At 33.2% G+C, this 1153433-nt stretch overlaps 53 protein-coding genes, 15 long non-coding RNA genes, 5 other non-coding genes and 61 pseudogenes across 120 annotated transcripts; 45 read left to right on the forward strand and 89 right to left on the reverse strand.

Moving 5' to 3' along the window:
• The first annotated feature begins 2333 nt into the window (after positions 1–2333).
• Positions 2334–11215, forward strand: LOC149876526 (uncharacterized). Of its 3 annotated transcripts, none has more exons than XR_016448673.1 (4): positions 2334–3268; positions 3354–3606; positions 7764–7827; positions 7913–11215. It is a non-coding gene; the product is annotated as an uncharacterized LOC149876526 (long non-coding RNA). The 3 variants fall into 3 exon arrangements; XR_016448675.1 differs by having other exon boundaries at positions 7764–7823; XR_016448674.1 differs by having other exon boundaries at positions 3384–3606.
• Positions 11216–18303: 7088 nt separating this feature from the next.
• On the reverse strand, positions 18304–20908 carry LOC149876527 (uncharacterized). The gene is made up of 5 exons (XM_090075223.1): positions 20816–20908; positions 20525–20656; positions 19163–19476; positions 18838–19083; positions 18304–18676 (listed from the first exon to the last, which is right to left on the reverse strand). The coding sequence occupies exons 2-5, from the start codon at positions 20649–20651 to the stop codon at positions 18632–18634; spliced, it is 732 nt and encodes a 243-aa protein (XP_089931349.1). The 5' UTR covers positions 20652–20656; positions 20816–20908; the 3' UTR covers positions 18304–18631.
• Positions 20909–21480: 572 nt separating this feature from the next.
• On the reverse strand, positions 21481–22884 carry LOC149876528 (uncharacterized; annotated as a pseudogene).
• A 1827-nt stretch (positions 22885–24711) lies between these two features.
• On the reverse strand, positions 24712–25987 carry LOC149876529 (general transcription factor II-I repeat domain-containing protein 2B-like). Its single transcript, XM_090075263.1, has 3 exons — positions 25945–25987; positions 25723–25812; positions 24712–25658 (listed from the first exon to the last, which is right to left on the reverse strand). The coding sequence occupies exons 1-3, from the start codon at positions 25985–25987 to the stop codon at positions 24712–24714; spliced, it is 1080 nt and encodes a 359-aa protein (XP_089931389.1).
• A 57410-nt stretch (positions 25988–83397) lies between these two features.
• On the forward strand, positions 83398–84292 carry LOC149876530 (uncharacterized; annotated as a pseudogene).
• Positions 84293–98566: 14274 nt separating this feature from the next.
• Positions 98567–102842, reverse strand: LOC149876531 (uncharacterized). The gene is made up of 12 exons (XM_090075264.1): positions 102793–102842; positions 101912–102129; positions 101458–101595; positions 101227–101263; positions 101046–101128; positions 100910–100943; positions 100742–100824; positions 100627–100662; positions 100319–100375; positions 99731–99912; positions 99305–99494; positions 98567–98839 (listed from the first exon to the last, which is right to left on the reverse strand). The coding sequence occupies exons 1-12, from the start codon at positions 102840–102842 to the stop codon at positions 98673–98675; spliced, it is 1275 nt and encodes a 424-aa protein (XP_089931390.1). The 3' UTR covers positions 98567–98672.
• A 252-nt stretch (positions 102843–103094) lies between these two features.
• Positions 103095–197911, reverse strand: LOC145186803 (zinc finger MYM-type protein 1-like). Of its 5 annotated transcripts, none has more exons than XM_090075161.1 (6): positions 197870–197911; positions 139784–139944; positions 139017–139659; positions 137225–138941; positions 137049–137152; positions 136778–136887 (listed from the first exon to the last, which is right to left on the reverse strand). In XM_090075161.1, exons 3-6 carry the CDS (start codon positions 139642–139644, stop codon positions 136847–136849), a joined length of 2490 nt encoding a protein of 829 aa, XP_089931287.1. In that variant the 5' UTR covers positions 139645–139659; positions 139784–139944; positions 197870–197911; the 3' UTR covers positions 136778–136846. The 5 variants fall into 5 exon arrangements, 4 of the variants coding, with proteins under 4 accessions (XP_089931291.1, XP_089931287.1, XP_089931289.1 ...); XM_090075163.1 differs by having other exon boundaries at positions 136800–136887; positions 136990–137152; XM_090075164.1 differs by lacking the exon at positions 136778–136887 and having other exon boundaries at positions 136919–137152; positions 139784–139939.
• On the reverse strand, positions 141249–143974 carry LOC149876532 (uncharacterized). Its single transcript, XM_090075178.1, has 5 exons — positions 143903–143974; positions 143625–143702; positions 143410–143511; positions 142726–142838; positions 141249–141403 (listed from the first exon to the last, which is right to left on the reverse strand). Exons 3-5 carry the CDS (start codon positions 143502–143504, stop codon positions 141249–141251), a joined length of 363 nt encoding a protein of 120 aa, XP_089931304.1. The 5' UTR covers positions 143505–143511; positions 143625–143702; positions 143903–143974.
• LOC149876533 (uncharacterized) lies at positions 144705–146785 on the reverse strand (annotated as a pseudogene).
• On the forward strand, positions 150725–151568 carry LOC149876534 (uncharacterized). The gene is made up of 3 exons (XR_016448612.1): positions 150725–150788; positions 150885–150934; positions 151138–151568. It is a non-coding gene; the product is annotated as an uncharacterized LOC149876534 (long non-coding RNA).
• LOC149876535 (uncharacterized) lies at positions 152886–159867 on the reverse strand. 2 transcript variants are annotated; one of them, XM_090075159.1, is made up of 12 exons: positions 159655–159867; positions 159136–159198; positions 158912–158977; positions 158783–158827; positions 158493–158564; positions 158253–158309; positions 157068–158148; positions 155091–155633; positions 154806–154943; positions 154306–154365; positions 153635–153721; positions 152886–153301 (listed from the first exon to the last, which is right to left on the reverse strand). In XM_090075159.1, exons 1-12 carry the CDS (start codon positions 159856–159858, stop codon positions 153162–153164), a joined length of 2556 nt encoding a protein of 851 aa, XP_089931285.1. In that variant the 5' UTR covers positions 159859–159867; the 3' UTR covers positions 152886–153161. The 2 variants fall into 2 exon arrangements, with proteins under 2 accessions (XP_089931285.1, XP_089931286.1); XM_090075160.1 differs by lacking the exon at positions 159655–159867 and adding an exon at positions 159441–159476.
• On the reverse strand, positions 160182–162774 carry LOC149876536 (N-lysine methyltransferase KMT5A-B-like). 2 transcript variants are annotated; one of them, XM_090075175.1, is made up of 8 exons: positions 162716–162774; positions 161870–161908; positions 161562–161606; positions 161358–161411; positions 160980–161076; positions 160707–160869; positions 160419–160611; positions 160182–160305 (listed from the first exon to the last, which is right to left on the reverse strand). In XM_090075175.1, exons 2-8 carry the CDS (start codon positions 161870–161872, stop codon positions 160228–160230), a joined length of 633 nt encoding a protein of 210 aa, XP_089931301.1. In that variant the 5' UTR covers positions 161873–161908; positions 162716–162774; the 3' UTR covers positions 160182–160227. The 2 variants fall into 2 exon arrangements, with proteins under 2 accessions (XP_089931301.1, XP_089931302.1); XM_090075176.1 differs by lacking the exon at positions 162716–162774 and adding an exon at positions 162012–162702.
• On the reverse strand, positions 188885–189044 carry LOC149876537 (U2 spliceosomal RNA; annotated as a pseudogene).
• Positions 188997–191153, reverse strand: LOC149876538 (uncharacterized). Of its 2 annotated transcripts, XR_016448651.1 has the most exons (5): positions 191036–191153; positions 190864–190946; positions 190524–190682; positions 189791–189855; positions 188997–189523 (listed from the first exon to the last, which is right to left on the reverse strand). It is a non-coding gene; the product is annotated as an uncharacterized LOC149876538 (long non-coding RNA). The 2 variants fall into 2 exon arrangements; XR_016448650.1 differs by having other exon boundaries at positions 190864–191092.
• A 1188-nt stretch (positions 197912–199099) lies between the features above and the next one.
• Positions 199100–199504, reverse strand: LOC149876539 (late histone H2B.L4 pseudogene; annotated as a pseudogene).
• An 807-nt stretch (positions 199505–200311) lies between these two features.
• LOC149876540 (5S ribosomal RNA) lies at positions 200312–200430 on the forward strand. The gene has a single exon (XR_016448684.1). It is a non-coding gene; the product is annotated as a 5S ribosomal RNA (ribosomal RNA).
• Positions 200431–201873: 1443 nt separating this feature from the next.
• On the reverse strand, positions 201874–202037 carry LOC149876541 (U1 spliceosomal RNA). Its single transcript, XR_016448682.1, has one exon. It is a non-coding gene; the product is annotated as a U1 spliceosomal RNA (small nuclear RNA).
• Positions 202038–202151: 114 nt separating this feature from the next.
• Positions 202152–202379, reverse strand: LOC149876542 (U2 spliceosomal RNA; annotated as a pseudogene).
• A 5752-nt stretch (positions 202380–208131) lies between these two features.
• LOC149876543 (U2 spliceosomal RNA) lies at positions 208132–208301 on the reverse strand (annotated as a pseudogene).
• LOC149876544 (uncharacterized) lies at positions 208271–210409 on the reverse strand. 2 transcript variants are annotated; one of them, XR_016448656.1, is made up of 5 exons: positions 210293–210409; positions 210121–210203; positions 209781–209939; positions 209048–209112; positions 208271–208780 (listed from the first exon to the last, which is right to left on the reverse strand). It is a non-coding gene; the product is annotated as an uncharacterized LOC149876544 (long non-coding RNA). The 2 variants fall into 2 exon arrangements; XR_016448655.1 differs by having other exon boundaries at positions 210121–210349.
• Positions 210410–215977: 5568 nt separating this feature from the next.
• Positions 215978–217123, reverse strand: LOC149876545 (uncharacterized). Its single transcript, XM_090075265.1, has one exon. The coding sequence runs from the start codon at positions 217121–217123 to the stop codon at positions 215978–215980; it is 1146 nt and encodes a 381-aa protein (XP_089931391.1).
• Positions 217124–218488: 1365 nt separating this feature from the next.
• LOC149876546 (late histone H2B.L4 pseudogene) lies at positions 218489–218893 on the reverse strand (annotated as a pseudogene).
• Positions 218894–219700: 807 nt separating this feature from the next.
• LOC149876547 (5S ribosomal RNA) lies at positions 219701–219819 on the forward strand. The gene has a single exon (XR_016448685.1). It is a non-coding gene; the product is annotated as a 5S ribosomal RNA (ribosomal RNA).
• A 1443-nt stretch (positions 219820–221262) lies between these two features.
• Positions 221263–221400, reverse strand: LOC149876548 (U1 spliceosomal RNA; annotated as a pseudogene).
• A 5648-nt stretch (positions 221401–227048) lies between these two features.
• On the reverse strand, positions 227049–227224 carry LOC149876549 (U2 spliceosomal RNA; annotated as a pseudogene).
• A 5368-nt stretch (positions 227225–232592) lies between these two features.
• Positions 232593–232755, reverse strand: LOC149876550 (U2 spliceosomal RNA; annotated as a pseudogene).
• A 100-nt stretch (positions 232756–232855) lies between these two features.
• On the reverse strand, positions 232856–234864 carry LOC149876551 (uncharacterized). Of its 2 annotated transcripts, XR_016448658.1 has the most exons (5): positions 234747–234864; positions 234575–234657; positions 234235–234393; positions 233502–233566; positions 232856–233234 (listed from the first exon to the last, which is right to left on the reverse strand). It is a non-coding gene; the product is annotated as an uncharacterized LOC149876551 (long non-coding RNA). The 2 variants fall into 2 exon arrangements; XR_016448657.1 differs by having other exon boundaries at positions 232857–233234; positions 234575–234804.
• Positions 234865–236957: 2093 nt separating this feature from the next.
• On the reverse strand, positions 236958–237362 carry LOC149876552 (late histone H2B.L4 pseudogene; annotated as a pseudogene).
• Positions 237363–238865: 1503 nt separating this feature from the next.
• On the reverse strand, positions 238866–239029 carry LOC149876553 (U1 spliceosomal RNA). Its single transcript, XR_016448687.1, has one exon. It is a non-coding gene; the product is annotated as a U1 spliceosomal RNA (small nuclear RNA).
• Positions 239030–239142: 113 nt separating this feature from the next.
• LOC149876554 (U2 spliceosomal RNA) lies at positions 239143–239348 on the reverse strand (annotated as a pseudogene).
• A 1027-nt stretch (positions 239349–240375) lies between these two features.
• LOC149876555 (uncharacterized) lies at positions 240376–585735 on the reverse strand. 2 transcript variants are annotated; one of them, XM_090075198.1, is made up of 2 exons: positions 306497–306803; positions 240376–244681 (listed from the first exon to the last, which is right to left on the reverse strand). In XM_090075198.1, exon 2 carries the CDS (start codon positions 244617–244619, stop codon positions 243525–243527), a length of 1095 nt encoding a protein of 364 aa, XP_089931324.1. In that variant the 5' UTR covers positions 244620–244681; positions 306497–306803; the 3' UTR covers positions 240376–243524. The 2 variants fall into 2 exon arrangements, with proteins under 2 accessions (XP_089931324.1, XP_089931325.1); XM_090075199.1 differs by lacking the exon at positions 306497–306803 and adding an exon at positions 580052–585735 and having other exon boundaries at positions 240382–244676.
• LOC149876556 (U2 spliceosomal RNA) lies at positions 244544–244712 on the reverse strand (annotated as a pseudogene).
• LOC149876557 (late histone H2B.L4 pseudogene) lies at positions 249357–249761 on the reverse strand (annotated as a pseudogene).
• Positions 250569–250687, forward strand: LOC149876558 (5S ribosomal RNA). The gene has a single exon (XR_016448686.1). It is a non-coding gene; the product is annotated as a 5S ribosomal RNA (ribosomal RNA).
• LOC149876559 (U1 spliceosomal RNA) lies at positions 252128–252265 on the reverse strand (annotated as a pseudogene).
• On the reverse strand, positions 256635–256756 carry LOC149876560 (U2 spliceosomal RNA; annotated as a pseudogene).
• LOC149876561 (U2 spliceosomal RNA) lies at positions 262125–262287 on the reverse strand (annotated as a pseudogene).
• Positions 262388–264396, reverse strand: LOC149876562 (uncharacterized). 2 transcript variants are annotated; one of them, XR_016448654.1, is made up of 5 exons: positions 264279–264396; positions 264107–264189; positions 263767–263925; positions 263034–263098; positions 262388–262766 (listed from the first exon to the last, which is right to left on the reverse strand). It is a non-coding gene; the product is annotated as an uncharacterized LOC149876562 (long non-coding RNA). The 2 variants fall into 2 exon arrangements; XR_016448653.1 differs by having other exon boundaries at positions 262389–262766; positions 264107–264336.
• On the reverse strand, positions 266490–266894 carry LOC149876563 (late histone H2B.L4 pseudogene; annotated as a pseudogene).
• On the reverse strand, positions 268398–268535 carry LOC149876564 (U1 spliceosomal RNA; annotated as a pseudogene).
• On the reverse strand, positions 270382–270592 carry LOC149876565 (U2 spliceosomal RNA; annotated as a pseudogene).
• Positions 274801–278097, reverse strand: LOC149876566 (uncharacterized). The gene is made up of 4 exons (XM_090075266.1): positions 277840–278097; positions 277500–277658; positions 276767–276831; positions 274801–276499 (listed from the first exon to the last, which is right to left on the reverse strand). Exon 4 carries the CDS (start codon positions 275920–275922, stop codon positions 274801–274803), a length of 1122 nt encoding a protein of 373 aa, XP_089931392.1. The 5' UTR covers positions 275923–276499; positions 276767–276831; positions 277500–277658; positions 277840–278097.
• On the reverse strand, positions 275858–276019 carry LOC149876567 (U2 spliceosomal RNA; annotated as a pseudogene).
• On the reverse strand, positions 280223–280627 carry LOC149876568 (late histone H2B.L4 pseudogene; annotated as a pseudogene).
• Positions 282131–282268, reverse strand: LOC149876569 (U1 spliceosomal RNA; annotated as a pseudogene).
• On the reverse strand, positions 284115–284325 carry LOC149876570 (U2 spliceosomal RNA; annotated as a pseudogene).
• LOC149876571 (uncharacterized) lies at positions 288534–291830 on the reverse strand. Its single transcript, XM_090075267.1, has 4 exons — positions 291573–291830; positions 291233–291391; positions 290500–290564; positions 288534–290232 (listed from the first exon to the last, which is right to left on the reverse strand). Exon 4 carries the CDS (start codon positions 289653–289655, stop codon positions 288534–288536), a length of 1122 nt encoding a protein of 373 aa, XP_089931393.1. The 5' UTR covers positions 289656–290232; positions 290500–290564; positions 291233–291391; positions 291573–291830.
• Positions 289591–289752, reverse strand: LOC149876572 (U2 spliceosomal RNA; annotated as a pseudogene).
• On the reverse strand, positions 295482–295711 carry LOC149876573 (U2 spliceosomal RNA; annotated as a pseudogene).
• Positions 318690–320128, forward strand: LOC149876574 (zinc finger MYM-type protein 1-like; annotated as a pseudogene).
• LOC149876575 (uncharacterized) lies at positions 320454–321272 on the forward strand (annotated as a pseudogene).
• On the forward strand, positions 321803–324060 carry LOC145186703 (uncharacterized). 2 transcript variants are annotated; one of them, XM_080062921.2, is made up of 4 exons: positions 321803–322625; positions 322700–323132; positions 323209–323503; positions 323593–324060. In XM_080062921.2, exons 1-4 carry the CDS (start codon positions 321993–321995, stop codon positions 324044–324046), a joined length of 1815 nt encoding a protein of 604 aa, XP_079919047.2. In that variant the 5' UTR covers positions 321803–321992; the 3' UTR covers positions 324047–324060. The 2 variants fall into 2 exon arrangements, with proteins under 2 accessions (XP_079919047.2, XP_079919048.2); XM_080062922.2 differs by having other exon boundaries at positions 323611–324060.
• Positions 328911–329074, reverse strand: LOC149876576 (U2 spliceosomal RNA; annotated as a pseudogene).
• On the reverse strand, positions 336732–338528 carry LOC149876577 (uncharacterized). Its single transcript, XM_090075269.1, has 3 exons — positions 338492–338528; positions 337304–337561; positions 336732–337210 (listed from the first exon to the last, which is right to left on the reverse strand). Exons 1-3 carry the CDS (start codon positions 338526–338528, stop codon positions 336732–336734), a joined length of 774 nt encoding a protein of 257 aa, XP_089931395.1.
• On the reverse strand, positions 338768–340744 carry LOC149876578 (uncharacterized). Its single transcript, XR_016448662.1, has 3 exons — positions 340619–340744; positions 340100–340205; positions 338768–339967 (listed from the first exon to the last, which is right to left on the reverse strand). It is a non-coding gene; the product is annotated as an uncharacterized LOC149876578 (long non-coding RNA).
• LOC149876579 (uncharacterized) lies at positions 350292–645600 on the forward strand. 4 transcript variants are annotated; one of them, XM_090075214.1, is made up of 4 exons: positions 350292–350414; positions 350756–350818; positions 643783–643887; positions 644020–645363. In XM_090075214.1, exons 2-4 carry the CDS (start codon positions 350811–350813, stop codon positions 644192–644194), a joined length of 288 nt encoding a protein of 95 aa, XP_089931340.1. In that variant the 5' UTR covers positions 350292–350414; positions 350756–350810; the 3' UTR covers positions 644195–645363. The 4 variants fall into 4 exon arrangements, 3 of the variants coding, with proteins under 3 accessions (XP_089931340.1, XP_089931341.1, XP_089931339.1); XR_016448627.1 differs by lacking the exons at positions 350292–350414; positions 350756–350818 and adding exons at positions 640669–642948; positions 643130–643365 and having other exon boundaries at positions 645265–645600; XM_090075213.1 differs by lacking the exons at positions 350292–350414; positions 350756–350818 and adding exons at positions 640669–642948; positions 643130–643365.
• LOC149876580 (uncharacterized) lies at positions 356718–359032 on the reverse strand (annotated as a pseudogene). The gene has a single exon (XR_016448606.1). The product of XR_016448606.1 is annotated as an uncharacterized LOC149876580 (transcript).
• LOC149876581 (uncharacterized) lies at positions 382316–387380 on the forward strand (annotated as a pseudogene).
• LOC149876582 (52 kDa repressor of the inhibitor of the protein kinase-like) lies at positions 390389–391496 on the reverse strand (annotated as a pseudogene).
• LOC149876583 (uncharacterized) lies at positions 427880–431033 on the reverse strand. The gene is made up of 6 exons (XM_090075240.1): positions 430805–431033; positions 430218–430436; positions 429544–429624; positions 428954–429195; positions 428258–428417; positions 427880–428064 (listed from the first exon to the last, which is right to left on the reverse strand). The coding sequence occupies exons 1-6, from the start codon at positions 430998–431000 to the stop codon at positions 427880–427882; spliced, it is 1083 nt and encodes a 360-aa protein (XP_089931366.1). The 5' UTR covers positions 431001–431033.
• Positions 431153–433898, reverse strand: LOC149876584 (uncharacterized). The gene is made up of 2 exons (XM_090075186.1): positions 433851–433898; positions 431153–433378 (listed from the first exon to the last, which is right to left on the reverse strand). The coding sequence occupies exon 2, from the start codon at positions 433363–433365 to the stop codon at positions 431314–431316; it is 2052 nt and encodes a 683-aa protein (XP_089931312.1). The 5' UTR covers positions 433366–433378; positions 433851–433898; the 3' UTR covers positions 431153–431313.
• LOC149876585 (uncharacterized) lies at positions 433466–436622 on the reverse strand (annotated as a pseudogene).
• Positions 438461–444158, forward strand: LOC149876586 (uncharacterized). Of its 5 annotated transcripts, none has more exons than XR_016448647.1 (6): positions 438488–438709; positions 439354–439423; positions 439717–439796; positions 439984–440572; positions 441907–441957; positions 442884–444158. It is a non-coding gene; the product is annotated as an uncharacterized LOC149876586 (long non-coding RNA). The 5 variants fall into 5 exon arrangements; XR_016448645.1 differs by having other exon boundaries at positions 438489–438709; positions 439984–440752; XR_016448646.1 differs by having other exon boundaries at positions 438490–438709; positions 439984–440558.
• LOC149876587 (uncharacterized) lies at positions 441466–447688 on the reverse strand. 2 transcript variants are annotated; one of them, XM_090075221.1, is made up of 10 exons: positions 447412–447638; positions 446385–447308; positions 445992–446118; positions 444236–444641; positions 444009–444083; positions 443845–443913; positions 443686–443742; positions 442052–442117; positions 441719–441814; positions 441466–441602 (listed from the first exon to the last, which is right to left on the reverse strand). In XM_090075221.1, the coding sequence occupies exons 1-10, from the start codon at positions 447489–447491 to the stop codon at positions 441466–441468; spliced, it is 2037 nt and encodes a 678-aa protein (XP_089931347.1). In that variant the 5' UTR covers positions 447492–447638. The 2 variants fall into 2 exon arrangements, with proteins under 2 accessions (XP_089931347.1, XP_089931348.1); XM_090075222.1 differs by lacking the exons at positions 441466–441602; positions 441719–441814; positions 442052–442117; ... (2 more) ...; positions 444009–444083; positions 445992–446118 and having other exon boundaries at positions 444450–444641; positions 447412–447688.
• LOC149876588 (uncharacterized) lies at positions 447715–450386 on the reverse strand. Its single transcript, XM_090075241.1, has 7 exons — positions 450318–450386; positions 450180–450234; positions 449382–449447; positions 449214–449288; positions 448688–448747; positions 448479–448525; positions 447715–447807 (listed from the first exon to the last, which is right to left on the reverse strand). The coding sequence occupies exons 1-7, from the start codon at positions 450384–450386 to the stop codon at positions 447727–447729; spliced, it is 453 nt and encodes a 150-aa protein (XP_089931367.1). The 3' UTR covers positions 447715–447726.
• LOC149876589 (uncharacterized) lies at positions 450428–450895 on the reverse strand. The gene is made up of 3 exons (XR_016448648.1): positions 450841–450895; positions 450673–450711; positions 450428–450577 (listed from the first exon to the last, which is right to left on the reverse strand). It is a non-coding gene; the product is annotated as an uncharacterized LOC149876589 (long non-coding RNA).
• Positions 450928–453064, reverse strand: LOC145187706 (histone-lysine N-methyltransferase set-1-like; the record flags this gene model as incomplete). Its single annotated transcript, XM_090075242.1, has 5 exons — positions 452852–453064; positions 451618–451656; positions 451365–451455; positions 451109–451274; positions 450928–451030 (listed from the first exon to the last, which is right to left on the reverse strand). Coding segments are annotated over exons 1-5 (417 nt in total), but the record flags the coding sequence as incomplete, so codon positions are not given.
• On the reverse strand, positions 474055–475992 carry LOC149876590 (uncharacterized). Its single transcript, XR_016448659.1, has 2 exons — positions 475914–475992; positions 474055–474594 (listed from the first exon to the last, which is right to left on the reverse strand). It is a non-coding gene; the product is annotated as an uncharacterized LOC149876590 (long non-coding RNA).
• Positions 477452–489613, forward strand: LOC145180790 (uncharacterized; annotated as a pseudogene).
• On the reverse strand, positions 485950–486892 carry LOC149876591 (uncharacterized; annotated as a pseudogene).
• Positions 492361–493158, forward strand: LOC149876592 (uncharacterized; annotated as a pseudogene).
• LOC149876593 (U2 spliceosomal RNA) lies at positions 500975–501142 on the reverse strand (annotated as a pseudogene).
• On the reverse strand, positions 501753–502985 carry LOC145201851 (uncharacterized). Its single transcript, XM_090075217.1, has 4 exons — positions 502910–502985; positions 502455–502675; positions 502052–502211; positions 501753–501932 (listed from the first exon to the last, which is right to left on the reverse strand). The coding sequence occupies exons 1-4, from the start codon at positions 502920–502922 to the stop codon at positions 501823–501825; spliced, it is 504 nt and encodes a 167-aa protein (XP_089931343.1). The 5' UTR covers positions 502923–502985; the 3' UTR covers positions 501753–501822.
• LOC149876594 (uncharacterized) lies at positions 503007–503964 on the reverse strand. The gene is made up of 3 exons (XM_090075243.1): positions 503555–503964; positions 503356–503469; positions 503007–503269 (listed from the first exon to the last, which is right to left on the reverse strand). The coding sequence occupies exons 1-3, from the start codon at positions 503592–503594 to the stop codon at positions 503007–503009; spliced, it is 417 nt and encodes a 138-aa protein (XP_089931369.1). The 5' UTR covers positions 503595–503964.
• LOC149876595 (uncharacterized) lies at positions 504948–506913 on the reverse strand. Its single transcript, XM_090075192.1, has one exon. The coding sequence runs from the start codon at positions 506669–506671 to the stop codon at positions 505220–505222; it is 1452 nt and encodes a 483-aa protein (XP_089931318.1). The 5' UTR covers positions 506672–506913; the 3' UTR covers positions 504948–505219.
• LOC149876596 (uncharacterized) lies at positions 508099–518108 on the forward strand. The gene is made up of 5 exons (XM_090075179.1): positions 508099–512720; positions 512945–513213; positions 513400–516773; positions 516886–517124; positions 517282–518108. The coding sequence occupies exons 1-5, from the start codon at positions 512463–512465 to the stop codon at positions 517528–517530; spliced, it is 4389 nt and encodes a 1462-aa protein (XP_089931305.1). The 5' UTR covers positions 508099–512462; the 3' UTR covers positions 517531–518108.
• LOC149876597 (U2 spliceosomal RNA) lies at positions 541229–541326 on the reverse strand (annotated as a pseudogene).
• LOC149876598 (U2 spliceosomal RNA) lies at positions 545701–545906 on the reverse strand (annotated as a pseudogene).
• Positions 551295–557540, reverse strand: LOC149876599 (uncharacterized). The gene has a single exon (XM_090075187.1). It carries the CDS (start codon positions 553158–553160, stop codon positions 551409–551411), a length of 1752 nt encoding a protein of 583 aa, XP_089931313.1. The 5' UTR covers positions 553161–557540; the 3' UTR covers positions 551295–551408.
• Positions 570221–570291, reverse strand: LOC149876600 (U2 spliceosomal RNA; annotated as a pseudogene).
• On the reverse strand, positions 575046–575173 carry LOC149876601 (U2 spliceosomal RNA; annotated as a pseudogene).
• Positions 576077–580057, reverse strand: LOC149876602 (uncharacterized). The gene has a single exon (XM_090075196.1). It carries the CDS (start codon positions 579710–579712, stop codon positions 578570–578572), a length of 1143 nt encoding a protein of 380 aa, XP_089931322.1. The 5' UTR covers positions 579713–580057; the 3' UTR covers positions 576077–578569.
• On the reverse strand, positions 597357–597446 carry LOC149876603 (U2 spliceosomal RNA; annotated as a pseudogene).
• LOC149876604 (uncharacterized) lies at positions 598671–601006 on the forward strand. Its single transcript, XM_090075245.1, has 2 exons — positions 598671–599423; positions 599613–601006. The coding sequence occupies exons 1-2, from the start codon at positions 598823–598825 to the stop codon at positions 601004–601006; spliced, it is 1995 nt and encodes a 664-aa protein (XP_089931371.1). The 5' UTR covers positions 598671–598822.
• On the reverse strand, positions 601732–604935 carry LOC149876605 (uncharacterized; annotated as a pseudogene). Its single transcript, XR_016448614.1, has 2 exons — positions 602243–604935; positions 601732–602084 (listed from the first exon to the last, which is right to left on the reverse strand). The product of XR_016448614.1 is annotated as an uncharacterized LOC149876605 (transcript).
• LOC149876606 (uncharacterized) lies at positions 615138–616527 on the forward strand. The gene is made up of 4 exons (XM_090075212.1): positions 615138–615460; positions 615556–615713; positions 615875–615939; positions 616059–616527. Exons 2-4 carry the CDS (start codon positions 615585–615587, stop codon positions 616201–616203), a joined length of 339 nt encoding a protein of 112 aa, XP_089931338.1. The 5' UTR covers positions 615138–615460; positions 615556–615584; the 3' UTR covers positions 616204–616527.
• LOC149876607 (uncharacterized) lies at positions 617808–624188 on the reverse strand. The gene is made up of 4 exons (XM_090075210.1): positions 619281–624188; positions 618681–618809; positions 618230–618379; positions 617808–617918 (listed from the first exon to the last, which is right to left on the reverse strand). The coding sequence occupies exons 1-4, from the start codon at positions 619498–619500 to the stop codon at positions 617824–617826; spliced, it is 594 nt and encodes a 197-aa protein (XP_089931336.1). The 5' UTR covers positions 619501–624188; the 3' UTR covers positions 617808–617823.
• On the forward strand, positions 621987–626957 carry LOC149876608 (uncharacterized; annotated as a pseudogene). The gene is made up of 8 exons (XR_016448677.1): positions 621987–622046; positions 622346–622522; positions 622759–622936; positions 623366–623425; positions 623982–624032; positions 624370–624407; positions 624494–624584; positions 624732–626957. The product of XR_016448677.1 is annotated as an uncharacterized LOC149876608 (transcript).
• Positions 635666–637413, forward strand: LOC149876609 (uncharacterized). Its single transcript, XM_090075203.1, has one exon. It carries the CDS (start codon positions 636607–636609, stop codon positions 637411–637413), a length of 807 nt encoding a protein of 268 aa, XP_089931329.1. The 5' UTR covers positions 635666–636606.
• Positions 637561–639399, forward strand: LOC149876610 (uncharacterized). The gene has a single exon (XM_090075188.1). It carries the CDS (start codon positions 637561–637563, stop codon positions 639301–639303), a length of 1743 nt encoding a protein of 580 aa, XP_089931314.1. The 3' UTR covers positions 639304–639399.
• Positions 645601–650564: 4964 nt separating the features above from the next.
• LOC149876611 (uncharacterized) lies at positions 650565–651424 on the forward strand (annotated as a pseudogene).
• Positions 651425–664119: 12695 nt separating this feature from the next.
• On the reverse strand, positions 664120–665619 carry LOC149876612 (uncharacterized; annotated as a pseudogene).
• Positions 665620–665936: 317 nt separating this feature from the next.
• Positions 665937–669517, forward strand: LOC149876613 (uncharacterized; annotated as a pseudogene).
• A 6468-nt stretch (positions 669518–675985) lies between these two features.
• Positions 675986–679403, reverse strand: LOC145190963 (uncharacterized; annotated as a pseudogene).
• Positions 679404–680336: 933 nt separating this feature from the next.
• LOC149876614 (uncharacterized) lies at positions 680337–681993 on the forward strand. 2 transcript variants are annotated; one of them, XR_016448637.1, is made up of 4 exons: positions 680337–680384; positions 681029–681098; positions 681389–681468; positions 681656–681993. It is a non-coding gene; the product is annotated as an uncharacterized LOC149876614 (long non-coding RNA). The 2 variants fall into 2 exon arrangements; XR_016448638.1 differs by lacking the exon at positions 680337–680384 and adding an exon at positions 680393–680925.
• Positions 681994–683136: 1143 nt separating this feature from the next.
• LOC149876615 (uncharacterized) lies at positions 683137–688616 on the reverse strand. The gene is made up of 9 exons (XM_090075270.1): positions 688056–688616; positions 687663–687789; positions 685905–686310; positions 685678–685752; positions 685514–685582; positions 685355–685411; positions 683723–683788; positions 683390–683485; positions 683137–683273 (listed from the first exon to the last, which is right to left on the reverse strand). The coding sequence occupies exons 1-9, from the start codon at positions 688550–688552 to the stop codon at positions 683137–683139; spliced, it is 1530 nt and encodes a 509-aa protein (XP_089931396.1). The 5' UTR covers positions 688553–688616.
• Positions 688617–688687: 71 nt separating this feature from the next.
• On the reverse strand, positions 688688–691067 carry LOC149876616 (uncharacterized). The gene is made up of 7 exons (XM_090075271.1): positions 691022–691067; positions 690885–690959; positions 690504–690572; positions 690359–690418; positions 690150–690196; positions 689083–689478; positions 688688–688979 (listed from the first exon to the last, which is right to left on the reverse strand). Exons 1-6 carry the CDS (start codon positions 691065–691067, stop codon positions 689398–689400), a joined length of 378 nt encoding a protein of 125 aa, XP_089931397.1. The 3' UTR covers positions 688688–688979; positions 689083–689397.
• Positions 691068–691074: 7 nt separating this feature from the next.
• LOC149876617 (uncharacterized) lies at positions 691075–692439 on the forward strand. Its single transcript, XR_016448640.1, has 2 exons — positions 691075–691806; positions 691994–692439. It is a non-coding gene; the product is annotated as an uncharacterized LOC149876617 (long non-coding RNA).
• Positions 692322–694565, reverse strand: LOC149876618 (N-lysine methyltransferase KMT5A-like). The gene is made up of 6 exons (XM_090075211.1): positions 694516–694565; positions 693280–693318; positions 693027–693117; positions 692771–692936; positions 692503–692692; positions 692322–692381 (listed from the first exon to the last, which is right to left on the reverse strand). Exons 1-6 carry the CDS (start codon positions 694531–694533, stop codon positions 692322–692324), a joined length of 564 nt encoding a protein of 187 aa, XP_089931337.1. The 5' UTR covers positions 694534–694565.
• On the forward strand, positions 693642–695905 carry LOC149876619 (uncharacterized). Its single transcript, XR_016448641.1, has 3 exons — positions 693642–693950; positions 694615–694699; positions 695668–695905. It is a non-coding gene; the product is annotated as an uncharacterized LOC149876619 (long non-coding RNA).
• A 30711-nt stretch (positions 695906–726616) lies between these two features.
• LOC149876620 (uncharacterized) lies at positions 726617–727362 on the reverse strand. Its single transcript, XM_090075273.1, has one exon. The coding sequence runs from the start codon at positions 727280–727282 to the stop codon at positions 726617–726619; it is 666 nt and encodes a 221-aa protein (XP_089931399.1). The 5' UTR covers positions 727283–727362.
• Positions 727363–730368: 3006 nt separating this feature from the next.
• On the forward strand, positions 730369–731940 carry LOC149876621 (uncharacterized; annotated as a pseudogene).
• Positions 731941–744841: 12901 nt separating this feature from the next.
• On the forward strand, positions 744842–750759 carry LOC149876622 (uncharacterized). The gene is made up of 2 exons (XM_090075274.1): positions 744842–745034; positions 750521–750759. Exons 1-2 carry the CDS (start codon positions 744842–744844, stop codon positions 750757–750759), a joined length of 432 nt encoding a protein of 143 aa, XP_089931400.1.
• Positions 746867–748614, forward strand: LOC149876623 (uncharacterized). The gene has a single exon (XM_090075200.1). It carries the CDS (start codon positions 746894–746896, stop codon positions 747959–747961), a length of 1068 nt encoding a protein of 355 aa, XP_089931326.1. The 5' UTR covers positions 746867–746893; the 3' UTR covers positions 747962–748614.
• A 28668-nt stretch (positions 750760–779427) lies between the features above and the next one.
• LOC149876624 (uncharacterized) lies at positions 779428–780876 on the forward strand (annotated as a pseudogene).
• A 22569-nt stretch (positions 780877–803445) lies between these two features.
• On the forward strand, positions 803446–805062 carry LOC149876625 (uncharacterized). The gene is made up of 2 exons (XR_016448642.1): positions 803446–803818; positions 804092–805062. It is a non-coding gene; the product is annotated as an uncharacterized LOC149876625 (long non-coding RNA).
• Positions 805063–826977: 21915 nt separating this feature from the next.
• Positions 826978–831976, reverse strand: LOC149876626 (uncharacterized). Its single transcript, XM_090075180.1, has 4 exons — positions 831795–831976; positions 827676–831449; positions 827218–827584; positions 826978–827134 (listed from the first exon to the last, which is right to left on the reverse strand). Exons 1-2 carry the CDS (start codon positions 831805–831807, stop codon positions 828238–828240), a joined length of 3225 nt encoding a protein of 1074 aa, XP_089931306.1. The 5' UTR covers positions 831808–831976; the 3' UTR covers positions 826978–827134; positions 827218–827584; positions 827676–828237.
• A 2549-nt stretch (positions 831977–834525) lies between these two features.
• On the reverse strand, positions 834526–930834 carry LOC149876627 (uncharacterized; annotated as a pseudogene).
• On the reverse strand, positions 845167–846612 carry LOC149876628 (uncharacterized; annotated as a pseudogene).
• On the reverse strand, positions 864462–866055 carry LOC149876629 (uncharacterized). The gene has a single exon (XM_090075201.1). It carries the CDS (start codon positions 865826–865828, stop codon positions 864809–864811), a length of 1020 nt encoding a protein of 339 aa, XP_089931327.1. The 5' UTR covers positions 865829–866055; the 3' UTR covers positions 864462–864808.
• Positions 865894–867444, reverse strand: LOC149876630 (uncharacterized). The gene is made up of 3 exons (XM_090075246.1): positions 867296–867444; positions 865952–866726; positions 865894–865902 (listed from the first exon to the last, which is right to left on the reverse strand). The coding sequence occupies exons 2-3, from the start codon at positions 866717–866719 to the stop codon at positions 865894–865896; spliced, it is 777 nt and encodes a 258-aa protein (XP_089931372.1). The 5' UTR covers positions 866720–866726; positions 867296–867444.
• LOC149876631 (uncharacterized) lies at positions 870950–871345 on the forward strand. The gene has a single exon (XM_090075247.1). It carries the CDS (start codon positions 870965–870967, stop codon positions 871343–871345), a length of 381 nt encoding a protein of 126 aa, XP_089931373.1. The 5' UTR covers positions 870950–870964.
• On the forward strand, positions 895429–898266 carry LOC149876632 (N-lysine methyltransferase KMT5A-like). The gene is made up of 5 exons (XM_090075248.1): positions 895429–895455; positions 896147–896185; positions 896348–896438; positions 896529–896688; positions 896719–898266. Exons 1-5 carry the CDS (start codon positions 895429–895431, stop codon positions 897047–897049), a joined length of 648 nt encoding a protein of 215 aa, XP_089931374.1. The 3' UTR covers positions 897050–898266.
• Positions 901298–907720, forward strand: LOC149876633 (uncharacterized). The gene is made up of 12 exons (XM_090075249.1): positions 901298–901309; positions 901376–901447; positions 901536–901771; positions 901875–902798; positions 903065–903191; positions 904544–904949; positions 905102–905176; positions 905272–905340; positions 905443–905499; positions 907069–907134; positions 907372–907467; positions 907584–907720. The coding sequence occupies exons 1-12, from the start codon at positions 901298–901300 to the stop codon at positions 907718–907720; spliced, it is 2277 nt and encodes a 758-aa protein (XP_089931375.1).
• On the reverse strand, positions 908201–909903 carry LOC149876634 (uncharacterized). The gene is made up of 3 exons (XR_016448636.1): positions 909760–909903; positions 909387–909466; positions 908201–909198 (listed from the first exon to the last, which is right to left on the reverse strand). It is a non-coding gene; the product is annotated as an uncharacterized LOC149876634 (long non-coding RNA).
• Positions 910790–914489, forward strand: LOC149876635 (uncharacterized; annotated as a pseudogene). The gene is made up of 3 exons (XR_016448623.1): positions 910790–911088; positions 912012–913480; positions 913745–914489. The product of XR_016448623.1 is annotated as an uncharacterized LOC149876635 (transcript).
• On the forward strand, positions 917968–920517 carry LOC145183146 (uncharacterized; annotated as a pseudogene).
• On the forward strand, positions 921452–925425 carry LOC145195481 (putative serine/threonine-protein kinase DDB_G0272254; annotated as a pseudogene). The gene is made up of 3 exons (XR_016448625.1): positions 921452–921541; positions 924111–924995; positions 925101–925425. The product of XR_016448625.1 is annotated as a putative serine/threonine-protein kinase DDB_G0272254 (transcript).
• Positions 930835–932487: 1653 nt separating the features above from the next.
• Positions 932488–935485, reverse strand: LOC145186730 (uncharacterized). The gene is made up of 3 exons (XM_090075184.1): positions 934638–935485; positions 934419–934482; positions 932488–934328 (listed from the first exon to the last, which is right to left on the reverse strand). Exons 1-3 carry the CDS (start codon positions 935078–935080, stop codon positions 932493–932495), a joined length of 2343 nt encoding a protein of 780 aa, XP_089931310.1. The 5' UTR covers positions 935081–935485; the 3' UTR covers positions 932488–932492.
• A 462-nt stretch (positions 935486–935947) lies between these two features.
• LOC149876636 (uncharacterized) lies at positions 935948–938065 on the reverse strand (annotated as a pseudogene). Its single transcript, XR_016448617.1, has 2 exons — positions 937822–938065; positions 935948–937720 (listed from the first exon to the last, which is right to left on the reverse strand). The product of XR_016448617.1 is annotated as an uncharacterized LOC149876636 (transcript).
• A 2942-nt stretch (positions 938066–941007) lies between these two features.
• On the reverse strand, positions 941008–942743 carry LOC149876637 (uncharacterized; annotated as a pseudogene).
• A 1560-nt stretch (positions 942744–944303) lies between these two features.
• Positions 944304–945366, reverse strand: LOC149876638 (uncharacterized; annotated as a pseudogene).
• A 2308-nt stretch (positions 945367–947674) lies between these two features.
• LOC149876639 (uncharacterized) lies at positions 947675–949081 on the forward strand (annotated as a pseudogene).
• Positions 949082–954043: 4962 nt separating this feature from the next.
• Positions 954044–965738, forward strand: LOC149876640 (uncharacterized). 6 transcript variants are annotated; one of them, XM_090075204.1, is made up of 5 exons: positions 954044–963203; positions 963912–963969; positions 964203–964501; positions 964816–964899; positions 965539–965738. In XM_090075204.1, the coding sequence occupies exon 1, from the start codon at positions 962242–962244 to the stop codon at positions 962881–962883; it is 642 nt and encodes a 213-aa protein (XP_089931330.1). In that variant the 5' UTR covers positions 954044–962241; the 3' UTR covers positions 962884–963203; positions 963912–963969; positions 964203–964501; positions 964816–964899; positions 965539–965738. The 6 variants fall into 6 exon arrangements, with proteins under 6 accessions (XP_089931330.1, XP_089931331.1, XP_089931332.1 ...); XM_090075205.1 differs by having other exon boundaries at positions 965542–965738; XM_090075206.1 differs by having other exon boundaries at positions 964208–964501.
• A 12512-nt stretch (positions 965739–978250) lies between these two features.
• LOC149876641 (uncharacterized) lies at positions 978251–1102320 on the forward strand. Of its 3 annotated transcripts, none has more exons than XM_090075193.1 (2): positions 978251–978493; positions 1096784–1102320. In XM_090075193.1, exon 2 carries the CDS (start codon positions 1096842–1096844, stop codon positions 1097985–1097987), a length of 1146 nt encoding a protein of 381 aa, XP_089931319.1. In that variant the 5' UTR covers positions 978251–978493; positions 1096784–1096841; the 3' UTR covers positions 1097988–1102320. The 3 variants fall into 3 exon arrangements, with proteins under 3 accessions (XP_089931319.1, XP_089931320.1, XP_089931321.1); XM_090075194.1 differs by lacking the exon at positions 978251–978493 and adding an exon at positions 1085135–1090842 and having other exon boundaries at positions 1096724–1102320; XM_090075195.1 differs by lacking the exon at positions 978251–978493 and adding an exon at positions 1085135–1090842.
• LOC149876642 (uncharacterized) lies at positions 1015626–1029436 on the reverse strand. The gene is made up of 8 exons (XM_090075275.1): positions 1029404–1029436; positions 1029106–1029168; positions 1028882–1028947; positions 1028753–1028797; positions 1028477–1028548; positions 1028236–1028292; positions 1027051–1028131; positions 1015626–1016219 (listed from the first exon to the last, which is right to left on the reverse strand). Exons 1-8 carry the CDS (start codon positions 1029434–1029436, stop codon positions 1015654–1015656), a joined length of 1983 nt encoding a protein of 660 aa, XP_089931401.1. The 3' UTR covers positions 1015626–1015653.
• LOC145183632 (uncharacterized) lies at positions 1017432–1025817 on the forward strand. Of its 5 annotated transcripts, XR_016448615.1 has the most exons (14): positions 1017432–1017649; positions 1017734–1017810; positions 1018082–1018130; positions 1018295–1018389; positions 1018799–1018882; positions 1019018–1019052; positions 1019136–1019167; positions 1019628–1019687; positions 1019999–1020052; positions 1020249–1020271; positions 1020611–1020676; positions 1020784–1020835; positions 1021379–1021465; positions 1021543–1021874. XR_016448615.1 is itself a non-coding variant. In XM_090075182.1 (13 exons), the coding sequence occupies exons 1-13, from the start codon at positions 1017475–1017477 to the stop codon at positions 1021554–1021556; spliced, it is 816 nt and encodes a 271-aa protein (XP_089931308.1). In that variant the 5' UTR covers positions 1017432–1017474; the 3' UTR covers positions 1021557–1021874. The 5 variants fall into 5 exon arrangements, 3 of the variants coding, with proteins under 3 accessions (XP_089931308.1, XP_089931309.1, XP_089931307.1); XR_016448616.1 differs by lacking the exon at positions 1020611–1020676; XM_090075182.1 differs by lacking the exon at positions 1021379–1021465.
• On the forward strand, positions 1025774–1026460 carry LOC149876643 (uncharacterized). The gene is made up of 3 exons (XM_090075250.1): positions 1025774–1025780; positions 1025917–1026147; positions 1026438–1026460. The coding sequence occupies exons 1-3, from the start codon at positions 1025774–1025776 to the stop codon at positions 1026458–1026460; spliced, it is 261 nt and encodes an 86-aa protein (XP_089931376.1).
• On the reverse strand, positions 1029556–1030907 carry LOC149876644 (N-lysine methyltransferase KMT5A-like). Its single transcript, XM_090075276.1, has 4 exons — positions 1030670–1030907; positions 1030382–1030574; positions 1030231–1030269; positions 1029556–1029768 (listed from the first exon to the last, which is right to left on the reverse strand). Exons 1-4 carry the CDS (start codon positions 1030879–1030881, stop codon positions 1029556–1029558), a joined length of 657 nt encoding a protein of 218 aa, XP_089931402.1. The 5' UTR covers positions 1030882–1030907.
• Positions 1030971–1032672, reverse strand: LOC149876645 (uncharacterized). The gene is made up of 5 exons (XM_090075277.1): positions 1031949–1032672; positions 1031806–1031844; positions 1031502–1031546; positions 1031297–1031350; positions 1030971–1031015 (listed from the first exon to the last, which is right to left on the reverse strand). Exons 1-5 carry the CDS (start codon positions 1032642–1032644, stop codon positions 1030971–1030973), a joined length of 879 nt encoding a protein of 292 aa, XP_089931403.1. The 5' UTR covers positions 1032645–1032672.
• Positions 1057967–1059364, forward strand: LOC149876646 (uncharacterized). Its single transcript, XM_090075278.1, has one exon. It carries the CDS (start codon positions 1057967–1057969, stop codon positions 1059362–1059364), a length of 1398 nt encoding a protein of 465 aa, XP_089931404.1.
• On the forward strand, positions 1068859–1070974 carry LOC149876647 (uncharacterized; annotated as a pseudogene). Its single transcript, XR_016448681.1, has 3 exons — positions 1068859–1069608; positions 1069709–1070245; positions 1070956–1070974. The product of XR_016448681.1 is annotated as an uncharacterized LOC149876647 (transcript).
• LOC149876648 (uncharacterized) lies at positions 1071211–1074203 on the forward strand. Its single transcript, XM_090075279.1, has 2 exons — positions 1071211–1071625; positions 1071958–1074203. Exons 1-2 carry the CDS (start codon positions 1071403–1071405, stop codon positions 1074201–1074203), a joined length of 2469 nt encoding a protein of 822 aa, XP_089931405.1. The 5' UTR covers positions 1071211–1071402.
• LOC149876649 (uncharacterized) lies at positions 1074396–1079115 on the forward strand. Of its 7 annotated transcripts, XR_016448620.1 has the most exons (14): positions 1074396–1074551; positions 1074649–1074815; positions 1074931–1075092; positions 1075312–1075561; positions 1075822–1075989; positions 1076146–1076324; positions 1076641–1076797; positions 1076907–1077013; positions 1078085–1078155; positions 1078268–1078301; positions 1078427–1078450; positions 1078571–1078641; positions 1078829–1078914; positions 1079008–1079115. XR_016448620.1 is itself a non-coding variant. In XM_090075190.1 (11 exons), exons 1-9 carry the CDS (start codon positions 1074455–1074457, stop codon positions 1078274–1078276), a joined length of 1296 nt encoding a protein of 431 aa, XP_089931316.1. In that variant the 5' UTR covers positions 1074396–1074454; the 3' UTR covers positions 1078277–1078301; positions 1078427–1078450; positions 1078571–1078790. The 7 variants fall into 7 exon arrangements, 2 of the variants coding, with proteins under 2 accessions (XP_089931316.1, XP_089931315.1); XR_016448621.1 differs by lacking the exon at positions 1078268–1078301; XR_016448618.1 differs by lacking the exon at positions 1078085–1078155.
• Positions 1102321–1153433: the final 51113 nt, after the last annotated feature.

Here is a 1153433-nt window from a genome sequence, read left to right on the forward strand (position 1 = left end):
CACACCTGATAGGTACCTGTCACAATCACCTAATACTTTTCATCAAGCAAGACTTTTAAAAATATTTATTGTGCAGTGAAATCTAGATCATTCAAATGCACAAAATGCAAACTCAAATCAGTATATTAAATTATTACATTTTCAAAAGGGGAACTCACATACAAATTTTTTATGAGTTCCCCTTTTATTATGGAACATTTTTACGGTGAGTGTGTCACAATTACATATTAAAGCTATGAAAAGATTAAATTATTACATTAAGGTTATGAAAAGAAAATTTATGTACCTTTGATAATAACATTAGTCAACACGAAAGTTTTATTACTTGTTGATGGTTGCTTAATGGTCAGCACTAAAAATTTCACACACAATAGAAAAATTTGCACTTTGCTTCTTATTCTCTTTTTTATTCAACTTCTGGTGTATCACGTTGCAGTGTTCAACAGTAGTCATCAAGCATTGATGGATTCCAGTTGCCCAGAAAATTGTCAAAAACGTTTTTAAAGGCTATCCTGGAAAGTTTTTCCTGGCCAACTAACAGCTTTTCAAACCGCTTGATCTTCGCGGAACTTATTCTTGGAAACATCTGTCTTCAATAGCGAAAACCTTCGCTTTCCTTGTTCAGTGTTTCCACAAAATTCTTCATGAGTCCAAATTTATGTGTGGAGGAGGCAAAAATATATTTGCCGAATCGACAAGCGGTTTGTGTGCAACATTTTTCTGTCCTTGAACAAATCTAAATTTAAGCAAAAATGATAATAAAACTTAAAATTTCTCTTAAATGGTACGTGATAGGTAAATTTTGATGTGATATTCGTGGTCAGTACCCAAAAATCTATAAGAGACACACCGCAGTGTTCAAGAAGCAAAAATTTGTAGTGCGATGTTTTCTGCATTATTACTCTTCAGAATAACTTAGCAATTGGCAGAAGTTAAATCAAAAGCTAAATTGAGAACTCTAAAGAAAAAATAATTCATGCATGCATACATAACAAATGAATCTTTTTTTTATTGGGTTTCACTTGAATGTTCGGGACTCATAACTTTTGACGAGTTTGCGTTCATTATGGTAAAAAAGTAAAGCGGGAGAGTACGAGTAGGTACAAACGTACCTACTGGTACTCTCCCGTTCTCTTCGTTTTTGTTATTCAAAACGAAGTTGTTTAATAGAAAAAAGTTAATATGAAAATCTATAGCAAAAATCCGCCTAATATTTTAATTGTTTGAATCTAACGCTATAAAATTTAATGATTGTTCTACCAAAAAACAACGTGATCCGCCAATTTGTATCAAGTGATCCGCCTAATTTTATGAAGTGATCCGCCTAATATTTTGATTGCTTAAATCAAACTCTATAAGTTTTAATGATAGTTCTACCAAAATACAAAGTGATCCGCCGATTTATATTAAGTGATTCGCCTAATATTTTGATTGTTTAAATGAAACTCTGTAAAATTTAATGATTGTTCTACAAAAAAAAAACGTGATCCGCCGATTTATATCAGGTGATCCGCCTACTGTTGTCATCGGCCAAAGCGAATGTTTATTGCTTAAAAACAAAATGTTACTTGAAATTCTTTTATTCAACTGCTTATTAAACTAAATCATTAAATTTTATAGCGTTTGATTCAAATAATCAAAATATTAGGAGGATCACTTGATATAATAGGCGGATCACGTTGTTTTTTTAATAGAACAATCATTAAATATAAAGGAGTTTGATTCAAAGAATCAAGGCGGATCACTTCATAAGATTAGGCGGATCACTTGATACAAATTTGGCGGATTACTTTGTTTTTTGAGATCATAAAATTTATAAAGTATTATAAACTTATATACTTTTTTTTGTCGTTTAATAAAATTGTAATATGCAAATTCCTTCTAAATAATATATATTTAGTGAATTTAAACTATATCTGAATCGTTTTTTTTTTGTTCGTTTAATGAAATATAACTTGCTTTAGTAACGTTTAAATGATCCGCCCCGCCGTTTGTACCGTTTTAATGATCCGCCCCGCTGATCCGCCCCGCCCCGCCCCGCTGTTTGTACCTACTCGGAGAGTACTTAGATATTAAGAAAAAAAACGTTGCAAATCTCTAACACCTGTTTGCACACGAAAGATCGAAGAATGTGCTTGTAATAGCATTCACGCACCATGTAAAACTATCTTTAGTTTACCTGACAGCAATCATCTAGATCTTCGAATTGTTGGATTGAGTTTGCTAACGGAGACTGACTAGATCCTCACAGAAATCTTAGCCATATGTATCGATCATCTTGAAGATAAATATTTGAAAAGAAGTATATGTATAACATTGAGATATTCCAAAATTCTTATACCAACAACTATTACCAACCAAAATATCTTATTAAAGCCATCTTTAATTCAATCAAGCTCAGCTTTATGCAAGCCCCTGGCAGTTTTTAAATATAACCATCATTTGCTTGATGAAACTGACTATTTCAGAAGACATAATCCAATTTAAAAAGAAATGGAAATCTTAAAGATAGTTTATGTACAGCAGTGCTCTCATTTAAATGAACTGATAACCATGTATTGTATCTTAGAAAATTTTTTGATAAAGGGGATGTTACTTCTAACATTGAGACTTACAATTGATGAAGACTTACATTTAAAGCTAGATATGAAAGGAAATCCAGTTCCTTTGCCTGAATGGTTTTGAAATGGTAATGCTTGAATGTTGACCAGAACCAGTATGCTTGTTAACTTTGTTTCCTATATGCCTGAAGTTGCAAAGAAAATATCTGAAAGTATATTATCAGAATTTGAATAAATTGTCTCTTTATAAATCACAAGGATTTCCAGTCTACTCAAATAAAATAATATGGTTTCTCTGATGCACAGATGCACATCAAAATAGGCACATACTTTGCTTTTCCAAGACTTTCCAATGCCTTGATTGCCTTAATTAAAACCAGTTTTGAAAGGTGGTATTGATCCAATATCAGAATTATTACTACTGTTGGAAAATGGGTAGTGTTCATGCTGATTGAGTTGTTTAAATGATGAAATGTTTTGTAAAAGGGTGTCCAATATCATGGAGCAAGTTTGATTAGTGCTAATGATGATGATAGTTTCTATTCTGGTATAGTTATGGTAGCTTAAAACACTACTTTCATTTGCATTAACATGAGGTATTTTTCATGTGCCTTTAAAGTAAATCTGCAAATGAAATCAACTTCTGTATTCTGATTGCAATGCACTGCAAATCAACTCATGGAGCTCCCTTCACCTCAACTCACAAGGTCTGTGCTCTTTTAAAATGATTTTAGGTTAATGATTATTTTATGAATGATATAATTATAAAAAAAAGTATGATTCTTTTATCAGAAAATGATGAAACAGTTCAATTCATCTTAGTTCAGAGTGTGTCTGCCTATTGAAAGAGGTTGGCTTGTTACACTTGTTTGCATGACATTGACAGTGTTGTAGAACAGATTGACTGTGGTTACAGTAATAATCAATCGAAAATGGCTGCATTTTAAAGCAAGTTCTATGAAGTTGATCCTTTAAATTATAAAAAGTTGGTTGTTCACTCTTTCAATGTTATGAGCAGATGTTTCGGTCAGACTAGCTTTGGTCGGTAAGAATCTTTGATTTTACTCATTTTCCAGTAATTATGGAACTTTAAAACTATTTCATAAAGATGAAATTTCAGGAAATTGTTTTTTTAAGTCTTTGTACATAAGATTTGAAATAGGAGTGAATAAATTGTCAGCAGCCAATGGGATAACCTGTTTTTCACAAAATCTACAAATGTCATTATAAAAAATAAGTAATGTATTTTTAGGGCATTTATGATTAGCATTAGGATAAAAGTATTCCCGAACAACATCATCACAACTAAATGTTCGTTGTTCAAAATTTCAAGTCATTTCATGCTTTAGGTTGATATTTTTATCTAATTGCAAAAAAATACTTTAAAAATGAGAAAGATTTATTTGGAAGTTTTAAAGTTTTCTAAATTTTGAATCTTTTTGATCCTGTGTTTTGTTATTTTTTAAAAAATACTTTTTGAATGTTTTGAAGTTGTAAAGAAGTTATTGCTTGAGTATGCATCTCCTGACTGGAAAAGAGTTGCTATTTATGCCTGTATATATAGAGAATATTATCCAAGTGAATAAGAGCAATAATAAAAATAAAAAAAGCTTCATTTGAAAAGCTCTATGGTATAAATCCATTACAGTTGAAAGAGTTGATAAAAAGTGATAATTATTACAATGAAAAAACAAGATAAAACAAAAAAGAATTTTTTTTCTAAAATTTAATTTAACTGTCTGGATTTTAATTGGATCAGCTAAATATTAGGAAGTAAAGTTCTAATAATATTAATTCACAATTTAACTGTTCTTGTCCTCATTAAAGTAAGATGATTTTTACCAGCAGCCAAACAAAAAGGAAAAAAAACTTAAAAAAATTGCTCTAATAAACATATTATTATGTTAATGATGATTAGCTAAAAGCTAAAAAAACAAAATGAACTTAATATCAAAAAATAAAATTTTTGGGTTATCATTTTCTCGAGGCATATTTAAAAAATTTTTTAAATATCTGGACAACGAAGAACTCAAATTGTTCTGTAATTGTTTTTAATGTAGTTGCAAATATAGCATAATTTGCAGGAGTTTATGTGACTTCAGTCTACATTTAGTTAATAAGAAACTGTAATTATGAGTCATGCATTTATCCTTTAAAATTATATATATATATATATATATATATATATATATATATATATATATATATATATATATATATATATATATATATATATATATATATATATATTCATGAAGTGATTTATAGAAATACAAAAATCAAAATAATACATTGCAGCTTATGGTATCTCTCAATTCAATATTATATACCTTAAATTTGTTTTTTTGTTGATACTTCATGGATAGTCCAAATTTTTACCTTTTTGTTTTTAAGTGAGGAGTTGTTATTTTACACCAATCTGTATCTGTAAAGTTTTTCAAATGTCAAAAAAATGAAAAGATTATTCTATATTACTCAGTTTAAATCCAAACTGACGTAGTCAGAGATTTGCAATAATTCTGCTGCAAGATGAGTTTTACAATCTGCAAAAAGATGAATTCAACAAAAATTTTTATGCAAGATGAAAGTTTTAAATAAATAAAAACTAAAAAAGCAGACTAAAAATAGCATCTATGAAAAACAATCTTCACTTATACTCTATAACAAACACTCCTCAATTTATACTTAATGAACAGCACTTCTTGATTTGTACTCTTTAAATAACCTTCAGTGTTTACTCAAATGTATATATTCAACTGTCATTATTTTATTTTATTTTTTTAATCAGTTGGAAATTGGGGAATTTTTTCATGAAAACACAATTAAAAGTTATTTTTAGTTCTGTGATATAAAAAAAAAAATTTTTATTCATTAATTTTTTCTCAAAGAAATATTTTCTACAAGCATTAATGAGCATGATTTTTCTTTTAAGCAAAATTTCTCTTTTTTGCAGTCAGTACTCTTTGCAGAGCAATTAAAAATAAAACTGCCTCAAAAAAAATAAAACTAAAATCATTTAAGTACTGTTCCTCTGCTTAAACATTGTATAAGAACTTCACTATAGTTACTGTTCATGTCTTCCAAAAGGCTTTTAAATTGTCTGTGATTTAGTTCTCATGCTCGGATATAATTAATTGTACTGATAGCAGTTTTCATTAAGTTGTATATATATATATATATATATATATATATATATATATATATATATATATATATACATACATATATATATATATATATATATATATATATATATATATATATATTATTGTATATATATATATATTATTCCCTGAATGTTTTTGTTTTTTTGTTTTTTTGTTTGTTTTTTTTTTGTAATTTAATTGATGCGCAAAACCTTATTATATTTAAATTTATTTTTACTACTCATTTTACCAATTTATTTTAAACTTTACTTGAACATCCAATTGCAACATTTGATTAAAAATAATACTCCTACACAAAGTAAACAACAAATACTCCTCTACCTCCTCTACCTCCTCTACCTCTTACCTAAAGATAGATTTTCTATAAAAATTAACTAAGTAAATATTAAAAAATAAATTGCAATTTTATATATAAATACCTTGTTATAGTTTTTAGCTCTTGGTCATAGTTCTCTGCTATTGATAGATTGACTGTAGAATCTCCATTTTTTATCTTGTTTAAGTCCAATCTGCAGTCAATACAAAGCCCAGATGGAAACTTTGGATCTTGCAATGAATAGTTTGACACCAAATGAACCTTCAGTTCAATATCATGTGTATTAGTAACTTGTCTGTTTGCTTTTTTCCCCTTGAGCAAAAGCAAATTGCACAAACTTGTGCACGGATTTCATCGTGTGATTTTGGAGGCATTGTAATTAGCTCACAAATAATGTTTGATTTTTTAGTTATATTTACTAGCCTAATAATATTTTATATATTTAAATAATTGTTTAGATGTTTTAATTAAAAATATATATTTAAAATCAAACTATTAAATATTAGCTCATTTTTTGCTATTTAGGGCTTAAATGCTCTGTTATTGAAACTCGGAGCTATAGAATAAGTTAAAGGAAGTAAATTTCTGCAAAAATATAATAAAATGGAGGAAAAAGAATGTATACTTTTAAAATTCAACACTCTAGATAAGAAAAATAGTTTTATCCTGTTTTAATGGCTTTTTTTATTTTTGCAAGTTTTAAAGGGCCATTTCTCAAAAATTTCCCAACAAATGTTTTTCATTTTTATAATTTTTATAACTAATATATATATGTAAAAGAATTACACAAAAAGTTTTTTGGGGTGTTTTCATAGAGGTTCAGATTCATCCAGGCACACGGTGTTTAGCTTTTCACATCTAAGTAAAGAGCCATTAGGAAAAGTGTAATTAAATGATTTGTGTTTGGTCGTATAATGACAATATAACACTTTCATGACAAATCACCCAGGTTACCAAACCATGTTTTTTTGTAACAAAAAAATGTTCTTCTTGCCAAATGCCTTGAAACAGTCTTTTTAAAATGCAAACTGAGAACTTCAAATTTGTAAAATGGAAACTTTTTTGCAAACCAAAAGATTACATTTTAAGGACCATTGCATTTTACCAGCAACAGCCTGATTTATTAAAAAGTACTTTCCTGTAGATAAATGTCCTCACATAAAAGCTTGGCAGGCCACATGTGGCTCGCTGGCGACAGGTTCAGTACTGCTGGTTTAAGTATGTAATAGTTATAAGTTTTTTTTTTATTTATATTAAATACCTTGATTTTGCTGTAACTTTGATAAAACTGTGAACAGTGTAAAAAAATTAAGTAGTAATATTATTGGTGGCTCCAAAACAGGAAGCTTAGATTTATTTACCTTATATTCAAGATTATTGTGTCACCATCTGCTGTTTCTTAGTATGATTCTTTCTATATCCAGTTTAAACTGATCATTGTTGACTCAATTGTGTCTTTTAACTCCATTCCTTAGAGGGCACCATTAAAAAATTTTTTTAAGCACAGTTGTTATGCCTAGAATCAGTGCATCTTAATTTGGCTCTAAGTCATATTAGTTGCACTGCATATAGCTATAAATTTTGAAATTTTATACTTTTTTGTAAAGTTCATAATAAGTAAATCTTTTATATAAGACTTGTAGTTTTTTTAGTTTTCTAATAATAAATTAGTTTTCATCACAACTTTTTTTGTTTAAAAGTATTACTACATTTTTTAAGGTATCAAAGGTTTGTTGTTAAAACAAATATCAAATGAGTTTGGGATGGCTGTACTCAAGAGTAGGTTTGAACTTTTCTCATTATATTCATTTTGTTAATCTTAGGCAATAGTTTAGCATCAGTTTATATACCTTGGCTTTTATATTTAGTTAACACTACAAAAGGAAGCACTAAACTTAATGACATTGTGCTACTAGGTCATCAGCATTACACTTCTTATAAAATTTCTGTATGGTAAAGTTACTTTATTAGACGCTGGGACGAATATTCGTTTGTAGGTCATAAGCATTACACTTCATAAGCCATAGTTGAAGACTTTACAGGAAGACCCACAAAAAAGTTGGGAACCGGTAAATTACTGATAAATCAACATTTTTTTATAGTAAAAATTTACCAGTTTTTTTTTTTATATAATTACCGTTTTTTACCGTCTAAAAAATTAAGCAAAAAAGTGTAAGTTATATTATTTTTAACAAAGATATTTATTTCTGTTATTTTGATCTTTTTATTTATTCATATATAAGAAATAACCTTTCAGAAAGCAAAACTATCAAAGAATTTAGCACTCTTTCGTGATCTTCTCTTTTTAATACAACTTCTTTCATATCTCCTGCAAGATAGGACATTTTAATCCACTTTAAATATTAATTTTAGTAAAAGAAACGCAAATATTTTTGAGAATTCTTTTTAATATTTCGGTAATTAAATTCATAGTTTTTGATCAATACCCATGGAACTTATTTATCCTGAATTGTTTCTTGATTTTCAGCAACACTTGTAATAGCTGCATTGGTTATTCACTAAAAAAGCTTTCTCCACCAAGCATCTTGGCTTCACAAGCCTCCAGTAAATCTATCGCTTCATTCCATCTAGCCAAAGAGCTATGAAGAGCGTATTACTCATACGCTCTTCATAGTTCTTTGCTATAACCCTTTACTTCGCGGTGTTGTTGCACAACAACAGTTAAAAATTGTTGAAAATTTGTTGAAAACAGTTGAAAACTGATAAAAATTATTAATCACATATAAGTTCTTAAGGACTTATCTGTGATTAACAATTTTGTGAAGTTTGTAAATGAAATGCTATCTTTGGTTGCTTTATTTTCAACAATTTTCAACTGTTGTTGTGCAACAACACCGCGAAGTAAAGGGTTAACGTCTAACAAAGCCTTTACTTCGCTACTTTTTCCAAGTTCTCCATGATGTCCAAAACAAGATTTGGTTGCCTCAAAAAAGGCTATTTTATCTATTTTTTTTTTACTTCACGAGCTAGTAACCATTTGTTAACTATGTACTTTACGTCTTCAAGTTGCTTAGGCACAGATTCAATCAGTTCTTTAAAAAAATACCTTTTTGTAGCATTAAATATATGCTGTAGTCCAAGTTTTTTTTACATAAGTAAACTTATGTATTCGTACATGCCGCTAAAATCTCCTGTTGCCATTACCTCGCTTGACTCATTACCGCTAGCGTAATCAAATAAAAACAGATCTTTGAAAATCGTTGTCATTCACTGCTTCAAACGTTTTAGCAAAAATTTCTTCTATATCATAATCAAGCGCCACTAATTCAATGAATTTTTTAAATATTACTAAAGCTAAACTGGTTTGAACATCCTGTAACTTTTTTTGTAAAAGATTCATAAGGTAATATAATATGAATATAAATACATGCTCAATAGTTTTTCTTGCTAATAACTCTATAGCTTTGGCAACTTCTGTCTTTAATTCTACTTCTTTGTTATAGTCGCCTCCCCGTATAGCACTTTCTTGTTCTGCTCTATAAATCTTGCCTTCTACTATATCATATAGCGCTTCTTTCTTTCCGCTTATAGAAGGATATACCTCCACACTTTTGCTCCTTTCAATGATGGAACAAGTACATATTCTTCTAAAGGTCTATAATCAAAAACATAATGTAATTGCTTAACTACGTGAAAACTTATTGATTCACCTAAAGCGCCTGACGTTACTAAGTCGTCATTATACATCCTGATCTTTAACCGAATTCGACCATCATCATTTTTTTAATACTCACTAATATCGTTTTTTATACGCATTAATATCGTCGATTAACTTTAATTGAACGTTATATTTAATGTTTTAACCTTCTTTCTCTGCAACCTCTTTAGCTGCTAAATCTACATTACCTTTTTGAATTATTTTTTTATATTATCAAATTTATTTAATGCTTTGGTTACTTTTTGAACTATAAAGCCTTTGTTACTTACTTCTCTGATCCTTTGGTTTCAATACTCCCTACTATCAAACCTAATTTTTACACTGGCAGAATTCTCTATATCATAACTCCTATTTTTACTCTCCCGCGCATCTTCTTTTGTGCTACATACCCTAATTATATAGTTTATACTGTTCCCTTCTTCAGGAAAAGCAGTGCAAGGTTACAGATTGAACATCGTAAACATAAACCTTGCCAAAGCTTCGCTAGCTATAGTATAAGTGTTTGGATCAGTTATTGCTTCTTGTAGTTTATTTAATGCTCCATTAATAAACCTTTCCTTTTTCTCATTACAAATTCCTTCGGATCCTTCAATATCTTGCGGGCTTAAATTTAATACTTTGTTCCAGTCCTTAGGAAAGTCTATATAACTCATAAGGTAATAAGTATTTCTTTTAGTTTTCAATACTTTTCCTCTTCGGACTTCTTCTGTAAATGTTTTCTCTAACTTGTTATATTGTTCTTCATTAAAATAAATACCCTCAAATATCATTAAGACCTTATCTTCAGGTAAAAATGCTTGTATATCAGCGCTGAGATCTTTGAATAAGTCATTTGCATCAGTTTCCGTAGTTATTCTAATCGATTCCACTCGCATCTTTACTAGCTGCTCTACAAAGCAATAAGATAATACGTGACCCATCTCCTTTTTACTACAACCCATATCGTAAGGACGACCTAAAATTATTGCTTCATCTCCCGTTATATCTAAAATTATTTTCTAGTAAGTTATATATCTTAGCTTTTTCTAACTGCTCTCTGTAGTGCTTTTATTTTACGCCCTAGCTGCTTATTCTCATGTTGTAATAAACCTGACATTGCTATCCTTCTCAGTATTAATATCACATTTCATATTTTAAAATTATTATTATTCCTAATTAAATACTTGCTATAAAGCAGTAAAAACTTATGAACTTTTTTGAATTTAAATCAGCTATTGACCAAAAGTTTTCTTTTAACACCGTTAAAAGTAACAGTAATAATTTAATTATTGTAAAGGAGCATTTTGAAAGCGACATTTATTATTTAATTATTGTAAATGGGTTTTGTTAAATGTGGCATTTGTAACGTAATTATTATTATTGTTAATGGTTAGTTTATTGATGCGTGCTCTCCACAGACCTCTTTTTTTATTATATATTCTGTTGGTGGAGCAACTTTGTCACTCTTCTATTTTGTACCAGTTAAATACATTGTCTCTCCAAAGTAAAAGAATCAGTGTTTTATCTTAGAGATTTTACAAGGAATTTTATTTTCAACCGCTTAACATTGCTAGCCTGGTTTCTACCAAAAAAAAAGATTTTTGATTTATTATAGCTGTTCAACATACACCACATCAAAAGGGCTAGATAGATCTGTCCCCGTAATAAGGGAAACCCACTGCAAAGGGAGAATGACCCTGTCTTTTTATCGCCTAGGCTTTTTGATGCATCCAAAATTCCGATCAAATGGCAACTTCTCTAAGATTTCTGGCAAATTAAGCTTAATTTTCTTACATTCTAATTTAAGTTTCGTGATTATTGCGAGATACGCGTAAAAATTATATAAAAAAAAGGTTTAGTTGATAATATTTTTATAATACCGTCATACTTTGGCGTATTCTGCAGAAGATTTGAGTTCTGATACTGCATTATATCCGCAATTTGATTATTTTGGACGTTGACTTTAATACTGCCTTAAAAAACGTTCAAATACTTTGCGTCAGGCTTTTTAATGTAACAATAAAAATTTCTAATCAGGTTGATTTTCATCCATTTGCACATTTTCTCCTTTCGCCATTGCTCTAGGCTTAGAAAATAAAACCAGCTGACCAAATGGAGCGAAATGATTGGATAAGCGAAATTAAGAACTTTTAGTACCGAAACATTGGACTTAATTACTTTTTGTCCAAAAAAGTTGGTGTTTCTTTTTTTTGGTTTATTTAGAAAGGGGACTTAGGTACATAGTTAAGCTTCTATATTTAAACAGCACATAAAGCTTAACCGGAAAAGTAGCAATGGTTGTTTGATTTTGACAGAAATGTGACTTAAGTACTTTTAGCACTGAGGTCTTCATAACCAGTGTTGAACATATTAAGAAAAGTGTATTAGTCAGACTTTTTTAATTTGTTTAATGGACAAATTCGCTAAATTGGCTTCGGCTGACCACTGTGGAGCGCAAAAGCTGCGGCTAGGCAGTTCATCAAATCGCAATAGTGGCAATCCTTGTTGTTGATTGAATAGCACCATAGCGAGCTAATAATTTCTTGAGATAATATTTATGGACATATTCAAGTATTCAAAATTAAATCTTTAAGATACAATTTTTCGCTAAATTATATAAATTATATAAATTGCGTAAAAGGAAATTATATCAAGGTAACTGTTTTCTTTTACTATACAACCCAATTTTTACATTTGGAAAATTTAACTCTAGTAAAGTGTAAAGTTTTCGTGAGTTAAATTTTAACATTTCTTTCCTTCAAAGTTTTTGCAAACGTTTAAGGTTTCCGTTGTTTGACAGGCCCGTATTTAATTTTACATTTACAAGAGCTGAAGTGGTCAATTTTGGAGCGCTTGATGGTGACAGTGCATTACTTTGATATGAAACCGAAACATGCATATTTTATAATTATAATAAACTTTGTTTAGAAAGTTTGGAAAAGCTTTTAAACTATTCGTCTTTAAAGAGATTAGAAATTTGTCAAAAATATATTTCCTGAAATCTATCTAGTCTCATTTCTTAATAGTCAAGACTTTCTTTCAATATATGCATGTAAAAATTATCTAAGTATAAGTATTTACCGGGGTTTATTGAAAGTGGAGGCCCGCCGGATGCTTTAGCAAGTTAAATAGTTTCTGTCGGGGATAATTCTTTATTTGAAATAACTCGAGATGCAACCTTTTTGGCTGCTTTGGCATCATTTCTTGCTAAAGATTGAAGGTTTTCCCTGTACTTTATTTGAGAGCTTTAGTGTGGCAAACCTTTTCCTAAATGGCTGAGGCATGTGCTGCAACACAGACTTGGTTCTTTCTCAATGGTGGTTTGTTCTTCAAGAGGATGTCTTTCTTGCAGCTTTGAACGACCAATTCGGCTAATTAGGCAATGACACATCCTGCCTTTTGTTTCCAGTCTCACTTGTATTGACCTAAAATCAAACAAAGGGGGTGGGGGGGGGGGGGAAGAGCAACTTCTTATTCCTCTTGTTTCCGACGCAAAGTAGTTTTTCAGACAGAACAACCCAGCTAACACAAAACGTTCGAGTACGTTCAAAGAACGTTAGAAATGTTCTTAGAACGTTCTTAGAACGTACCCGACCGTTTCTAACGTTCTACGAACGTTTCTTGAACGTTTTGTGTTAGCTGGGAAGCACACAAACATTCAATTTTTATCATGAATTGCACGATTTGGAATTGTGTTAATTCACTAAATCTAACTTTAATAAATCAAACTCTGCCTTTAACAAAATTTAACCTAAACTTATTTTGGATTACAATCCACTTAACATACTTACAATTACTAATATATTTATAATTATTTAAATTAATGATACTTGTTAACAATTATTAATGATACTTGTTAACAATTACAATTTTTAACATACTTATTACCATTTAAATCAATAATACTTGTCACACTTATTGACAATTTAGAAGAGATTATTTGATGAGACCTACTAACGAGTTTTACTGCTCTTCAAATGATTATATTATATACAAATATTATATACAATATTCTGTCCTTCATAATATTTCTCTCTTCAAAATTATTACACTTTTAGAAAGCTTTTGATAAAGATTTTCTCTTTTTTTGCCCCTGCAATTAATTTTATAAAACCATTACAATTGTTTTTAAAAAAAAAACCCTAATGTGTAATGATTGATTTTCCTCAGACTGGCCATCCGATCTCTTTATCGGTCAGTTATCTTAGTTATCTAAATTTTTTAAATCAATTATCTTAGTCAATATAACAAATATTTGGTTTTCTCACAGTTTTTCTGTTTTAACAAAAACAAATATTTTTTATTTTCTATGTAGGTATCCTTAGAAAAGCTTTTCAATCATTTTTGGCATTTTTACGTATTTTGGCAGTAGCTTACATGCGTAAAAATGCCAAAAATAACTAATACTGCCATATATCTGTAACCCATTAACCAATCTGACTGAAATTTTATCTAGAGTGTGGTGTGGCTATAGGCAACATTTACACTAAATTTTATTAAATTATATAAAGTGGTTCTCATTCTACAGGTGTCTTTATTGGCGCACTATAAAGTCCAAATTTCACTCACTTTGAACATTCAAATAAAGTTATTTTCCGCGGACAAAATAAAATGATTTCAAAACTTGCATCACAGGGTACCTTGATATGTACGCCATCACCCCATATAAGTTACATATGGGTCAGCTAGGTTGGCATTATCGCGATCCATGATAACCGCCCAGCCAGCACAAAACGTTGAAAAAAAGTTGAAATAACGTTGATCAACGTCGATCAACTTTATTTCAACGTTGTGTGCTTGCTGGGCGTGGATTAAAGACAATGGTAACAAGATAGCCCGACGCTTTTATTAATTGAATAACAATTGAAGTCATGATCTTGATTCCTTAAATATGTTCATAAGTAATAGAAGAACTAACTTCGACTCCTTTTAACAAATTGGAATATTGTTAATGGTTAGCACAATGTTTATATTTCTCAAAATATAAATTTTAACAACTTAAGATAATCTCTTAGAACTTTTGTTTTTATTTTATATATATATATTTTATTTTGTAAAAATATTCTTTCTGAAGCAAAAAAACTGCCGCTGGTTTGTATAAAATAAAATTTTGTATGCATCATGTCGTAAGTTTTTATCAAATCAAATTTCATAGATCTAAAGCAGAAATGATTTTATAAGTAATAACTTATCGCATATAATTCTTTTAAATTGAACCAAGGACGTATTAATAGACGGACGTTCTACACATTGTTATAGATCAAAGGAGCCGCCAATTTGCCAAAAACAATGCCTGTTACCGTCAATTTTCTAAATTCCTAATACAAATATTCCGACTTCTACTCGTCAAATTTGTTTCACTAAACTTTCCTCAGTAAACCCATTATAAATATGCATTTACTGAAACTTATGGTTGTAAAAGACGAAAAAATTAATCAAGAATAGCTCACAAATCTGAAAAAGGTTGATTTGAGCTATGAACCTTGCTAAATAAAAATTTAACTTTGTTTAAACTTTGACGTCTAAAACTTGGCTTTTGCAAAAAGGCTATGTATGGTTTACTGGAATGGATAGAGTAAAGTAAAACAAATTTTCTTTGTTAAGTTAAAGTTGCTATGATATAGTTTAAAGGTCGAATAAGAGGTTTTCATTGTTCTTTTCTTCCCACTCTCAGATTATGCTTCCCACTTTAAGGCTCAAGTCAATGAATATTTCTTATTTTTGTCGGAAATGTCGAACTTATTTGCCTCGCTTTTTTTTTTTTCTTGAATTAAAGATTTTTTTTTTCGTGAACGACCTTGTTAAAAATTTTCTTATTTTCGATACCTAAATCGTATTTTGTCTAAAGGTACTATAACTAAAAGAATCTTAAAGTTTGTAAAAAACTATTGGTTTCTGAAGTTGGAAAGAAATATAAAGTATGTATTTTTAATGAGCACTTTTGATAAAACACTTTTAAACAGTCATGTAAAGCTATTTTAACTTATAATGATCTTATCATTTTTATTATTATTGTTGTTACTAATAGTAACAACATATGATTAAAAAAATACATAAGACCATACCTTTAGTTGCATATTCTTGAGCCATCTACAATGATATACAATCTTATTTTTAACCTTTTCTAGATATATCAAAAGAAGTAATCTTATATTCCTATCTATTATCTCATTACTTGGTAAACAATGAATCTTCATGAGAAATATTTAAAACATTTATGTAAAAGGTGAGGCTGGATAATAAAACAGGATAGTCACTATCAATTAAAACCTGTTGTTATCTTTTAACAAGCAACTCTTAGTTTTTACAAGCTGGATATAACCTCAGACAATCAAAAAGTTCATCCTGAATATTTATGTAAATCATGTTATATGGTCTCATACAGATTAGATATAGAATCAAAAAAAGGGTTTGAAGTAGAGAGGAGTGATAAATTCTTCACTTTTTCTGAACACACAGAAACCTGTTACGTATGTAACACACTCACAAGAGTTGGAAGAAATAAAAAAAAGTACATGCGATAAGTATTTATCAACAGTTAAAAGCATTTGCATCAAAAAATGGCTTTAACTGTTACAATGAAAATAAAAAAATTATTTTGAAATGGTTAAAATCAATAGTTATTGCCAATCAAATGGCATGTGGAGACTAATTTATTTAAATCATAAAGTGCCATTATCCATTAATATTAACAAATCTCTTGCAGATCAACTAAATCTTCAATGTGCTAATATCATATTCCCCAACATTTCATGCATAAACATCTGTAAAGGTAATAATGACTTCCACTATCTTTTTTCCTAATCAGAAAAAAATTTTCTGTTTTAAAAACTTCCAAAGTACATCAAATGAGGATGTTGGAATAATTGAAACGAAAGAAGGCAATACAGTTGAAAACTTTAAAGTTGTTAGACATAAAGATTGTTCATTAATATGTTCAGAAATCTGTTGTGATTTACCATCTACCGTACTAACTTGCGTGTAATAGAATCCAGGTTAAAGAATAAAAAGTCAATCATCTATTACCTTTAACTAGCCATTTTTTAACTGTGCGCATTTTCTTACACCAGTTTAGACATTAAGTTCCTCAACATGCGAGTATAAACACACCTTTAGTACCAATGTAACATTTCTTTTCGTGCTTTTTAAAATTCGATTCTCTAAGATAATTATTGTCATTTTGGACAGGTAAATTTAGTTATTAGCCGTTCTTCTGATTTTTTTTTTTTTTTGTTTCTTCTTCTTCAATCGACATCTGAATAATCGACATCTCAGTAAAAAGGAAAAATATTGGTATGAGCTCTAATTCGAAGTCCTCCGATAAAAAGTCCGTTAACACTTCAAGTCTAGCTCAATAAAATCCTCCGCAACTAATTCAATTTCGTTATCAATATTTTCAAGCAAAAAAGAATAATCTTGATTAGCATTGAAATTTTCTGTCATACTCATTTTATGTATCGCTGCTTAGAAAAATATTATCATTATAAATTAGATTATAACTATATATATGGATCATGAAATTATAAATGGAATTTTTTTTGTCATAAGTTTACATAAATGTAAACAAGTCTTTATAAAAGTTTACGAGAATCAATGAAATATTTTAGTTTTTTTAACCAAAAGTTAGTATCGGCAATGACTAATAAACAGTGGCGGCCGGTGACATTAAACTTTGGTGGGGCCAGCAAATATTAACCAAAAAATATCGCAAATTTTTGAACTTAGCGATGTTTTTAAGGTTCTTTTCTTCAAGGGCCAGTTCAATGAGGCCCTGCGGTGCGTTTTTTCGTCCCATCTGAAAGCACTACAAATTCTGCGCGCGCATCAAAAATAATATTACTACAAACAAAATAAATAGGGCCAGTAAAAATCGGCCCAGCCGTTATTGCCAATGAATTAAAATAACGCTACAATACTTTGAATAAATTGCAAATAAACATATTACTTATAAAGTAATATAGTTTAAAATTAGAACTAACTTAGAACTATTTATTTTTATAAAACCTGTCTGCAAATAGTTTAGGCTAATAGTTGCATGTTTAGATATATATAAATACATAATTACATTACCAAATACTTTATCTTAAATAAATAAAAGTGGGGCCGGGCCCCTATGGCCCCTATTGACGAGCCGCCACTGCTAATAAACTAAAGAATATAGGGCGCGCTTACACTTTCTGCCCTCCCCCCCCCCAAAAAAAAAAAAAAAGAAAATTTTTGTGATTAATTCAGATATTCAGCATTTTAGGTTGATTTAAGATCGTATAAAAATATAGGTCTCAAAATCAATTGAAAGTGCTCTAATCTGAAGTTGAAAGTATAGAAATAGACAATAAATCGCTAATGTTCGTCATCTTGAGTTAATTGAGTTGATAAACTCATGGACATAAAAGAGATGGACGTGCAACATTAATTTTTTTTGCGAACCATGCTCGTTGCGCATTGTCACAAATCTTTTGTTTGAATTAATAGAAATTTAATTCTCTGAACTTCGTTTTATATCAGTTTTTAAATAAAAACAATTTAATCATTCGTAAAATGTTCATAAATTCCACTTTTACTTCAAAAGTAAAAAAAAATTTTAAATATAAAAAGGTTGGGTTCTATTTCCATGCACCATTTTTTTTTTAACTCAATATTTTTTACAAAAGTACTCCAAAAGAAATTGTGGAAGTACACAAAAAAGGTAGAAAAAAAAAAAAAAAAAAAAAGAAACGAAAAACGTGCTTTAAGAACAAAGCAAGTCTTTTATCATCAAATTATGAAAACGCAGTTTTTTATACGTAACGTCAACTCATTTTGACTCAACTCATTCACAGAATAACTGAGTATTAATTAGTCTTATAATAACTATTTTTATAAAAATAAATGTAATTTAAAAATCCAAAATACATTTTATAAATATACTGTAAATACTCAAAAACGACTATCAAGCGTCACTTGATTGAATCCGTTGTGAATGCACAAATTGAACCTATGTCAATAAAAGCCTTATTCTTTAGGAAGACTATTATCTAAGCAAATATTATGATAAAGAGAAATGGAGAAATATTACAACATAAAAGTGTAGAATTATGAAGTGAGCAGTAATGGAGAAGTTTAAGAAACAGAAAACTATGAAGAATCCACACTCACCACATCATTGTGTAGTGCAACTTCATCAGCAAATGCAGTACCAACAAATTCACGAAAATAACTGTAAGAACTAGTACAAAAACTCTGTGTCTCTTTAATAACTCTCTTACTCAGATGCAGAAGAAGAACAAAATTATCTACATTTCTGTCATCGCCAATTATACCATTGATATAGACAGCAAATTCATCATAGCTGAGCTTTGTCCCATATTCCCTTAATAGCCCAATAAGTCTTCTTTCCATACTCTACATAAAATGCAAATTTCCTCTAATATGAAAAAATAACAATTAAGTAAGTTAAATTAGCATTAATATTAAAACCTACTTCAATATCTTGCATATGTTTTTTTTGTAACTCATTTCCTATTCTAGCTATCTCTCGAGCAACTTCTTTGATTTGTTCTTCAGTAGGTTCTGAATTAGCTGATTGATGTCCAAAGTCTTTAGTTACGTGAGGATGAGTTGTAATTACCATTGAGCTAACATTGTTAGAGGAACTTGAGCTAGTTTTAAGGGAGGAACCATCATCATTTTGACTGAAAGGAATAGATGAGCGTGGTAAATATAGAGAAAATCCAGTGCTCTGAGTAGAACTTATCATTCCAGAGTCCGATTTTTTTCCACAGTCACATTGTAATCCTGAATAGTTTAATATTTTATAAACCACAAGATAAAAATTGTGTTTGAAACAAGCAAAACAACTTACAAAAACTTTCTACCAAACAAGAGAAAGAAAATCAGTTTAAACAAACTGGACATTGAATAAATCAAATATGACCATAAAATAAAGGCTTTGCATTTTTTGAGGAAATGCTCCAAATAAATAGTTTATATCAGACTGTGTAGAATATAAAAATCCTTTTTATTAACTATTTATAAATTTTGGTTTCTGTTTCAATCCAACCTATCAAGTGTTAATTCCTATTTAACAGCGATGTTTCCTAATTATCAATAAAAAAATTTTCCTTGAATAAAATGAAATAATTTGCTAATTTAATCATTTTAGGACACTTTTTTTTTTATATAGAACTCAGTTGTTTGTTGGGAGAGACATTTAGAATTTTAAACATTATGGTTAAGTCTTGTTTTGGAGAAAAAATAAAGCCAGGTGTTCAAACACATACTAGGAACTTTGAAGATTATTACTGAACACTAGAAGATTTTGAAATCACTATGTCATTAAAAATTTATATTATTTTGAAACATGTAGCTCCTTTTTGTACAAAAGGAGAGAAAGGTTAAGGTAACTACTTAGCTGTGGGGTCTATTCATTATAGCTTTCTCAATAAATCTTGAAAAAGACTCAAGATTTTCAGAATTAACAGAGCTTATATTGAATATTTTTTAAAATGTAATCAGTTTTAAAGAAAAAAATCTTGCAAATGTGGCAAAAGATTCTGGTAGTATATTCATGTTTTAACAATATTTTATATTGCCCTGAGTCAAATCACAAAACGTAAAAATGGTTAAAGAAAACTGTGTGAAAATATAGATAAAAAACTATGTCCACAAATCTATATATATCCATAAATCTATCCATCATTTTACACACACACACACACACACACACACACACACACACACACACACACACACACACACACACACACACACACACACACACACATACATACATACATTTTACTTAGAAAATGAATTTAAAATGTCAAAAAAATGTATACTTTACCTTCATTATACTCTCTTGACTCTCTTTTTTGAGGAGAAGCTCCAAATTCGTTAATTTTTAAGAAATAATCAAACAAATCTTCTGTTTGTTTGTAGCATCTAGCACGCAGATGATTTGAAATAACCATTTTTACTTAAGCAAATTAAATACTTTATCGAATTAAACAAAATAAAAATTAAATAAAACAAACTCTTATGTTTCTCTTGGGAAAATCCCTTCTCTAAAACTATGATTCATCAACAACTTAATAACTTTAAGGTAAATACCCGAGGAATAACATAAAAGACTTACCAGAGACTGCCGATCCGTTACTGTTTATCGGATTGCGCACCGAACTATGTTTGCTGATCTGGGGGCCAATGCTATAAACATAAAAAACGAAGTTTTTTCCGTAAAACACGAAGTTTTTACCGTAAAAAGCGAAGAAAAAAAAAGTCCATTGCTATAAACCAGGGATGGCCAGACTTTTTGGCATGAGAGCCGCATTCAAAAGCTTACGTGAACCGAAGAGCCGCATTAAATAATTCGTTAAGAAAATTTTTCTGCATTCTTTTTTTAAAGATATTTTGCCTTACAAAAAAATTAGAAACTGGTGGCAAGAAAGTGCTGTACACTGTTAAAAAAATATCGCGCTTTCTACGGAAAATTTCCGGCAGCTACGATGACAAAACTTCCCGTTATTTTACGGAAAAACCCATCACATGTAAACGGAAGTTTCTGTAAATAAACGGATATTTCCGTTTAAATACAATGGGTTTTTTCCGTTTATTTCCGTTAAATAACGGGAGGTTTTGTCATCGTAGCTCCCGGAAGTTTTCCGCATATAAACTGAAATTTCCCTTGAAAATCAATGCGTTTTCCCCGTTAAACAACAGAAAGGTTGTGGCAACTCAACTGCCGTATAGTTTTCGTAAATGAAAGGAATGTTGTTCATATGAAAATTTAAAAAGTGAACATTTTAAATGTAAAATAGATTGAATGTTATCGAAAATATTATCTAAAACAAATCATTTTTGATTTACAATAAAATATTAAATTTTCCGTGATTAAATAATCAATTTGTAAATGAACAACTTCAAAAAAAAAAAAAATTAAAATTTTAATAAAGTATTAGCACATAATAATGTAATTATATTACATAATCCTATATACATTTACAGTGGGGTGCAAAAAAAAAGCCACACTCAATTTTTTAATAAAAAAAAAAGCAATAAAAAATGTCTTAAACTCATATAATGAAAGTAATATAAGACAATTTTGATAGAAAGGCTTTTGATATTATTGTATATTACATATAATAAAAAGAAATTAGGATTTGTGAAGTATTTTTCAAGTTTTAGTTGTATTAGTATTTAATTGGCCACACTTTATTTTTTATGACTTCTGCGCATCTAGAAGGCATACTGTCTAAAAGTCTTTTTAATAAGTCATTTGGCAAAGCATTCCATCCAACAAGAAGAGTTTGGAACAGTTCATCTTCATTTGTTGCCCTACATTCTTTCAATTTTTTATCCAATATAGACCATAGGTTTTCAATTGGATTTAAATCAGGAGACTGTGCTGGCCAAGACATAACTGGTATCAATTTAGATTCTAGATATCTCTTATTCAACCGTGCTGTATGTTTGGGATCGTTATCCTGTTGAAAGATGTAGTCACCATTAGGAAAAAATTCTTTTATACTTGGTCCAAGTTGATTAACTAAGATTTTGTGATACAAATGCTGGTCCATGGTGTCTTTCACCCGGTAAAGTTGTCCAACTTTGTGTGCACTAAAACAACCCCACACATTGACCTTTTTGTCATGTTTAATGGTTGCGTTTTATATTTGGGGGTTGAATTTTTCCCCAACTAATTTCCAACAGTGAAGTCGACCATTATAAAACAAGATGAAAGGAGACCCGTCGCTCCAAATAACTTTAGCCTATTGTTCACATGTCCAATCTTTGTGCTCAATGCACCACTTTAATCTTTTTTTGCGATTGATTTCACTAACAAATGGTTTTTTTATTTGCTTTCCAGAAAAAAATTCACCTGATACTTTTATTCGACGAGATATTGTCCACTTTGAGATATTAGTAAGGTTCAAATCTAGTTTTATCTCACTACATGTGATTTTACGATCTTTTTTGACAGTGTTAAGAATGTAAGGATCTTCCTTTTTTGAAGTTTTAGGTTTTCTCCCTGATCCAATAGACCTTTCAGTTGTAGCATTTTGTTTATATTTCTTCACCAATTTGCTAATAGTGAATAGAGTTTTGCCGTTTAAAACGCTTTCCATAGCTTCTATGAGACTCTCCTCGATCAGCAGCTTCAATAATTCGTCCAATTTCTATATCCGTTCGTTGTTTTGTAAAATATTAAATGTGCCCATATTATTCTGTCTTTTTAATGATTTTTGTTATATAAATATGAGTTTATATATATACATACCTCTTCTTTCCTGAATTTTTCACTGCCACATCCAATTTTTTTTGTTTTGCTTGATTATACATTTTATACTTAAAATCAAGAAAAAATGTCAGTGTGGCTTTTTTTTTGCACCCCACTGTACATAAAAATTTATTTTTATCTAATATATATATTGGTTTCCTAAAATATAAATAAATCAACTCAAATGCAAAAAAATATAGTATTTCCTTTCTTATCCATTTCGAATCAACTAAAAATAAAAATGCATAAGTTTTTGAGTAAGGAAACATTTTAATATTTAATAAAGTAATAAATTATAAAAAAAGTTGTTACTGTATATGACTGATTTAGCGAAGGCCAATTTTTTGCCATTGTTGGTGCCAGTTTTAAATTAGATTTAAATTAAAATTAGAAAATTAGATTTTTTTATATTATTAAGTAAATAAAAATCTTTAGAACTTCTTTGAAATCAAATTCTAATAATCAATTACTAAATTTACCTACCAAATAATACAATGATTTTTTGAGCAGAAGATAAATTAAGAAAAAGTTTAAAACTCTATTTTAACTCTAATAACAATTATTTATTCTAATAAATATTTTAACAATCCAAATGTTCTTTTCTAATCTTTAAAAAAAATTTATTTTGATTTGTTATAAAACCATTTAAAAAATAAAAATTAAAATTTTTTATACTAAGTTATTTTACTAATTTTATATTCCATTGTTATATATTATAATATAATAAAAAATGAATATTTTATAATAGAAAATTAATAACTCTAACCCATCTGGTCATTAATAATTGCTAAAAAAAAACTAAATTTATGAAATAACATTTCATTATTCTAAGAATGTTTAAAAATTAACTTTTTCTTGCTTAAGTTAAAAATTGTTACAAAATTAATATCTCTCTTTATTGCTATTATTTTTGCTAAACACAAAATAATTAAAAATAACTAATTTAATATCTCTAGAGTTGATAATACACCAATATATATATATATATATATATATATATATATATATATATATATATATATATATATATATATATATATATATATATATATATATATATATATATATTATAATATTTATATAAATTTTTCAGTAAATAAACGAAGAAGAAGAAGATGCAGTTGTCAACTTTTATAAATATTTCTATTTCTTTTTGAAGCTAAATGTGTACCCAAATATAAGTTTGAAAAATCATCACTTATGGCGGTTTAACATGTTAAATATAACTGCAGTTATTAATAATACAACGGAAACTTCCGTATTTAAAAATTTAGCCGCAGATACGGAAAATTTCCGTACATAATGTATCTGTACATCCCATACATGGATATACGGATACTTTCCGTGCAAGTAACAGAATATTTTTCCGTTTTTTAACGGAAATTTTTAACAGTGTAAAATACTCCATAAAGTTAAACTTAAACTTTTATGAAAAGAAATAAATCTTTCTAAAGAACTTTTTCTAAAAAACATTTTGTGTACAAATTTTATGTTTACAACTAGTTTTTATGTCTAAATTAAAAAAAAAAATTTTTAAAGTCAAAAACTTTACTTTAAATGTAAGCTTTTTTAGAATTTCAAATTATCTTGAGTGTTTCGAAAAACTTATTTCAATCAAGTTAAATAAAAATCTGATTCCCTTTTATTCTCACACAAGAAAAACTAGTTATAGAATTGTTTTAAGAAGCATATTCACGTCATAAGTTTTTAAAAAAGTAACAAAATTACAAATTACAAAATTATGAATTTTCCAATCAGGCACTAAGATTCTGAACTTTACTGGTAAGTTTCTTAAAATCTGGCTTCAAGCTTGTAGTTGCTGTTCTAAGTAATTCTGACAAATGCTCAGTGGTTAGATTTGCACGATACTTTGATTTGACAAATTTCATAGTGGAAAATAAAGATTCACATGTGTATGTTGAACCAAAAATTGAAATAAATTTTATGCTAATCTTTTTCAGTAGGGGATACTTAACCTCAGGCACTATCTTCCAAAATTCCAATAAAGTTAGTGTTTTATGCAGCATCAGAAGATTTTGATCTTCTTGAAGATCTAATAGTTCTGTTTCAAATTGAGGTACTTCTTCAACTATGTTTGATGGAATTGGACAACCATCACCAATAATATCAATTAAAAAAGGATTTATTATAAATCCTATAGATGATTTAAGTGCAATCAAATCTATAAACATTTTTTGAAAGTCTTCTAGTAAATTCTGTAATTTTTCCCTGTATGATTCAATCTTATGGTCATCATACTGAATTGAAGGACTAGAAATAATCATCTTCATTTGAGGAAAATGGTTAAAGGTTTTTAAAGTAAGATCTCTCTGAAAAAGGGTAATTTTTTTTTGAAAACTAAAAATAGTCTGAGCAAGATCAGATATAATTTTTTCTATTCCCTGAAGAGATAAAATCAGACTTTGTAAATGTTGCATTATATCAGTAAAAAACAAAAGATCTTGCAAAAAGTTCATATCATCAAGAATTTCAAAAGTCTTTTTCTTTTCAATCAAAAAAGATTTAATTGGTTCTAATAATTCTACGAACTTATATAAAGCATCACTACTTGAAAGCCACCGTGCAGCACAGTAAAACGATAGGTCATTTGGTTTGTCAGCAAGATCCAATTCATCAATAAAGTTTTTAAACTGTCTGTGATTTTTAGCATTTGATCGAATGTAATTTACAATTTCTGTCACTGATTTTAGAACGATTGAAAAATTTAAATGTTTAGCTACTAAATGTCCTCGAATGAATCAAACAATGAACTGGAATGAACTCTGGATACTTAGGATCACTTTTTAATAAACTAATAAGTCCAACATGTTTGCCAACCATTGCTGGTGCACCATCTGTAGCAACACTAACAAGTTTGTTGTATTAAAAATTAAACATCGGTTTATTTTCTTTTTCAATAAGTGCAAATTTTTCTGTCCAATCTTCATTAAATATTCTTTTCTCGTCATCAATTTTTCTTTTCTTACTGTTGTAGCGAAGTGGATTATTGTTAGTATTTACTTTGTCCATTTCAAAAAAATAAGTTATGCGATTAAGTAAAGTTAATTCGAAAAGAGTCGAAATGAAATTCCAAGAGCCGCATGCGGCTCGCGAGCCACGTTTTGGCCATTCCTGCAATAAACATTCAAAAAATTCCGTTTTTAAGATAAAAACTTCGCTATTAAATCCAATGCTATAAACGAACAAGGAAATCGCCTTTTCAGATAAAAAATGCGTTTTTTTGAAAAAAAAACTTCAGATAGATTTTTTATCTCAATTTTAGATATTTTCTTCGTGATTTTTGGCGGCCATTGTTGGAACAACGTTAGCGCTTCAAAATCATTGAACATTCTTTGTTTGTGTTTTTATGTAGATATTTTATAGATAAAACTGAAAAGGATTTTAGTAATTCCATAATAAACTAATTACTTAAAATATGCATTTAATCGATTATTCAGTTCCTTGTTGTGTCGACAAATATGCCATATAGTACACAAATACACAGCAAAATAATACACAAATACACAACAAAATAAAATGCTGTCTAAAGAACTTAAAATGATACTAGCAATAAAGATCAGAGAAAATAAAGAGGTTCTTCTTGGGAACTTAGTATGCTTTAATTAGTAAACTATTTAAATAAAAATACGTATAATTACATGTATGTATATACATGTAATTATACATATGCTATATATTACATACTTATACTATAACAACACTTGTGTAATATATATATATATATATATATATATATATATATATATATTATATATATATATATATATATATTACACAAGTGTTGTTATAGTATAAGTATATATATATATATATATATATAAATATATATATATATATATATATATATAATATATATATATATATATATATATATATATATATATATATATATATATATATATATATATATATATTTACAAGTGTTGTTATAGTGTAAGTATGTAATATATAGCATATATTAACATAATATAAGTACGTAACCAAATAATCATATATTTCTAACTAAAGATTTTACATTCAAGTTTACACACAAATAGTTCTAAACTAATACGAAGTAAACTACTAATAGTGCTAATAATATTTAGCAAGGGTTATAGTAATGGCAATTTAATCATTATATTCAAAAACAGTAGAATCTGGAGAGATATATTACAATATATAAAATTAACAATGATAAAATGATGTAATCTATAGTATATATCAATTTTATATATGTAATATATATATATATATATATATATATATATATATATATATATATATATATATATATATATATATATATAATATATATATTTTCAATAGTTTTATTAACTTAATACACTAACATTGAAGATAGCTTCTCCTACACTGTGTATAATGCGATAAATTGTGTTGAAAGAGATTCCATGACAGTCTCTGAGAACATGAAAAAAGACATTTGTGCCAATAAAATGAAGAAATATCATTATCTGGAAACGTACTGAAATGCTTTTATTTCGCTTTGTATAATGTTGCAAATCATCTTTAAGCCTAGTTTCTAAAAATCTTATAAAATTCTTGGGACTCGATACTGCTCTCGAAAAACGTTGTCAGAAACATCTTCGTTAAAAAAGCGGCCATTTAAACTAAAATGAAATTGAAGAACAAAACAAAAATATAATTTCTGCGCCTATTTAATTTGATTTCTGATTTTATTCGATAAAAAATCATTAAAAAAACATCAAAATTTAGTAATTTTAAGTGATGTTTTAAACACGAACCTCTCGGGGCAATCGGTGGAGAAGCTCATTTTCTGCAACTTCGAAATCTAAGTCTTCATCCGAAAAAATTAAATCATGTTCCTATTTTAATTTTACACAGTTTTTTTAAACACCAAATACTAGAATGTAAAAATATTCATAAAAATAGAATAGACAGCACCGCCTACTTAAAACTAATAAAATTTATTAGGTAGGTCTACTTAATAAAAATTAAAAAGAAATTGTTGTTTTCAATGACGTATTACGAATAAAAAAAGTTCGTGAATTTTAGTGAGGTATACGTTGTATGCTTTATAGCAATGGCCGAAAAAAATACAAACAGCGATAAATTCTTCGAGTTTACGAACTTTTTTTCGTAAAAAAAATTTACGTGAAAAATTGCGTTTTTACGAAAGATTTTTTTTCTCGAAAAAAACTTCGAATTGTTTATAGCATTGGCCCCTGTTCAAATTAGTTAGGGATTGATTTGATCCGAAAACAATGTTTCGGAAAATAATTTGTTAACATTTTTTCGGATTATAATTTGGTCCGTTATTTTCGGATCGGATTTCAGTCCGAAAAATTTTTTTCACGAATTAGAATCCGAACCGATATTATTTTTGCGGATTAAAACGGATATTTAGAATAAGGAATGCTTTTGAAATAAGATTGGTTTTTATTTTTTTATAATATTCAAAGATATAACAAAATGTTTTACATGTTCAGAAATGAAAAAAGATGTCAAATCACACTGAAAGTTAATCATTTTACAAATTCATTTCCTGGCCACACATTGTCTTAAATTTTGCTAAATTGCTTTGTGTTTTCTTTGATTTATACCAACATTTCAACCTTTGAGATTGAAAGATTGGTTCTTCTAGAGCTGTATGTATTCCCTGCTGTTGAGAAAGCCCTTTCAGATGTTGATGATGCGGCAGGTATACAGAGGTTTTTTCTAGCCAGCATTGACATTATTGTGTAAATGTACTGGTTTTGTTTCCAGAATTCCATTACATTTATTTTTTCTAGTACTGGTTTTGCATTCAAATACCCCTTAATTTCTGCTGAAATGGCTTTTTTGGTGCTTGTTTCAACTCCAGCATCAATATAACCTGAACCAAACACTTTCTTCCTCAGTTGTTGAGTGAAATCAAAGTTGTCATCATCCTCATCGTCCAAGATTGAAGGGAAAGGAGTGCTTTAGCTAGCCAAAATTTCTTTCTTTGACAGTTTTTCTATAGTTTTCGTTCCTAAAATTTTGACAACTTCAATTTTTTCCCCCTAATCCACAAAGCACATCCCCTTGCTGTTAGGATCTAAAAAAAAGAGCAATATAGAATTCAATACTCATCAGCTCCCCTTCGAATCTTTTGTTAAAATCTTCATTGAAGTAGTGAGCAAGCTCTGATGACACCTCGGTTTTTGGCTTGATCATCTCCCTTGCAAAACTCCCTCTGATGTTGTATTGGCAATTAATAACGGAGCAGATGCTAACATTCTTTTCGCTGCTGCATTTCTCGAAGAATTCTTAGAAGCCTTTCAGAAGCAGGATGATAAATTGAATAGATTCCACTTCATCTTCTGTTGGTAAAAGATCTGTCAATTTACAACCTCCAGAAACAGTAGGGTTCGGATTCTTTAAAGAATGCATCGCTGGAAGAAGATCCACCACAGACTCCATTTGAAAGAGGTCAGAGTTCCATAAATAACTTCAGAACGAAGTTGGGGCATCTCTGCACTAACTTCGTTCTGGAGTTATTTTATGAGTTACCATAATGACTGCAACCAACGGTCAAGTCATATTATGCTATATGTCAACAGCAGTTCTTATTTGATTGATGTCAATGTTTTCCCATTGTGGTTTGTTAGCCTGTTTCTTCCTTGCCGTATCTGAGTGTTGGAAGTGCCACGAGTTCCACTTGGTCCAGGTGTGGCGATGCTAGTGTATCTTTCTGTGTCTGTGGACATCTCCTCTTCTTTCCTCTTTCTTGTGCTTCTTCAAAATCTGAGTTTTCAGAGGCAAGCTCTTCAAAAATGTCTGGAATTGTTGATTTTGTCTCTCCTTTCTTATTGTCTCTCCTTTCTTATTGTCTCTCCTTTCTTATTGTTTATATTAATTTAAATTTATTCTTTTCAAATTGTTCCACAATGTTTGCCTAAATAAAACGTAAATGTTTTTGATGAATGCAAACAGTTTCCGAAAAATAGCTATTTAAAAGTTATTTGAAATTTTTCCTTAATATTTGTCAAAATAAAAAGTAATATTTTTTAGGCATGCAAAAAACTTTCATTTAAAAAAACTAATTATTTAAAGGCTATTTGCCTTCATTGTTGAAATGAAAGTAACAATTTTTCAAACTAGCTTTTATCGCTATATTTAATTTTATTTCTATTTCTATTTATATTTAAGTAGAAGAAATTAAACAATATAAATTTTATCGGACCAATTCACTAATTGTAGCAAACCACTTAGCGAATTAATTCGCAAAGGGATTCGATCCGCAAAAAGAAAAAAAAAAAATTTCGATCCGCAAAAATTCAATTTGAAAAATTCTTAACTTTTAAATCAAAATAATATAATTATGGCTTACCGTAATAGTAGACTTGTTGATTTGTTGAACGAATTGTTGTAGGTAAAGATTTCCAAATAGTACTGAAAATAAAATTGAAATCTACAATTTAAATGACGCGCACATAATAAAAATGTAATTTTTTGGACCGCACAATTCAATGGCGCGAACGGAATGCGATTGAGATATAATTCGCTAAACGAATTTAAGTTAAATTGATTCGTAAAAATATTTCGGATTAATAAACCGAGCATCAAACAGAATCCGCAAAATAAGAACTTGCTATTAGTTCGTAAATTAATTTTCGGATTATGGTTTATAAAATATTTAACGAACGGACTATTATTATCCGCAAAATAATTCGGATGGAATTTTTGCGGATTTTACGAACCAAATCGCCGGTGCGAAAAACTATTTACTCATTACATTACATTATCTCTTCCTTGTTTTAACCAAAAATTGTAAAAAAAATGCGGATTTAAATATCCTTTTGTAAACAAAAGAAATGTTATTGTTTTTATTTTCCTGCATGTATTTTCCTAAAACTATTGTTTATGTCCTAAAGTTATTGTTAACATAACAATAGCATTTTTTTGAAGATCGTGCAACTGACTCGACTTTGAAACTGCAATTCTATAATCAGATTCAGAAATTATCTAACAACCTGATGTAAACAACAAAATTTATTTGGAACGAAGAATTTAAATTTGTAGTTAAGAATTACTTTAAAATTAATTCTTCGTAATAAGTGGTATTTGAGGTAATAAGTGTGTTTGAACTTGCATACCGTTTAAACGGTATAGAGCTCATTTAGCGCGCAACTATTTTTTTCTAATTTGAAATTTTGGATTTCTTGATCCAAAATACATTAGTAAGTTTTCCACTTATATTACTTGTATCGTATTTTCTACTTACAAATACTCTGGCTAATTGAGTCATCAAAATTTACTTTGATTATCTCGTCGTCTTGACCTTATTTAGGTAAATCAATGATTTTAGAAAAATGCATTTTCTAAAGAAATGATATCTGCAGGATGACTTTTTTATTTTCCCTTTTCACACTCGTATAAGGTGTCATAAAGATGTTGGGTAAAGGCGGGTAATTTCGAGGTATTAAGGTCATAACAACAAATCAATGCGAATAAATCATCCAAACCAATGTTCGGTAGAATACGTCTTTAATAATCAACTTAGAAACTTTCTAATTGCTACTAATATTATTTGATACCCAAAATGCCGAAATCAGCGATCTAGAGTGTTAATTTCGACAATATGGTAAGGCATATTCTGGACCTTTAAGGAAACTAAAACTACTTCACTAAAAATTAACTTATAATGATAAACTTTAAAAAAAAATTGACATATATCAGATAAAGTAACCGTCCGTTACGATGAGTTTATCAAATCCCTTAGGCGTACTGTGGGCGTTGAGCGCGCATTGCTTAAAAATCTGCAAACCTCTTCCTATATAAAATTCAAGATCAACTCTTCGCAGAGATCTCTGTTTATATAAGCTTTTAAGTAAAAACAGTTTAATGATTCGTTATATGTTCATAAATTTTACTTTTACTTCAAAAGTAAAATTTATGAACATTTTACGACTACAAATTCAAGATTAATGACTTCAACTTCAAGTTCTTTACAAAATTTTAAAGTAATTGTAAAAAAAAAAAGCATTTTAAAATACATTATAAAAAAGTTACATGCAATCAAATGTAAATAAAATTTACTTATATAATTAGTTTTCCTAAGTAGACATGTGTTATTTTATAGCTAAAATGAAATGGCTATTAAAAGTAAATTACATAAAATTACTTTTGATTACTTAAGTTTACATTTTAAATAACTTTTAGTTACAATTAAAAGTAATCTATACTTAAAAAGTAAGTAAATTTACTTTTGGTCAACATTTTCTCTGAAAGGATATTGTATGAGAGAGTAAAATGCAGTGAAACAAAACTTGCAGTAAAGCATAGTTAATTTAATTTGGGGCAACAACTGGTCTGAACGGATTTAGACTTTTTTTTCCCTGTGCACCTTTAAAATATCAATAACCGACTCCGATCCATGATTATATTGGGAATTAAAACCATTCCTAGCGCCGGAACAATTTCGCATTTTCTTTAAAACCATTGTTAGACTCTGGTTAATTTCAATTCCTAACCAACATGGAAATATTTTACTAGTCTTAGGCTGGAACAGTTATCTTTTTGAAAATTTTCAATGACGGAACGTATGGAATTCAGACGGTATCAAGAAAAATATCCTCCTAAAAAATGCCTCCCATGAAAAAATGCTTAAATAGTTTTTTTTTATATACTTAGATACGCTTTACTGTCATTTTATCTTTGTATCAGCTTTTTTCCTGATACCGCTTTTAATGTGTAAATTTTTAAATTTATTTGTTGCTTTTTTATTTTTGTTTTATCGACAAATTTTTTTGGAATTTGTGCAGCGGAGTGTACATATACATCGACTGATTGTTAGGGAGAATGTGCACGAAATAGTACACACAACAACTGACGGTTAGGAGTTGGGGGAGGCAATCTTTTAATTTAAACAAAAGTTTGATTTTTTTTTTTCTTTTACTTTTATTTTTGGGAGAGGGGGGATTTTTTCCAGGGGAGATATTTGGGTGGGGTTCTCGGGTTTCTTTCTTAAACCAATTTAGAAATAGCCTAAACATAGTAGTAAGGAGAAAACGCATTTACCCTGGGAGACACCCGTTTAGGAAGAAGAGATTCTTTGAAAGGCAAATTTATAAGTAGTTTTTTTTAAGGTTTTATGTATAAACGTTTTCATTATTTAAAAATTAAGGAGGGACACTAAATATAGTAAGGGCATATAAAAACAGATTATAATAAGGCCATTAAAACTGGCCAGCATTTTAGCTTTCTAGCTACATAAATAAATTTTTTGGAGAGATAACTATTATCATATCGACAAAATTATAGTAAACAAGTGTTTACAAACGTTGACCTCGAAGGTCAACGTTTGTAAACACTTGTTTGCAAAATGACCAAAATCATCCGAGAAGTGGTTAGTTATAAAATATTATTTGTTTTTAAATTTAAATATATTTAAACTTATGTAAATAATTTTTTAAAGCACTTTTGTAAAAAGATTTGCATATTGACAAATATTATTACTCATTTTCATTTTTAGAAGAGACAGATTCAGATGTTCGATTCGAACTTCAAGATTCACCTGAACAGTCTGTGAAACACAAAAATGGATTCGCTAAACTTGCAACATTGTGCGGTGTCAATCTATGCATACAAAAAACACAATCAAAGCGAAATATCAAAGAAGAGTTGTCTTTTTTCAATTACGCTTTAAAGCAAAAAAATTGGAAATTTGATGAATTTTGGTACAAATATGAAAAAGATATTCCAATGTTAGCCTCTAAAGCAAGAGTGGTTTGTACTTCGCCTGCTAGTTTGGTAGGGCCAGAATCCTCATTCAGTGTTGCTAACTTTATTCATCGAAAAGAAAGATGTAACATGGGCTCAAGAAACTTACGTTACTTAATGCTCCTTAAAGAAAAGATATGATTAAACTTACTTTAAAATTTGATATTTAATGTAACTCAGAATGGAAGTAATTCGCTTATATAGTTTGTATTTTATATTTTTCATAATTTTTATATTTCACTTATGTAATTTGTATTTTATATTTTTATATTATGATGATGTGGAAGAAGTTTTATACATTTTATTATGAAATATGTTTTTTATAAATGCCAATGCGGGGTTCGGCGATTTGACAAACCAAAAAAATTGTGCGATTACTTTAACACATTATAGCGTTTGTTTTAACTATCAGTTGTTGTTTTTTTTTTTTTAATATATTATTTATGTAGTTCCTAAACATTTTAGCATTTGCAAACAGGGCCGTGGCTAGGCTCCCCAACACCCCAGCGATTTATGGGGCTGTTTTTTTATTATAAGGAGCATTTTTTTAAAGTTGTACCTAATAAGGGATATTTTTTGAAGATTTATTCGGCCATAATACTACGGGTTTATAAAATATGTTTCAAATGGGACTTAACGATATGGTTAATTGCTGCCTTTTCTTGCTTCAGCGATTAATTTCGTTTATATAATTGTACATTTTATTATATTCTTAATCAAAAGCAATCAAATCTTATTTGGCTTTTAATTTGCTTTAAAAGTGTCAAAATTTTAATTGTAATTTGTTTTAAAACACTGACTAGTTTTTTGTTTTTGATTCATACTTTTCATACAGTTAGACAAAATTGGTCTGCATTTTACAATAATTTTTTAAATTTCGAATTAATATTCAGCGTGGTTCTTGTTAATAGCGTTAAAGTGGTTGTTGTTATTCATTGTAATAGATAACAACAACCACGATGACCAAAATGAAAATTATTTGGGTGCATAAACCTTTACTAGAAAGTCTATCGGCCTCCGATGCCCCTGACGGAAATGGTTTTTAATCAAATAATTTATACTTGATTTATAATTTTTGCAAAACTTTTTGAAAGGTCCATGTCCCACTCTAAACATATTTGATAATGCGTCAAACGAATTATGAAATATGTTTAGGGACGTTAGAGTTGATTAACGGCTTTAATTGAATTTTTTCAATAACTAAAGTTTTCACAAAGACGGAATATTTTATTTCCTAAATAGAATATATTTTTTGCGACAGATTTGCTTACTGTCATTATGAGGTTTTCTCTCTCCGCATAAAAATATACTTTTTGAAAAAATGTTTTTTTGCAACCGCCAGTGGTTTTCACCTTTTGGTACGCTGTTTTTCTTACCAATCAGTATGTTAAAACAACATAAAATGACTTTGTTACTTGATAAAAGTAAATAAAATAACTTACTTTTTACTTACGTACTAAGTAAAGTATAGTATTTCAATGATAAAGATTTACATTTACTTGTAATGGTAACTAGTTTTTTTTTCAAATAGTTTTTGTGTAAGTTGCCTATATTAATTTTTGTTACTTTAACGCATAAAAGTAATTTCATATTACGTAGCTGTATTCTCTTACTTTTTAAAGTAAATATGACTTTTTTAAAATCTTATATTTACGTAAGATCACATTCAAAAATAGTTTACTTTTACATGTAAAAAGTAAATTACATTTCGATACAAACTATTTGTATAAGTATAAATCTAAATTACTTTTTAAAGTAAATTACTTTCACGCGGCTTACTTTTAAAAGTAATTTACAAAAAGTAATTAACTCTTTTATGTAAACTACTTTTACTTGCAATAAAAAAATAACGCATTTTTAATAAGTTTTTAATAAGTTACGCATTTTTAAAATTAACTTTATGTAAGTAATTTTTTATGTAATATAATGTTATTTTTTAAAAAATGAATTACTTTAAAATGTAAATATATTTCATAATTTAATCTAAGTTATGTAAAGTAATTTTTTTTTTAAAGTAATTTTTTTTTTACATCAAAATAAGTAAAAGTGCCATCCCTAGTAATGAGCTTTATTTTAAGTTGAACTTGTATGTAGCAGTACTAGTACTCTTATACTCTTCCCTTCTTTACTGAACTCCTACTCTATTCCTTAAGTTTAGAAAAAATCATAATCAACGGGAAACAACCTATGTTCAGGTTCAAAGACATCGATGTAAAATAATGTAAAGTGATAACTGGTTTGGTATATCTCTGCCCTTCTTAAAAAATCCAATTCCTTAAATGTGAAAAAATTGTTTGCATATTATTGATTATCTAATCTAAAATAATCCTAGCATGCTACCCTTGTAAAGAATATTTATTTTATTCCAGCTCAACAATCCTGGAGATAGGTCTCCGCTTCATTTTTAATGCGGCTGTATCATCATCATCATCATCATCATCATCATCATCATCATCATCATCATCATCATCATCATCATCATCATCATCATATCATCATCATCATCATCATCATCATCATCATCATCATCATCATCATCATCATCATCATCATATCATCATCATCATCATCATCATCATCATCATCATCATCATCATCATCATCATCATCATATCATCATCATCATATCATCATTATCATCATCATATCATCATCATATCATCATCATCATCATCATCATCATCATCATCATCATCATCATCATCATCATCATCATCATCATCATCATCATCATTATCATCCTAGTCTGAGTCATCAATATCATTTTGATCTCTGTCTGGAGCAGGTCTAGCTGCCATTTGCTCTTCCATGGAGTGGTATTCCCAAACTGTTACAAAGGAGTTTAACAAATTGAAGTTCTCGTTGATAAACACCAACCTCTGAGTGGTTTTTGGACATAACCTACATCTCTTTTAGTGGACCATCTATTCAGCTTCACTAAAAGCCCCCTCAATTTAGGGTTTTAAGGTTGGTAGGCAATAATACTCCCGTTCTCGAGTTCTACAATAAGCTCAACGATGAAAGGATCTACTCCAGTGTTAGTGTTCTTTCTAATTTCTTTGACCCTCAGAAAACCATTCCAATCCACAAGATGAAAAATGGCAGTCAGTGCTCTATCAATTGTAATTTTCTTATCACTTGATATTGATTCAGAAATGATTCGGCATGTGTTCAGGAGTGGCAGGTTGCAACCAGTTCAAATTGTTTACCCGTAGGAATAGGTGCAGTCCATTCCTTTTTGTTAGCCCTGAGAGCACACAGCACACTTTGGAGATGGTTGAGGTCTAGGAGCATAATCAGGAGCATCATCTGGATTTTAAACTTCTTTTGAAATTAAAAAATATTTGTAAAAATTTGACATTAAGCCGTAAAACTTCATATTCGTATCTACTTAAAAAAATAAAAATATTATCATTCATCTTGAGGCATTTCATTTTCAACACCCCTTCAGCAGTTTGTTGACAATCCTTTCCAGGGCGATGTTAAGCATGAAGCTTGGTCACACACAATAAACCACTTGTTGACCATTTTGAGTGACTCAAAACTTTTAACCAAGTTGTCCAACTGAGTAGCAATGTTCTGACCAGTGTGTGTACCTGGGAATGGAACAACTCCAACAGTTACCTTTTGTAGAACAAACTCCTTGGTGATGTAATGAAGAGTCACCGCCATGAATGGTTTGTTGTTGCGTGAGGTCCAGATGTCAGTGTTGATTGCAACTCGGTCGCAATGAGGAAGCTTCTTGTCAAAATGCTCTTCATGGGCATCTGCAGATTCCTGTTGAGGAGAGGTAACATGAAGCGAGCCATGCAGGTCCCAATTTTAATCTTAAACCTCGAGTCAAAGTAGGCAAACAATCTTTGAAACGGGATAGAGTCACACATGGAGAAAGGCTCATTGTCAGTTGCAAGGTAAATCATGAGCTCCATGTCACTACGAAGTTGAGTGGTGCTCTATGTTGGGAAGCACAGATTCTTTTTGGCTTTTAGACCCCTTTTTTAAAAAAATCGTATACATTTGTTAACATTGAATTAACTTCGGATACCGTTGTTCACATCAATAAAAAATCATATAAATTTGACAAGAAGTCCTATAACTTCGCTACATTGCATCGTATCATGCATTATTTAACAAAGTTACCAGTACTAACTGTTTCCAATTCATCTTCTGCCTCTTCAACTTTGTCCTCCTTAGCAGTTTCTGCCTCATCTCGTATCTTTTGATTCTGACACGTTTAGAATATACTCATCCTAATGGTTGGACCATAGGTGACCACTCAGGGTTGATATTGACCCAGAATTCATTTTTAGGTCCTTCTTATCTCTCTAAATTCCTTCAGGAAGCACTGCCAAACCAGCGAGCGATGGCTCTTTGGCATATTTGTTTAAAGTTTTACAATGTTAAAGTCATGTTAAAAACCATACACAAAGTTATAAGGTTTTCAGATTCGTTAAATATAATGTAATTAAACTTATACGATTTTCATATTCGTAAAAATTTTGATTTGCTACTTTTTGACTCTCAGGATCGTTTTAATTAAGCGTGAACAACTTTGGAAGGTTTTCAAAATCGATTAAAAATAAAGCTACAACTTTTTACGGCTTTCATAATTGTTAAATTAATTTTTTTTCGAAGTTTAACGGATTTCAAATTTGCTTATTTTAAGAAACGCCTCTAAGCTAACGGCTTTTAAAGTCGAACAAAAAACATACGAATTTGACCTAACTCGATTGTTTTATCTCTTGTAATCAGACCAGCAAACGAGCTATAACTCATGTCATTCTTGTGAAACGTGCCATTCCTTTTTGTGAATTTTAATTTGAAACAAAATTTTTGACTATGTTTTACACAAAATCTTTATTGGTATAAAAGAAAAAAAATTTATGACAAAACGAACTTTAATCAAATAATATAAATGGAATTCCTTAATGTTTTTTGCTAAGTTGAAACTTTTTGGAAACATTTATGACATACATGGCAGATATAATAAAGTTTTCACGGGGGGTAAACTTGTAGTATTGTAATATATAAAAGAAAATTAATAGTTTAAAATGTGTATTTTTTAAATATTTACAGTTTTAGTTGTTTAAAAGTTCATTTCAGTCCGTAATCAGTAAAAGAACTTTTCAACTTATTCCATAAAAATTTCAAATATATTTTAGTCAACAAAGTAAAAATACAGCAGAAACAAACTGACGTGATGATAATCAAACGCGATGGATTCCCATAACGTTCTATTATTCAAAATCTTGATTATAAAAAGAAAAAACCAGGTTGTTAATACTTTTAAAACAAAAAATAATCATTTTTCAAGATGGCGAATATTAGCGATTGTTTTTTTGTATATTTTTGTACTTTCAACTTGAGATTAGAGCACTTTCCATTGATTTTGAGACCTTTGTTTTTATAAGATTCTCAATCAGGATAAATTCTCAATTAGAATAAATCATAAACTTAGGGGAAGGTAGGGGGGATAAAGTGTTTAGACCCTAAATTGTCTAAAAGTATTTTTTGATTAGTTATTGTTTTAACATTTTAAAAATTTTCTGTAATAAAAATATTGTTTTCGTATTTAAGCATTTTTTGCTATGAAATATTTTGTGGGATGTCTGTGAGTTCTACTGAATTGAAATATTATAACAAAACATGAATAAAACACTTTCATAAAAGTTGTTCCAACTTTTAACTTATTTTGCTAAGTACTTATCCACAACCGTAATATAAATGTAATATGCACCAAATATGATTTGATTCTGATTTAGTAAATTATTACAACCTTTCACTTTTAGAACCTGAAAATTAAGTCCGGACTAGATGCTACAAAAGGTTCTGATTCGCCAACTAACACTATTTAATTATACAAAGAAATTGAAGCTCTGGAACAGATCTTAGAAAGCTTGATTTCTTAACAGGCAATCTTGTTATCTTCATGTGTGTCTTTAGTCTCTTTTGGAATTTGCTTTGTGTAAATCTAATGTAATATTTAGTGTCTTTTGGAATTTACTTTGTGTAAATCTAATGTAATCTTTGTGTAAATCTAAATGCAAATTTTTGTGTAGTTTTGTGTAAAATAGTGTTAAAGTTTTGGAATGCAGGAAAGCAGCTTGCTATTAATTTTAGAAAACCTACTTTTCTGTCTGTTTAAGAGAACTCAGAGTTTCTTCATTGATTGGAAAACGATTTTGGTTACTTTTTTATAACTTAAGCAATAATGGTAAACGGTCCAAACTTCCTCCTTTAAAATGGGAGGAGGATGGATACTAGTTAAACATTTTTCATTAAAACAGCCATGGTTGTGGACAACCCCGCAAGAAATCAAGTTATGTTCGGATTGTCTTCAGTTTATGAAAGTAAAACAATAAGTATAGTTATAAAACGTATTGAAAAACTCTCTTACATTTTATCTACAAAATGTTTGGCTTACAGCACCACGCTCGAGTGAAACTAAATTATATATAATTATTCGTTTTTATCTTAAGGTAAAACATAATTTTGTGGATAAGAAATTTTTTTTGAACTCTCAAAAAATGTTCCTATCCCATCATACTTTCTTTTTTCCCCTTTCACACTTCTTTTGTCATAATTTAGCGTAAAAATCAAAAATTATTAAAAAAATTCGAAATTTTTATGGGCTATTCTCTAGTACTAAAATATCTTTAATTGTGTTTTTTTTGAAATAAAACTTTTAATATGTTACAAAACGCTTTTTCATGCACCCAATTCAAATCCATTTATGATATAGAAAAACAAAAATGATCATTTTTTTAAAAACTGCAATGGTTTACTGCAGGTTCGTTATTTTAAAAAATTAGCAAACAACCTATTCAAAGTTTGTAAAGTTGTTTGTAATTTGTTTATTCAAAGTGAAGTTTTTTCTTCCGAAAGGAAATTTTTCGGTAACAGTCACACTATCTGTAAGTTCACCTTTTGGCAGTAACTTTTCTCGCAGAAATGTAGTTTATACTTGCAATAAAGCAGCACTTCCATTAGAAAATTTTAATTCCTTTCACTGGATAGGTCTACTTTAAATGTTAAAGCACCGTTTTCACAATTTGGTACTTCTATCAATACCTAATACCGTTTAATTAAAAAGTATCTTTTCGGTGAAATGATTAATTGGGTAAGAATCTCCCTGCGCAACAAACTATCCGTGTTGAAAGGAATTAATATTTCTCGTTCTCAATCCTCTACCCTTCATTTATACAACGTTTTAATAAAAAGTTTAAAGTAAGATTGCAAAAACAATTCAAAATTTATGAAAAAAAAAATTTAAGTCAGAAATTATTCAATTCAGATTTTTCTTCAACGTCTGCTGCAATGCCACACAGTGATTTTTCTTCTCGGATAATTTTATTATTTACATCTTTCTACTTTGGTTGCTATGGTTTATTGATTTTCGGTTTACCAAAAGTTTCACTTATAATTTGCCAAGTTTTCTTTAAATTCAATTGAAATTTATTATTGAATCTGAAATTCAAGTTGTTTTTTTTTACAACAACTGACTTTAGAGATGCTCATATTTTCTCAATTAAATTTTTAACCTTTTTAAATCAGATTTCATTTTTTTCGCTCTTCTTTTTTTAACCTCGTACAATCGTCATTTTCGTTTTTTAACCTCGTACAATCGTTAATTTTGTTTTTTAACCTCGTACAATAATTATTTTTGTTTTTCAGATTATTCAAGGACTTGGTTTACCCAGGTTAAACTTATGTGCTAACTTTATATTATCACCTTCGGAAGTGTTCTTCATAGAGGGAGAAAATGTAACAGCCCACGTTATACATACAATTTATATACATACAATATATATTATTTGATGTCTAAATACCTAACTTGAAAGTCTTTTTTCAACATTTAAAAGTAGCTTAAAATTTCTCTGTTCTCAAGTAAACAGGCTCCTACAAGTCCGTTTCTAAAGAGTTGTGACAATCCCGTTTTAATTGTGGTTGTGGCACATTATCCATCAGCGGTTTTTGTTTAAATATAGAAACATGTGGATAGCACTAAAATGATGAGCTTGCTAGGATGCTTTCTCGTGTGGAAAAAAATGCAGCTGCAAATACGGAACACGATGCACTTATCACGGAGAAATGTTGATCGATGTACTTTTAATCCATTTTTATATACAGCAATTTAAAGAAGTCCATCTCATAAATAAATTACACGTTCCTACATCATCTGTAGCTGATATTGCAGCGACATATACAGCGGCACCATTTACGCCTTCTACTATTGCTGCAATTACTACACCGAAAGCTGTGAGTACTATCGCGACTCTAACTCCTTATTTGCTAAAGATGGCTAAAAATTTTTCTCTTCAAGTTTATTCCGAACCGTGTGATTTTCTCATGAGACTAGTTGTGTTCTCAAACCCTGTCTAATTATTTCTACTTGATTGCTTATTTTAATGATTCCATTCTCAACTTCTTAGTAGTCTTTTTTTCTTTAATTTGACGCATTTTAGTGAAATATTCCATCAAGCGATCTTCTAATGTGGGTATTTTTTTTTTCATTTTCTTAATCTCTCTTTTGGTGGTCTACTTTCTTTATAGTTTATAACACTATTAGAAAACCTTGAAACAAAACCTTGCTAAAGAGAATGTTATGTGAATGAGTTCTCTTTAATGTGTGTTGACCGTTCTTTCCAAACATATTAACCTGGATTTAATAGTTTTTATCATTTTCTAATCCAATCCCCTATTTACAATTGAAATTTGCGCGTTTCTGTTTCAGCTGACAAAACTTATTAATGTTTGATTTGAATTTTCTCTTATAAAGTAGCTTAGGATAATGAAAATTGGAAAGTATAAAATATTAAAAAGTCGAAACAGTTGAAGCAACAAAAACAATATTAAGCAAATATGGGTAATCTCAATAATCTTGATAATCTCAATTAGAAACAAGGAAAAAAGAATGTAAAAATTCATTCCCTGCTAAATAAACAACCATACCTCACTGTAAAGCATGGTGATTTAGTGATGCTTTAGAAATGTTTTTTCTGGAAAAAAAGCTTTATTCAAGTTTGTTAAAAATTGATTTTTATGGTGCTCATAAGTTAGTTAATATCGAGAAATTAAACGTTAAAATATTAAAGGAGAATATTAAGCAAGAGAATTGAAAATGAATCAATTTAGCGCTTTATGGGTTGCTAATCGAAAGTAGAATTTTTGGCTGATATATGGTTAGATTTGTTGTTATAAATTACGAGTCATTTTACACAAACTTTATAAATTTTACGTAAGATTTTGAGCCTAAACTGCATTGAAGTAGACGATATTTACTCAAATTTTATGTTTATAGAAAAAAAAGCTATTAATAATGATCAAAATGACAAGTGAAGCTGTAAAGCAGTCAATATCTATGTTTATAAAATAACTTTTTTACTGGTGTTGTGACCAAAACTAAAAATTGTAACTAGTTTAACTAAAAAAACCATAACTAAATTTAGTCGACTAACATTTTAAATTGCATAATTATCCGTCATCTTCTGATGAATTTTTCCATGTAAATTTCTCATTGTAAAACTACACGAGCAATTTTCACACGTTTTCCCATCTCCCACATTTGTTCGACGAGTAATATAATCAAATTCTTTGTCGGTGACGTCTGCGTTTCAGAGACATTTAATGCAAGTTTTTTGATTGTTTGAAGTTGAGCAAAGATAGCATTAATTTTTTTGAGTGAATAAATTTTGGATATCAATACTTACGTGTTAATCGCAACGTCGTGTTTAATAAATTTTCCAACAGTTGCAACACAACTTTAAATTCGATATTGCGTAACACAAAAATTCTCAAAACGAGGAAAAAGTTCCTGAAAAAATTTTTCGCTAAGTATTCTGAAAAAAAAAAAACATTCCAAATAAAAAATGTTTTGATGATATTTATCCTTAATATTAATAAATAAAAACTAAAATGGTGAATAATAAAATACTCTGAACTAATTGACGTCTGACAGTGCGACGTAACGTTTAAATCACGTGCTCGAACCAAAAAGCAATAGTCAAGCAACTTAGAAATTACTATGAATTTCTTCAATTCACTTGAGTTCCGAGTATTTCAAAAACTAAATCAAATAAAGCAGAAAGTAGTTACTTCCACTAATGGTGGTTATCAGGTAAAAAAAATATTTTTTGATTGCCAACATAATCATATACCAAAATTAGTTTTTTTAAAAAAATACTTCTTAATATAAGTAAAAATGCTCAAAAAAATAATTTTTTTTTCTGATTTAGCATAAAATGCAAAAAAATCAATGAAAAGGAAAACAACATTTTCTCAGCCTTTTTATGGCATTATAAGCTAAAACTTACAACACTGATAGATAATAATGTGATAAACGAAAGCTTACTAGAAAAACTAAAAATAAAAATTGTTTTTAAAATGGTAGCACTTTCAATTTTAAAGGATATTATTAATACAAAATCCTAAGGTAAAATACCAATATATTCAAATGGAAACAAGTTTAAGATTAGTTCTAGTAAAGTATTGTAGTTCTATCTATAAAGAAACAACCCTGAAAATTTGAACTCAATTGCATATCTGGTTAAAAAGATATGAATGATTTGCTGTTCGCAGTCAGACAAAAAATACAATTGAGAAATTAAGCTTCAAAGTTTATAAACAATATATACATTAAAAATTTCCTGACACATAAGAGTCTTCTCCCTCTTTCTCTTTCTCCTTATCAATGTAACCCTTTCTGATACATCTCCTTTTCCTTCTAGCCATTTTTTGCTTAGGAGTTGAATTTTTAATTGTGTTCTTTACTCTCGATATGTCCTTCTTTCACGAGCCTTGGATCATAAAACTTCCAGGCAAGAGCTGCAAATAATTGAAAATTCTTGTGAAACCTCTTAAACCATCATTATAATTTATTACAGCTGAAGCAACACCCAGATCTAGTACCTTTTTAGTAACAAAAATGTATTTTGGACACTTTTTCCAGAGTATCTGGTTGAAAGCTGCATTTGGATTTTTTTAAACAATTTTAAACTACCTTCTCTCTGCATAACAAATAACATCAAAACATACTACTTAGCTTTACAACTCTGGTTCAAAAGTTTAGTTAATTATACAGACCAAAGAAAATAAATAATTATTTAAATCTAGTTTTTAGGTTAATATATCTATTAAAACAATCGGTTGCTATGCGCATCATAAGTAAATTATTTTTTACTCTTATCAACTAAAACAATTTTTTTTACATTTTTTTATTTTTAAACCCATATCATGTTATATTTTGTTGAAAAGCCAATTAAATTTCACACAAAGTTGGCTAATAAACCAAAAAACACATTTTTTCACAAAAATCGTTTGTTTTTTTTTACCTGATTAAAAAATTTGAACCACCTTAAAAAATTCAAAGAATAAAAGTGAAGAACTTAAAAGGAGTTACTTTGATAGAGAAAAAATATATCGCGAGGTTAGAATTATTTTGTTCTATCTCCAAGTTTAAACGTTGGGAGAAAGTTTTTGATTTTTTCTAAAAGTAAAAATTGTTTAAAGTTTTAGTTATTTTTAAAGAAATAATAACTTATACTTTAAATAATTTATACTTAAGCAAATTATTTAGAAAAAGATTTATAAAATAATGCGTATTTTAAAAGTTAAAATTACTAAAATTAATAACTCATTTTCTCCCAACTTTTAAAATTGGAGATAGAACAAAATAATTCTAACCTCGCGATATGTTAGCACCAATTTACAGTTCGAACCAAGAAATTAACCGAGATAAAATTATATTAACATTAATAAGATTAGTTTGTGTCGTGAGAGAGAGAGAAATAATTTAACTCAAGTTCAAAATACTTTTATTCACAGTTTGCACTTTGGCTGACTCAAACTAAGGTCAGCTAAGATAAGACGAGACTCGTACTTAGTAAATTCCCTTACAGTGAGGTGACCCATGCGTAGACTTACACCCGCACTCACTGGTCCTACAGCAATTTTTCAGATAAGTAAATTTAGATATTGCAATCCAATAATTGGTTTCTTTGTTTGAAAAGCAAAGTTTTGTGTGTTCTCAATACAATCATTTTGATTCGCAGAACAAAGAAATTGAAATGATGGTGTTTAGGAGACAACTTATAACCTTTAACGATCGATTTTTTAGCTTCAGCAGAGGCCAATATTTACCTACAGCAGACATAACTTCAAAGATTTTATTTTTTACATTTGCTTGATGCTTGAAAAATATTTTTGACTATATTCATCTACATACTTCTTACTTAAAACATTTAACACAGTTATGTTCAGAAAAATTAGAGGAACGAAGGTGAACAGATTAAAAAAAATATTTGCCTATAGACACCTAAAAGTATTACTCCAACTTTATTTACAATAAATATAAACTTTCTTCTGCTGCATAAAACTCTATCAAATAAAAAATTTCATATCAAAACTTATATGCTTAACTAAATATTTGAAATTTTACATTCTTTTTAAATTTTGAAGAATTCCTTCCGCTTCCCAACTCCTCATCTTTTTCCTTATTTAAATAAACGAGCAAAACAAGCAAAAAAAATCTTGTTATAAATAATAAACAAATTTGGTTATAATTAATAAAAAAATGTTAAAAATAATAAACAAAAGCTGTTATAAATAAAAATGTTGTTATAAACAAATTCTCATCTATATTAAAGAAAACAAGTCGTTAATTTTTCATTTTTTAACAAAATCACCAAAGTTACACCAGGTCCAAGATTTTCAATTAAAAAAAAAAGAAATAGGTCATGGTGATGTAAAATTAGTCTACAGGAAAAAATGGATGTAATTAGCTTGTTTGCCTCTAAAATCAAACATTTGTGGAATTAAATGCACCAGTGTTGAAGATGATGCAAATGTCATATTGCAGCACAACTTTTGGACAGTTCATGAGCAAGAAATGCTTCACAAAGGTGTGAACCCGGAAACACTGTGCTGGTGTGTAAATGTGTGGGATGTTTTGACCCTTGAATGGAGAGAAAAAAGAACTTGAAAAATTGTTTTTTATGGTTTATATCTATTTAGAAATGAAATAATACATTTTTTAGAATAGTATAAAATCTTCGAAGTATAATAATCTTTACAGATTTATTTTACCCAACCCCCCCCCCTCCCACACACACACTTTCACAATTTATTCATATGCATAGCTGAGAAAAACACAAAACTGTATATTGAGCTTACCAACCCCAGTTGAATTGCAGGCAAAAGATAGAAAGTTTCATCTTTGGAACTACACTGATTGTTGGTAGGTGCATAACTATCAATCCCATTTGGCAATCCGTTTTTCAACAGCCTATGATAAAAAGCAGTGCGTGGGTTGACTTTTTAATTTATGCATTTAATGCATAACTGAATAACTGATCATGAATAGAAAATATTAAAACATTAAAATATGATAAAATCTTAGATAACTGATGATAAAGATCAAGGCCAAGGAATTAACATCGAAAGTCAGAAAAAAAACAGGTCTAGAGCCCTGGAGATTTATGAAAAAAATCTCACATCTTTTGACATATATATATATATATATATAATATATATGTCAAAAGATGTGAGATTTTATAAATCTCACATATTTGATATATATATATATATAATACATATATATATATATATGTATATATATATATATATATATATATACATATATATATACATATATATATACATATATATATATATAAATATATATTTATATATATATATATATATATATATATATATATATTGAATCTAAATTTCAACAGCAGCATAAATAACAATTATATATATATATATATATATATATAAATATATATTTATATATATATATATATATATATATATATATTGAATCTAAATTTCAACAGCAGCATAAATAACAATTATATATATATATATATATATATATATATATATATATATATATATATATATGTATATATATATATATATATATAATACTGTTTTCTCATAAATTAGATGATATTACAATCATAATTTTGTAGAATGTTTTATGCTGACTTCACATCAAGGTATTTTTTATACAAAATCATTTTGTCTTCAAAGATATCATAATTTTAAAACTTTTCCTGATGAATATTCATAAATATGGATTCCTAAAAATCATTCCATTTGTCAAAAATGTTAGGTTGATAATGATATGACTGATATCTATTTTTAAAACAATAAAAATCAAAAAATTATGTTATTTGAAACATTGGGCCTAAATGAACTCAATTAAAAAAACCTAGAATAAGGTCTTGGTTTTTGGGCAACCTAATTTAAAATATGTATTTAAAAAACAGTTAACAGAAATGCAATATTGAAAGCTAAAATTAATGCACATTCCAATAAAATTAAAACAGGTTACAACTTTTCTTTAAATTAAATGTTCATAACCTGCTGTAAAAGAAGAAGGTGCAAGTGTGAAATAACAACTCAAACAACATCACAATCTTTTTACAACTTTTATATAAAAATAAACAATTATAAATAGATAAAAAAATATATTAAAACAATAATACTACTAAATGTGCATTAGTAAAACAAAACATTTTTCAATATCTTTCTTACATGCAGATTGGTTTGTAAAGTAACTTGTTGAAGTCATCACACTCTTTACATACCCCACCATTTTTACAATCCAGAATACACATCTATACCATGCTACAAAAAAGAAAATAGAATTTTTCAAAATAGTAGAGTATTTAATATATTGAATTCAGAAAATTAGTGAATCAAGCTTAGAAAATTATTGCTAGAAAACTATGTAAACTTAAAGAAAGATTTGAAACAACCCAATCTGATCTTTTCAATGAATCAACTTAATCTGATTTTTTTAATTTTTAACAGTTTTCTTTAGGAAAAACTCCATATTTAGCATTTTTTGAAAAAATAGCTTTTGAAACTTGCCTAATGAACCATTCTCATACAATGGATAAAGATCAAATTTGTTTTGACAGTTATAACCTGCATATCCATTCTTACAGCTAAAAAAAAATATACACACCATATCATAACTTTTACAGGGATGAAAAAACTTTTGAACAAAAAAAAAAACAAAAAATTGGGGTAGCTTACAAACAAAAGGGTAGGACATTTTCCTCTTCTTTATACAAACGCCATGATTTAAACAGAAATCCTCTTTACATAGGAATGCATCTGGTAAACAAACAAAAAAAAAAATTAATAAACATAAAGAGTATTTAGTAGAAATAAAAGGTGTTTATACTTACCTTTTTGATAGATACAGTGTTAAGTGAAATTTTTTCTGTTGATGCATTTTTGTTTTATAATCAAACTTAGTAAAACTCATTGATTAACATATTTTGAGTGGTTACTTTAACTTCTGTTATTTTAAGAATGCAACGAAAACATCACCTTAGGAAAATATGTCATACAGAGTTATGTCATACCAGCAGTGTTTAAATGAAACCATAAGAAAATAACTCAATACCAGTAGGGCAAACACATCTATATAGTTGATAATGTTAAAGCAAGCAAAGATAGCTGCAATAAACATTTGCACATGGATTGGAAACTAATATGAAAGAACAGATTTTTTTGACTTGATCAATAATATTTTGAATAAACTTAAAAACACATAATAAGTATGTTTTATACTCTCAGGTTGAAGAGCCCCATTGTAAACTGAGATGATGCTGTCACTTGATGGCAAGTCAATTAATCTGATGACCTGACTTTCTTTAATTTATTGGAATTTACAACAAAATCTTTTTTCTATCCATATGACATCATCAAGAAACAATGTCAAAGTAAATGGGTCATCAAACGATTGAGTCACCCTTTGGAAATCCTGACCATTTGTTCCAGCACAATATATATAATTTAAATCAAACCAATAGATCATCTCAGTTTGAAAATCTAGCACCAGTGTGTATGGTAAAATTCGATGTGATTTGTAAACAATATGTTTTAAAACAAATAAATCCCATTTCAAGTCAATACAAGAGCCTTTTGCTGCAATAAAGCACATCAAACAATTATCAACTAGCATAATGCTGCCATCAATTGTAATAATAAAAAACATGTAATAAAGCCAGCAAAAAAATAAGTTATTTGAATGAACCAATTTTATGAAAGTTTCATTTTGATAATAATTCAGATTAAGGAACAAAATCATATGGTTGAAAACTTTTTGAATCCACCTTTTAAAGAAATATTGGTACAAATGAATCCCTTTAAATCAGCTTCTAGTTCTAGTTCAAAAGTTCACATTTTGCTTTTTCAGCTTTTCCAAAAATTACAATATATAATATGCATATATCAAATTGAAATGTAAAACAAAAAATCAAATGAAAATGTCAACTTAATAAACCAAATTAAACTGCAATATTTAAAAGAACAACTCACAGAGATGTATTTTGTAAAAACTTTTAAATCATTTGGAAAGGAAAAACAACTTGGAAAAGGATCTGCAATAAGAGCATAAGGTTTGTTAGCATTCACAAGTTGTAACATGTTACATCCATCAAGCTCAGAAATGGAAGAGTCAAGTAAAGCTTTGATCCCACCCAGTCATTTGATATGGCATAAGCTCTGCTTAAACTTTGAATGACATCTTCTTTCATGAGATTTCGTGGAATAGAACTATCAGCATTTAAAAGAGCATAAAAAAGCTAGACATAAAAAAGTTAAGATCATCTCTCAGCAGAGCATAAAAAAGATTCTTGGATCATCTCACAGAAGAGCATAAAAAAAGCTGATGAACATAAAAATAGGCAAATTGAAAATGAAGAGTAAATCAATGGCATCAAAGTTGTTAAAAGTTACCAAAAAAAAATGCAAATGAGACCATTTCTTCTTATATTAAGTTAAATTATGATACTTTTGAGATCTTACTTCAAAAAAGAATTTTAGCAACTTTGGAAAAAACTCAAAACTTCTTCATTCAAACCTTCATTTTTTATTAAATCCTCAAAAATGATGTCATAAAAAATGAATTCAAAAGCAATTTTAAAAGAGAATATTCACAAAGAAAAAAGGTCCTTGCAGCTTCATCAATAGTTTTAGACATTTCCTTTTTTAAAGACATTTGGAAACATAGTTAAGTCTTCTTTAAGGGAGATTGAAAGTATTTTATTTTATTAACTTGTTTTTCAACTTTATATACAAATGAATAAAATAAATAAAAAAAAAAATGATCATGATAACAAAAAGATGATAAGAAAACTTGCACTATAAATGAATAAGCTAAACATATCTTGAACATGTAGGAATAATATGTATGTAAATATGTAACATTGTAGCAAATATCTTCAAGTGCCACTTGGTCCAAGCATAAGAATGGCTAGATTTCTTCTCACCATCCTCCCCCTCCCTCTTTTTTTTTTCTTTGTGCATAGATTTCAAGATTTAAAAAAAAAAACAACCAGAATTTACCAAAAAAATATGCTTTTGATTTCAAGAATATTGAAAAATTTTCCAAATTTTCACATTCATTATAGGTTATTAAAAACCTTGAAAGAAATTCAAATATTTCAAATAGATAAATTTGAAATAATATTGTAAAAAAAAATTTATAAAAAAAAAACACCTGCTTGTAACAGATTGCTCCTTGCCTGTCCAATAAATATAATTATGCTTCGCATGATAAAAACTTCCACTACCAATTGATATATTACTTAAAATTACATGATAATTTTAATCAAGTGTTTTGTATTTGTCTTTAACCATGATTACTTGCCCAATGGTGTTATTACTAAGTAAATGCAAAAAAAAAAACCATCTAAATGCTAATCATAAGACCATCCAAAATTAAAAGAGCAACTAGAATGTTTGTTCAAATGAAAACTACACACTGCAGAATTGAACTCTGACTGAGAGATACATTTCATGAAATTGCTGGTCCAGCCCAAGAAAGATTTAATGCATTTGCCAAATTAAAAAATCTTAGCTAAACATTAAATTGCTTTAATTTTTCAGTAAGACTTTTATTTTTCAAGAAGTGGTTTTACTTATACATGAAATATTATTTTTTAATTGTTTATTGTGGCCTTTCAACAAAACACGTATAAAGGTAAAAAAGACATTTAATTATCTAAAGGTGTAATCTATAAAATCTAAAAGAGATTTGAGGTTAATATTTACAAAATTAAAAATGATTTTTTTACAACTAAATTACTGGAATAAAGGTGATTATGCTGACAACAATGATAACAGTAATTAATTTATTTTGACTTTAAATTTAATAAATTTCTTTTACCAATATCTAAACTGACATTTAATAATTTATAATGCAGAGAATATATATTCCAATTGCCTTTTTAAGCAAAAAAAAAAAAAAAACACCAATTACATATGCATCCAAAATATTTGTACTTTTTTTCTGGTAAACTTTATAACATAGACACTCCCTAAAAACATTTAGGTCTTTTCAAATCTCAGAGCAACCACCATTCTCAATTTGCACTCATCTTGGTTGCAAAATGGACTCTCATTAAACCCATTGTGAAAATTATCACAAAAACCAGATGAATTGAAGCATTAAAATACATAAAGACATCTAAAAAATAAATGATGCAAATTTTATTACAAAACATTTTCCTAAATGATTTGCAGTAGTTAGGTCCTGCTTTGCATCTTGGTTTTATATGGCAAACTGGTGGAGTTTAATCACTTAAATCATAACAATCATCATCCCCATCACAAAGAAATGTAGCTTTTATGCATCTTTGATTCTTCCAAGTAAAAAAGCCAACAAGACAACTCTGATTTGCTTTATATTTAAAAACAAGTAAAGAAGTTAACATTTAAATTACTAGCTTAAAAAAAAAAAAAAAAAAATTAACAATAAATTATTTTCTGTATATGTTAAATTCCTTGTACAGAAGCTGTTTTCACAGTCTGATTGAAGTTTTGTTTCTTGTAGTGCTTAGGTTTGACCCTTCCAACCAAAGCAAAAACAGTTAAAGCACCCAGCAATACAGTTTCTTTTCTTTCGCAGAACAATTTTCACTAGCTTATGACCTTCAAATGGACTGTTTTGAACTGTGTGTTGAGGTGGATATGGGATGGCATTAGCACTATGCAGTTCTGTCAATGTGCTTCATAACAGCTTTGAGTAGGTGGTCTTCTTCAATTAAACTTCCATCTGCAACATAATGAAGGATACTTGTAACAATATAGACATTGGTTTTCAGGAGGTGCAACAGGTAGCTGTTGAGTGCAGCCCTGCCAAACAAAAAAAGGGTCATCTTGGTCAAAAACTTGATGGTCTTTCGCTTAAATATATGCATGTGGAGTTGAGCATCACCCAAATCTACACACCTCATGGTCAAATCGTTCAGGGCAAAAACATTTGGCATCATGACCAAGTTGCTCGTTAAATACTTCACTTCACTGAAGCCTACTTTGGCAGCAAACAGATAGTGAGTTTGTTTTTTTTCATCACATATAGCAGGTAACCCATTCTCCTCATGCAAGCCTGTGATTACCAATTTCAAAGCCAATAAACTAGACCACAAGTGTGGCTCTACATGAAATACAGGATACTCAAGCTCTTGGCTTGCCATACTTTAAGAAATATTCTTTGGGTCTTAAACTTATCAACAATTTGCATTATTTAAGTTAAAACTTTTATCACATACACTTGGAATTTCATCACTGAATTCTCCACAATCATTCTCACCATCACAAACCCGTTTGTTATTCATATACTACACAAATACTACGTAAATGCCATATGTTATGCAAATACCTGTACTACACAAAAAATTAAGTTCTGTGCAGTTCTCAGCAGTTAAATAAAATAATTATCGTTTTAAAATTAGAACCATTATGAGTCATAACATTTTTTTTTATATCAAACTACAAATTTTTTGAGAAAAAATAATCTTACCAAAAGAGCCTCTATCATACTGGCAGTTTAATCCATAATAACTATCAGTATTTATTTAGAGTAAAAAATTGGTTTTTGTATTTAAAAAGAGAGAAGTGACAAAAACTGATTGACACTAACAAAAGCTTTAACTAAAGTTATTCCTAGAATAAGTTATTCTAACTTCTCTTCCAGTACCCATTTGTTTATGAGTAAATGGGGAACTAGAAGGAAATTAAGAATAAGATTCTTGTTTATGTGTTTATTACATCATTCTCTTAATCTTATTCTCTTTTTGTAGGATGGCAAAAAGCCTTAAATGCCAAAATCCCATTTCTTCCTGGTATTTCTTCCACTAGTCTCTTATAGTAATTACTTTCAAAAAAATTTTTGTTTATTATGAGTTTAATTTTGATTATTAAAACTGAAATGTTAATCTTTCTATTATGTTCAAACTAAGATTGCAACAAATGAATTATTACATGCAGTTTAAAAATTCATTAACAATAAACAATTTCTAAACAATTCCTAAAAACAGGCAATGTTTTAACATATCTGCTGATTACCCTTTATACAGTCCTTTGAGAACAATATACAGCGTTTGATATTTTAAAAGATCGTTGATTTATGAGCATTTTTTTCGAGTGTAATTACTTCTTTTAATTTTTTTTCTTTTTTTTAAGAAAACTTTTACACATTTTGTTTCGTTTTGGTTTTTCTTTTCGTAGTTGTTTATCTTTTCTTTTTTTTTTTGTCCTAAAAAATAATAATAAAATCTTTCATGTTGATGAAAGTTCTCTTAAATTAAACAATGTCGTTAGGTCGTACTTTTGTATATATATCTTAAAAATATTTAAGAAAGTGAAATAATAAAAATTAGCAAATAACTAAAATGAATCAAACTATTTTCAATCGCTGATTGAAAAAATAAAAATAAAAATCTTTGACGTCGCTCCTTTTTATTAAACTACAGAAAAAATGCAGAAAAGCAATACTATTTCATCAAATAATCCTCTAGATTTTTTGAAAAAATATAACTGTAACTCCCACGTTCGAAATTACGAAATTACGAAATTTTTTTTTTTTTTAGAAACGATACATCTACTTTGCTTTATTTCATTAATCATATCGCATTTGTTACATTAGTCTTGAAAAAAAAAAAAAAAAAAAAAGAAAACTTTAACTACCTCCTTTCAACCTGAAGCGATTTTTCTTTGGTTTGTTTCCTTTAATTGTAAAAAAATTACTTAGTGAAATCCAGTTCGATGATTAAATACCGCCTAACAAAAACAATCGGAGAGACCGGGCCCGGTTGGCTCAAAAGATAAGTTGACACTGGGTTTAACTTAGGAGTTTTTAATCAGAAAATTCCAGAAATCACATGGAACCTTCCTTCTTAGCTAATTCTCATTCCAGTGTAGCAGTTAACGAGTGCCCTAATACTACACTGTTACAATTAGAAGATATAGCAACATTTTATTTAATTACTATTACTTTTGTACTGCTGCATGTATGACAAGTAGTATGTAATGCATTTATGTATTACACTTAATGTTCGCTGTTGAGTTGGCAGATTATTTAATCAAATATTGAAATGTAAATTTTATTCTCAGTGATGGATCCAGGAAATCCCAGTGGGAGTAGGGGATGATTCTAGGAACTATGAAAGTTAATTTCTAAAAAAACTAGTTTTAAATTATCTTTTAAGTTCTCAAGGCGTCAATTTCTTATCGGCGTATCTATTTTACTTGCTATTTTCAAGTTACTTTGCTTGCTATTTTAATCTTTTAGGTAATTTGGTGGAAGGGAGATGCTTCACTGATTAATATGACTATTCTAAAGTTAATTATAAGAGTATTATATATTTTATAAAATTATAAGTCTTAAACTGTTATAACAACCCAGTGGGCATGCGTCGTCCGCACGACGTCCCACGGACGTCCTAAGGACGTTTGGACGTCTAACGGACGTCCTACGGACGCCGCGCGGACGACGCATGCCAATTGGGAAGTGGCAGTTTTAGCTTGTTCAATCACTCCAAAAAACCTTTACGAGGTTAACGTTTTATGTTTTACGTTTATACAAGGCAATAATTAAACTAATTACAAAAGATGTCGCTTCAAAGTATAATATCAAAGGCACTTCTCGGAAGAACAATTTTTGTATGGAGTTCAAAAATATTTATTCAGCCGTTAAAGGTGTAGATAAAGTAAATATTTTAACAAAGCATTTTAAGAAATGTGACCGACTCGTGTTCCAATAAAAAAAGATGTTTCAATTCCACATTTTTGAGGTTCAGTTTCTTTTTTAGAGGCAGTCAAGATATATAAGGAAATGTCGGTTCTGGCTCATGAACACTTTCCCATACTTAAGGATGCTAACGTTGATGCGATGAGTTAACTTTTCTTCAAAAAAATATGTTATCTTGAGGGATGAGGTACCCCTAAAGATCTAATTCTTATCATTCAAAAAATTTCTTGCCTTTTTCAAACCTCAGCGATAGGTCGTGTTTTGTAGTGACCGATGGCAAGTGTGTGAATTCCGTCATCTAAGATAATTCTTTTGTCGTCGTTAGCGCTGAGTGCGACTTTGTTAATTTCTTCAGTGTAAACGTCGTGAAGATGAGATCGGAAAACGTTCATGGTTGCAAGCTTTTCTTGTTTATTAATCAAGCAGTCACCACAAGGTATTGATAACTTCTTGAAAGTCAAGACCTTCATTCAATTTTTTCAAAACATAAAGACACAAGTGGCCGCAAAATGAAGTGTTACCAAATTGAACTCTCTCGCTGTTATAATAAACTGGGCTTTTTAAATAATGGACAAGTTCGACAAGAGGAGGCTGAGCATAAGAGTCAAAGCTGTATTTTTTGTCTCCGCCTTTATACCAACACACCCAATGAAATCCACCAGTGCTAGAATCTCCTGTGTTGACAATTCCACATTCTTTTTTCATTGTCTTTTTTGGTAACTCATCCCTGACAAACACGCCTTGAAAGTTTTTTAATTTTAACTGTTTAGCAGACTTTATCAATTGAAAGTTAGTTAAAGCTTCATTAGGTAAAACAATTCCTTCTACGTCAATCCATTGAAAGTTGATCATTTTTTTTAATTTCTTAAAAAGTTTATCCGAATTTTTTTAACAAGCGATTTTTCATAGAATAGCACCTAAAAAGGGTATGCTTGAGAAGGTTGAGTTTGGTCCGAGTAATAATCCGGATCCAATAGATTGATATCCTTTTCCATTTTTAACAAAGAGTCTATCACCGTGAACATTTTTAGTCCATGGGGTAATAAACAATCCTTCTCCACCTAAAGTTTTTATCTTCATTCCTTTTCCATTTATGCTCATGTAAAAAAGACCTCGCCCAGCAATTTTATCAACCATAGCAGAGCCGGCAGAGGCTCCAACACCTGAAAGCAAACCAGTAGCAAGAGCAGGAACAACTTTTGTAGCAAGAGTGCTGCCTATCATACCTAATAACGGTAAAAGAGCTCCTATGAAACCTCCTTCAACTTTAGAGTTGTGTGCAAGTTGTCTTTTGCTCAATTTAAGAGTGATCCCTTTTCCAGCTTCATACGCTTTTCTAATTTTGTTCAATTGCGTATTAGTGATAGCTAGAACATGTTTACCGTTCAAGTCTTGATGAGAAAGCTTAATGCTAGTATCGGTTTTGTCTTGAATGGCTTTTTTAATTTTATCAGATTGGCTCTGCAAGATATTAATTTTGATATTTTGATAATTGCTCATTTTTTATGTATTAAAAAATTATTTATTTCACTTCTCGAATATGATATCGTATTGTAATATCCTCTCCACGAAAATCAACCAAATCTCCATTCTGATCAATGATGCGAGTAACCATTGTTGAAATTTCAAACAGTTTAACAGGAAGATAAATCAAATGCATTGGTCTCTCGATGATTTTATAGCCAGGACTAACATTTGGATAAAACGAGTAAATGCAATTTAATTGGGTTCCATTAATATAGGATGATCCGATAACGTTGTTAACGATTCTGATGGTGTTAATGCTTGAAATTCTAACGATATGATCCGACTCGTATTCGGAATTGGAATTTAATTTTCTTTTAGTAAATCCTAAAACTGAAGAGATGCTATTCTCCACGTTAAAGTCAATCGAATAATTCAAACCAAGTTTAATGGTTGATTTTAAAGTATTAAGATTGATTCCAATTTGAAGGTTGTTTGGAGAGTAATTAATTTTATTTGCAATAATATAACTTCCACGTTGAGCTGTTTTTATTGTGTTTAAAATAGACCTTTGCAAATACTCATTTATGTCTTTAATGTCATAGCTTCCTGATGGAATGATAATGTTCTCCCAATGAGCTCCATTGTTCATGCTATATTTGAAAGAATTGTTTTTACTGCTTACATTTGGAATGCTGTTGTAAGTCTCAAGACCGAGAAAAGCCATTTCATAGCTTTTTCCTTTCTCGAAAACGATTTTATCCAAAAAATCAGTGGTGATAACACTTGATTTTCCATCTACGTCGATGATTATACCTGACATTTTTTTTTAAATAAGAATTATTTTTTTAAATTGTTTCAGAAAAATAAAAAATCTTCAAATCCGCTTCGGTACTTTCTCTCGTTTTTTTTAGAAGAGAGATCGATGACGGCAAATCCGTGAGGTTCATTCCAGCAATGATTGCAAAAGGCTTTAAATTCTTCTATTTTCATATCGCAGGAAACGTGATCTTGATAAATGTGATTAACGCTTTTTTGGTCTTGTTTAAAGAGGCAAATAAAGTTAGCATTTTCTCTGATGGTATGTCTTGGAATCTCAAAATAGTTTTGAGCGAGGTAAAAGCAGTCGACGTTAGAGTGTCTTCCTCGGATGTAATATTTTTCGCACTTGTTTTGATTGGTCAATTGCAAATCGTCAAAGATCATCAAATTGTTTTTGGTCGAGTCTAAGGATTCAGGTTCAGGCACATCATCAGCCGTTTCAAAGAATTGACACTCCATATCAACATTGTCGGAATATTTTTTTGAAAGATCGTTAATAACATCTTCATGGATTAAATTCAATTTTTCCATTTCGTCTTGTACATCATCCGTTAACAAATCAACAATATCCTTTTTAGGAAGTTTATTTTCGAAGGATCTTTTGAGTATTTTGTATTCAGGTTGAAAAAGGGATTTTCCAAAGACATACAATCGGTTGTAATCGAGCCATCCCGGTCTGAGAAGTAGATTGAGCAGCAACGTTGTTTTTCCATATCCAGACTTTCCAACGATGATTCCTCGAATGCTTCTCGGTAAAAGCTTGCTGTTGTTTCTTTTGGTTTTCCCAATTTTACACGACAATTTCATCACTTCCATATTTTATATTTAAAAAGTTTTTATATATGTTAAAATGTACTGCGTTAAGTGTAGAAGAGAGACTGAAACCATTCACTTGAAAAACGAGATCACAAAAAACAACAGACATATGTTGAAAGGAATATGCAACTCTTGTGGGATAACCAAATGTAAGTTTGTTTCATCACATACGCTCAAAGGATCATCTTCAGAAACAAAAGGATTTGGTGTGAGCGATTTGAAATGGACGGATCAGCTTGCAGAGGAGCTTCATAAACCGGTGAATCATCATTTTAAAAGAAGAAGGGTGATTGTGAATGACATTGATGAAATATGGGCTGCTGATTTGTTGGACATGCAATCGTTTTCAAAATTCAACAACGGTGTAGAATATTTGCTCATGGTGATCGACGTGTTTTCAAAGTATGGATGGATTGTTCCGTTAAAAAACAAAACAGGTCTTGAAGTGGCTGAAGCGTTGAAAAAGATTTCTCCAGAAAGAAAATGCATTAAATTGTGGGTAGATAAAGGAAAAGAGTTTTACAACAGGCATGTGAGAGCGTTGGGTGTTCAATTGTATTCCACTGAAAACGAAGAAAAAAGCTGTGTTGTCGAGCGATGGAATAGAACAATGAAAGAGAGAATGTTTAAATATTTTTCAGCCAACAATACCAATAAATACATTGACGTATTGAATGAGATGGTGAAAAGTTACAACAACACAAAGCACTCTTCTATCAAAATGACACCAGTGGAAGCCAGCGATGAAAAGAATAAAGGTAGGGTATGGTGGAATCTGTATGGAAAGGATCAAACATTACCAGCAAAACCAAAATTCTTAATGAGTGATCATGTGTGGATTGCAAAAAAGAAGTCTCATTTTAAAAAGGGGTATACACCTAGATGGACTGAAGAGGTTTTTACAGTGTCAAAAGTTCAGTATACGAATCCGCCCACGTATAAAATCTCTGACGCTTACGGTGAAGAAATTCAAGGCACCTTTTACGAGCAGGAGATGCAAAAGACACATCAAGACATATTCAGAATTGAAAAAATAATTCGCAAAACCAAGAGCAAGTCGTTAGTCAAATGGTTGGGATATCCAGACTCGTTTAATTCATGGGTAGATAATAATGAATTGTTAAGTTTGCAAAAATGATCTAAAAATTTATTTTTAATATGTAAAATGCATGCTCCTCACAAGTTTTTTAGAAATGTTGCCTCAGCAGAATTCCACAGTTTGGATTTACAATTAAAAATTTTGGAAGAGAGGGTTAGAGAGTTGGAGGAAAGAAGACAAAACAACATTATTGTGTCTACGAAAACGTTAGATCATCCACCTTATTTCAACGTTAACGAACAATATCAGATTTTTGCCCAGAAAGACATTAAATTTGCTGCTCTCTCACATACAATGATAGCTTTATCCATTGGGCTGAATTTGGAGAAAGGTGTTGCAGTGATAACATTAATGAATAAAATTACTGATCAATTGAATTATAGAAAAAACGAAGTTATTATTTCAGAGTCTGTAGATGATGTTATTATGGACGTGAATAGTAACAGCAAACAGGACGTGATTGTTAAAAAAGGAGAAAAACTTTGTAAGATTATTTACATTGATTTAAAATAGTTTTTTCTTAATAAAAATGGAAATATTGAATGAAAAACTTTATCCAGTTCTTCCATCAGCTCCTATAGAAGAAGGAGGGCATGTTTACCGTCTTCATAAAATAAGCGAAATTCAGAAAGAGATAGAGAGTGAAAAAGCAAAGCGAGTTCATCTAAGCAAAAAGTATCATCGCGTGTTTAGGATCGTTTCTAATGTGGATAATATAATGCAGGGATTGTGCATTGCTTTAGGTGTGACTGGAATTGGTCTTTTGTCAACCATTATTGCCAGTTCTGCAGCGATTGCGTGTGAAGGTGTGGCTATTGGCATGGGTTTTTTATCCATTGTAGGAGGGCAAGTGAATAAAAAGATGGCATTGAAAGCGGAAAAGCATGAAAAGATCAAAGTGTTGGCAGAGTCGAAATTGAACACGATCAGCGAGCACATTTCCAAAGCGTTGATGGATGGAAAAATAAACGATTCAGAGTTTCAATTGATTCTTGGTGAGCTTCAAAAATTTAAATCCTTGATGGAGGAAATATGAGTCAAAGCCAAAAACGGAATAGATGAAGTTACTAAAGAAAACTTGATCCAAAAAGGACGAGAAGACGCGATTCAAACGTTTAACAATTTGTTTAAAAAAGGATCAACGTAGTCGTAAAAACCAATTTATGTTTTTTTCCACGTATTTTAAAAAGATGTTTTTCTTTAAAATACAAGACCTGAATAAAAGGGATGAAATTGTGAAAGAAATTAATGACAGACGAAAGAGGATTTATCAGAACAGCGTGAAAGACAACATTTCAGATACGAATTTTCAAGCTGATGTGAGCAAGTTGTTCAAGCCGATCATCGAGAGCAATGAAAAGATGATCAAAAGCCTGCCAGTCGATCAAAAAAAGAAAAGGCCTTTCGAAGTGAACAAAGTTGGAGATAAAATGTATATTGGAAAAATGGAGGTTGAAATAGATGGAGATGATATCATTGTTGGTGGTGAAAGGTGTGAAGGAACAAAAGGTCTTTTGGGAGCTATACCGATGAAGATTTGCAAAATTATGAAAAAATTTTAATGGATAGTGATGCTATAAGATCTGATTCGCAACCGCATAAACCGAAATCATCAAGAAGACCAAAGTATCAGCAACTTATTGCTCCTATTTGGGAAAAAATGATGCGTATTGAAAAAGGTAAAAAAGGTCGTGGTGTCATTATTCTTCCAGGCGATCCTAATGCGTTGGTGGAAAAGCTTGAATTGAGTATTGCTGCTTGGCATGCTGGGAATACAGGATCAATAAATGAGGCTGTTGCTATTTGCGATGAGTTGTTGAGACAAGGGGAGATTAATAAAGAGGAATATAAATCGTTAATGAGGACTATTGATAAAATTATTTAAAAAATAGATTTATTTAAAAAAATGCTCATTGTGAACAAAAGAAGATATGTGAAAAAGAACGTTGTTGGAGGAGGTGGTATTGTAGACATGATTAAAAATTTCATAAAAAGAGCAGCTGCGTCAAGTGTGTCAAAAGCAACAGTGAATTTGCTTAAAAATGCTGCTACAAGTAAAATTGGACAAGAAGCGATTACAGCTGCAAAATCTGCTGGGACAGAGTTAGCCCTTTCAGCCATCTTCGCTGCTAGAGATGTAGCTATTGATAAAGGTAAAAAGACCATTGAGAAATTAAAGACTGGTTCATCTATTCAAATTAAGAAAATGTCTAAAAAGAACGCAATTCGAATCCAAGACCTGGTGAAAATGGGGCAGGGCATGAAAATAGTATGAAGATAGCATTTTGTTGCGATGACTTGCAATGAGAGACATTTAAATGAATTAAATAATTTTTTTATTATATAAAAAATGATAAGTACTGAGCGATTAAGAGTTACTGAGAACCCAGAGTATGATATTGGTATTGAAAAAGTTGATTTTTTTGAGTACCTTCCAACCAATCTCGATTTAAATTCTTCAGGCACGATTACTTTTGAGATTGACTGCCAATCGATTCAAACAGTACCATCAGAGGCTTACATTCTTATTGAAGGAGTGTTGAAAAAGAGCGATGGAACCTTTTATGATGCTAAAGACAACATTGCACTGGTGAACAACGCTTTGATGTATTTGTTTAATGATGTGACTTATGACTTGTCGGGAGAGCAAGTGGAAAGAGTGATGTATCCAGGTCCAGCCACCACCATACTTGGATTGATGAAATATCCTTATGGATTTCAGTTTGCTGATGGATTAAAACAGATGTGGTATATGGATACGTCAAATCTTGTTGGAAATTCAGGATTCAATATTAGACGAGACCACTTGTTTGCAGACACTACATCCGTTGGAGCTTTTTCGTTTAAAATTCCGTTGAAACACATTTTTGGATTTTGCGAAACCTATGACAAAGTTGTTTATGGGTTTAGACATACCATCACCTTTACAAAGAAAGAATGTGATGATGCGATTTATAGACCGGAGAGCGTTAGTGCAGGAATGATCAACCTTAAAAAATTCAGACTTTATATGCCTCGCGTTGAATTGGATATTTCGAAAAAGACTGATTTCATGAATTTAATAGCTCAAAAAACCTCCATTCAAGTGGCTTATAAATCAAACAAATGTGAAAGACAGCTTATTCCAGCCGGTCAAACAGAATTTACCTGGTCGCTTGGAAGAGTCACTGACAAAAGCATTCCAAGATTTATCTTGTTCGGACTTCAGACAAACAGAAATTCCAGTCAAACAGTTAATCCATCACTATTCGACCATTGTGATGTTAGCAATTTTTACGTGACTGTTAATGGAATAAAGTATCCAAATTAGAATTACGACTTGAATTTTGGAGAAAAGAGAGTGGTCATGGCTTATTCAGATGCGTTCTCTTTTGATGAAAAATATTACGGCACAAATGATCTTGTTTGTCAATCAGGGTTAAGCTTGCTTGAATATATAAAATTATGTCCGTTGTTCTTTGTAGATATCAGCAAGCAAAAAGAAAGAGTGGCGTCGGAAACAGCTGAATTAGTGGTAAACCTTAAATTTCGAACTTCAACTATTGCAAATACAGTTATTTTTGCAGTGGTGATCTCTGACAAACTGCTTAAATTTGTTTCAGACGGAACCAACATGACTGCTGTTTATTAGTTTTTAATCTGAATAAAAATGGATAGCAAAACGGTAAAAGAATTGCGTGAATTAGGTAAAAGCCATGCGATAAAGGGTTACTCGGAAATGAAAAAGGATGAGCTTGTGAAAGCAATAAAAAACACAAGACCAGTCATTAGTAAACATTCTAAAGAATCATGATTTTTGAATTGACTTAAAAAAAATCTTGTTATAATAAAATGAGATAAACAACATCGTATTTGAAAAATTTGTTGAATGAAAACGGCGTTAGTAAAACAGCAGATGACTTAATAACGTTGATGATGCTTGCGGTTGAAAATAATTTGATCAGTAAAGATGAGATTTTGGAAAGAGCAAAAGAAAAAAAAGTAAAGCCTCCTCCAAAAGAAAAAAAACCTGTTGATCCAAAATGGGAATAGCTTAGTTTAGTTAAGAAAAAACCCATCACTGTGAGAATAACCAACATTGAAACGGGTGAGGTGGTAGAATACAAGTCTCTTTACAAAGCGATGGCAGGAACTGGACGTGGATGGAGATATTTAGAGCGTCGAGATGGAAAGGTGGATAGTGGAATCAAGATTGAATTTTTAAATTCTGAAAAGCTTGAAAAACGTAAAAAGCAGCAAAATTGATTTTTTAACTTTTAACATGTTAAAAAATTGACTTAAACAAAATTCTTGGCATAAATAAAAAGATGGAAAGCATACAAAAGGATGATCTTTTAAATGCTCTTGATGATAGCTTTGAGTCAACTTCTGATACGACTAAATCAAAAAGTTTGCTTAAATTTCTAAAAAACATAAGAAAACTTCCAAAGGAACATCGAATCATTTTCAAAGAAATGGTTGAAGTAGCACCTTTTGAAGAAGTGATCAGAAATATAAAAGAAGACATTTATCTGCGTAATAAATTCCTGATCGGAACAAATTGGAAACTAAATGCTAGCGGACGTAATAATTGTCGTAAAATCACTGAACATATTAGAGAGATTAAAAATGTGTATTCACGTCTTTCTAAATAATTTTTTAATTCTTTTCGCGGGGAATTAAAAAACGGTAAAAACTTTTCGAAGAAGAAAATATGCTGAAAGTGTGCCAAGATTTAAAAAAAATGAATTGACTTAAAGAAAATCTTAGTATAATAAAAATGAGCATCTATTCTTCAAAACCAGAATTAATTGCTAAAGAGCGAAAACTTGAATGCATCGAAAAAAATTTTATTTCCCTTAATAAAATGGGTGATAAAACTGATGCTAAAAAGCAAAAAGCTAAAACTGTCGCCAAATAGCGAAAAATTGAAAGCGACATAAAGAAAAATCTTTCCGTAATAAAAATGGAAAGTAAAACTGTTAAAGATCAAAAAGTATCAATGGCATCATTAAGAAGGGATGCTAAAGAAAGAGCTATAAAAGACTATACCAGAATGACTAGGGAAGAGCTTGTTGAGGCTATTAAAACAACAAGACCTGTCATTGGCTATGGACCTGCTCCTCGTAGACGAACGACTGAGGCAAGACCGTTGCCTGTTAATGAAAGACCTACCGTGGTTAGGTTTGTTCGACCAGCTGTAAAAGTTTCTGTAAAACCGACAAATGTAAGGTTTGTTGTTGGTTCTGAAAGACCTGTGCCTGCTCTAAGACCAAGGTCTAGCGACTTGATTTCATTCGAACCTTCTGCTCTCTTGCAAAATCGGGTGACAAGAGATGAACCCTCTATTCTTAACACACCGGTTATCGATTCAACAAACGTTATTACACCTAGACCGGTTCCAGCACCAAGACCTTTATTTTCAAGTCTGACGGCAGTTGCAAAAAGTGTGACGTCATATGTTGCAAATAAGTTTAATGATATTAAAGAATGGATAGATCCTTACGTTCCTGAAATAGTCAAGAAGAATGTAAGCAAATCAGTGGAACAAATCAATGAAAAGGTAAAGTCTATCAAGTCACTTGTATTAAAAACAGTGTATAAACATCCCGCATCAAAACCTTTTACAGTAAAGTTTAATATGACTAAGCATTCAGCAGAGCGCTCCGCCAGACTGTTTTCATACGAGCCGTCTTCTCGTTATCAAGACATTGTTTCTTTTTTAAACTTGGTAAGGGAGTCTGCTATTCAAACCATGGAAGGAGAAAGAAACACAAGGGTAAGAATTTCTTTAGTTTGTGAAATGACTCGCGTAAGCATCTTGACTGGTGAGGAAACTACTCAGACAGCTAACTTTTCATCCAACACGAAAAGATTATTGGAGGGTGATGATGTGAGAGCGCTCATGACTGAAATGGAAGAAAAAATCTTGGAAAGTAGTGCTAATTACAACAAGATGGGATCCAATTGCGTCTTGTCGAAGATTTTAAGAATGGATATTAACTTTGCTGATTATGAACCTTTCAGAGGCTCTTCCTACATGAAGCTGTCTCCCGAGTTGGAAAGTAAAAAAGCCATCATCAACATGGTAAACAAGGACAATGAATGCTTTAAATGGTCTGTCACCAGAGCTCTTAACATGAAAAATAAAAACAACGAAAGAATTGATAATGAGTTGATTGAAAAATCTAAAGAGCTTAATTGGAATGGAATGGAATTTCCTGTAAAGACAACTCAAATCGAAAAGTTTGAAGTGAATAATCCTGACATCAGCGTGAACGTCTTTCACTACGAAATGAATAAACCTCAACCTATGCAAATATCCAAATTTCATGATCGAAAGCACTGTGTTGATTTGTTGTATATTTCAAACGAAGACAACAGCCATTATTGTCTTATTAAAAATTTCAGTCGGTTTGCTCGTTCTTCAGCATCAAAACATCAACATAAACAATACTTTTGCAGAAATTGTATGCAAGGTTTCAACCAAGAAGAAAAGCTTCAAATCCATCAAGAATACTGCTATGATAACGCTCCAATGAGAATCGATCTTCCTGAAAAAGGAACAACTGTTCAGTTTAAAAACTATAACAAGACCATGAGAGTTCCATTTGTGGTAACTGCTGACTTTGAAAGTTTCATCAAACCCATCAACACTTGCACCCCTGACTTAAAACAGTCATACACCAAACAATATCAAAAGCATGTTCCATGCTCGTTCAGCTACCATATCAAATGCTTTGACGAAACCATTTATGACAAACCATTTATTGACAAACCTCTGAAGAAAAACCAGTCAAGTACACAGCAGAAAGCGAAGAGGATGATGTGGCTCAAAAGTTTATCACCAGTCTTGAAGAAGACTCTAAAAAGATTTTCGATAAGATTGATTCACTGCAAAAAGAATGGAAGAATAAGCCAATAAAGACTGATGTGGATAAAAAGAAGTTTGAAGCTGAAACCAAATGTCACATTTGCAAAAAAGATCTTAATGGTGACAAAGTGTGGGATCACTGTCATTTGACTGGAAAGTACCGTGGTGCTGCTCATGATGCTTGCAATAAAAAATATCGAATTCCAAAATTTATTCCCGTATTTATACATTGCTTGTCTGCCTATGACAGTCATTTGTTTATTAAAAAATTAGGTGGAAAGCTCAATTGCATACCAAACAATGATGAGAAATATATTAGCTTCTCTAAAAAAATCAAACTGAGACTCACTGTCGATAAGAAAGGCGAACCAAAAGAAGTATTAAGAGAACTGAGGTTTCTTGACAGCTATAGGTTCATGTCTGACACTTTAGACAAACTCTCTAAAAATCTAACCGATGAACAATGCATCAACGCTAGAGAATATTATCCTGAAAAGGAAAAGTTCGACTTGATAAGAAAAAAAGGTATTTTCCCTTACGAATGGATGGACTCGATTGAAAAATTAACTGAAACGCAATTGCCTCCAAAAGATGACTTTTATTCCAGACTAGACGATAAAGACATCACTGATGAAGAATACACGCATGCGAAAAACGTTTGGAAAGTATTTGGATGCAAAACATTTAGAGATTACCTAGAAATTTATAACGTGTCTGATGTCTTAATTCTAGAAGACGCTATTGAAAATTTCAGAAACGCTTGCATGCTAAATTACGATCTTGATCCTGCTCAGTTTTACACCTGCCCTGGACTCGGTATGGAAGCCTGCTATAAAAGTACTAAAGCTGAAATTGAACTTTTAAGCGATCCTGATATGCTCAACATGGTTAAAAAAGGAATACGCGGCGGAATTAGCATGATCTCCAACCGACTTGGAAATGCTAACAACAAATACATGGACAAATATGATCCTTCAAAACCCTCAAAATTCCTCGTGTATTTAGGCGCTAACAATCTTTACGGATGGGCTATGAGTCAACCTCTTCCCGTTGGAGGATTCAAATGGATGACTGAAGATGAACTCAACAATTGGCGCAGCATGCCATGCATACTTGAAGTCGATTTAGATTACCCTGAAGAGCTTCACGATTTACACAACGACTACCCTTTGGCTCCTGAAAGATTAACCATTGGAAAAGTAGCCAAACTCGTTCCAAATTTAAACAACAAAGAAAAATACGTCGTCCATCGCACAAATCTTAAACTCTATGAACGAATGGGATTAGTCATCACCAAAATTCATCGAGGAATCACCTTTAGAGAAGAACCTTGGATGAAATCGTAGATCGATGGCAACACCCAAAAGAGAGCAGAACCAGGTCGAAACGAATCTGAAAAAGAACTTTTTAAACTCATGAACAATGCCGTCTTTGGGAAAACTATGGAAAACATCGAAAAACATGTTGATATTAAACTTGTCACTACAAGAAAAGAAGTCTTAAAATTAACTAAACAAACTCGATATGAACGACACGTCATTTTTGATGAAAACCTAGCTGCGATTCATATGAAGAAAACACAAGTCACTTATGACAAACCCGTTTTTTTAGGAATGTGCATCCTCGGCATCAGCAAAACTCTAATGTATGAATTCTATTACGACAACATCAAGCCTAAATATGGCGATAAAGCCAAGCTGCTCATGACCGACACTGACTCGCTCTTTTTTGAAATTGAAACAGAAGATTTTTACAAAGACATTGCTGATGATGTTGAAGCCAAATTTGACACAAGCGAATTTCCAAAAGACCATCCTGCCATTGAAAACGTTGGTTTCAAAGTAGGCTTAAATAAAAAGGTTATTGGCATGTTCAAAGATGAGGCTGCTGGTAAACAAATTAAAGAGTTTGTTGGACTTAGACCAAAGCTCTACTCTTACAAAATCACTAAAGATGAACACAAAAAATGCAAAGGGGTCAAAAAGAAAGTCGTTGAAAAGAAAATAAGGCATCAACATTTTAAAGACTGCTTAATGAACGGAAATGAACAACTTGCAACCATGAACGTTTTCCGATCTCATCTTCACGACGTTTACACTGAAGAAATTAACAAAGTCGCACTCAGCGCTAACGACGACAAAAGAATTATCTTAGATGACGGAATTCACACACTTGCCATCGGTCACTACAAAACACGACCTATCGCTGAGGTTTGAAAAAGGCAAGAAATTTTTTGAATGATAAGAATTAGATCTTTAGGGGTACCTCATCCCTCAAGATAACATATTTTTTTGAAGAAAAGTTAACTCATCGCATCAACGTTAGCATCCTTAAGTATGGGAAAGTGTTCATGAGCCAGAACCGACATTTCCTTATATATGTCAAGAGTCGGCATCTCGACTCTAAAGATATTCAACTCCACAGTTTTATCGGAGATTGCTTACGTCAAGCTGGTGTGTTAATTATCCACGCTGAGAAAAAAAGAACTGAAAATCATAATAAAACGTTATAAAAACTTCGCTCTTATCTTTTTGTCTTCGTTCTTATCTTTTTGTTTTTAATTTGAAAGTTGACTTGCAACTTCTGTTTATTGATGTATGATGCATTCACTACAAATCTGTTTGGCGCCTAGATACTTTTTTATCAGGGATTGACAGTGGCAGTAAAAATTATAACCATTTTAATGATTTCTTTTATGTGAAAATGCTACCAGAAATCATTAATGAGCAAGATTTACAGATAATCAGTGAATAAATACTCAATCGTAACTAAATTACTAGTGAACTGGTGTTAAATCAATGGGGATTATCACTACTTATCCACTAGTGACAAGTCACCACTCAATCGCTGGTGATCAAAAGTTTACAGATGAACACCAGTGAACTCAATCACAACTAACAAGAAGTGTTAAATCACTACTAAATTATCGATGACGTGCGCGTAACTAAATTACCGGTGACGAGGGTAACGTTTTCCTTTGCCATTTCTTTTTTAAAAAAGGTTTTTATTGGCTTTTCAAATCAAAACAAATTCAAATAAGTTTGCTGTTAAAATATCTCAGTTTCTTGGAGTTATGGCGCATTTTTTATGCATTCTGACCTCTGTGTGCTCGTGTTCAAGAACTCCCCTATAGAATCGGTTTTTTAAAATCAGATTGCTTTTTTTTATCTTTTATAAACTACGTCAAAGTTCATGACTAGATTTCAAATTTGACTATGCAAAGTGTAAATTCCCCCCCCCCCTCCATCCCCCATTTACTCCCTGAAATAACTTTAAATGACCGTAACTTTTAAACGAAAAAATTCTTTTAAAAAAAAATTTGAATTCTATAGGAATAGGCGGGAGCTGGCTCATCCCATTTTTGACCACCAACCATAAAAAATCCAATTTCAGAATTTCTTTTTTGACAGGTTAAAAATTCGACTAACAAATTTTATCGATACAATAGAAAATTGCTAAATAATACAGTGCAAAATAGAAACATACAATAGAAAATTGCTAAATAATTGACCATATGACCAACCATAAACACGAATACCGTTGAACCATTTTTGTGATTGCAATAGAGTTATCAAATTTTGTATTTTAACAATATTTAACGATCATAAACACATGGATACAGTTTAATCATTTTTTATAATTGCAAGTTGCAATTGGCAACAGAATTATCAAATTTTTCTATTAAGTAAACTTTTTAGTTGATCTCGCGGGGGTGGACCATTTTTCTTACTTGAAAATTACGTTTAAGAAAAAAAGCATATTCCAGAAAAAGCATATTCCAGAAAGTATTAGCGCACTCGTAATTTTTTTATTATAACACACTCGTTTAATTCCTTTGAGAAAACTTTTTTGGTTAACTTTTGCTAAAAACCCTCTGCTGATTAATAATAGTCAATAAAAAATGTTGGAAGAATAAATTGAAGTGGTGGAAATATCAATTAAAATACAGTTAGCTAAAACTTTAAAATTACAGCAACAAAAATATGGGTTTAAGGAGCATATCAATTGAAACAAAAAAGGCAAGTTGTTGGCCATCAATTTGAAATCAGTGAATACAGCGTTAGAACAATGCTCAAAAACTATAATGATTTTGGAACAGTCAAAGACAAAAGTCGCTCTGGTCGTCCCAAAAAAATTTCAGAAAGGGACGAAAGTAAAGCAATTATGCTCGCTACACGCAACGCAAAAATGAGCATAGCCAAAATTGCCTCAGACCTGAATACAGCGTTGGGTGCACATCAAGTTAGCTGATCAATAATTAGCAAGCTTATGCTGAAATAACATCTTAATTCATGCCTTACAACAAAGAAGCCACTATTAAGTATTAAAGACCGTCTCAAACGAAGAAAATGGTGCAAAGAGAGAGCTGCGAATATTGTAGAGAATTGGAGAAAAGCAGTTTTCTCGGACGAGTCAAATTTTGAACTTATTAATCGCAAGAAAAGGGATGCCGTGAGGAGATACAAAGACGAATAATATAATCCTCCTTTTATTATGTCAAGAGTTCAAGGAAGAGGAGGTTCAATTGGCATTTGGGGCTGCATTGCTGGATCTAGCAAATGACTGGGGTATCTTTACACTGATCGCTTTAATCAACATCGATATAGAGAGATATTAGAAGATTATTTAAAACCATCAATGGACGTTTTCAAGACTGACTCCACCTAGCAATCTCAACAAGATAACGCTCCTTGCTACACAGCATGCTCAATAAAGCAATACATAGAAGAAAAACGGTTCAATCTAATGCCTTGGCCCGCTCACTCACCTGATTTAAATTCTACTGAGAATCTTTGAAGTTGGATAAACTGCAAATTACAAAAAAGCAAGCCCACTAACTTGGTGCAGCTCAAAACGCAAATGCAAGAGTTGTAGAATACGGTGCCACAAGAATTAATCAGAAGACTTATAGATTCTATGCCGCGTAGAGTCTTGGCATGCTTCAAAAACAAAGGTGATCACATAAAATATTAAACTTTCTTAGAACTTTTGAAAAACTGTAAGTGATTATCAATCAGCCTTTTATTGTTTTCGAATTACACTCATTTAAAATTCACTTAGGTAAAGAAAATATGAGTGCGCTAATACTTTCTGGAAGCACTGTACTTCAAACATTTTTCTCCTTTCGTATCAAATTTAAACAAGATTTAAAGTTTTGAAATTGTAAAAAAATCTTAAAGAGCGTCCATAATTTTTCTTTTCTTCATAAATTTTTATTAAAAAAATTTCCCTTTGTTAACTATGGAGCCACGAAGTGATTTTCAAAGCACAAATTCAACAAATAAATTATAGATATTGCCTTTCAGAGTCTCCTTTCAATACAATATAAATATATATATATATATATATATATATATATATATATATATATATATATATATATATATATATATAAATAATAAACATCAAACAATACGAATTCTCTAAATACAAATATTATTTTATTATGAGAAATTTTCGCTGGATTATAGTTACCAGCATCATCAGCTTGTAAAATTATTTTAAGTTACAAAAAACGGTTAAAATTAACTGACGTCAGCAGTTGAATGGCTTCTTTCTTTATTATCCTTACTTAAAAACGTAAAAAATGGTGTCCAAAATTTAGTTTTTACAAATTGCCCATTATCAAGATTAAGCCCGCCATTTAGAGGGGAACATTGGTGCCTCTGTATTTCAAGAGCCTCACGGACCTTCCGTTCAAATGTTTTTGTCTCTACTTTAAAAACATTTGATCGGAAGGTCCGTGAGGCTCTTGAAATACAGAGGCACCAATGTTCCCCTCTAAATGGCGGGATTAATCTTGATAATGGGCAATTTGCAAAAACTAAATTTTGGACACCATTTTTTACGTTTTTACGTAAGAATAATAAAGAAAGAAGCCATTCAACTGCTGACGTCAGTTAATTTTAACCGTTTTTTGTAACTTAAAATAATTTTACGAGCTGATGATGCTGGTAACTATAATAAGTGCGTACAATAGACGATAATTCGTCTGACTTTAACAGTGCGTACAATAGACGATAATTCGTCTGGCTATTTTTTCCCGTGAACTTTGGGAAGTCAGACGAGAAAACTTTGGTTATTTAAAAAAATGAATAATGGCGAAATGTAATTACGTTTCGCAGGTTTAAGGACGGGGGTAATAAACTTTTTAAAAATCAACTATTTTCAACCAATTATCAACCTTTTCGCAAAATTTAAATATACGTCGAATATATTTTGTAAACCCGTATTCTGTAATTTCAAATTAATGTTTTTTTTGATTGCAGATTTATAAAAATAATTATTATTTCATCTCTTTCTTTTCTTACTCGTATGTAGTGGCCAAGTTCAGTCAGATAAAATTCAAAATTAATTTATTAAATTCAAACATTTTGCTTTGCTTTTTGTCTTTTCGTTTGTCATATTGCTTCTGAATAGCACAGACAAATTAATTAACTAAACTTTGGCGCAACCTTTAATTAACCCCCCGAAACTTTACGATACTTTATTAAGATCAAAGAAAAGCCGCAGGAGCATATTTGTTCCGGTAGATGAAAAATTGCATTAGCGCAAAAACCAAAGTTTTCTCGTCTGACTTCCCAAAGTTCACGGGAACTTCCTAAAGTTCCCGTGAACTTCCCAAAGTCCACGGGAAAAAAAAGTCAGACGAACTATCGTCTATGCGTACAACTGATTTTATTGTCAGATAAAACTGCCCGCATAACTTTTTTTAATTGGAATTAAAGACGTAATTGAAGACGCAATTAAGGAAGGAATTAAAGCATGGACGTGTAATAGTGGACGCGCAACTTATAATTATAGTTTAAACTTTTTGTATTAGTTTAAACTTTTGTAGCATTTGTTTAATAAGACTGTTCAGGATAAAGTAACGACTACATGTGTTGACAAATTACTAAACAAATTACACCAAGGTAAAGGAAATTAGTTGTCGGGACGAACAGATTTTCTCATTTTTTCATAATAAACATTAATAAATTTGAGAACTTTTTTCATGTAAATAAAGTCAGTCAATGATAAAATAGCGCTGTAAAGATAATTTTAAAATGACTAAAAAAAGTATAGCGAAATATAAAAAAGCTTAAAATTTTTTGTCAAGTTCTGTTTTCATTCTATTCTTTGGTCTGTCATTCACAAGACTTTTTTATAATTCATTTGATAATGCAAAACCTTTTAAAAAGTTATTCAAATTTATAATTATCTTGCAAAATGCGGCCGGATATTTCATGCTTTCGTTTATCATATTTCATATATCATTTAATTTAACATAAAAAGCACATAATAACCCATTAGTTTTTGTCAAGTAAAATTTAGTTTATATATAGCTGGTAAATCATATTATGTTAATATTAAGGGTCTGCGTATCGTTATCGGTATATCGGTATGAACCGATATTTTGAACCGATAACGATATAAGATGATAAAGATATCAAACGATATGAGTTTGTCTATGAAACAATAACTTATCGTTTGAAACGATAACTAAACGATAACTTATCGTTTCAAACGATAATATCGGCTTTTTTTTTTTCGGTTTATCGGAATACATAAAAATAACGAGAATACCGATATTTATCGGTATAATAACGATATTTTTTACAATATTCCATTTTTTTTTTTTTTTAAAATGCCAAATTTTAGTTCAAATGTATGATAAATCTTCAAGTCAAATCAAGATGTCCTTTTGCCTATCTTTACCGATTTTAAAAGTTAATCCTTCCCAATTGTATATATTATCTAGATGTCTAACTTCACAAAAATTCTGTAAAGAAAAAGTGAAGCAACACTGTTCTCCAAATTGACCCCCAGGTTGAAACTCTCCCCACTCCTGATATTTTTACATTTAATCAATCATATGCATTAGTGAACACAATATATGTTGTCAGAAAAATCTGAGCTAAGTGCTAAATATGTATACTTCCAAAATTAAAAGGCATAGTTTTTGGCTTTTTTTCTTCCAAAGTTTTAATAAAGTCAGCCATTATGGTAGTCAAAATAACCCATTAATATATTTATATAGATTAAAGTACCTTTGATATACTCTCTAGCCAGTGTGTGTGTGTGTGTGTGTGTGTGTGTGTGTGTGTGTGTGTGTATGTATATATATATATATATATATATATATGTATGTATGTATGTATGTATGTATGTATGTATGTATGTATGTATGTATGTATGTATGTATGTATGTATGTATGTATGTATGTATGTATGTATGTATGTATGTATGTATGTATGTATGTATGTATGTATGTATGTATGTATGTATGTATGTATGTATGTATGTATGTATGTATGTATGTATGTATGTATGTATGTATGTATAAACACACACGTTTTTTAAACCGTTTTTAAGACAACCTAAATGTGATAGCTTTAGGACGTTTTAAATGCGTCTACAGTGTTTCATTTTAGACCACTCAACGCAGTTAATGCTTGTTCTGGAAAATACACGAATTTTGCGTTTTTATAAAAAGGTCATGTTTCACTGCACTTTTTTAGCCCAAATGTTTTTGTTTTTTTTTAATTTTTTTTTCTTCTAGCGCTTTAGTTTGTCTGAAATCAAACAAAATGAAATTTTTTTTTAATTACTCAAGTTTAGATATAAAATTTTGCTTTATAATTGATGAACCATATTTTGGTATAAAATGGTCCTGCTCTCAATGAAGATAAAACATTAAATTGAGAAAACAACTTTTTCACACAAGTTTTAAGTTATATGTTTAATTTCTAATCAGTTATATGTCTGCAAACATATTAAAGGCCGAAAAAAATTAGTTATTTCAAGTTGAAAATCTGTTTTTTCCATTTTATATGAAAGTTTTTATTAATATGAGTGTGAAGAACACACAAACTGACATACGACTAGTTAGACTTTTAAAGTTAAACCTTTTAAGGTTTATTTAAAAGTCTAAGCTCAAAATTTAAACATTACTGTGATATGAACCACCCCTAATTTATAATGCTATAAAACTATTTAACTGAAATTCCGGTCTTTAAATTACCATAGATTAATGTAAACAAGTAAAATTCTTTTGTTAGCTATTCATTGCTCACAAAAGAAACACAATATTTTGTTGAATATATATATTTTTTATTTTTTTGTAGAAAATATGTATACATACTTTCCTGCCCCATCGCAAAAGATATGTTAAGTTTTAAACAGTATCTATAGATATATAACATATAATATTGTTTATAAACAAATGTTGCAGACTGTAAAAAAAATATATTCGTTATCACCGAGAACAATCAAGACAAAAAAGTTTGAGAACATGCATTAACGGCGTTGAGCAGTATAAGACAACTTTAAGACGTTTTTAATTAGACGATTTACTGTGTTTCATTTGAGACCAGTTTAAGACAACTTTAATACCGATTACAAGTCGTCTTAATTTTATATTTGTTATTATCAAATAATCTTATCTTAATTTTATCTTTGTTATTATTAAAAAAAAAGTTTTTCTTGTCATAACCTTAATAAACAGCTGTAATATGTAATTGTGAAACACTAACCGTAAAAATGTTCCAAAAAAGGGGAACTCTCTTTAAAATTCTTTTAAGAGGTCCCCTTTTGAAAATTTAATAATTTAATATAATGATTTGAGTTTGCATTTTGATGTACAGTTGGACGATCGAGATTTCACTGCACAACAAACTTTTTAAAAGTCTTGCTTCCTCAAAAGTTTTAAGTAATTGTGACAGGTACCTAAAGGGTATGCACAATTATAGTTTTTGTTTTATTGCAGTACGCTTAAGGTGGTTTACCAGGAAATAAAGTTTATATTTTTTAAATTATTACTGAAAAAAGAAAAAACTTTTATTAAAAAAAGAAGAATTCAATTAAGGGGATTATCTAAAGGCTGGTTTAATAAAGAACAAGAACTTGATAGTAAAAAATCGTATGCTTCTGGAAGTTTTTAGACTGTTTTTTATCTTTATATTTTTGAAATGCTGTTTTCTCAATATGTCATTTTTTGCTATTTACCTTTACGTGAAACAAGATATTTCCAGATCGGTTTAAGATATGGAGCTGAAATTTTCAGAATTTGCAGTTTTAACTTAGATCTGGAGACTGAACTAAAATCAAGACATAAGGTGCTCTATTTACAGTGTTATTAATCATTGTTCATGATTTTTTCATGTAGACCCCCTGAAAAGTGGTATAAGTTATTGCAAATTTTAATAATTCTCCTTTCTACTTGTGCAATGAACTTCATTTTAGTTCAGGAACTAGATAATATAAACAAGATTATTTGTGCAAAATTTCGAAAGAAAAAGATTATTTATCTTTTAGTTTTCTTATAAAAAATTTCAGAAATTCAAATTTATTTTCATAACTAGAAACTAAATTTCGCTATTGGAACTATTTTATTTAATATTCTAAAAAAAAATTCAATTTGACAAAAAAAATTTATTTCCTGGTAAACCACCTTAAGGGCCTGTTTATATGGACGAGGGCTAGCCCGTTTGCCGAGCTAGCCCGGATAACGAGCCAGTTTTAGGGCCTGTTTATATGGAAAGCGGGCTGGCTCGGCAAACGAGCCAGCCCGTTTGCCGAGATATCGACGTCATCAATATTTTAACTTAATTTTATTTTGCGTTTATATGAATAACCGAGCTGGCCCGGATAGCGATTCGGGCTAGTTCATTTATTCATATAAACGTAAAATAAAATTAACTTGAAATAAGGACGACGTCGAGGTCTCGACAAACGGGCTGGCTCGTTTGCCGAGCCAGCCCGCTTTCCATATAAACAGGCCCTTAAAATTACGTTTATATGAATTTTTGCCAAAAAAATAAAAAAATGATATCGAGGTCAGCCTGGCTTTTTCTAGCAGGGCTGGCCTCTTTATCGGTAAAATAATAACTTTAAAAATGGCGGCTAGCGACAAAAAAAAAACACATTGCGTTTTAACAATATGTTTAACTGGTATTATAACATAAATAATGATTCTCAAAAGCCTAATTGTATTATATAAGCTTTACAAGTTTAAATTTGATAATTTTTTAAATATTATTCTTTTACGAAAACAATCACAATCACTTCAAAAGATGAAACAAGCAAGAGAGATGCCTTAAAAGAAAAAATCGTAGTTGCTGGTTTAAAACTGGCACAGTTGATTTATGGTGGCATAATATAATAACTGGTGTAACTCTCATTGATGTATGGAAAACAAACTTTAGCCTTTCACGGTTTCTTTTCATGAATTTGGTTTCAGAGTTAAGCCCTTATTTATCTCCTGACCCTTTTTCGCCTAACTCTAGATCTCTATCAGCAGATAAAAAAAAGTAGCTTTTACTTTATATTACTTAAAATATGCTGGATCTTTGGTAAATTATAAAAGCAAAACAACTAAAATTTTAAGTACACGGAAGTTGTCAGTTTTATTATTAAATTTATTATTTTATACGGAAGATTTAAAATTTAAAAAATGTAAGAGTTTATATGCATGCGTACAAATTTATATAAGAAATAAACCACCCCGTTTGCCGAGATCTCGGCAAAAAACAGTGAGATCTCGCTATCCGGGCCAGCTCGTTTATTATTATAAACGCAAAATAAAATTAAGTTAAAATACTGATGACATCGATATCTCGGTAAACGGGCTGGGTCGGCAAACGAGCCAGCCCGCTTTCCATATAAACAGGCCCTAAGATTTTAAATTTGATACTTATATCTCAACACTAAATAGAAAAAGTGAATCATGAAATATAAAACCATAACAACAAGAAACAAAAAAAAGAAAACCCATCAAATCAATAGTTTGAATTATTTTGGCAGAATGAAAAATTGCTAAACGAGACCAATCGAGATCTGCGATGATCCAAACTAAGATCAGTGCGACAGCGTTTTAGTTGTTGACTTTTCACTTTCAAAAGTTTTGAGGAAATGAATTTTTCTTGCATTAAGATTAAACTCAGTTATTTGTTCTTAAATTGGTGTCAAATTTTTTTATTTCTTGAGGCAATGTTTGTTGACGAGATTAAGTCTTAATCATCTAATCGGATACAAATAATAGAATCGAATCATATCATAAAAGCGTAAAACTTGTGGAACGATAATTACTGAGCAAAAACAGACTTTTTACCACAAAGGAGGATCGTAAAGATATCGATCGTGAGGAAATCGTAAACATCATGTTAATACGTTTTTGTAAATTAAGTTACTTTTTATATTGTTAACTTACATCATCATATGCTTCTTTTCGTTAGTAACGAATAAAAATTAATTTTTATTCGTAATTATTACTTTATAGACCTTCTTTTACCGAAACCATTAACAACACGTTGTTAATGGTTACCTAAAATATGTTCACCTAAAAAACGGTAAAGTAATAGACATAAATGGATAGCAGGAAGGTGACGTAGAATACAGATGTTTGACATAAATAGAATTTAAATTTTTATTTTGCAACGGTTTTAAAAAAAATTAGTTAAAAAAAGCTCTGGAAAAAATGTTTCCGTATTTTTTAATGACGTCATACCATTTTAGTCTAACTAAAATTAGCCGACTAACTTTTTGGTCTAATTAAATTTAGTCGACTAACTTTTTAGTCTAACTAAAATAAGTCGACTGACTTTTTAGTCTGACTAAATTTAGTCCACTAAAACAAGATTTAAGGGGGAAGTACCCCATAAATTAAGCAAAAAATGAAAAAAATTTGTTGAATGCAAAAAATGAAAAAAATTTGTTTATTTTGGAAGCAAAAATTAAAGAACACAATAAAATAAAGAGATCTTGTAAACAATGTCAGAAAAGTGGAGTAATTTCAATTTTTTGAAGCATGCTCATCATGTTTAACAATAGCAACGCACATAGCAACGATAAAGCTTCTGCTTGTCTGCTTATTTCAGAGGCTCACATAAAGCTATAAACCTGCTTATAAAAAAGGTTTTATCTACTTTGTTTTTACTTTAATTATCTACTCTTAAATTAAATTTGACTCGGTTGCCTCTAATCATTAAAATTTTTAAACATTCTTAAAATGCAAATATTTACTTTGTTTATATGAGTTAAGTGTAATAAGATCATATTTTATCAAATTTTATTAAAAATTAATCTTAATCATGAGAAGAAAAGATAGAGTCAAGCAAACAACTAGAGGTACTGGAAAGAAAAGATTGTTTTGTGGTAACCAACAAACTTTATCATCACCAACATCAATGGGAAACTCAAAAAAAGATTCAGACATTGATACTAGTTCTTCAAGATCAGCCAGCAAGATTAAATATATTAAAATTGATATTCCAAATAAAAATGATGAAAAATAAATCGTTACAAAATAATTGATGTTTAAATTTTAAGCACAATATTTGAATCTTTATGTTGTCCACAGTGTATTAACGATTAAAGCTTGGTATTGAAAGAAAACTTTGTGAAAAAAAAAAGGATATCCTTCAAATTTAATATGTTGCTGCAGTGTTTGTGGATATAGAAAAGATTTCTATACATCTAAAGTTTGTAACCGCACTCATGATATTAATCTTCGTACTGTATATAGTATGAGATCAATTGGGCAAGGGTATTCAGGACTTGAAAAGTTTTCTGTATTAATGAATCTCCCAAATCCGATGAGTAAAAAAAATTGAAATGGTTCTGTAAAGCTTATTATTGATGGTGTTACTACAGTTGCTAAAGAAACAATGGTTGAGGCTGCAAAAGAAATAAAAGGTAATAGCTACAACATTGTTGATACTGGAGTTTCAACTGATGGAACTTGGCAACGTAGAGGATACAGTTCACTGAAAGGAGTTGTGACAACATTGTAAATTGATAATTTAAGTGTTAGATGTTGAGCCAGAATAGTTAAGCATGACACCTGGGAAATATACATCAAGTTAGTGCGATAATCAAAATTGAAAACGTATTTTTTTAGCTGGATATAAAAATCTAAAGTCATTCAAGAAGCGGCAAAAAATTCTACGAGGGTTGTCAAATGCATCAAAGGACAATTATGAAAACTTTGAATGAAGTCAGTATGCTCCTGGGTCATTCTGAAACTTTATTTTGAACATAATTTAGTTATATTTTATATTTTTTGTGAAATTAAAAATTTTTTTTTTTCTGTTTTAGCGTTTTTCTCAAAACAAGGTTCAGATCACAGTTCAAAGTATTAGTTAAAGGGAATTGCAATATGACAGTTTGTATATATGTAGTTCTTTGAATAAGTTAGCCGGGGCATTAACTGTTTTTTGGTTATTTTTTCAATATTTTCTAGGTTACCATGGCAGCAAAACACAATTTTTAAAAACTTTCATTCTGAAATATAAAATTTTGACATTATATATTGTCTAAAATCAATTTTACTGTTTCAACAAAAATTGGCTTGTTAGCAGAAAAACTTTGTCAAAAACAGCTGATATTTTATACCAAAAACATAACTAGTTATTAGCATTTTAATAATTATTTTTAAAAGAAAAACAAAATTGAGAGTTGAACAAGATATATATTCAATTACACAATATAGAAATAATAAAAAATATCAATCCAAAACCTGATATTGATGTTTATTTTGCCTGAAACTCATATCGTTTCAGATGGCTGGGCATCTTATGCTGAAATATAAAACTTACATCATGGAAATTATTCAAATGCAGTTGTCACCCATGAAATTAATTTCGTAAGCCCTCTAGATAACAACACACGTACACCCAAAACATGGAAAATCAATAAACTGCAGCTATAGTTAGGTTCATATGAAGATTTGTTCACGAGTTCGTTTGGCGTCAACAATTTAAAGATGTCCCAATAGTCTAAGCATTGCTTTTTTGCATATCCCATCAGCATCCATTAACAAACTAAATTTAACTATAATTAACAAATTAAAATGCTAAATTCATAACCACATATCACTTAAAAACACATCATGAGCAATTATCATATTGAACTATATTTTTTAATTTTTATAATAATAATTACAAAATAATAATAGTAACAACAAGAATAATAGTAACAACAATAATAATAATAATAATAATAATAATAATAATAATAATAATAATAATAATAATAATAATAATAATAATAAAAAAGAAACATTAAAACATTTTCTCCTAAACAAGGCAACTGCTACACACAATGAGCCTTGCAAACTGAATGATTGCATGAAACTCATTGCAGGCGAGTTTTTCTGACACTTACATGAGGACACATATAACATCTTAAATCTGCTATCCTTGTATTGATCGCAATGATTGCTGTAGGTGTAGAAGATTATTATTTGCAGCTATTTTTTAAAGAAGACTTTTAGCTAATTCTTTTTAAAACTCTCTTCTTCTATGTGAAGCCCAATTTTTATAATTTGAAAGAATTGAGAAGAACAAAATTTACTTTAATAACTCTCAAAATTAAAGACAAGCAAGAGAATTTAAAAGATGTTTCTAGCCAACCATTTTTAAGTTTGGCAACACAGTAAGGTCTTTTATGTAGCTTAATTGTTTTTAATACATTTCTTTGCAACTTGTTCTATTTATTTCAATATATATGCAAAAAGAAATTTTGTTAAATTATTGTTACATCTAATTGTTTAAACTACCTTGCAACTTTTTATCTTCACAAAAAGAATTTATTCCATTTAAATATTTATTGTGAAAGCTTCGAATGTGATGTTTTAGTACAGTTTAAGAGATTGTTACAGAAGCTACATAAAGATCCTGTGATGTAAAATCACATAAAAATTACTAAAAGAGGAATTACAATAATTTAACTTATAAAAAAAGAAATTTAGAAACTTGCATAAAGGTTTGTGATTCTACTTGAAGTATAAGTATGCAACTGAATCGAAATACGATGAGCCAAATAAAAAGCAGATTGTCTTTGTTATTCAAGTTCACAGTCTTCATCTAAGTATTCCATGCATTCCTTTATTGTTACTAAAAGTACTTTTAACTCTTTACTCTCTGAATTTAAGTTAAGAAGCTTGAGCAGAGTTTTGTTAGTTTTGTTTAACTCGTTAACCAAATATTTACAAAATTCATAATCAGTTTTAAGCAAATGAGTTGAAACATCTTTCTTTTGAATTTTACTCCTCATAAAACTTTTAGCCATTTGAATATTGTTACAAACAAAAGAAATTAAAAACGCTGAGGTACTACATTCACTTATAGCAAAAGGATCAGCACCCATCTTGACCAATTCAATAGCTATTTCTGTATCATGAGAATAAGAAGAAGCAGTAAACTTCTGCAAGTCCTTGTCTAAAGTATTCTTAAAGTTAATAAGCATTTCAGTTTCTAAGTTCGTGTCTTCATTGTTCATAAGTTGGGAATTTATTTTTTCAATGATTTTCTTAGACTCAGAAGAAGTTATTAATTTGAAGCATTTAAGCTTTTCAAACCCCATTTTTTCTTCAAGCTTTTTACGAAAACTTTCAATATTTTCAAACTTCTGTTTCAATATTTTTTTATGAACTTCTTCCATTTTTGACGATATTCTGATATTCCAACGAAGTTTTTTTTCACAGCCGTATAACCATAATGATATTAGAGAGCTTACGAAATAAAAACTGCAACGGCAACGATTTATGTAAAAAATTTAACAATACGCATGCGCAATGATGAGATTCCAAGGTTTGCCGTTTTAAAACAGTAAGCAGAAGATGGCTCACGATGTGACTTTTAATTATGCAAAATTTGTCGTTGCGTCAGTTAATGTTGCGTGAATTTTTGGATAATGAAAGCATATTTTTGCCATTTTTACAAAGTTTCCACTCTGGCAATGGGATGAACTGTCGCCAATATATCTTAATTGACCTTAATTGACCATTCTTAACTTTAGACAATGAAGAAAATACTTTGCATGACAAAATAAATTTCTTTCAAAATAAAGAAGCTACATATGCAACAGACGGATGTGACATTAGTTTACCAAATTCTAAAAATCTTGAGTTGTCAGAAGAAATAAAAGAAGAAAAAAGATGTATTATGGACTGTAGCGAGCTCCTTAGTTCAATCAAAAATCAATTTTATGAGGTAAATAAAATTGCCAATCCTTTCACAGAAGTATATAGTCTGTTACTAAAAACGTCAAAGCTTTTACAAGAAAATACTACCCATGAGAGTGGTACACCTATTAGTCAGCCCCAACATACTAAATATTTTAAACTTTTAGATTTACCGAAAAAATTTTAAAAAAATACATACTCGAATCGTTGTGGATTGGCTAAAAACAGAAAAATAGCTGCTGCCAAGATAAATTTTACAACATTGAAATGTCATAATTTTGATGTAGAGGAGGAAGTAGTTATGGAAGACATTGAGCTAGATGGCCTTCCTTCATTTACTTTTAATGTACCAAATATGTCTGTAAAGCCTGAAGGAGAGTCTGAAAAAATGCCTGCTATAAAAGAGAACTTCGAAGATACCTCCTATATTTTAAATTCTTGTTTCAACATCACCGACCAAGACTTAAAATTATTTGGTAGCATTGAAATGCTAACTGACAATATCTTTGTGTGCCAATCCATAAATAAATTAAAAAACATAAATGAATAACAAATTAAATAAATAAAAATTTTCTATGCTCAAAATGTGATGCCTTTTTGTCAAGACAGTATTGAGAGCATAATGTAAAGATCATGACAAATATTTTATTGAAAATAATTTATTGCTTCATGTAGCTGGCAATAAAAAAAATATTAATGTTAAAATTAAATGTTTATAAATTATTTTAGATAAAATGTATTGATATTAACTATTGTTACATATTTTAGGCTATAAAGTTATTTTGAAACTAAGTATAAATTATTTTGACACTGAGTCAAAATAACTTTACCATGCAATGGCTACAGAGAGATACTGGTATGTAGCTACATATATAGCTACCTCTCTATGTAAAGAGATATAAAAATATGTGGATTCCCCTTATATTTATAAACTGTTATTACTATTGTTTTTATTATTAGTGCTATTACTATTACTATTCTTTTTCTTCTTCTTCTTCTTCTTCTTCTTATTATTATTATTATTATTGTTATTATTATTATTATTATTATTATCACTATTATTATTATTATTATTATTATTATTATTATTATTATTATTATTATTATTATTATTATTATTATTATTATTATTATTATTATTATTATTATTATTATTATTATTATTATCATTATTATTATTATTATTATTATTATTATTATTATTATTATTATTATTATTATTATTATTATTATTATTATTATTATTATCATTATTATTATTATTATTATTATTATTATTATTATTATTATTATTATTATTATTATTATTATTATTATTATTATTATTATTATTATTATTATTATTATTGTTGTTTTAAAAAATTTAAATTCAAAAAAAAAATTATCCTGACAAATAATTAAATTGAAACAATCAATATTATTAGTATAGTAGCTTGAATCCAAAATGCACGTTCCCAAATAAATCGGCTTGTTGTAATTGTGCTTTGTTCTTTTCATGTGCACGGCGATCAATTTTTCATCGAAAATGGTGCGACTTTCGTAATTGGGCTTGGACGCCAATTTATTAGCTTCTTCCTATTTTGTGACCAGTCTCACGTCTACATGATTTTCAATGTTTTCCATGGTTTTTCCAAAGACTGAATTACTCATTAGTTTGAAAAAGTCCTTTTCAAAGTCGTTGGTGGCAAGAGTTCTTAAATGGGTGTTGAGATCAATGTATTTTTTCAGCCAATCTTTTTCCTCAAATTTGATGCCTCGATGTACCTTTGAAATTTTAAGTCCCAATCGTTCATACAATTTCAGATTTTCATAATGGATGACATAATTCTTTTTGTCGTTTAAATTTGGGACGAGCTTGTCGACTTTGTTAATGGTCATTCTTTCAGGAGCTAAAGAGTAATCGTTGTGCTCGTCGTGAAGATGTTCCAAAAATTCCAAATCGACTTCTAAAATGCATGACATTGATTTCCATTGGTTCAGCTCTTCTTCATTTATCCATTCAAACCCGTGAGTGGGAAGAGGTTTGCTCATGGCCCATCCGTGCAAGTTGTTGGCGTCCAAATACTGAATGAACGACGACTCTTTGCTTGGATCAAAGGAAACTCCCATGTATTTATTGTTTGAAGTTCCAAGTCGGTTTGATATCATCCTGATTCCTCCTCGGATTCCTTTCTTAACCATCATAAGCATGTCGAAATCGCTCAGAAGCTCCAAATCGATTTTTGTTATTTTGAGCGCAGCGTCCCACGCCAATCCGGGTGACGTGTAATACCAGGCGGGGTCGAGCTTGTAATGGTTCATACAAACATCCCTGAAATTTTCAAAGACATCTGCAAACATCAGTACGTCAGACACGTTATACAGATCGTGGTAATCTCTGAACGCTTTGCATTGAAATTCTTCCCTAACCATTTTGGCGTGCGAGTAATTTTCGTCGCTTATTCCCTCGTCGTTGAGTTTGGAGAAGACCGACTCTATGGGAGGCAATTGCGTTTCAGAAAACTTTTCAATCGAGTCCATCCAATCGTAAGGGTAAACGCCGTTTCTAAGAAACAAATCAAACTATTTTCTGGAATAATATTTGGCGATGTTTTTGTATTGGTCTTTGGTCAGATTTTTAGACAAGCTGTCTAAACTGGAAGCCATGAATCTGAAGCTGTCGATAAATCTTAATTCTCTTTTTACTTCACAATCTTCTCCATTTTCTTCATACTTTCTTATTTTGATTTCTTTTGAAAAGCTGATGTATTTTTCCTCATTGTTGGGGATGCATTTTAATTTTCCACCTATTAATTTCTTGATGAACAAGTCGCTGTCGTAACCGGATAAGTTGTGAAGCACAACAGGGAAGAATTTGGGAATTTGATATTTTGTATTTCAACTGCTGTGAGCAGCTCCTCGGTACTTTCCCGTGATGTGGCAGTGGTCGCGCACTGCCACTTACGAGATTTTCTTCGCAAATGTGACAGACTGTCGCAGAATTGAAATCCTGTTTATCCTTAGGGGTCATGACGATAATTTTTTTAAACCTAATTATTTCGCAAATTTCAGTAATATCTTTTTCGAGCATTTCCACAAATATTTTGGCGACGTCGTCCGTTTCGCTTGTTGCCGTGAACGTTACCGGCTTTCCTTCATAAATGGTTTCTTCAAAGCATTTGATAAAGTAACAAAAGGAGCTTGGAGTGTGCTTTTGGTACTGCTTGTTGTAAGACTGGTTAGGATAGCACTTATAGTCCGTGTTGATTGGCTTGATGAAACTTTCAAAGTCAGCATAAACCACAAACGGAACTCTCATGGATCTTCCTTTGTTGGTAAATTGCCTGGTTGAATTCTTTTCAGGAAGTTCGATTCGGACAGACCTGTGGTCTTGACAGTAAGTCCAATGATTGGAAAGCGCTTCTTCAGAGTTGTATCCCTGCAAGCAATTTCTGCAATAATATGTTTTGTGCTGATGTGCTGATGTTTGCGAGGAAGCAAATTGACTGAAATCTTTGATCAAGCAATAATGATTGGTCTTATTATCTGAAATGAGAAGCAAGTCGATGTGGTGCTTTCAATCCAAATATTTCGATATCCTTAAAGGGTAAGGGATTTGTTTTCACATACAAAAACATTGACGCTGATGTCTGGATTGTTTTTTTCAAACTTTTCGATTTGATCGAGCTGGACTGGAAATTTAATTCCTTCCCAATTAAACTCTTTTGACTTTTCTTTAAGCTCTCTGTCAATTCTCTCACCATGTTTATCTTTCATATTCAGCGTCCTGGTGACACATCATTTAAAGCATTCATTGTCTTCTTTGTTTTTCATGTTAATGATTGCCTTTTTCGCTCGCCAGAAACGTGTCAAGTTCGATCCATGACGAAGCGCTGAGGGGATTGTAATAAATCATGCTAATGTCCATTTTCAAAATGGCGGACACTTTCCAATTCGATCCTTCATTGCTGTATTTAGCTATGTTTTCCAGGATTTCTTCTTTCGCTGTGTCATACAACTCTCCCAAATCCATGGCCTCGAGCACAACTCCATATTTGGATGGAAAAGGAACATTGCGAATTGTTTCCTCTCCAGTAGCAATGCTCACAAGCGTCATTTCGCACGTCAAAACAAAGTTCACTTTTTTATTTTTGTTTTCGCTCATGACTTCCATCGCTCCATATTTTGCAGAGTTTAAAAAGGCAGAAGCGTCATGATGATTTCCTTTGACTTGATGCGAAAATTGCTTGGTGACATGTCTCAGCGCATGATCGGTCAATGTAAAAGGAATGGGTGGTTTGTAAACTTCTAAGCGTGCGATTGATTTGAGAGCGATTGATTTGAGAGAGTCCCTTTTTTTCTTCACTTCGTTCCCCACATCTCTTACTGTTTTCTTCAGCGACTCTGGAACGTATGGATCAATGGATGCAAGCACATAGTTGAAACTGTTAACGGCCGCATTTTTTACTGTTGACGTCAACCTTGAAAATAAACCAGGAGTCAATACAGGCGACGAATCAGGAACAGGAGTGTCAAGGATATGAATAGGAGCGATGACAGGTCTCATAGCGATGACAGGATTTTGCAAGTAAACCAGTTTTGGCATGAGAGCTGGTTTCCACATGAGAGGTCTTGGCGGAATTATGGACTGTTTCGGAACGATGACAGGTTTCACAATGACAGGTCAAGGAGCAGGCACCGGTCTTTGAACAATCGGATGCGGAGCAGGCACCGGTCTCAGAGCTTTTATTTTCTAAGAAATTTACTTAACTCAAATTCAATTTTTTTCATTTGTGCACAAAATTTTTAAAATTTCAAAGTTTTCGCAAACGACGTCGATCGTGTGGAGCAAAATTTCGATTTTCAGTTTTCCAGCGATTCTTTTTTTCTCCTCAAAATCGCATTCCAAATGAAGCACGTACCTTTCGCTCTCATTGTTTCTCTTTTCTTAAGGTTGTTCCAATCTCTGATGTGCTCTTTGATCTCTTTTTTCATTAGAGAAAATTCAGTCTCAACACTCGACAAGAGTTTGTAAAGCTTGTCTCTCTCCTCCTCGCTGTAACTTTCAGGAATTCAAAAAAATTACGTCTTCGGTGACGTAAAAAAAATCACGAAATACGCCCCCTTTTCCAAACGCAAGAAGTTCGAGAAGATTTTCTTGACCATATCGGTCTCTCTCATGCTGCACTCGAGAAAAAACGGATAAAAGCGATTCATTTATTTTCTTCTTCTTTTTGAAACAGTTTAGAATATTTTAAATTTTTTTCGGTCTTCCCACAGGCCTTTCTTCCTTCACATCCTCCATCAATTGGCTTCTGTCGATCAAATTGTTTTCGACCGCAAGCATCAGCAGCGACATTTTGCTTTTGACGTTTTGGAAATGCCGTTTTCTCTCAGCAACTTTTTCAAATACTTTTTCGTATATCTCATTTTTAATATGTAAATAATTATTTTTGTTTAGGTCTTAAAGACCTAATAAACAACATTCATTTTGTTCCCGTCTGGTTTAATCCTGAGCAATTTATCAGAGATGACGACGGCAAAGGCTTGAGTGCCTGCGGGAACGATTATATTAAAAGTGGCTCTAACTTGCATATCCAACACTGTAGATTTTAACCTCTCGGCCTGCTTGCTCACATCAAGCACCATAAATGGGCAAATGTACCTGTAATTTAAACCGGTCAAGCTTGGTTGCGCAACGATATCGCCGATTCCATAAAGCCTGTTGTCAAACTTGGAGGCATCTCTATACACCCTTGAGAATTTGTTGTTTTTAAAGTCCAAGTCGTAATCGACAGCAGGGTATCTTTCACTGTTTAAAGTGACTTACATGTTTTTCAAGTCGCAGTGATCAAATACGGAAGGGTTTCGATCTTGACTTCCATCTCTATTGATTTGTAATCCAACAATGACGTACCTCGGTTTTTCACTGGCAGATCTGGCACTCAACCTCCAGCTGAATGTATTCGATACAGGCACAACGCCTGTGTCACACTATCTGGATCTGAACGATAATGGCACATCCTCTTTTGATTCAATGATTTTGTAAAGATTGTTGCTCTCCAAAACAGAGGGCGTGACATGAGGCATAAACAAGGACAGTTTGCTAAGATCCAGTTTTCCTGCGGCTGTTCCAGCTGCTTTAGAAATTGCATCAGTATCGCTCTTTCTCGCAAGAGTAATCGTGTGTTTAAATCCGTAAAGCACGTTATCGTAATCGTCGCAAAATCCAAAAATGTGCTTTAACGGAATGCAGAACGAAAATGTTCCTTTATCAGCAGGCTGCTTAATGATGTAGTTATGTCTGTTTATAAATCCGGTAATGGCGGTGAGATCTGCATCAACTGTTGTGTCTTTTTGCCACAGCTGATTCATACCCTCAGATATTTGGAACTCCACTGGCTATTTGAGATGACCAAACATGGTGGTGGTTTGTCCTGGAAAGTATATGGTTTCCACTTCTTGATTCAACAGTTGATAGGATATTTGAGTAAACAAGTGCATGATGCCATTGTTTGCAAAAGTAAAAACATCCGTATCAGCGTAGGACGTTCCATCCGCTTTTAAAAGTCTTCCTTCAACCAAAAGGTACGCCTCAGATGGAAGCGTGAACAAGTCTTGCTGCTCAATGTTGATTCTTATTTCTCCAGTATTACTTATATTGGTACTGACTGGTTCGTATTCGTGAAATTTGAATCTCTCGATTCCTTCATCAACCATTGTTTCTTCTATAAAATTTAAAACATCGGAATTTGCCATTTTTTATATAAAAAAGAAAAAAATTTTAGATTCGCAGATCTCATGCCATTTTCATCCCATTTCCCATTTTTACAAGGTCTTGTATTCTGACGGCGTTTTTATTTGACAACTTTTTCTTCAAAGAACCTCCAAGCATGGAATATTCATCGACTTAACCATTAAATAACCATTATTGTTAACCATTCCTGAAATGATGTCTTTGTTTTTCTGAGTAAAATCCTTCGGATTAGGCGCTTCGCGTCCATATGGCTTAGGTGTTCCAGTCTTGGCGTACAATTTCTCTATATTCCTATTACCTTTATCGATGGCCACGTCTTTGGCAGTGGATATGGCTGAAGAAACCAGCTCTTTTCCTGCAGATTTCGTCGCCATGATCGCTTCTCTCCCCAGTTCGCTTTTTGCGATTTTGTTGGCTATAGTGGATGCTGTTCTTGAGGCTCCTCCAACAACATGTTTCTTAACATATCTATTTCTGTAAACGATCATTTTCTATAAGCAAAAAAAATTCGCTTGCGAATCCATGAAAAATCTTTGATTTTTTATTTTGCATCGATGTACCTCATCACTGATTTGTACTCTTCTTTATTAGTGTCATTTTTCTCAGCAGCTTGTCGCATATGCTCACAGCCTCATTTCTCGACCCTTTATTTCCAGCATGCCAAGCAGCCACGCTCAAGTTAAGCCTTTGCACGAGCGCATTCGGATCGCTCGGAAATACAATTACTTCAGACCCTTTTTTGCCCTTTTTTTCACTCGTTAATTTATCTCAGATAGGCTTTATTATTTTTCAATATTTTTCGCTCTTGGAGGCTTTAGGCCTGTTTGGATTTGTATCAGATCTCATGGCGTCACTCTCGATCAGAATTTTTGAGTAATTTTGCAAATCTTCATCGGTAACGTCGCTTCATTTGTCGGGAAGAGTTGATTTGGTCACAAGCTCCCGAAGGCCGTTTGTTCCTTCGTACCTTTCTCCACCAATAATGATATCATTTCCATCCACTTCCATCCCCATTTTTCCAATGTACATTTTATCACCAACTTTATTCATCTCGAAATTTCTTTTCTTTTTTCAATCGTAAGCCTCATCGTACATGTTCAAGTAGTGGGACGAAATATCGCCCAATTCGTGCAAATCACTTGATTCAAGCGGATTTAATTCATGCACTTGGGGATTTTCAACCTTCATGCTCTTGATCATCTTTTCATTGCTTTCAATGAGAGGCTTGCAATGCTTGCCAAAATGAGTCTGAAAATTGGCATCTAAAATATTCTCATTGAGACTGTCCTGATAAATTCTCCTTCTGCTCTCAATCACTTCTCTCACAAACTCGTCCCTCTTTTTTGGGTCTTGTATTTTAAAAAAAGACATTTTTTATAATGCTGGAAAAAAAATCTCAAACACGAGGAGATTGAGTTCGTGGAAAAAAATTATTTTTTAAACATGTTTTTAAATGCATTTATCGCATCCTCTCTTCCTTTATTGATCAAAGACTCTTTTGTAATTTCATCCAAGTTGCTTTTTGTTTTCGTCCTTATTTCATCCATCATGGATTTAAACTTTTGAAGCTCGTTCAAAATCAGCTCGTACTCGCTGTTGCTTATTTTTCCATCCATCAACGCGTTTGAAATGAGGTTGCTTATGGTGTTCAGTTTAGACTCTGCAAGAACTTTAGTTTTCTCGTGTTTCTCCGCTTTTAATGCTAGTTTTTTGTTCACTTAACCTCCAACAATGGATAAAAATCGTGCTCCATTGGCAACACCCTCACACGCAATCGCCGCTGGAGTGGCCATAATGGTGATTAAAAGTCCAATTCCAACAGTCCCAAGAGCGATGCACAATACCTGTATCGAGTTATCCACATTCGAGATGATTCTGAAAGCGTGATGATACTTTTTAGATCTATTTTGGATAATGCGCCGGGTTTAAAAAGTTCACAAAGCACAAACTCTCTCCCTTTTTAATGATCACGTCCGAATTACTGTTGTTGTAAATCTCCATGATGACCTGATTGACAGATTCTGAAATCACCACATGGTGATTGAAATAGTCCAGTTTTGATTTTATGCAGCCCCTCAAATTCACCAAAGCCAATCCTTTTTCAAGCCCATTTTCCAAACATAAAAGTGAATTTCTGATGAGACAATCGATTCAATTTAATGTCTTTTTAAGCAAATATCTCGTATCTGCAACACACTCTTACGGGAGGGTGCTCCAAATCCTGATCGAAAAACAATGTGGACTTGCTCCTTCTTTTGTGGCCACTTCGATCATAATGAACAAATTTTTATCAGACTCTGCGTCTCCATTTTTTGTTACGAAAAAAATTATTTTTTCTAGCCGTTTCTTTTCATGCGTAATAATACACCTGTCTAAGGAGAAGGTAAAAGCTTCCGGATTGTCCGACTTGGGCGTCGCCGGAGTTGAGCGTGACGACGAGCCTTCTTCCAGAGCCAACGCTGGGCATGGAGTCTGCTTCTCCAAAGTTTCTGTAAAAAGAGATAGTGGTGGTGGAACCGATGTAAGCATTGGATTGGTTCAGAAGTCCAGTGGATTTGCTGTTGAACGATGATATGTTTGAGCCGTTCCACGAGGACAAGTGAAAATCTTCCAATCCAGACGAGGAGAAGATGCATTTGCTGTCTCCGTCATATCCAGAGAAGCTGGTATAGTTGTTTGCGCTGTATGAAGTCCATGAATTGAGGGCAATTCCGTTTCCCGGAGGTAAATTTCCATCATACATTCTGACTCTGGACTCCCACCAGTTTCCAGAAGCGCCAATGATGTTTGCTCTGATATATTTCAGAAAAATGCCATTTCCTTTTCCTGCTGAATTTAGAAGGACATATTCATTTCCGTAAGTGGTGTTGAGGTACCTGAACGTCCTTAAGTACGATTTAACGGAGGAAAGGAGAGGAGGGATGGTGGTGAATGTGGAAATAAAAGGCTGAATCCAGTAGGTGATGGCTGAAGCATTTTTGTTATACAATTGTATGGTCAAACTCGACCTGAACGCCATGTCGAGAGTGAAGTACCCTCCCAACGAAGTGGCGCTTTATACGTTTCATCCTTGCAAACAGTTTGCATAAAACGGTCCGCCGAGAGGGGAGAAGAGCAAGTCGCAAGCAAGAGCGGTGGCGTCAGTGCCATCAACGTCTGTGGCTGTTGAATAATTCCCCACTCCAATCTCTCCGTCTGCAAATATTCTGATAAAAACTTTTCCAGGGACACTCAGTCCTCCTGTGACGGTGCCAAAAAAAGCCAACCATAACCTTCTCAGAACTCCAGGACCGTCAGAGTAGGTGAAAACGGTAATTACACTGGACAATCCTCCTGCCACAACTTGCGACTTTAATCCCAAGCACGAAAAGCTTGAATTGGGAACGACTCCTAAAAATTTGGATTTTTGAGACGAAACGTCCACGTAATTTTTTGTCGCTCCATCTTCCAAGTTTGACGGATCAAGCACATTGATCAATTTGTGAGAACTTAAATCAAAGGTCAGCGGTACCCACAGTAGTTCAACCTGACGCATGCGTGTCCACAAAATTTTTTGTGGCAGAGTCTGAGGATGATGTGGGCTCTGCAAGATTTGTGAGTTTGTAGGACGTCATGTTAATGTCTGAGTAAATGATGCTTGAGTACGCCACTCGAGTGTCCACGTAATTTTTTGTGGCTGCGTCGAGTAGAGTGGTTGGCTCAGAGACGTTGAGCAATTTATGGGAATTTAAATACAAGTCTCGACCCGTCTGTTTTGATGCGCATGCTCGAGCTTACATCCACATAATTTTTTGTGGCGCCGTCATGAAGATTTGTCGGCTCGTTCAAATTAATCGCTTTGTGAAAATTTAAATCCTGGTCTGCAGTTCCCACTGAAGTTCCACCTGACGAATGCGTGTCCACATAATTTTTCGTGGCGACGTCGTGCGAGTTGGTCGGTTCTACCTGGTTGATGATTTTGTTCGAGTTAAAATCAAAGTCTGCAGTAATGGTGCTATTTCCATCTGTTCTGACATATAGCTCACTTGATAAAGTGGTTAAAAAAGGATTATAAAATACCTTCCCAATTCTGTCCTTCAAAATTTGTCAATCATTTTTATATACTCATTTTTTTAATTTTACCAAAGCGTGTTGACGGCGTTTTGAAAGTCATTTCCTTCATCCGATTTTTTTAAGACGTAAAGACACAAGTGACCGCAGTAAGTCGTGTCTCCAAACTGAATCCTTTCGCTGTCGAAAAGACGGGGTTTTTCAAGTAATAGACGAGCTCGACGAGAGGGGGTTGGGCGTAAGAGTCAAAGTTGAATTTTTTGTCCCCATCCTTGCGCCAACAGACCCAATGAAAACCGTTCGTGCTCAAGTCCTCCGTGTTGACAATTCCGCATTCTTTTTCCCTTGGCTTTTTTGGTAATTCATCCCTGACAAAAACGCCCCTAAAGTTTTTTATTTTTAATTTTTTGCTGCCTTTATCAATTGAAAGTTGCTAAGAGGCTCATCAGGCAAAACAATTCCTTCAAAGTTAATCATTTTTAAATTCGTGTGAGAATTTAAAAACATTTGTGAAATCACAAGGCATCATCAGATTCCACAACGCCGAGACCCAAATCGTTACCCATAATGCTTTGAAAAGGTGCATTTTTTGTAATTGCGACTTCTGAAAGTTTGACCTGAATGGAATCGATCTGCGCGCCGATAAAAACACCTTCAATTTTTAAAGCGGCAATGGCAAAGCATTTTTGTCAAATGCAGTCAAGATGGTTGATCTTCTCGAGCATTTTATTTTCCTTGACGCACTTTGCCCCATCGTTTTTTGTCTTCTTTTTGTAAAACAAAGAAGTGACTTCGACATTTTTTCCATTTTTCTTTGTGAACAACATTCCGAAAAATAAAGGTGCACTGTTTGTATTTGTTTTAAAGATGGACAAGTCATCCGTGATCATTTTTTTCGTTCTTCCTCTTTTTTTTAACAAAGGAGTCATTTTGATGATTTATTCGCGAAGAAATTTTGAAATTTTTTCAGTTACCTCAATGAATTTTCCTTCTTCATCGCATATTCCATTCTTTTCATTGAAACCGAGAAAGGACATGGAATATCCCGTCAGTTCATTCGTTTCCAAACTGTGACTTTCAAACACACCCAACGAAAACAAAACGGGAGTTCTCAAAACAACAGGACCTTTTCCAGAAGAATATTCATAATACAGCGGAGTTATTTGGTACTGAATTGGTTTTGTAGCCGAATAAATTTCTCCAACCGATAATTTGCTTTCGTCAAAATTTTCAATGGTGATAAAATTCATCTTTTTATAAATGAAATAAAATTTTTTAGATCATTTTTATGACCTGTGTATAATTCTCCATATATTTTTTCCACCATTTTAATTATAAATTCTTCATATATTTTATTTTGTTCTTTGATTTTATTAATTTTTTTGCGAGCATACTCAAATATATCATCTTTTGCAATTCCGCTTTTTACAAAATTAATCGTTCCGCACTTTATTTTCAATTCAAAAGCTCCAGTATCATGTTGATGAGTAATGGTGAAATCCAAATCATTTTCAAAGCTGTAAATTTTGTAATGGTATGTTTCGCAACCGGGTGTATTTTTATATCCTTCTTCGTAATCATCGGTTTTGAGGTATTCTTTAATGAAAGATTTAGTTAGAACCATCATCTTAACACGATTATTTTCCATTTCCTTTTTATAAAGGAAAATAAAATTTTTTATATCATTTTTGCAAACGGATCATATCTTTATTATCCACCCAAGAGTTGAATGAGTCTGGATATCCTCGCCATTTAACCAGTGATTTGTTCTTTTGCTTGCGAATGATTTTTTCAATTCTGAATATGTCTTGATGGGTCTTTTGCATTTCCTGTTCGTAAAAAGTGCTTGTATTTCTTCGCCTTGAGTGTTGGTGATTTTATACGTTGGTGGATCCGTGTACTGAATTTTTGACACCGTGAAAACCTCTTCAGTCCATCTCGGCTTGTACCCTTTTTCAAAATTGGACTTCTTTTTAGTGATCCTCACTTTGTCGCCATTGGAAAATTTCGGTTCTTGTCTTTCTGTTTGCACATTTCCATACAGGTTCATTCAGACCTTATTTTTATTCCTTTCTTCGCTTGCTTCAGCAGGAGTCATTTTAATGGAAGAGTGTTTTGTGTTGTTGTAGCTGCTCATCATTTCATTTAAAACGTCAAAGTATTTTTTTGTGTTGTTTGCTGAAAAGTATTTGAACATTTTCTCTTTAATTGTTCTGTTCCATCGTTCGATGACGCAACTTTTTTCTTCGTTTTCAGTGGAGTATAATTGCACGCCAAGCGATTTCACATGCTTTCATCAACTAAATCTGCAGCCCATATTTCATCATTGTCATTCACAATCACTTTTCTTCTTCTGAAATGATGAATCACTGGTTTGTGAAGCTCCTCTGCAAGCTGATCCGTCCATTTCAGGTTCTTCGTGGGAATTTTTTTTTTTTCCCGACACCCAATCCGATTTTGGCTTTGGCTTTGATGACTGGAGTGATGAGTTTTTTTTCCTTGATTTCTTTTTGAGTGGGGTTGGGTATGGAGTTCAATTCTTCGATCATCATTTGATCTGCCAAATTTCTGTTTTGCCTGTCGCTAAAATATTTGTAAGCGAGATCATGATGGTAAGCGGCGTTGTCCATCCAGTCGACGGGTTTGCTCCAATCCTGGTACATGTCGGTGGAAGTAAGTCTTTTGTCGAGGTTGTGCCGGGACCTGCAAAGTTCATGCCTGGAATGTGCATTTCTCCAGGGAACTTTGCCCACGGAAGTTTGATTTTGCTGGATAGTTTATTGAGCGATTCAATCAAGTCGCCTCCTTTTTGCAACAAAACGAATTTGTTTTTGGTCGTTCCGCAAACATCACAAGTTCCTTAGAGCATATTTCTGTAGTTTCCGGAGACTTCGTTTCTCAAGTGAATCGTCTCCGTTATTCTTTTGCATTTGACGCAGTACATTTTACACATATAAAGACTTTTTTAAAATAAAAATGGAAGTGATTGATTTGTCATGGAATATTGGTAAGAGCAAAAGGATCAACAACAAGCTTTTGCCGAGAAGTATAAGGGGAATCATTGTCGGAAAGTCTCGTTGCGGAAAAACAACATTGCTGTTGAATTTGCTGTTGAGACCTGGATGGCTGGATTACAACAACTTGCAAGTGTTTGGAAAGTCTCTTTTTCAACCAGAATACAAACTACTGAAAAGTTCGTTCGAGAAAAAACTGCCAAAAGAGGTTATTCTCGATTTGCTCAACATTCAAAGCAAGATAGGAAAAATGAACGCGAGTCCTGAATGTGTTATTGAGAAGATTTCAAAACAATGGAGTGACAAAACAGACATGGAGTGCAATTTTTTTGAAACAGTCGACGACGTGCCTGAAGCTGAAGTTCTTGACGCATTAAAAAACAATCTGATGATTTTTGACGATTTCCCAGTAAACATCGAACAATTGGTAAGTAGTTGGCCCGATCCTAATAACCAACTATTAGCTACAGTTGGGCCAACAGTCGGCTATTTAGTTGGTACCGTGAAAAAAACGTAACGCTTTTACCAACACTTAGCCAACTGTTTTTAAACAATTGTTTGCCGTTAACGGCCCAACAGTAATAAAACAGTTGGCTAACAGTTGGCACCATTACCGGCCCAACTATATGATTTTTTTTCGCGATTTTTTAAATTCGCTTTTGCACTTAAATTGAAAGTGCAAAAGTTATAAATCATGTTTTGAATATTGCTTAATAACAAAGTATAACTTTGCTTTTTAATATTTAATTTTCTATTTAATAGTGATTGTTTGTATATCAGATTTTACCAGTCAAACAGTACAACTGTCCACACAAAATATTGTATCATTTATAGATAACTTAGTTGAATACACAAAATGAACCAATTTTTTATCATTACACATTTATTTCCAGACCATTAAAAAAAAATATTTAAAAATAAAAAACAAAAAATATTATATTATTGTAGTTAATATTATTAAAGGTTTGAAATTAATATTGGCAGCTTTAATTAAAAACAATATTTTAAAACAGTAGTATTTAAAAACGTGGCGATTTCTTAGATATTATTAATAATAATTAAGAAAAATTAGAATTATAAATAAAATCAAGATAAATAAACTTTTATAAATTTGCAAAAGAAAATAATAACTAAATATTCTTTTCATTTATTAACTGCAACTGATCTTTTATAATCTTGCTTTTCGTCTGTCTATTTATTCGCCCATCTCCTTGATCAATTGCGCCCTGAAACCATCTTGAAACAATCGGGTAAATATCTTTATCCTTGGAATTCAGATACTGAATTCTTACTGTTGCTAAAAGAATAAAATGAAAATAAATTTAAAAACTCAATTTATTTTTTGTTTAAATATAAATTATTCTTAAGTTTTTTTAAGTTCTTATACGTATACTTTGCAAATCAAGAATTACATTAACTGGTTAGCAGTTTTAAAAATATGTGCATATGATAACCGAGAGCAATAAGCTTATAGGTTCAAGAAAAACTTTTATATGCTCTTTAAGAATCATATAGTTCAATACTTATAAATCATGGTTTACATTGGCAATTAACATCTCTAGTTAACAATAAAATACGGCATTGATAAGTTCAAGTCACCAAGGGACAATATAATATTTTACAAATTCACAACTAATGACAACACTGGTAATTGTCATAAGTGCTAACATATTATATTCTTTCTTAGTGTTGTAAACATATTTTTGTAAATATAATAATACAGTTGACTTTAATAAAAATTTACATAACTAGTAATACTTACATAGTAAGCACTTTAACACAAAATGATAACATCGCAACTTAATCTTGCCCATTCCAGTTGCTATCATCTTACTTGAAGATCCGTTTAGATTGCATAAAACGCTAAAATTTTTGGAAAACATGGCTCCCAACACACGTCGTATGTATTTTGGACGTTCAACTTTACCGCCAATAGAACGCAGATATTCGACCTAAAAACAAATAATGCTACATATTACAACTTTTTTAATTTAAATTATTTTTTCTAAGGTAAATGAAAATGTAATGCGGTATACTATAACTAAGGTATTATTAAATTACCTTTGATAAATTACAATTATAAGACTTATAAAAAAACTTATCTTTGATCTTATAAAATAATAGTTACAAGTTTAAACACAACCTGTAGACTGGTAGAAACATAATATAAAAAATAATTTCAAATTACATAGAGAGCCATCTCAGATTTCATCTGTAGTATAAGGTTAAGCCTCTCCAAATCTTCCTTACTTTCCATTGGAAGGCCAGGGGGAACAACAATGTCTTCATTTTCCAAAAAACTTTGAACTTCTAAAAACTTATTTTTTTGCTCCAGTTCTGTTATTCTGGATTCCAAAGCTGCTAACTTCTCTATAAACATACATAAATAATTAAATAATATTTCATTGCATTTGGAATTTATTGGAAGACTGGTTTCAAAAACACAATCTAGTTATTAAATTGAAGACATACATGGATGAAGGTGTTATGGAACTCAAATATTTGGAGTTAAAGTTTTAAACATTCATATTATTTATCCCTGTAGGTGAATTGATTGCTGTAAAAACGGTATTCTAGCACATTTTTGTGCTGTGTTATTAAGGTCACGGGAAAGAGCGTTATTTAAAACCTTTATCTGCATAAAAAGGTAGAAGTGTGTATTTTTCTAACATAAAATATGTATTTTTTTAAAGCCTTCATGCTTAACACATATACAATGTATAACAAGTAATAAAACTTAAAAAACAACAAACAAATAGTTTAACCAAAACCTTACTTTCCTGATCCCCAAAATTTTGAAAGGTTTTCTCATAGTGTTTAGAAGTCGATGTCCCTTTTAATAAAATGCTATAATTATATGCATTATATGAATATATATATATATATATATATATATTTTAAACCTGGCTAACGCTCTGTATATATATATATATATATATATATATATATATATATATATATATATATTATACAAATATTATAAACCTTCACTTTTTTACTTAATTGATAGACCTTAATAATATATGTAAACATATATTATAATATGTTAAAAAACAATTTATATAAGCTAATATAAAGACATACCTTCTGATCCACTTTTATTCACAGAAAACGATGCAACTAACAAAACATGTATGAAATTTAAAAAAATGGGATCTAAATTGAACATTAAAACATTAAACAAAACATTTTTTCTTACCTCCAGTTTTATAGAATGTAGAATCTCTTTCATTATTAGACTCTGATGGGAATAGTGGAGGTACAGTATTTGATTTGATAGACCTTGTATTAAACATGTAAACTTATATTAAAAAATAGAAAATTATAGTTTTAGTTGAAAATAAACAAAGATAATATTCAGACATACCTTTCTGATCCACTTTTATTCACGGAAAACGACACTAACAAAACATGTATAAAATTTTTAAAAATGTGATCTAATTAAATAATAACCCAAATAACAATATATTTTTTGTTGCATTCAGTATTATTAAATGTAGAACCTTTCTCATCATCAGCTTCATCTGGGAATGGCAGAGGCGCAGTATTTGATTTAACAGACCATACAGGATTTGATTTGATAGACCTTGTATTAAACAATATATGTAAACATATATTTAAAAATATAAACTTATAATTTTAGTTAAAAAAAAAAGAATTTACATAGATAATATAAAGACATACTTTCCTGATCCACTTTTATTACCAGAAAACAATGCAACTAATAAAACATGTACAAAATTTTAAAAAATGGAATCTTAATCAAATATTAAAACATTAGACAAAACTTTTTGTTGCCACCAGTATTAATAAATGTAAAACCACTCTCACCATCAGATTCATCTGGGAATGGTGGAGGCACAGGATTTGATTTTACGGATAGAGATATTCCACAAACCGAGTGTTTTTATTTGCATTTTTTGTTCTGGATTATTTCATTAGCATTATTGGCTGCCCCTTCTTCAGGATATTCAGACGAAGTCCCATCAGTTAAGGCTACTTCAGATTCTTCTTCAAGAGTTTGAGCAAGACGACAAGCAGTTTCATAACTCTCTGAAAATAATTTTAATATTTAAAGTCACTAGAAAGTTTCCGAAAAAGTAAAGGACACTGTGAAAACAATGTTAATTTGAAACATTTTACAGTAAATCATAGGCTAACTTTAGATCAGTAAATACTTGTTACTTTATATAAATTATTCAATCAAAACTTAGAATTACATTTTATAAGTTTAAAAAACTTTAATTTTCACAACAACAGGACATTTTTTATGTTTTAATGTTTTTTATTAGTAACAAAAGTTAATAAAAACTATGAATAAAAATTTTTTGAAAAAGAAAAATGTAAACAATTGAAAATAAAAACTTACTAGATTGTCCTAAAATATTTATGATGTATTCTTTGCAGATTTTTTTATTTAAAAATGACTTGGTTTTTACAAACCCCTCAACTTTTTTTTTAGAGTAGCCAGTTGGCCATAAGCAAAAATATTGAGCTTCCTCTAAATGAATCCAGTTCCTAGGCACAACGGCTACTGACGATAATTGATTTTTCCTTAATGCAGGGAATTCAACAACTTGATAAGACCTTGATATAAAAGAAATTAATTACTAAAAAAACATAAATATATATCGATATATATCTATATATCTATATATCTATATCTATATATCTATATATCTATATCTATATATCTATATATCTATATCTATATATATATATATATCTATATATATATATATATATATATATATATATATATATATATATATATATATATATATATATATATATATATATATATATATATATATATATATATATACACACATATATATTATATATATATATATATTATATATATATATATTATATATATATATATAGAGAGAGAGAGAGAGAGAGAGAGAGAGAGAGAGAGAGAGATATAGAGATATATATAGAGATATATATATATATATATATACACAGAGCCCATGGAATTAGCAAATATGAGGTCAGCATCAGGTCAGCAAAAAAGAAAAAAATGATAATAATTTTACCATAAAACATAGAAACGAGGTTGGCCTTTTTTTTTTGCCGACCTCAAACATTTCTAGGTTGGCATTGCTGAATACGGAACCTAATTCCAAGGGCTCTCTATATTTTTCTGCAAACACATAAATAAATAATTCATAATATCATATGATAAAATATATAATATTATATATAATATATGGTATTTTTGTAGTAGTTAAATGTAATAAATACTTGCAGATTAATGCATTTAATACTTGACTTGAGCTTGGACCAATCAGCATAAAATCTTCCCTGTATAGGAGTTATAAAGTTATATTTATTTTATTTAAGTTTATGTTTGTTTTTAAGTTAACTTTATGTTTTGTATTTTTATTTGATTTCATGTTATATATTTTTATTTGATTTTTATATTATATTTTTACTTGATTTTTATATTATATATTTTTATTTGATTTTTATATTATACATTTTTATTAGATTTTATGTTTTTATTTGATTTCTATAATACTTTTATTTGATATTTATATTATGAATTTTTATTTGATTTTATGTTATATATCTTTTATTGATTCTATTTGTTATATTTTAATTTAATTTTACCAACAAAAGGATTGGAAAGTACTAATAAAAACCATTATCCATGAGAATTCAGTGGTATAAACACAACATTATTCTGCAAAGGAAGAACGACTCCTTTCATGTGAATCCTATCAATATTATAAGTATACTGTAGTGCATTTTGTTTTATTGGACTGAAAAGATATATTGAAAGCTTTTCAGAAGAGCATGGATATGTAAACAATGGAATAGGATTACAAAACTTTTTACAGACAAAAGTAATCAACTGGTCACTCTCTAATTTAAAATGATCTATTGATACAACTGATTTATCTTTAAGAAGGACAAAGTTATCTTTGTTGTTTATTGAAAATGTAGTCCCATTATAGGTAGCTTTAAAAAACAAATTATCTAATGTTTTTTTGTTGGGAACAAGTTTGGTTTTCATATTTGCAACTGGTGAGGAAATTAGAAAATTATCAATTTCCGAAAGACGGTTGTAAATTTGTTGCAACGGGTTAGTTGAATTTTTTACGGCTTTCTTTAAAACTTGCAAATAATTCTCAAATATAAAACCTGAAAACTTATCTAATGGACCAAACCTTCTAACTTCTTCTGCTAAATGGATAAGGTTATGTACATTTGAAACAATAAATTCTTTGCCAAAATTAGCATCACAATCTTTGACAAATAAAAGTAATAATTGCTCTGCATAGTCAATGTATTTTGAATACAAATCTTCTCTAGTAAGAATAGTTATGGCCACAAAGTATAGCATAATCATATTATATTGTGCATCACATAGACATTTTTTATATATTACTGGCATAATAAAAAGTAAAAACTGCCTATATTCTGTGGCCTTCCACCTTTCTAATTCAGAAAATGATCTAGGTTTTCTGTTGAAATCGATAGGCCAATGATATTTTAATTCACAAAGGTACTTATTTAAATTGCACAGTTGCTTTGATGGTACTAATTTCCTGCAGTACTTTGTACCATTTTTTAATAAAAATAACAAACGTCTAGTTACTCCTAGATGTATTAAATGTATTGGGTCTAAAGCAAATTGTGAAACTAATCCAATTTTGAGATTGCTAAGTGGTGACTCAATTTCATATTTATGGTGATTTGGGTGAAACTGAAGCCTAAATGATTCATCAGTTCTGAGTGGTGAGTTTGTATCAGGGAAAACCATCCTTCCAGCCCATTGTCCTGTCTGAATACATTTCTCGCAACCTTCTCTTGAATTAAATGCATTTACACACTTTAAAAAACTTCTGGCCGGTGTGTCACAAATAAAACATCGGACAAAAACTGGTAAACATTTCAAATTAATATAAAAACCTGAATTCATTAATTTGTTTAATTCAATTACAAATTCTTCTAAATACTTGTGTAATGGTGGTTTTCCACTACCACAAAACATTGCAACAATAAAGGGATTATTTAATGGTATGTTATTGATGGAGCATAAGATTGGCCAAACACTGATTATTGAGCTTTTAAATAAGGGCAAACCATCAACATTAAAGTCCAATATCAGACAAGTTAAATTACTGACATCAAATGCCTCAAGTTGTTTTTTTATTCCATTACACAGACCAAGATAAACAAACTTCCCATCTCCAATGCACTCTAGATGAATAGTTTTAGGGATTTTCATTAAAGTCCTAGCATCTTTTGGTAAATTAGGAAAATAATTTTGAAGTCCACTAAGGAGACTAGACAATGCATTTTGTGTTATGTTATTTTTTACTTTCCATTGTTGTAAAAAAGTTTGAACTTCAACAGTAGGTAATTCATTTTCTGAATTACTCTCTGACGACAGAGGTTTGTTATTCATTTTAGTCTCCCATTCCTTGTCACAATCACTTGAATCGCTTTCATATATACTTTCTAAGTCAATGTTATGATTGGTATAAGCTTGGTGCACAATAAGAGAACTGTTTTCCATATTAGATTCATTTTGAGTGTTGTTTTGATGGTTGCTAGGTAGAATTTTTTTCTCTACTATATAAGAAGCCAATTCAAATAAATGATTTTTTTCATTTTCTATTTTTATTTGTTTAATATTTTCTCTACGCTTCTTTTGCCTAAGACGATTATTGACGGCTCTTTTACGCAAATTACATTTTTCCATTATAAACTGTTTGCAAACAAAATCTACTGATCTATGTAAATATAAACTCTGAATAAAACATAAGATTGAGTGAAATACTCACTTTAACTTTTTGTTCTCCATTATCTAAGAAAAAAAGTGATAGGAAACTAAAGCATGCATTAATTCTACAAACATATAAATGCTTAATTCAATTGTATATAAAAAATCTCACCTGAACCACACAAATTCTACAAATACATAAATGCTAATATTTAAAGCATATATTATATATGCTTCAAAATATATTACATAAAACATATATATATATATATATATATATATATATATATATATATATATATATATACATATATATATATATATATATATATATATATACATATATATATATATATATATATATATATAATATAATATAAATGTCATATGTGCTTAATATGAAATGTATATGTCATATTGTATATGTAATTGCATATACCATTTATTCATATACTGCATATATTATGTCAATATTGTATATATGGCATATATTATATGCAATATATACAAAATGCATACATATAAATTATCATACTATAACATATATATTAGAATATAAGAACTTTTATGCATGCATGTTATATACAGGATGTCTGCCAATATTTTAAGGTGGATTTCCCTGACTTTTCCCTGATATTTTCCTGATCTTCTACCTTTTTTCCTTGATTTAATTTAAAGTTACCAAAATTTAACTTCACAAAAATTGACCTAGATTCATTTAGAAAAATGCTCTTCAACTGCAAAAATGTAAACAATAATACAACCCACATTAAATGTATAAAGTCATGACACATTTAATATGGGTTGTATTATTGTTTACATTTTTGCAAGTGAAGATTCAAGATTCGCTTGATGCAAGAGAAGTTCATAAAACTATCTGCCAAACAAACTTTTATATTACGTGTACTATATACAACTTATTTAAGTTATGTAAGTTCGATGAAGAGCCATTTTCCCTGATTTCTCCCTGATTTTTCTAAAGTTCAACCTAATTTCCCTAATAATCCTAGATTCTTTGCAGATATCTGATTTCCCTGACTTTTCCCTGATTTTCCCTGATCTGGCAGACACCCTGTATATATATATATATACATATATATATATATATATATATATATATATATATATATATATATATATATATATATATATATATATATACATATATATATGTATATATATTTATATATATATATATATATGTATATATACATATATATATATGTATATATATTTATATATATATATGTATATATATATATACATATATATATATATATATGTATATATATTTGTATATATATATATATGTATATATATATATATATATATATATATATATATATATATATATATATATATATATATATATATATTTACATACATACATACATACATACATACATACATACATACATACATACATACATACATACATACATACATACATACATACATACATACATACGCACACACATACATACATACATACATACATACATACATACATACATACATACATACATACATACATACATACATACATACATACATACATACGCACACACATACATACATACATACATACATACATACATACATACATACATACATACATACATACATACATACATACATACATACATACATACATACATACATACATACATACATACATACATACATACATACATACATACATACATACATACATACATACATACATACATACATACATACATACATACATACATAAGGTGTTAATTTTTTAATTAGTACTACACGTTTTGTGAATTTTTTCATTTTTCAGCAAATGTAACGATAATAAAAAATAAGACAAGTTTTGAAAGTACAATGAAATGTTGCAAATTCCAAATGTTTTTCATCAATTATTTGTCTTTAGTCAATCTTGAAGTTTTAATTGGTGGTGGGTCTAAATAAAATCTATACAAATATAAAATAGAAAATTTTTAAATTTCTTCATTGAATTTCATTAATAATTTTTTTTTCATTATATGATAAATACATTATATAATGTATAAAATTCAAGGTGCTGGATTAATATTGACATTTTTTTAATCCTTGTTTTTCAAAGGACAATGAAAAATAATTATCAAGCACTCTTCAAAATGCAATATATAGGAATGAGATCATAGTTTTAAGCAGATTGTTTCATTGCAAAAATAAGACACAATTATATTAAAAATTAATTAATTTATTTTTACCCATACTTGATCACTTTAAATAATTTTGTTTAATCCCACAATAAGGTTTTGCTAAATTTCATTCTTTCATCCACCTTCTCTATTGATAATTTCTAGGAAATGCTTTGGAAAACTTTTGGAAGTTGACAAAGGCTGATATATGCAAGGTTTTATAAAGCACATGGTGGATCAGACTGATGGAAGGGGCAGTAAATCTATTTTTACTGCAGTTTAAAAGACAATCTTTAACTGTATTTTGTTTTAGAAAGAAAATATTTTACTGCCCCATGTTTATCTATAAAATTTAAATTCCTAAGCTCAAGTTAGTTATTATCTCCTGATTTGTTGGAGTCAAAGGTTAAGATGTAGCCTATGCTCGGGGTAATGAAAAGTGAAAAATTAAAGATATCAGGATAAATATACACCAGGGTCGACCTTTAGCCTTTTTTTTTATAGGCGAGTGACAAATACCCTTTAAAAAGTCAAAAGACTTTTAGCGGGTTATTTACTACGTTTTTCCTATTTCTACCGTGCAAATTTCGAAATTCGCAAAAAAAAAAAAAAAAAAAGTTGAAGAAGTTTCAAACATTTAAATTCGAACCTAAGAACATAGCTAAACTGTTTGAGTGTTTTTATATAAACGCTGAAGTTTTAGGAGGCCTAAAAGAAATCCATCATTCTCAAAAAAAAAGTATGAAGATTTTAAGTGCCTGTTTTTTCACATTCGTATCAAAGAATGATATTTTTACAGAAAATAATTTAAATTGTCCATATTTTCCCATAAGAAAAACTTGGTTGAACCAATAAGCCATTTCTGAGCAGTATTCTCAAAAAGCATGTAATACTTTGGAACCTCAAGTTTAATAAGAACATAACTTTAAATAGGTAAATATAATCATTTATATTTAATAAAAAAAAATCTCTATTTTTGTTAATTATGAATGTTTTTATTTATCTGTATATTTTCATCTGTAATCGGCTGTTTCTATAAAAACAATGTCGACCTTTGAAAACGGTATACTTAATGTCAAATTCTTAATGCGATCATTCCCGCGAGGTGAAAACACGTCACACACGTTAACACAAAATTAACACGAAAACAAAAACGAACTTTCTAAGACTGGCCTTAAATCACCCGAGTGGGGAGATTATTGTTGGTAAGAGGGGGGCAGCTTTGAGCATTTAAAAAATTTTTTTTTTAAAAAAAAGTGGTTTGAATAATTAACATCAAAATTTCAATTATTCCAACCATATTTGTTCTTCTGAATTGTCAAAATAATGATTAAGGAAAAAAAAAAGTGGTGTTTTAATAAATTTTGAGCTTAAAATTGAGTGAGAATTTTTATATCTTTAACATGCGTGAAAATACTGCACCAGCCTGAGGTAGCTTTAAATTCACGGGGGGCAGCTTTATATTTTCTCTGGCAAATGGAAATAACTAGTGATTAAACTGTTTTTTATTTAAATGGGGAATTGGTTTATTTTTAAATTTCATTAAGTTTAAATTTCTAATAGTGAAAATTAATTATTTTTTTTACAGCATCTAATCTTATAATCTAATAAGAGTTGATCAAACAAAAGTTATATAAAGCTATTTAAGCTGTAAATAAAAGCAAATTTAAAAAAAAGAAACTTACAAAACCCATTAATCCTTAAACTTCAAAAAAGCACAATTTTACTGGTAAATGCAAATATATTAAGTTTAAGTTTTTATTTGTAACATTAGATAAATCAAGGGTTATGTAAAAATGTAAAGGCATTCCCTGATCTAATTAAAATCTTATATTTCAAAAAAACACAATTTTTTGCTTTAATGCATTGGGATTGTATTATAGAACATTTGAAAAACATTAACAAAGTAATAAAGGTTATATATATATTTATATATATATATATATATAACCATTAGATTAAAGATAGATTAAAAATTATATATTTCTTGAAAAAATTTTAAAACTTTATAAAAAATGTCAGCTTATGGAACAAAAAAAAAAGCTAAATTAGAAGATAGACAGTAAAGAACAAAAAGTTAGAGTTTCAAGTAGAGACATGTGACATTATTTTGTAATAAATGTGGATTTGTATTAGAATATATTGACAACTTATACTAAAATTTAATGTGTAGAGTGTGTTAATACTAAAATATATGTAATATATTGAAATTCTCTACACGTTAAAGCAAACTTAGATGAATCAATTTCGTCAGAGTATCATAATTCGTCAGAGTATCATAATAGCTAGAATTAAAGAATGCATAATGGAAAATCTTTCATTCATTGAAGATCAGAGGAGTGAAAAAGTACAGTTCTTTAGTCACATTAGGAATAGGGAATTTTAGGAATAGAGAATTTAGTCACATTAGGAATAGGGATTTTATAGGAGAAAGGAAAGATACCCAAGGTATGAAGAAAACACGAAGAAAATGGTGGCTGACGGCGTTTGTGAACCCCTGATGGAAAACGAAGAAGCATCGGTGTATCCATTTAAGTCAATTAGTGTCTTTTAGCTGATTATGGTCTGGAAGTGGAACCCAATTGCCAAAAAGGAAGGATAAGTTTAGAATCAGGTTTTTATTTGCTTAGTTAAATTGTTTATGCAATTATTAAAAGCCTTTATATAAAAAGTTTCTTTATAGTTTATATTTTATAATGATTCTAAAGATATGAGTTCGAAGCAGAGCGAAGACAGTTCTGAATGAAGTCCAAATATCCTAAATGTATAAATAACAAAAAATACATGCAACTGCCTTTATCGATCATAACGTTATTCAAAGAGATGGCCTCACTCCAGCGACTGATCAAACTATGTTTATTGCTTTTGTAATGAGCTACTGATGTGTAGAAGTGAAAGACTTTAAGTAAGAGAGACTCTAAGACGGAAACGCCATGAAACTTTAGCACACAAAGGTATTAAAATACGAGAAATTTAAAAATTTTTTTGCAACCGCACTTTTCCATGCATTCATGTTTTTTAAGTCTAGTCTTGCTAAAACTAAATCAGCCATTTTAGAAACTTAACTTCAACATAAATTGCCTGAATAGAACTGATAAATTTAGAAAAGCCGACAGGTGTTGTTATTAATGATAGTAGTAGAGAAATGCCGATTCTGGGACAAAATTTTTTTTGCGTGAATTTCGGTTTTGCATTATTGCGGTTCTGAGTCATTCTCATTTTTTTTGTGTGGGCAGGATACTTACCTTATTTTATAATGTCCGTGAGCGAGTGTGCTAATGGTCTTTTCATCAAACGAAATAAATGAATTCTTTCTTTTTAAAAAAAATGTTTCTTGCGAGAACAAAGCATGCAGGTGAATTGAAAGCATTGTTTGAGCTTTTGTTTAATAATATTAAAACGGTGAGTTTTAGCATTGACAAGGAGGGAATTCATTTAAAAACAATAACGACGATAAATTTGATGTTTGAAGTTGATTTTCTTTGGATCGGTTTGAGGAGTATGTGTTTGATTTTGAAGAGTCGCTGTATATAGGCATTGAGAGTTATATTAGCAAGGCGTTTAAAACGATGAAAAGTGACAGTACGGTGACGCTTTCGATAGTTGATTTGGGCACTTTAATGATTGATGTGAGATCTTCAGACAAGTTTGAGTACAGTATTAAAGTGGTGACAGAGAGCGTTCAAAACGTGATTTTGTTTGATCATTATTCCTTTTGCTCAGAGTCTCAAAGGAGAATTTTGGTTTCAAGATTCAGCGACATATGTATGATGATTAAGCCGACTGAATTTAGAGTGAGTCGCGAGAGGGGTATGTTAATATTTTCAATGGAGACTCAGGGTACTTTTTCAGAGAGTTTTAAGTTTGGCGAGGAGGATTTGTCTGATGAAATATCGTGCAGTGGTCAGAGCAGCTGTTTCGAATTTCAAAAATCGTTTCTTTTTCAAGCATGATTGACGTTTTTGTTGAAAAGGACAAGCCGCTGATGATTTTATCAACCGGGGAAGTTGGAATGGTGAATGTGTATTTTCTTTGAAAACATTAAAACGTTTTCAAAAAAATTATGTATTTAAAAAATTCTTCGAATTTTCCGTGGGTGCTAAGCACTTAAAGAATTAAATTTAAAAAGGGTATGCTTGAAAAGGGTGAATTTGGACCGAGCAATAAACCGGATCCAACGGGTTCATATCCTCTTCCGCTTCTAAAGAAAATTCCATCTCCATTGACAGATGTTTTTTTCACCCAACGTCTTAAAAACAAGCCTGACCCTGCTGCAGTCTATTTCATTCCTCTTCCATTCTTGTTCAAATAAACAACGACTATCCCTGCAATCTTATCAACCATGGCAGAACCGGCAGACGAACCCACTCCTGCCAGCAGTCCTGTGGCGAGAGCTGGGACGATTCTTGTTGTGAGAGTGCTCCCGAGCATTTCTAATAATGGTAAAAGAGCTCCGATAAATCCTCCCTCTAGTTTTGAGTTGTGCATCAACTGTCTTTTGCTCAGTTTAAGTGACACCTGTTCCATTGCCGTACGCTTTTTTAATTTTGTTTAGTTGAGACTTTGTCACTGCCAGGACGTGATTGTCGTCCAAATCTTGATGGGACAGCCTTATACTGACGTCGCTCTTTTCTTGAATCGCTTTTTTTATTTTATCAGCTGACCCTGTGAAATATTCAATCTAATCTTTTGATAATTGTTAATTTTTTTTAACAAAACAAAAATTAAAGATCCTTTGGATCAGCGAATTTCACAAGTGAAATTTCACCGATCGACAGCACTGCTTGTGTAAAGGTCTTGAAACACTGAGGATATTCGTTCTCTGACGTGGTATCTCACGATGATATCTTCCCCTCTAAAGTTGATTAAATGTCCATATTGATCTACAATTTGCATCTCCATTCTTAAAATTTTGCTCACCACGATGGGCAGGTATATGAAGTGGAAAGCCTTTTCGGAAATTTTCATCCCTGGAGTATCTGAATAAAGAGTAAATGTCGTTTGTACTTTTTCCATCCGAATAAGATGAGCCGATAATGTTGTTCGTCACTTTGATGACTCCCAAGTCTTCTATCCTAACAATACTTTCAGACTGGTAGGTGTCAATATAACTTGTTACTTTATCAGGATTTGCCGGATCTTCTTTTTTTTCCACGTACGTATATTCCTTTTTATCAAACCCAAGAAGTGACGCCAAACTGTTATTCACGTTAAAACCCACCCAATATCTAGTCGTCGCTCCTGGCTTTCCGAATGTCAAAGTGGATCTCGACGTAGAATCTTTTGCCCCAATAACCACTCCGTCTGCTCTGTACAAGTTTCCAACTTGCTTTTTCATTTCATTTTGAAGATAATCGTTAATCTCATTTATTTCATAAGCCCCTTCTTCAATGTAAATGGTGTAACTAATTGAACCACCGTTTGGACTGTACCTAAAAACATTATTTTTGGAGTTGATGTTTGTGTAACTGCGATAAGTCTCAGCCGCTCTAACGTCATTTCATACTTTATGTTAAAACCAACTCATTTGGCGTGTCAAAGTATGTTCTGATGATGCTGCTTTTAGTTGGAGTTTCTTTTTTCGCTTTTACAATGAAATAAAATCCCGACATACTTTTATACACTTGAAAAATAAAAAATCGTCATATCCGCTTCGATATTTCCCATAGTTCTTTATTGAGAATAAATCAATCACTGCAAATCCGTGAGGCTGAGACCAGCAATGCCTTCAAAAATTTTTAAACTCTTCTTTTTTCATGTCTAAAGCGACATGATCTCGATAAATATGGTCCACGTTTTTTGAATCCTGCGGAAACAGGCAAATAAAATTTGCATTTTCTCTGATCGTTTGTCTGGGGAGCATGAAATAATTTTGAGCCAAATAGAAACAATAGACGTTGGAATGTCTTCCTCTGATGTAATATTTTTCGCCCTTGTTTTTCTTGGTCAATTACAACCCAGTAAACACGCTTTAGTTGGTCCAACTGACGGGCCAGTATTGGCTATAGTTGGCTAACTGTTGGCATTTCGTGCCAACCATTAACCAACTGTGTACCGCGTGTTTTTGAATCGTTAAAGTTTCCCGGAAGTTTTATAAATGTATTTTAATAATTAGTCGCATGGTCTAAGTGAATATATTTACTAAATGAATATATTCACTTAGACCATGCAACTAATATTTAAAAGTATTCAAATAGATTCATTCAATAATTAAAACTATTCAATAGAGTTAGTTTAGTTTGAAGCTATTTATCATTTTTTTCTTTCAAACGCTTTTTTTACCCTTTAATTAAACTTTTAAACTCAAACTCTCCTACACCTCTTAATATAACCGTTACGCTGGTAAGTACAAATATTTTACATTTATAATTTTTGACATTGGTTGAGTTTTTAATTTATTTTTATGATGACACCATTGTTGTATTTGTATTAGACATTTTAGCTCTATTTTAACTATTATTAAAAGTTAAAATACATCTAAAATGTATATGTGCGTGTATAGTAGTATGTTTACGTGTGTATTTCTGTATGTATATTTATGTATGTATGTATGTATGTATGTATGTATGTATGTATGTATGTATGTATGTATGTATGTATGTATGTATGTATGTATGTATGTATGTATGTATGTATGTATGTATGTATGTATGTATGTATGTATGTATGTATGTATGTATGTATGTATGTATGTATGTATGTATGTATGTATGTATGTATGTATGTATGTATGTATGTATGTATGTATGTATATGTGTGTATGTATGTATATATGTATGTATAATTCTTTTAATTTCAGATGTAAAAAGTGGGTTATCAATTACCGCCGTCAAGATCTTGACAACAAAACTTCAGTAGGACTAAATAAATCATATGCTCTATGCAGTGAACATTTTGAGCCAACCCAGTATTACACAACAAATATTGGAGGCAAAAGGACAATTTCATCAGCAATCCTAACCATCTTCAATATACCAAATCCTCCTAAAAAAATTTCTGTCAAAAGAAAAGCACCTTTGGAACAATTTCTAGTTCAGCCAAGAAAAAAAAGTAAAAAAATGGGTAATTACATGTAAAAGTGGGACACTCACTTCAGTCACCCCTCGGATTTTCTTTAAACTTTAACCAGTGGTACCTATTAATGAATAATGAAAAAATGCAAAATTTGAACTCCCAAATCCAAACGATTCAAAAGTTATGGCATTTTGAAATTCAGCTTAAAACGCCCTACTTTTTTCCACTTCCACCATTACGAACTTTGTTGTAGAACTTTTAATTGAATAATTTAAGATCTAGTGGAATAATGGGGCTAAAATTTGGTACCTTACCATTTTTAAGGGTGCTGAATTCAAAAATGTAGATAAATTAGAGATATTTAAATTTTTTGACAGTTATTTTTTATTTTAAAATGGCCAGTCAAATTTTTTGTTCTGTTACCATGGGTCGCCCTTTCATTAATTCCCGGAGTTGCCTAAGTCTCATCAATTCCTTTTTTTTTTTCAAATGAAGTAGATGATCTTAAGCTATTTTTATAAAAAAGATGGTTTTGGTTTCTTAAAGTATAAAGACAATAAATTTCTTTATTTGGCCGCTATTCTCTTTTACAGCGACACTTTTTGTGTGAATAACTTAAGTTCTAGTAGATAAATATGACTGAAAGTTGGTACCTAACCATTTTTAAAGGTGTTGAACACAAAGATGAAGAGATATTAACCCAAATCATAATCTTTTAAAATAATTTTTAAATTTTAAAATGTCAACAGTCCCTTTTTTTTTCTTGTTACCATAATTTTTATTTCACTTATTTCTAGAGTTGCCTTACTCTCATTGTGAAATAAGATGTTTTGGAAATGTTTAGGTCTCTGAAATAAAATAAAAAATTATATTGTTTTGCATAACTTGCATATTTATAATCAATATTTTCAAAAGTATACATGGAAGTAAACTTTACTATATAATGAGTTTTATTTCCATGTTTATGTTTTACTTTTCATTTTATATTTATGTTTTATTTTTCAATGTCTTGAATATACAAGACATTCAAAAAACAATTTCTTTTTTTATTATTCTAATAATTAGGTATTATTTCAAAATATTGGTTGCATGCTAAAATTTTAGCTAACATGCTCAAATGTTGTGTTAAAAAATAAGAAACTAGAATGCAAACTTTTTTGAAAAATATTATAAGCCTGCTTTATTGAAAAAAGCTCAAAAATAAAAATGAAAAGGAATAACCAAGTAGAACTAAAATTGAAGTTTATATCATTTAAATAATGAAAGTAAAATATTAATCAACTTTCACTGGAAAGATAAAACTTGTTCAAATAGAGTTTCATCTTCTTTTGAGATTTGGTACTTAAGCCCAAAAGATGCTGAAGGTGTTTTAACAAGAGAAATGACATTAATTCTTGGCACCCAGCAATTATCATCCCGCTTTGGCCAGTAGTATGACCGACTTGGATAATGTGGATGCATAAACTTTACCATAAAATCATCATTCTCTTTATCAACTTCAGAAACCATACCAAGCCAGTAAAAATCATCGTATTTGCAAAATAGGTATTGTGACATCATAACATTGTCAATTTAAATAATTTCATATTTTTGTTTTTTGAGGAAGTCAAATTTTAGTGCAAAATCATAACCATTGGATACCCTTTTCATTTTTAATTTTAATTTTAATTTCATTTTATAATTAAAATTAATTTTAATTTCATTTTATAATTGAATGAGAAGATGGTATAAATTGATGGAAACTTCTTGTCCCAAGAATAGTGGTTACATTTAAAAGTCTATTAGTAAGTTTGTTCCTTACTAGTTCCATTTCTTCAGCAGTGACGTACACAAACGTAATCCCACTGATTGACTTTTGACAGTATTCAAACATTGCTTGAGAAGACAGTATATGACCTGTAGTTGGACTCTGCAAGCTAGCTGTTGCAACAAGCCTTTTAACAGTGCCACCTATTCCATCGCATGGAGATTTGCCATGGCTTGTTGCAAAGAAATTCCAGATGCAATGAACAGAAAAATCTTGAGCGTGGTGACATAAATTTAAAAAATGTTTTCAGTTTTTATACTGCCCTGCACAGCCATGTATTTTTTTCCCCAACACTTACACAGTCTTTTTTACCTGGCATTTGCCTTGAATACTCATCGTCACAGTAAAGAAGCTTTACAAGTTCTATAACATCTTTACTTACTCGATGCCGTTCAACCAGATCAGGGTATGCTATGATGCCTTTTTGGTCGCATAAAAGCTTTGCATTTTGAATTTTATGTTTGGACACTGAAAACTCTTCTGCTGCTTTTCTGATAGACCAAGATTTTGGGGTTAATTTCAAAATTTGAAGTTGCTGCCTTCTGTTAGAAACCTTAAGTTTTTCTTTCATGCATTTTACAAGGTAGTCTAGATCACGACCTTTGGTTTGAATTTCCTTTAGAACTTAATTTTTTGGTGCAACAAGATCGGATTCGGTTACATCCAGAGCAGTTGCAAGCTTCTTAATAACTGCTTCTTCAACCTGCTTTATCTTTCTCTTTCCAAGTGAAGGCTTGTTAGAGGTTTTGGGTAAATAAACTTTTAGAGGAGACACTTCAAGTTTGCATAAAGTACTGTTGAGCAATGATCTTGTTGATTCCAGTGTAATTTCTTTTTCCATATTATCTTCAGTTAACTTTATCTCCAACTCGTTCTCTTCTGATTCTTCACTTTACTCTAATTTATGTCGGCATTGTGGACAAAGTTTTTCACCTGGAGCTACGAATTTGCCTTTACTGCATAGGTACTTTGCTGTATCCAAGTTGATTTCACGAAGACTACCAAAAAAAAGGGAAGAGCTCTTTTAATATGTATAAAAATTTTAATAAAACCTTAAAAAGTTTAAAATTGTATGGCATTTAATAGTGCACTTTCAGAAGTCAGCTAAAAGGTTAAATATAGCTAAAATAAAATTTGGCTGCCAATAATTTCATTATTAAAACTCACAACATTTTCAAAAAACTAAAAGTTATGATTACTGTAAATACCTTTTATAACTTTGTTATGCGTATTAAATGGATAGCAGCATCGTGTTAATTTAGTTGTATAACGCTTCAAATAAATATGTTTATGATGGAGACAAGTTGTTGGTTTGACATTTATCATTGAGAGTCCAGTCCTCCTCATTAATATTTCTCTTTCATATTCAGGAATATTCCCAGCAACGATGTATATGTTGTGAGATGACATTCACTTTCTAGGTTGATTCCAATGGAGCACTGTTGGCTGTTTGCCATGACTAAGAAACTGAATTACCGAACAAGATTTAATAATTATTTAATCTAAAATTAAAATAATTTTTTTTCATTGAAATTTGTTATTGTTAACTGCTGTTTCAAAACTATATTTAGTCGACATAACTGACGTTCCAAAACTATATTTATACATTACAGCAGGCATTGTAAAACTATATTTTTCATAATAATTCACTTCACAAAACTTTATTTATATATCAAAACCAACCTTAAATAAACTGTTTTTACAGACCACAATTGAACAAATGACAGTTACGCAATTTGTGAAAATATTACCCCGTTTTATGGTTAAGTAATATTATACCATTTTAAAATTCAAAAATTATTCTAAAAGATTAGGATTTAGGTTGATTTCTCTTTTCCTTTGTATTCAACACCTTTAAAAATGGTTAGGTAACAACTTTCAGTCATATTTCTCTACTAGAACTTAAGTTATTCACACAAAAAGTATCGCTGTAAAAGAGAATAGCGGCCAAATAAAGAAATTTTTTGTCTGAATTTCAAAATGACATATCTGTATTATGCTTTAAGAAACCAAAACCATCTTTTTTATAAAAATAGCTTAAGATCATCTACTTCATTTGAAAAAAAAATGGAATCGATGAGAGTTGGGCAACTCCGGGAATTAATGAAAGGGCGACCCATGGTAGCAGAACAAAAAATATGGCTGGCCATTTTAAAACAAAAAAATAACTGTCAAAAAATTTAAATATCTCTAATTTATCTACATTTTTGAATTCAGCACCCTTAAAAATGGTAAGGTACCAAATTTTAGCCCCATTATTCCACTGGATCTTAAATTATTCAATTAAAAGTTCTACTGCAAAGTTCATAATGGCGGAAGTGGAAAAAAATAGGGCATTTTAAGCTGAATTTCAAAATGCCATAACTTTTGAACCGTTTGGATTTGGGAGTTTAAAGTTTGCATTTTTTCATTATTCATTAATAGGTACCACTGGTTCAAATTTCAAAGAAATCTGAGAGGGGGACTAAAAAATTTCAACTTTTTGTCTCATTTTTATATGGAATTACCCAAATCACAAGTGATCAGTCTGAAGAGTTAACAATTTTTCATAGTGCAGACACTGCACTTTCAGAAGAATCTGATGAGAAGGAAAAAACTACCAAAAAATTGAGAAAGCTTTAAAAAGTCTTAAACTTAAACCGTCGGAAAATTTATTGGCCAAACAAAAAAATATTGTTTTTAAAAGCTCATAATAAATAATGCAATGGATCAATTGAGCATATTAGTGAACTTGCAAAGAGATACCTGTTCAAAGATCAAGTTAAATTTTTTGAGAGTCAACTCAGAATGAACAAACGAACAAAACAAGGAAAGAGATGGACAATTCGTGATAAACGGCTTTTGGTATGAATTATGTATCATAGTCCACAGGCATTTTGTTGCTTGAGAGAATTTTTTACTTTGCTAAGTAAGACAACACTTCTTGTTTTCTTGTCAAAAGCATTTGGAAAATTACAGCCTGGATTTTCTGCAGAAGTTTTTGCATTACTCAAAATTCAAGTTGATTATGTGAATGTCCGTGATCGCAATTGTTGTCTTGTATTTGATTAATTGTACGAGCTTTAGTGTATGACCAGCATACAATCAATATTTTAGCTTTAAAGTTTCTAGGATTCTGTAAAACAACTCCATACATATCTCATCCTACAGCTCAAGCAAAAGTGTACATAATCTTTGGCCCTCCACACTTGATAAAAAATCTACAAAATAATTTGATTCGGCATGATGTAACTATAAATTGAAAAAGCTGTATCATGGAAATACTTACACTCTTTGTGTAATCTAGAGAAGCAAAGTCCAGTTCGACATGCACCAAAGTTGACAGAAAACCACCTGGAACCTGGACCATTATTATCTTTGCGAGTAAAGTTGGCAACACAAGTTTTCAGCCATCAAGTTTTAGCAGCTATGTCCTTGTATATAATTGCAAAGCTTTTACCATCAGATGTTTGGCAACATGTGAGTTCTTTAAAAAAATTGACACTCTTTTTGATTTGATGAATTCTAGAAAGTTATTTGCAGACAAACCAGCTAGATGTGCATTAACTGAAGGAGAGACTATAAAAAACTTGGAAGAAATCAAAAATTGGATTTCAACATGGCATTTTGAAAAAGCTAGTTGCCAGACTGGTATTTCCAGCCATTGGAGACTAATAACAACAATAAACAACATTAAATTATTATCCAGAGAGCTTCTTGCAGAAGGTTTTCAATTTATTTGCACATCCCGTTTTAATCAAGCCCGCATTGAAAATTTTTTTTCAATAATACAAAATAAAGATGGTTGGAATGACAGACCAACATCAAAACAGTTTAAATCTTCATACCAAAATGCTTTGGTTCTTTTATCTACTGAGCAAACTAAGTCAAACACAAATTGTGTTTCAGAATCAGATTTCACAACTGGAATAACTTTATAAACATGTGTCAATCTAGTTAATGAAAAAAGTAATATAGTGAATAATTCACTATTCAATGAAACACAATTAGCACACATGTAATGTAAATTCTCCAATGCATGTAATGTAATGTAAATTCTCCAATGCAAACTAAGGGTTCAGTTTTACAAATTTATTCTGAAACTGTAGAACAAATTCTGTGTTATCTTGCTGGTTGGCTAATCCAAAAAGTTTCTTTATGTCAATTATGCAGAAATATTTTGTCTCAGCCACCTTTTGAAATCTCTGGTAATCCTTATGAAGAGTTTATCAGTATCAAGAATTGTAATGGAAGAGTTAATTATTTACAACCAAATTCTTTTTTGTATAAAGCTGTACAAACTATGGAAGCCATTTTTCTTATGCACCATAAGAAAATATTTGCACACAAATATCTAGCAGGAACTATTATTGAAGCAAACAAGAAAGACTGCAAATTTACTTTCATTTATAATCTTCATCCTGAACATGCATTGCATTTGGAAAAAAAACTGATCCACAATTTTGTTGATATGTGGATTTATTATTATGTCAAGTTTTACAATCACAACATAGCTCCACGTAACAAAAAATGCCCTAAAAAAATGACTCTTAAAACTTATAAGTCAATTATGTATTTCTGTTTTAAATAAATAAAAAAAACATAATTATAACTTACGTTTTTCTACGTTAAATGTAATGCCACTTTTTTTTATTCTAATAAATAACAAACGTAATAGTATAAAAAGCTATTAATATACTGCTATGCTCGCATTATTTATTATATTTCAGCTTCATCAGCGCTGTTAAAACAAAGCATTTGCTTTTTAAGTAGATAAAACCTGAAGGTATGTCTTTGTAAAAGTATAATTGTTTATATTTACAAATCTGTTTATATTTGTACAAATTGTTTATATTTACAAATCTGGCTGCACTAGGCATCCCATAATTCCCGTTTACCGAATTATACTAAAATCCGCGAGTCGTACACCCTTGGCTTTAAAGTAGTTTCTAGCAATTCTCGAATAAAGAAGTTTCTAGCAAATCTCGACACGTGTGCGCTCAATTTTGATTAGTTAATAGCTAATCTTTGCTTACTCAGTGCTCAATACTGATTGGTTAATTAAGCAAGCGGGACACTTAAAAGGCAACGTATGTTTCATTTTCAATGAAGTCGCCGAAGCGAAGGAGCATAAGCTTTCATGACGAGGACACAAATTTTCAAGTAAAAGTTCTTATTTTTCTTCATCTTTTTTTCATTTTTTTTGTGTTTGACAGTAAAAGTTACTTGGCAATATTCGACTTTGGGGCTACTATACTTCCCCCACCCCTCTACTTTTATGATTGATTATGCTAGAGAATTTATGCTGATTAAAAATCGTATAAAAACATAAACGTCAAAATCCACAAAAAGTGCTCTAATCTGAAGTTGAAAGTACAAATTCGTACAACCTCTTATTTCAAAATATAAATGGATGGCTTCTCAAAATGGCGTCATTTGACATTTGCTAACTAACTTGACTATGTTGTCAAGTTGGTTAACAATTTTCATTTTAGACCAAAGAAACATTTACTAGGTCTAAAATAATAATTGCTAACCAACTTGCTACTGTTGGCTGCTGCCAACATAGCAATTTATCAATTGCTTGTACAGAAATCTCAAATAATTAGCAGTTGTTATAAAATTTATTTACATTTTGGCTTAAAAGTATCCAATATTGTGTGTGTAAGTAGATTAATAACACAACTCCATGGTAGGCAGCTGAGTTTCTTTTTAAGGTAAAATATTTTAGCAACTTTGCATCATGATAAAGTTACTTAATTTCTGTGTAACTGTAACTATAATATACAACAGTAAGTATAACAGTATTTTATATAATGTAGGTAAAAAAATATAGTAGATGATTTAAACACTTCTAAATTCAAAAAATTGTTAAACAATACATTATGAAAACTTTTTTAAAGGCGTCTCTACACCCATTTATATATTATGCCAGGAGTGATTATTCCTAAACCTTAGGGGATAATTTTTAACATTAAAAGATATAAACTTATATGTATCATACACTTGTTGATAACATGCATGTATGTTATCAAAAAAATTCCCTTTATCTTTTAAAGCTGTTTTGAATAACAATTCAAAAACAATTGACTCAATTATTGAGAGCTGGATTATTACAAAGGATAAAATTTGATATAAAAAAATTTTACTTTTTGTTTAATATTTATATTAAATGATACATCCATTAATTACATTCATGTAACCGCACCCCTAAGTTGTGTGTAGTCACAGCATTCAGCTAATAGTTCATGCAATATGTACATATCTGGTATCTTGCTGCAAAAATAGAAAATAGAAAGTCTATCAAAATTGCAGGTAAACACTATTGCTGCTTATCATCAGTTACGATACGAACCTTCTAGCACACTGCATTGGGTAACTATGAACTAAAAGGTTGAAATTTTACATAAATATTTTAATTGTAAATTGCACCTAAAAAGTATAAGGAATAATTTGAACTTAAATATTAATTTCTTTGGTTGTCTTATTTTTTAAAAATTGTTTCATTTTTTTCAGTTTTTTAAAAATTTATTTCATAATCTAGTTTTTCTCAGATAAACAACTCTTATCTCTAAAAACTCTAAATAACTCATAATTATTTTCTTTCGTATTTCTGTAGAACCTTTTAAAATATAATTTGGTCACTGCTAAGAGCTCTGATCACCGCAATCTTGAGAGGCCATTTTTGGCTTCAACTTTCTTTAAAAAAAAACAAATAGAATATGCTGGTTATATTTTGAGATCAGTGTGTACAACAAATCACTTATATTCTTTATCTTGAGTTAACTAACTTTATGGTGGATTTTGTTTTCAAGTGTAAAATTCTGCCAGCCTGGTTTCGACCTTTAAAAAATGTTTTTTGGTTTATTATAGACTAGATGCAAAAATTCTTTCAAGGGTACTCAGACAGTCAAACAAGCTATAAAACAATTCTTGTAAAACGTGATTCTTGTGAATTTCATTTTATAGTGGAGTTTATGATTATATTAATCATAAACTCCACTATAAAATGAAATTCACAAGAATCACGTTTTACAAGAATTGTTTTATAGCTTGTTTGACTGTCTGAGTACCCTTGAAAGAATTTTTGCATCTAGTCTATAATAAACCAAAAAACATTAAAAATGTTTACTATTAAAGAAAAAAAAAAGTACTTGAAAAGACAAACTTTCATCGAATAGTGAAAGCAGAATTCCTTACTGTTTTCTGCAAAAACAAAACCTTTTTGGAACATTTCTTTTTATATGACAGATATTGTAAGAATAAAGTTTCAAGGGGTGTTAACTTGAATAATTTGTATAGAAAGTAGATAATTTAAATCTATATCTTTAAAATGTAAACAGTTTTAAAGTTTATTGCATTCTATAATCAATAAATAAATTTTTCAACTTATTCCACTTAAGTTTCAAAGATATTTTAGTAAAGAAAGTAAGTATCAATCTAAAACAAATTGTCATCATAATAACTAAATGTAATAAATCCCCACAATGTTCTATCTGAAATCTTCATTAAAAAGAATAAAAGCCAGGTTAATACTCTTAAAAGTTAAATTTTAAACCAAAATTATCATTTTTCAAGATGGCCAACATTAGCAATTTGTTGTAGACTCTTGTACTTTCAACTTCAGATTACAGTAGTTTTCATTGGTTTGTGACCTATGCTTTTACGTGGTTCTTAATCAGCATAAAATTCTCCATCATAATCAATAATAAAATTATGAGGGGGGGGGGGGGGAGGGGGAAGTGTAGTAGCCCCTTAAACTTCATTCTTCCCCCTTTTTTAATGGATCCTGTAGTTGCGTCATTGTGTAATTCATTGTGCACAATGAATATGTAGTTCAATGACTATATATGGCTCGTTGTGCATAATTCATTGTGCACAATGAATTTAGAAATGATATTTAAATTGTAAAAGCGGGTGAACATGATGAGAAAATATACAGCAAACAAAGAATTTAGTTGTCTTGATATTACAGATCCACCAAAAAAGTAGGTATCCATTAAAAAAGGGGGAAGAGGGAAGTTTAAGGGGCTACTACTAGGGTAGTGAATTTTATGTGGAGTTCTATAAAAGTCCTATAAAACATAGGTTGTCAAAATCTGCATAATGCTACTATCTTAAAAACTACAAGAATACACAACAAATTGCTTATATTTGCCATCTAGAATTACAAATATTTATGTGTAAGAGTTATCTTTTAAAAGTGTTAATAACTTGGTTTTTATTTTGTAAAGATTTCTAATAATAGAACGTCAAAGACAGTCAATCATGATGAATTTATCATGTCAATTTATCTGGATTCTTCTGTCTTTAAAATATCCCCTAAATTCTCTCTTTTTTTTCTTTTCTTTTTGATTATATGCCACAAAATTAACTTAAATCAATTAAAGTTGTTTATTATAAATATGTATTTAACTATTTACTCTCTTTTAATACTTTCATCTAACCTCTTCCCCCCTCTCTCGTAAAATTAATTTCTGTGTCTGTCACAAAAAGGAATGTCTCAAAACTAAATTTATCTAAGTATCATTGCTCTTCAAAGACCAACAGTAAATGCATGAACCTTAATGCCCAAGGTTGTTTTAATCAAAGATGGCTAGATTCATACCCATACAAATCTGTTAAGAACATTTTCTTAATACAATTTCTTATCAACATAAATTTCTTAAAATAATAAGAAATAGAGGGTTAGGAATGTTGAGTTATGCTAAGTTATCCCCAATATTCATAGTCTATGACACCATCGGTAACACCACAACCCCATCAGTTACATCATAATGACCATCCTTGTCCTGGCAATGAACACCTTTACTTTTGCTGCATTTATTATTCACAAGAACTAATGTTTGAGAAACTAACAGTTTTTGTGAGTTTTCAAGTTTAACCTATTAAAGTTTTTCTTTAAACACTCCAAATAATGAAACATTTTTTATGCAAGTAATTTTTCATTCTTTTGAGATTAAGCTTTAAAAAGTCTACTGCTTAAACCAAACATAAAGTAATCAAATTTCAAAGTTAATCTTTAGGAATTTCGAATATATAACAACTTTGGTTTTCCTTAACTTTAACTAATTATATTTCCATGGTTTTTTTTCCACCAAGTTTGAGATTAAAGCCATTATGTTATTTATAAAACCTTGCACTATTTTTTCTTAGGATGTAAAACATGTCAGAATCTCCACAGGACAAAACGTATGTTATGTCTGATTTTTTTGAAAATCAGGAAGTGATTGACTCCGACTACAAAGATGGAAGATATTTAGATGCACTGGCATCCCTCCTTGCAATTCATAGTCCCTGTGCTGCTGTATCAGTGTTGGGAACCAGTTTGAATGGTCTTAACACTGTCATAGGAGTTGCATTTAATAAGCACATACCCACGAATCCGGATGGTGCAGAACTTCTTCAACGCAAAGTTAACTGTGTTGAAACCTGCATCAACACTTTAGATATTTACAATCAGGAAAGTGTTGACAAACTACTTGGGTTGCACATTTGTTTAGACAATCGCTTCAAAAAAAGTCTGATGAATTATGCACTGAAGGAAATTGAAAATGAAGAAACAAAGTTTCTTATGGAAAAATTTTATGAGTTGCTAGGTGATACTAAAGATGGTATAGAGGCTTTACTCATGAAGAATGATTATGAAAATGCCTGTTTGAAAGCAGCAGCTGTTAAAAAATTTTATGATGCTCTCATTCAAAAGGGAACTGCAAATGATAAATTTCCTGCTGAATTATTCATAAGGCCCCTACAAGATGTTACCAAATTAGGTAAGCTTATTAATAAGAATGGAATCAGTTTTAGCTTTGTGCTAATAGACTCCTACCTCAACTCGATGAGCAAAAATGTTCATGCTGAACTTAAAGTGAAAGATGTGTTAGAAAATCCAACAAGAGAGCTACAAATTAAAGTCAATATGACTGAAACTAACCAGCACTATATCGGCATATCTAAACTTTGCTGTCATCGTTGTGATATTACACTTGGAAGTAATTATCCTCACAGAGGCACACATGGCTTGATGTATTTTGAAAAAAACGATGAGTATAGAATTAAAACAGAGGGTAAAATACCTTTATCTGGTTATAATAGAATAGATAGTTTGCGCTTGCGCTCTCTGCAAAGAAAGCTATCTTGTGATGAAGAGTACGAGACAGAGACTTTAAAAGCTTCTAAACAGCTATATGCGAAGTAAATTGTAGATAAAGAACAGTTCTAATATTAAAATAAAAAACGTCTATGATCAAATATATCATGGACGTATAAGAGATGGACGTGCAACTTATTATTTTTCATGAAAAAGGCCCCAGAAATCAGCGAGCCATGCGAATATCCGATCTCTAAATTTTCCGCCGTCAACAAAAAACCTATTAAAATGGCTACCGACAAATTTAAAACAGGAACTCTTATATCGTGGTATCAGTTTAAACTTATAGCATTTGTTTAATAAGACTGCTCAGGATAAAGTAACTACTTCACCCCTTGACAAAGTACTAAACAAATTGCACCAAAGTAAAGGAAATTAGATGTCATCACAAACAGATTTTATCATTTTTTTCAAGATAAACATTTGTAAATTTGGGGACGTTTTTCGTGTAATCAAAGTCTGTCAATTATAAAATAGACCTGTAAGGATAATTGATTTTTAAATGACTAAAAAAAATATAGCGAAATAAAATTGTCAAGATCTGATTTTATTCAATTCCTTGGTCCTTTATTTACCAGTCTTAAATTTGTGTATTTCTTTTAGTATTTTTTCCGATGTCGCCATCTTTTGCCTCGACCACTCTACAAGCTCCATCATATTCCACTTTGCATTGTTTTTTAGGTGTGCTCTCTAATGGGTATTTTTAATATTCATTTCATAATGCAAAACCTTTTAAAAATCTGTTCATATTTAAAATTATCTTGCAAAATGCGGCCAGATATTTCAGTGATTCTCATATCTCATTAGTTCAATTATCATTAAAAGTACATAAAAGACTATAGTATTTGTCAAATAAAATTTAATTTATATATAGCTGGTAAATCATTATGTTGGTATTAAATACTTAGTGTGTGTGTTTGTACATCTATATACACACTAATACATATTTATATATACACTATATATATACCCGATAACTCTGTGTGAAAGACTTCTTTCCTCAAGAATGCTTAACAGCCCGCTGGCTAGAGCAATTACATTGAAATTACAGCGAAAAATGACGACTTATACCGGTACCTAAAGTTTCATACTGGCGTACTGGCAATTGTCAGCCAAAATACATAATTAAAAAAAAAAGGTTTCAAAAGAAAAACAAAAAACCGTTAAAAATGTCGCTAAAAAAACTTGTTCCTGTTAATGGCTTCAAAATAGTCTTTACTATCAAATGACGCAAGCATGTAACTGTTCATATGCCTACACTTACTCATCAGCTCTTGTTTTTTCTTTAACAAGTTTGCGCTCCTAAATATGGTAATTTCAGTTTTTTCATTTAAGCATAGGGGGCATCTTCTTGTGGCTGGTTGGTAAGGTTGACAATGCATGTATACATACATACATACATACATACATACATACATACATACATACATACATACATACATACATACATACATACATACATACATACATACATACATACATACATACATACATACATACATACATGCATACATATATAAATGAAGGACTCAGCGGAAAAGTTGTCCAAGCCACAATTACTTCATTTTTAGTAAACTGTAAAAGACTTTAAGGATCTTTTTAAAAATAACAGGAAAAAGTATCATTATCAGAAAAATAGTATTTATTATTAAGACAGGTGAAAAAATACACTAGTATATCTACTAAAAAATTAGGACACTATATTACTGTGTTCTGCAATAACAAAAATGTTAGGCAACTTTGCCTCTTCAAAATTTTTAAAATATTGTTGATAAAGTGGGTTAGGCTAAATGGATGTTTTGTTTATGACTTGTTAATGATTCTTTTATATATGTAGCATGCACTAATTTATGTCTTCGTCACCAGAATCATCTGTTAGACCCAAATCAGTTGCCTCCTCGTCACCTTTAAGAGCAAGATAAAAGGGATGATGGACAGGTAGTATGAATTGTATTAGCTCAAAAAGATCACTTAGCTTTTCTCTTGTGAGTTTTCTACCATTGGGGTACAAGGGCTCAAGTTCAACATTAATAGTGGTAGATGGCCGTCCCGGGTTTCGCTTTGTTACGTCCAGCAACATGAATGTGTCACTTTCTAAATGTGTTTGCTTCATTTGAAATGAGCGTGGTGATCTTTTTTCCATTTTTATCCAGCATATCTTTAGCCATGAAACTTTTTCGCCATTTGTTAATTTTTTTCTATTGGTTATCCCACTCTCCAATGATTTTGTACTGAGAAATTCATGGGTCTCCATTTTTCTTACAATAAGTATTCGGGCCCTCTTCTTTCCACTTTTAATAAGGTGTATCCAATGATCTGGAACAAAAATTTGGTCTTTCGTTTTTTGGCTTTTTCAATCACAGCAAAGTCTCGGTCGCAGGAGGAAAAACTATGCTCTGGTACAAAAAATTTCTGTTCAATGGTTTTCAGAAATGGAGATTTGTGCAAAATATATTATAACATAAGAGACATTTTTATATTACGATTTTGTCCACCGTAACTATCGCTATACAACATTAAATGGGTCAAAGTTTCTGGTATGTGTCGAAAAACATGCTCGAGGATACACGAACCTAACTCATGAGTACCTCTAGATGCTTGCTCCTCACTCCATACATACATAAAACCTGTCTTTAAGTTTTGTGGATTCCAAGATTGTAAGTCCACACTTGCCTTTTATAGTAGGCTATTCCTGTACTAAGCACTGGTGTCGGTAGAGTTTTTTGTAAGTCGAAAACTAATAGCCTCTTGTTTGGATTTGTATGTGCATCTAGTGTATCTTCTTTCATTTTTTTTTTTGCCTTTTCAGCCATCTCTTGATGAATAATAAAGTCCCTCCTAACCGTGTTCTTTTCTTCACCCTCTGAAAGACACCTAATTTTATTGTTAAATAGATCACAATTTTGACATGTATCTGATTGCGGATGGTGAAAATGTAAATTGAATTTTGTATTGAATATGCGTCGAAATACAAAAATTGAAAGTGGGGTGCGATCATTTTCATTGCAATTGCAAACATATTTCTCGTACATCGTTGACATTCGTAAAGTTGGAGGCAAATAATTTCTGTGCTGGTTGTCTTTTCTGCTTTAGTGAGATTTGTACGTTGGAAATAAGCGAATAAATCTTTGAAGATATTCTGTGTCTTCATCACTACTTTTATTTTGTGGAGCCGATTTACCTCTGCAATCTTCGATAGGTGAACCATCTGTTTTTTTCCTTGCTAAAATATTTGTTATTGTCCCATCAGGAATCTGCAATGTGTCTTTGAAGTAAGTTTTGCAAATCTTTTTAACATTTCCACATTCATCGACTATTTGCCCTACAGGAGTTATTTGATGCAGTATACGGCCTGTGTTTTTCTTTAACATCAACAGAACCCACCACAAAGGCGTTTTTTAAATCCCAGTTCATGGTGTAAAATTTAGAAAAAATTTGATTACGGCGAGCAACTGTTATTTAACTGCTGCACTCTAGATTGCAACTACAATCTTTGTTAATAAAAATCTTTGGTTCAACTACTTTGCCCTATGATGTAACATATCCCTTCCCTGTTGACCTTTTCTGTTTCAAAATATTTCTTTTGTGTAGTTCTGGATGGGCAACTCGCTTACGACTACGTCTATGACTATGGGTTTCTCCTTGTACTTCCTGGGAAAAGCTGTCGTCCTCTCCTACTTCTCCAACAAGGTTAACATTTGAATCTGCAATGAAAATGTTAGATAAAAATTATTTTCTAACAAGAAAAGAATTCCTAACAAAGCAAACTAAATGGCCCAAGCTAGTCTAATGCTAGGCCTAACACCAATGTAAACAATCAGTCCTAGGCCATATCAATAGGACTAAAAAAATTCCTTTTATAACCCTATTTAGTTTTAGACAAATTGTACATACCATTAACTCCTGTTAGTATAGATATAGGTCTTGCGTTTTCTTCAACATATTGATCCCCAATACTTAAAACTGAAATAAAAAAGTGCATGTCAGTTTTGAAAAACTAGAAGAGGAAAACCTGCCTAAACAACATTGAGGCTAGAAACTATATTATTGTATGATAAACTAAATGAAAAGTATATCTTGATGCTGCATTAATTATATACATACCTTCGCTAACATCATCCTCTAAAGAAGTGTTGTTATCTGCATCTGAATCATCACAATCACTTTTCATTAGAAACTCTTCCAAATCTGAGCAGTTCATTTTCGCCATGCTGATTGTTGGATAGGCAACTTTTCCACAATTCAAATTTTATTTTTCTGTCAAAGTAAATACGATTATAGGTAGTAGCACTGTATGGATGGGCTTTGGGGTTTGGCACTTTTTCCACAACAAACTACATACTCAATGTACAGTTTGCAGTGATTATCCGGAAAATTTCAAAAATGTGGGTTAGACCACTTTTCCGCTGAGCCCCTCAAATGTCTTCGTCACTTTAAAAACAAATTATAGCCATGTTATATTTGGTTTACCTCTTTCATTAACTTCCATCTTCTCCTCTTACTTCAGCTTTTCAAAACCAGTAACGATTGTCCAATAAAAACTTCTCCCTCTTCTTACCAGACTTGGTCCAGGGACGATTGAACCTCTTAAAATATGTTAACTTTTGAACATTGGTCAAAATGAAAAAATCATTTAATAAAGAAAAATGAGGCCAGAGAGATGCTTTCAATACATTTCAATACTATAAAATGATATATCAGTCCATGGACACCATATATTGAAATAAAAAGTAATGAAATTTTATTTTTATACTTGCATTTTTTGAAAGTATTTTTCACTAATATCCCATAATATGCTGAACCGTTGTTTTAACACTTAGCTTTGCACAAGCAGAAAAACACTAGGTCGCAATAGGCCGCACATGTGATCAACTTTAAATGACGCTCCCATACATATATAAACTTTTAATATTAAAACTCTGAGCTCACCTCTTGAGCGCAGTAGGTGCTAAGCTTTTTGTTATAAATGATACCAATCATTAATTTTGGCTTCAAAAAACTGAAGATGACGCGTAAAGATCGGTTTTAAACTTATTGATCACTTAATCCTCGTTAAATGTGGAGAATTATAATAGCTTTTGTTGTGATCCGCTTAAGCAATATAACCCTTTTATATGTTTGATTATATATATTATTTTAAGATAAGTCAATAATGATATTTTTTATACAACTTTAATATAACGCGAATTCTAATCTCTTTTAAAGTCCTTCTTTCCTATTTTTATGCACGTTTTTTATAATGCGTTCCACATGAACGCACTTACGTAATTTGTATTACATAATTACGTAGTTATCATTCTCAACAGTTCCCCCTGTTTGGGAAAGACTTTTCTTATCAGATTAGTAGATCTTGATACTTAATGATAAAATTTCACAGGTCTATGATTTCGCTTGGGATACGATTTTCTATCAGCTTTTGTTCTTTCGTTATCATTAACTTGCATTTCCTTTTGTATAAACTCATCAGGTTTTAAAATCTTTTTTATAAATTGTATGTTACGCGCCAACTCGTTTCCTTCTTCATCTACTACAATAACTAAACTTTGCCTTCTTTCTTTAACTATGTATTTCTTGTTTAGATATTTTGAATCTAGTTTTCCTCCACGTTCATGATTTTTTACGAGAACCTGGTCTCCTACTTTAACATCATATCTCTCCTTTGCGTTGTGTTTCTCATCAAAGTACTTTTTTACTTTTGCATACTTTTTATTTTGACTTTCTCACTTCTTTATCGTATGGTGATTTCTCAACTATTATTGAAGGAAATTTATTTTTGATGTTTCTATTGAATAACAATGTGGCTGGTGGTTTTCCGGTTATAGCATGAGGAGCACATCTATAATTTCGAAGCATACATTGAAGTTCCTCTCTCCAGTTTCTGCCCATAAAGTGAGTTGTTTTTATTGTTTTTGCTATTACTTGCATGATTCTTTCTACTATACCGTTTGCTTGCGGGTATCGCGGTGTTATTTTAATATGCTTTATATCAGCATTTTCAAAATACAATTTTAAAGCCTCACTTTGAAATGGTGGACCATTGTCACTTCTTATTTTGTTAGGATAACCAAATATAGAAAACAGTCTTTCTAGTTTATTTATGATACTTGGTGCTATTGTCATTTTCATTATGTCAACAAATGGGTATCTGGAATATATATCTTCTATAACAAATAAATACTCTCCTGATGGTAATGGTCCAAATAAATCCATCGCTAATTCATCCCAAACATGTTCTGGTAAAATTGACATTTTAATTGGTTCAGGACCTGGCATGCGTGAGTTGGCCTGACATCCAAGACATTTTTCAATATGTGATTCAATATCACTATTCATAGTGGTCCAATACACTTTTTGACGCAATAATCCTTTGCATTTTTCAACACTTAAATGTCCTTCATGTGCAATTTGTAAAGTTCTTTTTTGAAGAGACTTTGGTAAGACAATTCTTGTTTCTCTTAATATAATCCCCTCATGATCAGTTAACTCATTTTGAAATCTACGATATGGTTCCAGTATTGGGTTGTCATGCCATTTACCAGACACTAATGCATTCTTTACTGCAACTAAACTGATGTCTCTTGCTGTCTCCATTTTTATATCTTCAATTGATATTGATTTGGGTGTCATTTTTGTCACTAAAAAGTTTACATAAGCCGCCACTTCATTTTCATCTGACTCATTGGGTACCTCATTTGGGATACAGTTTCTGGATATAAAGTCTGCAATGTTCTCTTCTCCCTTCTTATATATTATGTCAAAATCATATGCCTGCAATTTGATTTGCCATCTTGCAATGCGTGCATTTATTTTAGAACTGGATGAAAAAATAAACTTGAGCGGTTTGTGGTCCACTACGACCTTAAAGTTTTTTCCATACAGATACAAATGTAATTTTTCAATTGCCCATACGAAAGCAAGAGCTTCCTTTTCTGTAATGCTATATTTTAACTCAGCTGCTGTCAGTGACCTACTTATGTAGCAAATTGGTTTAATTCCAATACCTTCTTTTTGTAAGAGTATTCCTCCTATAGCATGATTACTTGCATCAGTAATTAACTGTACTTCTTTGTGCGGATCATAAAAAGCCAACACTGACTCACTTGATAACTCATGTTTAAGCATATTGAAAGCATCATTATGTTTTTTGACCCACTTAAATTTTGTATTTTTTTTTAATAGTTCACGTAATGCTGTTGTTTTTTCACTAAAGTCTTTAATAAATCTTGACACATATGTGCATAAACCCAGGAAACTACGAAGCTCACTTAAGGTTGTTGGTGGTCTTGCATTCTTGATAGCCTCTAATTTGTTTGGATCAGGATTAATACCATTTTTGGATATTTCAATACCAAAAAATTTTATCTTCTTTTGAGCAAAAATACACTTTTTTTAATTTAGCTTTAAACCTAATGCACGTGTTTTGATAAACAATAATTCTAACTTCCTTAACAAATCTTGTTCATTTGATGCATATATTATAATATCATCACTAATAAACTTTACTCCATCTATTTTACCATAACTTTGTTCCATAGTTTTTTGAAAAATCTCGAATGAATTGTTAATACCATATACTAATCTTTTGTGTCTATAAACTCCCTCATCTGTTTGAAAATTTGTGATCTTTCTGGACTCGGCATCTAACTCTAACTGAGTATAAGCTTCTTTCATGTCTAACTTAGCAAATATTTTTGAACCGTACATCTCATCTATTATGGAATCCAATGTAGGTATTGGGTATCTTTCGCGTTTAATTGCTTTGTTGATGGTTCTAGCATCAAGACATAATCGTACCGTTTTATTTGCTTTTGGTACAATTACAAAATTACTAATCCATTCTTGCGGTCCTTCAACCTTTTCAATAATGTCAGCCTCTTCAAGACGCCTTAGTTCTGCTCGAATATCTTTTCGAAGATGATAAGGATAGCGACGTAAATTTTGTGCAATTGGTTGTATGTTTTCATCTACATGCAGTTTGCATTGAAAGTTTTCTAGCTTACCATGTCCTTTGAATATATCTTCATAATCTGCAATCAACTTTAACAAATCATTTTTGAATTTCAAAGTCACTTTACAATTTGCATCAAAATAATGCAAACTATTATCTTTTTGATTTAGTGGAGATTTAATTTCATCATCAATACTTTTACACACATTAAAGTGCTGCTTGGTTTCATTTGATTTAGCCACTGTATTTACACCATTATCTTTGTTGAGCATAAAGTTTCCATTTTCATCAATTTTTAAAATATTCAGCTCCTTTGCTGTTTCAATTCCCATGATATTTCCAGCATTATTTTTATTTACAACATAGATTTTGTTGGTAGTTATTTTGTTTTTTGTTTCAATTTCAGCCTTTAAACAACCTATCAACTTTAGAGGCATTGAAGCATAGGTAAATATTACTGTTGATGATTTTTTTAGTAATAAGTTTGGATTGTGGTTTTTAATCCTTTCAAAAGTGTTTTTGTCAATCAAATTCACACTAGAACCTGAGTCAATAACCATTTTTATTATAACATTTTGTACCAGCACATTTATTGATTTTGTTTTATAGGATTGCCCTCTTTGTTTTGAACTAAATGTTAGGGCAAGCGCTTCCTCTAATTCATTTTCTGAGCTGCTTTCACTTTTGTTTTTATTATTTATCTCTTTAACTTGCTGTATTGTCCTGTAAGGTGTTTTTGAAAAACTTCTGCAACAAATGGCTAAATGATTTTTCTTTTGACATTTATAGCATGTTTTCCCATTAGCTTTGCACTCTTTTTGATGTCCAATAAAATATTTTTCGCCACATCGAAAACATAACAAGTCATTTTCTCTTTTACCTATATTTTCACTTTGATTACTTCCTGATTTTAAATCTGTTGCTTGTTTTTGTCTTCTGGAAATAGTTAATTTTTTTAAATGATCTACCACGTCAATCTCCTCTGTGGATTGATTTGTTTTTTTATTTGACATTTCTTTTGCTTGTTGTTTTGATATTTCCATGTTGCGACCAATTTCAACACATTTATCAATGTTTATTTCTCTATCCTTGAGAAGTTTTTGCTTGAGTTTTACAGAATGACATTCCGATATAAATTGATCCTTTACTGCCTCAGCGACATCTGAAAACGTACAATATTCCGCTTGTTTTCTTAACCGAGTAACAAAGCTCACAGTACTCTCCTCTTCATTTTGTTTTATGTTCTTAAAAATATATCGTTCATACGTAATGTTTTTTTTTGGTTTAAAATATTGATCGAGTTTTTCACTCATTGCATTGTATTGATCAGTATCGTTTCCATTTAGAGTTTTGTATATTTCTTTTATATCTTTTCCAGCAAAGTGCAACAATAATGCCTTTTTTTGCGCCTCTTGCGTAACTCCTGTCGCCAATATATATAGCTCAAAATCTTCTCTCCATATTTCCCAGCGTTTATCTATATTTGTTGTATCATTTTCGTTTAAAATAAATTGTTCTATACCTGGTAAATTACTAATTGCTTTTGCCATGTTTTTATCTTCGTCGCCAATTGTTGTGATCCGCTTAAGCAATATAACCCTTTTATATGTTTGATTATATATATTATTTTAAGATAAGTCAATAATGATATTTTTTATACAACTTTAATATAACGCGAATTCTAATCTCTTTTAAAGTCCTTCTTTCCTATTTTTATGCACGTTTTTTATAATGCGTTCCACATGAACGCACTTACGTAATTTGTATTACATAATTACGTAGTTATCATTCTCAACAGCTTTCTCACAGACACTAATGAATTCAATGTTTTTAAAAACTTGTTATTATTTTGGTATGTGCGTATCCGTCCTATAACAGCACCGATTTTGCAGTCAAAATCTGCAATCATTTTATCATTGCGTGCTCGGCGTATGTGTTGTAAGAATGCATTTTGTGGTGATATTTTTTAGTACTTCATATAAATTTATTTATTTTTTAAAAAGTAGAATAGTTAAACTTCATTTTTGTGTTTGTTGTTTTTGAAGTTACCATTGCTATTATTAAATTTACTGTTCTGAAAAACTTCGTTGTAGTTCAGATATAAACTTGATATCGAAGTTATGTTGAGTCTTTTTTTAAATGTGATCGGCTCAGTTTAAAAACTAATTTTTTATGTGTATGCGAAATTTGATTGAAAATTGTTATGTAGCAGACACCAAATATTTTGTAGAAGAACAGGTACCTTAGCCTTATATTTTTCGCAATATTTCGGGGATTGGGGGAAGGGGCCCGGCCCTTACAATGATTTCCTAACAAAATTAAATAGATCACGATTATAGCCAATTTCTTTAAAAACAAGAACGAATATCATCATAATAGCTTACCCAGCCAACCAACAAGTATGGGTCCTATAAGGGACCCATACGGGCGTATATAAGGGACCAGTGCCGTGGCGTGGTACATTTGGGCCCCCCCCCAAATCATTTTTTTGGGCCCTATTTTTGTGGCATCACATTACAGGATATATATGCGTCACATTTTTTCTAAAGGCTAAAAACATCAAAAATAAGACATATAAGTATAGACACACGTATATGTACGGATAATTATCAGAATAATGTTTGTTATATTATATTGGTAATACTTCAAAACCTGTAATAAATCACATATTCACAATTGTCACAGAAATGACTTGTGGCGAACTTTCATACTTGCAAATTTGTTGATTATCTCCTCATAATTTAATTTTCTTGCCACATCGTTCTCAATTGACAGCATCGCCAGAGAAGACAAGCGGTCATCAACCATTGTTGACCTATAAAAAGTGAAAAGAAATGCATAGAGCTACATCTATTATGTATAAAGTAGCAAGATTAAATATACTGACCTATGAAAAGTCTTAATCAATTTTAGCTTGCTGAAGCTACGTTCAGCACTTGCGACAGTTACTGGTGAGGTAAGGATTATGCGTAACACAATGGCAAGATTTGGATAAGTTTCTTGCAGCTCTTCTTTATAAATGTAATTAAGAAAATCATGTGCAGATTTCATGTGAGTACTTTCTTTCTCCTGTACCACTATGACAAATCGTTTTAATTCCATTTCCAGATCATCCGAATCTATATCGCCAAGCTTTGCTTGCAAATTTTTGCAATATAAAGACAAAGAATTTTCTTTACAGATTTGAATAAGATTCTCAGAACGGTATAGGAAGTCATAGAGCTCTGTGATACTACTGACTTGTTCAAAACGCTCCTTTACTGATCCCATTGACATATCAAGGAGTGGTAAAAAGAAATCAACTTTAAACTTCTGTTCTAATTGGATGGTGTGAGCTTCATCGGCACACTCGTATGAATGAATCATCTTTTTTTGTCGGGAACGCACTTCTGGAAAAATTTTTGCAATGTCCAACACTTCTGCGATTTCTGATGCTTTCATGTGTGCGTCTGAAAATCCAGTTTCACGATATCGCTGAAGAAATGCATATGTGGCCTTTATTTCACTATCCAAGACATCAAGGGAAGTTGTAGAGGACTGCAGAAGCTTACTTGATTTGTTAATTTGGTATAAAACGTCATACCAAATAACGATTGACAATATGAATGGCCATGTCATCATATATTCCATCAGCGAACATACTTCTGTAGCTGTTGCGCCATCTCTCTTCTCTAGAGCATACACTTCCAATTTTTCTAATGCCTCTAATATCTCTTTCAGGTGATAGCGAAGAGGTTTCACACAGTTTATTCTACTTTCCCATCTGGTATCGGATTGAGGCTTGACAGAAATGGGTATACATGACTTTAAAATATGCCATCGAGCAGGAGATGATGAAAAGAGTGTATACAATCTTGAAAGAACTCCGAAAAAAGTAATTGCACTGTTGGATGACTTTGCACCGTCAACAATGACTAGATTAAGTGAATGGTTTGCACACGGAACATATAGAGCTTTGGGATTCATTTGAAGAAGCCTAGCTTGAACACCCTTTGCCTTTCCTTTCATGTTAGCACCGTTATCATAGGATTGGCCTCGACAGTCAAGAATATTTAATTCCCACTTTTTTGTCTGATCTAGAAAGGCATCCAAAAGCCCTTTTCCAGTGGTATCATCTACCTTGAGATATCCAAAGAAATTTTCAGAAATGTTGATACCTGTCCCAGGAATGCAAACTACTGATCGTAGGATTATGCTCATTTGTTCTTTATGTGAAACGTCTGGCGTACAATCCAAAATAATGGAAAAATATTTCGCTTTCTTTACTTTGGAAAGGTTTTCGGCTTCAATCTCCTTGGCTAACAATTCAATCAACTCATTCTGGGTATCATTGCTCAAATAATGTTCATTAGTTTCTTTCTTCTGAATCCGACGTAAAAGTTCATCGAGCACACTATCATACTTCGCCATCAATTCAAACAACCCAAGAAAGTTTCCATTGTTCTTGGCACCAATGACCTCTTGTGAACCACGGAATCCAAGATTCCTCGCAGAAAGAAATAGAGTGATGTCTAGTAATCGTTCCAATACTGCTCTCCAAAATTTTCGCTCTTTTTGAAGCAACTTGTATTGATGCTCATCAATGGTTGTTTGATTCATTATGCCTGCAATGTTGAATTTGGTAAAATATATAAATATTTATTATATTTAATGACAAAATTTTTTTTAAAACAGTTTACCTTTTCGTAATGTCATCCACTGTTCAAAGCACCTGAGATGTGTACTTCCTGTTTCATGATCATTCAGTTTTTTGGATAAACCTTCCCATGTGTTCATCCCTTGTCGGAATGGTGAATCTGATATACCAAAAAGTTTGCAACAGAAGCAAAAAACCTTATTACTTTTCATAGAATACACAAGCCATGACCGTACAATAGTTTCTCCATTCTTCATCTGTCGTTTATAATAAGTCACTGAAAATCGTCGTCTTTCTTGATTGTGTGGAAAATCTATCTCAATTTGCTTTACACCACGTTCAACAATGTCACACCTCTGTGCATCAGAAACATTTTCTGGCCAATCAGAAGGATCATCACTGAGAAAAAGAAGTGGCAGTGTTGTGGCAGTTGGTATACACTCACAGATTGCCATATTAGAGTCTCCTTCAGCAGACAAACCAAAACAAGAAACAGAATCATTTTCTGCATTGGCTGTAACATCATTATTGGTTTCTGTTATTGCTACTGATTCACCATCAGCTTGAACTGCTGGTTTCAAAAATTGTGTAAGTTTGGGGTACTTAGTTATTACTTCCCTGGCTGCAGCTGCTTCTCTTCTCTTAGCTGCACCACTTTTCACTTTCTTCATTCCAATAATTAATACCTAAAAATAGAACAGATAGTTTATAAAATTTACTTTTAGGTCCTACTATAGTACTATACCTATTTAATTTATACAAATAAATTAAATGAAAAATAATAATGTCTCCTAAAAATAATAAACTTACCGGCTCAGCTGATTCAGCCACGCTCACTACGAATTTTGAATAATGACGATTGCGTTTCGGTTTAACCAACTACACACACATCATACAGTCAAATGAAGCAACTGACACGCAGAAATCAATATTTCAAATCGTATTTCAACTCACAATTTTTTATTACTATTCTAGAAAGTTATTAAAAAAATTAAAGAAAATACTTTTTAAAATATTATAAAATTTTAAAATGTTGTATTGCTGACGGCCCACCGGGAAATATCCCGGTGTGAAAACTCCATGTGAAATAGGAAAACTCATCTTTAAATAAACTGTTCATTATAATATAAATTTGTCAATCTAGTTTGTTTTATTTACATAATTTTTTGCATGCTATTTATGATATCATAATTTGTATTATAATTTTTATTGGTTTGTAACAATTCTATTTGTCGGTTAATATTTCTCTGTAATGTCTTCAAATTTTGATTTTATATTTATATCCAGAGTTTTAAATTGTTATTTAATCTTTTGAAAATGTAGTATGTTAACTACGAAACATGTCAAGATTAAAAAATTCCGTGTTTTTCATAAAAGTATGAGTAAAAATTTTAGAGTTAAGCTACTATATAGATACAGAAACTAAACAAGGATGTCCATTCTCATCAGTTGTTTTTTTTCACATTAAAATTGTCTTAGTAGCATTTATTTTATTTTATAGTTTGAGTATAATTGATAATTATCTGTTAAAATAATAAAATGCCATAAAAAATTTTATCATTTTTTAAAAAACGGGCCCCTTATATCTCGTGGGCCCCCCCTAATGGGGGGTTTGGGGGGCCTTTGCCACGGCACTGTAAGGGACCCATACGGGTATCCCTAAGGGATACCAGCGGGATTTGTCCCAGGGCACCATCTGGGAACCATAAGGGTTGCCCGCTGGGATGCCCATAAGGTCCCATATGTTTACCGTTTTTTTGCCCTTTTGGTTCCCATATTTCACACGGTCGCCTTCTTTGATGCCCGTAAAGATCCCTTAAACATACAATTTTTTCGCCCTTACGATTCCTAATAGGCTATCTGGTATTTCACAGGGTTGCCCGTGAAGGTCTCGTAGTTTTCCGATTTATTTTTCTCTACTTTGTCGCACACGGTTTATATACAATACGTGTTTTAATACATGCATTTATAAACAATTCATTTTTAAATGCGCCTGTACGTAATCAATAAAAATTATAAACTCTATACTTTTTATCGTTTAAACGATAAACGATTTACATGTTAATAATTATTAACATGTAAAATTTACAAATGGATGTAGGTAAAAATTAAAAATAATATTAAAATTATTGATTACGCAATTCAGCTGGATATTTGAAAGAATTTATAAAAAAAAGGAATTTTTACATAAAAAAATTCCGATTTTGGTGAACTTTTTCTAAATTTAAAAAATAAAGAGTAAACAAAAGCAGTTCTTTAAAGACGTTTTTTTGTGTCAATCTGAACTGGGAGCCGTCATTGTAGTTTTCGTAATTGTGTATCGGCGACCGTCAGGACCCCGATCTCTTGCGTTAGAAAACCATTTTGATAATTCTGTTTCAATATCTTTATTATTGATTTGATTTGTATTTGGGTTTAGTTTCACAGCACCTATAATCGCAACAAAACAACACTGTATTAAAGTAATAAATAATCTTAACTATAGTTAATATAGTTTGATATAACGTTAAGTTTACACATTTTAAGGCACATGTTAAGTGACGTTTAATAAGATTTAACAATTTAATATCTTGTAACAAGTGATCATATGCAGCATCTCCCTATAGGGGCATGCTGCATAATGCATGAACTTATACTACTTACTAAAAAAAACTTGACAAAGCAATAGTGCTTTAAACGATTTCTTTCCCTTCTGCCCTGTCAAATTAAATTGGCGAGCAACCTGACCATCAATTAAAACTGGCATCGCTCTCATGACAAAATAACGTAGATCCTCGCCTCCAATGTCTGATATATGCTTTGCCTAAAGGAAATAACATGTAATGAAAAGACATAATTGTCATTCTTAATCATGTAAAGTCACGTTTAATCACACTTCCTTTAAACAAGTCACCCTCACTCAAACTGACAACATCTTTAATCGAAAAGTTTGATATAACGTTAAATTTACACATTTTAAGACACAAGTTAAGTAAAGTTTAATAAGATTTAACAATTTAATATCTTGTAGTAAGTGATGCGACTAAAATAAGTTTAAAATCATTATCAGTCAGAAAGCAGAATTATTTTGTTTCATATGATATAAATACTTCAACATTAGATTTCAACCCATCCTAATGGCTTTTACAATGATATCATGGCATCCAATCTTAAACCCAAATTACTTTACGCAATTAATCCTTTCTAAACATGAGTTTAGTATTTTTAAATATTGAATGTTGTTTTTGTCTACACAACACAACTTTTCCTCTAATGTTTCAACTTCTGCTGTAGATGTCAGTGGCAACTTTATATCTTCAGGCAAATCAAATATTAATTCTTCACTAACTAGCATTTTTTGCTTAATAGAATGCAATAATGATGTATGCGCCTTAAGAGTTTTTTTAATCTCCTCGACATTGCTAACCAAAGTTGTTATTAAATTAAATACTGTTTGCAGGTTAGCAGTTTGCATAAACTGGAGCGTAAATAAAAAAGTTATTACAAACTTACTACAAACCATGCAATAACATGGTTAAAGATAAGTAGTTTTACTAATCTTTAACCATTATCTTGAGATTTAAAAATGTAGCACTCAAAGCAAACCTTTTTTTTTTTAAATTAAAAAAAAAATTTTATGTAGCCCATTCAAGAAATTGCTCAACTTAAAACAAAAAAACTATAAATACATGACAAATACTGATATACAAATATTAGATTGGAATGCTATAATTGGAATACTATTTAACTAAGTTGTTACTATAGGGAATTACCAGCAGTAGTAGAACTTAAAATTGACAATGATGTTGCCCTTGCGGCAGTTGAAGCAATAGGAGGTGAAAATTGTTCACTATTCCTTATGTTGAAGTCATTAGAATGTTCATCACTAATCAAAGTGGATGATATATTTCATATATTTTTTCTAGTTATCAGCATTGGGGTCATTTATAAAGGATGCCACCATTTTTAAGTCAATTTCTGACCCCCTCCTTCACAAAAAATTTTAGAAAAATCTTTGAAGTGACGTCCTTTTCTCACAAGTGACGTGACGTCCTTTTCTCAAAAGTGACGTGACGTCCTTTTCTCACAAGTGACATGACGTCCTTTTTATATTGACCCCATCCCTCCCCCTTTTGGATGACATTCTTTATGAATGGCCACATATCACTATTTTATTTTTTCTAAAAACACTTGATAATTTTTTTTTAACACAAGCTACTAAAAATACAGTATCATTTTGAAGATTGAATACTTTAAGTTTATTTTACAATGTAGCATGCATGACTCCATACTTGCTGTATGCTGTTTTTCTTAATATTTTTAATGAAAATTAATTTATGAAAAGTTCAATTCAAATTTTTACAACTTGTAAATGAATTACTATGCCATTTTTTTAGAACATTATATTAAATTATATATAAATAAATCCTGGTGTGTACACAAATAATGAAACTCACTGCAACAACTGATCGCCAACTCTGGATTTGCTGTTTGATGGGAGTTTGCAGGGTTGCTGTGGCTTTTGAATGAGAAGAGCAGAATTTACCAACATCTTCTTTCTTTTAAAATACAAAAATAATCTTTAATAATGTTACTGTCTACAGGTAACAAGTATAAAATAAATTTCCATATAACAAAAAACATATAGAGAAATTTTGTAAAAAAAAATTACTTTGGTTCTACATTAAACAATTGATCATTTTCAGATTCCTCATTTTCTGTTTCTTTCTCGTAACTGATCTTTGTTACTCTTCATCAATATAAAAATAACAAAAACAAAAGACTTTTTTAAAAAAGAAATGTAGCGTTTTTTAATATTATTAACTTCAACACAATAAAAGACAAAATTTTAAAATAATAAATTAAATTTTTTAAGTAAAATTATTGTGCTTATTTAAAATAAAAAGTTTTCATAATTATAAATAAACAAAAAAGTCATTAAATGCCTACCACCTTTTTTTGTTTTTCTTGACAGTTCCAGAACTTTCTTCTATCTCCTCAAATGCATTTTCTAAACTGGATGTATCATCTGCCATTTCGGCTTTTTGACAAGCATCGTTTAAACTTTCTAAAAATTGGTTTCAAAATAAAAAACTGGTAAAAAAAAAAAGGTCATATACAAATGTACAATAAATGAAGAAAATAAACTATATGCAAAATAAATTTACCAGCTAATCCCAGCACGCTTGCCATGTAAATGGCCAATTTATCTCTGCATCATGGCTGTTATTTTTAGCTTTAAAAATTGGTTGGGATTCTTAAATGGTGGCCAATAGCACTTAACTGATGTGCGATTTGATATCATTAACTGGACATTACTAGCATCCACTCCCTCAAGCCATTTCAATGGAACATAGTCTGTTTTGCAAGTGTTTTCAAAAGCAACAATTGCAAACATTTTTTAACTAAATAAGGTTTTTATAAGTTATAACATAAGAAATGTTTTAAAACTTTTAATTATAGTAATTATGAGTTTTTTATTAAATAGAAATAATAGTAGATTTTAAAAGTTAGCTTTTTATGGATAAGTACTTTAAATTTTTTTAATAGTTTGAATTATTTGTAAAGAAACACGCAGATAACTTGAAAATAGAAAAAAAAAACACATTATTCACAAAAACATAAAAATAAAATATGCCATTGAAAATGTAATAATACAACACTATTATTAAATACTATTTACACTAACTGTTTACATTAATACATGAGACATTTGTAATTTAAAACCAAGTTTTTATGGAGAAAATCAGCTTTAGTGGAAGTGCATTTGAGGGATTACAACAAAACCATTTTTATGTGGCAGCAGAAAACATTTCGTTCTTAATTTTCTCAATGAATAAACTATTACAAGATATGAAAGTTTTTCAACATAGAAAATAGACAGTAAAGATGAGTCAAATGGATCTGTAAAAAATGGCTCCTGACGATCAAACTCTACACAAATAACAACAGCATCAGAGTTATTTGAATCATTTCCAGCAAGAATATTTTTAACTAAACAAACTTTGTTGTCTATTGCAAAGCAGTTGTTTCCATTTTCATTGCATACTATCAACTGAGAACCAAAATATTGTTTAAATTGTGAGAGGTGGCGTAACGGCAATGGAACTGGACCATCAAAATGTTTTTTTTTTAACTTAGAAGTGAAATCAGCATCATTTGTTTCAGAGTTTTGTAAGTGGCCCTCTGACAATCTACATACAATTTGTGTAACAGGGGACTATGGACTACAGATTAACTTTTTAAGTCTTCCTAAATAACTTTCAAAAGGAAACGAAGATACATTGTCTAGCACTCTAAACCTCCGAACATCATCTGGCAAGTGTATCAGTGAATGGACGTTATATACACACTGGTCATTTCCATATAACATGCAAAAATTTGACACAAAGTACTTTAACAGTTGTTCAGAATAATCTACATAGATGTTACATAAGGATGGGTTAATAAGTATTCTAATAGCTACTGACAGACACAGAAAATTAATATACAACTCTTTAGGCAAAATGCCTTTCAAAACAACAACACCAGAATATAATAGAAATTCCCTAAGTTCTGTAGCCTTCCAATGTTTATATTCAGAGAGTGATCTAGGCTTTTTTGCAAACTCTCGAGAAGTATAATATTTAGTTGCAGCAAGTTTATCATATATCAAATATGTTGCTGCCCTTGATAATCTATGAACAGACAAGCTGTGTATCCATTGATTTAAAATTCTTTGTACAACTCCTAAACAGACCAAATGCATATAATCTAGAGGAAATCCACTAACCAAGCCTATATTTAAACGTAATACAGGAGATATGAACGAGGTACAATGATGAGCAGGGTCTTTTTTTTTCGGAAATCACAATTAGTTCACAAAACAGCAAATAGATTAGGCATAACAACTTTCCCTAGCCATTCTCCAGTTTGTACACACCTTTCACAGGAATTATAACTGTTGTGAGGTTTAATGCACTTTATAAAAGCTTGTGCCGGTGCATCACAAATAACTGCTTTTAATTTGATAGAGTAATATTTGTCATTTTTTTAAAACCCTTTCTTCTCTAGCATAGTCATTTCCGAAACTAAATCTTCCATATAATCATCAAGGGAAGTTGGTTTGCTTTTACTAAAATATACAGCAATCGGAAAGGGACACCATCCAGTATTTTTAACCAAGCAAAGTATAGGCCACAATCTATTTGTTGAGTTTTTGAAAATTGGCACACCATCTATATTAATATGAAAATCTAATTGATATATATAATTATTGAGAGGATACCTTTCGGTAAAAATAGACAGCCAATTCTGTAGGCTAATATAAAAATATTCCCCACCAGCAACATTTCCAATGTTTACACTTCGAGTACTAAGCAAAGGTCTTGCATCTTTTGGCAAATCAGGATGTAGCTTGTTTAAAAACCCAAGCAAATTGCTACATGCTGTCTGGGAAATGTTAAACTTTACTGCCCAAGAAACTAACTTATCTTTTAAAGTCACACTTTCATTGCGTTCTTCAGTGAATTCAATATTCTCCTCATCACTGTCATCATAAGTTTGAGTTGCCCATTCTGGAAAGTCATTATATTCTTCATTGTTATGTAAATCATCAAGCTGACTATTGGGGTCATCATTAGAACTAATCACATCAAATATTGGCAAATTAATTGGATCTTTTGAACTTGACATTTTTACCATATTTATTGGCAAATTATCATTATTTGCTTGAGAATCATGTGAGGTTGATACATCCAAGTTAGGTATATTCACAAATGCACTACACAATATTTCTGAAACTGCAACAGCTATCTTTCGGTTTTTTGTACGTTTTGAATAAAAATAACTCATTCCAAATAAATAAGCTATACAAATATTATACTTTGAATTTCAATTTCTAAAATTATAGTTAATTGCATAGTAGGGTAAATCAGACTTTCAAAATTTTTTATTTTTTTTATTGTAGCACTATATGTGAATAATAAATTTTATAAGTTATAGGAAATCACTTAAAGAATTTAAAAAAATTTTTTGCAATTTTTGAAAAGGTAAAATTGTTTATTTATACATAAAGCAAGGGTGGGTCATACTTTTTAAATTATTAAAATATGAAACTGTGTAGATTTAAAAAAATATATTTCCTTTATATAAATATGTGCAAAAGATATTTTTGTTTTATAATAAATTATGAAATGTGAATCCTTTTTTTATATTAATCTTAGTGTGGCTAAAGGTGTTTAAAGAATAAATATAATTGTTCAAACATAATAATGAAAATTTAAAAGAATTATAAGACTTTTATTGTCTGATCAATAAATTTCACTAAATATTAAAAATTCCATAACAAATAATTTAATGTATGATGAAAATGATATTCAGATATAAATAAAAAATAAAAAAATATTTTTAATGACTAAAGTTTTTATTTAGTTATACTTATATTTGCATATTATTGCAAAAAAAACTTGTAATATAATCTACATATCGTATAACACTTTGTTTTAAATTCCAATTTTTCTATACAACATCATTTTTAGTAAAAATACATTTGATGTATAACAAAAAAACCTTTTTTATAAAGCAACAGAAAATATTTAGTACTTAATCTTCTCAAGGCCATCTGTAAAGCATGCCTCCTTAAACTTTAAAGAGGCATGTTTTACAGATTTACTTGATTCATCATTAGTGAATAAATAGTATTTACAAAACAGAAAATATCTAAAAACCAACATATATTTGGTTTATATATATTAACTTTTGGGTATCAACAGTTTCCTGTGTAATAAATAAATGGACTAATTTTAACGTAATAAAACAAGCTATGTTTTAAATGATTGTTAATAATAATACTAAATTGCATTGAGGCTTTCCAACTTCCAGCCTGGAAGTTGTTAAGCCTCAATGCAATTTAATATTATTATTAACAATTGTTTTACTTTGTCTTTTTTTTGAGTTTTTGTTTTGTTTTGCTGGAAGTCTTCCAGCAAAACAAAACAAAAACTTAAATATAATATATAATATTATATTTGATATCAAATATAATATTTATTTGATATCATTATTTTCAATTTTCTTTTATACATATTTATTCACATTTACGATACATAAACCATAAATATTTTTTCAGAAAATTATTTGCAAATGTAAAAGAAAAGAATTAATGCAATCATGAACAATTGCATAAGCAATTTATGAATATGATAACTTTAAACAAAATACAACAAAAGAAATAAGAAATAACACATATTGCAGAGCGGTAAGCGCCAAACCATTTTGATTTTAAATATTGCTTTTTCACATCTGCCTCAATATAAATTTTTTATTTATTTCCCAAACGGGTCCAAGACAAGTCCCGCGAAAAAAGCCCCTATGTATCCCGTACCAGATTACCGGACTAATCCCATACGGTACCCATATGTTTTGGTTGGCTGGGTAATAATTTCAAAAAAGTATCCATATGGTGCACCTCTGATTTGCTCATAACAATCCCTTTGCACATGATTATTATATTATCATAACTATTATAACTATCATAATAAAATATATTTTATTGCAGTTGTTTAATGTTATTAAATAATACCACATTATTTAATAATAATATGCTATTATTTAGTAGTTTAATCTTATATTTTAATTTATTGATATTTTATTTTGATAAATTTATCATGATGATTATGAGTGAATGAGGTATCGGGTGGTGTGCATTAGATGATGCATCATATGGTCATTTTTTTAAAAAAAAAAAAAAAAAAAAGTTTAGCACGCAAATAATGTTTATGTTAAGGTGAGTTTCCACTCATCCTTTTTTGCTACGGGTAGGGAAAGGGATGGGAAAAAAAACGAATATGGACAGATCGGATGGGATATATTCATTTCCACTTGCACTGGTCAAACTTGCTTTACTTTAACTTTCACTTTTAAGTAATGATAGCTAAATAATAAAAATGGCGGTGTTATCGATTCTTAGCAGAAGAACTTTACATTTGTTATTACTGAATTATTTAAAAATCAAAAGAAGGCAAAAGTATAAAAAAAGGTTTTGGGTCAGAAAATTATTTAGAGAAAGAAAAACAAAAGGAGCATTCAATTTATTTATAAAAGATATGCAACTTTTCGATCACGAATTCTTTTTTAAGTTTTTTCGAATGACACCTACAAAGTATGAACATTTGTTAAGTCTAATTGCACCGGCGATTACAAAATCTTCCCTCAGACGCAAGACAATTGGAGCGAGTGAACGTTTAATGGTCACTTTGAGATATATTTTTGGAGGCACTTCACAAATAGACCTATCTGGTATGTTTCGAATAAGTCCGACTTCCATAGGAAGAATAATAAACGAAACCTCTACTGCTATATGGACTATTTTGTTGGCTATGGAATATATTAGCTATCCAAAAAACAAAAATGAATGGAGATCTATAGCAAACGAATTTGAGAAGAAATGGAACTTCTCCAATTGCATAGGGGCTATAGATGGGAAACATATAGTTATGCAAGCCCCTTCAAGATCAGGCTCGTTCTACTTTAATTATAAAAAATCTCACTCTATTGTTCTGATGGCTATTTGTAATGCAAACTATGAATTCACACTTGTTGATATTGGTGATACTGGTAGAAACAGTGATGGTGGTGTATTCAGAAATAGTAAAATGGGAATTGCTTTTGAATCAAAGCTATTAAATATCCCAGAACCTTATGAACCAATAGGCTCAAACGTAAAACTGCCATATGTTCTAATTGGAGATGAGGCATTTCACCTCAAAAACTATTTAATGAAGCCATACCCTAAAGAAATATTATCTTTGAAGGAAAGAATATATAACTATAGATTGGCACGTGCACGCAGAACAATAGAAAATACTTTTGGTATTTTGGCAGCAAGATGCAGAGTTTTTCGCAAACCAATTATTGCAAAAGAAAATATTGTAATTAACGTGACTAAAGCTGCCACTGCTCTGCATAACTACCTTATGCATGGTCGTCAGTTTGAACCATTAAATCAATATTGCCCTTCAAAATTTGTTGATTATGAAACACCATCTGGTTTGCAAGCTGGTGAATGGCGAAGTGATGTTTCTGATTACCAAGGAATAACACTTTTACAAAAACAATTAGGCTCAAATAACTATACTCGTGATGCAAAGGCAGTGAGGGAATCATTTCGAGACTTCTTTAATTCTCCCCAAGGACAGGTTCCATGGCAATATGATATGGTTACTCATACTCAAAACACATTTGATGAAAGATGAAATTCCTCTTCCTTATATATATATATATATATATATATATATATATATATATATATATATATATATATATATATATATATATATATATATATATATATATATATATATATATATATATACTTCTAAGAGCGCTATTAGGTCTACATGGTAAAAAAACCGCGTTAAGGGCGACACTGTGTTTTAGCTAAAATATTCATTAAATTTTAATTTTGGCCTATTTACGTCTTTGATTATAGCTTTTATGTAAACTTGATATAAAAAAAAAGTTTTAATAATATTTTCTAAAAACTTCGTGTAGCCCTTAATTTTTCTGATTTTTTTATGTAGACCTTAATAAAAAATATCTTTAAAAGCTATACTAGGACTACACGTATATAAAAGTTCATTTTAATGCGTCCCATGTTTCCGACTGCAAAACAACTTCCTTTATAAAATTAATTAATAAGAATTAATGAAACCGCATTTTTTTGACTTTTTTTGTTTGTTTGTTTGGTTATCAAAAGAATTACTAAATAAAAAAAAAATAGATAAATAAATACACGGAATTGTCTGATTATGTTCATGTTGTCTCTTGGTCGATATTTTTTGCAAAAAAAAAAAAAGTAAAAAAATGTTATACGACTCATTATTTATAAACCTTTATAACTTTTATACACTTTGTTTATACTGTTTGGAATAAATTAATTTTTTTTTTAAAGTTTGAAAACAGTTCTGCAAACAGTAAATGGACGTCAATAAACACGAAGCCGTAAGTAGCTTATTTTTTTCTTAAATTGCTTGAATGTTCATCATACGAGAAAAAAATTGTCTCGAAAGTATTTCTGAAAGTTATATCTTTACTCGATTAAAATTGAATATCTTTATAATATCTTAATCAGCTTTATTTATTTATTTATTTATTTAGGCAACATGTAAAAATTAAAAAGTAAAAAAAAAAATTTTTAATGTTAGGAAAGGATAGCATTTAAGATGATCATTGAAATAAATGATGATGAAAAGAAGAAGAGAAAGAAAAAAATTAAAACAATAAATAGTTAATAGCTTTCAAAATTTGAATACGTGCTCACTTTACCCTAGTTGTGGAATTAAACGGTGGTGTAGATTATGGCTGTTAGTGCTGTAGTCTCTTCGAAACCCCACTGTGACACAATTATGGGCCTGAGGACATATATTTATTACAAAGCACAGATGTTTTTCTTTTTCCCCATCTCATCCCCTACAATTTATTATTAGCATAAAATTTAGTGTAAAAAAAAATTTTTGTGTATATTATTTCGTAAGTGTTGTCTAGTCTTCTTTGTTAGCAGTAATACAGTGAAGGAAGTTTTTGTTTGGAAAATGCGTATATATTTAAAATAACAACAACTTATCCTGAAGTTCGCGTGGCATAGTGGATGGTTCTAATACTTATCAAACCGCGTTTAAGGTTCGAATTAAATCTTAAACGCGGTTTGATCAGTATTAGAACCATAGAAACCATTTTGTAAACCTGCGTTATACAAAAATGTTTCTTTAGGGTTATTTAAATTTTAAATTCTTTTAACCGCGCTCATCAAACTTTAGTACGTGTTAACATTGTAAAAAGACAAGCATATATAAAACAATCCGGTGTTTTGTTGTGTATGTTTGTCAACTATGCATAGCAATTAAACTTATTCATCTCCGTGAGTCTAGATATCTCCCCAAAAACATTTTTACTATTTCTAATCTTAAAACTTATTTTATTTCTTCCGAGAGGCAGCTACTCCTCAGTCTCAACTAGTATATGCAAATACAAAGGAAATAGAATTTCTGATATTATGAAATGATGTTTAAGAAAATCATAGGATAATGACGATAAGAGGTAAAAGAGAAAGAAAACAGTTTACTGCAATAATTAAAAAATGTTTAAACACAATTTGGTATGTTTTTAAAAATGAGCAAATAGCTTATGTTGCAGTCAGTTTTAGTTTTCTTTTAAATGTTGTTTAAATTCTGGCATGTTTGAAAAAATGTAAAAATTATCACCAACATGCAAAATTTTACTTTTAAATAGATAAAGTTCGCTTCTAATCTTAAATTTAAATTTAATAAAGAAATATTTTCACTCAAAGCACGATTTCCTAATTAGAAAATTATTTTACGGATAGATGTGTAAAGTTAAAAAAGTTGCACTAAGTTTTATAACTTAGGTCAATTAATGAATTATTATGATATTACATTTGAATTTTACTTTGTGTCACAAGTCATGAAAGATTACCAAGTAATGAAAAAAGGAGCCACTATCAAAAGATTAATAGAAAAAGTTTAAAGCGACCATGTAAAAAAACAATAGCATGTCAGCTTTCTTTTTTGAATCTTGATCAAAAATTTTTATTTTGTCATTTTGAAAAAAATTTAAGCCAATTTGCAAAACACTTTGTTTGTATAAGCCTACATAAATTTGAAATCGTTTGACTTAGAAATTAAAAATTAGAAGAACAAGTTTTTATTTGAGGAAAAAGGTACGTGGCACGAAAAAAAAAACTTGAATATGAAAATTAAGTTTTTTATGAGCCCGACTTTTAATATCTAACGAATTTTAAAATCCGCCACCAGATTTGTAGGCTTTTTGTAACAACTTTTATGCTTCAAAAACATCTTTCCCTATTACAAGAAAACGACCTCTCCGTTCAAATATTTAAAAAATTTCGGTTGCCGTGAAATAAAAAACAAAGTACTTTGAGAACTTTTATAATAAATTCAACAGCATTACAAGGAAAGAAATTAGCACGATGCGATAATCTTTGACGCGCTTTTGTTTGTTAGCAGTTCAAGTTAATACACATATTTTCCAATTCTGATTATTTGCTGCTGTAGCATTAATTAAAGCATCTGTTAGACAAAGGCAAAGTGTTAAAGCAAATCTAGGTGACTAAACTCAAATACAAGCAAGTAATTCAATTTTAGGATCCCTAATAGAATCAAAAATCGCAAGAAAGGAAAAATAACTATGATTATAAAATGTTAATATCTTTTAAACGTTCTTTCTTTTTATTTAAACTTTTCATTCGTTCATTTGTAAGTTTGGTTCGAGCTGTTTTATATGGAATTTCCTTCAAAAACTCTTCCAAAAACTCAAGCAACTCTTGTTTACCTAAAAAAAAAATAAGTTAGAGATCTTCTTTGCTAGCACATCCAAATGAAAAAACAGTTAGTGTTCTAAATCTTTTTTTTTTCATGATGTAGTTTGAAATATTGCCTTTTTATATCTCTTATTTGTTTGTTTTATATTTTTTATTAGTTAAGCAGAAATTAAGATTATCAATAATTATTTATAAATGTATATCTATAATTTATATAGAACTATGGTTTTAAAATATTTATTTGTTATTTTTTATGCTCATGATTATGTTTCAGATTGTAAAACATAATCAAAAGCATAGTTCTTAGCGTAAAAGATTTCATATTTTTTAAAAATGGAGATTACTTGGCATTTTGTTGTCATCAATGCAACTTTGAAATTTGTCCAGCAGTATTTTTTCATCTCTTTGCACCCAAACATAATACTCTCTTTCTAAAAAATAAAATGAAAAAAATGATAATAATAATTAGAGCATATTTGTGCAAAATAAAAAAGAAATATTTTTCAAAAAAAAGATACACACACATATATATATGTATTTATACTCTACACCACTATCATGTTTACATGATACTTGTGTAGAGTATATATATAACTATTAGGAGAAGTTTAGTCATGTTAAATCTGGTTTATTTGTTATGACTTTTTTAAAATGTTTAATATATTTTAATTTTTTCATTTATTCTGTATGTTTTGTTTTTGTTTTTTTTATTTTAGCAAATAAAAATGTGATGAATAACACTGGAGCGCCATGTGTCTTGAGGTATTTCTCTTTTATTTCAGTCATTTGTTTTTTTGTTTTGTTTTGTTTGTTTAATCTTTAAAAAGCTTTAAAATATTTGTTTTTTTTCTAAGCCAATAATTGTTGGCTGCCAAATTTTATGGAAACATTATTTATTATAAATATGATTCTCTAGTTTACAGATAATTTTATTTATATCTCAGAAACATTCAAACAGTTAACCATTTCAAAAAAACTAATTAAAAATTATATTTGTTACTAAATAATTAGATACCTGCCAAATCTTTTTGTGGTTCTTCCACTTTTTGTCTCTTTTTGTTTCTTTTCACAGTTTCTAAGAGAACAAATGATACAAGTTACAAAAAACCATACTTTTCAACAATACTAAAATCTGACAGTCAAATTAAGAACAGTGTTTAAAATTTTGAATGTAGATCATTCAGTTACACTGAGGTAGTTTTTGACCTTTTACATGATTTCAAAAGGTAGCTAAAATTTAAATAAGAATGCGAAACTTTTGAAACAAAGTACTTTTATTTATTAAATGCTGAATTAAATGAAAAAGTTTTAGCCAAAATATAAGATAAAATTTATGGGATATTATGGAAACTAAAGTAAAAACAGTAAATTTAGAAACATTAGAACAGCTCTTAAATGTTTAAATTTCTGCATAAGTTTGGACTTTTTGTGCAAATTTATGCAAAAAGACTTTTTCTTATATTATTAGGAAAACATAAAATACTTTACCACAAATTTAACAAAAACTGTAACTACCTTTTTGACTTTCAGCTGATGAATCTGCATAAGCTTTATCTATGTCATTTTTAGGTTCAACATCAGCTTTGTTAGATACAAGATTAATAGTTTGAGGGAAACTTGAGCTCTCATTAAGTGTCTTGGAACAACTTCCATCTTTTTAAGAAAATAAAATCAAAAAGATATAAGTTAAAATTTTTTTTTTTTTCTAGTTTTTTCTAAGAGCTGAGCTTAAGTGCTCTTTTTCCTACATGAAACATCTGTATGATAAATTCTCAAATTATAATAAAAAGTTAAACCTACTTGAGTCAAAATTAAGAAGATGTCTTCCAACTTTAGTTATCTCCATCAAGGCAAGTGGTACTTGGTAGGTGTTTTCATTTATTTCTTTTGAATGGCCCATATGCTTAAAAAATACTGCTCTATCCTTTTCAGGTAAATCAAGGGCAGAAAATAATGTACTCACTCTATGTCGATTTGTAGTGGCTTTCAAGTTTTCTGGTTTTTTTAGATTTAATTTTTGAATGACACTATGAACAGCATTCCAACCAGATGTATGTCCTTCAGAATTTCTTGTACATGCAAATAAAAACTTATTTCCTTCTGGTATATTTACCTCTCTTCTTATATCGCTATTAGCTATAATTTTTAATGCTGGAAGGGTATCTGGAGGAATAAGAACAGGAACTAGATGATTGTTTCCTTTTCCAGACATAAAAGTTATTTTTAAAGTTTCAACTAGCTTTTGATCAATCTCATCTAGATCAAGCAAGCGTTGTTTGTCTATCCATGTGTTTTCAATAGCTTGTTGGTATTCATCAAGATGAAGCCTGGCTGGTTCACCACCTTATATGTAAAATGCAAATATAAAATTTAAAGTTTGTTTTATATAACTACTTTTATATAAAAAAAAAAGCTTCAAAATTTTAATTTTTTCTACTTGGATTATCCTTTTATTTGTTTTTCTAATATATATCACATTTTGTATATATAAACACTAAATATAATATTAAGACATTTGAATAAGGACAATAATGATAATAATAGAAGTAATAATGATGATAATAATAATAGTAATGATAATAATAATAATAATAATAATAATAATAATAATAATAATAATAATAATAATAATAATAATAATAATAATAATAATAATAATAATAATAATAATAATAGTAATAATAATAATAATAATAATAAAAACAATAGTAGTAGTAATAATAATAATAATAATAATAATAATAATAATAATAATAATAATAATAATAATAATAATAATAATAATAATAATAATAATAATAATAATAATAATAATAACAAAAATAATAATAATAATAATACTAATAATAATACTAATAATAATAATAATAATAATAATAATAATAATAGTAATAATAGTAATAATAAAGATAATAATAATAGTAGTAATAATAAATAGTAATATTAAAAATAATATTATTAAATAAAATATATAAAGTTATAATGATATTATTAAATAAAATAAATTAAAAGATAAATAATAATAATAATTATTATTATTACTATTACTGTTATTATTATTATAAAAGAAAAAAAAAAAAAAGATATTTATTGACACTTAGCCTTTATATTTTTACCATATATTTATAATAATGATCTACCATTTCATATGTTTATTCTACTAGGTTTGTTTAGTTTACCAATATAATTAATTATTTGTATTATTTAAATCTGTTAATATTCTATTCGAAGAACAATTTTACTTTAATCAAAGAAAAATCTCAAATACTGTTTTATGAGGATTCTTGTTTTATTTTTTTTTTATTTTTTATTTTTTTAGCAGAAACTATTGATTTATTAATCATGTGTTATAATTCTTGACCTTGTTATATCACTTAAAAAGTAGGCATAGATTTAAAAAAAAGATCTTGTATACAATTAACATAAAAAATGAAGTAAACAGACTTTAAAGCCACAAAGTTTGTGAGAACAACAAGCTTTTATGTCAATCTCATAAATATTAGTTGAAAACCTTTATGTTTTACAAAATATCTTTTATAGTAAAAAACCACAAGGTTATCTTGCTAAATTAACACTATTTAAAATTACATTAACATCAGTTACAAGCTCTAATTTTTTTTTTCTTAAGCTTAGATAAAATTGTATTTGTAATTATAAAAAACTAAGATTATGCAAGTTATATGGAAGTAGTTCATCCTGAAATGATATGATGTTAATAGCTGATATTATTTTAGAATTTGTTAAATAGTATAAAAAAAAATAGTTGTAATTCCATACCTCTTCTAGCATTTAGCAATGTAAGTCTTGCACATGCGCAATCCCGAAGCTCAACAAAACATTCAGAGTCAAACCATTGGTAGGAATCTTTTGCTAAATCTGCCATTTTTGTAATTACAAAATTGCGAAAAGCAATCACATCTTCTTCAACTGGAAGTTCAGATGGTTTACGGGATTTTACGTTTTTGTTTTTATTTAGTTGGTAAGTGGCATCTCCAAAGATAAAGTCCTCCCACATTTCTAAAACACTAACAAACTTGTCAGTTTCACTAGCATCATTGTCATTTGCTTCTGATAAATATAATGCTTTAAGAACTTTTGCAGCACGTTTTATTAAATAAAATAAATTTTGTTTTAAACCAGCTTTGATGCCTGAATCTGCCTTTTTTGTAAAAATATCTATTGCTTCTCTTAAGGCAAAGAAGTTAGAGCGCAAAAACATACTACTAGAATCTTTACTTTGTGTTGGTAAGTTTTTGAAGTGTAAAAATAGGTTGTAAAGATGTGCCAATTGTCTCATGGCGTTTCTGACAGAGCTTCTTGCTTCCATAACTTTATCAAGTTTCCTCTTTTCTTTATCATAAAAGACTGAACCAATTTTAAGAATTGTTATGTCTTTTAGGCAAATCTGACCAATTTTATCTGTTCGAAAATGTGATAAAATGTTTTTTTTAAATTCATCACTTAATCTTGCTTCTTCAGGTAATCTTAGAAGCCCCACTGGAACAGGAAGAACTTTTTGACATGAGTGTTTTTGACACGACTTCACATGATTGTGCCAGAATCGTTTTGAAACAAACACAAGGCATTGACTGCAATAACTAACTTCTTTATATTTTTGAGCCTCTCGTTCTCTTTCATATTTTGGTTCCGCTTTTCCAGCTTCAGCTACATTGACTTCCAAAATCCCTTTTCTTTTAAACATTCCAAAAGCTTCATCTCTTTCTTTCTTTGATTTAATTGATGATGCAACTTCAACTTCTGGATGACTTTTGTGCATAAGCTTTATGTGTCTTGTTAAATATGATGTAAACTTTTTACAAAAAATGCAAAATCGATGTGGCTTCTTTTTTCTTACATTCTAAAGTTTAGAATTTTAAATTTCAATTTCTGAAAATTTTGGGATTTAACTTTATTCAGATTGATTTATAAATTGTGTAAAAAAAATGTATTTTTCAAAGGTACCTTAACTTTTTTAGGCATTTCTTCATCAGGCAATGTTGGTTGGCTGTTTTGACCTACCTAGAATATTTAACAATAGTATGAAGTAAGAGATGTTTTCTTTTTTAATAGTTTTTCTTGATTTTATTTCATATAATGCTAAGAAAGATTTATTATGTTTAGTATAAAATCAGTGTTTTTCTTAGTTTTTAAAATGTTAAGTATTTAAAATATTTTTTATTAAAAAGTCAACTTAATTTTTACCTGGGATTTGTCTGTCACATCATCTATCATAAAAGTGCTTGAAGCTATTTTGGCATTTTTAATATCGGATATCTGCAAAGAAATGTGATTAAGATATTTGCTACATTAATCAAAAATAAATCAAACAGCAATAAACTTAACTTGATTTTGATCACTTTAAACATGGAAAAGTTATTCATAATCAAATAACATTTAAAAAATTAAATTAAATAACACATTTTGTGTATTTAAAAAAACATTTTGTGTATTTAAAATTGTTTTCAGCTTAACAAATAAAATAATAAATTTACCTCTAAAACTAAGTTGTAGTTAAGAGCTTCAAAATCAATGTCATCCTAAAAAATCATTAGCATTTTGTTTAAATCAAATCATATCATAAATGCGAAGTGGTAGTAAATTAAAGTTAAAACTTCACATACCTCACTGGAATCTGATCTTGATGTGCTTTCATTTTCTAGAGTATCAATTCTTTCTTCATCACAGGACTTTAAATTAAATTTTTAAAAATCTATATCATTTGTTGCACATAAAATATTTCCATTAAAGTTTGAAATGCTGAATATTTTTGCTCTCAAATGATCAATTAGTTTTAATCAATCTTCAAATATTAAAAAGCATGAATTTGTTTACAAAAGCAGTATACCTGTGGAGTTTGGGGTAAAGACTCTTTTTCACTTTGATGTTCTTGGGTGATTGATGAAAAAATCTATTGTAAACAAAATAAAAAGATGTTTCTTTTTTCTTTTTCTTTTTTTTTGATAATTGATAAAGTCACTAGCCAAAACCAATGATGAAAAAAGTATAATAACAATTGAAAAAGAAATAAAATTAACAGAATCAAAGTAGAAATCTAGTCAAATATCTTTTGAATTTTCATTATGAGTTTGAGTTTGCTTATAAATACTAGGTTTTAAAAAATATTACTCCCTATATTTAAAATATCCTTACTTTATTAAGAATATTTTTAGGGTTAGAGTACATCAGATGAACCTTTAAGATTAAATACAAGAAGTAATATAATTAAAATAATGAATCTGTTATAAGTATGTTGCAAAACATGTGAAGGAAGTTTTTTTTTTTTGCCAAAAAAATTTTGCTTTTAAATAATAATATCATGTATGTTTGTTATATATTCATTTAGTCTTTTTTTAGAAATATTTACTTGAATATTGTCTTTTTCATCACAATCTGTAGCTGCCAATTTTGTGACTTTATTAAACTGTACATCACTTCTGACTTCTTTGTCTTTATCTAACTGTGCACTTTTCTCAACTGGTCCTATGCCATTTTTCGGTCTTTGTAATTTTTCAATATAAATGTTTTTTGTTTTTTTTTTCAATAAAAAAAAAATGATCAATTTTCTCATATAAAATAAACACTTTTTGATTATACTTTTTTAGTAACAAGAGTAAATATAACATGAATATAAAAAAAATTTCAAAAATATCTTGTTTTTTTAAATTGACTTTGAGATAACAAGAAAATAATGCTTCAAAATCAAAAATTAACTTTAGAACTAAAAAAATCAGTAAATTGTTCTCAAAAATAAATCTTTCTCACTTAAGTTATTATTCATCCTTGTGAAGAAAAAAAAAAGTGTAATTTATGATAGCCCTAAAAACAGAACGGCTCTAACAATGTGAAAATGATTTTAGAGGTAGGGTGCAGCAAACTTTGTTTATGACAAAACAATTTATTTGGGTATTATTAAATAGTTGTGCACACAGTTATTATCTTATAAAGTGTGGATAAAATTTTTAAAAGGTTTTTTTACCTTTGATATTCTTTTTTGCTCTGTCTTCATTTGAAATTCCTGAGTTAAAAAAAGGTTTTTTAGTAACATTTTAAGTAAATCACCAGGGAATGCAAATAATTGGCAAAATATAAAAATAAGTAGTTAAAACTTGAGAAGAAAATAAAAAAAACCTCAGCATGCCACTTTAGATTATCAACTCCATAAAAGTAGAGAATTTCATCACCAACACAAATGTCTTTCAAAGCAAATAAACGTAAATGAGGAACATAACAATGCAAAATCTTTTTCATGTATGCATTTGCAAAGTATTTTGAGTCATTAACATAGCGTCCTAAGTATTCATTGTATGGAGTTGCATCAATGCTAAATAAAAATTTTTGTTTTAAAAGAATATCAATATAAATAAAGAAAACATTATAAAATTTAGATGAATTTTAGAATAAAATTTAGTTTAGTACCAGTATTCAATATTTTTGTGTAAAAAGTCATAAACATAACTGCCAGCTGTTTCTTCGTATAACTTTTCTTTATTTTCCAGTGTGCTTTTTGCAACGAAATCCCCCCTATATTCTACTATGAATTCTCCTTTTTTTAAGCTTTTGCATGCAAACACTCCAAAACCTATACAAGTAAAACCATATTTGATATCTGTTATGTAATATTTCATTCTGATATTATTTTTTTTACATTAGAAAGTTTGTAGAAATATATTTTCTGACAAGTTTTCTGACCTTTTGTTTGGTTAATAAATTCTCTTTTTAAATAACTTGGATCTTCCTTTAATGAAATGTAGTGCTTTGCTTCCTTAATTGGAGAAAGACGTTTTCTCTAAAATTATAATTTTTAATCACTGAGTTTCTCCTAAAAAATTGGCTTGCTATTTACAATATAAAAACATAGGACAGTCAAAATGTTGTTTTTTTTTCCCTCTGGATTTATATGAATAAAATTCTGCAGCAAAAGTAAATTTTAATATAAAGTTTATTATAATTATTATAATATATATTTTAATTATTATAAATATTATAATGATAATTACTAAAGTCTAAGTTATATAAATGCTCTTTGTTGTTATCATTGTTGAGTTAGTAACCTAATGGGTTTGTTACCTGACTTTTATTTACTATCTTCTCTTCATGATATGGCTGAATGCTACTTGATACCTATAATTGTATTTTTGAAATAGTTAGGAAGAAAGTTGTGTGCTATTGAAGGGTTATTTTCAGAACTACTTCTTTAAAAGTGAATTACTCAAAAGTCTGTAGAAGTTGCAAGTTTTCTTGTTTGCATGTTCTATTTAAAAAAAAACAAACCTGCAATGTTGATGTATTTATGTCACATGCTTGAATTGGTGCACCCTAATTTAATATAAGTATTTATAATGAACTGTGTTAAATAACATTTGGAATATTGTACTACTCTTGTTACTCTCACATTGCATGAAATAAATTTTCAGAAGTTTTATTTTTAGCCTAGTATAAAGGTGGGCGTGGTAGTCAATTTTTAATGAATAGGTATGTGAGGATGCATATTAAAAAAACAACTTTTGAATTAAATAAATTACAAGTTTGCAATAAAAATGTTTGTTAATGCTATAGCTAAATCATGAAAGGTTACCTACCATGACAGATGTTGTTATACTTGACACTGTTTCTCTCCACTAAAAAAATGTTGTTAATGAGCTTGTTATATATATCTTTAGTATATTTTTATATCTAAATTTCAAAGTGAAAGTGAAATTAAAGCTTTTCTTTTTTTATTACCTCAGATATGGTTGGTCTAGCCGTTGGATTGTCTTGCCATATAGTCTCGATCAGGTTAGTAAAATTATAGAATATTAGCGATTTGTGGTATATTTTTGTACTTTCAACTTCAGATTAGAGCACTTTCCGTTGATTTTGAGATCTTTTATCAGAATCTCTATCAGAATCAACCATAATTTAAAGGGAAGGGGGGGGGGGGAGTGCAGTAGCGCCAAATTTATAAAATGTAACCCTGAAACCGTTTTCTTATTAAAAAAAAAACAGCGTACAATACAATAATAATTAATCATCAATTTGTCTACATTCTCACATTGTACGTTAAACCTTCATTTGAAATCTTCCATTTATTTCATTTCGTCATAACACTTTCGTTAATACTTTAAAATAAAAAATGCAAAAGGCTGATGGAAACCAGGTCTGTTTATTGCGCAATGTAACGGTTATTAATTTTTGTTAAAACTGAAAGCATTTTGAGAAAGACTTTTTAAAAATGGCGAATATTAGGGTTTTTATTGGGATTATTTACAACTTTGACTTCAAATTAGAGCACTTTCCGTTAATATTCAAGTCCATGCCTTTATATTTTTCTGAATTAGCATAAGATTCTCTATCATAATCAATCATAAAAAAAGGAGGGGGGGGGAACTGCAGTAGCGCCCCAAACAATTTTTTGTGAATAAAACGAAATTAAAATATCCACTTACTTGTTATCTTATATCAAATTTTTTATTACATGCTACTTTCTCTTTTCTCTTGAGAAATTGAAGAATCAAAGAAAAACGAAGCAGTCATGCGAATATCAGCCCGAATAATAAGCCCGAAAAATATAACATGAAAGAAATGAACCGAATCATAAGGTTAAGTAACAATTTCACAACTGAAGACCACACTGAGGTTTCTACTATAAAACTCTCTCAGGCCTGAACTCTAAAAATCGTAAATTAGATGAATTTCTTCGGATTCTACAAAATTGGCTTAAACCCGAAAATCCCTAATTGCCTCTACTCTAAACATTTTTTTTCGTATCGTAAAAACTTTCCGACGAAAATATTAGCGTATTCATGAAAACTTTCTGACGAAAATATTAGCGTATTCACGAAAAGATATTACTTACTTAATCTATTGTTTTTTTACAATCTGTTTTAATTATACTAGCATAGAGCAACCCGTAATACGGGTTATGGTCGATCCGTTAATTTATAGTGGCTGTTTTCCACAATTTAAAGTTGCGAAATCTTAACTAATACTCTTTTAGAAAAACGCCTTCAAATTAAAAAAATTAAACCATCTGTAAAAATTAAAAAAAAACAATGCGGAAGTAAAATAATTTACCAATTATTTAACATAATTTCAGTAATTTCCAACTGACATAGGTCTTATCAGTGTAAGGCAGAACCATTTTCCTCGACATTACTAAGTTCAAAACAATGCGTTTTTAGTTACTTACATAAAATAATAACACTTCATCATGCTTTAAATTGACGAAAAAGTAAAGCTATAATCTCGTTATATTTTTTATAACATGAACTTTAATTAATAAGATTAATATAAAGCAAACGTAAATTATATACGAGTTACTAATTTTTTGGTATTCGCTTAATACATGCTTCTTTAAAAAAGGATATTGTCTTTAAAACGTTAAATGCACACAACTAAATAAATTTGGACCGTTTATTTTGAAAGTGGTGTAAATCCATTTTTCAAAAAAAGTTAGAAATCACAGTTTACATTAAACCTAGTGTGCACTTCTTATTTGTAAACAATTTACAGTTAGTATTTAAACATATCCATATGCTTTGATCAATTTAAAATTTGTCAATAAATGAAATTGCTTAACAACTGATTATAAAAATGTCCATTTACGACCCTATAAGAATGTTATTTTAGTTAAATTCACATGTAAGTCATTTATGTAATCAAATTACACATTTCTAAATTCGTAGAGATATTGCCAAACTTAGTACTATTAATGCATATTTAATTGACTAAAATGCTAATGCTGTTTTTGCCTTAATGGTGGTGAGGAGAATAGAGTTATCTTTATTAAGAGTAATCAAGTTTTTGATGAAGACCTTTTACCAGAATAATAAAAAGTAAAACAATGATTTACATGTATAAGAACTTTTTCTTTTTAATATGTATAAGAATTTAACATACATAAGAATATTTTTTTCCTTAAAATTGTTGCAAATGCAAACTAAGCTAAGTAATTAGTTAAACACCTTATAAAACTTAAATAATTCGATACTTGACAAATGCGCTAAACTACAATGTTCACCCCCTGTTTAAAAAGATCTCCTAAGTTACGTACCACAAATTATGAATGGAATTGAAGTTTTCTCTATATTTGTTTGCCTTTTCCGGTGAACAGCAAATATCTTTCATTATTCTAGACGCATCACAATGTCCTGCATCACGCTGACTCATTTGGGCAGCATAGGTTAGTTGTGCATAAGATAATTGGTCTCTCAAAGCTTTTGTTCTACGCCTCTTGCTTGGCGAACTCAACAACTCGAAATCTTTTGATGGTCGACCAGGCCTTTTTATTATACAGGTGGGTAAACTTATGATACCATTGAGCCATAGTTCATTGTGCTTCAAAAAACGTTCTTCTATGTAGTTAGCAGCTATCCATTTTTGTTTAAAATGACACTTGAAAGTATTTAAGGCGTTTTTTAGTGAACTTTGTTCATTTTCAGTACATTTTGTAATAATTTTGAGATGATCTTCTAAAAATACAAATTTATCATCAATTTTTTTCTTTGGGCATTGTTTCATAACATCGTAGAGTTCTTTTCTAGTCATCTCTTTCACCTTTGGTTGGGATTCTGAAAAAAAAAAAAGAAATAAGTTTTTATACAAAAGACAACGTTTTTGTCGTATTATTTAATCAAAATTAAATTTTAAAAAATGGAAGATTTATGTGGAACATTTTATTTCAAAAATCCTAACTAGAATAACTAATGTTTAAGTTACATAAAAAATCTTTGCTAAATTCGGCTTAATTCATATACGAAAACAATTTTGAATATAGTATTTACAAAATAAAAATCAAACAATCTAAGTCTCGAATATATATTTTTAAAAAATCTCACTTTGTTAAGTAAAATGAAGAAACTATACATTTATTTTGTATGTACATACCTTCTTCAACGTTCATCGTGATTTATTAAAGGTTTTACAGCATACAAGCTTAATACTTTTGAAAAGTTGTATTTGACAGGAAGCGTAAAAAACAAATACAATGAGCTCACGCGAAGTCCGAGTTTAAACATTTTTTATACCTGGAAGGGGGAGTGGGCAACACTAAAATTGTTGTTTAGTGATGTAGCCTTTATAAATCTTTCATGATATATAGTTAATAGTACACTTTTACAAAATTTTTGTAATCGACTTTTGATCGACTATTACTTTGAAATACTCCACTGTGCGTCGTTGGGGGAGCCATTCGTTTGGCAGTGGTTTATTCGACTCGGGCGATAATTTCTCCCGTGCCTTTTTTATTGTTCTTCATGTCCACTGTTTTCCATCTATCTTCAGGCATTTCTTCTCCTTCGTTTCTTCTGGAGCTTCCTGCCTCATTGATTATAGCATCGAGGTCTCTAAGTTTTTGAACCATTAATTCCGTCTCGGTGTTGGTTATTTCGAGAGCGGTGATGCTTTCTCTCTCTTCATCAACGAGGACTCGGATTTCTTTCACGAACTTTTCTTGTTCTACCGTCTGCTTTTGTTCGACTACTTTCTCTATTTGTTTCGCAGTAGGTTTTTTCGCGTTGCTAACTTTTGCAACGGTGATCGCTGCGGGTGTAGTATTCTGTGTTATTTGTTGAACACATCTCTGTTGTGGGGGATGTGATGCACCACATTTGTCGCAAAAGAAAGATTTTCCTGCGAAGTAGACGGCGATTTTAACTTCTTCAATCTCAATGTTGTGTGGAATTTCATTGAGCTTGACTGAGGGTCGGTTTCGGAAGAGTCTACGTCCATCCTTCAGGAGAGGGTTAAATCGGTAGCTGGTGTGTTGGATAGAATACACTTCAGCTGCGAACGGTTTTAATTGTTCGAGAATTTCTTCATCCTCTACCAATGGGTCGCACTTAATGGTGATGAGAAAGCCGATTTCGCTTCGGACTTTCGATGAAACTTTTCGGTTGCAGCCGGAGATGGTAAGTTCCGAATCTGCAAGCAATTGAGCGTCGGTTTTTGAGCGGAATTCGACGATCCAGTTGCCTCGGTTGGAATAGGTGAGGCCGATCATCTTGTTCGCGCCGACGACTTTCGTTATCTTCGTTTCGAGTTCTTTCGCTCGTTGTTCTTGGTAGCTTCGGTTGAAGTGTTCTTTCGGATCCATATAGATGTTGAGGTCGATTATACGCTCTTGTCGTTCGGTCTTGTTTCCGACGGTTCTCGCGTAGGAAGCCATGACGTTCGATGAAAGTAAGATTAGAAAAAAAAAAAAAAAAAAAGAAAAAACTAAGTTCAGAAAATAATAGAAAAATAAAAAAGTTCGCCAAAGTCTGTACTCTTGTTACGGAGGAGCCGATGACAAACGCGGAGTTTCACTAATAAGGCGAAGAAGCTTCGTAGAAATATCGTAATAGTCTATCCAAGGTAAAAATTCACCAAAAGATTTTTTTTTTATTTTTTTTATTTTTTTGATGTATTTTTTTTTTTTTTTTTTTTTAAGACTTTTGATATATTTACAATATACAAGTATTTACAGTTTCAAGCGTGTTATATATACATAAATATTATTTACAATGTTATTTTTCAAATTTTTTCTCTTTTTGATAATAAATATTTCCGTCTGATGGAGGAGTGGAAATTAGTTTTTTTTTTTTTTTTTTTTTTATTTGAGGAAACATAATGAGAAAGAAAAGGTTAGGAAAAGAGAGAAAAGTAGAAAAAAAAAGGAGCATGGTGTTTGAGATGTTAATTAGTTTTTTAGAGAATAGAAAGAGGTATAGATAAAGGAATTTGATATGATTTCTCATATCATATCAGTTTAAGTTAGATTCGGTCTAAGATCATAGGATCAAAAGGATTAATTTTAAAGATTTTATGAACGGAGCTGGTGTTTTAAATTTACCGTTTGAGTGATTTCAAACGTTCATTTTAAATTTTCCATCTTTAAGAGAACATAGTATGTCCATATGACAGAAAAGATCACAAAAGATGTTTAAAGTGTTTCTTTCTGCGTGATGTTTATATTTTTTTTGGATTATATCTTTAATTTTTTGCACAATCTTTTTGATAATATTTTGTGCATTCATTTTTCCTTTTCTCAGCACCGCGTGGCAGCGTCCGCTCCAAATCTCACTCATTATTATCTGAGTGAGCGTCAAGAGCAAAAGCGACATCGGGTGCCTCTCCGACAAGTGTGCAATGTCAAGTAGAAAAATAGAATTTGCCGGTTTTATTATTCTGCTCGGCACGAAGGATTTGTATATGTGTTTGAAATATTCCCAAATTTCAACCGAGGGAGGACAAAGGGTGAAGATGTGAATCGCGTCTTCTACGCGCCCGCATGTTGTACAGTTTTTGTTTTTGAATGATTGTTGCCGTGAGTTTCTCGTTAGTAAAGTCGCTGTCGGTAGACTGTTGTGTAAGAATCTGTAAAGTATGTTTTGGGTCGTTCCGTGTGCATGCGAAGTAAAGTTCCTTTTCCAAATTAATGTCCAGGGCAGTTTTGTTTTCGTCACACCAGTCCAGTAGCGTTCTGCAGTCACAACCGTCTTTTTGTTTTTTGTTATTTGTGTGTATATAGATTTGCAAGTTTTGTTAGTTATGTCAAATATGGATGGGTGTTCGGTCAAGTATTGTACTGTTGTTTTGTAGTATTGTGGCGTTTTGTCGTCCCAGTGTTTCGGAAAGTCGTTTTTTCTGAGAAAGGTCCAGTCTGGGTGTTTGTGTGTGAACTTTGTCAAAGAGCTCGCCAGCCAGTATTTATAGAGATGATGGCAGTCATGTGTGTCTCCAGCGCATCTCTGTCTCAGTTGAAACAGAGTTTTTAGGTGTAGCGCGAGACATTGGTCTTTTGGTGAGAGTATACCAAGACCTCCGCTTTTGGTAGGGAGGAAAAGAGTGCTTCTTTTAACAGGGTTGTAATTTTGTTTTTGCCAAAGGTTGTCAAAGATGGTGGCGTGTAGGCGTGTCTCAACCCATTTAGGCATGGGGAGTGTGCTTGCCAAAATCCATACCTTCGACAGACCTAAAGCGTTATACAGGGTGACCACAAAGTATCCGCACAGATAAAGAGCTTAATAAATAGCATGTAGAAAGTATTTGGAACACAAATTTTATTTTAAAACATTTATTGAACTATAATAATTGTGATTCAAAGATTGAATTCGAATTTTCCTCCATCAGCAAAATAACAGGCCTGTAGGCGTCTCGGGAATGCTTCGACGGTGGCGAGCAAGTAGGCAGGGTCCAGAGAATCCCAAGCTTTCAGTAGTGATTTTTTTAAACTTTCAATATTTTTATGCGGCTTTTGGCATGCCTTTCCTTCTAGGACGCTCCAGACTGAGAAATCCATCGGGTTAAGATCGGGGCTCGATGGTGGCCATTGAGAAAAGTTGATAAAATCAGGAAAAGTTGCCGCACAAAAATCCTGAACTGTCTTCTTTTTATGGGCTGGAGCTCCATCTTGCATGAACGTCCAAATACGATTTCCAAGTTCTTTTTGAGCCCAAGGAACAATTTCTTTCTTGAGCATATCCAAATAATTGTCACCGTTGACCTTTATACCTTGTGGAACAAATATGAGCGGTGTCTTAACATGAGCCGTTATCCCGGCGAATACCATAACTGAAGCAGGATGAGAACTGCGTGAAACCGAGACATTTGGTTGAGATTTTGCCCAAACTCGATCGTTCTGCTTATTAAGAATGCTTTCCACTGTAAAAATCTTTTCGTCAGTGAACAAGATGTTGCGATAATCAATTCCGTTGAAACGGTGCAGAAGTCCAAGAGAACGGTCTTTACGTTTGACTTTAGCTGCTTGAGAAAGAAGTTGCGACTTGTTCTTCTTGTATGGTTTGAGCTTAAGCTTCTTTTTGATTATCTTTGCCATTGAAGTTCGTTTTATCCCCATTTTCTTTGCGAGACCTCGAGCAGATTGATTGGGGTTCAAACGCAGGCGATCGCGTACCTTTTTCACATTGCTCGCAGTGATCACTGTTCGAGGTCTTCCGGATTTTGGATGATTAGAACTTGTTCCCAACTCGTCAAAGCGTTTAATTGTGTCGTAAATTGTCCGTCTTGGCGCATGTAAACGGTTCTGAATGTAGCTCGCTGAGTAGCCTTTTTTGTGAAACTCGATGATAGATTGACGATAAGGAGAAACGCGCACCATTCTAAAAAAACCAATTGAACATAGTTTACAAAGTATATAAAGTAAAGTAAATAAAGTTTATGACATAATATTAACCAAAAACAACAAATAAATAAGAAAATACATAAGTGCTTTTATGCTTATATTTTCACAAGATGAAACCGTCTCGTGTGCGGATACTTTGTGGTCACCCTGTAATACAAAGCTTTTCCTTTCAATGATACCAGGCGGAGTCTCAGAAAGTGTAAAGTTTTTTCAATCTTGTTTAGTGTTGTTGTCCAGTTAAAGTTTATGGTTTGCGTTAGTTTTGCATGAAAGGTGACTCCCAGAATTTTTATTCCGTTCCCGTTCGTCCAAGCTATGTCCTTTAGACTAGCGTCGGAACCGGGTCCAAAACCGCCCAGAGCCAAACCTCTCGTTTTAGAAGCGTTTATAATAGAACCGCTGGCTTTTTGAAAGATACCTACCTTCCGGAAGGTAAGCGTTCTTGATGTGAGCCAGAACTGTTTGACTGTTTTCACAGAGTTCTGTTTTCGTGAACAGGTTTTGATAATAGGTTTTGAGGGAGTGTAGAATGTCACCAGGCTCACTTGTCAATGATCCGTCGCTTTTCCGTATTTCGGATATGGTCTTATGTTTTTGCTGCGACTTCTCAAGATTGATAAGAAAATTTGACGGTCTTTCGCCCTCTTCTAGCAGTTTCTGTTTTGTGCGCACGCTTACGCCAGGGAACTGCAAATCAAAAAGTTTTTCTCGCGTGTCGCTGATTTCATCCGCGTTCGCTAAAATATTTTTTTCTAGGTGGTGAAGGTGGTGTTGAAGGCGCCTGATTTCGCGTGTTTTGGTTTGGCCTGCTTGCGCTGCGTTCTTTTGCAGTTCCGCCGCTATAAGCGCTTTGAAATCTTCCCCCCAACTCAGAGTGGAAGAGTAGGAAGATTTAATTGCGCGCAGGTCGCGAATTTGAGTTTTGATGTTTTGTTTGACTTCCTCGATTTCAATAAGGGAACAATTTAGCTTCCATTATCCTGGTCCTCTCCTTACCGTTTTAAAATGGAGCGTGGTTGTCATGAAGTCGTGGTCAGAGAAAGTGTTTGTCAATATGTCTGTGCGCGTCGCTCTTGTCGCGTCGTCATGTCGGCAGTAAATTCTGTCCAGTCTGCATTTGACGTTATTGTTTGTCTAAGTGTAAGCCCTTTTGTTCTTGTATTTCGCGCGCCATACGTCTGTTAGTTTGTAGCGGTTTTTAAAGTTATCCAGTTGTACTGTTCCGGTGGTGTGATAGTTTGCGTAGTTAGAGTCTTGTGTGTCTAGCGTAACGTTTTCCACCATATTAAAGTCGCCTGCTAATATGATGGGGAGTCCTGTGTTTTGTGAAAAGTCATGCAGTCCGTCAAATAAATCGTAACGGTCGCTTGGGATGTTCGGTGCGTATACGTTGATGATATGCATGTCGTGTTTTTTAAAGCAAATTGTGGCACTTAACATTCTACCATGGTTATCCCTTTTTAGTTCGTTAAGTTCAAAATTTGGCTTGCAGAGGATAGCCACCCCACAACACGAGCTGCTAGGACCCGAGTTCCAGATGGACGCGCCTGTTTATTCGTCACTCCACTGTTTTACTGTGTTTGGTCCGGAGCCCGTTTCCTGAAGGAGGATTAGATCAAAGGAGGAGTTTTGGAGAAACCCGAAAAAGTTGGCGCGTTTTGTCGGGTTGTTTAACCCTCTTATATTGCATGTTAGAAATAAAGTCCTGCATTACGTTCGTTCAATTACGTCTGATTACGTTAATTACGTTAAACCTAATTAACATAATTGACGAACAAAACGAACTCAGCCTTACGTTAATTTCGTCAAAAAATTAAACGGAATTTTTCAAGTTACGTTTCGTACGTTGTTAAACGAAATTAACGGAATTGTAAAGAATTTATTAAAATTTAAGTTTATTACATAAAATACTGCATTATGGTTGCTCAATTCTGTTAATTAAGTAATAACTGAATAATATTTGGATAAGGATCTGTATCATCCCCTGTGCTATAAAATTAATGGTAATGAAATTACATTAATCTCTTCTTTTGACTGTAATGAAATTAAGTATTTATTTTGTTAATTTCATTATAGAATGTAATAAAACATAACTAATATAAATAACAAAACTCAGTTCGTCTTGCAGTATTACAATACCAAGTAAATAAACCTTACAATTCATCATCAATATAATTATTTTGGCATTATTATTTTAGTAATGCAAGCAGATAAAAATTTTATGCCCAAATATATTTTATTCAAAAATGTAACATAAGTTCCCAAATATAATCTATTAAAACTAAACAAAATGTACCTTGCTTAAAAGAAATATTTTGCATTATTTATTACAAAAGAAGGCACACATTGGAAATTTAACTATTAATTTTTTATTACACAAAAATACTGAAGGAATACTTTGATTACCAAAAATTAGTAAAACATGAAATATCCTACTTGTGATTCTGACACGTTGTAGTGAAACTGAAGGCTTCCTTTCATTTTATCAACATTCATTTTGTCAACAATAAACAGAACTATGACTAAGTCAACATAAAAATAAAACTATACTTTCGTTGACATAAAAATAAAACTATTACTTTGTCAACATAAAGATATAAAACTATTATTTAGTTGACATAAATATAACATATCATATAACGTAACACATCATTTCATCAACAAATAAAAAGAAAATTTGTCTACAATCTTTTACTAACCTAACCAGACCAATTGTAACCTAACAATTCACTGAACTCCACTGGCAACTCTTTAGGTTAGGTTAAGTTACTTTAAGTAAAAGAATGTCAACAAAATGAATCTTTTATGTGTTTGTAAACAAAATGATTCTGTTGACAAAACTATTGTCAAAAAAATGATAGGGTGCCAATCTAAACTGTTGAGTTATGTAACAATGTATATAGGTCAACTCTGGCATTAAGGGTCTGTGTGAAATTCCAAAAAAGTGAGATGTTAAAATTGACCCAAAATACAGTCTTTACTAGCGTAAGTGACTCATTGTCAGTATTCCTAATAACTATAGGCTACATCAATGCCATATTTTAAGACTTATTTTTTGAAAGATTCTGAAAATACTAGAAAAATACCAAAAGTTTAGAAAAAATATACAATGTGAAAAAAATGCTTAAAATTGACATTTTTTAAGGTCACTTTTCTGCAGCCATTCTTAAGCTTTGCTCTTCTTCAGTCTCAAGAACTTTGATCTGTTTCAATTTGTCCAAATTTTCTCTTATGGACACAATCATGTGAACATTCTCTGAATCGAGGTTAGATCTTCTGTCACTGATAATTCTTCCAGAGGCTGAAAAAACACGTTCTGAAGTTGCAGATGTAGCAGGGATGTGGTAGATTTTACGCACAAGTTTGCTAAGATGAGGAAAATGTATTTCTTTTTTTTTTCCACCATTTCAAAGGTTCTTTCTCACAAGCATCTGTCAATGGCATAGCCAAGAATTTTTCAATCTCCTGTGACACATCACTGCATTTTTTGGTTGCGTTGTGGATATCAGAAGAGATCTCAAAAACAAGCTGCTGGGCTTCATTCATTTCATCAAAATTTGGTGGAAGTTCTTTTGCTTTATCTGTACTGATATTTGTTTCCTCGGAGAATAATTCAGTTGCATTTTTCACTGTTTGATCTAAAGTCTTCAACTTTTTTAAAATTTCTCCTTTGTAGTAGGGATCCAGAAGATGAGCCAAGCAATATAGTTTGTTATCTGTTCCACCAGAAGGAATTTTCTTTTCTAGCTGTTCAAGTAAAGCAGTAGCAAGTTTGCAGGCTTCTGACAAAAATTTTCGACCTTTTAATTCTTTTTCTGTCTTTATCTTGATGAGCCTCTCTCGAATAATGAAAATTTGTAGAAGAACTTCGTGAATGGTAGGAACTTTGTCTGACTCCAACTTTTTAGATGCTTCAAGGAACATGTTCAACAAAAATTGAACATCAGCCATTAATTCATATTCCTGTTCATTCGGAATTTTTTCTGAAAAATCAGCCTCAAAATTCTTGAGATGGAGAAGTGGTGTTTTCAACTGCAGGATTGAATCCAACATGAGACAATTAGAGTTCCATCTAGTGACAACTGGTGGAATTATTTTTCGGTAAGTAACATCAAGCTGCTTACATGCTTTGGAGATTGCCTCATCTGTTTTTGTAGACTGATGAACAAAAGATGACAGATTGGTTGCACATTGATGAGTTCTTTGGTAGTTTTGAGTGAATCGACTGCTTTAGATAATACAAGATTTAAAATGTGGTCAATGCAAAGTAACGATTCGTTGATTTGATCTGCTTTTGATGATCCTGATTTCATGTTGGCAGCACAGTCATGTACCACTACACGCAAGCAGTCTTGTGAAAGTGCATGTTCAGTGATTGAGTCATTGAGCTTTTTACCAATAGCTTGTCCAGTGTGAGGAAATGGAAATGGCTGACAAGCTAAAATGATCCTCTGGAGCTCAAAATTCTCATCAATGAAATGAAGGAAAATGCTGATGTAGGCTTCATTATTTCTAGATGTCCACAAGTCTGTTGTAAAGGATACTCCAGAAGTTGTTGGTAAAATGTTAGCAAGTTGAGATGAAAGATGTTTCTTCACTTCTTCATAGAGTAGTGGGAGTTTCTGTCTTGAAAAGGTTGTTGCTGATTTCAGTTTATGACGTGGAAGATACTTTGAACAAAAGGATTGGAAACCCTTAGACTGAACAAATGTGAATGGAAGATCACATTCTACCAACAGCTCCATTAGGTCCAAGTCAAACTCTAGTTGTCCCTGGTCAAACAAGGAATACTTAGAGCGAAAATAATTCATGCTTGAGTAGCATGGGACAGGATGAAACTTATTAAGGCTTTTGGCAAGTTTTGGCTTTTTTGGATCAGGTGGAAGAAATCCTTCACTTTGTAAAGAGGTTGTAGAATTTTTTGACGTTGAAACTTCTGCTTCTAAATCTTCAGCTTCTTTAGTGGCTTCACATAAATTAGCTTCGTCATTTAGTTCTTCCATTTTTCGTTGAGTCTGTTGTTTGATCATTTCTGTAAACTTGTTTTGATGCTGAGTTCGTAGATGAGTCCTCATGGCAGCTGTAGAACCATTTTTTCTTCTGAAAATTGCATTTGGACAGTGCTTACATTTCACTCTTGGAATACCGTCACTGTCAGCACTGTATATTTCAAAGTGGTCCCAGAGGACCACATTTCTCTTGTTTTTCGGTCCTTTGTTCATTTTGAAGGAGTGATAAATTCGCAAATCAAAAATTTAAATAACAACACATTTTTATCTCTGAAGTAAACAAAGTTTAAAATTTATATCTGTGAATATTTGTTTATTGAAAAATTTCTCTTTATATCTGTGAATATTTGTTTATAGAAAAATCACTCAACCTCTCCTCTGTTAGTTTTGTTAGTTACGTCAATTACGTTAAGTTACGTTCGTGGACAAAATTAACAAAACTAAAATTTAATTACGTTTCGATACGTTCGTACAATGAACGTTATTTCAATGATTACGTACCGTTACGTTCGTTTAGTTACGTTAGAGATAATGCAGGACTTTAGTTAGAATATTAATTGCCATGGTGGAGAGGACCGGTTTGCTTTTTACGCAACTTTGCACATGTTAAAAAGTGATCTAAAATAAATCCATAGTTTTCTTTTCTTTTTAGCATTATAAACAAAAGAAGTGAAAATTTAAACACCTTGCGCATGATTTTAATCTGCACCTGACGCAAAACGTTTTCAATAGAATGCGTCTAGGTGGTGAGAAAAAAATCTTGAAAACGCGACAAAAGATTTAAAAGTTTTTTAAAATGACGTTTATAATTTGGAAAGGCATAACTAAAGCTGTAATATAGACAAGTACTAGGTGGAAAAATAAAGATCAGATTTAGATAAAAAAGAAATAAATGAAAGAAAATGAAAAAGAAGAGACTTACGGGATTTTTTCCACACATTTTGGATAATTATAGTCCTCTTCTTCAAAACTAAGATCGGCATCCTCATCACAAAGTGGGTCTGAGGTACCAATAGCGCTTTCAACTTCAGTCGAGAAACTAGTGTTATCAATATTTGTGTTATCTTTATTTTATTATCTTATTGTGTTATCAATATTTGTGTTATCTAACACATCTTTGTTGTGGAGGATGTGAAGCACCACATTTTTCACAGAGAAAAGATTTCCCTGCAAAGTAGAGTGCGATTTTGACCCCTTCGATCTCAATGTGGTGTGGTATTTCATTGAGTTTTACCGATGGTCGAATTCGGAAGAGCCGCCGACCGTCTTTCAGGATAGGGTTAAATCGGTAGCTGGTGTGTGTGATGGAGTATACTTCAGCTGCGAAGGGTTTAATTTGTTCTAGTATTTCATTGTCTTCTACTAGAGGGTCACACTTGTTGGTAATAAGACAGCCGATTTCGCTTCGGACTTTCGAAGTGACTTTTCGGTTGCAGCCGGAGATGGTAAGTTCCGAGTCTGCAAGCAACTGGGCATCGGTTTTGGTACGGAGTTCAGCGATCCAGTTATCTCGGTTGGCGTAGGTGAGGCTGATCAGCTTGTTCGGTCCGACAACTTTCGCAATCTTCTGTTCGAGTTCTTTCGCTCGCGTTTCTTGATAACTTCGGTTGAAGTGTTCCTTCGGGTCCATGTGGATGTTGAGGTCGATGATGCGTTCCTGTCTTTCAGTCTCGCTTCCGACGGTTTTAGCGTAGGATGCCATGTTGCAGGATAATGAAAGAAAAAAGAATAAAAAAAATGCAAAAAAAGTTCAAATCAAAAAGAAAAAAGTTCGCCAAAGTCTGTACTCTTGTTACGGAGCAGCCGATGACAAACGCGGAGTTTCAGTAATAAGGCGAAGAAGCTTCGTAGAATATCGCAATATACTATCCAAGCTAAAAATTCACCAAAAGATACTTTTTTTTTTTTTTTTTTTTTTTTTTTTTTTTTCCTGATTATATATTTACAGTTAAGAGGTTACAAGATTACGTGTTTATAAAATATTAGCGTGGCTATTGCCCCACGCCCTTATAATAAATACATACATCCTCAGGATCCACTGGGATCCCTTGGACATATCCGTGGACTATTTGATATTTACATGGGTTTTTTTTTTTTTTTTTTAAACAATTGATATATTTACAAGAAGGAATTTAAATTTTAATTATCATGTTTATAATATATAAGCGTGGCTATTACCCCACGCCCTTACAATAAATACATACATCCTTAGGATCCACTGGTATCCTTTGGACATATCCGTTCGTATTCCGTAGTTTAAAATATATAAGCGTGGGTATTTCACCACGCCCTTAAAATATAAACATACATCCTCGGGCTCCACTGGGAGCCCTTGGACATATTCGTGTTTTGTTCGTGGTTTAAAATATAAAAACGTGGGTATTAGGTCACGTCCTTAAAATATAAACATACATCCTCCACAGCCACCGGGCTCCTTTGGACATATTCGTAGGAGGGTGTGGCTTTATACTTAGAAATTAAATTTTAAAGTTGGACTGTTTTCATCGCTTAAGGCGTTATTTATAGAGAATTGTTTATGGTACTTTCTACATTATTTTCCCTCGCATATTTGTTATACTTTACTTTGCAAATGTATTTTATCTCTCTTTCGCTATTATATGTATTTTATATCTCTGATCGCGCCGACGATTTTCGTAATCTTCGTTTCGAGTTCTTTCGCTCGTTGCTCTTGGTAGCTTCGGTTGAAGTGTTCCTTTTGATCCATATAGATGTTAAGGTCGATTATACGCTCTTGTCGTTCGGTCTTGTTTCCGACGGTTTTCGCGTAGGAAGCCATGACGTTCGATGAAGGTAAATATAGAAAAAGTAAAAAAAAAGAAAGTTCAAAAAGAAAAAAAAGAAAAAGTTCGCCAAAGTCTGTACTCTTGTTACGGAGCGGCCGATGACAAACGCGGAGTTTCACTAAGAAGGCGAAGAAGCTTCGTAGAATATCGCAATAATAATATATCCAAGCTAAAAATTCACCAAAAGATACTACACTTGAGAGAGAGAATTGTGTTTATAGTCCTCCAGCCGATGCCTTGCAGACTTACCCGATCCTCTCCAAGGAAGACCCAGAAGCACGTCGACCCTGAGTTTGCCTCCCCTTTGAGGAACGGGCGGAAAAAAAAGAAAAGTATCAGTTTAATACAAGTACACCGGCCTAGCCAGCTCGCAATCAATCCAAGTGACTACACCTGATCTTTTTTTTTTTTTTTTATATATTTTGGTTTTACTTCTTAAAAGTTACAATACCTTTTAGAAGGTGTAATAAAAGTAATATAATATATTATCCGTGTGTTACATGTTTTTTTTTTTTTTTTTTTTTTTTTTTTTTACAAAAGTTTGTAATTCATATTCTCTGGTACATATTTACATATTTACATGGTTTTTTTTTTTTTTTTTTGTCATCATATTATACATATATACAAGGAAAAAAAATTTTTTTTTTTTTTTTTTTTTTTTTTTTCAGGTACGGTTATTTCTGCATTCAGCTATTGCGTCTATGTATTGTTTGGTTTCTGTTTTGTCAGCGGTCAGCGATTTTTCTGTATATAGTCTTTTTGTGAGGAGGGTCGTGAAGTGTTTTAGTGAGTCCGTCCTTTCGTTTGTTACCGTTAGTTTGTTTCTTATGTAGTGTATTGTTTCGTAAAATGTTTCTATGGCTGTTTCTCCGATTCCGTGGTTGTTGTCTTCAAAGCCAATAAGGAAGAATCGGAGATTATTTTTGAACGTTTCGTTGGGGTATATTTTGTGTAGTATGTTTAATGTTTTGTGGCAGAGTGACTGCGTGTCTTCGCATGCGTAGAACCAGTGTTCTGGGGTTTCGATGTTGATGGCGCAGCGTCGACACGTGATTGGGATTGTGTTGTTCCATTTGTTCATTCTGTCAAGAGATGGAACTTTTCTGTGTATGTATTTGTATATTATGTCGGTGGCTTTGTTGTATTTGTTTCGTTTTTTTAGGTTTAGGAACTTTTGTTCCCATGTCTTTTTGTCTATTTGTGTTTTTTCGGTTGTTTCTCCTTTGTTCCATCTCAGGTATCTGTGTTCTGTCTTTGTCCTGTTTGTCAGTAGGGCGTTGTAAATTTGTCTTGTTGTTATGTCTATAAGTTTCTTTGGTTTCCCGTTAATTAGTATTTCAAAATTGTAGTGTTGGTGTGGGTAGTTTTGGGTGCTGTTGTGTATTTTTTCCTTCCAGTCTGTCGGGATTCTGTTTATTAGGTCTTTTAGAGTTTCGTCTGGGATGTTTAGTTGTGAGGCTTTGAGAAAGCCTGGAGCGAAGACTTTACATATGTCTGCTAGTATCGTGATGTCGTTTTTTTTTTGTGCTGATGTTGGGTTTCGGTAGTGGTGGGAATGGGTTTGTCGGCGTTTGTTTTGTAGTCATGTTAGGGTTGTGAAATAGTGGTTGGTTAAGTATTCCTTCAATGGTGTCGGGTCTCGTTATTTTGTTTTCTGTTAGTTCGCTCCAGGCTTTAAGAAGGTGTTGGTAGATTTTCGGTATTGTTTTCAGTCCTGTTGTTGTTATGTATGATAGTAGTGTGTGTTTTCCCTGTTGACCGTCTCGGTATTTGTTAAGGTAATATTTTGCGGTGTGGGTCCAGGGGGCGTTGTCTGTGTTGGTCAGTAGTTTAGTTGCCCATCTGGCCTGTAGTGCGTCGAATTTCGTTTGTATGTCTGTCAGGTTCAGTCCTCCGTCTTTAACTGTTTGTAGTATCTGTTTTCTGTTTATCTTTGTTTTTTTGCCGTCCCACAAGTATTCTTGTATTGTCGAGTTCAGTTGTTTTATAGTTTCTTCGTCTGGAAGAGGAATAACTTGTGCTGTGTGCCACATCTTGCTCATCGCAAGCGAGTTAAGCACCAGCACTTTGCCCTTGAGGCTTAGTTTATGCCTCTTCCATGCGTGTATTGTCTTATGTATCTTTTGTATGATGGGAGTCCAGTTCAGTTGTTTTTGGTCTTGTCCTTCTCTGTGGAAGGTGACGCCTAAGGTTTTTAGGTGCGTCTCCTTCCAGTTGAAGTTTAGTGGTCCTGTTATTGTGTTACTGTCTTTGCCTATCCAGATACCTTGGCATTTGTTTCTGTTAAGTTTCGTGCCTGTTGTGTGTTCAAAGTCTTCGAGTAATTGGTTAAGTCTTATCAGTGAGTTCTGTCCTGTGATGTAGAAGAGGGTATCGTCGGCGTAGGCGGTTACTTTTGTTTCGTCGTTGTTCACTATTATACCTCTGATGTTTTTGTCCTGTTCTACGTTTCTTAACAGTATGTCAGCTTGTAAAATGTATAGTATCATTGACAGTGGGCAGCCTTGTCGTACCCCTCTGGTTGGATGGAAGGGGTCTGTCAAGTGTCCGTTTGTCTTGATTTTTGTTTCTATGTTCTTGTATAGCGTCTTTATATTTTCTATTGTTTTGTTGCCGTAATTGTATTTGTGTAGTATTTTTGTTAAGTAGGTCCAACATACCCTGTCAAAAGCTTTTATTTGGTCGATGGCGATAATGCATGTGTCTGTGTATTGTTCTGTCTTTGCAATTTTGAGTATGTCGCGTGTGTATATGAGGTTCATGTGCATTTGTCTGTTCGGTACGCATGCTGTCTGGTGTTTGCTAATTATGTGTGGTAACGTCTGTTTAAATCTGTTTGTCAGCGTTTTTGTTATCAGTTTGTAGTCTGTGTTTAGAAGTGAAATCGGTCTCCAGTTCGTTATGTCTTTTCTGTCTCCGTTTTTGTATATGCATGTCAGTATTGCCTGTCTTTGTGTGGGGGTCAGGAGTTTTCTGTTTAGTACCGCGTTCGTCATGTCGGTAAAATCTTTTGCCAGGATTTCCCAGAACTTTTTGTAGAAGTCCGGTGTTAGTCCGTCTGAGCCTGGGGATTTGCCGTTTTTGGTGTTGTTCAATGCTTTTGTTATTTCTTGTTCCGTGAGTTCTTTGTCGCATTTGTTTTTTTGTTCGTTCGACAGTTTCGGTAGTTTTGTGTTTTTAAGTATTTCGTCTTGTCCTGTTTCGTCTAGAGTTTCGTTTTTGTATAGGTTTTTGTAGAAGTTTCTCATAATGTTCAGTATGTCTTCTTGTTTGTCTTTGACTGTCCCGTTTTCGTCTTTTAGTTGTGTTATTGAGCGTTTGGCAGTTTTTTGTTTCTCTAGAGAAAAGAAGAGTTTAGTGTTGCGTTCACCGTCATTGTTCCAGTCTATTTTTGTTCTTATCCGTGCACCTTCTTCTTTTTTTTTTTCGATTTCCTCTAGTCTTGTTCTCAAGCGTTGACTTATTTGGTCGTCCCGTCCCAGTCTCTCTTCCTTCTTTATTGTGTTTCTTAGTCTTTTACGTAGGTATGTCTCGTATTTTCGGTTTTGTCTTGTTAGTGCTTTTGCGTATTTTACTGTCTTTTGTTTGATTGTTTGTTTTGTATTCTCCCACCATTCTGTTATGTCGCGGTAGAGGTGTTTTGTGGCTTTTTGTTTGTCTATTGTGTTTGTCATTAGTTTTATGTAGTTGTTGTCTGTAAGCAGTGCGTTGTTCATTATCCACAGCCCTTTCCCTCGCGTAATTTTGTTAAAGGTAATTGTGATTTGGGGGGCGTTATAATGGTCAGTCATTGTTGTCGGGATCATGTTTGTGTTTGTTATGTAATGACCTATACTATTGCTAGTATAGATCCTGTCTAGTCTTGTCCTGGTCGTCGTGATGTGATGTAGGTATGTGTATTGTCTGGTCGATGGGTTTTGTTTGCGGTATATGTCTTCAATGTTTAGAGTGTGTTTGAGTTCAGTTAGGGCGTTTTGTGATAGACAAGTTTGTAAGTATTCGTTTACGGAAGTTCTGTCTATTGCATTTTCTGTCATGTTGAAGTCGCCGGCCAGTATGTGTATGCTCTCCGGCGTTGTCCTGTCTTTTAGGGTGTGTTGTAACTTCGTCCACAGTCTTTCTCTGTCTTTTTGTTTTTTGTATTGTCCTCCTGATGGGGCGTAGACATTTGTTAGTGTTATTTTGTGTCCGTGAAGTTCTACATCCAGTATTTGGTAGTGTCCATTTTTGTCTGTTATGGCGTTGCTTGTTGTCGGGTCTTTGTCTCTAAAACATATGGCTGTCCCTCCCGTGTTTTCTGTCCCTGGTGAGAATAGAATGGTACCTGGCCACAGTTTTTCTGTTTCGTTGTAAAGGTCTGGGGATATGTGCGTTTCTTGTAGTAAGATTATGTCATTTTCAGAGTTCCACATTGTGTGTAGGATTTGTCTCCGTCTCTGTCTACTTCGCAATCCCGCTGTGTTTATCGACATCAGTTTCGTAGTCATTTTTATATTAGGTTTTGTTTGTGAAGTATTTTGTTTTGGGTTTCGGGTTTTGTCTCTTTTCGGTTCGAGTTTGTGTCTGTGTGTTTTGTGTTTAGCGTCCGTGTGGTTTTCTTTTTGTTTTTATGTCGTTTAGTTTTGTTTCCTTTGTCGGTGTAGTCACACTTTTTCTTTTCGGTGGTTTTTGTTGGGTTTCTGTTTTAGAGTCCGCTATTGTGAGTTCTATGTCCATCGGTGTAGGAGTTGGTGTCGATTTTTGTGGTGGTTCTGTGACGTCGGTGCTGTTTGTGGGTGCAGGTTCAGTGTTTGTTTCTGTTTCGTTCGTACTTTCCTGTGATTCCGATGTCGGTGCCGTTTGTGTTTTTGTTTTCTGTTCTTGTATTTTGGCTGTTTGGGGCCTGGGTGCTGGTTTTGGTGTCTCTGTTTTTCTCATTTTCGTCTCGGTGTTTTGTGTGTCTGTTGGTGTATTCTCGTTTTGTTTTTGTGTTGTCACTGTTTCTTCTTTTTCGTCCTCGTCTTGTGACATTTCGTCTGCGTCAGAGTCGGAGATCACAAGGTCTTCTAGTAGTTTTTGTGTGTCTTGCGTTGTTTGTCTTTTCGGTACCGTTTTCCCTCTGAAATACAAGTGATGTAGTCTGTTGTCTATCATTACGGTTGGTGGTATCTTGTCTACGTCTACGGTCGGTATCATGTGGATCAGTCTTCTCCCGTCTCGTATTTGGTTGCTGTTATTGTAGTAGCCGTAATTTATATTTACAATTTTCCCGTATTTATAAAGCGCGTCATAAATTTCCTGGTTTAGCGTTGATGCGTCAGTTTTTAGGGTTATCAATAACAGAGGGTTTCTTCTTGGCCTGAGGGGAGCGTTTTGAGGATCTCCTGGAAAGTGCAGGCCTTTCATCGCAATCTGTTGAACTAGTTCTTTCGATTTTAGCTCAATAGTGTATTGGCCCTTTCCTGTATATTGGATGGATATTATACCCCCCGGACCAATTACTTTTTGTATAGCGGCTTGTATTTCGTTTACTTTTTTCTCGATGCCCTGTGGTGTTTGGTCTGGCGTGTAAGTTGCTGTTTGTAAAATTCTGGCATGAATTTCCTCTTTCATCGCCTTTTTGTCTGTTGTAATTTGGTTGGTTGGTGTAGGGAGTATTGTGTTGGGGTGGTGGTTTCTCTTTAAAGCATCTGCAAAGGAAAACGCTGACCCGCCTTTTGTTGTGTTTGTGACCTCCTTTAGGAGTTTCGGGTCAGTAATTTTAATATCTACTCGGTCTGTAGAATGTGGCTGAGTTAGGGTATTTTCAGCATTTGTGAATTTTCCATTCGCTCCTTCTAGCTCCTTGTTTGAGTTTGGAGTTTTCTTTTCGTTTATTTTACGAATTTCGTTTGTTTGGCTTTTTTGAGCTGCCATTTCTATGTATTTTTTTCTACTTTTTTTTTTTGAAAAATGAGGTTGTTTTTGATTTAGCTAGGGTAGCTAAAGAAATGTGTTCTAGGTTTTTGTCAAAAGAAACCTAGAAGGAAAACTCTGCGAATAAATTCGGCTTAAGAAGTTAAGAAAGTTAAGTATACAGCGAGCTGTATATCTTTTAAGTTTTTCACTTGGATAAGTGTTTATAAAGAGTTTCTGTAGCAAAGACTTCGCTACAGAAAAAAGTTACGTTTTTCGCCTCTGCGGAGGAGGAAAGAACGTTTATAAGAAAAAAGTCTCTTACGCGGGGTGTCTTCACAGCTAGATGTAAGAACCAGATAACAAGCCACCGAAGTAAATAAAACTAATTTTTTTAAACTCAATAAGAAAACTCAATCAAAAACTTTTAAAGAACTTTTACTATCAATCAAAATATACTTTTTTTTTTTTTTTTTTTTTTTTTTTTTAATTACGTCATTATTTATTTACAAATAAGAATTTACATTGTTAATTCCAGTTTATAATATATAAGCGTGGCTATTACCCCACGCCCTTATAATAAATATATACATCCTCAGGATCCACTGGGATTCCTTGGACATATCCGTGGATTATTTGATATGTACAGGATTTTTTATTTATTTATTTATTTTTCTCAGTTGATATATTTTATATATTTAACAGCTCGCCTTTTTATAAGAAGAAGAGTTTAAGAGATTTTGGCGTAGTTTATAATATATAAGCGTGGGTATTACACCACGCCCTTAAAATATATACATACATCCTCCAGATCCACCGGGATCTTTTGGACATATTCGTGGGGATGTCGTAGTTTAAAATATAAAAGCGTGGTTATTACACCACGCCCTTAAAATAAAAACATACATCCTCCGGTCCCACGGGGATCCATTGGACATATCCGTGGGGAAGTGGTGTTATTATTTAGAATGTAAATTTAAGGGTTTTGTCTTTTGCGTCACATAAGGCATTATTTATTGATATCATGCTGTGGAATTTTTCCACATTATTTTCCCTAGCGTATTTGTTGTATTTTGATTTGCAAATGTATTTTATTTCTGATTTTATCTTTTCTACTACCGCCGTAGCAGTTTCGGTTTTGTTTTCTTTTTCCCTCATGTTCCTTGATCTCCATAGCTCTGTTATTATTATGTTAGTAATCGTTGTCACTAGTTTTGCGGTGAGATCGATTTTTGTGCGTTCTTCAATGTTCATGAAAAAAATCGCATGCACAATATTGAATTTTTTTTGTGGTAGAAGTGTCTCATAGATTGTTTTGAAGGATTTCCATACCGTTCTCGCTTTTTTGCAAAGCAAGAATGGGTGTAGGGTATTCTCGGTGAGGTTGCAAGTTTTGCACAAAGTGCTACCCCTGCCGCGGTTCTTTTTCCAATTTTTGATTTTTTCAAGGGTCGGGAGACTGTTGTGAAGCAGTCTCCACGACGTGTTTTGGCTAGGTCCTTGCGCGTAGGAGTTAAAGCTGCGCTCCCAGATGCGCGTCCACGGTAGGACTTTCTGAAAAGTGGCGTTCCATGTTCTTTCCGTGTGTTCAAGGTCGCGGTTGTTTTGCGCGTTTGCTAGAAGGAGGTAAATATTTTTTGTCGTTTTTAGTTTGAGATCGAAAATGGTAAGGTTTTCTTTTAAATTTGCTATTACATCTTTGTAGTAAAAAGGCGGGCTGTTTAGCGTTTTTGGGAAATCATTTTTTGTTAAAAAGCGCCATTGCGGGTATTTGCTGTTTGCTAGGCCTGATAAAGACATAGCCAAAATATATTTTTGAAAAAAGACACTCTCGTGGGGGGGCTCTATTTCTTGTAGTTTTAGGATGTGTTTTGACCTTAGCGCTAAGCACTGTTGTGTTACATCGAGGATACCCAGTCCTCCTCTTGACGCGGGCAGATTGAAGATTTTTCTTTTGATCGGCTCCGCGTAGTCGCTTTGCCAGAGGTACACGGATGTTTCTTTTTTTATTTCTTTTTCCGTGGATTTGTTTGCCGGGAAAAAGTTGGCTACAAACCAAACCTTTGACAAAGCGAGCGTGTTGACGTATATGCCTTTGCAACGAAGCGAGACATTTCTGTATTTAAAAGATTTTAGCTTTGTTTTAAATTTTTCCACGGCTTTTTTCCAATTGACGGCAGCAGTCACGTCAAGGTCCGTGTAAAAGGTAATGCCTAGTATTTTTATCCCGCTCTGATTACACCAGTTTATGTTGTGGTTTTTTAGATTGCTTTGTTTTATAAGGCGTTCATAATCAGTGTAATCAAAGCCGCCGAGCGCAAGTCCTTTGGTTTTTGATTTGTTAATGTTGGAACCGGTCGCCTGTTCGAAATCGTTTAATATCTTAAACAGTTCTTCTATTGATTCGGGGCTCCTAGCGAATAAAGTGGTATCGTCCGCATACTGCATTACCTTAAGGTTGTTTTTGGTGCCTGGTATGGGAATGCCTTCAATGTTTTTGTTGCTTTTAATCTCTAGTGACAAAGATTCTACCGCTATGCAATACAACATGAGGGAGATCGGGTCTCCTTGCCTCACGCCTCTCTTTATGTTAAAGGGTTTTCCCATGTAACCGTTGTTAAGAATTAGAGACTGGGTGTTTTTCATTGTTTGTTTTATTGCTGTTACAAAGTTTTTACCAAGATTGAATCTTTCGAGGACTTTAAAAAGGAATTTTCGGTCTAATTTGTCGAAAGCCTTCTCTTGATCTATGGTCAAGAGAAAGCTTTCGACGTTTTTGTTGTTAGTGTACTCTATTATTTCTCTAGTCAGGAAGATGTTAGAGAAGATTTGTCTCTCTGGAACGGAACACGTCTGAGACGGCTCCAATATTTTGTGGAGGATTTTTGCCAGCCTTAGCGCGAGCGCTTTCGTCAAGATTTTATAGTCGGCGCACAGCAGAGATATCGGCCTCCAGTTTTGTATCATTTTGGGGTCTCCGTCTTTCGGAAGGAGACTGATAAGGGCCGTTCGCTGGGACCACGACAGTTGGTTTTTATTGTCGAAAAGGTTTTCGTTCGCAAGGGTAGTGAGTTCCTCCCCGTAGACATCCCAGTAATCTTGATAGAACTCCACTGGAATTCCGTCTATCCCTGGTGTTTTCCCTCTGCTAAGGGAGTTTGCGGCTTTGCGCAGTTCTTCGCTGCTAAATTTTATGTTTAGAAACGCGTTTTCATCGTTGGTAAGACTTTTAGAAATTTTATTGAGAAATGGTTCTTGTTTTTCTTGGCAGTGTTTTCTGACTTTGTAAAGATTTTTATAGTAACTCCTTATAGTGTTTTGGATATTCTCGGTGTCGCTGAAGACATTGTTCCCGCTTATTATTTCTTTTATTGTTTTTTTGCTTTGATTGTTCTTTTCCATTTGGAAGAGAGCTTTTGATGGAATTTCGCCCTCTTCCACTATGAGTTGTTTCGTTCTTACGAAAACTCCGCCGTCGTATTTTAAATCGCACGCTTCTTTTTTCAAAGACTTAATTTTTGCGCTGTTTTTGTTTGGTTTTAATTTTTCCGATTCAATTTCACGTTCTAGGCTCTCGATTAGTTTTCGCTTTTCTGCTTTAATTTCCTTAGCGCGCTCAATCGCTCTTTCTTTTATATTGTTTTTCATTAAGTCCCACCATTGGTTATTGTTTTCGTACAAATTTTTGTATTTTTTGTTTTCAACAAAGTCTCGCGTAATATTTTGCTTAAATTTAGTGTCTTTTAGAATTGTGGTGTTTAAATGCCAATATCCTGGTCCTTTTGCGGTTTTGTTTGGAATTTTAATTTTGCAGTAAAAAGCGCTGTGGTCGCTTAAGCCGTTTGCAATCACGCCGCATTCGCTCTCCTCCGCAGCGTTTCCAGAGACATAAATCCTGTCTATTCTGCTCTTATAGCTATTATCAGGCTTTACGTAGGTAAATTCTTGCTTTAGAGGATATAGTTTTCGATAAACGTCTACTAAATCGTATTTTTCTATAAAGTTTTTTAGGTGATTTTGGCCTAGGGTGTTGTTTTTATTAAAAAGGTCACCACCTTGTCGGTCTAGGGAAGGATTTTCAACCATGTTGAAGTCTCCAGACAAGATTAAAGTATCGCACTTACGCGTATGTTGTTCTAGTGACTTAAAAAAATTTTCTTTTTTCTGCGGGTTGTTAGGTCCGTAGATATTTATTATGCGAAAGATTGTTTCATGAAAAATAAGGTTAGCGGCAAGAATTCTCCCGCACTTATCGTTTGTAGCTTCGTTTATTTCGATGTCTTTTTTTATCAGCAGCGCGACTCCGCGTTCCTTATGGGTAAAATTATTCCATAAGGACTTTCCTTGCGTCATGTTTTGCCATTCTGTTGCCCATTTTTTTGTAACCTCTTCGCATCCATGAGTTTCTTGTAATAAAAAAGCGTCGCAGTTTTCGCCTACGCAGAATTTCATTATGCTATGCCTTTTGGTCACGTCATTCAGACCGTTTACGTTGAGCGTGAGAATTTTTGCAGCCATTTAGAAAAACCACAGCAAATTTATTAATTTATTCAAAACCTATAGAGCATTCTTTAGAGTAAAATTTAGATTATTTGCGTCAAGAAAAGCATTTTTTAGTGTTATTGAGTAAAGTGTGGAGACTCAACATGGCTTATAAATTCTGCGCTTTATAAAAAAAAGGAATAAACACTGAAACGTACTTACCCATCGTCAAGTTGGTTCTCTTTACACTTTTCTTTCACCGCTCTTCTCGTTTCTTCCTTGTTCTTTTTACTTTGCGTCGTCTTTCGTTTGGTTTTTTTCTTTAGCTTCTCTTCTGCCATTTCGATGTCGTTCGTTTCGTTCGTTTCGTTCGTTTCGTTCATTTCCTTCGTCTCTTTCGTCTGCTCGTCCTTCTTCTCTTCGTTTACGGTTGTCTCTTCCTCTCCTATCGTCTGTATCTGTTGTGCCTCTTTCGCCATTTCGTTCGTTTCTTCGTTTTTTAAATCCTCAGCTATTTTTGTGAGTTCTTCTTCAATTACTTTTTCCGAAAGTTCTTTTGCGATGGATACTGGTTCTATCTCAGGTGGTCGAGAGTCGGCTGTTGTTTCCTCTACCAAGACCATGGTGGGCCTGCCCGCACCTTGCCCAGTGTGGATCGCCCTCACCCTATACCCCTTTACAGAGATATAGTTTGGCATCGGTGCTGGCAAGTCCTCCATTACTGCCACCAAGATGCCTGAGTAATATGGTGTTCCTCTTGTAGGAGTTTTCCTCATGACGGGTCGGGTATAGACGTGTCTGCCGAAGCCCATTTCCTCAAGGGTTTTACCCACTTGATAGTTTTTCGCTTCCAGGGGAAGTCCGATTATTGATATGTGGGTCCTTCGGCTTGGCATCCTATTTGGAGTGGAGTTTTGGAACCGATGGTGAAGACCTCTAATGTTAAGTCCTTGTTCGATCAAAAGGTTTTTAGATTTGTCATTCTTCATCACCACCTCCAAAACGCTATTTCCTCTGATCATCTGTACCCCGTCCAACTCCTTGTCGAGATCTTTTTCTTCAAAGGCAATTAAAACATCTAAGAGGCTCACTCGAAGTTGTAGTTTGCTAATAACCGTGTTTCTCAACGGTGCTTTATAATCGACCGCGGAATGTGAAGAACGAGCAGCTTGCGCATAACTCGTACGTGGTTTCGAAGAGGTCGTTGAAATCCTCTCTCCATCCTCTCCATCGGATTCGCTCTCTTCACTGCTATATTGCATCGCTTCGATAGTGGACTCCGGATTCTCAGCGCAATCTCTCATTTTCTCGAGAAGCATTTCGGCTGTGTTGGCGATTTCGCTGTCGCTCATCTCGCCGTCGTGAATCTCCATAACTGCAACCACAAAAAAAATCGCTCTAGAATAGAAAAGAGTCGCTAGCCCGACCTAAAAATCAAGAACAGATACTACACTTGATCTTAGCCATTAGGCCGAGAAGCGATACTTTTTGCAACGAATTTGTCCCGGCTCCCTCCCTCTCAACGAAAAAACTTGTGGACATTTGAATGATCAAGTCGATGGGTAACTTTAAGTTTCAACGATGAAAACATGGCTTTCTTGTACTGCATCAATTTCACTCTAAAACATTTGGGCTTTTTTTCAAAAATAACCCAGCTTCTTTCAAAAATAACCCAATTAACCAAAACATAAAAAACGTTTAAAGGCTTTTAAATTTAACGCTGGGCAGCAGATGTGATCAAAGGCCAAGTTGAACAACTGAAAATCAACTCTGTATATGAGCGTCCGACAGATTTCTCTGTCAAAAAGCATTTTGAGAACCTCTGTATTTAAATGTTCTTTTCAACTGTTGTAATGACAGTACTTTAATTCATCACCAGGGTCGCCAAGAAACAGCAGAGTTTAGGAGGACTTGCTTGTCATTAGCCTCGACCCTTTCCCAAGTAGTAATTCCTCACAAAGTCTAAAAAAACAAGCTTGAAAGTTTAAAAATTGGGATGGTGCAAATTAAGTTAAGAATTTAAACTGAGTAGCAAGAAAATATTTTTCAGATACTTTAGTCATTGCAAGAAATGAACACTTTAAATGTTTACTGACAAAAAGGTAAAACAATTTTAAAAAGTGACCTAAAACATCCACTGACAAAATATCAAATGACAAATGGAAAATGAAAAAATTTATGACACTAAATCGACACAGCATTAGGTTAGCAAAAGTAAAGCATACATACCTTGCACACTGTATCTGCATTTTTCCAATCACAAACTCGCAGAGTGTGGTAAAAGTTAATGAGACCTGGAACAATAAGCAAAGTATTTTTTTTAAATATTACATTTTTTAACATATTACCTAACCTAAATTAAGCCTGCAAATGTATTTGCGTACAACTTAGAAGCTCAGGATTGATGGAGAATAAACTTAAAAATATAATTCCCAAGTCAGTTAAAAAAAATGTTTACTTGTTGGCTAAAGGTCGACTTTTTCAAACTACCACTTTTAAAAAATGGTTGTGGTAAACTATCGAAGAAACATGACTTACCTTTTTCTTGAAACTTTAACTGCTTCAATATTATATGCTCTGCTAACCTAATTTAACCCTTAACCTTGCCCCAGGACAACACTCAAAATTCTCTTTCAATAATTTATTTTCAATAATCAGACTTGCTACCTGAGGCTGAGTTAACTTTAGTAGTAACTCTATAAAATGTTATATGAGAAAGCCAAACAAAAGGTTCGCTTCAAAATGTAATGAGTATGTAATTTTTTAAAAATTTTATCGCATATCTTTAATCGAATTAAAGGGATCATTCCAAAGAAGCTATAGATTGTCCAGTGAAAAGCATACCTAATTAAGCATTACTTTATTGGGGTTGTGTCAGTATAACTGTAAATGAAACAAAGCTATGAACAAACTAAAGAAATAGGTAAAAGTCTTAGAAAGATGCTATTTCTGTTTCACTCACCAATAAAATCAAGAAGAATTTCCCACTTCTTATTCATTGAGTGTGATGCTCTAAAGAGTATTGCAACTTGCATTCTGGATAATCCAGGAACTCAGAACAAACTCTGTAACTGCACTCATGAAAGTCTTTTGTAACTACTCCTTCATAAAGTTGATGCTTCTAAAAATGGAAATTTATTTTTGAAAGGATTTTTTCATCAGAAACTATTCTTAAGTATTTGAAGACTTGAAAAAGTAAAGTGGGCACAACAATAGGGGTTAAACTGCTTCAAATTTTAAAACACAAACACCAAAATAAGGTGAAAAGATTGAAAATAAAATAGCACAGTACTTTCTGTTACCTTAAAGCATTCTTGATAAATCGTTAAAAAAACTGTGTGAACTCCTCTAAACTTGTCACTTGTCTTGGTTTTGGCATCAGCTACTGTATGAGAAGATAAAACAGGATTTAATTTGTTTAGTTTCCCTTTTTTTTTTTTCTTTTTTTTTTTTTTCGAAACAAGCTAAAAGCACCTTTTCTGCTCTTGACGCTACGCCAACACCAAAAATTTCAGTAGGACTGCGCGTAGCCACTGCACCGTTGTTAAACTCAATGATATGCACTTTACCGCAAAATTAACGCACCACTTATAAATTCCGACTTATTTTGAAAAATATTACGTATTTCCCGGATTTATCAAATACAAAGTCGATAATAATGTTTATTGTGACGTCATTTGTAGGCTTTATTCCGTTTTAGTTTCCAAATTGTAGCAGCTTTTCATAAGCAGCACGTTTTGCTGTAACCAAACCTCACTTTTAAAAGAAAAGTATGTATAAAGTTAGTATGAACAGATGTGTTGCTCAATGATAACTGTCATTTGAGCAACACGTCTGTTCTGACTTCTCAACGATACATAAGCAGACATTTTAAAACCTTTTTTGGTACCTCTTGCATCGTTCATGGGAGATGGATTCTTTCTTATGTAGGATAATGCTAGACCACATACGGCGCATGTTGTTACTGAATACTTACAAAATGCTACTATTCAAGTTTTGGAGTGGCCGGCTTGCAGTCCAGATATGAACCCAATAGAGCATCTTTGGGGCATAATGGCACGCTGTGTTAGAAGTCAACATCCACCACCTTAGACGAGTTGCGACAAAGTCTTATCCGCGTATGTGAAGATATCCTTCAAGAAACGATTACACCTCTAATTGAAAGAAATCCACGGTGCTGTCTGGCTGCAACAACATCAAGATGTGGCAACGCTAGATATTGATAAGTCAAAAATGTTACATTTTAAGCTGTATTAGTGTGCATAACAACAATAATCATCTTAGTTTATTTTGTTACTTACCTTAATTTTATTACTTACCATATTTCTAGTTTTAGTTTGTTTTTCTTTCTTTTCTTTTCTTTTCTCACCATCCTCAAAGTCGCTTTTATTATTACCATCGAAATAACTGTGTTCATGTGTTCTATTCTTAACACGTTTGTCAAAATATATGACCACAATTAAAATAAATCGAAATGTATGTGGTGCGTTAATTTTGCGGTTAGGTGTATATTAACTAGATATTTAACTCGCGCTTTCGCAGTGAAGCATATTTTTTTGCCAAGCAAGTTTTTTTTTGCCAGCCAGAATCATAAAAACATCGATTAAAACAAACGAATTATTGTCAGTTTAAATAAAGCGGCTACCGGCTTTAAAAACTTAAAAAACTTGCTTCACTTTTTCTTACGGAATTTATTTGAAGTTTTACATCTAGTTAGTATAAATATCATTGGTTTAGCTAAGAGCATAGTAACGGTTTCTGCTTACTCGCGCAGCCTAGTAAGATGGGTGCACCGCGGACGCTCAGTTGCGAGTTCTTTCTTTTTTTTTTTTTTATCATTCCCCTTCCCGAAACCCCGAAATGAACGAAACGCGATTGGCAAGTATTTGATGCATTTTTTTTTTTTTTTTTTTTTTTTTTTTTTCTTGATATATTTACAATATATAATTATTTACATTTTTTTACCGTTTTATATATACATAAATATTATTTACAATGTTATTTGTACAAAGTTTTTCGTTTTTTGATAATAAATATTTCCGTCTGGTGGAGGAGTGGAAATTGGTTATGTTTTTTTTTTTTTTTTTTTTTTTTTTTTTTTTCTTTAGAAGGAAAATATAGAGAAAGAAAGGATTGGGGAAAGAGAGAAAAGTAGCAAAAATAAGGACATGGTGTTTGAGATGTTAAATAGTTTTTAGAGAATAGAAAGAGGTATAGATAAAGTAATATGATATGATTTCTCATATCATATTGGTTTAAGTTAGATTTAGTATAAGATCATATGGTCAAAAGGATTTATTAAAGAGATTTTTTGAACGGCGTTTATGTTTTAAATTTTACCGTTTGAGAGATTTTAAATGTTGATTTTAAATTTTCCATCTTTAAGGGAACATAGAATGTCCATATGACAGAAATGATCACAAAAGATGTTTAAGGTGTTTCTTTCTGCGTGATGGTCATACTTTCTCTTTATTAAATCTTTAATTTTATTAACGATTTTTCGGATAATATTTTGTGAATCTACTTTTCCTTTTCTTAGCACCGCGTGGCAGCGTCCGCTCCATATCTCACCCATTATGATCTGAGTGAGCGTCAGAAGCAAACGCGACACCGGGTGCCTCTCCGACAAATGCGCAATGTCGAGAAGAAAAATAGAATTTGCCGGTTTTATTATTCTGCTCGGCACGAAGGATTTGTAAATGTGTTTGAAATATTCCCAAATTTCAACCGAGGGAGGACAAAGGGTGAAGATGTGAATCGCGTCTTCTACGCGCCCGCATGTTGTGCAGTTTTTGTTTTTGAATGATTTTTGTCGTGAGTTTCTCGTTAGTAAAGTCGCTGTCGGTAGACTGTTGTGTAAGAATCTGTAAAGTATGTTTTGGGTCGTTCCGTGTGCATGCGAAGTAAAGTTCCTTTTCCAAATTAATGTAAAGGGCAGTTTTGTTTTCGTCACTCCAGTCCAGTAGCGTTCTGCAGTCACAACCGTCTTTTTGTTTTTTGTTATTTGTGTGTATATGGATTTGCATGTTTTGTTAGTTATGTCAAATATGAATGGGTGTTCGGTCAAGTATTGTACTGTTGTTTTGTAGTATTGTGGCGTTTTGTCGTCCCAGTGTTTTGGAAAGTCGTTTTGTCTGAGAAAGGTCCAGTCAGGGTGTATGTGTGTGAATTTTGTCAAAGAGCTCGCCAACCAGTATTTATAGAGATGATGGCAGTCATGTGTGTCTCCAGCGCATCTCTGTCTCAGTTGAAACAGAGTTTTTAGGTGTAGCGCGAGACATTGGTCTTTTGGTGAGAGAATACCAAGACCTCCGCTTTTGGTAGGGAGGAAAAGAGTGCTTCTTTTAACAGGGTTGTAATTTTGTTTTTGCCAAAGGTTGTCAAAGATGGTGGCGTGTAGGCGTGTCTCAACCCATTTAGGCATGGGGAGTGTGTTTGCCAAAAACCATACCTTCGACAGACCCAAAGCATTATAAAGCAAGGCTTTTCCTCTCAATGATACCAGGCGGAGTCTCAGAAAGTTTAAAGTTTTTTCAACCTTGTTTAGTGTTGTTGTCCAGTTTGAGTTTATGGTTTGCGATAGTTTTGCATGAAAGGTGACTCCCAGAATTTTCATTCCGTTCCCGTTCGTCCAAGCTATGTCTTTTAGACTAGCGTCGGAAACGGGTTCGAAACCGCCCAGAGCCAAACCTCTCGTTTTAGAAGCGTTTATAATAGAACCGCTGGCTTTTTGAAAGATACTTACCTTCCGGAAGAAATTTTGAACAGACTTGCCGTTTCTGGCGAAAAGAAGAGAGTCGTCGGCATACTGCTGGATTTTTAAAGGTTTTGATGTGCCAGGCAAAGGGTAGCCCTCGATGCCGTCATCCGCTCTGACCAGCAGAGCTAGCGTTTCCGCGACGAAAACGTATAACAGCAGCGACAGCGGATCGCCCTGCCTGACACCGCGCTCTGTATGGAAGAAAGGTGATAAGAATCCGCCATTGATGATAGATGCTGAGACGTTAGAGTAAAGAGTGGTTATGAACGAGATGAAGTTCTTGCCTAAATTGTATTTTTCTAGAATTTTGATAAGAAAGGAGCGATCGACTTTATCAAAAGCCTTTTCTTGGTCGATGGACAAGATGAAACATGGAGTTTGTTTAAGCTCAGCGTATTCTATTAAATCCCGGACTAGGTGTAAGTTTGAAAAGATGTTTCTTCCCGGGATGCCGCACGTTTGGTTTGGCTCTATGATTTTTCCCATCACTTTTGACAGCCTTAGCGCGAGAGCTTTTGTTATTATCTTATAGTCCGCGCCAAGGAGGGAAATGGGGCGCCAGTTTTTCTGGTCTGTTAAGTCACCTTGTTTTGGAATGAGCGATATGATGGATTTTCTCATGGATGGTGTGGTTTGTTTTTCTGTGAATAAAATATGGTTGGCGAGCTCTTCGAAATCGTCTTCCAGATCCTGCCAGAAGGTTTTATAGAACTCGGCCGGAAGACCGTCATAGCCTGGTGACTTTCCGTTTTCAAACCTGTTCAGCGCCGCCTTTAGCTCTTGTTTTGTTAGGCGCTCGTTGAGTAGTTGGTTCTCCTCAGCGCTTAGAGCGTTCTTGATATGGGCCAGAACGTAGTCTTGACTGTTTTTACAGAGTTCTGTTTTCGTGAACAGGTTTTGATAATAGGTTTTGAGGGAGTGTAGAATTTCACCAGGCTCACTTGTCAATGATCCGTCGCTTTTGCGTATTTCGGATATGGTCTTACGTTTTTGCTGCGACTTCTCAAGATTGACAAGGAAATTTGACGGCCTTTCGCCCTCTTCTAGCAGTTTCTGTTTTGTGCGCACGCTTACGCCAGGGAACTGCAAATCAAAAAGTTTTTCTCGCGTGTCGCTGATATCATCCGCGTTCGCCAAAATATTTTTTTCTAGGTGGTGAAGGTGATGTTGAAGGCGCCTGATTTCGCGTATTTTGGTTTGGCCTGCTTGCGCTGCGTTCTTTTGCAGTTCCGCCGCAATAAGCGCTTTGAAATCATCCCACCAACTCAGAGTGGAAGAGTAGGATGATTTCTTTGCGCGCAGGTCGCGAATTAGAGTTTTGATGTTTTGTTTGACTTCCTCGATTTCAATAAGGGAACAATTTAGCTTCCAGTACCCTGGTCCTCTCCTTATCGTTTTAAAATGGAGCGTGGTTGTCATGAAGTCGTGATCGGAGAAAGTGTTTGTCAATATGTCTGTGCGCGTCGCTCTTGTCGCGTCGTCATGTCGGCAGTAAATTCTGTCCAGTCTGCATTTGACGTTATTGTTTGTCCAAGTGTAAGCCCGTTTGTCCTTGTGTTTCGCGCGCCATACGTCTGTTAGTTTGTAGCGGTTTTTGAATTTGTCTAGTTGTACTGTTCCGGTGGTGTGATAGTTTGCATAGTTTGAGTCTTGTGTGTCTAGCGTAACGTTTTCCACCATATTAAAGTCGCCTGCTAATATGATGGGGAGTCCTGTGTTTTGTGAATAGTCATGCAGTCCGTCAAAAAAATCGTAGCGGTCGCTTGGGATGTTCGGTGCGTATACGTTGATGATATGCATGTCGTGTTTTTCAAAGCAAATTATGGCGCTTAATATTCTACCATGGTTATCCCTTTTTAGTTCGTTTAGTTGAATATTGGACTTGCAGAGGATAGCCACCCCACAACTCGAGCTGCTGGGACCCGAGTTCCAGATGGACGCACCCGACCATTCGTCACTCCACTGTTTTGCTGTGGTGGGTCCGGAGCCCGTTTCCTGAAGGAGGATAAGATCATAGGAGGAATTTTGGAGAAACCCGAAAAAATTGGTGCGTTTTGTCGGGTTGTTCAACCCGCGTATGTTGCATGTTAAAATATTAAGCGCCATGGAGGAGAGGACCAGTTTGCGTTTTTCGCGAGTTCGCTTAAGCACTTTTGGCAAATAACAAAATTGATGTAAAATGAAGAAAAGTTCATATGACATTTTAAACAAAGTTTTAAAATATTACTCATTTTTTGGAAAGGCATAACTAAAGCTGATAAAAAATACTTAGAAGAGAAGAAAGGATATAGCAGATTAAGATCATGAGTTAAAAAAATAGTAAAAGGAGTAGAAAAAGAAAAGGACTCACTGAGTTTCTTCCACACATCTTGAAGTGGTGATATCCTCTTCGTCAAAACTCAGGTCAGCATCTTCTTCGACATTTTGATCTGTAACGCTGGTTTGATTTTTAAAGTTAGCAATTTTGGACTCGTCCTCAATATTAAAATCAATGTCACTGTCAATTACTGCAGGTAGAGTTGTATTTCTTTGAATAGATTTCTTTGGGTTCGTCTTTTCCCTTCTTCCTCTCTGCCGCTTTCGCGTGAAGGAAGGTCGGAAATCACTGGTTTCAGCATTTTCGGATTCCGCCTCTGCAGGGGGAGGAATGACTGGAACTTCGGCTTCCACCCGTTTTGTTGGAACTTGTTGAATTTCGAGAGTTGGTGGGGTGGAAACTTTTGTATCATTTGTCTTTTCAATGTATTCCGATGTTGTTTTCATTTCTGGTTGACCTCTGTGTTTATATCGCAGGGTCAAACCGTCCACGTTCTCATATCTGGGCAAGGGGTTTATGTTTGGATTATTCCAATTTGATATAATTATTATGACATTTCCGGTGCATATTTCCTCGCCCTCCACCTTAACTTTTTGATAGTAAAAGGAGTCGACATTTCCTCTTCCTTTTGCGAGGTGAGTTGCTAATGCAGACAAAGCGCTCGTGCAGCCGTTCCTAAGGATTCCAATTGGTATGTTTTGTACCAATACATGGACCTTTGGGATGTATTTCTGCTTGAACTTAAGAGAAACTCCTTTGATGACAATTTCACTTGTAAGAAAATATGTAAGATCATTACTACAGTGTAGGGCAAACTCAAATTGGCGGTGTGAGAAGTGCCTTGTAATACCCCACACAGAAGAGAGAAGGTTTTTGGCTTTTAAAGCTATGATAAAATCTTGGATGTTGCAGTTAAGGTCTCCATAGCAACAAACAAGAACTGATGCATTTTCGTTGTACGAAGTTCTTGTGTTGAAAACACCAAGATTAACCTTGTTTAGTTTGGGTTGAGAAGAAACAGCGTTTGAACCAACAGCACTTGCGTAGCTGATGGGAGGTTTGATAAGAGTCTTTTCGATATCAACTTCCATACTTGCAGAAGCCATAAAGTAAATTAGCCAACCAAATAAGTAAGCCAAAAACTAAATATCCACACGCCAAGTAACAAAGTAAGCCAGATAGTTATAAAAATAACTGTTTTCACTATTCACTATAATTCTCGATGCAATACCTTAATACACAGTGACTAAATTGTAGTATGTGTTTTTTCCGTGCCGAAACTCTGGTCGGAAGACACTGCATCTTTTTAGATATTTTAGAGCTTGTGGGTTATCACTAGTACCCAAGCCTTTTTATGAGTCATTAAAAAAAAGTTTACAAACAAAACTGTATTCTTCTTCTTTTTTTTTCCGATTGTGATCAGATTATGATTTGTACTGACGATATTACATTGTGTCTACTTCCTCGGTCTTATTTTCTTACAAACATTTAGAACATTTGTAGTTTCGTAACTATCCCATTGACCCTTTCATGCACCAATTATTTTTCCATAACTAACATAATCCATAAAAAATCATCTACAAAATGACAGCGGTACTATTAACTGTTTTAATTAGACTTTTTCTACACCTTGATACATTTTGATAGCTTTACAGAACGTCAGTTTTCTTTACCCGTTGATGTAACAACTTTGCTGACAACGTTTGAATACTTTGAACACTTTGCCAACGCATTAAATATTCTTGCAGTCGTACTATCTTGCGTGTTTGTGATCCCCACCACTATTGAGTTTGCGTGGCAGCATAGGTATAGCGACAATCGACTAATGGATTTTTAGAAGCCAGCGTTGCTCATATACTTTCAAAAGTAGAACTGCTCTCACTGAGATTAGTCGCGCTGGTGCTATTTCATGCGCTCCAGTGAAAAAGAGCGCCAAGCTACCGGTTGCTAAAAAACCCGCGGTAAAGAAAGCTGAAACAGCACCTAAGAAGAAAGTCGCTGCAAAGAGTGCCACCGCAAAAGTGGACAAGAAATAACCTGTACTGCTCAATCCTTCATCAAACGGCTATTTTCATAGGCACACATTTCTTTAAAACGTTGCGCGGCATTTAGGACTTTGCCAGGTAGTAACAACTACACTAATTGAGTTTGAAAGTCACAGTAACCTCACCGGTAACTGTTCCGTGCTTTTTAGGTCGATGTATATTCTAGAAAAGGGGAGTTTGAGAGCAATTTTGAAGAAGAAAAAAAAAGGTTTTAAGTTGTTCATAGCCTAGGACGGATGCAGCAGTTTAAGTGTTTTATTTTAGCAGCTAGTTTAGTTATTCTGCACTTGGCATTGTTTGCAAAATTAAATATAGCGATTGCAACAGACATTTTCATTTGAACCTATTTCGTTAATGCGTCTAATGTTTTTAAAAGATGTGTGGCTATAAAAATAGCCGTTTGAGCGGATTTTGATTTACTTACTGCTGGTGTACTTGGTAACAGCCTTGGTGCCTTCGCTCACAGCGTGTTTAGCAAGTTCACCGGGAAGTAAAAGGCGCACGGCGGTTTGAATTTCACGCGAAGAGATCGTAGATTTCTTATTTTGAAGGGCGAGCCGCGAAGCTTCAGAAGCAATTCTTTCGAAAATGTCGTTCACGAAAGAATTCATGATGCTCATTGCTTTAGAAGAAACACCGACATCAGGGTGAACTTGCTTCAGGACGTTGTAAATGTAAATGGCATAAGACTCTCGTCTCTTTCTCTTGCGCTTCTTGTCACCAGTTCCAGCGATTTTACCACCTTTCTTACCGGCGCGCTTCTCGCCTTTTTTCGCCACCTTTGGCGCTTGTTTTCCTCCGGTTTTTGGTGCGTCTGACATTTCGACGGGCCTAACAGTAAAAATTCTTTTCGTTTGTTTTCATTGCATTGCAACTGGATTTAATTTAAGATAAAGTTGTAGCCTCCAACTTGAAAACTCTTGCGTCATATGCACTTCTATTGGTTCTTAAAAGATTAAGTTGTTTGAGCATCGTTTATTTCTTTTTTACTATTGGTTAAAAAAAGGTTGACTTTGAGACCACTCTATTTTGATAAGAATAGCAAACTTTTTGCTGTTTAAAATAAAAAAAAGGCGCACGAGATCTCTGGTCCGTCTGTCTGTCTGTCTCTGCTTGTGTTAGAAAATAAAATGTCAGGACGTGGAAAAGGAGGAAAAGCTAAGGCCAAGGCAAAAACTCGATCTTTCAGAGCGGGTCTTCAGTTTCCTGTTGGTCGCGTTCACCGATTTTTGCGCAAAGGACATTACGCCAATCGCATCGGTTCAGGCGCACCGGTCTACTTAGCTGCAGTTTTGGAATACCTCTCCGCCGAAATCTTAGAGTTAGCTGGTAATGCTGCACGCGATAACAAAAAAGCCAGGATCATTCCTCGTCACTTACAGCTAGCTGTTCGCAACGACGAAGAGTTAAACAAGTTGTTGTCAGGTGTTACAATTGCGAGCGGCGGTGTGTTGCCAAACATTCAAGCTGTGTTGCTTCCCAAAAAGAACGAGAAGGTTCCAAAGCCAGCAGCCCAGTAAACGGCGGTATAAACAACACAAAAGGCTATTTTCATAGCCACACATCTGTTAAAAATTATTGTTAAGGCGTTAGAAACTTTAAATTTTGAATTAAACCCGTAAACTGTTGCCTACGACCATACCACGGTGAATACACCCGTTCTCGTCCGATCACGGAAGTTAAGCATCGTCGGGCCAGGGTAGTACTTGGATGGGTGACCGCCTGGGAACTCCTGGTGCCGTAGGCTTTTGCAACCGTTTACGAAAAAAAAAAAAAAAAAAGTCGCCAAAGGGGACTCCCTTTTCTTTACAAAATCTGCTTTTTCAGTTGACTCTAAGATACACAGAACTCATCCCCTGCAAAAGAATATGCATAAACGCGTGCCTGCCTGGGTGGTGTCGATCGAAAGGGGAGCGACTGGTCGAAAGGTGTGTGAGGGCGCTTCTTCCGTCTCCGCATCTCTGAGGGAAAGAAAATGGCGCTCTTTTTCCTCGCACAAGAGCCAGAAAGCTAGTTTTGATGCTGAACAACAAGGGCAACGGTTAAAGGGACTATAGCCACCATAGTCACCGAGAGAAATTTCGGGCCCAGGGGAAGTTTTCTTAAGGGGCCCTCGTTGTGATCAATTACATACCCAGGACCAATAGAAGTGTGCTCTAGTCATTAAAAATTAAAAACGAAAGTGAATGAAATCTTTTAAAAGTCAAAACTATTTAAATCTTTTAAAAAATGATTTTTAAAATGTCGTTTGTAGATACACGGGGATACCCGGGAATCTTCCCCGTCCTCTCGGCGGCCATGAAAGAAACCCTCGCAAGTCTAAAGTTGCACGATGTCGATGTTCCCTAGTTTTGTCGAAATGACGAAAAGACTGCAAAACTAGCTTTGAAGAGCAAAAATTTATAAGATTCGTCAATCGTCGTTACGTATCTCTGGCAACGTTGCGTATTGACGTGTCAACTTGCCAAAATGTTTCGGTCGTTGTCGTTTCTTTCTAAGATCAACACGTAGGAATCAGAGCTGTTTTCATGAAAATAATGAACGGTAGTAAAAGAATGCATTTCACCGCACCAGAATCCAATATGCGGTATGCATAAATGGTTGACAATTGTTGTTATTGTTGCTGCTGCTGCTGTTGTTGTTACTATTGTTACTGTTAGATCGTTACTGCTAATGCTTATTTTTTTGTGGTCGTTGCTATTGTCAGTATTCCCATTATCGTTAGTTTATCGATGCTATCGTTAATTTTTGTTATTGTCGTTATTGTTATCTTCATCGTTGTCATTATTTTCGTTGTCACTATTGATATCGATTTTCTTATTGCTACTGTTTGTTATTTTAACTATTATTATCGTCATTGTTTTTTATTACAGCGACTCGTTTTCACTGTTGTGACTGTCACATTTTGTTCCGCCGTCGAGTGATTTCCGGGATTGTAACCGGTCGATCACGCTTGCTGGTTGTCACGTTGAAACGATTCTCGTCGCTCCTATGCTTATTTGGTTGCCTCTTTGCGATTCTTAGATTTTTATTGATTTTATACAAAAAAAAAAAAACAAAAAAAAAAACAACAACTTTTGAAATAAATAAAATTTATTTGCACTTATAGCAGACTTTGTATGCGCCTCTCAAAATATGCAGTAGACTCTTAGGGGTGAGAGGAGAGGTTTTTTTTTTAAGTCGTTAGAGGAGGGGGCGAGCGCGAACGCAGGCCCCCACTACCAGAAATTGTACGGTCGAGTTACCGACGTTAGCGGTAATCGCAGGGGTCAGCCCAGGCGAAGTGCAATGCAAGAGCCTCACCCTGGAAGAAGCCCCATGTTGATCAGGTTTACTTCCCCGTCAGGTAAGTATGCTTTTCCCGTTGTGTGGGCAGCCTCGGACGTGCCCCAATCTTCTCAATTGTGGGTTTTCGATTGCACACCGCATCGTCCCGTTTGTTTGCTTTTTTTTTTTTTTTCCTTCTCTATAGTATGGGCCGCGCTCAGCAGTAGTGCAACGCCGAGGCAACCCGCGGTCAGGGCGAGGTAAACCTACGATCCCTTGACCAAATGCCAAAAATCAGATTAATATATGAGCCGGACTATGCCGGCGTACCAGATATTAAACTGATAAGAACAGATACTACACTTGATCTTTTTTTTTTTTTTTATTTCCTTTTACGTCGCATCAGCCATGGGCAGCTGTGGACGGTATAATCTACATATTTACAATTTCGTGATATATTTATTTACAATCGTATATAAATTTTTATTTTGTTTTTTTCTATATAATATTGTTTATTTTGTTTTTTTTTCTATATAATATTTTTTATTTTGTTTTTTTTTTCTATATAATATTTTTTTTTTTTTTTTTTTTTTTTTTTTTTTTTTTTTTTTTTTTATTTACATTTTATACATATTTACATTTTATATATTACGGCTATTATTTGTTGAGGGTTGTTTTGTTTTGTGTTGTTGTGTTTTTGTAAGGTTTTTTGATGTTTTCGTCGCAAATTTTAATAGCGGTTTTGTAAGTGTTTTGATTTTTGTTTTCTGTCTTTATTTCTGTTCTCAGTCTCTTTATTAGTAGCGTGTTAAAGTGCAGTGGAGCGTTTAGTTTTTTGTTTTCGAAAATCAGTGCGTTTCGTGTGTGTTGTATTGTTTCGTAAAAAGTGTCTATGCATGTGTCGCCTATACTTCTGTCTTGTGCGGTTGCAATACCCATAAGAAAGAATTTTAGGGTATTGCTGTATTTGTCGTTAGGGTATATGGTGTTTAGTGTGTTTATGATTTGTATGCATATTTTCTGTGTGTCTGGGCAGTAGTAGAACCAGTGTTGCAATGTTTCCGTTTCGTTTTTGTCGCATCGTTTACATGTTTTGTCTATGTTTTTGTTCCATTTGTGCATAGTGTTGAGTGATGGGAGTTTTCTGTGTATGTATTTGTATTGTATTTCGTTGGCCTTGTTATATAGGTTTCTGTCTTGTAGTTTTTGAAATCTTCTGTCCCAGTCTCGTTTTGTTATAGGCGTTTGTCCGGGTGGGAGTTTCCTGTTCCATTTTTTGTGTCTGTCGGGGGGTGTCATTTTTGATGTCAGTATTTTGTTGTAGATTTGTTTGTTCGTTATCTGTGTCAGTTTTCTGTTTTTGTTTTCTATGTGGATGGATGGGATGTATTTGCGATATGTGTAATTTGGTGTTTCCGTGTTCAGTTTGTGCATCCATATGGTCGGTATCCGTTTTGTTATTTCTGTTAATGTTTTGTGTGGTATTTCTAGTTTGTCTGCTGTGAGTAGTCCTGGTGTCGATAAGTTGCATAAGTCAGCTATTATTTGTATGTCTTGCGTTTTTGTGTGTTTTGTAGGTCTCGGTAGGGGGGGGAGCGGGTTTTCTGTAGTGGGTTTTGTTGGCAGTAGGGGGTTATAGTATAGCGGTTGGTTCAGTATGGCTTCAAGTGTGTCGTCTTGTACTTTTATGTCTTTGGTAAATGTCTCCCAGTTGTGTATTAAGTCTCTGTATGTTTTTGGTATAGGGGGTTTTTCGTTGGGTGTGGTGGCTGTGTATAGCGTGTATTTGTTTTGTCTTGCGTTCCGGTATCTGTTTAAAAAATGTATTGCTGTGTCTGTCCATGGCATGTGTGTATTGTGTGTGAGTATTTTGATCGTCCATTTTGTTTGTAGTGTCTGTGCTTTTGTGTTTATGTCTATCAGGTTTTGTCCTCCGTTGCGTATTGTCTGATGTAGTTGTGTTTTGTTGATTCTTGTTTTCGCGTTGTTCCATATAAAGTCGTATATAGGTGTCATGGTCTTGTCAACCTGTTTTTTGTTTGGTGTCGGTAGTATTTGTAGAGTGTGCCATAGTTTGCTGAGTATTAAGGTGTTCACCACTGTGATTTTCCCCTTAATACTCAGGTTTTGTCTCTTCCAGTCTTGTATTTGTTTTTTGAATGTGTGTGTGCATCTGTTCCAGTTTTCTGTTATTGCGTCTGTTCCGTCATTGGGGAAAGTCAGGCCTAGTGTGCGTATTTTGTTTTCTGTCCAGTCGAAGCCAAGCGGTCCAGTTTTTTTGTCTTTGTTTCTCCCTATCCACAGTCCTTGGCATTTGTCTCTGTTCAGTTTTTGTCCGGTAGCAGTTTCGAATCTGTGGAGGGTTTTGTCTAGGTTCTGTAGGGATTTCAGTTTCGTGATGTAAAACAGTGTGTCGTCTGCGTAAGCTGTTACCTTTGTTTCGTTGTAGTTTGTCTTTATACCTTTTATGTGTTTGTTTTGTGTTATGTTTTGTATTAGTATGTCTGCCTGTAGTATGTAAAGTGTCATGGATAGAGGGCATCCTTGTCTTACCCCTCTTGTCGGGTAAAACGGTCGTGATATGTGTCCGTTTGTTTTTATTTTTGTGGATATGTTTGTGTATAGTGTTTTTATGTTTCGTATAGTCTTGGGTCCGTAGTTGTATTTTGTCAGCGTTTTGAATAAATACGTCCAGTCTACTCGGTCAAAGGCTTTTATTTGGTCGATGGAAATGATGGCTGTGTTTTTCATGTTTTCTGTGTGTGCTATTTTTATGACGTCTCTGGTGTATAGTAGGTTCATGTGTATTTGTCTGTGTGGGATGCATGCGGTCTGGTATTTGCTGATGATGTTTGGTAATGTATTTTTTATTCTGTTTGTGATTGTCTTTGTGATGATTTTGTAATCTATGTTCAGTAGGGAGATAGGTCGCCAGTTTGTTATGTCTGTTCTGTCTCCTTTTTTGTAAATGCATGTGATTAAAGCGTCTCTTTGTGATTGTGTTAGGTACGATCGGTCCAGTACTGCGTTTGTCATTTTTGTAAAGTGTTTTGTCAACAGCGGCCAGAATTTTTTATAGAACTCCGCTGTCAGTCCGTCTGTGCCTGGTGTCTTTTCGTTTTTCATGTTTTGTAGTGCTGTTGTGATTTCTTGTTCTGTATAGTCTTCGTCGCATAATTGTCTTTGTGTTTCCGTTAGTCGGGGGGTCTTCGTTTCGGTTAGTATTTCTATCTGTGCCTGTGTGTTTAGTTCTTCTTTGGTGTACAGTGATTCGTAAAAGTCTGTCATAACGTTTAGTATCTGTTCGGGGTCTTGCTGTAATTGTCCTTGTTTGTCTCTCAGTTCCGTTATTTCGTGATGTGCCTGTCTTTGTTTTTCTAAGTTGCAAAAATAGTTTGTCGGTCGTTCCCCGTCTTTGTTTCGTATCTGTTTTGTTCGTATTCGTGCGGCTTCTTCTTTTCGTCTCTGTATATGTTCGAGTTTGTGTCTAATGTTCGTGCTCATGGTGTTGTCTAGATGTTTCCGTTCCTCCTTTCTCAGTGTGTTTCTCAGTTTTCTCGTTAGTCTCAGTTCTTGTGTTTTGTTCTGTTTGTGTCGTTTGTGTGCGTATTTCAGTGTCGTTTCTTTTATCTGTTTTTTTGTGTTTTCCCACCATTCTGGTAGTTGTCTAAAGTCTGGGTGTTTTTCTGTTTGAGTGGTTATTTGTTTTGTCATGAGGTCTATGTATGTCTTGTCGTTTAGTAGGGTGTTGTTCAGTATCCAGTATCCCCTTCCTCTCGGTTGGGGCTGTACGTTTATGGTGATTGTCGGTGCGTTATAATGGTCCGAAAGTGTGGTGGGTTGGTGTTCTGCATTTGTGATGTATTGTCTTAGAGTCTTGCTTGTGTAGATTCTGTCTATTCTTGTTCTCGTCTTTGTCTGGCTGTGATAGTGTGTGTATTGTTGTTCGTTTGGGTGGAGTGTGCGGTAAATGTCTTCTACGTCTAAAGTGTAAATGAGGTCTTGTAGTGCGTGTTGTGAAATGCATCTGTATTTTTGTATTGCTGGTGAACGTCTGTCTTTGTCTGAAAGTGTTACGTTAAAGTCACCCGCCAGTATGTAATGTCTGTCTCGAATTCTGGGCGTGCATAGTATGTTCTTTAGGTTTTCCCAGAATTCTTTTCGTTTGTATTGGTGTTGTGTGGTGTTTCCTGATGGTGCGTATACGTTTATCATAGTAATGTCTAGTTTGTCAATGTGTATGTCTGTGATTTGGTATTTACCTTGTACGTCGTTTACGGTGTTTGTCGGTTTGATTGTAGGGTCTTTTATGTGTATGAGTGTTCCGTCGGTGTTTTGTTTTCCGGGGCTGAATAGTATGGTGCCTGTGCATAGCGTAGCTGTTTGTCTATACAAGTCTGGCGTAATGTGGGTTTCTTGTATTAGTGTTATATTTTGGTCTGAATGCTGTATGTTATGCAAAATCTCCCTTCTCCTCTGGAGATTTCGCATACCTGCAGCATTCATTGTCTTTAATATTATAGTCATTTTCATATTGTTTTGTTTGGTCATTGGTTTTAAAGACGCGTATTATTTGGTTTTCTTTTTGTTTTTATGTCGTTTAGTTTTGTTTCCTTTGTCGGTGTAGTCACACTTTTTCTTTTCGGTGGTTTTTGTTGGGTTTCTGTTTTAGAGTCCGCTATTGTGAGTTCTGTGTCCATCGGTGTAGGAGTTGGTGTCGATTTTTGTGGTGGTCCTGTGTCGTCGGTGCTGTTTGTGGGTGCAGGTTCAGTGTTTGTTTCTGTTTCGTTCGTACTTTCCTGTGATTCCGATGTCGGTGCCGTTTGTGTTTTTGTTTTCTGTTCTTGTATTTTGGCTGTTTGGGGCCTGGGTGCTGGTTTTGGTGTCTCTGTTTTTCTCATTTTCGTCTCGGTGTTTTGTGTGTCTGTTGGTGTATTCTCGTTTTGTTTTTGTGTTGTCACTGTTTCTTCTTTTTCGTCCTCGTCTTGTGACATTTCGTCTGCGTCAGAGTCGGAGATCACAAGGTCTTCTAGTAGTTTTTGTGTGTCTTGCGTTGTTTGTCTTTTCGGTACCGTTTTCCCTCTGAAATACAAGTGATGTAGTCTGTTGTCTATCATTACGGTTGGTGGTATCTTGTCTACGTCTACGGTCGGTATCATGTGGATCAGTCTTCTCCCGTCTCGTATTTGGTTGCTGTTATTGTAGTAGCCGTAATTTATATTTACAATTTTCCCGTATTTATAAAGCGCGTCATAAATTTCCTGGTTTAGCGTTGATGCGTCAGTTTTTAGGGTTATCAATAACAGAGGGTTTCTTCTTGGCCTGAGGGGAGCGTTTTGAGGATCTCCTGGAAAGTGCAGGCCTTTCATCGCAATCTGTTGAACTAGTTCTTTCGATTTTAGCTCAATAGTGTATTGGCCCTTTCCTGTATATTGGATGGATATTATACCCCCCGGGCCAATTACTTTTTGTATAGCGGCTTGTATTTCGTTTACTTTTTTCTCGATGCCCTGTGGTGTTTGGTCGGGCGTGTAAGTTGCTGTTTGTAAAATTCTGGCATGAATTTCCTCTTTCATCGCCTTTTTGTCTGTTGTAATTTGGTTGGTTGGTGTAGGGAGTATTGTGTTGGGGTGGTGGTTTCTCTTTAAAGCATCTGCAAAGGAAAACGCTGACCCGCCTTTTGTTGTGTTTGTGACCTCCTTTAGGAGTTTCGGGTCAGTAATTTTAATATCTACTCGGTCTGTAGAATGTGGCTGAGTTAGGGTATTTTCAGCATTTGTGAATTTTCCATTCGCTCCTTCTAGCTCCTTGTTTGAGTTTGGAGTTTACTTTTCGTTTATTTTACGAATTTCGTTTGTTTGGCTTTTTTGAGCTGCCATTTCTATGTATTTTTTTCTACTTTTTTTTTGAAAAATGAGGTTGTTTTTGATTTAGCTAGGGTAGCTAAAGAAATGTGTTCTAGGTTTTTGTCAAAAGAAACCTAGAAGGAAAACTCTGCGAATAAATTCGGCTTAAGAAATTAAGAAAGTTAAGTATACAGCGAGCTGTATATCTTTTAAGTTTTTCACTTGGATAAGTGTTTATAAAGAGTTTCTGTAGCAAAGACTTCGCTACAGAAAAAAGTTACGTTTTTCGCCTCTGCGGAGGAGGAAAGAACGTTTATAAGAAAAAAGTCTCTTACGCGGGGTGTCTTCACAGCTAGATGTAAGAACCAGATAACAAGCCACCGAAGTAAATAAAACTAATTTTTTTTAAACTCAATAAGAAAACTCAATCAAAAACTTTTAAAGAACTTTTACTATCAATCAAAATATACTACACTTGATCTTAGCCATTAGGCCGAGAAGCGATACTTTTTGCAACGAATTTGTCCCGGCTCCCTCCCTCTCAACGAAAAAACTTGTGGACATTTGAATGATCAAGTCGATGGGTAACTTTAAGTTTCAACGATGAAAACATGGCTTTCTTGTACTGCATCAATTTCACTCTAAAACATTTGGGCTTTTTTTCAAAAATAACCCAGCTTCTTTCAAAAATAACCCAATTAACCAAAACATAAAAAACGTTTAAAGGCTTTTAAATTTAACGCTGGGCAGCAGATGTGATCAAAGGCCAAGTTGAACAACTGAAAATCAACTCTGTATATGAGCGTCCGACAGATTTCTCTGTCAAAAAGCATTTTGAGAACCTCTGTATTTAAATGTTCTTTTCAACTGTTGTAATGACAGTACTTTAATTCATCACCAGGGTCGCCAAGAAACAGCAGAGTTTAGGAGGACTTGCTTGTCATTAGCCTCGACCCTTTCCCAAGTAGTAATTCCTCACAAAGTCTAAAAAAACAAGCTTGAAAGTTTAAAAATTGGGATGGTGCAAATTAAGTTAAGAATTTAAACTGAGTAGCAAGAAAATATTTTTCAGATACTTTAGTCATTGCAAGAAATGAACACTTTAAATGTTTACTGACAAAAAGGTAAAACAATTTTAAAAAGTGACCTAAAACATCCACTGACAAAATATCAAATGACAAATGGAAAATGAAAAAATTTATGACACTAAATCGACACAGCATTAGGTTAGCAAAAGTAAAGCATACATACCTTGCACACTGTATCTGCATTTTTCCAATCACAAACTCGCAGAGTGTGGTAAAAGTTAATGAGACCTGGAACAATAAGCAAAGTATTTTTTTTAAATATTACATTTTTTAACATATTACCTAACCTAAATTAAGCCTGCAAATGTATTTGCGTACAACTTAGAAGCTCAGGATTGATGGAGAATAAACTTAAAAATATAATTCCCAAGTCAGTTAAAAAAAATGTTTACTTGTTGGCTAAAGGTCGACTTTTTCAAACTACCACTTTTAAAAAATGGTTGTGGTAAACTATCGAAGAAACATGACTTACCTTTTTCTTGAAACTTTAACTGCTTCAATATTATATGCTCTGCTAACCTAATTTAACCCTTAACCTTGCCCCAGGACAACACTCAAAATTCTCTTTCAATAATTTATTTTCAATAATCAGACTTGCTACCTGAGGCTGAGTTAACTTTAGTAGTAACTCTATAAAATGTTATATGAGAAAGCCAAACAAAAGGTTCGCTTCAAAATGTAATGAGTATGTAATTTTTTAAAAATTTTATCGCATATCTTTAATCGAATTAAAGGGATCATTCCAAAGAAGCTATAGATTGTCCAGTGAAAAGCATACCTAATTAAGCATTACTTTATTGGGGTTGTGTCAGTATAACTGTAAATGAAACAAAGCTATGAACAAACTAAAGAAATAGGTAAAAGTCTTAGAAAGATGCTATTTCTGTTTCACTCACCAATAAAATCAAGAAGAATTTCCCACTTCTTATTCATTGAGTGTGATGCTCTAAAGAGTATTGCAACTTGCATTCTGGATAATCCAGGAACTCAGAACAAACTCTGTAACTGCACTCATGAAAGTCTTTTGTAACTACTCCTTCATAAAGTTGATGCTTCTAAAAATGGAAATTTATTTTTGAAAGGATTTTTTCATCAGAAACTATTCTTAAGTATTTGAAGACTTGAAAAAGTAAAGTGGGCACAACAATAGGGGTTAAACTGCTTCAAATTTTAAAACACAAACACCAAAATAAGGTGAAAAGATTGAAAATAAAATAGCACAGTACTTTCTGTTACCTTAAAGCATTCTTGATAAATCGTTAAAAAAACTGTGTGAACTCCTCTAAACTTGTCACTTGTCTTGGTTTTGGCATCAGCTACTGTATGAGAAGATAAAACAGGATTTAATTTGTTTAGTTTCCCTTTTTTTTTTTTCTTTTTTTTTTTTTTCGAAACAAGCTAAAAGCACCTTTTCTGCTCTTGACGCTACGCCAACACCAAAAATTTCAGTAGGACTGCGCGTAGCCACTGCACCGTTGTTAAACTCAATGATATGCACTTTACCGCAAAATTAACGCACCACTTATAAATTCCGACTTATTTTGAAAAATATTACGTATTTCCCGGATTTATCAAATACAAAGTCGATAATAATGTTTATTGTGACGTCATTTGTAGGCTTTATTCCGTTTTAGTTTCCAAATTGTAGCAGCTTTTCATAAGCAGCACGTTTTGCTGTAACCAAACCTCACTTTTAAAAGAAAAGTATGTATAAAGTTAGTATGAACAGATGTGTTGCTCAATGATAACTGTCATTTGAGCAACACGTCTGTTCTGACTTCTCAACGATACATAAGCAGACATTTTAAAACCTTTTTTGGTACCTCTTGCATCGTTCATGGGAGATGGATTCTTTCTTATGTAGGATAATGCTAGACCACATACGGCGCATGTTGTTACTGAATACTTACAAAATGCTACTATTCAAGTTTTGGAGTGGCCGGCTTGCAGTCCAGATATGAACCCAATAGAGCATCTTTGGGGCATAATGGCACGCTGTGTTAGAAGTCAACATCCACCACCTTAGACGAGTTGCGACAAAGTCTTATCCGCGTATGTGAAGATATCCTTCAAGAAACGATTACACCTCTAATTGAAAGAAATCCACGGTGCTGTCTGGCTGCAACAACATCAAGATGTGGCAACGCTAGATATTGATAAGTCAAAAATGTTACATTTTAAGCTGTATTAGTGTGCATAACAACAATAATCATCTTAGTTTATTTTGTTACTTACCTTAATTTTATTACTTACCATATTTCTAGTTTTAGTTTGTTTTTCTTTCTTTTCTTTTCTTTTCTCACCATCCTCAAAGTCGCTTTTATTATTACCATCGAAATAACTGTGTTCATGTGTTCTATTCTTAACACGTTTGTCAAAATATATGACCACAATTAAAATAAATCGAAATGTATGTGGTGCGTTAATTTTGCGGTTAGGTGTATATTAACTAGATATTTAACTCGCGCTTTCGCAGTGAAGCATATTTTTTTGCCAAGCAAGTTTTTTTTTGCCAGCCAGAATCATAAAAACATCGATTAAAACAAACGAATTATTGTCAGTTTAAATAAAGCGGCTACCGGCTTTAAAAACTTAAAAAACTTGCTTCACTTTTTCTTACGGAATTTATTTGAAGTTTTACATCTAGTTAGTATAAATATCATTGGTTTAGCTAAGAGCATAGTAACGGTTTCTGCTTACTCGCGCAGCCTAGTAAGATGGGTGCACCGCGGACGCTCAGTTGCGAGTTCTTTCTTTTTTTTTTTTTTATCATTCCCCTTCCCGAAACCCCGAAATGAACGAAACGCGATTGGCAAGTATTTGATGCATACCTTAATACACAGTGACTAGTATTGTATTTTTTCGTCATCCGGCTACTTGCCTTACTGACGTGCCGTGAAAATAAAAAATATAAAAAACTAAAAACTAAAAAATAAACATAAATGTGTCCTAAGGACTCGTAAAGAAATAAAAAGCGTTAAAAAATAAATGCTATAATAAACACAAATGGTTCGTACCAATGGGAAAAAAAAAGCCATTACTGCAAGTTTAGATATTGCTGTGTGTTTGCTACTAGATTTAAGAATCCGTTTTTAAAAATATTTCTTATCTCTTCTCTATATTTAGTTAGTGTATTTTGAGATTTTATTATTTCGTATTCTTGGTATAGTAGATTTTTAATTTTGCCTTCGTATTGTTTGAGAATTGTTTGAACTGAGATAGAGTTTTTATTATGATGAGCTTGCATTCTATTAAAATATAGTTCGTTGATAAGAGTTTCTAAAATTATATTGCCGAACTCTTTATCGCCCGCCTGCGCGCTGTAACCAAAAAATAAAAATTTAAGAGAGTTCTCATGGGGATAATTATCCGGATATAGTTGATCGAGAATATCGAGAGTGTATAATATAATAGGTTGCGCTTTTTCGCAACTATACATCATATGCGCAATTGTTTCGTTCGGTTTTAGGCATAGCGGGCATTTTGAGTCTCGCCTTAAATTTTTTGCATGCATTGTAGCGTTGTTGGGGATTAGAAAGTGCATCGCTTTAAAGAGAATTTCGCTAGCTTTATTGTTAGTTTTTCTTTTGTGTATTTTTATAAATAAGTTTTCCCATTCTTTTTCTGTTATTCCAATCATGCTTTTTTTATAGGTATGAGGCCAGTTTTTATATTTTGGTTCTAGATCTTTTTTGGGTTTATTAAAAAGGCGATATAGGGTCTGTATTGTTAAGTTTTTGTAGTCGTATTTCGGTTTACGTTTGAGGAGATAGTTGGGTGCGTTGCGGTAATCGTATTTCTGGTAGTCGTTCAGTATTTTGTTTCTCCAGTTAGTCGGGATGGCGTCGGTCAGTTCTTGTAGTTCCGTTTCGTGTATGTCAAGTGTAATGTGGTGTAAAAATCCCGGTTGAAAGGTTTTTGTAATGTCCCCTATCAGTTTGATGTCGTTTCTTAAGTGTTTTTCGTTCGGCGTTAGGTATGGTGTTTTTGTCGTCTTTATGTGTGGGTTGTAAAATAAGGGTTGGTTCAGTATCTCCTCAATGTCAAGTATCGTGTCTTTGTCATTTTGTTTGAGTTCGTCCCAGTTTTTTAAGAATTGTTTGTAAAACGGTGGAAGTTTGTTAGTATGAGTTAGTACTGTTTGTAGCGTGTATTTGTTTTGTTGAGCGTGTCTGTGTTTATTTAGAATGTGGTGCATGGCGTCTTTCCACGGTCCTTTCTGTTCCCTGTTGTAAAGTTTAGCCGTCCAGTGTGTTTGAGTTGCTTTTAGTTTTGCTGTGATGTTTGTTTGTCCCAGACCACCTTTTTTGATTTTTTGTTGGCAGAGCGCTCTGTTTAATCTAGGTTTATTTTCGCCCCAGATAAAGTTGCTAATGGTTGTTTCTATTTTTTTTAGTTGCGCGGCGTTTGGCAGGGGCACTACAAAAGCGAGGTGCGTGATCTTAGGCACTACCATTGTGTTTAGTATTAAAGTTCTGCCCTTAAGCGAAAGTTTGCGTCTGCCCCACTGGCTCATTGTTTTTTCCATTTTTTTTACATTTTTATCCCAGTTTGTTTTATAATAAAAAATCCCAGAGTTAGAAAAGGTTATGCCAAGGCTGTCAAAGGAGTTGTTTGCCCAGTTGAAGTTGAGGAATTGTTCTTTGTCCTCCAGCCTGTTTTTGCCTAGCCATATGCCTTGGCATTTGGCCAGGTTGATTTTGGCACCTGTTGCTTTGTTATTAATTTTGAGCGCTTCGCCAACGTTTTTTATGGAGTTATCACCGATTAAATAAAAGTTTGTATCATCCGCGTATTGTTGTATCTTTGTTTCATTGTTTTCTATTTTTATTCCTTTTATTGCATTGTTTTGTCTTATGTATGAAGAAAAGATCTCCGCTTGAATGATGTATAGAATCATCGACAAAGGGCAACCTTGCCTTACGCCTCTTTCTATTTCTATTTTTTCAGAGAGATTTCCGTTTATTTTCACTTTGGCGTTTATGCCGTTATACAGAGTTTGGATTTGAGATACAAAAGGTTCTTCAAAACCGAAGTGCCGAAGACTTTTAAAAAGGAACTCTCTGTCTACTCTGTCGAAGGCTTTAACCTGATCAATGGACAGAATGCACGCGTCCAATTTTTCCGCGTTGGCTATGTCAATAACATCTCTTGTGAAGCTCAGGTTGTTGTTTATTGTTCTGTTTTTTATGCACGCAGTTTGGTTTGCGTGTATTATTTTAGGGAGTATATCTCGAAATCTCATAGCTAGTATTTTGGTTAAGATTTTATAATCAACGTTTGTAAGTGAAATGGGTCGCCAATTTCTTATATCTTTTTTGTCTCCTTTTTTGTAAATGCAGGAAATAATCGCTTCCTTTTGGGTTGCGGTCATTTCCTTTGTGCTAAAGACGTTGTTTAGTGTGTCTGCCAGGTCTTTGCTGATCAATTTCACAAATGATTTATAGAAATTTACAGTTAGACCGTCTGAGCCGGGAGATTTGTTATTTTTCATCCCTGAGATCGCTTTTTTTACCTCTTTTGTTGTTATTGTTTTTGATAGAAAGTCGCTTTCCTCGCGCGTCACCCGTTTTACTTCCGCGTTTTGGAACAAAAAGTCTTGCGCTTTATTATCGTTGAGTTTTTTTTTGTATAGTTTTTCATAAAAGTTTTTGAATTCTTTAGTTATGCTTGCGGTATCATTTTTAGTGGCGCCGTTCGGGGAATCGATCTCAGTGATGAGTTGTTTTGACATTTTTTGTTTTTCTAGATCGAAGAAGAACTTGGTGCACTGTTCACCTTCGAGTCGCCACTCGATGCGCGCCCTTATTGCCGCTCCTCTTGCCTTTTCCCGCTCTATTTGTTCTAATTTTCGTTTTACTTCGCTGTGTAAGATTTTCATGTTGTTGTTTAGGTGCATTTTCTTTGCCGCGTTTTTCAAGAGTTTTTTGAGTTTGTAATGTTTTTTGTTTTTTATTTGGTTTTGTTTTGTGCTAAAGGATCTAGAAATTATTTTTAGTTTCGCTTTGCCCGCTTCCCACCAATCTTTGGTGTTAGCGAAGGTGTGTTTTTGTTTGTCCCATTCGTTCCAGACCGTCTCTACAAGGCCTCTGTACTCGGCGTTGTTGAGGATGGAGCTGTTTAGGATCCATATTCCCTTGCCTATTTTTAAGGTGTTTAATTTTATCTCGAGTATTTGGGCTTTGTAATGATCGGTGAGAAGAGTGGGTTCAAGAAAGGTATTAATATTTTGCCTTAGACATTTGCTCACGTAGATTCGGTCAATTCTCGAGTGAGACACACCGTTTGTGGCCGCATAGGTGAATTCTCGCTTTTGCGGATTAAAAATGCGCCAAGTGTCCTCCACATCTAGAGAGTTCAATAGATTTTTTAGCACATTGTTAGAGGTACACGGGATTCTATATACTTCTGGGTATCTATCTATTTCGGACAGAGTCGAGTTAAAGTCTCCACCCATAACAACGAAAAAATCGTCTAAGTTTTTATTTTCTAATTCTTTTTTGATATTTTTATATATATTTGTTCTCGCATTTTGCGCATCTAGGGACGCTCCAGAGGTCGCGTATAGGCTAATTATAAGGTATTTTTGATCGTTTATAGTTAACGCTATATAGTTGTAATTACCGCGCGCGTCGCACCCTTGGAAGAGTATTTGAACGCTTCGCTGTCTACAAAGAATCGCTGTACCGCGTGTTCTAGTCACGCCGGGTGAAAAAAAGAAATCGCCTTTCCATTCGTTTTGGATAAGAAAGCATTCGCTTTCGTTGATATGGGTCTCCTGAAGTAGATAGAAATCGTGGCCCTCGTTCCAATAATAGTTTAGTAAAGTTTGCCTCTTAACTTTGTCCTTCAGTCCTTGGACGTTGGACGTAAAAAAAGTTATTTTTTCCATATTTTTTAAAGGAGTCATGCATACCGTCCTTGATCAGGCGAAACCCTCCCACAGAGAATTCTTACGCGCGCGTAAAAAACCAAATAAAAATAACAAACAAATAAGCAAGAAAATAAAAACACAAAAAATAATGAAATAATAAAAAATAAACATGGGGATTCCATACCGCTTTCGATGTTGGTTAAAACGTTGCGGGCTCCTTTACGAGTTCCATTTCGGTTTCGCGCTCTTCGATTTTCTTTCTATCTGTCCGGGGGTTTCTTTCCGGGGTGTAGGTGGATGAGTTCTTTTCCTTTCTGCCCTTTGTTTGCTGTTATCGGTATCATCTTCTGATACCTCTCCGTCTTCTTTTTGTTCCGCTGGTTCGGTTTCCTCAACGATTGTTAGATCTTCTGTTGGGTGAGGGGGTTTAATTGATGTGCTTGAATTATTGGTATCGTTTTCTTTTTCTTTCTCTTTCCTTCGCGCTTCTTCGAAGGCCGCCTCATTTCTTTTTTGAATATCTCTGATTTTCTTTTTCGTTTCTTCGGGAAGACTGACGTCAATCTGGTCATCATCTAGGATGACAAATGTGTTTTTCTTTTTAGCTTTCTCCTTCTTCTCGTTTTCATCTTTCTTATTTTTCTTGTATACTCCATTGGTCACAGATCCTCTCGGTTCGAGGTTTATTGTAGTTTCGACAACTGCTGGTTTTAAGATTTGCGTGGGTGCGTTCGATGTGATTGGAATGCTTAAAGGTGCAGGAGTTTGCCGGCATCTTTCTCGTGGAACATGCATTCCACCGCATAATCTGCAGAAGAACTCTTTGCCGGCAAAGTGTAACATTATTCTTTGTCCATTAACTTCTATTTGGTGGGGAAGTTCATTTACTGGTTTCTTGAGTTTGACTCTAAAGAGTCGGCGACCATCTTCGATCGTTCTATCAAAATCATAGGTCGCATGTTTTACGCTAATAAACTCTTCAATATACGGGGTGAGTTTTTCGATAAGGTCATTGTCATCAGTGACTGGATCACATTTTATTGTAATTAGGAAACCAAAATCCTCTCTTCTTTTAAAAGTCACAACTCTATCGCACTCAGATATATCAACTTGGGTTTGGGAAAGAGCGTTCGCGTCTTGTGAAGTTTTCAAGACAGCGATCCAACGCCCTTCCCAGTGGTAAGTGAGGTTCTCAATTTTTGCCCTCCCAATCCTAACTGATATCTTTTCACTTAGCTCCTTTGCTTTCTCAGATATGTATCGAGGGTCGGAAGATCTCATAGGATCCATCCTTATTCGAAACTCAACAATTCTTTCCTGTACCTTCTCAGCAACTTTGCTAGCTTTAGCAGCATAAGATGCCATATTTATAGCAAGAGTAGAAACTCAAATATATATACAAGAAAACCTCTTAAGACACCACTAAGTTATCCACTACGTGAATACTATAGCAATAATAAGTCAGTAATACTTCAACGCCAATACTATTAGCTCAACAGCAAAAACACACAGTGACTAAATTGTAGTATGTGTTTTTTCCGTGCCGAAACTCTGGTCGGAAGACACTGCATCTTTTTAGATATTTTAGAGCTTGTGGGTTATCACTAGTACCCAAGCCTTTTTATGAGTCATTAAAAAAAAGTTTACAAACAAAACTGTATTCTTCTTCTTTTTTTTTCCGATTGTGATCAGATTATGATTTGTACTGACGATATTACATTGTGTCTACTTCCTCGGTCTTATTTTCTTACAAACATTTAGAACATTTGTAGTTTCGTAACTATCCCATTGACCCTTTCATGCACCAATTATTTTTCCATAACTAACATAATCCATAAAAAATCATCTACAAAATGACAGCGGTACTATTAACTGTTTTAATTAGACTTTTTCTACACCTTGATACATTTTGATAGCTTTACAGAACGTCAGTTTTCTTTACCCGTTGATGTAACAACTTTGCTGACAACGTTTGAATACTTTGAACACTTTGCCAACGCATTAAATATTCTTGCAGTCGTACTATCTTGCGTGTTTGTGATCCCCACCACTATTGAGTTTGCGTGGCAGCATAGGTATAGCGACAATCGACTAATGGATTTTTAGAAGCCAGCGTTGCTCATATACTTTCAAAAGTAGAACTGCTCTCACTGAGATTAGTCGCGCTGGTGCTATTTCATGCGCTCCAGTGAAAAAGAGCGCCAAGCTACCGGTTGCTAAAAAACCCGCGGTAAAGAAAGCTGAAACAGCACCTAAGAAGAAAGTCGCTGCAAAGAGTGCCACCGCAAAAGTGGACAAGAAATAACCTGTACTGCTCAATCCTTCATCAAACGGCTATTTTCATAGGCACACATTTCTTTAAAACGTTGCGCGGCATTTAGGACTTTGCCAGGTAGTAACAACTACACTAATTGAGTTTGAAAGTCACAGTAACCTCACCGGTAACTGTTCCGTGCTTTTTAGGTCGATGTATATTCTAGAAAAGGGGAGTTTGAGAGCAATTTTGAAGAAGAAAAAAAAAGGTTTTAAGTTGTTCATAGCCTAGGACGGATGCAGCAGTTTAAGTGTTTTATTTTAGCAGCTAGTTTAGTTATTCTGCACTTGGCATTGTTTGCAAAATTAAATATAGCGATTGCAACAGACATTTTCATTTGAACCTATTTCGTTAATGCGTCTAATGTTTTTAAAAGATGTGTGGCTATAAAAATAGCCGTTTGAGCGGATTTTGATTTACTTACTGCTGGTGTACTTGGTAACAGCCTTGGTGCCTTCGCTCACAGCGTGTTTAGCAAGTTCACCGGGAAGTAAAAGGCGCACGGCGGTTTGAATTTCACGCGAAGAGATCGTAGATTTCTTATTTTGAAGGGCGAGCCGCGAAGCTTCAGAAGCAATTCTTTCGAAAATGTCGTTCACGAAAGAATTCATGATGCTCATTGCTTTAGAAGAAACACCGACATCAGGGTGAACTTGCTTCAGGACGTTGTAAATGTAAATGGCATAAGACTCTCGTCTCTTTCTCTTGCGCTTCTTGTCACCAGTTCCAGCGATTTTACCACCTTTCTTACCGGCGCGCTTCTCGCCTTTTTTCGCCACCTTTGGCGCTTGTTTTCCTCCGGTTTTTGGTGCGTCTGACATTTCGACGGGCCTAACAGTAAAAATTCTTTTCGTTTGTTTTCATTGCATTGCAACTGGATTTAATTTAAGATAAAGTTGTAGCCTCCAACTTGAAAACTCTTGCGTCATATGCACTTCTATTGGTTCTTAAAAGATTAAGTTGTTTGAGCATCGTTTATTTCTTTTTTACTATTGGTTAAAAAAAGGTTGACTTTGAGACCACTCTATTTTGATAAGAATAGCAAACTTTTTGCTGTTTAAAATAAAAAAAAGGCGCACGAGATCTCTGGTCCGTCTGTCTGTCTGTCTCTGCTTGTGTTAGAAAATAAAATGTCAGGACGTGGAAAAGGAGGAAAAGCTAAGGCCAAGGCAAAAACTCGATCTTTCAGAGCGGGTCTTCAGTTTCCTGTTGGTCGCGTTCACCGATTTTTGCGCAAAGGACATTACGCCAATCGCATCGGTTCAGGCGCACCGGTCTACTTAGCTGCAGTTTTGGAATACCTCTCCGCCGAAATCTTAGAGTTAGCTGGTAATGCTGCACGCGATAACAAAAAAGCCAGGATCATTCCTCGTCACTTACAGCTAGCTGTTCGCAACGACGAAGAGTTAAACAAGTTGTTGTCAGGTGTTACAATTGCGAGCGGCGGTGTGTTGCCAAACATTCAAGCTGTGTTGCTTCCCAAAAAGAACGAGAAGGTTCCAAAGCCAGCAGCCCAGTAAACGGCGGTATAAACAACACAAAAGGCTATTTTCATAGCCACACATCTGTTAAAAATTATTGTTAAGGCGTTAGAAACTTTAAATTTTGAATTAAACCCGTAAACTGTTGCCTACGACCATACCACGGTGAATACACCCGTTCTCGTCCGATCACGGAAGTTAAGCATCGTCGGGCCAGGGTAGTACTTGGATGGGTGACCGCCTGGGAACTCCTGGTGCCGTAGGCTTTTGCAACCGTTTACGAAAAAAAAAAAAAAAAAAGTCGCCAAAGGGGACTCCCTTTTCTTTACAAAATCTGCTTTTTCAGTTGACTCTAAGATACACAGAACTCATCCCCTGCAAAAGAATATGCATAAACGCGTGCCTGCCTGGGTGGTGTCGATTGAAAGGGGAGCGACTGGTCGAAAGGTGTGTGAGGGCGCTTCTTCCGTCTCCGCATCTCTGAGGGAAAGAAAATGGCGCTCTTTTTCCTCGCACAAGAGCCAGAAAGCTAGTTTTGATGCTGAACAACAAGGGCAACGGTTAAAGGGACTATAGCCACCATAGTCACCGAGAGAAATTTCGGGCCCAGGGGAAGTTTTCTTAAGGGGCCCTCGTTGTGATCAATTACATACCCAGGACCAATAGAAGTGTGCTCTAGTCATTAAAAATTAAAAACGAAAGTGAATGAAATCTTTTAAAAGTCAAAACTATTTAAATCTTTTAAAAAATGATTTTTAAAATGTCGTTTGTAGATACACGGGGATACCCGGGAATCTTCCCCGTCCTCTCGGCGGCCATGAAAGAAACCCTCGCAAGTCTAAAGTTGCACGATGTCGATGTTCCCTAGTTTTGTCGAAATGACGAAAAGACTGCAAAACTAGCTTTGAAGAGCAAAAATTTATAAGATTCGTCAATCGTCGTTACGTATCTCTGGCAACGTTGCGTATTGACGTGTCAACTTGCCAAAATGTTTCGGTCGTTGTCGTTTCTTTCTAAGATCAACACGTAGGAATCAGAGCTGTTTTCATGAAAATAATGAACGGTAGTAAAAGAATGCATTTCACCGCACCAGAATCCAATATGCGGTATGCATAAATGGTTGACAATTGTTGTTATTGTTGCTGCTGCTGCTGTTGTTGTTACTATTGTTACTGTTAGATCGTTACTGCTAATGCTTATTTTTTTGTGGTCGTTGCTATTGTCAGTATTCCCATTATCGTTAGTTTATCGATGCTATCGTTAATTTTTGTTATTGTCGTTATTGTTATCTTCATCGTTGTCATTATTTTCGTTGTCACTATTGATATCGATTTTCTTATTGCTACTGTTTGTTATTTTAACTATTATTATCGTCATTGTTTTTTATTACAGCGACTCGTTTTCACTGTTGTGACTGTCACATTTTGTTCCGCCGTCGAGTGATTTCCGGGATTGTAACCGGTCGATCACGCTTGCTGGTTGTCACGTTGAAACGATTCTCGTCGCTCCTATGCTTATTTGGTTGCCTCTTTGCGATTCTTAGATTTTTATTGATTTTATACAAAAAAAAAAAAACAAAAAAAAAAACAACAACTTTTGAAATAAATAAAATTTATTTGCACTTATAGCAGACTTTGTATGCGCCTCTCAAAATATGCAGTAGACTCTTAGGGGTGAGAGGAGAGGTTTTTTTTTTAAGTCGTTAGAGGAGGGGGCGAGCGCGAACGCAGGCCCCCACTACCAGAAATTGTACGGTCGAGTTACCGACGTTAGCGGTAATCGCAGGGGTCAGCCCAGGCGAAGTGCAATGCAAGAGCCTCACCCTGGAAGAAGCCCCATGTTGATCAGATATTATGATTTTTATTTCGGGTCCTCCAGCTAGTTGCCTTGCGGACCCTAGTCATGATTTACACGAGTGTCCGTTAACAAAGTTAAAGAAATTAAAAATAAATAAACTCGTGGCAATCATGACGGCGAACAGAACAGGGCCAAAAAAAAGTAAAATTAAAAATAAAAATTAATAGGCCAAAAAACAAAAGTGAAAAGGAAAAAAAGAAAAAAGAGAAAAAAAAAGAAAAAATTTCAACGAATAAGAGCTTTTTATTGTTATCGCAAAAAACTACTTAGTTTCAAATTTATTTCGAGTTTATTTTCCTTGTTCCAAATGTTTTTAGTTTCCCTAAGAAAATCATCTAAAGTGTTGTTTTCTTTTGCTATTTGGTATTCGGTACTTATTATTTTTTTAAGTTTTCCTTCGAATTCTTTTAGGAGGTTCTCTTTCGAGAACATGGTTCGCTCATGATGTGCTCTCGTTCTGTTACAATATATGTGAAAGAAAAGTTCGTTAAACATAAAGTTTCCAAAGTTATATTTATGCGCGCTTTCATCAGGTCCAAATAAAAGGAGTTTAAAAGTATTTTTAAAAGGTTCGGTTTTGGGATACAAAATGTTTAAAAAAGAGACTGCGTATTTTATCAAAGGTTGCACCTTTTCACAGTTGAACAACATGTGCGATAGATTCTCGCTTTCTTTCATGCATTGAGGGCATAGGTCGTCACTGACGTAACCTCTTTTTTTAAAAATTGCGTTTGTGGGCAATGCAAAATGAATAGCTTTATATTTAATTTCGCTCGCTTTATTGTTGTTTTGGCTTTTGTGTATTTTATAAAAAAGTTTTTCCCACTCCTTATCGGTAGTGTTGAGCATGCTTTCTTTAAATATCTTATTCCATTTTAAAAAATGCGTTTTTGTTTTTGCAATTTGCTTTTCCATTAGAATTTTATAGATGGTTTTGGGTTTTAAATTTTGAATGCTTATTTTTAAGTTTTTCGACACCGTTAAAGTCAGGTCAGCTTTGTTGTGGTCGTAGTTTTGATGTTCGTTTTCGATTTTGTGTTTCCAGTCGGGGGGGAGGGAGGATGTGATTTGGTCGAGTTCGTTTTTGGTTAGGTTTATCAGTCTGTTGTCGAGGAAGCCCGGTCTGAATACGTTGGAAATGTCTGCCAGTTTTATCAGTTCGTTTCGTTTTGCGTTGTTTGTCGGTGTTAGAGTTTTGTTTTGTTTGCGTATATGTGGGTTGTAGAAGATGGGTTGTCTCAGTATTTGTTCTATGGTGAGGTGTTTGTGCGTTTGGTATTTTGTCAGTTCAGTCCAGTCATTGATCATTTGTCTGTAGTATAGAGGTAAGGTCTTGAGGGTCGCGTCTGAGTGTGCGGTCAGGAAAACTAAGTTTCCCTGACCGGCGTTTCTGTAATTGTTTAGTATGTGTTCGGCTGTGTCGCGCCAAGGTCCTGTGTTTTTGCCGTTGAAAAGTTTGGACACCCAGCTCGCTTGGATGGATTTAAGCTTTTCGCTGATGTTTATTATTTTGAGTCCACCCTTTTCAATCGGCAGTTTTGAGATGTTTTTGTTTGTTTTGATATTTTTGTTGTCCCACAAATAGTTCTGAATGGTGTTTTCGAGGTTGGTAATAAGTTTTTGGCAGGGTAGAGGTAGGGTAAAGGCAAGGTGCCATATGCCGCTGAGTAGCGACTGGTTTATAATTAGCGCCTTGCCCTTAAAGGAGAGTTTAACCCTCGACCATTTGAGGATTTTCTCTCGGACTTTGCCTACCTCTTCCCTCCACTGTTTGTGGGCACTGTACTCATTGTTGTTAGAAAAGAGAACTCCTAAGCTCTTGAAGCAGGGATCTCCCCACTCGAAGCCTAGGTAGTCCTCCTTGTTTTGAGTGATGTTGGTACCTAGCCACAGTCCTTGGCATTTGTCGCGGTTCAGTTTTGTTCCGGTAGCTCTGTAATGAATGTCTAGTGCGTGTCCAAGTTCGGTAATTGATTCGTCTCCTGTCAAGTAGAAGTTGGTGTCGTCGGCATATTGGAGTATTTTTGTTTCATTTTTGTTAATTATAATGCCTTTAATTTTTGGGTTTTTCCTTATATACCCCGCAAAAATTTCAGCTTGGATGTTGTAAAGCATCATTGAAAGGGGACAACCTTGTCTTACTCCTCTGATTATTTTAATGTTATTAGAAAGAAAACCGTTTATTTTAACGCGCGCGGATATGTCGTAATAAAGCGTTTTAATAAAATTTGTAAATAAAACACCAAAGCCGAAAAAACGTAGGCTATCAAATAAAAAAATACGATCCACCCTGTCGAAGGCCTTCACCTGGTCTATGGAGATTATCGAGGCGTTTATTTTGTTTTCATGGGCTATTTTAATGATATCTCTCGTGTAACTGAGGTTGTCGTAGATGGTCCTGTCCGGGATACATGCCGTCTGGCATTCGCTAATTACTTGCGGGAGGACATGTTTCAACCTGTTGGCCAGGACCTTCGACAGTATTTTGTAATCAGTGTTCAGGAGAGATATCGGTCTCCAGTTATTAATATCTTTTTTTTCTCCTTTTTTGTAGAGGCATATAATTATGGCTTGTTTTTGAGAACCCGTCATTTCGCCGTGTCTCAGCACGAAGTTGTACAAAGCAAGCATAGATTCCCCCAAAAGGGGAAAACTGGCTTTGTAAAACTCCGCGGTAAGTCCGTCGGATCCCGGAGATTTATTGTTCTCCAGTTCCATTATCGCTTTTTTTATTTCAAAAAGTTCTATCGGTTTTTGGAGGACTTTTTTGTTGTTTTTTGAAATTTTTTTGGGTTCTGTGTTTTGGAAGAGATACTTTTGGCTTGAGAGGTCTCTCTCTTCGGTATTATAAAGTTTTTTATAGAAATTCTCAAATTCAGCGATAATGTCGCCGGAGTGTGTTTTTGTTTCTCCGGTTTCCGAATTTATTTCGGCAACGACGGATTTTGCCAGTTTGTTCTTTTCAAGGTTTAAGAAAAATTTGTTGCATTTTTCGCCTTGATATCTCCATTTAATTCTTGCGCGTATCGCCGCTCCTATCGCTCTATTTTTTTCAAAATACTCTAGTTTGTTTTTTAGTTCTCTACAAAGAATCACCATGTTGGAGTTTTTGTGTATCTTTTTTTGTGCGTTTTTTAATTTTTTTCTTAGTTTGTATTCCTCTTTTCTTTTTGTTTTTGCTTCTATTTTACTGTACGTTTTAGCGTGGTTTTTAATTGCATTTTTAAGCGCTTCCCACCAGTCGGTGATTTTTTCAAAGTTGTTTATTTGTTCGATTTCTTTTGAGAGAAAGTTTTTAAGTTGTGACTGGTAGTTTTCATTTTTTAAATGCTTGTTATTTAAAATCCAAATATCTTTACCGAAGTCAATTTTTTGAAGTTTTATTTTCGCAGTTATGGCATTGTAGTGATCAGAGAACGTCGCTGGCACGTGGCTTGTTGTTACATATTGCCTAGCGCTTTTGCTGATGTAAATTCTGTCTAGCCTAGAATGCGTCACGTTGTTAGTAGATCTGTAAGTAAATTCCTCTTTGGTGATGTTAAAGGTACGCCACATATCTTCGAGGTCGAATCTGTTTAGGAGATTTTTAAGGCTCAGTGACGAGCCGCACGTTTTTCTATAGAGTTTGGGATATCTATCGGCCTCGTCAAGAACCATGTTAAAATCTCCTCCACAGACGACTAAATACTCGCTCAGATCAAAACTTTGTAATAGTTTTATTATTTTTTGAAAAATATTTTTTCTTTCGTTTTGTTGCAGTTTCGTATGACCAGATGTGGCGTAGATATTTATTAAGAGGAATTTTTGTTCCTTTGTTCTAGTAGCCAGAATGTTGAAATTGCCATTTACATCAGCATGCTCAAAGAAAATTTCATTGAGGTAATTAGCGCATAGAATTGCGGTGCCGCGTGTTCTCTCGCCACCAGCAGAAAAGAACGCAGATGCGTTCCATTCTTTTGCCATATGTAAATTTTCTTTTTGATTAAGGTGAGTTTCTTGGATGAAAATAAAATCGCTTTTAAGTTTTTTAAGGTTTTTCAGTACAGTTTTTCTTTTAATTTCGTTTTTTAGACCAGAAACGTTTGCTGAATAAATTTTTACGCTGCTCATTTTTAACAGGTGAGGACCGTCGACCTGATGGGTCGCCCATCTCTATTACTTGATTTGTATATATAAATATATATATATAAAAAAAAAAAAAAAAAAAAAAAAAAAAAAAAAAAATTTTTTTTAAAGGAAAGAATAAAAGAAAAAGCGCGCAAAATATAAAGCGCAGATATGTAATATATAACTTTTCTCACCCGATCGACTGGTTGAGTGTTTTTGGAACATTTTGTTTCTTTTTTAGGTCAGTTTTTTGCGGTGTTTGCGGTGGGGCGCTTCTTTTCGTTGATTTTTCGACTTTCTTCCAACTGTTGGTATTTTCATTTTCCATCGCCTCTTCTCGCTTTTTGTTTTCATCAACTCGTTTGCCGCTTACTTCGGCTTCTTTGTCTCTCCCCTTTTCTTTTATGCTTTCGCTTATCACTTTGGAAAGATCTACAAGTTCCTCTATGGATTGTGTTTGAAGGTTCACGTATATTTCTTTTTGTTCATATTTCTTTTTTTCTATCTCGATTCCTTCTCTTACGTGCTGTATATAGTTTTCGTGAGCCTTTTGGATATCATCTAGGTTTTCTGGTATTTTCTTGTTTGAGTTTTGTGCTGGTTGACCAGTGGGATCTGCAGCTTGTGAGGCTGCAATGCTGATATCAGTAGTTTGCTGTTTCTTTTGTGTTTCAATGTGTTGGGGAGGGCTCGGGCATCTAAGTTGAGGTTGATGTGTGTTGCCGCATGTTTTGCAGAAGAACGATTTACCAGCAAAGTGTAATGCTATTCGAACTCCCTCTATCTCAATGTGATGAGGAACTTGTTCTAGTTTGACGCCAAGTTTAACGCGAAAGAGCCTTCTTCCGTCTCTGAGATTGGGGTCAAAAGAGTATGTAGTGTGTTTCTTGGAAAATATTTCGCTTACAAAGGGTTTGAACTGCTCTTCTATTTGGTCATCTTCGATCAGCGGATCGCATCTGATGGTAATGAGGAAACCATAGTCTGTCCTCTTTTTTGTAATAATGTTTCTATCACTTCCGCTAATCGAGATGGCCGTGTTGTTTACTTTTTCAGCATCTTCTGCTTTATAAAATTCAGCAACCCAGTTCCCTCTGTTTGCATAAGTGAGGGAAGCTAGTTTGCCTTTACCAACAATGGACACAATTTTTGAAGAAATTTCTTTTGCTCTCTCTTCATGGTACGAGCGGTTGAATGTTTCCCTCGGGTCCATATACACATTTAGATCAACCACCAGTTCCAAGCGTTTGTTGTGGTCGGCCTTAGCGACAGATGCGTAGCTTGCCATGTCCGACGACAGTAGAAAAAAGAAGAGTTGAAACGTTCACTTTTCGCAATAAGTTGAAGCTCTTATCTTTTGCCTGAGGAGAAGAAAGACCAATGTTGATCAGGTTTACTTCCCCGTCAGGTAAGTATGCTTATCCCGTTGTGTGGGCAGCCTCGGACGTGCCCCAATCTTCTCAATTGTGGGTTTTCGATTGCACACCGCATCGTCCCGTTTGTTTGCTTTTTTTTTTTTTTTTCCTTCTCTATAGTATGGGCCGCGCTCAGCAGTAGTGCAACGCCGAGGCAACCCGCGGTCAGGGCGAGGTAAACCTACGATCCCTTGACCAAATGCCAAAAATCAGATTAATATATGAGCCGGACTATGCCGGCGTACCAGATATTAAACTGATAAGAACAGATACTTCTGTTGCATAAATATATTCGCCGTTCTTTATAATATATAATCGTGGTTATTACACCACGACCTTATAAAAAATTCATACATCCATCGAGCTTTTTAGACTCGCAGGACATATTCGTATGGTAAGATTTGTTGCTTTTTTTTTTTTTTTTTTCCTTTTGTGTATGATAAGTACGAGATTTGCGAGAAAAAAACGAAATTTAAGATTTTGGCTCTTGTTTCTTGGATAGAGGGGACTAATATGACTTTTGTTAAGTTTCTCTCAGAAAGGCATAAATTTTTCTATGTTGTGACTTGTGGTGTATGGGTTAATGCTCGTATTACATTCCCGTGCGTAAATATATATATAATTTTTTTTTTTTTTTTTTTTTTTTTTTCCGTGTTAAAAAATAAATGCACTCCCCTTGTCATCTCTGGACGACTCAGGTTATGCCACTAAGGGGAAGGTGGTGTTATGTTTTTAAAAGAAAACGTGGGTTATTTTTAGAGATTTTGTTACAGAGTAAAGACGAGTGTGTTTTCGCTTTCGCTGCTTATTGCGTTGTTAACGGAGAACAGTTTATGAAATTTTTTTATGTTGTTTTCTCTAGCTAGTTTATTGTATTTTATTTGCCAAATGTATTTTATTTCCCTCTTGACGTTTTCTATTATTTTGGTGGAGGTTATGTTTTTGTTTTCTATTGTTTTCAAGTTTCTCCCTCTCCAAAGTTCTGTTGTAATAATGTTTGTTATTGTTGTTATTAATTTTGCTTTAGTGTCCGTTTTCGGGAGATCGCTTGTGTCAATTAAAAAAATCGCATGGAGCGCGTTAAAAGTTTTAGGGGTAATTAGTTTTTCGTAGAGACCTTTAAAGTGTCTCCACACTGTTCTAGCCGTTTTACAGAAAAGTACGGGGTGTAATGTGTTTTCTGTTTGTCCGCAGAAGGCGCAACTGGGCGCTCCTCGTCCTCTGTTCTTTTTCCAATTGTGAATTTTTAATTTGGTTGGGAGGATTTCGTGAAGTATTTTCCACTGGGTGTTCTGGCTAGGACCTTGCGCGTAAGAGTTAAAGCTCCGTAGCCAGATCTTTTCCCACGGCAGCGTTTTTTGGAACTGACAGTCCCAGTTTCTTTGGCTTTTAATTATGTTTGAATTTTGTTTGATGCTCGCCAAATATAGGTAAATATTTTTTGAGGTTTTGTGTTGGATGTTGAAGATTTGCTGGTTTTGCCGAAGCAAATCGACAACATCCTTGTAATAAAAAGGCGGGTCGTTTAAGGATTTGGGATAATTGTTGTCGGTTAGGAAAATCCATTGGGGATATTTGAATTTTGCCAAATTGGTAAGGGAAAACGCTAGCGTGTATTTTTGTAGAAAATATTTCTCGTGAGGTTTTGGGTTTTCGCTTATTTGTAGCATGTGTTTTGTTCGCAATGCCAGACATTGATCATGCGCGTCTAGGATACCTAAGCCTCCTTTTTCTACTGGCAAGTTCAGAATGTCTCTCTTTATTGGTTCGGCAAAGTTATTTTGCCACAAGTAAATGGAGATTTCTTTTTTTATGAGTTTTTCTGTTTCTTTGCCAATTGGAAAAACATTTGCCACGAACCACACTTTGGATAGCGCAAGAGTGTTGACGTAAACGCTCTTGCACCTCAGGGAGACGTTTCTGTATTTAAAGTTTTTTACTTTGTTTTTAAAGTTTTCGTACGCCTTTTGCCAGTTTAAATCGGCCGTACGGCGGAGATTTGTAAAAAAGGTGATGCCAAGTATTTTGAGGCCGCTTTCGTTGACCCAGTCGACTACGACATCATTTTTCCTCCGCTGTTTTAGGAGTGAGTCGCATTCGACGTGATCAAAGTTCCCGAGGGCCAAACCTTTGGTTTTGTGTTTGTTTATGTTAGAGCCTGACGCTCTTTCAAACTTTTCTAGAGTGTTGAAAATTTCCTCTAGGGAGGTGATGTTGCGCGCCACCACTGTGGTGTCGTCAGCGTATTGCATCACCTTCAGGTTTGTTTTTGTCCCTGGCAACGGGATACCGTCGATTTTATTGTTGTTTTTAAAATCGAGCGCCAGGGCTTCGACCGCGACACAGTAAAGCATTAGAGATATCGGGTCCCCCTGTCTTACCCCTCTCTCAATTTTAAAGGGTGCGCTCAAGTATCCGTTGTTTATAATCAGAGACTGAGCGTTTTTCATAGTTTGTTTTATCGCTCTAACAAAGTTTTTTCCAAGGTTTAGTTTCTTCAGGATCTTGAAGAGAAAGCCTCTGTCGATTTTGTCAAAGGCTTTCTCTTGATCTATCGCGATTAGGTATCCTTCTATGTTTTTCTCGTTCGTATAATCAATTAAGTCTCTCGTTAAGAATAGATTCGAGTATATGTTTCTCTCCGGCACAGAGCATGTCTGCGACGGTTCGAGAAGTTTGTTTAAGACTTTCGCGAGTCGAAGGGCTAGCGCTTTTGTTATTATTTTGTAATCCGCGCACAACAGGGATATCGGGCGCCAGTTCTGCATGAGAGACAGGTCCCCAGATTTTGGTAGGAGACTGATCAATGCAGTCCTCTGCGACCAAGGGAGGTCGTTATTTTTGTCGAAGAGGTTTTCGTTGGCAAGCTTTGTGAAATCCTCTCCGACCAGGCCCCAGTATTGTTGATAGAACTCTACTGGGATGCCGTCGATTCCCGGCGATTTGCCCGTTGCGAGCGAATTTGCCGCTTTTAGCAGTTCCTCGTTGCTTAGTTCCACGTTTAAAAAGCCGTTTTCATCGTTGGTTAGCGATGTTGTTATGTTTTCTATAAAGTATTTCGCTTCGTCCGCATCTGTGTTTTGTTTTTTATAAAGGTCTTTATAGAACTTTCGAACAGATTTTTGTATATTTTTTGTGTCTTTGTAGAGACGTTCGCCGCTTCTTACTTCTTTTATGGTTTTCTTTTTTTGGTTGTTTTTTTCGAATTGAAAAAGCGCTTTCGAGGGATTTTCGCCCTCTTCCACTATAGTTTGTTTTGTTCTTACAAAGACTCCCGATCTGTTAGAAAGCTCTACAAGTTGCTTTTCTAGGCTTTTAATTTTTTCTTTGTTTTTGTTTTCGCTTGCGTTTTCGTTAGCAATTTGTTGTAAAATTTCTTCGCTTTTAGCTTTCCTTAACCTGCTTAGTTCTTTTGCGCGCTCTATCGCTGTCTCTTTAATTTGATATTTAAAAAGGTCCCACCATTGGTTGTTGTTTTGGTAGGAAGATTTGTTTTTTTTCAAACGCACAAAATCCGCTTCTATTGCGATTTTAAAAGTTTGGTCCGCTAGGATATCGGTGTTTAGATGCCAATATCCTGGGCCTCTCTTGTTCGCCTTTTCAAATCTAATTTGGCATATAACGGCTTTGTGGTCGCTTAGAGGCGTTTCATAAAAATCGCACGCGCTCTCCGCCTTTGCTGCTGCAGGAACGTATACTCTATCTATTCTGCTTCGAAAAGCTTTGTCTGGACTTTCGTACGTGAAATCCATCTTCAGGGGGTTTAGCTCCCTGTAGATATCGATGACATCGTACTTTTCCTTAAAATTTTTTAGGTTGTTTTGGCCTAGCGTGTTGTTTTTGTTAAACAGATCACCACCTTGGCGGTCGAGGGGGGGATTTTCTACTATGTTAAAATCTCCCGAAAGAACAAGCGAATCGCACACACGCGCATGATTTTCTAGAGATTTAAAAAAATTTTCTTTTTCTTGAGGAACGTTTGGACCGTATATATTGATTATTCTAATTATTGAGTTATTTAAACAAAAGTTGGCTGCAATAATTCTCCCGTTTTTGTCTTTTGTGATTTCGTTTATCTTTAGGTCTTTTTTTGTTAAAATCGCGACTCCGCGCTCCTTGTGATTTGAGTTGTTCCACAAGGAATTTCCTCGAGTTAAATTTTGCCATTCTTTTGCCCATTTATTTACGTTTTCTTCGCAATAATGCGTTTCTTGTAAAAGGTAAAAATCGCAATTTTTGCTTACACAGTAGTTCATTAGTTTGCGTCTTTTGGCCGCGTTATTTAGACCATTGACGTTCAGCGTGAGAATTTTTACATCCATTCAAACCGCAACAAATTAAAACTTTTCTTGTGGTTTTTTGATTTTGAGAACTTTTTAGCTTATGTTCAAAATTAAAAATACCGCATTACTTTATAAGAAGCTTAAAATGTGTTTAAGAACAAAAGTGTGAAAAAATTAAAAATGGCGCATGGTTTTTCTGGCATTTTTTAATGATTTCCTTCAAAGTTCGCTTATTCCGCAGGAGATTTTAATTTTTTTATAAAGATTATACTTAAAAAAAACCAAAATAAAAAAACAAACACAGAAAGTCTACTCACCCAGCCTTGTCAGCCGAGCCAGTGCTTTCGGTGATGAGCTTCTTTCGAAGTTCATCCCTGTCCCTTCTCATCTGCCTCCTTTTTTTTTTGTTCACAGTTTTAAAGAGGACTTTGCTCGTTTCGCTTTCCTCCGTCATTGTTTCGTCTGCAGTGCTTTCTTCTCTGCCTTCAGGTTCCATTTCCTCGACTTTCTCTTCAACCGGCTTCTTCTCCCTGACTTCTTTGATCGTTTCTGCAACGACTTCCTTCAGTTCTTCTTCAATGACCTTTTCAGCCAGTTCTTTCGCAGTCTCCTTGATTTCGTATACCTGAGTTTCCTCAGGGGTTTGGAGAGGAACCGTTGGTTCGGCGGTTCTCGCTACCTGCCTTGGTGCTCTAGCAGGTTGGCCGTTGTGGATCGCTCGCACACGGCAGCCACAGATCGTGACGAAGTGGGGTACGGGTGTTTTGATGTCCTCCATGATGGCCACCAAAATTCCGGAGTAGTACGGCGTTCCCTTCGTCGGAGTCTTCTTCATTACGGGTCTCGTGTAGAGGTGTTTTCCATACCCCATCTCTTCAAGGACCTTTCCAACAGCAAAGTTTTTCGCCTCCAAAGGAAGCCCAAGGATCGAGACCGTCGTTCTTCTGCTGGGAAGTCGCGACGGCGTGGAGTTGAAGAATCGGCAGTGCTGACCACCGATCGTGAGCCCCCTTTCGAGGATGCTGTTTTTCGCTCGTTCCGTCTTCATGACCAGTTCGAGCATGGAGTTTCCTCGGATGAGCTGGGCGCCTTCCAGTTCTTCATCGAGGTTCTGCTTTTCCAACGCGAGGAGTATGTCGATTATCGCGATTCGACTCTGCAGGTTGCACAGCAGCGTATTCTTGAGAAGAGGTCGAAATCCTCCCGTTGGTGCGTTGGCTGAGGTGGCTCTTGCGTAGCTCAGCGGAGTTGCGGTCTTCCCCGGATCACCTTGAAGTGTTTCCGTGGTCTTCGTCTTCGTCTTCTCCACTTCTTCTTCCGTCGTATCGTCGTCGCTGTACTCCATCGTAATCTCGTGTTCTTCTGTACCGTCTGCAACGTTCTTCATCTTCTGTAGAAGTGTAGCGGATATCCCATCCAAGGTGGCGCTCGACTCTTCGGTGTCGCTCATACGCTAAAAAAACAACAAAATCGCTGCCTCGGTGGCAAAAATCAAGAACAGATACTACACTTGATCTTAGCCATTAGGCCGAGAAGCGATACTTTTTGCAACGAGTTTGTCCCGGCTCCCTCCCTCTCAACGAAAAAACTTGTGGACATTTGAATGATCAAGTCGATGGGTAACTTTAAGTTTCAACGATGAAAACATGGCTTTCTCGTACTGCATCAATTTCACTCTAAAACATTTGGGCTTTTTTTCAAAAATAACCCAGCTTCTTTCAAAAATAACCCAATTAACCAAAACATAAAAAACGTTTAAAGGCTTTTAAATTTAACGCTGGGCAGCAGATGTGATCAAAGGCCAAGTTGAACAACTGAAAATCAACTCTGTATATGAGCGTCCGACAGATTTCTCTGTCAAAAAGCATTTTGAGAACCTCTGTATTTAAATGTTCTTTTCAACTGTTGTAATGACAGTACTTTAATTCATCACCAGGGTCGCCAAGAAACAGCAGAGTTTAGGAGGACTTGCTTGTCATTAGCCTCGACCCTTTCCCAAGTAGTAATTCCTCACAAAGTCTAAAAAAACAAGCTTGAAAGTTTAAAAATTGGGATGGTGCAAATTAAGTTAAGAATTTAAACTGAGTAGCAAGAAAATATTTTTCAGATACTTTAGTCATTGCAAGAAATGAACACTTTAAATGTTTACTGACAAAAAGGTAAAACAATTTTAAAAAGTGACCTAAAACATCCACTGACAAAATATCAAATGACAAATGGAAAATGAAAAAATTTATGACACTAAATCGACACAGCATTAGGTTAGCAAAAGTAAAGCATACATACCTTGCACACTGTATCTGCATTTTTCCAATCACAAACTCGCAGAGTGTGGTAAAAGTTAATGAGACCTGGAACAATAAGCAAAGTATTTTTTTTAAATATTACATTTTTTAACATATTACCTAACCTAAATTAAGCCTGCAAATGTATTTGCGTACAACTTAGAAGCTCAGGATTGATGGAGAATAAACTTAAAAATATAATTCCCAAGTCAGTTAAAAAAAATGTTTACTTGTTGGCTAAAGGTCGACTTTTTCAAACTACCACTTTTAAAAAATGGTTGTGGTAAACTATCGAAGAAACATGACTTACCTTTTTCTTGAAACTTTAACTGCTTCAATATTATATGCTCTGCTAACCTAACTTAACCCTTAACCTTGCCCCAGGACAACACTCAAAATTCTCTTTCAATAATTTATTTTCAATAATCAGACTTGCTACCTGAGGCTGAGTTAACTTTAGTAGTAACTCTATAAAATGTTATATGAGAAAGCCAAACAAAAGGTTCGCTTCAAAATGTAATGAGTATGTAATTTTTTAAAAATTTTATCGCATATCTTTAATCGAATTAAAGGGATCATTCCAAAGAAGCTATAGATTGTCCAGTGAAAAGCATACCTAATTAAGCATTACTTTATTGGGGTTGTGTCAGTATAACTGTAAATGAAACAAAGCTATGAACAAACTAAAGAAATAGGTAAAAGTCTTAGAAAGATGCTATTTCTGTTTCACTCACCAATAAAATCAAGAAGAATTTCCCACTTCTTATTCATTGAGTGTGATGCTCTAAAGAGTATTGCAACTTGCATTCTGGATAATCCAGGAACTCAGAACAAACTCTGTAACTGCACTCATGAAAGTCTTTTGTAACTACTCCTTCATAAAGTTGATGCTTCTAAAAATGGAAATTTATTTTTGAAAGGATTTTTTCATCAGAAACTATTCTTAAGTATTTGAAGACTTGAAAAAGTAAAGTGGGCACAACAATAGGGGTTAAACTGCTTCAAATTTTAAAACACAAACACCAAAATAAGGTGAAAAGATTGAAAATAAAATAGCACAGTACTTTCTGTTACCTTAAAGCATTCTTGATAAATCGTTAAAAAAACTGTGTGAACTCCTCTAAACTTGTCACTTGTCTTGGTTTTGGCATCAGCTACTGTATGAGAAGATAAAACAGGATTTAATTTGTTTAGTTTCCCTTTTTTTTTTTTCTTTTTTTTTTTTTTCGAAACAAGCTAAAAGCACCTTTTCTGCTCTTGACGCTACGCCAACACCAAAAATTTCAGTAGGACTGCGCGTAGCCACTGCACCGTTGTTAAACTCAATGATATGCACTTTACCGCAAAATTAACGCACCACTTATAAATTCCGACTTATTTTGAAAAATATTACGTATTTCCCGGATTTATCAAATACAAAGTCGATAATAATGTTTATTGTGACGTCATTTGTAGGCTTTATTCCGTTTTAGTTTCCAAATTGTAGCAGCTTTTCATAAGCAGCACGTTTTGCTGTAACCAAACCTCACTTTTAAAAGAAAAGTATGTATAAAGTTAGTATGAACAGATGTGTTGCTCAATGATAACTGTCATTTGAGCAACACGTCTGTTCTGACTTCTCAACGATACATAAGCAGACATTTTAAAACCTTTTTTGGTACCTCTTGCATCGTTCATGGGAGATGGATTCTTTCTTATGTAGGATAATGCTAGACCACATACGGCGCATGTTGTTACTGAATACTTACAAAATGCTACTATTCAAGTTTTGGAGTGGCCGGCTTGCAGTCCAGATATGAACCCAATAGAGCATCTTTGGGGCATAATGGCACGCTGTGTTAGAAGTCAACATCCACCACCTAGACCAGTTGCAACAAAGTCTTATCCGCGTATGTGAAGATATCCTTCAAGAAACGATTACACCTCTAATTGAAAGAAATCCACGGTGCTGTCTGGCTGCAACAACATCAAGATGTGGCAACGCTAGATATTGATAAGTCAAAAATGTTACATTTTAAGCTGTATTAGTGTGCATAACAACAATAATCATCTTAGTTTATTTTGTTACTTACCTTAATTTTATTACTTACCATATTTCTAGTTTTAGTTTGTTTTTCTTTCTTTTCTTTTCTTTTCTCACCATCCTCAAAGTCGCTTTTATTATTACCATCGAAATAACTGTGTTCATGTGTTCTATTCTTAACACGTTTGTCAAAATATATGACCACAATTAAAATAAATCGAAATGTATGTGGTGCGTTAATTTTGCGGTTAAGTGTATATTAACTAGATATTTAACTCGCGCTTTGTGAAGCATATTTTTTTGCCAAGCAAGTTTTTTTTTGCCAGCCAGAATCATAAAAACATCGATTAAAACAAACGAATTATTTTCAGTTTAAATAAAGAGGCTACCGGCTTTAAAAACTTAAAAAACTTGCTTCACTTTTTCTTACGGAATTTATTTGAAGTTTTACATCTAGTTAGTATAAATATCATTGGTTTAGCTAAGAGCATAGTAACGGTTTCTGCTTACTCGCGCAGCCTAGTAACATGGGTGCACCGCGGACGCTCAGTTGCGAATTCTTTCTTTTTTTTTTTTTTTATTATTCCCCTTCCCGAAACCCCGAAATGAACGAAACGCGATTGGCAAGTATTTGATGCATACCTTAATACACAGTAACTAAATTGTAGTATGTGTTTTTTCCGTGCCGAAACTCTGGTCGGAAGACAGTGCATCTTTTTAGATATTTTAGAGCTTGTGGGTTATCATTAGTACCCAAGCCTTTTTATTAGTCATTAAAAAAAAATTTACAAACAAAACTGTATTCTTCTTCTTTTTTTTTTCCGATTGTGATCAGATTATGATTTGTACTGACGATATTACATTGTGTCTACTTCCTCGGTCTTATTTTCTTACAAACATTAACAACATTTGTAGTTTCGTAACTAGCCCATTGACCCTTTCATGCACCAATTATTTTTCCATAACTAACATAATCCATAAAAAATCATCTACAAAATGACAACGGTACTATTAACTGTTTTAATTAGACTTTTTCTACACCTTGATACATTTTGATAGCTTTACAGAACGTTGCGCGGCATTTAGGACTTTGTCAGGTCGTAACAATTACACTAATTGAGTTTGAAAGTCACAGTAACCTCACCGGTAACTGTTCCGTGCTTTTTAGGTCGATGTATATTCTAGAAAAGGGAAGTTTGAGAGCAATTTTGAAGAAGAAAAAAAAGGTTTTAAGTTGTTCATAGCCTAGGACGGATGCAGCAGTTTAAGTGTTTTATTTTAGCAGCTAGTTTAGCTATTCTGCACTTCGCATTGTTTGCAAAATTAAATATAGCGATTGCAACAGATATTTTCATTTGAACCTATTTCGTTAATGCGTCTAATGTTTTTAAAAGATGTGTGGCTATAAAAATAGCCGTTTGAGCGGATTTTGATCTACTTACTGCTGGTGTACTTGGTAACAGCCTTGGTGCCTTCGCTCACTGCGTGTTTAGCAAGTTCACCGGGAAGTAAAAGGCGCACGGCGGTTTGAATTTCACGCGAAGAGATCGTAGATTTCTTATTTTGAAGGGCGAGCCGCGAAGCTTCAGAAGCAATTCTTTCGAAAATGTCGTTCACGAAAGAATTCATGATGCTCATTGCTTTAGAAGAAACACCGACATCAGGGTGAACTTGCTTCAGGACGTTGTAAATGTAAATGGCATAAGACTCTCGTCTCTTTCTCTTGCGCTTCTTGTCACCAGTTCCAGCAATTTTACCACCTTTCTTACCGGCGCGCTTCTCGCCTTTTTTCGCCACCTTTGGCGCTTGTTTTCCTCCGGTTTTTGGTGCGTCTGACATTTCGACGGGCCTAACAGTAAAAATTCTTTTCGTTTGTTTTCATTGCATTGCAACTGGATTTAATTTAAGATAAAGTTGTAGCCTCCAACTTGAAAACTCTTGCGTCATATGCACTTCTATTGGTTCTTAAAAGATTAAGTTGTTTGAGCATCGTTTATTTCTTTTTTACTATTGGTTAAAAAAAGGTTGACTTTGAGACCACTCTATTTTGATAACAATAGCAAACTTTTTGCTGTTTAAAATAAAAAAAAAGGCGCACGAGATCTCTGGTCCGTCTGTCTGTCTGTCTCTGCTTGTGTTAGAAAATAAAATGTCAGGACGTGGAAAAGGAGGAAAAGCTAAGGCCAAGGCAAAAACTCGAAGCTAGTTTTGATGCTGAACAACAAGGGCAACGGTTAAAGGGACTATAGCCACCAGTTAGTTAAAGGGACTATAGCCCTCTTTATGATCAATTACATACCCAGGACCAATAGAAGTCATTAAAAATGAAAAACGAAAGTTAATGAAATATTTTAAAAGTCAAAACTATTTAAATCTTTTAAAAAGTGATTTTTAAAATGTCGTTTGTAGATACACGGGGATACCCGGGAATCTTCCCCGTCCTCTCGGCGGCCATGAAAGAAACCCTCGCAAGTCTAAAGTTGCACGATGTCGATGTTCCCTAGTTTTGTCGAAATGACGAAAAGACTGCAAAACTAGCTTTGAAGAGCAAAAATTTATAAGATTCGTCAATCGTCGTTACGTATCTCTGGCAACGTTGCGTATTGACGTGTCAACTTGCCAAAATGTTTCGGTCGTTGTCGTTTCTTTCTAAGATCAACACGTAGAAATCAGAGCTGTTTTCATGAAAATAATGAACGGTAGTAAAAGAATGCATTTCACCGCACCAGAATCCAATATGCGGTATGCATAAATGGTTGACAATTGTTGTTACTGTTGCTGCTGCTGTTGTTGTTACTATCGTTACTGTTAGATCGTTATTGCTAATGCTTGTTTTTTTGTGGTCGTTGCTATTGTCAGTATTACTTTTATCGTTAGTTTATCGATGCTATCGTTAATTTTTGTTATTGTCGTTATTGTTATCTTCATCGTTGTCATTATTTTCGTTGTCACTATTGATATCGATTTTCTTATTGCTACTGTTTGTTATTTTAACTATTATTATCGTCATTGTTTTTTATTACAACAACTCGTTTTCACTGTTGTGACTGTCACATTTTGTTCCGCGGTCGAGTGATTTCCGGGATTGTAACCGGTCGATCACGCTTGCTGGTTGTCACGTTGAAACGATTCTCGTCGCTCCTATGCTTATTTGGTTGCCTCTTTGCGATTCTTAGATTTTTATTGATTTTATACACACAAAAAAAACAAAAAAAAAAAACAACAACTTTTGAAATAAATAAAACTTATTTGCACTTATAGCAGACCTTGTATGCGCCTCTCAAAATATGCAGTAGACTCTTAGGGGTGAGAGGAGAGGTTTTTTTTTTAAGTCGTTAGAGGAGGGGGCGAGCGCGAACGCAGGCCCCCACTACCAGAAATTGTACGGTCGAGTTACCGACGTTAGCGGTAATCGCAGGGGTCAGCCCAGGCGAAGTGCAATGCAAGAGCCTCACCCTGGAAGAAGCCCCATGTTGATCAGGTTTACTTCCCCGTCAGGTAAGTATGCTTTTCCCGTTGTGTGGGCAGCCTCGGACGTGCCCCATTCTTCTCAATTGTGGGTTTTCGATTGCACACCGCATCGTCCCGTTTGTTTGCTTTTTTTTTTTTTTCCTTCTCTATAGTATGGGCCGCGCTCAGCAGTAGTGCAACGCCGAGGCAACCCGCGGTCAGGGCGAGGTAAACCTACGATCCCTTGACCAAATGCCAAAAATCAGATTAATATATGAGCCGGACTATGCCGGCGTACCAGATATTAAACTGATAAGAACAGATACTTTTTTTTTTTTTTTTTTTTATGTCAGTATATATTTACAATAAAGAAGTTACAAGATTTTATCTCGTTTTTATATAATAAAAGCGTGGCTATTGCCCCACGCCCTTAAGTTAAATACATACATCCTCCGGATCCTCTTGGATCCTTTGGACATATTCGTCATCGTGTTACAATTTTTTTTTTTTTTTTTTTTTTTTTTAAAATAAAATGTTAGGATATATTAGTTTAAGATGAGTTAGATGTTTTTGCCGTGGTTTAAAATATATAAGCGTGGGTATTACACCACGCCCTTAAAAAATATACATACATCCTCCAGATCCACCGGGATCCTTTGGACATATTCGTGGGGATGCCGTAGTTTTAAAATAAATAAGCGTGGTTATTACACCACGCCCTTAAAATAAAAACATACATCCTCCGGACCCACCGGGATCCTTTGGACATATTCGTTGAAGAGGGGAGGGAGGGCGTTTTCTGATAGCGAACAAATATCCTTAAAATAGAAAAACTAAATCTTGTTTGTTTGCATCGCTTATAGCGCTATTAATCGAAAAAAGACTGTGAAATTTTTCCACGTCATTCTCGCGTAAAAATTTGTTATATTTTATTTTCCAAAGGAATTTTATTTCTCTTTTGATAACTTCTATAATTTTAGTGGGAGTAATATTTTTGTTTTCTTTTGTTTTCATGTTCCGAGCTCTCCACAGTTCGGTTGTAATTATGTTGGTTGCTGTAGTTATTTATTTTTCTGTGTTTTTGTTAATTGAGGGAGCGCTTGTATCCATTAAAAAAACGGCGTGGATAATGTTAAAAGGATTGTTTGTTAGTTTTTCATAAATGTTTTTAAAGTGCCTCCACACCGTTCTGGCCGTTTTGCAGTGAACAAAAGGGTGTAATGTTGTTTCGATTTTATTACAATAGTCGCATTTTGGTATTCGGCGCCCGCGATTTTTTTTCCAATTGTGAATTTTTTGCTTAGTGGGGATCATATCGTGAAGGATCCGCCACTGCACATTTTGGCACGGCCCTTGCGCGTACGAATTAAAGTTTCGCCTCCACATGTTGTTCCATGGCAAAGTTTTTTGAAATGTCGCATCCCACTTTCGCTGCGCTTTCGCGATGTTTTCGTTTTGATTGTGGTTCGCTAAAAAGAGGTATACGCATTTTGCTGTTTTTTGGTTTATCTGCAAAATAGCCGGTGTTTTTCTTATTGTTTCTATAACATCTTTGTAGAAGAAGGGATGTTCTTTTAGATATTTTGGGAAGTTGTTTTGGGCTAAAAAGGACCACTGCGGGTATTTGTTTTTTGCCAGGGCGGTCAAGGAAAGGGCTAAAAAATATTTTTGTAGGAAGAGGCTTTCATGAGGCCTGTCGTTTTCATTCAAGCAGAGCAAGTGTTTCATTCTTAGCGCTATGCATTGCCTAGACGTGTCTAAGATTCCTAATCCCCCGGCTTTCACCGGGAGGTTTAGGATGTCTCTTTTGATGGGTTCGGCGAAATTATTTTGCCACAGATAGACAGATGTTTCTTTGCGGATTTTTAGTTCCGTTTCCCTGTCGATCGGGAAAACGTTCGCCACGAACCACACTTTCGACAGCGCCAGCGTGTTGATATACACGCCTTTGCATCTTAGGGACACGTTCCTGTATTTAAAACTCGATAGCCGTGTTTTAAAAGTTTCAAACGCTTTTTGCCAATTTGTCTCAGCCGTGCGCTTCAAATCAGTGTAAAAGGTTATTCCTAAAATTTTTATTCCGTTTTCGTTTGTCCAATTAATGTCGCGCATGTTTTTGCTACGCTGTCCAAAGACGTTGTCTTGGACAGCCGGATCAAAACCGCCTAGCGCAAAGCCTTTAGTTTTTGCTTTATTAATGTTAGATCCTGTGGCGCGTTCGAATTTTTTAAGAGTGTTAAAAATTTCATCGATAGAACTAATATTTCTGGCCGCTACCGTGGTATCGTCTGCGTACTGTAAAATTTTCAAGTTCGCTTTCGTCCCCGGTAGCGGTATGCCGTCAATTTGTTTATTTTTTTTAATTTCCAAAGACAAAGCCTCAACCGCAATGCAATAAAGCATCAAGGAGATAGGATCTCCTTGTCTTACTCCTCTTTCAATTTTAAACGGCTCGCTCATGAATCCGTTGTTTAAAATTAGCGAATGCGTATTTTTCATAGTGTGCTTAATTGCTCTTATGAAGTTTTGACCAAGATTTAGTTTTTTTAAGACTTTGAAGAGAAAACCTCTGTCAATTTTGTCAAAAGCTTTCTCTTGATCGATCGTTATTAAAAATCCTGCGATATTTTTTTCGTTGGTGTATTCTATTAAATCTCTAACAAGAAATAAGTTCGAATATATATTTCTTTTTGGTACAGAGCATGTCTGCGAAGGTTCAAGAATTTTGTGTAGTATTTTTGAAAGTCGTAGCGCTAAAGCCTTAGTTATAATTTTATAATCTGCGCACAAAAGGGATATCGGTCTCCAGTTCTGCATTAGTGTTAAGTCTCCTTGTTTTGGAAGAAGGCTTACCAATGCAGTTCTCTGGGTCCACGAAAGTTCGTTGTTTTTCTCGAAAAGATTTTTGTTTGCTAGGGAGGTCAGTTCTTCGCCGAACAGATCCCAGTACTCTTGGTAGAGTTCTACCGGTATACCGTCTATCCCTGGTGTTTTATTTTTTGCGAGCGAGAAGGCCGCGTTTCGCATTTCCGCGTTGCTCAGTTTTATGTTTAAAAATGCATTTTCATAATCGGTTAGCGGTTTTTGAAAATTGTCGAGGAAGAGGTTTCCCTCTTCTTCATCTACGTGTTGTTTTTTGTAAAGATGCTGAAAAAATTTTTTAATAGTTTCTTGAATGTTTTTTGTATCAGTATAAATCTCGTCGCCGCACCTTATTTCTTTTATTGTTTTTTTGCGTTGATTATTTTTCTCCATTTGAAAAAGAACTTTTGAGGGAGTTTCGCCCTCCTCTATTATAATTTGTTTTGTTCTTACAAAAACGCCCGCGACGTTTTCGAGCGCTTGCAATTGTTTTTGGAGAGTTTTAATTTTTTCTTTGTTTTTGTCTGTTTTATTTTTTTCTACTTCAATTTCTTCCTTCAAAATCACAGTCTTGCGCTTTTTTTCATTGTTTATTTCTGCTGCTCGCCGCACTGCGACATCTCTAATTTTAGTTTTGGCAATGTCCCACCATTGGTTTGGGTTTTTATAATCGCTTTTAGTCCTTTTCATGTGATTAATTTCGCGTTGTAGCGTTTGCTTAAAAACGGTATCTTTTAAAATATCAGTGTTCAAGTGCCAGTAACCTGGTCCTCTCGCGTTTGGTTTTTTACTTTCAATTGCGCATAAAACCGCGCTGTGATCGCTCACCTCCGCTTTTAAAATTTTGCACGTGCTCTGCATTTTCGCTGTTGAAGAAATATATACTCGATCAATTCTACTTCTAAAAGTTTTGTCAGGTTTTTCAAAAGTGAATTCTAAAGTCAAAGGATTGTTTTCTCTGTAGAGATCAACGAGTTCGTATTTTTCGATAAAATTTTGCAAATTCCTATTTCCTAGAGTGTTGTTTTTACTTAAAAAATCACCGCCTTGCCTATCTAGCTGAGGGTTAAGAACCATATTAAAATCTCCCGAAAGGATAAGAGTATCGCATTTAGTCGCGTGTCGGTCTAGAGATTTAAAAAAGTTTTCTTTTTCTTGCGGTACGTTAGGACCGTATATGTTTATCATTCTAATATTTTTCTCATTTATCAAAAAACTAGCCGCAAGAATTCTCCCGCGCTTATCTTTAGTAACGTCTTTAATTTCAATATCAGATTTTGTTAAAAAAGCGACTCCGCGCTCCTTGTGGTTTAGATTGTTCCAAAGAGAGTGACCTTTTGTTAAATTTCGCCATTCCTTAGTCCATTTTTCTACGCTTTTGTCACACCCGTGCGTTTCTTGAAGTAAAATAACATCGCAACTTTTACTTTCACAATATCGCATTATTTTTCGTCTTTTGGTCTCGTCATTGAGACCGTTGACGTTTAGCGTTAAAATTTTTAGCCTCATTCAAAAAAGCAAACAAAAGGTTAGCGTGACTTCAAAGAATTGCATATTAAAAAATTCTCAAAATAAAGTGGCGCGTTCTTAAACTTTCAGGAGATTTTAAAAGGTATGGGACAAAATTTGCGTCTTACAATCAAAATAAGGAAGATAAAATAAAATAAAGACAAACACAGAAAGCGTACGTTACCCGTGTTTGTCTTCAACCGTTCGTTCCTTAGACTGTCTTTTCGGATCATCCGATTCTTTCGCTTCTTTCGTTTTTCGCTTTTTCTTTATTTTCGTTTTTTCCACTGCAACTTTCATCTCTACGTCTTCATCGTTCTTCTCGGGGGTGATTGTTGTTATTTCCTTCGTCTCTCCTTTCTCGACTTTCTCTTCTGAAATGCTCTCCTCAACTATCGTAGTTAGCTCCTTCTCAATTGTCTCCTCCGCAAGTGATCTTACTGCCGTTTTTATTTCGTTATCGTTTTCGTCCTTTTTTTGTTCCGCAATCGGGATTTCTTCATTCGTAGTTTTCCGCGGGAGTCGTGCCGGCTGTCCGGTGTGAATCGCTCGCACTCTGTAGCCCCTGATTGTCAAGAAATACGGTATCGGTGACGGGAGATCCTCCATGACGGCCACGAGGATACCGGAATAATACGGGGTACCTTTCGTAGGCGTTCGTTTAATCACCGGTCTGGTTGACAAGTGCTTTCCAAAGCCCATTTCCTGTAACACCCTGCCGACTTGAAAGTTTTTGGCCTCGAGCGGTAGCCCGAGTATCGACACCGTTGTTCGTCTAGTGGGCGTTCGGTTCGGCGTGGAGTTGTTGAATTTATGATGGAATCCACCTATATTTAAACCTCTTTCGAGAATGGCGTATTTTGCGCGAACAGATTTCATCACCACTTCAAGTACGGTACCGCCACGGATGATCTGGATCCCTTCTAAATCCTCATCGAGATTGCAGTTTTCGATTTCTCGTAAAACGTCCATCATGGTCACGCGAATTTGAAGCGAACACACTAGCGTATTTTTAAGTTGCGGTCGAAAGTTGTCGTGATATACGTTGGCAGAAGCGGCATTCGCGTAGCTCGATGGCTTCGAGTCGATGTTCTCTTTTCGTTTCGCCTCCGTCTCGTCATTCTCGGAGTCATCAATCGCCTCGTCGTCGCTGCTATATTCCATCGCGAAGTCCACCGTCACGTCTCCTGTCGCAGCTTTCTCGATCCTCTGAAGCAAGTTAGCGGATGTCGCATCCAACGGTGAGGAGCTCGATTCTCCTCCAGCATTCGCCATCTAAAATACACACAAAAAAGAAATCGCTAGCTCGTCCTAAAAATTCAAGAACAGATACTACACTTGATCTTAGCCATTAGGCCGAGAAGCGATACTTTTTGCAACGAATTTGTCCCGGCTCCCTCCCTCTCAACGAAAAAACTTGTGGACATTTGAATGATCAAGTCGATGGGTAACTTTAAGTTTCAACGATGAAAACATGGCTTTCTCGTACTGCATCAATTTCACTCTAAAACATTTGGGCTTTTTTTCAAAAATAACCCAGCTTCTTTCAAAAATAACCCAATTAACCAAAACATAAAAAACGTTTAAAGGCTTTTAAATTTAACGCTGGGCAGCAGATGTGATCAAAGGCCAAGTTGAACAACTGAAAATCAACTCTGTATATGAGCGTCCGACAGATTTCTCTGTCAAAAAGCATTTTGAGAACCTCTGTATTTAAATGTTCTTTTCAACTGTTGTAATGACAGTACTTTAATTCATCACCAGGGTCGCCAAGAAACAGCAGAGTTTAGGAGGACTTGCTTGTCATTAGCCTCGACCCTTTCCCAAGTAGTAATTCCTCACAAAGTCTAAAAAAACAAGCTTGAAAGTTTAAAAATTGGGATGGTGCAAATTAAGTTAAGAATTTAAACTGAGTAGCAAGAAAATATTTTTCAGATACTTTAGTCATTGCAAGAAATGAACACTTTAAATGTTTACTGACAAAAAGGTAAAACAATTTTAAAAAGTGACCTAAAACATCCACTGACAAAATATCAAATGACAAATGGAAAATGAAAAAATTTATGACACTAAATCGACACAGCATTAGGTTAGCAAAAGTAAAGCATACATACCTTGCACACTGTATCTGCATTTTTCCAATCACAAACTCGCAGAGTGTGGTAAAAGTTAATGAGACCTGGAACAATAAGCAAAGTATTTTTTTTAAATATTACATTTTTTAACATATTACCTAACCTAAATTAAGCCTGCAAATGTATTTGCGTACAACTTAGAAGCTCAGGATTGATGGAGAATAAACTTAAAAATATAATTCCCAAGTCAGTTAAAAAAAATGTTTACTTGTTGGCTAAAGGTCGACTTTTTCAAACTACCACTTTTAAAAAATGGTTGTGGTAAACTATCGAAGAAACATGACTTACCTTTTTCTTGAAACTTTAACTGCTTCAATATTATATGCTCTGCTAACCTAACTTAACCCTTAACCTTGCCCCAGGACAACACTCAAAATTCTCTTTCAATAATTTATTTTCAATAATCAGACTTGCTACCTGAGGCTGAGTTAACTTTAGTAGTAACTCTATAAAATGTTATATGAGAAAGCCAAACAAAAGGTTCGCTTCAAAATGTAATGAGTATGTAATTTTTTAAAAATTTTATCGCATATCTTTAATCGAATTAAAGGGATCATTCCAAAGAAGCTATAGATTGTCCAGTGAAAAGCATACCTAATTAAGCATTACTTTATTGGGGTTGTGTCAGTATAACTGTAAATGAAACAAAGCTATGAACAAACTAAAGAAATAGGTAAAAGTCTTAGAAAGATCCTATTTCTGTTTCACTCACCAATAAAATCAAGAAGAATTTCCCACTTCTTATTCATTGAGTGTGATGCTCTAAAGAGTATTGCAACTTGCATTCTGGATAATCCAGGAACTCAGAACAAACTCTGTAACTGCACTCATGAAAGTCTTTTGTAACTACTCCTTCATAAAGTTGATGCTTCTAAAAATGGAAATTTATTTTTGAAAGGATTTTTTCATCAGAAACTATTCTTAAGTATTTGAAGACTTGAAAAAGTAAAGTGGGCACAACAATAGGGGTTAAACTGCTTCAAATTTTAAAACACAAACACCAAAATAAGGTGAAAAGATTGAAAATAAAATAGCACAGTACTTTCTGTTACCTTAAAGCATTCTTGATAAATCGTTAAAAAAACTGTGTGAACTCCTCTAAACTTGTCACTTGTCTTGGTTTTGGCATCAGCTACTGTATGAGAAGATAAAACAGGATTTAATTTGTTTAGTTTCCCTTTTTTTTTTTTCTTTTTTTTTTTTTTCGAAACAAGCTAAAAGCACCTTTTCTGCTCTTGACGCTACGCCAACACCAAAAATTTCAGTAGGACTGCGCGTAGCCACTGCACCGTTGTTAAACTCAATGATATGCACTTTACCGCAAAATTAACGCACCACTTATAAATTCCGACTTATTTTGAAAAATATTACGTATTTCCCGGATTTATCAAATACAAAGTCGATAATAATGTTTATTGTGACGTCATTTGTAGGCTTTATTCCGTTTTAGTTTCCAAATTGTAGCAGCTTTTCATAAGCAGCACGTTTTGCTGTAACCAAACCTCACTTTTAAAAGAAAAGTATGTATAAAGTTAGTATGAACAGATGTGTTGCTCAATGATAACTGTCATTTGAGCAACACGTCTGTTCTGACTTCTCAACGATACATAAGCAGACATTTTAAAACCTTTTTTGGTACCTCTTGCATCGTTCATGGGAGATGGATTCTTTCTTATGTAGGATAATGCTAGACCACATACGGCGCATGTTGTTACTGAATACTTACAAAATGCTACTATTCAAGTTTTGGAGTGGCCGGCTTGCAGTCCAGATATGAACCCAATAGAGCATCTTTGGGGCATAATGGCACGCTGTGTTAGAAGTCAACATCCACCACCTTAGACGAGTTGCGACAAAGTCTTATCCGCGTATGTGAAGATATCCTTCAAGAAACGATTACACCTCTAATTGAAAGAAATCCACGGTGCTGTCTGGCTGCAACAACATCAAGATGTGGCAACGCTAGATATTGATAAGTCAAAAATGTTACATTTTAAGCTGTATTAGTGTGCATAACAACAATAATCATCTTAGTTTATTTTGTTACTTACCTTAATTTTATTACTTACCATATTTCTAGTTTTAGTTTGTTTTTCTTTCTTTTCTTTTCTTTTCTCACCATCCTCAAAGTCGCTTTTATTATTACCATCGAAATAACTGTGTTCATGTGTTCTATTCTTAACACGTTTGTCAAAATATATGACCACAATTAAAATAAATCGAAATGTATGTGGTGCGTTAATTTTGCGGTTAGGTGTATATTAACTAGATATTTAACTCGCGCTTTCGCAGTGAAGCATATTTTTTTGCCAAGCAAGTTTTTTTTTGCCAGCCAGAATCATAAAAACATCGATTAAAACAAACGAATTATTGTCAGTTTAAATAAAGCGGCTACCGGCTTTAAAAACTTAAAAAACTTGCTTCACTTTTTCTTACGGAATTTATTTGAAGTTTTACATCTAGTTAGTATAAATATCATTGGTTTAGCTAAGAGCATAGTAACGGTTTCTGCTTACTCGCGCAGCCTAGTAAGATGGGTGCACCGCGGACGCTCAGTTGCGAGTTCTTTCTTTTTTTTTTTTTTATCATTCCCCTTCCCGAAACCCCGAAATGAACGAAACGCGATTGGCAAGTATTTGATGCATACCTTAATACACAGTGACTAAATTGTAGTATGTGTTTTTTCCGTGCCGAAACTCTGGTCGGAAGACACTGCATCTTTTTAGATATTTTAGAGCTTGTGGGTTATCACTAGTACCCAAGCCTTTTTATGAGTCATTAAAAAAAAGTTTACAAACAAAACTGTATTCTTCTTCTTTTTTTTTCCGATTGTGATCAGATTATGATTTGTACTGACGATATTACATTGTGTCTACTTCCTCGGTCTTATTTTCTTACAAACATTTAGAACATTTGTAGTTTCGTAACTATCCCATTGACCCTTTCATGCACCAATTATTTTTCCATAACTAACATAATCCATAAAAAATCATCTACAAAATGACAGCGGTACTATTAACTGTTTTAATTAGACTTTTTCTACACCTTGATACATTTTGATAGCTTTACAGAACGTCAGTTTTCTTTACCCGTTGATGTAACAACTTTGCTGACAACGTTTGAATACTTTGAACACTTTGCCAACGCATTAAATATTCTTGCAGTCGTACTATCTTGCGTGTTTGTGATCCCCACCACTATTGAGTTTGCGTGGCAGCATAGGTATAGCGACAATCGACTAATGGATTTTTAGAAGCCAGCGTTGCTCATATACTTTCAAAAGTAGAACTGCTCTCACTGAGATTAGTCGCGCTGGTGCTATTTCATGCGCTCCAGTGAAAAAGAGCGCCAAGCTACCGGTTGCTAAAAAACCCGCGGTAAAGAAAGCTGAAACAGCACCTAAGAAGAAAGTCGCTGCAAAGAGTGCCACCGCAAAAGTGGACAAGAAATAACCTGTACTGCTCAATCCTTCATCAAACGGCTATTTTCATAGGCACACATTTCTTTAAAACGTTGCGCGGCATTTAGGACTTTGCCAGGTAGTAACAACTACACTAATTGAGTTTGAAAGTCACAGTAACCTCACCGGTAACTGTTCCGTGCTTTTTAGGTCGATGTATATTCTAGAAAAGGGGAGTTTGAGAGCAATTTTGAAGAAGAAAAAAAAAGGTTTTAAGTTGTTCATAGCCTAGGACGGATGCAGCAGTTTAAGTGTTTTATTTTAGCAGCTAGTTTAGTTATTCTGCACTTGGCATTGTTTGCAAAATTAAATATAGCGATTGCAACAGACATTTTCATTTGAACCTATTTCGTTAATGCGTCTAATGTTTTTAAAAGATGTGTGGCTATAAAAATAGCCGTTTGAGCGGATTTTGATTTACTTACTGCTGGTGTACTTGGTAACAGCCTTGGTGCCTTCGCTCACAGCGTGTTTAGCAAGTTCACCGGGAAGTAAAAGGCGCACGGCGGTTTGAATTTCACGCGAAGAGATCGTAGATTTCTTATTTTGAAGGGCGAGCCGCGAAGCTTCAGAAGCAATTCTTTCGAAAATGTCGTTCACGAAAGAATTCATGATGCTCATTGCTTTAGAAGAAACACCGACATCAGGGTGAACTTGCTTCAGGACGTTGTAAATGTAAATGGCATAAGACTCTCGTCTCTTTCTCTTGCGCTTCTTGTCACCAGTTCCAGCAATTTTACCACCTTTCTTACCGGCGCGCTTCTCGCCTTTTTTCGCCACCTTTGGCGCTTGTTTTCCTCCGGTTTTTGGTGCGTCTGACATTTCGACGGGCCTAACAGTAAAAATTCTTTTCGTTTGTTTTCATTGCATTGCAACTGGATTTAATTTAAGATAAAGTTGTAGCCTCCAACTTGAAAACTCTTGCGTCATATGCACTTCTATTGGTTCTTAAAAGATTAAGTTGTTTGAGCATCGTTTATTTCTTTTTTACTATTGGTTAAAAAAAGGTTGACTTTGAGACCACTCTATTTTGATAAGAATAGCAAACTTTTTGCTGTTTAAAATAAAAAAAAGGCGCACGAGATCTCTGGTCCGTCTGTCTGTCTGTCTCTGCTTGTGTTAGAAAATAAAATGTCAGGACGTGGAAAAGGAGGAAAAGCTAAGGCCAAGGCAAAAACTCGATCTTTCAGAGCGGGTCTTCAGTTTCCTGTTGGTCGCGTTCACCGATTTTTGCGCAAAGGACATTACGCCAATCGCATCGGTTCAGGCGCACCGGTCTACTTAGCTGCAGTTTTGGAATACCTCTCCGCCGAAATCTTAGAGTTAGCTGGTAATGCTGCACGCGATAACAAAAAAGCCAGGATCATTCCTCGTCACTTACAGCTAGCTGTTCGCAACGACGAAGAGTTAAACAAGTTGTTGTCAGGTGTTACAATTGCGAGCGGCGGTGTGTTGCCAAACATTCAAGCTGTGTTGCTTCCCAAAAAGAACGAGAAGGTTCCAAAGCCAGCAGCCCAGTAAACGGCGGTATAAACAACACAAAAGGCTATTTTCATAGCCACACATCTGTTAAAAATTATTGTTAAGGCGTTAGAAACTTTAAATTTTGAATTAAACCCGTAAACTGTTGCCTACGACCATACCACGGTGAATACACCCGTTCTCGTCCGATCACGGAAGTTAAGCATCGTCGGGCCAGGGTAGTACTTGGATGGGTGACCGCCTGGGAACTCCTGGTGCCGTAGGCTTTTGCAACCGTTTACGAAAAAAAAAAAAAAAAAAGTCGCCAAAGGGGACTCCCTTTTCTTTACAAAATCTGCTTTTTCAGTTGACTCTAAGATACACAGAACTCATCCCCTGCAAAAGAATATGCATAAACGCGTGCCTGCCTGGGTGGTGTCGATTGAAAGGGGAGCGACTGGTCGAAAGGTGTGTGAGGGCGCTTCTTCCGTCTCCGCATCTCTGAGGGAAAGAAAATGGCGCTCTTTTTCCTCGCACAAGAGCCAGAAAGCTAGTTTTGATGCTGAACAACAAGGGCAACGGTTAAAGGGACTATAGCCACCATAGTCACCGAGAGAAATTTCGGGCCCAGGGGAAGTTTTCTTAAGGGGCCCTCGTTGTGATCAATTACATACCCAGGACCAATAGAAGTGTGCTCTAGTCATTAAAAATTAAAAACGAAAGTGAATGAAATCTTTTAAAAGTCAAAACTATTTAAATCTTTTAAAAAATGATTTTTAAAATGTCGTTTGTAGATACACGGGGATACCCGGGAATCTTCCCCGTCCTCTCGGCGGCCATGAAAGAAACCCTCGCAAGTCTAAAGTTGCACGATGTCGATGTTCCCTAGTTTTGTCGAAATGACGAAAAGACTGCAAAACTAGCTTTGAAGAGCAAAAATTTATAAGATTCGTCAATCGTCGTTACGTATCTCTGGCAACGTTGCGTATTGACGTGTCAACTTGCCAAAATGTTTCGGTCGTTGTCGTTTCTTTCTAAGATCAACACGTAGGAATCAGAGCTGTTTTCATGAAAATAATGAACGGTAGTAAAAGAATGCATTTCACCGCACCAGAATCCAATATGCGGTATGCATAAATGGTTGACAATTGTTGTTATTGTTGCTGCTGCTGTTGTTGTTACTATTGTTACTGTTAGATCGTTACTGCTAATGCTTATTTTTTTGTGGTCGTTGCTATTGTCAGTATTCCCATTATCGTTAGTTTATCGATGCTATCGTTAATTTTTGTTATTGTCGTTATTGTTATCTTCATCGTTGTCATTATTTTCGTTGTCACTATTGATATCGATTTTCTTATTGCTACTGTTTGTTATTTTAACTATTATTATCGTCATTGTTTTTTATTACAGCGACTCGTTTTCACTGTTGTGACTGTCACATTTTGTTCCGCCGTCGAGTGATTTCCGGGATTGTAACCGGTCGATCACGCTTGCTGGTTGTCACGTTGAAACGATTCTCGTCGCTCCTATGCTTATTTGGTTGCCTCTTTGCGATTCTTAGATTTTTATTGATTTTATACAAAAAAAAAAAAACAAAAAAAAAAACAACAACTTTTGAAATAAATAAAACTTATTTGCACTTATAGCAGACCTTGTATGCGCCTCTCAAAATATGCAGTAGACTCTTAGGGGTGAGAGGAGAGGTTTTTTTTTTAAGTCGTTAGAGGAGGGGGCGAGCGCGAACGCAGGCCCCCACTACCAGAAATTGTACGGTCGAGTTACCGACGTTAGCGGTAATCGCAGGGGTCAGCCCAGGCGAAGTGCAATGCAAGAGCCTCACCCTGGAAGAAGCCCCATGTTGATCAGATATTATGATTTTTATTTCGGGTCCTCCAGCTAGTTGCCTTGCGGACCCTAGTCATGATTTACACGAGTGTCCGTTAACAAAGTTAAAGAAATTAAAAATAAATAAACTCGTGGCAATCATGACGGCGAACAGAACAGGGCCAAAAAAAAGTAAAATTAAAAATAAAAATTAATAGGCCAAAAAACAAAAGTGAAAAGGAAAAAAAGAAAAAAGAGAAAAAAAAAAGAAAAAATTTCAACGAATAAGAGCTTTTTATTGTTATCGCAAAAAACTACTTAGTTTCAAATTTATTTCGAGTTTATTTTCCTTGTTCCAAATGTTTTTAGTTTCCCTAAGAAAATCATCTAAAGTGTTGTTTTCTTTTGCTATTTGGTATTCGGTACTTATTATTTTTTTAAGTTTTCCTTCGAATTCTTTTAGGAGGTTCTCTTTCGAGAACATGGTTCGCTCATGATGTGCTCTCGTTCTGTTACAATATATGTGAAAGAAAAGTTCGTTAAACATAAAGTTTCCAAAGTTATATTTATGCGCGCTTTCATCAGGTCCAAATAAAAGGAGTTTAAAAGTATTTTTAAAAGGTTCGGTTTTGGGATACAAAATGTTTAAAAAAGAGACTGCGTATTTTATCAAAGGTTGCACCTTTTCACAGTTGAACAACATGTGCGATAGATTCTCGCTTTCTTTCATGCATTGAGGGCATAGGTCGTCACTGACGTAACCTCTTTTTTTAAAAATTGCGTTTGTGGGCAATGCAAAATGAATAGCTTTATATTTAATTTCGCTCGCTTTATTGTTGTTTTGGCTTTTGTGTATTTTATAAAAAAGTTTTTCCCACTCCTTATCGGTAGTGTTGAGCATGCTTTCTTTAAATATCTTATTCCATTTTAAAAAATGCGTTTTTGTTTTTGCAATTTGCTTTTCCATTAGAATTTTATAGATGGTTTTGGGTTTTAAATTTTGAATGCTTATTTTTAAGTTTTTCGACACCGTTAAAGTCAGGTCAGCTTTGTTGTGGTCGTAGTTTTGATGTTCGTTTTCGATTTTGTGTTTCCAGTCGGGGGGGAGGGAGGATGTGATTTGGTCGAGTTCGTTTTTGGTTAGGTTTATCAGTCTGTTGTCGAGGAAGCCCGGTCTGAATACGTTGGAAATGTCTGCCAGTTTTATCAGTTCGTTTCGTTTTGCGTTGTTTGTCGGTGTTAGAGTTTTGTTTTGTTTGCGTATATGTGGGTTGTAGAAGATGGGTTGTCTCAGTATTTGTTCTATGGTGAGGTGTTTGTGCGTTTGGTATTTTGTCAGTTCAGTCCAGTCATTGATCATTTGTCTGTAGTATAGAGGTAAGGTCTTGAGGGTCGCGTCTGAGTGTGCGGTCAGGAAAACTAAGTTTCCCTGACCGGCATTTCTGTAATTGTTTAGTATGTGTTCGGCTGTGTCGCGCCAAGGTCCTGTGTTTTTGCCGTTGAAAAGTTTGGACACCCAGCTCGCTTGGATGGATTTAAGCTTTTCGCTGATGTTTATTATTTTGAGTCCACCCTTTTCAAATAGTTCTGAATGGTGTTTTCGAGGTTGGTAATAAGTTTTTGGCAGGGTAGAGGTAGGGTAAAGGCAAGGTGCCATATGCCGCTGAGTAGCGACTGGTTTATAATTAGCGCCTTGCCCTTAAAGGAGAGTTTAACCCTCGACCATTTGAGGATTTTCTCTCGGACTTTGCCTACCTCTTCCCTCCACTGTTTGTGGGCACTGTACTCATTGTTGTTAGAAAAGAGAACTCCTAAGCTCTTGAAGCAGGGATCTCCCCACTCGAAGCCTAGGTAGTCCTCCTTGTTTTGAGTGATGTTGGTACCTAGCCACAGTCCTTGGCATTTGTCGCGGTTCAGTTTTGTTCCGGTAGCTCTGTAATGAATGTCTAGTGCGTGTCCAAGTTCGGTAATTGATTCGTCTCCTGTCAAGTAGAAGTTGGTGTCGTCGGCATATTGGAGTATTTTTGTTTCATTTTTGTTAATTATAATGCCTTTAATTTTTGGGTTTTTCCTTATATACCCCGCAAAAATTTCAGCTTGGATGTTGTAAAGCATCATTGAAAGGGGACAACCTTGTCTTACTCCTCTGATTATTTTAATGTTATTAGAAAGAAAACCGTTTATTTTAACGCGCGCGGATATGTCGTAATAAAGCGTTTTAATAAAATTTGTAAATAAAACACCAAAGCCGAAAAAACGTAGGCTATCAAATAAAAAAATACGATCCACCCTGTCGAAGGCCTTCACCTGGTCTATGGAGATTATCGAGGCGTTTATTTTGTTTTCATGGGCTATTTTAATGATATCTCTCGTGTAACTGAGGTTGTCGTAGATGGTCCTGTCCGGGATACATGCCGTCTGGCATTCGCTAATTACTTGCGGGAGGACATGTTTCAACCTGTTGGCCAGGACCTTCGACAGTATTTTGTAATCAGTGTTCAGGAGAGATATCGGTCTCCAGTTATTAATATCTTTTTTTTCTCCTTTTTTGTAGAGGCATATAATTATGGCTTGTTTTTGAGAACCCGTCATTTCGCCGTGTCTCAGCACGAAGTTGTACAAAGCAAGCATAGATTCCCCCAAAAGGGGAAAACTGGCTTTGTAAAACTCCGCGGTAAGTCCGTCGGATCCCGGAGATTTATTGTTCTCCAGTTCCATTATCGCTTTTTTTATTTCAAAAAGTTCTATCGGTTTTTGGAGGACTTTTTTGTTGTTTTTTGAAATTTTTTTGGGTTCTGTGTTTTGGAAGAGATACTTTTGGCTTGAGAGGTCTCTCTCTTCGGTATTATAAAGTTTTTTATAGAAATTCTCAAATTCAGCGATAATGTCGCCGGAGTGTGTTTTTGTTTCTCCGGTTTCCGAATTTATTTCGGCAACGACGGATTTTGCCAGTTTGTTCTTTTCAAGGTTTAAGAAAAATTTGTTGCATTTTTCGCCTTGATATCTCCATTTAATTCTTGCGCGTATCGCCGCTCCTATCGCTCTATTTTTTTCAAAATACTCTAGTTTGTTTTTTAGTTCTCTACAAAGAATCACCATGTTGGAGTTTTTGTGTATCTTTTTTTGTGCGTTTTTTAATTTTTTTCTTAGTTTGTATTCCTCTTTTCTTTTTGTTTTTGCTTCTATTTTACTGTACGTTTTAGCGTGGTTTTTAATTGCATTTTTAAGCGCTTCCCACCAGTCGGTGATTTTTTCAAAGTTGTTTATTTGTTCGATTTCTTTTGAGAGAAAGTTTTTAAGTTGTGACTGGTAGTTTTCATTTTTTAAATGCTTGTTATTTAAAATCCAAATATCTTTACCGAAGTCAATTTTTTGAAGTTTTATTTTCGCAGTTATGGCATTGTAGTGATCAGAGAACGTCGCTGGCACGTGGCTTGTTGTTACATATTGCCTAGCGCTTTTGCTGATGTAAATTCTGTCTAGCCTAGAATGCGTCACGTTGTTAGTAGATCTGTAAGTAAATTCCTCTTTGGTGATGTTAAAGGTACGCCACATATCTTCGAGGTCGAATCTGTTTAGGAGATTTTTAAGGCTCAGTGACGAGCCGCACGTTTTTCTATAGAGTTTGGGATATCTATCGGCCTCGTCAAGAACCATGTTAAAATCTCCTCCACAGACGACTAAATACTCGCTCAGATCAAAACTTTGTAATAGTTTTATTATTTTTTGAAAAATATTTTTTCTTTCGTTTTGTTGCAGTTTCGTATGACCAGATGTGGCGTAGATATTTATTAAGAGGAATTTTTGTTCCTTTGTTCTAGTAGCCAGAATGTTGAAATTGCCATTTACATCAGCATGCTCAAAGAAAATTTCATTGAGGTAATTAGCGCATAGAATTGCGGTGCCGCGTGTTCTCTCGCCACCAGCAGAAAAGAACGCAGATGCGTTCCATTCTTTTGCCATATGTAAATTTTCTTTTTGATTAAGGTGAGTTTCTTGGATGAAAATAAAATCGCTTTTAAGTTTTTTAAGGTTTTTCAGTACAGTTTTTCTTTTAATTTCGTTTTTTAGACCAGAAACGTTTGCTGAATAAATTTTTACGCTGCTCATTTTTAACAGGTGAGGACCGTCGACCTGATGGGTCGCCCATCTCTATTACTTGATTTGTATATATAAATATATATATATAAAAAAAAAAAAAAAAAAAAAAAAAAAAAAAAAAAATTTTTTTTAAAGGAAAGAATAAAAGAAAAAGCGCGCAAAATATAAAGCGCAGATATGTAATATATAACTTTTCTCACCCGATCGACTGGTTGAGTGTTTTTGGAACATTTTGTTTCTTTTTTAGGTCAGTTTTTTGCGGTGTTTGCGGTGGGGCGCTTCTTTTCGTTGATTTTTCGACTTTCTTCCAACTGTTGGACCTACGATCCCTTGACCAAATGCCAAAAATCAGATTAATATATGAGCCGGACTATGCCGGCGTACCAGATATTAAACTGATAAGAACAGATACTTCTGTTGCATAAATATATTCGCCGTTCTTTATAATATATAATCGTGGTTATTACACCACGACCTTATAAAAAATTCATACATCCATCGAGCTTTTTAGACTCGCAGGACATATTCGTATGGTAAGATTTGTTGCTTTTTTTTTTTTTTTTTTCCTTTTGTGTATGATAAGTACGAGATTTGCGAGAAAAAAACGAAATTTAAGATTTTGGCTCTTGTTTCTTGGATAGAGGGGACTAATATGACTTTTGTTAAGTTTCTCTCAGAAAGGCATAAATTTTTCTATGTTGTGACTTGTGGTGTATGGGTTAATGCTCGTATTACATTCCCGTGCGTAAATATATATATAATTTTTTTTTTTTTTTTTTTTTTTTTTTCCGTGTTAAAAAATAAATGCACTCCCCTTGTCATCTCTGGACGACTCAGGTTATGCCACTAAGGGGAAGGTGGTGTTATGTTTTTAAAAGAAAACGTGGGTTATTTTTAGAGATTTTGTTACAGAGTAAAGACGAGTGTGTTTTCGCTTTCGCTGCTTATTGCGTTGTTAACGGAGAACAGTTTATGAAATTTTTTTATGTTGTTTTCTCTAGCTAGTTTATTGTATTTTATTTGCCAAATGTATTTTATTTCCCTCTTGACGTTTTCTATTATTTTGGTGGAGGTTATGTTTTTGTTTTCTATTGTTTTCAAGTTTCTCCCTCTCCAAAGTTCTGTTGTAATAATGTTTGTTATTGTTGTTATTAATTTTGCTTTAGTGTCCGTTTTCGGGAGATCGCTTGTGTCAATTAAAAAAATCGCATGGAGCGCGTTAAAAGTTTTAGGGGTAATTAGTTTTTCGTAGAGACCTTTAAAGTGTCTCCACACTGTTCTAGCCGTTTTACAGAAAAGTACGGGGTGTAATGTGTTTTCTGTTTGTCCGCAGAAGGCGCAACTGGGCGCTCCTCGTCCTCTGTTCTTTTTCCAATTGTGAATTTTTAATTTGGTTGGGAGGATTTCGTGAAGTATTTTCCACTGGGTGTTCTGGCTAGGACCTTGCGCGTAAGAGTTAAAGCTCCGTAGCCAGATCTTTTCCCACGGCAGCGTTTTTTGGAACTGACAGTCCCAGTTTCTTTGGCTTTTAATTATGTTTGAATTTTGTTTGATGCTCGCCAAATATAGGTAAATATTTTTTGAGGTTTTGTGTTGGATGTTGAAGATTTGCTGGTTTTGCCGAAGCAAATCGACAACATCCTTGTAATAAAAAGGCGGGTCGTTTAAGGATTTGGGATAATTGTTGTCGGTTAGGAAAATCCATTGGGGATATTTGAATTTTGCCAAATTGGTAAGGGAAAACGCTAGCGTGTATTTTTGTAGAAAATATTTCTCGTGAGGTTTTGGGTTTTCGCTTATTTGTAGCATGTGTTTTGTTCGCAATGCCAGACATTGATCATGCGCGTCTAGGATACCTAAGCCTCCTTTTTCTACTGGCAAGTTCAGAATGTCTCTCTTTATTGGTTCGGCAAAGTTATTTTGCCACAAGTAAATGGAGATTTCTTTTTTTATGAGTTTTTCTGTTTCTTTGCCAATTGGAAAAACATTTGCCACGAACCACACTTTGGATAGCGCAAGAGTGTTGACGTAAACGCTCTTGCACCTCAGGGAGACGTTTCTGTATTTAAAGTTTTTTACTTTGTTTTTAAAGTTTTCGTACGCCTTTTGCCAGTTTAAATCGGCCGTACGGCGGAGATTTGTAAAAAAGGTGATGCCAAGTATTTTGAGGCCGCTTTCGTTGACCCAGTCGACTACGACATCATTTTTCCTCCGCTGTTTTAGGAGTGAGTCGCATTCGACGTGATCAAAGTTCCCGAGGGCCAAACCTTTGGTTTTGTGTTTGTTTATGTTAGAGCCTGACGCTCTTTCAAACTTTTCTAGAGTGTTGAAAATTTCCTCTAGGGAGGTGATGTTGCGCGCCACCACTGTGGTGTCGTCAGCGTATTGCATCACCTTCAGGTTTGTTTTTGTCCCTGGCAACGGGATACCGTCGATTTTATTGTTGTTTTTAAAATCGAGCGCCAGGGCTTCGACCGCGACACAGTAAAGCATTAGAGATATCGGGTCCCCCTGTCTTACCCCTCTCTCAATTTTAAAGGGTGCGCTCAAGTATCCGTTGTTTATAATCAGAGACTGAGCGTTTTTCATAGTTTGTTTTATCGCTCTAACAAAGTTTTTTCCAAGGTTTAGTTTCTTCAGGATCTTGAAGAGAAAGCCTCTGTCGATTTTGTCAAAGGCTTTCTCTTGATCTATCGCGATTAGGTATCCTTCTATGTTTTTCTCGTTCGTATAATCAATTAAGTCTCTCGTTAAGAATAGATTCGAGTATATGTTTCTCTCCGGCACAGAGCATGTCTGCGACGGTTCGAGAAGTTTGTTTAAGACTTTCGCGAGTCGAAGGGCTAGCGCTTTTGTTATTATTTTGTAATCCGCGCACAACAGGGATATCGGGCGCCAGTTCTGCATGAGAGACAGGTCCCCAGATTTTGGTAGGAGACTGATCAATGCAGTCCTCTGCGACCAAGGGAGGTCGTTATTTTTGTCGAAGAGGTTTTCGTTGGCAAGCTTTGTGAAATCCTCTCCGACCAGGCCCCAGTATTGTTGATAGAACTCTACTGGGATGCCGTCGATTCCCGGCGATTTGCCCGTTGCGAGCGAATTTGCCGCTTTTAGCAGTTCCTCGTTGCTTAGTTCCACGTTTAAAAAGCCGTTTTCATCGTTGGTTAGCGATGTTGTTATGTTTTCTATAAAGTATTTCGCTTCGTCCGCATCTGTGTTTTGTTTTTTATAAAGGTCTTTATAGAACTTTCGAACAGATTTTTGTATATTTTTTGTGTCTTTGTAGAGACGTTCGCCGCTTCTTACTTCTTTTATGGTTTTCTTTTTTTGGTTGTTTTTTTCGAATTGAAAAAGCGCTTTCGAGGGATTTTCGCCCTCTTCCACTATAGTTTGTTTTGTTCTTACAAAGACTCCCGATCTGTTAGAAAGCTCTACAAGTTGCTTTTCTAGGCTTTTAATTTTTTCTTTGTTTTTGTTTTCGCTTGCGTTTTCGTTAGCAATTTGTTGTAAAATTTCTTCGCTTTTAGCTTTCCTTAACCTGCTTAGTTCTTTTGCGCGCTCTATCGCTGTCTCTTTAATTTGATATTTAAAAAGGTCCCACCATTGGTTGTTGTTTTGGTAGGAAGATTTGTTTTTTTTCAAACGCACAAAATCCGCTTCTATTGCGATTTTAAAAGTTTGGTCCGCTAGGATATCGGTGTTTAGATGCCAATATCCTGGGCCTCTCTTGTTCGCCTTTTCAAATCTAATTTGGCATATAACGGCTTTGTGGTCGCTTAGAGGCGTTTCATAAAAATCGCACGCGCTCTCCGCCTTTGCTGCTGCAGGAACGTATACTCTATCTATTCTGCTTCGAAAAGCTTTGTCTGGACTTTCGTACGTGAAATCCATCTTCAGGGGGTTTAGCTCCCTGTAGATATCGATGACATCGTACTTTTCCTTAAAATTTTTTAGGTTGTTTTGGCCTAGCGTGTTGTTTTTGTTAAACAGATCACCACCTTGGCGGTCGAGGGGGGGATTTTCTACTATGTTAAAATCTCCCGAAAGAACAAGCGAATCGCACACACGCGCATGATTTTCTAGAGATTTAAAAAAATTTTCTTTTTCTTGAGGAACGTTTGGACCGTATATATTGATTATTCTAATTATTGAGTTATTTAAACAAAAGTTGGCTGCAATAATTCTCCCGTTTTTGTCTTTTGTGATTTCGTTTATCTTTAGGTCTTTTTTTGTTAAAATCGCGACTCCGCGCTCCTTGTGATTTGAGTTGTTCCACAAGGAATTTCCTCGAGTTAAATTTTGCCATTCTTTTGCCCATTTATTTACGTTTTCTTCGCAATAATGCGTTTCTTGTAAAAGGTAAAAATCGCAATTTTTGCTTACACAGTAGTTCATTAGTTTGCGTCTTTTGGCCGCGTTATTTAGACCATTGACGTTCAGCGTGAGAATTTTTACATCCATTCAAACCGCAACAAATTAAAACTTTTCTTGTGGTTTTTTGATTTTGAGAACTTTTTAGCTTATGTTCAAAATTAAAAATACCGCATTACTTTATAAGAAGCTTAAAATGTGTTTAAGAACAAAAGTGTGAAAAAATTAAAAATGGCGCATGGTTTTTCTGGCATTTTTTAATGATTTCCTTCAAAGTTCGCTTATTCCGCAGGAGATTTTAATTTTTTTATAAAGATTATACTTAAAAAAAACCAAAATAAAAAAACAAACACAGAAAGTCTACTCACCCAGCCTTGTCAGCCGAGCCAGTGCTTTCGGTGATGAGCTTCTTTCGAAGTTCATCCCTGTCCCTTCTCATCTGCCTCCTTTTTTTTTTGTTCACAGTTTTAAAGAGGACTTTGCTCGTTTCGCTTTCCTCCGTCATTGTTTCGTCTGCAGTGCTTTCTTCTCTGCCTTCAGGTTCCATTTCCTCGACTTTCTCTTCAACCGGCTTCTTCTCCCTGACTTCTTTGATCGTTTCTGCAACGACTTCCTTCAGTTCTTCTTCAATGACCTTTTCAGCCAGTTCTTTCGCAGTCTCCTTGATTTCGTATACCTGAGTTTCCTCAGGGGTTTGGAGAGGAACCGTTGGTTCGGCGGTTCTCGCTACCTGCCTTGGTGCTCTAGCAGGTTGGCCGTTGTGGATCGCTCGCACACGGCAGCCACAGATCGTGACGAAGTGGGGTACGGGTGTTTTGATGTCCTCCATGATGGCCACCAAAATTCCGGAGTAGTACGGCGTTCCCTTCGTCGGAGTCTTCTTCATTACGGGTCTCGTGTAGAGGTGTTTTCCATACCCCATCTCTTCAAGGACCTTTCCAACAGCAAAGTTTTTCGCCTCCAAAGGAAGCCCAAGGATCGAGACCGTCGTTCTTCTGCTGGGAAGTCGCGACGGCGTGGAGTTGAAGAATCGGCAGTGCTGACCACCGATCGTGAGCCCCCTTTCGAGGATGCTGTTTTTCGCTCGTTCCGTCTTCATGACCAGTTCGAGCATGGAGTTTCCTCGGATGAGCTGGGCGCCTTCCAGTTCTTCATCGAGGTTCTGCTTTTCCAACGCGAGGAGTATGTCGATTATCGCGATTCGACTCTGCAGGTTGCACAGCAGCGTATTCTTGAGAAGAGGTCGAAATCCTCCCGTTGGTGCGTTGGCTGAGGTGGCTCTTGCGTAGCTCAGCGGAGTTGCGGTCTTCCCCGGATCACCTTGAAGTGTTTCCGTGGTCTTCGTCTTCGTCTTCTCCACTTCTTCTTCCGTCGTATCGTCGTCGCTGTACTCCATCGTAATCTCGTGTTCTTCTGTACCGTCTGCAACGTTCTTCATCTTCTGTAGAAGTGTAGCGGATATCCCATCCAAGGTGGCGCTCGACTCTTCGGTGTCGCTCATACGCTAAAAAAACAACAAAATCGCTGCCTCGGTGGCAAAAATCAAGAACAGATACTACACTTGATCTTAGCCATTAGGCCGAGAAGCGATACTTTTTGCAACGAGTTTGTCCCGGCTCCCTCCCTCTCAACGAAAAAACTTGTGGACATTTGAATGATCAAGTCGATGGGTAACTTTAAGTTTCAACGATGAAAACATGGCTTTCTCGTACTGCATCAATTTCACTCTAAAACATTTGGGCTTTTTTTCAAAAATAACCCAGCTTCTTTCAAAAATAACCCAATTAACCAAAACATAAAAAACGTTTAAAGGCTTTTAAATTTAACGCTGGGCAGCAGATGTGATCAAAGGCCAAGTTGAACAACTGAAAATCAACTCTGTATATGAGCGTCCGACAGATTTCTCTGTCAAAAAGCATTTTGAGAACCTCTGTATTTAAATGTTCTTTTCAACTGTTGTAATGACAGTACTTTAATTCATCACCAGGGTCGCCAAGAAACAGCAGAGTTTAGGAGGACTTGCTTGTCATTAGCCTCGACCCTTTCCCAAGTAGTAATTCCTCACAAAGTCTAAAAAAACAAGCTTGAAAGTTTAAAAATTGGGATGGTGCAAATTAAGTTAAGAATTTAAACTGAGTAGCAAGAAAATATTTTTCAGATACTTTAGTCATTGCAAGAAATGAACACTTTAAATGTTTACTGACAAAAAGGTAAAACAATTTTAAAAAGTGACCTAAAACATCCACTGACAAAATATCAAATGACAAATGGAAAATGAAAAAATTTATGACACTAAATCGACACAGCATTAGGTTAGCAAAAGTAAAGCATACATACCTTGCACACTGTATCTGCATTTTTCCAATCACAAACTCGCAGAGTGTGGTAAAAGTTAATGAGACCTGGAACAATAAGCAAAGTATTTTTTTTAAATATTACATTTTTTAACATATTACCTAACCTAAATTAAGCCTGCAAATGTATTTGCGTACAAATTAGAAGCTCAGGATTGATGGAGAATAAACTTAAAAATATAATTCCCAAGTCAGTTAAAAAAAATGTTTACTTGTTGGCTAAAGGTCGACTTTTTCAAACTACCACTTTTAAAAAATGGTTGTGGTAAACTATCGAAGAAACATGACTTACCTTTTTCTTGAAACTTTAACTGCTTCAATATTATATGCTCTGCTAACCTAACTTAACCCTTAACCTTGCCCCAGGACAACACTCAAAATTCTCTTTCAATAATTTATTTTCAATAATCAGACTTGCTACCTGAGGCTGAGTTAACTTTAGTAGTAACTCTATAAAATGTTATATGAGAAAGCCAAACAAAAGGTTCGCTTCAAAATGTAATGAGTATGTAATTTTTTAAAAATTTTATCGCATATCTTTAATCGAATTAAAGGGATCATTCCAAAGAAGCTATAGATTGTCCAGTGAAAAGCATACCTAATTAAGCATTACTTTATTGGGGTTGTGTCAGTATAACTGTAAATGAAACAAAGCTATGAACAAACTAAAGAAATAGGTAAAAGTCTTAGAAAGATGCTATTTCTGTTTCACTCACCAATAAAATCAAGAAGAATTTCCCACTTCTTATTCATTGAGTGTGATGCTCTAAAGAGTATTGCAACTTGCATTCTGGATAATCCAGGAACTCAGAACAAACTCTGTAACTGCACTCATGAAAGTCTTTTGTAACTACTCCTTCATAAAGTTGATGCTTCTAAAAATGGAAATTTATTTTTGAAAGGATTTTTTCATCAGAAACTATTCTTAAGTATTTGAAGACTTGAAAAAGTAAAGTGGGCACAACAATAGGGGTTAAACTGCTTCAAATTTTAAAACACAAACACCAAAATAAGGTGAAAAGATTGAAAATAAAATAGCACAGTACTTTCTGTTACCTTAAAGCATTCTTGATAAATCGTTAAAAAAACTGTGTGAACTCCTCTAAACTTGTCACTTGTCTTGGTTTTGGCATCAGCTACTGTATGAGAAGATAAAACAGGATTTAATTTGTTTAGTTTCCCTTTTTTTTTTTTCTTTTTTTTTTTTTTCGAAACAAGCTAAAAGCACCTTTTCTGCTCTTGACGCTACGCCAACACCAAAAATTTCAGTAGGACTGCGCGTAGCCACTGCACCGTTGTTAAACTCAATGATATGCACTTTACCGCAAAATTAACGCACCACTTATAAATTCCGACTTATTTTGAAAAATATTACGTATTTCCCGGATTTATCAAATACAAAGTCGATAATAATGTTTATTGTGACGTCATTTGTAGGCTTTATTCCGTTTTAGTTTCCAAATTGTAGCAGCTTTTCATAAGCAGCACGTTTTGCTGTAACCAAACCTCACTTTTAAAAGAAAAGTATGTATAAAGTTAGTATGAACAGATGTGTTGCTCAATGATAACTGTCATTTGAGCAACACGTCTGTTCTGACTTCTCAACGATACATAAGCAGACATTTTAAAACCTTTTTTGGTACCTCTTGCATCGTTCATGGGAGATGGATTCTTTCTTATGTAGGATAATGCTAGACCACATACGGCGCATGTTGTTACTGAATACTTACAAAATGCTACTATTCAAGTTTTGGAGTGGCCGGCTTGCAGTCCAGATATGAACCCAATAGAGCATCTTTGGGGCATAATGGCACGCTGTGTTAGAAGTCAACATCCACCACCTAGACCAGTTGCAACAAAGTCTTATCCGCGTATGTGAAGATATCCTTCAAGAAACGATTACACCTCTAATTGAAAGAAATCCACGGTGCTGTCTGGCTGCAACAACATCAAGATGTGGCAACGCTAGATATTGATAAGTCAAAAATGTTACATTTTAAGCTGTATTAGTGTGCATAACAACAATAATCATCTTAGTTTATTTTGTTACTTACCTTAATTTTATTACTTACCATATTTCTAGTTTTAGTTTGTTTTTCTTTCTTTTCTTTTCTTTTCTCACCATCCTCAAAGTCGCTTTTATTATTACCATCGAAATAACTGTGTTCATGTGTTCTATTCTTAACACGTTTGTCAAAATATATGACCACAATTAAAATAAATCGAAATGTATGTGGTGCGTTAATTTTGCGGTTAAGTGTATATTAACTAGATATTTAACTCGCGCTTTGTGAAGCATATTTTTTTGCCAAGCAAGTTTTTTTTTGCCAGCCAGAATCATAAAAACATCGATTAAAACAAACGAATTATTTTCAGTTTAAATAAAGAGGCTACCGGCTTTAAAAACTTAAAAAACTTGCTTCACTTTTTCTTACGGAATTTATTTGAAGTTTTACATCTAGTTAGTATAAATATCATTGGTTTAGCTAAGAGCATAGTAACGGTTTCTGCTTACTCGCGCAGCCTAGTAACATGGGTGCACCGCGGACGCTCAGTTGCGAATTCTTTCTTTTTTTTTTTTTTTATTATTCCCCTTCCCGAAACCCCGAAATGAACGAAACGCGATTGGCAAGTATTTGATGCATACCTTAATACACAGTAACTAAATTGTAGTATGTGTTTTTTCCGTGCCGAAACTCTGGTCGGAAGACAGTGCATCTTTTTAGATATTTTAGAGCTTGTGGGTTATCATTAGTACCCAAGCCTTTTTATTAGTCATTAAAAAAAAATTTACAAACAAAACTGTATTCTTCTTCTTTTTTTTTTCCGATTGTGATCAGATTATGATTTGTACTGACGATATTACATTGTGTCTACTTCCTCGGTCTTATTTTCTTACAAACATTAACAACATTTGTAGTTTCGTAACTAGCCCATTGACCCTTTCATGCACCAATTATTTTTCCATAACTAACATAATCCATAAAAAATCATCTACAAAATGACAACGGTACTATTAACTGTTTTAATTAGACTTTTTCTACACCTTGATACATTTTGATAGCTTTACAGAACGTTGCGCGGCATTTAGGACTTTGTCAGGTCGTAACAATTACACTAATTGAGTTTGAAAGTCACAGTAACCTCACCGGTAACTGTTCCGTGCTTTTTAGGTCGATGTATATTCTAGAAAAGGGAAGTTTGAGAGCAATTTTGAAGAAGAAAAAAAAGGTTTTAAGTTGTTCATAGCCTAGGACGGATGCAGCAGTTTAAGTGTTTTATTTTAGCAGCTAGTTTAGCTATTCTGCACTTCGCATTGTTTGCAAAATTAAATATAGCGATTGCAACAGATATTTTCATTTGAACCTATTTCGTTAATGCGTCTAATGTTTTTAAAAGATGTGTGGCTATAAAAATAGCCGTTTGAGCGGATTTTGATCTACTTACTGCTGGTGTACTTGGTAACAGCCTTGGTGCCTTCGCTCACTGCGTGTTTAGCAAGTTCACCGGGAAGTAAAAGGCGCACGGCGGTTTGAATTTCACGCGAAGAGATCGTAGATTTCTTATTTTGAAGGGCGAGCCGCGAAGCTTCAGAAGCAATTCTTTCGAAAATGTCGTTCACGAAAGAATTCATGATGCTCATTGCTTTAGAAGAAACACCGACATCAGGGTGAACTTGCTTCAGGACGTTGTAAATGTAAATGGCATAAGACTCTCGTCTCTTTCTCTTGCGCTTCTTGTCACCAGTTCCAGCAATTTTACCACCTTTCTTACCGGCGCGCTTCTCGCCTTTTTTCGCCACCTTTGGCGCTTGTTTTCCTCCGGTTTTTGGTGCGTCTGACATTTCGACGGGCCTAACAGTAAAAATTCTTTTCGTTTGTTTTCATTGCATTGCAACTGGATTTAATTTAAGATAAAGTTGTAGCCTCCAACTTGAAAACTCTTGCGTCATATGCACTTCTATTGGTTCTTAAAAGATTAAGTTGTTTGAGCATCGTTTATTTCTTTTTTACTATTGGTTAAAAAAAGGTTGACTTTGAGACCACTCTATTTTGATAACAATAGCAAACTTTTTGCTGTTTAAAATAAAAAAAAAGGCGCACGAGATCTCTGGTCCGTCTGTCTGTCTGTCTCTGCTTGTGTTAGAAAATAAAATGTCAGGACGTGGAAAAGGAGGAAAAGCTAAGGCCAAGGCAAAAACTCGAAGCTAGTTTTGATGCTGAACAACAAGGGCAACGGTTAAAGGGACTATAGCCACCAGTTAGTTAAAGGGACTATAGCCCTCTTTATGATCAATTACATACCCAGGACCAATAGAAGTCATTAAAAATGAAAAACGAAAGTTAATGAAATATTTTAAAAGTCAAAACTATTTAAATCTTTTAAAAAGTGATTTTTAAAATGTCGTTTGTAGATACACGGGGATACCCGGGAATCTTCCCCGTCCTCTCGGCGGCCATGAAAGAAACCCTCGCAAGTCTAAAGTTGCACGATGTCGATGTTCCCTAGTTTTGTCGAAATGACGAAAAGACTGCAAAACTAGCTTTGAAGAGCAAAAATTTATAAGATTCGTCAATCGTCGTTACGTATCTCTGGCAACGTTGCGTATTGACGTGTCAACTTGCCAAAATGTTTCGGTCGTTGTCGTTTCTTTCTAAGATCAACACGTAGAAATCAGAGCTGTTTTCATGAAAATAATGAACGGTAGTAAAAGAATGCATTTCACCGCACCAGAATCCAATATGCGGTATGCATAAATGGTTGACAATTGTTGTTACTGTTGCTGCTGCTGTTGTTGTTACTATCGTTACTGTTAGATCGTTATTGCTAATGCTTGTTTTTTTGTGGTCGTTGCTATTGTCAGTATTACTTTTATCGTTAGTTTATCGATGCTATCGTTAATTTTTGTTATTGTCGTTATTGTTATCTTCATCGTTGTCATTATTTTCGTTGTCACTATTGATATCGATTTTCTTATTGCTACTGTTTGTTATTTTAACTATTATTATCGTCATTGTTTTTTATTACAACGACTCGTTTTCACTGTTGTGACTGTCACATTTTGTTCCGCGGTCGAGTGATTTCCGGGATTGTAACCGGTCGATCACGCTTGCTGGTTGTCACGTTGAAACGATTCTCGTCGCTCCTATGCTTATTTGGTTGCCTCTTTGCGATTCTTAGATTTTTATTGATTTTATACACACAAAAAAAACAAAAAAAAAAAACAACAACTTTTGAAATAAATAAAATTTATTTGCACTTATAGCAGACCTTGTATGCGCCTCTCAAAATATGCAGTAGACTCTTAGGGGTGAGAGGAGAGGTTTTTTTTTTAAGTCGTTAGAGGAGGGGGCAAGCGCGAACGCAGGCCCCCACTACCAGAAATTGTACGGTCGAGTTACCGACGTTAGCGGTAATTGCAGGGGTCAGCCCAGGCGAAGGGCAATGCAAGAGCCTCACCCTGGAAGAAGCCCCATGTTGATCAGATATTATGATTTTTATTTCGGGTCCTTCAGCTAGTTGCCTTGCGGACCCTAGTCATGATATACACGAGTTTCCGTTAACAAGATTAAAAAAATGAAAAATAAATAATCTCGTGGCTACCATGACGCGAACAAAAAGTGGCCTCAAAAAATAAAATAAAAAATTAAAAAGGCCAGAAAAAGAAATCAAAAGAAAAAGTATGCAAAAAAAAAAGAAATGAAAAAGTTTAAAAGTTTCAAAAGGAGAGCAGAGTTGATTACTTCAAAAAAGCGTCTCAAAATTACTTATTTTTTAGAATTCGAATTTCATTGAGAATTTATTGCCTTATATGGAGTGTTGTTCGCGTGTTTTAATTTCATCCTTTGATTACATAGAAAATAGTGTAATTACAATATAGCGTTTAAGAAAATAAAAATTGAAATAAATTTAACTAAAATTAAATGTTTAGTGTTTTTATTTTTCTTTTATTAGGAAGTGTTACTTCTCTTGATGTTTTTTTCCGCTGGAGTCGGAGGCGGTCCGCTCCTTTTATTTGTAGTTTTTTCGTAGCTTTCGTTTTTCTCTTTTTTGTGCATTTCGCTTTGATGTTTTTCTTTTTGTTTTTCTTTTTCTTCTTTTCTTTTTCTCTCTTTCATTTTGTTTATAGCATCTTTTAGTTTTATTTTATATAATCTATAATTAGCATTCGATAGTTTATTTGTTTCATCAATAATTTGTTCCCTATTCTCAGATGTCAATGTTCTATGAACCAACTCATCAATGATTTCCTCTATGGTAGGCACAATTTTAGTGATATTTGTTTCGGTGTTAATAGGTGCGCTCAATGTAATATTTTCAGGTTCTAATGTACTGTCGATTAGGGTTTCGGATTTAGTGGATTCATTGATGTTATCATTTTCCTCAGATGAGTCGGGTTCTTCTATCACTGATTCTATATTATTACTCGTATGTTGGTCACTTTTCTTCAAGGCGACTGATTCTATATTTTTACTCATCTGAGGTTCGATTTTCTTCGATTCGATACATCTGACATTTGGGGGATGCGAGTTTTGGCACACTCCGCACAGGAAAAATTTCCCAGCGAAGTGCATCGCGATTCGCACGCCCCCAATTTCTATGAAGTGCGGTAGGTCTTTTAACGGTACTTTGAGTTTAACTCGAAAAAGTCTCCTGCCATCTCTAAGGCTTTTGTCGAAGTCGTAGGTTGTGTGTGTAATGGTGTATATTTCATCTACGAAAGGGTCTAGTGCTTCGAGTAGCTCTTCATCGTTGATTAGTGGATCGCACTTAAACGTAATCAAAAATCCTATTTCGGTTCTTCTTTTTTTCGATACGGTCCTGTTATGGTTACTAATTTTCAGATCTGAATTTATAAAAGCATCAGCGTCGATCGTTTGATAGAACTCTATGATCCAGTGGCCTTTGCTTCTATGGGTGAGGCTCGAAACCTTTCCTCTGCCAATTATACGGTGGATCTCATCATTAATTTCCTTCGCACGAGATTCAATATATTTGCGGTTTTGAGATTCAGAAGGCTCCATAAATATGTTGATGTCGACTACTTTTTCAATTCGCGAGGCTTGATGTTTCTTTGTAGCTTCGGCGTATGAAGACATTCTCGAGATGATTTTTCTTGATGGTCGCTAATTAGTAATTCACTGCTGTGATCTTTAGCCTGAGGAGAAGAAAAAAAGACCAATGTTGATCAGGTTTACTTCCCCGTCAGGTAAGTATGCTTTTCCCGTTGTGTGGGCAGCCTCGGACGTGCCCCAATCTTCTCAATTGTGGGTTTTCGATTGCACACCGCATCGTCCCGTTTGTTTGCTTTTTTTTTTTTTTCCTTCTCTATAGTATTGGCCGCGCTCAGCAGTAGTGCAACGCCGAGGCAACCCGCGGTCAGGGCGAGGTAAACCTACGATCCCTTGACCAAATGCCAAAAATCAGATTAATATATGAGCCGGACTATGCCGGCGTACCAGATATTAAACTTATAAGAACAGATACTTTTTTTTTTTTTTTTTTTTTTCATTACGTCATTATTTATTTACAAATAAGAATTTACATTGTTAATTCCAGTTTATAATATATAAGCGTGGCTATTACCCCACGCCCTTATAAAAAATACATACATCCTCAGAATCCACTGGGATCCCTTGGACATATCCGTGGACTATTTCATATGTACAGGATTTTTTATTTATTTATTTATTTATTTTTTTTTTTTTTTTTTTTTTTTTTTTTAGTTGATATGTTTTATATATATAACAGCTCGCCTATTTATAAGATGAAGAGTTTAAAAGATTTTGGCGTAGTTTATAATATATAAGCGTGGGTATTACACCACGCCCTTAAAATATATACATACATCCTCCAGATCCACCGGGATCTTTTGGACATATTCGTGTGGATGTCGTAGTTTAAAATATAAAAGCGTGGTTATTACACCACGCCCTTAAAATAAAAACATACATCCTCCGGTCCCACGGGGATCCATTGGACATATCCGTGGGGAGGTGGTTCTTTAAAATGTAAACATTAGGCTTTGGTTATTTGCATTAATTAAAGCGTTGTTTATAGAGAATATTTTGTGGAATTTTTCCACCTCGTTTTCTCTTGCGTATTTATTATATTTCATTTTACAGAGATATTTTAGTTCTCTTTTTATGTTTTCTATGACCTTTGTGGAACTCTCGTTTTTGTTTTCTTTTTCTCTTATGTTTCTCGATCGCCACAGCTCAGTTATTATTATGTTTGTAATTGTTGTTACAAGCTTGGCTGTGGGGTTGTTTATCGAGAGGTTTTCGATGTTAATATAGAAAATCGCGTGGACAATGTTGAATTTTATTTGCGGCAGGAGCGTCTCATAAAGTTTTTTAAAAGCCGTCCAGACCCCTCTCGCTTTTTTACAAAACAAGAAAGGGTGCAGGGTATTTTCGGAGAGGTTGCAGGTTTTGCACAACGTGCAACCTCGTCCGCGGTTCTTTTTCCAATTCTTTATTTTTTCTAGGGTCGGGAGACTGTCATGGAGCAGTCTCCACGACGTGTTTTGGCTAGGTCCTTGCGCGTGGGAGTTGAAGCTGCGTTGCCACATTCGCTTCCACGGCAGAACTTTCTGGAAGGTCGCGTTCCATTTTCTCTCCGTGTTTTCAATGTCGCTGTTCTTTTGCGCGTTCGTTAAATGCTGATAAATATTTTTTGTCGTTTTAGGTTTGAGTTCAAAAATGGGGAGGTTGTTTTTCAGGCTTTCTATCACGTCTTTATAATAAAAGGGCGGACTGTTTAGAGTTTTGGGAAAATCGTTTTTTGTAAATAAGCGCCATTGCGGGTGTTTTTTATTCGCTAAACCGGATAGAGACATAGCCAAAAGGTACTTTTGGAAAAAGACACTCTCGTGTGGTGGCTCTATTTCTTGTATTTGCAGGAGGTGTTTTGTCCTGAGTGCTAAGCACTGTTGAGCCACATCGAGAATACCCAGCCCTCCTTTCGACGCGGGCAGGTTTAAGATTTTTCGTCTCACTGGCTCCGCGTAGTCGCTTTGCCAGAGGTATACAGATATTTGTTTTTTTATTTCTTTTTCCGTTGTGTTGTTTGGGGGGAAGAGGTTGGCTATAAACCATACCTTTGACAAGGCGAGCGTGTTTACGTATATTGCTTTGCACCGAAGCGAGACGTTTCGATATTTGAAAGATTTTAGTTTATTTTTAAGTTTTTCGACGGCTTTTTGCCAATTCGCGGCAGCAGTCACTTCTAGGTCCGTGTAGAAGTTTGTACCTAGTATTTTTATCCCGCTTTGATTGCACCAGTTTATGATTTGGTTATTTTGTTTTAGAGTGTTTTCATAAGTGGTGTAATCAAAGCCGCCGAGCGCGAGTCCTTTGGTCTTAGATTTGTTGATATTGGAGCCCGTGGCTTGTTCGAAATTATTTAATATCTTAAAAAGTTCTGTAATTGACTCAGGACTCCTGACGAGGATTGTTGTGTCGTCTGCATATTGCATAACCTTGAGTTTCTTTTTTGTGCCAGGCATGGGGATTCCGTCGATATTTTTGTTTTGTTTTATTTCAAGTGACAGGGATTCTACAGCGATGCAGTAAAGCATGAGCGAGATCGGGTCTCCTTGCCTCACACCCCGTTTTATGTTGAAAGGTTTAGCCATATAGCCGTTGTTAATGATTAAGGACTGGTTATTTTTCATAGTTTGTTTGATAGCTGTTACGAAGTTTTTACCTAGATTAAACCTTTCAAGCGTTCGAAAAAGAAACTTTCGGTCTATTTTGTCGAAAGCCTTCTCTTGGTCTACTGTCAAGAGAAGGCCTTCGACATTTTTGTTGTTTGTGTATTCTATTACTTCTCTGACTAAAAAAAGATTAGAGAAGATTTGTCTCCCTGGAACGGAACACGTCTGTGACGGTTCCAGTATTTTGTGGAGGATTTTCGCAAGTCTTAGCGCGAGCGCTTTTGTAAATATTTTGTAATCGGCGCACAACAGAGATATCGGTCGCCAGTTTTGTATCTTTTTGGGGTCTCCTTCTTTTGGAAGGAGACTGATAAGGGCCGTTCGTTGGGACCACGACAGTTGGTTTTTTTTGTCGAAGAGGTTTTCGTTTGCAAGGGTAGTGAGTTCCTCCCCGTAGACATCCCAGTATTCTTGATAGAATTCAACTGGAATACCGTCTATCCCTGGTGTTTTTCCTTTAGTAAGGGAGTTCGCGGCGTTGCGCAATTCCTCGCTGCTAAATTTTATATTTAAAAAAGCGTTTTCATCGTCAGTAAGAGTTTTTGTAATATTATTTAGAAAAAAGTCTTGTTTTTCTTGACAGTGTTTTTGGTTTTTATAAAGGCGTTTATAATAGCTTCTTATTGTTTTAAGAATGTTTGTAGTGTCGTTGAAGACTCTGTCCCCGCTTATTATTTCCTTTACTATTTTTTTGTTTTGGTTGCTTTTTTCCATTTGGAAGAGAGCTTTGGACGGGATTTCACCCTCTTCCACTATCTTCTGTTTTGTTCTTACAAAAACTCCTCCATCGTATTTTAAATCAACGGCTTCTTTTTTAAGTGACTTAATTTTGTCGCTGTTTTTGTTCGGCTTCATTTTTTCATTTTCAATTTCGCGTTCTAGAGTTTCAATTAAATTATGTTTTTCAGCTTTAATTTCCTTAGCGCGCTCGATCGCTCTTTCTTTTATATTGTTTTTCATTAAGTCCCACCATTGGTTTTTAGTTTCGTATAAATGTTTGTTTTTTTTGCTTTCTATAAAGTCTTGAGAGATATTTTGCTTAAATTTAGAATCTTTTAGAATTGTGGTGTTTAAATGCCAGTAACCTTTTCCTTTTGCGTTTTTGTTTGGAATTTTAAGTTTGCAGTAAAACGCGCTGTGGTCGCTTAAGCCGTTTTCAAGCATGCCGCAATCGCACTCCTCCGCAGTGTTTCCAGAGACATAAATCCTATCTATTCTGCTCAGAAAACTTTTATCAGGCTTTACGAAGGTAAATCCCTGTTTTAAGGGATTTAATTTTCGATAAATGTCTGATAATTCATATTTTTCTATAAGGATTTTTAGTTGATTTTGACCTAGGGTGTTGTTTTTATTAAAAAGGTCACCACCTTGTCGGTCTAGGGCAGGGTTTTCAACCATGTTAAAATCTCCGGCCAAAATTAAGATATCGCATTTACGCGTATGTTGCTCTATTGAATTAAAAAAATTTTCTTTTTTCTGCGGGTTGTTAGGTCCATAAATATTAATTATTCGAAGGATTATTTCGTGAAAGTAAAAGTTAGCGGCAAGAATTCTCCCGCATTTATCGTTTGTGACTTTATTTACTTCTATGTCTTTTTTTATCAGCAGCGCGACTCCGCGCTCCTTATGGGTGAAATTGTTCCATAAGGATTTTCCTCGCGTCATGTTGTGCCATTCTGTTGCCCATTTTTTAGTGTTTTCTTCACATCCATGAGTTTCTTGTAAAAGAAAAGCGTCACAATTTTCGCTTGCGCAGAATTTCATTATGTTATGCCTTTTAGTTGCGTCATTTAGTCCGTTTACATTGAACGTGAGAATTTTTGCAGCCATTTAAGAAAACCACAGAAAAAAATGTGTAATTATTTAAAATCTATAGATCATTCCTTAGAGTCAAACTTAGATTATTTGCGTCAGAAAAAAGCGCATGTTTACGTATTTCAGGTTAAAAAGGAGATTTAACATGGGTGAAAAAAAAAAAAATACCATAAAAAATTAAAGAAAAAATAAATAAACAAACACTGAAAATTACTTATCCAACTCCAGGTGGGTCTTCCTTGCTTTTTTCTTTGATTAACTTCTTCGTTTCGTCGTGTTTTTTCTTCGTCAGCGTCGTTTTTCTTTTCTTTTGTTGCTTCACTTTCTCTTCGGTCATTTCGACTTCGCTAGACTCTTGCGTTTTCTCGTCATTCGTGGTGGTTTTGTTCATTGGAGTTTCTTTCTCATCGACAGCACGCACTTCTTCCGTTTCTTTGGTAACAGGTTTTGTTTCTTCCACCGCAATTTTCGTTAGCTCCTCCTCTATCACTTTTTCTGCAATTTCCCTCGCTACCGTTTTGGTCACGACATCAGTCTGCATTGTTGGAGTTGGTGCTCGTTGTTCGACGGCTATGTTGGGTCTGGCTGCACCTTGCCCAGTGTGTACGGCTCTTACTCTATACCCCCTTACGGAGATATAGTTGGGCATTGGTGCCACCAAGTCTTCCATAACGGCCACCAGGATGCCAGAGTAGTATGGGGTATCTTTGGTGGGAGTTCTTTTAATAACTGGTCTTGTATAAACGTGTCTCCCAAAACCCATTTCTTCTAATGTTCTCCCTACTTGATAATTTTTAGCTTCCAAGGGAAGTCCAATTATGGAAACATTAGTTCTTCTACTTGGCGTCCTGTTGGGTGTTGCGTGTTGAAACCTGTGATGCAGGCCTTTGATACTTAACCCTTCCTCAATTAGTTTGTTTCTGGAATTGTCTGTTTTCATAACAATTTCAAGAATAGTGCCACCTCGAATCAGTTGTACTCCTTCAAGGTCTTTATCTAGATCTTTCTCTTCGATGGCATTAAGGACATCTAACATAGTCATGCGCACTTGAACCGCACAAACCAGGGTGTTTTTGAGTGGAGTTTTATACTCCACCTGAGATTTGGAAGCGTGTGCGGCTTGCGCATAGCTTGTCGGTTTGTTCTCTTTCGGTGTATTCTGCTGTTCGCGTTGCTCCACTTCGATATCGTCATCTCCTTCTTCTTCGCTGGATTGCATCAGCGCGTCGTCATATTTGTCCGGATGTTCCGCACAATCCATCATTCTCTCGAGTAGGTTTGCAGCCGTGCTGGCAATAGAGGCGTGACTAGAACTGCTGTCGCTGTCGGACTCCATAGCTATAACAAGAAAAACAAAACAAAACCGCTGCCTCGGAGGCAAAAATCAAGAACAGATACTACACTTGATCTTAGCCATTAGGCCGAGAAGCGATACTTTTTGCAACAAGTTTGTCCCGGCTCCCTCCCTCTCAACGAGAAAAACTTGTGGACATTTGAATGATCAAGTCGATGGGTAACTTTAAGTTTCAACGATGAAAACATGGCTTTCTTGTACTGCATCAATTTCACTCTAAAACATTTGGGCTTTTTTTCAAAAATAACCCAGCTTCTTTCAAAAATAACCCAATTAACCAAAACATAAAAAACGTTTAAAGGCTTTTAAATTTAACGCTGGGCAGCAGATGTGATCAAAGGCCAAGTTGAACAACTGAAAATCAACTCTGTATATGAGCGTCCGACAGATTTCTCTGTCAAAAAGCATTTTGAGAACCTCTGTATTTAAATGTTCTTTTCAACTGTTGTAATGACAGTACTTTAATTCATCACCAGGGTCGCCAAGAAACAGCAGAGTTTAGGAGGACTTGCTTGTCATTAGCCTCGACCCTTTCCCAAGTAGTAATTCCTCACAAAGTCTAAAAAAACAAGCTTGAAAGTTTAAAAATTGGGATGGTGCAAATTAAGTTAAGAATTTAAACTGAGTAGCAAGAAAATATTTTTCAGATACTTTAGTCATTGCAAGAAATGAACACTTTAAATGTTTACTGACAAAAAGGTAAAACAATTTTAAAAAGTGACCTAAAACATCCACTGACAAAATATCAAATGACAAATGGAAAATGAAAAAATTTATGACACTAAATCGACACAGCATTAGGTTAGCAAAAGTAAAGCATACATACCTTGCACACTGTATCTGCATTTTTCCAATCACAAACTCGCAGAGTGTGGTAAAAGTTAATGAGACCTGGAACAATAAGCAAAGTATTTTTTTTAAATATTACATTTTTTAACATATTACCTAACCTAAATTAAGCCTGCAAATGTATTTGCGTACAACTTAGAAGCTCAGGATTGATGGAGAATAAACTTAAAAATATAATTCCCAAGTCAGTTAAAAAAAATGTTTACTTGTTGGCTAAAGGTCGACTTTTTCAAACTACCACTTTTAAAAAATGGTTGTGGTAAACTATCGAAGAAACATGACTTACCTTTTTCTTGAAACTTTAACTGCTTCAATATTATATGCTCTGCTAACCTAACTTAACCCTTAACCTTGCCCCAGGACAACACTCAAAATTCTCTTTCAATAATTTATTTTCAATAATCAGACTTGCTACCTGAGGCTGAGTTAACTTTAGTAGTAACTCTATAAAATGTTATATGAGAAAGCCAAACAAAAGGTTCGCTTCAAAATGTAATGAGTATGTAATTTTTTAAAAATTTTATCGCATATCTTTAATCGAATTAAAGGGATCATTCCAAAGAAGCTATAGATTGTCCAGTGAAAAGCATACCTAATTAAGCATTACTTTATTGGGGTTGTGTCAGTATAACTGTAAATGAAACAAAGCTATGAACAAACTAAAGAAATAGGTAAAAGTCTTAGAAAGATGCTATTTCTGTTTCACTCACCAATAAAATCAAGAAGAATTTCCCACTTCTTATTCATTGAGTGTGATGCTCTAAAGAGTATTGCAACTTGCATTCTGGATAATCCAGGAACTCAGAACAAACTCTGTAACTGCACTCATGAAAGTCTTTTGTAACTACTCCTTCATAAAGTTGATGCTTCTAAAAATGGAAATTTATTTTTGAAAGGATTTTTTCATCAGAAACTATTCTTAAGTATTTGAAGACTTGAAAAAGTAAAGTGGGCACAACAATAGGGGTTAAACTGCTTCAAATTTTAAAACACAAACACCAAAATAAGGTGAAAAGATTGAAAATAAAATAGCACAGTACTTTCTGTTACCTTAAAGCATTCTTGATAAATCGTTAAAAAAACTGTGTGAACTCCTCTAAACTTGTCACTTGTCTTGGTTTTGGCATCAGCTACTGTATGAGAAGATAAAACAGGATTTAATTTGTTTAGTTTCCCTTTTTTTTTTTTCTTTTTTTTTTTTTTCGAAACAAGCTAAAAGCACCTTTTCTGCTCTTGACGCTACGCCAACACCAAAAATTTCAGTAGGACTGCGCGTAGCCACTGCACCGTTGTTAAACTCAATGATATGCACTTTACCGCAAAATTAACGCACCACTTATAAATTCCGACTTATTTTGAAAAATATTACGTATTTCCCGGATTTATCAAATACAAAGTCGATAATAATGTTTATTGTGACGTCATTTGTAGGCTTTATTCCGTTTTAGTTTCCAAATTGTAGCAGCTTTTCATAAGCAGCACGTTTTGCTGTAACCAAACCTCACTTTTAAAAGAAAAGTATGTATAAAGTTAGTATGAACAGATGTGTTGCTCAATGATAACTGTCATTTGAGCAACACGTCTGTTCTGACTTCTCAACGATACATAAGCAGACATTTTAAAACCTTTTTTGGTACCTCTTGCATCGTTCATGGGAGATGGATTCTTTCTTATGTAGGATAATGCTAGACCACATACGGCGCATGTTGTTACTGAATACTTACAAAATGCTACTATTCAAGTTTTGGAGTGGCCGGCTTGCAGTCCAGATATGAACCCAATAGAGCATCTTTGGGGCATAATGGCACGCTGTGTTAGAAGTCAACATCCACCACCTAGACGAGTTGCAACAAAGTCTTATCCGCGTATGTGAAGATATCCTTCAAGAAACGATTACACCTCTAATTGAAAGAAATCCACGGTGCTGTCTGGCTGCAACAACATCAAGATGTGGCAACGCTAGATATTGATAAGTCAAAAATGTTACATTTTAAGCTGTATTAGTGTGCATAACAACAATAATCATCTTAGTTTATTTTGTTACTTACCTTAATTTTATTACTTACCATATTTCTAGTTTTAGTTTGTTTTTCTTTCTTTTCTTTTCTTTTCTCACCATCCTCAAAGTCGCTTTTATTATTACCATCGAAATAACTGTGTTCATGTGTTCTATTCTTAACACGTTTGTCAAAATATATGACCACAATTAAAATAAATCGAAATGTATGTGGTGCGTTAATTTTGCGGTTAAGTGTATATTAACTAGATATTTAACTCGCGCTTTGTGAAGCATATTTTTTTGCCAAGCAAGTTTTTTTTTGCCAGCCAGAATCATAAAAACATCGATTAAAACAAACGAATTATTTTCAGTTTAAATAAAGAGGCTACCGGCTTTAAAAACTTAAAAAACTTGCTTCACTTTTTCTTACGGAATTTATTTGAAGTTTTACATCTAGTTAGTATAAATATCATTGGTTTAGCTAAGAGCATAGTAACGGTTTCTGCTTACTCGCGCAGCCTAGTAACATGGGTGCACCGCGGACGCTCAGTTGCGAATTCTTTCTTTTTTTTTTTTTTTATTATTCCCCTTCCCGAAACCCCGAAATGAACGAAACGCGATTGGCAAGTATTTGATGCATACCTTAATACACAGTAACTAAATTGTAGTATGTGTTTTTTCCGTGCCGAAACTCTGGTCGGAAGACAGTGCATCTTTTTAGATATTTTAGAGCTTGTGGGTTATCATTAGTACCCAAGCCTTTTTATTAGTCATTAAAAAAAAATTTACAAACAAAACTGTATTCTTCTTCTTTTTTTTTTCCGATTGTGATCAGATTATGATTTGTACTGACGATATTACATTGTGTCTACTTCCTCGGTCTTATTTTCTTACAAACATTAACAACATTTGTAGTTTCGTAACTAGCCCATTGACCCTTTCATGCACCAATTATTTTTCCATAACTAACATAATCCATAAAAAATCATCTACAAAATGACAACGGTACTATTAACTGTTTTAATTAGACTTTTTCTACACCTTGATACATTTTGATAGCTTTACAGAACGTTGCGCGGCATTTAGGACTTTGTCAGGTCGTAACAATTACACTAATTGAGTTTGAAAGTCACAGTAACCTCACCGGTAACTGTTCCGTGCTTTTTAGGTCGATGTATATTCTAGAAAAGGGAAGTTTGAGAGCAATTTTGAAGAAGAAAAAAAAGGTTTTAAGTTGTTCATAGCCTAGGACGGATGCAGCAGTTTAAGTGTTTTATTTTAGCAGCTAGTTTAGCTATTCTGCACTTCGCATTGTTTGCAAAATTAAATATAGCGATTGCAACAGATATTTTCATTTGAACCTATTTCGTTAATGCGTCTAATGTTTTTAAAAGATGTGTGGCTATAAAAATAGCCGTTTGAGCGGATTTTGATCTACTTACTGCTGGTGTACTTGGTAACAGCCTTGGTGCCTTCGCTCACTGCGTGTTTAGCAAGTTCACCGGGAAGTAAAAGGCGCACGGCGGTTTGAATTTCACGCGAAGAGATCGTAGATTTCTTATTTTGAAGGGCGAGCCGCGAAGCTTCAGAAGCAATTCTTTCGAAAATGTCGTTCACGAAAGAATTCATGATGCTCATTGCTTTAGAAGAAACACCGACATCAGGGTGAACTTGCTTCAGGACGTTGTAAATGTAAATGGCATAAGACTCTCGTCTCTTTCTCTTGCGCTTCTTGTCACCAGTTCCAGCAATTTTACCACCTTTCTTACCGGCGCGCTTCTCGCCTTTTTTCGCCACCTTTGGCGCTTGTTTTCCTCCGGTTTTTGGTGCGTCTGACATTTCGACGGGCCTAACAGTAAAAATTCTTTTCGTTTGTTTTCATTGCATTGCAACTGGATTTAATTTAAGATAAAGTTGTAGCCTCCAACTTGAAAACTCTTGCGTCATATGCACTTCTATTGGTTCTTAAAAGATTAAGTTGTTTGAGCATCGTTTATTTCTTTTTTACTATTGGTTAAAAAAAGGTTGACTTTGAGACCACTCTATTTTGATAACAATAGCAAACTTTTTGCTGTTTAAAATAAAAAAAAAGGCGCACGAGATCTCTGGTCCGTCTGTCTGTCTGTCTCTGCTTGTGTTAGAAAATAAAATGTCAGGACGTGGAAAAGGAGGAAAAGCTAAGGCCAAGGCAAAAACTCGAAGCTAGTTTTGATGCTGAACAACAAGGGCAACGGTTAAAGGGACTATAGCCACCAGTTAGTTAAAGGGACTATAGCCCTCTTTATGATCAATTACATACCCAGGACCAATAGAAGTCATTAAAAATGAAAAACGAAAGTTAATGAAATATTTTAAAAGTCAAAACTATTTAAATCTTTTAAAAAGTGATTTTTAAAATGTCGTTTGTAGATACACGGGGATACCCGGGAATCTTCCCCGTCCTCTCGGCGGCCATGAAAGAAACCCTCGCAAGTCTAAAGTTGCACGATGTCGATGTTCCCTAGTTTTGTCGAAATGACGAAAAGACTGCAAAACTAGCTTTGAAGAGCAAAAATTTATAAGATTCGTCAATCGTCGTTACGTATCTCTGGCAACGTTGCGTATTGACGTGTCAACTTGCCAAAATGTTTCGGTCGTTGTCGTTTCTTTCTAAGATCAACACGTAGAAATCAGAGCTGTTTTCATGAAAATAATGAACGGTAGTAAAAGAATGCATTTCACCGCACCAGAATCCAATATGCGGTATGCATAAATGGTTGACAATTGTTGTTACTGTTGCTGCTGCTGTTGTTGTTACTATCGTTACTGTTAGATCGTTATTGCTAATGCTTGTTTTTTTGTGGTCGTTGCTATTGTCAGTATTACTTTTATCGTTAGTTTATCGATGCTATCGTTAATTTTTGTTATTGTCGTTATTGTTATCTTCATCGTTGTCATTATTTTCGTTGTCACTATTGATATCGATTTTCTTATTGCTACTGTTTGTTATTTTAACTATTATTATCGTCATTGTTTTTTATTACAACGACTCGTTTTCACTGTTGTGACTGTCACATTTTGTTCCGCGGTCGAGTGATTTCCGGGATTGTAACCGGTCGATCACGCTTGCTGGTTGTCACGTTGAAACGATTCTCGTCGCTCCTATGCTTATTTGGTTGCCTCTTTGCGATTCTTAGATTTTTATTGATTTTATACACACAAAAAAAACAAAAAAAAAAAACAACAACTTTTGAAATAAATAAAATTTATTTGCACTTATAGCAGACCTTGTATGCGCCTCTCAAAATATGCAGTAGACTCTTAGGGGTGAGAGGAGAGGTTTTTTTTTTAAGTCGTTAGAGGAGGGGGCAAGCGCGAACGCAGGCCCCCACTACCAGAAATTGTACGGTCGAGTTACCGACGTTAGCGGTAATTGCAGGGGTCAGCCCAGGCGAAGGGCAATGCAAGAGCCTCACCCTGGAAGAAGCCCCATGTTGATCAGATATTATGATTTTTATTTCGGGTCCTTCAGCTAGTTGCCTTGCGGACCCTAGTCATGATATACACGAGTTTCCGTTAACAAGATTAAAAAAATGAAAAATAAATAATCTCGTGGCTACCATGACGCGAACAAAAAGTGGCCTCAAAAAATAAAATAAAAAATTAAAAAGGCCAGAAAAAGAAATCAAAAGAAAAAGTATGCAAAAAAAAAAGAAATGAAAAAGTTTAAAAGTTTCAAAAGGAGAGCAGAGTTGATTACTTCAAAAAAGCGTCTCAAAATTACTTATTTTTTAGAATTCGAATTTCATTGAGAATTTATTGCCTTATATGGAGTGTTGTTCGCGTGTTTTAATTTCATCCTTTGATTACATAGAAAATAGTGTAATTACAATATAGCGTTTAAGAAAATAAAAATTGAAATAAATTTAACTAAAATTAAATGTTTAGTGTTTTTATTTTTCTTTTATTAGGAAGTGTTACTTCTCTTGATGTTTTTTTCCGCTGGAGTCGGAGGCGGTCCGCTCCTTTTATTTGTAGTTTTTTCGTAGCTTTCGTTTTTCTCTTTTTTGTGCATTTCGCTTTGATGTTTTTCTTTTTGTTTTTCTTTTTCTTCTTTTCTTTTTCTCTCTTTCATTTTGTTTATAGCATCTTTTAGTTTTATTTTATATAATCTATAATTAGCATTCGATAGTTTATTTGTTTCATCAATAATTTGTTCCCTATTCTCAGATGTCAATGTTCTATGAACCAACTCATCTATGATTTCCTCTATGGTAGGCACAATTTTAGTGATATTTGTTTCGGTGTTAATAGGTGCGCTCAATGTAATATTTTCAGGTTCTAATGTACTGTCGATTAGGGTTTCGGATTTAGTGGATTCATTGATGTTATCATTTTCCTCAGATGAGTCGGGTTCTTCTATCACTGATTCTATATTATTACTCGTATGTTGGTCACTTTTCTTCAAGGCGACTGATTCTATATTTTTACTCATCTGAGGTTCGATTTTCTTCGATTCGATACATCTGACATTTGGGGGATGCGAGTTTTGGCACACTCCGCACAGGAAAAATTTCCCAGCGAAGTGCATCGCGATTCGCACGCCCCCAATTTCTATGAAGTGCGGTAGGTCTTTTAACGGTACTTTGAGTTTAACTCGAAAAAGTCTCCTGCCATCTCTAAGGCTTTTGTCGAAGTCGTAGGTTGTGTGTGTAATGGTGTATATTTCATCTACGAAAGGGTCTAGTGCTTCGAGTAGCTCTTCATCGTTGATTAGTGGATCGCACTTAAACGTAATCAAAAATCCTATTTCGGTTCTTCTTTTTTTCGATACGGTCCTGTTATGGTTACTAATTTTCAGATCTGAATTTATAAAAGCATCAGCGTCGATCGTTTGATAGAACTCTATGATCCAGTGGCCTTTGCTTCTATGGGTGAGGCTCGAAACCTTTCCTCTGCCAATTATACGGTGGATCTCATCATTAATTTCCTTCGCACGAGATTCAATATATTTGCGGTTTTGAGATTCAGAAGGCTCCATAAATATGTTGATGTCGACTACTTTTTCAATTCGCGAGGCTTGATGTTTCTTTGTAGCTTCGGCGTATGAAGACATTCTCGAGATGATTTTTCTTGATGGTCGCTAATTAGTAATTCACTGCTGTGATCTTTAGCCTGAGGAGAAGAAAAAAAGACCAATGTTGATCAGGTTTACTTCCCCGTCAGGTAAGTATGCTTTTCCCGTTGTGTGGGCAGCCTCGGACGTGCCCCAATCTTCTCAATTGTGGGTTTTCGATTGCACACCGCATCGTCCCGTTTGTTTGCTTTTTTTTTTTTTTCCTTCTCTATAGTATTGGCCGCGCTCAGCAGTAGTGCAACGCCGAGGCAACCCGCGGTCAGGGCGAGGTAAACCTACGATCCCTTGACCAAATGCCAAAAATCAGATTAATATATGAGCCGGACTATGCCGGCGTACCAGATATTAAACTTATAAAAACAGATACTTTTTTTTTTTTTTTTTTTTTTCATTACGTCATTATTTATTTACAAATAAGAATTTACATTGTTAATTCCAGTTTATAATATATAAGCGTGGCTATTACCCCACGCCCTTATAAAAAATACATACATCCTCAGAATCCACTGGGATCCCTTGGACATATCCGTGGACTATTTCATATGTACAGGATTTTTTATTTATTTATTTATTTATTTTTTTTTTTTTTTTTTTTTTTTTTTTTAGTTGATATGTTTTATATATATAACAGCTCGCCTATTTATAAGATGAAGAGTTTAAAAGATTTTGGCGTAGTTTATAATATATAAGCGTGGGTATTACACCACGCCCTTAAAATATATACATACATCCTCCAGATCCACCGGGATCTTTTGGACATATTCGTGTGGATGTCGTAGTTTAAAATATAAAAGCGTGGTTATTACACCACGCCCTTAAAATAAAAACATACATCCTCCGGTCCCACGGGGATCCATTGGACATATCCGTGGGGAGGTGGTTCTTTAAAATGTAAACATTAGGCTTTGGTTATTTGCATTAATTAAAGCGTTGTTTATAGAGAATATTTTGTGGAATTTTTCCACCTCGTTTTCTCTTGCGTATTTATTATATTTCATTTTACAGAGATATTTTAGTTCTCTTTTTATGTTTTCTATGACCTTTGTGGAACTCTCGTTTTTGTTTTCTTTTTCTCTTATGTTTCTCGATCGCCACAGCTCAGTTATTATTATGTTTGTAATTGTTGTTACAAGCTTGGCTGTGGGGTTGTTTATCGAGAGGTTTTCGATGTTAATATAGAAAATCGCGTGGACAATGTTGAATTTTATTTGCGGCAGGAGCGTCTCATAAAGTTTTTTAAAAGCCGTCCAGACCCCTCTCGCTTTTTTACAAAACAAGAAAGGGTGCAGGGTATTTTCGGAGAGGTTGCAGGTTTTGCACAACGTGCAACCTCGTCCGCGGTTCTTTTTCCAATTCTTTATTTTTTCTAGGGTCGGGAGACTGTCATGGAGCAGTCTCCACGACGTGTTTTGGCTAGGTCCTTGCGCGTGGGAGTTGAAGCTGCGTTGCCACATTCGCTTCCACGGCAGAACTTTCTGGAAGGTCGCGTTCCATTTTCTCTCCGTGTTTTCAATGTCGCTGTTCTTTTGCGCGTTCGTTAAATGCTGATAAATATTTTTTGTCGTTTTAGGTTTGAGTTCAAAAATGGGGAGGTTGTTTTTCAGGCTTTCTATCACGTCTTTATAATAAAAGGGCGGACTGTTTAGAGTTTTGGGAAAATCGTTTTTTGTAAATAAGCGCCATTGCGGGTGTTTTTTATTCGCTAAACCGGATAGAGACATAGCCAAAAGGTACTTTTGGAAAAAGACACTCTCGTGTGGTGGCTCTATTTCTTGTATTTGCAGGAGGTGTTTTGTCCTGAGTGCTAAGCACTGTTGAGCCACATCGAGAATACCCAGCCCTCCTTTCGACGCGGGCAGGTTTAAGATTTTTCGTCTCACTGGCTCCGCGTAGTCGCTTTGCCAGAGGTATACAGATATTTGTTTTTTTATTTCTTTTTCCGTTGTGTTGTTTGGGGGGAAGAGGTTGGCTATAAACCATACCTTTGACAAGGCGAGCGTGTTTACGTATATTGCTTTGCACCGAAGCGAGACGTTTCGATATTTGAAAGATTTTAGTTTATTTTTAAGTTTTTCGACGGCTTTTTGCCAATTCGCGGCAGCAGTCACTTCTAGGTCCGTGTAGAAGTTTGTACCTAGTATTTTTATCCCGCTTTGATTGCACCAGTTTATGATTTGGTTATTTTGTTTTAGAGTGTTTTCATAAGTGGTGTAATCAAAGCCGCCGAGCGCGAGTCCTTTGGTCTTAGATTTGTTGATATTGGAGCCCGTGGCTTGTTCGAAATTATTTAATATCTTAAAAAGTTCTGTAATTGACTCAGGACTCCTGACGAGGATTGTTGTGTCGTCTGCATATTGCATAACCTTGAGTTTCTTTTTTGTGCCAGGCATGGGGATTCCGTCGATATTTTTGTTTTGTTTTATTTCAAGTGACAGGGATTCTACAGCGATGCAGTAAAGCATGAGCGAGATCGGGTCTCCTTGCCTCACACCCCGTTTTATGTTGAAAGGTTTAGCCATATAGCCGTTGTTAATGATTAAGGACTGGTTATTTTTCATAGTTTGTTTGATAGCTGTTACGAAGTTTTTACCTAGATTAAACCTTTCAAGCGTTCGAAAAAGAAACTTTCGGTCTATTTTGTCGAAAGCCTTCTCTTGGTCTACTGTCAAGAGAAGGCCTTCGACATTTTTGTTGTTTGTGTATTCTATTACTTCTCTGACTAAAAAAAGATTAGAGAAGATTTGTCTCCCTGGAACGGAACACGTCTGTGACGGTTCCAGTATTTTGTGGAGGATTTTCGCAAGTCTTAGCGCGAGCGCTTTTGTAAATATTTTGTAATCGGCGCACAACAGAGATATCGGTCGCCAGTTTTGTATCTTTTTGGGGTCTCCTTCTTTTGGAAGGAGACTGATAAGGGCCGTTCGTTGGGACCACGACAGTTGGTTTTTTTTGTCGAAGAGGTTTTCGTTTGCAAGGGTAGTGAGTTCCTCCCCGTAGACATCCCAGTATTCTTGATAGAATTCAACTGGAATACCGTCTATCCCTGGTGTTTTTCCTTTAGTAAGGGAGTTCGCGGCGTTGCGCAATTCCTCGCTGCTAAATTTTATATTTAAAAAAGCGTTTTCATCGTCAGTAAGAGTTTTTGTAATATTATTTAGAAAAAAGTCTTGTTTTTCTTGACAGTGTTTTTGGTTTTTATAAAGGCGTTTATAATAGCTTCTTATTGTTTTAAGAATGTTTGTAGTGTCGTTGAAGACTCTGTCCCCGCTTATTATTTCCTTTACTATTTTTTTGTTTTGGTTGCTTTTTTCCATTTGGAAGAGAGCTTTGGACGGGATTTCACCCTCTTCCACTATCTTCTGTTTTGTTCTTACAAAAACTCCTCCATCGTATTTTAAATCAACGGCTTCTTTTTTAAGTGACTTAATTTTGTCGCTGTTTTTGTTCGGCTTCATTTTTTCATTTTCAATTTCGCGTTCTAGAGTTTCAATTAAATTATGTTTTTCAGCTTTAATTTCCTTAGCGCGCTCGATCGCTCTTTCTTTTATATTGTTTTTCATTAAGTCCCACCATTGGTTTTTAGTTTCGTATAAATGTTTGTTTTTTTTGCTTTCTATAAAGTCTTGAGAGATATTTTGCTTAAATTTAGAATCTTTTAGAATTGTGGTGTTTAAATGCCAGTAACCTTTTCCTTTTGCGTTTTTGTTTGGAATTTTAAGTTTGCAGTAAAACGCGCTGTGGTCGCTTAAGCCGTTTTCAAGCATGCCGCAATCGCACTCCTCCGCAGTGTTTCCAGAGACATAAATCCTATCTATTCTGCTCAGAAAACTTTTATCAGGCTTTACGAAGGTAAATCCCTGTTTTAAGGGATTTAATTTTCGATAAATGTCTGATAATTCATATTTTTCTATAAGGATTTTTAGTTGATTTTGACCTAGGGTGTTGTTTTTATTAAAAAGGTCACCACCTTGTCGGTCTAGGGCAGGGTTTTCAACCATGTTAAAATCTCCGGCCAAAATTAAGATATCGCATTTACGCGTATGTTGCTCTATTGAATTAAAAAAATTTTCTTTTTTCTGCGGGTTGTTAGGTCCATAAATATTAATTATTCGAAGGATTATTTCGTGAAAGTAAAAGTTAGCGGCAAGAATTCTCCCGCATTTATCGTTTGTGACTTTATTTACTTCTATGTCTTTTTTTATCAGCAGCGCGACTCCGCGCTCCTTATGGGTGAAATTGTTCCATAAGGATTTTCCTCGCGTCATGTTGTGCCATTCTGTTGCCCATTTTTTAGTGTTTTCTTCACATCCATGAGTTTCTTGTAAAAGAAAAGCGTCACAATTTTCGCTTGCGCAGAATTTCATTATGTTATGCCTTTTAGTTGCGTCATTTAGTCCGTTTACATTGAACGTGAGAATTTTTGCAGCCATTTAAGAAAACCACAGAAAAAAATGTGTAATTATTTAAAATCTATAGATCATTCCTTAGAGTCAAACTTAGATTATTTGCGTCAGAAAAAAGCGCATGTTTACGTATTTCAGGTTAAAAAGGAGATTTAACATGGGTGAAAAAAAAAAAAATACCATAAAAAATTAAAGAAAAAATAAATAAACAAACACTGAAAATTACTTATCCAACTCCAGGTGGGTCTTCCTTGCTTTTTTCTTTGATTAACTTCTTCGTTTCGTCGTGTTTTTTCTTCGTCAGCGTCGTTTTTCTTTTCTTTTGTTGCTTCACTTTCTCTTCGGTCATTTCGACTTCGCTAGACTCTTGCGTTTTCTCGTCATTCGTGGTGGTTTTGTTCATTGGAGTTTCTTTCTCATCGACAGCACGCACTTCTTCCGTTTCTTTGGTAACAGGTTTTGTTTCTTCCACCGCAATTTTCGTTAGCTCCTCCTCTATCACTTTTTCTGCAATTTCCCTCGCTACCGTTTTGGTCACGACATCAGTCTGCATTGTTGGAGTTGGTGCTCGTTGTTCGACGGCTATGTTGGGTCTGGCTGCACCTTGCCCAGTGTGTACGGCTCTTACTCTATACCCCCTTACGGAGATATAGTTGGGCATTGGTGCCACCAAGTCTTCCATAACGGCCACCAGGATGCCAGAGTAGTATGGGGTATCTTTGGTGGGAGTTCTTTTAATAACTGGTCTTGTATAAACGTGTCTCCCAAAACCCATTTCTTCTAATGTTCTCCCTACTTGATAATTTTTAGCTTCCAAGGGAAGTCCAATTATGGAAACATTAGTTCTTCTACTTGGCGTCCTGTTGGGTGTTGCGTGTTGAAACCTGTGATGCAGGCCTTTGATACTTAACCCTTCCTCAATTAGTTTGTTTCTGGAATTGTCTGTTTTCATAACAATTTCAAGAATAGTGCCACCTCGAATCAGTTGTACTCCTTCAAGGTCTTTATCTAGATCTTTCTCTTCGATGGCATTAAGGACATCTAACATAGTCATGCGCACTTGAACCGCACAAACCAGGGTGTTTTTGAGTGGAGTTTTATACTCCACCTGAGATTTGGAAGCGTGTGCGGCTTGCGCATAGCTTGTCGGTTTGTTCTCTTTCGGTGTATTCTGCTGTTCGCGTTGCTCCACTTCGATATCGTCATCTCCTTCTTCTTCGCTGGATTGCATCAGCGCGTCGTCATATTTGTCCGGATGTTCCGCACAATCCATCATTCTCTCGAGTAGGTTTGCAGCCGTGCTGGCAATAGAGGCGTGACTAGAACTGCTGTCGCTGTCGGACTCCATAGCTATAACAAGAAAAACAAAACAAAACCGCTGCCTCGGAGGCAAAAATCAAGAACAGATACTACACTTGATCTTAGCCATTAGGCCGAGAAGCGATACTTTTTGCAACAAGTTTGTCCCGGCTCCCTCCCTCTCAACGAGAAAAACTTGTGGACATTTGAATGATCAAGTCGATGGGTAACTTTAAGTTTCAACGATGAAAACATGGCTTTCTTGTACTGCATCAATTTCACTCTAAAACATTTGGGCTTTTTTTCAAAAATAACCCAGCTTCTTTCAAAAATAACCCAATTAACCAAAACATAAAAAACGTTTAAAGGCTTTTAAATTTAACGCTGGGCAGCAGATGTGATCAAAGGCCAAGTTGAACAACTGAAAATCAACTCTGTATATGAGCGTCCGACAGATTTCTCTGTCAAAAAGCATTTTGAGAACCTCTGTATTTAAATGTTCTTTTCAACTGTTGTAATGACAGTACTTTAATTCATCACCAGGGTCGCCAAGAAACAGCAGAGTTTAGGAGGACTTGCTTGTCATTAGCCTCGACCCTTTCCCAAGTAGTAATTCCTCACAAAGTCTAAAAAAACAAGCTTGAAAGTTTAAAAATTGGGATGGTGCAAATTAAGTTAAGAATTTAAACTGAGTAGCAAGAAAATATTTTTCAGATACTTTAGTCATTGCAAGAAATGAACACTTTAAATGTTTACTGACAAAAAGGTAAAACAATTTTAAAAAGTGACCTAAAACATCCACTGACAAAATATCAAATGACAAATGGAAAATGAAAAAATTTATGACACTAAATCGACACAGCATTAGGTTAGCAAAAGTAAAGCATACATACCTTGCACACTGTATCTGCATTTTTCCAATCACAAACTCGCAGAGTGTGGTAAAAGTTAATGAGACCTGGAACAATAAGCAAAGTATTTTTTTTAAATATTACATTTTTTAACATATTACCTAACCTAAATTAAGCCTGCAAATGTATTTGCGTACAACTTAGAAGCTCAGGATTGATGGAGAATAAACTTAAAAATATAATTCCCAAGTCAGTTAAAAAAAATGTTTACTTGTTGGCTAAAGGTCGACTTTTTCAAACTACCACTTTTAAAAAATGGTTGTGGTAAACTATCGAAGAAACATGACTTACCTTTTTCTTGAAACTTTAACTGCTTCAATATTATATGCTCTGCTAACCTAACTTAACCCTTAACCTTGCCCCAGGACAACACTCAAAATTCTCTTTCAATAATTTATTTTCAATAATCAGACTTGCTACCTGAGGCTGAGTTAACTTTAGTAGTAACTCTATAAAATGTTATATGAGAAAGCCAAACAAAAGGTTCGCTTCAAAATGTAATGAGTATGTAATTTTTTAAAAATTTTATCGCATATCTTTAATCGAATTAAAGGGATCATTCCAAAGAAGCTATAGATTGTCCAGTGAAAAGCATACCTAATTAAGCATTACTTTATTGGGGTTGTGTCAGTATAACTGTAAATGAAACAAAGCTATGAACAAACTAAAGAAATAGGTAAAAGTCTTAGAAAGATGCTATTTCTGTTTCACTCACCAATAAAATCAAGAAGAATTTCCCACTTCTTATTCATTGAGTGTGATGCTCTAAAGAGTATTGCAACTTGCATTCTGGATAATCCAGGAACTCAGAACAAACTCTGTAACTGCACTCATGAAAGTCTTTTGTAACTACTCCTTCATAAAGTTGATGCTTCTAAAAATGGAAATTTATTTTTGAAAGGATTTTTTCATCAGAAACTATTCTTAAGTATTTGAAGACTTGAAAAAGTAAAGTGGGCACAACAATAGGGGTTAAACTGCTTCAAATTTTAAAACACAAACACCAAAATAAGGTGAAAAGATTGAAAATAAAATAGCACAGTACTTTCTGTTACCTTAAAGCATTCTTGATAAATCGTTAAAAAAACTGTGTGAACTCCTCTAAACTTGTCACTTGTCTTGGTTTTGGCATCAGCTACTGTATGAGAAGATAAAACAGGATTTAATTTGTTTAGTTTCCCTTTTTTTTTTTTCTTTTTTTTTTTTTTCGAAACAAGCTAAAAGCACCTTTTCTGCTCTTGACGCTACGCCAACACCAAAAATTTCAGTAGGACTGCGCGTAGCCACTGCACCGTTGTTAAACTCAATGATATGCACTTTACCGCAAAATTAACGCACCACTTATAAATTCCGACTTATTTTGAAAAATATTACGTATTTCCCGGATTTATCAAATACAAAGTCGATAATAATGTTTATTGTGACGTCATTTGTAGGCTTTATTCCGTTTTAGTTTCCAAATTGTAGCAGCTTTTCATAAGCAGCACGTTTTGCTGTAACCAAACCTCACTTTTAAAAGAAAAGTATGTATAAAGTTAGTATGAACAGATGTGTTGCTCAATGATAACTGTCATTTGAGCAACACGTCTGTTCTGACTTCTCAACGATACATAAGCAGACATTTTAAAACCTTTTTTGGTACCTCTTGCATCGTTCATGGGAGATGGATTCTTTCTTATGTAGGATAATGCTAGACCACATACGGCGCATGTTGTTACTGAATACTTACAAAATGCTACTATTCAAGTTTTGGAGTGGCCGGCTTGCAGTCCAGATATGAACCCAATAGAGCATCTTTGGGGCATAATGGCACGCTGTGTTAGAAGTCAACATCCACCACCTAGACGAGTTGCAACAAAGTCTTATCCGCGTATGTGAAGATATCCTTCAAGAAACGATTACACCTCTAATTGAAAGAAATCCACGGTGCTGTCTGGCTGCAACAACATCAAGATGTGGCAACGCTAGATATTGATAAGTCAAAAATGTTACATTTTAAGCTGTATTAGTGTGCATAACAACAATAATCATCTTAGTTTATTTTGTTACTTACCTTAATTTTATTACTTACCATATTTCTAGTTTTAGTTTGTTTTTCTTTCTTTTCTTTTCTTTTCTCACCATCCTCAAAGTCGCTTTTATTATTACCATCGAAATAACTGTGTTCATGTGTTCTATTCTTAACACGTTTGTCAAAATATATGACCACAATTAAAATAAATCGAAATGTATGTGGTGCGTTAATTTTGCGGTTAAGTGTATATTAACTAGATATTTAACTCGCGCTTTGTGAAGCATATTTTTTTGCCAAGCAAGTTTTTTTTTGCCAGCCAGAATCATAAAAACATCGATTAAAACAAACGAATTATTTTCAGTTTAAATAAAGAGGCTACCGGCTTTAAAAACTTAAAAAACTTGCTTCACTTTTTCTTACGGAATTTATTTGAAGTTTTACATCTAGTTAGTATAAATATCATTGGTTTAGCTAAGAGCATAGTAACGGTTTCTGCTTACTCGCGCAGCCTAGTAACATGGGTGCACCGCGGACGCTCAGTTGCGAATTCTTTCTTTTTTTTTTTTTTATTATTCCCCTTCCCGAAACCCCGAAATGAACGAAACGCGATTGGCAAGTATTTGATGCATACCTTAATACACAGTGACTAGTATTGTATTTATTTTCCGTCATCTGGCTACTTGCCTTACTGACGTCTTCGTTAATAATCCGTCATATATACATATGCGTAATTATCAACGAAAGTAAATAAAAATAAAATAAAGTAAAATAATAAAGAAAAAAAAATAAAATAAAATAATAATAATTTTGGTGAACAACAGAATTCCGTTATAAATATTTCAGCGGGGTTGATCACCACAGAGAGAACCTCTTAAGGTTCTCTTTTTTTTATATATCGAAATTTTTTGTGTTTCATTTTAGGAGAGCGCTCATTCTCAATGAATAATTCATTAAGAAAAAGCGCCTTTTATGGAAGTTTTGTTCGCTGTTGGTATCTCCTCCTCTGATTAAAAAATGTCGTTAATATTATATATACGTTAATAAAAATAAAAAATAAAGAATATTTAGAGACTATCAAATATTATATAGCGTTTTTGTTTTCTTGTTTTTTATTACGAGGTGTTGTATCTTTTTGTGTCTTTTTTTGATGGTGTTGGTGGAGGACCACATCGTTTATTTGAAGTTTTTTCATTGTTTTCTATTGTCTTTTGTTGTATCACCTTCTGTTGTTTCTCTTTTTTAATTTCTGTTCTTGGTTTTACTGTCGTGAAGTCTATTTCGTTTTCTCTTTCATCTTTGTCGCATTTCTCGTCTATTTTTTTTAGGTATAATTTTAAATTTCCTTGGGATAGTTTTCTAAGCTCTGCATGAAGTTCTTCTTCGGAAGTCGATGTGAACGTTTTAGAAACTAATTCATCTACTATTTCATCCGCAGTAAGCTCAATTTTTGTAATATTTTCTTCGGTGTTATTCGGTGAAATCATTTCTGTACTTCTTGATTCTAATGCAGATTCGTTTAGAGTTTCTGCTCCTGTTGGTTTTTTAATGTTGTTATTTTTTTCTGGAAGGTCGGGTTCATCTTTCTCTGTATCTATGCTTTTATTTATCTGGGGTTCATCTTTCTTCATCGCGATGCATCTGATGTTTGGGGGGTGTGAGTTCTTGCACACTCCACACAGGAAAGATTTCCCAGCGAAGTGCAACGCGATACGTACACCCCCGATTTCAATGAAGTGTGGTAATTTTTCTAATGTAACACCAAGTGTAACTCGAAATAATCTCCTACCGTCTTTTAGGCTCTTGTCGAATTCATATGTAGTGTGTGTTATGTTGTAAAATTCCTCGACGAAAGGGTCCAGTGCTTCAAGTATATCCTTATCGTAAACCAAGGGGTCACACTTTATTGTTATTAAAAAACCAATATCGGTTCTTTTTCTCTTTGCTATGCTTTTGTTGCAATTACTTATTGTGATATCAGATTTCATAAAGGTATCAGCATCTTTAGTATTGTAAAACTCTATGACCCATTGGCCTCTGTTTTTATAAGTAAGACTAGAAACCTTCCCTCTGCCAACGATTCGATGGATTTCGTCATTTAATTCTTTTGCACGGCTTTCTAGGTATTTTCGGTTTAGCGCCTCCGATTGTTCCATGAAAACATTTATATCAACTACTTTCTCCATTCGCGAAGCATGATGCTTTTTAGTAGATTCAGCGTACGTAGCCATAATAATATAATATCTTAATACACAGTGACTAAATTGTAGTATGTGTTTTTTCCGTGCCGAAACTCTGGTCGGAAGACAGTGCATCTTTTTAGATATTTTAGAGCTTGTGGGTTATCACTAGTACCCAAGCCTTTTTATGAGTCATTAAAAAAAAATTTACAAACAAAACTGTATTCTTTTTTTTTTTTCCGATTGTGATCAGATTATGATTTGTACTGACGATATTACATTGTGTCTACTTCCTTGGTCTTATTTTCTTACAAACATTAACAACATTTGTAGTTTCGTAACTATCCCATTGACCCTTTCATGCACCAATTATTTTTTCATAACTAACATAATCCATAAAAAATCATCTACAAAGTGACAGCGGTACTATTAACTGTTTTAATTAGACTTTTTCTACACCTTGATACATTTTGATAGCTTTACAGAACGTCAGTTTTCCTTACCCGTTGATGTAACAACTTTGCTGACAACGTTTGAATACTTTGAACACTTTGCCAACGCATTAAATATTCTTGCAGTCGTACTATCTTGCGTGTTTGTGATCCCCACCACTATTGAGTTTGCGTGGCAGCATAGGTATAGCGACAATCGACTAATGGATTTTTAGAAGCCAGCGTTGCTCATATACTTTCAAAAGTAGAACTGCTCTCACTAAGATTAGTCGCGCTGGTGCTATTTCATGCGCTCCAGTGAAAAAGAGCGCAATCTTCTCTTTAGTATGGGCTGCGCTCAGCAGTAGTGCAACGTCGAGGCAACCCGTGGTCAGGGCGGGGTAAAACTACGATCCCCTGACGAAATGCCGAAAATCCGATTAATATATGAGCCGGACTATGCCTGCGTACCAGATATTAAACTGATAAGAACAGATACTACACTTGATCTTTTTTTTTTAATTATATTTTGGCTTTTCTTTTTTAAAGTTTCAATGCCTTTTAGAAGGTGGAAAAAAAATGATATAATATATTATCCGTGTGTTATATATTTTTTTGTTTTGTTTTTTTTTTTACAAAAGTTAATTTTCATATTCTATGGTATGGTTTCATATTCTAAAAATAAACATGTTTACATGTTTATTTTTAGTTTTATTTTTTTTATTTATTTATTTATTTTTTTTATATCATAATATATATTATATACATATTAACAAACTTTGTTTTTTTTTTTTTATATATATATGAGGTTATTTCTGCATGCGGCGATTGCGTCTTTGTATTGTTTTATTGTACTTTTGTCAGTGGTCAGTGAGTTTTCTGTGTATAGTCTTTTTGTGAGGACGCTTGTGAAGTGTTTTAGTGAGTCTGTCTTTACGTTCGTTATCGTCAGTTTGTTTCTTACGTAATGTATTGTTTCGTAAAATGTTTCTAAGGTTGTTTCTCCGATTTCGTGGCTGTTGTCGTCAAACCCAATATGGAAGAATCGGAGATTGTTTTGAAATGTTTCTTTGCGGTATGTTTTGCGTAGTATGTCTATCGTTTTACGACAGAGTGACTGCGTGTCTTCGCATGCGTAGAACCAGTGTTCAGGGGTTTCGGTGTTGGTGGCGCAGCGTCGACACGTATTTGAGATTGTCCTATTCAATTTGTTCACTCTGTCTAGAGAAAAAACTTTTCTGTGAATATATTTGTATATTATGTCAGTGGCTTTGTTGTATTTGTTTCGTTTATTTAAGTTTAGGAACTTTTGTTCTCATGTTTTTTGTCGATTCGTATTTTTTAGGTTATTGCGTCGTTAGTCCATCTCAGGTATCTGTGCTCTGACTTTGTCCTGTTTGTCAATAGGGAGTTGTATATTTGTCTTGTTGTTATGTCTCTTAGTTGTCTTGGTTTTCCGTTAACAACTATATCGGTTATGTAGTATTGATATGGGTAACTTTAGGTGCTGTTGTGCATTTTTTTTCTCCAGTCTACCGGGATTCTGTTTATCATGTCGTTTAGAGTTTCATTTGTGATGCTTAATTAAGAGGCCTTGAGGAAGCCCGGAGCGAAGACTCGGCATATGTCTGCCAGTATCGTGATGTTGTTTTTTTTTTTGTTGGTGTTGGGTTTCGGCAGTGGAGGGAAAAGGTTTGTCTGCGTTTGTGTTGTAGTCATGTTTGTGTTGTGAAATAGTGGTTGGTTCAGTATTCCTTCAATGGTGTTAGGTCTCGTTATTTTGTTTTTTGTAAGTTTGCTCCAGGCTGTGAGAAACTGTTGGAAGATTTTTGGGAGTGATTTCAGTCCTGTTGTTGATATGTATGTGAGCAATGTGTGTTTTCCTTGTTGGCTGTTTCGGTACTTGTCGAGGTAGTATTTTGCGGTGTGGGTCCAGGGGGCGTTTTCTTTGTTGGTCAGTAGTTTTGTTGTTCATCCTCCTGTAGTGCGTCAAATTTCGTCTGGATGTCTGTCAGGTTTAGTCCTCCGTCTTTTGCTGTTTGTAGTATCTGTTTTCTGTTTATTTTTGTTTTTTTGCTGTCCCACAAGTAGTCTTGTATTGGAGAGTTGAGTTGTTTTAAGGTTTCTTCGTCTGGAAGAGAAATAATTTGTGCCAAGTGCCACATGTTGCTCATCGCAAGCTAGTTAAGTACTAGCACTTTGCCCTTGAGGCTTAGTTTATGCCTTTTCCATGCGTGTAATGTCTTTTGTATTTTTTGTATGATGGGTGTCTAGTTTAGTCTTCTTTGGTCATGCCCATCTCTGTGGAAGGTGACGCCTAGGGATTTTAGGTGCGTCTCCTTCCTGTGAAATTCAGTGGTCCTGTCTCTGTGGGACTGTCATTGCCTATCCAGATACCCTGGCATTTTTTTTTGTTCAGTTTGGTACCTGTTGCGTATTCGAAGTCTTCTAGAAATTGGTTGAGTCTTATGAGTGAGTTTTGTCCTGTGATGTAAAAGAGTGTGTCGTCAGCGCAAGCGGTTGCTTTCGTTTCGTCTATGTTAACTGTTATGCCTCTGATGTTTTTGTCTTGTTCGACGTTTCTTAACAGTATGTCGGCCTGTAGTATGTAGAGTATCATTAACAGGGGGCAGCCTTGTCTTACCCCTCTAGTCGGATGAAAGGGGTCTGACAAGTGCCCGTTTGTCTTGATTGTCGGTTCTATGTCCTTGTAAAGCGTCTTTATGTTTTCTATTGTTTTAGTGCCGTAGTTGTATTTATTTAGTATTTTTAGTAAATCCAGCACACCCTGTCAAAAGCTTTTACTTGGTCAATGGCGACTATACAAGTGTCCTTGTATTGTTCTGTCTTTGTTATTTTCAGTATGTCGCGTGTGTATATAAGGTTCATATTCATTTGTCGGTTGGGGACACATGCTGTCTGGCGTTTGCTGATTATGTTTGGTAGCGTCTGTTTAAGTCTGTTGGTCAGCGTTTTTGTTATCGGTTTGTAGTCTGTGTTTAGCAGTGAAATTGTTCTCCAGTTCGTTATGTCCTTTCTGTCGCCGTTTTTGTATATGCATGTCAGAATTGCTTGTCTTTGCATGAGGGTCAGGAGTTTTCTGTTCAGTACTGCGTTCGTCATGTCAGTGAAGTCTTTGGCCAGTAGTCCCCAGAACTTTTTGTAGAAGACTGGTGACAGGCCGTCTGAGCGTGGGGGTTTGCTGTTTTTTGTATCGTTAAGAGCTTTTGTTATTTCTGGTTCTGTGAGGTCGTTGTCACATTTGATTTTTTGGTCGTTTGACAGTTTCGGTAGTTTTGTGTTTTTAAGTATTTCGTCCTGTCTTGTTTCGTCTAGGGTTTCGTTTTTGTATAGGGTCTGGTAGAAGTTTCTCATGATGTTAAGTATGTCATCTTGTTCGTTTTTGACGGTTCCATATTCGTCAGTTAGTTGCGTTATTTGTCGTCTGGGTGTTTTTTATTTTTCCAGTGAGAAGAAAAGTTTTGTGCTCCGTTCTCCGTCACTGTTCCACTCTATCTTTGATCTTATTCTTGCACCCTCTTCTTTCTTTTTTTCTTTTTCCTCTATTTTTTCTCTCAGTCTTTGGCTTATTTTGTTGTCTCGTCCCAGTCTCTCTTCTTTCGTAAGGGTGTTTCTTAGTCTTTTTCGTAGATGAGTCTTGTATCTTAGTTATTGCCTTGTTAGTGCCTTAGCGTATTTCACTGTGTTTTGTTCTATTGTTTGTTTCGTGTTTTCCCACCATTCTGTGATGTCGCGGTAGAGTGGTTTTGTAATTTTTTGGTATTCAAGTGTTGTCGTGATCAGTTTTATGTATTCGTTGTCTTATAGTAGGTTGTTGTTCATGATCCATATGCCCTTCCCTCGCGTTATTCTGTTGAAGGTGATTGTGATTTGGGGGGCATTGTAGTGGTCTGTCATCGTTGTTGGGGTCAGGAAGGCGTTTGTTATGTAATGGCCTATACTGTTGCTAGTATAGATCCTGTCTTGTCTTGTCCTGGTCATTGTTATGTGATGTAAGTATGTGTATTGTTTGGTGGATGGGTTTTATTTTCGGTAGACATCTTCTATGTTCAGTGTGTTTTTGAGTGTTTTTAGGAAGGAGTCAGAGAGGCAGGTTTGAAGGAAGTCGTTTGGTGAAGTTCTGTCTTGTTTGTCTTCCGCCATGTTAAAGTCGCCAGCGAGTATGTGTATGCTGTCTGGTGTTGTCCTGTCTTTTAGTGTGTTTTGTAGGGTCGCCATAGTCTTTCTCTGTCTATTTGTTTTTTGTATTGTCCTCCTGAAGGAGCGTATACGTTTGTTATTGTTATTCTGTGCCCGGTTAGATATACGTCTAGTATTTGGTAGTTCTCGTTTTTGTCTGTTATGATGTTGTTTGTGGTTATGTTTTTGTCCCGAAAGCATATTGCCGTTCCACCAGTGTTTTCCTCTCCGGGAGAGAAGAGAATGGCTCCCGGCCTTAGTTTTTCTGTTTCGTTGTATAGGTTTGGTGATATATGTGTTTCTTGTTGTAGGATTATGTCGTTTTCAGAATTCCACATGTTGTGTAAGATTTGTCTCCGTCTTTGTCTACTTCTCATTCCCGCTGTGTTTATTGACATCAGTTTTGGAATCATTTTTGTTATTTGTTCTGTTTGTGAAGGACTTTGTTTTGAGTGTCGGATTTTGTCTTTTTTCGGTATGTGTTTGTGTCTGGGTGTTTTGTGTTTAGCGTCCCTGTGGTTTTCTTTTTGTTTTTGTGAGGTTCTCTGGGCTTTGCTTTCCGTGTTTAGTCAGTGTTGTTTCGCTCTTGCGCTCAGTGTGTTTTGGAGTGCTGTCACAGTTGTCGGTCTCCATCGTGGTATTTGAGGTGGGTAAGGTAGTCTGGAGGGGTTTTCTAGTTGGGGTTGGTTTTGTCTCAGTCCGTCGGTTGATTTGGGTTTGTGTGTTGTCTCTACGGTTTTTGTTGTCTCCTTTGAGTCGTTGGTTGTTGGGGGTGTTTCCGTCTTTTCCTCTTTGTTGTCTGTTGCAGGTGTTTTGATTTCATTGTTTGGTTTAGGGGTTTGGATTTCTACTGTGCTGTCTGTCGTTTTTTCGGTTACTTCTTCGTCTAGTGACATTTCGTCAGTCTCTTGGTCTGTGTCTGAAATTTCAAGGTCACGGAGTAGGTCTTCTGTTTCTTTTTGTGGGGGTTTTGTTGGTATTGTTTTGCCTCTAAAGCACATTTGTTCTAATCTGTAGTCAATGAGGACTGTCGGTGGGATTTTGTCGATGCTGACAGTTGGGACGATATGTATCAGTCGTTGGCCGTCACGTATAGTTTTGCTATCGCTATAATAGCTGTAACTGATGTTTAAAATCCTACCGTATGGAGCGATTGCTAAGGCGATTTCCTCGTTGAGGGTTGATGCATCTGTTTTGATTGTGATGAGAAGCGTCGCGTTTCTTCTCTGTTTCACCGGGGCATTTTGAATATCTCCCGGGAAGTGAAGATTCTTTGTTAGGATTTTTTGGACGTGCTCTTTTGTTTTCATTTCGACTGTATATTGTCCTTTTCCTCTATATTGTATCGAATTTACAGTTGAAGACTCCACGGGAAGAAACGGCAGGGTCACATTTTTTCATTTTGAGATAAATCATTATTAAACTTTTAAACCTTTACAAGTTTCAAAGTTTTAGGAAAATTTAGAAAAACTTTAAATATGCATCAAATCGTTTATTTGATTTGAATTCAAATACAAAATATGCTATTATGGTTAGTAAAGCTAGAAAGTGTAAAAAGTCGAAACTTTCAAAATATGACCCTGCCGTTTCATCCCGTGGAGCCTTCAGTTCCTACTCCTATTTCCTTTGAGATTGTTGCAAGTGTTTCTTTGACTTTTTTTTCAGTTCCTTTGGGGGATTGGTCTGGAGTGTAAGATACAGTTTGGAATATTCGATTGTGTATCTCCTCTTTCTTTTGTGCTAGGGATGTTGGTAAGCTATGTTGTTGATTAGTCTTTGTATTGCTGTGTTTTAGCGCTTCCGCGAAAGATTTTGTTTGTTTCGTTCCCAGATCGTTAGGTTTTTGGAGGTCTGGGATTGATGGTAGATTCTGGTCTTTAATATTCACCTTGCCTAGGTCTGTAGAATGTGGCGCAGTGAAAAGTGCTGTGGCGTTGCTTATGCTCTGGGCGATCTTTGAGCTTTCAGCCATTAGAGTTTGCGTTTCTTTATTTTGTATTTGAGCTGCTTCAGACATTTTAGGTCGTATTAGGATCAGTAAGAGCAGCTAAAAAAACTGGATAAGTTTATTTAGGTTTTTCTGATAAAATCTAGCTGAGATATAATATAAAGCTAGGTGAGAAGTTTTTCAGATTTTTGTCAAAAGAAATCTGTGGAAAAAACTCTGCGAAATAAATTCGGCTTAGATATAGAGTTGATGTACAGCAAAAGCTGTATACCTTTAGAGTCACACTTGTTGATAAACTAGCAAAGAAAAGTTTCTGTAGCAAAGGCTTCGCTAGAGAAGAGTTTTTGATTTATCTATTTCGCCTCTGCGGAGGATAAAAATGTTTTGGAGTAAGAAATTGGAGTCTCTACGCGGTGTCTCTTCTAGTCTTCTCAGCTACTTGAATAACATAAGAAAAATCCACCGAAGTAAAATAACTAACTTTTTAAACCACAAGTAAAATTTATTTAAACAACTTTACAAACTTTAAAAATCAACTAAACGATACTACACTTGAGGTATTGTGTATTTTGAGTCCTCCAGTCACTTGCCCGAACCTCTCTAGGGAAGACGCAGAAGCACGTCGACCCTGAGTTTGCCTCCCCTTTGAGGAACGGGCGGAAAAAAAAGAAAAGTATCAGTTTAATACAAGCACGCCGGCCTAGCCAGCTCGCTATACTTGAGGTATTAAGTATTTATTGTGATTTGCTGTTTTTCATGTGGGTCAGTGCTGTCGTTGGTTCTTCTGTTTTGTAGTCTTCGTCGCATGTCGGTTTCATGTTTTCGGTTACTTTCGGCGTATGCGTCAATGTGAGGATTTCTTCTTGTAGAGTTTCGTCTAGTTTTTCGGCTTCGTACAGTTTTTTGTAAAAGTCTCTCATCATGTCTAAAATTTCTGTCGTTTATTCTGTTAGAGTCCCGTCCTGTCGTTTTATTTGTTTTACAGTTTGGTTTGGTTGTCTTTGTTTTTCGAGGGAGTAGAATATTTTGGAGTTTCGTTCGCCTTCTGCTTTCCATTCTATTTTTGTTTTGTTTTGCCCGGTTTAGTGTGTATGTTATTGTTGCTTGTTTGATTGTCTGTTTCGTGTTTTCCCACCACTCTGGAGAGTTGTTGAATGTTGTCTTTTCTTTTTGTTGTTTGCTGTATGTCTTGGTAATGAGTGTGACGTAATCTTTGTCGGTCAGTATGTTGTTGTTCAGTATCCAGATCCCCTTCCCTCTCGTTGAAGCATTAAAGTTAAGTGTTATTCGTGGCGCGTTATATTGGTCGGTCATGGTCGTTGCTGTCATGGTGGATTCTGTTATGTGATGTCCTATGTTTTTGCTTGTGTAGATTCTGTCAATTCTTGTTCTACTCATGGTCTTTAAGTTTAGATGGGTGAATTGAAAAGTCGATGGGTTTTGTTTTCTGTAGATGTCTTCGACGTTTAGGAGACCTTTTAGTTTGGCAAATTTCGGTAGCGACGTGCAGTTCAGTATGTTATGTGATTGTAACGTTCGGTCTCGTCCTCCTCCGTCATGTTGAAGTCTCCGGCAATTATGTGTGTATGCTGTCTGGCGTTGTTCTGTCAGTGAGCAGTGTAGTTAGTGCTTGCCATAGTTCTTCTCTTAGTTTTTGTGATTTGAGGTTGCCACCAGAGGGGGCGTACACGTTTGTTATTGTGAGTGTGTATGCGTTTATTTCAATGTCAAGTATTTGAAATTTGCCGTTTTCGTCTTTTACGGTGTTTTTTGGAGTCGCGTTTTTGTCTTTAAAACATATGGCAGTGCCGTCCGTGGTTTCTTTCCCGGGCGAGAAGAATATAGCTCCCGGCCACAGTTTTTCTATCTCGGTGTATAGGTCTGGAGTGATGTGTGTTTCCTATAGGAATATGATGTCATTGTCGGTGTTCCATATGTTGTTTAGAATTTGTCTAAGTCTCATTTTAGTTCTCATACCCGCCGCATTCATTGTCATTAGTTTTGTATCCATTTTTACGTTTGTTTTGTGGGTGTAGGTTATCGTGTTAAGATTCCTTGAGGTTTTCCTTTCGTTTTGTTTGGATTGTCGACCCTCTGTTCGCCGTTTTTTTGTGGTGTTGTCTCGCTTTTTCTTTTCGCCGGTTTTTGTGCCTTTTCGTTTGGTGGGTTGTCTGTTTCCTAGGTGTGTTTGGGGGGGTTGTGTTTTTCTGTGGTTTTTTGTGTTTGTGTTGTCCATATTGGGGTTGGGACCGTCTTTGGTTTCATGTCATTTGTAGTTGGGGGTTGGAAGGTTGTCTTGGTGTTCTCTTTACTATTATTGGGTTTTTCTTGTGTTTCGTTCAACGTTTCGTTGGTGGGTTTTTTTGTTTCTGTTGTTGTCGGAGGCGCTTTGGCTTCTTTTTTGGGGTTTTCTGTCAGAGGCAGTGTGTCCTCGTCTTGCGACATTTCGTCTATGTCTACGTCAGATTCTGACAGGTCTAAGTCCTCTAGCAGTTTTTCTGTCTCTTGTTGTGTTTGTCTGGTTGGTGTGGTTTGTGTAGTTTTTCCTTTAAAATACAGTTGGTGTAGTCTGTAGTCGATTTGTACTGTGGGTGGTATCCTGTCTATCGGTATTGTGGGTATCATGTGTACCAGTCTTCTCCCGTCTCTTGTTAGCCTATTATTATTATAGCAACCATAATTTATGTTTATAATATTGCCGAAGGGGCGGAGCGCTTCTGCATTCTCCTCGTTTAAGGTCGAGGCATCCGTTTTTAGTAGGGAGCTTAGGCAATTTTTATAGCCAATTTAAATCTTTTTTATTTAAAATGCATTGGATTCCTTAATATATACTTTATTTTCAAAATGGTTTCAACCACTTCTGTAGCTTATTTAGTTCCAAAGATATTCGTGTTTTAATATTTTCAATTCATATACATTTTATGAAATATTTCCGTAAAGTTTCTCAATAAACTTTTGGCACCGAAAAAAAAAACTTTATCTTTTTTTTTTGTGGGGACGAAAGAATTAGCTTTATTTACTTGTATATAAACAAAACTGAAACATTTAAAGTTAAATAACTTTATCAATTCTAAAGCAAAACGATGTCCCCCAAAAAATTATTGTAGTGCAACCTTTCCTAAACAAAATAACATCTATATATACTGTGAGGAGGGAGAAAAGTTAAAAACAGCGAAAAGACATACATACAAAGAATTATTCAGCATGTCAAATAAATAAAAGATAACACGAGAAAACTAATGAAGCAAAAATAATAAACAACGATTAAGAAAAGACATAAGAAGATTTATTCATCAAGTCATATAAATAAAAGATAACACGAGAAAACTAATGAAGCAAAAATAAAAAACAACGATTAAGAAAAGACATACGGAAATTTATTCATCATGTCATATAAATAAAAGATAACACGAGAAAACTAATGAAGCAAAAAAAATAAAAAAACAACGATTATGAAAAGACGTACACACAGAGACCTATTTACCTGTCAAGTAAATTAATGATAAGTAGATATAGCAACGAAACAAAAAATAATGGAGAACTATAAAAGCTCAAAAAATAGAGTTACGAGGACTTCTTCTAGAAAAACAGAAAGAGAGTTAGAAGGGTTAGTTGAGAGAATTAGAGATAAAGAGATCGTCTCTTTTGAAGAAGAGATTTAAAAGTGAATTTTAAGAGAAAGAATTTTAAAGAGACTTAAAAGATTTTATGAGAAAAGAGATTTAAAGAGATTTAAAGAGATTTAAAAGAAGATTTTATGAGAAAAGAGGTTTAAAGAGATTTAAAGAGATTTAAAAGAAGATTTTATGAGAAAAGAGTTTTAAGAGATTTAAAAGAGGAATTTATGTGAAAATGGTTTTTAAAGATTTGAAGAGCATTTTATGAGAAGTATTTACGAAGATTTTAAAGAGAAACTTAGGAGAAGAATTGGTAAGAAAAGATATTTGAGTAACTTTAAATAAGCGTTATTATCTGTATTGATTTATTGATATTTGCATGAGTTAATATTAAAGAGAATATATATTGATGAGAATATTTGAAAATATTTATTAAGAAAAATAAGTAAGAGAAGAAGAACCAGTAGTAAGTATTTTTACTTGCATTTCGATTATTAATTTTATTTTTATTACTATAAGCGTTAAATATTGTTATTGAAAAGTTTGATGCTCTAACCGCGCACCTTAGCATATCCGCGCCATTACATTTACGTCACAAAATATAAGAGTGCTTACCGTTACACATTAATAGAACATTTGTTGAGTTTTATATTGTAGAACATACTGAGGACGGCGAATATAAGTTAAGCCTTTTGATTAGACTTTGCCCATTCCTAACGAAACTATTCCCAAACCTAGCCCTTTCCTAACCACATATTCCCCAGACCACTAACCTCGATCCCAACCTCCTCAAAACCAAACAACACCAAACCCGAACCTTCCCCTTCCCCTTTACTGCAAACGAAAAGAAAATAATAATAGAAAATCCACCGCCCTCACAATACATATATACTATTTATTTTCATGGGTGGGTTTTCATTCTTCGACACCTACATAAAATCATTCATTGCGTTTTTTGGACGAAGTTTTTCAAAAACGTACGATATATATTTTTCCGCGATAAAATGTCACGTGACAAAACTCCCTATTTTTAGTGTTATTAGAAGGACCGAGTTCATTCGTGTTTTTAGGGGGGCGTGCTGTTTGTCCCTTGGAAAGCGTAGGCCACTTTGGAGGACTTTCTGTAAGAGGTCTCATGTTTTCAGCTCAACAGCATACAGGCCTCTAACTTTATACTGAATGGAGATTACCCCTCCTGGCCCTGTCGTTTTGGTGATGGTGGTGATTATTTTGGAGACCTTTTTCTCAATCTGCAAATAAATTCGGTATAATTATAAGAGTTAGTAAATAGCGAGCTGTATAGCTTTAGAGTTTCGCAAAGGAGTGAGTAGGCTAAAGAATTGTGTAGCAAAAGCTTCGCCACAAAAAGGTTTAGCTACTTAACAAAAAGCTTCTAGCCGTCGCCTCTGCTGAGAAGAACAAATGTTTTGAGGTAAAAGATAATTAGTGTTTTACGTGGAGTGTCTTTAAGACTTCACGGCGAGTTGAATACCATATATAGCCACCGAAATAAAATAACTAATTTTTTAATCCACAAGATAAATTTATTTAAACAACTTTACAAATTTACTAAATTCACTAAAAGATAATACACTTGAGGTATTGAGTATTTATTTCCTCCTCCGGCGAATGCCTTGCAGAGGTGTCTGAAAATATGTTACAATGGATATTATTTACAAATAATGGTTCATTGTTCCGGACACGAATAGGACTTCAAAAGACTGAACAAGCGCAGGACTAAATCACGAAACAAAACACACAGACGCCGAGGTATGATGCCTTAAGGCTTAGGACATAAAAAACATAAAAAATCGAAAAAACGAAAAAACGAAAAATCGAAGTAGACGCTATAAACACTGAAATACGAAAAAACGAATAAAAAAAACGAAAAAATAAAAATAATAATTTTGATTCAATTAGTATCTGGGTATTTCATTTAGCTCAGATAGATGTTTAAATTTGTGACTATGTTCAGTTTGGGATCTGCATTACAGATACTTCTAAACTCAATGAGTAAGTCGTCCAGTGTGTTATTTTGTTTCGCGAATTCTTTTTCTTCAAATATAATATTTTTTATCCTGCACTGACGCTCTATGAGTAATTTCAGTCTGGTGAAAGTCGAACGGTCATGGGACGACCTCATTCTATTACAATATATCGTTTAAATTAGTTCGTTTAAAATTATTTTTCCAAAGTTAAATTTATTTACATTCTCTGCGTCTGAGAAGAAGAAAAATTTAAAGGTGTTTTCGAAGGCAGGCTGCGGAGTATAGATTTTGTTTAGAATGGATATGGCGTATTTTATGAGGGGTTGAACTTTTTCGCATGAGTATATCATGTGCGCTAATGTTTCCTTTGCTTTCATGCACTGCGGCCAGAGGTCGTCCGGGGCATGTCCTCTTTTCTTAAAGATGGAGTTAGTAGGAATAGCGAAGTGAATTATTTTGTATTTTACCTCGTCAGCTTTGTTGTTGGTGGTGTTTTTGTACACGTTTAAGAATAGGCGAGCCCATTTTGTTTGAGTCGTGCCTCTCATGCTGTCGGTAAAATAAAGGTTCCAGTTGTGGTAATGTGTTAGAACGTTGTGATGTTTCTTAGCGGAAATCATACGATACACGTTTTTAGGCATAAGATCGTGGAAAGAGATGTCGGATGAGCTGTTGATCCTGAGATGCATTTTGGCTTTGCGGTGATCGTAGTTTTGATGTTGGGTGTTTATTTTATCTCTCCACTGCTGAGGGATCAACATGATGACTTTGTTGAGATATTTTCGGTCAATCCAGTGAGCTCGCAGTTTAGAAAGCCTGGAACAAGCACTTTTGCTACGTCCGCAATAATATGGATATTTTGCTGTTTGGAGAGCTGCGTTGTTTTAAAAATGTTGTTGGGATGGCGTATGTGGGGGTTATGGTATATGGGCTAGTTCAGAATTTCCTCGATGGTTAGGTTGGTGATGACTCAGTTCTGATAGATGGTGGGCCAGTGCTTCGCCATTTGCCGGTAGTGAGGTGGCAAAGTTTTGAACGAAGTATGCGAGTGGGCGGTGAGAAAGATGCGCTCACCCTGGGAGACGCCTCTATATCTGTCGAAGATGAAATAGGCTGTGTCTTTCCAAGCTCCATTGAGATCGTGGTTAAAGAACTTGGAGAGCCAGGTCACTTGGATAGAGACGAGTTTGTCGCGGATGTGAACGATGTTGAGTCCGCCTTTCTGAATTGGAAGTTTGGATACTATTTTGTTAGTTTTTATGGAGGAGTTGTTCCATAGGAACTTCTCAATTTTGCTTTTGAGCAGCTTGATCTTACGCTTTCTTGGCAGCGGGATGGTAAACGCTAAGTGCCAAAGATTACTCAGTATGGTCTGGTTAATGGCTATTGCTTTGCCTTTGAAAGACAAACGGAGCTTCTACCAGCGGAGTATTTTTTTGTCGAGTTGCTTGATGCACTCTCTCCACTGGGTGTTTCAAACGTGAGGCGAGTTGGTGAAGACCACTCCGAGGCTCTTAAGAGAGCGGCCGTCCCACGTGATGTTTAGATAGTTGGGTTTGCTCTCGTTTATATCGCGGCCGAGCCACAGACCTTGGCACTTTGGGATGTTAAGTTTAGCGCCTGTCGCTTTTTTGTTAAGTTAGAGAAATTTGTCAAGCGCAGTGATGGATTTGTCGCCGATAATGTATAAGATAGTGTCATCGGCGTTTTTTTGCAGCTTGGTCTCGTGTCCATTTATGGTGATGCCTCTGATGTTGTTAATTTGACGTACGTAGCAGACAGTATGATGAAGAGGATCATTGATAAAGGGCAGCCTTGCCTGACTCCTCTTAATATCTGAAACTTTTCAGACGTGAAGCCGTTTATTTTGAGGCACGCGTTGATGTCGTAATAAATGGTTTTGATGATGTTTACGAAGCTCGCGCTAAAGCCGAATTTGTCTCAACAGTCGAACAGAAAGTTTCTGTCTACTCTGTCGAACACTTTCACCTGCTCTATTGAGATGATAGACGCGTCGAGATGGCATTCGTTTGCTATTTGAATGACATCTCTTGTGTAGGCTAGGTTGTGATATATTGTCTGTGCAGCATGCACGCGGTTTGGTCCTCGCTTATTATTGTTGCAATGCGCTTTTTTAAGTGCGTTTCGCAGTTGCTTTTTTAGTTTGAATTCAGCAAAGCGTTTACTCTTCGCCTTAGATCTGCTTAATGTTTTGGATAGAGTTTTTAGGGCGTTTTTCAGTTTGTCCCACTCTTCTCGCTTGTTTGTAGAGTTTACCGTTTTTTCGTTAAAGTCGGTGATTAGTTTCACGACTTGTTCGTTGTATTGCGGATTTTTGAGATGTTTTCTGTTCAGTATACACACGCTCTTGCCGATGTCCAGTGAGTTTAAGCTTATGGTAACCTCGACTCCGTTCTGATGGTCAGAAAATGTCATCGGTTCGGCTTAAAGTCAGTGAACTGGCGTAGATGTTTGCTGGTGTAGATTCTGTCCAGTCTCGCATACAAAATGTGTTGGTGGCTTTGTATGTAAACTCTTGTCCGTGGGGATTAAAAACTCTCCAAAGGTCTTCTATATTTAAGAGGTTCGAGAGCTTTTTAAATTTTTCGCTCGAAGCGCAATTCTTACGCGTTAGTTGAGGGTGTCTGTCTAGTTCGTTTCAGACCATGTTAAAATTCCCCTTTAATATTGTCGCGTAGTTTTTAGCGTTTAGGTTTTTAAATTTCGCAACGAGGTATTCCCGAAGGAGTTTTCGTGCGTTCTCTTGGTCGCGCGATTGTCCGGACGTAGCGTACACATTAATTATTAAAAATTTCTGCGACTTAACTTCGATGATAATATAGTTAAAACGCCCGTGCGCATCTTTTAATTTTTCTATTAGTTGAAAATTGAAATTATTTCCCTGATGTATAATTAGAGTGCTTCCTGAATGGTTGCGACCAGCGGAGACAAATTCTGGGTGTTTCCATTTTGCTAAGAACTCCTTCGCCTGGTCCTTATTTAAATGCATCTCTTGCAGTAAAATGAAGTCATGACGCATTTTCTGGAGTTTGTGGATCATTACTTTCTGCTTTTTAACATCAATAAGACCACAAACATTTGCTGAAAAAATACGCACTGACTCCATTCTTACAGAGTATTTTAAACAAATTTTTCTTTTTGAATCCAAAGTTTTTGAGAAACTTCGAATTCGATTTTGGAATGTGCGCATGGTGTGACTGCGACATAGCACATATGGTTCGCAATGAATTATTGATGAGAAAGCGTGGTGAGAATTTTTTTGTAGAAATAGAACGAGGAAATACAGCATGAGAAAGGTAAAAAAGATGAGGGAAAAGAAATGAAGCGAAATAAACGGCCATTTAATGATATGTGAATTTGTGAATGCTTTGTCGCTTTATGAGATGAGTGTGTGTGCTTTAATATTTAAAATCACGCAATATTAAACCCAAAATATATAAAGAAAGAAACAAAGGTAAATCTCGAAAAAAGTAAAAGAGGAAGTTTACCTTTGAACTTTCCTAATGTTTTTTTTCTGAGGCGTCGGTTGGGGAGCCATTCGTTTAGTAGTACCTTTTTCGGCGTGGACTCGTTTTCGTCCGTGACCTTTTTGTTTGCTTTTAAGTCCACAGTTTTCCACCCCTCTTCTCGTGTGTCCTTCTCTTCTTTTCTTCTGTAGCTACCTGCCTCGTTAATTTCAGCATCGAGGTCCATTAGTTTTTGAACCATTTTCTCCGTCTCGATGTTGGTTGTTTCGAGAGCGGTGATGCTTTGTCTCTCTACATCAACGAGGACTCGGATTTCTTTCACGAACTTTTCTTGTTCCACCGTCTGCTTTGTTTTGATTTCTTTCTCAATGGGTTTCGCAGAAGGATTTTTAGCGTTGCTAACTTTTGCAACGGTGATCGCCTGGGGTTTAGTATTCAGCTTTTGGGTGTTTGGTTGAACACATCTCTCTTGTGGGAGATGTGATGCATCGTATTTTTCGCTGAGGAAGGATTTCCCCGCGAAGTAGAGGGCAATTTCGACCCGTTCAATCTCAATGTTGTGTGGAATTTCACTGAGTTTCCTTGATGGTCGGATTCGGAAGAGTCTTCGTCCTTCCTTGAGGATGGGGTTAAATCGATAGCTGGTATGTATGATCGAGTACACTTCAGCTGCGAACGGTTTTAGTTGTTCGAGGATTTCATCGTCCTCTACCAATGGGTCACATTTTATTGTAGTCAAAAAGCCGATTTCGCTTCGAACTTTCGATGAAACTTTTCGGTTGCAGCCGGAGATGGTGAGTTCGGAGTCTGCAGGTAGTTGGGCGTCTGCATTGGTTCGGAGTTCGACAATCCAATTTCCTCTGTTAGAATAGGTGAAGCTAATCAGTTTGTTTGCTCCGACATTTTTCGATATCTTCTGTTCAAGTTCTTTTGCTCGCTGTTCATAGTATGTACGGTTAAAATGTTTCTTCGGGTCCATGATAATATTAAGGTCGATGATACGCTCTTGTCGCTCGGTCTTGCTCCCAACGGTTTTTGTGTAAGATGCCATGATGAAAATAGAAAAAACTAAAAAAGTTCTATAAGAAAAAAGAAAGTAGAAAAAAATAAACAAAGAGATTTGCCAAAGTCTAAAACTCTTTTGACGGAGTAGTCGATGACGAACGGTCTCTTTAGTTGGCGATGAAGCATCGTAGAATAAATCAAAATCTCAGCTAAAAATTCACCAAAAGATACTTTTTTTTTTTTTTTTTTTTTTGACGTAATTATATATTTACAAGTAAAAATTTACATTTGTTATCAAAGTTTAAAATATATAAGCGTGGCTGTTACCCCATGCCCTTATAAAAAATACATACATCCTCAGGATCCACTGGGATCTCTTTGACATATCCGTGGCCTATTTGATATATACAGGGTTTTTTATCTACTACTTTTTTATTTTTTTTAATTTTTTTTTTTTTAATTTTCGATATATTTTAATTTACAATTTGAAAGACGAAGATGTGTATGATTTTTGCGTGGTTTATAATATATAAGCGTGGGTATTACACCACGCCCTTAAAATATATAAATACATCCTCCAGAGCCTCCGGGCTCCTTTGGACATATTCGTGGGTTTGTCGTGGTTTATAATATACATGCGTGGTTATTAAGCCACGCCCTTAAAATAAAAACATATATCCTCCAGCCCCACGGGGATCCTTTGGACATATCCGTGGGGATGTGGTTTTTCAAAATGTAAACATTAGGCTTGGGTTATTTGCATTAATTAAAGCGTTGTTAATAGAGAATATTTTATGGAATTTTTCCACCTCGTTTTCTCTTGCGTATTTATTACATTTCATTTTACAGAGATATTTTAGTTCTCTTTTTATGTTTTCTATAACCTTTGTGGAACTCTCGTTTTTGTTTTCTTTTTCTCTTATGTTTCTCGATCGCCACAGCTCAGTTATTATTATGTTTGTAATTGTTGTTACAAGCTTGGCTGTGGGGTTGTTTATCGAGAGGTTTTCGATGTTAATATAGAAAATCGCGTGGACAATGTTGAATTATTTTTGCGGCTGGAGCGTCTCGTGCAGTTTTTTAAAAGCCGTCCAGACTCCTCTCGCTTTTTTACAAAACAAGAAAGGGTGCAATGTATTTTCGGAGAGGTTGCAAGTTTTCCAAAACGTGTAACCCCGTCTGCGGTTCTTTTTCCAATATTTGATTTTTTCTAGGGTCGGGAGACTGTCGTGGAGCAGTCTCCACGACGTGTTTTGGCTAGGTCCTTGCGCGTGGGAGTTGAAGCTGCGTTGCCTAATTCGCTTCCATGGCAGAACTTTCTGGAAAGTGGCGTTCCATTTTCTTTCCGTATTTTCGATATCGCTGTTGTTTTGCGCGTTCGCAAAATGCAGGTAAATATTTTTAGTTGTTTTAGGTTTGAGATCAAAAATGGGAAGGTTGTTTTTTAGGCTTTCTATCACGTCTTTATAATAAAAGGGCGTACTGTTTAGAGTTTTTGAGAAATCGTTTTTTGTCAATAGGCGCCATTGCGGGTGTTTGCTGTTTGCTAGGCCGGATAAAGACATAGCCCAAAGATACTTTTGGAAAAAGACACTCTCGTGTGGTGGCACTAGTTCCTGTATTTAGAGGAGGTGTTTTGTCCTTAGTGCTAAGCACTGTTGAGCCACATCGAGTATACCGAGCCCTTCTTTCGACGCGGGCAGGTTTAATATTTTTCGTTTCACTGGCTCCGCGTAGTCGCTTTGCCAGAGATACACGGATATTTGTTTTTTTATTTCTTTTTCTGTTGTGTTGTTTGAGGGGAAGAGGTTGGCTATAAACCATACCTTTGACAAGGCGAGCGTGTTTATGTATATTGCTTTGCAACGAAGCGAGACGTTTCTATATTTGAAAGATTTTAGTTTGTTTTTAAGTTTTTCGACGGCTTTTTGCCAATTCGCAGCAGCTGTTACATCTAGGTCCGTGTGGAAGTTTGTATCTTTTATTTTGATTCCGCTTTGATTGCACCAGTTTATGATTTGATTATTTTGTTTTAAAGTGTTTTCATAAATGGTGTAATCAAAGCCGCCGAGCGCGAGACCTTTGGTTTTTGATTTGTTGATATTGGAGCCTGTGGCTTGTTCAAAATTGTGTAAAATCTTAAAAAGTTCGCTTATTGATTCGGGGCGTCTGACAAATATTGTTGTGTCATCGGCGTATTGCATAACCTTTCGTTTGTTTTTGGTGCCCGGCATAGGGATACCGTCGATGTTTTTGTTTTGTTTTATTTTGAGTGACAGGGATTCTACGGCTATGCAATATAGCATGAGCGAGATCAGGTCTCCTTGCCTCACAACTCGCTTTATGTTGAAAGGTTTACCCATAAAACCATTGTTAATAATTAGGGACTGGTTATTTTTCGTAGTTTGTTTTATAGCTATTACAAAGTTTTTGCCAAGGTTAAACCTTTCAAGCGTTCGAAAAAGAAACTTTCGGTCTATTTTGTCGAAAACCTTCTCTTGGTTTACTGTCAAGAGAAGACCTTCGACGTTTTTGTTGTTTGTATATTCTATTACTTCTCTAGCTAAAAATAGATTAGAAAAGATTTGTCTCCCTGGAACGGAACACGTCTGTGATGGTTCCAGTGTTTTGTGGAGGATTTTCGCAAGTCTTAGCGCGAGCGCTTTTGTAAATATTTTGTAATCGGCGCACAGCAGAGATATCGGTCGCCAGTTTTGCATCATTTTGGGGTATCCTTCTTTTGAAAGGAGACTGATAAGGACCGTTCGCTGGGACCACGACAGCTGGTTTTTTTTGTCGAAGAGGTTTTCATTTGTAAGGGTAGTGAGTTCCTCCCCGTAGACATTCCAGTACTCTTGATAGAACTCCACTGGAATTCCGTCTATCCCTGGTGTTTTTCCTTTGGTAAGGGAGTTCGCGGCGTTGCGCAGTTCTTCACTGCTAAATTTTATATTTAAAAAGCGTTTTCATCGTCAGTAAGAGTTTTTGTAATGTTGTTTAGAAAAAAGTCTTGTTTTTCTTGACAGTGTTTTTGGCGTTTATAAAGGCTTTTAAAATAGCTTCTTATTGTTTTAAGAATGTTTGTAGTGTCGCTGAAGACGCTGTCCTCAATTATTAACTCCTTAACTATTTTTTGTTTTGGTTGCTTTTTTTCATTTGGAAGAGAGCTTAGGACGGGATTTCACCCTCTTCCACTATCCTCTGTGTTGTTCTTACAAAAACTCCTCCGTCATACTTTAAATCAAACGCCTCTTTTTTAAGTGTTTTAATTTTTTCGCTGTTTTTGTTCGGCTTCAGTTTTTCATTTTCAATTTCGCGTTCAAGAGTTTCAATTAATTAACGTTTTTTGGCTTTAATTTCCTTAGCGCGCTCGATCACCCCTTCTTTTATATTGCTTTTCATTACGTCCCACCATTGGTTTTTAGTTTCGTATAAATGTTTGTTTTTTTTGTTTTCTGAAAAGTCTTGCGTGAAATTTTGCTTAAATTTAGTGTCTTTTAAAATTGTGGTGTTTAAATGCCAATATCCTTGTCCTTTTGCGGTTTTGTTTGGAATTTTAAATTTGCAGAAAAATGCGCTGTGGTTGCTCAAGCCGTTTGCAAGCATGCCGCATTCGCACTCCTCCGCAGTGTCTCCAGAGACATAAATCCTGTCTATTCTGCTCTTAAAACTTTTATCAAGCTTTACGTATGTAAATTCTTGCTTTAGAGGATATAGTTTTCGATAAACATCTACTAATTCGTATTTTTCTATAAAGTTTTTTAGGTGATTTTGGCCTTGGGTGTTGTTTTTATTAAAAAGGTCACCACCTTGTCTGTCTAGGGAAGGGTTTTCAACCATGTTGAAGTCTCCTGACAAGATTAGAATATCGCACTTACGTTTATGTTGTTCTATTGACTTAAAAAAGTTTTCTTTTTTCTGCGGGTTGTTAGGTCCGTAGATATTTATTATGCGAAAGATTGTTTCATGAAAAATAAGGTTAGCGGCAAGAATTCTCCCGCGCTTATCATTTGTATCTTCGTTTGTTTCGATGTCTTTTTTTTTCAGCAGCGCGACTCCGCGTTCCTTATGGGTATAGTTGTTCCATAAGGAATTTCCTAGCGTCATGTTTTGCCATTCTGTTGCCCATTTTTTTGTAGTTTCTTCGCATCCATGGGTTTTTTGTAATAGAAAAGCGTCCCAGTTTTCGCCTACGCAGAATTTCATTATGCTCACGCTCAACGTAAACGGTATGAATGACGTGAACTTTTGGTCACGTCATTCAGACCGTTTACGTTGAGCGAGAGAATTTTTGCAGACATTTAAAGAAACCACAGCAAAGTTATTAATTTATTGAAAACCTATAGAGCATTCTTTAGAGTAAAATTTAGAATATTTGCGTCAATAAGCACATTTTTTTTCGTATTTTTGTTTAGAAGGGTGGAGACTCAACATGGCTTATAAATTCTGCGATTTATATAAAAAAGAATAAACACTGAAATGTACTTACCCAGCATCAAGTTGGTTCTCTTTACACTTTTCCTTCACCGCTCTTCTCGTTTCTTCCTTGTTCTTTTTACTTTGCATCGTCTTTCGTTTCTTTTGTTTCTTTAGCTGCTCTTCCGCCATTTCCTGTTCGTTCGTTTCGTTCTTTTCGTTCATTTTGTTTGTTTCCTTCGCCTCCTTCGCCTGCTCGTTCTTCTTATCATCGCTTTCGGGTGCCTCTTCCTCTCCTATCGTCTGTATCTGTCCCGTCTCTTTCGCCATTTCGTTCGTTTGTTCGTTTTTTAATTCTTCTGCGATTTTTGTCAGTTCTCTTTCAATTACCTTTTCTGCAAGCTCCTTTGCTATAGGTAATGGGTCTATCTCAGATGGTCGAGGGTCGCCCGTTGTTTCTTCCGATACGACCATGGTGGGCCTGCCCGCATCTTGCCCGATCTGGATCGCCCTCACCCTATACCCCTTTACAGAGATATAGTTTGGCATCGGTGCTGGCAAGTCCTCCATTACTGCCACCAAGATGCCAGAGTAGTATGGTGTACCTCTTGTAGGAGTTTTCCTCGTGACGGGTCGGGTATAGACGTGTCTACCGAAGCCCATTTCCTCAAGGATTTTACCCACTTGATAGTTTTTCGCTTCCAGGGGAAGTCCTATTATTGAAATATGGGTCCTTCGGCTTGGCATCCGATTCGGAGTGGAGTTTTGGAAACGATGGTGAAGACCTTTAATGTTAAGTCCCTGTTCGATTAATAAGTTTTTAGATTTATCATTCTTCATCACCACCTCCAATACGCTATTTCCTCTAATCATCTGAACCCCGTCCAACTCCTTGTCAAGATCTTTTTCCTCAAATGCAATTAAGACATCTGAGAGACTTACTCTAAGTTGTAATTTGCTGATAAGAGTATTTTTCAGAGGTGCTTTATATTTTACCGGAGTATATGGTAAACAGGCAGCTCGCTGGTCGTTTCGTAGAGATCGTTGAAATCCTCTCTTCATCTTCTTCATCAGACTTGCTCTCTTCACTGCTGTACTGCATCGCTTCAATCATTGACTCTGTATTCTCCGCGCAGTCCCTCATTTTTTCGAGTAGTAATTCGCTCTTCTCGCCGTCGTGAATCTCCATAGCTGCAAACAACAAAACTAGCTCTAAAAGAACAAAGAAATCGCTGTCTCGTCCTAAAAATCAAGAACAGATACTACACTTGAGGTATTGAGTATTTAGAGTCCTCCGGCCGATGACTTGCAGACTTGCCCGAACCTCTCCACGGAAGACCCAGAAGCACGTCGACCCTGAGTTTGCCTCCCCTTTGAGAAACGGACCGAAAAAAAAGAAAAGTATCAGTTTAATACAAGCACACCGGCCTAGCAAGCTCGCAATCAATCCAAGTGATACCACACTTTATCCTTTTTTTTTTTTTTTCATGTAAGGTTATTTCTGCATGCGGCTATTGCTTTTATGCATTGTTTAGTTTTAGTTTTGTCAGCGATCAGTGATTTTTCCGTGTATAGTCTTTTTGTGAGGAGGGTTGTGAAATGTTTTAGTGAGTCTGTTTTTTTGTTTGTTATCGTCAGTTTGTTTCTTACGTAACGTTGTCTTCAAAACCAATGAGGAGGAATCGGAGATTGTTTTGAAAGGTTTCGTTGGGGTATGTTTGGCGTGGTATGTCTATCGTTTTATGACAGAGTGACTGCGTGTCTTCGCATGCGTAGAACCAGTGTTCAGGAGTTTCGGTGTTGGTGGCGCAGCGTCGACACGTATTTGAGATTGTCCTATTCCATTTGTTCACTCTGTCAAGAGATGGAACTTTTCTGTGCATGTATTAGTATATTATGTCAGTGGCTTTGTTGTATTTGTTTCGTTTTTTTAGGTTTAGGAACTTTTGTTCCCATGTTTTTTAGTCGATTTGTTTTTTTTCGGTTATTGCGCCGTTAGTCCATCTCAGGTATCTGTGCTCTGACTTTGTCCTGTTTGTCAGTAAAGAATTGTATATTTGTCTTGTTGTTATGTCTGTTAGTTGTCTTGGTTTTCCGTTAATTTGTATTTCGTTTTTGTAGTATTGAAATGGGTAACTTCGGGTGCTGTTGTGTATTTTTTTTCTCCAGTCTACCGGGATTCTGTTTATCATGTCGTTTAGGGTTTCGTCTGTGATGTTTAGTTGTGAAGCTTTGAGAAAGCCCGGAGCGAAGACTCTGCATATGTCTGGCAGTATCGTGATGTCGTTTTTTTTTGTGTAGGAGTTGGGTTTCGGCAGTGGAGGCAGTGCCGGCCTTAGGGGGGGGGGGGCGAGTCTGGGGGCCGCCCAAGGGCGCCAGGAAACTGGGGCGCCAAACATTGTATGCAAACTTTAACAATATAATAAAAAGAAAAAATAAGTCAACCTAAATTTTTTCGAATGTTTGTTTTTTTTAAAAAAATAATTTCTTTAAATAATTTATTTATTGTATTATTACACTGTTAAAAATTCTTTATGCAAAATTAATAATTTTGCTTAAAAGTGTTTTAATCATAGCATATATTTTGTGACTTAAATTCATTTTTTTACTTGTATCTTTCTCGGCGCCAATTATTTTGCGTTCCATTAATTTAAAATTTAAATTTTAAACGTTATTTTCGGTACGATTTGCGAGCGGGTTGTTTATTAACTTGTAGAAGAAATTTAAAGTTGCATTTGTGATTCAAATTCAGTTTTTGTCAAGTTTTCAAATTTTGCGGTAATAAAAAGCAGTTAAGTATAAATAATGAAGTTGTTTATGAATTATTAGCTTGCGAGTAATTTTTTATTTCAAAATTTTAGACAAATAGAAACTGTCAGCAGCAATCAATGGAGAGTACTTATAATAAAGAAAAAAATGTTTTTAAAACTCATAATAATAAGAAACCATCAGGTGCTAAATATAGAAAACGTAAAGCAGAAAAAGTTGGTAATTTGAAGAAAAATTATAAAAAACTTGAAAATTATTTTACATCGGAAAATAGTGATTGTAATAAAATAAAGGAAGGAGAAAATGTTGCGCATGTACTTAGTGATACATCAACCAGCGATGAAGAAGACGGAATAGTATTAGTTGGAAATGTTCACTACTATGAAAAAGATATCGATAACGAAAATGATGGTGGCCAAGATGGTGATGTAAATGATCGCACCAAAGAAACAGCAATCGATTACTCAGACTGTGGTTTGTGGCCGATTCATCGCAACATTCAATTTGTTGATTATGTAATTAATATAGGTGCAATTCAAGTGAACTTGGACACATATCTACGCGGTAATAGAAGACGACATTTCTCAAATGCTTATTACAACCGAAAACTTTCAAATGGTGAGGTTATTTCACGACGTTGGCTTGTGTACTCAGTTTCTAAAGATGCGGTATTTTGTTTTTGCTGCAAACTTTTTGATTTTAACATGAATTTAAAGTTAAACGGAAATGGATTCAATAAATGGAAGAACTTAACAGAAGCATTAAAAATTCACGAAAATAGTAAGTCCACAGAAATGCTTATCAACTATGGATTGAGACAGAAATACGAATGAAAGCTGGTGAAACTATTGATAAACAAGAACAAAAACTAATCGAAAAGGAGAGTTTAAGGTGGCGAAGTGTTCTTGAACGATTGATGAACATTACTTTATACTTGGCAACAAATAATATGGCCTTCAGAGGTTCTTCTGATAAATTGCATGCAGTTAATAACGGCAAATTTTTAGGATTGGTACAATTACTCGCTAAATTTGATCCTATCATGTTAAACCACGTCATGCTAGTTCTTAAAGGAGATATTTCTGATCATTACTGTGGAAAAACCATTCAAAATGAAATGATAGATATAATGGCATCAAAATTAACCAACATAATTATATCCAAAGCTCTAAAAAGTACATATTATTCTATTATTGCTGACTGCACTCCTGACGTATCTCACAAAGAACAGCTCTCGCTTACGATTAGAATTGTAAATATATCAGAATATCCTATAAAAATAAATGAACACTTTCTTGGGTTTTTCAATGTTAACGACACGACAGGTCTTGGTTTAACAGAAATCATAATTGGAGCTTTAAAAGATTTTGGTCTGAATATAAGCTTTTGTCGAGGGCAAGGTTACGATAACGGTGCAAATATGAAAGGTTAAGAAAATAGGTCTACAAAAGCGAATATTAGATTTGAATCCTTTGGCTTTTTACCTTCCATGTGGAAGTCATTCTCTCAATTTGGTTATTTGTGACGCAGCGCAGTCTTCACTAAATTCCATTAACGTTTTTGGCATAATACAAATATTATTCACATTATTTTCTACATCAACTTCACGCTGGATTGTTTTACTTAGTCATACAACAAACTTCACTCTTAAACGATTATGCGACACTCGTCGGGAGGCCAAAATTGAGAGCCTCAAAGCCATCCGATACCAAATAAGCAGCGTACATGATGCTTTAATTACTATATATGAAACTGAAACCAAAACTCCCGATATGGCACACGAAGCGCAAAGATTAGCAGAACAATTAAAAGGCTATAGTTTTTTAGTTTTTTTAATTGCATGGTACAATGTACTATTCCAAATAAACGTTGTTAGTAAAGCAATGCAAGCCAAAGACATGGATCTAATACAGTGCGCTAAAATGTTAAAAAAATGCATGACATTCTTGGAAAATTACAGAACGTTTGGCTTTAAACAAGCAACGGTTGATGCCAAACAGTTAGCTGAAGATTTAAACATCGATCCAATATTTAAGCCGCTTAAAAGAGTGCGACGAGTGAAACGTCATTATGATGAAAATGCTGCTGACGAACCAATTCAAAATCCCGAGAAGAAACTTGAAGTGACATTTTTTAACCCTTTATTAGATACATGTCTGTCGTCAATAAATGAAAGATTTGAACAACTTAATATGTAAATATATATGGAGTTTTTTATCTAATTTGGATAATTTGCCCATCAAGAATGAACTTTTAAAATTGTGTAAACAATTACAAGAAAAAATAACTGTAAATACAAAATCAGAAATTGATGGTGCTTTGCTATGCGACGAACTAATAAGTGTGCAGTTTTTTGTTAAAGATAAATTAAGTAAAGTTGAAAATGAAATAAATAAAAAAAAAAAGAGATGACACCACTTTTTGTACTGAATTTTATTAAAAAATATTGTCTACAAGAGTTATGTTCAAATACATGGATTGTTCTGCGCATTCTTCTTACAATATCTGTTACTGTTGCTAGTGGAGAACGTAGTTTTTCTAAACTGAAGTTAATCAAAACATATATAGGAAATACCATGTTGCAAGATCGACTTAGTTCTCTATCTATGTTATCAATCGAGCAAGAAATAGCTGAAAATTTAGATTTTTCTAGTTTGATAAGAGATTTCGCGTACAAAAAAGCTAGAAAAGTTACATTCTAAAATTTAATAACTCTTGTTTATATAGTTAGAGGATTTATTATATGTTTAATAAAAACATTTGTTTTTTAAAAGCAGCGTTGCGTTGTCTATTTATTTAATCACTCATTTCTATAAACCCACATCATGAAAATTCTAAGTTTATAACTTTAATAAAAAATTAATTAAATAAGAAACTTGATGCACAATATGGATTTCGTTGAATTAAACTATATATTCCCTTTAGCACTCTTGTTCATCAATTTAGAGCATTGGTCTCGTTGTTAATGGTAACAACCCACCCATATATACCTTGGGGCGCGGTCACAAGTATTGCCCAACCTGACAAAAAAGCTAAGGCCGGGGCTGAGTGGAGGGAAAGGATTTGTCTGCGTTTGTTTTGTAGTCGTGTTTGTGTTGTGAAATAGTTGTTGGTTAGGGTGATTCTATTTTTTAGTTTGTCATGCAAACCTTTTCTAAAACATGAATAATTGTATTCTAAGAGCAACTAAATAAAAAATATTTAAAAATTTGAAAATTTTACTAGGTCAAAAAAAAAAGTTACTTTATGGAAATAAGACAAAATACTTAGGCAAAAAAATTGATAATTTGTATGATATTTTTTTAATTAGCTGAAGTTAATAGTGAATATAATATAAAACTAGCTTAACAATTATTGGTGGATTAGAAATAAAATAACTGTATTCCATTTTCTATTTTAGTTATAATTATATTTACCTAAATATGTCCCACATAAGTGCTAAAGGAGCATTAAAGAGAAAAGCAAACAACTTAACACCACCGTGTTCAAAGGAATCTCGGGAACTGCTTGCTTCAGCAGCGCCTTATGGATTACGGACTAAATCCTTAGCCAATTTCAAGACTATTCCAGAAGTCCGCCACATTCTTGGCTACTATCACCATCTAGCTGACACACGCCCCGCACCACCATCAAGAGCTGTTATGCAAATAATAGCAAAAGATTTGGAGCAGCTCTGGAATGTGAAATTTAGCATGCCCTCAGTATCCAGAGCTTGCATCACAAAAAAATTGAATGAAGTTGTGAATGCTTATAAATTAAGTTTGAAGAGAAAATCGAATATGGATTTTTTTATGCCATTTGATATCCTTAATAAAAATATAAAGCTGAAGAGGGAAGAGCAGATCTTCTATAATCATCAAATGGATGATAGAAAGAGCTGTGTATTAACCAGCCAAACAGTTGTTGAGCATCCTGCTAACAGGCAGTTGATACCAAAAAACATGGATCTTGATTATGTAGAGCAACTGTACACAGAGTCAAGCTCTGAAAATGATAATAACGTTGATGATTTTCAGCCTTTGTTTGAACGACCCAAACGGAAGTTTAAATCAAAGGTGAGTAATAATAATTTTTGGAAATAAAAAAATTTTTTTTATTAAATTTATATTAATTTTACTTTTGGTTTAAGGCGATGCCAATTGCCATTATGTGCGCAGAAGCTGGTATCTCAACCCACAAAGGAGTTAGTGTAACTCGCTCATTAAGTTATTTCCATAGTGACATTCCAACTCCAAATCAATCGGCTATTTTCAAAGCTGATAAAAGGTTGCAAGTCACAACTCTACTTAAACTTAAAGAAGCTTTGTCTGTTCAATTATCCTTTATATTACACTTTGATGGAAAAGGTGTGGCACCATATGATTATGGGATTAAAAAAGTGGAACGCATGGTCATCCCCCTTCAGTCTGATGGACCAATATTTTGGTACATTGGCCTCAAAACATTACATACTAGCGGAACTTCTAAAAATCTAGCCGCTATGATAACGGAAACATTGTTAGAGTATAATGTTGTGCATAAAATATCCCTTATAATTTGTGACACCTGCTCTGTCAATACAGGTTAGTAAAATTAAAATTATTTATTTTTAAGTAATAAAAAAAATCCAATTAAATAAGTTATTCCATTTTACTTCAGGTGGATCTTATGATGGTTCTGGTGGAGTAGTAGGGATTTTAAGATCTAAGCTATTTAACAGGCCTGTTCCTTATTATGGATGCAATGCTCACATTTTGGACCTTGTTTTGAAAAAAATGGTAATTTTCCACTTGCCAACACCATCAAAATCGCCTACTCTAACTGATTTTAAGTTCATTCAAAAACTAAAAAATAAGTATCCGCAATTGAAAGAATCATACAATATCCTGCATAAAACACCTCATCCTCCTCCTACTGTAAAAACCTGGAGAGATGATTATAAGCTATTGGCTAGGTTTGTTTTATTAAAAATTATTATTTTCAATATCAATGATTTGTATATGTGATGAATGCGTTGATCCATTTTATTGTTTATTTTTCCAGGTTATGTATTGCATTTAGGCACTATTTGGACACCAATATTTTACCCAAACTGCAGCTACCAACGAAATTACCAAGTTCTCACTCAGCAAGGTGGAACAGCAGAGCAATATATGTCTTGTTAGGCTACTTTCTACTTCCTGAAGAACGACCATTATTGAAAGAAATAGCTAAGTTTATTAGCTGTTCTTGGTCACTTGCATGGTTTAAAATGAGAGAGGAACCCAACTGGGAAAACTTAAAAGAAACTACATCAAGTTGCATTAAAGCCCAAGAAGCTCTGACAAGACATATTCTTGGTGTTAAAATCTCATTCAAGAATGTGCATCGAACAAATGAGGTAGCTGAGAGAGGACTCCGAGCTATGGACATCCGATGTTCCCGGGCTAAGTCTGATGATGCTCTTGAGAGACTTTTTTTAACAGAAATGTTTATGCAAATGTCGAATAAAAAATAACTTCACTTTATAAACTTTGTCGTATTTCTTTTGCTTATGTATAAAATAAAAAAAGACTAAAAAAAAGAAATAATTTTGTCTTATTTCCATAAAGTAACTTTTTTTTTTGACCTAGTATAATTTTCAAATTTTTAATTATTTTTTATTTAGTTGCTCTTAGAATACAATTATTCATGTTTTAGAAAAGGTTTGCATGACAAACTAAAAAATAGAATCACCCGATTGTTGGTTCAGTATTCCTTCAATGGTGTCAGGTCTCGTTATTTTGTTTTTTGTCAGTTCGCTCCAGGCTTTAAGTAAGTGTTGGTATATTTTCGGGAGTGCTTTCAGTCCTGTGGTTGAGATGTATGTGAGCAATGTGTGTTTTCCTTGTTGACTGTTTCGGTACTTGTCTAGGTAGTATTTTGCGGTGTGGGTCCAGGGGGCGTTGTCTGTGTCGGTCAGTAGTTTTGTTGCCCATCTAGCCTGTAATGCGTCAAATTTTGTCTGGATGTCTGTCAGGTTTAGTCCTCCGTCTTTTGTTGTTTGTAGTATCTGTTTTCTGTTTATTTTTGTTTTTTTGCTGTCCCACAAGTAGTCTTGTATTGCAGAGTTGAGTTGTTTTAAAGTTTCTTCGTCTAGAAGAGGAATAATTTGTGCTAAGTGCCACATCTTGCTCATCGCAAGCGAGTTAAGCACCAGCACTTTGCCCATGAGGCTTAGTTTATGCCTCTTCCATGCGTGTAATGACTTTTGTACTTTTTGTCTGATGGGTGTCCAGTTTAGTCTTCTTTGGTCGTGTCCCTCTCTGTGGAAGGTGACGCCTAGGGATTTTAGGTGCGTCTCCTTCCAGTTGAAGTTAAGTGGTCCTGTCTCTGTGTGACTGTCGTGCCCAATCCAGATACCCTGGCATTTGCTTCTGTTCAGTGCCTGTTGCGTATGCGAAGTCTTCAAGTAATTGGTTGAGTCTTGTGAGTGAGTTTTGTCCTGTGATGTAGAAGAGTGTGTCGTCAGCGTAAGCGGTTGCTTTCGTTTCGTCTTTGTTAACTGTGATGCCCCTGATGTTTTTGTCCTGTTTTACGTTTCGTAATAGTATGTCGGCTTGTAGTATGTAGAGTATCATTGACAGGGGGCAGCCTTGTCTTACCCCTGTAGTCGGATGGAAGGGGTCTGATAAGTGCCCGTTTGTCTTGATGATCGTTTCTATGTTTATGTAGAGAGTCTTTATGTTTTCTATTGTTTTTGTAACGTAGTTGTTTTTGTTTAGTACTTTTAGTAGGTACGTCCAGCACACCCTGTCAAAGGCTTTTACTTGGTCAATGGCGACTATGCATGTGTCCTTGTATTGTTCTGTCTTTGTTATTTTCAGTATGTCGCGTGTGTATAATAGGTTCATATGCATTTGTCGGTTGGGGACACATGCTGTCTGGTGTTTACTGATTATGTTCGGTAGCGTCTGTTTTAGTCTGTTGGTCAGCGTTTTTGTTATCAGTTTGTAGTCTGTGTTTAGTAGTGAAATTGGTCTCCAGTTCGTTATGTCCTTTCTGTCGCCGTTTCTGTATATGCATGGCAGTACTCCCTGTCTTTGTGTGGGGGTCAGGAGTTTTCTGTCTAGTACTGCGTTCGTCATGTTAGTGAAGTCTTTGGCCAGTAGACCCCAGAACTTTTTGTAGAAGTCCGTTGACAGACCGTCTGAGCCTGGAGATTTGCCGTTTTTGGTGTCGTTAAGGGCACCCTCTTCTTTCTTTTTTTCTATTTCCTCTATTTTTTCTCTCAGTCTTTGGCTTATTTTGTTGTCTCGTCCCAGTCTCTCTTCTTTCGTAAGGGTGTTTCTTAGTCTTTTTCGTAGATGAGTCTCGTATCTTAGTTATTGCCTTGTTAGTGCCTTAGCGTATTTCACTGTGTTTTGTTTTATTGTTTGTTTCGTGTTTTCCCACCATTCTGTGATGTCGCGGTAGAGTGGTTTTGTAATTTTTTGGTTTTCGAGTGTTGTCGTGATCAGTTTTATGTATTCGTTGTCTTATAGTAGGTTGTTGTTCATGATCCATATGCCCTTCCCTCGCGTTATTCTGTTGAAGGTGATTGTGATTTGGGGGGCATTGTAGTGGTCTGTCATCGTTGTTGGGATCAGGAAGGCGTTTGTTATGTAATGGCCTATACTGTTGCTAGTATAGATCCTGTCTAGTCTTGTCCTGGTCATCGTGATGTGATGTAGGTATGTGTATTGTCTGGTCGATGAGTTTTGTTTACGGTATATGTCTTGAATGTTTAGGGTGTTTTTGAGTTCTGTTAGGGTGTTTTGTGATAAGCAGGTTTGTAGGTATTCGTTTATGGAAGTTCTGTCTTGTGCATGTTCTGTCATGTTGAAGTCGCCGGCAAGTATGTGGATGCTCTCCGGTGTTGTCCTGTCTTTTAGGATGTTTTGTAACGTTTTCCACAGTCTTTTCTGTCTTTTTGTTTATTGTATTGTCCTCCTGATGGGGCGTAGACGTTTGTTATTGTTACTTTGTGTCCGTGAAGTTCTACGTCCAGTATTTGATAGTGTTCGTTTTTGTCTGTTACGACGTTGTTTGTTATCAAGTTTTTGTCTCTGAAACATATGGCCGTCCCTGTGGTGTTTTCCTTACCGGGTGAGAAGATGATGGTTCCTGGCCACATTTTTTCGGTTTCTTCGTATAGGTCTGGGGATATGTGTGTTTCTTGTAGTAGGTAGATGTCATTGTTAGAGTTTCGCATGTTGTTTAGTATTTGTCTGCGTCTCTGTCTTGTTCTCATCCCTGCCGTGTTCATGGTTATAATTTTTGTAGCCATTTTAAGTGAGAAAATTTTTATGTAGTTGTGTGTTTCATGTTTATATCCTGTGTGGTTTTCTTTTAGTTTTGTTATTTGTTTCAGCGTTTGGTTTTCCGTTTTTTGTCGGAGTTGTTTCGCTTTTTCGTTTAGTGGGTTTAGGGTTGTTTTCATTAGTGTTATTGACTGTCTCCATTGAGGAGTTTGTTGATGTGACAGTCAGTGTTGAGGTTTCTTCGGGGGTTGGGTCAGCTGTTGGTGTGTGTGTTTTGTCTGAGTTCGATGAAACCGGTGTTTGCGGGGTCTGTTTTTGGTTGGTGTTTGGCTTTTGTTTTGTAGCAGCGGCTGTTGTGAGAGGTGATATGTTTTCCGTTTTGTTGGTTAAGTCACTTGGTGTGTCCGTGGCGGTTTGTGCTGTTGGTTTGGTAGTTTCAGGTTTTTGTGGTTGTGGTGTGTTTTCTTTGTTTGAATCCTCCAGAGGTTTTGGTTCGTTCTCGTCCGTGACATGTCTGTGTCTGGGTCTGAGTCTGATATTTCTAGGTCCTCTAGGAGTTTTTCAGTCTCGCGCTGCACTGTTTTTGTCTGTACAGTCTTGCCTCTAAAGTATAGTTGGTGGGATCGGTAGTCTATGAGTACTGTGGGGGGGAATTTGTCTACGTCAACCGTAGGGATTATATGTATCAATCTTCTGCCGTCTCGTTTAAGTCTATTGTTGTTGTAATAGCCGAAATTGATATTTGTAATCTTACCAAAAGGGCTTAGGGCTTCAGCGATTTCTTCGTTTAGGATCGAGGCATCTGCTTTTATTGTGATCAGAAGAACGGGGTTTTGTCTTGCTTTTGTTGGTGCTTTCTGAGGTCCCCAGGGAAGTGGAGTCCTTTGAGGAGTAGTTGTTGCACCATCTCTTTTGTTTTCATCTCAATGGCATACTCTCTCTCTTCCCTTTGTACTGTATGGAGGTGATCGATCCTGCTCCTGTTTCCTTCAGTATGGTGTTTGATGTCGGTTACTTTCTTTTCGATTCCGGATGGTGTTTGGTCCGGTGTGAAAGACTTGGCGTGGAAAATTCTTTGGTGGATTTCCTCTTCTTTCTTTTTCAAATCTGTTGTTCTTATTGTGATTAGTGAGTTTTGCCCAATTTGTTGGGGTCTTTTGAGTGCATCGGCGAAGGATATCTATGGTATATTTTTCTGTTTTTGAGCGCTTTCGGCGGAAGCGTTCTGGTCTACGGATTTTCTTTCGCCTTGGTTAGCAAAATGTGGTTTAGAATTTGAGGTGCCTTTGGGGTTTGGCCCAAAGGTGGCTTCTTTCTGGTTTATAAAACTTCCTTCTTTTTCGATAATGGAAGAAGTTTTAGGAATAGCACTGTTATTTTGGCTAGACATTTTTGTTTGATTTTTATCTTTCTTTATCTTTTTCTGTTATGGAGAAAGTTTTAGCTAAGGTAGCTAAAGAAAGTGTTCTAGATTTTTGTCAAAAGAGATCTAGTAAAAACTCTGCGAACGAATTCGGCTTTAATAAAAGTTTGATATACAGCAAAAGCTGTATACCTTGAGAGTCTCTTTTTAGAGATAAGTTAACAAAAAGTTTCTGTAGCAAAGGCTTCGCTACAGAAAAGAGTTGCTTTTTCTATCTCGCCTCTGCGGAGGAGAAAAAAAGTTTTGGAGTGAAAAAATTGAGTCTCTTACGCGGTGTCTCTTCTAGTCTTCACAGCTACTTGAATACCATAAGAAAAAACCACCGAAGTAAAACAAACTAATTTTTTTAAGCCACAAGATAAATTTATTTAAAACACTTTACAAAAAAACTTTAAAATTCACTCTAAGATACTACACTTGAGGTATTGAGTGTTTATAGTCCTCCAGCCGATGCCTTGCAGACTTACCCGAACCTCTCCAGGGAAGACCCAGAAGCACGTCGACCCTAAGCTTGCCTTCCCTTTGAGGAACGGGCGGAAAAAAAAAAGAAAAGTATCAGTTTAATACAAGTACACCGGCCTAGCAAGCTCGCAATCAATCCAAGTGATACTACACTTGAGGTATTGAGTATTTATAGTCTTCCGGACGATGCCTTGCGGACTTGCCCGAACCTCTCCAGGGAAGACTCAGAAGCACGTCGACCCTGAGTTTGCCTCCCCTTTGAGGAACGGGCGGAAAGAAAAAAAAAGTATCAGTTTAATACAAGTACACCGGCCTAGCCAGCTCGCAATCAATCCAAGTGATACTACACTTGATCTTAGCCATTAGGCCGAGAAGCGATACTTTTTGCAACGAGTTTGTCCCGGCTCCCTCCCTCTCAACGAGAAAAACTTGTGGACATTTGAATGATCAAGTCGATGGGTAACTTTAAGTTTCAACGATGAAAACATGGCTTTCTTGTACTGCATCAATTTCACTCTAAAACATTTGGCCTTTTTTTCAAAAATAACCCAGCTTCTCTCAAAAATAACAAGCTTCCTTCAAAAATAACCCAATTAACCAAAACATAAAAAATGTTTAAAGACTTTTAAATTTAACACTGGGCAGCAGATGTGATCAAAGACCAAGTTGAACAACTGAAAATCAACTCTGTATATGAGCGCCCGACAGATTTCTCTGTCAAAAAGCATTTTGAGAACCTCTGTATTTAAATGATCTTTTCAACTGTTGTAATGACGGTACTTTAATTCATCACCAGGGTCACCAAGAAACAGCAGAGTTTAGGAGGACTTGATTGTCATTAGCCTCGATCTTTTCCCAAGTAGTAATTCCTCACAAAGTCTAAAAACAAGCTTGAAGTTTAAAAATTGGGATGGAGCAAATTAAGTTAAGACTTTAAATTGAGTAGCAAGAAAATATTTTTCAGATACTTTAGTTATTGCAAGAAATGAACACTTTAAATGTTTACTGACAAAAAGGTAAAACAATTTTAAAAAGTGACCTAAAACATCCACTGACAAAATATCAAATAACAAATGGAAAATGAAAAAATTTATGACACTAAATCGACACAGCATTAGGTAAGCAAAAGTATAGCATACATACCTTGCACACTGTATCTGCATTTTTCCAATCACAAACTCACAGAGTGTGCTAAAAGTTAATGTGACCTGGAACAATGCAAAGTAATTTTTAAATATTACATTTTTTACATATTACCGAATGGTTCTGGTAAACTATCGAAGAAACATGACTTACCTTTTTCTTGAAACTTTAACTGCTTCAATATTATATGCTCTGCTAACCTAACTTAACCCTTAACCTTGCCCCAGGACAACACTCCGAATTCTCTTTCAATAATTTATTTTCAATAATCAGACTTGCTACCTGAGGCTGAGTTAACTTTAGCAGTAACTCTATAAAACGTAATGTGAGAAAACCAAACAAAAGTTTCGGTTCAAAATGTAATGAGTATGTAATTTTTTAAAAATTTTATCGCATATCTTTAATCGGATTAAAGGGATCATTCCAAAGAAGCTATAGATTGTCCAGTGAAAAGCATACCTAATTAAACATTACTTTATTGGGTTTGTGTCAGTATAACTGTAAATGAAATAAAGCTATGAACAAACTAAAGAAATAATTAAAAGTCTTAGAAAGATGCTATTTCTGTTTCACTCACCAATAAAATCAAGAAGAATTTTTCTCTTCTTATTCATTGAGTGGGATGCTCTAAAGGGTATTGCAACTTATAACGGGTGATGCGGAAGTTATCGGACAAATCCTAATTTCATTATTTGAGAATAATAATTAGTTTTTGTGGTTTTATGCGTAGGCATAAACGTTCTATAAAATATAAACTTTATTATTTGAAACACAATTATTTAAAATGAGGTTAAATGCAGCTGAACGAGAATCTTTTCGAAAGCGGCTAAAAATTTTTTTTGTAAATAAATCTAATATGAAAAAAAAAAAAAAAATCGTAAATCATTTTGAAAAGGAAGAATTTGCTCGAAGTACAATATATTGGGTTGAGGAATAATTCATGAGCGTTTTTTTCAAATTTAAAAATGCACGCAGAAATAAAATGCATTGGCAAAATGTTTTATGTTGTTTGAAAGAGAACGTTTTGCTCTACAAGATAGTGTGTTTTGATATGTTAGTTTTTTTTATTTTTGTGTATTTTCAGATCATTAAAATGGAATGTCAAGTGGACTAAACTGAGCATTTTCGACACCATTTGCTTTTTGCATTTAATCGAGGTGTTAAGACCGCCGAAGCTGCTCGTGAGATTTGTGCTGAGTATGGAGAAGGAGCAATGCCTGAAAGTACCGCCCGCCGTTGGTTTTCGCGCTTCAAAAATGGGAATTTTGACCTTAAGGACGGATCACACACCGGTCGACCAATTGAGTTCGACGAAGAGCGATTGAATCAACTTCTTCACGAAAATCCACGTCAAACGACCAGAGAAAAACTGTGGTGAACCACCTTCACTCAATGGGCAAGGTTCAGAAACTCGGCGCTTGGGTGCCACACACTTTGAGCGAAAACAACAAAAATCAACGTTCCACAATCGCCGCCGGTTTGCTCGCTAGTCATCGCTCAACACATGGTCACAAACAGCGTTTTCTTTACCGCATTGTCACTGGCGATGAAAAATGGTGCCTTTACGTCAATATGACGCAGCGAAAAGAATGGCTCAGCCCCAAAAAACAAACGACTCCGCGAGCAAAAAAAGACCTTCATCCTCGAAAGATCATGTTGTGTGTATGGTGGGATTGGGAAGGCATAATTCATTACGAACTGCTTGAGCGCAACCAAACAGTCAATGCGAAGCTCTACGTTCAACAACTGCACCGACTCAACGAAGCAATTCAGCAAAAAAGACCAAATAGGCGAAATGGCGTTCTTCTGCAACACGACAACGCCCGTCCTCACATCGCCAATATGACCAAAGCCGCGATTCAAGAACTCGAATGGGAAGTGCTGCCTCATCCTTCATACTCTCCAGACTTGGCGCCGTCAGATTTTCATCTGTTTCGATCGCTTTCGAACACTTTGCGCGGTGTATCGTTCAATAATGACGTGGAATTGAGGGCTTGGTTGGACGAATTCTTTGAGTCAAGACCGGGAGATTTCTATCGCCGAGGCATCGAAAAACTTATTGAACGATGGGAGGAAGTCGTAAACAACAACGGAGAGTATTATTGATTAAATCGTTGTAGTTTTTTTGTTTAAAATAAATTTGAAAAAAACGCTCATGAATTATTCCTCAACCCAATATGATAACCTAACAAGACTTGAAACTGTTCAAACGCTTTCTGATAGAAAGCACCCTGGTCGTCCGACATCCTGGACTAGAGAAAAGAAAGCCGAATTAACTTTGAGACTTGTCATCAATCGAAAAGGGGTCATTCAGAGAAAAATAGGTATTAAATTTGGTGTAAATCAATCGACAATTGGTCGTCAGTTTAAAAAAAATGAATATTAAATATATAAAATGTGAAGACTCCAAAATACACTATAGAACAACAAATAAAGGCAAAGAAAAGAAGCAGGAAACTAGTTAACCAACTCTATAACACAAAATCGCTTTTAGTCATCGATGACGAAAAATACTTTTGTTTTGCAGGGGACAGCATGCCTGGAAATTCTGGATACTAAACAAACAACAAAAAAACATGCCCAGAAAGTGTTCGTTTAATAGGAAAAGAGAAATTTCCAAAAAAAATCTTAATGTGGATAGCCATATCTGACCGTGGTATGTCCGAGCCATTGTATCGCACTTCCAAGGCTGTAGCGATCAATTCATCAATCAATATTAATGAATGTTTAGAAAAACGACTTCTTCCATTTATTCACAAGTATCACGGAGACTTTAACTATTTATTTGGACAGATTTAGCAAGTTCTCACTATTCTAAAGATTCTCTAAATTAGATGGACCAATATGTCTATTACGTTGATAAAGAATCCAATCCCCCAAATGTGCCTCAAGCACGACCAATTGAAAATTTTTGGGGACATTTGGCACAGAGGGTTTACGAGGGAGAATGGCAAGCTTCAAAAGAGCAAGTTTTGATTGATCGCATTAAACTAAAACTACAAAAAATTCATTTAAACTTTTTACTGTCGCATATGAAAGGCTTCAGAGCAAAGTTAAGATCATTTGCAGATGGTGGCGTTTTTTCATATAAAAAATAATATATTTTTATAAAAAGCTTATTGATTTATTTTAAAAAAATATAATAGAAGTCTGCTTTTTTATTTATAAATAAGTTATTAACGTTTTTATTTTGTCCGATAACTTCCGCATCACACATTATTCTGGATAATCCAGGAACTCAGAACAAACTCTGTAACTGCACTCATGAAAGTCTTTTGTAACTACTCCTTCATAAAGTTGATGCTTCTAAAAATGGAAATTTATTTTTGAAAGGATTTTTTCATCAGAAACTATTCTTAAGTAATTGAAGACTTGAAAAAGTAAAGTGGGCACAACAATAGGGGTTAAACTGCTTCAAATTTTAAAACACAAACACCAAAATAAGGTGAAAAGATTGAAAATAAAATAGCACAGTACTTTCTGTTACCTTAAAGCATTCTTGATAAATCGTTAAAAAAACTGTGTGAACTCCTCTAAACTTGTCACTTGTCTTGGTTTTGGCATCAGCTACTGTATGAGAAGATAAAACAGGATTTAATTTGTTTAGTTTCCCTTTTTTTTTTTTCTTTTTTTTTTTTCGAAACAAGCTAAAAGCACCTTTTCTGCTCTTGACGCTACGCCAACACCAAAAATTTCAGTAGGACTGCGCGTAGCCACTGCACCGTTGTTAAACTCAATGATATGCACTTTACCGCAAAATTAACGCACCACTTATAAATTCCGACTTATTTTGAAAAATATTACGTATTTCCCGGATTTATCAAATACAAAGTCGATAATAATGTTTATTGTGACGTCATTTGTAGGCTTTATTCCGTTTTAGTTTCCAAATTGTAGCAGCTTTTCATAAGCAGCACGTTTTGCTGTAACCAAACCTCACTTTTAAAAGAAAAGTATGTATAAAGTTAGTATGAACAGATGTGTTGCTCAATGATAACTGTCATTTGAGCAACACGTCTGTTCTGACTTCTCAACGATACATAAGCAGACATTTTAAAACCTTTTTTGGTACCTCTTGCATCGTTCATGGGAGATGGATTCTTTCTTATGTAGGATAATGCTAGACCACATACGGCGCATGTTGTTACTGAATACTTACAAAATGCTACTATTCAAGTTTTGGAGTGGCCGGCTTGCAGTCCAGATATGAACCCAATAGAGCATCTTTGGGGCATAATGGCACGCTGTGTTAGAAGTCAACATCCACCACCTAGACGAGTTGCAACAAAGTCTTATCCGCGTATGTGAAGATATCCTTCAAGAAACGATTACACCTCTAATTGAAAGAAATCCACGGTGCTGTCTGGCTGCAACAACATCAAGATGTGGCAACGCTAGATATTGATAAGTCAAAAATGTTACATTTTAAGCTGTATTAGTGTGCATAACAACAATAATCATCTTAGTTTATTTTGTTACTTACCTTAATTTTATTACTTACCATATTTCTAGTTTTAGTTTGTTTTTCTTTCTTTTCTTTTCTTTTCTCACCATGCTCAAAGTCGCTTTTATTATTACCATCGAAATAACTGTGTTCATGTGTTCTATTCTTAACACGTTTGTCAAAATATATGACCACAATTAAAATAAATCGAAATGTATGTGGTGCGTTAATTTTGCGGTTAAGTGTATATTAACTAAGGATCTGCGTTTGAAAACGGTACAAAGCGAAACGAAACGAAACGATGAAAAATATTGTTTCGATGAAACCGTTACGAAACAAAACAATTTTTATCTTTTTTCGCAAAATACGGTACAAAAAGAATTACAATTTTCTTGTTTCGTGATAAATACGGGACTAATTGACAATGCTCTTGTTTCGAAAAAACTGGTACGAAACGAAGTAAGGTTTTACTTTTTCCGAAATGAAACGGTTTAAAACGAAACAAACAAGAAATTTCTGAGTTTTACGAGAAATACTGATTTATTTACGACAGATAGGGCTAGCATGAAATAAAAATGTATTTTACTGTTATATTGTACTAATTAACGCACACATTTTCGATTTAGACGAGAAATTAGTTTTATTTAGACTATTATATTTCACGATAAATTTAAATTTTCACAATAAAAAGTAAAGCATTTTTATATCAATATTTGTTGAGTGTCACTTTCGGATAATTCTTCCGGAGTTTCCATTGTTTTTCTTTTGATTCCTGAAGATGTTGATGTTGAAGGTAAAGAAGAAGAGCATAATGGCGTTTAGGAAACGTTTTTTGTTTTGAACGATAATTTTTTTTACTTTTTTGAAAAACTGCTTTGGGTTTAGGATTCTTGGGAGGTGTTCTGAACGGAGTTAATGCTGGGGGGTCGAGGGCTTCTTCAGCATCGTTTATAATTTTCAAGGTCATGTGAGGATAGACAAGGTCATAATTGACTTTAATGAAAGTCAATTGCTTTGCTGTCTGAGTGGAAAGACTATGTCTTTTATCATTTATAATTCCACCGCTGGCGCCGAACACTCTCTCACTACAGCTTGATGCAGCTGGAATGCAGAGCACATTTCTTGCCAACTGTGCTAACAACGGAAAAGTAGAGGCATGTTTCTTCCACCATTTCAGCACATCAACTTTATGCTTTTCTTCAACACGAGACATAGCGAGGAAAGATTCAAACTCCCTTTCAATTTCCGGTACATATTGACTAATGGTGTGGTTATTATCACCCTGTTGAATCTCTATATTTTGTAAATCGTCGTACTCATACACACCAGCTGGCAATTTAACTTGTGTAACTTTATGATTATTTTTTTCACTGATCAAAATAGCTTCCGACGATGGATGATCGTCGATGACTTTCCTGGTGAACTCTTCCAAGATACCGTAATGTCTAAGCATATATCCTGAAATCATAAACATTAACTGTTAAATTTAGTCTTAACAAATAATGAATATTAAAGAATGGTTTTTTTACCAAGAAATAAAACTTATAACCTCTAAAGTACGGATGAAGAAGGTTTCCCAAGGCATAGTGTTGGTTGTATCTTCCATGTTCATTGAATCGCTGGCTATGTGTAAATACTCACTTAGTTTTTTACAAAAAGTAATAATTATTTCTCTGTTTTCCATATCAATGTGGTTATGAAGAAAATTGTCAGTTTTATAAAGCATAGTTAGCATATGACGAAGCACTGGTTCAGTGTCCTTGGACATGCAATCTGACATAATCTTCATTTTATTTAATACTGGCATCAATGAAGCCATCAGTGAAAATTGGTTGTCACTTGGAATAACGTTCTGTAGTGGGTTGTTATTTAGTGCATCTTTTTCTCTAAAAGAAATCAACACATCTTTAAGTTTAAGAATTGACTCCAGCATAAAACAGTTAGAATTCCACCTGGTTTTTACCCGAGCAATCATTTTAACATAGTTTAAACAGAGCAACATACACTCTTTTTCAATAAGTTGACAAACTAAGGTGGACCTGTGAACTTTGCTAGATAGTTATTTACCAATATCTATGCAGTCTTTGACTTCTTGCACTTCATTGGTAGCATGAAGTAGGCTAGTGTTTAGTAGGTGGTCTGCACACAACAGTGATTTATATTTTATTTTGTTCATGATTGACACAGCATGTTTCATGTTTGCCGCCGCATCGTGGACAATGACTTTCTTGGGCACGGCGTCCAACAACGGATATTTTTGGATCATTTCTTCCAGAGCCTTAAACAAGAATGAAGATAAAATAATGATTTATAAGATAACTTATGCAGCTTTTGGGTTTTACAATAAATTAATAATTCTTTCAATAAGTAACAAAATCCTAGAAGAAACGCTATTCTAGCGGAAGGATAAGTTTTACTTTTTTAAATTATTTTTTTTTACAAGCACAAGTTATATGAACATTAAAAAAATTACTTTGCTAATGTGGTAACCAGTGTGTCTTCCCACAAAATTGTCAAAGTTAAGAACATATTTCTTCAGTTCAAACTGACTATTAATATAGTGAAGAGTAAGAGTCATGTATGGATCCTGTGACCTAGAGGTCCAGCCATCAGTAGTGATAGCCACCTGTTGACAACTGGAAACTTCTTTTTTAATTAGGTTTTGCACAGTATCCATAACGCTTTCATAAAGCAATGGCAGCTTGTACCTTGAAAAAGTCGAGGAATGATTCACAATTACTTTTGGATTTAAATTTTCCACCATTTCCTTGAAGCATGGTTCATCTTCTAGAGTGAATGGACTACTTGACCTGCCAATGTATGACATGATTACCATGTCTGTCTCCAATTGCCTGACTGATTGGGAAGAATATTTCCCAATAGTTCCCACATTAACACTTTTAGATAGGCCTATTTGTGATCGTTGATCTAAAAAAACGAAATAAATATTAAAGTTAAACATGGAAATTACCTTTATACAAGGAAAAACATTATTTTATGAAAAATAATTAAAAAACTTACTGTATGCGTCATTCAGTTCAAAGGCAGCTTCTGTAATTTCTTTAACATCTTCTTTTCTTTGGCGCTCAAGTTCGATTTGGGCTCTTAACATCTTAGTGTAGTCAGTGGGATTCTTGGTTTTCAGATGGTACCTGATACCACTAGTGGATCCATCAGTTAACTTGATTAGGATTTGACACTTTTTACATTCCCCACACTTAACATGCGACACAGTAACTTTATTGAAATAACTCCATAAAACTGTAGCTTTTATAGGCACTAGCAAAAAGCAACCCGTAATACGGGTTACGGTCGGTCTGTCACTTAATTTATAGCGGCTGTTTTCCACTATTTAAAGTTGCGAAACCTTAACTGATACCCTTTCAGAAAAACGCATTCAAATTGAAAAAATTGAACCATCTGTAAAATTAAAATAAAAAGTATGCGGAGGTAAAATAATTTTTCAATTATTTAACATTGAGTAATTTACAACTGACATAGATCATATCAGTGTAAGGCAGAACCATTTTCCTCGATATTAAGTACAACAATGTTTTTAGTTACTAAGACAAAATAATAACACTTTATCATGCTTTAAATTGACGAAAAAGTAAGGCTATATTCTTGTTATATTTTTTATAACATGAACTTTAATTAATAAGATTAATATTAAGCGAACGTAAGTTATATATGATTTATTAATTTTTTGGTGTCCCCTTGATACATTTTTCTTAAAAACAGGAAATTGTCTTTAAAACGTTAAATGCACACAACCAAATAAATTTATTAAAAATAACTGACCATTACTATATATGGCACTAATCTGACCATTTTTATATATATGTCCTCTTTGTTTCAATAGCTTTTAGCAAACGGTAATTTACTACCATTTACTAAAAATTCCTTTTGTTACTCGAAATTTAATTCTCTTAAATATTTTGACACTAATAAAGGACCTCCCTTCCCCGTTTTTGCCTTAATGGTGATCAGGAGAATATTTTTATTAAGAGTAGTCAAGTTTTTGATGAAGGCCTTTTACCAGAATACCGAAATGTAAAACAATGATTTACGTGTATGAGAATTTTTTCTTTTTAATATTTATAAGAATTTAACATATATAAGAATTTTTTCTCTCCTCAAAAGTGTTGCAAATGCAAACTAAGCTAATTAATTAGTTAAAAACCTTATAAAATTTAAGTAACTTGATACTTGAAAAATGCGCTAAACTACAATATTCACCACCCATTTAAAAAGATTCCCTAAATTACGTACAGCAAATTATTAGGCTTAAAATAGAGAAAATTTAAAAAAAAATTGAACTAATTGCATACATTTAAATCATTTTAACTGACCAAAATTTACAATAAAAGGTAATTACGTTTCTTTTTATAAATCGTATAAATGCGTCAATCGTAAATCCTAAAGAAAAAAAAAAAGGAATTATGATACTATAATTACAACAACAAAAAAAAAATAAAAAAAAAAAAAAACACCACATAAAAACTGAAAATCGATTTACCTATTTATAGTAACCCATTTTGACATGGCAGTTAATATAAACATTTATCGAAAATGTAACAATAAAATCTGTTTCGAAGTACAAAAGGATTAACAATACTATATATATATAAAAAAAAAACCAATTACTATATATATAAAAAAAACAAACCAAAAGATATAAATTGCATTTTTAGCTTTATGTTGTCTTGGCTTTCAGTAAATAAATAAAAGCAGTAAGTTCCAATAATGAAACAACCTATTATTCATTTTTTACAATAGTCACCAGCATGAAGGTGTCTATTGTTAAAAATGAATACCAACACAAAACATCACAACAATAACACATAACAATAGAATATTTACATCCTTGATCCTAAAATCCAGTGAAGATAACAAACCAAATTAAAATATGAAAGGGAAAATTAGAAAACCAATTTAAAGTTAACTATATTTATCTTTTAACTAAACATATAAATACATAAAAGTTTATTTGTTTTTATGTTCAATATTAGTTATTCAATTACTTCAAATTTAGGACATAAAAACACCCTAGATTTAAAGATCAAGGTTGCATACTCTCATACACATTACGCTAAACATTAACAGACATTATGTGTTTTGAGAATAATTAAAAAAGGCTAGACAACACGACCTAGCTCCAAAGCAGTAACTCCGCCTGGCACTAAATGCTGCCAAGTCACAACTCTGCTATAAGTACATCGCTTGGCTGGCAAGGTTATCAATCTTGCTCAACATAATGCCAAGTCACACCACTTTGAAAACATGGAAACAACATAATTTAAACATATATACAACTATAAACAAATATGGTTTTATATAACACATTTGATTAATAATCTTTTCAATTTGATGAAGAGTAGCTTGTTCAGCTATTAGAAGTGGGACTGAGTGGTGAATGAATCTTCCATCATAAAAAATGTGTATGTATTCCAGAGATGTAAAGGATTGTCAGATTCACAAAAGGTCAAAATAATTGAAAACAACTGTCTAATTTGCTTTGGCATATGTGTTAAAACCGCCTCAGAAAGAGTATTCTGCCATTCAGTGTCATCTTGCAACAGACCTTTCAAAACACATGTTTCACAAAACGTTTCAAGGACAATACCATTAACAGTATGCACATCCTCCCAAGATGTTGCTCCTTTTGCTTGCAAAAGTAACAGTCTAAGAAAAAACAATTCTCCAGTTGGATTAACTTTATACATTCTTACTATCACGTTATTACCACCCCTTTATCTAACCTTCCATTTACAATGTTTATCATCAAATATAAAGTGATAAGGAATGTCTACATACGAATAGCAATCTGCTCTTTCATTTTCAGTAGTTAACTTAAAACCATGCCATTAGGTGCATATCACGCTGAACTGCACGATCTAAAGCCATATGTTCTGCTCCTTCTCTAAAATACATTAATTGATTTTCAGGTAGATGTTTACCAAGTCACAGCACTTTGAAAACACAGAAACAACATAATATAAACATATGTACAAACTATAAGCACAATAAATGTGTTTAAATATGTATATAAGGTTAAATATATACTAAAATAAATAAATACCTTATATACATATTTAAACACATTTTTAAAACAATTATGTAACATATTAACATATACACAAACAGTAAAAAAACACTTTACATTATTATAAAAACACATTGATAAAACAACTATAAAGCACTTATTACCACACACACATACATATCAAAAAAGCATATATGCAAACAATTAACGTGTGCAAACAAAAATTCTAAAAATGACGCAAGAAAATTTAAAAAGATACAAAGTATATATTTACAAACAATTTTCTTTACCTTCTTTTTTTCCTCTTAAGAACTGTAATCTTCATAACAACATTTAACCTTTACATACAATAACATGTGACATGCCATGTCAGTGTTGGCACAAAAGTTTAATTTTTTTTTTCTAAATTTTCTAAAAAAGAACAAAAATAGTTAATAGCATCACAGAAATTTCAAAGTATTAATAACCCTTTTATGGAAATAGCATTAGTGTAACTTTAAATAACATACATACCCCTATTTTCTTTCTAAAAAATAAAATAATAAAAATAAAACTGCTAAAAGAAAAACTAAAACAAACAAAATCTAAACGATTTAAAAAATTAAAATCCTTTCTACTTTAAATCCTTTCTACTTTTATCTGATAAAAATGTATATATAACTATTTCACATACTTACTTCAACTATAATATGATATATAAATGATTAAGATGATTCTTTATGTAATATATCTAAACTAATAATTAAATTCCAAAAGGAAAAAAGTTTTTACTCGCTCAAAAGATCTTTCTCCAATGGCCGCGTGCATTTGCAGAACGCGCTCTTTCAAAGCCTAGTAACTAATTCAAAGGCTAGTAACTAATGACGAAACGACGTTAAACGTTAAACGTTAAGCATTTCTGTAGTAATTATATTATAGATGATTATATGATTGACAATAACTATGATGTTGAAACAATGAAAATGATGACTAAAATCAAAAATTCTTATTTTTAGTGGAAATTAATTTGAATGCTTAAGATCAAAAATGTTTACATCCGACAGATGAAAAACTGGTTTTTTCATAAAATTGTTTTTATCATAACTTTTTAAATAATTTTCAAAAAATATATTTGAAAGTTATAAAAAAAGTTGGATATTTTTAGGAGAAACAAATTTTTAAACAATAAATTAATTAGTTTTGCAGAATATTTAAAGTTAACTCAACAATATCGTATTTAGAAGGTTAAAAAATAGAATTTGAAGTATTTTATTCAAACACTTATTGCAAACTCTTCATGCGAGTTTATATACAAATATATAATTTATGTCTGATGAACTTAAAGTTAAAATTTTGTTACAGTAAAACCTACCTACAGTAGACAATATCTTTTTTAACTTCGTTAGATGTGCCTTATGAAAATGATGCAATTGCATTGCTTTGTTAATAAAGTTTTTAAACTTTCTGTTACGTTTAAATGATGCTAATGCATTCCTTTGTTAATTAAGTTTTTAGTTAAACTTACGTTTACGGACCATTAAGTTAGTAAGTATTAAACGTGAAAGTTCATGTATTGCTTAGGGGTGTAGGAATCATGAAATATCTGTTTGGGGCGGGGAAATATGAAATGTTCGGTAAAAACCTACACGAAACAAAAAAAGTTTATTTTGTTTCGTAAATAACGGTACTAATCGAAACAATAATTTCATGTTTCGTAACAACATGATACGAAACGAAACAAGATTTACGTGTTTCGTATAAATGCGATACAAAACAATGATATTTTTTGTTTCGTAAAAACGGAACAAAACGAATATTCAAATTTTGTACCGTTTCAAACCGAACTTCCGAGAGGATACGAGCAGACGCAGACCCTTAATATTAACTACATATTTAACTCGCGCTTTCCCAGGGAAGCATATTTTTTTTGCCAAGCAAGTGTTTTTTTTGCCAGCCAGAATCATAAAAACATCAATTAAAACAAACGAATTATTGTCAGTTTAAATAAAGAGGCTACCGGCTTTAAAAACTTAAAAAACTTGCTTCACTTTTTCTTACGGAATTTTTTTGAAGTTTTACCTCTAGTTAGTATAAATATCATTGGTTTAGCTAAAAGCATAGTAACGGTTTCTGCTTACTTGCGCAGCCTAGTAAGATGGGTGCACCGCGGACGCTCAGTTGCGAGTTTTTTCTTTTTTCTTTTTATTATTCCCCTTCCCGAAACTCCGAAAGGAACGAAATGCGATTGGCAAGTATTTGATGCATTTTTTTTTTTTTTAATATATATTTACAATATATAAGTATTTACATTTCTAAGCGTGTTGTATATAAATATACATAAATATTGTTTACAAGGTTATTTTTAAAAAGCATTTTCTCTTTTTCATAATAAATATTTCTGTCAATTGGTGGAGTGGAAAAAGGTATTTTTTATTTTTTTTTTATTATAATACAAGAAATATAAAGAGAAAGGAGAGATAAGGAGAAGATAGAAAAGTAGCAGAAAAGTAGAATAGGAGAATAGGAAGAGGTATAGATAAAGAATTTTGATATGATTTCTCATATCATATCAGTGTTAGTTAAATTTAAAATAAGATCATTAAATCAAAAATAATTAAATTTAAAAGATATCATGAACGGAGCTGATGTTTAAAATTTTCCGTTTGAGTGAGTTTAAATGTTCACTTTTAATTTTCCGTTTTCAAGATAACATAGTGTGTCCATATGGCAGAAAAGATCAAAAAAGATGTTTAAAATGTTCCTTTCAGCGTGATGGTTATAATTTATTATGGTTATATCTTTATTTTTTTTCGAAATCTTTTAGATAACATTTTGCGCATCCATCTTTCCGTTTCTGAATGAATCGCGTCCTCTACGCGCCCGCATGTTTTGCAGTTTTTGTTTTTGAAAGTTTGTTGCCGTGAGTTTCTCGTTAGTAAAGTCGCTGTCGGTAGACTGTTGTGTTAGAATCTGTAAAGTACATTTTGGGTAGTTCCGTGTGCGTGAGAAGTGAAGTTCCTTTTCCAAATTAATGTCCAGGGCAGTTTTGTTTTTGCCACTCCAGTCCAGTAGCGTTCAGCCGTCACAACTGTCGTTTTGTTTTTTGTTATTTCTGTGTATATGGATTTGCAAGTTTTGTTAGTTGTGTCAAAATGAATGGAAGTTCGGTCAAGTATTGTATTGCTGTTTTGAAATATTGTGGCGTTTTGTCGTCGCAATGTTTCGGAAAGTCGTTGTGTCTCAGAAAGGTCCAGTCTGGGTGTTTGTGTGTGAATTTTTTCAAAGAGCTCGCCAGCCAATATTTGTAAAGGTAATGGTAGTCATATGTGTCTCCAGCGCATCTCTGTCTCAGTTGAAACAGAGTTTTTAGGTGGAGCGCGAGACATTGGTATTTCGGTGAGAGTATGCCAAGACCTCCGCTTTTGATAGGGAGGAAAAGAGTGCTTCTTTTAACAGGGTTGTTACCCAGTTAAAGTTTATTGTTTGTGTTAGTCTTGCGTAAAAGGTGACTCCCAGTATTTTCATTCCGTTTCCGTTCGCCCAAGTTATGTCCTTTAGTTTAGCGTCAGAATTGGGTTCGAAACCTCCCAGAGCCAAATCTCTCGTTTTAGACGCGTTTATAATAGAACCGCTGGCTTTTTGAAAGATACCTACCTTCCGGAAGAATATTTAAACAGATTGGCCGTTTCTGGCGAAAAGAAGAGAGTGTCGGCATATTAGAGTATCCCGCCATCGGAAATTGCGTAAATGCGTAAATTCCGATGTGAGAAATAGTTTATAAAGGTGACTCCGATGTGATGAGATGGTGAGGAATGGTATCACATCGGAGGTGCGATGTAGTCCGAGGCCGATGGGGAGAATTTCACGTACTCTCCGATATATTTCGAGATTTACGCATAATCGTACGATATTTTCGCGTAATTTCACAATAAATCGTATTTAAAGTGTAAATTCGTAATATTGTGGTATTTCCGATGTATTTTTCTATAATTACGAAGTTTTCACAAAATTACAGCAAAATTTTGCAAGCCGCCACAAACCATCGGAAAATAGCGGAAAATAAAAGAATTAAATCACATCGGAGTACTCTCTATAAACTATTTCTCACATCGGAAATATACGCATTTACGCAATTTCCGATGGCGGGATTCTGTAAGGCATACTGCTGGATTTTAAATGCTTTGAATGTGCCAGGCAAAGAATAGGCCTCGATGCCGTCATCCGCTCTGACCAGCAGAGCTAGCGCTTCCGCGACGAAAACGTACAGCAGCAGCGACAGCGGATATCCGCAGCTGAAACCGCCCTTTGTATGGAAGAAAGGTAATAAGAATCCACAATTGATTATAGATGCTGAGACATTAGAGTATTTATGAAAGAGATGATGTTTTTGCCTAAGTTGTATTTTTCAAGAATTTTTATAAGAAAGGTGCGATCGACTTTATCAAAAGCCTTTTCTTGGTCGATGGACAAGATGAAGCATGGAGTTTGTTTAAGCTCAGCGTATTCTATTAAATCCCGGACTAGGCGTAAATTTGAAAAGATGTTTCTTCCCGCGATGCCGCACGTTTGGTTTGGCTCTTTGACTTTTCCCATCACTTTTGACAGCCTTAGCGCGAGGGCTTTTGTTATGATCTTATAGTCTGCGCCAAGGAGGGAAATGGGGCGCCAAGGAGGGAAATGGGGCGCCAGTTCTTCTGGTCTGTTAAGTCACCTTGTTTCGGAATGAGCGATATGATTGATTTTCTCATGGACGGTGCGGTCTGCTTTTCTGTGAATAAAATATGGTTGGCGAGCTCCTCGAAGTCGTCTTCTAAGTCCTGCCAGAAGGTTTTATAGAACTCGGCCGGAAGACCGTCGTAGCCTGGTGACTTTTCCGTTTTCAAACCTGTTCAGGGCCTCCTTTAGCTCTTGTTTTGTCAGGCGCTCATTTAGTGGTTGGTTTTCCTCCGCGCTTAGAAATTTTTTGATGTGAGCCAGAACGTAGTTTTGACTGTTTTCGCAGAGTTCTGTTTTCTTGAACAGGTTTTAATAGTAGGTTTTGAGCGAGTGAAGAATGTCACCAGGCTCACTTGTCAATGATCCGTCGCTTTTCCGTATTTCGGATATGGTGTTATGTTTTTGCTGCGACTTCTCAAGATTGACAAAAGAAATTTAGACGGTCTTTCGCCCTCTTCTAGCAGTTTCTGCTTTGTGCGCACGCTTACACCAGGGAACTGCAAATCAAAACGCGATTCTCGCGTGGCGGCTATTTCGTCTGCGTTCGCTAAAATATTTTTTTCTAGATCGAGGAGGTGATATTGAAGGCGCTTGATTTCGTGTATTTTGGTTTGGCCTGCTCGCGCTACGATCTTTTGCAGTTCCGCCGCTATAAGTGCTTTGAAATCATCCCACCAATACAGAGAGGAGGAGTAGGAGGATTTCTTTGCGCGCAGGTCGCGAATATGATTTTTGATGTTTTGTTGGACTTCCTCGATTTTAATGAGGGAACAATTCAGCTTCCAGTATTCTGGTCCTCTCCTTACCGTTTTCAAATGTAGCGTGGTTGTCATAAAGTCGTGGTCCGAGAAAGTATTTGTCAGTATGTCTGTGCGCGTCGCTCTTATCGCGTCGTCATGTCGGCAGTAAATTCTGTCCAGTCTGCATTTGACGCTTTTTTCTGTCCAAGTGTATGCCCGTTGGTTTTTGTGTTTCGCGCGCCTTATGTCTGTTAGTTTGTAGCGTTTTTTAAAGTTTTCCAGTTGCGTGATAACTCAACATTCTAATGTGGTTACCGCTTTTTAGTTCGTTAAGTTCAATATTTGGTTTGCAGAGAATAGCCACCCCACAACACGAGCTGCTAGGATCTGAGCTCCAGATGGACGCGCCTAACTATTCGTCACTCCACGGTTTTGCTGTGGTGGGTACGGAGCCTGTTTCCTGAAGGAAGATTAGATCAAAGGAGGAATTTTGGAGAATTCCGAAAAATTTGGCGCGTTTTGTCGTGTTGTTCAACCTGCGTATATTGCACGTTAGAATATTAAGTGCCATGGTGGAGGGGACCAGTTTGCATTTTACGCAATTTTGCACACATTAAAAAATATTTTAAAACAGTTTTATAGTTTTCTTTTCTTTTTATCATGGTAAACTAAAGTGGTGATAGTTTATGCACTTTGCGCATGATTTTAATCTGCACCTGACGCATATTGTTTTCAACAGCATGCGTCGATGTGGTGAGAAGAGAAATTTTGATTACGTGATAAAAAACTAAATACTTTTTAAATTGATTTATAAGTTGGAAAGTTATAACTAAGGCTGGAAAATTAACTAGTACTAATAGGAAAAATAAAGATCATATTTAGATAAAAAAGATGTAAAGGAACAAAAAGGAAAAAGAAGAGACTCACTGTGTTTTTTCCACACATTTTGGAGAATTGTAGTCTTCTTCTTCAAAACTGAGATCGGCATCCTCTTCACAAAGTGGGTCTGAGGTACCAATAGCGCTGTCAATTTCGGTCGAAAAACTAGAGTCATTAATATTTGTAGTATCTTTATTGCTTTCAGAGGTAACGATGATGTTTATATTTTTCTGGATTGAATTTTTGGGGCTCTTCTTTTTCTTTCCCCATGCCTTTTTCGGGTTAGAAAAGGTCTAGATAGATTTCCTTCAGAATTTTGATTTTCGTTTTCTTCAGAGGCCCTAGGGGTGTCTTTCAACTTCTTTTCCTCGCTCTTGGTTTTTTCAATTTTTCTTTCATCCTTGGGTAATGGTGTTTTGGAAGAGTTTTTCTGAGGTTGCTGACGATGTTCAGGTTGACCTCTGTGCCTGTAACGTAGAGTCAACCCGTTCACATTTTTGTATCTTGACAAAGGGTTTTGCGATGGGTTTTTCCAATCGGAAATCACTACTATAACTTTCCTGTACTAATGCCCTCTCCTTCAACGTTGACTTTTTGGCAATAAAAGGAGTCAACCTTTCCCCTACCTTTGGATAAATGCTCTGCAAGTAGAGCGATGGCACAAGAGTTTCCGTTTTTTAGGCAGCCGATAGGAATATTTTGAACCAGCATATGAACCTTGGGAACGATTTTTTGTCTGAAGCGAAGAACTCAACCTTTAACTACAACTTCTGCGTTTAGAAAAGCTGCAAGACAGTCTGAGTTGTGGAGGGCAAACTCGAAATGTTTGTTTGAATACTGTCTAGTGACACCCCAAACAGAGGAAAGAAAATTTTTCTCGTTTAAAGCTGAAAGAAATTCAGGAACGCTGCAGTTCAAATCGCCATATCTGCAAGTAAGTACAAGCGAATTTTCGCTGTCAAGAGTGGACTTATTAAAGATACCAGGCGAGACTCTGGTCGGCTTGGTTGATTAGTCAGACTTATTTGATTCCACTACACTTGCATAACTCAAGGGTGCTGAAGAAGCATCAACCTCCAATTCTAAAAAAACTCAATAACAAAAATAATGCAAGAGCTGAAAAAATAAAATAAACTCCGTTAACACTCCGTAAGTAAAATGAAAAATAAAAAACCAACATAACATAAAAATCACTAAGAAAGAAAAAAAAAACAAATCGAAGGCATTCTGCACAAATGGAAAAAAGGAAACGTTACTCCGTATTTAGATGTTCTCCGTATTCGCTACTAAGTTTAAATACCCTTTTTCGTTGTTTCTTATCTCGTTTCTATGTTTATCAAGATTTTTTAAAAGTTTTATTATTTCAAGTTCTTCATAGAGTAGGTATTTAATTTTATTCTCGTATTTTTTGAGGATTGTTCGGAGCTCAAGAGATTTATTAGTGTGATAGGATTTCATTCTGTTGTTGTATATTTCAGCTATGAGAGTTTCTAATAAAATATGGCCAAACTCTCTATCTGCCGTTAGCGCGTTGTAACCAAAAAATAAAAACTTCAGAGAGTTCTCTTGCGGATAGTTTTTGGGATAGAGTTGATCGAGAATATCAAGAGTATACAAAAAAAAATAGGTTGCACTTTCTCACATTCGTACATCATATGGGCAACAGTTTCGCCCGGCTTAAAGCACATAGGGCATTTTGAGTCTCGTCTTATGCTTTTTGCATACATACTGGAATTGTTGGGGATCAGATAGTGCATCGCTCTAAAAATTATTTTGCTTGCCTTGTTGTTGGTATGTCTTTTTTGGAGTTTGTGAAAGTGGTTTTCCCATTCGTCTTCAGTAATCCTAGTCATACTTTTTTTATAGTTTATTGACCAGTTTCTGTATTTGATTTCTAGAGTTTTATTTGGCTTGTTAAATAGGTGGTAAAGTGTTCGTATTGTAAGGTTTTTATATTCGTATTTAGGTTTGCGTTTGAATAGGTTGTGTGGTGCGTTATGGTAGTCGTAATTCTGAGATTCATTCATAATTTTGTTTCGCCATCCGGATAGTATTGCGTCTATCATTACCTGTAGCTCTGTTTCACTCATTTCAAGCGTAATATGATGTAAAAAGCCGAGTTGAAATACTTTAGCTATGTCACCTATTTGTATAATGCCGCTCTTGATGGTTTTTGTGCTGGGTGTTAGGTATGGTTTTTGGTTCGTTTTTATGAGGTGGTTGAAAAAAATGGGTTGATTAAGTATCTCCTCAACTTGAATAATCTTGACCTTGTTATGTTGTTTTAGTTCGTCCCAGTGTTTTAGAAACTGTTTATAAAAAGGAGGTAGTTTGTGTTACTTATTATAGTTTCTAGCACGTGTTTGCTTTGTTGGAGCGTTTCTGTGTCTATTTAGGATATGGCACATGACGTCTTTCCATGGCCCACTCTGTTCATTATCATACAGCTTAGCAATCCAGTTCGTTTGTATGGCCTTTAGTTATGCTGTCAAGTTGGTTTGCCCGAGCCCACCCTTTCGATCTTTTGTTGGCTTATTGCGCGGTTTAATCTGGGCTTGTTTTCTCCCCAGATGAAGTTGCTGATTTTTGCTTCGATTTTATTTAGTTGCGCGAGGTTGGGCAGGGGCACTATGAAAGCAAGGTGCAAGACTTTAGGCAATACCATCGTGTTTACCACAATTGTTTTGCTCTTCAGCGAAAGTCTGCGCTTGCTCCATTGTCTTAGCGTGTTTTCTAATTTCTCTAGGTTTTCGTGCCAGTTTGTTTTGTGGGAGAAATTTCCAGAGTTGCTAAAGGTGATGCCTAAGCTTCTAAAGGAGTTATTATCCCAGTTAAAGTTGAGATGGTTTTCATTGTTTTTTAATCTGTTTCCGCCTAGCCAAATGCCTTGACATTTGGCCAGGTTGATTTTGGCGCCTGTCGCTTTGCGGTTAATTTCTAACGCTTTGCCTATATTTTTGATGGATTCGTCTCCTGTTAGGTAAAAATTTGTATTATCAGCATATTGCTGTATTTTTGTTTCCCTGTTTCCTACATTTATTCCGGTTATCTGAGGGTTTAGTCTAACGTACGAAGAGAATATTTCCGCTTGTATGATATACAGAATCATTGAGAGAGGGCAACCATGCCTTACGCCTCTTTGTATATCTACCTTTTCTGAGAGATTTCCGTTAATTTTAACTTTTGCATAGATACCGTTGTAATGAGTTTTCATATGTGATACAAAAAGTTCTGAAAAACCAAAATGTTGAAGACTTTTAAAGAGAAACTCTCTATCTGCTCTGTCAAAGGCTTTGACCTGATCAATGGACAGTATGCAGGGTCCGATTTTTTCTGCGTTAGCTATGTCTATTATATCTCTTGTATAGCTTAGGTTGTAATTTATCGTTCTATTTTTAATGCAAGCCGTTTGATTCTCATGTATTATTTTAGGTAAGATTTCGACAAATCTCTTAGCTATTATTTTTGTCAAGATATTGTAGTCCACATTTGTTAGTGATATCAGGCGCCAGTTGTTTATATCTTTTTTGTTTCCTTCTTAATATAATTCCTACAGAAACGTTTAATGTTTAACATTTAACGTTTAATGTTCAACGTTGTTTCGTCATTAGTTCCTAGGCTTTGAAAGAGCGCGTACTTCAAATGCACGCGACCATTGGAAAAAGATCTTTTGAGCGAGTTAAAACTTTTTTCCTTTTGGAATTTAATTATTAGTTTAGATATATTACATAAAGAATCATCTTAATCAATTATATATCATATTATAATTGAAGTAAGTATATGAAATAGTTATATATACATTTTTATCAGATAAAGTAGAAAGGATTAAAATTTTTATTAGATCACTGATCTCTATAATAACTATAATATATAAATAATTATTATAGAGATCAGTGTATTAAATAAAGTAGAAAGGATTTTAATTTTTTAAATCGTTTAGATTTTGTTTGTTTTAGTTTTTCTTTTAGCAGTTTTATTTTTATTATTTTATTTTTTAGAAAGAAAATAGGGGTATGGATGTTATTTGAAGTTATACTAAAGCTATTTCCATAAAAGGGTTATTAATACTTTGAAATTTCTGTGATGCTATTAACTATTTTTGTTCTTTTTTAGAAAATTTAGAAAAAAAAAATTAAAATTTTGTGCCAACACTGACAACGCATGTCACATGTTATTGTACGTAAAGGTTAAATGTTGCTATGAAGATTGCAGTTCTTAAGAGAAAAAAAAGAAGGTAAAGAGAATTGTTTGTAAATATATATTTTGTATTTTTTTAAATTTTCTTGCGTCATTTTTAGAATTTTTGTTTGCACACGTTAATTGTTTGCATATAAGCTTTTTTGATATGTATGTGTGTGTGGTAATAAGTGCTTTATAGTTGTTTTATCAATGTGTTTTTATAATAATGTAAAGTGTTTTTTTACTGTTTGTGTATGTGTTAATATGTGTTACATAAATGTTTTAAAAATGTGTTTAAATATGTATATAAGGTGTTTATTTATTTTAGTATATATTTAACCTTATATACATATTTAAACACATTTATTGTGCTTATAGTTTGTACATATGTTTATATTATGTTCTCTCCGTGTTTTTAAAGTGCTGTGACTTGGTAAACATCTACCTGAAAATCAATTATTGTATTTTAGAGAAGGAGCAGAACATAAGGCTTTAGATCGTGCAGCTCAGCGTGATATGCACCTAATGGCATGGTTTAAGTTAAATACTGAAAATGAAAGAGCAGATTGCTATTCGTATGTAGACATTCCTTATCACTTTATATTTGATGATAAACATTGTAAATGGAAGGTTAGATAAAGGGGTGGTAATAACGTGATAGTAAGAATGTATAAAGTTAATCCAACTGGAGAATTGTTTTTTCTTAGACTGTTAATTTTGCAAGCAAAAGGAGCAACATCTTGGGAGGATGTGCATACTGTTAATGGTATTGTCCTTGAAACGTTTTGTGAAGCATGTGTTTTAAAAGGTCTGTTGCAAGATGACACTGAATGGCAGAATACTCTTTCTGAGGCGGTTTTAACACATATGCCAAAGCATATTAGACAGTTGTTTTCAATTATTTTGACCTTTTGTGAACCTGACAATCCTTTACATCTCTGGAATACATACAAATTTTTTATGATGGAAGATTTCATTCACCACTTAGTCCCACTTCTAACAGCTGAACAAGCTACTCTTCATCAAATTGAATAGATTATTAATCAAATGTGTTATATAAAACCACATTTGTTTATAGTTTAATATATGTTTAAATTATGTTGCTTCCATGTTTTCAAAGTGGTGTGACTTGGCATTATGTTGAGCAAGATTGATAACCTTGCCAGCCAAGCGATGTACTTAAAGCAAAGGTGTGACTTGGCAGCATTTAGTGTCAGGCGGAGTTACTGCTTTAGAGCTAGGGTGTGTTGTCTAGCCTTTTTTAAATATTCTGTAAACACAATGTCTGTTAATGTTTAGCGTAATGTGTATGAGAGTATGCAACCTTGATCTTTAAATCTAGGGTGTTTTCATGTCCTAAATTTGAAGTAATTTAATAACTAATATTCAACATAAAAACAAATATACTTTTATGTAGTTATATGTTTAGTAAAAAGATAAACATATAGCTAACTTTAAATTGGTTTTCTACTTTTGCCTTTCATATTTTAATTTGGTTTGTTATTTTCGCTGGATTTTAGGATCAAGGGTGTAAATATTCTATTGTTATGTGTTATTGTTGTGATGTTTTGTGTTGATAGACTGCTTCGCTTACCTTCACGTTGGTGTCTATTGTTAAAAATGAATAATAGGTAGTTTCATTATTGGAACTTACTGCTTTTATTTATTTACTAAAAGCCAACATTATGCTAAAAATGCAGTTTATATCTTAATTTGATTGTTTTTTTTTTTTTAATTTATTTTAGTATTGTTAATCCTTTGCACTTCGAAACAGATTTTATAGTTACATTTTTGATAAATGTTTATATTAACTGCCATGTCAAAATAGGTTTCTATAAATAGGTAAATCGATTTTCTGTATTTATGTGGTTGTTTTTTTTTTCTTTAAGATTTACGATTGACGCATTTATACGATTTATAAAAAGAAACCTGATTACCTTTTATTGTAAATTTTGGTCAGTTAAAATGATTTAAATGTATGCAATTAGTTCAATTTTTTCTATTTTAAGCCTAATAATTTGCTATACGTAATTTAGGGAATATTTTTAAATGGGTGGTGAATATTGTAGTTTAGCGCATTTTTCAAATATCGAGTTTCTTAAAATTTATAAGGTTTTTAACTAATTAATTAGCTTAGTTTGCATTTGCAACACTTTTGAGGAGAGAAAAAATTCTTATATATGTTAAATTCTTATAAATATTAAAAAGAAAAATTCTTATACACGTAAATCATTGTTTTACATTTTATTATTCTGGTAAAAGGTCTTCATCAAAAACCTGATTACTCTTAATAAAAATAGCTCTATTCTCCTGACCACCATTAAGGCAAAAACGGGGAAAGGAGGTCCTTTATTAGTGTCAAAATATTTAAGAGAATTAAATTTCGAGTAACAAAAGGAATTTTTAGTAAATGGTAGTGAATTACCGTTTACTAAAAGCTATTGAAACAAAGAGGACATATATATAAAAATGGTCAGATTAGTGTCATATATAGTAAAGGTTAGTTATTTTTAATAAATTTATTTGGCTGTGTGCATTTAACGTTTTAAAGACAATTTCCTGTTTTAAAGAAAAAGGTATCAAGGGGATACCAAAAAATAAATAAATCATGTATATTTTACGTTCGCTTAATATTAATCTTATTAATTAAAGTTCATGTTATAAAAAATATAACAAGAATATAGCCTTACTTTTTCGTCAATTTAAAGCATGATAAAGTGTTATTATTTTGTGTTAGTAACTAAAAACATATTGTGTTGAACTTAGTAATGTCGAGGAAAATGGTTCTGCCTTACACTGAGTTGACTTACGTCAGTTGTAAATCACTTAAATAATGTTGAATAATTGGTAAATTATTTTACATCCGCATACTTTTTATTTTAATTTTACAGATGGTTTAATTTTGTCAATTTGAAGGCGTTTTTCTAAAAAGGTATAGTTAAGGTTTCGCAACTTTAAATTGTGGAAAACTGCCACTATAAATATGGTCCGTCTGTTAAGTAACAGACCGACCATAACCCGTATTACGGGTTGCTTTTTGCTAGTTTTTATAAATGCAGGAGATAATCGCTTCCTTTTGGGTCGCGGTCATCTCCTTGGTATTTAAGATGTTGTTTAGAGTGTTTGTCAGTTCGTCGCTGACCATATTTTTAAAGGATTTGTAAAACTCAACAGTTAGCCCGTCAGAGCCAGAAGATTTGTTGTTACTCATCTCTGAGATCGTCTTTTTAACTTCGTTGACTGATATCGTTTTTGTTAATATGTTGTTTTCTTCGGGCGACACTTGCATATAGGGATTGCAATCCCGCACACTTTTCAATCCCGCGGGATCCGCGCGGAATTTTTTAATTTCTGTGCGGATCCCGCGCGGGATTAGTACGTTTCTTATGCACGTCATAAAAGGCAAAATGACAATTGTATTTTTCTTTCAAGTATTTCAGAACAAATATACTCAACTTATTAAATTGATAAGATAAGGTAAATAAAGCCAAAAAACACAATTCATTTGTAAATCAATATAATTCTTAACATTTAATGAACAAAAAGATAAGCCAAAGTACATAGAACATCTTTTAGCTTTACGTAGAACGTCTATTAGCTTTATTTATTTTTTAAAATATCAAAATGAGAAAATCATTGTAAGAAATGCGCTCTTAAGAAACAGGACCTACTTAAAGTATGTATCATCACTTAATCTACTCCTCAAAGGACTGCAAATGTAACCAGCAGCTGAAAAAGCTCTCTCGGCCTCTACGCCTGTTGGTGGTATGGTCATCAAGTAACTATGCGCTATATCTAGAAACTTGCCTCTTGCTCCTTTACTTTTATAGGCAGACAATTCCTGCTTCAACAATTTATCAAAGTCTAAAGAATCTAAATTTGGTATCTCCTTTGCATTTTCTGTCCAGCTTTTCTTGTCTTTCTGTATTTGATTTTCCAATTCTTTTTTCAGCGATAGAATTGTAGGAGTTAGTATTTGGGAATTGTTAATAGAATCTGCAGCTTCTTTTTCTTCGAGTTCATTTTCTTCGTCTTCATTTCTTTCAATTGTATAAACTCTTTTCAATGCTTTTTTTATTTCTTGACGCATAACGGTTCTTTTTGGCATTGAAAAAGTGTCTTCATTTTTTTTAAATTTCTTGTTCATACTTTTTAGGATTTTGTAAGTAAACTAGTAGTCTATTTAAATTCTTATCACGACGTTGTGCAAACCTCTCACGAAGTGCTCAAAAGTGATGATTGCTTTTACAATTTATCTAGCATAAATTGAAAAGTTGTTTCCGCAGTGACAAGGTTCGATTCTCTCCTGCATAAAAGTTCGAGAAAAGTTTTAGTGGTGCCAGGCAAATAATTAAGTCATGATTTGGGACCACTCTCAATCAACATCAATTAAGGCTTTGTCAATACACACTTTTAGTCTATGAAATCTTTTTAACATATCGAACATACTGTCCCACCTAGTTTTACAATCAAGAATCAACTGAAGCTTTTTCCCGTGTTCTTGTAGGATATACTTCTGTAAATATGTATCATGTTTGACAGGAGAGTTTTTAAATATTTTTACAACCTTTCTCACTTTTTTCATGAGATCTTTGTAATTGCTAACCAATTCAGCAGATAGTCCGTCCAAAATCATTGTCAAACCATATTCTTTATTTATAACTTCATCATCCTCTGTGTTCCTCTTAAGAAGAAGACGAGTATGGTAACTCAGTGTTACCATACTCGTCTTCTTCTTCACAATTTTCATATGTAGTAATCAATTCTTCATCTTCTCCGCTGTTTTTCTTGTATAAGATATCAATAACTGCAAGTTGTATTCCATGAGCATAGCAGAGTTGTTGATAGCAAGACATCATTTTACCGACTTTCACCATCACACTTGCTCCATCAGTGGTCATGGCGATAATGTCTTTTTGGAGGTCAATATCGAAGCTATTTAGCCTTTCTGCAACTGACTTGACCCAATATTCTGCATTACACGATCCATGGATTCGAATCAATCCAAGATAAAAGTGTTTCGCCTCCGTATGTACATTTAAGTTTAAGTATCTCTGACTATTTTGTGATGTCCATTCGTCAAACGTTATTGAAAACCTTTGATTTTGCTTTTTTAGTGATGTCAATTTTTGCATTATATCGGCTTTTACAGAGTCTGAGAGTTTAACTATTACCGATCTTATAGTATTAGGTGAAGTACGGAGCCGGAAACCACTCTTTGAAAACAAATACCGTAAATCTGAAGATGTGTAAAAACTATTAGATGTAAAGCCATCTTTTGCAACCATGCGCGATACCATTTTTTCCATAGAAATTTCCTTTACGAAAAACGTGTCAATTGTTCTGACCTTTTTCGATGGAATTACTTCTTCGTCTTCGCAGTCGATGTATATTTTAGGCCTCTAGTTCAACTGATTCATGCTGTTTTGAAGTTGAAGCTCCGTCTTGTTGTAAAACGTTTGATTTTAAATCGGTGCCATGTTTAGTTTTTAAATGGATTAATAACCCTTTAGTTGATCTTTGACCAATAATTAAAATAGCCGAACATAACATGCACTTCGCATTTTCTCCTTTATCACTTTTTTTAAAATAATTCCATATAGTTTTAATTTGCGACATGCTCAGCACTTTTGTTTTAAAATCTTGATGTAAATAATTTTTAAAGACTTTTTAAAAAGTAGTTTTTAAAAGTATATTTTTTACAATTATACACGCACGTTTTCAATTTCACGTTTTCAGCATACTCATTAACAAAAATTTCAACATCCTCATTAGCGAAAATTTCAACATAATCGTTAACTAAACAAAAAAAACTTTGAACAAGCTCGACTTATGTTTTGCTAAATAATTGTTTATTTTTGAATGATTTTTTTATATTTATAGCTAAGAAAAATATTTTAATAGCCGAAGATAATTTTTTAAATGGATTTGTTTCGCAAATACATTAAACACTTTTAATTTGATATCTTTTTTGTCTTTTTAGTTTAAAAGAATTGACTTTTTTTGTTTAAAAGCAATAGTTTCGAAATCCCGCAAATCCCGCGGATCCCACAGTAGTTTTTGCGGGATCGCGCATGCGCTAGATTAATGCGGGATCCCGAGATCCCGCTAAGCGGGATTGCAATCCCTACTTGCATAACGTCTGCGTTTTGAAATAGATGGTCTTGCGCTTTTTTATCGTTCGCTTTCTTCTTGTACAGTTTTTCGTAGAATTTTCTAAATTTCTCGGTAATACTCTCGGTGTCCTTTTTTAGTGTCCCGTTTGGGGAGTCGATCTCAGTGACTCGCTTAGAGAGTTTTAGTTTTTCAAGATCAAAAAATAATTTTGAGTACCGTTCGCCTTCAAGACGCCATTGTATTCGCACTCTTATCGCCGCTCCTTTTGCTTTTTCAAGTTCTATTTGTTCAAGTTTGTGTTTCAGTTCGCCATATAAAATTTTCATGTTGTTGTAGAGGTGCATTTTTTTTGCCGCGTTTTTAAGAAGTTTTTTAAGCTTGTATTCCTTTTTGTTTTTTATTTGGTTTTGTTTTTTACTATAGTGTATTGATGCGTTTTTAATTTTTTCTTTAGCTTTTTCCCACCAGTCTTTGATATTCGTGAAAGCATGCTTTTGCTGCTCCCACTCTTTCCAGACCGATTCTACGAGGCTTTTATATTTATTGATTTAGATTTAACGCTACATAATTATAGTTTCTGTTAGCGTCGCTGCCTTGAAAAAGAGTCTGAATGTTTTTTTGGCGACAGAGGATCGCGATGCCTCGTGTTCTCACCTCACCGGGCAAGAAGAAAATATCTCCATCCCATTTATTTTAGATGAAGAGGTATTCTTTCTCACCCAGGTGGGTCTCCTGAAGTAGATAGAAGTCGCACCCCTCATTCCATAAATAGCTTAGCAAAGTTTGTATTTTATTTTTATCTTTTAGTCCTTGGACATTGGATGTGAAAAAGGTTACTTTTTCCATATTTAAAAGAGTCATGCACACTGTCCTTGATCAGGCCAAACCCTCCTACAGAGTCTTACGCGCCCACAAATCCAAATAAAAATATCTAATAGACAAGCACAAAAATAAAAAAATAAAAAAAGTGAAATAATGAAAAAAGAATATCAGGGATTCCATACCGCTCTCGATATTGTTAATACGGTCGTGGGCTCCATTACTAGTTCCATTTCGGTTTCGCATTTTTCGATATTCTTTCTATTTGTCCTGGTGTTTCTTTCCGGGGTGTAGGTGGATGAGTTCTTTTGCTTTCTGCCCTTTGTTTGGTGTTATCGGTATCCTCTTCTGACACTTCTCCTTCCTCTTTTTGTTCCGCTGCTTCCGTTTCCTCAACGATTGTTACATCTTCTGTTGGGTGAGGAGTTTAATTAATGTGGTTGAATTATTGGTATCGTTTTCTTTTTCTTTCTCCTACTTTCGCGCTTCTTCAAAGGCCGCCTCATTTCTTTTTTGAATATCACTGATTTTCTTTTTCGTTTCTTCAGAGAGACTGACGTCAAATCTGGTCGTCATCTAGGATGACAAAGGTGTTTCTCTTTTTAGCTTTCTCCTTCTTCTCATTTTTCTCGTTTTCATCTTTCTTATTTTTCTTGGGGGTACAGGAGTTTGCCGACATCTTTCTCTTGGGATGTGCATTCCGCCACACAATCTGCAAAAGAACTCTTTGCCGGCAAAGTGTAGCATTATTCTCTGTTCGTTAACTTCTATTTGGTGGGGTAGTTCATTTACAGATTTCTTGAGTTTGACTCTGAAGAGTCGGCGACTATCTTCAATCGTTCTATCGAATTCATAGGTCGCATGTTTTACGCTAATAAACTCTTCAACATACGGGGAGAGTTTTTCGATGAGGTCGTCGTCGGATCACACTTTATTGTAATCACACTTTATTGTAATCAGGAAATCAAAATCTTCTCTTCTTTTAAAAGTAACTGCTCGATCGAAATCAGAGATTTCTACTTGGGTTTGGGAAAGGGCGTTCACGTCTGGTTATGTTTTCAAATCGGCGAACCATCGCCCTTCCCGGTGGTAAGTGAAGTGCTCGAATTTGGCCCTCCCAATTCTTAGTGATATCTTTTCGCTAATCTCCTTCGCTTTCTCGGATATGTATCAAGGGTCGGAAGATCACGGGGGATCCATCTGGATTCGGAATTCAACAACTCTTTCCTGGACTTTCTCAGCAACATTGCTAGCTTTAGCAGCATAAGATGCCATTTTTCAGTCGTGAGTTTTTTCTTTTTTTTTTTATCATTCCCCTTCCCGAAAATCCGAAATGAACGAAATGCGATTGGTAAGTATTTGATGCTTTTTTTTTTTTTGGATATATTTACAATATATAAGTATTTACAGTTTTAAGCGTGTTTTACATACATAAATATTATTTACAAGGTTATTTTTAAAAAGGTTTTCTCTTTTTCATAATAAATTCTTCCGTCTGATGGTGGAGTGCAAAATAGTTTGTTTCTTTTTCTTTTTTTTTTTCTTACTTTTTTTTTTTGTTTTACAAGAAGCATAAAGAGAAAGGAGAGGTAAGGAAAAGATAGAAAAGTAGCAAAAAAGACATGGTGTTTGAGATGTTAAATGTTAGATGTTTTTAGAGAATAAAAAGAGGTATAGATAAAGAATTATGATATGATTTCTCATATCATATCAGTATAAGTTAAATTTAAAATAAGATCATAAGATCAAAAGGATTAATTAAAAGATTTCATGAACGGAGCTGGTGTTTAAATTTTTCCGTTTGAGTGAGTTTAAATGCTGACTTTTAATTTTCCATTTTCAAGATAACATAGTTTGTCCGTGTGACAGAAAAGATCACGAAAGATGTTTAAAACGTTCCTTTCAGCGTGATAGTTACATTTTACTATGATTATATCTTTAATTTTTTTTTAATTTTTTGGATATCATTTTGTGCATCCACTTTTCCATTTCTTAGCACCGCGTGGCAGCGTCCGCTTCATATCTCATACATTATAATCTGAGTGAGCGCCAAAAGCAAACGCGACACCGGGTGCCTCTCCGACAAATGTGCTATGTCGAGTAGAAAAATAGAACTTGCCGGTTCTATTCTTCTACTCGGCACGAAGGATTTATATATGTGCTTGAAATATTCCCAGATTTCGATCGAGGGTGGACAGAGTGTGAAGATATGAATCGCGTCTTCTACGCGCCCGCATGTTTTCCACTTTTTGTTTTTAAAAGTATGTTGCCGTGAGTTTCTCGTTAGTAATGTCGCTATCGGTAGACTGTTGTGTAAGAATCTGTAAAGTACATTTTGGGTAGTTCCGTGTGCGTGAGAAGTGAAGTTCCGTTTCCAAATCAATGTCCAGGGCAGCTTTGTTTTCGTCACTCCAGTCCAGTAGCGTTCAGTCGTCAGAACTGTCGTTTTGTTTTTTGTTATTTCTGTGTATATGGATTTGCAACTTTCGTCAAGTTGTGTCAAATATGGATGGATGTTAGGTCAAGTATTGTATTGTTGTTTTGTAATATTGTGGCGTTTAGTCGTCCCAGTGTTTCGGAAAGCCGTTTTATCTCAGAAAGGTCCAGTCTGGGTGTTTGTGTGTGAATTTTGTCAAAGAGCTCGCCAGCCAGTATTTATAAAGATAATGGCAGTCATGTGTGTTTTCAGCGCATCTCTGTGTCAGTTGAAACAGAGTCTTTAGGTGGAGCGCGAGACATAGGTATTTCGGTGAGAGTATGCCAAGACCTCCGCTTTTGATAGGGAGGAAAAGAGTGCTTCTTTTAACAGGGTTGTTACCCAGTTAAAGTTTATTATTTGCGTTAGCCTTGCATAAGAGGTGACTCCCAGTGTTTTTAATCCGTTCCCGTTCGCCCAAGTTATGTCCTTTAGTTTAGCGTCAGAACTGGGTTCGAAACCTCCCAGAGCCAAACCTCTCGTTTAAGACGCGTTTATAATAGAACCGCTAGCTTTTTGAAAGATACCTACCTTCCGGAAGAATATTTGAACAGATTGGCCGTTTCTGGCGAAAAGAAGAGAGTCGTTGGCATATGTACTGCCTCGCCGCCCTATGTATTGGGAAACTGCGGGGGATGTACACAATTCCATGGTGTCGGCAGCTATGTCACGCAATAAATTCAGTTCCATAATGAGTAATATACATTTTGCCAATAACAACGAACTTGATATGACTGACAGGTTTGCCAAAGTCCGCCCTCTTATCCAGTCCATCAATGCTGCTTGCCTGGCAAACTTTCAGCCTGAACAAATCATCAGCATCGACGAAAGTATAATCCCTTATTACGGAAAACACGGTGCAAAGCAATACATCCATGGCAAACCCATCAAGTTCGGGTTTAAGATGTGGGTGGCAGTAACTCGTTTGGGATATGTAATCAATTTCTACCCATATCAAGGTGCCGGCACGACGGATAAAGATCTGGGCCTCGGTGGAGGTCAATCTCACAAAAGATTTACCAAAACGTGACAGTAATTTCTTTCACATTGTGTTTGACAACCTCTTTACCAGCCCACGACTGTTGCGCTTACTAGCGGATAGAGGAATGGCCGCCACGGGCACTCTCCGTTCTAACCGAACTGAAGGAGCGCCATTGAAAAACATCAAAGCAATGGACAAGCTGCCTTGTGGCTCGCATGACGTTGCCCTGGATCAAAAGGCTAATAAATGCTTGGTACGCTGGCATGACAGTAAGGTTGTGACAGTCGCATCAACTTACGCCGGTGTCGCACCTCTTCGCAAAGCTAAGAGATATTCATCAGCACAGAAGAAGCGCATAGACGTTGATCAGCCTTCAGTAATACAACTGTACAATTATGGGATGGGGGGTGTGGACGGCCTAGACCAAAATCTAGCTTGCTATATGATTCAGCACTGATCAAAGAAATGGTATTGGCCAATATTTAGATTTTGTGTTGATTTGGCCGTTCAGAACGCCTTCCAGCTGTACCGTATGCAGGAGAAAATACCTGGCGCCCCGGAGCATGATCTGCTGTCATTTCGACGTCTGATTGCACAAACCTATGTGCAGACACTATCAATGAAGAAGAATTCAGTGCCGTATCCGCCACCTCGTGTGGCAGTCGATCGACGAGTACTTACTGAAGTACGCACAGATGCTACAGATCACTGGATTGCTCAGGGTACACAGCGTCGATGTGTGGCACTCGGCTGCAAAGGCACATCAGTCTTCTACTGAGAGAAGTGCAATGTGGGACTGCATCCTGGTTGCTTTAAGGCATTCCACTGCAAATAACTGATGCCTGTTTTTGTCAATGAAATATAGTCTTTGCAACTTAACATTAATGTGACATTACAGTTATTATGTGCTATTTAAAAGTTCATGATATTTTTTGCATCCATTTCGTTGTGTCTGAACACTTTTGCGTCAAACGGGCAGTTTTCACTCGCTAGGTGGCCCTATGAAATAATTAATAACAGTTATAAAACGTCACTGTGAGTTATGCTGCATCAGTTAACATTGCCATGTGATTCCGGGTTTCAGAGTTTGACTATTCTTCTTGTCATAGCCAAATATGACACGTGAGAAAACCTGTACCCTCCTGCAGCTAGCGTCAGTTTAAACTGACACCTATATTTTCACCTATACTCACTTAAGTATATAAAAAATTATGAAACAGTTGATGAATATTGTTCATTTGGACCTAAATCACACCAAATAAACACAAGAAACACATTTTAAAAATCATGGGTTTATATGAGTTAATAGTTTGTTTTTCAAAATTAATAAACATCTCATTCAAGGTGTGGTAGGTGAAAAGTGTTACACAAATAATGTTATATTTTCTAATGTTCTTAATTTATAGTCTTAAGATTTTTATTTTGAAAATTTACTGTTTGTAAGTTGAGCACATTTTGTTTGTATAAATTTATTTATTGTTTTTATATATATATATATATATATATCTGTCATTTAATATTGCTAAAAAATGAATAAATATATCTGTCATTTAATATTGCTAAAAAATGTGTTTATATATGTTATATATAAAACCATACTTGTTTAGAGTTGTATATATGTTAAAGTTATATTGTTTCCATGTTTTCAAAGTGGTGCGACTTGGGATTATGTTGAGCAAGCGATGTATTTACAGCCAAGCGATGTATTTATAGCAGAGGTAGGACTCGGCAGCATTTAGTGTCAGGCAGTGTTACTGCTTTAGAGTTAGGCTGTGTTGTGTGGCCTTTTTAATTATTCTGGAAACACAATCTCTGTTAATGTTTAGCGTAATGTGTATGAGAGAGTATGCAACCTTGATCTTTAAATTTAGGGTGTTTTAATGTCCTAAGTTTGAAGTAATTGAACAACAAATATTGAATATAAAAACAAATATACTTTTATGTATTTATATGTTTAGTAAAAAAATAAATATAGTTAACTTTAAATTGGTTTTCTAATTTTGACTTTCATATTTTAATTTGGTTTGTTATTTTCGCTGGAGTTTAGGATCAAGAGTGTAAATATTCTATTTTTATGTGTTATTGTTGAGATGTTTTGTGTTCAAATTCATTTTTAACAATAAACACCTTCATGTTGGTGTCTATTGTTAAAAATGAATGATAGGTAGTTTCATTATTGAAACTCACTGCATTTATTTATTTACTTAAAGCCAAGACAACATTATGCTATAAATGCAATATATATCCTAATTTGATTATATATATATATATATATATATATATATATATATATGTATTAGTATTGTTAATCCTTTTGTACTTCGAAAAAGATTTTACAGTTAAATTTTCGATAAATGTTTATATTAACTGCCATTATCAAAATAGGTTACTATAAATAGGTAAATCGATTTTCAGTTTTTATGTAGTGTTTTTTTTTTTGGTTTTTTTGGTTTTTGTTTTTTTTTTTTGTTATGGTATTATAATTCCTCTTTTATTTTCTTTAAGATTTACGATTGACGCATACGATTTATAAAAAAAACCTGATTACCTTTTTTGTAAATTTTTGTCAGTTAAAATAATATCAATATATGCAATTAGTTCAATTTTTAAAAATCTTTATTTTATTCCTAATTATTTGTTGTACGTAACTTTGGGGATATTTTTAAACGGGGGGGGGGGGGGGGTATAATTGTAGTTTGGCGCATAAGTCAAATATCGAGTTACTTAAATTTTATAAGGTGTTAAACTAATTAATTATCTTAGTTTGCATTTGCAACACTTTTGAGGAAAGAAAAAATTGTTATATATATTAAAAAGAAAAAATTGTTATACATGTAAATCATTGTTTTACATTTTATTATTTTGGTAAAAGGTCTTCATCAAAAACTTGATTACTTTTAATAAAAATAAATCTATTCTCCTTACCACCATTAAGGCAAAAACGGGGAAGGGAGGTCCTTTATTAGAGTCAAATTATTAAAGAGAATTAAATTTCGAGTAACAACAGGAATTTTTTATAAATGGTAGCAAATAACCGTTTACTAAAAATTATTGAAACAAAGAGGCCATATATAAAAATGATGACATTAGTGCCATAAATAGCAATAGTCAAATGGTCAGATATTTTGAATAAATTTATTTAAATGTGTGCATTTAACGTTTTAAAGACAATTTCCTTTGTTAAAGAAACATGTATCAAGAGGATGCCAAAGAATTATTAATTCATGTAAAATTTACGTTCTCTTTATATTAATCTTATTAATTAAAGTTCACGTTAAAAGAATATAACACGAATTTAGCTTTACTTTTTCGTCAATTTAAAGCATGAGGAAGTAATATTATTTTATATCAGTAACTAAAAACGTATTGTTTTGAATTTAGTAATGTCGAGGAAAATGGTAATGTCTTACACTGATATGACCTATGTCAGCTGTAAATTACTCAAATAATGTTAAATAATTGGTAAATTATTTTACCTCCGCCTATTTTTTAATTTGAAGGCGTTTTTCTATAAGGGTAATAGTTATGGTTTTGCAACTTTAAATTGTGGAAAACAGCCACTATAAATTAACAGACCGACCATAACCCGTATTACGGGTCGCTTTTTTGCTAGTATTTATTAATAATATAATTATAAACATATACTTTAACAACAAGCAAATAATTATCAATGATGGAAAAAGAAAAGACGAGATTATTGCTTTTAAATCAAAGAGAACAAAAAGAAAGCATAATGATTAATCTATTTATTGTTGTTAATTTCACAGTATTTTAAAATTTATTGTGATTTTATGAATGTTTATATTACTATAAATAAAAAAGAATTTTAAACAGTTGTTTGCCAAAATAAAACTTCAAAAATCTGATTTCGGAAAAGAAATTTGGAATCTAAATAACAATCATTTAAAAAATGAAAACTACCAGTCACAACTCAAAATCTTCTTTTAAAAGAAATCGAACAAATAAACAACTTTAAAAAATCATCGACTGGTGAGAAGCGCTTAAAAATGCAATTAAAAACCATGCTCAAACTTACAGCAAAATAGAAGCAAATAACAAAAGAATAGAAAAATACAAACTAAGAAAAAAACTAAGAAACGCACAAAAACAGATGCACAATAACACCAACATGGTGATTCTTTATAGAGAACTAAAAAACAAATTAGAATATTTTGAAAAAAATAGAGCGATAGGAGCGGCGATACGCGCAAGAATTACATGGAGATATCAAGGCGAAAAATGCAACAAATTTTTCTTAAATCTTGAAAAGAACAAATTGGCAAATAAAGTCATTAACGAAATTAAATCGGAAGCCGGAGAAACAAAAACACACTCCAGAGACATTATCGCTGAATTCGAGAACTTCTATAAAAAACTTTATATTACCGAAGAGAGAGACCTCTCAAGCCAAAAGTATCTTTTCCAAAACACTGAATCTAAAAAAATTTCAAAAAACAACAAAAAAAATTCCCCAAAAACCGATAGAACTTTTTGAAAAAAAGCGATAATGGAACTGGAGAACAACTAATCTCCGGGATCCGACGGACTTACCGCGGAGTTCTACAAAGCCAGTTTTCTCCTTTTGGGGAAACTATGCTGGCTTTGTTCAACTTCGTCTTAAGCCACAGCGAAATGACGGATTCTCAAAAACAGGCTATAACTATATGCCTCAACAAAAAAGGAGAAAAAAAAGATATTAATAACTGGAGACCGAGATCTCTCCTGAACACTGATTACAAAATACTGTCACAGGTCCTGGCCAACAGGTTGAAACATGTCCTCCCGCAAATAATTAGCGAATGTCAGACGGCATGTATCACGGACAGGACCATATACGACAACCTCAGTTACACGAGAGATATCATAAAAATAGCCCATGAAAACAAAATGAACGCCTCGATAATCTCCATAGACCAGGTGAAGGCCTTCGACAGGGTGAATCGTATTTTTTTATTTGATAGCCTACGATTTTTCGGCTTCGGTGTTTTATTTACTAACTTTATCAAAACGCTTTATTACGATATGTCCGCGCGCGTTAAAATAAACGGTTTTCTTTCTAAAAATATAAAAGTAATAAGAGGAGTAAGACAAGATTGTCCCCTTTCAAACTGAACCGCGACAAATGCCAAGGACTGTGGTTAGGTACCAACATCACTCAAAACAAGGACTACCTAGGCTTCGATTGGGGAGATCCCTGCTTCAAGAGCTTAGGAGTTCTCTTTTCCAACAAATGAGTTCAGCGCGTTTACAAACAGTGGAGGGAGGAAGTAGGCAATGTTCGAGAGAAAATCCTGAAATGGTCGAGAATTAAACTCTCCTTTAAGGGCAAGGCGCTAATTATAAACCAGTCGCTACTTAGCGGCCTGTGGCAGCTTGCCTTTATCCTACCTCTACCCTGCCAAAAACTTATTGCCAAACTTGAAAATATCATCAAGAATTATTTGTGGGACAACAAAAACATCAAAACAAACAAAAACGTCTTCAAATTGCCGATTGAAAAGGGTTGACTCAAAATAATAAACATCAGAGAAAAGCTCAAATCCATCCAAGCGAGCTGGGTGTCCTAACTTTTCAACGGCAAAAACATAGGACATTGGTGCAACACAGCCGAACACATACTCAACAAATACAGAAACGCTGGACAGGGAAACTTAGTGTTTCTGACCGCACACTAAGACGCGACTCTCAAGACTCTAATATCAAAGATTGGTGGGAAGCTGGCAAAGAAATACTAAAAAAACAAACTAGAAACTTCAGCAAAAGCAAAACCAATTAAAAAACAAAAAACAATACTAACTCAAAAAACTTTTAAAAAACGCTATGAAGAAAATGCATAAAAAGAATTACATGAGAATTCTATACACTGAAGTAAAACAAAAATTAGAAAAAATAGAGCGTGAGAAAGCAAGAGGGGCGTCTACAAGAGCGCGCATTGAATGGCGATTCGATGGTGAACAATGCACCAAGTTCTTCTTTGGTGAACAAGGCACCAAGTTCTTCTTCTAGAAAGACAAAAACTTTCAAAACAACTTATAACTGAGATTGCTTCCCCGGACGGCACCATTAAAAACGACACTTTAAACATTACTAAAGAAATTAAAAATTTCTATGAAAAATTATGCAAAAGAAAATCCAATGATAATAATGCGCAAGATTTATTATTTCAAAACGCGAAAGTAAAGCGGGTGACGCGCGAGGAAAGCAACCTTCTATCTGAAACTATAACAGTGAACGAGGTGAAAAAAGCGATTTCAGAGATGAAAAGTAACAAATCTCCTGGCTCTGATGGTTTAACTGCAAATTTTTATAAATCCTTTATAAACTTGATTAGTAAAGATCTTACTGACACTCTAAACAACGTGCTACACGCAAAGGAAATGACCGCAACCCAAAAAGAAGCGATCATTTCCTGCATTTATTAAAAAGGCAATAAAAAAGATATAAGAAATTGGAGACCTATATTACTCACAAATATTGATTATAAAATCTTGACCAAAGTACAAGCAAGGAGATATCGAGATATTCTTCCATGAATAATACACGAAAACCAAACTGCGTGTATAAAAAACAGGACGATAAATAACAACCTGAGTTTCACAAGGTACATTACAGATATAGCTAATGCGCAAAAATTAGACGCGTGCAAACTGTCCATTGATCAGGTTAAAGCCCTTGACAAAGTAGACAGAGAGTTCCTTGTTAAAAGTCTCCGGCACTTCGGTTTAGAAGAACTTTTTATTTCTCAAATCCTAACTCTTTGTCACAACATTAACGCTAAAGTGAAAATTAACGGAAACCTTTCTGAAAAAATAGAAATAGAAAGAGGTGTAACGCAAGGTTGCCCTTTTATCGATGATTTTATACATCATTCAAGCGGAGATATTAACCTCATACATAAGAGAAAATAAAAAGATAACGGAAATAAAAATAGAAAACAAAGAAACAAAAATACAGCAATATGCTGACGATACAAATTTTTACTTATCCGGTAACAATTCCATCAAAAGCGTAGGTGAAGCGCTAAAAATAAACAATAGAGCAACAGGCGCCAAAATCAACCAGGCCAAATACCAAGGCATATGGCTAGGTAAAAATAGACTGGAAAACAAGTGCCAGTGGGGCAGGCGCAAACTATTACTTAAAGTGCAAAACTATTGTATTAAACACGCTAGTATCGCTTAAGATTACTCACCTCGCATTTGTAGCGCCCCTACCAAACGCCGTGCAACTGAACAAAATAGAAACATCCATCAGTAACTTTCTTTGGGGCGAAAACAAACCCAGACTAAGCAGAGCGATCAGCCAGCAGAAAATTAAAAACGGTGGGTTGTGACAAATAAACATAACAGCAAAATTAAAAGCCATCCAAACCCACTGGGTGGCCAAGCTATATGACAAAGAGCAGAAAGGTACGTGGAATGACGCGATGCGATGCATCCTTAACAAGCACAGAAACGCGCAACAAAGCAAACACGTATTAAAAAACAGTATTAACTCATACTAACAGACTCCCCCCCCCCCCCTTTTACAAGCAATTATTGAAAAACTGGAACGAACTCCGAGAAAGGGGCAGAGAGTTGGTAATAGAAACTGAGGAAATACTGAATTAGCCGTTGTTTTACAATCAACACATAAAAACGCCTAAAATGCTATACTTAAAGCCAAGCGACAAACACCTCCGTAACAGCATCAAAGTGATAGGCGACATTGCGGAAACATTTCAACCGGGCTTTTTGCATCATATAACACTCGACATGCGCGAAACAGAAATGAAAGAACTAATCGAAGCCATCCCGCCTGGATGAACTGGAGAAATAAAATACGATTACCACAAAGTGCCTTATTACCTCCTCAAGCGTAAGGCTAAGTACGACTACAAAAATCTAACGATAAGGACTTTATACAATGTTATTAATAATCCCAAATATAAGAACCGATCTCAGACCTACAAAAAAAGTATGATAGGCATAACTGACGAGGAATGGCAAAATCTTTTTATAAAAATACACAAAAGAAAAACCAACAACAAAGCGAGCGAAATTAATTTAAAGTGATACACTTTCTAATCCCTAACAACGCTGCAATACATGCAAAAAATCTAAGGAAGGACTCAACATGCCCACTATGCTTAAAAACCTAATGAAACAATTGCACATAAGAAGTATATTTGCGAAAAAGTGCAACCTATTATTTTATTCACTCTAGATATTCTTGACCAACTTTATCCCGAAAATTATCCCCATGAGAACTCCATTACGTTTTTATTATTCGGTTACAGCGCGCAGGCGGGCGATAGAGAGTTCGGCAATATTATTTTGGAAACTCTCATCACGGAAATACATTTTAACAGAATACAAGCTTATTATGATAGAAACTCTTTCTCAGTTTAAACAATTCTCAAAAAATACGAAAGCAAAATTAAAAAACTACTTTACCAAGAATTCGAAATAATAAAATCTCAGAATACACTATCTAAATACAGAAAAGAGATAAGAAATATTTTTAACAAAAATGGATATCTAAATATAGTAGCAAACTTTCACTTCTATCTAAATTTGCAGTAATGTTTTTATTTTTCCCACTGGTACAAACCTTTTGTGTTATTCAGTTAGTGATTTTTAACACGTTAGTTTTATATTATTTTTTATTTGGTTACGAGTCTCTTGGACACATTTATGTTTATTTTTAATTTGTTTATTTTGTATTTTATTTTTCACGGGACGTCATTAAGGGAAGTAGCAGGATGACGGTAAAAAATGCAATACTAGTCACTGTGTGTTTTTTTGCTATTGAATTAATACTATTAGCGTTAATAACTTCTTGAGTTCTTATTTTTAAAGTCATTCACGTAGTGGATTAATTAATGGTTTAAATAGTGGCTTTCTTGTTTATATATCTGAGTTTATTCTCCTCTGGTGTCGGTAAAATGGCATCTTACGCTGCTAAAGTCAGCAAAGTTTCCTGAAAGTATCCATGAAAGAGTAGCAGAGTTCCGACCCTCGATATATCTCTGAAAAAGCGAAAGAATTAAGTGAGAAGATATCCGTAAGTATAGGGAGATCGAAAATCGAGAAACCTCACCACCGAGAAAGACGATGGATCGCCGTTTTAAAAACATCACAAGACGTGAACGCCATTTGCCAAGCACAAGTAGAGGTCTCTGAATGTGACCGTATAGTAACTTTTAGAAGAAGAGAAGACTTCGGATTACTGATCACGATAAAGTGTGATCCAGTCACCGACGACGACGACGACGACATCGGAAAACTCTCCACATACGTTGAAGAGTTTTTTAGTGTAAAATGTGCGACATATGAATTCGATAGAACAATTGAAGACGGTCGCAGACTCTTCAGAGTGTAACTCAAACCGGTAAATGAATTACCACTCCAAATAGAACTTAACGGACAGAGGATAATGCTTAACTTGGCCGGCAAAGAGTTCATTTGCGGACTGTGTGGTGGAATGCACATCACAAGAGAAAGACATCACAAGAGAAGGCAAACTCCCGCACCGTCAAGTTTTCCAACAGTCCCGAACATACCGAACGCACCCATGCTTGTTGTAAAGTCAGCAGTAGTAGAACCTACTAAAAACCCCGAACCGAGAGGATCGGTGATCGATAGCCTTTATATGAAAAACAAGAAAGAAGAGAGCGAGAAAAAGGAGAAGGAGAAAACCACAATAAAGATCACCTTTTACGTCCTAAATGTTGACCAGTTAGATGTAAGTCTGCCTGAAGAAACTAAAAAGAAAATTAGAGATAAACAAGGCGGCCTTCGAAGAAGCGAGAAGAAAGAAAACGAAAAAGAAATCAATATTTCGTCCACATCAATAAAACCTCCTCACCCCACGGAAGATTTAATGATCATTGAGGAAAAAGAATCAGCAGAACCAAAAGAGGACGGGGAGGTGCCAGAGGAAGATAACGATAACACGAAACTAGCTTTATTAGCTTTAACTAACGTTAACTAGCTTTACCACACCGCAGAAGGTGGGCAGGTTTTTCCGATAGCATGCCTTATATATGGATGCTCAGCTCATTACCTAAATTTAGTTGAGAAGCATGTGACACCAAATTTTCTGGCACATTTAACTAAAGTGAACAAATACTTCCGAAACCATCACCAACCACGTGTGAGTAAATATTGTTTATAATATATTATTTTTATTTTACAGTTTAATTTTTTTGTACATTTTTATTCAGTGAATTATGTTAACATATCAACTAATTAAACTAGTTCTTAATTTCAGGGATGGCTTTTGGATGATAGGAATGGAGTTATGCCGCAAATTCCTAATGATACACGATGGAACTCTGAAGTAGACTGTTTAAAAACTTACATTAAAAATCATAACTACTACCTTGATATTATAGAGAAGCATGAAGGTGTTATTAAACATAATATCAAGAAAATTATAGATAATGCTGGAATTTTCAGAGAAGCTAAAAATCTTCTAATTCAATTGGAGAAATGTGAGATAGCTTTAGATAAGGTAGATATGTAAAGCAAAAATGATATTCATAAAAATATTTTAAACTATGGCTTCAACATACTGTTAAAATATTTGCAAAGATATTTAAAAAAAGAAGTTATATTTATAGCTACAAAGTGACTCAACATCATTGTCAGATGCATGTGAAGTTTGGTTATTTCTCCTAAAGGATGAAGACCTGAAGCCATATTATATGGAAATTAAGTTAAAATTTGATGAAGCAATGGAACCTTTTCATTTTTTGGAAAATTTGACTGATATTAAATACCAAGGTATGGCAACCAAACCTAACCCAAAAATTGAAAGAACAAACTTAAAACTACATTATTTTAACTTATATTACTTACATAAGACATTAGTTGATTCTAGACTACAGACACAATTTATGACATAACATCCATATTTACATTTCTCATTTTTAATATATAAAGCAGGAATACAATATTCTTTAATTTTAGGAAAATCTTTAAGAATTGAACAAAAAGCTGCTGCAGAAGCTTGGCTAAGTAATAGGCACAATTAATACGTGGCTGGATACTAAGATTTCAGGCTTAAAGTCACAACTACCTTTCCACCGCACATGTTCAACGATAACTTTATTTCTACAATTTCAAGTGAAAGATGGTGGGGTATAATAGATTTGAAGCAAAGGCTGCATCAAAAATCTTTACCACTGCCAGAAGGGTTTGCAAAATTTTTTCAATCTCTTCATAGTTGTCCTGCAAGCACTGGCTCCATAGAAAGAGTGTTTTCTACTTTTGACATTGTGTGGAGCAAGTTAAGAAATAGGTAAGAAAGCTAAAGAGCTGAAAAGCTTGTTCGGATATACAGACATTTGAGAGGCGAAGAATTTGATTGGTAAACAACAATTGCCAATCATTTTGTTAAGCTTTTGAAACTTAATGAAATATAGTTTGTAATCTTCATTGATTTTTCTTTTTCTTTTTAGGCGTTAAACTAATTTCCCTAATAATTTTTTCTGTATAACCCCAACCAGCTATACAAAAGATTAATTATAATATGGATTATTCTGTAAGGAGTTAAAACTAAAAAGTATAATATACATATATATTTCATAATAATAAATCCAATATTATTTACAATATAGGGTTTATAAAAGCTTAGAACCTATTGTAAAAAAAGATATTTTTAAAAAAACCCAAATATCTTTGGGTTTTTTTAAGGTGGGTTTTTTTGCCAACCCTGATTTTAATACAGAAAAAGTAAACTATCATAGAGAAATGTTAGTTGCCTTGTCTACTATGTAGAAAATGTTTGGGGAAAAAACACAAACCTTTCCAGTTTATCAGTGAAAAATTCCTCTGTCAATAAGGTCAACATTCCAGTCAAAGATGAACTATTGTATCTTTTTAAATAGGAATATTTAAAAGATGCATTTTGCCTCTCGACACCATTGTTTGTGTTACAACTTATAAGTAGACTGTAGCAGTAGATCCACCTCTACATTAAAACAGCATATTTATTTTAGAAACTCAAACTATGTAAAGGTTTTAAATACATTATTATCAAATAAAGTATAAAAAGTTGAGCTATAGTTAATAATAAACGCCTTCTTAATTGGCAACCAATAAGTTTCAATAAAATATTTTAATTTAGAAAAACTTTCAAGTTTCCAGAGTTCTGAAAACTCTAACACTTGGGTGGCTTTCACCTCCTCTTCAAAAGTTTTTGACCAAGCAAGACCTCGTAATATATTCAAAATATCATCTTTTCTGTTGTAGCAACCGTTTGCTGTCTTTTTAAGCCAACGATCCCACGCCTGTTATCTATGAAAATCCTATATAGAAACTTCACACCCTAATTAAAAAATAATAATAATAAGTTATAATCAGCATGATATTCATTTTAGCAACAATTTGTGTTTAAGATTGGTTAATATAAAAGAAAACAAAGAAATCATTTTCATATGCAAACAAATTAAGATAAACAGTAAGAAACAAACTAATAAAAAAAGTTTCCACAGCTCATATTTCCTCATTTCAATAATCAGTCATTCAATATAAGGATTTCAGATCAATATTCCAACACTTTATTACATTCAGTGCTTTTTTAATTAATTCAAAGGTTTCGTTTTCGGAAACAAATGTTGCTACAATTTGGAAATCAACATTAGTTTTTGCAACTAAAAAATAACAAGGGCAACGAATAACGAGTGGCGAGGCACTGGGCCACCATCTTTCAGAACTGCGCCATCACCAACCTAACCATCGAGAAAAATCTGAATCAGCCCATATACCAAAATCCTCACATACGCCAACACAACAACATACTCAAAAAAACACCACTCTCCAAACAGCAAAACATCCACCTCATCGCGGACGTAGCAAAAGTGTTTGTTCTAGGCTTCCGTAACTGCGAGCTCACAGGATTGACCGAAAAACATCTCAACAAAGTCATCATGTCAATCCCTCAGCAGTGGAGAGCTAAAATAAACACCCAACACCAAAACTACGATCACCGCAGAGCCAATATGCATCTCAGGATCAACGGCTCATCCGACATCTTTCCGCGAACTTACGCCTAAAAACGTATATCGTCTTATATCTGCTAAAAAACATCTAAGTGGTCCAACACATTACTACAAACGGAACCTATATTTTGCCGACGGCATGAAAGGCACGAAACAAACAGAATGGGCTCGCCTATTCTTAAACGTGCACAAAAGCACCACCAACGACAAAGCTGACGAGGTAATATGCAAAATAACTCACTTCGCTATACCTACCAACTCCATCTTTAAGAAAAGAGGACATGCCCCGTACGTGAGTGATATCGCCGAAACGGTCGCGAATATGCAATGGAAGATGAGAGAATGTGCGGAAAACCAAACTTCTGGAAAAACCATCGATGCAGTACATCGACGATGACGATGTGGATTTATCTGAAGTAGAAAGCGTCAACGCAACACCTTCTGCTCTCAGAAAACCGACGAGCTACGCACAAGCTGCTAATGCTCCTACACATCATGCGGAATATAAAGTAGCGCTAAAGAATACGATAATCTGCCCGCTTCAAGTTTGAGCGAGCCTAACAGACGTTGTAATTGCGTTCGAGGAAAAAGACTAGGACAATGAACTCGATGGAATCCAGCTTATTAGAAGTAACAGCATTCTTGAAGTCGTCATGAAGTCCGAAAAAATCAAAAAACAAGCCAATCGAGGAAGGACTTAACATCATGGGCCTTAACCACAGATTCCAAAACTCGACGCCCAATAGGATGCCGAGCAGAAGGACGACGGTTTAAATAATCGGACTCCCACTTGAAGCCAAAAACTTCCAAATCGGTAAAACATTAGAACTCGGTTATGGTAAACATGTATACACTAGGCCTGTCATGAAGAAAACACCGACCAAAGGAACACCGATGCCCAAATATATCTCTGTAAGGAGTTATAGAGTTAGAGCTATACATACTGGGCAAGGTACAGGCAGGCTCAACAGATCTGCTGTACTAAACGAACCAGCCCAGTCTCTAACCGATGTAGCGCCTAAAACGATCGCAAAGGACTTGGCGGAAGAATTGATAGAGCAAGAACTGTCAAAGATGAGAAAACCTCAAAAATTTCAACGAAAAATATGAACTAGTAGATATCTATCGTAAGCTAAACCCCTTATATCAGGATTTTACTTTTGAAAAACCCGATAACACCTTTAGAAGTAGAATAGATAGGATTTATATCTCTGGAAACTCTGCGGAGGAGTGCGATTGCGGCGTGCTTAGAAACACTTTAAGCGATCACAGCGCTTTTTTTTGCAGAATCAAAATTTTAGAATCCACATTTAAGGACTTTAATAAATGTTAATTATATCAATAATGAATAAGTGTAAACCTTAATATATTTCTTAGAATAAAAAAAAACAACTACAACGTTACGCCATTATTAAACTTCGAATTCCAAATTAAAAAGCCCGCCAAAAGAAAGAGCACTCCAAATTATAAAACGTGCTCACACGCTCCTCCATTCTCATTAAGTCCCAGTTTTATTTACATAGTTTCTACACTCCCCACCTTAGAGATCACTATCTCTAATCACTGGTTGGTCAACTTCATCTTTAAATGTGCAGTTTTCGCCGACACCCGTTTCTCCGATAGATCGATCGGAGGTCCACATCTCGATTGAAGTTCCAAAGGAACCAAGCGCTTTAAGTCACATTTCAACTTTACAGCAATCCCATTCTTTCCAATTACGCGTAGTACAGCCCCCCGAACCTTCCCATCGCTTCCAGTTATTTTATCGATCGCTACACCCTTTTTCCAACAGCTTCGAGGCAATTTATTGTCGTCTTTAATCAACACCATATCATTTATTTGAATGTTATTTACAACATCATATTTCCGACGATTATAAACGTGGTGTTCCCGTAGTTCATTTAAGTATTCTTTGTAAAATCTTGTTTTAAAATATTCAATTGAAGTCTTCAGATGCTCAAAACGTTCCAACAAATTAATTTCAATCTGCTCAGGATCTTCTGTATCAACCGACCCTGCTTGACTAAGGAGTCTTCTCTCCACAGTCAAATGAGAAGGGGTCAACGGTTCCACGTCGTGTTCATTAAACACGTAACACAAAGGTCGGCTATTAACAATCATTTCTACTTTAGCTAATTCTGTGTTTAGTTGATCAAAGCTCAGTCGGGCTTACCGAAAACTTTTGGGGAAACTTTAAAAGTAGGAAAGGCGATTTCTCATCCCTTTCTGAATGGTGGGAAAAAGGTAAAGATGAAATAAGCGCGCTTTCAAGAAAATTTGGAAAAGACACAAAAAGAAAGGAAAATCAAGCAGAACACAAATATCTCAAAATGATCAGGAATACCACACGGAAAATTCTTGAGAAACCGCACCTTTGTCATCTTATGACTAACTTAAAAGAAAAATTAGAACAAATCTATGCTAACAGAGCGCGTGGGGCGGCGATAAGGAGTAGGGTGAAATGGAGGATCGAAGGTGAAAGAGCGACGCGTTTCTTTTTCAACCTAGAGAAATCCCAACAATCTTAGAAAGAAATGCGAGAAATTAAGAACGAAACGGACTCCTGTTAACGCACCAAAATGAAATTATGAATGAGGTGCGTAATTTCTACAAAAACCTGTATACCGCAAAAGATCTTGACAAATTGAAACAGAAGTCACTAATAAGTAAAACAGATCATCCAATGATGAGTGACCATCAAATTGAAAAAAGCACTGTTCACCATGGCGCACAACAAATTGCCGGGATCATACGGACTGTCTGTTGAATTCTACAAGACTTTCTGGTTTCTCCTTAAAGACGACCTGAGGAATTTCTTAAATGAGGGGACAGCAAAGCAAGAACTAGGCAAAACACAAGCCAACGCAATAATTACTTGTCTACACAAAAAAGGAGAAAGGAACGACATAAAAAACTGGAGACCGGTATCTCTACTAAACGTGGATTACAAGTTACTCACCAAAACAATGGCAAGTAGAGTAACAAAAATCCTGCCATCCATAATCCACGAACAACAAACAGCATGTGTACCAGGGCGATGCATGACCAACAACATCTCATTTACAAGAGTCGCTATAGCTTTAGCGAACCTTACAAATCTAGAAGCATGCATCGTCTCGATTGACCAAGAAAAAGCTTTCCACCCAGTCGACAGAAAATTTCTTTTTCGTTGTGTAAAACATCTTGGCTTCGGAAGGATCTTCGTTCGTTTTCTGAAGACCATATACAACATCACAGCTCAAATAAAAAAAAAACGGTTTCTTCTCTGATCCCATCTTTCTGAAAATAGGTGTACGTCAGAGGTGCCCCATATCGATGATATTATATGTCCTTCAGGCAGAAATCGTTGCCTCTTTTATTAGACAAAACAAAAACATAAAAGGAATTAAAGTGACTTTAAAAGAAACTAAACTTCTGCAGTATGCAGACGACACTTTCTTTTTCTTAGAAGGATAAAATTCCATTAACGAGCTGGTGAAATCGCCTAGGAACAAAAATAAACGAGAAAACTAAAGGTCTCTGGCTTGGAGCAAACATCCGAAAACAGATACAAGAGAGACCTTTAGGTTTCCAATGGGACTCCAAAAAATCAAAGTACTGGGAGTGATTTTAAACCAAGGTGGTATGGACAGATAAGAGGACAACTGGAAGCCAGCCTTTGAGAAAATAACAAAAAGCATCAAACTATGAGAGAATCTAAACCTAACAATAAAAGGCAGAGCTATTATCATCAACTATATCCTACTAAGTAAACAATGGTATATCGCAACCACCGTAGCACCACCAAGAGAAATAGTTTTAGCCAACCTTGAAAGAGAAATAAACAACCTCCTACGGAAAGAGAGAAAAACCAGGACGACAGCCATACACACAAAGAAACGTGAAAGACGGAGGACTAGGAATTATCTCAATCAAGTTGCAAATCAAAGCTATGCAAACAAAATGGGTTAAAAACCTTCATCAGGAAAATGCGAAAGGCCCGTGGAGCAACCTGATGATCTTTTTCTTAAACCTATACCTGAAAAGCAACCAAGGAAACCTAGTTTTTCAAACTTTCATAACAGAAACAGGTCTGAGAACAATGCCCGCCTTCTATAAAAATCTACTGCGAACATGGGCAGACATCACAAACAAGGAGCTGAAAGACGACCACACCATTGCAGACATTTTAGCGCAACCCATCTTTTACAACAAGCACATTTCAAAAAACGATCATGTTGCGCCCTTCAGACTTTAAAACCTTTTCTAAAACAACCATAATTAACGAAATATGCTCCACACTACCGATAAGAAGTGGGAAAAACTTTTTTACAAAATATACAAATGCCAATTAAACAATAAAGCGAGCGAAATTAAATATAAAGCCATTCAATTTGCATAGCCCACAAACGCGATTGTTAAAAAAAGAGGTTACGCCAATGACGACCTATGCCCGCAATGTATGAAAGAATGCGAAAATCTACAGCACATGTTGTTCAACTGTGAAAAGGTGCAACCTTTAATCAAATACGCAGTCTCTTTTTTGAACATTTAACATCCTAAAACCGCACCTTTTAAAAACACTTTTAAACTCTTCTTATTTGGACCTAGTGATAACGCGCATGAATATTTTTAACGAACGTTAAAATTATTTTAACGTTAAAATTATTTTAACGTTAAAATTATTTTAACGTTAAAATTATTTTAACGAAAAAATTACGTTAAAATTATTTTAACGAATAATTTTAACGAAAAAAAAATTTTTAACGAACTTTTCTACCATATATATTGTAACTGTATGAGAGCATATTATGAGCGAACAACTGTCTCGAAAGAGAACCTCCTAAGAGAATTCGAAGGAAAACTAAAAAAAACAACAAAAACCGAATACCAAATAGCAAAAGAAAGCAACACTTTAGAGGAATTTCTTAACGAAACTAAAAACATTTGGAACGAGGAAAATAAACTAGAAATAAAACTGAAACTGAGTAGTTTTCTGCTATTATCATCAAAAGTTCATATTCGTTGAAACTTTTTCATTTTTCTTTTTCTTTTTTCGTTTTTCACTTTTGTTTTCGGCCTTTTAAATTTTTTGTTTTTACCCCGCTCTGTTCGCCGTCATGATTGCCCCGAGTTTGTTTCTTTTTTATTTTTCTAACTTTGTTAACGGACACTCGTGTAAATCATGACTAAGGCCCGCAAGACAATTAGCTGGAGGACCCGAAATAAAAATCATCTGACCAACATGGGACTTACCTGACAGGGAAGTAAACCTGATCAACATGGGGCTAGCCTTCCATTAGCGGTCATCAGGATACTGAACCGGACGATGGTGGGTGTTTGTCTACTTCACGAAGGGGGAGCAAACTCTGGGACGACGCTCACAAAGTCTCCTCTGGTCGGAGAAGGCATGCGTCTGCAAGGCAACTAGCCGGAGGACGGAAAACTATAATACATGATCAACATGGGGCTTATTTTTCCCGCCAGGCAATAGAAGAGAGCATCTGATTATTACAAACAACGAACTTCTTTCTACTTTCTGCCATCATCGATCATGCTCAGCTACGCTTCTGTCGCAAAAGCCGATTGCAAAAAACGACTGGACCTTATTCTAGATTTAAACGTCTTTATGGATCCAAGAGAAACTTTCAACCGCTCCTACCGAGAACAAAGAGCAAGAGAGCTATCTCAGAAAATAGTGACCATAGTTGGACGAGGAAAACTAGCTTCCTTCACGTATTCAAAATGAGGGAACTGGGTTGCGGAATTCTTCAAAACAGACGATGCTGAAAAAGTCAACAATTCGGCCTTTGCGATCAGCGGATGCCAAAGAAACATCAATACAAAGAAAAGGACCGAATACGGATTCCTCATAACCATCAAATGCGATCCGTTGATCGAAGACGAGCAAATAGAAGAACAGCTGACTCCCTTTGTGACGGACATATTCTCCAAGAGGAACACCACCTATTCTTTTGACCCTAGCCTTAGAGACGGAGGAGGGCTCTTCCGCGTCAAGCTCGGTGTCAAGTTAGAACATGTCCCACACCACGTTAAGATAGAGGGAGTTCGTATAGCATTGCATTTTGCTGGCAAATTCTTCTTCTGTAACACATGCGGCAACACGCATCAACCACAACTAAGATGCCCAAGCCCTCCACAACCCACTTACTTGTCCTCTTTTCTACATTAAAATTAAAGTAACAGTGTTTTAGCAAACATTGAAAAATTTTTTAATAATTTAAGTTTCATTAAAAATTCTTATATCACTTAAAACTCATTACAAATAAAAAAATATATATATGCCACTGTTAAAATATTATTTCAATATAATTGTACAAAAAAGCTTACCAAACAATGCTCAGACACTCAGTTAGAACAGTTAAATTATTTTATAAGTACAATTAAGTGCTAATAGAATATTATAATAATTGCATGATACAATAAAACTATTACAATAAATGCTCCAAAATCAAATAATTTATGCATTGAAGCATTCAACTTTATTTTTTATTGTTTTCACACAAAAACCTACAATGATTTTAAAAATAAGCAATTACAAAAACATAAATACCATGCCTAAAAAATAGCTTTAATTGGTATTTTATTTCCAGGAACCAGTATCAAATACATTAAGTGTAGAAGAATTGATTGAGACCAAAAGCAATCAGAATATAACTGAGATTGTAATTTAGTTCATTAACCTCTTTCATTATTATTTCTCAATAAATTTAAAGTATTTTCTAAATATAAATTAAATTTAATAATTTAGACCAAACTATTAACGAAGAAAACAAGAAAACCATCAAGGCTATGTATATTCTGTAATAAATTTCAAACAAGGCAGTCAAGACATATTCAGCTCAAACACCAAGATAATGAAAGCGTTAAAGTCGCTCTTAAACTTCCGGAACCTGGAAAAATAAAAGTAATTGATTTATTTAAGGAAAAAGGAATCAAAAATTACAACATTGAACAAGCTAAATTAGAAGAACCTAATTTTCAAAGGTAAGAATAATTTGGCTATTTAACTGACTTAGATTATTTAAGCGAACAATTTTATAAAATATTCTAACTTACTATACCATTACTTTTAAGTAAAAAAATTTAGAGAAAGAGTACCTATTAAAATTCACTCCCAAGAGGAAATCGCACAAAATCTTGAAATGTGTGGAAGCTGCAATGGATTTTTCTCTAAAAGATTCAGAAGTCGGCACCTTAAAGTTTGCAGTTCAAACTCTTCTATACCAGCATTACAAATCCCTTTATCTTTACTAAAGAATAGTTAAGCAGTGTCTCTTCCAGAGGATTTTGTTAGAGATGTTCTTTCAAATCTAAGAAATGACAGTATTGGTCTTATTTGCAAACAAGACAGTACCATCTTAACAATAGGACTTCGATTGCATGATAAAATGAAAAGAGAGTGTGACAAGACATCTGAAGTCTTGAAATCAGTAAGGAATGACATGAGACGTCAAGCACACCTTTACTCAATTTTTAATTCCATTGAAGGTGTGCGTAAAAAATATAATAACTAAATGGACATGTTTAACAGAGTAAACTTTGATCATTTAAGAACAGCAATCGATAAATATACTACAAGTGAGAAATATTTGAAATCTGGCCTCAAAATTGTTGTTTCGTCTTTAATTGAAAAATCTAAAAAAATAATGAAAGAAACAGTTTTGACCCAGAACAATAATAAAAAAAAAATGAAGAGGTTCTTGATAAAGTCCAAGAAATAAACGTGTCTATTTCTGTTTTTGATACTTGGAAAGGATTTTTACTAAAGGATACAAGCTACCCAAGTAGCAAACAATATCGGCGCAATATTGGCGCGATATTGGGTATCTTGGCCAAGATTGGCCAAGATATACAATATTGCGCCAATATTGGCAAACAATATTGCGCCGATATTGGCTTATCAATATTGGCCAATATTAGCATACCAATATTGCGTCAATATTGTTTTACTAATATTGGAATGCCAATATTGGCTAATATTGCTATGCGAATATAGGTGCAATATTGTTTCGTTATTATTTCTCCAATATTGGCCAATATTGCAAATTTACATATTGGTACGCATGCGTAACATCTGATATTCATAATGTCCTTTGGTTTTGTGCTTTAATGTCCACAGTACTCTTAATTAAATATTTACAGATTGAATCACGAGAAGAAGTGGTTGTAACTTATTTTGAAACAGATTGTGTCACGAGAAGAAGTGGTAAAAGTAAAGAAATCCTTTTAGTTGAGAATTTACGGAATGTATCACGAGAAGAGGTGGTTGTAATCAATTTAAAACAGATTGCATCACGAGAAGAAGTGGATAAATATTGCTATAATATAAGTATCAAAATTGAAATAGTAAGTTTAATTTTACATGAAAATATTTTGAGTTGGTTACATCTGTAAGATATAGTTTGTGCATTCTATTTATTGTGTTAAAGATATTCAATTAAGTAATAAATACGTCATATAATTTAGTAAAATATTTACACATTACTAAGTTCCTAAATTAATAAATTTTAAATAAGGTATTATTAAATTTAGATTTAGGTTAATCTACTCTTCATTTTCTAACTATTATAAGATTTTCAATTTATGTATAACTAATAACAATTTTGTAATACTGCCTATATGTGTTTTTCTGGTATAATATATATATATATATATGTGTGTGTGTGTGTGTGTGTGTGTGTGTGTGTGTGTGTGTGTGTGTGTGTGTGTGTGTGTGTGTGTGTGTGTGTGTGTGTGTGTGTGTGTATATATATATATTACTTTTTTTTTTTATGCTATAGTGTCATGCAATTTTATAGGTAATGAAAAAATCAATAAGTTCAACTCGATCTGCTAAATCACATTATATTAGAAGAGTAGTTAAGCAACATTTAAGTGAAATTCACTCAGCAAGTAATGCTGATAATAGGAATGAATTACTTAACTGTGACTTTGAAAGGGGAAAAAACTTTAGTGATATATCTATTAACCATAATATGTTATCTCAAAACTCTTATAACAATTATTTGGTTGAAGATACATTAAAATCCTTAAATGTTGAGTTTGGTGACATATATTTTAATGAAAACCAATCCTCAAATTTGACTAACAATGCCGAAGATGACTGTAATGTAACTGATGATGAGCAAGGCTATTATCCTTCTTGTTCCAGTGACGATGAAGAGGCTGAGGATGAGGTTACTTTGAAAGAACTGCTTGTTTGCTGGTCAGTCAAACACAACGTAACACATAGTGCTCTATCAGACTTACTAAAGATCTTGTCAAAACAACATCCAGATTTGCCCAAAGATAGTAGAACCTTATTGAAAACAAAAAGCAGTTCTGACATTATTATCATGCAAGACATGTATAAGCAAAAAGCAGAGTTTGTTTAATTTGGTTTGAAACATCAGTTAACTAATTTACTAGCGTTTAACAGCATTAAAAGCTGCAAAGTCAATTTACTGTTTAGCAATGATGGATTGCCTTTGTATAAGAGCTCGGGAAAACAGTTTTGGCTAATGCTTTGCAGTGTTACACTTGGCGACAATATTTATAAACCGTTTGTAGTTAGCATATTTTATGGCAACAGCAAACCAAAAAGTTCAGCTGTTTCTCTGTCTAGTTTTGTAGCTGAAATCAATGTTTTGAAGGAACAAGGCTTATTTATAGGTGAAAATCACTTTACCATACATGTTAAAGGCTTTGAGTGTGATGCACCGGCACGTGCTTTTGTCAAATGTATAAAAGGACATAATGGGTTTTATGGTTGTGAGCGATGCATTCAAAAGGGAACTAGGGTAGATAATAGGGCGCTACTCGACTTTCTCCCCCCCCCCCCTAATTTTATGATTGATTCTGATAGAGAATTTTATGCTGATTAAGAATCGTATAAAAACATGGGTCTCAAAATCAATGGAAAGTGCTCTAATCTGAAGTTGAAAGTACAAATATATACGACAAATCCCTAATATTCGCCATCTTGAAAAGTTACTTTTTTTGTTTTAAAAGTTATCTTTTTAAAGTACTAACAACCTGGTTTTTATATTCTATAACAAAAACTTCCAATTATGGAACGTTTTGAGAATTCATTGACATTTAAATTTAGCAATTAAATTTGGTTTAGCCGGGATCATTTCTTTGTTGTCTAGAAAATCTTTTAAAATTTTTATCAACTATGTTGAAAAATTTTTTATTGTTTATATACTAAAATAAATTTAACATTACTAAATTTTTTGTATTAAAAATATACATATTTCAAACTGTTGATTTTTTTTCTAATACTTTAAGTTAACCCCCCGTAAAAATTTATTTTCATTGTAACTGTCATATAAAAAGGAATGTTTCAGTACTTACTTTCCAGTAAGTTCAATTATCTAAATATCATGGCCCTTCGAAGACCAACAATAAACGAATTTGACTCTATTTCCTTAACAGAAATTGGAGCAAAATTCAAATACAACATTGAAGCTACAATCCACTGGTGCAGAACTTATGGTTTACTCGCCGAAAGTATGAATTGTAGTGTATGTAACGTGGCCTGCACACAGCAAGTGAAGAATGGATCAATCGATCAGTTCATTTGGAGATGTCCAGTTAAGCGGTGCAAAAGAACATTCAGCATAAGAAAAGGCAGCTTTTTTGAGAAATCTCACCTACATCTTTGGCAAATAATAGGATTAACTTACGTTTGGAGTAGAAGTGCAGGTAAGAGTCGGGGTTTATCAATTAGCGATATAAGGCAAGAGCTTAACATAGGAAGCGATGATACCATTGTTGATTGGAATCAATTTTGCAGAGATATTTGTGTCTCATATTTCATCAATAACCCTGATCCAATAGGTGGTCCAGGGTGCATTGTTGAAATAGACGAATCTGTTTTCTGTCGAAGGAAGTATCACGTTGGTAGAGTAATCCCGCAGCAGTGGATATTTGGTGGGTATGAACCTGCTACTAAAAAAGGCTTTTTAATTCCCGTCCAAAACCGCGACTCTGCAACATTGATTCCAATCGTACATCAATGGATACTTCCTGGCTCTATTGTCTGGAGTGATATGTGGGCAGCTTATAATGATTTGCAAGCTCCTGCATATTTACATGGTACTGTCAACCACACTCTAAACTTTGTAGAACCTCAGACTGGCGTAACAACAAATCATGTAGAAGCTATGTGGTGTCGAGCGAAAGCAAAATTCAAATCAATGATGGGACCAACTAACCGTGAAATGATAGCTGACTATTTGTCTGAATTTATGTGGATGCAGAGATTCCCCGAACATCGGTTTTTTCATTTTTGGGATCAAGTTGTGACAGCGTATCCTGTTTGACTTTCTCGAAAGCTTACTGTGTGCATTAAACGTTACTAACATTATAATTCATGCCGAGGACTGCGTAAATCGAAAAAACGGCTATTTTCATAGCCACTTACATTCACTAAAAACATTTTTGCAAAGAACATAAGGATTTCTATTCTTGTTATTCAAAGAAAGTTTGTCTCTTCAATTACTCTTTCTTTATTATTAAAGGTTTAATATTACCTGAGAATTGTCGTAAATTCTCTTATAAATTTAAAATTTACAAAAAGGAATCATGTCGCAAGAGTAAAACGCTTTATAGCTAGTTTTTCTGTCCGATTACACATAAGAAACGAAGCAATTGAGCTTGTACTAGAAAGTCTCTTATTTCAAGAGTACTTTTTTTCAACTCTAATGCTAAAAAGTACTAAAAGTTGTATAATTATGGAAAGTGAGAAAAAGTGTATAAAATGAACTTTGAAAAGATGTTATCAAGTTTTATTTGTCAGCTAAAATAGTTTAAATCCCATCACTGTCATATAACCCTAAGGTTTGTCCCTGAACAGAGCACAAATTAGGAAATGTTCCTCGAATGTTAATAAAATAAGTTTCTTATCGAAAAGTTTTTAAGTACTAATAGATTCTTAAGATTTTGGGAGCTTAAAGTACTATTTTTTTATAAAACAAGTTTCTTATTTAAAAAAAAAAAAGAAAATGTGTATACTCGAAGGAATTTAGCTGTTTATATTAAACCAAAAAAAAAAAATTTTTTCTTATAAAAACCGGGCTGGCATTTTTTGCTTTTGAAAATAAAAGCAACCGTAAAGTTAGTTTATTCAAGATGGCGAATATTAGGGATTTGTCGTATATTTTTGTACTTTCAACTTCAGATTAGAGCACTTTCCATTGATTTTGAGACCCATGTTTTTATACGATTCTTAATCAGCATAAAATTCTCTATCAGAATCAATCATAAAATTAGGGGGGGGAGAAAGTCGAGTAGCGCCGATAATAGAACTGTATTTCCTGATATCAGTGCATTGAAGAAAACAGAAGCTTCATTTGCTTTATTCCAACAAGTTCAGCATCACAAACCAGATGCAGTATCCCCATTGTTAGGGCTTAATGTTGGTCACATTTCTCAATTTCCACTTGAATATATGCATCTAGTTTGTCTTGGTGTCACACGAAGATTACTTCTGCATTGGATTCGTGGAAAATGTGCAGTAAAAATAAGCACGCTAATTGCAGATATAATTTCAAATGGCTTGAAAAATTTTGCAGCTAATGTTGCTGTTGAATTTGCACGTAAGCCAAGATCACTAAAGGACATTGATCGATGGAAAGCCACAGAGTTTCGGTTATTTTTGCGCTACCTTGGGCCTCTAATATTACGAAGCCATCTTACCAATAATCTGTACCAGCATTTTATGCTATTGCATGTTGCAATTAGTATTTTAGCTAATCCAAATATGTGTTGGACGCATGTTGATTATGCAGAAAAGTTGTTAAACATATTTGTCATGCAAATGCCAGAATTATATGGCAACAGTTCCATAAGCTTCACAATGCATAGCCTTTGTCACATTTGTGATGATGTAAGACAGTATGGCTCACTTGATGAGTACAATGCATTTCCTTTTGAAAATGCTTTAGGCATTATGAAACGAATATTGAGAAGTGGTCACATGCCACTGCAGCAGTTGTGCCGACGTTTGTCAGAAAGAGTTGATAGCAACACATATGTTAGTCGCAATATGAACCTGATAGCAAGTTTGAAAAGGATACACAGCAATGGCCCTACGTTAGGATACTATGGAAAGCAATATCTAAAGGTTGAATATGCTGGTTTCTCATATTTTTCTGCAAATTCCAACAACTGTGCTTTACTTTGTTTATAGTTGTATATGTTTAAATTATGTTGTTTCCATGTTTTCAGAGTGGTGTGATTTGGCATTATGTTGAGCAAGATTGATAACCTTGCCAACCAAGCGATGTACTTATAGCAGAGTTGTGACTTGGCAGCATTTAGTGCCAGGCGGAGTTACTGCTTTGGAGCTAGGTTGTGTTGTCTAGCCTTTTCTAATTATTCTCAAAAAATATATATATAATGTCTGTTAATGTTTAGCGTAATGTGTATGAGAGTATGCAACCTTGATCTTTAAATATATGGTGTTTTCATGTCCTAAATTTGAAGTAATTGAATAACTAATATTGAACATAAAAACAAATATACTTGTATGTAGTTATATGTTTAGTAAAAAGATAAATATATAGTTAACTTTAAATTGGTTTTCTAATTTTGCCTTTCATATTTTAATTTGGTTTGTTATCTTCACTGGATTTTAGGATCAAGGATATAAATATTCTATTGTAATGTGTTATTGTTGTGATGTTTTCTGTTGGTATTCATTTTTAACAATAGACACCTTCATGTTGGTGACTGTTGTAAAAAATGAATAATAGTATGTTTCATTACTGGTACTTACTGTTTTTATTTATTTACTGAAAGCCAAGACAACATGCTAAAAATGCAATTTATATCTTATATTGATTGTTTTATATATATATATGTATATATATATATATATATATATAGTATTGTTAATCCATTTGCATTTTAAAACAGATTTTATTGTTACATTTTCGATAAATGTTTATAATAACTGCCATGTGTGTAAAACCAATTTTAATTCCTGAGCCATCTGCTTGTCCCAGAAAAACTTTAAAAACTCATTCAGTAACTAGAAGTTTCTAACCTGACGAGTTTACTGAGTTCAATTTTAAAGATGTTATAAAGTCATTTAATGATCTGAAAACAAACATAGAAAACTACAACTCTAATGGAGTTGATATACAATTTTATACTAAAACAGAGAATCAAGTATTGATTTAATCAGTTCTTTCATAACATTGGTGTGTCATTATTTGTTCTAAAAGTAGATAATAATTTTCATTATGAATTATTTCATTGTGGAGTTAATTGTATAATAAAAACTCTCTCAAAAAACAGAAATACCATATTGAATAGATTGTCCCATATTATAGAACCTGTTTGATTTTTAGATACTTATGAGATAAGTAGTAATGAAAATATTATTTAACAGCAACTTTTAAAAAAAACTGGTTACCAATAAAAAGTATTCTTGAAACAATGGTAAGAGTATTTCAGTACTTTACAATGTCACATGCCACACATAATCATTTCAGAGAAAACTTTAAACTTCCCAGAATTATAAAATTAACAACACTAATATCAAAAGTGAAGTCTATTTATGAGGATATTAATCTACAAAAGGCATTTTTAAATTTAACAGATATTAGACATAAAAATTGTATTCCCTTGACAAATATTAACCTAGGTTTCAAAAAAATATTACCTAAAATACTGACTAAATAATACCTTAAGGCTTGTGACTAATTGGGAAGTGTACAGGGTTACTATTTTCTTCACAGTAATCTATTAACTTCAACTCAAAATCGGCAAATGAATCGAAGCGGTCACATTTTTTCATTTCTAGCGTTATATAAAAAATTATATTAATTAATACTAGCCTCAGAATAATTTTGCACATGAAAAAGTGTAGGTCATCAATGTTGTTGTTGACAAGGTTGGTTCACAATATAAACTATTTATATGACAACATAGTCGTGGTGCAACTTTCATTTTTGTTGAGTGCATTTATTGATAACAGCTTTTATTGTAACTCCCAATCAAACAATGCGTTAAAAAAATTTGTTGTTGTTATTGAAAATAAAATGTCATAATACTTACAGATGCGAAAAAGAGTTTAACTTTTGTTAATACCTCAGATATATAAATCCAAATAATTACCGAATAAATTACGACATAAATACATAACTTCCGCGTACAAATTATATTTATATTAAAGGTTCCGTATTCATACGCGCAATCATAATCCCTTCGATTATAATGTAATACAAATTAATAGTGCAATTGTAACTGCAGCTTTTAATTCGATTCATTTCATTCGTGTTAAATTTTTCGGGCTTAACATTCGGACTGACATTCACTTGATTAACACACTTTTCTTGAATTTCTTAATAGAGTTTTTTAAATTTCTTTTCTTTCTAAAACGTAAAAAAATTTTAAAAAAAGTTATAAAAAAAGTATTCAGGACGCAATTTGATAAAGTTGAACAAAACAATCAATTGGATTTTGTAATTTCTCTTTATTCATTATATATTGTTTGGGAAAAGTACCCGAGAAGTTGACCCAAAAGCGTGCCCTACAGTGGAAAAATAAAGTATTTGCACAGAGGCGACTTTAATACATTTTGGCGCTACTCGATCTTTTTTCTCTCCCGCCCCTTCCTCCTCACTTTTTTAGCAATAATGCAAATAGGGCATTTGTATTTTATCTTACTTTTAGCGTTTTCTTCACCTAAATATCTTGTTTTTCTTAGATCAAAAATACCTCTAGCTTTCCTTGCTTTTTCAGGATCAATTTTATGTTCATTCCTAAGCAGGGGCGGGTTTGGTCACTTACCAAGGGGGGGGGGGGGGGGCTAAAGTTTAAAAATTTACCTAGTCGTATTTTACGTCTATTTAATCGTATTTGTCTCTAACATTTTAATTCACGTAAAGGGTCGTCTTTAAACTACGGATCTTGTTACAAAAGGATTACGATGGGGGTAAAATTGGTCAAAGTTGGTTGACGTAAATTATGGACTACTCTTAATAGTTCTACTCATTCTCTCGCGTGCTTTATATAGGGGAGAACCTTATGCGTGCTTTATAACTTTTCTTACCCACGCCAAGCTTTACAAAACCGCTTGTTTATTAATTTCTTATTTGTTACCAACAAAAGTTTAATTGATGTCAATTTTTACCGGAAACCATCTTTAAAAAAGAAACATAAGTAATAACTAAAACGTTTTTCTGAACATTACAATATAAATTCAATGTTTCTTTTTTTCACTATTGAAAACCCTTCAAAAACGCTGTCTGTTAACACTTCTTTGTCCCGATGAACATAAAGTAAAGCTAAACCATTCAATCTATCTTGATTCATTCGGGATCGTAACCAATCTTTTAATCTAGATTTAAATCATTTTAGTTAAAAACAAGATAATTTGGTTAATAATTTGATATTTTAATTTTGAATGTAGATATACCTTCGTAAAGTAGAAAAACTTCTTTCAGCCGATAAACATATTGTAAAGCTAAACCATTCAATCTATATTGACTCATTCGGGATTGTAACCAATCTTTTAATCTAGATTTAAATCATTTTAGTTAAAAACAAGATTATTTGGTTATTAATTTGATATTTTCATTTTAAATGTAGATATACCTTCGCAAAGTAGAAAAACTTCTTTCAGCTGATGGGTAGACAACCAATAATTAAAAGTATTGTTTTAATACTTGGGAACAATAAATCTGGACAACAATCCAAACCATCAATGACTGTAAATGGTAAATAACCTCCTTGAAATTAAGAGATTAACTTCTTATAATTTAGATAATTTAGCCTGAAATAAATTATTAATAGATTTTATATTTACCTTCATTTTTAATTCTGGTCCATTTTGTAATCCACAAATCAAGTTCAGAAGAAAACTGTCGTTTTTCTATGCAAATAAATGAGTATTCTTTAGCAACAATGTCTGCAATATTATTCATATCATGCAACTTGATAGCAACAACGAGGCTTGGTATAAGTAGTAATAATTTATAAACAGTTAAATTTTTTTTACTTAAATATCTATCTTTTAAATCAGCAAGGACATGATCATACAGTGGATTATAAACAGAAATTCTAAAGTATTCTTCTACGGTTAAAGTATTTATATTTGGTCTGTGTATTTGATGCTTAGTAATACGAGGTAACTTTACTTCCACATCCAATTTTTCCATAAGTTGTTTACTTTTTATAAATATTGTTTTAAAATTTATATAACAATTAGACCGCCTATTTTCCATAATGTTTATAATATCCTTAAAGCAATCTTCTGCAAAATGCAGGTCTTTTTGAACACTTTGAAGTAGTTTACTTGCAGGTGACGCACAGTGGGCCGGATATTAGACTTATGGTGGACAAAATTATTTTGATAATTTTTTTTTTACTAAAGTCCTTTAAATATCTAAATAAACATATTATAATAAAAAATATTCGCTTTTACTATAAATTTTAGTTAAATTATTGAATATACTGAAAATAATAGAAAAAACTTTAAAAAATGCGGGTTTGTAATTTTTTATATTTGAGTTCTCATAAAATGCTTATGAGGTTTTAATTATATTTTATGATGAAATATAAATTCTATAGATTAATTATGGTAGTAATTGTATTGGCGATGTATACAGTTCTAATAGGTTATAGACTTGTAGCATTTACTAGCTCAAGCACTCGATATAGGTTCTCGTAGGTTTCCTAACTTATCTGACACTTTTTGTACGAAATAAAAGTATTAAATGTTATAAACTTACCTTGTTATAATAAAGCCTGTTTAAAAAAATAAATAGAAAAAATCATTGTTTATAAATGTTTTATAAACAATGATTTTTTCTATTTATTTTTTTCATAAAGCTATACAATTTAATAGTTAAAATAAATAAACTAATTGCGCATAGACGTATTTTTTTTAAAGTTACTGTTAACAAAAGATATACACAAAAATAAAAAAAACTCGCGCTTTTTTAAAAAAATAAATAAAATTATTATACATGGAACCGCAATTGATTTTTGTGGTTTTGAAAGATACTTTTAAACTCAAACAAATGTTTTAATTAGTCAGTAGAGTATTGCGATTATGTTTTATAATATGATTTTTGAAATAATAAACTTTCATTTTTGAGGTTTTGTCCACCGCCTGGCCCACTGTGTGACGTTAAGTTGAGTAAATCTGATTGTATAAATAATGATATTATAAATTGACATGTAGTTAATGAATTTAAAAGAGAATAAGCTTTTGCTGATGAATCATTATCTTGCCATTCAGTTATAAGGATCAGAGATTTAATGATATAGTGTAGAGAATTCTTATCGAGAGTTATTTCCGTTAGTGTTTCGTGCGGTATTTCTAGTTGGTCTGCTGTGAGAAGTCCTTGTGTCGAGATGTCACATAAGTCCGCGATGATTCGTATGTCTTGTGTTTTTGTGTGTATTGTAGGTCTTGGAAGGGGGGAATGGGTTTTGTTTTTCTGTAGTGGGGGTTGTAATAGATCGGTTGGTTAAGTATTGCTTCTATGGTATTGGTCTTGTGTTTTGATGTCTTTTGTGAAAGTTTCCCAATTGTGTATGAGGTGTCTGTAAGATTTAGGTATCGGGGATTTTTCGTGTTTTGTGGTGGCTGCGTATAAAGTGTAACTCTTTAGAAAGTGTATAGCTGTGTCTGTCCATGGCATTTGTGTTTCGTGAGAAAGTATTTTGATGGCCCATTTTATTTGTAATGTTTGTGCTTTTGTGGTTATTTCTATTAGGTTTTGTCCTCTGTGACGTATTGTCTGATGTAGCTGTGCTCTGTTTATTCTTGTCTTGGCGTCGTTCCATATAGTCATGTATCGGTTTCATAGTTTTGTCTATCTGTTTTTTGTTCGGTAGCGGTAGAATTTGTACGGTGTGCCACAGTTTGCTGAGTATTAATTTGTTCACTACTGTTATTTTTCCCTTAATACTCAGGTTGTGTTTCTTCCAGTTATGTATTTGTTTTTCGAAATTGTCTGTGCATCTTGTCCAGTTTTCTGTTATGTCATCTGTTCCGTCGTTTGAAAAAGTTAGTCCGAGCGGTCGCATCTTGTTTTCGGTCCAGTTGAAGCCAAGCGGTCCTGTTTTTTTGTCTTTGTTCCGTACTATCCATAGTCCTTGGCATTTGTCTCTGTTTAGTTTCTGTCCCGTCGCCGTTTTAAATTTGTTTAGTGCTTTGTCCAAGTTTTGTTAGGAGTTCAGTTTTCTAATGTAAAATAGTGTATCGTCCGCGTAAGCTGTTACTTTTGTTTCGTGGTGGTTTATCTTTATTCCTTTTATCTGGTATGATGTTTTGTGTTATGTTTTGTAATAGAATGTCTGCCTGTAGTATGTATAGTGTCATGGATAGAGGGCATCCTTGTCTTATTCCTCTTGTCGGGTAAAAGAATCTCGATGTGTCCGCTTGTTTTTATTTTCGTGGAGATGTTTGTTTATACCCGTTTTTATGATTTGTAAAGACTTAGGTTCGTAGTTGAATTTTGTTAGTGTTTTGAATAAGTAGGTCCAGTCAACTCGGTCGAATGCCTTTATTTGGTCTATGGAGATGATCTCAGTGTTTTTCATGTTTTAGTGTGCGCTATCTTTATAATGTCTCTGGTGTATAGTAGATTTACCGTGTGGGGTGCATGCTGTTTGGTATTTGCTGATTATGTGTGGTAGTGTAGTTTTTAGTCTGTTCGTCATTGTCTTTGTGATGATTTTCTAGTCTATGTTCAGTAGGTAGATAGGTCGCCAGTTTGATGTGTCTGTTCTGTCCCCTTTTTTTGTATATACAGCTTATTCTGGCTTTCCTCTGTGATTGTGTTAGGTATGTTTGGTTTAGTACTGCGTTTGTCATTTTTGAGAAGTGTTTTGTCAACAACGGCCAGAAATTTTTGTAAGATTCCGCTGTTAGTCCGTCTGTACCTGGAGTCTTTTCGACGTGCTTCTGGGTCTTCCCTGGAGAGGTTCGGGCAAGTCCACAAGGCATTCGCTGGAGGACTCTAAACACAATTCTGGCTCAAGTGTAGTATCTGTTCTTGATTTTTGCCACCGAGGCAGCGGTTTTTCTTGTTTTTAGTGCTAGTCGTTTTAAAATCTCGCAGCCATGGATATAGATGACGGTGGGAAGAGTGAACTCGAGATCGCCAACGCAGCCGAAATGCTTTTGGAGAAAATGTTGGAATGCGCAAAACAGCAGGAGGCTTCAATCGAAACTTTGATGCAGTATAGTAGCGAGGATAGCGACTCGGACGATGAAAATCACATTGAAAGGAATCCATCAACAACCGTCAAGAGAATTCCAACAAGCTACGCTTAAGCCGCGTACACTCCTAAAAAGCAAGCGGAATATAGAGCACCGCTGAAAAACACTATAATATGTCCACTTCAATATAGAGCTAGCCTAATTGAGGTGTCACTGGCGTTCCAGGAAAAGGACCTTGATAAAGAATTAGACGGGTTACAGCTAATTAGGGGTAACAGTATACTTGAAGTCGTTATGAAAACGGACAGATCAAAAAACACGCTCATTGAACAGGGCCTGAATATTAAAGGAATGCATCACAGATTTCAAAATTCCACACCAAATAGGATGCCGAGCCGAAGGACTCATGTCTCAATCATTGGACTGCCCTTAGAGGCCAAAAATTACCAAGTGGGTAAAACTCTTGAAGAAATGGGATATGGCAGGCACCTTTATACAAGGCCAGTCATGAGGAAAACACCCACTAAAGGTACGACGTACTACTCAGGCATCCTGGTGGCGGTTATGAAGGACCTGTCAGCACCGATGCCCAACTATATCTCTGTAAGAGGGTATAGGGTGAGGGCGATACACACCGGGCAAGGTGGGGGCAGACCTAACACGATCGCGGAGCAAAATCAACAAGCTCCTCAATTACCAACTGAAATCGAACCCAATATCATCGCGAAAGAACTGGCAGAACAGGTGATTGAGGAACAACTAACTAAAATCATCGAAGAAACGAAAAAAGAACTAACAAACGAAACAACGAAGGAAACGGAACAAATGATGACGGTGGAAGAGGAAGATACACTCGAAAACGAGGAAGAGAAAAAGGACGAACAGACGAAAGAGACGAAAGAGACAAACGAAATAAAAATGACGGAGGAGAGGCTTAGGAAACAAAACAAAAGGAAGACTGCGCAAAACAAAAAGAATAAGGACGAAACGAGAAGGGCGGTAAAGGAGAAATTTAAAGAAGACCCACCTGGAGTAGGGTAAGTACATTTCCGTGTTTATTTTATTTTTTATAAAACAGAGAATTTATAGAACCATGTTAAGTCTCCAACCTTGAAACAGAAATAAGAGAACATGCGCTTTTTGACGCAATTAGTCTAATTTTGACTCTAAAGAATGTCTTACTAGGTTTTTAAATAATTAATCAAAAATCTGTGGTTCTCTTAAATGGCTGCAAAAATTCTCACGCTAAACGTAAACGGTCTAAATAACGCAACCAAAAGGCGAAACATAATGAAATTCTGCATAAGTGAAAAATGCGACGCTTTTCTTTCACAAGAAACACATGGCTGTGAAGAAAGCACTAAAAAATGGGCATTAGAATGGCAAAACATGACGCGAGGAAAATCCTTATGGAACAACTTTACCCATAAGGAGCGCGGAGTCGCGCTTTTGATAAAAAAAAGACATAGAAATAAACGAAGTCACAAACGATAAGTGCGGAAGAATTCTTACCGCTAACCTTAACTTTCATGAATTAATCTTTCGAATAATAAATATCTACGGACCTAACAACCCTCAAAAGAAAGAAAAATTTTTTAAGACATTAGAACAACATGAGCGTAAATGCGACATTTTATTCCTGGCTGGAGACTTCAACATGGTTGAAAATCCTGCCCTAGACCGACATGGTGGTGACCTCCTCAATAAAAAAAACACCATAGGAATAAATCACCTTAAAAATTTTAATGAAAAATACGAATTGATAGATATCTAACGTAAACCAAATCCTCTAACACATGAATTTACCTTCGTTAAGCCTGATAAAAGCTATAAGAGCAGAATAGACAGGATTTATGTCTCTGGAAACGCTGTGGAGGAGAGCGAATGCGGCGTACTTGAAAACGGCTTAAGCGACCACGCGCTTTTTAATGCAAAATTAAAATTCCAAACAAAACCGCGAAAGGACCAGGATATTGGCATTTAAACACAACAATTTTAAAAGACTCTAAATTTAAGAAAAATATCACGCGCGATTTTAATGAAAACAAAAAAAACAAGCATTTGTACGAAAACAAAAACCAGTGGTGGGGCTTGATGAAAAACAATATAAAAGAAAGAGCAATAGAGCGCGCTAAAGAAATTAATGCAGAAAAGCGAAATCAAATTAAAAACCTAGAACACGAAATAGAATTGGAAAAATTAAAACACTTAAAAAAGAAGCGTGCGACTTAAAATACGACGGCGGAGTTTTAGTAAGAACGAAACAACTCATAATGGAAAAGGGTGAAATTCCATTGAAAGCTCACTTCCAAATGGAAAAAAACAATCAAAACAAAAAAACAATAAAAGAAATAACAAGCGGGAACAGCGTTTACAGCGACACCGCGAATATCCAAAACACTTTAAGGAGTTACTATAAAAATCTCTACAAAGTCAGAAAACACTGCCAAAAAAAACAGGACCCTTTTTCTCAATAAAATTTCAAAAACTCTCACCAACGATGAAAACGCGTTTTTAAACATAAAATTTAGTAGCGAAGAACTGCGCAAAGCCGCAAACTCCCTAAGCAAAAGGAAAACACCAGGGATAGACGGAATTCCAGTGGAGTTCTATCAAGAATACTGGGATGTCTACGGGGAGGAACTCACTGCCCTTACGAACGAAAACTTTTTTGACAAGAAAAACCAACTGTCGTGGTCCCAACAAACGGCCCTCATCAGTCTCCTTCCAAAAGACGGAGACCCCAAAATGATACAAAACTGGAGGCCGATATCTCTGCTGTGCGCTGACTATAAAATCTTGAAGAAAGCGCTCGCGCTAAGGCTAGCAAAAATCCTCCACAAAATATTGGAACCGTCACAGATGTGTTCCGTTCCAGAGAGGCAAATCTTTTCAAACCTCTTCCTGACAAGAGAAGTAATAGTAATAGTAATAGGAGAGTAATAGGAGATAATAATAAGTAATAGGAGACTTACCTTTGTTTATTTCTTCAGAATTTTTTTTTGGTTATAAAATTGCGTGATTGTTAATCTTTAAACACACACACTCATCTCATCAAGCATCATAACATTCACAAAATCACATTTCATTAAATGGCCGTTTATTTCATTTCTTTTATTTTACCTCATCTTTTTCATTTCTGCCATGCTTTATCTGCTCGTTCTTTTTCTTCTGGAAAATTCTCACCACGCTTTCTCATCAATAATTCAAGGCGAACCATCTGTGCCATGTCGCAATCACACCATGCGCACATTCCAAAATCGAATTCGAACTAACTTAAAAACTTTGAATTCCGAGAGCAAAATTTGTTTAAAATATTCTGTAAGAATGGAGTCAATACGTATTTTTTCAGCAAATGTTTGTGGTCTTATTGATGTTAAAAAGCAGAAAGTAATGATCCACAAACTCCAGAAAATGCTTCATGACTTCATTTTACTGCAAGGAGTTCTGACTCATTAAGACGTTAATTTTTCTTATTCTCACACGCAGAGAATGTAAATAATTTAACCTTGGAAAACGAATATTAAACGAGTTAATTTATACGATATATTGTAATAGAATGAGGTCGTTCCATGACCGTTCGACTTTTACAAGACTGAAATTACTCATAGAGTTTCAGTGCAGGCTAAAAAATATTATTTTCGAAGAAAAAGAATTCGCGAAACAAAATAACACACTGGACGACTTTCTCATCGAGTCTCCAAGTATCTGGAATGCAGATCTCAAACTAAATTTAGACACGAATTTGAACATCTATCTGAGCTAAAAGAAATACCCAGATACTAATTGAATTAAAATAACTTTTTCTTTTTTTTGTTTTTTTTTTTTCGTTTTTTCGTATTTCAGTGTTTGTAGCGTCTCTCTCGATTTTTCGTTTTTTCGCTAAACCCACTAAACGAAAAAGCGAAATAACTCCGACAAAAAACGGAAAACCAAACGCTGAAACAAATAACAAAACTAAAAGAAAACCACACAGGATATAAACTCGAAACACACAACTACACAATAATTCTTATCGACTAAAATGGATACAAAACTAATGACAATGAATGCGGCCGGTATGAGAACGAGAATGAGACATAGACAAAATCTAAACAACATATGGAACTCCGACAATGACATCATACTCCTACAGGAAACACACATCACTCCAGACCTATACACCGAGACAAAAAAACTGTGGCCAGGAGCTATATTCTTCTAACCCGGGAAAGAAAACACGGACGGAATCGCCATATGCTTTAAAGACAAAAACGCGACTCCAAAAAACACCGTAAAAGACGAAAACGGCAAATATCAAATACTTGACATCGAAATAAACGGACGTATACTCACAATAACAAACGTATACGCCCCATCAGGGGGAAACCACAAATCACAAAAACTAAGGGAAGAACTATGGCGAACACTAACCACATTGCTCACTGACAGAACAACGCCAGACAGCATACACATAATTGCCGGAGACTTCAACATGACGGACGACAGACGAGACCGAACGTATCAATCACATAACATACTGAACTGCACGTCGCTACCGGAATTTGCCAACTAAAAGGACTCCTAAACGTCGAAGACATCTACAGAAAACAAAAGCCGACGACCACTCAATTCACCCATCTAAACTTAAAGACCATGTCTAGAACAAGAATTGACAGAATCTACACAAGCAAAAACATAGGACACCACTTAACAGATTCCACCATGACAGCAACAACCATGACCGACCACTACAACACGCCACGAATAACACTTAACTTCAACGCGCTAACGAGAGGGAAGGGAATCTGGATACTGAACAGCAGCATACTGACTGACACGGATTACATCACACTCATTACCGAGACATACAGCAAACAACAAAAAGAAAAGACAACATTCAACCACTCACCAGAGTGGTGGGAAAACACGAAACAGACAATCAAACAAGCAACAATAACATACACACTAAACCGAGCAAAACAAAACAAAAAATACGAAAAAGACTTAAGAAAAAGACTGAAAAACGCACTAAACAAAGAAGAAAAACTGGGACGAGACATTCACAGTAGGGTGTATCGAAAAACAACTATTTTTGAATTTGAAATTGTAATAGAGCGGAAAAGTTGCATAATGCATTAAAAAGTAATTGTGCCAAATTTTTTTGTATATTTTTTATGTCTTTAGTTCGCGCTAGGGTTTTATTTTTCTTACAAAAACACGTTTTCTGACCTTTTTTATAAAATAAAAATAACAAATTCTATGCATATACTAGAGTTGTATTAGAGTTTAAACATTACACAATGATCAGCTCAGACATTCAAAGTACTTTAAGATTACGGCGAAAAGAAGCAAGAAAAAACAGAGTAAACAGCCCCTTACTGTCTAACCCATCAACACAGTCTTTAGCTATTACAGGTATTGAAGCTCAAGCAATAACATCAAGCCGCATTCAGAATTCAAGTTTTTATTCTATATCTCAAGATTCTGACTCTGATGACACTATGATTTGGAATACTGACTCAGAATCAGAAGCTGATTATTTAGACACATCTGAAAGCCGCAAGCGAAAATGGAACGGAAAAGATAAAACTGAACAAATGCGATCACCGTTACTAGCACAAGCCTGCGATAGAGTAGGTGTTTCAAGCAGAGGTAGTGCATTTATAGCGTGTGCTGTGCTTGAAGATATAAAGATAATTTCAAAAGGAGACAAAACTAAAGTAATTGATGAAAACAAGATTCAAAGAGAACGAAAGAAAAACTGACTTAAAATACAACATTTAGACCATGAAAGTATTCAAATGTTAAAAGGTTTGTATTTTGATGGAAGAAAAGATACAACATTAGTAATTGATACAAACAAGGAGAAAAATATACGTAAAACTTTAAAAGAAGAACATGTTGTTTTAGTACAGGAACCAGGTTCAAAGTATCTAGGGCATGTAGAGACTGCATCAGGGCACGGATACAGCATTAAGACAAGTATGAAAACATTTTAAACTCAAAACAACATTGATACATCTAAGTTAGTTGCCATGGGTTGTGACGGAACAGCTGTCAATACCAGATATCTTAATGGTGTTATTGCTTTGTTCAAATTAGAACTAAAAAGACCTGTCCACTGGTTTATCTGTCAAATACATGCTAATAAACTGCCTCTACGGCATCTAGTTCAAAAACTAGATGGAGCTACATCAGGACCTAACGGATGGTCTGGACCAATCGGAAGAGAAATTAATTTGTGTAATACCCTGCCAATAGTCAACTTCATTCCTGCAAGTGTCACATTGCCAAAAATAGACAAAAAGTCTCTTAGTTCTGACCAAAAATACGTACTTGATATTTGCAAAGCAATATCTACAGGTTATTGTCCAAACGCTTTGGCTAACCGAAATCCTGGAAAACTTATTCATGCCAGGTGGGTGACCAATGGAAACAGAATATTGAGGTATTTTATTGGATGTAGCGAACCGTTACACAGGCTGAGAGAAATAGTTGAGTTTGTTATTAAAGTTTACTTCCAAATGTGGTTAAATATAAGATGTAATCCCTTGTGTACGGAATGTGTTAGACATTTATGGCTAACCATCAATTTATCCAGGTATGCTAGTAGTCAAAAAGAAAGTATCATCGATCCAGTTATACAAAGGAATGGTTTTTTTTCCGCATCCAGAAAACATGCTTCTTGCTATGATATCGAATACTCGCCCAAATGTGAGGATATTGGCATTACAACTAATAATGAAAGCAAGATCGATGAAAACAAACAAATTCCGAAAGTTCTCTATACCAAAAATCAATTTTGAAGCAAAAGACTATGTAGATCTAATTGATTGGAAAAAATGTGAACTAAATGAACCACTGATTACCACTCACATTTCAGATGAAAATCTAATTGAAATGTTAACAAATGTTTATCTTCCAGATGTGCAGCATTTTCCATCCCATACTCAAGGAGTAGAGAGATGCATCAGACTTGTAACCGAAGCTTCAGTTCAAGTTTGCGGTTTGGCTAAAAGAGACGGCTTCATTCGTACAAAACTTGCATCGCAAAAAATAATGCCTTTATTCAACACAAAAAGACAGTTTGAGACAGATCCAAATGGATCAGATAGTTGAACTTTATTACAGCTAAACTTTAAACATTTTTCAAAAATATTTTTCACATAACTTTAATTGTGCATTATGGACTGCAGAGCTTGTTTGCCAGAAACTCATTAAACAGTGTTTTTTCTTAAAAACTCAGCGCCCTCTAGCGACTTTGAAGACATTAAAATATTTTCTTAAAAATTGTAACCATTTTCAACCTGATCATTGTGTTATGTTTAAACTCTAATACACCTCTAGTATATGCATAGAATTTGTTATTTTTATTTTATAAAAAAGGTCAGAAAACGTGTTTTTGTAAGAAAAATAAAACCCTAGCGCGAACTGAAGACATAAAAAATATACAAAAAAATTTGGCACAATTACTTTTTATAGCATTAAGCAACTTTTCCGCTCTATTACAATTTCAAATTCAAAAATAGTTGTTTTTCGATACACCCTAATTCACAGAAGCGAGACAATTAAAACCAAACTAAAAAAAATAGAGGAAAAGACTGACAAAAACAAAAAGACAGGCACTCCTCACAAGTAAATACAAAAAGGGCGACCGTACAGACCTGACATACTGGAGACCGATATCGCTACTAAATACGAACTACAAAATAATCACCAAGGCAATGACAAACAGAATAAAAACCACAATTCCCCACATAATGAACACATACCAGACTGCCTGCATACCGAACAGAAACATGTTTATGAATTTACTATATACTAGAGACATACTGAAAATAGCCAAAACAGAAAACCTCACTGACACATGCTTAGTAGTGATAGACCAGATAAAAGCCTTTGACCGTGTAGATTGGAACTACTTACTCAAAACACTGAAAAAATACAATTACGGAGACAAAGCGGCGGACAACATAAAAACACTATACACGGACATTGAAATAAACATAGAAATTAACGGCCACAATAAACCAACAAGGGGCGTGAGACAAGGATGCCCACTCGATGTCCCTCTACATCATACAACCCGACATACTAATACGCTACATTGAACGAAACAAAAAGATAACAGGAATCACCATAAACAGAAACGAGACAAAAGTCACGGCATACGCGGATGACACTCTCTTCTTCATCCAAGGGAGAGAATCACTGACACAACTGGACATAACCCTGAAACTCTTCGAACTTGCGACGGGGACAAAACTGAACAGAAATAAAAGCCAAGAGATATGGATCGGAAAAGACTGCCAATGGAAGACCGGCCCGCTCAACTTCGACTGGAGCAGACAGCAATTCACGTCCCTTGGCAAAACATTCAATAACGACGGACAGGACCAACTACACGATAACTGGACCCCAATTTGCCAAAAAATTACTGAAACACTAAACAAATGGAAAAAACATCACCTAAGCCTCAAAGGGAAAGTCTTGGTGCTTAACGCGCTAGCCATGAGCAAACTCTGGCACACCGCACAATTACTAAGGCTTCCCGACGACTTCACATTAAATAGACTCAACCACACGATATCCGACTACTTGTGGGGAAACAGGAAAGTTAAAATCAACAAAAAACAAATACAGCAACAGACAAAAGAAGGAGGACTGAGACTGATTAACATAGAAACAAAAACAAAAGCGTTACAAGCGAAATGGGCGACAAAAATCCTAAACAACACCGAACCTGCACCGTGGACTGACACAGCAAAATACTTCTTAGACAAATAAAGAGACGGGAGACAAGGAAAACACACCCTACTGACATACATCACTAAGACAGGTATGAACTCCATCCCCTAAATTTAAAAACTCTTACTAAAATCCTGGAACGACCTGACAGAAAACACACTGATAACGGAGAACAGCACGGAGGCAATCCTCAACGAACCCCTATACTACAACACGCACCTCAGAAACAAACTGACAACAACAGAACCCCTACCGGCATTATCAAAACCAAACATAGAAACGAAAAAGAACAGCATTACGATAATAGCCGACATATACGAAGTATTCGCCCCCGGACCTTTCACGGCAACACAACTAAACATATCAGACAATACGCTAGACTCAATCTTGAACAGAACTCCAAAAGAATGGAGAAACATTCTAGACAACAACATACAACAATACCCACACCAAAAGTACATTAAAAAAATCAAAATCAATAACAAACCCCTTGAACTGACAAGACTAACCACCAAACAGATATACAAGATCCTGATAGACAAAGAAACAAAAACAGAACACAGATACCAAAGGTGGAACACAGACAATACAACACACAGACCCCAAATCGACAAAAAGACATGGGAGAAAAAATTCACAAAACTACACAAAAGAAACAAAAATAACAAAACGGCAGACATAATATTCAAATACATACACAGAAAACTACCAATCCTGAACAGACTACATAAATGGAACAGAAACATATCTCCCTTCAGCAAACGATGCAACACGGCAAACCAAACGGACGAACACTGGTTCCACGACTGCCCCAACACACAAATCATACGAAAACACACCATATACATACTAAACAAAATATACCCCGACAAAACCCACGAAAATACAAAACGATTCTTCTTACTGGGACTTGAAAACGACAACAACGAAATTGGCGGCATATGCATAGACACCTTTTACGAAACAGTCTACTTCGAACGTAACGCAATAGTAATAGGATAGACTAAAATAGACGCATCTCATCACTTCCACCAACTGTTGACAAAAAGAATGCACATAGAGAAAAACATAACAAAGAACGAAACGGAAAAACAACAAGCAATACAAATACTGAAAATATGTAAACAGAAAAACATAGAGCGTTCACGAGCAAAACTCCAAACAGCTACGGCCATGACATCACAATAACATAAACAAAACGTTACAGAGGGAAGAAAAAAAAATAATAATAACAAAACAAAAAACAAAACAAAAACTTTTCAGTTATATGATGTACAAATTTGTATATACCTATTTATTACGCTTATATAAAACAAAATAAAACAAAAACTCTGTAACAGGATAACCCACCTTCAATAGGTATTTGTAACTTATTTTGAAGTAAATATAAATATTTAAAAAAAAAAAAAAAAAAAAAAGATCAAGTGTAGTATCATCATCCTTGCGCCGTAAAGTCGGGCACCACTAGGTGGTGTAAAAAAATGAAATAAGCGATAAAAATGAAATAGAACTCGTCTTTAATATAGAATAAATACAAAACATCACTTTTCCCTGCGGCCATGTTCTAAGTCATTCAGTGGTGACAAAGGATATGAGTTTATTTTATAACCGCATGGGGTAATAACCATGCTTTTATTTTTTAAACAACGACCTCTACGAAACGACCAGCGAGCTAAGCGCAAGTGGCCCGTTCAACATATACTTCGACATTGCGAGTACTTCAGCTAACAGACCGAGTAGCTACGCGAGTGCAGCCTCTGCCAACACGTATTACGACGCCGTTAGACCTCAACTGAAAAATACCTTGGTGTGTACTCTTCAAGCACGCATAAACACGATTGACGTTCTCCGCGAAAGTTGTAACCTCGACGACGAATTAGAAGGGCTACAGATCATTCGTGGCGGTACGGTGTTGGAAATTGTTATGAAGACCGACCGCGCCAAAAATGAAATCCTTGAAAGGGCACTACTTCTCGGTGGTTTTTACCACAAGTTCCACAATTCGACAAAAAACGACGGTGTCGATCCTTGGCCTGCCGCTGGAAGCCAAAAATTTTCAAGTCGGGAGAGTATATCAGAAGGTATTGAGTCAGAGCGATTCACACCGGACAGCAGACTAGAATCCCGCGAAAAGAGACCAGCGAGGTGATGCCGAATCTAGAACAAAAACAAGAAGAGGAGTCGGTGAAAGAGCAGATAGTAACAGCGAAATCAACAGCCGAAGAAAACACTACACTGTAGTCGAGCTGAAACGGGTAGTCGAGGAGAGCATGGAAGAGATAAAGACCGTTAGGAGAAAAGACGAATAGTAATGCGCTATTGCGAATCTAAAAATTGCGATGTTATTTTACTTCAAGAAACACACGGGTGCGACAAAAGCGTAGAAAAATGGACTAAGGAATGGCGAAATTTAACAAAAGGTCACTCTCTTTGGAACAAGTCATCTTATTGCGTCAACTTTTATTTCTTCCTTTGTATTTGGTTAAACTTTGAACCTGACAATCCTTTACATCTCTGGAATACATAAAAAGCTTTTATGATGGAAGACATCATTCACTGCTCAGTCCCACTTCTAATAGCTGAACAAGCTACTCTTCATCAAATTAAAAAGGTTATTAATCAAACAGGTAAAACGCTGGCTAATTACAATCTGCCTGTTATTGATGAGTTTATAGGCTTAAATTTTGATGAAAATGTTCAATAATCTATTGATGAAGCCAATCAAATGAAACTGTTGCTTAATGTCAACCAACTAAATGTATGTAATGCTATCTTTGATGCACTGAATGAGCAACTAAGTGTAGAAAATCAACATTCTAGATTGTTTTTCATGGATGGACCAGCTGGTAGTGAAAAAACCTTTACTAACAATTATTTGATTGCTGAAACCATAAGAAGGGGCTTTATACACTGGCGAGCAAAAAAAAGTGAACAGTACAATTTTTGCACAGATTTTGCTGACAACGTTCACTGTATTCATATCTAATGTTTAGAAGTTTATTCATGTTTTCTTTGAAAGATAAACGTAAATTCTTTGATAGTACGAACAAAAATAAACAAGCTTGTATGAGTTTCTGACCAGAGCTCTTTCATTTTATGCGTAAGCAGTCGCTGTTCACTTTTTTTTGCTCGCCAGTGTATTTGCTATAGCTGCATAGACTGGTATAGCAGCAACTCTTCTTACAAATGGATCTCCATTGCATGCCTCATTCAAACTTCCTGTTCAAATATTGGATAATAGCACATGTAATGTAACTCCTAACTCTATAAACGGGCATTTTTTAAGACAAGTTAGTTTGTTTTTGCTTGATGAAACATCCATGACACCCGAACGTGCCTTAAATGCAATTGATAGGTTGTTAAAAGATATTTGCAAAAATAACTTTCCGTTATGAGGAAAAATCATTCTTTTTGGTGGTGACTTTAGGCAAATTCTGCCTGTTGTGAAAAGAGGACAACCAGCTGAAATAGAAGAACCCTGTATAAAATATTATTTGCATTCGCAATGGGTAAAGAAGTTTGCATTAACTTGGGAATGGAGCAATACCTGTCAAAGAGAAGGATCCTTTTAAAGTATGTATTGAATTACCAAATCAGTGCATTATTAGAGAAAATGAATCGATTGTTGAAAAGACTTTTGGGACGCTGATCAAAATGATTATTCTAAACAAGTAATTTTAACACCAACTAAGTTTAATTCATTATCAATCAATGAAGAAGTGCTTGAATGTCTGCCGGGTGAGGTCAAAGTTTATTTAAGTGCTGACCAAACTTATACTGATGACTTAAATGAAAGAAATCATTTTCCTGTTGAGTTTTTGAACAGTTTATTTCCTTCAGGTATGCCACCAAATTGTATAAAATTGAAAATTTGTTGTGTAACTATGTTACTTAGAAATTTAGATCTCAATGCTGGGTTATACAATGGTACTGGTATGAAAGTTTGTGCTCTTCAAAATAATTATGTTGATGAAGAGGTTTTGACAGGTGTTTCTGGTGGTAAACGGGTTTTTATCTCTCGAATTCAGTTGGCTCCATCAGGTTCTAATTAACCATTTGTTCTAAAATGTCTTCAGTTTCCTGTCAGATTGGCTTTTTCAAAGAAAATTAATAAAAATCAAGGTCAAATATTTAATAGAGTTAGGGTATTTCTCAAAAAACCGTGTTTCTTTCATGGTTAATTATATGTTGCATGTTCAAGAACTAGAGCATTTAATAGTTTGCTTTTCAAAATTGATAAACGTCTCATTAAAGGTATGGTAGGTGAAAAGTGTTACACGAATAGTGTTATATTTTCTGATGTTTTTGATTTATAGTCTTTAGATTTTCATTTCGAAAACTTACTGTTTTTAGGTTTTGAGCACATTTTGTATGTATAACTTTATTTATTATTTTAATAACTTTTTTCATAGTCTTTGATAAATATATCTGTCATTTAATATTGTTATAAAATGTGTTTATATGTGTTATATTAAGCCATACTTGTTTATAATTGTAAATATGTTTAAATTATGTTGTTTCCATGTTTTCAAAGTGGTGTGACTTGGCATTATGTTGTGCAAGATTAAGAATCTTGCCAGCCAAGCGATGTGCTTATAGCAGAGGTGTGACTTGGCAGCATTTAGTGCCAGACAGTGTTACTGCTTTAGGGCTAGGTGTTGTCTAGCCCTTTTTAACTATTCTGGAAACACATAATTATTTCTGTTAATGTTTAGCGTCATGTGTTTGAGAGAGAATACAACCTTGATCTTTAAATCTAGGGGGCTTTAATGTCCTAAATTTGAAGAAATCGAATAAATAATATTGAATATAAAAGCAATTATACTTTTAAGTATTTATATGTTTAGTACAAAGATAAATATAATTAACTTTAAATTGGTTTTCTAATTTTGCTTTTCATATTTTAATTTGGTTTGTTATTTACGCTGGATTTTAGGATCAAGGGTGTAAATATTCTTTTGTTATCTGTTATTGTTGTAATGTTTTGCGTTGATAGACTTCTTGGCTTACCTTCACGTTGGTGTCTATTGTTAAAAATGAGTAATATGTTGTTTCATTATTGGAACTTACTGCTTTTATTTATTCACTAAAAGCCAAGACAATATTATGCTAAAATGCAATCTATATCTTAACTTGATTTTGAGTTTTAAAGACAACATCCTTTTTTAAAGAAACATGTATCAAGGGGATACCAAAAAATTAATAACTCATGTATCATTTACGTTGGATTTAGTTAAAGTTCGTGTTATAAGAAATGTAACAAGAATTTAATTTTAGTTTTTCATCAATTTAAAGCGTGATGAAGTGTTTTTATTTTAAATCGGTAACTAAAAAGGTATTGTTTTGAACTTAGCAATGTCGAGGAAAATGTTTCTACCTAACACTGATATGACCTATGTCATTTGTAAATTACTCATATATTGTTGAATAATTGGTAAATTATTTTACCTCCGAATACTTTTTATTTTAATTTTACACATGGTTTTAATTGTATCAATTTGAAGGCCTTTTTTTAGAAGGGTATAGTTATGGTTTCGCAACTTTAAATTGTGGAAAATAGCAACTATAAACTAATAAATTAAGTAACACACCGACCATTACCCGTATTACGGGTTGCTTTTTGCAATTATTTAGTTTTCCTTCAGTATCAAACTGTCCACTTTACGTAAGAGTCCGTATAAAGACGACACTTTTTTTTTTAAAGTGTCTGTTTTAAGTAAATTTACAACAGACACTTTTAAAAAAAAAAAGTCGTCTTTATACATACACACACACACACACACACACACACACACACACACACACACACACACACACACAGATATATATATATATATACATACATATATATATATTATATTATATTATATTATATTATATTATATTATATATATATATATATATATATATATATATATATATATATATATATATATATATATATATATATATATATATATATATATATATATATATATATATTCAGATAATGCTACCCACTTTGAATATATGATGACGTCTTTATAAATGAGTTTCCACGGAAGTTGACATTTGGGGAACAAAAATAAATTTTGTTGGTATTTTTAAAGGTTTTTTAGCTAGAGCATACAAAAATTGTTCAGAACATAACATTCAAGATGAAATTGATTTTCTTATTAAAATATCTACTGAAAATGGACATTCCCATAAACAGTATTCAGATATTGCTAAAAGTTACAAATACTCCACAAATCCATCTTATTCTCAAAAAATTGATACCAAAAATCTTGTTATTTTACCATGGGTTCCGATATTAGGCCTTGTTCTTAGAAAAGAATTTCGTAAAGTTGGCGTTAAAACAGTCTTTCGTTTAGGTAATCCCTTAGTCAATATACTTTGCCGAAACAAATCTAAACTGCCTCCGAATAGTTATCCAGGAGTGTACCAACTTAATTGAACATGTGGCGCATGTTATGTTGGGTAAACAAGAAAAAAAATTTCTACGCGTGTTTAAGAACATAAAAATAACGTTACGAAAGCCAACTGGGAAACATCTGGAATAGTGGAACATTCACAACATCATAAAGGTAAAATAAAGTGGGAGAACCCTAAAACACTTTCCGTAATTTCAAACAACTACGCAAGGAAGATTCGCGAGGCCATTGAAATACAAAGTATACAATGCACAAAACCTAAAGAAAACATTTTAAATCGCGACAATGGCAATTTGGTGATGACTCACCATTGAAAACCATTTTTGTAAAATTAAAAAAATCTTAAATATCTGACGGTGTTATGACATCATTTGTTACGTTTATTATAATTTTATAAATGGTTTTTTAAAGGTTTTATTAGTTTGATAATGGCTCTCAACATATGAGCCGAAATATTACATAAAAAAGAAAAAGAAACAATAGTTTGATACCGCATATGATGTTTTAGTAATTATAATACTTGTACACATACTATTAAAGATGTCACTTAAATCTTATATATATATATATATACTTATATATATATATATATATATATGCACACAGAACTTTAAAAACAAAATTTAACAATATTTAAAATGAAAACTTGAAAAAATTTATGTTCGTTTTTATTTTTTTAAAAGTCGCATTGTTTAAAATAAAAACATTCAATTTGTTTTTTGTTTTTTTTTTATTTATCATAATGTTCCGTTTTGTAAACTTTTCTAAATCAGATTAAAAATAAAACGAGACAACAAGACCATGGTTTTACAATAGCGTTCTATAATAAATCCGCGTCATAGTTTATAAATCAGTCATATCACTCTCACGCTGGTAAATTTGAGTTAAAAATCTCCTACATCATAGTCCAAAAGAACGTATTTTCCGCAAAAATTTGTCTGAATTTAGTAAAAACAAGTACACTTTAAAACGTTATTTATGCAAAAATATAACGTATCTTGTTATGGATTTTTTAGAAGATTTTCAGGAAAGAGATAAAACATTTTAGTTAAAAAACACATAATACTAAGTGTTTTTAGGCGTAAATTTTACTTTTCCATTGTGCTGTATCAATTTTGGAATCAAAAGTGGTATTCGTTAAGGATATTACTTCAACGAAAAAGTTAAAAAACTAGATATATAATATAACAATAATTGCTATTAAGTTACGTGTTTTGAGTTTGCAACTTTTGTTTTAAAATGTTAGTAAGAAGCTAAAAGTTTCGAAAAAGTGTCAAAAAAACATGTATTTTTTGAGCTTTTAATGTTAAAATATGCAGTTTGAAAGCAATAAAAAAGTTGTAAAGATTAAATGTAGTTTTAAGTATATACAAGTCATTCCCTAAGTATTTAAGGAAATGGTTGAAAGCCTATCTACTACGAATATGCATTTTGATTCTCACTATTTGTGTTTTATGTTAATTTGACTTTGCGCCCATTATGGATTTATTATAAAAATAATATATCTTTTTATAAAAACAATAACAACGAGTTTTTTTCACAAATCAAAATATAATTTTTAGAATAATATACAAATTGAAAAATGTTGCATCCTTAGCAATATATCTTTTTGACATATTTTTATTTATTTATACTTGTATACTATACTTGTAACATAATTGTATTATAGTTATGTTACAATTAAGAATATAATAAAAATTATAAATGCATATGTCTTTATTAAAAAGTCTTTTTATAGTGATATTTAAACTTTTCCCTCAAATCTTTTAAACTTTTTTATCAAATCTTTTAAAGTTCAACTATCCAAAGAAAAAAATAACAAATTTTAGTACTTAAAACTTTAAATCGCATATCTTTCTTATATTATTTTATATATTTCTAATATTATTGGGTTTGCTAATAAAGTTTTGAAATAATGTTTTAAAAAAAGTGCTCAAAGTAAAAGCTCAATAACTAGAAGTTTTAAGATTTTATAACATTGCATGTGTCCATGAAATAAAACGCTATAGTTGATATATAAGATAACAGTACTAAAGCTATATTCAAAATGACTTTCTCATGAGTTCACCTTTAGTAAACTTGTGTTTAAGGTTTCTGGCAAAATATGTTGTTTTTTTTTTCATCATTGATCAACCTGTTACTTCTTTGGTTTCAGCTTCTTTCTTCTCAATTATTAAATTTTTAATCTTTCAATTGCTTCTTCTGATGTTTGGCATTCATATCTGTAGCATCTTTTTGTTGTTGTTGCTTGTCTTACTTTCACATGCATGAATATTTTGTCAACATTAGCTGTTATTTGACTTTTTTTCATACAAGATTATTTCTAGTGAAACTACCTGTTCAAATAGTTTTTTATAATTTTTAAAATCATCATCTGCAGATGCTATAAATCATCTTTAAATCATCACCTTGTGTCAGTACTATTAGGTAGTCCTTTAGCAAACAAAAATTTTGAATTGCTATCAGCATCAATACAACCACTAATGTCTTTAAGTCTCGATTAATATTATAAATGTCTTCAGCCATCACATTCACCATTTGTTTCCAAAAAAATTCTTTCTTAGATTTTGACAGGGGTCAATTTGTCAGGTTCTATTGCAGATGGATTAACTAATCCTGCTTTGGCAAAACCCTGCTCTAAATGAGCTAGCCTAAAGAAAACTTTGTAAAGTTTGTTTATTAAAGAAGGAAAACTAGATTTCCCCACTACCTTCTTCGTTGAATATTTTTAAACATCAGCAAGAATTTCGTGCCACACAGATTTGACTTATCGAAAGACATAAATATCAAGGGACTGCAGCATATACGAATAATGGGTCAATAAGCATAAATTAGTAATGTCATTAACTAAGTCAACATCTTATTCATAAGTGCCTTCCAGCATATAAAATAAAAGGATTAAATTTCATTCCTGCAGCTGAAGTTGTTGATAACAAATTATTGTAAACTGTTCTTATTGGATCCAGGAATAATTGTTACAGGGATTTTTAATTCCCCCATTGCAATTTTTTTTTTCTTTTTAAGATTAGTGCTAAGACCGCTTTCATCAGTCGACAATTTCGTTCGGTGCACTATGGGATAAAATAATAAAAATTGATCACAAAAATCAAAAATTACAATTTTTTAATTTTCAATTTAGATATGATTTTTTATTAACTAGTGATTATAGAAATTTGTAGCTAAACGAACTTTGAAAATATCTTTCGCGGTATTGATATTGTAGGTTATCGAAATTTATATTTATTTATTAAAACTAGCAAAAAGCAACCCGTAATACGGGTTATGGTCGGTCTGTTAATTTATGGTGGCTGTTTTCCACAATTTAAAGTTGCGAAACCATTACTAATACCCTTTTAGAAAAACGCCTTCAAATTTAAAAAATTAAACCATTTTCAAAATTAAAATAAAAAGTATGCGGAGGTAAAATAATTTACCAATTATTTAACATTATCTGAGAAATTTTAAACTGACATGTCATATCAGTGTAAGGCAGAACCATTTTCCTCGACTTTACTAAATTCAAAACAATACGTTTTTAGTTACTGACAGAAAATAATAACACTTCATCAGGCTTTAAAATGACGAAAAAAGCTAAATTTTTGTTATATTTTTTATAACATGAACTTTAATTAATAAGAGTAATAAAAAGCGAACGTTAATTATATATGACTTATTAATTTTTTGGTATCCCCTTGATACATGTTTCTTTATAACAGGAAATTGTCTTTAAAACGTTAAATGCACACAACTAAATAAATTAAAAATAACTGAACATTTGACCATTACTATTTATGGCACTAATTTGACCATTTTTATAAATGGCCTCTTTGTTTCAACAGTTTTTAATAAACGGTAATTTGCTACCATTTACTAAAAATTCCTTTTGTTACTCGAAATTTAATTCTCTTAAATATTTTGACACTAATAAAGGACCTCCCTTCCCCGTTTTTGCCTTAATGGTGGTCAGGAGAATAGAGCTATTTTTATTAAGAGTAATCAAGTTTTTGATGAAGACCTATAACCAGAATAATAAATTGTGAAACAATAACTTAAGAATTTAACATATTTAAGAATTTTTCTTTCCTCAAAATCAAGCTAATTAATTAGTTAAACACCTTATAAAATTTAAGTAACTCGATATTTGACAAATGCGCAAAACTACAATATTCACCCCCCGTTTAAAAAGATCCCCTAAGTTACGTACAACAAATATTATTAGGCATAAAATAGAGAAAATTTAAAAAAAATTGAACTAATTGCATATATTTATATCATTTTAACTGACAAAAATTTACAATAAAAGGTAATCAGGTTTTCTTTTTATAAATCGTATAAATGCGTTAATCGTAAATCTTAAAGAAAAAAAAAAACCACATAAATACAGAAAATCGATTTACCTATTTATAGAAACCTATTTTGACATGGCAGTTAATATAAACATTTATCAAAAATGTAACTATAAAATCTGTTTCGAAGTGCAAAGGATTAACAATACTAAAATAAATTAAAAAAAAAAAAATCAATCAAATTCAGATATAAACTGCATTTTTAGCATAATGTTGGCTTTAAGTAAATAAATAAAAGCAGTAAGTTCCAATAATGAAACTACCTATTATTCATTTTTAACAATAGACACCAACGTGAAGGTAAGCCAAGCAGTCTATCAACACAAAACATCACAACAATAACACATAACAATAGAATATTTACACCCTTGATCCTAAAATCCAGCGAAAATAACAAACCAAATTAAAATATGAAAGGCAAAAGTAGAAAACCAATTTAAAGTTAACTATATATTTATCTTTTTACTAAACATATAACTACATAAAAGTATATTTGTTTTTATATTCAATATTAGTTATTCAATTACTTCAAATTTAGGACATTAAAACACCCTAAATTTAAAGATCAAGGTTGCATACTCTCCCATACACATTACGCTAAAAATTAACAGACATTATTGTGTTTCCAGAATAATTAAAAAAGGCTAGACAACACAACCTAGCTCTAAAGCAGTAAAACCGCCTGACACTAAATGCTTCCAAGTCACACCTCTGCTATAAGTACACCGCTTGGCTGGCAAGGTTATCAATCTTGCTCAATATAATGCCAACTCACACCACTTTGAAAACATGGAAACAACATAAGTTAAACATATATACAGCTATAAACAAATATGGTTTCATACAACACATATAAACATTAAATGACAGGTATATTTATCAAAAACTATGAAAAAAAATTAAAGTAATAAAAAAAAAATACATTATTTTTGTAACACTTTTCACCTACCATATCTTGAATGAGATGTTTATCAATTTTGAAAAACAAACTATTAAATACCCTAAATCTTGAAAATGCAACATATAGTTGACCATGAGAGAAACATGGTTTTTTGAGATATACCCCAACTCTATCACATGTTTGACCTTGACTTTTATTTATTGTCATTGAATAAGCCAATCTAACAGGAAACTGACGACATTTCAGAACAAAAGGTAAATTAGAATCTGATGGAGCCAACTAAATTCGAGGAACAAAAACCCATTTACCACCAGAAACACCTGTCAAAACCTCTGCATCAATATAATTATTTTGAAGAGCACAAACTTTCATTCGAGTACCATTACATAACCGAGCTTTGAGATCTAAATTTCTAAGTAGCAAAATTACACAACCAATTTTCAATTTTTAACAATGAGGTAGCATACCTGAAGGAGTTAAGCTGTTCAAAAACTCAACAGGAAAATTCTTTCTTTCATTAAGGTCATCAGTATCAATTTGATCAGCACTTAAATAAATTTCATTGATAATGAATCAACATTAGTTGGTGTTAAAATCACGCGTTTAGAATAATCATTTTGATCAGCATCTCCATAAAATCTTTTCAACAATCAATTCATTTTCACTAATTCACTGATTTGGTATTTCAGTGCATCCGTTAAAGGGATCCTCCTCTTTTACAGGTATTGTTCCATACCCAAGTTTTAGTAGCCATTGAGAAAATTCACCTTCCCCATCTTGTACTCTCATATTTTCAGTTAATGCAAACTTCTGCACCCATTGCCAATGCAAAGAACATTTTACACACAATTCTACGATTTCAGCTGGTTGTGTTTATACACAATTCTACTATTTCAGTTGTTGAACATTTTTATCAAAATATTCTAGATTTAAGCCAATAAACTCATCAATAACAGGCAGATTGTAATCAGTCAGCATTTTACCACTTTGATTGATAATCTTTTCAATTTGATGAAGAGTAGCTTGTTCAGCTATTAGACGTGGGATTGAGCAGTGAATGAAATCTTCCATCATAAAAGCTTTGCATGTATTCCAGAGATGTAAAGGATTGTCAGATTCACAAAAGGTGAAAATAATTGAAAACAACTGGCTAATTTGCTTTGGCGTGCGTGTTAAAACCGCCTCAGAAAGAGTTTTCTGCCATTCAGTGTCATCTTGCAACAATCCTTTTAAAACACATGCTTCACAAAACGTTTCAAGGACAATACCATTAACAGTACGCACATCCTCCCAAGATGTTGCTCCTTTTGCTTGCAAAAGTAACAGTTTAAGAAAAAACAATTTTCCAGTTCGATTAACTTTATACATTCTTACTATCACGTTATTACCACCCCTTTATCTAACCTTCCATTTACAATGTTTATCATCAAATACAAAGTGATAAGGAATGTCTACATAAGAATAGCAATGTGCTCTTTCATTTTCAGTATTTAACTTAAACCATGCCGTTAGGTGCGTATCACGTTGAGCTGCACAATCTAAAGCCATTTGTTCTGCTCCTTCTCTAAAATACAATAATTGATTTTCTGGTAGATGTTTACCAAGTCACAGCACTTTGAAAACACAGAAACAACATAATATAAACATATGTACCAACTATAAACACAATAAAGAAGTTTAAATATGTATATAAGGTTAAATATATTCCTTATATACATATTTAAACACATTTTTAAAACAATTATATAACACATATTAACACATACACAAACAGTAAAAAAACACTTTACATTATTTTAAGAACATTATTATAAAAACACATTGATAAAACAACTATAAAGCACTTATTACCACATACACATACATATCAAAAAAGCATATATGCAAACAATAAACGTGTGCAAACAAAAATTTTAAAAATGATGCGAGAAAATTTAAAAAGATTCAAAATATATATTTACAAACAATACTCTTTACCTTCTTTTTTTTCTTCATAAGAACTGTAATCCTCATAACAAACTTTAACCTTTACATACAATAACATGTGACATGCCATGTCAGTGTTGGCACAAAAGTTTAATTTACTTTTTTAAATTTTCTAAAAAAGAACAAAAATAGTTAATAGCATCACAGAAATTTCAATGTAGTAATAACCATTTTATGGAAATAGCATTAGTATAACTTTAAATAACATACATACCCCTATTTTCCTTCTAAAAAATAAGATAAAAAACAAAACTGCAAAAAGAAAAACTAAAACAAACAAAATATAAACGATTTAAAAAATCAAAATCCTTTCTACTTTATCTAATAAAAATTTAAATCCTTTATACTTTATCTAATAAAAATTTAAATCCTTTCTACTTTATCTAATTAAAATATAAATCCTTTCTACTTTATCTAATAAAAATGTATATGTAACTATTTTATATACTTACTTTAATTATAAGATGATCTTAACGATTATTATCTATCTTCATATGATTCTTTATGTAATATATCTAAACTAATAGTTAAATTCCAAAAGGAAGAAAGTTTAAACTCGCTTCATGGATCTTTCTCCAATGGCCGCGTGCATTTTAAGAACGCGTCCTTTCAAAGCCTAGTAACTAATGACGAAACGACGACATTAAACATTAAACATTAATTTCTGTAGGAATTATATTATGAAGAAAAAAAGAAAATTTCTGATATTTGTTGCAAAAAATTTGCGCAAATAAGTAGAAGCTTTTCCCACAACACATATTTAATAGTTACAAATGTGATTCTTAGCAATTGATTGCAACTGATCAAATCTATATTTCTCCACGTATAAAACATTTTAAGAAATATTTAGAGAGACGGAGTTTTGGGTTACAACCATATTTTTGGCTTTACAAGACCCGCATTCTTTATAGTATCAAAAAGTATCAATTATTTTGGTACCAAATGAAAGGTGAATACTTCGGGTTTCAAAAAGGTTAAGGTTATATACCCCTCAAAGTCCCCGTTTGAGAGTTATAGAATTTCGAACAGAATGATGGAACTTCACAAAAACCTCAATTTGAGGGGGGTGTAAACTTTATAAAGTCATTAAAGCCGATCCAAAAGAGATTATTGAATCAGATTTGAAATTTGTCGATAAATACAAATAAAGTTTAAAATTAAAAAAAAAATAACAAATTTGACTCATTGCCCTCATATTTTGGGCTAGGGGCTAACGTTTTGGGTTTTTTGTTGTTCCCAGTCTCCAATCACCGCAATTTTTTGCGTAGCACCCTCATTCCTTATATATAAGAACATACTTAAATCTGGAGTTTTCTTCATGTTTCAAAGTTACTTAGCTCAAACATCAAAAAAAGTTGTCTTCGGCCTTGCTAATACATACATGTGACCATCTTTATAATTTGCATTAAATATTATTTCTTAAAGCTTTTAAATAATTTAAATAAAACGAAAAGAAAAATATACGAACTTTTAAAATCTTTCACATTATCACATAGATGATAAGTCAACAGTTTGCATATTTGTTAAGTAAGGAAAACTGGACTTAGTTTTCACATTTTTTACTTTGATTGACAGTGCAATAGCTGTTCAATCAGAACACATAGACTACGTACGTAAATTATAAGCATACTAATTAAATTACTTACTAAATAATTAAAACAGAGAAACCCAATCAATATGTAACTTTTTTTCCACAACTTTAGATTTTCATAAGATTTTTTATAAGATTTCTTAAGAAATATTCTCTCTATAAGGTTATATAAATTTTATTTTGCAACTTTATTTAGATTTTTAATTACAATTATTTAAAAAAAAAAGTTCAATTACAAAATGACTGCCTTTTTAAGTTAAACGCGTTAATTAACCATATAATTAAATTTATTTAATTAATAGAAACAAAAATATTAAATAAATTAATTAATACAATTAACTACAAAGATGAGGAGGTAAAGTAAAAAATATCAGCCTCTACAATTTTTGGTACAAAAGAACACATCGTCAAACGGATATTTTTTTTGCAAGCATACAAAACACACCCAGCTTTGCTATTTTAAATTTAAGAGGAAGCTTGGAACTAGAATTGTTAAGAATTCTTTGAATTCGCTTTTCACCTTTGAAGGCGATTTCGCCTAAATTTCAAACATTTGACGCAGAGAGTTCATTGATGTTTGCTTCAAGAAATTGAGTCTTGGATGTATTGAATTTTTTATTTATGTTATCTTTAGTAAAAGGAGCTACTTTGAGCATAGACGCCGAAACCACGGGGGCAACAGGGGCAGTGCCCCCCCCCCCCCCAGAAATTTACACTAATGATATATTATCACGGATTATCTCGGCGCGAATAGATATTCTCGCCCTCATGATAATCCGTGATAAAATATAATTAGTATAAATTTCAGGGGGGAGGGAGGCACTGCCCCTGTTGCCCCCGTGAACTCAGCGCCTATGACTCTGAGTTTTGCAATTTTTCATGCACTTCTCTCGCTTCATCTGTTTCTAACGTTTGATGAAAGTACAGTGCCAAGCTTTGCCTGGTTTACAGTTCATAAATAAATTAATACTTCTTTACGGGTCCTACCGAAACCGGCAAATTCAATAAGCATTTCAGCTTATGTTAATTCAGTAAGAGTACTTAAAATGGTGGCTGTGCCAGTATCAATAGAGCTTGCAGGGTTCTTTATCCTGAATGATAAAGTTGTCTTTAGAATGTCTTACATAAGTGGATGCCTTGCATAATTTTCTGGTCTATGTAATTCCTTGTTTTTTTATTTACCATTGTGTGCACCTTTCTTTATTCAGAGTGAGCAATTTTTTTTAAGCTACTAATTTACGTGGGTGGCACATATTTATATATGGACTTGTTGCATAACTGAATTTAATAAATAAGTGTGAAATATTTTTATAAATATATATAATAAGTAAAAAGTGTGTTTAACTAAACAGAAAACCTTTTTATTTCAGTTTTTCTTCGTATCTTTCTTCCGAAAACTAGCAAAGTTAATTCTGAAAAAAGGGTCGTCTTCAGCAGAATTTTTACTGCAAAACTACATTTAATGTTTAGCGCTGAATGTTTTTGTTTACGAAACTGAAAAGTCAGCGAATAAAATTTAAAACAATTTACTCAAAGGAACTCTTTTTAACTCATGTTAAAATTTTTAAATAGCTTTTTTCCGTATGATGGAGCGAAAAATTCTATACATTAATGTGAAAAAAAAAAAAAAAAAAAAGATTCAAAACGTTTTTCCCTTTAAAAAGTAGTTCGTAAAAACTAAAAATGCCAGTTGTAGAGTTTTACTTAACGTTTAATTATACCCGCTTTTATTCTCCTTAACTGAAAAACTTTTGTGGTCAAAATATTCAAAGGAATAAATTGAAAGGATTTAAAATTAAACTGAATCAAAAACTTTTGATCGCAACGAACTTCTTTAAAAGCTATTTAATTTAGACAACGCATGATGCTTGGTATTTAAAAAGTTATGGCGTCCTCCTTGTTGCAGCTTTTCTTAATTCAATCTCTTAATTATATATATTTTTTTTTTGATTACTCGAAAAAAAAACTTTTTTTTCAGTTATTATTTTTTAAGATTACTTAAATTTTTTATTTTAAATGCGACTTCGTGTTATTATACTTCGTGTTATTATACGCGCGTAATTTATACAATGTAATGACTACATTACAATGAAATATTTGTTCACTCTCTGGCCAAATTCACCCGTGGCGTCTGTACTTTTTGGAAGGTCGTTTTTTTCTCCGCAAAAATTAATGCATTGAATTGAGAAAACAAACGGGGTGCTTTCGTCGAATGTTTTCTCTATTTTTAAATCAAAAAATTAAAATTAGTCATTCGATAAATATCACTATTATTTTATGAGAATGTTACAAAAAAATAGATAATTACATACAGTGATGATATAAAATGCAACGAGCCATATTAGTGTTCAAGAAAGACGCTGAAGATGAGCACATAATATACTTAAACGGAGTTTCATTGAATAAGTTATGGAGAAGTGACATTGTATTTTACACAAAAAGTTATAAAGTCAAAAACTTCAAAGAGCTTTGCGCAAAATCTCACTGAAACTACAAATGATGTACCTAAGCATTGATGTCAATTCCAGTGAACATTGCCATGAGTTAGCCCTTCCCCTTTTTTGTTAAACTATTTTATAAAAGCAAATTAATAAATTTCAATCGAGCAGACGTTGAAAGGTGAGTTTACATGAAAGCTCAGAATTTCTCCGATATAGATCACCTTATATGGCTTGATAAACTGACGCAGAACTCGTTAAAAATCTTACCAGTGTTTTTTATTTTCAAAGTTCATAGGTGTAAATGTTAGTTGTTAACTTTTATATCATTATTTTTTGGTCACATTTAGGTGCTTTTTAAACTATTTCTTTAATATTATTTTACGCATACTACTTCTATCATTATTTTTTGAAATAAAACTTTGCACAACAAGCTATTTGCTTTTTACTTTATTTTCTACCTTAGTAAACGAACTACAATGACTTCGTTGCGTAAATTGCGTAAATTTCTCGTACAAATCGATGAGATCATCAACATAAAAATCTAATAGTTCTCCAACATTTTAAATCGATAACAATATCTTTGAAAATCTGTTCGTGTATGTAAAAATGTTATAAAACACAGGTCATTGCAAATGGTATTCAATTAAAATATATAATATCCTTTATACGATGAAGACAGTAAGAAATATATTTTCAAAAAGAAATAAAAATACACTTTTACATAATTTACAGTAATCACATAAAAGACTTAAAAGAAATGTAAGGAGCAAAGATTGCGCACAATTATAAAAGAATATTGTTGATCCTAAACAACTTTACAATTTAAGGACTGAATTTAGCAATAAAAGTGAAGAATTTAGATTTTCCTCAAACTCGACATGCAAGTCGTGAATATGACCCGAAAAATGTTACACATACTTCAAATTCAACATAATGTTGACTTTTGACATACATTCTCTAAGAGCATTTCTGCATATTTTTTCAAATAAAAATCAATTTTCCTTATACTGCAACAGTTTTTGATAGGTCTTATGCGTTGACCTTATAGCGCATTTCAAAGATAAGGTAACTAAGCGAGTAAAACAATAAACAACTATATTTTCAGAATGTCACCCTAATGTATATAATATCACCTCTGGCTGCTTAGACGATTTCGTGCGCTGACAGGTTTTCTACGCTGACCTTATAGAGCGTTTCGAAGATAGGTAACTTAGCAAGCAAAACAATAAAAAACCATATTTTAAAAATGTCACCCTAATGTATTTAATCTCACCTCTGGCTACTAAGGAGGTTTCATGCGCTGACATTGCAAAGCATTTCGAAGATGACTAACTAAGCAGGTGTCAGAGCAATACAACCTTTATATAAATAAATTAAACTAAAATTTTTAAGCAAACATTCACAAAATTTTTAAGTTAAAGTAACATCTTGTCACGCAAATGGAAACTACAAATATGGTAAAACTTGAGTTTTTATTTTTTTAATTCATAGAAAGCTATTTCAGGTAATTATATCTAAAATCGGATAGTGATTTTTTAAATTCATTTATATTATTTGGTAATTTAGTTTGATTTTTAAAAATCTTGAAAAATCTCATTGTTTTAAAATTACAAAATCTTTCCTTTTTCCGTCAATATTCGAATATTCAAAAATCAATATATTAAATATTACTACTGATCGCTCAGTATTGATGGACAAGTAAGGTGATTGATATAATGTTTTGTGTTTAAATAAAAAATATTACAAAAAACAGGTGATTCTCTAATAAAATGTAAAATTTTATATATATATATATATATATATATATATATATATATATATATATATATATATATATATATATATATATATATATATATATATAACACTGGATGTGATGATAGGGCGACAGTGTAATTTTGTAAGTTTAAGGCGACATTTTTTTTTTCGTTTTATTTTTATCATTGATGATTATATCTATAGAATATAACTCAAAGGCATAAAAAAGGTTGTTTTTATCTTGTTTTCATCAACAACGGCTGAAATTTAAAAGATATAAAATATGCTGTCGCCTTAAAGTAATACAAACACTAATTGAACATTAAAGCGACTTGTCTATGTCGCCCTAATAGCCTTTTAGGTTTTCGAACCTTTTTCATTCGAATCGCTATTTAATTTTCACTGAATCACTTCTTAAATAAAAGTTTCTTCAATTTAGAACTATTTTTTTTAGTTTTGCTAATAATTATTATTTAAATTTTACGACATTTGTTTTTAAAAAATATTTGGCTTTGTTTAAATGACAATTTGAAGCATACGCAGCTTTACAAGTATGTGTGATCAAATTTATTAAACAAACAAAACTAATTTTTTTAAATAAAAATAACTTAAATGTGTGAGAGAATACTGTTAAACTTTTCTGCCTTTTTATTAAACGGGGATAGTCTTTTGCTGGGTTGCTTTCAGCGGAGTAACTTAAGAGTTTTCAACTCCCACCCATTTTTTTCCCCCCATCTTTTGAACAATTACCCCCTCCACCTTTCCTGATGTTCCCGTTATCCACCCGAAAATGTTTTGAAATCTTCAATTATTTTTTCCAGATTTTCATCACATGTTTCATTCTGACCAAAAAATATAGCTTTATACTTAGAGGAGCACATTCATTAGAATTTCTCCATCCTCCTCACTTTTAAACATTTTTATTTTATGATCGTTTTTACTGCAATTAAGAGAGAGATCCTTTATGTGTTAGTAAAAGAGCTTTCTGCACTTGCTCATGTGAAAAAAACTAAAAAGGCAGTTACTCTCACTCAATGTTATATATTTACTAGATGACTAACTCGCGCTGCCGTTATGAAGCAAATTTTTTTTTGCTTCATAACGGCAGAGCAAAATAAAAAATTTGCTTCATAACGGCAGCGATTTTCTGCGGGCAAAACAACCAGCAATGTTGTTTTGCCAGCAGAAAATCGCGAAATGATAAAAAACAACCAACAGATATTTTTGTCGGTTTGATTAGAAAATATGTTTAAGAATTGGTGAAAATGTAATTATTTTTTGAAATTTTGCAGTATTTAATGCTTTGTAGTTATAGTTATTTAAAAGTAACTTATACGTTACTTTTGATTTGGTGATATAAATAAATTTCGTTTACATTTTTCTATGAATTTTATGCGGAGTTAGATATCTAGTTAATATAGATCTTTGCTCTCATTTCATTTCCCGATATTTGATGTAACTCGTTGTTAAAATTTTTTATCCTGAAGTTAAACTGAATTAGGAACCTTGAATGTATTTTTTACCAGAATTTTAAATAAACAAATTTAAGTGAAAAGGAGCCTAATAAACGTACGTAAAATTTGCAAATTTTTCAAATGGCGTCTGAAGATTGCCGTAGTCCTCGCTCATTTTAATTACGCCACTGTGAGTTAGTTAAATCGCTGAGTTTAATTTTAAAAAAAAACAAAAATGTTATATTTCCTTCAGATAGTTTGTAATTTTAACGCATCTGAATACAAAACGTTTTTCGTTACAATTAAAAGTGAAATAAATTCATAACGGCGTGGTGTGAGCTAAAAGTGGTAGTTACATTAAGCATTATAAATTTTTATTTCAGTTGTCATAGCTTAAGAAGTTTCGTTAACTGAGTTTTCGCTTCGAAAAGAATATACTCATGATGGGGGTTTTTTAGAAACTCGTTGTAAAGTCAGAAAGTGTTTCTTAATTTGTTAGTTCCCTGAACAGCTCACATCACAGATATTCACTTTTTTTTTTTTTTTTATTTTCACTTAAAAATTGATAGTTTGACAATTTCTTGATCATGAAATATCAAAACCTAGACGTTAACTACATTAGAAGAAAAAAAAGTTAATAACATGTATATCTTAAGATAATTTCATATAATTGACGCTGAGCACTGGTTATTTTTCTTAATAATGGATAAAGTTTCTCGGATGGTCAGTAAAAAATTTAGTCTAATAGATGAATTTATTTATGTTATCTTAAATGTTACAAAAGATTCTGCTCTGAGCAAAAGGTACAAAAAAAGTGTTTCTGTCCATGACATGCTGCTTTTGATTAACAACTAAAGAAAAAGGTTTTCTCATTTTGACTTTCAACGCTATTATTCGTGTTACATCCGCCAGTTACCAATCTTGTCACCTTGCCTAACCCAATGTTTTTCTCTTGTATTTTGTTTTGTGCTTTTATCTGCTAAAAAAAACAAAAAATACTAAACAGTTACTTTTCTTTTCATATCCTACATTTTATCTTGAATTTAAAAGTATGTAAAATATAAATAAACCTAATAATATCTATTGGAAAATATTGGAAATTATTTAACAAATATATTTTTTTCAATTTTTCTAAGCTTACTTTTAGTTTCTGAAGTTTTTTCCAATGATCACTAAAAGATATTATCTTCCCAACACATATATGAGACTAAAAAAAACTGTAAAATCAGTAAAAAAAAATTTGAAATATGATAAAGTAGAGTAAAATTAATTTTTCAAACTTTTTTTTAATTTGACAAAAACTTTGGTTTTCTTTAGATCTTAAAGATTTTTTTAAAATTTAATTATAACTCTCAAAATGCATCTCTTTCATTGCAATTTAACTTATGATATGCTTTTGGACATCAACAGTTTTTTTTTTGTATTTTTAAAGGTTTAATGGTGAAGTTAAGAGGAAGTAGAATAATAAAAAACCTGTTCACTGTGCCTCAGTTTTCATTCAGAAAATAGAATTAAATACTTAACAAGCACTTGCTTTACTTTCATATTTAGCTGCATATTTGGTTATCTTTTTATAATGATGATCAAGATATTTTCTTCCTAACACGATATATGGAACAGATGTGCTTATTAAATCTAAAAAACAAAATACTAAACAAAATACTAAACAAAATACTAAAATTACAACATAAGGCAGAAATATTGAACAAGATTGAACTGATGAGCCGTCAAGTTTATATATATATATATATTGTTTATCAGTCAAAAGAAATATACTTTATGAGTAGAGATTATATGAATTAAAACTTCTGATATCTTATTGGGTAACTATTTTGGTATTTTACAAATTTAATTAACATTTTCAAGATAATTATTTTTTAAAAAAAAACACCTGTTTTTCTTTTGCCTTTTTTTTGAATAAATTTTTGAAGATTTTGAAATTTGTTTTATATTTTTGTAAATAGTATATTTTTATAAATTGTATAATTGTACGCTTTTAAAACTGTATTATTATTATAGAAATGGTACATAAATTACTGAAAATGAAAAATTCTCACTAGGATTTAAAAAATCATCACATGAACTTTACCCCATTTGTTTCTGAGTGTAAAAACCCTTTGTTTATTTATGCTTTCTTAAGTTTTTGTTTGTTCTGGAATTTTTTTAACTGGTGGATTTTTTTATAGTACCAAATGCTACTTCCACAGTTTCAAACAACAATGTCTTCTAGCTGAAAAATGTTTTTAGCATAAAATAACTTTAAAAAAACTTTTGGTATTTTTGGGGGAGAATTAATATTGAATTAAGTTTAACACTTAAACTTGATTCCATTATGAATTTAATTATGTTTAACGTTGTATAACAGTAACTTTTATGTGACTTTGTTGAGATGCTACAGGTGCAAAACTGAGATTGTTTATATACAACTGAAGAGATGTTTTCTTGCAGAATATGATGGTTAAAATTTATATTAGAATTGTTAAATATCTAGGAATTTGTTAAAAATTGTTGAAAAATTGGTACCGTAAAATGAGGTGACTATGGCCAAATTTAAAATCTTTTTTTTTTCAAAATTTAATTATAAATGATTAATATATTGATATAAATTGCATTAGGTGTGCACAATGTCAAAGAAATAAATAATTAAAATAAAAAACAAAAGTTTTATACCTTTTACCCAATTTTTTCAATTTTTACGGTGAGTCAAAGTCACCCCTATAGTGGTGGTGACTTTGGCCACCTAAAAGCAAATTATAATTATGGATTATTCGTTTCATAATTTACATATTCACAGATACATGGATACAAGGTGATATGTTTTTAAGGCAAAAAAATATTAAAAACAAAAGCTTGAAGCTAATTTACACATTTAATTAAGATATAAATCACACAGAAATCTTGATAATATTTAAAACTCAAAAAACTATGCATCAATCATCAAACTATAAATGCTAGAGTTATTTAATAAGTTATCTGTAATTATTTGCTGTTCAAGAGTGGATACCTTTGTTTTTTTTGCAAAAGTCATTTTTTTTCTTTTTCTTACTTGTATTTATAGCTGCTTGCATATTAACTACATCAATTGATGATACACTTTTTCCTGGGACAACAGAGACTTTATGTCGCTTTTTATTAAGGGGTATATGATCATCACCTCTACCCAGCTAGCACTTATACGTTGTTAAAACATTAGAACAATGTCGCGCGGAGCGTTGGCCCAACGTCGGTTGCCAACGTTGTTTTTATATCATTATGGTTACAAATGCGACGTCGTCAACAACAAAAATCCAACGTTGGAACAACATTTATTTTAAGTCGGTACAGTGTAGGATTTTCGTTGGCGCAGTGCTGTATATAATGCCTATTCAACGTTGTATTTTATGCTGATCCAACGTTATATTTTATGTTGTTTCAACGTTGTATTTTATGTTTATTAAACGTTGTATTTATGTTGATTCACCGTTGTATTTTATGTTAATTCAACGTTGTATTTTATGTTTGTTCAACGTTGTATTTTATGTTGATTCCACGTTGTATTTTATGTTTGTTCAACGTTGTACTTTATGTTGATCCAACGTTGTATTTTATGTTGATCCAACGTTGTATTTTATGTTGATCCAACGTTGTTTTGTATGTTTATTCAACGTTGTATTTATGTTGATTCAACGTTATATTTATGTTGATTCAAATTTGTATTTTATGTTGAATCAACGTCGTATTTTATTTTGATTCGACGCAGTGCCGGTTTTAGCACTACCAGCGCCCTGGGCGTCGCATTCTAAATAGATTCTATAGATAAACCATTTAGCTTAAAGGCAATACTTATATACAGAAAGAACACCGTTTAACATGGTAAAGATTATATTATTCAAAAGAAAACAAATTATGTATCACTAGTCTCATAAAAATCATCGCTTTCTTGTTCATTAAGGATTTTTTTCTTTAGTTTTTTCCTGTTTCCCGCCCTCCTTCCGCTATCACGATCGCATGCATATCTCAGCCATTGTTTTATCACCTCTTCAATATCCGCATCGGTTGATTTTACTGCTTTGTTAAGATGGACAGCAGCTTAAAGTAAAGACAATACCAAATAGTAAAAGTAAAAACAATATCAAAGTTAGACTAAAAAAGGTAATACTTTAATGAAGTTAATAATTATTTTTAAAAGTATGCCTTATATACTAAAAAGTATGAAATAATTAAGTAGAAAAATAAAAGTATATACTGATATCTCTAAACATAAAAAAACATAGTTATATACCTTTTATAGCTTGTGTTATTTGCAAGCTCTTAATCCCCATCTTACCCCCACGTCCTGCAAAATTTAATTTCATTGCTACTTTGTTATCAAATATCTTTTTTAAAATATTTCTTGTAGTAGAGCCACAATCCTTTCCGCCAGTAGTTCCAAGATACGTTTTCTGAAAAGATTAAAATTATATATTTTATTTACATATTTATATAATTTTATATTTTATATACAAATATATTTATAAATATATATAAATGGTACATTCATAGACTGATTTAGGGAGAACCCGCAAGTGATATATATATATATATATATATATATATATATATATATATATATATATATATATATATATATATATATATATATATATATATAGGAGAAACAGCTTGTTGAAGATAGATAAGTCTTTTTACTAATTTATAACTATATATATATTTATAAATTAGTAAAATCTTCTAAGTATCTATCTTCAACAAGCTGTTTCTCCTTTGACAGGATCATCAGGAAGCTTTTATACATATTTTATATACTTTACTCGCCACAATCCATATAAAAGTGTCATCCCCAAATAAACTCTTATAAATATAATAATATATACACACATAAACAATATAATAAATATATTATTAATATTATAATGTATATATATACATGAGTTTGTATTTACTCAAATTAAATATTTTTAAAACATTCTTAGATTACCAAAGCGGTCCAGGTATCCCTGCAACCAAGTTTTTCTTCTAAATCATTAAGTTCTTTTTCTGTTTTAATAGGCAACTTAATGCCATCTGGTAAATCAGTAATATCAACATGTACCATATTTCGCATAGTATTTAGGATTGCTTCTTGTGTTTTTTTAATTTCATTAATATCAACCTGAATTGAAGCAAGACGAGATAGAACTTTACTTATTGTACCACTGGTGACTGAACCTGATAGTTCTGCTAAAATATAAAACAAAAACATAAACTAAGACATTGACCAGTTTAAACTAAATTTAAGTTGTTGAAAAAGGTAAAGAAAATATAATAGTAAACTTAATAATATACAAAAGGAAACTGTTCTTGTGCTACTTCTAGAACATATAAGACAAGAGAATGTCTTAAAGTTTTCAATGTAGTATAAGCAAAAAGATAAAATGGAGTAAGAAAAATTTTAAATAAAATTTTGATTTTATCAAGAAAATAATCTTTTTTTGTTATAGTGAATGTTTACAGACATTCGGTTATAAGAAATAAAAAATTGGTAAAAAAAGATCCACCCTATCATGTATGTAATCAAAATTTTATTACCTACTCCTGCAACACTGACTGAGTCAATATTATTGATATTTTTCTTCTTTCTTTTACTTTCTTGTAAATCTGTAGTATGGACTTTAAATAAATAAGAAAATAGAGTTAATTAATAATCAGATAATAAAGTTTATTTATATAATTATAAGATAATATAATTATAAAATAAGAATACATTATTAAATAATAATTAATTTATTAGTTTATAATTATATCATTAGATATTAACTAAATTAGTAGATAACAATTATATTATTAAATAATAATACAATTATCAGATATTAATTATATTATTAAATAATAATATAATTATTAGATATTAATTATATTATTAGCTATTAATTATGTTAATAGATAATAATATAATTATTAGATAAAAAGTTAATTACTAGATAACAAATTAATTATTATTATAAATTACATAATAAAATAATTATATATTAGATAATAATTAAACAATTATATAAATAAACTTTATTATCTGATTAATAATTAATTCTGATTTCTGATTTATTTACTTCTTATTTAATTAATTATATTATTAAATAATAATATAATAATTAGATAATAAATTAAGTAATTATAAATTTAATTAAAAAGTATAAAACTATAAAATTCAGTACAAACTGAATTTTATAGTTTAGAGATCTAAACTGATTTAATAATTAAAATACCTTTGTCAGTTACAGCAACTAAACCTGTCATATGTTCCGGAATTGAAGGATATGGTACTGTTGGGCATGACATTGGCATGAAACTCATATGAGCAGCTTCAGCAATATGTTCTACAGAACTTTTTCGTTTTCTGTCAAATTTTTCAGGACTTTCAGAATCAAGAGCAGATGTATCCAATTCAGCGTTATGAAGATTATTTCTGGCTTTTTTGTACGTTTCTTTAAGTAAATTTAAATATATTTAAAATAAAAGAAAATAAAGTTTACAAAACATGTTTTAAAAACAAGCAAAATTGAATATGAGCTTCAAAATTCCAATTTATCTTTTAATATAAATATATACTTTCAATTTTAATGCTAGAAAACTTTCTTGTTTAAAAAAATATAAATAAATTCTTAGATTAATTTTAAAAAAATATTTTAAAAATAATTTTATATTGGCTTATATTTTTATAATGTCTGCAACAAACCACTAACATCAGTCTAGTTGGAAAAGTTATATCTTTTGTTAAGAAAAGAAAATCATAATTGTGCAATAGGTGTTAAAATAAACTGTAAACATTTTAAATTTATGTTTCAGTACTTACCATAGCGTCTTAAAACTCGAGTATTAGTATGACACTCCCAATTTTCTTCAGGCATTTCTTTATTTTTAGTGGCAGCTTCTAATCTATTTGCCCTATATGGTGGCCAATAACATGAGCCAGGTTCCTTTGAAATCCAGCTAATCGGTACTACTGCTACTGAGTTTTCTTTTTCAAAATAAACTATAGCATATTCCATATTATATTATTGATTTCTATTACAAAATCAAATGCATAAACATTATTAAAATATAATTACCTAATTAAAAAATTATACATTTACTAATAATATACTGAAATATATTAGTAGTTCTATCATCATTAATTGTTATAATTACTTTATATTATAATGATTTTTAAATATTTAGCCTTAATTAGAAAGCCTTTAACACATAAAAAATAGAACATTGGTTATACATATTTTATACTTAAAAAACAAAATTACAAATACTTTAAATAATACTTTAAATAAATATATAATCAATATTTTGTTTGTTTAATATTTTAATTGTTCAACTGTGTAATAGTGGAATAATTATATATGATTCCTCACCATAAGGAAAAAACATACACTTGGTAACCACATCTGAAATTAGACAGGAATAAATCAATTTGTTCGTAAGTTTTTTTACCATGTATATATCTACTTTAGAAGAAGGTAATGGGTATTTAAATGCATCAGATACGAATAAAAACTTTTCATAAATTAAAAAAATCTCATTATCCATTTTAACTACATTTCTGACAAGAACTATTGTACCATCTTTTAATATCAAACAATTATTATTATCTGATACTTTAATTTTCCAAAGACTATTTTGAAAAAGCTTATATTGCTTTCCCTTTAAATTAGATATCAGCGGCCCATCGATGTGTTCATGGCTCAATATAGGAAATAGAGAGATCAGATCCTCTTTAAACATGTTTTTTTCATGGAGTCTTCTTAATATCTGTTGGATTGGTGATTGAGGCTTACGTATCAATTTCTTCAATTTTCCAAGCGTATTTTCATAACGAAAGCTACTAAATTCTTCTAAAGAACCTAAGTTTTTAACATCATTTGCCAAATGAATCAAGGAATGTACGTTATAAACAAGACATTCTTTTCCATAAAAATCTGCAGCAGTGCTAACAAACTGTACTAATAAATTATTTGCGTAGTCATAATCTGAGTTTATACTTTTTGGGTTAGCAAGAATTCTTGTTGCAATATATAGCAGCATAAAATGGTTATATAAATCCGTAGGCAGTATATTAATTAGGACAAAGGGGCCTAAGTACATTAAAAATAGTCTAAACTCTGTTGCTTTCCATCGCAGAATTTCTTTTAGAGCACGAGGTTTTCTAGCAAACTCAATAGGAATATATGAAATTAAACATAATAAGTTATCCGATATTTTTACAACATCTCTTGATCCTAGTCTTACCTTAAGAGGACCAACTGGACCTTTCCAGTATGAAAGAAATCGTTTCATCACACCCAAACAGCCGAGATGCATAAAATCCAATCCAAACTGAGTAACACCACCAATTTTAAGTAAATTTAAAGGAAAAGGTTTTGCATGATGATCACTGTCAATCATATTGCTAAATGACTCATCAGTACGCAAAGGAGCATTAGTTTTGGTAAAAATTACTTTCCCTAAATAATCACCCTTTTGAATACACTTTTCACAAGAATTGTAGCCTGAATGATACTTTATTCCTTTTATGAATGCTCTCGCAGGAGCATCACACACAAATGAATGAATTTTGATAAAATATTGAATATTATTAATACATATACCATTCAGTAGTAAATTACTTGTTTCTGTAACAAAATCATCCAAGAATTCTTCAGCATGAGCAGGTTTTTCTTTTCCACAAAACAACCCAATAACAAAAACTTTATCATTAACATTCTTGATCATTCCCAGGATTGGCCAGAGAGTAATGCTACTACTCTTGAATAAAGGTAAACCATCTGTGCTGAATTGCAATTCTAAATGAGTTGATTTTGGTAATGTGTTTTTCAGAATATTTCGAATACCCTTTTCTAAACCAACATGATAATATTCACCACCACCTGTTAACAATTTTAAATCATACTTGTGGGGTGTTTTTAACAAAGTGCGAGGATCCTTTGGAAGAGAGGGGACAACTTCTTTTAGTATAGGAAAGAGAGCACCTAGAGCAACTTGTGAAATACTATATGTGACAGACCATTGACCTAACTTTTCACATATATTTTTACTATTACATTTATGAAATAAAGTTTCTGCACATTGATTATTACAGGCTTTTTCATCGTTAATTAGGTCATCTATATCATCATCAAATAATTCATTTTGTTGAGAACCTTGATAATTATCATCAAGGTCAGAAAAATTAGAAAAAGTGGAGGATGTGTTATATTCCAAATGATTTTGATTGACAAATGATTCCATTATGAATGTAGAATTCAATTGCATATGGTTTGATTGGTTACAAACAAAACTGGCTCTGCTTTCATTATAAATATCATTCATATCTTTCTCAACCTGATTTTTTATTCTCCGACGCTTTGTAGTGTAAGAAATGCTCATTATATTTGTTAGACTATAAGTATACATTAATAAACTATATTAAACTATATGAAATTATTTTTAGTAAATATAATATATACATGTATATATAGAGAGAAGTCTATAAAATATCTATTGACACGTTTATATCATATCTATTAAACTTAATTTATATGACATAATATAATATAATATACATTTTATTATTATTTTTATAATATATAAAGTACAAAGTATTTGTGCCTGCCTGTGTGCAAACTTCAAAAAGAAGTTGTATAATATAATATAACTGGTATATTATATAATAAAATTGAAAGTAGCTTTGGAAAATTTGGTGTATTTTTTTCAATTCAAAATATATATAATAAAAAGTAATAAATTTAACCCTTTTCAATGAATAGATTACCATTTTATCAACTGTTTAATATTCATCCAACAAAAAACTAACTTTCTTTAAATTAAAGATAATAAAAAAATTGTGAATTAATTATGAAAAATAACATTACCTTTATAAGCAATTTAACGTCCTATTTAAGGAAGTAGAGCACGTGGTTAATTATTGAATTAATTTGTTCTTTTTATTTCATAACATTGTACATAATGTAACCATGGCCACCGAGAGGGGGGGTGGGGGTGGACGGGGAAAATTCCCGGAGCCCCGTGTGTGTACAAATAATTTTTTAAAGTAATTTTTAAAAGATTTAAATAGTTTTGACTTTTAAAAGATTTAATTAACTTTTATTTTTAATTTTCAATGACCAGAGCACGCTTCTTTTGGTCCTGGGTATATAATTGATCATAATGAGGGCCCCTTAAGAAAACTTCCTCGGGGCCCGAAATTTCTCTCGGCTGCTATGAATATAATATATTGTTCATAATATAATATAATATATTAACATAATATAATGTATAACATATTGCTCATAATATAACACATTGTACCAAGCCTTAATAAAATAGGTTAACGGATTTCGCACCTACAGGGAAACGCATTACTTGTCAAAATGATGTCTGAATAGTATACACTGGAATGTATATAAAAGAATTTATATTATGTAAAATTAAGTACTTAATAGAACTACGTTTTTGTTTTTGTTTTTTACAAAGCAGGTTTATGTATATATATATATATATATATATATATATATATATATATATATATATATATATATATATATATATATATATATATATATATATATATATATATATATATATATATATATATTAATATATAAACTAACAACCTTTAGCAATGTTTTTACATAGATTCGATTAACATTGCATCCATATATGAATGCAACAGAAAAAAGCTAATTTTACGAATAAAGGACTTTAAAACTAACAACTTTTTGCGATGTTTTTACATAAATTTGATCAACGTCGATCATCCATATGAAAATACATCGCAAAAAGTTGACAAAAAAGAGGCAAAAAATTAATAAACAAAGCAAAAAAAACACACATTTCCCTTAAAAATATCGCAAAATGTTTATTGTTTTCACGATCAATATATATTACATTGGATCAACGTTGGGTTTAGATCGTAAAAACAATAAACTTTTTGCAATGTAAAAACATACATTTATTCAACGTTGGTTGAATCAAAGTCAATTTAAATACATTGGATCAACGTTGGATTTACATCGTAAAAGCTATTAACTTTTTGCGATGTAAAAACATACGTTGGACCAATGTAAGTTTTCCAGTTGTTTTTAGTTCCGTCGGTATTAATTTCATCATTAAACATATGACATTGGATCAACGTTGGTTTTGCATTGGAAAAAACAGCCGACGTTCGCGATGGTTTTACATACGTTGGCCCAACGTAAGTGTGCTAGCTGGGTAGCTTCAACTAAATGTTGTATGAAAGAATCACTGACAAGAGAACCTTTTTCTACATCGACATCTTCATTTGTAAATGTTCGTTTAGGAAGTCTATCTAGTACCTGTTTTCGATCAAGTGGGTATAATCCAGTTTTTCTGAAGCCTGCCTTCATACTTTCACAACCAGGTTCTTCAATTTTTTTCATGAGACATTTAAGCAATTCTGGAAACTGGTCTTTTGGAAGGGAAGGAGCTTTACGTCCTTTGCCACTTTCCTTGCAAGTTGTTTATATTTTTCTCCACTGAGCTTTCATTGGTCGAAAATATGCAACATCCAATGGCTGCATTAAATGCGTGGAGTTTGGAGGAAGTGCAATAAACTTAATGTTGTTTTCTTCACACAAAGACAGTACATATGTATTTATATGTGATGACAAATTGTCTCCAATTAGAACATATTTTCCAGGAGCTTTTTTTAGTTTAGGTAACAATAAAGATTCAAACCAATCTGTAAAACAACTGGAGTCAAACCATCCACTCTTTGAGCGGTTATAACAAGCTCCTTTTGGTCCATTTTCTGTCCAAGTTGTCCACATCGAATCAGCTTTATATACAATATATGGAGAAAGGATATGCCCTTTTGCATTACCACAATACATCAAAGATGTAGCAGACTTTGTTGAATTTATTATCCTCTCAGGATATTTTGATCTTTGCTTTGTTATTACTAGTTTATTACCAGGGTCATCTGTTAAATTAGTTTCATCGTAATTCCAAATGTTTGATGGAGGAACCCCTGCCAGTTCAGGAGTGATATTATCAAAAAAGTTATTAATAGTAACAGTACCTACTTCTGCCCTCTTTCTTTTAATGTTACTTGCAAATCTAACACTTAATTGTTCATTTCTCTTAAGGAATGATTTTACCCATTCAATACCAGGCATATTTCCTGCAAATTGCCTAATAAACATTCCTTTACAGTCTGCATAAGACTTCACAATACTTTGTAAATTATAACAGTCAACTGGGAATCCAAAAGAAGACATAGCTATAACATAGTTTGCAAAAATTTCTTCTTCAATTTCACTAAATATTGTGCAACCCCCCTGGTTTTTTATTATGTAAACCTTTCAATTTATTTTTTATTGTTGATAGAGGAATTTTAAAGGTTAAGCAAGCATCTGTTTGTGTTAAATTACCACTTCTTACTTCTTTTAAACATTTGGTTAATGTTTCCTGGGTGTATAGAATATAATCACGACTCCCAGCAACACGTTTATATGTTCTTGGCATGTTTTCTTTGATATAAATATGATTATTAATTAGTATTTTGTCCTAAAAACCAAAATTTAAAATTAAATTAATAAAATTTTATCTGTAGACAACATTTTCTGAAAAAAAAAATCAAAAATATTGTGTTGAAAATCAAATAATTACATTTTTTCACTAAGGTTAAAGTCACCCTAAATTGTGACCAAAGCCACCCTATAAACTTTAATTAATGTTATTTTTAATTAGAAGTGTTATAAATACTATTAGTTATAACATCACAACCCACTCAAATATTAACAGCATTTTCAACCAACTCACAATTTTGCAGCATATAAATTTAACAGTTTTTATAGACTCTAATAAACAAACAAAAAAATATATTAATAAATCCGCAAACTGCAATTAATATAAGTAATAAATAAACAGAATAACTTTACTTTTGAGATAAACTTAAATTTGGAGGAAGCCGCAAAAGTACAAAGTAGTTTTTAAAAGTTAAACATTTTTTTTATAAATTAGCCAAAGTCACCTAGCAGGCCAAAGTCACCTCATTTTACGGTAAATATCTTGAAAAAACAGTTTATTTAGTTCTGTGGTAAACTATTTTGATTTAAAAAATTAAAGAACTTTATGCAATCATTTATATTATTGAATATCATTAATTCAATAATGAAAGTGTATTATTAAATCAACAAATAAATCACATTCTAACAACATATTTCTTGATGATAAAAATGATTGCATGAAGATCTTTCAGTTTATTTCATCAGTAAACATAAAATTGCAATAATAATATATTAGCGAAAAAAAAAGGGTTACTTTCCCAAATATTCATTAAAGCATTGCTTTCAAACTCACAGAGTTTAGCCAATTTAAATGCAAGTGGGATCTCATAGCCCCATAGCTGCATCTGAACTCAATTATTCAGTTAAAGTTAAATTTTTATTAACTGAAACTGGAGAATAGTACTTTAACAAAGAAAAATACAGAAGGAAATAAGAAATAACTTACAAAATAACCACATACTGTTTTACACATCTTTTAAATGTTCTGCTTTGAAGATTGTCATTGAATTTTTCGATCCTCCGTTTCATGTAACCAAAGCGTCAATAATTCTGAACCAAAATGTGCCCAAAGGATGGACAGGGGAGGAAGGAGCACCGATGGAGCGAACAAAATGAGCAAGGAGGGAGTGGGGTTGGTTGAATTCAGATAGTTCGCGAGGTAAGAATTATTTTGTTCTATCTCCAATTTTGAAAGTTGGGAGAAAATGAATTATTAATTTTAGTTAGTAATAATAACTTTTGAAATACGCATTATTTTATAAATTTTTTTCTAAATAGTTTCTTTAAATATAAATTTATTTAAAGAATAAGTTATTATTTCTTTAAAAATAAAAGCTAAAGCTCTAAACAATTTTTACTTTTAGAAAAAATCAAAAACTTTCTCCCAACGTTTAAACTTGGAGATAGAACAAAATAATTCTAACCTCACGAGCTTACAACTTACATTAAAAGGGACGGGAAAGGAGTTTGAAAAATGCATATTTGTGCTAAAAATGAGGGTAGTGGGTAGCTGTAATAATATAATAACGGCAAGAGGACAGGGTTATGCCGCCAAATCATTTTCTTATGCAACTGAGATATGCTTATTATGATTTCAGTTTTAGAAAGAGTTTAAAATGTTGATTTATATGGAAACATATATAAATAATCAGTCAACTAAATAAAAAATCAGTTGCTACGGACCGTAGCCATTATTAAAATTTGAATTTTTTAAAGTTACTACTGCGCTTGCGTATAATAACTTGGCCTAGGTCCTTTAATTTTTTTCCATGGTAACGGTCTTAGCAACAGGGACGCCTGCATTTTGACCCCTTCTCTGGCTCAAATAAGCGAATTTTTGTTTCTTGTTGTGTTTTGTTGGACGTGAGTTATGCTTTAATTTCTTCAACAATTAGTGATGTGCATTGTGATTTACGGAAATTGAGAACAATCTGATCTGTAAGTGCATACAGTGAAAAAAACCTCCTAAATGTAAAAATATCTCGAGTCAAAGTGTTCATACTATCAATGTTTGTATAGGATTTTATGAAAACAATAAGAAGTTTTATCCTAATCATGTTCAATGTAATCGCAATATAAATTAAGCTGTTATTATGTCGGTCGCCGCGTTTTCATGTCTTTCGCTTGCAGAGATTTTATCGATTTTTAGTGTGGTCTGATTGTGCAGCGTAGTTTTGGGATTTTTAGTAAAGTAGAAGTAGGTATGTGCGTTTTTTTGCTAACTTTTGAATTAATTTTATATATCTATTTTCTATGTACCTACCAAATTTTATTAAAAAATAATGACACGCTCATACTCTATTTTTGCACGCAGTAAAGGTACCAAATATTCTTCTGTTGGAGAGGTTGGGGGGGATTCAAGATTATGAACCTTTTGTATATTTGACTTTTTTATTCATTAAAAAATTGTTTTTTTAGAAAAATGAAACTTTACTTAAAATATTGGTGATTTTTTTAAAGTATTCAAAACATGATTTACACACAAAAACACACAAAAAAAACCTTATTCTGTTATTAGTTGAATAAAAACATGACCAAGGCAAAGTAATGCGCTAAAAACTAAACAATGAAGTTCTATTATATAACCACCGTAAGCCGAACGCTAATTTTTTAAGTTGGTTGCAGCTTTCTTAAGCATTCCTTATAATGAATTTTTGTCATGGGCATAACTTTTAGTAGAATCATTAGTTTTTTATGAAATTTTCACCATCGTTATACTGATTTAAAGCTCTTTACAATCATGTAAAATAATTGAATAGCAGAATAGTTTAAAAATTTTGCACACATACCTAGTAGAAGTGAAAAAGTTGAGCAACGTGAATGTTTTCGACTTTGTTTTTTTTAGTTATGCAACCGTGAGAGCTTTTTCTTTGTTCTAAACTTTGCGCAATCTTTAGTGTTTAGTTGTTAACTTTGTAAGTTTATTTTTGTTTTGAATTATTTTTCTTATTGTTAAATTATTTAGTTTTTGACTAAAGTTTTAGTTGTAAGTATTTCTAATTAATTTTTCGGTAATAAGATGTTAACACATTATATTAAACTTATGAAGCCATTGCTTGTTAGGTTTTCGTTCTTTTTTTTATTGCACTCAACCTTATAAACTCTTGATAAGTAGTTCTGATTTTATGCTCCAAAGCAAAATACAGCCCAGTTTTTATGTTGTTTAGTTCATAAATTTTATTTATTTTTATCATCTTTTGTTTTTTAGTTAGTAGGTTATCAACCGATATGATGTTTCAAAGGGCTGTAAAGGCTTAAATATCAAATAAAAAGACAGATAACATTAAAGTATGCATTCCATAATTATGACTAATAAATTTACTTATGCTTTCAATAGCTTTATTTTTGTTAAAACATTTGGTATGAGTAATTAAGTATCATAGTGCGTCTTTCGGGATGATAGGGGAGGGGGAGTTAAGATATTTTGAGTACTTCAAAGGAGCGGTTTTATTTTCCTTTTTTTTTTTGAATTTAGGTTAAAGATAAAAGTGATATGCTCCATGCGAAGAAGAAAAATTTTTCTTTTATTGTCTTGAGCTGAGTAAGGTTATTTAAACAGGAGCGCACCCTTGTACAAGTACATACGCAAATTGAACAAGAGGAGGTAAATGTGTATCATCTTCGAACATAAAGATTTACCGAATAAGTTGATTTTCGACAGGGCATGATATACTAGTCTTGTAAATATTGGTATAAATGTAAAATGCTAATAAATAAAATTCCATTAATATTTACCACCAAAGCAGTAGAGGACAAAACTACATGACTTATGTAATGATCTTATAAATTTTTTGATGGAATGTTTCGTTTTTACATTTTCATGTCTTCCAATGATTTCATTTAGCATTTCCTGCATTTTTACCAGTCTAACGACTTTAAATTTTTTTCCTATGTATTTCAATACTTAATTTCAGTTTTTACTTGTATTATTAATTATCAATTTAAATCGCGTTCCGGCAAAACGACAACCAGAAACGCATGCTTGCAAATGGAGTGCATAATCGCATGGAAGCAAATGGAGGCAAATGAGCTACAATGCTATTTAAAAAGGTTGTGCGATTAAGGTTACTATTTTTGAGTTCTTCGTATTCTAGTACAGTTAGTTGGCAGGGCAGAGTATATTTAGTTTTTGTTTAGTTTATTACATTTAATTTACATTATATCAATTCAGTGCAAGCTGTGTTATGTACACCGCTAAACATTTTTTGTAACTCATGAGTTATTCATTTTACAGAGGTCTTACTGTAAGTTTTAGTTCTATGTATATTTATTAAAGTGCATGCCTTAGAATTGTTAAACTGCATAAAGATAAATTTATGCTATTTTCCAATTATGACTGTTGTATCCAATGAATGTTTTTAGATTATTTACTTTCAAAGTAACTAATTGATAAATTTCATAAAAAGTAAAATATTATTAAGAAAAATTCTTTAATAGTTATACTTAAAAACGTTTAATCATAACCAATATTTTTGAGAATGTTTAATCTAAAATTCTAAAGATGATTTAGCAAAAGAGGTTATGTCATTCATATACATATGTATATAATGTCTTTGGGCTGGTCTTTGAAAATAAGTATCTACTTTTCATATATCTTTTTTTTTTATAGACATTCTAAAACCAAAAAATATTTCAGCAGTGTATTTTATTCTTTCTTTCTAAAAACTTCCTCTCTTTTAAACTAGGCAAGGTGAACTGAAAGGTGAGGTGAAAGCAACTAAAAAAATATAAATGTATAACTATAGAAAACTATTGCAGAGAAAGAGGGAGGGGGAGGTTAATAACTATTTATTTATTTTGAAATTTAGTTATTTTTGCGAAGAAATCATAAGTCTATCATCTCCAAAAAGTTACAGATTTGACATCAAAATGATTGGTTTCATTTTTCTTTCAAAATTAGTGTTAAGGTACTAAAAGTAAAAAAGAAAACCTACCATTACAAAATATCAGTAATTTTTCACTCTAACATTTTCATGTCTTTCATTCTTTGCTCATGAAGTTTGTTTACTCTCTGTCGCTCATTATAAATTTTTGTTCTAAGTTTTTGAATATCAACATTATAGCGTTCGCTGAATTCCTTCATTTGGTTTTTTGCTTTAAAATAATAATAACTTATATCTATTTAGATTTACAGTTAATTCATAAAAAAGTAGCATATATATGTATTTTTTGATTAAAATTAAATTATCAAAGCACTGCCTACAACTCACCTGGAAAAGTGCTCAAGTTAGTACCATTGATAAATGGTCCAAATGTACTGTGAACAAGCTTGACTTGTTCTGCACTCCATTGAAAGTATGATCTCCCTAAAACAAATTTATATGTTAAATACTTAATAGTCAGGTCACTATGAATGATAATATAGAAAGGTTGATTTTACATTTTAAAATTCTTTTAGATAACCAGATATGCTAACTACAAGTTATTGCACATAATCCTATGAACTTAGGTATATATTTTTACAACCTTCATTTTAATTTGTTGAAATAGCAATATGAACTTATATAAATATGTATTCTTAAAACAATATTGAAAAAACATACCAGATTTATTCTCAGCTACTTCATTATTTACAACCACATCTAACAATCTTGTTTTTCTGAGTTGACCTGTATTGGAAAGAAATATTCAAACCATATTTACATGGTGATACTTTTTATACCAGTAACATTATTTCAGTAGGGCATAAAAAGGTCAATTTCTTAGGGGACCTCAATAACCATATTCATGAAAAACTCAACTAGGATGTAGGTAGGTTTTCAAGCAAATGACAAAAGTTTCAAGTTAATTTTTAAAAGTACGAATTTACCTTAGCTGATAATTTTTATATAACCTTCAAAGAATATTTTGTGTTTTAGAGACATTTTTGTGAAGAATAACATTGAGTATTTCATCCAGAAATCTTTTAAAATGTAACGCTTGTCCCCTGAAAATTTACTGTTCTATTTAGTAACTTTTTACTTGTGAAATTGAGTGATACCCCAGCTACTTCTTCTGATAGTTTAAAATGCTTAAATTGCTAATTCGCTGTTTGTTTTTTTAAAAAGAACTTTATACTTTTTAATCAAAAAACCTCCAACTATCATCTTTGAAAAATTACAACTTTTTGATTAACAAAATATGATTTGTAATTTTGAGAAACAATGTACAAAAAAACTTTGTAAGATATTACCATTGTGTTTGATCAAAACCTTTAAAGAATATATGAAGTGTTTTTTTTTTGGCAAAATGTTTAGTGTGTAAATTTCTCTAAAAGCAAAGATACTTCTTTAAGCTGTTAAAAAAGGGAAAATGTTGAAGCTATAAATGGTTATCTAATTTAATTTTATGTATTTAATTTTATATTAATTAAACCTACTTTAACAATATTTTCAGCAATATGATTTTGTTAAAAAGCAAAAAGATTGAAGATTTGTTGAAAAGATGTAAAGACATGTAAAGAGACAGTTTCTCAAAATGTAAAACTAATAAAAATCATTTTCATGCAGTGAAGTAGCTGGCCCTGGCACCATTTGTTAATCCAATTGAACTATTTGATTGATTTTCAAAAAAAACTGAAGTCCAGAAATTTCCAAAGAAAGATGAGAGCTAAAAGCAGTTATTGTAGGTGCTTGGGATAAAATTACAAGTTAAAGAAGGACCCAAAAAGAAGAGATATAGTTTGAAAAAAAAAAATTTTTTTCTATTTTGTTTTGTCTTTTTGATATTATTTTGGCTTGTATTTGAACATTGACATAATTTTGAATTTATCATAATAAAAATTTTAAACTTAAATGGTACTTATTTTCAAATTCATATTATTTTTTATTCCACTTCTTTATAATACAACATAGATATTTATAATTGTGCTTATCAACTTGTTTAGAATTTACTATAATTAAAACTAGAAGATAAAAGTAAAGCCATTTTTAAAAAAATGTTTATGAACAATAAATAAATGAGCTATTAGATACACCAATACATAGTAAACACTTTAGAGGTTTTTTAATTATTCTTTTTTTTAATGCCACTACCAATGTTAAAGAACAAAGAGGATTTTCAGTCTTTGATTTTTTTTATTCTCATTATTTTCCCTCATTGATTTTTTAATTTTAATTTTGAGAAAAACTAAGAGAGAATCAAAGGAATAATCACTATATAAAATCCATTGTAAATACAAGAAGAATTTGGAACTTACCAGATTCATTTTGATCATATTCATTATCTCCCATTTTTCTTTTATTGATTTTATTTTCTAACAAAGCAAATCATTTTGATATTTTCTATTATCCAAAAAAGGTTCTTTAAAAATTTAGGTAATGATATTTTAGACTGCATAAATACTTTATAAACTTACTAAATTTATTATCAGGAAGCCAATCATTATCATTTTCCTCATTTTCACTACTGCTGTGCTCTGTCCAATCTGTAAGGATTATAAAAATTACTTTGCTCTTAAAATTTAATTCAAAAAATGTACTGCTGAATTTTTAAATTATAATTTAAATTATAATTAATTACCATTTTGAGAATGGTGATCACTAACAGTGGTTAAAGTTACTGTCTGACAAGTACTTGAAGGAGCTTTTTGTATTCCTTTGAAATAAATTATATTAAAAAAATAAAATCTCTTTGAACAAACAGAAGACTTAGCTATATTTTAAAGTATTTAGCATCTATTTTGTTTCACTTTTTTTTTTTTTTTTTTTTTTTTTCAGAATAATAATATTAAAGGAAAAAACACTGACCATTATCAAGATCTATCAAGTGTCGACCAACTTTTGTTATTTCAAGTAAAGCTGGTGGTGCTTGATAATCATTTTGGTTTATTGCTTGACTGTGGCCCATATGCTCGTAAAACAGTTCTCTATCTCTAAGAGGTAAATCCAGCATTGCAAACAACGTACTTACTCGATGACGGTTTGATGTTGCTGTAAGTTTATTTGAGAAGTGCAATTTGTCTTTAATTTTTATGCAAATATTGTGAAGAGCATGCCACCCTGAGACATGGTTTTTGCTTCCCTGTGTACTAGGAAAAAGATATTGATTTTCTTCAGAAATACCTGCATCCTTTCGAATTTTAAAATCTGCTAATTTTCTAATTGCTTCAATAGAGTCTTTTGGAATAATGACTGGCACCAAATGATTGTTTCCCTAAAGTATATTTTCAGAGGTTGTATAAGTGATCTATCTTGAATGAATCTTATTAAGTAACTTATGTGTATATGCAGAATTTGACAGTGAACAGGACTATTTTGGGAACTAGAAATTCTAAAAATTTAGAATGATGAAGAAAAATAAATTTTCTATAATCATGGTCTACAATAGCCTGAAAACCTATTTGTTTGTTTACTCATAAGTAAAACTTCACCTAAAGAGCTTTATAACTTTTTATTAAACAATGCTAGTTTTATTATTTCCTTACAAAGGTTGCACAAAAATAGATAATGATAATCATTTCAGATTTTTTTTTGGCTGAGATTGTAAGAAGATCCCAAACTTAAAATAGAAAAGTAATAAAAAGTAGTGGTAGATAAGAGGTGTGAAGGATCAACAACAGAGAAATAGCCATTAGATTGTTGATTTCTGAAAATGATGTCAGATATACTCCTAAAACATTTGAGGTGATATTTACTACCATCAAGGATCAAGAAATTTGGTTAGTTTATGAAGACTTTTTCTTCATAGTTAAACAGTTTTATATTTTGTCATATTAGTGCAAATGCAAGGTTAAGTCATAATGATCTTACCAAAACCTTCACTGAAAACTGTGAAAATCTTGTTTCTTAAATATAGTGAGAAGCATTTTACCTTGGAAAAAGAGATAAGCTTATAAGAAAATATTAATGTAAGCAGAAGCAAGAAATTTTCAGAAGTGAAAGTAATTTGAAGTAATAGACAAGAAAAGCAAGGGCTTGTTAAAAGATTTAAATGTGAAAAGTATAGCAATTGTTTTATATTACCAAGGGTGTATGGTAGCATTGAGAGGGTTAGTATTGCTATGTGGAGCTTCTTTAATTTTGTTTGAGCAGATTTGTGTAATATCTATACATGTTCAATCACAAGATTTGAAATCAATGATGCTCAATCACCAGATTTATAATCAATCCACTGTATTTAGGCTTGAAGGAGAAAAAGTTAGTTGAGGTCAGAATACATTTCATAAGTAGTTTAATACAAGAATTGCATTACATTTAAAGAAGAGTTCTATCTGAAATTTGTAACAACCTTGTTAAATTGATGCCAATGAGATGTATAGTTTGTAAAAAAGGACATTGAAAAATATAATTGTATGCTTTAGTATGACACCCTGATGCTAGATTTTTTTAAAAACAATCTAAATCACTTTATATTTCTGCAAATAGTGCTTGAAATGTCAATGTTACAGAAATTCAGAGATTTTTGACTTTGGGTACTCAACTATTAAATGATTACTATCATTTTTACTAATTGGTAATTTTTAATACTTCTTTTCAAAAGATTATTTTAATAAAAAAACTATACCTTTCCAGTCATATAAGCTATTTGCAATGTATTTGTTAATTTTCTGTCAAGTTCGTCAAGCTGTTGAACTCGTTGAGGATCAACCCACGAGCCTTTTTCTGCATCTTTCCAATCACTTAATAATAACCTAGGAGAAATATTTTTAGTTTAATAATTTTTCTGTACAAACAATCTCCTTTTGTAACTTGTTTTTATGATTTTTATTTATTCAGTTTTTATTGATATTTTTGTTGTTCTGTTCATAAATTACTGTTTTAACTGTTTGATCTGACCTTACTGCTGAGGTCATGTTAAACTCTGTTTACATTATCCATTTCATTTTAAAAAGATGTTAATTACTTCAATATTTTAGTATTGAAAAAATTAATGTACAAAAATTTATGAAAAAGTTACCTTGCAGGTTCTCCACCACGCCTCGCATTAAGCAATGTTAACCTAGTGCACAACAAATCTCGAAGTTCAACGAATACATGGGTATCCCAAAATATGTACCCATCAGTCATTACTTTGTTTACATTTTTTAAGATATAGTTCTTAAGTGTTTTAATATCATCTTCTTCTGGTAAGGAAGCTGGCTTCCTTAATTTTTGTTGGCGTTTTTTGTTTATGTCATAACTTGCATCCCCAAATACAAATCCTTTCCAGGTATCAAAAACAGAAATAAATAAGTCTATTTCTTGGACTTTTTCAAGAACCTCTTTATTGTTTTGCTCAAATGTGAGGTTATTGTTGTTCTGGGTCAAAACTGTTCCTTTCATTATTTTTGCAGATTTTTTAATTAAAGATGAAAGAACAATTTTGAGGCCAGACTTCAAATATTCCTCGTTTGTAGTGTATTTATCAATTGCTAATCTTAAATAATCAAAGTTTACTCTATTAAACATATCCATTGAGTTGTTATATTTTTTAAGCACACCTTCAATGGAATTAAAAATTGAGTATAAGTGTGCTAGACGTCTCATGTCATTCCTGACTGATTTTAAGACTTCAGACGTCTTGTCACACTTTCTCTTCATTTTGTCATGTAATCGAAGTCCTATTGTTAAGATGTTACTGTCTTGTTTGCAAATAAGACCAATGCTGTCATTTCTTAGATTTGATAGAACATCTCTAACAAAATCCTCCGGAAGAGACACTGCAAAACTATTCTTTAGTAAAGATAATGGAACTTGCAATGCTGGTTTAGAAGAGTTTGAACTGCAAAGTTTAAGGTGGCGACTTATAAATCTTTTCGAGAAAAATCCATTACAGCTTCCACACATTTCAAGATTTTGTGGGATTTCCTCTTGGGAGTGAATTTTAATAGGTACTCTTTCTCTAAATTTGTTTATTTAAAAGTAATAGTATAGTGAGTTAAAATGTTTTATAAAATTGTTTGCTTAAAAAATCTAAGTCAGTTAAATAGCAAAAATATTCTCACCTTTGAAAATTAGGCTCTTCTAATTTAGCTTGTTCGATGTTGTAATTTTTTATTCCTTCTTTCTTAAATAAATCAATCATTTTTATTTTTTCAGGTTCAGGAAGTTTAAGAGCAACTTTGACTCTTTCATTGTCTTGGTGTTTGAGCTGAATATGTCTTGACAGCCTTGTTTGAAATTTATTGCAGAATATACATAGCCTTGATGGTTTTTTTGTTTTCTTTGTTAATAGTTTGGCCTAAATTGTTAAATTTAATTTATTTTTAGAAAATTTTTTAAATTTATTGAGAAATAATAATAATGAAATAGAAAATGAATCAGATTACATTCTCAGTTATATTCTGATCGCTTTTGGTCTCTATCAATTCTTCTACACTTGATGTATTTAATAGTGGTTCCTGGAAATAAAATACTAATTAAATTTAATTTTTAGGCATGGTATTTATGTTTTTGTAATTGCTTACTTTTAAAATCATTGTAGGTTTTTGTGTGAAAACAATAAAGAATAAATTTGAATGCTTTAAAGCATAAATCATTTGATTTTGGAGCATTTTTTGTAATAATTTTATTGTATCATGCAATTATTATAATGTCCTATTAGCGCTTATCTGTACTTATAAAATACTTTAACTGTGCCAACTGAGTGTCTGAGCATTGTTTGGTAAGCTTTTTGTATACATATATATTTTTTTTATTTGTAATGAGTTTAAAGTAATAAAAGAATTTTAAATGAAGCTTAAAGTACTAAAAATATTTTCAATGTTTGCTAAAACACTGTTACTGTATTTTTAATGTAAAAAAGAGGACAGGAAATTGTTAAGTCAATAAAAAAATTAAAATGTAGCACATCCTTATATTTGAGTGTTTATATAAGTTAATGTATATTTATTAATTTTTAATTTTACAGTTACACAATACGAAGTGAAAATTTAAAAGCAGTAGATCTATAATGGAAATGGCAAAGTTTTAAAACAACTTTAGACTTCTCTAAAGGTTAGTGGTTTATGTCTAATAAATCCTACTCTTTCTCATTGGGCAATTTAATCACTTAGAGAGAAAAAATACTCACTTCTGAACAAAAGGAGTTCAGTTCACAAATTTTGAAGTCAATATCATCTAAGAGAGAAGAATTAATCATTATTATCATCATGTGTTGAATAAACATTATGCAAGCAGCTATTTACAAAGTAGTTTAAAAGCCTTAGATATTTCATATAAGTTCAATTTATATTTTTCACAGTGCATCTTCTTTGAAATATTCAATTTAGTATGACTTACCTGTTTGCTCTCCTAGTGTCAGTTCACTGTCTAAATTGACTTGGCATGGAACACTGTTATCTATAAATATATTTTAAAGTTTATGTGTGTTTTCACATGATTATTTTCAGCAAATTGAACTTTGTAAAATGCATATATTAACAACCTGTCTGTTCATTTATAACTTTCGCCACTAATTCGTCTAATAAGTCTGGAGAACTTTGAAAGCTGCAATCTATTAATGCAAAATACTTTTATTATAGTTATAGCTGACTTCCTTGTGATGATAAATGAGGTAAGTTAAATTTAAGTTTCTACTTTAAAGTTTTTTAGGAATAAAAGTTACAGTGGTAATACATATCTAAAACTATTTTAGTATTATTTGTAAGTATTTGGCTTTAGTAGTTTTTTCATTTTTCCACTAAATGCCAAATAAAAGATTTTTTAAGTCATTTAGTATGCAACAGCTATGATTGGATGCTGAAGCATGTTTCCCAGTTGACTTTTCATAAAGTGTATTTTAGTTTCTCATATATATACAACTCACTCTTACAATTTTCTTCAGTTGGTTCATCTTCATCAGTTAACTTAATGGAACCTTTAGACAATATCTCATTGTTATCTGTAAAAAATTTTAGATATAGTTTTTAATTATAATTTATAGAAGCAGATTAAAGGGACAACTTATAGTTGTAAAAAGGCATAAAATATTTACCTTTAATGCAAATATCAATCAACTTGTCTAAGTTTTCAGAAATTTCTAAGTTGCAATCTGGTGAATCTAAGAAAAAATTTTCTTAGCTCATTAATTTTATTAAAATAAAATGCTTTTTAAGCAATTGTTATTAGTAGCATTTCCCCGCAAGTTCAGTTTTAAATTCTTTTGGTTATGATCTGAAGTTCTATTTTAGGCCTATCAAAGAGTATGAAAATGATAGGGGACGCAAACAACAAAAAAATATATCTCATCCCTCCTCCTTAGCATAAATTAGTTGATATCTAAAAATTAAGACTTAAACCTTAATTTTGCGCAACAATTCTTACACAATATTTTTTTTATTTACCGACTTTAAAACTGCGAATCCCTTAAAATCACTAGCTGCTTGACTGGTTTGTAAGTCTTTTCAATAGCGTGATATTTTATTTACAAATGCAGAATTAAGGTTAAATATTTTAGTTTGGAGCACAATTTTATTATGGTAGTGCAGAAATTAAGTTAATAAGGTCATTTAAATTTATATAACAAGTGGTGTCAATAAATAAAATTGTATGTCATTGTTTCTTGAAAGAAAAACAGCAAAGTTTGGTGGTGAATATTGAAGTAAGCAGAACTGGAGGAGTGTGAGGCAATATCGATCAAGATATTCAATCCAACAGATTATTCTGAAGGAACAAGCGATGCCATTAGTTCTCTCGTATTTTTGAGTATCAAAGATATTTGGAATTTGATGTCTCTTGCCTTGGTTTCGGTAATATTAAGAAATATTAATTAGTTTTTAAAATACTTGCTTACCTATATACTTTTCTTTGGGCTCTTCGAGCACTTTTTCAGAATTATAACTTCTTAACTCTGGAAATAATACCAAAATATTATATCAGTATTAATATATCCATCAATTTGTATTAATTATTTTTGCATTTTATTTGTTACATTAGGCTTGATATTATGATCATGATGAGAAGCGAGTTTAAACCAGTCTAAGAGTTCATTTTGAACCATTCGTTTATTAAAGCTAACAAGATGGGTTAATATTCACTGAGGAAAGGTTTATTCAAGATTCTTAAAGAAGTTTGCTTATACCCACCGCTTAATGAGTCGAAGATAGGTTCAAGTCTCACAAAACATCGGTAATTTCGAGGTTCAATTTCCTTAGACGTATTGGGATTTCTTTGGCTTGCTTTTTTCTGAACCTAAGACGTTGAAAAAAATGAAATTAGCTGATTCATTAAATTTGAATTGTTGGAAAAGAATTTCTTTCCTATAATCAAAGCTCTAACAGACTTACCATTGTGCCTATGCTTTTCAGGGGTTTTATTGGTTTTTTCTAAATTTAAAAAGAATCTGACCTAAATAATTTTTTTACACTTGAGTTAGGGTGAATGTGCGAGTTTTGTTTTTTTTTTTTGTTTTTTTTTTTTTTTTTTGCATAATTGAATTTAATTAGATAATCTACCTGTCGCCAATGTAAATTTTTTACTCCATAATCATAGCGTATTTCTTCATCTGCTTGAATGTTTCTCAAAGCAAAAAGGCAAAGGCGTGGAGTGCCCTCTACTATTATTTTTTTCATTTTGGCATTTGCTTTGCTAATGGGAGCATCGTTGACATATCTCCCCAATCTTTTGCTGTTTGTGGCGTCAATACTAAAAGATTTTAGGCGATTAGTAAAATACGTTGTGACAAAAAGCAACTTGTATAAGAGTTTAAATTAAATGCTTCACCTAAGCTTTTTGCCATTCCAATCGAAGAAATAAACATAACATCCGCGGTTATCTTCAAAGTGTTTCGATAGGCTAAGTTCTCCTTTTTCTGCGTTTTGCAAATTTCCAGCATATTCCAAAAGAAAACTACCTTTCTCTATTCTTTTACTTGTAAATACACCGAATCCTAAAACAAAGTAATTTTTTTTCTTTGTAAATCTTTTTTTTTTTTATAAATCAGCTTTACAATCGTCGTTTTCTAAAGAATGAAAAGTACCTATTTCGTCATTAATGTGCTGAGCGTAAAAGTGTTCTGGGTCTTCTTCTCGTGTGCAATATTTACCGGCAATATCTTCTTGATTTTCTCTCTAAAATCAATTTGAATATTGATGAAAAATAAGAGTTCCTACGCGTATAAACTAGTTCTGGTTCACTTGTTAATTTTATTGTAAAGCTAATATAACTAGCGAACGAAGCCTAATAAAACCATTGAAATTAATTACGGAAACTGAGAGATTCATTTAAATTACCTCAACTCTTCTCTCCTTTCTTGAGGACGCTAACACAATCTAGACAATATTTTCAAATTTCTATTTAAGACTTCACAAAAACAGCCTGGTGTGAACGTATATACTTAAAAATAATGCTCAATTTTAAGTCTTCGAAGTCAGCAGTTATCCTACTATAAATAATCCAGAAAATTCGTTTTGGATGCTAAATAGCTCAGTAAACAACGTTTTGGTATTAATTTAAAGCAAGTCCTTGTATGAAATACAAAGAATTTTTACCTGCCATCATTTTCAGCACCAATTCATTTTTTAGTCAATGGCCTTAAAATACAGGTTTTTAGTTTGAGGTTATACATTTATGTTCTGAGAACATTACTAGGAAGTACTTATTAAATTTAAGGTGAAAATAACTGCGTTCAAAAATAAAAGAGTTAGAAATTCTTATTTTAGGCAGATTTTCAGCGTAGTTCTTCATAGTAATAAAAATCTATTGATAACTTCATGAACAGGAAAGTTGCTTTAACGGATATTACACAAAAGTATTTAGCGTCAGTTGTGATAAATAAGTTCCCTTCCCACAAAACATTAGATTTTAGTTTATGTTTTACTAAGAATGTAGTGACAAAAAGAAAAAACGGGAAAAGGACACAGAAACAAAAAAATTAAAACGTTAGCGCAGAAGAAAAAAAAGTAGGTATACAGAACACTTTTAAATAAAGACTTAAGAGTTGGAAACAAGTTTCTCACTTACTTGACTTTTAAAAGTTTCTTTAGTCATCCTATTCTTATTTCCTTGCTTTTTTTGCATATATGTTTGTTTATATGCATCATCTAATAAGCTTGTTCTTTTTATGTGAGCTTTATGAATTTATTTGTCTATTTTTATTAATTACTTAGTCAAAATTTTTCTTGTAAACTCTTAATCATACTTAGGTAATTACATTTTATTAAAGAATCACCTGTGTTTTGTAATATTTCTTATTTAAACACAAAACATAATATCAATCACCATACTTGTCCGTCAATACTGAGCGATCAGTAGTAATATTTAATATATTGATTTTTGAATATTCGGATATTGACGGAAAAAGGAAAGATTTCGTAATTTTAAAACAATGAGATTTTTCAAGATTTTTAAAAATCAAACTAAATTACCAAATAATATAATTGAATTTAAAAAATCACTATCCGATTTTAGATATTATTACCTGAAAAAGCTTTCTATGAATTAAAAAAATAACAACTCAAATTTTACCATATTTGTAGTTTCCATTTGCGTGACAATATGTTACTTTTACTTAAAAATTTTGTGAATGTTTGCTTAATAATTTTAGTTTAATTTATTTATATAAAGGTTGTGTTGCTCTGACACCTGCTTAGTTACTCAACTTCGAAATGCGTTGCAATGTCAGCGCATGAAACCTCCTTAGTAGCCAGAGGTGAGATTAAATACATTAGGGTGACATTTTTAAAATATAGTTGTTTATTGTTTTGCTTGCTTAGTTACCTATCTTCGAAACGCCCTATAAGGTCAGCGTAGAAAACCTGTCAGCGCACGAAATCGTCTTAGCAGCCAGAGGTGATATTATATACATTAGGGTGACATTCTGAAAATATAGTTGTTTGTTGTTTTACTCGCTTAGTTACCTTATCTTCGAAATGCGCTATAAGGCCAACGCATAAGACCTATCAAAAACTGTTGCAGTATAAGGAAAATTTATTTTTATTTAAAAAAATATGCAGAAATGCTCTTAGAGAATGTATGTAAAAAGTAAACATTATGCTGAATTTGAAATATGTGTAACATTTTTCGGATCATATTCACGACTTGCATGTCGAGTTTGAGGAAAATCTAAATTCTTCACTTTTATTGCTAAATTCAGTCCTTAAAATGTAAAGTTGTATACTTGTGCGCAATCTTTGCTCCTTACATTTCTTTTAAGTCTTTTATGTGATTACTGTAAATTATGTAAAAGTGTATTTTTATTTCTTTTTGAAAATATATTTCTTACTGTCTAAGGATATTATATATTCTAAGTGAATACCGTTTGCAATGACCTGTGTTTTATAACATTTTTACAAACACGAACAGATTTTCAAAGATATTGTTATCGATTTAAAATGTTGGAGAACTATTAGATTTTTATGTTGATGATCTTATCGATTTGTACGAAAAATTTACGCAATTTACGCAACGAAGTCATTGTAGTTCATTTACTAAGGTAGAAAATAAAGTAAAAAGCAAATAGCTTGTTGTGCAAAGTTTTAGTCAGAGCGCATCATTTTTTTTATGGTACGCACTAATAAAAATTTCAATCCACTTTTTACAAAAGTCAATCATGTGTTTGCATTCAACAAATTTCAAATTTCAAAAAATTTCATTTAATAAAACTTTAGGTACCCGTCGAGAGATGGGCTTGGCGAGGACTTCGTCCTATGGCTTCAACTGGTTGGGGACTCACTAGCTGTAATTATGAAAAATTAAAAAAATTTATTTTAATTTTTCTCATGGCTTTTGTCGATTGCTGTATGCTTTTTTGTAAATAGATATATTGGAAAATAATTAACTTTTTTCTAACAGAAACAAACGTTACAATGGTTGTTTTTTTTTTAAAAGAAACTTTTTCTTAGTCACACGCAAAGACAATAACAACAAATATTCTGCAAGAAAGGTGGCTACCTGAAACTTCGCCCTTTTCCTTGCAGTAAATTTTTGGTGCCTTTCAAATTACAGAATCACACATCTCAAACGCTTTTAGTCAGGAATATTTATTACTAATTGCTTAAATAAGGCAACAGAGTGATTTAAATAAGACCATATTCAGAACTTCTTTAGAGCTCATTAAACTGAGTTGTAAGAGTCTCGATAAAATTTGTATAATACGAAAGATTTTATAATATGATGTATTTCAAATCATTTTTAAATGCTCAGCTAGCTTCGTCAGAGATTTACTTCAAAACAGATGCTAATTTATTATGTTATTTGCAGAAATATGTAAATTATCGGAACATTTATATATTTGTTAATAAGTCCTATCAATCAGCTGATTAGTTCCTCTCAACCATTAGCAGCTACTGTTTCTCTTATAAATTCTTGTAAATCATCGTTCATTATAGATTATTTGTGACGTAATTGAGAATTAAACCGGTTTGTATAGGGCAAAACTATCCCCCAAAATAACTATTTCAATCATTTTATCTTAAAATAAACTGAAAGAGTATGCAGTTTTTTTAATAATTTTACTTTTATTTACTCTTTTTTTTTTTATTTAAAAATACAGAAAACATTACGATGAAAGCACTCCGTTTGTTTTCTCAATCCAATGCATTAATCTTTGCGGAGAAAAAAACGACCTTCCAAAAAGTACAGACGCCACGGGTGAATTTGGCCAGAGAGTGAACAAATATTTCATTGTAATGCAGTCATTACATTGTATAAATTGTACGCGTATAATGACACGAAGTATAATAACACGAAGTCGCATTAAAAATAAAAAATTTAAAAAATCTTAAAAAATAATAACTGAAAAAAAAGTTTTTTTTCGAGTAATCAAAAAAAAAAAATTATAATTAAGAGATTGAATTAAGAAAAGCTGCAACAAGGAGGACGCCATAACTTTTTAAATACCAAGAATCATGCGTTGTCTAAATTAAACAGCTTTTAAAGAAGTTCGTTGCGATCAAAAGTTTTTGATTCAGTTTAGTTTTAAATCCTTTCAATTTATTCCTTTGAATATTTTGACCACAAAAGTTTTTTAGTTAACGAGAATGAAAGCGGGTATAATTAAACGTTAAGTAAAACTGTACAACTGGCATTTTTAGTTTTTACGAACTACTTTTTAAAGGGAAAAACGTTTTGAATCTTTTTTTTTTCACATTAATGTATAGAATTTTTTGCTCCATCATACGGAAAAAAAAATATTTAAAAATTTTAACATGAGTTAAAAAGAGTTCCTTTGAGTAAATTGTTTTAAATTTTATTCGCTGACTTTTCAGTTTCGTAAACAAAAACATTCAGCGCTAAACATTAAATGTAGTTTTGCAGTAAAAATTCTGCTGAAGACGACCCTTTTTTCAGAATTAACTTTGCTAGTTTTCGGAAGAAAGATACGAAGAAAAACTGAAATAAAAAGGTTTTCTGTTTAGTTAAACACACTTTTTACTTATTTTATATATTTATAAAAATATTTCACACTTATTTATTAAATTCAGTTATGCAACAAGTCCATATATAAATATGAGTAAATAAAAAAACAAGGAATTACATAGACCAGCAACTCAATGCAACGATTGCACAAACAAAATAAGATGACTTCTCATTATGCAAAGCATCCACTTATGTAAGATATTCTAAAGACAACTTTATCATTCAGGATAAAGAACCCTGCAAGCTCTATTGATACTGGCACAGTCACCATTTTAAGTACTCTTACTGAATTAACATAAGCTGAAATGCTTATTGAACTTGCCGGTTTGGTAGGACCCGTAAAGAAGTATTAATTTATTTATGAACAGTAAACCAGGCAAAGCTTGGCACTGTACTTTCATCAAACGTTAGAAACAGATGAAGCGAGAGAACTGCATGAAAAATTGCAATACTCAGAGTCATAGGCGCCGAGTTCACGGGGGCAACAGGGGCGGGACCCCCCTCCCCGTCCCGGAAATTTATACTAGTTATATATTATCACGGATTATCATGAGGGCCAGAATATCTATTCGCCCCCGAGATAATCCGTGATAATATACTATTAGTGTAAATTTCTGGAGGAGGGGGGCCACTGCCCCTGTTGCCCCCGTGGACTCGGCGCCTATGCTCAGAGTAGCTCCTTTTACTAAAGATAACATAAATAAAAAATTCAATACATCCAAGACTCAATTTCTTGAAGCAAATATCATTGAACTCTCTGCGTTAAATGTTTGGAATTTAGACGAAATTGGCTTCAAAGGTGAAAAGCGACTTCAAACAATTCTCTACAATTCTGGTTCCAAGCGTCCTCTTAAATTTAAAATAACAAAGCCGGGTGTGTTTTGTATGCTTGCAAAAAAAATATCCGTTTGACGATGTGTTCTTTTGTACCAAAATGTCCTCTTGTTTATTCTATTACGCGATAACATGCAAATAATTTTTCGTATGTTTTCGTTTACTTTTCCTGAGCGTCTGCCCCGGAAAAACTATATTTCCACCTGTTTTAAATATTACATACACTTATTTATCGTACTGAAATTGCAGATTAAATTTTTGATTGCATCAGCAATTTTAAAAGTTTCCGTGGCTAGGTGTAGTTCTTTTTGTTATTTTATTGATAGCATTATCAAGTCGCAGTTTTTTCGCAGTTGTCTGGAAATACACATCCCTTTCCTCCCTACCCACTAGTAAGCACTCTCCTCAGCAAAGATTTACAATTAACTGAAAAAGAGTATAAAGGAAGTCTAAGAGTGAAAGTGAAAACGTTCTTTTATAATATGCTGTCAGTAGGGAGTTTAGGCAATTTTTATAGCCAAAGAAAATCTTTTTTATTTCAAATGCATTGGATTCCTTAATATATTTTATTTTCAAAATGGTTTCAACCACTTCTGTAGCTTATTTGGTTCCAAAGATATTCGTGTTTTAATATTTTCAATTCATATACATTTTATGAAATATTTCCTTAAAGTATTTCGTTAAACTTTTGGCGCCGAAAAAAAAACTTTTTTATCTTTTTTTTTGTTCTTGCGTAAAAAGTTGCGTTAACAATAAAATATCTTAAGACGGGGGAAATTTATAAAATCTCCGCTTAGAAAACAAAAAACCCACCCTATTAGACTACAAAAAAAAACAAAAAAAAACTGATTGACAAAATAAACAAATATTTGCAGAATCTATTTTTATGTGGGGACGAAAGAATTAGCTTAATTTATTTGTATATAAACAAAACTAAAACATTTAAAATTAAATAACTTTATCAATTCTAAAGCAAAACGATGTCCCCAAAAAAATTATTGTAGTGCAACCTTTTCTAAAAAAATGACATCTATATGTACGTATATACTATTTATTTTCATGGGTGGGTTTTTATTCTTTGACACCTACATAAAATCATTTGTCGCGTTTTTTGAACGAAGTTTTTTAAAAACGTATGATATATTTTTTATTCGCGATAAAACGTCACGTGACAAAACTCCCTACTTAAATAAAGGAAAAATATATGCGAAAGCTATTCCTTGTAGTCCCGTGGAGAGTGAATAAGCAAAGCCCTGAACAACTTATTCGATGGGCTTCTAGAACCCAGGGATGACTACATGGGGGAAGAGATTTCCAATCGTTGCCTGACCAGCAGAACTTTTTTGATTGTGATTTTTTGTGGCAACGAAATTTTTTTTTTTAAAAAAAAAAACAACATCATAAACGAAACTATTACAACGGTTTTTTCTTATTACAAAAAAATACATTAGTTTCAAAAAACGCGATGTTATCAAGAAAAATCTTATGGAAAACAAAGCTTAAATTTTTTTTCATTATTCCAACTGATAGGGCCTCACCCAGAGTAAGACGCAGAGCAAAAAGCTCCGCCTTATCTAAACTTCTTAAGGGGTCTGTTGACAGGAATATTTTTCTACAACAATAAATATAAAGTAATTTCAATGATAATTGCTATTACAATAACATTTTTTACTTAATAACAAGAAAAGGTTTATTTATAATGGTTATAATGATTTATATGTAAAGTATTAAAACCATAATAATTTAATTTATGTAAATTATTATATTCATAACAGTTTATATTTAGTTTTGTAACCATAAAATAAATTAAAAAGCATTTATTTTTTTAACCATAAAGTAAATTAAACATTTCCGTAAAATATTTAGCAAAGTCATATAATTAAGTTAGTTATTGTTAAGGTTACCATTTTAATTTAATTATGTTTTTCATTAAGGTTATGTAAAAAATATGTTTTAACGATACGTTCTAGAAATGCGCTAAATGGAAGAATGGATAAATGGAAAACTCCGTGTACAGTGTTCGTTATCTAAGTACAACGTTTTCTTCGCATATTTAAATTCTCCTATCCACTGGAATCCTATCAAATCGAAGTTCAATAAATAAAATTAAATATTAGTTAAATAAATAAATTAAAAATAATGAATATAAATAAAAAATAGAAAAGATTAAAACAACGCTAGCTTAAATAAATAAAGTAAATTAGCAATGAAAATACTTTGAAATATTACCTTTATCAAGTTTGATTTTATTCGAAATTTTTCGTTTTACAACAGATTAAGAAAACTAAATCATTGTTTTAAAACCAAGGCTTGCTTAAACAAAGTTGTCTTTCTAATATTGAAGAATCGTAAATTATCAAAAATCGGTTTTGACAAAAATTTAGAAAAAAAAAGCGATAACTGTGCTTCTAGTTGACGTAAATAGCTCACTAGCAACGCAGCCTGGGCCCTATCCTATAAAGCTTGTTACGCAAAACGCAAAAAATAAGTAAATGCGGAAAATTTTTGCATAAATTAAAATTTTGTGTAATTACGCAATTTTCAAAACAGCAATCCTACAAAAAAATGCGAACTTACAGATTTTCCAAATTCCACGTAAAACTGGTAATTTTTACGTAAAAAGAGAAATTTTATCTTTTTTATGGCACACATGGTAGAGACAAGGAATATATCTTGGAGAAAAATATTTTTCTTGTCTGTATTTTGTAAACAAATTTTATTTCATCGTTTCAGAGATTAGCGTACCAAAATAGAGGTTTATATCTATACTATGTAAATTTTATATTCCGTGCTTACCTTGTGTGTCAAAAAAAGGGCCTGCATTTCTTAAATTTAGAGGAAGAAAAATTCGTGTACTCAGTGATATGTTGCTTAATTTTTATTGATTAAAACCAAGCTTCATTTATTAAAATGACAAAGATTTATTTTAGAGGATATAACAAGTTGTTTAATGAATAATTAACCTCTAAAACAAATGATCTCTAAAATAAAAAACTTCTTATTTAATGGTTCACCTATTCACACTAATGTTGGAAATATAATTCTTTTCTTTAGCTCATTTGCTCCTTTTATATAAGTTTACACATAGATAAAAATCACAGCGTTTGAATAGGAATTCGTCACTCTACAAAGCAAGGGGTTGAATGCTAAACTGTTTTGTAGTTAAAAATTTTTCATTCATTTTAGTAAATATTACGGCATTCAACTCCTTGTTTTGTAGAGTGATGGATACCTATTGATAGGTCTTATATTGCAATCAATCGTGAGTTTGCTCTTGTGTAAACTTACCAGTTTGGTAAAAGTTTCATCTTCAAGTTGATAGATTTTAAAATATTTTAAATAAAGTTAAACAACGCTTCTCACCCAATACGTACAAAGTTAAACAACGCTTCTCACCCAAAAATGTCCAAAAGATTACTGAAACACTTAATATTCCCTGATATTTTTGAAAATTATGTAGGTACGTTTTTCGAGGACAAATACTTTTGTTTACAAAAAAAGACATCTGTGGTTTGAAAAATAATTCACGAACCTTTGCACAATCATTCTTTGGTTAAAATTTGTGTAATTATGCAAAAGTTAGACGTTGCAGCATTTTTTTTTTGCGTGAGAAAATTTGCGTAATTTATTCAAAAATTCTGCGTAATTTTATATATAAGATTAAAGTTTACGGAAATTTTTCGTAGCAGAAATCCTGTTTTTTTTAAGGCCCAATCCTATAAATCTGAAAAAAATATTAATACAAGGCCCAATCCTATAAATCTGAAAAATGCGTAAATTACGCATTTTTCAGATTTATAGGATTGGGCCTTGTATATTGTATAAAAGCACACACAAAATGAAAGAATTGTGTTTTTTTTTTAAATAGTTTAAACAGTTTTTCAAACAGTTGTATGAATATGAGTTTGTTGAACAAAAAAAATGATTAAAGAAATATATTTAAAGAAGTTTTCCTAATAAATTAAAGAAAACTCTGTATTTAAATTTTTAATATAAAGTTTTCTTAAACTTATAATTTTTAAACATTAATTAGCTTGAAAAATATTAGGCATTAATTAGCGTATGGGCTATAACAAAAAATAAACTTCATTGAGTATATTTTAAATCACCAAAAGTAAATATTTTAAAAACTAAAAAAACTATAAATTAATCAATTTTTAAAAACTTCTCTTCAATTAACTATTTACTAACTTGAATATAAAATTTGTTCAAATCGCGAAAGTTAACGATTTTAAAGCAGTGAAATAAAAACACGAAGTCAAAAAAAACATTGCACGAAGAAGTGTTTCGTTACGGATGTGTTTTTTTTTTTTTTTTTTCTCAATAAAAATATTTCAATCATGGATGTGTGCACTAATTTATTTTATTTTCTTAGTTCTTAATTTTGTTTTTGGTTGAACAAAAACCTTTTCACCTGTAATTATCGGTTGAAAGAAACAATTTCTGTTGCATGAAGCTTTTTTAATGAGCTCTTTTTCTTTTTTTTTAAGCTTGCAATTTTCGTCATGAAAAATTTATTTAATATCTAAAACAGTTAATAAAAGTCATTTCTTCTTATTTAATGTTTTAATAGTTGGCGTTGGTACGTATCAAAACATTAATATCTCACATAAATCCCACACAAACCCTTGCAACAGCTCATGCAAAAGTAGTCTTCAAAAACATTCTCCAAACAAACTTTATTTAGTTTGTATCACAAGGATGATCAAAAAAGGCTAGTAATCTTCTGCAGCACATAACACGATTTTCTCACTTAATAGTAAACCAAACCAAAAACTTCCAATAAAATTTAACTTCAAAAGCTACAATTTTCGATTGGCTTCAGTGATGTCATAAAATTCTTATGGTTTTTACATTCTTTAAGTTTGATAAGTCTTTTAAAAATCTAAAAATTTATTTCATATAAGAGGAATTTAAAACCATAAGACTTTTTTTTTTTTCAATATAATATTTTCTTAATATCTTAGAAATTTTTTTGAAAATAAAGGTTGAAATTGTCTTCTTAAGTTTTTATTTACTTAAAATAATCTTTTAACAAAAGTTCTAAATGCGACTCTTTTTTTTTGAAATTATTACGTAAAGGTTAAAAACCGTTTTGAATTACAAAAGTTCATGGATCTTTAATTACAAAAAGTCAAAGTAATTGTCGCGTACACTGTTTTTCATTAGAGTTTTGGTTATTTTAAAAATCTGTTTTACATTCTTGTTAACGGAAAATTACAATTATTTTACAATTTTTCGTTCAACTTAATATTCCTGTATTCTAATACCATGAAAGTATAGTTTTTCGTTCAACTCAATTTACTTTTATTCTGATACCATAGAATTAAAACTAGAATGAAAGTCCATCATTGAAATGTTTGTAATCGTCCTGGTGTTAGGAATAATAAATTAACATCTTATTACTCACCCACTCATTATTTTCCCTTTAAGACAATTTTTTTTCAGATAGTAGCCTTATTTAGTAATAACTTTTTTTTCAAGACTTAAAGATATTAATTAAACAAAAAATTTAGATAACGTAGTTTTCGAGCTTTGAGTAAATCTCCTTTCGTTGGAAATTTACACTTTTGACGCTGATTTCACTCTACAGTTGCAAAAGAAACTCTGCAGTAACAATAGATTTTTTCCTGAAGTTATGATGAACCAATGAGAAGTACAGAAAAGTTATGCGCTAATAAATCCAAAGTGAAAATGAAGCTAACACCTCATTCCAGCATTTCGCAAAAAACAGTCGTATAATAGATCAAAAATTTCACTCTACTTGCTTATTTTATAGTTGAATAAAATGATAAACGCAATGAAATAATTTTGGTAGTTCTATTTTAACTAATTTACTTTAAGTAATTACACTTGCAACTAGGTTAGTGTTATGAGTAGTTGATTACTTATTTAATTACTATTTATTAGTAAAGTCACAAATTATTCTTCGGCTACTTTTTAAAAAAAGAGTAAATAATTTTTAAAAACGTAATAGGTGTACTCAGAATTGTTTTTCTTTTAAATAAAATTTACAATTCAAAAATGCGGTAAGTACATTTTTTTAAAAAAACAATTCAAAAATGCGGTAAGTACATTTTTGATGAAAGTGAACTCACTTTAGATGCATGTTTCTATAAAGAAAGAAAAGTTCAATTGTGTTGCAAAACCGTGATAAACAGCATTTTAAAACCACTAAATGGCGTTGATTATCGTGTCTCTCTAGTCTTACATACAAAACTGAAAAGCTGTGAACAGCACTACTGTGAAATCAAGATTTTGTGCGTAACACATTTTACAATTAAGTCATTGAAATTGTTTTTAAAAGAGAAAGTTTTTTTAAAAGAAAAAGCATTTTTTAAATAATTTGACATGCAACAAAGCCATTTATTCTTATCAATCGTTAAAAGTGTATGAAATCCATACTTTCTTTTAAATTTGTATTTTGCGCTGCATAGGTTTCTTTAAAAACGCAAATGTTAGATTTTTTAAAATTTCATCCTTATGCTCACGTTGTCATTTGAAAAGTCAAACACATTTCCCATGATGCATATCATACTTTTACTTATAACACAATTTATATTTTCTATTTAAATAAATGTTCAATAGTTTTTTGATACCCATATACCATGATCTTTTATTTGATACAGCATCAAAGTTAAAAAAATTTTTATTTAACTTCAAAATAAAGCAATACGAATATTTTATTTCTGCCCCAAACATTTTCCTAGATATATTTTATATCTTACATCAAAAGTTCTTTGGATCTGTGACTTAATTTAATGCATAGATTTTTCATTTGTTTGAGATCAACAGCAACAGCCTCCTTCCTAACATATTTGAATGGCTTTAAAAAGTCGGATGATGTGCTGGCATAGTCTAAGATTAGTCACTTCTCACTACTTAATTATTCTACATAAATGACAACAACATATGGAATTAATTCCACTACAAACCAGTGCACTCTTTTTTGGAACACTATTCTAAACACATGTAGATGCTTATATTCAAAATAATAGCAGTAGCAAAGAAAATGCAAAGTCAAGTTGTTTTTTTTTGTATTTGATTATTTGATTAATAGAAAAAAAAAAAGGGAGTCAGAGATGTAACGGACATCTGATGCTATTTCCGCAAATAAAGAAACTCTGCATACTTTATTAACAGACGTTTAATGGAAGTGATTAATAAATTTGAAAACTTAATAATCTGAATTTTAGTTAAAAAATAATGTAAAGCTGTTAAAAATCCCATTAACTTTTTTATTTGTTCTCATTGAATTTCTAATTAACAAGATAAAAAAAATCATTTGTTTCCGTTTTTTACAATATATATATATGTGTGTATATAATACTTGAAATTCTATATTTTCATGAAGTTTTTGCCCCAGGCCTCCGAAGAAAAGTTGGCCTACGAAAAGAAATGATTTATAATTAAGTTGTTAAATTAGAAAAAATTTAAAATCATAGTTTTCGTTTTTTTTAATTGTTATACTTTTGGTTTCAGTTTTGGTCATTCACTAGTTACAGATGAAAAATGATGGGAACATCCGAAACCGAAAGTACTGAAATTTCGATTCAGAAAACCGTAACCAAAATTTGGTTTACAAAAGTCTATCTGTTTCAGATTTGTTGAAACATTTTTCAAACAACAATTGGTTCATAAGCTGGAATGTTGGAAGTAAATCAGGTTACGTCACATGTACTGAACATTCTTCAAATCAATTTGGATTAGATTCAGCTGAGTGCTGTGTGTAAGCAATATCCTTATTCAGTATAATTTATATATTAATATGACTTAATAATATCAAACAAAACATTGAAAAATAAATCACGGTGAGGTAGTGGATGGTGGTAATAGACCGCCTACAAAGCGAACTGACTCAAATTTCCAAAGTTCATCCCCATGCCTCTGAAAGTACAGTGCTGAAAGTTTTTCTGTGCGTAGCAGTATTTATGAACATTTTAAGATTAAATTTAATTTATCTTAAAAAAAAAAAAAAAGATTTATTTAGTAGTGGAAAATATTTATTTAGTAGTATTTATTTAGTAGTTTAATGTTTTACAATATATATTTGGTTGAATAAAATATAAGTGAATGATAAAAGAATTAATATGCATTTTATGTTTTATTAATATCAAAAAATTTTTAAAAGATAGCTTGCGGTCGCAATAACAGCTTCGCGCAAATAAACGTGCTTTATCTATCTGATGTGTGTCAGACAGACAAGATTTTTCCCGGAAACATCTCGTTTGTTAAACTAATAACAGAGTCACGGCAATTTCTTATAAAGCACCTTAAATACGCTGGGTATGAAAATATGTTATCACGTATACTCTTGCAACTTTGTTCTTTGAGTTTTATTGAAAACGTTTCTTCGATAGAAAGATCTCTTTTTTCTTACAATTCTTGAAATTAAAAAAACTTTTATAATACTATTGCAATTGGTTCAATGTTCATAAAATCTCTCGATTGTTCATAACTCCGTTCTACGCAAAAAGAAAAGTATTGGTATTAAATACAAAATAATATAATTTATTATATCTATAACAAATAATAAAATTTTATTTTTTATATAAAATCAAGAACTACTGGAGTAACGTAATATTGTTTAAGTTTATTAAGTTAAGTATAACGTAATTAAGTTAAGTATAACGTAATATTGTTTAAGTTTAACGTAATATTGTTTAAGTAATATTGTTTAAGTTAAGCTTTATTTTAAAATCTTTTCTTCTTGAAGAATTTACTAGTTTAAAGAAATTATATTTAAAATGATCAACAAATGTGCTGCACCAAAATGTTCCTCCGGATATTTAAGCAACAAACATAAGCAAATTGCTTTATTTCATTTTCCATCAGACCAAAACTTAAATAAACTTTGGATACGATTTGTTAATCGTTCAGATTGGATTTCAACAAAGCATTCTGTTTTATGTGAACTTCATTTTGAAGATAAATATATAACTAGAGGTGATAAATGCACCCTGAATTGGCTAATGAAACCTGTTCCTTCCAAGTATCCATGTGAACTTTTGCAAAAAAAATCATCTTTACCAGTTTCAAAGACTTCTCAAAATCCTCCTAAAAAGAGAATATTCCAAGAAGATCAGTTAGATACATTCGAGAAAAATGATACATTTACAAGTTTACATGGCTTGAATGAAGCAGTAGCACCACCTGGGTTTAAATTTAAACGATTTGAAAAAGGTGTTGTATTTTATAATATTGCATTTAATGAACAGACATATTTTCCAACTATATTAGAATCAATAACAGTTGATGCAGACCTGAATGTGCATTTGCTCTGCAAGGGCACATCACTTCCATTACCAAGCTGGTTGTTAAAGGACATAATGCAAAACTTGATAAAATTAGTATGCTAGAAAATTTTCCTTCTTATATTAGAAACTTTATAAGCCAAAAGGTAGGCCACCATATTCTGAAGAGATGATTCAGTATGCATTACTTCTAAGATATACTTCTTTGCAGGCATACAAACTGTTACTTAAAAAGTTCCCTTTACCATCAATATCTTTGTTAAATAAGGTTTAACAAGGAGGTGTTGATTCTTTAAAGGAGGTGTTGATTCTTTAACAAGGAGGTGTTGATTCTTTAAAACTTCTACTTGGAAAAGGAAAAATTTCTTGTGATTGTATTATCATGGTAGATGAAATGTATTTACAAAAAGAAGCACAATATCAGGGAGAAGAGTATGTTGGTGCTGATGAAGAAGGCAACTTGTACAAAGGAATAGTTGCATTCATGATAATTGAACTAAAAGAATCAATTCCTTATATAGTTCAAGCAATTCCAGAAGTTACATTTTCTGGACAATGGCTATCACAAAAAATAGCTGAAAACCTTGAAAGCCTAATAGCTGCTGGATTTACTGTGCGTGGTATAGTGCCAGACAATCGTTCCACTAATGTTAATGCATTCTCATCATTAGTTACAATGTTCAATTCTGAATTAAAATATTTTATGTGGACAATTACTAATTCTAAACAAAGACTTTCACCTAATATTATTGGCAATGCTATTGTATCAGACATGAAAATGACATTTTACCAAGCTCTGGCTGATTGGATATCAGTGGTCTCTTTCACCTGCATTCACCCTCACAAATCAAACTGCATCAGCATCTGTAGTCACTCTATATGCTCAAGCAGTGCTTGTTGAGGAACTCTTGAATGATGGATATGATTATGTAATGACATCTCATTTACAAAGTGACCCAATTGAGAGACGTTTCTCACAATATAGGCAAATGAGTGGGGGCAGATTTCTTGTAAGTTTAAGAAAAGTTGTAAATTCAGAAAGAATTTTTTCATGTCATTCCTTAATTAAAGAGTATATAAACTTTTGGGAAGAAAATCTACTACCAGATGCTCATCCTTCATTAACTATACTTGATGAACTGTTTAATAATCGAATTGAGGAAATTATAGAAAGTTCTCTTGATTGTAATAGTCAAGAAGTTGCAATAGCTATAGCAGGCTATGTTGCAAAAAAATATCAAAAAAGGTCGAAATGTGAAAACTACAAAGCATATTTGAAAACTGGGGACTGCGGTCTTGAAAATAACTCTTATCTATCTCTGTTATCACGTGGTGGACTATTTGTTCCATTCAAACAGCTTGCAGAATTTGTTTGTAGTGTGTTTGCCATTTTGGATTTAATTGAGAATGAAATCTCATCTTTATCAATTCCTGTCATTAAGTCATCAACATACATGGTACATAAACATGCACCAAAAAGTAAATTTGTTTGTGAGAATCATGGAAGTTGGGGAATTATGTATTCAACAAAAATTCTTGTTAATGTTTTTTTTAAAAACAAACATAAAATATCAAAGGATTTCCTTTCCAATGATACCTTAAAAACATTTAAAAAGAGACAAAGAAAAAAATAAAGTTAAAATTGGAAATATAAACTATATGTTATGCAAGTTGCATAGCATTTGTTTATATACTTTATTAAAATTTACCTTCTATTTGAGTTCTTTGAATTATTTCTTGAAATTTTTCTTATAGTTTAAGAATATACATGAATATAGATATATATTATAGATAAATATAATATACATAAATATAAATGTACTTTGATTTGAATAATTTTTGTGAGAATCAGTTAACTTTGGTATTTTAGCGATGACTACAAATCTCCAACAAATATTACACAAATGTCTTCAAATCTTTGATAACTAATATATCTTGAATAAATACATAATGATAAACAGCGATTTCCACTTTTATATTGAAGAAATATAAGTAAATAGTTCAGGTTTGAACTGCTTTTTAATAATTAGATATTTTGTGCAGCCATTTTTTTCTAACAGAAATCGGCCTCTTAATTTACCCCTCAAAAATGTGAGATAAACGGCCGTGAATATAGTTAGCCATAGATACAATACTCAACGCAATGATATATTAAGAATAACTAGATGTCTAACTGCCGTAAATCGGCATAAGAAAAAGTGAACCAAAAATCGGTCATTATAGGGGGCAAAATCTTTACACTATTTGCCCCCCATAATGGCCTAATTTGCCCCCCATAATGGCCGATTTTTGCTTCAAAAAATACGTGGAAGTTAGACATCTAGTTATTTTTAATATATCATTGACTCAACGTCGTTAATGTATGTTCTCAAACTTTTTTGTCTTGCTTGCAAACATATTTTTTTTCCGGTCTGCAACATTTGTTTATAAACAATATGATATGTTAAGTTTTAAACAATATCTATAGATATTGTTTAAAACTTAACATAACTTTTGCGATGGAGTAAGAAAATATGTATACATATTTTCTACAAGAAAATAGTAAGTAAATTTATATTCTGCCCGCTATTTTACATGTTTACTTTAATCTTTGGTAATTTAAAGACCGGAATTCTAGTTAAATTGTTTTATGGCATTGTGAAATAGGGGTGGTTCATATCACAGTAATGTTTAAATTTTGAGCTTAGACTTTTAAATAAATCTAAAGAGGTTTAACTTTAAAAGTCTAACTAGTCGTATATTAATTTGTGTGTTCTTCACACTCATATTAACAAAAACTTTCATATAAAATGGAAAAAACAGATCTTAAACTTGAAATAACTAAATTTTTTCGACCTTTATATGTTTGTAGTCATATGACTAGTTAGAAATTAAACATATAACTTAAAACTTGTTTGAAAAAGTTGTTTTCTCAATTTAATGTTTTCTCAATTTAATGTTTTATCTTCATTAAAAAAATACAGTGAAACATGACTTTTTTGTAAAAACGCAAAATTCGTGTATTTTCCAGAACATGCATTAACGGCGTTGAGTAGTTCAGTTCAAATGAAAATATCAATTTTGGCAAAACTTTAAGACTATATATATCTAAAATACTATGTTATATGGATAAATATAATATCTCAAAAGTTCAGTCACTTTACAAAAGTCACAAATTTATTGTTAAAACTAGTTTTTACATGTTATTTTGTAGTAGAATCATAATACAAAACTAGTTAATACCATAAAAAATAATAAACTTTTTAATTTCAAAAAGGAATTTTTTTACTTCTAAGCTTATTTGCATTTCTTGCACATATCATCCACCCAAGTAGATGTAAAGTTACTTTAAAGTTTCAGTGTTTACTATTTTTTTCGTTTTCAAAACTCCAGGTGACTTAATTATACTAATAGTAATTCCATTATTTCACTCTCTTTTTTTTTTCATTCATTTTTTTTACACATTATTTCACTTTGTTTATTTGAAAATTCAATTCTACGCATGATTGTATAGGTGTTAGTTTGCAAACGATTTATTAAAGCACGAGCCATCCAATATGAGCGAAGTTAAATTACTTTCAAATTTCATTTATTTCTAAAAAAAGTAGTTAATATCGAAAAAGAACTTTTTTTTGCAAATTTGTTTATTCTAGAGACTCTTAGTCATATAGAAAAATAGAAAAATAGTTTCGGTTTTTTATTATAGCATTAAGAATTATATTATAAGATATTATAAGTAGGTAGATATTGCAGTTATTTAATAGTTAATAAATATCAAAATTTACTGCTAAATATCTAAGTCCATGTCTTCAAAATAGTCAATAAGAGAACCTTCATTTAAATCCATGAAATTTGATTCCTCAGTTGTAGCGTCCCAATCAGCTTCTTGTTCATAATTTTTAAATAATAGGAAACTTTTGACAGCTTCTGATACCTGTCTAATCCTTTTCATTCTCACATCCGATTTTGTAGAAGACACTATAGGGTCCGATGAACCTAATGCTCGATTAAATACATCGAGCAAATTACTTTTACGAGAACAATTTCGAGAATGATTTCTTCAATTCTGCCTATAGTACTTATTACAAGATTCAGCTCCCTCTTCACCAAAAAATCCAGGTGATAATGGTAGTGTCATAATAATGTTTTTTGAATGACAAAGAATTTTATAAAGAGAGACGTGCATGTTGAACCATTTATACTTACTAATAAATAAGGAATATGTAACATGGCAGAAGGACCCAAATTTTTCAAAGTCCAAATGTTCGTGAAAATTAAGGGCAGCAAGAGTTTTTACTTAAAAACGAATTATACTTAAATAAATATTTTGTGCATGTAAGCTTTCAGAAATAATATTTAATGCAAATTATAAAGATGATCACATGTATGTATTAGCAAGGCCGAAGACAACTTTTTTTGATGTTTGAGCTAAGCAACTTTGAAACATGAAGAAAACTCCAGATTTAAGTATGTTCATATATATAAGGAATGAGGGTGCTACGCAAAAAATTGCAGTGATTGGAGACTGGGAACAACAAAAACCCCAAAACGTTAGCCCCCCAGCCCCAAATATGAGGGCAATGAGTCAAATTTGTTATTATTTTTTTTAATTTTAAACTTTATTTGTATTTATCGACAAATTTCAAATTTGATTCAATAATCTCTTTTTGATCGGCTTTAATGACTTTATAAAGTTTCTACCCCCCTCAAATTGAGGTTTTTGTGAAGTTCCATCATTCTGTTTGAAATTCTATAACTCTCAAAGGGAAATTTTGAGGGGTATATAACCTTAACCTTTTTGAAACCCGGAGTATTCACCTTTCATTTGGTACCAAAATAATTGATACTTTTTGATACTTATAAAGAATGCGGGTCTTGTAAAGCCAAAAATATGGTTATAACCCCAAATTCTGTATCTCTAAATATTTCTTAAAATGTTTTATACGTGGAGAAATATAGATCTGATCAGTTGCAACCAATTGCTAAGAATCACATTTGTAACAATTAAATATGTGCAGTGGGAAAAGCTTCTATTTATTTGCGCAAATTTTTTGCAAGAAATATCAGAAATTTTCTTTTTTTTTTTAATTGATAAATATAAATTTCGATAACCTACAATATCAATACCGTGAAAGATATTTTCAAAGTTCGTTTAGCTACAAATTTCTATAATCACTAGTTAATAAAAAATCATATCTAAATTGAAAATTAAAAAATTGTAATTTTTGATTTTTGTGATCAATTTTTATTATTTTATCCCATAGTGCACCGAACGAAATTGTCGACTGATGAAAGCGGTCTTAGCACTCATCTTAAAAAGAAAAAAATAACTTGCAAAGAGGAATTAAAATTCCCGTAATAATTACTCCTGGATCCAATAAGAACAGTTTACAATAATCTGTTATCAACAACTTCAGCTGCAGGAATGAAATTCAATCCTTTTACTTTATATGCTGGAAAGCACTTATGAATAAGATGTTGACTTAGTTAATGCATTACTAATTTATGGTTATTGACCCATTATTCGTATATGCTGCAGTCCCTTGATATTTATGTCTTTCGATAAGTCAAATCTGTGTGGCATGAAATTCTTGCTGATTTTTACAAATATTCAAAGAAGAAGGTAGTGGGAAGTCCAGTTTTCCTTATTTAATAAACAAACTTTACAAAGTTTTCTTTAGGCAAGCTCATTTAGAGCAGGGTTTTGCCAAAGCAGGATTAGTTAATTCATCTGCAATAGAATCTTACAAATTGATCCCTGTCAAAATCTAAGAAAGAATTCTTTTGGAAACAGATGGTGAATGTGATGGCTGAAGACATTAACAATATTAATCGAGACTTAAAGACATTAGTGGTTGTATTGATGCTGATAGCAATTCAAAATTTTTGTTTGCTAAAGGACTACCTAATAGTACTGACACAAGGTAATGATTTAAAGATGATTTATAGCATCTACAGATGATGATTTTAAAAATTATAAAAAACTATTTGAACAGGAAGTTTCACTAGAAATGATCTTGTATGAAAAAAAGTCAAATAACAGCTAATATTGACAAAATATTCATGCATGTGAAAGTAAGACAAGCAACAACAACAAAAAGATGCTACAGATATGAATGCCAAACATCAGAAGAAGCAATTGAAAAATTAAAAATTTAATAATTGAGAAGAAAGAAGCTGAAACCAAAGAAGTAACAGGTTGATCAATGATGAAATAAAAAAAACAAACATATTTTACCAGAAACCATAAACACAAGTTTACTAAAGGTGAACTCATGAGAAAGGCATTTTGAATATAGCTCTAGTATTGTTATCTTATATATCAACTATAATGTTTTATTTCATGGTCACATGTAATGTTAAAACTTCTAGTTATTGAGTTTTTACTTAGAGCACTTTTTTTAAAACATTATTTTAAAACTTTAAAAGTAGTTCAGTTTACTCTAGTTTCGTCTGCAGTTTTTTGTTTAACCTATATTCATATTTGAAAAAACAAATGAACTGCTTACAAATAAGTTTATAGGTATGAAAAATTCTTTTATTAATTTCTTTTTAATCATTGATAGTTTAATAAGAGTTTCTTGTTTACACCAACGACACTTTGATTTCAAAATATTTTAGATAAGTTATGGTGCTTTTTTTTTTTTATATGTCACTAAAATGTTGTCAAATTTTATTTTTACAAAGTGTTTAATTAACTTTTGGTGTTATCTTTGATATCATATATTGAGGGTGTGAACTTGACATGTAGAACTTTTAGTAGCTATTTGGATATTTAGCCAGCAACTGTCACATCTTTGTCATCTTTAGAATATTAGCACTGTCAAAGCTCAGTGATTAAAAAATTCATGTTTTCTTTTTTCGCTAAAAGTGAATCTTAAAATTCTAGTGGAAGGATTTCTTCCTAAAAATTAATTATTAATAAAAAGATAAATGAATATAAAAAAATAAAAAAAATCCTTTAAAAGGAAACTTTAACTGTTAAAGAAATGTTATATTATTACTTTTTTCCAGATTGAAACTTGGCAGCTCTGTTTTAAGTGACTTTTTGATAATTAATTTTTCATAAATTTGATTAAATAAATCTTCCACATGAAATAACCTACTGGAAGTTCTACTAACTCTGAAAAAAATCAAATCAAAAAGCGAAGGAAATACTTTTTTCCGTTTTAAAAGTTATTTTTTTTCAATCTTTTTAATTATACTGTAGTCTTGAAATGAGATCTTAGATGATAAAAAAATATTATTTCCTTTGACAGATACCTGTCTGCCAATGAACCATTTTTAAATTTTTTCCTTAAAATTGATAATTTGTTATTTTGTCAAATTAGTAGTTCATTAATACTTTGAAATCATTTATTCATCTCAGTTGTTAGTTAAAAAAGTAATGATAGTTAGAGTATGTAAAGTGTCATATCTACGTATGGCTCTGATTAGAAAATCGACCGTACTTAACAAAAAAAAAAAAAGTCGAGTTTTGTTCGTTTAATAATTAAAATTCACTTAAGTACCCAATTTTTCACCTATCTACGGACTTCCTAAGACCCTGAAATTACTCTAACTTTGTCTTTCAAACCAAGAGGTTGCGCAGAACTGCCATTTCATTAAACTTATTTTTCCTTTGATCCGTTTAAATAATTTAGAAAAAATACGTTATATGGATAAATAGAAATTTGTAACATCAAAAACTTTTAAGTGTTACAAATTAAGAAAACGCACCATTTCTAATTAACTTCAGAGAATTCGATTTATTTAAAAAATGACTTTTGTAAAAAAAAAGCAAAACTTTTGTTTCTGGTTTTTTAAAAATAGCGTGCCTTTTATAACTAATGAAATTTATTTTATAACTAATGATATAATGCTTAAAGTCCAATTAAAATAAGAAAAAAGGAATAAAAGATATTCTTTTAATATAAGTAATTTTAAAACAGTTCTCTTTCACTAAAACTTATTTAAAAAATTAATCTTTCTAAATGGTTTTTGCGGCCTCTTTTTTCATTTAAGACACAAGCGTTTTAAAGTTTAAGTTTGTCACAAAATGATTAATGTGACAATTTCTCCATTTTTATTTACATTTCTTCAAGTAATAAATAATTTACTTTAGTGGTTTTTACTTTTATTACCAAACTAAATGCGAGCAATCTAGCAAAATTAGGTAGCCATCTACCAATATAATTTTTAAATTTCATCATTCTTATAAAAAACTACTGAACTGTCTGCTAATCAATATGAAAGCTAAGAAAATAAATGAAACTTCATTTTATTTTACATAATGATGTATAAATCTCCATGTTGAACATAATATTTCAGCTCTCCAGCAAATATAGATCAGTTTAAAAGAATATGCATCAAAATGGGTTACAAAATCCATCAGTCAAAAAAGATTTCCAAAATGAAAAAATAACTCAAAAAAACCACAATCTAATCTATGGGAAATAATGGAAATTAGCAACAATCTTCATTTCTTATTAAGTAAAATAGAAAAATCAGTATTTTATCAGAAATCTAGGTAAATAAGCTTGAATACAAAACTTCAAATTCAAAAAGTGAAGCTAAGAATCTATTTGTTACTCATTGTAATTCTAAATGTCATACTGTCAATACTTTATCATAAACCTTTGCAAGAAAAAGTTCTAAATCAAGAAACCAGATTCAAAATACTAATTTCCAAACTAAAAGGATTATTAAGATGTAAACATTAATTCTTTTAAAATTCTCTTTTCAACTTTTACAAGTGATACTGCAGCCTTATAAACAGTTAGATACAGAAGAAGTAGGTTTAACCTAAACAAGAAAAACATTTCAAATATATTATTTGTCACAACAGAACCATATATTATTGACTAAAAATGTATTAGAAGAATAAATTTCCTAAATTCACTTTATGAATGTATGAATGTAAGAAACATAGTTTTGTTGATGATACAAAAAATTCCTGTTTCTATTACATTATACTTTCTATATTACCTCTATTTCATAGAATTAGTTGAAAAAAAATCGAAACTTTACAATAAAAAAGGGAAACTTAATAACAAAAAAAAATCATTTTACTTAAGAAGAAATTGTATTACATTATTGCTGATAATATATTCATATATGAAACTAGATGCACACATTAATTAACAAACTTTTTGTTACTTTTTCATTAGGGTGTTTCAAATTAGTGTAATTATACAAAAGCAAACTGCCTTTTTTTCCTTAAGGCTGGCAATGTTCCGTAACATACTAATATTGAGTATTTATAAAGCATTTTATAAGTGACTATTTCATTGTGTTATTGGATAATGGGTGTCTTTAGAAATTCAGGTCTTCTCAGTATTTACATAAAAATCTTGTAAATCAAAAAACACATTCTATTTCTTTGAAATTCTTATATGAAATTATTGTAAGATTAAGTGATAAGGGCTTTTATATATTATATTACTGTTTATTTAATAAGCGGAAACAATCACACACACACACACACACACACACACACACACACACACACACACACACACACACACACACACACACACACACAAAATCTTAGGCTCCTATAGTACTTACTTAAAGACAAATGTGAGTATGCTTTTACCCTTATAAAAGAAATAGTTAATGTTTTTGTTTACAGTAAGCTCTATTTAATGTTTATCTAATCATAGCTTGATTTACTAAATTAAGCTCCCTAAAGTAAATTAAATTTTTTGCTACTTTATAAATTATTTATAAGCAATAGTTTTGACTTTATTTACGTGTATAAGTAAGTATAAAGCTATATAGCAAAAACTATATCACAAAACTTAACGATTGCTTATTATGGATATAGCTACCTTTAATGTATAGGTGAATGGAGCATAAAACAAATAAAAAAAGTATACTTTTCAACTTGTAAGCATTTCAAAATGTTTATAACTTAGATATATTATAAAGCATAATTAAAGCAACTTTAGTATAAGTTCAATAAAAATATATGTTATGTAGTAAGCAGCTATATTCTGACACACCGTGAAAACATATTTTCAGATAGCAGAAAATGTGATATATTTTGTTGCATTAGTCTACATTTTTGTGTACATATATTATATACTAAAATTTATGTATCAGAAAAGAAAAAATAATACTTTAAAACCCATTTATTGCATTATGTATCAATATAAACACAAAAACCATTGGCACACCAAATGCTAATTCGACACCATCTTTTTTGATATTTTCACATTAAAAAGTATGCAGCCAATAGAAATTTAGAGTAGAAGCTACAGCGCAATACATTAAGGCGACTTTATCCTATTACATTAAGGCGACACCGTGTCATTATGAAAAATCTAACAATTATATATGGAAATGAGAACAAAAAGCCAAATGGTGGAAAAAACTCATTAAACATAACTTTTTTATTCATAAAACGCATTGATTAGATATATAAAAACAAATTCCATCAAAACTCTTTAAAAAAAATGTTTTTTTTGTCTCGTGCTTTAAGAAATACTGTTAGTGAAAAATGCATACATTACGGCGACGGATTGATCCTAAATTCAACTAAAATTCAATTTTGAGACAACAACACGTTATTTTGATGTTATTAGTGGGCTAAAATTAAGTAAGTACCTCATGTGTTGGTATTAAGAAATATAATGCAGATATACAAATGATTCATGCCAGTTTAAACCAATTAAGCACGCGTCGCCCTAATGTACCATAATCAACATATCGAGATATACAGGCTAAAACAAATAATGATTAAATAATGACTTAGAATACACTGATAATGGTTCCAAATGCATATTTAGGCTGCTGAAACATAAAAGAACTCATGTTAAACAAATCACTCTTGTTACACGCTTCTTTATGCTCAAACTGATAGTGCAAACGTTAAGGCGACACGAAATTGTCGCCTTAACGAAAGTGTCTCCCTAATGTATATATTTTACGCATGAAAAAGCCACCTAATGTACATTTAGTAATGTATATATATATATATAATTTTATATATATAAATAGGTAATTTTACCTAAATATGATTAAGAGTTTACAAGAAAAATTTTGACTAAGTAATTAATAAAAATAGACAAATAAATTCATAAAGCTCACATAAAAAGAACAAGCTTATTGGATGGTGCATATAAACAAACATATATGCAAAAAAAGCAAGCAAATAAGAATAGGATGACTAAAGAAACTTTTAAAAGTCAAGTAAGTGAGAAACTCGTTTCCAACTCTTAAGTCTTTACTTAAATGTGTTCTGTATACCTACTTTTTTTTCTTCTGCGCTAACATTTAAATTTTTTTGTTTCTGTGTCCTTTTCCCGTTTTTTCTTTTTGTCACTACTTTCTCAGTAAAATATAAACTAAAATCTAATGTTTTGTGGGAAGGGAACTTATTTATCACAACTGACGCTAAATACTTTTGTTTAATATCCCTTAAAGCAACTTTCCTGTTCATGAAGTTCTCAATAGATCTTTATTGCTATGAAGAACTACGCTGAAAATCTGCCTAAAAAAAGAATTTCTAACTCTTTTATTTTTGAACACAGTTATTTTCACCTTAAATTTAACAAGTACTTCCTAGTAATGTTCTCAGAACATAAATGTATAACCTCAAACTAAAAACCTGTACTTTTAAGGCCATTGACTAAAAAATAAATTGGTGCTGAAAATGATGGCAGGTAAAAATTCTTTGTATTTCATACAAGGACTTGCTTTAAATTAATACCAAAACGTTGTTTACTGAGATATTTAGCATCCAAAACGAATTTTCTGGATTACTTAAAGTAAGATAACTGTTGACTTCGAAGACTTAAGATTGAGCATTACTTTTAAATATATACATTTACACCAGGCTGTTTTTGTGAAGTCTTAAATAGCAATTTGAAAATATTGTCTAGATTGTGTTAGCGTCCTCAAGAAAAGAGAGAAGAGTTGAGGTAAATTAAATGAATCTCTCAGTTTCCGTAATTAATTTCAATGGTTTTATCAGGCTTCGTTCGCTAGTTACATTAGCTTTACAATAAAATTAACAAGTGAAGCAGAACTAGTTTATACGCGTAGGAACTTTTATTTTTTTATCAATATTCAAATTGATTTTTGAGAGAAAATCAAGAAGATATTGCCGGAAAATATTGCACACGAGAAGAAGACCCAGAACACTTTTACGCTCAGCACATTAATGACGAAATAGGTACTTTTCATTCTTTAGAAAACGACGATTGTAAAGCTGATTTGTAAAAAAAAAAAGATTTACAAAGAAAAAAAATTACTTTGTTTTAGATTCGGTGTATTTACAAGTAAAAGAATAGAGAAAGGTAGTTTTCTTTTGGAATATACTGGAAATTTGCAAAACGCAGAAGAAGGAGAACTTAGCCTATCGAAACACTTTGAAGATAACCGCGGATGTTATGTTTATTTCTTCGATTGGAATGGCAAAAAGCTTAGGTGAAGCATTTAATTTAAACTCTTATACAAGTTGCTTTTTGTAACAACGTATTTTACTAATCGCCTAAAATCTTTTAGTATTGACGCCACAAACAGCAAAAGATTGGGGAGATATGCCAACAATGCTCCCATTAGCAAAGCAAATGCCAAAATGAAAAAATGGATAGTAGAGGGCACTCCACGCCTTTGCCTTTTTGCTTTGAGAAATATTCAAGCAGATGAAGAAATACGCTATGATTATGGAGTAAAAAATTTACATTGGCGACAGTTAGATTATCTAATTAAATTCAGTTAAGCAAAAAAACAAAACTCGCACATTCACCCTAACTCAAGTGTAAAAAAAATATTTAGGTCAGATTCTTTTTAAATTTAGAAAAAACCAATAAAACCCCTGAAAAGCATAGGCACAATGGTAAGTCTGTTAGAGTTTTGAGTATAGGAAAAAAATTCTTTTCCAACAATTCAAATTTAATAAATCAGCTAATTTCATTTTTTCAACGTCTTAGGTTCAGAAAAACGCAAGCCAAAGAAATCCCAATACGTTTAAGGAAATTGAACCTCGAAATTACCGATGTTTTGTGAGACTTGAACCTATCTTCGACTCATTAAGCGGTGGGTTTAAGTAAACTTCTTTAAGAATCTTGAATAAACATTTCCTCAGTGAATAATAATCAGTCTTGTTAGCTTTAATAAACGAATGGTTCAAAATGAACTCTTAGACTGGTTTAAACTCGCTTCTCATCATGATCATAATATCAACCCTAATGTAACAAATAAAATGCAAAAATAATTAATACAAATTGATGGATATATTAATACTGATATAATATTTTGGTATTATTTTCAGAGTTACGAAGTTATAATTCTGAAAAAGTGCTCGAAGAGCCCAAAGAAAATTATATAGGTAAGCAAGTATTTTAAAAACTAATTAATATTTCTTGATATTACCGAAACCAAGGCACCAAATTCCAAATATCTTTGATACTCAAAAATACGAGAGAACTAATGGCATCGCTTGTTCCTTCAGAATAATCTGTTGGATTGAATATCTTGATCGATATTGCCTCACACTCCTCCAGTTCTGCTTACTTCAATATTCACCACCAAACTTTGCTGTTTTTCTTTCAAGAAACAATGACATACAATTTTATTTATTAACACCACTTGTTATACAAATTTAAATGACCTTATTAACTTAATTTCTGCACTAACATAATACAATTGTGCTCCAAACTAAAATATTTAACCTTAATTCTGCATTTGTAAATAAAATATCACGCTATTGAAAAGACTTACAAACCAGTCAACCAGCTAGTGATTTTAAGGGATTCGCAGTTTTAAAGTCGGTAAATAAAAAAAGTAATGTGTAAGAATTGTTGCGTAAAAATCAAGGTTTAAGTCTTAATTTTTGGATATCAACTCTGCGCCTTAATAAGCAACTCACAGAGAGAACAATTCTAAAACTGTTTAACCAAAAAACACCTTAAGCACCCATAACCTTTCAGCACTTTATATTTCATTGACATGCTTAAGTAAACAAAAACAGTTATCTTCACTTAAATATATTGGATTTATGCTAAGGAGGAGGGATGAGATATTTTTTAGTTGTTTGCGTCCCCTATCATTTTCATACCCTTTGATAGGCCTAAAGTAGGACTTCAGATCATAACCAAAAGAATTTAAAATTGAACTTGCGGGGAAATGCTACTAATAACAATTGCTTAAAAGGCATTTTATTTTAATAAAATTAATAAGCTAAGAAAAAATTTTTTCTTAGATTTACCAGATTGCAACTTAGAAATTTCTGAAAACTTAGACAAGTTGATTGATATTTGCATTAAAGGTAAAAATTTTATGCCTTTTTACAACTATTAGTTGTCCCTTTAATCTGCTTGTATAAATTATACTTAAAAACTATTTCTAAAATTTTTTACAGAAAACAATGAGATATTGTCTAAAGGTTCCATTAAGTTAACTGATGAAGATGAACCAACTGAAGAAAATGGTAAGAGTGAGTTATATATATATATATATATATATATATATATGAGAAACTAAAATAAACTTTATGAAAAGTCAACTGGGAAACATGTTTCAGCATCCAATCATAGCTGTTGCATACTAAATGACTTAAAAAATCTTTTATTTCGCATTTAGTTGAAAAATTAAAAAACTACTAAAGCCAAATACTTCCAAATAATACTAAAATAGTTTTAGATATGTGTTACCACTGTAACTTTTATTCCTAAAAAACTTTAAAGTAGTAACTTAAATTTAACTTACCTCATTTATCATCACAAGGAAGTCAGCTATAACTATAATAAAAGTATTTTGCATTAACAGATTGCAGTTTTCAAAGTTCTCCAGACTTATTTGACGAATTAGTGGTGAAAGTTATAAATGAACAGACAGGTTGTTAATATATGCATTTTACAAAGTTCAATTTGCTGTAAAATAATCATGTGAAAACAAACATAAACTTTAAAATATATTTATAGATAACAGTGTTCCATGCCAAGTCAATTTAGACAGTGAACTGACACTAGGAGAGCAAACAGGTAAGTCATACAAAATTGAATATTTCAAAGAAGATCCACTGTGAAAAAATATAAATTGAACTTATATGAAATATCTAAGGCTTTTAAACTACTTTGTAAATAGCTGCTTGCATAATGTTTATTCAACACATGATGATAATTATGATTAATTCTTCTTTCTTAGATGATATTGACTTCAAAATTTGTGAACTGAACTCTTTTTGTTCAGAAGTGAGTATTTTTTCTCTCGAAGTGATTAAATTGCCTATAGAAAAAGAGTAGGATTTATTAGACATAAACCACTAACCTTTAGAGAAGTCTAAAGCTGTTTTAAAACTTTGCAATTTCCATTATAGAACTTCTGCTTTTAAATTTTCACTTCGTATTGTGTAACTGTAAAATTAAAAATTAATAAATATACATCAACTTATATAAACACTCAAATATAAAGTATGTGCTACATTTTCATTTTTTTATTGACTCAACAATTTCTTGTCCTCTTTTTTACCTTAAAAATACAGTAACAGTGTTTTAGCAAACATTGAAAATATTTTTAGTACTTTAAGCCTCATTAAAAATTCTTTTATTACTTTAAACTCATTACAAATAAAAAAATATATATGTATACAAAAAGCTTACCAAACAATGCTCAGACACGCAGTTAGCACAGTTAAAGTATTTTATAAGTACAGCTAAGTGCTAATAGGACATTATAATAATTGCATGATACAATAAAATTATTCCAATAAATGCTCCAAAATCAAATGATTTATGCTTTAAAGCATTCAAATTTTTTCTTTATTATTTTCACACAAAAACTTACAATGATTTTAAAAGTAAGCAATTACAAAAACATAAATACCATGCCTAAAAATTAAATTTAATTAGTATTTTATTTCCAGGAACCACTATTAAATACATCAAGTGTAGAAGAATTGATAGAGACCAAAAGCGATCAGAATATAACTGAGAATGTAATCTGATTCATTTTTACTATTACTCAATAAATTTAAAGTATTTTCTAAAAATAAATTAAATTTAATAATTTAGACCAAACTATTAACAAAGAAAACAAGAAAACCATCAAGGCTATGTATATTCTGTAATAAATTTCAAACAAGGCTGTCAAGACATATTCAGCTCAAACACCAAGACAATGAAAGAGTCAAAGTTGCTCTTAAACTTCCTGAACCTGAAAAAATAAAAATGATTGATTTATTTAAGAAAGAAGGAATAAAAAATTACAACATCGAACAAGCTAAATTAGAAGAGCCTAATTTTCAAAGGTGAGAATATTTTTGCTATTTAACTGACTTAGATTTTTTAAGCGAACAATTTTATAAAACATTTTAACTCACTATACCATTACTTTTAAATAAACAAATTTAGAGAAAGGGTACCTATTAAACTTCACTCCCAAGAGGAAATCCCACAAAATCTTGAAATGTGTGGAAGCTGCAATGGGTTTTTCTCTAAAAGATTTATAAGTCGCCATCTTAAACTTTGCAGTTCAAACTCTTCTAAACCAGCATTACAAGTTCCATTATCTTTACTAAAGAACAGTTATGCAGTGTCTCTTCCGGAGGATTTTGTTAGAGACGTTCTTTCAAACCTAAGAAATGACGGCATTGGTCTTATTTGCAAACAAGACAGTACAATCTTAACAATAGGACTTCGATTACATGACAAAATGAAGAGAAAGTGTGACAAGACATCTGAAGTCTTAAAGTCAGTCAGGAATGACATGAGACGTCTAGCACACTTATACTCAATTTTTAATTCCATTGAAGGTGTGCTTAAAAAATATAACAACTCAATGGACATGTTTAACAGAGTAAACTTTGATTATTTAAGAAAAGCAATCGATAACTACACTACAAGCGAGGAATATTTGAAGTGTGGCCTCAAAATTGTTCTTTCATCTTTAATTAAAAAATCTGCAAAAATAATGAAAGGAACAGTTTTGACCCAGAACAACAATAACCTCACATTTGAGCAAAACAATAAAGAGGTTCTTGAAAAAGTCCAAGAAATAGACTTATTTATTTCTGTTTTTGATACCTGGAAAGGATTTGTATTTGGGGATGCAAGTTATGACATAAACAAAAAACGCCAACAAAAATTAAGGAAGCCAGCTTCCTTACCAGAAGAAGATGATATTAAAACACTTAAGAACTATATCTTAAAAAATGTAAACAAAGTAATGACTGATGGGTACATATTTTGGGATACCCATGTATTCGTTGAACTTCGAGATTTGTTGTGCACTAGGTTAAAATTGCTTAATGCGAGGCGTGGTGGAGAACCTGCAAGGTAACTTATTCATAAAGTTTTGTACATTAATTTTTTCAATACTAAAATATTGAAGTAATTAACATCTTTTTAAAATGAAATGGATAATGTAAACAGAGTTTAACATGACCTCAGCAGTAAGGTCAGATCAAACAGTTAAAACAGTAACTTATGAACAGAACAACAAAAATATCAATAAAAACTGAATAAATAGAAATCATAAAAACAAGTTACAAAAGGAGATTGTTTGTACAGAAAAATTATTCAACTAAAAATATTTCTCCTAGATTATTATTAAGTGATTGGAAAGATGCAGAAAAAGGCTCGTGGGTTGATCCTCAACGAGTTCAACAGCTTGACGAACTTGACAGAAAATTAACAAATACATTGCAAATAGCTTATATGACTGGAAAGGTATAGTTTTTTTATTAAAATAATCTTTTGAAAAGAAGTAATAAAAATTACCAATTAGTAAAAATGATAGTAATCATTTAATAGTTGAGTACCCAAAGTCAAAAATCTCTGAATTTCTGTAACATTGACATTTCAAGCACTATTTGCAGAAATATAAAGTGATTTAGATTGTTTTTAAAAAAATCTAGCATCAGGGTGTCATACTAAAGCATACAAGTATATTTTTCAATGTCCTTTTTTACAAACTATACATCTCATTGGCATCAATTTAACAAGGTTGTTGCAAATTTCAGATAGAACTCTTCTTTAAATGTAATGCAATTCTTGTATTAAACTACTTATGAAATGTATTCTGACCTTTACTAACTTTTTTCTCCTTCAAGCCTAAACACAGTGGATTGATTATAAATCTGGTGATTGAGTATCTTTGATTTCAAATCTTGTGATTGAACATGTATAGATATTACACAAATCTGCTCAAACAAAATTAAAGCAGCTCAACATAGCAATACTCACCCTCTCAATGCTACCATACACCCTTGGTAATATAAAACAATTGCTATACTTTTCACATTTAAATCTTTTAACAAGCCCTTGCTTTTCTTGTCTATTACTTCAAATTACTTTCACTTCTGAAAATTTCTTGCTTCTGCTTACATTAATATTTTCTTATAAGCTTATCTCTTTTTCCAAGGTAAAATGCTTCTCACTATATTTAAGAAACAAGATTTTCACAGTTTTCAGTGAAGGTTTCGGTAAGATCATTATGACTTAACCTTGCATTTGCACTAGTATGACAAATTATAAAACTGTTCAATTATGAAGAAAAAGTCTTCATAATCTAACCAAATTTCTTGATCCTTGATGGTTGTAAATATCACCTCAAATGTTTTAGGAGTATATCTGACATCATTTTCAGAAATCAACAATCTAATGGCTATTTCTCTGTTGTTGATCCTTTACACCTCTTATCTACCACTACTTTTTATTACTTTTCTATTTTAAGTTTGGGATCTTCTTACAATCTCAGCCAAAAAAAAATCTGAAATGATTATCATTATCTATTTTTGTGCAACCTTTGTAAGGAAATAATAAAACTAGCATTGTTTAATAAAAAGTTATAAAGCTCTTTAGCTGAAGTTTTACTTATGAATAAACAAACAGATAGGTTTTCAGGCTTTTGTAGACCATGATTATAGAAAATTTATTTTTCTTCATTATTCTAAATTTTTGGAATTTCTAGTTCCCAAAATAGTCCTGTTCACTGTCAAATTCTGCATATACACATAAGTTACTTAATAAGATTCATTCAAGATAGATTACTTATACAACCTCTGAAAATATACTTTAGGGAAACTATCGTTTGGTGCCAGTCATTATTCCAAAAGACTCTATTGAAGTAATTAGAAAATTAGCAGATTTAAAAATTCGAAAGGATGCGGGTTTTTCTAAAGAAAATCAATATCTTTTTCCTAGTACACAGGGAAGCAAAAACCATGTCTCAGGGTGGCATGCTCTTCACAACATTTGCATAAAAATTAAAGACAAATTGCAGTTCTCAAATAAACTTACAGCAACATCAAACCGTCATCGAGTAAGTACGTTGTTTGCAATGCTGGATTTACCTCTTAGAGATAGAGAACTGTTTTACGAGCATATGGGCCACAGTCAAGCAATAAGCCAAAATGTTTATCAAGCACCACCAGCTTTACTTGAAACAACAAAAGTTGGTCGACACTTGATAGATCTTGATAATGGTCAGTGTTTTTTCCTTTAATATTATTATTCTGAAAAAAAAAAAAAAAAGCTTACCTATAAAGCTGATTTTGTACTAAAATGAAACAAAATAGATGTTAAATACTTAGTTAAATGCTCAGAAAAGATGCCCAGAGAGTGGTTGTGGCGATCAATAAACTGTGTCACATGGAAGAAAACAGCATGTGCCTTGGGGGTAACTCTTGTGTTTGGAAGGTTGAGATAGGAAGCTTTAAACTCTTCAATAAGCTCACAGTAGTTCTGTTGGAGTGTATTCCCAAAGCAGGCATGAACAACAGCATCAAATTTTCTGAGGGTTTCAATAAATGGAAATGCCAAAAAGCAAGCATGCTTCTCTGCAAGTTGTTGAAGTGAGTCAACATTTCTCAAAAGCTTTCTACACTCACTGCCAGCAAATTGTCCTCCATGAAAAGGTTGTTGTTGAATGTTGATGATCTTTGGCCACTCATCTGCATTTTGCCAAACCTGACAGAGATTCTTAAAAAGGTGGTTCACAACACCAATAAGTACGTGAAGTTCTATAGGAGGAATAAAATCTAGGACAAGAGTATCATCAGAAAGTCTTATTATTGGCTGGTGAACAACATTTTGAAAGTCCCTTGCCTTTTTTGTTTGGGCACCGGCTGCTTGGAAGCCTTCAAAATCAGAACGAATGGAGCCAAATGTTCGAAGCTCAACACTGTGATGAAGATTCTTTGACTCAATGTCACACCAGGTGCAAGGGTGTGCACTAGAGTGAGATTGAAAGCCACAAATTATGTTAGCAAGCTTCATGTCGCATGACAACACAAAAGACATTCTCTCTAAACACAGTTTATCCAGGATTTGTTTGACATTGTCATAGTTTTCAGAGACATTTTCGGCAATGGCCACCAAAGGTTGACGCTTCACTCCTGAGTCTTTGAAATTTTTAAAGAGAGGTTTCTTTGATGGAGGAGAAGTATCTGGTGTTTCTAAGCTCATAATACCAAAAGATACTTTCACGAACCCGCCTCCACCATCTATCCCCACCTTAATAAGCTGGTCTGACTGAGGGCCTCTGACTTCAGCAACAGTGTTTCTTAATGACTCCATTTCATTGCAGTACACCAATAAATGTTTAGACTCTTGGCTAGTGCTTTTGGATGTATCAGTAATTTCTGAGGTGACAAAGAGGTCAGAAAGTTGCTTTCCAAGAGATTCAAACTTTTCTCTGAAATTTTTCTCCACAACATGCTGTGGAACTACTTTGTTTAGAGTTGAAGCAAGTATATTCATTCCTCTATTTGAAAGACCAATCTGGTTTTGAACTTGTACTAGATGTTGTGCAGTCAAGGTGGGTGTAGATGAAGGAAATAATTATCTTTGTCGCGATGGACCTGCAAAAAATCACAGAAAGTTACCATTGTATCATTTCCGAAATTCATAGTGTATATTTTATTGCTATGCCCTTTGACAAAAGTTTTTTTTGTTTAAAAAGTACAGTTTTTACCTGGAGTTACTGGAAAGGGTCTTCCTACTCCTTGATTGAGACGGACAGTGCCATGGGGGGAAGGAACTTTGTTGGCAATTACAGAAACAGCCACTCTTTCTGCTGCTTTTTTGTCCTTTTCTGCAACTTCGAGTAAGTTCTGTCGTAACATTGCTTTAGTACAGACATGAGGGATGCCTCTTCCTATCAATGGAAAGCATGCTGAACATCTTTTCTCAACAATTGGCTGTTCTATAAGCTGACTGGCAGTGTTTGTTGCTCCACTTATCTGAGGGCTTCTGAACTTTGCTTTTCCCACACTACAAATCAAGCAATCACATGCTGAATCTCTTGTTGCAGGATGGATCTTTATGTTTTGATAGTCTGGCAAGGAAGGAAGTTGGACATCTCTCCCTTCACCTTTTCTTCTGAGACTTACTCGACAGTTTTCACAGCTTCCAATTGGTACTCTTTGGTCTTCAAAGTTGATTCTTTGGCCCAAAATTTCTTGACTGCGTTTAATCATAAAATCAGTCAGCTGCCTGTTAGCTTTGTTCATACAGAGAAAACAGACAGTTTTCCTGTTGTCTTCATGAGTTTTTGCTTGTTAGGCATTTTGAAAAATGACGCACACATTGTCCTTTTAAAACGGTTTCTAAACTGTTTGCAGGTTTTTCCCGGAATTTTTTAGTTAATTATTTTTTGCTAAAATAATTTGTATGTACTATTTGTAAAACAAATAACCAAAATAGACAGTTTTTTTGAGAAAGAAAAAAAAACTCTTAGTTTTTTGAACTTATTAAATAAGCATAAAATTAGAAACTTTAAACTGATTTTTCTTTCTCGGACGATGATGAAAGATTTCAAAACCAACTCTAGTGTTATTCTACACATGTGTACTCTCAAACCTCCAAAGGGTTTTCTCGGGACAAGAGGTTCGAATTAATAGTCATTTCGTGACACAGTGTTCACTTTAATCTTCTAGTTTTAATTATAGTAAATTCTAAACAAGTTGATAAGCACAATTATAAACATCTATGTTGTATTATAAAGAAGTGGAATAAACAATAATATGAGTTTGAAAATAAGTATCATTTAAGTTTAAAATTTTTATTATGATGAATTCAAAATTATGTCAATGTTCAAATACAAGCCAAAATAATATCAAAAAGACAAAACAAAATAGAAAAAAAAAAATTTTTTTTCAAACTATATCACTTCTTTTTGGGTACTTCTTTAACTTGTAATTATATCCCAAACGCCTAGAATAACTGCTTTTAGCTCTCATCTTTCTTTGGAAATTTCTGGAATTCAGTTTTTTTTGAAAATCAATCAGAAAGTTCAATTGGATTAACAAATGGTGCCAGGGCCAGCTACTTCACTGCATGAAAATAATTTTTAATTGGTTTTACATTTTGAGAAACTGTCTCTTTACATGTCTTTATATCTAGTTTAACAAATCTTCAATCTTTTTGCTTTTTAACAAAATCATATTGCTGAAAATATTGTTAAAGTAGGTTTAATTCATATAAAACTAAGTATATAAAATTAAATTAGACAACCATTTATAGCTTCAACATTTTCCCTTTTTTAACAGCTTAAAGAAGTATCTTTGGTTTTAGAGAAATTTACACACTAAATATTTTGACAAAAAAAAAACACTTCATATATTCTTTAAAGGTTTTGATCAAACACAATGGTAATATCTTACAAAGTTTTATTTGTACATTGTTTCTCAAAATTACAAATCATATTTTGTTAATCAAAAAGTTATAATTTTTCAAAGATGATAGTTGGGGGTTTTTTAATTAAAAAGTATAAGGTTTTTTTTTAAAAAAACAAACAGCGAATTAACAATTTAAGCATTTTAAACTATCAAAAGAAGTAGCTGGGATATCACTCAATTTCACAAGTAAAAACTTACTAAATAAAACAGTAAATTTTCAGGGGACAAGCTTTACATTTTAAAAGATATCTGGATGAAATACTCAATGAAGTTATTCTCCACAAAAATGTCTCTAAAACACAAAATGTTCTTCAAAGGTTATATAAAAATTATCAACTAAGGTAAATTCGCTCTTATTCAAAATTAACTTGAAACTTTTGTCATTTGCTTGAAAACCTAACTACATCCTAGTTAAGTTTTTCATGAAGATGGTTATTGAGGTCCCCTAACAAATTCACCTTTTTATGTCCTACTGAAATAATGTTACTGGTATAAAAAGTATCACCATGTAAATATGGTTTGAATATTTCTTTCCAATACAGGTCAACTCAGAAAAACAAGATTGTTAGATGTGGTTGTAAATAATGAAGTAGCTGAAAACAAATCTGGTATGTTTTCTCAATATTGTTTTAAGAATACATATTTATAACAGCTCATATTGCTATTTCAACTAATTGAAATGAAGGTTGTAAAAATATATACCTAAGTTCGTAGGATTGTCTGCAATAACCTGTAGTTAGCATATCTGGCTATCTAAAAGAAGTTTAAAATGTAAAATCAACCTTTCTATATTATCATTCATAGTGACCTGACTATTAAGTATTTAACATATGAATTTGTTTTAGCGAGATCATACTTTCAATAGAGTGCAGAACAAGACAAACTTGTTCACAGTACATTTGGATCATTTATCAATGGTACTAACTTGAGCACTTTTCCAGGTGAATTGTAGGCAGTGCTTTGATAATTTAATTTTAATCAAAAAATACATATATATGCTACTTTTTTATGAATGAACTATAAATCTAAATAGATATAAGTTCTTATTATTTTAAAGCAAAAAACCAAATGAAGGAATTCAGTGAACACTATCATGTTGATATTCAAAAACTGAGAACAAAAATTTATAATGAGCGACAGAGAGTGAACAAACTTCATGAGCAAAGAATGAAAGACATGAAAATGTTAGAGTGAAAAATTACTGATATTTTGTAATGGTAAGTTTTTTTTTTAACTTTTAGTACCTTAACACTAATTTGGAAAGAAAAATGAAACCAATCGTTTTGATGTCAAATCTGTAACTTTTTGGAGATGATAGACTTATGATTTCTTCGCAAAAATAACTAAATTTCAAAATAAACAAGTAGTTATTAACCTCTCCCTCCTTCTTTCTCTGCAATAGTTTATAGTTTTCTATAGTTATACATTTATATTTTTTTTAGTTGCTTTCACCTCACCTTTCAGTTCACCTTGCCTAGTTTAAAAGAGAGGAAGTTTTTAGAAAGAAAGAATAAAATACACTGCTGAAATATGTTTTGGTTTTAGAATGTCTATAAAAAGTTGATATATGAAAAGTAGATACTTATTTTCAAAGACCAGCCCAAAGACATTATATACATATGTATATGAATGACATAACCTCTTTTGCTGAATCATCTTTAGAACTTTAGGTTAAACATTTTCAAAAATAGTGGTTATGATTAAACGTTTTTAAGTATAACTATTAAAGAACTTTTCTTAATAATATTTTACTTTTTATGAAATTTATCAATTAGTTACTTTGAAAGTAAATAATCTAAAAACATTCATTGGATACAACAGTCATAATTGGAAAATAGCATAAATTTATCTTTATGCAGTTTAACAATTCTAAGGCATGCACTTTAATAAATATACATAGAATTAAAACTTACAGTAAGACTGCTGCAAAATGAATAACCCATGAGTTACAAAAAATGTTTAGCGGTGTACATAACACAGCTTGCACTGAATTGATATAATGTAAATTAAATGTAATAAACTAAACAAAAATTAAATATACTCTGCCCTGCCAACTAACTGCACTAGAATACGAAGAACTCAAAAATAGTAACCTTAATCGCACAACCTTTTTAAATAGCATTGTAGCTCGTCCTCCATTTGCTTCCATGCGATTATGTACTCCATTTGCAAGCATGCGTTTCTGGATGTCGTTTTGCCGGAACGTGATTTAAATTGATAATAATACAAGTAAAAACTGAAATTAAGTATTGAAATACATAGCAAAAAAATTTAAAGTCCTTAGACTGGTAAAAATGCAGGAAGTGCTAAATGAAATCAATGGAAGACATGAAAATGTAAAAACGAAACATTCCATCACAAAATTTATAAGATCATTACATAAGTCATGTAGTTTTGTACTCTACTGCTTTGGTGGTAAATATTAATGGAATTTTACTTATTAGCATTTTACATTTATACCAATATTTACAAGACTAGTATATCATGCCCTGTCGAAAATCAACTTATTCGGTAAATCTTTATGTTCGAAGATGATACACATTTACATCCTCTTGTTCAATTTGCGTATGTACTTGTACAAGGGTGCACTCCTGTTTAAATAACCTTACTCAGCTCAAGATAATAAAAGAAAAGTTTTACTTCTTCGCATGGAGCATATCACTTTTATCTTTAACCTAAATATTAAAAAAAAAGGAAAATAAAACCGCTCCTTTGAAGTACTCGAAACATCTTAACTCCCCCTCCCCCAATCATCCCGAAAAACGCACTATGATACTTAATTACTCATACCAAATGTTTTAACTAAATATAAAGCTATTGAAAGCATAAGTAAATTTATTAGTCGTATTTATGGAATGCATACTTTAATGTCATCTGTCTTTTTTATTTTGATATTTAAGCCTTTACAGCCCTTTGAAACATCATATCGGTTGATAAAAAAAAAAACAATATATATATATATATATATATATATAGATTAATTCTGCGGTTATTAATAAACATTCTACATAGGGATAAAGTTAGTTACGATATTTTAACTTCGAACACGGTATTATCGCCGTGTTCGAATGCATAAATGTTAAAAAGATGGAAGTCTCAAACAGTAAAATAAAATAACTAAATAGTGCATAATAACATTAGATAACAATACATTCATTTGTTAAAAATACCTATAATTGCTTTGTATAAGAGGGTTCGTTTGAAAGGACGCTTTCCTTTGTTTCCAGCTTTATTGAATTTCGCTTGAATTCGCCTATGTAACACTTCGTTCAGGCATTTGTTTACTAATTGAGAGGATGTATTACCCCCCAGCTTTTGCGAACGTTAGATCTATATAAATAATATCAAAGTTCTCTGATAAACAGATTTTATGTTTCACAATACATAAATCTTAATTTTATCATTACGTTCCACCAAAGGTATGTGAAAAAAACTTGGAAATTGCACACACACTAGTTTAATAAAGGATCTTTATCTGTTAAAAAAGACCGTTAACATTTTTTCTCCCAATATCTGGCAGAGAGTGTATTTCAAGTGTGATAGTTAGACTTCAATAGTAGCTTTTGATTAATAAATATAGAAAAGGACTCAAAAACATTAATTAACATTAACTCAAATTCACTTTTATCAACTAATTTTCTCTCTAGCCATTATCATCATAATAATTATCATCATCATTATCATCATCATAACCATTTTTGGAAATTCGCTATAGATCTTCATCAAAATAGATTTTATTGAACCCCAGTATTTTAAGCTTCCTTAACAACCGCCATAACAACGGCATTATTTTTGCCTTTACTAAAAAATAGTCCAAAATCCTATTTTTTTTATATGAAAAATGTATCTTATCAAGTAAATAGTATTTTCCATTGTTCAAAACAACTTGAGTATAAAAGCAGTTACTGGAAAGCTCATAAATATATCATAAATCTTCTTCAATGGCTAAGACTTGCAGAGTTAAACAAATAGCTAAAAATAATAAAAGGAAAAAAATATTTAATGTAAAAAAGAACTTAGTTATAAATAATGTTGATATGGATGTAAATATGGAATCGAATATTGTAGATATGAGCATAAATATTATTACAAGTGTTGAAGATGTAAATGTAAACATGGTGAAACCAGTTAATTTTAACTTTATTAATTCTGATGAAATATGTACTTCTGCTAGAAAAATAAAAAAAACTTCGTCATCAAGACCAAAGTTATGTAGTAATATAATTACTGGATACCGTTTTATAGATTTAGAAATACTAAATTCTGTAGTTTCTACTCTTAGATGTCCAGAATGTATGTCATTTAAGTTGTTTCGCTCTGAAAATGAAAACAAGAGAAAAGGTCTAGCGTCTTATCTTTATGATAACTGCTGTTTATGTGATTATTCAAGAGAATATTATACCTCAACATTGAATATACAAAAAAGTTTTGATATTAACACCAGAGCTGTATTTGCTATGAGATCATGTGGTCAAGGGTATTCTGGATTCTCAAGATTTGTCTCATTAATGGACATGCCTATACCAATGACTGCTAATAATTATTATAAAAGTGTTATAAAACTAACTAATGCAGTAAAATCTGTAGCTGAAGACACTGATGGATGCTGCTCAAGAATTAAAAGACTTGAAGAGTAATCTTATTTTAAATTTTTTCCAGAACATGTGCCCAATGTTATTGCTTTTGCACTTTTGATGCAGTTGCCCATTTTAACATTGGTAGACAAGCTAGTATTTTAGTTTTAGAAAAAATGAATTTAAGACCTGGAAAGTATTTGTTAGAAGGGTATTGGAAAATTAATCAAAAGCGATTATACTTAGCCATATATAAAAACACAGAACGAGCAAAGAAACGCAGACAAGTAATTCGTGGAAAAAAGAAGAGTCGATATGACAAATCTCTTGAAAAAGAGCAAAACCCATATCAAACTGGTGCATTTTAAGATTTAACTTTTTTTATTATATAGAGATTTGCATATTTATTTACGCTATTTTGAAATTTTTTATGTTAGCATTTTTAAAAGCTGTTTTTCTCAGATGAAGAGTTTTTAAGACGCCGGCCAGCATATCTAAATAGTTAAAAGTGGTGTTAAGCTAAAATTTTAAGTATGAATTTGTTTGATTGTCTTCTGTGATTTAAACGTGACAGATTTTTTTAAAAAATTGAATCCAGTCCTTAAATAGGTCAACAAAGTCATAAAATTCGGTCAAATTTTTTACATGTACTTCGGTCCAATATATTAGCCTATTAAAAATTAATAAGAAAAATCTGCTTCGTTCATATCACAGAACTACCTTGTTAGAACAAGTATGCAAAGAAGATTTTGTTAAAATTGTGTACATCTTTAGATACATTGGCCGGGATCTTTCAATATTTTGGTGTTTTTGGCACCTGCTACAGCTACCATTTTACCCAAAAAATTTTTTTTTTGTTTTTTTCAGTTAATTTTGTTATTTACTTTAAGTATATGAAGTTAAATTTATAAAATATTGATATTTACTCAAAAAAAACTTTTCAGGGGTTTTCCACCATAAGCACTGTTGTGTTACATCAAGGATACCCAGTCCTCCTCTTGACGCGGGCAGGATTAAGATTTTCCTTTTGATCGGCTCCGCGTAGTCGCTTTGCCAGAGGTATACGAATGTTTCTTTTTTTATTTCTTTTTCCGTTGGTTTGTTCGCCGGAAAAAAGTTGGCAAACCATACCTTTGACAAAGCGAGCGTGTTGACGCATATACCTTTGCAACGGAGCTAGACGATAATTCGTCTGACTTTTTTTCCCGTGAATTTTGGGAAGTCAGACAAAAAAATTCTTTGGTTTTTGCGCTAATGCAATCTTTCATCTACCGGAACAAATATGTTCCTGCGGCTTTTCTTTGATCTTAATGAAATATCGTAAAGTTTCGGGGGGTTAGTTAAAGGTAGCGCCAAAATTACGTCAAATTACGTCAAATTACGTACTGAATTCTTTTTACTTTTTGGAAAGAAAATAAAAATAAAAAACCGACTTAAGAAATTGAAGCAGCAAAGAAAAACGTGTCAGTGGTGCGAATATCAGCCGATTGTTGAGCCCGAAAAATTTAGCACGAATAAAATGAACCGAATTGTAAGTTTAAGTCATAATTGAACATTTACGCAATTACATCAATATTATTGCAGTAGGTGAGGTTATTCTAATGCTTTGGTATAATCACTTAAAATTCGCCATCACTTGTCTCATCATTTAATACAAACTTTTAAGTTTAAAAATTTCATTACATCTTGTTTCAGTATCAAAATTTGTTATTAAATATTATGATGTAATTTACAATAAGAATTTGTTAGACATGTTATAAAAGATAGGGAAAATGATGGTATGTTAAGTGGTATTTAATGAAATATCAATACAAATAAGTTACTATAAGTATGACAAATTACAGCGTAAATTTTAATAATATAGTCGTCAAAAGTAAAACTGCGTACTTTTGGAATGTAAAACACAACGTAATATTGCGTGCGGCACCCAATAATATACAACCACATTTTCTGAAAACACTTTCTGTTCCAAGTACCTATTCCAAGTTCCAAGTAAAGAGCTGTACCCGGTCTTCTCTTTTGATTTTGCTGCACTAGTTTGAGGGACAGGCAAGCGTTCTTCAGTTGAATCTGATGAATGACTGGAGGATCCATCTTGTTGTAATTTGAAAACAACATTGAAATGATCAATTGCCTCCATAAATTCTGGAAGGGTGCCAATAACGGATGAATCTCCCTTCAAACGGTAATCCAAAGCAGATGCCAGTTTGAAAATCAGATTTTGAGGGAACCGTCGATGAAGGGCAGAGGAAACTTTCGACTTCAGTACTTCTAAGCCAAAGTCTTCTTCGGTACAATTCGGATCGTCCATTGGAAGCCCCAAGTATCCAACTTCTTGGTCGTGATCAAAACCGCTTTGTTCCACGATGTCATCATCGTCAATATTCAGCTGGGAACGATCATTGCGCTGGGTTTGCTCTGCAGGCCGGCATACTTGAATCAATTCGTCAACAGTTGAGGTTACTAGCGATAGCGTTGGGTAATGTTCACCTTGCAAAGCGTCGGTAGCGGCTTTGAATGGTTCGAGAAATTCGATAATCTGAAGAATGCCTTGCTTCTCTCTCTTCGTAAACATAAGATCTTAAAAGTCGGTTCCCATTAAGAGTTCATCAAGAACGACAAAATTCTCTTACACGGATTGCAGCATAATGTAGAAAGAATTCCGTCGAGTGGGGCAGGGCAGCTTCAACGAATTAGCCTTGCGAGGCTCACCTGGAATTAAAATTTAAATAACTAGGTTTCAGTCTTGAAACTAGCAATGAAAAAATCATATTTATTACATACCCGTCTTTGAAAGGTTCACTTGGTTGACCCGTCTTTGAAAGGTTCACTCGGGTTTTTGAGATGTTTTCTGTTCAGTATCCACACTGTCTTGCCGGTGTCCAGTGAGTTTAAGCTTATGGTAACCTCGACTCCGTTCTGATGGTCAGAGAATGTCATCGGTTCGTGCTTAATGTCAGTGAACTGGCGTAGATGTTTGCTGGTGTAGATTCTGTCCAGTCTCGCTTACCAAATGTTGTTAGTGGCTATGTATGTAAACTCTTGACCGTGGGGTTAAAAACTCTCCAAAGGTCTTCCACATTTAAGAGGTTCAAGGGCTTTTTAAATTTTTCGCACGAAACGCATTTCTTACGCGTTAGTTGAGGGTGTCTGTCTAGTTCGTTTAAGTCCATGTTAAAATCGCCCCCTAATACTATCGAGTAGTTTTCAGCGTTAATATTTTTAAATTTCGCAATGAGGCATTCCCAAAGGAGTTTTCGTGCGTTCTTTTGGTCGCGCGATTGTCCGGACGTAGCGTACACATTAATTATTAAAAATTTCTGCGACTTAACTTCGATGATAATATAGTTAAAATGCCCGTGCGCATCCTCAAATTTTTCTATTAGCAGGAAGTTGAAATTATTTCCCTGGTGTAAAATTAGAGTGCCTTTTGAATTATAGCGACCTGCGGACAAAAATCCTGCGTGTTTCCATTTCGCTAGGAAGTCTTTCGCCTGGTCGTTATTTAAATGCGTCTCTTGCAGTAAAATGAAGTCATGACGCAATTTCCGGAGTTTGTGGATTATTATTTTGTGTTTTTTAACATCATTAAGACCACAAACATTAGCTGAAAAAATACGTATTAAATCCATTCTTACAGAGTATTTTAAACAAATTTTGCTCTCTGAATTCAAAGTTTTTAAGAAACTTCGCATTCGATTTTGGAATGTGCGCATGGTATGATTGCGACGTGGCACAGATTGTTCGCATTGAATTATTGATAAGAAAGCGTGGTGAGAATTTACTAGAAGAAAAAGAACGAGCAGATAAAGCATGGTATAAAAGAAGACGATGAGGAAAAAGAAAAGAAGGGAAATAAACGGCCAGTTAATATTATGTGATTTTGTGAATGTTATAATGCTTGATGAAATGAGTGTGTGTGCTTTAAGAATTACAATCACGTAATTTTATAACCACAAAAAAAAAAATATCGAAGAAATAAACAAAGGTAAGTCTCCCATAAAATAAAAGAAAAATAAAAGGAGGAAGGTTACCTTTGAGTTTTCTTAATGTCTTTCTTTTGAGGCGTCGGTGGGGGAGCCATTCGTTTGGCAGTGGTTTTTTCGACTCGGGCGATTATTTCTCCCGTGTCTTTTTTATTGTTATTCACGTCCACTGTTTTCCACCCTTCTTCTGGCATTTCTTCTCCTTCGTTTCTTCTGGAGCTACCTGCCTCATTGATTATAGCATCGAGGTTTCTTAATTTTTGGACCATTAATTCCGTCTCTGTGTTGGTTATTTCGAGCGCGGTGATGCTTTCTCGTTCTTCATCAATGAGGACTCGGATTTCTTTAACAGCCTTTTCTTGTTCTTTCGTTTGCTGTGTTTTGACTTCTTTCTCAATCGGTTTTGTTATTGGTTTTTTCGCGTTGCTAGCTTTTGCAACGGTGATCGCTTCGGGTGAAGTATTTGTTCTATTTTTTTGAACACATCTTTGTTGTGGGGGATGTGAAGCACCGCATTTCTCACAGAAGAAGGATTTCCTTGCGAAGAAGAGGGCGATTTTAACTCCTTCTATCTCGATGTTGGGTGGAATTTCATCGAGCTTGACTGAGGGTCGCATTCGGAATAGTTTTCGTCCGTGAATCAGAAGAAGGTTGAATCGGTAGCTGGGGTGTTGGATTGAATACTCTTCAGCTGCGAATGGTTTCAACTGTTCGAGGATTTCGTCGTCCTCTACTAGTGGATCGCATTTGATGGTGATTTAAAAGTCGATTTCGCTTCGGACTTTTGATTGTACTCTTCGGTTGCAGCCGGAGATGGTAAGTTCCGAATCTGCAAGCAGTTGAGCGTCGGTTTTCGAGCGTAATTTGACGATCCAGTTGCCTCGGTTGGAATAAGTAAGTCCGATTATCTTGTTCGCGCCGACGAATTTCGTTATGTTCGTCTCTAGTTTTTTCGTTCGCTGTTCTTGGTAGCTTCGGTTGAAGTGCTTTTTAGGATCCATGTAGATGTTGAGGTCGATGATTCTCTCTTGTCGTTCGGTCTTGTTTCCGACGGTTTTTGCGTAGGAAGCCATGTTTCTACGTTCTTGTAGAGAGTCTTTATGTTTTCTATTGTTTTGTTGCCGTAATTGTAGTTGTGTAGTACTTTTAATAGGTAGGTCCAGCACACCCTGTCTAAAGATTTTTTTTGGTCGATGGCGACAATTCATGTGTCTGTGTATTGTTCTGTCTTTGCAATTTTCAGTATGTCACGTGTGTATATGAGGTTCATGTGCATTTGTCTGTTCGGTACGCATGCTGTCTGGTGTTTGCTAATTATGTGCGGTAGCGTCTGTTTAAATCTGTTTGTCAGCGTTTTTGTTATCAGTTTGTAGTCTGTGTTTAGAAGTGAAGTCGGTCTCCAGTTCGTTATGTCTTTCCTGTCTCCGTTTTTGTATATGCATGTCAGTATTGCCTGTCTTTGTGTGGGGGTCAGGAGTTTTCTGTTTAGTACCGCGTTCGTCATGTCGGTAAAGTCTTTTGCCAGGATTCCCCAGAACTTTTTGTAGAAGTCCGGTGTTAGTCCGTCTGAGCCTGGGGATTTGCCGTTTTTGGTGTTGTTCAGTGCTTTTGTTATTTCTTGTTCTGTGAGGTCGTTGTCGCATTTGTGTTTTTGTTCGTTTGACAGTTTCGGTAGTTTTGTGTTTTTAAGTATTTCGTCTTGTCTTGTTTCGTCTAGAGTTTCGTTTTTGTATAGGGTTTTGTAGAAGTTTCTCATAATATTTAGTAAGTCTTCTTGTTTGTCTTTGACAGTTCCGTTTTCGTCTTTTAGCTGTGTTATTGAGCGTTTGGCTGTTTTTTGTTTTTCTAGTGAAAGGAAGAGTTTAGTGTTACGTTCACCGTCGTTGTTCCAGTCTTTTTTTGTTCTTATCCGTGCACCTTTCTCTTTCTTTTTTTCGATTTCTTCTAGTCTTGTTCTCAAGCGTTGACTTATTTGGTCGTCCCGTCCCAGTCTCTCTTCTTTCTTTAGTGTGTTTCTTAGTCTTTTACGTAGGTATGTCTCATAATTCGTTTTTGTCTTGTTTGTGCTTTTGCGTATTTTACTGTCTTTTGTTTGATTGTTTGTTTTGTATTCTCCCACCATTCTGTTATGTCGCGGTAGAGGTGTTTTGTGGCTTTTTGTTTGGCTATTGTGTTTGTCATTAATTTTATGTAGTTGTTGTCTGTGAGCAGTGCGTTGTTCATAATCCACAGCCCTTTCCCTCGCGTAATTTTGTTAAAGGTAATTGTGATTTGGGGGGGCGTTATAATGGTCAGTCATTGTTGTCGGGATCATTTTGCGCTTGTTATGTAGTGACCTACACTGTTGCTAGTATAGATCCTGTCTAGTCTTGTCCTGGTCATCGTGATGTGATGTAAGTATGTGTATTGTCAATGGGTGTTTTTGTGTTCTGTTAGGGTGTTTTGTGATAGACAGGTTTGCGCGTATTCGTTTCTAGAAGTTCTGTCTTGTGCGTATTCCGTCATTTGAAGTCGCCGGCTAGTATGTGAATACTCTCCGGAGTTGTCCTGTCTTTTAGGATGTTTTTTAATGTCGTCCACAGTCTTTCTCTGTCTTTTTATATTTTGTATTGTCCTCCTGATGGGGCGTAGACGTTTGTTAGAGTTATTTTGTGTCCGTGGAGTTCTACCTACAGTATTTGATAGTGTCCGTTTTTGTCTGTTATGTTGTTGCTTGTTTTCGGGTTTTTATCTCTGAAGCATATGACTGTCCCGTCGGTGTTCTTTTTTCCGGGTGAGAAGAGGATGGTTCCTGGCCATAGTTTTTCAATTTCGTCTTAGAGTTCTGGGGATATGTGGGTCTCTTGTAACAGAGTTATGTCGCTCTTTAGGCACCAGATGTTGTTCAATATCTGTCTCCGTCTTTGTCGGCTTCTCATCCCAGCCGTGTTCATAGTAGTTATTTTTACGGTCATTTTTGTATTATTAAGGTTTATGGGGTGTCGAATCATGTTTATATTTTGTTCGGTTTTCTTTTCGTTTTTATGTCGTTTAGTTTTGTTTCTTTTGTCGGTGTTGTCACACTATTTCTTTTGGATGGTTTTTGTATGGTGTCTGTTTTGAAGTTTGTTATTGTGAGTTCCGTGTCCATCGGTGTAGGAGTTGGTGTCAAATTTTGTGGCGGTCTTGTGACATCTGTACTGCTTGTGGGTATAGGTTCAGTATTTGTTTCTGTTTCGTTTGTACTGTCCTGTGTTTTGATGTCTGCGCCGTATGTGTTTCTGTTTTCTGTTCTGGTATTTTGGCTGTTTGGGGCCTGGGTGCTGGTTTTGGTGGCTCTGTTTTTCTCTTTTCGGTCTTTTTGTTTTTTGTGTCAGTGGGGATATTCTCGTTTTGTTTTTGTGTTGTCGCTGTATCTTCGTTTTCGTCGTCGTCTTGTGACATTTTGTCTACGTCAGAGTCGGAAATGTCAAGGTCCTCTAGTAGTTTCTGTGTGTCCTGTGTTGTCTGTCTTGTTGGTACCGTTTTTCCTCTATAGTATAGGTGGTGTAACCTGTGGTCTATTGTTACGGTCAAAATACCATTTTGTCCACGTCCACTGTCGGTATCATGTTGATTAGTTTTCGTCCGTCGCGTATTTGGTTGTTGTTGTTATAATAGCCATAGTTTATATTCACAATCTATATTCAATCAAAATTATATTCACAATTTATATTCAATCAAAAAAAAAAGGTTTTATGTTTTTAGCTAGGGTAGCTATAGGAAAGTTCTAGATTTTTGTCAAAAGAAATCTAGTAAAAACTCTGCGAACGAATTCGGCGTAAGAAAATTAAAATAAAGTTAAATATACAGCGGGCTGTATATCTTTTAAGTTTTTCACTTGGGTAAGTGTTTTTAAAAGGTTTCTGTAACAAAGGCTTCGCCACAGAAAAGTTTGAAAAAAACGTTTACGCTCTTGCCTCTGCGAAGGAAGAAAAAAAACGTTTTGAAGAAAAAACTATTTCAGTTTGTTACGCGGAGTCTTTTCTGAGTCTTCACAGCGAGTTAAAAACCACAAAATAGCCACCGAAATAAGTAAACTAATTTTTTTAAGATTCCAAGATATATATTTAGAAAATATATAAAAGCACTAAAATCAATAATAGATACTACACTTGATCTTAGCCATTAGGCCGAGAAGCGACTACACTTGAGGTATTGAGTGTATATAGTCCTCCAGCCTATGCTTTGCAGACTTGCCCGAACCTCTCCAGGGAAGACCCAGAAGCACGTCGACCCTCAGTATGCCTCCCCCTTGAGGAACGGGCGGAAAAAAAAGAAAAGTATCAGTTTAATACAAGTACTCCGGCCTAGCCAGCTCGCAATCAATCCAAGTGATACGTCGCCGTTTTACAATATTTTTTTTTTTTTCGTTTAATAAAATGTTAGGATATATTAGTTTACCAAGAGTTAGATGTTTTTTCCGTAGTTTAAAATATATAAGCGTGAGTATTATACCATGCCCTTATAATATATACACCCAGTGGGCATTTAGACGTCCATTGACGTCTAGTGGACGTCCAAATTGGACCTTGGACGTCCATTTTGGACGTCTAATGGACGTCCGGTAGACGTCCAAATGAAACAACTTTCGTCCGTCTATAGCGGACGTCCAAAGACGTCCTTTTTAGACGTTTTTTGGACGAATTAAGACGTCTGGCGGACGTCCAAATTCGACCAAAATTGACTTCTCATCAAACGTATGGTCGTCGTTTTTAGGCATGACACCGAAATCTAGCAATAATATCTTTTTTCAAGTTTAAAATTTATTTGTTTAAATGTTATAATACATACTATAACAAAAAAAAATTAAAGAACTTTTATATTATTTAATTCCTTCTTTTTGCAATTTCGGCATTGCACGTTTTAACAAGTCGCCAACAAGTGTCTCAATATTGCCCACGTCAAAACCATCTTTTTCTGAGATGAGTGCTTCTAAAACAAGCAAAATTTAGAACTTTTTTTCAAATGTTATTATGACTTTTTTGTTCTTTATAACAAAACTTAATAAAAACTTTAACTTCATTACAATGTAATTAGGTATGTAAACTAACTTTTCAAACATTTGTATAACGTTGTGGCCACAAATTTTCGTTTTCCTTTTATCCCATCTTTACTGAAGCAGCTTTGCAAAGATTGTGTCATTATGCTGTCTAACACATTTTTAACGAGTCGACGTGGCGTTGAACCACCAACACCCCTAATCTGTGTAATCTAGAGACAATAAAAACTTTAGTTAAAAAAAAAGCAAACTAATCTCAATCCTGTAAAAGACAAAAATATTGCATTGTAAAATAAAAACAATTGTAAATACAAAATAACATTGTAAATAAAATTGTAAACTTCTAAAAAAAAATTAAGCTTTTTTAGTTTTGAGTTGTGTTTTTATAGGCAACATTTAAAACCATTGATTAAATTTACTTTTCTATGAGGAGAAAAAAAAAACTGACAAACTACCTTTCGAAACCTAGCTGCTTTACTGGAGTTTAATGCATTTTCTTCCTCATCAAACTTTTCTATTGTATCTATTGGTTTTGTTAAAATATCGGCATTTACGAACCCACTGTGCCCCTCATGATTATTTTCAAGTAGCTCAAGACGATCAAGGATTTTCTTTTGATTCTCCTTAACTTGATCAAATTGACTAGTTAGTTCCATGAAAATTGCATATTGAAATTCTGAAAAGAAAAGCGAAAATTTAATTAAATATTTATTTTGTGATTTTCCAAAATTGACAAAATATTTGTTATTAATTACGACTTTTGAATTAGATTTAATTAGATTTAATTATATAGCAATAAATTCTTAATTCTGAAACTAAAATGAATTAAAAATATTATTATCAATATAATACAAAAGAAATGAAAAACAACATTGATAAAATATTGACAAGTATATACAAAAGTACTCACGCTTGTTTGACATTTCCTTGAAAGAAACTCCGCCATCGCCTATATTTGAATGTTTTCTTTTGAAACTACCTGTTTTAAAATCAAGTTGAAAATATAGTTAAACTTTTATTTTGAAAATATAGTTAAAATATATATATAGTTTTTCTTTAAATATAACTTCATAACCTGTATTTGAATATTTATTGCTCAGCTTATGAGTAAATCCACTGCTCATAGGTTCATTAGAATTAAAAATGTCTAGCTCTGGACTGGGTGTTCGAACTTCTTTTGATTTTCTAAAAGGTTTTCCAACATTTTTCTTAATGAAATCAGGTGGAAAATCAGACAACAAACTTGGAGCTTGTGCTGCTTTCAGTTTTTCTAATGTAAAAAAAATAATAAAGTTGAATTAAATACTAATCAAACAAATTGCTTTTCTGGAATACCTTTACATAAAACTTTGTCACCTTTATTTGAATATCTATCGTTCAGATTATGAGAAAATCCACTGTTTACAGGTTCATTAGAATTAAAAATGAAGTCTAGCTCTGGACTGGGTGCTCGAACTTCCTTTGATTTTCCTTATGGTTGAAAAAAAAAAATTATTTATACACTCATAATATTTTTTTATCAAGATAAATTATATTAATTATAAAAAATATAAACCGTGATTTTCTGACTCATCTTCTGTTTGAAATTGAAGCATCTGGTTGCATGTCTCCAATGTTCCAGCTTCTAAAATAAATTCAATAAACTCGTACTCTTTCCAGCCTGGTTCCGGAACAGCCCACTCAGAAATATAAGTTCCAAGAGTTTTGTATCCTTTGGGTGGGAAGTAAACAATACATTTGTCTTAACTAACCCAATGATAAGGAACCACTGTCTTGGTTGGAAGACCTTTTTCAGTTATAACAACAGTACTAAAAAGCCTGCAAATAAAATAAGGACTTAATGAACAAATCAAAAGTGCATACACATTACATTAGTCGTAAACCTCTTTTTACTTTTTTTAAATTAGAAACATAAGCCATTCAATTTTGATTTCTTATAATCACATTTTTAAATTCAGATTTTATAAGTTTTATAAACAGATTAACAATAAAACCAAAGTCAGTATATTTAAATAAATCTATTCTCATAAAAAAGGTTTAGAAATAGAAAATTTTAATATAAATTAAATAAAAGTTTATTAAGTTGTTTTTTTTTCAGCCCAAATTTACACAATTTAGCAAGGGTATGATAACTTGATCATTTCCATGTGCTAAGCAAACACATTTTCTCCATTTTATATTTGCATAAGTTAGTTGATTTGACCAAAGTGTATCTTTTCTTATCAGATATATTTGAAGAGTCTTAGAAAAAACAAAATCTTCAAAAAAATTATCTAGTTCACTCTTTTTGTACATCTTGCATACTAATCTACCATCAGGCAAAATGTTATTCACAAAGCATATACAATCTTGAGTATTAAACCAAGAGTTAGTAGGACCATTAAACTTGGTAATAGTAATTGTTTTCTCAGAGTAAGTATCTTTTAATTCGTGAAGCCTTTTAACAATTTCTTTTAATGGATTCTGATTTCTTTTAATGATTCTGGGTCCACGAAAGTTCGTTGCTTTTTTCAAAAAGATTTTTGTTTGCTAAAGAGGTCATTTCCTCTTCGAACAAGTCCCAGTACTCCTGGTAGAGTTCTACCGGTGTCACAGGAAATTTTGCTGCTAGGAAATTTTGCGGCTGCGGCATAATTTCCTAGGAAAATCTGCTGCTCAGCTGCATTAATTCCTAGGAAAAATTGCCGCTCGCAGGAAAATTTGCTGCTGAAAAAAGCTAGTTAATTTCAATCTTTCCTAACATTATTTCTTCGAAATTTCAATTTTTTTGCCTAAACGAAAAAGCTAAATTGAAGGAGCACACTATAAAGTTCAAATTAAAATTAACTTAAAATTTGTAAAGGATTAATCATAGTTCTTTTCCATCTTTTTAAATCAATTTACTTTTTATTTACGCTACATAATAAAAACCTTTGCCTTAATAAAAGTAACCTTTAAAAGTAATCCTCCTTAACCAATTAAAATAATTATAAAAAAAAATCTCTTTAATTGATAATTTTACTTTTATTAACATTAAATATAAAATAGTTGGTTTTGCTAATATTTTTATGAATTTAATTTATGTTAATATTTCTAGCTTTCAATGAACTTTTTCGAAGTATTTTATTCATTGCCACACTATATATTAAGCTGAATTGAATAATTATAACAAAATAAAACTCTAAGACAAGAGTTGGTAATATATTTAAAAAAATGCAGAAATATTTTATAGAAAAAATATTTATGGCATATTTCGTATGCATATTTCACAATTCCAATCCTGCACTGAGTTGTCTTCTTTGTATTGGACACATGTAATATGGAACCATTTTAGGCATTTGCTGCAAGCAACCATAAAATCATAAGTGCAAGGCATTAAGCAAGTGCAATGGAGTTGAACATTTTTAGTTGAGGGATTGTTACGTGTAATACTCAATTTACTTCGCTTATTGAGTAATGGGAAGGGTTTAAATTGTCCAGCATGAAACATTTTCTCAAGATGTTGTCTCATAAACTTTTGATTGTATGATATAGTTTCGGGTTGTTTACTGAAAGCCAAATGCACAGCATTAGCTATAGCAAATAATCCACAATCCAAACTTCCGGTCTGTTGTTGGACACTTTTAATATTTACAACAATACTTGGTGGAAATTCACAATTATAATCGGCAAAATTCTTGTAACATCTGGCTAACTGATTAATTAGATGTGAATCTAGTTTGTTATACATACTGTCATAAAGTGAAATTGATCCATTTATTGAACAGGAAGTGACCCAATGAGAATTAATAAAATGGATCTGAACAGAAATTTTATCTGTACTTACTGCCTTAAATGAATCAGTCTGTGACAACAAGGTATCCTGCAAACCAATAATATCTGGAAACTGTTTCTTTATTATCAACTGAGCTAAATTTATATGTTCGTCAGTCAATTCTTTGCCGTCTAGTATAACTTTTTTCATTGTCAGTGTAAAAATAGAAAGTTTCTCAGATATAGGTTTAGACTTTTCTTCAGAATTATTTAGGACTTTTTCAACAATATTATTTATAACCATATTTTCAGAAATAGGATAATAAATCTTCAAACGAGTCATATTGTATACTTGCTTTAATTTCTTATTGCAATCATTTACATAACATAAACGAAAAGTATTCTTTTTCAAAATTTGACAAATTTTGTATGGGCCAGTCCAATTTGGCTCTGTCTTTGAACCTTTTCTGGAAAGTTTTTTACTGTTTCTTATTAACACTTGAATGCCAACTTTAAACAACTGGTTTTCTGAACAATGTTTGGCATCATATGCTTTTTTTTGGCGTTCCTGAGCTTTCTGAATATTGTGCAGTGCATTTTTTCGCATTTCTATTACATTTTCTAATAGACTTTCTCTATTTTTTAAACTGTCATCAATCGTAGGTTTATTTTCAAAATCGTTTTTTATAGATTTTATTTGTAAATCAACAGGAAGCCTAGCTTGTCTTCCATAAACTAGATAAAATGGGGTTTGTTTTGTAGAGTCTTGAACAGAGACACGGTATGAAAACAATACACTCTCAATGTATAGATCCCATGTGTTTTGCTTTTCATCAATATATTTTAAAATTTGACACTGAAGAGTTTGATTGAACCTTTCGTCTTGACCGTTGCTCTGAGGGTGGTAGGCACTTGTTACATTGCACTTTGTTCCCATCATTTTATTTAATTCTTGGTTTACCTAAGCAAAACAATAAAAATCCTTTATCTGAGTAGAAATGTTATGAGGAAATAGGTCTATTATAAAATGTGCCTGTAAAAAATGCCTGTATAGGGTTTGTATTAAATAATAAACAAGTATATCATAACCAAATAAATAAAAATTAGTTTATAAAAGAAAAAAAAAAAGTTTTTGCAAATTTTGGCATAAAACACTTTAGTTATGCAAAATATTAACAAAGAAAAAAATATTTTTATATATGGATTGCAGATGAGGATGTTTAGCCAATGTTTTTTTAACTTTAATTTCGTTTATCAACTTTAAATGAACAAGTTCTAAAGTTTTAAAAGTCCAACTTAGTCTTTATTCACTCTTTACATCCAATTTTGATATATCAACTTTTCGAAATTTAGATTATAAAAGTTATAGAAAAATTCAAGTTTTAAAAAAAAGTAATAAAAATAAACAAATAAGCAAAAACAATTAAACAAACAAAATCCAACACAGTACCTCATTTACAAAATCTCTTCCTTGGTCACTTATCTGAACTTCACAACAAACATGTCTTGTAAAGCATGTATACAAGAACTCTGCTACACTTGTAGCTGTTTTATCAGATAAGGAAGCAGCTTCAGGCCACTTGGAGAATAAACAGGTGGCTGTTATGATATATTTATTTCCCCTTTCTGTTAAAGGAAGAGGTCCAATTAAATCAATTCCAACAGTTTTCCATACTTCATCTTTAACTTTAATAGGATGTAGTTCAGCTGAGTATTTTTCAAATGCTCTATAAAGTATATTATGAAGGAAATAATATAAATTATGCATATTTAAAGACTTTATACTATTTGAAAATAACACAATTATTTTTAATTTTTGTTATAACTTAGATAATAATACCTGCAGTATTATAAATTAAAATTATCATTGTTATTATTGTTTTAAATAAATAATAAAAAATAAACTTTAGTGTATAAACCTGTTTGCTCTTTGACACTTATCACAATATTTACAAAAATTCTTAACATCATCTACCATCCCTTTCCAGTAATACCTCTCGGAGAGTTTTTCTAACGTTTTATCTCGACCAAAGTGTCCACCACCAAGAATTGCCGAATGACAGCCTTCGAGAATCATAGTTTTTTGACTTGTTAGAACTACTAGCAGATCCATGTTTCTTTTTTTATCGTAGTAAAAAAGTAAGCCATCCTTTACCAAAAATCTTTTGGACTTTCTTCTTAACCCATCTTTTCTAATCTTATCCATGCCATGAGGGTATAATCCTCTGACAATTAAATCAACAAGATTGTTGTATTCTTCGTCGTTCATATTTCAAATATGGACTCATGATTAATTTCTGTTTGTCACGCATTCAGCAGCAAATTTTCCTGCGAGCGGCAATTTTTCCTAGGAATTAATGCAGCTGAGCAGCAGATTTTCCTAGGAAATTATGCCGCAGCTGCAAAATTTCCTAGCAGCAAAATTTCCTGTGACACCGGTATACCGTCTATCCCTGGTGTTTTACCTTTTGCGAGCGAGAAAGCCGCGTTTCGCATTTCCGCGTTGCTAAGTTTTATGTTTAAAAAAGCGTTTTCATCATCGATTAGCGGTTTTTGAAAATTGTCGAGGAAGAGGTGTCCCTCTCCTTCATCCACGCGTTGTTTTTTGTAAAGTTGCTGATAAAAATTTTTAATAGTTTTTTTAATGTTTTTAGTATCGGTATATCGGTATAAATCGCGTCGCCGCACCTTATTTCGTTTATTGTTTTTTTGCGTTGATTATTTTTTTCCATTTGAAAAAGAACTTTGAAGGGAGTTTCACCCTCCTCTAATATAATTTGTTTTGTTCTTACAAAAACAACCGCGGAGTATTCGAGCTCTTGTAATTGTTTTAAAGGAGTTTTAATTTTTTCTTTGTTTTTGTCTATTTTATTTTTTTCCGCTTCATTTTCTTCCTTCAAAATTATTATCTTGCGCTTTTTTTCATCGCTTATCTCAGTTGCGCGTTGCACTGCTACATCTCTAATTTTAATTTTGTCAATGTCCCACCATTGTTTGGGGTTTTGATAATCGTTTTTAGTAATTTTCATGTAGTTTGTTTCGCGCTCTAGCATTTGCTTAAAATCGGCGTCTTTTAAAATTTCGGTGTTCAAGTGCCAGTAACCTGGCCCTCTCGCGTTTGAATTTTTATTTTCAATTGTGCATAAAACCGCGCTGTGGTCGCTCACCTCCGCCTTTAAAATTTTGCACGTGCTCTGCGTTTTAGCTACTGAAGAAATATATACTCGATCTATTCTACTTTGAAAAGTTTTATCAGGTTTTTCAAAAGTGAATTCTAATTTCAAAGGGTTGTTCTCTCTGTAGAGATCAACTAGTTCGTATTTTTCAAGAAAATTTTGCAAACTCTTACTTCCTAAAGTGTTATTTTTACTTAAACGATCACCACCTTGCCTATCTAGTAGAGGGTTCAAAACCATATTAAAATCTCCCGAAAGTATAAGAGTATCGCATTTACTCGCGTATCTTTCTAGAGTTTTAAAAAAATTTCCTTTCTCTTGCGGTAAGTTAGGACCGTATACGTTTATTATTCTAATATTTTTCTCATTTATAAAAAAAGTTGCCGCAAAAAACTCTCCCGCACTTGTCCTGAATAACATCTTTAATTTCGATATCATGTTTTGTTAAAAATGCGACTCCGCGCTCCTTGTGGTTTAGATTGTTCCAAAGAGATTTTCCTTTTGTCAAGTTTCGCCACTCCTTTGTCCATTTTTCTACGCTTCTTTCGCAGCCGTGCGTTTCTTGCAGTAAACAGACATCGCATTTTTTAGCTTTGCAATAGCGCATTACTTTTCGTCTTTTGAACTCGTCATTGAGACTGTTGACGTTGAGCGTTAGAATTTTAACCGCCATTCGTTTTCAAAAATGCCGACAAAAGGTTAGCACGATTTGAAAGAATTACAAAGTATAGATATTCTCAAATTAAAAGCGGCGCACTCTTAAATTTCAGGAGATTTTAAAAGGAGGGGACAAAGTATGCTTTTTACAATCAGAAGAAAAAACCTTAGCAAAAAATAAAATTAAAAAAAAAAAAAAAAAACACAGAAAGCTTACGTTACCCGTGTTTGTCTTCCTTTGAACGTTCTTTCGATATTCTTTTTGGATCGTCCGTGTTTTTAAGTTCTTTCATTTTGCGTTTGTTCTTTTTCCCCGATTTTTCCATCTCTACTGTCATTTCTACATCCTCGACGGTCCTGTTTTCAGTTACGCACTCCTTTCGTTTCCGCCGTACCTCTCGCGATTTTTTTTTTCTTCAATGCTTTCCTCGACTCTCTGCTTCGTATCTATTTCGACAACTTCTTCGGCGATTGTTGTTTCAGCCGAACTCGTTTCTTTCTCCTGTTCTATTTCTCTCGTTGGTTCCAGTATCGGCGCTTCGTCGTTTCGTTCCTTTCGTGGTGGTCGAGACGGCTGTCCGGTGTGGATCGCTCTGACTCGGTAACCTCTTATTGTTAGGAAATATGGTATGGGGGGACGGTAAGTCTTCCATAACGGCCACAAGGATGCCGGAATAATATGGCGTGCCTTTCGTCGGCGTCCGTTTGATAACTGGCCTGGTGGATAAGTGTTTCCCAAACCCCATATCCTGGAGGACTCTGCCAACTTGAAAGTTTTTTGCTTCCAGCGGCAGACCAAGAATCGATACCGTCGTTCTCCTCGTTGGCGTTCTGATCGGAGTCGAGTTACTAAACTTATGGTAAAATCCGCCGATATTTAAACCTCGCTCGAGAAGTACCTTTTTGGCACGTTAGGAGTTCATAACGATCTCTAGCACCGTACCTCCGCGGATTAGCTGGATCCCTTCCATCTCCTCGTCGAGATTATTTTCCTCTATTTCGCGAAGAACGTCACCAATCGTGGCTCGGACTTGGAGCGTACAGACCAGCGTGTTTTTAAGTTGTGGTCGGTAATCCCCGATATTGCGGTTGGCAGATGCAGCATTCGCGTAGCTCCTGGATTGCGATTCGTTTGGTTTCGCGTCGTTGTCTCCTCGACCTTTCTCTTCTCGTTCTCTGTCTTCTGACTCGTCAGAATCCCCGTCGTCAGTGCTATATTCCATCCGAAAGTCTACGTTTTCCTCGCCCGTTGCGGCTTTCTCCATCTTGATCAGAAGGTTAGCGGATATCGCATCCAAGGACTCAGGAACCGTCGTACTCGCGCTCGTACTCATCTATAACGAAAAGAAAATCGCTATCCCGATGACTAAAATCAAGAACAGATACTACACTTGATCTTTTTTTTTTTTTTTTTTATTTCCTTATACGTCACATCAGCCATGGGCAGCTGTGGACGGTATAATGTACATATTTACAATTTCGTGATAAATTTATTTACAATTGTATATATTTTTTGCTATATAATATATTTTTTTTTTTTTCCGTATTTAAAATTTTTTCTTTTTTTTTTTTTTTTACATTTTATACATATTTACATTTTACATATTACGGCTATTATTTGTAGAGGGTTATGTTGTTTTGTATTATTGTGTTTTAGTAATGTTTTTGATGTTTTCGTCGCAAATTTTAATAGCGGTTTTGTAAGTGTTTTGATTTTTGCTTTCTGTCTTTATTTCTGTTCTTAGTCTCTTTATTAGTAGCGTGTTAAAGTGCAGTGGAGCGTTTAGTTTTTTGTTTTCAAAAGTCAGTGTGTTCCGTATGTGTTGTACTGTTTCGTAAAAAGTGTCTATGCATGTGTCGCCTATGCTTCTGTCTTGTGCGGTTGCAATACCCACAAGGAAAAATTTTAGGGTATTGCTGTATCTGTCGTTTGGGTATATGGTGTTTAGTATGTTTATGATTTGTATGCATATTTTCTGTGTGTCGGGGCAAAAGTAGAACCAGTGTTGCAATGTTTCCGTTTCGTTTTTGTCGCATCGTTTGCATGTTTTGTCTATGTGTTTGTTCCATTTGTGCATAGTGTTAAGTGATGGGAGTTTTCTGTGTATGTATTTGTATTGTGTTTCGTTGGCTTTGTTGTATAAGTTTCTGTCTTGTAGTTTTCGAAGTTTTCTGTCCCAGTCTCGTTTTGTTATGGGCGTTTGTCCGGGTGGGAGTTTTCTGTTCCATTTTATATGTCTGTCGGGGGATGTCATTTTTGATGTCAGGATTCTGTGGTATATTTGTTTGTTCGTTATCTGTGTCAGTTTTTTAGAGTATTTTAAACAAATTTTGCTCTCGAAATCCAAAGTTTTTAAGAAACTTCTAATTCGATTTTGGAATGTAGTCTAGTCAAAATAAGCCTAAAAAAGGGCTAACCTGGACAAAATTTGGATATAAATGAATTTGGTATCATTCGAAGCGTAATTTTATCTACTTTAATATATCCAAAATCCACCAAAATTCATTTTGGGCAAAAAAAGTTATAAATATTATTGTTGACCTCACTTTGTAGATTTTTTTTTTTTAAATAAACTAAACCCGTACGACTTGCTGTCAATAAGTTGTGATAATTCAGCGAAAAATGACGCGATTCATATAATATTTTGTAAAAATATAGTTTAAAGTTTACAAATTATAAAAATGTAAAAATTAATTACATAAAATGCTGACATCATCATTTTTTACTTTAATATCAGCATAGCATGCTCAAAATGCGCTAATTTTTCTTTTCAAATAATATATTTTGTGTACTTGCTAAACTGTAGAGCTGAATGTTGATGTTGTTAAATATTATTTTTAAATTTCATGTTTTAATTTTTGATAAACTATTAAATATACCTTAAATTAAAATATACAATGTTGAACACATTAAAAGAAACTTGTTTGCTTTGCAAAGATAGTGACCTTGCTAATCAAACGATTAATGTTGGAAGGAAAGGTATTAATACCTTAATTCATTATTCACAAGTACGCAACGATAAAAACCTTGAAGAAGAACTTAAGGAAAGGGACACGGTTGCTGTTCATGTGGCATGCAGGCGTGATTTTACAAATCCGAAAAGAAAAGTATTAAAATGTCAAATGGAAAGCCCTAACATTAAAAAATTGCGTTCAGTAAGATATTTTCGTATTTAGTCAATCTTGTGCTTGTGTCACTGATCCATACAATTAACTATATTTATATATGAATGAGTTACTTTGTTCAACTATGTTCTTTTAGCTGTTTTTTATTAATTCATTGTGCGGTTCTTTAATAACGACATCCCACTTTCTTAAAAAAAGCAAAACAGTAGCTTAATATTTGTATTTTTTTGTAAACAAATTTATTTATAACTTAGACCGACATATTCAACTGGAAGCAATGCTGCTTCATTTGTGGCAACTTAGCATTACCCGATTCTAAACATCGTGATCGTAAAGCCGTAATACATGTGCGTACAATAAAATTCAAACAAAGTATGCTTAAGGTTTGTGAAGACAGAAAAGATATATGGGCAGTTGAAGTAAAATCTCGTTTGAATTGCTGTTGTGATCTGGTTGCAAGTGATGCTATATACCACTTTGAATGTTATAAGCTATTTTCAACCAGTAGGGTTTCCACCAACAGGTTTTAATTCCAATATATTTTACTTAATTCCAATATATTTTAAATTACAAATGATAAAGTGATTTGTAGTTTTTCCATAATAAAGTAACATATTGACCAATTCTGACCAAGTTTTGAACTTTTATAATCGTTGTGTGTATATTTATGTTTCATATGCTAATCTAGAAAGTCCTAATATATTTACAGGTCAAATTTGATTGAAACAGAAAAGCCTGGTCGCAAAGAAAGTTCAACAATGGCGGAACACTTTGAAAGGCTTTGTGGTTGGTTTGAGAGTCAAATGGCTCCTGTGACAACTACTGAGTTGCACATTAAAATGGAAGAACTTGCAAATTCCAAAGATATTTATTCAATGAAGCACTTAAAGAGAAAATTAGAAGAAAAATACAAAGACGACATAATTATTAGCCAAAGTGAAGGAAAATCTAATTTAGTATGCTTTAAAGATGCAGCTACATTTATTATTAAAAAATCTAAGGCAGAGAACAAAGATGCAAACGAAGGTGAAGTTATCATTAGAACTGCGGCTAAGTTGATAAAGGCAGAAATTTTAAATCTAAAGTTCAGCACAGAGAATTACCCATCTAAATACGATATTGAGCATCATGAAAAAAGTTTAAGCCCATTGCTTCGCCTCTTCATGAAACAAATTACATCTGACGAACTAAAACAATCTTCCATTGGTCAAACTATAACAAAAGCTATTCGATCGCGGTTTTACGTCCCGCCTTTGCTTTTTGGTTTAGGAATAGAACTAGATCACAAGTTTGCATCAAAATGGCTGACAAATGAGCTATTTAAACTAGGCTTTTGCATAAGTCCATCAGAAATAACACGCTTTAAACACTCTGTTATGGCTAACAACGATAACATTGTTGAAGGAGTGCTGAATGGATTATTTACTCAGTGGGTGGCAGACAATGTTGATCATAATATCTGCACATTAGATGGTAAAGACACTTTTCATGGGATGGGAATCATCGCTGCTGGAATGATGAACTCTAAAGTTTTGGATAATCTTCATCGAATTAAAAGAATAAGATATGGTTTAAAGGCAGCAGAAATAAATTCTAAAATAAATATTCCGATTTTGTGGTATGACGTTCCTGACACAGCAGCATTGACAAAGATATTGTTCAAGCCCATTGTTGAGCTTCAGTCACCACAGACTTTTTCACTGTCTCTCGGTATTGATCTTTTCTGGCAACGTTCGTTCACTTCAACGGCTGGTGAGAACCGGGCACAATGGAGTGGATTTATGCAACTTCATCATAATAGTAAATGTCATCCCGGAAAAAGTGAGATATTCATGGCGCCTATCATTAACTTAAACCCATCTGATGAAAACTGCATTCATTCTGCACTTGTTTTTATACAAAACCAAGCGAAATTAATCAATTTACCTACTCCAAGTGTAACTTTTGATCAGCCTTTATGGTTAAAAGCTTACGAAATTGCAAAGTCTAAGCAATTGGATATAGTTATTCGATTGGGAGGATTCCACATCTTAATGAGCTTCCTAGGAAGTATTGGTATGGTCATGGAGGGATCAGGGCTGAATAGATTACTCGAACTTATTTATGCAAGCAACTCTGTCACGCATATAATGACTGGTAAAGCAGTAGCTAGAGCACTAAGAGCTCACTTCTTAGTGGAGTCGGCCTTAATGAGTCTACTTTTTAAACAAAGCTCCAAAGATGAAGCTGATAGTTCTCTAGAAAATATGTATCAGGATCTGGTCCAAGGAAACATGGATTTGGAAGAGATAAACAGTAGCAGTGTAGTTATAAGATTCACAAATCTTATTGAAAATTTAAAAATACAGCTTTCCCATTCATCCAGAACAGCAAAACTATGGCTGCAATATCTTGAATACATTAGCATTATCAAGATGTTCATCAGAGCAGAGAGAACTGGGAACTGGCACGAACATCTGGAAGCCACCAGGCTGATGCTTAATTTATTTGCCGCAACAGGGCATATAAACTATGCCAAAAGTGCTCGGTTATATCTACAATCCATGCACTCACTTAATTCAGAACATCCTTGGCTTTATGAGCAGTACTGTAAATCAGGTTACCATTGTATTAGACGCACAGATCGATATTGGGCTGGTCTTTGGCCTGATTTAGTAATTGAACAGTGCATGATGAAATCAATAAAAAGCAATGGAGGCTTAACCAGAGGAAGGGGTATGTCAGAGACTACAAGGAATCTTTGGGTCAGTACCTTGCACGAATGCGGAGCAATCCATGATTCCATGTCAACATTGACAAAGCATCGTTTTGAGAGCAGTCAGCAACATTGTGAATCTGGTGAGTCTCGGCGAAAAAGAGATACTAAAGATTTTAAAGCATTAAAGGAGCAGCTCGAGCTGTTTAACCCATTTGAATTTCAACACTCAGGACTTCAATGTATATTTACTGGCCTATGTGCTGATAAGGATGATGAAATCAATTGTGATCAAGCAGAAAATGTGGGTTTAGAGATTCAAAACAGTCTTAATAATATCGCAGTCAATCAAGCAGTTATCAAGCGTTCAAAGCAGGTCAAGACACTTGCCAAATTGATGCCATCTGTTAAAGTTAATGGCGATGCAGTCCACGTAGATCCTAATGTTTTGTTCCAAAGACTAATCATGCTAATCGAGAGGGTTGAAGATTTGACTGACTGCTTCGAATATGAATTAACACCGGAGCCCACATCTCTCTTCAAAGATGGATTAATGAGGAAACCAAACAAAGCAGAGCTTGGTAGAGAACTCATTAAGGATTCAACAATTTTAACAGTGAATAATGACACAACCTATATTCTTGACGGCGGAGCTTTGCTGCATCGAGTTTTTTGGAGTCTCCCAGCTACATATTCAGACATTATTGAACAATATTGTACATATATTACAAAAAAGTATGGTAATCATACTTTAATTATTTTTGATGGTTACAAATCATCCATCAAAGATCAAGAACATCAAAGGAGAGCAAGAAAGTCTATCAACATTGTATTCCAACCAAAAAACCAAGTGAACTGCAAACAATCTGAATTTCTGTCAAACAGCAATAACAAAACTGCTTTGATCAAAGCATTGGTAATAAAGCTAAGAGAAAAAGGTCATATAGTAGCGGAATGCGAAGGAGACGCTGACAGAACCATTGCTACAAAAGGAATTGAGCTTTTACAAAATGGAAAATGTGTTACTATCATAGCTGATGATACAGACACTCTTGTTATGTTGGTTCACATGTGGGATCAAACCATGTGTGAAATTTTTTTGCGCCGCAAAGCTAAAAAAAGTATGAAAAAAAATACGGAAACAATCAGCATAAAGAATCTTACATTAAGTTTATCATATCACGTGAAAAAATGTTTGTTGTTTATCCATGCATGGAGTGGATGTGATACTACCTCTGCGTTTTTTGGTCAAGGAAAGATAGCTGTACTGAAGTTTATTGAATCGAATAGTGAGTTTGCTCAATCTTTATGTGCAGTATTCCAAGATCCCTTTGCAACACAAGATCAGGTAGCTAATGTTGGAATACAAGTGGTTTTGAACATCTATGGTATGCAAGACAGTGATCATATTTTTTTTATTGATTTACAATATTGTTTATTTTATAATTATACGTCCATATTGTTTTGCAGAGGTTTGATTTAGCTCAACTATTACTATAGGTGAAAAAAATAAACAAGTCTCGCTAGCACAACTTAGGAAACAAAAGTATATGAGAATGGTGGCAACTTCCAAAAAAGGAATTCAGCCAGAACGACTACCACCAACTGAAAGCGCGATCAAGTACCACTCGTTTCGAGTGTATTTACAAATTCAGCAATGGTTGGGAGTCAATATGGATGAAACAAAGTGGGGATGGAGAAGGGAAAATGACGTTTTAGTACCTATAAAGACAGACAAAGTACGTATACTGGAGCAGCAAAATAAACCACAAAAGCTGATTTACTTTCAAAACGGATTTCTTGAAAATACTCATTTTTCAATAAACAATCTAAGTTTAAACCAGCTCCTAACTAAAATTTTAATTAACTTTTCAACTTAAGTATTTTTTTATTCAGGATCCTGCACCAATTCACATTCTTAATATCATAAGATGCAACTGCGGCACTAATACTAAAACACCATGTGGAAAACAATGCCAATGTCGACGTCATGAAATAAATTGCATGACAGCCTGCGGACAGTGTCAAGGTTTGGAGTGCACAAATGCACCAAAAAATAATGTCAATATCGATGACAGCGAAAATGAATATGAAAGTAGTGAAGATGGAGATGGAAACATTTTTGAAAAAATGTTTGATTTTTGATATTATTTCTAATTATATTGGTCGAGTGTAAAAAGCACTAATATTTAAACCTTAAATGAAAAATTATTCAAAAGTAGTTAAAAATATATTTATTATGAAAGAAAATATTTCAAAAAAATATTGTAAAAAAACTGCTGACATCAGCATTTAAAAGATTTCTGAAGCACATTTCATTTTTTTAAATTTTTACACATTAGGCTATATCTGCGCAAAATTTCATAAAGGCTAAGCAACTTTATAATAAGTTATTACAACTTATTGATAGTAGACACAACGGGTTTTTTTTGTATTTTCAATAAATTTGAATAAAAATGAGGTGAGCTAAAATAATCATAACTTTTTTTGCCCAATATGGATTTTGGTGGATTTTGGATATGTTAAAGTAGATAAAATTACGCTTCGAATGATACCAAATTCATCTTTATCCAAATTTTGTCCAGGTTGGACCCTAATTTGACTAGACTAATGTGCGCATGGTGTGATTGCGACATAGCACAGATGCTTCGCATTGAATTATTGATGAGAAAGCGTGGTGGGAATTTACTAGAAGAAAAAGAACGAGCAGATAAAGCATGACAGAAGTGAAAAGGATGAGGGAAAAGAAAAGTAGTGAAATAAACGGCCATTTAATGATATGTGATTTTGTGAATGTTATAATGCTTGACGAAATGAGTGTGTGTGCTTAAACATTTACAATCACGCATTTTTACAACCAAAAATATTTTTGAAGAAATAAACAAAGGTAAGTCTCGCATAAAAAATAAAAAATAAAAGGAGGAAGGTTACCTTTGAGTTTTCTTAATGTCTTTCTTTTGAGGCGTCGGTGGAGGAGCCATTCGTTTGACAGTGGTATTTTCGACTCGGGCGATAAATTCTCCCGTGTCTTTTTTATTGTTCTTTACTTCCACCTTTTTCAACCCTTCATCTTTGCCTTCGTTGGTTTCGTCTCTTCTGTAGCTACCTGCCTCGTTGATAATTGCATCAAGGTCGTTTAGCTTTTGAACCATCAGTTCCGTCTCTGTGTTGGTTATTTCGAGAGCGGTGATGCTTTCTCTTTCTTCGTCAACGAGGACTCGGATTTCTTTTACAGCCTTTTCTATTTCTTTCGTTTGCTGTAGTTCTATTTCTTTCTCGATTGGTTTCGATGTTGGTTTTTTCGCGTTGCTAACTTTTGCAACGGTGATCGCTTCGGATGTTGTATTTTGTTTTTGTTGGTTTTTTTGGACACATCTTTGTTGTGGGGGATGTGAAGCACCACACTTCTCGCAGAGGAAGGATTTCCCCGCGAAGTAGAGGGCGGTTTTAACTCCTTCTAGCTCGATGTTGTGTGGGATTTCATCGAGCTTGACTGAGGGTCGGATTCCGAAAAGTCTTCGTCCGTCCTTCAGGAGGGGGTTAAATCGATAGCTGGTGTGTTGGATGGAATACATTTCAGCTGTGAAAGGTTTCAGTTGTTCGAGTATCTCTTCGTCTTCTACCAGGGGATCGCATTTAATGGTTATAAGAAAGCCGATTTCGCTTCGGACTTTCGACTGGACTTTACGGTTGAAGCCGGAGATGGTGAGTTCCGAATCTGCAAGCATTTGTGCGTCGGTTTTTGAGCGGAATTCGACGATCCAGTTGCCTCAGTTGGAATATTTAAGGCCGATCATCTTGTTCGCGCCGACGATTTTCGTGATTTTCTGTTCCAGTTCTTTCGCTCGTTGTTCTTGGTAGCTTCTGTTGTAGTGTTCGTTCGGGTCCATGTAGATGTTAAGATCGATGATTCGCTCTTGTCTCTCGGTTTTGTTGCCGACAGATTTCGCGTATGATGCCATGATTGAAAAATAAAAAAAAAAAGTTTAAGAAAAAAAGAAAAAAGGAAAACAAAATGAGAAAGTTCGCCGAAGTCTGAACTCTTATAACGGAGCAGCCGATGACAAACGTCGATTTCTTTAAAGTGGCGAAGAAGCTTCGAAGAATATCGCAATAATAATCTATCCAAGCTAAAAATTTCACCAAAAGATACTGCACTTGTTCTTTTTTTTTTTTTTTTATTTCCTTTAACGTCTCATCAGCCATTGGCAGCTGTGGACGGGAGGATGTTCGGCGCTTGCCTACGTCACCCCATTTTACGTCTTGTCGACTGATATTAGAGCCAAGCCTTGACAGTACTGCTTTGAGGCCCCCGCGTGCTTGAGTTAACGAACATTCCCGGATCCTCTGCCCGACTTAAGCAGCTCATGACCAAAGCTTCGCACACCATCCAAAACAGCCTCATCGGATTTTTTACACCACCAAGTGGTGCCCGACTTTTCGACACTGAGCCTCATTCGGATCAATACACCATTAAATGATGGTGCCCGACTTTTTTGCCCAGCACCTCATCGGAATTTTTACACCACCTAGTGGTGACCGGCTTTTCGGCGCAAGGATGATGATACTACACTTAATCTTTTTTTTTTTTTTATTTCCTTTTACGTTGCATCAGCCATGGGCAGCTGTGGACGGTATAATTTACATATTTACAATTCCGTGATAAATTTATTTACAATCGTATATATTTTTTATTTGATTTTTTGCTATATAATATTTTTTTTTTTACGTAGTTAAGATTTTTTTTTTTTTTTTTTTATTTACATTATTTACATTTTATATATTACGGCTATTATTTGTAGAGGGTTATGTTGTTTTGTATTGTTGTGTTTTTGTAATGTTTTTGATGTTTTCGTCGCAAATTTTAATAGCGGTTTTGTAAGTGTTTTGATTTTTGTTTTCTGTCTTTATTTCTGTTCTCAGTCTCTTTATTAGTAGCGTGTTAAAGTGCAGTGGAGCGTTTAGTTTTTTGTTTTCGAAAATCAGTGCGTTTCGTATGTGTTGTACTGTTTCGCAAAAAGTGTCTATGCATGTGTCGCCTATACTTCTGTCTTGTGCGGTTACAATACCCATAAGAAAGAATTTTAGGGTATTGCTGTATTTGTCGTTTGGGTATATGGTGTTTAGTATGTTTATGATTTGTATGCATATTTTCTGTGTGTCTGGGCAGTAGTAGAACCAGTGTTGCAATGTTTCCGTTTCGTTTTTGTCGCATCTTTTGCATGTTTTGTCTATGTTTTTGTTCCATTTGTGCATAGTGTTAAGTGATAGGAGTTTTCTGTGTATGTATTTGTATTGTGTTTCGTTGGCTTTGTTGTATAAGTTTCTGTCTTGTAGTTTTCGAAGTTTTCTGTCCCAGTCTCGTTTTGTTATGGGCGTTTGTCCGGGTGGGAGTTTTCTGTTCCATTTTATGTCTGTCGGGGGGTGTCATTTTTGATGTCAGGATTCTGTGGTATATTTGTTTGTTCGTTATCTGTGTCAGTTTTCTGTTTTTGTTTTCTATGTGGATGGATGGGATGTATTTGCGATATGTGTAATTTGGTGTTTCCGTGTTCAGTTTGTGTATCCATGTGGTCGGTATCCGTTTTGTTATTTCTGTTAATGTTTTGTGTGGTATTTCTAGTTTGTCTGCTGTGAGTAGTCCTGGTGTCGATAAGTTACATAAGTCTGCGATTATTTGTATGTCTTGCGTTTTTGTGTGTTTTGTGGGTCTCGGTGGGAGGGGGAACGGGTTTTCTGTAGTGGGTTTTGTTGGCAGTAGGGGGTTATAGTATAACGGTTGGTTCAGTATGGCTTCTAATGTGTTGTCTTGTACTTTTATGTCTTTGGTAAATGTCTCCCAGTTGTGTATTAAGTCTCTGTATGATTTGGGTATAGGGGGTTTTTCGTTGGGTGTGGTGGCTGTGTATAGCGTGTATTTGTTTTGTCTTGCGTTCCGGTATCTGTTTAAAAAATGTATTGCTGTGTCTGTCCATGGCATATGTGTATTGTGTGTGAGTATTTTGATCGTCCATTTTGTTTGTAGTGTCTGTGCTTTTGTGTTTATGTCTATTAGGTTTTATCCTCCGTTGCGTATTGTCTGATGTACAGTACTGTGAATATGTTTTAGACCACTTACATTTTTTCAAAAAATCCCGGAGAATTCTTCTCTAATATTTAAGTTTGTAGTTCTATATTATAAACTTATTAAAACACATGTATTTCACACAAAAATATGGAACAATAACAAACTATTTAATGTCAAACTTCATAAAAAACTCTTAATATCTACTATGTCCTCCTTTTGCCTTAATCACAGCCGATATTCGCCGGGGAATAGATTCATACAAATTAGTCATAAATTCCTGGGGTATGTTGTGCCATTCTCTTTGAAGTACTTCAAAACATTCTTCAGCATTTCGGGGAGCATGTTCGACCTTCTTTCTGTCCAGGTAATCCCATATATGCTCAATTATATTCAAATCTGGACTCTGGGGAGGCCAGGTCATCAATTGTAGTACTCCTTCCTCTGCCATTTTACTTAAATAATTTTTTGCCACTCGGGAACAATGTTTTGGGTCATTGTCCTGCTGCAGAATAAAATTATGACCTATTAGTCTCATTCCGGATGATACAGCATGGTGCCTTAGGATATCCACATAACGTTCCCCGGTGAGTCGCCCCTCTATTTTGATCAAATCACCTACTCCAGATGAAGATAAACAGCCCCAAACTTGTAAAGAGCCTCCTCCGTGTTTAATGGTAGGGTTTAAACACTCGGGCTTATAGGCTTCTCCAATTCTTCTTCGAACATATTGGCGTCTTTTTGTTCCAAAAATTTCGAATTTGGACTCATCGGTGTACAGAACCCGATTAAGCTTTTCTTGGGCCCAATCTTTGTGTTGTTTCGCATATTTAAGTCGTTTTTCTTTATTACCACGCCGTAATAATGGTTTTCGAATTGCAACACACCCTCTTAATCCCGATTTGAGTAGGTGTCGTCGAATACAAGAAGAGCTGACATTTTTCCAAGTTGCTGTGTTAATGTCCTTTGCCAGCTCGGTTGATGTTTTTTTCCTATTTTTTAAAGAAAGTGTTTTTAAATATTTATTGTCATCTTTTGTTAGCTTAGGAGGTCTACCACTTTTCTTTCTATCTTCAAGGGAGCCAGTTTCTCTAAACTTTTTAATGATTTCTGTAACAGCAGTCTTTGAGTATCCTGTCTTGGACGAAATTTGGCGCTGCGAATAACCTTCTTCGTGAAGCACAATAACTTTTTGTCTCTCTATTAAAGATACTTTACCCATTTAATTAATCTAAAAATGCAAAACAAAACATTTAAAAATAAAAACTAATATATAATTTATCTAAAAATGCAAATTAGTAACTTTGTTTAATTATTTTTAACGATTTGTCTAACTGTGTTCATAAAAAATAACAATTTTTTAAAAATGTGCCAAAACCCATAATTATTGTACTAAATTCATTCTATCACTGCACTTTATAATGTCAAAAACAAAAAATGAAGGAGTATGAACCCGAATCACTATAAACCAGTTTATTTTTATTTCTTATTTAGATGAACGCTTGGTTGGTAGTTATTATGACACATCGCTTTAATAAATAAACAAACAAATCCCTCATGTTCTCTCATCAGCTTTGTTTATTTATTCAAAATAATATACTCTTTCAACTTTTCTTGTATATTATTAAACTTAAGTACGCTTTAAAAAAATTATATAGGAAAAAAATTGTAAATACGTCTAATTATGGAAGTGGTCTAAAACATATTCACAGTACTGTAGCTGTGTTTTGTTAATTCTTGTTTTTGCGTTGTTCCATATAAAGTCGTATATTGGTGTCATGGTCTTGTCAACCTGTTTTTTGTTTGGTATCGGTAGTATTTGTAGAGTGTGTCATAGTTTGCTGAGTATTAAGGTGTTCACCACTGTGATTTTCCCCTTAATACTCAGGTTTTGTCTCTCTTCCAGTCTTGTAATTGTTTTTTGAATTTGTGTGTGCATCTGTTCCAGTTTTCTGTTATGTCGTCTGTTCCGTCATTGGGGAAAGTCAGGCCTAGTGTACGTATTTTGTTTTCTGTCCAGTCGAAGCCAAGCGGTCCGGTTTTCTTGTATTTGTTTCGTCCTATCCACAGTCCTTGGCATTTGTCTCTGTTCAGTTTCTGTCCGGGAGCAGTTTCGAATCTGTGTAGGGTTTTGTCTAGGTTCTGTAGGGATTTCAGTTTCGTGATGTAGAACAGTGTGTCGTCCGCGTAAGCTGTTACCTTTGTTTCGTTGTAGTTTGTCTTTATACCTTTTATGTGTTTGTTTTGTGTTATGTTTTGTATTAGTATGTCTGCCTGTAGTATGTATAGTGTCATTGATAGAGGGCATCCTTGTCTTACCCCTCTTGTCGGGTAAAACGGTCGCGATATATGTCCGTTTGTTTTTATTTTTGTGGATATGTTTGTGTATAGCGTTTTTATGTTTTGTATAGTCTTGGGTCCGTAGTTGTATTTCGTCAGTGTTTTGAATAAATACGTCCAGTCCACTCGGTCAAAGGCTTTTATTTGGTCAATGGAAATAATGGCTGTGTTTTTCATGTTTTCAGTGTGTGCTATTTTTATGATGTCTCTGGTGTATAGTAGGTTCATGTGTATTTGTCTGTGTGGGATGCATGCAGTCTGGTATTTACTGATGATGTGTGGTAATGTATTTTTTATTCTGTTCGTAATTGTCTTTGTGATAATTTTGTAGTCTATGTTCAGTAGGGAGATAGGTCGCCAGTTTGTTATGTCTATTCTGTCTCCTTTTTTGTATATGCATGTGATTAAGGCGTCTCTTTGTGATTGTGTTAAGTAAGATCGGTCCAGTACTGCGTTTGTCATTTTTGTAAAGTGTTTTGTCAACAGCGGCCAGAACTTTTTATAGAACTCCGCTGTCAGTCCGTCTGTGCCTGGTGTCTTTTCGTTTTTCATGTTTTGTAGTGCTATTGTGATTTCTTGTTCTGTATAGTCTTCGTCGAATAATTGTCTTTGTGTTTCTGTTAGTCGGGGGGTCTTCGTTTCGGTTAGTATTTCTGTCTGTGTCTGTATGTTCAGTTCTTCTTTGGTGTACAGTGATTCGTAAAAGTCTGTCATAACGTTTAGTATCTGTTCGGGGTCTTGCTGTAATTGTCCTTGTTTGTCTCTCAGTTCCGTTATTTCGTGGTGTGCCTGTCTTTGTTTTTCTAATCTGCAGAAATAGTTCGTTGGGCGTTCTCCGTCTTTGTTCCGTATCTGTTTTGTTCGTATTCGTGCGGCTTCTCCTTTTCGTCTCTGTATATGTTCAAGTTTGTGTCTAATGTTCGTGCTCATGGTGTTGTTTTGATATTTCCGTTCCTTCTTTCTCAGTGTGTTTCTCAGTTTTCTCGTTAGTCTCAGTTCTTGTGTTTTGTTCTGTTTGTGTCGTTTGTGTGCGTATTCCAGTGTCGTTTTTTTATCTGTTGTTTTGTATTTTCCCACCATTCTGATATTTGTCTAATGTCTGGGTGTTTTTCTGTTTGAATGGTTATTTGTTTTGTCATGAGGTCTATGTATGTCCTGTCATTTAGTAGGGTGTTGTTCAGTATCCAGTATCCCCTTCCTCTCGGTTGGGGCTGTACGTTTATGGTGATTGTCGGTGCGTTATAATGGTCTGAAAGTGTGGTGGGTTGGTGTTCTGCATTTGTAATGTATTGTCTTAGAGTCTTGCTTGTGTATATTCTGTCTATTCTTGTTCTCGTCTTTGTCTGGCTGTGATAGTGTGTGTATTGTTGTTCGTCAGGGTGGAGTGTGCGGTAAATGTCCTCTACGTCTAAAGTGTAAATAAGGTCTTGTAATGCGTGTTGTGAAATGCATCTGTATTTTTGTAGCGCTGGTGAACGTCTTTCTTTGTCTGAAAGTGTTACGTTAAAGTCACCCGCCAGTATGTAATGTCTATCTCGAATTCTGGGCGAGCATGGTACGTTTTTTAGGTTTTCCCAGAATTCTTTTCGTTTGTATTGGTGTTGTGTGGTGTTTCCTGATGGTGCGTATACGTTTATAATAGTGATGTCGAGTTTGTCAATTTGTATGTCTGTGATTTGATATTTACCGTGTACGTCATTTATAGTGTTTGACGGTGAGATTGTAGGGTCTTTTATGTGGATAAGTGTTCCGTCTGTGTTTTGTTTTCCAGAGCTGAAGAGTATGGTGCCTGTGCATAGCGTAGCTGTTTGTCTATACAAGTCTGGCGTAATGTGGGTTTCTTGTATTAGTGTTATATTTTGGTTTGAATGCTGTATGTTATGCAAAATCTCCCTCCTCCTCTGGATATTTCGCATACCTGCAGCATTCATTGTCTTTAATATTATAGTCATTTTCATATTGTTTTGTTTGGTCGTTGGTTTAAAAACGTGTATTATTTGATTTTCTTTTTGTTTTTGTCGTTTAGTTTTGTTTTCTTTGTCGGTGTTGTCACACTTTTTCTTTTCGATGTTTTTTGTTGGGTTTCTGTTTTAAAGTCCGTTATTGTGAGTTCTGTGTTCATCGGTGTAGGAGTTGGTGTCGATTTTTGTGGTGGTTCTGTGACATCGGTGCTGTTTGTGGGTATAGGTTCAGTGTTTGTTTCTGTTTCGTTCGTTCTTTCCTGTTATTCCGATGTCGGTGCCATTTGTGTTTTTGTTTTCTGTTCTTGTATTTTGGCTGTTTGGGGCCTGGGTGCTGGTTTTGGTGTTTCTGCTTTTTTCTTTTTTGTCTCCTGGTTTTGTGTGTCTGTTGGGGTATTTTCGATTGGTTTTTGTGTTGTCGCTGTATCCTTTTCTTCGTCTTCGTCCTGTGATATTTTGTCTTCGTCAGAGTCAGATATTACAAGGTCTTCCAGTAGTTTCTATGTGTCTTGCGTTGTTTGTCTTTTTGGTACCGTTTTCCCTCTGAAATATAAGTGATGTAGTCTGTGGTCTATAATTACGGTTGGTGGTATCTTGTCTACGTCTACGGTCGGTATCATGTGGATCAGTCTTCTCCCGTCTCGTATTTGGTTGCTGTTATTGTAGTAGCCGTAATTTATATTTACAATTTTCCCGTATTTATAAAGCGCGTCATAAATTTCTTGGTTTAGCGTTGATGCGTCAGTTTTTAAAGTTATCAATAGCAGAGGGTTTCTTCTTGGCCTGAGGGGAACGTTTTGAGGATCTCCTGGAAAGTGCAGGCCTTTCATCGCTATCTGTTGAACTAGCTCTTTCGATTTTAGCTCTATTGTGTATTGGCCCTTTCCTGTATATTGGATGGATATTATACCTCCCGGGCCAATTACTTTTTGTATTGCGGCTTGAATTTCGTTAACTTTTCTCTCAATGCCCTGTGGTGTTTGGTCGGGCGTGTAAGTTGATGTTTGTAAAATTCTGGCATGAATTTCCTCTTTCATCGCCTTTTTGTCTTGTGTAATTGAGTTGGTTGGTGTAGGGAGTGTTGTGTTGGGGTAGTGGTTTCTCTTTAAGGCATCTGCAAAGGAAAACGCTGACCCGCCTTTTGTTGTATTTGTGACTTCCTTTAGGAGTTTCGGGTCAGTATTTTTAATATCAACTAGGTCTGTAGAATGTGGCTGAGCTAGGATATTTTCAGCATTTGTGATTTTTCCTTTCGCTCCTTCTAGCTCCTTGTTTGAATTTGGAGTTTTCTTTTCATTTATTTTATGAATTTCGTTTGTTAGGCTTTTTTGAGCTGCCATTTCTATATTTTTTTGTTTCTCTTTTTTTGAAAAATTAGGTGTTTTGATTTAGCTAGGGTAGCTAAAGAAATGTGTTCTAGGTTTTTGTCAAAAGAAACCTAGAAGGAAAACTCTGCGAATAAATTCGGCTTAAGAAATTAAGAAAGTTAAATATACAGCTAGCTGTATATCTTTTAAGTTATTCACTTGGATAAGTGTTTATAAAGAGTTTCTGTAGCAAAGACTTTGCTACAGAAAAAAGTTACGTTTTTCGCCCCTGCAGAGGAGGAAAGAGCGTTTTGAAGAAAAAAAGTCTCTTACGCGGGGTGTCTTCACAGCGAGATGTAAACACCAAAGAACAAGCCACCGAAGTAAATAAAACTAATTTTTTTAAAAACTCGTTAAGAAACCAGACAAAACTTTTAAAAAACTTTAACTAACAATCAAAAGATCCTTTTTTTTTTTTTTTTTTTTAATTATATTTACAAATAAGTATTTACATTTTAGTGTCCAGGTTTATAATATATAAGCGTGGCTATTACCCCACGCCCTTATAATAAATACATACATCCTCAGGATCCACTGGGATCCCTTGGACATATCCGTTTCTCTTTCGTAGTTTAAAATATATAAGCGTGGGTATTACACCACGCCCTTAAAATATAAACATACATCCTCAGGCTCCACTGGGAGCCCTTGGACATATTCGTGTTTTTTCCGTGGTTTAAAATATAAAAACGTGGGTATTAGGCCACGTCCTTAAAATATAAACATACATCCTCCAGAGCCACCGGGCTCCTTTGGACATATTCGTAGGAGGGGGTGGCTTTATACTTAGAAATAAAATTTTAATGTTGGACTGTTTTCATCGCTTAAGGCGTTATTTATAGAGAATTGTTTATGGTATCTTTCTACATTATTTTCCCTGGCATATTTGTTATACTTTACTTTCCAAATGTATTTTATCTCTCTTTTTATGTTTTCTATTACCTTTGCGGAGGTTTCTACTTTATTTTCCTTCACCCTCATGTTCCTAGACCTCCATAACTCAGTTAGGATGGTGTTTGTTATCGTTGTCACTAGTTTTGCTTTTAGGTCGTTTTTATCTAGGTCTTCAATGTTAATATAAAAGATTATGTGGACAATGTTGAAAAGTTTTTGGGGCAGCAGAGTCTCGTAGATGCTTTTAAAAGACTTCCATACTGATCTGGCCTTTTTACAGGATAAGAAAGGGTGTAGGGTACCCTCGCTTAGGTTGCAATTTTTGCACACAGTACTTCCCCTGCCACGGTTCTTTTTCCAACTTTTTATTTTTTCAAGGATCGGGAGGCTGTCTTGGAGCAGTCTCCACGACGTATTTTGGCTTGGCCCTTGCGCATAAGAGTTAAAACTTCGCTCCCATATCTTATTCCACGGTAGGATTTTTTGAAAAAGCGCGTTCCATTTCCTTTCTATCATTTGTATGTCTTTGGTAAATGTCTCCCAGTTGTGTATTAAGTCTCTGTATGATTTGGGTATAGGGGGTTTTTCGTTGGGTGTGGTGGCTGTGTATAGCGTGTATTTGTTTTGTCTTGCGTTCCGGTATCTGTTTAAAAAATGTATTGCTGTGTCTGTCCATGGCATATGTGTATTGTGTGTGAGTATTTTGATCGTCCATTTTGTTTGTAGTGTCTGTGCTTTTGTGTTTATGTCTATTAGGTTTTATCCTCCGTTGCGTATTGTCTGATGTACAGTACTGTGAATATGTTTTAGACCACTTACATTTTTTCAAAAAATCCCGGAGAATTCTTCTCTAATATTTAAGTTTGTAGTTCTATATTATAAACTTATTAAAACACATGTATTTCACACAAAAATATGGAACAATAACAAACTATTTAATGTCAAACTTCATAAAAAACTCTTAATATCTACTATGTCCTCCTTTTGCCTTAATCACAGCCGATATTCGCCGGGGAATAGATTCATACAAATTAGTCATAAATTCCTGGGGTATGTTGTGCCATTCTCTTTGAAGTACTTCAAAACATTCTTCAGCATTTCGGGGAGCATGTTCGACCTTCTTTCTGTCCAGGTAATCCCATATATGCTCAATTATATTCAAATCTGGACTCTGGGGAGGCCAGGTCATCAATTGTAGTACTCCTTCCTCTGCCATTTTACTTAAATAATTTTTTGCCACTCGGGAACAATGTTTTGGGTCATTGTCCTGCTGCAGAATAAAATTATGACCTATTAGTCTCATTCCGGATGATACAGCATGGTGCCTTAGGATATCCACATAACGTTCCCCGGTGAGTCGCCCCTCTATTTTGATCAAATCACCTACTCCAGATGAAGATAAACAGCCCCAAACTTGTAAAGAGCCTCCTCCGTGTTTAATGGTAGGGTTTAAACACTCGGGCTTATAGGCTTCTCCAATTCTTCTTCGAACATATTGGCGTCTTTTTGTTCCAAAAATTTCGAATTTGGACTCATCGGTGTACAGAACCCGATTAAGCTTTTCTTGGGCCCAATCTTTGTGTTGTTTCGCATATTTAAGTCGTTTTTCTTTATTACCACGCCGTAATAATGGTTTTCGAATTGCAACACACCCTCTTAATCCCGATTTGAGTAGGTGTCGTCGAATACAAGAAGAGCTGACATTTTTCCAAGTTGCTGTGTTAATGTCCTTTGCCAGCTCGGTTGATGTTTTTTTCCTATTTTTTAAAGAAAGTGTTTTTAAATATTTATTGTCATCTTTTGTTAGCTTAGGAGGTCTACCACTTTTCTTTCTATCTTCAAGGGAGCCAGTTTCTCTAAACTTTTTAATGATTTCTGTAACAGCAGTCTTTGAGTATCCTGTCTTGGACGAAATTTGGCGCTGCGAATAACCTTCTTCGTGAAGCACAATAACTTTTTGTCTCTCTATTAAAGATACTTTACCCATTTAATTAATCTAAAAATGCAAAACAAAACATTTAAAAATAAAAACTAATATATAATTTATCTAAAAATGCAAATTAGTAACTTTGTTTAATTATTTTTAACGATTTGTCTAACTGTGTTCATAAAAAATAACAATTTTTTAAAAATGTGCCAAAACCCATAATTATTGTACTAAATTCATTCTATCACTGCACTTTATAATGTCAAAAACAAAAAATGAAGGAGTATGAACCCGAATCACTATAAACCAGTTTATTTTTATTTCTTATTTAGATGAACGCTTGGTTGGTAGTTATTATGACACATCGCTTTAATAAATAAACAAACAAATCCCTCATGTTCTCTCATCAGCTTTGTTTATTTATTCAAAATAATATACTCTTTCAACTTTTCTTGTATATTATTAAACTTAAGTACGCTTTAAAAAAATTATATAGGAAAAAAATTGTAAATACGTCTAATTATGGAAGTGGTCTAAAACATATTCACAGTACTGTAGCTGTGTTTTGTTAATTCTTGTTTTTGCGTTGTTCCATATAAAGTCGTATATTGGTGTCATGGTCTTGTCAACCTGTTTTTTGTTTGGTATCGGTAGTATTTGTAGAGTGTGTCATAGTTTGCTGAGTATTAAGGTGTTCACCACTGTGATTTTCCCCTTAATACTCAGGTTTTGTCTCTCTTCCAGTCTTGTAATTGTTTTTTGAATTTGTGTGTGCATCTGTTCCAGTTTTCTGTTATGTCGTCTGTTCCGTCATTGGGGAAAGTCAGGCCTAGTGTACGTATTTTGTTTTCTGTCCAGTCGAAGCCAAGCGGTCCGGTTTTCTTGTATTTGTTTCGTCCTATCCACAGTCCTTGGCATTTGTCTCTGTTCAGTTTCTGTCCGGGAGCAGTTTCGAATCTGTGTAGGGTTTTGTCTAGGTTCTGTAGGGATTTCAGTTTCGTGATGTAGAACAGTGTGTCGTCCGCGTAAGCTGTTACCTTTGTTTCGTTGTAGTTTGTCTTTATACCTTTTATGTGTTTGTTTTGTGTTATGTTTTGTATTAGTATGTCTGCCTGTAGTATGTATAGTGTCATTGATAGAGGGCATCCTTGTCTTACCCCTCTTGTCGGGTAAAACGGTCGCGATATATGTCCGTTTGTTTTTATTTTTGTGGATATGTTTGTGTATAGCGTTTTTATGTTTTGTATAGTCTTGGGTCCGTAGTTGTATTTCGTCAGTGTTTTGAATAAATACGTCCAGTCCACTCGGTCAAAGGCTTTTATTTGGTCAATGGAAATAATGGCTGTGTTTTTCATGTTTTCAGTGTGTGCTATTTTTATGATGTCTCTGGTGTATAGTAGGTTCATGTGTATTTGTCTGTGTGGGATGCATGCAGTCTGGTATTTACTGATGATGTGTGGTAATGTATTTTTTATTCTGTTCGTAATTGTCTTTGTGATAATTTTGTAGTCTATGTTCAGTAGGGAGATAGGTCGCCAGTTTGTTATGTCTATTCTGTCTCCTTTTTTGTATATGCATGTGATTAAGGCGTCTCTTTGTGATTGTGTTAAGTAAGATCGGTCCAGTACTGCGTTTGTCATTTTTGTAAAGTGTTTTGTCAACAGCGGCCAGAACTTTTTATAGAACTCCGCTGTCAGTCCGTCTGTGCCTGGTGTCTTTTCGTTTTTCATGTTTTGTAGTGCTATTGTGATTTCTTGTTCTGTATAGTCTTCGTCGAATAATTGTCTTTGTGTTTCTGTTAGTCGGGGGGTCTTCGTTTCGGTTAGTATTTCTGTCTGTGTCTGTATGTTCAGTTCTTCTTTGGTGTACAGTGATTCGTAAAAGTCTGTCATAACGTTTAGTATCTGTTCGGGGTCTTGCTGTAATTGTCCTTGTTTGTCTCTCAGTTCCGTTATTTCGTGGTGTGCCTGTCTTTGTTTTTCTAATCTGCAGAAATAGTTCGTTGGGCGTTCTCCGTCTTTGTTCCGTATCTGTTTTGTTCGTATTCGTGCGGCTTCTCCTTTTCGTCTCTGTATATGTTCAAGTTTGTGTCTAATGTTCGTGCTCATGGTGTTGTTTTGATATTTCCGTTCCTTCTTTCTCAGTGTGTTTCTCAGTTTTCTCGTTAGTCTCAGTTCTTGTGTTTTGTTCTGTTTGTGTCGTTTGTGTGCGTATTCCAGTGTCGTTTTTTTATCTGTTGTTTTGTATTTTCCCACCATTCTGATATTTGTCTAATGTCTGGGTGTTTTTCTGTTTGAATGGTTATTTGTTTTGTCATGAGGTCTATGTATGTCCTGTCATTTAGTAGGGTGTTGTTCAGTATCCAGTATCCCCTTCCTCTCGGTTGGGGCTGTACGTTTATGGTGATTGTCGGTGCGTTATAATGGTCTGAAAGTGTGGTGGGTTGGTGTTCTGCATTTGTAATGTATTGTCTTAGAGTCTTGCTTGTGTATATTCTGTCTATTCTTGTTCTCGTCTTTGTCTGGCTGTGATAGTGTGTGTATTGTTGTTCGTCAGGGTGGAGTGTGCGGTAAATGTCCTCTACGTCTAAAGTGTAAATAAGGTCTTGTAATGCGTGTTGTGAAATGCATCTGTATTTTTGTAGCGCTGGTGAACGTCTGTCTTTGTCTGAAAGTGTTACGTTAAAGTCACCCGCCAGGATGTAGTGTCTATCTCGAATTCTGGGCGTGCATAGTACGTTTTTTAGGTTTTCCCAGAATTCTTTCCGTTTGTATTGGTGTTGTGTAGTGTTTCCTGACGGTGCGTATACATTTATCATAGTAATGTTTAGTTTGTCAATGTGTATGTCTGTGATTTGATATTAACCTTGTACGTCGTTTACGGTGTTTGTCGGTTTGATTGTAGGGTCTTTTATGTGTATGAGTGTTCCGTCGGTGTTTTGTTTTCCGGAGCTGAAGAGTATGGTGCCTGTGCATAGCGTAGCTGTTTGTCTGTACAAGTCAGGCGTGATGTGCGTCTCTTGTAAAAAAGTTATATGTTGTTCTGATTGCTGTATGTTATGCAAAATCTCCCTTCTCCTCTTGAGATTTCGCATATCAGCCGTATTCATTGTTTTTATTGTAATAGTCATTTTTATTTTTATTTCTTACTTTGGAGATATCGTGTGTGTAGTTGGTTAAGTTAGGTCTCTGGTCGGTTAGGTTTTTGTTTCGTTTTTATGTCGTTTAGTTTTTTTTCTTTTGTTGGAGTTGTCGCGCTTTTCCTTTTAGGGGGTTTTTGTAAGGTGTCCGGTTTTACGTCTGTCATTGTGGGTTCCGTTTCCATTGGGGTAGGAGTTGGAGTCGAGTTTTGTGGCGTTTTTGTGACGTCAGCGCTGTTTGTATGCGTATTTTCTGTGTTTGTTTCGTTTGTGTTGTCCTGTGTTTCTGGTGTTTGCACAGGGTGGGTTACTGTTTTGTGTTGTGGTATTTTTATAGTTATAGGTCTGGGTGCTGGTTTTGGTGTCTCTAACTTATTCTTTTCCGTCTCTTTGTTTTGTGTGTCGGTTGGTGTGTTTTTGTTTTGTTTTTGCTTTGCCTCTGTGTCTTTTTCTTCTTTTTCGTCCTGCGACATTTCGTCAGGGTCAGAGTCAGAAATATCTAGGTCTTCCAGTAATTTCTGTGTGTCTTGTGTAGTTTGTCTAGTTGGTAAAGTTTTGCCTCTGAAATACAGGTTGTGTGTTCAGTAGTCTATCGTTACTGCGTGCGGTATCTTGTCTACGTCTACGGTCGGTATGATGTGAATGAGTCTTCTGCCGTCCCGTATTTGACTGTTGTTGTTGTAATATCCGTAATTTATGTTTACAATCTTACCATACTGGCACAAAACTTCATATATATCTTGGTTTAAGACTGACGCGTCGGTCTTCATTGTAATGAGGAGGACTGGGTTCCTTCTTGGTTTGAGGGGGGCGTTTTGTATTTCTCCTGGGAAATGAATACCTCTCATTAATACCGTTTGTACATGTTCTTTTGTTTTCAGTTCTACGGTATATTGGCCCTTGCCTGTGTATTGGATGGAGGTGATACATCCTGGGCCAATTACCTTTTGGATCGCGTTCTGAATTTCGCTAACTTTCTTTTCAATGCCTGCCGGAGACTGGTCAGGCGTGTGGAGTGCTGTTTGAAGGATTCTTGCGTGAATCTCTTCCTTTAAAGCTTTTTTGTCCGCTTGTCTTGCGTTTAATGTAGCGGCTGGTGTATAACTTTCATTCTGTTGGTTTGTTCTTTTCTTGAGGGCCTCTGCAAAGGTTTGGTGAGATTTTGCAGTATGGTCCTCTTTTTTTTCGATTGTCTAAATTCCGCTGATATCCTGGTCTGCGTTTTTTATTTTTTGGTTCTCAGCAGAATGTGGCAGGCCAGTTTCAGCATTTTTTTGTTTTCCCCTGTTTTGGAACTCATCGTTTCCTGTTGGCTTTGAAACCAATTGGTGTTTTAAAGATGCCATTTCTATTTGCACAAACTGGGTTTGAGTCTCCTTTTTTTGCTTTTCAAAGAAATGTTTTTTATATTTAGCTAGGGTAGCTAAGAGAAAGTTGTTTAGATTTTTGTCAAAAGAAATCTATAAAACTCTGCGAACGAATTCGGCTTTCAAGAAACTAAAGGGGTGATATACAGTGAAAACTGTATATCTTTAAGTTTTTTCACTAGGATAAGTACTTTTTAAATTTGAGTTTTCTGTAGTGAAGGCTTCGCTACAGAAAAAATAGTTCGTTTTCGCCTCTGCGGAGGAGAAAAAAAGTTTTGAAGAAAATAGTCTCTTACGCGGGGTGTCTCTAAGTCTTCGCAGCGAGATGCAAAACCATAAATAAACCACCGAAGTAATCAACTAATTTTTTTAAAAACTCAATAAGAAACCAATCAAAACTTTTAAAAAAACTTTTACTAACAATCAAAAGATACTACACTTGAGGAATTGAGTATTTATAGTCTTCCGGCCGATGCCTTGCGGACTTGCCCGAACCTCTCCAGGGAAGACCCAGAAGCACGTCGACCCTGAGTTTGCCTCCCCTTTGAGGGACGGGCGGAAAAAAAAGAAAAGTATCAGTTTAATACAAGTACACCGGCCTAGCCAGCTCGCAATCAATCCAAGTGACTACACTTGAGGTATTGAGTGTTTAGAGTCCTCCAGCCGATGCCTTGCAGACTTGCCCGAACCTCTCCAGGGAAGACTCAGAAGCACGTCGACCCTGAGTTTGCCTCCCCTTTGAGGAACGGGCGGAAAAAAAAGAAAAGTATCAGTTTAATACAAGTACACCGGCCTAGCCAGCTCGCAATCAATCCAAGTGATACTACACTTGAGGTATTAGTATTTATTTGCCTCCTCCAGCGAATGCCTTGCAGAGGTGTCCGAAAAATGTTACAATAGATTTTATTTACAAATAATGGTCCACTGCTCCATGACCGGACACGAATAGGACTTCACAAGACTGAACAAGCGCAGGACTAAATCACGAAACAAAACACACGGACGCCGAGGTACGATGCCATATGGCTTAGGACATAAAAACATAAAAAATCGAAAACGCCAAAAAACGAAAAAACGAGAGAGACGCTACAAACACTGAAATAAGAAAAAACGAAAAAAAAAAGAAAAATTTTTTTATTCAATTAGTATCTGGGTATTTCTTTTAGCTCAGATAGATGTTTAAATTCGTGTCTAAATTTAGTTTGAGATCTGCATCCCAGATACTTTGAGACTCTATGAGAAAGTGGTCCAGTGTGTTATTTTGTTTTGCGAATTCTTTTTCTTCATAAATAATATTTTTTAGCCTGCACTGAAACTCTATGAGTAGTTTCAGTCTTGTAAAAGTCGAACGGTCATGGAGCGACCTCATTCTATTACAATATATTGAGTAAATCAACTCCTTTAAAATTCTTTTTCCATGGTTAAAAATATTTACATTCTCTGCGTGTGAGAATAAGAAAAATTTAAAGGTGTTTTCGAAGGCAGGCTGCGGAGTATCGATTTTGTCTAGAATGGATATGGCGTATTTTATGAGGGGTTGAACTTTTTCGCATAAGTATATCATGTGCGCTAATGTTTCCTTCGCTTTCATGCACTGCGGACATAGGTCATCCGGGGCATGTCCTCTTTTCTTAAAGATGGAGTTGTAAGGAATAGCGAAGTGTATTATTTTGTATTTTACCTCGTCAGCTTTGTTGTTGGTGGCGTTTTTGTGCACGTTTAAGAATAGTCGAGCCCATTCTTTTTGAGTTGTGCCTCTCATGCTGTCGGTAAAATATATTTTCCATTTTTTGTAGTGTGTTGGAACGCTGTGATGTTTCTTAGCGGAAATCATACGATACACGTTTTTAGGCGTGAGGTCGCGAAAAGAGATGTCGGATGAGCCGTTGATCCTGAGATGCATTTTGGATCTGCGGTGATCGTAGTTTTGATGTTGGGTGTTTGTTTTAGCTCTCCACTGCTGAGGGATCGACATGATGACTTTGTTGAGATGTTTTTCGGTCAATCCTGTGAGCTCACAGTTTAGAAAGCCTGGAACAAACACATTTGCTACGTCCGCAATGAGATGGATGTTTCGCTGTTTGGAGAGTTGTGTTGTTTTAAGAATGTTGTTGTGATGGCGTATGTGGGTGTTATGGTATATGGGCTGGTTCAGAATTTCCTCGATGGTTAGGTTGGTGATGGCACATTTCTGATAGATGGTGGCCCAGTGCTTCGCCATTTGCCGGTAGTAAGGTGGCAAAGTTTTGAGCGAAGTGTGCGAGTGGGCGGTGAGAAAGATGCGCTCACCCTGGGAGGCGTCTCTATATCTGTCGAAGATGAAAGTGGCTGTGTCTCTCCAAGCTCCTTTGAGATCGTGGTTGAAGAACTTGGAGAGCCAGCTCACTTGGATAGAGACGAGTTTGTCGCGGATGTTTACGATGTTGAGTCCGCCTTTCTGAATGGGTAGTTTGGATACTAAGTTGTTGGTTTTTATGGAGGAGTTGTTCCATAGGAACTTCTCAATTTTGCTTTCGAGCAGTTTGATCTTACGCTTGCTTGGCAGCGGGATGGTGAACGCTAAGTGCCAAAGGTTGCTCAGTATGGTCTGGTTAATGGCTATGGCTTTGCCTTTGCAAGACAAATGGAGCTTCTTCCAGCGGAGTATTTTTTTGTCGAGTTGCTCGATGCACTCGTTCCACTGGGTGTTTCGAACGTGAGGCGAGTTGGTGAAGACCACTCCGAGGCTCTTAAGAGAGTGGCCGTCCCACGTGAAGTTTAGATAGTTAGGTTTGCTCTCGTTTCTGTTGCGGCCGAGCCACAGACCTTGGCACTTTGGGATGTTGAGTTTAGCGCCTGTCGCTTTTATGTTAAGTTTGAGAGCTTTGCCAAGCGCAGTGATGGATTTGTCGCCGGTAATGTAAAAGACGGTGTCATCGGCGTATTGCTGCAGCTTGGTTTCATGTCCATTTATGGTAATGCCTCTGATGTTATTATTTTGACGTACGTGGCAGGCGAATATCTCAGCCTGTATGACGTAGAGGATCATTGATAAAGGACAGCCTTGCCTGACTCCTCTTAGTATCTGAAACTTTTCAGACGTGAAGCCGTTTATTTTGAGGCGCGCGTTAATGTCGTAATAGATGGTTTTTATGATGTTAACGAACTTAGCGCTAAAGCCGAATTTGTCTAAACAGTCGAACAGAATGTTTCTGTCCACTCTGTCGAACGCTTTCACCTGATCTATTGAGATGATAGACGCGTCGAGATGGCAATCATTTGCTATTTGAATGACATCCCTTGTGTAGGCTAGGTTGTGGTAGATTGTCCTGTGCGGCACGCACGCGGTTTGGTCTTCGCTTAGTATTGTTGCCAGCACAGGTTTTAGCCTATTCGCAATTATTTTAGTTAAGATCTTATAATCTGTATTCAGGAGGGAGATTGGTCGCCAATTAGAAATGTCGCACTTGTCGCCTTTTTTGTAGATGCAGGATATGAGCGCCTCTTTTTGCGAGGTCGTCATTTCGTTTTTGCTAACAACCTCGTTTAACATAGAAACGATGGCATCTCCCAAGACGTTGAAGTGGGTCTTGTAGAACTCGACGGTTAGGCCGTCGGGTCCAGGAGATTTGTTGTTAGTCATGCCTTGGAGGGCCGAATTGACTTCCTTTAGCGTGATGGGCTCGCTTAGCGCATGCTGTTGAAAGTCGCTTATCCTGTTCACCTCGACGCGATCTAAAAGACGCTTTTGGTGTACAGGGCTGTTTTTGCTCTCCTTGTACAAGTGTTTGTAAAACCTTTCAAATTCCTTAATAATTTCCTCGGTGGTTGATTTTTCAATTCCGTTCCTATCCTTAATGCGCGTGACGACTTGCTTAGCAATTTTCGTCTTCTCAAGCTGAAAAAAGAAGTTGTTGCATTTTTCGCCGAGAGTGCGCCATTTGATTTTAGCACGAACAGCTGCACCGAGCGCTCTATTCATTTCGAATTGCTCTAATTTTATTTTCAGTTCTGCGCTTAAGTTACGCATGTTGATGTTGCAATGCGCTTTTTTAAATGCGTTTCGCAGTTGCTTTTTTAGTTTAAATTCAGCAACGCGTTTGCTCTTCGCCTCGGATCTGCTAAAAGTTTTGGAAAGAGTTTCTAAGGCGTTTTTTAGTTCGTCCCACTCTTCTCGCTTGTTTGTGGAGTTTACCGTTTTTTCGTTAAAGTCGATGATTAGTTTTGCGACTTGTTCGTTGTATTGCGGGTTTTTGAGATGTTTTCTGTTCAGTATCCACACGCTCTTGCCGATGTCCAGTGAGTTTAAGCTTATGGTAACCTCGACTCCGTTCTGATGGTCAGAGAATGTCATCGGTTCGTGCTTAATGTCAGTGAACTGGCGTAGATGTTTGCTGGTGTAGATTCTGTCCAGTCTCGCATACGAAATGTTGTTGGTGGCTTTGTATGTAAACTCTTGTCCGTGGGGGTTAAAAACTCTCCAAAGGTCTTCCACATTTAAGAGGTTCAAGAGCTTTTTAAATTTTTCGCTCGAAGCGCATTTCTTACGCGTTAGTTGAGGGTGTCTGTCTAGTTCATTTAAGTCCATGTTAAAATCGCCCCCTAATATTATCGCGTAGTTTTCAGCGATAATATTTTTAAATTTCGCAACGAGGCATTCCCAAAGGAGTTTTCGTGCGTTCTTTTGGTCGCGCGATTGTCCGGACGTAGCGTACACATTAATTATTAAAAATTTCTGCGACTTAACTTCGATGATAATATAGTTAAAATGCCCGTGCGCATCCTCAAATTTTTCTATTAGCTGAAAATTGAAATTATTTCCCTGATTTAAAATTAGAGTTCCTCCTGAATTATTGCGACCTGCGGAGAAAAATCCTGCGTGTTTCCATTTCGCAAGGAACTCCTTGGCCAGGTCGTTATTTAAATGCGTCTCTTGCAGTAAAATGAAGTCATGACGCATTTTCTGGAGTTTGTGGATCATTATTTTCTGCTTTTTAACATCAATAAGACCACAAACATTTGCTGAAAAAATACGTATTGACTCCATTCTTACAGAGTATTTTAAACAAATTTTGCTCTCGGAATTCAAAGTTTTTAAGAAACTTCGAATTCGATTTTGGAATGTGCGCATGGTGTGATTGCGACATAGCACAGATGCTTCGCATTGAATTATTGATGAGAAAGCGTGGTGAGAATTTACTAGAAAAAAAGAACGAGCAGATAAAGCATGATAGAAATGAAAAAGATGAGGGAAAAGAAATGAAGCGAAATAAACGGCCATTTAATGATATGTGATTTTTTGAATGTTATGATACTTGATGAAATGAGTGTGTGTGCTTAAAGATTTACAATCACGCAATTTTATAACTAACAAAAATTTTCGAAGAAATAAACAAAGGTAAGTCTACCAAAAAAATAAAAAAATAAAAAGAGGAAGTTTACCTTTGAGTTTTCTTTATGTCTTTCTTTTGAGGCGTCGGTGGTGGTGCCATTCGTTTGGCAGTGGTTTTTTCGACTCGGGCGACGATTTCTCCCGTGTCATTTTTATTGTTTTTCGTGTCCACCTTTTTCCACCCTTCTTCAGGCATTTCTTCTCCTTCGTTTCTTCTGGAGCTACGTGCCTCATTGATTAAAGCATCTAGGTCCCTTAATTTTTGAACCATCAGTTCCGTCTCGGTGTTGGTTATTTCGAGCGCGGTGATGCTTTCTCGTTCTTCATCAACGAGGACTCGGATTTCTTTAACAGCTTTTTCTTGTTCTTTCGTTTGCTGTATTTCGACTTCTTTCTCAATCGGTTTCGCAGTAGGTTTTTTCGCGTTGCTAGCTTTTGCAACGGTGATCGCTTCAGGTGTAGTATTAGTTTTTTGTTGGGTTTTTTGTACACATCGTTGTTGTGGGGGATGTGATGCACCACATTTCTCGCAGAGGAAGGATTTTCCCGCGAAGTAGAGGGCGATTTTGACCCCTTCTGTCTCGATGTTGTGTGGGATTTCATCGAGCTTGACTGAGGGTCGGATTCGGAATAGTCGTCGTCCGTCCTTCAGGAGAGGGTTAAATCGGTAGCTGGTGTGTTGGATTGAATACACTTCAGCTGCGAACTGTTTTAATTGTTCGAGAATTTCTTCATCCTCTACCAATGGGTCGCATTTAATCGTTATAAGGAAGCCTATTTCGCTTCGGATTTTCGATTGAACTTTTCGATTGCAGCCGGAGATGGTAAGTTCGGAGTCTGCAAGTAGTTGGGCATCTGCTTTAGTTCGGAGTTCAGCAATCCAGTTTCCTCTGTTGGAGTAGGTGAGGCTAACCAGTTTGTTCGCACCAACGATTTTAGAGATCTTCTGTTCCAGTTCTTTCGTTCTAAGTTCTTGGTAGTTTCGATTAAAATGTTCTTTCGGGTCCATAAAGATGTTTAAATCGCAGATTCGCTCTTGTCGCTCAGTCTTGTTTCCGACGGTTTTCGCGTAGGAAGCCATGACGTTTCGATGAAGATAAAAATATAAAAAAGAAAGTTCAGAAAAAAGAAAAAAAGAAAAGGAAAAAGTTCGCCAAAGTCTGTACTCTTGTTACGGAGCAGCCAATGACAAACGGCGATTTTCTTTTAAAGGTGGCGAAGAAGCTTCGTAGAATATCGCAATAATAATCTATCCAAGCTAAAAATTCACCAAAAGATACTACACTTGAGGTATTGAGTATTTAGAGTCCTCCAGCAACTGCCTTGCGGACTTGCCCGAACCTCTCCAGGGAAGACCCAGAAGCACGTCGACCCTGAGTTTGCCTCCCTTTTGAGGAACGGGCGGAAAAAAAAGAAAAGTATCAGTTTAATACAAGTACACCGGCCTAGCCAGCTCGCAATCAATCCAAGTGATACTACACTTGATCTTAGCCATTAGGCCGAGAAGCGATACTTTTTGCAACGAATTTGACTACCACTACCAGAAATTGTACGGTCGAGTTACCGACGTTAGCGTTAATCGCAGGGGTCAGCCCAGGCGAAGTGCAATGCAAGAGCCTCACCCTGGAAGAAGCCCCATGTTGATCAGGGTTTTTTTTTTTTTTTTTTTTTTTTGTATTGTATTTTATTGTCCTCTGGTCACTTACCATACGGACATTTATAACAAATTATGCTACATACAATTTGTGTATAAGGTCGTGTAAATTTTAATACAATCATAACTATAGTTTTGTAAATAAAGCATTAAATATTGTTACATTAAGGTAAGGTAAAAACCTTATACCGATGTTTTCTCGGAGGTTTTTGCTTACGGAGAAAGTTAATTTTTTTTTTTTTTTTTTTTAAAGGGACCGGCTTTTTTCTAGAAGCTGTATTTAAAGTTGTAAAGTGTTTAGTTATACTGTTTTCATTTAGACTTTTTCTATAAGTTTGTTTTAGTTAGTTTTTGTTTTTATTAAGCTTTTTTATTTTACATTATTTTCTTTGATCTCCCGTCTCAGCGTAGGCTCATAAAATATCATTGAGAAAGGAAGGAGATTAGATAGAGGAAAGGAAAGAAAGATAGATCGAAGGAGAAGGAAAGAGAGATACTACGAGAGATAATTAGGAATGATGGAGAGAATTAGAAAGAAAATGAGAGAAAAAAAAAAAAAAAAAAAAAAAAAAAAAATTGGAATGCAAAGCGAGAGAGAACAAAGAAGAGTTAAGGAAGAAAAGAAGGACAGAGAGAAATAAGGAAAGAGGGAGAGAATCCTTTAAAGATAGAAAAAAAGAAACAGAGAAAGAGAGAGAGAGAGAGAGAGAGAGAGAGAGAGAGAGAGAGAGTGAGAGAGAGAGAGAGAGAGTGAGAGAGAAAGAGAGAGAAAGAGTTACTTACTAAAGGAACTAGAGGATTGAGTGATGGGTGTTCACCGAACCGACTTCTATATCAAAAGTCAGTCGGTTATTCCCGTTTATGAGATTTTTAAAATGTTCTTTGTATGATAAATTATATTTTAGCGCTATGGCGTATTCTGTATTTAATTTGTTTATTATGAGATTTTTGAAGCGTTCTATTCTTGTTTCAAGTGGTTTTTGTTTATTTTCGAGCGCGTCGTTCATTCTGTTAAAATAGATCTCTTTGTACAGGACTTCGAGCAGAATTTGGCCTAGCTCGTAATCTTTTTCTTTTATACCGAATATGAAAAAATAAATGTTGTTTCTTGCAAAAGTATTCCCCGGGTAAATCTTTTTCAAGAGGAAAATCAGGATTTTTACTAGTGGTTGTACCATTTCGCAGAAGAACATCATGTGTTCCGCGGTTTCTTTTTTCCTTCCGCATTGAGGACATAGGTTTGTTGTTGCGCATTTGTTGCGGAAGAGTCTGTCCAAACTCGGCAGGCAAAAGTTGATGAGTTTCCATCTTATTTCGCCTGCTTTGTTGTCTGTCTTTCTCTTTCTGATGCTTTTAAAAAGACTCTCCCACTCCTCTTTTTTGGTTCCTTGAAACTCTAATGCGTACTTTCTTTTCCATCTTAGATGTTTTTGTTCGTCTGTTTTTTCTTGTTCTATTTTCAGTAAATTATAGAAGTCTTTGTTTTTAAGATCTTTTATAGGCGTCCAGATTTTATCGATGTTTGTGATTTTATAATCGTATTTCGAGATGTCTTCGGTGGTGAAACTTGTTTCTATCTTTTTTCTCCAAGTCTTAGGGATGCTTTCGATGACTTTTTCAAGTTCGCTTTCGTCTACGCCTATGAATTTGTAGGTGAGAAAACCTGGCTGCACTGACTTGCATATGTCGTTTAGTATAACTATGTCTGAAAAACTCTTATAGTCGGAAAACCGCAGCATTTGGCCTTGTTTTGCGATGTGTTTGTTAAAAAAGATAGGTTGCGCCAAGATGTCAGCAACGGTGAGGTCGTTTTTCAGCTCGTTATTGGTTATGTCTGTCCATGTTCTCAGCAGGTTTTTGTAGAATGCGGGCATTTGTCTCAGACCTTTTTCGGATATGAAGGTTTGAAAAACTAGTTTTCCTTGGTTTGTTTTTCGGTATTTGTTTAGGAATAAGATCATCAAGTCGCTCCATGGACCTTTCGAACTTTCTTGATGTAGCTTTTTAATCCATCTTGTTTGCATGGCTTTTATTTGCAAACTGATTGAAATTATTCCCAGTCCACCGTCTTTCACCTTTCTTTGTGCGTGTGTGTTTGTCGACCTAGTTTTTCTCTCTTTCCAGAGGAAGTTGTTGAGTTCTCTTTCTAGGTTGGCTAACACTACACCTCTTGGTGGTGAGACGGTGGTTGCAATATACCAAAGTTTACTGAGCAGAATGTAGTTAATGATGATAGCTTTGCCTTTTATGGTGAGATTTAAATTTTCCCACAGTTTAATGCTGTTTCTTATTTTATCAAAAGCAGGTTTCCAATTGTCCTCGTATCTGTCTGTACCATCTTGGTTTAGGGTCACTCCGAGTACTTTGATTTTCTTTGAGTTCCATTGGAAACCTAAAGGTCTCTCTTGTACTTTCTTCCCGATGTTTGCTCCTAGCCAGAGACCTTTAGATTTCTCCTCGTTTATTTTTGTTCCGAGGCACTCCTGAATCAAAGCGAGCGATTTCCCCAGCTCGTGGATGGAGCGTTTTCCTACTAGGAAGAAGAGAGTATCGTCTGCATATTGCAGAAGTTTAGTTTCGTTTAGGTTGACTTTAATTCCTTTGATATTTTTGTTCAACCTGATGAAAGAGGCAACGATTTCTGCCTGAAGGACATACAAGATCATGGATATGGGACATCCCTGACGTACACCTCTTTTCAGAAAGATGGGATCAGATAAGAAACCGTTTATTTTTATTTGAGCCGTTATGTTTTGGTATATTGTCTTCAGAAAGCGGACGAAATTCTTTCCGAAGCCGAGACGTTTTATACAACGAAATAAAAAGTTTCTGTCGACTGAGTCGAAGGCTTTTTCTTGGTCTATGGAGACGATGCATGCCTTTAGATTTGAGAGGTTTGCGTAAGTGATGGCGTCTCTCGTAAAGGAAATGTTGTTGGTCATGCATTTTTCGCTTTGCATTTTTCTAAGTGATTGAAACGGGAGATCTAAAAAAATAGGTAAAACAAAAACAGAAAAATGACTCACGATATTGATTCCTTGCATGGCATCGGTACCGAGTCTTCCTCGTCAAAACTTAAGTTCGCTTCCTCCTACTGAGAAAACCTTTGTTCTACATTCTCTTTCGTATTTGTACTGTTTATTTTATTTATAGTTTTTTTGGGGTTAGGCTTTTCTTTTCGACCCCATGTCTTTTTCTTGTTTGGACTGTAACGAAATCTTTTTCTTTCGGGCGAGTTATTGGGTCTTCTAGTACTTCATCAATGTCGAAAGGTTTTGGTGAAACTACAGCCGAGGTCTCGATGGCTAAGTCTTCTAAAATACAAGGTTCTTCTGTAACCTGTTCTTTTACTTCTGGTAGCACAGTTTCAATTAGGGGTTGTATCAGTTCAGGTTGGCCCCTGTGTTTGTACCTTAGTGTTAATCCATCTATGTTCTCGTATCGAGGGAGAGGGTTTTCACTTGGGTCCGACCAATTTGAGATAACAAAAACGACATTTCCGGTAAATATTGTTTCACCTTCTACTGTGGTTTTTTGGCAATACCATGTTTCCAGAATACCTCTTTCTCTGGCCAAGTGTCTACCAAGGGTAGTTATGGCGTTGGAACTGCCGCTTCGAAGAAGTCCGATGGGAATGTTTTGGACTAATACGTGGATTTTGGGAACGTATTTTTGACGAAAGAATAACTTGGAGCCTTTGATAGTTATTTCAGCCTCTAGAAATTTAGAAACATCTGAGTTGCTGTGTAGAGCGAACTCGAACTGCTTGTGTTGAAAGTGTCTTGTTACGCCCCACACCGATGAGAGAAGATTTAAAGGTTTGAGAGCAGCTAGAAACTCGTTCACGCTGCAGTTGAGAGAACCGTATTCGCATACCAGGACAACTCCTTCGCTGCTAAATTCGCTTCGTTTATTGAAGATACCGAGGTTTGTTCTTGAACTGTTCGCGTTCGATTTTGAAGAAGGTTCGTTCGCTCTGACTGCTTTCGCATAGTTCATCGCGGTAGGTCGAGAAGGTTGCTCCATATTGAAGATACAATCGATAAGCTCGATTCAGCCCGCACTTACTAAACGCTAAAGAAAACTTGTTGATCAGGTTTACTTCCCCGTCAGGTAAGTATGCTTTTCCCGTTGTGTGGGCAGCCTCGGACGTGCCCCAATCTTCTGAATTGTGGGTTTTCGATTGCACACCGCATCGTCCCGTTTGTTTGCTTTTTTTTTTTCCTTCTCTATAGTATGGGCCGCGCTCAGCAGTAGTGCAACGCCGAGGCAACCCGTGGTCAGGGCGAGGTAAACCTACGATCCCTTGACCAAATGCCAAAAATCAGATTAATATATGAGCCGGACTATGCCGGCGTACCAGATATTAAACTGATAAGAACAGATACTTTTTTTTTTTTTTTTTTTTCCGTGATTATATATTTACAATTAAGAGGTTACAAGATAACGTGTTTATAGAATATTAGCGTGGCTATTGCCCCACGCCCTTACAATAAATACATACATCCCCGGGATCCACTGGGATCCCTTGGCCATATCCGTCTCCGTGTTACAATTTTTTTTTTTTTTTTTTTTTTTTTTTTTTCCGTAAATAACATCATGGGATATATTTATTTACAAAGAGTCACAAGAATTTGCCGTGGTTTAAAATATATTAGCGTGGGTATTACACCACGCCCTTAAAAAATATACATACATCCTCCAGATCCATCGGGATCTTTTGGACATATTCGTAGCGTTGCCGTTGTTTAAAATATATAAGCGTGGGTATTACACCACGCCCTTAAAAAATATACATACATCCTCCAGTTCCACCGGGATCTCTTGGACATATACGTAAGACTGCCGTGGTTTAAAATAAAAAAGCGTGGTTATTACACCACGCCCTTAAAATAAAAACATACATCCTCCAGACCCACCAGGGTCCTTTGGACATATTCGTTGGAATGGGGAGTGACGGTGGTTTCTTATTAGCGAATTAATATCTTTAGAATGTGAAAACTAAATCTTGTGCGTTCGCATCGCTTATTGCGCTGTTTATCGAGAATAGCTTGTGGAATTTCTCCACGTCGTTTTCGCGCAAAAATTATTTTCCAAAGGAATTTTATTTCTCTTTTAATAACTTCTATTGCTTTGATAGGATTAATTTTTTTCGTTTCTTTCGTTCTCAAATTCCGCGCTCTCCACAGTTCGGTTGTAATTATGTTTGTGATTGTAGTTATTAATTTTTCTGTGCTTTTGTTTATTAAAGGAGCGCACGTGTCCATTAAAAAGACGGCGTGGATGATGTTAAAAGCATTGTCTGTTAATTTGGCGTGGATGATGTTAAAAGCATTGTCTGTTAATTTTTCATATATACTTTTAAAATGCCTCCACACCGTTCTGGCCGTTTTGCAGTTAACAAAAGGGTGTAGTGTTGTTTCGATTTTATTACAAGAATCGCAATTAGGTAATCTTCGCCCGCGATTTTTTTTCCAACTGTGAATTTTTTGTTTAGTGGGGATTATATCGTAGAGGATCCGCCACTGCGTGTTTTGGCACGGCCCTTGCGCGTACGAGTTAAAGTTTCGTCTCCATACGTTGTTCCACGGCAAAATTTTTTAAAAAGTCGCGTCCCACTTGCGCTGCGCTTTTGCGATGTTTTCGTTTCGATTGTGGTTTGCTAAAAAGAGGTATACGCCTTTTGTTGTTTTTTGGTTTATCTGCAAAATTGCTGGTTTTGTTCTAATTGTTTCTATTACATCTTTGTAAAAGAAGGGATGTTCTTTTAGAGATTTTGGGAAGTTGTTTTGGGCTAAAAAGGACCACTGCGGGTAGTTGCTTTTCGCTAGGGCGGTCCAAAAAAGGGCTAAAAAATATTTTTGTAGGAAAAGGCTTTCATGAGGCCTGTCACTTTCATTTAAGCGGAGTAAGTGTTTCATTCTTAGCGCTATGCATTGCTTAGACGTGTCTAAGATTCCTAAGCCCCCGGCTTTCACCGGGAGGTTTAGGATGTCTCTTTTGATGGGTTCGGCGAAGTTATTTTGCCACAGATAGACAGATGTTTCTTTGCGGATTTTTTGCTCCGTTTCCCTGTCTCTCGGAAAAACGTTCGCGACGAACCACACTTTCGACAGCGCCAGCGTGTTGATATACACGCCTTTGCATCTCAAGGACACGTTCCTGTATTTAAAACTCATTAGCCTTTTTTTAAAAGTTTCAAAAGCCTTTTGCCAATTTGTCGCGGCCGTGCGCTTCAAATTCGTGAAAAAGTTTATTCCTAAAATTTTTTTTCCGCTTTTGTTCGCCCAAATAATGTCGCCTATATTTTTGCTACGCTGTCCAAAGACGTTGTCTTGGGTAGCCGGATCAAATCCGCCTAGTGCAAAGCCTTTAGTTTTTGTTTTGTTAATGTTTGATCCTGTTGCGCGTTCAAATTTTTCAAGAGTTTTAAAAATTTCGTCAATAGATCTAATATTTCTGGCCGCTACCGTGGTATCGTCCGCATACTGTAAAATTTTCAGGTTTGCTTTCGTCCCCGGTAGCGGTATACCATCGATATTTTTGTTTTTCTTAATTTCTAACGCCAAAGCCTCTACAGCAATGCAATAAAGCATCAAGGAGATCGGGTCCCCTTGTCTTACTCCTCTTTCAATTTGAAACGGCTCGCTCATGAATCCGTTGTTTATAATTAGCGAATGCGTATTTTTCATAGTGTGCTTAATCGCTCTTATGAAGTTTTGACCAAGATTTAGTTTTTTTAAGACTTTGAAGAGAAAGCCTCTGTCAATTTTGTCAAATGCTTTCTCTTGATCTATCGCTATTAAAAATCCTTCTATATTTTTTTCGTTAGTATATTCTATTAAATCTCTAACAAGGAATATGTTCGAGTATATATTTCGATTTGGTACAGAGCACGTCTGCAAAGGTTCAAGAATTTTGTGTAGTATTTTTGAAAGTCTTAGCGCTAAAGCTTTAGTTATAATTTTATAGTCTGCGCACAAAAGGGATATCGGTCTCCAGTTCTGCATTAGTGTTAAGTCTCCTTGTTTGGGAAGAAGGCTGACCAATGCAGTTCTCTGGGTCCACGAAAGTTCGTTGTTTTTCTCAAAAAGATTTTTGTTTGCTAGGGAGGTCAGTTCTTCGCCGAACAGATCCCAGTACTCTTGGTAGAGTTCTAGAGTTTTAAAAAAATTTTCTTTCTCTTGCGGTACGTTTGGACCGTATACGTTTATTATTCTAATATTTTTCTCATTTATAAAAAAACTAGCCGCGAGAATTCTCCCGCGTTTGTCCTGAGTAACATCTTTAATTTCAATATTAGGTTTTGTTAAGAAAGCGACTCCGCACTCCTTGTGGTTTAGATTGTTCCAAATAGATTTTCCGTTTGTTAAATTTCGCCACTCCTTAGTCCATTTTTCTACGCTTTTTTCACTGCCGTGCGTTTCTTGCAGTAAACAAACATCGCATTTTTTAGTTTCGCAATAGCGCATTACTTTTCGTCTTTTGATCTCGTCGTTGAGACCGTTGATGTTTAGCGTTAGAATTTTAGGCGCCATTCTTTTTCAAAAAAGCAAACAAATTGTTAGCGCGATTTCAAATAAATGCAAAAAATAAAAAAGTTCTTAAATTAAAAGCGGCGCGCTCTTAACTTTCAGGAGATTTTAATAGGAGGGAACAGTTTATTCGTCTTACAATCAAAAAACCTTAGCCAAAAAAATAAAGTAAAGACAAACACAGAAAGCGTACGTTACCCGTGTTTGTCTTCCTCTGTTCTCTCTTTCGAAATTCGTTTTGGATCGTCTTTATCTTTCGTCTCTCTCGTTTTTCGTTTTTTCTTCCCCGGCTTTTTAAAATCTGCTGTCATCTCTACGTCTTCACTGGTCCTGTCGTCAGTTACGCTCTTTTTCCTCTCCGCGTTTTCTTTTACAGTCTTTATTTCCTCAATGTTCTCATCGACTACCCGCTTCTGCTCGACTACAGTAATTTCTTCGACGATCGATTTCGCTGGTTCTATCTGCTCTTTCACCGGTTCTTCTTCTATATTTTGTTCTGGACCCGGCATCACCTCGCTTGTCTCTTTTCGTGGGACTCTAGTCGGCTGTCCGGTGTGGATCGCCCTGACTCTATACCCCCTGATTGTTAGAAAATAAGGGATGGGAGACGGCAGATCCTCCATGACGGCTACAAGAATACCCGAGTAATACGGGGTGCCTTTCGTTGGCGTTCTTTTTATCACCGGCCTGGTAGATAGGTGTTTTCCGTAGCCCATATCTTGCAGCACTTTCCCAACCTGAAAATTTTTGGCTTCTAAAGGCAGGCCAAGGATTGACACCGTCGTTCTTCTTGTCGGAGTTCTATTTGTCGTGGAGTTGTGGAACTTGTGGTAAAAACCAACGAGAGATAGTCCCCTTTCAAGGATTACATTTTTGGCGCGGTCGGTCTTCATCACCATTTCCAGCACCGTACCGCCACGGATTATCTGAAGCCCTTCTAATTCATCGTCGAGGTTACAATTTTCGATTTCGCGGAGTACGTCGATTGTATTTATACGTGCTTGAAGAGTACACACCAAGGTATTTTTCAATTGGGGTCGAACAGCGCCGTAATACGTGTTGGCAGAGGCTGCACCCGCGTAGCTAATCGGTCTCGTAGTTGTCGTACTCGCGTTGTCGTTTGCACTTCGAATCGCCTCCGTCCGCTCGTCTTCAGAATCGTCTGTTTCCACATCGTCACTACTGTAGTCGATTTGAATGGCAATCGTCTCTTCACCGTTCGTAGAGTTCTCCATCTTCTTCAGCAAAGTAGCGGATATCCCATCCAAGGACATGGAGCTCGAATCTCCCTCGTTGCTCGACATCTAAAAGACACACAAAGCAAAGAATCGCTAGCCCGACCTAAAAATCAAGAACAGATACTTTTTTTTTTTTTTTTTTTTTTTTTTTTTTTTTTTTTTTTTTGTCATTATATATTTACAAATAAGAATGTACATTTGTTTTCAAAGTTTAAAATATATAAGCGTGGCTATTACCCCACGCCCTTATATTAAAATACATACATCCTCAGGATCCACTGGGATCCTTTGGACATATCCGTGACCTATTTGATATATACAGGGTTTTTTATTTACTTTTTTAAAGTTCTTGCTATATGTATATAATTTAGTTTACAATTAGGAAAACGAAGATGTGTAAGATTTTTGCGTGGTTTATAATATATAAGCGTGGGTATTACACCACGCCCTTAAAATATATACATACATCCTCCAGATCCACCGGGATCTTTTGGACATATTCGTGGGTTTGTCGTAGTTTAAAATATACAAGCGTGGTTATTAAGCCACGCCCTTAAAATAAAAACATACATCCTCCGGTCCCACGGGGATCCTTTGGACATATCCGTGGGGAGGTGGTTTTTAAAAGGTAAATATTAAGTTCGGATTATTTGAATCAATTAAGGTGGTAGAGCACAAAAAAGACACTTTTCATGAAAGATTTAAAAAATAGTTTTAAAAATATGCAGAAATGCTTCACTAAGAGAAATGAAATCTTTTTGCAAAAAAAAAATTTTGAAAAACTTTACCAAAAACCCATAATGGCGCAAAAACAGTGTAAATAAAGATCTAATTCTTATGTTTTCAAAACACGTTAACTTGAGTTAGACTTAAGAACCATTACGACCTATTTTTTAAGATAAGTTAAATTTAGTACGATTTACAAGCAGTTTAAAGAAGTTAAAACTAAAAATAATGAGTTTTAAAAACAATTAAATAAAATCTATTTGTCAAATGAATTCTAATGTTGTTAGGAATATGTCCTGAAAATTTCAGAACAAAAGCTTTATTCAATCAGAAAAAATCATGTTTTGAAATCTTGATAAAATATGAAAAACTCAACTTGCAGAAAAAACAAAAATAAGTACAAAATAAAGAAAAAATCACATTTAAACAGTAAAATCATGCTAAAATCCTCCTGAAACATATGAGTCTTGAGGTTGGTTTGTTTTAAGATTCTTACTGAATCCTTTTTTTAAGGCTCTCAGTTTTTTTCTCTGTTTCTTTACCGTAATAGTAGTCTTACGTTTCATTTGTTTTACTCTTACATTGTCTGCTAAACTTGTTGTCAATTGTGTAACATTTCCCTGTATATCAAAATGCTGTAATACTTTAAATACACTATTTCTACCATCATTGAAATGTAAAATGGCAGAGTTTACACCCATTTCCACAACATCTTTACTAACAAATGTGATTTTAGGTACCTTGGACCATATGAGTGAGTTGAGCGCTTCATTTGAATTTTGTGTTTGACTATGCAAACATTTCAACAGTAAGTCATCTTTCTGTAAGTCCATAAAAATGGGTGTAATGAGATTTTTGATTGTTAGAGGAATAGATATATTTGGTTTGTAAGTTTTACTTAGAGTCCAATATTTGCACCAAGATGATTTATTTCGTGGACAAAACTGATGTTGTTCAGGATTTGGAATATCTGTAAAATGAAAAACTATTGCAAAAACAGCTTTCTTCATTGCATACAGATTATCAAGGTTATTTCTAATGGCACAACCAAAATAGTTCTGCATTGAGTGAATGCAATTTTCAGTAAGTTTCCCTTTTCCTGAGAGGGGTGTTTTAGTGTCTTTATGAGGCTTAACAATGTTACGCAATCGAGTACCTAATCGTTTTTGGACATGAGCAATACACTCCAACTTTATTGGCGTTATATCATATTCACTATATGGGTTGGCTTTTACTACATCCATAAAAGAACTAGTATCACCATCTCCTAAGTATTCCTTATAAATAAGAGTGTTTTTTAAAACAGAACGCTTAAAAATATCAACTGCTCCAGCTGATTCCATTGCACCTGATGACCCATTATGGTTAATTTGGCAGTAATGGTTAATTTTCCAATGATTATAATCAGCTGTATTTTCTTTTCCTATCCACATTCTGCAACCATAGCAATATTTTGATTTTATTTCTATATCAACACATTTGTCTCCTGCTATAGCAGAAATTACTCCATGTAAAGATGAATGACCACGCTTTTGCCACGACCCATCAATTGATATCCGAACACATGGAATACCTTTGACAGTTTCAATATGAGGAGCTTCAATTGCTGCTGTTTGCATGCTATCTGCGGCAGCATTCTTATAAGCTTTCATGACCTTTTTATTGATACGACAAAATCCATTTTTTGAAAAACATTTAAAGTTCATTAAAGATGCAAACGTGTTTATTGATGAAAAACCACAGCCAATTTCACGGAAAGCTATTACAGTACGTACATTAACCTCGTATGTATTTCGACCTTTAGTTTCCTCCTTTTTCTTTATCTCTGGGGAAGTATTAATTATTTTATTCCATGAACAATTATCACAGTTTATTGTTAGAACATGAGAGAATCCTTGTCTTTTTAAAATATCATCTTTTACAACAATGTTGCAAAAACATTCTGGACATAAAAGAGTTTGCAAAATGCTTTTGAGTAGGTAAAAATGCACAATAATAAAATAGTCTTCTGTTTGTGGAAAAGAATTAGTAGAAAATTCAGTTAATGTTTTTGAAGAAAGTTTTCTTTCACTTGAGCATATAGATTTGATACCAGAATCTTTAAAAAATTTAACATTCTTTGGAACTATGCCATTCCATACTCTCTTTTTTCTTCTGCTAATATTTTGTTTATTTGTTTTTTTAGAGTTCATTATCTTTCTTATTTGTTATTTATGATAGATCTTATAACTTATTACTAATTAACAATAAATCTCTAATACAATACTAACAACAATAGGGTCTAATACAACAATAACAACATGAATCTTTAAATCGTGCTACAGCAAAATTCTCAAAATTCAAATTTCTTTAAAAGCAAAGTTGATAAATAAACAATAAAAAGCATGATAGACACAACAAAAAGACAAATTAGCTTGCAATTTTGCTCAACGTATATAATAAACGAGGGTATGTTTGTGGTTGCTATGGCGTTGCTAAGGTAAATAATTTTGCAAATGTAGATTTTTAACACATTTCCAAAAATAGTTTCAGTTTCATACTAACATCAAAAGAAAGAGGATAAAATTTTAAATAAGATGAATGAAAAATTTTTTTTTTTCATATTTTGATCAAATATTTGTATTTTAATTGTGCTCTACCACCTTAAGGCGTTGTTAATCGAAAAGATTTTGTGGAATTTTTCGACTTCGTTTTCTCTTGCATATTTGTTATATTTCGTTTTGCAGATATTTTATTTCTCTTTTTATGTTTTCTATTACTTTCGCTGAAGTCTCTCTCTTATTTTCTTTTTCTCTTAGGTTTCTTGATCTCCATAGCTCGGTTATTATTACATTTGTAATTGTAGTTATAAGTTTGGCTAAGGGATTGTTTTGCGGGAGGTTTTCAATGTTTATATAAAAAATGGAGTGGACTATGTTAAATTTTTTTTGCGGTAGAAGCGCTTCGTAGATTTTTTAAAATGCCGTCCAAACCGTTCTCGCTTTTTTGCAAAACAAGAAAGGGTGCAAGGTATTTTCGGAGAGGTTGCATGTTTTGCAAAACGTGCAACCTCGTCCGAGGTTCTTTTTCCAATTTTTTATTTTTTCTAGGGTCGGGAGGCTGTCATGAAGCAGTCTCCACGACGTGTTTTGGCTAGGTCCTTGCGCGTGGGAGTTGAAGCTGCGCTCCCATATTCGCTTCCACGGCAGAACTTTCTGAAAGGTCGCATTCCATTTTCTTTCTGTATTTTCAATATCGCGGTTGTTTTGCGCGTTTGTTAGGTTTAGGTAGATATTCTTTGTGCTTTTAGGTTTGAGTTCGAAGATGGGGAGGTTGTTTTTTAGATTTTCTATCACGTCTCTGTAATAAAAAGGCGGGCTGTTTAGAGTTTTCGGAAAGTTGTTTTTTGTGAAAAAGCGCCATTGCGGGTGTTTGCTATTCGCTAGGCCGGATAAAGACATAGCCAAAAGGTATTTTTGGAAAAAGATACTCTCGTGTGGGGGCTCTAATTCTTGTATTTGCAGGAGGTGTTTTGTCCTGAGTGCTAAGCACTGTTGAGCCACGTCGAGAATACCCAGCCCTCCTTTCGACGCGGGCAGATTTAAGATTTTTCTTTTTACTGGCTCCACGTAGTCGCTTTGCCAGAGGTACACGGATATTTCTTTTTTGATTTCTTTTTCCGTTGTTTTGCTTGGGGGGAAGAGGTTGGCTATGAACCATACCTTTGACAAGGCGAGCGTGTTTATGTATATTGCCTTGCACCGAAGCGAGACGTTTCTATATTTGAATGATTTTAGTTTGGTTTTGAGTTTTTCAACGGCTTTTTGCCAATTCGCAGCAGCAGTGACATTTAGGTCGTTGAAGAAATTTTTACCTAGTATTTTGATTCCGCTTTGATTACACCAGTTTATGTTGTGGTTGTTTTGATTATTTTCTTTTAGTGTGTTTTCATAAGCGGTGTAATCAAAGCCGCCGAGCGCGAGTCCTTTGGTTTTTGTTTTGTTGACGTTGGAGCCCGTGGCTTGTTCAAAATTGTTTAATATCTTAAAGAGTTCATTAATTGAGTCAGGACTGCTGACGAATATTGTTGTGTCATCTGCATATTGCATGACCTTAAGTTTTTTTTTGGTGCCAGGCATGGGGATTCCGTCGATGTTTTTGTTTTGTTTTATTTCAAGTGACAGGGATTCTACTGCGATGCAGTAAAGCATGAGCGAGATCGGGTCTCCTTGCCTCACACCACGTTTTATGTTGAAAGGTTTACCCATGTAGCCGTTGTTAATGATTAGTGACTGGTTATTTTTCAAAGTTTGTTTTATAGCTGTTACAAAGTTTTTACCAAGGTTATACCTTTCAAGCGCTTTAAAAAGAAACTGTCGATCTATTTTGTCGAATGCCTTCTCTTGGTCCACTGTCAAGAGAATGCCTTCGACGTTTTTGTTGTTTGTGTATTCTATTATTTCTCTGGTTAAAAATAGATTAGAGAAGATTTGTCTCCCTGGAACGGAACACGTCTGTGACGGTTCCAGTATTTTTTGGAGGATCTTCGCAAGTCTTAGCGCGAACGCTTTCGTAAATATTTTATAATCGGCGCACAGCAGAGATATCGGTCGCCAGTTTTGTATCATTTTTTGGTCTCCGTCCTTTGGGAGGAGACTGATTAGGGCAGTTCTCTGGGACCATGACAGTTGGTTTTTGCTGTCGAAGAGGTTTTCGTTAGCGAGGGTTGTAAGTTCCTCCCCGTAAACATCCCAGTATTCTTGATAAAATTCAACTGGGATACCGTCTATCCCTGGTGTTTTTCCTGTGGCGAGGGAGTTTGCCGCGTTGCGCTGTTCTTCGCTGCTAAATTTTATATTTAAAAAGGCGTTTTCATTATCAGTTAGAGTTTTTGTAATTTTACTTAGAAAAAAATTTTGTTGCTCTTTACAGTGATTTTTATTTTTATAAAGGTTTTTACAATAGCTTCTTATTGTTTTAGAATGTTGGAAGTATCGCTAAAAACGCTGTCCCCGCTTATTATTTCGTTAACTGTTTTTTTGGTTTGGTTGTTTTTTTCCATCTGGAAGAGAGCTTTGGATGGAATTTCGCCCTCTTCCACTATCCGCTGTTTCGTTCTTACAAAAACTCCTCCGTCATATTTTAACTCAAACGCTTCTTTTTTTAGAGTCTTAATTTTGCTACTGTTTTTGTTAGGCTTTAGTTTTTCGAGTTCAATATCGCGTTCTAGACATTCAATCAAATTTCGTTTTTCAGCTTTAATTTCGTTTGCGCGCTCTATCGCTGTTTCTTTTATATTGCTTTTTATTACGTCCCACCATTGGTTTTTAGTTTCATATAAATGTTTGTTTTGTGTTTTTTCAACAGTCTTGCGAGATTGTTTGTTTAAATTTAGAGTCTTTTAGAATTGTGGTGTTTGAATGCCAATATCCTTGTCCTTTTGCGTTTTTGTTTGTAATTTTAAATTTGCAGAAAAATGCTCTGTGGTCGCTTAAGTTGTTTGCAAGCACGCCGCATTCGCACTCCTCCGCAGTGTTTCCAGAGACATAAAGCCTATCTATTCTGCTCATATAACTTTTATCAGGCCTTACGTAGGTAAATTCTTGTTTTAGAGGATAAATTTTTCGATAAGTGTCTACTAGTTCGTATTTTTCTAAAAAGTTTTTTAGTTGATTTTGACCTAGGGTGTTGTTTTTATTGAAGAGGTCACCACCTTGTCGGTCTAGGGCAGGGTTTTCAACCATGTTGAAGTCTCCAGACAAAATTAAGGTATCGCACTTACGCGTATGTTGTTCTATTGACTTAAAAAAATTTTCTTTTTCCTGCGGGTTGTTAGGTCCGTAGATATTAATTATTTGAAAGATTGTTTCATGGAAGTAAAGGTTAGCAGCAAGAATTCTCCCGTGCTTATCGTTTGTGACTTCGTTTATTTCTATATGATTTTTGATCAGAATCGCGACTCCGCGCTCCTTATGGGTAAAATTATTCCATAAGGATTTTCCTCGCGTCATATTTTGCCATTCTAATGCCCATTTTTTAGTGTTTTCTTCGCATCCGTGTGTTTCTTGTAATAGAAAAGCGTCGTAATTTTCGCTTACGCAGAATTTCATTATATTTCGCCTTTTGGTTGCGTCATTTAGACCGTTTACGTTTAGCGTGAGATTTTTTGCAGCCATGAGGAAAACCACAAAAAAATTATCAAAAACTTTTTATAGCCTAGTGATCATTTTTTAGACTCAAAATAGATTTTCTTACGTCAAAAAGCGCATGTTTTCGCATTCCTGTTTAAAAGATGGAGACTCAATATGGTTCATAAATACTTACGAAAAATAATGAAAATAATAAAAAAAAGAAGGATTTTGTAAAATACTTACCCAGCTCCAGGTGGGTTTTCTTTAGGTCGTTCTTCTTTGTATTGTTCTTTCACAGCTCGAATAGTTTCTTCCTGGCTCTTTTTCCTCCGTGTTTTCTTTCGTTTGTTTTTGACTTTTTCTTTCTCCTCCGCCATTTCGATTTCGCTGACTTCTTGTGTTTGTTCGTCTTTCTTTCTCTCGTCGCTCTTGTCTGACACTGTCTCCTCAATTGTTGGTATTTCTTCTGTTTCCTTCACTGCTCCTTTCGTCATTTCTTCTTTCGTTTCTACAATAATTTTTACGAGCTCCTGTTCGATGACTTCCTCAGCTAGCTCTCTTGCTGTTGTTTTATGCTCCTTCTCGACCGAGAGAACAGGGGTTGGTTTTATCTCCTCCGCAGACAGGTTTGGCCTGCCGTCGCCTTGCCCCGTGTGGATGGCCCTCACCCTATATCCCTTCACAGAAATATAGTGGGGCATCGGCTTCAAGTCCTCCATGATTGCCACAAGGATGCCAGAGTAGAAGGGCGTCCCCTTCGTTGGCGTTTTTCTCATGACAGGTCGGGTATAGAGGTGTCTGCCAAAACCCATATCCTCCAGAGTTTTTCCGACCTGGTAGTTTTTTGCTTCTAGGGGAAGCCCGATGATCGAAACTGTCGTTCTCCTACTCGGCATCCTATTAGGTGTCGAATTTTGAAATCGGTGGTGAAGTCCTTTGATATTGAGTCCTTCTTCAATGAGCTTATTTTTTGCTCTCTCCGATTTCATAACAACTTCCAGCGTGCTGTTTCCCCTGATGAGCTGCACCCCATCAAGGTCTTTATCCAAATCCTTTTCTTCGATAGCTATAAGGACATCCATCAAACTCGCCCGTAGTTGCAGCGGGCTTATTAATGTGTTTTTGAGTGGAATTTTGTACTCCACTTGGGTGTTCGGAGCATAAGCGGCATGCGCGTAGCTCGTCGGTTTCCTCGATCTCGTGTTCGTCTTTTTCTTCTCTTCTTCTTCTGCTTCGTCAGTTTCGTCATCTTCACTGTACTGCATCGGCGACTCTTCAAAGTTTTCAGGATGCCTCGCGCAGTCCATCATTTGGTTTAAAAGCTTCTCCGCAGTGTTGGCAATTGTACACGTGCTGCTCTCACCGTCCATTACATCCATAGCCAAAAGAAACGCAGTTAAAAAAGCTAGCTCGACCCAAAAAAGCAAGAACAGATACTACACTTGATCTTTTTTTTTTTTTTTTTTTTTTTTTTATATTTATATTTACTTCAAAATAAGTTACAATACCTATTGAAGGTTGGTTTTCCAGTTACAGAGTTTTTTTCCTTTTATATACTATATACATATATATATATATATATATATATATATATATATATATATATATATATATATATATATATATTTTTTTTTTTCTTAAAAAAGCGTAATAAATAATTATATACATATTTATACATATTTGTTTATTTACATCATATAGCTAATTAGAGTTTTCTTTTTTCTTTTTTTTTTTTTTTTTCTGTAACGTTTTGTTTATGTTATTGTCATGTCACGGTCGTAGCTTCTTGGAATTTCTTTCGTGAGTGCTCTATGTTTTTCTGTTTACATATATTCAGTATTTGGGTGACTTGTTGTTTTTCTGTTTCGTTATTTGTTATGTTTTTTTCTATGTGCATTCTTTTTGTCAGCAGTTGGTAGAAGTGATGTATTGCGTCTATTTTCGTCTGTCCTATTGTTATCGCGTTACGTTCGAAGTAGACTGTGTCGTAAAAGGTGTCTATGCATATGTTGCCAGTTTCGTTTTTGTCGTTTTCAAGTCCCAGTAGGAAGAATCGTTTTGTGTTTTCGTGGGTTTTGTCGGGGTATATTTTGTTTAGTATGTCTATGGTGTGTTTTCGTATGATTTGTGTGTTGGGGCAGTCGTAGAACCAGTGTTCGTCCGTTTCGTTTGCCGTGTTACATCGTTTGCAGGTGGGGGATATGTTTCTGTTCCATTTGTGTAGTCTGTTCAGGGTTGGTAGTTTTCTGTGTATGTATTTGAATATTATGTCTGTCGTTTTGTTGTTTTTGTTTCTTCTGTGCAGTCTTTTGAATTTTTCCTCCCATGTCTGTTTGTCGATTATCAGTCTCTGTGGTGTGTTGTCTGTGTTCCATCTGAGATATCTGTGTTCTGTTTTTGTTTCTTTGTCTATCAGGATCTTGTATATCTGTTTGGTGGTAAGTCTTGTCAGTTCAAGGGGTTTGTTGTTGATTTTGATTTTTTTAATGTACTTTTGGTGTGGGTATTGTTGTATGTTGTTGTCTAGAATGTTTCTCCATTTTTTTGGAATTCTGTTCAGGATTGAGTCCAGCGTCTTGTCCGATATGTTTAGTTGTGTTGCCGTAAGAGGTCCGGGGGCGAATACTTTGTATATGTCGGCTATTATTGTGATGTCGTTCTTTTTTGTTTCTATGTTTGGTTTTGGTAATGCCGGTAGGGGTTCTGTTGTTGTCGGTTTGTTTCTGAGGTGCGTGTTGTAGTATAGGGGTTCGTTGAGTATTGCTTCCGTGCTGTTCTCCGTTATCAGTGTGTTTTCTGTCAGGTCGTTCCAGGATTTTAGTAAGTGTTTGTAAATTTTGGGGATGGATTTCAAATCCGTCTCAGTGATGTATGTCAGTAGGGTGTGCTTTCTTTGTCTCCCGTCTCTGTATTTGTCTAGGAAGTATTTTGCTGTGTCAGTCCACGGTGCGGGTTCGGTGTTGTTTAGGATCTTTGTCGCCCACTTCGCTTGTAACGCTTTTGTTTTAGTTTCTATGTTGATCAGACCCAGTCCTCCGTCTTTTGTCTGTTGCTGTATTTGTTTTTTGTTGATTTTAACTTTTGTATTTCCCCACAAGTAGTCTGATATCGTGTAGTTGAGTCTATTTAATGTGAAGTCGTCGGGAAGCCTTAGTACTTGCGCTACGTGCCAGAGCTTGCTCATGGCCAGCGCGTTGAGTACCAAAACTTTCCCTTTTAGGCTTAGGTTGTGTTTTTTCCATTTATGGATTGTCTCGGTGATTTTTTGGCATGTTGGTGTCCAGTTGTCATGTAGCTGGTCGTGTCCGTTATTGTTGAAGGTTATTCCAAGTGATTTCAGTTGTGGGTCGCTCCACTCGAAGTTGAGTGGACCTGTCCTTCGTTGGTGGTCTTGTCCTATCCAAATCCCTTGGCATTTTGTTCTGTTAAGTTTTGTCCCTGTCGCGAGTTCAAATTTTTCTAGGGTGGAGTTAAGTTGTAGCAGTGAATTCTCCCCCTTGATGAAGAAGAGGGTGTCGTCTGCGTATGCTGTCGCTTTTGTCTCGTTTTGGTTTACTGTTATTCCTGTGATTTTTCTGTTTTGTTCTATGTGTCTTAGTAGTATGTCAGCTTGTAAAATGTATAGGGTCATTGAAAGTGGGCAGCCTTGTCTTACTCCCCTTGATGGTTTGAAGGGGCGTGCAATGTGTCCGTTTATTTTGATGTTAGTTTCAATGTCTGTGTAGAGTGTTTTGATGTTATTTATCATTTTGTTGCCGTAGTTGTATTTGTGCAGAGTTTTTTGTAGGTAGTCCCAGTCCACTCTGTCAAAGGCTTTGATTTGGTCGATCGATATTACGCAAGTTTCTGTTAGTTTTTCAGTTTTGGCGATTTTGAGGATGTCTCTCGTGTAAAGTAGGTTCATGTATATGTTTCTGTTGGGTATGCAAGCTGTCTGGTGTTTGCTGATGGTGTGGTGTAGAGTGGGTTTTAGTCTGTTTGTCATGGCTTTCGTAATTATTTTATAGTCAGTGTTGAGTATTGAGATCGGTCTCCAGTTTGCCAGGTCTGACCGATCTCCTTTTTTGTAAATGCATGTGAGTAGCGTTTGTCTTTGTGTTTTTGTAAGTCTTTTTCTTTCGAACACTGCGTTAGTCATTTCAGTAAAGTCGTTCGCCAGTAAGTGCCAGAAGGTTTTGTAAAATTCGGGTGTTAAGCCGTCTGTCCCTGGTGATTTGTTGTTTTTCATGTTAGTCAGAGCCTTTATTAGTTCGTCTGTGGTGTAATTTTCCTCACACGATTTTCGTAGATTTTCGGTTATTTTAGGAGTGTGTGTCTGTGTGAGGATTTCATCTTGTAACGTTTCATCAAGTTTTTCTGCTTTGTACAGTTTTTTGTAATAGTTTCTTGTGGTGTTTAGTATTTCTGAGGGTTTTTCTGTTAAGGTCCCGTCTTCTTGTTTAATTTGTTTTATTGTTTGTCGGGCCTGTTTCTGTTTTTCGAGGGAGTAAAACATTTTTGTATTTCGTTCTCCCTCCGTGTTCCATGTTATTCTCGCTCTGATTCTCGCCCCCTCTTCGCGTTTTTTCTCTATTTGTTTTAGTGCTGTTTTAATTGTCTCGCTTCTGCTGCTGTCTCGTCCCAGTCTTTCTTCCTTGTAAAGCGTGTTTTTCAGTCTTTTTCTCAGTTTTTTTTCGTCTTTTTTGTTTTGTTTTGCTCGGTTTAGTGTGTAGTTTATTGTTGTTTGTTTAAGTGTCCGTTTTGTGATTTCCCACCATTCTGGGCTGTTGTTGAATAGTGTTTTTTCGCTTTGTTGTTTGATGTATGTCTCTGTTATGAGAGTGACGTAGTCTGGGTCGGATAGTATGGAGTTGTTTAGCATCCACAGTCCCTTTCCTCTCGGGTCGCGTTAAAGTTGAATGTTATCTGTGGCGCGTTGTAGTGGTCAGACATGGTCGTAGCAATCATTGTGGTCTCTGTGATGTGATGTCCTATGTTTTTGCTGGTATAAATTCTGTCAATTCTTGTCCTGTTCATGGTCTGTAGGTTTAAGTGGGTGAATTGACAGCGTGTCGGGTTTTGTTTCCTGTAAATGTCCTCGACGTTTAGTATCCCTTTTAGTTTGGCGAATGTTGGTAGTGACTTGCAGTTTAGTGTGTTTTGTGACTGTGACGTTCGGTCTCGTCTGTCCTCCGTCATGTTGAAGTCTCCGGCAATTATGTGTATACTGTCAGGTGTTGTTCTGTCAGTAAGCAGTGTGGTTAGTGTTTGCCAGAGTTCTTCCCTTTGTTTTTGGGAATTGTGGTTACCCCCTGAGGGGGCATATACGTTTGTTATTGTGAGTATATGTCCACTTATTTCTATGTCAAGTATTTGGTATTTGCCGTTTTTGTCTGTTGTGGTGTTTTTTGGAGTTAAGTTTTTGTCTTTGAAGCATATGGCCGTGCCGTCCGTGTTTTCCTTTCCGGGCGAGAAAAATATGGCCCCCGGCCACAGTTTTTCTGTCTCGGTGTATAGGTCAGGAGTGATGTGTGTTTCCTGTAAGAGTATAATGTCATTGTCGGTATTCCAGATATTGTTAAGAATTTGTCGACGTCTCATTCTTGTTCTCATTCCGGCTACATTCATTGTCATTATTTTTGTATCCATTTTTACATTTGTTTTGTGGTTGTAGGTTATCGTGTTTTAGATTCCTTGAGGTTTTCTTTTTGTTTGGTTTGGGTTGTCGGGGCTCTGTTTGCCGTTTTTTTTTGGTGTTGTCTCACTTTTTCTTTTCGCAGGTTTTTGTGCGTTTTCGTTTGGTAGGTTGTCTGTTTCCATAGGTGTATTTGGGGGGGTTGCGTCTGGTAGTTGCGACTCTTCTGTGTTTTTAAGTTTTCATCTGTTTTGTGTGTTTTTTGTGTTTATGAGACTTTCTGTGTTTTTTGTGTTTCTGTAATTTTCTGTGTTTGTGTTGTCCGTATTGGGGTTGGGACGGTATTTGGTTTCATGTCATTTGTGGTTAGGGGTTGGGAGGCTGTCTTGGTGTTCTCTTTCCTTTTGTTGGGTTTTTCTTGTGTTACGTTTGCCGTTTCGTTAGTGGGTTTTTTAAAATCTGTTGTTGTCTGCGGTGTTTTGGCTTCTTTTTTGGGGTTTTCTATTGGAGGCAGTGGGTCCTCGTCTTGCGACATTTCGTCTATGTCCACGTCAGTGTCCGACAGTTCTAAGTCCTCCAGCAGTTTTTCTGTCTCTTGTTGTGTTTGTCTGGTTGGTGTGGTTTGTGTGGTTTTCCCTTTAAAATACAGTTGATGTAGTCTGTAATCAATTTGTACGGTGAGTGGTATTCTTTCTATTGGTATTGTGGGTATCATGTGAATCAGTCTTCGTCCGTCTCTAATTAGCCTATTATTATTATAATATCCATAATTAATATTTATTATACTGCCAAAGGGGCGCAGCGCTTCTGCAATCTCCTCGTTTAAGGTCGAGGCGTCTGTTTTTATTGTTATTAGAAGGACGGAGTTCCTTCGTGGTTTTAGGGGGGCGTGTTGATTGTCTCCTGGGAAGCGTAGGCCGCTTTGGAGGACTTATTGTAGGAGGTCTCTTGTTTTCAGCTCTACTGCGTATTGACATCTTCCTTTGTACTGAATAGAGACTACCCCTCCTGGGCCTGTCGTCTTGGTGATTGTGGTCAGTATTTCTATGACCTTTTTCTCGATCCCGCTAGGGGATTGATCCGGTGTGAAGGTCACCGTGTGGAAGATCCTGTTGTGGATTTCTTCTTTTTTTTCTTGAATTGATGTAAGTTGCTGAGATTGTTTAGGTAACGCGCTATTTTGGTGTTTTTTTAAAGCGTCAGCAAACGAGAGCACTGGTCTTTGGTTTTGGTTCAAGGTGTTGTCTTTATCGTTGTTCCGGTCATTATTTTTGACTTCGCCCTGGTCAGTAAAATGTGGCAGAGCAGAGAGGTTCTCTGGTTGCATTGGTTTTTCAGCTGTCTTTGTTAGATGTTGTTGTTTTCCTTATTATCTTCTTTATTTATCAGCAAAGCTGTTAACAGAGGATGAGGATTTGGTTGAGATCGACATTTTTGCTTTTTTTGATTTTAGCTAGGGTAGCTAAGAGGTTGTATTAGATTTTTGTCAAAAGAAATCTAAGGAAAACTCTGCGAATAAAATCGGCTTAAGTTAGTATACAGCGAGCTGTATAGCTTTAGGGTCTCACTTAGGAGAAAGTAGGCCAAAGGATTCTGCAGCAAAGACTTCGCCACAGAAAGATTTAGCAGTATTTTTTTTTCTTATTTAAAAGAAGCTTTTAGTTGTCACCTCTGCGGAGGAGAGCAACTTTTTGAAAGAAAAGTTAATTAGTGTCTCTTACGTGGGGTGTCTCTTCTAGTCTTCACAGCGAGTTGAAATACCATAAATAGCCACCGAAATAAAATAACTAATTTTTTAACCTTCAATATAACTTTATTAAAAACTTTAAAAAAACTCTATAAGATACTACACTTAAGAGAGAGAATTGTATTTTAAGTCTTCCGGCCGATGCCTTGCAGACTTGCCCGAACCTCTCCAGGGAAGACCCAGAAGCACGTCGACCCTGAGTTTGCCTCCCCTTTGAGGAACGGGCGGAAAAAAAAGAAAAGTATCAGTTTAATACAAGTACACCGGCCTAGCCAGCTCGCAATCAATCCAAGTGATACTTTTTTTTTTTTTTTTTTTTTTTTTTTTTTTATTAATTATATTATTTACATTTGTTTTCCAAGTTTAAAATATATAAGCGTGGCTATTACCCCACGCCCTTATAGGAGATACATACATCCTCAGGATCCACTGGGATCCTTTGGACATATCCGTGACCTATTTGATATGTACAGGGTTTTTTTTTTTTTATTTTACTTTTTCAAAGTTCCTGTTATATATATATATTTGAGTTTACAACTTGAAAAACGAAGGTCTGTAAGATTTTTGCGTGGTTTATAATATATTAGCGTGGGTATTACACCACGCCCTTAAAATATATACATACATCCTCCAGAGCCTCCGGGCTCCTTTGGACATATTCGTGGGTTTGTCGTGGTTTAAAATATACAAGCGTGGGTATTAGGCCACGCCCTTAAAATAAAAACATACATCCTCCGGTCCCACGGGGATCCTTTGGACATATCCGTGGGGAGGTGGTTCTTTAAAATGTAAACATTAGGCTTGGGTTATTTGCATTAATTAAAGCGTTGTTTATAGAGAATATTTTGTGGAATTTTTCCATCTCGTTTTCTCTTGCGTATTTATTATATTTCATTTTACAGAGATATTTTAGTTCTCTTTTTATGTTTTCTATGACCTTTATGGAACTCTCGTTTTTGTTTTCTTTTTCTTTTATGTTTCTTGAGCGCCAAAGCTCAGTTATTATTATGTTTGTAATTGTTGTTACAAGCCTGGCTGTGGGGTTGTTTATCGGGAGGTTTTCGATGTTAATATAGAAAATCGCGTGAACAATGTTGAATTTTTTCTGCGGCTGGAGCGTCTCGTAGAGTTTTTTAAAAGCCGTCCAGACTCCTCTCGCTTTTTTACAAAACAAGAAAGGGTGCAAGGTATTTTCGGAGAGGTTGCACGTTTTGCAAAACGTGCTACCCCGTCCGCGGTTCTTTTTCCAATGGTGGATTTTTTCTAGGGTCGGGAGACTGTCGTGGAGCAGTCTCCACGACGTGTTTTGGCTAGGTCCTTGCGCGTGGGAGTTGAAGCTGCGTTGCCAAATTCGCTTCCACGGCAGAACTTTTTGAAAAGTGGCGTTCCATTTTCTTTCTGTATTTTTGATATCGCTGTTGTTTTGCGCGTTCGCAAAATGCAGGTAAATATTTTTAGTTGTTTTAGGTTTGAGATCAAAAATGGGAAGGTTGTTTTTAAGGCTTTCTATCACGTCTTTATAATAAAAGGGCGGAATGTTTAGAGTTTTCGGGAAATCGTTTTTTGTAAATAAGCGCCATTGCGGGTATTTGCTGTTTGCTAGGCCGGATAAAGACATAGCCAAAAGATATTTTTGGAAAAAGACACTCTCGTGTGGTGGCTCTAATTCCTGTATTTGGAGGAGGTGTTTTGTCCTTAGTGCTAAGCACTGTTGAGCCACATCGAGTATACCGAGCCCTCCTTTAGACGCGGGCAGGTTTAAGATTTTTCGTTTCACTGGCTCCGCGTAGTCGCTTTGCCAGAGGTACACGGATATTAGTTTTTTTATTTCTTTTTCCGTTGTGTTGTTTGGTGGGAAGAGGTTGGCTATAAACCATACCTTTGACAAGGCGAGCGTGTTTACGTACATTGCTTTGCAACGAAGCGAGACGTTTCTATATTTGAAGGATTTTAGTTTGTTTTTAAGTTTTTCAACGGCTTTTTGCCAATTCACAGCAGCAGTTACTTCTAGGTCCGTGTGGAAGTTTGTACCTAGTATTTTGATTCCGCTTTGATTGCACCAGTTTATGATTTGATCATTTTGTTTTAAATTGTTTTCATAATTGGCGTAATCAAAGCCGCCGAGCGCGAGTCCTTTGGTTTTTGATTTGTTGATATTGGAGCCTGTGGCTTGTTCAAAATTGTTTAAAATCTTAAAAAGTTCGTTAATTGATTCAGGGCTTCTGACAAATATTGTTGTGTCATCGGCGTATTGCATAACCTTTAGTTTGTTTTTGGTGCCCGGCATAGGGATACCATCGATGTTTTTGTTTTGTTTTATTTCGAGGGACATGGATTCTACGGCTATGCAATATAGCATAAGCGAGATCGGGTCTCCCTGCCTCACACCTCGCTGTATGTTGAAAGGTTTACCCATAAAACCATTGTTAATAATTAGGGACTGGTTATTTTTCATAGTTTGTTTTATAGCAGTTACAAAGTTTTTACCAAGGTTAAACCTTTCAAGCGTTCTAAAAAGAAACTCTCGGTCTATTTTGTCGAAAGCCTTCTCTTGGTCTATTGTCAAGAGAAGACTTTCGACGTTTTTTTTGTTAGTATATTCTATTAATTCTCTAGCTAAAAAAAGATTAGAAAAGATTTGTCTCCCTGGAACGGAACACGTCTGTGACGGTTCCAGTATATTGTGGAGGATCTTCGCAAGTCTTAGCGCAAGCGCTTTCGTAAATATTTTATAATCGGCGCACAGCAGAGATATCGGTCGCCAGTTTTGTATCATTTTTGGGTCTCCGTCCTTTGGGAGGAGACTGATTAGGGCAGTTCTCTGGGACCATGACAGTTGGTTTTTGCTGTTAAAAAGGTTTTCATTAGCGAGGGTTGTAAGTTCCTCCCCATAGACATCCCAGTATTCTTGATAAAATTCAACTGGGATACCGTCTATCCCTGGTGTTTTTCCTTTGGCGAGGGAGTTTGCCGCGTTGCGCAGTTCTTCGCTGCTAAATTTTACATTTAAAAAAGCGTTTTCATTATCAGTTAGAGTTTTTGTAATTTTATTTAGAAAAAAATTATGTTGTTCTTTACAGTGATTTTTGTCTTTATAGAGGTTTTTATAATAGCTTCTTATTGTTTTAAGAATGTTGGAAGTATCGCTAAAAACGCTGTCCCCGCTTATTATTTCGTTAACTGTTTTTTTGGTTTGGTTGTTTTTTTCCATCTGGAAGAGAGCTTTGGACGGAATTTCGCCCTCTTCCACTATCCGCTGTTTCGTTCTTACAAAAACTCCTCCGTCATATTTTAACTCAAACACTTCTTTTTTAAGAGTCTTAATTTTGCTACTGTTTTTGTTAGGCTTTAGTTTTTCGAGTTCAATATCGCTTTCTAGACATTCAATCAAATTTCGTTTTTCAGCTTTAATTTCTTTTGCACGCTCTATCGCTGTTTCTTTTATACTGTTTTTAATAATGTCCCACCATTGGTTTTTAGTTTCATATATATGTTTGTTTTGTTTTTTTTCAATAAGGTCTTGCGAGATTGTTTGTTTAAATTTAGAGTCTTTTAGAATTGTGGTGTTTAAATGCCAATATCCTTTTCCTTTTGCGTTTTTGTTTGGAGTTTTAAATTTGCAGAAAAATGCGCTGTGGTCGCTTAAGCCATTTGCAAGCAAGCCGCATTCGCACTCCTCCGCAATGTTTCCAGAGATATAAATCCTATCTATCCTACTTCTGTAGCTTTTATCTGGTTTTTCAAAAGTAAATTCTTGTTTTAAAGGGTTTTTCTTTCGGTATATATCTACTAGCTCGTATTTTTTATTAAAATTTTTTAAGCTTATTTTGCCTAGAGTGTTATTTTTGTTGTAAAGGTCACCACCTTGACGGTCTAAGGAAGGGTTCTCTACCATGTTGAAGTCTCCAGATAGTACTAGAATGTCGCATTTACGCGCATGAAAATCTATGGATTTAAAAAAATTTTCTTTATGCTGAGGGTCGTTAGGCCCATATATGTTTATTATTCTGAAAATTGTTTCATTTATGCAAAAGGTAGCTGCAAGGATTCTACCGCTTTTATCTTTTGTAATTTCATTTAGTTCTATATTTTCTTTAGTGAGTATAGCAACTCCTCGTTCCCTGTGGGAGCCGTTGTTCCACAGGGAGTTTCCGCGAGTAATATTTTGCCATTCTCTTGACCATTTTTCTTCGTTTGCATCGCAACAGTGCGTCTCTTGTAAAAGAATCACATCACATTTTTGACTTTCGCAGTAATTCATAATTTTTCGCCTTTTGATCGCGCTGTTAAAACCGTTTACATTTAGCGTCAGAATTTTTGCAGCCATTGTTAAAGAAAACTACAGAGAAATTAATTATTTATCGCGTTCTTTTTTCGATCGCAGTTTGAGACTTTAAAATCAAGCGATTTTATTGGTTGAAAAAAGGCGGTTGTTTTAGTGAGTCATTTTAGCGTGGTTTAGAACTTTAGAGAATTAAAAATGGCACATACTTAGTAATAAAATTTTACAGCTGGAGACTTGAACCAGGTTTAAAATTGCCTATTTATAAATGTTTTTTTCTGTAAATAAAATAAAAAGGAAACACAGAAAGATTCCCTACCCAGTTTCAGGTTGGTCTTCTTTATTTATTTCCTGTATGAGTCGTTTATTTTCCTCTTTACTCTTCTTACTTCTTGTGTTTTTACGTTTCTTCGGATTTTCGACCTTCTCTTCCGTCATCTCTATTTCACTGGTCTCTTTTGTTTGCTCGTCGTTTTTACTCTCTTGTTTCCCATCCGGCTCTTTTTCCTCGATCACTCTTATTTCTTCTGTTTCTCTTGTTGTTTCATTCATCGTCACTCGTATTTCTTCTACTTCTTTCGTTGTTTCGTTTGACTTTACTTCCTCTTTTGTTTCTTTTATAATTTTTGTGATTTCTTGTTTTACCACTTCATCAACTAGCTCTGTCGCTATAAATTTGTGGTCTTTTTCAGGCGACAAAGCAGTTTGTGGATGGTTTTCTTCCTCAGGCACAGTTGGCCTGCTGACTCCTTGCCCAGTGTGAACAGCCCTCACCCTATACCCCTTAATAGAGATATAGTTGGGCATCGGCCCCCGCAAGTCTTCCATTACCGCCACCAGGAAGCCAGAGTAGTAGGGCGTCCCCTTCGTTGGAGTTTTCTTCATGACAGGCCTAGTGTAGAGGTGCCTGCCAAACCCCATATCTTCCAGAGTCCTTCCGACCTGGTAGTTTTTTGCCTCCAGGGGAAGCCCGATGATTGAGACAGTTGTTCTTCTGCTCGGCATCCTGTTGGGTGTCGAGTTTTGAAATCTATGGTGGTGTCCTTTTATATTTAGGCCTTCTTCTAAGAGTTTATTTTTGGCTTTCTCTGATTTCATCACAACTTCTAGGATGCTATTTCCTCTGATGAGTTGTACTCCATCTAGCTCCTTATCCAAACCTTTTTCCTCAATAGCAACAAGTATATCCATCAAGCTCGCTCGTAATTGTAGCGGACTTATTAGGGTTTTTCTGAGTGGAATTTTGTATTTCACTTCAGAGGTCTGGGCATTAGCGGCTTGCGCATAGCTCGTAGGTTTCCTCGAGATCATGTTCTTTTTCTTCTCCTCCTCCTCTTCCGATTCGTCGGTTTCGTCGCTTTCGCTATACTGCATAGGTATTTCTTCAAATTCCTCAGGGTTTTTCGCACACTCCAACATTCGTTCTAACAGCTTTTCAGCATTCGAGCACGGGCTCTTCGCACCGTCGTCCATATCCATAGCCAATAAGAAACACTGGAAAAAGCTTGCTCGACCTAAAAATCAAGAACAGATACTACACTTGATCTTAGCCATTAGGCCGAGAAGCGATCTTAGCCATTAGGCCGAGAAGCAATCCAAGTGATACTTTTTTTTTTTTTTTTAATAACATCATGGGATATATTTAATTACAAAGAGTCACAAGAATTTGCCGTGGTTTAAAATATATTAGCGTGGGTATTACACCACGCCCTTAAAATATATACATACATCCTCCAGATCCACCGGGATCTTTTGGACATATTCGTGGGGATGTCGTAGTTTAAAATATACAAGCGTGGTTATTAAGCCACGCCCTTAAAATAAAAACATACATCCTCCGGTCCCACGGGGATCCTTTGGACATATTCGTTGGAAAGGGGAGGGTCGGTAGTCTTTTATAGGGAATAAATATCTTTTAGAAAGTAAAAACTAAATCTTGTGAGTTCGCATCACTAATAGCGTTATTTATCGAGAACAGACTGTGGAATTTCTCCACGTCGTTTTCGCGCAGGTATTTGTTATATTTTATTTTCCATAGAAACTTTATTTCTCTTTTGATAACTTCAATTGTTTTGGTAGGAGTAACTTTTTTGTTTTCTTTTGTTCTCAAATTCCGCGCTCTCCATAGTTCGGTTGTAATTATGTTTGTTATCGTTGTTATTATTTTTTCTGTGTTTTTGTTTAATAAGGGAGCGCACGTGTCCATTAAAAAAACGGCGTGAATTATGTTAAAAGAATTGTTTGTTAACTTGTCGTATATACTTTTAAAATGCCTCCACACCGTTCTGGCCGTTTTGCAGTTAATAAAAGGGTGAAGTGTTGTTTCGATTTTATTACAAAATTCGCAATTTGGTAATCCTCGCCCGCGGTTTTTTTTCCAGCTGTGAATTTTTTGTTTTGTGGGGATTATATCATGGAGGATCCGCCGCTGCGCATTTTGGCACGGTCCTTGCGCGTAAGAATTAAAGTTTCGCGTCCAAATGGCATTCCACGGCAGCGTTTTTTGAAAAATCGCATTCCATTTGCGCTGCGCTTTCGCGATGTTTTCGTTTTGATTTTGGGTCGCTAAAAAGAGGTACACGCTTTTTGCTGTTTTTTGATTTAGCTGCAAAATTGCCGGTTTTGTTCTAATTGTTTCTATAACGTCTTTGTAAAAGAAAGGATGTTCTTTTAGAGATTTTGGGAAGTTGTTTTGGCTTAAAAAGGACCATTGCGGGTATTTGTTTTTCGCCAGGGCGGTCAAAGAAAGGGCTAAAAAATATTTTTGGAGAAAGAGGCTTTCATGAGGCTTGTCGTTTTCTCTCAAGCGGAGCAAGTGTTTTGTTCTTAGCGCCACGCTTTGTTTGGACGTGTCTAAGATTCCTAAGCCCCCGACTTTCACCGGGAGGTTTAGGATGTCTCTCTTAACGGGTTCGGCGAAGTTATTTTGCCACAGATAGACCGAAATTTCTTTGCGGATTTTTTGTTCCGTATTCTTGTCTATCGGGAAGACGTTCGCAACGAACCACACTTTTGACAGCGCCAACGTGTTGACGTACACGCCTTTGCATCTTAAGGACACGTTTCTATATTTAAAATTGGTTAGCCTTTTTTTGAAAGTTTCAAACGCTTTTTGCCAATTTGTCGCCGCAGTGCGCATCAAATCGGTGAAAAATGTAATTCCTAATATTTTAATTCCGTTTTCGTTCGTCCAAATAATATCGCGCATGTATTTGCTACGCTGCCCAAAGACGTTGTCTTGGGCAGTCGAGTCAAAACCGCCTAGCGCAAAGCCTTTAGTTTTTGCTTTATTTATATTAGATCCTGTTGCGCGTTCGAATTTTTCAAGAGTTTTAAAAATTTCATCAAACGAGCTAATGTTTCTTGCCGCTACCGTGGTATCGTCATATAAAAATCCTTCGATGTTTTTTTCGTTGGTGTACTCTATTAAATCTCTAACAAGGAAAATGTTCGAGTATATGTTTCGCTCTGGTACGGAGCATGTCTGCGAAGGTTCGAGAATTTTGTTTAGTATTTTTGAAAGTCTAAGCGCTAAAGCTTTTGTTATAATTTTATAATCAGCGCACAAGAGGGATATCGGTCTCCAGTTCTGCATTAGTGTTAAGTCTCCTTGTTTTGGAAGAAGACTTATCAATGAAGTTCTCTGGGTCCACGAAAGTTCGTTGCTTTTTTCAAAAAGATTTTTGTTTGCTAAAGAGGTCATTTCCTCTCCGAACAAGTCCCAGTACTCCTGGTAGAGTTCTACCGGTATACCGTCTATCCCTGGTGTTTTACCTTTTGCGAGCGAGAAAGCCGCGTTTCGCATTTCCGCTTTGCTAAGTTTTATGTTTAAAAAAGCGTTTTCATCATCGGTTAGCGGGTTTTGAAAATTGTCGAGGAAGAGGTTTCCCTCTCCTTCATCCACTCGTTGTTTTTTGTAAAGTTTCTGATAAAAATTTTTAATAGTGTTTTGGATGTTTTTAGTATCGGTATAAATCGCGTCGCCGCACCTTATTTCGTTTATTGTTTTTTTGCGTTGATTATTTTTTTCCATTTGAAAAAGAACTTTGGAGGGAGTTTCACCCTCCTCTACTATAATTTGTTTTGTTCTTACAAAAACACCCGCGGAATATTCGAGCTCTTGTAATTGTTTTAAAAAAGTTTTAATTTTTTCTTTGTTTTTTTCTATTTTATTTTTTTCCGTTTCAATTTCTTCCTTCAGAATTATTATCTTGCGCTTTTTTTCATCGCTTAACTCAGTTGCGCGTTGCACTGCTACATCTCTAATTTTAATTTTGGCAATGTCCCACCATTGGTTGGGGTTTTGATAATCGTTTTTAGTAATTTTCATGTAGTTTATTTCGCGCTCTAGCATTTGCTTAAAATCGGCGTCTTTTAAAATTTCGGTATTCAAGTGCCAGTAACCTGGCCCTCTCGCGTTTGATTTTTTATTTTCAATTGTGCATAAAACCGCGCTGTGGTCGCTCACCTCCGCCTTTAAAATTTTGCACGTGCTCTGCGTTTTAGCTACTGAAGAAATATATACTCGATCAATTCTACTCCGAAAAGTTTTGTCAGGTTTTTCAAAAGTGAATTCTAATTTCAGAGGGTTGATCTCTCTGTAGAGATCAACGAGTTCATATTTTTCGATAAAATTTTGCAAATTCTTACTTCCTAGAGTGTTATTTTTGCTTAAAAAATCACCGCCTTGCCTATCTAGTAGAGGGTTCAGAACCATATTAAAATCTCCCGAAAGTATAAGAGTATCGCATTTGCTCGCGTATCGTTCTAGAGTTTTAAAAAAGTTTTCTTTCTCTTGCGGTAAGTTAGGACCGTATACGTTTATTATTCTAATATTTTTCTCATTTATAAAAAAAGTTGCCGCAAGAACTCTCCCGCTCTTGTCTTGAATAACATCTTTAATTTCGATATCATGTTTTGTTAAAAATGCGACTCCGCGCTCCTTGTGGTTTAGATTGTTCCAAAGGGATTTTCCTTTTGTCAGATTTTGCCACTCCTTACTCCATTTTTCTACGCTTTTTTTACAGCCGTGGGTTTCTTGCAGTAAACAAACATCACATTTTTTAGTTTCGCAATAGCGCATTACTTTTCGTCGCTTGATCTCGTCGTTGAGAACGTTGACGTTTAGAGTTAGAATTTTAAGCGCCATTCTTTTTTCAAAAAAGCAAGCAAATAGTTAGCGCGATTGTAATGAATTACAGAGTAAAGATATTCTCAAATATAAACGCGGCGCGCTCTTAAAATTTTAGGAGATTTTAAAATGGGAGGACAAAGTATGCGTCTTACAGTTAAAAAGCATTGCAAAAAAAAAATTAAATAAAGACAAACACAGAAAACGTACGTTACCCGTGTTTGTCTTCTTCCGCTCGATCTTTAACCATTCGTTTCGTATCATCGTTAACTTTTGTTTCCTTTGTTTTTCGTTTTTTTTTCTTCGACGACTTCACCTCCACTGTTGCCATCTCTACGTCGTCCGCGTTTTTCTCGATTGCCTCGCTCGTCTGCTTCTTCTCCGTTGTGTTCGCGCTCCTCTGTTCAGCAATGCACTCTTCGGCTATCGTTTTTAGTTCTTTCTCAATTGTTTCCTCCGCTACCGACCTAGAAGTTGCTTTCGTCTCTTTCTCTTGATCGTATTCTGGCGTTTCTCCAACCGCAGCCGTTTCGTTGATTACCGTTCGCGAGAGTCGCGAACGGTAATACCGGAGTAGTATGGAGTACCTTTCGTTGGAGTTCGTTTCATCACCGGTCTAGTAGACAAATGTTTGCCGAAGCCCATCTCCTGAAGCACTTTGCCGACTTGGAAGTTTTTCGCTTCCAGAGGTAGTCCTAATATCGAAACCGTCGTTCTTCTGGTGGGCGTTCGGTTTGGTGTGGAATTATGAAATTTATGATGAAAACCACCAATGTTAAGACCTTTTTCGAGGAAGGCATTTTTAGCACGATCGGACTTCATAACTACCTCCAGAACAGTACCCCCGCGGATGATCTGGATTCCCTCTAACTCCTGGTCTAGGTCGCTGTTTTCGATCTCGCGGAGAACGTCGATCATGTTCACGCGAAGTTGAAGAGCACAAACTATCGTTTGGTTAAGTTGCGGTCGGAAAAAACCTTGGTTGGTGTTGGCAGAGGCCGCATTCGCGTAGCTCATTGGTTTAGTCGAATTCGTCTTCGCGTCGGAATCGTCTCGGCGATTCGCAACCGATCTTTCGTCGTCTGAGTCGCCCGTCTCGTCGTCGTCACTGCTGTAATCCATTTCGAATACTCTCGTCTCTTCTCCCGTTGCAACTTTCTCCATCTTCTTGATCAGATTAGCGGATATCCCATCCAAGGTAGCACTACTCGACTCTCCTACGTCGGCCATCATCTAAAATAGAAAAGAAAATCGCTGTCCCGATGACTAAAATCAAGAACAGATACTACACTTGATCTTAGCCATTAGGCCGAAAAGCGATCTTAGCCATTAGGCCGAGAAGCAATCCAAGTGATACTACACTTGATAGTATTGTAGTTTTTTCGTCATCCGGCTACTTGCCTTACTGACGTTCCGTGAAAATAAAAAATATAAAAAACTAAAAACTAAAAAATAAACATAAATGTGTCCTAAGGACTCGTAAAAAAATAAAAAGCGTTAAAAAATAAATGCTAAAATAAACACAAATGGTTCGTACCAATGCGAAAAACAAAGACATTACTGCAAGTTTAGATATTGCTGTGTGTTTGCTACTAGATTTAAGCATCCGTTTTTAAAAATATTTCTTATCTCTTCTCTATATTTAGTTAGTGTATTTTGAGATTTTATTATTTCGTATTCTTGGTATAGCAGATTTTTAATTTTGCCTTCGTATTGTTTGAGAATTGTTTGAACTGAGATAGAGTTTTTATTATGATGAGCTTGCATTCTATTAAAATATAGTTCGTTGATAAGAGTTTCTAAAATAATATTGCCGAACTCTTTATCGCCCGCCTGCGCGCTGTAACCAAAAAATAAAAACTTAAGAGAGTTCTCATGGGGATAATTATCCGCATATATTTGATCGAGAATATCGAGAGTGTATAATATAATAGGTTGCGCTTTTTCGCAACTATACATCATATGCGCAATTGTTTCGTTCGGTTTTAGGCATAGCGGGCATTTTGAGTCTCGCCTTAAATTTTTTGCATGCATTGCAGCGTTGTTAGGGATTAGAAAGTGTATCGCTTTAAAGAGAATTTCGCTAGCTTTATTGTTAGTTTTTCTTTTGTGTATTTTTATAAATAGGTTTTCCCATTCTTTTTCTGTTATTCCAATCATGCTTTTTTTGTAGGTATGAGGCCAGTTTTTATATTTTGGTTCTAGATCTTTTTTGGGTTTATTAAAAAGGCGATATAGGGTCTGTATTGTTAAGTTTTTGTAGTCGTATTTCGGTTTACGTTTGAGGAGATAGTTGGGTGCGTTGTGGTAATCGTATTTCTGGTAGTCGTTCAGTATTTTGTTTCTCCAGTTAGTCGGGATGGCGTCGGTCAGTTCTTGTAGTTCCGTTTCGTGTATGTCGAGTGTTATGTGGTGCAAGAATCCCGGTTGAAAGGTTTTTGTAATGTCCCCTATCAGTTTGATGTCGTTTCTTAAGTGTTTTTCGTTCGGCGTTAGGTATGGTGTTTTAGTCGTCTTTATGTGTGGGTTGTAAAATAACGGTTGGTTCAGTATCTCCTCAATGTCAAGTATCGTGTCTTTGTCATTTTGTTAGAGTTCGTCCCAGTTTTTCAAGTATTGTTTGTAAAACGGTGGAAGTTTGTTAGTATGAGTTAGTACTGTTTGTAGCGTGTGTTTGTTTTGTTGAGCGTGTCTGTGTTTATTTAGAATGTGGTGCATGGCGTCTTTCCACGGTCCTTTCTGTTCCCTGTTGTAAAGTTTAGCCGTCCAGTGTGTTTGAGTTGCTTTTAGTTTTGCTGTGATGTTTGTTTGTCCCAGACCACCTTTTTTGATTTTTTGTTGGCAGAGCGCTCTGCTTAGTCTGGGTTTGTTTTCGCCCCAGAGAAAATTGCTAACGGTTGTTTCTATTTTTTTTAGTTGCGCGGCTTTTGGCAGGGGCACTACAAAAGCGAGGTGCGTGATCTTAGGCACTACCATTGTGTTTAGTATTAAAGTTCTGCCCTTAAGCGAAAGTTTGCGCCTGCCCCACTGGCTCATTGTTTTTTCCATTTTTTTTACATTTTTATCCCAGTTTGTTTTATAATAAAAAATCCCAGAGTTAGAAAAGGTTATGCCCAGGCTGTCAAAGGAGTTGTTTGCCCAGTTGAAGTTGAGGAATTGTTCTTTGTCCTCCAGCCTGTTTTTGCCTAGCCATATGCCTTGGCATTTGGCCAGGTTGATTTTGGCACCTGTTGCTCTGTTGTTAATTTTGAGCGCTTCGCCAACGTTTTTTATGGAGTTATCACCGATTAAATAAAAGTTTGTATCATCCGCGTATTGTTGTATCTTTGTTTCTTTGTTTTCTATTTTTATTCCTTTTATTGCATTGTTTTGTCTTATGTATGAAGAAAAGATCTCCGCTTGAATGATGTATAGAATCATCGACAAAGGGCAACCTTGCCTTACGCCTCTTTCTATTTCTATTTTTTCAGAGAGATTTCCGTTTATTTTCACTTTGGCGTTTATGCCGTTATATAGAGTTTGGATTTGAGATACAAAAGGTTCTTCAAAACCGAAGTGCCGAAGACTTTTAAAAAGGAACTCTCTCTCTACTCTGTCGAAGGCTTTAACCTGATCAATGGACAGAATGCACGCGTCCAATTTTTCCGCGTTGGCTATGTCAATAACGTCTCTTGTGAAGCTCAGGTTGTTGTTTATTGTTCTGTTTTTTATGCACGCAGTTTGGTTTGCGTGTATTATTTTAGGGAGTATATCTCGAAATCTCCTAGCTAGTATTTTGGTTAAGATTTTATAATCAACGTTTGTAAGTGAAATGGGTCGCCAATTTCTTATATCTTTTTTGTCGCCTCTTTTGTAAATGCAGGAAATAATCGCTTCCTTTTGGGTTGCGGTCATTTCCTTTGTGCTAAAGACGTTGTTTAGTGTGTCTGCCAGGTCTTTGCTGATCAATTTCACAAATGATTTATAGAAATTTACAGTTAGACCGTCGGAGCCAGGAGATTTGTTATTTTTCAACCCTGAGATCGCTTTTTTTACCTCGTTTGTTGTTATTGTTTTTGACAGAAAGTCGCTTTCCTCGCGCGTCACCCGTTTTACTTCCGCGTTTTGGAACAAAAAGTCTTGCGCTTTATTATCGTTGAGTTTTTTTTTGTATAGTTTTTCATAAAAGTTTTTGAATTCTTTAGTTATGCTTGCGGTATCATTTTTAGTGGCGCCGTTCGGGGAATCGATCTCAGTGATGAGTTGTTTTGACATTTTTTGTTTTTCTAGATCGAAGAAGAACTTGGTGCACTGTTCACCTTCGAGTCGCCACTCGATGCGCGCCCTTATTGCCGCTCCTCTTGCCTTTTCTCGCTCTATTTGTTCTAATTTTCGTTTTACTTCGCTGTGTAAGATTTTCATGTTGTTGTTTAGGTGCATTTTCTTTGCAGCGTTTTTCAAGAGTTTTTTGAGTTTGTAATGTTTTTTGTTTTTTATTTGGTTTTGTTTTGTGCTAAAGGATCTAGAAATTAATTTTAGTTTCGCTTTGCCCGCTTCCCACCAATCTTTGGTGTTAGCGAAGGTGTGTTTTTGTTTGTCCCATTCGTTCGTAAAAAAAATAAAATAAAAACTTCTCAAAAACTAAAAGCTAAGCAAAGAATCAAAACAATAAATATAGAGTGAAACTCATACCAGGTATTCGCATAAACGCTCTTTCTTGGGATAGTTACTGAATCGGCTACGTTGCCCATTTCGGCTTTGCGGTTTTTGGTTTACGCTCCATCTGTCCGATCAATTCTTTTCTAGGCGTCTGCGGATGCGTTCGCTTCCTCTCTGGTCGTTGTTTCTGAGTATCTTGCTCTTCGTCTTCATCGGACTCCGTGGCTTCTCCGTCTTCTTTTGTTGTCGCTTCCTCTTCTTCAACGATTATAAGATTTTCTGTCGGGTGCCTCTTTGTAGTGCTTGGGACCGGGGGTTCGATTTTCTTCCCACTCTCTTTCATTTTTTCTTGTTGTTCTAGCTGTTCTTTTTTGCGTGCTTCTTCGAACGCCGCTTCGTTTTTTCTTTGTGTTTCTCTAATTTTTTCTTTTACGTGTTCTGGTAGGCTAACATCGATTTGATCATCGTCTAACACGACGAACTTGGTTTTGTTGGTGTTTTTCTTTTTGTAAACGCTGTCTACGACCGTTCCTCTCGGTTCGGCGGGTTTCGCAGTTGCTGGGGTTGTTGCTGGGATTTTGGTTTCTTGAGATTGGACTTTTGTTGCAGCTGTTTGGACGGGGAGAGGTTTACACCTTTCCCTTGGGATATGCATACCTCCACACATCCTACACAAGAACTCCTTGCCAGCGAAATGAAGAGCAATCCGTTCTCCGTTAATCTCGATTTGATGCGGAATATCAGCAACAGGTTTGCACAGTTTAACTCTGAATAGTCTACGACCGTCCTCGATGGAACGGTCGAAGTCGTATGTAGCATGCTTGATACTTAATATCTCTTCTACGAACGGAGAAAGTTTTTCAGCAAGAGCCTCATCAGTTGTGACCGGATCACATTTGATAGTTATGAAGAAACCGAAGTCCTCTCTTCGTTTGAATGTGACCGCACGTTCGCATTCGGATATTTCAAGCTCTGCAAGGGAGAGTGCGTTTGCGTCTTGAACCGTCTTTAGGACAGCGATCCATCGTCCTTCGCGGTGATAAGTCAGATTTTCGACTTTCGATCTGCCAATTTTGGTAGAGATTTTCTCGCTTAGTTCTTTAGCTTTCTCCGATATAAATCGAGGGTTAGTAGCCCTCGCAGGATCCATTCGGATTCGAAATTCAACGACACGTTCGTTGACAGCTTCTACGGTCTTTGCTACTTTTGCATATGTTGCCATACCACTACTACACCACTAAGTAATCCACTACGTGAATACTATATACTACGTGAATACTATCAACTACGTGAATACAATATTACTAATAATTCGATACCCTTAATACACAGTGAATAAAATGTAGTATGTGTTTTTTCCGATACTACACTTGAGGTATTGAGTATTTAGAGTCTTCCGGCCGATGCCTTGCGGACTTGCCCGAACCTCTCCAGGGAAGACTCAGAAGCACGTCGACCCTGAGTTTGCCTCCCCTTTGAGGAACGGGCGGAAAAAAAAGAAAAGTATCAGTTTAGTACAAGTACACCGGCCTAGCCAGCTCGCAATCAATCCAAGTGATACTACACTTGAGGTATTGGGTATTTATTGCCTCCTCCGGCAGATGCCTTGCAGAGGTGTCCGAAAAATGTTACAATGGATATTATTTACAAATAATGGTCCACTGCTCCATGACCGGACACGAATAGGACTTCACAAGACTGAACAAGCGCAGGACTTAATCACGAAACAAAACACACGGACGCCGAGGTACGATGCCATATGGCTTAGGACATAAAAACATAAAAAATCGAAAAAGCGAAAACACGAAAAAACGAGAGAGACGCTACAAACACTGAAATACGAAAAAACGAAAAAAAAACGAAAAAAAAGGAAAAATTTTTTAATTCAATTAGTATCTGGGTATTTCTTTTAGCTCAGATAGATGTTTAAATTCGTGTCTAGACTTAGTTTGAGATCTGCATCCCAGATACTTTGAGACTCTATGAGAAAGTCGTCCAGTGTGTTATTTTGTTTCGCGAATTCTTTTTCTTCAAAAATAATATTTTTTAGCCTGCACTGAAACTCTATGAGTAGTTTCAGTCTTGTAAAAGTCGAACGGTCATGGAACGACCTCATTCAATTACAATATATTGTATAAATCAACTCGTTTAAAATTCTTTTTCCAAGGTTAAAAATATTTACATTCTCTGCGTGTGAGAATAAGAAAAATTTAAAGGTATTTTTGAAGGCAGGCTGCGGAGTATAGATTTTGTTTAGAATGGACATGGCGTACTTTATGAGGGGTTGAACTTTTTCGCATGAGTATATCATGTGCGCTAATGTTTCCTTCGCTTTCATGCACTGCGGACAAAGGTCATCCGGGGCATGTCCTCTTTTCTTAAAGATGGAGTTGGTAGGAATAGCGAAGTGTATTATTTTGTATTTTACCTCGTCAGCTTTGTTGTTGGTGGTGTTTTTGTGCACGTTTAAGAATAGTCGAGCCCATTCTTTTTGAGTTGTGCCTCTCATGCTGTCGGTAAAATAAAGGTTCCATTTGTGGTAGTGTGTTGGAACGCTATGATGTTTCTTAGCGGATATAATACGATACACGTTTTTAGGCGTGAGCTCGCGGAAAGAGATGTCGGATGAGCCGTTGATCCTGAGATGCATTTTGGATCTGCGGTGATCGTAGTTTTGATGTTGGGTGTTTGTTTTAGCTCTCCACTGCTGAGGGATCGACATGATGACTTTGTTGAGATGTTTTTCGGTCAATCCAGTGAGCTCGCAGTTTAGAAAGCCAGGAACAAACACATTTGCTACGTCCGCAATGAGATGGATGTTTCGCTGTTTAGAGAGTGGTGTTGTTTTAAGAGCGTTGTTGTGATGGCGTATGTGGGGGTTATGGTATATGGGCTGATTCAGAATTTCCTCGATGGTTAGGTTTGTGATGGCGCAGTTCTGATAGATGGTGGCCCAGTGCTTCGCCATTTGCCGGTAGTATGGTGGCAAAGTTTTGAGCGAAGTGTGCGAGTGGGCGGTGAGAAAGATGCGCTCACCCTGGGAGGCGTCTCTATATCTGTCAAAGATGAAAGTGGCTGTGTCTCTCCAAGCTCCATTGAGATCGTGGTTGAAGAACTTGGAGAGCCAGCTCACTTGGATGGAGACGAGTTTGTCGCGGATGTTTACGATGTTAAGTCCGCCTTTCTGAATGGGAAGTTTGGATACTAAGTTGTTGGTTTTTATGGAGGAGTTGTTCCATAGGAACTTCTCAATTTTGCTTTCGAGCAGCTTGATCTTACGCTTGCTTGGCAGCGGGATGGTGAACGCTAAGTGCCAAAGGTTGCTCAGTATGGTCTGGTTAATGGCTATGGCTTTGCCTTTGAAAGACAAATGGAGCTTCTTCCAGCGGAGTATTTTTTTGTCGAGTTGCTCGATGCACTCGTTCCACTGGGTGTTTCGAACGTGAGGCGAGTTGGTGAAGACCACTCCGAGGCTCTTAAGAGAGTGGCCGTCCCACGTGAAGTTTAGATAGTTAGGTTTGCTCTCGTTTCTATTGCGGCCGAGCCACAGACCTTGGCACTTTGGGATGTTGAGTTTAGCGCCTGTCGCCTTTTTGTTAAGTTTGAGAGCTTTGCCAAGCGCAGTGATGGATTTGTCGCCGGTGATGTAAAAGACGGTGTCATCGGCGTATTGCTGCAGCTTGGTTTCATGTCCATTTATGGTAATGCCTCTGATGTTATTATTTTGACGTACGTAGCAGGCGAATATCTCAGCCTGTATGACGTAGAGGATCATTGATAAAGGACAGCCTTGCCTGACTCCTCTTAGTATCTGAAACTTTTCAGACGTGAAGCCGTTTATTTTGAGGCGCGCGTTAATGTCGTAATAGATGGTTTTTATGATGTTAACGAACTTAGCGCTAAAGCCGAATTTGTCTAAACAGTCGAACAGAATGTTTCTGTCCACTCTGTCGAACGCTTTCACCTGATCTATTGAGATGATAGACGCGTCGAGATGGCAATCATTTGCTATTTGAATGACATCCCTTGTGTAGGCTAGGTTGTGATAAATTGTCCTGTGCGGCACGCACGCGGTTTGGTCTTCGCTTAATATTGTTGCCAGCACAGGTTTTAGCCTATTTGCAATTATTTTAGTTAGGATCTTATAATCTGTATTCAGGAGGGAGATTGGTCGCCAATTAGAAATGTCGCACTTGTCGCCTTTTTTGTAGATGCAGGATATGAGCGCCTCTTTTTGCGAGGTCGTCATTTCGTTTTTGCTAACAACCTCGTTTAACATGGAAACGATGGCATCTCCCAAGACGTTGAAGTGGGTCTTGTAGAACTCGACGGTTAGGCCGTCGGGTCCAGGAGATTTGTTGTTAGTCATGCCTTGGAGGGCCGAATTGACTTCCTTTAGCGTGATGGGCTCGCTTAGCGCATGCTGTTGAAAGTCGCTTATCCTGTTCACCTCGACGCGATCTAAAAGACGCTTTTGGTGTACAGGGCTGTTTTTGCTCTCCTTGTACAAGTGTTTGTAAAACCTTTCAAATTCCTTAATAATTTCCTCGGTGGTTGATTTTTCAATTCCGTTCCTATCCTTAATGCGCGTGACGACTTGCTTAGCAATTTTCGTCTTCTCAAGCTGAAAAAAGAAGTTGTTGCATTTTTCGCCGAGAGTGCGCCATTTGATTTTAGCACGAACAGCTGCACCGTGCGCTCTATTCATTTCGAATTGCTCTAATTTTATTTTCAGTTCTGCGCTTAAGTTACGCATGTTGATGTTGCAATGCGCTTTTTTAAGTGCGTTTCGCAGTTGCTTTTTTAGTTTAAATTCAGCAACGCGTTTGCTCTTCGCCTCAGATCTGCTAAAAGTATGGGAAAGAGTTTTTAAGGCGTTTTTAAGTTCGTCCCACTCTTCTCGCTTGTTTGTGGAGTTTACCGTTTTTTCGTTAAAGTCGGTGATTAGTTTTACGACTTGTTCGTTGTATTGCGGGTTTTTGAGATGTTTTCTGTTCAGTATCCACACAGTCTTGCCGATGTCCAGTGAGTTTAAGCTTATGGTAACCTCGACTCCGTTCTGATGGTCAGAGAATGTCATCGGTTCGTGCTTAATGTCAGTGAATTGGCGTAGATGTTTGCTGGTGTAGATTCTGTCCAGTCTCGCATACGAAATGTTGTTGGTGGCTTTGTATGTAAACTCCTGTCCGTGGGGGTTAAAAACTCTCCAAAGGTCTTCTACATTTAAGAGGTTCAAGAGCTTTTTAAATTTTTCGCTCGAAGCGCATTTCTTACGCGTTAGTTGAGGGTGTCTGTCTAGTTCGTTTAAGACCATGTTAAAATCGCCCCCTAAAATTATCGCGTAGTTTTCAGCGTTTAGGTTTTTAAATTTCGCAGCGAGGCATTCCCAAAGGAGCTTTCGTGCGTTTTCTTGATCGCGCGATTGTCCGGACGTAGCGTACACATTAATTATTAAAAATTTCTGCGACTTAACTTCGATGATAATATAGTTAAAACGCCCGTGCGCATCCTCAAATTTTTCTATTAGCTGAAAGTTGATATTATTTCCCTGATGTAAAATTAGAGTGCCTCCTGAATGGTTGCGACCTGCGGAGAAAAATCCTGCGTGTTTTCATTTCGCTAGGAACTCCTTCGCCTGGTCGTTATTTAGATGCGTCTCTTGCAGTAAAATGAAGTCATGACGCATTTTCTGGAGTTTGTGGATCATTATTTTCTGCTTTTTAACATCAATAAGACCACAAACATTTGCTGAAAAAATACGTACTGACTCCATTCTTACAGAGTATTTTAAACAAATTTTGCTCTCGAAATCCAAAGTTTTTAAGGAACTTCGAATTCGATTTTGGAATGTGCGCATGGTATGATTGCGACATAGCACAGATGGTTCGTAATGAATAATTGATGAGAAAGCGTGGTGAGAATTTTCTAGTAGAACAGAAACGAGAAAATAAAAAGTAAGAGAAGTGAAAAAGCTGGAGAAAAAGAAAAGAAACGAAATAAACGGCCATTTAATGAAATGTGAATTTGTGAATGTTTTGACGCTTTATGAGATGAGTGTGTGTGCTTAAAGATTTACAATCACGCAATTTTATAACCACAAAATAGCGAAGAAATAAACAAAGGTAAGTCTCCCAAAAAATAAAAAATAAAAAGAGGAAGTTTACCTTTGAACTTTCTTAATGTCTTTTTTCTGAGGCGTCGGTGGGGGCGCCATTCGTTTGGCAGTGGCTTTTTCGGCACGGGATTCGTTTTCGTCCGTGACCTTTTTAGTTGTTTTTAAGTCCACAGTTTTCCACCCCTCTTCTCGTGTGTCCTTCTCTTCTTTTCTTCTGTAGCTACCTGCCTCATTAATTTCAGCATCGAGGTCCATTAGTTTTTGAACCATTTTCTCCGTCTCGATGTTGGTTGTTTCAAGAGCGGTGATGCTTTGGCTTTCTTCATTAACGAGGACTCGGATTTCTTTCACAGCATTTTCTATTTCTTTCGTTTGCTGAGGTTCTATTTCTTTCTCGATTGGTTTTGATATTGGTTTTTTAGCGTTGCTAGCTTTTGCAACGGTGATCGCTTCGGGTGTAGTATTTATTGTCGTTTGTTGGACACATCTCTGTTGTGGAGGATGTGATGCACCACATTTGTCGCAAAGGAAAGATTTCCCAGCGAAGTAGAGGGCGATTTTAACTCCTTCAATCTCAATGTTGTGTGGTATTTCATTGAGCTTCACTGAGGGTCGGATTCGGAACAGTCTTCGTCCGTCCTTCAGGAGAGGGTTAAATCGGTAGCTGGTGTGTTGGATGGAATACACTTCAGCTGCGAACGGTTTTAACTGTTCGAGAATTTCTTCATCCTCTACCAATGGGTCGCACTTTATGGTGATGAGAAAGCCGATTTCGCTTCGGACTTTCGATGAAACTTTTCGGTTGCAGCCGGAGATGGTAAGTTCCGAATCTGCAAGCAGTTGAGCGTCGATTTTAGAGCGGAACTCGACGATCCAGTTGCCTCGGTTGGAATAGGTGAGGCCGATCATCTTGTTCGCGCCGACGATTTTCGTAATTTTCGATTCGAGTTCTTTCGCTCGTTGCTCTTGGTAGCTTCGGTTGAAGTGCTCTTTTGGATCCATGTAGATGTTGAGATCAATTATACGTTCTTGTCGTTCGGTCTTGTTTCCGACGGTTTTCGCGTAGGAAGCCATGACGTTCGATGAATACGAAAAAAAAAAAGAATAAAAAAGAAAGTTCAGAAAAAAATAAAAAATTAAAAGGTTCGTCTAAGTCTGTACTCTTGTTACGGAGCAGCCGATGACAAACGCCGATTTTCACTAGTAGGGAGAAAGAAGCTTCGTAGAATATCGCAATAATAATCTATCCAAGCTAAAAATTCACCAAAAGATACTACACTTGAGGTATTGAATATTTTGAGTCCTCCGGCCGATGCCTTGCAGACTTACCCGAACCTCTCCAGGGAAGACTCAGAAGCACGTCGACCCTGAGTTTGCCTCCCCTTTGAGGAACGGGCGGAAAAAAAAGAAAAGTATCAGTTTAATACAAGTACACCGGCCTAGCCAGCTCGCAATCAATCCAAGTGACTTTTTTTTTTTTTTTTTTTTTTTTTGATATATTTACAAGAAAAGAAGTTACATTTTGTATTCCGAGTTTAGAATATATAAGCGTGGCTATTACCCCACGCCCTTATAATAAATACATACATCCTCAGGATCCACTGGGATCCCTTGGACATATTCATCTCCGTGTTACAAATTTTTTTTTTTTTTTTTTTTTTTTTTTTTTTTTAAAAAAAAAAAAAAAAAAATTATTGGGTATATTAATTTAAGATGGGTTAGATGTTATTTCCCGTGGTTTAAAATATATAAGCGTGGGTATTACACCACGCCCTTAAAAAATATACATACATCCTCCAGTTCCACCGGGATCCTTCGGACATATTCGTGAAGAAGAAGCCGTGGTTTAAAATAAATAAGCGTGGTTATTACTCCACGCCCTTAAAATAAAAACATACATCCTCCGGACCCACCGGGATCGTTTGGACATATTCGTGGAAGAAAGGAGGATATGGTGGTTTTGTTATAGCAAATAAATATCTTTAAAATGTAAAAACTAAATCTTGTTTATTTGCATCACAAATTGCGCTGTTTATTGAGAAAAGACTGTGGAATTTCTCCACGTCGTTTTCGCGTAAAAATTTGTTATATTTTATTTTCCAAAGAAATTTTATTTCTCTTTTGATAATTTCTATGATTTTAGCGGGAGTAACTTTTTTGTTTTCTTTTGTTTTCAAGTTCCGAGCTCTCCACAGTTCAGTTGTAATTATGTTTGATACTGTAGTTATTAATTTTTCTGCGTTTTTGTTAATTAATGGAGCGCACGTATCCATTAATAAAACGGAGTGGATTATGTTAAAAGGATTGTTTGTTAGTTTTTCGTATATACTTTTAAAATGCCTCCACACCGTTCTGGCCGTTTTGCAGTTAACAAAAGGGTGTAATGTTGTTTCGATTTTATTACAAAAGTCGCAATTTGGTGTTCCGCGCCCGCGATTTTTTTTCCAATTGTGAATTTTTTGCTTAGTGGGGATTATATCGTGAAGGATCCGCCACTGCACATTTTGGCACGGCCCTTGCGCGTACGAATTAAAGTTTCGCCTCCACATGTTGCTCCATGGCAAAGGTTTTTGAAATGTCGCATCCCACTTTCGCTGCACTTTCGCGATGTTTTCGTTTTGATTGTGATTCGCTAAAAAGAGGTATACGCTTTTTGCTGTTTTTTGGTTTATCTGCAAAATAGCTGGTTTTGTTCTTATTGTTTCTATTACATCTTTGTAAAAGAAGGGATGTTCTTTTAGAAATTTTGGGAAGTTGTTTTGGGCTAAAAAGGACCACTGCGGGTATTTGTTTTTTGCCAGGGCGGTCAAAGAAAGGGCTAAAAAGTATTTTTGTAGGAAGAGGCTTTCATGAGGCCTGTCGTTTTCATTCAAGCGGAGTAAGTGTTTTAATCTTAGCGCAATGCATTGCTTAGACGTGTCTAAGATTCCTAATCCCCCGGCTTTCACCGGCAGGTTTAGGATGTCTCTTTTGATGGGTTCGGCGAAATTGTTTTGCCACAGATAGACAGATGTTTCCTTGCGGATTTTTAGTTCCGTTTCCCTGTCTATCGGGAAAACGTTCGCAACGAACCACACTTTCGACAGCGCCAGCGTGTTGATGTACATGCCTTTGCATCTTAGGGACACGTTCCTGTATTTAAAACTTAATAGTCGTTTTTTAAAAGTTTCAAACGCTTTTTGCCAATTTGTCTCAGCTGTGCGCTTCAAATCATTGTAAAAGGTTATTCCTAAAATTTTTATTCCGTTTTCGTTTGTCCAATTAATGTCGCGCATGTTTTTGCTACGCTGTCCAAAGACGTTGTCTTGGACAGCCGGATCAAAACCTCCTAGCGCAAAGCCTTTAGTTTTTGCTTTATTAATGTTAGATCCTGTGGCGCGTTCGAATTTGTCAAGAGTGTTAAAAATTTCATCAATAGAACTAATATTTCTGGCCGCTACCGTGGTATCGTCCGCGTACTGTAAAATTTTTAAGTTCGCTCTCGTCCCCGGTAGCGGTATGCCGTCAATAATTTTATTTTTTTTAATTTCCAAAGACAAAGCTTCTACCGCAATGCAATAAAGCATCAAGGAGATAGGATCTCCTTGTCTTACTCCTCGTTCAATTTTAAACGGCTCGCTCATGAATCCGTTATTTATAATTAGCGAATGTGAATTCTTCATAGTGTGCTTAATCGCTCTAATGAAGTTTTGTCCAAGATTTAGTTTTTTTAAGACTTTGAAGAGAAAGCCTCTGTCAATTTTGTCAAAAGCTTTCTCTTGATCTATCGCTATTAAAAATCCTTCTATATTTTTATCGTTGGTATATTCTATTAAATCTCTAACAAGAAATAAGTTCGAGTATATATTTCGATTTGGTACAGAGCACGTCTGCGAAGGTTCAAGAATTTTGTTTAGTATTTTTGAAAGTCTTAGCGCTAAAGCTTTAGTTATAATTTTATAGTCTGCACACAAGAGGGATATCGGTCTCCAGTTCTGCATTAGTGTTAAGTCTCCCTGTTTAGGAAGAAGGCTCACCAATGCAGTTCTCTGGGTCCATGATAGTTCGTTGTTTTTTTCGAAAAGATTTTTGTTCGCTAGAGAGGTCAGCTCTTCACCGAACAGATCCCAGTACTCTTGGTAGAGTTCTACCGGTATACCGTCTATCCCTGGTGTTTTACCTTTTGCGAGCGAGAAAGCCGCGTTTCGCATTTCCGCGTTGCTAAGTTTTATGTTTAAAAATGCATTTTCATCATCTGTTAGCGGTTTTTCAAAATTATCTAGAAAGAGGTTTCCCTCTCCTTCGTCTACGCGTTGTTTTTTATAAAGTTGCTCGTAAAAGTTTCGAATTGTTTTTTGAATGTTATAAGTATCGCTGTATAGCGCGTCGCCGCACCTTATTTCAGTTATGGTTTTTTTGCGCTGGTTATTTTTTTCCATTTGAAAAAGAGCTTTCGAGGGAGTTTCTCCCTCTTCTACTATAATTTGTTTTGTTCTTATAAAAACACCCGCGGCGTGTTCGAGCTCCTGTAGTTGTTTTAAGAGAGTTTTAATTTTTTTTTGTTTTTGTCTGTTTTATTTTTTTCCGCATCAATTTCTTGCTTCAAAATCATTATCTTGCGCTTTTTTTCAAAGCTTATTTCTGTAGCGCGCTGCACTGCGACATCTCTAGTTTTAGTTTTGACAATATCCCACCACTGGTTGGGATTTTGATAATCGTTTTTAGTCATTTTCATATAGTTAATTTCGCGCTGTAATATTTGTTTAAATTTGTCATCTTTTAAAATTTCGGTGTTTAAATGCCAGTAACCTGGCCCTCTTACGGTTGATTTTTTGTTTTCAAATGCGCACAAAACCGCGCAGTGATCGCTCACCACCGCTTTTAAAATTTTGCACGTGCCCTGCGCTTTCGCTACTGAAGAAACATATACTCGATCTATTCTACTTCGAAAAGTTTTATCGGGTTTTTCAAAAGTGAATTCTAATTTCAAAGGGTTGTTCTCTCTGTAGAGATCAATGAGTTCGTATTTTTCGATAAAATTTTGCAAATTTTTACTGCCTAGGGTGTTATTTTTGCTCAAAAAATCACCACCTTGCCTATCTAGTAGAGGATTTAGTACCATATTAAAATCTCCCGAAAGTATCAGAGTATCGCATTTAGTCGTGTGTCGTTCTAGAGTTTTAAAAAAGGTTTCTTTTTCTTGCGGTATGTTAGGACCGTATATGTTTATTATTCTAATATTTTTCTCATTTATAAAAAAACTAGCCGCAAGAATTCTTCCGCGCTTGTCTTGAGTAACATCTTTAATTTCGATATTATGTTTTGTTAAAAAAGCGACTCCGCGCTCCTTGTGGTTTAGATTGTTCCAAATAGATTTTCCTTTTGTCAAATTTCGCCATTCCTTAATCCATTTTTCTACGCTTTTTTCACAACCGTGAGTTTCTTGTAGTAAACAAACATCGCAATTTTTAGTTTCGCAATAGCGCATTACTTTTCGTCTCTTGGTCTCGTCGTTGAGACCGTTGACGTTTAGAGTTAGAATTTTAAGCGCCATTCTTATTTAATACAGCAAACAAATGATTAGCGCGATTTCAAGGTATAAAAATATAAAATAGTTCTCAAAGTTAAAAGCGGCGCGCACTTAACCTTCAGGAGATTTCAAAAGGAGGGAACTACTTATGCGTATTACAAAAAAAAAATTGCTCGAAAGAATAAAAGAAAGACAAACACAGAAAGCGTACGTTACCCGTGTTTGTCTTCAACCGTTCGTCCCTTTGACAGTCTTTTCGGATCGTCCGATTCTTTCGCTTCTTTGGTTTTTCGTTTTTTCTTTTTTGACGTTTTTTCCACTGCAACTTTCATCTCTACGTCTTCATCGCTCTTCTCGGTGGAGATTGTCGTTTTTTCCTTCGTCGCTCCTTTCTCGACTTTTTCTTCTGAAATGCTCTCCTCAACTATCGCAGTTAGCTCCTTCTCAATTGTCTCCTCCGCAAGTGATTTTGCTGCCGCTTTTATTTCGTTGTCGTTTTCGTACTTTTTTTGTTCCGCAATCGGGATTTCTTCATTCGATGTTTTCGGCGGGAGCCGTGCTGGCTGTCCGGTGTGAATCGCTCGCACTCTGTACCCCCTGATTGTCAAGAAATACGGTATCGGTGACGGTAAATCCTCCATGACGGCCACGAGGATACCGGAATAATACGGGGTACCTTTCGTAGGCGTTCGTTTAATCACCGGTCTGGTTGACAAGTGCTTTCCAAAGCCCATTTCCTGTAGCACCCTGCCGACTTGAAAGTTTTTGGCCTCGAGCGGTAGCCCGAGTATCGACACCGTTGTTCGTCTAGTGGGCGTTCGGTTCGGCGTGGAGTTGTTGAATTTATGATGGAATCCACCTATATTTAAGCCTCTTTCGAGAATGGCGTATTTTGCGCGATCAGATTTCATCACCACTTCAAGTACGGTACCGCCACGGATGATCTGGATCCCTTCTAAATCCTCATCGAGATTGCAGTTTTCGATTTCTCGTAAAACGTCCATCATGGTCAAGCGAACTTGAAGCGAACACACCAGCGTGTTTTTAAGTTGCGGTCGAAAATTGTCGTGATATACGTTGGCAGAAGCGGCATTCGCGTAGCTCGAAGGCTTCGAGTCGATGTTCTCTTTTCGTTTCGCCTCCGTCTCGTCAATCTCGGAGTCATCAATCGCCTCGTCGTCGCTGCTATATTCCATCGCGAAGTCCACCGTCACGTCTCCTGTCGCAGCTTCCTCGATCCTCTGAAGCAAGTTAGCGGATGTCGCATCCAACGGTGAGGAGCTCGATTCTCCTCCAGCATTCGCCATCTAAAATACACACAAAAAAGAAATCGCTAGCTCGTCCTAAAAATTCAAGAACAGATACTACACTTGATCTTTTTTTTTTTTTTTTATATTTATATTTACTTCAAAATAAGTTACAAATACCTATTGAAGGTGTGTTATCTTGTTACAGAGTTTTTGTTTTATTTTGTTTTATATAAGCGTAATAAATAAGTATTTACAATTTGTTTATTTACATCAAATAACGGAATAAAGTTTTTTTTTTTTTTTTTTTTTTTTTTTTTTTTCTCTGTAACGGTTTGTTTATGTTATTGTGATGTCAAGGCCGTAGCATTTTGGAATATTGTTCGTGAGCGTTCTATGTTTTTCTGTTTGCACATTTTCAGTACTTGTATTGCTTGTTGTTTTTCCGTCTCATTCTTTGTTATGTTTTTCTCTATGTGCATTCTTTTTGTCAGCAGTTGGTGAAAGTGGTGAGATGCGTCTATTTTGGTCTGTCCTATTGTTATTGCGTTTCGTTCGAAGTATACTGTGTCGTAAAAGGTGTCTATGCATATGTTACCAGTTTCGTTTTTGTCGTTTTCAGGTCCCAGTAGGAAGAATCGTTTTGTGTTTTCGTGGGTTTTGTCGGGGTATATTTTGTTTAGGATGTCTATGGTGTGATTTCTTATGATTTGTGTGTTGGGGCAGTCGTAGAACCAGTGTTCGTCCGTTTCGTTTGCTGTGTTGCATCGTTTGCAGGTGGGGGATATGTTTCTGTTCCATTTGTGTAGTCTGTTCAGGGTTGGTAGTTTTCTGTGTATGTATTTGAATATTATGTCTGTCGTTTTGTTGTTTTTGTTTCTTCTGTGCATTCTTTTGAATTTTTCCTCCCATGTCTGTTTGTCGATTATCAGTCTCTGTGGTGTGTTGTCTGTGTTCCATCTGAGATATCTGTGTTCTGTTTTTGTTTCTTTGTCTATCAGGATCTTGTGTATCTGTTTGGTGGTAAGTCTTGTCAGTTCGAGGGGTTTGTTGTTGATTTTGATTTTTTTAATGTACTTTTGGTGTGGGTATTGTTGTATGTTGTTGTCTAGAGTGTTTCTCCATTTTTTTGGGATTCTGTTCAGGATTGTGTCCAACGTCTTGTCCGATATGTTTAGTTGTTTAGCCGTAAGAGGTCCGGGGGCGAATACTTTGTATATGTCGGCTATTATTGTGATGTCATTCTTTTTTGTTTCTATGTTTGGTTTTGGTAATGCCGGTAGGGGTTCTGTTGTTGTCGGTTTGTTTCTGAGGTGTGTATTGTAGTATAGGGGTTCGTTGAGTATTGCTTCCGTGCTGTTCTCCGTTATCAGTGTGTTTTCTGTCAGGTCGTTCCAGGATTTTAGTAGGTGTTTGTAGATTTTGGGGATGGATTTCATACCTGTCTCAGTGATGTATGTCAGTAGGGTGTGTTTTCCTTGTCTCCCGTCTCTGTATTTGTCTAGGAAGTATTTTGCTGTGTCAGTCCACGGTGCGGGTTCGGTGTTGTTTAGGATCTTTGTCGCCCACTTCGCTTGGAATGCTTTTGTTTTGGTTTCTATGTTGATCAGACCCAGTCCTCCGTCTTTTGTCTGTTGCTGTATTTGTTTTTTGTTGATTTTAACTTTTGTCTTTCCCCACAAGTAGTCTGATATCGTATAGTTGAGTCGTTTTAATGTGAAGTCGTCGGGAAGCCTTAGTACTTGCGCTACGTGCCAGAGCTTGCTCATGGCCAGCGCGTTGAGTACCAAAACTTTCCCTTTTAGGCTTAGGTTGTGTTTTTTCCATTTGTGGATTGTCTCGGTGATTTTTTGGCATGTTGGTGTCCAGTTGTCATGTAGCTGGTCGTGTCCGTTATTGTTGAAGGTTATTCCAAGGGATTTTAGTTGAGGGTCGCTCCATTTGAAGTTGAGTGGACCTGTCCTTCGTTGGTGGTCTTGTCCAATCCAAATCCCTTGGCATTTTGTTCTGTTAAGTTTTGTCCCTGTCGCGAGTTCAAATTTTTCTAGGGTGGAGTTAAGTTGTAGCAGTGAGTTCTCCCCCTTGATGAAGAAGAGGGTGTCGTCTGCGTATGCTGTCGCTTTTGTCTCGTTTTGGTTTACTGTTATTCCTGTGATTCTTCTGTTTTGTTCTATGTGTCTTAGTAGTATGTCAGCTTGTAAAATGTATAGGGTCATTGAAAGTGGGCAGCCTTGTCTTACTCCTCTAGATGGTTTGAAGGGGCGTGCAATGTGTCCGTTTATTTTGATGTTAGTTTCAATGTCTGTGTAGAGTGTTTTGATGTTATTTATCATTTTGTTGCCGTAGTTGTATTTGTGCAGAGTTTTTTGTAGGTAGTCCCAGTCCACTCTGTCAAAGGCTTTGATTTGGTCGATCGATATTACGCAAGTTTCTGTTAGTTTTTCAGTTTTGGCGATTTTGAGGATGTCTCTCGTGTATAGTAGGTTCATGTATATGTTTCTGTTGGGTATGCAAGCTGTCTGGTGTTTGCTGATGGTGTGGTGTAGAGTGGGTTTTAGTCTGTTTGTCATGGCTTTCGTAATTATTTTATAGTCAGTGTTGAGTATTGAGATCGGTCTCCAGTTTGCCAGGTCTGACCGATCTCCTTTTTTGTAAATGCATGTGAGTAGCGCTTGTCTTTGTGATTTTGTAAGTCTTTTTCTTTCGAACACTGCGTTAGTCATTTCAGTAAAGTCATTCGCCAGTATGTGCCAGAAGGTTTTGTAAAATTCAGGTGTTAGGCCGTCTGTCCCTGGTGATTTGTTGTTTTTCATGTTACTCAGAGCCTTTGTTAGTTCGTCTGTGGTGTAGTTTTCCTCACACGATTTTCGTAGATTTTCGGTTATTTTAGGAGTGTGTGTCTGTGTGAGGATTTCATCTTGTAGCGTTTCGTCAAGTTTTTCTGCTTTGTATAGTTTTTTGTAAAAGTTTCTTGTGGTGTTTAGTATTTCTGAGGGTTTTTCTGTTAAGGTCCCGTCTTCTTGTTTAATTTGTTTTATTGTTTGTCGGGCCTGTTTCTGTTTTTCGAGGGAGTAAAACATTTTTGTATTTCGTTCTCCCTCCGTGTTCCATGTTATTCTCGCTCTGATTCTCGCCCCCTCTTCGCGTTTTTTCTCTATTTGTTTTAGTGCTGTTTTAATTGTCTCGCTTCTGCTGCTGTCTCGTCCCAGTCTTTCTTCCTTGTAAAGCGTGTTTTTCAGTCTTTTTCTCAGTTTATTTTCGTATTTTTTGTTTTGTTTTGCTCGGTTTAGTGTGTAGTTTATTGTTATTTGTTTAAGTGTCCGTTTTGTGTTTTCCCACCATTCTGGGCTGTTGTTGAATAGTGTTTTTTCGCTTTGTTGTTTGATGTATGTCTCTGTTATGAGGGTGACGTAGTCTGGGTCGGATAGTATGGTGTTGTTTAGCATCCACAGTCCCTTTCCTCTCGGGGTCGCGTTAAAGTTGAATGTTATCTGTGGCGCGTTGTAGTGGTCAGACATGGTCGTAGCAATCATTGTGGTCTCTGTGATGTGATGTCCTATGTTTTTGCTGGTATAAATTCTGTCAATTCTTGTCCTGTTCATGGTCTGTAGGTTTAAGTGGGTGAATTGACAGCGTGTCGGGTTTTGTTTCCTGTAAGTGTCCTCGACGTTTAGTATTCCTTTTAGTTTGGCGAATGTTGGTAGTGACTTGCAGTTTAGTGTGTTTTGTGACTGTGACGTTCGGTCTCGTCTGTCTTCCGTCATGTTGAAGTCTCCGGCAATTATGTGTATACTGTCAGGTGTTGTTCTGTCAGTGAGCAGTGTGGTCAGTGTTTGCCATAGTTTCTCTCTTAGTTTTTGTGATGTATGGTTCCCTCCAGAGGGGGCGTAAACGTTTGTTATTGTTAGTGTGTAGCCGTTTATTTCGATGTCTACTATTTGGAATTTTCCGTTTTTGTCAGCTATGGGGTTTTTTGGCTTCATGTTTTTGTCTTTGAAACAAATGGCAGTGCCGTCAGTGTTTTCTTTCCCCGGTGAGAAGTATATGTTTCCCGGCCACAGTTTTTCTGTCTCGGTGTACAGTTCTGGTGTGATATGGGTTTCTTGTATGAGTATGATGTCATTGTCAGTGTTCCATAGGTTGTTTAGAATTTGTCTTCGTCTCATTCTCGTTCTCATTCCCGCCGCATTCATTGTCATAAGTTTTGTATCCATTTTTTTCCGTTTGTTTTGTGGATGTAGGTTTTCGTGTTTAGATCCCGAGGGGTTTTCTTTTCGTTTTGTTTGGGTTGTCTGTGCTCTGTTTGCCATGTTTTGTTAATGCTGTTTCGCTTTTTCTTTTTGTCGGTTTTTGTGTGTGTTCGTTTGGTGGGTTATCTGTGTCCATGGGTGTGGTGGAGGAAGAAGTGTTTGTTTGTGGTTGTTCGTCTATAGTTTGCGTGTGGTCTTTTGTCATGTCTCTTGGTTGTGTTTCTTGGGTTTCAGTTGAGACTGGTGTGTGTGTTGTGTTTGGGGTGGTCTTTTGTTTTGCGATGACCGCAATAGGTAGTTGGGATGGAGTGTTTGTTTTCTCTTTTGGTATTGTGGGTTTTTCTGTTTTGTTTTTTGTAGTGTCTTTTTTGGGCTGTTTGTTTGCTAATTCCTGTGTTTTTGTTTCTTTTTTGGAGTTGTCTTTTTGTCTTGTTGGTTCTTCTTCTTGTGTCATTTGGTCGGTGTCTAGGTCGGAATCTGATTCTGAGTCTGACAGTTCTAGGTCTTGGAGAAGTTTTTCCGTTTCCTGTTGGGTAGGTTTGGTCTGGGTTATTTTTCCCTTAAAGTAAAGTTGATGTAATTTGTAGTCTATCAGTATAGATGTAGGTATCTTGTGTACTTCAGTTGTTGGTATTAGGTGAATCAGTCTACGGCCGTCTCGTATAGTCTTGCTGTTGTTATAGTAACCGTAGCTAATGTTAAGGATCTTACCAAAAGGTTGGATGGCTTGCGCTATTTCCTCGTTCATCGTTGAGGCGTCAGTTTTAATCGTGATGAGGAGGGTGTTGTTTCTTCTTGGCTTCACCAGGGCTTTCTGCATATCTCCCGGGAAGTGGAGGTTTCTCGTTAAGATTTTTTGAACAAGTTCTTTGGATTTCAATTCGATTGTATATTCGCCTTTACCTCTATATTGTATTGAGTTGATCGTTCCTATCCCGATTTCTTTGGATATTGTTGCTGTTATTTCTTGGACCTTTTTTTCTATTCCTTGGGGGGATTGGTCTGGGGTGTAGGAGTAGGTTTGGAAAATCCTATTATGAATTTCCTCTTTTCTTTGTGCTAAGGTTAAGGTTGTCGGATGGCTGGATGATTGGGTTGTCTTGGCATTGTTTTGCTTTAGCGCTTCCGCGAAGGATTTTGGTCCTAGCTCATTTGACTTACGGAGGTCTGGGCTTGAGGTTAGTTTCTGGTCATTAGTTTTAACACATCCTTGGTCTGTAGAATGTGGCGCTGAGAAAGTCAATGTGGCGTTGTTTAAGCTCTGGGCAATCTTTGAACTTTCAGCTATGAGAGTTTGATTCTCCTTGATAAGATTTACATTTGCTTCTGACATTTTTTAGATGTTTCAGAAGCGGTGTGAAAAGAAACTGGATAAGTTTGTTTGCACTTTTGTATTAAAGTTCTAGCTATGGTTTATTCTTAGCTAGGTGAGAAGTTTTTCAGATTTTTGTCAAAGGAAATCTGTGAAAAAACCCTGCGAAATAAATTCGGCTTTGATAAAGAGTTGATATACAGCAAAAGCTGTATACCTTAAGAGTCACACTAGTTGATTAAAAACTAGCAGAAAAAAGTTTCTGTAGCAAAGGCTTCGCTACAGAAAGAAAGTTATGTTTTCTCCCCTGCGGAGGAGGAAAGAACGTTTAGATGAATAGAGTCTCTTACGCGGCGTCTCTTCTAGTCTTCGCGGCTACTTGAAAACCATAAAATAACCACCGACGTAAATCACTAATTTTTTAAAACTCAATAAAAACTCAATAAAACTTTTTTTAAAAACTTTTACTAAAATCAATCAAAAGATACTACACTTGATCTTAGCCATTAGGCCGAGAAGCGATCTTATTCAATAAGATTGCGAGGTGAAGTCTTTCCCATTAATTAAATTACTTGTGGTGTATCTTCCCTTAAAAATAAAATTCTTTGAATTTGATTAAGAGTCATTTTTTGTAAGAATCAGGCAGTCAATGGAAGTGACCTCCTCCAAATTGCTTGAATTTTTTATATATTGATCAGAATATAGAAAAAACCTGTTGGGGAAAAAAAAAATTTTCAAAAATGTTTCGTTCACTCGGAATCTGGGCTTAAATTTTTGAGATTTTTTTAAAAATTTTTAGAAATTTAGTTTTTGCCACCTTTGAACCCATTTGTTTGGCAAGGCAAAAAGTTGCACATAGCTTTTGTAGTTAATATCAGACGTAACCCAAAAGCTCTCTCCAAAAAATATAAAAAAGTTGCGTGACACTGTGCGGTTGGCTAATTATCATAGTTCAAAAGTACAAAATCAATCAGTTTTGTCAACTTTTAATCGGAGTTAATTCTAGCGGCGAAGTGTTGCACACAATTTTTCTTTTAGGATTTGAAATTATCAAAGGTATTGAGTCTAAAAATGCAAAGAAAGTTATGTGATACCTAAGGCCTATTAATATATTAAGGCTTGAAATTGGAAAAAAATGTTTTAGTATACTTACAAAATGAACCATTACGGCAGAGGCGCTTAGTTTTGTAAAAATGTAAACATATCCAACTGTCAATACAAAAAGGTCCTAACATAATAATTAAAAAAATTCGTGTGATTTTGTCACACGCATGATATAACATGAATTAAAAACTGAACAAAAATCTAACATCAAGATAACTATATTGCTAATTAAATAAAACATAAATCAAACATTTAAATGTTTTTCCATTTAAAAATTAGTTTTTCATTTATTAATAGAGTCATTTACACACATTATCCACCACATCACACATAATTTCTACTCTGCTGCAGTAAGTTTCTCTAAGAATAATGATATGACTGTATTATAGTCTTCTTCGGATAATGAATAATCGCCACAACCACTGATTAGAAAAGGAGCATTTTCTAAACAGATAATTTTATCAGTTTGGTTATTTATCTCCTCGGTAGTAACTGGCCACACTTGTCCAAAATTGGAAATAACTACTCCGAAGCTTCCCGAAAAAACCCTTTGGAGCGGAGTATCTACATATGTTCCTGATTAGAAAAATGAAAAAAATGAAATCCTTCATGACCGTCCGAGCGAGAAATTTCAGTTTAAAAAATAAGATTTTTGCCAAAAAAAATTTTAATTTTTTTTTCAAAATTTGATGAAAAAATCAGTTAATAAGTATTAGTGGCACATCCCTAATAAAATATTGAACCAAATTTCGGGAAAAGGCATTTTAATGACATATTCATGTTTTCATTCGTGGAATGCACAACTCAAAAATGCCAAACTCAGCAAAAAATCATGAAGACTGTCGGAAGTCAGTTTGTCTCCTCTGTATGAAAAAATGTTCTAGGGAGCTAACAAGTTTTCTTAAAGACCAAGTCAAGAGTCTGATTTCTCAGGATGTTGACTTTTGTGACACACGAGTCCCACTTGGAATGTGTGATTCTTGCAGACTGCTTCTGAGGAGAAAGAAAAATGGTGAGAATGTCTCTGTCCCTCCCATTTTTGATTTCTCATCTGTCATGCCTAGGCCTGAGACAAGAGGACAGCAGTGTGATTGCATCATTTGCAAAATTGGACACCTGAAAGCATTGCAAAAGCACCCATTTGAAATGCCACAACAGCCTTTACCATCCCAAGACCAAAGAAGATGTTCTGATTTCCTCTCCTTAATTGGAAGAGGAGTACCTCATCAATGCAATCAGTTCACATTCAGGCATAACATAAAGATGTTGGCGTCAAAAGATTCCAAAGTCAGTGAACAGATTGCTTCAGCAGTCATTTCATCTAAAGAGGCTTCTCCTCATGGAACCCTAAGAATAGCACAAAGTGGTGGTGGGCGACCTTTGCCAATTACTCCAGGTAACAGTAACTTGCAAATCTTTTATCTGATAGTAATTAAAACTTTGTCATTGTCTTTGTCTTTTACAAAAGAAAAAACCTTTAACAAATAAAATTTGCAGTTCAAATCTAAACTTTACTTTCCATAAAGAAAACTTGGTTGTTTATGTGAAAAATTTGCTCCTACTCATAGCAATGTTTTTAATATAGGTGCAGCAAGCGCAAAAAGACTCTTTGGTGATGAAGTAGTTCTAAAAGCCCAAGACCTTGCAAACATTCAGACAAACACAGGGCTGCCTAATGCAAGCGTCAAAAAATTGGCCTCAACATTGAACCATGTTGCACAAGCCAGAGTTGTTGAACCTCAATTCCGGGCAAAATTCCATCAAATAGGTACACAACTATCTGAACATTTCACTCACACAAACATAACTGTGACACATGAAAAGTCTCAGACAAAGAAACAAATTGTGGTTCACTGCAAGAATCTCTCTGAACTTCTCAATGATGTCTTGCTCAAAAGACAAGTGTATAAAGAGCACATAGTCAAGCTTGGAATTGACGGTGGTGGTGGTTTCCTCAAGGTTAGCCTTGGGATTCAAGAAGAAGAATTGATTTCTCAAGTTCAAGCTCCACCAGACAAGAAGACACTTACATCTTTTGCAGCAAAAGACAGTGGTGTGAAATCTCAACTTCTTGTTGCTGTAGCAGAGGATGTACCAGAAAACTATGAGAATTTGAGAACAATACTATCTCTCATCTTCTCTGAGCGAGTTGACTTTCTTCTTTCAAGTGACCTGAAGGTGGCAAACCTTGTGTGTGGGTTTCAGTCACATGCCAGCTCACACCCTTGCACATGGTGTGACATTGACCACAATAGGTTATCACAGAATGGTAACTTTCGAACCTTTGGATCCATCAGAAGATCTTATGCCTCATTTAAAGCAGCTGGTTTAGACATGAAAAAGGCTAAACAATTTCAGAATGTGGTGCATGAGCCCCTCTTGGATTTTTCTGACAATGCACTTGTTCTTGACATCATACCACCAATGGAGCTACATCTCCTTCTCGGTGTAGTGAACCATCTGTTCAAGGCACTAAAGGACTCCTGGCCTGAGGCTGAAGAATGGCCTAAAGCTCTTTATATCAAAGAACAGCCTTTTCACGGAGGGCAGTTTGCTGGGAATGAATGCCGCAAACTCCTCAAAAATGTTGACCTTCTTCAAAGACAAGCAGAGAATTGTTCAGCTTTTCATGTTTTTCCATTCATCGACACTTTGAGAAAGTTTGATGCAGTTGTGAATACCTGCTTTGGAAATCATCTGGATTCAAACTACTCAAAGAAAATTGACCAATTTCAACTGGCTTTCCTCTCCTTGTCAAAAGTAAGTGTGACTCCAAAAGTCCACACTGTCTTCTTTCATGTCAAGGATTTCATTGATCGTCACAAAATGTCTCTTGGACCATTCAGCGAACAGACAACAGAAGCCCTTCATCACAGTTTCCGAACCCACTGGGAGAGATACAAAAGGCCTCTGGGTCATCCAGACTATCCAGAAAAGTTGCTGAGTTGCATAGTAAATTTCAACAGCAAGCGTCTTTAATGCAAAGTTATCAAGAAAACATCGTCTCTTTGTTTCAGTTTATTTATGTTTTAGTTTTTCAAAAAAGCTTGACTAACTAACATTAAAGCTGCCCCCAACTCAATTTTTTAAAGAGTACATTGTTTTCTCACATTGTTTTCTCACATTATTTCTTTGTTATGTGTTCATAGAATAAAAAGAATAAAAGCAATCTACAGTGGACAATTGTTAAATCATTTTAAAAAAAATCAAAATTAAACTTGCTAAACAATCATTTTACTTTTGATTTTGAAGTTTTTTAAACATTTTAGTGACTTACCCATGCATCAGGGATCTGTTATGTAGTGTAGATCAATGTTTAGTGAATAAAAAATGTGTTTTCTTTTGATTGCAAAAAAATATTTTTTGTCGCAATTTCTTACATTTTAAAACTAAAATTTCTCGCTCGGACGGTCATGAAGGATTTCATTTTTTTCATTTTTCTAATCAGGAACATATGTAGATACTTCGCTCCAAAGGGTTTTTTCGGGAAGCTTCGGAGTAATTATTTCCCATTTTGGACAAGTGTGTGGCCAGCGAAAAGTATTCTTCTCTTGCCCGTTAATCATACAATTAACTCTGATCCCAGTTATAGAACCTAAAAGTATTAGCGCAACATTTAAAATAATATAATAAAGAGTTTATGATTTGTTTAATTTTGCTTACATTCAATAAAACTTGTAAAGTCTTATATAATGTCATTCTGAAATTATTTTTACATTTTATTTATATTCCTTTTATTTTAGAGCACTGTTTTGTAAAACAAAATAAAAACTTGAAACTAATATATACTTTGAATAATATTACCTCCACAATATATCCAATATTCCATTGTTTTTCATATGCAACAGCAACCCAATCATTCACTTTCCATACAAGACAAATTTCTTTTGAAAGATTGGCGATGTCTTCCTCATATTTATTATCATCTTCATTGTCTCCTGCCAGATTAAAGTCATCATTTTCGCCATAAACTTCTTTGTTATCGTTAACCTGACTATTTTCATTATTTTCTGTTGTCGGTTCTACCAGCTTACCTTTTCTTTTCAGGTTCCTAAATCTATAACAATATCAATTGTACATATTTTTAAACATATGTAAACAAACACACAAAATTATAACTTTCACCTAAATTTTAATTTCATATTTGTAAAAGAACTATTTAACAGTCAGAAACATAATCTAATTTGCAAAAGTTTTGATAGCAACAATGCCTACCTTGAAAATAAAGATCTTATCTGTTGGCTAGTTACATATTGATCAGGCGGAAGTTCTCTCCTCAGCTGCATGTGAACCTGCTCAGGGCTCATTTTATTACCTGATTCTTCTCCACGAATAAAGTATTTATACAACAGTTCTTTCTGCTGATTTGAAAATCTAAAAGAACTTGGAACTGGTAATGCCCAACCTTGCAATAGAAAAATGTTCATGCAATGTGGTTTGTCTTTTACGGAAGCACTGTTAGAGGATGAAGAAATTGGCATATTTAGTTGTGAAGTAATTTTCATCTTATGAACAAACGAGTTGCGAACTTTATCCAATGATGTTAATGATTTCGGAACTATATGAAGACCGGATAGCATGTGTTCTTCTAACTCAGCATCGCTTTCAAATGATAAAGTACAATTCATTTCAGTGCAAAATCTTAATGAATATAATTGCCTGTCACTTCTTTTCTGTTTTTCCTTAAGTGACTTGTTACGCTTAATTGAATTATCTGTTTTGCTATATGGCAACAACAACTTAATCGAGGGTTGAATTTTAAGATTTCCATACTCTTGTTCAATTCCCTCACCGATATTGAAATAACGCCACATCTTCATACTTTTCTCACCAAACTCAAATGAGTGATAGTTGCTAATGTTCTTAATCTTTGGTCCAGTAACTACAGTTTTATCATTGCTAATTTGAGCAACTGCTACTTTTGCATCTTTAGCGCCAAAACTATAATGCATAGCCTTGTGTATATCTTCAGCAGTCAAAAGATTATTACCAGAGTCAACGTAACTCCTTAAAATTGTCTTTACAACTGCACTCTCCCTGTCACATTGATCTTTTCCACAACAGGGTTCATTATAATCATATCTCAGCAACTTTATATCTCTCTCTTTGCATACATTGTAGATTGCTTCAGCTGAAAGATTTCCCTGATAGCAGCCGGCATTATCAGATTTGGTAAACATTTTCTTGATATGCGGTTGATCAATTCTGAATTGGTCTAAAACTGCAGTGGCTAACGAAACAACATCACTTATTCCCTGATCACACCTATACATTGAAGTAAAGTAAACACGGTTGAATAACTTTCCTGCTATTTTTATGAAGAATATATCCACATGTAAACTCATTCCTTTCTTGCCAAAATACTCTCTTTGGCCCTCTCTGTATCGAACCGGAAGAATTTTTTGACAAAAATCTTTGAGCCAGAAAGCAGTTTCATCGTTTAATTGCTTAAAAGCTTCGATTTTTGCCTTTTTCTGTTGAGAATCTCTCATCAGGTGTTTTATGTAGTTGAATACATCCTTTACTGCAATTTCCAAATCATAAATAGAATCAGCATCGTCAGAATTTTGAATTTTTAGTTCTTTGATCATCTCGATAGCTTTGCACAAATCATAGCAATCGGCACATACCACTTCTGATATCTCTGTGTTGGATTGAAGATTTTTTTCAGATGGATCTGATAAGGCATGTTTTGAGCTATGAGAAGAAATGTTTGAGTCATTGACACTACAATTGGTTTGATAACTTGTTTTCAAATACCTTTTTCCTTTTTCAAGGGCAGCTTCGAGAGATTTAGAACTAAATCTTTGTGCCAATTTTTGTAATCTTTGAAAACCATTCATGCCTGAAGCAGTAACATCATCTAATCCAGCTAAGCTTTTTCGACTTGAAGGTTTTATTGCATGCAATACTTTCCACAAACTTGAATCAGATAATGGTATATAATTGTTTTCACTAAGCAACATCATGCAAAATACCGCTTGTAAATATAAAGTCTAAGAAATGTTCACACTTTGTTTGATCAAGACTAGATCGGACGAATACTTTCTTCTCTGGAAATGCCAACCCTTTATGAGATGCATGCCATTTTCTTGCTGTTTCTATACGATGTTTGGTACACTCAAATGTGTTCATTATAAACTTTTTGGTATACTTGGTATGGTCTAATAATGAGAGGATAACTAACTTTCCCATGGAATCACTTTGCTTATATACTTTCTGAGCACGAATAATTTCAATTGGGAGAGGGCTATTTATTTCATCAACATTTTTACTGTTAAGAAAATCTATAAGTATTTCCTCTTGTCCAGGAGCAACAGCTTCCGCAAATTTTTTCTTTAATAAGTTTTCTAGGCGAACATACTTGCGTTTTAACTTATCTTTAGTAGTATCTTCCAGATATTCGAACTTCCTTTTTAATCTAAATTTTATTGGGCTTGCATTAAGAACCTCAGTTACACTCTCACGGCTTCTTAGAGATTCGTCCAAAATCTCCTGTGAAACATTAATTTCACCGGGATCAAATTCTTCATCTGAAGTAGCAGGTGTCATATATGTTTGTTCTTGTTGTGTTTGTGTTTCTGTACATAAATTGGTGTTTTCGTTGACTCTAGATAAAGCAGTTTCTTGCTTTAAATGGGTAAAACACAGCATTGCACCAACTGAAAATACTTCATTGTATCGCTTTGACATTGATATGACGACATGTATTGGTGACGCCCTTAAAGCGGGAGATTTTTTCCTTTTATATTTAGATGGTGAGGATGAAAGCATGTTTTTGGAGGACTCCATGCAATACCAAACGTGTACCGGTGAAAAGCACATATTTGTTCATCCTTTTCAAGATTTCTTTTAAGTCTATTTGCAATAAGTTTTTCTTCCCAAATATTATTATCGTATAATCGCATGACCTAAAAACAATTTTTTAAACAATTATTAAGTGTGTCATTTAAAGCATTGTTTATAATCTGACTCTTCACGAAAAATGTTTACAAGTTTGAAATACATTGTTGTTATTATTAAAATACAATATTGCAAGAGTGTGATTAATTTAGTGATTATTTATTAAAAGAGTGAGGAATTAATTAAAAGAGCTATTTTTTTTTGTTTAAAGAACTTTGTCTCAAAATCTTATTGCAGAGAAGTTATAAAGTATGTAATTATAAAAATTATATTACAGTCTGCGTAAATTTAAAATACATAATTACCTTTAAGTTGATGAGGTGTTTCTTAACATCAACATCTCCCAGCTGATGAATGTAGAACATTTTGTTTATAATTTTATGTTTTTTGAATGATCCACAATTTCCTTTTGAAAAGCAACAACAGTTTTCATAAAAATATTTGTTTTGTTTCATACTCAACTAAAAACAAGTTCTATTTATGCAGCACCTATTTCTCAATAGCAATGATAAAATATCTACTCTATTTATGCAAATTTTAAAGATCGTTAAAATAAAGTTAAGACATTTTTATGGTAAAGTAAACAACCGCCCACTAACTTGTTTCTCCACAATCGTGATATCAGCGATTCTTCTTCCATTCGATCACCACAAGTTATTTGGTTATGACGTAAATTTAAATAATTCACTTCTGATCATGTATTGTTTTTTATTATTATTTATTTCAATTGTTATGATTTCTATATCATAGTCAGAAACGCTTAAATTTTTTCTTAACATTACGTGCAATGTTTTGTGTAATGCTAAATGCTAATTTTGGATGATAGAAATTTTATTGTGAGCGAAAACCTCATCTGTGTGTCCAAAAAAATATCTCTTCGTACTTAATCATTTTTAACAATTTGTACCTTTATTTTTAACTTAATATCTAAAGATCACACGAATTTTTTTTATTATTATGTTAGGACCTTTTTGTATTGACAGTTGGATATGTTTACATTTTTACAAAACTAAGCGCCTCTGCCGTAATGGTTCATTTTGTAAGTATACTAAAACATTTTTTTCCAATTTCAAGCCTTAATATATTAATAGGCCTTAGGTATCACATAACTTTCTTTGCATTTTTAGACTCAATACCTTTGATAATTTCAAATCCTAAAAGAAAAATTGTGTGCAACACTTCGCCGCTAGAATTAACTCCGATTAAAAGTTGACAAAACTGATTGATTTTGTACTTTTGAACTATGATAATTAGCCAACCGCACAGTGTCACGCAACTTTTTTATATTTTTTGGAGAGAGCTTTTGGGTTACGTCTGATATTAACTACAAAAGCTATGTGCAACTTTTTGCCTTGCCAAACAAATGGGTTCAAAGGTGGCAAAAACTAAATTTCTAAAAATTTTTAAAAAAATCTCAAAAATTTAAGCCCAGATTCCGAGTGAACGAAACATTTTTGAAAATTTTTTTTTTCCCCAACAGGTTTTTTCTATATTCTGATCAATATATAAAAAATTCAAGCAATTTGGAGGAGGTCACTTCCACAGTTTCAGGAATTTGCCTTATTCTTAGAAAAAACGGCTCTTAAATAAATCTCAGCGTAATGCAATACGAGTTTTTCGATAGATTGATTTCGTATTTGTGTAATAATGGTTGATGTGTCCGAAGATGAAGTTTCATTTTTTCTCTTTTCCAGTTGCTCATTCCGAAATGTCAAAATTCAACAAAAATCAACAGGGTATTGGGTTTTGGTTATCTTTTTCTTGTTATTACATTCTGCTATTTATAAAATGTATATTTACCAAGCTAATCATTCGTGTAATGTTTACATCGTAGTATTAAGTAATTCATGTATTTACAAAAGTAATTCTTGTATTTACTAAACTAAGTATTCGTGTAATGTTTACATCAAGCTTCTCTACAAGATATTGAAGATAGAAAATTCTTTTTGAAAGAACAAAATTAAAGGATTAAATTTTAATAACAAAAACTGAAGGGTAGAATTTCATGTAAATATAAAGTAAATGCACTAAGTAAAAGATTGAGAGAATAAAAAAAGGAGTTTTTATAAATAACTTATTAAATCACTTCTAATTAATCCTCACCTAAACCCACCTTGGAAGTGGGTTTAGATGAGAATTTTTTAAATTAGTAGTTATTATGAAGACGTTACCCGTGCTTAGCTCCTTTTTTTCCACGCTGACCTTTTGAAAATAAAAAGAGTCTTGTTGTTTCCTTTTTTAATATCATGCCTTTGTTTGGGTTTAAGGTGGATGTTCCCGCAATGTTTTTAGTAGAAGGACTTTCTGGCAAATGCAGCGCAATTCGGATTTCTTCAATCTCGATGAAAATGGGCTAATATCTTTTACAATTTGTCAAACTCAAATGTTACGTGAGTTACGCTGAACGCATCTTCAACGAAAAGGTCCATTTGTTTCAAATTCTCTTCGCCCTCAACTAAAGGATGGTGTTTGACTTTTAATAAAGAATATCCTCATTCTCATAATTCCAATTTATTTTTTTTTTGTTACATCTTATCTTCCAAATTCAATTAAAGCTTGAAACAATTTCCGACAGCAATCATGTTTTTGAAAAATTCCTATTAAAACAAAATGAAAGCGTTCATACATTTTTTCATAATTAAACTAGGTAACATAAACTTTTTTAAAGTGTTCCACATTAATTTCCAAAATAAAAAAATAAAAACAAAAGTGATATTTTTCCAAAATAATGAATTGTTGATGATTATTTTACTCAATACGTTTTTTGTTACTCAAAACCTTATTTTTACTCAAAGCGTTACGTATTTTGTATTCTTTTTTTTTTTTTTTTTTTTTTTTTTTTCTTTTCCTTTTTAGTTTACAATTATTAATCGTAATACAACAATATAACAATACATAAACTTGGTATCTGAAAGTAGATCCAAAAGATCTTGTCGTCAGAACCATATAAAATATATCAAACGTGTATATATAATAAAATAAAAATACAATTGATTTAATAACTAGTAACAATGTAGAATTAACAAAAACTGAAAATAATACTACAAATTATCCAGAGTGAAATAATTTTTCATTTCAAAAATATTTATATATATTGCCAGTAGAAAGAAGATAGTTTTTTAATTTAGTTTTAAAAACTGAAAATGAAATTGACAAATCAAAATTTGGAACAACAATTTTGTTCCACCAATATGGTGCTCGATAGTTTATGCAAAATTGATTAAACTTTGTTTGACTAAAGGGTTCAAGTAATAAATTATTATTTCGTAAAGGATATTTGGTTATAGTTTTATGGGTAAAAAGATCTTTAAAAATCGACAATGGTTGTTCACTTTTACAACGAAACATAAAACATAAGATATTATAGACATTAGGTTCGTAGACGTTGAGTGCTTTAATGCTTTTAAATAAAATATTTGAATGAGAGAAACGATTTTCAAAACATATTATACGCATTGCGTGTTTCTGACGACGGTAAAGATTTCGCAACTTACTTTTAGAGGTACTTCCCCAAACAATATTTGCATAATTTAAATAGCTATGAATAAATGAGTAGTAGAGTTGAATTAAATTTTGTTTACTTAGATAGTATCTGACTTTATATAGAATTCCAATACTTTTTGCCAATTTAGTAGAAATAAAGACGATATGATACTTCCATGTAATATTTTCATCAATGTAAATGCCTAAAAATTCTGTGACCGACTCCTTTTTTATTTCAATTTTATCAATAAAAAGTTTAGGTAAATTACTTGGTAAAAAGCGTTTTTTTGCGAGAGAGTGGAAAAGGACCCATTTTGTTTTTTCAATGTTTAAAGTTAACTTGTTGCACTTAAACCAGTTGGAGATGTGATTGAGTTCTTTATTCATATATGAAAAAAGCTCATAAATGTCACTGTTTGAAAGAAATAAATTAGTATCGTCGGCAAACATGATACTCATAAGGTTAGAAGCTTTATTTAAATCATTTATATAGACTAGAAACAAAAGTGGACCTAGAATAGAACCCTGTGGAACACCACATTTTATGTCAATTAATTTTTTATTTTGAAAATAATCACCATAGGAAACAAATTGTTTTCTATTTGTCAAGTAACTTTTATACCACTTTATTAATTTGCCATTAATTCCGTAAAATTTGAGTTTTTTAAGTAGAATTTTGTGATCGACCGTGTCAAATGCTTATGATAGATCAATGAAAATACCTAGTGTATATTGTGATCTACCAAATGAATTGGAGATTTCACGAATGAATTGTGTAATGGCTTGTTCAGTTGAACAATTTTTTTTAAAACCGAATTGATTTTTATATAGAAGTTTATTTAGATTAAGATAATTGTATGTTCTATTGTATATAATTCTTTCTAAAATTTTCGAGAAGGTTGAAAGAACCGAGATAGGGCGATAATTACTAATATTTGATTTTTTTCCTTCTTTGTAAATTGGAGTAACTTTAGCTATTTTTAATTGGTCGGGGAAAACACCTTGCTGTATAGATGCCCTGAAGACTTTATAAAGAACACATTTTAAATTTTCAAAGCAATCTATGACTATGTTACCATTTATTTCGTTCGCACCCGTAGCTTTGTTTCTTTTGAGAGATTTGTAAGCTCTTTCAAACTCATCAAAAGATAAGTCAGAATATAAATTATCTACAGAAAACGAATTGTTTATAGGCTCTAGGAAATCACTAAACGTTTTTTCCGTAATAGGAATCTTACTTGCAAATTTAGTTCCTACATCAATGAAATATTTATTAAACTCATTTGCAATTTCGTTTGGTTCATATATATTTGTTTTATTTATTTTAATTACTTTAGGGAGGGAATTTGAATTTTTTGTTTGTTTTCCTGTTATTTCTTTTAACGTTCTCCAAGTACTTTTTGTGTCGTTTTTAAATTTACTTATTAAATTTGAATAATAATTTTTTTTTAGTTTTTTACGAATTTTTTCAAATAAATGTTGGTAATTTTTATATTTTTGATGGTTTTCATCTGATTTTGTTTTTAAATATTTTATATATAGTTTCTGTTTGATTTTAGAGGATTTTCTAAGTCCTTTGGTAATCCATGGACTATTCAAGGTTTTTTTTTTTGTTATTTGTTCACAAAGTGGAAAGTTTGCATTGTATATTGAGAAGAACGTATCAAAGAATTTATTATATATTGTATTTGCGTCATCACTAAAGTTAATATGTTTCCAATGCAGAAGTGATAATTGGTATTGAAAGGATTTTACATTGTTCTCGTTGAAGACACGTTTTTTTATTACATTTTGTCTTTCGTGGTTATTAGAGGATACAGTGTGGATTGTTAGAAAAATGGGGAAATGATCGGATATGTCAGTTTTTATAATTCCTTTTTGTAATTTCTTATTATAAATATTTGTGGTAAAAATATTATCAATCAACGTCGTTGAATTTTTGGTTATTCTAGTAGGGCGATTGATTAAAGGAAGCGCTCCTGCCATAAATATTTCATCATAAAAACTTTTTACTTTTTTATCTTTACTATAAATTAAACAGTTTATGTTAAAATCACCAATTATAAAAGTAATTTTGTTTTCTTTGCTACCTTTGTGAATGATATTTTGCCGTAAAAAGAAACTAAGATTTTCAGACGCACCAACAGGTGGTCTATAACAGCAGCTGAATAGAATATTTTTTTTTTTATTGTTTAAAATTTCAATAGTTAAGATTTCTTTATCGCCGTCAGAAACGCACATATCATTCCTAATATTATACTCAATGTGTTCCTTAACGTAAATCAGAACTCCTCCACCCCGTTTATTTGTTTGTCTTTCTAACAAGATAGTTTCAAAACCTGGAAGATGGAAAATAGAATTATTTTTAAAGTCATTCGAAGAAATCCACGTTTCTGTTAAACAAATTATATTAAAAATGTTTTCAGTTTCATCTAAAAAATCACAAAACTTTTCAAAATTTTTATTAAGACTTCTAATATTTATGTGAAGGATTCTGATTTTTTGATTTTCAGTGCCATTTTTATTAAGAAATTCTTTTAACTTGTTGGGATAAAGATAAGAACAACATGTGTTCACATCGTTAAAAAAGTTTACATCTGGATCTGAATTAAGATTTGATTTTAAGAATTTATCATGAAAATTAAAAATAAAGGATTCGCACTCATCCATGTTTGTTTTTAAATTTGATTATAGAATATTAAAAGAATTCCTTTATAGTTATAGGTCACGTGTAATTAATTTATTGTAAGTTACTTTAGCAAACATACCTTTAGCTCTCATTTCTTTCGCTTCTTTGAAAAGCTTTCTTCGTAAATCCATTGTAAAATCGCTAAAGTCTTCGTTAACGTACAACCGCTCGTTCCAAAGCTTCATCGTCGTATATTTGTTCAACACAAGGGCTTTGTCTTTGTAGTTTTGAAATCGAACAATTATTGATCTGTTTTTTCCTGTTTCTTTTCCAACTTGATGGGCTCTATCTATTAAAGTTTTTTCCTGTATATTAAGCTTTGTATTGAGGAACTCTTTGATTTTTTGCTCACTTTCTTCCCAAGTTTCATTAGCTTTTTCTTTAATCCCAACAAATCTCAAGTTATTTCTACGGCTTCTGTCTTCTAGTTCTGCTATTTTCTCTTTTATATTATTGTTTTCATTTTCAATGTTACAGCCAGCAAAAAACGTTATCAAAACGTTGCGTATAGGTTGCGCGCGCTAACTTTACAATTCAACGTTTTAAAAACGTTGATACATCGTTAGTTAACTATTCATAGTTGGTTTTTATTTAAATTACAGCAGTTTTTTTTTTTTTTTAGCTTTTTACTTTTCTATATTATAAATATTATAAATTAGATTATAAGTTTATAAAGGGGTTATGAAATTATAAATGGAAGTTTTTTTGTCATAAGTTTACATAAATGTAAACAAGTCTGTATACAAGTTTACGAAAATCAACTATTTGATACTATTTTTTTAATGTTGTTCTCAGAAGCCCCACTTATTAAAAGTACCCCCTGTTGGCGGTATATGTATATTATCTTTTTGCATTAGATGTCTTGACGAAATTATTTAAAGACTTATCGTAGAATAAGCAAACAAGTGAAAAGGCTTATAAATGAAACAGAAAGTGATCATGATCACAATAAAGTGTTAATTAAAGACCACTCACCTACATTAAGCCTCAGTGATGTAACTGATTTAAGTTCAGAGTTTGATATTGACACAGACATCAGTACAGAAAATGAGCTTAAGCTTGAAAACAATATTGATGCCCTAAAAAGAAATGAAAACCTGCAGACTGAGTTAGCTAGTTGACTTGTAGATAGTCAATGTAGCAGAGAGCATGCAGATAGTTTGCTCAGTATTTTAAGAAAGCATGGTTTAAATTTGCCAAAAGATAGTCGCACTCTTCGTCAAGTGACTCCTTCAACTATACCATGTTTAAACAAATGTGGAGGAAGTTACTATTACTTTGGTCTAAAAAATACAATAGTGCAGTTTTTAAAGAAAAATCCAGCATTTGTTAATGACCAACATGTAATTGAACTAAAGGTTAATGTTGATAGGTTACCATTAAAAAAATCATCAGCTGATAATTTCTGGCCAATTTTGTGCTGTGTTAAAAACTATAGGCTTTTTGTGGTATGTTTATTTTATGGATAAGGTAAACCATTTTCTGTTCAAGAATTTTTATCAGATTTTATTTCTGAATATAAAAAGTTGAAGTCTGATAATATTTGCTATATTAATAAGGTATTTTCTGTGTCCATACTAGCATTTATTTGTGATGCACCAGCTCGGTCTTATTTAAAATGTATAAAGAGCCATAGTGGTTACAATGCTTGTGAAAGATGTCAAATAAAAGGTAGACGTATTGACAATTGTATTGTCTATGATAATGATGAAGCTGTCTATAGAAAACGAACAGATGAAGAATATATAAAATATGTTTATGAGGATATTCACCAGAATAATATTTCACCCTTAATTGAACTGTCATTCCCTTGTGTGACAGGTTTTATTTTAGACTACATGCATACCGTTTGCCTCGAAGTGCTAAAAAGAATGTTAAAGTTTTGGAAAGAAGGTCCTGCATGCTGCAAAGTTTCTAATATTCAGCTGAATCAGATATCTGAACTATTAATCAACATGAGATGCTATATACCATCAGAATTTGCACGAAAGCCAAGGTCTTTAGCAGAGGTTAACAGATGGAAAGCCACGGAACTGAGACAATTCCTTCTATATACTGGTCCAGTTATTTTAAAAGATGTAATTAATCCAAATATTTACCAACACATTCTTGCATTGTCTATTTCAATGACTATATATTTAACTGATAACATAGAAAAGAGAGTGCCTCTTTTACTGTATGCAGAAGAACTTATGCATAGTTTTGTTAGAAAGTCAGGTCAGTTATTCGGACAAAATTTCTGTGTGTATAATGTTCACAATCTGTTACACCTTGGTGATGATGTTAGACAATTTCAATGTAGTTTAAACCAATTGTCTACTTTTCCATTTGAAAATTTCTTACAATCATTAAAATGTCTAGTTTGCAGTGGACCTAACCCGCTAGTACAGGTTGTAAAAAGACTAGAAGAAGTAAAGTTAGTAGGAAGAAAAAAAGAAAGTAATCAAAATGAAATAAAAGTAACAGCAAAATTGCATTTATCAAGTGATTCATGTATTTTACTTAAGCATGGTTACTTTGCTTTTGTACAAGAAGTTGCTGAAGATGGTTTTATTTGGGATATTTATGCAATAGGCCAAGGAAAAGAGTTTTATTCTAGGCCATGTAGCTCAACATTATTAAATGTTTTACATTTTAAAGCAGCAGATGCTATAGTTGGAATTTTTGTCCAAAAGTGTGATGTCAAATGTAAGGCTATTTGTTTGCCAATAGCTGATGGATATGTTATGATGCCTGTCAGAAATGGAATAGAAAGTTATCTTTAATCATTTAAGATTTTTTAAAAGTTCAACTACAATAATTTTTTTCATCAATATGTATACGTTGCTTCAAAGTTAAATATTCACTAAGTGTTGTTTTGGAAGTGGGGTAACTTGTTTTTTTAATTAGTATGATAAGATCAGTTATAATGCTTTTTAATTATTACTTGTTTACACTATTCATAAATTTTGTTATACAGAGTTTTTATTTATTATTTCTAAAATTTAGGGTTGTTTAATCAATCTTGTTTTACTAATCAGATTATTGAGTTGTGCCAGAAAAAATTTTTTTAGTAAAGTTTACTCAAATTTTATTTTTTTAATTTCTTGATAGATTGCTACTTGATATGATAGTTGCGTTCTTTGCTTTGTGTTTTTTTTTAGTAGCATGCTTTTTTATCTCTCACTTAAAGTTTTTGTTTATTAAAACATTTTGTTGTCAAAGAATTATTTGAATAGCAATTTACAGATATAGTGTGAAACAAAATAAAATATGTAATGTAAATTATTCTCTTTCTCTAGTAGGTAAATTAATAATATGTTGAGGCTTTTTACAAGTACCACATTATTTATTCCTTTATAAATATGCATGTAATAGATGCCTGCTTGATACAGTAGTGGTATTTTTTCCCTTCCTAAAAATTATCCATTTTGCTTTTATGTATTTTTTAACTAATTTAGTTTTTATATCTCAACAGAAAAATATATAATGTTTTTTTAGAATGAGTCAAAAATATATTAATAAATATTTACGGTTAGTATGGTTAGAAAATGGTAAAGAATTAGATGGTACAGTACCTGTAAACTGGATTTCTGAAGACCAAAAATATATGTTTTGACCATCAAGAGGCAATATTCAACATCAGATAAAGAATGGTACTAAACCAAATGAACAGCGGAAGAAGTTTCAAATTAAGAAAATAATGTTATGGAATGGTTTGTTTTTCTTAAAGTATTTATTATACAGTTATCATAGTATTTATTATAATTATTATTTTATCATTTATATTATTTATATTTAGTGTTTATTATAGTATTTAAAAAACTTTCTTAAAAGTAAACTTATTTACTAATGTGGTTTTATCAACAAAAGATTTCTGTTTCTAAATTAGGAAAAATATTTAAACATTTAAGATAAAAAAACTGCATGGGACTTTAGTCTACATGAAATTTTTTGTTTTAGACAGTTATAAGGCTTGCAATGAATATGAAGCCACAACCACCCCAGAGGTTAGTGATGATCTTGATTGGCCAAAGATTTAGGGTAAATGTTTATTAAAAATTTAACAAGGATGCATAAAAAATGTCGTTATATAAACAAAATATAAAGCAATGATAATTTCAATATATATGGTCATGACTATATAAGTGTAAGCTCTTAGATTTTGTAAGTTTATAAAGTACAACTAGTTATTATAATTTATTAGAGTACTTCAGTTAGTCACAGCCAGAATGAACATCCAGAACCATCCACATTTATAAGACAAGGTAGATATGATGAAGAGCCTGATGAAGACAGGGAAAGTGATTATGATGATGAAGTCTTTGCTTCTACATCTCAGGCAAACATAAATCAATCATTTTTATTGGCCCAAGAGAGTGAGTGTATTATTTTCTTATTATGAATATGCATCAGACCTAGTGGTATGCTGAAAATTGTTGATTACTTAATTGAATGTTGTAAATTTATGTAGAGTTTCAAAAGCGGGTTTTACACTTGCTGATGGAAATAAAAGAACTTCTAAAAAGATCCAATAATCCTGAGGAAGTAACTTTGGTGCAATCAACACAATTAGAGGAATTTTATGCCTTTGATAAGACCTTAAGTGAAAAGGCTGTTCGACTTAATGTGGTTAGTAATAATATTGAACATATAATTATTTTATTAGTTATTGATTGCAGCTTAAGTTCACTTTATGATGTTTCAATGGTACTTTTTATGCAGTACTAATTATAAAAATTACTTTTAATAAAGTGTTTTTATTTGTATAAAAATGTATTTGCATATAATAGTTACAGCAGCTTTCACGAGTTGGTGGTCATGATGCAGATGCAATGGTATTTGCAATGATGAAGCGGTATGGATATTAAATTCAGGAAGTTGTTACTATATTAATGTGTTTATTATTGTGCAAAATGTTATTACATTAGCTATCATATCATTATTCTTTAAAGTTTGATAAATTATAATTTCTAGATTAATGAGTAATTGGGTAATGAGCCAGCTGTGTGTCAAAGGAAAAACAAAGAATAAAATCACTTTCCAAGAAATGGCAGTCTTTCCTGTTCTTATAGGTATAATAATGTTTTGTTTTCATATAAAGAAGTTTGTTATCACTTAAATTTCCAAAGTAACTATTATGTGTATTTTTTATTTTACACTGTTTTTGAATGTGACTATTTGCTCTGTGCACAATTTCAAAAAGTTTTCTTGTTTTATGTTTCAGTTACAGAGTTTACTCTTTTTTTTTTAAATAATAGTTTATCTTTTGATGAGTATAAGTACTTCATATATGTTTTCAGCTGCTGTTCATTTTGTTCGGTAGTTTTAACACAATCATCATCTGCTAAATTTTCATCATATTCTAAATTCTCATCATCTTGGAAATTTGTATCAATTACCGCATCATCATTCGTAATTAAACTCCCACTTTTTTTATAAAATACATCAAGTACAGCAAGATGTGTAGCATGGTTGTAGCATAATTGAGAAAATGGTAAAATATTTTTCCCATATTTTACCATGACTGATGCTCCATCATGTGTGGATCCGACGATATCATTATCCATTTCAATTCCATAATCTTTAAGTTTTGCTTTTACCAAATCGATAGTGGCATTTGAATCACAAGAACCTATTATTGCAGATAGACCCAAGACTACAGGTGGCTTTGTTGCTGAATGAAGAGTGATATTCATGAACCTTCTAACGTTTATATCACTCCATTCATCGACAGTAATACTGAATCTCTCTCCAGATTTTTTTTGCTCTAATAACGACGCCATTAATTCTTCTTTTTTTTCTTTATAAAAATCCATTATATATTTCATTACCGTTATTTCACTTTTTGGCATTTTATAATTACGACTTGCTACGAAACCCCTAATGGCTTCAGATGAAGTATTTCCTTTGATGCTAAATCCATCTTTTGTCGCACATTTCGCCAATATTTCATTCAATGATTCTCGACTTATGAAATTTATTATTCCATTTCCAACTGATTTTGTGTTTTTCGAAGAAGACGCATCAGTTTCATTTGTGTCGCCCAAATTTCTTTTTTGTAAAGATATGCTATGTAATTTTAAATGATTAATCATTCCAGTAGTATTAGATCTCGGACGTTGAATTATAGATTTGCATATGTTACAAACTGACTCCGATTTCTCTTTTTTTGTAAAATATTTCCATACCTCTGATTTTTTCGAAAACATTTCTGGGTATATGTAAATAAATCACTAAAATAAAAAATCACAACATAAAAATTGAAAATTGAAATTTATACGTATTTAATATGCATTTATTACTTGAAATTTAGCACATTTTACTCAAAACACTTCACTTACCAAAGGCAGCTATATATTAGAAAATTAAGTATTTATTTTATTTATTTTACAAATTTTTTTTTAAATATTTCACTTTCTTGCAAATTTTACGTCGTAAAACTTCAAATTACAAATGTTATTTATTTTATGTAACTTAGTTGAAAAAAAGCTTTTGAAACTTAGTTAAAAATCAACGGTTGCTAAGCAACTTTATTATAGAAGTAAAAGAAGAAAAAACGGTAGAATACCGACACTCGATTGATTAATAGTTAAATGAATGTGTAATATTTACATTATTTTGTTTAAATATTATACTCGATACTCGAAAAAAATATTCCGAGTAGTCGACTACTCGGAACTTGCTTATAAAGTATCAATTACTCGGGTACTCGGGTAATCGATAATCGTAATTGGATTCCCTAATCATTATCTCGAAGCAATCCAAGTGTTTCAGAAATGTTTTTTTGATTTTCTTCTAATTTTGCTAACCGCATAAGCACAGTGTATTGAAATTCTATAAAGAAATAGCCTTGCATTATCAAAATAATTTAATACTTAAGTTATAACCCATGAGGCATCATGATAGGGTAGAAAAAATCCAGAGGACTATTGAATCTATGATGGGTTTGGGGACCGACTGGATGTGGCTGCAAGACATTGAAATATAAAACAATTGAATTTACTTTCTTAGTATTTATTATATTTTTCAATGTCATCTAAACCCCAACCCCAGACAATATCTTATTCTACATCATGTCTAATATCCACCTTATGGTATATAAAAATTACATAGAACAATAGAAAAAAATACTTTTAAGTGCTTACGTTTGGTAGACATCTCCTTAAAAGAGGTTCCACCATCAGTATATGTTTTAAATTTCCCACATGTATTTTTTGTTGATATTATTGGATTTACCGAAAAAGATACTCTTGTCGGTGATGGACATATTGCAAAAAACCTTTTAGAATCAGTTCCTAAAAAAAATGTTAAAATGTGTTTATATATTGGAACAAGTTAAGGAAATAAAACTTTATATCAAAAACAAAATTTTAAAAAGTTCATCAAAAATAAAGTTAATACTAAGTGACTTTAACCCAAACAAAGAAATCTGGTTGGGTTAGAGAAAAAAAAAAATCGAACATAACACGTGCCTCTGTTGGTTACTATTATCAAAAAATTAATTTCTCAAATAGTGGGAGATATCTTTACAAGCAACTAAAGATAGCAATTAATTTGCTTAAAGTAATTAAGACATACACTAAAATAATTTTTCACCTTTTGAGCTACTTGTTGGTGTATGGAAGTTGGAAGTTTTCAGTTGTAAAAATTGAGATAAGGTATCTTCTTCTGATATTAGGGCCATTGACCGCTTGCGTTTTATAACTGGACTTGCAACACATTTATCTATTTAAAAAAATTGAGTGTTTTTTTATAAAACAAAAAAACAAAAAACTCAAAAAAAGCATTATAAAAGTGAACTAAATAAATTCAATAATTTTTTGCATTATATTTTATTATTATAACAAAGTTAAAAACAAAACGCTCTGGAAACAAAATTAAAAACACTTGGTCTTATGCAGCGGCCCAGTTCATTGTGGTTCGGGTTAAAAGGTTTAGAAAGGGTTGTAACCACAATTATAAAAAGTATAACAAAATGCTTATTTGACTGTAGTGGTCTCCTCAGTCTTAAGGTTGCAAATTTCATAAAAACAAACAAATAATAATAGTTTCTACATGTCCGATAGAGTAGGGCAGTAATTATGTTTGCCAACATTTCAGAAAAACTATAATGAAATATGGATCATAATTTATCAGCATAATTGGATAACACGAAAATTATTATGAACTTTTAATTAATAAAATAAATTAACAAACCAATTTTTTCTTCCATTTCTGAATCACTTTTTTCAGAGTCAACTTTTGTATCATTCTCTGTAGTTGACAAAAAACTTATCATATCTTGCGCTACTGATTTGAACCCAGATTCCAACAAAACTTTTACTATCACCAAATTTGTCCAGTTGCTCTCAGGAGTAGACCATCGAGAAATATAGAAACTTAACAATTTGTGTTTTGGTGGCCAGTACAGAATCATATTTTCTAAATCCACCCAAGGACATGGCGCAACAGTTTTCACTTCTTGGTTGTTTTCAATAATAACCAGAGCTGACCATAGTTGACTAAAAGATATTTTGGTAAAAGAATAAAACAAAAATATTCATATATTGCTAAGAACATGTTTATCATTGTTTCATATAATACACAGAGAAAAATATTCCTTTATTAAACTAAACATACTAATGATAAAAAAGAATAGTCTAATAGGTAATATATTCACATTAAATTTGTTATTATCAAAAACAGAATAACTTCATAGTAACTTTCTTAAAACTATCAAAAAGTATTTGATATAAGTTATAAATAATTTAGTGGTATATTTATTTGTCCTAAATTATTATAAATATTAAAAATATTTGCTTAAAACTCTAACTTGCAAGGCAGTTCCTGCATGCAATTCATAACTATTATAAGCAAAATATTTAAATTATTGTCTTAAGTTTGAATAAAACCAATAGAAAAATAGTCTTATAAATACTGATGTTAGATGCATAATCATTAAAAAACAATGATATCAATATTTTTTAGAAAACTTTGCTTAAAACATTATTTAATAATGAAATTGTAGACTCTTATATTCTTATACTTATTTCAATTTTTCAGAAAATAACCATAAACTGATCTTGACTAAAATTACAATATATATAGTATATACAACAGTACCTGCAAAAAAATGTTTCATTGAGCTTTTTAAACTAATTTAAAGATCTTCTAGAAGAGGAATTACAATGTACCTACTCTTGTATGGTAAACTCACACATTTTCTAATCAAATCTGATTTCTGGGTCATTCCAGTAGAATTCAACAAAAGGTTGGTGGCACTATGTCTCAGATTTTGCTCTTCTTTTGAAATTATGTTAATGATAATAAAATATGAATAATTTGAAAATTTCAATGTATTTGCATTATCCGTTACATAAATCGGCGTTAAAAGATTTGCGATGGAAGCCTACTTTTTATTGAACTGTATTTTTGGCATTTTTATACGTTTATAACTTTTTTCTGTAATATAATAAATGCAGGTTTTTTTATTTACTAAATAAATGTAACTTAGCGTAGATAAAAAACAAGGCGCAGCTTATTTATTTGATTTCAGAAAAAAAATATCAGCACACAAAAGTTGAACAATTTTCATTAAATTGAAAAAAGTACTACTTTTATGCCATTATAACTTTTTTCTGATGTATAATAAACTATGTATAATTTTAGAACTATAATCTCTGCCTTAAAAGTAGAATTAAATATTAAAAAATCTTCATTTATTGTTTAACAGAAAAAATATATACATCGTTAAAAATTGCTATTGATGGAAATCGACAAATTTTGGGCTTAATTAAAATAGTCAGTAAAATTTTCTGATACCTTGTACCAAACTAATAATGACAGCAAATAATATTCATATATAGTATATTATTTAGCAAATAAAAGTTTTCATTTATTCAGTAACATGTTAAAATGACAGGCCATTGTATATTATGACATAATCTTATAATTTAGCACACCAATCTTCACCATAACTAATTTTTAAAAATGTTTTTACATAAACTGATATTACAATAAAACATTTTTATTCAGCAATACAAAAGTAATGATGCCATGCATACATTATTTCAAATCAAAAAATATAAAATTGTCTTTTATTTGTGCTTTTAGGGTACAATTTCGGCTTCCCCAGAATTTCTTGAGCTCATTTCACAGGTTCCATAACAGGATTTTTTTTTTTTTAACAGGATTTTTTTTTTATTTAACAGGAAAATTATAATAGATCTAAAATAGTAACACAAGTTTAACCTTCCGATGAATAAAGAAAACTTATGGTAAAAAGAATTGGCAATTTAACAGCTCACATATTGCCAATTCCCAATTTTAGATTACTTTAAGAATCTGAGTGTATATTTGGCGATTTCTCAAAAAAACTACAAATTTTTAGTTTAAGATGAAACACAAAGTTATCACTGGTCTAAAAAAAAAGCTCCACTTAACCCCGTTAATAGTTCTAGCCTTACTTTAAGCATTTTATAGTAAAGTTATATAGGACAGTCGCCTATCGAGGATCATTATCTAACTTTTTTTTTTTAAACTTTGCGAACGCAATATCAAATAGTAACATTCCTTTACTTTTTGATGCTTCGTTCACAACTCTTAATAGTGCTGATTCTTAGAAGAAGAGGACAATGAGCAGCTTTCCGCCAAATTGTGTCATAATCTAAAATGGTTTAACTAATAATGAAATACTATTGCATGAAAGTTTGTCGTTTTTGCTGGTTTAATAAAATTTTTGAAGAAATTTTTTTCGTGTAACAGTTCATATAATCCCAATGTCTCAGTTCTATAAAAGATAAAATCTGCAGAAAAATAATTTTTTTTAACGTACCCTTTCACTAACGCAACTTTATTGCGTAACTTTATCTTGTGGTTCGTATTAACTTCCGCTCCGCAAAGCAAAAAAAAAAAAAAAAAAAAATGGCCGTAATAATAAGTGGAAATAATAAGGAGGTTTTAATATGTGAAGAAAAAACCAATGTATTGAATGGACTTTCACAATTCCTAGATTTCTTAGTAGGGTTTTTTTATAACAATCTAATATTGAAAGTATAAATAAAATAATAATCGGAATGTACAAATTTGCCAATATTAAAATCATGGATTTTTCACTGATTTAACCTGAAAAAGGGTTAAATCAGTGAAAAATCCATGATTTAATATTGGTAAATTTGTACATTCAGAACATCTTTTTTATTATGAGTAAATGCAACAAATTTATTTATTCTTTTTTTACCTATTTGGGATATTTGGTATAAAATGCTGTATTCTTTTAACAGGTTTGTCCAGAATTAGATGAAAATATTCATTTTAAAATTGAAGCAACACATGCTAGAAATAAAAAAGAAGTTGGTCAAGTTGAAAAAACTACAGAAGTGGTTGATGTGGAAGAAAAACATAAGGTGGTTGATTTTGGAATAGGAAATAAAGTTATGGATATTGAAAATAAGGATGAGGTGAATTATATGTTTTATTATGTTTTTTAAATTTGTGTGATCTGCAATGTGTTTTTTTTTTAAACAAAGTATAGTAAAAGGAAGCAAAATTGTATACATATTTTTAAAGTATTGTATCTTAAAGAAAAAAAAATTATAAAAAACATCTTTTTTATTATGAGTTAATGCAACAAATTTATTTATTCTTTTTTACCTATTTGGGATTGTTTGTATAAAATGCTGTATTCTTTTAACAGGTTTGTCCAGAATTAGATGAAAATATTCATTTTAAAATTGAAGCAGCACATGTTAGAAATAAAAAAAGAAGTTGGTCAACTTGAAAAAACTACAGTAGTGGTTGATGTGGAAGAAAAACATAAGGTGGTTGATTTTGGAATAGGAAATAAAAATATGGATATTGAAAATAAGGATGAGGTGAGTTATGTTTTATTATGTTTTTTTAATTTGTGTGATCTGCAATGTGTTTTTTTTTTTAAAACAAAGTATTGTCAAAAAATTGAGTTTTTAATCTATTTCTTTTTAACATGCTCTGCTTTGAAAACGACCATAATCAAGTTTAGATTGCTTTCACTAAATATTTAGTAGTACAAAGTAAGCTTTTACATATGTTGTTAACAAAAATACCATATTCAATTACTAACCATAAGGCAGAGAAGTACACCATAAGTGCATATTAAATGTTAGTTCTATTGGTCTATTTTGTAAGCAGGGCTGTGTATGTGTTTATCTTTGTATTTATTAACTTTTTAAGACTTGTTAGCTTTTTTCTGCTTTGTTTAGATTTTTTTTTTTTTGAATATTTTAAAATGTGTTTGAAGTTCGTAATAAAATTTATATGTTTAGGGAAAATCGTTAGTACCAAGATCATCTTTAAACTGCAGTGTGGATGCAATTGAACTCAATGTAACTTTAGTTTTTAAACTTTATATTATTATCAATCCAAATTTCATATTTTGAAGAATTCAATATTTTGCACATTTTTTCCAATTCCTTGATTAAACTCCATCATTTAATTCAAACTTTCAATTTTCAAAAAGTAGCCAAAAGCAATAAATAAAGTTAGAATTTTAACTGAAGGCTAACTTGCAGCAAACTAGCAAACCTTGTCAATCACCAGTTGACCTTTTTTTTTAACTTCAAATTTATTTTCACTTGCATGAATATAAAATATAATATGCCTTTCGCAAAACTATTTGATTTGCTTTTTCATGCCCAACTATTTAAGCTTGTGCTAATTGATCAAAATCTATAAATAACATTTTAAATTTCTATAGATGGTCAATAAATGAACTTAAGTACTTAAACATTTTTTTTCTCTTTCTTTCACAAATAATGTTGTTGTTATAAACCTTCATTTTGAGCATTCACAATTTTGAACTCTTTGATCCCTTTTGAGTTAAAAGTAAAAATGTCTACTGTATTATAAAATTTTTTTTTTAATTTCATGTACATATTTTAGGAGCACTTAAGTGATATGACCAAAGTGTATAAGCAGTTTGGAAAAAAGTTTGTAAGTAAATTTTTTTTTAAGTGAAACTGTTTGTCTTAGATACGTTACATTTGATGAACTATATTCTAAATATAATTTGGCTGGAACTATATTCAAAATAATAATTGAATGAATAATAGTCAATTTACACATATTTTATACATCACAAGTAGCATACTAGCATTCTAAGATTCGCAAATCCAAATCTTCGAATTTTAAAATCTTTTTAAATAAATAAGGATTCAAATGGGACTTACACTTAAGTCCATTTAAGTTTATACAATTTTTCAAATACATCATTTTAAAAGATTAGTGTTTTTATCTTGTTCAGTTATTCTTTTTTTTTTTTTTAATTTAGTCTAAGAAGAATGAAGCATTGAACAATGATATTCATAGGTTGATATTAAGATCTATTAAGTATTTATACATATAAATATAGCTATATAAATTTATATTTTATTCTATATTTGTTTTTTAAACAGTCGAGTTGCAATGAATGAAAACGAACAAATAAAAATGGGAAGTATTCTAACAGGATTTATGAAAGTTGGTTTAGTTTCTGAGGCTGAAAAGGTATGTTGTTTTAAATATTAAAAAAAAATTATGTTTAATTTTTTTCATGCTATTTAATACAAAATAGTTTTTTTTATAAATATATTATATTTTGGTTTCTTTAAAAAACACCTATTGATGTTGAGTTTTTGATTTTTGTTAATACAGTTGTTCAAACAATGGAAGAGTAATATTAAGTTTAAAAAATGTGACGATTTCAATGAGGCAAAAAAGTCTAAAAGGTTAAGTGCACAGAAACATACTGTGATGCATACATCATTGATCTTCCCAGACATCTTAGAAATTTACATAAAATTGATCCTGAAAAAGCAAGAAAAGCTAGAGGTATTTTTGATCTAAGAAAAACAAGATATTTAGGTGAAGAAGATGCTAAAAATAAGATAAAATACAAATGCCCCATTTGCAGTATTGCTACAAAAAATGTACATGATCATCTGTATCGAGCTCCGCAAGTTTACCAAGTTCAGTAGGGTCAGAACTAATGAATAATTTTCAAGCTCCTTGCATACCAAATAAACCTAATTGTAATGTAGAAGATAATGTTTGTGATGAATTTAATGAACCAAACATTATGATTGAAAAAGAAGAAAATAACACTCTATGTTTTCAAGACTATCTTCATACATTTCATCTTTACTTAAAAAGTCCATCAGGAGGAAAGAAAGATCCCCAAGCTGCATTAAATGAAATGCATCAAATTAGAAGAATGGTGGAAGTCATTTTACCAGATTCTCTGATGCTACACAACCAGACTGTTTTATGTTACACAAGTCTTTTAAACCTTAAACTTTTACAAGAGAAATGGTTCCCTTATACTGAACACAAAGGTTTTGAGCCAGGTACTCAACGTTCTTATTTATTATCATTTAGTCATTTCATAAATTTTCTTCTTCGCTCTAAATTAACTCCCACTGTTCCCAATGTTGTTCCTTGCATTCTATCACCTGATGTTCTTAATGTTTGTCAGAAGGAAATTAGCAACTGGAGAACCTCTTTGCGTGGTGAAGAAGCACTAAGAGAATATGATGTAATGATGGAAGATGCTGATAATATAATTCCTAAAGAATCTTTTCAAGCTATAATTAAAAGTGATTTTTATCAGGATATTGTCAAAAATGTCAAATGTGTTTATAACAATTACAAAAACAGGCCTTCAGATTTTCTAATTACTCGAACTCTGTTTACAAATGTTAGAGACTCCATATTCTTTGGTTTAATAACCAATAATATTTCACGGTCAGGAGCTGTTTCAAGTATGACAACTTCGGAATTTCGAAAAGGAACTTTTTCACCAACAGGAAGTTTCATTATTCTATTGAGAAAACATAAAACTGCTAAACAATATGGTCCTTGTCAGATAATATTAAACCCTGATCTAAAAGTTATGTGCGCTTGTTATGATCAAATTATACGTAATGGAATTCCAGGTAAAATGTCTGAAAATTTTTTTATAACGTGGTCTGGGTGTGCGTTTGAATCTGGAGGAGTTTCAACCCAATTAAATTCTTTTTTTTTTAAATGTTTACCAAACGAAGATGCAATTGAAAAACGATACAGTGCAACAATGAATCGAAAAAGTCTGCTCACTTTTTTTTATGATAACCATCCTGAATATAGAAGCAAGTTAGCAACCTTTATGAAACATAAGGAAACAACAGCACAACGATGGTATTATTTAAACAAAAACAAGCAAGATACATGTGAGGCTTCTGAAAAACTTACTGAAACTTTATTTGGAGACATTAATGTTGAATCCAAAACAAACATTCAAAGCTCAAAAGTTTGCTCTAAATCGTCATCAAAATTAATAAATGTTGAAAAAGAAACTTTAGATTTTGAAGAAAATCAAGTTCCTGAATGTTCACAGGTATTATGTTCTGAAACCATTGATTAGAGTGAAAGTGATAAGGAATACGATTTTCTAAAAAGTAATTCGTTTTCGATACACACGAAAAAAGTTGTACTACGGATGAAATAAACGAGTTGCATAAATTGTTTAACATTTCTAACAATATAACATTATCTCAACCTTTAATTCGTGAAATTGTTGCAGAAAATGACATTCTAAAATTTCGATCTCCAAAGCAAATTTATGATAAATTGCTTCATTTAAGAAAATGTAAAGTTGTAGCACTAAATGAAAATGAAGAGCCACAGTGTTTAAAGTTTTCATTCAATTCAGAACAATTAAAAATGATAAAAACATTATTTTCCTCTACAATATCTGGCCACCAGAGTGTTGTTACATCAAATGTGAAAAGTATCATCAATCAAAACAAAGAAGCTAAAGAGTTATTTAAAGATTTTACTACAGAGCAGATTGTTGCAAAAGTACGTTATGAAAAAAAAAAGTTTCTCTACAAAAAACTTTAACAGGTATTTTACATATATTATATATATATATATATATATTATAATCCTTTACTTCTCCTTTTACTTCTTCTTTCCTTTTTTTTCTTTTTTCCTTTCCTTTCTCTTTAAAACTGTCTTCCTCCCGTAAATTTTTTTTTTTTTATTGATTTTTTATTAGTTTTTGATTGCTTTCGGTTGCGATATTTATCATTTATATATATATATATATATATATATATATATATATATATATATATATATATATATATATAAGTTAGAGGAGTTTCATCTTTGATCAAATGTACTTTGAGTATGAGTAACCATATCATATTGCCATGGAACCTGTCCTTGGGGAGAATTAAAGAAGTCTCGAAATGATTCCCTCGCAACTTTTGCATCACGAGTATAGTTATTTGAGCCTAATTGTTTTTGTAAAAGTGTTATTCCTTGGTACTCAGAAACATTACTTCGCCATTCACCAGCTTGCAAATCAAAAGGTGTTTCATAATCAACAAATTTTGAAGGGCAATATTGATTTAATGGTTCAAACTGACGACCATGCATAAGGTAGTTATGCAGAGCAGTGGCAGCTTTAGTCACGTTAATTACAATATTTTCTTTTGCAATAATTGGTTTGCGAAAAATTCTGCATCTTGCTGCCAAAATACCAAAAGTATTTTCTATTGTTCTGCGTGCACGTGTCAATCTATAGTTATATATTCTTTCCTTCAAAGATAATATTTCTTTAGGGTATGGCTTCATTAAATAGTTTTTGAGGGGAAATGCCTCATCTCCAATTAGAACATATGGCAGTTTTACGCTTGAGCCTATTGGTTCATAAGGTTCTGGGATATTAAATTACTTTGATTCAAAAGCAATACCCATTTTACTATTGATTGAGCCAATAGTTCCAGATAGAGCTGCGGCAGCTTTATATGCGAGCCAACGTAGTGCATTTTTTAGATTATCGAGGATACCTAATGGTTTTGATGGACCTGGTGGAATTGCCAGAGTCGGAGGAACTGCTGCCGTGGACATTGCTGCAGCTTTTACATCTTCTACTATCGCTTTAATTACTTTGCCAATAGCTGTTGGTAAAATGGCAACAACTTTTTGTTGGAGTGTCACATGCTCACTGGTGATGAATCTCAACAGATTGCAAAGTTGGTTGAATTTGTTTTCAGCTGCATCTGAATCCGAAATTCTTCAACTTAAAGCCCTTTTTTCAGTAACTCTTAGCAGTTTTATTCCTAAGCTGAGTCTTTTCAGAGTCTTAATCTTTTCTAGCACAATAGTTTTGCGTTGCTCTGAATCCTTTACTTTTTCCGCATTCATAAGTATATTTTCTTCTAGCTCATTGATTATAATTTCTTCTGACTGTAGCTCATGTTTTGGAATTCCACGAATGAAGCCATTTAGTAAGTTTCATATTTATTCAAGAAAAGTTGATATTCCGGATGAATAAGCAGTTACTCTGTCTGTGGTTAAAATTACATGGGTTCCGGACACCGTAGCTGATCCCCATTTTCAAATGGTGGAAGAGGGAACTGATCCCAGGCGCAACGGAGTCTGCCCCTATCCTCATGCTTCTGACCAATTTACTAACACCTCCTGCAACACCAACAAAGTATATATCGTTTTACTCATTAACCCTGAAATTTTCTATCTTATGTTTTCCTCACTTTAAACGGTTCTAAACTAATGTATAAGAGTTTGGAGAGGCTCAGCTCTTTATAAAAACGAGACCTTGACTCATCAATACTATTAAAACCACTTTTTGCCATAGTGAACGTTTAATTTGTTAACAACCTCATGCATTCAATCATAGAAAAACTTAGCAACTGCGTGCAAAGGCAGGGGATTTAGAATGTTAGTAATAGTGAATATTTGGGAGTTCAGGATATATTCCTAACAAAACGCAAAGCACTACTAGACTCCAACAGAGTTGATGACCAGGCTGAGCCGGGAAATCTAACTCTACTCTGTAGTGGTGCAAGTGCTAAAGCTACTACTGGACCGAATGCCACCCTCGCGACTTTATTTGGCAAAAACCCATCTCAATTCAGCACACCCTTCAAATTTCAAGTTCTTAACCTGCCCAGAATCCTTCCACCCTTGCTCGTTCGGTGACCTGCTCGAGTATGAGATTTACTTTGCTGACCGGTCACAGGTTATCATGAAATCAACACCAACGTGAAAATATAGTATTTGTTTACTAATATTAACCTGCAGCTTTACGCGGTGCGATCTCATGAACTTGCTTCTAGAATACAATTAGAAGACACTGGAAAATTCGACTTCCCCATTGAATAAATCGTCAGTCATGGCCTTGTGAACTGTGATCCACTCAGGCAGTTTGAACATCGTCAATGTAAACATCGCGTGTCATTCGTTGAAGTATGTACTTATCATGTGTTCCAGCTCTACAACTTCAGCATATAAACAGAAAAAACGTTTGCTGTCTCCTACCCAACCAAAGTTGTTATTACTTTAGATGTTGTTCCTTCTAAAATTTATTTACAAGGTATGTTTCCCAGATACTTCTATTAGGAGACGTACTGAGTGCTATCTGGTAGTGACAAGACGTATCTGCTGAGACGAATCAAAAACTCAGTGAAGCTGATTGTTCTCTAATCTTCACTGCTAACGAATGGTAAACTGGAAGCTGTCAACATCTAGTCGTGGACTGTCAAATGTCTCCGATAAGCATTTCCATGGAGGAGGGATGGAGCTCAGAAATTCTTGCGATGGGCTTCGAATCTCAGTCACTCTAACCGCTGGGATAAGGACAATTTAAATAGTGGTATTCATCTGTATAGATCCTATTGCAAAGTTTGATGATGGATGTTTGGAAGATGTTTCATGGTAAAAAAAAAAAAAAAGCTTTACTTTTCCATGTACATGTGCTTAATCAGTCAATACTTATTGGGGGGAAAAAGGGTTGACATGAGGCGTGATGATGTGCATGCATGAAAGAAATACACACATACTTTTTAAAACAGAAAACAACTTGCTTGCTCTTGGGCATGCGAGAGCACACGCTGTGATATGCCATTACCTCTCACCTAGAGTCAACTTTAGAGTCAACTCTTGAGTTTACCCCTATGTTTGCTTATGGATACCTGGGACCGTTGCTTTCGAAAATGTAAAACTTATGAAAACCACTTCGCTGGAAATATGGTTTTACCATGATATTTGATTATTATGAGCCGTTTGAAATACTCATCATAGTTCCTTCGGGTCCACCCTTGTTGTATTTCAAAATTTTTAGCCCTTACATTTCCACATGTGTCGACACTGTGGTCAACATGTGCTAACTACAAGATCAATAGAAGTAATATAGAAGGTAATATTTCATAACAACTTGGATCACTCTCTCTAAGCCTTATTTTACATCTACTCTAAAGCTCTTCATAAGACACGTCATTAAAGACCGTTTTCCAAGATGAATGTAATAATAAATTGGATTGTTATAGGTCTATTATATTTTTTAAGTCAAAAGAAGGAAATAGGCACTAAAACTGTAGTTCTTGTAAACCTATAGTTCATATGCTATAATAAGTTCATCAAGGTCCATATGCTAAAATATGTTCATCAAAGCTCATGCGCTATAATATATTTATTTTGCTATAATATACTTAGTTCGTATGCATTCTTTGTCAGTAATATCAATAAAAATTAAGGATTTGGTCGCCACATATTTCAAATACTATTATTCCAATAGAATAACTAAAATTGTATAATAACACTTCAATTGTCTAATAATGCTTTTACCAATGCAACAGACATATTTTATTGCTTAAAAACTAACGATAAGTGTAAATATTGACGAAATTTTAACATGAAAATGTTTATAAAGATGATATTGTTTGAAATAAAAATCTAAAAAGCATTTAATTTCACTAAATAAACAAATTAATTTTATCTTAAAGCGTATTTTTTGGTATTTATTGTGCAAATTATTTGGTAATATTATACAGACTAAATAAATCTTTTTTAATAACACCTATTTCATCTCTTAATTCTCTGTTCTGGTTCAAATAAATTCCCCTCAGCATTATTTTGAAACGATTTGTTTAAGGCTTTCACTTTACTTCATCAAGCGCATTGAGCAATTCTTCAGATTTTATAAAAAAAGTGTTAATTATTGATTTATATTTATATACTTCATTGATTTATTCTGTTACAAGTAATCATAACTAATATTTAAAGATCAAAATATGAAATAGTGAGACAACCGCTTTGAACTTTGATCAGCTTCAGTCCGGTTTTTTTTTTTTACCCGCGTTGAAATTTATTTTCCTTTTCCTTTAAATTATTATTCATAATTGTCATCATTCATCGTCATGTTTAAAAAGGAGTAAAAAATTACCTAAAAAACGAACCAGGTGCAAAACAACAGGTAACTTACATTTCGACCCTCGTCGAACCGCACGTTTCACAAATCTTCAAGCCAATTTAGTAAGTATTTTAAGTATGTATATTAAGTAAGTATTTTAAGCTTGAAGACCTGTGAACTTTAGGAAAAAATTTCTTAACGCAATCCATAAGGCAAACATTAATTAAATCAAAAAAATTGATGCACATAAAATTAAGGCAGGAAAATAAAATTTACCACGAACATTTCATGAAAATCAAGTTTTAATTTTACCAAAAGTAAATATGAGAAATATAAAACAAAAAAAAAAAATCTCATTTTACACAATGGAAGAAAAAAGACTAACACTCTATCTGTATTTTTAGATCAAATATTTCGTACAGTCGTCATAAAAAGAATAGTTTCAATAAAATGTCTCCTGAAAGATAAAAAGTTTTTTTTCTTCTCAATTTTGGAATAATAACATTAATTAATTTTTTTTCTTTTTCTTTCTATTAATTAATAAAACAAAACTCCATATTTATTATTATCCGGAGAAGTTCTTTTTCATAATTATATATTTTATTATTTATAGTAATTAATCTATTAACACTTGCGAAGTGTTATAATTGTTCATGTGATTTGTTTATCAATAATGAAAAAACTAGTCATAATTTTACAATTTCTTCATGAATATGTGATGCCTTAATAGGATGCCTTAATGATGCCTTAATAGAAATAATTACTTTTATTGATAATCATATTATATCATAAGCATTTTACCTAAATTACCGGCATTTTGTAGTGTGCTTCATAATGAAATAATTTCTGCCTACCCCACGAGAATTAAAAGCAAAAGTATAAATTTATTAACCATGTTTCTTTCTTAGTCAGACAAGCTCCTATATCAAAATAATATTATATCTTAGCGCATTATGCTGATGATTTTCAGATGTAATTTTGCTTTTTTTTCTTTACTTCAAATTGTCGGTGAAGAAAGTTGTTTAAATTAGTGTACGAGTTCTTGTTACAGAGCAAAGTTTCCGCTTTTTATTGTCATGGTTATTTTGGTAAAAGTATGTAAATTTTTGGAACTCCATTTCAGCATACTGTTTTAGGTAAGAATCATTTGTGCAGTGAAATTATTTAATCAGTGCATTTTACTTTACAAAAGAAAATCACACGATAAGGGGAATATTAACCCAGTTAAATAATGACTGAAATAACTGTTTAAAAAAAAAAAAGCTATTGTGTCACTCTAGTTTTAAGCGAAGTTACTAAATTAGTTTTTTTCTTTTAATATCTTTATATTCTCTTTAAAAAATTGACTTACAGGTTACATCTTTCAAATGGGAAAGCTAAAAAAAGAAAAAACTTCGAGGGCTGCACTTTACAAAGATAATTGGAGAAACTTTAATTCGTATAAAGACGGCGGTTATCTAGATGCATTAGCGAACATATTTGCCATTCAGAAACCGTGTACGGCAGTCTTAAAAAATTCGATTTCACAAAACGCCTTTCTTCTATCTTACAATAAAAATGCTTCACGAAGAACTAAATTCTTTTGCTTCGAAATAATTTCATACCTCAATGCGGCATCATTCAACGATGACATCAGTCAATCCTTCTTGTTCCTTATAGGGAGTTATTTAATTTTTAATGTAGACTTTCTGTCCCGTTTGAAAAATGTAATAAAGTATGATCTTTCGAATATGAAAGATTTAAATGGCGTAGTTTCCAGTTTTGCGGACAAATTAAAAAGTTACAAATCTAAGTGGGATAAAAATATTTTGATATTACAAAAAAAAGGTAAAAACACCCTAGAAAGTTACGAAGTTTTAAAAGAACATTCGGCATTTATTACCGATGATAAAATCGGTAAAAAAAACTACATACAAATACTACAATTGGAGAAAGTTATGCTTTTTCTACCGAAAAATTTGTTTTAAGGACCACTGCAAGGCATCTGCGAGTTCCATTTACTTATCGCTCACCAAAAAAAAGAATTTTTGTTTAACATTGTTCCAAATCTTTTAGAAGAACACGCAGAGGTAAACCTTCTTAATAATATGTCAAGCAAAAATTTTATGTATGTAGGTGTTTCGAAGCTTTGTTGCGATGATTGTAACTTAATTCTCGTTGAAAAAGTAAAGCATAGAGGAACACATGGTTTAACAAACCAAAGTCATTCTAAATCAATTTCTGTTAAATCAGAAGATTACAAAATGAACAGTGAACTATCGTCCGATGAAGAACTTGAAAACGGATTTTTAAGAAAGATAAAAAAACGTTATTGTTCGAATGTGAACAGGAAGTTGATGATTTATCTTAACGGTTTTATTTTTCATTAATTTTTATATTTTTTTAAATACTGATTTACTACAATTTTTGTTATTTAAAAAGCTAAACTGATGCTAAATTTATTTCTTCAGTCTTTTTTCACTTTTTTTTTTTAATTTGTTGATTGTTAATTTAATGATTTGATGATTTATAGGTTGATGATTTTTAATTTTTTTTAATTTTCTAATAAACTTTACCTCTTACCAAGTAAACTAAACGGTTTAAAAGTAGAGTTAGTATTTTATAAAGTCAGTGCCACTCTCTCTAAACCCTATTTCACATATTGTTATTATTAACATAAGTTTAATATCATTAACAAAGAGTTTCATTGTAGAATATTGTGTTTAAAACCTCCCCAGGTCATTGTATTCAATTAAAGAATTAATCATTTTTTTGACCCATGAAACTTCGTGTTTATCTACTATAAAAAGAAGCAAATGAATTCCTGTGTTAGCTGTTCTAGCGAGCTGGTTTCTTAGCGCAGAGATCAACTGATTTGCGCAAACATCTTTATTGCACTTACATTGAGCGAGCACAGTACGGTCGTCAGGGTTGCCAGATTGGCCACTTAGTCGCCAAATCCGTGAATCTGGCCACCGCAAAAAATAATCGGCTTTTTGGCAATTTAACTATGTTTGGTTCTTTTATTCCATTATTTTATTTCCTAAAATGATTGTTATAGTAGGCTGATTATGATTTCTAATTTATAAAGTGTAAAATAATGTTACTTTTTAAAATTTTACGAGGAAATCGGATTGCCGAACTCCAAACCAAAGCAGACGCCCAACTAATTGCAGACTCCGAAATCATCATCTCCGGCGTTGAACCGCTCATAAAATACGCTGTATCAGTTGTAAACAAAATCTATATTCTGTAGGTTGTCTTCAAAAACACCTTTAAATTTTTCTTCTTCTCTCACGCAGAGAATGTAAATTATCTTAACCTTGGAAAACGAATTTCGAAAGAATTAATTTTTACTATATATTGTAATAGATTGAGGTCATTACATTACCGTCTGACTTTCACCAGACTGAAATTACTCAAAGAGCTTCAGTGCAGGCTAAAAAATATCGTTTTTGAAAAAGAATTCGCAAAACAAAAAACACACTAGGCGACTTTCTCCTTGAATCTTGAAGTATCTGGGATGCACATCTAAAACTGAAATTAGACACGAATTTAAACATCTATCTGAGCTTAAAGAGACACCCGGATACTAAGTGATTTAAAATTTTTTTTTTTTTTTTTTTTTTTTTCGTTTTTAATATTCCATTTATCGTATTTCAGTGTTTGTCGCGTCTACCTCGTTTTTTCGCTTTTACGATTTATTATGTTTTTATGTCCTAAACCGCAAAGCATCGTACCTCGACGTCCATGTGTTTTGTTTCGTGTTTAGTCCTGCGCTTGCTTAGTGTTGTGACGTGTTATTCGTGTCCGGTCTAGGAACAATTGACCATTATTTGTAAATATTATCCATTGCAACATTTTATCGTACTAGTCTGTAAGGCATTTGCGGTAGGAGACCAATAAATACGAACACCTCATGTGTTGAAAGTTTGATTAAAAGGTATTATGTGTTTTCGGAAATAACATACTACATTTTAGTCGCTGTGTGTTACGGTATTGTACCGTAAATGTTTTGGATTGAAGTGATTTATTAGCTGGTTAAGTTTCTTCGGAATATTATTCAGCTATTGCATATTTTGCTACCGAGCTTTTGTGAGATGGAGATAGATGTTCCTTAAGCACCTTTAAGTTATGCAAGTGAGATGGAATCTAATATGTCTAAATCATCAACCAAGCCGATTAGAATCTCGCTTGGTATCGTCAATAACTGCACTCTTGCCAGTGAAAATTCTCTGGTTCATACTTGCAGCTATGGGGACTCGTACTGTACCATTCCTGAATTTCTCTCATAGTCCGGTAGAATTTCACCAAAAAAGGGGTCAACCTAGAAAAAATTATTATAAAGACATGTTATATATCGTTGGAAAGCTTATTATTTCCTTTTTAAAATGGGTAATTGGTATTTTTTTTTATTTTGGGGAAAAAGAGTTATGACGTCACAAAGATTAGGAGTAAAATACGAAATTTTAAACGTTGCTGATAAATTTTAAGTATGCTGTACAATAAGTTGCGTTGTAACTATAAAAACATTTATATTTAAATAATATAAAAGTGTTGAGTATATATATATATTTTTTGTTACTAGAAACATGGCTTTCGGAGCCGCGGGGGCCACAGCCCCCCCAAAGGACCTTTTTTGAATTTTGCAAGAGGAATATTTTTGATTTTTTGTTTGTTTTTGTCAAATATTTTTGTTAAACTTTGTTTCTGTAAGTAAAAATGGGTAGAGGGAATAAAAATTCCTTGTTCTACATTTCGAATTTTAAAGTTATTAGAATGTAATATTCTTTTTGTATTCGAAATGTAATCGAATTTTTTTGGCAATATTTATCAAAAACTTTATAATAAATTATTTATCTTAGTGTTTATAATTATGTAATGATTTGCTATTTTCAGATTTTAATATAAATTATCTGATCTTGTAAGTGATAATAAAACTAGTTCTGAAACTGAAAAATTATGGACTTAAAAAATGAATCCTCTGTATGTGCATTGTGTGGTAAAATGAAATTAAAAGGAGATTCGTTGAGCCAAGTGGGGGCAAGATTTGGAAGGAATGTTGATAACCAAGGAGCTTTGGAAAATTAATTGAATGTGCTTTAAAATTGGATTTAAATGTATTGGTAAATGAACTGAATAAAAAACAAGAGACAGGAGAAAAGGTTTTTATTCACTCATCGTGTCGAACTAAATTAAGAAACCAATCAAAATCAATTTTCACAATTTTTTTTTTAAGGAATACTTAGATAATTCCATACATTTTAAATTTACTAGGGGTCGGTGGCAAATACATTTGGAAGAACTTAAGAAGTCGACAATTAGAATCAATCAGAAAAGCTAAAACTTGGAATGCCATGCGTTACATTTGATCAACAGCTTTATGTGAAAGCCTATGAAATTGCGGCTTCAAAGAAAATGAAAGTTTTTATTAGAAATGGTGGATTTCATCAGCTAATGAGTTTTCTTGGAGCTATTGGAACATTGATGGAAGGAAGTGGATTAAAAACTGCTCTTGAAACTGTTTACGCTTCCGCTTCAGTCAACCACATTTTTTCTGGAAAAGCAATTTCTCGAAGTCTTCGAGGCCATATGTTTGCTGCATCTTCTATCTTATCTATATTGCTTGAGGAAGTTTGGGTTGAACTAAGCGATGAAGAAAAAACTGAAATTAAATTAATGTACAGCTCAAATATGCATAACAAAAATGGCGACACTGACCTTGAAAAGAATTTAATTCTATTATTTGAAAAAAAGCAAGAAGAATACATGGCAAAATCACGAACTGCAAAATTATGGCTAAACTATGTTCACTATATATTTATTGTACAAGAGTTTATTCGAGCGGAAAGAACTAGTAACTGGAACCTACATATTGCTACAACAAAATGTATGCTAAATCTACTTGCCACAACAGGGCACAATAATTATACAAAATCATTACGTTTATATTTACAATCAGTGGATGAATTAGCATGCACTCACCCAGAAGTATATAAACAGTTCCTCAATGGAGAACATACAGTAAGGCGCACTTCAAAGAGTTGGTCTGGAATATGGACTGATTTATCAATAGAACAGATATTAATGAAATCGTTAAAGGGCAAAGGAGGAGTTGTTGGCAGAGGAATTACTGAAAACGTTTTACATGTTTGGTAAAGTACAATGCATAGGTAAAAATAAAATTAAATATTTATTGTTTCGTTTACTTGGAATTTGCTAATAAAATAGATATTTCCAGCAAAAACTAAATGGGGCAAATATTTACAAATATAGAAATAATATTTTTTATCAAGGTGCGCTAAAATGACAGAAGCAATAAATTCATTAACCTCGCCAAGAAACTCAAGTAAAGAACACAAAGAACTTTGTGCGGGAAGGATTAGACGTGACTCTGAAGATTTTCAAAAAATTAAATCATGGTTTGATTCTCATAGCCCATTTGATGTAAGAGAACAACTTCAGGCTCTGGACTCAGGGCTTGTAGATGAGTTTAATCAGGTGAATTGTGATTGTTCTGAAAGCATTGGTGCATCAATACTGGCACAAATGAATGATATGACATACACAGAAGTATCCTTCAAAAGGAGTAATCAACTCAAAAATCTTCAAGGACTGTACTCAAATATTAAAGTCAACCATGAAAATATATCAGTTGATCGCTTGACATTGTTTTTGCGTTTATCAGTTATCGTTGAGAAAAAACCAGAAAAAGAAATTGAAGACTACTTTTACTATGAACTAACTTCGTTCCGTATGTCACTTTTTAAAGATGGTCTTATGCGCAGTGCTCAAAAACACAAGCTGAAAAATTACCTAACAAAGCCAGTTATATCTATGCCATTTGCTCCTTATTCTTTAAAAGTTGCCGATGGTGGCGCTCTTTTATACTGCTGCGATTGGAACAAGGGTGAAATATTTGACAATATTTTTGAAAAGTACATCCAATTTCTTAATTACCTTAAAGTTAGTGTAGTAGTATTCGATGGATATGAAAATTCTACAAAAGACGCTACGCGTATAAAGCGTGGATCTTTATCACAATTTGCAGTTGAAATACATAAAAGCAATCCTTGTCCGTCTGATAGAAGTAAATTTTTCTCTAACTACGCCAACAAAATATCATTTATCCGAATTCTAGAAGTTAGATTAAGAGAAAGAGGCTTTACTGTGTATGTGTGTCATTCTGACGCAGATACTAAAATCGTTAAAATTGCACTTAACTTTTCCAAAACAGAGCCCGTCACAATATTTGCTGATGACAGCGATATTCTTTGCCTCTTATTACACCACTGTAAATCAGTTGAATCTTTACACAAAATATATTTAACAAGTATGACAAAAAGAGTTGATTGCCAGCGTGAATGTTATGACATTGATCAGATTATTGCCAGTACAGCAGAACATGAAATTAACAATATTCTCTTTGCGCACGCATTTACAGGTTGTGATACAACATCAGCAATTCACAATTTTGGAAAGACTTCAATTTTTAGAAAGCTTGAAGCCAAAGACTTGTGCAATGCAGCAAATATTTTTTACCATGATGATAAATCGCCTGATGAGATTGGAAATGCATCAATTCGTTTCTTTCAGCTGCTACATTCCTCAACATCAAATCTACAACAAATACGAAAGCAAAAGTACGAGGAAATGATAAACTCAGATCGAGCTCACATAGACCCTTCTGTTCTTCCACCATCTCCTAGAGCTGCTTACTACCATGGATTGAGAGTATATCATCAAGTGCGTATTTGGAGATATCTAAGTGAAATTGATCTTGACCCACTTAATTGGGGATGGAAATTAAATGGCTTTATGTACTCACCAATAGCGACAGATGAAAATGCAGGTCCAGAGGATATCCTAAAGGTTGTTCGATGTGGGTGTAAAAACTCCTGTTCGAGTCGATGTTCCTGCAGAAAGATGGGACTTCACTGCACTTCATCGTGTGCTACCTGTCACGGGATTAACTGTACAAATATTGAAAAAGTTGACGAAGAAAATGAACCAGCCCATGACCGTCACTTCTCAGATGTTTTTACATAAATTTTAATTTAATCAGAATAAGTAAGATAAACTTAATGCATAAAGATAAACTTCTTTGTAAATATTTTTTAACATGCTCTTGGTAACATTACAGAATAATTACGTTTCACAGTATTTTATATATTTTGAATATATTTGTTTTGTAAACACATCTTTAAGTCAAATTTTCAAAAAATTGACTAAGGTAGCGTCCCCCTCTGCCTTTATACCGTACTTTTAGTTATTATTATTTCGCTTTCAGTTCATTAAACCAACTACTAATACTTAGGAGTAATAAATATAAAAATATATTACATTTACTTGCTTAAATTATAAATTCTTTTAGTAAAAAAACGTCAATTTTGGTGCTTTTCTGCTAATCTTTATGACGTCACAACTTTTTTTCCCCAAAATAAAAAAAATTACCAATTACTCATTTAAAAGAGGAAAAAATAAGCTTTCCAACGATATATAACATGTCTTTATACTAATTTTTTCTAGGTTAAGACTAAATTCTACCGGACTATCAGCTTTGAAGGAGAAAAATCATCCTTCCTCTGTGTGGGGTGTCACTAGACATTGTTTAATTAACATTTCAAGTTTGCCCTTCACAGCTCCGACTGTCTTGCAGCATTTCTAAACGCAGAAGTCGTAGTTAAAGGTTCCGTTCTTCATTTCAGACAAAAAGTTATTCTAAAAGTACATTTGCTGGTTCTAGACATTCCTATCGGCTTCCTAAGAAATGTTAGCTTCAGTGCCATCGCTCTTCTTGCAGAGCATTTATCAAAAGGTAGAGGAAAGGTTGACTCCTTTTGTTGCCAAAAAGTCAACGTTGAAGGAGAAGAAATTTGTACAGGAAATTAGATAACAGTTATTTCCGATTGGAAAAACCCATCACAAAATCCTTTACCAAGATATGAAAAGGTGGATGGGTTTACACTGCATTACAAGCACAGAGGTCAACCTGTACATCGTCAATAAAACTCTAACAAACTCTTCCAAAACATCATCACCCGAGGAAGAAAGAAGAAATGATAAAACTATGAGCCAGGAAAAGGAGTTGAAAGACATCCCTAGGGCCTTGGAAGAAAACAAACCTCAAAGTTCTGAAGTTAATATAACTAGACGTTTTCTTATCCACAAAAGAGATGGGGGAAGGAAGGAGAGGAAGAGCCTCAAAAAATCTATCCAGAAAAATATCAACATCATCGTGTCCACTGAGAACAATATTGGTACTGCAACTGTTGACTACTTCAGATTCCCTACCTAAATTGACAGCGCTATCTGTACCTCAGACCCACTTGGTGAAGAGGACGCCGATCTCAGTTTTGAAGAAGAAGAATACAATCCTCCAATATGTGTGGAATAAACCCATTAAATCTTTTCATTTTCCTTTTTTTTTTTTTTTTTTACATCCTTTTTATTTTTATCTGATCTTTACTTTTCCTTCAAGTACTTTCAAGTTTATGTTACAGCTTTATTTATGCCTTTCCAACTGATAAATATCATTTTGAAAAATTTATCATTTTTTGTCACGTAATCAAAATTCTTTTTCTCACCACACCAAGCATTCTGTTGAAAAAAATTCGCGTCAGGTGCAGATTAAAATCATGTGCAAGGTGCATAAACTACCACCACTTTTGTTTACCATGCTAAAAAGAATTGAAAACTATAAACTTGCTTTAAATTATTGTAAAACATGTGTAACTGGTCCTCTCCATGGATATTAATATTCAAACGTGCAATATGGCGCATTTTGTCGGGTTATTTAAACTGCATTAGTGGGATTAAACAACCCGACAAAATTCGCCAAAATATTCGGATTTCCTGTACAAATTTCTTCTCCTTATAAACTAAAATATGTGAAATAAATCACTCTAAACATTTCAGACCAATTTATCTATATTACGCAATATATTGCATAATATAGATAAATTGATCTGAAATGTTTAGAGTGATTTATTTTACAAACTTTAGTTTATAAAAAACATGAACCAAGAAAACATTATTAACATGTCTGACGAAGACGATTGTATAATTACATACGCTTTTAATGCTAGTGATGAATTTCAATCTGGAAAAACGGCAGATAATCAAGAACATCAAGATAATTTAGATGAAATTAAGCAAATAGTGAATCACCAATTTATTACTAATATCAATATAAAAAAAGAAGAACAAGAACTAACATTATTTGAAACAGCAACCTCAGAAGATCCTATCGTATAGGATATTGTTAAAATTATAATTTCTTTGTTTAGAAATATTAGTGAATCTGCGGATTGTATTGAATCATGGAAGCAATTGGAATTAAAAACAACGAAAGAGGAGTTGATAACGAAGTTAAACCATTTCTCGAATCCTGTAAGTCTACTATCAATTTTCCATCGGTTACATCAAGTGGGAGAGAGTTGGCGTTACGCCAATATCTGGTAGTACAAATTATCATATTAATGACGAATTGATTTTTGGACTTGGAAAAGTCATTTACTTTGTTAACCATGAAGGATGCAACCGTGGTCTTCACAGCCATTTTGTTGTCTTCTTACCAGCGCAACCAAATGGAACCCCATTTGTCGAACTCAATCAAGTTAGTAGACAGTATTTTTTGCAATATAACAAAAGAGGAGTTTGTACAGGATGCGGAAGTATGTTTGGCAACAATATACAAAAAATTATTCAACTTGTAATGAACGAGGCGGATGCAGTTATAGTAACTGTGAAGGATGTTATAGAGCATCCAGATCGGCCGATCTTTCCGTAAGTTTAATGCCAAATATTAATGAAAAATTGTAATTCATAACATGTTTTCTTTTTATTTTAGACTTGTTTTTATTTTAGACTTTGCGGTAATCATTTCAAAGCATGGAAGATTGTCAACGAGAATCATTTACAAAATACTCAAAAATACTTTGAAATGCGTTATTTATACGAACCAACTCCCTGCGTCTCTAAATGCTCAAATTGTGAACAATCTTACTCATATCAATTCCAAATTTCAAGCAATAAACAAATTACCTATGAAGTTTATGACAAAAGGTTTAAGTTGGTTAAACCAACCTTCGTTGAATTTAACCAATATTTATCAGCAAAAACCACAGGATGTGCAGAGCTCGAAGACTACCAACAACCCAAAGCAAAGAAAAGGAAAGTACACACTTGAAGAATTGGCAAAGGTAGCTGATTGTACTTATTTGATATTTCCTAAAAAGCCAAACTTTGTTACTAATGACACATTTACAGGAGATTTTTTGCATTTTTTTTGTTCGTTAAAAATTATAAGTAAAAGAATGTTTCATGCTATTTTAGAACGAAACAAACAACTGTTTAACTTGTACAGTAAATTAGCACATAATATGAGTCAACATGTAGTATCTAAAGGTTTCACTTTATGTCAAGCTGTTTGGAAATATGTTCCTTTTGATGAAAGAATCTTAATATAAATAGTACAGAAATGCTTAATGTTCAACGTCGTTTCGTCATTAGTTCCTAGGCTTTGAATTAGTTACTAGGCTTTGGTAGAGCGCGATCTTCAAATGCACGCGGCCATTGGAGAAAGATCTTTTGAGCGAGTTAAAACTTTTTTCCTTTTGGAATTTAATTATTAGTTCAGATATATTACATAAAGAATCATCTTAATCAATTATATATCATATTATAATTGAAGTAAGTATATGAAATAGTTATATATACATTTTTATCAGATAAAGTAGAAAGGATTAAACCTTTTATTAGATAAAGTAGAAAGGATTTAAAGTAGAAAGGATTTTAATTTTTTAAATCGTTTAGATTTTGTTTGTTTTAGTTTTTCTTTTAGCAGTTTTATTTTTATTATTTTATATTTTAGAAGGAAAATAGGGGTATGGATGTTATTTAAAATTATACTATTGCTGTTTCCATAAAATTGTTATTTTTACTTTGAAATTTCTGTGATGCTATCAACTATTTTTGTTCTTTTTTAGAAAATTTTAAAAAAAAAAATTAAAATTTTGTGCCAACACTGACAATGCATGTGACATGTTATTGTATGTAAAGGTTAAATGTTGTTATGAAGATTACAGCTCTTATGAGAAAAAAAAGAAGGTAAAGTGAATTGTTTGTAAATATATATTTTGTATCTTTTTAAATTTTCTTGCATCATTTTTAGAATTTTTGTTTGCACACGTTTATTGTTTGCATATATGCTTTTTTGAAATATGTGTATGTGGTAATAAGTGCTTTATAGTTGTTTTATCAATGTGTTTTTATAATAATGTAAAGTGTTTTTTTACTGTTTGTGTATATGTTAATATGTTACATAATTGTTTTAAAAATGTGTTTAAATATGTATATAAGGTATTTATTTATTTTAGTATTAGTATATATTTAACCTTATATACATATTTAAACACATTTATTGCGCTTATAGTTTGTACATATGTTTATATTATGTTCTTTCTGTGTTTTTAAAGTGCTGTGACTTGGTAAACATCTACCTGAAAATCAATTTGTGTATTTTAGAGAAGGAGCAGAACATATGGCTTTAGATCGTGCAGCTCAGCGTGATATGCACCTAATGGCATGGTTTAAGTTAAATACTGAAAATGAAAGAGCATATTACTATTCGTATGTAGACATTCCTTATCACTTTATATTTGATGATAAACATTGTAAATGGAAGGTTAGATAAAGGGGTGGTAATAAGGTGATAGTAAGAATGTATAAAGTTAATCCAACTGGAGAATAGTTTTTTCTTAGACTGTTACTTTTGCAAGCAAAAGGAGCAACATCTTGGGAGGATGTGCATACTGTTAATGGTATTGTCCTTGAAACGTTTTGTGAAGCATGTGTTTTGAAAGGTCTGTTGCAAGATGACACTGAATGGCAGAATACTCTTTCTGAGGCGGTTTTAAGACATGCCAAAGAAAATTAGACAGTTGTTTTCAATTATTTTGACCTTTTGTGAACCTGACAATCCTTTACATCTCTGGAATACATACAAATCTTTTATGATGGAAGATTTCATTCACCACTCAGTCCCACTTCTAATAGCTGAACAAGCTACTCTTCATCAAATTGAAAAGATTATTAATCAAATGTGTTATATAAAACCATATTTGTTTATAGTTGTATATATGTTTAAATTATGTTGTTTCCATGTTTTCAAAGTGGTGTGATTTGGCATTATGTTGAGCAAGATTGATAACCTTGCCACCCAAGCGATGTACTTATAGCAGAGTTGTGACTTGGCACCATTTAGTGCCAGGCGGAGTTACTGCTTTGGAGCTAGGTTGTGTTGTGTAGCCTTTTTTAATTATTCTCAAAACACATAATAATGTCTGTTAATGTTTAGCGTAATGTGTATGAGAGTATGCAACCTTGATCTTTAAATCCAGGGTGTTTTCATGTCCTAAATTTGAAGTAATTGAATAACTAATATTGAACATAAAAACAAATATACTTTTATGTATTTATATGTTTAGTAAAAAGATAAATATAGTTAACTTTAAATTGGTTTTCTAATTTTGTCTTTCATATTTTAATTTGGTTTGTTATCTTCACTGGATTTTAGGATCAAGGATGTAAATATTCTATTGTTATGTGTTATTGTTGTGATGTTTTGTGTTGGTATTCATTTTAAACAATAGACACCTTCATGTTGGTGACTATTGTAAAAAATGAATAATAGGTTGTTTCATTATTGGAACTTACTGCTTTTATTTATTTACTGAAAGCCAAGACAACATGGTAAAAATGCAATTTATATCTTAAATTGGTTTTTTTTTTTAATATACATATATAGTATTGTTAATCCTTTTGTACTTCGAAACAGATTTTATTGCTACATTTTCGATAAATGTTTATATTAACTGCCATGTCAAAATGGGTTACTATAAATAGGTACATCGATTTTCAGTTTTTATGCGGTGTTTTATTTTTGTTTTTTTTGTTGTTGTTGTAATTATAGTATCATAATTCCATTTTTTTTTTTTTTTTCTTTAGGATTTACGATTGACGCATTTATACGATTTATAAAAAGAAACCTGATTACCTTTTATTGTAAATTTTGGTCAGTTAAAATGATATAAATGTATGCAATTAGTTCAATTTTTTTAAAAGTTTTCTCTATTTTAAGCCTAATAATTTGCTGTACGTAATTTGGTGGTTAATATTGTAGTTTAGCGCATTTTTCAAATATCGAGTTACTTAAATTTTATAAGGTTTTTAACTAATTAATTAGCTTAGTTTGCATTTGCAACACTTTTGAGGAAAGAAAAAATTCTTATATATGTTTAATTCTTATAAATATTAAAAAGAAAAAATTCTTATACACGTAAATCATTGTTTTACATTTCGGTATTCTGGTAAAAGGTCTTCATCAAAAACTTGACTACTCTTAATAAAAATATTCTCCTGAGCACCATTAAGGTAAAACGGCAAAAACGGGGAAGGGAGGTCCTTTATTAGTGTCAAAATATTGAAGAGAACTTAACGTTTTAAAGACAGTTTCCTTTTTTAAAGAAACATGTATCAAGGGGATACCAAAAAGTTAATAATTCATGTATAATTAACGTTCGCATTATATTAATCTTATAAATTAAAGTTCATGTTATAAAAAATATCACAAGAATTTAGCTTCACTCTTTCGTCAATTTAAAGCATTATGAAGTGTTATTATTTTGAGTCAGTAACTAAAAACGTATTACGTTGAACTTGGTAATATCGAGGAAAATGGTTCTGCCTAACACTGATATGACCTATGTCAATGATAAATTACTCAATATTAAATAATTGGTAAATTATTTTACCTCCGCATACTTTTTATTTTAACTTTACAGATGGTTTAATTTTTTAAATTTGAAGGCGTTTTTCTGAAAGGGTATTAGTTATGGTTTCGCAACTTTAAATTGTGGAATACAGCCACTATAAATTAACAGACCGACCATAACCCGTTTTACGGGTTGCTTATTGCTAGTATTAACAATACCGGTTAAAGATGATACTAAAGTAAAACAATTAACTGGTTTAATGTTAAGAGAATTGAAACGAATATCAATATATTATCATAAAAATGAATATGACCTATTTGATAATATTTTTGATGTGTTGACTTAAAAGATGCAAATGTTTTTCTGCCAGTGGCAATTTGATACCAGGTCGGATCAGCGTCTGTAATAATAAAAGGATCATTGTCATCAGAAAGAGGTGTTAATCCGTGATATACAGTTCTTGTAGAAGGTTTTTGAGTATAGATCGAATTCGGTTGTTTTAAAGTTTCCCAATATTCGGCATCTTCAACGCTTTCAAAAACAGTTAAATTTAAACCTATATTTTCTCCAGCAAACAAAAAACAGAATCAGAAAATAGTAACGGTGAATCTAGAGTATTCGGATGATGCCTTTTTCTAGGTATTGGCTTTGGTGTTCTCAGCTCTTCTCCTTGGGTGGACAAAAAAATGCGCCAAATTTTTCGGGTTTCTCCAAAACTCCTCAATTGATCTTATCCTCTTTCAAAAAACGGGCTCCGTACAGTAAAACAGTGGAGTTACAAATGGTCGGGCACGTCCATCTGGAACTCGGGTCCTAGCACCTCGTGTTGTGAGGAGGCTATCCTCTACAAACCAAATATTGAACTTGATGAACTAAAAACGGATAACCACGGTAGAATGTTAAATGCCACAATTTTCTACGAATAACAAGACTTACAAATCATCAACATATACGCACCAAATATCCCAAGCGAACGTTACGATTTTTTTGACGGACTGTATCACTTTTCACATGTCATAAGACACCCCATCATATTAGCTGGAGACTTAAATAAGATGGAAAACGTTACGTTAGACAAACAAGACTCTAACAACGCAAATTATAACACGACTGGAACTGTGTAACTGGAAAACTTTAAAAATAAAACTACAAGCTAATAGGCGTATGGCGCGCGAAACACAAGGACAAACGGGGTTACACTTGGACAAACAAAAACGTCAAATGCAGTCTGGACAGAATTTCCTGCCGACATGAAGACGCTACAAGAGAGACGCGCACAAGCATATTGACTAACACTCTCTCAGACCACGACTATATGATAACCACTCTACACATTAAAACGGTGAGGAGAGGATCAGGTTACTAGAAGCTGAATTGTTTCCTCTTTGAAGTCGAGGAGGTCAAACAAAACATCAGAACTCATATTCGCAAAGAAATCCATCTTCTTTTCCACTCTGAGTTGGTGGGATGATTTCAAAGCGCAAATAGCGCCAAAACTGAAATAGAACGCAGCGCGAGCGGACGAAACCAAAACATGCGAAACCAGTCACCTTCAACACAAACTTAACCCTCAGGAAAAAAATGATTTAGCGAACGCGGACGAAATCACCGTAACGCGTGAAAAACTTGTTGAATTGTAGTTCCCTGGCGTAAGCGTGCGCACAAAAACATAAACTTCTAGAAGAGGGCGATAGACTGTCATGATTTATTGTCAATCTTGAAAAGTCGCAGCAAAGAAAAAAGACCATATCCGAAATACCGAAAAGCGACGGATCATTGGAAAATGAGCCTGGTGACATTCTACGGTCACTCAAAGCCTATTATCTAAACCTGTTCACGAAAACAGAACTCTGCGAAAACAGCCAAAACTAAGCACTGTCTCACATCGACAAATCGCTAAGCACGGACGAAAACCAACTATTCAACGAGTGTCTGACAAAACAAGAGCTGAAGGCGACACTGAACAGGTTTGAAAACGAAAAGTCACCAGGCTATGACGGTTTTCCGGCCGAATTCTATTAAACCTTCTGGCAGGACTTAGAAGACGACTTCGAAGAGCTCGCCGACCAAATTTTGTTCACAGAAGAACTGACCGCACCGTTAATGAGAAAATACATCATATCGCTCATTCCAAAACAAGGTTACCTGACAGACCAGAAACACTGGCGCCCCAATTCCCCAATTAACGCGGACTACAAGATCATAACAAAAGCTCTCGCGCTAGGACTGTCAAAAGTGATGGGAAAGATCATAGAGCCAAGCCAAACGTGCGGCATCCCTGGAAGAAATATCTATTCAAATTTACACCTAGTCCGGGATTTAATAGACTACGCTGAGCTTAAACAAACGCCATGCTTCATCTTGTCCATCGACGAAAATAAGGTTTTTGACAAAGTCGATCGCACTATTGTTACCGAAACTCTTTAAAAATACAACTAAGGCATAAACTTCATCTCTTTCATAAATGCCCTATATTGTAACGTCTTAACATCAATCATCAACAGCGGTTCTTTCTCACCTTCCTTCTGTACAAAGCGCGGTGTCAGGCAGGGCGATCCGCTGTCGCTGCTGTTGTACGTTTATGTGGCGGAAACTCTGGCTCTGCTGGTCTGAGCGGATGACGTCATCTAATTTAATCCATTTCTTACTGTAGTAAGAATTAATTTGATTCAGAAGCTGTTAACGGTCTCATAAAAAAAATCCCGCTTGCTGCTTATGTTATTATGGGAGTTGATTTTTCATAAATTTGCTATTTTCGTAAATGGATTTATATTTACATAATGCTAGTAAACAATATTAATATTACGATTGTGATATAGGCATCATAAGTATATATAAAGTAACAAAAAATACTTATAAATCAAAGTACAATTATTTAAAGCAAGTGATGTGACTTGCAAGAAAACTATAGCAAGTGTTGTGACTTGTAAAAAAAAAGTAAAGCAAGTGTTGTGACTTACAAAAAAAAGTATACCAAAGGGTGTGTTAACACCTAAACACCCACTGACACTCTTACACCCACCCTACGTCTCATATTTGGCAGTGGTCTGCAAGCACATCATAACTACTTCTAGTTAATGATTTGAAAACCCGTTATAAGATCGAAACATAAGCTTTATTGCAAATAAGATTTGCATTTATTAGCGGTGCATAGATATCGTTACTTAACCTTATGCTTCGGTTCATTTCTTTCGAGTTATATTTTTCAGGCTTAACATTCGGGCTGACATTAGCATGACTGCTACGTTTTTCTATCATATTTCAATTTCTATAGAGAAAAAATAATAGTATTTAGGGCCTGTTTATATGGAAAGCGGGCTGGATCGGCAAACGAGCCAGCGCGTTTGCCGAAATATCGACGTTATCAATATTTTAACTTAATTTTATTTTGCGTTTATATGAATAAACGAGCTGGCCCGGATAGCGATCCGGGCTAGTTCGTTTATTCATATAAACGCAAAATAAAGTTAAGTTGCAATAAGGACGACGTCAGGATCTCGGCAAACTGGCTGGCTCGTTTGCCGAGCCAGCCCGCATTCCATATAAACAGGCCCTTTGTACCATAGAATATAAGAATATACCCTGGCCTGGAAGCTATTAGGCAGGGTGAATAAAAATGAGCAATTACTTTTACTCAGTAATTGGTCAGCTTTACGTGAATAAAAAATTCAGGAGTTTTCCTCATGTTTTTATTCACGTAAAAGTAAGCATTTTACTCAGAAATTGCTTAATTTTACTTTAATAAAAACTTAACAAAAAGTTGTTAAAGTTTTTATTCACGTAAAGCTGACCAATTACTGAGTAAAAGCAATAGCTCATTGTTATTCACCCGGCCTATTGCTTTATTTTTTTTTGGTCACGTGATCAATGTAGTTGCAAAACAAACCAGCCGTCGAAGTGAATTTTAAAAGATACATCAAAGAGTTTTCAATTATAATTTATGTAAACAGCCCTTTTTAGAACAACATATAACTAATATATTTTAAGGTGGTCGTACACCATTAAAAAAAAATCTTGCATTTCAACTTTTTTTGGGTTTCGAAAATTAATCACGTGAGCATGCGCAGTTTGTAATTTGATTTTTCCGCAGCTTAGTTTTTCCCATCATATCTGTCTCGGGAAAAGGTTAATCTCAAATCAACTTTTTCCCGTAAATAAGCATATAGCGAAACGAGAAGCCAATCACCTTGCTAGAATTTTCGAAAAATAAAAACAAAAAAGTGTAAAAGTTTCCAAGAATTTTTCCATTTTCGTAATTTTGTCATAAAGCTTTAATTTCGTTATTTGTCAAAAACATTTATTTTCCTATAATTATGTATGTAATTACTTAAAGCTATTTACGCGTATATTTTTATATTCCTACTATGAAGCAAAATGGAAATCATTAAGATATTTAGTTACTCACAATTGCAACTTTTTTAGTTTTACTGATAATTTTAAATTGTATAAATACCCGAATAAAATGTTAAAATATTAAAGTTTGAAGTGTACTGTCTGATTTACGATATTGATTATTGTAAATTTAATTTAATAATGAATGAATTAAATGTGGATTTTTCAAGAATACAAAATGTTCCAACAAACTTGGAGGCTCATTTAATAGAAGAAGTGAGAAAATTTTCATGTTTATGGGACACAACAACTCGCGCATATAAGGAAACACCTTTAAAAGTTGAAGCATGGAGGTAGATATCTACTTTATTAAAAGTAGAAGGTAGCTATTTATTTTTCCAAGTAAATTTCAACAAAAATGTCTAAATAATAAAATAACGTAACCTATTTTACATAACGTAACCTAATTTATTTTTTTTGTGTGTAGAAAAAACTTTGACTTCAGCATGGACGAAATTAAGAGAAAATTTTCGTAGATGCTTGAATCGTCAAAAAAAAAGGCTACCATGTCTGGAGCTGGTGGGGAACAATTACCATCATGCCAATTCTTCACAGAATTAATGTTTTTGAAAGATGTCATTGGGGTAAAATCGACTAGTTAAAACATAAAATGCGATATTTTTGCATCACAACATCCAGTTGAACACAGAGGACTTGAAAATATAGACAATTCTATTAGAGCATCAAGTTCAAGAGATAATTTGACTTTAGTAGAAAATTAAACAGTTGTAAATTCAATTACATCACCTCAGATGATTATCTCATCGCCAAATCATATGAAAAGAAAAATGAAAATTGACCCATTACAAGGTGCTCTTGAAAAAGCGATGATGAATGATGTGGAGCAAAATAAACTGATGAAAATAAATGAAAATGATCCGGATGAGTTATTCTGTAAAAGCTTCGTAAGCTCTTTTCATAATCTTTCAAAAAAGAAAAACAAATTAGCAAAAATAAAAGTTATGGAAATCCTCCTTGAAATGGAAAGTGACAATAAATGAAATGTAAAATTTAGCTTTCAAATAAAATATATTTCATATATGAAGATGTTAGTTATTTTTAGATTCAATAAATACATTTAAGGTAAAAAATAAAATACTTCAAAAATAAAAACAAATAAAGTAACTAAAAAAACTATATATATTTGTATATAACACACACACACACACATACACACACACACACACAAATGTATATATATATATGTATATATATATATATGTATATATATATATGTATATATATATATATATATATATATATATATATATATATATATATATATATATATATATATATATATATATATATATATATATATATATATATAAGGTAGAGGAGTTTCATCTTTGATCAAATGTACTTTGAGTATGAGTAACCATATCATATTGCCATGGAACCTGTCCTTGGGTAGAATTAAAGAAGTCTCGAAATGATTCCCTCACTGCTTTTGCTTCACGAGTATAGTTATTTGAGCCTAATTGTTTTTGTAAAAGTGTTATTCCTTTGTAATCAGAAACATTACTTCGCCATTCACCAGCTTGCAAATCAAAAGGTGTTTCATAATCAACAAATTTTGAAGGGCAATATTGATTAAATGGTTCAAACTGACGACCATGCATAAGGTAGTTATGCAGAGCAGTGGCAGCTTTAGTCACGTTAATTACAATATTTTCTTTTGCAATAATTGGTTTGCGAAAAATTCTGCATCTTGCTGCCAAAATAGCAAAAATATTTTCTATTGTTTTGCGTGCACGTGTCAATCTATAGTTATATATTCTTTCCTTCAAAGATAATATTTCTTTAGGGTATGGCTTCAATAAATAGTTTTTGAGGGGAAATGCCTCATCTGCAATTAGAACATATGGCAGTTTTACGCTTGAGCCTATTGGTTCATAAGGTTCTGGGATATTAAATTACTTTGATTCAAAAGCAATTCCCATTTTACAATTTCTGAATACACCACCATCACTTTTTCTACCAGAATCACCAATATCAACAAGTGCGAATTCATAGTTTGCATTACAAATAGCCATCAGAACAATAGAGTGAGATTTTTTATAATTAAAGTAGAACGAGCCTGATCTTGAAGGGGCTTGCATAACTATATGTTTCCCATCTATAGCCCCTATGCAATTGGAGAAGTTCCATTTCTTCTCAAATTCGTTTGCTATAGATCTCCATTCATTTTTGTTTTTTGGATAGCTAATATATATTCCATAGCCAACAAAATAGTCCATATAGCAGTAGAGGTTTCGTTTATTATTCTTCGTATGGAAGTCGGACTTATTCGAAACATACCAGATAGGTCTATTTGTGAAGTGCCTCCAAAAATATATCTCAAAGTGACCATTAAACGTTCACTCGCTCCAATTGTCTCGCGTCTGAGGGAAGATTTTGTAATCGCCAGTGCAATTGCAAAGTGCTATTACCAGTGCATATACACTGGTAATAAACCGGCAAAAATTGCTATTACCAGTGCACCAATCATATCACCTTTTTTTAGGCATGTGACACGTGCGTATTTTAACTGAAATTAAGTAAATTTCCTTGGCAAAATCATTTGTAAATACTTATTTTTTAAAAATGGCCGCAAATTTAAAGTTAGGAGATACTTTCCCTGATTTTCAAAGTTGTATAAATGCAGTCAATAAGTTCATTTTAATGAATTATCATCCCTCAAGGATAGATAGTAAAGAAACAAAAAAGAAAATAACAAGAAATAACAAAAAATTATTTTTCTTAGGTAATTGAAGTAACATGGTTGTTGGAAGCAAAGCAAGGCAATTACACTTCTACTCTGTAATTAACTTGACTGATTTTTTTGTTCTTTTATGGATCGATATTTCTGTTCGATTGCTAACACAAGATTAACATTGCGTGACTAATAATTTAAAAAGTGAAAAATAAAATTTCTACATTACATTCCCATTTTCTACGAAGATGGGAAGAACTATCATGAACATTTCAACAGAAAATTTTCCAAGAAACTTACTAATAAAAGTTTAATGAGCATAACCCTTAGCGTAAGCCTTTGAGAAAAGGTTAACAACTTAGATGAATAGAATGAAAGCTTTAAAAGTATATAAAAATCCCCAACTTTTTCAAATTTTAAGGATCAACAATTGATTTCAAACCTATCCGTTCTACAACAATCTTTATACTTCTTTCTATAGATCAATCATATATTAAAAAGCAATTAATCTATAAGAAGAATGTCTATTTAAAACTGTTTCCTCACCGAAAGGACATCATCAGTTTTTTAAACTGTGTCCTTAGTATGAGAGTATTTACATGGACTTAAAATATTCAATAACTTATTTCCTCAAACCAGTAAATTTTTGCATTTCCTTAGATCTCCTTAATATTTATTATTACTTCTCAGATCTTCTTGCTATTATTTAATTAAAAAAGAAAAAATTTTTAATCAAAATATTTTTTAACTGACTAATATACTTTCTAAAGTTGACCAAAATCGATATTTACACTTTTGAAATCAGACTTAAGTTAGAAATCTTATATCGAATTTAGAAATAAGAATGTCACGATAATTAACCAACTAAATCGACTTTTAGTCTATTGGTAGGAAATCCTTAATTGATTGACTACTCAATTTTTTCAAAGTTAACTACTCTCAATTATTTTACAAAAGTCACTTAGTTAAAGTTTTGATTATAAGTGACTTTTAGTTGATTTAATTAAACTCAATTACAACACTAGTTAATATTGCAAAATAAAAACAACAACATATAATTGATCAGAATTTTTTAATGGAATCAAAAACTCTTTTATTATACAATATAACCAGAATAAAAATTTCACAAAAAATTTTTTTAAAATATAAATAACAGTCTCCTTTTAAACATAAAAGATTTTCTAAAATATCAAGTTTTTCATGTTTTTATTAAACCATCGGCTGGTGCTTGAATTAGTTTCTTTTTTTACATGTCATCAATTTCAACGTTTCTTTTTGAACTTACAGTTGATAATGCTTTTACTTTTTTGGGGACTTTCAAACGCAACATATCACTTTCTAGATGATTTAACAGACTTTAACATGTCTCTAGTAATTGGAATAACTGGATCATTTAGTTGCTTTGATGATGTGTGATCGCTTACAATTATTATGAAAATCTTCAATTAAATTTTTCAGGGTTAGAGTTAACAATATGCAAGTACAAAATTAAACTTTTAATATTAAATGACTGCTTTAAATGTCTATCAAACCAAGCATTTATTCCACACTGATATGTTTGGTGCATAAATTTTATAATAAGCTTAACTTCCACGAGAAACTCAAGGAAATATTGCTACAACTTTTCAGCAATCCAATCACACACAATGAACACACAATGACAAATCCACAGAATGTAACTTTAATGCAGCTAATCTTTTAGATACTGTACATACCTATTACGTTTAATAAATTGTTGAATTGTAGATTCATTAAATTTAAACTTGAAAAGAGTTTAACTCCTATAACAATAATTTTAATATAAAAACATTCCAGACTTAATGGTGCATTAGGACTTCGTTTTGCTTTGTTTAAATACTTTGGCAATTTTTAAATATGAAAACATCTTGATTGATCAAATCAAAAGAATAATTAGATTCAATATACTTAAAACCATGAAGATTTAAGTTTTTAAAACCTCTTTTATAACTGTAAAACAAACCATTAAAGATTTTAGCAAAATATCTAACTTTATCTTTATTTTCCTAAATTTATTTAAAAAATCACATATGAAGTTTGATAATTGTATAACTACTTAGTGTCCTTGCTCTAATTCCACTGACTTAAAAAAAAACTTTCTGACATAACTTGCAACATGCAGAAAAATGATCACCATAAATTACTTGGATCCAGTTAAAGTCAAACTCTTGCAATTTAGTATATTTTATTTTTCTCTAAGATATCTTAAAAATATAAATAAACAGTTGAATTTTTGAAAACTTAATGAAGAAATTTAAAAAATTATGTACAATGTAATTATTACTCTTATAGAGACCAAACTTAACGCACAACATCAATTTTTGCATTCATGTAAAAAGAACAACATAAACGGAACGGAATAGTCACGTGTTAAAAAAATCCGTGTGATAAAATTATCGCAATATGATTGGCGCACTGGTAATAGCAAAATTCGATGGCTTATTGTCAGTGCATCTGCACTGGTAATAGATTTTACGAGTGCAATTAGACTTAACAAATGTTCATACTTTGTAGGTGTCATTCGAAAAACTTAAAAAAGAATTCGTGATTGAAAAGTTGCATATCTTTTATAAATAAATTGAATGCTCCTTTGGTTTTTCTTTCTCTAAATAATTTTCTGACCCAGATACTTTTTTTATGCCCTCTTTTGATTTTTAAATAATTCAGTAATAACAAATGTAAAGTTCATCTGCTTAGAATCGATAACACCGCCATTTTTATTATAGAAATAGTATAAACGTTTTTGGGGAGATGGCTAGACTCACGGAGATGAAAAAGTTTAATTGCTATGCATAGTTGACAAACATACACAACAAAACACCGGATTGTTTCATATATGCTTGTCTTTTTACAATGTTAACACGTACAAAAGTTTGATAAGCGCGGTTTAAAGAATTTAAAACTTAAATACCCCAAAAGAAACAATTTTGTATCACGCAGGTTTAATTCGAACCTTGAACACGCTTTGATCAGTATTAGAACCATCCACTATGCCACGCGGACTTCAGGATAAGTTGTTGTTATTTTATATATATATACATTTTCCAAACAAAAATTTTCTTCACTGTATTATTGTTAATAAAGAAGACTAGACAACACTTACGAAATCATATACACAAAATTTTTTTTTACACAAAATTTAATGCTAGTAATAAATTGTAGGGGACAAGATGGGGAGAAGGTAAAACATCTGTGCTTTGTTCTAATTGCTAGTGTAGTGGTTAAAGTGACTTTGTCCTCAGGGCCATAATTGTGTCACCGTGGGGTTTCGAAGAGACTATAGCACTAAGTCCCATAATCTACACCACCATTTGATCACACTTCTAGGCTAAAATGAGCACGAACTGAAATTTCGAAAGTATCAGTATTTTTGAAGTAAAGACATTTGAGTTGAGGGTTTTCTTAACTATTTATTGTTTTAATTCTTTTCTTTCTCTTCTTCTTTTCATCATCATATTTCAATGATCATCTTAAATGTTATCCTTTCCTTTCATCAAAAATTTTTTTTTTTAGCTTTTACTTTTTACAAGTTATCTAAATAAATAAATAAAAAAAACTGATTAAGATATTTTAAAGATATTTACTTTTTATCGAGAGTAAAGAGAAAGCTTTCAGAAATACTTTCGAGACAAAATTTTTTTCTCGTACGATGAACATCAAGGCAATTTAATTAATAAATAAGTTACTTACGGCTTCGTGTTTATGACGTCCATTCACTGTTTGCAGAACTGTTTTCAAACTTTAAACAAAAAATAATTTATTCCAAATAGTATAAACTAAGTGTATAAAAGTTATGAAGGTATATAAATAATGAGTCGTATAACATTTTTTTACCGTTTTTTTTAAAAAAAAATCGACCAAGAGACATAACATAACCAGAGTGCGATAATACAATTCCGTTTACTTATTTATCTGTTTTTTTATATTGAGTAAGTCTTTTAATAATAAACAAACAAACAAACAAAAAAATCATAAAAATGCGGTTTCATTAATTCTTATTGATTAATAGACTTTAAAAAGGAAATTGTTTTGCAGTCGGAAACAAGCGTTCCAATAAAACGAACTTTTATATATGAGACCGTCAGCTTCAAAACCGGCCCTTTGCAATAAAGCAAATTTTACAGGATACACTTTCTTTTTGTGCAAATAAAAAAATTAAAAAAAAACATATACACCTCATGTTTAGTCACTAATGAATGCTTTTCTATGTGAATATCAGTAATTGTGATAATCATTGAATAGAAATATTTAATTAAAGGGCATTTTTTTCAAAAAAGAGCCGGTTTTGATCCAGCCACTGCACATTTTAATAAAATTTTAATTGTTTTGTGATTAATTTCGTTGGAACCCATGGTTATTTAAAGTCCACCGCGATTTCACACGCTTTTCAGTATATTTACGCCATCTATGGACAATTTTAGAAAACTCTCCCCCCCCCCCCCTTTTTTTTTTAGCAGGATAGCCCGCTAATGTTTTTTAAAAAGTTAAATATATTTCGAAATAATTTTTGCCATGCATTAAATTTCTATTAAAATGCAATAACGTAACTAATTGTTAGTGGTCATAAAAATTGAAGAAATACCTGCATCACATGTCATATAAGTTTAGCTACCTGGGTTTTATAGTAGAAGCAACAAAACACAGAAAAAATTTTTAATGAGAAATTTATTATGGTTCTTGCAATATGGTGTTATTAAACAAATTTATGGTGTACATAAAATTTCTGCTAGACATGTATAGGCCACAAATACATGTGTGAACAACATTTAAAAGATAAAATTTACTTATTTAATAATTAGCAAGACAAAAATTATATAGCTTTCTTTTTTTTATATGCACCTTAAAAAACACATTAAAATGGCAAGTCAATGTCATAATAAGAAATTCTTTACAATAAAATAGCTTCAAATTCACAAAATTTAAATTACTAAATCCTAACATCAGCATCATCAACATCAGATGATCCATCTTCACCACAGCACAGCTCATTATTTTCTTCTGATTCACTGTCCTGATCAGAGTCAATGCTATCTATTTCCTCATTAGATATGGTTTTATTGTAAAACTCAAGATTTCGATCTTGTCTCCAATCAACACCATAATGAGAGTTCAATAACTTTTCTACATCCTTTATTTTCTTCGGGTTAATTTTAATTTGTGAATGAATGATTGGTAAATTAATTGAATTAAAATTTTTACCTTTCTTGATCAATGACTTAAAAGTATTAACTTCTACTGTATAAAAAGGTTCACCTCTCACCTCAATAATTCTTGGTCTTTTTAACACAATGATTCTTTTACAACTAGCTATTTTAAAATGCCAAGAAACATTATTTCTTAGAACTGTTTTCAAATAACTTTTCTAATCAAAAATTTCATAATCTTCTCCTAAGTGGAAAACTGCAGAATGTTTTTCAATGACCTCCACATACTCTTTGGGGCTAACAATGATCTCCTTCTTATTGATGACCTTTTCAATGGTGCCAAACACCCTATCTGGTAGGATAAAGGAGTGACCTGTTACTGGGAAATCCAGTTCCACTGTTTGAATATGAGGATGAGCTTTATTGTGGAGCCAATAACTGATCATACCAATCATTACTGTATTCTTATTTTGCCCAGGGCATCCATCACAGCACAATCTGACTCTTTTTATGTTGCTAGACGTGCTTAAATTATTCAGAGAAAAATAAAGAGCAGATGCAATTTCATTTGATCCCTTAGATTGCTCCCTCTCTATCCAATAGTGAGAATCAACATTTTCTTTGTTAAGTGTATTATGAGAGCTCCCTTTTACAATTTTAAAATTATAAAAGTTGAGCTGCCTCCTATAATATGCAGCTTGATCTGATAGTTTAGGTAAGACTTGGTTCTTCTCACAATCAAATGAGAGGGTAACAAGGTCATCACTTTCTTCCCTCAGCTTGTCAAAATAAGCATCAGCTCTTTGGCAATGGATGTTTAATTTTAAAACTATTTTTTCTCTGGCTTGGAGATCTTTTGTATTTTTGATTCTAGTTTTAAGTTCAGAACATGCAGAGCAGGTGTCAACTCTAGGGGTCCCAAAACCTAGATTATACTCTGTTTTGAATATATTAGTAAAAAACCATTTGGTAACTTTTAATTGACTATCACACTTTTTGTTATACAGCAGTTGAGAGTTCAGCTGGTAAGTACTGCCTACATTTTGAGTGTGACCTACAGTAGTGCTTTTCACTAACTTGAAATGATTCTATGAATTTATTTACTTTCTCTTTTTTCTCAACAAACTTCTCTGCTTTTCTGTCTCCATCTCTACTTTCTTTGGCTGAAGTACCAGATTTGTGATATCTACTGACAACTCCAAGCAGTCTATGTTTTTTTATGCCTAATATTCCTAAAAATGTTCTTCTACAAACTGGTATTTTTATAGAGGAAGAGACAGCCTTTGTAACAAAATGTTTTACAGTAAATTCTCTTTTCCTATTTGATTCACCTTAAACACTTTTTAGCTGTAGAGATGAACAATGCTTCAAAATGAAGTTGTCCTGTTCCATTTTCTTACTTGTTTGATAAAATCACCCATTGAAAGTGATGACATCACTCTGTGACAGGCAGTGACATTGGAAAGCACCCAATTTGTACTTGCATGAAGGGATTTTTGGTGGACTCTTCTTTGAATACCTGCAGAAAAATAGAAGTTAAAAGTTAATAAACATAATTACAAATAATACTTCATTAGTAATGCATACCTAGCTTTCTTCTCCCTTGCTCGTTTTGTGTTTTCGGGGTCTGCCACGCGTTTGCGTGACTGCAGTCTGCTTGTTTTTTTTACTTTTCGATCGTTTTCCATCGCAAAAAGTCTGTAAATGTTTAGTTAATTAGTATTTCATAAATATTTTCTACTTTTTCTATTACTGACAAGACAAATCACGAAGAATTTGCAATATCCAGAGGATAAAAGCGTTAAAAACGAAAGTATTTTCTATATCAGCTGTTGTGATCACGTGGTATGATAAGTGCTTTCCTATTGGCTGAAATAATAAACTGGTTTTGAAGCAGCTGCGCAAACAAAAAGAGCCGGTTTTGCACCATTTGCTGAATTTTACTTAGTAAAAACTATAGGATTGAACAGGTTTTGCAGCATTTTTTTATTTTTTCAATATAGTGCGAGCCATTACGAAACATTTGGCGTGCTTCATTCAAAATCAAAAAAAATGTCAAAGGGCCGGTTTTGAAGCTGACGGTCTCATATGTGTAGTCCTACTATAGCTTTTAAAGATATTTTTTATTAAGGTCTATATAAAAAAGTCAGAAAAATTAAGGGCTATACGAAAGTTTTAGAAAATATTATTAAGAATTTTTTTTTTATATTAAATTTACATAAAAGCAATAAACAAAGACGTAAATACGCCAAAATTAAAATCTAATGAATATTTTAGCTAAAACCCAGTGTCGCCCTTAACGCGGTTTTTTTACCGTGTAGACCTAATAGCGCTCTTAGATGTATATATATATATATATATACACACACACACACACACACACACACACACACACACATATATATATATATATATATATAATTAATAATTAGTTTATATATAATATATTATAATATATATATTATATATATATAATATTTAGTAATTAACATAACATTTCACAAAATTTAATCCCATTATGCTTTACCAATTACGACCTGGCAGGATGTAAGTGCAGCAAAGGACTTTTCCCCTTTTTTGCCATAGGTTGAATATAACAATGAGGTTTTTGGGGAGAGCAGCTTGCCCATGATAGCATTTGTCATTTTTTTAAAATCTTCTCCTCCTACAGCTGTTAAATAGTTTATCTAAATAAAATCACAAAAATTACTCCAGTAATGTTATAACCAGCTCATAACTTATAAAGCTCCAATTTTTTTTACGAAATTGGACTAAATTGCAATCTATATACCAAAGATTCTAAGTTATCCTTATCTTGAAGTTTATGTTCAAAGATCACTAGTTCCTCCTCAGTTTGAATCGGCAAACAATTTCATTCTAGAAATGGAATTATGTTCTGTGTCACAGAAACTGCATGAAGCAAATTAGAATTCAAAAGCTTCTCTATATTACTCATCTTTAAGTTGATTTTCTTTATTTCATACTGGATGCTTGTTAAAAGCTCGAAATTCTTTTTTTCAAACACTATAATTCAAATTAGTAAATTATGATTATAATTTCCAAGAAACATAAATAAAACTTTATCTTATTGAACATTATAAAAAATACTTAAAAACCTGTCAAGTATCAGCAAAACAAAAATAAATGACAAATTAAATCACCAGCAAATTTTTTCTCAATAGCAGCGATAGATGTTGATAAATTATTTTCATCTCCAACAACTGACTGAGATGAAAAGAGTGGAATTTCTGTTTGGTTGAATAAGTAGTCTTCATTATCTTGCTCTTCATCAGTGCTTACTGAACGTTTTTTTTTTTAGATAGAAATCCAAGTTGCTTTTCTCTAGATTTTTTTAATGGAGCTTCCTTACCTTACCTTCGTCTAGGCTATCTTCATTTATTTCGGCATTTGAAGTATATGTCAATATTTCAACTTTCTGAAAGGCTGCTTCATAACTGTCTGTAAAAAATATGAAATATAATCATTTCATTTACTACCTTTGATACTTAAATTATAGGATTAAGTTTTAAATACATTAAATAGATTTAGTACTTAATCCTATAATCCAAAAAACTTACAATTCTTTCTTTCATTTAGTACTTAATCTTAATCTTACTATAATCCAAAAAACATATAGATATTTGTTTCTTTTATAAAATTAAGTTTTTAAAATTGTTATTTAAAAACTCTCAGTTGTTCTCACATACATTTTTGTTTACCTCAATCAAAAGAAATTTTATTTAAATAAATAAAAAATAAATCAAGCTTTAAGAAACACAAGAAATATTCAACTTTTTGATCACCAATCTACTACTGCTAACCCTAAACTTACTAATTTTTTATATAAGAAAACCAATACCGGTTTCATAAAGAATACGTATATTCAGCTGCTTTCAGCTCCTGTTTGGTGTTACATTATCTTGCATTGCTTTAATTATCCTTGATGATGATTGAAGGTTGCTCGGCCAGTAAGTAATATAGTTGTTTATCAGCCAAGATGAGCATATAATCTCCATAGCACATACTCCATGTTTTTTTTCTTCTATAAACTCTACAACAACAAATTTTTTGAACTGTTTTGACACAGCAAATTCATCATTATTTGTCATTAATTAATTTTGACATTTTGACTCCTCTAAATAATTGAAGTAAAATATTTGAATTAAGTCATAAAAATGTTTCGTAGATAAATATTTAATAAGTATATTTATATATACATATATATATATATATATATATATATATATATATATATATATATATATATATATATATATATATATATATAATAAAATATAAAAAGAAAAAGTTGAAATATCTTGATATAATATTAAATTTTTATTGAAATTGTCCTACTTACTACTACTACTCATGTAGTTTAAGACCAGTCTCCGTAAATTTCGGGTTTATTTTGTTTATCTGAGGGTGACGTAAAATTGTGCCGTTCAGATCCCGCGGGATTCTTCTAAACGCTTATAATAAAGCAGTAACTAAAAAAGGGTTGAGATACTAAAACATCCCTCAAAAGGAGGTCACTCCGCAATGTCCGTAAAAATTACCGTAATTTTGATCAAAACACGGCCAAGAATTTTTGCACTTTGTATTTTTACGTCCGTGGGTTGGTAATGGAAATGAATTTTTCAAATTTGATACAACTATATTGAGTTTTGTGAAACGAAGGTTTTAAATGTTATTAATGTTAGATTTTTTGCTGCATATTTTGTTAAAAGATTTTTTTTTAACGATGCAAATTGGACTAGAGGTAGGCCTAAACCCGAGAATAATCCAGTAGTTTTGGCGAAACCGATAATTAGACTAAAAGGTTTCCGCCAGAAATAGTTTTTTGTGATACTGCGCAGACAATTTTTTAAAAATAAAGTTAATAACAATTGAATGTTAATAACTATTGAGATGTTACTTCTGGTATTAATATTCAACAGATTGTTTTCAATGTCAAATCTTAAATACAAATACTAAAAAGTGTCTACATTTTTCACTAATAATCATGTCCTGTAGCCAGGGAGTCGACTATAACCACTATACTCATTTGTTCCTTCCACTCTCCAACTTTGTTGTCATCTTCATGCCCCTGTTGAAAATTACCCAGTACCGTCTTCTTTCTCCGTTACCGCATCCATCCCCGTAAAACAGTACGTATTAAGGTAAAACATTATCTGATTTGTGAGAATTAAATCAAATAATTCACTTCTTAAACAGACTTTTTGCTGGTTAGTAAATACCAAAACTGCTGCTCCCATTTCACGGAGAACTCAACTTATTAAAATCTTGTTGTAATGTTGAGCGCTTTTCTAACGCTACGAATACAAAGATTGTAATCTTTTTTGATGGTTTAAATTTTAACATTTCAAAAAATGGGAGTAGTAGGAGAAGGGGACTCATAGAAAATTGGGAATATCAGATCAACGAAAGAAAAAGAATGATAAGAAAAATATAGATCTTTAAAATATCATTTTGTAACAAGTAAAAATATAAAATAATAACATGTGAAAAATGCCATGTAAAACAATATGTAAAATACTTACCAAATGTTCGAGACTTTTACTTATTGTATATTTTATTTATATATTTTAATTCATTTGGGTTCCCCCAGTTCCTTTCTAACTGGAATTCCATTTTCCTTTTTGGTGGCATTTGAAAATTTCTTTAAGACCTTTGCCAAATCTTCACAAACTTCACTGGTATCAATAGTTGATTCATCGACATCATATGTTAAGTTTTTTATCTGATTTAACTTATCGCGAATATGTGAAAGAGTTGAAGTTGTTATAACGGTTTTTTTCATCGAGTCATTAAGTGCCGGAGACAAACACTCTCCGTATTACGTTGATTCATCACCAACTACACATGGAGTTGGTGAATTGATTGGAATGTATACAGTATTCTCATCATCATTATCCAGAGTCAGGAAAGGAGAATTTCTATATAATGATGACAAAGAATTCCATGACCATGTTTCAGGAAATCTTATAAAAACCAGGAAAAAATGCTTGCATAAATATGCAGATTCACGCCAACTTTTGCAAGAACATTTTGGCATCAATTTGTCACTTCCAAAATCTACAGTGTAACTTTCATTATTACCTGAGAAACTGTTTACCGTAAATACTCCATGACTTTGTGGCCAAGCTCCAGTCATCTCAGAGTCATTAGCAAGTGCAATCTTCTCTAAACAGTTTTTGATAAAATCATGTGGTCTGTTGAATAGATATTTAGGGACAGTTGTATTATAGAGTTTATAGCTGGAGTGCATTTTAAGGTTCGCTTCTCTATAACTAAATTAATTAATTAAAAAGCTTAATTTCATAAAACTACAGCATTTACTTTTGCAATACATTTGCTACTCTTTACATTACTATTTTATTTAGTTTAATTATGTGCTAGTATATAGACACGCATTACTATTGCAAATTAAAATGCTCGTATGTATGACGTTATAAAAGTATATGTATATATGTATAACTATAACTTTTTATCTAAATTATAGAATTCCAGACAAATTTATATTTTACCATACTGAAATTACTACTGTAAACCTATAAAATATAAATGTAAAGTATAAATAAACTAAAATCAAAGTAAAGAACTTCTCTAGCTTATCAGGAAAGAATTCTTCAATTAGGATTGTGAGCATGCTAGTAATTTAGGAGTTTTTATATCGTTGAAGGTATGAATATTTAAATGATTGGTTTTGTCGTTCTACACCATTATTTGTATTGCAATTCACCAAAAATCTATCGCTTCGATATGCCCAAACCCATCTCTATAAACATACTTGATAATTGATAAATCTAAAACTATTACATTTCTCTGTATAATACTTATAGTATCATATCATAATTGATAAATCTAAAACTATTACATTTCTCTGTATCATACTTATAGTATCATATCATAATTGATAAATCTAAAACTATTAAATTTCTCTATATCATACTTATAGTATCATATCATAATTGATAAATCTAAAACTATTACATTTCTCTGTATCATACTTATAGTATCATATAGATAATGAGTAGATAGATGGTTTGTGTATGAAAAATCATGCAACAAACTAGCAGATAGATTAAAATAAGTTTCAATGTACTTTTTATTCTTTTATAACAATAAAAACCTACTCAAAAAGGTTGATAACAGCATAATTACTTTTTAATTACATCTTAATAACAGAAAAACAATTTAAAATAATAAAACCTATCTTTCCAAAATTTTTTCCGACTTTGAAAACTGCATATCGTGTAGTTGTTCGCAGTTCATACTGCTTTAAGCAAAATGCAGCTTCATCAGGTGAATCACATACAAATACAATTTTTATCATATTCCCTAAAATCAAAAAATAAAAACATCAAAAAAACAAGAATTTTATCCATACATCATAACTGTTGTGGTATAAAATGCGAAAGTGTCTATTCGCACGACCGTCGAATAGACACTTTCGCATTTTATACCACAACAAATAAAGAAAATAAGCTTATTAAGCAAATAAAGAAAATAAGCTTATTCGCACGACCATCGTGTAAGTAACAAAAAAAAGCTTATTCGCACGACCACGGTTTATAAGGAGTAAAATATAATTAAATTACACAGCGTGCTTTTGTATTTTTAGTTTCAGCTTGTCAAATTTAGTATCAGCTTATCATGAATATTGAAATTAAACAAGGAGACGAGTTTGATAACTTTGGTGAGTTTGAAAATAAATTGGCTTCTTGGTCGGCTTTTAAGAACATTGTGTGGACTAAATGTAACAGCAAAACTGTTGCATCGGCTAACAAGAGTTTGAGTCAGGATTCAAAACATTTTAATGAAAAGTTTAAATTTAGAAATGTAACATATTTATGCAAGCATGGGGGAGTTAAGAGAATACAAGGGAAAGGACTTCGCCCAAATCAAAGGTTTTAAATGTGTTTTTTATCTAATATTTTGTTTTCCAGTATGCTAAATTTTAATTTAATCATTTTTGCTTATTTTTATGTTTATTAGAATTTTTTTATTATAATAGTATCATAAAAAGTTTAATAAATAGGTATCATTTATACAAGAGATCCATACATTTGATATTTAACCAGCAGTTGACCTAACAACACCATTTTATATATTTTTAGAAAGTGAAGATGCTCACTACTTTTTATTTATTTTTTAGCTCTTTCAAAATTGGATGTAATGCAAAACTTTATATCACCATTAATAAGAACAAAACAAAACTAGTAGTACAGCAACTTCAGGCTAATCATAATCATGAAGTTAGCAGGTTAGAACATCTATATTTTAATATTAATTTGTTTTATATAAAGTTTCACTTTTTTTAATTAATTTTTTTTTTTTTTTTAATTAATTTCTCTTTAGAACTACTTTTATGCATTACCCAGAACAATGTCGATTAAGTGAAAAAATAAAGGATAACATCAGCACAATATTTAAACTTGGTGTTAAAGTCTGTTTTTTGAAAGAATACTTGCAAAATAAAGAAAGCAAAGTAGTAACATCAAAAGATTTATTCAATATAAATAAAAAAATTGAACTAGCACGCAGTTGCGAAAAATCAAATGAGGCTTTGTTGATTGATGAACTGATGTCCTTCTGTAAGTCTTCTTCTTAAACTTTTCATTTTCAATTTTTGTATTTTTCAGAATTTATGACTTAGGGTTAGTATATACAGAGAGGCAATAAACTCGTGTTAGCTTAATCCTAAAAGTATTTAGAGAAGTTTACCTAACGTTAATTGGGTTATAATTCAACTATAGATTAAATAATTCACTTTATTATTCAATTTATTTTATTATATAAAAGTTGAAGTTTGATTTTCAATTTCAGGTGGAAAAGATCCTGATGCAGTTATATCTGTTCAAGTTGATTCAGACAGTGTTCTGCAATTTCTTTTAATAATAAGCGGAGATATGAAACAGGTGTTTGATATGTTTCCTGAAGTGCTAATGATTGATTGTACATATTGCACAAACAAATTAAGAATGCCTTTATTCACTTTGTTAGTGGAGGATGGAAACGGAACCGGTCAAGCTGTTGGTTATGCTTTCATTGCACAAGAAACTGAAAATACTCTGCAAGACGTGTTTTCAGAAATTGAACTTATATTGAATCTTGACCAAGTTAAGGTTGTCATTCTTGATAAGGACCTGAAAGAAATAAGTGCAGTCTCCAAGGTTATGCCCTCAGCAGAAATCCAACTGTGTAAGTTTCATGTTTTGCAGGCATTTTATAGATTTTTAAATAAACAAGCTTTAGCCAGTATTGAAAAAGAAAATTTAAAAAGAATATTTCAATCGCTTGTGTATGCCAAATGAAAGAAATTGTTTGATAAAAATTTGGGTCATCTTGCAACAGTTGCACCAGATGTTGTAATGGTATACTACAACAAAAATTGGGGCTTGCCACACCAAGTTAAGTATTGGGCATACTATGAAACTATGAAGCATGTTAATCTTGGAAATACAACAAATAACAGGTCCGAGTCCCATAACCAAAAAATCAAAAACATTTTATCTAGAAAAATGTCTTTAGCTGAGGCAGTAAAAGGTATTCTTTTGTTGCATGCTGATAAATTTCAACAAATGACTCATATTGAGTTTAATCAATCTTTTAAAGAGCCATATCGATTAGCCACTGCTGAAGATAGAGTTACAGATGATATTGTAAAAGTATTAACTCCATATGCTGCTAGAATTGTAATTGCAGAACTAAAAAAGTCTCGTACTGACTTGTTAGTATTTAATAAATTATGTTCTTGCCCTTTGCATGCAACTATGAAACTTCCTTGTCGACACACAATGGCAGTGAAAATAGTAAATGGGGATGTTTTTTTTTAAGCAGAAGATGCAGGAGAGCGATGGCATTTAAGCTATCAAAAAAGAAGTTGGCTTTCTCGGAAGATCAGAAGTTTGCATAATCAGGCTAACAATGTTCTTCATTGTTCAACTAACAAAACTGAAAAAAAGTCCCTTAAAGTGCCATTTTCTAAAGATCAGAAATTTAAAACTGTCATGGATCTATGTAAACCAATTTCAGATTATTTATCCAGTCTTGGAATGAACGAGTTTGAAGAAAAATTTGATTCATTAAATTTAATTTATAAATTGTGGTTAGCTGGGAAAAAAGTTTTAATTTCTGATTTGGAAACACAAGTATTGCCTGAAATCTCCAATTTGCTCGAAAAGGCTGTTTTGCCTCAAACGTCAGAGTTGCCCAAAGTGTCTGGATTGTCTGAAACGTCTGATTTGCCAGAAACCTCGGGGTCGCCCGAAGTTTCTGATTTTCCCGAAATGTCTGATTTGCCTGAAATGTCCGGTTCTTCATACTTTTCTGAATCATTGAGCTTTGCTTTACCATCCTGTCTAAATTTAAATGAGCAACTTAGAAATCAAGGAAGCGTTTTATCTTCAAATCTATCTTCTCTAAATGGCAGTGATGATCCTTACCATCAATCATGTAAGTGAATTTTAGGCAAAACTGCTCATAAGGAACAGTTATTAAAAAAACAACTCTCTGTCGTAGATCTTCTACTATTCTCTATTAAGGACTCATTCAAGATGTTATCTAATTTGCACATAAATAAAGCACAAAAACTTTTATCCATGCAGTTTCCAAAAGTACAAGGACTACAAGACCTCGGATCAAAACTTCATTTTAGAGTGCAATCTGGAAAATTTATTCAAATTTTACATAATGGTGCAATGCATTGGCTTACCGTTTCCAACTTTTTAAGTACTGATCTTAACTCAATTGATGTTTTTGATTCCTTATATTATGATTTAAGTGTTAGTGGAAAGATGCAAGTAGGATCGATCATGATGGTTAAAGATGCTTTTTTGAAAATACAGTTCAAAGATTTTCAAAAACAATCCGGTGGGCTTGATTGTGGTCTTTTTGCAATTGCAGCGGCAACAGATTTATGTTACAATCATGATCCAAGCATAAAATGTTATAAGCAAGAACTTATGCGAGATCATTTATTAAAATGCTTCAGTGACAATCACTTAACACCATTTCCTATAGAGACGGGTGAACGAAAAAGGAAAAAACAATCTAAACCAATTAATTTACCACTATATTGCATATGTCGTCTTCCGGATAATAAAGAAGAGAAAATGGTTAAATGCGACAATTGCAAGGAGTGGTTTCATGTTTCATGCCTTTCCATTCCAAAGACTATATTTGAGAATTTTGACCACTTTTTACATTGGCATTGTAATTCATGCAGCTAAGTAAGATATTTTATTTAAAATTAAACAAATATTAGATTTAAATTTTTATTATAATTTATTATCATTTTAAAAATTATAAATTAGATTTGTAATTAAAAAATCCGATATGTAAATGTTTAATAGATATTGTATATTAATGTTGTACTCTAGGATGCCTAATTTTGCAGTTAGAAGAGAATTTTTGTACTATTGGATTTGTAAACAAATTCCGTCATTCATCATGCTTCAAAAATTTTCGGCTTTTAATTCAAATATGTTGCAAGTATGTTAGACCTGGACAAAATCCCCCCATCCTGTTCTTTTTACTTTCCACCTCTCCCCCCCCCCCCTACCACCACTTGTATTAATCTTAGGGTAACTAAACGTAAAAGTAAAAAAAAATATTATTCTCTTTTTTTTTTAATATGAAAATAATTTTGGTTTGATAATGTATGTTCAAATTAATGTTTTATATTTTAGTATGCTGAGATATGGCAGCTAATAAATTCTGTACAACAGTGGCATGTAAGTTGGTAATGTATTGCAAATCAGTATAAAATTATTCAAAAATTTTCTTGTGTTTTCTCTGCAGCTGCGCGTATTTACATGTTTATACATTTGAAATCTTTTTATTTTAGAAATTAAAAAAATTCTCTAGACAAAATTTGATTTGTATTAGGGGTGTCAAAATCTATAAAATGTATTTCTATAAATCTATAAAGTATAAAATGTCAAAGTGTGCAACAAAGTGTGCAAAAAAACATATATAGTCTCAAACAGGGGCTGCGAGAGTGCCAATGGTGCCCGGGTCAAAAATAGAGAAGGGCCCCACTTTTAAAACCATAAATGTTCAAAGCTTTTTTGTTTTGCGAATGTTTTGTTTTTGTAGAATGAAGCAATTATCAATTTTCGCCACAATACAGGGTTCGTAGCGAACCTAAAAAACATAGAGAATTGGTCTGTTTTAGCTAAAGTCAGGGAAAACCTGGAATAGTATGGAAATTATTATTTTTTAATTAGATAGTCAGGAAATTATGATCGTGAAGTGACCATCCAATTAACTGAAAGGAATTGATAAAGCTTTTATTGAAATAATCTGTTAGGCAATCTGAAAATATCTATTTATAAAATATCCAATATACAGATGGTTTTTTTAAATGTTATTTCGTGACTAAAATAGTCAGGGAAAATTGGCTGATTTTTTAAAAAAAGTCGGGGAATTTCTTATGATAAATTGAGTACGAAACCTGTTGTATTTCTGCGTTATTATCAATTCTCTGGCTTAAAATCAACTAATCAAAACTGACACATGGATCAAAATATTAGTTTTAAACCCTGAAGTAAAAAAGAAATCAATAAATACTTCGAGAAAGGAGAATGAGGTGCTTAAATATGGATTTTCGAAATTTTCTTTCTCCCTAAATATTCTTTTTTGCTAGACCTAAATCGTAAACGGTTTTCTTAACCCAACCCAGTTTTCTAAAGCACTCGTTTGGTTGATCTTCTCGCTAGTCAGACCAAGGTTTTTCACGACATGTTTAAAAGCTACCAACATTTCTCTCCTCAAGTGATATGATGGCGTCAATACGGGGTTGTATCCTTGCATAGACATCTTCTTATATTATGTCTATGAAGTAAAACTAAGCAGTGATGAACTACAAAAGCAAAGCAGATTTCACATTGTCAGTTATTAAAAAAATTGTGATTTATTGTAAAAAAAATTTCCGAATCTGCGTTCGGCGCCCCTTCAAGCTAGGCTCCCGGGACAAATTGCTATATTTGTCCCTCCCTCTTCAAGGACCTTGCTAAATATGTTTCACTAGTGAGTCAACTTTACTTGTTTTAGGTGCAAACTTTATATAGAAAATATATCTGGTGCATATAACATACTTGCTTTGTGTTAATCTATTTTACAGTATCTAGTTCATAAATCCAAAGTAAATCTAAATCTAGTACTGATAATACTTTAAAATCTAGTACTGATAATACTTTATCTAAATTAAACTGGAACAAAAGTTGGTTGGCTAATAGAAAACAAAGTGTCAAAATAGTTTATGGATGTCCCAATAGAGATAAGTATTTAGCGGAGTACATAATGGTTTGCTTTTTGCTCCTTTTGATGCTCTAAGTTGACGATTGCATAGTGAACTTGGATAGTACAACTTATTCACGCAATATGGTATACTATATTGCGTAAACGAATAGCTGCGCCTACCGGGAGGCGCTGCTATAATTACAAATGTTGTAAGAAAAGAGGGGTCCTTGCATGCCTCTCTCCGTCAGAATAATTAGAATATGCATTTTCTACATAAATTGTATTTTCTGTTCGCAATTTTAATTAATTTTTAAATAATAATTATTGATAACTGAATAAATATACAAATACAAAAAGTCGTGCTAAAAGCCGATTTCATTTTTTTTAGAATGGTTGTGCGAATAAGCTTATTTGCCTTATTTACACGACGGTTGTGCGAATAAGCTTATTTGCTTTATTTACACGACGGTTGTGCGAATAAGCTTATTTGCCTTATTTGCACGACCGTCGTGCGAATAGACTCGGCTTTTGAATATACCTTTCTTAATTGGCAACCAAAAAAGGGGCAAAAGTAAAAACAACTTACCTACATTAACGTATTCACCTGTTAGGGACCCAATTTTCAGGTACTTCTGGCAATTGTGTCCTAGAATTTGGAATATAAAATAGTTATTATGGTATCACCACATTAGCATATATATATATATATATATATATATATATATATATATATATATATATATATATATATATATATATATATATATATATATATATATATATATATATATATATATATATATAACACTGGATGTGATGATAGGGTGACAGTGTAATTTTGTAAGTTTAAGGCGACATTTTTTTTTTCGTTTTATTTTTATCATTGATGATTATATCTATAGAATATAACTCAAAGGCATAAAAAAGGTTGTTTTTATCTTGTTTTCATCAACAACGGCTGAAATTTAAAAGATATAAAATATGCTGTCGCCTTAAAGTAATACAAACACTAATTGAACATTAAAGCGACTTGTCTATGTCGCCCTAATAGCCTTTTAGGTTTTCGAACCTTTTTCATTCGAATCGCTATTTAATTTTCACTGAATCACTTCTTAAATAAAAGTTTCTTCAATTTAGAACTATTTTTTTTAGTTTTGCTAATAATTATTATTTAAATTTTACGACATTTGTTTTTAAAAAATATTTGGCTTTGTTTAAATGACAATTTGAAGCATACACAGCTTTACAAGTATGTGTGATCAAATTTATTAAACAAACAAAACTAATTTTTTTAAATAAAAATAACTTAAATGTGTGAGAGAATACTGTTAAACTTTTCTGCCTTTTTATTAAACGGGGATAGTCTTTTGCTGGGTTGCTTTCAGCGGAGTAACTTAAGAGTTTTCAACTCCCACCCATTTTTTTCCCCCCATCTTTTGAACAATTACCCCCTCCACCTTTCCTGATGTTCCCGTTATCCACCCGAAAATGTTTTGAAATCTTCAATTATTTTTTCCAGATTTTCATCACATGTTTCATTCTGACCAAAAAATATAGCTTTATACTTAGAGGAGCACATTCATTAGAATTTCTCCATCCTCCTCACTTTTAAACATTTTTACTTTATGATCGTTTTTACTGCAATTAATAGAGAGATCCTTTATGTGTTAGTAAAAGAGCTTTCTGCACTTGCTCATGTGAAAAAAACTAAAAAGGCAGTTACTCTCACTCAATGTTATATATTTACTAGATGACTAACTCGCGCTGCCGTTATGAAGCAAATTTTTTTTTGCTTCATAACGGCAGAGCAAAAAAAAAAATTTGCTTCATAACGGCAGCGATTTTCTGCGGGCAAAACAACCAGCAATGTTGTTTTGCCAGCAGAAAATCGCGAAATGATAAAAAACAACCAACAGATATTTTTGTCGGTTTGATTAGAAAATATGTTTAAGAATTGGTGAAAATGTAATGATTTTTTGAAATTTTGCAGTATTTAATGCTTTGTAGTTATAGTTATTTAAAAGTAACTTATACGTTACTTTTGCTTTGCTGATATAAATAAATTTCGTTTACATTTTTCTATGAATTTTATGCGGAGTTAGATATCTAGTTAATATAGATCTTTGCTCTCATTTCATTTCCCGATATTTGATGTAACTCGTTGTTAAAATTTTTTATCCAGAAGTTAAACTGAATTAGGAACCTTGAATGTATTTTTTACCAGAATTTTAAATAAACAAATTTAAGTGAAAAGGAGCCTAATAAACGTACGTAAAATTTGCAAATTTTTCAAATGGCTCTGAAGATTGCCGTAGTCCCCGCTCATTTTAATTACGCCACTGTGAGTTAGTTAAATCGCTGAGTTTAATTTAAAAAAAAAAACAAAAATGTTATATTTCCTTCAGATAGTTTGTAATTTTAACGCATCTGAATACAAAACGTTTTTCGTTACAATTAAAAGTGAAATAAATTCATAACGGCGTGGTGTGAGCTAAAAGTGGTAGTTACATTAAGCATTATAAATTTTTATTTCAGTTGTCATAGCTTAAGAAGTTTCGTTAACTGAGTTTTCGCTTCGAAAAGAATATACTCATGATGGGGGTTTTTTAGAAACTCGTTGTAAAGTCAGAAAGTGTTTCTTAATTTGTTAGTTCCCTGAACAGCTCACATCACAGATATTCACTTTTTTTTTTTTTTTTTTTATTTTCACTTAAAAATTGATAGTTTGACAATTTCTTGATCATGAAATATCAAAACCTAGACGTTAACTACATTAGAAGAAAAAAAAGTTAATAACATGTATATCTTAAGATAATTTCATATAATTGACGCTGAGCACTGGTTATTTTTCTTAATAATGGATAAAGTTTCTCGGATGGTCAGTAAAAAATTTAGTCCAATAGATGAATTTATTTATGTTATCTTAAATGTTACAAAAGATTCTGCTCTGAGTAAAAGGTACAAAAAAAGTGTTTCTGTCCATGACATGCTGCTTTTGATTAACAACTAAAGAAAAAGGTTTTCTCATTTTGAATTTCAACGCTATTATTCGTGTTACATCCGCCAGATACCAATCTTGTCACCTTGCCTAACCCAATGTTTTTCTCTTGTATTTTGTTTTGTGCTTTTATCTGCTAAAAAAAACAAAAAGTACTAAACAGTTACTTTTCTTTTCATATTCTACATTTTATCTTGAATTTAAAAGTATGTAAAATATAAATAAACCTAATAATATCTATTGGAAAATATTGGAAATTATTTAACAAACATATGTTTTAAGATTTTTTCAATTTTTCTAAGCTTACTTTTAGTTTCTGAAGTTTTTTCCAATGATCACTAAAAGATGTTGTCTTCCCAACACATATATGAGACTAAAAAAAACTGTAAAATCAGTAAAAAAAAACTTTGAAATATAAAAAAGTAGAGTAAAATTAATTTTTCAAAATTTTTTTTAATTTGACAAAAACTTTGGTTTTCTTTAGATCTTAAAGATTTTTTTAAAATTTAATTATAACTCTCAAAATGCATCTCTTTCATTGCAATTTAACTTATGATATGCTTTTGGACATCAACAGTTTTTTTTTTGTATTTTTAAAGGTTTAATGGTGAAGTTAAGAGGAAGTAGAATAATAAAAAACCTGTTCACTGTGCCTCAGTTTTCATTCAGAAAATAGAACTAAATACTTAACAAGCACTTACTTTACTTTCATATTTAGCTGCATATTTGGTTATCTTTTTATAATGATGATCAAGATATTTTCTTCCTAACACGATATATGGAACAGATGTGCTTATTAAATCTAAAAAACAAAATACTAAACAAAATACTAAACAAAATACTAAACAAAATACTAAAATTACAACATAAGGCAGAAATATTGAACAAGATTGAACTGATGAGCCGTCAAGTTTATATATATATATATATTGTTTATCAGTCAAAAGAAATATACTTTATGAGTAGAGATTATATGAATTAAAACTTCTGATATCTTATTGGGTAACTATTTTGGTATTTTACAAATTTAATTAACATTTTCAAGATAATTATTTTTTAAAAAAAAACACCTGTTTTTCTTTTGCCTTTTTTTTGAATAAATTTTTGAAGATTTTGAAATTTGTTTTATATTTTTGTAAATAGTATATTTTTATAAATTGTATAATTGTACGCTTTTAAAACTGTATTATTATTATAGAAATGGTACATAAATTACTGAAAATGAAAAATTCTCACTAGGATTTAAAAAATCATCACATGAACTTTACCCCATTTGTTTCTGAGTGTAAAAACCCTTTGTTTATTTATGCTTTCTTAAGTTTTTGTTTGTTCTGGAATTTTTTTAACTGGTGGATTTTTTTATAGTACCAAATGCTACTTCCACAGTTTCAAACAACAATGTCTTCTAGCTGAAAAATGTTTTTAGCATAAAATAACTTTAAAAAAACTTTTGGTATTTTTGGGGGAGAATTAATATTGAATTAAGTTTAACACTTAAACTTGATTCCATTATGAATTTAATTATGTTTAACGTTGTATAACAGTAACTTTTATGTGACTTTGTTGAGATGCTACAGGTGCAAAACTGAGATTGTTTATATACAACTGAAGAGATGTTTTCTTGCAGAATATGATGGTTAAAATTTATATTAGAATTGTTAAATATCTAGGAATTTGTTAAAAATTGTTGAAAAATTGGTACCGTAAAATGAGGTGACTATGGCCAAATTTAAAATCTTTTTTTTTTCAAAATTTAATTATAAATGATTAATATATTGATATAAATTGCATTAGGTGTGCACAATGTCAAAGAAATAAATAATTAAAATAAAAAACAAAAGTTTTATACCTTTTACCCAATTTTTTCAATTTTTACGGTGAGTCAAAGTCACCCCTATAGTGGTGGTGACTTTGGCCACCTAAAAGCAAATTATAATTATGGATTATTCGTTTCATAATTTACATATTCACAGATACATGGATACAAGGTGATATGTTTTTAAGGCAAAAAAATATTAAAAACAAAAGCTTGAAGCTAATTTACACATTTAATTAAGATATAAATCACACAGAAATCTTGATAATATTTAAAACTCAAAAAACTATGCATCAATCATCAAACTATAAATGCTAGAGTTATTTAATAAGTTATCTGTAATTATTTGCTGTTCAAGAGTGGATACCTTTGTTTTTTTTGCAAAAGTCATTTTTTTTCTTTTTCTTACTTGTATTTATAGCTGCTTGCATATTAACTACATCAATTGATGATACACTTTTTCCTGGGACAACAGAGACTTTATGTCGCTTTTTATTAAGGGGTATATGATCATCACCTCTAGCTTCAACTAAATGTTGTATGAAAGAATCACTGACAAGAGAACCTATTTCTACATCGACATCTTCATTTGTAAATGTTCGTTTAGGAAGTCTATCTAGTACCTGTTTTCGATCAAGTGGGTATAATCCAGTTTTTCTGAAGCCTGCCTTCATACTTTCACAACCAGGTTCTTCAATTTTTTTCATGAGACATTTAAGCAATTCTGGAAACTGGTCTTTTGGAAGGGAAGGAGCTTTACGTCCTTTGCCACTTTCCTTGCAAGTTGTTTATATTTTTCTCTACTGAGCTTTCATTGGTCGAAAATATGCAACATCCAATGGCTGCATTAAATGCGTGGAGTTTGGAGGAAGTGCAATAAACTTAATGTTGTTTTCTTCACACAAAGACAGTACATATGTATTTATATGTGATGACAAATTGTCTCCAATTAGAACATGTTTTCCAGGAGCTTTTTTTAGTTTAGGTAACAATAAAGATTCAAACCAATCTGTAAAACAACTGGAGTCAAACCATCCACTCTTTGAGCGGTTATAACGTGCTCCTTTTGGTCCATTTTCTGTCCAAGTTGTCCACATAGAATCAGCTTTATATACAATATATGGAGAAAGGATATGCCCTTTTGCATTACCACAATACATCAAAGATGTAGCAGACTTTGTTGAATTTATTATCCTCTCAGGATATTTTGATCTTCGCTTTGTTATTACTAGTTTATTACCAGGGTCATCTGTTAAATTAGTTTCATCGTAATTCCAAATGTTTGATGGAGGAACCCCTGCCAGTTCAGGAGTGATATTATCAAAAAAGTTATTAATAGTAACAGTACCTACTTCTGCCCTCTTTCTTTTAATGTTACTTGCAAATCTAACACTTAATTGTTCATTTCTCTTAAGGAATGATTTTACCCATTCAATACCAGGAATATTTCCTGCAAATTGCCTAATAAACATTCCTTTACAGTCTGCATAAGACTTCACAATACTTCGTAAATCATTACAGTCAACTGGGAATCCAAAAGAAGACATAGCCATAACATAGTTTGCAAAAATTTCTTCTTCAATTTCACTAAATATTGTGCAACCCCCCTGGTTTTTTATTATGTAAACCTTTCAATTTATCTTTTATTGTTGATAGAGGAATTTTAAAGGTTAAGCAAGCATCTGTTTGTGTTAAATTACCACTTCTTACTTCTTTTAAACATTTGGTTAATGTTTCCTGGGTGTATGGAATATAATCACGACTCCCAGCAACACGTTTATATGTTCTTGGCATGTTTTCTTTGATATAAATATGATTATTAATTAGTATTTTGTCCTAAAAACCAAAATTTAAAATTAAATTAATAAAATTTTATCTGTAGACAACATTTTCTGAAAAAAAAAATCAAAAATATTGTGTTGAAAATCAAATAATTACATTTTTTCACTAAGGTTAAAGTCACCCCAAATTGTGACCAAAGCCACCCCATAAACTTTAATTAATGTTATTTTTAATTAGAAGTGTTATAAATACTATTAGTTATAACATCACAACCCACTCAAATATTAACAGCATTTTCAACCAACTCACAATTTTGCAGCATATAAATTTAACAGTTTTTATAGACTCTAATAAACAAACAAAAAAATATATTAATAAATCCGCAAACTGCAATTAATATAAGTAATAAATAAACAGAATAACTTTACTTTTGAGATAAACTTAAATTTGGAGGAAGCCGCAAAAGTACAAAGTAGTTTTTAAAAGTTAAACATTTTTTTTATAAATTAGCCAAAGTCACCTACCAGGCCAAAGTCACCTCATTTTACGGTAAATATCTTGAAAAAACAGTTTATTTAGTTCTGTGGTAAACTATTTTGATTTAAAAAAATAAAGAACTTTATGCAATCATTTATATTATTGAATATCATTAATTCAATAATGAAAGTGTATTATTAAATCAACAAATAAATCACATTCTAACAACATATTTCTTGATGATAAAAATGATTGCATGAAGATCTTTCAGTTTATTTCATCAGTAAACATAAAATTGCAATAATAATATATTAGCGAAAAAAAAAGGGTTACTTTCCCAAATATTCATTAAAGCATTGCTTTCAAACTCACAGAGTTTAGCCAATTTAAATGCAAGTGGGATCTCATAGCCCCATAGCTGCATCTGAACTAAATTATTCAGTTAAAGTTAAATTTTTATTAACTGAAACTGGAGAATAGTACTTTAACAAAGAAAAATACAGAAGGAAATAAGAAATAACTTACAAAATAACCACATACTGTTTTACACATCTTTTAAATGTTCTGCGTTGAAGATTGTCATTGAATTTTTCGATCCTCCGTTTCATGTAACCAAAGCGTCAATAATTCTGAACCAAAATGTGCCCAAAGGATGGACAGGGGAGGAAGGAGCACCGATGGAGCGAACAAAATGAGCAAGGAGGGAGTGGGGTTGGTTGAATTCAGATAGTTCGCGAGGTAAGAATTATTTTGTTCTATCTCCAATTTTGAAAGTTGGGAGAAAATGAATTATTAATTTTAGTTAGTAATAATAACTTTTGGAATACGCATTATTTTATAAATTTTTTTCTAAATAGTTTCTTTAAATATAAATTTATTTAAAGAATAAGTTATTATTTCTTTAAAAATAAAAGCTAAAGCTCCAAACAATTTTTACTTTTAGAAAAAATCAAAAACTTTCTCCCAACGTTTAAACTTGGAGATAGAACAAAATAATTCTAACCTCACGAGTTTACAACTTACATTAAAAGGGACGGGAAAGGAGTTTGAAAAATGCATATTTGTGCTAAAAATGAGGGTAGGGGGTAGCTGTAATAATATAATAACGGCAAGAGGACAGGGTTATGCCGCCAAATCATTTTCTTATGCAACTGAGATATGCTTATTATGATTTCAGTTTTAGAAAGAGTTTAAAATGTTGATTTATATGGAAACATATATAAATAATCAGTCAACTAAATAAAAAATCAGTTGCTACGGACCGTAGCCATTATTAAAATTTGAATTTTTTAAAGTTACTACTGCGCTTGCGTATAATAACTTGGCCTAGGTCCTTTAATTTTTTTCCATGGTAACGGTCTTAGCAACAGGGACGCCTGCATTTTGACCCCTTCTCTGGCTCAAATAAGCGAATTTTTGTTTCTTGTTGTGTTTTGTTGGACGTGAGTTATGCTTTAATTTCTTCAACAATTAGTGATGTGCATTGTGATTTACGGAAATTGAGAACAATCTGATCTGTAAGTGCATACAGTGAAAAAAACCTCCTAAATGTAAAAATATCTCGAGTCAAAGCGTTCATACTATCAATGTTTGTATAGGATTTTATGAAAACAATAAGAAGTTTTATCCTAATCATGTTCAATGTAATCGCAATATAAATTAAGCTGTTATTATGTCGGTCGCCGCGTTTTCATGTCTTTCGCTTGCAGAGATTTTATCGATTTTTAGTGTGGTCTGATTGTGCAGCGCAGTTTTGGAATTTTTAGTAAAGTAGAAGTAGGTATGTGCGTTTTTTTGCTAACTTTTGAATCAATTTTATATATCTATTTTCTATGTACCTGCCAAATTTTATTAAAAAATAATGACACGCTCATACTCTATTTTTGCACGCAGTAAAGGTACCAAATATTCTTCTGTTGGAGAGGTTGGGGGGGATTCAAGATTATGAACCTTTTGTATATTTGACTTTTTTATTCATTAAAAAATTGTTTTTTTAGAAAAATGAAACTTTACTTAAAATATTGGTGATTTTTTTAAAGTATTCAAAACATGATTTACACACAAAAACACACAAAAAAAACCTTATTCTGTTATTAGTTGAATAAAAATATGACCAAGGCAAAGTAATGCGCTAAAAACTAAACAATGAAGTTCTATTATATAACCACCGTAAGCCGAACGCTAATTTTTTAAGTTGGTTGCAGCTTTCTTAAGCATTCCTTATAATGAATTTTTGTCATGGGCATAACTTTTAGTAGAATCATTAGTTTTTTATGAAATTTTCACCATCGTTATACTGATTTAAAGCTCTTTACAATCATGTAAAATAACTGAATAGCAGAATAGTTTAAAAATTTTGCACACATACCTAGTAGAAGTGAAAAAGTTGAGCAACGTGAATGTTTTCGACTTTGTTTTTTTTAGTTATGCAACCGTGAGAGCTTTTTCTTTGTTCTAAACTTTGCGCAATCTTTAGTGTTTAGTTGTTAACTTGGTAAGTTTATTTTTGTTTTGAATTATTTTTCTTATTGTTAAATTATTTAGTTTTTGACTAAAGTTTTAGTTGTAAGTATTTCTAATTAATTTTTCGGTAATAAGATAACACATTATATTAAACTTATGAAGCCATTGCTTGTTAGGTTTTCGTTCTTTTTTTTATTGCACTCAACCTTATAAACTCTTGATAAGTAGTTCTGATTTTATGCTCCAAAGCAAAATACAGCCCAGTTTTTATGTTGTTTAGTTCATAAATTTTATTTATTTTTATCATCTTTTGTTTTTTAGTTAGTAGGTTATCAACCGATATGATGTTTCAAAGGGCTGTAAAGGCTTAAATATCAAATAAAAAGACAGATAACATTAAAGTATGCATTCCATAATTATGACTAATAAATTTACTTACGCTTTCAATAGCTTTATTTTTGTTAAAACATTTGGTATGAGTAACTAAGTATCATAGTGCGTCTTTCGGGATGATAGGGGAGGGGGAGTTAAGATATTTTGAGTACTTCAAAGGAGCGGTTTTATTTTCCTTTTTTTTTTTAAATTTAGGTTAAAGATAAAAGTGATATGCTCCATGCGAAGAAGAAAAATTTTTATTTTATTGTCTTGAGCTGAGTAAGGTTATTTAAACAGGAGCGCACCCTTGTACAAGTACATACGCAAATTGAACAAGAGGAGGTGAATGTGTATCATCTTCGAACATAAAGATTTACCGAATAAGTTGATTTTCGACAGGGCATGATATACTAGTCTTGTAAATATTGGTATAAATGTAAAATGCTAATAAATAAAATTCCATTAATATTTACCACCAAAGCAGTAGAGGACAAAACTACATGACTTATGTAATGATCTTATAAATTTTTTGATGGAATGTTTCGTTTTTACATTTTCATGCCTTCCAATGATTTCATTTAGCATTTCCTGCATTTTTACCAGTCTAACGACTTTAAATTTTTTTCCTATGTATTTCAATACTTAATTTCAGTTTTTACTTGTATTATTAATTATCAATTTAAATCGCGTTCCGGCAAAACGACAACCAGAAACGCATGCTTGCAAATGGAGTGCATAATCGCATGGAAGCAAATGGAGGCTAATGAGCTACAATGCTATTTAAAAAGGTTGTGCGATTAAGGTTACTATTTTTGAGTTCTTCGTATTCTAGTACAGTTAGTTGGCAGGGCAGAGTATATTTAGTTTTTGTTTAGTTTATTACATTTGATTTACATTATATCAATTCAGTGCAAGCTGTGTTATGTACACCGCTAAACATTTTTTGTAACTCATGAGTTATTCATTTTACAGAGGTCTTACTGTAAGTTTTAGTTCTATGTATATTTATTAAAGTGCATGCCTTAGAATTGTTAAACTGCATAAAGATAAATTTATGCTATTTTCCAATTATGACTGTTGTATCCAATGAGTGTTTTTAGATTATTTACTTTCAAAGTAACTAATTGATAAATTTCATAAAAAGTAAAATATTATTAAGAAAAATTCTTTAATAGTTATACTTAAAAACGTTTAATCATAACCAATATTTTTGAGAATGTTTAATCTAAAATTCTAAAGATGATTCAGCAAAAGAGGTTATGTCATTCATATACATATGTATATAATGTCTTTGGGCTGGTCTTTGAAAATAAGTATCTACTTTTCATATATCTTTTTTTTTATAGACATTCTAAAACCAAAAAATATTTCAGCAGTGTATTTTATTCTTTCTTTCTAAAAACTTCCTCTCTTTTAAACTAGGCAAGGTGAACTGAAAGGTGAGGTGAAAGCAACTAAAAAAATATAAATGTATATCTATAGAAAATTATTGCAGAGAAAGAGAGAGGGGGAGGTTAATAACTATTTATTTATTTTGAAATTTAGTTATTTTTGCGAAGAAATCATAAGTCTATCATCTCCAAAAAGTTACAGATTTGACATCAAAATGATTGGTTTCATTTTTCTTTCAAAATTAGTGTTAAGGTACTAAAAATAAAAAAGAAAACCTACCATTACAAAATATCAGTAATTTTTCACTCTAACATTTTCATGTCTTTCATTCTTTGCTCATGAAGTTTGTTTACTCTCTGTTGCTCATTATAAATTTTTGTTCTAAGTTTTTGAATATCAACATTATAGCGTTTGCTGAATTCCTTCATTTGGTTTTTTGCTTTAAAATAATAATAACTTATATCTATTTAGATTTACAGTTAATTCATAAAAAAGTAGCATATATATGTATTTTTTGATTAAAATTAAATTATCAAAGCACTGCCTACAACTCACCTGGAAAAGTGCTCAACTTAGTACCATTGATAAATGGTCCAAATGTACTGTGAACAAGCTTGACTTGTTCTGCACTCCATTGAAAGTATGATCTCCCTAAAACAAATTTATATGTTAAATACTTAATAGTCAGGTCACTATGAATGATAATATAGAAAGGTTGATTTTACATTTTAAAATTCTTTTAGATAACCAGATATGCTAACTACAAGTTATTGCACATAATCCTATGAACTTAAGTATATATTTTTACAACCTTCATTTTAATTTGTTGAAATAGCAATATGAACTTATATAAATATGTATTCTTAAAACAATATTGAAAAAACATACCAGATTTATTCTCAGCTACTTCATTATTTACCACCACATCTAACAATCTTGTTTTTCTGAGTTGACCTGTATTGGAAAGAAATATTCAAACCATATTTACATGGTGGTACTTTTAATACCAGTAACATTATTTCAGTAGGGCATAAAAAGGTCAATTTCTTAGGGGACCTCAATAACCATATTCATGAAAAACTCAACTAGGATGTAGTTAGGTTTTCAAGCAAATGAAAAAAGTTTCAAGTTAATTTTTAAAAGTACGAATTTACCTTAGCTGATAATTTTTATATAACCTTCAAAGAATATTTTGTGTTTTAGAGACATTTTTTGAAGAATAACATTGAGTATTTCATCTAGAAATCTTTTAAAATGTAACGCTTGTCCCCTGAAAATTTACTGTTCTATTTAGTAAATTTTTACTTGTGAAATTGAGTGATATCCCAGCTACTTCTTCTGATAGTTTAAAATGCTTAAATTGCTAATTCGCTGTTTGTTTTTTTAAAAAGAACTTTATACTTTTTAATCAAAAAACCTCCAACTATCATCTTTGAAAAATTACAACTTTTTGATTAACAAAATATGATTTGTAATTTTGAGAAACAATGTACAAAAAAACTTTGTAAGATATTACCATTGTGTTTGATCAAAACCTTTAAAGAATATATGAAGTGTTTTTTTTTTGGCAAAATGTTTAGTGTGTAAATTTCTCTAAAAGCAAAGATACTTCTTTAAGCTGTTAAAAAAGGGAAAATGTTGAAGCTATAAATGGTTATCTAATTTAATTTTATGTATTTAATTTTATATTAATTAAACCTACTTTAACAATATTTTCAGCAATATGATTTTGTTAAAAAGCAAAAAGATTGAAGATTTGTTGAAAAGATGTAAAGACATGTAAAGAGACAGTTTCTCAAAATGTAAAACTATTAAAAATTATTTCATGCAGTGAAGTAGCTGGCCCTGGCACCATTTGTTAATCCAATTGAACTTTCTGATTGATTTTCAAAAAAAACTGAAGTCCAGAAATTTCCAAAGAAAGATGAGAGCTAAAAGCAGTTATTGTAGGTGCTTGGGATAAAATTACAAGTTAAAGAAGGACCCAAAAAGAAGAGATATAGTTTGAAAAAAAAAAATTTTTTTCTATTTTGTTTTGTCTTTTTGATATTATTTTGGCTTGTATTTGAACATTGACATAATTTTGAATTTATCATAATAAAAATTTTAAACTTAAATGGTACTTATTTTCAAATTCATATTATTTTTTATTCCACTTCTTTATAATACAACATAGATATTTATAATTGTGCTTATCAACTTGTTTAGAATTTACTATAATTAAAACTAGAAGATAAAAGTAAAGCCATTTTTAAAAAAATGTTTATGAACAATAAATAAATGAGCTATTAGATACACCAATACATAGTAAACACTTTAGAGGTTTTTTAAATATTCTTATTTTTAATGCCACTACCAATGTTAAAGAACAAAGAGGATTTTCAGTCTTTGATTTTTTTTATTCTCATTATTTTCCCTCATTGATTTTTTAATTTTAATTTTGAGAAAAACTAAGAGAGAATCAAAGGAATAATCACTACATAAAATCCATTGTAAATACAAGAAGAATTTGGAACTTACCAGATTCATTTTGATCATATTCATTATCTCCCATTTTTCTTTTATTGATTTTATTTTCTAACAAAGCAAATCATTTTGATATTTTCTATTATCCAAAAAAGGTTCTTTAAAAATTTAGGTAATGATATTTTAGACTGCATAAATACTTTATAAACTTACTAAATTTATTATCAGGAAGCCAATCATTATCATTTTCCTCATTTTCACTACTGCTGTGCTCTGTCCAATCTGTAAGGATTATAAAAATTACTTTGCTCTTAAAATTTAATTCAAAAAATGTACTGCTGAATTTTTAAATTATAATTTAAATTATAATTAATTACCATTTTGAGAATGGTGATCACTAACAGTGGTTAAAGTTACTGTCTGACAAGTACTTGAAGGAGCTTTTTGTATTCCTTTGAAATAAATTATATTAAAAAAATAAAATCTCTTTGAACAAACAGAAGACTTAGCTATATTTTAAAGTATTTAGCATCTATTTTGTTTCACTTTTTTTTTTTTTTTTTTTTTTTTTCAGAATAATAATATTAAAGGAAAAAACACTGACCATTATCAAGATCTATCAAGTGTCGACCAACTTTTGTTATTTCAAGTAAAGCTGGTGGTGCTTGATAATCATTTTGGTTTATTGCTTGACTGTGGCCCATATGCTCGTAAAACAGTTCTCTATCTCTAAGAGGTAAATCCAGCATTGCAAACAACGTACTTACTCGATGACGGTTTGATGTTGCTGTAAGTTTATTTGAGAAGTGCAATTTGTCTTTAATTTTTATGCAAATATTGTGAAGAGCATGCCACCCTGAGACATGGTTTTTGCTTCCCTGTGTACTAGGAAAAAGATATTGATTTTCTTCAGAAATACCTGCATCCTTTCGAATTTTAAAATCTGCTAATTTTCTAATTGCTTCAATAGAGTCTTTTGGAATAATGACTGGCACCAAATGATTGTTTCCCTAAAGTATATTTTCAGAGGTTGTATAAGTGATCTATCTTGAATGAATCTTATTAAGTAACTTATGTGTATATGCAGAATTTGACAGTGAACAGGACTATTTTGGGAACTAGAAATTCTAAAAATTTAGAATGATGAAGAAAAATAAATTTTCTATAATCATGGTCTACAATAGCCTGAAAACCTATTTGTTTGTTTACTCATAAGTAAAACTTCACCTAAAGAGCTTTATAACTTTTTATTAAACAATGCTAGTTTTATTATTTCCTTACAAAGGTTGCACAAAAATAGATAATGATAATCATTTCAGATTTTTTTTGGCTGAGATTGTAAGAAGATCCCAAACTTAAAATAGAAAAGTAATAAAAAGTAGTGGTAGATAAGAGGTGTGAAGGATCAACAACAGAGAAATAGCCATTAGATTGTTGATTTCTGAAAATGATGTCAGATATACTCCTAAAACATTTGAGGTGATATTTACTACCATCAAGGATCAAGAAATTTGGTTAGTTTATGAAGACTTTTTCTTCATAGTTAAACAGTTTTATATTTTGTCATATTAGTGCAAATGCAAGGTTAAGTCATAATGATCTTACCAAAACCTTCACTGAAAACTGTGAAAATCTTGTTTCTTAAATATAGTGAGAAGCATTTTACCTTGGAAAAAGAGATAAGCTTATAAGAAAATATTAATGTAAGCAGAAGCAAAACATTTTCAGAAGTGAAAGTAATTTGAAGTAATACACAAGAAAAGCAAGGGCTTGTTAAAAGATTTAAATGTGAAAAGTATAGCAATTGTTTTATATTACCAAGGGTGTATGGTAGCATTGAGAGGGTTAGTATTGCTATGTGGAGCTTCTTTAATTTTGTTTGAGCAGATTTGTGTAATATCTATACATGTTCAATCACAAGATTTGAAATCAATGATGCTCAATCACCAGATTTATAATCAATCCACTGTATTTAGGCTTGAAGGAGAAAAAAGTTAGTTGAGGTCAGAATACATTTCATAAGTAGTTTAATACAAGAATTGCATTACATTTAAAGAAGAGTTCTATCTGAAATTTGTAACAACCTTGTTAAATTGATGCCAATGAGATGTATAGTTTGTAAAAAAGGACATTGAAAAATATACTTGTATGCTTTAGTATGACACCCTGATGCTAGATTTTTTTAAAAACAATCTAAATCACTTTATATTTCTGCAAATAGTGCTTGAAATGTCAATGTTACAGAAATTCAGAGATTTTTGACTTTGGGTACTCAACTATTAAATGATTACTATCATTTTTACTAATTTGTAATTTTTAATACTTCTTTTCAAAAGATTATTTTAATAAAAAAAAACAATACCTTTCCAGTCATATAAGCTATTTGCAATGTATTTGTTAATTTTCTGTCAAGTTCGTCAAGCTGTTGAACTCGTTGAGGATCAACCCACGAGCCATTTTCTGCATCTTTCCAATCACTTAATAATAACCTAGGAGAAATATTTTTAGTTTAATAATTTTTCTGTACAAACAATCTCCTTTTGTAACTTGTTTTTATGATTTTTATTTATTCAGTTTTTATTGATATTTTTGTTGTTCTGTTCATAAATTACTGTTTTAACTGTTTGATCTGACCTTACTGCTGAGGTCATGTTAAACTCTGTTTACATTATCCATTTCATTTTAAAAAGATGTTAATTACTTCAATATTTTAGTATTGAAAAAATTAATGTACAAAAATTTATGAAAAAGTTACCTTGCAGGTTCTCCACCACGCCTCGCATTAAGCAATGTTAACCTAGTGCACAACAAATCTCGAAGTTCAACGAATACATGGGTATCCCAAAATATGTACCCATCAGTCATTACTTTGTTTACATTTTTTAAGATATAGTTCTTAAGTGTTTTAATATCATCTTCTTCTGGTAAGGAAGCTGGCTTCCTTAATTTTTGTTGGCGTTTTTTGTTTATGTCATAACTTGCATCCCCAAATACAAATCCTTTCCAGGTATCAAAAACAGAAATAAATAAGTCTATTTCTTGGACTTTTTCAAGAACCTCTTTATTGTTTTGCTCAAATGTGAGGTTATTGTTGTTCTGGGTCAAAACTGTTCCTTTCATTATTTTTGCAGATTTTTTAATTAAAGATGAAAGAACAATTTTGAGGCCAGACTTCAAATATTCCTCGTTTGTAGTGTATTTATCAATTGCTAATCTTAAATAATCAAAGTTTACTCTATTAAACATATCCATTGAGTTGTTATATTTTTTAAGCACACCTTCAATGGAATTAAAAATTGAGTATAAGTGTGCTAGACGTCTCATGTCATTCCTGACTGATTTTAAGACTTCAGACGTCTTGTCACACTTTCTCTTCATTTTGTCATGTAATCAAAGTCCTATTGTTAAGATGTTACTGTCTTGTTTGCAAATAAGACCAATGCTGTCATTTCTTACATTTGATAGAACATCTCTAACAAAATCCTCCGGAAGAGACACTGCAAAACTATTCTTTAGTAAAGATAATGGAACTTGCAATGCTGGTTTAGAAGAGTTTGAACTGCAAAGTTTAAGGTGGCGACTTATAAATCTTTTCGAGAAAAATCCATTACAGCTTCCACACATTTCAAGATTTTGTGGGATTTCCTCTTGGGAGTGAATTTTAATAGGTACTCTTTCTCTAAATTTGTTTATTTAAAAGTAATAGTATAGTGAGTTAAAATGTTTTATAAAATTGTTTGCTTAAAAAATCTAAGTCAGTTAAATAGCAAAAATATTCTCACCTTTGAAAATTAGGCTCTTCTAATTTAGCTTGTTCGATGTTGTAATTTTTTATTCCTTCTTTCTTAAATAAATCAATCATTTTTATTTTTTCAGGTTCAGGAAGTTTAAGAGCAACTTTGACTCTTTCATTGTCTTGGTGTTTGAGCTGAATATGTCTTGACAGCCTTGTTTGAAATTTATTGCAGAATATACATAGCCTTGATGGTTTTTTTGTTTTCTTTGTTAATAGTTTGGCCTAAATTGTTAAATTTAATTTATTTTTAGAAAATTTTTTAAATTTATTGAGAAATAATAATAATGAAATAGAAAATGAATCAGATTACATTCTCAGTTATATTCTGATCGCTTTTGGTCTCTATCAATTCTTCTACACTTGATGTATTTAATAGTGGTTCCTGGAAATAAAATACTAATTAAATTTAATTTTTAGGCATGGTATTTATGTTTTTGTAATTGCTTACTTTTAAAATCATTGTAGGTTTTTGTGTGAAAACAATAAAGAATAAATTTGAATGCTTTAAAGCATAAATCATTTGATTTTGGAGCATTTTTTGTAATAATTTTATTGTATCATGCAATTATTATAATGTCCTATTAGCGCTTATCTGTACTTATAAAATACTTTAACTGTGCCAACTGAGTGTCTGAGCATTGTTTGGTAAGCTTTTTGTATACATATATATTTTTTTTATTTGTAATGAGTTTAAAGTAATAAAAGAATTTTTAATGAAGCTTAAAGTACTAAAAATATTTTCAATGTTTGCTAAAACACTGTTACTGTATTTTTAATGTAAAAAAGAGGACAGGAAATTGTTAAGTCAATAAAAAAATTAAAATGTAGCACATCCTTATATTTGAGTGTTTATATAAGTTAATGTATATTTATTAATTTTTAATTTTACAGTTACACAATACGAAGTGAAAATTTAAAAGCAGTAGATCTATAATGGAAATTGCAAAGTTTTAAAACAGCTTTAGACTTCTCTAAAGGTTAGTGGTTTATGTCTAATAAATCCTACTCTTTCTCATTGGGCAATTTAATCACTTAGAGAGAAAAAATACTCACTTCTGAACAAAAGGAGTTCAGTTCACAAATTTTGAAGTCAATATCATCTAAGAGAGAAGAATTAATCATAATTATCATCATGTGTTGAATAAACATTATGCAAGCAGCTATTTACAAAGTAGTTTAAAAGCCTTAGATATTTCATATAAGTTCAATTTATATTTTTCACAGTGCATCTTCTTTGAAATATTCAATTTAGTATGACTTACCTGTTTGCTCTCCTAGTGTCAGTTCACTGTCTAAATTGACTTGGCATGGAACACTGTTATCTATAAATATATTTTAAAGTTTATGTGTGTTTTCACATGATTATTTTCAGCAAATTGAACTTTGTAAAATGCATATATTAACAACCTGTCTGTTCATTTATAACTTTCTCCACTAATTCGTCTAATAAGTCTGGAGAACTTTGAAAGCTGTAATCTATTAATGCAAAATACTTTTATTATAGTTATAGCTGATTTACTTGTGATGATAAATGAGGTAAGTTAAATTTAAGTTTCTACTTTAAAGTTTTTTAGGAATAAAAGTTACAGTGGTAATACATATCTAAAACTATTTTAGTATTATTTGGAAGTATTTGGCTTTAGTAGTTTTTTCATTTTTCAACTAAATACCAAATAAAAGATTTTTTTAGTCATTTAGTATGCAACAGCTATGATTGGATGCTGAAGCATGTTTCCCAGTTGACTTTTCATAAAGTGTATTTTAGTTTCTCATATATATACAACTCACTCTTACAATTTTCTTCAGTTGGTTCATCTTCATCAGTTAACTTAATGGAACCTTTAGACAATATCTCATTGTTATCTGTAAAAAATTTTAGATATAGTTTTTAATTATAATTTATAGAAGCAGATTAAAGGGACAACTTATAGTTGTAAAAAGGCATAAAATATTTACCTTTAATGCAAACATCAATCAACTTGTCTAAGTTTTCAGAAATTTCTAAGTTGCAATCTGGTGAATCTAAGAAAAAATTTTCTTAGCTCATTAATTTTATTAAAATAAAATGCTTTTTAAGCAATTGTTATTAGTAGCATTTCCCCGCAAGTTCAGTTTTAAATTCTTTTGGTTATGATCTGAAGTTCTATTTTAGGCCTATCAAAGAGTATGAAAATGATAGGGGACGCAAACAACAAAAAAATATATCTCATCCCTCCTCCTTAGCATAAATTAGTTGATATCTAAAAATTAAGACTTAAACCTTAATTTTGCGCAACAATTCTTACATAATATTTTTTTTATTTACCGACTTTAAAACTGCGAATCCCTTAAAATCACTAGCTGCTTGACTGGTTTGTAAGTCTTTTCAATAGCGTGATATTTTATTTACAAATGCAGAATTAAGGTTAAATATTTTAGTTTGGAGCACAATTTTATTATGGTAGTGCAGAAATTAAGTTAATAAGGTCATTTAAATTTGTATAACAAGTGGTGTCAATAAATAAAATTGTATGTCATTGTTTCTTGAAAGAAAAACAGCAAAGTTTGGTGGTGAATATTGAAGTAAGCAGAACTGGAGGAGTGTGAGGCAATATCGATCAATATATTCAATCCAACAGATTATTCTGAAGGAACAAGCGATGCCATTAGTTCTCTCGTATTTTTGAGTATCAAAGATATTTGGAATTTGATGTCTCTTGCCTTGGTTTCGGTAATATTAAGAAATATTAATTAGTTTTTAAAATACTTGCTTACCTATATACTTTTCTTTGGGCTCTTCGAGCACTTTTTCAGAATTATAACTTCTTAACTCTGGAAATAATACCAAAATATTGTATCAGTATTAATATATCCATCAATTTGTATTAATTATTTTTGCATTTTATTTGTTACATTAGGCTTGATATTATGATCATGATGAAAAGCGAGTTTAAACCAGTCTAAGAGTTCATTTTGAACCATTCGTTTATTAAAGCTAACAAGATTGGTTAATATTCACTGAGGAAAGGTTTATTCAAGATTCTTAAAGAAGTTTGCTTATACCCACCGCTTAATGAGTCGAAGATAGGTTCAAGTCTCACAAAACATCGGTAATTTCGAGGTTCAATTTCCTTAGACGTATTGGGATTTCTTTGGCTTGCTTTTTTCTGAACCTAAGACGTTGAAAAAATGAAATTAGCTGATTCATTAAATTTGAATTGTTGGAAAAGAATTTCTTTCCTATAATCAAAGCTCTAACAGACTTACCATTGTGCCTATGCTTTTCAGGGGTTTTATTGGTTTTTTCTAAATTTAAAAAGAATCTGACCTAAATATTTTTTTTACACTTGAGTTAGGGTGAATGTGCGAGTTTTGTTTTTTTTTTTGTTTTTTTTTTTGCATAATTGAATTTAATTAGATAATCTACCTGTCGCCAATGTAAATTTTTTACTCCATAATCATAGCGTATTTCTTCATCTGCTTGAATATTTCTCAAAGCAAAAAGGCAAAGGCGTGGAGTGCCCTCTACTATTATTTTTTTCATTTTGGCATTTGCTTTGCTAATGGGAGCATCGTTGACATATCTCCCCAATCTTTTGCTGTTTGTGGCGTCAATACTAAAAGATTTTAGGCGATTAGTAAAATACGTTGTGACAAAAAGCAACTTGTATAAGAGTTTAAATTAAATGCTTCACCTAAGCTTTTTGCCATTCCAATCGAAGAAATAAACATAACATCCGCGGTTATCTTCAAAGTGTTTCGATAGGCTAAGTTCTCCTTTTTCTGCGTTTTGCAAATTTCCAGCATATTCCAAAAGAAAACTACCTTTCTCTATTCTTTTACTTGTAAATACACCGAATCCTAAAACAAAGTAATTTTTTTTCTTTGTAAATCTTTTTTTTTTTTATAAATCAGCTTTACAATCGTCGTTTTCTAAAGAATGAAAAGTACCTATTTCGTCATTAATGTGCTGAGCGTAAAAGTGTTCTGGGTCTTCTTCTCGTGTGCAATATTTACCGGCAATATCTTCTTGATTTTCTCTCTAAAATCAATTTGAATATTGATGAAAAATAAGAGTTCCTACGCGTATAAACTAGTTCTGGTTCACTTGTTAATTTTATTGTAAAGCTAATATAACTAGCGAACGAAGCCTAATAAAACCATTGAAATTAATTACGGAAACTGAGAGATTCATTTAAATTACCTCAACTCTTCTCTCCTTTCTTGAGGACGCTAACACAATCTAGACAATATTTTCAAATTTCTATTTAAGACTTCACAAAAACAGCCTGGTGTGAACGTATATACTTAAAAATAATGCTCAATTTTAAGTCTTCGAAGTCAGCAGTTATCCTACTATAAATAATCCAGAAAATTCGTTTTGGATGCTAAATAGCTCAGTAAACAACGTTTTGGTATTAATTTAAAGCAAGTCAGTCCTTGTATGAAATACAAAGAATTTTTACCTGCCATCATTTTCAGCACCAATTCATTTTTTAGTCAATGGCCTTAAAATACAGGTTTTTAGTTTGAGGTTATACATTTATGTTCTAAGAATTACTAGGAAGTACTTATTAAATTTAAGGTGAAAATAACTGCGTTCAAAAATAAAAGAGTTAGAAATTCTTTTTTTAGGCAGTTTTTCAGCGTAGTTCTTCATAGTAATAAAAATCTATTGATAACTTCATGAACAGGAAAGTTGCTTTAACGGATATTACGCAAAAGTATTTAGCGTCAGTTGTGATAAATAAGTTCCCTTCCCACAAAACATTAGATTTTAGTTTATGTTTTACTAAGAATGTAGTGACAAAAAGAAAAAACGGGAAAAGGACACAGAAACAAAAAAATTAAAACGTTAGCGCAGAAGAAAAAAAAGTAGGTATACAGAACACTTTTAAGTAAAGACTTAAGAGTTGGAAACAAGTTTCTCACTTACTTGACTTTTAAAAGTTTCTTTAGTCATCCTATTCTTATTTCCTTGCTTTTTTTGCATATATGTTTGTTTATATGCATCATCTAATAAGCTTGTTCTTTTTATGTGAGCTTTATGAATTTATTTGTCTATTTTTATTAATTACTTAGTCAAAATTTTTCTTGTAAACTCTTAATCATACTTAGGTAATTACATTTTATTAAAGAATCACCTGTGTTTTGTAATATTTCTTATTTAAACACAAAACATAATATCAATCACCATACTTGTCCGTCAATACTGAGCGATCAGTAGTAATATTTAATATATTGATTTTTGAATATTCGGATATTGACGGAAAAAGAAAGGATTTCGTAATTTTAAAACAATGAGATTTTTCAAGATTTTTAAAAATCAAACTAAATTACCAAATAATATAATTGAATTTAAAAAATCACTATCCGATTTTAGATATTATTACCTGAAAAAGCTTTCTATGAATTAAAAAAATAACAACTCAAATTTTACCATATTTGTAGTTTCCATTTGCGTGACAATATGTTACTTTTACTTAAAAATTTTGTGAATGTTTGCCTAATAATTTTAGTTTAATTTATTTATATAAAGGTTGTGTTGCTCTGACACCTGCTTAGTTACTCAACTTCGAAATGCGTTGCAATGTCAGCGCATGAAACCTCCTTAGTAGCCAGAGGTGAGATTAAATACATTAGGGTGACATTTTTAAAATATAGTTGTTTATTGTTTTGCTTGCTTAGTTACCTATCTTCGAAACGCGCTATAAGGTCAGCGTAGAAAACCTGTCAGCGCACGAAATCGTCTTAGCAGCCAGAGGTGATATTATATACATTAGGGTGACATTCTGAAAATATAGTTGTTTGTTGTTTTACTCGCTTAGTTACCTTATCTTCGAAATGCGCTATAAGGCCAACGCATAAGACCTATCAAAAACTGTTGCAGTATAAGGAAAATTTATTTTTATTTAAAAAAATATGCAGAAATGCTCTTAGAGAATGTATGTAAAAAGTCAACATTATGCTGAATTTGAAATGTGTGTAACATTTTTCGGATCATATTCACGACTTGCATGTCGAGTTTGAGGAAAATCTAAATTCTTCACTTTTATTGCTAAATTCAGTCCTTAAAATGTAAAGTTGTATACTTGTGCGCAATCTTTGCTCCTTACATTTCTTTTAAGTCTTTTATGTGATTACTGTAAATTATGTAAAAGTGTATTTTTATTTCTTTTTGAAAATATATTTCTTACTGTCTTCATCGTATAAAGGATATTATATATTTTAATTGAATACCATTTGCAATGACCTGTGTTTTATAACATTTTTACATACACGAACAGATTTTCAAAGATATTGTTATCGATTTAAAATGTTGGAGAACTATTAGATTTTTATGTTGATGATCTTATCGATTTTTACGAAAAATTTACGCAATTTACGCAACGAAGTCATTGTAGTTCATTTACTAAGGTAGAAAATAAAGTGAAAAGCAAATAGCTTGTTGTGCAAAGTTTTAGTCAGAGCGCATCATTTTTTTTATGGTACGCACTAATAAAAATTTCAATCCACTTTTTACAAAAGTCAATCATGTGTTTGCATTCAACAAATTTCAAATTTCAAAAAATTTCATTTAATAAAACTTTAGGTACCCGTCGAGAGATGGGCTTGGCGAGGACTTCGTCCTATGGCTTCAACTGGTTGGGGACTCACTAGCTGTAATTATGAAAAATTAAAAAAATTTATTTTAATTTTTCTCATGGCTTTTGTCGATTGCTGTATGCTTTTTTGTAAATAGATATATTGGAAAATAATTAACTTTTTTCTAACAGAAACAAACGTTACAATGGTTGTTTTTTTTTTAAAAGAAACTTTTTCTTAGTCACACGCAAAGACAATAACAACAAATATTCTGCAAGAAAGGTGGCTACCTGAAACTTCGCCCTTTTCCTTGCAGTAAATTTTTGGTGCCTTTCAAATTACAGAATCACACTATCTCAAACGCTTTTAGTCAGGAATATTTATTACTAATTGATTAAATAAGGCAACAGAGTGATTTAAATAAGACCATATTCAGAACTTCTTTAGAGCTCATTAAACTGAGTTGTAAGAGTCTCGATAAAATTTGTATAATACGAAAGATTTTATAATATGATGCATTTCAAATCATTTTTAAATGCTCAGCTAGCTTCGTCAGAGATTTACTTCAAAACAGATGCTAATTTATTATGTTATTTGCAGAAATATGTAAATTATCGGAACATTTATATATTTGTTAATAAGTCCTATCAATCAGCTGATTAGTTCCTCTCAACCATTAGCAGCTACTGTTTCTCTTATAAATTCTTGTAAATCATCGTTCATTATAGATTATTTGTGACGTAATTGAGAATTAAACCGGTTTGTATAGGGCAAAACTATCCCCCAAAATAACTATTTCAATCATTTTATCTTAAAATAAACTGAAAGAGTTTGCAGTTTTTTTAATAATTTTACTTTTATTTACTCATTTTTTTTTTTATTTAAAAATACAGAAAACATTACGATGAAAGCACTCCGTTTGTTTTCTCAATCCAATGCATTAATCTTTGCGGAGAAAAAAACGACCTTCCAAAAAGTACAGACGCCACGGGTGAATTTGGCCAGAGAGTGAACAAATATTTCATTGTAATGCAGTCATTACATTGTATAAATTGTACGCGTATAATGACACGAAGTATAATAACACGAAGTCGCATTAAAAATAAAAAATTTAAAAAATCTTAAAAAATAATAACTGAAAAAAAAGTTTTTTTTCGAGTAATCAAAAAAAAAAAATTATAATTAAGAGATTGAATTAAGAAAAGCTGCAACAAGGAGGACGCCATAACTTTTTAAATACCAAGCATCATGCGTTGTCTAAATTAAACAGCTTTTAAAGAAGTTCGTTGCGATCAAAAGTTTTTGATTCAGTTTAGTTTTAAATCCTTTCAATTTATTCCTTTGAATATTTTGACCACAAAAGTTTTTTAGTTAACGAGAATGAAAGCGGGTATAATTAAACGTTAAGTAAAACTGTACAACTGGCATTTTTAGTTTTTACGAACTACTTTTTAAAGGGAAAAACGTTTTGAATCTTTTTTTTTTCACATTAATGTATAGAATTTTTTGCTCCATCATACGGAAAAAAAAATATTTAAAAATTTTAACATGAGTTAAAAAGAGTTCCTTTGAGTAAATTGTTTTAAATTTTATTCGCTGACTTTTCAGTTTCGTAAACAAAAACATTCAGCGCTAAACATTAAATGTAGTTTTGCAGTAAAAATTCTGCTGAAGACGACCCTTTTTTCAGAATTAACTTTGCTAGTTTTCGGAAGAAAGATACGAAGAAAAACTGAAATAAAAAGGTTTTCTGTTTAGTTAAACACACTTTTTACTTATTTTATATATTTATAAAAATATTTCACACTTATTTATTAAATTCAGTTATGCAACAAGTCCATATATAAATATGAGTAAATAAAAAAACAAGGAATTACATAGACCAGCAACTCAATGCAACGATTGCACAAACAAAATAAGATGACTTCTCATTATGCAAAGCATCCACTTATGTAAGATATTCTAAAGACAACTTTATCATTCAGGATAAAGAACCCTGCAAGCTCTATTGATACTGGCACAGTCACCATTTTAAGTACTCTTACTGAATTAACATAAGCTGAAATGCTTATTGAACTTGCCGGTTTGGTAGGACCCGTAAAGAAGTATTAATTTATTTATGAACAGTAAACCAGGCAAAGCTTGGCACTGTACTTTCATCAAACGTTAGAAACAGATGAAGCGAGAGAACTGCATGAAAAATTGCAATACTCAGAGTCATAGGCGCCGAGTTCACGGGGGCAACAGGGGCGGGACCCCCCTCCCCGTCCCGGAAATTTATACTAGTTATATATTATCACGGATTATCATGAGGGCGAGAATATCTATTCGCCCCCGAGATAATCCGTGATAATATACTATTAGTGTAAATTTCTGGAGGACGGGGGCCACTGCCCCTGTTGCCCCCGTGGACTCGGCGCCTATGCTCAGAGTAGCTCCTTTTACTAAAGATAACATAAATAAAAAATTCAATACATCCAAGACTCAATTTCTTGAAGCAAATATCAATGAACTCTCTGCGTTAAATGTTTGGAATTTAGACGAAATTGGCTTCAAAGGTGAAAAGCGACTTCAAACAATTCTCTACAATTCTGGTTCCAAGCGTCCTCTTAAATTTAAAATAACAAAGCCGGGTGTGTTTTGTATGCTTGCAAAAAAAATATCCGTTTGACGATGTGTTCTTTTGTACCAAAATGTCCTCTTGTTTATTCTATAACGCGATAACATGCAAATAATTTTTCGTATGTTTTCGTTTACTTTTCCTGAGCGTCTGCCCCGGAAAAACTATATTTCCACCTGTTTTAAATATTACATACACTTATTTATCGTACTGAAATTGCAGATTAAATTTTTCATCGCATCAGCAATTTTAAAAGTTTCCGTGGCTAGGTGTAGTTCTTTTTGTTATTTTATTGATAGCATTATCAAGTCGCAGTTTTTTCGCAGTTGTCTGGAAATACACATCCCTTTCCTCCCTACCCACTAGTAAGCACTCTCCTCAGCAAAGATTTACAATTAACTGAAAAAGAGAATAAAGGAAGTCTAAGAGTGAAAGTGAAAACGTTCTCTTATAATATGCTGTCAGTAGGGAGTTTAGGCAATTTTTATAGCCAAAGAAAATCTTTTTTATTTCAAATGCATTGGATTCCTTAATATATTTTATTTTCAAAATGGTTTCAACCACTTCTGTAGCTTATTTGGTTCCAAAGATATTCGTGTTTTAATATTTTCAATTCATATACATTTTATGAAACATTTCCTTAAAGTATTTCGTTAAACTTTTGGCGCCGAAAAAAAAACTTTTTTATCTTTTTTTTTGTTCTTGCGTAAAAAGTTGCGTTAACAATAAAATATCTTAAGACGGGGGAAATTTATAAAATCTCCGCTTAGAAAACAAAAAACCCACCCTATTAGACTACAAAAAAAAAACAAAAAAAAACTGATTGACAAAATAAACAAATATTTGCAGAATCTATTTTTATGTGGGGACGAAAGAATTAGCTTAATTTATTTGTATATAAACAAAACTAAAACATTTAAAATTAAATAACTTTATCAATTCTAAAGCAAAACGACGTCCCCAAAAAAATTATTGTAGTGCAACCTTTTCTTAAAAAATGACATCTATATATACGTATATACTATTTATTTTCATGGGTGGGTTTTTATTCTTTGACACCTACATAAAATCATTTGTCGCGTTTTTTGAACGAAGTTTTTTAAAAACGTATGATATATTTTTTATCAGCGATAAAACGTCACGTGACAAAACTCCTTACTTAAATAAAGGAAAAATATATAGTCCCGTGGAGAGTGAATAAGCAAAGCCCTGAACAAATTATTCGATGGGCTTCTAGAACCCAGGGATGACTACATGGGGGAAGAGATTTCCAATCGTTGCCTGACCAGCAGAACTTTTTTGATTGTGATTTTTTGTGGCAACGAAATTTTTTTTTTAAAAAAAAAAACAACATCATAAACGAAACTATTACAACGGTTTTTTCTTATTACAAAAAAATACATTAGTTTCAAAAAACGCGATGTTATCAAGAAAAATCTTATGGAAAACAAAGCTTAAATTTTTTTTCATTATTCCAACTGATAGGGCCTCACCCAGAGTAAGACGCAGAGCAAAAAGCTCCGCCTTATCTAAACTTCTTAAGGGGTCTGTTGACAGGAATATTTTTCTACAACAATAAATATAAAGTAATTTCAATGATAATTGCTATTACAATAACATTTTTTACTTAATAACAAGAAAAGGTTTATTTATAATGGTTATAATGATTTATATGTAAAGTATTAAAACCATAATAATTTAATTTATGTAAATTATTATAACCATAACAGTTTATATTTAGTTTTGTAACCATAAAATAAATTAAAAAGCATTTATTTTTTTAACCATAAAGTAAATTAAACATTTCCGTAAAATATTTAGCAAAGTCATATAATTAAGTTAGTTATTGTTAAGGTTACCATTTTAATTTAATTATGTTTTTCATTAAGGTTATATAAAAAATATGTTTTAACGATACGTTCTAGAAATGCGCTAAATGGAAGAATGGATAAATGGAAAACTCCGTGTACAGTGTTCGTTATCTAAGTACAACGTTTTCTTCGCATATTTAAATTTTCCTATCCACTGGAATCCTATCAAATCGAAGTTCAATAAATAAAATTAAATATTAGTTAAATAAAAAAATTAAAAATAATGAATATAAATAAAAAATAGAAAAGATTAAAACAACGCTAGCTTAAATAAATAAAGTAAATTAGCAATGAAAATACTTTGAAATATTACCTTTATCAAGTTTGATTTTATTCGAAATTTTTCGTTTTACAACAGATTAAGAAAACTAAATCATTGTTTTAAAACCAAGGCTTACTTAAACAAAGTTGTTTTTCTAATATTGAAGAATCGTAAATTATCAAAAATCGGTTTTGACAAAAATTTAGAAAAAAAAAGCGATAACTGTGCTTCTAGTTGACGTAAATAGCTCACTAGCAACGCAGCCTGGGCCCTATCCTATAAAGCTTGTTACGCAAAACGCAAAAAATAAGTAAATGCGGAAAATTTTTGCGTTAATTAAAATTTTGTGTAATTACGCAATTTTCAAAACAGCAATCCTACAAAAAAATGCGAACTTACAGATTTTCCAAATTCCACGTAAAACTGGTAATTTTTACGTAAAAAGAGAAATTTTATCTTTTTTATGGCACACATGGTAGAGACAAGGAATATATCTTGGAGAAAAATATTTTTCTTGTCTGTATTTTGTAAACAAATTTTATTTCATCGTTTCAGAGATTAGCGTACCAAAATAGAGGTTTTATATCTATACTATGTAAATTTTATATTCCGTGCTTACCTTGTGTGTCAAAAAAAGGGCCTGCATTTCTTAAATTTAGAGGAAGAAAAATTCGTGTACTCAGTGATATGTTGCTTGATTTTTATTGATTAAAACCAAGCTTCATTTATTAAAATGACAAAGATTTATTTTAGAGGATATAACAAGTTGTTTAATGAATAATTAACCTCTAAAACAAATGATCTCTAAAATAAAAAACTTCTTATTTAATGGTTCACCTATTCACACTAATGTTGGAAATATAATTCTTTTCTTTAGCTCATTTGCTCCTTTTATATAAGTTTACACATAGATAAAAATCACAGCGTTTGAATAGGAATTCGTCACTCTACAAAGCAAGGGGTTGAATGCTAAACTGTTTTGTAGTTAAAAATTTTTCATTCATTTTAGTAAATATTACGGCATTCAACTCCTTGTTTTGTAGAGTGATGGATGCCTATTGATAGGTCTTATATTGCAATCAATCGTGAGTTTGCTCTTGTGTAAACTTACCAGTTTGGTAAAAGTTTCATCTTCAAGTTGATAGATTTTAAAATATTTTAAATAAAGTTAAACAACGCTTCTCACCCAATACGTACAAAGTTAAACAACGCTTCTCACCCAAAAATGTCCAAAAGATTACTGAAACACTTAATATTCCCTGATATTTTTGAAAATTATGTAGGTACGTTTTTCGAGGACAAATACTTTTGTTTACAAAAAAAGACATCTGTGGTTTGAAAAATAATTCACGAACCTTTGCACAATCATTCTTTGGTTAAAATTTGTGTAATTATGCAAAAGTTAGACGTTGCAGCATTTTTTTTTGCGTGAGAAAATTTGCGTAATTTATTCAAAAATTCTGCGTAATTTTATTTATAAGATTAAAGTTTACGGAAATTTTTCGTAGCAGAAATCCTGTTTTTTTTAAGGCCCAATCCTATAAATCTGAAAAATGCGTAAATTACGCATTTTTTAGATTTATAGGATTGGGCCTTGTATATTGTATAAAAGCACACACAAAATGAAAGAATTGTGTTTTTTTTTTAAATAGTTTAAACAGTTTTTCAAACAGTTGTATGAATATGAGTTTGTTGAACAAAAAAAATGATTAAAGAAATATATTTAAAGAAGTTTTCCTAATAAATTAAAGAAAACTCTGTATTTAAATTTTTAATATAAAGTTTTCTTAAACTTATAATTTTTAAACATTAATTAGCTTGAAAAATATTAGGCATTAATTAGCGTACGGGCTATAACAAAAAATAAACTTCATTGAGTATATTTTAAATCACCAAAAGTAAATATTTTAAAAACTAAAAAAACTATAAATTAATCAATTTTTAAAAACTTCTCTTCAATTAACTATTTACTAACTTGAATATAAAATTTGTTCAAATCGCGAAAGTTAACGATTTTAAAGCAGTGAAATAAAAACACGAAGTCAAAAAAACATTGCACGAAGAAGTGTTTCGTTACGGATGTGTTTTTTTTTCTCAATAAAAATATTTCAATCATGGATGTGTGCACTAATTTATTTTGTTTTCTTAGTTCTTAATTTTGTTTTTGGTTGAACAAAAACCTTTTCACCTGTAATTATCGATTGAAAGAAACAATTTCTGTTGCATGAAGCTTTTTTAATGAGCTCTTTTTCTTTTTTTTTTAAGCTTGCAATTTTCGTCATGAAAAATTTATTTAATATCTAAAACAGTTAATAAAAGTCATTTCTTCTTATTTAATGTTTTAATAGTTGGCGTTGGTACGTATCAAAACATTAATATCTCACATAAATCCCACACAAACCCTTGCAACAGCTCATGCAAAAGTAGTCTTCAAAAACATTCTCCAAACAAACTTTATTTAGTTTGTATCACAAGGATGATCAAAAAAGGCTAGTAATCTTCTGCAGCACATAACACGATTTTCTCACTTAATAGTAAACCAAACCAAAAACTTCCAATAAAATTTAACTTCAAAAGCTACAATTTTCGATTGGCTTCAGTGATGTCATAAAATTCTTATGGTTTTTACATTCTTTAAGTTTGATAAGTCTTTTAAAAATCTAAAAATTTATTTCATATAAGAGGAATTTAAAACCATAAGACTTTTTTTTTTTTCAATATAATATTTTCTTAATATCTTAGAAATTTTTTTGAAAATAAAGGTTGAAATTGTCTTCTTAAGTTTTTATTTACTTAAAATAATCTTTTAACAAAAGTTCTTAATGCGACTCTTTTTTTTTGAAATTATTACCTAAAGGTTAAAAACCGTTTTGAATTACAAAAGTTCATGGATCTTTAATTACAAAAAGTCAAAGTAATTGTCGCGTACACTGTTTTTCATTAGAGTTTTGGTTATTTTAAAAATCTGTTTTACATTCTTGTTAACGGAAAATTACAATTATTTTACAATTTTTCGTTCAACTTAATATTCCTGTATTCTAATACCATGAAAGTATAGTTTTTCGTTCAACTCAATTTACTTATATTCTGATACCATAGAATTAAAACTAGAATGAAAGTCCATCATTGAAATGTTTGTAATCGTCCTGGTGTTAGGAATAATAAATTAACATCTTATTACTCACCCACTCATTATTTTCCCTTTAAGACAATTTTTTTTCAGATAGTAGCCTTTTTTAGTAATAACTTTTTTTTCAAGACTTAAAGATATTAATTAAACAAAAAATTTAGATAACGTAGTTTTCGAGCTTTGAGTAAATCTCCTTTCGTTGGAAATTTACACTTTTGACGCTGATTTCACTCTACAGTTGCAAAAGAAACTCTGCAGTAACAATAGATTTTTTCCTGAAGTTATGATGAACCAATGAGAAGTACAGAAAAGTTATGCGCTAATAAATCCAAAGTGAAAATGAAGCTAACACCTCATTCCAGCATTCCGCAAAAAACAGTCGTATAATAGATCAAAAATTTCACTCTACTTGCTTATTTTATAGTTGAATAAAATGATAAACGCAATGAAATAATTTTGGTAGTTCTATTTTAACTAATTTACTTTAAGTAATTACACTTGCAACTAGGTTAGTGTTATGAGTAGTTGATTACTTATTTAATTACTATTTATTAGTTAAGTCACAAATTATTCTTCGGCTACTTTTTAAAAAAAGAGTAAATAATTTTTAAAAACGTAATAGGTGTACTCAGAATTTTTTTTCTTCTAAATAAAATTTACAATTCAAAAATGCGGTAAGTACATTTTTTTAAAAAAACAATTCAAAAATGCGGTAAGTACATTTTTGATGAAAGTGAACTCACTTTAGATGCATGTTTCTATAAAGAAAGAAAAGTTCAATTGTGTTGCAAAACCGTGATAAACAGCATTTTAAAACTACTAAATGGCGTTGATTATCGTGTCTCTCTAGTCTTACATACAAAACTGAAAAGCTGTGAACAGCACTACTGTGAAATCAAGATTTTGTGCGTAACACATTTTACAATTAAGTCATTGAAATTGTTTTTAAAAGAGAAAGTTTTTTTAAAAGAAAAAGCATTTTTTAAATAATTTGACATGCAACAAAGCCATTTATTCTTATCAATCGTTAAAAGTGTATGAAATCCATACTTTCTTTTAAATTTGTATTTTGCGCTGCATAGGTTTCTTTAAAAACGCAAATGTTAGATTTTTTAAAATTTCATCCTTATGCTCACGTTGTCATTTGAAAAGTCAAACACATTTCCCATGATGCATATCATACTTTTACTTATAACACAATTTATATTTTCTATTTAAATAAATGTTCAATAGTTTTTTGATACCCATATACCATGATCTTTTATTTGATAGAGCATCAAAGTTAAAAAAATTTTTATTTAACTTCAAAATAAAGCAATACGAATATTTTATTTCTGCCCCAAACATTTTCCTAGATATATTTTGTATCTTACATCAAAAGTTCTTTGGATCTGTGACTTAATTTAATGCATAGATTTTTCATTTGTTTGAGATCAACAGCAACAGCCTCCTTCCTAACATATTTGAATGGCTTTAAAAAGTCGGATGATGTGCTGGCATAGTCTAAGATTAGTCACTTCTCACTACTTAATTATTCTACATAAATGACAACAACATATGGAATTAATTCCACTACAAACCAGTGCACTCTTTCTTGGAACACTATTCTAAACACATGTAGATGCTTATATTCAAAATAATAGCAGTAGCAAAGAAAATGCAAAGTCAAGTTGTTTTTTTTTGTATTTGATTATTTGATTAATAGAAAAAAAAAAAGGGAGTCAGAGATGTAACGGACATCTGATGCTATTTCCGCAAATAAAGAAACTCTGCATACTTTATTAACAGACGTTTAATGGAAGTGATTAATAAATTTGAAAACTTAATAATCTGAATTTTAGTTAAAAAATAATGTAAAGCTGTTAAAAATCCCATTAACTTTTTTATTTGTTCTCATTGAATTTCTAATTAACAAGATAAAAAAAATCATTTGTTTCCGTTTTTTACAATATATATATATGTGTGTATATAATACTTTAAATTCTATATTTTCATGAAGTTTTTGCCCCAGGCCTCCGAAGAAAAGTTGGCCTACGAAAAGAAATGATTTATAATTAAGTTGTTAAATTAGAAAAAATTTAAAATCATAGTTTTCGTTTTTTTTAATTGTTATACTTTTGGTTTCAGTTTTGGTCATTCACTAGTTACAGATGAAAAATGATGGGAACATCCGAAACCGAAAGTACTGAAATTTCGATTCAGAAAACCGTAACCAAAATTTGGTTTACAAAAGTCTATCTGTTTCAGATTTGTTGAAACATTTTTCAAACAACAATTGGTTCATAAGCTGGAATGTTGGAAGTAAATCAGGTTACGTCACATGTACTGAACATTCTTCAAATCAATTTGGATTAGATTCAGCTGAGTGCTGTGTGTAAGCAATATCCTTATTCAGTATAATTTATATATTAATATGACTTAATAATATCAAACAAAACATTGAAAAATAAATCACGGTGAGGTAGTGGATGGTGGTACTAGACCGCCTACAAAGCGAACTGACTCAAATTTCCAAAGTTCATCCCCATGCCTCTGAAAGTACAGTGCTGAAAGTTTTTCTGTGCGTAGCGGTTAGTGATCGACCGGAATTCGGTTCGGATCCGGTTTCCGGCCAAAATTACGACCGGAACCGAAATTCCGGTTCCTGTTCCGGGTATATTTACGATTTCGGTTCCGGCCGGATTTCCGGTTCAAAATGCTACCGAAAATATATATTATAAAGCTTTATTTAGCATAATACCGTTATGATCATTTTGATAAAAATGATTAAAAAAATTTTTAAATTAGTTGTTAAGCTTGAGAATTAATGTTAATAAAATTTGGCTTTGTTTGAAAACTAATTAATTTTCTTGTTTAATAAACTTTAAATTAATATTCATATCTTGTAATGTTTTTATTGCTATTATCTGAGCTGAAGTTACACCATTCTGATTCTTACCAGCTCATTTTCTTAAACATATTGCCATGATCCAAATGGACAATTTTGAACCTCCTAAAGATGAATTTGGCTCCTGCAGCTCATCTTTTTCGCACATTGTAAAAATTATTGCGTAACTTCGAACAGGGGAAAACGATTAATGTGCATTTTGACAATCCAAAAAATCATTTAGGTGTTAAATGATTTTTTTGGATTGTCTAACTGCTCTATGCCTTGCGTTTCGGAAAAACTTTTTAAAAAATGTAAAATTTTAGTTATTTTTACTACATTAATTTTTGTTTAAATTAGAACTAACTTTTTAAAAATATATTACTTATTTTCGGTTCCGGTTTCGGTTCCTGTTCCGGTTTGGATTTATTTTCGGTTCCGGTTCCGGTTAGGAATATTTAGAATCTATTACCGGTTTGGTTCCGGTTCCGGCAAAATATCTGATCCGGTCGATCACTAGTAGCGGTATTTATGAACATTTTAAGATTAAATTTAATTTATCTTAAAAAAAAAAAAAAAAAGATTTATTTAGTAGTGGAAAATATTTATTTAGTAGTATTTATTTAGTAGTTTAATGTTTTACAATATATATTTGGTTGAATAAAATATAAGTGAATGATAAAAGAATTAATATGCATTTTATGTTTTATTAATATCAAAAATTTTTTAAAAGATAGCTTGCGGTCGCAATAACAGCTTCGCGCAAGTAAACGTGCTTTATCTATCTGATGTGTGTCAGACAGACAAGATTTTTCCCGGAAACATCTCGTTTGTTAAACTAATAACAGAGTCACGACAATTTCTTATAAAGCACCTTAAATACGCTGGGTATGAAAATATGTTATCACGTATACTCTTGCAACTTTGTTCTTTGAGTTTTATTGAAAACGTTTCTTCGATAGAAAGATCTCTTTTTTCTTACAATTCTTGAAATTAAAAAAACTTTTATAATACTATTGCAATTGGTTCAATGTTCATAAAATCTCTCGATTGTTCATAACTCCGTTCTACGCAAAAAGAAAAGTATTGGTATTAAATACAAAATAATATAATTTATTATATTTATAACAAATAATAAAGTTTTATTTTTTATATAAAATCAAGAACTACTGGAGTAACGTAATATTGTTTAAGTTTATTAAGTTAAGTATAACGTAATTAAGTTAAGTATAACGTAATATTGTTTAAGTTTATCGTAATATTGTTTAAGTAATATTGTTTAAGTTAAGCTTTATTTTAAAATCTTTTCTTCTTGAAGAATTTACTAGTTTAAAGAAATTATATTTAAAATGATCAACAAATGTGCTGCACCAAAATGTTCCTCCGGATATTTAAGCAACAAACATAAGCAAATTGCTTTATTTCATTTTCCATCAGACCAAAACTTAAATAAACTTTGGATACGATTTGTTAATCGTTCAGATTGGATTTCAACAAAGCATTCTGTTTTATGTGAACTTCATTTTGATGATAAATATATAACTAGAGGTGATAAATGCACCCTGAATTGGCTAATGAAACCTGTTTTTTCCAAGTATCCATGTGAACTTTTGCAAAAAAAATCATCTTTACCAGTTTCAAAGACTTCTCAAAATCCTCCTAAAAAGAGAATATTCCAAGAAGATCAGTTAGATACATTCGAGAAAAATGATACATTTACAAGTTTACATGGCTTGAATGAAGCAGTAGCACCACCTGGGTTTAAATTTAAACGATTTGAAAAAGGTGTTGTATTTTATAATATTGCATTTAATGAACAGACATATTTTCCAACTATATTAGAATCAATAACAGTTGATGCAGACCTGAATGTGCATTTGCTCTGCAAGGGCACATCACTTCCATTACCAAGCTGGTTGTTAAAGGACATAATGCAAAACTTGATAAAATTAGTATGCTAGAAAATTTTCCTTCTTATATTAGAAACTTTATAAGCCAAAAGGTAGGCCACCATATTCTGAAGAGATGATTCAGTATGCATTACTTCTAAGATATACTTCTTTGCAGGCATACAAACTGTTACTTAAAAAGTTCCCTTTACCATCAATATCTTTGTTAAATAAGGTTTAACAAGGAGGTGTTGATTCTTTATAGGAGGTGTTGATTCTTTAAAACTTTTACTTGGAAAAGGAAAAATTTCTTGTGATTGTATTATCATGGTAGATGAAATGTATTTACAAAAAGAAGCACAATATCAGGGAGAAGAGTATGTTGGTGCTGATGAAGAAGGCAACTTGTACAAAGGAATAGTTGCATTCATGATAATTGAACTAAAAGAATCAATTCCTTATATTGTTCAAGCAATTCCAGAAGTTACATTTTCTAGACAATGGCTATCACAAAAAATAGCTGAAAACCTTGAAAGCCTAATAGCTGCTGGATTTACTGTGCGTGGTATAGTGCCAGACAATCGTTCCACTAATGTTAATGCATTCTCATCATTAGTTACAATGTTCAATTCTGAATCAAAATATTTTATGTGGACAATTACTAATTCTAAACAAAGACTTTCACCTAATATTATTGGCAATGCTATTGTATCAGACATGAAAATGACATTTTACCAAGCTCTGGCTGATTGGATATCAGTGGTCTCTTTCACCTGCATTCACCCTCACAAATCAAACTGCATCAGCATCTGTAGTCACTCTATATGCTCAAGCAGTGCTTGTTGAGGAACTCTTGAATGATGGATATGATTATGTAATGACATCTCATTTACAAAGTGACCCAATTGAGAGACGTTTCTCACAATATAGGCAAATGAGTGGGGGCAGATTTCTTGTAAGTTTAAGAAAAGTTGTAAATTCAGAAAGAATTTTTTCATGTCATTCCTTAATTAAAGAGTATATAAACTTTTGGGAAGAAAATCTACTACCAGATGCTCATCCTTCATTAACTATACTTGATGAACTGTTTAATAATCGAATTGAGGAAATTATAGAAAGTTCTCTTGATTGTAATAGTCAAGAAGTTGCAATAGCTATAGCAGGCTATGTTGCAAAAAAATATCAAAAAAGGTCGAAATGTGAAAACTACAAAGCATATTTGAAAACTGGGGACTGCGGTCTTGAAAATAACTCTTATCTATCTCTGTTATCACGTGGTGGACTATTTGTTCCATTCAAACAGCTTGCAGAATTTGTTTGTAGTGTGTTTGCCATTTTGGATTTAATTGAGAATGAAATCTCATCTTTATCAATTCCTGTCATTAAGTCATCAACATACATGATACATAAACATGCACCAAAAAGTAAATTTGTTTGTGAGAATCATGGAAGTTGGGGAATTATGTATTCAACAAAAATTCTTGTTAATGTTTTTTTTAAAAACAAACATAAAATATCAAAGGATTTCCTTTCCAATGATACCTTAAAAACATTTAAAAAGAGACAAAGAAAAAAATAAAGTTAAAATTGGAAATATAAACTATATGTTATGCAAGTTGTATAGCATTTGTTTATATACTTTATTAAAATTTACCTTCTATTTGAGTTCTTTGAATTATTTCTTGAAATTTTTCTTATAGTTTAAGAATATACATGAATATAGATATATATTATAGATAAATATAATATACATAAATATAAATGTACTTTGATTTGAATAATTTTTGTGAGAATCAGTTAACTTTGGTATTTTAGCGATGACTACAAATCTCCAACAAATATTACACAAATGTCTTCAAATCTTTGATAACTAATATATCTTGAATAAATACATAATGATAAACAGCGATTGCCACTTTTATATTGAAGAAATATAAGTAAATAGTTCAGGTTTGAACTGCTTTTTAATAATTAGATATTTTGTGCAGCCATTTTTTTCTAACAGAAATCGGCCTCTTAATTTCCCCCTCAAAAATGTGAGATAAACGGCCGTGAATATAGTTAGCCATAGATACAATACTCAACGCAATGATATATTAAGAATAACTAGATGTCTAACTGCCGTAAATCGGCATAAGAAAAAGTGAAGCAAAAATCGGTCATTATAGGGGGCAAAATCTTTACGCTATTTTGCTTCAAAAAATACGTGGAAGTTAGACATCTAGTTATTTTTAATATATCATTGACTCAACGTCGTTAATGCATGTTCTCAAACTTTTTTGTCTTGCTTGCAAACATATTTTTTTTCCGGTCTGCAACATTTGTTTATAAACAATATGATATGTTAAGTTTTAAACAATATCTATAGATATTGTTTTAAACTAAACATAACTTTTGCGATGGAGTAAGAAAATATGTATACATATTTTCTACAAGAAAATAGTAAGTAAATTTATATTCTGCCCGCTATTTTACATGTTTACTTTAATCTTTGGTAATTTAAAGACCGGAATTCTAGTTAAATTGTTTTATGGCATTGTGAAATAGGGGTGGTTCATATCACAGTAATGTTTAAATTTTGAGCTTAGACTTTTAAATAAATCTAAAGAGGTTTAACTTTAAAAGTCTAACTAGTCGTATATTAATTTGTGTGTTCTTCACACTCATATTAACAAAAACTTTCATATAAAATGGAAAAAACAGATCTTAAACTTGAAATAACTAAATTTTTTCGACCTTTATATGTTTGTAGACATATGACTAGTTAGAAATTAAACATATAACTTAAAACTTGTTTGAAAAAGTTGTTTCCACGATTTAATGTTTTCTCAATTTAATGTTTTATCTTCATTAAAAAAATACAGTGAAACATGACTTTTTTGTAAAAACGCAAAATTCGTGTATTTTCCAGAACATGCATTAACGGCGTTGAGTAGTTCAGTTCAAATGAAAATATCAATTTTGGCAAAACTTTAAGACTATATATATCTAAAATACTATGTTATATGGATAAATATAATATCTCAAAAGTTCAGTCACTTTACAAAAGTCACAAATTTATTGTTAAAACTAGTTTTTACATGTTATTTTGTAGTAGAATCATAATACAAAACTAGTTAATACCATAAAAAATAATAAACTTTTTAATTTCAAAAAGGAATTTTTTTACTTCTAAGCTTATATGCATTTCTTGCACATATCATCCACCCAAGTAGATGTAAAGTTACTTTAAAGTTTCAGTGTTTACTATTTTTTTCGTTTTCAAAACTCCAGGTGACTTAATTATACTAAAAGTAATTCCATTATTTCACTCTCTTTTTTTTTTCACTCATTTTTTTCACACATTATTTCACTTTGTTTATTTGAAAATTCAATTCTACGCATGATTGTATAGGTGTTAGTTTGCAAACGATTTATTAAAGCACGAGCCATCCAATATGAGCGAAGTTAAATCACTTTCAAATTTCATTTATTTCTAAAAAAAGTAGTTAAAATCGAAAAAGAACTTTTTTTTGCAAATTTGTTTATTCTAGAGACTCTTAGTCATATAGAAAAATAGAAAAATAGTTTCGGTTTATTATTATAGCATTAAGAATTATATTATAAAATATTATAAGTAGGTAGATATTGCAGTTATTTAATAGTTAATAAATATCAAAATTTACTGCTAAATATCTAAGTCCATGTCTTCAAAATAGTCAATAAGAGAACCTTCATTTAAATCCATGAAATTTGATTCCTCAGTTGTAGCGTCCCAATCAGCTTCTTGTTCATAATTTTTAAATAATAGGAAACTTTTGACAGCTTCTGATACCTGTCTAATCCTTTTCATTCTCACATCCGATTTTGTAGAAGACACTATAGGGTCCGATGAACCTAATGCTCGATTAAATACATCGAGCAAATTACTTTTACGAGAACAATTTCGAGAATGATTTCTTCAATTCTGCCTATAGTACTTATTACAAGATTCAGCTCCCTCTTCACCAAAAAATCCAGGTGATAATGGTAGTGTCATAATAATGTTTTTTGAATGACAAAGAATTTTATAAAGAGAGACGTGCATGTTGAACCATTTATACTTACTAATAAATAAGGAATATGTAACATGGCAGAAGGACCCAAATTTTTCAAAGTCCAAATGTTCGTGAAAATTAAGGGCAGCAAGAGTTTTTACTTAAAAACGAATTATACTTAAATAAATATTTTGTGCATGTAAGCTTTCAGAAATAATATTTAATGCAAATTATAAAGATGATCACATGTATGTATTAGCAAGGCCGAAGACAACTTTTTTTGATGTTTGAGCTAAGCAACTTTGAAACATGAAGAAAACTCCAGATTTAAGTATGTTCATATATATAAGGAATGAGGGTGCTACGCCAAAAATTGCAGTGTTTGGAGACTGGGAACAACAAAAACCCTAAAACGTTAGCCCCCCAGCCCCAAATATGAGGGCAATGAGTCAAATTTGTCATTATTTTTTTTAATTTTAAACTTTATTTGTATTTATCGACAAATTTCAAATTTGATTCAATAATCTCTTTTTGATCGGCTTTAATGACTTTATAAAGTTTCTACCCCCCTCAAATTGAGGTTTTTGTGAAGTTCCATCATTCTGTTTGAAATTCTATAACTCTCAAACGGAAATTTTGAGGGGTATATAACCTTAACCTTTTTGAAACCCGGAGTATTCACCTTTCATTTGGTACCAAAATAATTGATACTTTTTGATACTTATAAAGAATGCGGGTCTTGTAAAGCCAAAAATATGGTTATAACCCCAAATTCTGTATCTCTAAATATTTCTTAAAATGTTTTATACGTGGAGAAATAAAGATCTGATCAGTTGCAACCAATTGCTAAGAATCACATTTGTAACAATTAAATATGTGTTGTGGGAAAAGCTTCTATTTATTTGCGCAAATTTTTTGCAAGAAATATCAGAAATTTTCTTTTTTTTTTTTAATTGATAAATATAAATTTCGATAACCTACAATATCAATACCGTGAAAGATATTTTCAAAGTTCGTTTAGCTACAAATTTCTATAATCACTAGTTAATAAAAAATCATATCTAAATTGAAAATTAAAAAATTGTAATTTTTGATTTTTGTGATCAATTTTTATTATTTTATCCCATAGTGCACCGAACGAAATTGTCGACTGATGAAAGCGGTCTTAGCACTCATCTTAAAAAGAAAAAAATATCTTGCAAAGAGGAATTAAAATTCCCGTAATAATTACTCCTGGATCCAATAAGAACAGTTTACAATAATCTGTTATCAACAACTTCAGCTGCAGGAATGAAATTCAATCCTTTTACTTTATATGCTGGAAAGCACTTATGAATAAGATGTTGACTTAGTTAATGCATTACTAATTTATGGTTATTGACCCATTATTCGTATATGCTGCAGTCCCTTGATATTTATGTCTTTCGATAAGTCAAATCTGTGTGGCATGAAATTCTTGCTGATTTTTACAAATATTCAAAGAAGAAGGTAGTGGGAAGTCCAGTTTTCCTTATTTAATAAACAAACTTTACAAAGTTTTCTTTAGGCAAGCTCATTTAGAGCAGGGTTTTGCCAAAGCAGGATTAGTTAATTCATCTGCAATAGAATCTTACAAATTGATCCCTGTCAAAATCTAAGAAAGAATTCTTTTGGAAACAGATGGTGAATGTGATGGCTGAAGACTAACAATATTAATTGAGACTTAAAGACATTAGTGGTTGTATTGATGCTGATAGCAATTCAAAATTTTTGTTTGCTAAAGGACTACCTAATAGTACTGACACAAGGTGATGATTTAAAGATGATTTATAGCATCTACAGATGATGATTTTAAAAATTATAAAAAACTATTTGAACAGGAAGTTTCACTAGAAATGATCTTGTATGAAAAAAAGTCAAATAACAGCTAATATTGACAAAATATTCATGCATGTGAAAGTAAGACAAGCAACAACAACAAAAAGATGCTACAGATATGAATGCCAAACATCAGAAGAAGCAATTGAAAAATTAAAAATTTAATAATTGAGAAGAAAGAAGCTGAAACCAAAGAAGTAACAGGTTGATCAATGATGAAATAAAAAAAACAAACATATTTTACCAGAAACCATAAACACAAGTTTACTAAAGGTGAACTCATGAGAAAGTCATTTTGAATATAGCTCTAGTATTGTTATCTTATATATCAACTATAGTGTTTTATTTCATGGTCACATGTGATGTTAAAACTTCTAGTTATTGAGTTTTTACTTAGAGCACTTTTTTTAAAACATTATTTTAAAACTTCAAAAGTAGTTCAGTTTACTCTAGTTTCGTCTGCAGTTTTTTGTTTAACCTATATTCATATTTGAAAAAACAAATTAATTGCTTACAAATAAGTTTATAGGTATGAAAAATTCTTTTATTAATTTCTTTTTAATCATTGATAGTTTAATAAGAGTTTCTTGTTTACACCAACGACACTTTGATTTCAAAATATTTTAGATAAGTTATGGTGCTTTTTTTTTTTTTATGTCACTAAAATGTTGTCAAATTTTATTTTTACAAAGTGTTTAATTAACTTTTGGTGTTATCTTTGATATCATATATTGAGGGTGTGAACTTGACATGTAGAACTTTTAGTAGCTATTTGGATATTTAGCCAGCAACTGTCACATCTTTGTCATCTTTAGAATATTAGCACTGTCAAAGCTCAGTGATTAAAAAATTCATGTTTTCTTTTTTCGCTAAAAGTGAATCTTAAAATTCTAGTGGAAGGATTTCTTCCTAAAAATTAATTATTAATAAAAAGATAAATGAATATAAAAAAATAAAAAAAATCCTTTAAAAGGAAACTTTAACTGATTTTTTCCAGATTGAAATTTGGCAGCTCTGTTTTAAGTGACTTTTTGATAATTAATTTTTCATAAATTTGATTAAATAAATCTTCCACATGAAATAACCTACTGGAAGTTCTACTAACTCTGAAAAAAATCAAATCAAAAAGCGAAGGAAATACTTTTTTCCGTTTTAAAAGTTATTTTTTTTCAATCTTTTTAATTATACTGTAGTCTTGAAATGAGATCTTAGATGACGATACCTGTCTTAGATGATGATACCTTTGACAGATACCTGTCTGCCAATGAACCATTTTTAAATTTTTTCCTTAAAATTGATAATTTGTTATTTTGTCAAATTAGTAGTTCATTAATACTTTGAAATCATTTATTCATCTCAGTTGTTAGTTTAAAAAGTAATGATAGTTAGAGTATGTAAAGTGTCATATCTACGTATGGCTCTGATTAGAAAATCGACCGTACTTAACAAAAAAAAAAAAAGTCGAGTTTTGTTCGTTTAATAATTAAAATTCACTTAAGTACCCAATTTTTCACCTATCTACGGACTTCCTAAGACCCTGAAATTACTCTAACTTTGTCTTTCAAACCAAGAGGTTGCGCAGAACTGCCATTTCATTAAACTTATTTTTCCTTTGATCCGTTTAAATAATTTAGAAAAAATACGTTATATGGATAAATACAAATTTGTAACATCAAAAACTTTTAAGTGTTACAAATTAAGAAAACGCACCATTTCTAATTAACTTCAGAGAATTCGATTTATTTAAAAAATGACTTTTGTAAAAAAAAAGCAAAACTTTTGTTTCTGGTTTTTTAAAAATAGCGTGCCTTTTATAACTAATGAAATTTCTTTTATAACTAATGATATAATGCTTAAAGTCCAATTAAAATAAGAAAAAAGGAATAAAAGATATTCTTTTAATATAAGTAATTTTAAAACAGTTCTCTTTCACTAAAACTTATTTAAAAAATTAATCTTTCTAAATGATTTTTGCGGCCTCTTTTTTCATTTAAGACACAAGCGTTTTAAAGTTTAAGTTTGTCACAAAATGCTTAATGTGACAATTTCTCCATTTTTATTTACATTTCTTCAAGTAATAAATAATTTACTTTAGTGGTTTTTACTTCTGTTACACTTCTGTTACAAGCATTTTGATTTAAGGCCAATTTTTCCATTATGCTTCTATTTTAAAAAAATCTTATAGTCATCATAGCGTAATATCAGTGATATATCAAAAGGAGGCGTGTTTAATCAATTTAAAATGAATTTGAAATCATTTTTTTGCACATTTTGAAGGCTAATTGTATTTTTATTTATGTAAAACGCAAATAAATGTTAGTATTAAAATTTGTGATTTAGTGGCTTTCTTGTGACTTTTTATTTTTATTGTTTTGTGTTGAATGAAGACCTTTTACCAGAAAAATAAAATGTAAAACAATGATTTACATGTATAACAATTTTTTCTTTTTAATGTATGTAAGAATTTAAATATTAATAAGAATTTTTTCTTTCCTCAAAAGTGTTACAAATACAAACTAAGCAAGTTAATTAGTTAAACACCCTATAAAATTTAGGTAACTCGATATTTGACAAATGCGCAATACTACAATATTCACCCCTTGTTTAAAAAGATCCCCTAAGTTACGTACAACAAATTAATAGACATAAAATAGAGAAAATTTTAAAAAAATTGCATATATATATATATACCATTTTAACTGACAAAAATTTACAATAAAAGGTAATCAGGTTTTTCTTTATAAATCGTATAAATGTGTCAACCGTAAACCTTAAAGAAAAAAAAAAAAAAAAGGAATTAAGATACCATTATTACAACAACAACAACAAAAAAACACCACATAAAAACTGAAAATCGATTTACCTATTTTTTGTAACCTACTTTGACATGGCAGTTAATATAAACATTTATCAAAAATGTAACGATAAAATCTGTTTAGAAGTACAAAAGGATTAACAATACTAACAAACAAAAAACAAAAAATCAAATTAAGATATAAATTGCATTTTTAGCACAATGTTGTCTTGGCTCTTAGTAAATAAAAAAAAGCAATAAGTTCCAATAATGAAACTCCCTATTATTCATCTTTAACAATAGTCACCAACATGAAGGTGTCTATTGTTGAAAAAAGAATATCAACACAAAATATCACAACAATAACACATAACAATAGAATATTTACACCCTTGATCCTAAAATCCAGCGAAAATAACAAACCAAATTAAAAAATGAAAGGCAAAATTAGAAAACCAATTTAAAGTTAACTATATTTATCTTTTTACTAAACATAAAAATACATAAAAGTATATTATATATGTTTTTATGTTCAATATTAGTTATTCAATTACTTCAAATTTAGGACATTAAAACAACCTAGATGTAAAGATCAAGGTTGCATGTTCTTTCATACACATTGCGCTAAACATTAACAGACATTATTATGAGTTTCCAGAATAATTAAAGAAGGCTAGACAACACCACCTAGCTTTAAAGCAGTAACACTGCCTTTCTCAGTTTTCTCGTATAGAAAAGTTTTGAGAAAAGAAAGTTCTTCGCCGACGCCTCTGGGGGGGGGGGGGGGGGAGAATACTTGTTTTGAGGAAAAAGTAACAGTCTCTCTTACGTAGCGCTCTTGTGTCTTCACTGTGTGAAAAAACAAATAATCATCTAAGTAAGATAACTAATTTTTTTAACTCTCTAGAAATATATTTAAAAAGCTCTAAAAAATCACTATAAGATACTTTTTTTTTTTTTATATATATAATTTAGTTTCATATATTTACAGGGGTATTTACAAGTTTTCCATTTTACAAAGATATATTTACTCGTTTATAATATAAATACATGGAAGTCACTATGTCTCCCTATAGTACAACTGCTTCGTATAAATTTGCCGTTTTTTATAATATATAATCGTGGGTATTACGCCACGACCTTATAAAAAATTCATACATCCATCGAGCTTTTGCTCTCGCAGGACTTATTCGTATGGAATGATTTTTTGTTTTCGAATTGTTCAAGAGAAAAAAGAAAGTCTCAAAATCTATTTTAAAATTAAAGCCTTTATCTTAAGAACTTTATAGATGGGTGACTTTTGGATAGTTTCCATTTTTTAAAAAAGATTCGCTATCAGAGGCTCTTTTTATTTGCGGGTAAGATTTATTAACTCGTAAAGATTTGCGGGTAAGACTTTTTAACTCGTAAAGTTTAAAAAATATAGGCATGGATATTAACCCATGCGGTTGTAAAATAAACTCACATCCTTTGTCACCACTGGATGAATTAGGACATGGCCGTAGGGGGAAGGTCATGTTTTGTGTTTATTATAATGTGAAGACGAGTTCTTTTTCAGTTTTATCGCTCACCGAGTTGTTTATGGAGAACAGTTCGTGAAACTTTTCGATGTTGTTTTCCCTCGCAAATTTGTTATATTTTATCTGCCAAATGTATCTTATTTCTCTCATTACATTTTGGATTATTTTTGATGGGATAACAATTTTGTTTTCTTTTGTTATTAGGTTTTTCCCTCTTCAAAGTTCTGTTGTTATAGTATTTGTTATAGTAGTTATTATTTTTGCTTTTTTATCCGCTATTGGAAGGTCGCTTATGTTAATCATAAAAGTGGCGTGAATCGCATTAAATGTTTTTGGAAAAATTAATTTTTCGTAGAGACTTTTAAAAGTGTCTCCACACTGCTCTCGCTACCTTACAGGAAAGCACAGGGTGGAGAGTGCTTTCTGTATGACCGCATTTGGCGCAGTTCGGCGCTCCTCGTCCTCTGTTTTTTTTCCAAATGTGAATTTTTAGTTTGGTTGGGAGAATATCGATTCTTCTTGTGTTGCGTTAACCGTTTTGTTAGTGGGTTTTTAAGTTTCTGTTGTTGTCGAGTGTGTTTTGGCTTCTTTTTTGGGTTTTTTTTTATCAGAGGCAGTGGGTCCTCGTCTTGCGACATTTCGTCCATGTCTACGTCAGTGTCTGACATTTTCAGGTCCTCCAGCAATTTTTCTGTCTCTTGTTGTGTTTGTGTGGTTGGTGTGGTTTGTGTAGATTTTTCCTTTAAAATACTGTTGGTGTAGTCTGTAGTCGATTTGTACTGTGGGTGGTATCCTGTCTATCGGTATTATGGGTATCATGTGTACCAGTCTTCTCCCGTCTCTAATTAGCCTATTATTACTATAGTATCCATAGTTTATATTTATAATATTGCCAAAGGGGCAGAGCGCTTCTGCAATCTCCTCGTTTAAGGTCGATGCATCCGTTTTTAGTGTTATTAGAAGGACCGAGTTCCTTCGCGGTTTTAGGGGGGCGTGCTGTTTGTCCCATAGAAAGCGTATGCCACTTTGGAGGACTTTCTGTAGGTCTCTATTTTATAGTTCTACGTCGTACTGACCTCTACCTTTATACAGAATGGAGATTACCCCTCCTGGGCCTGTCGTTTTGGTGATGGTGATTAGTATTTCCGAGACCTTTTTCTCAATCCCGCTAGAGGATTGATCCGGTGTGAAGGTCACCGTATGGAAGATCCTGTTGTTGATCTCTTCTTTCTTTTCTTGGTTTGCTGTTAGTTGCTGAGGAGTTTTGGGTGTCGCGCTATTTCGATGTTTTTTTAGGGCGTCAGCGAACGAGAGCGCTGGTCTTTGGTTTTGAATCTGAGAGTTGTTTTTTCCGTTATTCCGGTCATTATTATTGACTTCGCTCTGGTCAGTACAATGTGGCAGGTCAGAGAGGTTAACTGCTTGCATGGGTTTTTCTACTGACTTTGTTTGGTTGTTTTTGTTTTCATTTACATCTTTAGTTATCAGCAAGGCTGAGTTAGCTGAGGATGATTTGGTTTGATGTGACATTTTTTTTTTTTTTGATTTTAGCTAGGGTAGCTTTGAGGTTGTAATAGATATTTGTCAAAAGAAATCTAAGAAAAACTCTGCGAATAAATTCGGCTTAAGTTATAAGAAATAGTATACAGAGAGCTGTATATCTTTAGAATTTCGCTTAGGAGTAAGTAGGCTAAAGAATTCTGTAGCAAAGGCTTCGCAACAGAAAGGTTTAGCTGTTGTTTTTTTTATTTTAAAAAGAAGCTTCTAGTCGTCACCTCTGCGAAGTGTCTCTTACGTGGGGTGTCCTTAAGTCTTCAGCGCGAGTTGAATACCATAAGTTGGCTCTGGAGTAAATTAACTAATTTTTAAAAAACTAAATAATATTTATTTAACAACTTTAAAATCACTTTAAAGTCAACTATAAAATACTACACTTGAGGTATTGAATATTTTAAGTCCGCCAGCAAATCCCTTGTAGACTTACCCGAACCGCTCCAGGGAAGACCCAGAAGCACGTCGACCCTGAGTTTGCCTCCCCTTTGAGGAGCGGGCGAAAAGAAATGAAAAGTATCAGTTTATTACAAGCACGCCGGCCTAGCCAGCTCGCCCCCAATCTTTTTTTTTTTTTTTTTTTTTAATTTCCTTTTACGTCGCATCAGCCATGGGCAGCTGTGGACGGCATAATATACATATTTACAATTCGTAATAAAATATCCACAATAATATATATTTATTTGGTTTTTTTGTTTTATTTAATTTTTTTTTTTTTTTTTTTTTTCTTGTTATAAAGTTTTTTTTTTTGTTTTGTTACATTTTATACATTTTTATACATATTTACATTTTCCCCTATATATGGACATTATTTGCAATAGGTGGGATTTTCTGTGTTGTCTTGTTTCTTTGCGTATTTGTTGTTTGTCTGATGTTTTCGACACAAAGTCTAATTGCAGTGTTGTATATGTCTTGGTTCTTGTTTTAAGTCTTCAGTTCTGTGCGTAGTCTTTTAATTAGAAGTGTATTGAAATGAATTGAAGTGTTGGTTTTTTTGTTTTTGAATGTCGATGTGTTTCTAGTGTGTTGTATTGTTTCGTAGAAAGTGTCTATTATTGTGTTCCCTACGTCTCTGTCGTGTGCGGTTTCAATACCCATCAAGAAAAATCTCAGGGTATTGCTCTATATTTCTTTTGGGTATATTTTGTTCAGTAATGTTATGGTCTATGTGCATATGTGCTGTGTGTCGGTGCAGTAAAAGAACCAGTGTTGTAGTGTTTCCGTTTTTTTTTTGTCGCAGCGTTTGCATGTTTTCATATGTTTTTGTTCCATTTCTGCATGATGTTAAGTGATGGGAGTTTTCTGTGTATGTATTTGTATTGTATTTCGTTTGCTTTGTTGTATAAATTTCTGTCTTTGTTTTTGAAATTTTCTGTCCCAGTCTCGTTTTGTTATGGACGTTTGTCCGGGTGGCAGTTATTTGTTCCATTGTATATGTCTGTTAGGGGGTATCACTTTTGATGTCAAGATTCTGTGGTATATTTGTTTGTTCGTTATCTGTGTCAGTTTTCTGTTTTTGTTTTCTATGTGGATGGAGGGGATGTATTTGTGATATGTGTAATTTCGTGTTTTTGCTTTCAGTTTGTGTATCCATGTGGTCGGTATCCGGTTTATTATTTCTATTAATGTTTTGTGCGGTATTTCCAGTTGGTCTGCTGTGAGGAGTCCTGGTGTCGATATGTCACATAGGTCTGCGATGATTTGTATGTCTTGTGTTTTCGTGTGTTTTGTGGGTCTCGGTAGGGGGGGGGGGGGAGGGGGTACGGGTTTTCTGTAGTGGGTTTTGTTGGCAGTAGGGGGTTGTAGTATATCGGTTGGTTCAGTATTGCTTCTAATGTGTTGTCTTGTATTTTACTGTCTTTGGTGAAAGTCTCCCAGTTGTGTATTTGGTCTCTGTAGGATTTGGGTATCAGGGGTTTTTCGTTGGGTGTGGTGGCTGTGTATAGTGTGTATTTGTTTTGTCTTGCGTTTCGGTTTCTGTTTAAAAAATGTATTGCTGTGTCTGTCCATGGCATATGTGCATTGTGAGTAAGTATTTTGATAGTCCATTTTGTTTGTAGTGCTTGTGCTTTTGTGTTTATGTCTATTAGGTTTTGTCCTCCGTTGGGTATTGTCTGATGTAGCTGTGTTCTGTTTATTCTTGTCTTGGCGTCGTTTCATATGAAATCGTTTATTGGTTTCATGGTCTTGTCTATCTGTATTTTTTTGTTTGGTAACGGTAGTATTTGTACAGTGTGCCATAGTTTGCTGAGTATTAAGGTGTTCACTACTGTGATTTTCCCCTTAATACTCAGGTTGTGTCTTTTCCAGTTTTGTATTTGTTTTTTGAATTTGTCTGTGCATCTGTTCCAGTTTTCTGTTATGTCGTCTGTTCCGTCATTGGGGAAAGTCAGGCCTAGTGATCGTATTTTGTTTTTGGTCCAGTCAAAGCCAAGCGGTCCCGTGTTTTTTTCTTTGTTCCGTCCTATCCACAGTCCTTGGCATTTATCTCTGTTTAGTTTCTGTCCGGTTGCAGTTTCGAATTTGTTTAGGGTGTTGTCTAAGTTCTGTAAGGATTTCAGTTTTGTGATGTAGAACAGTGTATCGTCCGCGTAAGCTGTTACTTTTGTTTCGTGGTGGTTTGTCTTTATTCCTTTTATATGTTTGTTTTGCGTTATATTTTGTAGTAGTATGTCTGCTTGTAGAATGTATAGCGTCATGGATAGAGGGCATCCATGTCTTACACCTCTTGTCGGGTAGAACGGTCTCGATATATGTCCGTTTGTTTTTATTTTCGTTGTGATATTTGTGTATAACGTCTTTATGTTTGTATAGTCTTTGGTCCGTAGTCGAATTTCGTCAGTGTTTTGAATAAGTAAGTCCAGTCTACTCGGTCGAAAGCTTTTATTTGGTCTTTTGATATGATGGCTGTGTTTTACATGTTTTCCGTGTGTGCTATTTTTATGTCTCTAGTGTACAGTAGGTTCATGTGTATTTGTCTGTGTGGGATGCATGCGGTCTGGTATTTGCTGATTATGTGTGGTAGTGTATTTTTTATTCTGTTGGTATTTGTCTTTGTGATAATTTTGTAGTCTATGTTCAGTAGGGAGAGAGGTCGCCAGTTTGTTATGTCTGTTCTGTCTCCTTTTTTGTATATGCATGTTATTATGCCTTCTCTTTGTTATTGGGTGAAGTATGATCGGTTCAGTATTGCGTTTGTCATTTTTGTAAAGTGTTTTGTCAACACCGGTGTAGCAGCTTAAAATAACTCCCTGTAAAAAAATACTCCCGGAGTACTTATTTCCTAGTCAAAAAGTACTCCCCCAGTCATTTTAAGCTAGTAAATAAATACTCCCTTTAGTAAATAAGTACTCCCAATGAGAGTACTTATTACCATTTAAATTAAATTCGAAAAGCAATCTTTTAATGACAATTGATTTTACATTTGTAAATTCTGTTTTGTGGTAAATTGAGCAGTATTATGTTATAGTTAAGTTCTTAAACTTATTAAAAACCAAGTGAACTTAGTAGTATATCAAGGTTGAAAAAGGATTTGAAGACATTGCGATGCATCGCTTGTCGTAAAATTGTTCCTTCAATATCGAAAGTAAATTTTACACACACTTAAAATAAAAAATGGCGAGACATGTTGATTTTGTTGCAATTGAAAAGTACCTTAAAGAAAAAGTTTATCCTCTAGAAATTAAAGCTGATAAAGGAAAGAAATCTAATTTTCGAAAAGCTTGCAAAAATTTTAGCATTTTATCTGGACAATTACTATACCGTAGCAAAAAGTTAGTCGTTGCTTGTAAAGATCAACAGCAAAAGATAATATCTGACATTCATTTTGGTCTTAGTGAAAATTCCAAAGCAAAAGCAATGGCCTCGCACCGTGGAAGAGATGCAACTCATCACAAAATCTTTAGCAGGTTTTACTGGCGCAATATTAAATTCGACGTAGAAAAGTTTATTCAAAAGTGTGATCAATGTCAAAAACATGGTAGAATAATAAGTTCTTCAACAGAACTGCATTCGATTCCAATTGTAAGTAAAGCAATGGAACAAGTTGGAATTGATGTTAGTAATTTGCCAGAGGTTGATGGTTTTAAACATTTAGTTGTCTGTATAGATTATTTCACAAAATGGTCAGAAGCTAAACCTCTTAAAAACAAAACTGCTGATTCAATTGCACTCTTTTTATATGAAGTAACCTGTCGACACGGGTGCATTAAAATACAAATTAATGATCAAGGAAGAGAGTTTGTAAATGAAGTCAGCGAAAAATTGCATGGAATGACAGGAACTGAGCAAAGGGTAACTTCTGCTTACCATCCCCAATCTAATGGCTTATGTGAGTGTCAGAATAGAACTATAAAAGAAGCATTAGTTAAAGTTCTTGATGAAAAAGCTGTAGAATGGCCCTACATTATCAAAGGAATTTTATTTGCACATCGTGTTAGCAAGCACACTTCAACAAAATATTCACCATTTTTTCTATTATATAATCGAGAACCCACTTTACCTGTAGATGTTAAATACGGAATGGTTGATATTAAAAAGCATGACATTGAAAGTTTTGACAGAGAAACTTTTGATGTAGTTCTTACTTCTTTTATTTCTTTACGAGAAAAAGTTTACCATACCGCATTCAAAAACATTCAAACTGCTCAAAATAAACAGCAGAAAGATTATAATAAACGCCATCAAGCACCTCATTTGATTGGAATTAATGATAAAGTTCTTTTAAAAAATCAAAAAAGGATAGATAGAAAAGGAGGAAAATTTTCATTTAAATGGCTTGGTCCATATACAGTACATTCAATTTCTAAAAACAACTTGTGCACTTTGGTTAACCAAAAAAATACTACTCTAAAGAAAAAATACAACGTTACTTTACTTAAGCCATACATTGATAAAAATAAAAAGTCATTATATAATGATATGTTGAGTTCTTGTGTTGAAACTGAAGAAAAAGTTACAAGTTTATGGTGCATGTTACCTGACGAAGTTGTTGAAATGATATTGATTAGTGCAGTGAAAACATCCATTATTGTTACGGAAACAAATCAATCGTTGTATCATACCTGTTAGAGATTTAAAAACATTTTGCAACAAAAAAAAAAGTTTCTTCTTCCGCGTATTTTCCTTAAATTTCAAGATCACGAACTCTCAAGTTTAATGCAACGGAACAATAGAATAAAAGTAAGTATTCAAAAGTTATTAAAAATATTTGGATCTTTTAGTGGAGTTGCAGCTTGCTTGAACAATATTGTCAATAATGAAAAATGGAAATCTGCATGGATTATCATTTGTGCAGAAAAACATTCATGGTTTACAGTTGAACAAACATTTTGGAAATCACATCAAATAATCAATTCAGTTGACTCAAAAAAGGCTTTAAAACCTCAAAAACTATGGTTAAATTTTCCAAATCTTTATCATCTTAAAAATGAAGATAAACAGATTTTGTTGTCTCATAATTCGTGGCTAAATGACAACATCATGGATGCTGCCCAAATGCTTATTTGTAAACAGCTAGGACCAAATGCAGAATTCCAATCTGTACTAAATTCTCAAAAATGTTCAAATAATCCATACCAGCCAGTCAATACTGAACATATTCAACTTATGCATAATGGTTCATGCCATTGGTTTCTTACAATTTGTTCTAATGGAAGAGTCAATATTTGTGATAGTCTTTATGATTCAATGTTAATAGTAATGAAGACTTACTTATAACTTTTCTGCCTGTACAAAAACAAACAGATGATTTTAATTGTGGATTGTTTGCTGTTGCCTTTGCAGCCGAATTATTAGCAGGTAAATCACCTAAGGAAACGAACTTTGATGTATTGAAAATGCGGGGACACTTGTTATCATGTTTAAAGTCTCAGCATCTTTTACCTTTTCCTCAAAAGAATTTTTTTTGTTTATAAATATTGTATTCAAACACAATAATTACAACTGTAAAACTTTATAAACTGTAAATAATTACTTTTATCTATTAATTATTTTTTTGTACCAAAACCGCAGGCCAAAAATAGTGCTGGGTTCCAGTATTAGCATTTTTTTAGAAAAGAAAAATTAGGAAGAAATTTTTAATAAGGGATTTTCTAATGATAATCCCAAGGAATCATAAGGATTCTAAATACTACAAGATATAACTGTTTAAAATAAAAATAAAAAATTAACCATGGGAAACCCAATAAAATGCCGATTAAAGCCGATTACCAAAAAAAACAGTACAAGTAGAAAGAAAAAATATCCTCTTGATAAAATTTGGAGGTGCCACGGTATTTTTATAATATTTTTGAAAACTTTAAAGGAAGTAAAATAATAAAAGATGCAACCTCTTTTCAATGTAAAAATACTGTAAAAACCATCTGTTTTTTAACCAATGTTGTTACGCTTAAAATTATTTAATCAGTACGCATCAGAGAGATGCGACGCGCCACCTCAAATTCAGTGTTATATTTATATATTTCAAAATTCAACTTTAGGGGAGTACTTATATCCTGGGGGAGTATTTTTATCCCAGGAAATAATTACTCCCGTGAGTAATTATTTCCTAGGATAAAAATACTCCCGGAGTACATATTTCCTAGGAAATAAATACTCCGGGAGTATTTATTGACGGGATTAACTTTAGACTGCTATACCGGACCGTATGTGCCGTATGCACTAAAGAGTCTTTGATCGATTGCGTTTTTCGATACGTTGTTATCGGTGGGGATGGCCAAATATTTCTGAAGTGGGAATCCTGTTTAATTATGTCCCAATGTTTCCTTATGATTTGGTTTATAGCTTTACCTATGTTTGTGTGTATTGTAATCAACGATAATATTTTGTCTTTCTTATGTGTTCTGGTTTTGTTAATAAGGTCATGTTGTGTCCAACGTAATGCTTTGTTGATATACTTATTGATGGCATGCAGTGGGTAACCTCTGAGTACTAAGGTCCTAGTTAGTGTCTCCAACTCTTTGATTAAGCTTTCTTTATTTGATATGATTTTGTTGTATCTTAAAGCTTGGCTATAAATTATACTGTGTTTTAGATGATGAGAGTGATTTGACAGGTTGTTTATGAATAAGAAGACTTTTTCTAATTCATCCATTGATCCATGAAATATGAAGAATATATCATTAATAAATCTCTTATAAAATGATATGGATTGAGGAAATTGTTCCATAATTTTAGAGTCTAAACGCCCCATAAATAGGTTGGCATAGGGTGGCGCTATCCGTGTGCCCATAGATGTCCACGTCATTTGGTTGAAGAATTCGTTAGAAAATTGTAATGTGCTGTGAGTCAGAACAGTTTTTAGTATGATATCAACAAAAGCGATTGGAGGACAATGTTGCATTCAAGCCGATGACGAAATCTTTTTCATGTAATATTTGACAGCATCTATTCCTTCTCTGTGTGGAATATTAGTGTATAAAGAGGTTACATCGGCTGTTACAAATATGTAGTCTCTTGATGGAATTCTTTGCTTTTGTAATAAGTTCAGAAAGTCAGTGATATCTTTGAAATAGGCTGGGAGCAATTCTGCCAGTGGCTGGATGAAATATGTAATGAACTTAGAAAGTCTGCAGTTTTTTCGTCGACTATGTGGTGGCATTTCATATAGCCGATCAAGTTATTTACATCACGAATCATGCTTCTGGTAGGATCGTTTGGTAAGAGTTTGTATGTGTTCTTATCCGTCAATAACTCACTCACGTTTTGTTCATACACGTCTTTATCTAAAACACATATACCCCCTCCTATGTCAGCTTTCTTAATAACAATATTTGGATTTGACTTTAAGGACTTTAAAGCCCTTCTTAATTGAGGTGAGAGGTTGCTTTTATCTTTTTCAATTAGGTTATTGTTAATTAGGCTTTTATCTTTTTCAATTAGGTAATGTACATCGTCGTCTACTTTTTCTAGGTATGCTAATACCGTCGCATTCCTTGTATTCGGAGGTTGCCAACTACATTTTTGGCAGAAAGGATGTTTACTTCTGCATATCACGCTATTCTCAAAATAAAGTTGTCTTAGCAAAGACTGTTTGAATTTTTTCACATGCGAATTGTAGATTTCAAAAGGTATATGTGTTGTAGAAGGTACGAAGTTTAATCCTCTACTTAGAACCTCCATTTCTGCATCTGATAATTCGTGCTTAGATATATTAATTACTGTTTTCTTGGACAATAGACGGGTCATCTTTATTTTTTCAGCACATATTTGGTGTTTGTATTGCTTGTTGTCCGACGTACGGACGGAAGGTAAGAACAGTCTTTTCATAGTAAACATTGGACAGTTTCGCATTATGGAAGATGGAGAAAATATTTTTTGATTCTGGTCCTAAAACAATGACAATTACAAATATGTAAGATACACATTTGGGTTTCGAGATGCCAATACATCGGTTTAGATTTATACGACAAAATCACATAATCAAGATTATTGTTTTAAAAAAATACAATTCAATTTTTTGGTTACGTTTCTGCTTGGTGTAGTTCTGGTTTAAGTCTTCAAACTATAGCCTTGTGTTAAAAATTGACTTTTGTGATAGGATTAAGGTACCGCTCACTGTTTTTTTCTTAATTTTAGCCCACATCTTATGGTTATGGCCCATTGCAAATATTCGTTTTATTAATGAAACTTCTGATCTCTTAGTTCTAGCCTCGTGTCAATACTCGTTTTAATATTGACTCACATCCGTTTGGATTCCAGCCTGATTCTCTTAGTTCTAGCCATTCAACTGCTGACGTCAGTTAATTTTAACCGTTTTTTGTAACTTAAAATAATTTAACGAGCTGATGATGCTGGTTACCATAATCCAGCGAAAATTTCTCATAATAAATTAATATTTGTATTTAGAGAATTCGTATTATTTGATGTTTATTATTAATATAGCATACACTCTTATACAAGATGTCAACATTCAAATCATATATATATATATATATATATATATATATATATATATATATATATATATATATATATATATATATATATATATATATGTGTTTGAAAATTCACTTAAAACAGACACTTTAAAGTAAAAAAGTCATCTTATTACGTCAACTTTTATTTCTTCCTTTGTATTTGGTTAAACTTTTTAATTAAAACTTAAGCATAACTTTGACTTCAAGTATTTAGTAGTTTTGTTGTTTTTTTATGATAAAGTGATGATTAATTGATAGATTACAAAAGCTATCACTTCTACTTGGATAAACAAGTCAAATATAAGAAAAATTTACAGTTTTATTGTCTTTATTTATTATGTTGTTATTATATTAGTTAAAAAAGATGAAACATTGAGACACTCGTGTTGTATAAAATGGTTAACTATTACAACTTATTCGTTTTAATATTTATAGATTTATTATGAACCAGTAAAGAATGATTATGTCAACCAAAATAGTGAGAGTGTGAGTATTTTAAAAACAAAATAGTCTTGTTTTACACAAGATATTTTCGTATTAAAAAAAATGATAAAAATTAGATCTATAAACACATTAAACTCTAAACGAATTAAAATTTTTAAAGACCACATTAACGATAATTCAAATACCAGAAAAATAAATGTGCTGAAGTTTTTTTGAAGATATTTAACAACTAAAAAAAAAAATTAACTATAATAAAAATAAATTTGTCATTCTTAAGATAATTTAATTTAAAAATATTGCACTCTATATGATTTTTTTTTCAATAAAAAAAAATTCCTGTTGATGATTTAGAACGAAGCTAATTCATCAGAAAAAATCTTATCAGACAAGATTATTGATGAAGGTAAGTACCAGCACATGTAAAAAGATGAACAAATGGAGTTTAAAGAGAAAATATTTGAATCATTTTTTGTAAATTTTTTTAAAAATTTAGACTTGGAAGAAATTGACTGGAGTGCTTGTAGCACATTACAAAACTAAAATTTAGTAGAGGTTAAATTAATTTATACCTTTTTAAGTAATAAAATAAAGTCAAGGAAGTTCAATCAATACTGAAATATTTTAGCAGGCATTACTTTGACATTTTATTTAAATTAAAATAAGAACAAAATAAGAACATTTAATAAAAAAGAACATTAAAAATTACAGAGAATTATTTGAGACTTCTAATTTATTTCTATCAAATTTTGTAGAAAAAAATACGCAGAAAACAAACTACCCAGAGTTTGCCCATTCTGTGGTGAGCTGCATACAAAATTGAATCGCCACATCTTAAAGAAGCATAAAGATGAAAAGGCATTTGAAAAATCAACACAAAAAATAAAACAGAAAAAAAAAGGAATATTTCAACAAATTAGAAAAAATGGCATTCTGCAATACAATTGAAAACAATTATCTGGAAAAAACCCAACTTACCTAAGAGAGAGATACTCTCAAATAGAAAAAGATCCAGTAATGTGCACTGATAGTTTTGGGTATTATGCTAGATCATTTTTTAGAAGACATGAGATAAGATGCACAAAAGATTCTTGTGCTTCAGCTTTGTGTATACCATTAAGCACCATGGATTCTGCATCACTAGAACGTTAGAGTGATGATTTTAAATCTTTTATCATTGGCAAATTAAGAGATGATGACATTGGATTACTCATAAAAAGTGATCCCACAATTTTAATGATTGGTTCTCGTCTCTATGATAAAATAAAGAGAAAAAAAGATAAACGTACAGAAGTAAGAAGGTCTGTTAGGGAGATTGGGTCACCTCTACAAACATTTTAAATGGTTAGATGTTCAAGCAGTATTTAACAATTCAACTGATATGTTTCTCCGTAAAAAACTTTACCAACCAAACAAAAGCAACTAGTATTTATACATCATCTGAAAGCAATGATCAACAAAAATCTGGACTAAAACAAGCTTTGTGTTACCTTATTTCAAATGCAGCGGAAGAGCTTGTAGGAAACTTTTTAGCTAATGATGATGATAGTGTTGCAGAAGATATTTCAAATTTCATTAAGCTATATAATCTGGAGAAAGAAAATGTCTTTGGTGATGCGAGTTACAATCTTAATAATAGAAGAAATAAAAAACTTAAAAAACCAGCAAACTTACCAGTTGAAAGTGACATTATCCTTCTAAGAAATTTTACTATAGAAACAATAGATAAATTAGTAAATGACAAGTTCATGATTTGGGATCTACATTCTTTTGTTTTGCTAAGGAACTGTACTTGTACAAGATTAACTTTATTTAATGCCAGGAGAGGCGGTGAGCCAGCCAGGTTGCTTTTGACTGATTGGAAGAAAGCAGATGAAGGGGCATGGGTTGATCAGCAAAGAATTAAATCATTTTGTGATGATTTTGAAGACAACCAGATGAAAATAACCTATCAGACTGGAAAAGGGAACAATCATCTTGTTCCAATTCTTTTTCCAGTTGATAAAATAGCTTGAATGAAAATTTTGTCTAATGTTAAAATTCGTAGTGATGTTGGAATTAAAAACAACAACACTTATGTGTTTGCAAGTGGAAAGAGTTCTGATAGTCATTGCTTTTGTTGCCATGCACTTACAAGCATTTGTGAAAAAGTGCCTATAATAAATAAAACTAGGTTAAATCCCACTACCAACAGACATAGGCTTAGTACTCTTATCGCTTCACAATTAATGATAGAGAGTGAACGCAATCTTTTTTATGAGCACATGGGGCATAGTGAAGCAATTAATAGAAATATTTACCAAGCTCCACCTGCCATCATGCAGCTCATCAAAACAGGAAAGCGATTGCAAAGCATTAATGAAGGTAAAAATCAACCTAAACTTTAACAAATTTAAAACATTTCTTCTTTATAAAAATTTTTAAAAATACCTACAATTTAAACAATATGACGTTAGGTGAACAAAGTACAAGTAAAGAACCATAGAAAAAAATACAAAAGACAAGTTTGATCAATCATCCTCCAGAAAATAATGGTAAATATTAGGGTTGTTCGCCACAAAAAAAAACTTACGAAAATTTCGCATTTTTATCTTCCGTATTTCAAGTTGTTATTGCGAAAGTTGCAATTGCGAAAGTTGTTCTTGCACAAATTCACTTTCCGTAATGCGTTATACGAAAAAAATAAATAATTATTATTCCGTAATAACTCTTTACGAAAAGAAACCTGCGAAACAAAGCATTTCCAAAGAATAATTGCGAAACAGTTCCTTACGGAAGGAGCGTTTCGGAATGTGCGTTTACGGAATAGACTCGAAAGAATTCATTAAACTGTTAGATACAAAAATATTATTATTTATTATTTAATTAATGTTGTTAAATGACTCTTCAATAGTTTTTACATATATGTATATATACACATATGTGTGTATATATGTGTATATATATAAATATATATATGTATACATAACCCTCCCTAGACCGTCAAGGTGGCGACCTCTATAACAAAAATAACACTCTAGGCAAAAAAAGTCTAAAAAATTTTAATGAGAAATATGATCTCGTAGACATATATCGAAAGAAAAACCCACTAAAACAAGATTTTACTTTTGAAAAACCAGACAAAAGCTACAAAAGTAGAATAGATAGGATTTACATCTCTGGGAAAATTGCGGAGGAATGCGAATGCAGCGTACTAAAAAAAACCTTAAGTGACCATAACGCTTTTGTTTGTAAAATCAAAATAAGAGAAAAAAATACGAAAGGTCCAGGATATTGGCATTAAAACACCACCATCCTCAAAGATACTGTTTTTAAGGAATATATAACACGCGACTTTGAAGAAAACAAAAAGAACCAACTATTATATGATAACAAAAACCAATGTTGGGACATAACCAAACACAAAATTAAAGAACTTGCGATCGCACGAGCTAAGGAGCTTCAATCGGAAAAACGGAATTTAATCAAATTTTTAGAACGCGAGATAGAAACGGAAAAACAAAAAGCCAAAAAAACAGCGAAAGAATTAAAACCCTAAAAAAAGAAGTAAACGTTTTAAGATGCGACGGTGGAATTCTTGTCAGAACAAAGAAACGAATAGTTGAAGAGGGCGAAATTCCATCTATAGCACTCTTCCAAATGGAGAAAAACAACCAAAATAAAAAAACTATTAAAGAAATAAACAGCGGAAATGAAGTCTATAAAGACACCACAAACATACTAAAATCGATAAGAAAATTTTATAAAAACCTTTACGACAAACGAGAAAAATGCGAAGAAAAGCGCAATTTCTTTCTTAACAAAATAACCAAACGCTTAAGCGATGAAGAAAACGGCTTTTTAAACATAAAATTTAGCAAAGAAGAACTGCGTATCGCCGCGAACTCCTTGAGCAAGGGAAAAACCCCAGGGATAGACGGACTACCAGTTGAGTTCTACCAAGAATACTGGGATATTTATGGGGAAGAAATAACAAACCTAGCAAATGAAAATCCGTTTAACAAGAAAAATCAATTATCGTGGTCCCAAAGAACAGCCCTGATTAGTCTCCTTCCAAAAGATGGAGATTTGAAATTGTTACAAAACTGGCGGCCGATATCTCTGCTGTGCGCTGATTATAAAATTTTTACAAAAGCGATCGCTTTGAGACTAGCTAAAATCCTCCACAAAAATTTAGAACCGTCGCAAACGTGTTCTGTACCAGAGAGGCAAATCTTCTCTAACATTTTTCTAACTAGAGAAATCATAGAATACACAAATAACAAAAACATCGAAGGCTTTCTCTTGACTATAGATCAAGAAAAAGCTTTCGACAAAATAGATAGAAAATTCCTATTCAAAACTCTTGAAAAATTTAACCTTGGATAAAACTTCGTTACGGCGATAAAACAAACAATGAAAAATACCCTCGCTTTGTCAAAGGTATGGTATGGAGCCAACTTTTTTCCAACGGATAAAACAACGGAAAAAAGAATCAAAAAAGAAGAATCAGTATACCTCTGGCAAAGTGCCTATGCAGAACCAGTTAAAAGAAAGATCTTGCCTTTGCCTGTGTCAAGGGGGGGTCTGGGTATTCTTGATGTTGCACAACAGTGCTTATCACTAAGAATAAAGCACATCTTGCAAATCCAAGAAATAAAACACCCGCACGAAAGCATCTTTTTTCAAAAATATCTTTTGGCTTTGCCTTTATCGAGCCTAGCAAAGAACAAACACCCGCAATGGCTTTTCTTAACCAAAAATAACTTCCCTGAAACATTAAAAAGTCCGCCATTCTACTTCAAAGAAGTAATTGAACGTCTAAAAATTAATCTAACTATATTCGAACTAAAAACAAAAACTGCAAAGAACATCTATCATCAACTTACAAATGCCCAAGAAAACTGTTGTATACAAATGACAGAAAGGAAATGGAACGCGATATTTCAAAAAACACTGCCGTGGAAAAAAATATGGGAGCGAAATTTTAACTCCTACGCGCAAGGGCCAATCCAAAATACGTCGTGGAGACTGCTACATGACAGCCTCCCGACCCTTGAAAAAATAAAAAGTTGGAAAAAGAACCGTGGCAAGGGAAGTACTTTGTGCAAAAATTGCAAACTAAGCGAGGGAACCCTACACCCTTTCTTGACTTGTAAAAAGGCAAGATCAATATGGAAACCTTTTAAAAACCTTTATGAGACTTTACTGCCCCAAAAAAAATTTAACGCTGTCCACGCAATATTTCACATAAATATTGAAGACTAACCTAAAAACGACCAAAGAGCGAAACTAGTGACAACGATCACAAACAATATCATAACCGAGTTATGGAGGTCGAGAAACATGAGGGTGAAAGAAAAAATGAAACCGCCTCAAAGGTGATATAAAACATAAAAAGAGAAATAAAATACATTTGTAAAGCTAAGTATAACAAATATGCGAGAGAAAATAATGTAGAAAGATACCTTAAACAATTTTCTATCAATAATGCCTTAAGCGATGAAAACAGCACAACATTAAAATTTGATTTCTAATTATAAAGCCACCCACTCCTACGAATATGTCCAAAGGAGCCCGGTGGCTCTGGAGGATGTATGTTTATATTTTAAGGGCGTGGCCTAATACCCACGTTTATATAATATAAACTACGACACCCACACGAATATGTCCAAAGGATCCCGGTGGATCTGGAGGATGTATGAATATATTTTAAGGGCGTGGTGTAATACCCACGCTTATATATTATAAACTACGCGAATTTCATCCACTTCTTTGTAAATCAGACTCTGCGCTATAATATCAAATAGACCAAAGATATATATCAAATATATATACCTGTATATATGAAATAGACCACGGATATGTCCAAGGGATCCCAGTGGATCCTGAGGATGGATGAATTTATTATAAGGGCGTGGGGTAATAGCCACGCTTATATATTATAAACTGGAAAACAAACTGTAAATTCTTATTTGTAAATAAATAATAATAAAAATAAAAAAAAAAAAAAAAAAAAAAAAAATGTATTACCTGGATTGATTGCGAGCTGGCTAGGCCGGTGTACTTGTATTAAACTGATACTTTTCTTTTTTTTCCGCCCGTTCCTCAAAGGGGAGGCAAACTCAGGGTCGACGTGCTTCTGGGTCTTCCCTGGAGAGGTTTGGGCAAGTCCGTAAGGCATTCGCTGGAGGACTCTAAACACAATTCTGGCTCAAGTGTAGTATCATCATCCTTGCGCCGAAAAGTCGTGCACCACTAGGTGGTGTAAAAAATCCGATGAGGTGCTGGGTCAAAAAGTCGGGCACCAATATCTAATGGTGTATTAATCCAAATGAGGCTCAGTGTCGAAAAGTCGGGCACCACTTGGTGGTGTAAAAAATCCGATGAGGCTGTTCTGGGTGATGTGCGAAGCTTTGGTCAGGAGCTGCTAAAGTCGGGCAGAGGATCCGGGATTGTTCGTTAACTCGAGCACGCGGGGGCCTCAAAGCAGATCCGTCAGTTTGCTTTTCTTCGGTGGTTTTTTCTTATGGTATTCGAGTAGCTGTGAAGACTAGAAGAGACATCGCGTAAGAGACTCAATTTTCTTACTCCAAAACTTTTTTTCTCCTCCGCAGAGGCGAAATAGAAAAAGCAAATCTTTTCTGTAGCGAAGCCTTTGCTACAGAAACTTTTTGTTAAATTATCTCTAAAAAGAGACTCTTAAGGTATACAGCTTTTGCTGTATATCAAACTTTTATCAAAGCCGAATTCGTTCGCAGAGTTTTTACTAGATTTCTTTTGACAAAAATCTAGAACACTTTCTTTAGCTACCCTAGCTAAACAAAATAAACAGCCCTAAAAAGCATAATAAAAAATAAAAGAAGAGCGTAAACTTAAGGTGGCTACCCACTATTAAAATTTGAAAAAATAAAAAAAAATGTGAAATTTTCTTATTTGTGGAAGGTTTAACCTTTATAAACAATAAATAACGTACAACAATTGTATAAAAGTTTTATAACTTACCCTAATTTCGTTTTTTAAAAAGGGGCAAACTTCTAAAATTTTAAAAAATTCCATAGCAACGGCCTTAGCGACAGTTGAAACCATTTTTCTCCATAACTATTTAACAGTTTTTCTCAGAAATTTTACTGCATCTTAACCAGGTTGTTATCTACAATCTTAGTTTAATTTCGCGCTAAATGCCATTTGCCAAAAGTACTAAAATCATACCACATATTTGTCTTAGTAATTTTTGTTTTTTAAAATATCTTGTTGAGTTCACCAGTGTTATTAAGAACTTATGTTGATAATATTATTATAATATGGGATCTAAAAACAGATATAAGAAGGTAAGAGCAAAAAAAAGACGTTTTTACGAAAGAAAATCTGTTGAGGTTGACATAACTCCAGATGAAACACCAACAGTTGGATTAAATAAAGTAACTGTAAGTCCTGTTATCGACAGTTCACATTCATCAACTTCGTTCAACAAAATTGATTTATCTTTTTTAAAAGTAACAAATAACATTCAAAAGGAAGCTAGTAATGATGATTATAACTTGATTGTTAATTCAGACTTGCTAATTAATTTACTTAGTTTGATTGGTCGGTGCCCAAACTGCACAGCTGCAATCAAAGTTTTTCACGACATGGAAAATAAAAAAGGACTTGCTCACAGTTTTCTTTTCTCTTGCAATGAATGTGATTGGAGTATAAACTTTTTAACTTCTAAACCAATTATAGAGGATCATGAAAAAAATGGTCCAAAATCTTATGAAGTAAACTACAGATTAATAATGGTTTTTCGTGAGATAGGTTCTAGTTTTACTGCAATGAAAAGATTTTGCTCTATTATGAATATGCCACCACCCATGAATTCAAAACCATTTGAGACTGCAAGCAAGAACTTACATGATTCATATGTTGATGTAGCAGAGAAATCAATGAGAAATGCTGCATTTGAAATCAGACAAAATGTACTCAAAGATAACTACCATGAAGATACAGTTGTTAATGTATCTGCAAGTACAGATGGATCCTGGCAACGTCGTGGATATACATCTTTAAATGGTGTAGTCACTTAAATATCTAATGGAAAGTGTGTTGACATTGAAGTTCTTTCAAAAATCTGTAGGTCTTGCAGTTTATGGGAAAAGAAACGAGGGTCAGCTGACTACAATTTGTGGAAATTCGGACACAACTGCAAAATCAACCATGTGGGCAGCTCTTATGCAATGGAAGTAGAAGGTGCAATAAAGATCTTTGGTCGTTCAGTATATAATCGAAAACTTTGATACACTACCTACATTGGTGATGGAGATACCAAGTCATACCAAAGTGTTGTTACATCAAATGATTATCCACGCTTTGAAATTAGAAAAGCAGAATGTGTAGGGCATGTGCAAAAACGATGTGGTGCACGGCTAAGAACTTTGCGAATAAACTATCGTGGTAAACTGTTAACAGATGGAAAACCTTTGGCAGGTAAAGGACGCCTTACCGACAAAGTAATTAATAGACTACAGAATTATTATGGCTTAGCAATACGCCAAAATACAGATAATCTTTACAAAATGAAAAAAGCAATTGGTGCTATCATTTTTCATTGCTGTGAAAATGATGACTCAAACAAACGTCATGAACTTTGACCAAAAGGAGCCAAATCTTGGTGCAAATATAACTCAGACCTAGCTACAGGCAAAAACACTTATAAGTCTAACATAACTATTCCTCAAGCAATTGCAAATATCCTTAAACCAATCTTTTCATATCAGGATCTTGCAAACGAAAAGCTCCTGGAAAAATGTTTGCATCGTAAAACACAAAATGCAAATGAATCTCTGAATGGTATGATATGGACCAAATGTTCAAAAAGAGTTCTGACAGGAAAAGATTCATTAGAAATGGCTGCAGCATCTGCTGTTATTTGCTTTAATGAAGGTTCCCAGGGACCACTCCCTATATTTTTAAAGATCGGTATTGTACCTGGAAAGTATACTTTAAAAGGACTGCAAAATATTGATGTTAAACGCGTTAGAGAGATAAACAAAAAGTCAGCAGAGCCAGCCAAAAAACGAAGAAGAAAGCTAAGATCAATTAAAAAAGGTTACAGTGATGAAACAAATGAAAATGAGGAAGAATTTTATGCCTCTGGTTCTTTTACTTAAACTGTATGCTATTTTTTGACTTAATTTTATTTGTTTTTGTGTTTTTCTCCATTTAAAAATTTTCTATCTTCTAACAAAGATATCTTTAGTTTGGTGTAATATTTTTCTTTGAAATTTTTTACAGAGATAAAATGTAGTTAAGTGAATGTGCTGAGTTAAATATTTACACTATGGTATCCTATTCAAATAAAAATTTGATAACTTGGGCTATTTTGGTATTTAATTTAAGCATTACACTAAATTGCAAATTCCAGAGCATTAAAAAAAATATATAATTTTTTTTGACTCAGCACATAGTTCATACAATAAACAATGTTTTTGAAACGCTTGACTTAATTTGAAAAATTTGGCATTTAGTTATCCTTGTTGAAAAATATGCTGTTTTGATTCCAATGCTACCAAAATGTTTAAGTGTGAGGTAAAAAAGCGATTCTATCAATATTTTTTTTAAATAGTGGGTAGCCACCTTAATCAAATCGCAAAAAAAAAAAAAAAATTAAAACTCTTAAAATCCAATCGAGTTCAAAGCTTTTTACTTCTGAAACCAAAGCAGAAAGCATTTTAACTCGCCAAACACAAAAAAATAATGAAAACGGTCAGCCACATTCTGCTGACCAACAAAAAATCCAAATTACTGACCCGAAACCTTCAAACGAAGACATCAACAAACAAAAAAACGCGTCAGCACTTTCGTTCGCAGAGGCTCTGAAAAAGAAACAGCCTGGAACAACGCAATTTCACGACATCCAAACAAACACAAAAGAAGCTGAAAAAAGAGCAATAAAAGAGGAGATACACGCCAGGATTTTTCAACTAATGTCCTTTACCAAAGACGAAATCCCCAAAGGATTAGAGAAAAAAGTGGGAGAAATACAGGTAGCAATTCAAAAGGTGATTGGCCCAGGATGCATAACATCAATGCAATACACAGGAAAGGGCCAATACACAGTAGAACTCAAATCAAAAGAGCAAGTCCAAGAGCTAACTCTAAAGGGACTAAACATACCGGGAGAATTACAGAAAACAACCATCAAACCAAGAAGAAACCAAGTACTGTTAATTACGATCAAGACAGACGCAGCGGTTCTAATCCAAGAGATTTACGAAGAGCTGAAAGCTTTTGGTAAGATAGTTAACATTTCTTACAGCTATTACAACAGCAACAACCAAATACGAGACGGGCGGAGACTGATTCACATCATCCCGACTGTTGACATAAGCACAATACCACCGACAATTAAGATAGACAACAGGATGCAACACCTATATTTCAGAGGGAAAAACACGACGCCCATACACAAACCACGAGACACACAAGAGCTACTGACAGACCTCGCAATTTCAGACACTGACGAAATGTCACAAGACGAGGACGAAGACGGCGAAATAGAAAAAACACAATAACAAGAAGCAGACAAACCCCTTGACATACAAAACGCAACAAACGGAGAGACGGAAAAGAAAAAACAAATGACGCTGATACCCAAACCAGCACCCAGACCTCAAACAAGCATAACGCCACAACAAAAAACGGAGACCAAACCAGTTCAGACAACAAGAACACAAGACAACACAAACAGAAAAAACAACGTACTTGAACCCTCCAACAGCGCTGACGTCACAAGACAGCCACAAAACTCGACACCGACTCCTACACCAATGCAAACAGAGTTACGGTGACGGACACAAAAACAGACACCCAACAAAAACCTACGAAAAGAAAAAGTGCGACGACGCCAACAAAAGAAACAAAACTGAATGACATAAAAACGAAAAGAAAACCGAACAAAATAAAAACTGTTTTGACACTCCAAAACCTTAATCATACAAAAATGATCGTAAAAATAACTACAATGAACACGGCTGGGATGAGAAGCCCACAAAGACGGACACAGATATTAAACAACATCTGGTGCCTATACAGCGACATAACTCTGTTACAAGAAACCCACATATACCCAGAACTCAATGACGAAACCGAAAAACTATGGCCAGGAACCATCCTCTTCTCACCCGGAAAAGAGAACACCGACGGGACAGCCATATGCTTCAGAGATAAAAACCTGATAACAAGCAACGCCATAACAGACAAAGACGGACACTACCAAATACTGGATGTAGAACTTCACGGACACAAAATAACACTAACAAACATCTACGCCCCATCAGGAGGACAATACAAAAAGACAGAGAAAGACTGTGGACGACATTAAAAAACATACTAAAAGACAGGACAACGCCGGAGAGCATCCACATACTTGCCGGTGATTTCAACATGACAGAATATGCACAAGACAGAACTTCCATAAAAGAATACCTAAAAACCTGCTTATCACAAATCTCCCTAACAGAACTCAAAAACACCCTAAACATTCAAGACATATACCGTAAACAAAACCCATCGACCAGACAATACACATACCTACATCACATAACGATGACCAGGACAAGACTAGACAGGATCTATACTAGCAACAGTATAGGTCACTACATAACAAACGCCATCCTGATCCCAACAACGATGACAGACCACTACAATGCCCCCCGAATCACAATCACCTTAAACGGAATACGAAAGAAGAGAGACTGGGACGAGACAACCGAATAAGCCAAGGACTGAGAGAAAAAAATAGATGAAATAGAAAAAAAGAAAGAAGAGGGTGTTAGAATAAGATCAAAGATAGAGTGGAACAGTGACGGAGAACGGAATACAAAACTGTTTTTCTCACTTGAAAAACAAAAAACACCCAGACGACAAATAACGTAACTAACTGACGAAAACGGAACAGTCAAAAACGAACAAGATAACATACTTAACATCATGAGAAACTTCTACCAGACCCTATACAAAAACGAAACCCTGTACGAAACAAGACAGGACGAAATACTCAAAAATACTAAACTACCGAAACTGTCAAACGACCAAAAAAACAAATGTGACGACGACCTCACAGAACTAGAAATGACTAAAGCTCTTAACGACACCAAAATTGGCAAATCCCCAGGCTAAGACGGTCTGTCACCAGACTTTTACAAAAAGTACTGGGGACTACTGGCCAAAGACTTCACTGACATGACGAACGCAGTACTGAACAGAAAACTCCTGACCCCCACACAAAGGCAGGCAATACTGACAAGCATATACAAAAACGGCGACAGAAAAGACATAACAAACTGGAGACCAATACACTACTAAACACAGACCACAAACTGATAACAAAAACGCTGACCAACAGACTAAAACAGACGTTACCGAGCATAATCAGCAAACACCAGACAGCATGTGTCCCAAACCGACAAATGCATATGAACCTATTATACACACGCGACATACTGAAAATAGCAAGGACAGAACAATACAAGGACACATGCATAGTCGCCATTGACCAAGTAAAAGCCTTTGACAGGGTGTGCTGGACGTACCTACTAAAAGTACTTAACAATACAACTACGGTACAAAAACAATAGAAAACATAAAGACTCTCTACAAAAATATAGAAACGACCATCAAGACAAACGGGCACTTGTCAGACCCCTTCCATTTGACTAGAGGGGTACGACAAGGCTGCCCCCTGTCAATGTTACTCTACATACTACAGGCGAAATACTGTTACGAAACGTAGAACAGGACAAAAACATCAGGGGCATTACAGTTTACAAAGACGAAACGAAAGCAACCGCTTACGCTGACGACACACTCTTCTACATCACAGGACAAAACTCACTCACAAGACTCAACCAATTACTTGAGAACTTCGAATACGCAATAGGCACCAAACTGAACAGAAACAAATGCCAGAGCATCTGGATAGGCAAAGACAGTCCCACAAAGACAGGACCACTAAACTTCAACTGGAAGGAGACGCACCTAAAAACCCTAGGCGTCACCTTCTACAGAGGAGAGGACAAAAGACGACTGAACTGGACCCCCATTATACAAAAAATACAAAAGACAATACCAGCATGGAAGAGGCATAAACTAAGCCTAAAAGGCAAAATGCTGGTGCTCAACTCGCTTGAGATGAGGGAGATGTGGCACACAGCACAAGTGTTCCTCTTCAAGACGAAGAAACTATTAAACAACTCAACTCAACAATACAAGACTATTTGTGGGACAGCTGATGATAGGGTCGGTATACCGGAAACCTAAAAAATCTATGACTTAAAAAATGGTCTATGTTAGTGCATCGTCTAATCCGGGTGGTTTTGAGTAATTATACTTTAGTCATAGACAAAACACCCAGACACAAACTCAAACCGAAAAGAGACAAAACCCGAAACCCAAAACAAAATCCTTCACAAACAAGACCTAATATAAAAATGACTACGAAACTGATGTCAATAAACACAGCGGGAATGCGAAGTAGACAGAGACGGAGACAAATCCTACACACAATGTGGAACTCTGAAAATGACATAATTTTACTACAAGAAACGCATATATCCCCAGACCTTTACAACGAAACAGAAAAACTGTGGCCAAGAACCATTCTCTTCTCACCAGGGACAGAAAACACGGGAGGGACAGCCATATGTTTTAGAGACAATGACCCGACAACAAGCAACGCCATAACAGACAAAAATGGACACTACCAAATACTGGATGTGGAACTTCACGGACACAAAATTACACTAACAAACGTCTACACCCCATCAGGAGGACAATACAAAAAACAAAAAGAAAATGAAAGACTGTGGACGAAGTTACAACACACCCTAAAAGACAGGACAACGCCGGAGAGCATACACATACTTGCCGGCGACTTCAACATGACAGAAAATGCACTAGACAGAACTTCCATAAACGAATACTTACAAACTTGTCTATCACAAAACTCCCTAACAGAACTCAAAGACACTCTAAACATTGAAGACATATACCGCAAACAAAACCCATCGACCAGACAATACACATACCTACATCACATCACGACGACCAGGACAAGATTAGACAGGATCTATACTAGCAATAGTATAGGTCATTACATAACAAACACAAAAATGATCCCAACAACAATGACCGACCATTATAACGCCCCTCAAATTACAATTACGTTTAACAAAATTACGCGAGGGAAAGGGCTGTGGATCATGAACAACGCACTTCTCAAAGACAACAACTACATAAAACTAATGACAAACACAATAGACAAACAAAAAGCCACAAAACCCCTCTACCGCTACATTACGGAATGGTGGGAAAATACAAAACAAACAATCAAACAAAAGACAGTAAAATACGCAATAGCACAAACAAGACAAAAACAAAAATACGAGACATACCTACGTAAAAGACTAAGAAACACACTAAAGAAGGAAGAGAGACTGGGACGGTACGACCAAATAAGTCAACGCTTGAGAACAAGACTAGAAGAAATCGAAAAAAAGAAAGAAGAAGGTGCACGGATAAGATCAAAAATAGACTGGAACAATGACGGTGAACGCAACACTAAACTCTTCCTTTCACTTGAAAAACAAAAAACAGCCAAATGCTCAATAACACAACTAAAGGACGAAAACGGAACTGTCAAAGACAAACAAGAAGACATACTGAACATTATGAGAAATTTCTACAAAAACCTATACAAAAACGAAACTCTAGACGAAACAAGACAAGACGAAATACTTAAAAACACAAAACTACTGAAACTGTCAAACGAACAAAAACACAAATGCGACAACGACCTCACAGAACAAGAAATAACAAAAGCACTGAACAACACCAAAAACGGCAAATTCCCAGGCTCAGACGGACTAACACCGGACTTCTACAAAAAGTTCTGGGGAATCCTGGCATAAGACTTTACCGACATGACGAACGCGGTACTAAACAGAAAACTCCTGACCCCCACACAAAGACAGGCAATACTGACATGCATATACAAAAACGGAGACAGGAAAGACATAACGAACTGGAGACCGATTTCCCTTCTAAACACAGACTACAAACTGATAATAAAAACGCTGACAAACAGATTTAAACAGACGCTACCGCACATAATTAGCAAATACCAGACAGCATGCGTACCGAACAGACAAATGCACATGAACCTCATATACACACGTGACATACTGAAAATTGCAAAGACAGAACAATACACAGACACATGAATTGTCGCCATCGACCAAATAAAAGCTTTTGACAGGGTATGTTGGACCTACTTAATAAAAGTACTACACAAATACAATTACGGCAACAAAACAATAGAAAACATAAAGACTCTCTACAAGAACATAGAAACAACCATCAAGACAAACGGACACTTGACAGACCCCTTCCATCCAACCAGAGGGGTACGACAAGGCTGCCCCCTGTCAATGATACTATACATTTTACAAGCTGACATACTGTTAAGAAACGTCGAACAAGACAAAAACATCAGAGGCATAACAGTGAACAAAGACGAAACGAAAGTAACCGCCTACGCCGACGATACCCTCTTCTACATCACAGGACAGAACTCACTGATAAGACTTAACCAATTACTTGAAGACTTTGAACACACAACAGGTACGAAACTTAACAGAAACAAATGCCAAGGTATCTGGATAGGCAAAGACAGTACCACAAAAACAGGACCACTAAACTTCAACTGGAAGGAGACGCACCTAAAAACCTTAGGCGTCACCTTCCACAGAGAAGGACAAGACCAAAAACAACTGAACTGGACTCCCATCATACAAAAAATACAAAAGACAATACACGCATGGAAGAGGCATAAACTAAGCCTCAAGGGCAAAGTGCTGGTGCTTAACTCGCTTGTGATGAGCAAGATGTGGCACACAGCACAAGTTATCCCTCTTCCAGACGAAGAAACTATAAAACAACCCAACTTGACAATACAAGACTACTTGTGGGACGGCAAAAAAACAAAGATAAACAGAAAACAGATACTACAAACAGTTAAAGACGGAGGACTGAACCTGACAGACATCCAAACGAAATTCGACGCACTACAGGCCAGATGGGCAACTAAACTACTGACCAACACAGACAACGCCCCCTGGACCCACACCGCTAAATATTACCTTGACAAGTACCGAGACGGTCAACAGGGAAAACACACACTACTCTCATACATAACAACAACAGGACTGAAAGCACTACCGAAAATCTACCAACACCTTCTTAAAGCCTGGAGCGAACTGACAGAAAACAAAATAACGAGACCCGACACCATTGAAGGAATACTTAACCAACCACTATTTCACAATCCTAACATGACTACAAAACAAACGCCGACAAACCCATTCCCACCACTGCCGAAACCCAACATCGACACAAAAAAAACGACATCACGATACTAGCAGACATATGTAAAGTCTTCGCTCCAGGCTTTCTCAAAGCCTCACAACTAAACATCACAGACGAAACTCTAAAAGACATAACAAACAGAATCCCGACAGACTGGAGAGAAAAAATACACAACAGCACCCAAAACTACCCACACCAACACTACAAATTCGAAATACTAATTAACGGGAAACCAAAGAAACTAACAGACATAACAACAAGACAAATATACAACTCCCTACTGACAAACAGGGCAAAGACAGAACACAGATACCTGAGATGGAACAAAGGAGAAACAACTGAAAAAACACAAATAGACAAAAAAACATGGGAACAAAAGTTCCTAAACCTAAAAAAACGAAACAAATACAACAAAGCCACTGACATAATATACAAATACATACACAGAAAAGTTCCATCTCTTGACAGAATGAACAAATGGAACAGAACAATCCCAAACACGTGTCGACGCTGCGCCACCAACATCGAAACCCCAGAACACTGGTTCTACGCATGCGAAGACACGCAGTCACTCTGTCATAAAACATTAAACATATTACACAAAATATACCCCAACGAAACGTTCAAAAATAATCTCCGATTCTTCCTTATTGGTTTTGAAGACAACAACCACGGAATCGGAGAAACAGCCATAGAAACATTCTACGAAACAATACATTACATAAGAAACAAACTAACGGTAACAAACGAAAAGACAGACTCACTGAAACACTTCACGACACTCCTCACAAAAAGACTATATACAGAAAAATCACTGACCGCTGACAAAACAGAAACTAAACAATACCTAGACGCAATAGCCGAATCCAGGAAAAACCGTACATGAAAAAAAAAAAAAAAAAAAAATTTTCTTGTATATATATATAATATGATATGAAAAAAAAAAACAAAACAAAAAAAAAACGTGTAAATATGTAAATATTATATTACTTTTATTACACCTTCTAAAAGGTATTGTAACTTTTAAGAAGTAAAACCAAAATATATATAAAAAAAAGATCAAGTGTAGTATCTGTTCTTGATTTTTGGCCATTAAGGAAGAGCTAGCTTTTGGAATGATAGAGAGCGACAGTTCAAATAATCCAATTGCAAAGGAAGCCGATATCCTGCTTACAAAAATGATGGAATGCGCGAGCAATCCAGAGTTTTTTGAAGAGACGAAAATGGAATATAGTGAGGACGACAGCGACTTGTCGGAAGAGGACGGAGATTCAATGAAGAGTACGGACGGCGAGACGAAAATGAAGAGCTACGCGCAAGCCGCCCACGCTCCAAAACTTCAAGCGGACTTCAAGGTACCGCTCAAAAATACGTTAATATGTCCACTGCAACAACGAGTGAGCATGATAGACGTTCTCCTTGCAATAGAGGAGGCTGACTTCGACCAAGAAATGGAAGGAGTGCAAATGATAAGAAATAACACTGTCTTAGAAATAGTGATGAAAACGGAAAAAGAAAAAAACAGACTTCTCGAAAGAGGACTATGCATCAAGGGGCTATACCACCACTTCCAAAATTCTACTCCACACCGAACACCTAGTCGTAGGACGACTGTCTCAATTATCGGACTTCCTCTGGAAGCTAAAAACTTCCAAGTTGGAAGAGTACTCGAAGAAATGGGCTTCGGCAAACACATATACACGCGTCCTGTAATGAGGAAAACACCCACAAAAGGGACGGTGTATTACTCTGGCATTCTGGTGGCAGTCATGGAAGACCTGCGGGCGCCGATCCCAAACTATATCCCCATAAGGGGGTACAGGGTGAGGGTAATCCACACTGGGCAAGGTGCTAGCAGGCCTAACGTGCCTGTCATGCAGAAAGAATCAACGCCCTCTCGACCAACCGAGGAAGATACAAAAATTGAGACAAAAGAACTAGTAGAAGAAGTGGTTGACGAGGAACTTAAAAAGATTGCATTTGAAGTAACAACAATAAAAAAAACAAAAATTACAGATGAAAAAGAAATTGAAGAAGAATTTCAAAAAAAAGTACCTGAAGAAACGAGAAGGGAGGAGCAAACGCAACAGGCGGTCGAAATTGAAATGGCAGAGGAGAAACTGGACAAACCAAAAAAACGGAAAAACGAGAGAAAGAAGAAAAAGGAAGAAAATAAACGTTAAATCCAAGAATTAACCAAAGAAAACCCAGCTGAAAATGGGTAGGGAATCTTTCTGTGTTCTTTTTTATTTTTAACAGGAAAACACGCTCATATATCAGAAATGTTAAACCTGTTCTAAGTCTCCAGATGTAAAATATAAATACCAAACTAAGCGCCATTTTTAAAATCACTAAAACTTCTAAACCACGCTAAAATGACTCACTAACAACCGCCTTTTTCAACCAATAAAATCGCTTGATTTTAAAGTCTCAAACTGCGATCGAAAAAAGAACGCCATAAATAATTAATTTCTCTGTAGTTTTGTAACAATGGCTGCAAAAATTCTGACGCTAAATGTAAACGGTTTTAACAACGCGAACAAAAGGCGAAATATTATGAAATACTGCGAAAGTCAAAAATGCGATGTGATTCTTTTACAAGAGACGCACTGTTGCGATGCAAACGAGGAAAAATGGTCAAAGGAATGGCAAAATATTACTCGCGGAAACTATCTGTGGAACAACGGCTCCCATAGGGAACGAGGAGTTGCAATACTCACTAAAGAAAATATAGAAGTAAATGAAATTACAAAAGATAAAAGCGGAAGAATCCTTGCAGCTACCTTTTGCATAAATGAAACAACCTTCAGAATAATAAACATATATGGGCCTAACGACCCTCAGCATAAAGAAAACTATTTTAAATCCATAGAAAATAATGCGCGTAAATGTGACTTTCTAATACTATCTGGAGACTTTAGCATGGTAGAGAACCCCTCCTTAGACCGTCAAGGTGGCGACCTTTACAACAAAAATAACACTCTAGGCAAAATAAGCTTAAAAAATTTTAACGAAAAATACGAGCTAGTAGACATATACCGAAAGAAAAACCCATTAAAACAAGAATTTACTTTTGAAAAACCAGACAAAAGCTACAAAAGTAGGATAGATAGGATTTACATCTCTGGAAACATTGCGGAGGAGTGCGAATGCAGCATAATGATAAACAAATTCAGCGACCACAGCGCTCTCGTTACTAAAATCAAAACGTTAAACAAAAATGCGAAAGGTCCAGGATATTGGCATTTAAATACCAATATCCTCAAAGACGCGATTTTTAAAGAAAACATCAAACAAGATTTTGAGGAAAACAAAAAGAACCTTCTCTTATATGAAAACAAAAACCAATGGTGGGATATAACCAAAACGAAAATAAAAGATTTTGAAATCACCCGCGCTAAAGAGCTTAAAACAGAAAAAAGAAATCTAATTAAACTTTTAGAACAAGAGATAATAGCGGAAAAACAAAAATACCCAAAAAACAGCGAAAAAATTAAAACTCTAAAAAAAGAAAAAAATGACTTAGAATACGAAGGAGGAATTTTTATTAGAACAAAACAAAAAATAGCGGAAGAAGGAGAAATCCCGTCTAAAGCACTTTTCCAAATGGAGAAAAATAACCAAAAAAAAAAGACCATTAATGAAATAAGTCATGAAAATAACGTCTATAAAGACACCACGAACATTCTTAAATCTATAAGGAAATTTTATAAAAACCTCTATGATAAACGAGTGCAAAGCGAAGAAAAACAAAATTTCTTTTTAAACAAAATTACCAAACGCTTAATCGATGAAGAAAACGCTTACTTAAACATAAATTTTAGCAGCGAAGAATTGCGAAACGCAGCGAACTCTTTAAGCAAAGGAAAAACCCCAGGGATAGACGGATTACCAGTTGAGTTCTATCAAGAAAACTGGGATATTTACGGGGAGGAGTTAACAAACCTAGCAAATGAAAATATTTTTAACAAAAAAAATCAACTATCGTGGTCCCAAAGAACAGCCCTGATCAGTCTCCTTCCAAAAGACGGAGATTTGAAAATGATACAAAACTGGCGGCCGATATCTCTGCTGTGCGCTGACTACAAGATCTTTACAAAAGCGCTCGCCTTAAGGCTACCTAAAATCCTCCACAAACTAGAACTAGACAGACACCCTCAATTAACGCGTAAGAAATGCGCTTCGAGCGAAAAATTTAAAAAGCTCTTGAACCTCTTAAATGTAGAAGACCTTTGGAGAGTTTTTAACCCCCACGGACAAGAGTTTACATACAAAGCCACCAACAACATTTCGTATGCGAGACTGGACAGAATCTACAGCAGCAAACATCTACGCCAGTTCACTGACATTAGGCACGAAGTGATTACATTCTCTGACCATCAGAACGGAGTCGAGGTTACCATAAGCTTAAACTCACTGGACATCGGCAAGACTGTGTGAATACTGAACAGAAAACATCTCAAAAACCCGCAATACAACGAACAAGTCGTAAAACTAATCACCGACTTTAAGAAAAAAACGATAAACTCTACAAACAAACGAGAAGAGTGGGACGAACTAAAAAACGCCTTAAAAACTCTTTCCAAAACTTTTAGCAGATCTGAGGCGAAGAGCAAACGCGTTGCTGAATTTAAACTAAAAAAGCAACTGCGAAACGCACTTAAAAAAGCGCATTGCAACACAAACATGCGTAATTTAAGCGCAGAACTGAAAATAAAATTAGAGCAATTTGAAATGAATAGAGCGCACGGTGCAGCTGTTCGTGCTAAAATCAAATGGCGCACTCTCGGCGAAAAATGCAACAACTTCTTTTTTCAGCTTGAGAAGACGAAAATTGCTAAGCAAGTCGTCACGCGCATTAAGGATAAGAACGGAAATGAAAAAGCAACCACCGAGGAAATTATTAAGGAATTTGAAAGGTTTTACAAACACTTGTACAAGGAGAGCAAAATCAACCCTGTACACCAAAAGCGTCTTTTAGATCGCGTCGAGGTGAACAGGATAAGCGACTTTCAACAGCATGCGCTAAGCGAGCCCATCACGCTAAAGGAAGTCAATTCGGCCCTCCAAGGCATGACTAACAACAAATCTCCTGGACCCGACGGCCTAACCGTCGAGTTCTACAAGACCCACTTCAACGTCTTGGGAGATGCCATCGTTTCCATGTTAAACGAGGTTGTTAGCAAAAACGAAATGACGACCTCGCAAAAAGAGGCGCTCATATCCTGCATCTACAAAAAAGGCGACAAGTGCGACATTTCTAATTGGCGACAAACCTCCCTCCTGAATACAGATTATAAGATCTTAACTAAAATAATTGCGAATAGGCTAAAACCTGTGCTGGCAACAATATTAAGCGAAGACCAAACCGCGTGCGTGCCGTATAGGACAATTTATCACAACCTAGCCTACACAAGGGATGTCATTCAAATAGCAAACGAATGCCATCTCGACGCGTCTATCATCTCAATAGAGCAGGTGAAAGCGTTCGACAGGGTGGACAGAAACTTTCTGTTCGACTGTTCAGACAAATTCGGCTTTAGCGCTAAGTTCGTTAACATCATCAAAACCATCTATTACGACATTAACGCGCGCCTCAAAATAAATGGCTTCACGTCTGAAAAGTTTCAGATACTGAGAGGAGTCAGGCAAGGCTGCCCTTTATCAATGATCCTCTCTGTCATACAGGCTGAGATATTCGCCTGCTACGTACGCCAGAACAGAAACATCAGAGGCATCACCATAAATGGACACGAAACCAAGCTGCAGCAATACGCCGATGACACCGTCTTTTACATTACCGGCGACAAATCCATCACTGCGCTTGGCAAAGCTCTCAAGCTCAACAAAAAAGCAACAGGCGCTAAACTTAACATACCAAGGTGCCAAGGTCTGTGGCTCGGCCGCAATATAAACGAGAGCAAACCTAACCATCTAAACTTCACGTGGGACGGCCACTCTCTTAAGAGCCTCGGAGTGGTCTTCACCAACTCGCCTCACGTTCGAAACACCCAGTAGAACGACTGCATCGAGCAACTCGACAAAAAAATACTCCGCTGGAAGAAGCTCCATTTGTCTTTCAAAGGCAAAGCCATAGCCATTAACCAGACCATACTGAGCAACCTTTGGCACTTAGCGTTCACCATCCCGCTGCCAAGCAAGCGTAAGATCAAGCTGCTCGAAAGCAAAATTGAGAAGTTCCTATGGAATAACTCCTCCATAAAAACCAACAACTTAGTATCCAAACTTCCCATTCAGAAAGGCGGACTCAACATCGTAAACATCCGCGACAAACTCGTCTCCAATCAAGTGAGCTGGCTCTCAAAGTTCTTCAACCACAATCTCAAAGGAGCTTGGAGAGACACAGCCACTTTCATCTTCGACAGATATAGAGACGCCTCCCAGGGTGAGCGCATCTTTCTCACCGCCTACTTGTACACTTCGCTCGAAACTTTGACACCATATTACCGGCAAATGGCGAAGCACTGGCCCACCATCTATCAGAACTGCGCCACCACCAACCTAACCATCGAGGAAATTCTGAATCAACCCATATACCGTAACCCCCACATACGCCATCACAACAACGCTCTTAAAACAACACCACTCTCTAAACAGCGAAACATCCATCTCATTGCGGACGTAGCAAAGGTGTTTGTTCCTGACTTTCTAAACTGCGAGCTCACTGGATAGTCCGAAAAACATCTCAACAAAGTCATCATGTCGATCCCTCAGCAGTGGAGAGATAAAATAAACACCCAACATCAAAACTACGACCACCGCAGAGCCAAAAAGCATCTCAGGATCAACGGCCCATCCGACATCTCTTTCCGCGAGCTTACGCCTAAAAACGTGTATCGTATTATTTCCGCTAAGAAACATTATAGCGTTCCAACACACTACCACAAATGGAACCTTTATTTTACCGACAGCATGAGAGGCACAACTCAAAAAGAACGGACTAGTTTATTCTTAAACGTGCACAAAAACAGCACCAACAACAAAGCTGACGAGGTTAAATACAAAATAATTCACTTCGCTATACCTACCAACTCCATCTTTAAGAAAAGAGGACATGCCCCGGATGACCTATGTCCGCAGTGCATGATTGCGAAGGAAACATTAGCGCACATGATATACTCATGCGAAAAAGTTCAACCCCTCATAAAATACGCCATATCCATTCTAAACAAAATCTATACTCCGCAGCCTGCCTTTGAAAACACCTTTAAATTTTTCTTAGTCTCACACGCAGAGAATGTAAATAACTTTAACCTTGGAAAAAGAAATGTTAACGAATTTATTTTTACGATATATTGTAATAGAATGAGGTCGTTCCATGACCGTTCGACTTTTACAAGTCTGAAACTACTCATAGAGTTTCAGTGCAGGCTAAAAAATATTATTTATGAAGAAAAAGAATTCTCGAAACAAAATAACACACTGGACGACTTTCTCTTCGAGTCTCAAAGTATCTGGGATGCAGATCTCAAACTAAATTTAGACACGAATTTAAACATCTATCTGAGCTAAAAGAAATACCCAGATACTAATTGAATTAAAAAAAAAATTTTTTTATTTCTTCCCCTTTTTTTTTTTTTTTCGTATTTTCGTGTTTCAGTGTAAATAGCGTCTCTCTCGTTTTTTCGATTTTTTATGTTTTTATGTCCTAAGCCATATAGCATCGTACCTCGGCGTCCGTGTGTTTTGTTTCGTGATTTAGTCCTGCGCTTGTTCAGTCTTGTGAAGTCCTTTCGTGTCCGGTCATGGAGCAGTGGACCATTATTTGTAAATAATATCCTTTGTTACATTTTTCGGACACCTCTGCAAGGCATTCGCCGGAGGAGGCAAATAAATACCCAATACCTCAAGTGCATTATCATCATCCTTGCGCCGAAAAGTCGGGCACCACTAGGTGGTGTAAAAAATCCGATGAGGTGCTGGGCCAAAAAGTCGGGCACCAACATTTAGTGGTGTATTGATCCGAATGAGGCTCAGTGTCGAAAAGTCGGGCACCACTTGGTGGTGTAAAAAATTTGATGAGGCGGTATGGGTGGTGTGTCGAAACTTTGGTCATTGGCTGCTAAAGTCGGGCAGAGGATTCGGGAATGTTCGTTAACTCGAGCACTCGGGGGCCTCAAGATAGATCCGTCAAGGTCGGCTCTATATAAGACGTTAAATGGAGTGATGTAGGTAAGCGTCGAACACTCCCCTTCCGTTAGGTATTGAAACTTGATGGAAGTAAAGCCAAAATGTAAATAAATAAAAAAAAAAATCAAGTGTAGTATCTGTTCTTGATTTTTGCCACCGAGGCAGCGATTTCGTATTTTTAGAGTAACGGATGGTCGATCCCGCAGAGCCCGCCTTTTTGTCCTTGGATGAGATATCCGCTAAACTTCTGGAAAAAATGGAAAGAGTTGCGAACGGTTTGGAGGAAACGACATCAGCGATCATGGCCGTATTAAGGCGGGGGCGGATGGGGCTGCAGCCCCAGGCCCTTATAAAAAAAATAGGCCCTAAGGCCCGTGACTTTTTCTTTTTTTTTTTTTAGGAAACCAGATAAATATTCCTATGTTTCTCAGTTTTTTTAAATCAATTTATTGGGAGCTGCGGAGGCGTTTTGAATAAATAAATGAATAGAGATATACTATATCTCTATCCTCGTATATTTGGCGGAATTTTGGTATTCGCAAATATTTTTTAAATTATCTTTCCGCATAAAGATGTTTTGAGAACATTCAAGTTATTTATGTTTCCATCTATGTCCGCACAAATATCAGTTTTTAAAAAACACGCTAAAAAAATTAACTTCGTGACATAAATTTTTTAATTAAATAGGTTTTATAAGAGAATGCTTTTATAACATTCGTTGATGTAAAATCCTTTTAAAGGAAAAACAATTATATTAGTGAATGATTTTAAAGCACTCTCTTATAAAACCTATTTGATTAGAAAATTTATGTCACGAAGTTAATTTTTTAGCGTGTATTTAAAAAACTAATAGCGTGTATTAAAAAAAAAAACAGATACTACAACCGATAGGAGAAGGGGGACTAGGACTGATTGACATCGAAACAAAAGCGAAAGCGCTAAAAGCCAAGCGGGCGGCCAAGATACTCTGCAACTACGATACCGCACCGTGGACGGATACAGCCACAAACTACCTCAACAAATACCGCGACGGAAGATAAGGCAAACACACTCTACTAACTTACATAACACAGATAGGCATGAAAGACATACCCAAAATATACTAACAGATACTGAAAGCCTGGAACGACCTCACAGAAAACAAACTAATAACCGAAAACAGCACGGAGAGATCCTCAACCAACCCCTTTTCTACAACACTGTTCTCAGAAACAAGCCGACAATTACTGAGCCCTTATCGACACTACCTAAACCGAACATAGAAACAAAAAAAAACGACATTACCATCATAGCAGACATTTACAGAGTATTCTCCCCCGGACCCCTAACAGCCCAACAGATAAACTTAACGGACGAGACGCTTGACGCCATACTCGACAGAATACCATAAAAATGGAAAGACAAACTAGACAAAAAAACGCAACAATACCCACACCAAAAATACATCAAAAAAATAGAAATCAACAACAAACCCACAGAATTCACAAAACTAACCACCAAAACAATATACAAGCTACTGATAGACAAAAAAACAGAAGCGGAACACAGATACCAAAGGTGGAATACAGACAATACAACACACAGACCCCAAATCGAAAAACAGACATGGGAGAAAAAATTCATAAAACTACACAAAAGTAACAAATATAACAAAACGGCAGATATAATATTCAAATACATACACAGAAAACTACCAACCCTGAACAGACTACATAAAAGGAACAGAAACATACCTCCCACCTGCAAACGATGCAACACGGCAAACGAAACGGACGAACACTGGTTCCATAACTGCCCCAACACACAATTCATACGAAAATACACCATAGACATACTAAACCAAACATACCCCGACAGAAAATACAAAACGATACCCCACAAAAATACAAAACGATTCTTCTTACTGGGACTTGAAAATGACAACAACGAAATAGGCAAAATATGCCTAGACACCTTTTACGACACAGTCTACTTCGAACAACGCGATAACTATTCTGTGTTCCGAGATGACGTCACGAAAATCAAAATACATTTGTCTGCCATGTTGGTTCATAAACAACTTTAGCTCAACTTTATTCAGATGCGGTTCATTAAATTAACTATATCAAATCTTATCAGTTAGCCATTTTCCTAGCTACTATTTCCTTTTAGTAGAAGTTTCAACTCGAAAATTGTTAACAACAAAACAAAAGTGTTGTATAAAGTTCTTTCAGAAAAGGTCTTACTTGAATAACTCATAAACTCTTTATATCTTCAAATATGGTCTTCTGTTGCATTTTTAATTGCAGTAACCGTTCTGAAAACTGCAAGAAGTCGTTTTATAGAATGCCTAAGGTTATTAATCACCATGATACAGATACAAAATTGTTGTCAACAGAACGAAGAGCAAAATGGTTTGCTGTTATAAAACGTAAAGATATCGATACTAGTGCCAGTCACTACAGAGTTTGTTCTAATCATTTTGCTTCTGGTTAATATTAATATATTCATACTTATTCATATAAAAACTAAATATAAGATATTTTTGTACACGTAGAATAGCCTGCACAACTGAAAAATGTCTTCTTTCTTCTCTTATTAGGAATTTTGTTTATTTTGATATTGTCTTTATATAGTTAAAATATTAATACGGTTCTAAACTTTTAAAGCATTTAAGTTCTTCTTTGGTGGCAGGGCTTGGTGCAAACAATAAATATGTAACAATATCAGCATGTGAGATTTTAGGATAGAAGTCTGGATCGGAGGGATGATCTGTCTTTTTCAACGTATATGGATCAATATTATCAATTTTTGAGATCTTAGTTCTATATCTAGTTTTACTTTAGTTTGAAAGGTTTTTTATAATAATCGCTCTCTGCCATACTCAAGACAAAGATTGATTTAGTTATATATTATATATACTAGATGTCTAACTTTGATCCGAAAAGTGAAGCCGTGGAAGCCATTTCTAATTCGGGCAAAAACATGCATTTTTAACTTTTATTTCGCACGTCGGATATAGCTTTTGCCCTTATTACAAATGGCGGATTCAATTTGTAAACAAAAAAAAGCGGCTTCACTTTTCGTCTAATAAAACCCCGCAAGTCAGACAACTAGTATATATAATATATTATTGGATTGAATACGCTCAGTGTTATAATTTGTTTGTGAACCAACATGGCGGATACGCATAATGTAGCATAAATTAAAACTTCACTCGGAACACAGAATAGGGCAGAAAAAAAAAAGAGCAGCCTCTTCGACGGAAGCGCCCCCTCTGCCTTGGGCAGGTGAATAATAGAAAAATAAACTAATTAGCTAAGATCTAAATTTTGAAAAAGATTTGTCAAAACAATAATTTGATCTAATTTATAATTTATTGTCTGTAGAATTTGTATCGAATTTTGTAATATTTAATAAATAGATAATAGATATAGTCATTAATCTCAGAGAACATTAAAGCTGAAGATTTGAGACATTATGTTTCTTTAGCTGAAAAGAGTAACTAAAGTTAGTGTTTATATTTTAGTTAATTGAGATATTGAATAGCTAAAGAAAAATAATATATATAGTATGTCAAATAATAACCGATAAAATATTTTTGCCTTACAGCTGCTGTACAACAGAAATTTAATAAATGTACAGATAAAGAAATCAGAGATCGGATGAGCTGTTTTCTTGCACAAGCTGGAGATAGGAATGGAGGTCGAAAAAATCGTTTCTCAAATGTGCCAACGATTAATCCAGATAGACAATGTATCGACAATGAACGTATAGACATTGATTTTAATAATTGATTAATTGTGCTTGTGATTCTTGTTTTGTCTAATAATTGATATATATTTAAATGTTTATTTTTCTCGCTAGTAAATAATTAAAAGAACATTGTGAAATTGTAATAATAAAAAAAAAGTGTTAATAAAGTGTCAACGTAATAATGCACCAATTGATGCATTACTATTCATGAATGTTTGCGCGAATGTTTTTACTACTAACAACAACATTAGACCCATATATGGATCTAATGTGCCAATATTGATCTAAATATATTTAGATCAATATTGGCGCATGTTTGAGAACACTAATAAATTAAGCTATTTAGGCAATATTGTACCAATATTTAGCCAATATTGGCGCAATATCGCACAATGTAGCCCTTTTCAATATTGTGCTAATATTGTATTCAATAATGCGCCAATGTTGATGCCAATATTGGGCCAATATAGCTCCAATATTGCTTGCTACTAGGGGTATATCAACTTTTTATATCTAAGCCGAATCCGTTCGCAGAGTATTTCCTACATTTCTTTTGACAAAAATCTAGAACATTCTCTTTAGCTAATCTAGCTAAACAATATAAACAGCCCTAAAAAAGTAAAAGAAAAAATAATGAAGAGCGTAAATCAAATTGCAATAAAAGAAAAAGGAAACTCTTAAAATCCAATCGAGTTCAAAGCTTTTTACTTCTGAAACCAAAGCAGAAAGCATTTTAACTAGCCAAACACAAAAAAATGTTGAAAACGGTCAGCCACATTCTGCTGACCAACAAAATATCCAAAATACTGACCCGAAACCTTCAAACGAAGACATCAACAAACAAAAAAACGGGTCAGCATTATCGTTCGCAGAGGCTCTGAAAAAGAAACAGCCTGGAACAACGCAACTTCATGATATCCAAACAAACACAAATGAAGCTAAAAAAAGAGCAATAAAAGAGGAGATACACGCCAGGATATTTCAAATAATGTCCTTTACTCCAGACCAAACCCCCAAAAGGAATCGAGAAAAAAGTGGAAGAGATACAGATAGCAATTCAAATGGTGATTGGCCCAGGATGCATAACATCTATACAATACACAGGAAAGAGCCAATACACGGTTGAACTCAAATCAAAAGAGCAACTCAAAGAGTTAACTCTAAAAAGACTAAACATACCGGGAAAATAACAGAAAACAACCGTTAAACCAAGAAGAAACCAAGTTTTGTTAATTACGATCAAGACAGACGAATCGGATCTAAACCAGGAGATTTACGAGAAGCTGAAAGCCTTTGGTAAGATAGTTAACATTTCTAACGGCTATTACAACAGCAACAACCAGATACGAGACGGGCGGAGACTGATTCACACCATCCCGACTGTAGACATAAACACAATACCACCCACAATTAAAATAGATAACAGGCTACATCACCTATATTTCAGAGAGAAAAACACGACGCCAGTACAAAAACCACGAGACACACAAGTGCTATTAGAAGACTACGCAATTTCAGACACTGACGAGATGTCACAAGATGAGGACGAAGGCAGGGAAATAGGAAAACACAAAAAAAAAAGCAGACAAACCCATTGACATACAAAACGCACCAAACGGAGAGACGGAAAAGAAAAAACAAATGACGTTAACACCCAAACCATCACCAAGACCTCAAACAATCATAACGCCACAACACAAAACGGAAACCCAACCAGTTCAGACAACAAAAACACAGGACACACAAACGAAAAAAACACTGAACTTGAACCTACCATTGGCGCTGACTTCACCAGACAGTCACAAAACTCGACACCGACTCCTACACCAATAGAAACAGAGACTACGGTGAAGGGCACAAAAACAGACACCCAATAAAAACCATCCAAAAGGAAAAGTGTGACGAGCCCGACAAAAGGAACGAAACAAAATGACATAAAAACAAAACGAAAACCCAACAGACAAGAAAATTAACCCAACGCACGTTTCGAACAGATCACACCAAAACTAAATGAAAATGACTATAACATTAAAGACGATAAACGCTGCAACTATGCGGAGTCTCCAGTGGATTAGGGAGATTCTGCATAACATGCAGCTTTCAAAACAAAACATAACTCTGATACAAGAAACGCACTTTACGCCTGACTTATACAGGCAAACACCTACGCTATGCACAGGCACCATACTCTTCAGCTCGGAAAAACGAAAAACGGACGGAGTACCCATTCACATTAAAGACCCTACAATCAAACTGAAAAATACCATAAATGACGAACAAGGCAAATATCAAATCACAGATATACAAATTGACAAACTCGACTTTACTATTATAAACGTATACGCACCGTCAGGGAACACCAATAAAAACATAAAGAATTCTGGGAAAACCTAACAAAATTACTATGCACACCCAGAATTCGAGACAGACACTACATCCTGGCGGGTGACTTTAACGTGGCACTTTCAGACAAAGACAGACATTCACCATCGTTACAAAAATACAGATGCCTTTCACAACACGCACTACAAGACCTTATATACACATTAGACGTATAGGACATTCACCGCACACTCTACCCTTACGATCAACAATACACACACTATCACAGCCAGACAAAGACAAGAACACGAATAGACGGAATATATACTAGTAAGTCCCTAAGACAATACATCACAAAAGCAGAACACCAAACCACCACACTATCAGACCACTATAACGCCCCGACGATCACCATAAACAAACAGCCCCAACCGAGAAGAAGGGGTTACTGGATACTCAACAACACCCTACTGAAAGACCAGATATACATAAACCTCATAACAAAACAAATAACCATACAAACAGAAAAACACCCTGACACACGACAAATACCCGAATGGTGCGAAAACACAAAACAACTAATCAAAAAAACAACACTGGAATACGCGCATAAGCGACACAAACAGAACAGAGCATAAGAACTTAGACTGACGAGAAAACTAAGAAACACACTGCGGAAGGAGGAACGCAAATAATTAAACAACATCATGAGCACGAACATCAGCAACTAACTCGAACAAATAGAGAGACGGAAAGAAGAAGCTGTAAGAATACGAACAAAACAGATACGGAACAAAGACGGAAAACGCCCGACAAACTTCTTCTGCAACCTGGAAAAACAAAGACAGGCACACCACGAAATAACGGAACTGAGAGACAAACAAGGACTTTTACAGCAAGACCCTGAACAGATACTAAAGGTCATGACAGACTTTTACGAATCACTATACACCAAAGACGAACTGCACACACAGGCACAGAAATACATACTAACCGAAACGAAAACCCCCCGACTAACGGAAACACAACGAAGACAATGCGACGAAGGCAACACAGAACAAGACATCACAACAGCACTAAATAACATGAAAAACGATGACACCAGGCACGGACGGACTAACAGCGGAATTTTAAAAATACTACCGTTACCAAACAATAAACAAACAGACAAATCCATGAAACCAATTCACGACTTCATATGGAATGACGCACAGACAAGAATAAACAGAGCATAGCTACATCAGACAATACGCCACGGAGGACAAAACTTAATAGACATAACCACAAAAGCACAAACACTACAAATAAAATGGACTATCAAAATACTTACTCACGAAACACACATGCCATGGACAGACACAGCCATAACTTTTTCATGCAGATACCGAAACGCAAGACAAATCATATACACCTTACACGCAGCCACCACACCCAACGAAAAACCCCCGATACCCAAATCCTACAGAGACCTAATACAGAACTGGGAGACTTTCACCAAAGACATTAAAACACAGGACAAGACCATAGAAGCAATACTGACCAAACCAATATACTACAACCCTTTACAGCCAATAAAACCCACTACAGACAACCCGTTTCCCCCCCCCCCCCCCCGTACCGAGACGAACAAAACACACGAAAACACAGGACATACGAATCCTTGCAGACCTATGTGACATCTCGACACCAGGACTCCTCACTGCAGACCAACTAGAAATACCGCAAAAAACATGAACGGAAATAACGAAACGGATACTGACCACATGTATACACAAACTGAAAACGGAAACGGCAAATTACACATATCACAAATACATCCCCTCCACTCATATAGAAAACAAAGACAGAAAACTGACACAAGTAACGAAAAAACAAATATACCACAGAATGTTGACATCAAAAATGACACCACCTAACAGATAGCTCTGTTTAGCTCTTGTAAAATTAGTATCAGTAGGATATAACTTCATACGATCATACACCCACTCACGCTTATAAACTTGAATAGTATGAGTTAATCTAATACGACCCCTTACAGTTGTAGGTAAAATCTCAGCCTAGGAATAAGCAGGATCAACAACAAACATTAACATTTTACAATTCTTATTACCAGAAAAAGGCATAACATTAGGTAAATGACATTGGTTTACGTAAACCTATAAAGTTATTGTTTAATGATCCTAATTCTGTTAGGAAGTTTAAATTTACTAATACTCAAGGTAATTCTGATGGTCAATTTATTGATTCTAGCCGATCTATTGCTGATCAGAAGAAGTATGGGTTATTTCATCAGAGTTGTAATGTTCTCAATACTTATCATGTTGATTATCGATTTGGTCATATTGAAATGCCTAATTTTGGATTGAAAAATTTAAGTATTACTAGTGTTAATGATGTCGCTCGTTAGGATGTTTTTTATCCTGTTGGTTTCCAGCATTGTTTGTGGCAAGATAGTGGTGATGTTGAATATCCTGCTAGTAATGTTGATTGTGTTTATGCTGCTGTTACTCCTTATTCTACAGATTCTAAAGAACCGTTTTTGAATCATCATAATTATTATCATTATCACCATTATAACTATTATTATCATCATTATTACTTCTACTATTATAATTATTGACCTTATTCAAATGTCTTAATATTATATTGCGTTTTTGTATATACAAAATGTGATATATATTAGAAAAACAAATGAAAGAATAACCCAAGTAGAAAAAATTGAATTTTTGAAGCTATTTTTTTTTTTATAAAAGCAGTTATATAAAACAAACTTTAAATTTTATATTTGCATTTTACATATAAGGTGGTGAACCAGCCAGCCTTCATCTTGATGAATACCAGCAAGCTATTGAAAACACATGGATAGACAACGCTTGCTTGATCTAGATGAGATTGATCAAAAGCTAGTTGAAACTTTAAAAATAACTTTTATGTCTGGAAAAGGAAACAATCATCTAGTTCCTGTTCTTATTCCTCCAGATACCCTCCTAGCATTAAAAATTATAGCTAATAGCGATATAAGAAGAGAGGTAAATATACCAGAAGGAAATAAGTTTTTATTAGCATGTACAAAAAATTCTGAAGGACATACATCTGGTTGGAATGCTGTTCATAGTGTCATTCAAAAATTAAATCTAAAAAAACCAGAAAACCTGAAAGCCACTACAAATTGACATGAAGTGAGTACATTATTTTCTGCCCTCGATTTACCTGAAAAAGATAGAGCAGTATTTTTTAGGCATATAGGCCACTCAAAAGAAATAAATGAGAACACCTACCAAGTACCACTTGCCTTGATGGAGATAACTAAAGTTGGAAGACATCTTATTAATTTTAACTACAGTAGGTTTAACTTTTTATTATAATTGAGAATTTATCATACAGATGTTTGATGTAGGAAAAAGAGCACTTAAGCTCAGCTCTTAGAAAAAACTAGAAAAAAAAAAAAAAATTTTTTTAAACTTATATTTTTTTGATTTTCTTTACCTAAAAAGATGGAAGTTGTTCCAAGACACTTAATGAGAGCTCAAGGCTCCCTCAAACTATTAATCTTGTGCCTAACAAAGCTGATGTTGAACCTAAAAATGACATAAAGCTTATGCAGATTCATCAGTTGAAAGTCAAAAAGGTAGTTTACAGTTTTTGTTGAAATTTGTGGTAAATTTTAAATAAAATATAAATAGCTTTAGTATTTTATGTCAGTTCTCTTAATAATATAAGAAAATGTCTTTTTGCATAAATTTATACAAAAAGTCCAAACTTATGCAAAAATTTAAACATTTAAGAACTGCTCTAATGTTTCTAAATTTACGTTTCTAAATTTAAGTTTCCATAATATCCCATAAATTTTATCTTATATTTTTGCTAAAACTTTTTCATTTCATTCAGCTTTTAATAAATAAAAGTACTTTGTTTCAAAAGTTTCGCATTCTTATTTAAATTTTAACTACCTTTTGAAATCATGTAAAAGGTCAAAAATTACCTCAGTGTAACTGAATGATCTACATTCAAAATTTTAAACACTGTTCTTAATTTGACTGTCAGAATTTAGTATTGTTGAAAAGTATGGTTTTTTGTAACTTGTATCATTTGTTCTCTTAGAAATTGTGAAAAGAAACAAAAAGGGACAAAAAGTGGAAGAACCACAAAAAAACTTGGCAGGTATATAATTATTTTGTAACAAATACAATTTGTAATTAGTTTTTTTGAAATGGTTAACTGTTTCAATGTTTCTGAGATATAAATAAAACTATCTGTAAACTAGAGAATCATATTTAAAATAAATAATGTTTCTTTATAATTTGGCAGCCAAAAATTATTGACTTAAAAAAAAAAAAAAAACATTTTAAAGCTTTTTAAAGATTAAACAAACAAAGCAAAACAAAAAAAACAAACAAATTACTGAAATAAAAGAGAAATACTTCAAGACACACGGCGCTCCAGTGATATTCATCACATTTTTATTTGCTAAAATAAAAAAAAACAAACATACAGAATAAATGAAAAAATTAAAATATATTAAATATTTTATAAAAGAAATATCAAATAAACCAAATTTAACATGACTAAACTTCTCCTCATAGCTATATATATACTCTACACTAGTATCATGTAAACATGAAATTGGTGTAGAGTATATTTACATATATATAAATGCGTTTTTTTTTTTTGAAAAATATTTATTTTTTTATTTTGCACAAATATGCTCTAACCAATATTATAATTTTTTTCATTTTATTTTTTAGAAAGAGATTATCATGTTTGGATGCAAAGAGATGAAAAAATGCTGCTGGATAAATTTCAAAGTTACATTGATGACAACAAAATGCCAAGTAATCTCCATTTTTAAAAACTATGAAATCTTTTACGCTAAGAACTATGCTTTTGATTATGCTTTACAAAATCTGAAATATAATGATGAGCATAAAAAATAACAAATAAATATTTTAAAACCATAGTTCTATATAAATACAGATATATACTTATACTTACAAATAATTATAGATAATCTTAATTTCTGCTTAACTAACAAAAAATATAAAGCGAAAACTCCATGGAGAGCCTAGGAATCACTTTCTCTAACAAGCAAAACCAAAAAACTACCACACTGTGGAACAACAATATCTCTGAAATAGACAAAAAAATTAAGCGCTGGCAAAAGTTTAATCTATCCATAAAAGGCAAAAAGATTATAATTAACCAAATCCTTTTGAGTAACCTATGGGATCTAGCCTTTACTCTCCCGATACAAGGCGAAAATACGATCAAAAAAATTAAAACAAAAATTGAGAACTTTCTCTGGAACAACAGCTCAGTCAAAGTAAACAAAAAAGTCTCCAAACTCCCCATCGAGCGAGGAGGGCTAAACGTAATCGATGTAAAAGAAAAACTGAAAGCTATTCAGCTTAGCTGGATAGCGAAGCTTTTCGATCACAAAGAAAACGGAGCATGGAAAGATGCAGCGACACATATCTTGAACAAATGTAAAAAAGCAGAACAAAACCATAGAATCTTCCTCACTATTCACTCAAGTAGTTCAATAAAAACTCTACCACCATACTACAGACAACTAGTGACTCATTGGCAAAAAATAAAAAACGAGGAACTCACGAACAAAAGCATGACTATAGAAGAAATCTTGAACCAACCCATCTTCTACAATTCCAACATAAGAAATCAAAACAACGAACTGCTAAAACCTACAATTGAAACAAAAAAAAAAACGAAATAAGAACTGTCGCTGACATCTGTCGAGTATTCCAGCCAGGTTTTTTAAACCAACAACTAACAGGACTCAGCGAGCCTATATTCAAAAAACTAAAGAAAGCGATACCAAGAGACTGGAAATTCAAAATAAAAACGCTGAGTCAAACATGTGATCACGGAAAAACAACACACTTTCTCAGACTAAAATGCAACCCAAACAGCCCCCTCCCTATATCAATACTAACCTCTAAAACACTATACCAAACACTCATAACTCAAAAATACAACAAAAAAGTCAATAATATATTCCAAAAATGGACTCATATCTTTCCAGAGAGCATGAGAGAGACCACGCCAAAAAGAGTGGACAACCCTGTTCCAAGCAATACAAAAAAGAGAACAGAACAACAAAGCAAATGAAATAAAGTTCAAAGCAATCCACTTTGCGCTCCCAACGAACTCAATTTTTAAACAAAGAGGACACGCGCCTGACGATATCTGCCCCCAATGCTTGAAAAAGAAAGAAAATCTCTCTCACATGATATATAGCTATGAAAAGGTGAAACCCATAATGAAATATACAACCGCCCTACTAAACAAGATCTATCCTAGAACACCCCCATTTGTTAATTCTTTCAAATTTTTCCTTTTTGGTTTTCTAGAAAACGCGCCGAGTTTCTATATAGGAAATTTGTTATTAGACGAACTATTATATTTTATTTACGGCATAAGAATGAGAAGTTATCATGAAAGGACAACATATACGAGAGAAAAACTCCTAAATGAGTATATAGAAAAAATCAAAAAAATACTACAAACCGAATATGACATGGCAAAATATAACAATTCTCTTGAAAAATTCATTAAAGAAACAAGACACATTAGAGATCTTAAAGGAAATATACAAATAGATATAAAAACGAATCGCTTTTTAAGATAAACACAAACACCAAATACTAATTGGAACGACCTCTTAAAAATTCCTCTCGGAATTTTTTTTTTTATCCCTTTTGTTTTTCCATTTTCTTATAAAGCTTTTTTAAACTTTTCATTTGCCTTTTGATACTTTTTTATTTTTTATTTCCTTCCTCTCGATCGAGCCCCTGCCAGAGCGGCAGGAGAAGATCTTATGTTGCTCCTTGACATGATACGATATCCTTGTATATACGGAACTCATGTTAATGTTGTCCACAAGGCAATTAGCTGGAGGACTACAGAAATAAAAAAACTCAATACCTCAAGTGTAGTATCTTTTGGTGAAATTTTTAGCTCTATAGATTATTACAATTTTCTACGAAGCTTCTTCGCCTTCCAAAGAGAATCTGTTCGACATCGACTGCTCCTTCAAAAGAGTGAGACTTTGCCGAGCATCGTTTTTCGCTTTATTCTTTTTTCTTTTTTTTCCTCAGAACTTTTTTAAGATTTTCATACTCAGAACTTTTTTTAGATTTTCTTACTTCATCATCGAAAGTCATGGCACCCTACGCGAGAACCGTTGGAAACAAGACTGAGCGACAAGAACGCATCTGCGACCTGAATATCTACATGGACCCGAAAGAACATTTTAACCACACCTACCAAGAACAACGTGCGAAAGAGTTGGAACAGAAGATAATGAAAATTGTCGGAGTGAACAAGCTGATTAGACTCACCTAATCTAACCGAGGATATTGGATTGTCGAACTCCGAACCAAAGCAGACGCCCAACTACTCCGAAATCACCATCTCCGTCATTGAACCGCTCATAAAATACGCTGTATCAGTTGTAAACAAAATCTATATTCTGCAGGTTGCCTTCGAAAACACCTTTAAATTTTTCTTATTCTCTCACGCAGAGAATGTAAATAATCTTAACCATGGAAAACGAATTTCGAAAGAATTAATTTTTACTATATATTGTAATACATTAAGGTCATTACATTACCGTCTGACTTTCACCAGACTGAAACTACTCAAAGAGTTTCAGTGCAGGCTAAAAAATATTGTTTTAGAAAAAGAATTCGCAAATCAAAACAACACACTAGACGACTTTCTCCTTTAATCTTGAAGTATCCGGGATGCACATCTAAAACTGAAATTAGACACGAATTTAAACATCTATCTGAGCTTAAAGAGACACCTGGATAGTAAGTGATTTAATAGTTTTTTTTTGTTTGTTTTTTTTTTTGTTTTTAATATTCAATTTATCGTATTTCAGTGTTTGTCGCGTCTACCTCGTTTTTTCGCTTTTACGATTTATTATGTTTTTATGTCCTAAACCGCAAAGCATCGTACCTCGACGTCTATGTATTTTGTTTCGTGTTTAGTCCTGCGCTTGCTTAGTGTTGTGACGTATTATTCGTGTCCGGTCTAGGAACAATTGACCATTATTTGTAAATATTATCCATTGCAACATTTTATCGTACTAGTCTGTAAGGCATTTGCGGTAGGAGACCAATAAATACGAACACCTCATGTGTTGAAAGTTTGATTAAAAGGTATTATGAGTTTTCGGAAATAACATACTACATTTTAGTTGCTGTGTGTTACGGTATTGTATCGTAAATGTTTTGGATTGAAGTGATTTATTGGCTGGTTAAGTTTCTTCGGAATATTATTCAGCTATTGCATATTTTGCTACCGAGCTTTTGTGAGATGGAGATAGATGTTCCTTAAGCACCTTTAAGTTATGCAAGTGAGATGGAATCTAACATGTCTAAATCATCAACCAAGCCGATTAGAATCTCGCTTGGTATCGTCAATAACTGCACTCTTGCCAGTGAAAATTCTCTGGTTCATACTTGTAGCTATGGGGACTCGTACTGTACCATTCCTGAATTTCTCTCAGCTTTGAAGGAGAAAAATCATCCTTCCTCTGTGTGGGGTGTCACTAGACATTGTTTAATAAACATTTCAAGTTTGCCCTTCACAGCTCCGACTGTCTTGCAGCATTTCTAAACGCAGAGGTCGTAGTTAAAGGTTCCGTTCTTCATTTCAGACAAAAAGTTATTCTTAAAGTACATTTGCTGGTTCTAGACATTCCTATCGGCTTCCTAAGAAATGTTAGCTTCAGTGCCATCGCTCTTCTTGCAGAGCATTTATCAAAAGGTACAGGAAAGGTTGACTCCTTTTATTGCCAAAAAGTCAACGTTGAAGGAGAGGAAATTTGTACAGGAAATTAGATAACAGTTATTTTCGATTGGAAAAACCCATTACAAAATCCTTTACCAAGATATGAAAATGTGGATGGGTTTACAATGCATTACAAGCACAGAGGTCAACCTGTACATCGTCAATAAAACTCTAACAAACTCTTCCAAAACATCATCACCCGAGGAAGAGAGAAGAAATGATAAAACTTTGAGCTAGGAAAAGGAGTTGAAAGACATTCCTCGGGCCTCTGAAGAAAACAAACCTCAAAGTTCTGAAGTTAATATAACTAGACGTTTTCTTATCCAGAAAAGGGATGGGGGAAGGAAGGAGAGGAAGAACCCCAAAAAATCTATCCAGAAAATTATCAACATCATCGTGACCACTGAGAACAATATAGATACAGTACAATCTCTCTAATTCGAATCTCCTTAATTCGAAAACCTCTATAATTCGACTAAATGTAAAGTCACCGTGAAATGCGCTTAAGAAACTTTCTTGTTTAACTTTCTATAATTCGAATCTCTATAATTCGAAAACCTCTACAATTCGAATGGATTTTTCAGACCTGTCGGTAAGATTCTCTCCGTAAATCGAACTTTTTAAATTTTTAACGTTTAAAAAGCTCGTTAACCATCGAACTCTTATTTCAAATTTCGAATCTTTTGAATTTTTGTTAAACAATTAGCGTGAATTATTTTCTTCTGTTTTAAAAAAATCATGGCATCAAGAAGACTGCACAAAGAAAACAATTTAAAGCTGAAATACGAAGCTCTACTGGAGTTGGAGAAAGGAAAAACAAATAAAGAGGTTTCGAAAATCTTTGATATTCCACCAAACACTCTTTCAACCTGGAAAAAAAATAAAGGTAAAATCTTTGACGCTTTTCGTCAAGGAAATTTGGCTAAACGGGTGAAAGTTGATACGTATTATCAAGTCAACAAAGCTGTACTTAAATGGTTCAAACGAATGAGAGCTGATAATGTCCCAATCAGTGGTTTGCTGGTAAAAGAAAAAGCTTTATATTTTGCGAAAGAGTTAAGCTTCGAAAATTTTCAAGCTTCGGATGGATGGCTAGACAAATTTAAGAAAAAGTAAATTAATTTCTTATTTTATTCTCTCCAATTTTTATGATTAATGACTTTAAAATATATAATTATTCTACAGCTTTTTCTTTAATCGCTTTAAAAAAATAAAGTAAATATTTTCCAGAATTAGACATTCTGGAAACTTGCAAAGACTTCAAAGTTAAGTTCATACGTACGTATCGCACGTATTAGTTGCGTTAAAGCAATTATAATTTTTTTTTTTTTTTTTGTAGATATGGTATATCTTTCAAAACCATTTCTGGAGAGGCAAAGTCTGTTAACGATCAGATGGCGCTCCATGGCTCGAAACCACACTGCCAACAATTCTCTCTCGATACCCACTTGAAAATATTTTTAATGCCGATGAATTCGGTCTTTTCTATCAATGTTTGCCTGACAAAAGTTTACTTTTAAAAAATGAAAAGTGCATAGGAGGCAAGCATAGTAAAGTTCGCCTGACTGGGATGGCCGCAGGTAATGTTAAAGGAGAAAGACTTTCAATGTTTGTAATTGGAAAATCGAAGTCTATTAGATGTTTTAAAGGTGTGAAAAATATTCCTTGTCGCTATCGGGCCCAACCAAAAAGTTGGATGTCGGCAGAATTATTTGAGGAGTGGGTTAAAGAAATTGACCTAAAGTTTAGTTTTCAGAAAAGAAAAATTGCTTTAATTATAGATAATTGTTCTGCCCATCCTAACGTGCAGAAACTTGATTGGGTGGAGCTTATCTTTCTTCCACCGAATAAAACTTCGATCACCCAACCTATGGATCAAGGAGTTATCCGATCTCTTAAAGCCAAATATCGATCACTTGCGGTGAAAAAGCAAATTGCTGCCTTAGAAAAAGAGAACAAGATGCTTAAGTTTACTATCTTAACTGCAATGTTTATGCTAACAAAAGCATGGAATTCCATTCCAGATCAAACCTTCATAAACTGTTTTAAAAAATCAGGAATATCATTAGAAGCAGTTGAAAAGCATGTAAATGATGATAACAACCCTTTCTGTGGCTTAGATGTAGACGAGACTGTAATGGAAAACTTAAGAGATGATCTCGAATTGTTAAAAACAAAATTCGATGCAGATTTTAACCTCACGGCCGACGAGTTAGTAGACATAGATTTCGATGTTTGCATTGCCAACAAATCATCAGATGAGGACATCATTGCAGAGGTTTCTGAGCATGATGCTTTTGAAACTGAAGAGGAATCCGATGATGAGTGCGTTGGTGTTACTGACAATGCTACAAAACCAAGTCTGAACGAAGCGATGCATGCTGTCACTATACTCGAGAATTACAGTCTTTACTCTAACTTTGGAGAGGATTTGACGAAGGCTCTTAAAGACATAAATCGTGTCATTGAAATGGATTTAAAAGCCTCAAAAAGACAATCTACAATTACTGACTTTTTTTTGAAAATGTAAAAGTTTAAATCACATAATATATATTGCATTAAGGCCTAAGAATCACTATTTGTTTGTTTTTTTTCATTTCTATTCGTTACTTTGACCAGAATATTTGAAAAAAAGTCAACTTTCTATAATTCGAAAATCTCTCTAATTCGAACTTTTTTTTTTCCCCCGTTAAATTCGAATTAGAGAGATTCTACTGTACTACAACTGTTGACTACTTCAGATTCCCGACCGAAATTGACAGCGCTATCTGTACCTCAGACCCACTTGGTGAAGAGGACGCCGATCTCAGTTTTGAAGTAGAAGACTACAATCCTCCAATATGTGTGGAATAAACCCATTAAGTCTCTTCATTTTCCTTTTTTTTTTTTTTTTTACATCCTTTTTATTTATATCTGATCTTAACTTTTCCTTCAAGTATGTACTAGTTTATGTTTCAGCTTTATTAATGTCTTTCCAACTGATAAATATCATTTTCAATTAATAAATCATTTTTTGTCACGTAATCAAAATTCTTTTTCTCACCACATCAAGCATTCTGTTAAAAAAAATTCGCGTCAGGTGCAGATTAAAATCATGCGCAAGGTGCATAAACTACCACTATTTTTGTTTACCATGCTAAAAAGAATTGAAAACTATAAACTTGCTTTAAATTATTTTTAAACACGTGCAACTGATCCTCTCCACCATGGCCATTAATATTCAAACGTGCAATATGGCGCATTTTGTCGGGTTATTTAAATCGCATTAGTGGGATAAAACAACCCGACAAAATGTGCCAAAATATTCGGATTTTCTTCTCTTTATAAACTAAAATGTGTGAAATAAATCACTCTAAACATTTCAGACCAATTTATCTATATTACCCAATATATTGCATAATATGGATATATTGGTCTGAAATATTTAGAGTGATTTATTTAACAAACTTTAGTTTATAAAAAACATGAACCAAGAAAACATTGTTAACATGTCTGACGAAGACGATTGTATAAGTACATACGCTTTTAATGCTAGTGATGAATTTCAATGTGGAAAAACGGCAGATAATCAAGAATATCAAGATAATTTAGATGAAATTAAGCAAATAGTTAATCACCAATTTATTACTAACATCAATATAAAAAAGAAGTACAAGAACTAACATTATTTGAAGTAGCAACCTCTGAAGATCCTATCGTATAGGATATTGTTAAAATTATAATTTCTTTGTTTAGAAATATTAGTGAATCTGCGAATTGTATTGAACCATGGAAGCAATTGGAATTAAAAACAACGAAAGAGGAGTTGATAACGAAGTTAAATCATTTCTCGAATCAAGTAAGTCTACTATCAATTTTCCATTGGTTTCATCAAGTGGGAGAGTTGGCGTTACGCCAATATCTTGTAGTAGCAATTAACATATTAATGACGAATTGTTTTTTGGACTTGGAAAAGTCATTTACTTTGTTAACCATGAAGGATGCAACCGTGGTCTTCACAGCCATTTTGTTGTCTTCTTACCAGCGCAACCAAATGGAACCCCATTTGTCGAACTCAATCAAGTTAGTAGACAGTATTTTTTGCAATGTGACAAAAGAGGAGTTTGTACAGGATGCGGAAGTTTGTTTGCCAACAATATACAAAAAAACTATTCAAATTGTAATGAACGAGGCGGATGCAGTTATAGTCACTGTGAAGGATGTTATAGAGCATCCAGATCGGCCAATCTTTCCGTAAGTTTAATGCCAAGTATTAATGAAAAGTTGTAATTCATAACATGTTTTCTTTTTATTTTGGACTTGTTTTTATTTTAGACTATGTGGTTATCATTTCAAAGCATGGAAGATTGTCAACGAGAATCATTTACAAAATACTCAAAAATACTTTGAAATGCGTTATTTATACGAACCAACTCCCTGCGTCTCTAAATGCTCAAATTGTGAACAATCTTACTCATATCAATTCCAAATTTCAAGCAATAAACAAATTACCTATGAAGTTTATGATAAAAGGTTTTAGTTGGTTAAACCAACCTTCGTTGACTTTAACCAATATTTATCAGCAAAAAACCACAGGATGTGCAGAGCTCGAAAACTACCAACAACCCAAAGCAAAGAAAAGGAAAGCACACACTTGAAGAATTGGCAAAGGTAGCTGATTGTACTTATTTGATATTTCCTGAAAAGCCAAACTTTGTTACTAATCACACATTTACAGGAGATTTTTTGCATTTATTTTGTTCGTTAAAAATTATAAGTAAAAGAATGTTTCATGCTATTTTAGAACGAAACAAACAATTGTTTAACTTGTACAGTAAATTAGCACATAATATGAGTCAACATGTAGTATCTAAAGGTTTCACTTTATGTCAAGCTGTTTGGAAATATGTTCCTTTTGATGAAAGAATATTAACAATACCGGTTAAAGATGATACTGAAATAAAACAATTAACTGGTTTAATGTTAAGAGAATTGAAACGAATATCAATATATTATCTTAAAAATGAATATGAATTATTTGAAAATATTTTTGATGTGTTGACTTTAAAAGATTACAAAAAAGTTAGTATTTTATTACTTGGAGATAGTGAAAGTGGTAAAACGCTTTTTACAAATTTTTTCGTTAACATATATAAAGATTATGAAATTGGTAACGTTATTTTACCTTCAAGATACATTAAGTGAATTTTGGTTACAAAATTGTGTATTGTATTCGAGAGGAATTAAAAACTTCGAACAACACGGAGCTGGAAGATTTAGATGGTCTGTCGGGCGAGGAAGACATGGCCGTTGTTTTCAATTGATTATGTGTAAATATGGACGTTGTAAAAATAACTAATAAAATTTTTTTTATAATTTTATTCAATTTAACTTTTTTTAATGCTACAAGTGGATAACAAGACGGAATATAAACAGTTTTAAATCCACCTCCTTGTACTATTTTTTTCGGATCATCACCATCGCGTTGTACTCCCAAAAAACAGTTAATAACTTTTGAAGCATCTCTTTGAACACTGATGTTTTTATCAAAATCAGAACAATTTTTTGCTCTTTGTTGATACATACCATATATGTTTTCCATCGCACCTTTTCTTACATCTTTTATTACTTTAATAGGTTTCATAACGTTATTCTCAAAATAAGTAGCAATTTGAGTTTGATTATATCTTGTAGTAAATTTAACGGTTTTTTCATTTGACATAACATTTTATTAGATAGGTTTGTTGTCTTGTGGTCCTACTTGATTATGACCACAAAAATTTGAGTTGTTATAATGAGAACAACAGTAACTCGCTAATAAAGCATATATTGATTCTAATTCTCTTGCTGGTGTAATATCAACACTTTCATTATCGGTTGTTTCGACCCATTGTTTAGCAAGTGAATCCTTTTCTTTAAATTTTAAATAATCAACAAAACCTCTGTAAGTCCAACCACCGAAATAATCAAAACGCGTTTAACTTCTGATATCTAATTTACTAAAATCGCCTTCTCATGCTCATTTAAATACATTTTCGTAACAATTTTTCGTCTCTTGAAACAAGTAAAGTTAATTCGCTAGGATAAAATATTTCAGCTCTATTTCTCCGACAGGAATCTCTATGTTTTTCATGATCATATTCAAATGATGCAAATGTTGTTCTGCCAATGGCAATTTGATACCAAGTCGGATCAATGTCTGTAATAATAAAAGGATCATTGTCACCAGAAAGAGGTGTAAATCCGTGATATACAGTTCTTGTAAAAGGTTTTTCGAATTCGGTTGTTTTAAAGTTTCCCAATAATCGGCATCTTCAACGCTTTCAAAAACAGTTAAATATAAACCTATATTTTCTCCAGCAAGCAAAAAACTAATTGGATAATTTCCTTTATAACGGTGACCTTGTGGATTTGTATTGCTTGGTTGTGTTACAATCCATGTTCTCCTAGTATTAAATTCAACGTGTGCTCTAACAGGTTTCCAATATACTACGTAATTCTTTCATCAATTTTTCATAAGGATGACAACCAGCTAATGATTCCCATAAAATGTAATAAGGTTTAGTTTCTAAGTTATCTGCTTTAAAATAATATATTGTTTCGGAAGTTATTTCTTCCTCTGTGCATCGCCATATTATAAAGATATTGTGTTTCTTGACGTAAGATTGGTCCGGATGCATTTTCCAGCATTAAATTGCCGCCTTGGCAAATACTAGATGTTCCTGATCTTTGACTTGGCAACTTCGGCATGTTTGAAGTAATATTATCAGGTTCGTTATAATCAGAAAATAGTAACGGAGAATCTAGAGTATTCGGATGATGCCTTATTCTAGGTATTGGCTTTAGTGTTCTCGGTTCTCCTTCTTGGGTGGCCAACAAAATGCGCCAAATTTGTCGAGTTTCTCCAAAACTCCTCAATTGATCTTATCCTCTTTCGAAAAACGGGCTCCGTACCCACCACAGTAAAACAGTGGAGTGACGAATGGTCGGGCACGTCCATCTGGAACTCGGGTCCTAGCACCTCGTGTTGTGAGGTGGCTATCCTCTACAAACCAAATATTGAACTTGATGAACTAAGAAGGGATAACCACGGTAGAACGTTAAATGCCACAATTTTCTACGAATAACACGACTTACAAATTATCAACATATACGCACCGAATATCCCAAGGGAACGTTACGATTTTTTTGGCGGACTGAATGACTTTCACATGTCATAAGATACCCCATCATATTAGCTGGAGAATAAAATAAAATGGAAAACGTTACGCTAGACAAACAAGACTCTAACAGCACAAATTATAACATGACTGGAACAGTGTAACTGGAAAACTTTAAAAATTAAACTACAAGCTAACAGGCGTATGGCGCGCGAAACACAAGGACAAACGGGCTTACACTTGGACAAACAAAAACGTCAAATGCAGACTGGACAGAATTTCCTGCCGACATGAAGACGCTACAAGAGAGACGCGCACAAGCATATTGACTAACACCTTCTCAGACCACGATTATATGATAACCACTCTACACATTAAAACGGTGAGGACAGGATCAGGTTACTGGAAGCTGAATTGTTTCCTCTTTGAAGTCGAGGAGGTCAAACAAAATATCAGAACTCATATTCGCAAAGAAATCCTACTAGTTTTCCACTCTGAGTTGATGGGATGATTTCAAAGCGCAAATAGCGCCAAAACTGAAAAAGAACGCAGCGCAAGCGGACGAAACCAAAACATGCGAAATCAGGCGCCTTCTACACAAACTTAACTCTCAGGAAAAAAATGATTCAGCGAACGCGGACGAAATCACCGAAACGCGTGAAAAACTTGTTGAATTGTAGTTCCTTGGCGTAAGCGTGCGCACTAAACATAAACTTTTAGAAGAGGGCGATAGACTGTCTTAATTTATTTTCAATCTTCAAAAGTCGCAGCAAAGAAAAAAGACTATATCCAAAATACGGAAAAGCGACGGATCATTGGAAAATGAGCCTGGTGACATTCTACGGTTACTCAAAACCTATTATCTAAACCTGTTCACGAAAACAGAACTCTGCGTAAACAGTCAAAACTACGCACTGTCTCACATCGACAAATCGCTAAGCGCGGACGAAAACCAACTACTCAACGAGTGTCTGACAAAACAAGAGCTGAAGGCGACACTGAACAGGTTTGAAAACGGAAAGTCACCAGGCTATGACAGTCTTTCGGCTGGATTTTATTAGACCTTCTGGCAGGACTTAGAAGACGACTTAGAAGAGCTCGCGAACCAAATTTGGTTTACAGAAGAACTGACCGCACCGTTAGTGAGAAAATACATCATATCACTCATTCCAAAACAAGGCTACCTAACAGACCAGAAACACTGGCGCCCTATTTCCCTAATTAGCGCGGACTACAAGATCATAACAAAAGCTCTCGCGCTAGGACTGTCAAAAGCGATGGGAAAGATCATAGAGCCAAGCCAAACGTGCGGCATCCCGGGAAGAAACATCTATTCAAATTTACACCTAGTCCGGGATTTATTAGAATAAGCTGAGCTTAAACAAACGCCATGCTTCATCTTGTCCATCGACCAAAATAAGGTTTTTGACAAAGTCGATTGCACCACTGTTATCAAAACTCTTTAAAAATACAACTTAGGCATAAACTTCATCATAAATACCCTACATTGTAACGTCTTAACATCAATCACCAACAGCGGTTCTTTCTAACCTACCTTCTGTACAGAGCGCGGTGTCAGGCTGGGCGATCCGCTGTCGCTGCTGTTGTACGTTAATGTGGCGGAAACTCTGGCTCTGCTGGTCAGAGCGGATGACGGCATCTAATTTAAACCATTTCTTGCTGTAGTTAGAATTAATTTGATTCAGAAGCTGTTAACCGTCTCATTAAAAAAAATCCCGCTTGCTGCTAATGTTATTGCAGGAGTTGATTTTTCATTATTTTGCTATTTTCGTAAATGGTTTTATAATTTTTGTATAATGCTAGTAAATAATATTAATATTACTTTTGTAATATAGGCATTATAAGTATATATGCAGTAAAAAATAATATTTATAAAACAAAGTACAATTATTTTCAGCAAGTGATGTTACTTGCAAGAAAAGTGTAGCAAGTGTTGTGACTTGCTATAAAAAAGTGAAGCAAATGTTGTGACTTACAGAAAAGTATACCAAAGGGTGTGTTAACACCTAAACTAGGTACGCGGAAATAGCGATTTACGGAACCGATTTTTATGCTAAAATTTTGGCTCTCAATTTTTTAACTTTTATTGAGGCAGCGTGAGGCAGACGTAGTTTTGTGGAATTTCTTTTTAGAAACATATATACACATAGATACTTTTTGGAAAGAAGAAAGACTAATCTTCAATTTTTTAAAACTTTTATTATGGTTACTAAACTTTTTTATGTGATATTTTGCTCATAAATATTAGGTTGATGTTCTCTCTTGAATTTGGGGTCGAAGAAATGTAGAGTCCGCTTTTTTTATTATTAAAATAGTTTCTTTCATGTATTTTCTACGCACATGCCAAATTTCAACGAAAAATGAGGATAAGCAATTAGTTTAATTTGTGTTATAACAAGTATACCACTTTTTTCAGGTAGCTCTAGGCAAACCGTTTTTTGAGGTGGTTCATTTTAGAAACATATATAAACCTTGACAACTTTTGAAAAAAAGAAAGGTTAGGCTTGTTTTTTATATCACTATTGTGTATCGCTACCATACTTTTTTATGGAGTATTTTGCTGAGAATTTTGTATAAAAATTTGGTCGATGTTGTCACTTGGACTTGTAGTCGAAGAAATGTAGAGTCCGCTTTTTTTATTATCAAAATAGTTTGCTTTATGCATTTTCTATGAACATGCCATATTTCAACGAAAAATAAGGATAAGCAATTACTCTAATTAGTGTTGGACTTTAGGTACATAGTTTCGGTTTTTCTGTTATTTTTTTTTTTTAAGCGAAATCCGGGTGGGGTCCGAAATCTGGATAAGGGGGGGATTCAAATGAAAATCTTATTTTGAATTATTTTGATTTACCTTATGTTTACAGTTCCTAAAAATATTCACCTTATGTTTTCAGTTCCTAAAAATTATATTTTAATTATTGAGGTTGAAATACTAGTTTCTTGTAACCGTTACTTATTTATAGAAGGTATGTGTGAGATTTTTAAATTGTTTGAGATTTTTTAGGTTTACATAATTTAGTTATTTTTTTACATTATTTATAATGCTATTAATTTTTAACAAATTATTATATATTATTTGATTATTATTTATTTATTTGTTTGTTTAGGCAAATTTAATTGAAACTATAATATATATTAACTCTTTATATATACTTTTTAGAGGTATTATGGGTACAAAAATTGTGTATTCGGATGTAGTGAAAAAAGATTTATCTCTGAACTTCACTTTGCAAAACGAAATACACACGCAATGTCAAAATGGACATATATTCCTCTCTTTCACTAATAATGGTGAGTCAATAATTCATACTCTTAAACAAGTCAATGAGTTATTTAACTTAAAAACTAGTAAACGTCGACTTTACTATGCGATCAATATTGCAAAAAAATGGACTACCCATTACATAAGAGATCGTTCAAAATTCATGAATTTTTGTAATCGGCCCTTTGCATACCATCCATCAAACGTGCCAATTATGCGAGGAATGCATCTTAATCAAAGTACTTCATTGATTACTGTTTCTGGGTCTTCTGTGCTGCCAGCAAATTAACATATTGATACTTTACCATTAGTTAATAGCCAGCCTTTTTCGCCCGTAAGTTGCTTAGAAAATGAAAACAGAGAGCATGCATATAGAGAAGAAGTAACCCCAAAGAAAGCCAAACTCAGATCTAGGTTATCTTATTTATCTTCTAAGTTAGCTAGCTCAACTAAAGAACACAGGATAAAAATAAATAAAGTTCGATCTAAATATAATAGCTTGCCATATAAGTTAAAAACATTTAAGAGAAATATCAAAAGAATAGAAGATATTATTAAAGCTTTGAGGGCAGAAGTTAGAGATCTAAAAAAACAAATTAAAACATATCATTACAGTAGGTTAATTCGCAAACTTAAAGCGAAAGCAAAGGAGTTGAAAGCAAAAGAAAAACAAAACTTAATGCAAATAAAAGTAACACATAATACTGATAGTAAGGTTAATAAAATGTTTATTGCTCAATTAGAAAATGAAATGTTGCAGATAACAGAGGGGAAGATGCCAAATGTTAATATGTCAGAAGATGATAAGAGTTACCCTTTAAAAATGATGATTATAATTTATAGCATGTTATTAGCCAATGTTCCAACAGGTAACATTCAATCCCTAATTTCAAAAATTGGACAATATTTGGGTGTTAAATTTACGGATATTCCTCATTGTTGTACTATTGAGCAAATGGCTCGTAAGCTTGGCTGTATAGCAGAACTGTAAGCAGCAGAATGGGCTATGAGTAATTCTCATCTTACTCTTGGATTGGATGCAACGACACAAGAAGGTGTTCATGTCAACACTGTTCATCTGACTTCTAAAAACAACTGTCAGGTCATTGCGCTGGATCAATTACCAGGTGGAACAGCTATTGATTATGAAAACCATATTTGTGGTGCAGTTGATCATTTAGCTTTTATTTATTCAAATTTTCACTCGCTTCCCTTTAACGAATGTCGTAGTACAATCTTATCAAAGATATCCAACACAATGTCTGACAGAGTAGCAGTTAAAAATCTAACCATTTCCAAAATTTGTAATACTTGGAGGAAGAATTTGAATGAGCAAAATTGTCATTTGCACCCCCTAGAGACTATTGCCATTTCATGTCGCGAAGGTTTGAAATCTCTAGAACTTGAACCTTGCAAGTTGTTTGGAAACGATTGTATGGCAGTCAAAATTGTATTAGCAATGAACAAGATGAGGTTTAAAGATGGCAAAGGTGATCCACAAGGCTTTGTAAATTTTTTAGACAATAACCAACTACCACGAGGTATTATTCCACGGTATCGTGGAAACCGTCTACACATTCTTTTCCACACTTGTTTCATTTTTATGAAACACTATACTGCTTTTCTACTTTACATGACCACTGGATGATCATCACGTGGTGTCTATTGTTAAAAATGATTTATTTAGTTTCATTATTGGAATTTTAAATAATATCATTTACTAAAAGCCAAGACATAAATTTACTATTTTTGTATTTTAAAAATTTTTTAAATTTATTTTATCTTTGGCTTATTATTAGGGTGGATACTCCAACTTGCATCTTGTAATGTGGTAAGATTTGTAAAGTTATGTCTCTCTTTTTAATTAAACACAATTTAAAAACATTTTCAAGCTTAACTAAGAATTGGAGGGGGGACGTTGGGCGTGGCACATGCCCCTTCCCTAACTAACATAGTAAAATAATCTCTTTGTTCATTTCATAATGTATTTCTTTTTTCCATAAACTCTTTTTTTAAAAACCTTTATTCATATATATTTAAAAAAATTTTCTTTAGGATGGTTAAGACTGGGCGGAAGGCGGGGGGGGCGGGGGGCGGAAGGCGGGGGGGCGGAAGGCGGGGGGGCGTTAAGCGTGGCACATGCCCCGCCCCTAATGTCAATTTATTCACCACTTGTATATGATGTAAAGTAAGAAAATATAATTTAAACTTTTTAACACAAAATATAATAAGTGTTTTTTAAGATTAAATATGTTTAAAAATGTAACATTTCACTACGAGGGTGTTAAAACATAACAAAGACGTCCACCCTTTAATCTAAAAAATACCACTAATATTTGGAAATGGAATGGAAGCAAATCAGATTAACTTTTTGTGTATAAAGATAACATATTTTATCAGAAAAACACTCTTTCGTGTGAAAAACTTGTATTTCTTAAGGTTACGATGGTGTTCCGGTTCCCCCCTCTGGCCCTCTATACACCTCTTCTATCTATAGAGTTATGTGAACTTGTACCCTACTCTTACATCTATCTTTTGATACCAAGGTCTAGGCATTTGGATAAGATTTGACAAAGTTATATCAATTTCAGTGAAAAAAAATAAATTTTTGGAACCAATTTCTTCAATAAATCCATATATCGAAAATTTGCTACTAAATACGTAATAACTTTTTTGACACTATTACACCCACCTTACATCTCATATTTGACTGACACTATTACACCCACCTTACGTCTCATATTTGGCTGCCACTATTACACCCACCTTACGTCTCTTATTTGGCTGACACTATTACACCCACCTTACGTCTCATATTTGGCTGACACTATTACACCCACCTTACGTCTCATATTTGGCAGTAGTCTGGAAGCACTTCTAGTAAATGATTTAGAAACCTGTTATAAGATCGAAACAAACTTTATTGTAAGTAAGATTTGCATTTATTAGCGGTGTATAGATAACGTTACTTAACCTTATGCTTCGGTTCATTTCTTTCGAGTTATATTTTTCAGGCTTAACATTCGGGCTGACATTTGCATGACTGCTACGCTTTTCATATTTCAATTTCTATGGAGAGAAAAAATAATAGTATTTAGGGCCTGTTTATCATATTTCAATTTCTATGGAGAGAAAAAATAATAGTATTTAGGGCCTGTTTATATGTAAAGCGGGCTGGATCGGCAAACGAGCCAGCCCGTTAGCCGAGATATCGACGTCATCAATATTTTAACTTAATTTTATTTTGCGTTTATATGAATAAACGAGCTGGCCCGGATAGCGATCCGGGCCAGCTTATAATATATACAATGTCAATAGTAATATATTTATAATATATACAATGTCAATAGTAATATTTCCTCTTTCATTTTTCCTTTAAAAATGTCATATATATATATATATATATATATATATATATATATATATATATATATATATATATATATATATATATATATATATATATATATATATATATATATATATATATATATTCGGGTGCATGACAAAACAACAATTTAAAAAAATTGATTTTGTCTGACACCTAATTGTGTTCTATATATTAAAAAAACACTGACTTTCAATATTTTTTAGAGGTCCCCCAACACCCTTGAATATTTGACCGGTCCCTAATGATTTCAAAAAAATTGCTTTTCAAAAGTAGGTCATGTTTGGTCTCAAATTAAGTGATATTTTATAAAAATTTAATTCACATTAGACTTAACTGCAATAAATATGACATTTTTAAAGGAAAAATGAAAAAGGTGCATTTTTAGGAAAAACACGCTGGTAATTATCTAATGTAAATTCTCCCACTTGCAGATTTATTTGAAATCAGAACCGGTTGTCGATAATCTAGCAATTAGGTAGCTATGGAGGACGCATAGAGTTACTAACACCAAGAAATAACACGAAAAACCTTTTTTTAATAGAAAAAACAAGAAACAGCAGTTCAACAGTTTAATCCATCAAAATTTAATGGAATAAATTACATTAAAAAAAGAAATTATTCTAAAATAAAAGATCATGGTATATCAAAAACAAAGTTACCTTATGTTGGGGAATCAAATGTTGTTGTCTGCATAAATACCCCAATACGTATGAAATACTTTCATAATATAAATCATCTCAAAGTTTCCTATTATATATAAGGATATACTGCTGAAGGCTTTGTTGTTGACACTGCTGTTCAATCTCTTGTCAACAAAGAGTTCAATAATACCTGAATAGTGATTCAAAAACGTTTATTTTCATAGTCACAAAAGCTTTTAAAAGCATTAATAGGCATAAAATAAATAATAATATGAAAATAGAAATTTCAAAATTGTGTGGATGCGAATGTGGATATTGAGGTAATTATATTTTTATGTGAGAGTAATTTTTTATTTTGAGGAGCAAATAAGTTTATATAAATTTTATTTTGATAATTAACAAAATAATTTAAAGCAAAAATAAATAAAATATACTTAACCAATACTTCGAGGTATAAAATAATGCATTTTTTAATTCTTTTTCTTCTTAACTGGTTAAATGTTCTTATGTCATAATATGTTTTTATTAAGATTTGTGGCTATGAAAGTAAACGTTTTTATGAAGCATCATTCAAATTTACTAATTATGCTGAAGTGATTCCCTCTTGGTTCTTCTGTTATTACTTTCTGAAATAAAGAGGAAAATAACTTCAAAAAAAAACATAACGCAAGCTGAAATTCAGTTTGAGAAATGAATTTTCTATGAAAGTTTTACATAAGTTCACATATTCATATATATGTGAACTTGTTTAAAACTTCCATAGAAATAAATAAGTTCATATGTCAATATTAACCCATATGTGGCTAGCGTCAGTTTAAACTGACTGTCACATTATTCGATTTAATTTGCAAAATAACAAACATTCTTTGCATTTTTCGTAATAATTACGTCATGTGTGAATGTATGATGCTGATAATGAAGTAAACTGCATTAACTTTTTTTAATTTTTGCTCAGTTGACAAACTTTAGTAGCGTTGATTAATATTTTTCGAACATCAGTGTTTCGTCTAGAAAAAGGTATGCATATATGTTTTATTTTTAGTAGAAATATAGATTAAATATATTGTTAAATATCGTTTTAACATTTGAATATTCGGTATAGTCAACAAAGCTAGTCTTCTTAAATTTTTATGCGATTTCTGTGCGTCAGTTTAAACTGACACTAGCCGCAGGAGGGTACAGGTTTTCAAGCAGTTTATTCACCTCGGAATAGAAGGCATTTTGATCAGTTTTCTAGACACTGTATGACTCCTTGTAAATATATGAGCCTTATCTAATACAAAATAATTAAACTACAGCAGTCTGTTATTTATGTAAGTTACTGTGACCCAAATTGATTACATATCCCTCGTTTGGGATATGTAATCAATTTCTACCCGTATCAAGGTGCCGGCACGACAGATAAAGATCTGGGCCTCGGTGGATCGGTGGTGGTCAATCTCACAAAAGATTTACCAAAACGTGACGGTAGTTTCTTTCACATTGTGTTTGACAACCTCTTTACCAGCCCACGACTTTTGCGCTTACTAGCGGATGGAGGAATGGCCGCCACGGGCACTCTCCGTTCTAACCGAACTGAAGGTGCGCCATTGAAAAACATCAAAGCAATGGACAAGCTTCCTCGTGGCTCGCAAGACGTTGCCCTGGATCAAAAGGCTAATGTTTGTTTGGTATGCTGGCATGACAGTAAGGTTGTGACAGTTGCATCAACTTACGCTGGTGTCGCACCACTTCGCAAAGCTAAGAGATATTCATCAGCACAGAAGAAGCGCATAGACGTTGATCAGCCTTCAGTAATACAACTGTACAATTATGGAATGGGCGGTGTGGACCGTCTATACCAAAATCTAGCTTGCTATATGCTTCAGCACCGATCAAAGAAATGGTATTGGCCAATATTTAGATTTTGTGTTGATTTGGCCGTTCAGAATGCCTTCCAGCTGCACCATATGCAGGAGAAAATACCTGGCGCCCCGGAGCATGATCTGCTGTCATTTCGACGTCAAATTGCACAAATCTATGTGCAGACACTATCAATGAAGAAGAATTCAGTGCCGTATCCGCCACCTCGTGTAGCAGTCGATCGACGAGTACTTACTGAAGTATGCACAGATGCTACAGATCACTGGATTGCTCAGGGTACACAGCGTCGATGTGTGGCACTCGGCTGCAAAGGCACATCGGTCTTCTACTGTGAGAAGTTCAATGTGGGACTGCATCCAGGTTGCTTTAAGGCATTCCACTGCAAATAACTGATGCCTGTTTTTGTCAATGAAATATAGTCTTTGCAACTTAACATTAATGTGACATTACAGTTATTATGTGCTATTTAAAAGTTCATGATATTTTTTGCATCCATTTTGTTGTTTCTGAACACTTTTGCGTCAAACGGGCAGTTTTCACTCGCTAGGTGGCCCTGTGAAATAATTAATAACAGTTATAAAACGTCACTGTGAGTTATGCTGCATCAGTTAATATTGCCATGTGATTCCTGGTTTCAGAGTTTGGCTATACTTCTTGTCATAGCCAAATATGCACGTGAGAAAACCTGTACCCTCCTGCAGCTAGCGTCAGTTAAAACTGACACCTATATTTTCACCTATATTCACTTAAGTATATAAAAAAATTATGAAACAGTTGATGAATATTGTTCATTTGGACCTAAATCACACCAAATAAAGACAAGAAACACATTTTAAAAATCATGGGTTTATATGGATTAATAATTTTTGAATTTTATAAAACATCAACTAACCAATATGAATAAAATATAGTAAATTTTTTATTTAAAAAACATTATTAACTTAAAAAAAACTCTTAAATGTGATTTATATTTACAACAAGCCCTCTAGACGTCTTATCAAATCTTTTTTTGAACCAATAACACTCTTTTTACGAGCTTTCAGCTCATTTCTAAGCTGGTAAATAGTTAATGCTTGAGGAATAAGTTGAGTAATAACTTGATTGCATTCATTTTTTGCTGTGTGTTTATTCAACGAACATGCATCTGTAAATCTTTTGCTACAAACTTTGCATTTAACAGGCTTTTTTATGAATAAAATATTATTAATATTATTATTATTATTAATATTATATAAAATATTATATATTTTATTCATATTGGTTAGATGATGTTTAATAAAACTCAAAAATTATTAATATTGACATATGAACTTACTTATTTCTATGGAAGTTTTAAACAAGTTCACATATATATGAATATGTGAACTTATGTAAAACTTTCATAGTAAATTCATTTCTCGAACTGAATTTAAGCTTGCGTTATGTTTTTTTTGAAGTTCTTTTCCTCTTTATTTCAGAAAGTAAGAACAGATGAACCAAGAGGGGAACCACTTCAGCATAAATAGTAAATTTAAATGATGCTTCATAAAAACGGTTATTTTCATAGCCACAAATCTTAATAAAAACATATTATGATATAAGAACATTTAACCAGTTAGGAAGAAAAAGAATTCAAAAATGCATTATTTTATACCTCGAAGAATTGGTTAGGTATATTTTTATTTATTTTTGCTTTAAATTATTTTGTTAATCCTCAAAATAAAGTATATAAATTTATTTGCTCATGAAAATAAAAAATTACTCTCACATAAAAATATAATTACCTCAACATCCACATTCGCATCTACACAACTTTGAAATTGCTATTTTCATATTATTATTTATTTTATGCCTCTTAATGCTTTTAAAAGCTTTTATGGCTATGAAAATAACCGTTTTTGAATCACCATTCAGGTATTATTGAACTCTTTGTTGGCAAGAGATTGAACAGCAGTGTCAACAACAAAGCCTTCAGTAGTATATCTTTGTATATAATAGGAAACTTTGAGATGATTTATATTATGAAAGTATTTCATACGTATTGGTGTATTTATGCAGACAACAACATTTGATTCCCCAACAAAAGATAATTTTGTTTTTAATATGCCATGACCTTTTATTTTAGGATAATTTATTTTTTTAAGATAATTTATTCATTAAATCTTGATGGATTAAACAGTTAAACTGCTGTATCTTGTTTTACTATTAAAAAAAAGAAGGTTTTTCGTGTTATTTCTTGGTGTTAGTAACTCTATGCGTCCTCCATAGCTCTCTAAAATAGCTGTCATAAACCTTATTATTTGCCATGGAATGTATAACTTAATTGATGAAACAAGACCTGTTAAATGATTTCTGGTAAGTATGGAGAGCATTGCAATTCCTATTTCTTTTAAATAGCCATCTAGCATCGGCCCAACCAATACCAGGTGATTTCCAACATTCTTTTCAATTTCTGAGTCCATTTCACTACCCATTGAGTAGTCTTTGAGTAGTCTAGATAAAAATATTTTTTCAGCTTACTTGCATTCTTGAAAGTTGTTTCAATCAAATTTAAAAGAAATTTTTCAAACATCAAAATCTTTGAAGTTTTAATGATACAGTTTGGTACAAGAATATTTGATTGTGAACACTTATTAATTTACTTCATCACATATTATATTTTTTTTTTATTTTTATTTTTTTTACTAATTTCCTTTACCTCGGAGTAAATTGTTTAATAATTTGTCAACGCGTGAAGTAGTTACTTTATCCTGAACAGTCTTATAAAACAAATGTGATAAAAGTTTAAACTATTACCACGTGATCTGAATTTCTGTTTTAAATCTGCAGGCAACCAATTTAATAGATTTTTTTGTTGACGGGTGAAAATTTAGAGCTTTTCGGAAACTCGCATGGCTCGCTATTTCTGTGGCCTTTCTAATGTAAAACAATAGGTTGCACGTCCATCTTTTAAAAGTCCATAAAACAATAAAAAATGAAATTAATTATTAATATCTCAGTAAACCTAACGAAACTAATAAACATACCAGCAAAAATAAGATTTTAAAAACTTTTTTTTAAAAAGAAAACTTATCTAGTATGTGGAGCTCAATTTAGTAAGCAAATAAAATTATATAAAAAACACCATTTATGGGTTTAAAAACCATATCGTTATTTACGAACTTTAACGCGAATTATTAACGGAAGTTTCGTAACTAACGTAAAGATACAAATTATTACGATTTAATTTTTAATTAATTCTTTTAATTAGAATATGAACGTAAGTTTCGAATCAAATAGTGACGTTTATTACAAAAAAACAATAAATTTAATCTAGTGGCAGGAGATTAATCAATAAATTTAATCTAGTGAAAAAAAACAATAAATTTAATCTAGTGGCTAGTTCAATTAATCGCAATCGTAAGTCTCTTCTCTACCAGACAGTCAAGTTTGTTAAAACCTCCTGCGTCATTTTTGTAAATAAACAAACGATAACATCCATAAGCAGAGAAAATAGCCTGCAGCATCGGATACTCTTTTGAGAAAGTTATAAAATTATTGACCTTTAATAAGCCCAAACTTTTTTTATTTTTTAAAATCATTTTGAAATATTATTGAAGAACCCAGGCGGCATACAACGTAGCATTTACGCTGTATTTATGTTAAAATTACGTTTTACGTTACATAACATTAATCTAACGTTGTGTAAACGTAATGTTTTTAACCTAATTTTCTAACGTTGAGCCAACGTTGACAAAACGTTAAAAAAAAAATGAAATATTTACATAACATTCTAACGTTGAGCTAACGAAAAGACAACGTAAAAAAACAAAGAAGTATTAACGCAGTTCTGCTAACTATAAAAAAACCTACCGTAACTTTTTGTTTTTTTTTCTTCTTAAAGATCTTAAAGTCTGCATACTCTGCCTCCAAAATTGTGGCCGACAGATGACTGCTTTTCAGGCTAAAAGAGTTTGTTGCATTTACCAGACAAATCTTAATATGTGTGACTCTTGTGTGCCTCATCTTTGTGAATCATGCAGAACTGCCTTAAGACGAAAAGAGGAAGGCAAGGATGTTGCTTTGCAAAAGTTGTTTGATTTCAAATCTATCCGAGTCAGAGCTAAAACACGTAGTCATGTCTGTGACTGCTAGATTTGCAAAATCGGCCAGTCTAGATTTCAAGAAAAAGCCTTGTGAACCTTGTGAAAAAATGAAAGTGAGTCAAATGTCAGCTGTAAAATGCAGTACCTGCCTCAGCCCATTAGGTAAGGGATTACCACATTGTTCACAGTTAAAGTTCAGGGAAAATATACAGAAATTGGCTTCATTAGATGCCAAAGCTGCAGAACAGATAGCATCCAATGTGATCGAAAATAAGGTATCTCCAAAAGCCACAATTCGTTTGGCAAAAGCCTCTGGAGGTCATCCACTTCCTGTTACTCCAGGTACAGTATCAGCAAAAATTAATTACAATATTATAATTTTGTAAGTGATTAGTTATAAAATGATAGTTTTTGTAATTTTTGTTTGCTGGAGGTAATGAATGCAAATTTTCTATAGGGTTAAGTGCAGCAAGATTAAATTCTGCCACATCAACATTGACAACCCAAGACCTCATCAATGTACAAATTAACACTAGCCTCTCCAACAATGGGATCAAAAAATTAGTGAAAACTGTTCATCAGTCATCAGACAGGAAGTTGATTGAGCCCAACTTTTATGCCAATTTTCAAATGGCAGGTCAACAACTGAAGGAGTTTTTTACTTTTACAGACTTAAAAACCACAGATTCTAATGGTTGTGACACAACCCATGTTGTTGTTCACTGCAAATATTTGTCTGTTCTGGTTAATCAAATCATTCAATATAAAGAAACTCCAGGTGGCTACTTTGTTAAAATAGGCATTGATGGAGGCAAAGGTTTCCTCAAGTTTTGTGTCAGTGTTATTTATTGAGAGTTCCACAGAACAAGTTAAATCGAACTCACCACCTCAAAGGCTGTGAGTTCGACTTTTGCTGCTTTGGACTTTTGAGTTCCAGAGCAGCAAAAGCAGCAAGTGTGAAAAGACAAATTCTTGTGGCAGTCTCTGAAGATTTGCCAGAAACTCATTCTAATACTCAAAAGGTCTGGTCACTCATCCAGGATTACTACATGTGACATGAAAGTTGCCAGAATTATTTGTGGACTTCAAGCACACTCAAGCATGCTTCCTTGTTGTTGGTGTGATATTGACTCAAAGAACCTTGCTTACAGAGCTGTCATTGAAGCTTTGAAAAAAGTTTAATTTGCTTGTGAATTCATGTTTTAGAAATGTACAAGAAAAGGATTTTTCTTTCAAGATCGATCAATTTAAAGCCACATATTAGGCAATCCAACTTGGAAGCATCACGCCCAAAATCCACATAGTATTCCACCACATCAAGTACTTTGTAAACATGAAACAATTGCCCTTAGGACAATTCAGTGAACAAGCTGTTGAGACCGCACTCAAGATTTTCACCTGCATTGGTCATGATACAAGAGAGATAAAACCCACCCTGAATACAAAGAAAGGCTGTTCAGTTGTCTTGTGGATTTGAATAGCAAACTCCTTTAGAAAATTATAAAAAATTTTCATCCATTCAGCTTCATTTTAATCGATTATTATTAATTGTTAGAAGAGAATTTAAGCTCATAAGTAACCCTATATGATGAATTATAGTCAATTTCAAAAAAAATGGTTAAAACTTGTGCCAATCTTATGTCAAAGTTTAGTGCCATTTAAGAGTAATAAACTGACCAGTGCTTTAAATGTTGTTAAATAAATTAAAGAGTGTCAAGATTTCACAAGAAATGAATAGAATTGAATAAATTTTAGAAATTAATTCACTGTTAGTGTAAATTTATTGAACTTTAGAGTTTGTACATTTGATAATGATTTTGAAAACAAAGCACTAAGAAAATTCTAGGCATTTTTAGCTGATTTTATGTATGAAATGGGTTTTTCAACACACAATACATGTTGACCAGTTAAAAATCACATGCAAAAGGTTTTTGACACGCTTCTTTGCTTTGCTCACAAATCCTCAGGGCTAAATCCATGTGTAGAATAAGCGCAAAGTTACTAGAGTAAAAAATGTCAAATTTTTTTATAATTTTCATCAAAAAATAAATTTTAAATATGTAAAAATGTCTCAACTAACTTCTAAAGTAGTGGTTTAGTTGAAAGAATGCTTATGGGGCACTAATAGCACTATCATATAAGGTTTTATATAGAAAAAGGTGCATATGCTGTAAATAGGGCTCAATCAAGAACAACAGTTTTGACCCCCTAAACCAAAAATTTTGGTAAGAACATGAAAATCTTTATTTTATAATGTTGTTAGTATATTCAACTAGAGCACATGTGTTACCCACATTATGGCCTGGGGGCTTGTAATAGGCCATAATCAGAAAAGTTTTGCACTGTAAGTGAAAAAATCAACAAAAAATCAACACTAAAACTACCCTAACTTTTGTTATACTGCAGGGATTGGAATAAAACTTTACCCGAATCTTGGTATTGGCATAGGCTGCATTGCCACCAAATTTTATTGATCTATGACTAACGGTATGGATTTTATAGCAGTTTTGCTATGTCAAAAAAGAAGGTAAATTTTTTCCATTTTTGTAACTTCAAAGTCATTTTTTTCCCGCAGACGTAACAAAAAGATTTTAAAATTTGCACAAGGTGACACTGGTATGTGTACACTATCACTCCATATATGTGGCATTCTTGGGTCAGCTAGGTTGGCAATGTTGGATTTCATGATAACCGTGTATATTTTGACAAACAACGTAAGTATATTACATACTATGACTATAATCATCTTGTATTTTAACATTATTGATTTACTTGTGTTTTAGTTAAAATCACTTAGTAATTGAACTGAAAAAAAAACAATAAAAATTATTTTCAAAACTAAATTTTAACCTTAACATTTCATTCTTGAAAAACCTGTAATACCTCATTTTTATTTTTAAATTTTATTTCAAGCTAGTTTTTATTTTATCCTAAATAACCATAGCTAATGAACACAAGCAAGTGTTTTTTATTACTATTTAGTAATAATTATTAGTAATAGTTTCGCTGAAAACAATTTTTATCCGGGCCAGCTCGTTTATTCATATAAACGCAAAATAAAATTAAGTTAAAATATTGATGACGTTGATATCTCGGCAAACGCGCTGGCTCGTTTGCCGATCCAGCCCGCTTTCCATATAAACAGGCCCTAAATACTATTATTTTCTCTCTATAGAAATTGAAATATGATAGAAAAACGTAGCAGTCATGCTAATGTCAGCCCGAATGTTAAGCCTGAAAAATATAACTTGAAAGAAATGAACCGAAGCATAAGGTTAAGTAACGATATCTATGCACCGCTAATAAATGCAAATCTTATTTGCAGTAAATTTAATGTTTTGATCTTATAACAGGATTTCAAATCATTAACTAGAAGTAGTTATGATGTGCTTGCAGACCACTGCCAAATATGAGACGTAGGGTGGGAGTAAGAGTGTCAGTGGGTGTTAAGGTGTTAACATACCCTTTGGTATATATTTTTTTGTAAGTCACAACACTTGCTTTACTTTTTTTTTGCAAGTCACAACATTTGCTATACTTTTCTTGCAAGTCACATCACTTGTTGTAAATAATTGTAATTTGTTTTATAAGTATTATTTTTTACTTTATATAAACTTATGAAAATCAACTCCTGCAATAACATTAACAGCAAGCGGGATTTATTTTATGAGATGGTTAACAGCTACTGAATCAAATTAATTCTAACTACAGTAAGAAAGTGTATAAATTAGTTGCCGTCATCCGCTCTGACCAGCAGAGCCAGAGTTTCCGCAACATAAACGTACAACAGCAGCGACAGCGGATCGCCCTGCCTGACACCGCGCTCTGTACAGAAGGAAGGTGAGAAAGAACCGCTGTTGATGATTGATGTTAAGACGTTACAATATAGGGGTATTTATGAAAGAGATGAAGTTTATGCCAAAGTTGTATTTTTAAAGAATTTTGATAACAATAGTGCGATCGACTTTGTCAAAAACCTTATTTTGGTCGATGGACAAGATGAAGCATGGCGTTTGTTTAAGCTCAGCGTATTCTATTAAATCCCGGACTAGGTGTAAATTTGAATAGATATTTCTTCCCGGGATGACGCACGTTTGGCTTGGCTCTATGATCTTTCCCATCGCTTTTGACAGTCCTAGCGCGAGAGCTTTTGTTATGATCTTGTAGTCCGCGCTAATTAGGGAAATGGGGCGCCAGTGTTTCTGGTCTGTTAGGTAACCTTGTTTTGGAATGACCGATATGATTGATTTTCTCATGGACGGTGCGGTCAGTTCTTCTGTGATCAAAATTTGGTTGGCGAGCTCTGCGAAGTCGTCTTCTAAGTCCTGCCAGAAGGTTTAATAGAATTCGGCCGGAAAACCGTCATAGCCTGGTGACTTTCCGTTTTCAAACCTGTTCAGTGTCGCCTTCAGCTCTTGTTTTGTCAGACACTCGTTGAGTAGTTGGTTTTCGTCCGCGCTTAGCGATTTGTCGATGTGAGACAGTGCGTAGTTTTGGCTGTTTACGCAGAGTTCTGTTTTCGTGAACAGGTTTAGATAATAGGTTTTGAGTGACCGTAGAATGTCACCAGGCTCATTTTCCAATAATCCGTCGCTTTTCCCTATTTCGGATATGGTCTTTTTTCTTTGCTGCGACTTTTCAAGATTGACAATAAATTAAGAGTCTTTCGCCCTCTTCTAGAAGTTTATAATTTGTGCGCTTGCTTACGCCAGGGAACTACAATTCAACAAGTTTTTCACGCGTTTCGGTGATTTCGTCCGCGCTCGCTAAATCATTTTTTTCCTGAGGGTTAAGTTTGTGTAGAAGGCGCCTAATTTCGCATGTTTTGGTTTCGTCCGCTCGCGCTGCGTTCTATTTCAGTTTTGGCGCTATTTGCGCTTTGAAATCATCCCGCCAACTCAGAGTTGAAAAGTAGAATGATTTCTTTGCGAATATGAGTTCTGATGTTTTGTTTGACCTCCTCGACTTCATTGAGGAAACAATTCAGCTTCCAGTAACCTGATCCTGTCCTCACCGTTTTAATGTGTAGAGTGGTTATTATATAGCCGTGATTTGAGAAAGTGTTTGTCAATATGCTTGTGCGCGTCGCTCTTGTGGCGTCTTCATGTCGGCAGGAAATTCTGTCCAGTTTGCATTTGACGTTTTTGTTTGTCCAAGTGTAAGCCCGTTTGTCCTTGTGTTTCGCGCGCCATACGCCTGTTAGCTTGTAGTTTTATTTTTAAAGTTTCCCAGTTGCACTGTTCCAGTCGTGTTATAATTTGCGTTGTTAGAGTCTTATTTGTCTAGCGTAACGTTTTCTATCTTAATTAAGTCTCCAGCTAATATGGTGGGGTGTCTTTTGACGTGAAAAGTGATACAGTCCGCCAAAAAAATCGTATCATTCGCTTGGGATATTCGGTGCGTATATGTTGATAATTTGTAAGTCGTGTTATTCGTAGAAAGTTGTGGCATTTAACGTTCTTCCGTGGTTATCCCCTCTTAGTTCATCAAGTTCAATATTTGGTTTGTAGAGGATAGCCACCTCACAACACGAGGTGCTAGGACCCGAGTTCCAGATGGACGTGCCCGACCATTCGTCACTCCACTGTTTTACTGTGGTGGGTACGGAGCCCGTTTTTCGAAAGAGGATAAGATCAATGGAGGAGTTTTGGAGAAACCCGAAAAATTTGGCGCATTTTGTTGTCCACCCGAGGAGGAGAATCGAGAACACTAAAGCCAATACCTAGAAAAAGGCATCATCCGAATACTTCAGATTAACCGTTACTATTTTCTGATTATAATGAACCTGATAACATTACTTCAAGCATGCCGAATTTGCCAAGTCAAAGATCAGGAACATCTTTTACTTGCCAATATAATGCTGGAAAGTGCATCCGGACCAATGTTACGTCAAGAAACACAAAATCTTCATAATATGGAGATGCACAGAGGAAGAAATAACTTTCGAAACAATGTATTATTTTAAAGTAGATAACTTAGAAACTAAACCTCATTACATTTTATGGGAATCATTAGCTGGTTGTCATCCTTATGAAAAATTGATGAAAGAATTAGCCAACGTAGTATATTGAAAACCTGTTAGAGCGCACGTTGAATTTATTACTGGGAGAGCTTGGATTGTAACACAACTAAGCAATACAAATCCACAAGGTGACCGTTATGTAGGAGATTATCCAATAAGTTTTTTGCCTGCTGGAGAAAATATAGGTTTAAATTTAGCTGTTTTTGAAAGCGTTGAAGATTCCGATTATTTGGAAACTTTAAAACAACCGAATTCGATCTACACTCCAAAACCTTCTACAAGAACTGTGTATCACGGATTTACACCTCTTTCTGGTGACAATGATCCTTTTATTATTACAGTCGTTGATCCGACTTGGAATCAAATTGCCATCGGCAGAACAACATTTGCATCATTTGAATATGATCATGAAAAACATAGAGATTCCTGTTGGAGAAATAGAGCTGAAATATTTTATCCTAGCGAGTTAGCTTCACTTGTTTCAAGAGACGAAACTTTTTTTTGAAAATGTATTTAAATGGGCAGGAGAAGGCAATTTTAGTAAATTAGATATCAGAAGTTAAACGCGTTTTGATTATTTCGGTGGTTGGACTTACAGAGGTTTTGTTGATTATTTAGAATTTAAAGAAAAAGATTCACTTGCTAAACAATGAGTCAAAACAGCCGATAATTAAAGTGTTGATATTATACTAGCTAGAGAATTAGAATCAATATATGCTTTGTTAGCGCGTTACTGTTGTTCTCATTATAACAACTCAGATTTTTGTGGTCATAATCAAGTAGGACCACAAGACAACAAACCTATCAAAGAAAAGCTAATATCAATAGAAAAAACCATTAAATTTACTACAAGATATAATCAAACTCAAATTGCTCCTTATTTTGAGAATAACGTTATGAAACCTATATTGTTTAAAATACCACCTAATGCATCTAGCGAAGGAAATTTGCCCGTTGAATGTCTATTTCAAGCAATAATAAAGCACACTATCAAAGTAAAAAAAGATGTAAGAAAAGTAGCGATGGAAAACATATATGGTATGTATCAACAAAGAGCAAAAAATTGTCCAGATTTTGATAAAAACATCAGTGTTCAAAGAGATGCTTCAAAAGTTATTAACTATTATTTCGGAGTACAACGCGAGGTTGATGATCCGAAAAAAATAGTACAAGGAGGTGGATTTAAAACTGTTTACATTCCGTCTTGTTATCCACTTGTAGCATTAAAAAAAATTAAATTGAATAAAATTTTTAAAAAAATTATATTAGTTATTTTTCAATGTCCACATTTACACATAATCAATTGAAAACAACGGCCATGTCTTCCTCGCCCGACAGACCATCTAAATCTTCCAGCTCCGTGTTTTTCGAACTTTTTAATTCCTCTCGCATACAATATACGTCGTACATCCTCCTTAAAATAAATGACTGATATTTATTAATGTCTTTACTATATTAATAATTGTTGGTTTTTTAAAATTACCATTAACGATATAAATATAAAGTCTGTTTTCAATAGCTTCTTATTCTGAACTTCAATGTTTAGCTATATCTACTTCTCTCTCTCCATTAGCTGTTATTAAAACAGGTGTTCTTGGTACTTGAAGGTTATCTGAATATTTTACATTTGCCACCAAAGTTTTGTTTCCTTCTAAAAGCTTCTTATACTCATATGCTATTGCCTGTGTTGCAATATAAAATTCATCAAATCTTTTAACATGAGAATATACACAATTTTGTAACCAAAATTCACTTAAAGTATCTTTTGAAGGTAAAGTAACGTTACCAATTTCATAATCTTTATATATGTTAACGAAAAAATTTGTAAAAAGCGTTTTACCACTATCACTATCTGCAAGTAATAAAATACAAACTTTTTTGTAATCTTTTAAAGTCAAAACATCAAAAAAATTATCAAATATTTCATATTCATTTTTATGATCATATATTGATATTCGTTTCAATTCTCTTAACATTAAACCAGTTAATTGTTTTATTTTAGTATCATCTTTAACCGGTATTGTTAATATTCTTTCATCAAAAGGAACATATTTCCAAACAGCTTGACATAAAGTGAAACCTTTAGATACTACATGTTGACTCATATTATGTGCTAATTTACTTTACAAGTTAAATAATTGTTTATTTTGTTCTGAAATAGCATGAAACATTCTTTTACTTATAATTTTTAACGAACAAAATAAATGCAAAAAATCTCCTGTAAATGTGTGATTAGTAACAAAGTTTGGCTTTTCAGGAAATATCAAATAAGTACAATCAGCTACCTTTGCCAATTCTTCAAGTGTGTGCTTTCCTTTTCTTTGCTTTGGGTTGTTGGTAGTTTTCGAGCTCTGCACATCCTGTGGTTTTTTGCTGATAAATATTGGTTAAAGTCAACGAAGGTTGGTTTAACCAACTAAAACCTTTTATCATAAACTTCATAGGTAATTTGTTTATTGCTTGAAATTTGGAATTGATATGAGTAAGATTGTTCACAATTTGAGCATTTAGAGACGCAGGGAGTTGGTTCGTATAAATAACGCATTTCAAAGTATTTTTGAGTATTTTGTAAATGATTCTCGTTGACAATCTTCCATGCTTTGAAATGATAACCACATAGTCTAAAATAAAAACAAGTCTAAAATAAAAAGAAAACATTTTATTAATTACAACTTTTTATTAATATTTGGCATTAAACTTACGGAAAGATTGGCCGATCTGGATGCTCTATAACATCCTTCACAGTGACTATAACTGCATCCGCCTCGTTCATTACAATTTGAATGATTTTTTTGTATATTGTTGCCAAACAAACTTCCGCATCCTGTACAAACTCCACTTTTGTCACATTGCAAAAAATACTGTCTACTAACTTGATTGAGTTCGACAAATGGGGTTCCATTTGGTTTCGCTGGTAACAAGACAACAAAACTGCTGGGAAGACCACGGTAGCATCCTTCATGGTTAACAAAGTAAATGACTTTTCCAAGTCCAAAAAACAATTCGTCATTAATATGATAATTACTACTACAAGATATTGGTGTAACGCCAACTCTCCCACTTGATGTAACCGATGGAAAATTGATAGTAGACTTACAGGATTCGAGAAATGATTTAACTTCGTTATCAACTCCTCTTTCGTTGTTTTTAATTCCAATTGCTTCCATGGTTCAATACAATCCGTAGATTCACTAATATTTCTAAACAAAGAAATTATAATTTCAACAATATCGTACACGATAGGATCTTCTGAGGTTGCTATTTCAAATAATGTTAGTTCTTGTTCTTCTTCTTTTATATTGATGTTAGTAAAACATTGATGATTCACTATATGCTTAATTTCATCTAAATTATCTTGATATTCTTGATTATCTGCCGTTTTTCCAAATTGAAATTCTTCACAAGCATTAAAAGCGTATGTAATTATACAATCGTCTTCGTCAGACATGTTAGTAATGTTTTCCTGGTTCATGTTTTTTATAAACTAAAATTTGTAAAATAAATCACTCTAAACATATCAGACCAATTTATCTATAATATGCAATGTTGCATAATATAGATAAATTGGTCTGAAATGTTTAGAGTGATTTATTTCACACATTTTAGTTTATAAAGAGAAGAAATTTAAACAGGAAATCCGAATATTTTGGGTCATTTTGTCGGGTTGTTTTATCCCACTATTTCGGGTTAAATAACCCGACAAAATGCGCCATATTGCACGTTTGAATATTAAAGGCCGTGGTGGAGAGGACCAGTTGCACATGTTTAAAAATAATATAAAGCAAGTTTATAGTTTTCAATTCTTTTTAGCATGGTAAACTAAAGTGGTGGCAGTTTAAGCACCTTGCGCATGATTTTAATCTGCACCTGACGCGAATTTTTTTCAACGGAATGCTTGATGTGGTGAGGAGAAGAATTTTGATTACGTGATAAAAAATGATATATTTTTCAAAATGATATTCATCAGTTGGAAAGGCTTAAATAGAGCTGAAACATAAACTAGTTCGTCATTGAAGGAAATGTAAAGATCAGATATAAATAAAAAGGATGTAAAAAAAAAAAAAAAGGAAAATGAAGAGACTTAATGGGTTTATTCCACACATATTGGAGGATTGTAGTCTTCTTCTTCAAAACTGAGATCGGCGTCCTCTTCACCAAGTGGGTCTGAGGTACAGAAAGCGCTGTCAATTTTGGTCGGGAATCTGAAGTCGTCAACAGTTGCAGTATCTATATTGTTCTCAGTGGTCACGATAATGTTGATAATTTTCTGGATAGATTTTTTGGGGCTCTTCCTCTCCTTCCTTCCCCCATCCCTTTTCTGGATAAGAAAACGTCTAGTTATATTAACTTCAGAACTTTGAGGTTTGTTTTCTTCAGAGGCCCGAGGGATGTCTTTCAACTCCTTTTCCTAGCTCAAAGTTTTATCATTTCTTCTCTCTTCCTCGGGTGATGATGTTTTGGAAGAGTTTGTTAGAGTTTTATTGACGATGTACAGGTTGACCTCTGTGCTTGTAATGCATTGTAAACCCATCCACATTTTCATATCTTGGTAAAGGATTTTGTAATGGGTTTTTCCAATCGAAAATAACTGTTATCTAATTTCCTGTACAAATTTCCTCTCCTTCAACGTTGACTTTTTGGCAATAAAAGGAGTCAACCTTTTGATAAATGCTCTGCAAGAAGAGCGATGGCACTGAAGCTAACATTTCTTAGGAAGCCTATAGGAATGTCTAGAACCAGCAAATGTACTTTTAGAATAACTTTTTGTCTGAAACGAAGAACGGAACCTTTAACTACGACTTCTGCGAGACAGTCGGAGCTGTGAAGGGCAAACTTAAAATGTTAATTGAACAATATCTAGTGACACCCCACACAGAGGAAGGATGATTTTTCTCCTTCAAAGCTGAGAGAAATTCAGGAATGGTACAGTACGAGTCCCCATAGCTGCAAGTATGAACCAGAGAATTTTCACTGGCAAGAGTGCAGTTATTGACGATACTAAGCGAGATTCTAATCGGCTTGGTTGATGATTTAGACATATTAGATTCCATCTCACTTGGATAACTTAAAGGTACTTAAGGAACATCTATCTCCATCTCACAAAAGCTCGGTAGCAAAATATGCAATAGCTGAATAATATTTCAAAGAAACTTAACCAGCTAATAAATCACTTCAATCCAAAACATTTATGATACAATACCGTAACACACAGCGACTAAAATTTAGTATGTTATTTCGGAAAACACATTATACCTTTTAATCAAACTTTCAACATTTGAGGTGTTCGTATTTATTTGTCTCCTACCGTAAAAGCCTTACAGAGTTGTACGATAAAATGTTGCAATGGATAATATTTACAAATAATGGTCAATTGTTCCAAGACCGGACACGAATAAAACGTCACAACACTAAGCAAGCGCAGGACTAAACACGAAACAAAACACATGGACGTCGAGGTACGATGCTTTGCGGTTTAGGACATAAAAACATAATAAATCGTAAAAGCGAAAAAACGAGGTAGACGCGACAAACACTGAAATACGATAAATTGAATATTAAAAACGAAAAAAAACAAAAAAAAAAATTATAAATCACTTAGTATCCGGGTGTCTCTTTAGGCCCTGATAGATGTTTAAATTCGTGTCTAGTTTCAGTTTTAGATGTGCATTATAATAGAATATCCCCGCACCTTAGAATATTACCGCACCAGTAGAAATAATGAAAACGAGGATGCGTTTTGAAGTAATAGAACTTAGTAGGGTACCGAGTGCGTCCGAATAACACAAGAACGTTCTTAGTTTATAATAATAACGCAACAAATGCATAAATGAAATTCATTATTAATATGTTGGTATATACGAAGTCCGCAAGACATGGTACTATAATTTAATTTTTAATTCTAAAATTGATGATTTTCTAGTAATATTTTACATATTTTACATATTCTCAACCAGATGTTATGCAATAATTTATATATCTATATGAGGGGATGTTACATTTTAAGCACTATTTGGTTTGTTGTTTTTTAACAAAATACAAGGGCGATTTGATATTCTACACATATAATAGTAGCATGCCAATATTTCTTAATTTTATTAAGGGGAGGTAATATTCTAACATTCTAAGCACTATCTAGTATGTTATTTTTTAACAAAATACATGGGCGATGTGATATTCTAAAAATATAATAGTATGTTTCTTAATTTTATTAAGGGGAGGTGATATTCTATCATTCTAAGCACTATCCAGTATGTTGTTTTTTAACAAAATACATGGGCGATTTGATATTCTAAAAATATAATAGTATGTTTCTTAATTTTATTAAGGGGAGGTGATATTCTAACATTCTAAGCACTATCTAGTATGTTGTTTTATAACAAAATACATGGGCGATGTGATATTCTAAGCATTTAATACTGATAGTATATAATATATTTTTTAATTTCATTAAGTTGATGTGCTGTTCATAGATTCTAGGCTGCAAATACAACTATGATAATTAGAAAAAAAAAAAAAGAGCTCAGTAATTTATCTATTTTCTACATAACTATTTTCTTTTTTTTTTTTATGATGTTTGCATTGCTTATCTTAATTGCAAGGCCTAAAGTATTTTTGATTTTCCTAAAATTATTAACTAATCTTCCTTTTATTTCCTTGATTTTATGTTCTTAATCTTCCTAGTTGTAGAATCACAATAAAAACCATCAGTCTGTCAGGTTGTCTATAAAGTACACATTTATGTACAGTTTATAGACACCCCCAACGCATACAGTTTTGTAAAGAGAAAGGGTGTTAAAGATAACCTTATAAATATGTTTGGCTGTCTTACAAGTTTTTTCTTAAACCTGATTCTTGATTTTAACAAAAGAATCTGTATTATTCCTCTGCCTTTTACTTGTCTGTCTGTTTTTAAATGCCATTTTAAATTGAGCTTGATTAAATCCATAAAATGTACAATTAACAAATAGTTTGACTTATTGATATTTTATGATTTTATTCTCCACTTTTTATTTCAATCACTATTTGGATCTATATTAATCGAAACTAAATATTAAGAGAACTTGAATGCCACTACATCTTTTATGAACCCATTAATTAAAAGCTGTACAAGTAATAGCGTTTTGTAGATTACAACCCCAGGCTAATAAATTTAAAATTTGTAATAACCCTTATATATATATATATATATATATATATATATATATATATATATATATATATATATATATATATATAATATTATATTATAATTATTTAAACGATTTTTTTTTTTATATTCTGTAGTTTAATTAATTTTTTTTTCTATTTTAGATTTGGTACCGAGCAGCAGTTTTACACAGAAGTTTTTATATATAGAGTTAGAAATTTGGAAACTTGAAAAACTCAACAAGGTTGCTGTTCAAGTTTAATGACGATGATGAAAACAAAATCCTACTTTAATAATATTTTTAATTTTGAAATTGAATGTACAATCAATAGTAAGTTATTCTGAAGAAGAGTTGAAAACTAGATTGAACTTTCCTAAACCAATAATTAAAATCTTAAAATATAGAAGAAAATTTCTGGTCGTTGCACTGTTTTTTCCTCATATAAATTAACTTTATTATTTTGCAGCTAATTTAGCCATTATATAATTTTTCCTTTCATTTATGTAATTTAAATGAAAGGAAAATATTGCTTGTAATTAGTTAGTAAATGTGAATCAAAGAAGAAGAGAAGATGAAATTGAGCTTCATATTTATAATGATTACTCTCTACTTATTTCGTTGTTAAGAAATTATAGTTTACGATACTTTATAATAAGCTTTTGACGCTCGATGTAAGAGGACTTAAAAATAATTGATTAAGCACTAAACAACGTTTTATTTAACCTGTTTTTACTAAAGTATATTCTTATTTAACAGTATAATTAAATAATTTTGTAAATCACTTTTTGGCTCATAATCTAAACATGACTAAGATTATGAGCCATAAAATTTGATTTTAATAGCGCCCCAAAAAAATAGAGAATTTTTTATTTTTGAGTAACCAAAATTATTACCCTGAGCAACATTCATAGCAACTGTGCAACATAGCAACTTTTAACCTTGGTAAAAACTGTTATTTAATTACCTAACTTATTATTTCATCACAACGAAATGTGCATTTTATATTAGTTTAAGTTACAAACGTGTTATTTCAAAATTGAATTTTGCAATAACGCTATAATTATAAATTTATTAATTTCGATTTTTGTTGGAATTCACTCTTACGCAATTGTAATTGTGAAATGTCACGCACTAAAAAGTATATATAAAGCTTCAAATGTGCGATTTCATTAGTCACACAGTGGTGGAACAAAAGTTCTAGTTTTTGCCTCATCAGATCTGTAATGCTGACGAAACGGAGATAAAAACATTTTAAGTGTCCTAACACAAACGTGCTAAAATGGTTGAACGCTAAGTATCTCTCAGTGTAACTTATTCTTTATAGTTATTCTTTTATAAACATTCTGTAAGTGCATTTCAAGAACACTTCATCATTAACATTTTGAGGTAATTTTTAACAAGTAGCTTATGTTGGTTTCAACCCGTCAAGTGAAAAGATGATTTTTTTTTTTTCAAAATCAGGTATAGTGTCTTGCATTTATTTATTTTCTGTGTTTTTGAACAGCATTAATTTAAGGTATTGAATTATTTTCATTATCCTATTTATATTTTTAATCAAAAAGATCACAAAGTTAGACAATTTAGTTTTTTTTGTGAAGGGTATATAATGTTTATCGATACTTTTAAGGTTACAAAATTGGATTTTTTCATCCAAATTCTTATCCACATTTACACCAGCAACAATGTTTAACAAGATCAGTTCCCTGCAAATTTTAACTCAAAATTGTTTCCTAGAGCTAGAACAATAAAGGCAACTAACAGCGGAAAGAAGAAAAATGCCGCCGGTATTATAACATATACTTTAGAAAATCTCTAGGTGTTAGACGAAAGCAAAATCCAAGAAGCAGAAAATGAAAGATACTTGTTTTTAGAGACGAAATTTCCTGGCGGCAAATAAAGAACAAAACAGTAACAATGCCGCGAACTTGTTTTACCTTTTAGCTTTTTTTTATCGTTTATTGAATGTTTTTTGAGTAACAAAGGAGCTTTTAATTTCTTTAAAAATATTTTCAAAATCGTTTTGGATCTTAAACTTATCATTTTTTTACCTGTTTTATAAAGAGTTGGTTCTTCAAATAATCTACTGTACCAATAACCAGTGATTAATTCAATATTTTTATGGTGTGAACTTGTTCGATATATATTTGGTTATTTCAGTAGTTATTGTTGTACTAAAATAACTGCTGTTTATTTCAGTACATTTAGTATCCGCTGTTTATTTTAGTACAACATGAAGTATTGAAATAATTGCTTTTTATTTCAGAACTCCGTGAAATACTGCAATAACCATAAAAAATACTTGTAGTATATTGAAAGAAAAACTCATTATTTTATTCGTTGGATTATTATTTTATAATATGGTTTGCAATATTATCATGATATAACAATATTAGCATTTAACGTTTAGATAAACAGTAACAATTGCATTTTACATTTGTATAACATTAATAATAGTTATTTAATTTTAAATTTATTTTAACGCTTTTTTCTTCAATTTTTTACAACCAGATGCTCTTCCTGGCATTGACCGTTTCTTCAGATCAAGACTGACGGTTTTTATTGTGATTCTACAACTAGGAAGATTAAGAACATAAAATCAAGGGAAAAAATGGAAGATTAATTAATAATTTTAGGAAAATCAAAAATACCTTAGGCCTTGCAATTAAGATAAGCAATGCAAACATCATAAAAGAAAAAAAAGAAAATAGTTATGTAGAACATAGATAAATTACTGAGCTCTTTTTTTAAATATAATCAAAAACAACAAAACAAACATTTTCAATGTATTTTCTTTCTAATTATCATAGTTGTATTTGCAGCCTAGAATCTATGAACAGCACATCAACTTAATGAAATTAAAAAATATATTATATACTATCAGTATTAAATGCTTAGAATATCACCTCCCCTTAATAAAATTAAGAAACATACTATTATATTCTTAGAATATCACATCGCCCATGTATTTTAATAAAAAACAACATACTAGATAGTGCTTAGAATGTTAGAATATTACCTCCCCTTAATAAAATTAAGAAATATTGGCATGCTACTATTATATGTGTAGAATATCAAATCGCCCTTGTATTTTGTTAAAAAACAACAAACCAAATAGTGCTTAGAATGTAACATCCCCTCATATAGATATATAGAATATTGCATAAAATCTGGTTGAAAATATGTAAAATATGTAAAATATTACTAGAAAATCATCAATTTTAGAATTAAAAATTAAATTATAGTACCATGTCTTGCGGACTTCGTATATACCAACATATTAATAATGAATTTCATTCATGCATTTGTTGCGTTATTATTATAAACTAAGAACGTTCTTGTGTTATTCGGACGCACTCGGTACCCTACTAAGTTCTATTACTTCAAAACGCATCCTCGTTTTCATTATTTCTACTGGTGCGGTGATATTCTAAGGTGCGGTGATATTCTATTACAGCATCCCAGATACTTCAAGATTCAAGGAGAAAGCCGCCTAGTGTGTTATTTTGTTTTGCGAATTCTTTTTCTTCAAAAACAATATTTTTTAGCCTGCACTGAAACTCTTTGAGTAGTTTCAGTCTGGTGAAAGTCAGACGGTCATGTAATGACCTCAATCTATTACAATATATAGTAAAAGTTAATTCGTACGAAATTCGTTTTCCAAGATTAAGATAATTTATATTCTCTGCGCGAGAGAAGAAAAATTTAAAGGTGTTTTCGAAGGCAACTTGCAGAATATAGATTTTGTTTAGAACTGATACGGCGTATTTTATGAGCGGTTTAACGTTTTCGCATAAGTACATCATACGCGCTATTGTTTCCTTAGCTTTCATGCACTGCGGACAGAGGTCGTCCGGGGCATGTCCTCTTTTCTTAAAGGTGGGGTTCGTAGGTATAGTGAAGTGAATTTTGTATTTTACCTCGTCAGCTTTGTTGTTGGCGGTGTTTTTGTACACGTTTAAGAATAGGCAAGCCCAGTCTGTTTGAGTCGTGGCTATCATGCTGTCGGTAAAATATAGGTTCCATTTAAGATACTGTGTTGGTACAGTTTGATGCATTTTAGGAGATATAAGGCGATATACGTTTTTAGTCGTGAATTTGCGGAAAATAAAGTCGGATGAGCCGCTGATCCTGAGATGCATTTCGGCTCTGCGGTGGTCGTAGTTTTGGTGTTGGGTGTTTATTTTAGCTCTCCACTGCTGAGGGATCGACATGATGACTTTATTGAGATTTTTTCGGTCATTCCTGTGAGCTCGCAGTTTAGGAAGCCTGGAACAAACCCTTAAGCTATATTCGCGATGAAATGGATGTTTTACTGTTAGGAGAGTGGTGTTGTTTTAAGAATGTTGTTGTAATGGCGTATGTGAGGGTTAAGGTATATGGGCTGATACAGAATTTCCTCGATGGTTAGTTTGGTGATGGCGCAGTTCTGATAGATATTGGCCCAGTACTTTGCCATTTGCCGGTAGTACGGTGGCAATGTTTTGAGCGAAGTATGCGTCTCTGTATCTGTCGAAGATGAAAGTGGCTGTGTCTTTCCATGCTCCTTTGAGATCGTGGTTGAAGAACTTGGAGAGCCAGCTCACTTGGATAGAGACAAGTTTGTTGCGAATGTTTACGATATTGAGTCCGCCTTTCTGAATGGGAAGTTTGGATACTGGATTGTTAGTTTTTATGGAGGAGTTGTTCCATAGGAACTTCTCAATTTTGCTTACGAGCAGCTTGATCTTACGCTTGCCTGGCAGCGGGATGGTGAACGCTAAGTGCCAAAGATTGCTCAGAATGGTTTGGTTATTGGTTTTGGCTCTGCGTTTGAAAGACAAATGGAGCTTCTTCCAGCGGAGTATTTTTTTGTCGAGTTGCTCGATGCCCTCTCTCCACCTGGTGTTTCAAACGTGAGGCGAGTTTGTGAAGACCACTTCGAGGTTCTTAAGAGTTCCCGTTCGAAGATCTGAATGAAAAGATTCGAGTAGTCGGGTTCAGAACTCTCCATGTATCCTCTAAGTTTAGCGTGTTTAAAAGTTTTAGAAAAGAGTTTTTAGATTTGCAAGAATTTCGGTGTACGTCAGGGAATCTGTCAATCTCATCCAGCGTTAGATTGAAATCTCCCCCCATACAAATACTTTTTGAGTCGGTGTTAAACTTTTTAATCTCACGCAGCAAATCTTTAAAAAATATTTTTCACATTCCTTGGGAATGATTTCTGCCTCCGGACGACGCGTATACATTTACGAAAAGGAAATCTTTTTTTCTGATTTTTATGTCCATTATTTGAAAACTCCCGTTAGGGTCTGCCACCACTTTATTTGGAGCAGGACTTTTTTGTTTGCTTAATATTGGCACTCCCCACCTCCCACCCTACCCTCCAAAGAAAGTACCCCCCGGTGCGTAAAAATTGCTCCCTTTCCAGTATTGATTTAAATTTTTTATTTTTTGGTGCGTCAAATGGGTTTTTTTTGAAGAAAGATGAAATCTGTTTTGAAAGATTTTCCGTTATGGATGAAGTTGGTTAACTTGTTCATATTTCTCAACCCGCCACAGTTTGATGACATTATTGAGACGGCCATTCCAAATGTAAGACTGGAAAGATCGGAGAGATGATTTTTGGAAGGGAAGTTTTTTTTATTAGGCAGAATGAGATTTTGAAAATATAGAATTAATTTTTTAGATGTTTTTGTGATTTAGATTTCAAACGCTTTCCTCTTAGTACCATTAATGAAAATTTTTTTTTAGCGCCTATGAAATAACATGTTTTTTTCTGAGAAGAAACTGAAACGCTGGCGCCGAGAAAAGTAGGCACTTAAATTTTCTTAAGTTTAACGATCTACCGCATTGCGTAGTTAAAGATATTTTTATAACGCTATTGTGAAAGCTTTGAAAAAGCGTTCGAAAAAACACTTGCCGTGAAACGATTCTAGGATTAAAGAACTTTTTGTAGTAGAGAAAAAATTAGAGCAGAGAAAAAGTAAGAAAGGTATTTTGATAAATTTCTTTCATCTCGCTTTGCATTTTTATTAGTGATTGAAACGGGAGATCTACAAAAATAAGTAAAACAAAAACAGAAATTTGACTCACGATATTAATTCTCTGCATTGTATCAGTATCGGGTCTTCCTCGTCGAAACTTAGGTTTGCTTCCTCCTCCTGAGAAAAACTTTGTTCTTTATAATTTTCGTATTTATAATGTTTATCTTATTTATCGATTTTTTGGGATTGGGCTTTTTCCGTCTTCCCCCGTGTCTCTTTCTCGTTTGTGCCGTAATGAAGTCTTTCTCATTCGGTCGAGTGATGGAGTCTTCTAGGATGTCATCGATGTCAAAAGGTTTGTGTAAATTTACACTCGAAGTCTCGATGGCTATATCTTCGAGAGTATTAGTTTCTTTCATTATCTGTTCTTTCACTTCTGTTATCACGGCTTCGATTTGGGGTTGGATTGATTCCGGTTGGCCCCTGTGTTTGTACCTGAGGGTTAATTTTGTGCTTCCAGTATTTGGGGGGGGGGGGGGGGGGGAAAGGATGTGATTTCTTCGAGTTCTTTTTCGGTTAAGTTAATCAGTTACATGTCGAGGAAACCCGGTCTGACTACGTTTGAAATGTCGGCCAGTTTTATCAGTTCATTTTGTTTAGCGTTGTTTGTTGGTCTTAGAGTTTTGTTTTGTTTAATTATATGTGGATTGAAGAAGTTGGGTTGTCGCAGTATTTGTTCTATAGTGAGGTGTTTATGCGTTTCGTTTTTTGTCAGTTCAGTCCAGTCTGTAATCATTTGTCTGTAGTATTGCGGTAATGTCTCGAGAGTCGCGTCTGAGTGTGCGGTCAGATACACTAGGTTTCCCTGCCCTGCGTTCCTGTATTTGTTGAGTATGTGTTCGGCTGTGTCGCGCCAAGGTCCTGTGTTTTTGCCGTTGCAAACTTTGGATACTCAGCTCGCTTGGATGGCATTGAAAAGCTGAAAAAAGAAGTTGTTGCATTTTTCGCCGAGAGTGCGCCATTTGATTTTAGCACGAACAGCTGCACCGTGCGCTCTATTCATTTCAAATTGCTCTAATTTTATTTTCAGTTCTGCGCTTAAATTACGCATGTTGGTGTTGCAATGCGCTTTTTTAAGTGCGTTTCGCAGTTGCTTTTTAAGTTTAAATTCAGCAACGCGTTTGCTCTTCGCCTCAGATCTGCTAAAAGTTTTGGAAAGAGTTTTTAAGGCGTTTTTCAGTTCTTCCCACTCTTCTCGCTTGTTTGTGGAGTTTACCGTTTTTTCGTTAAAGTCGGTGATTAGTTTTACGACTTGTTCGTTGTATTGCGGGTTTTTGAGATGTTTTCTGTTCAGTATCCACACAGTCTTGCCGATGTCCAGTGAGTTTAAGCTTATGGTAACCTCGACTCCGTTCTGATGGTCAGAGAATGTCATCGGTTCGTGCTTAATGTCAGTGAACTGGCGTAGGTGTTTGCTGGTGTAGATTCTGTCCAGTCTCGCATATGAAATGTTGTTGGTGGCTTTGTATGTAAACTCTTGTCGGTCGGGGTTAAAAACTCTCCAAAGGTCTTCTACATTTAAGAGGTTCAAGAGCTTTTTAAATTTTTCGCTCGAAGCGCATTTCTTACGCGTTAGTTGAGGGTGTCTGTCTAGTTCGTTTAAGACCATGTTAAAATCGCCCCCTAAAATTATCGCGTAGTTTTCAACGTTAAGATTTTTAAATTTCGCAACGAGACATTCCCAAAGGAGTTTTCGTGCGTTCTCTTGATCGCGCGATTGTCCGGACGTAGCGTACACATTAATTATTAAAAATTTCTGCGACTTAACTTCGATGATAATATAGTTAAAACGCCCGTGCGCATCCTCAAATTTTTCTATTAGTTGAAAGTTGATATTATTTCCCTGATGTAAAATTTGAGTGCCTCCTGAATGGTTGCGACCTGCGGAGAAAAATCCTGCGTGTTTCCATTTCGCTAGGAACTCCTTCGCCTGGTCGTTATTTAGATGCGTCTCTTGCAGTAAAATGAAGTCATGACGCATTTTCTGGAGTTTGTGGATCATTATTTTCTGCTTTTTAACATCAATAAGACCACAAACATTTGCTGAAAAAATACGTATTGACTCCATTCTTACAGAGTATTTCAAACAAATTTTGCTCTCGAAATCCAAAGATTTTAAGGAACTTCGAATTCGATTTTGGAATGTGCGCATGGTGTGATTGCGACATAGCACTGATGGTTCGTAATGAATAATTGATGAGAAAGCGTGGTGAGAATTTTCTAGTAGAACAGAAACGAGAAAATAAAAAGTAAGAGAAGTGAAAAAGATGGAGGAAAATAAAAGAAACGAAATAAACGGCCATTTAATGAAATGTGAATTTGTGAATGTTCTGACGCTTTATGAGATGAGTGTGTGTGCTTAAAGATTTACAATCACGCAATTTTATAACCACAAAATAGCGAAGAAATAAACAAAGGTAAGTCTCCCAAAAAATAAAAAATAAAAAGAGGAAGTTTACCTTTGAGTTTTCTTAATGTCTTTCTTTTGAGGCGTCGGTGGTGGAGCCATTCGTTTGGCAGTGGTTTTTTCGACTCGGGTGATAATTTCTCCCGTGTCTTTTTTATTGTTCTTCGTGTCCACCTTTTTCCACCCTTCTTCTGGCATTTCTTCTCCTTCGTTTCTTCTGGAGCTACCTGCCTCATTGATAATAGCATCAAGGTCATTTAATTTTTGAACCATCAGTTCCGTCTCGGTGTTGGTTATTTCGAGAGCGGTGATGCTTTCTCTCTTTTCATCAACGAGGACTCGGATTACTTTCACGAACTTTTCTTGTTCTACCGTCTGCTTTAGTTCGACTACTTTCTCTATTGGTTTCGCAGTAGGTTTCTTCGCGTTGCTAAACTTTTGCAACGGTGATCGCTTCGGGTGTAGTATTTTGTGTTATTTGTTGAACACATCTCTGTTGTGGGGGATGTGATGCACCACATTTGTCGCAAAGGAAGGATTTCCCTGCGAAGTAGAGGGCGATTTTAACTCCTTCAATCTCAATGTTGTGTGGTATTTCATTGAGCTTCACTGAGGGTCGGAATCGGAACAGTCTTCGTCCGTCCTTCAGGAGAGGGTTAAATCGTTAGCTGGTGTGTTGGATGGAATACACTTCAGCTGCGAACGGTTTTAATTGTTCGAGAATTTCTTCATCCTCTACCAATGGGTCGCACTTTATGGTGATGAGAAAGCCGATTTCGCTTCGGACTTTCGATGAGACTTTTCCGTTGCAGCCGGAGATAGTAAGTTCCGAATCTGCAAGTAATTGAGCGTCGGTTTTGGAGCGAAACTCGACGATCCAGTTGCCTCGGTTGGAATAGGTGAGGCCGATCATCTTAATCGCGCCGACGATTTTTGTAATCTTCGTTTCGAGTTCTTTCGCTCGTTGTTCTTGGTAACTTCGGTTGAAATGCTCTTTTGGATCCATGGAGATGTTCAGGTCGAGAATTCGCTCTTGTCGTTCGGTCTTGTTTCCGACGGTTTTCGCGTAGGAAGCCATGACTTATCGATGATGATAAAATTAGAAAAAAAAATTAAAAAAAAGAAAGTTCAGAAAAAAGAAAAAAAGGAAAAAGTTCGCCAAAGTCTGTACTCTTGTTACGGAGCAGCCGATGACAAACGTCGATTTTCTTTAAAGGTGGCGAAGAAGCTTCGTAGAATATCGCAATAATAATCTATCCAAGCTAAAAATTCACCAAAAGATACTACACTTGAGGTATTGGGTATTTATTGCCTCCTCCGGCAGATGCCTTGCAGAGGTGTCCGAAAAATGTTACAATGGATATTATTTACAAATAATGGTCCAGTGCTCCATGACCGTACACGAATAGGACTTCACAACACTGAACAAGCGCAGGACTAAATCACGAAACAAAACACACGGACGCCGAGGTACGATGCCATATGGCTTAGGACATAAAAACATAAAAAATCGAAAAAGCGAAAACACGAAAAAACGAGAGAGACGCTACAAACACTGAAATACGAAAAAACGAAAAAAAAAAAAAAAAGAAAAAAAAAGAAAAAATTTTTTAATTCAATTTGTATCTGGGTATTTCTTTTAGCTCAGATAGATTTTTAAATTCGTGTCTAAATTTAGTTTGAGATCTGCATCCCAGATACTTTGAGACTCCATGAGAAAGTCGTCCAGTGTGTTATTTTGTTTCGCGAATTCTTTTTCTTCAAAAATAATATTTTTTAGCCTGCACTGAAACTCTATGAGTAGTTTCAGTCTTGTAAAAGTCGAACGGTCATGGAACGACCTCATTCTATTACAATATATTGTATAAATCAACTCGTTAAAAATTCTTTTTCCAAGGTTAAAAATATTTACATTCTCTGCGTGTGAGAATAAGAAAAATTTAAAGGTGTTTTCGAAGGCAGGCTGCGGAGTATAGATTTTGTTTAGAATGGATATGGCGTATTTTATGAGGGGTTGAACTTTTTCGCATGAGTATGTCATGTGCGCTAATGTTTCCTTCGCTTTCATGCACTGCGGACATAGGTCATCCGGGGCATGTCCTCTTTTCTTAAAGATGGAGTTGGTAGGGATAGCGAAGTGAATTATTTTGTATTTTACCTCGTCAGCTTTGTTGTTGGTGGTGTTTTTGTGCACGTTTAAGAATAGTCTAGCCCATTCTTTTTGTGTTGTGCCTCTCATGCTGTCGGTAAAATAAAGGTTCCATTTGTGGTAGTGTGTTGGAACGCTATGATGTTTCTTAGCGGAAATAATACGATACACGTTTTTAGGCGTGAGCTCGCGGAAAGAGATGTCGGATGAGCCGTTGATCCTGAGATGCATTTTGGCTCTGCGGTGGTCGTAGTTTTGATGTTGGGTGTTTATTTTAGCTCTCCACTGCTGATGGATCGACATGATGACTTTGTTGAGATGTTTTTCGGTCAATTCAGTGAGCTCGCAGTTTAGAAAGCCAGGAACAAACACTTTTGCTACGTCCGCAATGAGATGGATGTTTCGCTGTTTAGAGAGTGGTGTTGTTTTAAGAGCGTTGTTGTGATGGCGTATGTGGGGGTTATGGTATATGGGCTGATTCAGAATTTCCTCGATGGTTAGGTTTGTGATGGCGCAGTTCTGATAGATGGTGGCCCAGTGCTTCGCCATTTGCCGGTAGTATGGTGGAAAAGTTTTGAGCGAAGTGTGCGAGTGGGCGGTGAGAAAGATGCGCTCACCCTGGGAGGCGTCTCTATATCTGTCGCAGATGAAAGTGGCAGTGTCTCTCCAAGCTCCTTTGAGATCGTGGTTGAAGAACTTGGAGAGCCAGCTCACTTGGATGGAGACGAGTTTGTCGCGGATGTTTACGATGTTAAGTCCGCCTTTCTGAATGGGAAGTTTGGATACTAAGTTGTTGGTTTTTATGGAGGAGTTGTTCAATAGGAACTTCTCAATTTTGCTTTCGAGCAGTTTGATCTTACGCTGGCTTGGCAGCGGGATGGTGAACGCTAAGTGCCAGAGGTTGCTCAGTATGGTCTGGTTAATGGCTATGGCTTTGCCTTTGAAAGACAAATGGAGCTTCTTCCAGCGGAGTATTTTTTTGTCGAGTTGCTCGATGCACTCGTTCCACTGGGTGTTTCGAACGTGAGGCGAGTTGGTGAAGACCACTCCGAGGCTCTTAAGAGAGTGGCCGTCCCACGTGAAGTTTAGATAGTTAGGTTTGCTCTCGTTTCTATTGCGGCCGAGCCACAGACCTTGGCACTTTGGGATGTTGAGTTTAGCGCCTGTCGCCTTTTTGTTAAGTTTGAGAGCTTTGCCAAGCGCAGTGATGGATTTGTCGCCGGTGATGTAAAAGACGGTGTCATCGGCGTATTGCTGCAGCTTGGTTTCATGTCCATTTATGGTAATGCCTCTGATGTTATTATTTTGACGTACGTAGCAGGCGAATATCTCAGCCTGTATGACGTAGAGGATCATTGATAAAGGACAGCCTTGCCTGACTCCTCTTAGTATCTGAAACTTTTCAGACGTGAAGCCGTTTATTTTGAGGCGCGCGTTAATGTCGTAATAGATGGTTTTTATGATGTTAACGAACTTAGCGCTAAAGCCGAATTTGTCTAAACAGTCGAACAGAAAGTTTCTGTCCACTCTGTCGAACGCTTTCACCTGATCTATTGAGATGATAGACGCGTCGAGATGGCAATCATTTGCTATTTGAATGACATCCCTTGTGTAGGCTAGGTTGTGATAAATTGTCCTGTGCGGCACGCACGCGGTTCGGTCCTCGCTTAATATTGTTGCCAACACAGGTTTTAGCCTATTTGCAATTATTTTAGTTAAGATCTTATAATCTGTATTCAGGAGGGAGATTGGTCGCCAATTAGAAATGTCGTACTTGTCGCCTTTTTTGTAGATGCAGGATATGAGCGCTTCTTTTTGGGAGGTCGTCATTTCGTTTTTGCTAACACCCTTGTTTAACATGGAAACGATGGCATCTCCCAAGACGTTGAAGTGGGTCTTGTAGAACTCGACGGTTAGGCCGTCGGGTCCAGGAGATTTGTTGTTAGTCATGCCTTGGAGGGCCGAATTGACTTCCTTTAGCGTGATGGGCTCGCTTAGCGCATGCTGTTGAAAGTCGCTTATCCTGTTCACCTCGACGCGATCTAAAAGACGCTTTTGGTGTACAGGGCTGTTTTTGCTCTCCTTGTACAAGTGTTTGTTAAACTTTTCAAATTCCTTAATAATTTCCTCGGTTGTTGTTTTTTCATTCCCGTTCTTATCCTTAATGCGCGTGACGACTTGCTTAGCAATTTTCGTCTTCTCAAGCTGAAAAAAGAAGTTGTTGCATTTTTCGCCGAGAGTGCGCCATTTGATTTTAGCACGAACAGCTGCACCGTGCGCTCTATTCATTTCAAATTGCTCTAATTTTATTTTCAGTTCTGCGCTTAAATTACGCATGTTGGTGTTGCAATGCGCTTTTTTAAGTGCGTTTCGCAGTTGCTTTTTAAGTTTAAATTCAGCAACGCGTTTGCTCTTCGCCTCAGATCTGCTAAAAGTTTTGGAAAGAGTTTTTAAGGCGTTTTTCAGTTCTTCCCACTCTTCTCGCTTGTTTGTGGAGTTTACCGTTTTTTCGTTAAAGTCGGTGATTAGTTTTACGACTTGTTCGTTGTATTGCGGGTTTTTGAGATGTTTTCTGTTCAGTATCCACACAGTCTTGCCGATATCCAGTGAGTTTAAGCTTATGGTAACCTCGACTCCGTTCTGATGGTCAGAGAATGTCATCGGTTCGTGCTTAATGTCAGTGAACTGGCGTAGGTGTTTGCTGGTGTAGATTCTGTCCAGTCTCGCATATGAAATGTTGTTGGTGGCTTTGTATGTAAACTCTTGTCGGTCGGGGTTAAAAACTCTCCAAAGGTCTTCTACATTTAAGAGGTTCAAGAGCTTTTTAAATTTTTCGCTCGAAGCGCATTTCTTACGCGTTAGTTGAGGGTGTCTGTCTAGTTCGTTTAAGACCATGTTAAAATCGCCCCCTAAAATTATCGCGTAGTTTTCAACGTTAAGATTTTTAAATTTCGCAACGAGACATTCCCAAAGGAGTTTTCGTGCGTTCTCTTGATCGCGCGATTGTCCGGACGTAGCGTACACATTAATTATTAAAAATTTCTGCGACTTAACTTCGATGATAATATAGTTAAAACGCCCGTGCGCATCCTCAAATTTTTCTATTAGTTGAAAGTTGATATTATTTCCCTGATGTAAAATTTGAGTGCCTCCTGAATGGTTGCGACCTGCGGAGAAAAATCCTGCGTGTTTCCATTTCGCTAGGAACTCCTTCGCCTGGTCGTTATTTAGATGCGTCTCTTGCAGTAAAATGAAGTCATGACGCATTTTCTGGAGTTTGTGGATCATTATTTTCTGCTTTTTAACATCAATAAGACCACAAACATTTTCTGAAAAAATACGTATTGACTCCATTCTTACAGAGTATTTTAAACAAATTTTGCTCTCGAAATCCAAAGTTTTTAAGAAACTTCGAATTCGATTTTGGAATGTTCGCATGGTATGATTGCGACATAGCACAGATGGTTTGTAATGAATAATTGGTGAGAAAGCGTGGTGAGAATTTTCTAGTAGAACAGAAACGAGAAGATAAAAAGTAAGAAAAGTGAAAAAGATGGAGGAAAAAAAAAAGAAACGAAATAAACGGCCATTTAATGAAATGTGAATTTGTGAACGTTCTGACGCTTGATGAAATGAGTGTGTGTGGTTAAAGATTTACAATCACGCAATATTAAACCCAAAATATATGAAGAAAGAAACAAAGGTAAGTCTCCCAAAAAAATAAAAAATAAAAGGAGGAAGTTTACCTTTGAACTTTCTTAATGTCTTTTTTCTGAGGCGTTGGTGGGGGCGCCATTCGTTTGGCAGTGGCTTTTTCGGTACGGGATTCGTTATCGTCCGTGACCTTTTTAGTTGTTTTTACGTCCACAGTTTTCCACCCCTTTTCTCGTGTGTCCTTCTCTTCTTTTCTTCTGGAGCTACCTGCCTCGTTGATTTCAGCATCCAGGTCCATTAGTTTCTGAACCATTCTTTCCGTCTCGATGTTGGTGGTTTCAAGAGCGGTGATGCTTTGACTCTCTTCGTCAACGAGGACTCGGATTTCTTTCACGAACTTTTCTTGTTCTACCGTCTGCTTCATTTCGATTTCTTTCTCAGTTGGTTTCGCAGAAGGTTTTTTAGCGTTGCTAACTTTTGCAACGGTGATCGCTTCAGGTGTAGTATTAGAGGTTTGAGGAGTTTGTTGAACACATCTTTGTTGTGGAGGATGTGAAGCACCACATTTTTCACAGAGAAAAGATTTCCCTGCAAAGTAGAGTGCGACTTTGACCCCTTCGATCTCAATGTGGTGTGGTATTTCATTGAGTTTTACCGATGGACGAATTCGGAAGAGTCGTCTCCCATCTTTCAGGATAGGGTTAAATCGGTAGCTGGTGTGTGTGATGGAGTACACTTCAGCTGCGAAGGGTTTAATTTGCTCTAGTATTTCATCGTCTTCTACTAGAGGGTCACACTTGATGGTAATAAGGATGCCGATTTCGCTTCGGACTTTCGATGTGACTTTTCGGTTGCAGCCGGAGATGGTAAGTTCCGAGTCTGCAAGCAACTGGGCATCGGTTTTCGTACGGAGTTCAGCGATCCAATTTCCTCGGTTGGCGTAGGTGAGGCTGATCAGCTTATTCGGTCCGACAACTTTCGCAATCTTCTGTTCGAGTTCTTTCGCTTGCATTTCTTGATAACTTCGGTTGAAGTGTTTCTTCGGGTCCATGTGGATGTTGAGGTCGATGATTCGTTCCTGTCTTTCAGTCTTGCTTCCGACGGTTTTTGCGTAGGATGCCATGTTGCATGAGAATAAAAGTAAAAAAAAGCAAAAAAAGTTTAAAAACAAAACGAAAAAGGTTCGTCAAAGTCTGTACTCTTGTTACGGAGCAGCCGATGACAAACGTCGATTTTCTTTAAGAGTGGCGAAGAAGCTTTTGTAGAGTAACTAAATAATCTATTGAGCTAAAAATTCACCAAAAGATACTACACTTGATCTTTTTTTTTTTTTTTTTTTATTTCCTTTAACGTCTCATCAGCCATGGGCAGCTGTGGACGGGAGGATGTTCGGCGCTTGCCTACGTCACCCCATTTTACGTCTTGTCGACTGATATTAGAGCCAACCCTTGACGGATCTGCTTTGAGGCCCCCGAGTACTCGAGTTAACGAATATTCCCGGATCCTCTGCCCGACTTTAGCAGCTCATGACCAAAGCTTCGCACACCACCCAAAACAGCCTCATCGGATTTTTTACACCACCAAGTGGTGCCCGACTTTTCGACACTGAGCCTCATTCGGATCAATACACCATTAAATGATGGTGCCCGACTTTTTGGCCCAGCACCTCATCGGATTTTTTACACCACCTAGTGGTGCCCGACTTTTCGGCGCAAGGATGATGATACTACACTTGATCTTAGCCATTAGGCCGAGAAGCGAGCTTTCTCTAATGGCCTGCTAGATGCACTCCTTTCAATTAATAATTTTACTTGTGGTGTATTTTTCCTTCAAAGAGAGTTTTTCGATAAAATTCTTTGAATTTGCCTAATGAAACATTATCTCGGCGTGAGGAAATACGAGTTGGTCGATATATTGATTTCGTGCTCGTGTATGAATGGTTGATGTGTCCGATGATAGAATTAAAATGTACAATTTAAAAGATTGAGACAATAAGTAAAAGAATTTTTATAAATAACTAATTAATTCACCTCCTATTATTCCTCACTAAACCCACCTCGGAAGTGGGTTTAGATTAGGATTTTTCCAATTTCTAGTTATTATGATGACGTTAGCCGCACATATCTCCTTTTTTTCGACCCTGTCCTTTTGAAAATAAAGAGTCTTATTGTTTCCTTTTCTTAAAAGTTTCATTTTTTTTTTGTTTGAGGTGAGTGGATGCTCCCGCAATGATTTTAGCAGAAGGACTTTCCGGCAAATGCAGCGCAATTCGGATTTCTTCAAATTTGATGAAGTTTGGCTGTTTTTTCAGCTTAACTCATAACTTAACTCAAAAGAGTAGTCTACTGTCTGTGACAAATTGTGAAACTCAAATGTTTTTTGAGTTACGCTACACGCTTCTTCAACGGAAAGGTTCATTTGTTTCGAATTCTCTTCACCCTCAACTAAAGAATTATATTTGACTTCTGATAAAGAATATTCTCATAGTGCCAACTTATATTTTTTATCACATCGTATCTTTTAATTTCTTATAACACTCGATACAATTTCCGACAGCAATCATCTTTTTGAAAAATTCTTATTAAAAAAAAATGAAAACGTTCATACAATTTTTTATAATTAAACTAGGTAATATAAACTTTGCAACAGTATTTAATAATGTTAATTTCCAAAAAAGTTATTAACTAAAACACAAGTAATATTTTTCCAAAGTAATGAATTGTTGATGATTATTTTACTCAATAAGTTTTTTGTGACTCAAAACCTTATTTTCACTCAAAATGTTACTTATATTGTATATTGTACTCAAAACGTTACGCATATTGAATTCAAAACGTTTTTACTCACCGTGTGCCTAGATGAATCTGAACCTCTATGAAAACACCTCAATAAACTTTTTATCTAAATCTTTTACATATATATATATATATATTTTTATATATATATATATATATATATATATATATATATATATATATATATATATATATATATATATATCACTATTTCAACCTTATGCGGACAGTCATAAAAAAGTCCACCTAAAGCGGACACTATTTAACTTACGTCAAACTCAATATAACTTGCTAAAAATCTTAAATATATCTATTATTTAGTTGTTTTAGTAGAGTGTTTATTCTCTAACTAGCTGATTAATTACAAATATGAAAAATAAAATTTGATGTCCGTTTAGCGAAATTGTTTATACTACCAGTCTGTTTTACGCAAATTTTGACGCTAAGTTAACTTAAAGCAGACATTCAATTTTGCGTACAGCGCAAGGTTTTCTTGTAAACAGAATTTTACGAACAGAATGCTTTTCCGAGCAATCATCATTTAATTACGATTTATTTAGCTAGGTTCATTATTTCCTAATAAATTGTAATATTTCATGAAATAAATTTTCTCTACATTCCTTTTTTAAAGTATGGATACCCTCTTCCATCTTTATGAAATGATTAGAGCTCCAGAGGTATTGAATGTTGGAAAAGATTAGTATAATTAAACTAGTTATTCCAAAAACCGGGACAGGTAATGACTTCCCCTTTCTTTTCCCAATCAAGTTACTTTAATCTCTTCTTATATCGCTATTAGCTATAATTTTTAATGCTGGAAGGGTATCTGGAGGATTGAGAACAGGAACTAGATGATTGTTTCCTTTTCCAGACCTAAAAGTTATTTTTAAAGTTTCAACTAGCTTTTGATCAATCTCATCTAGATCAAGCAAGCGTTGTTTGTCTATCCATGTGTTTTCAATAGCTTGCTGGTATTCATCAAGATGAAGCCTGACTGGTTCACCACCTTATATGTAAAATGCAAATATAAAATTTAAAGCTTGTTTTATATAACTACTTTTATAAAAAAAAAACAGCTTCAAAATTTTAATTTTTTCTACTAGGATTATCCTTTTATTTGTTTTTCTAATATATATCACATTTTGTATATACAAAAACGCAATATAATATTAAGACATTTGAATAAGGTCAATAATTAAAATAATAGAAGTAATAATGATGATGATGATAATAATAATAATAATAATAATAATAATAATAATAATAATAATAATAATAATAATAATAATAATGATGATAATGATGATAATAATGATAATAATAATCATATTAAAAATAATAATCATAATAATAATAATAATAACAATAATAATAATAATAATAATATTAATAATAATAATAGTAATAATAGTTGTATTAATAATAACAATGATAATAATAATAATGATAATAATAATAGTAATAATAATAATTATAATAACAATTGTAATAATAATTGTGATAATAATAGCAATAATAATAATAATAATAATAATAATGGTAATAATAATAATGATAATAATAATAATAATAATAATAATAGTAATAATAGTTGTATTAATAATAACAATGATAATAATAATAATGATAATAATAATGGTAATAATAATAATTATAATAACAATTGTAATAATAATTATTAGGAAAAGTATCTTGATAATAAGTGGAATTACCGTAAACGGGTGGATCTGTCAGTAAAACAGAATTTCTGTTAATATAAGTTTAGTTTATCATGAATTACAAATATTTTTCGTTAGATTTTAAGGTTTAAGGTGTTTTTTTACCGTATTTCAGGTTATATATAAGTAATTTTCATTTTTTTAAAGATTGATAAAATAGTTACTTTCACTAATTATTTTCGCTCCAAACTTAGCCTATTGATTCCTTTTATAAAACCCTTTTAAAAAATCAAAAGATCGTGGAATTCCATAAAGTATTTGTTAAGTTTTCCACTTTCTCTTTTTTCTCATTATTTCCACTTATTATTTTCATTTACGGTTTCTTCACTTTGATTACTTAAAATCGAATGACGTAAAAAAAAGAATATGAGGTCACATAACAATGCGTTTTATTGTGTAAAAATCCTATACTAATGGAAACCAATCGTCTGATACATGGTTTCCTTATTCTTTTTCAAAATGATAGTTTTTTTCAAATACATTCATTTTTACTAAATCTAATTTTTAAAAATGTTAAAAGTAAAAATACTTGCAGAAAAATGGCGATAAATAATGACAATCATCTTTCCTACTCATTTATCTACACGTGACAACCAATAAGCTCTGCAGTACAATAAAGTATAATACACTAAGGATATTATAGTAAGATTAGTTGGGTAAAACTACTGTCTACAATGCAAGTCAAAGAAGTTTGGTCATGAGGAAAAGATATTTATGAGTGGAATAACAGAGATGAAGATAGCACATGCCTTATGTGTCTCTTAATATTCAAGAGAAATAAATTATGTAATAGACCAGCTATGCTTTCCTTCAAAATGTCAATATTGTTTTCCAACATGACAGATTTCATCCTTATACAGCAAAAAATCACAGAAGTGGCTAAAAGAAAACCTACTAAATGGGAATAATTCAATGGTTTTCCAGTTCATATGATTTAGTATCAATTTATCACTCAATCTAGCCATACATCGAATCAAAGCCCTGTACATCTCTACATAACAGTGTCACTACTCTGAAGTTTTCCATCATCAAACTGTTGATTACCATGGCCATTGATCTCAAAACAACCTGCAGCGATTTAGGCCAGAAATTGACGCTTTAATTAAGCAAATGAATCTTTTATTGAATTTTATATCTTTAAATTCATGTGAAAAATCTATGAAACAAATTGTTTTCAATAAAATTATTAAAGTGTTTTGAACATCTACTTGATAATATAAAAACTAAAAAAACTCTAATGTGATGATTACACCAGACAAAAAAACAGGTACACATTTTTGGTTTCAAGCTGATTAGTTTTTAAAATTTGGGTATGATTTTTTTTGACTGTTTATGGTAGTTTCTTTTAAACTTTTTACTTGGAGTAGAGAATTATAAATAATAATAATATATATGTACACATGTATATATATAATTAAAATTATATATATATATATATACATATATATATATATATATATATATATATATATATATATATATATATATATATATATATATATATATATATATACTTATATATAAACATACATTGAAAGTTTGAAAAAGTAGTGTAATGCAACTTACATTTCCGTAGCTTTTCAACATTTTATTCATGACTTTGACATGAATAAAGATTACAAAAAAATATATCTGATTTTAATATCAGGTATATACACTTTTCAAAGAAAAATAGCAAATATATCTGATTTTAATATCTTTCTGTTTTTAGAGCTTTAATCATCACTTCGTATTTTACAAAATGGCGAAGAAATTATTTGTTTATGCGCATGCTTGTAGCATAAACGCAATTTAGTCGCAAAAACGCAAATAAGGGGTAGCAAAAACGCATTTAAGTAGCAAAAACGCAATCATGTAACAAAAGCGCATTAAAACATTGTATCAAAAGCGCAAAATTGTAGCGAAAGCGCATATGCGTAGCGAAAGCGCAAAAAACTTGTAGCAAAAGCGCAGATACCGATCATTGTGATAATAATAGCAATAATAATAATAATAATAATAATAATAATAATAATAATAATAATAATAATAATAATAATAATAATAATAATGATAATAGTAGTAGTAATAATAGTAATAATAATAATAAAAATAATATTATTAAATAAAATATATAAAGTTATAATGATATTATTAAATAAAATACATTAAGAAAAAAATTATTATTATTATTGTTATTACTATTACTTTTATTATTATTATTATTATTATTATAAAAGTGTAAAAAAAAAAAGATAAAATTGATACTTAGCCTTTATATTTTTGCCATTAATTTATAACAATGATCTACCATTTCATATGTTTAATCTACTAGGTTTGTTTAGCTTACCGATATAATTAATTATTTGTATTATTTAAATCTGTTTATATTCTATTCGAAGAACTATTTTACTTTAATCAAAGGAAAATCTCAAATACTCTTTTATGAGGATTCTTGTTTAACTTTTTTTTTTTTTAGCAGAAACTATTGATTTATTAATCATGTGTTATAATTCTTGACCTTGTTATATCACATAAAAAGTAGGCATAGATTTTAAAAAAAGATCTTGTATATAAATAACATAAAAAATTAAGTTAACAGATTTTAATGCCGCAAAGGTTGTGAGAACAACAAGCTTTTATGTCAATCTCTCAAATATTAGTTGAAAACCTTTATGTTTTACAAAATATCTTTTATAGTAAAAAACCACAAGGTTATGTTGCTCAATTAACACTATTTAAAATTGCATTAACATCAGTTATAAGCTCCAACTTTTTTTTCTTAAGCTTAGATAAAATTGTATTTGTAATTATAACTAACTAAGATTATGCAAGTTATATGGAAGTAGTTTATCCTGAAATGATATGATGTTAAAAGCTGATATTATTTTAGAATTTATTAAAGTATAAAAAAACAATTGTTGTAATTCCATACCTCTTCCAGCATTTAGCAATCTAAGTCTTGCACATGCGCAATCCCGAAGCGCAACAAAACATTCAGAGTCAAACCATTGGTAGGAGTCTTTTGCTAAATCTGCCATTTTTGTAATTACAAAATTGCGAAAAGCAATGACATCTTCTTCAACTGGAAGTTCAGATGGTTTACGGGATTTTACGTTTTTGTTTTTATTGAGTTGGTAAGTGGCATCTCCAAAGATAAAGTCCTCCCGCCTTTCTAAAACACTAACAAACTTGTCAGTTTCACTAGCATCACTGTCATTTGCTTCTGATAAATATAATGCTCTGAGAACTCTTGCAGCACGTTTTATTAAATACAATAATTTTTGTTTGAAACCAGCTTTGATCCCCCTGAATCTGCCTTTTTTGTAAAAATATCTATTGCTTCTCTTAAGGCAAAGTAGTTAGTGCGCAAAAACATACTACTAGAATCTTTACTTTGTGTTGGTAAGTTTTTGCAGTGTAAAAATAAGTTGTAAAGATGTGCTAATTGTCTCATAGCGTTTTTGACAGAGCTTCTTGCTTCCACAACTTTATCAAGTTTCCTCTTTTCTTTATCATAAAAGACTGCACAAATTTTAAGAATTGTTATGTCTTTTAGGCAAATCTCATCAATTTAGTCTGTTCGAAAATGTGATAAAATGTTTTTTTTTAATGCATCACTTAATCTTGCTTCTTTAGGTAATCTTAGAAGCCCCACTGGCACAGGAAGAACTTTTTGACATAAGTGTGTTTTTGACACGACTTCACATGATTGTGCCAGAATCGTTTTGAAACAAACAAAAGGCATTGACTGCAATAACTAATTTCCTTGTATTTTTGAGCCTCTCGCTCTCTTTGATATTTTGGTTCCGCTTTTCCATCTTCAGCTACATTGACTTCCAAATTCCCTTTTCTTTTAAACGTTACGAAACTTCATCTCTTTCTTTTTTTGATTTAATTGATAATGCAACTTCAACTTCTGGATGACTTTTGTGCATAAGCTTTATGTGTCTTGTTGAATATGATGTATACTTTTTACAAAAAATGCAAAATTAGACACAGAAAGCGTACGTTACCCGTGTTTTTCTTCCTCTGTTCGTTCTTTTGATATTCGTTTAGGATTATCTTTATCTTTAGTCTCTTTCGTTTTTCGTTTGTTTTTCTTCTCCGATATTTTAAAATCTGCTGTCATCTCTACGTCTTCACCAGTCCTGTCGTCAGGTACGCTCTTTTTCCTCTCCGCCATTTCTCTAACAGTCTTAATCTCTTCAATGTTTTCCTCTATTACCAGCTTCTGCTCGATTACAGTGTTTCTTTCGACGATCGATTTCGCTGTTTCTATCTGCTCTTTCACCGATTCTTCTTCTCGTTTTTGTTCTGGATTTGGCATTACCTTGCTTGTCTCTTTTCGTGGGATTCTAGTCGGCTGTCCGGTGTGGATTGCTCTGGTTCTATACCCCCTGATCGTTAGAAAGTAAAGGTTGGGGGACGGCAGATCCTCCATGACGGCTACAAGAATACCCAAGTAATACGGGGTGCCTTTCGTTGGCGTTCTTTTTATCACCGGCCTGGTTGACAGGTGTTTTCCGTAGCCCATATCTTGCAGCACTCTCTCAATTTGAAAATTTTTGGCTTCCATCGGCAAGCCAAGGATCGACACCGTCGTTCTTCTTGTCTGCGTTCTTTTCGGCGTGGAGTTGTGGAACTTGTGTTAAAAACCACCGAGAAATAGTCCCCTTTCAAGGAATTCAGTTTTGGCGCGGTCGGTCTTCATCACAATTTCCAACACCGTACCGCCACGGAATATCTGGAGCCATTCTAATTCAATGTTAAGGTTACAATATTCGATTTCGCGGAGTACGTCAATCGTATTTATGCGTGCTTGAAGAGTACACACCAAGTTATTTTTTAGTTGAGGTCAAACGGCGCCGTAAAGCGTGTTGGTAGAGGCTGCACCCGCGTAGCTAATCGGTCTTGTAGCTGTAGTACTCGCGTTGTTGTTTGCGCTTCGCATCGCCTCCGTCCGATCATCTTCAGAATCGTCTGTTTCCACATCGTCACTGCTTTAATCCATTTGAAAGTCAATCGCCTCTTCACCGTTCGTAGCTTTCTCCATCTTCTTCAGCAAAGTAGCGGATATCCCATCCAAGGACATGGAGCTCGAATCTCCCTCGTTGCTAGTCATCTAAAAGACACACAAAGCAAAGTATCGCTAGCTCGACCTAAAAATCAAGAACAGATCCTTTTTTTTTTTTTTTTTTTTTTTTTTTTTTTTTACGTCACTTATTTACAACTAAGAATTTACATTTTTAATCCCGGTTTATAATGTATAAGCGTGGCTATTGCCCCACGCACTTATAATAAATACATTTATCCTCAGGATCCACTGGGATCCCTAGAACATATCCGTGGACTATTTGACATGTACAGGGGTTATTATTATTTTTTTTTTTTTTCTTTTTCTGTAATTTATATATACTAGCAAAAAGCAACCCGTAATACGAGTTATGGTCGGTCTGTTACTTAATTTATAGGGGCTGTTTTCCACAATTTAAAGTTGCGATACCTTAACTAATAGTAGGAGAGAATTAGCGAAAAATAGGGTCGAACCCGGACAAAAATAGTATAAAGCTGAAATTTTGCAGAGAGAAAGTAGACAGTGTCTGGATGAGCGTAAAAAAAAGCCCCGTTGATTGCGCTACGGGAACATCCCTTTTGGGGCAATTTGGGGTACAAAAAAGGGGCAATTTTGACAGCACCAAAATATCATAAACTTTATATCGTTGGATCGAAAATTTTATGCTGATCAATATTTATATAAGAACTATTACTTGAAAAAAATTATTTTTTAAGTTATTTACGTTTGAAAAGTGTAAAAATCGTTAAAATGTTTTATTTTTTGTTTTCAAAACATAATAATAACTTTTTTCTGTGCGCAATTTTAAATAGGAAAAATTAGTAAATAATATATTCTTTTAAAATAACTTTAAGACTTGAATGCAAATTTCTTTAAAATTAGATGTCCGATATCTTACTTTTCTCAAAACAAATCATCAAATAAATTTCTCCCGTTTTCAATTTCATCACTTGAATCTTCTTCAATTTCAAAATCCTAAATATGCAAAATATTTGTATTCCAAAAAAAACAAAAATATTTAAAGAAGATTATGTGTATATTTAAAAAATAAAATTTACCGTTTTATTACTGCAGTCTTGCCCATGACAGCCACCGCATGCAGTCATGCATTTTAATCCGTTTTTCCTGCAAGAACACATATTAGTTCCGCACATATTTCTTGACGAAGTTTTACAATCGCAGCGAATCACTTTTAATATATTTGGTGGTGCCACATCTTTGTCTGTTGGTATTGGAAGAAGACAACCATTATCTAACTTCCATCCCCATTCTTTAGGATCCAAGTTGAAAGATTCATCTAGCATTTTCCATTCAACAACTTGTAGGTGAACTCTAAGACCATGAAAATAAGCAGCACGGTCTGTGGGTGGTAACTTTTCTGGCTTAATAATTCCTTCACAAACCATTTGTTTATATTTTAAATACCTAAGAAAAATACTATGAAAATATGACACTTTCTAAATCTAAATGAGTGACTTAAATCCACAAAGTTATAACTAAACTTTCAAATACCAACCGCATTTTCCTTAACGAAGATTCTGCATTTCCACCAAAAAGTTCAATGAAAGCCCTTACTGCAGATTCTCCAACTTCTTTTTTGGTTGCCCAGTAATCCGAAATAATTTCAGATACTGATTGTATATTATTGGATTTTTGCAGTAATTTTAAAAAACTAGGTTTTCCTTTTCCCAGTATTGAAGATGTCGAGTCACATCCTGACCATGCGTGAACAAATAACAGATGTTCTTTAAAATCCATTACTCGAGATTGAGCGTCTTTAATACTCCAGAGTTTTTTCTTTCTTTCTTGATAAAAAAAAATCTCATTTAATTCATCTTTCCAATGATATATTAGCATAACTGCTATATCAGTATCATCAGCAACAACAATGCATGGTGAAATTTCCTTTGCAACTTCCAACGATTTAGAGACAATTTTCGTGTCAGCATCCCCTTTACAAATAAATACTTCATATCCATCTCGTTTAAGGTAATCTGACAAAAGTAAAATTAATTGTGCCTTGTTGTGTGAATTCGATAGAAAACGCTCTTGTGAGTACGGAACCTGATTATTTTCTCTTACAACAAGATTTTGGGAAGAACCTTGTTCCTGTGTTCATTTGATTTAATTGAAGATTTCTTATCATAACCATCAAATATAATATAAGTGGTGGCATAATTTTTTCTTATATAGCTGATGTAGGTCTCAACAATTTCTACAAACCTCATACCTTTGTTCCAAAGAACTCTGTGGAGTAAGGAACCTCCATCAAGGACATATTTGCACAAACTGACATTTGTGCTTGCTTTAATTTCGTCGTCAGGAAGAATCACTTTGCGCAAAGATGATTTGTTTGCTTTCAGCATTAGGTTATTTTTAAATAATGATTGTGGGAGATGAGTAAGCTCATAATCAAAATATAGTTCAACGTCATCCTCTCTTTCTGCAATTGCTGCAAGTCTATTAAAAAGGAGTGTTGGATCGACACAACAATCAGTTTGTTTGTCTAGTTTTACGCTATTGGTCAAAACATCTAAAGAAAAAAATGTATTCTTCTTTTTAAACTTTGCTTCATTGAACTTAAGGCCGTTGAGAAATGTTTGTAGACGAACACCTATGTTCTCAGCCTTGTCACAATTGACAAGATCTTCACCATTGACTGACACAAGACCCGTAGATAATGAATATAGATTTCTATCGACAGTATTGAATGGATTTCTTACAGAAAACCAGTCATAAAACAACTCACAATGTTCATAATCACATACTAATCTTTTAATACCCAATTCTTTATTGCTTTCCGTAACTCCGATGTCAAATCCAGATAATTTATGCATTGCTTCATGAACGCTTGCAGAATAACAGATGCTCATTGTCCATAGGTTGCGTACATTTTCATCAAATCCTCTACCTCTAGTTAAACCACCATTGCATTTTAAAGACCGCATCAGGGTCTGCTCTATTACAAGATCAGAAGATAGGCCAGCCCAATACCTTTCAGATCGGCGCACTGCGTGACGACCATCTAAAAATTGTTGATGTAACCATGGATTCGTTTCTGAAAGGTATTGCATTTCTTGCAAATATAACCTGGAGCACTTGGCATAGTTTGAATGCCCTGATGCGGCAAATAAGTTTAGCATTTTTGAGATTGTTTGAAGATGCAAGTACCAGTTACAAGTCCTCTCTGCAACTAAAAATTCCTTTATGATACTAATATAGTATATGTACAAGATCCAAAGTTTTGCAGTGCGTGATTCATATGACTTCTTTTCCGTATAGGTTAATGTGGCACATTCAATATTTTTGAAAGCATCTGTATTACCAAGTCTGATTAACTCTTCCTCATTCATACCATTTTGCATTGCGATTTTATAAGTGCATTCAAGTCCAGATATATCTAGTTTTGATTCGTCAACTAAAATATCTATAATATGACTCATCAATGCACTCTGGACCAACATGTGACCTCTTAAAGCTCTTGCAACAGCTTTTCCTTTAAGCATATGTTTTACTGTATCTTCAGAGTAAACTTGTTCTAAAACTTCTTCCAGGCCAGTCCCGGCCATTAGTTTTCCAATGCTTCCGAGAAAGCTCATCATTGTGTGAAACCCTCCGAGTCGACATACTATATTGAGGTTCTGATCTTTTATAACACCAAACGCTTTCTGCCATAATGGCTGATCAAACGTAACGCCGGGAGTAACTATTTTATATTTATTGGCTTCATCAATAATGAACAATAGTGTAGAATATATACATGTTTCATCTGAAGAATTTAAGTCAATAATAGGTAAAAATTTTATGGATGCTTTTTCATAAACTGTTTTTGATTGTGATGTAGTATGCATCATATAACCTGACCAGTTTGGGCGAGGATTATTTCTTGAACTAAAAAACCATGCCACATGCCAAATAAGATCAAGATTCATTTCGGGCGCACGGAATACTTCAGATACAATATCTTTTATTGGTTTAAAACTTACATTTAATAAACCCTGATAGCTTGATCCGTGATAAGGCGTTATTTTTAAAGACATATCAGATAAATTTTTTATAGACTTGTGTTTCAAACGTGTTATGCTTTCATAATTGCATTTAGAAGACGAACATATTGATATTAAACCCATTCCGTGAAACGTTCCTTTTCCGGTCAATGTTCGAATGTTGTGATCTACATTATCAGCGACCCAATGTAGGAATTTCGGCTCTTGTTCTTGCGCGGCATTTACTCTACTGACTGCAGCAGATAACTTGAACAACTTAACTTCATCGGAGGAAATTGAAAATCCAAATTTGTAAAGGTGATCCATAAGCCATTTTGTTCCAAAAGATTTATCGATATCTACTCCAATTCCAAATGGAATTGGTGCTATCATAGATCTTGGTCGCGAAGCTTGAGCAATGCATTGTCCTAAACTAATTTGTCGAAGCTTAACTGAAATTATATGGCTTAGAAATAGCTGTAAACTCTTTGGAACCCATTTGAGTCCATATTCAATATCACCCATATCCTTTAGTGACGGATATACAGATTTATCGACATTCATTTCTCTGATTTCGCTTTTAATTATACTTGCAGCGGCAGAAATAATATCATTTTTAGTGTGATCTTTCTTCTTTTGAAATTTCGATATAACAAAAGAAGCCATATCTCTGAAACAAACTAAATTAGATTGACCAGAGAGTTCTCCAAAAAAAATATGATCACGATAATGTTCAAGTAATTTTCGTTTTAAAGATTTCGTCGAGTAACACGGATAACCATTACTAAGTTCTTTCATTTTAATGTGCACATCTGAAAGAGTATAAAGTTCGCAGTCAGTTTCTTCTTCTAGCCAGAAACAGAGTTTCTCAAAATTTTCAAACATAATGAGATCTAATGGGCGTCCACGTTGGTTGTCGCTTTTAGTTTTAAGCCTGAAGTTGTTCATACACGAAATATGATAAATAGCTTCTTCCGCTACAAGATCATAACAAGACATCAAACGAGAATGTACAGCATTTCCCCAATCATCCTCTCGATTCAATGAATGTTCAATCATTTTTTTAATCAATGGTATGGTCTCAACTTTAGAAATCAGGGAATGTTTGTGATCTGCCTTTTTAGTACAAAGAAAACATTTTGATTTCCAATCAAATACCTCTTCAAATGAGGATCGTAGTTTCTTTCTTGGAACAGATAATGATTGATCTTTACGACTATCCACAAACTTTCTTCTACAGCTATGATGGACTAGTACTGTTGTACTAATTATGCGTGTTCTGTCGGAACTGGTCTCTAAGAAAACTAAAAATATGCAAAAATCTTTCTCAAATTATAGCTACGTTACAATTGAGTTTAGAATTAAAACTTAACCTAATTTTACGTTGTTTAAGTAATAAAATTGAAAAAAAAAACAAAAAAAAAACATTGTTGATGTCAACTTTACTTGACCTCCCCCTCCCCAGTGTCACAATTGTCAAAAAAGTTCAGACCCAATTCCTCCCTATTTTGTTGACGTAAATAATGGGCAGCCCCTAATTTGAAATGATTCGAAAAATTAATGAACTATAAATTTAACTTAATTAATTAGTTTAACAAACTGCGCGAAAAATCTTTTTTATAAGATTGTATATTTAAACAAATTTTAACCTGCATAGTTCATTCATACTCCGTTCTTCGCTTAATCGAATCAATGTTTTGAGACCTTTTCCATATACTTTGACATAACTTTCTTTGTCAAACCCAAGCTTGCACAATACACAAACAGCATTCATTTTTTTTCAAATTTAAAAACTTTTACTACACGTTTAACTTGTAAGTTTTACTTTTCCATAAATAGATTCAATATAATAAAACGCAACCTTTTTTCGGAGTAAAACTTAATTATCCACTCATACAAGATGTTTCATTGAAAACTTTTGTTATGAAAACAAAAGAAATGATTAAGTTTTTCGCAGTAAAAATTTTCTTTTGAAAACAAAAAATCGAATGAAGTTTTGCGCGGCATTCACTTTTAACACTTTTACACTTTTCAAACGTAAATAACTTAAAAAATAATTGTTTTCAAGTCATAGTTCTTATATAAATATTGATCAGCATAAAATTCTCGATTCAACGATATATAATTAATCATATTTTGGTGTTGTCAAAATTAGCCTACTTTTTGCCCCAAATTGCCCCAAAAGGGATGTTCCCGTAGCGCAATCAACGGGGCTTTTTTTTACGCTCATCCAGAGACTGTCTACTTCCTCTGTGCAAAGTTTCAGCCTTATACTATTTTTGTCCGGGTCAACTCGTAATTCTCTCCTACTATAATACCCTTTCAGAAAAACGCCTTCAAATAGAAAAAATCTAACCATATGTAAAATTAAAAAAAAAAATTATGCGGAGGTAAAATAATTTACTAATTATTTAACATTATTTGAGTAATTTACAACTGACATAGGCCATATCAGTGTGAGGCAGAACCATATTCCTCGACATTATTAAGTTCAAAACAATACGTTTTTAGTTACTAACACAAAATAATAACACTTCCTCACGCTTTAAATTGACGTAAGGCTAAATTCTTGTTATATATTTTACAACATGAACTTTAACAAGATTAATAAAAAGCAAACGTAAATCATGCATGAGTTATTAATTTTTTGGTATCCCCTTGATACATGTTTCTTTAAAAAAGGAAATTGCCTTCAAAACGTTAAATGCACACAACTAAATAAATTTACTAAAAATAACTGACCATTTGAACATTACTAAATATGGCACTAATCTGACCATTTTATATGTGCCCTCTTTGTTTCAATAGTTTTTAGCAAACGGTAATTTGCTACCATTTACTTAAAATTCGTTGTTACTCGAAATTTAATTCGATTTAATTTTTTTCTCTAATAAAGGACCTCCCTTACCCGTTTTTGTCTTAATGGTGGTCAGGAGAATAGAGTTAGTTTTATTAGGAGTAACCAAGTTTTTGATGAAGACGTTTTACCAGAAAAATAAAATGTAAAACAATGATTTACATGTATAAAAAATTTTTCTTTTTAATATATATATAAGAATTTAAATATTAATAAGAATTTTTTCTTTCCTCAAAAGTGTTGCAAATACAAACTAAGCAAGTTAATTAGTTAAACACCCTATAAAATTTAGGTAACTCGATATTTGACAAATGCGCAATACTACAATATTCACCATCTGTTTAAAAAGATCCCCTAAGTTACGTACAACAAATTATTACGCATTAAATAGAGAAAATTTTAAAAAAATTGCATATATTTATACCATTTTCACTGACAAAAATTTACAATAAAAGGTAATCAGGTTTTTCTTTATAAATCGTATAAATGTGTCAATCGTAAACCTTAAAGAAAAAAAAAAAAAAGTAATTATGATACCATTATTACAACAACAACAACAACAACAAAAACACCACATAAAAACTGAAAATCGATTTACCTATTTTTAGTAACCTACTTTGACATGGCAGTCAATATAAACATTTATCAAAAATGCAACGATAAAATCTGTTTCGAAGTACAAAAGGATTAACAATACTAACAAACAAAAAACAAAAAATCAAATTAAGATATAAATTGCATTTTTAGCACAATGTTGTCTTGGCTCTTAGTAAATAAAAAAAAGCAATAAGTTCCAATAATGAAACTCCCTATTATTCATCTTTAACAATAGTCACCAACATGAAGGTGTCTATTATTGAAAAAAGAATATCAACACAAAATATCACAACAATAACACATAACAATAGAATATTTACACCCTTGATCCTAAAATCCAGCGAAAATAACAAACCAAATTAAAAAATGAAAGGCAAAATTAGAAAACCAATTTAAAGTTAACTATATTTATCTTTTTACTAAACATAAAAATACATAAAAGTATATTTGTTTTTATGTTCAATATTAGTTATTCAATTACTTCAAATTTAGGACATTAAAACAACCTAGATGTAAAGATCAAGGTTGCATGTTCTTTCATACACATTACGCTAAACATTAACAGACATTATTATGAGTTTCCAGAATAATTATAAAAGGCTAGACAACACCACCTAGCTTTAAAGCAGTAACACTGCCTGGCACTAAATGCTGCCAAGACACACCTCTGCTATAAGTACACCGCTTGGCTATCAAGGTTATCAATCTTGCACAACATAATGCCAAGTCACACCACTTTTAAAACATATATGCAACTATAAACAAATATGGTTTTACATAACACATGTACACACATTTTATAACAATATTAAATGACAGATATGTTTATCAAAAACTATGAAAAAAAAAAATTATAATAATAAATAAAGTTATACATACAAAATGTGCTTAAAACCTACAAACAGTTAATTTTCGAAATGAAAATCTTAAGACTATAAATTAAGAACATTAGAATATATGACATTATTTGTGTAACACTTTTCACCTACCATACCTTGAATGAGATGTTTATCAATTTTGAAAAACGAACTACTAAATGCTCTAGGTCTTGAGCATGCAACATATAGTTGACCATGAGAGAAACACGGTTTTTTGAGAGATATCCCAACTCTATCAAGTGTTTGACCTTGACTATTATTATCATTGAATAAGTTAATCTGACAGGAAACTGACGACGTTTAAGAACAAAAGGTAAATTAGAAACTGATGGAACCAACTGAATTCGAGGAACAAAAACCTGTTTACCACCAGAAACACCTCTCAAAACCTCTGCATCAATATAATTATTTGGAAGAGCACAAACTTTCCTTCATTGCATAACCCAGCTTTGAGTTCTAAATTTCTAAGTAGCATAATTACACAGCCAATTTTCAATTTTAAACAATGAGGTGGCATACCTAAAGGAGTCAAGCTATTCAAAAACACAACAGGAAAGTTATTTCTTTCATTAAGGTCATTAGTATCAATATGATTAGCACTTAAATAAGTTTTGACATCACCCGGCAGACATTCAAGCACTTCATCATTGATTGATAATGAATCAACATTAGTTGGTGTTAAAATCATGTGTTTAGAATAATCATTTTGATCAGCATCTCCAAAATTCTTTTCAACAATCAATTCATTTTCTCTATTAATGCACTGGTTTGGTATTTCAATGCATCCTTTAAAAGGATCCTCCTCTTTGACAGGTATTGTTCCATTCCCAAGTTTTAGTAGCCATTGGGAAAACTCACCTTCCTCATCTTGTACTCTCATATTTTCTGTTAAAGCAAACTTCTGCACCCATTGCCAATGCAAAGAACATTTTATACACGATTCTACAGAACGCGCTCTTTCAAAGCCTAGTAACTAATTCAAAGCCTAGTAACTAATGACGAAACGACGTTAAACATTGAACATTAAGCATTTCTGTAGGAATTATATTATGATATATAATATATATAACAGTGCGTTTTATTACTATCAGAAGAGTGTAAAAGATTTTCGCGTAGTTTATAATATATAAGCGTGGGTATTACACCACGCTCTTAAAATATATACATACATCCTTCATATCCGCCGGGATCTTTTGGGCATATTCGTGTCGTGGTTTATAATAAAAATGCGTGGTTATTACACCAATCCCTTAAAATATATATATATATACATCCTCCGGTCCCACGGGGATCCTATGGACATATCCGTGGGGAGGTGGTTTTAAAACGTAAATATTAAGCTCGGATTATTTAAATCAAATAGGCGTTGTTAATAAAAAAGATTTTGTGGAACTGTTCTACTTCGTTTTCTCTTGTGTACTTGTTATATTTTATTTTGCAGAGGTATTTTATTTCTCTTTTTACGCGGAAGTCTCGCTCTTGTTTTCTTTTTCTCTAAGGTTTCTCGATCTCCATAGCTCAGTTATTATTACGTTGGTAATTGTTGTATATAAAAAATCGCGTGGACAATGTTGAAGTTTTTTTGCGGCAAGAGTGTCAGAGTTTTTTATAAGCCGTCCTGATCCCTCTCGCTTTTTTACAAAACAAGAAAGGGTGCAGGTTATTTTCGGAGAGGTTGCAGGTTTTGCGCAACGTGCAACCCCGTCTGCGGTTCTTTTTCCAATTTCTTATTTTTTCTAGGGTTGGAAGACTGTCACGGAGCAGTTTCCACGACGCGTTTTGGCTAGGTCCTTGCGCGTGGGAGTTGAAACTGCATTCCCATATTCGCTTCCGCGGCAGAACTTTTTGAAAAGTCGCCTTCCATTTCCTCTCCGCGTTTTCAATGTCGCGGTTGTTTTGCGCATTGGTTAAAAGCAGGCAAATATTTTTGGTCATTTTAGGTTTGAGTTCAAAAATGGGAAGGTTGTTTTTCAGACTGTCTATCACGTCTTTATAATAAAAGGGCGGACTGTATAGTGTTTTCCTTTCGACGCGGGCAGCTTTAGAATTTTTCGTTTCACTGGCTCCGCGTAATCGCTTTGCCAGAGGTATACGGATATCTCTTTTTCCGTTGTTTTGGTTGGGGGGAAAAGGTTGACTATAAACCATACAATTGACAAGGCGAGCGTGTTTACGTATATTGCTTTGCACCGAAGCGAGACGTTTATGTATTTGAAAGATTTTAGTTAAGTTTTGAGTTTTTCGCCGTCTTTTTGCCAGTTAGTGGCAGCAGTCACTTCTAGGTCTCTGTAGAAGTCTGTAACTAGTATTTTTGTCCCGCTTTGATTGCACCAGTTTATGATTTGATTATTTTGTTTGAGAGTGTTTTCATAAATGGTGTAATCAAAGCCGCCGAGCGCGAGTCCTTTGCTTTTTGTTTTGTTGACATTGAAGCCCGTGGCTTTTTCAAAATTATTTAATATCTGAAAAAGTTCGTTAATTGATTCAGGACTCCTGACAAAGATTGTTGTGTCGTTTGCATATTGCATGACCTTGAGTTTCTTTTTGGTGCCGGGCATGGGGATTTCGTCGATGATTTTGTTTTGTTTTATTTCAAGTGACAGGGATTCTACAGCGATGTAATAGGGCATGAGCGAGATCGGGTCTCCTTGCCTAACACCTTGTTTTTATGTTGAAAGGCTTACCCATATAGCCGTTGTTAAGGATTAGTGACTGGTTATTTTTCATAGTTTGTTTTATAGCTGTTACAAATTTTTTACCAAGGTTACACCTTTCAGGCGTTCTAAAAAGAAACTTTCGGTCTATTTTGTCGAAAGCCTTCTCTTGGTCTATTGTCAAGAGAAGACCTTCGACGTAATATGGCGTACCTCTTGCAGGTGTTTTTCTTATTACCGGCCTTGTATAGAGGTGTTTGCCGAAACCCATTTCCTCAAGGGTTTTACCCACTCGATTATTTTTCGCTTCCAAGGGAAGTCCAATTATTGAAATGTGGGTTCTTCGGCTTGGCGTCCGGTTTGGAGTGGAGTTTTGGAAACGATGGTGAAGACCTTTGATGTTTAATCCTTGTTCGATTAGTGGGTTTTTAGATTTCTCGTTCTTCATTACCACCTCCAACACGATATTTCCTCTAATCATTTGCACACCGTCCAACTCCTTGTCGAGGTCTCTTTCTTCAAATGCAATTAATATATCTAAAAGACTCACTCGAAGTTGCAATAAGCTAATAAGAGTGTTTTTCAGCGGTGCTTTATATTCTGCCGAGGAGTATGGAGCACGGGCAGCTTACGCATAGTTCGTCGGTCGTTTTGTAGAGGTTGCTGAAATCCTCTCTTCATCTTCTTCATCGGATTTGCTCTCTTCACTGCTATACTGCATCGCTTCAATCGTTGACTCCGAATTCTCCGCAAAGTCTCTCATTCTTCCTAGCAGAAGCTCGGCTGTGTTGGCGATGTTGCTGTCGCTCTTCTCGCCGTCGATCGTTTCCAAAGCTGCAAAGCACAAAAGCTAACTTTAAAAGAGAAAAGAAATCGCTATCTTCTCCTAAAAATAAAGAACAGATACTACACTTGAGGATTAGTATTTATTTGCCTCCTCCGGCGGATGCTTTGCAGAGGTGTCCGAAACATGTTACAATGGAATTATATACAAATAATGGTCCACTGCTCCATGACCGGACACGAATAGGACTTCACAAGACTGAAAAAGCGCAGGACTAAATCACGAAACAAAACACACGGACGCCGAGGTACGATGCCTTATGGCTTAGGACATAAAAAACAAAAAATCGAAAAAAACGAAAAAACGAAAAGACGAGGGAGACCCTACAAACACTAAAATACGAAAAAACGAAAAAAAAAAAAAAAATTATTTTAATTCAATTAGTGTCTGGGTATTTCTTTTAGCTCAGATAGATGTTTAAATTCGTGTTTAAATTTAGTTTGAGATCTGCATCCCAGATACTTCGAGACTCAATGAGAAAGTCGTCCAGTGTGTTATTTTGTTCGCGAATTCTTTTTCTTCAAAAATAATATTTTAAGTCTGCACTGAAACTCATTGAGTAAATTCAGCCTGCTGAAAGTCGAACGGTCATGGAACGACCTCATTGTATTACAATATATCGTATAAATTAACTCGTTTAAAGTTCGTTTTCCAAGGTTAAAATTATTTTTATTCTCTGCGTGTAAGAATAAGAAAAATTTAAAGGTGTTTTCGAAGGCCGGCTGCGGAATAAAGATTTTGTTTAGAATGGATATGGCGTATTTTATGAGGTGTTGAACTTTTTCGCATGAGTATATCATGTGCGCTAATGTTTCCTTCGCTTTCATGCACTACGGACAGAGGTCGTCCGGGGCATGTCCTCTTTTCTTAAAGATGCAGTTGGTAGGTATGGTGAAATGAATTATATTGTATTTTACCTCATCAGCTTTGTTGAGTCGTGCTTATCATGCTGTCGGTAAAATATATGTTCCATTTGTGGTAAAGTGTTGGAAAACTTTGATGTTTTTTAGCAGATATAAGGCGATATACGTTTTTAGGCGTGAGTTCGCGGAAAGAGATGTCGGATAAGCCGTTGATTCTGAGATGCATTTTGGCTCTGCGGCGATCGTAGTTTTGGTGTTGGGTGTTTATTTTAGCTCTCCACTGCTGATGGATCGACATGATGACTTTGTTGAGATGTTTGTCGGGCAATAGACGATTTCGGGGTTAGCGTAGCCATCTTTTTGGGGGTGCAAGTTGAACTTTCCGCTTTTATGCAAAATTTCGTATAAAATGTATGAAGACTTTCTTAATTTGACTTCAAAACAACTCATAGATTATTTCTCTGTTCGTGGTTTAAAAACATCAGAAAAAAAAGTTGAGTATATATATATATATATATATATATATATATATATATATATATATATATATATATATATATATATATATATATATATAATTATATAATTTTTATGGAGAAATATTTTTCTTTAATAAATAAGGTTACATGAAAAAAGTATAAGATACAAAAAAACCCCACAAAAATCCACAAACTCTCAAAAATTTATAAATAAGCTAAAAAAAGTTATTATTATTTAACTAATGGCTTTTTCAAATTTACTAAACTAGCAATAACAACAACTATTTCATTAAAAACAGGTAAAAGAAGAATTGATTGCTGCCTTTTTAAAATATGAAATTCTTACATACGCTTTATTGCTTGTTCAACATAAATCCTTACATTGGCAATATTTGATGTATTTCTTACATCTTTGGCTGTCATCTGGTTGCCCTTAGCTGCACTTGGTGGTATGCATAATGTGCATTGCTTCATAGCCAAATCTGTTTTTATTTTTAACCCTCTGTCAGCCATTACCTGATCTTTTGGTTGGAGCATGTCTAGAAAACCAGAAACACGTACAATAAACATATCAGAGGCACGTCCCCCATAAACTGGAGATATCCATGATATAGCGCCATTTGGTGTTATTGCAACTAAAAACTTTACAGTGCAATGATGTTTATAACTACTATATAAACAAGCTTGAACACTAAGGCTACTTGGAGTTTCCATAAATACCTTAGCATTATATTACATACTAGGTATTACTTACGAAATGTTTTTATTCTAAAAAAAAGGCAATAAAAGTATATTAACTAGTTTCAAATTAATAACTAATTTTTAAAAATGAGATGACAATTCACTGTAATAAAATATATGTACTAAAGTGAATTGTTGATTTAAAGTTTTTATACGTTATAGTTTGTACAATTTAAAATACTAAAAGTGTAACTTTACTGTTCAATATAAAACATGTATAATTAAATTAAAAAATGCATAAACTTATTTTATAATATAAAATTTAAAACCAAAATAAAAGGCATAATATCACTTTTTCTTTTAGTTTGAAATTGTGAAGATATAATTTCAGTTATAAGTTCCATAGCAGCAAAAGCTCTTGTAAAAAGTTTTTTTTCCTACTTATTTTAAACCAAAATTAGACCAATTAACTATGTGTTATTTTGAACTTAAATTAAGAAAGTTTTCATTCCTTTTATGTGACATTTCGCATAAAAACGGAAAGTTCAAAGTTCAACTTGCACCCCCAAGAATATTTTTTCAAGATGGCTACGCTAACTCCAAAATTGTTTATCCTGCGAGCTCGCAGTTTAGGAAGCCTGGAACAAACACTTTTGCTACGTCCGCGATGAAAATGATAAAAAATGAAAAAAAACAAATAACCACCAAGTCTTTGCACCTCCAGTGTCGAATTAATCAGCTGATTAAAAAAGAAGGACTAATTGTTGATGGTGGGACACACAAAGTTATGGAGGAATGCTTGATAGAGAAAAATAACAATCCTTTCAATCAAAATTGCCCCCAATATTTATTGTGGGAACAACAAAAGATTCAGGTCTCTCGTAAAGATAAGAGGTCTATGAAATGGCACCCAGTTCTTATTAGATGGTGTTTGAGCATATATCTAAAAAGTCCTGAGACATACAAACATTTAAGTCAGTCAGAGTTTATGTACCTTCCATGTAAAAATACTCTTTTAAAATACATAAATTTTACAGATCCAGGATGCGGCTTTAATGCAGATGTTATCTCTCGATTAATTTTGAATGCTGATATTAAAAATTTAAAAGAACATGAAAAAAATGTGTCTTTAGTATTTGATGAGATGAAAATCAAGAGTGGTCTTGTATTTAGTACAACAACTGGTAAAATAGTTGGCCTGACTGAAATGGGTTCATTGAATGATGCTCTTGATGAGCTTAAAAACAAAATCGAAGGGAATAAAAGTGTTAATTGTACAACTTTGGCAAATTATGTTATTGTGTTCATGGTAAGAGGAATATTTTCATCTCTCTGCTATCCATTTAGACATTTTGCGTCTAATGGATTTAATAGTGATCAAGTTTTTAATTGCGCTTGGGAAGCAACACGCATTCTTGAATGTATTGGGTTTAAAGTTCGCTCTATGGTAGCAGATGGTGCTTCCCCAAATCGTAAGTGCTTTCAAATTCATCTTGCTGAGAATTACGAAAACGTTAAGGACACTACTGTGTATTGGACATGGAATATTTGGTGTTCAAGTATAGTTTTATTTACTACATTTCAATATACAAATGTTGCTTTTAGTTTGAAAAAAATATTTTAATAATTAAAAAACTGAAATATTTTTAAATATCACAACAAATTTGAATAATATCTTTTAGCTCGCAAACTTTACTTTTTTTGTGATGTTCCTCATTTAATAAAAACTACTAGAAATAATTTGGAAAACTCTCATTGGAATCAGCATTCTAGAAATCTAATGGTAAGTTCAATTTGCAGTAGGCATCAGAAGCAGGGGGGATGCCAAGGGCCTTGCTCCTTGGCGTCCATCCCTCAAGATCATTATAAGGTAGATGATCAGGTAAAGATGCTCAAGATCATTATGGTAATTGTAATAATTGATATATTGGCCTCAAATTATGAATGTCTATGAATGGGAATTTGGCATGTTTCATGATGCTGTTGGTCTACGATTGGGACACAAACTCAGATATGAGCATATTCATTTCACTCCACAATCTAGAATGCTAATTTAGCTGCCCAGGTTAGACTGCATATAGCAGATAAATTTTAAAATTAGTACAATATTTTTTAATAGTTAAATTATATATTTATACTTAAGGTGTTGAGTCAAACTGTTGTTCACATGTTGGAGGAGCAGGGTAAAGCTGAAACAAGATGTCTACAAAAGTTTATAAATTTAATTGATACCTTCTTTGATTGCCTGAATGTTTCAAGGCAGTTTAATAAAACTAGAAAACCGGCTTTAGATGTATACAAAACTCATTTGGATAAAAGATTTGAGGTACAATGTTTCTATATTAAAGATTTTTTATTTAAATTGTTTACTGTTCTATTCGTACTGTTTTCTTCCAATTTCATTATTTTGTGACTATTTTTTGACAGTAATAAAAATAGTTTATATTAATGTCATGTTAATAATAATTATTAATTATTCAGGGTTGTCACTAAAACCAGAAATACCCAGGAAAACCTAAAAAACTCAGGAATTTTTATATTTTTTAATAAAATTCAGCGAAACTCATGGGAAATATGTTTTTTTTTTAAATTTGAACATTTTTTTTTTTTTAAGAAAAGCTTGTTAATACATATGATAAGAAATTTGCAAGGTGTAGCTGTTGTAGTAAAATGTTTAGTTTGTCAAATAAATAGATTGTGTTTATATAAGGAAAATGACTATATTGTGGATAAACAGGAAATAATTTGGAAAAGTCACGGAAAAGTCAGGGAATTTAAAAAGCTTAACTCAAGAGAAAAGGTTCTTTGCTCGGAAAATTAGTGGAAAGTTTTTTAAATTAGAGTGGCAACCCTGTTATTATTACTGTTATTGTTAATGTTATTAACAAATAGTTAATGTGAATATATTGTTTCTTAAATAGTGGTTGAATGAAACGTTTATTAAATTTTTGAATGAATGGGAACAAGCCAGTCAAAACGTTAAAAATTTATCGATAAAAGAAAAAGCCAAAATTTGCTTAAGTAAGCAAACCCTAGAAGGGTTCAGAATTACAGGTAAACATTGATTAATATGAGCAAAACATAAACTTTTACTTCTATTATTTGATTAAAAAAATCAATTTCATTAAATTTTTTGAATAGTGCACTCATTTACTGAACTTGGTTCAGCTCTTTTACAAGAAGAAGGTGTAGAGTACTTACTTTCAGAAAAGTTCAGTCAAGATCCTATAGAGGAATATTTTCCCAAGCAGCGAAGAAGAGGGGGAGGAAACGAAAATCCTTGTTTAGAAGAACTTAATCGTAACTTTCTAGGTTTAAATATTGCCGGTGACAATCTTATTCGAGCCTTAAATGGAAATTATAGAGGAAGATTTCAGGAAGATCTAAAGATTGATGTTACTGACACAATACATCTGCCGAAGAAAAAGCCGAGAAAATATTGATTTTATTATTTTAAAATTTGTATATATATTCAATAAATTGAAATTCTTCCTTTTTTAGAAATTGAGTTTTAAATATCATTTGATTTTTGTTTTACCGCTCTGTCTACCTGTGTGTTTGTGTCTATGTGTGTGTATATAAATTTGAGGGGTTTAAAACTTACTCAAAAAGGTTAGTTAAAAAAAAAAAAAAGTTAGTTTAATATATATATATATATATATATATATATATATATATATATATATATATATATATATATATATATATATATATATATATTAAACTAACTTTTTTTTTTTTTTAACTAACCTTTTTGAGTAAGTTTTAAACCCCTCAAATTTAGGAGGATTCAAACTTTAATAGTAAAAAAATGTTTTGCCAACCTCGTTGCCCTCACATTTGGGCTTGAGGTGGTAATTTTGGGAGGGCTTTTTTCCTATACTCCCCTTTAAAAAAACCTCATAAAATTGAGCTCCCCTCCTTTTTTTTAAAAAAAAAATCTAATTAAATATTCTATGACAATCGGCTTTTTTCTTAATGATGAGCCATCCATAAAGTTCGTACGCAGGTATGGGGAGGGGGTAACCCAAACACGTACAAATGCGTATAAGAGGGGAAGGGTTGTTAAAGACAGCGAGTACGTACGCGGTTTGACTATTTCTCTTTCTCTCCTAAACTTGATTTTTTTTCTTTTAAAAACATTGAATTTCGCGAGTGTAAAGATCAATATGTTATTTTTATTTGACTTCGGTCACAACCGTTTTTTATATTTCTTTATAAATTTTTTACAAATCTTTTTTTATAAATGTTTTGAAATATTAATGTTTTGGTGAAGGATGGTCTTGATTTTGTAAAAAACAATAGCTTCATAAAAACACAAGTTTACATAGTTTGTAATGTTCTTAAAGTTAAAAATCCTATAAAATAACGTCATATACTAATAAAACCTCGCCTTCTTTTATACCAAACACCTTCTCCCCATGCAACCTTTATGGATTGCCCAGTAAAGTCTTTTTCATGAACTTTTCAAAAAATTTGATTCTTAGTAAAAAATGGCAAGGCGATCTTTTAATAAAAACAGAAAAATGGGAGGTGTATTGATTTTTTTAAAACGTTAATATACAAGGATAGGGGGTCCGAAATCAGTGGCTTTTACTGTGTGCATGTTTTATGGATAATGTATTCTTGTGTAATGCAAAATTGATGGGTACCTAATATCAGGGGCGCCGAGAGCCGTCACGACACCTGAGACAGCAACCCTGATTGGCGCCCCTATTTATCCAAATTTTTCTATATTATCAGTCACGGATTTTTTTTTTCTAAGATGCCTTATTTTCCTTTGGCACCCTTTGTACATCTGTCATCCGGGTCAAACTGTTCTTTTTGCCCCCCCCCCCCCTTCTCGGGGCCCTGCTTAAAAGCATCGAAAAAATGAGGCTAATCAAGATAATAATAAATCAATTTTGATCTTTACTTCATTGCTAATAACTCTAAACAAACTATAATTCATAAAAAATATTTAAAATATTCACTGGTTCAGAAGCGGATCCAGGATTTTTTGGTGTTTGAGTTAAAATCAGCATAACATTTTGAAAAAAAATCTAACAAGATATACGTATAAACATACAAAAGTTTTTAGTTTAGAACATTCCTGGAAGTTACCTAACTCAAATACTAAAAAATCTTGAATTCGCTTTTTTACTGTTGCAAGATTTAAATAATTTTAATTATTTTCTCTTTACAAAAAGAGTTTTTCTTAGTCCCGGTTCGCCTCGACTTGAAATGTCACCTTTATTTAAATGCTTTACCACATTAATCCAAGCTGTTAAAAAGGAACGAGTACGCATTGATATCCACTTTTTTAAGATTGTTAACTTTAATAGTTGAGATAAATCTAAATTCTCAAGATTTCGAGTCAGTGATGACCAAGAAACATCTAACTGAGCATTTTTTTGGAAATTTGACATTAAAACATCTCTAAGATCCTGCCCTTTATAATTCACTAGTAAGTTTCTATTTAGTATAGATCTTGCGATGTTTTCAACATGGCATATAAAAAGATAAAACTCATCATCACATCCATTAATGCTCCTCGATCTACTCGGTCAATCCACGATCTTGTGCTATTCAATAAAGCGTCATTAGAAATGTTGTTTGACAACTGCCAAGAATTTATAACAGAACAGATAATTAAAGTTGATGGTGATTTGTTTCTTTTGTATTTTTTCAGCAAAAAAAAAACAATATATCCAGAAACATACAATACTACCTTTTCCTCTCTTAAAGATAATTTTAATTCTAACATTTTCTCATCAGTTACAAAGAGTTCTTTGTTTCTCCATAATAAACATTTCTCGTACATTTTGTTTAACACAAATACTCTTAACATGTCAATATGGATCTCACTAACTTCAATATTTATTAACTTTAAAATATTATTCCATTCAGTTTTCAAATTAGCTGACAATTTCATTTTATTAACCATTTGACATATATTATTACGAGAACAAGGAGTATTACTTGATGCATTTAAAATTGCAAACATATCAACAGATAGAAGTCTATTAAAATGTTCAACTGATTTTTCTATTTCATTTTTGTGAAATAGCAGTTTAGAAGCAACCATGACAGAAATATTGCCAGCAGTAACAAAACCTTTTTCTGAAATGTTGAAAAATTCATCTTTAAAAGCTTCATTTATCGATTCCCAAAAGTATACTGGGAATTTCTCTAAAAGCTTTATTTGCACATCATCATTGAGAATAACTAAATTTCAAAATTTTTCAAAAAGGAATTACAAGTTTATTTTTTCATAACCATATAAATACAAAACACACTTTGGGTATACTACCTTTAGAGATCGCTTGACCTTTTGAAAATGATTCAGTTGAATGGACTTCACCACATCTAAGGAGGTGATTATCATAATATTTTTTGGTATTGAAATGTTTTTTACATTATTCACATCTCATTAATTCAGAACTAATTTTTTTCATGTCAAGCTCTTCGAACTCTGGAAGAAAAAAAAATTTCTCGTCGAAGGATGAGATATCAAAATTTTCTTCATTAATAATTAACTCGGTTTCAAAATCCTCGAGTAAAATACTTTTTTCATCACTTTGAAAGCATTCAACATCCAAAATAGAAAGAACATCATTTGTTTCACAAGACATTTATATAATCTAAAATTGTAACACAAATGAAATTATTTTAAAATTAATTTGTAATGTTTATATAGCTGTAAGCAATACAGGTTATATATATATATATATATATATATATATATATATATATATATATATATATATATATATATAAAAATTATTAATTTAATATTCCTTAACATTAAAACATAAGCAAACTCAAACATTAGCTATGTAAATATGATGGTTTTATAAAGAATTTATTGAAATAATTAAAGTTGAGTTAGCGAGTTTAGTATTTACATACATCAGAAGCGCCGTCAGACGACGACGTAATTCTTTTCCGACTTTCTATTGTATTAAGAACAAAAGATTTCACGCATAGTTTTAGCCATTTCTATAGCGTTGCACTTCCATCTCTAATACTTCCATGGTTAGTGCCATGGCGTATTTCACTGCCTTTTGTTTTATTGTTTGTTTCGTGTTTTCCCACCATTCTGTGATGTCGCGGTATAGTGTTTTTGTAACTTTTTGTTTTTCGAGTGTTGTCGTGATCAGCTTTATGTATTCGTTGTCTAGTAGTAGGTTGTTGTTCATGATCCATATGCACTTCCCTCGCGTTATTCTGTTGAAGGTGATTGTGATTTGGGGGGCATTGTAGTGGTCTGTCATCGTTGTTGGGATCAGGATGGCGTTTGTTATGTAATGGCCTATACTGTTGCTAGTATAGATCCTGTCTAGTCTTGTCCTGGTCATCGTGATGAGCTGTAGGTATGTGTATTGTCTGGTCGATGGGTTTTGTTTACGGTATATGTCTTCAATGTTTAGGGTGTTTTTGAGTTCCGTTAGGGTGTTTTGTGATACGCAGGTTTGTAGGTATTCGTTTATGGAAGTTCTGTCTTGTGCATGTTCTGTCATGTTGAAGTCGCCGGCAAGTATGTGGATGCTCTCCGGTGTTGTCCTGTCTTTTAGGATGTTTTGTAACGTTTTCCACAGTCTTTCTCTGTCTTTTTGTTTATTGTATTGTCCTCCTGATGGGGCGTAGACGTTTGTTATTGTTACTTTGTTCCGTGAAGTTCTACGTCCAGTATTTGATAGTGTCCGTTTTTGTCTGTTATGACGTTGTTTGTTATCACGTTTTTGTCTCTAAAACATATGGCCGTCCCTGCGGTGTTTTCCTTACCGGGTGAGAAGATGATGGTTCCTGGCCACATTTTTTCGGTTTCATCGTATAGGTCTGGGGATATGTGTGTTTCTTGTAGTAGGAAGATCTCATTGTCAGAGTTTCGCATGTTGTTTAGTATTTGTCTGCGTCTCTGTCTTGTTCTCATCCCTGCCGTGTTCATGGTTATAATTTTTGTAGCCATTTTAAGTGATAAAATTTTTGTGTAGTTGTGTGTTTCATGTTTATATCCTGTGTGGTTTTCTTTTAGTTTTGTTATTTGTTTCAGCGTTTGGTTTTCCGTTTTTTGTCGGAGTTTTTTCGCTTTTTCGTTTAGGGTTGTTTTCATTAGTGTTATTGACTGTCTCCATTGGGGAGTTTGTTGATGTGACAGTCAGTGTGGAGGTTTCTTCGGGGGTTGGTTCAGCTGTTGGTGTGTGTGTTTTGTCTGAGTTCGATGAAACCGGTGTTTGCGGGGTCTGTTTTTGGGTGGTGTATGGCTTTTGTTTTGTAGCAGCGGCTGTTGTCAGAGGTGATTTGTTTTCCGTTTTGTTGGTTAAGTCACTTGGTGTATCCGTGGCGGTTTGTGCTGTTAGTTTGGTAGTTTCAGGTTTTTGTGGTTGTGGTGTGTTGTCTTTGTTTGAATCTTCCAGAGGTTTTGGTTCGTCCTCGTCCAGTGACATGTCTGTGTCTGGGTCTGAGTCTGATATTTCTAGGTCCTCTAGGAGTTCTTCAGTCTCGCGCTGCACTGTTTTTGTCTGTACAGTCTTGCCTCTAAAGTATAGTTGGTGGGATCGGTAGTCTATGAGTACTGTGGGGGGGAATTTGTCTACGTCAACCGTAGGGATTATATGTATCAATCTTCTGCCGTCTCGTTTAAGTCTATTGTTGTTGTAATAGCCGAAATTGATATTTGTAATCTTACCAAAAGGGCTTAGGGCTTCAGCGATTTCTTCGTTTAGGATCGAGGCATCTGCTTTTATTGTGATCAGAAGAACGGGGATTCGTCTTGCTTTTGTTGGTGCTTTCTGAGGGTCCCCAGGGAAGTGGAGTCCTTTGAGGAGTAGTTGTTGCACCATCTCTTTTGTTTTCATCTCAATGGCATACTCTCCCTTCCCTTTGTACTGTATGGAGGTGATCGAACCTGCTCCTGTTTCCTTCAATATGGTGTTTGTGATGTCGGTTACTTTCTTTTCGATTCCGGATGGTGTTTGGTCCAGTGTGAAAGACTTGGCGTGGAAAATTCTTTGGTGGATTTCCTCTTTTTTCTTTTTCAAATCTGTTGTTCTTATTGTGGTTAGTGAGTTTTGCCCAATTTGTTGGGGTCTTTTGAGTGCATCGGCGAAGGATATCGATGGTATGTTTTTCTGTTTTTGAGCGCTTTCGGCGGAAGCGTTCTGGTCTACGGATTTTCTTTCGCCTTGGTCAGCGAAATGCGGTTTAGAATTTGAGGCGCCTTTGGGGTATGGCCCAAGGGTGGCTTCTTTCTGGTTTATGAAACTTCTTTCTTTTTCGATAATAGAAGGAGTTTTAGGAATAGCACTTTTATTTTGGCTAGACATTTTTGTTTGATTTTTATCTTTGTTTATCTTTTTCTGTTATGGAGAAAGTTTTAGCTAAGGTAGCTAGAGAAAAGTTCTAGACTTTTGTCAAAAGAAATCAAGGTAAAAACTCTGCGAACGAATTTGGCTTTGATAAAAGTTTGATATACAGCTAAAGCTGTATACCTTAAGAATCTCTTTTAGAGATAAGTTAACAAAAAGTTTCTGTAGCAAAGGCTTCGCTGCAGAAAAGATTCGCTTTTTCTATTTCGCCTTTGCGGAGGAGAAAAAAAGTTTTGGAGTAAGAAAATTGAGTCTCTTACGCGGTGTCTCTTCTAGTCTTCACACCTACTTGAATACCATAAGAAAAAACCACCGAAGTAAAACAAACTAATTTTTTAAGCCACAAGATAAATTTATTTAAAACACTTTACAAAAAAAATTTAAAAATCACTCTAAGATACTACACTTGATCTTATTATTATTATTATTTTTTTATCTCCTTTTACGTCACATCAGCCATGGGCAGCTGTGGACGGTATAATGTACATATTTACCATTTCGTGATAAATTATTTACATTCGTATATATTTTTTATATGACTTTTCGCTATATAGTTTTTTTTTTTTTTTTTTTTTTTTTACATTTTATACATATTTACATTTTAATTATTACGGCTATTATTTGTAAAGGGTTTTGTTGTCCTGTATTGTTGTGCATTTGTAATGTTTTTGATGTTTTCGTCACAAATTCTAATAGCAGTTTTGTATGTGTTTTGGTTATTGTTTTCTGTCTTTATTTCTGTTCTTAGTCTCTTTATTAGTAGCGTGTTAAAGTGAAGTGAAGCGTTTAGTATTTTGTTTTCAAACATCAGAGTGTTCCGTATGTGTTGTACTGTTTCGTAGAAAATGTCTATGCATGTGTCGCCTATACTTCTGTCTTGTGCGGTTGAGATACCCATAAGGAAAATTTTTAGGGTATTGCTGTATCTGTCGTTTGGATAGATGATGTTTAGTATTTTTATGATTTGTATGCATATTTTCTGTGTGTCGGGGCAGTAGTAGAACCAGTGTTGTAATGTTTCCGTTTCATTTTTGTCGCATCGTTTGCATGTTTTGTCTATGCTTTTGTTCCATTTGTGCATGATGTTAAGTGATGGGAGTTTTCTGTGTATGTATTTGTATTGTATTTCATTTGCTTTGTTGTATGAGTTTCTGTCTTGCAGTTTTTGAAATTTTCTGTCCCAGTCTCGTTTTGTTATGGGCGTTTGTCCGGGTGGCAGTTTTCTGTTCCATTGTATATGTCTGTTAGGAGGTGTCATTTCTGCTGTCAATATTCTGTGGTATATTTGTTTGTTCGTTATCTGTGTCAGTTTTCTGTCTTTGTTTTCTATGTGAGTGGAGGGGATGTATTTGTGATATGTGTAATTTGCCGTTTCCGTTTTCAGTTTGTGTATCCATGTGGTCGGTATCCGGTTTGTTAACTCTGCTAATGTTTTGTGCGGTATTTCCAGTTGGTCTGCTGTGAGTAGTCCTGGTGTCGATATATTACATAGGTCTGCGATAATTTGTATGTCTTGTGTTTTCGTGTGTTTTGTGGGTCTCGGTATGGGGGGAACGGGTTTTCTGTAGTGGGTTTTGTTGGCAGTAGGGGGTTGTATTATATCGGTTGGTTTAGTATCGCTTCTAATGTGTTGTCTTGTATTTTTATGTCTTTGGTGAAAGTCTCCCAGTTGTGTATTAGGTCTCTGTAGGATTTGTCTTGCGTTTCGGTATCTGTTTAAAAAATATATGGCTGTGTCTGTCCATGGCATATGTGTATTTTGAGTAAGTATTTTGATAGTCCATTTTGTTTGTAGTGTTTGTGCTTTTGTGGTTATATCTATTACGTTTTGTCCTCCGTTGCGTATTGTCTGATGTAGCTGTGTTTTGTTTATTCTTGTCTTGGCGTCGTTCCATATGAGTTCGTAAATTGGTTTCATGGTCTTGTCTATCTGTTTTTTGTTTGGTAACGGTAGTATTTGTACAGTGTGCCATAGTTTGCTGAGTATTAAGGTGTTCACTACTGTGATTTTCCCCTTAATACTGAGGTTGTGTCTTTTCCAGTTTTGTATTTGTTTTTTTGAATTTGTGTGTGCATCTGTTCCAGTTTTTTGTTATATCCTCTGTTCCGTTATTGGGGAAAGTCAGGCATAGTGTTCGTATTTTGTTTTCGGTCCAGTCAAAGCCAAGCGGTCCCGTTTTTTCGTTTTTGTTCCGTCCTATCCACAGTCCTTGGCATTTGTCTCTGTTCAGTTTCTGTCCGGTTGCAGTTTCGAATTTGTTTAGGGTTTTGTCTAAGTTCTGTAGGGATTTCAGTTTTGTGATGTAGAACAGTGTGTCGTCCGTGTAAGCTGTTACTTTTGTTTCGTGGTGGTTTGTCTTTATTCTTTTTATGTGTTTGTTTTGCGTTATGTTTTGTAGTAGTATGTCTGCTTGTAGAATGTACAGCGTCATGGATAGAGGGCATCCTTGTCTTACCCCTCTTGTCGGGTAGAACGGTCTCGATATATGTCCGTTTGTTTTTATTTTCGTGGATATGTTTGTGTATAGCGTTTTTATGTTTTGTATAGTCTTTGGTCCGTAGTTGAATTTCGTCAGTGTTTTTAGTATGTATGTCCAGGTAACTCGGTCGAATGCTTTTATTTGGTCTATTGATATTGTTGCCGTGTTTTTCATGTTGTCTGTGTTTGCGATCTTAATGATGTCTCTTGTGTATAGTAAGTTCATGTGTATTTGTCTGTGTGGGATGCATGCGGTTTGGTATGTACTGATGATGTGTGGTAGTGTGTGTTTTATTCTGTTCGTGATTGTCCTTGTAATGATTTTGCAGTCGATGTTCAGTAGTGATATAGGTCGCCAGTTGGTTATGTCAGTTCTGTCTCCTTTTTTGTATATGCATGTTATTATGGCTTCTCTTTGTGATTGGGTTAAGTATGATTGGTTCAGTATTGCGTTTTTCATTTTTGTAAAGTGTTTTGTCAACAGCGGCCAGAATTTTTTATAAAATTCCGCTGTTAGTTCTTCTGTTCCCGGTGTCTTTTCGTTTTTCATGTTTTTAGTGCTGATGTGATGTCTTGTTCTGTGTAGTCTTCGTCGCATAATTGTCGTTGCGTTTCCGTGAGTCTGGGGGTTTTCGTTTCGGTTAGTATTTCTGTCTGTGCCTGTGTGTTCAGTTCTTCTTTTGTGTATAGTGTTTCGTAAAAGTCTGTATTGACGTTTAGTATCTGTTCTGGATCCTGCTGTAGTTGTCCTTGTTTGTCTCTCAGTTTCGTGATTTCATGATGTGCCTGTCTTTGTTTTTCCAGGTTACAGAAGAAGTTTGTCGGGCGTTCACCGTCTCTGTTCCGTATTTGTTTTGTCCGTATCCGTGCTGCTTCTTCTTTTCGTCTCTGAATTTGTTCGAGTTTTTGTCTAATGTTCGTGCTTATGATGTTGTTTAATTGTTTGCGTTCCTCCTTCCTCAGTGTGTCTTAGTTTTCTCGTCAGTCTAAATTCTTGTGCTCTGTTCTGTTTGTGTCTTTTGTGGGCGTATTCCAGGGTTATTTTTTTGATCAGTTGTATTGTGTTTTCCCACCATTCGGGTATTTGTCTGGTGTCAGGGTGTTTTTCTGTTTGTATGGTTCTGTTACGGTCCATTCTAGAACTTTCTAGATTCAACAGAACATTCGAGAATCTTCCATAGAACCCTCTAGATATATAATAACGTTCCAGAATGTTCTGTATCTTTCTAGGAACTTTCTATTTTACTATAAAAATTAAGTTTGTGATATTATTGTATTGTATTGGTATTACTGAATCAAAAATAAAAGCTTTACTGAAATCGAACTTTTCTTTGGATCTGTTAAGAAACATAACAGGTTCTTTGTTTTGTTATGAGGTTTATATATGTCTGGTCTTTCAGTAGGGTGTTATTTAGTATCCAGTAACCCCTTCCTCTCGGTTGGGACTGTACGTTCATGGTGATCGTCGGGGCGTTATAGTGGTCTGATAGTGTGGTGGGTTGATGTTCTGCTTTTGTGATGTATCGTCTTAGGGTCTTTCTAATACATATTCTGTCTATTCTTGCTCTTGTCTTTGTCTGGTTGTGATAGTGTGTGTATTTTTGTTCGTTGGGGTGGAGTGTGCGGTAAATGTCCTCTACGTCTAAAGTGTATATAAGATCTTGTAGTGCGTGTTGTGAATGGCATCTGTATTTTTGTAAGGATGGTGAATGTCTGTCTTTGTCTGATAGTGTCACGTTAAAGTCACCCGCCAGGATGTAGTGTCTGTCTCGAAATCTGGGTGTGCATAGTAATTTTGTTAGGTTTTCCCAGAAGTCTTTTCGTTTGTATTGGTGTTGTGTAGTGTTCCCTGACGGTGCGTATACGTTTATAATAGTAAAGTTGAGTTTGTCAATTTGTATGTCTATGATTTGATATTTTCCTTCTTCGTTATTTATGATATTTGTCGGTTTGATTGTAGGGTTTTTTATGTGAATGAGTGTTCCGTCTGTGTTTCGTTTTCCGGAGCTGAAGAGTATGGTGCCTGTGCATAACGTAGCTGTTTGTCTATATAAGTCAGGCGTAATGTGTGTTTCTTGTATCAGAGTTATGTTTTATTTTGAAAGCTGCAGCTTTCAAAATAAAACATTTTATTTTGAAAGCTTTTGTTATGCAGAATCTCCATCCTCCTCAGGAGACTCCGCATACCTGCAGCGTTTATCGTCTTTAATGTTATAGTCATTTTCATTTAGTTTTTGTGTGTTCTAAACGTGCGTTGGGTTAGTTTTCTGGTCTGTTGGGTTTTCGTTTTGTTTTTATGTCGTTTTGTTTTGTTCCTTTTGTCGGGGTCGTCACACTTTATCTTTTGGATGGTTTTTGTTGGGTGTCTGTTTTTGTGTCCTTCACCGTAGTCTCTGTTTCCATTGGTGTAGGAGTCGGTTGTTTTTCCTCGGAAGTACATGTGGTGGATTCTGTAGTCAATTGTTATTGTTGGGGGGATTTTTTCGATGTCGACTGTTGGTGTGATATGTACGAGTCTTCTCCCGTCACGTATAAGTCTGTTGTTATTATAAAAGCCGTCACTAATATTTACAATCTTACCGAAAGGGCTCAGTGCTTCTGCTATTTCTTCGTTGAGTGTTGAGGCGTCCGTTTTGATTGTTATCAAGAGTATCGGGTTTCTTCTCGCTTTTGTGGGCGCCTTTTGTGGATCTCCCGGGAAGTGGAGGCCTTTAAGGAGGAGGTTTTGAATCTGTTTTTTGCTCTTTATTTCTATCGCGTATTCGCCTTTGCCTTTACACTGGATGAAAGTTATACTTCCCGTCCCAGTCTCTTTTTGTATAGTTGACATTATTTCTGTCACTTTTTTTACTATCCCGGCCGTTGTTTGGTCAGGGGTGAATGTTATTGTATGGAATATACGTTGGTGTATTTTCTCTTTTTTTGCTTTAATTCCGCTCGCTCCGGATAACAGCTCTTGGGGTGTACTATTTGTCTGCGGGCGTTTTAGTGCCTCCGCGAAAGAAAGAGTGGGTCTGCTTAACATTTTTTCGGTGTTTTCCGCTGCAGGATTCGGGTCCGTATAATGTTTTGTTATACGGTCTGCAGAATGTGGTATATTTAAAATGGCGCTGCTGGAGCTAGTCTCAGTGGCGCTGTTTTCAGGATTGTGTTTATTTAGATTCTCTGCCTTTGAGTTTGACATTTTTGATATTTTACTCTCCTTTTATTTTTGCTTGAAGATGATTTTTTTGAAACTATTTTGAGAAAACAAAGTTTGTGCAGCTGTGTAGCTACTCTAAGATTTTTGTCAAAGGAAATCTTAAAAAAACACTGCGAAATAATTTCGGCTTAATTGTTTGAGCTGATATACAGTAGACACACTGTATACTTTTCAGAAATGTCTCTTAGGCTAAGAGACAGGGAAAAGGAAAACGTTCTGTAACAAAGGCTTCGCTACAGAAAGAGTTTTGCTTTTTAGTTTTTCGCCTCTACGGAGGAGAAAAAAAACGCTTTTGAGTAAAGAAGTGAATCTCTAACGCAGGGTGTCTTTTGTGTCTTAAATGCGGATTGAATAGCATAAAATAGCCAACGACGTAAAATAACTAAAATGAAAAAACTTTACAAAAAATACTAAAATCAATAAACGATACTACACTTGAGGTATTCAGTATTTATTTCCTCCTCCGGCGAATGCCTTGCAGAGGTGTCCGAAAATATGTTACAATCGATATTATTTACAAATAATGGTCCACTGTTCCATGACCGGACACTAATAGGACTTCACAAGACTGAAAAAGCGCAGGACTAAATCACGAAACAAAACACACGGACGCCGATGTACGTTGCCTTATGGCTTAGGACATAAAAAACATAAAATATCGAAAAAACGAAATAATCGAAAAATCGAGGGAGACCCTAAAAACACTGAAATACGAAAAAAACGAAGAAAAAAAACGAAAAAAACGAAAAGTTTTTTTAATTCAATTAGTATCTGGGTATTTCTTTTAGCTCAGATAGATGTTCAAATTCGTGTCTAAATTTAGTTTGAGATCTGCATCCCAGATACTTTGAGACTCTATGAGAAAGTCGTCCAGTGTGTTATTTTGTTCGCGAATTCTTTTTCTTCAAAAATAATATTTTTTAGCCCGCACTGAAATTCCATGAGTAATTTCAGTCAGGTAAAAGTCGAACGGTCATGGAACAACCTCATTGTATTACAATATATCGTATAAATAAGTTCGTTTAAAATTCTTTTTCCAAGCTTAAAGTAATTTACCTTCTCTGCGTGTGAGAATAAGAAAAATTTAAAGGTGTTTTCGAAGGCAGACAGCGGAGTATAGATTTTGTTTAGAATGGATATGGCGTATTTTATGAGGGGTCTCTTGTATAGCTTAGGTTGTAGTTTATCGTTCTATTTTTAATGCACGCCGTTTGATTCTCATGTATTATTTTAGGTAAGATTTCGACAAATCTCTTAGCTATTATTTTTGTCAAGATTTTGTAGTCGACATTTGTTAGTGATATCAGGCGCCAGTTGTTTATATCTTTTTTGTTTCCTTTTTTATAAATACAGGAGATAATCGCTTCCTTTTGGGTCGCGGTCATCTCCTTGGTTTAGAGTGTTTGTCAGTTCGTCACTGACCATATTTTTAAAGGATTTGTAAAACTCAACAGTTAGCCCGTTAGAGCCAGGAGATTTGTTGTTACTCATCTTTGAGATCGTCTTTTTAACTTCGTTGACTGATATCGTTTTTGTTAATATGTTATTTTCTTCGGGCGACACTTGCTTAACGTCTGCGTTTTGAAATAGATGGCCTTGCGCTTTTTTATCGTTCGCTTTCTTCTTGTACAGTTTTTCGTAGAATTTTCTAAATTTTTCGGTAATACTCTCGGTGTCCTTTTTTAGTGTCCCGTTTGGGGAGTCAATCTCAATGATGAGTCGCTTAGAGAGTTTTAGTTTTTCAAGATCAAAAAATAATTTTGAGTACCGTTTGCCTTCAAGACGCCATTGTATTCGCGCTCTTATCGCCGCTCCTTTTGCTTTTTCAAGTTCTATTTGTTCAAGTTTGTGTTTCAGTTCGCCATATAAAATTCTCATGTTGTTGTAGAGGTGCATTTTTTTTGCCGCGTTTTTAAGAAGTTTTTTAAGCTTGTATTCCTTTTTGTTTTTTATTTGGTTTTGTTTTTTACTATAGTGTATTGATGCGTTTTTTAATTTTTTCTTTAGCTTTTTCCCACCAGTCTTTGATATTCGTGAAAGCATGCTTTTGCTGCTCCCACTCTTTCAAGACTAATTCTACGAGGCTTTTGCATTCCTCATTGTTTAGGATGGATCTGTTTAAGATCCACATGCCTCTTCCTATTTTTAAAATGTTTGATGTTATTTCCAATACTTGTGCTTTATAATGGTCGGTCAGAATTGTTGGTTCGAGAAAAGTGTTGATATTTTGTCTTTGGTGTTTGCTGACGTAAAAACGGTCTATTCTCGAGTGGGATACACCGTTCGTGGCTGCAAAAGTATACTCTCTCTTTTGTGGGTTAAAGGGTTTAAGAAATTTAAAAGGTTTTTTAAAGTATTGTTAGAGGGACATGGACTTCTGTATACCTCAGGGTATCTATCAATTTCTCACAAGGTGGAATTAAAATCGCCGCCCATCACTACGGTGACGTTGGCTAAGTTTTTGGATTGCATTTCCGATTTAAGGTTTTTGAAGAGTTTAATTCTAGCGTTCTGCGCTTCTATGGTTGATCCGGATGCCGCATAGAGACTGATGATTACATATATTTGTTGATTTAGATTTAACGCTACATAATTATAGTTTCCGTTAGCGTCGCTGCCTTGAAAAAGAGTCTGAATGTTGTTTTGGCGACAGAGGATCGCGATGCCTCGTGTTCTCACCCAGGTGAGTCTCCTGAAGTAGATAGAAGTCGCGCCCCTCATTCCATAAATAGCTTAGCAAAGTTTTTATTTTATTTTTATCTTTTAGTCCTTGGACATTGGATGTGAAAAAGGTTATTTTTTCCATTTTTAAAAGAGTCATGCACACCGTCCTTGATCAGGCCAAACCCTCCTACAGAGAAGTCTTACGCGCCCGCAAATCCAAATAAAAATATCTAATAGATAAGCATAAAAACTAAAAAATAAAAGTGTTAAAGTTTTTCGATGAGGTCGTCGTCGGATCACACTTTATTGTAATCACACTTTATTGTAATCAGGAATCCAAAATCTTCTCCTCTTTTAAAAGTAACTGCTCGATCGCAATCAGAGATTTCTACTTGGGTTTGGGAAAGGGCGCTCGCGTCTGGTTATGTTTTTAACACGGCGAACCATCGCCCTTCCCGGTGGTAAGTGAAGCGCTCGATTTTGGCCCTCCCAATCCTTACTGATATTCTTTCGCTAATCTCTTTCGCTTTTTCGGATATGTATAAAGGGTCGGAAGATCACGGTGGATCCATACGGATTCGGAATTCAACAACTCTTTCCTGGACTTTCTCAGCAACTTTGCTAGCTTTAGCAGCATATGATGCCATTTTTCAGTCGTGAGTTTTTTCTTTTTTTTTTTTATAACTCCCCTTCCCGAAACCCCAAAATGCACGAAATGCGATTGGCAAGTATTTGATGCATTTTTTTTTTTTTTTGGATATATTTACAATATATAAGTATTTACAGTTTTAAGCGTGTTTTATATACATAAATATTATTTACAAGGTTATTTTTACAAAGGTTTTCTCTTTTTCATAATAAATATTTCCGTCTGATGGTGGAGTGGAAAATAGTTTGTTTTTTTCTTCTTTTTCTTTTTTTTTTTTTTCTTTTTTTTTTGTTTTACAAGAAGCATAAAGAGAAAGAAGAGGTAAGGAAAAGATAGAAAAGTAGCCAGGAATAAGACATGGTGTTTGAGATGTTATATAGTTTTTAGAGAATAAAAAGAGGTATAGATAAAGAATTATGATATGATTTCTCATATCATATCAGTATAAGTTAAATTTAGTATAAGATCATAAGATCAAAAGGATTTATTAAAAGATTTCATGAACGGAGCTGATGATCAAGCTTTTCCGTTTGAGTGAGTTTAAATGTTCACTTTTAATTTTCCATTTTCAAGATAACAGTTTGTCCATGTGACAGAAAAGATCACGAAAGATGTTTAAAGTGTTCCTTTCAGCGTGATGATTATATTTTACTATGATTATATCTTTAATTTTTTTTTTAATCTTTTGGATAACATTTTATGCATTCACTTTTCTGTTTCTTAGCACCGCGTGGCAGCGTCCGCTCCATATCTCACCCATTATATTCTGAGTGAGCGTCAAAAGCAAACGCGACACCGGGTGCCTCTCAGACAAATGTGCAATGTCAAGTAGAAAAATAGAATTTCCCGGTTCTTTTCTTCTACTCGACACGAAAGATTTACATATGTGCTTGAAATATTCCCAGATGTCGATCGAGGGTGGACAGAAAGTGAAGATATGAATCGCGTCTTCTACGCGCCCGCATGTTTTGCAGTTTTTGTTTTTAAAAGTTTGTTGCCGTGAGTTTCTCGTTAGTAATGTCGCTGTCGGTAGACTGTTGTGTAAGAATCTGTAAAGTACGTTTTGGGTCGTTCTTTGTGCGTGAGAAGTGAAGTTCCTTTTCCAAATTAATGTCAAGGGCAGTTTTGTTTTTGTCACTCCAGTCCAGTAGCGTTCAGCCGTCACAACTGTCGTTTTGTTTTTTGTTATTTCTGTGTATATGGATTTGCAGGTTTTGTTAGTTGTGTCAAATATGGATAGATGTTCGGTCAAGTATTGTATTGTTGTTTTGTAATATTGTGGCGTTTTGTCGTCCCAGTGTTTCGGAAAGTCGTTTTGTCTCAGAAAGGTCCAGTCTGGGTGTTTGTGTGTGAATTTTGTCAAAGAGTTCGCCAGCCAGTATTTATAAAGATAATGGCAGTCATGTGTGTCTCCAGCGCATCTCTGTCTCAGTTGAAACAGAGTCTTTAGGTGGAGCACGAGACATTGGTCTTTCGGTGAGAGTATACCAAGACCTCCGCTTTTGGTAGGGAGGAAAAGAGTGCTTCTTTTAACAGAGTTGTTACCCAGTTAAAGTTTATTGTTTGCGTTAGTCTTGCATAAAAGGTGACTCCCAGTATTTTCAATCCGTTCCCGTTCGCCTAAGTTATGTCCTTTAGTTTAGCATCAGAACTGGGTTCGCAACCGCCCAGAGCCAAACCTCTTGTTTTAAACGCGTTTATAATAGAACCGCTGGCTTTTTGAAAGATACCCACCTTCCAGAAGAAATTTTGAACAGATTGGCTGTTTCTGGCGAAAAGAAGAGAGTCATCGGCATATTGTTGGATTTTTAAAGGCTTGGAAGTGCGAGGCAAAGGATTGCCCTCGATGCCGTCATCCGCTCTGACCAGCAGAGCTAGCGCTTCCGCGACGAAAACGTATAGCAGCAGCGACAGCGGATCTCCCTGCCTGAAACCGCCCTTTGTATGGAAGAAAGGTGATAAGAATCCGCCATTGATGATATATGCTGAGACGTTAGAGTATAGAGTATTTATGAAAGAGATGATGTTTTTGCCTAAGTTGTATTTTTCAAGAATTTTTATAAGAAAGGTGCGATCGACTTTATCAAAAGCCTTTTCTTGGTCGATGGACAAGATGAAGCATGAAGTTTGTTTAAGCTCAGCGTATTCTATTAAATCCCAGACTAGGTGTAAATTTGAAAAGATGTTTCTTCCCGCGATGCCGCACGTTTGGTTTGGCTCTTTGATTTTTCCCATCACTTTTGACAGCCTTAGCGCGAGGGCTTTTGTTATAATCTTATAGTCCGCGCTAAGGAGGGAAATGGGGCGCCAGTTCTTCTGGTCTGTTAAGTCACCTTGTTTCGGAATGAGCGATATGATTGATTTTCTCATGGACGGTGCGGTCTGCTTTTCTGTGAATAAAATATGGTTGGCGAGCTCTTCGAAGTCGTCTTCTAAGTTCTGCCAGAAGGTTTTATAGAACTCGGCCGGGAGACCGTCATAGCCTGGTGACTTTTCGTTTTCAAACCTGTTCAGCGCCTCCTTTAGCTTTTGTTTTGTCAGGCGCTCATTTAGTGGTTGTTTTTCCTCCGCGCTTAGAAATTTGTTGATGTGAGCCAGAACGTAGTTTTGACTGTTTTCGCAGAGTTCTGTTTTCTTGAACAGGTTTTAATAGTAGGTTTTGAGCGAGTGAAGAATGTCACCAGACTCAGTTGTCAATGATCCGTCGCTTTTCCGTATTTCGGAGATGGTCTTCTGTTTTCGCTGCGACTTCTGAAGATTGACAAGAAATTTAGACGGTCTTTCGCCCTCTTCTAGCAGTTTCTGCTTTGTGCGCACGCTTACGCCAGGGAACTGCAAATCAAAAAGCGTTTCTCGCGTGGCGGCTATTTCGTCTGCGTTCGCTAAAACATTTTTTTCTAGATTGGGGAGGTGATGTTGAAGGCGCCTGAATTCGCGTATTTTGGTTTGGCCTGCTCGCGCTGCGATCTTTTGCATTTCCGCCGCTATAAGCGCTTTGAAATCATCCCACCAATACAGAGTGGAGGAGTAGGAGGATTTCTTTGCGCGCAGGTCGCGAATATGATTTTTGATGTTTTGTTGGACTTCCTCGATTTTAATGAGGGAACAATTCAGCTTCCAGTATTCTGGTCCTCTCCTTACCGTTTTAAAATGTAGCGTGGTTGTCATAAAGTCGTGGTCCGAGAAAGTATTTGTCAGTATGTTTGTGCGCGTCGTCATGTCGGCAGTAAATTCTGTCCAGTCTGCATTTGACGTTTTTGTTTGTCCAAGTGTATGCCCGTTTGTCTTTGTGTTTCGCGCGCCATACGTCTGTTAGTTTGTAGCATTTTTTAAAAATTTCCAGTTGTACTGTTCCGGTTGTGTGATAATTTGCGTAGTTAGAGTCTTGTGTGTCTAGCGTAACGTTTTCCACCATATTGAAGTTGCCAGCTAATATGATGGGGAGTCCTGTGTTTTGTGGGAAGTCATGCAGTCCGTCAAAAAAAATCGTAACGGTCGCTTGGGATGTTTGGTGCGTTTACTTTGATGATTTGTATGTCGTGTTTTTCATAACAATTTATGGCACTTAACATTCTACTATGGTTATCCCTTTTTAGTTTGTTTAGTTCAATATTTGGCTTGCAGAGGTTAGCCACCCTAAAACGCGAGCTGCTAGGACCCGAATTCCAGATGGACGCACCCGACCATTCGTCACTCCACTGTTTTGCTGTGGTGGATCCGGAGCCCGTTTCCTGAAGGAGGATAAGATCATAGGAGGAGTTTTGGAGAAACCCGAAAAAGTTGTTGCGTTTTATCGGGTTGTTTAACTCGCGCATATTACATGTTAGAATGTTAACCGCCATAATGGAGAGGACCAGTTACCGTTTTTCGAAAGTTCGTTTAGGAACTCTAGACAAGGAACAAAATTTATGAAATATGATGAAATGTTTAGATGACATTTCAAACAAAGTTTTTGTATAGTAGTCATTTTCATTTTTGTTTTGTTTTTTTTTGGAAAGGCATAACCAAAGCTGATAAAATTTTATAGAAGAAAAAGAAAAGATAAAGTAGATTTAGATCAAGAATTTAAAAAAAATAGTAAAAGGAATAGGGAAAGAAAAGAACTCACTGAGTTTCTTCCATTCATCTTGGAGTGGTGAAATCCTCTTCATCGAAACTCAGGTCAGCATCCTCTTCAACATATGGTTCTGCAGGACTATTTTGTTTTTCGATGTTTGTAATTTTGGACTCTTCCGCAATTTTAAAGTCAATGTCACTATCATTTGCGGCAGGTTGAGGTGAATTTCTTTGTATTGATTTCTTAGGATTTTTCTTTTCCCTTCTTCCTCTTTGCCGATTTCGAGTGAAAGAAGGACGAGAATCATTGGTTTCAATATTTTCAGAGGCCGTTTCTTCAGGTTTAGAAATGACTGGAAAATCGGCTTCCACTTCTTTTGCTGAAACATGTTCATTTTCAGGAGTTGGTACGCTAGAGATTTTTGTATCATTTGGTTTTTCAACTTTTTCCAATGTTGGTCTGTATTCCGGTTGACCTCTATGTTTGTATCGTAGGGTCAGGCCGTCCACGTTTTCGTACCTGGGTAACGGGTTTATATTTGGATTATTCCAATTTGATAAAATTATAACATTACCGGTACAAATTTCCTCGCCCTCCACCTTAACTTTTTGACAGTAAAAGGAGTCAACATTTTCTCTTCCTTTTGCTAGGTGAGTTGCTAAAGCAGATAAAGCGCTCGAGTAGCCGTTTCTAAGCATTCCAATCGGTATGTTTTGTACAAAAATATTAACCTTAGGGATGTATTTCTGTTTGAATTTAAGAGTACATCCCTTGATAACAATGTCACTGGTGAGGAACGTGGTGAGAGCATTACTACTGTGAAGCGCAAATTCAAATTGGTGGTGTGAGAAATGCCTTGTTATTCCCCACACAGAAGAGAGAAGATTTTTTGATTTTAAAGCGGAGATGAAGTCTTGAATGCTGCAATTAAGGTCTCCGTAGCAACATACTAGAACCAATGCATTTTCATTGGAAGAAGCTCTTGTGTTGAAAACTCCTAGAGAAACCTTGTTTAATTTGGGTTGATAAGAAGAAGCATTTGAACCTACAGCGCTTGCGTTTTTGTCCGTTATGACGTTGTTTGTTATCAGGTTTTTGTCTCTAAAACATATGGCCATTCCGTCGGTGTTTTCCTTTCCGGGTGAGAAGTGGATGGTTCCTGGCCACAGTTTTTCGGTTTCTTCGCAGAGGTCTGGGGATATGTGGGTCTTTTGTAGTAGAGTTATGTCGCTGTCTAGGCACCAGATGTTGTTCAGTATCTGTCTACGTCTTTGTCGCCTTCTCATCCCAGCCGTGTTCTTTGTAGTTATTTTTACCGTCATTTTGGATGATTTAGGTTTTGGAGTGTCAACATGTTTATATTCTGTGTGGTTTTCTTTTCGTTTTGTTTAGAGTGTCGGCGTTCTGTTTGCCGTTTGGTGTTGGTGTCGTGTCGCTTTTTCGTTTTGCTGGTTTCTGAGTGTTTTCGTTTGGTGGGTTGTCTATGTCCATAGGTGTGGTGGAGGAAAGTGTGTTTGTTTGTGGTTGTTCATCTGTAGTTAATGTATTCTCCTTCAATATGTTTCTTGGTTTGGTTTCTTTGGTTTCTGTTGAGTCTGGTATGAGTGTTGTGCTTGAGTTGATCTTTTATTTTGCGTTAATAGCAGTTGGAACTTGAGATGGGGTGTTTGTTTTCTCTTTTGGTTGCATGGGTTTTTCTGTCTCGTCTTTTGTGGTGTCGTTTGTGGGTTGTTGTTTTTCAGTTTTCTGTGTTTTTGTTTCTTTTTTTGAGTTGTCTATTCGTTTCGTTGGTTCGTTAGCTTGGGTCATTTCTTCGGTGTCGGAGTCGGTATCCGGTTCTGAGTTTGAAAGTTCGAGATCTTGGAACAGTTTTTCAGTTTCTTGTTGTGCTGGCTTTGTTTGAGTCATCTTTCCTTTGAAATAGAGTTGTTGAAGTCTATAGGTTATCACTAGTGCGGGTGGCATTTTGTGTACTTCGACTGTTGGAGTTATGTGTATAAGTCTTTGGCCGTCCCGTGTGGATTTGCTGTCATTGTAATAGCCGTAGCTGATATTTATAATCTTACCGTACCACAGTGGGCCAGAATCCCATATTTTTGGAAAAAAGTCATAACTTTTTTTCCTTTCATCCATAGGCCTCAAAATTTCGTATATAAAGTAATTGGATGATTATAATTTGAATGAGCATGATGATTTTTTGTGGTTGCCATGGCAACCCCAGTTGCATAGCAACAGATATTTATGCTTAGTTCTAAAGGGTTATTTTTAAAGCCATTTGTTTCTAAACTTAGTATGCAAATTAACTTGATGATTATAATATGATTGAGCATAACTATTTGTTTTAATTCATAGTCACACTTTCATATAGGTACACGCATTTCCAAAATTATAAAGGTACATAAGACACATTTATAAACTAATATCATCTGTAGATGATCTCAATAAGTCAATAACTCCAGCTGGTAAGTTTTTCGTTTTGGTGTGACTTCCTGCTGTCTTTCTCAGAGATGCAATAAATGGATCAGATGTACACAATAGTCGATTTAACAAATCTTGGTTAGTTTTCACACGAGATGTTTTTCTTGTAAAATGTTCACGATAGTTTTGAAAGTCTTTATTGCGTGCTTCTTGAGCTTCTTCAGAATACATACCAATGGGTAATGCTAAAGTTTTAATAATTTCAGAACCATGGATTAAAATTTTGTGGAGAGATTGGGGCATATAGTACCAAGGATAATGATGAACATAAAGTCGAGCTGTTTTTAAACAGAAAGCCTCAAATTTATCAGTGTCGATGTCTAAACCACATGAAATTGTTGTCAATATAACATGCAAATTTAGAATCAGTTCAACATCAATATTTAAAATTTCTGCGAACTTTTCCGCATTTTGAAATGCTCTTCGAGCCGTATTTCCATCATTTGATGTTCCACTACCACCAGATTTTGGAACATCAACTATCAAGCCCATTTCATCTTTAAATCTATTTTGAATTTGTTGTTTCAAAGCCTTTACTTTGAATTTATCTTCTACTGTTTTTGCCTGCCACTTTTTCAAAGTCATTTTATATCCAATATGTAATAAACATTCAAAAAAACGTATCCAAGCATGTAAGGATGATAAACCAAATGAATAACTGCCTGTTATACCCTTTTTCAAAACCATTTTTTCAATATCATTCATTCCTTTGGGACTTGCCCCACATATAGTACAGCATTGACTAGAATTTGTAACATCTGAGAGAGCAGTATGAACTTTTCCATCAATCATAGTAATTTGTATTATATGATGTATTTTGATTTTTTTATTATTTATATCAACTTCAGTATCTTGCAAATTTGAAATCTCAAGCCTAATGAGATCCTCTTCTGATTTAGAAACTGCTGTCGTTTCTTTTTCAAATTTAAAACGCAGAGGTCTACAGTACATTGTTGATGATGGTCGTGGATTTCGCCAAGCTGGGTACCGTTTTCCATTTTTAAAGCCACACAAGTCTAATGGCACTAGGCATGTAATAAAAAGTGCTTGCTCATTGTTTAAATTTCTTGTTACCGTTCCTTGCGATATTTGTTTATATATGGACTGTCCTGTGGCACCATCAAAGCCTATTTTGTATCTCAGAGAAAGTCTATCTGGAGTGCCTTCAGTGCAAAGGACATCATATTGTGCCTTGCATATTCTTTTTGCTGTATGATCCACCAAAGCTTGCAGTTTTATTTCAGCTGAAAAGTCTGAGACAGTTATATCTGCAGGATAGCATAACAGCTTTGCATCACGGACATCATTATATGGAGGATATATATCAACTCCCTTTTCAACTGCTTGATTTCGAATAATTTGGTAGGAAGCTTTTGTCAATCTAGCATCTAAAAGAAGACAAAGAGCTTCATCTTTAGACATTCTACCATCTTTTTTTGAGGTTTTTTCAATTGGATTTTCTTTTCTACGTTTAATTTCTGAAGCAAATTGTAAAGCAGAAGCAGAATACATTTCAGTTAAGTGACTAATTTTATGTTTTTTGGTTTTAGTAGAGTAGTCATCAAAGTTTGCCTTAATTGGTCTTCCAATAGGTATTGGTGTTACATTTAAATCTTCAGGAACATGGCTTTGAAGCCATTTTTTATTCTTTTCTTCAAATCGAGCCATGCTGCTATATGACTTGCGCCACTTATCTCGTAGATGCGTTATTATTGTTCCTAATTGCTGCTTGTTGCAATGCAAATTCATAGCATCAATAAGTTTGTCCACAATACCAGAATCAGATATTTGTAAATTATTAGGCTTATGCATGATGAATGCATAGATATCAAAGTATTTCATTTTCAGCCTACAAATACAAAAAATATATTCTTGATTAGACATTTGGACAACCAGACATGAAACAAGCTCCAAATATTTATATGTTCATTTTAATGTGATAAAAAAAGATGTTTTGCTAAAAAATCGCGATGATTGGAGCCTGGGAACACAAAAAATACCAGAATGTTGGCCCCCCCTGCCCCAAAGATGAAGCTTGTAAAAATCATGTATAGAGACGCAGCTGACATCCGCCGACAATAGGTAAAATATATATCGATAATGTACATATTGGGCAAGATATTTCAAGTCTCAAATTTCTGGAGCACCCTGGAGCGCAAAAGTATTTTGTTATTTAAATGAAATTTTCACTAAAAAAAGTACTTTAAATACGCCATCATTAGAAACCAGTTTATTTGATATAGCTTACTTGCAAAATAACTTTGGAATAGCTCATTTCATAGATAATACTTAGTTTTATTTAATTGTGCAATAAAAAATGAAGTTTTAAAAATTAATAACAATTTTATGCTTATTAGTAACACGAAAAATATTATTAAATAAAAAAAAAAAAAAAAAAAATTTAAAAAAAAAAAAAACCTTTTTTATTATCAGCTTGAAATGCAAACGGCATAAGAGCTGTACAGAAATATATACATTTTATAAAAGCCAGATGTTTAAGCTTTAAAATGGTATATAACAATGTCATTTTTGAGAATATTTTTTTTATACTTTTTTCCACCACCTGGCCCACTGTGCGTACGGTTGGATGGCTAGTGCTATCTCTTCATTCAGTGTCGAGGCATCTGTTTTAATTGTCATGAGTAGCGTGTTGTTGCGTCTTGGTTTCACCGGGGCTTTTTGGATGTCTCCCGGGAAGTGGAGGTTTTTCATTTGGATTTTTTTGACAAGTTCTTTAGTTTTCATCTCTATAGTTTATTGTTTTTTATAATAAAAGGGGCGGACTGTTTAGAGTTTTCGGGAAATCGTTTTTTGTAAATAAGCGCCATTGCGGGTGTTTGCTATTCGCTAGGCCGGATAAAGACATAGCCAAAAGGTACTTTTGGAAAAAGACACTCTCGTGTGGTGGCTCTGTTTCTTGTATTTGCAGGAGGTGTTTTGTCTTGAGTGATAAGCACTGTTGAGTCACATCGAGTATACCGAGCCCTCCTTTCGACGCGGGCAGGTTTAAGATTTTTCGTCTCACTGGCTCCGCGTAGTCGCTTTGCCAGAGGTATACAGATATTTGTTTACGTATATACAGATATTTGTTTACGTATATTGCTTTGCATCGAAGCGAGACGTTTCTATATTTAAAAGATTTTAGTTTATTTTTAAGTTTTTCGACGGCTTTTTGCCAATTCGCAGCAGCAGTTACGTCTAGGTCCGTATAGAAGTTTGTACCTAATATTTTGATTCCGCTTTGATTGCACCAGTTTATGACTTGATTATTTTGTTTTAAAGTGTTTTCATAAGTGGTGTAATCAAAGCCGCCGAGCGTGAGTCCTTTGGTTTTTGATTTGTTGACATTGGAGCCCGTGGCTTGTTCAAAATTGTTTAAAATCTTAAAAAGTTCGCTTATTGATTCGAGGCTTCTGACAAATATTGCTGTGTCATCAGCATATTGCATTACTTTAAGTTTGTTTTTGGTGCCGGGAATGGGGATTCCGTCGGTGTTTTTGTTTTATTTAATTTCGAGTGATAGGGATTCTACAGCTATGCAGTAAAGCATGAGCGAGATCGGGTCTCCTTGTGTGACACCTCGCTTTATGTTGAAAGGTTTACCCATATAGCCGTTGTTAATGATTATTGATTGGTTATTTTTCACAGATTGTTTTATAGCTGTTACGAAACTTTCACCGAGGTTAAGCCTTTCCAACGCTCTGAAGAGAAACTTTCGGTCTATTTTGTCGAAAGCCTTTTCCTGGTCTACTGTCAGGAGAAGGCCTTCGACGTTTTTGTTGTTTGTGTACTCTATCACTTCTCTAGTTAAAAATAGATTAGAGAAGATCTGTCTCCCTGGAAAGGAACACGTCTGTGATGGTTCCAGTATTTTGTGGAGGATTTTCGCAAGTCTTAGCGCGAGCGCTTTAGTAAATATTTTATAATCGGTGTACAGCAGAGATATCGGTCACCAGTTTTGTATCATTTTAGGGTCTCCGTTCTTTGGGAGGAGACTGATTAGGGCTGTTCGTTGGGACCATGACAGTTGATTTTTCCTTTCAAACAGATTTTCGTTAGCGAGGGTAGTGAGTTCCTCCCCGTAAACATCCCAGTATTCTTGATAGAACTCAACTGGGATACCGTCTATCCCTGGTGTTATTCCTTTGGCGAGGGAGTTCGCGGCGTTGCGCAGTTCTTTGCTGCTAAATTTTATATTTAAAAACGCGTTTTCATCGTCTTTCAAAATTTTTGTTATTTTATTTAGAAAATAACAGGGTTCCTACAGAGCCTGTTTTCCTGCTTTTTTCCTGTTTTTTCCATTTTGGCCTGATTTCCTGTTTTTTTCCTGTTTTTAAGGCAATAGCCTGTTTTTTTTTAAAAGTTTGACAACTTTTATATGTAAAGTGATATGTTTTATGGATTTAGGAGGCAATCAAGATAAAAAGTTTTTCAAACAAAATTTACTAATTTTGTTTTAGGTATAATATCAGCTATTACTTAACATAGTTTTAAAATCTATTTTTTTTTGAAATAGAATATTAAACCATGTAAATGTTATAAATTGAATTTTTGAATACCTTTGGTTTATTTTGTTATGTTAAACATGAATAGTTAAATTATAGTCATATTTATGAAAGTTAATTTTACTTTTAAATGAAATTTTCACTTGTATGACTGGATTCTTAAATTAAGTTAAATTATTTTGAAGAACACTTTTTTTTGATGTGGTGTAAACCTGTTTTGCTGATCAGTGGGTTTTATGTGACAACTAGAAAGATCACCTCATACTGCAATTTTGTTTAAGGGTTTAGGTAGTTTTATTGTTTAGGTGGTTTAGATTTTTAAATTAGATTTATGGAGCCTCTTCTTCCCCATATGCAAGCAGTTTTACAGAAATATAAAAGTTTCAAGAAAGAATTTCTTTACAGAAATATAAAAGATTCAATTGCAATGATTAAACCTTACAATGATTTTCTAGACTCTTTTATACTGATATAAACCTTTTAATCAACCAAGAGTGCAATTTATTTATTTTATTTTTTAGTTAAAATAATTAATTTTTTTTGAAGTAATTATTTCTGTATGGGAAAGACTAAATACCAATTATCCTGGGAAAAGAGTTATCCATGGATAAAAGCTTAAAATAAGTCTGTTAACCATGGCTTCTGTAGATTTTGTTATGTGGACATTAACATTTCAGCTGGTGTAACCCAGATTAATCTACATTTGAAGTCAAAGAAACATAAAGAAAATGCAAAATCAGGTAGATTACAGTATAAATTTGTGACAAATTCAGACGGTTTAGCTCTAAAGCTACCTACAAAAAGTATAACATTAAGTACCGAAGACCAAGTAGTTACAGCTGAAATTGTTCGTTGCTTAGATATAATTGATTCAAACTGTGCATTTTCTGCAGCTGATAGTGACAATGCTAAGTATAAGCGTATGTTTCCGGATTCTGAAAATGCTAAAGCATATCAACAAAAATCTGACAAACTTAAATATATGATTCAGTTCGGCATTGCCCCTTATATTAAAAAAATCATTTGGAACGAGTTGAAATGTGTGCCATTCACATTTCGATTTGATGAAACAACTACATCACAAACAAAAAAACAATATGACGCTTATGCCACGTACCATTCTAATCACTTTCAGCAAATAATAACATCATACTTGGGTACATTGTTTGTAGGAAGGTGTACTGCGGAAAACCTCCTTGGTCATTTTAAAAAGTTGTTATGGAAAATTCAGCTGCAACCAGAGTCAATTCTCTCCATCAGTATGGACGGTCCTAATGTCAATAAATTGTTCTTAAAAAAATTAGAAAATGATTTTGAAAAAAAAGAAAAGTTCATTATCACTGTTGGGTCATGTCCGCTCCATACAGTTTCCAATTCATTTTTGGAAGGTTTGAAATCGTTTATTTTTGAGGGAATTGATTTGGACCAATTAGCAATTGATTTGCATAGTTTTTTTAAATATTCTGCAAAAAGAATTGAAGAATATTTTGCTGTGGAATCATTCACTGAGCTTCAAGGTCAACGGATGTTAAGACATATCTCTACTCGTTGGATAAGCATTCAAGACGTATGAGTGAGGGTAATGGAGCAGTTTGACAATTTGCGAGAATATTTTTTAAAAGTTCTACCAAATCAAAAAGAGTTCAATGGTAAAGCAGGTATTGCAACAACTGAAAGGTACATTCGTATTAAGAAAGCACTAAATAATAAAATGTTGCCTGCCATTGCACACTCTGTCATCTTTATTGCTCATGATTTCGAAGGCTTCACAGTTGCATTAGAAACAAAACAGCCAATGATTACAGTCCTGTTCCCAAATATACAGAACCTTCTAAAGAATTTGCTCTCAAAGTTTGTTATTGATGATGTTATTCTGCAACCATCCAAACGGTTGAAACCTATATCAAAGTTGAAAACCCTTGACTTAAATAATACGGAGGTTCACAGCCCAGCTAACAATTAACGTTCAATAAACGTTGTCCTAACGTTCGTTTTAGTCCGTTTAATGTTCGCTGCTAACGTTACATGAACCAACTTTTGTGAACTCCGATTTACAGTTCTTGAACGTTCGCATCGAACGTTCACTGCAAACGTCATTTTGACAGCTCTTGAACGTTTACATATATATATATATATATATATATATATATATATATATATATATATATATATATATATATATATATATATATATATATTATATAATATATATATATATATATATATATAAATTTATTCAGTTGAACGTTTAACTTTAAGGTGAAGGTTTAAATGGAGCTTACTAAAAATTTAAATGCAATCTTTATTTTTATTAAACTACTGCTTTACATACAACTTAACCAACCATGTACATGTAATGCTTTTTTGAGCTTTCAGAGATTTACTTGACAAGTACAAATTTATAATTTTTATCATCTGAAATACATATCAAGCTTATTTGAAAGACTGATTTATTTATTACATTTCAAGGAAAATGGACTCAACTGGCTGAACTGTATACAATTTAAAAATATATGTAACACAAAATAACACCTCTTACAGTGAAAAAGTTCATATATTATCTGTGTGTGTGTGTGTGTATATATATATATATATATATATATATATATATATATATATATATATATATATATATATATATATATATATATATATATATATATAACATTATTATTACATAGTTAATCATTTACGAACAAAGAATGACATAATGTCATTCGTGATGTTAATGCTATTTTATTAACTCATTGCCCTAATATTTGGTGTAGTGGGGCAAACTTTTTAGTGTATTCTTGTTCTAAGACTCCAATCACTTCTTTATATTTGCAAATCAATCTTATTTGACATAAACATGAATGTACTTCAGCTTTTATGCGTAAAAGTGTCACATCTAAAACAAAATATCCTGCAGGCATCCATGCATCATTTTAACAAAATATCATCGCCTTCGATTTGCAAACATATAGTTTTTGGTTTGTGTTCTTCTTAAAATACGAAGTCGAATTTGGTTGGTTAGAGTTAATTCAGGTTGAACACCATGTACATCATCTTCACTATTTCCCTCATAGTTAATGTCATCTGGAATTTCTAATCCTAAGGAAATGCAAAGGTTTTCTAGTAAAGCGCAAGTAAAAAATATTTTGCAGCAAGTTGTAGGGGTGTGCTAAAGTGCTCCACCACTTTTGTGCAAAAACCTCTAACGGTTTTTGAGATCCACAAACTCCAGAAAATGCGTCATGACTTCACTTTACTGCAAGAGACGCATTTAAATAAGGACCAGGCGAAGGAGTACCTAGCGAAATGGAAACACGCAGGACTTTTCTCCGCAGGTCGCAACCATTCAGGAGGCACTCTAATTTTAAATCAGGGAAATAATTTCAACTTTCAGCTAATAGAAAAATTTGAGGATGCGCACGGGCGTTTTAACTATATTATCATCGAAGTTAAGTCGCAGAAATTTTTAATAATTAATGTGTACGCTACGTCCGGACAATCGCGCGACCAAGAGAACGCACGAAAACTCCTTTGGGAATGTCTCGTTGCGAAATTTAAAAATATTAACGCTGAAAACTACGCGATAATTTTAGGGGGCGATTTTAACATGGTCTTAAACGAACTAGACAGACACCCTCAACTAACGCGAAAGAAATGCGCTTCGAGCGAAAAATTTAAAAAGCTCTTGAACCTCTTAAATGTAGAAGACCTTTGGAGAGTTTTTAACCCCCACGGATAAGAGTTTACATACAAAGCCACCAACAACATTTCGTATGCGAGACTGGACAGAATCTACACCAGCAAACATCTACGCCAGTTCACTGACATTAAGCACGAACCGATGACATTCTCTGACCATCAGAACGGAGTCGAGGTTACCATAAGCTTAAACTCACTGGACATCGGCAAGACTGTGTGGATACTGAACAGAAAACATCTCAAAAACCCGCAATACAACGAACAAGTCGTAAAACTAATCACCGACTTTAACGAAAAAACGGTAAACTCCACAAACAAGCGAGAAGAGTGGGACGAACTAAAAAACGCCTTAAAAACTCTTTCCAAAACTTTCAGCAGATCTGAGGCGAAGAGCAAACGCGTTGCTGAATTTAAACTAAAAAAGCAACTGCGAAACGCACTTAAAAAAGCGCATTACAACATCAACATGCGTAACTTAAGCGCAGAACTGAAAATAAAATTAGAGCAATTTGAAATGAATAGAGCGCACGGTGCAGCTGTTCGTGCTAAAATCAAATGGCGCACTCTCGGCGAAAAATGCAACAACTTCTTTTTTCAGCTTGAGAAGACGAAAATTGCTAAGCAAGTCGTCACGCGCATTAAGGATAAGAACGGAAATGAAAAAGCAACCACCGAGGAAATTATTAAGGAATTTGAAAGGTTTTACAAACACTTGTACAAGGAGAGCAAAATCAACCCTGTACACCAAAAGCGTCTTTTAGATCGCGTCGAGGTGAACAGGATAAGCGACTTTCAACAGCATGCGCTAAGCGAGCCCATCACGCTAAAGGAAGTCAGTTCGGCCCTCCAAGGCATGACTAACAACGAATCTCCTGGACCCGACGGCCTAACCGTCGAGTTCTACAAGACCCACTTCAACGTCTTGGGAGATGCCATTGTTTCCATGTTAAACGAGGTTGTTAGCAATATCGAAATGACGACCTCCCAAAAAGAAGCGCTCATATCCTGCATCTACAAAAAAGGCGACAAGTGCGACTATTCTTATTGGCGACCAATCTCCCTCCTGAATACAGATTATAAGATCTTAACTAAAATAATTGCGAATAGGCTAAAACCTGTGCTGGCAACAATACTAAGCGAAGATCAAACCGCGTGCGTGCCGCACAGGACAATTTACCACAACCTAGCCTACCCAAGGGATGTCATTCAAATAGCAAATGATTGCCATCTCGACGCGTCTATCATCTCAATAGATCAGGTGAAAGCGTTCGACAGAGTGGACAGAAACTTTCTGTTCGACTGTTTAGACAAATTCGGCTTTAGCCCTAAGTTCATAAACATCATCAAAACTATCTATTACGACATTAACGCGCGCCTCAAAATAAACGGCTTCACGTCTGAAAAGTTTCAGATACTAAGAGGACTCAGGCAAGGCTGTCCTTTATAAATGATCCTCTACGTCATACAGGCTGAGATATTCGCCTGCTACGTACGTCAAAATAATAACATCAGAAACATTACCATAAATGGACACTTTCATCTTCGATAGATATAGAGACGCCTCCCAGGGTGAGCGCATCTTTCTCACCGCCCACTCGCACACTTCGTTCAAAACTTTGCCACCTTACTACCGGCAAATGGCGAAGCACTGGGCCACCATCTATCAGAAATGTGCCATCACCAACCTAACCATCGAGGAAATTCTGAACCAGCCCATATACCATAACCCCCACATACGCCATCACAACAAAACTCTTAAAACAACACAACTCTCCAAACAGCGAAACATCCATCTCATTGCGGACGTAGCAAAAGTGTTTGTTCCAGGCTTCCTAAACTGTGAGCTCACAGGATTGACCGAAAAACATCTCAACAAAGTCATCATGTCGATCCCTCAGCAGTGGAGAGCTAAAATAAACACCCAACATCAAAACTACGATCACCGCAGAGCCAAAATGCATCTCAGGATCAACGGCTCATCCGACATCTCTTTTCGCGACCTCACACCTAACAACGTGTATCGTATTATTTCCGCTAAGAAACATTACAGCGTTCCAACACACTACCAAAAATGGAACATATATTTTACCGACAGCATGAGAGGCACAACTCAAAAAGAATGGGCTAGACTATTCTTAAACGTGCACAAAAACACCACCAACAACAAAGCTGACGAGGTAAAATACAAAATAATTCACTTCGCTATCCCTACCAACTCCATCTCTAAGAAAAGAGGACATGCCCCGGATGACCTATGTCCGCAGTGCATGATAGCGAAGGAAACATTTGCGCACATGACATACTCATGCTAAAAAGTTCAACCCCTCATAAAATACGCCATATCCATTCTAAACAAAATCTATACTCCGCAGCCTGCCTTCGAAAACACCTTTAAATTTTTCTTATTCTCACACGCAGAGAATGTAAATATTTTTAACCTTGGAAAAAGAATTTTAAACGAGTTGATTTACACAATATATTGTAATAGAATGAGGTCGTTCCATGACCGTTCGACTTTTACAAGACTGAAACTACTCATAGAGTTTCAGTGCAGGCTAAAAAATATTATTTTCGAAGAAAAAGAATTCGCGAAACAAAAGAACACACTGGACGACTTTCTCATCGAGTCTCAAAGTATCTGGGATGCAGATCTCAAACTAAATTTAGACACAAATTTAAACATCTATCTGAGCTAAAAGAAATACCCAGATACTAATTAAATTAAAAAAACTTTTCCTTTTTTTTCACTTTTTTCGTTTTTTCGTATTTCAGTGTTTGTAGCGTCTCTCTCGTTTTTTCGTTTTTTCGCGTTTTCGATTTTTTATATTTTTATGTCCTAAGCCATATGGCATCGTACCTCGGCGTCCGTGTGTTTTGTTTCGTGATTTAGTCCTGCGCTTGTTCAGTGTTGTGAAGTCCTATTCGTGTCCGGTCATGGAGCAGTGGACCATTATTTGTAAATAATATCCATTGTAACATTTTTCGGACACCTCTGCAAGGCATTCGCTGGAGGAGGCAAATAAATACTAATACCTCAAGTGTAGTATCATCATCCTTGCGCCGAAAAGTCGGGCACCACTAAGTGGTGTAAAAAATCCGATGAGGTGCTGGGCCAAAAAGTCGGGCACCATCATTTAATGGTGTATTGATCCGAATGAGGCTCAGTGTCGAAAAGTCGGGCACCACTTGGTGGTGTAAAAAATCCGATGAGGCTGTTTTGGGTGGTGTGCGAAGCTTTGGTTATGAGCTGCTAAAGTCGGGCAGAGGATCCGGGAATGTTCGTTAACTCGAGCACGCGGGGGCCTCAAAGCAGATCCGTCAAGGGTTGGCTCTAATATCAGTCGACAAGACGTAAAATGGGGTGACGTAGGCAAGCGCCGAACATCCTCCCGTCCACAGCTGCCGATGGCTGATGAGACGTTAAAGGAAATAAAAAAAAAATAAAAAGATCAAGATTGGCCTAATGGCTAAGATCAAGTGTAGTATAGTTTGATTGATGTTAGAGTTTGTAAGCTATTTCTCTTGTGATTTTAAAAAAATTAGTTAATTACTTCGGTGTTTTATTTATGGTTTTGCATCTCGCTGCGAAGACTTAGAGACACCCCGCGTAAGAGACTATTTTCTTCAAAACTTTTTTCTCCTCCGCAGAGGCGAAAACGAACTATTTTTTCTGTAGCGAAGCCTTCACTACAGAAAACTCAAATTTATAAAGTACTTATCCTAGTGAAAAAACTTAAAGATATACAGTTTTCACTGTATATCACCCCTTTAGTTTCTTTAAAGCCGAATTCGTTCGCAGAGTTTTATAGATTTCTTTTGACAAAAATCTAAACAACTTTCTCTTAGCTACCCTAGCTAAATATAAAAAACATTTCTTTGAAAAGCAAAAAAAGGAGACTCAAACCCAGTTTGTGCAAATAGAAATGGCATCTTTAAAACACCAATTGGTTTCAAAGCCAACAGGAAACGATGAGTTCCAAAACAGGGAAAAACAAAAAAATGCTGAAACTGGCCTGCCACATTCTGCTGACCACCAAAAAATAAAAAACGCAGACCAGGATATCCGCGGAATACAGACAATCGAAAAAAAAGAGGACCATACCGCAAAATCTCACCAAACCTTTGCAGAGGCCCTCAAGAAAAGAACAAACCAACACAATGAAAGTTATACACCAGCCGCTACATTAAACGCAAGACAAGCGGACAAAAAAGCTTTAAAGGAAGAGATTCACGCAAGAATCCTTCAAACAGCACTCCACACGCCTGACCAATCTCCGGCAGGCATTGAAAAGAAAGTTAGCGAAATTCAGAACGCGATCCAAAAGGTAATTGGCCCAGGATGTATCACCTCCATCCAATACACAGGCAAGGGCCAATATTCCGTAGAACTGAAAACAAAAGAACATGTACAAACGGTATTAATGAGAGGTATTCATTTCCCTGGAGAGATACAAAACGCCCCCCTCAAACCAAGAAGGAACCCAGTCCTCCTCATTACAATGAAGACCGACGCGTCAGTCTTAAACCAAGAAATATATGAAGTTTTGTGCCAATATGGTAAGATTGTAAACATAAATTACGGATATTACAACAACAACAGTCAAATAAGGGACGGCAGACGACTCATACACATCATACCGACCGTAGACGTAGACAAGATACCGCACGCAGTAACGATAGACTACAGAACACACAACCTGTATTTCAGAGGCAAAACTTTACCAACTAGACAAACTACACAAGACACACAGAAATTGCTGGAAGACCTAGATATTTCTGACTCTGACCCTGACGAAATGTCACAGGACGAAAAAGAAGAAAAAGACACAGAGGCAAAGCAAAAACAAAACACAAACACCCCAACCGACACACAAAACAAAGAGACGGAAAAGAATAAGTTAGAGACACCAAAACCAGCACCCAGACCTCTAACAGTAAAAATACCACAACACAAAACAGTAACCCACCCTGTGCAAACACCAGAAACACAGGACAACACAAACGAAACAAACACAGAAAATACACCTACAAACAGCGCTGACGTCACAAAAACGCCACAAAACTCAACTCCGACTCCTACCCCAATGGAAACGGAACCCACAATGACGAACGTAAAACCGGACACCTTACAAAAACCCCCTAAAAGGAAAAGCGCGACAACTCCAACAAAAGAAAAAAAACTAAACGACATAAAAACGAAACGAAAACCTAACCGACCAGAGACCAAACTTAACCAACTACACACACGATATTTCCAAACTAAAAAATAAAAATAAAAATGACTATTACAATAAAAACAATGAATACGGCTGGTATGCGAAATCTCCAGAGGAGAAGGGAGATTTTGCATAACATACAGCAATCAGAACAACATATAACTTTTTTACAAGAGACGCACATCACGCCTGACTTGTACAGACAAACAGCTACGCAATGCACAGGCACCATACTCTTCAGCTCCGGAAAACAAAACACCGACGGAACACTCATACACATAAAAGACCCTTAAAATCAAACCGACAAACACCGTAAACGACGTACAAGGTAAATATCAAATCACATCATACACATTGACAAACTAGACATTACTATGATAAACGTATACGCACCGTCAGGAAACACTACACAACACCAATACAAACGGAAAGAATTCTGGGAAAACCTAAAAAACGTACTATGCACGTCCAGAATTCGAGACAGACACTACATCCTGGCGGGTGACTTTAACGTAACACTTTCAGACAAAGACAGACGTTCACCAGCGCTACAAAAATACAGATGCCATTCACAACACGCATTACAGGACCTTATTTAAACTTTAGACGTAGAGGACATTTACCGCACACTCCACCCTAACGAACAACAATACACACACTATCACAGCCAGACAAAGACGAGAACAAGAATAGACAGAATATACACAAGCAAGACTCTAAGACAATACATCACAAATGCAGAACACCAACCCACCACACTTTCAGACCATTATAACGCACCGACAATCATCATAAACGTACAGCCCCAACCGAGAGGAAGGGGACACTGGATACTCAACAACACCCTACTAAATGACAAGACATACATAAACCTCATGACAAAACAAATAACCATTCAAACAGAAAAACACCCAGACATTAGACAACTACCAGAATGATGGGAATATACAAAACAACAGATAAAAAAAACGACACTGGAATACGCACACAAACGACACAAACAGAACAAAACACAAGAACTGAGACTAACGAGAAAACTGAGAAACACACTGAGAAAGGAGGAACGGAAATATCTAGACAACACCATGAGCACGAACATTAGACACAAACTTAAACATATAAAGAGACGAAAAGAAGAAGCCGCACGAATACGAACAAAACAGATACGGAACAAAGACAGAGAACGCCCGACGAACTATTTTTGCAATTTAGGAAAACAAAGACAGGCACACCACGAAATAACGGAACTGAGAGACAAACAAGGACAAATACAGCAAGACCCCGAACAGATACTAAACGTTATGACAGACTTTTAGGAATCACTATACACCAAAGAAGAACTGAACATACAGACACAGACAGAAATACTAACCGTAGAAGTTTTAAAGAATCAACACCTCCTTGTTAAAGAATCAACACCTCCTTTAAAGAATCAACACCTCCTTGTTAAACCTTATTTAACAAAGATATTGATGGTAAAGGGAACTTTTTAAGTAACAGTTTGTATGCCTGCAAAGAAGTATATCTTAGAAGTAATGCATACTGAATCATCTCTTCAGAATATGGTGGCCTACCTTTTGGCTTATAAAGTTTCTAATATAAGAAGGAAAATTTTCTAGCATACTAATTTTATCAAGTTTTGCATTATGTCCTTTAACAACCAGCTTGGTAATGGAAGTGATGTGCCCTTGCAGAGCAAATGCACATTCAGGTCTGCATCAACTGTTATTGATTCTAATATAGTTGGAAAATATGTCTGTTCATTAAATGCAATATTATAAAATACAACACCTTTTTCAAATCGTTTAAATTTAAACCCAGGTGATGCTACTGCTTCATTCAAGCCATGTAAACTTGTAAATGTATCATTTTTCTCGAATGTATCTAACTGATCTTCTTGGAATATTCTCTTTTTAGGAGGATTTTGAGAAGTCTTTTAAACTGGTAAAGATGATTTTTTTTGCAAAAGTTCACATGGATACTTGGAAGGAACAGGTTTCATTAGCCAATTCAGGGTGCATTTATCACCTCTAGTTATATATTTATCTTCAAAATGAAGTTCACATAAAACAGAATGCTTTGTTGAAATCCAATCTGAACGATTAACAAATCGTATCCAAAGTTTACTTAAGTTTTGGTCTGATGGAAAATGAAATAAAGCAATTTGCTCATGTTTGTTGCTTAAATATCCGGAGGAACATTTTGGTGCAGCACATTTGTTGATCATTTTAAATATAATTTCTTTAAACTAGTAAATTCTTCAAGAAGAAAAGATTTTAAAATAAAACTTGAGCAATTTTTTGTGTCAAAAACATTAGAAACCGGCCTCTAAATTTCCCCTCAAAAATGTGAGATATACGCACTGATCTCTATAATAACTGGATAGCGCAACTCCGTGCAAAACTTCTTATTTTTTGACGCCAAAATCGCCATATTGGAAAGCCCCAAAAATTTTAATCCCGTAAGCTTTAAGTTCTGTTTTTCGGCTTATCGTTTTATCGCTTTATCGCACATATAAGATTTCATTGTTCTGGGGCTTTCCAATATGGCGATTTTGGCGTCAATTTTGATATTAGAGATGCGCTATCCAGTTATTATAGAGATCAGTGGATATACGGCCGTGAATATAGTTGACCATGTTGTTTCCTACTTTTTTTTATCTACTTTCACTCAATTTTTTTCAAATTTAAAACAAATTTATTTAAGAATGCAATGGGCTATATCTTTCCGAAAAAATTAAAAAAAGATTTTTTATTCCTGAGATATGAATGTTCAAAGGCTATGTGACCGAACTTAAACAATATAACGTTACTCCAGTAGTTCTTGATTTTACATAAAAAATAAAATTTTACTATTTGTTATAAATATAATAAATTATAATATTTTGTATTTAATACCAATACTTTTCTTTTTGCGTAGAACGGAGTTATGAACAATCGAGAGATTTTATGAACATTGAACCAATTGCAACAGTATTATAAAAGTTTTTTTAATTTCAAGAATTGTAAGAAAAAAGAGATCTTTCTATCGAAGAAACGTTTTCAATAAAACTCAAAGAACAAAGTTGCAATAGTATACGTGATAACATATTTTCATACCCAGCGTATTTAAGGTGCTTTATAAGAAATTGTCGTGACTCTGTTATTAGTTTAACAAACGAGATGTTTCCGGGAAAAATCTTGTCTGTCTGACACACATCAGATAGATAAAGCACGTTTATTTGCGCGAAGCTGTTATTGCGACCGCAAGCTATCTTTTAAAAATTTTTTGATATTAATAAAACATAAAATGCATATTAATTCTTTTATCATTCACTTATATTTTATTCAACCAAATATATATTGTAAAACATTAAACTACTAAATAAATACTACTAAATAAATATTTTCCACTACTAAATAAATCTTTTTTTTTTTTTTTAAGATAAATTAAATTTAATCTTAAAATGTTCATAAATACCGCTACGCACAGAAAAACTTTCAGCACTGTACTTTCAGAGGCATGGGGATGAACCTTGGAAATTTGAGTCAGTTCGCTTTGTAGGTGGTCTAGTACCACCATCCACTACCTCACCGTGATTTATTTTTCAATGTTTTGTTTGATATTATTAAGTCATATTAATATATAAATTATACTGAATAAGGATATTGCTTACACACAGCACTCAGCTGAATCTAATCCAAATTGATTTGAAGAATGTTCAGTACATGTGACGTAACCTGATTTACTTCCAACATTCCAGCTTATGAACCAATTGTTGTTTGAAAAATGTTTCAACAAATCTGAAACAGATAGACTTTTGTAAACCAAATTTTGGTTACGGTTTTCTGAATCGAAATTTCAGTACTTTCGGTTTCGGATGTTCCCATCACTTTTCATCTGTAACTAGTGAATGACCAAAACTGAAACCAAAAGTATAACAATTAAAAAAAACGAAAACTTTGATTTTAAATTTTTTCTAATTTAACAACTTAATTATAAATCATTTCTTTTCGTAGGCCAACTTTTCTTCGGAGGCCTGGGGCAAAAACTTCATGAAAATATAGAATTTCAAGTATTATATACACACATATATACAGTAGCGTCCAAAAGTAATTGGACAAACACCTTTTTTGTTATTTTTTCTCATTAAGTAAAGATTTTTAAATGAAATTTCGTGTAAGCGTGTCAAATTATACTACAATTATGAAAAACAAAACAAAAATTCCCTTTTGGGAGTAATTACTCAAAATTTTGCTAAAAGAATGGAAATGATCGGCTCAAAAGTAATTCGAGTAACTAAACTCTAACAATGTTGATATAACTTAGACTATTTTAACTTCTTTTTCTGAAGGCAGATTTTTATAAAAACATTCAATGATTAATAATTTGTAATGGGACATAATAAATATTTAAGCGAGGCAGTGAAAAAGTTGATTGTACAAGCATTTAATAACGGTAAGATTGTGCGACAAATTTCAATAGATATGAATATTCCACGATCATCAGTTGGTTATACATTAAAAGTTTTTCAACAACGGAGTCACTTCCAAGTATCAACAAAGTCAGGACGCCCGAAATCAACAACTTTTCGCCAAGATAATGTTGTTAGTAAGATCGTCAAAGGCAGATCCGCGCAAGAGTGCTAAAGAAATTCATAGAGAACTTACACAGTCCCATCAAATTTCTTGCTCTTATGCAACAGTAAAGCGTCGCTTAAGACAAAACAACCTTTTTGGCCGTCGTCCTGTTAAAAAACCTTTTATTTCTGCAAAAAAATCGTAGAGCACGGTTAAAATTCGCTAAAGAACATCTAAGTTGGACAGCAAACCAATGGTCAAAAATACTATGGAGTGATGAGTCAAAGTTTAATATGTTTGGTTCTGATGGTATTAAATATGTTCGACGTCCAATAGGTCTTCGAAATGATGTTAAGTACCAAGTTCCTACAGTATAGCATGGTGGTGGTTCAATTATGGTTTGGTCATGTTTTAGCCGTGATGGAGTAGGTCCAATCTATTGAGTTCAAGGTATTATGGACCAAAACATGTATAAAGGAATAATCAAAGATATAATGCTGCCACATGCAAATAACAAAATGTTGCGTGGTTGGACTTTCCAACACGACAATGATCCAAAACACACTTCCGAGCTAGTCATGGATTTTTTAGCTCAAAAGAAAGTTCGTATCTTGGAATGGCCGTCACAATCTCCGGACCTGAACCCAATCGAACATCTTTGAGAACATATTGAGAGAAAAATTAGTGTTCGGAAACCATCTAATCAGCATGATTTGTTTGAGCTGATTAAGCGCACTTGGGAGGAAATACCAATTGATGTTTTAATTAATTTGGCTGATTCAATGCCACGTAGATGTAAAGCTGTCGTTGCGGCAAAAGTTTTTCCAACGAAGTAGTAGGATTATGCTCAGATTATATACATTATGTAACAGAATATAACACTATGTAATATTATATATATATATTATTTAACAGAAATCTTCATAAAAAATGCTGAAAATTTATCCTTTGTTGAGAAAGTTTTATTTTTAAACGACATATTTAGTTTGTCCTATTACTTTTGAGCCAGTCATTTCCATTCTTTTAGCACAATTTTAAGTAATTACTCCCAAAAGGGAATTTTTGTTTTCTTTTTCATAATTGTAATATAATTTGACATGCTTATGCAAAATTTCAATTAAAAATGTTGACTCGATGAGAAAATATAACCAAAAAGGTGTTTGTCCAATTACTTTTGGACGCTACTGTATATATATATTGTAAAAAACGGAAACAAATAATTTTTTTTATCTTGTTAATTAGAAATTCAATGAGAACAAATAAAAAAGTTAATGGGATTTTTAACAGCTTTACATTATTTTTTAACTAAAATTCAGATTATTAAGTTTTCAAATTTATTAATCACTTCCATTAAACGTCTGTTAATAAAGTATGCAGAGTTTCTTTATTTGCGGAAATAGCATCAGATGTCCGTTACATCTCTGACTCCCTTTTTTTTCTTTCTATTAATCAAATAATCAAATACAAAAAAAAACAACTTGACTTTGCATTTTCTTTGCTACTGCTATTATTTTGAATATAAGCATCTACATGTGTTTAGAATAGTGTTCCAAGAAAGAGTGCACTGGTTTGTAGTGGAATTAATTCCATATGTTGTTGTCATTTATGTAGAATAATTAAGTAGTGAGAAGTGACTAATCTTAGACTATGCCACCACATCATCCGACTTTTTAAAGCCATTCAAATATGTTAGGAAGGAGGCTGTTGCTGTTGATCTCAAACAAATGAAAAATCTATGCATTAAATTAAGTCACAGATCCAAAGAACTTTTGATGTAAGATATAAAATATATCTAGGAAAATGTTTGGGGCAGAAATAAAATATTCGTATTGCTTTATTTTGAAGTTAAATAAAAATTTTTTTAACTTTGATGCTCTATCAAATAAAAGATCATGGTATATGGGTATCAAAAAACTATTGAACATTTATTTAAATAGAAAATATAAATTGTGTTATAAGTAAAAGTATGATATGCATCATGGGAAATGTGTTTGACTTTTCAAATGACAACGTGAGCATAAGGATGAAATTTTAAAAAATCTAACATTTGCGTTTTTAAAGAAACCTATGCAGCGCAAAATACAAATTTAAAAGAAAGTATGGATTTCATACACTTTTAACGATTGATAAGAATAAATGGCTTTGTTGCATGTCAAATTATTTAAAAAACGCTTTTTCTTTTAAAAAAACTTTCTCTTTTAAAAACAATTTCAATGACTTAATTGTAAAATGTGTTACGCACAAAATCTTGATTTCACAGTAGTGCTGTTCACAGCTTTTCAGTTTTGTATGTAAGACTAGAGAGACACGATAATCAACGCCATTTAGTGGTTTTAAAATGCTGTTTATCACGGTTTTGCAACACAATTGAACTTTTCTTTCTTTATAGAAACATGCATCTAAAGTGAGTTCACTTTCATCAAAAATGTACTTACCGCATTTTTGAATTGTAAATTTTATTTAGAAGAAAAAAAATTCTGAGTACACCTATTACGTTTTTAAAAATTATTTACTCTTTTTTTAAAAAGTAGCCGAAGAATAATTTGTGACTTAACTAATAAATAGTAATTAAATAAGTAATCAACTACTCATAACACTAACCTAGTTGCAAGTGTAGTTACTTAAAGTAAATTAGTTAAAATAGAACTACCAAAATTATTTCATTGCGTTTATCATTTTATTCAACTATAAAATAAGCAAGTAGAGTGAAATTTTTGATCTATTATACGACTGTTTTTTGCGAAATGCTGGAATGAGGTGTTAGCTTCATTTTCACTTTGGATTTATTAGCGCATAACTTTTCTGTACTTCTCATTGGTTCATCATAACTTCAGGAAAAAATCTATTGTTACTGCAGAGTTTCTTTTGCAACTGTAGAGTGAAATCAGCGTCAAAAGTGTAAATTTCCAACGAAAGGAGATTTACTCAAAGCTCGAAAACTACGTTATCTAAATTTTTTGTTTAATTAATATCTTTAAGTCTTGAAAAAAAAGTTATTACTAAATAAGGCTACTATCTGAAAAAAAATTGTCTTAAAGGGAAAATAATGAGTGGGTGAGTAATAAGATGTTAATTTATTATTCCTAACACCAGGACGATTACAAACATTTCAATGATGGACTTTCATTCTAGTTTTAATTCTATGGTATCAGAATATAAGTAAATTGAGTTGAACGAAAAACTATACTTTCATGGTATTAGAATACAGGAATATTAAGTTGAACGAAAAATTGTAAAATAATTGTAATTTTCCGTTAACAAGAATGTAAAACAGATTTTTAAAATAACCAAAACTCTAATGAAAAACAGTGTACGCGACAATTACTTTCACTTTTTGTAATTAAAGATCCATGAACTTTTGTAATTCAAAACGGTTTTTAACCTTTAGGTAATAATTTCAAAAAAAAAGAGTCGCATTAAGAACTTTTGTTAAAAGATTATTTTAAGTAAATAAAAACTTAAGAAGACAATTTCAACCTTTATTTTCAAAAAAATTTCTAAGATATTAAGAAAATATTATATTGAAAAAAAAAAAAGTCTTATGGTTTTAAATTCCTCTTATATGAAATAAATTTTTAGATTTTTAAAAGACTTATCAAACTTAAAGAATGTAAAAACCATAAGAATTTTATGACATCACTGAAGCCAATCGAAAATTGTAGCTTTTGAAGTTAAATTTTATTGGAAGTTTTTGGTTTGGTTTACTATTAAGTGAGAAAATCGTGTTATGTGCTGCAGAAGATTACTAGCCTTTTTTGATCATCCTTGTGATACAAACTAAATAAAGTTTGTTTGGAGAATGTTTTTGAAGACTACTTTTGCATGAGCTGTTGCAAGGGTTTGTGTGGGATTTATGTGAGATATTAATGTTTTGATACGTACCAACGCCAACTATTAAAACATTAAATAAGAAGAAATGACTTTTATTAACTGTTTTAGATATTAAATAAATTTTTCATGACGAAAATTGCAAGCTTAAAAAAAAAAGAAAAAGAGCTCATTAAAAAAGCTTCATGCAACAGAAATTGTTTCTTTCAATCGATAATTACAGGTGAAAAGGTTTTTGTTCAACCAAAAACAAAATTAAGAACTAAGAAAACAAAATAAATTAGTGCACACATCCATGATTGAAATATTTTTATTGAGAAAAAAAAACACATCCGTAACGAAACACTTCTTCGTGCAATGTTTTTTTGACTTCGTGTTTTTATTTCACTGCTTTAAAATCGTTAACTTTCGCGATTTGAACAAATTTTATATTCAAGTTAGTAAATAGTTAATTGAAGAGAAGTTTTTAAAAATTGATTAATTTATAGTTTTTTTAGTTTTTAAAATATTTACTTTTGGTGATTTAAAATATACTCAATGAAGTTTATTTTTTGTTATAGCCCGTACGCTAATTAATGCCTAATATTTTTCAAGCTAATTAATGTTTAAAAATTATAAGTTTAAGAAAACTTTATATTAAAAATTTAAATACAGAGTTTTCTTTAATTTATTAGGAAAACTTCTTTAAATATATTTCTTTAATCATTTTTTTTGTTCAACAAACTCATATTCATACAACTGTTTGAAAAACTGTTTAAACTATTTAAAAAAAAAAACACAATTCTTTCATTTTGTGTGTGCTTTTATACAATATACAAGGCCCAATCCTATAAATCTAAAAAATGCGTAATTTACGCATTTTTCAGATTTATAGGATTGGGCCTTAAAAAAAACAGGATTTCTGCTACGAAAAATTTCCGTAAACTTTAATCTTATAAATAAAATTACGCAGAATTTTTGAATAAATTACGCAAATTTTCTCACGCAAAAAAAAATGCTGCAACGTCTAACTTTTGCATAATTACACAAATTTTAACCACAGAATGATTGTGCAAAGGTTCGTGAATTATTTTTCAAACCACAGATGTCTTTTTTTGTAAACAAAAGTATTTGTCCTCGAAAAACGTACCTACATAATTTTCAAAAATATCAGGGAATATTAAGTGTTTCAGTAATCTTTTGGACATTTTTGGGTGAGAAGCGTTGTTTAACTTTGTAGGTATTGGGTGAGAAGCGTTGTTTAACTTTTATTTAAAATATTTTAAAATCTATCAACTTGAAGATGAAACTTATACCAAACTGGTAAGTTTACACAAGAGCAAACTCACGATTGATTGCAATATAAGACCTATCAATAGGCATCCATCACTCTACAAAACAAGGAGTTGAATGCCGTAATATTTACTAAAATGAATGAAAAATTTTTAACTACAAAACAGTTTAGCATTCAACCCCTTGCTTTGTAGAGTGACGAATTCCTATTCAAACGCTGTGATTTTTATCTATGTGTAAACTTATATAAAAGGAGCAAATGAGCTAAAGAAAAGAATTATATTTCCAACATTAGTGTGAATAGGTGAACCATTAAATAAGAAGTTTTTTATTTTAGAGATCATTTGTTTTAGAGGTTAATTATTCATTAAACAACTTGTTATATCCTCTAAAATAAATCTTTGTCATTTTAATAAATGAAGCTTGGTTTTAATCAATAAAAATCAAGCAACATATCACTGAGTACACGAATTTTTCTTCCTCTAAATTTAAGAAATGCAGGCCCTTTTTTTGACACACAAGGTAAGCACGGAATATAAAATTTACATAGTATAGATATAAAACCTCTATTTTGGTACGCTAATCTCTGAAACGATGAAATAAAATTTGTTTACAAAATACAGACAAGAAAAATATTTTTCTCCAAGATATATTCCTTGTCTCTACCATGTGTGCCATAAAAAAGATAAAATTTCTCTTTTTACGTAAAGATTACCAGTTTTACGTGGAATTTGGAAAATCTTAATTACACAAAATTTTAATTAACGCAAAAATTTTCCGCATTTACTTATTTTTTGCGTTTTGCGTAACAAGCTTTATAGGATAGGGCCCAGGCTGCGTTGCTAGTGAGCTATTTACGTCAACTAGAAGCACAGTTATCGCTTTTTTTTTCTAAATTTTTGTCAAAACCGATTTTTGATAATTTACGATTCTTCAATATTAGAAAAACAACTTTGTTTAAGTAAGCCTTGGTTTTAAAACAATGATTTAGTTTTCTTAATCTGTTGTAAAACGAAAAATTTCGAATAAAATCAAACTTGATAAAGGTAATATTTCAAAGTATTTTCATTGCTAATTTACTTTATTTATTTAAGCTAGCGTTGTTTTAATCTTTTCTATTTTTTATTTATATTCATTATTTTTAATTTATTTATTTAACTAATATTTAATTTTATTTATTGAACTTCGATTTGATAGGATTCCAGTGGATAGGAAAATTTAAATATGCGAAGAAAACGTTGTACTTAGATAACGAACACTGTACACGGAGTTTTCCATTTATCCATTCTTCCATTTAGCGCATTTCTAGAACGTATCGTTAAAACATATTTTTTATATAACCTTAATGAAAAACATAATTAAATTAAAATGGTAACCTTAACAATAACTAACTTAATTATATGACTTTGCTAAATATTTTACGGAAATGTTTAATTTACTTTATGGTTAAAAAAATAAATGCTTTTTAATTTATTTTATGGTTACAAAACTAAATATAAACTGTTATGGTTATAATAATTTACATAAATTAAATTATTATGGTTTTAATACTTTACATATAAATCATTATAACCATTATAAATAAACCTTTTCTTGTTATTAAGTAAAAAATGTTATTGTAATAGCAATTATCATTGAAATTACTTTATATTTATTGTTGTAGAAAAATATTCCTGTCAACAGACCCCTTAAGAAGTTTAGTTAAGGCGGAGCTTTTTGCTCTGCGTCTTACTCTGGGTGAGGCCCTATCAGTTGGAATAATGAAAAAAAATTTAAGCTTTGTTTTCCATAAGATTTTTCTTGATAACATCGCGTTTTTTGAAACTAATGTATTTTTTTGTAATAAGAAAAAACCGTTGTAATAGTTTCGTTTATGATGTTGTTTTTTTTTAAAAAAAAAAAAAAATTTCGTTGCCACAAAATCACAATCAAAAAAGTTCTGCAGGTCAGGCAACGATTGGAAATCTCTTCCCCCATGTAGTCATCCCTGGGTTCTAGAAGCCCATCGAATAAGTTGTTCAGGGCTTTGCTTATTCACTCTCCACGGGACTACAAGGAATAGCTTTCGCATATATTTTTCCTTTATTTTAGTAAGGAGTTTTGTCACGTGACGTTTTATCGCGGATAAAAAATATATCATACGTTTTTAAAAAACTTCGTTCAAAAAACGCGACAAATGATTTTATGTAGGTGTCAAAGAATAAAAACCCACCCATGAAAATAAATAGTATATACGTATATATAGATGTCATTTTTTTAGAAAAGGTTGCACTACAATAATTTTTTTGGGGACGTCGTTTTGCTTCAGAATTGATAAAGTTATTTAATTTTAAATGTTTTAGTTTTGTTTATATACAAATAAATTAAGCTAATTCTTTCGTCCCCACATAAAAATAGATTCTGCAACTATTTGTTTATTTTGTCAATCAGTTTTTTTTGTTTTCTTTGTAGTCTAATAGGGTGGGTTTTTTGTTTTCTAAGCGGAGATTTTATAAATTTCCCCCGTCTTAAGATATTTTATTGTTAACGCAACTTTTTACGCAAGAACAAAAAAAAAGATAAAAAAGTTTTTTCTTCGGCGCCAAAAGTTTAACGAAATACTTTAAGGAAATATTTCATAAAATGTATATGAATTGAAAATATTAAAACACGAATATCTTTGGAACCAAATAAGCTACAGAAGTGGTTGAAACCATTTTGAAAATAAAATATATTAAGGAATCCAATGCATTTGAAATAAAAAAGATTTTCTTTGGCTATAAAAATTGCCTAAACTCCCTACTGACAGCAATTATAAGGGAACGTTTTCACTTTCACTCTTAGACTTCCTTTATTCTCTTTTTCAGTTAATTGTAAATCTTTGCTGAGGAGAGTGCTTACTAGTGGGTAGGGAGGAAAGGGATGTGAATTTCCAGACAACTGCGAAAAAACTGCGACTTGATAATGCTATCAATAAAATAACAAAAAGAACTACACCTAGCCACGGAAACTTTTAAAATTGCTGATGCGATCAAAAATTTAATCTGCAATTTCAGTACGATAAATAAGTGTATGTAATATTTAAAACAGGTGGAAATATAGTTTTTCCGGGGCAGACGCTCAGGAAAAGTAAACGAAAACATACGAAAAATTATTTGCATGTTATCGCGTTATAGAATAAGCAAGAGGACATTTTGGTACAAAAGAACACATCGTCAAACGGATATTTTTTTTGCAAGCATACAAAACACACCCGGCTTTGTTATTTTAAATTTAAGAGGACGCTTGGAACCAGAATTGTAGAGAATTGTTTGAAGTCGCTTTTCACCTTTGAAGCCAATTTCGTCTAAATTCCAAACATTTAACGCAGAGGGTTCATATTTGCTTCAAGAAATTGAGTCTTGGATGTATTGAATTTTTTATTTATGTTATCTTTAGTAAAAGGAGCTACTCTGAGCATAGGCGCCGAGTCCACGGGGGCAACAGGGGCAGTGGCCCCCCTCCTCCAGAAATTAGTACACTAATAGTATATTATCACGGATTATCTCGGGGGCGAATAGATATTCTCGCCCTCATGATAATCCGTGATAATATATAACTAGTATAAATTTCCGGGACGGGGAGGGGGGTCCCGCCCCTGTTGCCCCCGTGAACTCGGCGCCTATGACTCTGAGTATTGCAATTTTTCATGCAGTTCTCTCGCTTCATCTGTTTCTAACGTTTGATGAAAGTCTTCATCTGTTTCTAACGTTTGATGGTTTACTGTTCATAAATAAATTAATACTTCTTTACGGGTCCTACCAAACCGGCAAGTTCAATAAGCATTTCAGCTTATGTTAATTCAGTAAGAGTACTTAAAATGGTGACTGTGCCAGTATCAATAGAGCTTGCAGGGTTCTTTATCCTGAATGATAAAGTTGTCTTTAGAATATCTTACATAAGTGGATGCTTTGCATAATGAGAAGTCATCTTATTTTGTTTGTGCAATCGTTGCATTGAGTTGCTGGTCTATGTAATTCCTTGTTTTTTTATTTACTCATATTTATATATGGACTTGTTGCATAACTGAATTTAATAAATAAGTGTGAAATATTTTTATAAATATATAAAATAAGTAAAAAGTGTGTTTAACTAAACAGAAAACCTTTTTATTTCAGTTTTTCTTCGTATCTTTCTTCCGAAAACTAGCAAAGTTAATTCTGAAAAAAGGGTCGTCTTCAGCAGAATTTTTACTGCAAAACTACATTTAATGTTTAGCGCTGAATGTTTTTGTTTACGAAACTGAAAAGTCAGCGAATAAAATTTAAAACAATTTACTCAAAGGAACTCTTTTTAACTCATGTTAAAATTTTTAAATATTTTTTTTTCCGTATGATGGAGCAAAAAATTCTATACATTAATGTGAAAAAAAAAAGATTCAAAACGTTTTTCCCTTTAAAAAGTAGTTCGTAAAAACTAAAAATGCCAGTTGTACAGTTTTACTTAACGTTTAATTATACCCGCTTTCATTCTCGTTAACTAAAAAACTTTTGTGGTCAAAATATTCAAAGGAATAAATTGAAAGGATTTAAAACTAAACTGAATCAAAAACTTTTGATCGCAACGAACTTCTTTAAAAGCTGTTTAATTTAGACAACGCATGATGCTTGGTATTTAAAAAGTTATGGCGTCCTCCTTGTTGCAGCTTTTCTTAATTCAATCTCTTAATTATAATTTTTTTTTTTTGATTACTCGAAAAAAAACTTTTTTTTCAGTTATTATTTTTTAAGATTTTTTAAATTTTTTATTTTTAATGCGACTTCGTGTTATTATACTTCGTGTCATTATACGCCTACAATTTATACAATGTAAGGACTGCATTACAATGAAATATTTGTTCACTCTCTAGCCAAATTCACCCGTGGCGTCTGTACTTTTTGGAAGGTCGTTTTTTTCTCCGCAAAGATTAATGCATTGGATTGAGAAAACAAACGGAGTGCTTTCATCGTAATGTTTTCTGTATTTTTAAATAAAAAAAAAAAGAGTAAATAAAAGTAAAATTATTAAAAAAACTGCAAACTCTTTCAGTTTATTTTAAGATAAAATGATTGAAATAGTTTTTTTGGGGGATAGTTTTGCCCTATACAAACTGGTTTAATTCTCAATTACGTCACAAATAATCTATAATGAACGATGATTTACAAGAATTTATAAGAGAAACAGTAGCTGCTAATGGTTGAGAGGAACTAATCAGCTGATTGATAGGACTTATTAACAAATATATAAATATTCCGATAATTTACATATTTCTGCAAATAACATAATAAATTAGCATCTGTTTTGAAGTAAATCTCTGACGAAGCTAGCTGAGCATTTAAAAATGATTTGAAATACATCATATTATAAAATCTTTCGTATTATACAAATTTTATCGAGACTCTTACAACTCAGTTTAATGAGCTCTAAAGAAGTTCTGAATATGGTCTTATTTAAATCACTCTGTTGCCTTATTTAAGCAATCAGTAATAAATATTCCTGACTAAAAGCGTTTGAGATAGCGTGATTCTGTAATTTGAAAGGCACCAAAAATTTACTGCAAGGAAAAGGGTGAAGTTTCAGGTAGCCACCTTTCTTGCAGAATATTTGTTGTTATTGTCTTTGCGTGTGACTAAGAAAAGGTTTCTTTTAAAAAAAAACAACCATTGTAACGTTTGTTTCTGTTGGAAAAAAGTTAATTATTTTCCAAAATATCTATTTACAAAAAAGCATACAGCAATCGACAAAAGCCATGAGAAAAATTAAAATAAATTTTTTTAATTTTTCATAATTACAGCTAGTGAGTCCCCAACCAGTTGAAGCCATAGGACGAAGTCCTCGCCAAGCCCATCTCTCGACGGGTACCTAAAGTTTTATTAAATGAAATTTTTTGAAATTTGAAATTTGTTGAATGCAAATACATGATTGACTTTTGTCAAAAGTGGATTGAAATTTTTATTAGTGCGTACCATAAAAAAAATGATGCGCTCTGACTAAAACTTTGCACAACAAGCTATTTGCTTTTTACTTTATTTTCTACCTTAGTAAATGAACTACAATGACTTCGTTGCGTAAATTGCGTAAATTTTTCGTAAAAATCGATAAGATCATCAACATAAAAATCTAATAGTTCTCCAACATTTTAAATCGATAACAATATCTTTGAAAATCTGTTCGTGTTTGTAAAAATGTTATAAAACACAGGTCATTGCAAACGGTATTCACTTAGAATATATAATATCCTTAGACAGTAAGAAATATATTTTCAAAAAGAAATAAAAATACACTTTTACATAATTTACAGTAACCACATAAAAGACTTAAAAGAAATGTAAGGAGCAAAGATTGCGCACAAGTATACAACTTTACATTTTAAGGACTGAATTTAGCAATAAAAGTGAAGAATTTAGATTTTCCTCAAACTCGACATGCAAGTCGTGAATATGATCCGAAAAATGTTACACATATTTCAAATTCAGCATAATGTTGACTTTTTACATACATTCTCTAAGAGCATTTCTGCATATTTTTTTAAATAAAAATAAATTTTCCTTATACTGCAACAGTTTTTGATAGGTCTTATGCGTTGGCCTTATAGCGCATTTCGAAGATAAGGTAACTAAGCGAGTAAAACAACAAACAACTATATTTTCAGAATGTCACCCTAATGTATATAATATCACCTCTGGCTGCTAAGACGATTTCGTGCGCTGACAGGTTTTCTACGCTGACCTTATAGCGCGTTTCGAAGATAGGTAACTAAGCAAGCAAAACAATAAACAACTATATTTTAAAAATGTCACCCTAATGTATTTAATCTCACCTCTGGCTACTAAGGAGGTTTCATGCGCTGACATTGCAACGCATTTCGAAGTTGAGTAACTAAGCAGGTGTCAGAGCAACACAACCTTTATATAAATAAATTAAACTAAAATTATTAAGCAAACATTCACAAAATTTTTAAGTAAAAGTAACATATTGTCACGCAAATGGAAACTACAAATATGGTAAAATTTGAGTTGTTATTTTTTTAATTCATAGAAAGCTTTTTCAGGTAATAATATCTAAAATCGGATAGTGATTTTTTAAATTCAATTATATTATTTGGTAATTTAGTTTGATTTTTAAAAATCTTGAAAAATCTCATTGTTTTAAAATTACGAAATCTTTCCTTTTTCCGTCAATATCCGAATATTCAAAAATCAATATATTAAATATTACTACTGATCGCTCAGTATTGACGGACAAGTATGGTGATTGATATAATGTTTTGTGTTTAAATAAGAAATATTACAAAACACAGGTGATTCTTTAATAAAATGTAATTACCTAAGTATGATTAAGAGTTTACAAGAAATATTTTGACTAAGTAATTAATAAAAATAGACAAATAAATTCATAAAGCTCACATAAAAAGAACAAGCTTATTAGATGGTGCATATAAACAAACATATATGCAAAAAAAGCAAGGAAATAAGAATAGGATGACTAAAGAAACTTCTAAAAGTCAAGTAAGGGAGAAACTTGTTTCCAACTCTTAAGTCTTTATTCTAAAGTGTTCTGTATACCTACTTTTTTTTCTTCTGCGCTAACGTTTTAATTTTTTTGTTTCTGTGTCCTTTTCCCGTTTTTTCTTTTTGTCACTACATTCTTAGTAAAACATAAACTAAAATCTAATGTTTTGTGGGAAGGGAACTTATTTATCACAACTGACGCTAAATATTTTTGTGTAATATCCCTTAAAGCAACTTTCCTGTTCATGAAGTTATCAATAGATTTTTATTACTATGAAGAACTACGCTGAAAATCTGCCTAAAAAAAGAATTTCTAACTCTTTTATTTTTGAACACAGTTATTTTCACCTTAAATTTAATAAGTACTTCCTAGTAATGTTCTCAAAACATAAATGTATAACCTCAAACTAAAAACCTGTATTTTAAGGCCATTGACTAAAAAATGAATTGGTGCTGAAAATGATGGCAGGTAAAAGTTCTTTGTATTTCATACAAGGACTTGCTTTAAATTAATACCAAAACGTTGTTTACTGAGCTATTTAGCATCCATAACGAATTTTCTGGATTATTTATAGTCGGATAACTGCTGACTTCGAAGACTTAAAATTGAGCATTATTTTTAAGTATATACGTTCACACCAGGCTGTTTTTGTGAAGTCTTAAATAGCAATTTGAAAATATTTTCTAGATTGTGTTAGCGTCCTCAAGAAAGGAGAGAAGAGTTGAGGTAATTTAAATGAATCTCTCAGTTTCCGTAATTAATTTCAATGGTTTTATTAGGCTTCGTTCGCTAGTTATATTAGCTTTACAATAAAATTAACAAGTGAACCAGAACTAGTTTATACGCGTAGGAACTCTTATTTTTCATCAATATTCAAATTGATTTTAGAGAGAAAATCAAGAAGATATTGCCGGTAAATATTGCATACGAGAAGAAGACCCAGAACACTTTTACGCTCAGCACATTAATGACGAAATAGGTACTTTTCATTCTTTAGAAAACGACGATTGAAAAGCTGATTTATAAAAAAAAAAAAGATTTACAAAGAAAAAAAATTACTTTGTTTTAGGATTCGGTGTATTTACAAGTAAAAGAATAGAGAAAGGTAGTTTTCTTTTGGAATATGCTGGAAATTTGCAAAACGCAGAAAAAGGAGAACTTAGCCTGTCGAAACACTTTGAAGATAACCGCGGATGTTATGTTTATTTCTTCGATTGGAATGGCAAAAAGCTTAGGTGAAGCATTTAATTTAAACTCTTATACAAGTTGCTTTTTGTCACAACGTATTTTACTAATCGCCTAAAATCTTTTAGTATTGACGCCACAAACAGCAAAAGATTGGGGAGATATGTCAACGATGCTCCCATTAGCAAAGCAAATGCCAAAATGAAAAAAATAATAGTAGAGGGCACTCCACGCCTTTGTCTTTTTGCTTTGAGAGATATTCAAGCAGATGAAGAAATACGCTATGATTATGGAGTAAAAAATTTACATTGGCGACAGGTAGATTATCTAATTAAGTTAAATTATGCAAAAAAAAAAACAAAAAAAAAAAACAAAACTCGCACATTCACCCTAACTCAAGTGTAAAAAAAATATTTAGGTCAGATTCTTTTTAAATTTAGAAAAAACCAATAAAACCCCTGAAAAGCATAGGCACAATGGTAAGTCTGTTAGAGCTTTGATTATAGGAAAGAAATTCTTTTCCAACAATTCAAATTTAATGAATCAGCTAATTTCATTTTTTCAACGTCTTAGGTTCAGAAAAAAGCAAGCCAAAGAAATCCCAATACGTCTAAGGAAATTGAACCTCGAAATTACCGATGTTTTGTGAGACTTGAACCTATCTTCGACTCATTAAGCGGTGGGTATAAGCAAACTTCTTTAAGAATCTTGAATAAACCTTTCCTCAGTGAATATTAACCAATCTTGTTAGCTTTAATAAACGAATGGTTCAAAATGAACTCTTAGACTGGTTTAAACTCGCTTCTCATCATGATCATAATATCAAGCCTAATGTAACAAATAAAATGCAAAAATAATTAATACAAATTGATGGATATATTAATACTGATATAATATTTTGGTATTATTTCCAGAGTTAAGAAGTTATAATTCTGAAAAAGTGCTCGAAGAGCCCAAAGAAAAGTATATAGGTAAGCAAGTATTTTAAAAACTAATTAATATTTCTTAATATTACCGAAACCAAGGCAAGAGACATCAAATTCCAAATATCTTTGATACTCAAAAATACGAGAGAACTAATGGCATCGCTTGTTCCTTCAGAATAATCTGTTGGATTGAATATCTTGATCGATATTGCCTCACACTCCTCCAGTTCTGCTTACTTCAATATTCACCACCAAACTTTGCTGTTTTTCTTTCAAGAAACAATGACATACAATTTTATTTATTGACACCACTTGTTATACAAATTTAAATGACCTTATTAACTTAATTTCTGCACTACCATAATAAAATTGTGCTCCAAACTAAAATATTTAACCTTAATTCTGCATTTGTAAATAAAATATCACGCTATTGAAAAGACTTACAAACCAGTCAAGCAGCTAGTGATTTTAAGGGATTCGCAGTTTTAAAGTCGGTAAATAAAAAAAATATTGTGTAAGAATTGTTGCGCAAAATTAAGGTTTAAGTCTTAATTTTTAGATATCAACTAATTTATGCTAAGGAGGAGGGATGAGATATATTTTTTTGTTGTTTGCGTCCCCTATCATTTTCATACTCTTTCATAGGCCTAAAATAGAACTTCAGATCATAACCAAAAGAATTTAAAACTGAAATTGCGGGGAAATGCTACTAATAACAATTGCTTAAAAAGCATTTTATTTTAATAAAATTAATGAGCTAAGAAAACTTTTTCTTAGATTCACGAGATTGCAACTTAGAAATTTCTGAAAACTTAGACAAGTTGATTGATATTTGCATTAAAGGTAAATATTTTATGCCTTTTTACAACTATAAGTTGTCCCTTTAATCTGCTTCTATAAATTATAATTAAAAACTATATCTAAAATTTTTTACAGATAACAATGAGATATTGTCTAAAGGTTCCATTAAGTTAACTGATGAAGATGAACCAACTGAAGAAAATTGTAAGAGTGAGTTGTATATATATGAGAAACTAAAATACACTTTATGAAAAGTCAACTGGGAAACATGCTTCAGCATCCAATCATAGCTGTTGCATACTAAATGACTAAAAAAATCTTTTATTTGGTATTTAGTTGAAAAATGAAAAAACTACTAAAGCCAAATACTTCCAAATAATACTAAAATAGTTTTAGATATGTATTACCACTGTAACTTTTATTCCTAAAAAACTTTAAAGTAGAAACTTAAATTTAACTTACCTCATTTATCATCACAAGTAAATCAGCTATAACTATAATAAAAGTATTTTGCATTAATAGATTACAGCTTTCAAAGTTCTCCAGACTTATTAGACGAATTAGTGGAGAAAGTTATAAATGAACAGACAGGTTGTTAATATATGCATTTTACAAAGTTCAATTTGCTGAAAATAATCATGTGAAAACACACATAAACTTTAAAATATATTTATAGATAACAGTGTTCCATGCCAAGTCAATTTAGACAGTGAACTGACACTAGGAGAGCAAACAGGTAAGTCATACTAAATTGAATATTTCAAAGAAGATGCACTGTGAAAAATATAAATTGAACTTATATGAAATATCTAAGGCTTTTAAACTACTTTGTAAATAGCTGCTTGCATAATGTTTATTCAACACATGATGATAATTATGATTAATTTTTCTCTCTTAGATGATATTGACTTCAAAATTTGTGAACTGAACTCCTTTTGTTCAGAAGTGAGTATTTTTTCTCTCTAAGTGATTAAATTGCCCAATGAGAAAGAGTAGGATTTATTAGACATAAACCACTAACCTTTAGAGAAGTCTAAAGCTGTTTTAAAACTTTGCAATTTCCATTATAGATCTACTGCTTTTAAATTTTCACTTCGTATTGTGTAACAGTAAAATTAAAAATTAATAAATATACATTAACTTATATAAACACTCAAATATAAGGATGTGCTACATTTTAATTTTTTTATTGACTTAACAATTTCCTGTCCTCTTTTTTACATTAAAAATACAGTAACAGTGTTTTAGCAAACATTGAAAATATTTTTAGTACTTTAAGCTTCATTAAAAATTCTTTTATTACTTTAAACTCATTACAAATAAAAAAAATATATACAGTGGGGTGCAAAAAAAAAGCCACACTAACATTTTTTCTTCATTTTAAGTATAAAATGTATAATCAAGCAAAACAAAAAAAATTGGATGTGTCAGTGAAAAATTTAGGACTGAAAAGGTATGTTTATATATAAACTATTATTTACATAAATAAAATCTTTAAGAAAAAGATTAATATGGACACATTTAATATTTTAGAAAACATCTAACGGATGTAGAAATTGGAAGAATTATTGAAGCTGCTGACCAAGGAGAGTCTCATAGAAGCATTGGAAAGCGTTTTAAACGAGAAAACTCAACTATTAGTAGATTGGTAAAGAAGTATAAACACACTGGTAAAACTGAAAGGTCTGCTGGATCTGGGAGAAAGCCTAAAACTTCAAAAAAAGAAGATCGCTACATTCTTAACGCTGTCAAAAAAAATCGTAAAATCACATGTTCTGAGATAAAACTAGATTTGAACCTTAGTAATATCTCAAAGTGGACAATATCTCGTAGAATAAAAGCATCGGGTTGTTTTTTTTCTGGAAAGCAAATTAAAAAACCCTTTGTTAGTAAAATCAATCGAAAAAAACGATTAAAGTGGTGGATTGAGCACAAAGATTGGACATGTGAACAATTGGCTAAAGTTATTTGGAGCGACGAGTCTCCTTTTGTTTTGTTTTATAATAGTCGATCTCACTGTCGGAAATTAATTGGGGAAAAATTCAACCCCCAAACATGCAAGGCAACAATTAAACATGACAGAAAGATTAATGTTTGGGGTTGTTTTAGTGCACACAAAGTTGGAAAACTTTACCGGGTGAAGGGCATCATGGACCAGCATATGTATCATAAAATCTTAGTTAATCAGCTTGTACCAAGTATAAAAGAACTTTTTCCTAATAGTGACTACATCTTTCAACATGATAACGATCCTAAACATACAGCACGGTTGAATAAAAGATATCTAGAATCTAAATTAATACCAGTTATGTCTTGGCCAGCACAGTCTCCTGATTTAAATCCAATAGAAAACCTTTGGTCTATATTGGATAGAAAATTGAAAGAACGTAGAGCAACAAATGAAGATGATTTGTTCCAAATTCTTCTTGATGGTTGGAATGCTTTGCCAAACGATTTATTAAAAAGACTTGTAGATAGTATGCCTTCCAGATGCGCAGAAGTCATAAAAAACAAAGGATGGCCAATTAAGTACTAAAACAGCTGAAACCTAAAAAATGCTTTACAAATCCTAATTTCTTTTTATTATATGTAATATACAATGATGTTATAAACATTTTTATCAAAATTGTCCTATAATACTTTTATTATACGAGTCTTACTCATTTTTTGTTGCTGTTTTTATTAAAAAAACTAGTGTGGCTTTTTTTTTGCACCACCCTGTATGTATACAAAAAGCTTACCAAACAATGCTCAGACACTCAGTTGGCACAGTTAAAGTATTTTATAAGTACAGATAAGCGCTAATAGGACATTATAATAATTGCATGATACAATAAAATTATTACAAAAAATGCTCCAAAATCAAATGATTTATGCTTTAAAGCATTCAAATTTATTCTTTATTGTTTTCACACAAAAACCTACAATGATTTTAAAAGTAAGCAATTACAAAAACATAAATACCATGCCTAAAAATTAAATTTAATTAGTATTTTATTTCCAGGAACCACTATTAAATACATCAAGTGTAGAAGAATTGATAGAGACCAAAAGCGATCAGAATATAACTGAGAATGTAATCTGATTCATTTTCTATTTCATTATTATTATTTCTCAATAAATTTAAAAAATTTTCTAAAAATAAATTAAATTTAACAATTTAGGCCAAACTATTAACAAAGAAAACAAGAAAACCATCAAGGCTATGTATATTCTGCAATAAATTTCAAACAAGGCTGTCAAGACATATTCAGCTTAAACACCAAGACAATGAAAGAGTCAAAGTTGCTCTTAAACTTCCTGAACCTGAAAAAATAAAAATGATTGATTTATTTAAGAAAGAAGGAATCAAAAATTACAACATCGAACAAGCTAAATTAGAAGAGCCTAATTTTCAAAGGTGAGAATATTTTTGCTATTTAACTGACTTAGATTTTTTAAGCAAACAATTTTATAAAACATTTTAACTCACTATACTATTACTTTTAAATAAACAAATTTAGAGAAAGAGTACCTATTAAAATTCACTCCCAAGAGGAAATCCCACAAAATCTTGAAATGTTTGGAAGCTGTAATGGATTTTTCTCGAAAAGATTTATAAGTCGCCACCTTAAACTTTGCAGTTCAAACTCTTCTAAACCAGCATTGCAAGTTCCATTATCTTTACTAAAGAATAGTTTTGCAGTGTCTCTTCCGGAGGATTTTGTTAGAGATGTTCTATCAAATCTAAGAAATGACAGCATTGGTCTTATTTGCAAACAAGACAGTAACATCTTAACAATAGGACTTCGATTACATGACAAAATGAAGAGAAAGTGTGACAAGACGTCTGAAGTCTTAAAATCAGTCAGGAATGACATGAGACGTCTAGCACACTTATACTCAATTTTTAATTCCATTGAAGGTGTGCTTAAAAAATATAACAACTCAATGGACATGTTTAATAGAGTAAACTTTGATTATTTAAGATTAGCAATTGATAAATACACTACAAACGAGGAATATTTGAAGTCTGGCCTCAAAATTGTTCTTTCATCTTTAATTAAAAAATCTGCAAAAATAATGAAAGGAACAGTTTTGACCCAGAACAACAATAACCTCACATTTGAGCAAAACAATAAAGAGGTTCTTGAAAAAGTCCAAGAAATAGACTTATTTATTTCTGTTTTTGATACCTGGAAAGGATTTGTATTTGGGGATGCAAGTTATGACATAAACAAAAAACGCCAACAAAAATTAAGGAAGCCAGCTTCCTTACCAGAAGAAGATGATATTAAAACACTTAAGAACTATATCTTAAAAAATGTAAACAAAGTAATGACTGATGGGTACATATTTTGGGATACCCATGTATTCGTTAAACTTCGAGATTTGTTGTGCACTAGGTTAACATTGCTTAATGCGAGGCGTGGTGGAGAACCTGCAAGGTAACTTTTTCATAAATTTTTGTACATTAATTTTTTCAATACTAAAATATTGAAGTAATTAACATCTTTTTAAAATGAAATGGATAATGTAAACAGAGTTTAACATGACCTCAGCAGTAAGGTCAGATCAAACAGTTAAAACAGTAATTTATGAACAGAACAACAAAAATATCAATAAAAAATTAATAAATAAAAATCATAAAAACAAGTTACAAAAGGAGATTGTTTGTACAGAAAAATTATTAAACTAAAAATATTTCTCCTAGGTTATTATTAAGTGATTGGAAAGATGCAGAAAAAGGCTCGTGGGTTGATCCTCAACGAGTTCAACAGCTTGACGAACTTGACAGAAAATTAACAAATACATTGCAAATAGCTTATATGACTGGAAAGGTATTGTTTTTTTTTATTAAAATAATCTTTTGAAAAGAAGTATTAAAAATTACCAATTAGTAAAAATGATAGTAATCATTTAATAGTTGAGTACCCAAAGTCAAAAATCTCTGAATTTCTGTAACATTGACATTTCAAGCACTATTTGCAGAAATATAAAGTGATTTAGATTGTTTTTAAAAAAATCTAGCATCAGGGTGTCATACTAAAGCATACAATTACATTTTTCAATGTCCTTTTTTACAAACTATACATCTCATTGGCATCAATTTAACAAGGTTGTTACAAATTTCAGATAGAACTCTTCTTTAAATGTAATGCAATTCTTGTATTAAACTACTTATGAAATGTATTCTGACCTCAACTAACTTTTTTCTCCTTCAAGCCTAAATACAGTGGATTGATTATAAATCTGGTGATTGAGCATCATTGATTTCAAATCTTGTGATTGAACATGTATAGATATTACACAAATCTGCTCAAACAAAATTAAAGAAGCTCCACATAGCAATACTAACCCTCTCAATGCTACCATACACCCTTGGTAATATAAAACAATTGCTATACTTTTCACATTTAAATCTTTTAACAAGCCCTTGCTTTTCTTGTCTATTACTTCAAATTACTTTCACTTCTGAAAATTTCTTGCTTCTGCTTACATTAATATTTTCTTATAAGCTTATCTCTTTTTCCAAGGTAAAATGCTTCTCACTATATTTAAGAAACAAGATTTTCACAGTTTTCAGTGAAGGTTTTGGTAAGATCATTATGACTTAACCTTGCATTTGCACTAATATGACAAAATATAAAACTGTTTAACTATGAAGAAAAAGTCTTCATAAACTAACCAAATTTCTTGATCCTTGATGGTAGTAAATATCACCTCAAATGTTTTAGGAGTATATCTGACATCATTTTCAGAAATCAACAATCTAATGGCTATTTCTCTGTTGTTGATCCTTCACACCTCTTATCTACCACTACTTTTTATTACTTTTCTATTTTAAGTTTGGGATCTTCTTACAATCTCAGCCAAAAAAAATCTGAAATGATTATCATTATCTATTTTTGTGCAACCTTTGTAAGGAAATAATAAAACTAGCATTGTTTAATAAAAAGTTATAAAGCTCTTTAGGTGAAGTTTTACTTATGAGTAAACAAACAAATAGGTTTTCAGGCTATTGTAGACCATGATTATAGAAAATTTATTTTTCTTCATCATTCTAAATTTTTAGAATTTCTAGTTCCCAAAATAGTCCTGTTCACTGTCAAATTCTGCATATACACATAAGTTACTTAATAAGATTCATTCAAGATAGATCACTTATACAACCTCTGAAAATATACTTTAGGGAAACAATCATTTGGTGCCAGTCATTATTCCAAAAGACTCTATTGAAGCAATTAGAAAATTAGCAGATTTTAAAATTCGAAAGGATGCAGGTATTTCTGAAGAAAATCAATATCTTTTTCCTAGTACACAGGGAAGCAAAAACCATGTCTCAGGGTGGCATGCTCTTCACAATATTTGCATAAAAATTAAAGACAAATTGCACTTCTCAAATAAACTTACAGCAACATCAAACCGTCATCGAGTAAGTACGTTGTTTGCAATGCTGGATTTACCTCTTAGAGATAGAGAACTGTTTTACGAGCATATGGGCCACAGTCAAGCAATAAACCAAAATGATTATCAAGCACCACCAGCTTTACTTGAAATAACAAAAGTTGGTCGACACTTGATAGATCTTGATAATGGTCAGTGTTTTTTCCTTTAATATTATTATTCTGAAAAAAAAAAAAAAAAAAAAAAAAAGTGAAACAAAATAGATGCTAAATACTTTAAAATATAGCTAAGTCTTCTGTTTGTTCAAAGAGATTTTATTTTTTTAATATAATTTATTTCAAAGGAATACAAAAAGCTCCTTCAAGTACTTGTCAGACAGTAACTTTAACCACTGTTAGTGATCACCATTCTCAAAATGGTAATTAATTATAATTTAAATTATAATTTAAAAATTCAGCAGTACATTTTTTGAATTAAATTTTAAGAGCAAAGTAATTTTTATAATCCTTACAGATTGGACAGAGCACAGCAGTAGTGAAAATGAGGAAAATGATAATGATTGGCTTCCTGATAATAAATTTAGTAAGTTTATAAAGTATTTATGCAGTCTAAAATATCATTACCTAAATTTTTAAAGAACCTTTTTTGGATAATAGAAAATATCAAAATGATTTGCTTTGTTAGAAAATAAAATCAATAAAAGAAAAATGGGAGATAATGAATATGATCAAAATGAATCTGGTAAGTTCCAAATTCTTCTTGTATTTACAATGGATTTTATGTAGTGATTATTCCTTTGATTCTCTCTTAGTTTTTCTCAAAATTAAAATTAAAAAATCAATGAGGGAAAATAATGAGAATAAAAAAAATCAAAGACTGAAAATCCTCTTTGTTCTTTAACATTGGTAGTGGCATTAAAAATAAGAATATTTAAAAAACCTCTAAAGTGTTTACTATGTATTGGTGTATCTAATAGCTCATTTATTTATTGTTCATAAACATTTTTTTAAAAATGGCTTTACTTTTATCTTCTAGTTTTAATTATAGTAAATTCTAAACAAGTTGATAAGCACAATTATAAATATCTATGTTGTATTATAAAGAAGTGGAATAAAAAATAATATGAATTTGAAAATAAGTACCATTTAAGTTTAAAATTTTTATTATGATAAATTCAAAATTATGTCAATGTTCAAATACAAGCCAAAATAATATCAAAAAGACAAAACAAAATAGAAAAAAATTTTTTTTTTTCAAACTATATCTCTTCTTTTTGGGTCCTTCTTTAACTTGTAATTTTATCCCAAGCACCTACAATAACTGCTTTTAGCTCTCATCTTTCTTTGGAAATTTCTGGACTTCAGCTTTTTTTTGAAAATCAATCAGAAAGTTCAATTGGATTAACAAATGGTGCCAGGGCCAGCTACTTCACTGCATGAAAATGATTTTTATTAGTTTTACATTTTGAGAAACTGTCTCTTTACATGTCTTTACATCTTTTCAACAAATCTTCAATCTTTTTGCTTTTTAACAAAATCATATTGCTGAAAATATTGTTAAAGTAGGTTTAATTAATATAAAATTAAATACATAAAATTAAATTAGATAACCATTTATAGCTTCAACATTTTCCCTTTTTTAACAGCTTAAAGAAGTATCTTTGCTTTTAGAGAAATTTACACACTAAACATTTTGCCAAAAAAAAAACACTTCATATATTCTTTAAAGGTTTTGATCAAACACAATGGTAATATCTTACAAAGTTTTTTTGTACATTGTTTCTCAAAATTACAAATCATATTTTGTTAATCAAAAAGTTGTAATTTTTCAAAGATGATAGTTGGAGGTTTTTTGATTAAAAAGTATAAAGTTCTTTTTAAAAAAACAAACAGCGAATTAGCAATTTAAGCATTTTAAACTATCAGAAGAAGTAGCTGGGATATCACTCAATTTCACAAGTAAAAATTTACTAAATAGAACAGTAAATTTTCAGGGGACAAGCGTTACATTTTAAAAGATTTTTGGATGAAATACTCAATGTTATTCTTCACAAAAATGTCTCTAAAACACAAAATATTCTTTGAAGGTTATATAAAAATTATCAGCTAAGGTAAATTCGTACTTTTAAAAATTAACTTGAAACTTTTGTCATTTGCTTGAAAACCTAACTACATCCTAGTTGAGTTTTTCGTGAATATGGTTATTGAGGTCCCCTAAGAAATTGACCTTTTTATGCCCTACTGAAATAATGTTACTGGTATAAAAAGTATCACCATGTAAATATGGTTTGAATATTTCTTTCCAATACAGGTCAACTCAGAAAAACAAGATTGTTAGATGTGGTTGTAAATAATGAAGTAGCTGAGAATAAATCTGGTATGTTTTTTCAATATTGTTTTAAGAATACATATTTATATAAGTTCATATTGCTATTTCAACAAATTAAAATAAAGGTTGTAAAAATATATACCTAAGTTCATAGGATTATGTGCAATAACTTGTAGTTAGCATATCTGGTTATCTAAAAGAATTTTAAAATGTAAAATCAACCTTTCTATATTATCATTCATAGTGACCTGACTATTAAGTATTTAACATATAAATTTGTTTTAGGGAGATCATACTTTCAATGGAGTGCAGAACAAGTCAAGCTTGTTCACAGTACATTTGGACCTTTTATCAATGGTACTAACTTGAGCACTTTTCCAGGTGAGTTGTAGGCAGTGCTTTGATAATTTAATTTTAATCAAAAAATACATATATATGCTACTTTTTTATGAATTAACTGTAAATCTAAATAGATGTAAGTTATTATTATTTTAAAGCAAAAAACCAAATGAAGGAGTTCAGCGAACGCTATAATGTTGATATTCAAAAACTTAGAACAAAAATTTATAATGAGCGACAGAGAGTAAACAAACTTCATGAGCAAAGAATGAAAGACATGAAAATGTTAGAGTGAAAAATTACTGATATTTTGTAATGGTAGATTTTCTTTTTTACTTTTAGTACCTTAACACTAATTTTGAAAGAAAAATGAAACCAATCATTTTGATGTCAAATCTGTAACTTTTTGGAGATGATAGACTAATGATTTCTTCGCAAAAATAACTAAATTTCAAAATAAATAAATGGTTATTAACCTCCCCCTCCCTCTTTCTCTGCAATAGTTTTCTATAGTTATACATTTATACTTTTTTAGTTGCTTTCACCTCACCTTTCAGTTCACCTTGCCTAGTTTAAAAGAGAGGAAGTTTTTAGAAAGAAAGAATAAAATACATTGCTGAAATATTTTTTGGTTTTAAAATGTCTATAAAAAAAAAGATATATGAAAGGTAGATACTTATTTTCAAAGACCAGCCCAAAGACATTGTATACATATGTATATGAATGACATAACCTCTTTTGCTGAATCATCTTTAGAATTTTAGATTAAACATTCTCAAAAATATTGGTTATGATTAAACGTTTTTAAGTATAACTATTAAAGAATTTTTCTTAATAATATTTTACTTTTTATGAAATTTATCAATTAGTTACTTTGAAAGTAAATAATCTAAAAACATTCATTGGATACAACAGTCATAATTGGAAAATAGCATAAATTTATCTTTATGCAGTTTAACAATTCTAAGGCATGCACTTTAATAAATATACATAGAACTAAAACTTACAGTAAGACCTCTGTAAAATGAATAACTCATGAGTTACAAAAAATGTTTAGCGGTGTACATAACACAGCTTGCACTGAATTGATATAATGTAAATTAAATGTAATAAACTAAACAAAAACTAAATATCCTCTGCCCTGCCAACTAACTGTACTAGAATACGAAGAACTCAAAAATAGTAACCTTAATCGCACAACCTTTTTAAATAGCATTATAGCTCATTTGCCTCCATTTGCTTCCATGCGATTATGCACTCCATTTGCAAGCATGCGTTTCTGGTTGTCGTTTTGTCGGAACGCGATTTAAATTGATAATTAATAATACAAGTAAAAACTGAAATTAAGTATTGAAATACATAGGAAAAAAATTTAAAGTCGTTAGACTGGTAAAAATGCAGGAAATGCTAAATGAAATCATTGGAAAACATGAAAATGTATAAACGAAACATTCCATCAAAAAATTTATAAGATCATTACATAAGTCATGTAGTTTTGTCCTCTACTGCTTTGGTGGTAAATATTAATGGAATTTTATTTATTAGCATTTTACATTTATACCAATATTTACAAGACTAGTATATCATGCCCTGTCGAAAATCAACTTATTCGGTAAATCTTTATGTTCGAAGATGATACACATTCACCTCCTCTTGTTCAATTTGCGTATGTACTTGTACAAGGGTGCGCTCCTGTTTAAATAACCTTACTCAGCTCAAGACAATAAAAGAAAAATTTTTCTTCGCATGGAGCATATCACTTTTATCTTTAACCTAAATTTAAAAAAAAAAAGGAAAATAAAACCGCTCCTTTGAAGTACTCAAAATATCTTAACTCCCCCCTCCCCTATCATCCCGAAAGACGCACTATGATACTTAATTACTCATACCAAATGTTTTAACAAAAATAAAGCTATTGAAAGCATAAGTAAATTTATTAGTCATAATTATGGAATGCATACTTTAATGTTATCTGTCTTTTTATTTGATATTTAAGCCTTTACAGCCCTTTGAAACATCATATCGGTTGATAACCTACTAACTAAAAAACAAAAGATGATAAAAATAAACAAAATTTATGAACTAAACAACATAAAAACTGGGCTGTATTTTGCTTTGGAGCATAAAATCAGAACTACTTATCAAGAGTTTATAAGGTTGAGTGCAATAAAAAAAAGAACGAAAACCTAACAAGCAATGGCTTCATAAGTTTAATATAATGTGTTAACATCTTATTACCGAAAAATTAATTAGAAATACTTACAACTAAAACTTTAATCAAAAACTAAATAATTTAACAATAAGAAAAATAATTCAAAACAAAAATAAACTTACCAAGTTAACAACTAAACACTAAAGATTGCGCAAAGTTTAGAACAAAGAAAAAGCTCTCACGGTTGCATAACTAAAAAAAACAAAGTCGAAAACATTCACGTTGCTCAACTTTTTCACTTCTACTAGGTATGTGTGCAAAATTTTTAAACTATTCAGCTATTCAATTATTTTACATGATTGTAAAGAGCTTTAAATCAGTATAACGATGGTGAAAATTTCATAAAAAACTAATGATTCTACTAAAAGTTATGTCCATGACAAAAATTCATTATAAAGAATGCTTAAGAAAGCTGCAACCAACTTAAAAAATTAGCGCTCGGCTTACGGTGGTTATATAATAGAACTTCATTGTTTAGTTTTTAGCGCATTACTTTGCCTTGGTCATATTTTTATTCAATTAATAACAGAATAAGGTTTTTTTTGTGTGTTTTTGTGTGTAAATCATGTTTTGAATACTTTAAAAAAATCACCAATATTTTAAGTAAGGTTTCATTTTTCTAAAAAAACAATTTTTTAATGAATAAAAAAGTCAAATATACAAAAGGTTCATAATCTTGAATCCCCCCCAACCTCTCCAACAGAAGAAAATTTGGTACCTTTACTGCGTGCAAAAATAGAGTATGAGCGTGTCATTATTTTTTAATAAATTTTGGCAGGTACATAGAAAATAGATATATAAAATTGATTCAAAAGTTAGCAAAAAAACGCACATACCTACTTCTACTTTACTAAAAATTCCAAAACTACGCTGCACAATCAGACCACTACCTACCTACCCTCATTTTTAGCACAAATATGCATTTTTCAAACTCCTTTCCCGTCCCTTTTAATGTAAGTTGTAAACTCGTGAGGTTAGAATTATTTTGTTCTATCTCCAAGTTTAAACGTTGGGAGAAAGTTTTTGATTTTTTCTAAAAGTAAAAATTGTTTAGAGCTTTAGCTTTTATTTTTAAAGAAATAATAACTTATTCTTTAAATAAATTTATATTTAAAGAAACTATTTAGAAAAAAATTTATAAAATAATGCGTATTTCAAAAGTTATTATTACTAACTAAAATTAATAATTCATTTTCTCCCAACTTTCAAAATTGGAGATAGAACAAAATAATTCTTACCTCGCGAACTATCTGAATTCAACCAACCCCACTCCCTCCTTGCTCATTTTGTTCGCTCCATCGGTGCTCCTTCCTCCCCTGTCCATCCTTTGGGCACATTTTGGTTCAGAATTATTGACGCTTTGGTTACATGAAACGGAGGATCGAAAAATTCAATGACAATCTTCAACGCAGAACATTTAAAAGATGTGTAAAACAGTATGTGGTTATTTTGTAAGTTATTTCTTATTTCCTTCTGTATTTGTCTTTGTTAAAGTACTATTCTCCAGTTTCAGTTAATAAAAATTTAACTTTAACTGAATAATTGAGTTCAGATGCAGCTATGGGGCTATGAGATCCCACTTGCATTTAAATTGGCTAAACTCTGTGAGTTTGAAAGCAATGCTTTAATGAATATTTGGGAAAGTAACCCTTTTTTTTTCGCTAATATATTATTATTGCAATTTTATGTTTACTGATGAAATAAACTGAAAGATCTTCATGCAATCATTTTTATCATCAAGAAATATGTTGTTAGAATGTGATTTATTTGTTGATTTAATAATACACTTTCATTATTGAATTAATGATATTCAATAATATAAATGATTGCATAAAGTTCTTTAATTTTTTAAATCAAAATAGTTTACCACAGAACTAAATAAACTGTTTTTTCAAGATATTTACCGTAAAATGAGGTGACTTTGGCCTGGTAGGTGACTTTGGCTAATTTATAAAAAAAATGTTTAACTTTTAAAAACTACTTTGTACTTTTGAGGCTTCCTCCAAATTTAAGTTTATCTCAAAAGTAAAGTTATTCTGTTTATTTATTACTTATATTAATTGCAGTTTGCGGATTTATTAATATATTTTTTTGTTTGTTTATTATTTATATGCTGCAAAATTGCGAGTTGGTTGAAAATGCTGTTAATATTTGAGTGGGTTGTGATGTTATAACTAATAGTATTTATAACACTTCTAATTAAAAATAACATTAATTAAAGTTTATGGGGTGGCTTTGGTCACAATTTGGGGTGACTTTAACCTTAGTGAAAAAATGTAATTATTTGATTTTCAACACAATATTTTTGATTTTTTTTTTCAGAAAATGTTGTCTACAGATAAAATTTTATATAATTTTAAATTTTGGTTTTAAGGACAAAATACTAATTAATAATCATATTTATATCAAAGAAAACATGCCAAGAACATATAAACGTGTTGCTGGGAGTCGTGATTATATTCCATACACCCAGGAAACATTAACCAAATGTTTAAAAGAAGTAAGAAGTGGTAATTTAACACAAACAGATGCTTGCTTAACCTTTAAAATTCCTCTATCAACAATAAAAAATAAATTGAAAGGTTTACATAATAAAAAACCAGGGGGGTTGCACAATATTTAGTGAAATTGAAGAAGAAATTTTTGCAAACTATGTTATAGCTATGTCTTCTTTTGGATTCCCAGTTGACTGTTATGATTTACGAAGTATTGTGAAGTCTTATGCAGACTGTAAAGGAATGTTTATTAGGCAATTTGCAGGAAATATGCCTGGTATTGAATGGGTAAAATCATTCCTTAAGAGAAATGAACAATTAAGTGTTAGATTTGCAAGTAACATTAAAAGAAAGAGGGCAGAAGTAGGTACTGTTACTATTAATAACTTTTTTGATAATATCACTCCTGAACTGGCAGGGGTTCCTCCATCAAACATTTGGAATTACGATGAAACTAATTTAACAGATGACCCTGGTAATAAACTAGTAATAACAAAGCGAAGATCAAAATATCCTGAGAGGATAATAAATTCAACAAAGTCTGCTACATCTTTGATGTATTGTGGTAATGCAAAAGGGCATATCCTTTCTCCATATATTGTATATAAAGCTGATTCTATGTGGACAACTTGGACAGAAAATGGACCAAAAGGAGCACGTTATAACCGCTCAAAGAGTGGATGGTTTGACTCCAGTTGTTTTACAGATTGGTTTGAATCTTTATTGTTACCTAAACTAAAAAAAGCTCCTGGAAAACATGTTCTAATTGGAGACAATTTGTCATCACATATAAATACATATGTACTGTCTTTGTGTGAAGAAAACAACATTAAGTTTATTGCACTTCCTCCAAACTCCACGCATTTAATGCAGCCATTGGATGTTGCATATTTTCGACCAATGAAAGCTCAGTGGAGAAAAATATAAACAACTTGCAAGGAAAGTGGCAAAGGACGTAAAGCTCCTTCCCTTCCAAAAGACCAGTTTCCAGAATTGCTTAAATGTCTCATGAAAAAAATTGAAGAACCTGGTTGTGAAAGTATGAAGGCAGGCTTCAGAAAAACTGGATTATACCCACTTGATCGAAAACAGGTACTAGATAGACTTCCTAAACGAACATTTACAAATGAAGATGTCGATGTAGAAATAGGTTCTCTTGTCAGTGATTCTTTCATACAACATTTAGTTGAAGCTAGAGGTGATGATCATATACCCCTTAATAAAAAGCGACATAAAGTCTCTGTTGTCCCAGGAAAAAGTGTATCATCAATTGATGTAGTTAATATGCAAGCAGCTATAAATACAAGTAAGAAAAAGAAAAAAAATGACTTTTGCAAAAAAAACAAAGGTATCCACTCTTGAACAGCAAATAATTACAGATAACTTATTAAATAACTCTAGCATTTATAGTTTGATGATTGATGCATAGTTTTTTGAGTTTTAAATATTATCAAGATTTCTGTGTGATTTATATCTTAATTAAATGTGTAAATTAGCTTCAAGCTTTTGTTTTTAATATTTTTTTGCCTTAAAAACATATCACCTTGTATCCATGTATCTGTGAATATGTAAATTATGAAACGAATAATCCATAATTATAATTTGCTTTTAGGTGGCCAAAGTCACCACCACTATAGGGGTGACTTTGACTCACCGTAAAAATTGAAAAAATTGGGTAAAAGGTATAAAACTTTTGTTTTTTATTTTAATTATTTATTTCTTTGACATTGTGCACACCTAATGCAATTTATATCAATATATTAATCATTTATAATTAAATTTTGAAAAAAAAAAGATTTTAAATTTGGCCAAAGTCACCTCATTTTACGGTACCAATTTTTCAACAATTTTTAACAAATTCCTAGATATTTAACAGTTCTAATATAAATTTTAACCATCATATTCTGCAAGAAAACATCTCTTCAGTTGTATATAAACAATCTCAGTTTTGCACCTGTAGCATCTCAACAAAGTCACATAAAAGTTACTGTTATACAACGTTAAACGTAATTAAATTCATAATGGAATCAAGTTTAAGTGTTAAACTTAATTCAATATTAATTCTCCCCCAAAAATACCAAAAGTTTTTTTAAAGTTATTTTATGCTAAAAACATTTTTCAGCTAGAAGACATTGTTGTTTGAAACTGTGGAAGTAGCATTTGGTACTATAAAAAAATCCACTAGTTAAAAAAATTCCAGAACAAACAAAAACTTAAGAAAGCATAAATAAACAAAGGGTTTTTACACTCAGAAACAAATGGCGTAAAGTTCATGTGATGATTTTTTAAATCCTAGTGAAAATTTTTCATTTCCAGTAATTTATGTACCATTTCTATAATAATAATACAGTTTTAAAAGCGTACAATTATACAATTTATAAAAATATACTATTTACAAAAATATAAAACAAATTTCAAAATCTTCAAAAATTTATTCAAAAAAAAGGCAAAAGAAAAACAGGTGTTTTTTTTTTAAAAATAATTATCTTGAAAATGTTAATTAAATTTGTAAAATACCAAAATAGTTACCCAATAAGATATCAGAAGTTTTAATTCATATAATCTCTACTCATAAAGTATATTTCTTTTGACTGATAAACAATATATATATATATATATATATAAAAACTTGACGGCTCATCAGTTCAATCTTGTTCAATATTTCTGCCTTATGTTGTAATTTTAGTATTTTGTTTAGAATTTTGTTTAGTATTTTGTTTTTTAGATTTAATAAGCACATCTGTTCAATATATCGTGTTAGGAAGAAAATATCTTGATCATCATTATAAAAAGATAACCAAATATGCAGCTAAATATGAAAGTAAAGCAAGTGCTTGTTAAGTATTTAATTCTATTTTCTGAATGAAAACTGAGGCACAGTGAACAGGTTTTTTATTATTCTACTTCCTCTTAACTTCACCATTAAACCTTTAAAAATACAAAAAAAAAACTGTTGATGTCCAAAAGCATATCATAAGTTAAATTGCAATGAAAGAGATGCATTTTGAGAGTTATAATTAAATTTTAAAAAAATCTTTAAGATCTAAAGAAAACCAAAGTTTTTGTCAAATTAAAAAAAATTTTGAAAAATTAATTTTACTCTACTTTATCATATTTCAAATTTTTTTTTACTGATTTTACAGTTTTTTTTAGTCTCATATATGTGTTGGGAAGACAACATCTTTTAGTGATCATTGGAAAAAACTTCAGAAACTAAAAGTAAGCTTAGAAAAATTGAAAAAATCTTAAAACATGTTTGTTAAATAATTTCCAATATTTTCCAATAGATATTATTAGGTTTATTTATATTTTACATACTTTTAAATTCAAGATAAAATGTAGCATATGAAAAGAAAAGTAACTGTTTAGTATTTTTTGTTTTTTTTAGCAGATAAAAGCACAAAACAAAATACAAGAGAAAAACATTGGGTTAGGCAAGGTGACAAGATTGGTAACTGGCGGATGTAACACGAATAATAGCGTTGAAAGTCAAAATGAGAAAACCTTTTTCTTTAGTTGTTAATCAAAAGCAGCATGTCATGGACAGAAACACTTTTTTTGTACCTTTTACTCAGAGCAGAATCTTTTGTAACATTTAAGATAACATAAATAAATTCATCTATTGGACTAAATTTTTTACTGACCATCCGAGAAACTTTATCCATTATTAAGAAAAATAACCAGTGCTAGCGTCAATTATATGAAATTATCTTAAGATATACATGTTATTAACTTTTTTTTCTTCTAATGTAGTTAACGTCTAGGTTTTGATATTTCATGATCAAGAAATTGTCAAACTATCAATTTTTAAGTGAAAATAAAAAAAAAAAAAAAAAAAGTGAATATCTGTGATGTGAGCTGTTCAGGGAACTAACAAATTAAGAAACACTTTCTGACTTTACAACGAGTTTCTAAAAAACCCCCATCATGAGTATATTCTTTTCGAAGCGAAAACTCAGTTAACGAAACTTCTTAAGCTATGACAACTGAAATAAAAATTTATAATGCTTAATGTAACTACCACTTTTAGCTCACACCACGCCGTTATGAATTTATTTCACTTTTAATTGTAACGAAAAACGTTTTGTATTCAGATGCGTTAAAATTACAAACTATCTGAAGGAAATATCACATTTTTTTTTTTTTTTTTAATTAAACTCAGCGATTTAACTAACTCACAGTGGCGTAATTAAAATGAGCGGGGACTACGGCAATCTTCAGACGCCATTTGAAAAATTTGCAAATTTTACGTACGCTTATTAGGCTCCTTTTCACTTAAATTTGTTTATTTAAAATTCTGGTAAAGAATACATTCAAGGTTCCTAATTCAGTTTAACTTCTGGATAAAAAATTTTAACAACGAGTTACATCAAATATCGGGAAATGAAATGAGAGCAAAGATCTATATTAACTAGATATCTAACTCCGCATAAAATTCATAGAAAAATGTAAACGAAATTTATTTATATTAGCAAATCAAAAGTAACGTATAAGTTACTTTTAAATAACTATAACTACAAAGCATTAAATACTGCAAAATTTCAAAAAATAATTACATTTTCACCAATTCTTAAACATATTTTCTAATCAAACCGACAAAAATATCTGTTGGTTGTTTTTTATCATTTCGCGATTTTCTGCTGGCAAAGCAACATTGCTGGTTGTTTTGCCCGCAGAAAATCGCTGCCGTTATGAAGCAAATTTTTTTTTTTGCTCTGCCGTTATGAAGCAAAAAAAAAATTTGCTTCATAACGGCAGCGCGAGTTAGTCATCTAGTAAATGTATAACATTGAGTGAGAGTAACTGCCTTTTTAGTTTTTTTCACATGAGCAAGTGCAGAAAGCTCTTTTACTAACACATAAAGGATCTCTCTCTTAATTGCAGTAAAAACGATCATAAAATAAAAATGTTTAAAAGTGAGGAGGATGGAGAAATTCTAATGAATGTGCTCCTCTAAGTATAAAGCTATATTTTTTGGTCAGAATGAAACATGTGATGAAAATCTGGAAAAAATAATTGAAGATTTCAAAACATTTTCGGGTGGATAACGGGAACATCAGGAAAGGTGGAGGGGGTAATTGTTCAAAAGATGGGGGGAAAAAAATGGGTGGGAGTTGAAAACTCTTAAGTTACTCCGCTGAAAGCAACCCAGCAAAAGACTATCCTAGTTTAATAAAAAGGCAGAAAAGTTTAACAGTATTCTCTCACACATTTAAGTTATTTTTATTTAAAAAAATTAGTTTTGTTTGTTTAATAAATTTGATCACACATACTTGTAAAGCTGTGTATGCTTCAAATTGTCATTTAAACAAAGCCAAATATTTTTTAAAAACAAATGTCGTAAAATTTAAATAATAATTATTAGCAAAACTAAAAAAAATAGTTCTAAATTGAAGAAACTTTTATTTAAGAAGTGATTCAGTGAAAATTTAATAGCGATTCGAATGAAAAAGGTTCGAAAACCTAAAAGGCTATTAGGGCGACATAGACAAGTCGCTTTAATGTTCAATTAGTGTTTGTATTACTTTAAGGCGACAGCATATTTTATATCTTTTAAATTTCAGCCGTTGTTGATGAAAACAAGATAAAAACAACCTTTTTTATGCCTTTGAGTTATATTCTATAGATATAATCATCAATGATAAAAATAAAACGAAAAAAAAAATGTCGCCTTAAACTTACAAAATTACACTGTCGCCCTATCATCACATCCAGTGTTATATATATATATATATATATATATATATATATATATATATATATATATATATATATATATATATATATATATATATATATATATATATATATATATGTATACAAACTTACAAATTTAAATGTTAATTCTTTAAGGTTTGACTTACTTAAACATGATGGGATTATAAAGGATGAAATACATATAAAAATTGGTGGTGATCATGGAGGTGGTTCTTTTAAAATGAGTTACCAAGTTGTTAATCAAAATCAGCCTAACTCAAAATCAAATAGTCTTGTGTTTAGTACTTTTGAAGCAAAAGACTATCGTGTCAATCTGAATGTTGGACTGTCTAGATATACACAGCAAGTTGATGAGTTGCAAAAAATGGTTTGGAAGTAAGTTAATATGTCACAGCAGTCACGGTTAATATTTGTTCTGAACAATAAAATATAATTTTTCAGAACAATTCATATTACTTTTTTTTTCTTGAGTTTCCACACATGTTTGGGTGGGTACTTTGTAATTAGTTTTAGGATGTTATTACTGTATCAAAGCTGTAAAATATTTATTCTCCATAAAGTCTTAGATAAAAAAACTTTTTTGTTTAGAAATCACCATTGTCGTGTTTTTATGTTTGGAGATTACGATTTTCTGTGCAGTGTATATGGAATCACAGGAGCTAGTGGTAAGTTTTTTTTCTAATATGAAATAAATAAATCATTATCCTAACAAATCTATTTCTGCAATTGAATAATTATTTTTTTAATCAGTCGTTCAACACATTATTTATTACTTTTTTTCTTCATTTCACAGGTCGGCACTGCTGCCTCTTTTGTGACATAACAAAGGAAGAGATCAAAATAACTCCTGAAAATGGAAAACATAATGTTTCACATAGAACACTTTGTTCGTTAAGAGATAACTTTGAGTCTTTTCAGAGTTTTGGAGGAATTTTAAAGAATGCGAAGCTTTTCAACAATGTTATTGATCAATCTTTGTTTAATATTCCTCTGGATCAAGTAAATTAGTTCTTTTTATTTAAATAATGCTGTTATACTACAAAATAGTTACAGTTGTTTTTATTAATTTTAACAGGTTGCAATGCCTGCATTACATATATCTCTGGGTATCTACTTGAAGTTTTTTATTATGTTAGAAGATGAGTGTCATTTAATTGATATAAAACTTGCTGGAGAACTTGCATTAAGAAATAAAACTATTGGTAAAGCAGAATTTGACAAGTTTATTTCCATCCATGTCCAATCAAGTCTTTTGAATAGCATTATTACAGATTGTCTAGAAAAAATTGCTCTTCTGCAAGACACAGTTGGAATACAAGTTTTGCGTGATCCAGAAAGAGCAGAAGATATTTTGAAAATATATAAACCAAGAATTCTTTATTATGAATTGAGAAAAAACGAAAAGGTATTGTTTTTCAGTAAAAAATATGAATCATTAAATTTACTATTAATCAAAATTTATAGATAAAACTTGCTTTAAAACTTTGTTCAAACTAGGATAATACAATTTAATAAAGAGGATGAAGTTTTTCTTACTTTAAGTTATCAATATTTTTTTAATTTATACAAATATAATTAAAAGATTAAATATCTGTAAATTTTGTCTACCTAATTTAATTAAAAAACATATTATTAGTCAATAGAGCTACAAAGTTTACACGAATGTAACGAACTAGACAAAGTGTCAGGACCATGCATTCAAAAACTAGATGAAATATTGAAAGAAAATAAAGTTGAAAGGCAAGCCTATCATGGGAAATGTTTTGTAGGAAACCATGTTCACAAAATGCTTAAGGTTGTTGTTTTAATACTGTAAATACATATATATATATATATATATATATATAAATGCATATATGAGTATATACAACAAACTGTTTTATTATATATAATAAAAAAGTGTATTGCATAAAATAATATATTTAATGCTCAATGCTAATAATGCCTTGATTTATGAATTGATTTGACTTTTTTTGATATTTTTTTATTTACAGCATCAACCATTGCTTGACTTATGCAATTCGATTCCAAAGCTAGTTGTAGACCTTGGATTTATAGATACTGGTGTTCACTTACAATCTATTGATGTGAGCCAGAAATTTAAAAAGTTATTTTCATATTATTCTAAGTGTCATAATATTATGAATAGTTCACACTATTTCAAAGATAATGATATTCAGGAGCTTGGTAAATATTTAACTGACTTTTTCGATTTTACTCTTGTAAATTTTTCTCTTGATTGTAAATTATAATACCTAAACTACCTCTTGTTATTTTTACAGTATGATATTATTGAGTATTATTTTTCTTTATGTATTGTATAATGGAAAATTTCGTCAATTTTTAGATTTAGCAATCAAAAAATTCATGGAATTTTATAGATTTACATGGCCAGATGCTTCTGTAACACCTAAAATGCATTTACTTGAAAACCATGTATATCAGTTTATTGAAAAATGGAGATTAGGAATCGGTGTGTATGGTGAACAAGGTGGTGAAAGTTTACACGCCGAATTCAACAATCTTAATTGATTATTCTGGCATATGAAGGGTTGTAGTCGGCTAGAAAGCACTGTTAAAAAACATTTTTTAAGAAATCATCCTAAAGCAAAAGATATAAAGCCAATTGTAAAAAAAAGAAAAATGAGTTAATAAAATTTTACAAATATTTTTGTAAAAGAATTTTAAAATTAGTTGAAAATTTGTTATAAATTTTAAAAGTTTAAAAGAAAAACAAATTCCTAATTTAAATTTCATTTTCAAATTGACCTTATTGATTTTAACCCTTAAGCATAAATAAGCTAACCTTACATTTTTTTCAGTCAAAAAAATAAAATAATTTTTGCCTAACGTTATATAAATTATCTCGATTTAAAAAAATGACTGGTGAAAATGATTAATATAAAATTTTTCCTTAGAGTATCGAGAATAAGAATATGTTTTAATTTTTATCCAAAAAATTTTCAGTCGCAAGATATTCTTTAAATAAGTGAGGGGATGCTGTTTTTTTTTCACCTAAAAACTTAATTATTTTAAACAAAAAAATCTCTTACTTTACGACTTATTATTATTATTTTTTTTAATTTAATAAAGAGCTTATCAATTATATAACTTAAAAACTTTTTATTTTTTTGATTGCGAAGACTAAATAGACATTTAGAAAGGAAATCAATCACTAAAGTTTTTAGTTTTTACGGAAAAACTGCTCCGCCATTTTTTTTTATTCTTTATATAGTGTAATTTAATGCGCATGCTCACAATAACATCCTACGCTTAAATCACCGTGCTAATTCGGTGGCGACAAACGTCAGTGAAACAATTCGACTTGCTAAACAATTCGAACTTTCCCTCACGATGACGTGAACATTATCAACGACATTTTTTCAAAAACTTGAAGTGAGAACTCAAAAATATTTACCAAAAAAACATGAACTTATTTAGACCTTGAAAAGTATGTTAATATTTACAGTTTTTGAAAAAATGTAAATATTAACATATTTCAACATTTTTTTACAGATAGTCTTTATAGAAATATTTCTTAGAAATTCGAATATCGAACTTTAGAATATTAACAACTGCCCAAACCAGTTTTTATAAATTTCGGATATTTTTGCGGGAACATGATTTTTAAACGTGTCTTTCATTCAATCAAAACGTGAAGCGAAAGTAAAAAACTTTTTTCTTTATTAAGGTAAAAGTTATTTTTGCAAATTTAAAATAATTTTAAATAGAGGGGAGGGGGGCAGCTTTGAAGGGGGGCAGCTTTAAAAAAATGAATTTTTATTGCGTTTTTGTATTTAAACTTAATAAAGCTAAATATTTTGTAAAGATAAAATTTACCGTTGCAGCTGTCATCTGTCTTTCCAGCCATTTGGCATTAACTGGACAAAATATGTGATGGTTTGTTTTTGAGGACAAATCGTAAACATTTCGACATAAAGTTGTAAGATTTTCCTGACCGCGTTTCTAATCCGTGAGATGTTTAATATCATTTTAAGATAATTCATAACATTTACAATTAAACAGAAAATGTCAATAATTGAGATAATTTTGTTCGGAAAAATGTTTGTTTATTATTTAAAATGATTTTGGGGCAGTTTTGAATCAAATGAATGGGGCACCTTTGAATCGCTGTTTAAATTTCTCGTATTTTATTGCTTGATTATTACAGCCTGAATTTTGATTACTTTGAAATTATAAAAAAAAGAGAGTGACAGAAGTCATAGAGGAAAATGTAAGAAATGCTGTTCTCCAAGTTGCAAATGGATAAATGAGGCCAAACGAGAATAAAGAAGCGTAAAAATTTATTATTTAAGACCAAGTTAGGTTTGACAACTAAATATACTGTCGCATAAGTATTTAGTAAAAACGAGGAAATAATGTTAAGAGACTACCAAGTAAGAAGCTCTAAAACGAATTATGGCTTGACAAATGAACGAGCAAAAGAACTTAATCCATTTCCATTTACCGGTATAATCGTATTTTTTTGAATTTTAACCCTTTGAACTCCTAATTTTTTTTAATTACCTAAAAGGAAAAACTTGACAAAATATATGTATTTTGCATATTCGGAATATTCAGAATGAGATTATATATTATAGATATTAAGTATTTAAAAGAAAAAAAAAATACATTTGATAACTAAAATTATTTTTAAATTTTGTGTTACTAAAATGTCGAGTCTAACTCGACATAGGAGTTGGTTGAAGCAATATGTCGAGCCAAACTCGACAAAGGAGTGGAAAGGGTTAAGGTTTAGTTATCTTTGTAAGTTTTATTTTTTTTTAAATTTGCCTCTATTTACAGCTTAAATAGCTTTATATAACTTTCGTTTAATCAACTCTTTAGAGTGATTATAAGATAGTATAGAGAAAATAACTGATTTTTACTATTAGAAACTTAAACTTAATAAAATTTAAAAATAAATCAATGGTCTGTTTTAAAAAAAAGAATTTAATCACTAGTTATTTCCATTTGCCAAAGATAATTCAAAGCTACCCCAGGTGTATTCAAAGCTCCCTCAGGTTGGGGCAGATTTAAACATTTTCACGCATATTCAAGGAATAAGAATTCTAACTTAATGTTTAGCTCAGAACTCATTAAAACAATACAGTTTTATTCCTTATTCATTGCTTTGACTATTCAGAAGAAAAAAAGTGCTTCGAATAATTAAAATATTGATTTATAAAAAACGTTTAAAAAACGCTCAAAGCCCCCCCCCTCTCCCCTACATATAAAAAACTTCATACTTTATTCTTAATTAAAAAAAACAAGTAAAATATATTTTGAGTTTACAATAACAAATTATTAGTGAACTAAACCTCTTTTTTTTTGCAAACCGTCAGGTTAGAATTATTCTGTTCTATCTCCCATTTTAAACGTTGGGAGAAAAGAAACTTTTAATTTTACTAAGTAATGATCACTTTTAAAATACATTTTATTTTTAAATTTTTTTTTCCTAAATAGTTTCTTTAAACATAAATTATTTTAAAAATAAGTTACTTTTTAAAAAAGTAATTGTAAAATTTTAAGTAATCTTTACTTATAGAAAAAAATCTAAGACTTTCTTTCAACGTTTAAAATGGGAGATAGAACAAAATAATTCTAACCAGACGAAACATAAACATTAAAAAAAAAAAATTTCGTTATCATGTATCATAAAAAATGAAGTTAAAATAGCAAAAATTAACAGTTTAGTTAAAGCTATTAGTTCTCACTTAAAAACTGATTGTTTAAAAAAAAAAAAGTATTGGTATTAGGTAAGCATAAGTCGCAGAAGTCTCGTATGTACGATAATACCATAAACGGTACTTCGAAGTTGTTATCGAAAAAATCAGTCCTTCCAAAACCGATCCCAATTCTGTATCTTTATTGTAAAAAATGACCTATCCTGTGACCACACGATACTTCCCGTAACGAGACTCCGATGGTTAGTGATACGTCAATGATTCCCAAAGTGGGGCGCGCGCCCGTCTGTGGAGCGTAAAGAACTTTCAGGGGGCAATTATAAAATTGCTAACTAAAACCGATTTTGCAAATAAAAACCATTGTTAACCATGTTTTTTAATTTGCACTCTTTAATTTTTTTATTTATTTTACAAATCATCGAATTTCGTTTCCAAATTTTTTAATTGTCTTTGAAAAATCACATTTGAGAAAAATTCCACTTTGAATTTTTCATTAAAAAAAATATTGAAACAGATATTTCATAAGTATGGATAAAAAATCACCATACTTTAGTTAATTTATTTCAATTTTAGATAATGGCTACATTCTCATTAAAATCACTGTCGGATCTAGAATGTAAAATGAAAGATTTTTTGATAGATATTCCGCTCAGTTTCAGTATAAAGATAGGCGAAGGGACATCCGCATCTATTTTTAAATTTGAGCTAAAAGGAGAGCCGCTTGCTGTCAAAATCTTTAAGCAACCACTATCCAAGAAGAAAACACTGCAGGTAGCAGATAAATTATGCAAACTAGTTTGCCCTCATCTCGTAGTGTTTAGAGGATATTCATTACGACCATCAGCATTTATATTTGAGTACTGTGGAGTAAATGTTGGAGATGAATGTATAAACAATGTATCTCAACAGATCAAAATTTTTAATGACAACGATCATTACGTATTAAATGAGAGGTTAGACATCATCAAACAAGCTGCCATGGGTTTAAAAACATTACACGACAGCGGTGTTATACACAGAGACTTTAAACCATCTAACCTTTTGGTCACTGGAACATTGAGCAAACTATGTGTTAATTTATCCGACTTTGATGACATTTCATTAATACAGGACACTATTAATGCCACCCTAACGAATAAATCTTTTTTATTGGGAATGACTTTAGCTTACACAGCACCGGAAATCTGCAAACAGGAAGTTAAAGACCCATCTTTTAAGTCAGACATTCATTCCTGGGCAATGTTATCTTACGAAGTTCTTTCTGGATATGATAGCCCTTGAGTCAATATAATACCTATTCTTAATGATTCTCTCCTAATAGAGGCACTGCATCAATATAAACGACCTAATATAAACAATTTGAAACAATTTTACACTTTTAATGACGAACTTTGGGTTTTGAAAATGATTTGCAATGCCTGGGACTCAGATCCAGAAGTCAGAAACAATATTGATAAGGTAGGATTATTGGAATTTAGTAATTGAAAGTAGGATGGAAAAAAATTTGAAGTTCATAAAATTAAAGAGAAAGGAAATCTTCCAACTTAAATTCTTTTTTCTTAGATTCTACTTACCTTAAATAAAGATAGAAGAAACAAAAAACAGCCTCAAGCAATGAAACTAAAACCAACAAAAAAAACCTATCCTCTCAATGAACGTAGACAGGTATAAAGAAATTTTAATATTAAAACAACTTTTTTAACCATCAAATATTTTCATAAGCACATTTTCTTTGGAAGGGTTTTATCTTTACCATCCCAAAATAAAATAATTGAATTATTGAAATCATAAAGCAGTATTTCTTGTTTTATCTAGAATTCAAGAGCCCATTTTGCTTAAATATTAATAAAACTGAATTTACTTTAAAATCAAGTGACATTAACATGAATTAATTTAAATATCATTATCATTAATGAAAACTTTGATTAAATTCAGAAATATTTGCAATATTTGTACCTTTAACTACTTTCTTCACTTTTATTAACTAAAAGTAATGAATTTAAAAGATAAAATTTAAAAAAGAAAGAACCAAAATACAAGTAAACAAAAACTTTGACAGTAACAATTTCTAAGTTGAAAAACAAAACCTTTTACATGATAACATCAAAAAATTAGCCACAAATTTATGTCCATATAAAAAAATACGGATCAATTTTTACTTTACTCAAAGAAAGTCAACTCATTTGTGTATGGTTATTTAGAAATTCAGTCTGAGCCTTATTTAAAACCAGTCTGTAAATTTGCAATTTTTATAAAAGAGAGTAGATAATTATATACCTTAAAATTTTTATTTTCTAGTTAACTACTTCTTTCAGAAAATAGCTAAATAAAATGATTACACTAAAACTATTACACTTATAATTACACATATTAAACCAGAGAACATAAAAAAATGTTATTTTCTAGTTTAAATATGACATTATCGAAGCTTAATGTCATATTTAAATAAGTAAATATGACATTAAGTTGGAACAATTTATTACAATCGTATGCCCTTCCTGATGTTAACTTGTTTTGTAGATAATATCTAGTGATAATGTAAAAGATATTTTACTATTATAAAATAAATGTAACTTTTGTATTCTTTATCTTTGTCTTGTTAGCAAATTTACATTTTTTTTTCAAATTTAATGCTCTTAAAAATTTATTTTAAGTAGTTTTTTATAACAAATGAAAATTTTTTTTTTTAAATTAATAGCAGTTTTATAGCATTTTAGTTTACACAAGTTTATTGCTGCAGCTAAGTTTCTTCATTTCAGTTCGCAGTGATCTTTTTTGGAATCTTACCTTGCAACTTTGTGTTTTTCACATTCATTTTCTTGCAAAATGAAAATGCTTGAACTCCTACAAATAAACCGATAATCTGCTCAAGCACTTTTGTTTTGATTTTGTTTGTAACAGAAGTATCAGTTGATATACAAACATTGTTAAAATTAGATATAACTGTTATATTTGTAAGAATTTCTTTTACAAAATCATTTACAGAAAACACTGATAAATGTTGAAGTTTTTTTTTCTAAATAATAGCTCACATTGTACAAGTATATCAATAAATTTAGAATTCACTCTCCTTAAACCATCTCTATCACGAGCATTTTATTGTGTCAAATTCTACTTTACATGCTAGAAGTAAAGAGTATCATTGAATGCTATAAAAAAAATAAGTTTTTTGAATAGTGTAACTTATTGAACAGTTAGTGAATAATATAAGCAGCTAAATATTGCAAACTTCATTTCTGCATCCTTTATAGTCATGGTCGATTTTTCGCATTTCTCATTATTGAATTTTTTTTTATCGGTAAGGTAGTTTAAAATATCATTTGCTACGTTCTGCAATCGAGTATTGGAAAAAGTGCGTTCTTCAAAATAATAAGGCAGGTTTTATGCAGATTATTCAACACGAGTCTAAAAAATGCTGAGTAATATTTCTCAGGGTCACTGTTAAAACTTTTCAAAAAGACTCTTCAGCTTATCCCACAACTCATCTGCATCATTTGGGGAAAATTGAAAATCTAAAAACTTTACAAAAATTAGGGGAAAATTAAAAATTTAAGGACTTGAGCTATGCAGTTTTTTGTTTTTTTGCGTTACTATGCACCTTTGGAAGAATGAGAACTAGTAATTTCTTGAACAATAACATAAACACAGCGCTTTTGTTTGTTTCCAGACCATATATTCTTGTGACTATGCTTTAATTAGCTAAAAATTGATATTTATATGGAATAGGTGGAATTAATACTCAATTCTTCACAGTTTTTTTTTAAACATTGTGCTATCACTTTTAAATATAAAAAGTAAGTAAAAATTTATTTTTTTTATTTAATACGCAAACCGCTTTTGTTACCCGGTCATCGAAACTACCCGTAATTCGGAACTACGCACTAGTCGGGTAAAAAAATCGGATATCTCGTTCATTTTTTCCAAACAAAATATGTAAAATAGCTTTATATTTTTTTTTAAACTTTTTTTTGACAACTTTAAGGTCTACTTTTTATTAATTTAATTATGAATATTTTAATCCTTCCTATAAAATTATATATATATATATTTATATATATATATAATTTTTATAAAGGATTTAAAATAGTGATAATTAAATAAATATTTTTGCTGTTTGAACATACGTCCAGCTGTTTGTGCAATTATGTGTGTGTGTGTGTGTGTGTGTGTGTGTGTGTGTGTGTGTGTGTGTGTGTGTCTGTATGTATGTATGTATGTATGTATGTATGTATGTATGTATGTATGTATGTATGTATGTATGTATGTATGTATGTATGTATGTATGTATGTATGTATGTATGTATGTATGTATGTATGTATGTATGTCTATGTATGTATGAATGCATGCATGGATGTATGTATGTATGTATGTATGTCTGTATGTATGTATGTATGTCTGTATGTAATGTATGTATATAAATTTTATTTTCATATTTCCATTTTTTTTATGCCTATTTTCAGCCATAATGTATAAATATGTTTTTATATTTTTAAAAACATATATATATATATATATTTTTAAAAACATATATATATATATATATATATATATATATATATATATATATATATATATTTTAAAAAACATATATATATATATATATATATATATATATATATATATATATATATATATATATATCCTATGCTTGCAAGGTTTGCTAGGCAGACTCTGGCTATCCCAGCCTCATCTGCTTCTTCTGAGAGAGTGTTTTCAAGTGCAGGGAACAAATGCACCTTAAGGAGAACAAACTTAAGCGTTATCAAAATGGAGCAGCTAGTGTTCATGAATGAGAACAGTAAATTACTGGATCAAATTTCAGATTTAAATTGGCCTGGCTACTTTTAACTTTTTGCTAATCCTGAAACTTGAACTCCTTTAGTACAAATATTCATATTTGAAATTTTTTTTTTTATTAGTAATTCAATGTGATAAGTGAATGGAGTTGAACTCTTTTGTGTATTTTTACTTCTTCGGGTAATTCTACGGGTATTTCCTACGGGTATTCTACGGGTATCAAGTATCGGGTATAAAAAACAATCGGGTATTACCCGATTTAAAAAGAAACGGGTAATTTATAACATTCGGGTAATTATCCGAATATTTAAATTCGGGTAACACCCGAAACTACTACCCGGATCCGAGTTCGGGTCTCGGGTCCCTAATTAGTACAAATATTTAACAGCCTGAACAGACACGCAAGCTTTAACATTAATGTGAGCTTGATAATTCTTTGATAACCATGGATTGTAAGATACTACCCAGCGGTTATCTACATTGTTACCTTTAATATTGATAACCAAACCATTATCACGACGTCTATTGCGTGGATAACCATTATGAACTGCTAATGTGTTAGCATTAAATTCTTTAGGATAGTTTTTGCTGCACACCCCGTCTTTCATGCGGGGAGAACTTGGAATCAGTATGCCACATGGACCGTGAATCATGCAAGTTTTAACAACGTCATAAATGTCTAGATTTACAATCGGATCTGGAATGTCTGCAGATATTAAATTATTAATATCATGTGCTGTTACAAGCTTATCATCATTTGCAAAGTGAAGTAATATGAACATGTGGCAAACCACGCTTTTGAAACTCAATAACCTGAACATGTGTTTCAACTTTCCCTCATACACCGTGCTTAAAAATGTCATTGAAAAGGTTATTTAATTTGAGTTAAAATACTCGAATAACCATGTCAGGTCTATCATTTGCTGTCTGACCTGGATAAAAATTTTCAGTTATTCCTACATAAGTTGATAGCAAAACTACAACACGCCCTGGTCTAACATTATGATCATTTCCAAGGTTGTTTACATGATCGTGTAAGACATCATACTGCTTGCTTCTCAGTTTGTTTTGATTATTTCTGATGAAAGCAAGGCGCTGGCCTTCAATTTTAACATACGCCTCAACAGCATATTGCTGAAACAGTTTTTTGCCATAAAGGAGTGAAGAAAAAAATTGTCTAACTGAAAGTTTATAATTGTAATACTGAGATAATGTAACATGATTTCTAACCAATGTAGCACGTTCAGAGTTGTGAACCAATTGATTATGCCAACCAGCATCACCCCTCGGAAAAAAAAAAAGGATAAACCATAGGATCTAAGTTGGCAGACAAACTCGATATAGTTTTAAGAGGTTGACCTCTTGGGTAAATAACTTACCTGGAAGCAGGTGGTGCACCATCTTCACCAACAAATACAACTGCAACTTCATTATGTGAAGGGAGATTATAGCGACGACTATCTTGCCCTTCAAGTAAAGACATTTTTACGACTGACACTGAGCGACCTTCTAGAGCTGCTCGACGAACTTCTTCATCTTCCACTTCAGCCATGTTTTTAAATGCAAGAGCAAATGGGTTCTCTTCACTAATAATAGTTTGCAATCGAAACATTATATCATTTAAGCAAAGATCATTACCACGTTGTTGCATCCTAAAATTTACTGCTGCAAGTGGATCATAGATGTATAGTTGACAACATGTTGGCGGAACATCTTGATTTGGTCTGAGATTACCTATACGATGAAAAACTTGACCACATTTTCTAAAACATGGCGGCCCATGATTCATGGGTTGAATACATTAGCTTCAAATGAAGCAAAAGAAAAACAGGCATTATAATTTCTAATATAATTTAAAAAAATCAGACTGGCATTTCTATCTGCATAGTTTCCTTTATATAAATCTTCTAAATCTTGTGGAAATGATGAAGGTTGCGACAAAACTACCTTTCCATTATGGCAACATAAAAAATGTGTTTCATTAGGAAATTTCTTAGCAACACAATGCTGACAAATATAACTCATTTCTCCTAAATAATTATAATCTGGAATAGTATTACTTCTTGCTATACAATGCATTCTTTCTTATCTAGCAGCATTTCTAGCATTTTGCTGATTATTAATTTCATCTCGCCTTAGCCTATTTCTTTCATTTCTGCGACGATTATTTTCAACTCGCCTATCCAAGCTCTCCTCTTTTGGATTCAAATTATTTGCTGCTTGCCGAGCAGCATTTCTAGAATTTTGTCGGTTATTAATTTCATCTTGCCTAAGTCTATCTCTTTTATTTCTGCGACGATTATTTTCAGCTCGCCTAGCCTAGCTCTCCTCATTTGGGTTCAAATTATTTACTGCTTGCCGAGCAGCATTGCTAGCATTTTGTCGATTATTTATTTCATCTGGCCTAAGCCTATCTCTTACATTTCTGCGACGATTAACTCGCCTATTAACATTTCCATTTTCTAAACTAATATCTGCCTCTAGTCTAATATCATCCATTTAAACTATACTTTTAATTGAAAGAAGTAAGGAAAAGTCTGAAAGAATCCTGAAGACTGCGATCTTTCCTATATAACTTTTTTCTACTCTAAATAGCACTCACAAATAAATTTTAAATATAACAGACTGTCATTTTAAAATAAATTTTACAATAGTCTTATGACTTTAAATATATATATATATATATATATATATATATATATATATATATATATATATATATATATATATATATATATATATATATATATATATATATATATATATGACCTTATATATATATATATATATATATATATATATATATATATATATATATATATATATATATATATATATATATATATAGGGTCATTCCATGCCAAGTGGTGCAAATTTTAATGAGGTCCCTCATGGACCATCTCAGATTTTATTGAAATTTTTTGATTTTGTACATATATATGTTAAAAGCATGTTTTGAAAATTTTAGATCAATGTCTAATATGGTTCTTGAGAAAACGCTATTTAAGTAGTGGGCTATTTTGCATAAAATTTCACTCTACAAGAAAAAAGGGTTTTTTCATCATTTTTAACAGCCAATAACTTTTGAACAAGTTAGTTTTATACTTCAATTATTATAAGATAGCAAGTGTGCTGTGGATACTTTGAAAAAAGAAAAAAATATTATTTCTGGCATCTTAACTTTTTCCATAATGGCGGGCTAAAGTTAATTTTTTTGTTTTAAGAATAAGTTTTTTTGTGATTTTAAAGACCTTAATCTTAAAAACTAGTTACAAAGTTAATACAAATCAAATTGCCTGCTGATCTACATGTGGTGCGTAAACATTTTTAAAAAAATCAGTTGATTAAAGAGCTGCATTCAAAAGTTATAGGTCTCCAAAATGAGTCAGATCGATATTTTCGTAAAATTGATCTGTGATGCAAAGCATCTGTTACCTAAGATGGCACTTTTTTTTTTTATAAAATATTTTATACGCATTAATTAAAGACTGTTAATTAATAAAAACCAAAAAAATTAATGGGCGCTTATTTATAACCCCCAAAAGGTAGTCTCTAAAAGTCAGGTAAATTTTCCATAAAATTCTGAAATTGACATTAAGCCACTACCAAAATGTACTTTTTTTCTCAGATCATATTGGCTCACTTTGGGATTTGTTGTACATATTATTCTAAGACAATCCTGAAAATTTAAGACCTATTGGATAAAGAGCAATTTTGGGAAATAGTTTTAAAGTTTTTAAGTATTCTCTTGTTTTCAATGAATTATTCATTTTTATGGCATTTTTAATATTTATTATACTTCAGTACAAACTTTGATACAAATATTCATTCCATTAGAATATTTGAATATTATGGAATGAATATTCACCACATAATCTTAAACACTGAGATAGAAACAGAGGGCTGAGGGGCAAGAGTCCCCCCCCCCTCCTTAAAACTTTATTTTTTTATTTAAATTTTGTTTCTGGCTGCCTTAGCCCCCGCTTATTTCTGAAATTACTGCGTTCAACATGTTTTTTTGCACAGGGGTGATTTCAAAGTTAAGTTTAAGAGAGGTTTGCTACTTTTAAAAAAATTATTCTTGACAGTAGTCAAGTCAAGGATGCCCTCTGACTTTGGTATGTGATCTAAATTAAATTGAAAAAAAAAACATTTTCTCATGAAAAAGGTATAAAGTAATCAGTTTTAGATAAATTACATTTATTTTCTGCTCTGCTTTGGTTTTTAGTTAGAATAAAATTATGTCTCTTTACTTGACCATAAACTATCTTTGATGCCTCTGATACTAGCTTCACGGACCTTTCCACTGACTGTGAATTGTTGGGTAAATCTGTAAGAATAGGTTTTTTAGAAGTCTGCAAAGCGTTCTCTAATTCAAATGATGGAATTAGGATAGAAGTTGGAGGTTCAACCTCAATTAAAGAAACATCAACTAAACTACTCCATGTATAAGCGTTAAAGTTAATAGGCATAATTAATTTTGCTTTGATTTTTGGTTTGACTTCAGGACTTACTTCTCTTAATTGCCTTATGTGCAAAACTTGCTTAATAGCTTGAGCCCTTATATCTTTTTCATCATCTTGCAACATAGAATATAAAAAGTTTTCTTGAAGACAGCAATAAGAGTTTCCTTGAAGATTTTGAAAAACAATTTGCTGTATATTATCTGCCTGATTTTTAACAAGCTCTATTGTCTTATGAAGAAGTCTAGGAGCATCTTTATAAAGTCCAGACCTTTTATGGGCAAACCACATGGGGCAATATACTTGGACTATATACTTTGTAATTGTACACAACTCATCTGTAGGATTCTTCGATCTTGCATAAACCATCATTATTCTTAAAGCTAGAGTTAACCATCTGGCATGGTAAACAGGTCCTGGTTTTTTTATTGAATATTTTGGAGATATAAAGCCTTTAGATATTCCAATACAGTACTCGTAAAGTTTACGTTGATCTGTACTAAGATCAGATAAAATATTAGAGTTTACATAGGAATCAATCTCTGAATGAATTGGAACAAAATCAATTATTGGTAAATCATGCAAATCACTTGCAGAAGCTTTTTGACCAATAGGGCCCTTATATTTCTTTGGATCGTTAGTTTTACCATCTACTTCAGCTATGACATGGCGAAGTGGTAACTCATTTTGGTGAAGTACACATCCTATTAAATGGATTCGTCGGTTTAAAAGCTTTTCTAATGTCACAACTAAGCCATTATCTGCACCAGTATTAGCAGAAGTATTATCAAGAACAATGGCTTCCAAACTACTAATGCTGTTGTATTTTTTGAGTATTTTTAGAGTCTCAGTTGCCATTGTAATTCCTGTTCCATTTTTTATTTCAATATGAGTTAAATATTTCTTAGAAAAAGGTCCACTTTCTGCAGTAAAAGTTAAGTGATGTTCATCTTTTACTGTTCTTTTAATAATAGGTTCTGCATATTGATCATATCCTAATATATGTGCTAATGTATTTTTGTCTTTTTTACTATCTACTCCAATGACTTTTAAATGAAAAACTTCTGAACTATGTTTTTCACTAATCATGGTTGAAACACGCTTTTTAGTATCAAATATCTTTTTTTCAGTGATAATTTGTGATCTGTCATTTTGAGTTATAATTTGATAGTCTATCAAGGTAGCAGTTGCTATGGCAGATGTTGCAGCGTCACTAACTTCGAACCTGATAGCAGCTTTGGCAATGTTAGTTAAATCTGTGTAATTTTTTTTACACAGTGTTTTTGCAAAAAACTCATGGTTTTGATTTTTATAATCATCATTATTATCTATTTCTACATCATAAGTTTCACTGATACAATCATTATCTGAATGAAGTGCCATGTCACTTGTTAAATAAATTTTCTCCTTACTTTTTTTTCTTGCGATCTTGGCTGTCTCTTTCTTATCAATTTGGCCTATCTGCCAAGTTCTAAAGGGCCCTCGCTTAACTTTTTGATCCTTTAAATACTCTCGTTCTAGAACTGGAACCTTAAGTTAAAAAAAAAAATTTTATAGCTTAGAGAAAGTATTTAAATAATAAAAAGCATAAAAAATAATTATACAAAAAAAAAAAGTCACCTGTTTGCTTTCTTCACAGAGACATACATAGTGCTTGTTAGTGCAACCCTTGCATCGAACATTTCTAAAGGGTAATATGTATAATAAAATATAATGCCATAATTTGAGAAGAAATAAAAAAACTTTACAGCTGTAAAATTTGTTGACAGTTTAGTCACAAATTTGTGTGAACAAACATATTGTTTAATATTGTGGTTTTTTGAAAATGTAACTTCAAACCTGTCATCGCAATTTAAAAGAGGAAGTTCACATCTGCATGTTGATATATCAAACAACTTTAAAAGGTTATTTTCCAACCAACGAACACTGTTTTTATGTTTTGAAGCTTTAGATCGTTCAGCTGCAATTACTTTTTGAAATGTTCTTTGTAACTTATTTCTTAGAGGTTTTTCCTTCATAAGTGGAAGATTTGGATTCACTTTTTTCCAAATTTTTAAAATTTCTTCACTTACTTTTAAAACTATGGCAGGAGAATCAATTTTTTTAGTTGTAATCATTTCTTTTTCGACCTTATAAGCATATTGAATAGTCTGTTTATATGTTGGAAGGTCACTAACAGGTAGTTCGTTTGGTTGCCCAGCATATCTTTCACTTTCATGTCTAGTTATAATATTATGCGTTCTTTTTCTTGTTGGTTTCCCAGATCCACATTTTGCATTCATTTTTTAATATTTAAATTCAGTCTGAAAAAGATTTTTTATATACTTGTTGTGTAAGATAATATAATATGATAATACCATAAATACAAAAGCAAAATATATGGCTAATATAAATACTTTATCCGTATTAGATTTTAATTATTATTTTATATTATAAAACATCGCAAAAAGTATCCTTTTCCAAACACATTTAAAAATGGCAAACTTGTTGTTATTATACAAATTTAAGACGCGAAAATAACATTTTAAGCGAGGTTCTGTCCTATTTCGCAATACTTAAATGGAACCATGAAAATGTAATTGGTTTTATTTTTCCCAAAATAATGACTAAGTTTTAAAATTTTTTAAATTGCAAATAATTTTATTGAATATAAATAGTACATTTCCCAAAGTGAGCCGAGTGTTGACTTTAACTTGGTAGTGGCTTAATTGACATAATAAATAAATGCATTGAATTATATAATGTTATTTATTATGAAATATCCCTTTAGATAAAGAACTTTTAAATCCCAATTGGTAAAGTCCCCTCCCCTCTGTCCCCTCCCCTCTTTATAATACAATAATTTTTTTAATGAAAAACAAACAAAATGTTTTTAAGAAAATAAACAAAAATAATAAAATTTACAAAAAGTTAAATTTCTCAAATAGTAAAATAATCTCATTGATTTCTTTTAAGTCAATACTATAAAATCTTCTGAATTCTAAATTCTGCAAGTAGAAAAATCCATATTAGTGCAAATAATATCAAATGGGACTCTTCTTATTTTTATTGAGGTAAGTGACATTGGGATAAAATTGTGGTGGTTTCGTGTCCCAGGTATTGTCAAGAACGATATCTCTCTTCCAAATTGAAGTTTGTAGTATGTGTTTCTATTGAAACTTTGTCAACAAAAAAAAAAGATATTCCTTTGACGTGTTGAACACACCAGCTGTACATTTTGCTTGGTGTGTCAATAGGATCGTTTAGTGATTGTAGACTGGCTCGTGCAACAAGACGTTTCACTGTTCCACCAACACCATCACAAGGGCTTTTACCATGGGATGTTGCAAAAAAGTGCCACTCTGCAGTCATGTCAAAATCGTGTTTATGGTAGCATAAGTTGATAAGATTTTTGTAATTTTGATATTGTGATGCAGCTCCATCACTAAAATAGATAATGTGTTCAAATGTTTGTAATTGTTTAAGTTTATCAATAACAATACCGATAAAGCAATGAACAGCATCTGTTCCATGTTTCAGATGATCTGATATAACACAATAACTTTGACTATCAAGTTTTCCATCTTTTATAAAATACGCAACAAAGGGGTGCACAGTTGCTTGGCTGTTATTCCAGTGAAAACCTTGCACTGCATCCTGAATTAGAAAACTATAGTTTTCTGCAAAGTCAAGAAGAACCAAAGCTTGATTTTCTTTTAAATTAGTTTTCAAATGTTGGTAGTAAGTGGCTTGACTTTTTGATATAAAATGATGCACTCGTAAACTATCTAACTGTTCATAAACCTTTTCAATAAATTCATCTAAAGGTAGAGTTGCTGGTACTAAAGTACATTGGTAATTTGATTTTTGCCATTGATAAAAGTTAACTTCACTGATTTCTTTTTCTGTAAACAAAGTGTCAATGTAGTCTAACAAAACCTTTTTAGCAGGACATTTATCGCAGCTATGCAGCATACAATCTCTATTTTCAATGCTACAAACCATTAATTTTAATAAGATTTTGTAATCAGAAATTCCAGGAATTTTCTGTACAAGGAGCTTTACATTTTGATGGTACTGGCAAACACAAACTGCATGCAGACCAGAAGCACCACCCACAGGAATGCACCACTTGGGCCTTAGCTCACAAAATTTTGAAAATCCAACTTTAAGATAATTATATTTCTTTTTAAACTCAATATGTAGCTCTTTCATATTGACTAGTAGAAGCCGCTTTTGGATATGTTGCTTTTTACTATCTACTTTAACTGAAACAAACTCTTTTTTTCCTGGACAAACCCTTGAATATTCATCGCATTCGTAGAAATGAACAACCTCTGTAATTACATCTTCGCTTAGTTTTCTACCCGATTTTGGAGAAGGTTTTGATAGTATTCCACTTTTTTTTCTTAATTTTCTAGCTTGTACTACAGATCTTTTTGAAGTAAAAAAAAACTTCTGAGTTTTCTCTATTGACCAACTGTCTGGAGTGAGTGTAAGAAGTGTGATTTTTTCAGAATTTGACAATGTTTTTTCAAATTTTGACTTAATTTTAGTCATAATATTGTCTAAATCTGTGTTTGTTTTTTTCAAACATTTTTTTGAGGGTGATTCAATTTCACAAAGTGCAGCTGTTTCTATACCTAGCACATTGGCAACAGCCTTTTGTGTATGAGCTCTTATGCTATCAATTTTACGCTTTCCATATGCAACTCTATCTTTTTTTGAAACAAGTTTTAGAGGTGAGCATCCAAAACTTGCAATACTTGAATTAAGATCTTCTTTTAATGTATGGTTGTCAACATAAATTTCTTTTTCTTGGAGTTCATTTTCTTTTGTATTATGTTTGCAATTCAGAACTTTTCTGCAACTAGTGCAAATTTTTTGACCAGGTATTAAACCAAAATCTTTGGCATATGAAAGACTGATAACTCTAAGAGAATCTAAAAAATAACGGAAATAATTATTAAATATTTTTTTTAATATTTATTTAGTGTTATTAAGGTATTTTTATTAAATTAAGATATTAAATATTGAAACTTACTTTTCACATTTTTTGCGTGCTTGTTCAACGGATTACAACAATACCTGCGATGTTCATTCTCATACCTCGACAAGTAAACTTTCTCGTGATAGCTACAAATAAAATCTATGGGATTTATTTTGCTTCTCAAAGAAATAAGCTCTTGGTTTAGTTTAGACAGTTCTTGGTAGAGTTTACTTTTATTAGATAGATAGCACTGTTCATTTAATGCTTTGCCAATACAGCAAGTAGAAAGCTCAGGCATATTACTTATTATTAATTAGTTCTAAAATACAACAATTTATTTGGTTTTATTAGTACTTTTTAGATTGACATACTAGTAATATAGAATTAAATGAAACAATAACTAAACTTTTAAAAAGTAATAACTTTTTATGGAAAATTTACCTGACTTTTAGAGACTACCTTTTGGGGGTTATAAATAAGCGCCCATTAATTTTTTTGGTTTTTATTAATTAACAGTCTTTAATTAATGCGTATAAAATATTTTATAAAAAAAAAAAGTGCCATCTTAGGTAACAGATGCTTTGCATCACAGATCAATTTTACGAAAATATCGATCTGACTCATTTTGGAGACCTATAACTTTTGAATGCAGCTCTTTAATCAACTGATTTTTTTAAAAATGTTTACGCACCACATGTAGATCAGCAGGCAATTTGATTTGTATTAACTTTGTAACTAGTTTTTAAGATTAAGGTCTTTAAAATCACAAAAAAACTTATTCTTAAAACAAAAAAATTAACTTTAGCCCGCCATTATGGAAAAAGTTAAGATGCCAGAAATAATATTTTTTTCTTTTTTCAAAGTATCCACAGCACACTTGCTATCTTATAATAATTGAAGTATAAAACTAACTTGTTCAAAAGTTATTGGCTGTTAAAAATGATGAAAAAACCCTTTTTTCTTGTAGAGTGAAATTTTATGCAAAATAGCCCACTACTTAAATAGCGTTTTCTCAAGAACCATATTAGATATTGATCTAAAATTTTCAAAACATGCTTTTAACATATATATGTACAAAATCAAAAAATTTCAATAAAATCTGAGATGGTCCATGAGGGACCTTATTAAAATTTGCACCACTTGGCATGGAATGACCCTATATATATATATATATATATATATATATATATATATATATATATATATATATATATATATATATATATCAGCTAGAAGATGTTTGAACAAAAATTGGCTTCGCAAAAATGATATTAAAAAAAATTATCAAAAACACACAATTCTAATAACAAACATACTGCTAACAAAGAAAAATTAAAAAAAAAAAACGCTTTAAACCCTTTTTTGCAAACTTAAATATTATTTCTTCAAAAAAAATTATAAGTAAACGTTTTTAAAAAATTCACAAAACTTTACAATACTTTGTTCTTCTATACCACATAAATACATCATCATCTGATAATAAAAAATGTAACGAATAATAAGTAATAAGTAAATAAATAAGAAAAACATTACATACAAAAATTGAAAATCAATGTACCTTACCGAGAAAAGCTGTTGTGATTTACCAGAGTAGTAGTTGTAAAATATTATTATTTGATGTTAGCTTTTACAAAATAATTTATGCTGGAATATCATGATTCCAATATATTTATAGCAAAAAACATGTAGTAAACAGCACTAAAGACAAAAAATCAAATTGTGATAAAACAAATTGTATATATAGCAAAATAGTTTTATTGGGTTTTAGTGAATGATTAAAAGCAGTGATTTTTAATAAAGTTACCTATTTACCATTTTTAACAATAGACACCGACATGAAGATAAGCCAAATGTCTATTAACTCAAAAGGTAACAAAAAAACATCACAGCAACAACACACAACAATAGCACACACCATATGTTAATATAATATGTATATAATATAACTTAATTAAGATAACATTCATATATAACAAAACATAAGTAATAACATTAAAAAAATTTTATCAAAATACATTTTTATGTACTTTTAGTATAATCTTTAACAATAAAGGCTTGAAAACAGCTAGACCTAAAGCAGTAACCCTTTGACACTAAACACTATCGTGTAACCCTCTGTTTAAAGTACATCACTTGGCTGGCAAAGTTGACAAAACTTGCTCTACATGTTTACCAAGTCACAGCACTTTGAAAACACGGAAACAACATCATATAAACATATGTACCAACTATAAACACAATGAATGTGTTTAAATATGTACATAAGGTTAAATATATACCTTATATACATATTTAAACACATTTTTAAAACAATTATATAACACATATTAACACATACGCAAACAATAAAAACACTTTACATTATTGTACTACTTTACATTATTGTAAAAACATATTGATAAATTAACTATAACGCACTTATTACCACATACACATACATATCAAAAAAGCATATATGCAAACAATAAACGCGTGCAAACACAAACTTTAAAAACGACGCCAGAAAATTTAAAAAGATTCAAAATACATATTTACAAACAATACTCTTTACCTTCTTTTTTTTTTTTTTTTTCATAAGAACTGTAATCCTCATAATAAAATTTAACCTTTACATTCAATAACATGTAGCATGCCATGTCAGTGTTGGCACAAAAGTTTAATTTATTTTTCTAAATTTTCTAAAAACAAAAATAATTAATAGCATCACAGAAATTTCAATGCAGTAATTACCATTTTATGGAAATATCATTAGTATAACTATAAATAACATCCATACCCCTATTTTCCTTCTAAAAAATAAGATAATAAAAATAAAACTGCAAAAAGAAAAACTAAAACAAACAAAACATAAACGATTTAAAAAATTAAAATCCTTTCTACTTTTTCTGATAAAAACTTTAATCCTTTCTACTTTAGCTAATAAAAATGTATATATAACTATTTTATATACTTACTTCAATTATAATATGATCTTAACGATTATCATTTCTCTTAATATGATTCTTTATGTAATATATCTAAACTAATTATTAAATTCCAAAAGGAAAAAAGCTTCAACTCGCTTAAGAGATCCTTCTCCAATGGCCGCGTGCAACCGAAAATCGCGCTCTTTCAAAGCCTAGTAACTAATGAAGAAACGACGTTAAACGTTAAACATCAAGCATTTTTGTAGGAATTATATTATAGATAATGAGGTATAATGAGTTATAATGGTTGCTTAGAGACATCTGAAAAAAAATTTTACCTTAACTTTTGTCTCATTTTAACAATATGCGATCTTATAGTTCTAGCACATGGATAAAATCTCCTATTATTTGGAGGAGGAAGGTTTTCACTATCAAAAATATCTATGATAGCAAGTCTAAGAAGGCGTTTCATTTCTCTTATGTTATATATTCCTTCCTTGACATACTCTTCTATTTTTTGAGAATTTTGCGGATCAATTGTTTGAGAAATTATTTCAGCCTAAAAATGTTTAGCAAAAAATAAAAAGGATATACAACATATACGACTATTATTTTGATTTTTTTTTTCTGTTAATATTTTTCAGTTTAGATTCAATATATATCTGCCCAACTGTATGTTTATCATGAGAGCACAAATCGTCAATGACAACTACAATCGTTCGACTATATTGTAATTCATTTAAGGTTGAAGTTTTTAATTTTTGTCTTAAAAGTTTTGAGGCATTATTTTTTCGCAATACAGTTTTTTGTGATATCTAAATGTAACAATAAAAGACTTGAAACTTTTTGCTTTCCTTTCAAGGGTTAAAATAGTTAATTTATTTATATAACTTAAATTCAGGAAAGTGAATTATTTCTCTCATAGTTATTTTAGCTCGGCACTTAAACTTTTTACTATCTTGTAGAATTATATATATTTTTTGAAAGCAATGATCACCCTTCTAAAATTAGTTGAGTTAACAAGTTAACAAATGAAATTATCTAAAAATGTTTAAAAAACCTATAAAATTATCTTTTACATATTTTATGAATAACTAATTTATATAAATAAAAAAATATTATGTTTTTGTAATATTATGAGATTATATTTATAGCAAAAAAAAAAATTATAAATTTATAGAAAACAAAAAAATAGATCAACTTACGTCACATATTTTTTTCGTAATTATTCTTTTTTGAAATATTTCTGTCAAACCCATGGTGACACTCTAACACCTTAGAAGAAACAACTATATAAAGAGTTCCTGAATAAGAAACAGAAAGATCTTCCCATAATACATATATGACTCTCTGTAATTGTATCTAAAAAATAAAAACATTCAGTAACTGAGTACAAATTAAATAATTTAAAATCCTGAAAATAACTTGAAAGTAAGAACACCTGAGTTCTATCTTACTTGTTTGACCAAAATTCTTATTAGCATAATACACTACAAATTGCGTTGTTGTTGCTAGTTCGTATTTTTTAATACATTCCAATGCCTCTTCGTGTGACTTAAAACGATAAATAAGTTTATTTTTTTCTCCTAAAACAAATGATAAATTCCAAACTAATGAAATTATTTCTTGTCTATGCTTAATTGTTAACATAAAAACAAACCATTGCCAATGCGAGTTACTTAGTAGATCGCATTGATAATGATTTGCAAATGTCCCAGAAATTGATTTTTTGCCAGTAGACTGGCATAAAATTAATTTCTGGGACATTTGCATTGTATTTAACGATTTCTAAAATAATAAAATAGTTTCAAAAACAAAAAATCTAAAAGAAATGCAAAGTAAAATTTGGCTAATTTCTTTTTTAGCTTAAAAGCTTTATTGATTAAACTTGATGCAACATAAAAAAATGAGCTATTACGATCAACAACTATAATCTAGATCTTTAATAAATTAATCTGTCTAAAATAAATAACCTTTTGAAGTTACACTTTCCTCGTAGCTTTCGTCAGAGCTTTCCTCAGAACTGTTCAAATGGAAATTATTATCACAATTATTTAAAAATAGATCCATGCTAATATTTACTTTAATCTACCTCGTGATATTTACTTTAATCTACCTCGTGTCTAGTTTTATTTAATTTTTTCCGTAACAATTCGACGGCAAACGAAAAACTTGACCTGATTCTGAGCCATGGGATCGTCTGCCAACCGAGCTGAATATGTCTTGACGGCCTTGCTTGAAATTTAGGCGCTACTCGACTTTCTCCCCCCCTTCCCTTTTTTATGATTGATTATGATAGAGAATTTTATGCTGATTCAGAAAAATATAAAAACATGGACCTGAAAATCAACGGAAAGTGCTCTAATTCGAAGTCAAAGTTGTTAAAAATCCCACTAAAAACCCTAATATTCGCCATTTTTTAAAAATCTTTTTCAAAACGCTTTCAATTTTAACGAAAATTAATTACTTAATAAAAAAAAAAGGGGGGGGGGGGGAGAAAAGATTGAGTAACGCCACAGTGTATAAATATCGCCTAATGTGCAAATACTTCATTTTGCGCCACAGTAGGGGACGCTTTTGGGTCAACTTCTTGGGCACTTTTCCCAAACAATGGCGCTACTGCAGTTTCTCCCCCCTCTTTTTTTATGATTGATTTGATAGAGAATTTTATGCTGATTCAGGAAAATATTAAAACATGGACCTGAAAATCAACGGAAAGTGCTCTAATTAGAAGTCAAAGTTGTAAAAAATCCCACTAAAAACCCTAATATTCGTCATTTTGAGAATAATAAGTTAATCACCTTTTAGCTTACAAAAGCAAAACATTAATAGCATGGTTTTTACGTTAAAAAAGTTGTGAAAGTATGTTTATCTTGTACAATTCTTTGTGGCTATGAAAATAGCCGTTTTTTGATTTATTAGAGAATAAACTATAATGCAAGTCATGTACTTTCGTAATAAATTTTAAAAAAGAATTCAGCAGTTTTGTTTCCTAAAAGAAGAAGTTTTGAAATTTAGTTTATAATTGTTTTATCACATGTAAAATTTATAAAATGTAATACTGTAACCATTTTCTTAATAAAAAAAACCAGCGTACAATACAATAATTATTCATGAATTTGTCTACATTCTCAAATTCTACGTTCAATCTTTATTTGAAATCTTCCATTAATTTCATTTCGTTATAACACTTTCGTTAAGGTGGTACACCCCCATTCTAAAAAATTTCCTTAAAATAATCAATACAAAATTAAAACTACAATACACAAGTTAAAACAAGTGTGTTGATTTTTTTTTAAAATAAGAAATCTCGATTGCTCAACTTTTGCCTCACTTATTCCATACGAATTGCCAAAATATGGGTTTAATTTAAAACAAGATATCTCCAGTTCTAAATATCTTTTAACTCTGAAATTTTCACACTATGTTCCTAAAAGGTACGAAGAGGTTATGAACCAAAATCATGCATTAAAGATGCATAGAACATTTTAAAAATAATTTTCTATATATTTAAGAAAATTTTTAACAAAAAAAGCAAGAAAAAAAGATTTTAAACATACTTATACATCATATTTACTTGTAGTTTTGGTTCATTACCTAAGTCAATTTATAACCAAAACACCCTGAAAATTTCAAGTCAGCATATTGTCCCAAACTGAAAATATTGCGTTTTAAAATTTAGGTATTTGGTAAAAATGACATTTTGAGAAAAACACAAAAAACAAAATAAAAGTTCGTTATATTAGGAAAAGAAGCACGAGCCCAATTAAAAACCTCCACTATTATATTGTGGGTCCTTTTCCAGTTCTTTTTCAATATCTATGTAACCTTTTTTGATGGCTCTAAGCTGTTTTCTCCTTATTTTACCTTTAGCACTTGATTTGTGATTCATTTTTTTAATTCGGTTGCAGTCTAATTTACGAAGTCCTTCCTGCATAAATATACTTGGTTCGATACCTCCAGCACTAATTACTTTTTCAACTGCTGTGCTTCAATAATTAAATCCTATAATAGCTGAGTTCATACTAATCATAAGAACTTTTTTCCCAATAAAAAAATCTTTAGGACATCTCTTCCATATTAAGGCATTCAGACTTTCATTGTTATTTTGAGTTTGTCCGTGCAAACATTTTGATAATAATGTTTCATTTGTCAAATCTGTAAATATAGGCATAAGTACTGCTTTAATTGCTAATGGTAAGCTTAATTTAGTTTTGTATGTTGTTTCACCTGTTACTTTATTACTCTGCCACAAACACCAACTAGTTCTAGTTCGTGGGCAAAATTTGTGTCTCTCTGACTCTTCACTTATGTCACTGTTGTGAAATAAAACAGTCCAAGCACCTTTTTTCATTGCATATAGGTTATTCACATTTTGACGGATAGCCATACCAAAATAATTTTGAAGCGTATTTATGGCTTTATCTGTCAGTCGACCTTTTCCATCTATTTTTTTTCCATCTGAAAGAGACTGACCTTTAAGTGTCACTCTAAGGTTACGCGCACGATTTCCAAGTCTCTTTTGGTAATGTCCAACACAATGAAGTCTGTTTATTTCAAAACCTGGATATGGATTACTTGCAACAACATCATTATATGCTGAGCTGCCACCGTCTCCAATATATCCTTCATATCTCAAACTATGCATTTCAATTAACCGTTGAAAAATGGAAACAGCACCAGAAGCTTCCATGGATCCTGATGATTTATTGTGGTTAGCTTCACAAACATGATTTATTTTCCAATTTTGATAACTTGGTGTTGACTTTTTTTTGTTCCAATAACTACAAGCTTTGCAGAACTTAGTTAACAAAATTGAATTAAGACATTTTCCATTCTCTCTTGATATTGCAGTGACAATACCATTTAAAGATTGATGGCCTCTGTTTTGCCAGGTACCATCAACAGAAACCTGGCACAAAATAAACAAGCTGCAGTAAAAAAGAGTTATTGATGTTTATAAGCTTGAGCAAGTCTACATTTTTTGTTTTAAAATGCGTTGCTATGGCGTTGCTACGGACTTCTCAATTTACTATGGCCACAAAACACATAATTGTACACACTTCCTTATTTATTTATTAAAAAAAAAATTAATAATATTGTTCTATGAAAAATTTTGAATTTAAAAAACCAATTTTCAAAAAATTGATTTTTTCTAAAAAATTTCAAAATTAATGGGGATGTACCACCTTAATACTTTAAAATAAAAAATGCAATGGCTAATGGAAACCAGGTCTGTTAATTGCGTAATATAACGGTAATTAATTTTCGTTGAAACTGAAAGCGTTTTGAAAAAGATTTTTAAAAAATGGCGAATATTAGGGTATTTAGTGGGATTTTTTACAACTTTGACTTCAAATTAGAGTACTTTCCTTTAATTTTCAGGTCCATAAATTTATATTTTTCTGAATTAGCATAAGATTCTCTATCATAATCAATCATAAAAAAAAAAAAGGGAGGGGGGGGGGGGAGGGGAGAAACTGCAATAGCGCCCTAAACAATCTTTTGTGAATAAAACTAAATTAAAATATCCACTTGTTATCTTTTAATATATCAAATTGCGTATTAAATACTACCTTTTTTTTTTCTCTTTAGAAATTGCAGTACACGGCTATCTAAAACACAGGCCTATTAATCGTGCAAACCGTAAAAATAACTGGAGGCCGATTAACTCACAAATCTTTGCCGAAGGTTAAATATAGTTGCTTAAAATTGGAAGAAGAAAAAATATTTATTAAGACTTATTATGCCTTTAAAGTGTTGTGTTGCGAATCGCTCTACTAATTATTTAACAGATAAAAAAAAGTGTGCTGTTTACAGATTACCAAAAGATCCAGAAGATCGTAGAAAGTGGCTATCTGCTATTCCAAGAAGCAACATTCCTGATAGCAAATACACTGTTGCATGTTCTGAACATTGGCCTATAAATTTCAAAAAAATAAATGTTTATGGTAAAGAAAGACCCTCTTCTCCTCCTTCTATTTTTAATTGTGTTAAGTCCAGCCTTGTACCAACTGCACCTCCAAAGTCAAGAATTACAACTTTATCAACTTCTGGTGCAAGAAGTGTACAAACTGATCAACTTGAAACTTTTAAAGCGATGGACTCTTTGAATTTCAATGATGCGATTATTCATTACCAAAAAAAAATTCCCAAAAGATTTATTAAAGTGTATAGTTGTCTACAAATGTGATGAAAAAATTTGTTTTCAATCAACTGAATTTTACTGTGGTTTACCAAAGTAAGATAAGCTTTCTTTAAATTATTATAAATTTATAAAAAAAAAATTTAATTAATTGTTACTGATTTTCTTATTTGATTTTTTATAGGTTCATACTAAATCTTTCTTCTAAATTAAAATATGAGACGTATCATTGTGGATGCTTATGCTATGTAACAAGTTTGTCAAAAAATCATGTAACTATTTTAGACAAATGGTCGAATTTGGCTGAAGCTATAAGATATTTGACTAATATTGAGTTATAGATAAAAAAACAAGTTATTGTAGAAAGTTTATCTTCTATAAAAGTCTTAAGTATTGGAGATACACTGTATTCTTCAAACACTATTGTTCGAGGTTTTGAATATTTTTCTGTTTCAAGAGCACTTTACAAGCGAATTCAAAATGATTATCAGCTTCCCAGTGTTTCTACTCTAAAAAAATTCACATCAAAAGCTTCAAAATTAAACAACGATGAATTTATTTTGCATGTTTTTTGCAAACTTACTAACCAAAAACGACAGTGCATTTTAATAGTTGATGAAGTATATGTTAAAGCTTCATTAACTTATCACGGTGGAGAACTTTTTGGGAAATCTGTTAATCAACCAGACAAATCAGCAAAGACAATATTAGCTGTTATGATTAAATGTCTTTTTGGTGAACCCACTTTTATAGTATGCATGATTCCAGTATGTTGTCTTGATTCAGATTTTCAGTATGAAGTAGTTGATTCTATACTTGGATCAGTTTCAAATGCAAATGGAAGTTGTGGTGCGATTATATGTGACAATAATAAAGTCAATGTAAAGTTTTTCTCTCTCTTTGAAACTTTAGAAGAGAAACCATGGCTGACTAAAAATAACATTTTTTTACTTTACAATTATGTTCATATATGGAAAAACATAAGAAATAATTGGATTACTGAAAAAACACAAGAAATTCAATTTAAGGATGATGATGATGATAATTTAATTGCAAGGTGGAGTGATCTTAAGAACCTTTACAACTTAGAAAGTAAGACACTTGTGACTCTTTCACGTTTAAATACAGCTTCTAAATTTCCAAAACCTGTTGAGCGACAAAATGTTTCTTTGTGTTTGAGAGTTTTTTGTGATGAAATTCTTTCTGCCTTATCAACACATCCTAAAATAGACCAAACCAATGTTAAAGGAACTGTTGTATTTCTAAAAATGTTTATAAACGCATGGAAAATTATTAATGTTCACAAACTGGGTGATGATAAAAGGTTAAGAGACCCATTGCGCTCTGTCATAAATTCGACTGATGATCTTCGTTTGCAACAGATACTTTCATTATCACAAATCTGTGAAGATATGGATTGCCATAATGGAAAAAATAGAATTAAAACATTGACTGTTGAAACATCTAAAGCGATAGTCCATATCTTAAAAGGACTAGTTGAGTTAGCAAAGTATTTGTTAAGTACATCACACGAATTTGTAAAACTTGGTGACTTTACATCTGACCATATTGAAAAGGCATTTAGTAAGTTACGTCAAGGTGCTGGTGGTGCTTATTTTATTTCGGTTCAACAAGTTTTAGAAAAAACTAAAATTGAGCACTCAAAACTACTTTTACAATATGATTCAGACTTTCGTGATCTTCATGTTGGTCATACTTGCATGAACTGTCAGAGGCAACTAACACAAAAGGAAAGTGAAATATTTGATTCTTTGAATATATTAGAGTCTAGTTTAACTGACTCTGTTAAAATGGCTTTAGTATACATTGCTGGCTACCTTCAATTTAAGATTGGTTATGAAGATCTTGACACTGATACATATTCATATTGTAATGAGTATGGTGCTTATCTCTTAGACTTAGATAGAGGTGGTTTAACAAAGCCAACTGACATTTTAAGTCAATTTACTTTCTTTTGTTATATACTTTTTAATGCACTGGATATGACTTTGCCAGTTTGTTTGCATTCCTTATCATACTACTTTCAATCAATCAACAATTTTTTTTTGTGGTTATTTTAAGAATAATAAGTGTATGAAAAGTTGTAAAATTTTGTCAAATATTTTTTAAAATAATTATTCAAAGCTAAACACTCCACGCTCTTACAAGGAGCCAGCTCAAAAAATTTTAAAACTGAGTGATTAAATTAAAACTTGTGTTGTTTTTGTTGTTTGACTTATATAAAACTCTTTTGAATAAATTATGTTTCATTGAAATTTGGTAATATTTTTTCTTCAATAAATATAAAATAAGTATGCCTTTAGTTGACAAATTAGATAACAATTGTAATTTGTTAAAATAATTTTATAAATCAAAATAAAGCCTAAATTAAATTTTTACTAATCGGCCTCCAGTTATTTTTACGGTTTGCACGATTAATAGGCCTGTGTTTTAGATAGCCGTGTTGCAGCATCAAAGAAAAACGAAACGATTGTCAGCCCGAATGTTAAGCCCGAAAAATATAACACGAAAGAAATTTCTACTCTATACCATGGGAGAGAAAGCATTTGACAGTTGGCTTACTTCACTAGATAACCTCCAAAACCTCATTTCACCAAGACTTAATACCGGAAGCTGTCATCAGATATTTTGACACACTTCGCTTTTCACAATGTGTCACACATTATCTAAATTGACAAAAGTGACAGAGATCGAATGCCAAGTGATATTTACTGGAAATTTCAATAACAATGTATTGCTAATGGTGTGATGGATTACAGCACAAATTTTAATTATTCAAGCATTAATAGCAAAACTATTGCACTTTTTTTATGTAAAGCTTAATATAACAAACCGTCGAGAGCACAAATTACACAACTACATTGTCGGAAAACATTTTATATTCAAAGTATTTTTCCTATCTGTGATCAAGACCCAGTTAAATATATAAAACTGATGTTACGTTGTGTTACACTAGCAAAGAGCAACCCGAAATACGGGTTATGGTCGGTCTGTTACTTAAATCATAATGGCTGTTTTCCACAATTCAAAGTTGCGAAACCTTAACTAATACCCTCTTATATAAGCCCCTTTAAATTGAAAAGACTAAACCATCTTCGTAAATCAAATAAAAATTCTGCGGAGGTAAAATAATTTACCAAAAATTTAACACTAGCTAAAACGAACCCGTAGTACGGGTTATGGTCGGTCCGTTTCTTTATTTATAGTGGCAGATTTCCACAATTTAAAGTTGCGAAACCTTAACTATACCCTTTTAGAAAAACGACTTCAAATTGAAAAAATTAAACTATCTGTAAAATTTAAATAATATGTATGTGGCGGTTTAATAATTTACCAATTATCCAACATTATTTGAGTAATTTACAAATGAGTTAAGTGTCATATCAGTGTAAGGCAGAACCATTTTCCTCGACATTACTAAGTTCAATATAATACATGTTTAGTAACTGGCTCAAAATAATATCACTTCATCATGCTTTAAAATGACGAAAAAGCAAAGCTTAATTCTTTTCATATTTTTTATAAAATAAACTTTAATTATAGCGAACGTAAATTATACATGAGTTATTAATTTTTTGATATCCCCTTGATACATACTTCTTTTAAAAAGGAAATTGTCTTTAAAACGTTAAATGCGCCCAATTAAATAAATTTATTAAAAATAACATTTGACCAATATATGTAGCACTTATCTGATCATTTTTTACATATGCTCTCTTTGTTTCAATAGATTTTAGTAAACGGTAATTTGCAACCATTGACTGAAAATTCCTTCTGTTACTCGATATTTAAATATCTTAAATATTTGGATCTTATTAAAGGACCTCCCTTCCCCGTTTTTGCCTTAATGGTAGTTAAGGGAATAGAGTTATTTTTATTTGGAGCAATGAAGTTTTTGATAAATACTTGTTACCATAATAACAATGTAAATCAACGATTTACATTTGTAAGACTTTTTTCTTTTTAATATATATTAGAATTTAATATATATAAGAATTTTTCCTTTTCTCAAAAGTGTTGCAAATGCCAACTAAGCTAATGAATTAGTTAAACACCTTAAAAAAATTTATGTAACTCGATATTTGACAAATGCGCAAAACTACAATATTCACCCCCCCCTCCTTAAAAAAATCCCCTAAGTTACGTACAACAAATTATAAGGCATAAAATAGAGGGAGTTAAGAGAAAATTTAACTGATTGCTTATGTTTATATCAATTTAACTGACAAAAATATATAATAAAACGCAATTATGTTCTTATTATACAAATCGTATAAATGCATCAATTATAAATCTTAAAGAAAAAAAAAAAAAAAAAAAAAAGAAACTATGATTCCATAATTATAATAAAAAAAAAAATAATAAACACTGAAAATCAAATTAAGATTTCCATTGCATTATTAGCATAATGTTGTCTTAGTTTTTAGTAAATAAATAAGCCGCTTCTGCACTTTCGCACCCCCCCTTTTTTTTATAATTGTTCATGATAGAGCATTTCATGCTGACTCAGAAAAATATAAAAACGTAGACAATCAAATCAACGGAAAGTGCTCTAATTCGAAGTCAAAGTTTTAAAAAATCCCACTAAAAACACTAATATTCGCCATTTTAAAAACCATATCATGGTAGCTAAAGCGAATGGATGGTTTTCATCGTAAAAGTACTTATCTAAAATATTGCGTAGTTTTTTTAAATTTCACTCGAGCTTGCTCAGGCGTAGCTAATGATCAAAAAAACGTATGCTACAAGAACACAATAAAATAGTCATTTTTTATCATATATATTGTTTCATGTATATAAATTAAACATTTTTAGAATAAGTTCACTTTGCATTTTTGCATTTGAATTCACACCGGATAAATTGCTGGAATTTGGGTCCAAAAGTGAAAGAAGTAATGTTCATTAAATCGTTGTGCCCACATAAACTCTGATAAGTAATCCGGATTCATTTCACGATTAGTAGGCCCCATCAAAGCTTTTAATATTGGTTTGGCTCGATACCACATTGCTTCCACATGGTTCGTAGTAATTCCTGTGTGAGGATCAACGTAATGAAGTCTATGGTTGACTGTTTCATGTTGATATGCTAAGGCTGGTAAGTTATTGTAAGCAGCCCACATGTCACTCCACACAATTGAACCAGGACGAATCCATTGTTGTATTACAGGAAGCAATGTAGCGGCGTCACGATTCGCAACTGGAACAAATAAACCTTTCTTTGTTTCTTGCTCATACCCTTCAAATATCCATTGTTGTGGAACTAAGCGACCAACTTCGTAATTCCTCCTAGAAAACAAAGATTCATCTATTTCCACAACACAACCTGGTCCACCAATTCGTTCTGGATTATTTATAAAATATGACACACAAATGTCTCGACAAAATTGATTCCAGTCAACAACCGAATGATCGCTGCCTATTCTCAATTCGTGTTTGACATCTTCTAAAGACATGCCTCGGCTTGTGCCAGCGCTCCTACACCACATATAAGTTATTGATATAACCTTTTCTGATACATAAAGTTCTGCGGCAACATTTAATGGGGCATCTCCACACTACTTTATCCACTGCTCGCATATAACTTTGCTGTGCGCAAGGTACGCCACATACGTTACAAATCGTAGAGACTGCCATTAAACCATACTCTCTGCACCAAAGTATTGTGGAGTCCAAGTTGTTCATGAATCGTGCTCCAATCTGTGTCAGAGAAATAGAGTAGAATTCATCCATAGTTGGATTTCGAAGTGCCATGTTGTTAAGGAAAAATTAGTATAAAATGTCGGTAAACGTTCTTTCGGCGAGGGAAATTATAAAGATTCGTTATCGTCCGTGACCTTTTTGTTTGTTTATAAGTCCACAGTTTTCCACCCCTTTTCTCCTGTGTCCTTCTCTTTTTTTCTTTTGTAGCTACCTGCCTCGTTGATTTTAGCAGCGACGTCCATTAGTTTTTGAACCATTCTCTCCGTCTCGATGTTGGTTGTTTCAAGAGCAGTGATGCTTTGACTCTCTTCATCAACGAGGACTCGGATTTCTTTTACGAACTTTTCTTGTTCTACCGTCTTCTTCATTTCAATTTCTTTCTCAGTTGGTTTCGCAGAAAGTCTTTAGCGTTGCTAACTTTTGCAACGGTGATCGCTTCAGGTGTAGTATAAACGGTTTGAGGAGTTTGTTGAACTCATCTTTGTTGTGGGGGATGTGAAGCACCACATTTTTCTCAGAGAAAAGAATTCCCTGCAATGTTGAGTGCAATTTTGACCCCTTCGATCTCAATGTGTTGTGGTATTTCATTGAGTTTTACCGATGGTCGAATTCGGAAGAGTCGTCTCCCGTCTTTCAGGATAGGGTTAAATCGGTAGCTGGTGTGTGTGATGGAGTACACTTCAGCTGCGAAGGGTTTAATTTGTTCTAGTATTTCATGGTCTTCTTCTAGAGGGTCGCACTTGATGGTTATAAGAAAGCCAATTTCGTTTCGGACTTTCGATGTAACATTTCGGTTTCAGCCGGAGATGGTGAGTTCCGAATCTGCAAGCGACTGGGCATCAGCTTTGGTTCGGAGTTCAGCGATCCAGTTACCTCGGTTGGCGTAGGTAAGGCTGATCAGCTTTTTCGTTCCGACGACTTTCGCGATTTTCTGTTCGAGTTCTTTCGCTCGCGTTTTTTGATAACTTCGGTTGAAGTGTCCCTTCGGGTCCATGTGGATGTTGAGGTCGATGATGCGTTCCTGTCTTTCAGTCTTGCTTCCGACGGTTTTAGCGTAGGATGCCATGTTGCAGGAGAAGAAATTCAAAAACAAAAAAAAGTTAAAAAAATTGTAGAAAAGTTCAAAGTAAATAAAACGGAAAATGTTCGCCAGAATCTGTACTCTTGCTACGGAGCAGCCGATGACAAACATCGATTTTCTTTTAAGTGGCGAAGAAGCTTCGTAGAATAAATCAATAGTCTATTTAAGCTAAAAATTCACCGAAAGATTTTTTTTTTTTTGTATATATTTGCATTATATAAGTGTTTACAGCTTTAAACGTGTTTATATATATGCATAAATATTATTTACAAGGTTATTTTTACAAGGTTTTCTTTTTTTTTTTTTATCATAATTAATATTTCCGTCTGATGTTGGAGTGGAAAATAGTACCTTTTTTTTTTTTTTTAAACAAAAAGAAACTTAAAAAGAAAGGAGAGATTAGGAGAAGAGTGAAAAGAAGCAAAAAAAATAAGAGATGGTTTTTAAAATGATATATAGAATTCTTTTAGGATTAGTAGAATTGGTAAAGGTATAGATAAAGAATTTTTGATATGATTTCTCATATTATATTAGTATTAGTTAAATTAAAAAAGATCATTTAATCAGAAAAAATTAAGTTGAAAGATTTCATGAAAGGAGCTGAAGTTTAAATTTTCCGTTTAAGTGAGTTTAAATGTTCACTTTTAATTTCCCATTTTCAAGATGGCATAGTATATCCATGTGACAGAAAAGTTCACTGAAGATGTTTAAAGTGTTCCTTTCAGCGTGATGGTTATATTTTATCATGATTATATCTTTAATTTTTTTTACGATCTTTTGAATAACATTTTGTGCATCCATTTTTCCGTTTCTTAGCACCGCGTGGCAGCGTCCGCTCCATATCTCACTCATTATAATCTGAGTGAGCGTCAAAAGCAAACGCGACACCGGGTGCCTCTCCGATAAGTGTGCAATGTCGAGTAAAAAAATAGAATTTGCCGGTTCTATTCTTTTACTCGGCACGAAGGATTTGTATAAGTGCTTGAAATATTCCCAGATTTCGATCGAGGGTGGACAGAGTGTGAAGATATAAATCGCGTCTTCTACGTGCCCGCATGTTTTGCAGTTTTTGTTTTTAAAAGTTTGTTGCCGTGAGTTTCTCGTTAGTAAAGTCGCTGTCGGTAGACTGTTGTGTAAGAATCTGTAAAGTATGTTTTGGGTCGTTCCGTGTGCGTGAGAAGTAAAGCTCCTTTTCCAAAATAATGTCCAGGGCAGTTTTGTTTTCGTCACTCCAGTCCAGTAGCGTTCTGCTGTCACAACTTTCTTTTTGTTATTTCTGTGTATATGGATTTGCAAGTTTTGTTAGTTGTGTCAAATATGGATGGATGTTCGGTTAAGTATTGTATTGTTGTTTTGTAATATTGTGGCGTTTTGTCGTCCCAGTGTTTCGGAAGGTCGTTTTGTCTGAGAAAGTCCAGTCTGGGTGTTTGTGTGTGAATTTTGTCCAAGAGCTCGCCGGCCAGTATTTATAAAGGTAATGGCAGTCATGTGTATCTCTAGCGCATCTCTGTCTCAGTTGAAACAGAGTTTTTAGGTGGAGCGCGAGACATTGGTCTTTCGGTGAGAGTATACTAAGACCTCCGCTTTTGGTAGGGAGGAAAAGAGTGCTTCTTTTAACAGGGTTGTAATTCTGTTTTTGCCAAAGGTTGTCAAAGATGGTGGCGTGTAGGCGTGTCTCAACCCATTTAGGCATGGGGAGTGTGTTTGCCAAAAACCATACCTTCGACAGACCCAAAGAGTTATAAAGCAAAGCTTTTCCTCTCAGTGATGCCAGTCGGAGTCTCAGAAAGTCTAGCGTTTTGTCAATCTTGTTCAGTGTTATTGTCCAGTTAAAGTTTATTGTTTGCGTTAGTCTTGCGTAAAAGGTGACTCCCAGTATTTTCATTCCGTTCCCGTTCGCCCAAGTTATGTCCTTTAGTCTAGCATCAGAACTGGGTTCGAAACTGCCTAGAGCCAAACCTCTCGTTTTAGACGCGTTAATAATAGAACCGCTGGCTTTTTGAAAGACACCTACCTTCCGGAAGAAACTTTGAACAGATTGGCTGTTTCTGGCGAAAAAAAGAGAGTCGTCGGCATACTGCTGGATTTTTAATGCTTTAGATGTGCCAGGCAAATGATAGCCCTCAATGGCGTCATCCGCTCTGACCAGCAGAGCTAGCGTTTCCGCGACGGAAACGTACAACAGCAGCGACAGCGGATCGCCCTGCCTGACACCGCGCTCTGTATGGAAGAAAGGTGATAAGAATCCGCCATTGATGATAGATGCTGAGACGTTAGAGTATAGAGTCGTTATGAAAGAGATGAAGTTTTTGCCTAAGTTGTATTTTTCAAGAATTTTGATGAGAAAGGCGCGATCGACTTTATCAAATTCCTTTTCTTGGTCGATGGACAAGATGAAACATGGAGTTTGTTTAAGCTCGGCGTATTCTATTAAATCCCGGACTAGGTGCAAATTTGAAAAGATGTTTCTTCCCGGGATGCCGCACGTTTGGTTTGGCTCTATGATTTTTCCCATCACTTTTGACAGCCTTAGTGCGAGAGCTTTTGTTATGATCTTATAGTCCGCGCCAAGGAGGGAAATGGGGCGCCAGTTATTCTGATCTGTTAAGTCACCTTGTTTTGGAATGAGCGATTTGATGGATTTTCTCATGGACGGTGCGGTCTGTTTTTCTGTGAATAAAATATGGTTGGCGAGCTCTTCGAAGTCGTCTTCCAGATCCTGCCAGAAGGTTTTATAGAACTCGGCCGAAAGACCTTTATAGCCTGGTGACTTTCCGTTTTCAAACCTGTTCAGCGCCGCCTTTAGCTCTTGTTTTTTAGGCGCTCGTTGAGTAGTTCGTTTTCCTCCGCGGTTAGAGATTTGTTGATGTGAGCCAGAACATAGTTTTGACTGTTTTCGCAGAGTTCTGTTTTCGTGAACAGGTTTTGATAGTAGGTTTTGAGAGAGTGTAGAATGTCACCAGGCTCATTTGTCAATGATCCGTCGCTTTTCCGTATTTCGAATATGGTCTTATGTTTTTGCTGCGACTTTTCAAGATTGACAAGAAATTTGGACGGTCTTTCGCCCTCTTCTAGCAGTTTCTGCTTTGTGCGCACGCTTACGACAGGGAACTGCAAATCGAAAAGTTTTTCTCGCGTGTCGTTGATTTTATCCGCGTTCGCTAAAATATTATTTTCTAGATGGTGAAGGTGATGTTGAAGGCGCCTGATTTCGCGTTTTTTGGTTTCGCCTGCTCGCGCTGCGTTCTTTTACAGTTCCGCCGCTATAAGCGCTTTGAAATCATCCCACCAACTCAGAGTGGAAGAATAGGAGGATTTCCTTTGCGCGCAGGTCGCGAATATGAGTTTTGATATTTTGTTGGGCTTCCTCGATTTCAATGAGGGAACAATTCAGCTTCCAGTATCCTGGTCCTCTCCTTACCGTTTTAAAATGGAGCGTGGTTGTCATAATGTCATGGTCCGGGAAAGTGTTTGCTAATATGTCTGTGCGCGTCGCTCTTGTCGCGTCGTCATGTCTGCAGTAAATTCTGTCCAGTCTGCATTTGACGTTATTGTTTGTCCAAGTGTAAGCCCGTTTGTCCTTGTGTTTCGCGCGCCATACGTCTGTTAGGTTGCAGCGTTTATTAAAGTTGTCCAGTTGTACTGTTCCGGTTGTATGGTAATTTGCATAGTTGGAGTCTTGTGTGTCTAGCGTAACGTTTTCCACCATATTAAAGTCGCCAGCTAATATGATGGGTAGTCCTGTGTCTTGTGAGAAGTCATATAGTCCGTCAAAGAAAACGTAACGGTCGCTTGGGATGTTTGGTGCGTTTAAGTTGATAATATGTATGTCGTGTTTTTCTTAGCAAATTGTTGCACATTCTACCGTGATTATCCCTTTTTAGTTCGTTTAGTTCAATATTTGGTTTGCATAGGATAGCCACCCCACAACAAGAGCTGCTAGGACCCGAGTTCCAGATGGACGCGCCCGACCATTCGTCACTCCACTGTTTTGCTGTGGTGGGTCCGGAGTCCGTTTCCTGAAGGAGGATAAGATCAAAGGGGGATAAGATCAAAGGGGGAGTTTTGGAGAAACCCGAAAAATTTGGCGCGTTTTGTCGGATTGTTCAACCCGCGTATTTTGCACGTTAGAATATTAAGTGCCATGGTGGAGAGGACCAGTTTGCGTTTTTCGCAAGTTCGCTTAAGCACTTTTGGCAAAAAAACAAAATTGATATAAAATGAAGAAATGGTTATATGACATTTTAAACAAAATTTTAGAATATTACTCACCTTTTGGAAAGGCATAACTAAAGCTGATAAAAAATACTTAGAAGAGAAGAAAGGATATAGCAGGTTAAGATCATGAGTTAAAAATATAGTAAAAGGAGGAGAAAAAGAAAAGGACTTACTGGAGTGGTGAAATCCTCTTCGTAAAAACTCAGGTCAGCATCTTCTTAGACATTTTGATCTGCAACGCTGGTTTGGTTATTTATCTCTGCAATTTTGGACTCGTCCTCAATATTTAAGTCAATGTCACTATCACTTGCGGCAGGTAGAGATGTATTCCTTTGAATTGATTTCTTTGGGTTTTTCTTTTCTCTTCTTCCTCTCTGCCGTTTTCGAGTGAAAGAAGGTCGAGAATCATTGATTTCAATATTTTCATAGGCCGTTTCTTCAGGTTGAGGGACGACTAGAAAATCGGCTTTCACCTCTTTTGTTGAAACATGTTCAATTTCGGGAGTTGGTGTGCTTGTAACTTTTGTGGCAATGGGGTTTTCAACGTGTTCAGATGTCGGTCTGATTTCCGGTTGACCTCTATGTTTGTATCGCAGGGTCAGGCCGTCCACGTTTTCGTACCTGGGTAACGGGTTTCGTTTGGGTTATTCCAATTTGATAAAATGATGATAACATTTCCGGTACAGATCTCCTCGCCCTCCACCTTGACCTTTTGACAGTAAATGGAGTCAAAATTTCCTCTTCCTTTAGCTAGATGTGTAGCTAAAGCAAAGACAGCGCTCGAGCAGCCGTTTCTTAAAATTCCGATTGGTATGTTTTGTACCAAAACATGAACTTTGGGTATGTATTTCTGTTTGAATTTAAGAGTACATCCCTTAATGACAATTTCACTGGTGAGAAAAGTGGTGAGAGCATTACTACTGTGCAGAGCAAACTCAAATTGGTGGTGTGAGAAATGCCTTGTGATGCCCCACACAGAAGAGAGAAGATTTTTGGTTTTTAATGCAAAGATTAAGTCTTGAATGTTGCAGTTAAGATCCCCGTAGCAACATACCAGAACTAATGCATTTTCATTTGAAGAAGCTCTTGTGTTGAAAACTCCTAGAGACTCTTTTAGCAGTTCACTAGCAGTTGATTTCAGCAGCGAGGTCCATTAGTTTTTCAACCATTCTCTCCGTCTCGATGTTGGTTGTTTCAAGAGCGGTGATCCCTCGACTCTTCATCAACGAGGACTCGGATTTCTTTCACGAACTTTTCTTGTTCTACCGTCTGCTTTAGTTCGACTACTTTCTCAATTGGTTTCGCAGGTTTCTTCGCGTTGCTAACTTTTGCAACGATGATCGCTTCGGGTGTAGTATTCTGTTTTTGTTGGTATTTATGAACACATCTTTGTTGTGGGGGATGCGAAGCACCGCATTTCTCGCAGAGAAAGGATTTTCCCGCGAAGTAGAGGGCGATTTTAACCCCTTCCATCTCGATGTTGTGTGGAATTTCATCGAGCTTGACTGAGGGCCGGATTCGGAAAAGTCTTCGTCCGTCCTTCAGGAGAGGGTTGAATCGATAGCTGGTGTGTTGAATAGAATACACTTCAGCTGTAAAAGTTTCAGTTGCTCCAGGATTTCTTCGTCTTATACCAGGGGATCGCATTTTATGGTAATAAGAAAGCCGATTTCGCTTCGGACTTTCGACTGGGCTTTACGGTTGCAGCCGGAGATGGTGAGTTCCGAGTCTGCAAGCAATTGTGCGTCGGTTTTCGAGCGGAATTCGACGATCCAGTTGCCTCGGTTGGAATAAGTGAGGCCGATCATCTTGTTCGCGACGACTATTTTCGTGATCTTCGTTTCGAGTTCTTTCGCTCGTTGTTCTTGGTAGCTTCTGTTGTAGTGCTCGTTCGGGTCCATGAAGATGTTGAGATCAATAATTCGCTCCTGTCTTTCGGTCTTGTTGCCGACAGATTTCGCGTATGATGCCATAATGATAAGAAAAAAATAATTAAAAAAAGGTTAGAAAGAAAAAAAAGAAATCAAGTAAAAAAGTTCGCCAAAGTCTGTACTCTTGTTGCGGAGCAGCCGATGACAAACGTCGATTTTCTTTAGAGTGGCGAAGAAGCTTCGTAGAATAAATCAATAGTCTATCCAAGCTAAAAATTCACCAAAACACAAAAAACCTAAATGTTGCTTACAAAAACTTGTTTTTGAAAATCGTTGTTGTATTCATTTGTTTTGCCAATTTGATTTTTATAATAAGTTTTTGTTATACCAAGTTGTTGGTTTTTCATTCTCCCAGTGTTTCGAAATCGATAATGATCGCATAAATAATCATCATCAAGTTCACTTTTCTGTTTATAGATGTATATTTCTGCTGCGTGAGGTTTGATTGGCACTGATTCAATGATATCGCAATTTAAACTGTCAGTTCTTATTTTATCAAATATTTGCATAACAAACTGAAAACTAAGTGGCTGATTTATTTTATCGTATACAAAATTTTTTACTTTCTCAGTACGAACGAGATTTTCTTCAACATTAGTTATCATTTTCTTTAGATTTATACCTTTTTTAAATTAAAAACTCAACCAAAAATCCTCAGATATAAAACGGTTAAAAATGATATTTTCAGAAAAAACCTAAATTTTTTTTAAGAAGATCTATTCAAACTAGCAAAAAAGCAACCCGTAATACGGGTTATAGTCGGTCTGTTAATTTATAGTGGGTGTTTTCCACAATTTAAAGTTGCTAAACCATAACTATTACCCTTATAGAAAAACGCCTTAACATGAAACAATCAAAAATATTATTAAGTAACTGATTTTTTGGATAGTAATTTTCAATACTTATTCCTTCTAAAAATTCTTTAAATAAGCCAGTTAAACGTTTAATAACCTTACTGTTTTGTTTTTCAAGTGCATCATATTTATTTTTAAAAGAAATTGGAGAAAAATTTGCTTGATTTATAGTTAAACCTTTATTTATTATTTGTGTAGTAATGCCATATGGTAAACTTAAATAACTACATCTCAACTTATCATTTGTCTTTAAAACTGTATAAAAATGCCTATTAGAAATAATTTTGTTTTTAATAAATTCATTAAGAAATTCAGATGTTGCATTCCTACTAGTTGCTATAGTCATAATTGGTGAAGAAGAAGGAAAGACTACCTTTTTAAAATTCGTCTTGCTCCGAATCTCTTTTAAATCGTTTGCCCGAATTACTTTCTTCATAGGCGTTGGCGTTTTCTCTTTTTTTTCTGAGATAATCTCGATAGTCTTCGTAACTGGGTTTTGTGACGGAATATCTTTCGTCAAAGCAGTTGTAGTAAAGAGCCCCTTTTTGAGGATCGACAGAGTGTTCATAACATTTGCCGCATCTTCCACAGCCTTCTGCACATGATCCTGATGTATATAGATACCGCATTCCGCAGTACAGAAGACTGTTTCTGAAATGATCCTCTGATTTAATACTGTACAGTCTGAAATGGTTTTGGCAAGCAGCGCAATCCCCTTCAGTTGAGGACCGACTGCTGGCATAGCAGGCGCTACAAACTTGTACAGCTTGTCGTTGGCATTGTTCACAACATACTTCAGCAGTGTTATCAGAACCGATAGTGCGTATTCTATTGGTTTGGTTGCATCTACCTTTACTGCTTGCAGCAAAGTACCTTGAGCCTATTGCTCTAGTTGTAGATATTGGGCACCCGGAACTATCTGATGGAAGGAGTACAATAGTGTGCCAATGCCTGCCCATATTGCATCCTAAATAAAGTATATTTTTAAAACAGTTTACTAAATATATAAGTTAATAAAATAAAATATATATTTACCTTCATGTATGCACTCAAAGACCTTTTTCCCTTCGAGTCCAAAGAAAGTGCCGATCCAATTATAAGATGACACAATGTGGACAGGAGTACAGCAATATTCTTCCTCCTGACTGCTTGCTGCATAAAAAAGTATGTTGGCACACTTATCAATGTAGTCTTGGATTTTTGCAAACATTCTCTCTTTCTAATCAATAACTCGTTTTCGACTGGAGAGAAAAAGTCTTTCTCTCTAAGTGCTCCGCTTTCTCGCAAATAAGAAATATAGTTTTCAAGATATTCTAATACTTTATGAACAGGAGTTAAATAAAACACCTCACTTTGTTTGCGTTCTTCCTTTTGTTTTTGTTTTTGTATGTCTTTTAATATTTGTTCTTTGTGTTGGGGTAGTAACTTATCGGTGTTAACTTGAAAATCAATTTCGTCGCTTTCTTGTCATCCACAAGAGGTAATATTAGATAAATTATATAATGTAGGATTTTGGAAACCAGTGAGAGCATCAGTCACATTTAACAATGGAAGAGCATGGGTTACAGAACCACCTACTAATGCCAATCCTAATCATAAAGATATTGCAGATTATACAATGGAATTTTTGTTATGTGGAGAAGACGCACCGTTAAATTTAACAGTATTTCAAGATGATGGTGATCATGATATATGGTCAAAGTATGAACCACCTAATAATTTAAATGTGTTTCCTGGAGTTATTCGTAATGTATGGTCAGGATTTTCAAGATTTGGTGCAAGATCAATAACGTTAAATGATCCTGCCTGGCATCAGTTTGGAATAGGTAAGAAACCTGCTATTGCACATTTTAAATGGGAACACAATTTGCATATTGATTCTCCTTGGCGATTACGCAATGAATTATTAGCGCAATGGGATAATAATGCTTATTATAAAACTTCTGAAGTGCCATTTGATTCAGTTATTTCATCTACAGGAACAGCAGATTATGCATATGTAAATATAAAAAGTTTACCAAGGTTTGATTATATAAAAGGTAAAATAATTAAACCTCGGGTGGATTTTAAAACATTAGACGAGGCAAAAATTATATCTGATAACTGGGCCCCACAAATTAATACGAACCCAGCTAGCACACGTACATTGGGCCAACGTTGGCACAACGTCGGAAGCGTTGCTTTATTTTATCACTTAAGTGATAACGTCGAACCAAAGTCGGGCCAACGTCAGAATGCGACTGAATTTTTGCTTTTTTGAATTCGTTCAGTGTGTTACAGGTTTTAGTGTTAAGTTTTCCGCCATTCTTAAAAAAATCCCGTTTTTAGTTAGCTGTTGGTTATGCAAAGAAGTTGTAAAGAAATTATTCTAAAACAAAGAGATTGAATCACGAGAAGAAGTGGTCGTTATAGAACTCGGAAAGGTTGAATCATGAGGAAATGTAGTCGTTAAAGAACTCAGAAAGGTTGAACCACGAGAAGAAGTGGTATTAAAAGAATCAAAAAAGATTGAATCACGCGAAGAAGTGGTTGTGAAAAGAAATCCCCTTTGTTAGAATCCAGTTTGTTAGAGAGATACAGGTACTTTATTTCCATTTTTGTGTTTATTTAACTTTAAACTAGTAGTTTACTAATTATGTAGCTACATAATTTGTAAATAAACTTTTTCTATATTACATTAGAGATAGTAGAATTTTTTAATTTGTATCAAGAACTTGAGTACCCTGTTTATTATCATGGCCTGAAGTAAGTTTGTGCTGCTTCACCAAATTCTCCTCAGAGCAGCACTGATTGCAGGAGAATCTACAAAATTGTGCTATAAAGCTTGTATTAGGCTACCATATCATGCATTAAGACTACATTTTATGTTCTTATACTTGTATTTTATTCAAAAGATATATGTTTCTTAATAAAAATTGAATTGACGAATCAATATTTGGACTAATCAATATTGATAGTAAATTTCTTAATGTTCTAAAAAAACTCTAAGTAATTTACTGTTTATATATTTATGATAGGATATAAAATTTGTAAAAGATATAAAATGCTAGAATGTAATAATAGTAATAATAATAAATTTTTTGCTCTACACATACAATGTGGCGAGTCTAACATCTGTAGATGTTAAACTTTGACAGCTTTGGAAAAGTGTTCATTTTATTTTTCATTTTTTTATATTTCTATTTTCTTTTGTTTGTTTTTGAAACAATCAAACTTGTTTTTGAAGACATTCACATTATCAGAGTTGATTATCTCTCCTGTTTAATTATTCCAATTGTTAACTGTTAGGTTTGTGAAGACATTAAATCTTGTGGTAGAATGTGTGAACTGCTTTTGCATTTTCTGAGTATGACCTCTTTTTATTGCATATTTAATTATTTTAGGAGGATGATTCCATTTAACTTTATCCATATTTTTACTTATTTTATAAAATAAAATTGAATTAAATCACCTCTTGCTCTTCTTATTTTTAAAGTAGTCAAGTTAAATCTTTTTTAAAATTTTGTTTTTTTGTATTAATAATGGTTTATAATATTAGGCTACTAATATTATACAATATAATTTAACTGATACTAATAGTTTAGATGGCTGCTTCATATGCAACAAACAGAAGAAGAGTGAAAGAGCAAGTTGATAAGATATATAAGAAATTTATGGTGAAAGTTATCAGAAAAGTAATGTGTCTACCTGCAGTATTTCTAATGATTGTGAAAATGTTTGTTATGATGACAATTCATATGAGATTGATATTGACAATGATGAAGATAATTTTCCTTTTCAAATTCTTAATAATCACTATGACGATGATCAGGATGAACGCTATTTCACATCAGACTCAGAAAATTAAAGTGATCTGGATAGCAATCCTGATGAAAAAGGTATTATTGCATCTTTAGCTGAGTGTTGTGTTAATTTAAAATTTCTTTGTTTCATTATTTACTGAATGAAACTTTTAAAATTTTTTTTTTCAATTATGTCTAGTGAAGCATTTGTTTTGTAATTTGTCATTTGTTACCATATCCCTCTTTAACAGCTGTTAAAGAGGGATACGGTAATGTATTTTATATGCATTTGCAGCATTTTAATGGTGATTGGAATTCATATATTATTTGTATAAGAGAATTTTGAAGCATTTTACTTCTAGTTTTTGCAGTAAAATACTGATACTATTTTTCAATAATTTTCTGTTTAGATGTGGCATTGAAAAATGAAAGTGAAATATCAACAAATGTACTAATTATTTTAAAAAAAATATTTTGTCGACATGTTTATGCAGGTGATACATCAAATATATTTTATGTTTTTATTTATGGAAATTTAATTTGTATATAGTGCTTATATCTTACATATGTTTGTTATTAACTATTTTATTATTTAAATATAGATTTTGTATTTGATGTGTGTGTGTGTGTATATGTATATATATATATATATACATATATATATATATATATATATATATATATATATATATATATATATATATATATATATATATATATATATATATATGTTCATACATACATACATACATACATACATACATACATACATACATACATACATATATGCAGTGGCATAGGAAGATCATAAAAGTTGTGGGGGGGGGGGGGGGAACTAAAACAAAAGTTAAGGGGGGAAAATCAAAATTTAAACGAAAAAAAAAAAAAATGATATTTTGATAATTTGAAGAGGTTACACCCCCTCTATTCTTACAAAAACAAAGCAATAATAAATTATTAGAAATCACTTTTAAAGACTTTTCAAAAATCCAATTAGCGCTTAGTCCTCCCCTCTCCCTCCAGATTTCTGAAAAGTCTTTATTGACGAAACTTTGTGTAAAAAAATTGAAACTGATAAGTGTTTGCTAATAATATATATAAACACAAAAATATATGAACACCTATAATTTTAGCAGTAGCTATGGCAATGCCTAAAGCTCATAAAACGAAAGATTTATATCAAATTGTATAACGAGGAACATTCGAACGTTGTTGTAGTCTCAAGTGAAGTAAAGATACAAGATTCGTAAGGATGCTTAGCAGTCGAGAAGAACATTATTTTGTTTGAACATTTGTACAAATGCTTTAACATAATTATGTTTATTACAACAAATATTGATTTTCTCTTAGTAATTGTTTAATTTAAGTTGGTTCATTAATCAATGTTTTATTTTCGTTCATCAGCGTCAAATTTTATTCAAACTTATTTGGACATTACATTTTATTCAACATTACAAAGAAGTAGTTACGCTTTACTTAAAGAAACAGTTACCCTTTAGTTGAAAAAAGTTACACTTTAGTCAAATAAATAGTTTTAATTTGATTGCAAAAACTTTGTTTTTGATTGAAAAGATGGGCACACCTTTTGAATCAAAATTAAAGTTTTTGCAAACAAGTAAAACTAATATTATTTGAATTATACGTAGGACCAACGTCAGAATGCGACGCTCGCCCAACGTCGATATCCGACGTTGGGCCAACGTTAACCCAACGGTTGGTTGCGACGTCGCGCCGACTATCAAATCCACGTTGGCTCGATGTCGGTTGCCGACCATCGGCCAACGAATTTTTCGACGTTGATCCAACGTTGGGCCAACGTCTATGTGCTATCTGGGAATAGGTATATGATGGATATTTATCCTTTAGAACCTTTTTCAGATATCTATTACAGAATGTTTAAGTGTGGAGTTGCGCATACTATAAACGAAGATAGAATGTCTCATCCAAAAGGAGATAGTATAAATGCTTCAACAGATAGACCATTAGACAAAGGGAAAAATAACGACTTATTATAATGAATACTCAGATTTAACAGTTCCCCAACCTTATTTTGAAAATAACGTAATGTTACCAATTATTTACGCAGGTAGTCTAGTAAATTTTACAGCGGGTAATATGCCTGTCGAATTTGATTATGATGTTGTAATAGAACATACAATATTAGTAAGAGAAGCCGATAGATCTGGTCTACCAAGTGAAACATACAGAAAAATGCAAGAATTATGTGCAACAGCACCGAGTTTTGATCCATCTACAACTCAATTAAGAGACAAAAATAAATATATTTCTTATTTTTTAGATGTAAAACATTTATCAGGCAGTAGACCGACTCAAAACAATGTTCAAGGAAACTTTCATTGAAATTTTTATGTTCCAGATGCATTCCCACTAATGACACTTGATATTGTAAAATAATATATTTAACATTACATTTTTATTACAATTGTTTTATTTTTCATTCCTCGTCCCCAGAGTAGCCTTTCAATTCTTCCAAGTCGGTAGTAAATACTGTATGAGGGTGGGTAGCGACGTCTTGCTCGTATAACTTTGCCATAATTTGTTGTTTGTGTAGACTTATCAGCTGTAGATACGGTGCGATCTTTAAACTATTAGTATCAGTTTGCATAGAAAAGAGATAGCATCTGTTAGCGATAGCTTCAAATTCATTTGTGCAAAACTTCGTAATATCAAACACATTTTTTCCATTCATAGTCAAAAAAGTAGGAGTTCTCCAGCAATTGCCACAGTGGGAATTAAGAATTCTTCACATCGTTTTATAGAAGCGTAAACACAATTACTTAACCAAAATTCAGATAGAGAATTGTTTGTAGGTGGAATTATATTGCCAATTTCATGTGCCTCAAATAAACTTGTTATAATGTCTAATAAAAAAGATTTGCCAGAATTACTACTACCTATTAAAGCCAAAGTGATTTTTTTTTTATCCCTTAACATAAAGCAATCAAAAATATTATTAAGTAACTGATTTTTTGGATAGTAATTTTCAATACTTATTCCTTCTAAAAATTCTTTAAATAAGCCAGTTAAACGTTTAATAACCTTACTGTTTTGTTTTTCAAGTGCATCATATTTATTTTTAAAAGAAATTGGAGAAAAATTTGCTTGATTTATAGTTAAACCTTTATTTATTATTTGTGTAGTAATGCCATATGGTAAACTTAAATAACTACATCTCAACTTATCATTTGTCTTTAAAACTGTATAAAAATGCCTATTAGAAATAATTTTGTTTTTAATAAATTCATTAAGAAATTCAGATGTTGCATTCCTACTAGTTGCTATAGTCATAATTGGTGAAGAAGAAGGAAAGACTACCTTTTTAAAATTCGTCTTGCTCCGAATCTCTTTTAAATCGTTTGCCCGAATTACTTTCTTCATAGGCGTTGGCGTTTTCTCTTTTTTTTCTGAGATAATCTCGATAGTCTTCGTAACTGGGTTTTGTGACGGAATATCTTTCGTCAAAGCAGTTGTAGTAAAGAGCCCCTTTTTGAGGATCGACAGAGTGTTCATAACATTTGCCGCATCTTCCACAGCCTTCTGCACATGATCCTGATGTATATAGATACCGCATTCCGCAGTACAGAAGACTGTTTCTGAAATGATCCTCTGATTTAATACTGTACAGTCTGAAATGGTTTTGGCAAGCAGCGCAATCCCCTTCAGCGCAGTCCCCTATTTTCCTTCTAAAAAATAAGATAATAAAAATAAAACTGCAAAAAGAAAAACTAAAACAAACAAAGCATAAACGATTTAAAAAATTAAAATCCTTTCTACTTTTTCTGATAAAAACTTTAATCCTTTCTACTTTAGCTAATAAAAATGTATATATAACTATTTTATATTCTTACTTCAATTATAATATGATCTTAACGATTATCATTTCTCTTAATATGATTCTTTATGTAATATATCTAAACTAATGATTAGATTTCAAAAGGAAAAAAGTTTCAACTTGCTGAAGAGATCTTTCTCCAATGGCCGCGTGCATTTAGAGAACGCGCTTTTTCAAAGCCTAGTAACTAATGACGAAACGACGTTAAACATTAAACGTTAAACGTTTCTGTGCTAATTATATTAAGATACGTTCAAGACTGTATTGGGGGCAAATTTAAGCGCACTAGTTTTAACCGTTTTCTGTTTTGTTACGTTAAGTTTTTGAAGACAATGACTTTGGAAAAAAAATTTCAGTTAATAACTTTTTATGAATGAAAAGCTTTATTATGTTCAAAAAAAGGACACTGCAGCGCTTCTATTTAACAAATTAACCTTATAAACAATTTATTTAGATAAACAGAGAACTGGATACAAATATTTCGTTTTACCTATCCTTCATATGTAGTAATAATAAATTATTTGTTGTAAACTTTATTATATCTACGCTTTCCCATATTTTTTCTAAAGTATATATAAAAGGTGATCAGTGTCCTTCTATTTTTGTAGGAGAGCGCCACGAAAATATAAATTTTAATTACATTTGGCGCGAACTCTCCTTCTTATATAGGAGTACATTGGTCAGCTTAAGATATCGTCAGCCGAGAATATATATATATATATTAATTTTTTTTTTTTTTTCTTTGCATAATTGCATTTTTTTTTATTTTATGCATTTGATTGGAATTCAAACTCAGAATTCAATTCTACATCAGAAAAAGTCTATCTGCGAAGATATAGAACGTCTCCTTGTTTCATTTCGATATAAATGCGGGGAAAACCCAACATTACCTTACGCTCTTTAGATCATAACTGATATCTTAACTGGATATCTTAACGTTTTCATTTTGTTTTAAAAAGAATTTTTTTAAAACATGATTGTAGTCGGAAATTATTGCGAGCTTTAATTGAATTTGGAAGATAAGATGTAATAAAAAATTTAAATTGGAATTATGAGAATGAGGATATTCTTTATTAAAAGTGAAATACCATCCTTTAGTTAAGGGCGAAGAGAATTTGAAACAAATGGACCTTTTCGTTGAAGAAGGGTTCAGCGTAACATTTGAGTTTGACAAATTGTAAAAGACTCTTTTACAATTAGTCAAACTTTTTAACGATTGAGTTTGACAAATAGTAAACGACTCTTTTGAGTTAAGTTAAGGTGGCTTCACAGGAAATGTTTTTTTTTTAGTAAAATAACTTAAATCTGTTCTAAAATCAGTTTTATAAATTCAATTTAATGAAAATAACAATAAAATATAAATGCTTATTAAAAAAAAAAAAAAAAGAGGACTTTATTTATAAAAAACGCATAAAAAAAGCATATATTTATTTATTTTTCAAAACACGATTAAACCAGAATGGCTAATTAAAACAACTCGCAACTTTGCAATATTATTATCTGATATATGAGGTAGAGGATGAACTAAGATCAATATATAAAAACAAAAACATTTCTTTTAAGCCCCTAAAAACTGAAAATTGACTAATTTTTAGGGGGTAGGGTTCAAAAAAAGACTTAGCAATCAATAAATATTCATTCAATTATCAAGATTCTAGTTCATTCTCTACATATATATGTATTGGACAATTAGGGAAAATTTGAAGGTCTAAGCATTTTTTAATGTTGAGATATCGTGTTTTGAGTTTATAAATTATGTTAAAATCTTCATTTTTAGATATAAGGCAAATAAGTTAAAAAAGTTTTAAAAACATCCCTTTTTGTAGCTATTTTTTGATAATTGTTCTTGATCTTTATCAATCCAACCTTTCCTAATTCCTCTCAACTCTTTTCTTCTTTTTTTTTTTTTTTGGTTGTCCTTTTTTCACCATATTCTGTAACCGCTTTCGGTCTTTTTTTACTGAACTGGTTATTGTATTTTTTCCAAAGTCTAGATTTAAATGTTTAAATACACGATAAATACCAGATGAACCTTCATTAAAAGAAAGAACTGCTGAGTTTACTCCCATTTCAAGAACATCTGTCTTTACATAAACATTTTTAGGACATCGGGACCAGATGATATTATTTAGTCCTTCATTACAATTTTGAGTTTGCCCATGAAGACATTTTTTCAATAAACTGTCATTACTCAATTCATCAAAGTCTTTCTTAATAATTTCATAAATCCATTCAGGCAAGTTTAATTTAGGAGAATAGTTTTCATCTGCATTTTTACTTTTTTTCACGACTTATGAACATGACATGTTCATAAGTCGTGAAAAATTAACCATTGGTTGGTGTCCTCTTCCAATTTCACGGAATCCAATTACCATTCTCAGGTTTACATCAAACATGTTTCTACCTTTTTTATCATTTTTAACAATGTTTGAAGTAAAATTACTGTATGTAAAAGAACGTTGTGCATTTGTACATGTTATAATAAGTTTATGGGAGAAACCCATTCTGCTAGAATAATCATCTGTGATGTTAACTTTACTTTTACAATCAGGACATGCACTAACCAAATCAAATAACTGTTTGATAAAAATAAAATTAACAAGAAGAAAATAATCATTTGTGTTGGCATTACTTGTATCTTCGACATCAAACTTTAACTTTTTAGAACTGATACATGAAACATTTTCAGACAAGTTACCAGTTACATTCGTATCTTTAATACATTTGGTGTGCTTGTTACCACTAAATTTTCTCTTCTTAGATCTTGAAGTATTCTTATAATTACCCATTATATATTTAATTTATTAATCTAAAAAAATATTTCAAGTAAACATTGTATCAACACAACTTGTGTTAGTATAATGGTTTTGTCACAAGAAGTAATTAAATGATCGTGAAATGATGCAATTTTAATAAGTGGAACGGTTTTATTTTTAAAACTGAACATGGTTAGCCTCTAAACTAAATCTTTTATAATTGCAGAACACGAAAACATACCAAAAGAGTGGTTAAACAAAAGTTTTCATACTGCTTTTTTCCGTTGCTATAGGCGTTGCTAAGGAAGCTACTTTATATCATACCTGCAAAATGCAAAATTGTTGCTTAAAAAATTAAAATTATTAAAAAATAATTGTACCATCATTTTCAGCATTGTTAAAAGTCTCAAAAATCATGTTTTTCAATTTTTTTTTTTTTTTTTGATTTTACACCTTTTATTTCCTGTGAAGCCACCTTAAGAGTTAAGCTGAAAGAACAGCCAAACTTCATCGAGATTGAAGGAATACGAATTGCGCTGCATTTGTCGGAAAGTCCTTGCACTGAAAACATTGCGGGAACATCCAGCCACCTCAAATCGAAACAAACACATGATATTAAAAAAGGAAACAATAAAACTCTTTTTATTTTCAAAAGGTTAGCGTGGAAAGAAAGGAGATATGCACGGGTAACGTCATCATAATAACTACTAATTTGAAAACACTTCATCTAAACCCAACTCCAAGGTGGATTAAGGTGGTATACCCCCTTCAAAATTATCTTGGAAGTGAAATCTTATAGTCAAAATTAAAATTAAGCCTATGAAAGATCTTATTAAATGAAATCGATTTATAAAATTACAGGTGGTTATGTTGTCATGACAATCACCTAAAATGGCGGATATAGGAAAATATGCACGTCGCACTGTCAAAAATATCTCAGATTCTAATAGAGTATTCAAAGTAAAACTTGGCCCAATGATAAAAAACAGTTTGATCTATGCAATCTGCCAAAAGTTTTTAAATCTGACTACTAGTTTCCATGTAGCACTACACGGATTATGAAGATTTTTAAATAAGCCAATTTTTAGTGCTGAAACAGCAATATCTCAAACCCTGAAATGTTTTATAATTAACTTTTGGCAGATTGCATACATCATATAAAAACACATCATTGCTGAAAATTTGATTAAAAACTGATTACTAGAAAATCAAATAACTGTGACGGGAGATTGAAAAATAGAAGTTAGCAAAAAAACACTTTAAAAATTAAAAAAGAGAAAAAAATGCAGAAAAATATTTTTAAAATAAACAATGTCTGTAAATTTTAAAGCAAAATGTTTAAAAGCTACCAGCAGCATAAAGAGTTCCTTGTTTTTGCTTTTCCTTATCATTTTTGTTCTTTTTATTGCCCCTGATTGTTTTTCTACGCAACTTAACATCGGATTTATTTTTGTATGACGATTGATACAAGCGTATTTTATTTTCTTTATTGCAGCCATCTATCATAAATGTTCCTGGAATCATATTGAGTTTTTCATAAGTCATCACTGATGCTTTTCTTCCAATATTAAAGTTTGCAATAGCATCATATGTTGCAAATTTCAAATGTAACAATGAACAGAATTTAGTTTTCGGTACTCTTTCCCATATCATCATGTTAAGACTCTCATTTTGGTTCTGAGTTTTTCCATGCATACATTTTGCAAGTAATTCATTAGAGCTAAGTTCTTTATAAATTGGCTTTAGTAACTCAATAATATCACGTGGCAAACCAGGGCCAGGTTTATAGAGAGAAGGTTGATTGGGATGTTTTCGATCAACATTGTGCTGGCACCAACTTTTTTCACCGTTTGGACAATAGGTGTGATAATTATTTTCTTTTGAGGAAGCAACATGAAACAATGAAGCAAGTATAGCACTGCGCATTTCATGAACAGACTGATTTTTGGTTCTTACTGCAATTCCATAATAGTTTTGCAATCTGTCAATTGTTGCATCAGTAAGTCTTCCTTTACCACCTAGACACCTTTCCTTTTTCAATTTTCTTAATCGTGTGCCAACTCTTTTTTGCACATGACCAACACATTCTAATTTTGAAACTATTGTATCACCATACACTCTTTCAACAGATGAAAATGCCTTACTATCTCCGTCACCACAAAATTCAGTATAGCGAAGTTTATATTTTTCAATAGATCGTTCAAAAATTGATTTTGCTCCAGCGACCTCCATACCGGTGGATGGGCCAGTATAGTTGAGGTTACAAAAATGAGTATTTTTTAGCATTTTATATGCATCAGGTTCTGTATTTTTTTTCTTTAGAATTAAAAAACATTGTTTGCAATATTTGGATAATACTTCACAATCCAAAACTTTTCCTGTAATCATTGATATTGCAGTATAAACACCGTTGTATGAGGAAAAACCTCGACGTTGCCAAGTACCATCACAAGAAACACTGGTATTTATTAAATTGAATTCATCAGTAGTATGTTGGGATGCTTTTATAATTTCAAGTGCAGCATCAGACATGGTTTCTACTGCAATTGCTTCAACTTCAATAGCAATTTTTCGAACAATTTTAATGTAAGTGTTTTTAGTCATTGGCGGTGGAAGATCCATAAGATAACAGAATCTTTTAAGGCCAGTATGGCCTTGTCCACATGAACGCATTGCATAAACTGACCTTTGGTTAATATCAAAGGCTCTACAACTTCCAGAACCACACTTCTTGGATGTAAAAAATTCATGATTGAATCCACATTTACAAAATATAATCAATGAGCTGGAAAGTCCAAATTTTTTTTTTGCATTTTCAGCTAAATTAAGTCGACAAGTTTTACATTCTGGACAACATAACAACTGAACAACAATGGCTAATAAAGTGCTATCAATAATTCTGTATCCACATATGTTTTTTTTATTAGAACTTGCAAAAGTATTAATAGGGTTTACCTTCGAATTAGATACATTTATTGAGCTCTGTGAATCTGTTAGTAGAAGACTAGTATTTGCTGAATTTTTTTTATTTAAAGTATATTGATTTCCATGAAATCTTTTTTTCTTTTTGTATTGAGTAGCAAATTTCACACGTTCTCTACCCATTAAAAGTATAAGGTTTAAATTATATAAACATAAACAGATACCTAGATATATATATAACTTTTAAGATGGCAATTCGTTTTAAAGAAACTTCTGGAAGAAATTTATGAGAAATCCAGTTATTGCTTTTAATCTTACAGATGTTTTGATTAATGGAAAATAGAAATAAATTATAAACTCATTTCAACAAGCTTTTTCTCAGTATCAAAAGTTATATTTGGGGAGAATTTCTTGGCCAAGTAAAAATTTAACCGTTGCTATGGAGGTTGTCAAGGGCGCTTTAAAAAGTAAGGTTTAGTAAAGTTTGTTTTCCTCAAGTTACATACTGAATTTTAAAAAATGGTTTTCAGAATATGATTCTATGATAAATTTTAGATTAAATAAAACAACAAAAATTTTTTTGAAAAATTTGATATTTCTGAGGGGTATACCACCTTAAGGTGAGGATTAATTAGAAGTAATTTAATTAGTTATTTATAAAAGCTCTTTTTTTTATTCTCTCAATCTTTTACTTAGTGCATTTACTTTATATTTGCATGAAATTCTATCCCACAGTTTTTGCTATTCAATTTTAATCCTTTAATTATGTTCTTTCAAAAAAAACTTTTTTCTTCAATATCTTAAAGAGAAGCTTGATGTAAACATTAAATGAATACTTAGTTTAGAAAAAAAAAAAAATTACTTTGCAAATACATCTATTACTTAATACTATGATGTAAACATTACACGAATAATTAGCTAAGTAAATATATGCTTTATAAAAATCAGAATGTAATAACAAGAATAAGATAACAAAAACCTAATACCCTGTCGATTTTTGTTAAATTTTGACACTTCGGAATGGGCAACTACAAAATAATAAAAATGAAATTTCTTCTTCGGACACATCAACCATTCATACACAAGCACAAAATCAATCTATCGACCAACTCGTAATTCCTTACGCTGAGATAACGTTTCATTAATCTAATTCAAAGAATTTTATGGAATAACTCTCTTTGAAGGAAAATACACCACAAGTAATTTTATTAATGCAAAGGAGTCCATCTAGCAATCCCTTATCGCTTCTCGGCCTAATGGCTAAGATTGGTTGCGAGCTGGCTAGGCCGGTGTGCTTGTATTAAACTGATACTTTTCTTTTTTTCTTCGCCCGTTCCTCAAAGGGGAGGCAAACTCAGGGTCGACGTGCTTCTGGGTCTTCCCTGGAGATGTTCGGGCAAGTCCACAAGGCATTCGCTGGAGGACTCTAAATACTAAATACCTCAAGTGTAATATCTTTTAGTTGATTTTAAAGTGATTTTAAAGATTTTTAAATAAATTATCTTGAGTTTTAATAAATTAGTTATTTTATTTCTTTGGCTATTTATGGTATTCAACTCGCTGTGAAGACAAAAAGACACCCCGCGTAAGAGACTCTAAGTTACTTTTACTCAAAAACTTTTTCTCCTCCGCAGAGGCGAAAACGAAAGATCAAAACTTTTGTGAAGCGAAGCCTTTGCTACAGAAAATTTTTTTATCAGCCTATCTCCAAAAGAGACTCTTGAGATATACAGCCCTTGCTGTATATCAACTTTTATATTTAAGCCGAATTCGTTCGCAGAGTTATTGCTAGATTTCTTTTGACAAATATCTAGAACTTTCCTTTAGCTACCCTAGCTAAAAACATAAAACTTTCTTGATAACAAATCAAAAAATAAAGAATAGTGGATCAAATATCACAAATAATGACAACTCTTAAAAGCCAATCAGTTTCAAAACAAGATTTTTCTGAATCCAAAAAAGAAGGCTTTCTAGCCAACGAAAAACAACAAAAAGTTGAAACTGGTCAACCACATTCTGCTGACCATCAGAATATTAAAAATGCAGACCCGGAACACCGCGAAATGCAGAAAAACGAAGAAAATAAGGACTCTAGCGCAAAATTAAAGAATCGAAAACAAAATTAAAGAATGGAAAACAACATACAGCCCAATACTACAAACACGCGTCAAGTAAACAAAAAAACACTAAAAGAGGAGATTCACGCAAGAATCTTCCAAGCAACACTCTTCACGCCTGACCAGTCTCCGGCAGGCATAGAAAAGAAAGTAAACGACATTCAAAATGCAACCCAAAAATTGATCGGCCCAGGATGCATCACCTCCATCCAATACACAGGCAAAGGCCAATACGCTGTGGAATTGAAATCCAAAGAACAAGTCCAAACATTAGTAATGAGAGGCCTTCACTTCCCAGGAGAGATCCAAAACGCACCCCTCAAACCCAGAAGAAACCAAGTGTTCCTCATTACAATGAAGACCGACGCGTCAACCCTAAACCAAAAAATTTATGAGGCTTTACAAAATTTTGGTAAGATTGTTTATGTAAACTACGGTTATTATAATAACAGCAACCAAATAGGTGACGGACGAAGACTAATCCACATGATACCGACCGTGGACGTGGACAAAATACCACCGACCGTAACAATAGACCACAGATTACACCATTACACCATCTACACTTTAGAGGGAAAACGGTACCAACAAGACAAACAACACAGGACACACAGAAACTATTGGAGGACCTTGACATTTCGGACTCTGACACTGACGAAATGTCACAAGATGAAGTCGATGACAAAAACACAGAGACAACACAAAAACAAAACAAAGACATCACAATCGACATACCAGACACACAAAACGGACAGACTGAAAAGAAAACAAAAGCGATGACACCAAAACCGGCACCGCAAACAATCAAAACACCACAACACAAAACGGTAACTCACCCTGTGCAAACATCAAAAATACAGGACAGCACTCACGAAACAAATCCTGAAACCGTACCCAACAACATCGCTGTCGTCGCAAATCCTCCACAAAACTCAACACCGACTCCCACCCCAATGGAAATAGAGCTTACAGTAACGGACATAAAACCGGACACCTTACAAAAACCATCGAAAAGGAAAAGCGCGACAACCCCAACAAAAGAAACAAAACTAAATGACATAAAAACGAAACGAAATCCTAACCGACCAGAGACCTAGCTCAACTTTATACAAGATAATACAAAACTAAAAATAAAAATAAAAAGACATAAATAAAAAAGTATAAAATATAGAGGCGCCTCCCAGGGTGAGCGCATCTTTCTCACCGCCCACTCGCACACTTCGCTCAAAACTTTGCCAACTTACTAACGCCAAATGGCGAAGCACTGGGCCACCATCTATCAGAACTGCGCCATCACCAACCTTACCTTCAAGGAAATTCTGAACCAGCCCATATACCATAACCCCCACATACGCCATCACAACAACGTTCTTAAAACAACACCCTTCTCCGTCTCTTTCCGCGAACTCACGCCTAAAAACGTGTATCGTCTGATTTCCGCTAAGAAACATCACAGCGTTCCAACACACTACCAAAAATGGAACCTATATTTTACCAACAGCATGAGAGGCACAAGTCAAAAAGAATGGGCTTGCCTATTCTTAAACGTGCCCAAAAACACTACCAACAACAAAGCTGACGAGGTAAAATACGAAATAATTCACTTCGCTATACCTACCAACTCCATCTTTAAGAAAAGAGGACATGCCCCGGACGACCTTTGTCCGTAGTGCTTGATAGCGAAGGAAACATTAGCGCACATGATATACTCATGCGAAAAAGTTCAACCCCTCATAAAATACGCCATATCCATTCTAAACAAAATCTATACTCCGCAGCCTGCCTTCGAAAACACCTTTAAGTTTTTCTTCTTCTCACACGCAGAGAATGTAAATAATTTTAAACTTGGAAAAAGAATTTTAAATAAACTAATTTATACGATATATTTTAATTGAATGAGGTCGTTCCATGACCGTTTGACTTTTACAAGACTGAAATTACTCATAGAGTTTCAGTGCAGGCTAAAAAATATTATCTTTGAAGAAAAAGAATTCGCGAAACAAAATAACACACTGGACGACTTTCTCATCGAGTCTAGAAGTATCTGGGATGCAGATCTCAAACTGAAACAAGACACGAATTTAAACATCTATCTGAGCTAAAAGAAATACCTAGATACTAAATGAGTTAAACTAAAATTTTTCTTTTTTTTTTTTTTTGTTTTTTCGTATTTCAGTGTTTGTAGCGTCTCTCTCGTTTTTTCGCCTTTTCGATTTTTTATATTTTTCTGTCCTAAGCCATACGGTTTTGTAACTCGGCGTCCGTGTGTTTTGTTTCGTGATTTAGTCCTGCGCTTGTTCAGTCTTGTGAAGTCCTATTCGTGTCCGGTCATGGAACAGTGGACCATTATTCGTAAATAATATCCATTGTTACTTATTATCGGACACCTCTGCAAGGCATCCGCCGGAGGAGGAAATAAATACTCAATACCTCAAGTGTAGTATCTTATAGTGATTTTAAAGTAATTTAAAGTGATTTAAAATAAATTATTTTGAGTTTTAAAAAATTAGTTATTTTACTTTCGTGGCTACTTATGTTATTCAGTTCGCTGTAAAGACAAAAAGACACCCCGCCTAAGAGACACTAAGTAGCTTTTGCTCTAAAACTTTTTTTTCTCCTCCGTAGAAGCGAAAACGAGAAATCAAAACTTTTCTGTAGCGAAGCCTTTGCTACAGGAAATTTTTCTTTGTCAATCTTTCTTCAAGAGAAACTCCAAAGGTGTACGGCTTTGCTGTATATCAACTTTTTATCTAAGCCGAATTCGTTCGCAGAGTTTTTTCCTAGATTTCTTTTGACAAAAATCTTGAACATTTCCTTTAGCTACCCTAGCTAATTAAGATAAACATTTCTAAGAAATATATAGAAGAGCGAGAAATCACAATCGCGTAAAAAAATGGCAACTTCTAATATTCAATCGAGTTCAAAACAAATGATTTTAGAAACCAAAAAAGAAGGCGATTTAACTAGCCAAAAAAAACAAAAAGTTCGAAAATAATCAGCCACATTCTGCTGACCAACAGAAAATCCAAAATACTGACCCGAAACCTCCAAATGAAGACATCAACAAAAAAAAAAACGGGCCAACGCTTTCGTTTGCAGCCTAGAACAACGCAAAACCATGACATCCAAACAAACACTAAAGAAGCTGAAAAAAGAGCAATGAAAGAGGAGATCCAAGCTAGAATTTTTCAAATAATGTCCTTTACTCCAGACCAAACCCTCAAAGGAATCGAGAAAAAAGTGGGAGAGATACAACACGCATTTCAGAAGGAAATTGGCCCGGGATGTATAACATCCATACAATACACAGGGAAAGGCCAATACACGGTTGAACTCAAATCAAAAGAGCAAGTCCAAGAGATAACTCTAAAAGGACTAAACATACCGGGCGACTTACAGAAAACAACAATCAAACCAAGAAGAAACCAAGTTTTGTTTATTACGATCAAGACAGACGCATCGGTGCTAAATTAGGAGATTTACGAGGAGCTGAAGCCTTTTGGTAAGATAGTCAACATTTCTTTCGGCTATTAACACAGCAACAGCCAAATAAGAGACGGACGGAGACTGATCCATATCATACCGACTGTAGACATAAACGCAATACCAACGACAGTTAATATAGACAGCAGACTGCATCACCTATACTTTAGAGGGAAAAACACGAAGCCCATACAAAAACTACGTGACACACAGGAGCTCCTAGCAGACCTAGACATTTCCGACACTGACGAGATGTCACAAGACGAGGACAAACAAACAGAAAACACAAAAACTGAAAGCGGACTCACCATTAGACATACAAGACACACCGAACGGAGAGACGTCGGACACAAAAACAGACACTCTACAAAAACCTTCCAAAAGGAAAAGCGTGACGACCCCAACAAAGGAACAAAAACTAAACGACATAAAAACGAAAAGGTAACCAAACGGAATATAAACATGTTGATACTCCAAAACCTTTATCATACAAAAATGACCGTAAAAATAACTACAATGAACACGGCTGGGATGAGAAGCCGACAAAGACGGAGACAGATATTGAACAACATCTGGTGCCTAGACAGCGACATAACTCTGTTGCAAGAGAGCCACATATCCCCAGACCTTTACGAAGAAACGGAAAAATTATGGCCAGGAACCATCCTCTTCTCACCCGGAAAAGAGATCATCGACGGGACAGCCATACGTTTCAGAGACTAAAACCCGATAACAAGCAACGTCATAACAAACAAAAACGGACACTTTCAAATACTCAGGGTGTTAACTAGCCTGATGGCACCGCGTATAACGCGGAATTCCCAAATTATCAAAATTTCCCAAAAGTACACAAAATCATTTAAATAAAACGACCTTTAATTAACAGACTCAGATTTTAAGTGTTACGCAAGAAACGTAGAAATACTTAGTAAACGAAGAAAATAATTTAGCTGATCGAAAACAATTACTTTTTTTACAAAAGAAAAAGCGTAGCAAATCATTCAATTCAAAGCCATTTAAAAAGCGTAGCAATTTATTTAAAAAGAAAGAAAATGCGTTATTTTTTAATTGACGTCAGTTGTTCTTTAGATCTTTCATTTCGCTTGTTTTTTTATTTGTGTTTTTTATTTTAGACTTTTTATTTCCACTAAACCGAAAAACTTTTGCAATAAACGACCTTTTTTTTTTTTTTTTTTTACTCGACAGCCGAAAGAAAACTCCCAATATTATGATAACGCTGTATAAATTTTATTCCTGGGTAACACACTGATACTGGATGTGGAACTTCACGGACACAAAATAACACTAACAAACGTCTACGCCCCATCAGGAGGACAATACAAAAAACAAAAAGACAGAGAAAGACTGTGGACGACGTTACAAAACACCCTAAAAGACAGGACAACGCCGGAGAGCATCCACATTCTTGCCGGTGACTTCAACATGACAGAATATGCACAAGACAGAACTTCCATAAACGAATACTTACAAACCTGTCTATCAAAAAACTCCCTAACAGAACTCAAAACCACCCTTAACATTGAAGACATATACCGTAAACAAAACCCTTCGACCAGACAGTACACATACCTACATCACATCACGACGACCAGGACAAGACTAGACAGGATCTATACTAGCAACAGTATAGGTCATTACATAAAAAACGCAAAAATGATCCCAAAAACAATGACTGACCATTATAACGCCCCTCAAATCACAATAACATTTAACAAACTAACGCGAGGGAAAGGGATGTGGATTATGAACAACGCACTACTCAAAGACAACAACTACATAAAATTAATAACAAACACAATAGACAAACAAAAAGCAACAAAACTCCTCTACCGCGACATTACGGAATGGTGGGAGAATACTAAACAAACAATCAAACAAAAGACAGTAAAATACGCAAAAGCACTAACAAGGCAAAAACAAAAATACGAGACTTACTACGAAAAAGACTAAGAAACACACTAACAAAGGAAGAGAGACTGGGACGAGACGACAAAATAAGTCATTGACTGAGAACAAGATTAGAAGAAATTGAAAAAAAGAAAGAAGAAGGTGCACGTATAAGAACAAAAATAGACTGGAACAACGTAACAAAAACTCTTCTTTTCACTGGAAAAACAAAAAACAGCCAGACGTTCAATTACGCAACTAAATGACGAAAACGGAACTGTCAAAGACAAACTAGAAGATATACTGAACATCATGAGGAACTTCTACAAGACTATATAAAAACGAAACTCTAGACGAAACAAGACAAGATGAAAAACTTGAAAACACAAAACAACCGAAACTGTCAAACGACCAAAAAAACAAATGTGACAACGACCTCACAGAACAAGAAATAACAAAAGCTCTTAACGACATCAAAAACGGCAAATCCCCAGGCTCAGACGGTCTGTCACCAGACTTCTACAAAAAGTTCTGGAGAATACTGGCAAAAGACTTTACTGACATGACGAACGCAGTACTGAACAGAAAACTCCTGACCCCACACAAAGACAGGCAATACTGACATGCTTATATAAAAACCGCGACAGGAAAGACATAACGAACTGGAGACCAATATCCCTTCTAAACAGACTACATACTGATAACAAAAACGCTGACAAACAGATTTAAACAGACGCTGCCGCACATAATCAGCAAACACCAGACAGCATGTGCGCGGTGCACATGTTCGGTGCACAGTGCACCGAACCGACAAATGCATATGAATCTCATATACAAACGTGACATACTGAAAACAGCAAAGACAGAACAATACAAAGACACATGCATAGTCGCCATTGACCAAGTAAAAGCTTTTGACAGGGTGTGCTGGACTTAACTAATAAAATTGCTAAACAAATACAACTACGGCACTAAAACAATAGAAAACATAAAGACTCTTTACAAAAACATAGAAACAACTATCAAGACAAACGGACACTTGACGGACCCTTTCCATCCGACCAGAGGGGTACAACAAGGCTGCCCCCTGTCAATGATACTGTACGTACTCTAAGCTGGACACCTATCGTACAAAAATTACAAAAGACAATACAAGCATGGAAGAGGCATAAACTAAGCCTCAAGGGCAAAGTGCTGGTGCTTAACTCCCTTGTGATGAGCAAGATGTGGCAGACAGCGACAGTTTTATCTCTTCCAGACGAAGAAACTATAAAACAACTCAACTCTACAATACAAGGCTACTTGTGGGACAGCAAAAAAACAAAGATAAACAGATAACAGATACTACAAACAACAAAAGGCGGAGGACTGAACCTGACAGACATCCAATCGAAATTCGACGCACTACATGCAAGATGGGCAACAAAACTACTGACCAACACAGACAACGCCCCCTGGACCCACACCGCCAAATACTACCTAGACAACTCGGGTGATTTAAGGCCAGTCTGAGAAAATTTCGTTTTTTTTCGTGTTATTTTTGTTTAAACGCGTGTGACGTGTTTTCACCTAGCGGAATTGATCGCATTAAGAGTTAGACGTTAAGTATACCGTTATCAAAAGCCGACATTGTTTTTATAGAAACAGCCGATAATAGATAAAAATATACATCTATCAAATCTATACATTCTTATTTAACAAAAAAATAGTACTTTATTTTTATTAAATATAAATGATTATATTTACCTATTTAAAGTGTAAATTCTTATTGAACTTGAGGTTCCAAAATATTACACAACCTTTTTGAGAATACTGCTCAGAAATGCCTTTATTGGTTCAACCAAATTTTTCTTAAGGAAAAAATTGGACAATTTACTAGATCTTCCTTCGATACGAATGTCAAGAAACTGGCACTAAAAGTCTTCATACTTTTTTTGAATGATGGATTTCTTTAAGGCCTTCTAAAATTTTAGCTTTCGTATAAAAACACTTATGGAGTTAAGCTTTGTTCTTAGGTTCGAATTTAAATGTTCCAAACCTATTCAACTTTGTACACTTTTTTTTTTTGAAACATTCGAAATTTGCACAGTAGAAATAAGAAAAACGTAGTAAAATACCTCCTAAAAGTCTTCTGACTTTTTAAGGGGTATTTGTCACTCGCCTATAATACAAAAAGGCTAAAGGTCGACCCTGGTATATATTTTTCCTGATAATTTTATTTTTTCACTTTTCATTACCCCAAGCACAGGCTACATCTTATCATTTGACTCAGGAGATAAAAACTTACTTGAGTTTAGGACATAAAAACTTATAGATAAACATAAGGTAGTAAAATATTTTCTTTCTAAAACAAAATACAGTTAAAGATTGTCTTTTAAATTGCATTAAAATTAGCTTTACTGTCCCTGTCATCAGTCTGATCCACTATTTGCTTTACATAACCTTGGATATTTCAGCCTTTGTCAACTTCCAAAAGTTTTCCAAAGTATTTTCTAAAAATTAACAATGGAGAAGCTGGATGAAAGAATGAAATTTAGCAAAACCCTATCGTGAGATTTAACACAATTATTCAAAATGATCAATTATTGGTAAAAAAAAAAAGATTAATTAGTATTTAATATTATCATTTCTTACCTTTGCGATGAAACAATCTGCTTAACATTATGATCTCATTCCCATATATTGCATTTTGAAGAGTGCTTGATATTTATTTTTCATTGACCTTTGAGAAACAAGGATTAAAAAATTCTCAATATTAATCCAGCACCTTGTATTTTATACACATTATAATGTAGTTTTCATATAATGAAAAAAAAAATTTAATGGAATTCAAGGAAGAAATTTAAAAAATTTCTCTCTTATATTTGTATAGGTTTTATTTAGACCCACCACCAATTAAAACTTCAAGGTTGACTAAAGACAAATAATTTATGAAAAACATTTGGACTTTGCAACTTTTCCTTGTACTTTCAAAACTTGTCTTGTTTTTTTATCATTATTACATTTGCTGAAAAATGAAAATTTCAAAAAACTTGTAGTAGTAATTGAAAAATTAACAACTTAGATGTATGTATGAATGTATGTATGTATTTACGTATGTATGTATGTATGTATGTATGTATGTATGTATGTATGTATGTATGTATGTATGTATGTATGTATGTATGTATGTATGTATGTATGTATGTGTGTAGGTAGGTAGGTAGGTAGGTATGTATGTATGCATGTATGTACTTCCAACATATACCAAGTATGTTACACAGAAAATGAATTATAAAAATTAGAAAAGATTAAGTAAAAACCAAAAACAAAAGGTAAACATAGCAACAAGACAACTGGTTTAACATATTTTCATGTAAAACTTTCAAACTAGAAAATGATTTTTGTTTTGCTTGAAACAGCTGCAAAATATTTAAAAATCTAAAATTTTATGTCAAATAAAATGTAAATTTGATCACATGGTTTCACCCGACAAAAAAAATCTTAATTACTCTTATCGACTTTATTGCTCAAAGTGCCGTTAACGATGATTGCTTCTTTTAGTTGTGTTAGAGACGACGCCGGAAGGTTATAAAAAACGTCGGATTTTCTAATCGTACCACATATCACTAATTGTACAACATACAGCATTCAGACCAAAATATAACACTAATACAAGAAACCCACAATACGCCAGATTTGAAAAGACAAACAGCTACGCTATGCACAGGCACCATACTCTCCAGCTCTGGGAAACAAAACACAGACGGAACACTCATTCACATAAAAGACCCTACAATCACACCGTCAAACACTGCAAATGACGTACACGGTAAATATCAAATCACAGACAAACAAATTGACAAACTCGACATCACTATTATAAAAGTACACGCACCGTCAGGAAACACCACACAACACCAATACAAACGAAAAGAATACTGGGAAAACCTAAAAAACGTACTATGCACGCCCAGAATTCGAGACAGACACTACATCCTGGCGGGTGACTTTAACGTGACACTTTCAAACAAAGACAGACGTTCACCAGCGCTACAAAAATACAGATGCCATTCACAACACGCATTACAAGACCTTATTTACACTTTAGACGTAGAGGACATTTACCGCACACTCCACCCTAACGAACAACAATACACACACTATCACAGCCAGACAAAGACGAGAACAAGAATAGACAGAATATACACAAGCAAGACTCTAAGACAATACATCACAAATGCAGAACACCAACCCACCACACTATCAGACAACTATAACGCACCGACAATCACCATAAACGTACAGCCCCAACCGATAGGAAGGGGATACTGGATACTCAACAACACCCTACTAAATGACAATACGTACATAGACCTCATGACAAAACAAATAACCATTCAAACAGAAAAATACCCAGACATTAGACAACTACCAGAATGGTGGGAAAATACAAAACAACAGATCAAAAAAACGACACTGGAATACGCACACAAACGACACAAACAAAACAGAACAAAAGAACTGAGACTAACGAGAAAACTGAGAAACACACTGAGAAAGGAGGAACGGAAATATCTAGACAACACCATGAGCACGAACATTAGACACAAACTTGAACATATACAGAGACGAAAAGAAGAAGCCGCACGAATACGAACAAAACAGATACGGAACAAAGACGGAGAACGCCCGACGAACTATTTCTGCAATTTAGAAAAACAAAGACAGGCACACCACGAAATAACGGAACTGAGAGACAAACAAGGACAATTACAGCAAGACCTCAAACAGATACTAAACGTTATGACAGACTTTTAAGAATCACTATAAACCAAAGAAGAACTAAACACACAGGCACAGACAGAAATATTAACCGCAACGAAGACCCCCCGACTAACGGAAACACAACGACAATTATGCGACGAAGACTATACAGAACAAGAAATCACAACAGCACTACAAAACATGAAAAACGAAAAGACACCAGGCACAGACGGCCTAACAGCGGAATTCTATAAAAAATTCTGGCCGCTGTTGACAAAACACATTACTAAAATGACAAAAGCAGTACTGGACCGATCTTACCTAACACAATCACAAAGAGACGCCATAATAACATGCATATACAAAAAAGGAGACAGAACAGACATAACAAACTGGCGACCTATTTCCCTACTGAACATAGACTACAAAATTATCACAAAGACAATTACGAACAGAATAAAAAATACATTACCACATATCATCAGCAAATACCAGACTGCATGCATCCCACACAGACAAATACACATGAACCTACTGTACACCAGAGACATCATAAAAATAGCACACACTGAAAACATGAAAAACACAGCCATTATTTCCACTGACCAAGTAAAAGCCTTTGACCGAGTGGACTGGACGTATTTATTCAAAACACTGACGAAATACAACTACGGACCCAAGACTATACAAAACATAAAAACGCTATACACAAACATATCCACAAAAATAAAAATAAACGGCCATATATCGCGACCGTTTTACACGACAAGAGGGGTAAGACAAGGATGCCCTCTATCCTTGACACTATACATACTACAGGCAGACATACTAATACAAAACATAACACAAAACAAACACATAAAAGGTATAAAGACAAACTACAACGAAACAAAGGTAACAGCTTACGCGGACGACACACTGTTCTACATCACGAAACTGAAATCCCTACAGAACTTAGACAAAACCCTACACAGATTCGAAACTGCTACCGGACAGAAACTGAACAGAGACAAATGCCAAGGACTGTGGATAGGACGAAACAAAGACCAAAAACCGGACCGCTTGGCTTTGACTGGACAGAAAACAAAATACGTACACTAGGCCTGACTTTCCCCAATGACGGAACAGACGACATAACAGAAAACTGGAACAGATGCACACACAAATTCAAAAAACAAATACAAGACTGGAAAAGACAAAACCTGAGTATTAAGGGGAAAATCACAGTGGTGAACACCTTAATACTCAGCAAACTATGACACACGGTACAAATACTACCGATACCAAACAAAAAACAGGTTGACAAGACCATGACACCAATATACGACTTTATATGGAACGACGCAAAAACAAGAATTAACAAAACACAGTTACATCAGACAATACGCAAAGGAGGACAAAACCTTATAGACATAAACACAAAAGCACAGACACTACAAACAAAATGGACTATCAAAATACTCACTCACAATACACATATGCCATGGACAGACACAGCAATACATATTTTAAACAGATACCGGAACGCAAGACAAAACAAATACACGCTATACACAGCCACCACACCCAACGAAAAACCCCCTATACCCAAATCCTACAGAGACTTAATACACAACTGGGAGACATTTACCAAAGACATAAAAGTACAAGACAACACATTAGAAGCCATACTAAACCAACCGTTATACTATAACCCCCTACTGCCAACAAAACCCACTACAGAAAACCCTTTCCCCCCCTACCGAGACCCACAAAACACACAAAAACGCAAGACATACAAATTATTGCAGACTTATGTAACATATCGACACCAGGACTACTCACAGCAGACCAACTAGAAATACCGCACAAAACATTAACAGAAATAACAAAACGGATACCGAACACATGGATGCACAAACTGAACACGGAAACACCAAGTTACACATATCGCATATACATCCCCTCCATCCACATAGAAAACAAAAACAGAAAACTGACACAGATAACGAACAAACAAATATACCACAGAATCCTGACTACAAAAATGACACCCCCCGACAGATATATAAAATGGAACAGAAAACTGCTACTCGGACAAACGCCCATAACAAAACGAGACTGGGACAGAAAATTTTAAAAATTACAAGACAAAAACTTATACAACAAAGCCAACGAAATACAATACAAATACACACACAGAAAACTCCCATCACTTAACATCATGCACAAATGGAACAAACACATAGACAAAACATGCAAACGCTGCGACAAAAACGAGACGGAAACATTACAACACTGGTTCTTCTACTGCCCCGACACACAACACATTTGCACACAGACCATAACAATACTAAACTAGATATATCCAAAAGACAAATACAGCAATACCCTGAGATTTTTTTTGATGGGTATTGAAACCGCACACGACAGAGACGTAGGAGACACAATAATAGATACTTTCTACGAAACCATACAACACACTAGAAACACCCTGACATTCGAAAACAAAAAAATCAACACGTTACTCCATTTCAATACACTTCTAATTAAAAGACTACGCACAGAACTGAAGACTGAAAACAAAAATCAAGACACATACAGCACTGCAATTAGACTCTGTGAAGAAAACAACAGACAAACAATAAACACACAAAGAAACAAGACAGCACAGAAAACCCTACACACTAGCAAATAATATCCATAATTAGAGAAAAATGTAAATATGTATAAAAATGTAAAATATGTAACAAAAAAAAAAAAAAAAAAATATTATATAGCAAAAAATCAAATAAAAAATATATACGATTGTAAATAAATTTATCACGAAATTGTAAATATGTACATTATACCGTCCACAGCTGCCCATGGCTGATGCGACGTAAAAGGAAATAAAAAAAAAAAAAAGATCAAGTGTAGTATCTTTTGATTGATTTTAGTAAAAGTTTTAATAAAATTTTATTGAGTTTTTCATTGAGTTTTTAAAAAAAAATTAGTTTTATTTATTTCGGTGGCTTGTTCTTTTTGTTTTACATCTCGCTGTGAAGACACCCCGCGTAAGAGACTTTTTTCTTCTAAACGCTCTTTCCTCCTCCGCAGAGGCGAAATAGACAAATCATAAACTCTTCTGTAGCGAAGCCTTTGCTACAGAATCTTTCTTATCTGCTAGTTTATTAACTAGTTAACTCTTAAGATATACAGCTTTTGCTGTATATCAACTATATATATAAGCCGAATTTATTTCGCAGGGTTTTTTCACAGATTTCCTTTGACAAAAATCTGAAATCTCTAACCTAGCTAAGAATAAACCAGAGCTAGAACTTTAATACAAAAGAGCAAACAAACTTATCCAGTTTTTATTGTATTTGCTCACACTGCTCCTAAAACAAATAAAAATGTCAGAAGCAGATATAAATCTTATCAAGGAGAATCAAACTCTCATGGCTGAAAGTTCAAAGATCGCCCAGAGCATAAATAACGCCACATTGATTTTCACAGCGCCACATTCTACAGACCAAGGATGTGTTAAAATCAAAGACCAGAAACTAACCTCAAACCCAGACCTCCGAAAATCAAAAGATCTAGGACCAAAATCCTTCGCGGAGGCGCTAAAGCAAAACAATGCCAAGACAACCCAATCAACTAGCCAACCGACAACCTTAACCTTAGCACAAAGAAAAGAGGAAATACATAACAGGATTTTCCAAACCTACTCCTACACCCCAGACCAATCCCCCCAAGGAATAGAAAAAAAGGTCCAAGAAATAACAGCAACAATATCAAAAGAAATTGGGATAGGAACAATCAACTCAATACAATATAGAGGAAAGGGCGAATATACAATCGAAATGAAATCCAAAGAACTAGTTCAAAAAATCTTAACAAAAAACCTTCACTTCCCGGGAGATATGCAGAAAGCCCAGGTGAAGCCAAGAAGAAACAACACCCTCCTCATCACAATCACAACTGATGCCTCAACAATGAACGAGGAAATAGCGCAAGCCATCCAACCATTTGGTAAGATCATTAATATTAGCTACGGATACTATAACAGCAGCAAGACTATACGAGACGGCCGTAGACTGATACACCTAATACCAACAATTGAAGTACACAAAATACCCACATCAGTACTGATAGAATACAAACTACATCAACTTTATTTCAAGGCAAAAATAACCCAAACCAAACCTACCCAACAAGAAACGGAAAAACTTCTCCAAGACCTAGAACTGTCAGACTCAGAATCAGACTCCGACCTTGACACTGACCAAATGACACAGGAAGAAGAACCAACAAGACAAAAAGACAACTCAAAAAAAAAAAAAAACACAGAAAATAGCAGACAAACAGCCCAAAAAAGACACCACAAAAAACGAAACAGAAAAACCCACGTTACCGAAAGAGAAAACAAATACTCCATCCCAACTACCTATTGCGATCATCGCAAAACAAAAGACCAACCCAAACACAACACACACACCAGTCTCAACTGAAACCCAAGAAACACAACCAGGAGACATGACAAAAGACAACCCGCAAACTACAGACGAACAACCACAAACAAACACTTCTACCTCCACCACACCCATGGACACAGATAACCCACCAAACGAACACACACAAAAACCGACAAAAAGAAAAAGCGAAACAGCATTAACAAAACATGGCAAACAGAGCACAGACAACTCAAACAAAACGAAAAGAAAACCCCTCGGGATATAAACACGAAAACCCACATCCACAAAACAAACGGAAAAAAAATGGATACAAAACTCATGACAATGAATGCGGCGGGGATGAGAACGAGAATGAGACGAAGACAAATTCTAAACAACCTAAGGAACACCGACAATGACATCATACTCATACAAGAAACCCACATCACACCAGACCTAAACACCGAGACAGAAAAACTGTGGCCGGGAACCATATTCTTCTCGCCGGGGAAAGAAGACACTGACGGCACTGCCATTTGTTTTAAAGACAAAAACATGACGCCAAAAAACCCCATAACTGACAAAAACGAAAAATTCCAAATAGTAGACACCGAAATAAACGGCTACACACTAACAATAACAAACGTATACGCCCCCTCTTGAGGGAACCATACATCTCAAAAACAAAGACAAGAACTCTGGCAAACGCTAACCTCACTGCTCAGAGACAGAACAACTCCTGACAGCATACATGTAATCGCCGGAGATTTCAACATGACGGAAGACAGAAGAGACCGAACGTCACAAACACGAAACACACTAAACTGCAAGTCACTACCAACATTCGCTAAACTAAAAGGACAACTAAACCTCGAAGACATTTACAGAAAACAAAATCCGACAAACAGTCAATTCACCCATCTAAACCTAAACACCCTGAACAGGACAAGAATCGACAGAATATACACGAGCAAAAACATCGGACATCACATAACAGAGACAGCCATGATTGCTACGACCATGTCCGACCACTACCACGCGCCACAGATATCATTCAACTTAGACGCGACCCCGAGGGGAAAGGGACTATGGATACTAAACAACAGCATACTGTCGGACCCAGACTACGTCTCTCTTATAACAGAGACATACAACAAACAACAAAACGAAAAAAAACTAATCAATAACAGCCCAGAATGGTGGGAAAACACAAAACAGACACTTAAACAAACAACAATAACATACACACTAAACCGAGCAAAACAAAACAAAAAATACGAAAAAGAACTAAGAAGAAGACTGAAAAACACGCTCAACAAGGAAGAAAGACTGGGACGAGACAACAGCAGAAGCGAGACAATCAAAACAACACTAAAACAGATAGAGAAAAAACGAGAAGAGGGAGCGAGAATCAGAGCGAAAATAGCGTGGAATGCAGAGGGAGAGCGCAACACAAAAATGTTCCACTCCCTCGAAAAACAGCAACAGGCTAGACAAACGATCAAACAAATTAAACAAGAAGACGGAACATTAACAGAAAAACCACATGAAACACTAGAGACCACGAGAAACTTTTACAAAAGACTGTACAAAGCAGAAAAACTAGACAAAACGCTACAAGATGAAATCCTAAGGCAGACACACACTCCCAAAGTTACTGAAAACATGCGAAAATCATGTGACGAAAACTACACCGCAGACGAACTAAAGAAGGCGCTGTATAACATGAAAAACAACACATCACCAGGGACAGACGGCTTAACACCTGAGTTTTACAAGACCTTCTGGCACTTACTGGCAAATGACTTCACGGAAATGACGAATGCGGTATTCGAAAGGAAAAAACTTACAAAAACAAAAAAACAAGCGCTACTCACATGCCTATACAAAAAAGGAGACAGGACGGACCTGGCAAACTGGAGACCGATCTCTATACTCAACACTGACTACAAAATAATTACCAAAGCCATGACAAACAGACTAAAACCCACACTACACCACACCATCAGTAAACACCAAACGGCATGCATACCCAACAGAAACATATACATGAACTTACTATACACGAGGGACATTCTCAAAATTGCCAAAACTGAAAACCTAGCAGAAACATGCATAATAGCGATCGACCAAAACAAAGCCTTTGACAGAGTAGACTGGGACTACCTACGAAAAACTCTGAACAAATACAACTACGGACACAAAATGGCTAATAACATCAAAACACTCTTCACAGACATTGAAATTAACATCAAGGTAAACGGACATTTGGCGCGCCCCATCAAACCTTCAAGGGGCGTAAGACAAGGCTGCCCACTTTCGATGACCCTTTACATCCTACAAGCAGACATTCTAATAAAACACATAGAACAAAACAGAAAAATCACAGGAATAACCGTAAACCAAAACGAGACAAAATCAACGGCGTACGCAGACGACACCCTCTTCTACATCAGGGGGAGAACTCACTGCTACAGCTAAACTCCAGCCTGGAAAAATTTGAACTCGCGTCAGGGACAAAACTTAACAGAACTAAATGCCAAGGGATTTGGATAGGACAACACCTCCACAGAAGGACAGGACCACACAATTTCGACTGGAGAGAATCCCAACTGAAACCCCTTGGAATAACTTTCAACAATAACGGACACGACCAGCTACATGACAACTGGACACCAATATGCCAAAAAATTACCGAGACAATCCACAAATGGAAAAAACATAAGCTGAGCCTAAAAGGGAAAGTCTTGGTACTCAACGCGCTGGCCATGAGCAAGCTCTGGCACACAGCGCAAGTACTAAGGCTTCCCGACGACTTCACTTTAAAACGTCTCAACAACACAATATCAGACTATTTGTGGGGCAACACCAAAACAAGAATAAACAAAAAACAGATACTGCAACCGATAAAAGAGGGGGGACTCGGACTGATCGACATCAAAACAAAAGCAAAAGCGCTAAAAGCAAAGTGGGCGGCCAAAATACTCTGCAACTATGAAACAGCACCGTGGACGGATACAGCAACATACTACCTCAATAAATACCGCGACGGAAGACAAGGAAAACACACCCTATTAACCTACATAACACAGACAGGCATGAAGGACATACCCAAAATATACAAACAGACACTGATAGCCTGGAACGACCTCACAGAAAACAAACTAATAACCGAAAACAGCACTGAGGAGATCCACAACCAACCCCTATTCTACAACCCCCTCCTCAGAAACAAACCGACAACCACCGAACCCCTACCGACACTACCAAAACCGAACATAGAAACAAAAAACAACGACATTACTACCATAGCAGACATTTACAAAGTATTCTCCCCCGGACCCCTAACGGCCAAACAGCTAAACTTAACGGACGAGACACTGAACACAATACTCAACAGAATACCAAAAGATTAGAAAAACATACTAGACAAAAAAACGCAACAATACACACACCAAAAATACATCAAAAAAATAGAAATCAACAAAAAACCAACAGAACTGACAAAACTTACTACCAAAATAATATAAAAACTACTGATAGACAAAAACACAAAAACGGAACACAGATACCAAAGGTGGAATACAGACAAAACAACACACAGACTTCAAATCGACAAACAAACATGGGAGAAAAGATTCTTAAATCTACACAATAGAAACAAAAATAACAAAACGGCAGACATAATATTCAAATACATACACAGAAAACTACCAACACTAAACAGACTACACAAATGGAACAAAAACATACCACCCACAAGCAAAAGATGCAACACGGAAAACGAAACGGACGAACACTGGTTCCACGACTGCCCCAACACACGAATCTTACGAAAATACACCATAGACATACTAAACAAAACATACCCCGACAAAACCCACGAAAACACAAAGCGCTTATTCTTACTAGGACTTGAACATGACAATAACGAAATAGGCGAAATATGCATTGACACCTTCTGCGACACAGTCTACTTCGAACAGAACGCCATAACGATAGGACAAACAAAAATAGACGCCATTCACCACTTCCACTAACTGCTGACAAAAAGGATGCTCATAGATAAAAATATAACGAGAAACGAAACGGAAAAACAACAGGCAACACAAGTACTGAAAATATGTAAACAGGAAAACATAGTGCATTCACGAAAGAAATTCCAAACAGCTACGGCCATGATATCACAATAACGAAAACATAACGCTACAGAGAAAAAAAAAAAACAAAAAAAAATTTAAAAAAAAAACAACAAAAAAATAATAAAACAAAATAAAATAAAATAATTCTTTATATGAGAAGATGTAAATAAACAAATCTGTATATATATCTGTATATAAGTAATTATTACGACTTTATAGAAAAATATAAACAAACTCTGTAACAAGAAAACCCACCTTAATTAGGTATTGCAACCTATTCTGAAGTAAAAATAAATATATAAAAAAAAAAAAAAAAAAAAGATCAAGTGTAGTATCACTTGGATTGATTGCGAGCTGGCTAGGCCGGTGTACTTGTATTAAACTGATACTTTTCTTTTTTTTCCGCCCGTTCCTCAAAGGGGAGGCAAACTCAGGGTCGACGTGCTTCTGGGTCTTCCCTGGAGAGGTTCGGGCAAGTCCGCAAGGCATCGGCCGGAAGACTATAAATACAATTCTCTCTATCAAGTGTAGTTCCTATGGAACAACTCCTCCATAAAAACTAACAACTTAGTATCCAAACTTCCCATTCAGAAAGGCGGACTCAACATCGTAAACATCCGCGACAAACTCGTCTCCATCCAAGTGAGCTGGCTCTCCAAGTTCTTCAACCACGATCTCAAAGGAGCTTGGAGAGACACAGCCACTTTCATCTTCGACAGACATAGAGACGCCTTCCAAGGTGAGCGCATCTTTCTCACCGCCCACTCGCACACTTCGCTCAAAACTTTGCCACCATACTACCGGCAAATGGCGAAGGACTGGGCCACCATCTATCAGAACTGCGCCATCACCAACCTAACCACCGAGGAAATTCTGAATCAGCCCATTTACCATAACCCCCACATATGCCATCACAACAACGATCTTAAAACAACACCACTCTCTAAACAGCGAAACATCCACCTCATTGCGGACGTTGCAAAAGTGTTTGTTCCTGACTTTCTAACCTGCGAGCTCACTGGATTGACCGAAAAACATCTCAACAAAGTCATCATGTCGATCCCTCAGCAGTGTAGAGATAAAATAAACACCCAACATCAAAACTACGACCACCGCAGAGCCAAAATGCATCTCAGGATCAACGGCTCATCCGACATCTCTTTCCGCGAGCTCACGCCTAAAAACGTGTATCGTATTATATCCGCTAAGAAACATCATAGCGTTCCAGCACACTACCAAAAATGGAACCTTTATTTTACCGACAGCATGAGAGGCACAACTCAAAAAGAATGGACTCGCCTATTCTTAAACGTGCACAAAAACACCACCAACAACAAAGCTGACGAGGTAAAATACAAAATAATTCACTTCGTTATACCTACCAACTCCATCTTTAAGAAAAGAGGACATGCCCCGGATGACCTATGTCCGCAGTGCATGATAGCGAAGGAAACATTAGCGCACATGATATACTCATGCAAAAATGCTCAACCCCTTATAAAATACGCCATATCCATTCTAAACAAAATCTATACTCCGCAGCCTGCCTTCGAAAACACCTTTAAGTTTTTCTTCTTCTCACACGCAGAGAATGTAAATAATTTTAACCTTGGAAAACGAATATTAAACGAGTTAATTTATACGATATATTGTAATAGAATGAGGTCGTTCCATGACCGTTCGACTTTTACAAGACTGAAACTACTCATAGAGTTTCAGTGCAGGCTAAAAATTATTATTTTCGAAGAAAAAGAATTCGCGAAACAAAAGAACACACTGGACGACTTTCTCATAGAGTCTCAAAGTATCTGGGATGTAGATCTCAAACTAAATTTAGACACAAATTTAAACATCTATCTGAGCTAAAAGAAATACCCAGATACTAATTAAGTTAAAAAAACTTTTCCTTTTTTTTCACTTTTTTCGTTTTTTCGTATTTCAGTGTTTGTAGTGTCTCTCTCGTGTTTTCGTTTTTTCGCTTTTTCGATTTTTTATGTATTTATGTGCTAAGCCGTATGGCATCGTACCTCGGCGTCCGTGTGTTTTGTTTCGTGATTTAGTCTTGCACTTGTTCAGTCTTGTGAAGTCCTATTCGTGTCCGGTCATGGAGCAGTGGACCATTATTTCTAAATAATATCCATTATAACATTTTTCGGAAACCTCTGCAAGGCATTCGCTGGAGGAGGCAAAGAAATACTAATACCTCAAGTGTAGTATCATCATCCTTGCGCCGAAAAGTCGGGCACCACTAGGTGGTGTTAAAAATCCGATGAGGTGCTGGGCCAAAAAGTCGGGCACCAATATTTAGTGGTGTATTGATCCGAATGAGGCTCAGTGTCGAAAAGTCGGGCACCACTTGGTGGTGTAAAAAATCCGATGAGGCGGTATGGGTGGTGTGTCGAAACTTTGTTCATTGGCTGCTAAAGTCGGGCAATGGATCCGGAAATGTTCGTTAACTCGAGCACTCGGGGGCCTCAAGGTAGATCCGTCAAGGTCGGCTCTAAGATCGGTCGCAAAGACGTTAAATGGAGTGATGTAGGCAAGCGTCGAACACTCCCCTTCCGTTAGGTATTGTTAACCTGATGGAAGTAAAGCCAAAATATATATATAAAAAAAAAAAAAGATCAAGTGTAGTACCTGTTCTTGATTTTTGGCCATTAAGGAAGAGCTAGCTTTTGGACTGATAGAGAGCGACAGTTCAAATAATCCAATCGCAAAGGAAGCCGATATCCTGCTTACAAAAATGATTGAATGCGCGAGCAATCCCGAGTTTTTCGAAGAGACGAAAATGGAATATAGTGAGGACAACAGCGACTTGTCGGAAGAGGACGGAGATCTAAAGAAGAGTACGAACGGCGAGACGAAAACGATGAGCTACGCGCAAGCCGCCCACGCTCCAAAACTTTAAGCGGACTACAAGGTACCGCTCAAAAATACGTTAATATGTCCACTGCAACAACGAGTGAGCATGATAGACGTTCTCCTTGCAATAGAGGAGGCTGACTTCGACCAAGAAATGGAAGGAGTGCAAATGATAAGAAATAACACTGTCTTAGAAATATTGATGAAAACGGAAAAAGAAAAAAACAGACTTCTCGAAAGAGGACTATGCATCAAAGGGCTATACCACCGCTTCCAAAACTCTACTCCACACCGAACACCTAGTCGTAGGACGACTGTCTCAATTATCGGACTTCCTCTGGAAGCTAAAAACTTCCAAGTTGGAAGAGTACTCGAAGAAATGGGCTTCGGCAAACACATATACACGCGTCCTGTAATGAGGAAAACACCCACAAAAGGGACGGTGTGTTACTCTGGCATTTTGGTGGCAGTCATGGAAGGCCTGCGGGCGCCGATCCCAAACTATATCCCCATAAGGGGGTATAGGGTGAGGGCAATCCACACTGGGCAAGGTGCTGGCGGGCCTAACGTGCCTGTCATGCAGAAAGAATCAACGCCCTCTCGACCAACCGAGGAAGATACAAAAATTGAGACAAAAGAACGAGTAGAAGAAGTGGTTGACGAGGAACTTAAAAAGATTGCAGTTGAAGTAGCAACAATAAAAGAAACAAAAATTACAGATGAAAAAGAAATTGAAGAAGAATTTCAAAAAAAAGTAGCAACCGCAACAGGCGGTCGAAATTGAAATGGCAGAGGAGAAACTGGACAAACCAAAAAAACGGAAAAGCGAGAGAAAGAAGAAAAAAAAGGAAGAAAATAAACGTTAAATCCAAGAATTAACTAAAGAAAACCAACCTGAAAATGGGTAGGGAATCTTTCTGTGTTCCTTTTTTATTTTTAACAGGAAATCACGCTTATATATCAGAAATGTTAAACCTGTTCTAAGTCTCCAGATGTAAAATATAAATACCAAACTAAGCGCCATTTTTAAATCGCTAAAACTTCTAAGCCACGCTAAAATGACTCACTAACAACCGCCTTTTTTCAACCAATAAAATCGCTTGTTTTTAAAGTCTCAAACTGCGATCGAAAAAAGAACGCCATAAATAATTAATTTCTCTGTAGTTTTTTAACAATGGCTGCAAAAATTCTGACGCTAAATGTAAACGGTTTTGACAGCGCGATCAAAAGGCGAAATATTATGAAATACTGCAAAAGTCAAAAATGCAATGTGATTCTTTTACAAGAGACGCACTGTTGCGATGCAAACGAGGAAAAATGGTCAAGGGAATGGCAAAATATTACTCGCGGAAACTCCCTGTGGAACAACGGCTCCCATAGGGAACGAGGAGTTGCAATACTCACTAAAGAAAATATAGAAATAAATGAAATTACAAAAGATAAAAGCGGGAGAATCCTTGCAGCTACCTTTTGCAAAAATGAAACAACATTCAGAATAATAAACATATATGGGCCTAACGACCCTCAGCATAAAGAAAATTTTTTTAAATCCATAGAAAATCATGCGCGTAAATGCGACTTTCTAATACTATCTGGAGACTTAATCATGGTAGAGAACCCTTCCTTAGACCGTCAAGGTGGCGACCTTTAAAACAAAAATAACACTCTAGGCAAAATAAGCTTAAAAAATTTTAACGAAAAATACGAGCTAGTAGACATATACCGAAAGAAAAAACCATTAAAACAAGAGTTTACGTTTAAAAAACCAGACAAAAGCTACAAAAGTAGGATAGATAGGATTTACATCTCTGGAAACATTGCGGAGGAGTGCGAATGCAGCATAATGATAAACAAAATAAGCGACCACAGCGCTCTCGTTACTAAAATCAAAACGCCAAACAAAAATGCGAAAGGTCCAGGATATTGGCATTTAAATACCAATATCCTCAGAGACGCGATTTTTAAAGAAAACATCAAACAAGATTTTGAGGAAAACAAAAAGAACCTTCTCTTATATGAAAACAAAAACCAATGGTGGGATATAACCAAAATGAAAATAAAAGATTTTGCAATCACCCGCGCTAAAGAGCTTAAAACAGAAAAAAGAAATCTAATTAAGCTTTTAGAACAAGAGATAATAGCGGAAAAACAAAAATACCCAAAAAACAGCAAAAAAATTAAAACTCTAAAAAAAGAAAAAAATGACTTAGAATACGAAGGCGGAGTTTTTAATAGAACAAAACAAAAAATAGTGGAAGAAGGAGAAATCCCGTCTATAGCACTTTTCCAAATGGAGAAAAATAACCAAAAAAAAAAAGACCATTAATGAAATAAGTCATGAATATAACGTCTATATAGACACCACGAACATTCTTAAATCTATAAGGAAATTTTATAAAAAACCTCTATGATAAACGAGTGCAAAGCGAAGAAAAACGAAATTTCTTTTTAAACAAAATAACCAAACGCTTAAACGATAAAGAAAACGCTTACTTAAACATAAATTTTAGCAGCGATGAATTGCGAAACGCAGCGAACTCTTTAAGCAAAGGAAAAACCCCAGGGATAGACGGACTACCAGTTGAGTTCTATCAAGAAAACTGGGATATTTACGGGGAGGAGTTAACAAACCTAGCAAATGAAAACAATTTTAACAAAAAAAATCAACTATCGTGGTCCCAAAGAACAGCCCTGATCAGTCTCCTTCCAAAAGACGGAGATTTGAAAATGGTACAAAACTGGCGGCCGATATCTCTGCTGTGCGCTGACTACAAGATCTTTACAAAAGCGCTCGCCTTAAGGCTACCTAAAATCCTCCACAAAATTTTAGAACCGTCGCAGACGTGCTCTGTACCAGAGAGGCAAATCTTCTCTAACGTTTTTCTAACTAGAGAAATTATAGAATACACAAATAACAAAAAATTGAAAGCTTTCTTTTAACTATAGATCAAGAAAAAGCATTCGACAAAATAGATAGAAAATTCCTTTTCAAAGTTCTTGAAAAATTTAACCTAGGAAAAAATTTCGTTACAGCGATAAAACAAACCATGAAAAATACTCAGTCAATGATCTTAAATAACGGCTATATGGGAAAACCTTTTAATATAAAGAGAGGCGTAAGGCAAGGAGACCCCATCTCCCTCATGCTATACTGCGTAGCAGTAGAATCGTTGTCACTAGAAATAAAACAAAATAAAAATATTATAGGCATCCCCATTCCGGGCACATAAAATAGTCTTAAGGTTATGCAATATGCAGATGATACTACAATATTTGCCAGGACTCCAGAATCCATATCGGAAATTTTTAAAACTTTAGACGATTTTGAACTAGCCACAGGCTCAAACATAAGTAAAACAAAAACCAAAGGCCTAGCATTAGGAGGCTTTGATTACACCTTCTACGAGAACTCGATAAAACTAAGCAACCAAAAAAACCACAACATTAATTGGTGTAACCAAAACGGACTCAAAATATTAGGAATAAACTTTTATACCGACCTGGCTATAACTGCAGACATAAATTGGCAAAAAGCGCTAGAAAAATGTAAATCTAAATTGAAATCTTTTAAGTACAGAAATGTCTCACTAAGGTGCAAAAGCATATACGTAAATACTCTCGCTCTTTCAAAGGTATGGTACGTAGCCAATTTTTTTCCAGCAAATAAAACAACAGAAAAAAGAATCAAAAAAGAAATATCCGTATACCTATGGCAGAGCGATTATGCTGAACCAATAAAAAGCGAAATCTTATACCTGCCTGTAACAAGAGGAGGTCTGGGTATTCTTGATGTTGCACAACAATGCTTATCACTAAGAATAAAACACATTCTGCAAATCCAAGAAATAAAACACCCACAAGAGAGTGTCTTTTTTCAAAAATACCTTTTGGCTCTGCCTTTATCTAATCTAGCAGCGAACACCCGCAATGGCTTTTCTTAACCAAAAATGATTTCCCTAAAACATTAAACAGTCCACCATTTTATTTTGAAGATGTAGTAAAATGTTTAAAAATTAACCAACATATTTTCGAAATAAAAACAAAAACTGAAAAAAATATTTATCTACAACTTACAAATGTCCAGGACAACTGAAGCATACAAACGACAGAAAGGAAATGGAACGCATTATTTCAAAAAATAATGCCGTGGAATAAGATATGGGAGCGCAGTTTTAATTCATATGCGCAAGGGACAAGCCAAAATACATCGTGGAGACTGCTCCAAGACAGCCTCCCAACCTTTGAAAAAATAAAAATTTGGAAAAAGAACCGTGGAAAGGGAAATACGTTGTGCAAACACTGTAACCTAAACGAGAATACCCTACACCCGTTCTTGTCTTGTAAAAAGGCAAGATCAGTATGGAGAGTATTTAAAAAACTTTATGAGACATTACTGCCCCAAAAAAACTTCAATATAGTCCACGCAATGTTCTACATTAACATTGAAGATCTAACTAAAAAAGACCTAAAAGCGAAACTGGTAACAACGATTACAAACACCATCATAACTGAGTTATGGAGGTCTAGAAACATGAGGGTGAAGGAAAATAAAATAGAAACCTCCACAAAGGTAATAGAAAACATAAAAAGAGAGATAAAATACATTTGCAAAGTGAAGTATAACAAATATGCTAGGGAAAATAATGTAGAAAAATACCATAAACAATTCTCTATAAATAACGCCTTAAGCGATGAAAACAGTCCAACATTAAAATTTAATTTCTAAGTATAAAGCCACCCCCTCCTACGAATATGTCCAAAGGAGCCCGGTGGCTCTGGAGGATATATGTTTATATTTTAAGGGCGTGGCCTAATACCCATGTTTTTATATTTTAAACCACGAACAAAACACGAATATGTCCAAGGGCTCCCAGTGGAGCTTGAGGATGTATGTTTATATTTTAAGGGCGTGGTGTAATACCCACGCTTATATATTTTAAACTACGGAAGATGAACGGATATGTCCAAGGGATCCCAGTGGATCCTGAGGATGTATGTATTTATTATAAGGGCGTAGGGTAATAGCCACGCCTATATATTATAAACCGGAAAACGAACTGTAAATTCTTATTTGTAAATAAATAAATACGCAATAAAAAAAAAAAAAAAAAAAAAAGTATCACTTGGATTGATTGCGAGCTGGCTAGGCCGGTGTGCTTGTATTAAACTGATACTTTTCTTTTTTTTCCGCCCGTTCCTCAAAGGGGAGGCAAACTCAGGGTCGACGTGCTTCTGGGTCTTCCCTGGAGAGGTTCGGGCAAGTCCGCAAGGCATCGGCCGGAAGACCTAAAATACAATTCTCTCTCTCAAGTGAAGTATCTGTTCTTGATTTTTTGGGTCGAGCTAGCGATTTTTTTTCTGTTATAGCTAAAGAGTCTGATGACGACGGTAGTAAAAGTGATGCTTCTATTGCTAGCACCGCTGCAGACTTACTAGAGAAGATGTTGGAGTGCGCGAAACATCCCGACAAGTACGATGAGTCGCCGATGCAATACAGCGAAGAAGAAGAGGATGACGGTATCGAAAAAGAGCGAGGTGAAAAGCATAACCCTCCACCAGTAATAAAAGCAACGAGCTATGCGCAAGCAGCTCAAGCCTCGAAATCTCACGTGGAATATAAAGCTCCACTCAAAAACACTCTGGTATGTGCGGTCCAAGCGCGAATGACCATGATAGACGTTCTCAATGCTATTGAGGAGAAAGACTTGGATAAAGACCTCAAAGGAGTCCAGCTGATTCGAGGGAACACAGTTCTGGAAATTGTAATGAAAACGGACAATTCAAGAAATAAACTTATTGATGAGGGTCTAAATATCAAAGGCCTCCATCACAGATTTCAACATGCAACACCCAACAGGACGCCGAGTAGGAGAACCCACGTGTCGATAATTGGGCTTTCCTTGGAAGCTAAAAACTATCAAGTAGGAAAAACTTTAGAGGATATGGGTTTTGGTCGACACGTGTACACGAGACCCGTGATAAAAAGAACTCCCACCAAAGGAACACCCTACTACTCTGGTATCCTGGTGGCTGTTATGGAGGACTTGGTGGCACCGATGCCCAACTATATCTCCGTAAGGGGGTATAGAGTGAGAGCCATCCACACTGGGCAAGGTGCTGGCAGGCCCAACACTGTCGTTGAACAACGTGCAACAACCCCTACTACGCAAACTGATGTCGTTACCAAAACGGTAGCGATAGAAATTGCTGAAAAAGTGATTGAGGAGGAGCTTACAATAATTGCGGAGGAAGAAACGAAAGCTGTAACCAAAGAAACAGTAGAAGTACGTGCTGTTGAAGAGAAAGAGACTCAAATGAACTAAGAAACCACGAAAGACGAGCAAACGCAAGAGTCAAGCGAAGTCGAGATGGCGGACGAGAAAATAAAACAACATAAAAAACGAAAAACGACGCTAACAAAGAAGAAAAACGATGAATCGAAAAGGGCAATTAGAGAAAAGAACAAGGAGGACCCACCTGGAGTTGGGTAAGTATTATTCAGTGTTTTCCTTTAATTTTTATAGTTTTCACCAACCATGTTAAGTCTCCAACTTTTACACAAAAATGCGAAAACATGCGCTCTTTGACGTTAAAAGTCTATTTTTAGGTCTAACGAATGCTTGCTAGGTTTTTAAATAAGTTTTGATCTATTTTTTGTGGTTTTCCTAATGGCTGCAAAAATTCTCACGCTAAACGTAATTAGTCTAAATGACGCAACCAAAAGGCATAACATAATGAAATTCTGCGTAAGCGAAAACTGCGATGCTTTCCTTTTACAAGAAACTCACGGATGTGAAGAAAGCACTAAAAAATAGGCATTAGAATGGCAAAATATGACGCGAGGAAGCTAGAAGAATTGCAGGAAAAAATCACAAATACTGAAAATATCCTAGCTCAGCCACATTCTACAGACCAAAATGAAATCAAAAGAACTGACCCGAAACTCTTAAAAGAAGTCACCAATACAACAAAAAGCGGGTCAAAGTTTTCTTTTGTAGATGCCTTAAAGAGAAACCACTACCCCAACAAAACACTCCCTACACCAACTAATCCAAATACAACAGACAAAAAGGCGATAAAAGAAGAAATTCATGCCAGAATTTTCCAAACATCAACATACACGCCAGACCAAACACCACAGGGCATTGAGAGAGAAGTAAATGAAATTCAAGCCGCGATACAAAAAGTAATTGGCCCGGGAGGTATAATATCCATCCAATATACAGGGAAGGGCCAATACACGATAGAGCTAAAATCTAAAGAGTTAGTACAACAGATAGCGATGAAAGGCCTGCACTTTCTTTAAAAAAACTCACTTTAAAAAAATACAGATTAATAATGAAAATTGGAACATAAATATCTTATCGGAACAAATTATTACAAAAGTGTTTCAATAAAACTTCAAAAGATAATTTCATTCTTATGAAGTTTTTTTTTTTGAAATCTCATTATGATTAAGTTTCCTTCCTTTACAATAACAACGATATTTTTTTTATTAATTTTTTTTTTAAGTAGCTAGCTACTTTAGAGTAGAATTTTATAAAATGTTTTGCAGTTTGAAAATTTTCAGAAAGCCATTAAAAGATAAAACAGTTAGATAAATCCCATCATCATTATAAATATAATTAATAGTAAAAAATTTTCAAAAATTTAAATTGTGAGCATATTTCTAATACCATTATATTAGCTATACCATTATGTTACTTATTGCTATAGTGTTTAAATAAAAACCAATGCAAGTTTTATTTTAATCACTATCCATTAATAATCCCATTCTGAACAACTTTTTAAAATGAAATTAAGCACATTGTTTAAATATAACTAGTAAGTCTGAATACATTTCGGATCAACCATTTATCTAATGAGATTAGCCTTAGCTCTGATTCAGTTTTCCACATAAAACCTAGCATATGAAAATGTCTTTGTTTTCGATGAGTTTTTCATGTAGTTTTGTTTCGTTTGTTAATATGCGTGATTCTTTAAATTTAGATTGATTTTATCATCTCTTATTTAAAGTCAGCTAAGAAAATATTTCGATTATCGCTGTAGGATATTACAAACTCATTTGGTGTAGCCCTTATCTGCAACTTGAAACACTCAAAATATATATGCAATTTAAGGACGAGTCGCTTTAAAATTTTATTTATATTGTGTGACGTTAATCTCCAATTTCAATTGCTCAAAAGTGTATATGCCTTTGAAGACAACACCGTGTAAAAATTTACAAAATTCGTGTAGACATCTCTATTTTTAAGTACTCGAAAGTATATATGCAGTTTAAGGCGACAAGCTGTAAAATATTGTTAGTTCCGTGTAGATCTAATCTCCAATTTTAAACATTTTTTTTATTTTATTATATTCGGATTGTATATCTTTATTTCATTAGTAATTATAATATATAGCATTTGGTATATTTATTTACATCTAACTTAATCCATAAAATATGCTTGTTTATATATATATAGTATATTTATTATATATTTCTATATTAGATTTTTCATTGAGTTTTCCTTATATTTATTTATCATTTATTATATTTGTATTTATTATACTTTATTTATTATACATTATTTAGGGTGGCCATCTGCGAGTATTGTTAGGTGGGGCTTTTTATAATTTACTTATAGGTATATTTCAGGGAATGGGGATGGGGTTTTGGTATTTCGCATAGGTTAGGAGGTTCGGGTTAAAAATGTGTGGGGATATGGGGAAGCCTCTTGGTTCTGCGTAGCACTCTGACTTATTATTGTTAACACGCGTACTTTTCTTTACGTGCAAACTTTTGTTTTAACTCTAATAATAACAGTCCTTTTTCTTTAATATACCGTAATCGTTATTGAAATCTCTACACTTTAACATTATATAAATACTAATTCTTCTAAACTCCTTTTATAAAACCAAACCTCCGGTCTACTTATATTCCGAAGAACCTAAAACTTTGTACCATCTCTTTTCTTCGTAATTCTTGAAGATGAATCTTGTATCCCCTCCTTTCGTATCTCTTAACTAACTCCTGACTGACCACTGACTGACTCTCATTTACCGACTAAATCCAACTAATTTTTCTCTGATTCCTACTCCAACTCATTTTTCTGTTTTGTATCTCCCTTTTTATATTGGTTCCAATGCTTCGGGCGTTGGCGTCTTTTCATTTTTTATTCGTTATTGTGTAAAATATTAATTAATGGCTTTAGGTGGTTTTATTTTTATTAACGACATCTTGTTTTACTTAGAATTAGCTTCCTCACAGTATTTAGCCAGGACAGTCTCGTATTTTTACAAAATGTCCCGTGTCCTTTATTTGACCACATTTGTCCCGTATTTTTGAATTATTTAGTACAAATTTCACTTTTGAATTTTTAATGAAAATTTTAACGTTTTTTTTAAAAACAATTTGCAAATAATGATGTCGTCGAACATTTCTATTTGAAAAACTAAATTTGTCATTTTATTTTTAAATATTAAATCAAAATATTGTTTTATAAATTTAACTACTTTTGTCTTACTAAAAAAAATGTTTTCATCAAATAAATTAGTCAAGGAACAGTTTTGATGTTAAATCAAAGTATTAAATGTAAAAATCGACTTGATATTAGACAATTGATTCATTGATAACAATTAATTATAAGTCTAACTTAAAATGCTTACATTTTCATTATCTAATTAAGGAAAATGTTTCCTTCCTTAATAATGTTATTTCAAAAGAAAAATACTTAAAGGAATAGTAAATTTATATTTAAAACTTGATTTATTTGAAAAAATATCTCACAGTTATTATTGAGTTTCTCAGCCATTAAGTTAAATTTTAAATTAAACAAAAAAAAATTTTTTTGCAACACAATATCGTTGTACTTGAGATTGCATTCTCAATTTTTTTTACTTAAACACACTTTTGTCATTCATTAAGAAATAAATTATATCTGAAAATGTTGAGCAACTTTTTAAAAATAACTACAAAATTTAAAATATTTTGAAAAACAAATTGAAAACTACTTTTTGCTTCAATATATTTACAATAAAATTTTTTTAGCTAATGTCCCGTATTTATAGCAAAAATCCCGTATTTCTTGCCAATTTTCCCGTTTTTTCAAAAAAAATCGAAGGCCACCCAAACTTTATATATTGTTTATTGTATTTTATTTATACTTTATCTTTTATTTCTTTCAAATAATTACTTGAAAGTATGTAAGTTGTTCATATGATTTCGTGTAGACCTAATCTGCAATATTAGATACTCGAAAGTATATATGCAGTTTAAGGTGACACGCTGTAAAATGTATAAAATTCGTGTAGACGTTATCTCCATTTTTAAGTACTCGAAAGTATATATGCAGTTTAAGGCGACACGCTGTAAAATATTTGTTAGTTCCGTGTAGACCTAGGGTGGAATGCAAGAACCGAACTTCAAATTTGAATTCTAACTTCAAACCTTAAGTGCGACTTGAGCGAATGCACAAAGCAAACTTCAACTCAAGTCAGACTTGAAAACTGCTAAAAATAGACCTTTTTCAAGTCTGACTTCAAACCAGACTTGAGAGAGCAAAAATTCCTTCCGAATGCAAGAACCCGACTTGAAATTTCAAGTCAGACTTCAAATCTCAAGTCTGACTTGAACGGAATGCAAGAAGCGAACTTGAACTGAAGTCAGACTTGAAAAACGAGAATTTTTGAATTTTCAAGTCATTTTTTCAAGTCTGCTCCAGACCAATCTTGAAACCAAACTTGAAAAAAAAAACAGACCGCCATTATCATTTTGCTTATGCGTAACAAAACTTTACTATTACTATATAACTTATTACAACCTTTGCAAATATGAAAATGAGTTTTTAACAAGCAAAAGTAGTTACTTGGGCATATTGACCTAATTAATTTAGAAGGTTACATTGTGAAAGTATATTTTCAAATGAATTCATTACAGAAAACTGAATATTAACATTGCGAAAACGTGTGTTTTTTAAAACATCCTGTAACTCGTATGTAATGATTCAACATGTCATATTTTGATGCCATTAGAAATGTTTATTAGCTTTTTGAAATGTCGAACATCCTAGCATTATAAAAGGCTATTGATTAAGGCACATTTTTGTGATACAGTATAAAAGTAAATTCCATTTAGTAATAAATAGTTGCAGTTATACAAAGAGGTGATACGTGTAAAAGGAGTAAAAGAGAGTTCATGAGAAGTAGTTACAATTACATGAAGTATTAAAAAAAACTTTTTTTTAAATGTTCAAAAATGAATCGGTATGAGCTGAATTTTAGAAGAAGAAGAAGAAAAAATATGCCAAGTCACATACCAAGGTTTATTATTGACAGAGCTAATCCTTTAGAAGTTTACCACGGTATAGAATTTAAAAGGTGCTACAGAAGGTGCTCCAAAAAAACCTTTTTAATATTAGCTAATGACATTATTAACAACAATGTTAACAATCGAGGGTGTCCTCTTTCAACTGTACAATAACTGGCTATTGCATTTCGGTTTTATGCTACTGGTTCATTCCAAGTGAGTAGATATTCAAGAAACGGTATCAGAAAATGGCACCTTCTTATTGTAGATTTTACATTACGTTTTTAAATAATAACATTTTATACCAACAAATGATTATAACAATAAATAAACTCTTTTAGAGAATAATAGGAGATTTGGAAGAGCTGAAACTCAACTGTTTATCCAGTGGTTTAGAACATTTCAATTCAAATGGCTAACAAAAGATATCAGTACATAAAGTTTCCAACAAAAGCTGATTCTTTGATTATTCAGCAAAAGTGTTTATAAGTTTTCATGGATATCTGATTTTGCTATTTCATACAAACTTCAAACTTTTCTTAGATAAAGAAAATATTTATATTTATCAACCATTACTTAGATTTTACCAAATTCAAGGATTCCCAGGATGTATAGAAGCAATTAATGAACACATATTCCTATAATAATTCCTTGTGGAGAAAGCGCAGAAATTTACCAAAACAAAAAGGGATTTTTTTTTTGAATTGCCAGGTTATTGCAGGTGCTTCAAATGAAATTTTATCTGCTTGTGTTCAATGCCCTGGAAGTGTTCAGGATTCATTTGTTTTTGCTAACTCAGCTATTAAACAAGTTTTAGAAGCTCGCCAACATGTACATGTTTCAGGTGATTCTGGCTATCCTTATAAACAATATTTAATGACACCTTTTTCTAACCCAAAAATGAAAATGAAATCAGATACAATTACAACTTGAGAAGTACACACATGTTGAATGTTGTTGTTGAATATTGTTTTGGTATATCAAAAAAAAACAATACCCTTGTCTTAACATTCCCTTAGGAACAAAACTGCAAAATTCCATAGCTATAATAATATCCTGTTTTGTGCTTCACAACATTGCCCTTCTACAAAATGATTATTGTGGAGGCAATGAAATACAAAATAGCAATGAAGAATGTGGTGCTAAAGCATTCACTAAAGATATTTTTGCAGAAACAAAGCAAAAGTCAAATTTCAGACTTATTTTTTTTAAAAAAAATTTGTGTCTGATAATGGATAAAGGGTGTAATAACAAAAACATTATTTTCAAATATTTATACTACATATTATTTCAAAAGAATTACATTTAATATTTCAAAATAGTATTATATATGAAAAAAACAATTTCACTAAAAAATAAAGTGATAAATTAAAACATTCCAAAAACAATTTGGATCTGATATTGTTAGAAAATAATAATCCTCACATAGAATAATTCTGTTGTGATGCTTTTTTAAAACTTTGTGAAAATTTTAACTGTGAAAATTTTCACAAAGTTTTGTTTGTATTGTTGCTTTTTCTGGAGAGAGTTTTTTTTTATATCATCCATTTCTATTTGTTTTTGCATTAGTTCTTTATCAAGATCATGAATTTCATTATATTGCTTTTTTGTATTTTTTTTTATTAAGAGATTTTTGTTTAACTTTAAACTTTGTCCTTTTTCATGTGTTAATGAGCAAGATGCTATCAATGGTTTTTAAAAGTTTTCTTTTCTGTTTCTATAAGTGGCCCAATAATTTCAGAAGACCTGTCTCCATATGTGATCTCTATTGACTTACATATGTAAATGGTATACTTACATATGTAAATGGTATATATATGTGTAGGTATATATATATATATATATATATATATATATATATATATATATATATATATATATATATATATATATATATATATATATATATATATATATATATATACTTCTAAGAGCGCTATTAGGTCTACACAGTAAAAAAACCGCGTTAAGGGCGACACTGTGTTTTAGCTAAAATATTCATTAAATTTTAATTTTGGCGTATTTACGTCTTTGTTTGTAGCTTTTATGTAAATTTAATATAAAAAAAAAGTCTTATTAATATTTTCTAAAAATCTCGTGTAGCCCTTAATTTTTCTGACTTTTTTATGTAGACCTTAATAAAAAATATCTTTAAAAGCTATAGTAGGACTACACATATATAAAAGTTCGTTTTATTGGAACGCTTGTTTCCGACTGCAAAACAACTTCCTTTATAAAGTCAATTATTTAATAAGAATTAATGAAACCGCATTTTTATGATTTTTTTATTTGTTTGTTTATTTATTATTAAAAGACTTACTAAATATAAAAAATAGATAAGTAAACGGAATTGTATTATCGCGCTCTGGTTATGTTCATGTTGTCTCTTGGTCGATTTTTTTTGAAAAAAAAAAGTAAAAAAATGTTATACGACTCATTATTTATATACCTTCATAACTTTTATACACTTTGTTTATACTATTTGGAATAAATTATTTTTTGTTAAAAGTTTGAAAACAGTTCTGCAAACAGTGAATGGACGTCATAAACACGAAGCCGTAAGTAGCTTATTTATTAATTAAATTGCCTGGATGTGCATCGTACGAGAAAAAAATTTTGTCTCGAAAGTATTTCTGAAAGCTTTCTCTTCACTCTCGATAAAAAGTGAATATCTTTAAAATATCTTAATCAGTTTTTTTTATTTATTTATTTAGATAACATGTAAAAAGTAAAAACTAAAATAAAAAAATTTTTGATGTAAGGAAAGGATAACATTTAAGATGATCATTGAAATATGATGATGAAAAGAAGATGAGAAAGAAAAGAATTAAAACAATAAATAGTTAAGAAAACCCTCAACTCAAATGTCTATACTTCAAAAACACTGATGCTTTCGAAATTTGAGTTCGTGCTCATTTTAGCCTAGAAGTGGGATCAAATGGTGGTGTAGATTATGGTACTTAGTGCTATAGTCTCTTCGAAACCCCACGGTGACACAACTATGGCCCTGGGGACAAAGTCACTTTAACCACTACACTAGCAATTAAGACAAAGCACAGATGTTTTACCTTCTCCCCATCTTGTCCCCTACAATTTATTATTAGCATAAAATTTTGTGTAAAAAAAATTTTTGTGTATATGATTTCGTAAGTGTTGTCTAGTCTTCTTTATTAACAGTAATACAGTGAAGAAAATTTTTGTTTGGAAAATGTATATATATATATATATAAAATAACAACAACTTATCCTGAAGTCCGCGTGGCATAGTGGATGGTTCTAATACTGATCAAAGAGTGTTCAAGGTTCGAATTAAACCTGCGTTATACAAAAATGTTTCTTTTGGGTTATTTAAGTTTTAAATTCTTTTAACCGCGCTCATCAAACTTTTGTACGTTTTTATATTGTAAAAAGACAAGCATATATGAAACAATCCGGTGTTTTGTTGTGTATGTTTGTCAACTATGCATAGCAGTTAAACTTTTTAATCTCCGTGAATCTAGTAATCTCCCCAAAAACGTTTATACTATTTCTAATCTTAAAACTCATATTATTTCTTCCGAGAGGCAGCTACTCCTCGGTCTTAACTAGTATATGCATATACAAAGTAAATAGAATTTCTGATATTATGAAATGATAATGTTTAAGATAATCGTAGGATAATGACGATAAGAGATAAAAGAGAAAGAAAACAGTTTACTGCAAAAATTAAAAAATGTTTAAACACAATTCGTAATGTTTTATATAATAAGCAAAAAGCTGATGTTGCAGTCAGTTATAGTTTTCTTTTAAATGTTGTTCAAATTCTTGCGTGTTTGAAAAAATGTATAACTTATCAACCACATGCAAAATTTTACTTTTAAATAGATAAAGTTCGCTGCTAATCACAAATTTAAATTTGATTAAGAAATATTTGCACTCAAAGCACGATTTCCTAATTGAAAAATTATTTTACGGATAGATGTGTAAAGTTAAAAAAGTTGCACTGAGTTTTATAACTGAAATCAATTAATGAATTAGTATGATATTACATTTGAATTTTACTTTGTGTAACAAGTCATGGAAGATTGCCAAATAATCGAATAAGAGCCACTATCAAAAGATTAATAAAAAAAGTTTAAAGCGACCATATAAAAAAGCAATAGAATGTCAGCTTTCTTTTTGAATCTTGATAAAAAAATTTCTTTTACCAATTGAAAAAAATTTTTAAAAAATTAAAATTAAAACTAATTTGCAAAACACTATCCTTACATTGCTTGCATAAGCCTACATAAATTTGAAACCGTTTGACTTAGAAATTTAAAATTAGAAGAACAAGTTTTTATTTGAGGAAAAAGGTACGTGGCACGAAAAAAGTAACTTGAATATGAAAATTAAGTTTTTTATGAGCCCGACTTATAATATCTAACGAATTTTAAAATCCGCCACCAGATTTGTAGGCTTGTTGTAACAACTTTTATGCTTCAAAAACATCTTTCCCTATTACCAGAAAACGACCTCTCCATTCATAGGTTTAGAAAATTTCGGTTGCCGTGAAATAAAAACAAAGTACTTTAAGAATTTTTATAATATATTCAACAGCATTACAAGCAAAGAAACTAGCACGATGCGATAATCTCTGACGCGCTTTTGTTTGTTAGCAGTTCAAGTTAATACACGTTTTCCAATTCTGGTTATTTGTAGCTGTAGCATTGTTAATTAAAGCATCCGTTAGACAAAGGCGAAGTGTTAATGCAAATCTAGTTGACTAAACTCAAATATAAGCAAGTAATTCACTTTTAGGATTCCTAATATAATCAAAAATCGCAAGAAAGGAAAAAAATATAACTATGATTATAAAATGTTAATGTCTTTTAAACGTTCTTTCTTTTTATTTAAACTTTTCATTCGTTCATTTGTAAGTTTGGTTCGAGCTGTTTTATATGGAATTTTCTTCAAAAACTCTTCCAAAAACTCAAGCAATTCTTGTTTACCTAAAAAAAAAAATAAGTTAGAGATCTTCACTGCTAGCACAGTCAATTGAAAAAACAGTTAGTGTTCTAAAGCTTATTTTTATCATGATGTAGTTTGAAATATTGCCTTATACAATATCTCTTAGTTGTTTGTTTTATATTTTTTATTAGTTAAGCAGAAATTAAGATTATAATTATTTATAAGTATATATCTATATTTATATAGAACTATGGTTTTAAAATATTTATTTGTTATTTTTTATGCTCATGATTATATTTCAGATTTTGTAAAGCATAATCAAAAGCATAGTTCTTAGCGTAAAAGATTTCATAGTTTTTAAAAATGGAGATTACTTGGCATTTTGTTGTCATCAATGCAACTTTGAAATTTATCCAGCAGTATTTTTTCATCTCTTTGCATCCAAACATGATACTCTCTTTCTAAAAAATAAAATGAAAAAAATGATAATATTGGTTAGAGCATATTTGTGCAAAATAAAAAAGAAACATTTTTCAAAAAAAAAATACACATATATATGTAAATATACTCTACACCAATATCATGTTTACATTATACTAGTGTAGAGCATATATATAACTATTAGGAGAAGTTTAGTCATGTTAAATCTGGTTTATTTGTTGTCTTTTTTAAAATGTTTAATATATTTTAATTTTTTCATTTATTCTGTATGTTTTGTTTTTTTTATTTTAGCAAATAAAAATGTGATGAATAACATTGGAGCGCCATGTGTCTTGAGGTATTTCTCTTTTATTTCAGTCATTTGTTTTTTTTTTTGTTTTGTTTTGTTTGCTTAATCTTTAAAAAGCTTTAAAATGTTTGTTTTTTTTCTAAGCCAATAATTGTTGGCTGCCAAATTTTACAGAAACATTTATTATAAATATGATTCTCTAGTTTACAGATAGTTTTATTTATATCTCAGAAGCATTCAAACAGTTAACCATTTCAAAAAAACTAATTAAAAATTATATTTGTTACTAAATAATTAGTTACCTGCCAAATCTTTTTGTGGCTCTTCCGCTTTTTGTCTCTTTTTGTTTCTTTTCACAATTTCTAAGAGAACAAATGATACAAGTTACAAAAAACCATACTTTTTAATAATACTAAATTCTGACAGTCAAATTAAGAACAGTGTTTAAAATTTTGAATGTAGATCATGCAGTTACACTGAGGTAATTTTTGACCTTTTACATGATTTCAAGAGGTAGTTAAAATTTAAATAAGAATGTGAAACTTTTGAAACAAAGTACTTTTATTTATTAAAAGCTGAATTAAATGAAAAATTTTTAGCAAAAATATAAGATAAAATTTATGGGATATTATGGAAACTTAAATTTAGAAATGTAAATTTAGAACATTAGAGCAGTTCTGAAATGTTTAAATTTCTGCATAAGTTTGGACTTTTTGTGCAAATTTATGCAAAAAGACTTTTTCTTATATTATTAAGAAAACATAAAATACTAAAGCTATTTATATTTTATTTCAAATTTACCACCAATTTCAACAAAAACTGTAAACTACCTTTTTGACTTTCAGCTGATGAATCTGCATAAGCTTTATCTATGTCATTTTTAGGTTCAACATCAGCTTTGTTAGACACAAGATTAATAGTTTGAGGGAACCTTGAGCTCTCATTAAGTGTCTTGGAACAACTTCCATCTTTTTAAGAAAATAAAATCAAAAAGATATAAGTTTTAAAATTTTTTTTTTTTTTCTAGTTTGTTCTAAGAGCTGAGCTAAAGTGCTCTTTTTCCTACATCAAACATCTGTATGATAAATTCTCAAATTATAATAAAAAGTTAAACCTACTTGAATCAAAATTAAGAAGATGTCTTCCAAATTTAGTTATCTCCATCAAGGCAAGTGGTACTTGGTAGGTGTTCTCATTTATTTCTTTTGAATGGCCCATATGCTTAAAAAATACTGCTCTATCCTTTTCAGGTAAATCAAGGGCAGAAAATAATGTACTCACTCTATGTCGATTTGTAGTGGCTTTCAAGTTTTCTGGTTTTTTTAGATTTAATTTTTGAATGACACTATGAACAGCATTCCAACCAGATGTATGTCCTTCAGAATCTCTTGTACATGCAAATAAAAACTTATTTCCTTCTGGTATATTTACCTCTCTTCTTATATCGCTATTAGCTATAATTTTTAATGCTGGAAGGGTATCTGGAGGAATAAGAACAGGAACTAGATGATTGTTTCCTTTTCCAGACATAAAAGTTATTTTTAAAGTTTCAACTAGCTTTTGATCAATCTCATCTAGACCAAGCAAGCGTTGTTTGTCTATCCATGTGTTTTCAATAGCTTGCTGGTATTCATCAAGATGAAGCCTGGGTGGTTCACCACCTTATATGTAAAATGCAAATATAAAATTTAAAGTTTGTTTTATATAACTAGTTTTATATAAAAAAAAAAACAGCTTCAAAATTTTAATTTTTTCTACTTGGATTATCCTTTTATTTGTTTTTCTAATATATATCACATTTTGTATATATAAAAACTCAATATAATATTAAGACATGAATAAGGACAATAATGATAATAATAGAAGTAATAATGATGATAATAATAATAATAATAATGTTAATAATAATAATAATAATGATAATAATAATAATAATAATGATAATAATAATAATAATAATGATAATGATAATGATAATCATAATAATAATAATGATGATGATGATGATGATGATGATGATGATGATGATGATGATGATGATGATGATGATGATGATGATGATGATGATGATGATGATGATGATGATGATGATGATGATGATGATGATGATGATGATGATGATGATGATGATGATGATGATGATGATGATGATGATGATGAGCATATTTATTTTCGGTAATGCTACCTTTTTTTGTTCTGTATTGCAACATTGTTCGTTTTTGCGACCTCTTCGTTCGGTTATGCACCTCGAATGTTCTGTAATGTAACGTAAAGATCGGTAATGAATCGTGCGACATTAGCTGAACTTGCTTTGGTTTTTGTTTTTTTTTCACTTCGGCAACCGATTATTTTTAAACCTATGTCGCCATTGATATTTTCTCTGAAGCGCTTCAAATAGTCTTAGCCATGAATAAAAGTATTAGTATATAAAACCTCTCTCTATACTTTTTAAGTTATTAATATTGTTTTAATGCTGGTATTTTTATATAGCATAATGTGTTATAAATTATGGTATTTTAGTTAAATGCTAAATCTGATTTAGCTAGCTGAGCAAACTGCATCAAGTGATAATAGATTTTGTAAAAACCTATTATCAATTTACAACATAAATATAGTTATATATGTATGTATATATGTAAGTATATATATATGTGTGTATATATATATATATATGTGTGTGTGTGTATATATATATGTGTGTATATATATATATAAATATATATATATATATATGTATATATATATATATATATATATATATATATATATATATATATATATATATATATATATATATATATATATATATATATATATATATATATATATATATATATATATATATATTGATCCATTTTTATATTAACATTTAGAAAAAAGCATATTTTTATATTAATTAAAGTTTGCATATAAGAAATGCTTTTTTGTGTATTATGTGGAGGTGATGCATCCACTTCTGGTACTTCATGTGTTCTTTGCAACAAAGTTATTGACATCAAATGTCATGGTGGTATCATAGGAGATGGAAACATTATATGCAAAGTATGTGCAAGCATGCAAGTTGATGAAGTTAATGAAACTGTTGGATCAGGTAAAATATTTTTATAAACATTTGTCTAAAGAATTTATCTTTGTAAATATATAAGGCATGTTTTTACTCAATTTTTATATTTAGCTTTCAATAAGATTACAGCTGAAAGTATACAAGAGATAGCATCCTCGCAATTACTCAAATCTATTTTTTCTGGACAAGTATGTTAATAGTATCATCAATATGGGTATATATATATATATATATATATATAGACACACACACACACACACACACACACACACACACACACACACACACCCCACTTTCTTTGTCTATAAATTTAGTTATATGTCTACTTATATGCTTACTTTACGAAAAATTTTTGCATGTTTGTTTAATTGTTTTATAAATTATATAACAAAAAATCTAGACTAATTTTTAATTCTTTATAATCTGAAATCAATTCTTTGTGCTTGAAAATATGTTCAGCTATATAGCTACCGACACAATATTTATAAAGCAGGTGGACAACATAAAAGTAAGTAGAGATAGCATGTTTTTTTTTTAAATATAAATGTTTTTTTTCTAGTAAAATTCTTTATAAGAAACACTAGCTTCTAGTCTTTTACTAAGCAATAATATAAGAAAGTTTGAAATACTAAGCAGATTCATTTTAAAAAATTTGTTGTTTTATTTTTTTAGGGAATCTACGTGACATTGAGTTAGTAGATTTATTATCAGAAGAGCAAGCTCATGTACTCTATAGAGCTTTAGTGTCTTCATTCAACGATATAAAGGTAAAACTAGTAAAACATTAAACCTGCCATTAGTAAAATAAAGTGCTTGCAATGTACTATATTATCTGTTTAGGATAATAATACAATAGTAATAGTACAGTAAACTATCATTGTATAGGAAAAATATAACATGTGATGAAGTAAATAATGAAGTTTGCTGTGAAAAAAAAATTAATAAGTGTTCACAATTAAATATTCTTGTACCAAACTGTATCATTAAAGTTTCAAACATTTTGAAGTTTGAAAAATTTCTTTTAAATTTGATTGTTTGAAACTTTATTGTTTGGTATAAGACTTTAATTTGTTTGAAGTTTGATATAATAAAACATTCAGTTATTTGTTGTTATTGTTTTTTTTTCTTTTGTTTGTTTGTTTATTTTATGCGCTATATTATTAATCCATATTTTAGAATGGCGACTATGTTTATAAGGTGCTTGTTCCTGAATCGATAATATATCTTTTTGCAAAGCTGAAACAACTTTCAAGAATACAAGTATGCTGAAAAAAATATTTTTCACTCATCATTGAATATATTTACATTTTCAATAAAAATATGAAAATGATATATTTCTTTTGTTATGTATTATCTTATTATGTCTACTAATATAAATTTGAATTTATTTTTTAGGCAGAAGTAATTTTAAATTCATATATTTCTAAAAGGTATTTTCTTGTTCAATAACAAATTTAAATTCTTTTTATTCAAATAATTTAAAAAAATTTCAACAATTTCAATATTTTTTTAGAAATGAGGAAATTTTGTGTGAAGATTCATCAGGTACATAATTTTCCAATCTAATTGCTGTCATGGTTAAAAAGTCAGAGTCTTCCTAAAATGGATTTAAGATTTTGAATGCTGATAACTACAGTAGATTCTTTATTTCATCAGGTGCAGTTTAAGTTGTATACAAGGATAAAATTTTATGGAATCATTAGAACTTATTATGAAAATGGACTTTCATTGAAAGAAACTCAAGCATAATTCATAACTTTTTTCATTGTATTCAATCAGTTTGCTGAACATAGGTTTAGTGAAAATGTTTACAACATACCTGTACAATCTGATGAAAAAATTGCTGTTGCACATGATAGTATTACAAAAGACCAACCTATATAAATTCTACAGTGTTCTCAAGAATTAAGCATTGCTCAAGCCAGTCTGGCAAAATAGTAATAGCTACAAAATTTATCTTTGTATTTTTTCTCTTCTTTATTATTGAATGTCAGTTTTTATCTAGGTGATGAATCATCCTTCACATCTTATGTCTTCAACAAAATTAAAAAAGATCAAGCTACAAGTAGGTTAATATGAATAATAATTTATCTATACATGCATACATACATACATACATACATACATACATACATACATACATACATACATACATACATACATACATACATACATACATACATACATACATACATACATACATACATACATACATACATACATACATACATACACACATACACGCACACACACGCATACATGCACACACATACCTATTTCTTGGTTTAGCTTTGTGTGTGTATGTGGGCATGCATGTGTGTGTGTCTATATACATGTGTATATATATATATATATATGATTTTTTATGGTGGACAGAAAATAATCGTTTACTGAAGTGGTCTGAATCAAACAAATCCCAGGAAATGGAAGGTTTACAAAATATTTGTGTTGTAGAAAGCTATGTTTATTATCATGCTTTTATTTAAACAGTTCTTTGAAAAAAATATTTTCCTAATTAAGTTTTACAATGTTTAGAATAATATATATGAAGTATTATTTATATTTCTCATTCAATGGTTCTTGAAATTCTTTCTAATTGTAATTGTTCTATTTTTGTTCATTTTAGAAACTCAGCATGAGAAAGAAAAAGTATAGTTCCTTTTTTTGTCTTCACTTTTTTCTTAAAATTTATTCTTGCTTATATTGTGTAATGAAAAGTATTTTTAGATATTATTGTGACTAAAATGGATGTAATATTTTTGATATATATCAAATATATATATATATATATATATATATATATATATATATATATATATATATATATATATATATATATATATATATATGTATATATATGTATATATATGTATGTATATATATATATATATGTATATATATATGTATATGTATATATATATATATATGTATATATATATACATATACATATGCATATACATATACATATACATATATATATCAAATAGAAATCAGATCAAATGTTAGACTCTCCTACTTCAGTTGAATTAAGTTGTCCTGAGTTACAACAACAAGTAAGTATGAGATTAATTTTAGTGTGTAGAAATCTTGTTTTGGCATCATTGGTTCTATACCTAATACTTGGACTTTTTTCTCTTCTTTTTTTTTTTTTTTATTGTAGTGCTCCTCAAAAATAAATATTTATACTAATCTGGAAGCTTATAGGGAATCAGGTAATTTCTGTTTGTATGTTTTTTTTTTGTTTTTTTGTTTTTTTGTTTGTTGTTGTTGTTTTTTTTTAATAATTGTTTCCTATATATGGTATTCATTTGTTATCAATGTAATCTGATCATTATGTCATTAAAACTAGTTTTCCTAAAGTTTCAATATTTTATACATCTAAAATGTGTTTAGATGCTGAAACTTTATTTTCTGAACTCGAAGTGGTATGTCTATTTGCCAGAATAAAATAAAAGTTTAGATATGTTTCTAGTAGTTTATGCTGATAGATAAAGAAAACATTATGTTTGTAGAAACCAGTTGATGAGGATAGGCTTGAAGATATAGATTTTAAAATTAGTTCACCTAAATTAAATGAGGATATTGTGAGTATTAATGCTGCATATTTTTCTAAGTCACAATAAGGTTATTTAGTTAAATTGTTTAGTTAATTATTATTTATATAATGACAGTTATTTTCATATTAAAATGCTAGTTTTTAGTAGAATGTTTATAAATTAATATCAAAGGTTTACTACTGTGTTTGTCTTAATTAGACCAAGATCTCTGATATAGAGGCATCACAAGCTTCTTTAACGAATATAGAAAACACAGATTTAATTACAGAATACCCACTAGTTGATGTTAGTAGTTTTAAATTGATTTTTTCTTAACAGTTCGTTTTTTAACCTTGTTACAAAAACTAATTCCTGGCCTTTAGGATTTTATGAGTGATATGGTTTCAGTTTATAAGAAGTTTGGCAAAAAGTTTGTAAGTCTTTTTATTTAAACTTTTCTTTGTAAGTTTTGAAGAAGATTTGACTTGTTGTCTTTTCAATTATTTTTCAAATTTTAATTTAGAGCAACCAAAATAAAAAATTGAATGGTGCTGTTCCAGTGTGATTTTACATCTCTTGTTTTAAATACCATTTATGCTGTTTTTTTATAAATAAGACTCACTTAGCTTCTGCATAAAAATTAACAACAAAAAGAATAGAATAAATGAAGTTTATTTAAATTCTTTTTCCTTTCATAGTCATCAAAATAACTTAGAAGAAGTTAAGAGAGGAAGTATGCTAACAGGCTTTATGAAAGAAGGATTGGTTATGGAAGCTGAAGAGGTATGTTTTCAACAAAATATTTTTGCAAACTTTTTTTTTAAATTTTGTTTTTCAAATGTTCATTATTGAATACTTTTTTAGTCATTCCTCCTAATACTTTAAACTTTATACTCAACCACTTAAGAAATTTCGTTAAAAACATTTGTATAAGCAAATAAACTGATTTATTTAATATTTAATTTTTAGCTATTCTGTCAATGGAAGGATGAAAAGATTAAGCAAGTAAAATCTGTTGATACTAAAAAAGAAACCAATAAATTTCAAACTCCAATGAAAGCAGAGTTTTGCAGACAAAAAGTTAAATGTCCAGAAAAAAACTGCAATAGTTTGATAATTAATTTACCAAGACATCTGAGGGAAAAGCATAAGTGGTCATCTGAAGATGCTTGTGCTGCTCGTGGAGTATTTGACTTAAGGAAAGAAAGAAAAGATGTTGATTCCACTTCTAATCAACGTAACTATCAAAAGCATGTTTGTCCAATATGTAAAAAAGTTGTTCGCAGGATACATGATCATTTGTATAAATCGCCTCATTTTCTCAAAAATGACCTTTCTAAATATCGAGCCATGTTAGAACAAAAAAAGGAATTTGCCCCCCTTTTAACTATAAACACTCAATCTTTATGTGTATCAAAAGGCTTAGACGTGAAGAAAAGAAATATTTATAATGATGTTAATTTTACCTCTGTAGATAAAGATGATAATAATAAGGAAGAACGTTTTACTAAAAATTATGAATATGCTGAGGAAGAAAATAATCTTACAGAAGAAGAAAGCTATTATGAGAAAAAAGTCAATAAGCCAGTGCAATCACAAGAACCAATTTTCAAAGATTACCTTGAAGTTTTTAATTTGTATTTGCAAAGTCATTCTGGTGGGAATAAAGATTTTAAAAGTGCAAATAATGAAGTGGCCCAAGTTCGTAGAATAATGGAAGTTGTATCTCCCATAGAACAAGACTATACAAAACTTTTTGATTTGCATGAACTTCAGAACGTATGGTTTCCTCATGCTAAGGTCAAAAAATTTGAACCTGGTACAAAGCGTTCATATTTGTTATCATTAGGACATTTTATGGATTTTATGATACGCTCAAAACTAACACCAAATGTTTGCAATGTTTTGCCAGTAGATCGCCTAAGTGCTGATGTAATGAATGTTTGTTCCATTGAAATTTCAAAATGGCGCAAATCTCTGCGTGTTGAAGAAGATGCCAGGCAGTTTGAAGTTATGGCAGATGATTATGAAAACTCCATTCCTATTGAGGATTTTCAAGCTGTTTTGTCTAGTTCTTTTTATATCGAAGTTACAACAAAAATTAGAGAAATTGGTTTAAAATATTCTTCAAACCCAAGTTCTTTTAATGTTACTCGCATTATGTACACTAATGCTAGGGATAGCCTCTTTTTTAACCTTGTAGTAAACAACGTATCTAGGTCTGGATCAGTCTCCAACATGACTGTTGCTGAGTATCTTCGTGGGTCAGTTATAAACGGACATTTTATTGTCTCAGTCAAAAAACATAAAACAGCGTCATCTTATGGTGATTGCCAAATCGTTATCAAGGACGATATTAAATCTCTCTGCGATACGTTTTATTTTGTCATTAGAAGTAACGTACCAGGTGTTAAGTCTCCAAACTTTTTTATAACATGGTCTGGATGTCCAATCGAATCAGGAGGAGTATCTACACAACTTAATACTTTCTTTGGAAAATGTTTGCCAAGTTATAAACTTGACGGGAAAAAAAGTGTGAGTGCTACATTAATCAGAAAAAGCTTGCTTACCTTTTTTTATGATAAACATCCAGAAATGAAAGAAAAGCTCGCAACTTTAATGAAACACAAACGGTCTACTGGAGAAAAATGGTATTATCTCAATCAAACATGTGCTGATGTTGCTGAGACATCAGAAAAAGTTTCTGATGCTATTTTCGGTGCTAAATCCATTTGTTCAGGATCTTCTAAATTAAATTCTAGTCGATCCAATAACGAATCAAAACCAATTTCAGGCGAAAGCAGTTTCGTAAAAAGGTGTGACTCTTTTCAAAAACGAAAAAGAAATTCAACAGAAAGCTCGGAAGAAGAGTGTCCAGAAGATTTCAATCACTTTTTACCCTTAAAAAAAAATTGGAGTTCAAACGAAGTTCAAGAACTCTTGCGCATTTTTGGAAATATCGATACAGAAAAATGTAACCAAAGTTACATTAAAGAATGTATACGAGACAATGACATTTTAATTAATCGAACATCCAAACAAGTCTATGACAAGTTACACCACTTGCAAAAATGTAAGAGGGTTGGTAATGTTGTCGACGAACAAGACTGGCAAGCTAAAATTAGGCAAAAAGTTACGTTCAGTAGTAAAGACACACTTTTGATTAAAAAAATATTTGTGAAGGAACTTAAGGGACAGAGTAGTGTTGTTCAACAGCAGGTATCAGATATCATAAATTCCCATCCAGAAGGATTAATGCTGTTGCAACACTACTCGATCGAACAATTAGTCGCTAAGATTCGATACGAAAAACTTAAACTTCGTAAAACTAAAGTTTACTGTGGCGGAGTTTAGGAAAGAAACAACAATACAAACTTTTATTAATTCCTATTAAATGTTTTGTTTATATATATAAGTTTGCACTTTTTTGTTATTATTCGTTATTAACAGAAAAAGAAAAACGCCTTTGCTTGGTTTTAAAGTCTTTGTGGTTTATACTCTCAAAAATGTCGCAACTTTTTTACATTTTTCTCTTGGACGCAGGCAATCTCACTAATATCCCACAAACTTCTTCCGCGATGTTGTTTGTCGTGAGTTAAAAAATATGGAATAGGTAAAGAATCGTCTCAGGTCAAGTTCTAGAAAACAATCCCCCAATGAACAAATGCCCTCTGTTAAAAAAACACCCCTTAATTAAAAAGAATTTACTTTAATCTTTTCGCTATTCTGCTAACTTAATCCTACCATATCTCCAAACCTAACCCTAAGTCTAACTTTAACAATACTGGGGATTATCTCCTAATTCCCTTAGGTCATCAGGTAGCAAGATTTACTACATCTAAATGAAATAAATTTTGGCATTTATCGTTAGTTTCCCAAATAATTATTTAACTAATTTTCTAAAACGTCTTTTTGTATGTCTTCTGTTAAAGAGTTTTTCAATGGAGAACCTTTCATAACAGTTATAAAAATAGCAAGCTTTAATGACTCGGAGAGAGAACTTCGATCAAAAGCTTGATCGTGTATACGTTCCATTACCGAACAAAAACAAATTCCAAAAAGTACCAGATAAATTCCATTTAAATTTCAAAAACTCATGAAATAAGTTTTAATCCTGCAAAAAAGTAAAAGTAAAATATAATTAAGTAATTATTCGAAAAATAAGTTTTTAAAAAGTTCTTAAAAATAAAGTTTCCTTCACAAATAACTAAAAATCTTACGGTGCAATACCGATCATACACCTTATAAATACCAATCATGACAATTATTTAAAAGATAGTTGTTTAACAAATCTTTTAGCTGAAATATGTCTTTATTTTAAAAGAATGTAAACTCATAGCATGAAAATATTGCCAATAATGAACTAATTAACTTTAAATTAATAAAAAAGTAACTACTCGAAATATTGAAATCGCAACTTTCCGTTAAGTCGACAATTTTATGTAATAAGTTCGCTCGAACTTTTGGGTTAAAAAAGTTCCACTTTAATTTAATTTTTCAACAAATTATGAATGTGGATTTTTCTTTTAAACTGCGTGATGGCATTATGAGCGAGATACCAAACATATCTGTTAAGCTTTTTTTGATCACCCTATTTCTTGACATAAAATTTCTATGTTCGGTAAAGTAACTATTAAATTGCAAAAAATAAAAAAAAACCACGTCCGACTCCTTAAATTAAGAAGAAACAACATTCCCTAATTGTAATTACAAATAGCATTTAAAAAAAGTAAAGTTTTAAAAAAAATTCCTCGAAGTTTTTTTATCAGCGAAATTCTTGTCAGCCGATAATAACGTTGCATTACCGATCAGAGATCTACATGGTGATGATGATGATGATGATGATGATGATGATGATGATGATGATGATGATGATGATGATGATGATGATGATGATGATGATGATGATGATGATGATGATGATGATGATGATGATGATGATGATGATGATGATAATAATAATAATAATAATAATAATAATAATGATGGTGATAATAATAATAATAATAATAATAATAATAATAATAATAATAATAATAATAATAATAAATAGTAATATTAAAAATAATATTATTAAATAAAATATATATAGTTATAATGATATTAAGTAAAATACATTAAAAGAAAAATAATAATAATTATTATTATTACTATTACTTTTATTATTATTACTATAAAAGTCTTAAAAAAAAAAAAGGTATTTATTGACACTTAGCCTTTATATTATTGCCATATATTTATAATAATGATCTACCATTTAATATGTTTAATCTACTAGGTTTGTTTAGTTTACCAATATAATTAATTATTTGTATTATTTAAATATGTTAATATTTTATTCGAAGAACAATTTTATTTTCATCAAAGAAAAATCTCAAATACTGTTTTATGAGGATTCTTGTTTTATTTTTTATTTATTTATTTTTTTTTTAGCAGAAACTATTGATTTATTAATCATGTGTTATAATTCTTGACCTTGTTATATCAGTTAAAAAGTAGGCATAGATTTTAAAAAAAGATCTTGTATACAAATAACATAAAAAATTAAGTAAACAGATTTTAAAGCCACAAAGGTTGTGAGAACAGCAAGCTTTTATGTCAATTTCACAAATATTAGTTGAAAACCTTTATGTTTTACAAAATATCTTTTACAGTAAAAAACCACAACATTATGTTGCTAAATTAACACTATTTAAAATTACATTAACATCAGTTACAAGCTCTAATTTTTTTTTTTTTAAGCTTAGATAAAATTGTATTTGTAATTATAACAAACTAAGATTATGCAAGTTATATGGAAGTAGTTCATCCTGAAATGATATGATGTTAATAGCTGATATTTTTTTAGAATTTGTTAAATAGTATAAAAAACAATAGTTGTAATTCCATACCTCTTCTAGCATTTAGCAATGTAAGTCTTGCACATGCGCAATCCCGAAGCTCAACAAAACATTCAGAGTCAAACCATTGGTAGGAGTCTTTTGCTAAATCTGCCATTTTTGTAATTACAAAATTGCGAAAAGCAATGACATCTTCTTCAACTGGAAGTTCAGATGGTTTACGGGATTTTACGTTTTTGTTTTTATTTAGTTGGTAAGTGGCATCTCCAAAGATAAAGTCCTCCCACATTTCTAAAACACTAACAAACTTGTCAGTTTCACTAGCATCACTGTCATTTGCTTCTGATAAATATAATGCTTTTAGAACTTTTGCAGCACGTTTTATTAAATAAAATAAATTTTGTTTTAAACCAGCTTTGATCCCTGAATCTGCCTTTTTGGTAAAAATATCTATTGCTTCTCTTAAGGCAAAGAAGTTAGAGCGCAAAAACATACTACTAGAATCTTTACTTTGTGTTGGTAAGTTTTTGCAGTGTAAAAATAGGTTGTAAAGATGTGCTAATTGTCTCATGGCATTTCTGACAGAGCTTCTTGCTTCCATAACTTTATCAAGTTTTCTCTTTTCTTTATCATAAAAGACTGAACCAATTTTAAGAATTGTTATGTCTTTTAGGCAAATCTGACCAATTTTATCTGTTCGAAAATGTGATAAAATGTTTTTTTTAAATTCATCACTTAATCTTGCTTCTTCAGGTAATCTTAGAAGCCCCACTGGAACAGGAAGAACTTTTTGACATGAGTGTTTTTGACACGACTTCACATGATTGTGCCAGAATCGTTTTGAAACAAACACAAGGCATTGACTGCAATAACTAATTTCCATATATTTTTGAGCCTCTCCTTCTCTTTCATATTTTGGTTCCGCTTTTCCAGCTTCAGCTACATTGACTTCCAAAATCCCTTTTCTTTTAAACATTCCAAAAGCTTCATCTCTTTCTTTTTTCGATTTAATTGATAATGCAACTTCAACTTCTGGATGACTTTTGTGCATAAGCTTTATGTGTCTTGTTAAATATGATGTATAATTTTTACAAAAAATGCAAAATCGATGTGGCTTCTTTTTTCTTACATTCTAAAATTTAGAATTTTAATTTTCAATTTCTGAAAATTTTGGGATTTAAGTTTATTCAGATTGATTTATGAATTGTGTAAAAAAAATGTATTTTTAAAAGGTACCTTAACTTTTTTAGGCATTTCTTCATCAGGCAATGTTGGTTGGCTGTTTTGACCTACCTAGAATATTTAACAATAGTATGAAGTAAGAGATGTTTTCTTTTTTTAATAGTTTTTCTTAATTTTATTTCATATAATGCTAAGAAAGATTTAATATGTTTAGTATAAAATCAGTGTTTTTCTTAGTTTTTAAAATGTGAAGTACTTAAAATATTTCTTATAAAAAAGTCAACTTAGTTTTTACCTGAGATTTGTCTGTCATGTCATCTATCATAAAAATGCTTGAAGCTGTTTTGGCATTTTTGATATCGGATATCTGCAAACAAATGTGATTAATATATTTGCTACATTAATCAAAAATAAATCAAAAAGCAATAAACTTAACTTGATTTTGATCACTTTAAGCATGGAAAAGTTATTCATAATCAAATAACATTTAAAATATTAAATTAAGTAACACTGAAAACATTTTGTGTATTTAAAATTGTTTTCAGCTTAATAAATAAAATAATAAATTTACCTCTAAAACTAAGTTGTAGTTAAGAGCTTCAAAATCAATGTCATCCTAAAAAATCATTAGCATTTTGTTTAAATCAAATCATATCATAAATGCAAAGTGGTAGTAAATTAAAGTTAAAACTTCACATACCTCACTGGAATCTGATCTTGATGTGCTTTCATTTTCTAGAGTATCAATTCTTTCTTCATCACAGGACTGTAAATTAAATTTTTAAAAATCTATATCATTTGTTGCACATAAAATATTTCCATTAAAGTTTGAAATGCTGAATATTTTTCCTCTCAAATGATCAATTAATTTTAATCAATCTTCAAATATTAAAAAGCATGAATTTGTTTACAAAAGCAGTATACCTGTGGAGTTTGGGGTAAAGACTCTTTTTCACTTTGATGTTCTTGAGTGATTGATGAAAAAATCTATTGTAAATAAAATAAAAAGATGTTTCTTTTTTTTTTTTTTTGATAATTGATAAAGTCACTAGCCAAAACCAATGTTAAAAAAAGAGTAATAACAATTGAAAAAGAAATAGAATTAACAGAATCAAAGTAGAAATCTAGTCAAATATCTTTCGAATTTTCATTATGAGTTTGAGTTTGCTTATAAATATGAGGTTTTAAAAAATATTACTCCCTATATTTAAAATATCCTTACTTTATTAAGAATATTTTTAGGGTTAGAGTACATTAGATGAACCTTTAAGATTAAATACAAGAAGTAATATAATTAAAATAATGAATCTGTTATAAGTATGTTGCAAAACATGCGAAGAAAGTTTTTTTTTTTTTGCCAAAAAAATTTTGCTTTTAAATAATAATATCATGTATGTTTGTTATATATTCATTTAGTCTTTTTTTAGAAATATTAACTTGAATATTGTCTTTTTCATCACAATCTGTAGCTGCCAATTTTGTGACGTTATTAAACTGTACATCACTTCTGACTTCTTTGTCTTTTTCTAACTGTGCACTTTTCTCAACTGGTTCTATGCCATTTTTCGGTCTTTGTAATTTTTCAATCTAAATGTTTGTTTGTTTTTTTTTCAATAAAAAGAAAATGATCAATTTTCTCATATAAAATAAACACTTTTTCATTATACTTTTTTAGTAACAGGAGTGAATATAACATGAATATAAAAAAAATTTCAAAAATATCTTGTTTTTTAAAATTGACTTTGAGATATCAAGAAAATAATGCTTCAAAATCAAAAAGTAAATTTAGAACTAAAAAAATCAGTAAATTGTTCTCAAAAATAAATCTTTCTCACTTAAGTTATTATTCATCCTTGTGAAGAAAAAAAAAAGTGTATTTTATGATAGCCCTAAAAAAAGAACAGCTCTAACAATGTGAAAATAATTTTAGAGTTAGGGTGCAGCAAACTTTATTTATTATAAAACAATTCATTTGGGTATTATTAAATCGTTGTGCACACAGTTATTATCTTATAAAGTGTGGATAAAATTTTTAAAGGGTTTTTTTACCTTTGATATTCTTTTTTGTTCTGTCTTCATTTGAAATTCCTGAGTTAAAAAAAGGTTTTTTAGTAACATTTTAAGTAAATCACCAGGGAATGCAAATAATTGGCAAAATATAAAAATAAGTAGGTAAAACTTGAGAAGAAAATATAAAAACCTCAGCATGCCACTTTAGATTATCAACTCCATAAAAGTAGAGAATTTCATCACCAACACAAATGTCTTTCAAAGCAAATAAACATAAATGAGGAACATCACAATGCAAAATCTTTTTCATGTGTGCATTTGCAAAGTATTTTGAGTCATTAACATAGCGTCCTAAGTATTCATTGTATGGAGTTGCGTCAATGCTAAATAAAAATTTTTGTTTTAAAACAATATCAATATAAATAAAGAAAACATTATAAAATTTAGATCAATTTTAGAATAAAAATTAGTTTAGTACCAGTATTCAATATTTTTGTGTAAAAAGTCATAAACATAACTGCCAGCATTTGTTTCTTCGTATAACTTTTCTTTATTTTCCAGTGTGCTTTTTGCAACGAAATCCCCCCTATATTCTACTATGAAGTCTCCTTTTTTTATGCTTTTGCATGCAAACACTCCAAAACCTATACAAGTAAAACCATATTTGATATCTGTTATGTAATATTTCATTCTGATATTATTTTTTTTACATTAGAAGTTTTCTAACCTTTTGTTTGGTTAATAAATTCTCTTTTTAAATAACTTGGATCTTCCTTTAATTATATATAGTGCTTTGCTGCCTCAATTGGAGAAAGTCGTTTTCTCTAAAATTATAATTTTTAATCACTGAGTTTCTCCTAAAAAATTGGCTTGCTATTTACAATATAAAAACACAGGACAGTCAAAATGTTGCTTTTTTTTCCCTCTGGATTTGTATGAATAAAATTCTACAGCAAAAGTAAATTTTAATATAAAGTTTACTATAATTATTATAATATATATTTTAATTATTATAAATATTATAAAGATAATTACTAAAGTCTAAGTTATATAAATGCTCTTTGTTGTTATCATTGTTGAGTTAGTAACCTAATGGGTTTGTTACCTGACTTTTATTTACTATCTTCTCTTCATGATATGGCTGAATGCTACTTGATACCTATAATTGTATTTTTGAAATAGTTAGGAAGAACGTTGTGTGCTATTGAAGGGTTATTTTCAGAACTACTTCTTTAAAAGTGAATTACTCAAAAGTCTGTAGAAGTTGTAAGTTTTCTTGTTTGCATGTTCTATTTAAAAAAAAAACAAACCTGCAATGTTGATGTATTTATGTCACATGCTTGAATTGGTGCACCCTAATTCAATATAAGTATTTATAATGAACTGCGTTAAATAACATTTGGAATATTGTACTACAGTTACTCTCACATTGCATGAAATAAATTTTCAGAAGTTTTATTTTTAGCCTAGTATAAAGGTGGGCGTGGAAGTCTATTTTTAATGAATAGGTATGTGAGGATGCATATTAAAAAAACAACTTTTGAAATAAATAAATTACAAGTTTGCAATAATAATGTTTGTTAATGCTATAGCTAAAAATGAAAGGTGACCTACCATGACAGATGTTATTATACTTGACACTGTTTCTCTCCACTAAAAAAAATGTTTTTAATGAGCTTGTTATATATATCTTTAGTATATTTTTATATCTAAATTTCAAAGTCAAAGTGAAATTAAAGCTTTTCTTTTCTTATTACCTCAGATATGGTTGGTCTAGCCGTTGGATTGTCTTGCCGTGTAGTCTCGATCAGGTTAGTAACTTTAACCACATTAATTGTATTTTCCGTATATAAACCGGTAATGTGGCTTATGTTTGGTCGTTTTACAGATTTGATTGCATCAAGCAAAAGTATATCTTTAAACAATGGTATAACACCATGCCATGCTGTGGAAAAACTGCTAAAAAGCTCGAATGCAGTTATTGCAAGAGCGTACATATCGGATTTTTTGTTTGGAGATTCCACCTCACAATTACACAGTTCAGGACTTGTGTAGGCAAGGGTCATTCCTTGATTGTTGGGCTTCGTCATATTACATGTAACTGTTGCTTTTATATCAACAAAGTCATCAAAGTCGCTGACTTTTAAAGTTACATTGTACTGATGCCCTGTCACTAAAATGTTTGAAAGCTTGATATCTCTATGAACTATATTGTGTTCGTGCAAATATTCAATTCCTTCTGACATTTGTAAAAGAAAATCTAATCTTTGTTGAAATAAAAAAATTTTCTCTTCATTTAGGAGATCAATCAGCTGAGACAGATTATTGACTTCCATTTGTTCGATGTTAGTGGCGCATAATTCAAAAAACAAAGCGGTTGGCCTTACAGAATAACCTAGAAAGTTTACAACATTTTTATGTTGTAGCTTTTTTAATTTTGTTGCAATTAGCATTGTTTTTCTTTGAGAAAATTGGGTTTTAATCAACTTCACGGCCGTTTGTTTGTTTCCAAAGTTATACTTGAAGACTGAAGCTGATGTTCCTTAACCTATTTTGGAAACCAAGTTTATAGGCATATCAAATACTTCATAGTTTTTTATGGAGTCCGTTTCAGCAACATCTTTTACAAGCTGAAATATAAATCAGTAATGATAACGTTTAGAGTTTAATTATGCTAAATTTATAAATCAGTGACATAACAACTTATGATGAGATAATAGTGAATGCTGCACTGAATTTTTAAAAACATTAGTGATCCAAAACCTTTATTATCTTAGATTTTCTTGTCAGGTTATACCAGATTTATAATTACTCAGTTGATTATTAATCAGTTAAGTAATGATAAAAATTTGATAAGTAAGTAATGAAATTTAATAATATCTGATTCTCCAAGAAAATTTATCTATATAATAATACTATATTAAAAAGTAAATATGCTTACCTTAGAACTCATTTTCAATAGTCCTCAGAATTTCGGAAAACAGTTAAAAATATTTCTAAATATAAAGTTTTAAGTTAATGTTGCCTTTGATGTGGCATGTATGATTTTAATGTAGAAAAAACATTAATTTCTCTACTTCTTAATGTAAAACCATGTTAAGTAGATGTTTAGTTGTTTATTATACTTTATTTTAATTTTGTTCACTGTACTAACAAACCAAGAGAACGTGTTTATGACAGTAATGATAAATAAAAATTTTTGTTAGTTTTATTTGTGTAAGTAATCCAGTCAACTACGTTAAATTACAGGTGAATAAAAGATTTTACATCTCTTTAAAAATTTTTCCAAAGTTTGAAACTTATAAGAAATTCAATTTATATGCCATGAAATTCGGTTTCCGAATTTGCACATTACAGTAGCTAATGTAGAAATTAGGCAAATTTTATAATGAGATGCATAAACATTTTTTAAAAAATCAACAAGCGTTTTTTTTTAACGCTCAAGCTTCAATGTTCAACTGAAATCCACGTCTATTTTTTATTATAAACACTTTTGTTTTAGAAAACATTTCCAATTATTTGAAAGATGATAGTAAATATAGAATAAACATAACTTAAAAATGGTTTTCATTTATAACTAGGTAATCTCAACTTGGGTTACCTTTATTACTGTTCTAAGATTCTTGATATTAAGTTACAGTAATTTTGAAATACTCCTTATTATTTTGTTTTATCTCCCGTTTTAAATGTTGGGAGAAAATGAGTTGTTAATTTTAGTTAGCAATAATAACTTTTAAAAAACGCTTTATTTTATACATTTTTTTCTAAATAATTTGCTTAAACAAACTATTTAAAGCATAAGTTTTTTGTTTTTTTTAAATTACAGCTAAAACTTTAAACAATTTTTACTTTAAGAAAAAATCAAAAACTTTCTCCCAACGTTTAAACTTGGAGATAGAACAAAATAATTCTAACCTCGCGAATTGTTTAACACAAAACTTTAAAAAATAAGAAATACCTTTCTATCACTTACTCTTCACAGTCTTCTTCGGTCACATATGCCTTATGATATATCCTAAAGGCTATTTAAACGTTTTCAAGGAGTCAATTTCGCGTTTTTAAAATGAGAATTAAAGTAAATCGGAAACATTTTGAAAAGAATGAAGTCAAATTCCAGTGATGGATAGAAACCAACTTCTAAGTTTACCGACTTATTAAGCAGATGAATTATTAAATTAACGACTTTTAAACTTCATAACAACTTTTTAAGAGTAAAAGGTTACTCGAAAGGTATTAGAATCTTTGTTTGCTTTTCTTTTGTTAACCCGTTCTTAATTTATTTACTTCTACTTAATTGTTCTTAAATCCAATTTCCACTCTCAATCTTAATTAGGTTAAAAATCTGTTTTCACTTCCTCAAACTGTTATGCAAAATATCACTAGTTAAATTTAAGTTTTCTGGTTCGGAAACTAAGTGTTACTAACAACTGCCTCATTTTTAATATCGCAAATATTATTCCTTTGTGAGCTTTTTTAAAAGTGTTGTTAATCTTCAATTGTATCTTTGAGAAGTCATTTGATATCTCAATTTAAAATTCTTTCTTGAACTTTACTAGTTAGTTAACTGTTACAAGAATTAACAGTTTAGAAAATCTTGAAGCAAGTAATAAAAGATGATAATTTACCCACAACATTTTTACTACTCAAAAATATATAATACTGTATTCATTTCTTATAGATGACTTTAAGTCTGCGAAGTTCTTTACCTTTTAGTAAAATTGCGGAGCAGCCATAAATTAACTCTTCTTGTCATTCATAATTATGAGGCAGACTCTTATTTCAGTTTCTGAAATAAAAGCGTTTTATATTTGTTAATTACGAACAGCCTCCCTTTTAATTGCCGTATTTCGTGTTTTGATAATGTAAAAAATATCTCTGATAGATTTCGATGTTTGTTTTTGCACATATAATCTACTGTTTATTACTTCACTTTGAAAATATATTTTATTCCCCTTGAATTGAAATTGATTAGGAAAGTTTCATATTATTTTTTGCAAAAAAGTCATTTGAAGTCATTCCCAGCTGTCTTTAGTTCGATGCCTTCTAACTAACTAGTCAATTAGATAGCTGTTCCTACTTCAAAAACATACCTTTTTAAAAACCTTAATAATTGCATCTTTTTTAGTTCGTTGTAAATTATCTAGTCACAATTATGTAAGTACAAATAGAAAAACGCACACAATATTTCAATTGTTTAACAGTTGGTTTATACATAATCGTAACACTTTGCAACTTGTAATCTAATCATTGGTTACAGGAGTATAACAATTTCTCTCGCTGCGCATGTGTACGAGTGAACGCCAACTACTAAAACTCATAAGTTATTGTCAAAAAACTATTCTTCTTAAAAACCTTATATATTTGTCGAATTGATTGGTCTTCGTTAATTCTACCGAAAATCGAAATAGGTTTTTTCCATAATTTGTAACAAGTTATTAGGTTTCATCAATAGTAACTCGTTCTTTCGAGAAATGTTTCTTATTAATCACAAGAATTACAGATGACGAATGAAATTTTTTGGCGTTTCTCTCCTTGTAAAAAAACTGCTGCTCAAGTTGAACTCGGCACTGATATTGGGTCACACTTTGAAACTATATTTTTAAACAAATGCAAATAAAAATCAAATAGCACGAGAAGTTTGGAAACCCATGGAAAATACTGAAGGTTATATTCACTGTTTTAAGTTTGGCAAATTAGCAAATTCGAGTTCACGTTGAGCACACGAACACTGAGAACAAACTTTTTTTGCAAAGGTTTTTAGTTCATTACAAAAGCTGTAAAAAGTTTCATTTTAGTAATTAAATTTATCTTTAATTTAATTTTTTAATATGAACAAGAAATATAAAAGTTCTTGGAATCTTTTCCATTTTACATTTTTAGTTTTAAAAAAAGATTGAAGGTATTGATATTCTATAGAAGGTATTGATATTCTACTGTAGGAGCGCGACACGAAAAGGCATAGTTGCTTATACAGAAGCAAATAAAATCCTGGAATTGATAGTAAGCTTTTTCTATACATAAATAAAAACTTCCGTAAGAGGAAATTAGCTTCCCGTAAAAATAAAAATTTAATAAATCTGGAAATCTCTATGTGCGAAAGCCGCTGTAATCAATTCTGATGGAATATTGATAAAAATTTAGCATAGTTAAATGTATAAAAGCGTTCACTTAAACTATTACGGCTACAAACAAAACAAAACTTTAGTTTTTTGTTGTGAAAAGTAAAACTTAAATATAAAAAACTCATTTATTATAAAAATGTGACCTATGGAAATTACTGAAGGTTACATTCACTGTTTTAAGTTTGGCAAATTAGCAAATTAAAATTCACGTTGAGTGCACGAGCACTGAGAACAAACTATTTTTGTAAAGATTTTTAGTTCATTATAAAAGCTGTAAAAAGTTTCATTTTAGTAATTAAATTTATCTGTAATTTAATTTTTTAATATGAATTAGGAATATAAAAGTTCTTGGAATGTTTTCCATTTCATATTTTTAGTTTTAAAAAAGTTAACTCGACTTAGATGTTTTTTTTATGACAGCGCTAAAAAAGTTGACGCAAGCACCTTATAGGTATTGTTGTGGCTATTTTTGTTTAAGTTGTTCCTATTGTTAGTATTACTGTTTCTAAAATTTACTAATATTAATTTGTTATTATTATTTTTATTACTTTTATTGCTTTTATTATTATTAGTATTATTATTATTATTGGTATTATTATTATTATTATTATTATTATTATTATTATTATTATTATTATTATTATTATTATTATTATTATTATTATTACATTTATTATCAGCGTTATAACATAGCATAATACTCATGACAAAACACACTACTCATAACAAAACAACATTAATTTGTTAATGACGTTTTAGTGATTTAATTTACCTAAGAGTTTTGTTAAGTTTATTGTAAACTCTGGAAAACTTAAATTTTTTAGCTATAAGAAATATGGAAGCATTAAATTAAATTTTTTTCCTTCTTTTTTTGAAGCTTAGCATGGTTTTGAGTCCATTTTAGGGAGTATATTACAGATACCGTTATTTTTTTCTCCCAATGTCTTTTCGAAAGATAATAGAATATATTGAAGTTAGCATTCATAAGTAACAATTTCCAGGTAGCTGTTTCCCAATTCTTTTTCCTTGAACTTGACATTGTAACTATGGATTTTAATTAAACTTCTCTATTACGGAGATGTTTAATAACTACGTGATTTTCCATATATTCATAATTATTATTTTTCGTGTGAAATCTATATTTCGCGTGAACTCTATTTTCGTTTGAACTCTATGTTTCGCCATTCAGCTTATCATTTACACTCTCATTTTTTGATTGTTTTAAAACACGGGGCAGGTTGGGAGAAAATGAAAGCATTACTTAAATAATAATACTCATAGAAGTTGGAGCGCGACAAGAAAAGGCATAGTTGCTTATACAGAAGCAAATAAAATCCTGGAATTGATAGTTAGCTTTTTCTATATATAAGTAAAAACTTCTGTAAGAGGAAATTAGCTTCTCGTAAAAATAAAATTTTAATAAATCTGGAAATCTCCATGTGCGGAAGCCGCTGTAATCAATTCTGATGGAATATTGAAAAAAATTTAGCATAGCTAAATGTACAAAAGTATTCATTTAAACTATTACGGCTACAAACAAAACAAAACTTAGTTTTTTTTATTGTGAAAAGTAAAATTTAAATATAAAAAACTCATTTATCATAAATATGCGACGTTTCTGGGTTTGTTCATTTGAACGCGCAATTTATCTAAATCTATTGAAGAACTCATGAGAGAGAGAGAGAGTTAAAGTTGTTATGTTCAACTGAACGCCTTGTTTTTACATTTGATATTACATTTTTATCCACAGCATAATTTCAAGCTTGACATTCTGCTTTACTTTCTAAATTTTTCTTGATAAAAATTAAATGATAGCTTTATTGATTTTTCTTTATTAGAACAGATTTTTTTTTTATAATGCAGCTGCTACTACATTGTAATTCAAATCTATTCAAAATGTATTCAACTAAAAAACTGAAATACTATCCCTTATGAAATAGCTTCTGAAAATAAGTTTTCCATGTTTCACTAAATTGTCTAAAACGCTTTCTTTCTCTAGAATATTTTTTACCGAGGTGTAATTCCAATATATATTAAGTAACATTTATGTATTGAATACTAAGTGCAACAGTTGCGCCTTAAGTATTGCAAATTTCTGAAACAGGTTGACAACATCTTCATGATTAAGTTTAAAATTTTTTTTTCGCATTAAAGAATACTTTTGTGTAATTCTCGTCACTTGTTTTTGAAAATTATAAATTGTCCTTTCTTATTGGAAATTATAGATTTTTTAACTTGACTTATAAGAAAAGTTTTCGTTTGAAATTTGTCGGGATTTTGTTTCGTTATAGACTTTCTACATTTGGAGTCTAAAAACACTTTCTGCACATATTTGTACCAATTTAAATTAAATAATATTTGCAAACGGATATTATTTATAAAAAAAGACGCCGTTAATAACTTGTTCACCGAAATCACACTATTTTTTGTATATAATAATAAATTAACGAAATAGCCTTTTCTTTGTCATCTGTAATTGCATTACTGAAATTCAGTATCATCTTTTATTGCATCATTGTACATCAGAGCCCAGATTACTACTAAAAAAATAAACTATACTCTTCTAAAAAAATACAGATTAATAATGAAAATTGGAACATAAATATCTTATCGGAACAAATTATTACAAAAGTGTTTCAATAAAACTTCAAAAGATAATTTCATTCTTATAAAGTTTTTTTTTTTTTGAAATCTCATTATGATTAAGTTTCCTTCCTTTACAATAACAACGATATTTTTTTTATTAGTTATTTTTTTAAGTAGCTAGCTACTTTAGAGTGGAATTTTATAAAATGTTTAGCAGTTTGAAAATTTTTAGAACACCATTAAAAAATAGAACAGTTAAATAAATCCCATCATCATTATAAATATAATTAATAGTAAAAAATTTTCAAAAATTTAAATTGTGAGCATATTTCTAATACCATTATATTAGCTATACCATTATGTTACTTATTGCTACACTGTTTAAATAAAAACCAATGCAAGTTTTATTTTAATCACTATCCATTAATAATCCCATTCTGAACAACTTTTTAAAATGAAATTAAGCACATTGTTTAAATATAACTAGTAAGTCTGAATACATTTCGGATCCACCATTTATCTAATGAGATTAGCCTTAGCTCTGATTCAGTTTTCCACATAAAACCTAGCATATGAAAATGTCTTTGTTTTCGATGAGTTTTTCATGTAGTTTTGTTTCGTTTGTTAATATGCGTGATTCTTTAAATTTACATTGATTTTATCATTTCTTACTTAAAGTCAGCTAAGAAATTATTTCGATTATCGCTGTAGGATATTACAAACTCATTTGGTGTAGCCCTTATCTGCAACTTAAAACACTCAAAATATATATGCAATTTAAGGACGAGTCGCTTTAAAATTTTATTTATATTGTGTGACGTTAATCTCCAATTTCAATTGCTCAAAAGTGTATATGCCTTTGAAGACAACACCGTGTAAAAATTTACAAAATTCGTGTAGACCTTATCTCTATTTTTAAGTACTCGAAAGTATATATGCAGTTTTAGGCGACACGCTGTAAAATATTGTTAGTTCCGTGTAGATCTTATCTCCAATTTTAAACATTATTTTTTTATTGTATTATATTCGGATTGTATATCTTTATTTCATTAGTAATTATAATATATAGCATTTGGTATATTTATTTACATCTAACTTAATCCATAAAATATGCTTGCTCATATATATAGTATATTTATTATATATTTCTATATTAGATTTTTAATTGAGTTTTCCTTATATTTATTTATCATTTATTATATTTGTATTTATTATACTTTATTTATTACACATTATTTAGGGTGGCCATCTGGGAGTATTGTGAGGTGGGGCTTTTTATAATTTACTTATGGGTATATTTCAGGGAATGGGGATGGGGTTTTGGTATTTCGCATAGGTTAGGAGGTTCGGGTTAAAAATGTGTGGGGGTATGGGGAAGCCTCCTGGTTCTATGTAGCATTCTGACTTATTCTTGTTAACACGCGTACTTTTCTTTACGTGCAAACTTTTGTTTTAACTCTAATAATAACAGTCCTTTTTCTTTAATATACCGTAATCGTTATTGAAATCTCTACACTTTAACATTATATAAATACTAATTCTTCTAAACTCCTTTTATAAAATCAATTCTCCGGTCTACTTATATTCCGAAGAACCTAAAACTTTGTACCATCTCTTTTCTTCGTAATTCTTGAAGTTGAATCTTGTATCCCCTCCATTCGTATCTCTTAACTAACTCCTGACTGACCACTGACTGACTCTCATTTACCGACTAAATCCAACTAATTCTTCTCTGATTCCTACTCCAACCTATTCTTCTGTTTTGTATCTCCCTTTTTATATTGGTTCCAATGCTTCGGGTGTTGGCGTCTTTTCATTTTTTATTCGCTATTGTGTAAAATATTAATTAATGGCTATAGGTGGTTTTATTTTTATTAACGACATCTTGTTTTACTTAGAATTAGCTTCCTCACAGTATTTAGCCAGGACAGTCTCGTATTTTTACAAAATGTCCCGTGTCCTTTATTTGACCACATTTGTCCCGCATTTTTGAATTATTTAGTACAAACTTCACTTTTGATTTTTTAATGAAAATTTTAACGTCTTTTTTAAAACAATTTGCAAATAATGATGTCGTCGAATATTTCTATTTGAAAAACTAAATTTGTCATTTTATTTTTAAATATTAAATCAAAATCTTGTTTTATAAATTAAACTTCTTTTGTCTTACTAAAAAAATGTTTTCATCAAATAAATTAGTCAAGGAACAGTTTTGATGTTGTATCAAAGTATCAAATGTAAAAATCGACTTGATATTAGACAATTGATTCATTGACAACAATTAATTACAAATCTAACTTAAAATGCTTACATTTTCATAATCTAATTAAGGAAAATGTTTCCTTCCTTAATAATGTTATTTCAAAAGAAAAATATTTAAAGTAAAAGTAAATTTATTTTTTAAAACTTGATTTATTTGAAAAAATATCTCACAGTTATTATTGAGTTTCTCAGCCATTAAATTAAATTTTGAATTAAACAAAAATACATTTTTTGCAGCACAATAACGTCGTACTTGAGATTGCCTTCTAAACTTTTTTTACTAAAACGCACTTTTGTCATTCATTAAGAAATAAATTATATCTGAAAATTATGAGGAACTTTTTAAAAATAACTACAAAATTTAAAACATTTTAAAAAACAAATCAAAAACTACATTTTGCTTCAATATATTTACAATAAAATTTTTTTAGCTAATGTCCCGTATTTTTAGCAAAAATCCCGTATTTTTGCCAATTTTCCCGTTTTTTTGAAAAAAATCGAAGGCCATCCTAACTTTATATATTGTTTATTGTATTTTATTTATACTTTATCTTTTATTTCTTTCGAATAATTACTTGAAAATATATAAGTGGTTCAATTGATTTCGTGTAGACCTAATCTGCAATATTAGATACTCGAAAGTATATATGCAGTTTAAGGCGACACGCTGTAAAATGTATAAAATTCGTGTAGACCTTATCTCCGTTTTTAAGTACTCGAAAGTATATATGCAGTTTAAGGCGACACGCTGTAAAATATTGTTAGTTCCGTGTAGACCTAATCTTCAATTTTAAACTTTTTTTATTTTAAATTGTTTTATGTTCGTAATATACATTTTTATTTAACTTGTGTCTATAATATATAGCATATAGTATATTTATTTGCTTTTAATTTAATTCAGAAAAATATACTTTTTTATATGGTACATTTATTGTATACTCCTATATAATACTATTTTTCTTTGAGTTTTCATCATATTTTTTTATCATTTACTTTATTTATCATTTGTTATATGTATTTATCATACTTTATTTATTACACTTTATTTATCGTTTATTGTATTTTACTTATACTTTTTCTTTTGTTTCTTTCAAATAATTACTTGAAAGTATGTAAGTTGTTCAAATGATTTCGTGTAGACCTAATCTGCAATATTAGATACTCAAAAGTATATATGCAGTTTAAGGCGACACGCTGTAAAATGTATAAAATTCGTGTAGACCTTATCTCCGTTTTTAAGTACTCGAAAGTATATATGCAGTTTAAGGCGACACGCTGTAAAATATTGTTAGTTCCGTGTAGACCTAATCTCCAATTTTAAACATTTTTTTTTTAATTGTTTTATATTCGTAATATATATTTATTTGATTTGTATTGACGATATACATCATGTATTCATTATGATTTGCATACATATATCGTATTTTATAAATTGATACTTATTACCATTTTGCATACTGTGCATTTATTTTGATATAGTATATTCCATATATTTATTCTATATTTATTTTTTATTCCTATTATAATTTATCTATTATTCATCATGTTTTATTTATGTATTACTTTTCATTCATCAAAAATTTCGACTATCTAATCGAATGTATATTAGTAGCCTATTCTCAAATTTGAAGTATTCGATATTATATGCAGTTTAAGGCGATATCATTGCAAAATATTATCGATATCGCAGCTTTATATTCCTATTGAAGTACAATAGAACAAAAATGTAGCATTGGATGAAGTTATTGCATTAGTTTGTTGAGAAATAACAGATTGGTGTTAACTTAAACACAGTTTTGTACGTATACAAGGAAGTGTCCGTTGCAAGCATCATTTCTTGTGAAGCGCGGTAAAAATGTAAAGAAACTATGATGATGTGGATAGATTTATATAGAAACCTTGATATTTATTAAATTGGTATAACTAATATTGTATACATTGATATAACATAATATTGTTTAAAAAAACTAATTTAAAAAAGATTTTCATTACTTAAAAATCTACGCATTACTTTTAAATTATAAAATGACGTAACTTCGATTCCGTGCCAAATTGAATTTTTTTTGGCGTAAGAAAATGTATATCTTGTTTATTTCGATAAACACTCGTTTTCAAGACAAAACAAAATATTTTTTAAATAAGTATTCTAAAAGTCTTTATTAAACAGTTTTTATATTTTTGATATAGACTTAAATAACATAAATAATTGTTAAAAATATTCGTGTAGGCCTAATCTTCACTTTTACGGATTTGTACGGTATTCATGCTTAATAATAAAACGCTGATTTTTAGCGAAATTTTAAATAAAAAGTAAAAATGTTAAATGGAAACTCTATAAATGATCAAAGAAAACCACACGGGTTGTGAAAAAAGTATCAGCTAAAAAAAATTAGTCATAAAAATTATGCTTGAATTAAGGTCTACACGAAATATGTCGCCCTTAGTTATATGTACACCTAATATAGCAAACTTTCACATTTCGTGTAGACGTAAACTGCTCTTATATATATATATATATATATATATATATATATATATATATATATATATATATATATATATATATATATATATATATATATATATATATATATATATTAATAGATGAACTTCAATAAATACGAATTCTCTCAATACAAATTTTTTATTTTATCTAAGAGAAAAAGTGGATTCAGGAATTTCATCACCAGTAATTATAGAGGTTACCATTAAGACTTAATCAAATATCTCCTAAAATAGTCCCTCACATCCAATATGTCAATCTCAAAAACATATGAATTCTGTAAAACATTTTGTAGAGAAAAAGGTTGGTGTGCCTAAGACAGCCATTTGTAGAACCTGTTATAGTAAAAAATCTTATGATGCTCATGTATAAAACTTCATTTAGAAAACAAAAACACAAATTTAAAAAAGTATCTAAAAAAAAAAAGAAATTGTTTTTCACATTTGATTTTATATAAAGCTAAATTAGTTTTCTCAATACTAATACTACATAATACTATGTGTGTGTGTGTGTGTATATATATATATATATATACACACACACACATAGTATTATGTAGTATTAGCATTGAGAAAGCTAATTTTATTTAAAATAGTTTTCTCAGTATTTGTAAAAAAAAAACCATTATTTTCATTAAAGTATTAGTAAAAAGATAAATAAAAATACATTGTAGTATAGTATCATCCCCAAAAAGCTTCAAAATAAGATTCTGCATTTTCTAGAACATTTGCATGTATTTTAATTCAAATGGAATCTGTTAAAATGGAGAAATCAAGAGAAATTGTCTTGATCACTTAAGTGGTACATATGACCAACCGTTGTTTACCAACAACTTAGGATTTGGAACTGAAAGTGCCAAGATGAATTTATTTTTCTGATAAAAAATGCATAGCAAGAACTTTTTTTTTTTTTACTGTTATTAACTTTTTATTTAATTGTATATTATACAAATATCATTACACGGAATTTGTTTCAGTAAAAGGTTTTTCCCGTAAAAAAAAATCCATTACCGCTATTGGTTGCGAAGTGCATTTTCCGATAAACGCCCTAAATTCAACGCCTCGACTATTTTTCAAGTTCGACTTTCTCAAGGACGAACTTGAAATTTTCAAGTCTCGTTTACGCATTCGCTCAAGTCAATTTTTCAAGTCTGACTTGACAAAGTCGAACTTGAGATTTCAAGTCGAACTTGTCTCAAGTTCGGTTCTTGCATTCCACCCCTAATCTTCAATTTTAAACTTTTTTTTTTAAAATTGTTTTATGTTCGTAATATACATTTTTAATTGATTTGTGTCTATAATATATAGCATATAGTATATTTATTTGCTTCTAATTTAATTCACAAAATAATTTTTTTATATATGGCATATTTATTATATATTTCTACATTATATTATTTTTCTTTGAGTTTTTATCATATTTTTTTATCATTTACTATATTTATCATTTGTTATATGTATTTATTATACTTTATTTATTATACTTTATTTATTATACTTTATTTATTGTTTATTGTATTTTATTTATACTTTATCTTTTCTTTCTTTCAAATAATTACTTGAAAGTATGTAAGTTGTTCAAATGATTTCGTGTAGACCTAATCTGCAAAATTAGATTCTCGAAAGTATATATGCAGTTTAAGGCGACACGCTGTAAAATATTTGTTAGTTCCGTGTAGACCTTGTCTCCATTTTTAAGTACTCGAAAGTATATATGCAGTTAAAGGCGACACGCTGTAAAATATTTGTTAGTTCCATGTTGACCTTGTCTCCAATTTTAAACATTTTTTTTTTTTAATTGTTTTATATTCGTAATATATATATATTTATTTGATTTGTATTGACGATATACATCATGTATACATTATGATTTGCATACATATGCCGTATTTTATAAATTTATAGTTCTTACCATTTTGCATATTGTGCATTTATTTTTATATAGAATATTCAATGTATTTATTCTATATTTATTATTTATTCCTATTGTAATTTATCTATTATTCATCATGTTTTGTTTATATATTACTTTTCATTCATCAAAAATTTCGACTATCTAATCAAATGTATATTAGTAGCCTAATCTCAAATTTGAAGTATTCGAAATTAAATGCAGTTTAAGGCGACATCATTGCAAAATATTATCGATATCGCAGCTTTATATTCCTATTGAAGTACAATAGAACAAATATGTAGCATTGGATGAAGTTATTGCATTAGTTTGTTGAGAAATAACAGGTTGGTGTTAAGTTAAACACAGTTTTGTAAGTATACAAGGAAGTGTCGATTGCAAGCATCATTTCTTGTGAAGCGCGGTAAAAATGTAAAGAAACTATGATGATGTGGATAGATTTATATAGAAACCATGATAATTATTGAATTGGTATAATTAATATTGTTTACATTGATATAGCATAATATTGTTTAAAAAAACTAATTTAAAAAAGATTTTCCTTACTTAAAAATCTACGCATTACTTTTAAATTATAAAATGACGTAACTTCGATTCCGTGCCAAATTGAATTTTTTTTGGCGTAAGAAAATGTATATCTTGTTTATTTCGATAAACACTCGTTTTCAAGACAAAACAAAATATTTTTTAAATAAGTATTCTAAAAGTCTTTATTAAACAGTTTTTATATTTTTGATATAGACTTAAATAACATAAATAATTGTTAAAAATATTCGTGTAGGCCTAATCTTCACTTTTACGGATTTGTACGGTATTCATGCTTAATAATAAAACGCTGATTTTTAGCGAAATTTTAAATAAAAAGTAAAAATGTTAAATGGAAACTCTATAAATGATCAAAGAAAACCACACGGGTTGTGAAAAAAGTATCAGCTAAAAAAAATTAGTCATAAAAATTATGCTTGAATTAAGGTCTACACGAAATATGTCGCCCTTAGTTATATGTAGACCTAATATAGCAAACTTTCACATTTCGTGTAGACGTAAACTGCTCTTATATATATATATATATATATATATATATATATATATATATATATATATATATATATATATATATATATATATATATATATATATATATGTATGTATGTAATATCTAAACAATATCTTGAAAATCTAGATAATATCTAAACAAACAAAAATTAATAAATCAATTGACTGGATGATTATTGTTAAAACAAAATGAATAAAATATTATGATAAATTAAATAATGATAATCAATACAAATCATATCCTGTTTAACAAAACTTTATTACTAGAATATAAATTATTACTCCAATAATAGCACAAAGGATGTTTTTAAAACCAGTCTCAAAGGTTTTTCCAATTCATTTTGATGTATATAAACATTCGACAATTGCCATAATCTTTAAACTTATTTAGCTGCTTTTAACAAATTTATGTAAGTTACTTGTTAATTCAACTAATGACCATGCATTTGTTGTCATTGATATATAATGTATTTCGAATAATAATAATTTTACTACAAAAGAATTTAATAAATCGATTTCTATTTCTTCCAAACAAATCGGTTAAAATCGTTGTGTCAACAGTCTACTAAACACTACTGCTGATTTTATTAATTTATTTATTTTCAATCTAGATCTTTTTCTTTCTCGCATTATTTTCATTCTAGTTAAACAAACATTTTCTTTTTTTTCATTTTCTCCAGTTTTATTTATCTTTACTATACAAATTAAACATGCCATCTGTCAAATTTCAATGTGTTGTATTTAAGCAGGATCCATCCTCCTTTAGTAAAATAAATCACATTTCTATATAATTATAAAATATACTTGTGAATAATTTTTTTTTAGTTATATAGTAAGCATTGTAAAATGGTAATTGATTTCTTTGACCAGAAAGTTCCATCAGCTACATTAAAAAATAAAAAAAAATCATGAAAAGTACTCAAAAGAGACTATGCTGTCAAAATATATTTGGCAACTAAAAGAAAAAAATATTAACTTTAAACTAAACTGGTCTATTCTAAAAACTGCGCCTACCTATAATAACATATCTCAAAAATGTATGTTTTGTTAACAAAAAAGTTTGAAATTATTACTTATTTACATCAAGAAAATTTACTAAATAAAAAAAACTGAACTTATTTCTAAATGCAGACATAAAAATAAGTACCTTTTAAAAAATTATAAAAACAAATGAGCAAACTTATTAACCAAATTTATTTAATTCTAAATACCAATTAAAAATAATAAATTGTATTAACACTCTATATACATGTGAATATGTATATTTATATGTATATATGGTGACCACACGCTCTATTTTGTTTATTACGAATAACTTCCACCGACAGAAACCATTCTGTTTATGCGGTCATCTAAAAGCCTTTCAAAACAATATCGCTAAGTATTACCGAGTTCTCGACACTTCATTGTACGTCGTTGAAAAGAAACTATTAATTGTCGGATTTTCTACCTTATCTTCTGAATCAAAGTATGAAAAAACAGTATAAATCAATATCGATGTCTTTTAGCTTTTAGATAACTAGAAAAGTTGTGCTCAACAATTTAAACCTTTATTTTTTGTAACATTCATCTTTATGTTTAAGGACAATATGCGTCATCCACCATATTTTTGTCAATAATATTTTTTTTAACTTAGCCCAACTTTTGCCAAGTATTATTCAGCTTAGACAACAATTTTTCAAAAACAGTTTTTTTTAAAAAGGAGTTGTAGAAGGTAGGACGAACTACCATAAAAATTTGGACTGGCCTTAAATCACCTGAGTAGCTCTTATTCAAGGTGTTAGCCAGGAATATGCTTATACTGTGATTTTGCCAAATATTGGAAATTTATGATGAAATCGTTCTATTAGTACAAAAAAAAAAAAGGTCAATGAATTTTGGTAAATTTAAACAAAAGGGAATTCTGAGGTATACTCTTTGCCATTTTTTCCAATGCTGGTCGTTGGGCTAAGCTAACACCCCGCATAATTAGAGAATTGTTTTCTCTCCAAAAGTAATATAATGTGGGTCTAAAAAGAACCAGAATAGAGTATAAAATAAAATGCACACTCTGTTTTATTTTAAAAGGTTTGAAAAAATATATTACAATAAAATATCATTAATAAATGAATTGGTCATTTCATATGGTCACACCATAGACAAAACTAAAAAACATTTTACTACATAGTCACAAAATGTAAAAGAAAACAAAAAAGCAAATGTATGCTTATGGATGACAAAAAGTCAATACACTACCATTTTAACAAATATTGCAACAGATAATAAATACAACAAAAAATATAATGTAAAAAATATAATACATCAGGATTAAGATTAAAAAGACAGGATTAAATTTTTAATCTTACATTAAATCTTAATCATAATATTATCACAGAAGATATATAAAATATAATTTCAAAAAATGCATCTTGAACATTTCAAAATTTTTTTTGATGCCAAAACGGCGTTGTGTACTGACTCACAAGACATGTGATACCACTCCATGCATTCATTTCACTGTACCATTTTTTCTTCACCATTATCAGGTAAGCGACAAGCACAACACATAGAAAAAACGGATAAACTTTTCAAAGACCTATTTCCTATATGCACAGCTACACTTTTTTCACAACGTGGAAAAGGGGTAGAGTAGTTGCTTTGCAGACAATCATACAAATGTTTTCTCATGGTATTCTGATCATATGATATGGTACTAACATCAACACACATGCATAAATCTAAAGCAAATGCAATGGCAAATAAGCCACAATCGATTGATCCAACTTGTTGGTGACAAGGTTCGTATTCACAACATATCTTATTTAGTGGACAGCATAAAAGTGATGCAATTTGCATTTTAATTTCCATTGAAGGTGTTTCTGACTTCATTGAGTCATATATTTTAATTTGCCCAGGGGAACAGGTCAAAGAGCTAGCTAGCAACCAATATAGGCTACCATCATGCAAGATTTGAATCAGTTCATGTGACATTATATCATATGTTAAAGTTTGTCCCAATAAAGTGTCCTGTAATCCCTATATTGAAAACTGGTTATTTAAAATGGCTTGTGCTGCATTTATATCAATGTCAGAACATCAGAAACGTTTGTCACATTGATTGTTACTGATTTTGCTTGCTTTCTTGATTTAGCTATTTGTTTTGACATTGAAGGTCACAATGTGAAAGAGTTCCATGGCTTTCTACCTCTTGGCCGTCCTTTCGATCTTATGACAGCTGGCACTCTTAAAGAAGATCCTATTTCAGGTATTACATAGTTATTTTTATCTGATTGTTTAATAAATTCTGATGTTAAACCTGATGTTGTGTGAATAAAATGAAATATATTTCTTTCAGTACAGCTGCAGACAAAACTACGTGAACGATTGCAAATAGTTTTTTTTAATGAAATTTTCAATGTCTTAAAATAAGTTTATAGTTTAATACTATATATGGTTAGATAGAGCGTTTTTTGCTCTATAAGACTGTGTAAAGTGTATTCTCTAATAATTTGTTTAAAATTAAACATATCTAAATGTTCAAAAAGCATCAAATATTTTGCGCGACAAAACCACGTGAACGATTTATAAAAGCGTCATTTTTGATGCAAATTATATTATATTCACATCGAAATCAGTGCTTTTAAAAATCGTTCATGTGGTTTTGGTATTCTAAGAACTTACAATCATTTAAATTTCTCAAGATTATTCTGTTTAACATCAAAAAATTAAAAAAATTAAACTATAATGGTTCGTCAAACTGATTCAAAAATTGAAAGCTTGGTTTTGCGTTTGCGCAAAGAAGAAAAATGGTCCATTGGGCAAATTGCAGCTCATGTGCAGATGTCAAAAGGTGGAATACATAAAATTAAACACCGAGAAAAGAGCAAAAAGATCGTTAAGAAAGGTGGTCGTCCACGTATTACGGATAAGCGGTAATATTCCTTTAATTTTATTTTTTTAAATATTTAATCTTAATAATATTAATGTTAATTTTAATGTTTAACATTTTATTTTTTAGTACTGATCGAAAAATTGTGCGAAAATCTCTTGAGAATCGTCTGTAAACAGGCATGGAAAAATCTCTGAAACTCGTCTGCAAACAGGCATGGAAAACGTAAGCACACGAACGATTCAAAGGCGTTTAAACGAAGGAGGTCTTTATGGGCGCAGACCTGCAAAGAAACCATTCCTTAAGCCCAGGCACGTCAAAGATCGCCTACAGTTTGCTAAAGATCACTTACACTGGACGGTTGAAAATTGGAAAACAGTTTTGTGGTCGGATGAAAGTAAATTTAACATGGTTTGCAGCGACGGTCGAGGTTATGTTAGAGTATACAATAGGAACTGTAAAATTTGGGGGTGGCAATATAATGGTTTGGGGGTGTTTCTCCTGGGCTGGAATCGGTCCGTCGTACCGTGTAAACGGTATAATGGACCAACTACAGTGCAGGGAAATATTATCTAATCAAATGTTGCCACACGCTTTAGAAAAAATGCCTCACAATTGGGTTTATCAACTTGATAATGACCCTAAACATACAGCTTTGACTGTAAAAAATTGGCTCATGAATAATAGCATAACGGTTTAGAAGTGGCCTGCCCAATCTCCCGACTTAAATCCAATCGAAAATTTATGGATTGAAGTTGAGCGACGCTTGGGTGGTCGCAAATTTCAAAAACCGGATGAACTTTTTCGAGCCGTACAGTATGAATGGGAGGCATTACCAAAACAGTTACTAGAAACTCTTGTAGAATCTATGCCAAGACGGTGCAAGGCCGTTATCGATTCTAAAGGCTATGCAACTAAATATTAATGTTTGTTTTTTTTTAGAATCTATTATTTGTTGATGTTAGTAAAATTATTCTTTTACGTTTGTATAATCGTTCACGTGGTTTTGTCGCGCAAAATATTTGATGCTTTTTGAACATTTAGATATGTGTAATTTTAAACAAATTATTAGAGAATACACTTTACACAGTCTTATAGAGCAAAAAACGCTCTATCCAACCATATATAGTATTAAACTATAAACTTATTTTAAGACATTGAAAATTTCATTAAAAAAAACTATTTGCAATTGTTTACGTAGTTTTGTCCGCAGCTGTATTTCTTTTGTGTTTTGAATTACTATTTTCTGGTCATATTCATCCTTGGAAGATGATAACTTTAAATCTGACAGAATATTATTAGTTGAATGAACTGATGTAATTTCAACTACGTTGCCTAATTGCCACAGATTTAGCAAGTGTTTTACTTGTCATAACTTTTGTTCAAAGTCTGCTCCCCCACAAGTTGCAAGGTAATAAGCTAAAGCCTCAGTTTCTGTATGAGCAGTTCTACAGCGGTGGCCAAAAGTCTTGGAACAAAACATTTAACGACCAAAAAAATTTATTTTTAATCTAAAGTATAAATTTTGAAGGTTTGAGGTATATTTTTAAAGAGAATGTTGTTTAAAAAAATACTTACAACTTATATATTTTTTTATTTATTTTACTGTTATCGTTGGCTTTGAAAAAGCGCGTTCTGTAAATGCACGCGGTAATTGGAGAAAGATCTTTTAAAGGAGTTAAAACTTTTTTCCTTTTGGAATTTAATTATCAGTTTAGATATATTACATAAAGAATCATATTAAGATAAATAATCATCGTTAAGATCATATTATAATTGAAGTAAGTATATGAAATAGTTATATATATATTTTTATTAGATAAAGTAGAAAGGATTTAAATTTTTATTAGATAAAGTAGAAAGGATTTTAATTTTTTAAATCGTTTATATTTTGTTTGTTTTAGTTTTTCTTTTAGCAGTTTAATTTTTATTATTTTATATTTTAGAAGGAAAGTAGGGGTATGGATGTTATTTAAAGTTATACTATTGCTATCTTCATAAAATGGTTATTACTACTTTGAAATTTCTGTGATGCTAAAAACTATTTTTGTTCTTTTTTAGAAAATTTAGAAAAATAAAATAAAATTTTGTGCCGACACTGACATGGCATGTCACATGTTATTGTATGTAAAGGTCAAATTTTTTTATAAAGATTGCAGTTCTTATAAAAAATTTAAAAAAAGTAGGTAAAGAGTATTGTTTCTAAATATATATTTAGTTTACTTTGAATCTTTTTAAGTTTTCTTGAGTCATTTTTAAAATTTTTGTTTACTGATGTTTATTGTTTGCATATATGCTTTTTTGATATGTATGTGGTAATAAGTGCCTTATAATTGTTTTATCAATGTGTTTTTATAACAATGTAAAGTGCTTTTTTATTGTTTGTGTATGTGTTAATATGTGTTATATAATTGTTTTAAAAATGTGTTTAAGTATGCATATAAGGTATATATATAACCTTATAAACTTATTTAAACACATTTATTATAGTTGGTACAACAGCTGCTTCCAGGGAAGTTGTTATTTACCCAAGAGGTCATACTCTTAAAACTATATCAAGTATCTCTGCCAACTTAGATCCTATGGTTTATCCTCTATTTTTTCAAAGGGGTGATGCTGGTTGCCATAATCAATTGGTTCGCAACCCTGAATGTGCTACATTGGTTAGATATCATGTTACGTTATCTCAGTATTACAATTATAAACTTTCAGTTAGACAATTTTTTTCTTCACTCTTTTATGGCAAAAAACTGTTTCAGCAATATACTATTGATGTGTATGTTAAAATTGAAGGCAAGCGCCATGCTTTCATCAGAAATAACCAAAACAAACTGAGAAGCAAGCAGTATAGTGTCTTGCATCAACATGTAAACAATTAAATTTGATAGGTTAAAAGATATTTGCAACAACAACTTTCCGTTCGGAGGAAAAATCATTCTTTTTGGTGGTGACTTTAGGCAAATTCTGCCTGTTGTGAAAAGAGGACATCCAGCTGAAATAGTAGAATTGTGTATAAAATGTCCTCAGTGAAGAAGTGCTTGAATGTCTGCCGGGTGAAGTCAAAATTTATTTAAGTGCTGATCAAATTGATACTGATGACCTTACTGAAAGAAATAACGTTCCTGTTGAGTTTTTGAACAGCTTAACTCCTTCAGGTATGCCACCTAATTGTTTAAAATTGAAAATTGGTTGTGTAATTATCCTACTTAGAAATTTAGATCTCAAAGCTTGGTTATGCAATGGTATTCGAATGAAAGTTTGACAGAGGGTTGCAGAGGTTTTGACAATGCAGAGGGTTTGTTTCTGGTGGTAAACGGGTTTTTGTACCTCGAATCAGTTGGCTCCATCAGGTTCTAATTTACCTTTTGTTCTGAAGCGTCAAGAGTTTCCTGTCAGATTGGCTTATTCAATGACAATAAAAGTCAAGGTCAAACATTTGATAGAGTTGGGGTATATCTCAAAAAACCGTGTTTCTCTCATGGTCAACTATATATAGCATGTTTAAGAACTAGAGCATTTTATAGTTTGTTTTTCAAAATTGATAAACATCTCATTCAAGGTATGGTAGGTAAAAGTGTTACATAAATAATGTTATATTTTCTTATGTTCTTACTTTACAGTCTTTAAATTTTCATTTCGAAAATTTTTTTTTATATATTAGTATTGTTAAACTTTTTGTACTTCGAAACAGATTTTACAGTTACATTTTCGATAAATTTTTATATTAACTGGCATGTCAAAATAGGTTACTATAAATAGGTAAATTGATTTTCAGTTTTTATGCAGTGATTTTCAGTTATTTTTTTTTTGTGTTTTTTGACATTGTATCATAATTCCTTTTTGTTTTTTTCTTTCTTTAAGATTTACGATTGACGCATTAATACGATTTATAAAAAAAACCTGATTACCTTTAATTGTAAATTTTTGTCAGTTAAAATGATATAAATATATGCAATTAGTTCAATTTTTTTTAAATTTTCTCTAATTTATGCCTAATAATTTGTGGTACGTAACTTAGGGGATCTTTTTAAACGGAGGGGGGGGGGGTGAATATTGTAGTTTTGCGCATTTGTCAAGTATCGAATTACTTAAGTTTTATAAGGTGTTTAACTAATTAATTAGCTTAGTTTGCATTTGTAACACTTTTGAGGGAAAATAAATTCTTATACATATTAAAATGAAAAAATTCTTATACATGTCAATCATTGTTTTACTTTTTATCATTCTGGTAAAAGGTCTTCATCAAAAACTTGATTGTTCTTAATAAAGATAACTCTATTCTCCTCACCACCATTAAGGCATAAACGGGGAAGGGAGGTCCTTTAGTGTCATTATTTAAGAGAATTAAATTTCGAGTAACAAAATGAATTTTTAGTAAATGATAGCGAATTACCGTTTACTAAAAATTATTGAAATAAAGAGGTCATATACAAAAATGGTCAGATTAGTGCCTTATATAGCAATGGTCAAATGGTGAGATATTTTTAATAAATAGACCGTTTATTTTGACCGTTTATTTAGTTTTCTGTGTATGTATTTGAATATTATGTCTGTCGCTCTGTTGTTTTTGTTTCTTTTGTGTAGCTTTGTAAATTTTCTTTTCTCAGGTCTGTTTGTCAATTTCGAGTCTGTTTGTTGTTTTGTCTACATTCCATCTGTTGTATCTGTGTTATGTTTTTGTTTTTTTTGTCTAGCAGTATCTTGTATATTTGTTTAGTAGTCAGTTTCGTCAGTTCTAGGGGTTTGTTGTTGATTTCGATTTTTTTGATATAATTTTTGTGTGACATGACAATACTGAAAAATTCGAACTCGCGACAGAACTTAACAGAACAAAATGCCTAGGGATTTGGATAGGACAAGACCATACAGAAGGACAGGACCACTCAACTTCAAGTGGAGCGACCCGCAACTGAAATCCCTTGGAATAACTTTCAACAAAGACGGACACGACCAGCTACACGATAACTGGACACCGATCTGCCAAAAAACCACCGAGACAGTTCACAAGTGGAAAAAACAACTTGAGCCTAAAAGGGAAAGTTTTGGTACTTAACGCGCTGGCCATGAGGAAGCTCTGGCACACAGCGCAGATTCTAAGGCATTCCGACGACTTCACGTTAAAACGACTCAACAATGCAATAACAGACTACTTGTTGGGCAACACCAAAACGAGAATAAGCAAAAAACAGATACTACAACCGATAAGAGAAGGGGGACTAGGACTGATTGACATCGAAACAAAAGCGAAAGCGGGCCAAGTGGGCGGCCAAGATACTCTGCAATTACGAAACAGCACCCTTGACGAATGAGGCCTTACCGACACTTCCTAAACCGAACAAAGAAACAAAAAAGACTTCCATCATAGCAGACATTTACAAAGTATTCTCCCCCGGACCTCTAACAGCCAAACAGCTAAACTTAACAGACGAGACGCTTGACGCCATACTCGACAAAATACCAAAAAAATGGAAAAACAAACTAGACAAAAAAACGCAACAATACACACACCAAAAATACATCAAAAAAATAGAAATCAACAACAAACCCACAGAACTGACAAAACTAACCGCCAAAACAATATACAAGCTACTGATAGACAAAAAAACAAAAACGGAACATAGGTAGCAAAGGTGGAACACAGACAAAACAACACATAGACTCCAAATCGACAAACAGACATGGGAGAAAAAATTCATTAAACTACACATAAGAAACAAAAGTAACAAAACGGCAGATGTAATATTCAAATACATACACAGAAAACTACCAACACTGGACTGACTACATAAATGGAACAGAAACATACCTCCTACCTACAAACGATGCAACACGGTAAACGAAACGGACGAACACTGGTTCCATAACTGCCCCAACACACAAGTCATACGAAAATACACCATAGACATACTAAACAAAATATACCCCGACAAAACCCACGAAAATACAAAACGCTTCTTCTTACTGGGACTTGAAAATGACAACAACGAAATAGGCGAAATATGCTTAGACACCTTTTACGACACCGTGTACTTTGAACGAAACGCGATAACAATAGGGCAGACTAAAATAGACGCAATTCATCACTTCCACCTACTGCTAACAAAAGGAATGCACATAGAGAAAAACGTAACAAAGAACGAAACGGAAAAACAACAAGTAATACTAATACTGAAAATATGTAAACAGAAAAACATAGAGTATTCACGAAAGAAATTCCAAACAGCTACGGCCATGACATCACAATAACATAAACCAAACGTTACAGGGAAAAAAAAAAAAAAAATTTGTTCAGCTATATGATGTAAATAAACAAATCTATATATATTTATTTATTACGCTTTTATATATATATATATAAAAAAAAAAAAAAACTCTATAACAGGAAAACCCACTTTCAATAGGTATTGTAACTTCTTTTGAAAAAAAAAAAAAAATTTAAAAAAAAAAAAAAAAGATCATCGCTTCTCGGCCTAATGGCTAAGATCAAGTGTAGCGAGCTGGCTAGTCCAGCGTGCTTGTATTAAACTGATACTTTTCTTTTTTTTCCGCCCGTTCCTCAAAGGGGAGGCAAACTCAGGGTCGACGTGCTTTTGGGTCTTCCCTAGAGAGGTTCGGGCAAGTCTACAAGGCATCGTCCGGCGGACTTAAAATATTCAAAACCTCAAGTGAAGTATCTTTTGGTGAATTTTTAGCTGAGATAGATTATTTAGCTACTCTACGAAGCTTCTTGGCCTTCTGTAAAAAATTCCGTTAGTCATTGATTACTCCGTCAAAAGAGTACAGACCTTGCCGAACTTTTTTGGTTTTATTTTTTATAAGCTTTTTCACATTTTTTACTTTTTTTTTCTTCTTTTTTGAATTCCTTCTCCTGCAACATGGCATCCTACGCAAAAAGCGTCGGAAATAGACGATTTCGGAGTTAGCGTAGCCATCTTGGAAAAATTATCTTGGGGGGTGCAAGTTGAACTTTGAACTTTCCGTTTTTATGCGAAATGTCACATAAAAAGTATGAAAATTTTCTTAATTTAAGGTCAAAAAAACTCAGATAATTAGTCTATTTTTGGTTGAAATTTATTAGGAAAAAAAGATAAACTTGTTACAAGAGCTTTTGCTGCTATGGAACTTATAACTGAAATTATATCTTCACAATTTAAAACTAAAAGAAAAGGTGATATTATGCCTTTTACTTTGGTTTTAAATTTTATATTATATTATGCATTTTTTTATTTAATTATACATATATTTTATATTGAACAGTAAAGTTACACTTTTAGTATTTTAAATGGTACAGACTATAACGTATAAAAACTTTATATCAACAATTCACTTTAGTACATATATTTTATTACAGTGAATTATCATCTCATTTTTAAAAATTAGTTATAAGTTTGAAACTAGTTAATATACTTTTATTGCCTTTTTTTTAGAATAAAAACATTTAGTAAGTGATACCTAGTATGTAGTATAATGCCAAGTCATAGCAAATGTGCAGTTGGTGTCTGTAATAATGACAAAAGATACCCTGACAAAATAATAAAACATAGCAATGTTGAAGGAAATTTAATAATGCACAATTTACCAACATGTAAAGAAAGAAGAAATGCATGGATACATCATGTTAGCACTGGTATAAAAGATTTTGTTATCCTTAAAAACTTTTTTGTTTGTTCAAATCACTTCCTTGACGGAAAACCTACAAAAGATAATCCTGATCCAACTTTGTTTTTAAAAGTCTCTACTAACACCATAATAACACCAAAAAAAAGAAAAGTACCATTTTCACGAAACTCAATTATTAATTCTAAAAAAGTTTTAGTTATGAAAGAAACTAATTCTAATTTGACAGATGGTTGTTGCAGTTCTAGTGTTGACTGTGGCGATTCTGAGTTGAATTTACTGGTTGCAGATGAAAAAGAAACAGCAACATTTAGTGAATTTCTATTGTCTGTCCCAATGATAATCTGCCAGTTGACACGTGAAAATGATGTGCAGTTTTTTACAGGTTTGGTGAGTACTGATGTTTTTAAAAGTGTCTTTAATCATCTCAAACATAAAGCTTCTGTTATGACGTATTGGGATGACAGCAACAAAAGTTTGAAATTAAGAAAAAGATCAAGTTCTGTTGAATTAACAAAGGCAATACTATTGTCTCCTGATTATGATGTTGATCCAAGTTTAGTTGAATTGTATAAAACTGGACCCAAAAGAAAATTATCTCTAATGCAAGAGTTGCTTTTAGTTCTCATGAAAATTCGCCTTGGCCTTATGGTAGAAGATTTAAGTTTTCGCTTTCAAGTATCTCCTGGAAAAGCATCCCAAATCTTTTTAACTTGGATAAAACTTATGTCAGAAGAACTGAGTGTTCTGATTAAATGGCCGTCTTCAATGCAAATTAAAGCAACTTTGCGAAAATGTTTTATAAAGCTTTTTCCTAATGTTCGTACTATAATAGATTGCACTGAGGTATTTATGGAAACTCCAAGTAGATTTAGTGTTCAAGCTTGTTTATATAGTAGTTATAAACATCATTGCACTATAAAGTTTTTAGTTGCAATAGCACCAAATGGTGTTATATCATGGATATCTCCAGTTTATGGGGGACGTGTCTCTGATGTGTTTATTGCACGTGTTTCTGGTTTTCTAGACATGCTCCAACCAAAAGATCAGGTAATGGCTGACAGAGGGTTCAAAATAAAAACAGATTTGGCTATGAAACAATGTACATTATGCATACCACCAAGTGCAGCTAAGGGCAACCAGTTGACAGCCAAAGATGTCAGAAATACATCAAATAATGCCACTGAAAGGATTTATGTTGAACAAGCAATAAAGCGTATGAAAGAAATTCATATTTTAAAAAGGTAGCAATCAATTCTTCTTTTACCTGTTTTTAAAGAAATAGTTGTTGTTATTGCTAGTTTAATAAACTTGAAAAAGCCATTGGCTAAATAATAATAACTTTTTTTAGCTTATTTATAAATTTTTGAGATATTTTGGATTTTAGTGGGATTTTTTTGAATCTTATACTTTTTTCAAGTAACCTTGTTTATTAAATAAAAATATTTTTCCATAAAAACTACATATATATATATATATATATATATATATATATATATATATATATATATATATATATATATATATATATATATATATATATATATATATATATATATATATATATATATATATATATATATATAGGTTTTAGTAACTAAAAAAAAAATCTGATATATATTTAGATAAAAAAGTTCAATGTTGTTCGACAGATTTCAAATCTCGCTCAAGTCTTCTATCGTTAAAAAGTTTACCCAATAAATCTCCATAATTAACTTTAAATAGTCTAAACCTAAACCATATATACAATATGCTAAAAACTGTTCGAAATCTTTTTTAAGAAATTGCATATTTTCTGATGATTAAAGTTTTTTATTGCATATCTGGTAAGGAAACAAGACAGTATGAGCTTATCCATTCAGTATTGTTTTCATTTTCAATATCAGCTATACCTTCACATTTAATATGGAACCAACCTGTGTAACAATTGCTAAAACTGTGTAACAATTGCTTGCATTCTCTTTTTGCTGGCATTTATTTATACCAATGGAGAGACTTTTCCAATATTTGCAATCTGATCGTTTATTTGAGCTTTTGTTGAAGATTCTCTATACTTTTTACAAATGAAAATTTTGAAATCTGATCGTTTATTTGAGCTTTGTTGAAAATTCTCTATGCAAATTTTGAAATAAATTTTATTCTACTTACTTTATTATTTGATTTCTTCTTAACACTTAATGCATAGCAGATGCTCGGTGAAGACATATGAAAAATGATCTTCATGTTTCTTATTAATAACATACTTACGTTGTTTGTCAAAATATAAGTAATGCAAGCAGTTTATTGAAATTGATTTTTCACAGCTAACTTGATTTTAAAATATTATACTATATTGCTCAGAGTGAGTTAATATCAGATTCAAAACAACAACATTGCAGATTTGATTGGATGAGCATTAGGCTCCTACCAATATGATACTTGTTTGTAATTTCCTTGCATCTAAAGTAAAATACTTGACATATTACTCTCATTTATTATAAAAAATCTAAACTTAGATATAAATTTGGATTCAACTAAAGGATTATAAAACAGTTGCACAACTCTTTAAAATTTAAAATGAGATAAAATGAAGAAAAATTGTAATAAAGAATACCCAAATACAAATATTACATCATTGTTTGAACATTTCAAATAATTAGGTACAAACTTTTATTGTGGAAATTTAAAAGATTAATATTTGAACCAAGTTAATGATATCGAGCTAAGTATTTATAATTTAGCTGAAAACTAGTAGATTCAGAAATTGTTGTAACATAATAATTTAAGAATAAAAAATTGTTCAATATCATAATAAAACATTCTATAACATAAAAAAATCCTGTCCTACAATTAAAAGAACAGATTTCGACAACAATAAAAAGTCAAATAAAACCTATATAATCGACATTTTACAACCTTTTGTTAAATTTTTTATCAGCAATTGAAAGTTTTTACTACTTGTACACTGTTTATTTTAAAATATTGTTTCAAAATTCTTCAATTGTCCTTTAAAAGACACTACAAACCTTTAAACTTGTGTAATTACTTTCGAACTAAACTTATAATTTTAGTTCGAAGGTAAATCACCTTTATAATTATATTTAAACAAATATATTTCCTACCTTCTCTTACGCCATCTTTAAGAAGAAAAAAAAACAAAAAATTACGGTAGGTTTTTTTATAGTTAGCAGAACTACGTTAATATTTCTTTGTTTTTTTTTACGTTGTCTTTTCGTTAGCTCAACGTTTGAATGTTACGTTAATGTTTCTTTGTTTTTTTAACGTTGTGTCAACGTTAGCTCAACTTTAGAATATTACGCTAAAAAGTTTATACAACGTTCTATTAACGTTAAGGAACGTAAATCGTAATTTTAACATAAATACAATGTAAATACTACGTTGTATGCCGGCTAGGCCCATCTTCCTTACATATGTTTTGTTTAATTAAATATATCTTAGTCTTCAATCTTGAAAGTTAGCGTTAGGAAAAAATCAAACAACTTGTCAGTTATAAGAAAAATGTATTTTTAACTGTTTTTTAAATATCCCATTAACATATCTTATGTTGTATTTTAGAAGTCATCCTGCTAATGCACGAGTCTTTGACAGAAGTACAAATAAGTTTGAGTTTACATAATACATCTTTAAATAAAGTCTTCAAAATCATTTATGGTATTTTTAGTTTGATTATTCCCGAAACTGTTTTTCCAACGCCTTGTAAAGGATTAGAAATCCTTATATTAACGTTGAATATTGATTGTAATTGTGTTGAACACTTAATGTCAGTATGTTAACATTAAAGGTACGTATAAACCGTTTATATACGGCTGTATTCATATATTAAACATGACAAGAAGCCATAGGCTTCGGCGGGGTTATATGAATATAACAGTATATTAACATTAAATATTAAACATAATTACTATAAATATTTTACGTTAGTATAAAACGCCAATATTTTTCCAAATTAATTTAGTTTATGTTAGTATAACGTTATGTTAGTATAACGTTTACGTTAGTATAACGTTTATGTTAGTATAACGTTAATCTAACATTAGAATTTTACGTTAGTATAACGTTATTATCTTGCGTAAATCTAACTTAAGAACTTTGCGTTACAAAACCTTTCCATTTTGCCGAACCGGCAACGTTATATTAACATGAAATCTAACGTAAATACAGCGTTAATAAAACGTTGTGTGCCGGCTGGGCTTATAATTAATTAAAACTTCACGTAGAAAAGAAACTGTTCTATAGCTCGTTCATTTAATTCTTCCTTTCAAAGTTTAACTATCGGCATAAATATATTTCAATATATTTCGTGTTAATGATGAGAATGTTAGAACACACAGGTCATTCCAAATAATTATCCACTAATAAAACGCAATGGTTGAAAATTTGACGCCAATCTTCTACAGATTTCGAATTGTATTTACATACACATCCTCGTTTACCAAAGAAAGTTTGTCAATCTCAATAACCCAACTGTGCACACTCAGCTTATCTGAGAAAAAAAATTTCACAAAGACAATTAAGGGTTACGAGCAAAGAAGACACTAGACCAGTGAACCACTTTTCCAGTGATACATAGCTGAGTTTCTATTGCAAAAACGAGCATGGGGAAATGATAAAGTGTATTTCAGATAGTTATATGATGTTATATTAGTTTTTAGGGTTTTTTTTGGAAAAACTTGTTTTGAATGATTAATTTGTATCTTTAAAAAAGGAAAATAAATTTTAATAAAATATTTTAAACATTGATTAAAGTGAATAATTATTAGAGTGGAAAGCTAGAATATAAATTAAGCAAATTTTAATTACATTATTCTTGTTTATAATTTGAACAAAATGTTATAGTTTAAGTAACTTATTATTTTTATCAAGCAGAAAGTTGTTTTTTAAATACTCTGGTCCATGAAACATTTTTCCGAAAATAACTTCTTATTAATATTCGATAATAAACCAATGTTAAAATGAGATTTGCGGAAGAATTGTTATTTCTTTTTTACTTTGGAGATTTACGACACTAAAGTTAAATACTACTTTTGATTTAAGTAAAAAATTATATCCAGTAAAATATTTTTAATATAAATACATTTTTCTTTACAAATTTTTGATTTGTTTATGGGGCAAGGAACTGCTTACACACTTTTGCCCGATTATGGTTTCAATAGTTTGACTATCTTCTTTCCGTTACAAGTTATCTTTTTTTTTTGAGTTTGTTGTACTATATTATTATTTTAGAAGAACAGTAATTAAAAATTTTATTCCGTGAACAGTAATTAAAAATCCCAGCATGTTAAAATCCAGTCATTGCATGGAAACCAATTAATGCCATACTCAGATTATGATTTTCCTTCATCCAAGTTTTTGCATTTAGCCAGAAAATTAATTTATTTGCTTTTTTTAAAATTTTCATTTAAACTGTTAGCTCTGTCAAAAATAAAATATACCTCTAGAACTAAAATTTTGTTTTGTTGTTTTGCGCAAAATGGTATTAAACGTTTTTAGTATTAAAATTTTGTTATTCTCAGGATAAGAACCCCCAAAAAAAAAATAATTATAAAGAATAATTTCGGACAAAAAATAAAAAGTAGAAAATAAATGGGACTATTGTTTTACTTCTTTTAAGATAAAATCCGATTTAAATGTTATTTTTTTACTTGAGGTATTGATTCGATTTTAAGTTTGCGTTTTTGAAGTGTGGCCCGAATATGGCCAGTTTAAAACTGATCCAACACTTCGCCTGTGGTGTAACTTCCAAAGTAATCGTCATAGCTTTTGCAGTTAAATCATAAGTAAAATATAACACTGATACCTTAAAATATGGGATTTTTTTGAATAAAAGTAAAGCGCGAAATTTTTTTAAAAATTGCTGGGGATTTCTGCTACGTTCCTTCATTAGGTTGTTTTAAGGTTTTCAAAATTGGAGATATTTTTAATCTTCATATTTAGTTCATAAAGTCTGCTTGCAACGCAAGCCTTATGTTAGGAAACCGGGCATGACGAGAAGAAGGGCTGGCGATAATTTTTCTCTATGCCTTCACTAGTTACGGTGATGTACGAAAACTTTTTTTTTTCAACACTTGTCCATTATTATTGTTTTATATTTCAATTTTAAAGTGGAAATATAACCTCCCCCCCTATCCCTCCTCCTTTCTGAAACAGTCTCTTGGTTCCAAAAGCCCTCCTAAATGATCCAAAAAAGGTTGTAATTAATAATTTTTACTACATAACATTGCATTTTTATTTAAAAATATTTGAACTACAAGATCACCTTTTATTATTTAAACAATCTATATTCATTAGCATATATTTTTAACAGTCATAGAACAGGGTTTTTATGTTAAATATGATTTAAAATAATAATTAACTTTAATCTGATTATTTTTAATAAACATACCTTTTGCATATTTAAAAAAAAACTTATTAAAAACACTAAATATTACAATTGCACCAATTTCCGATTGACCTATTACCACTGTTACCAATCTGGAAACGTTTTTTTAGAAGTGCGATTTGGATTTAAGTAAGACCAAAACAGAAACTTTGCACTGCAATGTTACCAAATCAACGATTTTTATTTAGGAGAGCGCGATGAAAAGTTAAACTTTAAACTAAAATTTTTGTAACAATTTTCCACGAAAAAAATAATCGATTCGCAAGTGTCAGACTTTCACGGCATTGGCTAGAAGTAGTAGGTAACTGAATTCTGCCTCCAATGCTTATATAATTATCAGCATTTAATGTCTCCGCGTTGTTAACATAATACATGTGTTTTTTTTATTAAGAAACTAAGCAACGGGCCAGTACTAAAAGGTTTCTTATTTTATGAGTACTTTTTTACAACTCTAGTACTAAAAAAGAGCTTCTTTAGTATCAAAAGAGAGAAAATGTAAATATAATCAATTTGAAAACATGTTAACAAATAAGATAAAATGTTTTACAGTCAACAAAAAATATTTAAATTTCACCAATTCTTTATGTTCTGTTCAGGGAAAAATCTGAGGATTGTATTACATCATTCGATGTAATACAATCCTCAGATTATTCCCTAAACAGAACATAAAGAATTCTCCTTATAAAATAACTTTCTTTTTATCGATAAGTAACTAACTTAGTACAAGTAGTTTCCAAAGATTTTTGGGCTTCCAGTACAAGTTTCTATAAAACACTTCTTATAAAAAAAAAAAAAAAAAAAGAGTACAATATTATAAAACTATTAATAACTTTAACTAACTATTAAAACTATTAATAACTTTAGTTTAAAACCTTAACATACCACTGTTAAAAAATATTTGGCATTTTAAAGGTTTCCGTTTATAATAATTTCCGTTAATAATTTCTAATAAGCACAACTAGAAACGTTATCTTAACTTAAATGCGTTTGTTTCGTTACGCTAGTTTCTATACCAAAATTCTCTATTGCGAGACTTCATGCTGAGAAAATATTAAAAACATAAAAAAGTGTTAGTAAACTCTGGTGCTCATTATTGTTATTTCGTTTTAAGTCATTGTTTAGGGATGATGAACTAACAAATACTAATACTAAAATTGCATTTAGTAACTGAAAGCAGTAATTGAGCCTCTGCTTATCGGTAAGAATGATCTGAAAAATATTAGGACTTTTAATATTAGAACTTCAAGTTTTTAAAATATTTGAAGTGAAGCGCAAAAGGAAACAAGAAACTTTATCTTAAACGCAGTTGATTACCTTTATGAAAATTTTAAATGTTAAAACTAAAATATGAATAACACACCTCACTAAAGAAATTTTCTATTCTACTTTTTCTAGTTGAACTTTTAATACCATTTTACACATCACTGCAATTTACTAGTGAATCACTATTTGCTATGTTTTGTAATATTTTTATGAACACAAAAGGTATTAACATCAATATTAAGTAACGAGAGTCGTTCCTTGGCACGAAACGAACTCACGTTATTCTTTTTTTAAAACTCTTTTTAGAGGATCTTGTTTACTTATAACAGGGAGTTTAGGCAATTTTTATAGCCAATATAAATCTTTTTTAATTAAAAGTTCCTTAATAGATTTTATTTTCAAAACGGTATAAACCACTTCTGTAGCTTATTTAGTTTCAAAGATATTCGTCTTCTAATATTTTCGATTCATATACATTTTATGAAATATTTCCTTAGATATCTCGTTAAACTTTTGGAACCAAAAAAAAAAATTTTAACTTTTTATTTCTTTCTTGCGTAATAAGTTGCGTTAACAATAAAATTTTATTAGAAATTAAATCGTTTATTCAAATTATTTGAACAATTCATAAATATTTGCAAAAAGAAACCCGTAATACGGGTTATGGTCGGTCTGTTAACTTAATTTATAGTGGCTGTTTTCCACAATTTAAAGTTGCGAAACTTTAACTAATACCCTTATAGAAAAACGCCTTCAAATTGAAAAAGTTGAACCATCTGTGAAATTAAAAGAAAAAGTATGCGGAGGTAAAACAATTTACCAATTATTTAACATTATTTGAGTGATTTACAACTGATTTAGGTCATATCAGTGTAAGGCAGAAACATTTTCCTCGACATTACTAAGTTCAACGCAATACGTTTTTAGCAAAATAATAACACTTCATCATGCTTTAAATTGACGAAAAAGTAAAACTAAATTCTTGTCAAATTTTTTATAACATGAACTTTAGTTAATAAGTATAATGTAAAGGGAACGTAAATTATACGTGAGTTATTAAGGTTTCGGTATCCCCTTGATACATGTTTCTTTAAAAAAGGATATTATCTTTAAAACGTGAAATGCACACAGCTAGATAAATTTTTTAAAAATAACTGACCATTTGACCATGACTATATATTAGGGTGTCCCAGAAACACACTTTTTTTTTTTCAGGATACCTCTCAAGTTTTTCCCATTCTCTGAAGTGCCCTAAGGCTAAAAATAAACGGAAAAAAAAAAAACCTTTCTCAAAAAAAGATATCTGTAAAATTTAAAAATTACGATTTTTTAGAAATAAATGTCCATTATTTTAATGTTTGATAAATTTGTAGTGAAATTTTTCTGATGTTATATTTTGTTTTTAATAAACTTAATGATGATCCCCTAGTTTAACAATATTATTATTAGTATTAGTGTGATTAAATGTCAATTTAAGTCGTCTGTGGTCAATTAAAAAGGTAAATTTAATTACGCGCGATTTGATCATATGACACGTTTTAGAGATATGTACTACATACAAGTTTACTTTTGTTGTCATGCTACATAATGCATTTTACACATAGCTAAAAATTAAAAAAAGATTCAATGAATAATATAATTGTTTAATGAATGATTGAATGAATAGATAAAATAAAGTGTGTTATATAATTTAATATTTAATAGTAATTTCTAAAATGGACCGTCATCGTAAGAAAGACAAGAATAAAGGAGAAAAGAGGAAGATACAGACTAATCCCAGAAGGCTACTGTTTCTTCTCAAGTATCCTATCAACCAGCTGCCCACGAACCAGCTCCCCAGCATTGGAAATGTGCTCAGATATATACAGTTTATCAAATCTTCCAAGGCTTTAAAGTTTAAATCTACAAAACCTTTTGTAGCTTGTCCTCAAAGTTTTCCAGGCAAAGACCTTATCTGCAAGGGTAGATCCTGTAAAGATCCCAACCATAAATGTGTTACTTCTCTTGTAATGGATGTGTGGAACAAGGCTGATTTTGGAGAACTCATCATTTCTGGAGCTGCTGTCAGGTAAAAAAGTTAAGTAATTTTTAATTATGTAAATAAACAAATAAGTAAATCAAAAAATAAACAAACAAATAATCAAATACCAATACAAATAATAAAAAATAACCAATATTTATGTAATTTATAAACTTCTTTTATGTGTAATCAGGGATAAGATTCTGAAGCTCCACATTAAGTATTGCAAAATAATCCATCTGAGAGATCTAAACTGAGATTCGAGCATTGGTAGATTCATTAAGATACAGGAAGAGTTCATTAAGGAGAGCAGCAAACTCCTCGATATATCTGTGGGGAAATTTGAGGAGAAGATCCAATCAGATCGACTTCGTTCCCAGAAGGCCAAGGCAGAGGACATCCAGTTTTTTTTAGATCAAAAAGAAGATAGAAAAACGTATATAACTACAGAGGTAGACAAAGAATTTGAAAAAGCTGTTAAAAACAGACAGGATCGGTGGCAGAGAATGAAGAATATGAAGATTACAGAAGTGAAAAAAAGACAAAAAACAAGGGAACTAGTTCTAAGTGAACTTGAGGCTTCCTTTGAATCTGATGCTGGTTCTTCTGCATCCGAGTCAGAAGTTGTAATTTCCACAGATGAAGTTTCAGTCAATGAATTACTCCAAAACTCTGATTCTACAGTAAAAGGCAAGGTAAATAAAAGATTGTAATAAAATGTAAAGTTGGTTGTACAAATTTTGAGTAAACTTAATCAAACTGAATTCAATTAGATTAGAAATATCATAGCTGTTTATTATGTAGATAATGATAAGTATCAGTTCTAAGGATCTGGTGGATTGTACTTCTGAAGTATCTGCTCGATACAGGGTCGGGATTCGACCTCAAACCGCACTCATTGCAGCAATCTGCAATAAAGCAGGCGTGAATCTTGAGGATGTGCCCATCTCCAGAAGCTCTGTTCATCGAAAGAGATTCAAGAAGATTGAAGATCTAGGTAAGAGTAAATAGTAGAATATAAAATTATTGAAAATAATGAAGATCAAGTAAAACTAGGATAAATAAAGATTAAATTATATAGGTGATAAAGTTATTTTAATTACTAGGAGACCAGATAAGACAAGATATAATGGAAACCTTGAAGGGAAAGAGGCTTGTCCTACATTTTGACGGCAAACAGATCAAAGAGATGGAGGAGAACCTGAACATAACTGTTACTGTTGAAAGGATTGCAATCAGTGTTACATCTCCTGATATTGAAGACACAAATGACATTCTCCTTGGAGTAATTCAAGCTGAAAGCTCCAAGGGAATTGACCAGGCAGATGTGATCTTAAATCTCCTAGAATATTACGATATTGTTGATCAGATATTTGCCATATGCTGTGACACCACTGCTTCCAACACTGGAGTATTTTTTGGGGCCATTACCATCCTCACAAACATCCTCAACATTCCTTTACTCTGGTTTCTATGCAGGCGACACATGTTGGAGCTACACATCTCTCATTTTATGGAAGCTCTTACTGGTGAGAAAACAAAGGGGCCAAAGAGAGCACTCTACGTAAGACTGCAGAAAACCTGGTCACACATCAAGGAGGAGGTAGACAAGATGGAGGAGATCATTAGGTTTGATTGGAATGAGCTACAGGTCGGATCATCCTTGTACAACATTGCAAGGGAGGCCCTGGAGTTTGGCAAGAGGGCACTGACCATAGAGACATTTAACAGGGGGGACTACAAGAAACTTTGTGAGTTAGTTGTCTTCTATTTGGGTGGAGATGTGCCAGGATTTCATTTTTATCAACCTGGAGCCTGCCATGAAGCCAGGTACAGTTATAGTATATTATCAATAATTTTTGTGTTTAGGGGAAAGTACATTTTCAAGTTTTTCTTACATATTTGATAATAATAATAATTTATTCTAAAGGTTCATGGCAGATGCTCTATACCTGCTGACCCTGAGGATGACTGAGAAGGTAGCCCAGGTGATAAATGAGGAAGAGAAGAAGATGGTAAAGACAGCAGCATTCTTTCTTTCTGTATGTTATGGGCCCTGGTTCTGAAAATCCTGTATGGTGGACAAGTCGACTTCAAATGACTTGGCTGCCTTTAAGTCATCGTTTGACATAAGGGACCACTACCCAAAACTTGGACAGGCCCTTCTTTACAGCATGCAACGGCATGCTTGATATTTAACAGAACAGTTAGTTATTCTGTCCCTAGCTGACGATGATATTGACGACAAGGTAAAGAAGAAAATGTTGGAGAAGTTGGTCAAGTGTGATGTCCCTGACCAGTTTCATATGGGGAAACTGAAGCTACCGGTTATTATCAGATCAACAGAGCTTACTGAGCTGGTAGGTTCCCAGAGCTGGATCTTGTTCAAGGTATGTGAGATCCCTGTAGAAGAGGTGGAGAAGTGGATCAGCGGAGATGCCAGTCAGACATTTGATATATTTAAAAGGTTTTTGAAGTCGATTAAATGTGTCAATGACTGCGCTGAAAGGAATATCCGACTAATCCAGGACTTTGTTGGAGGCTACAGGTCGGACAACATGAAACAGAACCTCATGCTGGTTGCCAGAGACAACAGAAAGAAGCTGAAGAAGGACCTGAAAAAAAAACAACTCAAAAAAATTTAATTTTTTAAACTGGAAATATATATTTTCAAGAGAGTTTCTAAAATACATGATTTTTTTCCAAAAAATTGCATTTTTTTTGAAAAATGAAATTTTACAGATATCACTTTTACTGGAACAAAAAATTTTTCTGTGGTATTTTTAGCCCATTTAGACCTTAGAGAATGGGAAAAGCTTGAGAGGTAATTTTTTTTTTTTTTTGGGACACCCTACTATATATGGCACTAAACTGACCATATTTATATATGGCCTCTTTGTTTTAATGGTTTTTAGTAAACAGTAATTTGCTACCATTTACTAAAAATTCCTTTTATTACTTGAAATTTAATTCTCTTAAATATTTAGATACTAAGATTTTGATGAAGACCTTTTACCAAAATAATAAAATGTAAAACAATGATTGTATATTATATATTAAACAATGATTATATATAACATATTGAAAAGAAAAAATTCTTATACATGTAGTATAAGCATTTTTTCTTTTTAATACATAAGAATTTAACAAATATAAGAATTTTTTCTTTATCAAAAGTGTTGCAAATGCAAACTAAGCTTATTAATTAGTGAAACACCTTATAAAATTTAAGTAACTCGATATTTGACAAATGCGTAAATTACAATATTCTCCATATTTTTAAAGGTTATTAATTAAGATCCTACGTTTAAAAAGATCAAGAAAATGGGAATCCTCACACTCCCAGAGCAGACAAGATTCCTAACTTAAACTTGCATGGAACCACATTGACTGACCTTATAACATGGAAAGAAGCCTACACTCTAAAAACAATCCGTTAGAAAAAGTAACGGACTGCGTGTCTCCGTTAACTTAACGAAGTAATTCGTTTCCAAAAACAACAAAATTAACGGAGTAAAGTTAACAAATTACGTAATCTTCGAAATTCCATTAATTCAACGGATTAAATAATAAAATACGTTGAAAAAAAAAAATTTTTTTTTAAAAAGGTTACCGAAAGAAATTATGAAGTGCTTCCTCTGTAGATTGTATTTTTCTTCATTACATGTCCTTTTTTCTCATTTTCGAAATTTACATGGATTGACTTCGAGAGGTTCAGAAGTCAAATGCACTTTTGATAAATGCAGTAGAGTTTTCCTAAGTTTCATAAAGTTAAGAAAACATTATGAAACCCAGCATTCAACAATAATTCCTGATGAGATCAAAGCTGCAAGTTCAACTACCACTAGTTAGTTTCTTTTTATTTTGTTCAATCGTATGTATGTATGTATGTATGTATGTATGTATGTATGTATGTATGTATGTATGTATGTATGTATGTATGTATGTATGTATGTATGTATGTATGTATGTATGTATGTATGTATGTATGTATGTATGTATGTATGTATGTATGTTACATATATTATATATATATATATATATATATATATATATATATATATATATATATATATATATATATGTATATATATATATATATATATATATATATATATATATATATATATATATAAATTTTTTCTTTTATATAAATTGTTTTCTGTAATTTTTTTTTAGATATCACTGATGAAGAAATAACAATTGAAAGCCAAAGGATTAACACAGATGACATTATTGAGGATGTAGAACAAACCACATCCATTAACTTGGAAGTTTCAATTATGAAATTTTTTTCAGAATTATCTGCAAAAGGTAACATTACTTTAAGTAACTCACAAATGATAATGGAAAATATAATTGGAGTTGTAAATGACATATCATTTTTTGGTTCACAATTGCTTAAAGATCTGATAATCCAGTTAAGTTTAACACAGGATAATACAAGTATCAATGAAGCTTTAATAAAAATGCAAAACATTTGTAATATAACAAATAACATTGATACAATTCATAAAAGGGAAAAGTGGTTAGTGGACAATGGTTTTTTTATAAAACCGATAGAAATACCTCTTGGCATGCGATTAGAACAAAGATTTTCAGCTGGTTTAAAATCAATGCAATCTGTAATTGTAGAAGATAAATGTTATTTTGTTCCAATTGATCAGCTTCTTGCAAAGATAATGGAGCCTGCATCCGAAAAAATTATTTTTCCAATGTGCCGTCCTAGTTCAATTCCAACAAGAATTAGAGATTTCTTTGACACACGAAGATTTCACAGTCATCCTTTTCTCCAAAAATATCCAAAAACATTTTTACTTCATTTTTTTGTTGATGCATTTGAAGTAACTAATGTGTTAGGAAGTCATACAATTGTTCATAAACTTGAGGCTTTATACATGCAAGTTAGAAATGTTTTGCCAGAGTATCAGTCCAAGACAGACAGCATTTATTTGATTGGAATATGGTATGCTTTAGATGCCAATATTACAAGCTATTCATATGATAACATTTTGAAAAATGTTTTATGTCAGCTCCAAGAATTAGAAAGTGAGCAAGGGGTTCAAGTTATAGTAAATGGAAAGAAAATAACTATTCATGCAATAATTGTCATTTTTTCTGCAGATAATTTAGGAGCACATTCCTTATTTGGTTTTATGGAAAGTTTTCGTGCCACCTATTTTTGTCGTTTTTGTAAATGTACTCAATCTGAATTGCAAGAAACCTATAGGTCAATAGTTTTTGAAAAACGAACAATAGCTGATTACAATCTGTATGTAGTTGAGTCTCAATCAACTGATTATGATCCTTCCAAAACTGGCATAAAACATGGTTGTTCTTTAAACTGTCTTAACTGGTTTCACTGTATAGAACAAAGTGCTGTAGATTGTATGCATGATTTGTTGGAAGGAGTAGTGCCGTTAGAAATATGTCTTGTGTTACGGACTCTTACAGACAAAAAAATTATTTCCCTTGTAGATATAAATAATGCAATAAATAATTTTAATTACTCCTTGGCAGACAAAAATAGCAAACCACCAGAAATAAATCTTCAGAATTTACGTATTGAAGCTGCTGAATCATGGTGCTTGATACGGAATTTGCCTCTCATGATAGGCAAATATATTCCAGATGAAGAACCCCACTGGAAACTTTTGGTTCTATTATTAGGATGTTTGGATATTATTTTTGCTCCTGAAATAACAGATGGTCTTATTACTCAACTTGAATTTTTAATCGAAGAGCATCATTACTACTTTAAATCAGTTTACCCAGAAAACAGTTTAACCCCAAAGCATCACTTTATGCTGCATTACCCAGAGTGTATGGCTAAGTTTGGGCCATTAAGTAGATATTGGTGTATGCGATTTGAGGCAAAACATCGTTTTGCTAAAGAACTTTCTTCAGTTATACGTAACTTTAAAAACATCTGTTACTCAGTCATGCATCGATACCAATTGAAACTTGCTAATTGCTTATTTAGTAGGTCATTGTATTCAGATAATAAGCAGCTTGGTAAATGTGATAAGGTTATTGTTGGAAATTTGCAGGTAGAAATTGGAAACACCATATGTGAATCATTGAATTTAAATATATTTGATGAGGTTTATGTTGCTCATTCAATTACTTTTGGATCATATGAAATCAAATTAGGTTGCATTTTATGTCATGATGTTGTTGAAAGTTATCCACAACTAGGAGAGTTGCTCTGCATTGTTCATATTAAACCTAAAACTTTTTTGGTGTTGAATCCACTAGAAACAGTTAATTTCAATGAGCATTTTTATGCTTATGTGGTAAAAAGAAATGAAAATTTGTTTAAAAATATTGTTATCAATGCAGATGATTGTAAAGATTATCACCCTTATAACATTACTAACTTAAATGATCAAATGTTTGTCGGCATACGCTATAGAATTTTTTAATTGTTATTGTTAGCAGTTATGATTTTGTCAATAGTTAAATTCATTACTTATTGAGAATAACTTTAAATTTTTGATTACTTACAGAGTTGTACATTTTAACAAATACTCTTTTTCTCATTTTTTAATATTTATTACATGAAGGTGTTGTTTTTTTAAGCAAATACTGCTTTATAATACTTGTTATGCTTATATAAAGTAATTTTGAAAACAATTTATGATTTTTGTTTTGATTTATATCATTGTTGAATGATATGTATAGAATGTCTCTAATTTTGAAAATATGGTCTGTTGATCAATCAAAAAAAAAGTTAATTCTGCTGAAGAAAGATGAAGACTTCGTTACTAAAGGTGAAATAATTATTAGATAAATAGATAGCATTTTATGTTTTGTTTTAAATTTTTTTTACGGAGAGTTTGTAAAACTTGTAGTCATTTGCTATTTTAGTTGCCAGTAAATTTGGTTTGTTGTCTGGAAATGATTTAAGATTTGCATTTCAAAGTGATGGAACAGAAATTGATGATTTTGACTATGAAGTTCTGAAACATTTTTCTGATAGTGGCACAAATATTACAGTGCTTGTCAATGATGAGAAATGGGTACCTAATAACTTGGTAAGCAAATTATTTTAAAGTATTCAAAATTTACATGTTTTTAATGATTTAAATCCATTTATATATTTTTAAATTTATTTTTGTATAAAAAAGATATTAATACCACATTACACAGATTGCGTGTACACCTGAAGTTTGCAGTTCTGCAAGTATAAAAGATGATTTTGTTGATGCCAATAAAGCATTTGTGTTTAATGATCAAACCTCGTTGAGCCTTAAGCAGGATGACACATTTTCTTGTTTAAAAACGTTAAAAGCTTACCTAGCACAACATCCGGTGAGTATGTAGCGGAATATATTTTTAAAATTATGAAGTTTCATTAATTGTCTACTATGTCCTATAAATTATAGGTATTGTCAACAGTAATTGTTTAAATTACAGGAAAAAAAAAACTGCATTAGTAGTGCATTTATTATTTTTATTTTACTGCTTTACATTTACTATAATTTATTATGTTTTTCCTAATAAAAAAAATTTCCTTATCTTTGTTAAAAGAATACCTTACAATATATGAGTGAAATAAATAATTTCAATGTCAATTGCAATGCAAGACAACATATTGTTAGAGTGGTTGTGCACAAAATGGTTTGTCTTTATGGAAACTATCCAAACAAATTTCAAAAAAGTAATGTTGCAGTATTGCTAGGCGAAACACTTGGATTGCCAAGCACCCTTTTTTATGATCCTGTAAGTTATCATGGGTATCTTGACAGGGCTCTGGAAAATGCTAGGAGAAAATTGTTACGTGAGTATTTTATAACATTTGTATTATTATAAAAACACTGGCTTCTATTTTTCAATTGTGTTTCTCATTTTAATGTCATCATGAAACATTTAAAGTTGTATTATAAATATTTAAAGGAACTTCTACCCCCACCCAACTTTCATGGAGGAATCAGCTCATAGTAAAGTGGCACTACAAATTATAAATAAAATTGTTCTTAATTCATGCATTTACCTCTTATAATGGTAATAATTAAGAAAGTATTTACGATGTTCATTTAGCTTCAGCTAAAAAGCATTCATGGTCAAAAAAAAGGGAAGCAGATAAAATCAAAATACCTGATTCTACTGTTTTGGGGTCATTTACAGAACAAACAGAAGGAGCCTCGTGCTCAAAACAATTGAAAGAAGGGTGTCCTCGTGACTTGGCAGATTGTATGATTTGTGGAGGTTTATTTTCATTTTAAGTTTATGAACATGTATACTAAATCTTCAATAATAGAATCCAGTTCAGTGGTTTTTCTAGATTGTGATTTAATTTTAATTTCATTTGCAAAATATTATATAATGGTGAAAAATTTTAAATAAACTGTCACTTTTATAAAGGTGTTTCAAACATTGAAGATGTTGAGAAACTAAGATATCTTGCCTTGTCGAGAGTTGAGGAAATAAAACAATGTACGCAATCTACCTTTTGTTTGCGACAGACATGGATTGCAGATGAGAAACCAATCTTGTCTACTATTATAACAAATTATCCCAAATTTGCCTTAATTCCCAAACTGGTAATATTCTGTATTTGCTTTTATATATTTGAAATTTTATGTTTAAACATACTTTTTATTTTTTTATGTGTGACATATCTTTAACAATAACATGAAATGTTTTTTTTACTTGTAACACTTTCAGTGTCTAGTTTTAGAAATAACTTTTGCTTATACTACTATACTATACGATTAGATTTGTATTATATTCGATTATAAACTTTTGGACATCAATTGAATAGAATACACTCTGTCAAATTTTATAACACCTTGCTTTTTTTTTCAAAAACCATTTTGTATTTGATAAGTTTTTTTGAAATAATATTGACTTTTTTAGATTGATATGGAATTTTCAACCAAATATCCTTTATGTAAGCTGAATGTAATGGATACGTTTTTGACTAAAATCGTTCAGCCACTGTTTCAGTATTGTGGACAAATGAAAGTTCTTTATCTGACAAATCTAGTCAATGCACCTAACCAGAGCAACATTGGTATACTCTTTGTATTTCAAATTTTATCATAAAAATTTTTTTAAGCATACCGTTGAAAATGGTATGCTTTAAAAAAACTTTTATGAAAAAATAATTATTTATTACCTAGATTGGAGAGTGTACAATGCATGCAAAATGTTATGCTATTTACTGCGACAAGGAGGAAAGCAAAGGAAATCTGCTCCTGAGATAATGGAACACATCATGATATGCAATGTAAGTATCATCTCTATAAAAGAAATTTTTGCCTAAAAAATTTTTATGCAATGTAATTAAGAAGAACAACCACCAGATACCTGATTTTTTGAGAGAAGAGAAACGGCAGTGAGGTGTTAAATCCTCAACAATAAATTTTATTGTTGAGGATTAAAAATAGTATTTTATTATTTAGGTAGGTGATGCAATCTCATATTTTGCAGAAAATCTTGATAACCCATATCCTGTACTGTTAATACAAGGACAAGAAGGCGAAAAAATTTTATCAATAAAAATTGCATACGAAAAAAAAATAATCAATGCGGGCCAATCTATAATGGAAGCTATAGATCGAATGCTCAAACTTTACTGGTGTTTTAACATTCAATACAATCCGATTTCCAATTATTTTTGGCAGTTTATTCAAGCTTATTATGATCTTGACTATGGAAAAAAGCCTAAATGTGTTATTGAACTGCTTGCTAATTTAATAAAATATACCACATAGTCATGTGGCTAATTTTTTTTTAACACATCCCATGACCTATAATATTTAGGTGTCTTGAAAAACAATATTTTTTGAAAATGTTTTTTAGAGTGTAAATTTGTTTGTATTTTATAGCTTTACTCTAACTATCTTGATTTTCCAGATATTTGAGATTTAATATTATTTTTATTCTTGTCCATATGGCTATAGGAAAAAGGTCTTACAAAATCATCAATAATTTTAATAAATTTTTAGATGACAAAACATTTATATATTTTAAAAACTTTTACACTTCATTTTTAACCTGGAAAATAACTTGTTATCACTGTTAACTAAGTCAATCAATGACTAACAAATTAATGGCCATAATAATAGTTATAGTTTTATAAGTGTGTGATGACACGCAGCTCGTTTTATTGAGAAAGATATTCTTTTGATAAATTATTTTTAAAATCTTGTTTGTTAGAGTTTTATCTGTCAGCATATTTAAGTTAATTGCATAAAAAATAATAAAGTTTTGAATTGTTTTTTCTATAATCATATAACAATAAAAAAATAAATAGATGTGTTTTTTATATTTGTATTATAATTTTATATGTTTTTAGCTTTAATATGTAGTTTAAGCAAGTTAAGGACTTACATGGACATCAACTTACAATGGTTTAATCATGTTCAAGTATTACAGTTATTTGTTCCTTGTTATTATACTTTTTTTTTAAATAAATTTGTCAGTTACATCAGATAAATATTTTAAAAAATGAGTTGTTAACAATATTTTTTGTTTACAGGATCTTTAAATCACATTTACATCGTAGATAAAAGGTTTGTTGCAATAAGTTTAATTTGCTAGCTTTTTTGTAGTTACACAGTTTTAGTATAAACTAAATGGTCATTTACACAATTTTATTTATATGGCTTGTTTATATTCTTATAATTTGCTATTTTAGACACATGGCATGCAATATCACGCTGTAAGTTTAAATTAGTTGCAAAATTAAAAATTACATTGTAATTTGCATTTCTTTTGATGGGGATATTTATTTAGGTTAGGTACAACTAAGTTTATGTATGTCTTGTTTATATTTGTTTAGAATTTGCTACTTAGACACGAGGGATGTGGTATCAAATTGAACTTCTGATATTGTTATTTGCAACTCTTTTGGTGAGCTTATTTATTTTTGTTTTAATTTATCGTTATTTAAGTTTAAGACCTTTTTTTTATTTTGTTCCTGACAGGTTTTGAAGTATGTGGAAATTATAGAACCTTTTAGTTATCAGATAAGATTATCTTTTGTTACACATTTTTGTTAAAGATATTATTTAGTTGTTGCATTGAACTTTATCTTTAGAAAATGGTATCAGAAATTTATAAAATAAAAAAATTTCTATTATCAATTTAAAAATAAAGAATTAGCAATGAATATATTTCTTAAAGGTAATTAGTAAAATTTTATTTTCATTTCATACTATTTATATCATTTAGGTTCCATATTTTCTTTATTGTATTTTATGTTATATTTACCTTTAGGAATTGACAACACGTTGCTGGAATTGAAGCGTGAAACATGGAAATATATTTAAAAATATATTTTTAAAAAAACTATTTTGATTGTAATTAAAGGTTTGTGTACTGAATTACATTATTATAAATATTTGGTTAGTTTTCAATGTCCAGTTAAAGAGTTTTTGAAGCTTGCTAACAAATTGAGCACTATATTTCTCCCAACCATGTTAGTTTGTATAATTAGTACTGCTTATATCAGATAGTAATTATTACATTTATAATGGTAAGAACCAATGTGTATTAAGAATATTTTTATGAAATAATCCATGTATTAAAAAATGTAAGGATTATTTTATTATCAAATTCCAATATTATGTGGCTTAATTCATCTTTAATTATAATGGAGTGATTTAAACTGATTATTCCCTACAATAACGTATGCACTAACGTAATAACTCCTTTATTTAAAAGGATTGTTTTGTCGGAAAAATATCAACGGACTTCAATCCGTTAAAACTTTAATCCGTTAACCTAACGGAAAAGCCGTTGGTGCAATAGCGACGGATTGATCTGTTACCCAATTCGTTGTATTCAACGGATTTTTTTTTAGAGTGTATAAACCTTTGAAATGAACAATAATGATGTAGAAAAATTCCTGATTGTCCTAAGGTGTTTCCATATTTCTCTGTTCACACACAGAGAGAGGAGTTAAAGAGTAAGATAAATTTTCATTATGCTTAATAATATATTATAATTGATAAAAGTTTAAGAAATATTTATTTTCATGAAACTAGCTCTTATATGATAAGCTTTTTTTTTATGTATCTACTGCTGTTGAAATTATCTTTGGTTTTGAGAGAAAAGATGGTTTTATCTGAGCAAAAGGAGAAAATAGAGCAATAAATCCTCTTTTTAATAGCTAGAAGGACATCTCTTCATTTTAGCATTCATATTAGTAACTTTTAGTGCCTGTAACAGTATATATTTTAGAGATAATATATTTAGATATCAAGAAATATATTTAGATATCAAGATATATTAATAGAGAGAAAATAGTTTAATTTTAGTTGTCGATTTTTATAAGCTTGATATCGTATTGTGGAATAAGCATTTATGAAATCTGGCTTCTATACATAAAATATAAATGGGGGCTTATACACCACTCCAATTTTTCCAAAAAAAATCTTTATTTATTGACATCTAAGCTGGTGAATAAAAATCCTTTTTTATACTTTCTGTATGGGATAGTCTTACATATTTTAAACTTCGCCCCCCCCCTCTGACCATTTGAATTACTATTTGCAAAAATGAAGATAAATTTTTGCAAATATTGCTTTTATTTTAATATATTTATATGTGCCACCCCTTAATATGAGTACCTAAAGGCAAAAAAATCCTTGGGGCCGAACTTGTTAATCAAAGTTGAAAAGTACGGGATGCCCTATTGTGCATGGTGGTACTGCGCTAGGTCTAGCAATGCTTCGCAGCTAGAACCGAACAGTTGTCGGGCCACATGAACGTTGCTACTTGGGTAAATCTATCTTTAAACTATAAGTAAAAAATCAGCTAAAAATATTATTTTATTCGACTGCAATCTTTGCAAGAAGGTGGAAACTATTTTCAATATTTTCTTTATTACCATGTTGTTATAGCAACGGAGTAATGGGTGTTTATGATAAAAAAACCCTTAAAGTTTAATATGTTTTAAATTGAAACATTTGTGTTTACTTTGAAACTTTGATAGTGTTTTACTTTAGAAAATAATGTTTTTAGAGGTTTTCCCCATAGTTCTACGAGAAAGTGAAGACACTCTAAGGCTTGATAAGTTTTTAATTAAATCGGTAGCGACAAACGTCAGTGAAACAAATCGACTCGCTTAACAATTCGAACTTTCCCTCACGATGACACGAACATCATCAACGACATTTTTTCAAAAAGTTGAAGTGAGAACTTGAAAATATTTACCAAAAAGATATGAAATTATTTATAACTTGAAGAGTATGTTAATAGTTGAAATTTTTGAAGAAATTTAAATATTAACATACTTTAACATTTTTGTACTAGAAACTCTTTATAGACATTCTTTAGAAAATCGAATATCGAACTTTAGAATATTAACAACTGGCCAAACCAGTTTTTATAAATTTCGGATATTTTTGCGGGAACATGATTTTTAAACGTGTATTTCATTCAATCAAAACGTGAAGTGAAAGTAACAAACTATTTTTCTTTTTTAAGGTAAAAGTTATTTTTGCTAACATAAAATAATTTTAAAAAGGGGAGAGGGGGGCAGCATTGAACGGAGGGGGGAGGGGAAAGGGAGCTTCAATAAAATGCATTTTTGTATTTAAACTTAAGAAAACTAAATGTTTTGTGAAGATAATATTTTTCCTTGCAGCTATAATCTGTCTTTACTGGGGTCTGGCACAGACTGGACAAAATATATGATTGGTTTGTTTTTGAGGACAAATCGTAAATGTTTCTATATAAAGTTGTAAGATTTTCCTAACCACGTTTCTAACCAGTGTGATGTCTAATATCGTTTTAATATAGTTTATAACATTTACAATTAAGCAGAAAATGTCAATAATTGAGATAATTTTGTTTGTAAAAATTATCGTTAATTATTTAAAATGCTTTAGGGGCAATTTTGAATATAATTTATGGGGCACCTTGAATCGTTGTTTAAATTTCTCGCGTTTTATTGCTTGATTACTTCAGCCTGAACTTTGATTACTTTGAAATTATAAAAAAAAGAGAGAGTGAAAGAAGTCATAGAGGAAGATGTTAGTAATGGTGCTTTCCAAATTGCAAATGGATTAATTAGGCCAAACGAGAATAAAGAAGAGTAAAAATTTATTATCTAAGACCAAGTTAGGTTTGACAACTAAGTATACTGTCACACAAATATTTGATAAAGATGAAGAAATAATGTTAAGAGACTGCCAACTAAAAATGCTCTAAAATGAATTATGGCTTGACAAATGAACAAGCAAAAAAACTTAATTCATTTCCATTTACCTTTATAATCATGATTTTTTTCATTATAAGGTTTAGTTATCGTTGTAAGTTCTATTATTCTTTTTAAATGTGAAACATGGTAAATAATAAGGTTTTGAATACACAATACGTGACGCTTTGAGTAACAAAAAACGTATTGAGTAAAATAATCATCAACAATTTAATATTTTTTGCTATTTAGGGCTTAAAACGCCCTGTTGTTGAAACTCGGGGGTATAAAAATAAATTAAAGAAAGTAAATTTTTAAAAAAATTTAATAAAACGGAGGAAAAAACATGTATATTTCTAAAAATCAACACTCTAGATACGAAAAATAGTTTTTATCACGTTTTCATGGTTTTTTTTTATTTTTGCGAGTTTTAAATTTCCCAACAAATGTTTTTCATTTATGTAAAAGAATTACAAAAAAAACTTTTTAAAGTGTTTTCATAGAGGTTTAGATACATCCAGAAACACGGTGAATAATAAGGTTTTGAATACAAAATACGTAACGCTTTGAGTAAAAATAAGGTTTTGAGTAATAAAAAACGTATTGAGTAAAATAATCATCAACTATTCATTATTTTGGAAAAATATCACTTGTGTTTTTATTTTTTTAATTTGGAAATTAATGTGGAGCACTTTAACAAAGTTTATGTTACCTAGTTTAATTATGAAAAAATGTATGAACGCTTTCATTTTGTTTTAATTGGAATTTTTCAAAAACATGATTTTGGTAACGTCATCATAATAACTACTAATTTGAAAAATTCTCATCTAAACCCACTTCCAAGGTGGGTTTAGGTGAGGATTAACTAGAGGTGATTTAATAAGTTATTTATAAAAACTCCTTTTTTTATTCTCTCAATCTTTTACTTAGTGCATTTACTTTATATTTACATGAAATTCTACCCTACAGTTTTTGTTATTCAAATTTAATCCTTTAATTTTGTACTTTCAAAAAAAATATTCTATCGTCAATATCTTGTAGAGAAGCTTGATGTAAACATTACACGAATACTTAGTTAAGTAAATACAAGAATTTCTTTTGTAAATACATGTATTGCTTAATACTACGATGTAAACATTACACGAATGATTAGCTTGGTGAATATATATTTTATAAATAGCAGAATGTAATAACAAGAAAAAGATAACCAAAACCCAATACCCTGTTGATTTTTGTTGAATTTTGACATTTCGGAATGAGCAACTTGAAAAGAGAAAAAATGAAATTTCATCTTCGGACACATCAACAATTATTACACAAATACGAAATCAATCTATCGACAAACTCGTATTGCATTACGCTGAGATTTAGTTAATCAGATTCAAAGAATTTTATTTTTAAAGGAAGATACACCACAAGTAATTTAATTAATGGAAAAGAGTTGACCTCGCGATCTTTGTGAATGGGTTCGCTTCTCGGCCTAATGGCTAAGATCAAGTGTAGTCACTTGGATTGATTGCGAGCTGGCTAGGCCGGTGTACTTGTATTAAACTGATACTTTTCTTTTTTTTCCGCCCGTTCCTCAAAGGGGAGGCAAACTCAGGGTCGACGTGCTTCTGAGTCTTCCCTGGAGAGGTTCGGGTAAGTCTGCAAGGCATCGGCCGGAGGACTCAAAATATTCAATACCTCAAGTGTAGTCACTTGGATTGATTGCGAGCTGGCTAGGCCGGTGTACTTGTATTAAACTGATACTTTTCTTTTTTTTTCCGCCCGTTCCTCAAAGGGGAGGCAAACTCAGGGTCGACGTGCTTCTGAGTCTTCCCTGGAGAGGTTCGGGTAAGTCTGCAAGGCATCGGCCGGAGGACTCAAAATATTCAATACCTCAAGTGTAGTCACTTGGATTGATTGCGAGCTGGCTAGGCCGGTGTACTTGTATTAAACTGATACTTTTCTTTTTTTTCCGCCCGTTCCTCAAAGGGGAGGCAAACTCAGGGTCGACGTGCTTCTGAGTCTTCCCTGGAGAGGTTCGGGTAAGTCTGCAAGGCATCGGCCGGAGGACTCAAAATATTCAATACCTCAAGTGTAGTCACTTGGATTGATTGCGAGCTGGCTAGGCCGGTGTACTTGTATTAAACTGATACTTTTCTTTTTTTTCCGCCCGTTCCTCAAAGGGGAGGCAAACTCAGGGTCGACGTGCTTCTGAGTCTTCCCTGGAGAGGTTCGGGTAAGTCTGCAAGGCATCGGCCGGAGGACTCAAAATATTCAATACCTCAAGTGTAGTCGCTTGGATTGATTGCGAGCTGGCTAGGCCGGTGTACTTGTATTAAACTGATACTTTTCTTTTTTTTCCGCCCGTTCCTCAAAGGGGAGGCAAACTCAGGGTCGACGTGCTTCTGAGTCTTCCCTGGAGAGGTTCGGGTAAGTCTGCAAGGCATCGGCCGGAGGACTCAAAATATTCAATACCTCAAGTGTAGTCGCTTGGATTGATTGCGAGCTGGCTAGGCCGGTGTACTTGTATTAAACTGATACTTTTCTTTTTTTTCCGCCCGTTCCTCAAAGGGGAGGCAAACTCAGGGTCGACGTGCTTCTGAGTCTTCCCTGGAGAGGTTCGGGTAAGTCTGCAAGGCATCGGCCGGAGGACTCAAAATATTCAATACCTCAAGTGTAGTCACTTGGATTGATTGCGAGCTGGCTAGGCCGGTGTACTTGTATTAAACTGATACTTTTCTTTTTTTTTCCGCCCGTTCCTCAAAGGGGAGGCAAACTCAGGGTCGACGTGCTTCTGAGTCTTCCCTGGAGAGGTTTGGGTAAGTCTGCAAGGCATCGGCCGGAGGACTCAAAATATTCAATACCTCAAGTGTAGTCACTTGGATTGATTGCGAGCTGGCTAGGCCGGTGTACTTGTATTAAACTGATACTTTTCTTTTTTTTTCCGCCCGTTCCTCAAAGGGGAGGCAAACTCAGGGTCGACGTGCTTCTGAGTCTTCCCTGGAGAGGTTCGGGTAAGTCTGCAAGGCATCGGCCGGAGGACTCAAAATATTCAATACCTCAAGTGTAGTATCTTTTGGTGAATTTTTAGCTTGGATAGGTTATTATTGCGATATTCTACGAAGCTTCTTTCGCCCTACTAGTGAAAATCGGCGTTTGTCATCGGCTGCTCCGTAACAAGAGTACAGACTTTGACGAACCTTTTAATTTTTTATTTTTTTCTGAACTTTCCTTTTTATTCTTTTTTTTTTTTTTTTTTTTTCGTATTCATCGAACGTCATGGCTTCCTACGCGAAAACTGTCGGAAACAAGACCGAACGACAAGAACGTATAATTGATCTCAACATCTACATGGATCCAAAAGAGCACTTCAACCGAAGTTACCAAGAGCAACGAGCGAAAGAACTCGAATCGAAAATTACGAAAATCGTCGGCGCGAACAAGATGATCGGCCTCACCTATTCCAACCGAGGCAACTGGATCGTCGAGTTCCGCTCTAAAATCGACGCTCAACTGCTTGCAGATTCGGAACTTACCATCTCCGGCTGCAACCGAAAAGTTTCATCGAAAGTCCGAAGCGAAATCGGCTTTCTCATCACCATAAAGTGCGACCCATTGGTAGAGGATGAAGAAATTCTCGAACAGTTAAAACCGTTCGCAGCTGAAGTGTATTCCATCCAACACACCAGCTACCGATTTAACGCTCTCCTGAAGGACGGACGAAGACTGTTCCGAATCCGACCCTCAGTGAAGCTCAATGAAATACCACACAACATTGAGATTGAAGGAGTTAAAATCGCCCTCTACTTCGCTGGGAAATCTTTCCTTTGCGACAAATGTGGTGCATCACATCCTCCACAACAGAGATGTGTCCAACAAACGACAATAAATACTACACCCGAAGCGATCACCGTTGCAAAAGCTGGCAACGCTAAAAAACCAATATCAAAACCAATCGAGAAAGAAATAGAACCTCAGCAAACGAAAGAAATAGAAAATGCTGTGAAAGAAATCCGAGTCCTCGTTAATGAAGAAAGCCAAAGCATCACCGCTCTTGAAACAACCAACATCGAGACGGAGAAAATGGTTCAAAAACTAATGGACCTCGATGCTGAAATTAACGAGGCAGGTAGCTACAGAAGAAAAGAAGAGAAGGACACACGAGAAGAGGGGTGGAAAACTGTGGACTTAAAAACAACTAAAAAGGTCACGGACGAAAACGAATCCCGTGCCGAAAAAGCCACTGCCAAACGAATGGCGCCCCCACCGACGCCTCAGAAAAAAGACATTAAGAAAGTTCAAAGGTAAACTTCCTCTTTTTATTTTTTATTTTTTGGGAGACTTATCTTTGTTTATTTCTTCGCTATTTTGTGGTTATAAAATTGCGTGATTGTAAATCTTTAAGCACACACACTCATCTCATAAAGCGTCAAAACATTCACAAATTCACATTTCATTAAATGGCCGTTTATTTCGTTTCTTTTCTTTTTCTCCATCTTTTTCACTTCTCTTACTTTTTATTTTCTCGTTTCTGTTCTACTAGAAAATTCTCACCACGCTTTCTCATCAATTATTCATTACGAACCATCTGTGCTATGTCGCAATCATACCATGCGCACATTCCAAAATCGAATTCGAAGTTCCTTAAAAACCTTGGATTTCGAGAGCAAAATTTGTTTAAAGAATGTAAGAATGGAGTCAGTACGTATTTTTTCAGCAAATGTTTGTGGTCTTATTGATGTTAAAAAGCAGAAAATAATGATCCACAAACTCCAGAAAATGCGTCATGACTTCATTTTACTGCAAGAGACGCATCTAAATAACGACCAGGCGAAGGAGTTCCTAGCGAAATGGAAACACGCAGGATTTTTCTCCGCAGGTCGCAACCATTCAGGAGGCACTCTAATTTTACATCAGGGAAATAATATCAACTTTCAGCTAATAGAAAAATTTGAGGATGCGCACGGGCGTTTTAACTATATTATCATCGAAGTTAAGTCGCAGAAATTTTTAATAATTAATGTGTACGCTACGTCCGGACAATCGCGCGATCAAGAAAACGCACGAAAGCTCCTTTGGGAATGCCTCGCTGCGAAATTTAAAAACCTAAACGCTGAAAACTACGCGATAATTTTAGGGGGCGATTTTAACATGGTCTTAAACGAACTAGACAGACACCCTCAACTAACGCGTAAGAAATGCGCTTCGTGCGAAAAATTTAAAAAGCTCTTGAACCTCTTAAATGTAGAAGACCTTTGAAGAGTTTTTAACCCCCTTGGACAAGAGTTTACATACAAAGCCACCAACAACATTTCGTATGCGAGACTGGACAGAATCTACACCAGCAAACATCTACGCCAGTTCACTGACATTAAGCACGAACCGATGACATTCTCTGACCATCAGAACGGAGTCGAGGTTACCATAAGCTTAAACTCACTGGACATCGGCAAGACTGTGTGGATACTGAACAGAAAACATCTCAAAAACCCGCAATACAACGAACAAGTCGTAAAACTAATCACCGACTTTAACGAAAAAACGGTAAACTCTACAAACAAGCGAGAAGAGTGGGACGAACTAAAAAACGTCTTAAAAACTCTTTCCAAAACTTTGAGCAGATCTGACGCGAAGAGCAAACGCGTTGCTGAATTTAAACTAAAAAAGCAACTGCGAAACGCACTTAAAAAAGAGCATTGCAACACCAACATGCGTAATTTAAGCGCAGACTGAAAATAAAATTAGAGCAATTTGAAATGAATAGAGCGCTCGGTGCAGCTGTTCGTGCTAAAATCAAATGGCGCACTCTCGGCGAAAAATGCAACAACTTCTTTTTTCAGCTTGAGAAGACGAAAATTGCTAAGCAAGTCGTCACGCGCATTAAGGATAAGAACGGGAATGAAAAAACAACAACCGAGGAAATTATTAAGGAATTTGAAAGGTTTTACAAACACTTGTACAAGGAGAGCAAAAACAGCCCTGTACACCAAAAGCGTCTTTTAGATCGCGTCGAGGTGAACAGGATAAGCGACTTTCAACAGCATGCGCTAAGCGAGCCCATCACGCTAAAGGAAGTCAATTCGGCCCTCCAAGGCATGACTAACAACAAATCTCCTGGACCCGACGGCCTAACCGTCGAGTTCTACAAGACCCACTTCAACGTCTTGGGAGATGCCATCGTTTCCATGTTAAACGAGGTTGTTAGCAAAAACGAAATGACGACCTCGCAAAAAGAGGCGCTCATATCCTGCATCTACAAAAAAGGCGACAAGTGCGACATTTCTAATTGGCGACCAATCTCCCTCCTGAATACAGATTATAAGATCCTAACTAAAATAATTGCAAATAGGCTAAAACCTGTGCTGGCAACAATATTAAGCGAAGACCAAACCGCGTGCGTGCCGCACAGGACAATTTATCACAACCTAGCCTACACAAGAGATGTCATTCAAATAGCAAATGATTGCCATCTCGACGCTTCTATCATCTCAATAGATCAGGTGAAAGCGTTCGACAGAGTGGACAGAAACTTTCTGTTCGACTGTTTAGACAAATTCGGCTTTAGCGCTAAGTTCGTTAACATCATCAAAACCATCTATTACGACATTAACGCGCGCCTCAAAATAAACGGCTTCACGTCTGAAAAGTTTCAGATACTAAGAGGAGTCAGGCAAGGCTGTCCTTTATCAATGATCCTCTACGTCATACAGGCTGAGATATTCGCCTGCTACGTACGTCAAAATAATAACATCAGAGGCATTACCATAAATGGACATGAAACCAAGCTGCAGCAATACGCCGATGACACCGTCTTTTACATCACCGGCGACAAATCCATCACTGCGCTTGGCAAAGCTCTCAAACTTAACAAAAAGGCGACAGGCGCTAAACTCAACATCCCAAAGTGCCAAGGTCTGTGGCTCGGCCGCAATAGAAACGAGAGCAAACCTAACTATCTAAACTTCACGTGGGACGGCCACTCTCTTAAGAGCCTCGGAGTGGTCTTCACCAACTCGCCTCACGTTCGAAACACCCAGTGGAACGAGTGCATCGAGCAACTCGACAAAAAAATACTCCGCTGGAAGAAGCTCCATTTGTCTTTCAAAGGCAAAGCCATAGCCATTAACCAGACCATACTGAGCAACCTTTGGCACTTAGCGTTCACCATCCCGCTGCCAAGCAAGCGTAAGATCAAGCTGCTCGAAAGCAAAATTGAGAAGTTCCTATGGAACAACTCCTCCATAAAAACCAACAACTTAGTATCCAAACTTCCCATTCAGAAAGGCGGACTTAACATCGTAAACATCCGCGACAAACTCGTCTCCATCCAAGTGAGCTGGCTCTCCAAGTTCTTCAACCACGATCTCAATGGAGCTTGGAGAGACACAGCCACTTTCATCTTTGACAGATATAGAGACGCCTCCCAGGGTGAGCGCATCTTTCTCACCGCCCACTCGCACACTTCGCTCAAAACTTTGCCACCATACTACCAGCAAATGGCGAAGCACTGGGCCACCATCTATCAGAACTGCGCCATCACAAACCTAACCATCGAGGAAATTCTGAATCAGCCCATATACCATAACCCCCACATACGCCTTTACAACAACGCTCTTAAAACAACACCACTCTCTAAACAGCGAATCCTCCATCTCATTGCGGACGTAGCAAAAGTGTTTGTTCCTGGCTTTCTAAACTGCGAGCTCACTGGATTGACCGAAAAACATCTCAACAAAGTCATCATGTCGATCCCTCAGCAGTGGAGAGATAAAATAAACACCCAACATCAAAACTACGACCACCGCAGAGCCAAAATGCATCTCAGGATCAACGGCTCATCCGACATCTCTTTCCGCGAGCTCACGCCTAAAAACGTGTATCGTATTATATCCGCTAAGAAACATCATAGCGTTCCAACACACTACCACAAATGGAACCTTTATTTTACCGACAGCATGAGCGGCACAACTCAAAAAGAATGGGCTCGACTATTCTTAAACGTGCACAAAAACACCACCAACAACAAAGCTGACGAGGTAAAATACAAAATAATACACTTCGCTATTCCTACCAACTCCATCTTTAAGAAAAGAGGACATGCCCCGGATGACCTGTGTCCGCAGTGCATGAAAGCGAAGGAAACATTAGCGCACATGATATACTCATGCGAAAAAGTTCAACCCCTCATAAAATACGCCATATCCATTCTAAACAAAATCTATACTCCGCAGCCTGCCTTCGAAAACACCTTTAAATTTTTCTTATTCTCACACGCAGAGAATGTAAATATTTTTAACCTTGGAAAAAGATTTTTAAACGAGTTGATTTATACAATATATTGTAATAGAATGAGGTCGTTCCATGACCGTTCGACTTTTACAAGACTGAAACTACTCATAGAGTTTCAGTGCAGGCTAAAAAATATTATTTTTGAAGAAAAAGAATTCGCGAAACAAAATAACACACTGGACGACTTTCTCATAGAGTCTCAAAGTATCTGGGATGCAGATCTCAAACTAAATTTAGACACGAATTTAAACATCTATATGAGCTAAAAGAAATACCCAGATACTAATTGAAGTAAAAAATTTTTCTTTTTTTTTTTTTTTTTCGTTTTTTTTTTTTTTTTTTCGTTTTTTCGTATTTCAGTGTTTGTAGCGTCTCTCTCGTTTTTTCGTTTTTTCGCTTTTTCGATTTTTTATGTTTTTTTTGTCCTAAGCCATATGGCATCGTACCTCGGCGTCCGTGTGTTTTGTTTCGTGATTTAGTCCTGCGCTTGTTCAGTATTGTGAAGTCCTATTCGTGTCCGGTCATGGAGCAGTGGACCATTATTTGTAAATAATATCCATTGCAACATTTTTCGGACACCTCTGCAAGGCATCTGCCGGAGGAGGCAATAAATACCCAATACCTCAAGTGTAGTATATTTTGATTTGTTAGTAAAAGTTCTTTAAAAGTTTTTGATTGAGTTTTTTATTGAGTGTTTAAAAAAATTAGTTTTTTTTACTTCGGTGGCTTGTTCTTTGGTGTTTACATCTCGCTGTGAAGACACCCCGCGTAAGAGACTTTTTTTCTTCAAAACGCTCTTTCCTCCTCCGCAGGGGCGAAAATAGACAATTCATAGACTCTTCTGTAGCCAAGCCTTTGCTACAGAAACTTTTCTTATCTGCTAGTTTATTAACTAGTTAACTCTTAAGATATACAGCTTTTGCTGTATATCAACTATATATATAAGCCGAATTTATTTCGCAGGGTTTTTTCTTGATTTCCTTTGACAAAAATCTTGGAGTAGCTACCTAGCTACAAAAACATTAAACAAGTAACATTTTTCTTTTTTCTCTGAAAATACAAGTAAGAGAACCAAAAATCTTAAGATGCAAAACTTAAGCAAAAATTCACCGAACAAACATCTTCCTGAAAATAAAGAGGGACATCAAAAAGAAAATGAAAGATAGAACGTGGCTGAGAATGGCTCCGGCAGCGCCATCTCAATAAAACCGCATTTTGCTGACCGAAAAGAAAATAAATCTGCTGACCAAAAAAATTCAGCAGAAAGCACAAATATGCAAATAAACAGACCAGCGCTATCTTTCGCTGAGGCCCTTAAAAGCGCTCAAGAAAGAAAAACAAACCAACTACCGCTACCCAGAGCGGCTGAATTAAAATCTAAAAAGGAAGAAATCCACCAACGGATCTTCCATACGAAAACTTACACCCCCGACCAAACAACGGCCGGGATAGAAAAAAAAGTGACAGAAATAATGTCAACAATACAAAAAGAGACTGGGACGGGAAGTATAACTTCCATCCAGTATAAAGGTAAAGACGAATACGCCATAGAGATGAAGACAAAAGAGCTAGTCCAACATCTGCTCCTTAAAGGTCTCCACTTTCCGGGAGATCCACAAAAGGCTCCCACAAAAGCGAGAAGGAACCCGATACTTTTGATAACCATCAAAACGGACGCCTCAACACTAAATGAAGAAATAGCCGATGCGCTTAGCCCGTTCGGTAAGATTGTAAACATAAGTTATGGCTTTTATAATAACAACAGACTCATACGTGACGGGAGAAGACTCGTACATATCATACCAACAGTCGACATCGAAAAAATCCCCCCCACAATAACAATTGACTACCGAATTCATCCAATGTACTTCCGAGGAAAAACAACATTACAGACAAAAACACCACAACAAGAGACCGAAAAACTCTTACAAGACCTAGAGATATCTGACTCAGACACTGCCACTGACGAAATGTCACAGGACGAAGAGGAAGAAAAAGACACAGAGGAAAAACAAAAACAAGACACGAACACCCCAACCGACATACCAGACACACAAAACAAAGAGACTGAAAAGAGAAAGGAAATGACACCAAAACCAGCACCCAGACCTCCAACAGTAAAAATACCACAACACAAAACAGTAACCCACCCTGCGCAAACACCAGAAACACAGGGCAACACAAATGAAACAAACACAGAAAATACACCTACAAACAGCGCTGACGTCACAAAAACGCCACGAAACTCGACTCCGACTCCTACCCCAATGGAAACAGAACCCACAATGACAGACGTAAAACCGGACACCTTACAAAAACCCCCTAAAAGGAAAAGCGCGACAACTCCAACAAAAGAAAAAAAACTAAACGACATAAAAACGAAACGAAAACCTAACCGACTAGAGACCTAACTTAACTAACTACACACACGATATCTCCAAACTAAAAAATAAAAATAAAAATGACTATTACAATAAAAACAATAAATACGGCTGGTATGCGAAATCTCCAGAGGAGAAGGGAGATTTTGCATAACATACAGCAATCAGAACAACACATAACTTTTCTACAAGAGACGCACATCACGCCTGACTTGTACAGACAAACAGCTACGCTATGCACAGGCACCATACTATTCAGCTCCGGAAAACAAAACACCGACGGAACACTCATACACATAAAAGACCCTACAATCAAACCGACAAACACCGTAAACGACGTACAAGGTAAATACCAAATCACAGACATACACATTGACAAACTAGACATTACTATGATAAACGTATACGCACCATCAGGAAACACCACACAACACCAATACAAACGAAAAGAATTCTGGAAAAACCTAAAAAACATACTATGCACGCCCAGAATTCGAGACAGACATTACAAACTGGCGGGTGACTTTAACGTAACACTTTCAGACAAAGACAGACGTTCACCAGCAATACAAAAATACAGATGCATTTCATAACACGCACTACAAGACCTCATTTACACTTTAGACGTAGAAGACATTTACCGCACACTCCACCCAAACGAACAACAATACACACACTATCACAGCCAGACAAAGACGAGAACAAGAATAGACAGAATATACACAAGCAAGACTCTAAGACAATACATCACAAATGCAGAACACCAACCCACCACACTTTCAGACCATTATAACGCACCGACAATTACCATAAACGTATAGCCCCAACCGAGAGGAAGGGGATACTGGATACTGAACAACACCCTACTAAACGACAAGACATACATAGACCTCATGACAAAAAAAATAACCACTCAAACAGAAAAACACCCAGACTTTAGACAACTACCAGAATGGTGGGAAAACACAAAAAACAGATAAAAGAAACGACACTGAAACACGCACACAAACGACACAAACAGAACAAAATACAAGAACTGAGACTAACGAGAAAACTGAGAAACACACTGAGAAAGGAGGAACGGAAATATCTAGACAACACCATGAGCACAAACATTAGACACAAACTTGAACATATACAGAGACGAAAAGAAGAAGCCGCACGAATACGAACAAAACAGATACGGAACAAAGACGGGGAACGACCGACAAACTATTTTTGCAATTTAGAAAAACAAAGACAGGCACATCACGAAATAACGGAACTGAGAGACAAACAAGGACAATTACAGCAAGACCCCGAACAGATACTAAACGTTATGACAGACTTTTACGAATCACTGTACACCAAAGAAGAACTGAACACACAGGCACAGACAGAAATACTAACCGAAACGAAGACCCCCCGACTAACGGAAACACAAAGACAATTATGCGACGAAGACTATACAGAACAAGAAATCACAACAGCACTACAAAACATGAAAAACGAAAAGACACCAGGCAGAGACGGACTGACAGCGGAGTTCTATAAAAAATTCTGGCCGCTGTTGACAAAACACTTTACAAAAATGACAAACGCAGTACTGGACCGATCGTACCTAACACAATCACAAAGAGACGCTTTAATCACATGCATATACAAAAAAGGAGACAGAACAGACAGAAACTGGCGACCTATCTCCCTACTGAACATAGACTACAAAATCATCACAAAGACAATTACGAACAGAATAAAAAATACATTACCACACATCATCAGCATATACCAGACTGCATGCATCCCACACAGACAAATACACATGAACCTACTATACACCAGAGACATCATAAAAATAGCACACACAGAAAACATGAAAAACACAGCCATCATTTCCATTGACCAAATAAAAGCCTTTGACCGAGTGGACTGGACGTATTTATTCAAAACGCTGACAAAATACAACTACGGACCCAAGACTATACGAAACATAAAAACGCTATACACAAACATATCCACAAAAATAAAAACAAACGGACACATATCGCGACCGTTTTACCCGACAAGAGGGGTAAGACAAGGATGCCCTCTATCCATGACACTTTACATACTACAGGCAGACATACTAATACAAAACATAACACAAAACAAACACATAAAAGGTATAAAGACAAACTACAACGAAACAAAGGTAACAGCTTACGCGGACGACACACTGTTTTACATCACGAAACTGAAATCCCTACAGAACCTAGACAAAACCCTACACAGATTCGAAACCGCTACCGGACAGAAACTGAACAGAAACAAATGCCAAGGACTGTGGATAGGACGAAACAAAGACAAAAAAACCGGACCGCTTGGCTTCGAGTGGACAGAAAACAAAATACGCACACTAGGCCTGACTTTCCCCAATGACGGAACAGACGACATAACAGAAAACTGGAACAGATGCACACACAAACTCAAAAAACAAATACAAGACTGGAAGAGACAAAACCTGAGTATTAAGGGGAAAATCACAGTGGTGAACACCTTAATACTCAGCAAACTATGGCACACTCTACAAATACTACCGACACCAAACAAAAAACAGGTTGACAAGACCATGACACCTATATACGACTTTATATGGAACAACGCGAAAACAAGAATCAACAAAACACAGCTACATCAGACAATACGCAACGGAGGACAAAACCTAATAGACATAAACACAAAAGCACAGACACTACAAACAAAATGGACGATCAAAATACTCACACACAATACACACATGCCATGGACAGACACAGCAATACATTTTTTAAACAGATACCGGAACGCAAGACAAAACAAATACACGCTATACACAGCCACCAAACCCAACGAAAAACCCCCTATACCAAAAACATACAGAGACTTAATACACAACTGGGAGACATTTACCAAAGACATAAAAGTACAAGACGACACACTTGAAGCCATACTGAACCAACCGCTATACTATAACCCCCTACTGCCAACAAAACCCACTACTGAAAACCCGTTCCCCCCCCTACCGAGACCCACAAAACACACAAAAACGCAAGACATACAAATAATAGCAGACTTATGTAACTTATCGACACCAGGACTACTCACAGCAGACAAACTAGAAATACCACACAGAACATTAACAGAAATAACAAAACGGATACCGACCATTTGGATGCACAAACTGAACACGGAAACACCCACTTACACATATCGCAAATACATCCCATCCATCCACATAGAAAACAAAAACAGAAAACTGACACAGATAACGAACAAACAGATCTACCACAGAATACTGACATCAAAAATGACACCCCCCGACAGACATAAAAAATGGAACAGAAAACTCCCACCCGGACAAACGCCTATAACAAAACGAGACTGGGACAGAAAATTTCAAAAACTACAAGACAGAAACCTATATAACAAGGCCAACGAAATACAATACAAATACATACACAGAAAACTCCCATCACTCAACACCATGCACAAATGGAACAAAAACATAGACAAAACATGCAAACGATGCGACAAAAACGAAACGGAAACATTGCAACACTGGTTCTACTACTGCCCAGACACACAGAAAATATGCATACAAATCATAAACATACTAAACACCATATACCCTAACGACAAATACAGCAATACCCTAAAATTCTTTCTTATGGGTATTGCAACCGCACAAGACAGAAGTATAGGCGACACATGCATAGACACATTTTACGAAACAGTACAACACACACGAAACACACTGATTTTCGAAAACAAAAAACTAAACGCTCCACTGCACTTTAACACGCTACTAATAAAGAGACTGAGAACAGAAATAAAGACAGAAAACAAAAATCAAAACACTTACAAAACCGCTATTAAAATTTGCGACGAAAACATCAAAAAACATTACAAAAACACAACAACACAAAACAACACAACCCTCAACAAATAAAAGCCATAATATATAAAATGTAAATAAGTATAAAATGTAAAAAAAAAAAAAAAAAAAAAAAAAAACTTAACTAAGTAAAAAAAAAAAAAAAAAAATATTATATAGCAAAAAATCAAATAAAAAATATATACGATTGTAAATAAATTTATCACGGAATTGTAAATATGTAGATTATACCGTCCACAGCTGCCCATGGCTGATGCGACGTAAAAGGAAATAAAAAAAAAAAAAAAAGATCAAGTGTAGTATCTGTTCTTGATTTTCGCCACCGAGGCAGCGGTTTTTGTTTATTTTAGTTACGCCGATGGTCGACTCTCAAGAGTCGAGCGTTCTTTCCTTGGATGAGATATCCGCTAACCTTCTTGAGAAGATGAAAAACGTTGCAAACGGTTTGGAGGAAAACGACGTGCATTTCGATTATAGCGACGACACCAGCAGCGACGACGAGGAGATGGAGAGCGATACTTCGAACGGAGCGCCACGACAAAGTGATCCAGAGAAGAAATCGACGCCACTGAGCTACGCAAAAGCGACCTCAGCAAACGCAACAAACGGGGGATATAGGCCTCAACTCAAAAACACGCTACTTTGCAATCTGCAGAGCCGTGTCAGTATGTACGACATACTTGTAACATTGGAAAAGGAGAACCTCGACGAAGAGATGGAAGGAGTTCAACTCATTCGAGGCAACAGAGTGCTCGAACTCGTCATGAAGACCGAACGAGCAAAAAATATCGTCCTCGAAAGAGGCCTTACAATCGGTGGCCAACACTGCCGATTTTTCAACTCAACCCCCGCCCGACTTCCTAGCAGAAGAACGACGGTATCCATCATTGGTCTACCACTAGAAGCGAAAAACTTCATAGTGGGAAAAAAACTAGAAGAGATGGGCTACGGAAAGCATCTCTACACAAGACCGGTGATGAAGAAAACACCGACAAAGGGGACCCCATACTATTCGGGGATACTGGTGGCGATTATGGAGGATATCAAAGTCCCCATACCCCACTTCATAACCGTGTGTGGACACAGGGTTCGAGCAATCCACAACGGACAACCTGCCAGAATACCAAGGCAGGAAGCGAAACAAACAGAAGAGAAAGTAACACAGAAAACCCCTGAGGAAGTCGAGGCTGTCGAAACGAAGGAGGCTGCTAAAGAACTGGCTGAAAAGGTCATCGAGATGCAACTGAAAGAAATCGTTACAGAAGCGATCGAAATCAACAAGGAGAAGAAGCCAGTTGAAGAAGAAGAAATCGTTCAACTCACCATTGAAGACAAGGAGCAAGAAGACAGCAATGATGACACGATGACTGAGGAGAGCGAGAAGAACGAGGCCCCCTTCCGAACTGTAAATAAAAAGAAGCGGAGGCAGATGAGAAAGGACAGGGATGAGCTTCGAAAGAAGCTCATCACAGAAAACCCTGACTCGGCTGACAAGGCTGGGTGAGTAGATTTTCTGTGTTTGTTTTTATTTTTATTTCTAACTTTTTTACTTTGAAATCACCCGAAGAATAAGTGTTTCTTTTGGGTTAAAACAAAAAAAAAGCGAAAAAAAATAATATCTTACGACTTTTTGAATTTTTTAATCTTTCTTTCACGCTGAACACGTTTCTGTGCAACTCATAAAAAATGCGCCTTTTTTAACCAATGAAATCTAGCACAGGTGTTGCAAAATTTAACGTTCTAAATCACAAGGAATTCTATTTTCTCATTCGTGAACAATGGATGTAAAAATTCTCACGCTTAACGTCAATGGTCTAAATAATGCGGCCAAAAGACGCAACTTAATGAACTATTGCATAAGTAAAAACTGCGATTTTTATCTTTTACAAGAAACGCATTGCTACGGTGAAAACTTAGATAAATGGTCAAAAGAATGGCAAAACTTAACTAGAGGCAATTCCCTGTGGAACAATGGCACCCACAAGGAACGTGGAGTCGCGATCTTAACAAATAAAGACTTAAAAGTAAGCAAAATAACCACAGATAAATGCGGGAGAATTCTTGCAGCCAATTTTTGTTTTAAGAAAACGAATATCAGAATAATAAACATATACGGCCCAAACGAACCTCAGCAAAAAGAAAATTTTTTTAATTCTCTAGAAAAACATGCGCACAATTGCGAAACACTTATTCTATCAGGTGATTTTAACATGGTTGAAACTCCCTCCCTCGACCGTCAAGGTGGTGATTTGTTTAACAAAAATAATACTTTAGGTCAAAACAACCTTAAGAATTTTTTAGAAAAGTACGATTTAATCGATATCTACAGAGAATTAAATCCTCTGCAGAAACGGTTTACGTACGAAAGTCCAGACAAGACTTTCAGAAGTAGAATAGATAGAGTGTATGTTCCATTAGCAGCGAAGGAGGAGAGCGCATGCGAAATTATCGACGCGCCACTTAGCGACCACATGGCTGTAATCTGCGAAATTAGATTTGAAAAAACTAATAGAAGAGGTCCAGGATATTGGCATTTAAATACCGATATCCTTAAAGATGAAATCTTTTCTCACGCAATAAAAGCTGAATTTGAACGTTTTAAAATTAATAGAACCTATCAAAATAACAACCAATGGTGGGATCTATTTAAATATCAAGTTAAAGAAACAGCAATAGAATGCGCTAAAGTATTAAGTAGGCAAAACAAAGCTAAAAGTGAAATTATATTGGAAGAAATTGCTAAAGAAAAAGCGAACAAAAACAAAAATAAAGAAAAAATTAAAAATCTTGAAATGAAACTTGTAGAACTATCTAACAGATCTGGAGTCTTTGTAAGAACAAAACAAACCATAGTGGAAGTGGGCGAAACACCCTCCAAAGCGCTTTTTCAAATGGAAAAAAATAATCAAAAAAAGAAAACCGTTAAAAAAGTCAAAAGCGGCGATTGTCTCTACACAGACACCAAAAACATACAAAAAACTATTAGAAAGTTCTACAAAGATCTATATAAAAAACAAAACATAGATATCGCGGAAGCAAATTTTTTTCTAGAAAAAATAAAAGCGCCTCTAACAAACGAGGAAAACGGTTTTTTAAACATTAATTTCAGTTGCGAGGAACTGCAAAAAGCGGCAAGCTCGCTCGCAGCAGGCAAATCCCCGGGAATAGATGGCATACCAGTAGAATTTTACCAACAATACTGGAGCCTAATTGGAGAGGAATTCACTAAACTAGCAAACGAAAACCTCTTCGACAAAAACAATGATCTTCCCTGGTCTCAGAGAACTGCACTGATCAGTCTCCTACCCAAATCGGGGGACTTGACTATGCTGCAGAACTGGCGCCCGATTTCCCTGCTGTGTGCAGATTACAAAATAATAACAAAAGCACTAGCCCTCCGGCTTGCAAAAGTATTACACAAAATACTCGAACCGTCACAGACGTGCTCTGTGCCGGAGAGAAACATATACTCGAATCTATTCCTGACGAGAGATCTTATTGATTATACGAATGAAAAAAACATAGAGGGATATCTAATCGCTATAGATCAAGAGAAAGCCTTTGACAAAATTGACAGAGGTTTTCTCTTTATGATCCTGAAGAAACTAAACCTTGGGAAAAACTTTGTTAGAGCAATAAAACAAACTATGAAAAGCGCTCAGTCCCTGATTTTCAACAACGGATACTTGAGCGCCCCCTTTAAAATCGAGAGGGGAGTAAGACAGGGTGACCCGATCTCTCTAATGCTATACTGTATCGCGGTCGAAACCCTGGCGCTCGAAATTAAAAACAACAAAAAAATCGATGGTATTCCGTTACCAGGGACCAAAACAAGCTTAAAGGTGATGCAATACGCCGACGACACCACTGTAGTTGGGCGTAACATCACCTCTCTAGAAGAAATTTTTAACACACTAGAAAAGTTTGAAAGAGCGTCTGGCTCTAACATCAACAAACATAAAACCAAAGGTTTGGCACTCGGGAACTTTGACCACGTTGAATGCGACTCAATCCTAAAACAACGGAGGAAAAGCGACGTCGTAGTCAACTGGGTCAACGAAAGCGGCCTGAAAATACTGGGCATCACCTTTTTCACAGATCTCCGCCTTACCGCCAAACTAAACTGGCAAAAGGCGTTCGAGAACTTTAAAAACAAACTAAAAAACTTTAAATACAGAAACGTCTCACTACGGTGCAAGAGTGTTTATGTTAACACTCTCGCACTGTCTAAAGTGTGGTTCGTAGCAAACGTGTTTCCTATTGAAAAAGAAACAGAAAAACTCATAAAAAAAGAAATCTCAATTTACCTATGGCAAAACAACTTTGCGGAACCAATAAAAAGAGACATTCTGAATTTACCTGTAGAAAAAGGAGGATTAGGTATCCTTAACACGCATGATCAATGTCTGGCCTTGAGAGCAAAACATATGTTGCAAATAAAAGAAAATCCAAAACCTCACGAGAAATATTTTCTACAAAAATACACGCTGGCTTTTTCGCTCAACAACCTGGCAAAAAACAAATACCCCCAGTGGAATTTTTTAACAGAAAATAACTACCCGAAAACGCTTAAAGACCCCCCCCCTTCTATTATAAGGATGTGGTAGATTTACTCAGGCAAAACGAACTAATATTTAATATCCAACATAAAACCTCAAAAAATATTTACCGTTATTTAGCTAGTCTAAAACTAATCTCAAACATAGAAAAAACCCAACGAATCTGGGACTGCCAGTTCCAGAAAACGCTACCGTGGGAAATGATCTGGCTACGGAGCTTTAACTCTTACGCGCAAGGCCCTACCCAGAACACCCAGTGGAAAATATTTCACGATATTCTCCCCACTAAACTAAAAATTCATAATTGGAAAAAAAACAGAGGACGAGGAGCGCCGAACTGCGCCACGTGCGGTCTTACAGAAAACACTCTTCATCCTGTGCTTTCCTGTAAGACCGCGAGAACAGTGTGGAGACACTTTAAAAGTCTCTACGAAAAACTAATTTATCCAAAAACTTTTAATGCTATCCACGCCATTTTTATGATTAACATAAGCGACCTCCCAAGAGCGGATAAAAAAGCAAAATTAATAACTACAATAACAAACATTATAACAACAGAACTCTGGAGAGCGAGAAACCTAAAAACAAAAGAAAACAAAATTGTTACCCCCTCAAAAATAATCCAAAACGTTAAGAGAGAAATAAAATGCATTTGGCAAATAAAATATAACAAATTTGCAAGAGAAAATAACATCGAAAAGTTTCACGAACTGTTCTCAATAAACAGCGCGGTAAGCGATAAAAATGAAATAGAACTCGTCTTCAATATAGAATAAATACAAAACATCACCTTTCCCTACGGCCATGTCCTAAGCCATCCAGTGGTGACTAAGGATGTGAGTTTAATTTTTAACCGCATGGGGTAATACCCATGCTTTTATTTTTTAAAGAAAAGAGTTTTTTTATACGAGTCGATACGGGAATGTAAATACGATCATCATCCCATCGTCCATAAAAATGACCTACAATTTTTAAAAAAAAAAAAAAAAAAAAAAAAAAAAAATTTTTAGATTTTCTAAGAAATGAGTCTTAATGAAGTACCAAGACACTCGCTGATAGCAAACCTTTATCAAAAGTGCTAGCTATCATAAAATTACTAGTCTATTAAGTCCTTAATTTGAAAAGGCCTTTATCATAAACTTTCTTTTGTGACTTTCGTTTTTTTCTTTTTCAAAAAAAAAAAAAAAAAAAAAAAAAAAAAAAAAAAAAGCCATTCCATACGAATTTGTCCTGCGAGTGTAAAAACTCGATGGATGTATGAATTTTTTATAAGGTCGTGGCGTAATACCCACGATTATATATTATAAAAAACGGGAAATTTATATCTGAAACACTTGTACTATAGGAACATGGAGTAACTTCCATGTAAATATATTATAAACTAGTAAATATATATTTGTAAAACGGAAAATTGTAAACAAACTGGTAAATATATGAAAAAAAAAAAAAAAAAAAAAAAAAAAAAAAAAAAAAGTATCAAAGGCAAACTCAGGGTCGACGTGCTTCTGGGTCTTCCCTGGAGAGGTTCGGGCAAGTCCGCAAGGCAGTTGCTGGAGGACTCTTAATACTCAATACCTCAAGTGTAGTATCTGTTCTTGATTTTTGCCACCGAGGCAGCGATTTTGTTGTTTTTTTTAGAGCAAGGTTTCGTTTTTTGCGTATATGGAGACTGACACCTCCGAGAAGAGCGCACTCGAGATTGCCGACAAAGCCGAAAAACTTTTGGAGAAAATGATGGAATGCTCGAAACAATCAGAATCCTCGGACGAAACGATGATGCAGTACAGTAGCGATGATAGCGATTCGGAGTATGACGATGACGTCAACCGGAACCCATCAGAAAACATCAGGAAGAAACCAACGAGCTACGCTGAAGCCGCGTACGCCCCTAAAGTCCAAGCGGAATATAGAGCGCCGCTAAAAAACACTTTAATATGCCCTCTACAACTTCGAGCCAGCCTGATGGACGTGCTTTTGGCATTCGAGGAAAAAGACCTTGATAAAGAGTTAGACGGATTGCAGCTCATTAGGGGAAATACTATACTTAAAGTCGTCATGAAAACTGACAGATCTAAAAACGAACTTATTGAACAAGGCCTGAATATTAAAGGCCTACACCATAGGTTTCAAAATTCTACGCCAAATAGGATGCCGAGTAGGAGGACTCATGTCTCTATCATTGGACTACCTTTGGAGGCTAAAAACTGCCAAGTCGGTAAACTCCTTGAAGAAATGGGCTACGGCAGGCACCTCTACACGAGGCCGGTCATGAGAAAAACACCAACTAAAGGTAAAACATACTACTCAGGCATCCTGGTGGCGGTAATGGAGGACCTGCCAGCACCGATGCCCAACTATATCTCTGTAAGGGGATATAGGGTTAGGGCGATCCACACCGGGCAAGGTGGGGGCAGGCCCAACATGAATGTGGAGCAAAAACAACAGGCTCCACAATTACCAACTGAGATAGTACCTAAAGCTATTGCGTTTGAACTAGCAGAGCAGGTAATTGTCGAAGAACTAACAAAAATAGTCGAAGAAACGAAAGAAGAAATAACGAACGGAACGACGAAGGAAGCGGATAGAATGCAGACGGTGGAAGAGGACGATACGCTCGAATGCGAGGAAGAGAAAAAGGACGAACAGACGAAGGAGAAAAAAGAATCGAACGAAATAGAGATGACGGAGGAGAGGGTTAAGAAACAAAATAAAAGGAAGACAGAGCAAAACAAAAAAACTACTGACGAAACGAGAAGGGCGGTAAAAGAGAAATGTAAAGAGGACCCACCTGGAGTCGGGTAAGTACATTTCTGTGTTTATTTTTTATTTTATAAAACAGCGAACTTATAAACCCATGTTAAGTCTCCATCCGTTAATCTGAAATAAGAAAACATGCGCTTTTTGACGCAATTAATCTAATTCTGGCTCTAAAGAATGTTTTACTAAGTTTTTTTAAATAATTAATCAAATTTCTGTGGTTCTCTTAAATGGCTGCAAAAATTCTCACGCTAAACGTAAACGGTCTAAATGACGCAACCAAAAGGCGAAACATAATGAAATTCTGCATAAGTGAAAAATGCGACGCTTTTCTTTTACAAGAAACACATGGCTGTGAAGAAAATACTAAAATATGGGAATTAGAATGGCAAAACATGACGCGAGGAACATCCTTGTGGAACAACTTTACCCACAAGGAACGCGGAGTCGCGATTCTGATAAAAAATGACATAGAAATAAACGAAGTCACAAATGATAAGTGCGGGAGAATTCTTGCCGCTAACCTTAATTTTAATGATTCAATATTTCGAATAATAAATATCTATGGACCTAACAATCCTCAAAAGAAAGAAAACTTTTTTAAGTCATTAGAACAACATACGCGTAAATGCGACATTTTATTCCTGGCTGGAGACTTCAACATGGTTGAAAATCCTGCCCTAGATCGATATGGTGGTGACCTATTCAATAAAAACAACACCCTAGGCATAAATCAGCTTAAAAATTTTAACGAAAAATACGAATTGATAGATATATACCGAAAACTAAATCCTCTAACACAGGATTTTACCTTCGTAAAGCCTGATAAAAGTTTTAAGAGCAGAATAGACAGGATTTATGTCTCTGGAAACGCTGCGGAGGAGAGCGAATGTGGCGTACTTGAAAACGGCTTAAGCGACCACAGCGCTTTTTACTGCAAAATTAAAATTCCAAACAAAACCGCGAAAAGACCAGGATATTGGCATTTAAACACAACAATTTTAAAAGATTCTAAATTTCAGAAAAATATCACGCGAGATTTTAATGCAAACAAAAAAAACATGCATTTGTACGGAAACAAAAACCAGTGGTGGGACTTGATGAAAAACAATATAAAAGAAAGAGCAATAGAGCGCGCTAAGGAAATTAAAGCAGAAAAGCGAAATCAAATTGAAAACCTAGAACGCGAAATCGAATCGGAAAAATTAAAACCAAACAAAAACAGCGCAAAAATTAAATCTCTTAAAAGAGAAGCGAGCGACTTAAAATACGACGGCGGAGTTTTTGTAAGAACGAAACAACTCATAGTGGAAGAGGGTGAAATTCCATCGAAAGCTCTCTTCCAAATGGAAAAAAACAATCAAAACAAAAAAACAATAAAAGAAATAATCAGCGGGAACAACGTCTACAGCGACACCGCGAATATCCAAAACACTTTAAGGAGCTACTATAAAAATCTCTACAAAGTCAGAAAACACTGCCAAGAAAAACAAGACCTTTTCCTCAATAAAATTTCAAAAACTCTTACCAACGATGAAAGCGCGTTTTTAAACATAAAATTTAGTAGCGAAGAACTGCGTAAAGCCGCAAACTCCCTAAGCAGAGGGAAAACACCAGGGATAGACGGAATTCCAGTGGAGTTCTATCAAGATTACTGGGATGTCTATGGGGAGGAACTCACTGCCCTTGCAAACGAAAACCTTTTCGACAAGAAAAACCAACTGTCGTGGTCCCAACGAACGGCCCTCATCAGTCTCCTTACAAAAGACGGAGACCCCAAAATGATACAAAACTGGAGGCCGATATCTCTGCTGTGCGCTGACTATAAAATCATGACGAAAGCGCTCGCGCTAAGGCTAGCAAAAATCCTCCACAAAATATTGGAACCGTCACAGACGTGTTCCGTTCCAGAGAGGCAAATCTTTTCTAACCTTTTCCTGACAAGAGAAGTAATAGAATATAAAAATAAACAAAAACGTTGAAAGTTTTCTCTTGACCATAGATCAAGAGAAGGCTTTCGACAAAATAAACCGAAAATTCCTTTTCAAAGTCCTCGAAAGATTCAATCTTGGTAAAAACTTTGTAACAGCAATAAAACAAACAATGAAAAACACCCAGTCCTTAATTTTGAACAACGGGTACATGGGAAAACCCTTTAACATAAGGAGAGGCGGGAGGCAAGGAGACCCGATCTCCCTCGTTTTATACTGCATAGCGGTGGAATCGTTGTCACTAGTGATAAAAAATAACAAAAACATTGAAGGCATTCCCTTACCAGGCACCAAAAACAACCTTAAGGTAATGCAGTATGCGGACGATACCACGCTATTCGCTAGGAGCCCCGAATCAATAGCCGAACTTTTTAAGATACTATGCGATTTCGAACAGGCAACGGGCTCCAACATCAACAAAGCAAAAACCAAAGGGCTTGCGCTCGGCGGCTTTGATTACATCGCTTATGAAAACCTTATAAAGCAAAACAACCAAAACAACCACAACATAAACTGGTGTAATCAGAGCGGGATTAAAATTTTAGGAATTACCTTTTATACGGACCTCGATGTGACTGCTGCCGTAAATTGGAATAAAGCCGTAAAAAAATTTAAAACAAAGCTAAACTCTTTTAAATACAGGAATGTCTCGCTTCGATGCAAAGGAATATACGTCAACACGCTCGCTCTGTCAAATCAGCGGAAAAAGAAATTAAAAAAGAAACATCCGTGTACCTATGGCAAAGCGACTACGCGGAGCCGATCAAAAGGAAAATCTTAAACCTGCCCGCGTCAAGAGGGGGTCTGGGTATCCTCGATGTAACACAACAGTGCTTAGCGCTAAGGACAAAACACATCCTAAAAATACAAGAAATAGCGCATCCCCACGAGAGTGTCTTTTTTCAAAAATACATTTTGGCTTTGTCTTTGTCAGGCCTAGCAAACAGCAAATACCCGCAGTGGCGCTTTTTAACAAAAAATGATTTCCCAAAAACGCTAAACAGTCCGCCTTTTCACTACAAAGACGTAATAGAAAGTCTAAAAGAAAACTTACCCATTTTTGATCTAAAAACAAAAACAACAAAAAATATTTACCTCCTTCTAGTAAACGCGCAAAATAACCGCGACCTCGAAAACACAGAAAGAAAATGGAACGCCACTTTTCAGAAAGTCCTACCGTGGAAGAGCATATGGGAGCGCAGCTTTAACTATTACGCGCAAGGACCAAGCCAAAACACGTCGTGGAGACTGCTTCACAACAGTCTCCCGACCCTTGAAAAAATCAAACATTGGAAAAAGAACCGCGGCCGGGGTAGCACTTTGTGTAAAACTTGCAACCTCACCGAGAATACCCTACACCCCTTCTTGCTTTGCAAAAAAGCGAGAACGGTATGGAAATCCTTCAAAACCTACTATGAGTCCCTACTACCACAAAAAAAGTTCAACATCGTGCATGCGATTTTTTATGTGAACGTCGAAGAGCGCACAAAATTCGACCTCACCGCAAAACTAGTGACAACGATTACTAACATAATAATAACAGAGCTATGGAGATCAAGGAACATGAGAGAAAAGGAAAACAAAAGTGAAAATGCCAGGGCGGTAGTAGAAAAAATAAAATCAGAAATAAAATATATTTGCAAATCAAAATATAACAAATACGCTAGGGAAAATAATGTAGAAAAATTTCACAGCATGATGTCCATAAACAATGTCCTATGTGACGCAAATGATAAAAAACTTAAATTTACATTCTAAGAAATAACACCACCTCCCCACGGATATGTCCAAAGGATCCCCGTGGGACCGGAGGATGTATGAATTTATTTTAAGGGCGTGGCTTAATAACCACGCTTGTATATTTTAAACCACGACAAATCACGAATATGTCCAAAAGATCCCGGTGGATCTGGAGGATGTATGTATATATTTTAAGGGCGTGGTGTAATACCCACGCTTATATATTATAAACCACGCAAAAATCTTATACATCTTCGTCTTTCAAATTGTAAACTAAAATATATTGAAAATTTAAAAAATAAAATATAGTAAAACAAATAACCCTGTATATGTAAATAAGGCCACGGATATGTCCAAGGGATTCCAGTGGATCCTGAGGATGTATGTATTTCTTATAAGGGCGTGGGGTAATAGCCACGCTTATATATTATAACTGGAATTAACAATGTAAATTCTTATTTGTAAATAAATAATGACGTTCAAAAAAAAAAAAAAAAAAAAAAAAAAAAGTATCGCTTGGATTGATTGCGAGCTGGCTAGGCCGGTGTACTTGAATTAAACTGATACTTTTCTTTTTTTTCCGCCCGTTCCTCAAAGGGGAGGCAAACTCAGGGTCGACGTGCTTCTGAGTCTTCCCTGGAGAGGTTCGGGCAAGTCCGCAAGGCAGTTGCTGGAGGACTCTAAATACTCAATACCTCAAGTGTAGTATCGCTTGGATTGATTGCGAGCTGGCTAGGCCGGTGTACTTGTATTAAACTGATACTTTTCTTTTTTTTCCGCCCGTTCCTCAAAGGGGAGGCAAACTCAGGGTCGACGTGCTTCTGGGTCTTCCCTGGAGAGGTTCGGGCAAGTCCGCAAGGCAGTTGCTGGAGGACTCTTAATACTCAATACCTCAAGTGTAGTATCTTTTGAAAAATTTTTAGCTTGGATAGATTATTATTGCGATATTCTTCGAAGCTTCTTTCGCCCTACTAGTGAAAATCGGCGTTTGTCATCGGCTGCTCCGTAACAAGAGTACAGACTTTGACGAACCTTTTAATTTTTTTTTTTTTATTTTCTTTCTGAACTTTCTTTTTTATTTTATTCTTTTTTCGTCTCCATCGAACGTCATGGCTTCCTACGCGAAAACCGTCGGAAACAAGACCGAACGACAAGAACGTACAATTGATCTCAACATCTACATGGATCCAAAAGAGCACTTCAACCGAAGCTACCAAGAGCAACGAGCGAAAGAACTCGAAACAAAAATTACGAAAATCGTCGGCGCGAACAAGATGATCGGCCTCACCTATTCCAACCGAGGCAACTGGATCGTCGAGTTCCGCTCTAAAATCGACGCTCAACTGCTTGCAGATTCGGAACTTACCATCTCCGGCTGCAACCGAAAAGTTTCATCGAAAGTCCGAAGCGAAATCGGCTTTCTCATCACCATAAAGTGCGACCCATTGGTAGTGGATGAAGAAATTCATCCTCTACCAATGGGTCGCACTTTATGGTGATGAGAAAGCCGAACAGTTAAAACCGTTCGCAGCTGAAGTGTATTCCATCCAACACACCAGCTACCGATTTAACCCTCTCCTGAAGGACGGACGAAGACTGTTCCGAATCCGACCCTCAGTGAAGCTCAATGAAATACCACACAACATTGAGATTGAAGGAGTTAAAATCGCCCTCTACTTCGCTGGGAAATCTTTCCTTTGCGACAAATGTGGTGCATCACATCCTCCACAACAGAGATGTGTCCAACAAACGACAATAAATACTACACCCGAAGCGATCACCGTTGCAAAAGCTAGCAACGCTAAAAAACCAATAACAAAACCAATCGAGAAAGAAATAGAACCTCAGCAAACGAAAGAAATAGAAAATGCTGTGAAAGAAATCCGAGTCCTCACGTCAGAACGTTCACAAATTCACATATCATTAAATGGCCGTTTATTTCGTTTCTTTTCTTTTCCTCCATCTTTTTCACTTTTCTTACTTTTTATAGTCTCGTTTCTGTTATACTAGAAAATTCTCACCACGCTTTCTCATCAATTATTCATTACGAATCATCTGTGCTATGTCGCAATCACATCATGCGCACATTCCAAAATCGAATTCGAAGTTTCTTTAAAACTTTGGATTTCGAGAGCAAAATTTGTTTAAAATATTCTGTAAGAATGGAGTAAATACGTATTTTTTCAGCAAATGTTTGTGGTCTTATTGATGTTAAAAAGCAGAAAATAATGATCCACAAACTCCAGAAAATGCGTCATGACTTCATTTTACTGCAAGAGATGCATTTAAATAAAGACCATGCGGAGGAGTTCCTAACGAAATGGAAACACGCAGGATTTTTCTCCGCAGGTCGCAACCATTCAGGAGGCACTCTAATTTTACATCAGGGAAATAATATCAACTTTCAGCTAATAGAAAAATTTGAGGATGCGCACGGGCGTTTTAACTATATTATCATTGAAGTTAAGTCGCAGAAATTTTTAATAATTAATGTGTACGCTACGTCCGGACAATCGCGCGATCAAGAAAACGCACGAAAGCTCCTATGGGAATGCCTCGCTGCGAAATTTAAAAACCTAAACGCTGAAAACTACGCGATAATTTTAGGGGGCGATTTTAACATGGTCTTAAACGAACTAGACAGACACCCTCAACTAACGCGTAAGAAATGCGCTTCGTGCGAAAAATTTAAAAAGCTCTTGAACCTCTTAAATGTAGAAGACCTTTGAAGAGTTTTTAACCCCCTTGGACAAGAGTTTACATACAAAGCCACCAACAACATTTCGTATGCGAGACTGGACAGAATCTACACCAGCAAACATCTACGCCAGTTCACTGACATTAAGCACGAACCGATGACATTCTCTGACCATCAGAACGGAGTCGAGGTTACCATAAGCTTAAACTCACTGGACATCGGCAAGACTGTGTGGATACTGAACAGAAAACATCTCAAAAACCCGCAATACAACGAACAAGTCGTAAAACTAATCACCGACTTTAACGAAAAAACGGTAAACTCTACAAACAAGCGAGAAGAGTGGGACGAACTAAAAAACGTCTTAAAAACTCTTTCCAAAACTTTGAGCAGATCTGACGCGAAGAGCAAACGCGTTGCTGAATTTAAACTAAAAAAGCAACTGCGAAACGCACTTAAAAAAGAGCATTGCAACACCAACATGCGTAATTTAAGCGCAGACTGAAAATAAAATTAGAGCAATTTGAAATGAATAGAGCGCTCGGTGCAGCTGTTCGTGCTAAAATCAAATGGCGCACTCTCGGCGAAAAATGCAACAACTTCTTTTTTCAGCTTGAGAAGACGAAAATTGCTAAGCAAGTCGTCACGCGCATTAAGGATAAGAACGGAAATGAAAAAACAACAACCGAGGAAATTATTAAGGAATTTGAAAGGTTTTACAAACACTTGTACAAGGAGAGCAAAAACAGCCCTGTACACCAAAAGCGTCTTTTAGATCGCGTCGAGGTGAACAGGATAAGCGACTTTCAACAGCATGCGCTAAGCGAGCCCATCACGCTAAAGGAAGTCAATTCGGCCCTCCAAGGCATGACTAACAACAAATCTCCTGGACCCGACGGCCTAACCGTCGAGTTCTACAAGACCCACTTCAACGTCTTGGGAGATGCCATCGTTTCCATGTTAAACGAGGTTGTTAGCAAAAACGAAATGACGACCTCGCAAAAAGAGGCGCTCATATCCTGCATCTACAAAAAAGGCGACAAGTGCGACATTTCTAATTGGCGACCAATCTCCCTCCTGAATACAGATTATAAGATCCTAACTAAAATAATTGCAAATAGGCTAAAACCTGTGCTGGCAACAATATTAAGCGAAGACCAAACCGCGTGCGTGCCGCACAGGACAATTTATCACAACCTAGCCTACACAAGAGATGTCATTCAAATAGCAAATGATTGCCATCTCGACGCTTCTATCATCTCAATAGATCAGGTGAAAGCGTTCGACAGAGTGGACAGAAACTTTCTGTTCGACTGTTTAGACAAATTCGGCTTTAGCGCTAAGTTCGTTAACATCATCAAAACCATCTATTACGACATTAACGCGCGCCTCAAAATAAACGGCTTCACGTCTGAAAAGTTTCAGATACTAAGAGGAGTCAGGCAAGGCTGTCCTTTATCAATGATCCTCTACGTCATACAGGCTGAGATATTCGCCTGCTACGTACGTCAGAGTAATAACATCAGAGGCATTACCATAAATGGACATGAAACCAAGCTGCAGCAATACGCCGATGACACAGTCTTTTACATTACCGGCGACAAATCCATCACTGCGCTTGGCAAAGCTCTCAAACTTAACAAAAAGGCGACAGGCGCTAAACTCAACATCCCAAAGTGCCAAGGTCTGTGGCTCGGCCGCAATAGAAACGAGAGCAAACCTAACTATCTTAACTTCACGTGGGACGGCCACTCTCTTAAGAGCCTCGGAATGGTCTTCACCAACTCGCTTCACGTTCGAAACACCCAGTGGAACGAGTGCATCGAGCAACTCGACAAAAAAATACTCCGCTGGAAGAAGCTCCATTTGTCTTTCAAAGGCAAAGCCATAGCCATTAACCAGACCATACTGAGCAACCTTTGGCACTTAGCGTTCACCATCCCGCTGCCAAGCAAGCGTAAGATCAAGCTGCTCGTAAGCAAAATTGAGAAGTTCCTATGGAAAAACTCCTGCACAAAAACCAACAACTTAGTATCCAAACTTCCCATTCAGGAAGGCGGACTCAACATCGTAAACATCCGCGACAAACTCGTCTCCATCCAAGTGAGCTGGCTCTCCAATTTCTTCAACCACGATCTCAAAGGAGCTTGGAGAGACACAGCCACTTTCATCTTCGACAGATATAGAGACGCCTCCCAGGGTGAGCGCATCTTTCTCACCGCCCACTCGCACACTTCGCTCAAAACTTTGCCACCATAACACCGGCAAATGGCGAAGCACTGGGCCACCATCTGTCAGAACTGCGCCATCACCAACCTAACCATCGAGGAAATTCTGAATCAGCCCATATACCATAACCCCCACATACGCCTTTACAACAACGCTCTTAAAACAACACCACTCTCTAAACAGCAAAACATCCATCTCATTGCGGACGTAGCAAAAGTGTTTGTTCCTGGCTTTCTAAACTGCGAGCTCACTGGATTGACCGAAAAACATCTCAACAATGTCATCAGGTCGATCCCTCAGCAGTGGAGAGATAAAATAGACACCCAACATCAAAACTACGACCACCGCAGAGCCAAAATGCATCTCAGGATCAACGGCTCATCCGACATCTCTCTCCGCGAGCTCACGCCTTAAAACGTGTATCGTATTATTTCCGCTAAGAAACATCATAGCGTTCCAACACACTACCACAAATGGAACCTTTATTTTACCGACAGCATGAGAGGCACAACTCAAAAAGAATGGACTCGCCTATTCTTAAACGTGCACAAAAACACCACCAACAACAGAGCTGACCAGGTAAAATACAAAATAATACACTTCGCTATTCCTACCAACTCCATCTTTAAGAAAAGAGGACATGCCCCGGATGACCTATGTCCGCAGTGCATGAAAGCGAAGGAAACATTAGCGCACATGATATACTCATGCGAAAAAGCTCAACCCTTCATAAAATACGCCATATCCATTCTAAACAAAATCTATACTCCGCAGCCTGCCTTCGAAAACACCTTTAAATTTTTCTTATTCTCACACGCAGAGAATGTAAATATTTTTAATCTTGGAAAAAGAATTTTAAACGAGTTGATTTATACAATATATTGTAATAGAATGATGTCGTTCCATGACCGTTCGACTTTTACAAGACTGAAACTACTCATAGAGTTTCAGTGCAGGCTAAAAAATATTATTTTTGAAGAAAAAGAATTCGCGAAACAAAATAACACACTGGACGACTTTCTCATAGAGTCTCAAAGTATCTGGGATGCAGATCTCAAACTAAATTTAGACACGAATTTAAACATCTATCTGAGCTAAAAGAAATACCCAGATACTAATTGAATAAAAAAATTTTTTTCTTTTTTTTTTCTTCGTTTTTTCGTTTTTTCGTATTTCAGTGTTTGTAGCGTCTCTCTCGTTTTTTCGTTTTTTCGCTTTTTCGATTTTTTGTTTTTATGTCCTAAGCCATATGGCATCGTTCCTCGGCGTCCGTGTGTTTTGTTTCGTGATTTAGTCCTGCGCTTGTTCAGTCTTGTGAAGTCCTATTCGTGTCCGGTCATGGAGCAGTGGACCATTATTTGTAAATAATATCCATTGTAACATTTTTCGGACACCTCTGCAAAGGCATCTGCCGGAGGAGGCAATAAATACCCAATACCTCAAGTGTAGTATCTTTTGGTGAACTTATCTTTTGGTCGAGCAAGTTTTTTTATTAGCATCTCTTCAAGTGATTTTCAAGTATCAACTCTCAAGCGGAAACTACGCGACGCGACATGGCAACATACGCAGCCGCTACAAAAATCAACAAAACCAAGCGCCTCGACAGGATCGTAGATCTAAATGTCTTTATGGACCCCAAAGAAGTTTTTAGCAGATCCTACCAAGAAAACCGAGCGAAAGAATTAAGTCAAAAAATTGAATCTTTGGTCGGAAGAGGGAAACTAGCATCTCTAACTTACGCAAGCCGTGGCAACTGGGTTGCGGAATTCCACAAAACAGAAGACGCAGAAAAAATAAGCAATTCGTCTTTCGCCATCAGCGGAAGCCAAAAAAACATAAACATCAGATTGAGGACAGACTATGGATTTCTTATCACCTTAAAGTGTGATCCCACTATCGAAGACGAGCAAATCCAAGAACAATTATCACCGTTCGTCACAGAAATCCTATCAAAAAAGCACACAACTTACTCCTTTGATCCCACACTGCGTGATGGTAGAAGGCTCTTCAGGGTCAAACTTGGAGTAAAGCTGGAACGCGTCCCGCACCATGTTGAAATAGAAGGAGTCAGGATAGCTCTTCATTTTGCGGGGAAATCTTTTCTATGCAGGATATGCGGTAATACACACCAGCCGCAGTTGAGATGTCCTAGCCCACCTCAGGACAACCAAAACCTGAAACAACAACAAAACATTGAAAATAACACAAAAACATGCGAAACTATCCAAGAAAAGACACTGTGCGAAAACGACACATTGAAAAAAAACAACCAAAACGAAATTAATACTCTTAAACAACTTATCGCAGTGGAGAATAAAAAAGAAAACAAAACCACACTCGAAAACTTAGAGAACAAGACAGACGAAGAGCTATTAGAATACACCAAAAAATTCAATGACAGTATTAGAGAAATAATGAACAAGAGAAACCGAGACAGAGAAGTCGAAGGAAGTAAAGAACGCTTAAAAATTCACGAAGAGAGAGAAAAAAAGAACATAAACGAGGAGCAGATCGAGAAATCATTGAAAACGGTAGAAAAACAAGTTACGAAAAGAAGTGCGCCACCACAGACACCACAAAAAGTCGATTTGAAAAAGAAAACGCTCAACCAAACTTTCGGGTAGGAAAAGTTTTTCAAATCTTTATACTTCAGCGAGACTCGATTTAAGCGCCTTGTTAATTTTCTTGAGTTTTATTTGGAATGTTACGTTCTTTTACTTATTACGAAACCACATGTTCTCAGGCGTCAAACAATGAAATGGATGGCGCGCTCCGCCTCCGTTTCTTTTGCTCTCCTCGAGTTTTCTTTTTGTTTGACGCCTGATCATGCCGAATGCCTTGACTTCGCTACAAATAAAAACAATGGATATAGTGAGCTTTTTTTCGGTAAATGTCTGCGGACTAATTGATAGGGTTAAGCGACAAACTATACTTCATAAATTTAAAAAACTAAAACACGATTTCTTTCTACTCCAAGAAACGCACCTAAATAAAGAACAAAACAATGAAATAATAAAAAGTTGGAAAGGCTCTGCTTTCCTTTCGATGGGAAAGTCTCACACCGGAGGGACAGCCATACTCAGCAAAAAATTTATAAAAATAAATGAACACTTTGAAGATGAAAATGGCAATTTTAACATCCTAAACACTGAAATAAATAAACAAAAAATTCTAATTATAAACATTTACGCCACCTCCGGCTCGAACAAAATCCAAGAGAAATCTCGAAAAGACATTTTTAAAAAAATAGAAAATAAAATTAAACACATAAACACCGAAAACACAATAGTAATAATGGGAGGAGATTTCAATATGACCTTAAATGAAATCGATAGATACCCGCAGACGTGGAGAAAAAAATGCTCATCCACAGAAGCTTTCAAAAAACTTTTAAATAAACTAGAAATTGAAGACACCTGGCGCGTATTCAACCCAAAAAAACAAGAATATACGTATAAAGCCACAAATAACATCTCATGCGCCAGATTAGATCGCTTATACATAAGCAAAAGCGTGAGGCAATACGTCGAAATACAACACGAACCTATGATGCACTCCGATCATTACAATGCAAGCGCGGCTTTCATAACGCTAAACAAAATAGAAATAGGTAAAAACTTATGGATCCTAAACAAAAAAATACCAAAAAATCCCACTTATCAAACTCAATTATCTAATCTCATACAGGAAAAAATCAAAGAAAAAACAAGTAACAAAACAAAAATTTGGGAAGAACTAAAAAATGACATGAGAGAACACGCAAAAAAATTCAGCAAGCAAGAAGCAAAAAATAAAAGAATAGCGGAATACAAGCTAACGAAAAAACTAAAAAATGCTCTTAAAAAAGCGCACTTGAACCCGCGAATGCAAAAACTCTCTGAAGACATAACTAACAAACTAATTATCTTTGAAATCAATAGATCAAAAGGAGCCGAAATTAGATCAAAAATAAAATGGAGAGCCGAAGGCGAAAAATGTAGCCGTTTCTTTTTTAACCTAGAAAAAATAAAACCAGCAAAACAAATAACAACAAAAATCAAAGACGCAAGCGGAAACGAGAAAACTAACAAAGATGATATACTCAGTCGAAAAACACGACCTCAAAAGCCAAAATATACTATTTTCTTATACAAAAACAAACAAAGTCAACGACTCGCAAAATTTAGAACTAGAGCGACCTATAACGCTATGCGAAATAAAAAACACGCTAAAAAACATGAAAAACAACAAATCCCCAGGAAGCGACGGGCTTACCATAGAATTCTACAAAGAAAATATACACATGATTGGAGAACTTCTTACCCAAACTCTTAATGAAATAATCCAAAAAGGAGAAATGTGCGATAGCCAAAAAATAGCGATCATCACGTGTATTTTTAAAAAAGGCGATAAAAGTGACATAAACAATTGGAGACCCATATCCCTACTAAATTCGGATTATAAAATTCTAACCAAAATATATGCAAACAGAGTGAAAAATATCATACCCAATATTATCAACCAAAACCAAACGGCGTGCATACCCCGTAGAAACATTTATTACAACCTAGCTTATACCAGAGACGTAATACAAATAGCAAATGAAAATAAAATGGATGCTTCAATAATATCTATTGACCAAGTCAAGGCATTCGACAGAGTTGATAGAAATTTTCTCTACGACAGCCTTTTATATTTTGGCTTTAGTTATATATTTATAAACGCAATCAAAACATTATATTATGATATATCAGCGCGCATTAAAATAAACGGATACCTTTCTGAAAAAATAAAAATAAATAGAGGAGTTAGACAGGGTTGCCCCCTTTCAATGATCCTATATATCATACAAGCAGAGATTTTCTCAAACTACATAAGAAACAACAAAGATATAAAAGGAGTAATAATAAATCAGAAAGAAACTAAAATCCAACAATACGCAGACGATACGAATTTTTATTTAACTGGAGATGATTCAATAAAAGAACTGGGAGAAGCATTACAACTAAACTATAAAGCCACCGGAGCGAAACTAAATGTAAATAAATGCCAAGGCTTGTGGCTCGGAAAAAACAGAAACTTAGTCAAAACGAAGTTTCTCGATTTCAACTGGAGCGAAAACTCCATGGAGAGCCTAGGAATCACCTTCTCTAACAAGCAAAACCAAAATACTACCATACAGTGGAACAACAATATCTCTGAAATAGACAAAAAAATTAAGCGCTGGGAAAAGTTTAATCTATCCATAAAAGGCAAAAAGATTATAATTAACCAAATCCTTTTGAGTAACCTATGGCATCTAGCCTTTACTCTCCCGATACCAAGCGAAAATACGATCAAAAAAATTGAAACAAAAATTGAGAACTTTCTCTGGAACAACAGCTCAGTCAAAGCAAACAAAAAAGTCTCCAAACTCCCTATCGAGCGAGGAGGGCTAAACGTAATTGATGTAAAAGAAAAACTGAAATCCATTCAGCTTAGCTGGATAGCGAAGCTTTTCGATCACAAAGAAAACGGAGCATGGAAAGATGCAGCGACACATATCTTGAACAAATATAGAAAAGCAGAACAAAACCATAGAATCTTCCTCACCATTCACTCAAGTAGTTCAATAAAAACTCTACCACCATACTACAAACAACTAGTATCTCATTGGCAAAAAATAAAAAACGAGGAACTCCCGAACAAAAACATGGCTATAGAAGAAATCTTGAACCAACCTATCTTCTACAATTCCAACATAAGAAATCAAAACAACGAACTGCTAAAACCTACAATCGAAACAAAAAAAAACGAAATAAGAACTGTCGCAGACATATGTCGAGTATTCCAGCCCGGCTTTTTAAACCACCAACTAACAGGACTCAGCAAGCCCACCTTCAAAAAACAAAAGAAAGCGATACCAAGAGACTGGAAACTCAAAATAAAAACGCTGAGTCAAACATATGATCACGGAAAAACAACACACTTTCTCAGATTAAAAGACAACCCAAACAGCCCCCTCCCTATATCGACACTAACCTCTAAAAAACTATACCAAACACTCATAACTCAAAAATACAACAAAAACGTCAATACTATGTTCCAAAAATGGACTCATATTTTTCCAGAGAGCATGAGAGGGACCACGCCAAAAGAGTGGACAACCCTGTTCCAAGCAATACAAAAAAGAGAACAGATCAACAAAGCAAATGAAATAAAGTTCAAAGCAATCCACTTTGCGCTCCCAACAAACTCAATTTTTAAACAAAGAGGACACGCTCCTGACGATATCTGCCCCCAATGCATGAAAAAGAAAGAAAATCTCTCCCACTTGATATATAGCTGTGAAAAGGTGAAACCCATAATAAAATATACAATCGCCCTACTAAACAAAATCTATCCTAGAACGCCCCCATTTGTGAATTCTTTCAAATTTTTCCTTTTTGGCTTTCTAGAAAATGCGCCGAGATTCTATATAGGAAATTTATTATTAGACGAACTATTATATTTTATTTACGGCATAAGAATGAGAAGTTATCATGAAAGGACAACATATACGAGAGAAAAACTCCTAAATGAGTATATAGAAAAAATCAAAAATATACTACAAACCGAATATGACATTGCAAAATATAACAATTCTCTTGAAAAATTTATTAAAGAAACAAGACACATTAGAGATCTTAAAGGAAATATAAAAATAGATATAAAAACAAATCGACTTTTAAGATAAACACAAACAACAAATACTAATTTGAACAACCTCTTAAAAATTCCTCTCGGAATTTTTTCTCTTTTCTTTATACGTTTTTAAACTTTTCATTTGCCTTTTGATACATTTTTTCGTTTTTCTTTCTTTTTTTTCCTTTTTCATTTTTCTTTCTATTTTTATCCTCTCGATCGAGCCCCTGCCAGAGCGGCAGGAGCAGATCATATGTTGCTCCTTGACATGATACAATGTACTTGTATATACGTAACTCATGTCAATGTAGTCCACAAGGCAATTAGCTGGAGGACTACAGAAATAAAAAACCCCAATACCTCAAGTGTAGTATCTTTTGGTGAATTTTTAGCTTGGATAGATTATTATTACGATATTCTACGAAGCTTCTTCGCCCTACTAGTGAAAATTGGCGTTTGTCATCGGCTGCTCCGTAACAAGAGTACAGACTTTGACGAACCTTTTAATTTTTTATTTTTTTCTGAACTTTCTTTTTTATTCTTTTTTTTCGTATTCATCGAACGTCATGGCTTCCTACGCGAAAACCGTCGGAAACAAGACCGAACGACAAGAACGTATAATTGATCTCAACATCTACATGGATCCAAAAGAGCACTTCAACCGAAGCTACCAAGAGCAACGAGCGAAAGAACTCGAATCGAAAATTACGAAAATCGTCGGCGCGAACAAGATGATCGGCCTCACCTATTCCAATCGAGGCAACTGGATCGTCGAGTTCCGCTCTAAAATCGACGCTCAACTGCTTGCAGATTCGGAACATACCATCTCCGGCTGCAACCGAAAAGTTTCATCGAAAGTCCGAAGCGAAATCGGCTTTCTCATCACCATAAAGTGCGACCCATTGGTAGAGGATGAAGAAATTCTCGAACAGTTAAAACCGTTCGCAGCTGAAGTGTATTCCATCCAACACACCAGCTACCGATTTAACGCTCTCCTGAAGGACGGACGAAGACTGTTCCGAATCCGACCCTCAGTGAAGCTCAATGAAATACCACACAACATTGAGATTGAAGGAGTTAAAATCGCCCTCTACTTCGCTGGGAAATCTTTCCTTTGCGACAAATGTGGTGCATCACATCCTCCACAACAGAGATGTGTCCAACAAACGACAATAAATACTACACCCGAAGCGATCACCGTTGCAAAAGCTCGCAACGCTAAAAAACCAATATCAAAACCAATCGAGAAAGAAATAGAACCTCAGCAAACGAAAGAAATAGAAAATGCTGTGAAAGAAATCCGAGTCCTCGTTAATGAAGAAAGCCAAAGCATCACCGCTCTTGAAACAACCAACATCGAGACGGAGAAAATGGTTCAAAAACTAATGGACCTCGATGCTGAAATTAACGATGCAGGTAGCTACAGAAGAAAAGAAGAGAAGGACACACGAGAAGAGGGGTGGAAAACTGTGGACTTAAAAACAACTAAAAAGGTCACGGACGAAAACAAATCCCGTGCCGAAAAAACCACTGCCAAACGAATGGCGCCCCCACCGACGCCTCAGAAAAAAGACATTAAGAAAGTTCAAAGGTAAACTTCCTCTTTTTATTTTTTTTTTTGGGAGACTTACCTTTGTTTATTTCTTCGCTAATTTGTGGTTATAAAATTGCGTGATTGTAAATCTTTAAGCACACACACTCATTTCATAAAGCGTCAAAACATTCACAAATCCACATTTCATTAAATGGTCGTTTATTTCGTTTCTTTTCTTTTTCTCCATCTTTTACACTTCTCTTACTTTTTATTTTCTCGTTTCTGTTCTACTAGAAAATTCTCACCACGCTTTCTCATCAGTTATTCATTACGAACCATCTGTGCTATGTCGCAATCATACCATGCGCACATTCCAAAATCGAATTCGAAGTTCCTTAAAAACATTGGATTTCGAGAGCAAAATTTGTTTAAAATACTCTGTAAGAATGGAGTCAGTACGTATTTTTTCAGCAAATGTTTGTGGTCTTATTGATGTTAAAAAGCAGAAAGTAATGATCCACAAACTCCAGAAAATGCGTCATGACTTCATTTTACTGCAAGAGACGCATCTAAATAACGACCATGCGGAGGAGTTCCTAGCGAAACGGAAACACGCAGGATTTTTCTCCGCAGGTCGCAACCATTCAGGAGGCACTCTAATTTTACATCAGGGAAATAATATCAACTTTCAGCTAATAGAAAAATTTGAGGATGCGCACGGGCGTTTTAACTATATTATCATCGACGTTAAGTCGCAGATATTTTTAATAATTAATGTGTACGCTACGTCCGGACAATCGCGCGATCAAGAAAACGCACGAAAGCTCCTTTGGGAATGCCTCGCTGTGAAATTTAAAAACCTAAACGCTGAAAACTACGCGATAATTTTAGGGGGCGATTTTAACATGGTCTTAAACGAACTAGACAGACACCCTCAACTAACGCATAAGAAATGCGCTTCGAGCGAAAAATTTAAAAAGCTTTTGAACCTCCTAAATGTAGAAGACCTTTGGAGAGTTATTAACCCCCACGGACAAGAGTTTACATACAAAGCCACCAACAACATTTCGTATGCGAGACTGGACAGAATCTACACCAGCAAACATCTACGCCAGTTCACTGACATTAAGCACGAACCGATGACATTCTCTGACCATCAGAACGGAGTCGAGGTTACCATAAGCTTAAACTCACTGGACATCGGCAAGACTGTGTGGATACTGAACAGAAAACATCTCAAAAACCCGCAATACAACGAACAAGTCGTAAAACTAATCACCGACTTTAACGAAAAAACGGTAAACTCTACAAACAAGCGAGAAGAGTGGGACGAACTAAAAAACGCCTTAAAAACTCTTTCCAAAACTTTGAGCAGATCTTAGGCGAAGAGCAAACGCGTTGCTGAATTTAAACTAAAAAAGCAACTGCGAAACGCACTTAAAAAAGCGCATTGCAACACCAACATGCGTAATTTAAGCGCAGACTGAAAATAAAATTAGAGCAATTTGAAATGAATAGAGCGCACGGTGCAGCTGTTCGTGCTAAAATCAAATGGCGCACTCTCGGCGAAAAATGCAACAACTTCTTTTTTCAGCTTGAGAAGACGAAAATTGCTAAGCAAGTCGTCACGCGCATTAAGGATAAGAACGGGAATAAAAAAACAACAACCGAGGAAATTATTAAGGAATTTGAAAAGTTTTACAAACACTTGTACAAGGAGAGCAAAAACAGCCCTGTACACCAAAAGCGTCTTTTAGATCGCGTCGAGGTGAACAGGATAAGCGACTTTCAACAGCATGCGCTAAGCGAGCCCATCACGCTAAAGGAAGTCAATTCGGCCCTCCAAGGCATGACTAACAACAAATCTCCTCGACCCGACGGCCTAACCGTCGTGTTCTACAAGACCCACTTCAACGTCTTGGGAGATGCCATCGTTTCCATGTTAAACGAGGTTGTTAGCAAAAACGAAATGACGACCTCGCAAAAAGAGGCGCTCATATCCTGCATCTACAAAAAAGGCGACAAGTGCGACATTTCTAATTGCCAAACAATCTCCCTCCTGAATACAGATTATAAGATCTTAACTAAAATAATTGCGAATAGGCTAAAACCTGTGCTGGCAACAATACTAAGCGAAGACCAAACCGCGTGCGTGCCGCACAGGACAATATACCACAACCTAGCCTACACAAGGGATGTCATTCAAATAGCAAATGATTGCCATCTCGACGCTTCTATCATCTCAATAGATCAGGTGAAAGCGTTCGACAGAGTGGACAGAAACTTTCTGTTCGACTGTTTAGACAAATTCGGCTTTAGCGCTAAGTTCGTTAACATCATCAAAACCATCTATTACGACATTAACGCGCGCCTCAAAATAAACGGCTTCACGTCTGAAAAGTTTCAGATACTAAGAGGAGTCAGGCAAGGCTGTCCTTTATCAATGATCCTCTACGTCATACAGGCCGAGATATTCGCCTGCTACGTACGTCAGAGTAATAACATCAGAGGCATTACCATAAATGGACATGAAACCAAGCTGCAGCAATACGCCGATGACACCGTCTTTTACATTACCGGCGACAAATCCATCACTGCGCTTGGCAAAGCTCTCAAACTTAACAAAAAGACGACAGGCGCTAAACTCAACATCCCAAAGTGCCAAGGTCTGTGGCTCGGCCGCAATAGAAACGAGAGGAAACCTAAGTATCTAAACTTCTTGTGGGACGGCCACTCTCTTAAGAGCCTCGGAGTGGTCTTCATCAACTCGCCTCACGTTCGAAACACCCAGTGGAACGAGTGCATCGAGCAACTCGACAAAAAAATACTCCGCTGGAAGAAGCTCCATTTGTCTTTCAAAGGCAAAGCCATAGCCATTAACCAGACCATACTGAGCAACCTTTGGCACTTAGCGTTCACCATCCCGCTGCCAAGCAACCGTAAGATCAAGCTGCTCGTAAGCAAAATTGAGAAGTTCCTATGGAAAAACTCCTGCACAAAAACCAACAACTTAGTATCCAAACTTCCCATTCTGAAAGGCGGACTCAACATCGTAAACATCCGCGACAAACTCGTCTCCATCCAAGTGGGCTGGCTCTCCAATTTCTTCAACCACGATCTCAAAGGAGCTTGGAGAGACACAGCCACTTTCATCTTCGACAGATATAGAGACGCCTCCCAGGGTGAGCGCATCTTTCTCACCGCCCACTCGCGCACTTCGCTCAAAACTTTGCCACCATAACACCGGCAAATGGCGAAGCACTGGGCCACCATCTGTCAGAACTGCGCCATCACCAACCTAACCATCGAGGAAATTCTGAATCAGCCCATATACCATAACCCCCACATACGCCTTAACAACAACGCTCTTAAAACAACACCACTCTCTAAACAGCAAAACATCCATCTCATTGCGGACGTAGCAAAAGTGTTTGTTCCTGGCTTTCTAAACTGCGAGCTCACTGGATTGACCGAAAAACATCTCAACAAAGTCATCATGTCTATCCCTCAGCAGTGGAGAGATAAAATAAACACCCAACATCAAAACTACGACCACCGCAGAGCCAAAATGCATCTCAGGATCAACGGCTCATCCGACATCTTTTTCCGCGAGCTCACGCCTAAAAACGTGTATCGTATTATTTCCGCTAAGAAACATCATAGCGTTCCAACACACTACCACAAATGGAACCTTTATTTTACCGACAGCATGAGAGGCACAACTCAAAAAGAATGGACTCGCCTATTCTTAAACGTGCACAAAAACACCAACAACAAAGCTGACGAGGTAAAATACAAAATAATTCACTTCGCTATTCCTACCAACTCCATCTTTAAGAAAAGAGGACATGCCCCGGATGACCTATGTCCGCAGTGCATGAAAGCGAAGGAAACATTAGCGCACATGATATACTCATGCGAAAAAGCTCAACCCCTCATAAAATCCGCCATATCCATTCTAAACAAAATCTATACTCCGCAGCCTGCCTTCGTAAACACCTTTAAATTTTTCTTATTCTCACACGCAGAGAATGTAAATATTTTTAATCTTGGAAAAAGAATTTTAAACGAGTTGATTTATACCATATATTGTAATAGAATGAGGTCGTTCCATGACCGTTCGACTTTTGCAAGACTGAAACTACTCATAGAGTTTCAGTGCAGGCTAAAAATTATTATTTTTGAAGAAAAAGAATTCGCGAAACAAAATAACACACTGGACGACTTTCTCATAGAGTCTCAAAGTATCTGGGATGCAGATCTCAAACTAAATTTAGACACGAATTTAAACATCTATCTGAGCTAAAAGAAATACCCAGATACTAATTGAATAAAAAAATTTTTTTCTTTTTTTTTTTCTTCGTTTTTTCGTTTTTTCGTATATCAGTGTTTGTAGCGTCTCTCTCGTTTTTTCGTTTTTTCGCTTTTTCGATTTTTTGTTTTTATGTCCTAAGCCATATGGCATCGTACTTCCGCGTCCGTGTGTTTTGTTTCGTGATTTAGTCCTGCGCTTGTTCAGTCTTGTGAAGTCCTATTCGTGTCCGGTCATGGAGCAGTGGACCATTATTTGTAAATAATATCCATTGTAACATTTTTCGGACACCTCTGCAAGGCATTCGCTGGAGGAGGCAAATAAATACTAATACCTCAAGTGTAGTCACTTGGATTGATTGCGAGCTGGCTAGGCCGGTGTACTTGTATTAAACTGATACTTTTATTTTTTTTTTCCGCCCGTTCCTCAAAGGGGAGGCAAACTCAGGATCGACGTGCTTCTGGGTCTTCCCTGGAGAGGTTCGGGCAAGTCCGCAAGGCAGTTGCTGGAGGACTATAAACACAATTCTCTCTCTCAAGTGTAGTATCTGTTCTTGATTTTTGCCTCCGAGGCAGCGGTTTTGTTTTGTTTTTCTTGTTATAATTATGGAGTCGGACAGCGACAGCAGTTCTAGTCACGCCTCTATTGCCAGCACGGCTGCAAACCTACTCGAGAGAATGATGGATTGTGCGGAACATCCGGACTAATATGACGACGCGCTGATGCAATCCAGCGAAGAAGTATGAGATGACGATATCGACGTGGAGCAACGCGAACAGAAGAATACACCGAAAGAGAACAAACCGACAAGCTATGCGCAAGCCGCACACGCTTCCAAATCTCAGGTGGAGTATAAAACTCCACTCAAAAGCACCCTGGTTTGTGCGGTTCAAGTGCGCATGACTATGTTAGATGTCCTAAATGCCATCGAAGAGAAAGATCTAGATAAAGACCTTGAAGGAGTACAACTGATTCGAGGTGGCATTATTCTTGAAATTGTTATGAAAACAGACAATTCCAGAAACAAACTAATTGAGGAAGGGTTAAGTATCAAAGGCCTGCATCACAGGTTTCAACACGCAACACCCAACAGGACGCCAAGTAGAAGAACTAATGTTTCCATAATTGGACTTCCCTTGGAAGCTAAAAATTATCAAGTAGGGAGAACATTAGAAGAAATGGGTTTTGGGAGACACGTTTATACAAGACAAGTTATTAAAAGAACTCCCACCAAAGGTACCCCATACTACTCTGGCATCCTGGTGGCCGTTATGGAAGACTTGGTGGCACTAATGCCCAACTATATCTCCGTAAGGGGGTATAGAATAAGAGCCATACACACTGGGCAAGGTGCAGGCAGACCCAACATAGCCGTCGAACAACGAGCACCAACTCCAACAATGCAGACTGATGTCGTGACCAAAACGGTAGCGAGGGAAATTGCAGAAAAAGTGATAGAGGAGGAGCTAACGAAAATTGCGGTGGAAGAAACAAAACCTGTTACCAAAGAAACGGAAGAAGTGCGTGCTGTCGATGACAAAGAAACTCCAATGAACGAAACCACCACGAATGACGAGAAAACGCAAGAGTCTAGCGAAGTCGAAATGACCGAAGAGAAAGTGAAGCAACAAAAGAAAAGAAAAACGACGTTGACGAAGAAAAAACACGACGAAACGAAGAAGTTAATCAAAGAAAAAAGCAAGGAAGACCCACCTGGAGTTGGATAAGTAATTTTCAGTGTTTGTTTATTTTTTTATTTCTTTAATTTTTATGGTATTTTTTTTTCACCCATGTTAAATCTCCTTTTTAACCTGAAATACGTAAACATGCGCTTTTATCTGACGCAAATAACACCATGTAACAACATTTTTGTTTATGTTAATTTTTTAATGTTTCTTACATAATTTTTGTATGCTGATTTCAGTGGTACCATTGGTTTGTCTCTATCATCAAGATTTCCTGAGAAAAAGCATAAAGTATATTTCGGAGTTTTCGTATATGTGTAATGCAATTAAAACATTATATATATATGCTGATTTTAACTATATTCGTGTGTTTATTTTCAGTTTAACTAATTACAACTGTTACATGAAGTGGTGAATATGTCTAGTAGATCCTGCAAGCTTTGTCCTGACTCATTCTGTTATGTTTGTGGTTACTATATTAGTCCAACACAAGCTAAACATAAGATTGTCAGTGGTACAAAATTCTTTACTGCATATCATGCTTATTTTGACATGGCTATGGGAGATCAGGACAAATCGTGGGCACCACACTACAGTTGTGGTAGCTGCAGATCAACTCTGGAAGGATGGCTGCGTGGAATCCGAAAGTCAATGCCCTTTGCGATTCCGAGAATATGGAGAGAACCGACGAACCATCATGATGACTGCTTTTTCTGCATTGTTGACATTTCAAAGTATAAAAAACCGAAAGATAGGCTGACTCTAGTTTATCCAAGTACACCATCTTCTATTGGACCAGTTCCACACAGTGATGAATTGCCTGTTCCTACTCCACCTCAATCCGAAGAAGCAGCTGCATATCATTCTGAAGTAGACTCACCGGATGAACTCAATGATGACTGTGATTTCAGGGAACCGAATGATTCACCTCATTTCCCTATCCAACAAGAACTTGATGACTTAGTACGAGATTTAGGTCTCACTAAATCAAGTGCAGAACTTCTGACATCACGTTTGAAAGAATGGAATTTATTAGATCCAAGCTGCAGAACCTCGAAATACCGAAAAAGACATGAAACATTCGCATACTTTTATGTAGTATCAGAATCACTGTGCTATTGTCATGACGTTCGTGGTCTTTTCAATGACATTGGCATTGTTCACAATCCTGAAGAGTGGAGATTATTCATTGACAGCTCAACAAGAAGTCTAAAGGCAGTTTTGCTCCATAACGGAAACCGATTTCCTTCGATTCCAGTTGCTCATTCCGTTCATCTAAAGGAAGACTATAAGAACGTGAAGTTGTTGCTTGAGAAAATCAACTACGACAGTTACAAGTGGGATGTATGTGGAGACTTTAAGATGCTAGCATTTCTTCTCGGTCTGCAAGGAGGATACACAAAGTACTCGTGTTTTCTTTGTTTATGGGATAGCAGGGCTGCAAACCAGCACTTCACAAGACGTGAGTGGCCAGTGAGAGAACATTTACAGCCTGGTTCGCACAATGTTATTAATCAATCTCTGATACCTGTTGAAAAGATCTTACTACCACCCCTTCACATTAAACTTGGTCTTATCAAACAATTTGTCAAAGCATTAAACCCAGATAGTGCAGCATTCCAGCATATTCGGCAGATGTTTCCAAAGGTGTCAGATGCAAAAATTTCAGCAGGTATATTCGTTGGTCCACAGATTAAAGTTATGTTGGCATGTAAGGAGCTTGAGGACAAAATGTCTGCTGTTGAAAAAGAAGCATGGACTGCATTTAGACATGTTGTTCATAGCTTTTTAGGCAACAATAAGAGTGATAACTACAAAGAGATAGTGGAAAACTTGATTGTACGGTACGCAGATATGAAATGCAGAATGTCAATAAAGCTGCATTACCTGCATTCACACTTGGAATTTTTCAGACCAAATTTGGGTGATGTGAGTGAAGAGCACGGGGAACGTTTCCATCAGGATATTCTTGCAATGGAGAAAAGATACCAGGGCAGATGGGATGCAGCTATGATGGGTGACTACATCTGGTGTTTGATACGCGATGACGAGAAACTTCATAAAAGAAAACCTCGTTCTACTGTTCACTTTTAGTGTTTTTTGAGATTGTGAGAGACTGTTACAATACAATATAATGTAACATGATTGCAAAACGATTTATATTAATTATATGTTTAATTGATTTTTTTTTTTTTTTACGACCAAACGATTGATGCAATAAAAAATCCAATGTCATATTCAGACTCAGCATACTCAAATTAATTAAGAAACATCAAAAAACTTTGATAAACAGAAATTTTTTTTTTTTTTGTTACATTGTGTAATCTAAGTTTGACTCTAAGGAATGATCTATAGATTTTAAATAATTACTCATTTTTTCTGTGGTTCTCTTAAATGGCTGCAAAAATTCTCACGTTCAATGTAAACGGACTAAATGACGCAACTAAAAGGCATAACATAATGAAATTCTGCGCAAGCGAAAATTGTGACGCTTTTCTTTTACAAGATACTCATGGATGTGAAGAAAACACTAAAAAATGGGCAACAGAATGGCACAACATGACGCGAGGAAAATCCTTATGGAACAATTTCACCCATAAGGAGCGCGGAGTCGCGCTGCTGATAAAAAAAGACATAGAAGTAAATGAAGTCACAAACGACAAATGCGGGAGAATTCTTGCCGCTAACTTTTACTTTCACGAAATAATCCTTTGAACAATTAATATTTATGGACCTAACAACCCGCAGAAAAGAGAAAATTTTTTTAATTCAATAGAGCAACATACGCGTAAATGCGATATCTTAATTTTGGCCGGAGATTTTAACATGGTTGAAAACCCTGCCCTAGACCGACAAGGTGGTGACCTTTTTAATAAAAACAACACCTAGGTCAAAATCAACTAAAAATCCTTATAGAAAAATATGAATTATCAGACATTTATCGAAAATTAAATCCCTTAAAACAAGAATTTACCTTCGTAAAGCCTGATAAAAGTTTTCTGAGCAGAATAGATAGGATTTATGTCTCTGGAAACACTGCGGAGGAGTGCGATTGCGGCATGCTTGAAAACGGCTTAAGCGACCACAGCGCGTTTTACTGCAAACTTAAAATTCCAAACAAAAACGCAAAAGGAAAAGGTTACTGGCATTTAAACACCACAATTCTAAAAGATTCTAAATTTAAGCAAAATATCTCTCAAGACTTTATAGAAAGCAAAAAAAACAAACATTTATACGAAACTAAAAACCAATGGTGGGACTTAATGAAAAACAATATAAAAGAAAGAGCGATCGAGCGCGCTAAGGAAATTAAAGCTGAAAAGCATAATTTAATTGAAACTCTAGAACGCGAAATTGAAAATGAAAAAATGGAGCCGAACAAAAACAGCGAAAAAATTAAGTCAATTAAAAAAGAAGCCGTTGATTTAAAATACGATGGAGGAGTTTTTGTAAGAACAAAACAGAAGATAGTGGAAGAGGGTGAAATCCCGTCCAAAGCTCTCTTCCAAATGGAAAAAAGCAACCAAAACAAAAAAATAGTAAAGGAAATAATAAGCGGGGACAGAGTCTTCAACGACACTACAAACATTCTTAAAACAATAAGAAGCTATTATAAACGCCTTTATAAAAACCAAAAACACTGTCAAGAAAATCAAGACTTTTTTCTAAATAATATTACAAAAACTCTTACTGACGATGAAAACGCTTTTTTAAATATAAAATTTAGCAGCGAGGAATTAAGCAACGCCGCGAACTCCCTTACTAAAGGAAAAACACCAGGGATAGACGGTATTCCAGTTGAATTCTATCAAGAATACTGGGATGTCTACGGGGAGGAACTCACTACCCTTGCAAACGAAAACCTCTTCGACAAAAAAAACCAACTGTCGTGGTCCCAGCGAACGGCCCTTATCAGTCTCCTTCCAAAAGAAGGAGACCCCAAAAAGATACAAAACTGGCGACCGATATCTCTGCTGTGCGCCGATTACAAAATATTTACAAAAGCGCTCGCGCTAAGACTTGCGAAAATCCTCCACAAAATACTGGAACCGTCACAGACGTGTTCCGTTCCAGGGAGACAAATCTTCTCTAATCTTTTTTTAGTCAGAGAAGTAATAGAATATACAAACAACAAAAATGTCGAAGGCCTTCTCTTGACAGTAGACCAAGAGAAGGCTTTCGACAAAATAGACCGAAAGTTTCTTTTTCGAACGCTTGAAAGGTTTAATCTAGGTAAAAACTTCGTAACAGCTATCAAACAAACTATGAAAAATAACCAGTCCTTAATCATTAAGGTGGTAGTATGGTCAAAATTCTAAAATCGTTTATTTCAACCAAAAAATATTGATTTTTTCAGATAATATTAAAAAACTGCATAACACATTAAAAAAAAAAAAAAAAATCAAAATTTCACATTTGGACCCATTTTTTGGGTCCCAAGACCTAAAAAAGTCAAAAAGCGCTGCGATAAATATTGAGACAATGGTAGATGCTACAAAACTCAAACTTTTACTGTTTACTTATAATATATCAAAGAACTCATGGAAGCAAAATTATAAAGTTAGCTTAAAGAACCAAGGAGATACAGCATATACAACTAATGGGTCAAAATTTACCCCAAAACAGCCCCCTTTTGGAGCCCATAACTCTGCAAAAAAGTAATGTTAAAATAATATACTGCTTCAGTGAGTTCATCATATATGTTATTATAACTGTACAAAATTTTAAAGCATCATAACAAGTAGTTCTCAAGTTATTTATCGCACCGTGCTAAAAAATCCCATTCTGAGAAATCAGCAATTTAATACAAATAACATTAAAAAAACAAATTAAAATATCAAATAAGCTCTCATTTTATTTCTAAAGATTTTTAATCAATCCCCAATGTATTAGCAGTAGCAAACTAAGTTTTTCATGAGTTTTATTTAATTTTTTAAGTTCCTTATAGAAGTTGATATCCTTGTTAAGAAAAATAGAAAAATTTTGAATTAAAAAAAAGTATTTTTAAAAGCAAAATTTTGATTACCAAATTCAACTTTTTAAATTAAATAGCTATATCAACTGGGAAATTGAAATAAAATAAAACTCTACAAACTTTAAGAACCATAAGCTATTCCTTCTCTTTCTTCATCTTGATCACTATAACTTTTTCTATAACTTTTTTCTATAACTACAACTTTTTCGTTTTGTCCTAATTTGTCTCCGACATTGCTTTACTTCATCAGTAGATTTTTATGCTATATTTATAATTTTTTGACCTCTTTGATTGCAAAGTGTACTACAATTTTTACCAGGATTAATACCAAACTCTAAATAAACATTTAGCATACCAGCTAATCCTTCATTGAAATTTCTTGTATCGACTACAATAACAGTTAATATACCATTTAAAGAGTTATGTCCTCGTTTCTGCCATTTATCACAAGAAACAGTAATATCTGAAATTCCAATATCATCTCTTTTTTTAAACTCAGGAGCTGCATTGATCATCGATTGTGTTGCAATATATTTGTATGACAGCTATATTTTATTTTAAACATTAAATATGGCTTTTGAAGTGGAGGTGGTAAGTTTAAAAAACCATATAGCTTTTCTAATGCACTGTCCTTTTCCAATTTCAGGCATTGCAATTACTGAATGTAGATTTATATCAAAAAATTTTTCATAAATTTTACTTGAAACGTTTTTACTGGTATAGAACTTTGTACTCAATAAACACTCAATGCAACTCAACAGCAACAAAGAACTTAAACCATTTTTATTTTTATGATCTATATTCATGTTGATAGACTTGCTCTCATAGTCAAGTCATGTTCCAACTAAGGTAAGAATTTGTACAATATTATCAAGATCAACTAAAACATAGCTAGACTCATTATTACATTGAGGCTGTGGACTAGCTTCATTATTGGCAATAACATTGCTGGTTGGTGTTGTAAAGTTAGGTTAAATGTTTAAAGCATTTCTCTCAATTTATGGCAATACTTTACTCACAAAAGTATCTTCATTTTGGGAAAAAATTAGTAAACTTGATTTTCTAGAAGTGCTTTTTCTTTTTTTAAACACTCTGGAGGCACCAATTTTTCTTCTCCTCAAAACATCAGTTTTCACATTGAACAATTAGAAATAATATATCTATTTTAATCTAAATTAAATAATTTAAAAAACAATAATAAATGATTATACTCTATATTCAACATCAATAACTGAAACAGATACCATTTGCTTTTAAGTCACTTTACAAACATGACAAAAATAAAGTGATATCAGCATATATAAATGCTGGTTTTGTAATTTTTAAGGCAAAAAAGAAGCCAAATATTACTTAGTATTTTCTAAAAACTTACAATAGAAAATACTTGCTTAAGGCAGTTCAATAAGAATCAATAGATGATGTTTACCTTGTTGCTATGCCGTTGCTACGGAGCAATACTTCATAGTACTTTTTTTAAAATGAAAAATAGAAGGGTTTATATAAATTATATTGGAAAATAAATAATTCTATCATTTTCAGCATGAATGAAAGTTCCAAGAAAAGTTATTTTCAAAAAATGAAAAATTTTGATATTTTTGACCATACTACCACCTTAACAACGGCTATATGAGTAAACCTTTCAACATAAAACGGGGTGTGAGGCAAGGAGACCCGATCTCGCTCATGCTTTACTGCATCGCTGTAGAATCCCTGTCACTTGAAATAAAACAAAACAAAAAAATCGACGGAATCCCCATGCCTGGCACAAAAAAGAAACTCAAGGTTATGCAATATGCAGACGACACAACAATCTTCGTCAGGAGTCCTGAGTCAATTACAGAACTTTTTAAGATATTAAATAATTTCGAACAAGCCACGGGCTCCAATATCAACAAATCTAAGACCAAAGGACTCGCGCTCGGCGGCTTTGATTACACCACTTATGAAAACACTCTAAAACAAAATAACCAAATCATAAACTGGTGCAATCAAAGCGGGATAAAAATACTAGGTACAAACTTCTACACGGACCTAGAAGTGACTGCTGCTGCGAATTGGCAAAAAGCCGTCGAAAAACTTAAAAATAAACTAAAATCTTTCAAATATCGAAACGTCTCGCTTCGGTGCAAAGCAATATACGTAAACACGCTCGCCTTGTCAAAGGTATGGTTTATAGCCAACCTCTTCCCCCCAAACAAGACAACGGAAAAAGAAATAAAAAAACAAATATCTGTATACCTCTGGCAAAGCGACTACGCGGAGCCAGTGAGACGAAAAATCTTAAACCTGCCCGCGTCGAAAGGAGGGCTCGGTATTCTCGATGTGGCTCAACAGTGCTTAGCACTCAGGACAAAACACCTCCTGCAAATACAAGAAATAGAGCCACCACACGAGAGTGTCTTTTTCCAAAAGTACCTTTTGGCTATGTCTCTATCCGGTTTAGCGAATAAAAAACACCCGCAATGGCGCTTATTTACAAAAAACGATTTTCCCAAAACTCTAAACAGTCCGCCCTTTTATTATAAAGACGTGATAGAAAGCCTGAAAAACAACCTCCCCATTTTTGAACTCAAACCTAAAACGACAAAAAATATTTATCAGCATTTAACGAACGCGCAAAAGAACAGCGACATTGAAAACACGGAGAGAAAATGGAACGCGACCTTCCAGAAAGTTCTGCCGTGGAAGCGAATGTGGCAACGCAGCTTCAACTCCCACGCGCAAGGACCTAGCCAAAACGCGTCGTGGAGACTGCTCCATGACAGTCTCCCGACCCTAGAAAAAATAAAGAATTGGAAAAAGAACCGCGGACGAGGTTGCACGTTGTGCAAAACCTGCAACCTCTCCGAAAAAACCCTGCACCCTTTCTTGTTTTGTAAAAAAGCGAGAGGGGTCTAGACGGCTTTTAAAAAACTCTATGAGACGCTCCTGCCGCAAATAAAATTGAACATTGTCCACGCGATTTTCTATATTAACATCGAAAACCTCTCGATAAACAACCCCACAGCCAAGCTTGTAACAACAATTACAAACATAATAATAACTGAGCTGTGGCGATCGAGAAACATAAGTGAAAAAGAAAACAAAAACGAGAGTTCCACAAAGGTCATAGAAAACATAAAAAGAGAACTAAAATATCTCTGTAAAATGAAATATAATAAATACGCAAGAGAAAACGAGGTGGAAAAATTCCACAAAATATTCTCTATAAACAACGCTTTAATTAATGCAAATAACCAAAGCCTAATGTTTACATTTTAAAGAACCACCTCCCCACGGATATGTCCAAAGGATCCCCGTGGGACCGGAGGATGTATGTTTTTATTTTAAGGGTGTGGCTTAATAACCACGCTTGTATATTTTAAACTACGAAATCCCCACGAATATGTCCAAAAGATCCCGGTGGATCTGGAGGATGTATGTATATATTTTAAGGGCGTGGTGTAATACCCACGCTTATATATTATAAACCACGCAAAACCTTACACATCTTCGTTTTCCTAATTGTAAACTAAATTATATACATATAGCAAGAACATTAAAAAAGTAAATAAAAAACCCTGTATATATCAAATAGGTCACGGATATGTCCAAAGGATCCCAGTGGATCCTGAGGATGTATGTATTTCTTATAAGGGCGTGGGGTAATAGCCACGCTTATATATTTTAAACTTTGAAAACAAATGTAAATTCTTATTTGTAAATATATAATGACAAAAAAAAAAAAAAAAAAAAAAGTATCTGTTCTTGATTTTCGCCACCGAGGCAGCGGTTTTGTTTATCTTTTAGGTTATGGTCGACGCACCAGAGTCTTCAGCGCAGTCCTTGGATGAGATATCCGCTAAACTCTTAATGAAAATGAAAGATGTTGCGAACGGTTTAGAGGAAAACGACGTTGTGATGGAGTACAGCGACGATACGACCAGCGAAGAAGAGAAGAACGAGGGGGAGAAGATCAAGGAAACACGTCGAAGTGATCCTGAAACGAAAACCGCTTTAAGCTACGCGAAAGCCGCTTCAACGAACACTGGTATGGGGGGATTCAGACCCCAACTAAAAAACACTTTGCTCTGCAACCTGTAGAGCCGCGTGAGCATGCTAGAAATTCTTTTAGCAATCGAAAAAGAAAACCTGGATGAGGAAATGGAAGGAGTACAACTCATACGTGGCGATAGAGTGCTTGAACTGGTTATGAAGACCGAATGAGCTAAAAACACCATCCTCGAAAGAGGCCTAACAATCGGTGGCCAACACTGCCGATTCTTTAACTCAACGCCCACCCGACTTCCCAGTAGAAGAACGACGGTGTCGATCCTCGGACTACCACTCGAGGCAAAAAACTTCATTGTTGGAAAAAAGCTTGAAGAGATGGGCTATGGTAAACATCTTTACACCCGACCGGTGATGAAACAGACACCGACGAAGGGAACCCCGTACTACTCGGGAATTCTAGTGGCGATTATGAAGGACATAAAAACCCCCATTCCCCACTTCATAACGATCTTTGGTTACAGAGTGCGAGCAATCCACAATGGCCAACCTGCCAGAATACCAAGGCAGGAAGTGAGGAAACCTGAGGAAACGGCTCCCCAAAAAACACCTGAGGAAGTCGAAGCGTTCGAGACGAAGGAAGCTGCAGTGAAACTGGCTGAAAAGATCATCGACGAACAGCTGAGGGAGGTTGTCGCAGAAACAATCGAAGAAAACAAGGAGAAGAAGCCAGTCGAAGAAGAAAACGTGGAGGTCACCTCTGAAGATCAAGAACGAGAAGAGAGCACCGACGAAACGATGACAGAAGAGAACGAGGCGGACAAAACCCCCTTCCGAACTGTAAATAAAAAGAAGCGGAGGCAGATGAGAAAGGACCGAGATGAGCTTCGAAAGAAGCTCATCACAGAAAACCCTGGCTCGGCTGACAAAGCTGGGTGAGTAGATTTTCTGTGTTTGTTTTTATTTCTGTTTTGAATTTTTTTACTTTGAAATCACCCGAAGAATAAGTGTTTTTCATTAGGATTAAACAAAAAGAAGGAAAAAAATATCTAACGACTTTTTGAATTTTTTAATCTTTCTTTCACGCTGAACACGTTTCTGTGCTACTCTTAAAAAAATGCGCCTTTTCTAACCAATGAAATCTAGCACAGGTGTTGCAAAACTTAACGTTCTAAATCACAAGGAATTCTTTTTTTCTCTTTTGTGAACAATGGATGTAAAAATTCTCACGCTTAACGTCAATGGTCTTAATAATGCGGCCAAAAGACGCAACTTAATGAACTACTGCATAAGTAAAAACTGCGATTTTTATCTTTTACAAGAAACGCATTGCTGCGACGAAACCGTTGATAAATGGTCAAAAGAATGGCAAAATTTAACTAGAGGCAATTCCCTGTGGAACAACGGTAACCACAAGGAACGTGGAGTCGCGATCCTAACAAATAAAGACTTAAAAATAAGCGATATTACCACAGATAAATGCGGGAAAATTCTTGCAGCCAGTTTTTGTATTAAAAAAACGAATATCAGAATAATAAACATATACGGCCCAAATGAACCTCAACAAAAAGAAAATTTTTTTAATTCCTTAGAAAAACATGCGGACAATTGTGAAACATTTATTCTATCAGGTGATTTTAACATGGTTGAAACTCCCTCCCTCGACCGTCAAGGTGGTGATTTGTTTAACAAAAATAATACTTTAGGCCAAAACAACCTTAAGAATTTTTTAGAAAAGTACGATCTAATCGATATCTACAGGGAATTAAATCCCCTGCAGAAGCGATTTACGTACGAAAGCCCAGACAAGACTTTCAGAAGTAGAATAGATAGAGTATATGTTACAACAGCTGTGAAGGAGGAGAGAGCGTGCGAAATTATCAACGCGCCATTAAGCGACCACAACGCTGTAATTTGCGAAATTATTTTTGAAAAAACTAATAGAAGAGGTCCAGGATATTGGCACCTAAATACCGTTTTCCTGAAAAACGAAACTTTTTCGCTCGCAATAAAAGCTGATTTTGAACGTTTTAGAAACAATAGAACATCCTATCAAAACAACAACCAATGGTGGGACTTATTTAAATATCAAATTAAAGAAACAGCGATAGAATGCGCTAAAGAATTAAGTAGGCAAAACAAAGCTAAAAGCGAAAATATTTTGGAAGAAATTGCTAAAGAAAAAGCGAACAAAAACAAAAACAAAGAAAAAATTAAAAATCTTGAAAAAAAACTTGTAGAATTCTCTAACAGATCGGGAGTCTTTGTAAGAACAAAACAAACCATCGTGGAAGAGGGCGAAACACCCTCCAAAGCGCTTTTTCAAATGGAAAAAAATAATCAAAAAAAGAAAACCGTAAAAAAGTCAAAAGCGGCGACTGTCTCTACACAGACACCAAAAATATACAAAAAACCATTAGAAAGTTCTACAAAGATCTATATAAAAAACAAAAAATAGATATCGCGGAAGCAAATTATTTTCTAGAAAAAATAAAAGCGCCACTTACAAACGAGGAAAACGGCTTTTTATACATAAAATTCAGTTGCGAGGAACTGCAAAAAGCAGCAATCTCGCTAGCAGCAGGCAAATCGCCGGGGATAGATGGCATTCCAGTAGAATTCTACCAACAATACTGGAGCCTAATCGGAGAGGATTTCACCAAACTCGCAAACGAAAACCTCTTCGACAAAAATAACGACCTCCCCTGGTCGCAGAGGACTGCACTGATCAGTCTCCTACCAAAATCTGGGGATTTGACTCTGTTGCAGAACTGGCACCCGATTTCCCCGAAGTGTGCAGATTACAAAATAATAACAAAAGCGCTAGCCCTCCGGCTTGAAAAAGTATTACACAAAATACTCGAACCGTCACAGACATGTTCTGTGCCGGAGAGAAACATATACTCGAATCTTTTCTTGACGAGAGATCTTATTGATTATACGAACGAAAAAAACATAGAAGGATACCTCATCGCTATAGATCAGGAGAAAGCCTTTGACAAAATTGACAGAGGTTTTCTCATTATGATCCTGAAGAAACTAAACCTTGGAAAAAACTTTGTTAGAGCAATAAAACAAACTATGAAAAGCGCTCAGTCTCTGATTTTCAACAACGGATACTTGAGCGCACCCTTTAAAATTGAGAGGGGAGTAAGACAGGGCGACCCGATATCTCTAATGCTATACTGTATCGCGGTCGAAGCCCTGGCGCTCGATTTTAAAAACAACAACAAAATTGATGGTATTCCGTTACCAGGGACCAAAACAAGCTTGAAGGTGATGCAATACGCCGACGATACCACCGTGGCGGCGCGTAGCATCACCTCTCTAGAGGAAATTTTTAAAACTCTAGAAAAGTTTGAAAGAGCGTCTGGCTCAAACATCAACAAACACAAAACCAAAGGTTTGGCACTCGGGAACTTTGACCACGTTGAATGCGACTCACTCCTAAAACAGCGGAGGAAAAACGATGTCGTAGTCAACTGGGTCAACGAAAGCGGCCTTAAAATACTAGGCATCACCTTTTTCACAGATCTCCGCCTAACAGCCAAATTAAACTGGCAAAAGGCGTACGAGAACTTTAAAAACAAACTCAAAAATTTTAAATACAGAAACGTCTCACTACGGTGCAAGGGTGTTTACGTAAACACCCTCGCACTGTCCAAAGTGTGGTTCGTAGCAAACGTGTTTCCTATTGAAATAGAAACAGAAAAACTAATTAAAAAAGAAATCTCAATATACCTATGGCAAAACAACTTTGCGGAGCCCATAAAAAGGGACGTTCTGAATTTACCTGTAGAAAAAGGAGGTTTAGGTATCCTTAACTCGCATGATCAATGTCTGGCCTTGAGAGCAAAACACATGCTGCAAATGAAAGAAAACCCAAAACCTCACGAGAAATATTTTCTACAAAAATACACGCTGGCTTTTTCGCTAAACAATCTGGCAAAAAACAAATATCCCCAGTGGAGTTTTTTGACAGAAAATAACTATCCGAAAACACTAAAAGATCCCCCCTTCTATTATAAGGACATTGTTGATCTCCTTAGGCAAAACCAACAAATCTTTAGAATTCAACAAAAAACCTCAAAAAATATTTACCGATATTTGGCTAGCCTAAAAGAAAACACAAACATAGAAAAAACCCAACGAATCTGGGACTGCCAGTTCCAGAAAACGCTACCGTGGGAAATGATCTGGCTACGGAGCTTTAACTCTTACGCGCAAGGCCCTACCCAGAACACCCAGTGGAAAATATTTCACGAAATTCTCCCCACTAAACTAAAAATTTATAATTGGAAAAAAAACAGAGGACGAGGAGCGCCGAACTGCGCCACGTGCGGTCTTACAGAAAACACTCTTCATCCAGTGATTTCCTGTAAGATCGCGAGAACAGTGTGGAGACACTTTAAAAGTCTCTACGAAAAACTAATTTCTCCAAAAACTTTTAATGCGATCCACGCCATTTTTATGATTAACATAAGTGACCTCCCAAGAGCGGATAAAAAAGCAAAATTAATAACTACAATAACAAACATTATAACCACAGAACTCTGGAGAGCGAGAAATCTAAAAACAAAAGAAAACAAAATAGTTACCCCCTCAAAAATAATCCAAAACGTTAAGAGAGAAATAAAATGCATTTGGCAAATAAAATATAACAAATTTGCGAGAGAAAATAACATCGAAAAGTTTCACGAACTGTTCTCAATAAACAGCGCGGTAAGTGATAAAAATAAAATAGAACTCGTCTTCAATATAGAATAACTACAAAACATCACCATTCCCTACGGCCATGTCCTAAATAATCCAGTGGTGACGAAGTATGTGAGTTTATTTTTTAACCGCATGGGGTAATATCCATGCTTTTATTTTTAAAAAAAAAAGAGTTGTTTATACGAGTCGATACGGGAATGTAAATACGATCATCATCCCATCGTCCATAAACAAGACATCCTAAGCTTTAATAAAAAAAAAAAAAAAAAAAAAAAAAAAAAAAGGTATCACTTGGATTGGTTGCGAGCTGGCTAGGCCGGTGTACTTGTATTAAACTGATACTTTTCTTTTTTTTTCCGCCCGTTCCTCAAAGGGGAGGCAAACTCAGGGTCGACGTGCTTCTGGGTCTTCCCTGGAGAGGTTCGGGCAAGTCCGCAAGGCATCGGCCGGAAGACTTAAAATACAATTCTCTCTCAAGTGTAGTATCTTTTGGTGAAAATTTTAGCTCAATAGATTATTATTGCGATACTCTACGAAGCTTCTTCGCCTCAATAAAGAAATCGACGTTTGTCATCGGCTGCTCCGTAAGAAGAGTACAGACTTTGGCGAACTTTTTACTTTTTTTTTCTTTTTTTCTGAACTTTCTTATTTTAATTTTTTTTTTCTAATTTTATCATCATCGAAACGCCATGGCTTCCTACGCGAAAACCGTCGGAAACAAGACCGTACGACAAGAACGAATACTCGACCTGAACATCTACATGGATCCAAAAGAACACTTCAACCGAAGTTCCCAAGAACAACGAGCGAAAGAACTCGAAACGAAGATTACGAAAATCGTCGGCGCGAACAAGATGATCGGCCTCACCTATTCCAACCGAGGCAACTGGATCGTCGAGTTCCGCTCCAAAACCGACGCTCAATTACTTACAGATTCGGAACATACCATCTCCGACTGCAACGGAAAAGTCTCATCGAAAGTCCGAAGCGAAATCGGCTTTCTCATCACCATAAAGTGCGACCCATTGGTAGAGGATGAAGAAATTCTCGAACAATTAAAACCGTTCGCAGCTGAAGTGTATTCCATCCAACACACCAGCTACCGATTTAACCCTCTCCTGAAGGACGGACGAAGACTGTTCCGAATCCGACCCTCAGTGAAGCTCAATGAAATACCACACAACATTGAGATTGAAGGAGTTAAAATCACCCTCTACTTCGCAGGGAAATCCTTCCTTTGCGACAAATGTGGTGCATCACATCCCCCACAACAGAGATGTGTTCAACAAATAACACAAAATACTACACCCGAAGCAATCACCGTTGCAAAAGTTAGCAACGCGAAGAAACTAACTGCGAAACCAATAGAGAAAGTAGTCGAACTAAAGCAGACGGTAGAACAAGAAAAGTTCGTGAAAGAAATCCGAGTCCTCGTTGATGAAGAGAGAGAAAGCATAACCGCTCTCGAAATAACCAACACCGAGACGGAACTGATGGTTCAAAAATTAAATGACCTTGATGCTATTATCAATGTGGCAGGTAGCTCCAGAAGAAACGAAGGAGAAGTAATGCCAGAAGAAGGGTGGAAAAAGGTGGACACGAAGAACAATAACAAAGACAAGGGAGAAATTATCACCCGAGTCGAAAAAACCACTGCCAAACGAATGGCTCCACCACCGACGCCTCAAAAGAAAGACATTAAGAAAACTCAAAGGTAAACTTCCTCTTTTTACTTTTTATTTTTTGGGAGACTTACCTTTGTTTCTTTCTTCATATATTTTGGGTTTAATATTGCGTGATTGTAAATCTTTAAACACACACACTCATTTCATCAAACGTCAAAACATTCACAAAATCACATTTCATTAAATGGCCGTTTATTTCGTTTCTTTTCTTTTCCTCCATCTTTTTCACTTTTCTTGCATTTTATTTTCTCGTTCCCTTTCTACTAGAAAGTTCTCACCACGCTTTCTCATCAATTACTCATTACGAACCATCTGTGCTATGTCGTCATCATACCATGCGCACATTCCAAAATCAAATTCGAAGTTTCTTAAAAACTTTGCATTTCGAGAGCAAATTTTGTTTAAAATACTCTGTAAAAATGGAGTCAATTCGTGTTTTTTCAGCTAATGTTTGTGGTCTTATTGATGTTAAAAAGCAGAAAATAATGATCCACAAACTCCAGAAAATGCGTCATGACTTCATTTTACTGCAAGAGACGCATTTAAATAAAGACCAGGCGGAGGAGTTCCTAACGAAATGGAAACACGCAGGGTATTTCTCCGCAGGTCGCAACCATTCAGGAGGCACTCTAATTTTACATCAAGGAAATAATATCAACTTTCAGCTAATAGAAAAATATGAGGATGCGCACGGGCGTTTTAACTATATTATCATCGAAGTTAAGTCGCAGATATTTTTAATAATTAATGTGTACGCTACGTCCGGACAATTGCGCGACCGAGAAAACGCACGAAAACTCCTTTAGGAATGTCTCGTTGCAAAATTTAAAAATCTTAACGCTGAAAACTGCGCGATAGTTTAAGGGGGCGACTTTCACATGGTCTTTAGCGAACTAGACAGACACCCTCAACTAACGCATAAGAAATGCGCTTCGAGCGAAAAATTTAAAAAGCTCTTGAACCTCTTAAATGTGGAAGACCTTTGGAGAGTTTTTAACCCCCACGGACAAGAGTTTACATACAAAGCCACCAACAACATTTCGTATGCGAGACTGGACAGAATCTACACCAGCAAACATCTACGCCAGTTCACTGACATTAAGCACGAACCGATGGCATTCTCTGACCATCAGAACGGAGTCGAGATTACAATAAACTTAAACTCACTGGACATCGGCAAGACTGTGTGGATACTGAACAGAAAACATCTCAAAAACGCGCAATACAACGAACAAGTCGTAAAATTAATCACCGACTTTAACGAAAAAACGGTAAACTCCACAAACAAGCGAGAAGAGTGGGACGAACGAAAAAACGACTTAAAAACTCTTTCCGAAACTTTTAGCAGATCTGAGGCGAAGAGCAAACGCGTTGCTGAATTCAACCTAAAAAAGCAACTGCGAAACGCACTTAAAAAAGCGCATTGCAACATCAACATGCGTAACTTAAGCGCAGAACTGAAAATAAAATTAGAGCAATTTGAAATGAATAGAGCGCACGGTGCAGCTGTTCGTGCTAAAATCAAATGGCGCACTCTCGGCGAAAAATGCAACAACTTCTTTTTTCAGCTTGAGAAGACGAAAATTGCTAAGCAAGTCGTCACGCGCATTAAGGATAAGAACGGAATTGAAAAATCAACCACCGAGGAAATTATTAAGGAATTTCAAATGTTTTACAAACACTTGTACAAGGAGAGCGAAAAAAGCCCTGTACACCAAAAGCGTCTTTTAGATCGCGTCGAGGTGAACAGGATAAGCGACTTTCAACAGCATGCGCTAAGCGAGCCCATCACGCTAAAGGAAGTCAATTCGGCCCTCCAAGGAATGACTAACAACAAATCTCCTGGACCCGACGGCCTAACCGTCGAGTTCTACAAGACCCAATTCAACGTCTTGGGAGATGCCATCGTTTCCATGTTAAACGAGGTTGTTAGCAAAAACGAAATGGCGACCTCGCAAAAAGAGGTGCTCATATCCTGCATCTACAAAAAAGGCGACAAGTGCGACATTTCTAATTGGCGACCAATCTCCCTTCTGAATACAGATTATAAGATCCTAACTAAAATAATTGCAAATAGGCTAAAACCTGTGATGGCAACAATATTAAGCGAAGACCAAACCGCGTGCGTGCCGCACAGGACAATTTATCACAACCTAGCCTACACAAGGGATGTCATTCAAATAGCCAATGATTGCCATCTCGACGCGTCTATCATCTCAATAGATCAGGTGAAAGCGTTCGACAGAGTGGACAGAAACTTTCTGTTCGACTGTTTAGACAAATTCGGCTTTAGCGCTAAGTTCGTTAACATCATCAAAACCATCTATTACGACATTAACGCGCGCCTCAAAATAAACGGCTTCACGTCTGAAAAGTTTCAGATACTAAGAGGAGTCAGGCAAGGCTGTCCTTTATCAATGATCCTCTACGTCATACAGGCCGTCAAAATAATAACATAAGAGGCATTACGTACGTCAAAATAATAACATAAGAGGCATTACCATAAATGGACACGAAACCAAGCTGCAGCATTACGCCGATGACACCGTCTTTTACATTACCGGCGACAAATCCATCACTGCGCTTGGCAAAGCTCTCAAACTTAACAAAAAAGCGACAGGCGCTAAACTCAACATCCCAAAGTGCCAAGGTCTGTGGCTCGGCCGCAATAGAAACGAGAGCAAACCTAACTATCTAAACTTCACGTGGGACGGCCACTCTCTTAAGAGCCTCGGAGTGGTCTTCACCAGCTCGCCTCACGTTCGAAACACCAAGTGGAACGAGTGCATCGAGCAACTCGACAAAAAAATACTCCGCTGGAAGAAGCTCCATTTGTCTTTCAAAGGCAAAGCCATAGCCATTAACCAGACCATACTGAGCAACCTTTGGCACTTAGCGTTCACCATCCCGCTGCCAAGCAACCGTAAGATCAAGCTGCTCGAAAGCAAAATTGAGAAGTTCCTATGGAACAACTCCTGCACAAAAACCAACAACTTAGTATCCAAACTACCCATTCAGAAAGGCGGACTCAACATCGTAAACATCCGCGACAAACTCGTCTCCATCCAAGTGAGCTGGCTCTCTAAGTTCTTCAACCACGATCTCAAAGGAGCTTGGAGAGACACAGCCACTTTCATCTTTGACAGATATAGAGACGCCTCCCAGGGTGAGCGCATCTTTCTCACCGCCCACTCGCGCACTTCGCTCAAAACTTTGCCACCATACTACCGGCAAATGGCGAAGCACTGGGCCACCATCTATCAGAACTGCGCCATCACCAACCTAACCATCGAGGAAATTCTGAAACAGCCCATATACCATAACCCCCACATACGCCTTAACAACAACGCTCTTAAAATAACACCACTCTCTAAACAGCGAAACATTCATCTCATTGCGGACGTAGCAAAAGTGTTTGTTCTTGGCTTTCTAAACTGCGAGCTCACTGGATTGACCGAAAAACATCTCAACAAAGTCATCATGTCTATCCCTCAGCAGTGGAGAGATAAAATAAACACCCAACATCAAAACTACGACCACCGCAGAGCCAAAATGCATCTCAGGATCAACGGCTCATCCGACATCTCTTTCCGCGAGCTAACGCCTAAAAACGTGTATCGTATTATTTCCGCTAAGAAACATCATAGCGTTCCAACACACTACCACAAATGGAACCTCTATTTTACCGACAGCATGAGAGGCACAACTCAGAAAGAATGTACTCTCCTATTCTTAAACGTGCACAAAAACACCACCAACAACAAAGCTGACGAGGTAAAATACAAAATAATTCACTTCGCTATTCCTACCAACTCCATCTTTAAGAAAAGAGGACATGCCCCGGATGACCTATGTCCGCAGTGCATGAAAGCGAAGGAAACATTAGCGCACATGATATACTCATGCGATAATGTTCAACCTCTCATAAAATACGCCATATCCATTCTAAACAAAATCTATACTCTGCAGCCTGCCTTCGAAAACACCTTTAAATTTTTCTTATTCTCACACGCAGAGAATGTAAATATTTTTAACCTTGGAAAAAGAATTTTAAACGAGTTGATTTATACAATATATTGTAATAGAATGATGTCGTTCTATGACCGTTCGACTTTTACAAGACTGAAACTACTCATAGAGTTTCAGTGCAGGCTAAAAAATATTATTTTTGAAGAAAAAGAATTCGCGAAACAAAATAACACACTGGACGACTTTCTCATAGAGTCTCAAAGTATCTGGGATGCAGATCTCAAACTAAATTTAGACACGAATTTAAACATCTATCTGAGCTAAAAGAAATACCCAGATACTAATTGAATAAAAAAATTTCTTCTTTTTTTTCGTTTTTTCGTTTTTTCGTATTTCAGTGTTTGTAGCGTCTTTCTCGTTTTTTCGCTTTTTCGATTTTTTATGTTTTTATGTCCTAAGCCATATGGCATCGTACCTCGGCGTCCGTGTGTTTTGTTTCGTGATTTAGTCCTGCGCTTTGTCAATCTTGTGAAGTCCTATTCGTGTCCGGTCATGGAGCAGTGGACCATTATTTGTAAATAATATCCATTGTAACATTTTTCGGACACCTCTGCAAGGCATTCGCTGGAGGAGGCACATAAATACTAATACCTCAAGTGTAGTCACTTGGATTGATTGCGAGCTGGCTAGGCCGGTGTACTTGTATTAAACTGATACTTTTATTTTTTTTTTCCGCCCGTTCCTCAAAGGGGAGGCAAACTCAGGATCGACGTGCTTCTGGGTCTTCCCTGGAGAGGTTCGGGCAAGTCCGCAAGGCATCGGCCGGAAGACTTAAAATACAATTCTCTCTCTCAAGTTTAGTCACTTGGATTGATTGCGAGCTGGCTAGGCCGGTGTACTTGTATTAACTGATACTTTTCCTTTTTTTCGCCCGTTCCTCAAAGGGGAGGAAAACTCAGGGTCGACGTGCTTCTGGGTCTTCCCTGGAGAGGTTCGGGCAAGTCCGCAAGGCATCGGCCGGAAGACTATAAATACTCAATACCTCAAGTGTAGTTTATTTTGATTGTTAGTAAAAGTTTTTAATAGAGTTTTTATTGAGTTTCTTCATTGAGTTTAAAAAAATTAGTTAATTACTTCGGTGGTTTATTTATGGTTTTGCATCTCGCTGCGAAGACTTAGAGACACCCCGCGTAAGAGACTATTTTCTTCAAAACTTTTTTCTCCACGGCAGAGGCGAAAACGAATTATTTTCTCTGTAGCGAAGCCTTCACTACAGAAAACTCAAATTTAAAAAGTACTTATCCTAGTGAAAAAACTTAAAGATATACAGTTTTCACTGTATATCACCCCTTTAGTTTCTTGAAAGCCGAATTCGTTCGCAGAGTTTTATAGATTTCTTTTGACAAAAATCTAAACAACTTTCTCTTAGCTACCCTAGCTAAATATAAAAAACATTTCTTTGAAAAGCAAAAAAAGGAGACTCAAACCCAGTTTTTGCAAATAGAAATGGCATCTTTAAAACACCAATTGGTTTCAAAGCCAACAGGAAACGATGAGTTCCAAAACAGGGGAAAACAAAAAAATGCTGAAACTGGCCTGCCACTTTCTGCTGACCACCAAAGAATAAAAAACGCAGACCAGGATATCAGCGGAATTTAGACAATCGAAAAAAAAGAGGACCATACTGCAAAATCTCACCAAACCTTTGCAGAGGCCCTCAAGAAAAGAACAAACCAACAGAATGAAAGTTATACACCAGCCGCTACATTAAACGCAAGACAAGCGGACAAAAAAGCTTTATAGGAAGAGATTCACGCAAGAATCCTTCAAACGGCACTCCACACGCCTGACCAGTCTCCGGCAGGCATTGAAAAGAAAGTTAGCGAAATTCAGAACGCGATCCAAAAGGTAATTGGCCCAGGATGTATCACCTCCATCCAATACACAGGCAAGGGCCAATATACCGTAGAACTGAAAACAAAATAACATGTACAAACGGTATTAATGAGAGGTATTCATTTCCCTGGAGAAATACAAAACACCCCCCTCAAACCAAGAAGGAACCCAGTCCTCCTCATTACAATGAAGACCGACGCGTCAGTCTTAAACCAAGATATATATGAAGTTTTGTGCCAGTATGGTAAGATTGTAAACATAAATTACGGATATTACAACAACAACAGTCAAATACGGGACGGCAGACGACTCATACACATCATACCGACCGTAGACGTAGACAAGATACCGCACGCAGTAACGATAGACTACAGAACACACAACCTGTATTTCAGAGGCAAAACTTTACCAAATAGACAAACTACACAAGGCACACAGAAATTACTGGAAGACCTAGATATTTCTGACTCTGACCCTGACGAAATGTCACAGGACGAAAAAGAAGAAAAAGACACAGAGGCAAAGCAAAAACAAAACAAAAACACACCAACCGACACACAAAACAAAGAGACGGAAAAGAATAAGTTAGAGACACCAAAACCAGCACCCAGACCTCTAACAGTAAAAATACCACAACACAAAACAGTAACCCACCCTGTGCAAACACCAGAAACACAGGACAACACAAACGAAACAAACACAGAAAATACACCAACAAACAGCGCTGACGTCACAAAAACGCCACAAAACTCGACTCCGACTCCTACCCCAATGGAAACGGAACCCTCAATGACAGACGCCAAACCGGACACCTTACAAAAACCCCCTAAAAGGAAAAGCGCGACAACTCCAACAAAAGAAAAAAAACTAAACGACATAAAAACGAAACAAAAACCTAACCGACCAGAGACCTAACTTAACCAACTACACACACGATATCTCCAAAGTAAAAAATAAAAATAAAAATGACTATTACAATAAAAACAATGAATACGGCTGGTATGCGAAATCTCAAGAGGAGAAGGGAGATTTTGCATAACATACAGCAATCAGAACAACATATAACTTTTTTACAAGAGACGCGCATCACGCCTGACTTGTACAGACAAACAGCTACGCTATGCACAGGCACCATACTCTTCAGCTCCGGAAAACAAAACACCGACGGAACACTCCTACACATATAAGACCCTACAATCAAACCGACAAACACCGTAAACGACGTACAAGGTAAATATCAAATCACAGACATACACATTGACAAACTAGACATAACTATGATAAATGTATACGCACCGTTAGGAAACACTACACAACACCAATACAAACGGAAAGAATTCTGGGAAAACCTAAAAAACGTACTATGCACGCCCAGAATTCGAGACAGACACTACATCCTGGAGGGTGACTTTAACGTAACACTTTCAGACAAAGACAGACGTTCACCAGCGCTACAAAAATACAGATGCCATTCACAACACGCATTACAGGACCTTACTTACACTTTAGACGTAGAGGACATTTACCGCACACTCCGCCCTAACGAACAACAATACACACACTATCACAGCCAGACAAAGACGAGAACAAGAATAGACAGAATATACACAAGCAAGACTCTAAGACAATACATAACAAATGCAGAACACCAACCCACCACACTTTCAGACCATTATAACGCACCGACAATCACCATAAACGTACAGCCCCAAACGAGAGGAAGGGGATACTGGATACTCAACAACACTCTACTAAATGACAAGACATACATAGACCTCATGACAAAACAAATAACCATTCAAACAGAAAAACACCCAGACATTAGACAACTACCAGAATGGTGGGAAAATACAAAACAACAGATCAAAAAAACGACACTGGAATACGCACACAAACGACACAAACAGAACAAAACACAAGAACTGAGACTAACGAGAAAACTGAGAAACACACTGAGAAAGGAGGAACGGAAATATCTAGACAACACCATGAGCACAAACATTAGACACAAACTTGAACATATACAGAGACGAAAAGAAGAAGCCGCACGAATACGAACAAAACAGATACGGAACAAAGACGGAGAACGCCCAACGAACTATTTCTGCAGATTAGAAAAACAAAGACAGGCACACCACGAAAAAACGGAACTGAGAGACAAACAAGGACAATTACAGCAAGACCCCGAACAGATACTAAACGTTATGACAGACTTTTACGAATCACTGTACACCAAAGAAGAACTGAACATACAGACACAGACAGAAATACTAACCGAAACAAAGACCCCCCGACTAACAGAAACACAAAGACAATTATGCGACGAAGACTATACAGAACAAGAAATCACAATAGCACTCCAAAACATGAAAAACGAAAAGACACCAGGCACAGACGGACTGACAGCGGAGTTCTATAAAATATTCTGGCCGCTGTTGACAAAACATTTTACAAAAATGACAAACGCAGTACTGGACCGATCTTACTTAACACAATCACAAAGAGACGCTTTAATCACATGCATATATAAAAAAGGAGACAGAACAGACATAACAAACTGGCGACCTATCTCCCTACTGAACATAGACTACAAAATCATCACAAAGACAATTACGAACAGAATAAAAAACACATTACCACACATCATCAGTAAATACCAGACTGCATGCATCCCACACAGACAAATACACATGAACCTACAGTACACCAGAGATATCATAAAAATAGCACACACTGAAAACATGAAAAACACAGCCATTATTTCCATTGACCAAGTAAAAGCCTTTGACCGAGTGGACTGGACGTATTTATTCAAAACACTGACGAAATACAACTACGGACCCAAGACTATACAAAACATAAAAACGCTATACACAAACATATCCACAAAAATAAAAACAAACGGACATATATCGCGACCGTTTTACCCGACAAGAGGGGTAAGACAAGGATGCCCTCTATCCATGACACTATACATACTACAGGCAGACATACTAATACAAAACATAACACAAAACAAACACATAAAAGGTATAAAGACAAACTACAACGAAACAAAGGTAACAGCTTACGCGGACGACACACTGTTCTACATCACGAAACTGAAATCCCTACAGAACCTAGACAAAACCCTATACAGATTCGAAACTGCTACCGGACAGAAACTGAACAGAGACAAATGCCAAGGACTGTGGATAGGACGAAACAAATACAAGAAAACCGGACCGCTTGGCTTCGACTGGACAGAAAACAAAATACGTACATTAGGCCTGACTTTCCCCAATGACGGAACAGACGACATAACAGAAAACTGGAACAGATGCACACACAAATTCGAAAAACAAATACAAGACTGGAAAAGACAAAACCTGAGTATTAAGGGGAAAATCACAGTGGTGAACACCTTAATACTCAGCAAACTATGGCACACTCTACAAATACTACCGATACCAAACAAAAAACAGGTTGACAAGACCATGACACCAATATACGACTTTATATGGAACAACGCAAAAACAAGAATTAACAAAACACAGCTACATCAGACAATACGCAACGGAGGACAAAACCTAATAGACATAAACACAAAAGCACAGACACTACAAACAAAATGGACGATCAAAATACTCACACACAATACACATATGCCATGGACAGACACAGCAATACATTTTCTAAACAGATACCGGAACGCAAGACAAAACAAATACACGCTATACACAGCCACCACACCCAACGAAAAACCCCCTATACCCAAATCATACAGAGACTTAATACACAACTGGGAGACATTTACCAAAGACATAAAAGTACAAGACAACACATTAGAAGCCATACTGAACCAACCGTTATACTATAACCCCCTACTGCCAACAAAACCCACTACAGAAAACCCGTTCCCCCCCCCCCCCTACCGAACCCACAAAACACACAAAAACGCAAGACATACAAATAATCGCAGCCTTATGTAACATATCGACACCAGGACTACTCACAGCAGACAAAGTAGAAATACCACACAAAACATTAACAGAAATAACAAAACGGATACCGACCACATGGATACACAAACTGAACACGGAAACACCAAATTACACATATCGCCAATACATCCCATCCATCCACATAGAAAACAAAAACAGAAAACTGACACAGATAACGAACAAACAAATATACCACAGAATCCTGACATCAAAAATGACACCCCCCGACAGACATATATAATGGAACAGAAAACTCCTACCCGGACAAACGCCCATAACAAAACGAGACTGGGACAGAAAATTTCAAAAACTACAAGACAGAAACCTATATAACAAAGCCAACGAAATACAATACAAATACATACACAGAAAACTCCTATCACTTAACACTATGCACAAATGGAACAAAAACATAGACAAAACATGCAAACGATGCGACAAAAACGAAACGGAAACATTGCAACACTGGTTCTACTACTGCCCAGACACACAAAAAATATGCATACAAATCATAAACATACTAAACATCATATACCCCAACGACAAATACAGCAATACCCTAAAATTCTTTCTTATGGGTATTGCAACCGCACAAGACAGAAGTATAGGCGACACATGCATAGACACTTTTTACGAAACAGTACAACACACACGAAACGCACTGATTTTCGAAAACAAAAAACTAAACGCTCCACTGCACTTTAGCACGCTACTAATAAAGAGACTGAGAACAGAAATAAAGACAGAAAACAAAAATCAAAACACTTACAAAACCGCTATTAAAATTTGCGACGAAAACATCAAAAACATTACCAAAACACAACAATACAAAACAACATAACCCTCTACAAATAATAGCCATAATATACAAAATGTAAATAAGTATAAAATGTAAATAAAAAAAAAAAAAAAAAATATTATATAGCAAAAAACCAAATAAAAAATATATACGATTGTAAATAAATTTATCACGGAATTGTAAATATGTAAATTATACCGTCCACAGCTGCCCATGGCTGATGTGACGTAAAAGGAAATAAAAAAAAAAAAGATCAAGTGTAGTATCATCATCATTGCGCCGAAAAGTCGGGCACCACTAGGTGGTGTAAAAAATTCGATGAGGTGCTGGGCAAAAAAGTCGGGCACCATCATTTAATGGTGTATTGATCCGAATGAGGCTCAGTGTCGAAAAGTCGGGCACCACTTGGTGGTGTAAAAAATCCGATGAGGCTGTTTTGGGTGGTGTGCGAAGCTTTGGTCATGAGCTGCGAAAGTCGGGCCGAGGATCCGGGAATGTTCGTTAACTCGAGCACGCGGGGGCCTCAAAGCAGATCCGTCAAGGGTTGGCTCTAATATCAGTCGACAAGACGTAAAATGGGGTGACGTAGGCAAGAACCGAACATCCTCCCGTCCACAGCTGCCGATGGCTGATAAGACGTTAAAGGAAATAAAAAAAAAAAAAAGATCAAGTGTAGTCAATTGGATTGCTTGCGAGCTGGCTAGGCCGACGTACTTGTATTAAACTGATACTTTTCTTTTTTTTCCGCCTGTTCCTCAAAGGGGAGGCAAACTCAGGGTCGACGTGCTTC

The sequence above is a fragment of the Hydra viridissima genome, unplaced genomic scaffold (assembly GCF_058129835.1).
Source record: "Hydra viridissima isolate aposymbiotic clone 2 unplaced genomic scaffold, HvirCarnegie_v1 scaffold_19, whole genome shotgun sequence".
NCBI lineage: Eukaryota > Metazoa > Cnidaria > Hydrozoa > Anthoathecata > Hydridae > Hydra > Hydra viridissima.

Coding starts and splice junctions, on each gene's coding strand:
- LOC149876527 (XM_090075223.1), bottom strand. CDS start 20,651: ATGGTTATTTCAAATCATCTGCGTGCTAGATGCTACAAACAAACAGAA. Junction 19,084..19,162: donor AACATATGCAAGATATTGAA/GTAGGTTTTAAT, acceptor CATTTTATGTAG/AGTATGGAAAGAAGACTTAT. Junction 18,677..18,837: donor TTGCACTACACAATGATGTG/GTGAGTGTGGAT, acceptor TTATTGACATAG/GTTCAATTTGTGCATTCACA.
- LOC149876529 (XM_090075263.1), bottom strand. CDS start 25,987: ATGGACAAAGTAAATACTAACAATAATCCACTTCGCTACAACA. Junction 25,813..25,944: donor TAATCCACTTCGCTACAACA/GTAAGAAAAGAA, acceptor GTGTTGCTACAG/ATGGTGCACCAGCAATGGTT. Junction 25,659..25,722: donor AGAGTTCATTCCAGTTCATT/GTTTGATTCATT, acceptor TTCTAAAATCAG/TGACAGAAATTGTAAATTAC.
- LOC149876531 (XM_090075264.1), bottom strand. CDS start 102,842: ATGCTGATTGGTCCAAGCTCAAGTCAAGTATTAAATGCATTAATCTGC. Junction 100,376..100,626: donor GAATAAAAGTGGATCAGAAG/GTATGTCTTTAT, acceptor TTTTATTAAAAG/GGACATCGACTTCTAAACAC. Junction 99,913..100,318: donor AAATTTTGGGGATCAGGAAA/GTAAGGTTTTGG, acceptor GTATGTTTATAG/AGAAGTTAGCAGCTTTGGAA.
- LOC145186803 (XM_090075161.1), bottom strand. CDS start 139,644: ATGAAGAAAGTGAAAAGTGGTGCAGCTAAGAGAAGAGAAGCAGCTGCA. Junction 137,153..137,224: donor TTGATTAAGACTTTTCATAG/GTCAGTATATTT, acceptor CACTTTTTATAG/GTCAACAATGGTTGATGACC. Junction 136,888..137,048: donor GATAATCAACAAATTTGCAA/GTATGAAAGTTC, acceptor TGATGTTTTTAG/CCTTTAGAAAAAATGTGACG.
- LOC149876532 (XM_090075178.1), bottom strand. CDS start 143,504: ATGTTGGTAAATTCTGCTCTTCTCATTCAAAAGCCACAGCAACCCTGC. Junction 142,839..143,409: donor GTTGGCGATCAGTTGTTGCA/GTGAGTTTCATT, acceptor CACTTTGATTAG/TGATGAACATTCTAATGACT. Junction 141,404..142,725: donor TTTAAGTTCTACTACTGCTG/GTAATTCCCTAT, acceptor TTGCGATTATAG/GTGCTGTGAAACTAAACCCA.
- LOC149876535 (XM_090075159.1), bottom strand. CDS start 159,858: ATGAGAAAATTGATCATTTTTTTTTTATTGAAAAAAAAAACAAAAAAC. Junction 158,149..158,252: donor AAATGCCTAAAAAAGTTAAG/GTACCTTTGAAA, acceptor TCTAAACTTTAG/AATGTAAGAAAAAAGAAGCC. Junction 153,302..153,634: donor TGATGACAACAAAATGCCAA/GTAATCTCCATT, acceptor TTTTTTTTTTAG/GTAAACAAGAGTTGCTTGAG.
- LOC149876536 (XM_090075175.1), bottom strand. Junction 161,412..161,561: donor TAAATACATCAACATTGCAG/GTTTGTTTTTTT, acceptor ATACAATTATAG/GTATCAAGTAGCATTCAGCC. Junction 160,306..160,418: donor ATCTAAAGTGGCATGCTGAG/GTTTTTTTTATT, acceptor TTTTTAACTCAG/GAATTTCAAATGAAGACAGA.
- LOC149876545 (XM_090075265.1), bottom strand. CDS start 217,123: ATGGCATCTTATGCTGCTAAAGCTAGCAAAGTTGCTGAGAAGGTACAG.
- LOC149876555 (XM_090075198.1), bottom strand. CDS start 244,619: ATGGCGAATGCTGGAGGAGAATCGAGCTCCTCACCGTTGGATGCGACA.
- LOC149876566 (XM_090075266.1), bottom strand. CDS start 275,922: ATGGAGTCCGACAGCGACAGCAGTTCTAGTCACGCCTCTATTGCCAGC.
- LOC149876571 (XM_090075267.1), bottom strand. CDS start 289,655: ATGGAGTCCGACAGCGACAGCAGTTCTAGTCACGCCTCTATTGCCAGC.
- LOC145186703 (XM_080062921.2), top strand. CDS start 321,993: ATGTCCCACATAAGTGCTAAAGGAGCATTAAAGAGAAAAGCAAACAAC. Junction 322,626..322,699: donor AACGGAAGTTTAAATCAAAG/GTGAGTAATAAT, acceptor TTTTGGTTTAAG/GCGATGCCAATTGCCATTAT. Junction 323,133..323,208: donor CACCTGCTCTGTCAATACAG/GTTAGTAAAATT, acceptor ATTTTACTTCAG/GTGGATCTTATGATGGTTCT.
- LOC149876577 (XM_090075269.1), bottom strand. CDS start 338,528: ATGGGTGGTGAATATTGTAGTTTAGCGCATTTTTCAA. Junction 337,562..338,491: donor TAGTTTAGCGCATTTTTCAA/GTATCAAGTTAC, acceptor GCTTTTTGCTAG/TGCCTATAAAAGCTACAGTT. Junction 337,211..337,303: donor TGAACTGAATGACGCATACA/GTAAGTTTTTTA, acceptor TCGTTTTTTTAG/ATCAACGATCACAAATAGGC.
- LOC149876583 (XM_090075240.1), bottom strand. CDS start 431,000: ATGGAATATGCTATAGTTTATTTTGAAAAAGAAAACTCAGTAGCAGTA. Junction 429,196..429,543: donor AGTCAGTGTTGCAGGAGTAG/GTAATAAAATTT, acceptor TTTATATTTTAG/CAGAACTATCAGGTTCAGTC. Junction 428,065..428,257: donor AATAACACAAGCTATAAAAG/GTATATAACTAT, acceptor CTTTACTTTAAG/CTGCTGTCCATCTTAACAAA.
- LOC149876584 (XM_090075186.1), bottom strand. CDS start 433,365: ATGAGCATTTCTTACACTACAAAGCGTCGGAGAATAAAAAATCAGGTT.
- LOC149876587 (XM_090075221.1), bottom strand. CDS start 447,491: ATGATTGATTTATTTAAGAAAGAAGGAATAAAAAATTACAACATCGAA. Junction 447,309..447,411: donor GAAGAGCCTAATTTTCAAAG/GTGAGAATATTT, acceptor AAACAAATTTAG/AGAAAGAGTACCTATTAAAA. Junction 443,743..443,844: donor GCTTCCTGATAATAAATTTA/GTAAGTTTATAA, acceptor TTGCTTTGTTAG/AAAATAAAATCAATAAAAGA.
- LOC149876588 (XM_090075241.1), bottom strand. CDS start 450,386: ATGGTTCAAAATGAACTCTTAGACTGGTTTAAACTCGCTTCTCATCAT. Junction 450,235..450,317: donor ATCATAATATCAAGCCTAAT/GTAACAAATAAA, acceptor TTATTTCCAGAG/TTAAGAAGTTATAATTCTGA. Junction 447,808..448,478: donor TGAACTCCTTTTGTTCAGAA/GTGAGTATTTTT, acceptor TTTTATTTCCAG/GAACCACTATTAAATACATC.
- LOC145201851 (XM_090075217.1), bottom strand. Junction 502,212..502,454: donor AAGCAGCTAGGTTTCGAAAG/GTAGTTTGTCAG, acceptor TATTGTCTCTAG/ATTACACAGATTAGGGGTGT. Junction 501,933..502,051: donor GTTATACAAATGTTTGAAAA/GTTAGTTTACAT, acceptor TGCTTGTTTTAG/AAGCACTCATCTCAGAAAAA.
- LOC149876594 (XM_090075243.1), bottom strand. CDS start 503,594: ATGCTTCAATTTCAAACAGAAGATGAGTCAGAAAATCACG. Junction 503,470..503,554: donor AGATGAGTCAGAAAATCACG/GTTTATATTTTT, acceptor TTCAACCATAAG/GAAAATCAAAGGAAGTTCGA. Junction 503,270..503,355: donor CGATAGATATTCAAATAAAG/GTGACAAAGTTT, acceptor TTTTTACATTAG/AAAAACTGAAAGCAGCACAA.
- LOC149876595 (XM_090075192.1), bottom strand. CDS start 506,671: ATGATGGGAACAAAGTGCAATGTAACAAGTGCCTACCACCCTCAGAGC.
- LOC149876596 (XM_090075179.1), top strand. CDS start 512,463: ATGTTGAACACATTAAAAGAAACTTGTTTGCTTTGCAAAGATAGTGAC. Junction 512,721..512,944: donor ACATTAAAAAATTGCGTTCA/GTAAGATATTTT, acceptor TTTATAACTTAG/ACCGACATATTCAACTGGAA. Junction 513,214..513,399: donor AGTAGGGTTTCCACCAACAG/GTTTTAATTCCA, acceptor ATATATTTACAG/GTCAAATTTGATTGAAACAG.
- LOC149876599 (XM_090075187.1), bottom strand. CDS start 553,160: ATGAACTCTAAAAAAACAAATAAACAAAATATTAGCAGAAGAAAAAAG.
- LOC149876602 (XM_090075196.1), bottom strand. CDS start 579,712: ATGGCAACATATGCAAAAGTAGCAAAGACCGTAGAAGCTGTCAACGAA.
- LOC149876604 (XM_090075245.1), top strand. CDS start 598,823: ATGCACAACTCAAAAATGCCAAACTCAGCAAAAAATCATGAAGACTGT. Junction 599,424..599,612: donor ACCTTTGCCAATTACTCCAG/GTAACAGTAACT, acceptor TTTTTAATATAG/GTGCAGCAAGCGCAAAAAGA.
- LOC149876606 (XM_090075212.1), top strand. CDS start 615,585: ATGGAAATAAAAGAACTTCTAAAAAGATCCAATAATCCTGAGGAAGTA. Junction 615,714..615,874: donor AGGCTGTTCGACTTAATGTG/GTTAGTAATAAT, acceptor TGCATATAATAG/TTACAGCAGCTTTCACGAGT. Junction 615,940..616,058: donor GTATTTGCAATGATGAAGCG/GTATGGATATTA, acceptor TATAATTTCTAG/ATTAATGAGTAATTGGGTAA.
- LOC149876607 (XM_090075210.1), bottom strand. CDS start 619,500: ATGATTCTGTACTGGCCACCAAAACACAAATTGTTAAGTTTCTATATT. Junction 618,810..619,280: donor AGAAATGGAAGAAAAAATTG/GTTTGTTAATTT, acceptor TTTTTTAAATAG/ATAAATGTGTTGCAAGTCCA. Junction 617,919..618,229: donor TAAGGAGATGTCTACCAAAC/GTAAGCACTTAA, acceptor ATTTCTTTATAG/AATTTCAATACACTGTGCTT.
- LOC149876609 (XM_090075203.1), top strand. CDS start 636,607: ATGCCATGCGTTACATTTGATCAACAGCTTTATGTGAAAGCCTATGAA.
- LOC149876610 (XM_090075188.1), top strand. CDS start 637,561: ATGACAGAAGCAATAAATTCATTAACCTCGCCAAGAAACTCAAGTAAA.
- LOC149876579 (XM_090075213.1), top strand. CDS start 643,331: ATGAAGATTACAGCTCTTATGAGAAAAAAAAGAAG. Junction 643,366..643,782: donor CTTATGAGAAAAAAAAGAAG/GTAAAGTGAATT, acceptor TGTGTATTTTAG/AGAAGGAGCAGAACATATGG. Junction 643,888..644,019: donor GAAAGAGCATATTACTATTC/GTATGTAGACAT, acceptor GTTTTTTCTTAG/ACTGTTACTTTTGCAAGCAA.
- LOC149876615 (XM_090075270.1), bottom strand. CDS start 688,552: ATGGATATGTTTAATAGAGTAAACTTTGATTATTTAAGATTAGCAATT. Junction 685,412..685,513: donor GCTTCCTGATAATAAATTTA/GTAAGTTTATAA, acceptor TTGCTTTGTTAG/AAAATAAAATCAATAAAAGA. Junction 683,789..685,354: donor ATATGATCAAAATGAATCTG/GTAAGTTCCAAA, acceptor TTTCCAATACAG/GTCAACTCAGAAAAACAAGA.
- LOC149876616 (XM_090075271.1), bottom strand. CDS start 691,067: ATGTTTGCATTAAAGGTAAATATTTTATGCCTTTTTACAACTATAA. Junction 690,573..690,884: donor AACTGAAGAAAATTGTAAGA/GTGAGTTGTATA, acceptor TTGCATTAATAG/ATTACAGCTTTCAAAGTTCT. Junction 690,419..690,503: donor AGTTATAAATGAACAGACAG/GTTGTTAATATA, acceptor ATATATTTATAG/ATAACAGTGTTCCATGCCAA.
- LOC149876618 (XM_090075211.1), bottom strand. Junction 693,118..693,279: donor GAAAGGAGAGAAGAGTTGAG/GTAATTTAAATG, acceptor AATTGATTTTAG/AGAGAAAATCAAGAAGATAT. Junction 692,693..692,770: donor TGGAATGGCAAAAAGCTTAG/GTGAAGCATTTA, acceptor AAAATCTTTTAG/TATTGACGCCACAAACAGCA.
- LOC149876620 (XM_090075273.1), bottom strand. CDS start 727,282: ATGACGTGGACATCTATGGGCACACGGATAGCGCCACCCTATGCCAAC.
- LOC149876622 (XM_090075274.1), top strand. CDS start 744,842: ATGATACTATACATTTTACAAGCTGACATACTGTTAAGAAACGTCGAA. Junction 745,035..750,520: donor AGACTTTGAACACACAACAG/GTACGAAACTTA, acceptor TGAAATGAATAG/AGCGCACGGTGCAGCTGTTC.
- LOC149876623 (XM_090075200.1), top strand. CDS start 746,894: ATGATAGAGAGCGACAGTTCAAATAATCCAATTGCAAAGGAAGCCGAT.
- LOC149876629 (XM_090075201.1), bottom strand. CDS start 865,828: ATGTACTGTAGACCTCTGCGTTTTAAATTTGAAAAAGAAACGACAGCA.
- LOC149876630 (XM_090075246.1), bottom strand. CDS start 866,719: ATGAAATACTTTGATATCTATGCATTCATCATGCATAAGCCTAATAAT.
- LOC149876631 (XM_090075247.1), top strand. CDS start 870,965: ATGGAGCAGTTTGACAATTTGCGAGAATATTTTTTAAAAGTTCTACCA.
- LOC149876632 (XM_090075248.1), top strand. CDS start 895,429: ATGACTAAAGAAACTTCTAAAAGTCAA. Junction 895,456..896,146: donor AAGAAACTTCTAAAAGTCAA/GTAAGGGAGAAA, acceptor AATATTTTCTAG/ATTGTGTTAGCGTCCTCAAG. Junction 896,689..896,718: donor TTCGATTGGAATGGCAAAAA/GCTTAGGTGAAG, acceptor ATTTAAACTCTT/ATACAAGTTGCTTTTTGTCA.
- LOC149876633 (XM_090075249.1), top strand. Junction 901,772..901,874: donor GAAGAGCCTAATTTTCAAAG/GTGAGAATATTT, acceptor AAACAAATTTAG/AGAAAGAGTACCTATTAAAA. Junction 907,468..907,583: donor TAACTTGAGCACTTTTCCAG/GTGAGTTGTAGG, acceptor ATTATTTTAAAG/CAAAAAACCAAATGAAGGAG.
- LOC145186730 (XM_090075184.1), bottom strand. CDS start 935,080: ATGAATGCAAAATGTGGATCTGGGAAACCAACAAGAAAAAGAACGCAT. Junction 934,483..934,637: donor CTTTTAAATTGCGATGACAG/GTTTGAAGTTAC, acceptor ATTACCCTTTAG/AAATGTTCGATGCAAGGGTT. Junction 934,329..934,418: donor TCTGTGAAGAAAGCAAACAG/GTGACTTTTTTT, acceptor TTTTAACTTAAG/GTTCCAGTTCTAGAACGAGA.
- LOC149876640 (XM_090075204.1), top strand. CDS start 962,242: ATGGAATTTTTGTTATGTGGAGAAGACGCACCGTTAAATTTAACAGTA.
- LOC145183632 (XM_090075181.1), top strand. CDS start 1,021,895: ATGCTAACAGGCTTTATGAAAGAAGGATTGGTTATGGAAGCTGAAGAG. Junction 1,021,943..1,022,128: donor TGGTTATGGAAGCTGAAGAG/GTATGTTTTCAA, acceptor TTTAATTTTTAG/CTATTCTGTCAATGGAAGGA.
- LOC149876643 (XM_090075250.1), top strand. Junction 1,026,148..1,026,437: donor TAATAATAATAATAATGATG/GTGATAATAATA, acceptor TTAATCTACTAG/GTTTGTTTAGTTTACCAATA.
- LOC149876642 (XM_090075275.1), bottom strand. CDS start 1,029,436: ATGTACTCTAACCCTAAAAATATTCTTAATAAA. Junction 1,029,169..1,029,403: donor CTAAAAATATTCTTAATAAA/GTAAGGATATTT, acceptor TATTTACAATAG/ATTTTTTCATCAATCACTCA. Junction 1,028,132..1,028,235: donor AAATGCCTAAAAAAGTTAAG/GTACCTTTTAAA, acceptor TCTAAATTTTAG/AATGTAAGAAAAAAGAAGCC.
- LOC149876644 (XM_090075276.1), bottom strand. CDS start 1,030,881: ATGAAATATTACATAACAGATATCAAATATGGTTTTACTTGTATAGGT. Junction 1,030,270..1,030,381: donor ATCTAAAGTGGCATGCTGAG/GTTTTTATATTT, acceptor TTTTTAACTCAG/GAATTTCAAATGAAGACAGA. Junction 1,029,769..1,030,230: donor AACAAAAAAGAATATCAAAG/GTAAAAAAACCC, acceptor ACAAACATTTAG/ATTGAAAAATTACAAAGACC.
- LOC149876645 (XM_090075277.1), bottom strand. CDS start 1,032,644: ATGCTAATTGCAACAAAATTAAAAAAGCTACAACATAAAAATGTTGTA. Junction 1,031,547..1,031,805: donor GTATAATAACATCTGTCATG/GTAGGTCACCTT, acceptor ATATTGAATTAG/GGTGCACCAATTCAAGCATG. Junction 1,031,351..1,031,501: donor TAAATACATCAACATTGCAG/GTTTGTTTTTTT, acceptor ATACAATTATAG/GTATCAAGTAGCATTCAGCC.
- LOC149876646 (XM_090075278.1), top strand. CDS start 1,057,967: ATGCCAAGTCATAGCAAATGTGCAGTTGGTGTCTGTAATAATGACAAA.
- LOC149876648 (XM_090075279.1), top strand. CDS start 1,071,403: ATGAAGTGCTTCCTCTGTAGATTGTATTTTTCTTCATTACATGTCCTT. Junction 1,071,626..1,071,957: donor TGCAAGTTCAACTACCACTA/GTTAGTTTCTTT, acceptor ATTTTTTTTTAG/ATATCACTGATGAAGAAATA.
- LOC149876649 (XM_090075189.1), top strand. CDS start 1,074,455: ATGTATAGAATGTCTCTAATTTTGAAAATATGGTCTGTTGATCAATCA. Junction 1,076,325..1,076,640: donor TTGCCTTAATTCCCAAACTG/GTAATATTCTGT, acceptor TGACTTTTTTAG/ATTGATATGGAATTTTCAAC. Junction 1,076,798..1,076,906: donor ACCTAACCAGAGCAACATTG/GTATACTCTTTG, acceptor TTTATTACCTAG/ATTGGAGAGTGTACAATGCA.
- LOC149876641 (XM_090075193.1), top strand. CDS start 1,096,842: ATGGTCGACTCTCAAGAGTCGAGCGTTCTTTCCTTGGATGAGATATCC.